Source organism: Python bivittatus, unplaced genomic scaffold (genome assembly GCF_059951505.1).
Source record: "Python bivittatus isolate LINGU-HERP-01145 unplaced genomic scaffold, Pbiv_v1 ctg000080_np1212, whole genome shotgun sequence".
NCBI lineage: Eukaryota > Metazoa > Chordata > Lepidosauria > Squamata > Pythonidae > Python > Python bivittatus.
In genome coordinates this window covers 81,850,771-82,667,541 of record NW_028277035.1, presented here as the reverse complement: position 1 = coordinate 82,667,541, position 816,771 = coordinate 81,850,771, and the positions used below count along the sequence as shown (strand labels likewise).

At 38.8% G+C, this 816,771-nt stretch overlaps 3 protein-coding genes and 1 long non-coding RNA gene across 19 annotated transcripts; 3 read left to right on the top strand and 1 right to left on the bottom strand.

Annotated features, from left to right (window-relative positions):
• Positions 1–49,383: 49,383 nt before the first annotated feature.
• LOC148216751 (uncharacterized) lies at positions 49,384–54,045 on the top strand. Of its 2 annotated transcripts, none has more exons than XR_015795087.1 (6): positions 49,384–49,603; positions 49,814–49,898; positions 50,147–50,285; positions 50,449–50,513; positions 51,194–51,297; positions 52,731–54,045. It is a non-coding gene; the product is annotated as an uncharacterized LOC148216751 (long non-coding RNA). The 2 variants fall into 2 exon arrangements; XR_015795086.1 differs by lacking the exon at positions 52,731–54,045 and adding an exon at positions 51,808–52,430.
• A 59,703-nt stretch (positions 54,046–113,748) lies between these two features.
• PTPRG (protein tyrosine phosphatase receptor type G) lies at positions 113,749–724,373 on the top strand. 8 transcript variants are annotated; one of them, XM_088134426.1, is made up of 31 exons: positions 113,749–114,211; positions 258,422–258,526; positions 433,105–433,284; positions 447,765–447,913; positions 523,339–523,434; positions 563,848–563,914; positions 590,084–590,241; positions 593,520–593,712; positions 621,859–622,043; positions 625,653–625,761; positions 628,571–628,620; positions 632,769–633,534; positions 643,703–643,835; positions 652,958–653,044; positions 677,603–677,694; positions 689,233–689,324; positions 700,268–700,364; positions 701,523–701,605; positions 701,817–701,951; positions 703,071–703,205; positions 704,241–704,404; positions 706,049–706,184; positions 706,952–707,098; positions 708,902–708,995; positions 709,861–709,937; positions 711,141–711,269; positions 712,599–712,745; positions 714,139–714,281; positions 716,865–717,000; positions 717,802–717,928; positions 723,443–724,367. In XM_088134426.1, exons 1-31 carry the CDS (start codon positions 114,127–114,129, stop codon positions 723,475–723,477), a joined length of 4,332 nt encoding a protein of 1,443 aa, XP_087990552.1. In that variant the 5' UTR covers positions 113,749–114,126; the 3' UTR covers positions 723,478–724,367. The 8 variants fall into 8 exon arrangements, with proteins under 8 accessions (XP_087990552.1, XP_087990549.1, XP_087990553.1 ...); XM_088134423.1 differs by having other exon boundaries at positions 632,631–633,534; XM_088134420.1 differs by having other exon boundaries at positions 113,996–114,211; positions 632,631–633,534; positions 643,706–643,835; positions 723,443–724,368.
• Positions 724,374–741,247: 16,874 nt separating this feature from the next.
• Positions 741,248–768,402, top strand: CEP15 (centrosomal protein 15). 8 transcript variants are annotated; one of them, XM_025174437.2, is made up of 7 exons: positions 741,248–741,375; positions 741,890–741,973; positions 742,370–742,443; positions 746,923–747,004; positions 750,016–750,139; positions 762,069–762,143; positions 764,266–768,402. In XM_025174437.2, exons 4-7 carry the CDS (start codon positions 746,952–746,954, stop codon positions 764,383–764,385), a joined length of 372 nt encoding a protein of 123 aa, XP_025030205.1. In that variant the 5' UTR covers positions 741,248–741,375; positions 741,890–741,973; positions 742,370–742,443; positions 746,923–746,951; the 3' UTR covers positions 764,386–768,402. The 8 variants fall into 8 exon arrangements, with proteins under 8 accessions (XP_025030205.1, XP_015745739.1, XP_087990543.1 ...); XM_015890253.3 differs by having other exon boundaries at positions 742,302–742,443; XM_088134417.1 differs by having other exon boundaries at positions 741,248–741,411; positions 742,302–742,443.
• A 20,689-nt stretch (positions 768,403–789,091) lies between these two features.
• FEZF2 (FEZ family zinc finger 2) lies at positions 789,092–792,688 on the bottom strand. The gene is made up of 4 exons (XM_088134797.1): positions 791,795–792,688; positions 791,121–791,255; positions 790,821–790,953; positions 789,092–789,357 (listed from the first exon to the last, which is right to left on the bottom strand). Exons 1-4 carry the CDS (start codon positions 792,686–792,688, stop codon positions 789,092–789,094), a joined length of 1,428 nt encoding a protein of 475 aa, XP_087990923.1.
• Between the last annotated feature and the right edge of the window lie 24,083 nt (positions 792,689–816,771).

The window sequence follows — 816,771 nt, the reverse complement described above, 5'->3', positions numbered from 1 at the left end:
TCTAACGAATCTTCATGGCTTCTATAGCATATATTATAACAAAAAAATGTAAAGAAACCATGGAGAGACCAAAATATATCATAAAACCTCAGAAATCATAACCAATGAGAAAACGAAAAAGAAATAAAAGATGGTGCAATGTTTAAACTAGGAGAGTGTCGTCAGCCCTTCTAGGTAGACCAGACCAGGAGATCAACTCCAAAGGAAGGCTAAAACTACTTTTATTGAGATTGGCTATCCTAACAGAATCTTGCAGACCTGACTGTGGTGCACCTCCTTCCTCTTCTTATACTCTTGTGAATCAGGGAGGGGTCGGCCTGAACTGCTTCAGGTTGCTATCTTGTCACTCTGAACTTAAAAAATGCTTCAGCCTCTTTTGCCTAGGTCATGGTTCTTGCATATCTCCATCAGGGTCAAGGTCATTCTCCCTACTCTCTACAAATGCCTGCTGAAATAACTCTGTTTTCAGCATCTTCCTGAAGGTCAACAAGGAGAGGGACAGACTGATCTCCATCAGGAGGTTATTCCACAGTGTTGGCACCTGCACAGAAAAGCTGAGACTTTCAGCTTTGGCCCTCCTCAGCTTTCAGAAGTGTGTGATCAGAAGTAGTTTCTCCCTAAAGGATCCAGTGGGTCAGGTTGATTCCAACTGAGCAGGCAGTCCTGCAGGTAGCCAGATGGCAACCCATGAAGGACTTTAGAGGTCAACACCAGCACATTGAATTGTATCCAGAGACCAACTGACAGCCAATGCAGGACCTTCAGAATCAGCGTTCCCAGTGCTCACAGCCAATGAGTACACAGGTTCTGGACTAGCTGCAGTTTCCAAGTAGTTTTAAAGGACAGACCCATGTAAAGTGTGTTGCAGTAGTCCAACCAAGACTACTCATAAGGATGTGAGTTACTGTTGCCAAATCCTCCTCCACAGGTAAGATTTGCACTGGGTGCTCCAGTTAAAGCTCAGCAAATGCTCCCTCTGCCCCCAGCCACAGCTTCTACTTTCTGTTCTAGCAGCAACCATAAGTCCTGACCATGAAATGCTCCATCATGAGTAATGCTTACTCATCCAGAGATAACACTGATGTTGACAGCAAATCCACCTTACTTGGGTTCAGCTTTAGTCTGTTCTGTCTTGTTCAGACCCTTATAGCCTCCAAGCACAAGGCAGGATGCTGACAGCATCTGTACTTCAGTCTGGGGTGACAGTATCAAATTGGGTATCATCATGATACTGCACCCAAACTGTTGGATGACCTCTCCCAGTAGTTTCATATAGATGTTAAAGAGTAGGGAAGAGAAGACCAACCTCTTCTCTACATTGAGAAGGCCACCAGGATGACCTTTCATCTTTCAAAACTTTAGGCTTGCAGGTTCCAACCTTTGTGGGGTGACCAACATAATGTTTATCACTGTGTTTCCCTTGAAAATTTAAAATTGTGTCCCTGTGAGTTCACTGCAGTGCTCCACAGCGGTGTGATACACATTGGGAACGTCGGGGCATCACAAAAAAATTACTGAGATACTAAGGGTGCCATAAACCGAGAAAGTTTGGAACCTCTACCATAAACTAAAACTGTCCATTGGGGAAGGAGTAGAACTACTGCAAAACAGTACCTCCAATCCCCAATCCCTGAAGGTGGCCCAGTAAAACACCATGACTGATGGTATCAAAAGCTGCCAAGAGGTCTAAAAGGCCCAGGAGGGATACACTACTGTCATCCTAGTCCCGGTCTAAGTCATCCAAGAGAGCCACCATGCAGTCTCTTTCCCATACCTGGGTCTGAACTCCGATTGAAAAAGGCTCAAATAATCTAATATTCCATTTCTTCTAGGGTGCTGCAAAGCTGTTCTGACTCCAACTGTCTCAACAACTTTCCCTTTAAAAACGAGGTTGGATGCTGACAATAGTTATCTAAACCCTTGGATCCAGGGATGGTCTTTGCAGAAGGGGACTACCTCAGCCTCCTTCAAGACATTTAGCAGCATTCCGTCCTGCAAAGAGAGGCTGACAACCAGCTGGATCCAAATGGTTACCTCTCCACCTGTACCTCACAATAGGCTAGATGGACAGGAAACAACCAAGATAGCACAGCATCCTATCCACTTCCTTGCAGTTCGCAGGCTGAAAGGAGTTGCACATTATACAGCAAGACAGTGCCCTAGTCACTGCCAAGGACTCAGCTCATGTAGCATGAAGGCTATGGCAAACCTGCACCACTTTGTCAGCAAAATGCTGTATTACAAGATGGTCACAGTGGCCAGGTGGGAAATCTATCTGTTGATCCTTCCCTGATAGGGAATTGGTCACCCTAAACAAGCCCGCTGGATGACAGCCTGCCAAAGCAGTTAGGGAGGAGAAGTAGGTGCGCTTTATCTCCCTTATCACCTCAGGGTAAGCCCAAAGATAGGCACGTGCCCCTGCTTGATCAGATTTGCTTTTCATCTTCTGCCAATCTCTAGGTCGTTTCTGGCACTTCATTTCCCAAGCGGTCTCCAGTAAACCAAGGTGCCATCTGGAATTAGTCCCTGAAAGGAGCCATTCAGGGGCAATCTCGTTAGCATGTAGCACTAGCGTTTGCCTCCTGTTGCTAGTTGATCCAGGCACTGCACAGAACTGTCTGCCAGAGAGCTGGAAAATTCCCCAAGGTGCCTCTGGAACCCAATAAGTCCTCCTCCCTGCAGGGAGTGCAGCACCAGAGGACTCCAAAGCCAACAGAGAGTGATCTGTTCATGGCAAAGGATTCATGGTAACATCCCCCAACTCACATTGCCACCGTCCCAAAATAAAAACCAGGTATAATGTGTGGCCTCTGCTATGAGTCAGGCCAGAGGTAATTTAGGTCAGGTTCATGGTTGCCATGGTAGCCATGAACTCCTGAGGTGCCTCTGAGTCCATGCCTAAGGATGACAGATTGAAGTCCCTCAGAGCCATAAGTCTGGGGTACTCCGCTACCAACCCAGCCGCAAACTCTAGCAGCTCAGGTAGAGAGGTTGCTATGCAGCAGGGAGGCTGGTACACCAGCAACCGTCCCTTCTAATCCCAACAGCACAACTTCACAAAGAAGGCATCACACCCAGCAATCCACAGAGCAGCACCCCTGTAGAGAGTAAGGAAGATGACCTTGATGGAGATATGCAGGCTCCATTGTCCGGGCAAAAGCGGCTGAAGCATTTTTTAAGTCCATGAAAAGATAACATTCAGAAGTGCCTCAGGCAGTCACCTCCCTAATTCACTGAACTATAAGAAGGAAGAGGAGGTACAGCACAATTAGGCTTGAAAAATTGATGCAGCCCCACTAGGTAGACCAGACCATGAAATCAACTCGACGGGAAGGCTAAAACTACTTTGACTGTGATTGGTTATAATAATAGAATCTTTCACATTGATGCAGTTTCCTGAGTCCACTTGTTTCCTTTTTCAAAGTTTTGGAGTAACGTTGACTCTTCTGGCACTTCCCCTGGGCTCTAGGATGTCTCAAAGATTTCAGTCAGTAGCTCTGAGATGACACCCACCAGTTCCTTTCATACCCTGGAATGTAATCCATCTGGTCCAAGCGATTCGAATCCATTCAAAGTAACTAGGTTTTCTCTCTCCAATTTCGTACCTATTTTGATCTTCATTTCTCTTCTGCTCCCCACAGTGTCGCTTCTGACAAGTTGGACTCCTTTTTTCCTGTTGTGAAAAGACAGATGCAAGGTAGGAATTAAGCAGTTCAGCTTTCTCCCTGTTGCTCATCACCATCTTGCCATCTTGAAAGCTGCTTTTTTATTTATTCGTAAAAAAATCCCTCTCCAAACATTTTGTTTATGTATTTATGCAGGCATATATATAATATATTTATCATATGACTCATATGACCCCTAATGACTTAGAATAATAAAAATGACCCATACTCATGCTACATCAATGATATACGCTACAAACGGAAAACTACTAGATTTAAACACCTGAAATGTATTAATTGAAAGAAACATACTATGCCTCACTGATTTCAGTGAGACATATTCATTTTATTCTACATAAAGTTAACAGGGAAGAAACATGCATTATTTGTGTGCATAGTTAAAATATTAAAAAAAAAAAAATCCCTCAAGATTTTTTCATTCTCATTATCCCATAAAAAGAAACTATACTTTTTAATCTGTCACGCACATACCTATTGATTGCATGTGCATAGCCAGACATCCTACCTTATTTTTTTTTAGAGCCTGCTATTAGTATTTTATATTACTGTATTACCATTACAATTCTGGTTTTAATACTTTTGTTCTGATGGGGTTTTTTTATTTGGGTATGCTGCCCTAATTTGCACATTGATTGGGTGGCTAAATAATTGATTTAATAAATAAATACATCAGAACTGACAATAGGGATGGGTTCTTTGCCCTTTAATTTTTCTGTGCTTTTATAGAATCAGATAATCTCACAGCGTCTACCTATACTCCATTATTTCCTGCTGAGATTGCAAACACATATTACCCTGCCTAAGTGCCTTTCTGAAGAGAAAGATGATGTCTGAGTTCAGGAGACCAGACCAAAATTACTTTCTGGAATAATCATTCACGGGAAAAATATCTTCAGCATCTTTTACATTCAGTATTTTTTCTAGTCTGTTGCCGTTGCTAAGTGTTGAAGTGGTGTTAAATTGGCATTATGTAAATCTGTGGTTATTTTTCAAACTTCTAACTTCTGTAAACAGTCTTTTTACCTTCTCTTGTGATGAGTAATTGCATATGTCAGTTCTGTGATGTTTCAGTTGGAACAACTAGCAAAACAATAAAGGAACAATTTAACTTTTATTGTTAGATTTAAGCATACTTAAATACCAGAAACAGGAAATAGCAGGAAATAACGCTGAAACTATTTAACGTGGGTTGCATCAAGACATCCTACTAAGTCAAGATTTTTCTTCATCCATGTTTTGTTGAACAAGCCATAAATAATTCATTATGGTAGCTTCACACATTACACTAAACCAAAACTGAAGCACATTCTGTCTGAGCACAACGTGTGAACCCAACCACATTTCGTTTTTAAAAATACAGTATGTAAAGGAGCCCAACTGTGTTTCTAGAAGGACAAGTTTACATCAAGAAGCAGAAGTTAACTAAGAGGAAAATAGGGATCTCTACAAAAGGGCATTACAGACCTTCAGATTAGCTTTTGAAAAGCATACAAGAAATTGCTAGGCTGGCATCGCATCCAGACCGCAAGCGAAGGGCTAAATTGTTTGCTGCAGAGCCGCAAAGCTAACAACCAGGATGAAGACAATCACATGTACAGGTAGATAATTGTAGAAGTTTTTCCTGTGAGGAGGGAGCTCTGCATTGGCCGGCAAGCATACCTGTTTTGCTTGTTTGAGACAACTAAGCAGTCTGTTTCTTTAAGGCTTGTTTCTTTCAAGAAAAGCTTATTCTTTGTTGGAACGATCATTTATTCCACTGATCAGTTTCATGCTTGCAACATGTCCAGATGAGGAAGAAGCAGGTGATTTGTTTATGTTTCATGCTCTTCCTCTCCCCCAGCATTCATTTTGTCTCCTACGCCCTGGTGGAGATAGATCCAACACCACAAGGCATGAACCGGTATTTGCCACAGTCTTCCCTTGTCCCCAGTCCAAGAAATACGTCCAAGTAAGAAATAAGAGCTAACTGCCTATTATTTCAAGGGTTATTTACTGCAAATGGACAGCTAGTTAGGGGTTCAGTGTGCTAAAAGGACATTGGGGCACCCACACCTGAGCTGCAAAAACATTGGATGACTATGAGATGGCAGCAAAGATTTTTGACAAGATGGGTGGTGCCAAATTTAACATATAAATAAGAAATAAATAAATAAAGTGATACAGAAATCTTTGCTGCTGTCTACCGATTACCTGGATGTTTGCAGCCCAGACTTGATGCCCCTGAAAGAATTTTCCTTAGTTGATTGCCGATTCTGCCTTTGTTCAGTGCTTGACAGTATCCATATGCTGAGTTACATCATGCATACCCTCATTGGATATGGAGTGGTCTCAAGCACATACAGGTAGTCCTCGCTTAGCGACTGCCTCAGACAGCAACTATTCACAGTTACAACAGTGATGTAAAAGTAACTTTGTGACCAATCCTCACATTTACGACCTCGCAGGTCTGTAAAGCAAAGGAAAGCTGAAGTAAGACTGTAAGCACAGATGTAGTTTCACTTAGCAACCACTTCACTTAACTACTGAGTGGCCGGTCCCAATTGTGGTCACTAAATGAGGACTACCTGTATTTCACAAAGCCTTGTGTTTCCATTTCCAGATGGCTTTGTAAATCCCCTACTGATTTCAGAATGTGAGAAAGTAAATCTTCATCAACAATATTTTTGCTTGAAGTTTTGCTTGGGTATATGGCCATAATACAGTTTTGATTGGAGAAGCAAGGACTTGAGCATTTTGACAGATTTTGAGAATCTGATTTTCTGAATCAGAAAAGTCCTGGAACTAATAAATTCTAGAATAAATTTGTAATTTGTAAATTTAAATTTGTAAATGGGTCTTTACAAAATGAAAAATTGGTTCTGTATCAGGAAAAAAAATGGTCTGGAACAATACGCAACTTCTGGACAGTTCACTTTCTAGAGAAAGGCTTGTTGTGCAGAGTACAGCAATGCTCCCGGAAAAACTTTGCCCAGGGAAAATACCCATCAGCATGAGAGGTTTGCAAACTGCAATGTCCATATCTTGTTCTCCAAAGAAACTCAGCCAGAAAATATATACTATCTGGTTGTTTACTGAGAAAAACGCAAAACTTCATAAAATACAAGTTGTATACAAAATATAGGAAAAAACACTTCTTCTCATAAATTCAGCATCCAAGACTTATCTACAAACATAAAGTCTCTAGCCAAATACTCTCAGAGAAGAGGTACACTACTTGGTTATTAGTTACAACTACATAACCCATAAAAACGACTACATGGTGGTTCTAATATACTGAAACTCTACTGAGAGGCTTGGCATATGATCCTCCCATTATATTGCCAATCCATACCCCCCCACTGGGTAACTAGCATACACACGCCAATAGGTGGCAGTAAATAGCAGTATACGTGCTAACACACAAGTCATACGATCTCTCTCTAGACACAACATTTCTGTGAAGATAACGAGCTGCATTCTTTCCCATGAGAAAATCCCAACAAGGCTCTTGAGTTCACTCCTCTACAACTGCACAAATACACACACACACACACACGGACAAAGACCAGTTGCAATTAACACTGCTTTGTGGCTTTCAGCAAATTGTGGCCAGAAACTCTAGAATATATTGTTCTGCTTTCTCTTATGTTCCACTCTTTCCCTTTGATCTTCCTACTTTCCTGCCTCTGATCCTTTCCTTAGCTAAAAGGATTGGACTGACTTGGGTATCTGCATCAATCTGGGGGGCTGGTGGATACCCTTGGAATTTTGAGAGCCTGCTGTGGGCAATCTCAGAAAAAGGCTGCCTCTGTGATGGCTTGCCCATTAACAAAATGGCTGCTACAAGCAGGCACAGCTTGCCATAAACAGCCATTGATCAGAAAGCCAAGGGGTGACGTTGCTTCCTGACATTCTTTCTAACTGTCCTTCCCCAGAGAATCCTTTTCTTCCCCAGGCAAATGGGCATACGTCCAAGAAAGCCCTATTGCACATACCTACCCAACCATTTTTATTCTCTAAGAATGCTTATGGGGCCAATGGGGGCTCTAGCAAAATTCTTGAAAAGAAAGGTGATACAAAAGGCTGGCATTTTCCTTTCCAACATGTCGGTTTCCCACTGATTCCATTATTTAAAAGAATCTAAAGGAAAAAATTAAAAGTCAGATGTGGTCAGCCTTTAAAAAATTAAAAGTCAGGGAGCTTGGTCAGCCCAAAGGGAAGTGTCTGTGGGCATATTAATGCTCATAGACTTCAGTCACCTCCTCCTGCAAGAGTGGGAGAGAGAGAGAGAAAGAGAAGGACAGTTGGGGACACGGTCAGAAAGACACAGAAGGTGAAGCAGAGCTAAAGAAGCTAGGGAGGTACTGCTGTTACCCGCCAGACCTGAGGTAGCAGATCAATTCCCTTATAAGTTTGTGCATTCTGCCTGATTCTGTTTGCTTGCCTATTTCTAAATAAATCAATTAGCCAAGCAATCTCCAGAAAGTACAAGAAAGGCTTTTATATAGCTTTCCCATGAAATTAATAAATTTTCAGATCTGCACTGAGCGTTACGCACAGAGTGGTTTTTCAAGAGCCACACAAAGGACATTTCAAAGCTGCCCACTGATTTTTATCATTATATCTTTTAAGGGGGAAAAAAACTGTCAAGAAATCCCAGTTCTGTCAGTACTGAAACACATTTGGATCAAAGCTTTTGGTGATTGCTAAGTGGAAGGAGCAGCGTAGAGGCAAAGGTATGCGCTTTTATAGATGGAGATGTGATCTACATATAGATTCAGCTTTCATCCATGCTTAATAAAGTGAGTATATACAGGTATAGTTTGAGAATGCCTTGATTTTTGCCAAAATTCAGATGCACACAATCTCATAATGAGCATAATAGTAAACAATAATACAGTATAAGATCAATTTAAAAATAGATTGCTATAGCAACATTATGTTGCAAAAAAAAAAAAGTTAAAAGGTTAATCTAAATGATTAGAGTGGCTTAAGTACTTCAAACTGCAAATGGCATCTGCCAGAAAATTGGTTGATTATATGCCATCAAGTTGGTGTCGACTCCTAGCAACCATATAGATTGATTTTCTCCATGACAATCTGTCCCTAACCTGGTCCTTCAGATCTTCCAACAGTGCACTCATGGCCACTGTAATTGATTCCATCCACCTTACTGCTGGTTGTCCTCTTTTTCTCTTTCCTTCCATTTTTCTCAGCATTAGAGCCTTTTCCAGAGAGCTGGGTCTTTGCATAATGTGTCTGAAGTAGAATAATTTGAGCCTGGGCATTTGTTATGAAATCTGATCTTGGATTCTGGGTTTTTTTATTGTTCTTCACAAATGTGATTTCATTGTTTGAGCCAGCATGAAGTAGTGGTTAAAATGTTGGATTATGACCAAGGAGGCCCAAGTTCAAGTCCATTCTTAGCCATGAAAGTTCACTGGGTGATTTTGGGCCAGTCACTCTCAATCCAGCCTACCTCACAAGGTTTTTGCTGTGGGGAATAACTGGAAGTGAGAGCACTACGTTTACTGCCTAGGACTACTGGAGTAAAAGTGGGATGTGAATCTAACAAAGAACAATTGCATGAAAACAAAAGAACAGCTATAAAAATGTATTTTAAAGAGGGACGTTACCAGCTCAGCAAGGTGAGAATAGCTTGGACAACTGGTTTTGAGTGTAATGCAAGGACAACAAATATTTATGCATACGTTGTTATCTGTGGTTATATATTCCCTGGGCCGTTGCAAACTTTTATTTCTATTAGTTTAGGTATTCTCATTCAATTTGACTAAAAAAAATTTTCTGCAAAAATTCAGGAAATTTTAGTTACATTCTCCTAGGAAAGGTGTAGCATTCTTTGATTTTCCTTAGTTATGTGGTGGCCAGGAAGAGTCCTACCTTCCATTGTCCAGTATTCTCACAATCACTCTGCAGCCTTTACCCGTGATAATTCAGTCCAAAGGAAAGGGTGGCTGCCTTATGGAACAGTATCCCCTGCCTGAGGTCCGTGTGCCCCTGACCCTCCTGGCCTTTAGGAAGGCATCTAAGATCCACTTCTTCCCACTGGCTCTGAGTTAGGTTGGCATGTGGACCAGCAGTGGTGTAGCCCATTTAACGTTGTTTCCTCCTAGTACAATTATTTTTAATATTTGTTTTTTACTGTTTTTAAGCTGTCCAGAGTCATCAGTGAATGGGAGGTCTTAGAAATTGGATGGATGGATGGATGGATGGATGGATGGATGGATGGATGGATGGATGGATGGGTGGGTGGGTGGGTGGATGGATGGATGGGTGCGCATATTGTTTTTGACAGGGAGGTGGCTTGGCCAGGAGTCGGCAGATTGATGGAGACCTATGTAGCCATTATATCAACAGCACCGCCCACTGCCACTTGCCATAAAGGAAGTTCATACAACCACAATCAAAAGAAACTACAAAACAACCTGAAATGAAAACAAAGAAACAGAAGACTCTTTCAGAGTAGGAAAATCTCCATTGCCAAGAAAGAGAGAAGTACTTTTGAGGTCTCCTACCTCAAATGCTGAAATAGCATGACTAGCTTTTAATACTTTGCATCGTGAAGGGCTGGTCCAACTCCATTTGACCTTAAGGAGCAAAATGTTTGGGCTGGCTGTGAGATCCATCTGCTGAGGATTTTTAAATAATGTATGAAATGGACTGAACCTAAAAATATTAGTCCACACAATCAGTCATTTTACTAAGCCTGTAAATTCTGCGATGCTTAATTTTAGCTAATTAATTACTTGGTGCATCCATTTTTATTCCACTTGTTAGAGTCCCTTTTGGCTAAACTGTGAGACTCCTTGACTTTTCAGAGCGTATCCACATATTCCCTTTATTAATATTGCCATGGTGTACAGTATAGATGTCCAACTATTTTGGAGAAAGCATTATTTTTATCGTTTTTGCAGCCGTTTGGCTCACTTTTCAATTCAGTATAGTAGGGCAGGTTGGAAACCTTGCATGGCTAGTTCATCTAGCCCCTAAAAGAGAAATCTTTGAAAGATAAACAAGTACAGATAAATCCGCCATTGGCTTAAGTCTAGGCTCCAGCTAGTAAGCGTAGATCGCTTGCCTTACATGAGACACCTGCCTTTGGCTCTCTCGTGAATTTCAGAGGGCAGCAAAGACTTTAATCTGTTTTAACCTCCTGCTGGGATGATGCATGTTAAGCTGACCCACTTGTTTTTATGTCTCTCTGCTGCTGCTGTTTTAATTATTTAACTCTTCTATCATGTTTGTTTTAATTGAGTTCTTGCATTTTTAACGTGGAAGGCTACTGGGTGGGGGTGGGGGGTATGCAAAATGCAGGCTAGCCATGTTCAGAAAGAGGAGGAAGGCAAGCAGGCAGGCCGACAGATGAGTGTTTGCTTGGGGCAAAGCTGTCCAAACAGAAGCCACTAGCCCCCCATGCTGGGCCACGCTGTCTGTATCTCGTGCCGCATATTATTTTCTCACTGCCTACTGTCAAACAGGTAGCACGTTTTTCTGCCAGGGCCAAATGTGTCTTAAGATAGAACGTGAATCTCCCAAGGCAATGGCATTGTACCGCACTTGGTGGCCCAGTGTTCCAGGTGAATATGCCCTTTGTTCAGAGGACTTACGTGCCATCACAACAGATTTCAAAATCAATAGTTTAAGGATAGAATTTTACACGTACTTACGGCATTTAAGGGCTAAACTAAAATGCAAATGTATTTATGTATTTGTTTGTTTGGTAAATTTCTATAGACGCCCATCTCCTAAAGTTAAAAAACAGCTGCCCATCTCTACAAAGTTAAAAAACACAAAACAGTTCAACAAAATAACAAAAAAAAAATTAAAAACAATAAAAACCATTAAAAACCTTTTAAAAAAATCTGTGGTTTCCCTAGCAATTCAGCCACTTTGGAGGCTCCATACTCATGTTACTGGATCCCCAGGCCAGATGGCAAAGCCATGTTTTCAGGCCCTTCTGGAAGGCCAGCAAGGTCGGGTCCAGTCTGACCTCAGGAGGGATGATGTTCCAAAGGATGGGTACCACGGCAGAAAAGGCTCTCCTCCTGGGTCCTCTCAGGTGGCATTCATTCATGGACAGGATTCTCAACATGCCCTTCCTGCCAGATCTGAATGGGATGGGTACATGTGGTTGGGAATAGGCAGTCCCTCAAAAAACTTGGCCCTATGCCATGTAGGACTTTATAGGTCATTATCAGCACCTTGAATTGAACCCAGAAGCAAACTGATATCCAATGTAGCTTGTGGAGCTGGTATGTAACATCCACTGATCTAGGTGCGCACATAACTGCCCGTGCCACCACATTTTGTACCAGCTGAAGCTTCCGGATGGTCTTCAAGGGCAGCCTCATGTAGAGCACATTACAGTAATTCATATAGGTGACCTGGGCAAGAGTGACTGAGCATAGGGCCTCCTGGAATGGTACAACTGGAGCTACGCAAAGGCTCTCTTGGCCATGAACACCACCTGCTCATCAAGCAGGAGTTGTAAGTCCAGAAGGACTCCCAGATTACATACCAGGTCCAGAACTAAAGATAGTAAATTCCCAGATCCAGGTGTACACCAAACCCAAAGCCACTCAGTCTTGCCAAGGTTGGCTGAAGCTTCTTGTTCCACATACAAACCCCCACAGCCTCCAGGCACCGAGGCAGGACATCAACAGCATCATGGGGTAGTACTGGGGACTTTTTAAAAAATTCCACTGACACTACTACTGAAGTGGAGCAACACATGTTCAGAGTTGGCTATCAGAAGCTGGAACAGAACAACATCCCATTTCTGTACCTTCTTGTTCAGCTCTAGAATTATTTCTGAGTGGGGAGAAGACAGATCCATGTTGGTGGATTTCTGATTCCCACTTGAATAATTGTAGCAACAAAGTGATTCCACAACCAATGGATCTTAAATTGGATTAAAGTTTGGCCTAACTGCAAATGGATTTTCTTGTGGATGTGGAAGGGCTATGAACACAATTCACTTTTAGTATCCTCCAAATAAATTCCTGGGCTCAAACTTCAGTGAATTTCAGTGAATGTCCTTTGCACCATGCTCTAGAGATTCTGATGAAAAGACAAGGTAGATGCTGCAAACATGAAGTCTATTAATTGCTGGTATGCACGATAAAATCATGGTGTTTTGTTTAGTTTGGTGCCTTCAAGTCAGTCTTGTCTTCTGGTGACTACCTGGACAAGTTCCTGCCAAATTTTTTAGCAACGTTTTCAGAAGAGTTTTGCCATTTCTTCTTCCTAGAGCTGAGAGAGAGGGACTGGCCCAAGGTCACCCAGCTGTCTTTGTGCCTCAGGTGGGACTAGTACATGGTCTCCTGGCTTCTAGCCTGGTACCTTAACCACTGCACTAAACTGGCTCTCAAACACATAGTTTACTTCTCTTTTATAAGTGTTGTGGAATTTGTTATCATAGAACTATTTCCAGCAATCCTTTGTTGCATCTGTGCCGGTCTGTATTTTTCATTTCAGATGATAAAAAGTTCTGAAGGACCAGATAAACCATCCTAAGCTTCAACAGCAACTGGGAGGCGGTTCAAATATTGGGATCCTAACTTACCTTTTGAAAAATAGATTAGCTTACAAAACATCAGTTAACCAGAAACTTTCAGTCCAAGCTGTTATTTCCAATACTGTTTTTAAACGTTCTGGTTATATTTCTTTATTTTCCTTTGAAGCATGGAGGAAAACTACGTGCAGCACTATTCTTTTGCAAAATTGTATCTCTCCAAAGTAACCTAATTATCAATAAGGTTTGCAAAGTAGTCCTTTGTGCTAACCAGTATACATGTAAATTTGTTATATAAGGAAAAGGGGATATTTTTCTCTGATGGGAATTGCAAGGCAATAATAAAACATAGAATGGAAAACAGGTTACATTACATACCATGGGAAAAGATGCAGACGGGATAAGTCACACCTAAAAAGCAATTTCCACAACTCCATAATTAAGATTGGAAAACAATTGAGACAATAGAAAACTGTTGCCAAGCTGGAGTAGTCTGCTCTCTTAATTCATCAGAGAAATTAAAAAAAAAACGATATTAAAACAATTACGTTTGCACCTGTAGTGATTGTTTCTATCCAATATGGATTGTTTCTTCATTTTGGTTTTTTTTTTAGCATTAAGTTTTCAAATAAGATACAAATCTCTTGGAGATGAATTATAACAATTATCTCCCATCAAGGACTTACCTTATTTGCATAGTAATTGCCATTCCCTTCCTGGTTCTTATGACAGAAAACAATCTAGGCAGAGATGTTCACACTGCCCACATCCCTTACTCTTGGCACATTTTTTTGCCATTGGTAATTGATTCTTTAGTGATAGGACTGAATGTTTGCATGTCAAGCCAAGGAATTCTGCAGGAGTGATCATTGCTTTTAAAATCAGGTGTATAATATCTCCTCTAATTGCAAAACTTAAAACATGTTCATCATTGTTGCTGTCTATTTATTGGATTTCATACTATCTAATAATTGACATTCATTACACATAATTAAATAGTTAGCAGCCAGGTGCATTCTTAGAGTTGCCACCAGTCTACAAAAATAACTTAAAAATACCAGCTTTTTTTTTTAAATTAAAAGTTATAGATAGATATGATACATTCTTGAGCTGTAGCTTTCAAACATGTAAATATCACAATCAGTTCCATGACTTTCTCTAGAATCAGCAAAACATTCTGGATCTACATTTATACATTGTTTTCTAATACAGGGAAGACCTATGGCTTTACCTTCTTATTCACACTTTTAAGATGTGCATTTGTTCTATTGCTGTGCTTTAATTTGAATGCTATTTTTATTTTCTTCAAACATTGCCCTAAATTAGCAAAACTCAGCATGCAATTGGTACTTTAAAGAAAGGTCACTATTGTCACTGTTGCATTCAAAATGATTTCTCAGAATATGAATATTTACTTTTAACTGCTCTCTTATATTGTCTACATCATCATAAATTAAATATTACACTTTAACAAAATAAACATGGTCTCAGAATCACTGCAGTCTAGCGGGTAGACTTAAGTACATAAGAACATAAGCAGTAGCCTGTTGATTGGACCCCTGGCCCATCTAGTCCTACAGTTTGTACAGTGGCCAACCAACTTCCCAAGGAAGCCTGCTAGTCGCCCAGCAGATGGCCTTCAGAGGCAGTCACATTCCCACCAAGGCTAATAGACTTCTGAATGGAAAAGCTAAGTAACTTTGGATTGCCATTAAATATCTATATACTGAATAGTGATAACCTTACTGAAGGTTTTCCTCCATACCTTAAAAGCTTGGATAAAGGCAACTTAACACTTACTGGGCAAGCTTTAGTTCTAAATTTCCTACCCTGAACAAAAGTAGATAGGGAACTTGACAAGTACACATATAATTCTTTGAGGTCTGCCCACCTCAATAAGCTAGTCAAACTGGTGCCTGGCTGCTGTCACTGAACTTCATAGAATCATAATGTTGGAAGGGACTGTAGAGAGTAAGGAAGATTAACTTGATGGAGATATGCAAGATATGATGCTAGGGTGAAAAATATTTTAAGTCCAGAACATCTAGAAGTTCAGAAGAATGTTCAGAAGTGTCTCAGGCAGATCCTTCCCTAATTCACTGGAGTATAAGAAAGGAAGGAGGTACAGTACAATCAGACTTGCAAGATTCTGTTATGATAGCCAATCACAGTGAAAGTAATTATCAACCCTGTGGAGTTGATTTTCTGGTTGAGTCTACCTAGCGATGCTGACATCGATCTTGCAAGTCTGATGGTGCTGTACGTGCAGATCACCAGAGTACTTGCCTCCTAGTCCATATTTGTGTGTCTCTCAAAGATTATGTAGATCCAAACAGCTTCTTCCTTTGTATGCTCCCTTGTCTAGACTCTCCTGGAAAGTCAAAACTTTAAAAAGTGTCCTGTATGCCAAAGGAGGGAAAACAGAAAACAAAAGAGAAAAAGAGATGGGGAAGGTAATCAATTTGAATTTTCACTGGCTGCTGTCTTCAGCAGGCAGCACCTATGCAAATTTTCCTGATGAGAATAGTCCATATGTAAGTTGAAATTACTTTTATTATATTGAAAAAGAAGATTAGTCCAGTGTCAAGGACTTGGATTATATTTTTTAGTGCTAAGGATACCTGGACAGGCTAAGCTGAATTCTGAATATCTATTAGTCCAATCTTGAATAAACACTACAAATTACATATTTTGTCAGCAATATAATGCCAGCAATCATTTATAATGGTTAAATTATCTCATTCTGTAAATTCATAAAGAATATTAATGCAAAAGAGTTCACCAGTCCTGTCAATCAGTTTTCCCCCTTAAAGGCTACTGCTAAACAAATAAATATCTCAATATTTTAGGAACAAAAATCAGGCCTGTGGCAAATCTTAATTTTAATTTCAATTCAATATGAAATTAATTTCACCTTTATGAAAAAAATGTTAAGTAACTCTCCTGAAATGAAAGCAGACCATTAGAGACATGCTCTAAATTACTCCTATGCAGAATTTCTATATGATAGCAGCTATTCTGGGACCTGAAAATCACTACTGTCAGAAATGAATGGATATTATTTTTATATCTTTATGCGAAAAATCAAACCAAGCATCCCAGCTTTCCTTTCTGAGGAAAGCATCAGATACGTTTTACAACTCGAGTTTTGTGTCTAATCACTCCTTAACAGTAATTACTGCAATCCGAAAGAACGATGATGAAGGAAAACATTTCATGGAATAGAAAGGGAGAGATGCAGTAAGGCAATATGACTATAGGAAGCAATAAAGAAGTGGAGATAAATGAAATATATCCTAAGAGAATAAAAAGAGATAAAGAAAGGTTGTATATATTTTTGAAATTACAGTGGAGGGGGGGAAAACCCTGAAAGAAGACCTACTAAATCAAGGAGAAGGTTTAAAATACTGGCTCTAAAGAAAGCATGGAATTGTGAATACTTTCTCTTCTTCTTGCTGTGCAATACGTAGAGAGCACAAAGTTGAGATAAATATTAATGAAGCTTTGGGAATATCAAGCAGCAGCATTAATAAGGAACAGGTAAAAGAATATTTAGATGATTTAAATATTTATGATGCTCAGAGTCTCCAAAACCTGCTGCTTGACTGTCTGCAACTTGACTACTCATCTTTCAAGCCTCTTGTGGCAAAATTAAGATCTTTGAGCTGTTTAAAAAGACTCGTTAGTTTAATTTATGTGTGAAAGAGGTTATTGTTGTATCTGGTGTTCTAGACCTCACACTCAATTTCCCAAAAGGGAAACAGCAAGATTCGGCTGCTAGCCATACTGTGGTTTGTAAACAATGGATTATGGCTTACTCAACAAACCCTGGTAAAAACAGGGTGTAATATGTGAAGACAGTAAGCCTCGCGCAGCCTACTGCCATTTTTTATGTTTATTCAAACATTAATTGAACTACTCTAAGTAAGTCCCATTGCATTCGTTGTAGCTTACTCTCAGCTAAGTTTTTATACAATTGAGATTGTTCAACTCCACAAGACTCCAATAATAATAATAATAACAACAACAACATAATTTCCTATCCGTGGAACTCAACTCCTGGAATCCTCTTGTTGGCAGAAGAGTGGTCATATTTGTCAATTTCCTTCTTCTTTGGAGCCTTCTGTGTCTTTGTAGAAACAAGGGGAAAATACCCTTCCCTTTGTAGCTGGCCTTTGTAAAACTGAATTCCATTTCTGATAATAAGAAAAACCCAAAAATTCAGGAAGGGAAGATCGGCATCTGCACCACAGAGAGTCGCAGCTCAAGGTACTTCCTTTTCCAATAAACATGGGTAAGGATGGTGATGCTGCTATTACTATTAATGGCTATGAATTCCAAAGAAATTTGGCAAATTATTGATTCTCTAGATCAGTAATGGTGAACCATTTGGGCTCAGCGTGTCAAAAATGCCTAACTTGACTCTGCTGATATGTCACCCCCCACTTCCAAACAAAAGAGAAACAATTCTTTACATATTCATTTATTTAAAAAAAATACAGTCCAATCATGTGTGGTGCTATGTATTATATAAAGAAACTTCAAATAATTACAAAAATGAAATATGAGTAAAACAAACTCAGTTTCTTTGGTAACTCAAACAGGGAGGATAGTTGTTGTCGGACATTGGTGAACACTGATGTGTCACCGCAAACATTGTGGCGTGTTACCTTTGACATGTGTGTCATAGGTTCACCATCACTACTCTAGACCTTGAAAGGGTGGATATGTGCCTTGGATTGTGGTTCTTGGCTTAGCCAGCATCATTCTTGGAACCAGCCATGCTGTTGGACTGCAGAAGTTTCAGATTCCAAACCCACCTGCCAAATTGTCAGGCTGTTTCAGTTCCAATAAGCCTCAACATCAGGCTTGCTATCAAACTATTCTAAGCATGCTTTGTCTCCTCCAGCATTAGAACAGACACATCAGCACTTTGCCAGCAAACAAAAGTCATGAGGCTCAGATCCAAACCAGTCTGTTTCTGGCTGTGCTCTTAACAGATTAATAATCTATAGTTCCAGATCTCCAATTCCATGTTGAGTTTCATGGCCAAGGTAAGGGAGAACTACCTTAAACCATGACCATGAAAATAGGAAAAATGCATTAATTCAATCAGAGGCGTAACCCAAGTCAGCTAAAAAATAAATAAGTGAGAGTTGTTGCTGAGATAGATTGAACCAAAGATTGCCCTGGCAATGGTTAGCTTAAGATATAAAACAGCACAGGGTGAGCAGAATTGATGACTGGACTTTATCTTGTTCTGGTTAGGTTGGGGGCTGAGCAGTGGAGTTTGCATCTCTTTGCCAGACTGACAGGCCAGTGAAAAACACTGAAAGCAGGGAAAGTAAGTCATCTTGGACTAGCTGTTCTCTTTCTCGAGGCCATACACTCTTTCTCAAGGCCATATCCTTTTCTTTTCTAGTGTCATTGTAGATCAGTTTTACAATATTTGGTCAACTGAGTACCTACAACAACTCTATTGTTTCAGCTGAGATTTGGGTAAATAGAGTGGAATTCTACTTTTTGTACTAGAAGTCAGTGGGTTTATAGAAATTTTGTACTTGTGGAGTCCCTGGTACAGTGGTACCTCGGTTTACGAACTTAATTCGTTCCGTGACTCTGGTCGCACCCCGAATTGATCGCAACCCGAAGCAAATTTCCCCATAAGGTTCAATGTAATTACCGTTAATCCGTTCTGGCGTGGAGGACAGGGAGGCGGCTATTGCTTGGAAGGAGAGTCCCCCTCCCTATGACCACATGTCAGGGGCGGAAAATGGCCGCGGACCACATGTCAGGCGCAGAAAAATGGCCACGGACCACGTGTCAGGGGCGGAAAAATGGCCACGGACCACGTGTCAGGGGCGGAAAATGGCCACGGACCACGTGTCAGGGGTGGGAAAATGGCCACGGACCGTGTCACGGGAGGGAAAATGGCCGCGTATCCTGTTCATACCCCGAGGCGGAGTTTGCAAACCGAAGCAAAATTTTGCGGCCGGAGCTGGTCGTAACCCGAAAAGTTCGTTAACAGAAGCGTTCGTAACCCGAGGTTCCACTGTACTCTCTGAGCTTGGTTGTTCGCTTGCAGATGTTTCATTACCCAACTAGGTAACATCATCAGTGTGAGTGATTGTGGGGTTTACTCTCTGTTTATACCCTGCCAGTTTGGGTGTGGGTGTGGTTTTCTTCTTGGTAGTTCCTTGATTAAGGTATTGCTTTCTGCTTGATTTTTTGCCTGGTGTTAATCCCTGCTTATCCAGGTGTTGGCTGCTGGAGAGGATGTGTTCTGGTCTTTTTGTTTCTTTCTTAGCTTTTTTATTGTCTCTTTTGAATAGTGTGTAAATGTGGTTCATTTCTATGTGTCTATTGATGGCTGATTTGTTTGAATGCCAAGCTTCCAGGAATTCCCTAGTGTTTTTGTATTTAGCTTGGTCTAGGATGCTCACAGTTTCCCAGCTGAAACTGGGGTTGAGTCTGTCCATGTGTTGTGAGATTAAGGAGTTTTCATCGTGTCTTCTGATGGCTAATTGGTGTTCATGGATGCGCTGTGCTAGTTTTCTGCTTGTCTGTCCTACTTAGTGGCTGTTACAGTCCTTATGTTGTAGATGACTCCTGTTTTTTCTTCTTGGGCTACTGGGTCTTTTGGTTTACTTAAGATGTTTTGAAGGGCTTTAGTTGGTTTGTGTGCTACGGTGATGCTGTGTGGTTGTAATAGTCTGTTGGTTGTTTCTAAGATGTTTCTGATGTATGGCAATGTTACCCTTTTTATAGCTTGTGTTGGTTGTGCTGTAGGGGGTTGAGTGGTGAGGCACTTTTTATTTATTTTATTTATTTATTAAATTTCTCCCCCGCCCATCTCTCCCCAATGGGGGAACTCTGGGCGACTCACACAAAACATTAAAACCATAAATACATATAAATACATAAAAGATCAATTAAAAGCATTACTAAAAAAAGAAAAGGAGAGTCCAAGAGATGAAGAATCTGGCGCTGAAGATAAAGTTGTGTGGGTATCAACAACATCTTCAAAGGAATATAATTCACAAGGGAAAAAGAAAACAACATACTATCCTGTGGAGTCCTTGGGGTTCTCTGAGCTTGGTTCTTTTCCTACAAACATTTCGTTACCCAGCTAGGTGACATCATCAGTGCTAGAATGAAGTGCTGAAGATGTCACCTAGCCGGGTAATGAAACGTTTGCAGGAAAAGAACCAAGTTCAGAGAACCCCAAGGACTCCACAGTTCAACCCTGAGCTACACATATTCGCCTCCATTGGTAACACACTATCCTTCCTGGATATCCTCATCAGCATAGGAAACATGTATGTATAGGGCTTGTTTTTGTAGTTTGACTTTTTAATTAATTAATTAATTTTAATTCATTAATGGGAGTATTTATTTTTTAACTGTTTGTGGGTTTTACTTTCATTGTGAGCTGCCCAGAGACACCCGCTGGGGGAGATCGGCGGCATACAAATTTAATAAATAAATAAATAAACAACAGCAAATTAGAAACACAAGTCTATCGAAAAACAACCCACACTAACCTAGTGCTCCATTACTCAATAAACAAGCTGTAAATTTAATGAACCAAGATGAATTTAGTTTTTGCCCTGGCCAAATTCAGGTGTGGGGTCATTCCACCCCCAGGGCACTTTTCATAGCCTAAGTACAGCCTCAGCCCCAAAGACATAGCCCTGGTCGTGCATGTTGATCTTCCTTTTGTTATCTTTTTGCTTTTGCCTTTGTGCTTTCAGAAGGAAGGGGAAGCACCTATTTTGTTTGTCCCGAAATGTAAAAGTATAACTTGGTACCTTCAACAGTGGCATTTAGTGTACAGCTTCATTTCAGAGCTTTTCTTCACTAGTAATTTACAGCGGCACCAGAACACCCTGGCAGCCCCCATTTTGCCTCCCACCCCATGATACTGACCTTGTATCATCCACAGGCCATGATTTATTCCACCTTCCCTGCTTCCACTGCAAAACATCCACCAGCTACAAGACACAGAGGATGGCAAAGAGAGACAGGGCAATGTATCATTGTGCCTGCCATTCTATCGGTTGTCACAGCAAGGGCTGAATTCCATTAAGGATCATACTATAGGAAGGCTCTCAGACTGACTTTCAACTGCAGCTCTCACAGATGTAAGACCTGGCCTTTTTCCTGATTTCTTCACCATCTTCAAAGTTCTGTAACACCTTGCCTGAGGAAGAGTTCTGGAGAACTTGAAAGCTTGCCTGATCTTTTTTGCCCTGTGTCCACTGGAAACCAGCCCCAGGAAATTATGCACAGAATCACAGGGCATGCTGATTCTAATAAATCTTTGCTGGGTCTTGCTGTTTTTTGATTAAGTACAAGGGTTTGAGGGAGAGTGACTTGGTTCAAACATCACACTAGGCCATGATTTACTAACCCAACCACATTTGCTTGGATTATATAAAACCCTAAGCCATAAACCTGGGTTTACCACTACAATATGTGAGTTCACATAATTTATTAAGCCAAAACTGAATTCATTATAGTTTTACATAATATATGAGCCCAGTTACTGGATTCCATCATAAGCATTTGTCCACTGCAGTGATAAATTCACCACTACATCACTGATTGCATATATTAAGTAAACACAATAGAATTATCCTGTTTTTATAATCTGCAGTTTTAGAAGTGGCTGGTGTTGACAAAACTGTAGATTAAATTGGCAAGATTCTTTCAAATGAACGTTTTACTACTGAGAGAGAGAGAGAGAGATTATAATCATTCAATTGTAAGAGACAAGTCTTCCATAACATGAGTTTCTTCAAAACACAACATAAAGACTGATTTTGAAAAAAACAAAACAAAAACCTATACTGTAAGCAACCAAAGTAGTCAAACAACAATAGTGTGAAATTAAAGAACAATTTTCACATCATGAATAATAATCTGTTCAATTTTTATACAAATAAAATAAGAAACAGGAAACCATGAATAATGAGATACTGGTTGATAGGTGTAAAAATTGGCTATTAAAACCTGTAGTATTGAATCCAACATTTGCACATTATATTTATATATGATATGTTCAGAAATTCATTTCACAGTGATAATGAATTTGTATGTAATTAACATCCTATCACTCAGTTGAAAATAGTGTTAGAAAAGCACTCTAAAGATACTCAGGCAAAGGAAGGGAAAAAAGAGAAGATAGACCTGGAATTATTTAACTATTTTTAGAGGTAAGTATTTATCTGTTTTTAGAGTATCAATCTTTGGGGCTCTCAACAAGTCTTCTCTTTGATAGTAATTGCTCTTTCTTACCTGAAAATTACCTGTTGTGATTTCTCTGCTGGAAGTACACATACTAACCCATCACGTGCTAAACCCATTATTTGCTTTCTCTTAACGTATTGTATGAATCCAATAATTGTGGTTTGTAAAAATCATGGTTTGTGGATTTGCATAATGTATGAATTCATCCAATTGTGGCTTATTTTATAATTCATTGTTTAAAAAACAGTGTAACACGGTCAGTCTCTGTAAACATAGCCAGAGAGATATAGCACTGTTGCTATATATTGTGTCACTAATGGGTATGTTAGAACTGAGTATGAACTATACTATATCCTATATACTATGTATATACTGTATGGATGAGCCAGTCACTGATGTCAGTTATTTTAAGAAATAATTTTCTTCTCACCTTAAAGACAACACTTAGAACATTCGTTGTGCCAGGTCTGGAGTTGCTATAAACTTGCTGCATCCATAGGTTTTGGGCCTATGGGCCGAAGGAAGATAAAATCAGTGGGTGCAGGCTATCTTTGGTTGATGGACACACTTCATATATTGTAAACCATCTTTAATAGATTCATTTAATAGTGGCAGCAACTCATTGGCTGGGTTCATACATGACACCTAAGCCAGAGATGCCACTATGGATGGATTGATGCATCTTGCTAAGTCCAAACAAAACAAATCATACAATTTTATGGGATAATATAATGGATGAACACTTGTCAGGTTTAGCCCAGGGAACTCCAGGAGACCATGCAGATTCAATCCAACAGGGTTTATTAGCTGCAACCTCTATCAAGATTCTTCCCAGACTGAAACCTCAGTTCCCAAAGTCAGCCAGTCAAAACAGAGTGAATTCCTCAGGGAGGTGCCAGCCTCCTCCTCTTATCTCTTCCCTGCGCTTCGGGAGATGAAAGAGCATTCTTTACCCCCCGATTCTGGCCCCCACAATTCCAGTCCATCACAACGCTGTAACCATGGTTAGCTGTAACCTGAATTTCTTTGGATGAGCTATCATCAGCTGAGTAATTTTGAATTGAGCTTCACTATGAGATGTCAAGCTCATGCAATCATTTATGTGATCATGAATGACTACTATCTCTCAAAGTAAAAGAAACTGCTGTGAGTGTGTAAGAAGTTTCTATGTTAGGAAACCATATTTCAGGCTAAGCTAGCCTACTCCAACCTGGGCATCTACCTAGATTTGGAGGCTTCAACTTCCAGAATTCTCAACAAAGGTCTTATTGGCTGGTAATTCTGGGAATTAAATTCTGTACATCAGGGGGTGGGGGAGAGGCAGATAGTGGGAGGCTGTACTAACTATACTGTGATTTGGTTGGTTTTGACTTAGTGTGTGATGTGAACAGGTCATAGAGCTTAGCATGATGGGTGAGTCCATACATTGTGGTTTATCCAATAATCCAAGATTAAGCAATACCTTAATTATTAACGTACTGTTTGAACCAGCTTCGTAAAAGATGGCCCATTGCACTAGGCTTAATAAGCAGAACATCATATCATGTTTAGAAAGATGCAGGATCAATTCACTTTTTCTCATTGTCTATTTCCCTATCAGCTTTCCTAGACCTCAGAGATATCTTTGGAAGGCGTCAGAGGTTTAAAGTATAGAATACTGAAAGAAACAAATGTTGTGACTGCTGGAAGCCTGCTAAGATGGGATGACTCCAAATCTCATAATTATTAAAAATGCTGTTTAAGTGGGAGTGTCACCAAATATCAAGTGAGCTTCAGGTTTTCACTGAAAAACATCCTTCAGTGCAATGTTGATATGGAATCACTCTTTGGCTTCCTGCAATCAATTTAGATGCTAGGAAAATTACTGCAGGCTAGAATTGCCTTAGCATCTTCCCTTCCCAGTTGACTTCCTATTTTTCCTTATGTGCTTTCCGGGAGATTTGGTAGAAACTTATGAAATATGAGAAGGACTTGTATGAACCTGGAGGGGGAAGAAAAGGAAATATCTTATAGATACCATCAACCTTAGATTTGAGAATGTCTCTAGATAATAATTTCTGTATTTATTGATTCTGAAGTATTTATAGGTTGCCTTCCCAATATTCAAGGCTGCATAACAATACTGTACTATGAAATCAGATCATTAAACAAAACAGCAAATGATCATTACCAGCACGCAGTTCCCAGAACAACTAAGCAAACCAAATGTCTGCTGAAATAATGAAGCCTTGAAGCAGTTGGGGGAAAAGAAAAAGAAAAACAAAAGCATGATGAGCTACTTCTCATGTCTAGGAGTAGAATTTTTCAAAAGTTTAGGACCACCACAAAATTTCACCATTGTAGCAGGAAGAAGGCAGATTATGGTGCAATGCCCAGCACCCAGTGACACCATCAGCTGATGCGTAGGAGGCCCAAAGATTAGAAAGAACATGTGGAGAGCAAGGTTGGATCATGTTGCAATTATTGCACAACTGAATCCATTAACAACACGTTTCAGTTTAACTTGTGGCTTTAAAGCCTACCTATGCACATTCAGCTGACAAAATGTCAGGAAAATATGGTTGTTAAGGATTACTTTCTTACCCTGGAAGTTATTTTTAGGGACTGTCACATTGCATTGCTCGTAATACGGTCTGTAAGGCACTCTTCTGCATCCAGTGAACTACAGAGTGCTTACTGATGTGCTATTCTAAGTCACTGGGCTAACTTTGCAAAACTATTGGCAAATCAGTTTTCAAACTCAATTGAATAGGGTGTTTTTTTAAAGTAATAAAAAAGTTTTTGTGTTTATATTCCTTGCATGAAAGGTGGCTGCACTTCAGAAGAATATGACTTCAAAAATAAGAGTTGTGTGACAGTGGAACCAATTATCCAGTGAGTTGGTGGGTGCCCCTTCCTTTGATGTGTTCAAGTGGAAACGAGAGAGTCATCTGTCAGGCATGCTTTCATTTCAATTCCTGCCTTGAGCAGTGAGTTGGACTCAGTGGCCAAATGGCCTCTTCCAATACTATCATTCTATGATTACATGGGCATGTGGCCCGTTGATCTTGCTTCAGAATGAAGGCATGAACAGAATGTGCTTCAGACCTATCTGGCATACACCAAGTGAGTCAGTGCATTACTATGATGCATCTCAAATTGCAGCAAATCTGATCTTTCCTTGGAGCACTGCAATTCTGCAGAGCTTTCAGATGCTTCATTCTCCTGTTGGTGGAAGCTCTTGTTTGACCCGCTTCTGGCATCTTTCGCTCCTTCCTGATAGTATTACCAGCTTTCCAAGCAATGACAACTGTGGCAAAGCTAAGCTCCTTTTCAGGGATTGGGGAATGGAAACCATGGCCCTAAGTCATACTGTATATACAGTTGGGTTGTCTTCATGCAGCATCACATACATCCTTTTTTTTTTAATAGGCATGTACTTGAATGTGTTTTTAAGGCCTGATCTGAGCTCCAGAGCTACCATTTTTCTATGAGAAATCATTGTACCAAATTTGCCAACCAATTGGGGGTAGGGGTGGATGGAAAATTCCTTATCCTGTAATAAAATGTATTATTATTTGGCTGAGAAGAACCAAAGTTAGTATATGCATGAAAATGAGAAATATCAAAATGGATAGTTTCATATGCACTTATGCCACACTCTGATCCCCAGCCTTTTTCTTCTCCTCATAGAGAAGCTCTAACATAGACATAGTCAACGGGTGTGTGTGTGTGTGTGTGTGTGTGTCAGGGGGAGGAATTGAGATGGTACCACATATGCACAATCGAAACCCCACAGTTTTTTCACATGTCATGCATATGACATACATTAAAAGGTAGGGCTTCAATCACACAGTTAGCCTGCCATCTTGACTTTTTTTGACCCCTCCAATGACACCCTTGCTCTGATGTCTGGGGGAAAAAACTACATGCTCTTGCAGAGAGGAGAAATCAGTTCAGCCCTTCAATGAGTTCAGAAAAGTTGGAAGGGAAAATTTGAGAAATCCAGAGCTGGAGGGGTACCTTTCTGGGGTAATAGGATTTCAACCTTAATTGAAAACATTAGTTTTACAGACAAGATGCACACTTGCTTTTTTTCCCAAAAATGCAAGCTGTTCACTCTGACAACCCCTACTTTCTCTGGTATTGCCTCCATGTTTACTTTAAATTATGCAGATTTTAATATTATGTGATTGGCCTTCTTGTCTTGAGGTATCACTAAAAAATAGGGCAATAAATCAAAGTGAGATGCAATATCAATCAAATCAAATCAATTTAAATGCAATATCAGTCAGGACATATTATGGATCCTCCAGAAGTGAGCCATCTCTCCGTATAACTCAGTTCATTTTCCCCAGGAAATTAATTTGTGAGGTACACAAAGCAGTCATGCACGTTTGGGCACTGTCCCAAGATAATTGCCAGAAAAGACACAATTGTAGTTTGCAAGGCATAGAAGGGAAGATGGCTGAATCAGAAGGATGTCGTTATTATACCTTCAAACAAATGCATTTTCTTAGCACCGTGTTTGTAATTACACTTGCAAAGAATAAAACAATCTTTTTATTTTCATCATCCCAATGAAACTCAGCTTTCCAAGGATTAAGACCAAAAAACAAAACAACACAAAACCCTGTTTGCTGTAGTAAGAACATACCGTACTAAAAACTGCATTTTGTAATTTTAGTATGCAGAAGCCATATACATGCCATCAAGCCACATTAACACAATGACTCTTCTGGCACCATTATACCTGATCATGTCAATGATCCACAGATTATATACTTTTTTCAGGTCTGCTGCACTTACCAATTGCAGAAGCTTTCTTTGTTTGCTGCTGTTGTTTTTTCATGGTTTTTTTGTGGCATGCACGGCTTTGCTTCTTTCCCCTTCCAAAATGTCCTATTTACACAACTAAAAGCGTGAATACCAGCCTAATTTATCATCTACCAACTATGTGGTGTTCATCATTAGCTAAGAATGATGGAATGATGGTCACACATTTCTGAAGTTATCCAGCTGGGAAAGGTTAAATCTTCCTAACTGGAACCAAAACACATCAGAGCAAAGATACTGTAATATGTTCTAAGGTAGGGCTGGGCTAGCTTCAAATTGGTTCAAAGGGCTCTCAACCTCATGCAAGCACAGGACCTCTCTGCTATTTACTAAAACAGCTGGTCTTTTTTCCCCCCTTGGGTTCCATGCAAGTCTAAAGAAAGATACAGCTGCTTTAAAAAGTCAACTCATTCCTATTAATGCAGTTCTTAGAGCAGCCACAATTGTTTTTCAAGTTTGTGCAAAAGCGTGAAAAAAGATGGCCTGCATTAAATGAAAGCAGATACATACTGCACTCTTGAAAAATCCAAAGCACATCTTCCAAATGGTTTTTGAAGTGTGCACAGCCTGATTATAAATGTACGTATTAAATGATTCAGTCTAAAAGTAATAAAAATGCAATATGTTTATTTTACTGTGCATTTTTAAAAATACATCTATCTATCTATCTATCTACCTATCTATCTATCTATCTCAATCCATCCATCCATCCATCCATCCATCCATCCATCCATCCTCTCACCCCTGTGGGTGTGTGTGTCTTCCTCAATCTCAGGTCCTCTACCAGAGGCCTGGGAGTTTGAGAGTTCTGAGCAGTATCTTAGCCAATAGAGGTGAATATGTGTAGCTCAGGGTTGAACTGTGGAATCCTTGGGATTCTCTGAGCTTGGTTCTTTTCTTTATTATTCATTACCTATTCATTAATAATAATTAATTATTAATTAATCAATCGTGATTAATTAATGATTAATGATTAATAATAGGTAATTATTTATTACCTAGCTGGGTAATGAAACATTTGCAAGAAAAGAACCAAGCTCAAAGAACCCCAAGGACTCCACAGTATCTTAGCTGTTCCTAGCACAGTACTCTTCTGGACAGAGAGCTCTGATGTAGTTCCTGGAATCTGTTGAAGAGTGCAGTGGTAGGAACAGCTAAGATACTGCCCAGATCCCTCAGAATCCCAGGCCTCTGGTGGAGGACCTGAGATTGAGGAAGACACATACCACCCATAAGGGTGAGAGCGGATTTTTTTAATATATATTGAATAGTGATTATAAAACAAATTCCAGTCTAATCTTCAATAGCTTACATGCAACACAAATGTCAGATTTACAGGTATTTTTCTCTGCAGGTTAATTTTCTGGGAATTTAATGACCCTTCTAGGACAGTGGAAGTAGGATCATGTTCTAAATCTTCAGAAGAAATCATTTTTCAGAATAGAGGGGGGTTTTTTTCCTTCTCTTTTTTCAGTCTAGCACCTATAGCAGTTTCCCTCAACCTGGCACTCTCATATCTTTTCTTGTCCAAGCTATTAGGAATTAGGAATGCTTGTCAGCCAACTAGAAGAAACTTTTTAAAAATATAAGGGAAGTTCATTATTTAAAAAAAAAATTAAAATGCTTCAGTCCTAGGCTTTTGACATACACAGGATGAACTGTTAATCGGCTATGGGATTCAAACTCTATTTATTTGAGGTTAGGGGGACATATTAAAACCCCTCATAATAGGCTCATAATTCGTATAATTCTAAATATTCTTCTGTATCTGGAATGTTCAGTGTGGCATTCATGAACACCAATATGCCCACAAAAACATTTCTTTATAACAGCTTATACTAGGAAGGGAACCCATTATTTTACTCACAGAAATAGAGCCATGGTGACCTCTGAAGAATGATGATGTTAGACACTTTGAGCTCGGGCCAACAGATAGGTTTGAGGATTAAGATATTTCTGCTGACCCAGTTTGATACTGAACTTTTAAAATGATAGGGCTGGGAGAGATGCCATGTTCAAAAGGTGTCCAAAAGAATGTTAACCGACCTTGATTTCTTCACTCACCTGGGGAAAAAATTCTCTTATTCTGACATGCCCAATCCTGCAAGTATTACAGAATTGGGCACTCACTTTCACAAGCGCTAAGGTTTTCTCAAAGCAAAAGGTGGCTGTGATAGCCATAAGAAAAAAAGAATCTAACCTCCATATTAGTACATTATTTTATTGGGTTGCAAAATAGTGTGTATGCTTTCATGTTCACTAAAATACTTCACCACGATGTAATGATCAAGCAGAGGCTAAGCAGCCATCTATCTCTTTGTGATGCTTTAATCTACATCTTTGCACTAAGTAGGGGGGATACACTAGATGGTTCTTCCTTCCAGCTCTGTTTCTGCATAGACAAAGCCAGTGGGAGAAAAGGGGAAAAGGGTTGGTTGGTGCTGATACGACTCAGCATTCAGTTACATCTTAGAATGAAAAATAGGAGGAGGTTTTAAATATCCAGATTGGGCTCTGCTGAGTGTGAAATAATTTCTGATTTCAGGTTAGACTGTCCATATGGTAGTTCAACAATTATTGATCCCATGTTTAAAAATAAAATATAATCCAGATGTTACTTATATACGGTCTCCATTCTTAGGCAAATACACAGGACGCTGCTGAGTTAAGATGAATGCTGAAGTGCAAAACTTCTAACTAGCTTTGAGGGGTATCTATTTTTTTTTCTGCATTAAAAAAAACCAGGTGTGATCCCTAATATTGATATTTAAGGGACCACAGGTAGCAGTTTCCTGTGCAAAGCCTCCACTTTCAAGATAACGTCTGGGTTCACACAGAGCATTAAGTATGAACCATAATTTGCTTTGGCTACATCATGTGACATACTAAGCCTATATTTTTGCTTAGGGCAATGTGTTGAACCCAACCATTCTGGGTTGAGTGTGTGAACCTAACAAATGGTGAAACCTTGCATAAGAACTTGCTGACCACAAGATTAATTCTGGTTTTAAATAATTTATTTTTGTTTCCAATAAGCCTTCATGCTAGGAAGTAGGCCTTAAAGGGAAGATCAGTCATGCAGAATACTGACCAGGAAAAAGAAAACACTATTGTCAAAAAGACCTTGAAAGTGTCAGCCTAGCATATCAGAAGGAAAAGGACAGCTGAAATGTTCCAGTGAAAAGATGAAAATGAAGAAATGGAGAATACTAATCAAAATATGTTCTACTGTATTGTTCATGTATAAAATCTGGACCCATCTATAGTATTGAAGTCAGCTTTGATTATATATTTTTTTCATAGAAAGGATGTTACTATCACTATGCCAGGAAGAGCAGCAAAGCAGGATGACTTCGAGTTACAACAGTCTTTCAGCCAAGGCAGCTATAAAAATGTTAAGCTTGCTTTCATTCAGAAGCTTCAAAAAGGCATAATAGGATTTTTCAAGGTGACCATAGAAGGGCTGTTCTATAATTATTCATGTTAAGAACCTGATAGTGATAAAGGGGAGACTTAATAGGCAGAGATCTTACTGATAGCCCGGGACAGCCTGCTAAGTCCAGAATATCTGCATGGAGTTCAGGGCCATGTTTTAAGAGGTTGCGATCCAAAGTAGCCACAGAAGTAGCTTTCTCTCTTAAACCTTTTTATATGATGGGGTGACTTCTCCATATGCATATCAATTTATGAGACCATGGCTAGATTCTCACTTGGTTCTAAGCTATATGCTGTAATCATACAACACATGGACCCCAAATTAATCGTATGTTCACTTTGTGTGGTTGTGTGTGAATCTTGCCTGTCTGATTAGTCCATGGGGTAATGTGTCAGGTGAACCCAGAAAGCAATGTAGTAAGTATGGGTAAATCTATCATATAAACCCAGCCCAATGTGAATTGTTTGTTTTTGACTTAATGTATTGTATGAACCCAGCCGCTGTGGTTTTATAATGTAGCATAATGGCATAGTGTAATGTGTAACCTTAGTTAATGTGGGTGATTCAACAAACTATGGTTCAAACAAACCATACCTTAGTATGATCTGTGAATCCAGGCAATGAATGAATCAATAGATCCATTCAGCTTAGTACTGACTCCACTGGCTGGGTTTTCATATCACTCTAAGCCATACTATGTTGGATTGGTTTGGGTGTAGTATGTGCCAAGAATCTTGCCGTTATGTATATAAACCCTTGCTTATACCTCAGGGCAGTATTCAAGCTCAGCCATTGACTCTGAACTTTATCCTTTTAATTTTAATTCATCTTTCATTCTTCTCTATGAACTTCTCTAAGATGAGATGCCCACAAAACCCATGTGGCCCCAACCCCTGTTGGTGCTCCATAAAGCCTTGAAGACCTGGTTGTTCTCCCAGGCCTTGGGCTGAGATGGATGGGGTTACATGTGTCTTTGTTTATTTTTGCTTATGGTTGTATAGAGTGATCAAACCCCATCTTGTTCTGTTTGTTTGTTTTTTATGGTGTGTTATGTTGTGAACCACCCAGAGTCAGCTGGAGTTGGGTGGCATCTAAATTGAATAAATAAATTAAATAAACTAGGTTCTAGACCTGCCATCTCCAGTCTGGTATTCTTCAGATGGGTTGTGATTTCAACTTCTGGATTTTCCTTCAAGCCAGAGGAAAAAAAATGTCTTCTAGGCAAAGAATTCTGGAAGTTGCTGTCCCTGTATCTCTGGGGGATGCCAAATTGGGAAAACTTCCCTGGAAAAGGATGTGCTGTTGCCATGGATCCACTGTCTTTCTTATAAATCATGCACAATTTCCATTGAGTACATCATGAAAAATGCCAGGCTGGAAGAATCACAAGCCGGAATTAAGATTGCAGGGAGAATCATCAACAACCTCAGATATGCAGACGATACCACCCTAATGGCAGAAAGTGAAGAAGAACTAAAGACCCTCTTGATGAGGGTGAAAGAGGAGAGTGCAAAAGCTGGCTTGAAACTCAACATTAAAAAACTAAGATCATGGCATCTGGACCCATCAATTCCTGGCAAATAGAAGGGTTAGAAATGGAAGCAGTAACAGACTTCATTTATTTGGGCTCCAAGATCACCGCAGACGGAGACTGCAGCCATGAAATTAAAAGACGCTTGCTCCTTGGGAGGAAAGCTATGGCAAGCCTAGATAGCATATTAAAAAGCAGAGATGTCACCTTGCCGACAAAGATCCGCATAGTCAAAGCTATGGTTTTTCCAGTAGTAATGTATGGCTGTGAGAGCTGGACCATAAAGAAGGCTGAGCACCGAAGAATTGATGCTTTTGAACTGTGGTGCTGGAGAAGACTCTTGAGAGTCCCCTGGACTGCTAGGAGGTCAAACCAGTCAATCTTAAAGGAAATCAACCCTGATTGCTCATTGGAAGGATCGATAATGAAGCTCAAGCTCAGATACTTAACGACTAAACAACAACAATTTCCATTATGAATATATCAGTCATAGTACACCCTGATGGACAATATGCATCATTGGTTGGCTGGTGTGGGTCTTCCGGGCTGTGTGGCCGTGGTCTTGAAGTTCAAGAAGCCATCGTATGCCGGCCATGAAAGCCTTTGACCCACACCAGCCATCGTATGCCGGCCGTGAAAGCCTTCGACAATACAATATGCATCATTGTTGAAATTCAATATAAGGAAGCTTTGTTAATTCCAGGACCAAGGCAGATAAGTATAATTTGGATAGGATCATAGCTCAGAGGAAGGGCAGAAGTAGGAACAGTGGGAAGTGGATGAAGAAGAATGGAGCACAACACTGAGAAAGAAAGTGGCTAGATTTATTAATACAACAATCACTGGGTTCCAGGTTACAGAAAAAGAGGAATGGAGAACAGTTGGCTTTTATAGACAATTTGAACCATGGTGCTGGCTGCTTACAAGGATTTCCTATTATTTTTTGAAACATAGGAGAAACAAATCCATTTGGCTTGGCTAAACATGACTGTAAAAGAAAGCCTCACTATTGAGAAAGAGCAGCTATATCAGAAAAACTTTCTGATATAGCTGGCTGGGGAATTCTGGGAGTTGAAGTCCACACATCTTAAAGTTGCTGAGGTTGAGAAACACTGGACTAGACAATTAGGTGAAGCTGAAGCGCCACTGTTTAAGCGCAATGTTTCTATTCTTTTACTTGCTGATGGAATTAAAGGGATTTAGAGAGAAGGAAGAAGCGAGTTTTAGGGTTGATTAGATTATGTAAATGTTAGAAATGACCCAGTCTCTGTTCACCTTTACAATAGCAGGGGGAAAATAGACCTGAAATAAATTCCTTATTATTTAACAAATAAACCAGAAATAAATTTCTTGTTAATTCAGCCAAAAATAACAAGTATATACTACTATAATTTATAATTGCAATTCAGTGTTTGGGTTATCATATATAAAGCTCTTCTGTGCATAGGACCTGGTTGCCTATCTCCAATAGTTTCTGTCCATCCCACACATTCTGAGTTATGGGTCAGGATGAGTCAGCATGTTCCAGGTCCCGTCACCTGGTGGGACCCAGGACATGGGCCTTTTCTGTCATGGTGCCTGCTCTCTGGAACACTTTCACTCCTGAGATTTGTACAGCTCCCACCGTATTTAACTGAGCCCTTAAAACCTGGCTGTTTCCCCAGGTATTGGGTTAGTATGGGTGACAGATCACTTGGGTGGTGTTTTGGTCTATTCAACAGTTGTTTTGTTCTGGATTTTTTCCTCTTTTTTTTTTTAGGCAAGGTATATCTTTGTTCATATTATGATATATTGTGTAAACCACCCAGAATCAGGATAGATTGGGCCTATAAATTTAATCAATAAATAAAGGAGGCTTCTCAATAGTTTTAATCAGTGGTGTCATCAAAGTAGACAATCAAATATTATCCAAATGATACTATATCCTCATCTGTGGTATGTATGAATGAGTGGATACGATACCAGCTTACCAATCTATAGTCTTAGTAGCATTCCATAGCACTGTAATTCCTAAATGGTCTTCTCTACACTTGACTGCTTTCCAGGTACTTGTCCACCAAAGTCCGTGTGTTCACTGAATAAGTGCTGCATTGGATAGAGAAGGCTGGGAATCCCTCATAACATTCTGGCATAAATTGTGCATTGCTGGGCACTGGTAATGCTGCAAAGATTTGATCATCCAAAGAAGAAGAAGAAGAAAAGAGAAAAGTGATATAGCAGAGTAACTGCAGGAATGCTTGAAAGGAACTTGAAAGGAACTTCCAGTATTTAATTCTGTGAAAACTGATTACCTTCATAGGCTTTCAGATACTGTGAGCCCAATATTTCATTCTGTTAAAGGAAAAAAGAAAAGGTTCACAAATGTTATTTTGCCTCTAACAAGATTACTTCTCCAAAAGTAGTCATAAAATGTACTTATGTTAGTTGCTTCCATTCTTAAAAAAAGGTTTTCTTAGTTACCGATTGATACACATGGCTGGATAAGGCAGAAAACCTCATATTGAAACAGTAACATAGGCCTTTTATACTTCATGTTGACATCACAAACTAATCACATAAGACCTAATTTTTTAACGTATTTGCAAAACCAATCAGACGCAGGAAAACTAATTTGGATAATACCTTGTTTCAATTTGATTAAATTATATCTGTTTGACATGGTTAACAGGATTAGCAAAAGAAATAAAACAGATTTTGTTTTACATGTAAATATATTTTATTATAAATTCAGTAAAGAATGTTAACATCTTTTGTAGTTGACAGTTCACAGTTTGACATACCTACCAGCCTTTTCAACAATCTGACCCCAATGTTTGACAAAGTAGATTAGTGTTCTCTTCAATGCAACATATGAAGCTTGCCATTTTAACAAAAATCTCCTGTGTGAAATCCTGGAGATTTTTTGGATACATCCATATAGTTTTCTTGGAAGATTATGGAAGCAAATTGTATATTCATTACCTTCTTTTATAACTTTTCTAGTCTACAGCTCTTGTTTCTTAATGATCTCCCATCCAAGTACCTAACCAGGTATGATACTGCTTAGTTTTTCAGGATCAACCAAAGTCTACTGCAGTGTTGTCCAAACTTGGCCACTTTAAGATGAGTGGACTTCAAGTCCCAGAATTCCCCAGCCAGCATGGCTGGCTGGGGAATTCTGGGACTTGAAGTCCACTCATCTTAAAGTGGCCAAGTTTGGACAACACTGGTCTACTGGATACCACCACCTAGCTAGACCTGACCTCTTTGAAAGATAATCAATGGAGAGTAGAGTAGCTTTTAAAAGAAAACCTCCAACCTCTTGAATTGTAAAATTCAAGCTCCAAATGTATTATATGCTACCTTTTTATCATTCACTAAATCACAGTATCTAACCACATGTTCCACAAAGCTAGCCTCTGCTTAATTTATAGTTCAATATATCATGCAAACCTAGAAAATTATATTAATTAATGTAAGATGCCATGCAAAGAGAGCTGGCATAGTCAAATTACCATTACACTAAACTATGGATCCAACTCATGGTACTTTTTCAAGAAGATACAATTAATAACATCATGACTTAGCCACACTATGAAAGGATTTGCAATAAGCAGTAATTTGGTTGTTAGGTTTCAGCTTAGCTTATTACATTTTATTTACTCCACCACGGTTAAATAAATCTTGGCTTAACATGATTTGTAACTCCAGCCATTATTGCAAGTACAGACTAAGATTTTGGTATGATTAGCCCAGTCTCAGTAGGCACAGTGGTTTCCAACTACGGCTTCTCATTCAAGATATACTGTATAATCCAATGAACAGATCACCATCAATATGCAGGACATGTACCTCCCATGCTGATCTATTCTCTAAGTGAGCTAGCTTTCTGGATTAGTTTTCCTTATCAGATCACCTTATCTGGTTCTCAAGTATCTACCCAGTGAAACGCGTTGCCCCAGGCTCCTTATTACAACATAATGATTATCAAGATTGATACAATTTGACAAGAATCCAAGAAATTTCTCTGTGAAATATGTCTGGCGGCTACTTGAGTTGGGAGAGGGAAAGCGGGAGAAGAATGAAAAATGGATTCTCTTTCTAACACTCATTTGGCTGGCAATAAATAAATAGAAATCAAAAGAGGTCGAAATGCCCTTTTGACCTCCCATGCAGCTATTCACGTTCAATATTCCACTGAGTAGCTTAAAACTAGGGCTCCCAGCCAGCCCTCCTGCATTTCTAATGCGTCTCAAGCCTTTTTTTGCCAGAGGATTACATTTTAATGTTCCTTTTTAGAGTGACTTATTAAAAAGGGGGGCTTGACACAAGTTTGATAATGCATGGATTTTAAAATGATTCTTGTTTCCGGTGGATGGCACCAGGGGAACGCTTGAGTTTGCTCTTCATTCTTGCTTATAGAATGATATTTGTCCCGGGCTAGATATTTGGAAGAATTTAAACACAAATCAGGCCATTGATTGGACTGGCAGGGTTCCTCCACAGCAGCTTTTCCCCAACTGTCTTGGGCGAGAGCATTTGTAATCCAACACATCTGGAGGCCAGCTGACCAGGCAAGGCTGTTCTACAGAAAGTCCAGAATAGATCAGCCCAAGTCTGTTCCACTTGCAGGTGGTCTGTGCTTGCATGTTACTCCTTTCCATCAAATTACAAAGCACACTTTTTAAAGTTGTGACCATATGGCCTTTAATACACTGCTTTTGTCAAGGTATGTATTTTTTGTATATCTTATGCAAGCCGGGATCTGAGCATGGGCAGGATTTTTAGCCTCATACACCTCCTTTGGTACCTGTCACACCCCCTGCCCCCCAGCCAGTTAATTTTGTTCAGTGATATTTAGCAAAGTATCAGCCTTCAGAATAATCTTTCTTGCCCAGATGCCCTTGAATAGGGCATTCTTAGAAAATGAAAAAGATGGATAGTTCCCGCCCCCAGTGCTTTGCCCCCCTCCCCCAACACCAGAACATGAAAACAGAAACATATCCTGGGTTATGGTATGAAATATCCAAGGAGACTAATGAGGGTGCCTTCTGGTGAATTATCTATGATTTGAGAGTAGCTATTGCCACAATGGCAAACACTTAGTAACATGCCTCCTTCGTCACAATAATTTTCAGTGTCCACAGCACCAGCCCCAAAACTTTCGGGACCCCCAAAGCATCTCCTGTAGGGCTTCGATATACAAGTACCCCTTATTTAAACTTTTTTTTTCTAGATCTTTTCATTTAAACAATAATCCTCTTGACACATCTCTCAGGGAATGTTGCTTTATTTCTCCACATAGCATGGATCTTTTAAGCAGCAATTTTCTCTCCATTAGGTAAATTGGTGTAAACCTTGCACAAACTTTCCAACAAAGAACGCAAATGTAAACATGCTGGACATACTTGCTCTAACAGAGTCCTCTGTGGCTCATTGCAGCATTTTGATTGAAAAGAATGTAGTGACAGATTTTGTTTAACAGACCTGGCTTCATGGATTCAATACAGGCAAACTTGTTTGTGAGAAAAACACCCTGCTGGATTCCTGAGGCCACGCTGCACTGCTAAGCCACTCAATGCCTGCAAATTTTGCCCACTGGGGCAGGATTTTACTCGCATCAGTTGAATGCACTGTGGTTAAGGCACTGGGCTAGAAACTGGGAGACCGGGAGTTCTAGTCCTACTTAAGGCACAAAGCCATTCTCTCTCAGCCCTAGGAAGGAGGCAATGGCAAACCACTTCTGAGAAACCTTGCCAAGAAAACTGCAGGGACGGGTCCAGACAGTCGCCAGTGACTGAAATGCAAAACAATGACTGAAAGGCAAAAAAAAAAAAAAAAGTTGAACCATCCATCTTTGGTTCTCTAGACTGTGTGCCCTGTTTCCACTGTAAGCAAGGTAAAGCCATTCCCTAGCTATGTCTTCATATTAATCTCATTCTGGGCTTGCAGTTCAAAGAAAGAAGCTATGCCATGTGCTGCTAAGCTTGAATGTGAATCTAGCAGTGCATGTCACATGGTAATTAGTATTTTGGTACCATTCTTACCTGGGAGGGGGCTGTAATCTTATTAACATAATCAGTGTCTTCTCTCCATGACGGAGGGCTGCACTGACTCCAAATGAAGATATGATTGCACTGCGATTCCCCAATATTCCTGCCTTATGAGGCTGCCAGAAGAACAATGATGCTTTTGAAGCTTCTGACTGACAGCCTTTACAGCAAAGTCAGCAAGACTTCCATCTCGATTAGCCTCCCACTGCAGAGCTCCTGCAAATCCCAGGGAGGCTATTCATACTGATCATTTCTCCCCAGTTCTGCCAGTGCTGCACAATCTGAACATAATAGTCCTGCAAAGTGGGGAAGAGGGGGGTCCTGAATCCTGAAAAATACATATTAAACCAAAACTAAATCAGTTTTACTTACAAAAACTAGTCTGCAACTCTGCATGTGTCAGGCTGTTGTCCTCTGGCAGTAAAATAGTTTTATAAATAAGGGGGTAGAAAAGGATGTGGTGGTCAATGTCGGCTCCTTGGCCTCAGTATACCTATCAACCGATGCTTACATTCATGCGCTCTTGTAGGGCTACATTGGTCCTTGGTCCCAAAGCTGTAGCTAGTGCAGAATGCGGTGGCCAGGTGGCCAAGCTAGTCACCCAGCTGTGTGCACATTATATCTTGCTTGAAGCAACTGCAATGGATGCCAATTAGCAACTGAGCACCTGGCTTCACCCCAGATCCAGCAAGAAATCTCCTCTCTTCAGAAACTCAACCTCACACTCCGTGGCTAAGCGCAGAAGCTTCAAGGCCACACATAGTGTGATAAGGCTTTATTGTAGATACAACAGAAGTCATATGTGCAGACAACCAGCCTGCTGTAAAGCAGAAGGATCAAGTCCAGTGTATAAGTGTTTGCTAGCTTCAAGGTTTGAATCTAAATCTTTTTCTTCTGCCTTTTTGAATTAATGGATTCTCATTTCTCAGCTCTGATGACTGATAACAGCTGAATGTTTGCACAACCATTTTATCTGGCCTTAATTCCTGCCTCACTGGCTTCAGCCATTATACCTGATATTCAAGTTCTTGTTTATGACTTATAAGGCCACAAACGGGATCAGAAACATCACCTTTGCTTTTACACATCTGGTTGATCACTGACATCATTGTGGGAGGTCCTGCTATGAGGTCCTTCTCTATGCTGGTGCCCACACTCTGGAATGCTCCATCTGGAAGATTAGGAGGCACCCACTCAAAACTCATATATTCAGAGAGGCTTCCAGATATGAACATTGAAAAGGTTTTTTTTCTCTCCATCTTTTTAACAACAATGTTTTATTAAATGGTGTTTTCTATTCTTTTATTACATTGTTTGTTATGTATTTTATGGCTATTTTATTACAAACCCCTTTAAGATGTTTTGGCATAGGAAATGACATAGTATAATAAGTAAACAAGCAGGATTATAGAAATGGGGAAGGATGCTCTAGTGAGCAGTGGCCTCAGCATGTGTATCCTACTAAAAATTGCCACGCAACTTGTTTCTTCCTGCCTCCACCAGCATCCAAGGGTCTGTGGGTATGTGAATCAAGAAAAGCAAGATGGCTATTGCATCAGGGTGAGTGAAGCCCCAGTGTCTGAACATGCATGCAACATCAACTCACCTAAAAGTGGGTGTGTCTTCAATTATGCTTCTGCAGCTGCCATCTTGTGTGCTCCTTCCAAATTGTCCCTTTCATCTATCACCCTCTTGGGGCTTTACTGGCCTGTGGAGCCTTGGACTTGGGCTCAACTTTCAGTCTGTGTTCCAGTGCTGTTGGACTGGAATTGGCAGGTGTTTTCCATGCCCAAAGTTGTGGATGGCAAATCAATACCCCTCTAAGACTTTGCATGGCGTGCATTGCATATCAGCTGAACACATGTTTTAGTAGGTGAAAGAACAGCAGCTTAGTTTGAACTTGATGTCCAGAATCTTGAATACTGCCTCACAGATAAATAACTGCAGAGGGAATACATAAGTTGTCAAGAAGGACAGTTCCATCATGAAAAAAGAATGGGTAGAGGAGGAGAGCAAATGTTTACTTCTTTCCTTCCTTCCTCCACCAGACCATTCCCCTGCTTCCACCATAATTCTAGTAGTTGATGAAGAGTAGTGGGGTACTTGATGAAGTATGTAGTGGGGTTCTTGATAAAGAGGATTTGGCATAAGATCTTCAAAGGCATTGGAGAAGTAGTGATATCATCCTGATTGTTTGCTAGAGTCCAAAGCATATATATAAACAATTAATAATATGTCAATTCTTTTATCCCGATGAAGAGCTCTCCAACCATTCAACTCTCCAAAAGAAAAGGAGATTAAAGGAGAACAAACTTCAGTAGGTTAAGGGGGACAGCAAGTTGCCGCCCCCGCTATAGCATGCTCTTTTCTGTCTCTGTCTGCAATGTGACAATATTTATGGAAAACTCATTTGGGAAAGAAATTATGTGTTTAGGGGGGGAAAAGGTCACTGTATAAGGATGGCTCACAGTTCAGCTGCATGTAATTGAAAAAGTGTCTTGTCAAGAAGAACAGACACTGAAAAACCCAAGGAGAGGTGCAATCAGCAACAAGTGCCACCTTCACAAAGAGGCTCTGTATGACAACAGTAATCTGTATTGCTTATTGCTCTGTAGCTCTTTCAAAGACATTCCAGGGATCTTCCTGATACCATGAATCCAACTTATCCATTGCCTTGTCTCCTCCTCAAGCTTGCCAAGGATAGTCATTTTTTCTAGCCCATCATCTACTTGTATCACATACCCAAAGTATATGAGTTTCTGACTGCTGATTACTGCCATTATTAGACAGCTGTCGATCCAGGATTGGTTGGCCCTTCTTGCTTTCTACAGTTTACCTGGTGACCATTCCCTCCATATTTGAAGGTGCCTACCTGCTTTCTCTATGTCTCACTTATGCATTATCACTGGGGGGGGAAAAGAACACCGCATTAACTGTTTTGATCTTTGTCACAGAAACGTTCTTATCTGTCTTTATTTTGCCTAAGTTTGTCATTATATAAAGAGATAGTTTTTAATAGCAAGTCTTCATCTCTTCTACTTTTTCAATGTATTTGTCTATCTTTATTTAACTTTGTCCATCTTTTAGCTCAAGAAACAATTTATCTACCACCTTTATTTCTCTGCTAATTGTGAGGTTTTGAAGATTACTTTGAGAGAGAGAGAGAGAGAGAGAGAGAGAGCAATTTTCAAAACCTCACAATACACACACACACACACACACACACACAGAGTACACCAGATTTTTCACTTTTCATTCTCACTTTCTTTTTTACACTTATTTAACTCTTCTAACTCTTCTTTTACCTTTCATCTAATCAAGTGGTGTAACCTTCATAAGTCGTTCCAGCTCTCAGATCTTCTAATTCTGCCTTTCATATAATATATTCACTGTATACAGTAAGTTGAATGCATATGGAGACAATATATATATCCTTGCCTTATTCCTTTCCCTATTTTGCTTCTCCACGCACAGATCTAGCAGTTCCTTAGATTCTTTTTAGCATAAGTCAAGTGTACTGGATCTTTCTTTGCATTAATTTTATAACCTGTCTGTATATCCTCCAAGTCACATCTTACGGGAACAACTAATTTCTAAGTTTAATCTATCTATTGATAGAAATAATCCATGGTCTAGTACACAATTTGCATCTGGAAATCTTCTGACTGGAGTATACCTTTTCATCTTCCATTGCCTATTATGTAGTCAATTTTATTTCAATGTTATGCAGCTAGTGATGTTCATGTAAGGTCTGCATTTCTGTACCTTGAAGCAGATATTGGAAATAAAGAACTAATTATTTTCACAAAACTCTTTTAACCTGTCTCCTGCATTTTCCTGGTTCCTCTGTTTCTATGAGTACAATACTGCATTCCAATCATTCCTTAGTATTACTGTGTCCTTTCTAGACATTGCATTTAGAACCTCTTGAAATTTGCTGTGGAATTTCCATATCTGTGGTAGGGGCGCATAGACAGACAGACAGACAGAATAGGTTTTCATTAGATAACCACTATTTCTTACAGATATGATCCTGTTACTGAGTGGCTTACAATCAAGCTTATATCTCTCAATGTCTTTTTAAAGTATCATTGTTACTCCAATCTGCATCTGAGTACAGGAATCAGCTGATTTAAAGTGACCTATTCCAGTCCATCTATATTCACTTATTCCTAAAACATTCAGTTTAGTATGCTTCATTACTGCTTTAATCATTTTGAATATTCTTGGGTTTGTGTTTTTCACGTTCCATTTTCTAATTATAGTTCTTTTTGAAAACAAGGACCTCTTCCTTCACCCTCAGGCACTAGTTTCCTTGTTTTGGTCTGGCTGTGTCATCACCCCCAAATCTGTTTGAGAAAGTTTGATACTCTTCTCCAGGAGCTATTAGCATGTTTCCAACTTAGTGAAGGGAGTCAGGATTTGGTACCCAAACTTGCCTAAATGTTTAACCATGTCTTGATGAAGATTCTCAGTCATCCAGGTGGAATTATCTGGAGGTTGAGTCATTGCACTTCTTTTCTTTTGGTTAGAGACATTTTGCTGCTTGTCCAGGCAGCTTCTTCAGTCTAGAAAGTTGGTTGGGGGGAGCCCATAAATGTCTTCCAGGGTGGCTGTGTTTCTCACTAACATGATGAGCTCGTTAAAGGGACAATAGGAGATGTGATTAGTAGAGTCTTTGGGATATGGATGTCTTGCTCCTAATCCCTCACTCATCCCCAAGAGGGTTGTTAAGTGCTGCCTCCCTGGTGAACTTGTGAAGTGGTCTTAATCTTCCTGGGGACTGATGAAAGAGCAGCATGAAAAATGGGAGACACGTTGTGTCTGAGGCCTCCACCTCTATTGAGGGAAGGATTTTCCACTTTGGCATAAATGGATTCCTTCACTCCTCTCTCAAATCACCTATCTTCTCTGTCCAAAATGTGAACATTATTGTCCTCAAATGAGTGTCCTTTTTCCTTTAGATGAAGGTAAACTGCTGATTCTGGTCCTGTGTTGCTGCTCCTCCTGTGCTGGACCATCCTCTTGTGTAAAGGCTGTTTGGTTTCTCCAGTGCAGAGCTCTGAACACTCCTCACTGCCATGTCTAAATAATCCTCTTGGCAACAATATTGGAATTTTTTGTTGTTGACTTCTTCCAGGTATATATGTATGTCCCCTTCATGGATCACTGCCTTGTCGTGGCGAAGGGGCTTGCGTAACTCAGTGAAGCCATGAGCTATACCGTGCAGGGCCACCCAAGACGGACAGGTCATGACAGAGAGTTCTGACAAAATGTGGTCCGCTGGAGAAGGAAATGGCAACCCACTCCAGTATCCTTGCCAAGAAAACCCCATGGACAATGTTAAAAGGCTAAAAGATATGACACCGGAAGATAAGCCCCTCAGGTCGGAAGGTGTCCAATATGCTACTGGGGAAGAGTGGAGGGCATTTCCAAGTAGCTCCAGAAAGAGTGAAGCGGCTGGGCCAAAGCCGAAAGGACGTTCAGCTGTGGATGTATCTGGAAGCGAAAAGAAGGTCCGATGCTGTAAAGAACAATATTGTATAGGTACCTGGAATGTAAGATCTATGAACCAAGGCAAGCTGGATGTGGTCAAACATGAGATGACAAGATTGAACGTCGACATCTTGGGAATCAGAGAATTGAAATGGACGGGAATGGGTGAATTTAATTCGGGTGACCATTATATCTACTACTGTGGGCAAGAAACCCTTAGAAGAAATGGAGTTGCACTCATAGTCAATAAGAGAGTGGGAAAGGCAGTAATGGGGTACAACCTCAAAAACGACAGAATGATCTCAGTGCGTATCCAAGGCAAACCATTCAATATCACAGTCATCCAAGTCTATGCCCCAACCACTGATGCTGAAGAAGCTGAAGTTGACCGGTTCTATGAAGACCTACAACACCTTCTAGAACTAGCACCAAAAAAAGATGTCCTTTTCATCATAGGGGATTGGAATGCTAAAGTAGGAAGTCAAGGAGTAATCGGAATAACAGGCAAGTTTGGCCTTGGAGCACAAAATGAAGCAGGGCAAAGGCTAATAGAATTCTGTCAAGAGAACAAGCTAGTCATAGCAAACACTCTTTTCCAACAACACAAGAGACGACTCTACACATGGACATCACCAGATGGTCAATACCGAAACCAGATTGATTACATACTTTGCAGTCAAAGATGGAGAAGCTCTATACAGACAGCAAAAACAAGACCAGGAGCTGACTGTGGCTCAGATCATGAGCTTCTTACTGCAAAATTTAGGCTTAAATTGAAGAATGTAGGGAAAACCACTAGACCACTCAGGTATGATTTAGATCATATTCCTTGTGAGTACACAGTGAAGGTGATGAATAGATTTAGAGGATTAGATTTGGTAGACAGAGTGCCTGAAGAACTATGGACGGAGGTCTGTAACATTGTACAGGAGGCAGCAACTAAAACCATCCCAAGGAAAAAGAAATGCAAGAAAGCAAAATGGCTGTCTGATGAGGCATTACAAATAGCTGTGGAAAGAAGGAATGCAAAAAGCAAGGGTGAAAGGGAAAGATATAAGCAACTGAATGCAGATTTCCAGAGAACAGCAAGGAGAGATAAGAAGGCCTTCTTAAATGAACAATGCAAAGAAATTGAGGAAAACAATAGAATGGGGAAGACTAGAGATCTCTTCAAGAAAATTGGAGATATCAAAGGAACGTTTACTGCAAAGATGGGCATGATAAAGGACAAAAAAGGCAGGGACCTAACAGAAGCAGAAGAGATTAAGAAGAGGTGGCAAGAATACACAGAAGAACTCTACAAGAAAGATCTTAATGTCCCTGATGTCCATGCTGGTGTGGTCACTGACCTTGAGCCAGACATCCTAGAGAGTGAAGTCAAGTGGGCCTTAGGAAGCATTGCTAACAACAAAGCTAGTGGAGATGACAGTATTCCAGCTGAGTTATTTAAAATACTAAAAGATGATGCTGTTAAAGTGCTGCACTCAATATGCCAGCAAGTTTGGAAAACGCAACAGTGGCCACGGGATTGGAAAAGGTCAGTTTACGTTCCAATTCCAAAGAAGGGCAATGCCAAAGAATGCTCAAACTATCGCACAATTGCACTCATTTCACATGCTAGCAAGGTTATGCTCAAAATCCTACAAGCTAGGCTTCAGCAGTACTTGAACCGAGAACTACCGGATGTACAAGCTGGGTTTCGAAGAGGCAGAGGAACTAGAGATCAAATCGCCAACATTCGCTGGATCATGAAGAAAGCACGAGAGTTCCAGAAAAACATCTACTTCTGCTTCATTGACTATGCAAAAGCCTTTGATTGTGTGGATCACAACAAACTCTGGCAAATTCTTAAAGAGATGGGGGTACCAGACCATCTTACCTGTCTCCTGAGAAATCTGTATGCGGGCCAAGAAGCAACAGTTAGAACCAGTCATGGAACAACCGATTGGTTCAAAATAGGGAAAGGAGTACGACAAGGCTGTATACTGTCACCCTGCTTATTTAACCTATATGCAGAGTACATCATGAGAAATGCCAGGCTGGAAGAATCACAAGCCGGAATTAAGATTGCAGGGAGAATCATCAACAACCTCAGATATGCGGACGATACCACCCTAATGGCAGAAAGTGAAGAAGAACTAAAGACCCTCTTGATGAGGGTGAAAGAGGAGAGTGCAAAAGCTGGCTTGAAACTCAACATTAAAAAACTAAGATCATGGCATCTGGACCCATCAATTCATGGCAAATAGAAGGGGTAGAAATGGAAGCAGTAACAGACTTCATTTATTTGGGCTCCAAGATCACCACAGACGGAGACTGCAGCCATGAAATTAAAAGACGCTTGCTCCTTGGGAGGAAAGCTATGGCAAACCTAGATAGCATATTAAAAAGCAGAGACGTCACCTTGCCGACAAAGATCCGCATAGTCAAGGCTATGGTTTTTCCAGTAGTAATGTATGGCTGTGAGAGCTGGACCATAAAGAAGGCTGAGCGCCGAAGAATTGATGCCTTTGAACTGTGGTGCTGGAGAAGACTCTTAAGAGTCCCCTGGACTGCTAGGAGGTCAAACCAGTCAGTCTTAAAGGAAATCAACCCTGATTGCTCATTGGAAGGATTGATAATGAAGCTCAAGCTCAGATACTTTGGCCACCTAATGCGAAGAGAGGACTCTTTGGAAAAGACCCTGATGCTGGGAAAGATTGAAGGCAAAAGGAGAAGAGGACGGCAGAGGATGAGATGGTTAGATAGCATCACTGAAGCAATGAGCATGAAACTGAGCAAACTCAGGGAGGCAGTGAAGGACGGGAAGGCCTGGCGCAATGTGGTTCATGGGGTCACGAAGAGTCGGACACAACTTAACGACTGAACAACAACAACAAAATGTATGTACAGTATGTATATGTATATGTATATACACACACATACTGTATTGACTTTATTTTATTCTGTGCATGATGATGAAGATGAAGATGATGATGATTTGTAATGAGAAGCAATATAAAAATATGCTTACTAAATAAATTATAGGCAATTGGGCCTATAAGTATTTTATATGTGCCATTCTTGTTCCTAATATATTTTAGATAAAGGTTTCAGAACTGAGCAGCAGCATAGCTGTGCTATATTTTCTTATCCTACAGGCAAAATTCTGCTTTGATGAAAATAATTTACATGACTTTACGTTATTTTTCTACAGTGTGCTGCAAAAGCATAATGAACTATGACAGCATATAACCTTCTCTCCTTCCCTCCAAATGAAAAGACTCCACTCTTCCTCATTCAAACGCTATGTCGCAAAGGTCTTGGGCTGTCAACTTAGCCTCTTCACTAATTTATAATTAGTAGGAACACTAATTGGTGCTGGCTGCCCAGGAATCCTTGAAGTTCTACAGAAAATAAATCCCAAAGCTCTGACTTCAAATTAATAAGTAACCAAAATATTGGATAGATATTTTGGGGGGAAGACAATTTATCTGATTTCTGTTTTCTCAAAAATAAATGCTGCAAGGGCCTTCTTCCCTTTTATCTGTGCTATATGAGCAATTCAGGATTTTGTGAAAATTTATAGACCTCTCTAGAGGAATATTCAGCCTGGAATTACAAAGCATCAACTTAGCAAAAAATCAGGACTCTGGTAGCACCTTTTCCGACTAACAAATTATATTAAAAGGCTTCCTCAGATGTATTGGGTGGCTAGACTGATGTAGAGTTTAAACTGGAATGAGGTAGGGGAGGGAGAAGGAGGGGAAGATAGGTTGGCTACACAGATGCAGGTTACTTGTGAGAAAGATAACAATTGTAATGTGTGAAAAGCCACTGTGTTAGTTGAGACCTCCAGAAATTGCCTGAAACCTTTTGCAGTTCCTTGCTCAAAGGTGCTGTTAAAGTCTCATTTTTCCAAAATGGTCACTTTGAGGCCTGCCTTAGAGTGTTGTGGTAGGTTGAAATATTCTATTACTTTTGTCTTTCTTTTGAGTTGTGATGTCAAACTTGTATCCATTAATTTTTTTGAGCAAAGTTTGTCCTGTTTGTCCCATGCAGAATTCAGAGGGGCAAATAATATAGCAGAGTCCTTGGGGTTCTCTGAGCTTGGTTGTTTTCTTGAAGATGTTTCGTTACCTGGCTAGGTAACATCTTCAGTGCTAGAAGGTAAATAATATAGCACATTAGAGGAAGAATATATGAAGCATGTTGAGGCTTGTGATGGTGTTGTTGGTGCAGATGTGGGGGCAAAGTAGACAACTAGGTTTGTATCAGGGGTTGGCCCCCATGTTAGTATCATTAACCCACTGTTTCTTATTGTTTGTGAGAATCTGCTTTAGATTAGGTGTTCTGTTGTTGTTTTTCTCTGTAGTCTATCTTTTGATAGATCCTCCCTGGGAATCAATCTGGCTAGACTGATTGTTGATCTCATTGGGTGCGTAGTTCAGTCACCTGAATGCCTGGTTTAATTCCATTAGTTGAGAATCTCTGTCAGGTGGGTCCAAACAAGTATGATTGTAGCATTAAAACTGATTATAAATGATAGATTCGGTGGTGTGTCTTCTGCAGGAAGCTGGAAGCATGTAGATATGCATGGCAACTTATAAGGTTCCTGTATAAGGTCGTTTTTATGTGTCTATTCTTCGATTTACAGTAATATCAAAGAAGTGGGCATGTGCTGTAGATAGGTCTAGGTTGAGGTTGATGGGGGGAGTTGCTGAAGTTATGGTATTTGATGAAATATTCATTTCCTTGGCTCCCATACAATGATATCTATATGGATCATACGCAAGATTCATAGGGAAGAGCAATTTCCTTGCTCCTTTCTATCTTTTTTTTCAATGTTCTGTATTCTTGCCAATGAATGGTTAAGATATGTGTCATGTTTGACATCAATATGTGGCTGTCTTCAGATACTCAGCATACACATATACTGTCCTTTGAAATGAAATGGATAAACAACTGAAAAACAGGTATGGCTATTATACTAATCCCAAAAGGGCTTATTTCTCACAAACAAGAATCAGAGTTTGCTGTTGTTACAATTATCTTGGGCTCCTTCTAAGATTTTTATTATGTGCTCATCAAGGTATCAATGCTATGGAACTCAGGTACCTCTCAAAAAGTTAAATTACTCTGTTGGATGCAGCCATCATTGCATACCTTGGTACAGGGACTACTATAGCATAGCTTCCTTCTTTCTCTCTCTCTGGAGAAAGATGATCATGAGGGAGGAAGGATTTTTCAAGGTTACTTTTTACTGAGTTGGCAGCTACCCTGGAATCTTTGGCATATTGCTGTGACCAGGAAAACATTGTACAGCATCTGACCCAGAATGCCAGGACTGCGTTGAAATGTTGGATAAGCTCTACATCTAAACTGGTCTTTCTAAAGAATGGAAAAACTCTACTCAGAAAGGATGACCACACAGATAACAAGGATCTGTGCTATAAAGGGCTTTATAGAAGATTACCAACAGTTTGAATTATACCTGGAAACTCATTGGCATCTCCTGCGATTTAGGGGTTATTCTGCTAAACTGGGCCACTGCATTTTGAACCGACTCTTTCAAAGTTTTCAAAGACAGGCCCAAGTAGGGGACATTACAGGAATCCAGATGTGAGGTGATGAGAGCATGAATGACTGCTGCCAAAGTATCTGTTCAGGAATAGCCACATGTGATGTCACAGCTTCCACCTATTATTCAAGCAGAAGCCAGGAGAACTTTCCAGGAAGTGCAACCTCATTGAGAGCTAAGTTAGGATTTAATAGGAATGGGCAGCTGGCCTGTTAGGGACTGAGGAGCAGCTGAATGCTGGACAGAAGCAGCTTGGAGAATACCTGCAGGCCAGCTGGCTGGTGAGGCTTGTGAGCAGTAACATCAGGTTGCTGAAAGGGGCTTGTACCTGGGGAAGTGTAGCAGGGAATGTGGGGAGTTGGTCTAATGGAGAGGTAAGGAAGGCAGGAAAATCTTGGTTATGGTGGGCAGAGACAAATATGATGGGAGATGGGGGCAAGCTGTTTGCAGGGAAGATGTATTCTGTGTTTGGTACTGATTCTGTCTTCTAGCTCTCTGGACTCAGCCCCAGTGCTTGATGACCAAACCCTCACTGGTCCCTGCCTGCTGCTTCTGCTTAATCCCTGGTCAGGGCAGGTGAGATCGGGAAACAGGAGTTGTTGGGAGTCTTGGAATATACTTTAATGTAGTTAGGGTATTGTAACAGAATCTTGAAAGCCTGTCAAGGCCTCTTTCCACTTCATCTTATACCTAGCACAGTCAAGACAGGGTTGTTTTGAATTTCTTTCTCATGTTTTCTACTTTCCTAGAACTCAAATATCTTTTCTGTAATGGCTTAGCATTACCCTCTCCCTTCTTTGAATCAAACTGACCTTCCTTCACAGTACTAAGGCTTTCCACATTCAAAATGTTAAAGGGATGAGAGGTCTGACCTGATAACTGAATGGGCACAGGAGGAAGAGGTGCAACCAAGACAATGGTCTGATAAAGGATATCTGAGTCCAGGCCAGAACTGTAATCCAAGTAAGTATCTCAGAAAAGACCCTCCCTAGTTCTCATGAAGATAAAAGGAGAGAGGGGGGAAGCACATTCATACTTGCAACATTCTGTTACTATAACCTTACAATAAAAGTAGTATTAGCATTCATCACTTTGTTTTTTTCATTTTCTCTGCCTGTCTGGGAAGATCTGACATAGTAGGCATGCTCCAGGTGTCATTTTTAAAGCAGTGTCATCGATGGGACCTAGAAGGTACGTTTTCTGTTGTAGCACCTGTCCTCTAGAATAGTGTTACCCTGGAGGTCCAAGTTGATCTAACCTTCCCGTCCTTTAAACAAGCCTCGAAGACCTGGCTTTTTCCCCAGACCCTGGGTTAGGTGGGGTGTCCTTGAGTGAAACTATATTAATGTGTTAGGTATGTGTACCTCCTTGGCTACCACCCATCTACAACTGGGTATCACCTGCAGACTGGTGATGCATCTCCCCAAACTGACAGTTGACCCCCAATGATTTCAAGTAGATATTAAACAAAATTGGACAGAAGGTTGAGCTCAACAGAAGTGGCCAAGGGCATGATCTCCCCTCCCATCCCCACTAACTGGACCTGGTCACTAAGGAAGAAGTATAACCACTCCCAACCCTTGGAGGTGGTTGAGAAGGATACCATGCCACCAAGAGCTCTTATAGGACCCTCCATCCAAGTCCCACCACAGGTCCTCCACAAGATCCTCCATAGGTCCGCCACAAGACCAATCAAAGCTCTTTCAGTTCCATGCCTATCTCTGAAATCCAACTAAAGCCTCAATAACTGCATTCTTGTGAGTGAAGTTTAATGCATCTGTTGAAATGAAATCTAGCCTACATTCCCTTATGCTACACTAAACATCCTGAGCTTATTTATTTATTTAAAGTATGTATTTCTCATACCTTAGTTGGAACAGCTCTTGGTGTAGTTTACAGATCAACAGAAAGAAGCAGCCCTGCTCTTTAGCTTTCAGAGTAAGAAGACACAACATCAAAGGAAAAAGGAACTGAGGTATAAAATGTTATAAAATTATCCTAGCTTTTCCCTATGCCACAGCCCAGTAGAATGTTTGCTGGAAAACCTTTGAGAGGGAAGAGAACACTTGATGGATTAATACATACCTTTAGTCTTTAAAGTGCCACAAGACTCTTTGATGTATTCACTGCGGTAGACTGATCAACTAGTCCTCTAGAAATTATCTTTCTAGATGTTGCTGTCCTTTGTTTTCAGAAATTCTAAGCATAGAATCTAAATCAAGAGGGTGATGTGTGGGAAGAAGGATCTAATCTTCACCCAATCATCTACCTCAGTGTTTCTTAAACGTTTGTCTCTCAGGACCCCTTCCCACGTTTAAAAATTATGGAGGACCCCAAAAGAGCTTTTGTTTGTATGGGTTATATTTATCAATATTTACCATATTAAAAGTGAAAATTGCTGCTAATGCTTCTCATAATTGTTTGATGGGATTTTAATATTGTATTATTTTTCAACATATGCTGGCAAATAATTTTGATTTTGCAGACATTTGAGAGAGTCTTGGAGGACCCCCAGGAGTTGTAGGATCACACTTCAAGAAACAGTGATCTAGCTGAAATTCCCTCTTTCCCATTATTTAACTTGGAAGGCATCATTTTATGAGATGGGTGGCTATATCAATCTGCTAAATAAATAAATTTGCTGCAATTATTCATGTAATTTTTAGTCATCTTCTGATTGAGAAAAGCTTACATATCAGTAATGGAACATATGCCTTGCACGCATAAGAGTTCTAGCACTTCCAAGTAATTTTTGAGTTCTAAATTATTATCATCATCATTCCCCTTTTTCTTCAGGAATTCCAAGCAATGCACACAGCATGACCAGTAAGCTCTCTTCCATTTTTTCCTCACAACAACCTTAATATAAGTTGGGCTGAGAAACAGCAATCTGTCCAAGTCATCAGTAAGCTTCTATGGATGGACTTGAATCTGGCTCTTTTTGATCTTAATCCAACACATAACCACTATGCCATACTGGTAGAACTAGGAAGTTTTCTTTCTTCAAGAACCTGTAGATCATCACTGCCATTCTGAGTTTACACTGCTAAACTGGATGATTAATAGCCTACCTTTGTGATATAAAGGAAGTGCATGTATTTTGTTCATTGTTTGAAAGCCTACATCTCTGTTCCCTATCTCCACAGTCTGGACCTGCTAGGGTTATGATTCCTGATAACGGCAATTCCGTGAATTCTTGAAATTCCCAGTGTCTTTTTGTGGACGACTATATAAAATGCACAACGCATAAAAATCAGCAATAAGTTTGGTTTTATTTTGTTGCCTAATGACAGCTCTTCCTAAATAGGATCAATATTTTTCAAATACTGTGCATCAAGGATTATCGACAGTAAAAACAAAAACCAGCTTCCATATAAACGGCGTTTAGTATCCTTCCTTTTATTACAGGGTGTGGAGCAAACAAAGTGAGGCCAAGCAATCCAACTGACCCTAGATGAACTCAGGAACGTGTCTTATGCGTCATCCCTCCGGTCTTGAAGTCAGCGCAAGCAGCTTCTGTTGCGGAAGCTTGGTTCCTTTCTCCTCCCAAGGTTCCTCTCTTTTGTAGCAGTTTACATTCATTGATCATAGAAAAGGAAGCTGGTTTACCAAGGCAGAAAGATGCTACATTGTTCACCAGGGGATTATAAAACATGAATTGTCCCTTTCTTTAATGCCAAGGTCTTATATATCAAAGGTTGTGTGGATACTAGGCTACTATGACAGACCTTTGCGCAGTGCACCCTGACATCAGATGTTTAAGCAGAAGCAAAAAACAATAAACACTAAAGAGCTGATATTAGATTAGTTGAACGCTGTTGTATACCTATTCAATCAAAATAGTGGATTTGCTTGCTGGTTTAATATAAATGTTGCTGTTTCAAGTAAATTGCATAAAATACATCCACTTAGCAGACATTTGCTATCAAAAATGACACCCTAATGCAAGGTTCCTCTATGAAATCAAGGGGAACATAATTGCCTAAGAATGTCTTCTAAAATACTAATTCTCAGCCACTTATTATGGGCATTTACTTTTGATAACCACATCAGGGTCTCTTTCATTATCTCAAAAACACCATTTAGCAGTGTTCCTTGAGAAGCGAACAAGTGTATTGCCTTCTAGAACGAAAGCAGCACAAAGAAAATTATTAGCCAGTAGACCTTAAAAAACAGTAGCAGTTCAGCAGGTTTGCAACGCAAATGCCATTCAGAGACAATGATGTGTAAATGGGGATCATCCTCTCCTGCAATAAGACTTTCTTCTTCTCTCCTCCCCTTGCAGCCCCCTTGTGCCCACATCTTCATATTGTTTTTTTTCATTCCCACTGAAAGAAAAGTTACTGGGTTATGCTCACCCTTATCATCGCTTCTAATATGAATCCAAAGATTCCTATGGAAACATGAATTAGTGAAAACTATTCTATTCCGTCACAAGAATCCATTCAGGCTTTCAAGGGTAGCGGGGAAATTATGGAAAGGATTCCAAAAGCAGATTCCTATGATCTTGGAATCTCAACCCACTAGCTGGGTAGGAAGGAGATCATAAGGAGTAATGTCTGCCACTGGGCCTGCCCTGTGGAACACCATGCCACTAGAGATCCAGGTTTGCCCAGCCCTGCTGGTCATTTGCAAGGCATTAAAGACCTGGATGTCCCCACGTGCATTTGAGACGGGAGGTTAAGTAAGCCACGTTATCTGATTGTTTTGCCTTAGTGCAGTGTTTCTCAACCTCAGCTACTTTAAGATGTATGGACTTCAACTCCCAGAATTCCCCAGCCAGCATGCTCCTGGGGAATTCTGGGAGTTGAAGTCCACACATCTTAAAGTTGCTGAGGTTGAGAAACACTGCCTTAGTGATTTGAAGAATGGCTTTTTGACCCTAGTCATGAATATTGATTTTAAGAACTATGTTATTGTTTTTTTGGTTTTAATCTCTGTAAAAAAAAAACCCTTTGTGAGACAGGCTGCCATATAAATTGTTTAAACAAATGAACATAAATAAATAAGTGCCAGAAAGAGAAGGAGGGAGGAAGAGATACTTAGAAATAAAAAAGAATCCTCTCGATGTCTGGATAGCTCATTTCCTGGCTCATAACAAAAAGTTATTTTCAAATGTCACCAGGAACAGAGGTTGGAACTGTCCACATACATTAACGAAGAAATCAAAGATAACATAGATGCAATTGGACACATATGTCTACATTAGCTAGCTCATAGAAACCTCAAGTGGAGGAGACAATCAAAACTGAGCAGATAGGGTAAAATTAATGAGAAAACAAAAATCTAAGCAGCTTAACAGTGGCTGAGCATATTGAATTCTTCCTGTCTGTAACATGCTGAAAAACATATCTACCATTATGATGCAATACTAAGACATACGGTGTGGGAGGATTGTTAAAGAAATTGATATCAACAAGGAAAGGGAAATGTGATTTATTAAAACAAAAGTAAAACCAATTAAAACTGGGGAGCATACTGCTGGACTAATTAAGAGAAGCTTGCAAAAGATTAATGGAAACTGTTGGGATTTTCTAGCCATCTTGTTGGTTCTGACTGAGCCTGGAAGTATAGTGAGCCAACCCAAGGTTGTAAGGAGAAAGCTAAAAAATCCATGCTCCAGTTTTCATAATCATATCTCAGTGAAAAGAAAAAAAATCTTATCTAGCGTTTGCACTGCACACCAATAAATTTTTATGCAATTGCTGATTAAATGCCGTCAAGTTGAAGTTGACTCTAAATGAACCAACCATGAATTCTTCTTTTGTCCATAGAAACAAAACGATACAGTTTCTAACCTCAGGAAAAGGTTTGATCCTAACCAATATTTTGAGTTAGTTTAAATGTTTTAAGCTTTTTCAAAGCCCAGTAACCAAAATGTACTGACCACTCAAAATTGGAAGCTGTAGTTAATTAGGAACTTCCTGGTTTAATTTCAGCTCTTAAGAAGGATCAGCAAAGAGACTGCATGTACAGGCAAAAGAGACTGCGCTTTTACTCCTTTCCTGGCTTAATAAGCCAAAATAAGTTCATGTGCCTTGACCTTCTAGAGTTAGCTTTCAAATTACTTATCATCAAATCACTTGCTTCTTCAAGTGTATTATTTTATCTGTCTAAAATATAGCTGTTCTCCATTTCGTGGGAATGTGGGGATGGATATGAAAAAAAGAAGCCACCTGCCAAAGGACAGAAATGTAAACTATAGGCTGCACAAAGTCTTAAGTGGTATATTTCAAATTCACACAGTATGTATAAATTGCAAAGTGGGAAAATTACATGAATATAAAATAGGAGTTGGTAAACCCTGAGAACCTCTTATTAGGTATGAAGAAGTTGCAAAAATCCAACATTTCATTATTTATATTCAATAGAACAATCAGTCCAAGTGTCACTGAAAACTAGACATCGGAGGGTATGTCCTATTTACATCTAAACATCAGAAACTGAACATTTAATAATACCGCAATTACTGATTATGCTCTTTGGGAATGCATTATTTTTACAATCCAGTTGACATGCCATGTACAGTGTATCCACTCCCAACGTCAGACTCCCTTATATGGTTTAAATCAGAGGAACACAACTCTTTTGGGAGTCAAAGGCCATACGTCAATTTTATTTGCATACCAGGCCAAGGTTGCACTCTTAAAAGGTAGGTGTCAAACATGCACAATTGTATAATTATTTCTAGTGTGGGTGCTAAGGACAAAAATCTGCTCAGACTGAGCTTTACAGGGTCTTCAGTAATTCCCTGAAAGCATACAGTGAATTTTAGCCTGCCCCTCATCCCACAGGAGGTCTCTGCCTCCTATGAGAATTGATTCTCCTAAACTGAATTGCACAACTGAGACAATTCCTACAGAAAGTTCTATCATTTCATATTGTCAGGACTTCAGTCTGCAAGTGTATTGCTGTTCAGTTAAAATACAGTGAAACCCCACTTGTATTTATCTTCCCTTTCCCTTTCCTCATTTTTCTTCTTCACTAAATTAGTCCTTCTAAATTCATGTCCTCTTACCCATTTTGTGTCTCTGAGTCCCAAGCTGTGAACAAAACAACAGCAATTTGAATTTTACTCCAATAAAGAACCACCCATGTAGTGATTGATTGATAATGTGCCATCAAGTCGTTTTCGACTCCTAACGACTAGATAGGTAGGTAGATAGATTTTCTCCATATATCCATATATACCAGTGGTTTAATCCAGAGGTTGTCTGCCATAGATCATTGTAATAATCTATGGTTGACTTGTTTCTTTCTTTTCTATTTTTCTCTTTTTTTCCCTTTCTTCTTTTTTTTTTTTTTTGCACTTTTAGCTTCTCTCTAATTTCTTTTTCTTTTCTTTTTCTTGCTTTGTATTAGTTTGTGTTAGTTTTTATCTCCCTTTTTAAAAATTTTATATATATATATATATATATATATACACACACACACACACAGTTTATATACACAAACACACACACACACATACATATACATATACATACATACATAAAAGACTTGTTGAACTAATAGCCTGTTTTGCAGGTAACATCTCCCATAACGAGTGGGATTACAATATGCATTCAGACAAAAACAAATCTCAATATGGCTTATGGGTAAATGTGAACTAGGCTATTTTCTGCCACACTAGTGAAAAGAGGGGCCCCAGCTTCTGGGTATAAGCTGAATTTTCCTACCTTGACAAAACTGGGAATCACTGAGCCACACAACCTATTTCTTTCTGTGCAGGCTACAACTGCAAATAGGACATAGTGGCATCTCTAACCCAGTTCTGGCAGTGAAAATTGTGGTCTGAACTATGCCAGAAGACATTTTTAGCCTTATCCTCTGCCCCCAATCTGGCATCTTCTGCTCTATATTAAACAGTGCCCAACTGCTTTACTGTCAATGCTTCGCTTTCTCCTGTCCTGTATATGGGGAGATGGACTGGAAATGAGCCGTTTCTATCTAAATCAGTTTTTTTGTTGGTTACAAAGCTGTTTCTTTTATTTTCATACCTTCATAAGTTCTCCTAAAATATTGTGATGGATAACATGAGCGGGGAAGATTCTGGAATGGAGCTTCAAGGTTGTCAGGAGCGGGGAGAGACATTCCAAGGGAAGCAGCTCCTCAGCCTGCAACAAGAGTGTGGGAAAACGAAGAGGATGAGGCTGGCTCCTCCCTAGGGCCTCACAGAGTAGATTCTCTAGTAGCTGTAGATAAGTTTAGTCTGGTGAGATTCCCTCTAATAGGTATTAGTCAATAAAGGAACTGTACTGCACTGGATGGCCTCGCTGTGGTTCTTGGGCTGAACCTGACAAATATGCAGATTTTGTACCCATTTTTCTTAACATGCATTTGGTGCCTTTCTTTCCAAGGACAGCATTAGAAACTCAGAGAAGTGCAAAAATGTAATGATCAGTGTGTGTGATGGAATTTGGGAATGACCTTGGGAGACAGGGGGAAGAGCCGCAGCCAAGGGAGGAGTTGGATAAGAGGCAGCTTCGCCTGCAACAGGAATGTGGATGTGGCAAATGTTTCAGAAGGGACCCTCCCTAGTTTCTTGAGCTGTAAAGGCGACAGGGGAGAAATGTACTTTCAGACTTGCAGTATTCTGTTAATGTAACTTTACAGTAAAGTAAAATTAGTTCATCTGGGCATGCTTTCTGTCTGGACTACCTTGCAACGCTGATATCAATCTTGCATTTCTGCTGCAGGCTAAGATGCCTCTTATCTGACCATTCTTCTGGCTGTGGCTCTTCCCCCGTCTCCCAAGGTCGTTCCCACATACCATTACACTATGTTTCAACTTGCCTTTTTAGTCTGGGGAATACTAACCAGATGAACAGAGCAGACTGTACAACATTCTCCCCCAAACCAATACAGCAGTGTTTCTCAGATTCATCCTATCTGTCCCACCTTACAGAATTGTTGCATAGTTTGCCACCAGATAATACATACAGGTGAAGTGCTTTAAATATGTACAGGAATGCAGAGAAAACTTTGAAGGAGGTGAGAAGCAGGACCAGTTAAGGCAAAATAAGAGACAACTCAGTCCTAGCAAAGGAGAAGGCTAGAGAAAGAAACTCTAAACCAATGTTTCTCATCCCTAGCAACTTTAAGAGGCAAAGACTGTAGAGTAGAGGTCCACACCTCTTAAAGTTGCTGAGGTTGAGAAACACTGCTCTAAACAAATAAATAAAAAAAATAACCTTTAGGTCTGTTTTGTATAAGAGGGGGCAGAGAGATTCTGGCAGACTTTCAAGGGTCTGCTATTATACTTTATCAGTAAAGTCACATTCCTGAAATTCTTGTCCTGTCTGGGTCCTGACCTGGCCTACCTCAAATGGCTGACCAAATATTTGAAAATGTCCTATAAATGATGACAGCTCATGGGTGTTACAGCTCTCTTATCTCTCTCATAAACCTCCTCTCAGACATTATTTCTCTCATGCCCAGACACTGCACCAGAGTTTTCTTTCATTCATGAGGCTCCGGTTATTTGCAATACGTGCATTTATCAGGATTGAGCATACATCTAGAAATCTACCCTCCCTGACACACACACACACACACACACACACACACACGTGCAGCAGCAGATCCTCGTTGTTGTGCTTCATCAGGACTTGCCATAATCATTAATGCTGAACACAATAGCAGCATCTTTCACCTAAGGACCTAAAACTGCTTATAACCATTAATGAACTAAGTCTAATAACACCCAAGAGATGAAGTCAGGCTTTTGACTATTATATTCAGCAATGACCTGAAGGTAGAACAGTGCAGGTTCATTAAGGATGAACTCAAGAAGAAGGGAGAGAGGTCAAACTCATGGATAGGAATGTGGGGGTCAGCGAAAACCCATTCTGTTTGGCTGGCCATTTTGGCAGGGCAGTTTTCTAGTTCAGGCTTTTTAAAAAATAAAAACAAATCTGCTAGACGAGAAGGAAGTTGGACAAGATGGCTTTGGGGTGGGGGGGGTTCTCTTCAAAATTTATTCATTTGCATTTCCTGTACTCTTAACAATGGTATAGGGCAGCTCTGAACCGACAGACTTTTCTTTGGTAGCACTTCTTGCCCTGCCATTGGGACCACAGGCTACACTGTGGTCCCACGGGCAGTCCAAGACGTGCCGCAAAGGAAAAGCCTTTGCGTGGACAGTTTTGAATCAGCATAAGCCCATGGATCATTTTAAAACTAAATAAATATATCTCAAAGGGCCTCCTGGATCATCCCCCAGACAGGAAGTAAATGCTACATCTCTCCCCCAGACTCTGTGGATTTATTCTGAATTACTTTATTTACATGTTTGTTAAATGGACACAGTCAAAACACAGTTCCAGCAGGAGCGGAATATCACAATTCACTCCCAAAGTAATTCATGGGGGAATTTGTTTATATTTTTAAAATGAGCCAAAAAAATACCCTGAAAGTCCTGGCACTGGGCCAAACAGAATTGGTTTCCTCTACCACACAATGTTTAGGGTTATAATCATTTGTTAATGCATTACAAGAGAACACAGGATCAACAACTGACTTAGATGGTGGATTATATTTACATGGTAGGAAAAATCACATTAATGGCTTCCACTTGAAATTTACAAGGCAGTAAACACTGGAGGAAAAAAAAAATCCTAAATAAACATATAAGTTCAGAACATGACAGGAAATGAGAAGTGCAGAAAATGTGATGTTTTGACACCGGCTCTTTCTCTTTGAGAGAGACTGGACTATCTAGAGTGTTTGATGCCCTTATGTGCTTCCAATAGAAGAGAATATCCGTAGCTCAGGATTGAACTGTGGTTTTCTTGGTGCTCTCTGAGTTGGTTGTTTGTGCAAGTCACACTGATCATTTCATTACTAGTTGGGTAAAGAAACATCTGGAAGCAAACAACCAATCTCAGAGAGCAGCAAGAACTCCACAGACTGGACTACATTAGGGGAAGATGACCATCCCTGCCCTACAAAAATGTGGATGATGGTGGTGGAGACTGTTGGAAAAAAGTCTGTAAGAAGGAACTCCTGATTTTATTTCCATCCCATTTATGACTTACAAGTTTTCTCTCCCTTCTCAAGATAAGATTCATTTTCTCTACTCAAGCAGGACATCAGAGGTCTTCAGTCTCCAAACCCTTTATTATGGGTTTGCAAAGCCCGGTCAAGCACACATGGATATGTTCAGCAGCACTCCGTGGGCAAGACCTGGAAACAAAACAGAGTATATTTATAATCAAACAGCAAGGAACTACAGCAGTATAACATGATTGGTTACAAAAAGTTTGAAATAGATTCTCTATGCTGTGTCACACCTGTTAAAAGTCAAACCACAACTTTCTGCAAGTTCTAAGTGTCTGACCGACTTTCTCTTGATATCTAACTGCTAATACAGAGGCAAAGCTATGCTAAAAGCTTGCTGATTAATCACTGCTAAACTTAAAACTCTTGTTATGCTCAGAAGCAGTATGCTAAAACATGTATTAATATTCAAATCACTTAAATTCTTCCACAAGGGGTTTCTGCACTTTTTTCTTTTTTTAATTAAACTTCTTTTTAAAAAAGAATATAAAGCATGATGCATGAAAAACATAAAAAGAAAAAAAAAGAAAACATGAAAAGAAAAAAGGAATAAAATACAGTTATAGACTACAATAAGTAAGCATGCAATCTATAATCTACAGTCATGTAGGTTACTTTGTCAATATATCCTGAAGTGCATATAAAATTATGACATATGCTATATCGGTTTTTAAAGGAGAGTCTAAAAAACACCATGAAGCTTTAAACTAAAAAAAACCTAGTTAACACAATATAAATCACTAACTAGAGTTATAAACTATATCCAACTAAGTCAACGCTAGGAATCTATTTTCTTATAAAATTGAAACATAACTGCTAAACATTAAAAAAAAAACAACTCAAATTTGGATGTGGTGCAAATTCGTAAAATAAATTACAGTCCAAAAATGGCTTCTAGTTAGAATTGAATTCTGCATCAGATTTACTTTACGAATATGCTGTTATTTTTCAATGTCATCTAGTAGTTGTCTGATAGCCTTATTTTAGGGGGAAAGAACTTCTGGCTTCCAACAGCATGCTCTCTAAATTTAACCACCTCTTGCAACATGGTTTAAACTTTGTATAATGTGTGAGCCAGGACAACGTGGCTTGTTCAACAATCCATCATTACAACAAATCACGGACAAGGGTGTTGCATACAGGCAGGTTAACTCTGTATGACTTAGTTTTAGTGTTTAGAAAGGATCTGAACCTGAGTCTCTCTGTTCTTTCGGTGTTAGGTCTGTGGGATCTGGGCTGCAAAAATCAGCATAAGCACTAGATGGCAGGAAAGAATTAGAGTTTTTGATATCTCTTTCTCGCCATCTTATGATCATTAATGTGTCTTTAATTAATTAATTAGTGATCATCTGGATTTTGCAGCCTGATGACGCTGATCATAGCCATAGAACTGATGTGAAGTTTTTTGAACTATCATGTTCTATTACTCATTACATTACTCATTTCCGAGTTCTAAACATGAATACTTCTCCCCTGTTCTATTCCATCTGTTAAATACTAAAAAACAACAGCTTTGATTAGTCAAAATTGCTAGTTTCTTGGGCTTTTTTTTTCTCCCTTAGGACTGTGACCACATTCTTGCATATGTCAGGATCAGAACAAATATTTTTCTGCTTGGAGAAAGGGACAAAACAAGAAAAAGGGACAATACTCAGAAAGCATTGAAAAGTTTATCTTTAAATCATGGCCACAATGACTCGTTCCCTCTAAATCAGATTTTAATTTTTTAAAAATCAAACAAAAACAGGACATGGAGAAAAGGATACTTGGATACTTGTTGTTCTTGACAAACAATGCTCAATAAGCTATTGTATATTAGAAGGAACTGTCTTGAGTAGAGAGGGCAGGCAAGAACTAAGTTTACTTTTACATTTAGTTAATATTAAATATACTTAATATAATTATAGTCATACGGTTAATAATTACTCCATCCTGTTACATTAAAAATTATAGTTGGGTAACTTGTGCAAGTCTTTGTGAACCATTCCTAAAGTTTGAGGTACAAGGTGAACAAGTTGTTTACCTTGGCCATAGATTATAATTTATAAACCAGGATGCTGGGTTTGAAGAGCCAGTTTGGTGTAGTGGTTAAGGCACCAGGCTAGAAACCAGGGGCTTGTGAGTTCTAGTCCCACCTTAGGCACAAAGATAGCTAGGTGACCTTGGGCCAGTCCCTCTCTCTCAGCCCTAGAAAGCAAACCATTTCTGAAAATCTTGGCAAGAAAACTGCAGGTATTAACCCAAGTAGTCACCAGGAGAAAAAACCCTGACTCGAAGGTACAATAAATAAAATAGAATAAAATAAAATGCTGGGTTTTTACAAGTAAAGTCAAAAGTGATATCAAATAGAGCCATGGAGAGGTGCATGAACTCAGTTAACATAAGGCAGCTTCTTATACAAGCCTTGGGATAATCTCCCAGCTCCAGTTTAAATTCCCTGCTGTAAACTCAAGATTAGTCTCTACAGGAATTGGGAATGTTAGCTGTAGGCTTTAGGAATCACTATGAGGATTATTAGGAATATCCACCATTATAGTGGATTTCACTATCATACTCTATGCTCATCAGGACTCCTTTTTAGACATGATGCATGAATGCACACGCAGGGAGAGCTTGCAATTACCTACAAATCTGTCACCAGCTGATAAAAGTAGGATCATGCCAGCAAGACTATCTGGGGACAAAGAGACTATCAGTTCCAGCCAGAGCATTTTGTTCTTCTAATTCTACTCCTTGGCTAGTCTTCCTCAGTCTAGCCCCCTCCAGATGCGTTGTGCTGTAATTCCTAGTCAACATCACCTTTCAGCTCCAGCACACAACTGAAGGCCAAACATCAGGAGGATACCAGGGCTTCTTTAATCAATCAGTGTCATGGGATGTTCTCCTGCATTTTCTAATTTAAACTATTGTCTATTTTATTACTTCCATCTTTTTCATTGTATTTTCCCCCAAACCCTGTTAATACTGCCGTTTTGTATTTAGACATGTTTAATAAAAGATGGATCACTGAAGCCACAAAAGATTCCTCAACAGTAATAAAATTAATTTGAACTCATTGACCTGTAAAGAGAGGAGTTTTCCCATGAAGGCTATGGACTGGCTGACGTAAAGTTCTTCCTTATGGGTTTACCAGCAGGGTAAAGGGGTGAAGTCAGCTGAGCAATAGCAGTGGTCACATAATATTTGAGCCCTTGATCAACTTAATCATTGTTGATTCAATTCTGGGTCCACACAACCCATCAAACCATAAACTAACCACTTTGGCAGAGCTCATCCAACACAATGAATCACAAACCCCATTTTAGAGTGAGCCAGTGTGAGATAGAAGTAGAATTCCCCAGAGAGATATCATTTCTAATCAATGGAAGAAACGTTGCCTGCTTAATTTAGTCAGGAATAGGATGGGAAGAAGAAAGGCACAAAAACAATAATAGCCATCCCTCTTTTTTGCCCAAAGATTCTCCAGAACACAACAGAAACGTGAGGTTTTCAAAACATATCCATTCCTCACTCTAGAATTTAATTTAGAGGGACCCTGGGAAAGAAGCCAAAACTTTCACAATGCTAACAGTAACTTACTTGACCACAATTTTAAGACAGCCATCTTCAAGTTGCCCACATTAAAGGTAGAAGAAACAATAGGGACCATGGTTTGCCAGGGACAAGAATCCAAACACAGGAAATAAATGCAGCTAGAGGACATATACTATCCTGAAGAAAATCTATGTGGTCACTAAGAATCGACCCAGACTTGATTGCACATAAACATAATCAAAGTACATGCCAGTGATACTTCACAATCTGTATTCAGAAACAGAAGGTTCACGTAGAATAATTTGTTTTCACACTAGAACAATGTTCTGCTAAGAAATGAAGGCTTCAAAGTATATAGAAAATTCAGCAATTTGGGGAAAAATAGAATGCCTCCTGTTCATCCCCTCAACCCCCAGCAATGTTCAAATATTACAAAAATAAAAATAGGGCAACTGTTAAGTTATATCCATGTTACAAGGTCTCTGCAGAGATTAGCTGTCAACACTCACCTGTTTGTATTATTCACTCTTGCAAAGTTTGAATGAATTCTGGGTAAGATATTGGGCATGTGTAAAGCTCCTAAGGAAAACTGAACAGAATACTTAGAAAAGTCCTTGATTTCTCTTTTACAGTTCAGTATCAAAATGGAAGGGTTCTGTTGCTGACCTTTGATTAGATTTATTATCTTTCTGTTCACTTATAGTAAAATGTTTTACTCTACCCCAAATGCCCATTATTTTAACTGCATAATTCTGCCCTTGAAGTGGAAGCAGGTGTGGGTGGGGAATCCACATACAGTGAGCACAGACAGCCCCATACATACTGAAACTTTACTCCAATAGAAAAGGACTTTTATCCTCACTGTGATCCCAACTAGAAATCAGGGGACGTGCACCTGCTATTTGCATTGACAAATGCCTTCACATTTGACTTTTTCTGACACTGCAAATTGCAGTCCTGCTGGTTTCAATCAGGATCAGAAATGAGGAAATGAACACCTATGGTCCATGAAGGGCTCAGCACAAATCTGAGATCCAGGTTGGGAAGTAGGGAGAGGAGAGGCAACTGCCCTCAAAGCCAGAACTGTTCTGTTGGAAACTTATGCCAGAAGGATAAACCTGAGAGGCAAACAAGGTTGTGGGAACTCTGGGGTCAGGGAAGCAAAGTTATCCCAGTTTGTCCATACAGGAATAAAACAAGAGAACAAGAGCTGAAATGTTCATCACCAAGGCAGTCAAACTACACAGGATTCTGAATTGCAGCACATAAGAGGTAAGGGAACCAAGGATCTACGTTGCTTGCAGTATTGAAGAACTGGAAGAGAAATAATATATATTGTGCATGCATTGCAAATTACTGTATTCAGGGGGAAAAAAATCTTCCGGCTAATGTGAGAGCAGCACCTCCTTCTTATTCATGAAAGCAGCCTGACATTTTTCAGGATTCATGAGCCTGAAAAAAGGTAGCACTGCTTTAAGAGTCACCTTAGCCTTAAAGAAGGTATTGCTTTAAAGCAGTGTTTTTCAAACTTGGCAACTTTAAGACCCCCAGCATGCTGGCTGGGGAATTCTGGGAGTTGAAGGCCACACATCTTAAATTGCCAAGTTTGAAAAACACTGCTTTAAAGCACTGGTTTGTTTTATTCAGGTCTCCATGGAAGCCTGAAAAAAGGCAAGTTGTTTTAATGAATTAGACCTCTTCTGCATGCACAGCCCTAGCTTCCACAATCCTATGGAATACCGAAGCTGTGCTCCTTGTAATTATGAAGCTGTGGGAGAATCTCTAGATCTCCAGACCCTGATTCAAGCAGGCACTACTACACAAGGCCTGCACTTTCATTCTGTTGCAGAATCAAGGAACGTAAAGGCTGGAAAAGATCTTAAAGATCATTTGATGCAGCAGGAATCCACTACTAAAGACACCCTGAGAGATGGCCATCCAGCCTCTGTTTAAACACCCCCAGTGAAATTGAGTGAGCCACCCACCTCCTATTGAACATCTCTCATTCTTAAGATTTTCAATCCAGATCTATTTTTGTAATTTAAAACCGCTGTTCATTGTTCTGCCTTCTGAAACAACTCTGAACATTCTTCAGATACTTAAAGACAGCTATTGTGTTTCCCTGCAATCTTCTCCTCTCCAAGTTATGCCTCCAAGTAGCCCTCAGAACATTGCCATTAGAAGCCCCTGATTGTCTTGGTTGCTCTCCTCTGGACATGTTCCTGCTTGCTATTGTCCTTTCTAAAATGTAATGCTCAGAATTGGACATTATTCTAAGTGCAGTCTGACCAATGCAGAATAGGGAAGAATGATGGCTTCTCTTGATCATGACCCAATGGAGCAGCCTAGGCTCTTGCTTCCTTGCTGTTACATCACGCTTTCTATACTATTTCTCTTTAGCAAATGGGGGAGGTTGTACAGGTTCATCTTCAGCTGCTGAAGTTTCCATAGTACTGTGGAGACCCAGGGAAATGGCCTTGAAGCAAATACAGGTAGTCTGAGGGTTAAGAACCCCTGGTTTATGGACAACCTACAGTTAAGAATGGAGCCTATTGTAGCAACATTTGAGTTAAATACACAATGATTTGAATTAAATACACAATGGTTCAAGTTAAATACACAATACTACTTATACAGTATTATATGATAATATTGTTCCAGCTTATGTACAAATTCGGCTTAAGGACAGACCTTGGGAACGGAACTTGTTATTCAGCTGGGCGCTACCTGTACTCAGAAACTGTTACATAAACAAAAAGAGGACCAAAGACACTCAGGCTGGCTGTTCCTTGACTCACTGGGGTATAAGAGGGAGGGGAAGAAAAGCACCATTAGCCTTGCAAGATTCTGTTATTATAGCTTATCCCAATACAATATAGCTCTAACCTTCCTGTGGGGTCAGTTTCCTGATCTGGTCTACCTCGTACGATGGACAAAGCTTGCTTGACTCACTTCTCAGTTACAGCTTGCATTTTCTAGCTAGGGTGGGTTCTGTCCTCTTCTTCTAGGGCTACTACATCTGGGCTGCAGAACTCCAGATGATCATTAGGTGGCTGCAACAGCATTATTTTATTTATTTATTTACCTGGATTTAGAAACACCCCATTCCGGGTGACTCTTGACACAGAAAAGCCTTTAGCTCATTTCTGCCACCTAGTGATTGTCTAGACCAGTGTTTCTCAACCTTGGCAACTTTAAGATGTGTGCACTTCAATTCCCAGAATTCCCCAACCAGCATGGTCTAGATTTTTGCTGCCCAGATATTGAAGTCCTCATTTTACTGCTGAGGTTCATAGGTAGATAATCCTCCATGAACGTTATAATCCTAGTTTACTGAATGACTATATTTTCTAATCCCCTCTCCCCATACACACACACACACACACATCATATCAATCTCTCTCCCCCTAATGTTCCTGGACTACTGACACACAGAGACCTTAGTAATGTAACAGATTTCTGCCTTTCTGACTCAGCTGAGGAGTGAAAACAAAGGTGTGTGAGCATGTAGTAGCAGGTCAATCCCATTCATGGGTTATATTTTCTTGTGGTTTTAATCCTTGTACTCCACCCAGAGTCGCTGTTGTGAGATGAGCAGCTGTATAAATAAATAATTCAATCTGATTTGTCACCAGGGTTATTTAGGATTGATATATAAGCCAGCACCAGTCCAAGTAGTGAGTTCCAGGCTAATAGGCCATGGTCTAATTATTTGGTACCTGGCATCTTCAGAGGTGCAAGTGGCCTGCTCTGTGACTGACAAGGAGGGCTGGCCATTGTTAATTAATGTTGGTTTAAAGTGATATGAGAACCAATGTGGTTAATCGACAATTGTTTAAAGCTCAGGGTTACATATTAACTCAGATCTTTTATCCTACAAGCATAGCTCAAGCATAGCTTAATATGAGATTAGACTTCAACTCAACCTTTCAATTTTTACTACATTTGGGAGGTGGTTATTTTCTAAACGATTTAGTTTTCCATGTGTATTTAATTAAAAATATTAATATCCTTATTCAGGGAAAGCATCTGCTAACTTCAGTATCTACAGTTATCATTCACGTTTTGGCAATAAATACTATGTCCTAAATTCTTACCTTTTCTTTGCCCTTTGTAGGATCCTTATGTTTTTGATCTGTTTTATTTTTACTCTTTACATTGATTTTCATCATGGATCTCTTTTATGAACAAACAGAGGACTGGTGGGGGAGGGGAGTATTCTATATCACAAAACATTACTAGTAGCCTAAACCTGAGATGTTTAATTTATCAAAGAAGCCAAACATTAGCTTTAAACCACAGAATAAGTTTCATTGATCCTGGCATGACAAGATATCCGTTCAATAAAAAGTGTTTAGCAAAGTTTTCCATTTGTAAAGACTTCCTGTAAATTAAGGCTCATCTCATGTGTGTTGTAAATATGTCATGTCAAATTGGGTGGCACTTGTGGGAAAGCTTCTTAATTCTACAGAGAACAGTGAAAGCTCTCCAATGAAATGTGTAAAGTGGAGATAAAGTAACACTGTTCGTGGAAGTGTCAGACCAAGAAGAAGGAGTTGCTGTAGAAATTTCAGGGGGCGTTGGATCACTTGATCTACATTACTTGCATATTCATGATTTGATAGAAATACTGCATTAGCCATAGCGTAGCCTCAGGTAAACTAGTCCCCTGTGGAGTCAGCCTTATAGAAATGATGCAAATACATGAAATAAATAGATATAACCTATGGCTATGTACACTGATAATACTAAACTCCAATTCATAAAGTCATGGTTTAGAAACTGCCATGGCTGGATCCATTCAATCCACTAAAACCAAAACTTTTTAAAAGTTTTTCAGAATCACCCCTACTCAAGCATGCAGAACTTAAAAAACAACAATGACAAACAACATTGGTGACTATAGAGGATTCTTCCCCCCCCCCCGCCTGCCTTTAAAACTCATGGGATTGCAACAGAGAGGAGGGGATTGGAAACGAATTGGCTATGGATGAAAAAGTTTAATCCATACCAACCAGAATCAGGCTTGTTTAATCTAAATAAAACAATAAGCAATCAGCTACATACTATGTAATTAATGTAATATGTATTTTGACTCTGTGGAGAAGTGAGTATTACTGTATTATATAATATCTCTATTTCTTCAGTTGGCCTGATATCCATGTATTAACATCACATCTGCCTTTACCTAAAATATCTGGAGCCCTCTCAATGGTTATTTATAAGCAGTTATAATCTGGAGAGAAATGGTGGATTTCCCATGAGATGGGGGCTACAACTCAGGTAGGATCTGAGTATGCGTGACCATGTTTAAAATAACAGTCTCAAACCAGACACGTTACAAAATTTCTGCCCAAAACTTTCCAAGTCTGGTCCGTTGGCCTCTTTGTTCCCGAGAAGCATAACTAGACAGCTACCCTCTATTTCACTGCCTGAATTGATCAGTTCACTCCTATCATTGATAGATTAGATTGGTTTAAAGTCTGCTTAACTCCAATATGACTTTGGGTGGTTTTAAAAGAGTAAACGCAATAAAAAAAACAGAAGATATATGTGTGTCTGGACAAAACACACCACATATATTACAAAAAAACAACCAATAGGGGCTCCACAACCACCCTGCCAAAGGTTTGGGAGAACAACCACGTTTTTAAAGACTTCTGTAACACCATCAGGATAAGAGCCAGGTGGATCTTGGGGGGATACTATTCCAGAGGGCGGGCATTGTGATAGAAAAGGCCCATTTCCTGGGTCCCAACTGACTGTATTGTTTAATCAATGACATCCAAAGTACACCAACTCTGCCCAGTCTTACTAGATGGGCAGAAACCATGGAAGACAAACAGTCTCTCAACTAACCTGGCTACATCATGAAAGGATGGCCCTGGCCTTAAGTCTGAACCCAGAATGATTTTTGTGTTGTTTTGCCTCCAAAATGGTGTCTTTGGGAAGCTGGAAAAAGAGGAGGATTTGTCTTCGTTGCCCAATAAACAGGTAACTCTTTACTTAATTGGAGAATAAATAAGTTGCTTTGTGGAAAATCATGCAAAATATATATAGATATATATTTGAAAGGCGAAAAACACAGACAGAATTTAGGATTTGAAATAGATTCTTAGACTCTCCCAACCCATATTTCTGCAAATATTTTGCAATGTTGAGTTGTAGCTCAGGGTTGGAGTATTAGATTGTAAGAGTTCTCTGAGCTTGGTTTTTCATTTACCTGCCTAAGCAATATCTTCAGTGCTACAATCTTGGGAAAGCACTATAGATGTTATCTAGGCAGCTATTATTGAAAAACCAAGTTCAGAGAACTCCTAAAACCCAACTCTCCAACTCTGAGCTACTTATATTGTCTATAATCACGAAATTATGCAAATTGTGCAGCTGATCTATAACCAGACATAATACTGTACTCCTGCCTGGATTGTGATCCATTCTGACATCTTTGGGGCTGAAGGATTTCTTCAAATGTTCCACTGCTAAAGTTTTTTATTAGTGAAGATAGTTCCAGTATTGCCACTGAACATTTTTTTAATACTGCAGGTGGCAGGTGGTAAATAATTGTTCCATTTCACAGCATCAGTGTTGGAGACAGTTCAAGAACTATCACATCCAAACATAAAACTTCTTGTGCTCTGGCAGATTTCTTGCACTCAAGAACCCTCCTTGGCAGAGGAGCAAAAGATGTACTTCTCACCATCACGAGATTCTGTGGAAAAGGACACAAATCTTGCAGAATAAAGTGGTGCTAAGACAGGAACGCTGGGCATTCCCCTGCTTGCTGCTGCCACTAGAAAGAATCATAACTCAGAAATACACAAAACTCCCAGATGCAGTTCGTGGCATCTTCATTTAAAATGAGCTCAGATAGCACTCAAAACCAGAACAGCTAGATAAACAGAAACTAGGCACACAGGAGCGTTATCCAATCTTTGGTCTAGGCTAATATACAAAATGACTTCATACAGCATTTTGGAATGCATAGAGTTTTATATGTACATATATCCTGTTACATTCCAGTCACATTAGCATCTGCAACATAATATTAAAAGAAAGGGCACTTCTAGAAAAGGAAGGACAGTATGGGGAAAGAGCCACCACCCAATCAGCAGGAGACATCATGGCTGGGTACTTTCCATCATGCTTTCTTCTGAGTTTTTCTGGGTGCAGTCATGAAGTTTGTTATAAACATGGACTGTCCACTTAGAGGCAGTGACCATGGCTACAGAATTGTGGGATTGTATTGCATGAAGAGGTCTGGAAAGTCATTAGAGAGGGTGCCTCCTAGTATCCTACCCTGGCAAGAAAGCACGAGTAGATAAAGAGATCACCATATAGGTAGTCCTTGGGTTACAATGGCAATTGGGACCGGGAACTCCATCGCTAAGCAATGCGGTTGTAAAGCACAGTGTCATGTGACTGCGTCACTTAGCAATGGCAATTCCAGCCATTCCAGTTGCTATCATTAAATGAGGAATGCATGGGTTGTTAAGTGAGGACCTCATGATCGCAACTTCCAGCTTCCTGCTGGCTTCCCCATTGACTTTGCTTGTGGGAAGCTGGCAGGAAACATCAGAAATCGTGATCACATAACTGTGGGGATGCTGCGACAGCCAGAATTCCAAGGACCCATCTTGAGTCCCCCTCATTCAGCGCCATCGTAACTTTGAATGGTGCTCAGAGTTTGGTGGCTTGCCATACTGATGAACACCTGAAATGTCTTTTATTTTTTTACACAGAGGAAAGCAATTTGGGTTTAGGTATGAAATCAAGGAGATGGGGTAAACTTGGCTGGAACTAAAGAAATAAATAATAACCCAAGCTGTGATTGGTTGTTGGTTCTCTGCAAACTCTGTAACTCACAAAGTTGCAACCATGCCAACTGCAGCTGTATCCTGAAACTTTAAATTATCAGAAATTTATCAACTAAACTTAAGCCCTGTTTTATCTTCATTGTTAAATTGAAGCCTGTGTGAGGGGAAGACTGGTCATCTGGATGCTAAAAGGTCTTAATGAATTAAAGCTGTTAAAAGATCTTAATGAATAAAACATGAATAAAGAATAAAATACCTATTCTCTAGCCATTTAGGGACTGATAGGGTACAACCAGATCTTTAAATTGGGTGTGGAAATGGAGTGAGAGCTAATGCAGCTGATGAAGCACAACAATAATGAAATTGTTAAATCCAATTGTTAAATCCATAAATCTACTCTCTTATGATCTCATTCAGTCCCACCAATGCTGCAGAACTACATAGTGATATTGTCCCCACCGAGAAGGTCTATTTCAACAATAGATTTGCCCCGAAAGCTCAGTAGTTGTGATCTCAGGATTTAACTGTGTGCTCAAACTGCATTGATCTCAATGAGATCTAAGGATACTTTTCTCCTTTGTTCATCTCTCTGACTTACAGTATCTGCTTTGTTTATACTTTAATTCAATTAAATGCCAAAAAGGAAAAGAAATGTCTACATTTATGTGCATGATTGTCAAGAATGTATTACTCATACACATTTCATTTCATAACTTACTTGGGAGATAGTCATTATTACCAAGAATATTATTAATTTGTAGAAAGTGCCTTATTACTATTCTGCACTTTCCAGAGTAGATGAATGTCTTCCTCCTCCTTTTTTTTTTAATAGAGCAACAATTATACATTAAATGGTAAGTGGCTAAAACAAGGCACGGGAAAGGAGTGAATCAAAACTGAGCTCTTCCAGGAATCACATTTAATGTTCTGAGATGCTGATAAATGAAAATAAAGATTAGGTTAGTCAAGTATTTTGGTCATATGGGAAAAGCTAATACAAAAATAGGTCAACTATCTTGATATATTTGTCTTTCAGGAGGGACATAATCTACTGTGCTTTGGTGCAGTTTGAGTCTGAAAAACAATGTAATTGTCATAAATAACTGAAGCTATAATCAACCATTTTGTAGCCAATCCATATTTCTCTTCCTTTTCTGATCTGCCTTCTGCTAATATAACCATTCATATTGTCTGGGGTAACAAAAATTCTCCTTTTTTCCTTCCAGTTAGCATAACCAGAAATATTATCTGGAATAAACACAATCAAACTGAACACACCCATAAAGACACATGGACACTTTAGGCAACCATCTTGCCATTCTGCTGGACGTTAATTCTGCCGTATGTTAAAGATGTGCTTGGAAGGAAGACAAGACAGTGTTGCCATCTCTTCTTTTTAAAGAACCAGAGAAATTCAAACATTTCAAAAACAGGCTAAATGGAAACATCTTTTGAAAAGGCCCTGTTTCCTCCCTTAATTGTCTTGCTGCCTCCTCTGTGTTCCCAAGGTTTCTATCATAAACATAGAGTATGCTGCCTTAACCTGTTTCTCCCTCCATCCACCTCAATTTTTTTTTTTACCCCAACAGACATTCGAGGTCTGAAGCAGAAAGAAGTCTTTCCCATTATCTGCTTTGTGGAAATGCCAAGAAGGTCTCAGGGAAAACGCCTACTTCGCATGACATGCTAAACTGTAACGTGGTAGTTAAGTCTGACTCTGTCAACCCAGCTGTTCGTAAGCCATTGTTTCTGACTTAGTGCAGGAATCCACAACCTTTTTGAACTGGTGGACACATCTGGAATTCTCAGAGGCATCCTTATGTGGCCAGTCACAAAAACCTGTTGATGAGAAGGCGAGCGTGGAAGGCTGTTTTGCCTCTAAGGTGTTCCTTATCATATCAGCCTTCCTTTACAAGCTGATCACATTTCCAGCCCTGGGCTGCAGCCATTCACCATTTCTTTCTTCTGAGAAGATACAGGAAACCTCTACAGGGCCCAGAAGCATTGCTGGAAATACATTCTAAGCTTCAGGCTGGTAATTTGCTTTCCAGACTGTTACCATCCTGTTTTTCATTTGTTTTAAAAAAGAGTCTAACAACAACAAAAAAAAATCAGGTGAAGCCAAGAGCCCTGCAAGCATCAAGGGAGATGTCTGTGGGTACTTTGTTTACCATGCTAGGGAGCAGGACTTAATGTGCTGTGTGAATCCCACCACTTGTAGTTCATTAAATTATTATTAAGGGAACCATGCTTAGCACATAATGTAAACCCTGTCTAAATTGGGTTTACACTTCACATTTGTTGGATAATTACATTAATAGGTGATTTCAAGTTTAGTTTGTACCCAGGACACTTCTAGTCAATCCCTATATCCAGATCAGAACAAGCACACAGGCCACTCAGTTCAGCTAGCAAAAATGTAGCTTGATGATGATTTATTGAGCATCAGCAAACATGAGAAAGAGTCAACTGGCAAAACAGGACCAAAAGCAGGGAGACAGAGAGTCATGAACAACAAACAAAAATTTACATTAATTATATCTACATTTATATTTACATCTACATCACTATCTCTATATCAAAAGGCCTAGAGGTTTCCAGAGCCACTGCAAACAATACCATGGTAATTAAGATGAATAGTTCCAAAGGTTTGCTTATTCCAGCCTTAATTCCTTTATGTACACAGCAGTAGAATAGAGATGGAAAGTCAGATGCCAGGGGATCCCTCCTCAATTCTGTCCTATGAAGGGAACAATTTGCTTGTTTTGCATATGCATCTTAATATGCTGTATTAATCCAGCCGCTGTGATTTTATAAACCACAGTTTATGATTTCATACATAAATCCACATAACTGTGGCTTATGCAATAATCCATGGTTTAACACAATCGATGATCCAGAGCAAAAATCTGTTCCTCTACTACTGTTTAGCCCCTCCCTGTACTATTGAAATAAAGCTGTAGATACTACTGGAAAACACTTCAATATAGTTTCTGAGATTTAATCATGCTTAGGCCCCTTATTTAATCACAACTCAACTTATAAAGCTAATGGATAGAACAGTTTCTGTCCAATATAATCCTCCTTGCTTTTACTTTTCAGCAATAATTGCTGGAAATGATAACACGGGTAGAAAATCTGTCTGCCAACTTGTCTCAGGACAAGTACAAATGGCAGCTAAACTTATCTGCCAAAGGTAAATGGGCACAAAGTCCATCTGGCAAGCTAGCCTCAAGGAAACCTATTCTTCTTGCTAGCAATAAGGAAATTAAGGGCTGAGGAACTTCCCTAATAAAGAAGAATATTGGCATATCAGTGCATCAGTGGATGTGAAGATTTCCTAGGTTGATCAATGGGGTCATTTAGAGTGTGTTTTATCTCAGTGGAGACAGGACAGATGCTCTTTCCCTAATTCAAAATACGTTATGGAGTTCCTCATCTAATATGTAGCATGGAAGTCAGTACATTGCGTAGCACTACAAACCTATGGAAATGGAAGTTTGACCCTTGTCTGAAAGAAATGCTTCAGTGGGGGGAAGAGGAGAAGAGAGTATTGGATTCAGTGATAAACGGATCCATCCTCAAATCAAGGTCAGTCTAATGACTGTCCAAGCTGTCATGCAAGATGGTCTCAAGATCTGGGGCTTCCACTTGCATTGCCTTACTAAGGCCCGGCTGTTAGTCCTGAGACCTCAGCCAACCAAGGACTCACCCAAAGAAGACCCTTTATTCTTGAAACAAGGATGAATAGTCCTTCATATGCCAGTTCTTTCATTCTGTACCAATACTCCTGGAAGCTTGGCAGAATCTCCTTCTCTGAGTGTTGAATGCCCAGCTGCATCCAGCAACATTTCACTTAATAATTCTGAGTTTCTGATTTCCTATATAATATCTTAATTTCATCCTCTGAGGACCAGTCCTCTGTGGGACTCCATCCCTCCCTTTGCATAATGAGAATTGCTAATAATGTGGAGAGCTTTTGCAAACATTCCACAAAGAGCAATGCAGGCTGGAGTTAATAAGCAAGGTTCCACCACCCCCTGCTGTTAATGGCTGCAGGCAGAGGGTCTTATCAGAGGGGTCACTGAATAAGACCTGATACTGCAAAGAGATCATATGGATTTCAGGCTATAGCTCAGTAGCAAAGCAATTATTTTTCCCATTTTTCACACAGATTCAATCCATGGCTTCTCCAGCCAAAAATATCCTGGGGAGAAAGGCTGGGAAGGATACCCCCAACTTGAACACAGCATCAGGCTAGCTGGATCTATGCTTTCAGTGTAAGGCAGCTTCATATATTCTTAATTCACTTTCATCCAAAGATAATTAAGCCCCTGGGTCTTTCATGGCTCAGACAAACACCCTAAAGTTATGCTTCCTTCTATATCTCTGGAAAAGAATATTGTGAATGTACACCTTTCTTCAGGAAAAGAGACCCATTGGGATAGCATTAATAACTGGCACTAATGAATACAGTTCACACAGTAAACGTGACTATTGTGGGTATGTTATAAACTGGGAACACCAGATCATTAAGACTCCAGGTGCGTACGTATGAGTATTTTGAAACTGAATATATCACATCAACTGCAGGTAAGACTGGTGTTAAAGATGTAAATTCCTTTTGTTATATTCCCTGAATTCATGCGACCATAAACTGTTTTATGTTTTTCTTTGCTTTCTGGAAATGAAAATAAATGCCTGTTTCAAAACCATCTGAACTTTAAGGCCTAGAATGTGTCAGTATGTGCTGCTTAATTTTCTGCCATTTAAACCTATGCTTATAGGTTCTCTCTCTTTCTGTAAGTATTTATATCGAGGGAGCCAGTTTGGTGTAGTGGTTAAAGGCACTGGGCTAGAAACTGGGATACTCGGAGTTGTAGTCCAGCTGGGTGACCTTGGGTCAGTCATTCTCTCTCAGCCCTAGGAAGGAGGCGGCAAGGGAAAATCACTTCCCAAAATCTTGCCAAGAAAACTGCAGAGACTAGTCCAGGTAAGCACCAGGACTCAAAACTGATTTGAAGGCACTGAGAGAGAGACAGAGAGGTGGAACGAATGAGTAAAACAAAAATATAAAGGAAGAATGAAAGGGTGAAGAGGAAGTGAAAGACCAAGACAGACATCCTTGGGTTGATGAGATCCTCAAAAAGAGAGAGGTGAGAAATTCAAAGAACAGAAGATGGTGTATAAATCAGTGTATAGAAGCGGGAGAAGTAAGGATAGTTTGGAAGGATAAAATGTTATGGAGAGGTGTGTATAATGAACAGCTTTGGTGTAACATAGATTTAGGTAGATTTGCCTTTCCTTTCTCTTATCTCCTGCCTCCAATTTCTTTTGCTTGCTACTTCTAGCCCCTTTTCTGCTCTTTGCCTGGCATTGCTTACCCAGAAAGGGTAAGTGTGATGGGTATCTATGTCTGTGCATTTTGATAAAGATACTAATTCAGTTACAGGTATGAGTATGAGCACTAGGTGTATAAAAAGACAAAGATATTTTTAGCTCCATTCTGGTGTTCAGTATGTGGTGTTCTCACATATACACTCAGCATTCAGATTGTCTGTCTTGTGACATGTACAGGGAGAAACCCTACATAGATGCAGCTGTATGTTATAGGCTCTCATAACAGCAAGTCATTTGTACAATATTGGCAAGAGATGGGACATGTAGGTCATTCCACTCCTGAATGGGACTTTTCCTTATATCTGTATATATTTATGTATAAATATTGACTGGGGTGTGGTTTTGTATACCACAAGCCATATAAAAAGCATGTATACACACACACTTGATTGCCCCCTTCTTCCTGAGGTCTTTTCTGCCATATATATAGCTTATCAAAATTAATTTGAATCAAATTTCAAGTTCTTTTTCCTGGTGTAAACTCTGTGCAGGCAGATGGCTGAACTCACTGACAGTTTATTATAGGATAAGGAGCCTAAATGAACTTGTGCTGTTCAATATGTCAGAAGAAGTCGCCCTTCCTAACATAAAATCCATTTATCTACAGATCATTTCCCGTAGTTCTGATCCACCAAAACGCTCAATGCATTTAAGTCAATAGGGTTGTTGAGCCAGGATCATGTTCTCAAAATGAATTACTGTCAGGAATCAGATTAGGCAGAAGAGAAGCATTATTTAGGGATGGTAAAGTGGAAAGTGCCATCTCTGGATTTCAGACCACATGTGGTTGCTCCTTGGAATCCCTTTATCTATGGTCAGCTCACTAGTCCTATACAGAAAGATACGATCAATCATTTAATGGGCCAATGTTCTCCACAGGCAGGCCAGATGATGTTGCCAACTCACTTAAATCACTTAAATCATCATTACAGGAATAAAATGGAGTTGGCTGCTGCTGCTGCTTGGAAACTAATTTTAAAAAGTGTACACAGTTCTGTTATTGAGAAGAAGTCTATTTTAAAAGGAAAAATAATAAAATGAATATCTGTAATGCATGCATGGCTACCCATTTCTGTCTCCTATAACGTATCTTGAAAAAGAAGAAGAAAGAATCCTCTATGGGTCAGTCCTTGGACCCATGTCAAATCAGGAGGGGATGCTGGACTGATTAGCCACAGATGTATTGGCCACCTCGCTTCCTGATATTTGAGTGAAGTCCAGGACTTTGGCTTCAATGTCCAGTCTTAACTGTATCACTAAGAATAGGGAGGGAGTTATTACCCCCCCCTCAAAAAAATAACAATTTGTAGCTATTATGACAAGCTTAGGAATCTCAGGTGAAGTAGAGGGAAGGGAAGATGAAATATAAAACAAAACAGCACCATGTCTATTGTAACTTCTTTTATGAAAGCTTCTGTGTTTCGGACAAGTGAAAAAAATGGGGTTGGCTGGAGCATTTTAAGCAACTGAGCAATTTTGGATCCTGTCTATCTTATGTGTGTGGCTTTTAATTGAGCAGAACGTTGCAACATCTTCTCTATTTTGCACAGCTCAATAAATATAGAATACATGAGCCCATAATTATTGGCTAGAGCTTTCCCTTTTTAAAAAAGGGGGGAGGGAAATCAAACAGGGCAGGGCAGATACCACAAAAGGAAACTGAAATGGAGATATGCTATATGTCCAAGAAAACTTGAATGAAGGCAAAGCCTTTCTGCAGGTGACACTGCAGCCTGGTCAACTCCTTGCTAAGATTGGGGAAGGCGGGATTATAGTCACCTTCGGGCTTTTGATTGCCCATTGACTGGACAACAGTCCAGAGGAAGTTCCTTCAAATGGTACAGGAGATAGGGAAGACTTCTTCCAGCAATTAATCCTGATTAGGCCAGCTAATGAGGCTGTTTCTTCATTATGGGAAGAAGGGCATTGAAAGAACAAGTACTGAACCTTATTTGGGGAGTAATTTATATATCTGGGTGGAAAAGTGAATTGTCGCAGTGGAAAAAAAAGTGTCATCATATATTACTCACATGAAGTGAAACCATGATCAGAAAAGAGCAGTTGTTCCAGACTGCCTGCCCATCACCAAGAATAAATATTGTAACTTCCTAAAGATCTGTCACTAATGTCTCTATGTAGACCTGCTTCATAGCATGCTAAGCTATAGATTATCTAACTATACTTAATCACTAATGGTTAAATTTGTAGAGTTTGGTAAAGCAGAAATTGGCAAAGCAACATCCTTAGATTTTATGGTGCCCCCAACATCCCTGGCTGATATAAGAGGCACCCAAATAATACATATTACAAATTGAAGCAATATAAATGTCTGAAATTGCATGAGTGCCAAATTTCACAAGATTTTGGTATTCTTGTCTGAAATCTCACAAGACTGGTAAGAAATTGATATACTGTATGTGTTTGCTGAAAACTTGCAGGCTTTTGTGATCTTGCAAGTTTCATAAACCCTTTTTAAATTTCTTGCTGCCTCTTCCTGAAAAGCTTGGCAGCTTCCACATTAAACAGCAAACCATGATTAACAAACCACAGTACTGGATTTATACAATACAATAAGCCAAAATCAAACAAATCACAAAATGGATGGATAGCATGTGACCTAAATCACAGCTAGAGACTTCTAAGTTAGGAAAGTCCTGATTTAGTCATTGGTGTATAACACATTGTGGACATAGCTGGACCAGTGAAAGCTGTGTGATGTTGGGAAAGGTGTGAGCCGGCGTGGGGACTGCCACACAGATGGCTTGTGCAGCAGGTTTGAATTCGGACAGAATCAAAATCAGGAGTGTACTACTTCTATCAGAAAAAGAGGCATGGCATATCAAGGCAGGGCTTAGGGTTTTTAAGGAATGAAATGAGTGTTTTAAATCTGTCTTAAACCTATGCAATGCTGAAGGTGCCCATTTTCCACTTCAGCCACCACCTGTCAGGTGCAGCCCAAAGAACTCCACGAGACAGTACAGATACAGTTCTATTGCATTTATTAGCTTCCACCTACAAGACAGAATCTCTCCAGACTGAATTTAAACTTCCCAAGCCAGCAAGCAAACACTGCAAATTCCTTAGGGTGGTGCCAGTGTCATCCTCTTTGCCTTCCCACACTCATTCTGGGGGCTAAGGAAATGCTTATCTCCCCGAGCGCAGCCTTCACCATACCATTCCATCACACCACCCCCTACAAAAAAAGTCGTTGAAATGCTGGGCCTCAGTCATTTTGGACCCACCCACCCAGCTGAGTTGGGGGCTGCACAGAGAGGCACATGTTGCCCCCAACCTATCTTTAGAGTAACTAGAGAGAGAGTCACCTTTAAATTTCAACCCAGTTGCCTAGAAGCACAATTACCAAGTTCATGGTGGAATAAATTAATGCATTCCAAAGGCATAGCAAAAATAATTTGTAAGAGGAGAGGAAGACTATGTGTTGTTAGAAACTAACTGTAGGGAAAGCTGGATCACATAAATAACATGAGAGTAATTTATTTTTTAGGAACTTCCAGCACGAGAATAGTATTCACAGACTTACTGTACATAGATAAATACAGCCTTGAAATTTCAGTTCAGTTCAATTTGTTATTATGGTCCACTGACCAATGCAGAAATCTAACAACTCAGCAATAGCATTTTCCAATATCCAAGCTGCTGTTTTCTTTATGTACCTGTATATTTATATCTTATCTTTGTATCATATAATCAATCCCAAATAAAAATATAAATCAAGCATGTAATGTCCTCTATATTTTTAAAGCACTGCATATTATTAGAACTCTGTTTATTTACTTAAGATTAGTCTGAACATCGTTCATGGGGAAAAAAGTATTATATAAACTTTATCTCATGCAACTTCACAACTATATGCAGCAGTTATAATTATATTCCCATTTTACAATGAATATACAAAGATGAGAACAAGTGGAAATATCCAAGGTAGTCCTATGCTATTAAGTTACTGTTTATGAGGTAACTACTACATATCCTGATCTATGTTGCTGACAAACCTTTTTTAAAAAGGAAATCAAAGAGAGTTGGGTGAAAAGCCATCAATTCATGGTGAAGAATATGCAAGAAGCAAGGGAAAATAATATTTGGCCTTGACCATTCCAGAACGGTCCAGATTCCAGACTGTGATATCCATGGTAAATTGTCCTACCACCCTCACCTTACAGGATTAAAATCTTAATTGCATTGTTCATTTTCTTCTGTTACTGCTTCCTTCTCTTCCATTTCCTCCAGAAAAACATTTTTTGTCATACTCATCTATATTCTTGCTTTCCAATAGTCCTCCCCAGTGAAATAATTTCCACAACATCCTTACCTACTATAACCCATCACTTGTATTTAATTACTTGCCTTCCTCTCTCACCATCTCCCCTTTCATTGTCATACCCAACCACTATTCCACAAATTTCATTCCCTCAATGCCACTACTATTTCTGTTATGCTGATATGATACTGTTTCTTATAGGATGACCTTATCTATATCTTACATAAACCACCATTCCAATAGAAGCGAATATGTGTAGCTTAGGGTTGAACTGTGGAGTCCTTGGGGTTCTCTGAGCTTGGTTGTACCATTCAAATGAAGTCCATAATGACTTTGTGGATACATAATGTCATTTACCATTGCCTTCTTCCAGTTTTTTCCCCAGTTTCTTGGTCTCCTTTTGTAATGGTATGTGGGAAAGACCTTGGGAGATGGGGGGAAGAGATGTTGCCTAGAGAATGGTCAGATAAGAGACAGCACAGCCCACAGCTGGAAAGTAGGCAGAACAAGAGACTCAGAAGGGACCCTCCCTAGTTTCTTGGGCTATAAAGGTGAAAGCAGGAGAATTGTACTTTCAGAGTTGCAAGATTCTGTTAATGTAGCTCTACAATAAAATATAATTAGTTTATCTGATCATGTTTCCTGTCTGGTATATCTGGTAAGGCTGACATCCTTAGAAATATTCTGGTATTAGGATACCATATCTGGGTTGCGAAAATCCAGAATACCATTAAATGGCAGCAAAAAAATGTAGAAAATTCTCTTTGCTGCTATGTAGCAGACATTTGGATTTTTGCAGTGCAGATATGGTAGCGTGGCTGTTGGTCTCCCCTCCAAGTACTAACCAGTCCAACCCTACTTAGCTTTTCACAAATCTGCTTACTTCTTTATATTTGACACAGAGGTTAGAATTTTCCATCCTATTAATAGATAAGTTTTGCAGGCAATATATGGTATGTGTTTTACCTACAGCATATTTCTGAGGGCTCAGCCAGTAATGAAGAATGTTCCAGTTTCATGGCAAATATTAGACAAGCTGAAAGTCATAGTGATCTTCCAGCTGTTTCTACCACAGAATGCTCATTACCATTTAGTTAAAGATAATATTTTCTTCTCTACCTTCAGGAAGAAATAAAACATTATTTCTGGATTGGAGAAAAATACTTTTTACTGAAACTACTGTAATACAGATGGAGTAGTGACACTCACCAAGCCCATAAAAAGTCTTATCAAGTATAAAGCCAGAGCAGGACCCACTCCCAGTTTGTCTGTGTTGGAGCTAATAGTAAACATGACATGGACCTCTAACAATTAGTCATTTTAGGAGCAAAGATGTACCAAATCAACTATTTACCCATCTACTTCAGCATAATCTACTCTAACTGGTGGTGACTCTTCAGGGCATGATATAAATGCCTTTCCCATCCCTTATTTGATTTCTTTTAAATAAAGAAATCAAAAACCAACTTGGGATCTTCTGAAAATCAAGCAGAAGATAAGAAGATGTTCTCACAGAAAAGAATAAGATGTTTTTCCTGTCCTATTAAGTAATGGCCTCCTTCTGGGGAGCTGCCCTGGAAATAGTATAGCAACAAGCAAGAGAGAAAAATATGTAATATGTATGAAGCATTACTTTCTGCCATGCCCTCTTCCTTCACTCTTACTGCCTCCACTTTCATTTTCCTCCCTCCTTCCAATCCCTAACTGTACTTGGATCCTAGGAGCCCCTTTTGAGAATCACCTGTAACCATTCTCTTCTTCGAGCAAGAGGAAAACTGTCAACCCCACTAAAACCAGGAAATCAGCTCCATAGGAAGATTAAAATTAAATTTTACTGAAATTGGCTATAATAACAGTATCTTGCAAATCTGATGGTGCTGTACGTCCTTTTCCTCTTATACTCCAGTGAATCAGCACAGCATTTGCCTGACACACTTCTCAATGTTCTCTCATTGTTCTGGAGTTAAAAACTGCTTCAGCCCCTTTTGCCTGGGTAACGGTTCTTGCATATTTCCATCAAGGTCATCTTCTATAAGGTCTACAAATGCCAGGAAACCAAAGCCAACACAGAGTGGCAAATCTTAGGGCCACTTTTGCATCTATTTTATTGCTTCTTCAGCTTGTGCATGACAGCTCTCTTCTTGGTTCTAATTAATTAACCAACTTCTGCAAGCTCCATTCATTCTTGAAAAGTTATTTATTTTGTTTTACAACATTTATTTGCACAGCACTAGTGTTGTGTACACAGACTACAATTTAATGAAGTTCTGAACACCCTCACACAGCAGGCATTTTCTGATCCAGCCAGAAAACAGTGTCTTGTGCATAAGCTTCTGACTAATTTTAATCTCACTCAGGTTTTTTTTACCCCACTTGATAACTTTTTATATGCACCCTCTGTCACTCTGTCTTTTTCTTAGGTACATTCTTTTTCAACATTAGTTTGAGAGTTTATAATGATTGATACTCATAACCTTTTCTTATCTTCTTCCCCACTGTGTACAGATAGCCTGGTCTAGCTAATTAAAAACTACTTTATTCTGTCAATAAATAAGGGTCATTACAATATTGAGGGCTGCATTTTCTCTCAGGGCTAGTCCACAAATAAGAGTTCTTCTGACTCTCTGGATCAAATGGTTGCTCTTTATGGGCCAAAATCATAAGCCAAGAATAAACCTTCCACTGGCAAAAGAAGCTGAGCAGGAAAGACTGAACCTCCAGAATTCTTGGGCATGCTGGCTTATTGGGACATTTAACTCATTTCCTCATCATGGCTTGGTTAGCTGAGTTTGTTGAATAAATCACAATTGACTGGTCTCAGAGTTCCCTTGATGAGAAGGTCGAGAACTGCTGACAGCTGAGTGCAGCACTGGCAATCAATCCCAATGCAGCTTTCTCTACTTAGCTTCCGCAAAAATGGGTACTCTCCAAAAACATAGCAGGGGACTGAGGGAGGGGCAGGTTTAGGAAAGGAAGGGAACCAGGTTATTTGAAGCAGACACATAGATCACAGAAGACTGGGGAGCAAGGAAGGAGAGAAAAGAGGATTAGTGACTCAATTGAAATGCTGGCTGGGGGATTCTGGGAGTTGAAGTCTACACATCTTAAAGCTGCCAAGTTTGAAAAACACTGGGTTCGACAAACTTAACCTCTCAGGGACATCACACAAGCACTCAACAAGGAAGAGGGGAGAATCTTGGTGATTTGGGCAGGGAAAGCACCCTGTAATAAGCTGTTCCAAAGAAGAGTGAATCAAGTATTCTTGGGTACCATCATGATCATCCAGGGAGACTGGCTAAATCTTTGTATGGATGAATATGGAATCTTTTTTGACAAATTCCTCTGTAGACTTGCTTGCAAAGTTTATCATTATTTAACTGTAAAGTTTGTCTATCCATTTATTTGTGTACAGATATTTGAATATCATTTTTCTTCAAGGGCAAATAAATAAAACAAAAATAGAACTAGATAACCCATGACCCATTGGGTCATCGTTTCAGAGATATCTCCTTACCTAAACAGAGAAACAGAATGACCAAGGGCAAAAAAGCCGGGGGAGTGTGAGAGACTTACGACTTGCTGCTGGCTTCCCCATTGACTTAGCTTGTAGGAATCGGGCAGGAAGTGTCAGAAATCTTCCTGCCTGCCTGCCTGCCTGCCATCCATCAAGATGAAGCATTTCTCTGTGTGAGAGAAATTTCTGTGTTAATGGAATTTAGTTTTTCCTTCCCATAACAGGAAATGGCTCAGAAACAGATGGGAATCATGTATCACACTAAGTCAGGATTTATGCATATATCTGTGGTTTATGTAGTCACAGTTTACTAATTAAAGCACAGTTGGCTGGGTTCATACAACCTGTTAAGCCAAAACCAAACCAACCACATTATGGCTTAGTGTGTTTTATGAACAGTGCCATAAACTAGACCACAAGGCTTTTTTCCTCTTTTCTTTATCAGCATGCATAATGCCTGCCCTTTTCATGAGTTTAGTATCAGAGATGTCCAAAGTACAGTGACCTAAGCCGTTGGCCTGATGACAAACAGCCATATTAATGCCACCAGCTCCTTGGTTTTAGTATGGGGGTAATGACAACACCAGCAAGTGGCAGACCTGTTAAACACAAAGCAAAAGGCCCAGAGTATTTATCTTATTCTGTTTACAGTAATAAGGTTTCTAGGGGCCAGCTTCTAAGTGCTATTCAGTAGAATCAATGAGGAAGGTTAAAATCAGAAATAAAAACCAACCAGCCCAGATAGGCTACCAACCAGGATCCAAATGTACCAGGCAGAAAAGTGATCTTAATAGCTCAGGGCTTCAACAATTACCTCTCTCATCTACTCCTGACATTCTGCCAGAACAAAACAGGACCACATCCTGAATTCTGTGCATGGAATATTTTCAATTAAATTAGTATTAATGTTGAAAAAGGGGCTTTTACATAAAAAAGCCTAAAACAAAGCAAAAAAAAAAAAAAAAAGGAAAAAAAATTAAACTCCAACATCCAAACATGGGCAATACTTTGAACGGGATGAATTAAAATGCCACCAAAGGAAATGGAAGCTTTTAAGCTCTCCAGAACAGGCTAAATACAGGAAATGGAAGAAGAAGAAGCAGAAAACTCCCCAAATGTGGCCAGAAGTTATAGCCATGAGGTCTATGGCTGTAAAGTTATATATTATGCTAAACCATTATGTGTTTGGCTTTGACTTGATATAATGTGTAAAACCAGCCATTATGGTTCATAAACTATGATTTATGGTTCAATGTGTTTTGAGGAACCAGTCTTTATAGTTTAGTCATGCTTTATTTAAAAAACAAAACAAAACATGGTTTTATGCTAGTCATGTTCAGGATGGCAGAGCTCCATACTAGAATTATTCTTTCTTAAATGAGAATATTGGTTAGGAATATTAGGACTGGGTTCAGGTGGTTTGATTTTGGCTTTGCACATTATCTGAACTAAAGCACATAGGCATGGCGTCTCTTGTATGTCTCCAGGAGACTAAACTGTTATATTTGTGAATATTTGCAATAAACCCATTGAGCTCAATGACTACTCAATGACTGAGTTCACACATCACATTAGACTACTGTAAGTAGGAGTATGTCTGATTTTGGATTTCTGTGATGTTTGATCTCAGCCATTTCAATTTATAAACCAGGATTTATTGTTCATAATTATGTCTGTATGGAGCCATTATAGATTAGTCAATAAAGCATTATTAAGTAAACCGTGGCTTAGTGTAATATATGTATCCAACCAGTGGGATTTCATTTATTTGTTTTATTTACATAATTACATCCTATCCAACTGCACAAATTCTGGGTAGAGTTAATTTGAAAATGTCTTAACAGTTTAGCATGGCATACAGTATATCTGGGGGCACCTTCAAGTCAGTGTTGACACCTGGCGACTGCCTGGACTACTCCCTGCAGTTTTTTTTGGCAAGGTTTTCAGAAGTGGTTTGCCCTTGCCTCCTTCCTAGGGCTGAGAGGGAGTGACTGGCCCCAAGTCACCCAGTTGACTTTGTGCCCAAGGTGGGACTGGAATTCACGGTCCTCTGGTTTCTAATCTGATGCCTTAACCACTACACCAAACTGGCTCTCTTTACAATCCATCTAACCAGAAATAAATTTGGGACTCATTTTTAGAAAAGTACAATATTTGTCGGACTGCAACCTGAGCCTGTACTCCAATACATAGCAGATCCTACAACCAACTTGTCAAGTATAAGCATGTTGAGTTGCAAAACTAACTCTATGGGCTCTTGCATAATGCATTTGCTGTCCTGTGATTTGCTTAAATGTTTATTCCATTATATAGAAATGTCTTTACCACTGTTCATTATCATTATTATTCCAGTTTTCATTTCAGATGATCCACTGTCATTTCTCTCCCCGCTCTGCATTTTCTATAAAACAGTGGTTGATGACTTTGGCTACAATGTATTGTCGAAAGCTTTCACGGCCGGCATACAATGGCTGGTGTGGGTCTTCCGGGCTGTGTGGCCGTGGTCTTGAAGTCTTGTTTCCTAACGTTTCGCCAGCACCTGTGACCGGCATCTTCAGAGTGCAGGAGCACAGACAGGAGCAGTTCTCTCTGTGACCAGGGTGATGTGACCCTGTTGTGGGTATTTATAGAGATCTGAGTGGGGGGGAAGGAAGGGGGAGATTGGGGGTGTGTGGGTGGGGTTGGGTTACTGAGTGGCTGCTTGTTTTGGAGTCAGCATCTGTGTGTATTTTCCTGGGGATTAGGCAGGGTTTTTTCTTCTACTGAATTGTTAACGAGGGGCTGCTGGGGGTGATTAGCAAGTTCATTGTGTGAACTGTTCACATGTCCTGGTGGTTGAGCTGAGTTCGTTGACCTTTTGCAGGCTGTATTTTTCAGGATTGGTAGCCAGGTTTTGTTGATTTTTAGACTCTCCTCTAAAAATCCCTCTCCCCCCCCACACCCCCCCCCCAGATCTCTATAAATACCCACAGAAGGGTCACTTCACCCTGGGCACAGAGAGAACTGCTCCTGTCTGTGCTCCTGCACTCTGAAGATGCCGGTCACAGGTGCTGGCGAAACGTTAGGAAACAAGACTTCAAGACCACGGCCACACAGCCCGGAAGACCCACACCAGCCATTGTATGCCGGCCGTGAAAGCCTTCGACAATACATTGAACGCCTCTACGGGGAGGAAACGTTCCGACAGACACGGAGACTAGGAACACTCCGGAACAAAAAAGCACACCTACTATGCTCCTTAACCTTCCTACTACGATGCAGAGACACTGGGACCATCCCAGCTTTTCTCAGAACGAAAAGGACTCTCAAATCTCCACAAGTAACCACATTTATGACCGACTTGAACAAGCCCTCCTACGTGAGAGAATACACACAACCCGCAGAAAGCTTGCCATCACAGACAAAGAATTATTTGACACACACATCAGCATCAGTCAGAAATGAGAAACCAGGACTGGGACAAGATTGACACCCTAACCTACAGGAAAATGGAAAAGGATATCATTGACCACACAGCCAGGCAAAAGCAAAAGTTTAACAAATGCCAAAACAGTCAACCAAAACCGGCGCTGGATCCCGCCCGCATTGTCATCAATTTGACGGAACGCCAACTCACGCCAGAAGAAACCGCCATCCTAGCCAAGGGAGGAAACTTCGCAATCACACCCCCCAGAATTCCTGTGGAAGATATCATCGCCAATGTGGAATCAGCCATCCGCCACTGCTCTGAAGAGGAAGCAGAGGAAATAAGGGGTGAGATAGCAAGGATCCTACGGAGAGCAAAACCCCCCACCAGCAACATAACGAGGAAAGAGAGAAATGCCATAGAAACCCTCAATTCGGACCCCGATATCATCATCCTGCCGGCTGACAAGGGCAACGCCACGTTAATTATGAAAACAGATGAATACAAAGACAAAGTTAGAGAACTACTAGACCCCACCACATACAGAAAACTAAAACGGGATCCAACCAGCAAAATCATGAAACAAACCAACACCCTGACAAGGAACTCCTCCCTTCACCCCAACGCACTTCAATGCATATGCAAGACAGAAGCCCTTACACCCAGACTATACGGACTCCCCAAAATCCACAAAGACTCGATCCCACTCAGACCCATCGTAAGCGCCATTGGCTCCCCGACATATGAATTATCCAAACATCTGGCCACCCTTCTACAGACCCACGTGGGACAGACTCCAGCCCATATCAGAGACTCAGGACATTTCATCGAGAAAATCAGCACCCTGAAACTCAACCCCACAGACAAACTGGTCAGCTTTGACGTGGTCTCCCTGTTCACTAAGGTACCAGTGAGGGACACCCTGGCACTCATCAAACAGATCTTTCCAGAAGACATCACAGCCTTATTTCAGCACTGCCTAACAACCAGTTACTTCCTATGGGACAATGAGTACTATGAACAGATGGACGGTGTCGCCATGGGAAGCCCCTGAGCCCAGTCGTAGCAAATTTCTACATGGAACATTTTGAAAAACGGGCTTTAGAAACCGCACCCGTTACCCCAACAGTCTGGTTCCGATTTGTGGATGACACCTTCGCAATTTGGAGTCAGGATGAAGAAGACCTAGAGAAGTTCCTGAACCACCTAAACAGCATCCACCCCAATATACAATTCACCATGGAAAAAGAAGTGGATGGCCAAATTCCATTTCTAGACACGTTGGTCATACGCAAACCAGACCTCAAATTAGGACACAAAGTCTACAGAAAACCCACCCACACAGACCGGTACCTACACAAAAACTCCAACCACCACCCACGTCAGAAAAGAGGCATTATCAAAACCCTCATGGATCGTGCCAATCGGATCTGCGAAACCCAATTCCTAAACTCTGAACTTAACCACCTTAATTGGGTCCTACAAGCGAATGGCTACTCCAAGAATGAAATAAAAAGAGCCATCAAACCAAGAAAGCAACATGCGACTGAAGAAGAAAAACAGCCACCCACCAATAAAGTATTTCTGCCCTATATCAAAGGGGTCACAGACCGCATGGGAAAACTGATGGAAAAACACAACTTCCAAACAATCTTCAGACCCACCAGAAAAGTACAAGTGCTAAAATCAGCAAAAGACAAAAGGGATCCCCTCACCGCTGCAGGAGTATACCGCATACCATGCAGTTGCGGACAAGTATACATTGGGACCACAAAACGCAGCATCCATACCAGGATAAAAGAACACGAAAGACACTGCAAACTACAGCAACCAGAAAAATCTGCAGTAGCTGAACATGCTCTCAAGCACACTGGACACAAAATCCTATTTGAAAACACAGAGATACTGGACAACACCAACAGCCACTATACCAGGCTATACCGGGAAGCCATTGAGATTCACAAACACCAGCACAGTTTCAATAAAAAAGAGGAGAGTCTAAAAATCAACAAAACCTGGCTACCAATCCTGAAAAATACAGCCTGCAAAAGGTCAATGAACTCAGCTCAACCACCAGGACATGTGAACAGTTCACACAATGAACTTGCTAATCACCCCCAGCAGCCCCTCGTTAACAATTCAGTAGAATAAAAAACCCTGCCTAATCCCCAGGAAAATACACACAGATGCTGACTCCAAAACAAGCAGCCACTCAGTAACCCAACCCCCCCCACCCCAGATCTCTATAAATACCCACAGAAGGGTCACTTCACCCTGGGCACAGAGAGAACTGCTCCTGTCTGTGCTCCTGCACTCTGAAGATGCCGGTCACAGGTGCTGGTGAAACGTTAGGAAACAAGACTTCAAGACCACGGCCACACAGCCCGGAAGACCCACACCAGCCACTTTGGCTACAATTCAGCTGGCTCTGGAGCAATAATTCTCAGGAATTTCAGACATTATACTTATGAACTCTTGTCCTCTGTTTCAGCTTGTCTAGCCATACGTGGAAAGAGGTGATAATTTTGTTGCAATAATCCTGAATTCAAGCCAAGACATTATCAAAAGCAGACCTGGGCCCACCATTAAGCAAAAAGAGACAGTTTACGCAGGCAGCAATTTTGAAAAGGGGGCAGAGGGAATACTCCCTTGCTACCTTATTCCCACCCAGCTGGTGATTCAGGTGCTACGTGGGCAGCCTCCCACACCTCTTATTCTGGCCACTTTCTCTGAAGGAAGATAGAGGGGGAGGAGCTCCAAGATGCAAGGAAGGAAAGCAGTTGGGGATATAGGGTTGGTGAGTTCTCAGATGGGTAATCTGGGGAGCAAATGGCTGGAGCACTTGTAGTAAAATGGGGATGAGAGATATGAAGAAGTGGAGGAATGTAGAGTAAGAGTGACATGATGGAGAGAGAAGGCTGATGGAGAGGGAGATCTGGACACGGCAACCAGAGCATCATTGAGGACATTTTGTTGACTGGAAGAAGAAAGGCTAGCAGAACAGTGATGTGTATGGAAGAACTGTAGTGGAGGAAGAGGTGGGTAAAGTCCAGTTTGAATAGAAAAGAAAGTTCCAAAAGAAAATTGGAATAGAACTGATGGAGGGGGGCTTGTGTTATTTATTTATTTATCAAATTTATATAGCTGCCCATTCTCACAAAAAGTGATTCTGGGTGGTGTACAACAATTAATTAAAACAATATATAAAAACAGTCATTATTAAAAAATGTTTAAAAACCCCACAAGGGACAAGAGAAAATGAATGTTAGTCACAGCAATGGGGTCATCTCAAGATCTCACTGGTCCTCTGGGACCTCCAGGCCTGATTACATATCCAGGTCTTGAGGGACTTCTGGAACATTAACAGGGATGGAGGTAACTTTTTGGGGGGGGGGGAGAATGTTCCATGAGGGAGTCGCCATGGCAGACCCACCAAATGCAGGTCCCTGGTGGATGGTACCCCCAATATGCCTTCTTGCAGATATAATGGGATGGGCTGATGTAATTGGGAAGAGGTGGTCCCTCAGATTACCAGGCCCCGTGCTATGAAGGGCTTTAAAAGTCAAAAACAGCACCTTGAATTGGACCCAGAAGCTCTGACAACCAATGCAGCGTGTAGAGCAGAGGTGTAACATGTCTAGAGGCACACATAACAGTCTGCAGCGCTGCATTCTGCACCATCTGAAGCTTCTGGATACTCTTCAAGGGCAGCCCCATGTACAGTGCATTACAGTAGTCCAATTGGGAGGAGACTAGGGCGTGAGTGACTGTGAGCAGAGCCGCCAATCTATGCAGAAACTTCCTGCATTACCAACATGGATGGAGGAAGAGGTAGAGGCAAAGGAGGAGGAGGAAGAAGTGGCTTGACTAACACTGTTAGAAGGACTTAATAATGTGTTGAGGAAGCTTACAAAAAGGGGCAAATGGGATTAACAGAATCTCTGGGTCTGTTTTGCTGGGAACAGCTCTGGCAGGTGACATAAAAGACCAGGAGGAGGGATTAATTAGCTGCCCAGAGTTGTTGTTAAGAGTCAGGCAGCATACAAGGTTAATAAAATGTTGTTGTTATTGTTATTCATCTTAGGTGAGAGGCAGGTAGAATTAGGTTTTTTATATTGTTGGCTTGGTAGCAATTTGGGGTTTATTTGAATTTTTATACAGCAAAAACAGGATAGGATTTAGGCTACTTTGGATTGGAAAGAGATCTTGGGCCATCGTTGTTGAAGCAGAGCAAACATTTAGTTCAGATCACCTCCACCCCAGTCACACCTCACAAAGTCCTCTACATGTTTGCTTTTAATTTGGATTCCTTTACCGAGCAGGGGCTTGAACTGGACGGCCTAAATTGCCCTTCCCAACTCTGAGTCTACGCTACAAATAATCCAGTGACCTGCCGCTAGATCTCAACCTACCCTGTGTCCATGTCTGGTTTAGTGCCGAGACTAAACAATCCAGTACCCTGGTTCTCACATCTTCAAGCTGCCACAGTTGAGAAACACTGCTTTAAACAATGATTGTTCATCAAGAGTTCAACCTTTCTTCCTTCAGGTTAACTGTGTAGTCAGTCAAGTTAGCAAATGCTTAGCAAGGTTGACTTTTAGTGGCTATATGAATCTTCCTATTAAAAAGTCTCACTCTCGTTCTCACCTCTTTTCTCCTTTTTTGTTGTCTTTTTAATTTAAATAATACGAGACACCGTTTAAGATTTTCCCTTCCTTCGTTTGACAGCTGCTGAAAGAGACGTCCTGTAAGGATCCAAAATAGCCCTTGCTTTTTTACAGGAATGTGAAGTGTCTTCAGTCGACCAGGAGCTCCCCCTGGTGGCAGGATCTGCCACCTCCCGGATCTCCTGCCAACCCTGAGTCAAGACAGATGAAAACTTCTGGGAACTAGAGTCACAGTTCCAGCACGGAGCAAAAGGCCCAGGAATGAAGAAACAGCCACTTCTCTGCGGTGCTCCTTGCTTAAACCGTCTGCCAGCTTAAAGATACATGCCACGTTTTGTTTGTTTAAAGAGTAACCTTTCACCACAACCTGCCTCCAGGAACAGTTATGGCATTTCAATATTTCATTTGTGTGAATTAACCTTTTACACCATCAGACCCACATTTTCTCTTCCCCAATCCTCTTTAATTTTGGAGTTGGCATCTTTGATGGATGAGGACACAATTTTTACATTGATTACCCTGCAGAGGTGTTTTTTTTCCCCCCTTTTAAAAACAACAACAACCTTATTTCTATATAAACATTTCACAATTACATTTGAAAACCACTCTTTATGTAAAGCATTTTCTGAAGAGAAGTGATTGAATCTCTTTTTGGGGATTTGGGGCTAAGATTTCCTTCTGGGCTTCAGGGCTAAATAGCCCAACGGATAGCCTCAAGACCCCTTATCTGCTCTGAGGGGAAATTAGAGCAGGAGTCCAAAAAGAACAAGGGATGTTCTGAGGACCATATCTTACTAGAGGTTGCAATACACAACTAGGATCAGCCATATTATATACTCATATTGTGGGAAGCCATAATGGTGTTTGTTTTGCTTTCTATTAGCATATTTTGTGAGCTCAGCTATAAGCCATAATATATGCTCAATCAATACATCATGATTTACTGAAACAAACCATGGCTTAGCTAGTGTTGTACCTTATCCTCTCTCCTATAACCTATGAAGGTTCTGGACACCCATTAATCAGAGCAATCTTCCCATTGGTCCCATTTTATTTTATTTTCATTCTTCACCTGTCCAAGTAGATAATTTCTTATTTTTGCAAATCATTGGATTTTGGGACAATTCAGGCCAGCTTCTCAGTGTCTGAGAATCCTGACACTACTTGCCACCTCAGATCAATGGCATGAATCTTGAGTCCCAAATAACGCGCTTACTAATTCTGCCAGGCTTTTTGCATCATCCGCACCTTTGGTTGGGATGGGGATTAGATGTGTTTTCAGAAGCACAGGATACAGACAAGGACATATTTTCATCTACCTCTTTGAAGATATGGCCCCCTACTTCCTAGAGGAGTCTTAGATGGATCATCCTGGAAAAATGTAATCATGCATGAAGAAAATATGAGGCAGAGCAAGAATGAAAGCAGATTTTTTACCTCTTCCACCCGATATTCTAATCTCCAGCATCCTCAAGAATGATTTATATTTATTGTCTTATCACCACTCGGGGAGTCAACATTCTCACGTATTGAGGGGTATCTCTTATTGTAATAGTCAAGCCTTATAATACAAGATGTTCTTGTCTTACTACATCACAAATCCATGGAAGACTGACTGGTCTTTATTTCAGAATACATTACTATACTACTGTTGTGGCTACATTCAATGTCACACAGAACTATGGTTTGTTCTAATCATAATTAAAACTCTGATTTTGTAGCTGGATTCACACATAGGCTAGGGCTTGATTTGTTTAAACTATGATTCATTGAATAGGCCACATTGACTAGATTCGTGTATCATATTAAGACATAAATCATTGTTACCTTTTCATTTTCTCCTACAACAAGTACTATCTTCAATGTCTTGGAGTTGAAGGGATGTAATGGTGTCTTGATGTCATCACTACAGGAACAGGGCTGAAACAAGCTTGTCTTTTGGGGAAAAGAATTGAAAAGTTCACTTTAAATAAGTACATTAAGCCTCCCAGACACTTAATTCACCTCTTTTGAATGTATTTGCACTAAAATAAAGTAAAATTTAAGAAATCATAATACTATACTAAAAATCAAATTACACAGTTACAATCTTGGGCAGACTTTGGAAGCCATAAATATAGAACTGTGAGAGTTGATTCAGCCCTGCCATAAACTACAGTTTGGGGAACTACAATGACTCGGTTATCCACAACACATTAAACCAAAACCATGGCTTAATGTGATATGCGAATTCAGACAGTGTTTTTCTACATCTAGGCCATATACCAGTGAAATGCTCCATTTTGAGAGATGTATTTCCTTTCACCTTTCTTCAGCTTCTGAAAAGGTTTCCAGTGGAGCTTCACAAAGGCCAGGAAGGCAGTTTAAGCAATAAATAGATCTGCAGAACATCCATCACAGTGAAGCAAACTGGAGAGGTGGTAAGAGTTAATGTAGCTTCTGCTCCTATCAACTGTTTTTCATGTGGCCAGGTCCTTCAATAGAAGCCTTTCTCTCCATCAGGTCCTTTATTTTATTTGTTTTACCTTGTAATGTAGTAATGGTTGAGAATGTCCCATTTTGTGTTTTTTTCTCTGAATGTTTCTTTGTAATATGTGCTCCAGGGATGGAATTATTTCATTTCATTTTAAGAAGTTTTAGCAAGCTAATGCAGCACATGCCAGCAACAACAAAAATGGCCTAATGTGCTAACTGGGAGAAATTCACTTTCATATTACAGCACCGAGATTAATGTCTAAAAATCTAGCTATGCAGTGCAGTTTAAAAATAGCCATCATGATAGGCAAGAGGACATCTAAGAGCCATTGCTGAGTGACAGACTAAAGCAGGGATCCCGTCTTTTGGGACCATAGGCCAAATTTAAAATGGGAGAGCAGGTTCTGGGCACTGTCACAAAATGGCAGACAGGATGAATGCGGCCAATCACAAAACATTGGGCTACAGTTTTATTTTCTTCAAATGCCTCTAGAGTCTTTGTGGGGATCAAGTCCTCACTGACAATACTGGTTATGTTTAAGAGTGAGCCTCTTCTTGAATGTGTTGGCAAGCACATTGTCATTACACACCATATGCTACATTGGAGACCCTGGGAATACATGCCTAGGATGTAAAAGGTCACAGGCCTTCTCATGCCTCATAACAGTCCCCCATAAAGCTAGTTCCTCACAGAATCTCATTAACCAGGTTTATCTCCCATCCCTGCGGTAGAAAATAGTCACCACAAGGGGTTCTGATCATGGCAAAAGAGTTGACAACTCACCTTCCATGCACAAGTTCCTGCTTGCCAGTTCAATCAAATCACTGTTGTCTTGCCCAGGTGAGAATGCTGTACCAAGGAAGGAAGGAAGAAAAGGCTGTGCATTTGGCATATTCAGAAAGCCATGGTTGGCAAATGGCCATGAATCTTTAGCCACTTCAGACAAACTGTTTCAGTACAAAAGTTGGATTAGCCAGAACCAGAAGCCTCGGGGCTAAATCTAAGCCTATATTCCTCAGATCTGCCAGAAAACGAATAGGATACAAAGAGTTTTGTATTCTAATCTGCCCATCATTGTGTACTATTCTATAATCCTGGAAAGACAGACTCTCCATAGGACATTGTAAAATCCTTCTCTGGCATTCAAGCTTAAATGAGATCAAACAGCCCTTTTGGATTAGGCCAAAGCCCTATTACTCCAACATCTTCTTTGCTACTTAGGAAAGTCTCTTAAGAAGTCCAAAAGCAAGACAAGAGGAAAATGATTCCTTTTTCATTGCTGTTCTTCAGCAACTTTTACTCTTAGGCAGAATGCCACTGATCCTAGCAGATGGCCGCCTTCGCCAATCTAATAGCCTCCATTATTCCCAGGCTAGGAATCAAATCCATCTGGAGGGACCAGGTTGAGAAAGGCTAGGGTGCTGTTTTGAAAAGCTTGGTGGATATTACTGGAGTCTCTCATTCCAATCTCCTTTGCTCGTCCAAATATTGGTGATGAAAGCCAACACTGACTTATTTTGTCCTAGTGCTTTTCCCTTCTCTTGGGTTTTGCAATGGTTCCCAAACAAGTTGCTCTTTTCTATAGAGGAAAGAGTGAAAGCTTCTATTAAACTAACACTCTCCCAAATTTCCCCCAAAGGTGTTTATTTATCCCCTTCCTCTGGTTCCCCTAGGAAACATATCTTGCTCAACATCATGGCAGATGAAATGGATTTTCACTGTCAGGTCTCTGTTGCTCTTCCATAATGTTCCCCAAATAGATGCTCTCCAAATATATTAGCCATCAACTCCAAGAATTCCAGGCCATTTTGGGAATGTTGCCTTAAAATCCTGAAAATATTCTCCTGCTAGATTTTTTTTCTTTTGAAGATGTACCCCAGATATAAGTAGCAATCGTTAACCCCCCCATCCCTCAAAATTCCTTAATTGTTACATTTCATTTTCTGGAATTCTTGTTCCAACATTTTGGTATCCAAATATGTTGTCCTGCCATTGTGTCGAGTTACACCTCCTCTTGTAGGACTTCTTTTCAGATAGGGAAGACTAATTGGAAATTAAGGGCAGAAATGGTAGGATAGTTGGGAGGGACCAAAGAGAAAAGGAGCCATGCACCAGAAAGGTGGCCAGAAATTGCTGATTTGCTTCCTGAAATTTAGGAATCAGAAATAAAGAACTTCAAACTAGAATGGGACAAATTAAACTAAAAACACTAACACATCTGTAAAATAGAGCATTTCTATGAAGCTTAAGAGCATTGCATGTTCACCAGCTTGTTGTGTAGCAGTAGCTCCTTCTTCTGTGCTGCTCCATCCTTCCTCCTGTGCCATCCCTCTGCTATGCCTCTTATTAGCATCAAAGGATGCAGAAAGCTCTCTTCACTGCCATCTTCCATGTCTGTATCTTTACGGATTTTACAGATATGGTAGACCTACCCTATGCAATCCAATTTATTGAAGGCGTTGGGTTTCTTGTGTCTGCAGGCATCCGCCTCTCCCTCCTCCTTATTGTATTTACACCACTGGATATTATCATAGATTTAGCTAGTAATACTCTGAGGGTTGGTTCTTAAGCGGATAAGGATTTGGAAGATGGTTTTGTAAATAAACCTCTGCAGAATCAACTATTATCAGCAGAAAATACCTCCTCACCAATTCACGCTAAAGCCATTCCAGAAAAATTATAAAAGGCTCCACTCAGATTGTCTGAGGTGATCAATCAGTTCTAACGGGAAGCAGTTTATTTGCTTAAATTTTTGTACCCCTCTTCCTTTCACATCAATAAATCTTGTTGAGAAGTCTCTGTGTGATTTACGCCTGGGAAAAGAACTGCTGCCCAAGAGCCTGACAAATCTCATCCTATGTTTGCATAAAAGAAAGTCTGAGTAAGCTTCCAGTGGGGTCATATAGCTAACTCTCCAGCATCTTCAATCAACAGCACAGTTAGAGCGGCAGGCAAGTAAGGTAACGTTTCCTGGGCCTTGATGCACATCTTCTCATCATTTGTCCAGACCTGTTTGAAGAGTTCACAGAATCAGCATTGGAAATGACTTCAGAGATCATTTAGCGCAATCCTCAGCTCAGGGCAGGATCTGTTAAAGCAGTACAGTTCCGTCCCGGTATTGAATCTAATCCAGCCCTCTGCCATAAGACAGGATATCTCTCCCACCCATGATGCCTTTTATCTTTTTCCTTGAAAACTGCTAAAAGAGGAGATTTGATGATATCCTTAAGCAACTTAGCCTGTTGCTGAAGTAATTTATCTTACTGTCAGAACATTTTCTCTAATGTTTAACCCCCATCTTCCTTCTGTATTTTAAACTTAAAAGGTCTTAGCCAACTGTTTGTAGTAACAAGCATACATTCCTGTTCAACTGACATTAACCATTCAGTTCTTAAGGCATTCTTTTCTTGGTATGCTTTGCCTTCTAGAATATTTACAATCCTTTGAAGTTCTTCACTAAATCCGCATTTTTTTGGATCAGATCTGCCAATAGGCAGAGCTGAAAGTGAACACGATGTTCCACCATTGCAAAACAAACACATTGCAGACATGGAGCAAATTCATTTGATCTAGTAGCATATTTTAGTATTGACTGAGCCAAGAGACCATAACATATGTCTTTCATTTTTTTCCATTTATTTTTTTCCCCTTCCTTCCCAAAGCTGATTGTGACCCATTGAAATTAAAAGCAGACTAGTTTAATATCATTTTTTTCTTTTAGATTTTTTTTATCCTGCCTTTATTATTTTTATAAATAACTCAAGGTGGTGAACATACCTAATACTCCTTTCTCCTCCTATTTTCCCCACAACAACAACCCTGAGAGGTGAGTTGAGCTGAGAAACAGGGACTGACCCAAAGTCACCAGTTTTCATGCCCAAGGCAGGACTAGAACTCACCATCTCCTGCTCTTTAGCCTGGTGCCTTAACAACTAATCCAAACTGGCTCTCCTTTTTTAATGTTCCTATTTTTAAAGCTAAAAACTTATTTTTTTAATATGCATTGTTGCTGTGTTCCTTCACTTTTTTTTTCATTCAAGAATCTGACCTATTTTTTTTTAATGTATATAATAAAAATATTTTTATGCTGTTTCTCACTGCAAAGATATTCGAAGCTAAGATATCTAGACAGATTTTTCTTCCAAGAAAGCTACCAAGTTGATATAATCCCTGGACTTCTGATTGTTTATTTATTATCTTTAAAACATTATTATTATGGTTGGTTGCACAGTCAGCCAGATGTTTAGACTGGATTTGACATTTTTATTCACCTATCAAGTGCTTTCCAAGGACCTGGGATAGGCTGATGTTGTTATTTGATGGTTTGATGGTGTTAAAGGTATCGTCACAGGATATAAGCTGTTCCAAGTAAAGCTGCCTTTTGCAATTGACTCATGGTGATTTTGTCAATGCCGATGGTCTTCAAGTGGTGCTCCAGATGTCTTGGGATTGCCCCCAAGGCACCTACTCCTGTTGGTACTATCTTTGCTTTCTTTTGCCACAGTCATTCTACTTCTATTTGCAGGTCTTTGTATTTTGAGATTCTCTCCAGTTCTTTCTCTTCTATTCTGCTGTCTCCAGGTGCTGCTGCTCCTGCTGCTGCTGCTGCTGCTGCTGCTATTATTATTATTATTATTATTATTATTATTATTTAGAGAGAGCTTTTTCCTATGACTGGCTATTGAAAATACTTTGGAACAATAAACACAGTGACCACCACAGTTCCTTTTACAATATAATTTTGTGAAAGTTTTTACTGCTACTAATGGAAAGAAATTGCTTAGTTCCATAGTTTTGGAGTTGAAGTTGTCCTAACTTTATGACTTCCTCAACTCTGCACTAAATGGAGTTTTTTGTCATTGAATTCTTGTCTAAAGCATTCTTTCCCCCTCATTTTTCAAGTCTTTCATCAACTATCTCTTCCAAGAGCTTTCCTACAGCCCTTCCATTCGCCTGTCATGCTGCTAAACTAGTTCATTTGCTCAAAATCCTGATGTGCATCCATTTTCTCTCCCTGTTGTCAGTTCTCTTTGACCAGCTTTAAAATAAGAGCTCTTCAGAAAAGAGGCTGTTTAGTTTCAATTTCACAAGTATCTTTGTGGGGAAGGAAAGGGAAAGTAAATTTATCCTCTACAAAGGCAGGGTTTCATTGGCTTAAAAAGCAAACAAACAAAAAAAATTACACATTATATAATAGGAAATGTAGGTCTACCTACCACTCCATTAGAAGCTGTTAACAATCCAGGCATTTTAATAAGGACAATATCTTCCCATCGGATAGACAGACAGAGTGGAAAGCCTGAAGGAATGGGTTCCAAAGATAGTATTTGCTGCTAATCTAGCTGCATATTTCTTGCTGTAAATTACTAGGTGTTCCATTGAATTTGAAAAGAGATGGCAATTTATAGGCTAAGAACATGCTTTGTTTGCATGAGGAACCAAAGTTCCTCTAGAAAATGTGCTAAAAAAGAACTTGGCTTCAGAATTAATTTTCACTAGGCTAGTCAAATGCAAAAGAAGAGTGGGCTTTTACTCCTTTAATAAGTAGGCACAATGCACTAAACCATGAACCATGGCTAACAAACTACAGCGGCTGGGTCAAAAACAATAGGTCTTATTAAGTTTCATGAACCAGGCCATTACATGAAGTTATATTTGGTTTCTGTTCAGCACATTTGTGTGAACACAACCCTTTTGGTGAGTTAATCATGATTTTCTGTTATGTGAAAGCAGTCATACTATAGAGCAGAGGTGGGCAACCTGTGTGCAACCTGATTTTATGTGGCCTATGGAGTTCCTTCTGACCATGACTGCTCAAAATGTCCTGACCTTCTGAGTTGGAAAACAGATGAGAACTATAGTGTAAACTTTGCAAGTACCTATTGCAGTTAAAAATGAATCTTTTCCAAATGCCCCTTGAAAATCAGTGCTGGCCATGCGGGTAATATGGCTACCTCCATTTTGTGGTCCTCATCTTCTCAAAATATTATGGAGAAGCATTGCTGCTTAGCTCCTACCTGTTTCACCTGGGTTGTAGGATTCCTTCCATTATAGAATGACAGGACGGCCAAAACGAATATACAGTCCCAAAGATACTCCGGACCCAAGCCATGTACTGTAGTAGTTAACACTACCACCTTGGATTGTTTGCAGAAACCTTTTGGAAGCCACTGCACCACCTACAATTTTACATTACCAAAACAGCTATCACCCATCAGCATGAGCATTGTGGCATTTTGGACCAGTTCAGTTTCCATGTAGCCTTCAAGGGTAGTCCCAGGTACAGCACAACACATTAATCCCAGAGTCACCTGTTGGGGGAGATGGGCGGCATACAAATTTAATAAATAAGCAAGCAAGCAATCCAATCTAGAGGTAATAGAGGCACTAAACTAGGGCCTTCTAGTCCAAAATGGGGCACAACTGGTAAAGCAATCCTGGCTGGACAAAGGCAATTCTGGTCCTAGCTTTAAACTGATGGTCTAGATAGAGCCATACGTCCAAGAGCACCTTCCCCCCAACTTGTGGACTTACTCCTTCTGGAAGAGCGGTATCCCCTTCAGAGCCAACAAGACAATGAACCAATTAGCACATGGTTGCTGGACAAAATTGTTTTGTCCTATTAAGTCCCTGACAGCCTCCAGATACTGGATAAAGACCTCCAGAATGTCTGTTGGATGATGTTACCACTCTGATACCTCACCCTGAACTGACAGATGACCAGCAGCTTCATACAGATGTTGAATAGCAGGAGGGAGAATGCTGAGCCCTATGACATTCCGAAGAGCAGAGGCTAAGATCCAGACCATTCATCCCCCCAACATATCAGCTGATATGTCCACTCAGAAAGGAGTGGAACCATCATAATACAGTGCTCCTAATTCCTAGCCTTAAGGAGTGTGCCATGCTTGATAGTATCAAAACTGTTGAGAAATCTAACCTCCCAATGCCCAGGCTCAGACGGTGGTTATCCACAGGAACAACCAGTGATGTTTCTATCCCATGCACAAGTCTCACCCCCAGCTGAAAGGAACTGAGATAATCCACTTCATCCAAAACCTTTTGCAACTGAAGTCTCACTACTTTCTCTAAAATGGGATGAATGGACACCAGGCAGAATTTGGCTGGTACTGTGCAGTCAAAGATGGGCCTCTTCAAGTGGGAGTGCATTAGTGCTCCTTTCACACTACCTCTCTCAAAAATGCAAATTAAGCATCTCCCATTTCATGGAGGATAAGTGATTTTCTTCTTCTTCAGGATCTGTAATAGTTGGGCGTAGGACAGTGTTTTTGCTCCTATTTCTCAGGAGTTAAAGATTAAAATGTCCAAAGACCACAGTGGACAATCTTCAAATTGCTTTTGGGGGATGGGAGAGTAGACTTGGCAACAGGGTGGAAGTGTCTCTAGTATTAAAACAGTGTGTCAGACTCAACATTTTAAATGGAGCTTTATTAAATTAAGCCTCCTTGAGTCTTTCTTTTTTTATTTCCCAGTTCCTCTTTCAGTTCTTCATGTGTATTAAGATACCTACCTCAGAAATGATTAATGTCGTTAACACCTGTCTATTTCAATAAAACTCCCCATCTTTGAATTCCTTGGTATATTTGCTGGTTTCTTCTCTACTGATTCCTACATATGACAAATATTGGTTTTAGATTTCTATTCTTTTGTCTGATTACAAGAATTAGCAGATAGAGGTGTTAGAGAGCTACGCATACACAAATATATACGTACATACACTCAAACACACACATCTGTTTTAAAAAGTTTTTAATCACATGTTCTTCACTCTTGCTTGAAAAGCAACACAGAAAAATGCTGAGTTGACTCTTTCCCCTTTGATGTTCTTCACTATACTTACTTCCTGAGCTATAATATAGTACAACGTTTGCAACCTGCTCATCAAGCTAGATGTCATTATGTCATCTTTTAATTTTCAACCCCTCATCCCGATATACGTGGAAAACTATTATTTTAATCACTGGAGAGTGAATTGGCACACCTCAGCAAGAGCAGATCTTCCCAGGTGCAAAGCTTCAAAGCCGTTAATGGAACATGGCCTTTATGCAGCTTCCTCTATTTGAAGACTTAAAGGAATGATTTGTACCTACTTCTTCTTGATGGGAAATGTGCCTTAGGCAACGAGATACTGGAAAGGAAACAGCAAGCAGTTTAATTGTGTTTACCTCCATTCATCAGACCTGTGCCGTAGATCTTTATAGCTCCTCAGCCCACCCAAATTGGAAATATAGCAAGAGAAATGTCTCCCTCTTTCCAGATCTCAATTTGGTCTAGACCAATTATATAATAAAGGTTCATCTGTGGATGCAAGGACCAACCAGCTTTTGCGTGTTGCATCCAAAAACATGTCTTTCCAAACTAGTACACCTTGGATAATATTTCACAGGTATGAAAGCCAGAAGGAAATATCTGCTTGGTGCAGACAAACGGCCAATTATCTGCTGATGCAGGATAGGTTTACATCCTTAGTAGAAGTAACTGGGTTGTGCATTTTTAAAGAAATCATTAGGAACTACCTCAATGCCATCATTTTTATAAAAGGAGGGTTACAATATGGAGAAAAGCCAGTGACTGACTTTATACATTGTACTAAGCCAAAGCCAAACAAACCACATTATGGCTTTGAGCAAGATGTGAATTCAGTCACTCCGTTCCAGTGAAGGGTCTCAGCCAGCAAAGAGACAGTTTGGTCTAGTGGTGAAGGCACCAGGCTAGAAAGCAGGAGACTGGGAGTTCTAGTCCTGCCTTGGGCATGAAAGCCAGTTGGGTGACCTTGGGCCAGTCCCCCTCTCTCAGCCCAACTCACCTCACCGGGTGGTTGTTGCGGGGAAAATAGGAGGAGGAAGGAGTACTAGGTACGTTCGCCGCCTTGAGTTATTTATAAAGATAATAAAGGCGGGATTAAAAAAAATCACTAATCATTCAGCAGCTTGTCATGCTTTAACAATTCCCTAATTAGCGCCAATTCATCTCACATGCATCTCATGACAATAATTACATGGAGATCCATAATTTAGATTTTCCTCCACCCTGTTACAATAATATGCTTGTGGCCTGGACCACGCCCCTTTAAACCCTAATGCATTTTTCTCTACCTCAGACTTGGGCTCTAATGAACTAAGAATTCTATATCCTCTTAGAAACAACAATCGTTATTTTCTAACTAATCTAGTCTAATTAGTTTTAGATGCGCCCCTCATAGTAAGTTTTTAAGATCATTTTGGACATGGAAAAGATTTGATAAAGAGCATCATGTTAAACTGTATCTCATTTATTCATGAAAGAAAAGGTAAACTGATAGACTAGGGAGAGGACTAATGGATTTTTATAGTAATGTTCAGCTCTTATGATGAATATACAAAAATAAGGGAATGGAATCATGCTGCTATATTTAAAATGCTTGGGGATCTTGGCTCCATAAGGTCTATAATTCTATGGTCCTTAGGAGGTGATTTAGACCAATGGGATACATCAGATTTCCTTATCTGATGCCAAAGAAATTATCTTTTCACTTTATCTTTTCACGGGGACATTGGAACAGTGGTTCCATCAGTCCTATGCCTCTCAAACTCAGACACCAACTTTTTTCAACACTGAGAATGTCTTACACTAGAGCAGTGTTTCTCAACCTTGGCAACTTTGAGATACGTGGACTTCAACTCCCAGAATTCCCCAGCCAGCATGCTGGGGAATTATGGGAGTTGAAGTCCACGCATCTCAAAGTTGCCAAGGTTGAGGAACACTGCACTAGAGGAAGATAAAAGGAGGCATACTGGATTGGATTGCCAGAATCAACAGCACACTGTACAATGTGTGGGAATTCCCTTTCTTTAATTCCTGGGAGGGACAGAAGAGAAACAAACGTCTTTTCTTTCCATTTTGCTTTATTAGTCTGTTGTCAATAAGGTTTTAGAAATACCAGAGACTTGGAGCTCAGTGTGCTCACTGTGAAAGTAAAATTGTCCTGCCCTTGCTAGAAATGGAATGATTATATGACTGTGAAAGCAGACCATAATTGGTCATACTCATATAGGAGGGGGCAACTTTCTCTCAATCACTTAAGAATAGTTTGCTTCTACATAGCAGGTAGCAACTATTGAAGGATTAATGGAAAATTTCCATCCCAGTTAAGTTACTATATGGGAGAAAATCACTGTACTGAATCAGTAGTTTAGAAGAAATATCTAAATAAATGGCTACAGATCTGAAAACGATTCCCCACTTTTCCAATTTTCCTTCCAACCTGGCTATTTCCATAGCATTGTGACCTACCACCTCTATCTTCAGCCCATCTTCTTGTGCATTCCTTCCATTGTTCTGGAAACAAAAAAATTCTGAAGATAGGCAATAGCAAGCCACTTCTATACCAATGCCAAGAAAATTACATGGATGTGATCATATAGTCATCATGAAATATTCAACTCAAAGGATACATTTCCTTTTTGCTTGAAATGTATGCATGTATGTATGTCTACATACAAAGCTGTAACGAATATGGGAAAATTCCATTTCAAGATAGTCAAGCACTGAAAGTATTAAAAGGAAATTAGCTTGGCCTGTCCATGAAGGTAAATGGATGGAAACAACCAAAGCCTTGGAAAGTAAAATGTGGAGGCACCAATCAGGAGGGTGGCTTTCCTCTCTCAAGCGGATTTTTTGTAACAGGAGAGGGCAGATTCCACTTTGTCTTTGGCTTTGTTTTCTCCTCCAAAGCTGGCTGAAAGAAAAGCAAGGGAAAAGCCCCCAGCTGGCAGCAAGAAAACTGGATCTAATGAGCTTGGACAGGAAGAACCAGTGAAGCTAGATTTTGTTTTATTTCATGGACTGAAATCTGGTATGTGTGCATGTGAGCAATCCTGGGGCAGAGAGAACTCTAGTCCTTAGTTTGATAGGATCTGAGATCAGCTTAGTAGGTGTTTGTCCACTCCTCCTTTTTCTTTTTTTAAATGTTTTTCAGCTTCTAGGTCTCTGATCTTGCTGTGTGGAACAGACTCAGATTCTTTCTGAATCAGAGCAGTTCGTTCTGGAAGGAATTTAGCCTTCCTTGCCAGCTTAGGCTACCAAAGAACACTTGTTGCCACTTGCCCCTTCTTGGATAAATCAGGGTCAGAGAAGGCTTCTCTGGAGTAATGTGGCTGGTGGCATCATAGCCAGTCAGCTCTCCCTCAGGAGTTGTAGGGAGGGCACAGAATGGATATGGGAGGAGGACTGGGAGAATCCACATTGGAAGTGGTAGTGAGGGGAGCCATCATATCCTGTATGCGCATATGAAAATCAGTACACATAGGAGAATTGGACAAAAAAATTGTGCAACAGTCTTAATTAATGGGAACCAGTGAGGAAAAATATTCAATTATGTGACATAAATAGATGGGTGGAAACATGACTAGGCCATTCAGAGATCCATTCAGAATGAAAACAGTGACTAGTGAAAGAAAGGCATGTTTGTATTGTTGAAGGCTTTCACAGCCAGAATACGATGGCTGGTGTGGGTCTTCTGGGCTGTGTGGCTGTGTTCTGGAAGTTTTGTTTCCTAACGTTTCGCCAGCATCTGTGACTGGCATCTTCAGAGGGCAGGAACACAAAGTTTTGAAACAAAACTTCCAGAACACGGCCACACAGCCTGGAAGACCCACACCAGCCAAAGGCATGTTTGTTTAGAAATGCAGTTTAAGCATATTTCCATTCATATATGCATGTAGAAGAGGAAATAATCAACAAGCTTGAATGATTTGATTGTTTGTGATGAAAGAGTGAGAGAATGAGGATACTAATAAAAGCTTCAAAGTGTGAGACACACCTAGTGTCAAGAGTGGAAGAAAAGGTAAGAAACAATGACACAAAGAAAAAAATGTGACATATGCATGGAAAAGTTTGAAAAGAAAGATTTATTTCTCAACGGAATTAATGGAAAATAGAGACGAGGATGTGGATGTTACAGATGCCAGAGAAACGCGTGGAGCTACACTAATGGGGAGCATGAAGAAGAATGCCTGGTGGAATGATGAAGTGAAAGAAGCTGTGGATGAAAAAATGCATGTGGGAAAATAATTATTGCCAAAAACGATGAGAAAAACATACTGTACAATGAGTACAGAGGGGGGAAAAAAATAGATGTAAAGGGTATAATTAAAAAGAGCAAGGAACTGTCAGTATTAAGAGGCAGAAAAGATACAGAGTGTCCTTGATGAAAATGAGTGAAAGGGGCTAAATGAGAAGCCTGCTGCAGACTGATTTGGCATGAGACCAAAGTGAGGAAATATAGGAAGGAGTATTTTACATGGGAATAGTAGTAATATGTCAGCATGGGAAATGGAAATGGGCAGCCAGTATCTGTAGTGATTAAAGTATTAGACTAGTACCAGGAAGATCCAAGTTTAAGTCCCGTTTCAGTCATGCAAGCTTACTGGTTGACTTTTGGCCAGTCACTCTCTCTTAGCCCTACTGATCTCATAGGACTGTTATGGGGAAAAATTGAAGGAGGGATTGCTATGTTTGCTGCCTTCAGGCAGGCCATAGAGATAAATAGAAATATATAACAAAATAAATCACTGAATGCAATAAACATTAGTGTCCAGGAAAAAAATGATACCATGAGAATGTGGGCATCTGCTGAGCAGAGCAAGAAGAGGCAAACAATAACGTGTATGTGATGTCTTGACCCAAGTACCTAGTTCATCATTTGCTGCATTACATCATCCTGTCTCATAATTTTGGCATCACTGCAATTTGATGCAGACACTCCTAGATGAGAATGTTGAAAAATGGTAATGCTGTAGATGTGGAATGCTGGAGCCCTGTTAAAATATGGGTGTGGTTTTCTTCTGGAGTGGCTGTAGAACTTGTTTAATGTGTGTGCGAATGTAGCATCTATGCCTGATGATTGAAATAAGGCAATTGTTATTTCATTATGTAAAGGGGATGCATATAAATGAGATTATATGAGATGAGGACAAAGATCCGCATAGTCAAAGCTATGGTTTTTCCAGTAGTAATGTATGGCTGTGAGAGCTGGACCATAAAGAATGCTGAGCGCTGAAGAATTGATGCCTTCGAACTGTGGTGCTGAAGAAGACTCTTAAGAGTCCCCTGGACCACTAGGAGGTCAAACCAGTCAATCTTAAAGGAAATCAACCCTCATTGGAAGAAGGATTGATAATGAAGCTCAAGCTCAGATACTTTGGTCACCTCATGCAAAGAGAGGACTCTTTGGAAAAGACCCTGATGCTGGGAAAGATTGAAGGCAAAAGGAGAAGAGGACGGCAGAGGATGAGATGGTTAGATAGCATCACTGAAGCAATGAGCATGAAACTGAGCAAACTCAGGGAGGCAGTGAAGGACAGGAAGGCCTGGCGCGATATGGTTCATGGGGTCACAAAGAGTTGGACATGACTTAACGACTAAACAACAACAATAAATGAGATTGAATGCAAAAATGAACGGGGGGTTACTTTGTTAAGTGTGCCTGGGAAGATGCTTTGTAGAGTTCTGATGGAAAGGGCATGAGAGGTGACTATAAGAAAGCTTTGGGAAGTGATACAGGGTTTTTCTTCGGCAGCAGGTACGCAGACTAACTTTATCTTTCCAGCAGGTCACTGAGAAATATATGAATATGAGAGAAGAAGCTGATCGTATATTTGCTGACTGAGCAGAGATTGTATGTGACGTGTGATGTTCCCTTTGATATCTAATGCCTTTATGAACAAACTCGTAAGGAACATTTGTGATACTAGAAGTATATTAATTAGGGGTGTGAGTGTATATATACTATTGTATGCAGACAATGCTATGTGGCTGACTGAGAAATGGATGATATCCAGTGAATATCAGATTATATGATGCAACAAGGAATATGGCTCTGAAAATAAATATATCAAAGATCAAAGGAGTTGTGTTTGACAGGTTAAATAAAGTGTATAATTCCAAATTATACAAAAAAGGCAAAAAAACTAGAGCAAATAGATTACCTATGTTTCTTGGTGGAACGTTTACTAAAGATGGGGAAATTGGATGAAGAAGTTTTAAGATGTGCAAATGTTAGTAGAAATGTAGTAGGTAATCTGTTGTGCAGAATGAATGTTTGCAAAATAAAGTGGAAATGGCTGTGTACAACAGTGAGCTTCCTATCTCTTTTTAACAAGGAAGTGAGAATTGGGGATGTTATGAGTAATGTAAAAGTAAGCTGAATGCAATATGGATCGGTTATTGAAGAAGCGTGTGTGGTCATAGGCATCTGTTCCTAATCACGAAGATGGCAAAATGACAAACTGTGCATTGTGATACCAGATTGCAAACTCCACCTTTTATGTTTACACCGCAGTGTCATATAATATGTAAGGGATAGAGTTTGCATTGCAGCGTTGTGATGAATACTCCATAAGGGGAGACATCATTAACAGTTTTAGTGTAGATTTGTCTATATTTCTTTTTCTTTTCTTTTATATCGTGCCTGTAATTTCTTTTGCTTACTACTTATTCCCTTCTTGCACTCTGTTACCACAGAATATAGCAATGCATAGATATACATACATGCATGTATGCAAAGTAGAGGGAAATCTAGGTCTCAATCTCCACCCAGCCATGATGCTTGCTAGATGTTGTTCTATCTGTCATTGGCTGAGATTATGCAACATAACCTGCCATGATTTACTGATAAACCATAGTTTGATGGATCTGTCCAACATGCAAGACCATAAACCAGGATTTACAAAATAAATGGCTGAATTCACACAGCACATTAAGGCAAAACCCAAAAAGGTCATATCACTGTATGTGCACAATTTTTATGATTGGTAAACCATGGTTTAGCATATTGTGCCATGCTTTCCCTCCATTTAAGACACCATGAGGATGAGTCATGAGGTTTATACATCAGCTGGAACTCCTTGGAAGAAGTGTGGACAGAAAAATTTACGTAATGATAAGAGTAGCTCTGTATGGTTCTTCACAAGGTATCTGCAGAGGGGGTCAAATGATAAAAGCAGGGTTGTGTCGTTGTGATGCAAGTTCTGCTCCCCTTGAATGCAGGTTATGATGTTGCAGGCATACCCAAAAGGGTTGAAGCGGGAGTTGTGATAGTACAATGTTTTCAACACTTTGATGAAAGCCTGCAAACACCTATGCATGAATTGCTGGTTATCTCGAGGGTATTAATAGCAACATCTTATAGTAACATATGCATTCCTAATTCATTTTTGAATGATGTACTTTTAAAGATTTAATAATTGTATTTAATCCTCAATAATTTAATCAGAAGTAAAGCCTTGCAGAGATTTATTTTCTCATCCATGGGTCTACAGCAGTAAATTTAACTTAGCATAAGGTATACTTCCAAATTATTGAGTGTAAGATCTTGGGCAAAGATGTTTGAAAACACCCAACTTCATGATTATTTATGGCATTGCATAATGGGGATTTTTGTAGGGATAGGGGGCTCCGGCCATCCAAATGCCAGGAAGGTATATTATACTTAGAATACATTTGGAATCTTCAGCCTTTTTTTTTTTTTTTGAGGAAGGTGTATTATCTCAATACAAGTAAGCAAAAAACAAAAGGCAAGTTTTCAAAACACTCCTAATTTTGCAGCTTGATGCACTCAATCACAGCCATTACATTATTTACCTACGTACAGCTATTTTATCCTATTCTCTCAAATTGGCTAACATATAATCCATTAAAGAAAAACAGTTACAGAGAATGGATTGGATTCAGATTTAGCCATCCAGTGCCCTCACTGAAATCAGCGAAGCTTCATTTAGTCATAGCACATTTAGATACATCAAGCATATTTTGGGTTATTAAGCCCAACCCTTTGCTTTCTGCAGAGATCAAGTCAAAGCATCTTTGAATGATGGTTTCCCAGACCCTGACTGAAGACATCCAGCAAAGGAGAAGTCATTTTCTCCCTGGGTAACTGGTTCCACTCTCAGACTATGGTTACTGTTTGGATTTTTTTCTCCGAACGCTCAACCAAAATTCCCCAAAATTTGTGTCCTGGACTTTGGCAGCACAGAGACCAGATTTTGATCTTCTACATGACATCCATTCGCATTCCTGAAAAAATCCTTCTCAGTGTTTCCCCCCACCCCCAACACTAAATTTATTCATCCTGTCCCCGTGATTTCACTAACTTTATCCTAAATTAGGTTCCAATCCAATGATTTGTTCTGATGTTTTTGAAAATGAAATAGAACATAGACAAGCATATACCAGAGGGGCTTGAATAGTACAAGTGCCTTCAAACAGATACAATTTAGATAAGGGTTATTTTTTTTAAAAAAAGTATTACCAGTGCCAAATTATCTCGACTCAATTACACTTTTCATCAGGAAAAAAAAAGCAGCTCTCAGAGAAGCAGTTAGGAGAGACGTAAAGGCAAAAATACGGTGCTACTTATAACTAAAAGTCGATAAAATCTCGCAGTCTAAAGGAAGGGACAAAACTCATTACAGATAAGGGATTTCCCCCAGAACGCTTCTCCTGGATTGCTTTTTATTTAAACGCCGGGCTAAAAAGGAAATCGCTCCCTCTTATCTCCCCCAGGATCAGCCTAGCCTCTGCGCTTTGCTTCGCTCTGATCACAGCTATAAGGTCCTTTTCGCCCCTCCGCCTCTGCTCAGATTGCAAGCGCTGAGATCGTCTGAAAAAAACGGCGCCTAACAAAGACCAGGGAGCAGCAGCCTCAGGAAGAAGAGCGCAGAGGACCGGCGGAGCAGACGCCTCCATTATTTTAGGGTGCGTGATCGGACTGTGGTAAAAAGCACGGCGCGGAGATGAAGCGACTGCCTCGCCCTGAATACAGGCGCCCCGACGCTAAATGGATCTCTACTGCTTTAAGCCCCCCTGCTGTCAGAAAATTGGGGGGGGGGAATAGGCGGCCAGCCTGCTTTTGCAAACCAAAAAAAAAAAAAAAGTGGGAATAGATTTGCAGGTTTTCCGGACAGAAAGTGAGGGCGCACGCGCAGTGCAAAGCGGTCCGGGCGCACTTGCTGCAGACCCGGCATCCTGTCCGTTAGTTCGCAAGCGTGCGCGGTGGATGGCGAGAGCGCGGATCCCCTTAGCCGGAGGCCGGGTGCGCATGCGCGGGAGAAGGGGGAACGCGTGTGCCTGGAAAGGAGGAAAGACTGTCAATAAGCGTGTGGGATAAATGCATGTAATATGTGGGGAGCTTTAAATAGAGCTGCGAGGAAAACAAAAATATATGCGCGCGCGAGGGAGAGGACGCGTTTGTGCCAAAGGTTATACGCGGCTTGTGTGATTTTTAAGACGGTTTTTTTTTTTTTTTTTGCTATTCGGTTGCACGAGAAGCAAAGCAGCGGTGCCTGTAACCAGAGAAAGTGTGTTTGCACGTTCGGGTCGAGATAACCGCGCCAGAGGTACTTTATAAATATCACAGGGAGTTGCACGTGTGAATCAACAGCTCCTTCTGTGCGAGGGTGAGCCGCTGATGCTGGACGTTGGTGTCTCCAGCCCGCGTGACACGGGGTGGCGGGCGCGGGTGTAGTGCGCCGCGAGTAGGAACGCGGGGCCCGTGACGCCTCTAAAGGCACGTGCTCCCTGCCCGCTGGAGCGGACGCCGTAGGCGCGCTCCGTCGGGGGAGCTCGCGTCCGTGGTCGTATGAAGCGCAGCGCGGAAGGGGTGCGGACGAGAGCCCGGGAAGCCCGGTGCAAACGAGCGGACTCCGGGAATAGGCGGCGCCCCCTTTGCCGGCACAACTGGATGCGAGAGCGGCGCGTCTGCGCTGCCCCTTTAAGAGCCTCGAGTGCGCGCAAAGCCCTCCTCCCCCCGCGCGCCCCCGCCTCCTCGCCTCTCTCTCTCTCTCTCTCTCTCTCCCTTCCGCTCCCGCTCCCTCTCCGCTTTAAAGTCTCAGCCAGGATCCAGGCTCACATGTTACTTCCTGTATGGAAGAATGGAAAGGTTCCAGCAGCTCCTGCCTGACTCTGCCGCGCCAGCTTTCGCCGGAGCCCCAACTTCCAGCAGCGGGATGGATTGAGAGCAGCCCCGGGCAGCCCGACTCGCCGCCGCCGCTCCCCCTCTTGCTCCGAGCTCCCCATCAATTGGGAAGGGGAGAGCATTCTCCCGCCGCCGCCGCGCTCTGACCGCCGTTTGCAGAAATGCCTTTTTCCATTCGGCCTTCCGAGAGGCTGCCCGCATGAGGAGTCCGAGCCTGGCCGAGGCGCTCTTCCTCCACCGATCCCCGTCGCCGCTGGGCTCTTCGCGGGCTGGAGCGAAGTTGTGAGCTCCGGGCGCCCGAGTCCCGCAGCGTTTCGCGTCCGCGGCCTTGACCGGCGCCTCCGCTCAACTCTGGGACTCGCGTCTTTGCGCCCGGGCAGAAATCCGGAGCGCGGCTCGGAGAGGGAGGCGAGACGCGGGCCGCTGCATTAGCGCGCTTCGTAGCCTGCGAAGGAAACGGCGCGGGGGGCGCAAGAGGAGCCCCAGCCGGTGCTCTCCTTTTGTTTCCCGCCGAGGGGTGGGGAAGTGTACAAGTTTTGTCGCCCTCCGCAAGTTCTGTGGGGGGCTTTTTTTGGAGGGGGAATGCGTGCGCGTATGTGGAATTCTCGCCTTTTTTGTTTTTAAATCCGTTTCAAGAGAGCCTCCTCTTGCTTTTTTTCGATGTGCGGTTTTGGACATGCGGAGGCTACTACAACCGTGTTGCTGGATCTTTTTCTTGAAAATCACCATCTCCGTGCTCCATTACGTGGTGTGTTTCCCCGGTGAGTGGAAGGCTAAGCGTGGGATGGAGGGGTGGAAGGAAGCGGGGCCAGGGCGGGCGGGCGAGGGCGCGAAGGAGCCCCGCGGATCTCGCCCCGAGTCTCGCCTCTCTCTCTCTCTCTCTCCCCTTCGGCAGATGAGACCTTTGCTTTGACGCGCCTGGGTCCTCGCCGTGGTTTGGGGTCGGGCTGCATACGTGGGTACAGGCAGTTTAGGACCCAAAGGCGGGGACGAGAGAATGCGTTGCAAGATTTTCCTCTTTTTGACCCGTCTGTCTCCCTCCGCCGCCCCGCAGCCAGCCACCCATCCTCTCCCCATCTTCCCGCGCCGGAGGGAAGCCGGCTTTTTGTTAGAGACTTCGGCTTAGGGATGAGGCGGCTTCGTTCCCGCGGAAGGACTTGCGGGCTCCGGTTTGAATTGGGAGAGCCAGCGCGAGGGAAAGACAGACCTTTGAGCCTGGCTCGCTGCCCATTCCCGTTGGATCTCCGCACAACTTCTACTCGTGAGATGCGCAGAGTCTTCCTCGCCTGGTAGCGCCCCTCTTTCTCTTCTGCCTTCGCCCTTCATTTGTAGCGATGGGGAGGAGGAGACCCTCAAGCAGTCTGCTTGCCGGACTTAATGCGGAGCAATGGGCTTCCCTGCCTCCCCGAGTGAATGTGTCTGATTGTGCCTTGTAGCTTCCACAGCTGTGTGTGTGTGTGAGATGTCTGCCAGGACTGCTACCACCCTACCTTCCTTGGGGTACTGCCTATTCCTTTCTATTCCCTTTCTCCTCGAAGTAGCCACATACAGTATGATATCTGTCTCTTCCCCCCCACCCCCTCCCCCAACCAACTACTGGTTGAGCTTGGTGAATGTCTAGGCTTGGCTGGACAGGCAGAGGAACTCCCTCCCTCATTTGGATGTTGGAGACTCAGCCTTTTTTCTGTCTGTTGCCATAACACGTATCTCCCTCTGAGGAATTCTTCTGCTCCTTTCCTTCTGCACAGACATACTTTGCCTGCTTTTAGTTTGGCCTTTGGCTCCTGCATTTGGTGCAGTGCTTGCTAGACAGACCCTGACCCAGGTAGAGTCTAAATGCCAGCTATGGATGTGTGCTCGGGGAAGAGAGAGACTGAAAAATCCCATTCTCAAAGATTGTGTGCAAACTAGCCATGTCACCCTGGGGGAAATAAGGTAGATGGTGTCTGTTCTGGAAATCGCTGGGTTCTTTTATTTCTTACCTTGACTTTTGCCTTCCCCCTGCAGTGGCTCTGTGCATCTTTATTCGAATAAACTTGGAAGGTGTCACATCATTGACCTTGGTATGGGTGTTAAGGGTGTTTATGGGAGGGGGGAGATATACAATTAGGGGAAGGTCAGATCCTGCTCCCAAGGGTGGAGAGAAGTAGGAATTCTGACATATTGTGTAGACGGCCTAAAATCTTGCTCCAGCCTTTCCTTTTTTGGCAATTCTAGATCTAGCCAGAGTCATTCTAGGATGCTGGGCATTTGCTTGACCCATTGGATTCCTGACATGTAGTATTAATTAGAGTGTGTGTGTGTGTGAGAGAGAGAAAGAGACATTGTGTTTGCTTGTTCCCTTGGTGGAAAGCAAGCATGATGGAAACATTGGAGGAAAAATTCTGTAGTGCAGAGTGGATTTATTCACCCTTCTCTTTTGCTGAGCTGAGCCGGAGCCCAGAAAAGTTAAAAATGTCAGGAAAGCTGATGCCTCTCTATGTGTATGGTTTTCTCACCCTACCTTCGTCATATGCAGTAACACAAATGGACCAGTAGGGGCACTGCTGAGCTGCTGTCTTTTCTGAACTGCATTCAACATATGTATATCCCAAAGTCCCCCAACATGTGTACACTGATCAGATAATGGTAGATTTAAGAACCGCTCTTAACCTATCTCTGTTTAAGAGAAGGCAGGGCTTCAGCTGCTCTTGCTATTTGTTCTAAATTTCAGTACAGTTCTGCACATCACAGCTGGACAGATGATGAATGCCTGGAGCTTGCCTACTTATTACTAACAGTATATAAAATGTCCACAAAGATGATTTTGTAGGAAGTATTCACTTCTGGTGTTAATCAACCTATCCTTTCCCTTTTTTCCCCTTTATGAAAGGGGAGAGATAATGACTAGCAACTTTGAATGAAAATATTTGTCACTTGTACAAGCAACTTATTTCTGCTTATGTCTTGCAAAAAAGCTTTTAAATTATATAGTATGTTTCTAAAAAATCTTTCAAGGATCCTTATGCTATGAGAACTGTAGGCAGCACAATCCTCTGCACATTCCTTTGTTCCAAGCCCCACAAAATTTAATGGGACTTCTGTTCCACACATACCATGTATTTTAGAATGGCACCCTTAAATAAAAATTCAGCTAAGTTCACCAAACTCAACGCTGCTTCATATTTGTAGCATCCACGCTTCTTTCCTCATTCCACTCTACCCAGTCCAATTTCTTAATAGGCCACTTAATATTTGATATGCAACTTCTTTTCTTTGTGATGGTTTGCTTTATTAGGCTTTACTTTTTATTTTTCATTACCACCTCTTTATAGCTATAATTAAAGGCAGGACATTTGGTGACACAGACCTTTTCGATGCCATTCTTTATATTCAATAAATGTGTACCATGAAATAAAAAATGAATAGGAAAAAGGCTTTAGAAGCTAAGGTTGCAATTCCTTGATGAGATGTTCTGGCCAGGGAGTAAACCATGTTGAATATATTGTCGAAGGCTTTCACGGCCGGCATACGATGGCTGGTGTGGGTCTTCCGGGCTGTGTGGCCGTGTTCTTGAAGTTTTGTTTCCTAACGTTTCATCAGCACCTGTGACTGGCATCTTCAGAGTGCAGGAGCACAGACAGGAGCAGTTCTCTCTGTGTCACATCACCCTGGGCACAGAGAGAACTGCTCCTGTCTGTGCTCCTGCACTCTTAAGATGCCAGTCACAGGTGCTGGCGAAACGTTAGGAAACAAAACTTCAAGAACACGGCCACACAGCCCGGAAGACCCACACCAGCCATGTTGAATATAGTCTTTATTTTTTTCCAAGAAAATGCACATAAGGTTGTACTATAAAGGTTTAAAAACTTGGCTATCAATATGAAAAGTTTAATCGTATTGGAATTATATCTTTTTATAGCTTTGTTCAGACGATCACAATAAGTCAAACAGAAAAGAGAAGGCGTGAAAAAACCTTCCCTCTGTTTGATATTCTGCTGCTTGTGAGAAGGAACATTTATCTTTTTTTGTATTGATTTCTTCTCGATTTCATCCTTCCAAGTGACGCCTTTCTTTCTGATTCTGTTATATATTGTACAGTAATTTCATCTGGAAGGCAGGCTGTGGGAACACTACAAGAAAACAAGCACTGATGTAAGTTTAATATGACACCGTTAGAAGAGTGGTGAATGTATATCAGTGGAATCTGAATTAAATAGCCTTTTCTGCACTCGAACATTCGGTGCTATTTTATTGACATTTTGTGCAAGGTCCAGCTTACATCTACATGGCCAAATGACAACTTAGAACAGCAATCCTGGATAAAGGAAGGATCAGTATGAAAATGAAGACTCTGTTAATTGAAATCAGTGCATCTTTGTTCAAAGACAAGCAGTATCTGATGGTGTGTTTTTATGGTTATAAAATGAGAGTGGGTGGGTTGCACAGGTAAAGCGTCTTGATCTTCAGAAGGTCTTGGGTTTGGCATCAAGAGTTAGAATGTTTAGCAGATAGAGGCCTGACACCAGCATCTGCTTCAGTCCTTGGCTTGGGAAACAATTGGAAATTGAAAGTATCTAACCCTGAATATTACACTGATATGGCAACCTCACATTTGTATGTGCTGTACCTATTTCTTCAGCTTTAGGTATCATACATGGTAGACGAAGTCAGTTTGGTAGGACAAAAGGATTATTTTCCCCATCCTATCTAGGTCCTTAAATTTACTCAGTATAGCATGTCTTGCAGTTCACTGCTAGATTGGAGACAGGATTTCTTCCTGTGTTGGCGGAAGGACTGCATCTTGTACACTATACTTTTTTGAATGGCTGAATTACTGAGGCTGACCAGAATATCAGAGTTTTATAAAGGGCATTCAGGCTAAGTATGGTGGGAGTTGAGATCCTGCACAACTGGAGGGCAGTTAGGTTGGGGAAAAGTTTATTAAGCCATTGCTGTTAAGACCTGGAGTGAGAAAAAATACCAGACAGGAGCATTCTGCTATAGGAAGTTAAGAACTACCAAGATACTTACATTTATGTGCATGTGTATTTATACTTTAAATTTCTAAAGCCATTCAGTCACCAGAAAGAAACACAGTGAGCTGTTTCTTTAATTGTGCTAAGCCATAGCTTCTTCAGTTATGGCTTATTGACTACATCACGGTTGGTTGGGTTTAATTGGCACTGAATCATAAACCATGACTAAAAACAGAATGGCTGGCTTCATACTATGTAACATCTCATAAGCAAGCATGGTGGTATAATGCCATGTGTGAACCCAGCTACTGTGGTACTGTGGGTACGAGAGCTTATGGTTTTCAAAACTGAAAGCAGGCAACTTGGTATTTAGTAGATCAATCCAAAATTATAACATGTGATATATGCTCACACTGTTTTCAACCACATCTAGCTGAGATCTAAAATGGTGGCATTGGAATACTGTAAATATTGTAGGCATGCTAAGATCCCCACGGTATCTTTATTCTGGTTTTTTAACAAGCTAGAAGGAAAGAGTGGTAGAAAGGGAAATAGGTGACCATGGAGGAATTTGCAGTGAGAAACTGTTCAAGATACCACTGAAGTTGACAGGTTTTACAAATTCGCAGTGAAATATGTGACAATAGATGCTGGAAAAACAGATTGCAATGTGAGCACATGTGGGTGGAAGGAAGTGTAAGATCCTGGAGGTACTTGTGAGAGGAGGAACGCAGGCTGGTAAATAAGAAATAGCCAGGCTGCTGCCTTTGCCTGAAAAGTTAAAATGAGTGTTCTTTATTAATTAACCTGCAAGCCCATAATTGTTAAGACAGAATCAGCTGATGTGTAACTTGTAAGGCTAAACGACAAGCAGGCAAAAGGCATGTTCATAATTTTAAGCATCCAAGGCTACATTGCTGTACGTACTTACTGGGGAGTATTCCTGCCTGAAATTTAGAGGGGTTTCCTTTGGCTATTTTTTTTAAAGATTGTGCTAGAAATGTATTCAATTTCTGTTTGTTCTTGGGGTGGTATAAATAGCTACCTGATGTAAACAGCTACTGAAAAAGAAAACAGCTGTATTTAATATATTGAATTTTTAAACCTGCTTTGTGATTTTTTAAAATATTACTGACAATAGCTACAAAAATTGTAACCATGTTACATGAAATTGAAGTCATTAATTTATTCTTTGTATCTCTCTGATTTTGTATATTTTTGGGCACAGCTCCATGCATACTTCCTTTTAAGGAAGTTTAACTGTGTTTTGCACTGCAGCTCAAAGATTACCCTTGTGCACTCACAAGAGGCATTTTTCTCATCCAGAAAGCAGATACCTGGAAGAATAGTATTTGCCAGTAAATGGCTAAATGGTCCAGAATTCAACTTACTTTTCAGTTTGCATTCTTCATTTGGAGAGCATAGACAAAGTTCTGTTGAAACATGAACTCCTGCAGACTTGAAAATGTTGAGCCACTGGGCACATCTGGGTATCTGAATCTCCCCGATATCAGGACACTTAGGTGCAGCCCACTATGACTTGAGCAAGACGCTCGATAGGGTGAAGATGTTGATAACTTCAGGTTCTATGCCACAGTTGTCTGGTTTCTCATATATTCAGCTGTAAATCATGGTTTATAAACCATAAGCTGTCCATTAACAGATCACAGTAAAGCAAAACTAAAGAAATCAAACAGCATGCATTAGTGCAATCACTCATGCTAAATAGTGTGATTTGCATGGTTTTGCAAATTTATTAGTTTATTCAACAAATGATGGTTAAACAGTGGTTTAGCACATCATGTAAATCCTCCCTGGGAGTGAGTGATCCAAATATTCTTAATTTAAATTCCTTTTGTATGGGAAAGTTTTCAGCAGATGGCAGCATCTAGCTAACCTTGGCTGATTTAAGAAAAATTGGAGTGTCAAACTTGGTTAGTATGAGGATGGGAGACCACTAGGGAACCCGAGAGGTGAGGCCCAGACTGGAAGTTGAATAAACATCCCAGAAGAAAGTAATGATAAACCATTTCCATGCGGTTGTCAGGAAAATTACGTGCAAATTTCTATTTAGTCAAACTCAATTCAAAAGAGTCTTGACTTTACGGAGAGGAAAAAGAGTTGTTCTTCTCAACGGAACGTTTGCGTCCCTTCCTATTCAACCAGATTAAATCTAGTGAAATCAGTTTAAATAATCTTGAAGTGGCTTACAGCCTATGTGGAAATTTTAAAAAGTATTGGCTTAGCAGTATGTATTAGGAACTTCATTTATTATTTCACTCTTTACCTTGGGGTCTGTTATTGAATTGTTTTGGAGCACAAATGCAGTTTTTGAGACAGATTTATTACAATTTGAGAGATTCTGCCTAGTTGAGATTTTTGTAGTTTTACCTTTCTTATTGTATCCTTAAGTGTTTAAAGGCCACTTTTTTGCATCTTATTCAAGTAAGCTATTTAAGTTCCTTTTTAAAAATGTGCTTGAAATGCAGGCTTGCTTAGATTTCTGAACAACAAAAGGATTTTGGTTGTCCTTTAGAAAGCATAGAATATAGAGCAGATGGTCCTCCAAGATTTGTCTTGGCCCTAAAGCTTTATGGAAATGACAGATCTTACATTTTAATGACTGCTTTTTCTTTTCCCCTCATGCACTTCATATTTCTGGAAGTGTCTAATGAAGTCCTTGCAGATTAAGAATGTCAGATATCTCTGCCTGTTTTCCCAGGCAGTAGACATGAACTTGTAAGCAGGCTTCAGAAGCAGCAGCAGCAGCTGAGGGAAGAGTCTTGATAATGCCTAGCAAGTTTATGGGAGCTGGTTTTGTAGTTAATGATGTAAGGATGTAGCTTTTGAAACCTTGCACAGGCTTAGAAGCTGTGTATCATAATAAAAGTAGCAATAAAAAATAAAAAAAATGTACCTTGGGAAGTGAGGAAAAAGGTTTTTAGCACACCCAAGGCAGTGTGAAAATGCTACTGCTGGTTTTGGTGTGCACGTGTACAGAGTGGAACAACTCATTACTAGTTGTATAGTTTATTTGTTAAGCATTTTATATCTATATCTATATATATTTATTGAAGTATTTGTAGGATCAGTTATTCAAAGAGGTTACTTTGTAGTGTTCAATTGTCTCTCACTTCTTCTGTTTGGGGTATTTTTTGAAAATTAACTTGCTAAAGAAAATGCATTGAGTTTCCATGTGGAATAGTTGTCGCCCTTAGCCAAGGATCTTGGTGGACTTGATGTAATATTTTGGCTTAGAACAAATAAAATGCTTAGGTCTCGGCAGGGAGAGACGAGGAGAAAGAGAAATTAGCATTAGAGAAATTATTTGCCAAACATCAAAAATGCTCATAACCCATGGTATGCTTAGAGTACCAAGGTTCTTCCATTTGGATTTGGTACGTTGTGTTGCCAAATGCACTTTTAATGGGAAGTTTGGCTTTTTAAAATCACACAACTTGTAGTCTGGTACTTCGTATTCAGTTATGAGGAAAAAGGGCTAAGATTCTACATGGTGTGATCAGAGCTCTACTTATCATACTGATGGCTTTCAGAAATCCTGCTAGTTCTGATTTTAAATGTTCCACTGCTGGTGTAAACTGTTTTGGTGAGTTTGGGAGCTGGTTCTCATATTGTTAAGTCTAGGAGTCATTTCCAAGTCTGTCTTGCCATTGCAAAAGAAAATGAGGAAAAGAGGCAGATCTTCCTACCCTAAGTTGCCTGTGTATGGATTTCTCATTTGAAGTTGAAGTGTTCATTGAAATTCTTGTATTACAATCTTAAAACCTTTTCTAATCTAATCAGAGCTCTGAGAGACTAATGGATTGGATTAACTGTTTCTAATCCAGGTGGCTATAGGAGAAATCTGACAATAAGATGCTTATGTTTAGATAACATAATTCTAGGTGATTGGCCACTGTGTCATTATCCATACAAATTTACTTTCTCAAGATATGGTGGCCACTCTCAGTAGATGGAGTACTTCTTATGCTGCTCTTCTTCCATTCTTTATCTTATTGACTAAGGTTAACCAAAGATTGGTAAGCTACTAGTTCTGACCATCTCTGTTGTAGCAGCGGCCCCCTAGATTTTTCCCCTTTTCATTTTTTAAACTGGGCAATAAGAACAAAGCCTTCTTGGTTTTACACATAAAATGATTGATTTGTTTTTAAAATGTATTTAAATTAAATTTAAATAAAGTCACATTCATGAGATGGGTGGCTATATAATTTTGAGAAAACAAATAAATAAGCAAGCTTACATTGATACCTGAATTTTGAAACTGGTGGTTGGTTTCACGTTGTGTGAGTTTTAATGTTGCATATAGTAAGTTTTCTTCCTAAAGAGCTGGAGGAGGAGGAGGAGGAGGATGATGATGATGATGATTTAATTGTTTAATAAAATTAAATATAATAGGTATTGCTGATCTACAACTCCCAGACTTCCAGTAGCACAGGCAATAGTGAGGGATGTTGGGAGCAGTATTTTATCAACCCCTGGATGGCCATAGGGTCACCATCCCTGCCAGAATAAAGCAGAACTGTAGCATGATGTCTCCCTTTGTAGTTGGGCAGTGCTCTGGGGTAGAAGAAGCAAGTTTCAACGCAAGGGCTTCTTTTTTCAGAGCTCAGTTTTCTAGCTTTTAAAATAGATGTCTTTGAAAGGTTAACATCTTGAGTTCTGTGTTCCTGATTGCAATTTTAGCCAAAGCTTAGGTACATGGGACTTTGAAATTGCAACCCTTGGCTTTTTTCATTTATCGCTGCTTTTAAAAATCTTGGAATGAATGAATGAGTGTGTGTGTGTGTGTGTCTATATTATACTCTGTATTTGTAAAAATAAAAATGTTGGAATCTTGTGCTTTTTCTTCATTTTTTTTTTTTTTTGCAATGGACATGAACAAGCAATCCATAGCATGTTTCTTGTAACATTGTGAAAGCATGCTTTTAAATATTACCATGGGAAAATTTTGCCTTCTGATAATGAACAATAAAAGGCCCCTCTTTCCAAAAAGGCAGTGGATAGGTTGTCCATCTATACTGAAATGCTTTTCATAATGATTATCAATTGAATCTCTGTTACTAATGGTCCTTTTTCTTCAGGGATGGGTGGGGCAGGAGGTGTGCCAAAGAAGCTCTGTGCCACCACTAGCTTTTTAACCTTTCCCGGTTTGACATGTCTCTTCATATCACTTAAAAATGGCATTCCTGGAGATAAATACTCTTTTTTTTTTTCCTTTTTCAAGACATAACCCACTATGCTACTAATTTCTCCCCAAAAGGACTAATGCTGTGGCATAACTACCATACATGATTAAAATCCACCACAATTGCCAACAAACCTAGGAAACTGAATTGGATGCTTTATTCTGTTTTAACAGGAGTGTAATATTATTGATGGATAGTTCTATAATATTCTCTAAAAGTCATGATTTATGAAATAGATGAATCTTCTTGACATGAAAGTCCACATGCTGTTAAAAATCTGGAAGCTTTTGTGTATTTTCTTAGAAAGCCTTTTCTCTATTTCTCTATGACTAAGGTGTTTTGGGGAGTGGCTTAATGTGGGGATATATAATTGGGTTCTGCTTGCTTGCCCTTTACATCTCCCGCCTAAATGAGTTTTGATTAGAGATACTTGATTCTGCTCAGAAAGCTTATATGACTGTCCTAAATAAATGGAAGTTCAAGCCATTGTACTAGATTGCCCTTCTGAAGCCAAAGTTTAGGGCCAAAAACCGGATCTGCTGTGGATAAACTAAACTGTAATCCCCATCTAGCCCAACTGGAAATGCGTTTCTTATTGAAATGAGGGATTCATGGGCAAAGCTGGTAAGATTGCTGGACTCAGGAAAGAAGTAGAGGTTTCTAGTAGGTCTAATGTAGTAGTAGTGGATGATCTAACACATACTGCACTCAGGTAATACTTTACACAAAAGATGATCCTATTGCCTACTTGTGAACACCCAGCACTGATTTGGTTAGAAAGACCAGTCTATCCACAGTAAGTGATCCTGCCCAAGGCTTCTCTCCATGCAAAAATGTCTTCTATTTCTCTAGCTTATGGCTCTCTTCACGGTGGTGGCTTTCCTGTGGACTATTGATGGGACTCCAGGTTGGGATGGAGTCTCCAGGAATAGAGGCAAGAGCTGTGGGGCATAATTCTCCAGGACTGTATTACATCCTTTATTTTCTCTGCTGATGTCCGCTGACCACTTTCTCCTTTTGTAAATCTGTAAGCCCCCAGTTAAGCCAATTCTGCTGAAATTTAAGAGAAATTCAGTGATGTATTTTTAGTTCTAGCTTAGTCTGGAAAGACTCAGATTAATAATTGTCTATAATTGGAGATTTGGCTCAGGTTCTTGCCAGCAATGGTAATAACGGGAGAAGTCCTTTTTGCCTCTAACATCCCCCATTTGTAATGGAAGAGGAATGTATGTTCTGAGTACTACTATACAGGTAAAAAGAATCTAGCAATCCCATATTTGCATTCTGGCCTGTTTGTCATATTCCAGACAGGTTGTCTTGTTATCTTTAAGGTGAGGGATGCATCATTTACCTAACTGGATTTGAAAGTCTTCATCTGACACCCTCTCTTCATCTGATGTTCCCAAATGAGTTGAAATGGATGGCAGCAAAAAAACAGTTCTTTTCACTGGTGGCCCATCATTTATGGATTGCCTCCCTTGTAGAAATTCATGTGGCACCTTCATTATGTCCCCTTTGGCACTAAGCATCTTTTCCAGGCATTTAAAAAGCCGTTGTTGCTTGTATACTTTTAGACTATTGGTTGCTAGCTTACAGGTAGTCCCTGGGTTAAGAACGCCTGCTTTACAGACGACCTATAGTTAAGAACTGAGCCTATTGTAGCCAAAATCAAGTAAAATACACAATGGTTCAAGTTAATTACACAATACTACTTATACAGTATTATACAATAATACTGTTCCGGCTTACATACAAATTCGACTTAAGGACAGACCTTGGGAATGGAACTTGTTCTTAAACTGGGGACTATCTGTATTGTAATTTTATATGCTGCTTCCCCCCCCCCCCCTTTTTTTTTTGGTGCTTTCAAGTCAGTGTTGATTCCTGGCAACTGCCTGGGCAAGTCCCTGCAGTTTTCTTGGCAAGATTTTGGAAGTGGTTTGCCGTTGGTTACTTCCTAGGGTTGAGAGGGAAGGACTGGCCCAAGGTCACCCAGCTGGCTTTGTACCTAAGGCAGGATTAGAACTCACAGTCTCCCTGTCTCTAGCTTGTTTCCTTAACCACTACACCAGACTGGCTCTCTGATATTGCTACTACTGCTAATTTTATCTTGATTATGCTGTTTTTTACATTATTTTATTTGGCATAATATGTTCCTAGCTGATGATCCATAGAAAAGTTGTTACTGAGCAATTTAGAAATATAATAGACTGACAGATTGGGTTACTCAGTTAAAAAAAGAAGTCAACAGAGTTAAATCCATTGGTAGTTTTGCTGACATACGTGTTTCAGTTAGGGTGCTCTAGAACTTACATGCAAGTTCTAGAGATACCTAGATTTTTAGCTCATGACAAGTTGCTACACAGGAGGAAAGGGGAAGACGTTGGTAAAAGTCCCAAGAAACTGGTGCTCCTAAATAACTGAGCAACAGACCATGATATAGTATTATGTTTGAGAAATGACTAAAAGTATGAACTTTTTATTAAACTTAGAAGCATCATCTTAAGAGGCATTCCACCTTCTGCCACACATGCTGAAGAAGAGTATCTCTTTTTAAGCTAGTCCTTATTACAAAAACAATAAAGATAGTATGTTTGTGTAATTGCCCTTGCCCTTTCTTTTTGTACAAAAATTTAAAGGCCACATAATGAATTAGCTAATATAACTTTAATTGGCTGGTGGTCCTACTTAAAATTAAGGTGGCGTGGTAAACTTGCAAACGTTTCCCACCATTCTGAGTTTGCTTTGATCTTCTGAAAAAGAAAGAAAAACCAATAAATCTGAGATAATCGGGCCATATTGTTTATAAACACTGGAGAACTGGACCACCCTGTTCTGGAGGACCTATTCTCATGATGGGCCACAGAGAAGGAGACAGTTGCTTGGCATCCGAGTAATGATAAAAACCATAGAATTATTCAGTATTACAATTGAACGGAGTAGCTGTGCAGCTGTTCATTTCATTTAAAAGCCAGCTAAGTCAGACTTGAGACAAGTCTGGGTGTCCTCTGATAGTTTGCTCATGTGTACTGCAATTAGAGAAGATGTAATGACTTGCTTGCTTAATAGTTGGATCTGAATTCTTAAGTATGAAGTAATTGAGATGATGGACTGTTTTAGAAAATTAGGAGAAATTGGCTGGAACATGCCTCTGCCATCAGCCCTGAATCAGGCGTTTCTGTTCTCTCTTCCTCTTCCTTTTGGGACAAAAGCCAGGGGGAGCAAAGGTAGGATCAGCATTTGCATATTCTTTTACAAGAGGGTGTTTCGTTCATGAACTTAAGCCAAGGAATTCTGTGGTGTCTGGAGAAGCTGTTATTTAGGTGAGAAAGGCTACTTTGAAGAAAATAATCTCCATGCTTGCAAGTAGTAAATGGTGGAAACCTTGAGCCAAGATAAGCTACCATGTGGTATAAGTGGGGTTTTAAAAATTGTTTTTCTATGGTTAGTTTCCTCACAAAAAATAAGCCTGCCTTCTTGACAAAATTTTTGTAATAGTCCTTGTTTTAACAGCTTCCCTCTTGCAGACCCAGAGTCAGAGGGCTACCTCACCTTCCCTTGCAGGCAAAATAGATATTTGTATAGATCTTCCCTTCCTGCTACTTCATCTTTTATTAAGGAAGAGCAGTTAATACAATTCCTTTTGCCTGTAATCAACTATTGTTTTATTGTTGTATTACTTTTTAATGCTTGTAAGCTACCTAGAGTCTTATGGAGTTGGGTGTCCTTTAAATCTAGTAGCTGTAACTCAAGATGGCCACAGTGTGGTCACACTTACTAACATGTCACTAACTTCTGAATTATTATCTCTGATCATTTCTGCAGGGAGAAGAATGACTCAATCTGATGATAATATTTTTGTTGTTGCTGGAAAGATTCTGACCCAAACAGCTGTTAAAGATTGGTTTGCTGATTGCCCACTGACTGCTGTGCCTTCATGTCCCTGAAAATTTCCTCTCTAGAGATATGATGATGTTATGTCTGAAGTCAGGGAGAAAATCATCCAATCTCACAAACGCAGGGTCCCTCCCTCCCAAATATTTGCACCAGCAGAAGTATTTTCACTTATGTAAGCAGATGCTTAGAGCCAAGCCAGAGAGATTGGGTTTCAAAAATCTTTGAACTGAGCAACACCACTCCATAATGTGTTAGTGTATCTTTTTCTGGAAAAACCCACTAATACAGTCTGTAATTACAGACTGATGAGGTTAAGGTGGAATTTATGTTCTTGAGATGTGGTTGTTGATTGATTTTTTTGTAGGTTAATTGATATACTGTTGATGTTTTTTGCTGTAAACCACTTAGATTTATATCATTTGAAGTGGTATAAAATCATCTTAAATAAAGAAAAATCCCTGAACTTAACATTTGCTTTGCAGATATTATTGCTTTTTTAAAAAAGGAAATGTGTATCAATAATTGCTGCCCACATTATTTGTTTGTATGGCCCTGGGGTTAACTATGATTCTCATGAATGTGAAAGTATCCTTAGCATCATTAGATGGTGCCTATGAATATCCCTGTAAAAATTATCATATTTTATTCAGTACCAATTTCTGAGAAATTTCAGTGTCTTCACATAATGTTGTCAAAGTCTCACAAGATGGTAGCTGTTTTGCTGTGCCACTGTGCAGAGGGGCTGAAAAAATGTCCAAGCCATGGGCTACTCCATTACTATGCCATTTAATAAATAAGAGCACAGCTATAGTTGATGCAGGAGTTCAGTGATTAGGGCCTACAGTGAGACAATCAGGCTTCAGAGTTTGTTTCAGCAAGGGGAAAAAAACAGGAACAATGCCAATGTGAAATTTGGTGCTCACAGAATATCTCCCTTTAATTTGGGGACACACTGGCCATTCTTTATTTCTGATTTTGGGAAACTGATATTTTAAAAGAAGTTAGAGGGATTAAAGAGAAGAATCCTGTTAGGTTTGACTGCCTTCTCCATCTTTAGAGAGCAATGTACAAGGTCTGCCTTGAGTTCTGCTATTGCATCATTTTCTTGGGTAATGGCTCACTCCTGCATTCCACATTGAACTGACCCAAACTGTATCTGAGTTGAGGCAGCTTCTCTAGCCTTATTCTCCTCAGCCCAGGCTAGGAATGTGAGCCCAATGTGTATATTGATTCTAAGGTTACATGAGGGACCATCTCAGCCCCATTACATCAACCCGTCCCACCCAGTCAGGCAGAGAGGGCATATAAAATGTTTTAAAGCTTTAATTGACCAAAGTTTTGGAGAGCAGAGATCAGTATATATGGGCCCAACTGGTGATGACTGTAGAATATGGAAGACTATGACTTGGAATTTAAAGGAGTAAGTGGTAAAGAACATAAATTAACAAATGAGATGAATGAAATAAAGAAAGTAGATTTGCTCTGTGTCTGGGAAAGTAAGAGAAAGGTAAAGGATGTAATTTGAAGGTTGCCTAATCCTGTGAAGTAGAGCTGAGAACACGCAGAGAAGCTGTAGTCTTAATTATAAATGAAAGTTCTAAAACATGTATGAGAATATATGAATTGGTGTCATTTAGATTGGTGCCTATGATCAGAGGAACCCATAGCTTATATATTCTCCATAGAATAATGAAAGAATCTGAGTGAATGTGATCTAGGTGGAAAATACTCTGTTAGGAGACATGAATGGATAGGTGGGAGTGAAATGAGGTACAGATTGGGCCACTGAAAATCCCAAGAATCAATGACAGTGGTTACTGGTGAGCGTTTTCTTAGAAGAAAGTCTATTTAGACTATGTAGTTTAAGTATATTCATACATACACATGACAAAGGGAAGAATATACATCTGAAAACATGGCTGAGTTTGTTCTTTATGATGAAAGATTGAGAGAATTAGCATAGCATACAAGGGTGGGACATAACATTATTTGGTAGTGTCAGGTATGGATCTTGGGGGAAAATGGTCATGAAAGAAATGAAGGAAGGAAAGAAACCAGACTGAAATACAGTCTGAAATATAGTCCTTGGGTTATGATGGAAATTGGGACCAGGATTGCCATCGCTAAGCAGTACAGTCTTAAAGTGTGATGTCATGTGACCTCATCACTTAATGATGGCAATCCCAGGCAGTCCCAGTTGCCATTGTAACCCCAAGGCATGCAAGTCATTAAGTGGGAAGAGGCGGGAGTCCCAGATAAGGAGCGCTGATGCTGCAGGGAGAGGCCGTGGGAGGGCCAGTGCAGGCCTCGCACAAGTCATGGAAGGCATGTTCGAGGGAATGATTACTGCAAAAAATGAGTATGGGAAAAAGTTACTGAATGATGTATATAGAGAAAACTGAAGAAATGTTAAAATATTAACACAGTGTAGAGTGGTTGTGCAATTAATTTAATGTGTGAAGACTGCCTAGTGATTGGAAGGATGCCATTATTCTGTTATATGAAAGGGAAGGTGGCAAGAATGAATACAAAGACTACAGAAGGATTAGTTAAGTGTATCTGAAGGTTTGGACATAATTCAGACTTGAAAGGGTACAGTTTTTATTATTTATTTATTTATATATCACATTTGTCACTGCCCATCTCGTTGAATGACTGTTTTGGGGATTGAGGAGAATCTGGGAAGTGCAGTGAAGCTTTATGCTGGGCAGGGTGTGTGCAAATCAGATTTTTGATCCTCAGCAGGTCATTGAGAAATGAATGTGAGAAAGAGAGCTTATCGTACATGCCCTGATTTAGAAAAAGCATATCATAAAGTGAATAGGCTTGAATTATGGAATATTTTGCATGAATATGAAAATGAGGATTGGTTGCAGAGTGCAAAAAGAAGGAAATATGGGATGCTTAGCAACTGGTTCGACACTGAGCATGGATTAAGACAAAGCTTAATGTCTCAGTGGCTGTTAACTGTATTTATATATAATATGTAAGGAATGCTTTTGTGATGTTAGAGTTGTTGGTTGAGGGTGTAGATGCGTGTCTGCTTTTGTATGCAGATGATGCTATGTTGGCTGAGAACCTGAGTGCTTTGCAGTGAATTTTAGGTAGATTGTGTGATGCAGTAAACCATATAGATCTGAAAATATATGCATTGGAGACTAAAGTTGTGTTTGACAGGGAAAATTGAGCCAATGGAATTGTGTAACGTGATAGAATGTTTATTAAAGGTGAGAAAATGGATGGAGAAATTTTAATACATGCTGGTAGCAAAGATAGGTAGTTTGTGGTCTGTTGCATGGAATGTATGCTTGATAAACAAAAATCGCAGTCTGTCAAGAGTGTGATTCTGCCTACTTTGTCATAGAGAAGCCAGAGTTGAATAAAAGTATGCTGAATGCAGTGGGGAATAGGGTTCTTTATGTGTAGTAAATCAAGAAGACATTGGGTCCAGAATGAATGGGTGCTGAATGTATGTGGATTGAATAGAAAAATGGGTGTCCAGTATGAAAGTAGTTGGTTGAGGTGCTTTGGGCACATGGAATGAATGAGGATTTAATCTTAAATATACAGAGGAAGAGGGAATGGGTTGAAAGGAAGGGGCAGATTGAGTCATGATTAGATGGAGTTGATGTCATTCCTCACAAAGAAAAAAGATGAGCATTTTAGGAAAGAAAAGGGACCATATGAAGTAGTCTGTGAAGCAAGAATGATTAGCAAGGACAGAAGGGTATGAAGAGATGTTGCAAATGTGGTAAATAAGATTTAGATGTATTCCCTTTTTCCATATTTCTTTCCTCTTCTTTTGGCTTACCATTTTTTACTCCTTTTCTGGAATCCAAATAATCTCTGTTGAAGCACCAGGGAATCATGTGATAGGTATGTATGTATATATTTGAAACGTTTAAAACATTTCCCAGTGTAGCTTGCAGTAAAAATATGGAATGCAACATAATGAGGAACCCAATACAATTGCAACATAACAAGATAATAAAGGAGCAGCATAAAATTCAGTCTCTGGAGAAAAAATGTGCAGAGAAAATATCAAATAATCAAAAGGTCTCTTCCTGGTCTCGGGAGATATCTTGTAATTGAGAACATTTTTTTGGAATCTTCCATGCTTATGGGAGTAGGGTTGGGTTGTCCAGAAAAGAATCCTCAGATGAAAACAATGTTAATATATGGATTTGTTCATTTACATAGGATGTGCAGGTACTATTTAGTGGTTACACTTAGTCTCTGAATTCCCTTTAAGCTTTGTCTCACCTGTTCTTTGCTATTATTTCTCTTTCATGTTTTACGGTTATTGCTGTGTTATTGCTTATATGGGCTTTGAACAATGAGCATGTGGAAGAGTCCCCTTCGGAATGAAGGAAACTTGGGATATAAATATTTGCTTGTTAAAATCTATGACAAGGATGTTGAGTTGAGGCACACTTCTCAAAAGTACCATGTTTAGAGTTTATTTTTTTCTACCAGTTGTATTCTTTCTAGAGTATATGAATCCATCTGCATTGTGAAAGGCCAACTTCATTCTGGGTATTTATTTCCAGTGGATGGAGGGGTGAAGAGAAAAATCCCTTTGTAGGGAAATGGAGTTCTCAGCTATTCCAAATGCAGCTTTCAAAACCACAACTTAAACTTGCCTGTTGATAGCTCTTGCATCATATTCTAATTGGTGAGAATAACTAATCGAGTTTCTAAAATTAGTTGTTTGTTTTTCCCTTCTTCTGCACCCAAGGGTCTTGCATCAGATTATATGGCGTGTATGTCTGTATTCCAGTTCAACACCTTTCCTGCTTCTTTAATTGTTTAAGTAAGTGTTAACATGTGTAAGTTTAGTGACAGCATTTTCAGAAGCTGTGATTTGCCTTCAGATTGTTTCCTACTACATTTAAATGCACAGTAGAAGTGTTTTATTGTTTACAGTGAATAAATTCACTGTTGTGTTTGTAAACCCATGCCTGCAAAATGTGACACCCTTTAATGTTTGTTCTCTGAGGTTGTTTTCTGTTAAACACAGGACGACCCCCTCCCTCCAAATAAATTGTTAAACAAAACTCTGCTTTTTGAGCATTTGATTTTTGAAATTCTGAGTAAATAAGGTAAATTTTCAACAATTTGGATAAAACTATGATTTTTCCAAGTAGGATTAGTATCCCTATTTTTACACAACAGTTTCTCACCTTCCTGAAAGAGGGGTGCTTTGAAAGTAATTTTTTCACCTGTGGATTCACTTCACAGCTTCTGAATTTAGCAGGATAAGTTGACTATTCTGTAGTATAACTGGGATGTTGATTTGCAAAAAAGATTTGACCCAAATATCATAACAGTGGGTAGCACTGGGAGTAGGCACAGAGCAAGTCATGACCTTTCCAGACTTACTGCCATTAGCCTTGGAAAATAATTCAGCCTGGCATTAGAAATCCCTTCTGTCTACCTTGCTTGAAGGTGAATTTCTTTGGATCCCCTTCTGGAGCATTTGTGTCCATATGGTGTGGGGGACATGGAAGGAATGGCTCACATGTTCAGTTATTCATATAATAAGGGTTATTAAGACTTTATTGCCTCCTAATAGACCCTGAAAACTGCTGTGTATGGAATCTCCAATCTGGCAACTTTCCAGAAAGAAGTGCTGCCTAAATTTGCTAAATAATGGCTATGCTGACATAAATTAGGATGTCCACTTTGTGTTTTTGGCCAAAATCCGTGTGTTTCTGCTATTTGTAGCCATACATTTCATTTTATTTGACTTAGGGGTTCAAGTTTGGGTCAGGGCTGCATAACTCTTGCACTGAAGGCTTGATTAGACTGTTTGACAGTTGTATTGGGGCCGACATGTAAACAGAGTAGGTGGAACCAAGATAAAAAGAGTGAGGAGAAGACAAAAATTAAAATTCTGTTCATAAATTTAATTAAAATTCATTATGTTTAGCATGATGCTTCACATATACTTAATAATTTCTCTTCTGTTGTTCTAAAAATGACAGCCCAGTGGCAACATTCTAGGTGGCCCTAGAAGGTTTCACCTAAAGCTTTCAAGAGGCTGCACGCAGCTTGTGGCTTCAGAAGCTGGTCAGTGACATCCTTTCACATTGAGTGTGCCTGGACATGGATATTAGGGCCTTTTCAGATGCAGGTGGTGGTGCCTGGCCAACCTTTTCTGGCCTTGAAAGCTAAGAGAGTTGGGCTTGTTTAGTACTTGGATGGGGAGACCATCAGGAAGACAATAGGGCTGTAGGCTAAAGTGGGGATTTAAAATCACCTCAGAAGAAAATATTGACAAACCAAATCTGTATTGTTTTCAAGAAAATTGCAGGTATGTTTCTATAGTGTCATCAGCAGTTGAGCTCTTGAAGGGGCCTTTGCCTTCTTTAAAATCTTCTAAGAATTTTGCAGCCTGTGACATAAGAGGAAATTAAGCAGTGGTATCAGAAGAAGCAGAACAAGCAGATACCACCAATCCAAGGAGGGGTGACAAGGATGTGGATCAAAGAAAAGACCAGTCCATCAAGGGAATGTTAGGGGGCTTGGCGGGGGAGGGGGGCTGATAGCGTGGAATGTGGGAATAGCTTTGAAATCACCAGCTACTGGTTGAGTTGCTGAATAGCTTGGCCAATGGCTTCTAATACACTCTGCAGTTTGCTTTGTATGATGCAACAGTAGATTCATTTTGGGTCGTTCCTTATTGTTTTGCAAGGTTTGTTCCAATGTGAAGGCATCCTGTATTTTTTGGACAACTCATGTTCTTTTTGGCAGCCTTTTTATACAGGTTGGACAGTTTTCTAGCTATTTTTCCTAAAGGTATGCCTATGTTAGAAAGCTACTTGGTGCATGTAGGTAATATCAGATGTATTTTTTTTAATATAGTTATGAAGGTGGCTTGTATGTAGTTTCATATAAGAAACATTTAGATTTGATAATTTCATGGACCAAGTCAGAACAGCACAGCCAAAGATTTTAGGACTGCACACAGCAGCCAAAGACTTTGGTTGTACCTCCCAGAGTTCTCCAAAATTATTACAGATTTTAAGTTTCAGTGTGATAGAGGGTGAAGTAATTAAATAGATGATTTACAGTATTCATAGCAACTGGTGGGATAATTGCATTTCTTTTTAATTCATTTTAAATGTGAACAATTTTAATTTTCTCTCCTAGCTTTATCTACTACTTTTTGGAATGTTGCCCCTGGCATTGACCCCCCCCCCAAGTTGTGACTTCCTGTTATAGTTACAAGACTTCCTATGCAGTGTTGGTTAGAAGAAGCCTTTGATGCTTTCTCTTATTACTTTCTGCAACACAGAGCTTAAGACTAATGGTAATGAAATGGAATTTCAATTTGTAACCCACTCGTCTGTGTCAAGATTGGACTCATTCAATTCCATCCTTTTCGTGTGTGCATGCAATGTTGGTGCCACTCAGGGAGAACATGCTGATAGCACTTAACATTTAATTGCTTCTCTTGATTCTGTTTGTAAATTAGAGCCTTAAAGAATCTGGAAGAAGGCTGCTACCGCATCTTAATGTCTGAATTGAAATACATGAATAGAACCCCAAATGCTGGAGTGGCAGATGAAAATGCCTTCACATCAGTTGAGTCATGTTAAATGTCATACCTTATCCTTTAAAAATCTTCTGGTTTTGATGGGTTCCTTAATTTCTAGCATTGCTGAGAGATAATAGTTTTTGTGAGCTAAATTTAAATCTTAGCTGAAATGCATTGGTGGAATCTACTGATAGAATGAATTCCATTTCCACCCTGTATTCCCCTATAGATTGAGTGTAGCAGGTGAGTGAGTAAGAGGAGGACTTGTCCTATCTGTATATGGAAGTTTATTTGCAACTGGTAAAATTTGATAAGAGAGTCAGTGTATTGATTAAGACTCAGAGATTGGTTCAATTTCTCACCTGTCTGCAAAGATCACTGTTCAACTTAGTCAACTACGTTTGCCCTAATTTCTAAGGCGCTTACAAGAATAACATGTGGAGGAAGTGTTTTGGAAGGAAGTGTAATATGAAGCAAAACATTTTAATTTCATTTTTTTTCTACTTCCACCCATAAAAACAACATATTTGAGATTCCTTTCAAATCCTGGAATAATATCTATAAAGCTTCATTAAGTTTTGATTCATTTTATAGTTTTAATTATTGTTATATATGTATTTATTGGTTCTTTTTAATTGGGTGTTGTGCACTGCTTAGAGTCACTCTCTTGTGAGTTGGGCGGCTGTACAAATGTGATCAATCAATAAATTAAAGCAGAATAGATTTCATTTAGTCCAAAATTTAGTCATTTGTCTTACATAGGACAATATTACACACGAGTCCTTTAAGTTGTGGCCCACCAGAAGTCTTGAATGTGGCCCACAAGACCCTTCAAAAGTTGTGGCCAAATCATGTTATACAATATTTCAGAAGGGGGACATAAAATAAAATGAAGAGGATAATTATATTTCATTAATGTAATTTAATTTTAGTTGTCTCTGACTTTTAATCAAGTAATAAGTTTTTTGTGCTGCCCTCATGCAATTATTGTAGTGTATACAGTATGTAGTTCCTCAAAGGCCAAGTATGGTTGTCAACCAGAAAAAGGAAGGTTTTCATGCACAACTTCAAGTGCATGAAAATGCTTAGTAGTCAAGGGGCAGAATATCTGTTCCCTGAGCATGCAGGAGAGGGTCTTCTCCTGTATTGTCCAAAACATGGAAGGTGTGACCATAGGACTTATGCTCAGTCTCTGCTCTTTCTGCCTATAGGAAAGGAATCAGGTCCTGCTTCTTTAGCCTTCCTGCTTAGCCTTTTCAGCTCAGTTGTGACTTTAACGGTCTTTTAAGATGGTGTATGCTTTTGTTTTTTAATTGTTAATCACTTTCAGTGCCCTCTGGGCAAAAGGTGGGATAGAAATCCTATGTCGAAGTAAATAAAACATTTGAAGAATTATTCTCTTTTTCATTCTGCCTACATGACTTGATGTGTTCAGGGATTTGCTGTTTTTCCGTCATCTGAAATTTGCCCAAGGCTATCTCCATAATCCTTGATACCTTTGCTGTATGGGACTTTGTCTGCTTACCTGTCTTTTTATCCCCACAAAGTCTGCAACTAAGACAAAAGAAGAGAAGAAAGCTTTTGATGTTGACTGTAAGATGGAGGGTGTTTTTTTGTTGTTGACAGATTTCACATCTGTTGGATATTTTGAATTATTATTTGTGTTTGTGTGTGTTATAACCATGCCTAACCCTTTCTATTTTTTTCTTTTCTGTTCGGTATTTTACTCTCTGAAAGCTGCAAGAAGACCCCTTTGGGTCAGTTAGCATGCATTAATTTTCATGTGTATTTATGCGGAGTATTTTTCCCCAGAACCCATAGCTAAGCTTCAAATTAGCCATTCTAAAAAATTAAAAATACAAGGAGTAATTAAGGTACAAGAACAGGGCGTTCTTCTAAAAAAATCTAAAATCTGAAAATTAAAAATAATAAATAAATATGAAATTTTGTATCCAGACTTCTGAAAAGATTGTTAGAAGATACTGATCAGAGGAGAAAGATAGTAAACACAGTTTAGAGGAAATTGCTTGTTATGGTCCCTATGGGAAAAGAACCTGGGGAATGAAAATTATTGATCTACAGCAGGTTGTTTTTCTACTGTCTATAGCAAGGATTTAAACAGGATGATGGGGAGTGTGTATTCTGGCTTCTGTCAGAAAGAAGCCCTCTTTTCTTCCAATCTACCCAAGCAATACAGGACAGTTTAAGGAAGCCATAATGGGAGGTTACTGGCACACAAGAGGGTTGTAATAACCCCTAATTTATTTCTCTTTGGAAGAGTATTGAGATGTCGAGCATTAATCTTCCTGTGTTCTATATCAGGGTTGGAGCTCGAGGGCACATTGCAATTTTATTACAAATAAGAAAACATAAAATATAAAAAACCCCACACACATTTCACTTTTAAATATTACGATGCAAACAGTCAGTGTGGAAGAAGATAAATTACAGAACTGCCCAGATTATGGTAATACAGCTGTTGGCAAATTAGCTAAACTAAAAGAATCCAAAAGAATATATATTGCTCTCGCAGACCACAAGGAGGCACTGATCTGCTACAATGAAATGTTCTTTGCCAGAATCTTCAAAAAGATACAAAAAGGATTCACGTTGAGACAAGAAATCTCGAAGAAGAAATAATGTTTTCAGGAATACATCCTGAAGTAGGAATAAGAGCCTAGGCTAAACATCCAGTTCTAGAGAAATAACATTAAATTTAGCATAATACAGCAAATAGAAATTTTTAAAAAATGACTGGCTAATACAGTACGCATTAACCTATGTCTATAGAAATAGAAGCTGTGTGAAACACACGTTGCTTTGTTTCAGCCACCTGGACTTTTTTACCTTTTTGCAATATTCCATCTTTATTATTCTTCAGTGGACCTCTGCAAAGATCTACCCTATGTTTTTAAAGGGCCATATCCAGTAGAAAAAGGAGCTGGTGCATATGTGACCAAGTGTCATCTCTCCCTGGTGGGGATATATGTTCTGTATTTGAATATGCAGTTTAGCATGCAGGCTACATTCAGAACAGGCTGTCCATCTTTTTCCTAGATACATAGTGAAGGTTGCAGTTCTCATAGTGAAGGTTGCAGTTTTATTCTCATAAATACCAAGGTTAAAATTTAAACAGGTACGTTTGCTGCTTGGTTTGATGCATCCCAGGGGTTTATTCAGCTTGCCTTCCTCCTGCCATCAACCATCCAGTGATATGGGACGGAAACTTTCCTAGAATTTTTTTGTGTGCAGAAGAAACACCTACCCCACATCACAGATGAGGGTGAAAAGTGGTGCAAGATGGACTGCTTCCAAAGCCAACAAAAAAATTCCATGCAGATCTTCTTGTACAGATTAAATACAGTTGTCACCTTCTAAAAACTTTCAACTAATTTTAGTTGCATAATGATACACAATGGCCTGGTTTGACCTTACGGTCAGCTACCATAGAGTTCATCTTATGGTGCATACCCTTTTATGCCTTTTTATGAGATATTTTTATGAGATCCACCTGTACCTTTAGTCTCCCTGGGATTCTAGTCTTTTTCACACAAAGGCCTGGTCAGTCTTATGTGATAATGTAGCTGCTTCTACTTTAATGTCACATTAAATGTCACAGAGATCTCCGTTTGTCATAGGTACCCCCATGGATTGAAGGGCTAAAATGGGCATGGGAAATGCACGGAAACCTTTCCAAGAGTCCTTGAGAAAACAATTCGCAGAGCTACTGGTGGAGCTGTGAGCCTATCTGTAAAAACTTGCCATCTGCTGATGTAGCATCACCTCTGCAGGTTACCGAAGCTCTGGCTCTCCCGGGGGTTGCAGAACCCAACACGTCTAAGTCTCTTGCCTCGCACTTGGAAGCATAGCTAGCTTTTATTGCTCTTTTAGGGCTGCCATGTTTTAGCCTATGTATCATACTTCATAGAATAATTGTTGCTTTGGTTAAAAAAGGGGAGAATATATATTTATTCTGTTTATATATATAAAATGGGAGAGTGCAAAGCCAAGTTGGAAAGTTGAATTCTTTTGTTTAATTATTAAACTGTTGGATTTGATTTACTTCTGACTTTTGTATCATTATGTGAGAGGGCAGGGAATATTTGTGTGTGTGATGTGCATGTCTGTATGTGTAGGGGAAAAAAACCCTGGTTCACTCTTAATATAAATAGAAAATTGAGTTCTGTCTTTGTTTAATCAAAGCCTTATTAATAATGAGGTGGTATTGATCAAGACCAGGTCTCTCCCCCCTTCATTCTTCAAATCAGAAGTATATAATCTGAGATGCCAGGTTGCATGTAACCCTCCTCTCTTGGATCCCTGATTTATTGTGGCCAGATTGCTTTTTTATTAAGATAAAAGGGAAAACTAACAAATGCATGGTATGATAAGTGTATTTAATTTAATTTTAACCTAAATTTATATTAAAGAAATCTAGGGTTTTTACCTCCAGGCCCCTTTTCAGAAAGCCAAATGCAACACTTGCCCTGGAAAAAAATGCCTATGTTGCCCTCTATTCTTGGCACACTTTCTTATCTGTTACGCTTCTGAAAGTGCTCTTCCGTCTCTTAAAAAAGCTTGGAGCTGTGAGCAGTTTGCTAGAGGACGTACAAGCCATTCCCATTGTCTTGGAGCACAGCTTTGCTTTCAGTTAAATGATTTTCCAAGGGGCTTTCCTCCCCAGATGTAAGAATTCTTCATCCTTGATTGCAAAGGTCCTACTTTTAGATTTGCACATTTTTATTACGCTGTTTACTAGTAAAGTTAAAAGATAACATTCCTTGCAAGAAGTATCGTAGATGCTGTGTCTTAAATAAATTATTCTGTATTTAGTCAAGATTGTTGCACTTGTGTTGTACTACTTTAACTGCAGAGTTCTCCAATCTGCACTCCCAGATGTATAGACACTACCATTCCCAGAATTCTCAGCTTGCGTGGGTTGGAATTGTGGGAGTTGTATTCTTAATTCATTTAGGGAGCATCAGTTACTAATTCGCTTGCAGCTACAATTTGAGCAGTAACACATAGCTTATTTGAAACACCCTCGCCTTTCATGATACCATCCCAGTTTGAAGAAATCTTAACTTTTTAAACTCAAGGTAAGGGATTTCTTAATACATTGTTGCTTGAGAGTTTTTTAAGGGGGGAGTTATTAATATCTTTATTTTCTAAAACAATTCAAGAGTGTTATCTTTAATTCTTTAATTTGTCTTCAATTGGGCATCTTCCATAAATTAATAATTACTTGGATGCACATAAACATATTAAAAAAAATCCTGGCTCTTTTCTTTACAAGATAGTGGGTAAAAATAGGCTGAACTAAGCTAAAGAGAAGTTAAGAGCTAGAGAGGAATAATATAGAAGTTTGAGCTGTAATTTAAATGTGCCATTTTCGGCTCTACATCCAGAAAATATATTCTTGCTTCTTACTGTAGAAAATTGTTTTGTCTTTCTGATAAGCTGGAAACAAATTACCTTGTTTTGCTAGAAACCTCAGTTCTTTTTCCAGTATGGGCCATTAGATCTAGCATAGCCTGTAATGCATAGCAAAGAATCAATAAAGCCATTAGCCAGCTCTGTCTAGCTAGAACCACTGATGAATCGGTTCATATTTCCCTCTGGGTTTATTTAGTGACGTATGTCAGAAGAAAGAAGTAGCATAAATAAGGTCTGATCCTTTCAAACAGTTGTCCTGCCTGAAGTTGAACGTGCTGTAATCTCAGGTTTTGCACCATATTTTCCTTATTTAAGACTTAAGGGTGAAATCTTCCCTGCCTCTTTTCTTTGTGGTTGTAGCACCATCTTTGCCATGCAGTGTGATTTTAAAATTCATCAATTAACAAATATAAAGTTATCAACATTCATTCATTCTGTTAATTCAGTTTGCAGAGCTGCTGGAATTGCAGTTGCGACTTACTGAGCAGATACTTTCCAGTTGGATTCTGGAGCTCTGAATGCCACTGTCTGCAGTGTTCTCCTTTCTCTTCTTGTGCTGTTTGGGCCTGAAAGGAAAACTGGCACCCTACCATACTTTTACCTTTAAACTGGGAGGGTAATTTTAGGTTTGCTTGGAATTTGCTAACAGAAGTAGATGAAGCAGATTTCTTTTGGGTGGAGGGCTGTCTTAATGTTGTCTTTCATTTAAATATATTTTGTAGCCTCTATTGGGATCATTTTTTGTGTGTGCTAGCACAGAAATAGGCATTTCTTGATTTTTTTTTTTTGGTCTGCAGGAAGAGGAGTATGCCCTATGACAGGATTTCAGAAGTTACAGTGCTCGAGATGTTAGACTACAGCTCTCATCATCCATAGGTTATCTTGGCTGGGTCACCTGCTCTTCCTCTCAGTACTCCATCCTACAGGTTATTGCTTTGGTGGTGACACAGGCTAATGATTAAAAGAAAGGGTAGCTTCTGGGTGTAAAAATGTAAAGCATTTTTACTGGCAACCAAGCTCTTTGCCTGTCTAAAATCAAGTATAAAGTTATATGGCATTTCTTATAAGATACAGAACATCTTTTATTGTTGTGCTTCTAACTTACTCTGTGCTGGAGACTGTTGATATTACCTGCCAGTATTTAGTCTCAGGATGGTGTTAGTAATGTAATCCAAGCAAAATTTGAATTGTGTTGGACAGAAAGCCAACTAAATTGCAAAGAATTTGTTTCTCCATTTTATACAATAAATACATGTGGTCAGTGACCATTCCAGTTAGTTGATCTAGTTTTTATTTGAATCTACTATGTAGTGAATTGATATAATTTTAAATAATGTCAGCTTTGTATAGATGACACAACTCTTTTGGTATTCAGTGGTAAGGTTAGCTGTAATGGTAAGAATTTTAATTTTGTCCCAACCATTGATTCAATACTTGGCAGTCTGAACAAATGGTGTAGGACAGATGTACAAGAAACAATAATTTCCAGCTATAAGTGAATTTATACAAGCCTCAGACTCTTGAGTTCTTTCCTTATTTTTCAAATACCAGAGGATGCCAAATGTATTGACTTTAAGTTTTAAATGAAATGAAGTTCCCCATGAAATTGAGATTCAAACCTGTGATTTAAGCTAGGCATCGTAATGGGAAGAAGGAATAACCTTGAGGAACAGGAGGAAGATCCGCAACCAAGGCAATGGTCAGATAAAAGAAATCTGAGTTTGGGCCAGAACTGTAATCTGAGAAGGCATCTCAGACAAGACCCTCCCTTGTTCTCATGAAGATAAAGGGAGGGAGGGGGGAAGTGCATTTAGACTTGCAAGATTCTGTTACTATAACCTTATAACAAAAAAAGTATCAGCATGTGTGACTTTGTTTTTTTAGTCCAGTCTGGCTTGAAGGGCTGATAATAGTTAGCGTTGAACTGCAGTGCAAATTTAGTTTATCGCCTTCCTTGAGTTTAACTCAACTCTTGATAAATAACGGGCACATACATGTAGTTTTCTTGGCAGCAGTATGGAAATGATTTGCATTTGCCTTTTTCTGGTATGTGTTTTCAAAGTCTAGTCTAATCTGGGAAGTAGTGCCCAAATCCCCCCCTTTTTTTTAAACCATAAAGTCTCATGAAATCCAGCAGGAAATCATTGAAAATCAGTGATGTTCTTTTCTGCTTATTTTCAGCACAGAACAAAACAAAAAAATACAAGGGATTTGTAAGATAGGCTTAACATTCCCCCAAACCCAGTGCAAAACACCAGCTTTTCCTAAGCCATTACCCTCCCCAGAAGTCTCACTATTGACCACTAGCAAGAGATTGTTCTATCCTTGTTCACTGTAGTCTTTACTCCTCCCCTCAGATGTGGGCTCTTTTGTGGTCAGAAAGTTTTCCATTCATGGCTTAAATAAATTATAGTTCCTTAGGCTGATCTTCGGGAGCTGTGCTTAGTTCAAAATTGAAAGCAGAAGTTTTTGATCTCTTCTGGCCTGTGGAGTAAGAGAATGCAAGAGACTTATGCCTGTTCATTCACATAGCAGGAAACCCTCGTTTCCTGTTATGGCTGAACTGGGCCAGAGTGTCTCAGTTTTTTTTCCAGTACCCAAAATAGAAAAAATAATGCTGGCCTTAGAAGTATTTATTGCAGTGTTCAAGGGCATGGTGAAGATGCCTTGGACATCACTGGCTGAGAAGTTGAATAATAGCATGGCAAACTGTGTCAATATGCAGGATATGCTAGGGTTTTTTAATACTTCAATGCTTCAATGCCTTCTGGATAGCTATTACGTTCTTTCCCCTCCCCGGACTTTGGACTGCATGCTTTGTTCTTATGGCTAAATCCAAAACAAGATAAAATAATTTGTGCCAAGGTGGGAAAATTCTTTGTGTGTGTGTGTCCTGTCCTCCTATAGCTTTCAAAATTTCTCCCTTGCGGGAATAATGTTAAGAGCACATCCTGGGAATGTCTGCTTAGAAGTAAGTTCCACTGAGTCAATGGGACTTAACACCCAGATACTAGAATTGCATGCACTGAGTTTACTGTATTGTCGATAAAGAAGCTGGGGGGGGGGACTTAGTTTAGGTACTTCTTGTGGAAATACTAGCAGGCATCGACTGCAGTCCTGAACAGACTTCTGTGTAAATAATGTAGAAAGTTGTGTGTTGTAAGATATTCCCTTTTTTTCCCCAGCTAGAAAAAGTAATAAGAATGTTGGGGCTTTTGCTTCTATTAGCAGTATATTTGCTGCACAATTATATTATTTCAAAACAAATAATTGGACTGTTAAATTAGCATTACAATGCTAATGAGCAGCACTAGTAGAAACACTGCTAATGGGGCTGAGTCGCTTACCGCAGGCCTGTTTGAAAGAAACCTAAATAAAAAGCAAACATGGGCTGTGTGAACCCCCCTTTGTCTAATTGTGCAACCGTAGTTGCACGGGGTATAGTCCTGTGAAAGGAGTATTATGCATGCACCAAGAGGGAATGGTGGAAGGAGAGGAGGCCAGTCAAATTTGAGAATATTGTTTTTTGTTTTTTTTTTAAAAACAGCTGCCTAGAAAGAAGTAGAGATTTGAAATCATTCCCAAGTAGACTTGGAAAAATCCTACAGAGTTGTAAGTAATTTTTATAAGATTTTAGTATTCCATATGAAGGAACGTTGATCCAAATGTTGATCCAAATACATTTGTAGCAATTTATATCAGCTAGCATATTCTGGCTCTGCAGAGACCGAGATAAAGGTGTTTGATTCTTCTCATGGTGTTCTTTTTACACTAGTTGGAAATTGCATAGAGGAAATAAAAGATAATCTGTGAATGTTTTCAGGCATAATGGCAAGAAATGAAATGGAAATCAAATGCCTGTGTGGTTGCAAATCCCTCTAATTTGTTATTTAGTGGTGTCAATAGAACCCCAACATTCTTCCAAGAGTGCTTTGCTTGTGGAAAGCAAAATATTCCTAGGCACAAGGAAGTATTAATTCCCTGCCAAGTTGGAAGAGCTAGTGTCTTGTATGCTAAGTTTTCATTTTTAAGTAGGTCTCATGATGTGTTAAATATTTAGGTATTAATATTCCCCATGGCTCGATCAGCAATTTGAAATGATTTATCTGCTGTCACAATTACAGCAAGGTGAAATGAATTGTCTGTATCATGGTTTGGGAGAGGAGGTATTTGGGGACAGAAAAGATGATCATAATCAAAAGCTGCTCGGAGTGCCACTGCAGAGAGATGGATTTAGAAGAGAAGAAAAGGGGAAATAATAACGTTCCAAATGTTTGAAGCTATACACATTAAGAAAAGCACACACATTAAAATGCCAATCTTGATCTGCGTTGCAATACGTGGGCAGCACGGCTTTTGTTTTCATCATAAGGTCTGCTCACCTTGGTGACTGTTGGCATTGTTCTTTTCTTCTGAATAACCCTGTGTGTGCCCATATTCTCCTTGGAACTCCTTGGCAGAGAGCATTAAATTTCTGCACAAGCACAATAATGAGCTACTCTAGAAAGGGAGAGATGGTGCGGTAGTCGTGTACGTGCCTAGGTCCAGTGCCCATTATTTTCTATGCTAACAGTGATTCAACATTTATCAGTTCAGATAATTCGGTGGCAAGACTGGGCACTACAGCAAAGATTGCTGGTTAATTGCATAGAGAACAGGCATTTCTAATTAAAACAGGAGCAAGGAACCTATTAGTGATTAAGGTATTGAATTAGGATCAGAAACCCAGATTTAGATCATCTCTCAGTGACTTTGGGCTAATCTTTCTCTCAGCCCGGCCACACGGTGGCAATTGGGGAAAATTTGAGAAGGGAGTACAGTGCTGTATACGCGTGCCACCTTTAACAGGATGGCAATCCAAGGAACAAATCACATCATTATTGGCTGTGGTAGCTAAAATGGCTAGGAGTTTTATTGTAAGGCCACTGATTCTTCATCATCAGTTAAAGCAACAAGGAAGCAACTGATCTAAAAATCTCTGCCAGAAGTCCTGCTGCAAATCAGAATAGATTTTGTGTTCATGTAGCAAGTTCTCATATTCTACAGCCTATGTGCCTTCCATCCCATCATCTATGAAAGAGAGTCATTTTCTTCTTAATGAGGAAAAACGATGTAGATTATATTTTGTGAAACGGACTTTTTAAGAATTTAGGTTGCAGGTTCAGTGTTGAGTGCAATTTTTTGCTGTTGGCGGACTAGAAAACTCAAGACTTGCTCTCCAATTTCAAGGGCTGTCTTTCTACTTGAATAGAGGCTACTACCTTTTAATCAACGGTGCTTATTCGTAGCAAGGGAAAATTCTGCTTAAATTAGATAAGAAAATACGGCTGTATAAAATGAGATTTTTCTGGGGAAAAAAAAGGTTCTTAAGTTACCCAGTAAAGTCAATACTTTTTCTCTAAAAGAAAAAAAAAAATTGAGTACTGTTAGGATGTTTAATCAGAAGAAAAGTGAGACATTTATCTCACTTATGAAGAAGCTTTTTTTTTGCCCTTAAAGACAAATAGTCCTTGTGTAGTTTGATTTCAAGGTAAGCTCTTGGTAGAAGGTGGAGATCTCTTGATTTATTGCCTACTTTTTCCAGGGCCTGATATTGACACAGTTTAATGTGCTTTTATGAGTATTGCATGCTTAGATTGTAGCCTCATCCAAGGCTCCAGATCTGGAGGAATTTACTTTTGTTCTGAAATAATGATCACTTTATAGATCTTGTTAAGCAGAATAGCCTCCATCCACCTTCTTGTAAAGGTGTACAGAGTTAATTGCCCATCAGAAGCTTTTCTTTCAGAGCCTTGCTTTGGATAAAGATTTCTCCTCTGCTGTCTTTGTTTTTTAATGCACCCACGGGCTTTGCATTAATGCAAACTCCTGAATTTACAGTAGCAGATTTAGCTTTGTTAGTCTGGAGTTCTCTGAATTCTGCATACATGGTATTTTAATGCTACATTATGCAATTAGCTCTGGAGAAATTATGCTAGAATTCCATAAATGCTGCAGGTTAGGATCATGGTATCTAGAGTTATTTTCGGGATGCAGTATTTTCAGGTTTTATAGAGCTAACGGGTACGCTGCTTTCAGTACCTTTCTGCTTACTTTCATAGCCCAGTTAACTGGTTTTCTCTATTTGCTACCGTGATAAACACCAGGCAGTGTTACATGTAGAGAGGGACTATGGCCAGAAGTTCAACTTTTCTTGTGTCAATTAAAACAACGTTGCTTGAAAACTTTAAAAATTGGGGGTAATATTTGCAGAAAGCTGCCTCTAAAAGTGTGCTGAGTGAAAGGATTAGGAGTATTACAACTGCAGTTTTTACGGACCCAGTACAAAATTTAGATGGAATGGGACAGGGGTTGAACCTGCGAAGATATTGTAGATTTTGCATTAAACGGGCGAACCTTGTTCTGCGTAGCGTGAAAATGTACCACTAGCCTTGCAATCTTATTCTAAGCAGTAGAAATCAGTTCAGCAGTTAATACAAGGTCTCTGCATCCTTCCAGGATTTGTCTGCAGTTATGGCCAGGGCCACTAGCCAGCTCATGACTGATAGAGTTTGTGCAAAGCTACTAGTTCTGTGAACTGTCTGAATCCTGTTTTATAGCAGAACGGAGAGTTAGTATGTAAGTCTGGTTGGAATGCTTAGCATTAGTAAATGATTCCTGCTGGGTCGGAAGTTCAGCCAGTTATATGATGTTAGCTGAGCATTAGAATTATGCACTCTTTAGTGTCTGACTTCTGAGATTTTGTCAGACGTGATGCACAAATTTTCACACTAATGATCTTGGTATGCAAAAGCATAAGTTTTGTGTCTCAAGCTCTTCCTTGGAGTGCTTAAGTATAGAATATCAATTATAATCTGTTAATTTTTTTTCCTCCCTCCCTCCCTCCCTCCCTGATGTGAGCCTGGGTGGCTCACAACATATTAAAAACAATAAAAAGAACAATACAGGTAGTCCTTGCTTAATGATCATTGGTTTAGCGACTGTTTGAAGTTAATGACAGCACTGAAAAAAGTTACTTTTCCAGTCCTCACATGACAGTCGCAGTGCCCCCCACGGTCACATGATTGCGATCTGGGCGCTTATCAACCAACTCAAACTTTTGACGGTTGCAGTGTCCTGGGGTCACATGATCACCATTTGTGACCTTTTCAGCCAGCTTCTGGCAAGCAAAATCAATGGGGAACCATGTGATTTGCTTAATGACCATGTGATTTGCTTAATGACCATGTGATACACTTAATGACCACCACAAAAGGTCATAAAATCAGGTGCAGTCATGTGATGCTTCACTTATTGACTGCCCTGCTTAAAAATGAATTTTCCAGTCCCTACTGTGGTTGTTAAGTGAGGAAAACAAATAAATAAATAGAACAATATCAATCAAATGTAAAGAACCTATAATGGATAGTGAGAATGAACCCCAAACAATCATCAGGACAAAAATGCATGGGCCACTTAACCCCATAACCTCCCATAAAGTATATGTTTTATGAATGTTTATTCTATACCCCAGTACCTATTTGCAGGGCAGTTTACAACCATACACACACACAATGCATTTACTTATTTATGGAACTTTTATACTACAGTAATGACAAACTCAGAATGATATACAAAATACAATATAATAAACTGATTTAATAATATAACAAAATGCAATGCATATAATAAAACCCACAATGAACACAACAGATGCAATAATACACTAGATGGCACATTCTGTTCCTCTATTCCTTAAAGGCCTTTTGGAACAACCAGATTTTCACATTCTTCTGGAAAATCGTGAGGGAAGGGACCTCTTGCCCACCGCGGGAACAAGCTGTTCCAGAGGCCTGGAGCTCCTAGTGAGAATGCCTGCTTCTGGGCCCGCTCCCATCAGGCATCTCGATAGAGACTCTTCAACAGATGCTCATTGCTTGTGCACAGTTGGCAGGCAGACTCTGTGGAACATATGGTCTTGGGAGGTCCCAAGCCTTAGAGGGCTTCATAGATGATAACCAGCATATTGATTATTACGATGAAACCAGAACTGTTTATATTGGGTTTTACGGATATTGAACTAGAAAAGAAATATGGGAAAGGATAACTGCAGCAAGATTACTGTATGCACAAATATGGAAAAATAATGAAATAGCCACAGAGGAAGAGTGGATTATAAAATTGATGGAACTTGTGGAAATGGCAAACCTGGCCAGGTTACTCAGATAAAAAGCAATCAATACCTTTTTGAAAGACTAGAAACCTTATATGGACTTTTTGTTGAAAGAAAAGACTATTGATGATTTACAGATTTGAGGACTAAAAAAGGTTAAAAGGAAGGGAATTATAAAGTAAGAAAAAAAACAGGGAGAGCAAAGAGTAAGATGGTAACTACTTGATAGAAAGAAGGGTGGAAGTCATAATTCTATATTTTCATTTCATTTTCTTTTCTTTGATTCTTTATACTTTTATTGTATTTAAAAATTCTAATAAAAATACATTTTAAAAAAGATAACCAGCCTCTTGATTTGCACAGCAAACGTACGGATAACCAATGCAGCTCCCACAATATTACTTTTACAGGTAGTCCTCATTTAGTGACCACAATGGGGACTGGCAACTCGTTCGTTTAACTGGTCACTAAGTGAAACCACGACTTTGCTTACAATCTTATTTCAGCTTTCCTTTGTTTTACAGACCTGCAAAGGTTGTAAATGCGAGGATTGGTCACAAAATTACTTTTTTATCACTGTTGTAACTATGAACGATTGCTAAACAAGGCCGTGGCTAAATGAGGACTAGCTATATGTGACAATAAGTGGTCTAGCCCATGATGCAGAAGACATTTTTTGCCATCTGAAGTTTTTGAATGTGTCTTTGAGAGCAGCCCAGGGAAAGACAAATGATAAGGTAGGGTGATAGTTATCCCAGTTCACATGGTCCAGGGCAGGCTTCTTGAGGAAGAGACAAACTAGTGCCTTTTTAAAAGGCAACTGGCATTTTCCTTCCCACAGTGAGATGTTGATTATTGCCTAGACCCAGTTCCTTGTCCCCTCTCTTCCAGGAGGAGGAGTTGCAGCTTTTTGATGGCAGAACTTCAAGAAACCTCTCGGATAACATTGTAAGAAAGTCCTTTCACCTTCTTCACCTCTGGCCATCTGGCTTCCAACCTGGGGCAAATACAAACAATTCTGTCCCAGCAGCTAGTTGGTAGATCTTCTGGACCATCTAGATTGGTCTGGGTTAAAGCAATAATCCAATAATCCAAACCCCATAAAACATTAAATTGTTTATTTTAAAAATACTCATTTCCCAATAGGTAAAGACTCTAAGAATATGTCCCCAGCGGGATCCCTGGGGTACCAAAGAAACACTCCTCTGTTCCTCCTGACTTTTTTTAAAGGAAGGTGTGCTGCAGATAAATCTCTGGTTTCCGTTATAATCTTCATATCCAAGAGTGTTTCCAGACCCTACCAGGTAGGGTTACTATATTAGCAATGTGAAAATCTATGTGGTCATTACACAGCAGCAAAAACTTAAGTGTTTTCTGTATCTCTTTGCTGCCAGTTACTATTCATTTGGAGTTTGGTAATCAAAATATGGTAGCACTACCAATGGACCCATAGTATTGCTTAGAAAATACAAATGAGCAGTTGCTTCACAATGATGTGCTTGGAAGTGTAACCACCCATGTGAAGAGAGGTTGAAGGCTGGGAGTAATAAGGTGTGCCTTGCAGGCATATCTTGTTGACAGATGGGATACACCATTTTATGAATGTGCCTTCTCTGGAGCAATCATTTCACAAAAATGCCCATGATATTTTCTCAAAATTACAAGAATGATGATTATCCCCAAAGGTTGGAAATCTTTGAGATGACCGTATAATTTAAAAATGTGGATGAAAATTTTGTGTGTGACAGACACACAAAATAGATACTAGGCACCAACCCTACATTAATATCTGTTCTCACATGGAGCTTGGCCTTCACTGAGCCCTTAAATATTCCATAGTTACAGTGGAATGATGTATTTAATAGTGATTGTCAAAAGGGTGAACTTAAATACCCATGACCGTGTTATTATAGGAGAATTGCATTGTTAAAATATTATGATACTTTTATCTCAGCATAACTGTGGTTAACAGCAGCGTTCAAAATATTTATTGCTGCTTGCTGGGATGAGTGCCCTGTATGGATTTTGATCTTGGAGGTGATTTAGACAGTGAATGAGGCATCACACCCTTAAAAATTCATCCTTAATTGCCATATAAGCAGGCCTTGTGACCTAGCTGCCAAATCCTTTTCATTCTCTTCCCATGCACATTGTCTCCCTCTCCAAAAGATGTTGCTATCTCTTGTGACTCCCGCTGCCAATCCTTTGTTGATTCCTTTACGAAACATGTCATTAAAATACAAAGTAGGTGTAGTTGCTCAACTCCTGAAGAAAAACATCACTGTTTAATTTGGACACGGTCTGTTAGTGACTTGGAAATCTGTGCAAGGAAAGACTTTTCTTGACTGACAGACGGTGTCTTGATTTTTCCACACATCTCTCCTTCTCTTGCATATGCGCCTTGCGATAGACAGCTCTGCAGTGTCACGGGGTAGTAGATAGTAGATAACAGTCTTCATCTGCATTTGTCAGCCTTACTGTGTGTTCCTCCCTTCTTTAGTGCGACCTGAAAGCGTGTGTGTGGAGAACAGAAATGCATTTTAGCTATTTTATGTTGGCAATAATCTTCTCACAGATGCGCACACCTCTTTTAAAAAATGAGGCATCAGACATAAGACCCAGTGATACGTGCGGCTATAGATGGGAATTGAATCTGCAAAGGGAAGATGGGATTTGATTGCAGCTTAAATTGATAACGATGGGGATGAAATTGATTTCCAGTGATCCTTCGTTTGCTTGTTCCCTTCTCCCTGATTGTGTGCTTTTGAAAAATAAAAATTATATAGACTTCAAATGTCTCAGAGTGATAGGCTGGATTGGCCAATAGCAGTATGTAGATAACAGGATCATGCCTCCTCCCCACACCTTGTTTTAGGTTCATAGTATGATTAGGAACATTCATGGTTCTGAACTTGTTCATGCAGGAGAAAAACAGCTGGGGTTACTTCAGTTTACTAAACCATATTCAGAGTTTAAAGCAGAGTAAAATGCATATTTTGGCAAGCATTTTCAGAAGCTGCAGAGTTTTGTACAAGGCATACTTGATTACTATTCATTATTTATACAATACTTGAATGATAAAAGGACACATTTCATTTTGCTTTGGAAAGACCTGACCTTGGGCAGTGTAATTCAGAGAAATAAGGGACACGAGGGAGCATATGCAGCAAGGGGTGTTAGAGATTAATTGATTATTATGGGATGGCAAAAGTGGCTTCCGATCTGATTCAGAAGCTAGGCTACTGGAAACAGAAGTATAGGATACTGCAGCCTTTAGCTGTGTTTGCTGGAGAGCCAACCCTGGAAGGACTTAACACAAAGGTTAACATCCATATATGATGCTGAGCCAGGATTTCTAAAATAGTGGCCTAGTTTGTATCTGATGCCTACTGTATGTAAGTACAACAAGCCCTTGAACAGAAATCCAGTTACCTGAAACTACGTCTTCCCTTGCATCACCCTCCCAGAAACCTGCAATCTGTTGGGGAGGTCCTACCACGTTTTGCATATTGGGCTTTCTCTGGAGTGGCATGTATCCTCCTCCTGCAGTATGCTTGGCTCCAACCCTTAGGTCCTGTTTTAAAATCCACCTTTTTATTTTGTCCTTCCCCGATCATTAAATTTGTTTAACATTAAAAAAAAAAAAAAAAAACAGTGGCTTTGTTTTTTACCTTGAGTTTTACTATATTTTTATTCTGAAATGTTTTTAGGATTTTATAAACTGCGTTGAGGTTCTTCATAATAAAGAATATTATAGCAATACTTTTATTAAGATTTATTTATTTATTTATTTGATGTGTAAGGGTAGTCCTTGCTTAACAAGTATTTAACGATGGCTCAAAGTTACGATGGCCTTAGAAAAAGTGCTTTAGAACTGTACTCGTATTTACGACCATTGCAAACTGTCAGACCACCACCCAGCAGTCAGGTGATCGTGATTTGTGACCTTTTTTACAACAATCGTTAAGCACGTCCATTGAGGAAGCTGGATTTGCTTAACGACCATGGTGATTCACTTAACTGTCATAAAATGTTTGTAAAATTGGGTCTGGTCACGTGGTGACTTGCTTAATGACTACACTGCTTAACTACCAATTTTCTGGTCCCCATTGTGGTCATTATGCGAGGACTACCTGTATAGGTGCCCATCTTATGTAGCATAACCCTGGATGGCTCACAAACAGTAATAAAACAATTAAGACAGTAAAAAGCATAAAACCCAACAAACCAGCATCTTCCATTATGGCTTAGCATAACTGATCCTTTATGCATGCAAAAACTGATTTCCTAGTTTCAGTTTGGGGGGTCAATAGGGACCATTGAACATGACTTTGGAGACCCAAGATCTTTATTTGTCCTTTCAGCCACATGCTAGGAGTATTTTTTGTCTTGGGTCATCTTCATGTTACCTGAGAAATGTGTGAGTTGCATTTTAAGGTTGCAAGTTGGGAGAGGCCACCTTAGAGTAGGATCCATGTCCTTGGTTTAAGTGTGAAGTTTGAACCCAGTTTAACTCTAGTGACTGCTGTACCTGGAAGTGCAAAGTTGTGTACCTTATAACAGTTGTCCCATATTTTAGCCATTCGTCCTTTGAGACTTTAGCCAAGTGCGTCTCAAGCCATTGATATCTACTATACAAGTGGTTCTCTCCCCTCATTCCTCACCCCCATGACATCAGGTTAGAAATACTGATTTCTTCTTGATTAGTTCCTGAATCAGCGGGCAGCTTCTACATTGCTGTGGGACAGCGTAATTAATATTTCTTCTCTATGGACCTACCCTCTCATTTTCTTGAGTCAGGGCTCATGATAGGAACCAGTTTTCTAGGCAATGGAAATGACAATTTCCCATTTTTTTGTTTGTTTAAATTCATTTTGATAAAGGTCTTAATTAAAAACTATCCAGTGTCCTGACTTGCTGGGAAGAACATATTTTTATTACTGCTGCCATTCTTCAGTTAATATAGGCAAGCCTTGATATAAGCTACACTGAAATTTATGAATGAATGAATGAATGAATGAATGAATGAATGAATGAATGAATGACTTGCAGCTCACATAGTTACAAATTTATGTGTTGCCTATCTATAAGTTATTCATGTACTGAAGCACAAACAGGTCAAACCTGGGCTGCAGATCTACTGTATGGGAGTGGCATTCTCTATCCCACCCTTCTTTTTATTCCTTTAAAAGGGATTATTTTAATATAAATGGAATTGAAAAGGATGTAGGCACATTGCAAAGCAGCTGCCAATTTATAGAGTCCCCCCTTTTCCCCCATGTTTACTATGAATATTACAGGCTGCATAGATTTTGTGGAATAAAAATGAGTGGCTATTGCTCAGTGCTTTGTTGAAAGAAATCTGATTCTTTTATAGCCATTTCGGTATTTTGACCCAGGCAGGAGACCTGATAGCAAAATGCATGTGCTAGTGTTGGAAGCAAGCACATCCTGACATCAGGTTCAGATTGTAAGATAAAGATCTCCTTTAAGAAATACAGAAACTCAAAATGATATTTAGCAGAACATTGCTATCGTGTTTCTTCACTGACGTTCTAGGAAAAAGTAATTTTATATAAATGTATGTACCTCTCTTTAAAATCTGTGTAGTTAATACATTTTAAACATACTGTAGTTGATGGCTTAATGTTGTTTGATTTCTCTCTGATGCAGTCTTTCCAGATATAAAGCAGTAAGTAGATGGATTATTTGAAGATTTTGATAAAAGTTACAAAAGGTGACATAGTTTCTGTGTTGATTACCTCTCAAAGAAGCGCAGACTGATAAAATGAGTTCTTCTAAATCTACATGTGTCAATTACACACGCTTGATAGAGCAACAGCATCAATCTGGCCAAGACCTTACGGTTCACAGAGGCCTGCTTCATTACTTTAATGTTTCAGGGAGTGTTGTGAATCTTGGCTGCATTGGGGAATCTAATTGCATATTTAATTGCTCTCTGCCTCAGGATAATATTTCTGCCAACATAGAGGGTGAAGGGATATGAGAGAAAAATACAGGAAGGTACCTGCTTAATCCAAGAGGACCAATTGTGGATATATCAAGCCTGAAGGCTTTTGATGCTTTAAGTCAAACTTCAGCACACTTGGTGAAACAGTCATATGCTCTGGGATACAGGTTGGATATTGGAATATTCAATGCTTGCTACATTTTTGTCCTAGTTGTGAAAAACTCAGTAAAAGTTGTGGAACTTTAGACAAACTCAGTTAGCCATGGAAGCTCAATGGGTGATTTTGACCCTCTGTCTATCTCTCTCAGCCCAACCTATTTTATAAGGTAGTGGTTGTGGGAAAAACAGGAGGAGGAAACATGGTGGATATCATGATGAGCTTCTGAACAAAAGGTGGGATATAACTCAAATAAATAAATAAACTTTACTCTGAATTTTGTTAGGCAGCATGATATGGGTATTAACCAGACATGGTTTCACATCTGTTTAAAGTGCTTATTTCTCACCACCTGCCATTTCCACAAAATCTTCCCATCACAGTAGGCTACCTAGCAAGACTGTTGATTAACCAAGGTTGGTGTTGTTGGGGGGCACTCAATTCATTTTTCTTATAAGGATCTGAAGCCATGAGTGATCATTCCTTAAGAATGTGTTCTCCTACACTGGCTTGTCTATAAATATTTGCGCCTGCAGAGTCCATTCTATACATATGTATTAATAGAAAAGAAAGATGCTTTATTTACCCGAATATTTTTGCTCTTCCAGTACGGTTCAAGCTGCTGGATTCTATTTTAGCTTAATTCTCTGCTATGTAACTGAAGAATGGATTGGCAGTGAACATTTCCAGACTTCCTAAGTGAGACAAAATGTTTTCACAATAATGTATCTAATTCGAATAAATGCATGTTTTCCAAATTTCATCTGTGTTACCTCTTAATTTTCATAGAACACAGTTTTACATCTACCTTGTTTGTTCCTTGACAGGTTCATGCTTAATTTGCAGTATTGGAAAATTACACATTTTCTCAGTTTATTTTCTAATAGTTTGTTGCAAAGTAAAATAGACCTTTCTACAGTTTCCAAGTGAACTGAACATTGAGAAAAGGCCTCTGCTGCCAGTTAAATAAATGTTTATCTGGAGATCCCCTTACTACTGTTCAGAAGCTAATGGTTTAGGAGCTAATTGAACATATGAATTTAATAAATAAATAACTTTGTTAAACCTATTACTGAGCTAGCTGCATGAAGATGTTCCCCTTTTATAGAAGAAGAAAATCCTTGTAAATTAAGTCCATTTTAAGAATTGGTTGTTTTTTTACCAAAAATTCTCTTTTTTTGGCTCAGAAATGCTGCTCTTATCATCACTGTTCTTTCAGTTAATAATTCTGTTGGGTGGCAACATGGTATTTGTTAATGCTTGAAAGAACCTCTTCCACCACATGATCCTGGAAAATCAGTTTTATTTAGCATGCATGTGGTGGCATTGTGGTGATGCATAGCTAGTCACCTTTGACTGTATGTGACACGTACACATTGGGATCAAACTGTCCATGCTGGATTTCTTGTGGTCAGAACTTAAGACAATTCATCTGGCTAGAGATCTCATTGATGTATCCTTCAACTTTCCAGCTAAGTTTGTGTGGATGAGGATAAACATCGTGCTTTCTCATTTGATCTGTTTCTGGAACGGTGTTTCTCCTCTGCTGAACATTTGGCCTCTTCTGAATGTCAGGTTTTGTACATGACTACTAACAAAAAGGTGAGAAACTCTTAAAAGAACAGGTTAGGAAGAATTCTGCAAGAATGTAAAAACGTGCCTCCTGTTTTGGTTCAAGTTTTTGTGGTAGCACCTACCTTGGCTGATCTCAGAAAAGGTAAGCAGGGTCAGACTTGGTTGGAAAGACAAGTAGGACAACCCACAGCTGTAGGGGATGTTAAAAAACACAAGGCAAAGTGAAAATCTTTATTGTAGAGAAACATTGGTGATATTTTTATGTAGCTACCAGATGTAAAACCTGACTCAAGTCTTTGTTGACCAAAATAAATGTGTACTTTAACTTTTACAAAGCAAGATCAAATATACAGCTACTTTAATATCTATAAGTGTAATAATTTTTGAAGGCTGTGTACATTATAGAAAACATATTTGCAATTCATTATTAAAAACATTCTCAATTTAAGAATGTACGCATATGTGTGGCTGAAAAGAAAACCAGTACAGTCTTTCCTGCTGCTAATGTTACTTTTGATTTGTCATCCAATTCCAATTGTTAGCTTGCCTCCAATGCTCTTTTTTAAATTAATTTAGTAACATAAAAAAAATTGTGATACAGCTGCAAATTAATTTTCATTTGTCATATTAGTAGAGGTTGAAACTTTACTGGCTATTTAAGAAGCTAGACTTAAAATATTCTGTCTGAAGTGGTTCTGACCTAGGGATTTTTCTGATCCAGCAGAGTTGCTAAAGGCAGCATTCAGACAGTAACATCTCGGTTTACTAAACAGAGACATACAGAATTGTTTGCTCAGAGAGCAATCCCATCACTTCTGCCTTGCTGCAAGCTTTCACTGAACTGCAAAGACGACTAATCACAACTTCATATTTTGCCTGAATTGGAAAACTGATCACTTCAGGACAAGCTATGCTATTAAGCCACAATTCAAAGTTTACTCTGGCTTATTCCAAAGCTGGTACCTGTGCCTTCCTAATTCAAGGAAAGAAGGATTGTGGTTAGAGGTTTCCTAGTTAATGACAGCCCAAAGGAAGATGGGCATTGTCATGAAAAAAAGATTCATATATATCTTGGCTTGATAAGCCCAGCTGTTTGTTGAAGCATGCTGCTTCTTCCTCCATGTCTCTATGACATTTCAAGTGTTAAATGCATGATGTGCAAAGAAAGAAACAATATTCTGCATGTAAGACCTTTGGTGAAGTCGATCCATTTGCGGAAGTCAAACTAGTTTACCCCCCATGAATTAGAGGGTTAGTTTTGTCCAACCGCAAGGGTTATACTATATAATTTGTAAAAAAAACCAAACAATTTCTTTATTGCTGCTAAGAAAACTACATGAAGTCACCAGGTGTTGAGCCTAGCCTGAAGGCAACTTTTCCTATATAGGGTCTATAATGTCTTTGTTTCTGTTGTCTGTCAACTTATGAGCCCTTGTAATTTGCTAATATGTCAGATACATTGGGGATTAATGGCTTTCGTTTTTCAGAAGGGAGTATTTCTCAAATGCTTGATGCAACCTGGTACCACTCAGAACTTCCACCAAACGTTTGCATTCAGTATACCAACAATTATGAACTGCAAATCTCATGGCTGTAAGGTTTGGCCTAACTGTTGGACTTCCTTTGCATTTTTATAATAGTTTACCTTAGAGTTCAGAAAACCTCACGAGTTTGCACATTCTTTTATATCATTCTTTTATTCATTCCCTCTGTTGCTTATTGTCTCCTTCCACTTATTACCCAGAGTTATGTGCAGTTATATACAGAGCAGCAGTTTTTAGAGACCCCTGTGAACTACTCCAGTAAGCAAGAGAAAGGATTATATGTGTGGGTTGGAGATACTTTAATAAGATGTGGATCTGTTACTTCATTAATTTCCAGCATGGAATACCCCATATGTTCCTGAACATACTGCAACAGGAATCATATTAACTCTCATCTAAACAACTTTTGCTTGCAAAGATCATGCCTGTTTTCTCTCGCAGTTTCTTTCCCAGCTGTTGGGCAGTCCCATTAACAAGGCCATACATACATATCTAGCTTTCTTTTTATTCTGCACTCTTATTTCGGATATTTTTACTTTTTCTTGCTCTGCACCTGCATAAGACGTGGTCTTAATTAAACATTTATAGGGACAATCCATTAGGAGGAATACAAAGTGTTGAGACAAAAGGGAGCCATCAAATGGTTTTGTTCAAATTAGCTCCATTCTCCAGCTGTTCGTTTGCTTTACTTTGTGGTTGGAAAGTTGAAAAGGTCCCTGCAATGTTATGCCTGATACCTTTTGCTTTGGCAGCAACCTTGAATCAACAGGGAAGGAATATTTTCTTAAAGCTTGTGAGTTGCATTTCTTCTGTGATCTCAGGTCTAAAGGAGTTATTAAAAAGGCAAGGAATTTAATGTAGATCGTCTTGAAGGCATGTCAAGTTTTTGAAATAGGAATAACTAGCAGGTTAAAATTGATCTTAGTGAGACTTCTGGTGTTAACTGATAATAGTAAAGTAAAAGATTTTAGCTTTTGGGTTGCTTTGTCATACATGTCAGGGTATATCATGTTGTCAAGAAGACCTGAAATTTTCCAGCAACCTTTAAAATTTGTTAAAGAAGATGGGCTCTTTTTGTATGGACTTCAGTAACTACAGGGGAACCCCACCCTCCAATTTCATTTTATGTGAAGCTTTGAGCTTTGTGTTAATTGGGTGAGATATAGACTCTAGTATTGTGGAATTTCTTGGAGGAAATGTATTAATTTTGAAATGAAGGTTCAACTTCTGCATCTCTATGTACAAGTCTCTTTTAAATGCTGATGGAAGAAGCAAATTCATGCAGTCATCTTCAGCCGGGCATTTGATTTTTCAGTAGCACTTTTTGGGGGATTGGATTCGTTCAGGATACCAGATGATAAATAGGAGTGCCATGTGATTGGATATGATGGACTCACATATGCATGATCATGAGTGTAATGTCATCTGAGGCTTTCCTGAAGGATCAGATGTTTTGAACACCTTTAATAAAAGGTTGATGCTTGACCACTCTATAGGCAACAGGCAATTCTTTTACAACTAATGTTGCCTAGTTTTTGAAGGATGTCCTGGATAATAGTTTCACTATCACATCCTATAGCTGTAGCTTTTAAGCTATCTTCAAGGATAAACCCATGTAAAGTGTTTCAATGTAAATGTAAAGTATTCCAAGTGGGAGGTTACCAGAACTTCTATGATTTTATGAACAACTGGCAAGGCCATTCCTAACCAGGAGGGGTTACGGCCCCAGATCAGACACAGCTGACTGATTGCGCTCCAGGTCACTGATGTCTCTTGGGGCTTAAACCATAGTGGTAAATCCAGTAGAGAAGGCTTATTGATGAGAGCATAACAGCAGTCAGAGTCGGAGACGTACCCAGTTCCTGGACCTGAAGCCTCCAATTCATCATGCCTCCGACATTTGGGATTCACATCAATACTTATTCAGCCTATTATAACATCCAGACATTATTCTAATACCTGTACCATCTCACCTGACTCTGATGACAAAAAAACAGAGCAAGATTTCATCACAATACTAGCACTACCTGACTCTGAAGCCTTGATGCCATCACTCAGGAGCTTCATATAGATGGTGAACAACAAGGTGACAGAATGAACTTTTTCAGGACCCCACGATGTATTAGCCAAAACTTCCTCTGGAGCTGATCCTGGAGATGCTAGTATATTTATTTATTTGTTTACTTTTTATCCCACCATTAGTTTTGGTTGAGCATAACTAGTGCAGATCAGTGTCTCAATCCATGCAGCCAAAGTCAGTGGTATCAAGAGCAGTTGAGAGGTTCAGGAAAATCAGTAGAATTGCATTCTTTGACTTGCAGAGTGACTGAGAGAGTTTGGGGGCTGAAGACCAGTCTAAAACCTGATTGGAATAGCTTAGCATGATGTTTGAACCTTGCCCCTCTCTTAAAGGTAACCGCATTTTTCATTTAAACAGTGATTTGGTATTTTATTTGTAACTCTGGGGTCAAATATTGGCTAAAATAGGAGCTCTTGTTTGTTTTGACAACGACAAGATCAGAACCAATGCAAGCTTAAATACAATTAAAAGTTTGGGCAATTTATGCAAGGAATTTACACCATGGATAGGAAAAGTATTGTAATATTAGATCTGGATCAGATAATTTTACAGAGAATTATTTAATGTTCAGATTACACATGATTTTTCATACATTCAGAACTAAGAAGGTTCATTTTAAGGAGTTCAGTTAATTGTAGAAAGCTACTATGGCTATCTCCATCTACATGTTCAAATCATTGCATGAAAGTTTTTACAAAACCAAACGTAAGCAACCTGATGGTAGATCAGGCTATTTCAAAAATAAGTAAGAGTTGGAAACTGTCTCCTACCCAAAATTGATTAGCTTCTAGCCCTTTATGAAGAGCAGTCAGGAGAAAGAGGTAGAAGAGATTTGAATACCTATTGTTATAAATAATGCTTGCCTCTGATTCACAGCAGTCAATTCAAACCATTCTTAATGGCTTTGTCATTTTATGATAATAAATCTACTTAGCTGAGCCTTCATATATCAGGAAATTCATTTTTTCAGTATTTTGCCTTGTTAGCCAAAAAGAACCAGGCAACTGTATAGATAGATAGATATAGATGTAGTTATAAATGTAAATATATATGTAAAGCACTTCTTTTTAAAAAATATTCCAGAAGTGTATGGATTATTGCACTACTATTGCATAGTAGTAAATCCTATTTACTACTTTTATAAGCAGCAGAAGACATTACTGCATAACAGAGTCACATTTCTCTCTTTGTTTTATTTACTTCAGTAACATCAAGCTGCTTCAGCTCCAGGCTTTGTCATATATTTAAGCGCTACAGAAATTCATTTATTTTGGCCTCAAAGATCCATTTTTTATTTTCAGGGAGAGTTTATTTATTTGCCTCTGCATATTAAGATGGCAGGTTAGCATATTTTAAAGCTTATTAATAGCAAGAGATAGAAATTCATTCCTGCTAATACGTGACTCTGTTCCTGTCACCATTAGATTGGGAAACTCTCAGGTGGAGGAATAGAGTAGCTGCTAAGTTTCCCTTCTCTCTGCTGTAATCATGCATTTGTGAACATAGATGCAGGTTGCTGTGACCCTACAAAACAAAGCAAGGGCAGAGGTTTTACAACGAAAAATTAAGGGATGTATATAAGGATCCAGGAGCTGATTATTGTAATAAGTAATTTCCAAAATGAATTCATTGTTGAAGTTGGGAGAGTAATTAAAAAGATGCTTGCTAAATTTCACAGGCTGTATAGAGCTGAGCCAAGATGGCTTGTTTTATATGAGTGGAGGAACTGCTTCCCACATTGATAAGAGGTCTGGTAGCTCTGTCCAAAGCAATTCAACAGGTGCCCTCTGCTCCACCTTCACTTAGGGCATGAAAAAAGGGCACAGAACCTTCCCGTTCTAAGCTCCCATTTTAGGTTTCTCATTTGAAGGTAGAGAACTCAGTTGAGTTCTTGTGCTGCTGCTTTCACTTAATGAATCTCACTGATCAGAACTCTTGTGAGACTTGATCTTGGGAATAACCACTTCCAGTTCAAGCTGCTACCAGAAGCCTGACAAAGCACTTACCTTAACGTGATTGTTTAGTAACCGTAGGTAGCTTTGGGGCTTTGTTCGCTAGAAATATATCCTAGACAACAGATACATTTTTTTCTTTTATTTCTTCTCTTCCTGGGGAAAAAAACCCTCAGCAAGTTCCCTTTGTTCCCTTCAAGGTGCAAAGGCCAGCTGTTGTTGTTGTTGTTGTTGTTGTTCAGTCGTTATGTCGTGTCCAACTCTTCGTGACCCCATGAACCATATTGCGCCAGGCCTTCCTGTCCTTCACTGCCTCCCTGAGTTTGCTCAGTTTCATGCTCATTGCTTCAGTGATGCTATCTAACCATCTCATCCTCTGCCGTCCTCTTCTCCTTTTGCCTTCAATCTTTCCCAGCATCAGGGTCTTTTCCAAAGAGTCCTCTCTTCGCATTAGGTGACCAAAGTATCTGAACTTGAGCTTCATTATCCTTCCAATGAGCAATCAGGGCTGATTTCCTTTAAGATTGACTGGTTTGACCTCCTAGCAGTCCAGGGGACTCTTAAGAGTCTTCTCCAGCACCACAGTTCAAAGGCATCAATTCTTCGGTGCTCAGCGTTCTTTATGGTCCAGCTCTCACAGCCATACATTACTACTGGAAAAACCATAGCTTTAACTATACGGATCTTTGTCGGCAAGGTGACATCTCTGCTTTTTAATATGCTATCTAGGCTTGCCATAGCTTTCCTCCCAAGGAGCAAGCGTCTTTTAATTTCATGGCTGCAGTCTCCGTCTGCGGTGATCTTGGAGCCCCAAGTTATTTCTAGAAGTGGCCTCCAGATTATTTTCCTACTTCCCAGTATGTTTAAAACTCAGACTTTGCTCCTGCTTTTAGGAGTGAGGAAAAGGAGAAGAAATCACAAGAATTTGATATATTTATTTTATTTCCATTTGTCAGAACAACATTTCTAGACCCAGCTGTCTGGAAAAGGCACTCATGTTGGGAAAGGTAGAAGGAAAGAGAAGAGGACAACCAGTAGCATGGTTGCCCAGACCCGGTCTCCTTCTAAACTTGCGACTCCTCTCAAAGAGCAGGTGGCATTCGTGGCTAGGAGGGCCTTTGCACAGCTTCATGTTGTGTGCCAGTTGCACCCGTTCCTGGATCAGGAGGCTCTGCTCATGATCACTCATAATCTGGTCACTTCCCAGATGGAGTACTGATGTTCTCTACACAGGGCTGCTCTTGAAGAGTATTCTGAAGAAGCTTCAGCTGGTGCAGAATGCAGCCACATGGGCAGTTATGTGCACCCCTAGAATGGCACACATTACACCTCTGCTCCGCAAGCTGCATTGGTTTCCTGTTTGCTTCTGGGTCCAGTTCAAGGTGCTGGTTTTGATCTTTAAAGTCCTTCATGGTATTGGGCCAGGTTATTTGAGGGACCGCCTCTTCCTGATTACATATGCCGGTTCCATCAGATCAGGCAGAAGAGCTATGTTGCGGGTCCCATCTGTTAAGGAGCTACATCTGGCAGGACCCAGGAGATGGGCCTTTTTGGCCATGGAACCTGCCCTGTGGAACATCTTCCCCCAGAAGGGAAGTTGACTCCATCCCTGTTGATTTTCTGTAAGTCCCTCAAAACTTGGTTATGTCATTGGGCCTGGGGGTCCCAAGGGAATGGTGAGTTGCTGAGGTGGCTCCATTGCTGCTAATACCTGTTGCCCTGTCCTTGCCTTTTAATCATAACTTTAATTTTTTTTACCTATTGTTTTTATATTGCTGTTTTATCTTTTTTTTTTTATTGTACGCCCCCCCCCCCCGAAGTCATGTTTTATGAGGTGGGCAGCCATATAAATAGGAAGGAAGGAAGGAAGGAAGGAAGGAAGGAAGGAAGGAAGGAAGGAAGGAAGGAAGGAAGGAAGGAAGGACAGACTTGGTTATGGTTGTGACAGGTGCACCATTGGAAGACCTGAAGGACCAGATTAGGGACAGATCATCATGGAGAAAATCTCTCTGTGTGGTCGCTAAGAGTCAAAAACAACTTGATGGTACATAACTAATCAAAACAACATTGGAATGTCCTACCCAATACTTACCTGATGGTCTGGATAGAGTGGTGGCAGAGGTTCTAGTGATGTGTAAAGCCATCTGGATAGCCATTCCACAGTGGTACTTAGACCAGGAAATAGTTGGTTTATCAGTGCTCAGCTGAGGATGGGCAGCGTTGGAAAACTCAGTCCCAGCTGGTTGTTGGGACACAATGCATTCCCTTGCAGATACGAATAATCTCTTGAGCATCAGAGATGACTTGGCATCGTTTTTTTTTTTTTTTTTGATTGCTGGCATCCAGGCTCCACGCAGCCTGTAGTCCCACTTCTGAGAAGGAAGTTTCTTCTAGCCATCATGTTTCCGTTGCCCATCCTCACTTTAGAGGGAGCCCAACTCTGCAGCTCAATACCTTTTTGAGCAGGGAGCTTTTCATTTCTGAAAGTAGCTTACTTCTTGAGAACAAGTAATAGAAGAGCAAAAACAAACAGCTAATTCCACTTGCAGGAGACTGCTGTTTGTTTTGCTTCCTTTGTTAACTCAGTAAATCGTCCAAGACTATATATATATACAAATGTTATCTAGTATGTACAATCAAAAGAGATTATTATTAGCAGGAAATGGAATTAAAAATCTTAATGGCAAGCATTCATCTGTGAGAGGTGCAGGAATTCCAGCTGCAGGAATTAAAAGTGGCAGGCATGTTTTTATTTTATGTACAGTACTGTTGGTCTTAAATAATATGTTCTAATATTTTAATGCAAACAAAGCTATTGAGTAGGGCTGTGGAATATCTTTTACTGCCTTTCAGAGCTTTTTTTTGTTGACTTATGCATATTTAAGGATACCTGACAAGGTCTGAATTGAGAAGCCATGGCTTTATAGTTCACTCACAGATTTATTTATTTATAAAAATGCATTTGTTAAACAAATGATTCTGAGTGGTCGGAATATGAAATGAGCTAGTATGAATCATTGTTTGCAAACCACTTAATTTGCTTTGCCCTCTAGGCTTAAATTTGTATCTATAAACATAATTTATATTTTATTAGAAGCAAAAGTTAAGATAAAGTTAACAACCAATAATGGGAATTGTATATTTGGATTGGTCAAAGTTGCTGGGAGTCGAGCGGCATACAGATTTAATAAATAAATAATATACTATGTCAGAATAAGTCAACAGTCTACATTCCTTAGTTAAACTCAGATTTTCCATTCTCTCCTATGAAAATACTAGGGTTGACGATTGAGTTCAGAGGTTCCTATATCAATGCAAAGCATTTCCTTCTTTCCAATGGGTGCAAATAAACCCATAGCTGATTTAGTGCCTTGGGAACAATTATTAACATTAATCATAGTTTAATATCTGCTTAGTATACTAACTGATCCCAAAGCTGTTAATTACCGTTCTCTTATTTGGATAAATCAAGAAATATAGTTAATACAGGAATTCCTGGCTTGTTCACTTGGGTGAAGAGATTTTATGCATAGCCAAAAAGCAAATTATATCTTAGTTTAACAAACAGTGGTTATCCAAAATAGATAAGAAAGAGGTCTTCCTTTACATTTTCATAAGACCCTCAGTTTTTATTTGTAATGCAATGGTATGCATGTAGTGGATCCTATCAGCATCATCTTTTAATTAATTGCCAAATAAATCTTATAGACCTTTCCAATGACAGCCAGCGTAGCTCCTCCTCAGAAACAAATCTAAACAATAAGCTCTTCCTTCTGGATGTTTTTCAAATCACAGTGCAAATAAATTGCACTATCTAATCTAGACAGCAAAAATTAAGATGACCCCTAGATGGCAGTTAAAAAGGGGGGGGGGAACCACTTACTACCATCTGGGGGGTCATCTAGATTTTGACCAGATCTGGTAACCCTACTTAAGCTTTCATTGCTTAACATTCATTAACTTCATTCTGTTCTTCAATTGCTTTGACTCCGGAATTGTTCTACCTTTATTTACTTTGTTTCAAAAATATGAATGCCATAGAGATTCATAGTCTCTAGCAGTTTCATGTATATAAAACAGGATCCCAATAACTATCAATGATCCATATGATAAAGAACAAAACACCTTAACCAAATGCTGTTCTAAATGTAAGCAAGATGAAGTCCAATCCTACTTCAGGAGACAGCTGTTCAACAGCTGCTTGTCTGGGTTGAAAAGGCTGTTGTCATTCTGAGATCTCACCACCTTCTATGCAAAGCCTCTTATTTCACATCTGCAGCATTTCCTAGCACTTGACAAGCTGCAGTGACGTATAGTTGGGCATCATGTAAAACCAAACCTAAGTCTTTTTGGCCTGTGAACAATCACAAAAACCTGTCTACTTTCCAAACCTGCTTGCCAGCACCTGGTTTGGAAAACAAAAAGATTCCTCCATGCCTTTAATATATGCAGCAATGTAATAGGTAGACGTTTTATCATGCATGGATTCTTCAATCAGTACAGAAATGAGCCTGCCTTTCTGTCTTCTCTTTTGCCAAACAGCTTTTAATGGTGCTGTAGATCAGGTAGCTGGCATCTTCAATTTGGGGAGAACAACTGACCAAGTTCTGGAAAGGACAGAAGAGCAGTAGTTTGGTTTAGTGTGCAATGATTCTTTAAAAACTTTTCAGAGCTGGGAGCTTAAATGGAGAAGCTTTAGTGTTTTAATACACATTTCATGGGGAGAAAAATAGAATCCCCTGTCCGTATTTTACAGGTCTCTGCTAAGCTGTGAAACTCATCTATTATAAATGCCGGCTTTTAGATATATTCCCACTTTGAGATAACTTGAGCAGTTGACCATTTGCAGGGCAAACAAATGCAATCAAATGCTAAAGCTTCAAGGAGATTAGAGAGCTGTCAAGGTCTGAACTATATCAACAGCTTGAAATTGGCTCATTCAACAAAGCTTTGACAGTATTACATTGGCAAAGTAAACACCACTGGTGCACCAGCATTTGGAGTTTGTGCATGTGTGCTGGGTGTGCCTGTATGTGTGGATGAATGTGTATAGGTTGTGGATGTGTGAATTATGCAGATTTATCCCTTCAGACATAAATCATTTGGGTCAGGACAAAGTATGCAGAAGAGTAAAAGAAGGATATGTTCTCTACTACTTTCAGCCACCTTACTAACAGAGTTAAAGGTGCATTCCTATGCATGTCTACTCATAAGGAAGACCCACTATATGGGCAGTTTATTCCTGCATAAGCATGAAGGAGGTTGCTGTCAGGCCCAGCCCAAGAACAATGGTGAAACAGTCCAGTTGAATATAGTTCCTTTATTTGCTTACATCTTATAGACAGAATCTTGCCAAACTAAATCTATACTACAGCAACTAGTGGATTAACCCTGGGAGTTGCTAGGGAGTAGCTATCCTGAACCTCTTTTGCTTCCCACACTCCCCTTGAGGACTGCATTGTCTCTTATCTCCTTTCCCCTTCTGGAATGCACCCCCTCCCTCCTGATCTCCCACATCAGTCTCCTCCTCGTAGATACATTCCATCATAGTTGCTCTCATGCTTACATAAGTGCATATCTATCACACTATTTCTTTTGGAGGTAAGCAAATTGTGCAGAGTATAGAAAAGGAGTGAGAAATTAGGTCAAAGAAATCAAAAGTCAAAGTTCATAAAACAAATGGAAATCATAGTTAAATCTAGTTAATATCATCCATTATCCCACTCTATATTTTTCTGTCCTTCCAAATCATCCCTGGTTCTACCACTTCCATTCACCATTTCATTCACTGTCTTTAGCTCTGTAAACTAACTTGTATCTCATCAATTCTATCCCACCAGAGCATTTCTGTCTTCCCCTTCCTCTTGACCCATTCACTCCTTCATGTATTTGTTTTGCAATTCGATCCCCATTCCTTCTCTCTGTATGATCATACCATCTCAACTTATTTCTTTCATAACGGTCATCCATTTTCACATATTCAGTCCACAGCCATTCAGTACAGATTTATTTTGCACGTTTTCTCTTTTTGTTTTACCATACACTCTTCTTAGTAACCAACTTCCACTGCATTCATGTTACTCTTAGCTTACTCAACATTCACTTCCATGTAGTAAAATGGGAAAAGCCTGTCTTTGTACACATTTTGCTTCTTTTGACAAATGTTCATTACTCACAAAAGATCATGTGCACTTTCCTACTTCTGTACTATCATTTGGCTGTCTTAAAAATACTTCATTCGTTCCCCCATCTTTAGTAAACATTTTAGCAAGATACACAAATTCATCTATCTGCTCTAACTTATTTATGACTTGCTTTCATTGACTCTATTTCTCCTGTCAAAAACTACTACCTTGGTCTTTGAGACATTACTTTTCGGACCATATTCCTTGTTGTATTGGACAGTCAGTTTTACATACAGTGGAAATCATTCAGGTTTTCACTGACAACATGGTATCATCTATATATTTTACCACAACCAATTCTTATACATTTATTCATAAATAAGTTAAAAACCGGAAGGACATCACACTTCCTGTGTTCCTCCTTGCTCAATGTTAAACCATTCACTAAGCATTCCATTTATTCTCACACATTCTTAATTTTGATTCTATATTGTTACCACAAATGTGCACAAAATTGTTTAGCCATCTTCACCCACTCAAAAATTAACTTTATTTCCATCAACATTGTTCTTTTTTTTTTCTGCCTCTTTTAATTTTAACTACTTCTGTCTTTGACTATATTTTTTGAAGTTCTCTTTCTCTGTATATCCATTATAAAATCTTTCTCCCGTTTTCATTTTTTGCAGCAATCACTGTCTTATATCTATTTTTTTCCGATCCACAGCCTCCTGTATTTTTGTTATCCACAAAGCATACTTCCAGTTAGCATAATTCCATGTACATTTGTGGCACTGTGTCCACATTAATTCAGACTGTTGGAATCTATCTTCTGATACTTTTTCATACTATTCCTGTAGTCACTCCAGTTTCACTTCTTAAAAAGATTTTTTTCCCCATTCCCCATTTTTTCTCAAGGTCTACCCTTGAGATTAAAGAAAAAAGATCTGTCTCACATTCAGAATCTCTCATCACCCTTGTATTTTTCATTAATTTTTTCAATATTTTACGATAAAGAATAAAATCACGTATGTCTTTAGATTTATATTCATGCCTTTGCCATGTGTACATATGAATAGATGCATGCCATTGCAGCGTAAGCTCTCTCTCTCTCTTGCACATGAGTTGTAATGTGCTTTAGCATTTTGACGAAAGCCATGGATTCTGCAACTGTCTTTGCATGTACTTAAACCGTATATTTGAAACAGACTTGGTAAGCAAATGCTCAGTCACCATGCTCATTCATTCTTAAGTCTCCAAATGCCCTAATCCCCCTTTTTTTGTTCTCATCTTGTTCCCATTCATCCTTCATGTTACCTAGCTAAATTTCTTTTTTTCATTTCAGAATGTTGCACAATTTTCACCAAACTCATCTCTCTGGGGAAAATGTGGAAACAAGCGTGGAACTTGATGTGAGACATATGAAGCAAGGTTCCACTTCACAGTTTTGAGCCCTGTGCCTTGCAGCCTCATAAGTCACATCCTATAGTTGTCCTTTAACTCTTTGGAAGGGATTTAGCAGGCTACAGAGAGAACACAGCATGAAAGGATTGAGGTGCAAGCTTTCCTTCTGCTTTCATGGGTTGAAATCATTTCCTTGTTCCTTTGTTGTATAATTTGGATGGTGCAGACCTATTCCTAACATCCACTAGGCCATTTCTTATCTAGAGGTTCACATCAATATTTCATTTGGTGGATATTCATTGTCCTCTAGCTGAAGAATGACTAGAACATTTGAAATCCTTTAGCTTAGTAAAAAAGTTGATTAAGGCAGAACACAATTGAGGTGCATGGCATGGAGAAAGAGATCAGGGACATATTTTTCTTCCTTTCATAAAACATACAGGCTAGGAGTCATCTTGGGAAGCTGTTTGGAAGGAGATTTAGAACAGACAAAACAAAACAGTTTTTCTACAGGATGAAATGACCTGATGTGTTTGTTATGCAGTGGTCTCAAGGTTAAAAAGCCCCCCCTTCTTGCCAACACCAGGCAAACTTTCGTGTAGACACCTAGAAGCTTCCTGCCTAATTAAGACCTTTGAGAGCAGGCATTTCTGCATTTTGATGAAAATACAGATAGTCCTTGCTTACCGACCACTTGTTCAGTGACTGTTCAAAGTTATGATGGTAGTGAAAAAGATTTACGACTGGTCCTCGAACTTGCGGCTGTTGCAATGTCCCTTTGGTCACGTGATTGCCATTGGCGACCTTCACAGCTGGCTTCCAACAAGCAAAGTCAATGTGGAAGCCAGCAGGAAGTTGCAAGTCACTGTCACATGACATTGTGTTTAATTGAGCACTGGTGATTATGACTGCAGCTGGAACTGATGTAAGTTGGTGCGGTTACGTGACATTTCATTTTACAACCGCATTGCTTAGTGACAGAATTGCCAGTCCCAGTGTGGTCTGTAAGCGAGGATTACCTCAATATAAAAGGACAGACATGTTAGCAATGGAGGAGGTTGTTGGCGGCTGTTGGACATTGCTGGTGTTGTATGTGTGTTGTGTTGCCTGGATGTGCTGTGTGAATCCTGGCATGGCTGGAGGAGGAAATTGTAGCTCAGACTCAGCAGAAGCAAGCAGGATCAGAAAGAGAGACCTGCAGGACAGACTGGCTGATGGAAAAGACTGCAGCATTCCATTTATTCATTCATTCATTCATTTGCATGGCCACCCATCTCAGCAAGTGACTCTGGGTGGCAAAAAATCTTAAAATAAATTAAAAACAAATTTCCATCATAAATACAAAAATTAAGATACACTTTTTGGAAAGGACAGACTATATGTCAATGAGTACAGCTTAACAGAGGTGCTAGAAGCTTGGCTTCTAGAGTTATTATTCCCTGTTTTCATTCTCCTCTCTAGGCTAAAAGCAATGCTGGGAACAGAAAGTAGTGAAACTGTCTAATAAAAAGAGAATATCAAAGTTGTAATAAGGAACACCTGTGTGAATCTGGGAGGGAGAGAGGGAGACAGGTAAGAAACTATAAAAAACTCCACATAGAAACATCTACAGGTAGTCCTCATTTAGTGACCATTCACAGTTACAGCAGTGTTGAAAAAGTAACTTTGCAATCAGTGCCTCCATTTATGACTTATGCAAGTCTGTAAAGCAAAGGAAAGCTGAAGTAAGATCGTAAGCACGGTCACGATTTCGCTTAGCAACTGCTTCGCTTAATGACCAAGTGGCCGGTCCCAATTGACATTAAACGAGGACTACCTTTATATCGTTTGCAAAGCCACTATATATATTAGAAATAAGTTCTGTAAAAACATCATTGTAATTTAAAGGAGAACAGTGTGTAGGTGCCTGGAAAATTCCTGTCTCTTTTCCCATCTCATTAACCTGTGGAGTTTAATACCACAAAACTAGTTGATGTCCACTTACTTGGGTGGCTTTCAAAAGAAGCTGGATAAATTCATAGAGGACAGGTCTGTTAAGGGCTATTTGTCTTGAGATTCAGTATTACTTCCCGTTTGGGGGCAGCATGCTTCTAAAGACCGGTTGCAGGAGTACAGTGGTAGGTGAGGGATATATCTCCATTTCCTGCTTGTGACTACCTGGTTGCCCACTGTGGGAAAGAATGCTGGCCAAAAATGGGCTTTGGTCTTATCCAGAGCTCTGTTTTATGTTCTCATGAGGAAGTGAGGTTAATAAGGAACAATGTTCTTGTTTTATCTGCAGTGCTGAGTTGGCTTTTGATAATGAATAGTTCAATAAAAGGTAAATGCTTGTGAGCATTAGAATTAAGTTCTATTTTATGACGGAGTTGATGTGCAAATGCTGAGGTATGAGATTTTGGTCTGTCTCATTTTGAACTGCAGATTTTTGTGACTGTGGATATGAGGGATGTTTGTAGATATAATAGGTGACATCTGAAGATTAAGGTTTCTTTGAAGGCAACAGTGGCTGTAAGAGTTGGTAGCTAGAGAATAGAGAGTACTGTCCTTCCAGTATAGTTCAGAAGTAATTCACCAGAGCTGGAGAAAAGTCCACCAAGTGTTGTTAAAGCCTGTCTAAATTCTGCAACTGTTGTGCTGTTTGTGTTGGTGGAGATTTCTGCTGTTAAGGAGGACTTTTTGATCTCTTAGCACTCCTAAAATTACTGCCAATTTTATTCACATACAATCTGTTCTCTCTTTTTTTCCAAGTGGCTCTGTGATATTTGATCCAGATTTGTTCATGCTTTCCAAGAATTATGCTTAGCTCCCTTAGCTGAAGACAGATCTTCTATACCTCCATACTCTAATAATTACAAATATTGAAGTCATTTCATCAAGTAATAGTTGCTAGGCTGCTTGATTTAAACTCAGCAGAATCTACTCAGACCCATGACATGGCATGGCTAGATGGGAATCTTCATGAAAATACTTTTAGCAGATCCTTCTTGTATCCAGTACAGTACAGTTTAAAACTGCCACTATTTGTTTTTTTAATCTTATCGTCACCTAGCTTTGCATTTCTCTACTGTGGTGCTAGATGGCAATTGAAGGTTGGTATGATTGGCATTCCAGCTCTGAGAAACTCAAGCCATCAATGTTAAGTCCCACAGTGGTGAAGATGGGGCAAGCTACTAATTCTTTCACAACAGCCTTTTGGAGATTATGGGAACATTTGCAATTTTGAAAGCATTTAGCTTCCATGTTGGATATAGCCAGTCAAATTTATATAGTTGATGCTTCCTGCCATCCTCTCTTAATTCCCCAAGAATGGTTTCTGGGCAGGTAGGAAGTTGCCTATAGATATAAATCATTTTTGTTTTTTTTCCTTAAGAACGCTTGTGTAAAACCCAAAGGCACTTGGTTAATAGAAATTCGCATCTGTAGAGAAAATAGAACTACCTTGGCTTCCCTAATAAATTGGATGGGGAAATCACACAAGCTCATCCCAGCCAATACTCTAGAAATCTTCCAGCCCTATTTTGCAAAATCAGACTATGGGTCTCTCAGAGTCAGTGTACAGTAGTGTAATGTTAATGTGCTGGAGAAGGAGTGGGGAGACCCAGGTTCTACTCCTCTGTTAAGCATGGAAACCAACTTGGACCACTCATTCCCTCTTAGCCCAAATCACTATCAAGTTCTGTGACAAGTTAGCCAGAAAACAAAACCCTTTGTCACATAATGCACTGACAACTTTTTCATAAGAATTAGGTAAGCACAGAGCAAACCAAGCAGATGCGAGGATGAAAACCAGCAGTGAGTGATTGTGACCGATCGACAAAAGGACTTGTCAGTTCTGAAGTCCTTGAAGAGGAAATGCTGAGAAATTTAAATTTCCTGAAAACAGAAGCTGTGTTGTATCTTAGAGCAGTGTTTGTCAACCTTGGCAACTTTAAGATGTGTGGACCTCAACTCTCAGAATTCCCCAGCCAGCATTCCCCAGAATTCTGGGAGAAGTCCACACATCTTAAAGCTGCCAAGGTTGACAAACATTGCCTTAAAGTACATGGAGCTTTTTATATAAATTTGCAGGTTTGCTCCATGAAGAAAATTTTAGGCAGCATCAACAGAAATATAATTTCCAAACAATGGAAAACAGTAGTTCCACTTTATTCTGTTTGTTTTATGCAAATTCCAAAATGAGTATTTTACCCAGCCCATCTTCAAATGCATGAAGCTGGTAACTGGCCAACTTTTTTTTCCTAATAATTTTCCCACTTTAGTGAAAATTCTCTCATTATTTCTTGACTTTGATATGTAGAAATCATAGGGTTCATGGTGCTTCCATTGCCTGAAACCTTATTTTAAATAGCCAGGGAATATATTCTTTCTTACTGAGTGCCAAGCTGCCACACTAAAAGGAATGGTCATCCTCCCATCTGTGAGAGAAAAAAGGCTTGTTTATATTCCTGTACATGGAGCCAGGAATAATACCAGTTGTCACTTTCAGCATGACAAAAACATTCCAAATTTAGGCTGGTCTTGCAGCTTGAAATGCATATTAATACTGGGGAGTATGTGTGTGTAATTGCATCCTTGTTTCTTCTGTATGGAGAGCTGACACTCCGAACCAGGATCCAAAGAAGGGACTTAGATACAGTTGTAGCTCTCATTGATCTTCTCTTTTTACCACTGCTAAAAAGATGTTTAACTCCCAATGAATGTTGACAGGAGCCTTTTCTTTAGGAATGCTGTAAAAAACAAAGCCATGCCTGTAGGCATTGCCTGAAGCCAAAGAAGAAATATATGGACATTAGGCCCCTCAGGCTCAACAGCTCAAGGTTCTGGGGGTCAGCTCAAAAACTTGGTGGAATCAGATGTAGAGAAAATGGAATTTGCAGCATCACAAACTATTGGCAGGCCGTTGGCTGGTGTGGGTCTTCCGGGCTGTGTGGCCGTGGTCTTGAAGTTTTGTTAGGAAACAAAACTTCAAGACCACGGCCACACAGCCCGGAAGACCCACACCAGCCATCGTATGCCGGCCGTGAAAGCCTTCGACAATATATTGGCAGGCCATTTTGGAGACCATAAGCTTGCATTCTCTTCCCTTTTTATCACAGTAGCAATTCTGGACAGAAGTTGGCTGGTATGGAAAACACGCTATTAAGCCATCATCTACATGTCCTTTCTGCAATACAAATCAAAAAGTAAGTTACAGTTTCTGTGCTTATGCACTTTTATTGCAGTGCAGTATTATAGAGTTAAGAGGAGAGTGACACCATTCACACCGATGAGGCAGTTGAGTTGGCCTTGACTTGAAAAATAACTTGGAAAGGAAAAGATGTTGCAGCAAGTTTAATACTAATTTGGCAGTTTTCTGTACTGGGTAACAAAAATTAAATGATATTATTTTTAAAAATCCTATTTCTATGCAAGATCATCCCAAATAATATAGTTATAAGTTTATATGGAACTACTAAATTAAACACCGTACAGTATCTTTTGTTTCTGCAAATCCATTTCATTTTAAAAAGGATTGAAGGAAGATGAAGAAGAAGGATATATTCTTCATTTGATAAAAGGACATCATCCTGAGGATGCAAGAGACGGGTTGGTCGTTTTGAGAAGAATTCAATTAAATTCAGTCCAGTCACTGATAGAATCTCTTCTGTTAGTGAAATTAGGGTAGGATGCAATTTCTCCCTTCCTGAAATATCCATGAGGCCTTAAATCTGTTCTGGAGAATAGTGGGACTCACTGGAACAGATCTGAGCAAGCTTGCAGGAAGCTGCAGGATCAGAACTTCCCTCTGTGTATACAGAAGTCTTGTAGGACATTTATGCTGATCTTTGACCATAATAAAGATTTGATTGATTGATTGATTGATTGATTGTAGGATGTTGAATTGTTTTGATCTTGCCTTTGTTTTCTAGAATTGCTTCAGAACTAGAATTGCAGAACTGCTGGATCAGTGATCCAGATACTGAACATGGCTTCAGGGTGGTTTCTGAATTTTCTGTCTACAAACTACAAACATTGAAACCTGATTCCTGGTGGCTGGATATGCTGTCCTCGTATGTCAGTTCCTCTATTTTTTTCCTGGCCTTTTTAATGTATAGTGTGTGTGTGGATTCTAATTATTAAAACACTGCCTTGGTAAAGGGATTGCACACTTAGGTAAAATTAATGCAACTATGTATTTGGATTATTAATCTATGAATCTTAAAATAGGCATCACTGTTGTTTCTTAGCTAAATCACTCTAAAGTGTTCACTTCATGCTAGCCGTCTGATTTTTAGAATATAAGTAACATCTCTCACCTAATTTTTAATGTGAAAATGTTTATCTTTGGTTTAGCCAGGCAAGACATCCATTCTGGTAAATTGTTTGGATGACATTTAATAGAGGAATTTGTTTCCAGCAGTGAACTATTGCATACAGATGACTTCCACAGAAGTTTTAGATCTGTTTATATCCAGAAGTAAAAAATAAAATACCATTGCTGCATTATAGGATTTTGTGTTGCTTTAACATTCTATTGAATGCAGCATTGACTTTTGTCCAGCATGCATGTTACTATAGCAGAAATATTTATAGCTGTAATTAAAAGGCTAAAGCCATCTTAAACTGCTAGGGTGAATGGAGCCTTAAAGACCAACTGTTCCTGTGAATTTAATGCAGCTTCCGTTTGTTCATAGGATTGTAGCCTAATCTAATTAGCATTAACAAAATGGTTAGGGATTTTTTTTTTTTTAATGATTGGTTAGGTTTAGGCAATGGAGTGGCTTCTGACTTTCTTTTTAAACTTTTAAAATGTATTTTATTATATTAAGCCTACAGAAAGACATATATGCATATGGGTGTTAATCATGTGATATAATATTAAAATCAAAGGAAAAGAAATAAAGCTGGAGAATTATATCATTGAAAAAAAACCCCTAAGCACTTCACTAAATTGCTCACAAGTTCTTTTTGTTGCCCCTTTGCAAAAAAAAAAAAAAAAGGAAAGAAAGAAAAAGAAAGAAAGAAAAGGACTAATTCATATCCTGTTAAACAAGTATCAACAATCAATTACTGCAAATCATGGATAGATTTATCCTTCCAGTGTTATATAATCATTCTTTTTTGACATGCCCCAGCATAAAAGCTTCATAATTCTTGGTGACATGGTAGATTCTAAATACTGGGGATATAGCCAAGAAGATCATATGCATCCTTAACATGGAACAATTGGTCTAAAGTCATATTAACTCTTCTTTGGATTTCAGCTCAAAATATCATTGTAATGGGATTAGCCCATTTACTCCTGAATTTCATTGTCAATAATAATGAGATTCCAACCAATCCTTATTCAACTTTCTCTAGGATATTCTACACAGACAAAGCAAATTTTTGAACCATTGAGCAATCTTTAGGCACAGTAAAAATATTGACTATCTTCTGTCTTAATTTGGAAGAAGTTATACTGAAGTCTACAGAACTTAATTCTGATCAAATATTTATTTATTTATAATAAATACTTAATAGGTGGCCCCTTAAGAAGAACTCAAGGTCATTTAGAATAATAAGTATACCAACAGCTATAGCTTCAAACAATAGCACTGCTGGGTGACTTATACCTAACTAGATACTACTTTCACAATTTCCAAGCCCTTTGGTAGAGCTCAACTTATGAAGAACATTGCCTGTGACACATGATAAGCAATAGTAATAGTAAGAAAGGCAACAAATGACAATCCACTCTAAACTAAGCCCGAGTATCATCAGTGACCAAAAGCTTGGCAGAACAAAAATGTTTTCAAGACCTTCTTGAAGGCCGAGAGGTTGGGGTATTCCTTTTCTCAGGAGGCAAGGTGTGTCTAAAGGACTTTTTCAGGTCTCATGGGTCTGGATCTACAACATTCCTCCTGTTAAAGATTACATGGGATGGGATGGGTAGATGGAAGAGACACTCCTGTAGAGATCTTGGTGCCAGGCTGTGCTGGCTGACAACTAGCACTTTGAATTGGACCAGAAAAGCAGGTAGCCAGTGAAGCACCCACAGCATACATATACAGCTAATCCTTCTGTCTCCAGTTTGCAGAACCATGGCATTTTGGATAACTTGAAGCTTCTGATCTTCTTCCAAGACAGCCTGACATAGAGCACATTATAGCAGTCAATATTTAAGGTGACAAGGACACAAGTCCAAATAGACCTGTCATTGGCATACTGGCAGGAGTTGGGCAAAGCCTGTAGCATCTATCCTGCTGCTCTAGCAGGAATTGCAAGTCCAGGAGGACCTCTAAATCCTGGACATGTTTCCTAAGTGGAGTGCAACACTGTCAAGAGCTAAAAATGAAGCTGAAGTAGAGCCAAGTTTATCACTGACAAACAACAATTCTGTTTTACAGGGATTTAATCTGTTGTTTTGACCTATCCTGGCTCTCACATCCTTCAGGCAGTATACCAGGACTTTGACAGCATTTTGGTCTAGACTAGAGTGGTGATGTACAACTGGGTAACATAGGTATATTGATGATGCCACAATCCCAAACTGATGGAGGGTCTCCCCCCAGCAGCTTAATATATATACTAAACAGCGTAAGGGAGAGGACCAGCCCTGTAGAATTCTATATAAGTGCAAACATGGATATGACTGCTCTTCCTCCACACACACCAACCAGAACTGCCCACTCAGAAAGGAGCAGAACCATTGTAAAACAGTGTTTCCAAGCCCCAGCCCTTGCCTGTGGTTCAGAAGGATATCATGGTTGATGGTATCAAAGGTCACCAAAAAGACCAGAAGGAATACACTCTCCCTCTCCAAGTCCTGGTGAAAGATCATTCCCCAGTTTCAGTTCTGTCCCATGCCTGGGACTGAAACTAGATTATAAGGGGCCTACAAGACCCATTTCTTCTAGGATCCTCCTTGACTGGGTCACCAACACATTCTTCAAAATCTTCCACGAAATGGAAAGATGGGACATTGTCCCATAAAACAGCTGGACTGAGATGGCGTCTTCAAAAAGGGGCACACTGCTGACTCTTTCAAGATGGTTGGTACCACCTCCTCCCTTGGTGACACATTAACCACCACCTAAATCCACCCACATGTGCCTCTACCAGCTGCACTGATAAGCCAGGTGGGTTATACATCAAGCTTACAAGTGGCTGAGCTTATGCCACAGAGGGCCTGATCTGCATCCTTGGTCTCAAAAAAATCAAAAAATCCCAGATAGTCTTGCAGGATATTGCCCTGATAATCTCAGCAGACCCTTCCAAGTGAAATCAAACTAGGAGCAGATATGAAGTAGTTTCTGCAAAAAACTGCAACATCACAGTAGCATCTTCACACCTGACTTTTTCTAAAAGGGTTACCTTGAACAGAACTGCTGAATAGGAGTCTGCAGATGTGATAAGGGGAGAGAAGTAAACTGATTGAATGTAAGGGTGAGGTCAAGTGGGGGAAATTATGAAAACAGCTTATGCCATTGCAAGGACATAAGGAAGGGGTGGGGCTTGTGTATGGCTTTTTGATGCTGCTTGATGTGATGCTGCTTTTTTTATTTTGACCCAGTGGATTTTGCAGATGCCTCTGGCTGTGTGTCTCATTGATTTTAGCTGAAATCAGTGGGGCTTAGTTTTGGCTCACTAATGGTCTTTTGTTTTATGTTGCAAATGTGAACAATAGTAAGGTACAGAAGTGTCTCTGGCTAAGAACAGAAGTCTATTGGGTTGCACAGTGGATTTTCAAGCAGCAAAATACTGTTTCTGAACAGCTTAAAAACAACAGTTTTTATTTTTTTTTCCTTTAAAAATTCATTTCAGGATGCACAATTGTACTGCCAGATGTTATGATCTTCAGATTTGCTGGCTGTGGTGTGGCAGTGTCAGCCCTTCTATTCTAATGGGAGAATCTGCCTGCACAAACAACTTAATAAGGACATGCATGAGGATAAACAAAATGCCTGCATGGTGAAGGAAATTATTCAACCTACTCTAAGAAAACAAAAATTGAAAATTTGTGGTGAAGCAAGCCATATGTACCCAAGAAATTGCAACCAGACTGCAGGAAAGATCAGTGGCTTTCCAGCTAAGATTGCCAGCTAGCTGGGCAATCTTCTCTGGGGCTGGTATTCCTTTGTTTATCCTTCCCAAACTGATGCCCTCCAGATGTGTTGGAACTCAGTTCCCACAGAACTCTTCTGGGAGTTTGTTGCTAACCACTCTGGCTGCAGATTATGAGAGGTGAAGCTGCCAGCTTGGAGAAGTTCAGTAAATCTGTTTCAAAGTCATTCAGTCCATTTGCATTCCTGTTTCCCACAAGTAGAAGCCCTGCTATCAGATCTGGGGCAGAATGTGGAAGCCCACTCATATGCAAAACATTATAGGGCTATGTTTGGGGGGAGTTGTTTGTTTTAATCTTGTAAGATGTTCAGAGTCACTTGTGTGAGATGGGCAGCTCTAAAAATAAATAAAAGATAGGAAACTGAGTCTACCTTCAAGATGAGCAAGAGAGAGGCTATAAGTTACATTCCTTTCACCTTCCCACCTTGATGTGTTCCTGGATTCTCCAAACAGATCATATGCCTTATGGCAGCCCTCGACGACGATGATATTATTATTATTATTATTATTATTATTATTATTATTATTATTAGGCATACACTATCATTTCCTGACCATGTGTGACAGTAATGTTGCCTCCCAATTACAGCATTAGTCATTCTGCATCCACACCACCCTCCAATTGTACAGCTGTCCATTGCCTTTATATAGCTGGATGATTGCAGTTTCTTCTGTTGTGTGATTCTCAGGCTCAGGGAAAGCTGGAGAAATTGGGGGTGACAGCTGTGGACAACCCCAGGACATCCATAATGCAGATGATGGATAACATTATTTCCTTTCTGCCTTCTTCTTTCTGTTAATTAGCAAATCAAGCATTCTGCAGAGTGCTTCCCTGGAGATGTGGCTCTTACGTTTTGAGTTGTACATCAGCGTGGAAACCAAAGATCCAATCAATAGTAAACGCAACTGTGGATCATAAGTATGCATGTTGACAAACAGTTAATAAGCTAAAAGCCCTTTCAGAAAGTTGCTTTTGTGCATAAGGGACATTTATGACTTGCTAAATTTGGAGGCCAAGAGGGAGGATAATATACATCACACATTCCTTTTTGTCATCTAAAGTTGCCGATGAAGGCCAAAGCAATGATATTGGAGGGTTTATTACTGGCAACAATCAGAGCCATTGTACTCCCTGACACGTTAAAAGAGGTCACCAATAATTATAATTCTGTTTTGATCTCCTGCCTGCATTTAGTTTTATACAGTAATATTCATTCAGGTCAACTCAACTGTTTGCAGTTCAAACTCACTGGGCTTGAGATGGTCTTTTCTGTTTTAGGCAACCCTATTTACTCATTTCAGTTCTTTTAATGGTTGCTTCAGTTGCCTCAAAGTCTGTATGTCATGACTTTATCTTATATTTGCACTTGTCAATAAACTGGTTGGCATTAGTGGACAGGCAGGTAGGCTTAGCTGTGTATTGCCACTCCTTTACCCCGCTACATAGTCAAAGCATTACTCATGTGCTATGTGGCTACATTGAGGTCATGTCCTGATACTACCTTGCAAAACAGATACGATGATGAGAAATGGAAGTAGCATTGATGGCATGGCAGATTCTAAAGGAGTGTGTCGGTGTGAGAGAGAGTGCATATGTATTTGTAAGATCTATGTATACAGGGTATACCAGAAGTCAGGCCCTACAGACAAAGTTGGGCCCTGCAGAGAGTTTATTATATAAATTACATTAAATGGTAAAATTGGTTGCCATTTTCTTCTAAACACTTCCCTGCTCGTTTGACACTTGACTTTTGAACATTCCTAAGTACAATAACATTTTCTCTGAAAAAAAATTAATAAAACATTTTGTTTTTGGCTACGGGGCCTGATGTTTGGTGTACCCATTCTGTGTGTGTATGTGTGTGTGTGTGTGTGTATTCATTCATACACATGCACATATGTGCATACGTATCTTCCTGCTTCTGCAGTTTTCTTCCCCTACCAAAAAAGTTGCTGTTCTTCTGTCTCATTCTTGGGGCGCTCTAGACTTTCTAATGAATTTTTTTGGGTGATGTTTTTGAACTTTATTGCTGGGATATGATGGATGGTGCAATTGTTGATGGTTTCTTTCTATTCTCTCTCTCTCTCTCTCTCTCTCTCTCTCTCTCTCTCTCTCTCTCTCTCTTTTTGCCTACTCACCTATACATAATCTGATTTGATCTGAAAAATCCCCATGGGAAGAGTTGCTCATGTTTTCCCTAGGGATTGAGATGAAGTAGAGGAAGCTAGGGAGATTGCAGATTGCTGGAAAGATGAAAAGGCTAGACCAGTGTTTTTCAAACTTGTCAACTTTAAGATGTGTGGACTTAAACTCCCAGAATTCTCCAGCCAGCAGGCTGCACTTTCTGTGATAATTTGCCTATGATACCAGTTAAAAGGCAGGGAAGGAATCCCTGTTTACATTGTGAATATTTGTGAGAGACTATTGTGTGTACGGTTGTAGGTATATGTGAGTCTGAAATCAGCACAGTATCTGAAGTGCTCCTGAAGGTTTAGAAGTGCAGAGGTTCACGTTTATTTATTTATTTTATTTATTCAATTTGTATAGCTGCCCATCTCAAACAAGTGACTCTGGGTGGCAAACAATTATAAAATTGATTAAACCAATTAAAAACACAGTACAAAAAGTAAAATTAAATACATATAGCAGCCAAGAAATAAAGGGCAAGATTGTCCACTACTGATCATAGGATGCATTTTATTATTTTTATTTCATAATTGTAAGTCTTTTGTAACTAAAGTAAGGTTCAGAATCCTACATTGCATGCAGGAGAATTTCACCAAATCTTTTCATTTCTTGAAGAAAAAATAAAAAGGTAAAGACACCCTTGAGTTGCTCTTGATTCCTGATGATGGCATCCGTGAAGTTTTCTTGGCAGCATTTTGAAGGTGATTTGCCATTGCCTTCTTCAAGAATTTTTTTAAAAAATTTCTTCCAAGCCAACAGCTCTAGAATTCCCAGGTAGAAAGATATGCCAGGAGTAATCCTGGTTAGTTTTGAAGATACCTGTACCTGCTGAGGCCTTGGAAAAATATTTGAAAGCAATTTATTTTCTATCAGGTAGAATGAGGATTTTGGAAATGAGTGCTGGATAAATGTTTAGCATAGCACTAACTTAAATAAAGTGAAGTTGTTTATTCTGGCCTTGTATACCTGAAATTGGGCCCACAAATAAATCTCTTAAATTGCAGTACAGTAATAGCTCCCACATAGCCACTTCATTGTCTGATACTTCTATTTTATATTATCAAACTATTTTGTTACACTAAGTGTATCCTTCCAGTATATTTTATTTTATTGGATTTTCCATTTCCTTTCCAGTTTATTGCTCCTGAGATCCACTGACTGTTTGAGAATGTTGTCTAGTTCCCTGTCTCTTTTTCATCTTAAGTCTACCCTACACCATTTTACTAAGCCTTTTTGGCGTGTTTTTCAGATATATTCACTGCTTGAGTTGCTTCATGCATTAATTACAATTTTGTTCATATAGTCATGCTTGCATCATGTTTTTAAAAGTGCATTTCTAGTTCCACCTTTTTTAAAGTGCAATCAGAGCATTAGGCCGTGAACTTCCATTTGGCCAACAGTTTATGGTTCATTTATTTAACCACTTTAGGTTAATTGATCTGAAGGAATAAAATCTAAATGAACATATGATTGTGAGACAGTTCCTACAAACGCATTCAGTGGAAGAAGGGTGGAATGTTTTTACTGTATTTCATTTCATTAAAATGAAAAGGCATGCTGAGTTGCTGTGAACTAGTTAAACTTTATATTGAGAAAACAGTGGGATGGTAGTAACTTGCACTTTAAATTTGGAGTTTGTGGTTTGTCCTTATCACAGAACCAAACTGAGATGCAACAGGCATACAAGGTCTGTGTTACAGAACAGTTGCTGATTTCAACTTATTCTGAGACTGCATAATATTTTATACAGGGAGATAGCCAGACCTCTACATGGCTTTCTTCCCCAGACTGGTATTCTTCAGAAGGGTTCTGACTGGAACTCCAAGAACTCTCAAGTCAGAATGGCTGGGAATGTTGATAGTTGTGGTCCCAGCACACATGTTGCTCATGAATTCAAAATTTGGGTGGCATTTCTCCATCCAAAACCCAATGGACGAAAAAAAGTAGAAAGAAGTCCAACACAGCTCACCAAAGGAGAGCAGGTGATGGAATGGAGGGAGAGAAAGATGTATGAAGCTGGAGTCCAAGACTGATGGTAATAGTTAAGTGATCAGTATCTTTCATAACATCAATAAGTCTAGTCATGCTGGTTGGAGAATTCTGGAGCTGAAGTCCACATATCTGATGAATATCCTGGTTGTAGACGTTTGCCACTAACCTTGGTTTACGAATTGCAATAGCTGTGCTAATGTAACATATTAAGAAATAAACAAGAAATAAACTGTACTATGGTTAGCACAGTATGTCAACCCCACAGCAGATTTCATCTTGTTTGACCATAGTGTCATCCCAGTTTTCTTACATTACCCCAATTTCTGGGCTTAGGGAAAAAACTTTTCTCATTCTCTTTCTTCACCTCATGTAGAGTTTTTAATCAATCTGCCCAATGGTTATCTTTTTTATAAATAGAGAAACTTTGATCACTAGTTTTTCTCTGCTGTTCCCACAGATGATAACTGCTTTTCACTGTGACAAAACATATAATAATGGATATCTAATGGAAATAAGAACTGCCTTTGAAGCCAACTGGAGGAAGTTCAGCTTTTGCTAACAGTTGTTTTTTGCTTTAAGCTTTAAGTTCTTCATACCAAGTTTGTTTTTCCTCTCAGTATTTGGACAGTATCCAAGTAGTGAATTTTGTCAAAAAGAGACTTTATACAATATATTTACTAAGAGACAGGCCTCCTAGTGAGTACATACACTTAGAACAATCATGTAAAACTAGAGTAGCACCAGTCAATTTGGAGCTAAGATCTGTCTCTTGTTCCAGTGAACTTTTCTTCTTCTTGAGACATCTGGGATGGGTGGCTGAATCATCATCTTCTAAACAAGGCAGCCCTGTGAACAGATGGTAAATCGAAGAAAATGTTAAAAATTAAAAAGATGAGCAGGCCTGTGGTTCAACTGTGTATCAAGAGACTGAGATGCAACAGTCAGTATTTTCCATGTGGAAGAAGGATTCAAATCCTTTTACAAACAATATTGTGAAAAGTTTTTGAATTCTTGGAGTTAGTATTGCTTTTTATAGAGTATGGGGTTTTGGTTTTATATTCCTCTAAACAATATAAGTTTTTAAATATATATATAATTTGTTCACTAATAAAGTATTATAGTTCTTTGCATGTAACCTTTGCCTGAACATATGAGGCTGTGAGATTTTGATGATTCTTCTACAATTCCACCTCATTCTCATGCTTTTTTTTTTTTTTTTTTTAAATATATTCAGTTCTTATATGCAACATTTTCCTTTGGGAGTATTTGGTAGTCATATGATTTTTATGAAGTTTAAACTCCTGTAATCTGTCATTCCATACAACAGCATCTTTGCTGCATGGCTAGCAGAGATGTGGGTTTGTAGAAAAGCCCCATATCAAGGTATCACAATTTTGAGGTGTTCAAAAATGACTTCTCCCCATGGCTTTGTTATTTACAAATAATATTGGGAGGAGATAGAGACTTGGCATGTTATTTATTTCTTTTATATTCTACCTTTCCTATGAGGAAGTCAAAGCATGGGTTAGGGCCATCCCTACATTTTATAGGCAAGTGGTACTGAAAATAACCAGTTGGCCCAAAGTCAGAAGTGAGCTCCATCATCAAGTGGGGAACTGAACCCAGCAGATGACAGCACTAAGTTGACCTTAGCTAATACTCAAAATAGCTAAGCAGGGTTGCACCTGATAAGTAGTTAGATGGGAAACCACTTAGAACTCCCAAGTCTCCAGAGTATATTGGGAACTCAAAAGACATTCCAGGAGAAGACAATGACAAGCCAAATCCGTATTGTTGAAGGAGCTGAGCTTGATTTTACTTAGTGCACAGGTTGAGTTTGACAAGGCTGAGACCAGTGATTCCGAAGCTACAGATGGCCGTTATGTAAACGTTCTCAGTTGTCTAAGGCCAGCAGGTTACCCGCCAAATATCCACTGGTTCCAGAGGGTGGGAAGAAGAAGCCTGCAGAATATATTTTTTCTTGAGGATATTCATATAAGGCTCTGACATCTTGCACGCAATGGACCATCTATCTGTTGTGAGAGTGCATTCTTGCCCACAATAAACATGTTAATATTTAATAATAAGTCTTCAGTAATAAGCTAATAAGTCATACCTGGGCCTCTTTTGAAAAGATGAACTAAGGGTTACATATCTGGAGACTGCTAATCTACTGCATACTCTGAATGTGAAACCAGGCATTTCCTTACTGCAGTGTTTCTCAACCTTGGCAACTTTAAGCCCTGTAGACTTCCACTCCCAGCATGCTGGCTGGGGAATTCTGGAAGTTGAAGTCCACACAGCTTAAAGTTGCCTAGGTTGAGAAACACTGGCTTACTGAACGATCTCTGTCTAAAATTATAACCACTGCACATGCTGGAACTTCTCACGAAAATCCTTCAGCGGATTTGCTTGATGAATTCCTCAGCTGCTGTTTAAAGAAGTTTCTGTCTGAAAAAAAGTGGGATTCCTACTTAGTTTCGAGGTTTGAAACTCTTTTAATTTCACATTTAGTGGGATGCATTTTGTTTACATTTGGAGAAACCAGGTTATAATTAGTTATGCTTTTCCCATTTATATATAAATCAGAAAAAAAAAACATATTTTCTGAAATGCTATTTCCAGATTACATAATTTACCACATCAGGGCCTTTCTAAAAATAGAAGATTAGGAAAAAGTAGTATAATGATCTTTAGCATGAACGGTATCACTATGCAAAAGGTTGATTTTATTTTTAGCAGTTCTTAAAGTGACTATGATAGCTCTGTGTTATAACACAGCATATTTCTTCCCTTAGTTTAATTTTTCAAAATGGAGATAGGTATTTTATCAAATCAAACTATGAAGAAAAAAAAATCTTTAATTGCTTTCATCACTATTCCCCAAAGGTTACCGTATGAATATTACTCAGTATTGCACATCAAAGTTTCTTGCTTGAGAGTTAATGAGATCTCAGAAGAAAATCACACACTACAAACTATACCCCTGAAATATTTTTCAAGTTGTTTGCTACTCCAATCTATTTTTCAACTTGTTTTGTTACTGCAATCATTTATTAGCTGGATTCACTCCATCACGCTAGCTCTTTATCTGAAATTGCTTTAAGCTTAATGTAAACCTTTTCACTTGCACATCTCTAATATTTATTTGGTACACCTTAAACCCAAGATATTTTTTATTTGTTTGAATCTTAATCTTTTCAAAAAGGAAGGATTTTTTTTCTTTTAATAAGTTGGTTTCCCGTGTTGAGCCTAATAAAAATAATACCTGCAGTTGTTTTTATTAAGAAAGATCTTCCGGGTTTGTTAAATCCACGTGGTAATGAAGTTTTATAAATCAGGAATGTTCACAAAACTAAACCATTGGTATAACTTAACTTGGGTACTGAATATGGAAATGGATATTTCATTAACTGTTTGTTATTGCAGTGGAGGTGACAGGAGATGCTAGATGAAAAACTCCACAAACTTTTATCTTTGATCTCAAGACGTATTATAAATGTTTACAGTATTTTTTTGAGTCAGAAAAAATATTTGAATGTCAGGTTGCTGCTGCATCTTAGCTTCTCAGAAGAAAAGCAAACCCCCAAACCTGGAAAATAACTTAAATAACTGATTATAAACAGTCCAGAATGATACTCCAAATAATGTGGGAGAATTCTTAACAAATAAGTATAGGAATGGGATAAATCAACCAGTGTTTTCTTTTGTTGTTTTGCCTAGAACAATGTTGTCCAAACTTGGCCACTTTAAGATGAGTGGATTTCAACTCCCAGAATTCCCCAGCCAGCCATGCTGGCTGGGGAATTCTGGGAGTTGAAGTCCACTCATCTTAAAGTGGCCAAGTTTGGACAACACTGGCCTAGAATATTTGCATATTATTTGGCATAAGTTTGTTGGTTCCTATTTTTTGGATCAGTTCATGCTTTTTTTTTTTTAAAGACCACATAAATATATGACAAGAGCTCCTATACATATTTGCATCAGGATATTGCTTTTTGTAGCTCTACTACATACCATGTATGGACTCTGCCACTCACCTCCAGATTTTCTCACTGGTTTGCATGACACAAGTGAAGCAGAGAGACAAGCTGAGAGCTTTTTCTGAAATGCGGTAGCTCAGCCAACTCTTAGATTCGTATTGTTTTGTTTAAAGTTAGTGTTGTAATACAAAAGATGTGAAGGCTTTTACAATAAATACAATGCTTCATAAATAGGTTAAAATGTGGAGGGATTTTAGACTGCAGGCCTATATGGTGTTACAGGTAAGAAAATATTATAACCTTTTCCACCAATTTACTTTGAAATTTGGTGAGACAAAGCCATTTTTTTCTTGAATTTGCAAGAGTTTTTTTCTTGACTGTGTTTCTTTGCTTGTTTATTTAGGAAGGAGGAACACACTTCAGTGGGGGTTTTCTGACTGGACTCTGAATTGGTTCAGCCCCGTAGGATTCCCCCACCTCTTTTCAACTCTTTTCAAAATGGGAAGAACTCTAACACAACTCAGACTTTTCAGACCTGTGATTAACCTTTAACCCTAACATGCATTTGGGAACCTACTTTATAATCCTTTCTAACATTCGTTTGTATGGATAGCAGTATTTCTTTTACAGTCCGCTTTGGGTCCTGACCCACAAGATGGAAGCCAATGAAACTAAAGGCTCAAAATGTGTTCAGAATGTAAATGTTCTTTTTCTGCAGTAATGTGACAGTAATGAAATGCCAAAGAAAGGTCTACTACCAGAGATTGTATTGGGGAAAAAAAATCCTCTCTCATCTCTGAATAGTCACTAACATCCATTTAGAGTGAGCCACAGCAATATTATTGCCAGGTGTAAGAGGAGTTGGGATGCAAGTGAAACCCTCTTTGCGTTCTGATCAGTAAATGAAGCAAGGACACATTCTTCTGTGCTCGCCGTGAAATACTTGAGTTTTAATCTAGGCTGCCAAAACAGGAGGTGAGGCTTGCCTATTTTTAGTTGACTTTGGGCGGCCACCGGACAGGAAGGAAATACAGGAAGAGGAGAGCCACTTTAAAAAACATTGAAATAACATCTGGTTACTGAGGCCGGATGCTTAGAAGGACTGGCCCTGAGCAGTGGAAATGACCTGCCTGTGGCATGGAGATTGGACTTGGATGATTGATACTTTCTCTGCATAGCTTTGTAGTAAATTGTGCCTAGCTATCCGTAAGGCAAACGCTTACTCAAGCCCCACCCAGTCACCTGCACAAAAAATCAGTGGCTGTAGTGTAGCTCTGATAGCATCTTTCTATATTGTCTGGCAAAGACCGCTCCCATTATATGCTTCCTGACCTTTTAACTAGAAATACTTGGAGTTGAATTTGGGACTTTCTGTATACAACGTGGTGCTGTGGGATTAGACATACTTGAAAAAAAACACAGCTTGCTATCTGTGGAGGTAAAGGTGAAATTAATGCAAGGGTTAAAGTTTCCTTTGAGTCAAGTTTTATTCCTGGTAACTACATGGCTACATCCATGTAGCTTCCCAGGACTGTTCTTTCCAACAGCCCAGTCTTGATTATAGCCCCAGGATTTCCTGGTGGTTTCCCACCCAAATATTAATCAGGACCAACCCTGCTTAGCTTTTTTGAGATCAGCCATGGTTGGATAAATGTAGGCACCTGAGTATAAGGATGAAATGGGGTGGTTGGGTTATAAAAAAAAGATGACTGATTAGATGACACAGACTAAGAATGGAAAAAATTAATTAATTTAATTAAGGTCTGGTTTATTTAATTAATTCCACATAATGCCAATAGCACTTTTGCCAAAATCTTTATCTTTCAAATTTATACTGGCCCCTGTATCCATTTAGTCAAAATCTTGAAGTCTTTTAAAAGTATTAGTTTCCTCTTTATTTTACTTTCTGTAATTCAAAAGGAAGGCTGACTCACTGGAAAGTTTGCTTTGTCCTGCTGTTTTCAAAGACCTCTTTTCAACTGTAAATTGATTATATCCCAAAGTGATTAAGAAAATGGAGATTGGTTGTACTTAGTGTCCTTTAAAACGCTGCGCAGCTAGTGTGAGCGAGTTGTTTCTCCTGTGGCCCCCCAGCCTCTCTACTCATGAGAAGACCACAAGACTTCCATCCCACAGTCTCCTCGGAGGAGCAGCTTCTGGGGCACAGGTGGGTGATCTCTCGTTCTCTCCTTTATCCAGAAAGATTTTGCCGGCCAGAAATCACCGCTGGCTGGCATTCGCTTTGCTGGACTGCCTCTGCTACTTTGGAGATGTCTAGTACGCCATACAGTCTCACCTGGAAGCTGGCAACTCTGCAAGTGCTGTGCAAGAAAGCCATGTGAAGCTTCCTATGGGAAGAGTTGCATTAGAAATAAGTAAAAAACAAATGCTCTATACTCAAGGGAAGAGTAACAAGTACCTGTAAGTACAGGCAATTATTAGATACAAGTATAACTGTTGAAGGAACTGTATTTAAGAAGAGAGTGTAGGATCTGGTGTTTTTGTACTAGTTTTGTACCAACTGTTTCTATGCTGCAGTTGATGCTGGAAACTTGACCGAGCCAGAGATGTCCTGTGTGAGTAGAGCAACAGGACACCATGCACTGTCACCACCCCATTTTCTTTTCTGGTGGGCCATTGCGCTGAGCCTTAAGGATCTGTAGTGTTTAGCAGTTCTTCTGTTTCTCCTATATTACATATTCCATGCACACTTACAATCATTTCATTTGCTGTGACATAATCTTGTTTATTTATATTTATTTGCTTTATGAGCTTTTATAGCATCTGTTCCTCCTGCCATCCAAGCGCAACCGTAAACAGGATGTTGCAAATGCAAGCTAGACAGACGCCACAGCTGAAATTCACAGAGAGTTGCTCCCACTTTTTTATTTTCATCATTTTTGGTGAGGCAGGGGTGGCCAAAATTGCAGAGATAAAATTAAGGCAATGGAGGAGAAGGCATTCCAGAAAACAATAGACTGAGCTCCAGCATAGCAAAGATCCTGCTTATATGCAAATATTTGTATAAGAGAGTCTGTATCATAAGACGGTAATGTTGGAAGAGGCCGTTTGGGCCATCAACTCCAACTTTTTGCTTTGTCCAGGAATCCAAATTAAAACATTGCCAGCAGATGGTGTCCATTCTCTGGTCAAATTCATTCTTTCAAGAATTTACTTGAAGAGAAGCCCAGCATTCCTCAGGATAATTGGGTCTACAGGTACTTCATGTTTAGTGACCACAATTGGGACCAGCAACTTGGTCATTAAGTGAAGTGGTCACTAAGTGAAACCATGGCTGTGCTTACGATCTTCAGCTTTCCTTTGCTCTACAGACCTGCGAAGTCATAAATGTGAGGATTGTTATAAAGTTACTTTTCCATCACGGTCATTACTGTGAACAGTCGCTAAACAAGGCAGTCACAAAATGAGGACTACCTGTATTGTCAGGATTTTTTTACTTTTCAAGTGGAATCTGCCTTCCTGGAACTTAAGACTGTTACTCTTCACCTTGCGTTTTGGGATAATCAAATTAAATTGTGGTGCTCTGTGTGAGAACCCTTCCACTAGCTGCAGAGGACCACTGCAGATAAAACAAACCCAGATTCCTCATTCATTATCTCAGTTCTCTCAAATCCTACTTCAGATGTGGTGTCCCAAACTTGAAATGTGGTCTGATTAAGATAGAATAAAATGGAACAACTGCCTTGATTTAGAAATTATATTTCTGTTGATTCAGCCTCAAACTGCATTTTCCTGGTTAGCCGTATTATACTACTGACCCATTCAGTTTATGCTTCACCACTGTTCCAAGGTCTTTTTCACAAATAGGTGTTGGCAAGGTAAACGTCTATACCGGTGCTGCTGTTGCTTCTAAGTGAAGGACATGGCATTCTTGGCACTCTTGTATTAATTCAAATGTTGTTTCTGTCTTCCACAAATTAGTTCTTTCACTACAAAACACACTTTCTTTTGTGGGAAAACCTTTTCTTTACTTTGTGCCCCCCCCCCCATTTGTAAGTTACTCTTGCGGTATCAGTGATATCACCATGCCACTTGAAACAAAGTTTTAACATAATTTCAGTGTCTCATTTTAAAAGGGGCTGGTTGGCAAGTAATATATAAAGTCAGCTGGCTTTTCTCCTTGCTATATTCTTCTTGTTGATCGAAATGACTGAAATATGTCACAAGTATATAGAAGCTAATTAGTCTATTCCCACAGCAACCTTTTCAGCAGAAATAGTGAACATGCACTGCAATATTTAACAATTGTTTGGATCTAGCATTTCCTGCAATAAAACTTAAGTTTGGCTTTATGTATAGTTGACAATGTGAAGCTAGTACCGACTCATATTTATGGGACTCAGAAGAAGATTATTTCAATACTTTCATTTAAAAATGTGGAGATCAAATATTTTTGGTGTGGATCAGATTGGAGAATCAGTTTCAAAGCTCTTTCTGTTTATTTTTTCCCCCCTTCCCTCTGCAAAATGGGGCTTTTCTTTCTTCAGTGAGCCATCTGATGCACCATAATGTGTTGAGACGTTAATTGTCAATCTGATTTAGCTGGATAAAATGACATCCAATTTTGTTTCTGATGGTGATATACGTTTGCAAGTAAACGTTGCTGTCTAACCATTCAAGTCTGTGCTCTGCCTGCTTGATGACAAAAACTCAATACAGTGTTCTGGTTAGAATGCAAAACTGGACAACACCGGTTGAGTCTCCACACACCCATGAAAGCACTGGGTGTTTTGAGATCCATTGCCATCATTTAAGCCTACTTCATAGGGTTGTTGTGACAGCATATTGCAGGAAATCATATATGCTTCTCTGAGCTCTTTACTGGAAGAGCTGAATAAATACATTTATATCACTGATTTATATTTTCATATTTGGGAACGGGGAAGGAAACTCAACCATACATGCTGTTAGATATGGACAGCTGATACAAAAATAGACACGTACATAAAAGTATTTTTCTTTTCCTACTACACTTCAGTCTCTTAGGAATGCATTATCTAATTTCCTGACATATTTCTGTAAGTGTAAGTAATGTTCTTTTTAAAAATGTAAACGAGAGAATGGCTTACAAAACCACTCTGATAAAAGATAATATATGTAGTTCCAATAGAAGAGAACGTCTGTAGCTCAGAGTTGAACTGTGGAGTTCTTGGTGCTCTCTGAGCTTGGCTGTTGGCTTGCAGACCTTTCATTATCCATCTAAGTATCATCAAATCCAAAAATGCTAGGGAATTCCTGGAAACAGCATTCAGACAAATCAGCCATCAATAGACACAAGGGGATAAACCTCATTTACACACCATTCAAAGGAGACAATAAAAAACTTAAGAAGGAAACAAAAAGACTAGAACACATCTCCTCTAGCAGTCAACACTCAGATAAGCAGAGATCAGCACCAGACAAACAGGCAGAAAACAATAAGGAACCACCAAGCAAGACCCCCCCCCCCAAATAAAGATAAGGCAGGCTACTATATATAAACAAGCAGCAAACCCCACACTCCCCTGCACTGGTTCTGTTACCTAGTTGGGTAATGAAACAACTGCAAGCAACAATGAAGCTCAGAGAGCACCAGGGACTCCACAAAAACACTTCAATTTATTCTTCAGAGTAATTGTTCTCAAACTGTAGTAAAATAATTTAGGATTATTTTTATTCTGCCCACCATAAATTTGTGTAGGGATGGGATGGTGGACAAACTGGGCCTCCCCAAACCTAGATACATGCTCAGTCAGGGCCTCATATGATTTTTGAGTTAAACAGTTGTAGAGTCAAAAGAGATTAAGGTGTGATATGTCCAACTGGTGGAATCAAAGGAGGATAATTGATGACAACAGGGCCATCACACGTATGTACAAAACAGGCAGAGCTTAAAACATGACAGCGCGATGCTTTATATGGTGCATTTTGAAACTGCTGGAGATTTCAGATGGAGATTACAGATTACAGCTTTGCTCAGTGATGTTGGGGTTCCCCAGGGCATCCACCCTGCCTTTTAATATCTACATGAAGCTACTGGGAGAGATGATTAAGGGCTGTAGATTGAGATGTCAGCCACGTGCAGGTGATACCTGGCTCTGCCTCTTCTTTTCCTCTAATATAGGTGAGGCAATTGATATCTGAACCAGTACCTGGGCTGCCAGGCTGTGCAGACTCTGACATGGGCAGGATAATAGACTGGATGAAGGCTATGATACTGTGATTTCAGTCCATTTTTTTCAAGTATTTTGATTAAAGATTATAATTACAATAATACAAACTAATGCAAACTAAAAGAAAAATAGAGTAAAAGGTGCAACGGGGAAAAAAATAGGAAAGATGTACAGTGGGGCAAAAAAGTATTTAGTCAGCCACCAATTGTGCAAGTTCTCCCACTTAAAAAGATGAGAGAGGCCTGTAATTTTCATCATAGGTATACCTCAACTGTGAGAGACAAAATGGGGGGAAAAATCCAGAAAATCACATTGTCTGATTTTTAAAGAATTTATTTGCAAATCATGGTGGAAAATAAGTATTTGGTCACCTACAAACAAGCAAGATGTCTGGCTCTCACAGACCTGTAACTACTTCTTTAAGAGGCTCCTCTGTCCTCCACTCGTTACCTGTAGTAATGACACCTGCTTGACGTTATCAGTATAAAAGACACCTGTCCACAACCTCAAACAGTCACACTCCAAACTCCACTATGGCCAAGAGCACAGAGCTGTTGAAGGACACCAGAAACAAAATTGTAGAGCTGCACCAGGCTGGGAAGACTGAATCTGCAATAGGCAAGCAGCTTGGTGTGAAGAAATCAACTGTGGGAGCAATAATTAGAAAATGGAAGACATACAAGACCACTGATAATCTCCCTTGATCTGGGGCTCCATGCAAGATCTCACCCCGTGGGGTCAAAATGATCACAAGAATGGTGAGCAAAAATCCCAGAACCACACGGGGGGACCTAGTGAATGACCTGCAGAGAGCTGGGACCAAAGTAACAAAGGCTACTATCAGTAACACCCTACGCCGCCAGGGACTCAAATCCTGTGTGCCAGACGTGTCCCCCTGCTTAAGCCGGTACATGTCTGGGCCCGTCTGAAGTTTCCTCGAGAGCATTTGGATGATCCAGAAGAGGATTGGGAGAATGTCATATGGTCAGATGAAACCAAAGTAGAACGTTTTGGTCTAAACTCAACTCGTCGTGTTTGGAGGAGAGAGAATGCTGAGTTGCATCCAAAGAACACCATACCTACTGTGAAGCATGGGGGTGGAAACATCATGCTTTGGGGCTGTTTTTCTGCAAAGGGACCAGGACGACTGATCTGTGTAAAGGAAAGAATGAATGGGGCCATGTATCATGAGATTTTGAGTGAACACCTCCTTCCATCAGCAAGGGCATTGAAGATGAAACGTGGCTGGGTCTTTCAGCATGACAATGATCCCAAACACACCGCCCGGGCAACGAAGGAGTGGCTTCGTAAGAAGCATTTCAAGGTCCTGGAGTGGCCTAGCCAGTCTCCAGATCTCAACCCCATGGAAAACCTTTGGAGGGAGTTGAAAGTCCGTGTTGCCCAGCGACAGCCCCAAAACATCACTGCTCTAGAGGAGATCTGCATGGAGGAATGGGCCAAAATACCAGCAACAGTGTGTGAAAACCTTGTGAAGACTTACAGAAAACGTTTGACCTCTGTCATTGCCAACAAAGGATATATAACAAAGTATTGAGATGAACTTTTGATATTGACCAAATACTTATTTTCCACCATGATTTGCAAATAAATTCTTTAAAAATCAGACAATGTGATTTTCTGGATTTTTTCCCCCATTTTGTCTCTCATAGTTGAGGTATACCTACGATGAAAATTACAGGCCTCTCTCATCTTTTTAAGTGGGAGAACTTGCACAATTGGTGGCTGACTAAATCTGTTTGTGGCTTTCTAAAATCAAAGTTTCAATCACCCTTTTGCTGTTAATTAAAAAAAAATTAAGTTCTTAAGCTTGTAGTTAAAACTTTCTTTCATTAAGGATTGAAGGAAACTCACCCAGTGCTTTCCAACTTGTTCCAAAGGTTCCTAATAGCTGAAAAGCAGTTAACAAGTAATTTCTGAAAGTGATTAGAAAGGAAGTATGTGAACTTAGTGTCCTTTCAAAGGTGCCAGCCACAGTTTGAGGAAGATGACTATTCCCTTGTTTCCGAGTGGTCAAAACCTGCTGGAGACCACTGTTTTCTGGTCTCCTCATGAGGAGCAACTGTCTGGAGCACTTGTGGGCAATCTCTCATCATCTCCTTTGTCCAGAGAGGTTTGAAGAGCCAGTTCTCCTCACTGGTTTTTCATTCTTTGCTGTGGTTGTTGGCTCCGCTTTTGTGGAGCCATCTTCAGTCTGCCATTCTTCCTTCAAAAGTCGATACTGGGACTTCAGAAGACAAGGGTAATGTTGTGAGTAGTTCATCTTCCCTGAAAAGGGTTGCACTCCCAAGTGCAGAGCTGGGGTCACTCTTGGATCCAGCAGGGTTCCTGGAAGCTGAAATGGTTTAAGTTTAGACTGACCCACAGCTATAGCACTATCTGGACTGAGATAGCTTTGCACCAATTATCTATGCTCTGTAATCTCCCATTAGAATTACTGTAATGCATTATGCATGGGGCTTAAACATTTAGTTAGTCCAAACCAGGGTGACTGGGACATGTTCTCCCATCTATTTCGTCATCTACACTGGCTGTCAGTCCATTTCCATTTCAGCTGAAAATACCTTGGGGTCAGATTATCTTCAGCCAAGGTCATTCTTCAAGTCCTCTGTCCAGTGATGCAAAGCCGGGGGCTCCCAGTGAACAGGTCTTTTTAGTGGTGGTGTCCCATCTGAGGAATGCCTTCCCCAGAGAGACCTGCTTGACACCAATCGGCAAGCTCTTTTTGATGCCCGGTGAAGAGTTTTTCCCAATTTTTTAAACTATTTATTTATTTATTTATTTATTTATTAAATTACTCCCCCCACCCACCTCCCCCTAATGGGCGGTTCACACAAAACATTAAAACCAAAAATACATATAAATACATAAAACATAAAAATTTAAAAAACATTACTAAAAAAGAAGAAGAGAGTCCAAGAAGATGAAGGATCTGGGGCTGAAGACAGCAGGCCTCTATGGGGTTAGCCATCCCCACACTTGAAGTATTCCCTCCCCAGCCCAGGCCAAGTGTTTATGATTCTCTGCTATTGTATTAAGCTATTCTGTGTACAGATTTGCTATGCCTTGGTACTGTGTTTTATTTTGTATATGTCAGATTCCACCCCCTCTCCAGCAATAATAATAATAGTAGCAGTAATAATATAATAAGTCTTCTTTGAAACAAAATCACCTGATGGGTCCCAGGAAGCATGCTTCTCTGTCGCAGTTTCTGCCTGCCCTATGCATTGCCATCTCCCCCAAGGTTGGGATGGCCGTAACCCTGCTGGTCTTCTGTGACACCCTGAAAACCTGATTTTTCTTCCAGACTCTGGGCCAGAGTGTGAAATGAACCCATCCAGAATGAAAGAGTCTATACCAGTGTTTCTCAATCTCAGCAACTTTAAGAAGTGTGGACTTCAACTCCCAGAATTCCTGAGCTAGCATGCTGGCTGCGGAATTCTGGGAGTTGAAGTCCACACATCTTAAAGTTGGTAAGTTGAAAAACATTGGACTATACAATGGTTGGCCTCGGCTATTCTGTTTCCTTTTGTTGTTCTATCTGTTCTTCTGGTTCTGAATGTTTGCAATCTTTTGTATTTAATTCTTTTGTTTTCATGGTTCTCTACAATCATAAGAATCACTTTGTGAGTTGGGTGGCCATACCAATCCAATCCAATCCAATCCATACATACATACATACATACTGTAAGTTCAAGAATTTTGGAAACTGGAGAGCTCCATCCAGTTTATGTTTATTGTAGGAAGAATGCATGGTCATTAGGTAGCTTGGGACCACCACATCCCTCTTCTTAGGATTTTCTGCTTTGGGGGTTGTAAGCTTATCTGAAGCCTATTCTGCTGTTTTCTTGTGTTTCCTGCTTCTCACACATGTCTGTCCCTTCCTTGTGGGTATTGTTGACCTTCTTTGTGGGTATTCTTGACCTGATACAATTATAAGAGTGATGGAGCAGAATGAAGTTGAAAAATCAATGCAAAATGTAGATCTTTTCATGGTACATTGTGGTTTCTGCATCTTGCTCATAAAACAAGTAAATGATTAAATACAAATTCAGGATAGTCATTGCTTTAAAGCAATTTGTTCCAAATTCGGTAAAGAACAAGATTACTGGGTGGGCTTGGTCAAGCCTTCCACTCCACCTTACCCTCCTTTACTGTGAGAATCAAAGGTTGCATCCATTTATTTATTTTTTTAAGAAAACAGCCTCCTTGTGCAGGTTTCTCGATAGTCCCTGTCTGCCACCGGGGAAAGTGGAAAGTTTCCCTCAATCAGGAACAGATTGGGAAAGCTGCAGTCATAAAATTGTGGTTGCCCTGGGTCTGTGAATAGCTGCATTGTGGGACATGGCCCAGGCTGTTTCCTCCTGAATGCACCCTGGCTGGGTTCAGACTTGACCATTTGCAACCTGTTATTTTTGGCATGTAGAGGTCTGGTGAAGCCACACTCATCTCCCTCCATGAAGAAGAGCTCTAAGTTTAGAGCCAAGAGAATGGGTGGCCGACCTGCGCCTTTGGAAATCTGCATGCAAAGAGAGAAGAGCAGCGGCAAGGAAGTCCCAGTGTAGAAGAAAGAAGGCAGAGCTGGAATTCCTGTATCAATGTTCTCCTTCCACCAGGAAACTAACCACCATATTTTGTATCATCTACAGCTTCTGGATTGTCTCCAGAGGGAGACCCGCCTAAAATATGTGGAGTTTCCTCTTTCTGCCTGCAAATGTTTTACCAGTGATGTGCAGAGATGAAAAGGGCTTTCAGGGTACCATGTGGGGTAGTTTACCAACCCATAGAATCCTTGTATCTTATGTCTTTGGTCATCATATTTCAAGAAGGAATAGGAATTGGGCAATGCCTGAGTGGAAAAGGAGAAACTTGAATTCTTGATCTTTGCAACCAACTTTTTGAAATTCATCCAGGGTTGTTGTCTCTGCTTTGGCTTTTATTTATTTATTTAAAAGATCTGTATGGCTGCCCATCTTAAAGCAACTCTGGGCAGCCAACAATACAATTATAAAAAAACCATAAAAACCATATAGCAAAAATTAAAAACCTGGCATCTCAGTCAACCTCCCAGGGTGCCCCAACAATCCTCCGTAGGCTCCACCTGGGTGAAGAGCCGGGTTTTATAGGCCTTTAGATGGCTGAGAGGGTGGGGGCCTGCTAGATCGCTGGGGCGAAGGTAAGTTAGGGGCAGCTGTGGAAAAGGCACGCTTCCTAGGTCCCACTAGATGGCAGTATTTCAGGGAAGGGACTGGAGCATGCCTGCCCTGTCCAATCTAGTGGGACAGGTAGATTCCTCTGGGAGAGGCAGTTCCATAAATAGCCTGGTCCCGTGCCATGTAGGGCTCTAAAGATAATGACCAGCACCTTGACTTGCACCTGGAAGGAAACTGGAAGCCAGTGCAGTTCATGCAAGAGGGGTGTAACATGGGCGAACCTAGGGGCTCCCAACACTCTGCGCGCTGCCGCATTCTGGACCAGTTGTAACTTCTGGGCGGTCTTCAAAGGCAGCCCCATGTAGAGTGCATTGCAGTAATCCAAATCAGAAGCGACCAAGACTTGAGTCACTGTGAGCAAGGCCTTCTGGTCCAGGAAAGGGTGCAATTGCTGCACAAGACGGATCTGTGCAAAGGCCCCCCTTGCCACGGCTGCCACCTGCCCATGAAGCATGAGTCCAGGAGGACCCCCGAATTTTCTTTTTTTTCTTTTTAATGAATTTTATTGAAAGTTTTACAAAGAACATCAAAATGAACATAAACTGATAGAGTTAAAGCAAAGAAAGAAAAAGAGAAGAAAGGGGAAAGAAAAAGTGCAGAAAGAGAACAAAATGGAAAAAAAAAGGAAGCTTCCGATTTCCTTTGCAGCAAATATAGGTACAATTATGAAATTAACTCTTACTCTATGATTACAAAAAAAGCTCACTTTTTTCTCTTGTCCAGTTTTTCTCTAATCATCAAAGCCACAAATCGTAAGTACATTTTTTTCTGTTTCATGCAAAAGGCCTATGGGGGTTTCCAGTCAGTCATAAAATGTAGATATTGTTTTTTCTCTAATGACATAAGTCAATTTAGCCATCTCTGCAAGTTCCATCATCTTCACCAGCCATTCCTCCATTGTGGGTAGTGTCGAATCTTTCCACTTTTGAGCATATAATAGTCTCACTGTAGTTGTCATATATATATATAAAAACAAAGTTCCATGACTTTTTTCTAATTGCCTGTCCATTAGTCCCAAAAGAAAAGTCTCTGTTTCCAATTGTACATTAACCTTTAATACCTTCTGAATTAATATATGTATTTGTATGCAAAATTTTTTGGCTTTTTTACTTATCCACCAAACATGGTAAAATGCCCTTTCATGCTGTTCACATTTCCAGCAAAGATTCGAAGTACCTTTATGCATTCTAGATATTTTCTCTGGTGACAAATACCAACGATACATCATTTTATAAAAATTCTCTTTAAGGTTAGAACATAGTGTAAATGGGAACAGCTTTTCTTTATAATAATGTTTATACAGTTCCATCAAATTAAAGCTGGATGCACTTATTCTCTATTACATGACAAAGAAGTGCATTAGGAAAACATTTTTGAGAGTTTTTTTAAAATTAATGTACAACCATATGTACTGTTATCTGGTGAGTCAATTTGTAAAATGTCTCTGCAAATAAGACAGCTTAACTTCCCCATCTCTGATTTAAAAACAAAACACCCCAAAACTCTCAGCTGAGATGTTAAGAGGATTGAAAATAGTAAGACATGGGGACTAATAAAACCAGTCATAAAACCAGTCCGCCTTGTGTTTTCTTGGATTGGCCCAATATTGCAAGGTCTCTGTGCCTTGTTCTTAGAGGCAGTGTGATATACTGTAGTGTTCAAGGTGCTGCGCTACAATTGAGGAAATGCAGATCCATGGAAACTGAATGGGTGACCTTCGGCTTTGACTAGCCTACCTTGTTTGTGATGGGGATAAAAGGAAGTGAGGGCCCCATGCAACCATCCTGAAACTCCTCAAAAAAGGATATGATATAAATCTAACCAACCGTAATTCTAATTTCTATTGCTGAACCAATATTTCTCAGGAGATCTTGTCTTTGATGACTTCCTTCCTTCCTTCCTTCCTTCCTTCCTTCCTTCCTTCCTTCCTTCCTTCCTTCCTTCCTTCCTTCCTTCCTTCCTTCCTTCCTTCCTTCCTTCCTTCCTTCCTTCCTTCCTTCCTTCCTTCCTTCCTTCCTTCCTTCCTTCCTTCCTTCCTTCCTTCCTTCCTTCCTTCCTTCCTTCCTTCCCCATCAATGATGGCTTTAGGGAAAAAGAGAATTTGCATGACTTCTTATCTATATAGATTTTGTCCACTGAAATGAGGTTTGGCATATAGAATGTCCTAGTTCAATATTCAGACTTTTTAAACAGGTTTAGGGTTAGGAAAAAGTCTAGTGGATGGACTTGGGTTGTGACTTGGTGTAAAGCAGCTTTTTAGATTTTTCATAAAGTTTTTCCTTGCAAAGGCCTGCTTAGTTTTACATCTGTATACATAAAATGGTGTTCCCTCATATTGCTCCCACCCTGATAGGTAAGCTGGGTTGAAAGAGAATGAATGGCTTAAAGTTACAATTGAAACATGGTCTGCAGCTACTGTTCAAGTGTTCTGGAAAATAAAGGTGGGTCTAGAGGCTGCCTCTTTGCATTGCACCATGCCAACTTCTTACCTTTTAAATTAGAAAGATGTTATTCAAAATGTAAATTCATGGAACAGGAAACCTGGCAAATGCCAAAGGAGCTGGGGGTGTGCACCACTTTGGGACGCTAGGATTATCCTATAACTTTTTTGAAGCTAAGCAGGGGGTGAGTGAGTGGGTAGGATGCTGTTTTGGAACTCCAGGTATGTCAGAATTGAATTTATCATTGGAAGATAAATGTAGAAAGGCACTAAATAATTATTTCCTTCAACCAGGGACATCCACAGGGGTGGTCAAAAATGTCAAGATGGCAGTGTGACCAAAGCACTGTGCTTCTTAATGTGCATCACACGTAAAAGAGACTTTAATTACACAGTCATGGCCACCATCTTGACATTTTTGACCGCCTGCTGCAGATGTCCCTGTCCCCGACTGGCATCCTTGAGGGGTGTTTGGACTGCAACTCCCAAAATTCCCAACTAAGCCCCACAATTAATTTAAGAACCTAAGGATTATGGTCGCTTCCCCTTAAAGTAGAATATTTAATCAAGAGGAAAGATTGTTCTTCCTTTTCTTTTTTTTCTTGGAAGCAGATTTTGCTTTTCCAGGATGATCCCTGCAGCAGTTTAAATTGCCTGCCAACCATCATAATAGAGTTTTACTACTGTAGGGAAATAAAAGCCCAAAGATAAGCCCAACTCATTGGAATTTAAACAACGTAAAGATAACATGAAAGAACAAAGGAGAAAATCCATCAGAATGGCCAAAAGCATCTGTGGTAGGCCAGCAAGACCAGACAGGAACTACCAAAGGACTTAACAGTTCTTAAAATAAGGCTGAAGCCAAAAATAATTTAAATTGGAAAGATAAAAACACAGCCATAGAAAACATCCTACCTTTCTTATTCTGAAACTGGCTTTGAATTTCTATAATAATAACCAGGGTCAGCCGTTGTGAACTTGGCAGAGCTGAATCTGAATGGCTTTACAAAGTGATTACTCAAAATACTAGCATGGTATTAAAAAATAAAATAAATTCCTGGCTTTGTGCAGGAGTTGAACAAGAGATGTGCTTAGCCTGTACAATTATGTTACAGATTGTCATGGATTTATTTAATCCAATAAAAATAAATTTTCCATTACCCGACTTTAATGAACACACATACGTACACAAGGCCCATCTGTCAAATTTGTGCCGTTTTTCTGCAGTTATTCAGTGTGTGTATTTTGTGTGTGTGTTTTCCTCATTCTTTTTCTTCCTCTGTCTCTGCCTTTTTCTTTATTTCTCTCTATTTCACTTCTTTTTGTTCATTTACACTGTCTCTTTTTCCACTAATGCCAGCGTTAAGGGGGAAAAAAAAGATGATTATCGAACATCGCTTCCTTGCCCCTAGTTCCAACTGTTATCTGCAGATGGGCAGCAGATCTTAGAATCGTGTTTCTTCCTTACAGGGATAGAAAGTAAGGAAGCTGGAAGCACATTTCCAAATGCAGATGATGAATTTCAAACTCAAAATGGCTTAGGACTTCTCGACGGAAGGCCGTAATAAAGGTTTTGATTTGATTTGGCTTAGGACCCCAATAGTAAAGCACCGTTCTTCTCCAGGGAATCTTTCCCCAGCTTGAACTATTTATTGAATCAGTTGGAGGTGAACAAAAGCATGATCTGTTGTGATACCAGTATGGGAACTCCTTGATCCTGCCTTTTTTTAATATTGCTCTAGTTTTTACTGTTTTCCTTCCTGGTTCATTGAGGTCAGAAGCCCTGCCAGCCTTTATTTCTCTTGGTTGCGTGGTTTTTAAGATGTTTTAGGTCAGTGTTTCTCAACCTCGTCGACTTTCAGACGGGTGGACTTCAACTCCCAGAATTCCCCCAGCCAGCATGCTGGCTGGGGGAATTCTGGGAGTTGAAGTCCACCCGTCTGAAAGTCGACGAGGTTGAGAAACACTGTTTTAGGTGCTGCCACTTTAGAGAGGGGGAAAAAAGGAAGATACAGTACTGCTTTGCTGGGTAAAAAATGGCCCAAAAGTTTCCATATAAATAAACAAAACCCTTCTTCGTCCGGATTCACTCAGTGTGTGGTGTGCAGACTTTGGAGTTAATTACACAGAACTCTTCCTTAGAGCCAAACTAGAGGTACCATTATTATGTGGTTTGCTCTGGCTGCAAGATTTAAAATAAATAGCTAGCACAGCTGTCCTTGAGCTGGATCAGGATTATGGGGTAATAGCTGCAGGGGTGTGTGTGTGTGCGCCCCGTTGGCACCTGGGAAACTTTTTAAAAAATCTTAGCCCCGGCAGGAAGAAAGAAGTTGATCGTTGTGCACGTCTTTTGTGATGTCATTTTTGTCACTACAGCTCTTGGCCCCAGAAAAAAAATGCTAACTGAAATATATGACTCCTAGCTACTAAAAGGTTACACATCCCTGCAACACAGTATTTCAGTACATTTTAGCTGAGTCCAAAATGAGATTAATTATAGCAGTTTCATGACTGTGTGCACGTCTCTGTGCATAAAATAAAGTGCTGGTAGCAGATTTCCACTCTTTCTCCATTTTACCCACCCTGTATTGTTTTGGAAGCTTTTGTGCAAAATAAAAAAGAAAAGATAATTAATGCAGTAAAAAACTGCTAAAAGGCTCAAGCAGAATCCTGTTAATGCAGCCATTCTTTTTCTATCAGTAATCTCCGTCGATGGTAAGGAGAATGGAGGTATATATTTTGTTCTTTCCCTTCTATGAAAGCAGATCAGCTGATTGGGTTTCCTGATTCTAATATATACAGATATAATCCTGGGTATGCAGGTGTTTTATTTTCATTTGTTGGATGTTATCTTTAACAATGCAGTTCATTAAGTCTGCAGATCAGGATATGTAGTCCTATTAAATCTGCGAGTGAGGGAGCTTATTGAATTTACAGATAAAAATTCAAAACACTTTCTTCTGCTTCACTAAACATCTTTGCAGTTCAAAATGTTTTTATTTATCAGCAAGTTAACTTTGGCTACAGTCCTGTATACGTTTACTGAGGAGTCTCACTGAACTCTGTGGGATTATTTCTGAGTAAACATATAAAATGTTGTACTGATACTCTGGTTACTGCGTAGCCTAGAAGCAGATGTTCTCCATTCTGGGTGAGTGGCTAAAGATTGGATTTAAAGGCTGGATTTAAATAATCTGTGGGAAAAATGCTTGTAAAAGCCACATTTTAGAAGTTTAGGAAATATGCAAGGAGCTGCAATTTGCAGCTGCTTTCAAAATGTTGGTTTTGATATGGTACATAGGCTTGCTCTCTAGATGAATTTTAGCCACTTAACATAGATGGCATTTTGTGTGGCAGGTCTTCTGAATGTAATGGCCAAATAAGGATATTTAAATATGAAGAACAGAAATCACTAACCTTGCAGTTGAGCATAAACTGAATTTTTACTGAATTTACTGAGCATTTACTGAAAATTTATGGAGGTACTTTGTAAGTCTTTTTCTTTGCAACAATGAGCTGTAGAAATCTGGTTTCTTAAAAATTAATAATGACGTTTTGGGGAATCTGCCTCTTGCTATTTAAACAATGGATTGCCTGCCTTTGCAATTAACCAAATAATTTATTTCCATACTAATTAATAAGGCCTCTTAATATAGGTCTAGCATTCCTTATGTACAGTTTCTGTGGAAATACAGATCTTTTTGCCAAAAGGTGGACAAATTATTAGTTATGATTAGTAATGCTAAATTCTTCTTAGTGTGTCTTGCATAAGTCTAGTATTGTAGCCAATAGCTTTTCATTTGTGGTGGACTTAATTTGAGTTGCTGGGCCCATCACCGTTTGGATTTGGATTAGTTTATACTGTAGTGTGGATCCAGATATTGTGGTTTGTAAGCTAGGAGTTATATCTCAGTTCTGATGATTTCATAAACCACAGTTAAGCCAATCATGGCTTAGTGTGGTACATGAACCAGATCTATACAAACCATGTTTTTCCTAAAGTTACCTGCAGTGTCTGGTCTGCTTTTCCTTTTCCCCTTCTACTTGGCATCATTTTTCCAGCATCCAGTCCAGTTGCTTCAAGATAGCATATTTTTTTTTTTGCTTTTAATTTGCTTTATGGAATGGATGACCTCTCAAATGTTGGTTATGTAATTTGTATTCTCTGGCCCATGCAGGCATGAAATTATGTGGTGTTTATATTCTAGAAGAAAGATATTTAAAGCCAACTTAAACTTTAATGGAGACAAGATTTCAATTATTCTTGTAATGATACAGATGACAGTTTTCTTGTGTAGCTCGAGAAAAGCTATCCTCTAATGAACTTCAGTAATTAGAAATGTACCAGTGTACACTCAGGCCTTTAATGAATAATCTATAGATACACATGTTCTACTATTTAGAACTGCTGTTTTCTTCCCCGCACCCTGCGTTCCATCACAGCCAGCTACCTGTTTTCCTCCTATCTACTTGTGAGCTCCATCTTCACTCCATATGGCTGCCTTCGTCCAGCGGTTAATAAGATTTTCAGGTGAAGCCCTTAGATCTAGTTTGGGGTGAGGTTTGATATTTATTTATTGGGAGACCCTCTGAGAACCTGCAGAATTCTTAAAGGAGATTCCACACTTGAATGCTTCAACCTGTTGCAGATAGTAACGGTAACGATTTGTCGCAAAATCTCGTTTTCCATTTCTCAGATATGCGCCTACGTGGGCTGACTTTACAGGGAAACAAAGTTTTCAAAGCTCTTGGTTAGGTATTTGTGTGTCTATTTATTTTGATGCTTGATTTCATGGCTGGGTGCTAGTTTCTCAGATGCAGATACTCAGCTTCGTACCAAGCACAGGCAAGTCTGTTCCATACAGGACATTTCACCATCTCGAGTTTTGCAGCACAGATCTGTAGCTCTAGCTTCCTGGACTTAGTGTTCTTCAAATGTATTGCTTGAGAGTAATGGGAATTGTAGTCCAATGCTTTAGGGAGTACCTGATTGAGAAGGCTGGCTGATCAAAAAAAGACCAAGTGTGAAAGAGAATGAATATTCATGCAGGAGGGGGATAGCGGGGAAAAGCTATGAACAGCAATACTGTTTGTGGGTATTAATGACTGAAATTCAGAACGATGAAGTTTCTTAGCACCATTTCAGTTTCCCCAAATTCCCACCAGAGAGAGTTTCCAGTGGAGGAAACAACATGAAGAAACCCATTGCAACTAATTCCACCGTTTCACTGAACATATTTCTGTTTCACGGGAGCTTCCCTACATCACTTTATATTCTGCACTGGGAATTTGTCCTGTTCAAAGGAAACTAAAATAGCCCAGGTTCACCTTTTACATATACAAGGATTTCAGGCACCGATGTTTGTGCTTGGCTCCCGGGCACAAAAAGCTCTGGTAAAATCCGACAAAAAAGAATAGGACTGCTTTTTATGAAAATGCACATTGGAAAGATCCCTACCCTGGCAGATTAAATTCAAATGTAAAGTGGCTGTGCCTGACTGTATGCAGACTGCTTTTACTTGTCCTAGTGCGCTGTTTCTCAACCTTGGCAACTTGAAGATGTGTGGACTTCAACTCCCAGAATTCCCCAGCCAGCATGGCTGGCTGGGGAATTCTGGGAGTTGAAGTCCACACATCTTCAAGTTGCCGAGGTTGAGAAACACTGACCTAGTGACTTGAGAGGGCAAAGTCATCTCCTGGGCAAGTGGGTGGCAATCTTCTTAGGAGGGTTCAGAGCGCTGGAGGAAGACAGTGGAGAAGATTGCTGGAGCACAACATTCTTGCTACCTTTCTAAATGAGAGTCTGCCTTTCTAGTAATGATGCTGAAGGTCAGGGCAGCTGGTCAGCAACACAGGACTGCAGATGACACTCCCCCACTTCACTTGCCAAGGCAGCAGCACTAAATTCTCAGTCATTGCCGAAAATCTGGGCCAGGGGTGGGGAAGCCAGCCTTAGGATCCTGGTTTGCTTACTGTGCTAAGCCACAGGATATTTAATGATGAGCTATTGAATCAACCAGAGTAAGCTGGGATGATACAGCACATTACAGAATTGACAAAGTATAACACCTAAACCACATTGTCTTTATTCATTTGCAAGGCTGTCACGTTTCTGGTTTTTTAACACAAAAGCATGGCTTAGTTAGATGTGGGAAACTGAGCCAAGGAAATAGTATTTAGGGGTCATTCTACCCAGTTGTTCAGTTAAGAAGAAATCCATAAGTGAGTGCAATAGACTACAATGATTGACAGGCATTTCACATTTTTATTTTTAAAATCAACTTCCTTCACTTCTAACAGCATAAATATGGCTTTAACTGAAGATCTGATTCCCCCGTTTCAGTTTTTACTGTAGCGTGTTGAATCAGAATTCTCCCCTTCTAAATTGCCTGTAGCAGCCTCTATCCCATCTCTGGTCTGGAGTGCAGTAGGATTGCCTGGGTTTGGGATAAGGCATTCTTCTGTAGTGGAAAAGCTGTGGAGCTGTATCACATAAAAATGTTTTTACTTGCCCAGTTGTTTCAGGCTGAAGCTTTTAGGGGAGATGACTGAGTAAGCAGAAATAGGAAACAATAATTGATGGTCTAAGCCAGGTTGATGAACAAGTGTTTTCTGCTACTTAGCAGTTAGAGGTCTGCTGCAAAGCGATCAGAAGCATTTATTTTAAACTTGCTCTTTGAACAATTATCACATTTTGCCACAGAGCAAAATTTCTGTTTTTAATTAAAAAGGAAATTTATCATGCATTGTTAGAGGAGCAGAACATTGCCATCCTCCTATTTCTTCTTAGACGGCTGTCTGCTTGTCTTCTGAGATTACCCTATAATGTCCATATATTTGAAATCTCCATAATTTCCATATACTTGAAATCTGCCTGCACTGACATAAGAGGTGGAAATGTAGTGTATTTCTTAAATGAACATCAGTGTGCTCACCAAGCTGAACTCTGTACCCAGTGCCACAGCTGGGACTTAGACAGAGAACGATGGAATTTGCATCTCTTTGCCTGTACTAGTGTATTAATGGCCGTGTGGAACTTGATTCTCCTTCCATTGAGTTTAACCACAAGTGACATTTTCTGTTGGTGACACATTCAGTTGATTGCTTCAGTGATGCTTTTACTTGGTGCCCTCTGGCAATATCACCCAGGTTTGCTTCTAAAAATGCAGCAGTCTCATGGGAATTTTCAGTGTTTAAAAGCTGTCCTTTTTGTTCTGCACTTGGGGGAGGGGTGTCTTTTCCTGCAGAATTCTGAGCAATATGTGTTAACAGCAGTTAAACGTAAAAATTAAAATAATGTCATCTAAAATAAAGAACCACTGGGGAGTGTTTATATGTCACAGAGGGTGTAGTACAACCGCATTGCTCTTAGCTGGTGAAATTCTTGTATTCTGATATCTGTGCAATGCATATGGCCCAGCTTCCTTAGCAGGGAACTTTTGCATATATACCACAACCTGTTCAATAAAACCTTTTCCGTGATCCTAGGATCATTGTCTTGGCTGCTTAAGAACAGGAGGATTCATTTCTTCCTTTTTTTTTCAACTTACGTGCTGCATATCATTCAGTGCAAAGGAAACGTACTTGAAACTCAGTGTGTATATAGAATCGCTGTGTATATATTTTAGTCATCTATGCCCTTTCTTAGAGGGAAATTTCTTATGTCCTGAGTATCTTTGCAGCATCTTTGCTTAAAAGTGCCTTTAAGCTTGATAAAGTTTTGGCAACCACCATCTGGTCATTATTAACTCGGTGAAATGTAGTCACTTTAAGCAGGTTTCAGTTTTTGCTGAGCTAATACTAGTGTCAGAATATTAATATCGGTTTCCCACCAGGTTGGCTTGTTTATTTAAAACATTTATAAGTCTGTCCATCTGAAACTAAACCTAAGGATGAAAACAATATATGCAAACAATGAAATAAAAGCAGTGGAACCAAAACCCAAAAGATCTGGTGCTACAGCTAAATTTTCTGATGCAGCCCACAACACATTTGTCCCATGTCAATCTCACCCTATTTCAGCGCTTTGGGGAAAAGCCAGATCTTTTTTTTTTTAAGTAATTTTATTAAAGATTACAATTACAACAATAAAAACTAATACAAAAAAATATAAAGAATACTAAAAATATAAAAGAATAAAAAGAAAAAGTAGAAGGTGCAGAAAAGAAAGAAAAAGTCTATAGAGACAGACACTATTAAAATTAACTTCTGGCTCCATTGTTCAAATATAACCTTCAATATGCCCAATGTTAAAATATTTTGCTTCATTCTGTAATTGTGATTTAAGTTGAATTTGGGTGTTCTTCTCCTTTAATTATAATCTTTAATGCTCTCTGGTTCCCTCTATTGTCCAATTTTTGAAGTCTTACCTTACTATTTTTTTTTTAATTCAAACAAAAGCATTTTCCCACAGGAAGGATTCTTATAATTAATTCCAAAATCTTATTTCAAATTTATCTGAACTCTTAGTCCACTTGTAACTTTCTAAGATCAAAGTTTTAATCACCCTTTTGCTGTTATTTTTTAAAAAAACATTTTTTTAAGTTCTTAGACTTGTAGTTAAAACTTCTTTCACTAAAGATTGAAGGAAACTCACCTGGTGCTTTCAAACTTGGGACCCAAAGGTTCCTAATAGCTGAAAAGTAGTTAGCAAGCAGTTTCCAAAAGTGATTAGAAAAGGAAGTATGTGAACTTAGTGTCATTTCAAAGGTGCTGACTGCTTGTTGAGCAAGATGGCTATTCCCTCGTGTTCCAGAGCTCTAAACTTGCCAGAGACCATGAGAAGCAACTGTCTGGAACACTTGTGGGCAATCTCAAGTCCTCTCCTTGTCTGGAGGAGAATTATCAAAGAGCCGGTCTACTTGCTGGCTCTTCATTCTGCTGTGGCTGTCAGCTCCATTTTTTGCAGAGTCCTCTTCAGTCTGCCATTCCTTCCCTGGAAGTCTGGGAAAATCCAGGTCTTAAAGTGGTTTCCGGAAGGTTAAAAATCCAGTAGGAGTGTCTAGAGTACCCAGTACTACCAGATCTCAGGGGGAAGGGTGTTCCATAGGGTAGGGTAGGGGTGGCCACAGAAAAGACATGTTTCCTAGGTTCCATAAGATTGTAGCATTTAAGAGAAGGGACCTGGAACATGCCTACCCTATCTGATCTGGTGGGATGGGGAGATGTCCTCAGGGAGAGGTGGTCCTGCAAATAACCTGGTCTCGTGCCATTTAGGGCTTTGAATTGCACCCAGAAGAAACTGGGAGCCAGTGCAGCTCTGGCAACAGGGGTATAATGTGGGGTACCCAATACTGTGCATGCTGCCACATTCTGGATCAGTTGAAGCTTTCAGGTGGTCTTCAAAGGCAGCCCCATGCTGAGTGAGTTGCAGTAATCCAAGTGGGAAATCAAAGGCATGTATGACTGCAAGCAAGGCCTCCCAGTTCAGAAAAGGGCGCAATTGGTGCACAAGACAAATCTGTACAAAGGCCCCCCTATCCATGGCTTCCACCTGCTCCTCAAGCAGGAGCCATGAGTCTAGATCAAATTGTGCATCAGCTCAGTGTGCAGGAGTGCCATCCCATCCAGAGTGAAAGAGGATGTATCACCCTGGCCTGGGGGACCAAAAATCCACCATGTCTTGCCAAGGTTGAGTCAAGCAAATTTACAGCTGCAAACCATATTTATTTGAAATAGGGAGTAAGATTAAATACTTCGTGGAGAGAGCCGGATGCTGCCTCCCTCCCACTCCTCATTTTCTTTGCGTTTTGCATTGTACATTGTGTGCAGTGAGGACAGCTGGTATTTTCTCATTGAACTTGTAAGTCTGAGCAGTTTGGAATCAATGCCAGATTTCCGTTTTAGTTTGAACTTATTTCTTCTAAGTGGAATAATCTGACCCCTGGGGGGAAAAGAACCTGCTGGCATTAGGAAATTACCTCCCTCTCCAAATTTTCTGTGATATTGATCCATTTAAATATGGTGGGTTTTTTTTTTTATTATTATTTTTCTCTTTGCCAAGTATAAGTTCTGTGCCATACTTAAGTTGATATAATTTGATGAAAATCTTTATACAGTTGTAGTACAAATAAAAAATAGTGATGAGTACTAGGAATGGATGGATGGATAGATAGCACATTGCTTGGAATTGTTGGATGAGCTCATTCGTATTTTTGCAGCAGGTCATGCAGATTTTTATTAAAACTCTCTGGGAACTAAAGCCTAAACTGTAATTGTGCAAGAAAAAAAAATGACCTAAAAGGCATGTTTAAAATGAAATATTCTTTAGTGCGTTAGGCTGCTTTCAGATGTTCTGCTATGATTTAGTGTCATGAGATGATGCTGAAGCAAATCTTGAATTACTCAAGCACTTTCCTCCTCTGCCCCCTTCCCCCAGTTTTCATACACAAGAGGAAGAGATTTAAAGGTTCGATTGTTTTGTAACAATGAGCCGCACAGTCTCCCAAGTATGAGAGATTGGTTTGTGGAAACCACAGTTTAGAAAGCTAACAAATTATACTTTAACTACAGTTTACACAAACCACAATGTCCTGTGTTTGGATAAAAGGGGAAACTACCTCAGTGCAAAGCATTTCCAGACAGAAGATCTGTCTTTAACGCCAATCATTTAAGTGACCCAGCAGCCTTTCTCCGAACTTCACAGACTTTGCTCGACAGGGAATTCTGGAAGTTGAACTTCTGACAAGGAATTCTGAGTTATAGGATAGAATGTATTTCTTCCTGTCACATGTCACTTAAATACTTAAGTTTGAGCCACCAGCCAGCTGGGGCTGATTTAGACAGAGTAAGATGATGATGGTGAAGATTTAAAGTTGTATGCTGCCTCTGGGCAATTCAAAAAAATTTTAGAATGAAACATAAAAGATAAAGAAAAAAGATGGCAAGGATGATGAAACAAGGGGTCTTAGTCTCCCTTACCTGTGTGAAGAGCCAGCTAACTAGCCTCTTTTGTACTTTCAGCCTGATATCCAAAAGCAAGAGAGGAAATTACATTTTGATGGGTATATAACTTGTGTCATGATCCCTCAGACCATCAGGGCCCACTTCCAATTTTTTTTTTTTTTAGTCTACAGGAAAAGGGGATCGATCATTTAATATGTCCTTCCTCTGAGCCCAGGTAATCTGTAAACTATGAGCATCTCCTGGTTGGAAGTTGGAACATTAATTCAGTTTGGGCATATCCCATTATTGGAACTTCATAGGATATCATCAGGCAGACTTTATCAATGATATCAAAGACATATATTCCTTATGCAGTATATCAATCGTATATGGTGTGTACCCCATATACAGAGGATACCATGGGGACCCTGCATGTGGACGTTGCCAAGAGAATAATTTTACAGCATTGGAAGGATAAATACTTACTTGGCTTGCAGTAATGGACTGCTGAAATGTGTTCTTTGTATATTTTAAACTAATCCTTTTTAAGAAAAAGGCAAGAGAGGGTTTTCATACAATTTGGCTTAACTTGTTTTGTTTATTGTTGTTTGCTATTGATGTTTCTATTTTAAAAAAGAGAATGGTGCAATCTGTCTGTTATTAACTTGCATATCTAGATTGCAGGATAGGATAGCATTTGAACTGCCCTAAAGGAGAGATATGTATTGGTGTCTTTCTTTTTTTAAAATTATTATTATTTAAGGGAAAAACGGGAAAGTTTCCAAGTTAATTTAACGCTATTGTCTGGGACAGGCTTCTGCAACCTGTTGCCAAGGCCATGCGAGCTGGGAATTAGGCAGGTTTTAGCAGCAGATCAAGAAAAGGCACATTGTTCACCTTGTATAAGTATACGTAATTAAATATATGAAACCAGAAGCTCAGGCCAGTAATAAACGTAGGAAAACATGCTGGGGGAGTTTTAAAAGATCCCATCTGTTGAGGTACCATTTTCTAGCTGCCAGATTGTCACTCTGGGCCATGCAACTCTCTGCAGAAGGGCTATTTTCATTGTCACAGATGGATTATTAGTATTTATTCCGTGCTGTCCCAGCAGAAGGACCTCACATGGATGGTTGTGAACTGGCCAGAGAGATTATCCACATTAGGTACTGTGTTTTCCGTCTCGGAAGTGATTCCAGCTTGTTCTCTAGTGTCCAATAAATTCCCAAACAATCTGGAAGCAGTAATGCAGTAGCCTGAAGCAAAAGATGCCATTTCAGAATATGCAGATTGCTAAAAATGTAGAGCTTTCTGTGGTTCAGATATTGAATGATAGTGCAGTCTTCTCCAAAGAATTCGGATAGCACCCGAAATAGTTCATACATTAGCTGCTGCTTCATGGAAGAATTTACTGCAATTACCAAATGATAGTAATGACAAAACATCAATCTCACATTCCTGGATAATGGTAGGGCAGAAAGTAACTAGAAATGTATTACATGATTTCTGGGGAATTCGCATTAGATGTTCAAGAGCTTCCGAATCCTGTTAATGTAGGAATTGTACATTTTAGTGTTTATCATTGGAAGCTCTGCTCTGTAATAGCCTCATATGCATTTTCATTTGGGGAAAAAGAAGATTGTCATAGGTAATTATTCTGATGTCCTGATCTCCCATTTTTCAGTTGACACACAAACACACAGAGCCCCTTTTTTTTGCATTTGCTGCTTGTTGAATCTCCGGATTCCCCCAAGCTTGAATTCACATAGTTCTGCAGTAGAAGAACCATGATGGGGCATCTTATAAAGACATTCACTCAGCACTCACATTTTAACTATTGCAACAGTGTTGAATTTTGTCTTTTGAAAAGTATAAGTAATGGAGACAGTCATTCTGCAAATCCATGTTCTGTCCAAAGGCCGAAACATTAAGTGGGATTTTCTTTGTTTTCTTAAACTACTTGAAATAATGGTGCTAACATTTCTTCCAACTTAACATTTTAAGATTTTTTTTTCTTACTAAAAATGAATTGTTTTAGGGATAAGAATCTAAAGAATGAAGTAACAATGGGGATATCCTATTCTATACTATAGAAAAAGAAGGGGAAAGCATTAGAAAGTACAGGAGAAAGTACAATTGGATACAGGAGAGATAAATGGAAGTTGCAACTATAGAGCAAACAAAGCCACCACCCAAAATCTAGAGAGAAATTGGTGCCATATAATTTAATGTTTCCATGGGGTCCCACCAGATATTGATCTATCATAAAACAATGTTCCAGCCACCACATGTCTGAGGGACATGAAGGGATAAATCTGGAGCTTTTGATGCTTCAAGAAGTTTCCTTTGACTTTCAGTAGAGTTTTAAGAATCTAAAGTTCACAGCATGCTTTATAAATCCAAGGAACTAATGTGGCACCTTTGAACATGTGTGCAAGCATGTATGTGTACTTGAGCGTAAGAAGATTCAGCTTTGTTTGTTTGTTTGTTTGTTTGTTTAATAAACCACCCTTGGTTTCAAGAGTATATGGGCATCTGCAGTGGGGACAAGGAGGCACAAGTGATGTTATAGGCATCATGACGTCAAATGATGCAGATTACATAATTTGAGTAATTTTCACAAGGATATCATGGTACTTCTTTTGCTACAGCAAGAAGTAGTGAACATGCAGAGCAAATTCACAGTCTGGCAGGATTTTAATCCTTTAGATGTTGATACCAGCAAATGAGTTTGCCCAGGTATCACTGGATATTTCAAACAAAATTTTAAATGACTTTTGATGAAGGCAGCTGTTTTGGAGACACAGTATCACCTAGCTATTGCCAAGATAATTTGATATCCTACCCTTCCCCACTGTTCAATTTTACGGGCCCTGCAAATTCCCATTTCACAGTGTAATTGTGCAGTTTAAACACAGCAAAACATATGGACTAATTTGTCTACATGTGATTTATTTTCCTACTCCCTATCCATTGGAAACTTGAAACCTGGTTTCAGTACACAACAGTTTGATCCATTTCACAAAGAAAGCAGTGTGGGAGGCTCCTTAAAATGTTGCAAAGACTTTCATAAAGCTGCCTTCAAAAGTAGTAATTTGCATTGCCTGACTTCTTTTTATAAAAATGAAATGTGGGGCTGAAAGCATAGAAATGGTGTTTGAGGGGAAGAAATGTGCCTTTCAATTGGGAAAGAAACACTCTATGGGAAAACTGACTCTAAAAACTCTGTGATTAAAGACTCTTGATTTGAAAGCTTTCTATTTTGGAAACTTTAGCTCCTGAAACATATTTGAGTTTGGTGACCTTCACTGAGAGGTACCAACTTTGAATTCTATCTGGAAATTATGTATTTTGGCCTTCTTCAAATCTTACATGTTAATGTGTTGTGTGTTGATTCAGAAACAAGGAGCACAATGTCTGCATTCTGAGAATTTTTTTTAGTAGGATCTTAGACTAAATTTTGCATTGATGAACCATATCTTTATCTTCCACTCTCCCAAGTTTTCCAGTTCCCTCCCAATCTTAGAACATTCCATGTCCATGTTCAAGCCTCATGGAACATTGGGGGGGGGGGGTCCCCTCCCTTTAGAATTAATAGGGATCATTTTTCCAAATGTTGGAGTTCCCACGAACTTCCTCCAACTTCCCTCTTGTGGATGGATTGTGCCAATTTTAGTACTCAAGGAAAGACACTTGGAGAATAAGTTTACTGTCAGTGTATAGGATACTGTAGAGGAGATTCTTGGCACTCAGTAACTAAGCAGAGCTGTTGTTATATGAACTCAGAATTTGATTGGTTGATTGATTATGTTGCATCAAGTCATTGTTAACTTTAGTGACCACTTAGATAGATTTTCTCAATGACCATCTGTCTCTAACTGGTCTTTCAAGTCTCCCAATGGTGCAGTGGTCCATCTGTTTGTTTCTTGGCTGTCCATGGTTTTCTTAGGAATTTTATCCAAAATCACAGTTCAGACTTGTCAATATTCTTTCTATCCTGCTTCTTCAAAGTCCAACTTTCACTTCCATAGAGTGTCACTGGGAATACCATTGTTACCATTATTATTATTGCTATTTTATTAATTTTTTACACCAGCTGATTCCCAGCAACTCTGGGGGTTCACAGATAAAACACACAGAACAATAAAATAATACTGTAATAAAAACAAAGAATAAAAGATGGCAAAAACCAGACAACCAGTCAAATCCACATTACCCAGAAGGGGGCTTCACTCACCCTTGCCAAAGCCCTGGACAAAGAGCCAGGCCTTCAAGGCTCTTTGAAATATGAGCAGGGTGGGGGGCATCCAGATCTCAGGGGGAGGCTCATTCCAGAGGGTAGACACTGCTACAGAGAAGGTCCACTTCCAGGGTCCTGATACATGGCATTGTTTAATCGAAGGAATCTGAAGTGCCCCAACCCTCCTTGGCAGAAACTATAGAGGATAGGCAGTCCCTCAAGTAACCAAGCTTGATGCCATAGGTAATGACCAGTACCTTCAATTGCACCTAGAAGCAAACTGGCAACTACTGCAGCCTGTGGAGCAAACTTCTGGACCAGTTGAAGCTTCTGGGTAGTCTTCAGGGGCAGCCCATGTAGACCATGATGCAGTATTTGAGCCATGTGATGGCTAGAGCATGAGCGACTGCCTGAAGAAGACCATTGCTTGCACTATTCTGATATTTGTGGGGATAGACACATCATGGAATCTGAATATATTCTCCAAGTTTTTAACTAGCTTCAGTTAGTTAAAAAGCATTGTTGTTTAGGATTAAAGCAGTATGCTCATGGTGAATGGATTCATGTCCTGCTTGTGAGATTACAGGGGTACATGATTGGCTGCTGTGGAAAACAAGATGCTGCACTCGATAGGCCTTTGGTCTAAGTGAGCAGGGCTTCTCTGTTATTTTTCTAATACAGGGTGTACAGATAGTCCCCTACTTACAAACGTGTTATGTTCCAAGAGGCTGTCTGTAAGTCTGTTTTGTTCGTAAGTCCAACAAGCAAAAAAAAAAAGAAAAAGAGATAGAGGCAGGAGGCAGGAGGCAGGAGGCAGGGCCAGTGGGGCGCAGTGTGCTCCATTGCCGGGCAAGGCAGGAGACCTCTGCTCCCTCCCTCCTGTCCTCTGTCACCGCCCCCTCTCCTGTCTCACCCGGCAATGGGGTGCACTGTATAAACTAACCTTTTCTGGGAACTCCAACTTCAGTGCAAACCTCAAATGCAAACGGAATGCGGGAGAAGGTGGGAAAGGGTTAGTTTGTGGGGCACTGCAAACCCCTTTCTCACCTTCTCCCGACTTCCGGTTCTGACTTCCAGCCCAACTTCTAGTTCTGACTTCTGGGTCCACCCTGTTCATATCGGTGAAAGTTCGCAGCAAGAAAGTTTGCAAGTAGGGGGACTGTCTGTACATAATACAGTGCTTATGTTTTGCATTAATGTATTACTGTACTACAGTACAGGTATACTAGAGTATAGGTGGTAATCATACCAGAATAGATTTGAGGGATGCCTAGAATACTTCAGCATGTGATACATCAATTGCCCCCACCCTTGGGGATATTCTCCCCCCAGAGGTGTGGCGGGCCCCTACCTCCTGGCTTTCCGAAAAGGATTAAAGACCTGGCTCTGCCAGTGGGCATGGGGTGACGTGAGTTCTCACCATCCCTGGGGGTGGTTAGCGCCCTGACAATGCTCCCTGAGTTATTTGCCAACTCTCCATCTTTCTTGGAAGCTATATATTATTAAGATTGTTCTTTTTTATTGTATCTTAATGAATTTTATCTGCTGAGTTGTTTCAACGAGATGGGTGGTGACAAATTTGATATATAAATAAATAAAATCACCTTTTTCTTAAACGAGTTGAAATTCAGACTTGAGATTGACCTTGTGAGAGGAATCATAGCTCCTTTTTTGGTATGTGTTGCTGTGCTGGCCTGTCTCATCATCCTGAATACACCCATCCTTTGCAAGCTGTTTGGACTATTTATCTATGTGTCTGTGTGTCTGTCTGTCTGTCTGTCTATCTATCAAATTTATATGGCCGCCCATCTCACAAAAAGTGACTCTGGGCAGCATACAACAATTAATAAAACAAGAAATATGTAAAAACAGTGATTAATAAAAATAGAAAACAATCATTATTAAAATATTAAAAAGTAACAGGAGAGAGTGAATATTAACTGCAATGATGGAGCCATCTTAGAATGTCACCGGTCCCCTGGGACCCCCAGGCCTGATGACACAGCCAGGTCCTGAGGGACTTCGGGAACATTCCCTTGATGAAGAGGCATATCCCCAAAATGCATTAAGTGTGAACAAGCAGAGGGATTACACCTAACAAGTAAATGGAAAATGAAGAAAAATGGTGCAAGGAAGACTTTATTATAACTGAATCCTTGCACATTTTGAGGAGATACAAAGATTTTCCCTATAGACATTTGTGGTTGCGCTTAAGAATGGCGGCAGCCGTGAAAAGACGTAGGAGAGGGAACATGAGAGCTGTTTTCAGGCAATGGTTATAGAACAATAGATATAATTACATCTGGAGCATTATGGTTTGTTGATAAAATGGTTCATTTTTACTCTTTAAAGTCTGGCCTGAAGGAAGGAAAGATAACTAAAAATTATGAGAGGTAAACTGACTAAACAAAAGTTTGAAAACCTGAGGCTTTCTGATAAAATAAACATACTTGTAAAAACACAGCTTTGTAGCATCGATAATAATATAATAATCTAATTTCTTAGAGTGCCAGTCTTTATGTAGCAAGCTTGGGGGCTGTTTGGGGGGATGAGGTGGCCAGGGAAATGAAACACTGAACATCAAAGTTCTGTTGCAGGTTCCACTTCTGAATATAAGATGTACTATTAAAAATGGAGAAAATGTGTCTGTAGGGAACAGGTTTTGGAATAAGAGAGGATTTATAGACTATAGCCAAAGGATTCATTTCTGAATATAGGCAGGAGTTGGATTAGTGCTAGTGGTTCATTTCAGCAGGCCTGGTATTACAATGCCTTTTTCTAGGCCTCAAATTGCCCTTATATATGGACTTGTATGTTCCACCACCTTATCTTCTCTGAGGTCATAGGTCCAACTCTCCCTGGGCTTAACATGAGCAAGGTTTTAGCTAAGTGCAAGTTGTGAGAAATAATAATATAAAAGGCTGAAAGGAGATACTAGATACTGGATTTGGACCTTCATTGACATATTGTGATTTCCAAAGGCCCAAGTCATTCCTGAGGCAAAATGTATAAGAGTGTTCTAGACTGATTCTCAAAAAGCTGCTCTATCTTTGGATGTTTTCAGAGTTCCACTTGACAGGAGAATTCTGTGAGAAACACTCACTGGGGCAGCTGCAATGAGGATACATTTCTGTACACCAGATAGTGAGGCAAATGTTACTATACTTTTACAACGTCAATATCAAAAGAAAATGGAAGGCAGGTTAATGACTGTTTAGCACCATAGCCTAAGCTCTGTAGCTTCATGTTTCTATGAGTTAGAAATGTACAGAACAAATCAGAGCTGCAGCGAGAACAAGAGGAACCGTTGACTGGGCAGTGTCTTCACTGTTTGTGATAACCCCAGAGGGTGAGACCCATGTCATTAATGGTATAGTATAGACAGCGTGTGTGGGTGTCAGTGTTTGAAACTGCTCCTAGAGGAGAATCAGGAATAGCTTTTGTCTGTGTGGCTGTGTGTGCAAGCATGCATGCAGCTGCATCCTCAGCCGGTAAAATAAGTTAACACAGCAGTCACAATCAGGTGATCAAAGTCCCACTCCTGTTGTATGCATGTTGACATTGCAAGATCATACAAAGGCAGGAAGGGTTTCTCCATTGTCATGGACAGATCATCATCTGGTTAAGGTGGCATTAGTGGCTATACCTTAACCTCTATAGGGACAGTGCATGTAACAGAATGATCTGCTCAAAACATTTATTGAAACCAGTTGGATTTCAAGAGGCCTTGGAATCATTTGGGTTTGTTTCCACTAGTGATTCAGTTGAAGCTCTGGCTGGTACCTGAAACAGGGATCTTCCAATGGCAGTTGACACAGTTGGTTCTATGTGTCATCTCGCCCTGCCTCAAAGGTGACGTTATGGTACTTGCATGGACTGTAGAGCTGAAGCAGCAAGGTAGACATCTGGAGAAAGACCCAAGTCGAATCTAATGCAGCACATCATAAAGCCCATTTGAAGCTTTATGTAGCAAAAAACTCCCCCCTCCCCCCCGATATGTATTACATCTCTAAACTCCTGCTGAGTTTTTCCAGGTTCTGTGAAGGATGATTCATATCCTGGCTTTCATCTCCCAGAGTTTTATTTTATTTTTTTTTAGATTTTTTTAAATCCTGCCTTCATTATTTTTATAAATAACTCAAGGCAGCAAACTTACCTAATACTCCTTCTTCCTCCTATTTTCCCCACAACAACAATCCTGTGAGGTGAGTTGGGCTGAGAGAGAGGGACTGGCCCAAAGTCACCCAGCCAACTTTCATGCCCAAGATGGGACTAGAACTCACAGTCTCCTGCTTTCTAGCCTGGTGCCTTAGCCCCTAGATCAAACTGAATTTTGTGATCAAACTGAATGATTACTGAATCAAAATAATCAAACTGAATGATTAATGAATCCTCCGAGGTTTCTTGTAATGCTTTCAGTGATTTTCTGTTGTGGCTAAAATTCATCATATTTGGGTTGACCTTGATACAGAGTCAAATATGTTGTTGTGTAGTTACTCATCTTGTATAGTTAAACTGGAACAGTTTCAATTCATGATATCTGAGGAAGTGGAGACTTCTTATTGTGGAACATTTCACTGTTGACCTCTGGATCATTCTCTTATTTGGCTTGTATCTTCTAGCTGGGAGGTTACGTTAACTTAGTTAACTTCATAAATGCCTCTCTGAAACATTTATTAGACCTCTTCTTAAGAAGCTTGCCCTGGATCCCTCAGAGATAAGCATTATAGGCAGTCTCTAACTTTCAATAGTTGGCTGAAAAATTTGTGGGAGTAATGGCTTCTCAACAACAGGCAGTCCTCAAGGAACCAAATTATCTTGACCCATTTTAAACTGGCTTCAGGGTGGGCTATGGGGTTGAGACTGCTTTGGTTGACCTGAGGAATAAGCTTTGGAGATCAGCAAAGGAAGTGTGACTGATGGTTCTTTTTGAATTCTCAATGGATTTCAAACAATAAACTGTGGAATCCTTCTGGATTGCCTGAAAGATTTGAGAATAGGAGGCATGACTTTGAAGTGACTCTGTTCCTGTCTCTCAGATAGATTTCAGATTCAGACACTTGCTCCTCAAAATGGGAACTATTGCATAGTGTCCCTCAGGTGCCACTCTGTCTCCAGTGCTTCTAAGTATCTACATCAAACTTCTGGTGGAGATCATCAAGAGATTTGGAGATGGGGGCTGTTGGACTGCTGATGACATCCAGGTCTACCTGTGAAATCTGCAGGAAATAGTGTGGTTACCCTAAATTTCTGCCTGCATTCAGAAATTGACGGGATAAGGGGTATCAAATTGAAATTTCAATTTGATTTGAAGAGATTTGAGAGAAATTAGCCTTAGTCCTGCCCAGTTAGGCCCAAACAGTTTGAGAGAGTGCCTCCTTCGATAAGAACCTCTGTGTGTATGGTGTATGAATTTAATCTGTTCCGTGACTCTGGTCGCAACCCGATTTGTTCGCAACCCGAAGCAAATTTTCCCATAAGGTTCAATGTAATTATCGTTAATCTGTTCCGGCGTCCGCGGACCACACATCAAGGGCGGAAAAACGGCTGCGGACCACGTGGCAGGGCGGAAAAATGGCCACGGACCATGTGGCATGGGCGGAAAATGGCCGCGGACCACGTGGCATGGGGGGGAAATGGCCGCGGGCCACGTGTCACGGCAGAAAATGGCTGTGGATCCGGTTTGTACCCCGAGGCGGAGTTCACAAACCGAGGTAAATTTTTGCGGCCAGAGCTGGTCGTAACCTGAAAAGTTTGTAAGCAGAGGCGTTTGTAACCCAAGGTACCACTGTAGTTGCTACAATCTCATCAGGCAGCAGTGCAGGAGTAAACCTTTTTTGTTGCTATCCCAGCTCTTTGGTACGCATCCCCTGTAGAACTGAACGGTGTGCCTTCTTTATTAGCTTTCTAAAAGCCCTTAAAACAATCTTTTTGTACATGCTTTTAACTGCTCATTTTAACTGCTAATTTTAGTTATTAATTATAGTTGTTTGTTTTAATTGCCACTGTAACCGTTTTTAATGTCTGGATTTTAAATTTGTTCTTTATTATAAAGCAAGGCAAATAAATGAGTGTGATACAGTCATTTTAAACCATTCTCTGGAGAGTAAAATGAGAGAGAAAAAAAATGTAGTAATGATAGCAGCTGCACTTTGTAGCCATACATAACAGCTGGATGGTCCTTCTATGAAGTTACTGCTGCTGTCTCTCCTGCTTTTTTTAAACTCTCAGCTCCCAAGAAACAAGCTATAGGTTATTGGATTTCATATCTGGCTGGTATACCAACAGCTATTTTAGAAACTTAGTGCACGAAGCAGTGTCTAGAAGGTAAGGCAAAGGGAAACTTGGACAGTATAAAGCATTGGGCTGCCTAAGTAAGAAAGGGTTGGCTTGGCTGGATTCAGTCTAGAATTAGATTGTGTTCTTAAGCACCTTGGACAGAGCACTGGGTCTACTGCTCATGTGCAGAAGAGAAGCTGCTGTTCTAGCAGGTGCAAATTCCTTCCACACGTTTGGCCATTCTGGTAGCGCTGGTGATGCTGGAAAGCCATGTAACACCATAAAGTCTTAACTGTGTTAAGTGTCATTGTGTTTTAGAATTGGGAAGTGGTACATGCTCTTTTTGGAAACCGTCCTGAATCTGATGTGTAAAAGCTGTATTTGATGTTTTGGAAGGTCTAATATGAGTGAGGGTTGACAGTTCCTCATCCAAGTCTTTCTCTGAGCTTGTGAGAACTTTGGGGCCATTCATTATGACTGACTCCAATTTCTTTCTCTCTGTGTTATCTTTTATTGTATTGTTACCTGGGAAACATTATTTGTAATCAGAAATTGCAATATAGCAGAAAGATCCTAGGCAGACTCAATAAAGCTGTAGAAAATTCCCCAAAACACAGAACACGATTGCTGGTATCCTAAGGCGTATCTACAGCTGAGCTTATGATCTTAATCACTGGTACCTGAAACGAGCCAACTTTGTCAGAATGGGGTCCCAGAATGGATGGACCCCCAAAAAGTCAGGCCCTAAGGCTTTGTAGATAATGGCCAACGCCTTAAATTTTACCCAGAAGCCCACAATGTAGCAGGGTATTACATGGTTATAGTGTGGCTTGGGCATCACTGCTCTTACCACCACATTTTGGACCAGCTGTAGTTGCCAGGTGTTTTCAAGGCAATCCCATGTAAAAGGACATTGTGATTACTTACTGTTAAGTTGTGAACTAATTTATATTGGATTGATTTTGTAATTACTGCATTTTTTAAATGGTGTTATGCCTTGGTAAAAAGGTATAATAAATGTGTTATTATTACTACTACTGCTATTATTACTAAAGCTCAAGGACACAGACTCAGTTGAATTATTTCCTTGAACTTCTTGCCAAAGATTCTGCTCATGTAAGTCAGCTGCCATTCTAGATTACAGAGCTTGGTTTGACTAATTTAGTTGTTTCTGGGATATGCAAAGCTCTGTTATTTGTTTCAGGAGTGTCCCATTTTTTTTCTCCAGGAAAACATCATTTCAGGAGTTGTTTTCATGTTCTATGAAAGCATAGCCACTTCCTGTTCCTGAAGATTTGCTTGCAGAAAATGGCAAAATTATTCCTGGAACGGTAAATTGGCATGCTCTGGGAGAATATCGGAATGTTCCATGGATGTTTGGAATATTGCTTACATGAAACACTGAGTTTTGTGTAAGTAGTTGCTCACTAGTGGCTGATTGTTGATCTGCACAGTTACCGTTGGCTGACACGCAGGGGCAAGTCATGTTTCTTATCAGAATCAATGAGAGAGCTGAACATTTAGGATACTGTCTTGCACCCAGCATTCTAGGAATAAAGACCACTGCACTCACTGAGTATTAATTTCTACAGGGATGTATTGGATGATGCTACGTGATTTATTTTAAAAGATACAAAAATCAAAATGTTTATACAATGAATGATTATTTCTAGCTTGTAGCAAAATGTTTATAGTATGATGGATATTCTCTACCCCTGGTTTAGCCAAAACCAGTAGAGAATTTGCCTATATCTTAAGGACTGGTATGTTTATAATAGTTCATGTTTTACTGGATTACCATTCACTTCATCAGACAAAAGTTTATATCATGATAAAGATATTAGATTTTAAGATGCCACAAGTAGCGTGCTATAGCCTGTTTGAAAAAAAGGTTTAAAATACCATTTCCCAAACTGGATGCCCTCTAAATGCATGAATCTCAACTCCCAACATTCTCAGGAGTGGCCATGCTGGATGGGAATTCTAGGAGATGAAACCCCTTGATGTAGAACAAGCTCAGGTTGGGCACAGCAGGTTAAAACCTATCCACACAGCTGCATCTTTTTTAGTATTGCATGGAGAGAGGCACTAAGTTATGTCTAAATTTTTATTTTTATTTATTAATTGTAGACCGATGGCTTATTTTTGCATTTTTCTTATTTTCTCTTTAGGATAATAGAATATTGTTGTTCCTGAATAATGGACTAATTATTTTGGCCCAGTAGTTAAACAAATATCGTAATTGAGCTCTGTTAATTAAACTGTAATTGTTAATGAAATAATGGCATATTATTATTTTACCATAGACATTTTATTGCAATTTGAATATTAAACTGAACTCTATTTGCTGTTGTAGTGTTCAACTATTGATGGACTAACCTACTGTTAAGTGATCAACATTTTGAGACTTAATTGGTTGGATGTAGGAGATAATTTCCCAGGAAAAGATCTGTGTATTGTAATTTATCAGAACCACCCTTTAAACATAGTGTTTTTGTTGTTTTGTTGTTTTGTTTTGTTTTTGGTATTTTGGTTTTTTTTTTTAGTAAGATTTCTTCATTCTTCTGACTTATCTATAGAGTTCACTGAAGAGGATCACTAAAAGGTGACTTTGGATTAATTAGATTTTATTTAAGTTACAGAATGTATATTTGCACCACCCCAGCCCACCCACCCCCCATCTGTTTTCACATTGTAAAAGGCCATTATTCTGTATCTTCAAATAAGTTGAAAACATTATATGTGATAGGGTTCCTCATTGTCATCAGCACACTATTTTTTGCACTGATTTCTTCTTCTCTAGGTATTTTTTCTCCATCTGCAGTCTTTTGGAATGTTGTTTAAAAACAAAACATCCTAAAATAACTTCAAATAAACCTGTGTTCCTCCAAAAGGTGGTATTCATGGTCATTTCCTGTCATTACTCAAAATGAGCTAACACACAGCAATAGGACATTGGAATTAATTGACACCAAGCCAACTCAGAGTGAAGGCTGTCTTCGCTCTATATAGATAACTTGGATCATGATCAATAGCTCAAAAATTTCTGTGTTCATGTTCCTTCTGAAAAAAGGAGAGAGGAAAAAAAAACAACCGAACTACCTGGAGTGATGGTGCTTTTTTTCTTCAGCTGGAGAAAGATTCATGTAAAATACCTACCCCTGCTTTAGCTCAGCCACAGTACAGTAGGTCAATTATATTGGCAGGAGAAATTGAGTTTTATGTTTTCCCAAGTTATTGAAATGAACTAGTGCTGAAGGATTCATACTGTAAATGATTGCTGTACGTACTCATCCCATACCCTCTTTAATTGCTCACACTATGCCAAGCATTCCTGCCAGCTTATCTTTTTCTTTTGTCAAGGCCTTTTGAGATCCTTCAAATGAAAGTCAGGGCTACAGCCGGTTGCTGTTTCTATTCACTAAGTAAATAAAAAGGTCTCCAAAAGACATTTTTGGAAAGATAATCGTGGAAATCAAAATGGAGGCTGGTGTATTGTCCTCAGGGATTTTTTTTTTTAATTTTTTTTACAAAATTAAAAACTCTTGACGCAGAAAGAATCTGGAGCCACTGTAGAAAAGGTTACCATGAGCATAATGGTACCCATATTCATCACAGGGGAGATTCTTATCAAAGCATGTATATGTTTGTGTGTTTCTAGCTTCTCCAAGTAAAAGTGTGAAAGACTTCTCTGTAAGATAGTCAGGATAGACCATCCTTACTGGTTTTAAATGTAGTGGAACAGTATAACTCCAGCTTAAAGAATAGATATAGGAGACAATTTTGACTTCAGTTGCTCTATTGGTAAACTTGGTATAAGGTTGCATCCTGAGGAGTCCTTAATTTTAATGTTAGCTTTCTGAGAGATGCAGCCAGTGGAGGTAGGTGTACTAGTCCAGGAAACTAATGTGACTTCCACCAATGGATTGCTTATATGTATGACCTATCAACATTTTTTTTTTTAAATGGAATGAGGACTTTCGAACAAATTTTTGGAGTTGTTTTATACATTTCCGGAATCCCGCTTCGCATTTTTTTCTTTGTTTTGGTACATTTCAGTGTTAGATTATTTTATTAACTTGGTTTCAGTTTTTCTTTTTCTGTTAATTAGTTTGATGCAATAAAAATGACCCACAGAAGATGAATGTAGCCAAGAGAATAATGGGGAGTGGGGAGGGAATGGTAGTCATAATATGAAATAGTATCTTTTCTACAATCATTCTTATCATTAGGAAACACAAGAGGACTTAAAGAAGTACTGGGGATTCCAAGATTTGAAGAATAAAACAAAAGAAAAAAATGGGGGGGGGGAATGCTTGACTTAAAAAAAAAAATTACAATGTCCTTTCTAGTTTCTATCCCTTCTGACAATGACAAACATAGCTTGACATTGGTAGTTGCCTCTACCAGTGACAAGCGATGTTTGGACTGATTTCAAACCTGGTCATTGAAGCCTTATAGCCTCTCATTGTGCTTTGTAAGATCAAGGCTTCCTCAAAGGAACAAACTATCTTTTGGAGGGTCTTGAAGACAGGTTGCTACACAGCATAAGTCAGCCATGTTGGAGCTAGTGTTCTTTCATCACCCCTCAGCCAGCACAGCTATCAGATCTGTTGGCTGCAGAATGATTGAAATTGCAATCTGGTGCATCTAAAAGGGGTCAGTTTGAGGAAGATTAATGTAAGAGAGTTAACATCACTTAGGTTAAAGTCCAACTTGATTCCTAACCATGTTTTTTTTTTCCTTTTTAAAATATTGTGTTAATAAAACTGCTCTTTGATCTAAGTCCAATGTGGCTAAAGCTAAAGAAACTGTCCAAGAGTTACAGATGTTAAGTTGGTACCTCGTTGGAGATTATTGTACAATAAAGGGCATTCGCTCTATCTCCTTATGTAAGCTTTCTTATACTGAGGATCAAGTGAGCAATTTAAGCTTGAAATACCCAAATACAACTGACTTTCTTCAGCTTATCTTTTATAGAAATATACATCAAGGTTAAAAACTGTGCAAGGGTGCTTGGAAAAGGGAAAGACCAAAAGCTTGAATAATGGCTACGGAGATAAAATAAAATCATGCAAAGCAGTATGTGAAATAGAAGAGATTGCTAGCAATATATATTACTATACTTAAGAATGCTATTGTAAATACACTTGCAGAATTGAAGAATAATAATGAAAACAATTCATAAAACAGTCCATTTCTAATGCACTCTGTTTCGCTTTACTCAAAGTTAGATCCTTTGCCTTTATACGGATTATTCCCAAATCAACGAGTGCAGGACCAGAGCCACATATGCTGTCTTTAATGATAAATACACTTCTGTTAGCATACAGTTAGAAACAATATTGCTTTTAAAAATATTTCTTTTCAGTATGGCTTTACAATGCACACCTGTCATATATTTAGAAAAAAATTGTGATGGTATTAAATCCTAAAAACTTTGTGTTTTGTTTGTGCGGAAATGTTTTCTATTCTTAAAAAAACAGCACTGTATGGAAAAGATAAACCTATTTTTAGTTCTTACACCAGATGTAGAAAGGAAAAGGAATAATGCTGTGTTGCAAACGGGGAGAAAAATGTCCAAAGTAGCAACTCTGATATCTGGCGGGGAGGGAATTCATAGTTTCCTAAACATGATCCTCTATTGAAATCTTAAATAGCTTGGTAGTTGTTATGTGTGTTGCAGTAAAAAGCCCCAGTGCCTGAAGACAGGCCAGAATCTGGAATTATTATAGGACATTTATTTATTTATTTACTTACTTACTCACTTATTTAGTATGCTGCCATCTCCCCCAGTGGGTGACTCTGGGGGGCTCACAATTAAAAGCAAAAACCCATGAACAATTAAAAAATATCACATAGATAATTAAAATTAATTAATCCATTAAAAGGCAAACTGTAAAACAAATCCTATACAAAATACTAAAAACATTCAAGATGATGGAGGGGGCAAGACAATCACCCCACAAGCCACCTCCACTGGTGCGAGCCCCCACCCAGGCCTTCTGGCACAGCCAGGATTTCACCCCTTTCCTGAAGGCCATGAGAGTGGGGGCACACCGCACCTCGGAAGGTAGGTTGTTCCATAGAGCGGGGGCCACAGCAGAAAAGGCCCTCTTCTCAGATCCCACCAGTCGAAATTCCTTGACTGGTGGGGTCTGCAACATGCCCCTTCTGCCAGCCCGAGTGGGGCGGGCTGATATAACAGGGGTGAGTTGGCTCCTCAGATAACCTGGTCCTGTGCCATGAAGGGCTTTAAAGGTGATAACCAGCACCTTGAATTGGTAGCAATGGAGGCGAATATGTGTAGCTCAGGGTTGAACTGTGGAGTCCTTGGGGTTCTCTGAGCTTGGTTCTTTTCTTGCAAACATTTCATTACCCGGCTAGGTAACAGCTTCAGTGCTAAAATGGGATGAGGTTTGCTCTCTATTTAACTGCTGTGGCCTGCTTTGCCAGTGCTGGTGGGGGTGGGGGTTCTGTTTTGCTCTTCTAGTTTATTGATTAGCATATGTTGACTGCTTGATCGTGTGCCTGGTGGTGACCTTTGCTTATCTGGGTGATGATTGCTGGAGGTGATTGCTGGTGATTGAATGCTGGTGAGGCAATCTTCTGGTCTTTTGTCTCTTTTGAACAGTATGTAGATATTTTGGATATTTAGGATATTTTGGAGTGATTTGAGTATTTTGGAGTGAAACCAACAAAATGACTCCAAAATTTCCTAAGTAAACCAAAAGACCCAGTTGCCCAAGAAGAAAAAACAGGAGTCATCTACAACATCCAGTGTAAGGACTGTAACAAACACTACGTAGGACAAACAGGCAGAAGACTAGCAGACCGCATCCACGAGCACCAACTAGCAGTCAGAAGACAAGATGAAAATTCCTTAATTGCACAACACATGGACAGACTCAACCACAGTTTTAACTGGGAAACTGCCAGCATTTTAGACCAAGCCAAATCCAAATATGCAAGAGAATTCTTGGAAGCCTGGTATTCAGACACGGCAGCAATTAACAGACACATAGAGATAAACAGCATCTACATACTGTTCAAAAGAGACAAAAGACCAGAAGATTGCCTCACCAGCATTCAATCACCAGCAATCACCTCCAGCAATCATCACCCAGATAAGCAAAGGTCACCACCAGGCACATGATCAAGCAGTCAACATATGCTAATCAATGAACTACCAGAAGAGCAAAACAGAACCCCCACCCCCACCATCACTGGCAAAGCAGGCCACAGCAGATAAATAGAGAGCAAACCTCATCCCATTTTAGCACTGAAGAAGTTGCCTAGCTGCGTAATGAAACGTTTGCAAGAAAAGAACCAAGTTTAGAGAATCCCAAGGACTCCACCTTGAATTGGACCTGGAAGCAAACTGGTAACCAATACAGCTCGCGTAACAGCAGTGTTATATGTGCCCCCCTAGGGGCATTCAGAACTGTCCGCACTGCCGCATTCTGCGCCAGCTGTACCTTCCAGATACTCTTCAAGGGTAGCCTCATATAGAGAGCACATTTGTCCAGGGCAACATCCCACCAAGGGCTGACTGCTAAATTTCTCCCCCTTCCTGTTGCTGCTGCTGCTTCTACGTTCTAAAGTTAGTAAAAATGAGTAAAGGAAGAAGAAGGAATGGCCACTATCACAGACTGGGCCTGAAGAGGATGAGAGGCAAAAGAGCAAGAGCAAACAGGTATGCTCCTGTAAGAGGAGCTTGCTCATTTTGAATAGCCTGGTATGTTTTATTAGCTCAGGACTGCCCATCATGGGAACAAATTATATAGTGGAAACTTTCCAAGGGTAACAGAATTCATCTTGGATGCCTTTCGCTTCCAGATAGGGGTGAGGGTGCTGTAATTAAAACTTCCACCCAGCTTCCTTTTTGAAAGGAGAAACCCCCCGAATGTTGACAGATTTGCTTGGCTGTGTTCCTGGCTGAGGGCTGTGGTTTGTGCAAAACCTAATTGTGTGCAATGATTGAAGTTAACAGCAGCCCTTGTGTTGTCTAAGAGTGAATGAAACCGAAGGAGAGCATCGCTGCTTCTTTAAGAAGGATGTGACTTGCACATCAAGCATTGTGGTTGTGGCACAGTTGGTAGCAAACAGGGAGGGTCAAAAGGGGGGAAGGCATCCAGTTCATTAGCACTATTTTGTAAAGTGAATTAAATGTTTGTAGTAACAACCAGATTAATAGCGCTGGGAATGGAAGTCCCCTCCATTCATTCCGGCTGACTAAAAGCTACAAAAGGCTGCAAAAATGCAGCACTCTGCCAACTACTCAAACTTTGTATGCCCGTCTCCCTATGCTCCCTACCTCCACAGAAAAAAGGAGTGAGAGTGTGATGCATGTATGTGTCACTAGAGAAAGGAAGAAGGAAATTAGGTCTGCCTACAGCTCCCCCAGGCTGCTTGAACAAATACATGAATGGGGCAAGGGGTGAATTATTTGGCTGAGTAAGGAGAGAATAGAGCCAGATCCCTCCAACTCTGGATCAAATGTGGGTAACTTTCCTGTGTCAGTTGGTACAAAAGAGCAGATACTTAACAACATTCTTGGAAAAATTGGGCGTAAACGTCTGCAAGGAAATAAAGAAATCAATCTAAGATGAATGTTAGGTTTATGTGAATGCATTTGCTTGAAAAATGCCTCACGTTCAGAAAGGGGGAAATAAGAACAAGGCTGCATGGCAGTCTCGGTGATAGGGAAGATTTGTTACTCCTAAGATCCCTGAGGAATCTTGAGTACTTTCCTTTCTCCATAAATAACATGCTCTGTGATTTTTAATATTCTGTAAGATTGTTGGATTCTCTGCAAGACACAGCATGTGGATACGAACTCTCTGGCATAGTGTGTCGGAATCTGCATTCATTCATCCTACCAAGAAACTGTCCTGCTTTCTTTCCAGTAGCACAAAGAAGTTCAAGGCCTCTCCCCCGTGGTTTTGAAACTGATTCTTTCTGCACTCCCACATCACATTGCCTGTAATTTCCTTTTTCTGGCATTAAAGCCTTCTTGAATAGTCGTCTTCTGTTTTAGTTCTATGCTGATTATTTTTTTACTACTTACCTAATCTTGCCTTTCTCTGCCTTACACTATTTCACGCATATTTCTGTTTCCTGAGGTTGCCAAACTGTACTGTGTTTCTGATAGCTGGCGTGCCTCTCTGGAGCCTCTTGGTCATTGGCATCTTCTGCCTTTTGTAAGCAAATGTGGTACGAATGCTGGCTTCTCTGCCATTGTGTGATTGCATAGAAAGAAATGGTCTGTGTCTTCCGACAGATGGCAGCGAATATCTACTTAATGGTTGTCTTCCCTTCCAGACATGCGGGGGTTGACAGTCACACAGTGCATATATCTAATGTCAAGGCAGTTACTGTAACTAATATTGTCTTTCCTTGCTGAGTTCTTCTGAGGCCATTCTCTGCCCTTTACATTTGTGCTGCTCGCAGCAACGTATCAGGCAGAATTAGCTCCAAGCCAGTTTCTACCGTCTGCAAGAGTAGAAACTGGCTTGGAGCTAGTTGGCAAAATATGGACACGCTACTTTTGGGCTCCCCACTGTTGGACTCCCCAGAGTTACCTAGTTCTGTGAAAAAAGTATTCTCACTCTTTCAGCTTTTCTGAAAGTTCCCGTGTCTTTGCCACTGAATGTTAGCACAGCTTCATGTGGACCATACTGATACATAAAGGGAATCTGAGTGAGCAAATAACCCTAAAGTTTGGTGCTTGTTTCATTTATTTCATAGACACAGGCATCCAGCCTGTAATATGCCAGTGTAAAAAAGTAATCAAACCCATAATTTAATTAATTAAGTTAGGGCCAGCTGTGTGAATACTTTAGTAAACAGTCAGAATTGCATTAGACCAGTCCTGCCCTGATTATTTCACAAACTTTGGCTGTTCTCATCATAGTGAAGTACATAGTGAAGTTCGTACCTTCTAGAGGTACATTACAACCCAGTCAAAAGAAATTTCTGAGGACTTCTATAAAAAATCACTGATGACTATCACTCTGGAGGAAGTTACAAAACCATTTCTAAAACTCTGAAATGGTTTTGAGACCAAGATTTGGGGCAATGGTGAATCTTCCCAAGTATGGCCATTCTGCACTCCAAGAATACAGCATAAAATTGTTCAGAAAAGCACAAGACGCCCAGAACAACATCTTTGTATTGCAGGCTTCTCTAACCTTGGTTGAAATCAGTGTTCATGACTCTACCATCAGAAAAGAATGGGATAAAAATGGAATTTGTGGGAGAATAGCAAGATGGAATTAATTGCTCACTAAGAACATTGATGCTTGCCAGAAAACACCTGGGTGACCTTCAAGAGTAGTTGTGGGATATTCTATGGACAAATGATCCGCAGTGGAAGTTTGTGGACCACATGGGTATTTTTCTGTCTGGTGGAAACCAAACACTGCCTTCCACAATGAAAGCCTCATGCCAAGTGTGGAGTTGGCACTATCATAGTTTGGGTACCTAGGCAGCTTGCCATTGTTGAAGGGAGCATGAATTCTGTTTTAGACAATTTTACAGACAATTTTCTGTAGATCAGACAATTTTACAGAAGAATATGAGGCCATCTGTCCATCAGCTGAAGTCTATTTGTAAGGTAGCAAGACAATGATTCCAAATATACATGCAAATCTATTAGAGAATGGATAAAGAATAAATTCAGTGTTTTGGAATGGCCCTGCCAAAGTCCAGTCTTAAATCCCATAGAATTACTGTGATGGGATAAGAAATGAGTAGTTCATACTAGAAAACCCTCAAATGTTACAGTTTTGCAGCATGGAATGGGCCAAAACTCCTACATAGCAATATGAGAGATTGATCACCAGCTACAGGATATATTTGGTTATAATCATTGCAAGTAAAAGTGGTACAACCAGTTCCTGAAACTAACGGATGACTACTATTTCATATTTGCACATCATATATTGGATGATTTTGTTTATGGAATGAATGAAACAAGCAGCACACTTTGTTTTGTCAGACTTCCTTTATATATTGGTAGGACCACATGAAGCTCTGATAATATTCAGTTGTAAAGAAATAAAAAAAATGTTCTTCAGAGTGATCCATAATTCTGTGCATGAAGAAAATCCTACTGAAAAAGATTAAGTCTGGATTTATATATCCCATTAGGCCATGATTTGACTATGGCTTATTGAATGAACCACAATTGACTGGATCACATAACACACAAAACTGAAACCACACTAACCTTATGGGTGAACAGGACATGTGAACCAAGCCAGAGTGTCCTGTACCTTGAAATGAGATTTTATTTCATTCTTGTAATTTAGAACCCAACAGGTACTAACTGGGCCATATCATGCATGACTGTTCACAACTGTAGCAGTTCTGAACTGTAGCAACTCCTTTTCTTTTATTCAAAATGTATAATGTAAATGCATTTAATTTTTGGTGTGAAAAGTCAGGGATTCAGGGATTTTTTTTTTAATTTTTAAGCTAACAGGTTCTGTGGCCTGAAAAAAATTGAAAACCCCTAGGCTAAAGCATCTGGAGGGCATCAGGTTGGCTGCCACTAGCTGATCATCAGCCACTAGCTGATGAAAAGGCAGGTGAAGTACGCTAAATGCTAATTAGCAGGGAGTAAATTTGAGAATAGCATACGGTTGTTGCCAAGAATGCAAAAAGCAGCAGGCATTAAATATTTGTAAATTTCCTAATCCTGTAGTGAAAGAATGGTCCAATCTCAAGACTGTAGTATTTATCTCTCCATTTCTGTCACTGGAATAGTTCCCAGTTCCAATCTAAACCTTAGATTGGCTTAGAATGTGAAGATGAATATTTAAGTTCTCTTTTGCTTGCTTGTTGAGAAGTTTGGCTCTGGTCTGAGTGCTGAAATACAAGGGCTTTTGGTTAAGCAAAATAATGGGATGTCAGGTTAATTTCATGAATACCCTATATATATCCCTATATAGTAATGTCCTTTTATAGTGGCCCATGCCATGATTTTTTACTGTAAGTACTAATTTCAGTGTTAGTTCAGTCTTAGCTTTTTGAGCAGGAAGAAGACTAACAGTATTAATGAAGTTCTTAAACAGCAGAACAAAGTTCTTTTGGCATATGGCTTGCTTGATTTGGCTTAGGTTATTATAAAATTTGGCCATTGTGGTTTCATGATCTGTGGCAGCAGTCTTCGCAATCTTGAGAACACTTTATGGGCACTCTAAAAAAAAGTCTGCTTTGGTGGGTATGTCCAGTCTCAAAACAGATCACTAAAATGCAGCCTCTTATCCCCATTTTCTAAGGATCCTTCTGGGCTAAATTCAGGATCCAGACACATTCTTAACATTGCATTCAGACTTGAGGCTGATGCTTTGCTTTTCAGTACGCTCCCTTCTCATATTTATTTTTCCCCAATTAAAAGAACTCCCAAGAGGTAAAATCAGATGAAGTATGATGTTTTAGTGTGTTGTGTGAACTCATCTAGTGTGTAGTTTATTCATTAAGCCATAGTTAAACACAGTATGGCTTAGGGTGGAGTGTAAACCCTGTTGCTATCTTTGGAGCAATCCGCCTCTAGTTCCTGTGAAATTCAGGATCGCTGTGTGTTTCCTAGTGGGAAAAGTCTGAACCATGTCAATGTGAGATGCTGCCAAGGAGTGAGGAGGATACTGTAGTGTATGTATGTGTACTCATTAGTTCATTATTTTGAAATATTGAGCAGGCTGCTTGATTCTTCCTAAAATACTTTGAAATCAGAGAACTTCTTACCCATGAAAAGCTGGTGCTTTTTCTGATTCCAGGTAGTCCCTCCTGAAAGATCACCTGAGGTTTTGGAGACTTGTCCTGAGATTTGCAAGATTCCGGATGATTTGACTATCTTGTGAGATTTCTATGATTTCTTAAATTAAAACATGATTTTAAATTTATGGGGGAGGGGGCACAGGTACTGTTTAGGGGTGTGAAAGATGGTAGCCTGGTACCTACTGTATGATTGCCAAGTTGCCAATCCCTGAGGTACCACACATATCAGTAAGAAGCTTTATCCAGAGATAATGTACGGAGATGATTTGTCTCTTCAGCAGGAGGCATTTTGAGGTGATAGTAGCCCAGGGTTGTTTTCAGGAATGTGTTTCACTTGCCTATAGAGGCAGTCTATATGTATGTATGTATGTATGCATTTATTTTAAATATTTATATGGCTGCCCAGCTTGTAAAACACAAGTCTGGGCAGCTCACAACAATAATAATAAAACCACAGACAGTAAAAAGAAGAAAACCAGGCACCTAACCCATAATTTCTACCCATCCATCCATCCATCTGTCCAGTTATATGTAATTTTGGGTTATCACATCTGGGTTGCAGAAATCCAGACAACCAGAAGAAGAGTGCAAAGAGATAAAGAAAACTCTGCATTGTCTGGATTTTGGGTTTTCTGTCTCTCTTTGCTATCATCTACCATCTTGGTTTTTGCTGCTCAGAAAAGATCACTCTACATCATTCCTTCTAACATCAAATGTAAGCAATCTCTGGAACCTCCATGTTCTTTCTGAAATGTTCTTTTAGTTGTCTAATTTAGTTGCTTGCTGAGGTACATTGTGCTTGCTGAAATATTTGAGTGTTTTGTACCTTTAGAGGTGGCATGAATTATTGCTATTTTTTAAATAAATCTCCATTTCTCCCTTCGGTTCATTAAGAATGTATCCGTATGTACGAACAAAGGTTAAAAGACGGCTTGTTGTGTCAAGGGGTTTGCCTCTGCCTGTGTGCATTATTAGCTTTGTAGATTAAGTGAAGTGAGAATAAGCACAATTTTGCAATGCACAGAAAGCTAAAAGTGAAGCCACAGAAGATCCCATTAAGGTCACATTATTTTCTTTTCAGAAGTTGACAAGCAAGACCATGTGCCACGGTGCTTAATTACAGCAGGGTGAACTCAGGACAGACGCCATGCTACCAAGGGGAACATCTTTGCCTGGGTGCCAGATTTGTTAAATGCTAAGGTTGTATGTGTGGGAAGGTGGAGGGCAGGGAGTCTGATCCTTTTAATAAATTCACTAATTTATTTCGCCTGTACTTTGTTTTTGGATGGGGGGACATTGTATATGTGTTTTCTTCTTCCCCCGTTTAAGTCCTTGTGTGCTGGAAGAAAGAGAGAGCTTCTTCAATCTTTACCTTCTGAGGAGAAACTCTGTAGTGACATTACAGTTGCCAAGGAAAATAATGGTGAGATCAGCATTTTTTTCCCCTTGAAAACCTAAATGCAGCACAAGGTAATGGAAAAGGCTATTATGAAGTGACATTGTTAAAAAAAAAATTAAAAAGCCATGTAAAGAATCTCTTTCTTAGATTGCATTTATCCCAAAGGAAGATGATCTTAAGTTTAAGACCCCCCCGCCCCCCAGGAAGAGGAGATGTAATAATATATAAACACACAAAAATCCTGTGTAATACTCATCTGCCTCATCTTGTCAAGGTTGCCAGCTGCAGCTGAGGCTGATCTTGGTGATTCCACAAATAATTCACCAATAAATGTGTATGAGAGAGACACATTTGTATGTTAAGACACATTTGTATATGTGTCTACATCAAACATATGCTTATATATACTTGCCAAAAACCACATTCTAATAAAAGGGAAATACACACACACGTGCATACATGGTTTAAAATTAATTCCCTATAAAATAAAGTATTTTATAACATTACTTCATCCCTGATCTGTGTATACTCATTATCCTCTTCCTGATGCATGAGTTAGTCTCTCTCACACAGTCACACAAATATTCCTCCTCCCCGTTTTACTAGCGAGAATTTAAAAAGGGAAAAACAGGTTGGAGATGCAGTAAGAGGAAGAGACAGGAAGAAAAAGTTGGAAACAACTCTGGACAGAAGTAACTGGGAGGAAAAACAAAGCAAGGAACTTTACAAAAGTTCAGGCTTTACAAAAAGGGTTAAATTCAGCAGGGAGGCTGCCTCTTCAAATAACAGCTTATGCCCACTTTCTGATATTCTTTTCAGGTGACGTCATTTGGGATACCCATGTCCACACTCCAATTCACGGGTTATGATTTGGAAAAACTAGTAAATACTATACTTTGAATGGTCCATTTTCTCTTTAGTTTGTTTCTAAAAGATGCTGAAGTGATTGTAAAAGATGCTGAAGTGATCAAACAGTGCGAAGCCCCTTTAAAAATATTAAGCTAAGGAGGCTAAATGGCTAATCTAAGTAGTCCTTTAAAATACTGGTTTCAGCAATAGCACAGATAGAATCAAGGTCTATTTTGTACTTGACTGGATGGTCTTTCAGTTTCCTTCTGTGTATATTACAGGAATATTTCAAAATGATTTCTTGCTTCTACAACCAACTAATCGGTTTCTGTTTAGTGACATTTAGTGATGAATTGTCACAAAACATAAGGAAGCCACTGGAAGATATGATGGCCATTGTGGATATGGTAGCTTCCATGATTTTCATGAATGTTAACTAGATGGTCCAGTTTTCATGTTAATTTTTCCTGTACAATTAGGCAGAGCTGGACTGGGGAGAACCTGCAAGAACTCCCTGCCACATTGTCCTGTCTAGGCACCCAAGGCCAGCTCCCTCAAAAACACAATGCAGACCACCACAGAAACCCCATTTCTGCCAGCACCAAATTCTCTCTGCTCTCCAGGTTTGTGAACCGTTCACTGCACTGAAGAACAGGGCTCAGTTGAGGAAAAAGAAATATGTTTATTGGCCAATATGAAAAACGGTCTCTGACTCTGTGAATATGGGTGGGTGAGAAAGAAGGTAAATTAGTGCAAAATGAGGCCAGGAAATTCCTTGGGGGGATTTTTTCCCCCTCTGTCTCCCTTCTGTCTGCTAGAAGGGCAGACTTAGCATGAAGTGTGAATCAAGCCATGCAAATGTAATCCATAACACAATAAACTTGGTTAGCTTTAATATGGGTTTACTGAATTGACCAAATGTCTTGGTTCACACAACAGATTGAACAATAATCAGAACCTCTCTCAGTCCTTTTGGACCTCTTGGCAGCATTGGATACCACTGACCATGGTCTTCTGGACCACCTGTGGGGGTTAGGAGCTAGTAGCGCTGTGCTTTTGTGGTTGAGAAACCCTGTTCTAGATGATTCAGCAGGTCAGGTTATTTCAAATTTGATTGATGGTCCTGCAGATACCAAGGTGTAAGCTCTTATCCACAAATCTAGTAACAGGTCAGGACACAACAAAAGTTTACTGCCTTTTTCAAATACAACAATTCACCTAGTTTAGTAAACACAGAATGCATATTTTAAGATCTGTAGGGACTAGAGTGTCCTGCAACACTAGTCATATTATAAGCAGTATCAGTTTACAAAATTTGAGTTTAAACCATAATGGCCTTACATAGTTGTATTCTTATTAACAATTTTAGACAGATAGCATGTTTTTCTCAGTTTAGAGGTTGTGAGGGTTTTCCTTAAGATTTTTTATACTTTGAGAGTTTCTAGATTTATTAAACCAACTGTTAAATGAGATATGGTTTCATGTATCTCCCGTTTCACACTGAAATATGACTGCCTTTAATAAAAGAACATTCAGCATTTTCTATTAGGCTGGGAATGGATTCGCACCCTAAGCAGTTTAATAATAACACAGCTGTGCTCATAGGAACAAAGTATTCCCTGTAACTACTTTAACAGATGTAATACCTATTTTCTAAGTATACATTTAAATTTCACCCAATGCACAAACGATTTTCTACAAGGAAGTTTAAGTGTGATCCTGAAAAATTAAACAAATTCAAATTCAATACAATCTTCTTCTGTTCTACGTACATTCATTCTTAAAGTTGCCCAATCTGTTGGAGTTATGATTTGCCAAAAAAAAGGTACCCCTCTATATGTGAGAATTACTTGTCCATCATGTCTGAAATCATGCTGGGAAGGGAACATTTGATACCTCAAGCCAAATCAGAAATTCCAAGCCAAATCAGTTTAAGACCAGAGAGGGAGCAACTCTAGGTCTGAAACAAGACACAAGGGACTTATTAATGAACCATCCAGACCTACTACAGTTATTGCAATGAGCCCGCTTAGGAGAACCATTTTTTAAACTGCTTATTAAAAAGAAAGTTTGGAAGACGTGAATGGAGAGACTGCCAAGTTCACTTGGAGATGCCTCTAGGCAATTAGCTGTTCTGCCATACCTAGTTCACTTGATATTGCCTGGGTAATGATATTTGGGATCTGTGAATATTTGGGACCTGGCATCACCAGAGGAATTGGCATTGAAGCTAGATAAAGTAGGCCAGCCAGCACATTGTGCCAGAGAGAAATTTCATTCTTGCCATTCAATCCACAGAATACAACATTTTATTGCTAACCAAAGGTGCCCTAATGGACAGATTTACCTCCAAGGACTATTTATTATCAAGAGGATTCAGGAAGTAGTTTCCATTCTGTACACAGTCTTTTCCAACCTGCTGACCACCACCAGATATGTTGATGGTTGATAATTTAGGAAACTAAAGTTTTGAAACATCTGGAGGGCTCCCCAGTTGGGGAAGGTATAGATAATATATCATCTGGGCTGATGAACTGCTTTTGGTATTGTGATGATGCTATTCACGAACCCAGAAATGCAGAATAATGGTGCAGTTATTTATCAGGAAATCAGTTAAAGGAAAGATGAAGTAGAGGAGCTGTAGAAATCAAAGAAAGTATCACTTCAACTAATGGCTTCTCCTTGCAATTTATTTTCTGATGTAATTCTTTCTTCAAAGTGTTGGTGAGCAGAGGACAGGCATAGAATACCATACAGTACAATAAAATCATTATGGAGATTTTACATTAATGTTATTTAAAACTAATGTCCTATTGTTCAGTTTTGGAAGCGCTTGTAAGGAAACTTAACCACAACACAATACAATCCTAACCCAATTTTAAATAAAAAACTACTGTTAATAAAAACAGAGTAAATCAGCAACCAATAAAAACTAATTCTTCAAAAAGTAATCAATGGCAAATTTTAAAAATACAGTTGTATGTGTCTACTCTGAAGCAAGCATCGTTAAATGCAATCAAGCAAATTCCCAGGTATGTTTTATAAAATTACAGACTAAAAGACTGAAAATAAACACTAAAAAGCCTAGAAAATAAAAATGTCACTTTGTTCCTAAAGGATGTTAAAATCAGAGTTAGGAAACATCTCTAGAAATAAAGCTGCCTTTCTCACTCTATCCATATTCATTATTGAGCTTAAAGCTCCCATAATGGGAGATCAGCCAAATATACCATTGACTCTGAAGAGTAAGACCATCACACTGAGGATTCCTGTACATTCCAATTCCAAAACTAGGTGAATTGTTGTATTTGAAAAAGGCAGTAAACTTTTGTTGTGTCCTGACCTGTTACTAGATTTGTGGATAAGAGCTTACACCTTGGTATCTGCAGGACCATCAATCAAATTTGAAATAACCTGACCTGCTGAATCATCTAGAACAGGGTTTCTCAACCTTGTCAACTCTAAGATGTGTGAACTTCAACTCCCAGAATTCCCCAGCTAGCCATGCTGGCTGGGGAATTCTGGGAATTGAAGTCCATATGTATTAAAGTTGACAAGGTTGAGAAACCCTGCTCTAGAGCCAAACTCCTTGTAGTGTGACTCTTCCAAGAGGTGAGGAGGGCCAAAGCTGAGAGGTGCTCTTTTCAGTAGTAGTTGCATTCTGTAGAACAGCTTCCCAACTGAAATCAGACAAGCCTCCTCCCCAATGTTGTTGTTGTTGTTGTTGTTGTTCAGTTGTTAAGTCGTGTCCAACTCTTTGTGGCCCCATGAACCATATTGTGCCAGGCCTTCCTGTCCTTCACTGCCTCCCTGAGTTTGCTCAGTTTCATGCTCATTGCTTCAGTGATGCTATCTAACCATCTCATCCTCTGCTGTCCTCTTCTCCTTTTGCCTTCAATCTTTCCCAGCATCAGGGTCTTTTCCAAAGAGTCCTCTCTTCGCATTAGGTGACCAAAGTATCTGAGCTTGAGCTTCATTATCAATCCTTCCAATGAGCAATCAGGGTTGATTTCCTTTAAGATTGACTGGTTTGACCTCCTAGCAGTCCAGGGAACTCTTAAGAGTCTTCTCCAGCACCACAGTTCAAAGGCATCAATTCTTTGGTGCTCAGCCTTCTTTATGGTCCAGCTCTCACAGCCATACATTACTACTGGAAAAACCATAGCTTTGACTATGCGGATCTTTGTCGGCAAGGTGACGTCTCTGCTTTTTAATATGCTATCTAGGTTTGCCATAGTTTTCCTCCCAAGGAGCAAGCGTCTTTTAATTTCATGGCTGCTGTCTCCGTCTGCGGTGATTTTGGAGCCCAAATAAATGAGGTCTGTTACTGCTTCCATTTCTACCCCTTCTATTTGCCAGGAATTGATGGGTCCAGATGCCATGATCTTAGTTTTTTTAATGTTGAGTTTCAAGCCAGCTTTCGCACTCTCCTCTTTCACCGTCATCAAGAGGTGCTTTAGTTCTTCTTCACTTTCTGCCATTAGGGTGGTATCATCTGCATATCTGAGGTTATTGATGTTTCTCCCTGCAATCTTAATTCCAGCTTGTGATTCTTCCAGCCTGGCATTTCTCATGATGTACTCTGCATATAGGTTAAATAAGCAGGATGACAGTATACAGCCTTGTTGTACTCCTTTCCCTATTTTGAACCAATCGGTTGTTCCGTGACCGGTTCTAACTGTTGCTTCTTGGCCCGCATACAGATTTCTCAGGAGACAGGTAAGATGGTCTGGTACCCCCATCTCTTTAAGAATTTGCCACAGTTTGTTGTGATCCACACAATCGAAGGCTTTTGCATAGTCAATGAAGCAGAAGTAGATGTTTTTCTGGAACTCTCGTGCTTTCTCCATGATCCAGCGAATGTTGGCGATTTGATCTCTAGTTCCTCTGCCTCTTCGAAACCCAGCTTGTACATCCGGTAGTTCTCGGTTCACGTACTGCTGAAGCCTAGCTTGTAGGATTTTGAGCATAACCTTGCTAGCATGTGAAATGAGTGCAATTGTGCGATAGTTTGAGCATTCTTTGGCGTTGCCCTTCTTTGGAATTGGAACGTAAACTGACCTTTTCCAATCCCGTGGCCACTGTTGCATTTTCCAAACTTGCTGGCATATTGAGTGCAGCACTTTAACAGCATCATCTTTTAGTATTTTAAATATCTCAGCTGGAATACTGTCATCTCCACTAGCTTTGTTGTTAGCAATGCTTCCTAAGGCCCACTTGACTTCACTCTTTAGGATGTCTGTGTCAAGGTCAGTGACCACACCAGCGTGGACATCAGGAACATTAAGATCTTTCTTGTATAGTTCTGTGTATTCTTGCCACCTCTTCTTAATCTCTTCTGCTTCTGTTAGGTCCCTGCCTTTTTTATCCTTTACCATGCCCATCATACCCCAGTGGTGTACGGGATGTTAATAACCAAGCTATTTTGGAGAGTGTTCTGTTAGCAATACAATAGGTTGCAAAAATAATAAAATACAAGAAAAATGAGAATAGACAATCAGTAACCCTAGTAGGTATTATTTATTTTTATTAAAAGTGGCTTGCTTTCCCTAATTTTAACCTTGAAAATTTGTACGGATGTGTGCCTCGCAACCTCTTTAATTTTTCTGTTGTCAGAAAGTCTGCCAAAGGCAGTGTTTTACTCACACTAAAGGGCACTTGCAAAACCTCTATTTTTAGGAAGAGCTATAATGTAACTTACCAAAATACCTTTTTCGTTGTTGTTCTGCCTCTTGTTAGTTTTACAGCACAATTTTGGGTGAATGGATAGAGGCCTCTCAACAGCTTCTATTTATTAGAGGCAAAACTAGGATATCAATTTTTACCTATTGGGATATATAGAGAAAGTAAAATAAGGGAATCTTTACCTTTAGGAAGAGGAGAAGCAGCTGTTCTACTGCATTGAAAGATTGTGTGCTTGTATGTATGTCTATGTGGGAAGCCATGATGAGTGGCTGCTACTTACATACTGTACAGAAGGTTCTAGAACAATGCTCAGATATTGCTTTCTTTGGTCATATTTTTTGCAGAAGGCAGAACAACTCAATTTTTTTCAGGCAAGGAGAGTCCCTAACTTTTTTTCTTTATTATGAAGTTATATACATTTTGAGGCTAATGGAAGCTATCTGTAAACTCGCACAATAAATGGAGTTCTTAGGTTGGGACAGAAATGCATCGTTCAGTTAAACTGCTACTTTTCAGCCCACCTTAAGGAGTGGGGCTGGGGCATTATGATTAAAACTGTAGGTAGTTTATAAATTATCATAATATGTGGGACTTTTGCCCATATTCCACATATTCATAACATGAGCTTTTTTTTTTCAGGGTGCCAGTGTATATATGTATGTGTATGTGTGTACATTAAGGTTGAAATATAGCACAGAAGCTTGGAGAATCCTTCGACTGACCTAATTTAAACCAGCCATTTCATAAAACCTTTAATGTCAGCTTCCGTATTCATGAGAGAAAACTGCTCATGTATAGGAATGTCAGTTTTACCAAAGCACTTCCAGAAATCTGTATGTGATTTTTCGACACTTTCTCCATTTCCTGTTTTTGAGCTCTTCCTTTCCTACTTCTTTGAAAAATAGAAAGTGGGCCCAATTCGTAATGGGTGATGCTTTTTGTATTCAAGGAGCCCTTTTTGATATTTGGTTTTAAAGCTTCTGCTGTTTGGATCACTTTGGCTTTTCATTAGATTGTATAGATCTGAAAGATTCTGAACGAATTTGCTCTCTTCTTTGACAGTAACTCCTAAACCAGTGTTTTTCAACCTCAAGAACTTTAAGTGTGGACTTCACCCCCCAGAATTCCCCAGACAGATGGCTGGCTGGGGAATTCTGGGAGTTGAAGCCCACACTTAAAGTTCCCAAGGTTGAAAAACACTGTCCTAAACCATCTGATATGTTGAAAGAATGCACCTTTCATATAGCAGCCTCTAGATGGAGAGAATGAACTAATTCCACCACGGTGTATGCTGATAGGTCTATTTCCAAGCTTCTTAGCTTCTTGCAAAGGTTACATTTCCTGAAAATAATGGTATTTTTGCTAGTGTTACTGAACTATGTAGCAGAATAAACCCTTCCTTGATGCCCTGTAAATTGAGTCTTGATAAGTAGTCTATTTTCACCAGTTTTAAGGTCTCGTATATCAGCTAGGCCATTGTCTTGCCTACTCCTGTCCTTATTTGAAAGTGGCTTCAGAGCAGACAAATTGCAAAGAAAGGTAGACACGATCTTGTTAGCTCTGTTTTGTTACAGCTCAATTATATGGTTAAAAAGGATGACATACAGGAACAAAACTTTGCTGGTCATATTTCCCCATCCTCAACAGAATTTTGACCAACGTCGTTCAGCATTCCAAGTTGGAAGATGAGTACAATTTTAGTTTTTGGTTACTGAATTAACATAGTTTCGCACTTAATACAGATATTGTTCTAGTATCTAGTATCTACTTAGTATTCTAAGTAGAAATTAAAACAAGATCCTCTTCCCATCAGTCATTCTGAATCATATCATTCACCAAGTCTGATTCTAATGGTTGTTTGTTCATATCAGTGGGAGTGAAACATTTCAGCACCTTATGGAATACATTCCCATAGAGCAGATAAACAAAGATGTATGTTTGTGTGTCTATGTGTTTTTGAAGAAAAGTTGATCATTTTACATTAGGGTATTTTTAATGGTTCAGCTGTAATAACTTTCTTTAAAAAGTAATTTGGTTCAAAGTTAAAAGTTTATTGGTTTATTTGAAATATGTTAAATTATTTCACCTTTTAAATTGAAATCTTGATCCTAACAAATTGCCTTTTAGATTGTTTTCTTTTAAAAGGATAGTTCTGTATCTCAACAGGAGTATTCACTGAAGCATTTTTAAATATGCATTGAAATGAAAATAAAATAAAAACAATGACAGAAAAGAGAGAAAGTTAAATTAGGCATGCGGTAAATTACATCATATTTAATTACTTGTAATTTACCACATTTTAATTTAATTCACCAAAATTACTACAGGAGTTGCTCATAATCTCCTCAAAAAGAAACTTACTTGAATGTATTTGATTTATTTATTATCAGCATTTATTTGAATATTAATTGATTACCATCAGCTATAGATCTGTTGTTGTTTTTTTTTAATGATTTGTTCAGATAAGGATATTTTTCCAGTTTGGCCAAGAATATATGGAAGAACCACCTTAAATGTATTAATAATACTTTCCATGAATTATACCCTAAATTATATTCCATACTTACATACAGGAGTCTGCTGGGTGGGGTCACAGGAGCCTGTTGTTATATTTGAGAGGATTATCAGAGCCTCATGTTTTTCTTTTTAAAAATAATATTGCAACCAGGGAGGGTGATTTTTTTCTTTCCATTTTTTAATGGTGGTAACTGGTTTTTAGGAGTTACAGAACAATTTGAATGTGTTTCTTAGCTCAGTATAGCAGGAAATGGCTTCACCAAAATTTTTCAGTAGTTGCCGTGCTGAAATCTGATGGCGTGGTTGGACTCCAGGGGTCCATCAAAAAAGCAGTGGGCATATCGATTGACAATTTCTCAGCAGAAATGTCCTAATGTTGCTAGTGCTTTAACCTCCAGAGTATTTGTTAATCAGTCCCCTTATCTCTTAACAGTGGAAAGAAAATAAATGGCAGTTTACATCTATCAACAATTTTTAGGATTATGTACTCAAAGATATTCTGAAAACCAGACTAATCTTAGTGTTTAAAAAATTGTCTGAGGGACCATCTCTTCCCGATTACATCAGCCCGTCCCATTAGATCTGGCAGGGAAGGTATGCTATGCGTTCCATTGGCCAGGGAGTTGCATTTGGTGGGTCCCAGGAGGCAGTCCTTCTCTGCCATGGCTCCCTCCTTGTGGAACATTCTCCCCCCTGAAGTGAGGCTCACCCTTTCCCCGCTATTGTTTAGGAAGTCCCTCAAGACCTGGTTATTGCATCAGGCCTGGGGGTCTTTGGGAACCGGAGACATTCTTAGATGGCTCCACTGTGACTGATATTCTGCTCCCTCCGTGGGGTTTGTATATGTTAAAATGTAAAAATTTTAACATTTTTGATAATGTTTTATTTATTTTATTTATTAAAATTTTTGATAATGTTAATATTAATCACTTTTTATCTTTTTATAATGATTGTTTTTATACATGTTATTTTATTTAATTGTTCTATGCCACCCAGAGTTGCTTTGTGAGAGAGGGACAGCTATTTAAATGTGACATATAAATAAATATCCATATGTGATAGATAACATGAGCGGGGAAGATTCTGGAATGGAGCTTCAAGGTTGTCAGGAGCGGGGAGAGACATTCCAAGGGAAGCAGCTCCTCAGCCCGCAACAAGACTGTGGGAAAACGAAGAGGATGAGGCTGGCTCCTCCCTAGGGCCTCACAGAGTAGATTCTCTAGTAGCTGTAGATAAGTTTAGTCTGGTGAGATTCTGTCTAATAGGTAATAGTCAATAAAGGAACTGTACTGCACTGGATGGCCTCGCTGTGGTTCTTGGGCTGAACCTGACACCATATCTACTAATATCCATACCCAGATCTATACCCAGCTTACAAATACTATCACACAAATCAGACTTCCAGATAGAAAAGTATTTAATAACTTATATGCCCCAACATCTCAGAGGAGCTTTTTCTAGAGCACATTTTGAACAGCTCAACTGCATGACAAGATATGGGAGGTTCCATGGTATTCCACTTGAAGGAAGACTGAGTATATATGGTGTACCAGCTGTTGAAGATTGCACTAACCTGTTTGCAAACTATATTTTGTGGAAAGGTCTGTTTGTTTAGCTCCTTACTGAAAAACTAAGTATGACACCCAGGATAAGCTGTCATACTTCTTGGAGGGAACAAACTTGCATATTACTAGGAAAACTGCAATTTTCATATCAAAGACGAATCTGAAGAGAGTAGGCTACCTCAAAACAATTTGGGATTGACTGCAAGGGTGACAATTTATCATGAATATGTCCTATTTTTTTCTATTGTTTTATAGCTTTTTGATACAGTCATGTGACTAATAAATAAAGAATTATTGTTACTGTTATCCATACATTTATATATGATGGGGATGTGGCTAACCTGACTTAGCAAAAACCTGCTAGGTTATAGATAAAAATTAGTACATGCATTTGATTTTGGCTTCTAATAATAAAGCACTTTCTTGCCAGGTCATACTAACAGGCTTTCTTAGAGGTGCTATGTGAACTTGCTCAGCAACTGGAGATCAAAAATAGCTTTTATATCTAACATTTGCTGAGAGTAACAGCCTGAAATTTTATAGAAAAAAGAAGCATCACGCAGTACTAAGCTTTATTCATTGGTACCTGGTGATTAATATTTGTGGAAGCCTGTCTTGAATAGATTAAATTATATCTCATACCTATATGCCATGATACAAATGATTATTTTGAAAGCACATTTTTGTAAATACATCTGTTTATTCTTTTAGCCAATTTATATGGCCACCTATCTTAACCAGGTAACTCTGGGCAGCTTATGAAACATGAGTCTCCTCATATAACTCTTGAACAGCATAAAAACAAAATACACATTCTGGGCTCCATGAACATCCTGGTTAGTATGTTGTATGTTTTGTGTGTTTGTAAATTTGTATGCTGTGTATATTCATTTAAAAAGTAGGAAAGTTGGTGAATCTGATATCATATACTACACCATAAGAATGATTGTGGATCTCAAATGAAATGCTATGGAAAAATATGCCACATATACCTATGTGTCAACCACAAATAGATGTTGTTTGTGCTTGTAAACTGAGTTAACCTTAGGCAAGTTTAACTCATAAGGGCATAATGGTTAAGATGTGTGTGAAAGTGTGTGTGTCTGTGTGCAATAAATTCCCATTATTTAACAAAGCTTTTTAAGTGGAGTAAATCCATATGTTATGGTTCTGAGCTGGTTTAAGAATCTGTTTAATAATATCAGTGACGTGATTTCAAAGTAGCAAGATTTCGGTTTGGTAGGAAACGTAGCAGGAGATAAATCTAAAATAAAAAATGAATGGTGAAATTATGTAATAGTACAGGCTGAATTGTTGGTTTGAATATTCTATTTTTCCTTTGCACCAGTATCTCAGATACAGTGTTTGAATACTAACATGGACAGTATCAGGTGTGCAAATAGAGTAACAGTTTATCCAGGAAATGGTGTGTAGAGAAAACCAATTTCTGCACCTGACTTTTGTTTTGCTTTATATCTCTAACTTAACCTCCAAAAGTTGTGAAAGATATTCAGGGAGGAATTGCTTTACTATACCTCTGAGGGCACTTATCAAGTGCATTTGATTGAAAATTTTAATATGAGACAGAGCAAATGGGAAGCAGATTAGAATGTTAAATAAACAGTGCAAGATTTCATTGCTTCAGCTAATGGTAGCTGTGTGACATAAGAGAGAGTTATTTTACTCAGTGTGTTGGATCTGACATTTCACGTTGATTAAAATAGAAGGAAATTGGGCATGATAAGAATACTTTACTCCATGAACTGTGAGGGAAACTATTGTTCCACACAAGCAACCGTTAATATCGCGGCGGCTTTGCCAGGAACAGGGTTGTACAGGTGTGCATTGAAAGCAGCTGACAGAGGAGATAATAGGACGTTCAGCTGTGGAGCAGGAATTGTTTACAGCTCTGGAAGTGTGTGTTGCAAGAAACCACTCTCCCTTGATGCTCGCTTGTTTGTCTCTCCACCTAGTGTGAGGGCTGGTCTGGTCTCTGAAGAATCTGTGAAACCTGGACTGGGTTCCAACACTGTGCTAAACCAGTGTTTTTCAAACTTGGCAACTTTAAGATGTGTGGACTTCAACTCCCAGAATTCCCCAGCCAGGATCTGGCTGGGGAATTCTAGGAGTTGAAATCCACACATCTTAAAGTTGCCAAGTTTGAAAAACACTGTGCTAAACCATGGCTTGCTATAATTTATTCACCCTTGGCAATCAAGGGTGATTTGCAAGCCTCGGTTGCTGTATTTATATAATGCTCCAAGCCAAATCAAAAAGATCACAGGGTTTATCATGATGTTTGAATCCAGCTATAGAGTCCTCTTTATGGATTATTTCCAAAACACAGTTAGGCTAAATTTAGATTCTGTCTTACCTTTAAAATAAAATCACCCTTGGTCACATCCATGTAGTTCTCCTAGCAACAATGTGGTCAGCCATTTCCTTCTTTTATTTTTATTTTTTTAACTTCCCAATCTAATCTAGAACCCTGGAATTCCCTGATAGTCTCCCATCTATCCGTCTCTCTTACCCTGTTTAGCTTCTGAGCCCAGAAGAGGCTGGCTTTGTGATGACATTTGCCAGGCCTTCTGTTTTCCTCACCAAGCTGCTAAACTTAGCAAACATAGAGGCACTTAAACATCATTTCTGTTTTTTGACTGCTGCTTCTGTGACATTCCAGTTATTCTTGAGGTTGCATTGTGGCTGAAATCCCAGTTACCATTCTTGTATCAATCAGGGGTCTGTGTTCCATGAACCTATTGTCCCTTAATGCAGGAGGAATGCTCTCAGCTTTTCTCCTGCAAATCTGAATGACCACAAAACCCAGAATCCTTCTCCCAGCCTCTTCCATGAATGACTTTAACATGATACATTACTAATGAAATTTCACTTCTCTTTGCTTAGGCAGAAAAGCACCAATCTACAATAACTGTTTGTGGATGCATGGCTAATTTACTTTTCCTGCTGTTTTTCACAAAAAAATCCTGGCAGCCGGTGCCAACTCTTTTAATCTCGCTTCAGGGTCCCCTGAACCACAGAACTGTTTTAAAAGAATGCTGTTTTATTCTGCTGTTCTCTTTTCTAATTTTTTTCCCTTTCATTCTCCCAGACCTGTAGGAAACCCACTATAGATTTTTTAATCTTACCATTTGTGATTGTTTACTAATTAGGGAGAGTCACCTGATATCCCTACAAAACTTTCCATCCTAGGCTCCAGAATCTCTCAGAATTAAAGATGCAGAATAAAAATATTGTAGGGCTTGATATTTGTCTGTTTAGAGTTGCTGATAGGTACACGTAAGAGAATTTGAGTATATATATGAAATGTTCATGTTCAGTTTCTGAACGAAAGAAACCACAGATACGTTTTGTTTGATGGTCAAACAAAATCAGTTTAATAATAACGGATAGAAAACATATGGTCAGCTAATGAACCTACAGCTAGAATTACTGTGGTGTGCAAATGACAAATGGCAATGTTTTCCATGGTGGGTATATAGTATAGAAGATATGCCTTGGAGATGCTATCTTTGATTTTCTGAACAGCCGTAGACTATTTAGTATCTCAGATTCTTTTTCTAAAAATCCCTAACCCACAAATAATTTCCCTGTAACTATGGATTACGGAGAGTTGCCTGTGTAGAGTTTAGGATAGTGAATCTATAACGATTTCTATGTTTGGAAAGGCAGTGAATATGTTTGATTGATTGATTGATTGATTGATCGATTGATTACAGCAGCAAACGACCGTTCCTGGCGTGTATCTAGCATGCTAAAACAAAATTCCTTTTCAGAATGTGGATTCTTAGAGTAGTCAGAAGATCACTACCTAAACACTAGAGGGAGATGACAGAAAGCTTGGGGAAAAGTATCCTTCCGCCCGAAGTAAAAGTGAGGAGAACCCAAATAGTTCCATGAAGAGGAAATGCTTATTGACTCTAGGCAGAAGAAGAAACAGAAGAGGAGAGAATGAAAGGAGTGAATATTGTTGGGGGGGGGGGGAAGTTGCTGATAGGCTAGAACTGGAATTGTCTTTAGAACAAAGTTTTGTTGCAGGTTCTACTAGTGTCTGCTTACAGTAGAAATTCTAATTATATCCATGTTCAGTATATGGGCTAGCCCTCTCTCAGTCCTAGGATGAAGGCAATGGCAAACCACTTCTGAAAATGTTGCCAAGAAAATAGCAGGGACTTCCAGGAATCAAGACTGACCAAAAGGCACACCTAAAGAAATAAAGAAATAAATTGCTTTAACTAGTTTTCTTATGAGCGAAGACAAAAATCAGGTGAAAATTACAATGTTCTGTGGTCATTTAAAATGGGCTTGTGGAAGGATTAAAAGATTCCTTTAATATGTGTGCGTGTGTGTGTATATTTAAAGAAAAATACTTTTACAATAAACTTGGTAAAAAAGGATCCCTTTAAGGAAGTGTGTGTGTTTGCACCTACACATGCAAACATATATACAGATAAAGATACAGAGAGATACTAAGGATGGTTATCCTATTAAAGGTCCAGTTTTTTAATCAATGAAAATGAGTTAATCATTTGGAGTCCTTTTAATATTTAATCCATATGTTGTACTTTAATAAAAACAGAGCAGGTGTTCATTGAAGATTACAGCCTGTCCTCACACTTCTTTTCTGTTCTCTAGCAGATGAACACCTTATGTGTTATAAGTGCTTTCAACTTCTTACCCACTACAAAGTTAGATTTATCATCATTTTGGGAACCTATGGAGGGAAGACTGAAACTTGGACATTTTCAGAGGAGCATCAGATGTTTAATTGCATAAATAAGATGCTGACTTAAGCAAGTGCTCAATTTCACACCACTAAAGCAAAGGATTCATAAAGGCCTGGATTTGCATAATTTAATTTTCTGCACAGAAGATACTTGAAATCAATAGCATGATTCATAGCCATACCATAGAACTGCCATGCTGCCATTCTTGGAACTCAGATTCCAAGTACAAAGGATTTTACAATTGATTAAATTTTGAGTGCTGACAGAGTGTTTTCTCCTCAGAATCTATAAACTCTTTAAATCCATTCTCTTTACCCTTGTGTCTTTAGAAAGTCTAGCAGAGGACCTGGAACTTTCCTTTTTACAGAAAAATGGTAGCAATCTTAGATACCATGTTGTACCTTTAGTTATTACTTCAGATTAATCTTTACTTTTCTCTTCTAGCCTAAATTTGAAATGGGCAAGGGGGAGAAATACAGAAGATGAAGTGTAGATGCAAATTTGCATCTATTTTTTTAAAATACCTCCGATTTATGGGGTAATTACCAATATTTTCAAACATGACCCGGTATGGAACAAAGCCAGCAGCTTGATATATTAAGTGTAGATGCTCTGGCCTCCTTTTTTAGAAAAAATTAAAATAGGATGGCTATTTGCAGACATAGATCGTTTATGTGAAAGAAGCCTATATGTTCTCCTCCCCTGAAAGTTCTCTCAAAGTTTGGGGAGTTCTGTTGTGTTCTGTTTCACTGAATGCACTAACACCCTTGTTATTAAAGCTGGTGTTCTATAGGCAAAAAGTGGAGAATGAAGATGTTAGCAATGGGTTGATGAGAGATGAAGTACCTCATCCACAGTAGTCTCCCAGAGTTCCCCCACTGGGGGGAGATGGGCGGGGGAGAAATTTAATAAATAAATAAATAAATAAATAAATAAATTTCAGAATTCTTCCCAGCCCTACCTGTAGTGCCACTGAATCTTGAAACTTCTAGATTTAAACTTGTGCTCCAGTTGGACAGTAGGTAATTCTGTACTTTAGCTAGGATTTCCTCAGTCTGACAAGCAGACCAGAATGAGAAACTTGATAGTAGCTTTCCTCAACCAGATTTTTTTAAGAAGCCTTGATTGACAATACCCATCATCCTTAGCCAGCATGTGGGAAGAAGTTCATGGGAGTAATTGTTCAACCTATCTGCAGGATGACAGATTGGCAAAGGCTTTGTTATAGGAGTGTTATGACATATTTATGTCCATATTTATACTGAGATGATAATTACAGTGCAAGACTTTCTCCAACTTTGCACAGAAGTGTAGCAGGGAACAAATGACCAACATATCTCTTCTGGCAGGATGCAAGTAAGGCATCTCTTGGCAGAATCTCCGCTTTTCAGATTCCTAGTGCCTTACATTTGTCTCTTCATGTACATGTCTTTCACACTAGAGCATGACTGCATGAGAACTTCCTACTCTTCATGGGTGGCTAATGGATTACAAAAATGGAACTTAAATGTAATCCAGCAGTACTTCTTTTATGTTTGTGCTCTGTTTCCAATATGCCAAACAAGGTTGATCATATTGGCACAAAACTTTGCGTAGCGTTTCTATTGGTGAACTGTTACATGATATCGGTAGTTTCTGCCAGTGCTCTCTGTGTACTAGTGAAAATTAATATTGTTTGGCTTTATGGGGATGATGTGCTCTGAATCAGTGTGTTTGAATCCAACAGATCTTCTAAGTGGTCCAGCTATATGCTTTCTGGGTTTACCCATTCCAGTATTAACTGCATTTCCTTTAGCAACCCACATGAAAATGATGGTTTAATTAGTGATACTGACTATACAGGACAATTCATTGAAGGGCCCTCTCTTCTCTGTAATGAAAGATAAATCCTTTAAATATCTACCTTCAGTTTGTTGTTTTTCTCTTTAACATTGGGTAGGAATTGATCTATAATTACTGCAATGAGCTAGTTTTTCCCACAGATACATTTTAATAGTATAATACCAGGGTTATTTTCATCAATAAGCCAAGTTAGTAGTTGATTGACACTTAACTCACCATAGAATATACATCACAGAAATGTCATAGATAATATTCTCATATTAGCATATATTGATATTGTGAATATCTTTTACACAACTTATTAAATTATTTAAAAAATGTTCTTTCCTTGTCCACTCCCAACTGATCACCACTTTATTATGTCTCAAGATAGAGTGAGAAGGTGGCTTTTTTTTTTTTTACAGAGTATAAGTTGCATAGCAAGTTGCTATACCCCGGAATGGTTGGCATCTGTATGATTTTTTGAAGATCTCTTTCCCTGCAGTTACCATGTGTAAAAACAATTTTGTTGTGGTAGGGACTCCAACTCTAGATCGGCTCCTATACGGCCTTTTGGTTTGACTAGTTTTGTCACTCAACATGTTTACACTCAAATATCCCATTTAACCAATTGAGCTCCTGATTGCTTTTGTGTCAGCCATGTTCTGGCTGGCACATTTGCTATTGATCCTTTTTCATGGTAAAAACGCATTTAGCTTTTGTATGCACTTAATGTAGGCAGAGTTGTCAAGGTTCCCACTTGGCAGAGCTGTAAATCACAGCTCTCCAAACACTTAACTCCTTATTTGGGAATTTGCTTACTTGACCAAAGGCTGGTGGACATCACTTAATAAGATCTAGTCACCTCCGAAATGGATTACTGCAATGCATTCTACATGGGGCTCTCCTTGAAGAGTGTCCTAGAGCTGCAACTGGTCCAGGGTGGGTACACCCATATTACATTGTTGTTTCGTGAGTTGCACTGGTTTCCAGTATACTTCCAGTATACTTCATGGGTGACAAAATTCAAGGTGACTTTTGTCACCCATAAAGGCCTACTTGGGATAGAAAATGGTTATTTGCAGGACAGCCTCTCTCCAATTGTTTCTACCCATCCTACAAGGTCCAACAGGAGAGGCATGCTACGGGTCCTGTTGATTAAAGATTGTCATCAAGTGGAACCCAGAAAGTGAGCCTTTTTGCTTGCAGTACCAACCCCTTGGAACACCATGTCCCTGCCAGCTTTCCAGAAAGTCTTAAAGACTTGGTTGTTCCTGGGTATAGGGGTGAGGAGATTGGTTTGAGGGTTTAAAATAGTGTGGTTTTTCTTGTCGTTGTGGGTATTGCCTGCAGAGGACACTTAGATACATCTGCTGTAGATTTAGGGCTAAACGTATTGTTGCTTATGTTTATTTTTATTTTTTTAATGTCCTGTTAGACAACCAGGGTTGCTGTGGGGAGACGGGAGCGGTCATACAAATTTAAAGGGAGGGAGGGAAGATGAGACTCTTTATTGCAGACAAGAATGAAGCCATAAATACACAGATTTGTCTCCTGCTATATGTAGGAATCAAAGCTCTTATTTATGTATTTCTTAGAAATCTGAGTATGCATCAAAATATCTAGTATATGTGAGAAGATGGTGACTGACAGCTTTGGATTCGTTTTTCACTGTCCAGCTGGACAAACAACTATTCAGATCGGTGTGCCAGCATTTAAATCATACACCTTTTTCTTCCCACATTTCTGAGTCAACAGATATTGGGGCTGTTCTATTGACAGCCCTAGAACAGCAGTTCTTAACCTTGGAGTAATTTGGGCATATCCTGGGGTAATGGAAGAATTTGTAATTGCTTGTTTGTGGGTCGAGGATCCAGTGTGGGACTGCTGTTACCAAGATGCTTGTGTAAAACAACAGCATCTGGTTTTTTGTGGCGGTAATGACATTATTTGAGACCAGGAAAAGGGGTAATTGGCTCAAACAGTTTAAGAACCACTGCCCTAGACTTTTGTTGACATGATGGGTCTCACTAACTTGGAAGTTACTGGTTTCTGCTTTACCAGCTTCATTCCTTGTGCCACCTCCTTCCCTGCTTCCTCCTTTCTCTCCCCTTCTGTGTCTGGAGGTATCAGGGTGCTTCTCCCCCTCCCTCCTTCTAACAGGGTGTGGTTGCAGGATATTGTGCCCCCTTTCTGGAACTGGAGAAATCTCCCCCCTTTCAGGTTTCTTTATCCTTCTTTTCTTCCAACACAAACAGCAAGAATGGGAAGAATTTCAGTTTCTTTTATTTGTTTATCAGGAACTCCTCCCATTCTAGAATTCTCATTCTTGTCTTTGGGTGGGGAGTTTGCCCCATTGGTTATACAGAAGTCTCTCTGCCCCTCCTTCTCTCCAAAAAAAAAAAAAAAAAGCCTCCATTTCTCTCAGAATCAGAATTGCAGGCAGGAACTGAAGCTTAATTGATCAGCTTGTATGGTCGTTGTATATGGAAGTGAAAGGAGATATGGTACATGAACATTGTTTGCTTTCTCCCAAGAATGGGCAGTGTCTGGATAGCTCTTCTAATGAATGCTCTATTCCTATATGACCCTCCTCAACTGAGAACCTAAAATACATTCTAACTTAAATTCTTCTATCTCTACCTTTGATGGGGCCTAATGGGGCAGAAGCGCACAAGGGGCATTCCAAGACCAAGAGAGAAAGGTAGAAAATGATTTTTCAATACAGCTGGAAACCACAGGTGAAAGGCCACAGGGTTGATCTGTGCAATTACAAGGAATTCTCCAGTGCTCTTGGCATTCTACCTCCTAGACAGGAGCGCAGAGGGGCGAAATCCGTAGAAGGCCTGATATGATCTCCAATAGTGAAGGGGGGCCCTTACTGAAGATGACGGTCAATAGAGTGCTTATAGGAGGCCTTGGTGTTGGTATTTAAGGAAATGCTGAGCAGAAAATAGGCCATTGGAATAAGGAAGGGCCAGTAGGTATTTGGGAGCGGAGATGAGTGATAGCTATACTGTACATGCCCTGAGACAGAGACACCTGAGTGAAAGCATGCCCTCAGTTATTATAAATAAACTCAGCCATAACTAAAAAAAAAAAAATCAGGGCAGTTCTCATGTTGGTAGTTTACATAGCAACAAAGGATTTTGCTCTAAAGTGTTGTTCCATCTGTTTCTCTCATTTAAGAGCCTTCTTTTCAGGCAGTGGTGTCTTGCTTCTTCCCCAAATCTTACAAGGTGCAGTCTCTTTCTCCATTCAGTATTATTTTGAATTCTTTAACAATCACATTAATCTTCTTGTTGCCCTTTCCAGGCAGAACCCCTATCTGGAGAGAAGAAATAAGAACTGTATAAATTAGGCTCTTAGAGAACAGATGCCCAAGAGGCATTAAGGACTGTGTTGTGCTGACCACAAGAAGCAAAGAGAAAACAATAAAACTACTAATATCCTTATTAAGACAGTGTCGTATACCAACTGAAAGTTTACAAAATAATGAGCACACTTGGAGTTTCCAAACAGGAGTGACTCATGTTCAAACTACGAGGGCAGGAGATTACATTTCTGGTGGGGTGTGAGAATAGTCTCCAGACATGCAAGTCCCATGATTCAACAGTTCACTCTTCCAGTTTTTGGAAACATGGTGGCATATGGGTGTTAGAAAAGTGTAGCATCTCTCTTCTAGGGTTCCAGGGGCCCTAGAATACCCTTAGCATCCTGAAAACTTGTGGCATAGAGAACTATTTGGTTCAGCAGTTATTGCATCCTCACCAGCAGCCCCTTTACTTGAGTGTTGCTTCCCTCTGCCCAGGTGGCATTTGCCAGGTGAATTCTCATTGCTTTTATTGGTAGTTGCTGATTCTTTCCTCTGTGTCAGACTAATTCGGAGAAGGTAAGCAGGGAAGAAGGAGGGACAGGGGTTGGGGAAAGCAGTTCTGTCACACAGGTGATTAATTCATCAGTAGAATAATTGTGCCTTAACTTGAGTATTTTTCAGCTGCACAGAGTCTACTGATCTAATAATTTCTAATAATGCCTAAACAATTTAATTTTCAGTCAGTGATGGTTTCTTGGCTAATTGCCTCTGCTTTTCCTCCTCCTTCCACACAGCTTTGACTGAAGGTTATGATGGCCCCCTGCATGAAAGTCGACACGGCAGTTCGGTGCAGATCCGGAGACGGAAGGCATCTGGAGATCTTTACTGGGCATATTCGGGTGAGTTGAGCTGGACAAGAAGAGCGCCGCAGGTGAAAAGAACGGGGGTGGGCAGCTTTGGAGGGAGCACATAGAACTGTGAAATGTTTGCTTGATGGAGAGCGACACATGCCGTCTTGAGGGCCAACTCTGTCATTAGGCAGAGCAAAACACTGCCTTAGGCAGCTGGTCTTGAACTCCTGAAAGGGGATCCGGTGATTAATTTAGTCCAGTGTTGTCCAAACTTGGCCACTTTAAGATGAGTGGACTTCAACTCCCAGAATTCCCCAGCCAACATGGCTGGCTGGGGAATTCTGGGAGTTGAAGTCCACTCATCTTAAAGTGGCCAAGTTTGGACAACACTGATTTAGTCTATGATTGTTATTATTGGATGGATGCTGCTAGGGAAACAAAGGCTGGTCAGATTTCCTACCTTAGGCACCAAGACAACATAGTTATTATGCACCTTGACTGACAGAGTGGGCGCCTAGGTACCCTTTGCTGTCACCGGGGTGCCCAGGAGGGGGGCAAAGAGACAAGATGGCAGCAATGACTACATGATCAAAGCCCTCCCCTTTATTATATGTGGTGTGCATGTGGCACACATAAAAAAGGGAGTGGGGCTTTGATTTTGCGGCCACCATCCGCAGATGCCCTTGCCCAGCAACAAAATGTCCTAGATTGTGCAGTTTTGGTTGCTGCCATTTCTGGGGCCACAGAGAAAGTGACACTTGAGTCGGAATTTGAAAGAGCAGGTGAAGTTCAGCTGCTTTGTGGGATTCTAGCTCGTGCCCTCCTCTCTTTCCTTTTGTGTTGGGCCATTGTATTTCAGTTCACGAGTGTTGCTGAAAGGCTTTTTTGTATTGCTTCTCAGATTATTTTCCCCCTTCTGCTGATTTTTATTACAGTTTAAAAATGTTAGTAAAGCATTTTGACATTTGCCATTCATTTTTTGTCAGCGTGGCATATCTGGATTGTGCTTTTGAAGATCCTTGCCCTTCCCTCTTTACTTTTCGTGGTTTGTACTTAAGACGATTATATTCTGTGAAAGAGAATGTTCTTTGTCCCTAATGGATTTCAAGTTTAGAGTGCCTTAGCTCGAGCTTTTTATCAGTCAGTCTTGGTTTTTCCATCATGCTTATTATATTACTGTCATTGTTATCCCCAACTATGGCCGTTTCATAATGGGGGCCCGTGGTTGCAATTATTTGTAATGAAAAATGGGCTGAGAGATTTAGAAATATATAAATAAATAAATAAATAAATAAGACCAATAAGCCTTTGGTTCCATTTTTTAGTCACATGTTGCTCCTGTGTTCTTTATCCTTTCAGGTCCCAGAGCATTAAATATGTTATTACAGTTTAAATATGTTAAGCATGTTGTTTTGGAATGGATCAGGTACTGTCAGAAACTGTATAAGGAGTAGGGAGCCTAAGACCATCCACATATTCTGGGCAATGCCACCCATCAGTCGTGCCCATCATGGCTTACAAGAACCGTAGACCAAAACATTGGCAGGCCAGCAGATTGTGTACTTCCGATCTATACGGTACTACTTTTTTTTAACTACACAGAATTGCTGTATTTGCTGCCGTGTAAAATTAAAAACTGACATTGTCATTACGGATGGAATAGACAAGGGGAGAGTGGTGAGAGGTTGCAAAGATTTGCTGAGGAATTGCATTTGTCTTCCTAGGTCCTATTATGCTGCACAGTTTGCTGAGAACATAATCTGTATTCAGTGAAACTGTTTGCTTTTTCATCAGGAGAACTAGGAAACGATCCAAGCCACTTATAGACCATCACAAATATACAATAGTTAGGATGCAGTATTCTGCTGGGTAGCAGGTGGCAGTCTTGTTTGGGTTCAGAAGCAGAATTTGAAAGCAGAACAAGGTTAGGCTTGGCTGCTACTTGGATGAGAGGTTACCAAGATATCCTAGAATTGGAAAGTTGAAAAACATCCTAGGAGAAAGCGGTGGCAAGACAACTGCATAGCTCAGACCCATCCTATACAGTCCTCGTTTAGTGACTGCAACTGCACGGCCGCTAAGCAAACCACGTGACTGGTTGCTGCCATCTCATTCAGATGATGTTCTCTCGTACAGTGTCCTGTGCCTGACCTGTTTTTTTTTGGTCCCTCTCACAGGGTGGAGAGATTGCCTAAACAAACAATTTCTTCCTGAGTTGCTTTTCTCCACAGCACTTTCCTAAAAAGTGCTGACTGCAAGCTCAGCTCTGTGACCTTAATTAGTTGATCAGACTCCTGCCCACTGGAAACTGACCAGATCTTAATCAGTTTCACACTGAAGGCTTTGTTGTCGTAAATCCCACATTGCTTGGAAAATATATTTTTTTATTATCGTTTATTATTGTCGTATTTGTGAACAGTCACTGTCCAAGGCAGTCACTAAACGAGGACTACCTAGTTACTAGGAGTTGAACTTCGCTCAAAGCATCTTTACCTTTAACTTTATGACAAGATCAGCAAGAGCCTTCTGCTTGACTTGCTCCTCCTTTTCAGTGTGCTAATTTTGAAAGCTTCTTAAGTTAATTAATAATAACTTCTCAGTATATCCAAAAAGGAAAGAGTGGTTATCAGGTTTAGTTCAACATTTATTGGTTCAAATGTAAGGTAAGAGTGTTATGAATTTACTGGAGAATCTTCTATTGTGACATGCTGAAGAAGGAAGAGAAGGGCATATTTGTACGCATCTTATTAAGCAGAGAGAGGTTACATCTGAACTGAGCAGCTGCATAATTAAGGAAATGATATAAATCTTTTATTCATTTGTGAGACTGTTGCTATATACTTAGCATATTTGAATGCTTGTTCTTAATACACCAGTAGGGTATATTTGGTATCTTGTAGTGACAGTGTTTAAAAAAGATTTCATTCCACCCTCAACAAAGAAAATGGATAAATAGGACAGTATTTTATATTCTCATCTCTGTGCCACAAAGCAACACCTTTGATAATAATGATATAGTTTATATAATCTTATTTTTCTGTCTTAAAAATTACGTCTGACTTTTGAAAATCAAAAACAGTTTACAAAAAGCAAAGAATGCTAAAATAAGAATCATAAGAACTCTCCCTTCTCTCTCTCTCTCAGCCTTAAATGTAGCATAAAACTGATCACCTTATAAAGCAATAGAATTAGCTGTCTGACCCATTTCAAAATAAAAGTTTTTAGCCCATCTAAAAAAAAGGCAGTGAAAAAGTTTATTAGGTATTCCAAGTGAGACTTGCAGTACTATGGTTCTGCTTCCCAAAAAAGTCTCACACTTGGTTTCTATCAATCAAATACTGTATCCCACTCATTATTCCTGTTATTATGTGTTCATATGGGTGAAAAATGCCTTTGCAAGAGCTTGAACTTCAGGGCTTTAAAAATTAATGTGAGCACGAGCAAATGAGCTTGGAAACAAATTGCTAACTAATGTAAGTTGATACAGGACTAGTGTAGCTTTCTTCCTACAAACATTCTGGCAGGGACTTTCTATTAATTTCCAATGGTGAAAGTTGTACAGGTAGTCGTCATTTAGCGACTACCTCTTATAGCAACCTTTCACAGTTACGACAGTGATGAAAAAGTAACTTTGCGATCAATCCTCACATTTACGACCTTCACAGGTCTGTAAAGAAAAGGAAAGCTGAAGTACGATTGTAAGCACAGTTGTGATTTCACTTAGTGGCCGCTTCGCTTAACAGCCAAGTTGCTGGTCCCAATTGCGGTCACTAAATAAGGACTAAATAAGGACTATATATGTTCTTTAAGGTATTCCTAAAATGTTATAAAGAACTCTTTTTAAGGACAGTTGAAAGCTGGAAGTTTGCAACACTGAACCCTAACCTCCTCTACTCAGGTGCTTACATGTGTGATTGCTGCTCACCCATATTAATTTGTTTTGTATGATATTTTATTCAACAAGGGCTCACAGTAATATTAAGCACCAAAAAGGTGTTACGTTGTTTGTAATTTCAAATATAGACAATCATTCAAATGTTAGTGCGGGTGTATGTTTATAGGAATGGAGAGACCATGTTGTTGCAGAGTTAGTTCGGATACATACTCATATGAACAGAGAGACCACACAAGTGCAGAGTTTTGGATGATGCCAGGGTAGAAATAAGTCCACTTCTGACCTTAGCCAGATCCTTCCCAGGATGTAGTCTGGTGCAGATTATCTCTGAAGGAATGCAAAGCTCATGGAAAAAATGGTTCCCCGTTGTTTGTGCGAGATCAGTTTGTGATAGATTTTCTAAGAGATGTTTAGAAACAAGTCTAATATCTCTGGGACCTCTAGCAACCTTGGCTAATGTCAAGAAAGGTAAGCACAGTCAGATGTGTCTGATTAACCCTGGTGGATCGTCAGAAAGTGCCAGGAGCATAGGCTAGAGTGGGAAAGTGAAAAAACTTCTCTGAAGAAGACGCTGGCAAATCACTTCTGTGTTGTTGCTAAGAAAACAATTTGGATGTGAAATTGGCTTGGCTTGAGGGAATCTTCACTTTTATTTAGAAAGAAGGAATCACAATATATCTATAAGGCATGGAAGGAGAGAATAGACAGAAGGAAAGGACCTGGCTTCTATAACATTCTAATTAAGAACTACCCATTATATAAAGCATTATCTCAAGAATGTTAGAGAACATTTTTACAGTAAAGTTAGTATAGAAAATTCTTGATTTGTGTTCCCCTTTTAGAATACCAATTTGATTTTATGTTTTTCTTTATTAACTGAAGTTAAAATTTTAGTTACAAGTTGTCTTCTAAACAGGGCATTTTTTTAAGCAAAAGAGAGAGATCAACTTCTGCTAAACCAACGTGAACTGCTCCACAAACTGAATGCTTTACTTAGCACCGAGCCATTTTAGGAGTTCCAAGCAGCATGGGGCACAGACAGATCTGATTAATGTCTGTTGATCCAGAATAACTGTTCCCTCTGTTCTTCCGTCTTGTACAATCCATGCCACACTTCAGCATTAGGCATACAATGAAAGCAAGCAGGGATCGTGATGACCATTGTTTAACTGTGCTGACTGAGTGCTCTGGGGTGAAACACCAAGTGCGTTCAAGGGGTAATGAATCCACTTTCAATTAAATTCTGTGTGTTGTATAACAAAATGAAGTCTGGTGTAGGCAATAGCTGGATTTTTGCTTCAGGAACCAAAATGTCTTCAGCAAACTATGCAAGCAAAAAAGCAAAAGCAGAATAGAATGAACTTGATTCCATTTGAGGGGAGGGATACAAACTCAACTCTTTTTTTTTACCTACTACATTGCTCAATCGCACCTTCATCTCCTTTTCAGTTTAAGTATGCTGCGCATCAGCTTTCCCCAGTGGTGTGTTGAGAAAGATATTCTTGCTAGAATTTTGACTGCTGGCTTTTGATTAAGGAACCTTTAGAAATTTAGTCAAGGTCTGCCCTACCTTTCAACCGTTTGGGTTTGCCTCACCAAGTATGTCCTGCCATCATCCTGCTCACTCTATCTTCTTTATTTATTCATGTTAAGTTTCCTAACTGAAGGAATCTATGTCTGTGTTGTGAATCTACTAAACAAATCTTGCTTCCATGTTGTATGTTAAGTAACATATGGCAGTTAATGGGGGTGGCCAGACAATGGGAAAAAATAGGAAAAATCTAGACTACACGTGCTTAAATTCTGTGGAAATGAATAAGATGTTAAATGCACTTCACTCTTCCTTGGAACTGTGCCCATTGTCAAAATAAATTTATATTACTTCTTAAATATATCTTGCTTTTCAAAAATTATACAGTGAAGTAAAAGCCACAATTTAAGTTAATAAACAGTTGATTCATTATCAGAATGAAAACGGAATCTTAAATAATGAATGTCATATTTATTTAGCTTTTATTACTGAAAACATCTTTGGAAGATTCATGTCGTCTTTTTTTAAAGGAAGCATGGCTATAACAAAGGATTTAATCATGTATTTCAAAATTGTTTTAAATAATTTGTAATTCTGGATGTTTTATTGCTGTTTGGGGCTGCATATTATTAACTTTTTATTTGGGTAGGATTCTTCTACTTCAGCATTTAAACTCTATTTTAAATTTTACATCATAACTGCATTCCTCCTCCCATCTCAAACAGAAAAAGGACTTGTTTGTTACTCCTTTAGAAATCTGCAAATGAGCTGGACAATTTTCCGTAGCTGTGCTGTTCTTTGCCTGTTGACTAGTCCAGGTTCTGTAGGGCATGGGAAAAAAAGGCAGTTCTCTTTGTTTCAGAAAGAATTGGTAGTGAACTCTCTGCTTTTTAATCAAATGTGGTTCCACTTGTTTAGTGTTGTCTAATTGGAAACCAATTCATTACTTACTGTTGCTGATTTTTTAAAAAACAGGAATAATGCTCGAAGCAGGAGGGAGATGTTTATCAATTCTTGCAAAGGAAACAAGACACACAATTGATTACGTTATGCAGGTGTCTAGAAAGAGCAGCAGCTTGAAATGGCCTTTATAAAAAGGAAGGTGATCACTTTGTAACAATGATAGCCTTCAAACAGCATAATCATTTTAACATTTTAACAGTTGCCAGGATTGTTGCATGCACGGGTAACCCCCAGTTTAAGAATGAGTTCCGTTCCCAAGATCTGTCCTTAAGTCGAATTTGTATATGAGCCAGAACAGTATTATTGTATAACACTGTATAAGTAGCATTGTGTAATGAACTCAAACCATTGTGTATTTAACTTGAATCACTGTGTATTTAACTCCAATTTTGCTACAATAGGCTCTTTTCTTAACTATGGGTCATCCTTAAGCCGGGCATTCTTAACCTGGAGACTACCTGTAGTTCCTATGTCACTCTGCACCACTGTCTTTCTCCATGGGAGATGTGAACGAGGTGCATAAATCCTAGACAGTGTTTTAATTCAACTATTAGCCATCCATTGGCTATTCTTAGGGAAAAAAAAGATGTTTTAATTTAACTTAAATTAAATTGATACTTTTAAAAGGATGCTTTCAGTGATAATCTGTATTTGAATGGAAAGTCCCTCATCCTAGCACTGCTGGTAACGTGTTCTCAACATTGCAACATAACCTGAAAAAGGTTGGGAGCTCCTAACTTAGATTGGTTTCCATGGCTTTTAAATGTTATATTTATGTTACTTTAAAAACAAGGAGAGAGTGGGTAAAGACTCCATCAAATCAAGTTTGGCTCCTCATGACTTCATGAATACAATGGCTGAGGGATTTTTGATGTGGAAGTGGTTTGCACAAGACTTCTTCTGGAATGATTTTCCATTTTCTGATCTAGCCTACACCTTTCTGTGGAATAGGGACCTTCCTATCCAACTACTAACTGGGCCAGCCCCAGATCATGTCAACCTGATGCTACCACCTTCTGTGACGTCAAGGCTGATAACCATCAAGGAAAAAAAGTAATGAAGAGTATGGTTGGAGGAAAGACTCTAATTACTATATATTGGTCTAAAAAATAGAAATACCTTCTCTTCTACCATCCCTCTTCATGTTCTTCATTTCCATGAGGAATTTTCAGCACAATGAGATGAGGGTAGTAGCTGTCCTTTTTCTATCTGTATTTTCAGCCTCTGGTGGGACCTTGCTTTTCTTTTGTTAGAATAGCCACTCATTAAATCTACCTTTGGAAAATGAGGAAGTTACATAGAACTGGCAAGCCAGCCTATAGAAGAAAGGTTACAGAACAATGGCCAATCCATCCATCCATTCTGTCTCCATCCATTCCTCCATCCCTCCATCCTTTGAAATAATAACTCTGAAAGTGCTAAGATTAAGATGAAGGAATAACTAAACAGACCTTTCATCCTTTCTCTTTTGTAATTTTTTAAAAGTGTTTTAAACAAACTTCAGCAGTTGGGAGAAAAATAGAGCCATCAAATATTTCTGCACATCAGTAGGAATAGTGAAGAGGAAGCACAACTGTACAATCAATAAAGGTATTTCCTTTCATTAGGAATGGTGATCTGTACAGTGATAAGTTGGACAAACTAAAGGTGGGGAAGCTGAATGCTTGGAAGAACTTCCCAGTTATCATTATCTATCTGGTGATCAAAGAAAGGAAATATTAACCAAATAATTTTTTATTTGATGTATCATTCAGAGAATAATGTGTGAAACAGCTTTCTTATCCACTATACCAATCTGACCCAAATATTGTTTGAACTGGTAACTATTTGAAGATTAGTTTTTTAAAGCAAAATCCAATAATAAAGTATTCCTCTCCACTAAACTAATTATGAGAGTTTGCTCTCTGAGAAGTCTGTATTGATTTAGAAAAAGGACCCTCCATTTGTAATACTTTTAGCTGCCTTTAACATTCCAAAATACTTTTCAGAAATAAATGGCAATACGTTAGATTTGTGGACACATGACATGCCACATAAGAATCAACCAACAGACCAATGTGATCTGGTGTTGTAACCTGTAGGTCCAATTTTTAACATTACACACATTTTTAACATTACACACACTGTCTACTTAGGCAAGAATAGACTTCAGAATGGAATACTGATGGTTCTTTGCGGGTTGCATTTAGAGTTCAAAAGCTCCCTTTGGGATGATATACAGTTATACTATGTCTGGTTATATTCACTGACCCACAAACGGAAGAGATTAACTCAAGGGAGCTGAGTGAAAACACATTATAGTAAGCTATGGTGTTTTAGCTTTGGACAAAGCTGGATGATATGATACTGTGGATCTTGATTGATAGTGGTTCAGAATATTGAAAACAATCACTTTGACCTTTAAAAAAATAATACTAAATTTGACACCAATTTGCATGTACCTATATGTATAAATAAGTTATAAGAGGAACAAAGCTTATTAAAAAACAGTTAAAATTGTTGTTAAAATTAATATCTGAATGCTTTATGAACAATCTATGATTTTTTCCCCATTTTTAATTCTCACGAAAAATGTCCTTTATAAGTGTCTAACCAACAAACAGTTTTCTGATGGCACCGCCTTATCCTAGGACTCCAAATAGGGATTGATTGATTATGTGCTTAATTAGTTGAGTGCCATTGGGTTAGGTCTGACTCTTGGTGACTATGAACAAGGGCCACCCATCTTGATCTGACCCTGGGAGTAATTTCTAGCTCCCAGGGAGCTAGAAGGATTCCAGTGATTTCCTTGATCCTGCCCATGCACCTTATCCAATGTTTATCCCTTCTTCTACTTCCCTCAACCTTGCCAAGGATAGTTGCTATTTTTCTAGTTCATCTCTCAGTCCTGTCATAATCCTGAAATATGTCAGTTTCTGCCTGCTGATTATCACCTCAAGGGAACAGTCAGTCTTTATTTGATCCAGGACCAATAATTTTGTTCTTCTTGGAGTCCATGAATCATTGGTAACCCTCCCCAAATCATTCATTGTGGGTGTTTATCTCCATCTTATCCCACTACAATTATACCTTAATCCTATTTAGTGAAATTGCAGAGATATTGACTTTTTGTCAGTAAGGCTTTTCAAGCTCCCTCTCCCCAAAGGTTAAGTTGTTCATATTCAGATACAAATTATAATAATACATATTATGTGACAGCATAACCTGGAATTGGAGTATTATCTGTATTTGTATTCCTCTTCCCCTTTTACATCTCCAATTGCAGGGCAAATAACAAGTGAGAGAGGCTTTACTTTCAATTGTAAATGTCAGATTTCTTCCTGTCTTAAAGATTTGTTCTAAGGGAAGCATTACAAATTGATAAAATCCTCAGTCTTCAAGATCAGTTATTTAGTATGAAAATGTATAGGTGGGACTAGGTAAAGAAAACCACCACTACCAACAAAAGGGATCGCATAACATTTACAGAGCGATAAGCAGAGATTTAGAGATCTATTTAGGGTAGGGACTTGCAGTTTTTTTCTCCAGAGGAGGAACCTGCAGAAACACAACCAAATTTCCAGGATAGAAAATTCTTTCCACAATACTAGTTTCATACATTTATTTGCAACCTTAGGTTTTAGCAAAATTTCCACAATACTAAATTGTTGTTGTTGTTGTTAATGTAGTAAATCTCTCTGATAGTAATTTCATTTTTTTTTTCTTTGAGAATTTTGCACTGTAGAATGAATGGTATTTAGAAAGTTATTCTTGCTTTTTGTCCTCTAATATGATTGCAGAAACTAATGAAATTCTCTTGCCTCAGTGGTGGACGTGCAAAGCTGAAGAGCCCAAGAGAGAATGTTAGTAAGATTAGCAACCATTTTATTACGGAATTGAACATATTGTGTTGTCTGCTATTCATCTGCACACAAAAGTTGATCATAATATATTTTCCCATTAGCTCTTCATATTAAATATCTACTTTCCTATAAAGGCATTGGATAAAGTTGACCATAGCTTCCTTCATAACATGATATGGGATGGATTGTCTCTCTACCAGATGGATTCCCAGTTGGTTGAAAAGCTGTACCCAATGTGTGGTCCTTAATGAATCTATGTCTAGATGGAGGAGAGATATGCAATGGGGTACCTCAGGGGTCTGTCCTGGGCCCAGTCCTCTTCAGCATTTTTATAAGTGCCTTATACAAGGGAATAGAAGGGATGCTTAGCAAATTTGCAGATGATACAAAGCTGGGTGGGGTGGGGAATCAGATGTACAGTACTAGTACACAATAGGTGGTATCTAACTCAGCAGTAGTACTTGTGACAAGGACCTGGGTGATCTAGTAATCATACACTAAAGAAGATCGTGGGAAGTGAACCTTCTGCTGTATGCTTCATTGGTCAGGCTACACCTGGAATACTGTGTCCAGTTTCGGTTGCCTGAATACAAGAAGGATGCTGAAGAATTGGAAAGAGTGCAGAGAAGGGCAACAAAGATGATGAGGCGCTTAGAGGTTAAATCTTATGAAGAATGAAGAACTGGATATGTTTAGCCTAAGGCTAAGGGAAACAGTGATAGCAGTCTTCCAATACTTGAAGGGCTGTCACAGGGAAGAAGGTGTAGCTTTATTCTCAGTTGTGCCTAGGGTAGAACAAGGACCAGCTTCACAGAGAGAGATCCAAACTTGAAATAAGGAGTAATTTCTTGACCATGAGAGCTATCACACACTGGAATAGCCTGCCTTCTGGAGTGGTGGATGCTCCATTACATTTCAAGCAGGCAATTACTTGTCTAGAATAGTCTGAGGATTCCTGTACTAGGAAGGGGATTGCACTAGCAGATCTCCACAATCCCTTCCAACCCTAGGATCCTATTATTCCTTTTCCTGTTCCTTGCTGGCAAATAAATTATTGCAGCAGCACAGCAATAACAAAGAGGATGGTACCTCTGAGGATGCAGAATAACCCAGACAAGGTGACTGGGTTAGGCAAGACATTTGCTTTCACACTGCTGGCAAGGAACTTTTAATTCTCCAGCACCAGTCCTATATTGAGTACTATTTATGTTTTTGTCTATTCTTACTCTTACTCTGAGACCAGAGTCTCAGTTAGTTGGGGTGGTCTACAAAAGTGATCAGCAAAATGTGAGCTATAGGACTCATTGATTGGAGCAGAGCCCTAGGAATGGATGGAATACCTCCCCAAGGAGGCATGGGATATAAAAACAGATGCAGATGTGTCAGGGAGTGAAGTTGCGGTTGCTGTCTGTGCTTGGGAAAAGTAGCTGCACCCAGGCTTCTCACTTCTCACCCCATTTCCCTAACTCAGACTTTACTCACAAGAATCTAAGCCGGCTATGATAATTGAGCCAGACCCTGGCGTTTTCAAGAACACGCTGATATCCAGAAGCAGCCTCACCCCACCCAGGCTCTTAGCATAGAAAAGCAAATGCTAAGACAGAGCAGGGCAGTATGTGTAGGAGGAAAAGTGATAAGCAAACAGCATACAGATGGGGAAGCGGAGGCGACATCTGCAGATTGGCAGCTATTACAAGCAGGCAAGAGGACTATAATTCAGCTGCCAGGACCACAAGCTCTGGTGAGCAACATATCCTGGTGGGAGTCCTGCTTGGAGCTTTGCCTGGAGCTCAGTAGCAACTAGAAGAACAACCCCACACTGAACTCATCTCAACTAGAGTAAGAATGTTTGGAAAAAGGCAAAGGTTGTATGCCACCTTACAGATCTATAGACTTTTGCTTGAACTAAGTATTAAAGGACTGAGTTTTAAAGACATGTTTACGTAGCAACAACACTTTGCAAGGGTGGAGAGCAATATGCTGTTGTTGTGAAAGGTGTGTGCTGCAATAAAGCACTTCGTACAGATATGCTATGCTGTGGTGTGTCCAGTCCTTGGAAAACAAAGAACCCTCACAAGATACAACATAAATATATGGTTTTAGTAAAGTTTTAAGAAATATATTACTAAATGGGCTATATAGAACTGCTTTATGATTCTGATTTGAAGGAATCAAGAAAGTAGATGACCTGGCCTGGATACAGGGCTAAATTGTCATCACTTGCAGAACTGATAGTTCATTGACTATTCTTCTAATTGGACAGTGGGTTAACTTTCTGAGTTTTGGGTCCCCCCCCCCCCATTTCAATAGTTACTTCGTGTTTTGGGATTTCATGATGATAACCTTTCTTATTTGTGAAGGTAACTGTTTTATTCTGTTGGTATATCTAATTCATCTCTTTAATTTGTCAGTGACACATATATAACTTTTATTAACTAAAGTGTCTAAATGTCTTAAATCTTTAATGCCTTATTCGGTATAAAACTGCCTTCTGCATTTTAAGTAACTGAATGGGTAAAGATCTCTTTATTTCTTAAAGGCCATGTATAAAGTACATGACTAATGCTTCTGACGAACAAAAGTTCATTGCTGCAAGAATTTACACAGGTTATCAGTTCTGTTCTCACAGCATCGTGGGCATTGCTGTGTTAAAGAGTGTGAGATACCTATGAAATGCTCCATCAGAATATCCTGAGACGGGTACATTTCAGGCAGAAATGAAATGTTTCAAGAGTTCTTGAGATAGGAAACAATGGGAACTTGGAACAAGCCCCATGCTCCTTCACTTTGCACCTATGAGCCACATGAATAGGAGATTAAATGTCTGTCTTTACTTCTATTGGTCACTCGGCTTGCATAACCATTGGTTGAAGTGAGATTTTTAAAACTCTCAAATATTCTTCATAGGAAACAATTTCCTTGCTATATTATTATTAGTACATATATGCTTAGTTCATGCATAACTACACATCTTTGCATTCATCTTCTTTTGTTTGCTCTTACCTACTCCCTTGGGTAACTAGACTACTTGCCTCCAGAAGAAAGCACCTCATACACTCACCCACATGAGTTTTAACTCCTTTTAATCTTTAAGAGGAGATTAAAAAAACCAACGAACACATTGTAACTTATCAGGTAGGCTGGCAGTCTTTTCTGTCTGGCTATGTACTTAACTGCTGCTTAATCACCCATGTGGTAAGAATAGCAAACATATTTGAGTATATTGGAAAATGTTTCGGAGGGGGGGGGACACCTAGTCACAAGACACAAAACATTATTGAGTTGGAAGAGTCAGAAAACAGAGAAGAAATCTGCTTAGTATGGAAAAGTTTTGTTCTGAACTCCAAACAAAACTCTCAGAATATGGAGGTTGCAACTCTCAAAACATTTGTGAATGAAATGTTTTGTGCACTCCTAAGCGCATTTAAAAAGTACATTTAAAAATGTCTGTTTTGTAAAAACCATAAAATAAAAATACTGTTCTTGCACAAAATCCCCAAACGTATTAAACTGCCACATGGCAAGCTTGATCAACCTCAAAGAATCAACTTTACGAGCAAATTTCATCCAATTCTGCTATAAAATAAAAGTTATCAATGTTGTAAAAACAATAGCCAAAAATTAAAGACACATAGAACAGAATCCTCTGCAACTATTGGTCTAAAATTTAGTAGGTGTAACCTAATAAAATGTTTTTTCTTCCTGCAAGTATCATCCAGTTATATCAAATGTCATCCAATTATGTCAAAAAGCTGTAGCTGTTACTTGGTCTGTTGGTGAAAATCCCAAACTGGATTTTCTCCGATGCTGTCCAGGTGTTCTGTACTATATACAAGAGGTTTTGGGTTTTTTAGGTTAGTAACTAAAGTTTAAAATGTATGTTTTAATGATTAAGAATAGATTCATATCTGCATGTATGTCTGGAATGGTGAAAAAAAGAGGGGTAAACACCATGGATTTAAATACCCGAGAGCAAGGGTATCTGCAGGTGTGAGTTGGACTTAAGATGTTTTACATCTCTGGTAGGTCTATACTACATTTCAAGAAACAAATCTTAAAAAGAAATAATATTTTACAACATTATGCTTAAAAGGTCATTCCTATGATGCTTGTTTATCAAGTCCCCCACAATATTGATCAGCAAAGTATATGGTTTAAAACTTCTACATGTGATTAAGAAGTGAACATACAAATTAATATTACAGCATATTCTGGGTGAGATGGAGAACAGAGTTAGGAATTTAGTAGGGAAGAACGGGGGGGCGGGGGGAGAGAAATCCAGTCTCTCTATTATAAATAAATGAATAAAAGAATGCAAAAGTTTCAAGTTCAAGACTGCTATTCTGATCTCATAATAAGTTTTCTGACACAACTCCAACTTAAAAGCAGTATTCTGCACTTGAAACAATCCTGTTGGGAGATTGAAATGGATGTTTTGTGCTTGGGGCACATATGACAAGGTTAGAACTGTGTCGATCTACTTCCAGCATGGTTGCAAAAAAGCTCAAAAATATTTTGGACGCACTTCTATCAGTGTGCCTCTTTTCTGCTGGTGGCAAGTTTTTGGAAGAGGGTTCTTGAAGACATTGAATGATTTCTGGGATGACCCACCCTTTCTCTGTTACAGAACTTTGCTAGTTTTGTGATGCTATTAATTTTGATTTTTGATAGCAATCTTTTACTTCTACACACCTGGAAAAGTGGATTTTTTAAAACAAAGAAGTGCCATTCCTTAAGAAAACAAAAAAAAGGGGGGGGGAGAGAAAGAAAATCGGTTATGTTGTATTACTTCTGAGAGTTTTGCAGAATAATTTCCAGGTCAAAAGATAGGGCTTTTAGATGTTTGATTTGCTTCTGAAATGGTGGGAAGAATTGCCACGTTTTAAAGTGAATGGTAGATGACTTTCAGATATACATAAATGGAATTAAGCAATGCTCCATGATACGTTGCTTGAATTAACGCTGGTTACCTTGGTTACCTACATTTTAGATGTTGAGAGCCATGTAACAGCTCCCTTTTGCCATAAGGGGTGGGATGAGAATCAGTGAGTCATCCTCACTGTATTAGTGTTTGGAGAGGAGAATAAATGTATTGTGTTTAGTTTGGCAAACAAGAATGAGTTTTATTTATTTATTTATTTATTTATTTATTTATTTATTTATTTATTTGACTTGTCCCCGCCCATCTCCCAATTGCCCTGCCTCTCTGAGGGTAGAATATGGACAGATGTGAAGGAATATCTAGAGAAGTCCCCTCTATTTTAATACACATGGAATATTAGGAATTGGTTAGGGGGTGTACTGCATCCTAGTTTTTCATTTGATTCCAGGGATTACAGTGGCTTGGGAAACATTCCTTCAGCTTTAACTGTCCTCATCATCTCTTACAGTCTTATGTATCTCTCTTTGTGCTACTGTCTTTAGACATTTTTAAAGACTTTTTGGAAGTCATGCTTGGCCTAAACTATGGCAGCTAGGGTTTTTACTCTAGATGTATTGACCCACAGTTTGTTTCTGCAGCAATTTATGAAACATAAAGGCCAAACTGGCTTGAAATCAAAGAACTGAAAAGATTAAATCTATCTGGTCTTTGTGAGACTTCCATCTCACTATATCCTCACACCTAACCCAAACTGGATCTGCAGGGATCTACTCCTTAGCACTGAAGGTAATCTGAGTGCACTTCTCTCAATTTTCAAATGTAAAGCCTAGTTGTTCCCATGGCCTTTGCTTTGGGCTTCTCTTTCTTCTCTATTGCTGCTTTAAATTTTGTATTTTTTCATCTTGGTTTTAAATGGATAAATAGAAATAACTGAAAAAAACAAGAAAGAACATTCCGTTCTTCATAACGCTGTGAATTTCAGATTGTTAGTCACTGAAAGCAGAATTTCAACTTTGATGTGAGCAAATGTCCTTTCCTTCAAAATCAGCATTTTAGAAGAAAAGCATAGTTCTGCATTCTCTGTGAAAAGTGTCTCAGTTTCAAATCCTATTAGACAAAAAGATCAGTATTATCAGAGGAAGGAAAGTGATGGGTCTTAAAGAGTTGTGAAAACTACTGGTAAATATCCTTTGGGGAAATTCATCACCAGTGTTTACTAGATTAGTTTCCAGTTAGTATAGTTACAATTCATATCCTAAGGGTGTGAAAAGACACAGCTATGATGTAAACATGGCAACGTAAGAGTAAATAAGATTCCATAAACCAAAGGATGGTTAGTTTCTTCTTCAGAGAAGCTTTAAAATATTTTTGTATCTGAGAATAATGTATATACAGTCAGTACATACCATGTCCTCTCAAAAATACTGACTTTTTTCACTTACGACAAATTTCTCTGGGAGTTTATAACATATTATATAGAAAATAATTCTGTGCATTTTTATTATTTGTTTTATACAATTGTATCTGCAAAAATCCAAGGAGATGATGCAAATAAACATTCAAGCAGCAGAGAATAAGATCATAATAATCACATTTTAAAATATTAAAAAATAAGAAAAGGCCTGAGAGAATAAAATAGGGCCAGAACGAGAACATCCCAGAAATGCAAGGTATTTATCATGTCAGATAACCTCAGATACTAGTGAAACCTACAGCAATACTTGGACAATACTTGTCCAAAACAAGTATTCTTTATTATACGGACAAGGTAAGATCTTGGCATTTGTCAGTGTTCAGGGTCTTGGTTCCATGCAATTATTTGACAAATCCTGTAAAATGCTGGTGCATCACTATAATTATTTGGATTAGAGGAGTTCTAATCTACTGAGTGTTGGTTCAGCAGCCTTCCCCAAATAGATATCCTTCAAATGTTTAACTTCCATAATGGGGAGGTCTGTCATACAGCACAGAAAGCTTGAACCAATTCAAAAATAATCAGTATTATTAATAATGTGTATCATGCTGCATGAAGCACAAAACAATAACAGGAAATTACATAGCTGCCTGCAGCTTGCAACACAGAAATTATTAAGGAATAGAAAGGGATATTTGCAGGGAGGAGTAAGCAAAAACAGAAACTTTCCTTATGGCTCCAGTTTTTCCTAGAATGACTTGCTCGGAAAAGCAGACATTAACAAAAAAAAGTGGGCAGTGGGGATATTCTGTTGTGGAGAAGGTACTCTCTCTCCCTTTTCTTAACCATGTGTTTCCTATTTCCTTCTTGTTTTGTACAGATATAATATGTACATACCAAATCAGGTAAATTGTATCAGCACTAGGATTGCCTTCACAGTATTTTTGGCAAACTGAGTTTGAATAATGAATCCAAAATTTCCTTTATAGACTATCCTAATAAGAGCTAACCATGGTTCTTCCAATTTCAGAGGTCACTGGACAGTCTGATTTATAACGCCAGGAAAGAAGGGAGAAATCTGTGGGTAAGAGAAGAGAATGAAGGCTGCATTGTGTCCCCTTTGGGTTTTTTAAACACTCATGGGTTGCTTTCTTCCACATCTTTCAGCTGTGTTTTCTTACAGGGGGAATTCAACCTGAAAAATCTAAGTTTTCATATACTCGTTATATCAAACGCTTTGAGTGTGGTGATGGTGATGGTTTTTAGGACATTTGAACAAGTTTTGCTTTTAAATAACTGAAATCTAATGCAGCTCTAAGTTATCCTTTTTTATTCGTCAAAGAATTAGTCAGCAGCTGTTGTTTTTTTTAAATGTAATTATGCATCACATTTTAAAATGAAAGATAAAGCTTTTTAATAGCATATGGATCTATGAACTGGGGCATGGAATGCTGTGATTAGAAATGTAGCAAATGATGGATGATAGCTTGTGTCTGCCATTGTGTGAAATATGGATGTGTAAATACTTCATGCTGATCATCCAGAAAAGTAATCAAGGTATGGACAGATAGTTAATGCATTGTCAGTCTGAACAGGGAACCCAACTTTCAAGGTTTAATTTTAAAAAATGACAAGCCATGGATATGTATATTCCTATGTTTGTATGTTCTGGCACTTGTTTATGCTATTGCTGTCAGCTGTAGAAAGAGGGAGAGAGAAAATATATAACCTGGCCTATTTTCTTGCCTCAGGGTTATGATTGTACCTCCTTTCATTACATCACAGTCTAAAAGAGAACACCAAGATTTTTGGGGTGAGGGAGAGCAGCAAAACGACTACAGATCCGTTTAATCCTCCCAGGACTCATGGTGAGCTTCCTTACATCTGCTAAAAGCAGCATTAGCAGAATGCTAAGCATGTCCTCTCAGGATGTAGCATTTTTGACTAAAACCATGGTGGTTGCATTGCCTCCAACTGAATTAATAGCAGTGTAACAATCTGTACATTGAGCTAACAGGAGCTTTGTTATAAAACCACCATGGTATTGCTCATCTTAGCAGACATTAGAATCTCAATCCAAAAGAAAAGTATAGGTAGTCCCCAGTTGAAAAACGAGTTCCGTTCCCAAGGTCTGTCCTTAAGTCAAATTTGTATGTAAGCCGGAACAGTATTAATGTATAATACTGTATAAGTAGTATTGTGGAATGAACTTGAATCATTATATATTTAGCTTGGATTTTGTTATAGCAGGCTCCATCCTTAACAATGGGTTGTCCTTAAACCAGGTGTTTTTAACCCAGGGACTACCTGTATTCAGTCAAGAAAATCAAGTGCTCTTTTTTTTTTTAAAGCAGTCTTGTCTGTATTAGCATTATCAAGCATTCCTCTTTTGGGAAGAGGAAAAGATGAGCCAATAAGGCTAATTGTAATAGGGATTTGATGAATTACTCATAGACAGCTCTTATTTACCCTATCAGTGAACACTGGTATAGAGGAAAATGCTTGCCTGTTCTAATTGTAAGAGGCAGTGTGAATATATGGCATTATTTATACTTTTTTCCAAATGAAGAAAGGCTTTGTCCAAATGAAATATTGCATCTGGACGCTTTGCTTTTCCCATGTTGGTAACTGCTTCATTGTCTGAGGTTTGCAGACTACCCATCTTGTTAGTCTTGCCTTATCAGAGCCTTCAGGTAGAACAGAAAAGGGATCTGGAATAAAGGACAAAATTGAGCTGGATTTGTGAAAAGCAGATGGGTGCTGCTTCTCTGCTATATTTTAAAGAGAAGATTGTGGTTGAAAGTTGATGTTCTTTCTCAAACCAGAACTGAAAGACTGTTCTTCCAAATTTTCTAATGTCCTCCTTAACCCTTCTGCCCTGCATCGAAAGAAGTAATGGAAATCCTTACTAGATAAAAACAGTGGTCTGGTGGTATTGATTTGGCAGTAAGACAACAGATAACTTGATTAGCATCTTGTCAATAAAGCTTGTCTCTAGTTAGATTATTTTTAAGTTAAAAAAAAAAGGTCATAGCACAAAAGGCTCACTTCAATACTACACTGAACCTTTTTTTCTGCAAATCTGCCGAAAGGATAGTTGAGAGGACTCGGAAATTGGAAAGAGGATACTCCATTTCTTCCAGCCAATCCTGTCCATTTTAGTCTTCTGCTTCTCTTTGCCTGTGCTCCTAATGACCTGGCCATTCTGGAACCTGCTGTACTGCATGACCCCTGGGATATCTGCCCCATTCCGTGCATCTGTTTTTAATGATCTCTTAGCCAGCATCAGATTTTTCCCTGCGATAGAGTGGCTGAATTCTTGCCAACGCTCGCCTTCCCAAGGTACATTCTGACACTGAATTGCCCTTCTCTTGCATATGTTCAACTATCGACCACTTGCTATCTGCCAAGGATATCCCAATTCAGTAGCATAAATCTTGGCAAAATGCCCTTAGTTTTGTGTCCTTGTTTATCTTTGACCACTCCCCTTCTGATTCGGGTTGATTAGAAGTGTGGGATGGCAACAAACTGCATGTAACTAGGGGAGGTCATTTGTCATTGAGTTACAGATTCTATGAACAGATGTTCTTATGAAATCAAGAGAAACTTGCTTGGGGCACTTGATGAAGGGATGTGAATTTCACTAGCAACAAGGAAATATGCAGTGGATTTCGGGGAGGGGGGAGAGTGGAAAAAAGGTATGTGAAGCAGTACCATATCCCAATGAGGCCACTTTCAATGGAAGAATACCCAGCTCTATTATTTTATTTGCTAAATGGGTCAGGAAAAAAACCTGTGGCATACTGTTCACTGCTAAACTGATGCTTGTGCCAGGGCCCTGAGACTAATTTGGTGGCAGAACATGAAGGAGGACAGGCAAAAGAATATTTAGGTTAGAGTTTGTTATTTCTGTTGGTAGCTTCACTGAATCTGATGAGAAAATTGTTCCTGAAGTAAAACGGTCTGCATTGTGAACTTCATGTTAATGTTCCAAGTAAAAATGCAATATTTTAAGGTCCTTATTCCACAATATCAGTAAAGACAGTTGAGAATTTGAATATTATTCCCCATGTCTTTCCTCCTTGTCCCCCCCATGCACACACTTTCAATTAAACATGAGTTTTACAGCAAAACCAATTTCATGAACTCTTTTTCCTTTAAAGAAAAGATTATATGGGTTCCATTCCTTGGATGACTTAAGTGTCTTTCGAATTGGGCAGACTTGAAGATTCTATTTAAGTGATGTCAGTATTTCTTCTGGAAAATGATAATGGGGAAAGGATGTATGAGACTAGCAGCAATGAATCTGAATGAATAAATGCAGGTGAAAGGAGGTTTTTTTAAAAAAAAATCTAAATAGAAATCTTCAATTAGATAAATGGCTTGGGTGCATGTTGCGAGACAGTGTCACATCCTTACTGTTGAATGTTGCATGAGTTTTTAAGAATATTGAATATAAAATATAGCAATTCAAAAAAACAACCATTTGTGAAAGCAGATAAAACTTGAGACTTCAGAAAGGTTCCAGGGTAATCAAATGTGATTACTGTTCTGGTAGGAACGAGGTTTCAAATTTATAAAGTGTGCTAGTCTATATTTATCATATTTTGTATTTTATTGGATAAATCTTGGAAGGAAGACTAGAATTTCTGCTTGAATAATTTTTCAGAGATACATACTGACATAAAATCAAAATTTAACAGAATATGTTCATAATACATTTATTTAACTACTGAAGAGTTTTTTTTACTGTACATTTTTAAATGATTAAATGTCTGTCCTACTTTGTGGTGGTAGTGGTGGCAAAGGCAACAGTCTGCCTCCCAAGCTATAAAGCAATTTTTTAAATATTATTTCTGCAGCTTTATCATACTTTAGTATCCTCTCCATCCTTTATGTTTTAGAAACTTAATGTTAGAACATAGTTCTGATAGCCTAAAAAAGAAAATAATTGGGGGGGGGGGATGTCCAGAGAGAAGAGAGCAGTTTGTCTGTATGAGAGGTAGGAAAGAGGTGTCTCTGTCCACCTGAATGTCTAAGTCCCATACTCTCTGCTTAAGTTCTATCAGGTTTTTTCCTAGGCTTAAAGCAAGTAGGACTGGTGCTGACAGTCCACACTGTCTCAGACCTTGGTCAATTTGTTTTTGCAGAGTAGATTGATGTATATCATATAGAATGAGATGTACCAATGAGGTTCTCCAAATGATTTGTTTTGCCCAGAATCTTAGATGATGTAATCTTGCCCGGACCTTGAATGAGGTACAACCTAGTTCTAATCTTGTAATGGCATTAGAAGTCGAGTACGGAATTGATGTAAAAGAAGTGAGAGATGAGCATGTGATACAGAGAATCTCTTATTTGAGGAGGGACTTTTTATCCCACTCATTTTTTAAGACAATATCTCTCATACATTGTTCTCCTTTTAGGATAGAACCCTGAAGGGTACACCGGGGGTATGCAGTCTGAACAACTTTGCTGTGAAAATGAATGGAGTGGAACAGAACAGAACAGATGCTTTTGTCCTAATCCCAAAATACGCTTGTCTTAATTTAATAGTTGCAACACATAGTCTTTGTAACATAAATAGTAACATATTTGACATTGCAAAGGTGGGAGGAGACGTACTAGTGGAAATAATTTGAAGAAAATAGCAAATCTTGCAGTTTTCTATAAGCATAGATGATTAGTTTTAGAGATTGCTTTAAAGTAAAACTACTTCATTCATTACTGTGCAGCAGGCTATACTTAATGTTATGCATTAAATTGCCTATTTCTGATTAAACTTTTTATTTTTGGTGACAGGCCAGATATAAGACCTTCTGCATTTTGAACCATGGACTTGTTCTCATTTGTTTAATGAAACATTTTGATCATCATTGAGCCATGCCTGCAAGGGTGTAGTATACAATAACTCTGCCTTATTCATAGAAGGGGGAAGGAGGGAAATGTTTCACATGGAATTTGCCCACCATAGAAATAATCCATTAAGGAGAGAAAGACAGAATAGCAGCTTAATGTATTTTTGATTATTAGTGATAGGAGAGAAAGACAGAATGGCTTAATGTGTTTTTGATTATTAGCGATAATCTGGAAGACCCTTATTAGTTCTCACCCTTGTTGTCTATGTTCTTTGTTAAGTGTTTGTGTTGGATTCAGGTGAATGCAAACCTAAACACATTGTTGTTCATTTTCTTCGGTCTTTTAATTAACCAACAGAAAAATAGTGATGAAGATTTAGACGTTGAAGCTGTCAGAAGTCCATCTTTCTGATATATGTGAGAGGGCTGTTTCCCTCAGAACTTGCATTTGCCCCTCAATTTCTCACAGTTTAGAAAGTCTGTAAAGATAATATTTTCTATAGGTTATTATTAGTTAATTTTAGTACTATAGTAAAATTATTTTAACTTATATTTTCAACTTTTTTGATTTTGATTTTTTTTTTAATTAGCTGCTTTGAGTACTCATTGGAGTGGAAAGTGAAAGATAAACTGAGTTACAAAGAGGAGTTACTTGCCATGAATAGTCTCTTCCCCCTTTTGGGTATTTCTCATGGATAGTGAATAAGGGTAATTGGTGGTTCTACTGGTTGGTGTAATCCATAAAAAGATATCCAGGAAACATGGCCCTTAGTGCAGTTCACTTAGGTTGCCCTAAGGGAGTTGTCCATAGCTAAATCTGATCCATTATGTCATCATGTGCACTGTGTGATTCATAACAGGCATGTGGTAAAAGAAACACCAATCCTCCCAAATAGTGGAAAATAGCACTGAAGTAGTACAGAATGAGGGAAAAATAACTTCAGATCAAGGTGGAAAAACTAAATATCAGAGATAGAGATACATGCCGGGAGAAATTTATAACCCTTGAAAACACTGCTTTTGATCAAAGCTCTAAACCACTGAATTTTCAGTACAGCACTACAGAAAATGGAGATAAACATATTCAGCAAGATGTAGAATGTGCTCAGTACATTATGTTGTTTGAGCTTCAAGGAAAGATTTATGCCTGGGGATCCCCAGTATGGAGCCTCAGGACATTAACATGCATATGTAAAATATATATGTAATATATATGTGTAAAAAGTTAGGCAGAGCAGAATATATATATAATAAAAAGTTAGGCAGAGCAGATGCGCTCGCTCTCTCCCTCTCTCCCTCTCTCTCTCCATGCATATACATGTGTGTGTGTATACACACATATTTATACATACATACATACATGTCTATGTCTGTGTGTGTGTATATATATATATATAGAGAGAGAGAGAGAGAGAGAGCACATATCTGCTCTGCCTAACTTTTTATATTTCAAAAAATTTTATTTGATTTTTTAAAAAAAGGATGCTAGTGTGCCTGTAGAGCAAAGTATTAATCTCTAGGCCCACTTTTATTTTTCAGAATGGTCAGAATCAGCTCAGAAAAAGGGCGGGGGGGGGGGAGATTTGAATGTTTTGGTAGTAGCCTAATAGACTTGATGTTGTGTGTCTGACTTGGGGGGATGGTGAGAGAACCGGTCAGGAGGCAAAACAATTCCCTTCCTTGCAAATACATATTTGCAGCAGAGAGAACTGTGTGCCTTACCCATTTGTTTCTTACAGTGTGTTCTACTTTAGCTTGTTCTAATTTTGGCCCTTTCCTTGCTGGATCTTTAATCTGGGTGCTGGACCTCCCTTGGTCACACTGTCCTGGGTTTATCCATAGCGGGATGGTGATGACTGTCTGTGACCTCCGGTATTGCCTACGCTTTGGGTGGGAGGTGATCAGCCCCCGGGACCCCCTTGCTAACACTTGCCTGTTGCTTTTTCACTGCTGCTGGAACAGCTGTGGGAGCAAACCCAACAGTGGCTAACATGATCAGGCCAGATGTTTTTACCATCTGAAACTTCACCAGCTCATAATTATGTCCGTATTATCAAGGTTAATATAAATATTTAAAGGAAGGCTTTTAAGGGGAAGAAGAACTGACTGAAGAGCTGAAATCAGAAATACACAGAAATTTCAGATTTTTAGAAATATTTATGAATAAATAAATAAATAAAATCGGTTGGAGTATAACAAAGGGGAAGTTAGAAATTAAATATTTATAATCTTTTGGCTTTCTTTCTTTCTTTCTTTCTTTCTTTCTTTCTTTCTTTCTTTCTTTCTTTCTTTCTTTCTTTCTTTTTATTTTTAAATAACAAAAGAGGAGATTTTGGTACTTAGCTCAGAGATTCAAACCCTTTCTCATATTATTAAAATAACTAAAATAACTTCTTTTAAGGTTAATTTCTCATCAATGATGCACTGAGCACTAGCTATACAATCTTGGTAATTCCTCTATATTTCTGCATCAATTAAAAAAAAAAAGTATGTCCATAGTATTAACTAGGAATTTCCAGTCCTTAATGACTTACACTGAATTTAAATGAGTATCTAGATGTAATTCTAATGCTATATTTAACTGTAATGCCCAAAGTAGTCTCGGACCAAAAGGACTTATATTTGAAGTCCATTTTCTACTCCCCAATATTTTTAGCAAGGGTACACTAAACAGAGTGGTGACATTTTGAACTTGGAACATCTGCTCAAAGGAGATGTTTTGATACCAACTCTATCTTTAGACCTCAAGATAAAGAAGGTCCTTCTGTTTGCCTAGGTTTCATTGGTCAACTTGCAGCTAATTCTTTTGTGTACACTTGACAATATTAAGGGCTATTTTCTAATACCTTGATGGTTATCTTTAACAGATTTCATTAAGAAAAAGATTAACTGGACAAATATTTTTTCCCTTTCTTCCATTGTATTGCCATGAGTCATTCTTGGATATACTATTAGATCACTCTTTGATATAAACCAAAAACAAAACAATATTCCAATTCTGTGTGATGGGCATTTCAATGTAACTCTTTGTTTTTCCAGACTGTTTACATAAAGTACATTAATAGACTTTCTCAGTTAAAAAAACAAATATGTTCAAACACTGTGAAATTATTCACAGTTATCTTTTTATTTAATACATTTTAGCAAGATTCCTCCCTTTTCTTTCTTCTTTGGTTCATCAGCTTAGTGAGTAAGCATGATCTCTGTAGTAAACATTATTTTACTGTTCCCCTCTTACAGGGCTAAAACTGATTAATGTTGTTCAATGTATTATTTAGTATTATTGATCTACCTAGCAACCTATCTATTACAAATGATTAGTTAATGGTTTCTAACAACCTTGTGTTTTGGGCCACTTCTAGAAGTCACAAAATGGGGCTTATTTATGAGAATTCAGATTGTACCTTTTTGCCATTAATTCTCTTATTTGGGTACATGTAAGTAATTTTACTATTTAAATTAGGGACACACTATTTCCAGACTAAAAGGTTGGGAATTATGGATACATGCTGCATATCAACAAAGATTGATACCACTGGTGCATATTTTTGTCAAAATAATTTTTCCTCCAGTTTATTTTTTTGTTTTTTAAAAAACTATAACTTTAGGGCATTGGGTAGCATACCGATAGACAAAAATGTTTTTCCTTGAATTGTGACAATTAGAGGAAAGTATTCAGGAAGGAAGAACCTCAGTTGCTGTTCTAAATAATATTTATTTTCTTTGGGGCCAAAGTATCCAGGTTTTACTGACTTCCTTTTTAGCTGTTGTATTTGCATATGTGAAAGAGAGAATGAGAAATTTACTTCTTTTAGAATTTACAAAAATAGTCTAATGATTTCCTTCAAAGTGCCAGAATAGTGGGAAAATATTGAGCATATTTGTTTAGGTAGAGTGGGAAATTACACCCCTTATAATGTAAGGGATGAAAAACAAAGGAATGGAGATGCGTTATCCAAGTTGAATTGAGCCCTGCTAATGGGGTTAGTTAAAATGATATTTGGTGCTCTTAGGAGAATTGCAGTTTGCTTTAGGAGAACTGATTTATATAGAATATTATAATAAACAAGAGAACTTGGGTAACCGAGTCCACCCTTTAATTGTGTAGTCCCCCCCCCATGGCAATTACAATAGTCACTGTATTCTACCTATGTCCTTGTCACAAGAGAGCATGCCACTGTAAATCACCACCTATGGCAGTACCGAATAGGGTATCTGGTCCTCTACAATTGGAACCGGGCCTCAGCAATTTAATGTGGTCCCTCTCAATAGTTCCATGGATGGATAAGCAACAGTACCGGATGTTACTGGATGTGAAGGGTGAGGCAGAGGGTGGAAAAGATGCTTTATTGCACATTCTCCTGTTACAAAAAATACTGCATGGTTCATCTCTGTTAAAATATGAAATGGGACATTGTGATCATACCTTTATAAGTGGGCTGTAATCATAAGGTTTCCTTCAAATGATCGGCTGCCTTTCCCCTTGCAATTTGCATATAGAACACAGAGGAAATGTCTTTTTTCATGCTCAAGGATGCTGTGTTTTATGAATTCCCTAATTCAGTAGTAGGATTGTTTGCAAGAAAACTGCATGGTTGTGCCCCTATGAATCCCCAGGAAATGGATTTGATTTGGAAGTGTTTTTAACTTTACTTAACGCCAATGGGCGATGTTGGATCAAAGGGATAAAACATCTCCTTACACAGTTTAGAAATGTTTAGCTGGAAAATGTAGTGTTCGCCTTTTATAGAAGAAAATAAGTCCAAGCTGTTAATATCTTTTGAAAGTCTGCACTATTTCTTGCACAAGTAGTCAGATTTGATGCAACAGCATAGAATTTGTAGATCCATTTCTTAAGGAAAGGACAGAATATTCCAGATACTTTTTAAAATACATATTGAGGTGTTGTTTCTCTGTCTTCAAATGTTAAAATAACATAATACATTTTTAAAGAACTCTTTTTTTGCTTACATACATGCATTCTTTTCCCCCATCTTGTAGTGCCCTGTAAGTTAACAGCAGGTCACTTTTCACCACCCAGCTCTTTGACAGGTATCTGGACGTATCATCAATGCTTGTCATTTCTAATTGTTCAAAAAGAGCAGAGGGAAAATCAGTTTTGTTCCTCTGTATAACTCTCCGATTAAGTTTATTCTGCTATGTTAGTCTGTGGTGTCGAATGAGACAATGCCACCTATTTAGAGCCTACGTTTCTAAATATCACTGGTTAATGATGCTAAGCTGAGCATTTGGAATAGCCTTTTTTTAAAAAAAAGAGCAATAAAGAGATTTGGGGGCCCCATAATGTTTTCCGATACTACTTTTATTACTTTTGTTTCAGTTCATTGTTCATCCTCCCATCACCTACAGCCTTGGAGTTGTTTTTTCTTTAAAACTGGCAGCATTACAGTGTTATTAGGCAGCCTGTCTGATCTGGCTCTGATACCACTGAGGACAAACCAATGGAGATATAAGCTCCATTGAACACAGCATGTAACAATTCTTTTTTTATGCTCTCCTTTCAAAAACAGTCAGAAAGGACTAATTCACACTAGGAGATATTTTGCAAAAATTAACCCACTGGAGCTATTGCATAAGCTGTGTACTATATGTATTATTACTGAATGTAGACAGTACTGAAAGCTTTTTATATTTCATCAGGAGCCTTGTTGGACATGGACAAAATGTTAATCTACTGGAAGAGTCTCTCCTTTCTCTTTTATGGCCCCACCTGTGGACAGGTTTACTCAATGACTTACAAAAGCTCAGTCAAGCATTCAGTCTCTGAGTAGAGCAACTGGATACACCAAGTAAATTAAAGTACCACTTGGAGTTGCTGCTTTAATCTCCAGCCTTGCTTCCAGTAGTATTGAACCTTCAGTGCTACATTAATGTCCTAGGGATATGTTACACATTTATATCTGCCTTGCTAAAATGAGTTTTTAAATCATACTCTTATGCTTTTGTGTGCTGCTTTGGAAGTCCTTTCATCAAGAAGCATTGAAAGAAAGTTATTTAGGCTGAAATGAACACTTACGTGGAAGTAAGTCCCATTGAACTCAGTACAGATTCTGAGAAAAATTATAGAATCGTGGAAATGGCTACTGGGTCCAATTTCTGTTCTGAGCAACAATGCATATTAAAACATCCCTTTCCAGGCTCTGCACAAACCTGTCCAGCATAGGGGACCTGAATACATCTTTGTGTAATTTGGTCCATTACCAGACTATTCTTACTGGTTGGTATTTTCTTCCTAATATTCAATCCTAACTTGACAATGATTGCATTTTTGCCTTCATGGTCTCCCTTCAGGTATTCTTATATGCCCCTCCATTTTTGGTTCCCAAGGCTCAACATACTAGTTTGCCTAATCTAACCTTGTAGAGCTTAGTTTCAAGTCTCTGTTCCATCAACCCATTTCAATTTGTTGAAATTCTTAAAACATGGTACCCAGAACTAGCACAGTCACTTACCTATGTAGTGAAACTTGGGAATCCATAAAGCAAACTGTGCTGAATCCTCAATCACGGAGATATTCTTTCTTTTTCTTTTTTTAAGGAAAAAATAGTAGTATAAATTGAAAATAAATTCACCACTCTCAGTTGAAATTTGAGGATGCCAACAGCTATAATAGGTCATTTTCTTTCATATAATTCCTTTCTTCCTCCAGAGTAAATAACACCTTATTGAGCTGTGTTGAAGTATCTCAACTTATACTTGCTAAGGTGGTTGTGAAGTTGTTAATTACTGTGAAGAAGCTTAGATATTAATGGAATTTTATGTGCTTATCATCTGTTGGCAGTGAGAGTTTTTAAAAGGGGAAAAGACAGTTTAATACATTATTATCCACTTTTTAAAATTTTGAATTTGTGGAGAACTTTTTTGGTTCTTCCTTTCACTTTCTGTTATAATTGTTAATTAAAAAATGTGTGCTATAATCTTGGTGGAGAAGAGTGGCCTTTTAAAATATCACCTGTATTAAAAATGAAGCTAGAAAATGTAATTATTAGCTTGTTATTTTTATTATTATAATTATTATCAACTTTTTCATTGGCCATTGTCTCCTATTACATAGTGCCATGACAACATTATATAGCAGCTATTAAAACTATGGGTCACATGACCAATATACTGTATGATACCAAATATCAAATACTTGTACAGACTGTGTTGTACAGTCACAAATTGTGAGAGAGGCAGTTTTACAAATCTAGTCAATGAATGAATGAATGAATGTTTTGATTTCTGGCTTGTGCTGATACAACTGGCTGACTGAGATAGTGCATTCCAGCATTTGACCTCTGAATTTTTGTTCAACTTGGCTTGTAACTTCTGGTTGGGAAAATATTAGATATTGGAGATACCTTCATGTAAAGAGCCTAAAGGAGATAATTACTTCTCTGTTTCTAAAGAAGTCTTCTTATAGGCCAGTCTCTAATCTTTGGTTAGAAGAAAATAGTGGTGGCTTCTCAACTGCATACAGACCTGGAGGAAGCAGGCTGGCTTTCCCAGGAGTGTATGAATACCATTTTCAAAAATCAAAAATTTTGACCCATTTCAGACTGGCTTCAAAGTAGGCGCTCGGGCTGTCTTAGCTGACCTAGGGTATTATCTTTTTAGGAGATTTACAAAAGAAGTACGAGTCTTTTAGTTCTTTTTCACCTCTTGGCAGTCTCTGATACCTTCAGCCATGGTATCCTTCTGGATTGTTTATGAGATCTGGGAATAGGAGACCTGCTTTGCAGTGTTTTTGCTTCTCTCATGTGAATTTCAAAAAGTTTTGCTTGGAAAAAGTTGTTCCTTGAAGCAAGAGTTATGATATGGTATCCCTTAAGATCCTACTCTGCTTCTATTGTTTTACAATATCAACAAGAACTTACTGGAACAAATTATCAGGAGTTTCAGAGCTAGCTGGTATTAGTTTGCAGGTAACATCCAAATATGAACTACGTATCGTCTGCAATATCCTTTCATAATAATGTGACTTCTCTCAGTGCCTGTCTGGAGTTAATAATGGGTTGGATGAAGATTAATAAATTGAGACTTAGCCAGACAAAACTGAAATGTCATTGTGAAGGTTTACAATTCCGGAAAGATGGCAAATACCCCCTTTTTTGGAAAGGAGTCACATTCTTCCAGGAAAAGTATGTTGGTATGAGGATTTGGGTCCAAATCTCTCTGTTTTCCCAGTCTGAGAAAAGAGACAGAAGTAGCTTATAACTTCTGTTAATATGTCAGTTGGAAGAATTGCCAGTATATCAGTCCAGGGAGAATAATATTAACATAGTTCATAGAGATGCTGCTAACTTCTACCTTGATTACTATAACTGTCTATGAGGGTTGTTTTGTGTCTAGTTCTGAAACTTCAGTTGATTTCAGTTTAGAAATCAGCAGGCACCTTGATCTCTGAAAGAACTCAGGTACTATATTACACTTGTGCTAAAAACAACGCATTGGTTACGAGTTTGTTTCCAGGTGAAATACACAGTGCTGAATATTACCATCGAAGCCATTATAATTCGAGCCCAGGCTATTTTCACAAACATCTCTTTCTGTATATGATTCTCCTTCCTGCTCACCGAGGTCATCTGAGGAGACTCACAAGTGCTGAAGTCTATCTCCTGTCAACTCAGAATCAAGTTTTGTATAATCACCCCAGTTCTTTGGAATGCAGTCCCTGTTGAGTTGAGAGGCTTAACCTCTTTATTAGCTTTATCAGCTGTTTAAGCTTTATTGGCTTCTTTTCAAAACAGGATTTCCACTGTTGATTTTCATAGTTTTTAATACCTCTAGTTTTAATTCTGATTTTTCTTGATTGAGGGAAGGTGCAGGGGGATTCTTATGAACCATCTCTTGGTATCAGTATTATAGTAATGAAATCAATTAAGAAAATGGACAATAGCTCATGAGTGGAGTATATGTTTACACTGGAAATACAATATCTTTGGAATCTTTATTTACATCACCTCAGGTACAAGTGCTGGGAAAACAGCCCCTATTAGAGAATCTAGATGGCCACTGTTAGCCCCACTTCTAGATAAGAAGGATTAGTGATCTAAATCCAGAGAAGACTGATTTATACATTGAACTCCCATCCATGTGGAAAGTAGAAAGTAAAGGCCAAAGTGGTCTCAGTGGTGGTAGGAGCACTAGGGCTATGACTCCTAAGCTGGGAGAGTGGCTCCAGCAGATCCCAGGGATAACATCAGAGCTTTCTATCCAGAAGAGTATAGTCTAGGAACAGCAAAGATACTGTGCAGATCCCTCAAACTCCCAGGCCTCTGGTAGAAGACTCGAGATTGAGGAAGACACATGACACACGTAGGGATGAGAGAGGGTTTTTTAAAAATAATTTAAATATTGTTTATCTTGCTTCTATTGAGTTTGTATGTTCAATTGTCTTGACTAGTGTTCTCAGAAATGAGTTCTGCATGATTTAAATAGAAACAAATCTCTTGTTTTTTAGAAGTCTCTTGGGGAAAATTATTACAAACACAACCCATATTCTCTTTTGGGATAAGCAATGTTATGTACAATGCAGGCAAGAAGTAAGCCAAACAAATGAAAGGAAGCAGCTAAATGCAATTTATACCAGCTCTATTCATGATATCTCACAATACTAGAGGTAGTCCCTAGTTTAAGAATGAGTTCCGTTCCCAAGGTCTGTCCTTAAGTCAAATTTGTATGTAAGCCAGAACAGTATTATTGTATAATACTGTATAAGTAGGATTGTGTAATGAACTCAAGTCATTATGTATTTAACTTGAACCATTGTGTATTTAACTTGAATTTTGCTACAACAGGCTCCATTCTTAACTATGGGTTGTCCATAAACCAGGCATTCTTAACCCAAGAACTACCTGTATCCGTGTAAGTAATCTTTGCTTTCTAGAATGTCAGTTTCATACATTGTCTTTTGTTCCATGGTGCAGAATGGGCACAAGCACTGCTCTTAAACATAGCCATTTTTGCTTCTTTCAACAAATATATATTCCTTGCAATAGATCATCCATTACCAGCATTTACATCTTAAAATTTCTCCAATTTCCTATCTTTAACAACCATCCTACTGAAATACAGAAATTCATGTACTTGCTCTAGTTTTTTTCTGATTTATGTATAACATTAAATCATTTGCTTTATCTTTCCTGTCATTCACAATGGCAGGCCTTTCATGCCTAACAAGTCAAAATACTATAGGAATATATTTCCCAGAACACGAAGGCTCAAATGAGTAGATTTTTTTGCAGTAAATCTATATAGCGATTATGTGGGGGGGGGGGGAATCAGCAATTGCTGTATTGCTGAACAACAATTGTGAGCCCTATGTATAACAATCTGTTTAAATTTCTTTGTAGCACTGTCTCTTGTTCGTCCTATAAAAAGGCCTAGAAGTGAAGTTCTTTTGGGTTCCTTCTGTTCCTTCTTTTGGTAACAGCCTAATGTACTGTCATATTGTTTACTTTTGACCATGGGAAAACTAACTTTCTTACCCAATGACCTTGGTCATTGATACACTAATTTTCAGATCCACCCTCTTGTAAAAACCAAGCCCATCATGTTAGCATTAAATCACACTGCACCCCGTATGCTTATGGTATCTCTGTACATCGAACCTTCCTTTATAGCAAGTCATCATGCAGACTGGTATTTCCCCAATATAATTGCCGGTTGCTGATGTGAGGGTTGAAGTTGCCAAGGAGAGAAGGAAAGAGGATGAGACCAGTCAGGACTGTTATCAAAACACAGTGGAGGTGCCCTCCACTTCCTAGTCTGAGAAATGAGTGCAAAAAGACTGTTTCTGTATAAGGGGAGGAGAAAGAGATATAATATTTAAACCCAGGGGCTATTATATATAGCATGCTGGATTGCTAGATTTTACAGTTCTGTATCTACAATAAAAGCAATTTATCTGAGTCTTATGCTTGACTCTTCCACTGCTAGTTCTTGAGTGGTGGTTGAGTTTTTAGAGAAATGTTTCTTGCCATGCCCTGGGTGAAACTCTGATAGCCAAGCCAGCAAAGTCAGTCTAACTGTAGCATATACTGCTTTTCCCCAGCCTGATGTTCTTCTGATATGTTGGACCTTTATTCACTACATTCCTTAGTCAGCAAGATCCTTGAAGCCCTGCACATCTGAAGATACAAAATTGACAGAAGCTTCTATATGTGCCAACATTTTATATAATATGAATTTGGATGAATTTGGGATGCAGGCTTTTATCTATAGAAAATATCCAGTGTATTGATTGAGTCCTTTGATAATGCACATGGCAACTATATTCTGATCACATCTGCAGTGTTGGCTGAGCAATAAAGCACTAGCATCTATCAGTCAGAATTGTCTTTCAAAATGTTTTTTATTGACTTAGAACCATGTAAATAGAAACCAATTCCCACCCCAGAGTCCTCTTGACAGTCAGAATAAAGAGCACCTAAGAACATCTCATAAGATTATCTTGTTCTTCTCTATCACCTTTATTTTATATTGATTGAATTATCTGGTCAGCATTTAAGGTTGAATAAATATTATTTATTGACTCAGGCAGAAAGGTGAGAGATTTGCTGGAACATATTTTCCCCTACTGACACAAATAAGTTCAAATCTGTTCTTCAGTTCAGTTTGATAATGTGTAGCTTCCTTAGGAATGTGAAAATCTTTTTGCGCACATAGGAATTTTAGATTTTTCCTCTTCAGTTCAAAATAACTGTGATAAGTTGCACTGAAGGTAAAAAATTTAAATTCACCAAACTCTTGTATGAGATCACTGAAGATGATTTTTACTGGGGAGCTCTAGAACAATGGATAACATTACTTCATATCTAAATATATATATATATATTTTTGCAATTCCACAGCGTACTTATATTCACTGAAATGATATCTTTGGCAATTATAGATTTACAGAGTATTGAAGATACCGCATTGATCTACTTTATGCAGCCAGTGGTAGATCTTGAAATGTTGCACGTTGTCATTTTGAGAAAGTACTGTTAATATATGGTGCTCATTTTAGAAGATTGAGTTGGTATTACACAAACACTTTATATAGCTGCAGTTGAAAAATATACTTGAGTATGTTATGACTCTACAGTACCAGCTTTGTAAATGTAGCAGGATGCATTTCTGATACTGTCATCTAGGCCTTCAATCTCTCTCCTGCATTTCTGCTCTCTCTTTTCTGTATCAGGAAGCTCTCATCTTAGAGGCTGTGGCAGGGATGATCCAAGTGTGGCTTGGGATGGGATGAATGGAGGTCAGCTGATTTCTAACCACTTTGACTTTCTGCCACATCCCCAAATGCTGAGTAAATTGTAGTCATCTAAAGAGTAGGTCAAAATTTAGTTCAGCCCATTGCTTAAAACAGAAGGATCCTTTTCAGGGCTTCCAATGTCCTGTTCAGAGAGTTGTTAGATACATCTCACCAAATGCTCTAAACTGCTTCATCTAAGTGCATATGTACAGGCACTCCTCACTTAACAACAGTAATTGGGACCGGAATTTCCATCACTAGGCAACAACGTTGCAAAGTGTGATGTCACATGACCACATTGCTTAGCAACAGCAATCTCAACAGTCCCCATTGCCATTGTTAAGTGAGGATGGCAAGGACTAAGCAAGGACTTCCTTGCGACTTCCTGCCAGCTTCCAACATGCAAAGTCAATGGGGAAGGAAGGAAGGAAGTTACAAGTCATGGGTGGCTGCTACAGCACAGGTGTGTGTGCGTGTGTTACAGAGTGCAGGTGTGTGTGTGTGAGCGCACGTGCATTACTGAGTACAAGATCCCTGGGATCCCATACTCTGTAGCCGGGCTTCTTGGGAGAAAAAGTGGCAGGAGCGAGAGCAACTCACAGGAATGATTTGCAACCTGCCCTGCCAGTTTCCCCATTGACTTTGCTTGTGGGAAGCCAGCAGGGAATGTCGCAAATGGTGAACATGTGACCACAGGATGCTGCAACTGCCATAAAATTACGAGCTGGTTGACAGCACCCAGATCACAATCCTGTGACCATAGAGGTGCTGGGATGGCTGGAACTTCAAGGACCAGTCATAAATACCACTTGTTCAGTGCCGTTGTAACATCGAATAGTCGCTGAACAAGTGGTCATTAACCAAGGACTACGTGTAGTTGAGTGGATGACTCAATCAGAAAATGAATGCATTATAATACTTGTTAATTTGTTCTGAGACCTGAACTTAACCCTGCTATGAATACTTTACTTCTCTTAAATTTATTAATTTAATAGAATTGCAAAACCTCCTTATTTGTCTCTGTTTCCATGAATTGGCTTACACGAAAGCCAATTTATATAGACTAATTTAAATAGTTTTTCCTGAAATGTTGTCAGAGATGACAAACACTAGGAAAGAAACAAAACAAAAAAAGCTTCCTGTGATTAACAACTTCGTTAAGATTTTAAGGGTTTTGTCTCCTTCCCCACAAGCACTGGAGGCAGGAAATCTTTCATTTCTTTCCCCCTGTCAAGATAGAAGATTTTTTTTTTTTTTGCAAGAAGAATCTGGTTGTCAGACATCCCGTTCAGCAAAGCATCTTGGTTTGCACTTGACAGCTTGACAACAATCAAGAAATATATCAAAATAACTATGTTCAAATTATGGCAAGACATTGAAAGGTGGAGGATCCTAAAGTTATCTTGGCTAGGATCTATTGCAATTTTTAAAATGAATGTACTACCCAAGGTAACTATTTATTTCAAATGGTACCAATCAGAATTTCAGAGAGAACTCTACAAGAATGGCAAGAAACTCTCAGTAAATTTATATGAAGTGGGAAAAGACCTAGGGTCAAACAAAAATTCTACAAGATTCCAAAGAGCGAGGTGGTCTCATCCTTCTAAATTTTAAACTATATCATAAAGCAAGCTGTCTCTCATGGATAACAGAGTGGATAAAGTCCCCAAGAGCAGAACGACAGTTTTGGAAGGAAGCAGCTTAGCCAATGAACTTCATAGATAATTACTGGACAGAAATACAGAGGAGGATAAAAACTTAAAAGGACATATTCTTAGACAAAGTTTGATAAAAGCATGGAATTTTATAAAAGGAATAATAAGCCCAACAAATTGACCTCTAGCTTCTCTTTCAAATGTTTTTCATGTTAGAGATAATTACAGCAAGAAAAATGTAATTACATATACATATGTGGTCCACTCAGGTTTTACAAATAGACTAAAAACATAGCAAGAACTACTTAGTGAAGGCTGGAATATACCATGGCTGATGTATTTACAAATAGCCAGAAGGATAAAATCAGATTTCAAGAAGGAAAGAGGGATATTAAAAAAAAACCCCCCAAAAAACAGAATTTGAAATGCTTTTATAAAGCCAATACCACCTATTAGAGCTCATATATAAACTTTTACTCAGATATACACAGAGACAGAACAAATAAAAAACTGTATGATAAAATGGATGCAAAAACTTTAAAGAAACAGTTGCAACACAACAATGGGAAGCATTATGGACTAAATCTATAAAAATTACACCAAATTATAACACAAAGGAAAATCATTAAGCACAAAATGTTTTACAGATGGTATACAACTCCATCAGTAATATCTAAGATAGACAATCATGCAGTAATAAATGTTGGGAACAGAAGGAACATTTTACCACATGTGGACATGTAAAAAAACTCAAAAAGTACTGGAAAGATATACATAGTATAATGCAGAAAATCTTGGCATTTAAATTTGAAGTGAAACCACAACTTTTCTTACTAGGTATAATCTTAGAAAAAATCAACGAAAATCATAATTTAATGAGATAATATGCTTACGGCACCAATAATAAATTTTGCCCAACGTTGGAAGAAAGACACAACTGCAACAATTTCTGATTGGGAACTTAAACTCAGAGAATACACAGCAATGGCAAAACTACCAGTATATATACACAATAGAAGTTTAACTAAATTTGATCAAGAATGGTTCCCATACATACAATACACAGTGCAGCATGGCAGATATAATCACAGTCTGGTTTCTAAGGGGCTTAAATGTTTACAAATATTGGAAATTAGCAGATGTATAAAAAGGGGGAAGTCAGAAATCCGAGTTCATTTTTATTTTTCCTTTTTTTCCCCCTCCATTTTTGGGTATTTCAATTCTTGTTAAATTTGCTCTGTTTATCTGTCTTTTCCTTTTATTAACTACACACACACACACCAAGCAATAACACAATGGAGACGTTAATATTAAATAATTAGCTTAAGTTCAAAGCCTTTTATCATATAACAAATGCTTTGATGCAAGTTGCAGCAGTTCTCTTCTCAATGTTATATTCAACTTTGGATGAAAATAATGCTATGCTTGTAATATTGATATCTTAAATTGTAGTTAATATTGATAGAACATTTGTTCTTCTCTATTTTCGATATTCTAAGCTCTCTCAATAATAGAATTTATTTATTTATTTATTTGTTTGTTTGTTTATTTATTATAACATCACTGGATTGAATTTTTTTAAAAAGGGGGGGGGAAGAAAGCATGTTGCCCGCCACTGCCTGCAAACACTGAGCCCTTAAATGTTCTCCTTGGGATGCTAATCAGAGCGTTATATGAACAATGCTGATGCCTAAGATTTCAACAGGAGATGCATCCTCCCCCTGGCTCTGCAAACAAGGCTGACACATGTCATCAAATGCCACCTAGTTAGTGGTTCAAGAGGAGGGGACGTCTTGTTTCCTGAGCCAGCTAATAACAGGCGGTTTCCCCTCATCCTCCTCTCCCTGTTCTTCACCACCATCCGGTACCTGAGGGATGGCCAAGCGGTTGCCAGAAGAGCTGCTTCATGCGATAAGCTCTTTGTGTGCCGTGGCTTGATGTGCAGAACAGCTGCAGCCGTGTTGCTTTCTCCACTTCACCTTCAGTCGCCTCCAGGGACTGTTTGGGGAGCCGCAGTCTTTGATAGCTGCCAGTTGACAGAAGAAAATGTCATCTCCCTCGCCGCTTAGATCGCCTTCTTAAGCAGCCTTTGTGTACTAGCTGTTTTTCTGAAAGCAAATACAAAGCGGGAAGAAGAGGGGATGTAGTTTGAGAGGTAAAACTTGAGTAGAACTCTCTCTACTTGGAATACGTGCTGTGGATACTTTTGCAGAAGTCTTTAGGGAGTGATGTGAAAAGATACAGATATGGGCTAAGTTCACACAGCATAATGTGAGCTGTTTGGTTTTGGCTTATCACGAAATGAAATGAATGAATTATGGGCTCATTTATTTAAAATGATTAAAACACAGCTTAATACTGTACCATGGGCAAACCTGTCTATGGAAGAAGATACGGCTTTATACCTAGAAATGAAACTGAGAATGCCTGTAATAATAGAAGCCAGAAATGAAAGAAGAAAAGAAACAGTGTCTGCACCGCTTTAGTAAATGAGCTCTTAGAATACTATCTAATGTTCAGAAGCTTGGTCCAAATTTGTGGGGGAGTCGGGGAAGCAGGATACTTAGCTATTTTGAGTCAACAATATGTAGTGCTTTCCATCCATATTAGATAGAAAGGTGGAGTACTGTAGTAGTTTACAGAAAAAACAGCCTGCACAAGCTAAATACTCCTGTTACATTTTGAGCAACATTTCACATCAGGTTTCTGTCTGAGAAATCACCCACTGAGTCAAATTGATAACAAATGCTAAAAAAAAAAAAAAAAAAAAGTTATTTCGGAATTCAGGTAGTTCTGTGAACTGGTGAGATCTTTTAATTCTGCATAAATAAATATGAGAATGATAGACAGCTTTTAATCACCTTGTTTTCCTCCCAAGGTACAATTAGGGAATCACATGATGTGACCTTCTGAACGTAAAAACAGCCCATTTTGAATAATGGTAGCTTTTTTTTTCCTTTCCTTAATTAATTTATTACCTAACAGACTTCAGAAACAGCTTAGATGTCCCTAAGATTGAAATACACAAGAAATCTGTGTTTTCAGATCACAAAGTAATATTTGGATTGCCTGAAGATATAATCAGAACTCCAGTTATGATGTTTGAATACTTATAGGAAAGATGCTAGTCAAATATATCCTTTTTTCTACCATTTGACTGTTGTTTCTCTTAAGCAGTGAACCATGTTTATGAGCATCAAAGTAATGGGAGATTCCATTCTGGAGTATATTCTGTAGAATTTGGGAAAGAAAGCTTAAGTCAACAAAACATTTGTTTGACCTTCGAGGTAGTCCAGACAAGAAGCACAACAATGAATACTAACTTTCTCATTATTGTATTAACAGAATCTTGCATGTCTGAAAGTATTACTCCCCTCTTTTCCATTTACTCTCTAGAAAACTAAGGAAAGTCCCTTCTGAAATGCTTCCCACATCCCCTCTGTTTCTGTGGGCTGAGATATCTTTTGCATGACAGTTGTTTGGTCTGTGGCTCTTCCTCCTGTCTCCCAAGATCATTCCCATATACCATTATAACATTTTACCTATTTTTATCCAGCAACATTGTGTAGAATACATAAAATTAGTTCGCATGATCTCTGCAATAGATTGGAGGCTGTGGTTTGGCTTCAGTTATTGCCCTAATATATTGCCCTAATTGCTTTATATATTGCTTCATATATTGCCCTAGCTTAAACTATGTTTATCTTAATAACAGTCCCTCAGACTGCCCAAATCTGGACTTCAGAATAACGCAGGGTATAAAAATAGTTGGAACCAAGAATCATCTCAGTTTTCACTTTCCTCCTGCTGATATATGTTGCAGACATGAGGTGAGGGAGACTCACCATTACCTTATCAAGTATTGTACTTCTGGCCCTGATCAAGCCACACACGTGTGTGCATTATAAATGGGTGGCCTTAGAAGGGGTGTTATGGACAGGCATTGCCCGGTGCTTCTTACTCCAGTGAGAATGCTCTAGGCCTTATCCACAGAGATCACAATTTTGATTATAGAGGTCATGGCTTTTACAGTGAATATTTTGGAGAAAGTGGGAATATGATTAGGACTGGGAAAGTGCATTTTCGTGCTCAGTGCTATTATCTTTTCCTCTTCCCCACCTCCTTTGATATAGGATAAAATCCTCAGAGTTAAGGCCGCAAGACCATTAGCACTCCACAGTCTAAAAAAGGCTGGGGGCAGGGGGTGAGGAAAAGATTTATTCCCTTCTTTTCTTCCTTATTGTAGAACTTGAACAGGGCCACAACTTCCATGTTCCAATCTAGAAGAACTACACTTAGGAACAGGAAGATACTGTGTGGAGCTATAAGGAAGCCGCCCTGACATTTCACCTTTGAAGACTCTTAATTGACGTTCACTGTTTGAATATGTGAAACCAGCAACATGTGCCCCATTCCTTGTTGGGTTGCCTTCTTTTATTTATTTATGGAAGGGTTTAACTCAGGGTTGACTCCCGGCAACTATCTGGACAAGTCCCTTCAATTTTCTTGAAAGTGGTTTGCCCTTGCCTCCTTCCTAGGGCTGAGAGAGAGTGACTGGCCCAGGGTCACCCAGCTGGATTCGTGCCTAAGGCAGGACTAGAACTCACAGTCTCCCGGTTTCTAGCCTGGTGCCTTAACCACTACACCAAACTGGCTCTCTTTTATTTATATGCTTATTTATTCAATAGGTTGCATACACCATGAAACGGATTAGTCTTCTCATAGCACAGTCCATAAACATGAGGCTATAATGACATGCAATGAAATAAAATAATAAAATGCACCACAACAATAACCTACTGTACCTAAGAACAAAGCCAGGGCTCTGCTGAATAAAAGTCCAACATCCTGTCTTCCACATGGTCAAATGATGTATCTGGGAAACTGAAAAGTAGGTCATAGCCATTCTCAGCCAGTGGCTCCTCTACTAACTGGTAGTTAATGGTTCTTAATTTTATCCTCAACTTGCTAGTTTTCAGCAGCCAGAGATTGACCCATGAGATCACACCAGATCTCATTTTGGAGTCTACATTTCAGTTCCAATTTTATCATTTCATTTGATACAATAGATTCAGGAAAAGAAAATAGAGTTACAATCTTATGGGCAAGAACATAACAAGAACACTGTCTAATAGGTAAGCAAACAATATTAACATATACATGGTGTTGTGTATGTGTGTGTGTTTTTAAATGCATAGATTTGTTTTGTCTCTTCAGACCTTCTAATACTTAATGAGATTTCAGCATGTTTTTAATGAATAGCAAAGTCAAGACCAAATAATTGTTGCCTTCTCTGCTTCCAGGCACTGTAAGAAGCTGCTTTAACTGCCTTGATTTGCATTTTTTCAACCATGAATTCTGCTTAATAAGACAACATTTTAGAATAAAAGTGTAAGAAAGACGATCCATTCTATTTATAATGGCCTAGATCAACCTTCCCCAAAATACTGCACTCCAGATGCAGTGGGATTTCTGTGCCCAGAATCCCCATGTGTGCCTCTAAAGTGTGCTAAGATGAGGGAAGCTAGCCTAGATTATAGTGTTCCACAAGGAGAACATGGACACCTAGGTATGGACTTTCATCAGGGTAGTCTTACCCTGACTAACAGTGACCAGAGACCACATTAACTTCATTTGCTTCCCTGTTAATTAAAAAAGAGTAGCTAATATTTCTTAGGCTCAAAGTAGTTAATAGTAAACACACAGTACTTTGAAACAAGTAGAATAATGTAACAAATAACACATTTAGCATCCCTAAGCCCACCGTCATCGGAATCCTGAAATAAAAGAGCTTTGCGGTGCCATTAGAGAGTTGTTAGGGAGACATTTGTCTTGACTACCATAAGGAGCTCATTCCAGAGAGCAGAATAATTGATTACTTTGCTTCAACAGCTAGTCCCTGTTACAACCTTAAGGGGACACAACAGTCTCTGTAAGGGATTGCTCCAAGATTGGAAATGGATTTAGAGATAAGTCAAGCATCTAGAACAAGGAGTACAATAAGTCAGTGCAGTTGCTGTAAACTAGTTTAAATATGTTCTTGTCTCCTCACGCTTCTAATTGATCATTCAAGGACAAGAGCTTAAAGTTACAGAAGCATGGGTTAATGCAGTGTTATGCTATTTTCTCCAAAAACAACAGAGCCACAACAGTTGCCCAGCCTGGAACTGGCTATTATGGCTAATCTATTTTCCAGTATCCAAGCAGAATTCTAGAGTCTAAGGCTTAAAATTTGTACTAGGTTGGTGAGGTAAATAAAGCAAAACCCACTGTAAAAAAATTTGTCAAGCTTGCTCTGTTACCCTCTACTATAATATCTGAATTGTCTGACTTCTAGCAGCCAGGTCTGCTTGTTTCACTCAAGAAATAAAGATGATTTTCTGAATTAGTTCAAAATATCCCTGGTGAAATTGTGAAGCTGGCAGTATGGAACATATCGTCACACTGCACATCAGCCAATTTTAAACTGAGTTTGTCCAGAGGCTTACATTTTAAATCCGTCTCTGGCAAGTAGAGACCCAAAGTTTCCTCTTAAAAGAGAAAAAGAAATGTGTGCCTTCAAGTTAGTCTTGACTCCTGGTGACTGCTGGGACAAGTCCCTGCAGTTTTGGGGTAACATTTTGAGAAATGGATTGCCATTTCCTGCTTCCTAGGGCTGAAAGAGAGTGACTGGTCCAAGGTCACCCAGGGATTTACTGTCTCCTAGTTTCTAGCTGGTGATAAGAAAAGGTTGGACCTCATTCGGTTTCACTAATGTTTTGCTAACACATTTCTCATATTTTAGTATTACATGAATTGAATCAGTGGTTTATTATATGGTGTTCCAAAAGGATTATTGTTATTAGTTGGTTGCTTAATTTCTCTCCTTGAAGCATACTCACCTTTCATAGATTAATATCAAAGACATTTGAATCCAGAATCATTCAGATGATCAGATAATTAGAATGCCTTTTGCATAGTTAGGATTACCTCATTTTTACTGTGCAATGTTTAGTTACCCAGTATTACTCATGCTTTAGAATATTTCAAAGGTTCTCATCACTGCTATGTGATAAATACATTTGTCCTAGTTTTCCTGAGTGTTGCGGTGTTGCAGTTAATGATTTTTGTTAACATCGTACAATGTCTACTAATTTCCATTAGTGAACAACTGATCTGTATGATCAAAGGTAAGCACTTAGTTTCTTTAGGTAAGGTTGAAGAAGGAAATTTTTGTGGGATATATATAGTGGGACTCCATGTATTATCCAAACCTATTAAGCTTAAGGAAGCATTGCAACTCACAGAGGTGTATCAGTAGGAGTTTATCAGACACGATTAACATAATTGCTGTTATGCATTGTTTTTATTACTATAGTATGTATATGAATCAGAATACAGCAGGATGGCCAGAAATCTGAGCTTTGAAACAAATTAATCCTAACTATACCAGTTCCCTAAGACGTTTTAGTACTAAAGATGCATTCATTTACCTTGTAACTAATTAGACTGTGCCAGTAAAGAATTTAATCACTATAGAATAAATATTGTACAAGCCATTATTGTGGGGCAAAGATATAAAGAATATTAAAAAATGCATGTTTCTGATTAACCTGAACTTCTTTTTCAAAAAAACTTGTTTTATAGATAAAGCTCATGTATGAAACCAAAGGGTTTTGGGGAGGGGTGGAGATGAGGTGGTCAGAAAATTTAAAGGCCATTTAGAAAGAGAACATTCCATGTTAGAATTAATGAAGGGCATTCATTTTTAATATTATATTGTTTTAAAATGTAAATTTCTCTTAATTCACAAGGGAACCCAAGGTAGTCTGCATGACAGTATAAAAAGACAAATACAATATTACAAAAGCAAATGAATATGAATTATTCAGCTAACAAACAAGCAGATCAGTTAAAAATGCACATTTAAATGGTCAGGACAGAAAAGGAAAATTTTGATAGTATTTATTAAACTTGTATGCTGCCCAACTCTCAACAACTCTATGATAATTATCGGTCTTGGAAAGACAATCCAAAATCAGGAGACTAACACTGATAAGACCTTCTCTTTTCAAATGATTTCATACACGCCCCAGTGAATTGATGGTTTTAAGCAATAAGAAACCTGTATAATTTGTTAATAACTGGTGTAATATGAATGAGAGTTGTTGCTGTTGAAAAATAGCTCCATATGTAATACATTACAGTAATACCGTGTGGAACATATTATAGGATGGGCCGTCTTTCAGTGCTCTGCCTATCCAAGAACAAACCAAAGGAAATAAAAAGTACTTCAAGTCACTAAGGCAACCTGTCTCTAGTCATAAAGTTGGATCAAATAACAGTTCCAATTTACATACCTGCTCCTTCAAGGGCAGTGCAACCCAATGAAGAAGAGATTCCCAGTTACCACCTATCTATATTAGTTCCATCTTGTCAAGATTTAGCCTTGGTGTACCCTAACCCCATTCTTCCTGTTATCAAGTGCAATACTGGTTCAAGATCTTAATAGTTTCTCCTGATTCAATAGATACTGAAAGGCAGAAAAATCACAGTGATTACTGATCAATCCAATAAAATTTGTTCTCAGCCCAGTAAAAAAATATTAATGCTAAAACAACCAACACAACAGCAATGGTACATTATTATCTTGCTCTAAATCCCTTGATGATCTATCTCATGCAGGAACTGTTTAGATACAATAAAAAGCAAGAGAGACAAGGTAGAATCTTGTGGAATCCCACAGCTCACATCACATGGAGATTCTACATTCTGATCTTTGAGTAGCTTGCCTTCAACTGGTGAATGTTTTGGCAACAGAGATGAATGTTGCTCTAGAACTTGAGTTATTGAGTTATTTACCACCTGATAACATAAGCCATAGTTACCTTTTAATGCAGTGGTTCCTAATCTGTGATTTGTAAGGATGCTGTGATGTAATTAGTTGCTTATATCCAATTTTTATTAGAGAGAGAGACAGAGAGAGACTGTGTGTTTTGACATGCTTTGGCATCTCACTTGGACTCTTGTGAGATTGTGTTCTCATCCAGATTCTATGAGCAATCAAATGAGAACATGGAAATCTTAAGAGGTTTCGTAAACCTGTGGAAAACTTTTACCATTAAAATGTTTAAAATCAACTTTTATTTAATAATGAGAGCTCATGGATAAGATCTATAAGCCAACCTCTAGTTTATATGGTAGATTACAATAGTGCTAATATTATTCCACTGAAAGAAGAAGGGTTGGGAATCACAATAGTAATGCTCCTTATGCTTCCAAATTGACAGAAAATGTTCTGAATGTGAGCTCAGTAACCTGCAATTACACGCAGTGTGAAAGAAAAATAAGCCAGTGTGTTTGCAGGTAGAATGCAGATGCATGAAGCCTATTCTTTCCTGCTCTGGCCCTTTTTTTCATGAGAATGAAAATAATAATAGTAATAGTAATTGTTGTTGTTGTTGTTTAGTCGTTAAGTCGTGTCTGACTCTTCGTGACCCCATGAACCATATTGCACCAGGCCTTCCTGTCCTTCACTGCCTCCCTGAGTTTGCTCAGTTTCATGCTCATTGCTTCAGTGATGCTAACTAACCATCTCATCCTCTGCCGTCCTCTTCTCCTTTTGCCTTCAATCTTTCTCAGCATCAGGGTCTTCTCCAAAGAGATCTCTCTTCACATTAGGTGACCAAAGTATCTGAGCTTGAGCTTCATTATCGATCCTTCCAATGAGCAATCAGGGTTGATTTCCTTTAAGATTGACTGGCTTGACCTCCTAGCAGTCCAGGGGACTCTCAAGAGTCTTCTCCAGCACCACAGTTCAAAGGCATCAATTCTTCGGCGCTCAGCCTTCTTTATGGTCCAGCTCTCACAGCCATACATTACTACTGGAAAAACCATAGCTTTGACTATGCGGATCTTTGTCGGCAAGGTGACGTCTCTGCTTTTTAATATGCTATCTAGGCTTGCCATAGCTTTCCTCCCAAGGAGCAAGCGTCTTTTAATTTCATGGCTGCAGTCTCCGTCTGCGGTGATCTTGGAGCCCAAATAAATGAAGTCTGTTACTGCTTCCATTTCTACCCCTTCTGTTTACCAGGAATTGATGGGTCCAGATGCCATGATCTTAGTTTTTTTAATGTTGAGTTTCAAGCCAGCTTTTGCACTCTCCTCTTTCACCCTCATCAAGAGGCTCTTTAGTTCTTCTTCACTTTCTGCCATTAGGGTGGTATCGTCTGCATATCTGAGGTTGTTGATGTTTCTCCCTGCAATCTTAATTCCGGCTTGTGATTCTTCCAACCTGGCATTTCTCATGATGTACTCTGCATATAGGTTAAATAAGCAGGGTGACAGTATACAGCCTTGTCGTACACCTTTCCCTATTTTGAACCAATCGGTTGTTCCATGACCGGTTCTAACTGTTGCTTCTTGGCCCGCGTACAGATTTCTCAGGAGACAGGTAAGGTGGTCTGGTACTCCCATCTCTTTAAGAATTTGCCACAGTTTGTTGTGATCCACACAATCAAAGGCTTTTGCATAGTCAATGAAGCAGAAGTAGATATTTTTCTGGAACTCTTGTGCTTTCTCCATGATCCAGCGAATGTTGGCAATTTGATCTCTAGTTCCTCTGCCTCTTCGAAACCCAGCTTGTACATCCAGTAGTTCTCGGTTCATGTATTGTTGAAGCCTAGCTTGTAGGATTTTGAGCATAACCTTGCTAGCATGTGAAATGAGTGCAATTGTGCGATAGTTTGAGCATTCTTTGGCATTGCCCTTCTTTGGAATTGAAACATAAACTGACCTTTTCCAATCCCGTGGCCACTGTTGCATTTTCCACACTTGCTGGCATATTGAGTGCAGCACTTTAACACCATAATCTTTTAGTATTTTAAATAACTCAGCTGGAATACTGTCATCTCCACTAGCTTTGTTGTTAGCAATGCTTCCTAAGGCCCACTTGACTTCACTCTCTAGGATGTCTGGCTCAAGGTCAGTGATCACACCAGCGTGGACATCAGGGACATTAAGATCTTTCTTGTATAGTTCTTCTGTGTATTCTTGCCACCTCTTCTTAATCTCTTCTGCTTCTGTTAGGTCCCTGCCTTTTTTGTCCTTTATCATGCCCATCTTTGCACTAAACGTTCCTTTCATATCTCCAATTTTCTTGTAGAGATCTCTAGTCTTCCCCATTCTATTGTTTTCCTCGATTTCTTTGCATTGTTCATTTAAGAAGGCCTTCTTATCTCTCCTTGCTATTCTCTGGAAATCTGCATTCAGTTGCTTATATCTTTCCCTTTCACCCTTGCTTTTCGCATTCCTTCTTTCCACAGCTATTTGTAAAGCCTCATCAGACAGCCATTTTGCTTTCTTGCATTTCTTTTTCTTTGGGATGGTTTTAGTTGCTGCCTCCTGTACAATGTTACGGACCTCCGTCCATAGTTCTTCAGGCACTCTGTCTACCAAATCTAATCCTCTAAATCTATTCATCACCTTCACTGTGTACTCAGAAGGAATATGATCTAAGTCATACCTGAGTGGTCTAGTGGTTTTCCCTACATTCTTCAATTTAAGCCTAAACTTTGCAGTAAGAAGCTCATGATCTGAGCCACAGTCAGCTCCTGGTCTTGTTTTTGCTGTCTGTATAGAGCTTCTCCATCTTTGGCTGCAAAGTATATAATCAATCTGGTTTCGGTATTGACCATCTGGTGATGTCCATGTGTAGAGTCGTCTCTTGTGTTGTTGGAAAAGAGTGTTTGCTATGACTAGCTTGTTCTCTTGATAGAACTCTATTAGCCTTTGCCCTGCTTCATTTTGTACTCCAAGGCCAAACTTGCCTGTTATTCCGATTACTCCTTGACTTCCTACTTTAGCATTCCAATCCCCTATGATGAAAAGGACATCTTTTTTGGTGCTAGTTCTAGAAGGTGTTGTAGGTCTTCATAGAAGCGGTCAACTTCAGCTTCTTCAGCATCAATGGTTGGGGCATAGACTTGGATGACTGTGATATTGAATGGTTTGCCTTGGATATGCACTGAGATCATTCTGTCGTTTTTGAGGTTGTACCCCATTACTGCCTTTCCCACTCTCTTATTGACTATGAGTGCAACTCCATTTCTTCTAAGGGTTTCTTGCCCACAGTAGTAGATATAATGGTCACCCGAATTAAATTCACCCATTCCCGTCCATTTCAGTTCGCTGATTCCCAAGATGTCGATGTTCAATCTTGTCATCTCATGTTTGACCACATCCAGCTTGCCTTGGTTCATAGATCTTACATTCCAGGTACCTATACAATATTGTTCTTTACAGCATCGGACCTTCTTTTCGCTTCCAGATACATCCACAGCTGAACGTCCTTTCGGCTTTGGCCCAGCCGCTTCACTCTTTCTGGAGCTACTTGGAATTGCCCTCCGCTCTTCCCCAGTAGCATATTGGACACCTTCCGACCTGAGGGGCTCATCTTCCGGTGTCATATCTTTTAGCCTTTTGACATTGTCCATGGGGTTTTCTTGGCAAGGATACTGGAGTGGGTTGCCATTTCCTTCTCCAGTGGACCACATTTTGTCAGAACTCTCTGTCATGACCTGTCCGTCTTGGGTGGCCCTGCACGGTATAGCTCATGGCTTCACTGAGTTACGCAAGCCCCTTCGCCACGACAAGGCAGTGATCCATGAAGGGGTAATAGTAATAGTAATAATAATAAAAAATGGGTTGTAGCAATTCATTATGGGTTTCTGTTACGTGTAAACTATATTTATTTGCTTTTAAACAAACCAGAATCGGAAGCTAGTGTTAAAATATGGCTTGATGTACCTTTTGTATCTGACTTAGTTGGAAACTTTGAAATTAGTTTTCTGTTTCAAATTCTAAATCTGGCTTCTTCTTCTTTTGCCCAGATGAAGTGGCAGGAAAAGAGTTATGTGGGTGTGATATTGCCCATGTATAATATTGCTTTAGGGTTTCAAACTTACTATGATTTGTGAAGGGTTAATCTAAATCATATGATTTATGATAGGACTGCTAAGACGTGACTGATAATGCTCTGTAAATGTGAATATATGTTAAATAATAGCTTTTCCTTTTTAAAAATGAATATATGTTAGTTAATAGCCGCAGTACTATCTTTCCTCTAATTCTCCTCTTCTGACTGCATAATTTTTTTAGTATAATGTTGTTGTTGTTGTTATTATTATTTATTTATTTTTAGTATTCTTCTTATTCTTGATGCTATGCAAACACACTGAGAGCTCTTTGCACCAAAGTCAAATTCCTTGTATGTTTACATACTTGGCCAATAAAGTATTCTATATACAATTTCCATTCAGTTTCTTTCTAACTTGGAAAAGGGTGGGGTGGGGGAACATAATACATTTAAGAGAAGAAACACTTGAGTTTTACTTAACAAGTATTCTTGTAAAGAAAACATCATGGATATGTCCCAGAATTCACCAAAATCAAGCCTGACTTGAAAGACACTTTATCTTACCTTTTTAGAGTTCAGCAGATGGCAGCACTTCTCTGACCTCATTTAATTCAGAAAACTGGATAGAATCAGCTCTGGCTAGTACTTGCATGAGGTCTCCTGGGATTTTGGAGGCTACATTGAGAAGTCAAAAAAATGTCTTGAAAGAAGACAACTGTAAATCATTTCCATTTCATACCAAGAAAATTTCATGCATATGGGCCTATAAGTCATCAAAGGTTCAGCTTGGTGAAGACATCTTCTCTTACAGGGGAGAAACTGAAGTGGAGAAATCATACTTTATGATGAAAAACAGTGGCTTTGATAAAAGAGGAAAGATTCTTTGTATTCTCCAAGGAAATCTTCCCACTTTTTCAAAGACCCACCACACAAGAAGATTAAATCACATACTTAAGAGAAAAGATACAGTTTAAGAGTGATGTCTTTCAGATTATTTTGTCTACCACTTATGCTTGATCTTATTTTTAGCCACATAATACAGTCATAAACATGGTAACTCTCCTTCTTCCTGTTCCCATTTTCTCCACTTGCAATTAACGTGTACGAACTTTTTTCCAACTATAATATAAAATTAGCAGTACTGATGCTATTTTTTCTTTAAAAAAGTTTTCCTAATAAAGATTAACTTTATACTTTGTGGATAAATGTGCCGTTTTAGTTATGTATTTCTAATAAAAGTTATGTTACTGTTTGAAAGAGATGATTGCCTTCTAATATAAATACTCTGGGATATGGATAAAGACTCCTGGCAATCTTCTGTTACATGACATTACATCTGGGTGAGGTCCCCCCCCCCCCCCATGTAGCAATGATTGAATCAAACTTCCCAACAATACTAGCTTCCTCTTTTAATATTACAATTAATCACTGTTTGGGTTAGAGTAAATTTTGTTTAGTTAATATTTAGATTAACCTGGAATTGTAGATTTTAACCTGGAATGTAGCTACCTTTAAGTATTCACACTTTTTCTATGCCAGACAAAAATGACCTAGAAAAAAAGCACAAAATAAGGGAATGCTTCTTTTAGAAGGGATATAGTTTGCATATTTAAAGAGAAATACTCAGCCTATGCTCAGATGCTGCTTACAGATGTATTACAGCACATGTGGTTAGGTTTTGCGCAGAAGCACAAAGGATCCTCTGGACCTTGACAGGCCAAGTTCCTGCTACACAGAAGTATTTTATGTGATTTTTAGATATTATCACATCTTGCTCAACTTCAGATATTATCACACTCTATGTAAATTTTAGATAACATCACATTTTGGTAATTTTAGATACTACCTCATTTATAGCCTAGACACAGATTGCTCCATTTGGATTTTACTCATGGTTCTAGTCAGGTTGTATTGTAACTTTGCCTACATTTTATTTACTGGTTTCTTAAGATAGATTTATAAGTGCTTGCAGATCACACTTCTTAAACTGGTCTAAGACTGCAATAAACTGTCTGACTGATTGGCATATTTAAAGAGAAACTTGCTAAAAAATGTATTATATTTATTCAGAAATGTAAATGGCAGCCCATCTTAAATAGATAACTCTGGGTGGCTAACAACCAAGTCACAAGGAAAGAAAATATAAAACCACTATAAACAGGGCAAAAATACAGTACAATTAAAAATAGTCATAATACTAATTTGGTTTAAAAAAATAGAATAAAATGATTAATTGATGTGGAAATCAGATGGAATAGATTAGGCACTAGAAAAAAAATTATAATGAAGAGAAGTCCAGTTTGATATGTTTCATCCATCCTTAAGCTTTGCATCTATGTATTCGATTAAAATATTTCTGTGTGTCTGTGTGTAGACAATCATGCCCTCTTCCAATTTATGCCTCACCTTTGCCTCTCTGGAATGCTCAAGGCAACTCACAGGAAAAATAAAAGGTACAAAATAATGCAAAATGGTTGAGAAAACAGTTTAAAACAGCAAGATAGTGGGTTCTGCCCCCATTCCTAAGTGCAACTACGGAGTAAGTTCCAGCTTCTCTGGATGATAGAGAATTATGGGACTATTCACATTCCATTTGGAAGTCACTGGAACTATTTCAGCAAATTCTGGCTTTGCAGATCTCCAAGCTATTTCTACCAGCCTCTCGCAGGCCAGAGGCTGTTTTCTTTTTTAAAAGAAGTCTGCTGTGCGTGGTCTGCTCCAGGTCCAAAAAGACTAATTTCTTCTCCTGTTTGGATGTGACAAAATTCAGGGCTTGAATAGATACTGTATTTAACCCAAAATAAAGACTGCATCTTTCGTAAGTAATGTAAGATAGGGAATGAGGGCAGATTCATTGAGAACACGGTAATGGATTCTGCCAAACCTTTTCTGCTTAATATTCCCTTTGGTAGATGAGGGTTAAATTCAGCATCATCGCCTTTTGGGTAAATATAATAGCAGCCCACAAATACTTATTAATCAGAAGCCTACTGAGAACCAATCTCTACAGAGGCCTGGAAAGAATGTTTTCTATTTATGCATTGAAACATGAATATAAGAAACAGAATGTAAAATCAGTTTTCTAGGTAGTACGGGGGGAAAAAAAATTCCAGACTTTAATGGATAAGGCTGTAATCCGATACTTAAGGGTATGCCCTGCTGAAGTCCATAGAATTTATATTACAAATTCTAATTTATATTAAAATGATATTTTTTTATCTTAAAATGATATTGAAATCATTTCCAAGGAAGAAAATCTGCTTAGATCCTCTTATATATGATATCCATGGATATGTATATTTTTTCTTCTTTCAGCAAAATATTTCCTTTAATTTCTCTGATGTTGACATCCAGACAAATGGAAATAATCTCAGAGTATGAATTCTTAGCCTGGAGTCACATGGCTAACTTCTTTCACCATAGAATTCCCTTTCTACCACTATCCTTGCAGTAAAAATTATGAGTTCCAGCAATGGCAGGAATTAAGAATTTGGTCTGTTCATAATATAAGGTGTTGGTAAGATTTATTGAGCTTAAACCCTTTCACAAGACTGAGTTTTATCCAGTTTTTATTTTGTCAATGCTCTTGTGGCATGTCAGGGAGTCTGCTAATGTTTATTTAAAACTAATACAGAGATGCTTTGTAATATGATTACGATGAATTTATGTAGATAGTCGTTATGGAATGCCTAACCTCTAGAATGAGGTTTCCCCCGAGGTATGAACGGTCCTCACCCTGCTGGGGTTTTGAAGAGGCCTGAAGACCTGGCTCTTCACCCAGGCCTTTGGTGGGGCTGACTGAAGCCTCCTTTTAACTTAGATTGTTTTCTTTTGTTTCCATCCAGTTTGTTATTCTGCCATCTCTATCCTTTTCTTGTTTCTTGTTGGTTCTGTTGTCTTGTTTTTCAAGTTTTAAATCATTTGTAAGCCACCCGGAGTTTCTGGGAGTCAGGTGGCATATAAATTTATCATCATCATGTGATGTATCTGATAACTTTTAATAACCCCAATGTACTATATGCATCATGGATATCTATCTATGTGATCGCTAACAGTTGACACCAACTTGATGGCACATAATCAATCACTGTATGTATTGTATGTTTTTCTGTAAACTATTTAGAGTCATGTGATTGAAGTGACATAGAAGCATTTGAAATAAAGAAATAAACATGCAGAGGCTTTTGCTTTTTTAAAAAAATTTTGCAGAATGATGCAGAAGTTGAACAGTACAGACAAACATGTGATATTGATATGGGCTAGATATAAATCAGTTCATACTTCCGTACAGTGCTGTGGATTTACATTGGATTCTAAGGAAGAAATACTTTGGAGAACTCAACCCAACAAAAATAAGTAGTGGTTAGTATTGGACTTAGGATAGTCTTGTTAGGCAATCTGGTCAGGTTTCAAATTAAAAATAAGGTCACCTGATATAGGGCTAGCATCAGATTTTCTAAGTATCAAACTTTAGTTATGCAGTGGCAGAGGACTGTGAAAGAGCACACTGTACAATCATCTCTGAAGTGGTCTCAATCCCCTGGTTTAGTTCTATTAATTTTCAAAAAGATGTCGTAAGATAACTGTCGCATAGGACACTGGTGGCATGGAGTATGATAGCATCTTCAAGGATAGCCAGCCAGCTCACAGAAATTGATGTCCTAATAAGTTTGATTAGTTTGGAAGGTCCTTTCAGACTGTGTATCAACTTTGGTACATAGTGGTCCTTTCCCCATCTTATGGGGCTTTCTCAAATCCGTAAGTACAGACAGCTGGGGAGGCTGTAAAGAGATGAAAAGACGTGCAACAGGAAAAATATAATCCAACATCCTTATAACTCACAATACAGTATACTGGAAATATCTACCAAAAGAAACCTGAAAGAAAGTAACAGAAGCCTATTTCACAGGGGAAGAAAGCTTTACCAAAATCACAGGACAGATCTTGGTACAATATCAACTGCATGTGTGCTATATTCTTCCAAGCTCTTTTAAAGGAGAAATATGGCTAATGTCACGCTTTGTACATGCTTGGAGCAAGAAAGCCCAGGGTGCATTGTAATGCTGTAATGACTGTTATTTATCACAAATCTGCCGTGTGTTTCTTCCCTCTGACTAATGAATGACCTTTCCATTCCTCCAACAGACCTGCACAGGTCTTGTTTGCTGAAGATATAGAGTGATAGCTATTTGTCATGCTTCACTTATATTAATCACGGACTCAAACAGCCCCACTGGGGGAAATATCTTGACCTTGTGTTATGATGCTTGCTCACTTGCACACACATAGAATCAATGCTCTCGTGGGTTACCATTAAAGAAGCCCTGCCTTTGGTCCCCCACTGCCATAAAGCTGACTTTGCCAGCCTTTGAATCAAAGCAAATTTATCTCTCAAGGACTTGTTTGCCATACCTTAGGGGTGTCCGGCCTGATTGGTTGAATCTTTCAGTGATTTTTTGGGAGGCATTTTTATACTGATAAATGTGGCGGAATACACAAATGAAATAACCATACTATTTAAAATAAAGGTGTACCAGCTAGTTTTCAAACAAGATAAATGCAGAAAATGATTACGAGTCTTTATTCACTTAAAGTTTAGGATGAAATAAAGGAGCTTAAAGCTGCAAATGAGGAACGGAGTCTCACTAAATGCGCTGGTTAAGTGAGCATGAATAAAACTGAACTGCACATTAAATTCCATGTTGTAGCTATGGTTTATAAACCCTATGAAGTTACTGATTTCTTATTCAGAGGTAGTTGCAGGTGCGATCCTCCAAACCACTTGACAAATTAGCAGTGTGTCTCCCAGCAGTTCTTTTGAAATGAAATTAGAAAAATCCCTAAATTCTCCTTCATGTAGGCTTGCTAGCAACTTGCATTTTTGTTTTTTGAGAAAAGAAACACAACCTTAATCAGCAAGGACTCCAGAACGGTGCCCATCATTACTGAAGAAACTGCTGACCTCTCTCCATCTCTCCCCTTTCTCCTTCACCTGCTGTAAAATAAGTGGAGAATGCAAAGTGCAGTCTTCATGCACGACGGGATGTGTAAGTATGGCGAAGAATACTAAGTGTCATCAATTTCTGTAAGAATGGAACTGTTGTGCTGTTATACAAGCCCATAACTTAGTCCTTGTTCATCCTAATAGTTTCTCTCCATGAGAGAAGGACATTATTGCCTTATAAAATAGTACAATAGCATTAGCATTGCTCTACTGCTGGCAATATGAACAGCCCCAAATCTGTTTATGGACTTTTGAGTGCTTAGTTTGACTGGCTGGGGAGATCAAGCTTCTCTGAAACTTATGCCTGCAGAGCTGAGTTCTTACCCCAAACCTAGGAGCAGCTGTGAGGGTTCAGTAAAGTAGGCAACGTTGCTGTTGTCCACCAAGGGGCAACCCCCTTTTAAATATTTTTATACCTTCATTCAGCTAATGGGCTCTCAAAGCAAAGTACATTAAAAACAAACAAATGAGCTTAGAAGCATGAACTGAACCATACAAAATATAAAGCATTCATGCAGTACTTTTAAGACCAGGAGGAAGATCTCAACCAATCAAAACATCTTCACAGTTCACTGAAGAGTAAGCAGAGGAAGACCCAGTCTAATGCCTTTGAACCCCTAGCAGAGAAAGGCTGCTCTAAAGCCTTGAGTTCATACCTCTCACAGTCCTCCTTTGTGGGACGATTAAAATGCTGAAAAATGAACTTGCAATCAACCAACAAGTCACATCCTCAACCACTGAGTACTCTTTTTTTCCTTGATCATTACCCAGACTGAGTGCCAGCAATGAAAAGTAATTCAGGTTTGAGTCCTGATAAGTCTTGTTTCAAATTAATCATGGGTCCTTCGAACCTGTTAGGCCATTCGTTCATGAAATAGGGCACAACTAGCATGGTCCCAACTTTTGGAACTTAGATTTCAGGCACTGGGATTTCAGAGTGTGTTTGCCCTTGTTGGGCATTCCTGTGCTGTGTTGAACATTATGATCCTTTTATCAGAGCAAAAATAACAAAAGGTAGATTTTGTTCCATCCAAAACCATTCCCTGTATCTGTTTTAATCAGCCCAATCCTTGCATTTAGGATTTTGGTAGCTTTAAAATGCAGCTGTATCAGTGGAATAGCCTTTCCAAACCTGTTGTCCTCCATGAATGTCAAGACTTCAACTCCCCAGATTCCCAGACAGCTCATTAGCCAACTGTGGACCTCAAAAAATTTTCCCTTCTCTTTCTTTTGTTTCTTTTCTTCTTTCTTTCCACCTACTCATTTGAATTAGGCACCACCCAACTCTGAAAAAACTCCATTTCTTACCTTCCTAGGTTAATGTTACAGGGAGCTAATTTTGTAAATTTTTACTTTAAAATTCTGCAATCTTGGAAGTCTCATTTGTATCATAAGCTGTATGACATTATGAAATGGAAATATTATATGGCAACCTGAACTGCTCCTTAAGGTTCTGTTTTTCATTTCTTTCAGAAATGCATATAATAGAAGAGAATATCTTAGCTCAGGGTTGAACTGTGGAGTCCTTGATACTCTCTGAGCTTGGTTGCTTTTTTGCAGACATTTAATTACCTGACTAGGTAACATCATCAGTGCCATTGATGATGCACTGAAGATGTTACCTAGTTGGGTAATGAAACCTAGCTGGGTAATGAAACGGCACTGATTATGTTATCTAGTTGGGTAATGAAATGTCCACAAGCAAACAACCAAGGTCAGACAGCACCAAGGATTCCACATGTATACAATAGTTAGGTCATAGCTGCCACCCTCCACATTTAGATGTAGGTAACTCAAGTGTGCATATGTATTTCAGTAAAAGTAGTGAAAAACAACCAAGGCTTGCAGTTACATGCTCCATTTGATTTATCATGTGTTCATGTCGAACATTATAGTGCATACCACATCCTAGAGTAACTTTGGATTTTCTTACATGAAATTCATGTGTAACATGCCCCTGACTGATGGCAGAATCTATATGTCAGAAATGATAGTTATTAGTTGTAAGCCTTAACCATAGTTCTTTTGTAAAACACATTTGGTGTGTAATCTTCAGCATCTGAAACAAAGCCCAGCTGTTTTATCCTAATATAATGACTTTTAGTCATGATGTTGAAGTTTAACATTATCTTCTTGATTGTGGCTTGATTTTTGAACTAGCAATGATAATTGATATTCTTATTTTTAATTGTTTTCTATACCTATGATGTGTCTATTAATTATAGATATAGTGTCTGGGGAGGAGAAAAGTAATAGGAAATTGGTGTAGTTTCCTTAGTTTCATAACTTTCAAACCATACCATGAAAATTCACTAAGCATATAGTAGTTAAGAAAGAGATGGAAGCAAATTGAAGATTTTGTTGATTTTTCTCTCCATTGTTCTCTTTTCAGGGATACTCTTATTAGTTTCTGTAATCATGCTACCAGTGAGAACTTTTCATGCTGTGTCCCTTAGGAAAACCCCATTGTCCAACTTGATTGTTAAAGCTGCCTCTGTAAGTCAGGTATTTGATTAGAGAAAACCAATTAGGGAAGTCTAATTTAACTGTAGCTGTTTTGGTGAATCAATACTGAGATCAAATCCATAAAATGCAAGCATTATTTAACATAAATCTGCATTCCTAGATGGTATACTTTAGCATATTATATACAGATTCCAAATTTAAAATCTTAATATTGCTTCAGTTTACACATACTGCTATGGCAGTACTTTTAAAACTGTATTTGTTGACAAAATAACATTGGCCCGGTTTAACACCAGCTATAATAAATGAATTACAGAAACAAATAAAATGAACTGATGTCAGATGCAGATCATCTCAGCAAAAGTTGCAGACTTCCAAGTAAAACAAGATAGAAGGTAGCAATTTTTGTTTAAAGACATTTAAATGCTATTTTTTCATGTTTTGAGATCAAACATCTCTGCATGAAACAGAAATTTATTTATCTGTAATAAATAAACATTCTCCACTGTATTCTATCAGAAAAGTTGCTTTCTCCCTTCTGAATTATTTATATATCTCTTTTATCTGAAACAAGATCATATTCCTTGATACTGGATGCTTGCATTTAGCTTGATTGTCTACAGTTCCAATTATTTTAATTAATTTAATGTTATGTGATCTTTTCACAATCAAGGTCATTTCCTGAAATTCTGAGATCCATCTTGAAAATTAAAAGAGCACAGCCTGAACTTCATTTGGTCCACAAATGGACCATATTTTGGTCCATTTCTTGAAATCTACAAATTTAACTTTTTCTTCTCTCTTCTCTTTTTAATCAATATCATACTATTGTGTAAATCAATGTCACCTAAGTACATGTTCTGCAACATAAGACATAAAAGATCTAAATCAAGTCATTGCTACAAAGGTCTAAGGAATAAGTGGAAATACGCTCATGGTTTTGCAGATAGGAAAATATCATGTATAGTTTACTGCCTTTAACGAGCATTTTTCACTAGTAGCGACTTGCAACCTCCCCTGCTGGCTTTGCCATAGACTTTGCTTGTGGGAAGCTGGCAGGGACGGTTGCAAATCACATGATTGTGGGGTGCTTGGAACCAGTCGTAAGTGCAAACAGGTTGCCAAGCACCCAGATCGTGATCACATGACCATGGGGGTGCTGCGACATACATAACTTCAGGGACCAGTCATAAGTCCATTTTTTCAGCACTGTTGTAACTTTGAACAGTCGGTGAATGAATGGTTGTAACTCAAGGACTACCTGTAGTGGCTATGCAGTTTTGCATATAGAGTTTGTAATATGCTCTAGGTATAACAATTAATAATGATGGTGGGGAGCTAAAGTTGGGGTGAAAGAGAAAAATAAGTGAGCCAATCATACATATGGTTTGGGGGATGAGGGTTTAAAAACTATTGTAATCCTATTTTAAACTTATGCTACAACTTTTTGTATTTTAGCATTTCAAAAAGATAAATAAAAGTTCATTAGTGCAGTTAGAAGGGGCTCCAGAGAGTTCCTCTTTTTATGTACGTTTGTGGACTTCGGAAAATATCCAGGTACATTATCAAACAGTATAGTTTTTCAGAGGTTTCCCAAATCTGATTTCAGTGCAATCTGATTTCATTTCTTTGAATTGTACTTAAACTGTAACACGATTATGTACTAAGCACTCTGACTTGCCTGCATGAAATGCTGCAGATCTGTTCATTGTCCTATTAAGAGAAAGGCTGTAACATTGAAGGAAATCAATTGTGATCCTATGTTCATCCATCTTGATGTTGCCCACTTATTCTCCAGTCTGGGATTGAACTGATAAAATATTTTGTGTGAGGGTTCAACATTTTTCAAGCAGGTTCAATACATCATCATCATCATCATCATCATCATCAATTCAGCTACCGAGGCTTCAGGAAGTATACTGTGATGTCATCTGGGGCTAGAGGTTTGGCTTAATTTTTTTTTTCTTTTGGGTTTTGGGATATTTTGGAGATTAAAAATAAATGTTTTAACATGCCATAAATGGCTGATTGTGCCCAGAATTTCAATGGTCTAGTCTGCTGAAGTGAGTACTGGGCTCCTGCCTGTGGCTTGGAATCTCTGGAGCAAGGAATGAAATCCAATATATTAAGTAGAACTAGCTTTGCTGTAGTAATGAAAAAAGAAAAAAAAAACCTTTAAGAGTTTATAATTGGGGTATGTTCACATGGATATGCATGTAGATTCATTCACAGTACGATCAAGTGGTAAGAGAAAGTTTGTGAACCTTTCTGACCTACAATAAGATCAGAGCTTCATCTCAATCGTATTCATAGGTAAAGAAATTCTAATTAAACATATATGAATCAGTGTACTATACTCTGATTTAATGAACTCATTGAGTCAACAGTTACTGCCTTTGTCAGAGTAAGTATGTGAAACTTTCAGGTTAGTAACTAACTGTAGTCATAATGATTTGCACTAAACATGTCCTGCACCTGTTGATTGGCTTGGAGGCATTTGGGCCCATATTCCTCCTTATAGAACTGCGTCAATTCATTGATGTTTTGTTGCTCTTTGATATGAACTGCTTGCTTCAGGTCATGCTGCAACGTTCTGAGGGGTGGAGGCTGTCCAAAGCACACATCTTCTTGGAAGTCAGCCATTCCAAAGCACAACATTTCTTCTGCTTTAGCCATTCCACTATAAATTTCCGTCTGGGTTTAGGATTGGTGCCATGCTGTATGATACGTTCATTTATGCTTTAGCTTACAAGCACATACCCTGACATTCTCCTTTGCCAGTACAATCCAGAATTAATTGGATTCCTTTCTGGTTCATTTTAATACAAGAGAATATCTGTAGTTCCGGGTTGAACTGTGGAGTCCTTGGTGCTCTCTGAGCTTGGTTGTTGGCTTGCAGACATTTCATTATCTGACTAGAGTAACAAGCGAACAACCAAGCTCAGAGAACACCAAGGACTCCACGTTTCCAGCTCATTTCCAGAAACCTGTGTTGTGAAGAACAGGCTCTGATGGTGAGAACCAGTGCCTTTATTTTTATATAGCCCCTCAAATTCACCTCTGTCATCTCGTCAATTGGCACCTCTGACTCAGCATTCCTGATAAAAATACTACTGAATAATATATATTTTTAAATCATTGTTTTAAATCTATCATAAAGGCAATAACAAATAACAAAGTACTAAAGTAGTAATTTAAGATTTTTTTTTCACTTATCAAACACAATTATTTGTTTCCTCAGAAATGAACGCAATGTTTTTCTTTAATCAAAGCCCTTTTATTCATTCTCCGATTGCTCCTAAATGGGCATGGAACATTGAGTCTCTAATTATCCAAAATAGTATATGTTTTCTAACTATTGGTATTGGCTTACAGGCAGAAACAAATTATGGTAGATAATAAATCAGTAGATGTTATAGCAATCTAATTGGCAGTTTATTTAGGTGGGTCTGGCTTTGAACAACCAATTTTACAATGAGTTTTAATTTAGAACATAATATGTTCTTTGGAAGGAGTGGATTTCCTTTTAGTACAAAAGATACAGTGCAAACCATAAATAAATATGTATAATTGCACCATGGCACTTTTTCAGTTGACAATTAGAAGTCTTAATTTCCTTATCACTTTGATTGAATGTGTACCATCTGTCAGAACACACATACTGTTGGGTAGAACCAGGAACTATAAGAGGATTTCCTACTGACACATCTTTTTGTTCTGCTCTGCTCTGCTCTGCTCTGTTTGTGTTTTCCACTACACTTTTTTGTGTGAGTTTGTCTAATAGAAAATATGAAAAAGATTGAAACAAAATGCTGACTCATAAAAGTGCTACTTGAATGGAATTGGGTAATTAATTGACTTGTATCGACTTCACACTGAAAATCTCTACGGACAAAATATTGGGATGACATAAATAACTTTTCTTCCACTCTTGTTCTTTCTTCTAAAGAGGAGTTAGTATCACCTGCACTATGTGAGGAAAACTAGATAGAAAATATTTAGCCAATGCTAATCTAAGTTTTCTTAAGTTCAAAGTATCTTCCAGCCCTTGTTAATTGGAGGCAAACTGCATGGTAATAATAATGGTAATAATAATGGTAATAATAATTTTTGAAGTAAATATCTTTTCTTTTTTCTACTTAGCAAGTTCTTGCTTCATGCATACAAAATCTAGAAAGTTCAGAAAAACTAGATTAAAAACTGCATGAAATCTAAAGTGAAGTTATGCATCTTGTAAAAAAATGCAAACTATATATTTATGTGTGTGAGTTAAAATTTATTATACTTGCTCCTTACTACTATCAATGCAGATAGTGTCTTTTGCACAAAGATGGGATAAAACAGAAGGGTACTAATAACATCTCCATTTCCATCCATTTTACCCCCTGATTTTTGCTCACACAGAAAAGCTTGCTGACAAGAAGCTATTAAATGGCCTAATGGGGCATTGAACTAACCCTAGGCATTTTATGTGTGGAACTGTTTCCTCCTTAACTTCTTATTAGAACTTTCTCAAGTATAGCATCAGGATGAAGGAATTCAAACTCAGCGTGCAGAGAAGTACTAAGCTTGATTGTCACACTGAATAGAAGGTGCAAAAGAGAAACTTAACATAACTCAGAAGGGGAAAAAATACAAGCTGTACTACTGGGTGTACTGTTTTAAGAAGTTGTTTAAAAAGTGATTGTTTCAGCACTGATTCAAACTTATACAACTTTGTATGGCCCTGCAGACAATGATCTGCAGTAATGCATCCAAGTGGAAAAAAAGCATGTATGATTGATGCCAGGCTATTCACAAGAAATGGTGTGTTTCCATTATTTAGAGACTATGTTTTTGCCTACAGCTCAAAAAGCAGCAAATTAATTAGCTTCTTTACCACTTGTTTGTGTTTTAGCTGTTGTTTGAGCTGTTAGACATGTTAGAAATAGTCCATTTAGAGTTGAGCAGTTTCAAGTTCTATTAAATACACTGAGAGAAATTTAAGCAGTTGCTTAACTGTGCTGTTTAAATCAATGAGGTGGATTCAGAGTTAGTCTTGCTTAGCATAAGACCAGATAAATCAGTGTGATTTAACTTAATCACAAGTAACTTACATTCCATTGATTTAAGCAACAGGAGTCAATGTTTTCTATATCTGTTGCTGCCATCTCGTGGCTGTTTGGAGTTTTACATCCCAGATCTGATCACTCTACAAACAGAGCTCCCAGTTTAATAGCCAGCACCACACTAGCTTAGACAATTGCATTTCTGGGGCAGAGCATAGGTCCTTCTAGTGAGAAAGATGAACTGCAGCATCTGAATTAAGTGGCATGACTAAGTCTAGATCCAAACCCAAAGATCTGAAATGGTGTAACTTGGGTGGATCTTGTTAAATGGAAATTTTGTTAAGCTGTGTTTCTGAAAAGGTTAGCCAGGACATTCTGAAATGAGAGATCTTCCTCCCACTTGTTTTGGAGACAGGGCTGAAAGGTTCTGATTTGCTTTCTCTGGGAGCCCCATTCCAAGTTCTAGCCTTGCCTGGCTCCAGAGAAGAAACATCCCTAACATCTCCACCAACCACCCATGCAACCAAAATTCCTTCATTAACCAGAGTCACCTTTTTTTTCCTTTTCTTTCTTGTGATTTAATTATTTGTGCTTCTTTGTGCTCAAGGTAGACCAGTCTACAAAACCAATGCCATATATGTCAATAGTACTTTTATTGTACTACTGTACAATAGTACAATGCAGTAGTATTTTTATGGTAAAGCTATAGTAACAGAATCTTGCAAGTCTGAATGTGCTTCCCCCCTTTATTTTCATGTGAACTAGGGAGGGGCTTCTCTGAGATGTTTACTTATATTACATTCTTGGCCTGGGTTCCCTTTTATCTGACTGTTGCCTTGACAGCAGCTCTTCCTCCTATACTTCAAGGATATTCCGTCTGCCCACTACAGTCTGCTACTTCATGGTGAATATTAGCCTCGATAGTAACCAGTTCTTCAGCTAGAGGCATGGTGACTAATGTGACCACTAGGAGACATCCATGGCTGGAGAACATGAACTCTAAATAAAACCAGTCTTCTGGGACCATTCTGGGACCATTCAAATATGCCAGTTCTTCAGGGAGGCCTTGTCACTGGGGAGCAATATGACTCAGTTGGCCTAACCACACTTCAAGAAAATTCCTGAAGGCTTCCTTATACCACATTATCATTTCTCATATTATTTCAGAAAATCTGGTTCTTGTCATTACACCCGACTTCTTAAAACTTTTGCCGAGTTTTAATTAGTGGACTTTCAAGTATATTAAAGATCCTCTGATTAGAAAAGTGTTTCTATCTTTCCATCATTCAGTATCTGAAAAGGTCAAAATTAGTTACTCTTAGCTGTTGTTGCTGTCAAATCAGTCCAGGAGCAGAGATTCATTTTATTTATATATATATATATATATATATATATATATATATATATATATATATATTGTGATGCAAAAGATGAATTCTGCCTATCATAGTTTGTAGCTGCATGAGTTTAAAGGAAAGCACGCAACAAACTCATTTAATAAGAGAGATATAAAACTGAACAGGTATTTCAAATAATTTGTGGGGAATAAATAAACTGACTTGAACATCAGTGTTATTCAGGTCTCTTTCACAATGATTTTTAAAATAGTTTAATCTTAATCTAATAATTTTGAGTAAAATAGTATTTTATCATCTACTAATTATTTTTATGGCTATATGGCAGTTGACCTGAAGTGATACAGTATGTATTTAGCATGGGTGATTATTGTTCTTCTGTTCATCTTTCATCAAGAAGTTTTGACCTTGAGATCTGCTTCTTCTGTGGCAGTGTGCTATGTGAAGAGAGAAGAGCACATCAGAAATGAGACAGCAAAAATGGGATCAGAAAGAATGAAAAACAGATGGCCACAGCATCTCATAAAGCGATGGCAACACTTACTCATTGCAAACCCATTCATTAATTGGCATTCAGCCTGCAACCTATTACTGTAATCTGGTATCCAGAGAAATGCAGCAGAAAAAAAGGTGAACCATCCCCTTCCAAATTCTCAGAAAGATGTCTGTTTAAGACAGTGTTGTGAGGAGGCCCTTAACATAAAGGATCTTCTTGCTTAATGCAACCTGTGAGCATAGCCACATTAGAGGATTACGATTAATGTCTTTGCATTGTCATCTTACTTTGAGCATTCTGAAAATAGATTTGAAAACCTCTGTGAGAGAGAGGCTGATTTTGAGAATTCCAGTATTGCCTTCCTATTCTTCTATATCAATCTTCCCCAATCCAAAATCTTCCATATGTACAATGCCTGCACTTCTCAGAACTATGGGCTACATGACCCTACAGGGGTTGAATACCCTGAATCTGAAGGTCATCAGTTTGGGGAAGGTTGTTCTACATGTAAGCCTTAATTGATCTAACACAGAATCACAATTGTGTAGGTGTGGTTGAACAGGAAGTACAGGGAACTTGTGCTACCTATCCTGCTTTTTTGCTACTACAACTTCAGCAGTGTCTTCAGTAATTTAGTGTGCCGTGCTTTGGTGCTGCAAGTGGAACATTGTGATTGATGGCCCCTTCAGTTGTGTCCACTTTACCATCTTGTGGATGTGTGGCAAAGACAGTGAGAGGGTGATCATTCATAGTCAAGGATTAGGTGAAGAAAATGCAACATTTGTAAGTTGCTACCTCATCTTACTCCTATGCCCACTGCAACTTTTCAGTCTTGTCTCTTCAAAGAGCAGTGCATCTTCTGCACTGGAATAAAGAAAAGAAGAAGAGAGCCTCTGCAATTCTTTGTATACATAATACAGTTAGCATATAATTGTAGAGTTAACTAATTTTCCTGACATCTTAAACTGCTAGAAAATTTATCCTTGAGAACTATTTAGCCATGGATAAATAAGACTAAGATGGATAAATAGGTTTCTTCTGTCTCTTAAGTTTCACAGTTCCTTGTTATGACTGCACTACTTATGAATTCACCCAGAATTTATGAGACCTTATTCATCAGGTTTTGATTACAAGTACTGTACTGCTATTTGTATCTCAAACAACTGATGGATTTAAGTATTTTCACCATTTTTGTTCTCTTCCTTAGCAAGAAGGATTTTGTTTTTGAACACCAACAACAAAAGTTTGATGCTTTCTTTGCACAATAGTACTTGATGAATTGAGTGAAGTTAGTGACTCCTACATGATTGTATACATTGAAGATTCCAGTAGAGAGGAACAATCAGTTGATTAAAAAATTGCACCAACTTCGTTACCTTTCTTTCTTTGTATGTGAAACTGACATACAAAGCACATTAATGCACAGCATCCTTACAGATTAAGATGTTATTGTCTATGTGCTTATTTTGCATTTTAGTATCTGGAATCTGCATGTACGCTCCAGCAGCTATTGGCTTTGGTCCCACTAGATTAATAGCTTTCCATTTATTTGTTCTCCTATTTATATATTTTCAACCTGTGGAAGATGCAAAGGAAGTACATTATTTACTTCATAAAACACTTCATAAAAAAGGAAAACTATTGTACCGTGTCAGTGGGAAATATGAGTTCTCCTTTTTCGGATATTGGTTTACTTTTGCCAAATGAATGTTTGCAGAGCAAAGCCAAGTTCAATGTAAAAAGCTTTTTTCAAAAAGGAAAAAGGTAGGGATGGAACAGCATAGCAAAGGAGAATTCCAGGTGGAAAAATAATTTTAGGTGAGAAATGAAAGGCAAATCAAAAGGGAATGAAAAAGCCAACAGGTGAGTACCCTGAGTCTGCGCTATTCAGATGAGGTGAAGTCACTGATTGTTCAAAAAACTGCAGGCTGTCTTAGATGAGTGATGACACTTAGGGGAACGGGGCCTTTGGGAAGTTCAAAGAGCAACTTAGTTGTTGTGCTGATAGATTCTCCTAGACCCTCATGGCTTTATTCTGAGGATTCTAAATGGAGTTCCACTTCCATATGAATGTATGTATTTATTACCCTTGCATAATTGTTTAATCAAGAAAATTCATGATGGTTAACAATCAGAAATCAGATATTAGCCCTATGCTTATTTTTAAGAATATATCTCTGCTCTAGGAGGAGAGCAGAAGGGTGACGGGTATGGCAAGAAGCAATCTCACCAATTTGCTTTCTGATAAATGGATGCTTCGTGATTTGCCCTGACCACCACGGCAGCCATTTTGTGAATTCAGAAGCTTTCCTTCTTAAGGCAGCCAATCTTGGAGAGACCCCACTTTCTTTTTATTGCAAACGTGTTCCCTAGCCCCAAATGGTTAAGAAACTGATGTTCCTCTTTTCCTCATTCCATGCATTTTATGTGAATAGATTCTATGCCTATTTTATCTAACCTTTTTTGTTTTGCAAAAACCTTGCACACGTAGCATACTAGAAGTAGGAACATAAATGTTATTTTATTTAATTGTTGTATGCCGCCCAGTGTGAGATGGGTGGCTATATAAGTGTGACAAACAAACAAACAAACAAACAAACAAATATAAAAGATGGATTGTTTGCATTTCCAGCTCTGATCCTCATGTGGTCCTACCAATCATTCCTCCCCTCTTTCCAAATCTTTTTTCTGTTTGTTTTTTTCACATCCCATCATCTCTGCCTTTCTGCTTGTCCTCAGTAGTTCCTGTCTTTGTCTTATCTGTTAATTATTTTTTGCCAGATGTCCCAATTCCCCTTTTTTAATGAGGAGGGACCTAATCCCACCTGGAATATTTGGGTACTATATTGTCAAGGAGCCTTTCCCAATCTGGGCACTTTCCTGATTGTGTGTGGACTTCGACTTCCAAAATTCCCTAGCCAGCATGGCCACTGTTGAACTTCACACGTCTGGGGTGTGCCCAGATTGATGAATGCTGTCATGTAGAATCACTGTTGAGGGCACATCCTGAATACGCTCAAGCCCACATGATGAAGCACACCACTCAAACAACAAGCACTTTTGATGGCACCTGTAGTTCATGTACTGTGTACCCGGTCCTTCTGCAGTTCACTTTTGTAATGTGTTTGTCAAACAAAGCAGAGAAAATGTTAGAAAGATCTCTGGTAATATATCACAGCAAGCGAGAGAGATTAAGCTACTGCAAACATTCAACATTTTTTTTCTAGCAGGCCTTTTTAGTCATGGAAAGAAAGCATTTGTATTCTGTTCATAGGAAACAAAAGAGTATGATTTTATCTCTTAAGGGTTTGTTGTTATTCCAGAAATATTCTCTGTGTTGTTTTATTTAAAATGAGACTTCCCTTCCTTTACGACTATATATTAGACTAATTACTTTGGTTGAGGTCTAATTTAAACAAGTTTTATTTAAAACAGACAGTATTCTTAAAGCTAATTTATAGTGTCTAGGTAAAAAAAATATGTCATTTAGTTTTATGGTATTTCCTATAAAAGAAAACATGTTTCAAGCTCTTTAGGTTGTTTATATTCTTTAAGGAGTATAAATGGCTGTGGTTCAGACAAGTCTATTTCCTTCTCAAATGGGAAATACTCCAAACATTTTTCTTCCAACAAAACTCAAAAGGTTATTTTTACTGACTTTTCTTTTGGAGATTTTGGACAACACCCTAGAACAGGAAACCACTGTTCTCCCAGAATCATGCAGGATTAAATAGATACGATGGCAACCACAACTGATGCTTTTAGATTTTGTAAGGTAGTGCTGACTGATCCTCTCTGTACCTGAATGTTTAAATATAGTGTACCGTGCAACGTAATATGGTTATTATAAGGCCTTTAAATTATTTTAAAATGATGCTGTATAAAGCACTCTGCAGTGACACAAGCACACAATTAGAGGAATTGAACTAATAACTTGAAAAAAATAAATGTTAACTTTCATGACCTACACCATGGGTCTCCAGCATAGTGCCTGTGAGTGCCAATGGACTCAGTATTCAACCTGATTTTATTTTTTAATTGTTACTTGAATTTAAAGTAAAAAAGAAGCTAGCATGCTGCAGAACAAAATGTTTCCAGAATCATTGTAAATACTGAAATTGTGTCAGGGTCCCCGGAGACATCTTAGAAACTAAAAATGGTAGGTATCTGCAGCCCTGTGTTTTGTGCACCCTTCCTCCAAAAAAAAAAAAAAAAAAGACACTGGTAGGCTGAGGGCATCTTGAGATGAGGAGAGGTAGAAGTGATGCCATGGAATAATCCCACCAGCTTGCCTTTGATAAACGGGCTTCCATTCCCTCCATGGCAGCAATTTTATGAGATTGCCAACAACATGCTCACAGAATTCCAGATGTGCCATTAGCCAAAGGGTAGACACTCCCAGCATACAGTGTTCTTTAATGAACGTTGATAATCTTATAATGTCTTTATTGCTTCAGATAATGCTTGAGATCTATATGGAATTCTGCATGTACAAGTATGGAGTTTTCTCTCTCTCTCTCTCTCTCTCTCTCTCTCTCTCTCTCTCTCCCTCTCTCCCCCCTCCATCTCCCCCCCCCCTCTCTCTGTGTTTTGTTGTTGAGTCTTGACAACTGCCTGGACCAGTCCCTGCAGTTTTCTTGGCAAGGTTTCTCAGAAGTGGTTTGCCATTGCCTCCTTCCTAGGGCTGAGAGAGAGGGACTGGCCCAAGGTTACCCAGCTGTCTTTGTGCCTAAGGTGGGATTAGAACTCACAGTCTCCCAGTTTCTAGCCTGATGCCTTAACCACTATACCCAACGCTCTTGTTTACTCATTTTGCTGGTATAATGGTGAGAGATGTACACAACCTACCTTCCCTCCGCTTTGAGAGCTTAAGGAAAGGTAGACTATGTTTACCATTCTGATTGCTTCCAAATATCCTTTGAGGGCCATAACCTGGGTAGCTGCCAAAGCTAACGTACAGCCTATAGTCATCAAAAATGCAAAGGTGAGTTCAGTTCCCAGTAGAGGGTTTGAACCCTATAGAATAAAACCTGGTTACCCATATCTGACGAGTCCCAATACGATGAAATCAGTCATGTGGCACCTCCTGATAGTCAGTGTTATTGATGTTTCTGATCATAGTTTCTAGTAATCTAATAGTAATCTAGTAGTTCCTGGCTAGGTGGTTCATCCAGTGAACTAAGCATAAAGTATGCAGTTTTTGGTCTTTGCTTTGCTTTGCTTTGCTTCAGCATATTTTTTAACCCATCCATATGGTACAGTGTTACATTCAGCAGGCCGTGTAGAAAAAGTGTTAAAAAAAAAACACTTTGCTTCACTTTGTATGTGAACTCCGCTAATGCCTCCTTAGTTTCCCAAAGCAGAAGGGGAAGAGTCTACATAAAATATACTGCCTTTTTATTTTCATAGTACAAGAAATAGGTAACCCAGTGCATTTAAAAAAAAAAAAACTGGGAACAATCCCTACTTTTTTCCTACTGTTCATTAGAAAATTACTGTAGTTCTTTTGCCTCTATATTTACTCAATGGAAATGTCTTAGAACATTATTAGTCATGATACCTTAGTTCATGTGTGGTTCTGAAATTTGAATTCAGCATCCATTTCATCTGGTTGCTGTAGGAAAGGAAAGAGAAAGATTAGATACAAGCAGAATAGAGGAATTTGGGTTAACTACGATAAGACATAGATAAATTTCAAGGACATTTGACTTATTACATCTTCCATGAATTTAATTGATTTGATTTGATTTGATTTGTTTGGGTACCAAAAGGGAAATATCTCCATTAAGTGAATATGAATGCTGTTTCATTCTGGAAGGAAAGATAGAATCAAATTATAATGCCTTATACTACAATGTGTGAATAGTCAAAGACTAATAAGTATTTTGGCTTTTAAATCATTGTAGGATGGATTGTTGTAGCATAAGATAACCCAGTAGCACAGACCATTCAACTGTCTAAAATCATGAATGTGATGAGGAAATGCAAAATAATCTACATTACAAGAGAAGGAGTGTTAAAGCAGATCCCTGTTTTAAAATTGTTAAAATCTAAATTGGTAAATATGGCACTCAGAAAAAATAACTATGGTTGTTATGGGATGCAAGATAGAAATCAGGAATAACAGAAACATAGACAGGAAGCTTGATACCTTAAAAAATCAAGGGATAAATTATGCAGGCTATTTTTGATCTATGCAAATAAATGGAAAATTAATGTGTTAGTGTCCAACTTTCTGGATAATAAGTTGGCCTTCAAGATTTCAAGTACGTGCGATAGAGAATCATCCCAAGGCTGAACTTTGTTGCAAAGCAATATTGATTTGGGTTCAGGGAAGAAATTCTGAGAAGAAAAGTAACAGGATTACAGTGGAGATTACTATCACTTCCTTAATCTACCACTTGGTTGCATAAAATATGAACTAGCATAATACAGTACTTAATTTAGACTGCCTGATTTGGGAAATTGATCTTTCAGTATATGTGGGGTTGACTTTCTTGGACTCAAAAAAAGAGCGAGATAAAATTTAAGCCAGATAATCTGCTTCTTCATTTTCCCCCCTTTACTTGTATGTGATTATGGAATTAACTGGACCATCATATTATAATTTGCAGATTTATGGCTAAGAACTGAAGGGAAAGAAGGAAATAAAATCCCCTGAAATTAATGGAACTTAACCTTTTAACACCTGACATTTTTTTCAACTGTCTTTTCAAATTGCATTGTAGGAAAGTAAGTGATCTTGTTTAATATCTGAAGGCTTCAGTGAAAGAGAAACAGACCAAAACATCCTTATTGTTATAATAAATATCTGGTTTACGCTGATAAGAAGTGAGAGGGTTCATGTAGCGTCAAGCAAGAAAACTCGAAAGAATCGGTTTAATTTAATCTCCTTACTTAGAATGTCACAGTTCTACAGAAGAAAGGTCTGGGGAATTGTGGCAAAATGCTGTCTTGGCACCTTCTTACTGGCTGACTGCATTGTTTGTATTACTGGTTCTGGTCCCTCTGAAACCAATTGCATGTACAATGATGATGATGATCTTAATAGCAAACAAAATGTGCCTTCTGTGCTAACCTTAGCTATATCTGGCTGAGGTGATACATTGCTGAATTTATTAGGTCAGTTGGGCAGGGGGGGAGGAAGGAATGTTTGCAGTAGCCAGAAACATATTTCTTAATGCCAGTGGTATTATTTTATTACATCCTGTTTGAATGTCACCCTTGTTTTTATATCTTAAATTTATAAGATGCTAATGAGCAGAATTTAAAACCAAACTGGACATACTCTGCGTGTGTGTTTTTGTGGCTATGTGGATATTTATACCCATACAGCAACACTTGTTAATCATCCCATGTACTTCTTCCATTAGAATTCCCATCTGCTTGGTGTGTGTTTATCAGGTTTGCATTACCGTATTAATCTCGTACTAATGTTGTCCAAGAAAGAAAATCTAATGTTGCAAGAAATTTCTTGCAGTGTCTAAGCTTTACTCTTCTTACTTCTATTTATTCAGTGTTTATGCTGATTCTCTAAGAGTTGTACAGTAGAACAATGATGCAAGGGAAAAAATCTTATCAAAACTTTTAAATACAGAAGTGCTAAAGTCAACACAATAGAATGCAATACAGATTAAAGTGTTAAAAGCAACCAATAAAACTAAACCACTCAAAAGCTCCAGGCTTAAAAACTGAGTTCTTTAAATTCCTTGGAGAACAGGCAGATCTTAATAATCCAGCACTAAAAGGAAAACAGTTAGAAATGGAACATTGCTCTCCATGCATTCTGTGTTAACGTAAGTTCTCACTACTAAGCGTATCAGCTCAAATTTAAAATTTCCTAAAACTTCATATGTGTACACATTCCACCATGCTTGATATATATTCCATAGTTGGGGGTATAGTGTGTATATATTTAAACATTGTATAGAATTAATGTTTCATCCATTCCACATTACTACAAATCTGTTTCCTGCAGTACAGTTTTAACGGGCTTCTGCCATCAAATCATGCTCCTGTTTACGTAAAATGTGTGTGATCTGTGTACTAACTACTCACAGGAAATACTGTTATATTTTATGTTTGGGTTGCATGTAAAGTATATTATATTGGGACATTGATAGATAAATGGGCATGCCTTTCGCATTGCTTAGGAGAAGGCGGTCTCTTTAACCTTTAGTTCTGTGATTACTTCTACTTATTCTATGACTGATTCAGATATATTTATCATCTACAATGTGGTGTAGCCACTGAGAAGACACCTGCTAAACCACTTGCTGTCTAGTGTTACATAGATAATTTGATATATACTTTGTGGGGATTTTTAGCCATCTCTTTGTCCTAAAGAACTGTTGATTTTGAAATCAAAAAAATACTAATGGTTATGTTCATTTGAGCTTTATTTCAGTGCAGCCCATTTCTATCATCTGCTCTAAAAGAAGCCCTATTTTCAACTCAGATGTTAATAAGTTTAATATTGTGATCATTAAAAAAAAAAGAGAATATAGATTATCTGCTTAATCCTGATCTTTTTTATGGCCTTTTTCTCCTTCAGTATTTGAATATTAGGAATATTAAACATCTCTTATTTAATGGAATATCCTTCAATGAATCTTCTCATGCCACAGATTATTTCACTGCCTAGGAGAATAACAGCACTTTACTAGTTTAGACCAACCTATACACTTCCCCAAGCCCATCTGCAGATTGGGGTCAAAAAAGGCAAGATAACGATCATGACTGTACAGTTGAAACTCTGCCCTTTCTACATGCCTCGTGCAATGCACATAAAAAAGAGGTGGGTTTTTGGTCATCTGGTCAGTGCCTTTTTTTTTATCTCCTCCCCCCCCCACCCATTTTCCTTCATGGGTTTATATTTCCTGTTCCTGGGACTGGAAACTTATTCCTGTTATATTTCCTTCACCATATCATAGAAATTACATCACTCTTTTATTTCTCTCTCATTAAAGCCTTAATCCTGAATACGTACCTTTTATTAAACAGACCCTTCCCCACCCAATAATAATTTTTGCAATAAAGAACTATTTTCCTAGTTTGCCATGAAACATTCATCTCAAGAGCTAACTTAAACTAGTATAAAAAACCTGTGTATTAATGCCAAGAATAGGAATACAGCTTGGGAAATCTGGAGTGATTACATGATTGGGAATAGAAATCCTGCAATAAAATAGGAATGGCAGCGTGCTACATGCCAAATATCGTAGTGTGATTCTGCCTAAAGCTATGCTTGGAGTCAAAACCTACATGAAAAAGGCAGAGTAAACTTAATAAGGAAACTTGCCTTAAAAAATCATCATCATCCTTTGGATAGGTGCTGAAATCATAATCCCTTTCAAGTTGCTTTACATTTTTTAGTCTACCATTTGATTTGTCTCTCTAAAAACAATTTTATTACTTTTACAAACTGTTTTACAGCCATGCTGTCACCGAAGAAGCTGTGTTACAGAGAAATGTTTTACACCTTAAATCTTTAAAAAAAAAATTCAAAAATAAGGCAATCGGGCAGGTACTAACTTCAGCTGATGCTCTGGTTGTCATCCTACCTGAAGCTGTATGGATACCATGATGTCACTTTCTCACCATTACCATGGTTGATAGGGCTGATGTTATTTTATTAGGTATGTTTTTAGTGGGATTTTGTTTCTGATTTTAAAATTTCTGATTTTTATTTATTTATTTATTTATTTATTTATTTATTTATTTATTTATTTGCAGCTGAGGGATGATTATTCTTATTGTTATGAAGCAGAGTACTGGCTGCACTGGTGGCTTAAGGTTGAAAGATTCCACCACATTGGCCCAATTTGGGTTGTCCTTTTATATTTTGAAGTGGACTAAACCTGTTGGAAGTTGAGCACAATTAAATGAATGGTTTATGCCTACACTTTTTAAGTCTTTACAAGAAACCTCATGATTCAATCTTTTACTTTGTATAAAATGATTACTCTCAAGTCTAACGTGTTGAAAAACAAAAGTTGTCTGTGTTTGAAGTCTTTGAAATAAACTAATTTTAATTGCTTTCATTTTACCCATAATTGCAGTTTGCTTTAGCACAGCTGTTGGAATAAACCTGCAAAATGAATTAGAAATGGATTGATGAAGCTGTAAGACAAAATTCAGGGATATGGTTAAGTGGTTTCTGAGTAAGAGCTCACTTCTTGCAGTTGTCAGCGTTTAATGGCTTTATTTTGAAAGCATAACTAAAGAAAACAACAGGGCTAATCTCTATATTAACAACAAAGACGTAAGTTTCCTAGAAGTTTTTAAAGTTTGCGAAGCTGTTATAGTGATGTTTCAGACAGCACAAATTTTGTGTACGCAGTGAGTAAATCTGCCTTTTCAATCATGAGTCCTACAGTATAAGGTTAAAGAAAGTGTACAAACACTGGTCCAGCAAGATCAATTCCATTTTGCCTGGGTTTCACACATGGAAAGGGCTCTTTCAAAGGAAGGTTCTGCATCTGAAATGCTGTAACGAGTCAGGATTTGTCATAAGTTATTTGGGGTTTGGGGTTTTCTCATATGTTCTCATTTATTAAGCCTCGATTGATCTCAGTGTATTAAACTTTGTTTTGAGATAGGATGGAATAAGAAGTAGTGGGGGGGTAGGGGGTGTGTTCAGATAAATACAGTGGTACCTCGGGATACGAACTTAATCCATTCCTTGTCTCTGGGCGTATCCCGAGTTGGTCGTAACCCGACGCAAATTTCCCCATAGGGTTCAATGTAAATCTGGTTAATCCGTTCCACCCTCCGAGTTTGGTCGCACCCCAAAGCAAATTTTCCCATAAGGTTCAATGTAATTACCGTTAATCCGTTCTGGCGTCCGCGGACCATGCGTCAGGGGTGGGAAAACATCCGGGTGCCGTGTGGCGCAGCGGGAAAACGTCCGGGCGCCGTGTGGCGGGGTGGGAAAACGTCTGGGTGCCGCAGGGCAGGAAAACGTCCAGGCGCTGCGCGGCGGGGCGAGAAAATGTCCGGGCGCCGCGTGGCGGAGCAGGAAAATGGCCGCGGACCATGTGTCAGGGGTGGAAAAATGGCTGCGGACCACGTGTCAGGGCGGAAAAATGACCGTACCCCGAGGCGGAGTTCGCACATCGAGGTAAATTTTTGTGGCCGGAGCTGGTCGTAACCCGAAAAGTTCGTTAGTAGAGGCGTTCGTATCCTGAGGTACCACTGTATTCTGGTGCCAGATGTGAGTCTTAAAAAAACTTTAATTCTCTTAGATACAGTGGTGGAAAATTTATGATTGCACAATGAGCTGTAAAATGTTGCTGTTGGAAACCATGTTTTCATCTTCCTCTTTATGCAGTGGCTTTGCAAATAGATAGATCCAACATATTTTTTTAGCTGCAAGACTAAGGAAGCAGAAGGAAGAAACCAGTGCGGTAGCTGCGATATGGTTTATACACTTTTTGTTGCCTAAAACAATCTAGGTAATTAGAATTTGAAAATATTTATTTTTAATTGTCTGCCAACATTGTTATGCTATCCGTCTACTTGGATCAATCATCCATCATCATCATCATCATCATCATCATCATTATAATCATGTGGCTCCCTTACATTTATATTAGAGTTTAGAAATAGCTTTCTGACCTTCAAATCACAAAGAGACATATGTGAATTTTACATGGTTTTTTTTTTTTTCTGTTTTAGCGATCCCATAAAATCTGAGTTGAATTCAGATTTCATCAAATTTAGTATGGAACCATAACAATTAGAATTAAGGTGGCCAGAAATGCTTAAATGCAACAGATTTCAGTAGCCCAGTTGATTTCATTGGGTCTCCTTTTAATATCTCTTAATTCTGAACCTAAACCACTGTGCAGTTTCATTCTGGACACTGATCAAGTTCAGGTTTGCTTAGTTTTCAGCACATTAGCCGCATCAGTTGTTTCCATTTCATGATCTGAAAGTACACCGTCAGTTGAATGGATACCTCACTGAACTCTTCGGGATTCATACAGGCTTAAATATGAACTACTTGTGGTCAGAATGTTGACAATTGAGTGCATGCTTTTATCTCGGCTTATCTTCTACATACTCTCTTTCCAAAAGACCATTTTCTCTTACCTGAGGTTCTCTTGTTTGTAGGTCTTCACCCTTGCTTTCTAATCAGAGTATTTTAATTTGTAGTCTACATCTGAGTTCAACATACGACATATTTCCTTTCTTAAAACCATTCGGGTTCCCAATTAAGTAATATTCTACCTAGTTGGTTAACATTTAATGAGTCTTTACTTAGATTCCCCCCTCCTTTTTTGTTAGAGAGATCTGAATCATTAGCTCAGTGAGAAGGGAAACAAATCACACCATTAAAGGTAGATAACTAAAAAATTAACTCTTTTAATTACTTAACCTTAAGTACTTTAATGGCTTTATAGGAGAAAGAGAGAGGGATTGTTAATATTCTCCAATAAAGAACAATTTATTTCACAGGAACCAACTCTTTTTGCAAGAAACCCATTATCTTTACAAATCAGGATTCCGCAATGGCATAACTATGATTGAACAGATGATTTATGATAACAGATAGGTATGATTGAAACCTATTGGATGAGTACGGATTTGTATCATTTATCTTTACTGTACTAGATATCTTGACACTACCAAATTCTTGATATCCTTTACACACAATTTAATTAATGCTCAGGTTACAAAAAATCAATTCAGAACTTCTAAATAGGTTTGTACAGTTATGATTATAGTATATGATGTAATTATGAGTCTGTAATACAATAATGAAGGTGAAGGTTTTAGGGTTAATCTATGCAAACAATTGTCTAACCATAGTAATTGGTTACTATCAACAGTCACTCTTCTTCCCAATCTATAATCCATTCCATTAAAAATTCACTGTGATGTCCAACATGGCGCTTATAGGCATCATGTTGCTATCTGCCAAGCCTCTTCTCCATTCTATTGTTATTTTTTTAAAGATTATTTTAATTTTTAATATAACAAGGAACTTGATGTGATACAAAGCAAAGTACCAGCCTCTAGAATTATCTTTACTTTCAAAAATGCCCTTTTTTGAAAGGCCCCATTCCAAAGGCCCCATCGGCAATCTTAGAAAATAAAAAAAAGAGATGGCTGCAGCCCAGGTTCAGAAAAAAATAATTGAAGTCTCTGGAGCAGAGAAAAAGACCAAGGTAAATTAAGGTGGTAGAGAACACGGGGACGGGGGCAAGGGGGATTGAGGAGATGGTGAGGAGCAGCCAGTTTACCCTCTGATAAATGGAGATTTTGGTGAGTAGCCATATCAGTCATAAGCAAGTGCATGACTCCTATTTTGTGAGAGTGTACATGAGATGCTCTCAAAAACCTGAGGGACCATCTTTTCCCAGTTGTTTCTACCCATCCAATCTGTCCAGGAGGATGGGCATCCTCCAGGTTCTGTCAGCCAAGGAATGTCAGCTGGCAGGGACCAGGAAACGTACCTTTCTGCTGTAGCCCCTGCCCTCTGGAACATCCTCCCTCCTGAGATTAGGATGGCCCCAACCCTGCTGGCCTTTTAGAAGGCCTTGAAGACCTGGGGTCCCGAGTGTGTGAAGGGCCCTGTTTCCTGGTTATGTTGACACTGCTGGATTATGATATGTCTTGGCTGCTATTTGTATTTAATTTCTTTTTTGTATTATGTTTTAACTGTTTAATGGTTTTCATGATTGTTGGCTGCCCAGAGTCACTGGTCTGAGAAGGGCCTGTACAAATTGAATAAATACAAAAATAAAAATAAATAAAATGTTAAATATGCTCTCTGGTCTCAAAAAGTTGGGGTCCTCTGAATCTGTGGATTGTTATACAGTAATTTACTCTGAAAAATGTGGTTCAAGGGACTGCTGTGACTAGGAATTCAGCTTCTTTCAACTTTTAGACAAAATGAGCCTAAGTCAAAACAAGTTTATTTGGAAAAATGATTAGAGTAAGAAAATACTACTACTTTTTATTTTATCTTTTAAAATGTTGGATCCTGATAGTGTATATGTGTTTTCTTCCTTTACACATAGTGTTGCATGAATATCCTATTAACTATTTATGATCTATTAGACTGGTTTGAAATAAAAAAAAAGTCGTCAGGCAATAGTAACATGATAGGAAATAAACAATTCTTAAAACCTGAACAAATAAACAACATGCAAGGAAAAAAATATGAAAGTTAAATAGGGTATTTTTTGCAAAACAAGGAAATTATAATGCTTTTTTGCCTTTGTTTACACTGCCAATTCATTCGCTATAGCTCCTTTCTCCTTTTAAAATATATGTATGTATGCATGAAGGTACATATTTGGAAGTAAGATTTCCATTTCCTGCCTTTTGATGGTATTATCTCAATAATGAATACATTATAAGACAAAACAAACAACTTCTGTCTTCTTTCACATGCATGCACGTGTGCACACAATCTGTATATACACGCACAGGGATATACAGTACATAGTCTACCTACTCTTACCCCTCTGGCTAAGAGATGAAGCCAGTATATGATTTCCTATCCAACTCTTTACCTTGACTTTCTTTGTAAGATAGAGGGAGCGTAATCTTTCTGTATCTAATAAGCAGATATAAAACTCTGAAATCCAGGACCACCAGAACTATCTATACGGTAATAAGAAATCTTCAGTGATAAAATTTCACATGAAAATTATATGCTTTTACTTAATGAAGTCAGTATTAAAGCAACTGATCAGTTTGCACATTAATGTATCAGCAACTTCTCTCTGAGATCAAAGAAGCAGTTTAGTTGAGTTCAAAGAACTGACATTTAATTATGTGCCCTCAAGAACTCTGCATGGAAGACTGAGATTGCAGGGCAGAACTATTTATGCTTCTGAGTTCCCCCTAGCTCTACTCCATAACTAACCTGCTGTCCTAAGGTCTTGTGATGGAGGTGGTTGTTTGGCTAGTGCTGATGTCAAATTCAGATGCTGGTCTGACCAGCTTCTCCACATGGCATGAAGGGAAAAAACTTTTGTCCTTCATCTCAGACAGCAAAATATTTAACTTCACTCCTATTCAGATCAAATATCCATCCATCCATCCACCTGTGTGACTTATACGTTCTAAGTGTAACCAGTTCTGAGTGGCTTTCATATCCTATTGACATAAATAAGGTTAAAAGGTATCCAACTAACAGTATATAAAACACAGTACCAGAAGTTAATAAAATGTATATTCATTAATCTCCCCAAAATTCCCATCCACAAGGCCAGTTGAAAAAGCTAGGTCCTGATAGCCTTTCTGAAATCCTATCTAGATCTCAATGCAGTTCCAAAGAACAGGGTCAGGGGTTGAGAAGGGTTGCCTTTGAGGCCCCTAAAGATGGTAATCTCTAACTGAAGGAACCTTGTAGAAGTGAACCCCTTCTGCAACATCTTATTGGATGGGCATAACCCACCATTTGGGGGGTGCTAGAAGGCTCAGTGCTTCCTTCTCAGTCATTCTTACCCTTTAGGACTCTAGGAAAAATTGACCTCGACAGAACAGTCCTCATCAAAATCATACTTTATGGTTTCAGAAATTTTGGGGAGTAATAGGGAAGGAGAAATTGCATCAAATTCCTAATTATTTTAGTAAGGAAACTGCTTATATGTGAATTATTTCTGTTCCAATTTCCAACTTTTCTTGATCTGATATCTTCAAATATCTATCGAATTTTTCAGAGCTACAGAGTTCATATTATTTACTAACATTAATTTTCTTCCTTGAAATAATTTATGTTGTAGTGATGTAATCTAAATTCATAACATTGTGCATTTATTTTTAGCTTCCAGGTTAATGTTAGTTAGAGTTATAAAAGGGATTTTGGATCAATAGATTCAAATATACTAATACAAATACGTTAATATAAGAGATAATATTAACTCATTTATATAATGAGAAAAGATTTGGAGGGAAAATTAGGGAAGAGAGATGCTAATATAGTGGGCTGGGGAACTACTAAAATTAGGCTTATGGGTTCACAGATTGAAATGATAGTATGTGAAATACAAAAGAAAGAAATTGTGTTATTTAATATACAGGGAGGAAAAATAATGAAATACCCATCATATGTGAGATCTCCTTTAAATAATGCTTAACAAGGAGGTTGAAATCTATTCTGGGAAATGTCAAGAATAAAGAATCGGATTTTGCTGAAGTGTAAGCATAATGAATAGAGGTAGAGATAAAACATGAAAGATTCTTTTGTCAGATGAAGGAACAGAAGGCTTAAAATGCACTCAGTGAACTTTTCATGAGATTGCTACTAATACCATTCCCCTAAATTTAATAAAATATAAAACATGCTTTACCGTATCTGAATTTTCTAACTGTCCAACCTGAGGGCACTTATTATTTACTAATAGTCTATTCTGACAGAGGAAAACAGAAAGGTAAAAAGAAAGTAATTTTCTTCAAACATTTCTTGGAACATGCTTTAAATTACAGCAGGCAAAATCTTGCTCAGTCATTCACTCTTTCATTCATTCATAGTGGCTATACCTGCCATTATCCACAGACTCTTTATGGTTGACAAGAGCCGCGTGACAACCAACAGCGCAAAAATAAATAAATAAAACTTTTTTTAAAAAGCTAACAAACATCCAGGATATAAAATTAAAAATTGTAAAATTAAGTAAAGCAACCCAGGGCATCTGCTGGGATGTCTCAAAAAAAGGCAAGATGCTTTCAGGGGCAATGGTGTGTGTGTGCGCACACGCTCAAAGGTCAAGATATTGGTTATCACCTATAAAGCCCTACATAGTGTAGGACCAGGTTATTTGCAGGACCACCAATCTGTAGGGTTTCTGACAGTCCCAAAAGCTCCAACAGAGTAGGCGAGCTGCAGGTCCCTTCCATAAAACAATGCCATTGGATGAATCCAGGAAGCATGTGTTCTCTGTAATGGCACCTACCCTGTGGAACATTCTTCCCTCTGGGATTCGACTTGCCCCAATCCTGTTAGCCTTCAGGAAGGCCTTAAAAACTGGGCTGTTACCTCGGGCATTGGGGCTGAGATATCATCCTAAGGTAGAGTCTACGTTGGTGTGCCCCAGCTGTTGGGGATTGGTTGTTGTTTTCCATGGAGTATTGTTTATTGTAATTTTGCTTTTACTGTTGTATGCCACCTGGAGTCGCATTTTTGCAAGTTGGGTGGCCATATAAATCCAATAAATAAATTATAGTTGTGACTGCACTATCAGTGTCTTGCAACAGACATAAAAAGGGGGTATATAAACTAATAATAACCTAAAATTTGTAAAAACTCAGTCACATTCATCTTCTCAGTCTGCTTTTTGTACATTTTTATTGGTCCAGAAAGTGGTAGAATCTTCCATATTTTGTACACTTCATGAGTTACAATGAATACAGGTAGCCCTGCTTACTGACTTCCTCATTTAATGACTGTTCAAAGTTATACCAGTGTTAAAAAACTGCCATAAGTCTGTTGAAGTCATGTGATTTTCCACTTAGCAGCCGCAGTGCTTAGCGACAGAGTTGCCAGTCCCAGTTGTGATTGCTAAGCAAGGACTACCTGTAATGTGGTTAGGAACCAGCCCAGTAATTTCCATTTTTTGTAAGGAATTTCTCCTTGATTTTGTAAGGAGTCTCTCCCATAACTTCAGTCAAGATGATACTTCAGTTGGATGAATATTATCATTCACTAGCACCCCTTACGATATTTTTATTTTCATAACCATTTAATTTACTACTTTAATTGCTGGCATGAGAACTAGAAGGAGGTTATTACTTTGCATTTTGAGTACCAGAGAGGGCTTGTTAGTTTCCTGGATGGTACCCACAAAAGTTCCAAAATCATAATCCCCCACTAAGGCAGCAGTTTTGGTAGCTAAGGAAGTTGTGATGGCTATCGTCCTCACGATGAGAGAGAATATAAAAGCTGTTAACATTATAAATACAAGACTACATATGGCTGAGAATAGAATACCACAGTTGTGAGATTATGGGAAATTAGTTGATACATTTATACTTGATATGCTGAATTATTTAGGATAAAACAATGTCCCTGGGATGTTATTCTCACCAGGCCAATTTACTTGTGATTGGAATTTCAGAAGAAGTCAGCCGGCTCTCTTATAGAAAGTATTGACTTTGCCTGAAGATTACGAGCTAGATAACTGAGTTATCAAATAAATGCAGCAATACCAATTAATGGACTTTTATCTTGTGATAAATAAGGTTTTGTGTGTGAGACCAAGGATCAGTTAATAGACTTCTATCACAAAGTTACATAGTATTTGTAGGGAAAGATTGCACATATCGACAAAATCGCATCCCAGTTTAGACATCATTGTTTTCTTAGAAGTAGAAGTTGGTTGCCTTTAAAATAGCACAGGTTGTACCAGTAGTCCAACTCAGCTGAGACTCCATTTGAAAAAAAAAATCAAACATGAACCCTATTACTGTCTCATACGTAATACTCCATTCGTCAGAAAAACCCTGAGAAGGATGGAGGAATTCAAGTGTGAACAGTCCTGGGTGCATTGAATTGCTTTATTTTTTATATCATCAGGTCTTTATGATTAACTAAGCCATTGATTCTGCTATGGTGTCACATAGTAAAAGCAAATTGCACAGAGCTGGATTTTCCCATTTGCTGCCATAGATTTTGGTCTGTAATGCCTATCCTAGTTTGGACACATTATGCAAAGACCCAGCTCTCTGGAGAAGGCTCTAATGCGGGGAAAGGTGGAAGGAAAGTGAGGAAGAGGATGACCAGCAGCAAGGTGAATGGACTCAGTTACAGTGGCAATGGGTACAATGTTGGAAGACCTGAAAGCCCAGGTTAGGGACATATCATTGTGGAGAAAATCTATTTATGTGGTTGCTAGGAGTCGAAAACGACTTGATGGCACATGATTAATCAATCAATCTATCAGTCAATCAATCAATGCCTAATCTAATATTCATTGATTTTAGTGGTTGCTTGGGCCTAAAAGGGCTCAGACTAACCAAAAGCAGTTTAGAAGTAGGAAATTAAATTAGAAGATAGTAGGGTTCACACAATGCTGTCTGTCTGTCTGTCTGTCTGTCTGTTCAGTGTACAACACTAAAAAGAATGAACAAAAGTTCTATAGCCATGAGTTCAGGGAAGTAAGAATGGCACGAGGAAGAGAAAGTTACTGTGTCATTGTTTCCGAGGAGAAAGAAAACAGGTCCATGAATCATGTACATATTAAGTTCAATACTTTAACATTTTGACATAGGGGAATTGTGCCAAAGCAGCCATATTTAATACTAATAATGAGATATTGTGAGTAAAAACTGAACAAAAAAATTGCATAGTGCTCTAGAAAGAAAGCACATGCATGAACTCTGCATATACAAGGTTTTTTTTTTTTATTAAATTAGCTGTGGTATCTTTTAATATTATGAGATACAAGTTGTATTCTTCAGTATTGAAAGCTTTTCTAATTGCTAAAAATATAGTAAATGTCCCCATCACTCTCTGGGTTTAATCTCAGCATAATTAGCTTCTTGCACAATAGAGTACTTAATTTTAATGGCTGACAGGGCTCATTAACTTACAGAAGTAATTCCTAAGATTTCTGTTGTTAAAATTAGGATTTCAGTCTGGGGAAGTGGGAGATGGGGGTGGGTGGGGGGTGGGAAGAATTGCAGTAGCTGTCACAGGATTCTTCCAATTATTTCACTATAGGTTTTGGCCATCAGATGTAAGTATGATAGATAGATAGATAGATAGATAGATAGATAGATAGATAGATAGATAGATAGATAGATAGATAGACAGACAGACAGACAGACAGACAGACAGACAAAGATGCTGTCCTTTCTACAGTAATATAGTAGTGAGTTCTTCAGTTTAATCTTAAGTGTGTACATGATATCTGTAAACCCATATGGAATTCAAATGCTAAGTAATTATCTATTTTTGCAGCCAAATAAAAATCTATCTCTCAGGAATAGTGGATGAACGTATTTGTGTATTGTTTATCTCTTTCTCACAGTACATACAAGGATAGCAGCAAATTGCTCACATCCACATGATTAATTGCATAGAACAGGTCTATCTGTAAGGATGACATTTCCCTGCTCTTAATTTTTCACTCCTCATGCTTCTAATTTCCTAGACTCTGATTAGCTCTGTTACAGCATTTCTGGGTGGATGTTTTTCTTTTTACATGGTCTTCCAGACGATGAAGCTTACCACCAACACCCAGAATGGGTTACAGCTACTCAGCGATACAGCGCCTTAATTTAGGAATAAAGCTACTGTACTATACTAAACCATTAAGAGTTTTTAATTCCCTGTTTGTAGCTATTTAGACCACTTCATCTGAGAATCTGAACTTCCGGTTGTGTTAGAATTCAAACTCAATAGAATAAATTCTAAAACCTTCTTGCCCACAATTTGTGGTCTTATCAAACTGCTCCTTCCAGTGAAATCCCACCGGAGGTGACAAGTGAGAACCTCTTGTCATTTGGGACCCCTTCTCCCTGGTTGAAACTAGAACAGTATAATATTGAGCAATTTCAGGTAACAAGTCTAGCCACCTTGTTTGGGCTTTGTGGATTTTCCAGATTGTTTTCAGAGGCAGCCCTCGCATAACAATGCATTCAGGAATCTAACTAGGAGAATATAAAGTTCATTTTAAGGATTTGTGCATTTGATTTCTTTTTATAGCTCAACTGCTGTTTTAGTACCTGCATGCTTTGGCAATGTATTAATTCCTACACCTGTTGATATAGGAAGTTTGTAATCCATGTTTTTCTGTGCTGTATTTGTTTGCACTTTATACAGATTTATACTCTGTTGTTTTTTAAGTGATTTATTTTTAGTTAGTTAGTTATGCTTTAAATTTGAATTATGCAACATCTAGACAATCAACTTCTAAATAAATAAAAATACTTGCAAACTACAGTTGTTGTATGGGTGATTGAAAAAGAATCCTCACTTTTCTTCTGTTTGATTTTTCGCTTAAGAAGACAGGGCTTTCTATTTGTATTGTACGGGCTGCGCGTAAAAGGTTTAGAGAAATAGTGTGCCCATTTGTTCATTGCTAGACTGACATTTCGAAGTAGCACACAAAATGACTGCACATATATACCTTGTCATTTATTCGTGCTGAATTTCCCATCTTCTGAGATTTCACACTGCCAGGCCGAGACGAATGATAACACTTTCCATTTAAATAGCCTGACACATCTTGGAGCAACTTCCCTGTTTATTTCCATTTTACATTATATATAGGGAGGTGGGAGATAGATGTCTTAGGTAGTTTAAATGAAATTAGTCTCCTTCAGAAAAAGAGAAATTATGTTTCACTGCTTGTGCATTTTAGATTGGAGTGTCGAGTTTGTTCAGTTGGACAAACAAACACAGGTATTGAATGGGATTTGGGACAATGTGCCAAATAGCAGGAGAGGGCTACTATGAAAATAAGTGACATTTTCCATATTTTTGCTAAAGGTGGCTCCAGGTTTGAAAAGGTGGAGATCTGAATTTATTTATTTCATGAGACTTCTAGTTAACTAATACTGTATTGTATCTGCCTAGCTGTTTTTCTGTTTGGCTATTATCTGCTTATTTTAAATAACGTCTTAAATACAGGAGTAAACTTCTATTGCTGTTTTTTCCTGGTTTATTGTTAAGTGGCTTGGGGAACGTAGATTAAGTTAAGGTAAACGAAATTAAATAAAGAATAGTAATTGAGTTTTCTTTGTCAATAGCTCCGTAGTTCAGTAATTCATAATCTTAGTTCCTTTGTTTATATGCCGACTTTCTGTTTACATTCATTCTTAGTGAAGATGACAATAAAGCATAGAAAAATGTATTAGCAACAGTGATTCGGTATGAAATTATTCAGCTAAAATAGAAGGAAAATAAAAAGAATATCACAAAATATAAAACAGAAGTAACAACAGCATTATGTGAAACTCTGATTAATACTGACAGAAGGATGCAGACTCAGTAGAATAGAATAATGGTAATGTCCTAAGTGACAGAATAAAGTATACCATTCAGAGTGCAGTTACAGGGTCAAAATGCTGCACTAGAATTTTTTTTTAAAGCTGCTGCAAATTTCCATAACAGACTACAATGATAGACCAGGCAGCACTGAATAACAGACAACACTAGAAATAATGTGCATTTTTTACAGAAGTGTTGGCTATTTTAGATGGAAAATACTGAGGAGGCCTGGGGAATGTAATATCCCCACCAGGTTCCCCCAGACCTCATTTTTAAAATGATATTCTCCATTTGCATTGTGAAATGCCCAGTCATTGACTTCATTCTGTTATATGATTAGTCTAGGCTACACTTCAAACTAAATGGGTAAAACATCAAACATTGAAATTCTGAAAGTAAGATAAAACTTTGTATGAATGAATCTGTCTTCCCTAGAGATATGCTTCAAATTTTAGATATAAGTCCACATAGTTGGTAGCTCTGTTTAAATGTCTTCCTTTCAAACCATGATTTGTGGTAATCATAGAACCCAAATCTTACTTTGAAGTTCTAACCTGAATAGTTTAATTGGCCATATGAAGTTGTGGGCTGGAAGGAATGAGATTGGTTTGGAGCTCTAAAGAAGTGTGATTACAAAAGAGGAATACGTGCATATGGACGTCTTTGACAGGGAGAAGGGACATCACCTGTGTCATGAGATCATTGTGGAAATGAGATGAATCATGTGATTTGCATTATCATGATGTATACTGAATGCTTGTGTAAGAGCAGTTTATGTGCTTCTTTTTTGCAGCAATTTCACACTCATGCACACACACAGAGTATTGTATAATGGAATTCTCTCAGCCTAGGAAAGAAATGGTTTCCAAAACATTGCAGGACAAGAACAGATGGACTTTTTTTTTTTTTTTTTTTGCATCCCCTAAATAGGTAATGACCTCCCTTGACTCACCAGACAGATAGAAAGAAGATCAAAGGCATTATTGAGGCCCTGCTTAACATGCTCATCAGCTCATAAATGACAGCTGGTATTCCATTTCCAAAATTCTACAGCCAAACCCACTTCTATCCTTGCAATAAAACTAATTAATGGGAAGCAATGTAAATCTAGCTTTTGGTTGCGAGCTGCTGTTAGAGGTTTGAGACAATAAGTGCCTAAGTTATAGCAATGGTCATAGTTTAGTTTACCCTACTGAGAATTACCTGACTTAGTGACATCCAGATCAGGGGTCCTCTCAGGTGGTTGGAATTGCTGGGAATTGTAGTTGAGTACAACTGGAGACCCCTAACCTAGAAAATGTTCGAAATCCTGACTGTACTATAGTTCAGCTTCATGAGTCATGCTCTCCTGTACAGGAGAGGAGTCTTACCTTTTGATCTTTGTTAACTCATTTCATGCATCTGTCTATTAGCAGAACTGAAATTACTAATGGCACAAATTCTCATTCTACCTGCAATTTCCCGCAGGCTCCTTATATTTGCATCTGGAGTTGAAGGAGGAAAGTAAAGACTGTTTTGTATTTTGAATGTCTGGCATTTCCTCTACTTTAGAAGACCTTGTTGGAGAGCTATACCTATGGGTGTCTATTTACCTGTTTCATTATAAACAGAGAAAGCTGACTTATTATTAGATGATTAATTTATCAAGCAAACTGTTGTCTATTCTGAATGGCAGCAGTTTTTCCCTTTTTAGATGGAGGTCTTTTCTATCCCAGAGATACTAAGTGATACCTGATACACTGAGGATTATACTGAGCTAATATTTTTTAAATTATTTTTTAAAAATAAATCTTAGTGGCCTGGTTTGCATATATCATTAAATCATGTGGTTTAGGTTTGCATACACACTAAGCTGAAACTAAACAAACCAGATTATTGCTCAGCACTGTGTGCAAACAGACCATTGTGATGAAGTAGTTAATCCTTCATTTAGCAAATTGCATTTCCTAGTTTATTCCACTGAATTAATTCCAGTCCAGTTGGAGGGATAATAGGTAAGTGGCAGAGTAGATATTTTACATGTGGAAGATGTCATATTCAATACCCAGTTTAGAGGATTACAAGCATTAGGCTAGGAAAGAATTTTTTTTTTCTTGTATCAAAAATAGGGATATTTAGATCTTTATTCTCTGTGTTAATAGAGCAATATTCTATCTTTAAAAAGTTTTAAAAAGTCTCAGTTGTCTTTCAAATTATCCTCAACACAGTTTATGTAATTTTGGTAGGTAGGTAGGTAGTTTCTAACCTGAATTCCACCCCCCCAAAAAAACCTTTTTAAATGTAAATTTCTCCAGATTGTTCTTTGTTATATAAATTTCCCCAGGTTCTTAAAGCATATATTTATCAAGCAAACTATTGTCTATACATGTGTATGTAATCCTTTTTGTCTCTAACACTTGTATATTTCTAAGTGTTTTGGGCACGTATCTCACAGTGTTTTGGGGGGTGTGTGCATGTGAAAATGGAAGTTAGTGGATTCTATTCAGTGTCACTTTTGAGTCTGTTATAGAGGGTAATACAGATTTCTTCACTTTGAAATAGAGGGTAGGTTTCTTTTCCATTCATTTCTTAAGAAGGAGGGTTTGTTTTTTTTAACTCTATTTAGTCACACATAGTGTCATGCAAGTTCTAAATCAGCAGATTCCAAATCAGTGTGAGTTTTCCACCTGTTCCATGCCTTTAGCATTTGCTCTCAAGTCACATCCTTGTTGAACTGCCTGACCCAGAGAAACCTCTAATGTGCTCCCTTACAAATCAGTTTATAGTAAATTCTTTTAGGCTCCTGTTTTGTCATGTTACTGTTTTAGACACCCAAAGCAAATCTTCTGGAATGAGGTCCTGCATGTAGCGGTCATCTGTGTCCGTACTGTAGTATAAATACGTTACTGTGTTATTGACTGCCATTTAAACCTGGTTCGTTCATGTGAATTATTCTTAATGTACAATTATTTATAAGTAGCAGATACAGCCTTAAGATTCTGTAACTTAGCTTTATGGAAAGATCTTCATTATTCAAATTTAGTTTTTAGATGTCTATTATTACATAATCTAGGCTTAGGAAATTTTTATCATTTTTATGTAGCTTGCATGTCAACATTTTTGCATTAAAAATGTTATTTCATATTAGTGCAGCCAACCTATGATTGGCATATATTTATTTTGTTTAAAATACCTAAATAACCTTCTGCGTCATATTTGGTTTCTCAGGTGTTTTACAACTTAATGATCATGGAAAGATAATAACTTTCAGCTTACCTTTAGCATAGAAAATACTCTCATATTTGATAAACCATCCAGTAATTGTATATTACTAACCCCCAAATATAGTTATATGCACATCTAATAATAGACCTTTATTCAGAATGTTCCTAATTTCAGACATGCTATTTTTAAAACAAGGCAGCTGCTTCTTGTGAACATATGCATTTTGAGATTAATATGAATTCTTCTATTTCAAGCAGTTCGTGCTAATCTGCAATATGCTAAGTAGTACAGTCATGCATGCCTTCAGCAGATGCATATGAAAGAAAAAAAAATCTTCCTTTAGCAAATGATAGAGATGAAGAAATGAGAACTCCCTATTAGCTCACTAAAGTACATGCCATGAAATGATGTTGGGAGCATCAGTGTTTTCAGTTGAGCCATTGCCTCAATCACTGCAAGTTCCTGAAGGGGAATAAAAATAAGTTAAGAGGTAGAAAAGGGTTTTGTATGAGAAGGTGGCATAGTGCAACCTTGCTTTACCTCCTGCCCCTCTTTCCCTGAGTTGAAATGAGGAATATTTCTATAATATAGAAATATTCCTCATTTCAACTCAGTTTGGCTCAGAAAGCAATAGCAGATCTGTTTTCCAAATTATATTTAAGCCTGTTCCTGTGGCATATTCCGTTTGGAGAAGAAAACAAGTATTCATGTGAGACCTGACATAATGACAATTTCAGGAGTCCTTCTCTGTTGATTAATATTTTAGAACAGTGTTTCCCAACCTCAGCAACTTGAACATGTATAGACTTCAAGTCCTAGAATTCTTAACAATGGTTATGCTGACTGGGGAATTCTGGGAATAGAAGTCCACACACCTTCACGTTGCTGAGGTAGGGAAGCACTGTTTTAGAATGTTTGACATCATCCATTCTGGAGTAAAATGCTAGTCTGAAGCAAAGCAGTACATTAGAGAAAAATAGATTCAAAACTCAATTCTTATTTCTTCAGAAGCCAGAAGAAAACTTCACATTACTTCTTGTTTCCATGTTGTTACCAGCTTGGATTCCCCAAAGTGATGGCAGATAATTAGTCATATGAAAGAGATCTTATGGTCTCATAAAATCATAAGCTGTTCTTTCAGGAGAACTATAGTTCCCATAGAATCCATTTGGCCCCCTTGTCAGTGCTTGTTTATTCTCAGCTGGCTCAAAAGTCAAATAGTACTCATAAACAAATCCTCATCAAAACAGAGTGAATATGAACTAAATGCCATCGGACATGGCCTTAGGACCAATACTTTTCAACTTTTTTTGTGAATTAATTGGATAACAGGGTAGAGGAAGTACTTATTAGATTTGCAAAAAATATAAAACCAGGTGGGGTAGCTAAAACTTTAGAAGAAGAAACAAAATTCAAAATAATTTGGATATGTTAGAGAGGAAGCTTAACAGAATGAAATTTAATAGAAATAAATACAAAGTTTTTAACATAGGAAACAGAAACAAACATACAGGAAGAAATGTGGAATGTGTGGTTCAGTAAAAGTGTGACAGTGCCTTGGAATTGTAGTTGATCAGAAGCTGAATGTAAGTTATCAGCATTGCACTGTTTCCAAAAAAAGGGAAATGCAGTTTTTGGCTGCATCAATAGAAGCATTGTTTCAAAATTATGGAAGTAATTGTTCAGTTAGATTCTTCATTAATCTAGCTTTTTCTTGAGTATTCTGTGTAGCTCTAGACACCAGACATTAAGAATGATTTAGGAAACTGAATGGCTTCAGTGAAGAGAAATGAAGATGAGCAAGGGATTGAAAACTAAGTCCTCTGAGAAGCAGTCTTAGCTTTGAGAAAAGGTAAGCAGGGGAATGAGATCATGCTTTTCAGGTACCTTGAAGATGCAAATCAAATCTTTATTACAGCCATAAGTCAGCATAATGTAGGGCAATAATGATCTTAGTTAAAGAAAGGCAGATTCCTGCTGAAGACCTCCTAACAGCTTGGCAATGGAACTGATTACTTGGTGGGACAGGGTTGAGTGGAGGCAAAACAGCCATCTGTCATGAATTCTAAAAATTGGATTCCTGACCAGCAAGAAGTTGGACCTGATGCCTGGTTGATCACCTCCATTTTTCATTGTTTATTTATTTGTTGGTTAGATTTATATCCCACCTTTCCTTCAGGAGCTCAAGGTATAGTACAAAGTGTTCCCGCCTTCTATTTTTCCCCACAGTAGCAACCCTTTGAATTAGGTTGGCTAAGACTCCCAGTCAGCTTCCCTGGTTGAAGGTAAACTTGAACTTGGATTTCCCTGGACCCAACCCTACACTTCAACCAGCACTCCACACCAGCTCTCGAATTCAGGTTGTACCAGCTTATTCAAGGACTGGTTTTAGTCTTTTACAACCCCTTTCTGTTTATAAACAAGAATAGCTGTGGCTCAGCAGTGCAAAACTGCTTCTGGTTAAAACTTATGTCATGTTTTCAGAACCTTACTAATAGCAAAAAATTGGAAACCAAGTCAATAAATCTATGGCTGTTAAAATTAAATCACTTGGGACTGTTTAAAACAAGATTGAACATCAAATATAGCAGAGGGAACGGTCCCCTGATAGAAGTGCAGAAAAGGAGGTGACCTGCCAGAGCTATTGTATCTCAGATTAATGTGCAAAAAAATCCTCCTATAGGATGACTAAAGCTATCCATCTCCAGTTTCCATTTCTAGGCTCATCTCCATTTAAATAAGACATTATGTTTCCCTGTCACAATAAGGAGGGTTAGGGAAATGAGAAAAAAAAATGCTTCATTGGTGTCAGTTGTTTCAAATTAAGACACACTTGAGAGTCACAAATAGGAAGACTAGTGGTTCTGGTTCAGAATATTGTAGGACGGTATAGCAAATGGAATTATATAAGAGCATTTCCCCAATGTTAATCTCTAGAATTTGGCTACAAGCTTTGGAAATCCATGGCAAAATGATTGTGTTGGGTTAAAAGAACATTCTCTCAAAATGCAACTCATCCTATTTATTTAACAACTTCACTGCATCGATATTAGATCTGCAAATCTGCAACATGGTCTTAGTCCAGTTGTTTTCTAGCTCTTTGTCCCCAAGATTATGCAGTTGGTTTTACAGACTTTAGTAGGAGAATTCATTAGAACTGGGCATCAAAATTACAGAAAATATGTTATTAATTTTCTAGGGAGAAAAGATTTTGCATGAAAATCCCTTTTTTCAGTCTTGTTCCGATGGCAATACTAACCTTCAGAGAGCAATTTCTGCATCATCATGTTTGGCAATGACCTTCTGGGTTAATGCTGGCTTATCGAACAACAGAAGGTAGAACTGGGTAATTAAAAGTAAAATGTGATGTTTTCAAAAACTATGTTCCCCACCCGTTTCCTAACACAGGAATGTAACAGATGTTGTTACAGCATCCAGACTGTTATCTTGATAGGTGACAGGTCATTATCAACAACTGTTGATGAAGTTGCTTACTAATGCCCTGGAGACATGATGTTGTAGAGGTGAAGAAGCTCTAATTGGAACACACTTGCATCTCTGTGTGTTAAAATTGGTAAAAACCCGTTATCTGGGTATTGGAACTAGTATATTTTAGGAAACTGAATTCATCTCCTCTCACAAAAATCTTCAGTGTTAGAAAGTATTCTGTAGTGATAGTTGGTCTACTCAGGATAGGCAAATGAACTGAAATCCACCCCTGCTTTTTCCCAGCATGATGTCTTGTTTGTTCACAAGGTAGCCTGAACTTGAGAGATACTCACATATAGTTCGCTTCCTACTGTGTGTGTTCTTCTTTCAGTGACTAAATTTACACCCCAGTCCTAAATGTTTGTAGCACGGTATTATCTGCCTAAAATATCAAAACTCTGTCTTAGATTGGCTGGTGTGTAACATTGTGTCTTGCAAGGCTGGTAGAAAAGGTGGAATTGTTCTGGTTTAAGCAAAACATTTCTGTTAAAAGTAACAGAATTGGGGGTTTAGTACATTTGTTAGAAGCCTTTCAGAAGAAATATCCAGAGCAGCATAAAGTGGACAGAATAAACAATATATGCGTGTTTGTCAAAGTAATAAACATGTAGAAAAAAAATCATATGCGCCATCAAACAATTAAAACTTAGTATATGGAATACTGGAATGCGTGGGCAAAGGGAAAAAGTCCCTTACAAACATTAAGTTTTGATCTAGAGAAAGATTTCTCTGAGGACATTCCAGATATGGGATGGTCACTTATAAAGATCCTGTAATATCACTTATTGATCCTCTGCATGTATGGGACTTTCACAAAGCTTAGAAGGTAATTAATTTTGACAGATCCGTATGGTAGAAGGCAGTCTCATATGTCATGGAATCCAGCAAAGATTAGTCAGAATCAATTCCGTTTGATATTGATTACTGTAACATTACTTGCATTGGAAAATTACTGTGACAAACATTTGGAAAGTGTTTAACATTTACTTGATCACAAGTATTTCTTCTTGGAAATAAAGGCTATAAGATAAAGGCAGAGCGCTAGTGGGTAAAAGATTGGACTAAAACTGTTGAGACACTGATTCAATCTACCCTCAATCACAGAAACTCACTGGGTGATTTGGGGCCAGTCACTCTTTCTCAGCCCACTCAAGTCACTGAAATTGAGGGTGAGAGATATGTGCACTACCTTGAGCTCCTTTAAGAAAGGTAAAATATCTAATCAATAAATAATAAATAATTATAGCATTCTGCTTTATATATCACCAAGGAAGCCAGTTTGGTACAGGTAGTTCTCGCTTCACGACCGTAATTGGGACCAGCAACTCCATCACTAAGCGAAGCGGTTGTTAAGCGAACCATCACATGATCGCCCCGCTTAACAATGGCAGTTGCAGTAGTCCTGGTTGCAGGCATTAAGCAAATCACCCACGACCGTGAAATGAGATATCACATGACTGTGACTTGCGACTTCTGCTGGTTTCCCCATTGACATTGCTTGTCAGAAGCTGGCCGGAAAGGTCACAAATGGCGATCACGTGACCATGGGAGCTGTGACCATCATAATGTGCAACAGTTGCCAAATGCCCAAATCACGATCATGTGACCGCAGGGACGCTGCAATGGTCGTAAGTGTGAGGATCAGTCGTAAGTCACTTTTTTCAGCACCATTGTAACTTTGAACAGTTGCTAAACAATGGCTGTTAAGCAAGGACTACCTGTATAGTGATTCTGAATATGCACCAGGGTTATCGTTGTGGAAATAAAATTAAGGGAGACCTCCATGAATCTGCCTTGAGCAGATTTTATTATTCTATTTTATTTCTCAAATTACACCCCACCACAATCAATAGGACTCTCAGCAGTTTACAGTAGTAAAAGTAACATAACAATATAAAAAGACAAACTAAAATGTCCATGCTGAAAGAAGTTTGAAATTAAATAAGAAGGCAATGTAGCAACCTCTCAGTAATTCAGTGGATACTTTAGAGGCTTTCTGAAACAATTTGATTTTTCAAAGCAACTAAAAAGTTGATTTCCAAGTGCAGCACCTATGAGCTATGCGCCACTCACCTAATGGAAGTGGAAGATCCATAATACTTTTTCTTCGGATGTGAGAATTGGATAAGTTGATTCCAGATGGATAAGACACTCCTTTAAATACCTTTGTACCACAATATATAAAACTGTAGAGGTTAAACTCACACTTCTAATGGTACCTGGAAGCCCCTAAGAAATCAAACTAGGGCCTGGATAACTCAAGTAACCTATTCATATTGGCAATCATCATCTGCTGCATTCTGACCAATAATAGCTTCCAGAAAGTCAATGGGGAAGCCAGCAGGGAAGGTCACAAGTTGCTGGGATAAGTGTCACTCACCCTGTCACTCGCGCACCCCTACGCACCCTCCCCGAGCCTCACCATGCTTCCCTTGCACCCTCATGCACCCCCGCACACCCTCCCTGAGCCTCGCACCCTTGCTCACCCCCTCGTGCCACCCGCCCCCGGCAGCAGCCACTTGCTTTACGACCGCATCACTTAGCAATGGAAATTCTGGTCCCAATTGTCGTAATTCGAGGACTACCTGTAATTCATCCCGAATATAAAATAATCCAAGTCAGTGTTACTCTTTGGAGGTACAATGAATGTGTTTTATTTAAACAGCTAAATTTGCTTTGTTGGGAACTGACTACTTTTAGCTTTGGCAGAAAAATAATAGGTAGTAATTTTTCTTTGCATTCTGGATGTTACATTTCTTGTCAAGTTCAATATCTGCTTAGTGAGAAGTCCACAGTGGAGTACCTGAGACTGTTGGATTCACAGGGCTATCCAGTAAAGTCCTTGGGACCTTAGATATATTGATACCATTGATGTAATAGATCCTTTTCATTCTTTCCTAGACACATAAAATACTGAATACCTCCTTGATGGTTCACATTTTGTAAAGGGTGGAAGGCATTATCGTTGTGTTTAATTTTTTTTTTTTATGGGAATTGTGGATTTTTGCTTGCTTAGGATATTTAGGAGAGTAATATACAGCATGAATGTTCACTATAAATTCAAATAAACTCTCTTTGTAGCAATTTAGGGTGAGAGAGAAAACACATTTTGAGAAGTAATGTTACACACTTATGAATTGGGCCCAGATGTCTTCGAACTAATGTTCTGTTTAAAGTGACAAAATGCCAGGAAATCTGAGAGTTAAAGCTGCTATTAAGAGAAAAGAACCATAAATCTGAGTCCTCATGGAAGAAGAAGAATCCAGCTCTGGGGTCCTGTGTTAACAGATTAAAAAAAACCTGATCCCGGTTTGTGAATTCAAAACTGTTGGTGAACGTTTTCTTTCTAAGTGCTTCTTTTTCAGCTGAGACAAATGTAGAACATCCTCCACAGATTTTACAGAAGAACTTGTTTTTGATAATGCCTTTTGCATTTGGGGGTTGAACGTTACTGCTAGCTAGTCAGATCCCAGCATATTTTAATGATTACCAGGCCTATGATTGTTATGGCTTGAGATTTCTTGGAGAGTTTTGTCAAAAGCAGGACCCATTGTCATCATCATAAGATCAATAATCCTAGGTTTCATACCTCCTTTACCCAGCATTTGCAATACCCGGCTATAACTTGATCTTTTTATAGTCAAAGGGAAGGATACTGTTAGAACATAAGCTAACCAGATAGAAACTGGCCTGCTACTGATACTGAAAACCAAAAAAGTATGGGGAATAGAACTTAGATTTTCATATGGAAGAATCAGACCAGCAGTGACTATTTAGTGCTGATCTGAAGGGTTAACAAGAATGCCTTTTCTTTGTGAAATGTGAACTCTTTTCATCCTCACTCATCTCTATACCACCTGGAAAGGCCTGGGCAGATGCTCTGTCCAATAAATGGTTTTGGTTTTCTAGTTTAGAAAAACTAACTGGAAATAATGAAAGCCCAATGTCTTCCTTAGAGTTTTCCATACCTCACAATCTGAGCAACAGGGAATTGCTGACATAGTCTCTTAAACGTGTTGGGTAATTAATCTTACTCATGTTTTTTGGCAAAAGAGGCTGGCTTCTAGAAATAGCTTTCCTGACATCTGGTTGTGATTCTTTTAGCCTTTACTTCAAGTGTATGTGACAAGCATAGGAGCTGTCACAACTGGGGAAGATTTCATTTGCTTTGTCACTATGTTCATGCCTGTCTTTGTCCTTCAGACCCCTGAAATTTTTGCATTTCCAAGGTGCGTGCAAATTGCCAAAACTTTTCACTTTATCTAAGCTCAGATTTATCCTTACAGTTTCCTGTGAATGGATTTAAGGGACCATTGTGGTCTCATTATCATTAATATTATATAGTAATCTTTGTTTTTTGTTTTTTAATTTTTGCTTTGTATCTGGCTTTGCATGTCCAAGAGATTGGATAGTGGGCATGGATAAGACAGATGGTCTGTATCCTATTCTTTAGAGACAGTATTGACCTATGACCAGCAATTTTTGGAAAAATGAACCTCATTAGGATTCTTATTTTTGACTCCAACCTAAAATGAAGAATAAATCAAAAGCAGGCCCTGAAGTAGAAGTACAGTCTAGTTCCCCTGTAGATGCTGGAGAACAAAGTTCAGAGCAGTTTACAAATTTTTCAACTATTTCAGCCATCTTTCACACACACACACACACACACACACACACAAATTTGTTGTAAACCCCCAAGAGTTGCAGTGCTTGAATTGGGGGGCCGTATAAATTCTTCAGGTAAATAAATCAATACCAGTATCTACTCACAGATAAGTTCATCCGCACATAAGCTGAACCCAATTTTGGGGGTGCATTTTGTAACCTAAAATACTCAGCTTATCTGCAAATATATATGGTAAATTTATATATGAAGAAAAAGAAAGAGACCACTGTACATTTAATTCTGGATTAATGCTAGGCCAGCTTAAAGAAACCAGTTCCTTACAATAGATTTACAGGCTGACAAAAGAGTTTAAAGTTATTTTTAAACTACAGTATTTACCAGTAAGGAAAATGACCTGGATTTAAGACAGTCCTCCATGAAGGGAAAAGTACAGGAAACAATAAACACAGGATAATACCCTATGTCTGACCATCCCAGTTTGTCAAGTTCTGCCTGAAATCACTCTTGAAGGCTTTCCTCTCTATAAATGTGTGCCTGGGACACAATTGTATGTGTGTGTGTGTGTGTGTGTGTGTGTATTTGTGTGTGTATGTTTGTTTGTGTGTATGTGTGTATGTAGGTGTATGCCAAAAATCATATTCCAAAAAAAGGCCAGGCTAGGAGAAAAAAAAAGATTTAAATAAATTTACTGTTTGAAATGAATTCCCTGTAAAATAAGGTGCCCCATTTATAAAATTAATTAGACCCTTATCTATATATATTTAGACTTGCTTAGGGACATACAAAGCCAGATAAGTAAAGAAAAACATCCTAATTACATATAGTCAAAACATTAGCTTTTTAAAGAAAAATACAGAAGGAGACGGAAGACATTGCTTCATTTGACCTCTGCAAAAACAGCCGGCATGTAGCTACTTTTTAAAAAAATAGCTACCTTGAACCTTAACATTCTGCTATCCAAACAGAGTCGTTGATTGCACATCAGCATTAACATAACTTTTCCCCATAATGTTCTCTTTCTAAGCATATAAGGCTTAACTTCAAAAATGTACATTTGCATTATTCCCACTTTATCTAGAGACAAAAATGGCTTGGTTGCCGTTTTATATTTTGGATTTTATATTTATTTATTGTACATGTTTTTATCATTATATAGTTTGGATTTGGGTTTTTTGTTTAGTGTTTGCTTTCATGGTGTACACTGCCAGAGTCATATTGTTTGGGTTGGGTAGCCTTATAAATCATGAATAAATAAATAAATAAAATGCATATATTTATCCCTGGGGTTCAAGAGGAAACTGGGGGTTATTCCTGATGGTCTGCTTCATGGTCCAGCTGAGGCCTTGGTCATCGCTTGAAATAAGAGGGTGGCTTTGGATCAGATGACGCCCATGTGACATCTCCTCACCCATGGATTCCATTGCTCTCAGTGGTTTATGGAACAGCTAAGGAAGATGAACGGGAAAAGCAGCATCTATGGTGCTGCTGAAGGTCAATGAGGGATGAACTCAGTCGAACATGGGTGAGAGCCACTATTAAGGCCTATCTAGTGGCAGTAAGGGCGGCGAAGTAACAATACTTCTCCACACTTATTGCATCCATGGATAGCCACCTAGTTGTTTAGGGTACCTCGAGCCCTCCTGGGGAAGGAGGACTCAGAAGGTCACCTACAAGACCAACCGGAAGAATTTGCAGAGCATCTGTCAGACAAAATCGCTCAAATTTGTTCCCAATTAGATGCCAGCTTTGGTACAGGTCCAGTGGAGATGCCTGGGGCATGGTCTTGCCTGGTTATCTGGGAACTAGGAACTAGTAGTTCAAACTGGGAACTGTTTGAACCTGTTGGACCTGAGGAAGTGGTCAGGGCCCTTATGATTGTGAGCTTAGCCACCTGCTCCTTAGAACCATGCCCCTCCTTGCTAGTTAAGACTGCCCGGGGGGTGTTGTGTAGTTGGATTCTAGTGGTGGTTAATTCATCCTTGAGAGAGGGGGTCATTCCAGCCCCCCTTAAGGAGGCTTTGGTCTGCCCTTCCTCAAGAAGCCGTTGCTCTATCCCACCATACTAGGCAATTTTTGTCCAGTATCTAACCTCCCTGCCTTAGGGAAGGTTGTGGGGAAGGTGGTTACGCAGCAGCTTCAGCAGGCCCTGGATGAAGCAGATTATTTGGACCACTTTCAGTCAGGATTCAGGCCTGGGTATAGGATGGAAATGACATTGGTCGTACTTTTGGATGAGCCCTGGCAGAATGGGATGGGGTGGTGCATGTGTCCTTGCTCTCCTTGACCTCTTGGCAGCCTTTGATACCATCAGCCATGGTATCTTTCTGGATCTGCTCCATGGGTTGGCAGTAGGTGGCACAATATTGGGCTGATTCCTTCCTACAGGGCTGGCACCAGTCGGTGTTGTTTGAGAGTGAGAGGTCCTGCCCACGGCCTCTAATATGATAGCCACTGGGTTTGGTACTCTCTCCACTTCTATTTAACATCTACCTGAAGCCACTGGGTGAGATATGATACCCAATTATACACCTCCACCCTGCGAACTAAACAAAGCTGTTGATGCCTTGTCCCAGTGCCTGGAGGCTGTGGGGGTCTGGATGGGGAACAATAGGCTTCAACTGAGCCCTGGCAAGACTGAGTGGCTTTGGGTTTTGGGGCCTTCTTGACCTGGGACTTTACCGTCTTTGGTTCTGGATGGGGTTGCACTACCCCAGAAAGACCCGGTGTGCAATCTGGGGGACCTTCTCGACTCAGGACTCCTGCTTGAGGAGCAAGTGGCAGTCATGGCTAGGAGGGCTTTTGCACAGCTTTGTGTTGTGCGCCAGTTGCTCCCTTTCCTGGACCATGAGGCTCTACTTACAGTCACTCATGCCCTGGACACCTCCAGAGTGAATTACTGGAGTGCACTCTACATGGGGCTGCCCTTGAAGAGTATCTGGAATCTTCAACTGGTGCAGAACGCAGTTGCATGGACAGTTATGTGTGCCTCTAGGATGGCACATGTTACACCTCTGTTCCGTGTGCTGCACTGGCTGCCAGTTTGCTTCAGGGTTCAGTTCAAGGTGTTGGTTTTGACCTTTAAAGCCCTACATGGCATGGGTCCAAGTTATCTGATGGACCTCCTCTTCCCAATCACATCTACCCGTGCCATCAGGTTCAGCAGGAGGGGTATGTTGTGAGTCCTGTCTGCTAAAGAGCTTCATTTGATGGGACCCTGTGCCTTTTCTGCTGTGGCTCCCACCTCTGGAACATTAACCCCCCGAGGTGAGGTTAGCCCCATCCCTGTAACCTTGGGGATCCCACAGGGAGCCTGCACCATGGTTGTATTGTGTTTAGATGGGTGTTCTCTCGCAATCTTGTTTTTATTCTCTTGTTAATCTTGTTTTGATTTATTTTGTAAAGCATTTTAATAGTTGTGATATTATTTTAACTGTTGGTTGTACACTGCCCAGAGTTATGGTTAGTGAGATGGGCAACTATATAAATGTGTTAAATAAATAAATATATATATTGACCATTATTTCTTTCATACAGAAACAACTCTCTTATACTCTGACATATCAGTTTACATCTCCTTCCAGCAGAAACAGCAAAATGAATGAATAAATTAATAAAAATAAAACCAGATGGATTTAGGATAAGAAGAAAGGGTAATTACTCCAAAGGAAGCAGTGAGGAAGCAGTGGGGGTGGGAGTGGGGCAAAACTGGATGGAGAAGAACTGAGATGTACAGAGAAGGAAAGACAGTTGAGAGAAGGCCTATTCAGACATCCCAAAAAGGCTAAAATTCAGCAGTTGACCACAGGGAACAGCCCTGCTTTTCCCAAGTTCTGGGGGTAACTGATGTTCGGAGGCATCCATCTTTTTAGCAAAGATGTCCTGTCATCATTTGCACCTCCCTTCCTCTTTCACTTGTTTCTAGCTGTGTCTTCTGTTTTTAGGGAACCTAAGACAGCTCCCATTCATACGTCTAGATTCATCTGCCATCCCTAATTACCCCTCAGTATGGTGTGAGAGCTGAAGGCTCCTTTAGTTCATATGCTTGTTTTGGTCTGTGACTGAACAACAAATAAACAGACAAACAAATTCCCTTCTTTTCTTCTCTCAGGGTCCAGCATATGAAAGCTTCTATTTCTACTTTTTGAAATAACCAGTTTGTGTGTGTGTGTGTCTGTGTGTGTAAACACAGACACAGACACACATATACATACCTACACATGGAATAGTGGTTTGCTTTAACTGTACTTGGGATAAAAGAAACAAGAACAAGCAGATTAGGATCCAAACAGTCTGCATTTGTGGACTGACTGAGAGAAGCAGTAGACTTTAAAATTAAGCTTCTCCATCCCACAGAGAAATAATGTTGCTGTTTTAGTTAGTTATCCTTTTCATGGCACAGTTCAGAAATTAGCCCTGAGCACAAATCAGATATAGAGCAAATAGAAATCAATTACATTTTATGAGGTTAAATGGACCATAATGGAAAGTCTGTTGATAATAGCACGTATTTATTATCATTAATCTACATAAAAGTGAATGATACTGATGTAAAAATAATGTTAGCTGTATTGATGTGACTTGAATTGTCAAATCCTGGTTGTGGACCAGGCCATGCAAATCTACTTGTCCTAGTTGGTGGGAAAGAGGACAGAGCAGAAGAATCAAAATATGTAAAAATATATTTTATTTTTTGGAAAAAATTTCCAAACGTCAATAGGAATTTCTTCTAAACAAGCTAAGCATGGTTTAGAGCTAAAAGGAAATATAAGAACATCAAGTGCAAAACCAAGTTTTTTGTTCCACGTGTCACCTGCCCTGTACATTGTTGTAAGCTGTTCTGAAAGTCCTTCTGGCTGCAGATAATAATACCAAATAAAAAAGTGAAAATGAATATATTTTTGGTGGGTCGGATCAGATAGATAAGGGGAAATACATAGCTAAAGAAACTCACAATTTACATAGATGTGTTCTTTCTAGTTATGTTTCCATTGCTCACCATCCTTCTCTTCTGAAATGCCCATCCTGTTCAAGTTCATACAGGGGGGAATTCTTAGGGTTCTGACTCTGTGTGAGGTCAAGGAAATATGGCTGCTAAGACCTCCACTCTGTGGATCATTTTTCCCCTGGGGTTCCACCTACCACTCTCCTAATTGTTCTTCTGCATAGTCATTAAGACCATTGTGTTTCAACAGGTGTTTCAATTTTAAGGTTATAATGAGGATGTTATTGTCTTGGGCTGCCTTTTTTATGTGGAATTTGTTCTGTTTGTTGGCCAGAGTTTTGATTTTCTTTATTGTAACTGATTGCTCTGAGTTGTGTGGTGACTGCGTTAGTTGTAAATTGCCCAGAATCTTGGGAACTGGATAGTTTAGAAATATATGTAATAAATAAAATAAATCAGCAAGCCCCATGTTTAAGCTTTCTGCTCATACATTCTGATGGATCTCATATCCAAGGAATGAGTTAAGAAATTAGATTGATTGACTGATTGGTCAGTCAATCACTGAGTGTAAATTTTGAACAAGCAAACATTGAAAAGCATAAAATAAAGTTGGAATTGCTAACAGTCACTTTTTAGATAATGATCAATGTATGACATAGAATCTCATAAACGTAGTTGGTGTTGTATGAACACCATTTACCATTATATGCTATCGAATCTTTTTACTAGACATTCCTGAAATTGAACCTAGGTCCTTTTTCATTAAAATCATGTTTCTCTTCTCTAATTGGTAAGCTGTTGTCACCCTGTGCCTGTTCATGCTGATATTTTCAAGGATATTATTTTTGTCAAATAGTGAGACTGGGAAATTTCCATTCATTTAGTGCACTAACTGGGTAATGATTTTATTTAAGCATTGTTGAGGCTATGGTAAAATATGTCTAGATGTTTGTCTAGATCTATAAATACTATATATATATTAGAAATATAGACATGTCAATTTTTCTTTGTTAAAATGATCTGAAAACCAAACAGATGTCTTACATACCCTTTTTGTTACTTTTTTTAATATTAAATTTCATTAAGAATTCATGTAAGCTATAGCTGAATTATTCTAAAATTAGGTTTTGCTTACTGATTTGACATGATGCAGCTCACTTAATCTCACAAATGGCTTATTTACTGAATATTAAACTGCCAGTACAATGGGCCATTTGAGTAATCAAATCTCTTTACATGGTACTACATTCTCCTGTACAAAGATCTGAAACTATTAAGCCTTTGATCCTAATACTCTCTCAAAGTACACTGCTCAGCTTCTGATATTTTTCTGTCTTCTTTGTCTTTCATGATGTAATTTCCAACTTCATGTCCAAAGATTTGGCTTCAGGATTGCTAGCTCCTGGCAAAAAGCTCTTTGTCTCCTTTCATCTTGTCACTGGATTGCCCTCCTATCTAGGCATCTGCCCTGGGCTACTTTTGCAACATTCAAAACAATCCAGTACTTCCAACAGCACTGGCATTATCACATAAAGTAGGGCTGGCATGAAATTCAAAATACAGGTGGTCCCCGTGTTAAGCATGCCTGGTTTAAGGATCACCCATAGTTAAGAACGGAGCCTACTGTAGCAAAGTTTGAGTTAAATACACAATGATTTGAGTTAAATACACAGTAGTTTAAGTTCATTACACAATACTACTTATACAGTATTATACACTAATGCTGTTCTGGCTTACATTCAAATTTGACTTAAGGACAGACCTTGGGAATGGAACTCATTCTTAAACTGGGGACTACCTGTATCCTATACGAGTCTCTCTCCATTTTAGGAAGGAATATTCAGTTTTTTTCTTGGGAATTAACTTTAGTTTTGGATGCTCATTAAATTATTTCTTCTTTTGAGAGAATAAAAGTCTGTGGATCTGAGTGATTTCTAGCCATCACCTTGAATTGGCCCCCAATCCTTATGCATTCATTCCAAGTTCTTGTTAGGGATTGGAGGAAAGAGTGCTGTGTTTGCCACTTTAAGCTCCTGAATGAAAGGCAGGATATCAGTCTAACAAAAGATAATAAAAGGTGCTTTTTGTTTGTATATCTCCATGCATTCAGTAAATGGTAGAAAGGTCAGCTGGATGTGGCCAGTTGGTAGCTTCTCCCACCATGTTCAGTAAACCCACAAGGAGAACAAATGAAAAAGACTTTTTTCTATTGCTGTTCTTCAGTTCTGTTTCTGAGTTTCTGTCTGTTTATTACAGAGTAACAAAACCTAACTTTTGGAGGCATTTTAGTTATCTACAGTGACACACATTCATGTGTCCTTTTTGTGCAAAAGCAGAGTTAATTAGGAATTTAAAGTAGGAAACTATTTCTCCATTACATAAGTGAACAGAGTCCAAAAAGGGGTCAAGAAGCAGAGCTGAACTCTGAACCTTGATGGGACATAGCTAGCTCTACTTCTGATAACAGGTCACTAAGAAAGAGGACTCTTTCTTACGTATGCAATGCCTGAGTTTATGTGTGTGTGTCCTTTCGAGTCAGTGTTGACTCCTGGTGATTGCCTGTACAAGTCCCTGCAGCTTTCTTGGCAAGGTTTTTCAATAGTGGTTTTGCCCTTACCTCCTTCCTAGGGCTGAGAGAAAGTGACTGGCCCAAGGTCACCCAGCTGGTTTCGTACCTAAGGCAGGACTAGAACTCATTGTCTCCCGGTTTGTAGTCTGATGCCTTAACCACTATACCAAACTGGCTCTTGCCTGAGTTTATACCTTTTATTAACCCATTGTTTATTTTAACCATGGTTTGTTAAACGAACCACAGTTGCTTTCTTCACACAGAGTGCTAAACCATAAACAATTGGTTTATATGTCAAGCTCAGCCAGAACCAAACAGATATTACTTATGGATCTGGACCTGCCTTCCCTGATACTATGTGATCAAATGCATACTTTCATACTGAAGGTGTTTGTTTCTGAACTTAGGATTATTAAAAATATATTTGTAAGCAGTATATCTCTGCTGTTGTTACAGCCAGTCTGGGAAGTTGTGTTTGGTTGGATATATGCTTGTATGAGAGACAGGAAAACTGAGAAAGAGGGAACACTGAGGTGTCCAAAATAATTCTTGAAAAATAAATAAATAAATGACTAAAGCTGCATCGTACATAGAGTTTCTTAGGAAAACGATTCATCTAATACAACAGACGTTCACTTCTATATAAGCATGTCAATCCTGCCTATGAATCCTAATTATTCTGGGCATGAAATAAATCTGGTGGAATACAGTGAGAGTTTTATTTAAGGTTGGTATAAAACATTAATGAAGTATTAACAATAGCAGAATCTGTGGAGTATAGGACTGTGTACGTCTTTGAAAAAGTACTTTGTGATACACGTTGGCCCAAGTACAGTTCTCCTCTTCAAAGCATGAGGCAGCCTTGTCCCTGGAGATTGGCTACTTTAGAGGCTTTTCCAGGTTGTCTGTGTGTATGGGCACAGACACAGACAGCCCTTCTGCTGAGGAACCAGGGTGGATGTGCATAAAACTTAGTGGAAATAACTTAGGAAAGCTTTGAAGTAGACATGCCAAACCTGGCAGGGGACACAGCCACCTTAACTCATGCCAACCCACACTGTGAAGCCCTCGTATTTTAGAATGTGGGCTAGCCATCAAACAACTATAAAGCTTCTGGCCTCTGAATCTAGTTAAGAAGAAAAGGGAGTTGCTAGGAAAAAAATCCCCTTTAACTTGACACTTCGTGGTTTGAAATGGTTCCCACCTATCTGTTCTGAAGAACGTGGTTTGATTTTATAAGAGTTTGGGTGCAAAATTGGCAAATTTGGGGGAAGTGGAATATTACCACACTGCATTTCTGCAAACAGGCGTCACTTAGCCTTGTCCAACTTGTGCCTTCCCTAATCTTAGCTATGTGACTTGTTTCTGTGTGTGATGCTGATTTCTACAGAGAAAGTTATGCACACGCTTCTTCCAGCAATACAAAATAGTTCCTAGGCCAAGGAAGGGAAATTTGGGGAGTCAGTGGGTACATTTGAGAGCATGTCACAAGCACTCTTAGAAATGACTTTGGAGGGGATTACCTGTTCATAAAATGATGGTCCCACTTGGCATGACCAGGACCAGTCACAAAATACTCATTTATTAGAAAGCAAAATGCTATGGTTGGTCCCTGGAACTTTTGGGAGCCTCCTTGGAAGTTGTCAACCAACCCAGCTTGCTTCTGTGTTTGTTTGGGAATTGTTCTGGTCGGGTAGTCATTTTCCAAAAGAGAAGCCCTGAGCTGTGGCCATCCACCAATTTAAGTTTCTAAATATTCCTATGGGGATCTTTGTGGGGCCCAGAGGCACCTTTTGAGATAAAGATAATACTACAGGCTGGCACTTTGCTTTACTGCATGCCAACTTCCTGATCTTTGAAAGAACTAAGGAACACCATTCATATATTAAGTGGGGAGGAAGCAAGATGGGCAGCAATCTGTTTTTCAGGGTTGGGAATTATTCACTTCCAGAGAACAGTTATTTATCTGCAGCCTCTTTATTTGTTTTGATGCCAGTGCTGTTCTTGCAGTAAAGTTGGACAGCTGAAGGTACAGGAAACAGAGGAAGGATGTAGGGTGCCTGATTTCGAGCTCCAAATCCTACAACTCCATCAGGGAACATCACTCCTGACACATGCCTGGCTTTTTTTCAGAAATGTAGCCAATAATTGCTCAGGCTGGATTTAAGACTTCAGTTGAGTCAAAGAGGCTATGACCAGAACACAATATATATATGTTTTCTCTATTCCAAGTTTGAGATTCTTTCACTTCGTAGAATCCATGTCCTGTTTGCTCCACGATTCTAATCTCTTTCACATGTTTAACTTTCTAGAATCTTAGTCCCTTGGATCTCCCTGGCCAACTAAAGGAGGCATTACAGTGTCACTGTTCTGGCAAAGGGCAGAATGTTGTCTGTCTTTTGGAAGTTTTATTTGTTCTAATCACTAAAGGGCCTTTTCATGTTTGAACTGAAACAAATACATTGAAAGCAAGTTGTACAAGCATGGTTGCATTAAGAGTCCCTTGGTGTAATAGGAAAAGGAGAAAGCGAAGTATCACAACAAGTAAAGGGTAAGGAGAGAGATGTAGGAATAATGCAATGTCAAGTATTTTATTCATTAAAATATAGATACTAGTGAAGAGGAGGCTCTTATTTTTGTTAACTCACTGAGGTAGGTAGTTATAACTTGGAATTCTTAATCAATCTTATTTTGGAAAGAAAGATCAGGTGCTGCCAGCTGCCATCCAGTATCACTTTCTGATGTATATGGATTGGGAAACTAGACCTATTTAACATAGGGAGAATAAGTAACACTTTTGTAGAAGACCGTTCTCACAAGATCAGGAAAAAAAAGCCTGAAACCAGATCAGTCTGTCACCAAAACGAGGTACAAGTAGAAATGGGTTAGGATTAGGCTTCAAGCCCATTACACTGCTCGAGCAAGGGGAAAATACAGAAGGATTTAAACTTTTATTTTACTATAAAATAGGGCTTGTGTTTGATACAGAGCAGCTACTAGAATTCTTTCATAATGTCTTTTCGTTAGCCTTTCTATGATAAATCTACTTCTCAGAATCTGTGGTGTCCTTGAATGCCCGTTATGCCTGTTTGCAACCTGGCTTGTTGAGAGAAGCCTGACAACTCTGTTCTTTGGAGTATTGAGTTTTGCCCATGTACTGTCACTATTTGATATCTCATGTTGTTAGCGTTGTCAGTTCATCTTTTAAAAATACACAATTGCCTATTTGGCAAAGCTCAACTTACAGAAAGCCTCTTCTTGCCTCTCTAAATATTTCGGGTCATCCTCGTGCACACCTAATGTGATCAGCAGTGAATAACAAAATCCTTTAATGCATAATTTTTAATTACTTTGACTCACTTTCCAGTGATATTGGTAAAAATGGAGAAGGCCCATCCTATCTAATTGGGAGGCAGGACTGCTGTCTCGTCAAGAGTCTTTCTCCACCACCTTTATTTTCCATGATCACCTAGCTATAAAGGAAGAATATGCATACCATTTTCTGTGACGACAAGATGAAGGTGGATGGAGCTTCATTCAGGCAGGCTGCCAAATAATTAATTATTATAATCCCTATACGTCTTGCTCTGATTTTTCTTCTGAAAAAAAAAAAAGGATAAGGTAACTGCCAAATTAGGTAGCCATGCAGCTCTTTTGCTGACCTTTTTTTACATGGTGGTTGCTTGAGACAAAAATGGATGATTTACCTGGTGGCTGCATTTATTCTGAGTACCATTCACAGGTAATACTTTGGCTGTGACCTATCTTTCTCCTGGGAAGATAAGCCTTTGTCTGACAAACAGCTTTAATATTGATTCTGCAAATAATCCATTTAAAGGGAGAACCACATCTGCACTTCTGACTTAGGAGTAAATACAGACCCATCACTCTGATACCCAACAGGGTTGGCCTTGTCTTCATTTTGGATCTCCTGCATTGAGGGACAGTAAGCATTTCTGAATTACATGTGAATTTACTGATAGCTAACTTGATACTTACTTGATTCTCAGTCTAGATCTCAAGGCTGTGGTTTAGAACAGAAGAGAAGTGGGATATGGTAAATATAAGGATTTTTTTTAATTAACCGTTTTTTTGCAGCTCTTACAGCAGAGCTGACTGTTTTAAGTTTGGAAATTAGTAAAAATGAATTAATTTTCCAGCTAGAATAAAAAGGCTGGCTTCATACATCACACTTTGGTTAATTAAATTAAATTAAATTATATACCTTGACTCCTTAAATTATAATTGTCTGGGTTCTCACATTACACGCTGGCATAACAGATGGTTTACAAACCAGAATTGTGCAGGGTAGGCTTAGCCAAAACCAAGCAAACGATGTTGGGATTTAGCATGATTTGTGAACTGAGTCAGGCTTCCCTAGAATTCTTCAGCCTTCACATATTAGCACATTATTCTGTTCAACATAATCATTCTGCCTGAAACGGAAGATTTCTAATAAAGTTTCCCCAAGGGGCAAACAGTTATAAAGGTCAGAGCTCTTTTTTCAGATTAGCAATCAAGTTGAAGTGAAGAATGAGATAAGCCCAAACCAAATTATAGATCAGATGTGAAGTCAACTTGTCGAGAATTTTAGAGGAGCTGTAATCGAAATCCTGCGTGAGAGGCAGTAACATGAAGGAGGAGGCATGAGGCATGAGGACTGACACAGTATAAGAGAGCGTCTGCAGCCAAGATAGATGTAAGACATGCTGCATAGAACAACATAAGACGTGCTGTTCCCTCTCACTCATTTTTGTCAGTTCGTGATACACTTAGTTCCTTTTCCTAGAATTCTTAAGGTCTTCATTTTGTTTTCAAGTTGCTTTTATCTCACTATGGAACACTTGGAAATGGAGTTCTGAGTTAAGGCAGAGGCTGGCTCAAAAGTAGCCCATCTGTGTTTTGATTAGGGAAAGACTTATCTGCAGTCTGGGTGGAGCTGCAATTTTCCTGTGTATGACTATCAAACACTTCAGACAGCAGTGTTTCCAGAACAGCTTGCTCCTCTGAAGCTGATTGCTCTGATTCACTCCCTGAAAACTGATTCATGGTAAATATCCATGAATATGGACAGGCTGTTGAAGCCCAATTATGACTCCCTACCACTTGATCTCAAAGTATTTTGGGTGCCTATTCTCACCCAGTTTTTTGTTATCCTGCTTCTGGAGGGGGTATATGGTGCGTGCTTTCCCGTAGCAGTATACCAGTGTACATTGGTAGCTATAGGGGGTGCTTCAATAGAAACACTTGCCAAGTTGTATGTAAGGATCATGAGGGTGTAGTCCAGTGTTGTCCGAACTTGGCCACTTTAAGATGGCTGGGGAATTCCGGGAGTTGAAGTCCACTCATCTTAAAGTGGCCAAGTTTGGACAACACTGGTGTAGTCAGTGCCCCCACTGCCTTTTGAAGAGGCAATGCACACTGTATGAAATTATTTTCTAAGCAAAAGAGATGTTGTATAAGTTTGGAAAAATTAGGAAGAGACTAGTGGCAATACTGTTAACATGTTCTTAGAAACTTTTTGGTTAACCAATGGAGCATACTGTTGATAATTAAGTAATTAATTTTCTAGCTTTCTTGCTATGATTCTTCTCATCTTAATAGTGAGAGTTTTCTGGGCTTTTCCGAGATAAGATAAAACACTGAATTACAAGGACAGTAAAATACCACAAATAAAATTGACACAGCCATAGAATAAAACCAAAGTGATCCTAACAGAAGACGACCAGACAGAATATTAAAAAACTGGGGATTATTTGTTGTTGCAGAAAGATCAGTGTATGCACTTTTCTTACCGAGGGCATACTCCAGCTTGAATGCCAACATTGAAAAGGGGCCTTCTAATAAGAAAGATTTGAGAAAAACATTCTTTGCCTTGCCTTATATTAAAATACACAGTTGTATTTATACTATGGCAAGCCAGAAACCTGTTTCCATCTCTGGATATATTTTCTGAATTGATTTTATGGACATTTTTAAAGCCAATGGTTTAATAACTTTGGATCATGTTCTTCTGTCTTCCTTTGGGGTACAGTCCAATGGTCTGGGGCCCATGTAAGGGGAATCCCATTAAGCTAAATAAGTACAGTAAAAAAAGAGTGTTTACTACCACAAAATAAAAACATTTACATGATAGTATAGTATTTGTACTGCATGAGCCCCATATGCATGGAATACATAATATAATTATATTCTTGTTCCTTTAAGCCAATAATGTACAGCTAAAAAGTGGTGTATTTTGCTTTTTAAGAAGGTGCATTTACTGCTCACAGTTGCATTCTAGAATATTACCCAAAGCTTTCCTGGGCATATTGCGGCTGTTACTTGAAAATGAATTTGGATTCGTGGACTCATGCCAGAGGAAGATGTGCATTCCCTTGTTCTGTTTCAAGCTTTAAGAGAGCTTTCTACCCCACAGTGGTTGAGATCACTGCATTGTTATATCATGCTGAACACTTTGCAGCATTTAGCCACCTAAATAGGCTCATTGCAGACAATCCAATTAGAATAAACACTACTATTATTTTGGTACCTTGGAATAAAATTAAGGGATTAAGTGACATGCATGCCATGTAAGATCCGGTTTGGAGGACAGGTGCATCTAAGAATTGCAAATTTCATACATTGGGTATCAATGTCATTTCACCCAGGAAGAAAAAAAGGCCAGTAGCAGTGGAGGAGGAAGGAAGATAATGGCAATATAGTGAGAAGTCTGTGGCTGTCTTTGCATCCTCAGATACTTGGAAAAGTGCCCAGAGATAAGAATTTGATTTTTGTTTTCTCCCCTCAGTATGGCATCAGTATTGACCTGTGCAGTTTTGCTAAAGCATTAATCAAGGTCAGGAGTATGTCAACACATTAGAGCCTGTATCAAGGTGATCTTTGTGGCTGAAAAAGAGGACTGGCAGGCTTGAAACAGACTGTGTGCTCTTTCTTGGACACAGGACTCTTAACAATTGAACCCTGACGTTCAAAGAAAGGAGGTTGAGTCCCCAGATGGGGAAAGGATTGTTCCTCTAGAAAGGTCTTTCCAAGGAAGAGATAGTAACACACCTTTTGAGATGGAGCCAGTGTTTAACCTTTAGTTGGCCTCAACCTCTGGAGCATTTTTATAGACTCTCGTTCTTGCTCACATTCTTTGGTCAAATCCCATATGTTCTGTAAATCATTTGCAGTTTGTTGTTGCACTGACTCTGGAATTACTAACATGGTCAACTGTTCTAATTTTCTGGAATAGTTGTTTTTAATTTCACTGCCGTTCAACTGAATTGAGCAAGTTTTAGCTTGTTACCCATAGCAGGGGGAAATACTGGATCCAGTTGATTTCTCCAGCTTTCTCACTTTGATTAGTGAGGCTAAAATCCAAAGGAAAGGAAATGCCTCATTGAAAGTGATTGTTTTACATCGCTATCGTGTTTGCAATACTTGGAATAGAAATACAAAGCTTTATCTTTGGGCAGAACCCAGTGAACTGTAATTCTCTTTGACACCATGGAGACATTTTCTTTGAGCGCCAGCTAAACAGTTGCTTAGACATAAAAACTCCATTCTTTTTACTTTATTTTACCCCAAATGATAATTTTGTAAAAATGCAACAGCTTGCCAAAAGATTAGTCAAACCAGGCTTTTTATGCCTCGTTGTGACATTTTACATGGATTGAGGTATTCTGGAAAGAAAGTGTACAATTATGACTAGATTGAGTTGCAACACTCTTTTCTTTAAAAACAACAATAACACACCCAGACATGGGAGAATGCAAATCCCTTCCCCAGGAACATTAGAAATTCTAATAACAGAAACTGAACAGAAATTCTAATAACAGAAACTGAACACTATGGATGAATTTCATTTAAATCAGAAGAAATTATTTTTTGTAATATCTGTTTGCAGTTATTATTACTTTAAAAATAACTGTGACTTGAATTGTGATGTATTTGTGGCAGATTTCAGTGATATATTTGAATGGAAACATTTTGGGGTCGTGGAAGGGTAAGGGTGTGGTTGCCCATCCTTTTTTAAAATATATTTTTATTAAAGTTTATATATATAAAAACTAATACAAAACTAAAAAATCTACAGACAAGAAGGAAGGAAGGAAGGAAGGAAGGAAGGAAGGAAGGAAGGAAGGAAGGAAGGAAGGAAGGAAGGAAGGAAGGAAGGAAGGAAGGAAGGAAGGAGATTACTTCCCCCTCCCTCCAAACAAGTATATGTATTAACAGTAATTTAACACCTTCTCTAATATTACTAAAAAAAAAAAAAGCCCTCTTCATACCCTTTCTCATTCCTAAACAATAACTGAATTATAAAAAATATTCAACAATCAATCTAGTCAGCAAAAGCATTAAGAGTGCCAGTAATAATAAACTATACATTTTAAGCTTAAGCAAATAGATCTATTTGGCATTTTAGCTTCTAAGGTTTTTTTTTTTTTTTTGAGAAATTAAACCTAAAAAATCTCTCCCTTAAGCATACAAAAGACCAATAATAATCACATATGTGTTTTAAGCCAAACCAAATAAATAACTTTTACAGGTATAAATCATCGTCTTACAATCCTGGTCAGAAAAAGAAAATTCAATATTAACAATCCACAATCAAAACATGGACAATTTAACCTTGATCTGATAAGTCCACTTTGAATTCCTTTCTTTTCTTTTTGAAAGCTGTCTTTTCTCCAAGTAAAACCCCAAATAACAATCTCTTATCATTCTCTATTTTCAGAAAAGGTTTCAGAGATTTGGTATTTCCTTTCTGTATATCCAAAATAGGGTAATTCTCAAAGTCACTCTTCTGGTCCATTACAGCTTCTTTCTCCATTTCATTCTCATAGTCAAGAAACGTTGAGTCCATCTTTTTCCATATCTTCCATGTCTCTCTCATAATCTGGCATTTCTTTAAAGTCCATTTTAGAATAATAAAGAATCCAAGTCGTCCTCCACTGCTATTTTATCCAATAAAATCTCTTCTTCTACAACCTCTGTTACTCCCAGTTTTAAAAATAATTCCTGGACACATGGATTCCAAACAGCTAAAAATTCTTCTTTGAAAGAAGGATACTCCTCCATTATGTTGAAAGAGATATATTCTTCTAGCCTCTGTGTCCTCTGACCTTGAAAGCTCAGTCTTATCTTGTGTTTATTTTCAGAAGCAAAACTTTCCTGGGCAGATTTCCTTGCAATTAAATCCAAATTCACCCACTGTATTTTCTTAAACATTTAAAACAATCTTTAAAAAAAAAGCTGTTTCAAATCCATCTAGCCTCTTAACTGTCCCCAATCAACATTCTTAATTCCCTTTCACTGTTTCCAAACATTAAATTTTTTTTTTTTAATTTTTAAACTTACTTTTGTCTTCTTTCTCCCAGGATAGTAGGAAATTCTCCTGGTGTACAGCAACTTGTCTTTCAGGAAGTGTTTAATTACCAGATAAATCACAAATAGGCAGTTTATGATGTTAGTTAAAAGAAGAAGAAAAGGAAATCTAGTGTCCTTCTGAAGGCTCAGCACCATGGCTTAGGCTCGGTGTTTCCCTCAACTAATTTCTGTGGGTGTCGGCTCTACAAAGAACAGAGCCGTGTTCAGTTGGCCATTTCTTCCCTGGAAACCGTGGTTGCCCATCCTTCTTGCAAGCCCTCCACTCTAAAATCTGCTCTAGAGTAGCTTCCCAACCGTCTGGTGCAGATTTGAGGGAAAGTGAGCTGAAGGAAAATGAGAGTGCCTAGCAGTCTCATGAAGAGAACAGACATCATTCCACAACTGTGTTGAGCTAGAAATGTATATAGGTAGTCCTCACTTATTGACTGCAATTGGGATCAGCAGCTCCATTGCTAAGCAGAGCAGTGGTTAAGTGAAATGTCACATGATCATGCCAACTTACGTCACTTCTGGCTGCGGTCATTAAGCGAATCACCACAGGTCATTAAACACAACGTCATGTGACCATGACTTGCAACTTCCTGCCAGCTTCCCCATTGACTTTGCAATGTCGAAAGCCAGCTGTGAAGGTTGCAAATGATGATCACATGACTGCTGGATGCTGTGACCATTGTAAATGTGCGCTGGTTGTCAAGCACCTGAATCATGATCATGTGACCTTGGGGATGCTGTGACAGCTGCAACTTTGAGGACTGGTCATAAATCTCCTTTTTCAGCACCATTGTAAACAGTTGCTGAACGAACAGTCAATATGTGAGCACTACCTGTATAACATAGCAAGAAAATAGAAGGGCTATAGAAAGCAGAGGAGATGACCTTGGCAGAAATGTGCAAGAACCATTTCATAATCAAAGAGGGCTGAAACTTTCCTTCATTCCTGGGAATAAAGGTAGCATTTGGAAGAGACTCAGGCAGGTTCGTCCCTGATTCACTGTGATACAAGAGGGAGGCAAGGTAAAGCACAATCCAGCATGTACCCTTCTGTTATTGTAGCCTGCCTCTGTCAATAAATATAGTTCTAGTCTTCTTGTGAAGTTGGGTTCCTGATCTGGTCTACCTAGTGGGGCTGACAAGGTCTAACTTTGTGATGGAATGTATCTACGAAGAAGAAGGTGATGTGGTGGGTAGCAATTGAGAGCAAGGCTTTCAGGAAGGAGGGGGTGCATTCCAGGAAGGGCAGGGAGACAAAAGACAACACAGTCCAGAGGGGGAACACGGGAAGTGTAAGAGGTTCAGGATAGCCACTCCCTAGAATCTCCCAGGGTTAAGCCACTGGTTGCAGTAGTATAGATTTAGTGTGGCAAGATTCTGTCTATAAGGTGTAAGCCAGTGTTGTCCAAACTTGGCCACTTTAAGATGAGTGGACTTCAACTCCCAGAATTCCCCAGCCAGCCTGGCTGGGGAATTCTGGGAGTTGAACTCCACTCATCTTAAAGTGGCCAAGTTTGGACAACACTGGTGTAACCAAATAAAGGAACTTAGCTCAACTGGACTGTTTCACTATTGCTCTTGTACTGAGGCTGACAAACAATTAAAACCATTCAGTTATTATCCTTGGTGCTAAGAATTTCATCTTATGACAACTTGCAGCTGGTTCTGTTTGCCTACAGCAACAGCCCTTGCGCTTGTGAAGATTTAGAAGGCCAAGTACCTATACAAACTAGGATTCCCTCTTTCTCTCAATAAATTATTGTCATCTGCATGCAGAACAACATGGTGTTCAAGCAAAATGAAGTGAGATCTTATTTTCTTCCACCATCCTTCAGTCTTCTCAGACCAATTAAAGCTGCGTACATAGAGAACAGTTTGATTCAAACCCAAATCTAAAAATAATGGCTTAACTTGCAAGTGCTGTCTCAACTCTTTGCTCTGCACTGCTACTGCAAAGCTATAATGATGTCAGAGCTGCCTATGCAGTAGATAATGAATCTCCGGTAGGGCCTGGGTTTATTATTAAGCATGGGGTTTTCACTTTGAGTCTGCTTCTGGTTGTCACAAGAGTAGCATTTGCATAATTAAATAAATGATCTTAAAACTGTCTTCTGCAGTCGGGCTGTGAAATACAACACTTTTTTCTGTCAGTACTCAAGCTTAGAGGCATGGATTATTGCAAAAGACATTACCGAAAATTAGTATCAACCCCTAGCGTTCAGAAGTGCACACGGGAAGCAGATGAGTGGGGTGAGCAACCGGGTTCTGAGTTCTATTTCTCTTGTCTCATGTAAATTGATCTTTTGCCCCATCTTTCTTTGGAAAAGACGAGAGAGCCACAAAGGGTATTTTGTTCATTTCCTTACTGGCTAAAGGAAATGCTTGGCTGTAAATAAGGCTATTGATAGCTTGCAGCCTGTGAAAATTAGGTGAGGTACTCTTTAATTTCAGTCACGTCCATTCTTCTATGCAGCAGACTACTCTAATGCTGGTTACCAAGTGTCAACAGGAAAAGACTTTTGAGGCAAAGGACCATTTCCAGGCCACTGCTGTATTTCCTTTGTCAAACAAAGTAACAAGGAGAAGGACTTTGCACCAGAACGAATGCTGGCGGTGAGAATTTGCATAGGTGCAAATGGAAAGGGAGTCGTAAAATAATGCATTCCTCTCTCCCTGCTTCCCAACCATTAAGAGTTATTGTTGCTGATATGCTAGATGCTGTAGATATTGGTAACCAAGTCATTATGAGGCACAGCCAATAGTGTGTGAATGCCATTTGAGTGACAATGCTCCAGCATCCGCTGGATTAGGATGGCGGGGGGCATAAGCTTGCATTAGATATGATGCAGGACGAGTGTGCATTTCCCTCCAAAGATGCCTGCCATTCATGCAGACACTTTGTTTGTTTATTTATTTATTTATTTGGCATATTTAGATAGCTGCCCACAAAAACGTGACTCTGGGCGGCACACAACATAGCCACCGTTAAAAACTCCATAGCAGTCTAAAACCAATGAAGTATAAATAAAATAAACATCAAAAATAAACATATAAACATGACGAATATCCAAAGATTTTCAACGATTTTCTGTACTTTCTGGTAGAACCGTCAATACGGATGAGAAAAGCCCCTTTCTGAGAGAAAGCTACACATCTGCTCGCTGGAAATGCTCCTCTCTCTGCTGAAATCAAAGTTACCAAAGTGGATTTTGATGGAGGAAAACGCTGCCCAGTTGTTAGACCTAACTTACCATTCTTTACCACAGCAGTTCTTCCGGACAGGCCCCTCTGTAATACAAATATATAGGCAGCCTACAATCAGCTCCCAGAAAGTAAAAGGAACAACCAGGAAGAATTAGCAGAGCATCAGTAGGCAATGATAAAACATTTAATTTTGCTGTTGTTCAATCACATGTCGTAGGCATAATCAGAGGAATTGGGGGGGAATCCCCTGGATACTCTTAACCCTTGCTCTGAATTACTGGGAGGAAAGGGGTTGTACAGGAAGAAACATTTGTATTTCCTAAATATTTCCTAATACAAGAAATGTTGTATAGGAAGATATCCATTTGCATGACATTGGGTTCCCCATAGCTGTCCGTCCATCCATCTGGTTTCTGCAGTGCCCGTCCATTACAATCAAAGTTTGGCAGATGAGTTTAACAGCAGTAATTTTAATGAACCCAACAAGAGATTTTCCTAAACACAACACACAATAATCTGACCTCCTTTCTTATGGGTGATGGTTTAACTAACTCCATACCTGCCTGCCTTTCAGGATCTTAAGATGAGCACATATTGGTCCAATTCATAGACATCTTAAAGCCACCCTAGCCCATTCATATGTTAACTGCTAAATTCCCACAAAAGGATGGATTGCAGTTGTTGTATGATGAGTTCAAGTGGATTAGCATCATTAAAATATATGGCATCTGGCTAAGAAAAGGGTCCTTAAAATATATTTCGATTAATGCTGAAAATCGTTAACATACAACAGTGTACACTGGGGGGAGTTTAAACTGAGCGTGATGACATGTATCTTTCTCACAGGTGATAAAACCTTTATTGGGACTAATTAAAATGACACCCAAGTAATAAATATCAAGCTAATACTAAAGCATGAAAAGAATGGTATTTATTTCTTGTTGGCACAAGTTGACAAGAAGAGAAGGTTTGCTTAAAATTTTTATACACGCGCACACACGCACACACATACAAAGTATTCAGAACAATAGGAAAAAGAAAATTTCAATAAATACATCTGTTCCCAGCTGGAAGTGGCTTGTGTTGTACCTGCTTTTGTCCCGTAGCTGTCAAATAAGAAGCCGTATTTAAAGAAAAAAAGTGTCAACTTATTTCAATAGTTGGAGGAATTTATTTTTCTATTCTGACATTTGAAAAATGCTAATCTCAAATTCTTTCCTTTGTGTTTATGAAGAGATTTATGAGTTCCTATAAAAAAGACAATAGAATTCTCACCTATCACTAATAACGGGTATGTACCAGTGAACATGGACATACTGGCATTTGTAAATACTGGCATTCATTGGTCTCCTGGGACATTAAAAATGAATAGAATCAGCAAAGCTTAAATATTTGTTATTTGATTAGCATATCGAAAAGTAAAAACTAGTATGAAGCAAGAGTAAATTGAATTTTTAATATTATATTTTTCTCCCCTCCCCTCATCTTTGTATTAGTGTCCCACTTCTCATTCTCTCCACCAACGCTGTCTTAATGCAGACATTGCTGAAAGGCATTAATGATAGCTCTTTGAGATTCATATCCAGGCTACACCATGGAAATAGATATCTTAAGACCTCTTGGCTACTTGCAGATCCTCCAAAACTTTGAATATATTCCCCAGAGCTGCTCTGAAAGTTAATGCTGAGTTGTAAATGTTACCATCACAGTGGGAGAAATTATGAAATCCATAGAGAATAAATGTATTTAACGAATTTAATTTAATCTTTAATTTTAACTTAAGTTAGGGTTAGGTTTTCTCCTAGATTTTCTCCTGGTTCTTAGAGTTCTTGTTTTTGGGGGGGTTTGGAATTTTTGGTTCTTGGAGTGTAGTCCCTTTTTGCTACCTCAAAAGCAAATACGGCCGTCTGCAAAATAATACGGCAAATTCATGCTATATAGATATCACATCAATCATTCTGATGCTTGCAGAACCATAATTTTCTTTGAAAGCAGAGAGTGAGGGAGAGGGTAATAAGAAGGTATTCTCATTGGTCAGAAGAGAGGGTGAACTTTTAGAGAAAATTAATTCTCATTCATGCCATTTGCTGCATGCAACTCATTTTCAATAGCCTCTAGGAATTTAGCCCCTGAAACCAGTTTGGCTTACAAGTGCTTAGACTGGGCACTTTTTTTTTTTTTTTATTAGAAAGAAATATGTGTTTGAAGTGAAGATTTCCAAAGTTCTTTAGTTTGGCATGTTGATTCACTATGATTGTATACAACAGAGTTTCTCAGCCGAGGTTCTGTGGAATTGGTCCCTAGAGGTTCCCTAGGAGATCATGATTTATTCAAGAAAAGCAGAGACCAAAGAAAAACCCTCCAATGCTGGGTTGGCATGAAGCATGCATGGACCCCGGGCAGGGGTGGGGATTGCGCATGCAGGTCCAAGCGGGGAGGTGAGTGAGGGGTGAGACCAGGAGGGAGGAAGAGAGAAGGGAGAAGCAGCAGGTGGTGAGAGAGTGCGTAAGAGACAGAGATGCTGCCAGGGCCTCCATGCTGGGGCTCTCCTTGCCAACGTGTGCCTGCCTTTCTGCAGATCCAGGGCTGGGCTGGCCTGGGCACCAGCGGCAGCAGGCACATACCTGTTTTTCTGCAGGCGCAGCAGCCTGGCTGGCTCTGACTTAGGGCAGGCGCAGGAGATCTGGGGCTGGGCTGGCTCCAGCAGCAGCAGGAGCCACCCAACAAGGGCGGTGGGGAAGGAGGCAGGGGAAAGGAAAAAGTGGTGGTGGTGGTGGTGGTAGTGGTGAAGCCTTTGGCATCAGGGTCCCAAGGTTTCAGGAGAGGTTGAAGAGTCCCAATATTAAGGGGAGGGGTGTTGGAGGTTGCAAGGCATCAGCCCCCCTCTAGTTTTGCAAAGGGGTCCTTGGGAGAGGAGGTGAAAAGCTTGGGTAAGAAAGGAGAAGCTGGATTTGGGGAACGAGGTGCTGGTGGTGCAGGGAGAGGGGAGGAGGCCAGCCGACCTGATTCAGCATACCGGCATCACCTGCGTTCCATGCAATGCATTTTGCAGTTATCATTCATGACAGTTTGATATACAGTATTGCTCAAAACCTGTACATATCCTTAAAAGTAGCCCAAAAAAACGCAACCCGTAAAGGCCAAAAATTTCCCACAACTGGTCTCCAAAACTCAAATTTGGCCCAGAATTGATTATTTGTGCAGCAAAAAACAAGTACAGATTTCATGTTAAAGAGGTAAGTTTCATTCTTTATTTTTAGTTTAAGAATACTGTTAATCCATATACAGGTCTACGTGTGAAACGAATATAATAATTTTGTAACTTCTGGCCTATATTTGAGCCTGAAAGTGCAGGGGTTCCCCAAGGCCTGAAAAATATTTCAAGGGATTCTCCAGGGTCAAAAGGTTGAAAAAGGCTGGTATACAGTGTTATTCTTAGTATTATTTCCCAGCTTTAGCTCATTCCAAGTACACTCATATCATGTCTGGACTGCAAGAATCTGGATGAGCACCACGTGTCAGTGGGATATCAGGACATTCTAACTCTTTTCTGCCATCTAGTAGTTATCCAAATCTTTGCAGCCTAAATATGGTAACCCAAAAGCATTGTTGACTTGGTCAGAAAAACAATTACCCCCTCCGAATTCCACAGACAGATTCTTACTTGTTCTCCCTTGTCTGCTTGCTCACTGAATTATTCCCTGGAAACTGGCTGCCTTATATTCCTCTTACAGTGTCTGATTCTCAGCAGGAAGTAGTCACTCAATCAACACAAGGTATAATCAACAGCTTTCAAGACACACCTCTGCAAGATAATACATTACTGTTCCATGAACCAGGCTGTAATGGCCTAATCCCTTTTTGTTTGACAGCACAAACAGACCTGTTAAATAGAAGATAAAGAGAATTTATGTAGCTCAAGGTTGATGCTGTGTTTTGGTTTATGTGCTTTGGTGATGTCATATTGGTTTGTGTGCTGTGGTGATGGCGTGTATGTTTGGGTGCTACGGTGATGCCATATTTTGGTTTGTGTGCTACAGTGATGCTGCCATGGCATCACCATAGCACACAAACAAACTAACTACCAAGGAGAAAACCACACCCCCACCAACACTGGCAGGGCAAGCTACTGTATATAAACAGGGAGCAAACCCCCCACTCACTAGCACTGATGCTGTTACCTAGTGGGGTAATGAGACATCTGCAAGCAAATAACCAAGCTCAGAGAGCACCAAGGACTCCACAGACTTTTAAAATCCTGTATCTTGATTTCGCGAATTTTCTGAACTCCAAGCGTTGCTTGTTTTTATATGTGAAGACAGAGATGCACAATGTTCAGCTCCAGGACCAGATGTATTCCTCAGTATCCTTCCAAATAGTAATTTTTCAGATGATAAAGGAACAAAAGTATTGAACTCATTTGGAATGTTCTTATTAACTGTATTTATTAATTTTAATTAAATCAGTGTTAATATTTAACCTTAAGCTCTTCTCTTTCTTAGCTTGTCTGTGCTCTTTTTAACAAACTCTTAGCACTCTACTCAGTGTCCAAGAGTTGCCCTTCTATTCCTCCCCCCAATAAATAAATAGTCCTTATTCTTAAATGTTGAGGCAGAAATAGAAATTTGGTATAAAATGTTATTAGATTAAAACAAGAACGCAAAAGAGATCAGTAAACGTTGACCACTTTTCATCTGCCTCCTCGACTGACTTTGATCTCGCTTTGCCTGTTATGTCCCTTTTGTTATTTGTGGTCCAGTTATTCAGTTATCTTTATTTATTTGTATATTATAATTGTTTTATACTGCTAATTTCACATGGATTCCTGGTGGTTTTCATGTATCTCTAAAACTATAAAACAGTACCCTTCCTAGCAACATTATAGGTTGTATTTTCTCTGGAATAGTTCTTTTAAATACTTTCCTGTTTTAATTGAATCTCTGGGGTTGTGCTGTTCCAGAAGGATTGAGTGAAATTGAAAAAAACAAACAAACCATCATTTGCTGTTTCCCCAAATATAAGTGGGGGATCCGTTGCATCCCTCATTGGTACATATATAGGATTGGATCTACTTGAAGCTTGGCGTGCTGGAGGTACCTAGGTGCCAAAACATGTAGGGCTTTATAGGAAATGGCCAGCTCTTTGAAAGGTGCTTAAAAACATATTGGCAATCAAGGCAGCGCTCTCAACACCAGTGTTAGATTATCCTAACACTATTCTGTCTAATGTTAGACAACATTTTGTACTTTTAAGAAATAGTGGGCTTGGTTTGTCATGGAATGCTCCTGGCCCTTGATCAGGTCTTACAGTTTCATTTCAGCTATTATAATGTTGAAATCCTGAGCAGCCTAAATGAAATGTAAGCCCCTTCTTCTGAAACTGAGTGTGATGTTTTGTTGAGTGGGCCATCTTGTGGGAGCAGATTGGGTTAGTAGATTTGGAGTCTTTCTCCTGCCCCCACCGTCAAAGTAACGTTGAGTGCTTTCCACAGAATTTAGCCTATTGTTAAACTGAAGCAATGGAAAGAGATGGCCATGGTTGGAGTCTTTAGCCCAAGAGCTCAAAGTAATTCTGGACTCTGAAGGAGATCACTGGAGAAGTGCTTCTGTTCCTAGATCTTAGGGTTTTCTTATAGGGCTATTGCCACATTTCCCAATAAAGGAATGAATATCAAAATGCCATATATGTTCTCAAGTTTTATAAGTTTCTGTAAAGATATCAACTCTACCATGACATTTTCCAGATATAATAAAATTTCACAGTTCTGCCCAAAACCCTCTGAATGATTGCCAGTATAATCAAAGTCAGTGGACGTTTCTATACAACCTTCATTCTTAAGCAATTTTTGCTTTTACGATTTCACTTGTTTAACCTGACATTTCCTATTACCATATCTAGACACCTAAATATGTCAAATGTTTATGAAGTGTAAACAGAGCTATTCTGTGGAAATAACACAAATCAAATGTGAGTCCTGTATAAAAGTAATGTCTTTCAGGTTATCTATGACTGTCGGGCATAATCCCTGATTTGAAAAAACGATTTATGGGAAATTTATTGCATCTGAAAGGGAAAAAGAAGTGATTTATAACAGCAATTGAATGCCATTTTAATCCTGCTTTTTATATTCAACACCCATTTGATCCTAAAGTTATTTCCCAGGATAGAGGGACAAACATTTACAGGTAGTCCCCAGGTTAAGAACACCCGGTTTAAGGATGACCCATAGTTAAGAACAGAGCCTATTGTAGCAAAATTCAAGTTAAATCCAGTGATTCAAGTTAAATATGCAATGGTTTGAGTTAATTACACAATACTACAATAATACCGTTCTGGCTTACATACAAATTTGACTTAAGGACAGATCTTGGGAACGGAACTCATTCTTAAACTGGGGATTTGCAGAGTGAGGACCTCACTCGTTTTTTCTGTATGTTTTTAATTGTTGTAATTCCAATAGAAGAGAATATCTGTAGCTCAGGGTTGAACTGTGGAGTCCTTGGTGCTCTCTGAGCTTGGCTGTTTGCTTGCAGATACAGTGGAACCTCGGTTTACAAACTTAATTCGTTCCGTGACTCTGGTCGCACCCCGAATTGGTCGCAACCCGAAGGAAATTTCCCCATAAGGTTCAATGTAATTACCGTTAATCTGTTCTGGTGTGGAGGACAGGGAGGCGGCTATTGCTTGGAGGGAGAGTCCCCCTCCCTACGACCACATGTCAGGGGCAGAAAAATGGCCACGGACCACGTGTCAGGGGTGGAAAAATGGTCGCGGACCACGTGTCATGGGCGGAAAAATGGCCGCGGACCACGTGTCAGGGGCAGAAAAATGGCTGCGGACCACGTGTCAGGGGCAGAAAATGGCCGCGGACCACGTGTCAGTGGCGGAAAAATGGCCACGGACCACGTGTCAGGGGCGGAAAATGGCCGTGGAGCACGTGTCAGGGGCGGAAAAATGGCCGCGGACCGTCTCACAGGAGGGAAAATGGACGCGTATCCTGTTCATACTCTGAGGCGGAGTTCGCAAACCGAGGTAAATTTTTGCGGCCAGAGCTGGTCGTAACCTGAAAAGTTCGTTAACAGAGGCATTCGTAACCCGAGGTACCAATGTATTTCATTACCTGACTAGGTAACATCATCAGTGTATTAATTCCTTTGAGAGAAAATCTTAAATTAAGAGAAATTAACCTTTAGATTGCAACACTTTTTAAGTTGTCGTTTGTGTGAATTAGCTGCCGGATTTCAGTGTTAAAATTCTATTTTGACAAATGGCACAAAAGGTAGCTTGAATGCAGTCAGTGTGTCAATCCAGTATTTCCATCAATATCTGACTTAGTTGAAATGATAGATAAGATGCAGCTTTCAAGAATGTTCTCCCCTGGACCCAAACTATTGGGTACCAACTATTTGTTAGCTTTAAAGTCATTAATGCATTGAAAAGTATTTAAAGTGTTTAAATGTGCATTTTAATGCATTAAAAAGTTTTTAAAGTGTTTAAAAAGTGCTGATTATGTTTTTTATCACTAGATTGAGGGTGCCACGAACAAATAGGGGTGTCTACTGGATAGGTTCTTGTTTGGGGGGGTTCAAGTCAGTTTTTTTACTCTTGGCAACTGCCAAGAAATCTTTTCTTGGCAAGGTTTTTTGGAAGTGGTTTGCCATTGCCCGCTTCCTAGGGCTGAGAAAGGGGACTGGCTCAAGGTCACCCAGCTGGTTTTTTTGCCGAAGGTGGGACTAGAATTCACCGTCTCCTGGCTTCTGGCCTGATGCCTTAACCACTACACCAAACTAGCTCTCACTGGATAGTTTGGCTGTCAGTAAGTCTCTGGCCAGCCTGCCTGCCTGCCTTCCTGCCTTCCTGCCTTCCTTCCTCAGCTGACATCTTATTAAAAGCATGGGGGGGGGGGAACCTAAAGGCCCTTAATGTATGAGGCCACTCATATATCTGCAGAATTAAACCCCTTGAAAATGGACTCACCTAAAGTCCTGGACAATGGTCATGAGGAAAACTGTCTTCAAGACTTCACAGTAAGTCTGGCAGGGTCTGGCAATCCAGAAGTTGGGGCATATGCTGTTCCATAGGGCAGGCCCAGCAATAGAGAAGGCAAGCTTCCTGGTCCCATCAGATGACATTATTTAATGGAGAGGACCTGGATCATCCTCACCCTGGCAGTTCTTGTGAAATGGGCAGAAATAACTGGATCCTCTAAATAACACAGCTCTGTGCCATAAAGGGCTTTGATGGAGACAACTAACTTCTTGAATTACACCCAGAAGCTTAGTGGGAAGCAGTGCAGCTCATTGTCTTACATGAGTGTATTGAGATATGCCTATGATTACCTGTGCTGCTGCATTTTGGAACAGTGGCTTCCAAATTGTCTTCAAGGGCAGCCCCATATAGAGTGTGTTGCAATAATTCAAATAGGAAGTGATCAAGGTGGAAGTGATCACGAGCAAGGCCTCCTCATCTAAGAATTAATACAATTAGCACACAAGATGGATTTGTGGCCCTCCTGGTTTCCCGGCCACAGTTGTCATCTGATCCTTGAGCAGGAGCTGAAAATCCAGGAGAAATAGCGCACCAATTCTGTTTGAAGGAGTGGTACTTAATCCACAACTAATGATGTAAATTCTCCAGATCCAGGAAGCATTAAATCCCACAGCTATTCAGTCTTGCTAGGGTTATGCCTGTTCTTCCTTATCGAGCCCCCCATAGCCTCCAGACACCGAGAAGGAACCCTAACAGTATCACTTGGTTGTAACCAACCTGGAGGAGGAAACTGTGCCCCCTCCCCTGCAGTGCCCTCTGTCCCCGTCTTCCTGAAGCAGTCCAGAAGGATACCATGATTGATGGTATCAAAAGTCCATGAAAGATCAAGGAGGGCCAGGATGGGTGCTCTATTATGATGATGATGATGATTGGTCGTACAGTCAACCAGATGTTTAGATTGGATTTGGCATTTTTATCCACCTATCGTGTCCTTCCCAAGGACCTGGTGTAGGCAGATGTTGATTAAAGGTATCATCGCAGGATATAAGCTGTTCCAAGTAAAGCTGCCTTTTGCAATTGGCTGATGGTGATTTTGTCAGTGCTGATAGTCTTCAAGTGGTGCTCCAGATGTTTTGGGATTGCACCTAAGGCACCTATAACTGTTGGTACTATCTTTACTTTCTTTTGCCATAGTTATTCTCTTTCTATTTGCAGGTCTTTGTCTTTTGTGGTTTTCTTCAGTTCTTTCTCTTCTGTTCTGCTGTCTCCAGGTATTGCCATGTCCACTGTCCAGACTTTTTTGTCTTTCTTATCAACACTTGTTAAGTCTGGGGTGTTGTGTGGCAGGTGCTTGTCTGTCTGAATTCTAACATCCCAGAGCACTTTAGCTTCTTCATTTTCTATCACTTTGTCTGTTTTGTGGTTCCCCCCAGTTCTTGCTTGCAGGCAAATGGTATTTCTTGCAAATATTCCAATGCACCATTGTGGCTACTTTGTCATGCCGTTGTTTGTAGTCAGTCTGTGCGGTCTTCTTGCAGCAGCAGCAGCAGCAGCAGCAGCAGCAGCAGCAGCAGCAGCTGATGATGATGCCTTCCAGATTTCTTTGAAGAGAGTCTTTGGGCAGCTCACAACAATCAAACAAATAAATTACAATAAAATAAATAAAACATAGAAAATAAATATAAAAGACAGCAAGTGCAATGAAATGAGGAGTCTGAGTCTCCCTCACTGAAGAAAAGGCTCTTCTAAACAACAGCAGAGTGGGGACCCTCCAAATCTCAGGGGAAACCTCATTCCAGAGGGCAGGAACTGCTGTAGAGGAGGTGCACTTTTACCATCATCTAGATCCCACCAGAAATCATCCAGAAGTCCAGTAATGCCATCTCAGTACTGTACTCAGGTCTGAAACCAGAATTTTGCCCCCTCCCTAGGAGGGATGGATCACCTTAAACAGGGCCACTGTCTGGCTATCTGTGGATGCCATAAGAATGGAAAATAGTTACGTTTTCTTCTCTTAATACTACAAGGTAATCCTTATCTGTTATCCATGTTTGGTCAGCTTCTCTTTGTGCTCCAAGCTGTGGAGAAACTATGCTCCAGGCATTGTTTCTACCATTTAATCTCCTGAGGTTCCTCTGAAAACCAGCGAAATCCCCGGCATCTGTGAGCAAGGAGAGGTGCACAGGCACAATCCAATCCAAAACTGTTTTCACCCTCTCATTCCTAGTGGTGACTTGGTGAAACTTTGCCTCTCAGCCTTAGAAACTACACCTAGAAACCCACCTTGGTCCATCAGCCACCTGGAACAAACCAGTTGGACAGGTTCTATCTCTGCAGTAGAGAGCAGCTATGGACAACTCAAGGGTGATAAAAGAGTGATCTGACCATGATGGGGGACTGATATTAACATCTCTCACATCTAGGTCACACTGCCATTGCCCTAAGACAAAACCAGATCTAACATGTGACTTTGGCTGAGTGCCAGGGCCCCAATGATTTGGGTCAGGTCCATGGATGCCATGGTGGCCATTAACTTCTTAGCCACCCCAGGCTCTCTGCCCAGGAAGGCAGGTTGAAAGCTCCTAGTATAATGCCTTATATTGTCAGGGGCATTAAAATGGAAGTTAGACTCCATTCTTTACTTTTAATGGTAGGCCATAACAGCTTATGCTGACTTGAGATTCTGAGAGCTGTAGTCTCATCATATCTGGAGACTCAGAGGTTGGAGAACTTTTATCCCAGTATTGTTGACTAAAGTAAAGTGGCATAGAATATACCATGTCCTTTTTCCAAAAACAAAAAGGAGAGGCTGGTATAGAATTAGAAACACAATTCCTTGAAGCTAGGCTAGGTACGTGGAACATCTGGAATGATTTGTTTTGGGGGTATGGATAGAGGAAGGTTCTGCCATGGACAGCAGTGCTTTTCCTAGCCACTCTTTGCAAATGAAATGGTTCATGGTACTATTGTGAGAAAATGAGAAAAGAGTGCAATAGGAGCCCCTGAGATTGTGTTTCTTTCCTCCTATCTGAGATTTCTGTATAAACAAATAAAAACTAAATTTGCAGGCTCCAGAATGTGGATATCCACTTGATAATCTGATCGTGTTATAAACTGGAACATACCAGTTATTTGGATAGGGTGCTAACGAGTAGGTGGGTAAGACAAGTTGTAAGGAAGGAAGAATTTGGGAAACCTATGGAGGATTCTCCTTTAGAGAACTTTTAGGAGGGAAAATGAATGGATGGATACTGGAGCTAACTGAATCAGAATTTAGTGACCCTTTTGGTGCTCTGAATTTCTGGAAGATGCTTAATTTGGGCACTCAGGGAGGTCTCCTCTGTAGGGCAGCTTTGAGGCCAGTGATTTGGTTAGTGCATGTCAATATTTAGCTTATGTCAACACAGAAAAAGATTTGCTAGGTTACAAATTGAAACAAACCTGTAAGTGAGAAACCCTCCTAAATGACACAGTGGTAATATGCTGGAGAGAACAGGAGAGAGCGATGACTTGTAGAGGAAGAAGGAACCTCTGGTCTACAAGTCACATGAAGCTCTCGCCTTTCTCTTTATGTTACTTTGGAACACCACTACTCACTGTTTTGCTTTTTGGTATGATGCACGGCATCTCCACCTTTGGTCCAAAAAAGAGCTGATGTGAAATCTATCTTAGGGTTTCTTGTGGATCTTTTAAAATGGAAATAACAGATGCAAGGGGTTTGATGATCTAATAATTATTGGGGTTGCAGCAGCTGGGGAGAGGGAGTTTCCAGTGGTGATGTTCCTCTTGTGATACACTGATAGAAATGTTTAGGAATAAACATTTGGAATAAATCCCTCATGGTGTCAGTGAATGCTGTTCGCACTCAAAATAGAAGCAACAACAATAACACCCACTGTGCATGTTACAAAGATGCTTTTAATGTCATGTCTGGTTTGTCCCTTTTATTAGACAATCAACCAGAATGGAATTTCAGCAAGATGTAATTTTCCAGGCTAGGGGATGGCCCCAGAATATTCTCCTCTATTGTCATGCGCAAATGTGCAAATGTATATACAAGGGAAATAGAAACAGTTTGCATTTTGCATAGCCAAATGTTCAAAATGTTCTCATGAAGCTGGTGGAAACCAAATATTTACTTGGCATGGTGCACCAGGTTTATAGTATTGTTCTATAGAATAAAACCATAATTTTCAAATGTAAGAAAAAAGTAGCCTGAAAAACTTGGCAGACTACCCCAATTTGCTGAATTCCAGCTCTTTTGGGCCACAACTTCTATGTCACCTGGAGACTGTAGGAATTGTGATCCAACACATCTGAAGGGGAAAGGTCAGGGAAGGCAAATTAGAGTTAACTCTTCTTATTTTTAAACTTGTGGCAATATTTGTATTGACCTTTTCAGGTAGTTTTGCCACTATATAAGTGTCTTTTTATGTATTTAGGTGTATGTGGAGGATATAAGAAATGTCTTGAGGGCTTCATAATGTTTGTTGGCCATTTGTGGCCTGCAACTGCTGATTTTAATCACTACTATTCAACTTTTACTTGTCCTAGGTTTATTATTTACCTTGTTACTCCCCTGCTTCAGAAGAGCAGATCCTATAGTTCATATTGTAAGAAACTGATCTATCTTTGATGTAAGGACTTTATGTCTACCTTTGATCTGCTCCATCTTAATAACACTTCAGAAAAGATTTTCACAGCAAGAATAACAAGACCAGAGATCAGTTTGATTTTTCAAATTTTTTAAAAAATACAGGTAGTTCAGTCTTATTAAAAGGTAAACCTCTTTATTTTCTTTGCTTGTAGAATACCATCAAAAACATGCACATTTCAGATAGCTAAAATTGATTCAATAGGAGATATTGTTTTAGGCTATATAAGCTGAATATTGCAAAGATATATAATATTCTCATCCACCCTCTCTGTTAGTCATTGATTAAAATAAGGGGTATAAGGTCCAACAAAAGAATCTCTTAAATCAGTTCTAAGCATTTGGATTAAGAATGTGTAAGGTGGCTGAACATCAATATGGATTACTAGGACACTGCTCTAAAGCTGGGATATCTCTGCACTAATGCTAGTAAAATAATATTCTCTTTTCTTAGAAAGAAATACTCTTCTCATATTAGTGATGGGACAAACAGCAGGCTTGCAAGGCCTACTTTTTACTCAAAAGATTAAGATTTACTAGGTGCAAAATAGTGTCTCAAGTGAGATGGAAAAGAACAAGTTGTTTCCGAACACATTCTTATCCCAATAATTTATCATCAGTACCAGAACCAAGTTCACAGTTCTTCTGCAGAAAAATCCAGTCCAGGTTTCCCTCCCAAGCATCATTTTCAGCAGTTTAATTGGGTCTGTGGGGAGACAGGAGTTGGTAGAAAGCTTGTTGGTTTTTCTCTTTTATAAAATTGAAAGTCTACCTCCTGCAAAGCACTCCAAGATTTAACAATAGTTCTCATGTCTATTTTGCTCATCCTTTTCTTGTGCTATCTACTGTTCATGCTCTGCTCATTGTTTCACTCTAATTATATTGTGGCTACTGCTTACACAGTATGATCTAATTCCTTCCTTCCTTCCTTCCTTCCTTCCTTCCTTCCTTCCTTCCTTCCTTCCTTCCTTCCTTCCTTCCTTCCTTCCTTCCTTCCTTCCTTCCTTCCTTCCTTCCCTGTTTAAACATTTAGCCCAGTTTTCAAAGTTCAAAGCAAGACTAGACTTTGTCCAAAGAGGCTTTCCTTCAATTCCCCATGCAGCAATGAAGGTTGTTGAGTGATCTTAACAAACAAAACTCTAATTTTTAGCCTAATTTACCCAGGAGTTTTGTATAAGGGTAACACAAATGAACATGTATGCCATTTCCATCTTCTTGGGAAAAGTGATGTGGAAGTAAAAATATAACAAGCAAGAAAGCCATGTGACTAAAAATCAAGGGAGTACTCCCTTCTGTCTCTCTTCCCTTCCAAATTCCAACCAGATAACAGAGATTCTGCCTTATAATTAAGTCATCTTCTTGTTATTATATACCCTTTTTTTCAGTTGCTAAGATATATTCCCAATTCATTGACAGAACTGTGATAGCAACTTATTTTAAATTTAGGGCAACTTTTTCCAAGGGAAAGGGGTTTTATTGGCCCTAATGGTTGGGAACCAGAGAGTCAAACACATCTGCAGAGTATCGGTTTGGAGAAGGGTAGACTAGACTTTAATACTTGAACTCTTAAATGTAATGAGCTTTACCTTTGTTTAATGAATTCGTCTTCTCCTATTGGTTTACATTCTACTGCTGGCTTTTGATCTTGCTCCAGCAAGATGTGCGTTGGATAATCATTTGCAAAAGTTTGCTTTTTTAGAATGTTAGAGGCAGCATATAAGGTTCTTTCCATTTATTTATGTTTGGCTTTGGCTTTGGCTTTGGCTTTGGCTTTGGCTTTGGCTTTGGCTTTGGCTTTGGCTTTGGCTTTGGCTTTGGCTTTGGCTTTGGCTTTGGCTTTGGCTTTGGCTTTGGCTTTCCTTTCCTTTCCTTTCCTTTCCTTTCCTTTCCTTTCCTTTCCTTTCCTTTCCTTTCCTTTCCTTTCCTTTCCTTTCCTTTCCTTTCCTTTCCTTTCCTTTCCTCTCCTCTCCTCTCCTCTCCTCTCCTCTCCTCTCCTCTCCTCTCCTCTCCTCTCCTCTCCTCTCCTCTCCTCTCCTCTCCTCTCCTCTCCTCTCCTCTCCTCTCCTCTCCTCTTCTATAGTAGGCAGCCCTACTTCTCAGTTATACCTCCATGAAGATAATAACATGCTTTGTTTGTCAGCCCTGGTAAGTGAACCAGACCAGCCTTATTCAGAGTGGACCAATTGGTCAAGGATATGACTTCCATTTCGCAGAGGAGCTGTCCAGCATAGAGTGCAGTAAAAAAGATTGCTAGGTTCTAGCTGAGCAATTGTGTAGGCAGGATTTCTGCTCTACTTCTTCTAGCTTCTCATTAGGGCTGTGATCCAGAGCATGTTTCCTCCTTACAGGAAAGACTCAGGGATGTGCTGCTGGCTGAGCACTGCATCTTGGACTCCAGATCTCTTCCAAGCACAATGTTAGCTTTATTCCTTAAGTTCAGGAAGTGATTCTGGTAGATTTGAGGTGGGAATGTAAGCAGTTGGGGAATTTTGGTTCTTCCAGTGTTCTGACTTTTTGGAGGGGGGGAGGAAGCGGACATCCTTGACTCCTCCTCTTTCCAAGGACTCACCTAGTTTTAAGATAGTGCTACTAAGAAGGCAGGACTGGTACACGACATATGAACATCTCAAGTCCATGCTATGTAGACTTTATAGGAGAATTCAAAGAGGATATGGTTAACAGCTATAAGCTTCAGCCCTTTAATTATAAAGTAATTTATTTGCTTAGTTAATTACAGGTAAAGGACAAGTCTTGTTCTAAAATTTGCCCAAATTTTCACAAAGACTCTCTGACCATGAATCTGTTTTATCAGTTCCACATTTTTATTTCACATATGTTTTGTGCTTTGTGCCATTTCTGACCTCCACAAAGCTCACTGTTGTGCCATTTCCATGCATTTCTATTGTTCTGGTGAAGAGATTCCCTCCCCCTCCCCACTTTTCTGGACATCCAGAAGTTCTTCAAAATGTAGTGTTGTTTCTCAGTGACTTGCCTTCTTTATTTTTAAGGGGCCCAGGCAAAGCTTTTGGGTACAAATGAGGAATACAGGTAGCCACATCTGGACATACTTCACTACATTGTGAAGCCAACTGTGCTGCTAGCAAGAAGAAAGAATAAGAAATAATGGAAAAACTTGCTTGGAGATGTGAAGTAGAAATAATGCCTTTTTGATGAATACATGTAGAGCTGTAGGCAACCATTCAAAGTTCTCCTATTGATCTACATTGTCTTTGGGGCTGGGTAAGTGAGTGTCAGGGGAACTGATAGATGGCCATGTGTCTATGGTTCAGTGCTTTTTTTTGCTAGTGCTGGTTTTGTTGGTTTTATTTCAAGGGGGAGTGTCCACACACTGAAGGCCCCTTGGCTCATAATTAACTTTTCTTGTTGGTTTGTCCATAGCTGAGTCTGTTGACATTCACAGCAAAGTGTCAACATTATATATCACTCTGGCTGGTACTTTCTGGGCTGACTGAAGATATTGTGATTAATAGTAATCGAAGTTAAGAAGTTTGTGCTGTCCTTTATCAAGAAGCCATTGATTTTTGTAATGCATAGACCTGTATGTTTAAGTCTCTCACATAAATTTCCAAATAAATAGAATGTGATTATTATTATTATTATTATTATTACTATTACTTGTTAATACACCTTAACTGTAACCACAGCCTAAGTACAAGTACATCTCTATGTTTGTAGTTGTCTGAAAAAATAATTTGAATAATCCACTCATTCCAGGATGTCTTTTTTTTTTAAGTTTTCTTATCCCACCATTCTTATTTTTATAAATAACTCAAGGCAGCGAACATACCTAATGCTCCTTCCTCCTCCTATTTTTCCCACAACAACAACCGTGTGAGGTGAATTGGGCTGAGAGAGAGGGACTGGCCCAAAGTCACCCAGCCAGCTTTCATCCCTAAGGCAGGACTAGAACTCACCGTCTCCTGCTTTCTGGCCTGATGCCTTTACCACTAGACCAAACTGGCTCTCTTTACTATTCATTTAGGACAGCTTTTCCTACCTTGGGGCCCACCAGACAACATAGCCATCAGAACACAATGTGTTTTTGTCCCAATACATTTGGAGTGCGAAAGCATCAGTCAGCCACAGGATGCTGCTAATGTAGCAACTCATTTTTGGTCCCTTCGTTACATAGACTTTTGCCTGCTGTCGACAGTTGGCAGATTCAGGAGGTGAAACTTGGAGCTATCTCTTCCAGGCAATAAGAGAAGCTGGGGGTCCCATTTAACTGTAGATAGGACCCACTAGGTGGGTAGATAGTGAGGCCGAACCCACCCCATCACTTATTTTGGTAGTCTTGGTTTTCAATTTCTTTTCTCCCCAGTGTGGTTGCTTCCAGTTTTAGAATTTGGTTAAAGAAGATACCTAGCTGAGCAAATGTAAGGAATAGAGAAACCTGAGATAAGAACTTGAGAACTGACCAAATGAATGAATAAGTACATCAGAATACTAGGATAGGAATTAAGATAGTTGCCAGGGTTCCCAGTAGGATTGAATCAAAATGCTTTTTTTTCTTTTCTTTTAAGCAGTGACTTCTTAAGTTCTAGTATCAGATAGCTTGACTCCTTATGTTAGCTGACTGATACTTGGAAGTGTAGAATATGCAACTCCATGAGGTTATCTCTCTAAATTAATCAAATGTGAATTACCAAGTCACTGGTTCAAATGTTGTATTAGGATTAACATTTATGACTTTGATCCTGTTTCTTCTTCCATGCAGTTGTAAGGAGGAAATTAGAGCCATTGAGAATGTCTCCAAATTTGGAACTGTCTTTAGTTTTCATTATGGTTTATCCATATAAGCAAGGTTTATAAACTACAGGGTGAGGCTTGTTTGTATGGTCAGATCATTTATAAAGCAGCTACATTTTTTCTTTATTTGGCCATTGCAACAGACTACAGTTAATTGAAACCCAAGCAAATGCTTCATAGCTTCTTATAGCCCTGATAAGGTAGGGAGAGTGCATGAGCTTAAGGCTTGTTCATGTCACTTCACCTGGAATCAATTGAAAGTCTCTTCCATCCAAATCCAAATTAGCTTGGAATTCAGAAAAAAATAAAAAGTCATTTATTTTTATATGCAGTTTTCCCCCAAATAATATTTTCATATACAACTTCCTTCAAAATATACATATATATATACAGTTTTATCAGTGTACATTTTTATACAGATGTTGAACCAAGAATTGCATCATTTAACTGGGAGACACGCACAATCTATATTACTTCAAAAAGTGCAAACTAGGCCAAGTTCACTTAAAAATGAAGATCACAGACATCTAATTATTATTTTCTTCCAATATTGCAGTTTCAAAAGTTCATAGTGACCACCTAGCCGCAACACTAAAATATGGTCATGACTCTTGTTTGGTCTTTATATATAAAGAAAATTTATTATTATTATTATTATTTACAAAAAGAAGCTACAAGGAGAGATGTAACTATGGTCACTGTAAACAGTGATAGCAATGTAAGTAATTATAACATATCAAAACACAGCAAAATTGCATTTCTGAAAAATGTTTTTCCCCACCCTGTTTTCAGCTCATTCTTGAGAAAATATAGTTTATTTGGATTTGTCGGTATTGCTGAGCATTTTAATTTATTTGTAGCATTAATGCAGAGTTGACAAGCAGTGGAATGTTTGAGAAAGGATATTATTTTGTAGGCAAGATGCACTAACTGCTGTCAAGTTTCTAATGACATTATCTATCATGCAGAAGAGGTAACGTGCCTTTTCTCTCTGGTTCAGTAAGCCCTTGGTTTTGTTATATCCAATGTGTCCTTCCAAGAATGGGTTAATAAGAGATACCACAATGCTATTTTCTATATAGATTATTTAGCTCTTTGTGGTGTTCACCATTGCTTTACATAAATAATAACATCAGTGAATATATTTTGTCCAGCATTCAGAGTGCCATCTGTTGCATTTGTAATTCTAAATAATGGCAAAATAGATTAAAAAGGAAAAAAAAAAAGCTGTAGGGAGTAGTTCGTATTTATAATGATACTTAAACTTCATTAGTATCTTAAAATTAGCCACATAATTTGAAATTTGAGAAAGATTTTTTGGTTTATTTCTTCTGCCTCAAGTTTTGATGGTTTAAATTGGCTGAAATTAAAATGTTGAAAGTCACAGGTTTAAGGTTTATGTGATTCCTCAAGTGAAATCAGCTCTGATGGCATTAGGGATATCTTCCAGTTTTCATGAAAGGTTTTAAAATCTCCTAGTTTTGTGGATAGGAATGGTCATTGTTTTTTAAGGCTTTTATATTCTTCTCAAAAACAAAAAAAGGAAGTCCTTATATAGGAAGTGCTCTATATAAGAAAAAATGGAATAAGGTCATAAAATACAAATAACGTAAAAACTAATATACAACTTAGATGAGAAGGCGTAAATCTAACAAGCTTTTAGAATTTGGGGAAATTAATTAATGATTTCTCCCTACCAATTAAAATGAATAGGCAGGATTCTTCAGAGCAGGAATTTCACAAATGGAGTGCTAAGACCCAACATGCCTCCTTTCTGAGCATCATTTTTGATGGAATGATGGGGTATAAATATAATAAATAATTTCCTGATTGGTTTATGTTTTGCCTTGACAGTAGGAGATACCTACAGAAGAGAATCAAGAAATACTTTGGTTTATCACAAAATAACTTTTGTAGTGGGATGGGAATTTGAACCCAGACATCCCTTCCTAAGACCAATACACTAGCACTCTCCCATAGTGCCACTTTAATAGGGACTAAAGGCCAAAACTATTTAAAGGCTAAGGTAGCTCTTTGAAGGAATGTGACTAATTCCTTGTCCTTTATTTGTGAATGGATTTAGTCTCCTTCAGAAGTCTATCAATGGATGTAAGTCTTCAAGGGGATTTCCCTCATTGCATTTCTTAGTTGGTTCTCTGCTGGAAGCTGGGTGATTCCAGCCTCAAGCCAGAAGCTCCTAATACTGCAAGCAGAACTAATTTGGGAAGTGGAGTCCATATTTATCTTCAAATTCGTGGAAGGTTTTTGTATCTCCCCTGGAACAAGTTGTGGTCAAGGACAAAGATAAAAGGTCTTTCTATTGGAAGAAAAAAAAATGTACTGGGAATATTCTTTTAGCTCTTCTGTTTTCTAGTTTGAACTGAATCTATATTCAAATTGGTGGAAGGTTTTTATACCTCCCCTGGAACAAATTGTGATCAAGCAGGGTTAAAGTGCATTCAGATGTCAATTAACATGTTGAATCAGGTATCAACAGATATTCCTGTAGCATTTCTCCACATTCTAAAATAACAGTCTTGGGAAGATATCAGGGTTCAATAAATTAAATTACCCAGTTTGATTCTACTCTCAGGGACAGCATGCCTTTTTAGGAGGCGTTTCTGATTTACTCTATCTTCTTCTTTCAGATTTAATTGTCATATTTTCATTACATTTCTGAGAGCCTCCAAAAATGTCATCTTTAAACGCCCCATTTTTGTGTGTGTTGTAAAATCAAAAATAATGTGAACTTCCCAAGTTACAAACTTTGTTACAAATGAAAAATGTGGCTTGATTAGGCTTGGCATCCCTTAGGATGTGCTCTTGTCTATTTTTTTCCTTAGTCCGAACACAGAGAAGAATTGAGAAGGTGGAATCAAGCTTTTGTTAAATAGCCCTGTAAGTCATCAACAACACTGAAAATAGAACATGCTTGGATTGTTACACAAGGAACTAGGCTCTGGACGCCGCAGACACTTTACTAAGCAACAATCTTTTTGGTGCTTTCAATGGATCTGTCTGGGCAAGTAATCTGCAAGATGGTTTTAGAAAACACTTAGGGGATTACAGTTCTGAAAATGTGGGCCGGCAGTATTTTGATTGTACTGAAGCAGGGTGGAAATAAATCAGCTTGGTTACAATAGAAGACTAACACAATGGGATCACAGAAGCATGGCGCTGTACCTGAAACAAGGCACATGCTGCATGTGGAAAGCCCTCTGACTTCTTGGCAGTGCTCTGTAATCATTATTTTCACCCATAGCAATACCCCGAAGTCATCTCTCTGCTGTCACCCCACCCCTCCAATACTAATTGGAAAGCAGAAATCAGTGCGTTGCAAGGAGAGTGAATATGTCTGAGCTTTTCCATAATATCACCCTGTTTCCTACCGTTATGCCTCTAATGAAGCCGTAGGGCAAATTCACGTAAACACTTGCAAAATAAGACAAACGGCCCCCCCAGTGACATGTAAGGTGTTGCTCTTCAAGTTTCTTTTCATCTACCCAGCTGTGTTTCCTTTCAGGAAATTTCATCCGGTTCTAACCCCTTCCACCAGGCCAGTTTTCTATTCTCTTCCCTGATCTGTAAGCTACTCAGTATCCTCTGTCTCCGTTGGATTCAGACTCTGGGGTCCTCCCAAATTGCTAGTAGCTGCCTCTTATGGCTGGATGCTGTGTGAGATCAACATGCAAAATGAGTTTGCGGGGATAAAGAATGCTAGGCTGAATTGGCAGAATGAGAGAAAATCCATTTCTTGGCAGACTGGATGGGTCAGACATCTTTGTGCATATATTCAGCTTAAAGGAATCTTGCAGGCGGGATTTATTTTATTTCTATGTAATTTTAAATTTCTGACAGTTGCAGCTGTCAGAGACCAACTGGGGTATGGATTTTTCAGTGCTTTCCAGATCATTATGTCTCGGCACGTGCAGTGCTAACCTCCCACTGTAAAAGCAAGACTCCAGTGGAGTAATTAAAAGCATTTCATTCAGTACTCTTTAAAACTACTAAAATAAGCTCTAGCAATTGTCCAGTGAATAACCTGCAGTGAAATCTAATAGTCCTGAAGGGGGAAGTGTTGAAAGACTAAAAACAGGTTGGCATGCCTGTCAGCAAGATGTGGACATTCAGGTACTTAACAAATCAAGGTAGAAAAGGGGAAACTTTGAAAAGAAACCACTCGAAGTGAAAAGAATTCATTTATCAGTGGTTTGATAAACAATACAAACATATCATGGGAGGCATTGGAAACTTTTCTAATAGCTGGGCGAATCAGCCTGCCATGAACTACAGTCATTACATCCAGCTTAGTCCTTATTGGATTAAGGAAACAGATGGGCTGGTTCCTCTCCTTTCCTCCTTGCACTCACTTATGCATACATAAGAAGCACTTGAACTCTTCTAAGATGGGAATGCTCAGATTTAGGTAAATGATGCTTAAAAATTTGGAACAGATGGTTGGGAAAACTCAGGGCTGGTTTGCGTTTTGCACACTAGGGTGGTTCCATAGCTCAGTAACTGAACCCATGTTTTGGGAGTTCTGTGGTTTTAAATTCCATCCCTGGTATTTCCAGTTAAAGGAGAGTCAAACAGTGTGTGATATGCAAATAAGTTTAGAAGCTGCGACCGGTTATAGTAGAAAGCACTGAGCTTGAAAGATAAAAAGTCTGACCTAATATAAATCAGCTTCTTATGTGCCTGAATGTAAAAAAAGGTAAGATGAGAATTGCATGAAAATATCACTTCCTCAAGCATTGTTTGAAACAATTGATTTAATTCAATGTACATCTCTATAAATATATACCATTAATCTTTGAGAGAATATACTACATTGGATTTCCATTTGTTTTGTAACTTTAGATATGCATTATGTTGCTTTTTTTTTCATTTTTATGGGAAGCAAATGCTAAATAAATTGAATGTTACTGTTTAAGATTGCCTCTTAGAAAGATCGGGCCATTAGCTAATGACTACCATGATGAACATATTTAGAACAGTAAACACCTTTTAAGACAAATAGAAAAGTAGTAGGGTGTCTTATGAATACATGATGAGGCTGTAGGGAAACTTCAGGCAGTCTTTTCTGCTTAGATGAGAATTTACATTAGTTAAGATTCTGAGCATGACAGAGACCTAGTTAGAAATAAGAGGATCCCAGTTAACATATTAAGGAATGACATTTGTTTTAGGATACCAATCTAAGAATCCCTTTTTTTAGCAATAGAATGGAATGTATAGTTCAAAACGGTATTTTAGGAAACAATTTTCAAGAAGCAGTAGATACTGTAGATGAAAAATACATTCTTGCTGTTGATGTGAACCATAAACAGCCATTTATTCAACAACAAAGTTTCCTGTTTCCCTTTATAGAAACAAATTCTGTGTGTGCTCTTGTAGATGTGCAGTACCACCTTTGATTAGGTTTAGAATAACATAAAACATTTCAGCAACAGTACAACATCTGCTGTCAAGGCAACCTTTGGAAGATTATATAATTCGATTAAAGCACCCTTGCTAATTAAGTCATAAGTGAGGCAATCCAGAGATTTTTCAGGCATAAAGCCCTACTATTTGGATTTTGGGGTGTGAAATGAGAAGGGTTAGTTGTTGGTCACTGAATGTGAGATCTGATCCCTTGTAGAGTAGTCACAGCAGTTTTCCCTATCTCTGTATACAGTAGTTACATCTTTCATAGGTGACATAATCAGAACATAAGTTCAGCAAATGCCCTACAGCAGTTGATACTCAGTATGTTGCAAAGAGACAGTGATAACTATATAGGCCATAGTCAAAGCCACGATAAGCTAGTTGAGAAATAACAAGAAGTCCACTTTGACTGAATAAGAATCAGAGCTCTATTTTTCTGCAAATGAAATTGGTTGAATTATGTTTTCATATGGAAAAAATGCCCAGTACTTTCTTTTTCATTTGTTAAAATTTGCCTTACAAAGATATTTCTGGGTCTTTATTAGTAGAGAAATTTGGTCATTCGTTACTTTGAAAGTCTCAACGTGAATCATTTGGGTCCTGATCCAAATGTAATTCATAGTCAGGCACAGATGCTAAGGTTAACATATCTTAGGGAGGCTGGAAATATTTCTCTATCTTACTGTATTCAAAAGGGTCACAAGGATGACAATTCACATCTTAGTTGTTATCGCAGTTCACCTTGGATTAGGGAAAGCACCCGTATTTCAAGTGGACAGAGTTAGATGATTTAGAAATTGTTCCTGAAATGGATAATAATGGTTCCAAAAAGTTCCAGAATGAAGTGAGATTGTCTATCCCTGATGGGTTCTGCCTGTCCCACTAGATCCTGGGCATAATCTGGATTGCGTTTTGCTGAAGCACTGGTGGGGCCTGGAAAGCATGTTTTCTCTGTTATGGCACCTGCCTTATGTAACCCGCGCCCCAAGATCTGAATGACCCTGGTCCTGTTGGCCTTCTGGAAGGCCATGAAGACCTGGTTTTGCCCCCAGGCACTGCGGCCTGCATGTTAATGGACCCCAGCATGTGTATGAGATATGTTGATAAGTTTTTTATTTTTAAATAGCCTCAACTTGGTATTTTGATTGATTCCTGTATTGTTTTGTTGTTGTTCCTCACCCAGAGTTATATTAGCAGATGGGCAGTTATATAAATTTGTTAATAAAATAAAGCAAGGTCTCAGGCATGCATGAGCATAACCCAAAGAGCATTCAGACAAGGGATTGTGTTTTCTCAGCAGCAGCTGCCGGGGCCATAGTGGACACTATGAATGGCTGCCATGACAACATAGCAAGAGTCCAGCTAGATCAGTCCCCAAGTCTATTTTCTGGCCTTCTGCGTCTTTTGTGTATCCAAGAACTTCCAAGCAGGACGTGCATCTGCTTCCATTCTTGTTCCCTAGCAGCTGTTATAAAAGGACTTTGGGGTTGCTGAGGTAATATTTATAACTATCAGAATCAGTAACCATTGGAAGTTTCCATGAATTCCATTTTTCCATTAATTTATTTAGCCCCCTTTGAAAACCACCTAAACACTCCATTAGATTATAGTGAATTTCATAATTTATCCCAGTTTTGTTAATAATAGTCCCAATTATCTGAGCATCTCCCCCCCTTAGAAGCTTTGATAAATATGTTTTGTTGCAATGCAAGTGGATCTCACAGGCTGATGCTGCATTTGCTTACATTTGCAACAGCTACTGTTTTCATAGTGCTTTAGCTCTTAGTGCTTTAAATGGTGCCTAGGTAACCATTTTTGTTCATGTTGTCCTCATAGGCAAGTAACAGAGGGCCTGAAGCCCTATGGCCCAACAAACCCTTGGTTTCTTCTGGAAAATAAATACATTGTCTCTGTGTTACTTGTTGAGGCTCAGAGGAGCACAAAACCCAAGATATGAGGACTACAAAATTATGTCCACTCTTAGGAGATTATTTTGTGGTGTCTCAGTTGCAGGAGCCTGACATTCTCTCCCTCTGCATTAGAACTAAATACTGTACAGTGATGCTCAGAAAATTAGAATGCAAACTATGATTGGTAAAAATTGACTGTGCAGCAAAAGAAAAAAATAAAACCCATGCCTTTCACATTCTTCCAAGGTTGTTCCTTCTCTTCTACTGGCTTATCTTTGCAGAGGTGCATCTGGGGTCTTTGGTCAGCACGTACGTATACAGTATATAGTTTTAATAGAGAATGACATTTTGCAAAGCTTTCTGGCCAAAATGGAAGCGAAGGCAACTGAAAGTAATTGAGGCTGGGAAATGCAAGTTATTCCCCACAAAGGCAATCATGAAATATCCCTCAAAGTGGCAAATGTTTCAGGAAGGTGATAACAGTCAATTTCTTTGAGCATTTAAAGAGATTTTCTGGCACCAAGATTTCAGTGGCAGGCTCTTTACATTGTAATGCTTCTGTGCTGAATTTATTCATAAAGTGAATCATCCTAGTCCCTCCTAGATTAAAAATCCGTGCATTATTGATTTCTACATTGTCAGAGTTTGCGTTCAGATGTGTCTGCAACCATTAACATGTGCTTCAATATCTTTAAAATATGCAGAAGCATTAGCTGTCATCCAGATATTGATGAACTGCCATTTAAAGTGGATCACATCATTTCTTAAACTGCAAAAAAGCAGGAGGCTCCGGGGGAAAAAAGCAAACGTTTCCTTAAAACCTCTAGCAAGCTCTGTGGCTCACTGACAGTAAGCAGTTAAAGTTCATTCTCAATTAAAATGTTGTTACAGATTAGAACAGAAGAAGTATAGCCCTGCCAGTTTCCAGTATCTTCCCTATGAAAGTTGAATCATTATTATTTTATGAAGATACAGTAGTGCCTTGATGTGTAGTGAGGAGTAAGGAGAACGAAAGCCACTTGGGTTGGTTATGGCTGTTTGTTCCAGTACTAGTTTTCAGAATCCCTGTGCTGAATATTTTCCTTTCCTGTAATTGATATTTCTATTATTGAATATAGGTTAAATGTTTCCTTTTTTGGTGGGAAGCTTTTAGTGCAAAGGGACAGGAATTGACTACCTGCATGAAGTCACATTTTCATGACGCAAACAAAATAAACAATGCAATATTTTAATATAGAGTTGTTGTTTTTTGGTCGAAATAAGTGCTGCATCACTGTCAGCTGCACGAGCAATTAGGTATCAAGTAATGAATAGTTTTCTACATAAGATTTTATTCTGTGCTATTTTAATACTGCTTTTCTCATTAAATGGCTTTGTTGAAGCAGAAATGCGTAAATTCATTAAATACTTTCAGACTAACGGCAGGGGATTTGTAACTCTTTTATTTTGAAATAAAATCCTTTTTCATTGCATATGATTGCAAAAATGAATTTTTTCCCCTTTTTTATTAACTTGTTTTTATGAGACAAGTTTCCTTGGCAATATAAATTGAAGACTTAAAGCTAAGCAATGAAGGCAGTAATTACATACAATGAAACATGATAAAGATTAAAATGAGACAACCCAAAACTAAGCCATCAAAAGCCGAGGATCAAAAAGAAAACACATACAAAAAAGTATGCTTCTTTGGAGAGCATTTTCAAGCTTGTAACCACCATGAAAAATGTTCTCCAAACTTCAGAATAAAGAAGGTCTCTGGAAATGCAATTAAGGGCACAAATGAGAATATTTATTCCAAAATGCTCTGTGACTTCTGTAATAATCAGCTTCAAAAGCATGAAGTCACTGCATGCAAAGTCCTGTGATATCCTTCAAAATTGTGATATTACTTAGCCAAAGTTAGCCTTCAAGGGTATGTTCAAATGCAATTCTCGTTTCTCATGTCATCTCAGAGATATAGAAATCAATAACTTATTGGATAGTACTCTTTTTCTTGTAATGCTCGTTTTGGGATTTTTCTGTAAGACAGTGTTTCTCATACTTGGCAACTTTAAGATGTGTGGACTTCAACTCCCAGAATTCCCTAGCCAGTTTGAGAAATGCTGCTTTAAGAATTCCAAGCTCTTTGAATAGGAACTGAGAAATTTGCTAATACTGTACTGCAAAAGTCAGGCTGAGTGTGGAAACAAATCTTAAATTGATGGTAGCAGAGGTATTTTTAAAAATTCTTTGGAATCATTACCTTTCTTGACTTGGATCCCTTATTTCCTAATATCTGCCTTTTTTGCTTCTGTTGTCCTTTATTACCCAATTGTCTACCACTATCTAATATTACTCTGCCTTTTTCTTTTTAGCTGCAGCTCTTCCTATCCGAGCATTTACCTTTACTCTCTTCCTCAACTCTTAAACTTCTAGCCTATTACCATCCACCAAGACCCAACATTATTTTCAAAAGCTCCATGAGTAACAAGGTATTGCAGTCCAGCAAGGCAACCTGATATTAATTTATAGGAATATTTATAATATATACACCTTGATTTACCTACAATTCAGGCATAAATATATGACATCCTTGTGCCTGATGGCCATTAGCCAACTTCCAGTAGGCTCACCTGAATCTGACTGGCATTTTCTAAACTGCTTCTCTTGTCTTAGTTGCCAATATATTTCACCTCTCTTATTTTCCTTCTGAAATCACATCACATATAATTAGTTTCACCCGATATGATTTTTGTTGATTCTTTCCCTAAAGCAGAAAAAGAACTCTTGTTCCCTTGTGATTTTTAACAAAGGTTTTCTTGAACTTGGAGGGCATTGGAAAGAAACCTGGAGCTTTAAAGTTTTCTTGATCAAGAAGAACCATCTTAAATTGCAAAGTTAATTATCCCAAGTTTATTTTATCTATGAGAATTCGTACATTCCCATGAGCTCTTTCTGGCTTAGAGAAATGCAAGGGAATGGGAATATGATTGAAACTTATTTTTTATATATAGTAATTTTATTAAAGATTATAATTACAAAAGTAAAAACTAATATAAACTAATAAAAGATAGAAGAATAAAAAGAAATAGAAAGTGCAGAAAAGACAGAAAGGAAAAAGGAAAAAAACAGAAAGAAAAATAGAAAAGAAAGAAAAGTAAGAATGTAGTAAAGAAAAAGAAAAATAATATATAAAGAAGTGACTTCCTGCCTTTATCACAAGTAAAAACAATTTTAGTAACATCACCTCTTCTTAAAGTGCAACAAATGATCTCTTCTTCCCATATCCCATATTTTATCTATAAACAAATCCATAAAGCATTGTCATTTCAATCCTGGTGTCAGCAGAAGCCCATTAAGGGATATCAGAAAGAACAACATATCTATTTTAACCTTGATCAAATAAACCAACTTTATATTCCTTCCTTTTGCTTCTAACAATCTTAGTCTTTAGTCCATTCAAATAATGTGGTAGAACTTTATTTCTTTTCATTTTTTTCTTTGTCCCTTCTCATGAGATTCTTCAAAACTTTAACAAGCCTCTTTTGTAAATCCAATATAGGAAAATTATCCAGGTCACTCTTTTGGTTTATTGTTTGTGTATCCCTTTTAATTATTAAAACATCAGTCAGTTTCTTTTGTATGTCCAGTGTAACATCTTTTTCCATGTCATTCTGTAATTTGTAGATCTACTTTCAACTCAGTCTTGATCTTCTCAGTTGAATTTGTTCCTATTCCATAACATCTTTTAGACACAGTCTCTCTATAGAGGCAGATGTGTCTGTTGTCACTATTACAATTAACTTCTGAGTCCATTGTTCAAAAATATCCTTCAATATGTCTCATGTTAGAATATTTTGCTTCATTCTGTAATTGTAAGTCAAGTTTGTGTTCTTCTCCTTTAATTGTAAACTTTAGACCCTCTAGTTCCCTCTGTTGTCTGATTTTTAAAGCCTTATCTTACTATGTTTCTTTAAAAAATCCAAAATAAAAACACTTTTCCATGGGAAGGCTTCTTTATAATGAATTCCAAAGTCTTATTTCAAATTTACTTGGACCTTTAGTCCATTTGTATCTTTCTAAAATCAAAGTTTTAATCACCCTTTTGTTGTTTATTCCAAAATATTTTAAGTTCTTAAACTTGTAGTTAAAACATTCTTTTGCTAAGGATGTTAGCAAAAAAATGTTTTAACTACAAGTTTAAGAACTTTCTTTTTTTTGAATAAACAATAAAAGGGTGATTAAGCTTTGATTTTAGAAAGTCACAAATGGACTAAGGAAGGAAACTCACCCAGTGCTGTCAGATTTGTTGATCCAAAGGTTTCTAATAGCTGAAAAGTAGTTAACAAGCAATTTCTGAAAGTGAACGGAAAGGAAGTATGTGAACTTAGTGTCCCTTCAAAGGCACTGACCACAGTTTGAGCAAGATGGTTATTCCTTTGTCTCCCAGAGCTCTAAACCCACTGGAGACTGCTATCTTAGAGGAGCAGCTGTTTGGAGTACTTGTGGGCAATCTGAAGTCCTCTCCTTGCCTGGAGAGGAATTATTGAAGAGCCAATCTACTACTGCTCTTCATTCTGCCACATTCTCCATTTTTTGCGGAACTGTCTTCAGTCCCCCATTTCTTCTTCTGGAAGTCCCAGGAATATGATTGAGATTTATGAAGCAATTTATCCCCTTGTCAATATAACCAAACTTGGGGTAATCTAACAAAGCTGACTTTAGGACATAGTTCAAAAGCAATCCTTTAGCCAGTGCAATGTCAGCCAGTAGAGTTGTGCTACTGACTGTGTAATAATGATCACCTATTTGGAAGTGTTTAAATAATGATGAATAATGTATACTAACATAATAACTTTGATAGTGTATGGACGATTGCAGTGAATTATGGTCATTCTTTACTGAAACTGTTGTGTAAAATTTCATCTACATATATACATGTATGATATATATATATATATATATATATATATATATATATATATAAAAATAATTTTTGTTGTGTTGTTTTTTCTTCTTTTTCTTAGCTATGCTATGTTCATTCATATAGCAATGAGATATTTTTATAAGATTGCAATAGTTACCATTATGGGACAGTCTGGTTTTATAAATCATACTAAGTCATGGTTGGTTTATTGGCTAAGCTAGCATTGGCTGTATTCATACAGTATGTCACACCATAAACCATAGTTTGCACAATACAATAGTGAGTTTATGAAAGACATGAAATAAAAATCAAGCAACCTTCCTTATGGATTAGCATGTTGTGTTAATGTAATCTGTTTACCAAACCAAGCATTGTATTTTTTGCACTGACTGACAGGCTGTAGTTATTCATCTTTAGTTGGGTTTATACAATAAGTTAAAGCCTAAACCCAGGTCAATAAAACACATAGTGACTGAATTTGATTGTCTGAGTCATACAGCATGCTAAGACAATGGCTGTTTCCTACAAAATGCTGAACCCCATATGACACAACCCCATTTTAGACTTGTTTAATTTGTGAATCCAGTCTTCCTGTCTCAGGTTCCATTTTAAATTCCATCTTGCAACATATAAGCATCAGGTTGAGGAATGCCTCAGTTAAAAAATATTAAGTTTAATAAATATTTTACTCTGGGCAAAGACCTCTTAGTTCAAAGAGTGGCCTACCCAAGAAGACATCTATTCAGGGAACATCTGTCCTTTGAGAGCCAAACTCCTGCCCCAAACCTGACCAGACTATCATTAGTTCAGGATGGAACTTTAAATAAGACTTTGTGCTGTCAAGTCTATTTGAATTATTATACCAAGCCTCCATTGTGCAAACTGTATATAAGTTGGGCTTTAACCCTTAGAGATTTGAATTTCTATTCTGACATCAGCCTGGTTCTTTCTTTCAGTCTGCTATAAGTCCTTTAAATAAAATAAGCAATGAATGCTTACATTATTTCACTTTAACATCTTTCATTTGCTTCCAAAAGTTACAGTTTAAAAGAAATTATGTAGAACCATTGTGTTGTTTCCAAACCAATCAGTCAATGACATACAGTCTGAAAAAATGGTCATATTATTCCAATGCCACAGTCAAGAGTTAAAGGAACATTTGCTACTCTGTCCATTTTGGATGGAGAAACTGAACATAAACTTTATTTCCCTATGTGCTGATGGAGTCTTCCTGAAAATGTGAAGAATGGGAGACAATACAGATGAAAGGACATGATTTTTTTAAATGTGTTGGTTGTTCAGACTGTTCAGATTGCTCAAATTCATGCTGGCAGTCCAGCAGTAGAGAAACTGTGGGCATATACCCAGAATGACCAAGCAGTTTTGACTCCTTTTTTGCCTCAATATGTGGCCAGACCCAACCTGAGAATAACCGTAGATCCATCAGCAGCCCCTTGAATATTTGATTCTGATGTTTTCTCATTGTATCAGACACACATGCCTCTGCATAGGATTTTAAGATTTAGTTGTTGGACAGCTTACATTTCCACTATCGAAATGTGGTCACCTTCAGTTGCCACCTGACTGGTAAGGGGAGAGAAAGCCCAATGCCTGCAGACTATTTCAGATGTTCTACAAAGAAACCTCTGAGGTTTTTCTGCCAAGAAGAATATTTATTCAAGCTCTAACCAAAACATCATTTTGTAAAATGCTCCTTTACTATTTTATTGATTTAATATATTCTAGGTGCCACTTGGAATAATAGCAGAGGGCATGCTAATGTTTAATGAAGCAAAGTGCTTCAGTTATGGAAACTTTTTGAGCAGACACTGATCCAGAAGAAAATATGAAAAGTGATTTGAACAGCAAATAGCAGCAGACATTCAAGAACATGGTATAAATCCCTTATATTTGTTCTGGCTTTGTTCTGAAGTCTGTGGTCCGTGTACTTAGCGGTAGCTTCTCCTCCTTCCTGATTCTCCTGTTCTTAATGTACAGACTTCTTCCCAGCATTTGTCAGTAAAGTTACATACATCTGTGTTTAATTTCTGTCCTATCCCCCTTCCCCCATTCTGCTATATATTTTAGTTGATTGCACACTTTGTAAAGATTTTGGAAAGAAAAGAGTGAACAATCAATAGCTTTATTTTTGCCTCTTATGGAATTGCTAAACAGGTAATATCTAGCTGGTAAGATGCTGAAGTTTGAAGTTTCAACTTTAGGCACTCACATTTTTTGGTCTGAATGAGAGGTACAAATATAAACTGCAAAAAAATTACAAGGCAACAAATATTTAATTGAACAAAGTCATGTATATGCATATGAAAAGAAAACACACACACATATACTCACATGAAGGAAATGTTGAAACCTCGAAAACCAAGATATATTAAAGTTGAATGTCACCAAGTAGAAAATTTTAATGGATCAAGGAAAGTAATAGGACATTTCTTAAACATCATCAGATGATCCCATCTTGAGATGACCTACTTCATACTTACAGGAAAGTAATGTCTGAGGTTCATAAAAGTTTAAGACAAGATTTGATAGGAATGTATTATTTTAGCTCATTTCTGACATGCCTTTCAAAATCTTGTTTTCAGTAATATTTTTACCATTATAAAGGTGAAATTGTGCTCAATCACAGTAAATTGTTTTAGCTAATTCCTTATCCTAATAGCTAAGGGTGAAATATTAAATTGTGGTGTTTTGATCAGTCAGTGGCATTTTAATTTGGAAAAATGGTCAGATTAGTCCAACGGTACAACCAGGGGTAGAAGAATGCTTGCTGCTCCATCTATCCACGCAGAGTGGAAATACCTACATGTGAGCATTCCTGTACGATGAGCTGAGACTAATGATGGACATCTTAAAATTCCTTTTTGGAGCCCCACTTGACTTCAGTGCTATGCCTTTTGAGGTAGGAAGAGATAGTGCAAGACCTCTAGTTTTGTATGCCACACAGAGTCCATTGGAGTTGGGTGGCTAATTAATTCAGATAAATAAAAATGCATAAATAAAAACAGCCTTAACTTGGACTTTTTAGAAACCCACAAATTAAAACTTCTTCCCACCCAAAAATACTCCCAGGGAAAATTTTAAAAAATCCCAAGTCCACCTTTGTATGTGATGTGTCATCCATCAATCTGCCCGCTGTGGTTATTTTCATCCAAATGTTCAGTGTAGCTCTAAACTACAGAAAGATTGTTCACTTCTGTCATAATCATCTATGGACTGGAAGACCTGGGACAAAAGTTTTTTTTTTTAAAGGAATAAATGAACTGTTGATCAACACCAACCAGGGAAAATGTCACTCAAGAAATAGAGAGTTTGCATAGATTGAAATTTGGGACAGGAATAGGAAGAACATTGGCAATCTTTAGCATTAGGTACTGTGGTGAGAACCAGAAGGTCAAAGAGGGCAGTTACAATCAACCACTTGGATACACTGTCATCATCCAGTTTGTGCAAAGGGAGGAGAAAGAAGCTATGAGTTTAAACCACAGCAAGCATGAGTGATTTGCACACTCTCACTGGCAGTGGAGAGTTAACTTTTACATGGCTTCATTCTTGGCTGCAGTAAAGATTCTTCTCTGGCTAAGCTGTGTTTGTGAGACTTTTGCCAAATCAAGCTGTGGAGTGTCAGCTCTGAGATTTACCGCCAGGTCTTGGTTGGGAAGCTTGGCAGGATCTTTCTATATGAAAGAGATTGACACCTCTTTCTTCATTTTTGATCCCCTCCAGGTTGGTTTTCTTTGCCATCCTTGCTCTTTTGTCTTCTGCTGCTTTTGTTTTTGTCTTTTTGTTTGTATTGTTCTTTGTTTTAAAATGTTTTAACAACTGTAAACTGCCGAGAGTTGCTGGGTGGCATATAAATTTAATAGATAATGATGATGATGATGATGATGATGATGATGATGATGATGATGATGATATGAACATGCATAAAGTAGCACATGCATTCCACATTGCAGCACAAGGAAGAAGTTTTAGTAAGGCTTTAGTAAGCCTAAAAGGCTATGTTATACTTGCTTTCAAATACAAATGGATATGTTCCATTCTGAAGAACCCGATTAAAATCAATAATATTCAACTATATGTCTTGTAGGCTTCATCTCTTGGCTCCACTTTCTCCTTGTTATAATACAGTTCTATGTTTGCAAGTTCCTTTTGCATTGTAGTTTATATTTATCCTTTCAATGACAGCTCTTGCACTATTTTCTCACATCCCACTTAAAAAAAAAAGATTCTTGTGTTTTGAGTAAATTTGTAAGGTGTTGATTAAAATAAAATATTTGGTAGTTTCTCTGGAGCTGAGTGCTGCTAACAAGTGTTATAGTACTGTTTCACTTGTGATTATAAGTGTTTCTTAAAGTTGCAGTTGCTAGGATAATTTTAATAATTTAATGGGAGCGTTATTTTCACTGTTCCTAGCCCTCATGTTGGCAAAGGGTTTATGAACCATGCCTTTAGTTTAACTGGAAAAGACCTCATATTGTCCTATTTTTTTTAGATCTAGATCAGCTTTCCTCAGTCATGATGCCTTTGAAATGTGTGGACTTCAACTCCACAATTCTCAGCAAGGACCTCAGTGGTCAGAAATTCAGAGACCAGGTCAGGATGGCAACCAAGTTGGAGAAAGTGGATTGATAGGTTGGAATCATGTGCATATGAAACACCACTGAGGCATTTCTAAAGGGCTACCCTTCTGTAGGGAACTGTGACCTTCCAGGTGTTGCTGAAAAGTAATTTCCCACAGCTGCTACCAGCAGCATTAGGATTGTAGCTCATCTTGGGCAACCTCTGTGTAAAATATCTGGCACTAAATATCCTAGCCCAGTAGTGATAGATATTTCTTAAGCATCTAGATGGGATTCCTTAAACTACATTGTTATTGTCTGGACTATTTGCTCCAAAACTCTCCTGCCTATCAATTCACTCCACAGTTTAAACTTACCACGAAGTAATATTGTCCACAGGAATGCAGAAAAGAAAGCAGAGTTGATGATGATGATGGTGATGATGATGATGATGATGGTAATGATGATGATGAGAAGAAAAAGTAGTAGTAATTATAGTGAGTCTCCTTGAAAGTTTCCTCTCTTGATATTAACCTCTCCCAGTGTATTACCATTGACCAGCAACTGTTGTTGACGATACCTTTAACACTATCAAACATTGTGCCATTGACCTCTGCACAAAGACCTGCAAATAGAAATAAAACAACTGTGGAAAAAGAAAGCAAAGATAGTACCAGTAGTAATACATGCCTTGGGTGCAATCCCAAAACATCTGGAGTACCACTTGAAGATCACCATCAGTCAATTGCAAAAGGCAGCTTTACCTGGAACAGCTTACATCCTGTGACGATACCTTTAACACTATCAAACAACATCTGCCTATCCCAGGTCCTTGGGAAGGACTCGATAGGTGGATAAAAATGCCAAATCCAGTCTGAACATCTGGCTGACTGTGTGACCAACAACAGCAGCAACAACAACAATAATAATTTATGAAATGTATATGCTTCCTGACTCCTGGGTGTTTTACAGTTGTTAAAAACATTTAAAAACAATACAAAAACACAGAAACAGCACAAGGCAAAAAAACAACAATGGCAAAGAAAACAAACTTGGAGGGAAACAAGGAAAAGGCAGAAAGGGGCATCAGTTGTCCTCACCAAAGGCCTGGAATTTTGTTTTCAAACCCAGGAGAGATACCACAGTGTCCCACAAGGAATTTCAAAGAACAACCTCATGGCCTAGGTGTCTACAGGTAACCACCATGACAAAGAAATTATGACATGATAGAAATTCTGCTCTTTTGTACAGGCAACTGATGTCGGTCAAAAGTAAGTCCTGAGGTTTCTGCCATGATGTTTCTGCCATGATGTGCATTTCATCCTTTGTTCCCATCTGTGGATACCTAACTTTCATGACAACCTGAACCGTCAGAAAAATCATCTCTTTATAAACACTCTCTATCCTTCCATTATTTGTGCATACCTGTTAAGAGCAGAAGTGATTACACAACCACCAGAGTAAAATGTTGTTTGGCATAATGCTGGAAAGAAATAGAGACGCAGACATTTATGGCTGAACTATAGGACTATACTATTTATGAATGGCTTGGTTTAATTTATAACCTGCCTTTCCACCAACAAGTAGAAATTAAGGAAATCAATCATCCGATCTTCCCTGCAGGATGGGGAAGGACAGTCACAGGACAGTTATTCTGAAGCAGTGAAGCAGCTGAGCTGTGAACCAGTAACATTAATTAAAGATGGCCTTAGGCAAGCCATTGTGTTTTTAACTGCAGTGAAAGATCCATTATCTTCTGCTCTCTTGAAAGCTGATTGTTAAGACCATTGAAACAATACTTGCACAAAATATTCCAAAGGGCCATATAAAAGCTAAAGCAGGATTCTTACCACTCCCAGTTGCCCTGCTTTGTGGCACGTCCTCCCTGCCCTCTCAGGTTGAATCAAGAGGAGGTAGCCATTTCCCCTGAAAAGCGGATGCTCTTTGGCAAAGTTTGTGCAGTTGGAAATAGGGTTGCATACTTAACTACCTGTCGGTGAATTTTTCGATGCCAAGTAATGTGTCAGGAGCTAGTGGAGCATGGTAAGTTAATTACTTGTGTGCACAGCAAGAGGCAACAACAAACAGCAAGGCACCAATGATAGGAAGAACGAGACTTCATTTCAGTCACCAGAGATTGTTTTGTTAATGAATCTACCCAGTCAGCTGGGAATCAGTAATGCTGATAAGGCCAGCTATGGCTTTTAGTGTGTACCAATAGGAAGATTAGCCTCTCAACCAAAACAGAGCTGTTGCTGTCTTTTTCTTCACATTTTTTTAAAATAAAGATTTCCTAAATTACAAGGAAATCTTGGGTTCTACAGAGCTGTCCACAGTGGTGGTTGTTGATAATGATTTTTCAAGGAAGTATACCAACAGTGATGTGATGTATCTTTCAAACTCTGGATAAATGTAATTAATTTAACCGGTTGGTGTAAGCCACCTGGAGGTCATGCTGTTATCCTCACTCAGCAGAGGCAACTGTTTGCATGGGCAGTAGATGAAGGCAGTTGTCATCCGATACTGTCAGCCGTTTGAGGTAGGCAAGGTCCAGTAACAGACACAGCAGGGATTCCAGGAATGCTGCTTGCTCATTATAGGGTAGAATAACAGAATCTTGAAAGCCTGTCAGGGTTTCTGTCTGCCCCTTTTTATGCCAAACAAATCAAGATAGGGTTTCTTTCTCCTGTTTTCCTCTTTCTCAGGACCATGTGGTCTTTCCTGGAAGTACAAGTAGTCTTCAGGTTACGACCATGCATTCAATGACCATTCAAAGTTATGATGGGTCCTCGGAGTTCCGACCATCGCAGCACTCCCATGGTCACATGATTGTGATTGCTGACATTCCCTGCTGACTTTCACAAGAAAAGTCAATGGGGAAGCTACCAGGAAGTTGGAAGTCAGAAGTCACAATCACGTGAGGTCCTCACTTAACTACCTGCACAGTTCTCGTTTAACAACAGCAACCGGGATTGCCAGAATTGCCATTGCTAAGCGACATCGCATTTTACAATGATGTCGCTTAGCTATACACATAGAGTTTGTGCCATTCTTGGAAATATATTCACATATTTTCTGTATGCTTGCATAACTTTGCCACTGAACATTATCAGTGGTTCATGTGAGATTGGCTGGTACATAAAGGGAGTCTGGGTACAAACAACAGCAAAGTTTGGTGCTTGTTTCATTTATTTCATAAAGTCATCCAACATGTGATATGCCATTGTGGAAAAAGTAATCATCCCCATAGTTCACTTAATTTGGTTAAAGAAATAACCAGAGCCAACTGAGTGAAATATCTCATTAAACAATCATTGTTGAGTTGGGGCAAGCCTGCCCTAATAATCTTACAAATGTTCTCTCCCTTCATCATGATGATATTTTCACCACAGAGATTCTAAAGGTACAGCCATCCCACTCAAAAGAAATTTCTTTTTTTATATATAGTAATTTTATTAAAGATTATAATTATAATAGTAAAAACTAATACAAACTAATAAAAGATAGAAGAATAAAAAGAAAGAGTAGAAGGTGCAGAAAGGAAAGGAAAAAAGGAGAAAATAAAAAGAGAAAGTAAAAAAGAAAAGTAAGAATATAGTAATGAAAAGAAATATAAAGAAAATATAAAGAAACTACTTCCCCCTTTATCACAAATATAAACAATTTTAGGAACTTATCACCTCCTGTTAAAATACAATATAAACAAATCCATAAAACATGGTCATTTCAATCCTGGTGTCACCAAAGTCCAACATATAATAGATGCAATATATCTATTTTAACCTTGATCAAATAAATCAATTTTATATTCCTTCCTTTTACTTCTAACAATCTTAATCCTTAGTTCATTCAAATAACGTGTTAGAACTTGATTTCTTTTCACTTTTTCTTTGTCCCTTCTCATGAGATTCTTCAAAAAGTTAAGAAGCCTCTTTTGTAAATCCAATATAGGAATATTATCCAGGTCACTCTCTTGGTTTATTGTTTGTATATGCCTTTTAGTTATTTAAGATGTCAGCCTGTTGTTGTTTTTTTTGGTATGTCCAATCTAACATCTTTTTCCATGTCATTCTTGTAGCCTGTCATTTGTAAACCCACTTTTAACTCAGTCTCGATCTTGTCAATAGAACTTGTTCCTCTTCCATAACATCTTTTAGACACAGTCTCTCTATAGAAGCAGATGTCTGTGTTAACACTATTAAAATTAACTTCTGAGTCCACTGTTCAAAAATATCCTTCAATATGTCCAATGTTAAAATATTTTGCTTCATTCGGTAATTGTAAGTCAAGTTTATGTGTTCTTCTCCTTTAATTATAATGTTTAGTTCCCTCTAGTGTCTAATTTTTAAAATCTTACTAAGTTTTTTAGAAAAAATTAAAATAAAAGCATTTTCCCACAGGAAGGATTCTTCACAATTAATTCCAAAAACTTATTTCAAATTTATTTGGACCCTTTTCCATGTGTAACTTTCTAAGATCAAAGTTTTAATCACTCTTTTGCTGTTTATTCCAAAACTTTTTTTTTTTAAGTTCTTAAACTTGTGGTTAAAACTCTCTTTCACTAAGGACTGAAGGAGACTCACCCAGTGCTGTCAAACCTGTCAGTCCAAAGCAGTTAACAAGCAATTTCCAAAAGTGATACTTAGTGTCCTTTCAAAGGTGCTGACCGCAGTTTGAGCAATATGGTTATTCCCTTGTCTCCCAGAGCTCAAAACCTGCTGGAGACTACTATCTTGGAGAAGCAGCTGTCTGGAGCACTTGTGGGCAATCTGAAGTCCCCTCCTTGTCTGGAGAGAAATTATCGAAGAGCTGGTCTACTTGCTGGCTCTTCGTTCTGCTGCGGTCATCAGCCCTGCTTCTCACGGAGCTGTCTTCAGTCCAACATTTCTTCCTCCAGAAGCCCAAAATTTCTGAAAACCTCTGTTAAAAAAAAAAAAATTGATGCCTGTCACTCTGGGAAAAGTTACAAAAAACATTTTTAAAGCTCTGGGGCTCCAGCAATCCAGAGAAACAGAGACAGTTTAGGGAAATAGTCTTCCAAAGAGTGGTCAACCTGCCAAATCATTCAAATAACTCAGCATAAAATTATCCAGAAAGTCATGGATATTAAAATATTCTTATTAATAAAATATTAATATAAAAATATTAAAGAATCTCTCTCACATTGATGTTCATCTCATTTTTGCAAATAAGCTTCTGGATGATCCTCCAAATTTCTGGAGAAATGTTCTATTGATAGATAAGCCAAGAGTGGAAATTTTGGGGCTCCATGGCTGTTGTTATGCTGAGTAGGAAGCAAACACTGCATTCCAGTGTGAATCTCAGACCACCTGTCAAGCAGGGAATTGATAATGTCATGATCAGGGGATACTTTCCTATCTCAGGATCTGGACAACTTGCCAACAGTGAAGGAAGCATGAATTTTGCTTTATATGAGAGAATTGTATAGGAGAATATCAGGCCATCTGTCTGTCAGCTGGGTTAAGCTGCAAGACAAACGTACACTTACAACAGAGTGGATGATGAAGAAAGAATGCAATGTTTTGGAATGGATAAGTCCAAACCTAAACCCCATAGAAATGCTGTAGTAGGATCTGAAATTTATTTATTTGTTTGCTTATATTTCAAATTTGGATACCACCCATTTCACAAGGAAGTGACTCTGGGCGGTGATCAGTTCATAGGAGAAAACCTTCAAATGTTATGTTAAAAAGTTAAAGCAGTTTGCCATGGACGAAGGGGCCAACACTTCAACATAGTGAGATGAGATAACTACAGGATCAATAAATACCGGAAGCATTCAGTTGTAGTTATTCCAATTAAATATGGAACAACCCAGTGTTCACACTTCACATGTTAGATACCTTTTTTATGAAATAAATGAAACAAGTACTAAATATGATTCAGAAAATCAGAAAGGGGCCAAACAGTATGATGGTTTTATAGAGTTGAGATTTGTCGTTGCTGCAGTGTGCAGCCTTGACAAGGAGATGGGGGATTAGGTGAGCAATCCTCCCCGGCCTTCCAGGGGTAGATCTGTGACTCTCTGCAGTTTCACATGGAGTGAGAGAGTCTTTGAGGTGTTCTTGGAATCATTGGAAGACACTCATTGCTGTCTATTAAACTAACATAGAAAAATCTTGGGGCTACTACATGTTCTCTAAACACTTTAGAAATTAGCATTTCCACCTTTTAATTCTGATGTCTCCTATCCTGAGTTCTTGGGCGGGGGGGGAGAGAGACAATTTTGCTGCTAGTCTGAGGGAAGGTGCAGGCAGCTGTATCAACATTACTTTTTGCTGTAGGTAGATTTAGTGCTTGCACAGATGTTACATATAGACTGTTCATGGATATAAATCTAGACTGCAGGAATTCTTTACTTAAGGAGGGCGAACAAGTTTCTTGCACTGAAGGAACTGAATTAAATCTTAGTTACAGTAGGATTAGAGGTCTCCAGAGCAGATGTCGACTTTTGAGAATGTGGTTTGGGTAGGATTTCTGGGGGAGTAATGGGGGATTGAAGACAGCTCTGTTTTTCTGGAGCTGATGGCTGTGGTGGACAAGGGGAGCTAGCTCTTCAGAACCATCTCCAAACAAAGGAAATGACTGGATCAGCCACCAGTACTCCTTACAGAGGCTCTCTGTGAAGAGATTGCAAATTAGTGCTCTCCAGTGGGTTGAGCACTCTGGGAGTTGCAGGAAACGTTGAGCCTAAGCCATGGTTCAGAGCCTTAAAAAGGGCATTAGATTCACTTATGCTTCCTCTTTTAATTGACAGCAGAAACTACTTATTATCAATTTATTTGGAAATTAAAAACCTTCTGAAGGGCAAGTTGCTGCACACTGGGAGAATATCCCTCTATTCTTGAAGAAAGAAGATTCAAGTAAGTTTAAAGATTAGAAAGAAAAATTTTAATTTTTGAAATAGCAAAAGGCAGTTTAGAATGTGGATAGTTAAGGGGCCAGACGGATCTGAAAGTATAGCTTTTATGGACTGCTTTAAATTTTATAAAAATACAGCTGATGATTTTGGAATTAACTGTAACCTTACTGTGGGAAAGTTTGGATTCTGAAAATAACCAAAAGATAAGACTGAGCTTTGAAGGTTAACTAGAGGAAACCAGCAATTAAACCAGAGAGCAATTAAAGGAGAAGACACTTACTAGCACAATGGAGGAATATTATTTTACTATAGAAGAATTTAAGTTGGCTTGGGAACAACGTATTCAAAACCTATTTTTAAAATTTTCTGATGCTTTCAAAGTGGAGCCAACAGAGGTTATAGAAGAAGAAAAGATTCTATTGGATAAAGTAGAAGCTGAGGATGATTTGAATAGAGATCTTAAAATGAACTTTAAAAAATTGTCAGACTATAAAAGAGATATGGAAGACATGGAAAAAGATGTTGTGGATTTGAAAAGGGACTTTAAAATGTTCAACTATAAGAGTGACATAGAGAAAGAAGCTGCATTGGACCTACAAATTATGCTGGTTGATGTTTTAACAATTAAAGGGGACATCTAGAATATAAATCAGAAGAGTGACTCTGAGAGTATCTTATTTTGGATCCACAGAAGGGAAGTATTAAATTTCTGAAGTTGTTCCTGAAAACAGACAGGGATAAAATGTTAAGAGATCATCATGTGGGACTATTTGAAGAAATGACTGAAGATCAAGCCTCTTCAAAAGAAGAAAAAGGAGTTCAAAGTGGACTTATTTGATTAGGGTTAAATTCTATAAGTTGTGATTTTGAGTTGTTATTATTGGAATCTTTTTTTTTTTTTTTTTTTGACCAGGGCTGGGGGTCCTCCTGGACTTGTGACTCCTTCTCGCAGAGTAGGTGGCAGTTGTGGTTAGGGGGGCCTTTGCACAGCTTCCTGTTGTGCTACAGTTGCACCCAAAGCTCTGCTCATGGTCATTCATGCCCTGGTTATCCTCCCAGTGGACTATTGTAATGCACCCTACATGGGATTGGCCTTGAAGAGTATTCAGAAGCTTTAGCTGACACAAAAAGTTGCAGCACAGGCAGTTACATGTGCTCCTAGAACAGCACACGTTACACCTCTGCTCTGCGAGTTGCATCGGCTGCCAGTTTGCTTCTGAGTTCAATTCAAAGTGCTGCTTTGGACCTTTAAAGCCTTTGACGGCATGGGACCACGTTATCTGAGGGACTGCTTATGTCTGCCCATCCCATCAGGTCTGGCAGGAAAGGTATGCTGCAGATCCCGCCTGTTAAGGAGTTGCAGCTAGCACGACCCAGGAAACGGCCCTTTTCTGTCGTGACACCAGCCCCCAACTGGCTCCATCCTTGGTAGCCTTCTGGAAATCCCTCAAAACATGGCTCTGTCAACAGGTTTGGGGATCTCAGGGAAATGGTAATTTGTTGAGATGGCTACCTTATCTGTAACACTGAAGATGCTCTTTTCTAATCTTTCTTAATAATATTGATTTTTTTAAATTATGGAGTGTTTTGTTTGTTTTATGGTTTATTTTTATTGTACACCCTCCAGAGTCATTTTCTGTGAGATTGGCGGCTATATAAATGTGAGGGAGAAATAATAAAATAAAATACTGAGGAAGGTTCTTCCTTCCAATACCTCTCCTTCCCTTTTCCAACCTAGAATGCACCTTTCCGCTTGGTCAGTTTTGTGCACGCACACATGTGTGTGTGTGCGTGTCTCTATTCTTGCAAGCAAAGCACTGTTTTTATTTTTTAAGAATGTCCCTGGTGCACTTTGGTTTGAAGCATACCAACTTGTTTAATTTAAAAAAAATAATTTAAAGAAGTCAGGTATGACAGGGAACCTGAAAGGAAGGTACCTCTGAACACATGGAGCTTTCTTCATACTGCATTCTGGACTCCAGGGTTCTGCAGATCCAAGGAGAATTGGGTCATCTGAAGGGGGCTAAAACAACTTGATATTTATTCAAATGTCAGCATGTGCAAAAGTCTCTTGTTCTTAATCTGGCCTTGAAGGTCAGAGTCAAGTTTACATGTGGAAGAAACCTAAGATATTGACCTACATTTCCAGCATTTGTTGCTTCATTCCCCTTGGTGCCTTCCTACTTACTGTGCTATATTTAGTATCCACTTTACCCACCTCTGAAGAGGAGTCTCTCAGACAAGCTAATTAAGAGGAGGAAGCAGGACACCAACACACTTGCAATGTCAGCAGCAGGGCCTGGATTGCTTAACAGGAAAGAATCAGCTTGATGCACTTAACAGTTCGACTTACTTTCCTGACCGACCTTAAAGCTTACTTCGGCTTTTGATTTTGATTTGCCCTCCTGAGCCAACTTGATTTTGGAACATTTGAATTTGAGTTATGAACTCTTTGGACACCATGAACACTAAGTGATACTGTTTGATTTTTTAAAAAAATTTTTTAAAAATAATTTAATTGTTGAAATATTTGGGGAAAAATATGGAATTAAAATACTGTCCCTGGGAAGAAGTGAACTTTTATTATTGGGAAATGGCAAAGGAAAAAAAGAAAGAAAGAAAGAGTTGAAGCTATGTACAACTTTTTTTCAGCTTCTAAAGATGATACGGTAGAAGCCCAGAGGGAAAGTTAAAGTAAACCTATATGGAGAAGTCCATATACTTGCTAATAATATCAACATTGGAATATACTTATATAGCACCTTTGGTTGGATGGACAGTATTAGGATCTAAATACAACAGAACTCTAATATCTCTGGAAATGGTTATATCACTTAGAAAGCTATGGAATGGAATGTCTAATAAAAAAAAATTGATATTTTGTCCCATGCTAAATTGTCTTTATGGGGAAACCCAACATTAAAAATTGGGAAGAAGATGGTGATATGGAAAAATTGGATGAAGGTGGGGATATTGACTTCGGACCAATTGATAGATGATGAAGATGAATTTTTAACATATGCTGGGTTAAGAGATAAATATCATCTACCAGATGTAACCCAATGGCAATATTTACAGTTACAACATTCGTTAACAACATTGATTGGACCAGTGGCATTTTCAGCTTCCAAAACACCTGTGATACGAGAACAACTTGTTAAATCGTTTAAAACTAAAAAAGTACTATTAGCTTTTATAGATATTTGTTATCAATAAATCAATTTGACATGCAGATGTTATGAGATGAGTGGAATAAAGAATTAGAGGTTTCTATATTGTCTAGACAATGGGAGACTGTCTTAACTTCTAAAGCGAGAGTGTTAATGGGCCTTAAACTATGACTTATACAACAAAAAATAATATTTAGAATTTATTGGGCTCCATTACATTTGTATAGAAAAGGACTAAGACAATATTTTGTTGGAGATGTAATAAGGACAATGCTTCAGTAAAACATGTTTTTACAATGCCCTATACTTACTAAGTTTTGGGAGAAAGTAGTAGACCATATAAATGTGACTGCACGACAAAAGCTAAAATTTTCAGAGGATAATATTCTCTTGAATTACATACCTAGTACGTGGAATTTGACAGCTGGATAATGTAAATGGATTCTCCATGCCCTTACTATGGCTAAAAGACTGATACTGCAACATTGGAAAGATAAATTTATGACCTCATTCATTTAATGGATTGAAGACCTGATTGCACTTGCCACCTAGGAGCGGGTTGCCTATACTTTGAATGGACTTTGAATGGACAAGTATAATAAAATATGGGGCTCATTTATACAAAACACAGTAGGTTAGGGAAAAGCACAATAGTTATATAATTGTATTAGAAATAAATATACATATAGTCCCATAATGTTTACATTAGATAAATATATATAGAATGGTAACTGTTTACTGTTGTGATGACATATTATACTTTATATTTTTCTATTTTTTATTATTTTCTCTGTTATATTTTTCACTTATTTTTTAAGCACTTGTTAAGTTTTTTAATAATGTATGTATCTTTGTGTTTTGTTCCTTTTCTTCTTCTTTTTCTGTTATTATTTTAAAACCAATATTTTTTTTTTAAGTTGCCAATAATATGGAGGCAATTTGCCCTTGCCTTCTCCCAAGTTGCTTTTTTCAACTTCCCAATCTAGCCTACAGCCCTGGGATCCTCTCAGGATGCCCCATCCAAGCACTAATCCTGGCCAAGGGATCAGGATTTCGGATCCACCAAGTTTGGCTCATGCTTCCAAGCTGCAGTAGAAAATACTGTAGATCAGGATTTAAGAGAAAATTCCATAACTGTTTCATACCAAGCTCACTTTCTCATGGACCAGCAGGAAGATGGCCATCTACAGCACCCTTCCCAAACATAGCTGCCTTTAGACTTCAATCCAAAAGGAAAGAAACAAGGGAAGGCTCACCAAGAGTTCAAACCAGTGTTTCCTGGGCAACTTTAAGATGTCTGGACTTCAACTCCCAGAATTCCCCAGCCAGCCAGTTGAAGTCCAGACATCTTAAAGTTGCTAGGGTTGAGAAACACTGGTTTAAACTAAGACCTGAGCCTGCACAGAGATCTCACATTTCAGTTGAATGTTTTGATAGCTTGGTCCCATTCATCTGCTTGATCCAAATACTGATCTTTGGCCAGGCCTCTATACTGTTTTTTTCAATTAAAGTTTTATTATTATTGCTGATAAAACCAGAAAGGAGGCTCAGCCTATCAACACAAGAAGGGTGAGCAAATCCCACCATTTCCCTTTTCCAGATTACGTACCAAGGAGGGAATGGTGTAGCTCTTTTATCTGTACCTTATGTAGACAGAGAAGAGGAAGTACACCTCCTCCTCTTCTCTTTCAGCACTTCACTGTATTAAGTGGTGCCTGCTGGGCGAGACTTGAAGTTTTAAGTAGTTGTTTGAGCTGTTTGTGAACTCCAGTGAACCTTAACCTTTTATCCATGTTATTTCTTTTTTTCCTCCTCCTCCTCCTCCTCCTCCTCCTCCTCCTCCTCCTCTTCCTCCTCCTCCTCCTCCTCCTCCTCCTCCTCCTCCTCCTCCTCCTCCTCCTCCTCCTCCTTCTTCTTCTTCTTCTTCTTCTTCTTCTTCTTCTTCTTCTTCTTCTTCTTCTTCTTCTTCTTCTTCTTCTTCTTCTTCTTCTTCTTCTTCCTGTCTGTCTGTCTGTCTGTCTAGTTCTAATGCCTTCCTGAGGACACAGAGTTTACTTTCCTGACAGAAAGATTTTATGAAACTTTTTTTTCCAGATGCTTAATAATGAATGTGTGAAAGACCCTGGATTAGGTTTTCTTGATTCAGAATGTACTTTTTGGTGTGGGATGAAGGGCTGAATCTGGCCTTTGAATGGTATGCCAGAACCCCTCACTCCCCCCCACAAAAAAGTCAGTGGATGCAAGTTAAAGAACGGAGCAGGGCTAGGAGGAAATCTAAATTTAATTTAAATGTGAATTAAATCAGCTAAATACAGTTCATATGTATTTAATTATCATTTTGCCTTTCTAGCATATGGTTTGCATTAGATTGCAACTTTTAGGAAGGTTCTGGAACTGGGTCACATATATCGCACCCCTCTCTAAATGCTAACAGGCATACTGGTTGTTCATCCTGACTAACAGATCATTGGCATCAATTCAGGTATGCACACAAGTTCCTGTTAAGATTGATGTTGGCTGGGTCCTGCTTCAGTTCTAGAAGGCTTTGTTTCTCTGAGCTTCTTCCTATTACCTGGCTCTCTCTGCTTTGCAAAAAATAAAATAAAATAAAGGTTAAGATTGTTCAGAGAGCTTAACAATTTCATCTTAATCCGAAACAGATTCTTCTCCCCTACCTTGAAAGTTCGAGGAAGGAATGCTCATTGCTGAAAATTATGCTAATGATTATTTGATTACATATTACTACAGCCACATCTGCTGCAGACCATTACAGGATCTAAAAGAAAGACCTGAGCTGATCACTGCTATTTAGCATCTTACTCTTTGCGCCAGTTCATGCTGCTTTTGCATCAATGGTCATGCTGTGGAAGGAATGTTAATGGAAGGTGGGCTCTGGAGAGTGTTCAGTGTCATTAAATAGGAGTTGGCAATTGCTTATAAGACATCTTGGGAACAACTGCATTTTGGAATATTAGAGTGAGGGACAGTTGGACTGTATCATCTGTTGTCACATCAACCCTAGTTAAAAGTCCCAAGAAGACGTGAAATATCTGCCCTCTGTATAACTGTTTGCTTGTAGTCAGGTCAATATTTGGGTAATGGTAATTGCTCAGGTGTTGCTTGTAGACTGCAATAACAGTCTTGTCTCTTTTTGGACTGAATAAAGAGCAGCCAGGAATGTGACTAAGGAAAAACAAATTGTTAAGAGCCAGTGGATTATTAATTCTCAAATTTAAAATGAAAATCTAAGAAGACTATTCTCTAATAAAGATATTTTCCTTCTTCCTTTATGTTAAAAAGCTGTTCCTAAGTTTTAAAAATACATTTTGAATTTCATTGCTGTATGTTATTAGTGATTAATATCATTGTTATTAATGGTTATTATTACTTATTAAATAGTTATTATTTATTAAATGGTATCTAATAAGTGATAATAATTATTATTACTTATTAAAAGTGTATGCCAGCAGATCGTTCAGACTCCCAGCAGCTTACAGTAAGCTAAAGTTTAATAAAACATTCACAGTAAAGAAAAAGAAAAAAAGTACAAGAAAACATCCATGGCAAGAAAAAAAAAAATAAACACCAAAACACAACACAATAGAAACATAATAATGGTGGTGAATATTCATGACCCAAAAGTTCTCTGGAAGAGTTCAGCCTTGACTAGTTTCTGCACAACATTTCCACATATAATGTCAGAACGTAGTTGTACAAGCTGAATAATAACAAAAACTATTTGTGACATGATCTGGAATTTGTATCTTCACCATTGGTTTTATCTATCATAACATTTTGGGTAGGTTAACAATGAATAAAAGTAACATTGGGTCATGATGACTGTTTGATTTCTTTCTGGGCTTAATATAACATGGGGTCTTCAGAAAAGTAACATGTGAGACTGAAGCCAAAGACTGGGCTATTGGAAAAAATAAATATTATACTAGATCAGATTTCTTTGATGTGGTTCCTTTCAGGGGTAGGAAATGTATATAACCGTTTTCCTACTAACCACCCATCCACTGGTGTGATGGTTTTGCCCAGAAATGATGACTTCATTCAGGGCTTTATATATTTGCTGAATGATAATGCCATTGATGAGACACTCAAGTCATAACAGTTCAAGCAACCTTTTCTTATCCTGTGATTAATTGATAGAGGTTACTCTACTGAAATTTACTGCCAATTAGTCTATTTATCCTTTCTTGTCTAAAACAGCTGTGCCCTGCTGGAAAAACAGAGCTGGATTAGATAGTGTAGTTCCAAGGGTGGAATATTTGTTAGGGCTGTGCATCGGTCTGGGTTGGTAGTGGTAAAGGTAATTCAGAGCTCACATGGGAATGCACCTCATGCGTGTTGGCACCTCTTTGAATAAAATTCACCTTTCCAGATATGGGAGCGCAGGGAAGGGCACAGCTTCTTTAGGAAGGGAGTTACAAATGTGTGTATATGTTCCTGTGAGCTTTGACTCACCTTTTCTTCTTCAAAGCCGGATAGTTGCACAACCTAATATTTATGCCTTGCTCACTTTCTGCACTGCAAATCTAAGATACTCTATTGGGTGAGAAGTTCTCTTAGGGCATGCCTCTGTTTCTGTGCTTTGTTTTAAATTCCCACACCTTTTTATTGAGAAAACAGTGGGACGAGAAATTACTATGCAGATGTTACTGCAACTGGCAGCTGGGAATGAACTTCTATGAAATATCAGGTCCATGTGGGTTTTTGTTTTCTGGATATTTTTAATGTAGGAAACTATGAAAAATAAAGGATGTAAATTGCTCTAGTCACAGTGAGTTGCTAATGATATTCAGCAATAACCTATTCTTCTATTTGGAAAGTTCTGCTTATTTTGTTTCTATTGTTGTGCAAGGGTTATTCAGATACATGCATAAAACTCTGTTAAAATACTGGCACAGACAAGAGATCTCTTGCAGAAATACATTGTTAGAGATACTCCAGTACTTGTCCTTTTGCTAGCAGTAAAATCTATGAACTATGACTAAATGGGGGGTTTAACACTAAAGCTGGTTCAGTGTATTTATAGACCTTTTCAATTCTATCAAATTATATCTATGCTCCTCATAACTTTCCTATCCCTTTAGTTGTGTCCATTGTAAACTAATAGGTTAAACAAAAAAAAATTGATTTTTTTTCAAGCCAATGCTAAGTATACTGTATATCAGCATTTTATACTGTCCTGGGAACAATAGGATGCAGAAGTATTGTTAACTTATAGAGCACATGTGGCTTTTTATCTGAATTAACTGGAGAAGCAGGAGGACATAATTAAACTCGAAAGTAATACATCAAGATTATAAAGTATAATTCATTATTATCTGATTAAAAATATATATCAGGGATGCTATAATATTCCTTCATGATAGACAATTCTTACAGTTCTTTCTACCCTCTAGAACTGTGTCCTTAACTTCTAGTTATCAGATGTTTTGTGTCATGGAAGATTTAAAGGACATCCCGCACAAGCACCTGATTGACTCTCTGCAGGCTTTCTCTTGAATGTATGGACCCAGAATGGGACCAGTCCACAGCTCCACCCATGTAGCCATGTGTTCAGACAGGGAGGCACTATAATTGCATTGGGCTTGAAGACCAATCTAGTTTTTCTCATTTTCTGAGAGCCTAACAAGTCATATATGTATATCCTGGATCATACAGAGAGTTCTACCCATATTTAAGCAAATGGGAGTACAGTTCTTCTGCAAACTTTCTGTTGAACTCATGTAAGTCAGGGAGAGAAAGGATACATAGGGAGTATGGACACCTCATTTTTTACCCAGTTTGAAGCCTTGTAGATGTTCACTTGAATGTATGGACAGGACTACTGTACATGAATGTACAGGACTACTATCCCTCTCAAATTCAGGGCTGTAAAATATTGGAGGTAAGGATCCAAGGGATCTCTAGATGGCAGCAAAGAGTTAACATTTTCAGTAGCTCTTTCCTGCCATCTCATGGTTATCCAGAGTACTCTAGCCCTTTTCAAGCTGATTCTCAAACAAGAATCCTAATATTAAGAAACAAGTTCTATTTAGTGACCTAATTTATAGTGTCATTATGTAATGGCTGGATTTGCACATTATATTTAAAAAAATAGTTTTTAAAAAAATACGGTGAAACAATATAAAACACAAATTAAAAGAAAAACAGTAATATCCAACACATTTATTGGTTATGAAATTGTAATACCAAAGCAAACAAAAAGAAAAATAAAAAACTAAAATAGAAAAAAGCCTTAAAAATTAACACACTAAATTGATATAAATTGTCTAAATATATTATATGTTAACTTAATGATTTCATAACAGTGTATCAACTTGTTTTAAAAATTTGTCTATTCATGTAAAATACTATGAAATCTATGTCAAAAGGAAATGTTTTGTGTCATTTTTTTTTAAATTAGAAAAACAAAGCCTTTTCAAAAATTGGTAAATTTCACATCAGTCTTTGATATCCAGGTTAATAGTACTTTTCCAATTTCTCAGTATAATTCTCTTGACTATTCCTCATGCTTGATATAACCAATATTACTCAAAAACAGTCAGATTCTACAATTTTGGAATATAATTCAAAATAGCACTGACATCTTTAACTTGAAAACATTTGCCCATACATCTACTTCTAGGTGTTACAATATTCTTCCAAAAGCCAAAAGCAGACATGACCAAATCGTATGAGTTACTGTATCCTCATATTTGTTACATTGCCAACAGAGAAAATCTACAGGCTATTCTTTCTGATACATTCTTTGAGGAGTCCAATAACTTGAATTTTCACATCAGAGTGGATTTGCACATCAAGGGTTATTACTAAGCCTCAAGTAGATGGATTCACAGTTTATGCTAAGCCATAACATGTGAATTACAAGACATCCTTATGTCAGGAACGGGAACTTTTGCCCTACAGGATAAAATGGCCAACTGGATCTCCTTAATCCATAGACTCTTCTATGAAGTCCTTCATAAAAAGGGCAGGAGAGCAAGTTCTGTCTGAACTATCTTGAAGCTGCAGTTCCCACATCTCTTTGTTATTTCCCATTGAGAAAGTGAAGGTTCAGTTCATTAACTGGGTTCTGAGTGAACCACCACTTAAAAGAACTTCTGACACCTTGAGGTGGCAGCTGGGTCAGTATTATTCATCTTTCATTATTTCTGTTGAGGAATGATATCCAGAAGAAGCTGTTTCATTTTGGAGCTGCTGTTTCTGGGTGTTGAGAGTTGGGAGTTCCCCAAGTCTTTTGCTCATTGCAGTGATCTTTGTAATGTGGTAGAACTCCCCACACATGCTCTGAGCAAATGGGCAGAGTATTGGAATGAAGTGGGGAAGTGAAGAAGGACATTGAGGTAGATCTCCCTCCCCATTATTTGCAGCCTAATGTCTTTCACAGAGTTGAACATTCCATGCCTTTGTAAATAGCATAAATCTTGTTTATTTAAATTTCCAAGTGTTGAGTTGCTGGCTTAATTAAACTATTTCTAAAACTGTGATGGATCATTTTTTTCAAATACCTTGCATACCTTGTCTTTTAACGCACTCAAAATAATGTTGAGTTATTTAATTTAAATAATTTAATTTATTAAATATTAAATATTGAAATTTAATAACAGTAATATGAATTAGAATAAAATGAATTATGGACAACTCAGACTAAATAATCATAAACACTGTGGGAATTCATTTTTCATATCTTTGTTTAGATACTTGGAGCGCTGTACTTTGAGAACAAAAGGCATGGTTTGTTTTCCACTTTAGGGAATTTCTCTATAACCCCAATCACAAAAGCAAAAAAAGAAAAGAATTGTTTTTGAATGTGGGTTGTGAAAAAGATTGCCAAAGAGACATGTCTTTATTGGCGAAAAGGAAATGAGATGGACAGAAGGATGTTATCAGTCAAAAGACTATACCCAATTATTGTTCTCTTTTACTGATTCACGGCAATTAATGGTATTATTTATGAATTATTCATTAGTGCAATTGATATTAAAAACAAAAGCCCTTTGTATGTTAAGAAGTTACAGTCCTTGGTTCTTGAGTTTTGTCACAAATGAATAAAAGACAACAAGCACCGGACTGGGTGAAGTCTGAAATGATAACATCTTTCTCTCTCATGGTAAATTCCTGTACAAGGCACACTCCATCCCATTCTTCTTTTGCCAATAGGGATACATTTATTTAGCCGGTTTTTTTAAAGACACATATTTAAAACCCTAGTTTAAATTGTAATAGATTACAAATCTGCAGATTGTAATTTGTGGCTAATTTAACGATAGGCTTAAAAGCTCCTTAAATTGAGGTATCAAAAATAATGATGTTGTCCCTAAACATTTAATTTTGTTCTATTCAGCGATGTATTGAACAGTTATGAACATTTGTACATAGGTGTGAACATGCAGCAATTTAAATGGATTAAAAATGGCATTGTTGTTCTAGCAGGTTTTCTGTAATTTATGTTTCATTATACTGAGGCTTCTTATGGTGTGACAGATCTGGCAGGTAAGAGGGAAATTATTTCTGTGGCCCAGATGAAGTGTCTGCCATGTTATCAAGCAAAATGGTTGGACAGACCACGTTAGTAGAATTATATGAAGGCAACCAGCCATTTTACTCTCTCCTCTGCCAAACTGGTAAATCTAAATGAACCAACTCCCAGCTCTTAGACAGAGCCTTAAGTTCTGGAAGTCTACAGAGAGATATTTGTGGGCCAGATCAGAACGTCAAAATGCAGGTGACTGTGATTTTGAGCTTATGTGTGGAATTAGAAATGACCTACATTTGTACTGTGTCATCTTCTGGCAGTCTATAGTTAGTAATTAATCCAAGTAATGGCACATTAAAGCTGCTGTCTAGTAAGAGAAAACCTAACCAGGATGCCCAGTAAATGCAGAATGTCCTGAATTAAGTATGCTACAATGCTAGTTCAACTAGTAACTTTATTATCTCATTTTATAATACACTGATCTGTATTATATACCCTTAGGGCAGATTCTTCCTGGTTTGGCTGCTCATAATGTGTGTTTGCCGTAATTGTTCTTTAACGACATTGGTTGGCATGAAATGATAGGGTTATTCTGCCAATGCTTCTGTCATAAACAGCTGAAAATTCAAGCTCTTTGAGTTGTCCTGTTTCACTTAGATCAGCATAAAAGTAAGAAAAAGCATTGTCATCAGAGAACTGTGCTGTTCATAAGGATTACTTTTAATGAAAAGCAGGCTGAAAACATTGCATGGATACTAGGAAGGATGCAAAGAATAGGTATATTTTCAGGGACACCTTCTTCTGGCAATTGTGTAATGTGCCTTAAAAAACACACGACAAACAAAGGATACATAGGTACTTGGGAATTAAGAGTTGCTATTGTGTAAAAAAGTATATATGTAGGATGTCGTTTTTTAGAAACACAACAAAAGCGGTAATTGGAAAGTTAATGGAGATAAAGAAAAGTCAAATGTCTGGGTGTTAATATTTCTTTTAAAAAATTATTCTTACAATCTATAGGCTTTGTGAAAAAAATTTGACTGTGTTATACCAAAAAATCGTGAAAGTTTATATTAACTTTAATTAGATTTAGATAGAATTCATTATTTTTAATGACTTTCCATTAGTGAGGTGAAGTCATTATTTGGAATGTACAATTGCAAGTAGCAAAACAAGCTAATTTTTGGCTTCTATTTAAAGGCAGCTTATATAATAAAGGAGCTATTATTAAAAGTGCAGTTAGAAAGATTTTTTGTTAAAGGAAGGAAAAAACCCTAATGTTTGAATTGTAGGTCTAAATAAGGATTCCCACCTTTTTATATGAAGAAAAGCATTTATTTTCTACCAAGGAGGAGGAGGGGAAAGAAGAAAAATTGGAAAGCTGTACAGTTGCAGTTTGGATGAGGACAACTGTCTTGGTGGTTGTTTTAGTCTCACCTTCTTTCTTCTAGTACTAATGAAGATGATGATATGGTGGTGTGGGGTCTGCTCTGAGCCTATTCATTGTTCCCAACACTGGCCAGCTTGCTACTCCTAGAAAGTGACCTATGAGCAGGTCATTTAGTTCCTCATCTTTTGCTTTTTGGCTCCAGCATGAAGTATTCTGCATTAAGCCATGCATCTCATTTGATGGCTTTGCACCAAATTAAAGAAAGGTTGTTCTTATGCTTGAATAGGACAGGGGTTCTCTTATCAGGTTACAAAGCAAATGTCAAGGTACAGATCTTAAAATCTAATAGAACTACATGGACAAAAAGTGAATTTCAGGAGCTCTAAAATTGCACATATGCAATGGTTCAATAGAACAGAAATGTACCCCTTCTTACTGAACTGGACAAGTTCATTATACATATTTCCACTGCCATCATTACTTTAACAAAAACTCTCACTAGATATTATGAAGAGCAGGAACTATCTATCCATGTAGAAGGGGAAAAGTATGTTAACCTTTCCCTGGTGCACTGCCTTTCACCTGTAGAAAGCAACCCTCGGTGTGGAATTTTTGCCAAAGACAGCAGCACAATGCTGAGGAGAAGAACCATGTTTATTGTAATGATCCTTGGGTGCCTGCCTTCAAGAAAGAGGGAGTCTGAACAATAGAAAGGCAGAGATTCTTATACACTTTGGGGATGAGAGGCAGGAAATCCTTGGGATCTGACTGGTGGGCAAGTTTTGGATAGGTGTTAAACAGGGGACAAGTGTTTTTCTATAGTGAAACAAAAACCATGCTTTCGTAACAAGGCAGCCTGAGTCAAGGAATCCATTGTCAAGGAGAATGGAAGGTTAGGAAAAGCAGGCGCTCGAGCTTAGTAAGAATGGAGTTTCTGCTGTTTCTCACCTGGTCAAAAGGCTTCCTCACTGAGGCTGCCCCCTGGACAAATCCTTATGCAGGACAGGTGATGGCCCTCTCATGGTTTTAGTGGGATAGCATTACATGTGCAAGTGGAGGGGGGAGAAACGGCAGAGGGAAATGGGGGAGTTTGCTGCAGGAGAGGCAAGGGGGGGCAGAAAGAGAGGCAAGGGGAAGGGGTGGAAGTAAAGAATTTGCAGCAGGAGAGGCAAGGGGGAGGAGGGGTAGAGTTTCCAACTTTATTTTATTATTTTTCCATCACACTCGGTAATAGAGATTGTCTTCTACTTGAGAAATTTCTCATGCAGTTACGGATCCTGATTTTCTAAGGCCTCAAAAATACAGAGAACTCTACAGATAGAAAAGGATTTCCACTGCGGATAGTCACCCCCACCTATATAGGGTGATGTAATGGAGCAGGGTTACTGAATACCGCTCCTCCTGAACTCAGGTGGATTGTTCTCCATGTTTCATAAGGTCAGACAAAGGTTCTGTAGATAGTTACCTTCATTTTTCTATTAGGTCTGTATAGGTTTTCCCCCAAGGCTCATGGAGTAGGTTGCTGAATAGGATGATTGTAGTAGGGGAAAAATGAGAATTATTCCTATGGTATTTGTCAACAGTTCTGAGTAGACATAATCTACGTTCCACTTGACTGTGACAGGAGTACTAACAGCAGCTGAAATAAATACAGATATTTTTCTTTGTACAATATTGGGATCCTTCAGTCCCTTACACTTTTTATATTATACTAGTTCTTGAAAAGTAGCAAGTTTTAAAAACATGATTAGAAAAATATAAATAAAATATTGAATATTTCTATTAATTTAAAAAAAAATTGCTCAGCCAGATGCAAGTGAAAAATGACTGGAAATAGAACTCAGGGTATTATATAAAATGTCTGATATGGAAGGATTTTTTTTAAAGTAGAATGGCAATTGAGCTTGGATACAGAGAATGGATAATCAATATCTGCAAGCTAGAAAAAGTGTTCTGTTTCCTCCACTAATGACATAGGATTTTTTTTTCCTTTCTAGGCAAAGGTGTTTGGAGCATGAGACACTTAGAAAAAAGAATTAATTTGAAATCTGTAGTGGAAGATCAGTTTCAATTAAAACTGCATTTGAGCTTTCATGGACAAGGAGGTAGTTAGCTCTAAACGCCATGGTGGTATGCAGTGAATAAAAAGATTCCTTCACAAATTGCTACTTCGTTTACAGATTTCATAGAATATTAAATTATCCTAGCTGATAAATATTTGCTCCTTCACCTATGTGTTAGATATACTTCCCTCATAATTTGAAATTGTAAGCTGATTTTGCTGTTAGTCTTTATCACTTGGAAGATATGGACATTATATTCTGAATATTATGCACAATAGTTGTATATTGTAGAAAGTGGTGGGAGAATTTTACTAGCAGTAAAAAACACAGCCTAAAAGAAGAGTTACATTCTTTATGAATGCTGTGATAAACGATGCCAAGAATGAGATTCAGATCAAAGTGGCCATTTCATAATTCAGGATTGTCTGCTCATTGGTTGAATCATCACTACAAATTATTTTTTCCTCTCTGGAACAGGGGCATATGGTCCTGAGCATTGGGTTACTTCAAATGCGGATTGTGGGAGAACTCACCAGTCTCCAATCGATATCATAGATCATCAGGCACGTGTTGGAGAAGAATATCAGGAAATACTCCTGGTTGGTTTTGATAATGAATCTTCTAACAAGACTTGGATGAAAAATACCGGGAAAACTGGTAAGGATTGCTTTGTTTAACTCTTCATTTGCTGGGCTTGCTTGCTTTTCTTTCATCATTAATTCTAGCCTTCTTCTGGCAACCACTAACACAAGGAAAAAACTACAGTGGAAGTTTGGAAGGTGGTAGCAGCCCTGGGCACCACCCCACTGCTATCCACTATACTCATGCATTGGATGAAACGTCTGTAGATGGTACTTTCTGTTAATATTCAAATTCCTTCCATAGATGAGTGACAGTAGGGCAACAAGTACAGCCCACTTTCCCTATGTATCAGTTCTTCAGTGAATGCTTGAATGAGCCTTTTGTAGATCATGTTTTAGAACCTTTTTAAAGTCTTCCTACCATCTGCACCAGGAAAGACAGATTCATCATTGAACAGGGAGGTGTGTCTTTTACACCTGTATTTCTTCTACAGACAGTCTCCTACTTATGAACAGGTTACGTTCTAAGAGGCTGTTCGTAAGTCCAACCAAGTACTGTACATTAAGGTGCACTTAATAAAGTGGCTTATCCTTCAACAAACTGGCTGGGTGGTTGCTCTTTATTACCATCTAGGGACTAAAACAAAAACAAAAAACATTTTGCTAGAACAGTTTCTTAAACATTTTGCTCTCAGGACCCCTTTCCACTTTTAAAAATTATGAACGATCCCAAAAGAGCTTTTGTTTGTATGGGTTATATTCATTGATACTTACCATATTAGAAATGAAAATGGACGCAGTCATAGATTATTTATTTATTGAATCATGTAAAAATAAAAATATTAAAACCATTAGAGATTAACATGAATAAAATACTTTTCATGAAAAAAATCTATATATTTTTTAACAAATTAAAATAATTATGAGAAGAGTGACATTGTTTCAAATTTTTGGAAATATTTTCAATGTCTGGCAAATAATTTTGATTTTGCGAATCCCTGAGAGGGTCTTGAGGGACTCCCAAGGGTCCTCGGACCACACTTTAAGAAACACTGTGCTAGCACAATAGGAGAAGGAATCCAAGGAAGAATACCCTCAATTTGCAGTAGAAAAAGGATCTTCATAGTAAGTCCAATATTCTATTCATAGTACAGGTAGTCCTCGCTTAATATCCATTCACTCAGCACTACAATGGTGCTAAACGAAGGGACTTACAACTGGTCCTCAAAGTTCCAGCCATTGCAGGGTCCTCGCAGACAAGTGAACCAAATTCAGGCCCATTTGGGCCCACTCGCATTTATGATAGTCTTTTGGCCACCCAACCACCTGCTAGCTGGACCTGCTGCCCAGTCTTGCCCCCGTGCCTGCTGCACTGTGTGCCACTACTGTACCAGCCAGGGCTTTCTTTTGCACCAGAGCAGCCAGGGCTTCTCTCTTGCCCCACCCAGGGCCTCTGTTTGTGTGCCAGCCAGGGCTTCCGTTCACCTTCTAGCAGGGTCCTTTCACATGCCAGGCTTCTTTCATGAAATAAGGCCCTGGGCAGGGCACAAACTGAGTCCCTGGCTGGCACACGAATTAAGGCCCTAGGTGGGGTGTGACCAGAGGCCCTGGGCAGGTCACAAGAGAAGCCCTGGCTACATCGGCACAAAAGAAGGCAGCATGAAAGAAGGCCCTGGTTGGTATAGTACTGGCATGCGGTGTGGCAGGCAGGGCTGGGTGATGAGGGCAGCTGCTGGCAGCAGGCAGGTGGGTGGCCAAAAGGGCAGAGATGGGGCATAGATAGGTGGGAGAGTTCAAGAGAAGGTAGAGGAGGAACGTTAACAAGTCTTGGGACTGGGAGGGACCAAGGCATGAATGGCTTGAATCGGGGTGGATCCTCACCTAACAACTGGCAGGATTCAGTTAACAACTGCAATGGGGACTGCCAGGATTGCCATTGCATTTTACAACCATATCGCTTAGCGATGGAAAATCCAGTCCCGATTAACTGTTAACCAAGTACTATCTATATAAAGCCCAATCTTTACGTTATTTTATTTGTTATCTATGATTTATGTAGCTGCCCATCTCCCATAAGTGACTGTGTGGCTTACAACAATCAAAATACAAAAAAAAAAAAAAAACCCACCATATTGTAATGATGCTTTTATAAGTTTTTTAATATTGGTGTATTATCCTGGGGCAAATTATGGAAATCTATATCCAAATATGTGAGGCAGGAAAAGGATCCAAGTAAGCTAACAAGCTAATGCTATAAAATAAATTATAGTTCATTTATTATCCTGGGCCTGGAATTCTGGAAGGGAGCTGTTTATGAGAAGAATCATTTAAAGATGTGAAAATTCAAGAGGAACATAAGCAACAAAAGAAAGCACTTTTCCTGTTAATAAAATAGCATTGTTACTATTTGTTCATCTTCTTGCTTACAAGAAAATCTTGCTGTAGATTTTGTCCATAACATTTCCGTAAAGACTAGGTTTATGTAGTAACATATTTCTAGATGCTGCTATTAATGACCCATAGACAACATACTTTTTACAGCAAAATATACTTGGCATCACAAAAGTATTGTCTAGAAAAGAGAAATATAAAAATTAGGTAGTCCTCAGTACCAGCTTTGTTTACTTTTAACAAATCTTAAGGCTATCTTTGTAGTGCTGAATCTAAAACAACAATGGAAGATGGACATTTTCATTGATAATACAGAGGCTATACTGGTATCTACCAAAAACTTGTTTGTGGTTTATTGTATGATCCCATAGTTGTTTACTCAGAAGTAAGCTCCATTGAATTTTATGAATTTTAACATTGATTTTAATCAATCAAATAAGTTGAGTTGAAGATAGGTTTCACGGAATTGGGGTGGGGGATTCTTTTGAGGAAGCAGGTTTTTATGATTGCAATACAAACTTTTAGTACTCAAGCACATCTTTCAGAAGTTATATAAGTTGTAAGTCATGGGTTTAAAAGAGAAAGATATGCAGTGTGGGTCATTAACTTTACCTTTTATTTCATTCCACTGCAGTGAGTAGTGCTAAATGCACTAAAGGAGTAAGCTTAAAGGAAGAGATGCATTGGGAGTTTCTATAAAGGCTAGGAACTCTAGGATTTATATATTCACAACTTTTTTGGAGACTAGATTGGAATATATTGTATTAAAGAAAAAAAATAGCAATTAATGTTATGAGTTCAGATAATGCTTCATGGAAATTGATAGCTTGGATGCTTATCTTTCTAATGCAGGCTTTCCAAATCTTTAGTAATTATTCATGTATATTTTTTCTGTACCTTGCATAAATAAATTTATGACTGAAAGTGACATACCTGTTTTCTCCAAAAAAAAAAAAACACCTTGTAGCCATCCAGTAATATACCATGATAGCACCACATATATCTCGATAAATAAATAAATGTCCTTGTGCAAATGACACACGATGTGAATGTTGCATCTGTTGTGTCACAAATTGTATATTTTGCATCATTTCTGCAATGGCATTATGATACATGGGACATCACTTGCTACTTCTTGCCCCCTACATGGGTTCCTGTATTGCAAAGTCATGTGCAAGGGAAATGGAATTGTAAAGACGTTTAATGCCCTCCAGGGGACAATTTTAGTGAGAAATTTCCAAGAAAGAGGAACTGAACGTTAGTGTGATCATCACAAGTTTTATTAAAGGGAAATACTTGCAGGTGTAAACATGCAGTGCTCCCTGTGATGGACAACAGGTATATATGTTGTGTTCTGCCACGGCACATCCATGCCAAGGGGCTGATTTGTAAAGCTTTTATAACCATGTGCAAAACAAGAAGTGTGAGAAACTAGCTTATCAGTGAAATGCCCTTCCTGTGAACTCCTCAGTATCTCGGCACTTGGCATTATCTCAGTGTGCATTCCCAGACACAGTCTGTGCCATGCTGTGCATCTTACTATTTTTTATAGTAAAAATTCATGCCATGGTTAAGCATATTGTTAGCTTGGTCCAGGGTGTACAGAGGGCAAACCTTGTCGCCTATTACATGTTCAGATTAGATATCTATAGAGACTATGCAGCCTATGTGCTGGATTCCCTCTTTCTCTCTCTCTCTTTCTGATCTTGAATCCTGGAAATGAAACTTGTAAATGCTTATGATCCCCTTGTTGTCTGCTTCCCCCATGTGGAATTTAAATTGGCACTGGGGAACTGGAGGAAGGGAAGTTCCTTTGTGCCATCAGAAGACCTTTTGCAAAACTTTGCTTATTTAATGGAACAGATGGGATCCACTTCAAAAGATTGCCGTGTTGAGGTGTCTGGTCTGAGATGCCATCCAGTCATGTCATGCCCTTTTATCCACTCCGTTTCCCTCCATCTCCCATTTAATACCTTTGTGGCAGTCATGTGTCTTCATTCCATTTAAATCATTTGGCTCATGGAGAGAGCTCCTTTTTTATTTTTACAAAGCCAATCTCCTGATACCTTCCTCCACATATGCAGTCATATTGGCAATGGTTGTTCCATAAAGATAATTCGTTTATTAGTCGTATTTATGGTTGCATAAGCCTCTCCCCATTCATTCTTCATAGAAACCTTGTATGAATTGCACTTTTAAGAACAACCCTATAAATGTTTATTTAACAGGAAGTCCTGCTGTGCTGAATGGATTTACTCCTAGGGAAAGAAACATTACAGCCCTTGCCGCTAACTTAATTTCTGAGTTCCATAATTTTGGAAGTTTATTCTTTCATTTTTTCCCCTCTCCTATGTGAATATGGGCAAATTTATCGAACCTGTCTTGAAGGAAACAATATCCTACATACATAGGCTCAAAACATTGGACTGACTCTCCTTTATTTTCAACAAGTGAATTACACAAGCCACATATGGGATGGTGGTACATACTTCTAAACTTTGTAGAAACTGTTGCATTATTTTTTAAAAATCAGACAGAATGGTTTTCTGCTGTAATCAGAAATGTCCATAGCTGCCTAGGCAGTGGGTCACTTTTCTACAAAACCTTGTGCAGTAGAATTTTAATAGGGGAATTATGAGGCAATAATAGAATCATAGAGTTGAAAGGCACCATTTAAACCATTGCATCCAGCCCCCTGGGCGGTGAAGGAATGCAGAATTAGCAAACTTGACAGAGAGGTGTTTAACCTCCACTTAGGTACATCCAGTGAAGCGGAGCCCACCACCTCTCTGGGTAATTGGTTCCCCTGTTGAACTGCTCTTACTGTTAAGGAGTTCTTACATTTAATCAAAACTTGCCTCCCTGTAACTTAAATCTATTATACCATGTCCTGCACCCTGCAGTGATAGAGAACATGTCTTGACCTTCTTCTGCATGACATCTCTTTCAGGTATTTGAACAGCGCTATTGTGTTCTCCAACAGTCTTGTTTTCTCAAGGCTAAACATTCCAAGTTCCTTCAACCTTTTTTCATAAAACTTTCTAGTACTCTGCTCTATTTGAAAAATTGTGTGTGTGTGTGTAAATTTGTAAGCCACCCCAGTCAAGGCTTTGGGTGGCGAACAACAAGATAAGAATAATACAACATAACATAATAAACAAAATACAGTAAATAAATACAGTAAACAAATGAAACTGAACATAATGACCAAGGTGATCTGACCAATGAACAATAAAATGGAACAATTATTTCCCATAATTTGAAAATTATCACTTTTGTTGATGTAATCTAAAATTTCAATTGTCTTATTTGCTACAACATCATACTTTAGTTTGCAATCATATGAAGATAAGGTCAAGTAAGTCACGTCTAATGAAGCTTTTGGACATTGTCCTTATTGAGTGCTTCAGGTTATGCAGATTTGAGGTCTGAAAAATACCACTTGGATTAGAGAGGTTTTTTTAAAAAACTTCTAAACGATCCAACATAGAGCAGAAGCCTTCTCTCAACTGCACTCTGTGGTTTGGGACTGCCTAGAGCAGAGTTACCCAACCTTGGCGATTTCCAGGTGTGTTGACTACAACTCCCAGAATTCCACAGCCAGCATGGCCATTGCTAAATTGCCAAGATTGAGAAACACTGGCCTAGAGGCTTAATTATACACATGCACACCAAATCAAAATCTGGTTTGGATTTTTTATTGAGTGTAGTTATTTGCTCTCTGTAGCAAATAATGTCTTTTTTCTGGCTCTCTTCATTGTACCCCAATCCCAACAAGTTTGCTTGGAAATAAGGTGTCTTGATCTCAACATGACTTAAAATGTTAGGTCTGGTGTAGTTGTTGCTCAACCATAAGTTAGAGGTGCCTGCCAGTGTTGTGATAGCCAAAAGCCACACTTCACATTTTAGACTGAGGGTCACAGGCCTCAGTAAGTAAGAAATTACACAGCAGGCTGAGCTTTTCCAGAGGGTTTGTGGGGGGGGGGGGTTGGAGTTGATTGCCTCAAGTGGCAACAACTGAGGACTGATTATTTTTACAACAGGCCACTACAATTTAGTGTGTTCTGTCTTCCATATTATAAGTCAAGGTAATGTACTCATCCTAACATCTCAGTAATGTTGCATTACATGAGATAGCAGACAGAACACATTTTTGGATCGTTGTAATGTTATGCAGTAATGGACTATGAGCTATACAATAAAAGAGCATGTTTTTGCCCCAGAGTGAGCAGCCCTATATTTACCGTATTTTTCCGTCAATAAGACGCCCCCATGTACAAGACGACCCCCACTTTTCCAACCCAAAATTAAGAAATCAATATTTTAAAGATAGTGCAGAACACATTTTTATTTAGTAATTAGTTAATATTTACCTGATACACACGGTGGGAGGAGGTCCAAACCGTCTCTCTGCAGCTCTATTTCCATGCTCTTTTGCATCACTGATTACATTCAATCACGAGTGAAACTGCCGATAGCTTGTCTCTGCAAACAGACTTCCTCCAATTGGTTTGTTCAGCATCAGCTGACGTCAGTTACATAAGGCTCGTGATTGGAGGAAGTCTGTTTGCAGACTCAAGCTATTTCACTCGTGATTGGAGGCTAGCAATAGGAGGAAGCCTCTTTGCAGAGACAAAGTATGGGCAACGTATTGTCGAAGGCTTTCACGGCCGGAATACGATGGCTGGTGTGGGTCTTCCGGGCTGTGTGGCCGTGTTCTGGAAGTTTTGTTTCCCCCCCTTTCAGATCTCTATAAATACCCACAAAAGGGTCACATCATCCTGGGCACAGAGAGAACTGCTCCTGTCTGTGCTCCCGCTCTCTGAAGATGCCGGCGAAACGTTAGGAAACAAAACTTCCAGAACATGGCCACACAGCCCGAAAGACCCACACCAGCCAAAGTATGGGCAGTTTTGCAACCGCGCGGTTCTCTCCTCGGCTGACTTCCTTGAATAAGACACCCTTCAATTTTTAGCGTAAGGATTTTAGAAAAAAGTATCGTCTTATAGTCGGAAAAATACGGTAATTACTCTTTTTGGGTGGGAGAGGGCTAAAAGGCAATCTGATGCCTTAAACTAAAGAAAATATGGGAGAGTAATACATTTCTTCCCTTAACTGAACCAGTTCCTGCTCCCCCAAAATGGCCAAACTCCAAATGTATTTTAAACGCAGCAAAATAGCTGTTCGGGTCTATATGTAGCCCATGGACTGTAGATAGTTCACCCTTGCCTTTTCAGAATTCACTTTGTAATTCCAGTTAATGATTTTAGTTCACCAAATTCTACTGTTTTTCAGTATTGTACTTACATTGTGGAGGTTGGAAGATAACTTTCTCACAGATTCTGATTCCATTTAGAACTAAAAAAGGTGCTTGAGATTAGGTGATCCAATTCTTTCATCCTGATGGGCTTCAGTAAAGCTTTTTCGGTTAGATGCTAAAGCCTATTAAAATGTAATGGCCAACACTTGTTCAAGCAGACAGTATTTTGCTAGCCTTTTGTAATAAGCAGTTCAAAAGAACAGATTATCCATAAAGAACCATTTCCCAGGCCAAGCAATCAATTGGACAAATCTAAAGGAAAATGGTTTTAAAATTACAAAATTTGATAAAAGTGGGAAGTTACCTTTTTATTTTCCCTAACTTTTTAAAGGAGAAATCATTTTTTAAAAAATGCAATAACCACCTTAACAGAGAAAATCCATTTAAAATGCACCCAGAAAGTGTATTTCCAATGTTCTGTGAAAACTGTTCAAATCCAAATTAGGTAGAAATTGGGAAATAAATAAATAGAGATTGCTTTACACTCCCATACGATGTTAGTTATATGGGATTGTTTTATTTTTATTTACAAATTCCTAAGATAGATGATTACAATAAATATATGAACAATTAATAAATCCAAGTTCTGATAAGGTTTCTAGATTTAAAGCTAGGAGCCCTTAAAAGAATTCATTGCAAGTGAAACTTGCCATTATAACCAATCCAAACATACTTGGACTGGTTATAGTTTCACGCTGCGTATCACAAACAAGCAAAAGCAAAAACCACGTAGGCCACCATTCATTCATTTGGATGCTTTAAGCTGTATAGCTAACCCTCAGTATATAAAAACATGCTTATAAAAACTATTAAACCATTCCAATGTTTCTCTTCATTGATAAGCTCATGTAAACATATTGTTCCCATATTTTCAGTGTTAAGCCAAGTTTTGAAAAATGGCGGAATTAAGATCTTGCCAAACAAAGTAATATTTGGACTTGACAAACAAAATTCAAAGTGATTTTTGGGTAGATAGTTTTTTTTAAGTTATATGGGTATATGGGTTGGGTATTTTTTCTGTTTGGTTTGCCCTTCACCATCATCTACCAGCAGCCAGTCTATCAAGCTTCAGAAAAAAGACTGAAAATTAAAACTGGACACTCGTGTTACCTCTTCTGAGAGATCAGCTACCTTTGTCCAATTTCCTTTTGTTCCTTCCCACAGACATTCAGCGATCAAAAGGCAAAGGAGAGTCAGCCAAAACTGAGAGCCAATAAATTATTCCTTCAGAGACACTATAGAGCCAAAGAATTATTCAAGTTAATCCAGAGATGCAGTCTGAAGTGGGTTCTGATCCAGGCAATGGCTGATCTATACAAAAAAAACACCTGATGATCCCAAGTGATGGGAGCATATGATGGGCTACAGTGAATGTTATTGTCCGCCAGACTCCTTGTTTTCACTTCTAATATCCTTCTCCCCTAAGGAAGAACTCAGGGGAGACCCTACAAATGTCACATATCAAGAGTCAACTCACTTGTCAAAAAAAAAACTGTAATTTTAAGATTAGTGCCTGAACTTGCTTTTGCTTCTTCTGCATCTTCATTTTTTCCTTGTGTCCCATGTCTTCTTTAAACTGGAAGATAGGAACTGTCGTGCTGCTGATCTTTCTAAGAAAATCTGGGTGCCTCTTTTTGAGGTACATGGCACAATAAAACAATTCTCCAGATAATCCGTGTTACTTTTAATACACAAAATGATGCCTGACTGGCGCATCTGCAAATAGCTAGATTAGTGCACAGCTACATATAGACACTCCAGGAATATGTCATGCCCATAAAATATTGGAGATGGTGTTACTAGAGAAAGGAGACATCCAGGGTGTAGGCACATGTGCGTAGACATACCTGTGTTTCTATGTGTGAAAGAGAGAGAGAGAGAGAGAGAAAGATTTTGCATACCCTAGTAAGAGACACTGTAAAATGAACAATTAGATGAACATTTCAGATTGTACATTCTCCTAATTATCCTTTTAATTATTAATCTAAAACAAGTAAAATGACCCCTGACAGAGCCATAAATGATTTAGCGATCATCAAATATTTATATAATGCAGCTGAATCCCGCCGTGCATTGTAACAGATTCAGAGGAGCCTGTTTTCTTGGGGGACTGTCCATCAGTATGTCACATTTAAAAAGAAGGGGAAAAACCCTCTTTAAATGTCTTCTTGCCTCCTAGTCCATGTTTGTACAGATTTATCCCCATCCCAAGACATTTTTTTTCATTCAGACATAGAAACTCTGCAAACACACTACATAAATCATGACCCGCCCCATTTCTACCCCATATTTTTAATACACTTAATTTACAATTCTTGTTTGTTACATTGCATAGGAGTTTTTTCATTAGTGAAACATTGAAATTGTTTTTAACATTGCTCTAAGAACCCAAACTGAATTCAGATAAACCAAATGGTATTTCAGCACATGCAATAATTGCATATGAGCCTTTGTTATTTCTGGGCTTGTATCAATACGTTTCTTCTACTAAGTGTTCAGAAGCCTCTTGGGTCAAAGAGCCATTCAGAGTGTTTATTGATCACTAAAAGTTTTTAGATAAGTTGTTATAGAACAGTTCAGAACCAGCTCATGGTGGGTCTTGGTTGTGCCTTGTATTTTTCCAGTGACACTATCTTGACATCTTAGTTCTAGAATCCATTTTGTCTTAGACAAAGCAGTCGCTTGGATCTAGAAAGATTACTAGGAAGGAAATGATCCTGGAAAGTCAATAAGGGGCCAAAGCCACACTAGGTATGTGTTTTCTTTATTAATTCATTAATTGTAGGTGCTATTGGTACATGCAAATGCGCACCTAATTGCCAGGAGAGAGCCAGTTTGGTGTGGTAGTTAAGACATCAGGCTGGAAACCAGGAGACTGTGAGTTCTAGTCCTGCTGTAGACATGACGCCAGCTGCGTGACCTTGGGCCAGTGACACCCTCTCAGCCTTAGGAAGCAGGCAATGGCAAGCCACTTCTGAAATCTGATCAAGAAAACTGCAGGGACTTGTCCAGGCAGTTGTCAGGAGTCCACACTGACTTGACTGATGATGATGATGATGATGATGATATGTTACCATACAGATTACTTAGATTGTATAATTAATAGTAAGTTGGTCAGCCCAAGCTATAACTCCCCGTATCTTTTGGTACCTTTTGTCCTAATAGTATTGGTATCTAAGCTTCTCAGTGCCATGTAAGAGCTACATCCTATGTATGTCCTTTTTGAGAAGAATACTTCCAGAGATGAAATAAAGAATTTGGAACATTTAGGAAAAAAAAATTTTACTATGAAAAGTCTTGGCCCACATTTCATTTAGCCACATTTTGGATCTATTTTTATACCAAAATTGTTGTTCCTTTCATCCAGTCTTATTAACACCACTGTGACCTGTCTTATTAACAATCTAATTACTCATGTATATATCATTCAGAAACTTGATTTTTAGCCACATGCACATATACCCTTGTAATAATTGTGTTCCACTTTACCGAAGCACAGTGCAGAAATCCACCATGTATATGCCATACTCTAGAATTCTTTGTTGCATCATTCATTGGGATGTATGTGCACACAAATTAATGCATGTGTGTGATGTAAGGATTTATTGCAACAAGATCTCTCCCACCCTCTCCTTAGGCAGAATTACATTCTGGCTTAATTATTTCTCCAGTCAAGATAGCAAACTGTGCCTAGTTGTGTAATTTCAGTGGGAGTGCCCCATATATAACAAGGTGCTGGAGTGCAATCTTATTTTCTTCACCTTGTAATTCTGTAGAAAGGCCTGAAAATTATCTGATGGAGTGAGTGTGTAAAAGATCCTCTGAGAGCCCTATTTACTGTGTGTTAGTTATGTCAGATTATTTTCTTTCTAGAGCACTCTGCCAAAGCATATTCTCAGTCATGTAGATTTGCTGAATACATACCTGAAAAATATAAAGGTATGAGAAGATCTGGTTGATTTAAGGGGAGGGGGTTCACATAAAGTGCTCTTTGATACTGTCCCATGGGTCTGGCTTTCAATCTATGCAGGTAGGTGGTTATTAATGAATGAAAATTGAGTCGCTTCCTGGAGAGTTAAAATCATGTGAAAATTGTATTTCCAGACAGAGGAAATACATTCATTTTGCATAATATGGCTGTGTGGTTCAAACTTCTAAGAAATCCTGTTCTTACCAAGGGACCTACTTGTCTTTGCAGTGCTGGTGTGACCAGGTATGGAGATATATGGGAAACCAAAGCTCCACGTGACCATGGATCTCACTTTGGGTTACTTGCTTTCTTTCAGCCTCACCTGTCTCACAAGGTTGTTGTTGTAGGGATAGAGTGAATGGAGATTATGGATGTCAGTAACAGAGGCAAAGGGGCAAATGATGGCACCTTATTATGACATCATGAAGAAAACAAGACAACCTATGTACTTGTATCAGGCATTATTGTGATGGAATGTATCTGTGAAGAGGAGGGTGATGTGGTGGGTAGCAATTGAGAGCAAGGCTATCAGGAAGGAGGGGATGCATTCCAGGAAGGGCAGGGAGACAAAAGACAACACAGTCCAGAGGGGGAACACGGGAAGTGTAAAAGGTTCAGGATAGCCACTCCCTAGAATCTCCCAGGATATATCCACTAGTTGCAGTAGTATAGATTGAGTCTAGCAGGTTTCTGTCCATATTGTGTAAGCAAATAAAGGAACTTAGCTCAACTGGACTGTTTCACCATTGTTCTTGGGCTGGGCCTGACAATTATGACTCAAATGACATGTTATTGGCAAGATTATGTCATGGCATCTGTGTTGTTATTTTGACATCATCATGGTTTGTTATGGAAGCTGCTGCTGAGGGATACTCCCATGTATGTCAATGGAGTTCCTAGGGGAAAGGCAGAGCACAAATATAGTGCATAAGTAAATAATGTCAAATGTCTAGTTTAGGATTCCTCTGTTATGTGAACCAATGGATGGAGTCCCCTTATATAGGATTTTACGAATGCATTTCAGTGTGTAATTGCTGGCTTATGCTCTGTCGATTTTGCTTTTCATGTCTGAGCTACACAGCTCAGTACTGCTGAATCTGGCCCTGTAACCCAATACATTACCAGATTTATCAGGGAAAGGGCAGGTGGAAAACTGGATGGGTGCCTTCCAGCACTGCATACAGTGAAATCCTTTATTGTTTGAGGACATAGGGTGGAAGACCTACATGTGGAAATCTGCTGATCCTAAGACTGTAAACGCTATTATTGAAATGTGCTTGTATGCCCCTTTGTTAACTGCTTTAGGTGCTTTTTGTTGAAAAGCTGCTTATAACTGTTCTTAGTAAATAATAATATAATAAAGAATAAATTGCTCTGAATCAACGCAATAGGAGAATTTTAGTGGCAATTGACAGAACCCTCTAATTTATTCATGAAAAGATGCATAGGTGCCTGATGACATAAAATAATTACACTTAATAATGATTTTAAATCAATAGGAAAAGAAAATATAGACAGCAAAGTGGCCTTTCAATCATGTTCATATAAGGTAAAGGTAAAGTTGACTTCAAGTTGAGTTTGACTCCTGGTGACCCCATAAACACTTTGGAGTAGTTGTCTTGCCAGCAGCGTGGAAGTGGTTCCAGCCTATTTAGCTTCCTAAGATCAGTGCAAGTTGTCGAGATGCTGCATCAGGACAATAACCTGAACCTTCATTATGCCAGAAATATATTTCATTTTTTAAAATAGCTTTAAGTATGTATATCTTCTAGTGGTTTGGGTGCTTTCTAAATAATAAGAGCAATAACAAGTGGTAAATCCACTAAAATGATATGAGTGCAGCCTAACCTTAATAACGGATAACTAGTATCTTTTCAGATTCCAATTTGATGCCCAAACTAGATATGGGCAACTTGTTTCATAGTATTCAATATTGTCTCATTGGGGATTTGGGGTTAGGTCAACATGTGTTAACTCTTAGTGCAAATAGTTAATAGGATAGAAAGAGCCCACCTCCACTTATTCTAATAGCAGAATTTTCAAGCAATAAGTACTAGAGAAATACTGTGTGTTAAGATTGCAATCATCCAAAGTAATGTTGGGTATTAGAATGACGTCTGACTTTCCATATGTTTTATTTTTATATGGCCACAGTAAAGGAAAATAAGTCAATAAGTAAATTATATAATTTATATCTGAAAGCAAAACTGAGTTTCTGGTATTAGAAATATTAGATCCATGCTACTTAGTAAACCTGTTCTTTCTTCTGATTAGCATATTGTATGCTTAAAAATGTTTTAGTGGTAATTCCAGCTCTGTGTAAATCTGGTTGCCATTTAGAAGACCAGGGAGAGAAGTTGTGTGGCAGTTTAGCAATAGCATGTATTGACCAGCAATCACTTCTGCTGATACCAGTTCAAAAAGTGACTCAAAGAAAGCTTGATACTCTTACATTTGGGCTGAAGAGTAAAACTAGAACTGGCACTAGGGGACAAATGATACAATTGGTCAAGGTGCTGGGTTGGTGGGTTGCTTTGGATATAAACACATGAATGCATGAATTACTTTTTGCCTGCTGACCCCACTCCAATTTGCAAGCATTCGAGACTCCCATTTCTGTAGAAATTGTGTATATGCTTATCTTCATGAGAGACTACGTGTGCAGACTCAGACCTTGTCTTTTGCAGGCTAATTCAGTGTATGAATTTAGGAATGTATGTGGCTGATAGACCCACAAGGGCTTACATCGTCCTCTATCTGTGTCTCCATTCATCTACACCCAGTCTTAAGAAATTATAACAAATGTGAGGCTGATACCTATGGCAAAAATGTTTTTACAGTCTTGTTCTTTCTTTTTTATTTCTTCTCTTTCCAGTTGCCATCCTTCTAAAGGATGATTATTTCATCAGCGGTGCTGGACTACCAGGAAGATTCAAAGCAGAAAAAGTTGAATTTCACTGGGGCCAGAGTAATGGATCTGCCGGCTCAGAGCATAGTATCAATGGGCGGAGATTCCCAGTTGAGGTTGGTCAAGACAAGTGAATTTTCTTTAATGAAAAACAAGATTGCTTTGATCCCAGTTTCTCTGAAAATGTGTGGTATGATTTGTGTTTTGTGCCCTTGTTTTTCCACAAAAAAGCCTTGCTCGCAGTTACCTGTTCTTGATGAATATTTGAGGCTCATTTGTGTTACTTCTGACAACGAAAGTTAAATGTTTCTTTCCAAAGTAAGGGAAAAGAGAACATCCTTAATAGCTTGCTTGGCTGCAGCCTACCCTTAGCTCCTTCCAAAATTCAGCCCCAGATATATTCTGGATAAAAGTCTTCTGTGCGCAACTCCAAACTTTGTAGCATTAATTGCAGTTCAACATGCAGGGTCTTGTTGTAGTATTAATTATCTCAACATGCAAACCTCCCCGCCAAACAGGGTCTTGCCACATGCCGGAGGCCATACTTCTAGGAAACCCATCAAAAAGAAGAAACAGCAGCAGCGCCAGTGGTCCACAGACACAGATCAAATATTCACAGACTGCCCACAGGAACTCTGCCCTCCAGGTTTGGCAGTGATTCTGCCGCTGGAGCACTGGAAAGCCAAATGTGCTCCAAATCTAATTGAGAAACCAGATGTGGACGGTATGCAGGGTACGCCAGTTCCAGAGAGGGATCCACTGGGGGATGCCAATAAATCTGCTTCAGCTGCAGAGTTTGTTCTGTAAACACAGAGCTAATATGCACATTCACTGCAAAACAGAATGCTTGTTGTTCTGCCTCGTTGCAGGAGGGGGCGGGTGAGCTCACCGAATCTGAAAACTAATTGGAAATGTCAGATATAAGACAGAACCTTATTGTTTGACCATGTTGTTTGTATTTTTATTATCACAAGTAATGTGTCAGATGGTAAGGCAGTGTGAGTTAATTGGTTTCCTTCATTCGAGCCCATCTGGATCATATTTTTGGAAGTGATTTATATGTTAAATTAGGGGATAGGATATATGAGAACATCCTTTTCATTATGTTCTCTACAGAGAGATTGGATCAAAGGCACAGCATTTATCCGATAGTCGTTATCCTTTAAGCAGAAAAAAGAAAAGAAAAAGAAAATGTCAGTCTCATGCACTCACGTTCGATTTATGTTTTGTTTCGAGGAAGGAAAGGGATTTAAGTGAAAAAGTTAACACCCTTCCTTCCAGTCCCAGTTCTCTGCAGAATCAATAGAAACATCTTTTTACACACAGATCAAAAGCCAAATTTGGCAACAAGGAAGCATGTGGAATGCTATAAGTATTTTTCCTTCCAACATCCCTCTTGAAGAAATTAGCCAGAGTCTCTTGCTCTAAAATCTTGTACCTCCCCTCATTTAAGTATAATTAAAGTCAGTAAGCATATCCTAGATTATAACGGCTGTTTTAAATGTAAATATTTCAGGCTCAGCCCAGGTTTATCATTCCATAATGGGCTAATACAATATCACGTGCTGTGGTCTATTCATAGGATTCTCCCCACAACATATTGTTTAGGGCCTCTTGGCCATCCAGTACAAGCTGTCCATTCCAGCATCCCACATTTTGCTGTTAGGTTCGCTAGAGCTTTTATGCACACTTGGTTTATGCACTTGATAATGAGTGTTTAAATGGTGCCTCCACTTTGCTGTAGCCTTGTGCTTATACAACCCCATGATATCTCAGGACATGTCTTACTAGCTTCATGTTACTTTAGATCAGTGTTTCTCAACCTTGGCAGCTTTCAGGTGGGCGAACTTCAACTCCCAGAATTCCCCAGCTAGCCATGCTGGCTAGGGAATTCTGGGAGTTGAAGTCCACCCATCTGAGAAACCCGGCTTTAGATTACTGAATGTGAACTGTATTTACATTGGCTGGGTTCATCTACTGTGCTGCCATTAACCATGGTTTGTGGAACAAGCAGATTTGGCTTCACAGAACATACTAGATCACAAAACATGATTTATAAACTGGTTGGGTGCTAAATGTAAAGAGTAGGTTCATAATTGGTGTACCTGATCATTGTTAATGCAGGTTAGCCAACAGGTATCCAGTCTGAGTAGGTTCTAGTTGATTTCAACAGAATTATAACTGTCATGACAAATTTATTTCATACTTTTCAGTGGGAACTAAGTTCAGGTCAGTCTGGATCCAGTCCCAGGAAACTAGCTGAAGAAAAAAACAGCTGCTCGAGAATGCTTCTAGTACTATGGCACTGAAATGTAGCAAAAATAATGGGTTGCCCATTACTATGTATAACAGCTCAGTTATGCATTAGCGTCTTCAAGCGCCTCCAGATTTAAATGATGGGATGGGTTATCAAACATTTTAATTCAAAATTATAACTTAAGAGTCTGTAACCAACATTTGTTTAGTAACTTTGAGTTGGTACATTCAAACACTTTTCTCCCTTTGAGGTAGGATATGAATAAAAAGGATTTGCTCTGGTATTAAATTAGCTTTTGCTAAGCTTGAGCAGAATCCCCAATTCCCTTATTAGGAACTTGTTGATTTCTGCAAAACTCTGAAGACACTTCCCTAAACTGGTATCTCCCAGTGGTGGGATAGCCCCATTGCCTGAGAACTGTGGGAATTGTAGTCCAGCATACTGGAAAAATACCTGGTTAACAATAACAGATTTCTTGTCTGATGTTACATCAAAATAATATTTGTAGAGAAGGACACATGATGTTCAGTTGTCATTATTTAGGTAAGACCACAAACTTTTGTATTAGTAGAGCTTGCACCTCTGCCCAGAGCATAGTTATGTTGTTGCTGATTGCAAGTTCATTTCCATGCAAGATGCCGATTATGTCTGTGAAGAGCAAAAATCAGAGGCGGGATTTCAATCATGGCTGTGTTAATTTGATGTGAGCTTTCAGCCATTTATGAGCTTTCATGTTAATGGTTTTAATTGTCAGTTATAATGTGAACACTATTATACAATAATGTACAGTAATTTACTTAAGTAAATGAGAATCTTGTTCCAAGGATCATACTGCAGCCCACAGTGGAGGCCTAATCTCTTTCATCCTTTGATTTAGCATGTCTTGAATTGTTAGATTATCTAACAAGGACCTCCATTAAAATGGCTTCTGTATTCCGTCTAGGCAGGTTAATGTCTAGACGTCTTTGGCTTGCTTAATTAAGAACTAGCCAAGGAATAATTCAGTTTTTCTTAGGAAAAAAATAGATGCACAGAGAACCCTACTGGGCCAGTTCTTATGTAATACCAAGCCAGGATCTGGTGCTGCACAAATAACCCTAGGACCAATATTCTTCCTCACTTCTCTAATTCAGACAGTTAAATATGGATTAGAGTTATACCTTAAAAAGGAACAGAAACACACACACACACACACACATACCTTTTCTGGGACTATCAGGGTTTATGTAAAACTCTGATGTGTAGTTCCTTCTGCTGTAGACTCATTTTCTGTAATAAAAGCTGTAGCCCCTGCCTGACAAACTATTCTTGGAATGCAGAGAACTTTCAGTTGCTATACATGAGGTGGAGATTCTGCTGTTGGAAGACCCAAATATCCTAAATTCTCACCAGGGGAATGTAAGTTCCATGTTCAATGATGGAGAAGCTGTGTGGGATTTGAAGGAGGAACATTTTGGTTCAGACTTTCTGATGGTAATATAATGCAATAGCTTGTAGCAGATTTTATTTTATTTATTTATTAAATTTATCCCTGCCCATGTCCTGCTAATGGGAGACTCTGGGCGGCTTGCAACTATTAAAACAATAAATAAAAATACAATTATATAAAACTTAAAAGCTATATAAAACAATTACTAAAAAAGAAAAGAAATTTTCACTGCCATTTCCAGGTAAAACTGAATAGGTCAATTCTATACATCCTGCAGTATCCAAGCAATTAAAGTTATGGTAGCTAGTCTATTGGGGCTTATAAAGCAGAAGGTAGGGCAACTATTCAGGGCTTACCATTGGTGTTAAATTATTTTTAAAAAATCAAGCTAAGGCTTATAGTACATAGAATAAAAGAGAGGGTTTAATCTCTTAAATGTCTTTAAAATATTCTTTTGAATCATTTCTTTTCTGCTGCAGAAGGAAGCAACTGAAAAGGCACATGGAGGCAGATAACTTCATGATCATGGGCAGAAGCTTCTGACCCATTTAGCAGCTTCTACACATCAGTGACTTTCTTAGTATATAATGGGAGAAAGCATTTGAACTCTAGCCAGCCAGCTGTGCTAGTGGTCAGCTCTTGGAGTGTTGTAGTTACTTCCACAAATCTGGACAATTCACTGCATTAAGTGAACAACATTTAGGGGAATTTCATTGGTCAACTGCTAAATTATCCATATTCTCTTTTTAGTTTTGATTAATTGGAAACTAAATTTGGATGTAAAAGCAGCAGAAAATACTGCTAGAGAAAGTGGAAAGACTTGGGTGATTAGGTGAGAAAGAAAATTCTTGGAGCACTGGTAAAGGCAACTCAGGTTCAAGCCCACACTGAGATGGTAAGAGCAGTGAATCAAACGTATTCCTTTGCTTTTATTGCATCCTTAGACTGCCACCCAGCAAGGAGAAGGATGGACAGGAAGAACATCTAGTTGGTTGCTAGGAAGAGTTTGCAGTGCATCTTGAGGATAAAGTCACTTGGATTTGCTCACAGTTAAATGTTGGCTGGATAGGTCCAATAGAGGTGACAAAGGTTATTGGAATGAATTCAAATTTATTAATTCTTGGGAAGTGGACAGGGTCCTTAATGACATTAGTTCTGCCATGCATGGATTAGATATAGATGCTAATATCCCCCACTTTCAGTTCAGGTCGCACATGCCCCTCAACCAAAACCAGATTGAGCACATGACCATTGATGTGTGATGGGCCCTTGATAATCTGGAACAGGTCCATGGCTATCATGGTGGCTAGGAACCCCCAAACTACTTATGTCCCTCAGCAAGAGAAGGCAGATTGAAATACTCCAGAACCATCAATCTTGAGACTCAGTCACCAACCCCAGTGGCATCAAGCAACTTAGGCAGGGAAGCTGCTATGCACTAGGGAGGGGATTACAACAACAGTAGTCTCAACTGCTCCCTAGTGCCCAATTTCACAAGGAGAGTCATATATCTGGTTATCTACAATGCAGTGACCACCATAAGAACCTCCCAAACAACAGTACTTTCTCCATTTTCCTTGTCCTGGAGTTGTGGCTGATGCCAAACCTGAAATCTTGGAGGGCTCATTTCCAACAGATGAATACTTCCCTTTGCAAGCAACAGTTTTGGTAAAGCACACCAGGCCAGCCCTCTCATCCATGACAAGCTCTTGGAAGATGAAGGACCTACTGCAGACTGACCTGGCACTGAGCAGTAATTACTGCTCCCTGCCTGCAGGCCCTCATCAGCCCCATTCTCCCCAACCCTGGAAGGCTCCTCCACAGACCATGGGAACAACCATCCACCATGATGATCCCAGAGACAAATCGCACAAACAGCTGGCACAAATGCCCTAGAGGCTGCCTAGGAACTCAATAGCCTCTCAGAACCCCCTAAACACTAAAACATCCTCCCCTCCAACCACCCATCCACCTTGATCTCCCCCATGAGCCCTTCAAGGTAAGTGAGGTCAGGAAACAGACGCCACAAGAATTGCTAAAACTCTACTTTATTGCTGTATGGTATAATAACAGATTCTTAAAAGTCTGGCAGAGTTTCCCCCTGCCCCTTGGGGTTATTTTGAGTTTCTTTTTCTTCCTCTGTCTCAGGGCTGAGCTGATGTTTGCTTAAGCATTCTTGCACTCCTTCTTCAAGGTTAGCTTCATGCTCTGCTACACATCCAGACCAACAAGTGGCAAGACCCTATTTCTACAGGAGGGAGATACTTTGTTCCCTCTACCTTCTCATGTCAAGAAGGTGGAAGTCTGGAAGTTTAAACTGAGTTTGCCTATTATCCCTTACAATTAGTTGTGAGTTGGTTTTTATTTATTTGATCTTTAAGTATATTTTAACCTTATTTATGGAACAGGTTATGTAAGCCATGGTTAAGATTGAGGCAGCATATCATAAATGAAATAATCATAAATACAATTGTTTGTACAACAAGCAGTCTGAATTATATTATATTTTGTGACCCAAACATTGCTAAACCCTACATTTGCTAATAAGACCTTCAATGAAACAAGGAAATACCTTTGTCTTCTCCACTTCCCCTCTACCCATTTCCCTTTAATTCTGCTGCTGCCTTGGGGAAAACACCCTTGAGGTTCTCTTCATAAACTATTCACGGCAGTCTAATTTTAAGGAAAAGAGATAGCAGTATTTTTTTATGAAATTGTGTCTAGCTGGTTTTCCATTCTGTCCAAGGTCACTATCCCTTTAGACTGGTATTTTTGAAATTGCTTCCTTTTGTCTTTGTCTTTGTCTTTTTTGTTTGTTCTTTTTTGGGGGGAGGGGGGGTCAATAGCAGTGCACTTTCCCTCTTTGTGTTTTTACCTCTTGCACCTACAGAAGTGGTTGAGCCTTTAATTAGTGATTCCATCACTGTAAAGGTTCCATTATAGAGCAAAATATTTCATGCTCCATTAGTGAAATATTTAATCATCTGGTCCTTCCTTCCTTCCTTCCTTCCTTCCTTCCTTCCTTCCTTCCTTCCTTCCTTCCTTCCTTCCTTCCTTCCTTCCTTCCTTCCTTCCTTCCATAGTTCTGTGATAATTGAAAGGAAATCAGAGTGGGGGGTCTGAAATTAAATTGTGTTGTGGAAATGTGCCAACAGTCAGCAAGACTAGTTCCATGTAGACTCACTAAGAACAGCTTAGTCTATTTTATGGTGTTGTCATTTTGCTGCCTGCCAGAGGCAACTACATTTCAGTCACTCAGATGTCAGAGTACTTGCAGAATTTTATTTTTAAAAGATCTATCTATTGAGCAGAGCACCATTTTGACATTGATGGGGGTGTTTACTTTTTTCCCTAAGGTTCATGTAGACTTTAAAGCTGTATGTCAGTGCTATGATGCTACAGTTATGCAGTAAAGATACACTAAACGTTAGGTATTTTATTTTCACCTAATTCCAATTTTTTTACCAGTTTTATCCAAGTCATGTTGGGTTCAGGAAGTTTAATAAAGAAGAGAGATTTGTTGGAGCAGAGGACATGACAGCAAGTCCCTTTTAGAAAGAGTTACGCTGAACAGGGGGGGAAAAAAATAGAGAGGATGAAGAATTTGAAAGAACATAAGAACTATTTAATGGAATGTAACAGGTAAGAGAAATGCTATTGCTTTAAAAATAGATTGTTCTAAAAAAACTAGCATGAAATAAAATATTAACTATCAAAAGTAGGTACAAATCAGGCACTATTGAGAAATGTATTTATTTTTTGAGTTAAATATCATTAATATCCTAATATTAAATCTACAGCCTTACAATTAAAAAGTCTTAAGGTTCGTAGAACATATAGAACCCTTTTGAATGGTTAATCCCAAAAGATCATTTTTATCTCTCTATCTGATCTGATATGATCTGCAGCCACATAAATGTACCCTGGGGTTATTATTTGTGTAATTAGTAGGGCTGTCAACCGATTAAAGGATTTTTAGTTGATTAATCACCTGGTGCTTTTGAATCTGATTAATCAATTACATTTAAATAAATTTCAGTAATGACGAATCTCAATGGATATGCCTTTTGAAGATATTGAAGAAAATGTAAGATTTAACTTGGAAAGTTTCCCTTCACTGTTAGAAAGAAAGCAGTGGAAGCTTGCACTCCTTAATATTAGAAAAATATCGCCAAATATTGACAATATTTGAATGACAAAATATGGAGTACTTGGATTCCACTTTCCTATCCTAAAGTGGCCCAGCATGAAAATAGCCACCAAGCAGCTCCTTGGAATCTTACAGTATCTGTAACTCCAGATGTGACTAAGCAAGGAAGAGTCTTCTAAATGTTTGTTTAGGTGGATCCTTTCTCTTCGGTGGCACTGGAAGTACATGTAGAGACCAACTGAGAACAAACCATAGAAAGTTGTTTTCTAGCTATACTGAGAACGAGGAGGAGCAGAGGCATTCATTGGTCATCACTTACTGTGTCAATATACCTATTGTGCTCTTCACTGTCAATTGAAAAAACTGTCTCTGCCCATGTTGACTCATCAGCAACCGTCTAGAATAGACCACGGACACCTTTTGACTTGTTAATTGTTCACGTTCTCTGAAATATAGGTAACTACCACCCTAGGAAAACCTAGTTTTGAAAGGTAGCATATCAACTTTAAAATAGTAAACCTATGATGTTGGGATGTCATCCCTGAAGTAAGTTTGAAGCCCTGAGTTAAGAACAGGGACAGTTTACAGTGAAAAATTCAAGAAGCCCTTTAAACTGTGCACATAAGGGTATTACATTACCGGGACATCAAGTGTGATAGTTTCTTCTGGGTTGTTTTCTTTCTTTGAATCCTAAAACATGGGCTTACTATTTGAATCATATTGTCTTTGCAGCCAAAATCATTCCAAATTTGTAGTAGCTATTTGCATGAAACCTTTGGCACAATCTGTAAATTAGCTTGTAATTGGGTTTAAGTACAAATAACTGGAACAACCACCAATTATGATTTCTCTGTATGCCTTTCCTCTGCTTCCCCCTGCTTTTCCTTGCATTGAATCTTATACTGAAAGCCCCTAAGGGCAGAACATTGTGCTCTGTCTAAGATAATGTTTGCTTTTTAACTAAGTCCAAAGATTATAGTCCTTGGGTCACCAGTATAGTCCCTGTGGGTACCATGGACCTGCCAACACCTCCCATGATATTCACCAACCTCTTTGTCCCACTTAATTTAATTTTTGAAAAAGTCTTCTAATTAAATCAGTTAAATAGAAACTAGTATGCTACGAAGCAAAGTATCAACCTCTGGCATAATTTTTATTTCCAAGAAGATCTCAGGACTCAGTGAGTTGGAAATGGTATTACTTGCTCATTTGAAAAAAGAGAAAAAATGGCAAAGTTGAACTAGGATGGTAGCTCTTTCGGTGTGAGATGGAGAACAAATGTCTGATTTTTTCTGCCTACAAGTTGCCGGCCAGAAATGGTCGACACTTCAGCGGTTCGAGCTCAGCTCCGTGCAGCAGAGCGAGCTCCTGCTTCCTCCCCAGCTCTTGCCAACCCAGCAGCTCGAAAACTTACATGAGTAGAGAAATGGGGACTCTCACCCCGGTGTGAGGAAAAATGCTGGTGGCACTTGCATGGGAGACGGGAGCAGTTGCCAGTAACGCGGAAGCCACGCACGCCCAAAAAAGGTGCGAAGCAACGGAAACCCCGCCTCCTGTGCTCGCCAGCTGGGCTCTGCTCTAGGAAGGAGGCAATGGCAAACCACTTCTGAAACACCTTGCCTTGAAAACTGCAGGGACTTGTCCAGGCAGCCGCCGCAGAATTGGTCACGATTGAGTGCGGATTAAAAACAAAACCAAAACCATTGTAGACATTTGATGAAAGTGTTCATACTATGCTCTCAAAAGGCTAACTGTGCCTTACTGGCCCAAAATATTAAGGGACCCTGTCATGGAGCAAGAACCCCTTGAAAAATATATGCTTCCTACTAAATAGACCTGAATATCCACTGCTTTGAATCACCACCGCTGCCCCCATCATACCTCTCCTTCTTTCCCTGTAGGCATGAAAGAAAAAAATATGTCAACACACAACAAATCTCCTCAGGACAAAAAAAAAAAACAACCCTAAGGGTGATCTTGGAGTTGATGTCAATTGATAGGTGTCATGCCAAAATAGGTCCTGAAAATTATTTAAGTGTCATTAAAGATACTTTGAGAAATCACTTCAATGTCTGCCAATATGCTTATATTCTCACCAGGAAATATCCTTTTATATGCCAAGGAATGAATGCTGTGTTTGTCTAGCATAGCATGGATATATTTTAACCTTCTGAAAGCTTGGAGGATGAGTTACATCTTTTTTTAAGAATTTTCCTACAAGTGTTTTTTGCAACTCCTTATCCACAATAATCAAGTTGCCTCTTAACCTTCTTTTGTCAACCTCTTGATTTCAAATAATTAAATCTATTAGATGCATTCATTTTTCTGGAAACTTTTGCATAGGGTGCTTTAAAAATGCTTTCCTACTAAATTTAATCCTGATTAGTATTAAAGAAAATTGCATGCACTTGTAGCAAATAGTAATTAAAGTCTTTGCAGTAAGCTGTCCTACCTTTTTAGAGGTTGGAATAATGATGAATGCTGAGATTGATTTGAGGAGTGAGAAACAAGACAGGGGGGCCTATCACTCTGCATCTCCACTTTATATTTTCAAAGGAATATCTGCAACAATTCTTGATGTGATTGAGACAGTGGCACAAGGAAGCATATGTTGATGTGAAGTTGAAGGGTTGGCTCTAATTCAAAATCAGATAAACTGGCTTTTTTGGATAATTAGTAAGGATAATTTTTCAGAACTCATTGACCTTATCATAGGTTTATCACACTACAGAAAGCTTTACCTGACAAAGATTTTCATTAGATAAGCATGCTTTAAAAATCAATTCACCTGCTTTATCTCTGAAATTGTATTCCCTTCTCTAGCTAATTTTTACTTGTTTCAGCTGAATAATACAGCTCCTAAGGTCCAAGAGACTGCTTATACCAAACACCAGTTTTCATGCCAAGCTAAGCCATAATATGAGTTAGATCCAGTCCACTGGTTCCTCTTGATGTTCAGCATGGCCAACAACTATGGATGGCTCCATCATGGTTTGTTTAATGTGAATTAGGGTTTCTGTGGCTTATTCCAAGAGGGGGGAAAAACAGAAAAAACAAGCTTCTTTCTCTGGCTTGTTTTGGGAGGAACAGTGCAAAGACCCCATTTTGTAGAAAATGCTAACAAATAATGCTTTATCCATCCTACTTGTTCACGGAGCCAAGCAGCATAATCTGTGTAGTTTGTATTAGCATGCAGAACTGCTATATATCTTTAGTGAACCAAATACTCTTCTGAATTCCTGTGAAAGGATGTAATCTGGCCTTGGGAAAGAAAAAAAAGAGATCAATGAACCATTAAAGGAAGAGAAAAAGCAACAGAGTCCAAAGAAGGTGAAAATGAAACTCAAAATAACTTCCCCGTGATTTTGTTTGATATGGGGCAGAATGAAATTCTGACAGGCTTTCAAGATTCTGCTATTCTACCCTACAACAATAAATAGCATTCCTGGAATCACCCAATTCTTGACTTGGCCTATCCTGAAAAGTGATTATTCCATCCCTTTGCTTTTACTTAATGTATCCAACTTGCAATTTAATCTTTTGCTGAGTGAGAGTTATATGTTCTGTTTATAATGGGATAATGATCAAAAGATTACAATGCATGCCAGGTATGGTGTAAGATGTACTAGATCAATGATGCTTGCAAGAGCATGAAGTTACAATAAACAGGATATACAAGATAGCTAGTTTGTTACTTGGCAAAACCTATAGCAGGAAGAAGCAAATAACTGGAATATAAAGGTGAATGTCAATGTGAGTTAACATTTTGCCTAGGATAATATATCCTATATTTCCATGCAGCAAAAACCTTAACTGAGGTTAACAAGACTTGCTGTCTTGTTTGCTGCAGCCTATTCCTCTCAGTTTTCTTTGCCTCATCTCAGACCTTTTTTCCTATCTAAACTTTTGCTCTTCAGTGGTTTTGTATCATCTTTTTTATATGGAATGAGTTCCTTTTTTTCCTCTTTTAAAGCTTTCCATCTTTTTCATGCCTAGGTTTACTACCCTCAACTTCATCCAAGAGGGTGTTCTCTCAAACAGGTCTGTCTGTTCTTTTTTGCTGGTTAGAATTTTAATCCCAGATATCTACATGGTGCAAAATTTCAGATCAACCCCTGTTTCTTCTATGAAAGCTTTGGTTTAATCCACTGAATTAAACTTGTCTTCAGCTGGAGACAAGGACTACATTCATTTCTTGCTTATCTTGTTTCTCCTTCCTTTGATTTCTCATCAAGCATCCTGATGGAAACTCTGGTTACAGGCTCCTGGGCCAGAGACTTGTCTTTGTTAATCAGACACAAGGAGGAAAATGGATCCCTCCAAATGTTTGGATTACAGTCCAGCTGCTCATTAGCCATGCTAGCTAGGATAGTTGGAAGTTGAAAACATCTGGAGAACAAAATTGCCTATTGCTGGTGTAGACAACGTGTATTACAGGTCGTCTTCGCTTAGCAATCACAATTAGGATTGGCAGCTCCATCACTAAGTGATGTGGTTGCTAAGTGGAAAATCACACGACAGTGACAGGCTTACAACATCACTTCCCATTTGGTCGTTAATCGAATCACCACTGTCGTTAAGCAAGACATCACATGCCTGTGACTTGCAATTTTATTTCTGCGTTCTCCATTCACTCTGCTTGTTGGAAGCCGGTTGTAAAGCGGCCAATTGGTGATCACGTGACCGTGGGATGTTGCGATGATCATAAATGTGAGGATTGGTCCCAAACCTGTTTTTTTTACACTGTTGTAACTTTGAATGGTGGTTAAATGAGGGAGTTGGTAAGTGAGGACTACCTGTATTCAGATATAGCATTTTAATCTCCATCTCTATCCAGAATGTCCAATGGTGAGGCTTGCTGAGATTTACATTCTAACAATATCTGGTTATAATAATATCTGTGCCCATACCTATTAAACACTAATATTGCTGTCATTGGTAATGTATTCCCTATGATTCAAACAATCATGAAACTAGTTATCTGAGCTCAAAAAGCACTTTCTGATTGGTTATCTCTAAAACAGCACACACAAATGCCCCATGGAAAATCAGTTCCAGAAGAATTTTGTGATGTGGCATGAAGGTCTTCTGTCAAACCTGCCAGTGGATTAGCCTAGGAAATTCTTTGTTTCCCTGACAACTGTAATCGTACCTATCTGGCATCCATACAGGACTCACAGTTAGACAGCTCCCTGTTAAATTATGCCCCTTTTATCAAGCTTTCCTTACGATATACTGTAGATATGTATCCTCACCATTACAAAAAAAGGTAGACATTCACTTGAGTTCAACTGCAGGGGTTTCATAAGATATTCATCCTACATTGCCATGTAGAATAGGTGCTGTGAAAGACATAGATGGTTAATGGCTTGATAAGGATAAAACAGATGTAGGAACTGTGAGGAAGAAAGGAAAATAATACATTGATTACCCGCTGAGAAATGAGGAATCAGTGTGGCTGCTGAATTCTGCATAGCGATCATGCATTCAAAATATCTTGCTAATTGTGTATTGCCTTAATTGTGCTTAGTGGAATTTCTTCATATTTGCAGTAATTTGTTTCATGTTTCATCATAAAGGTTCCTTGCCTCTTTGAAATAAATCTGTGTGTAAACCTTGTGATAGTGTTTACATATAATATTACATATTAATATGAAATGATTTTAAAAGAAATTTTAATCATAATGCTTCAAAAACTTGATTATATTAAATTAAAAAGTAAATATGCATCACAATTCAGTCGGGTGACTTCTATAAAGAAGGAAATTTCTAAGTATTCCGATGTACCAAAAGTTCAGTTTTGTAATTAAGATTCCTATGAATTGGATTAAATTTGAAGAAATCATTCAGCATTTGCTTATGTGAACTTGCATTAATGAAAGTTGATCTGAATCTAGTAGAGTGTGTGCTCTGCACAAAATATGCTTCATTTACCAGAAGAGGAGTTGGTCAGGATCCAGCCATACATACAGGAATGGATATCCAGTATGGTGATTGTCTTCAGAATACATGAGCAGCCTTTTCCCAACATACACAATCTCAAATCTCCATTATTGATGGCCTGTTTGCTGAGACATGGAAACTGACAAATACGATCTCCGTGCAGGTTTACTGGAAAGCGGAAGGTTCAGCATTTCTTCTGTAGCAGTTTTTCTTCCATTTAAACAGATTATGGTGTGAAAGATGGAATGTAAGATCAGAGTTGGCAGGAAGCTGTGATTTGAATAGGACCTTCAATTTACTTGACAAGAGTAATGTTCTTATGAAAGGAGATGGGCCTCTGGTCTGTGATGATAGGGAGAAGGAAAGCCTTTAGGAGTGATAGGCATTTTAGACAAGGAATAAATCAACGTGCAAAAGCAGGTGTGATGTACCTTCTTTGTAATTAGAGGTACCTCTTACTTGACATGCTGGCAAGGCACTGTGTTTTCTTTTAGTTCATTCCTATTCAAGAAAAAGCCGATATGGTTAGAAGGAGGATAAAAAAGATTTCACTTGATTTGGGGGGTCATATTTCAAATGCAAGTAGGACTGCTTTATATTTTATCTGTATAATATTCTCATTTACAAGCAAGGCCCAGAGAATTTAAATAAAATTATAAAATGAAAGGTGCTTCAATTTTTCAGATAGTTGCCTTCAAAATACAAATTGCAGAAGCTTTACACAATCAAGTACTTAACTTTTTATCTTTATGTACAATCACAGAATTGTTTAGTAGGTTTTTTTACAATTTTTTTTATAAAGACAGTCGCCATAGGCAGATTACTGCAATTATGCATAAATCCTGAATAGCTTAGGACGCTAAATTATGTGATTTGTTTGGTTTGTTCAAAAAACCATGGTTGAAATTAGGTGTGATAAGATGACATTAAATTGGAAATAAATTGAACAAGCAAGAGTCAGGTTTGCAGATGAACCAGATAATCTGTTGGTTATTCATCCGATTTCTAGGGGTTTTTTCCATCTATTTCTTTGGCCATTACCTAGATTGAATTCTTAACATCTTAACAAGAATAAAGAGCTATTTTGCCTGTATATGTTGGGGAGGGGGTGTCTTTTCATTGTAGGACAGGTTTTCATGGGCTTAATGGAGTATATTTAGAGGCTGGGTGTTTTCAGAGACCTTGTGGAATGGATCCTTTTATGTGTGTTTAGATTTTAATGTGTACATGGGTTGGGGAGTATTTTATTTTTATATTTGTGCAGAAATTATTAGGAAACTGAGTCAAGGACAAGAAATTGTAGCTTCATCAAAGGAGTGTTGTGCTTTGAGAAAGGGCTCCTTTTACTTGCACCTCTAGAGTTGGCAAAATATTTGTATGCATTGCAAAACAAAGTAAGAGTATTCCAGGATCCTGGATTTAGCTAGAACGTCACATCCGTGGTTTGGTAACCAGTCTCCAATCAAGGTTTCAAATTTGGATTTGCTGCCATAAATAATCCATGCCATGGCAATCCTCCTGATCGGGTGGGTTCAGATATTCAAAGAAATCACAGTTGGGCAGAATCATTCTCAGTGTTATAGGTGAATCAGGTCATATTACTGTTATAGATTAGAAGGCTGGGGTAATGTCAGCCATCTCCCCATATACAAAAATGAACATCTAGCTTCTCAACTAACAATCATTTTTTTAACCATTCTTTACTGTATACATTTGAGCTGGCTGAGTTTGCACTGGCCTCACATAGTATGGTAGCATCAAGTAAATCCAGCCAATTATCAAATGGCATCTCCCAGTTTATGGCCATCGTGGGTGTGTGTTTTTCTTAGAAAATGATGTTCGGCTCCATGGAATTGAGCTGAGAAAGAGTTGAGCATAGTGGAGTATCAAGAGGTGCCCACTTGATCCCCTGCTTGTTTTGTTCCATTTTGATTTTTCCTGGGGCAACCATTGGAAAGTCTCTCAGTTCTCTGCAACTGTATTATCTTGGAAAAAATCAGATACTGCTCTAGAAATGGAAAATATTCCTCAATTCCAATCTGTATATATTCATTCTCTCTCTTTCACAAATACTTTGCAGCCCAGGAAAATAAATTGTCAAGGTTACATCCATTATGTCTTTTAAAAGCTGTTTTGAAATTAAATGAACTTGTTGAGAAATATTTCTGAGAGGAAACTTTTCCTTCTGTATAAAATAGTTTGTTTACAGTATATATTTCACTTTTTTGTTGAGTAATTCTCTGCCCTATGATAGAACCTCAGGTCTGCGGATAGAAGCTGTTGTTTAATTAGATGGGGAGGGGGAGGTAAAATCCCTTTGGGTCAGGATATGAATTTAGTAGGAGAAGAATATAAACCTCCATTTCAAAAGACATTTCAAAAGACTTCAAAAGGATAGGCAGGAACCATACTGGCTGGTTCACACTTAATTAACCTGAGTTATATGTCAATATATAATCATTTTATATCTAAGTATGAGGGGAAATGTTTATTGCATTGACTGTCAAATCTATTCCATTCCAAAACATATTATTAAGATCAATTCCGCTCTGAGTATTTATTCAGTGGCTGATTTATAATACAAAGATCTATAAAAGATGTAATGTATACTTACATTTCCAATCATAGTATTGTACTCTACACTAAACAGGGAATTCTTTAACCATTGACCTAGTATGAAATAATAAATCCTCAATGAATAAAAAGAAAACTGAACAATGAAGATAAAGGATCACCTATGATTATGTAAATATTATTACATCACAAATGTATGGGTCTCAAAGCACTACAGTGGTACCTCGGTTCACGAACTTAATTCGTTCCGCGACTCTGGTCGCGAACTGAATTGGTCGTGAACCAAATCAAATTTTCCCATAAGGTTCAGTGTAAATATGGTTAATCCATTCTGACTCCTCCGAATTTGGTCGCGACCCGATTTTTGATCGCATCCCGAATCAAATTTCCCCATAAGGTTCAGTGTAATTACGGTTAATACATTCTGAACCATATGTTGTTGTTTTTTTTAAACCGCAAAAATATGACACAAAGTACAGTATGAAAAGAGAGAACGCTAACCTTGCTCGACGTGACTTCTGGCGTGGAGGACAGGAAGGCGGGTGGGGAGGCGGATATTGCTTGGAGGGAGAGTCCCCCTCCCTACAGGAAGCCACGACCACGTGTCACGGGAGGGAAAATGGCCGCGGATCCTGTTCATCACCCGATGCAGAGTTCGCGAACGGAGGCAAAATTTTGCAACCGGAGCTGTTCGTGAACCGAATTGTTTGTGAACAGAAGCGTTCGTGAACCGAGGTACCACTGTATATCAAATGTAAAAAAAGGATAAGGAAATGCTCTTTTTCTTTTTTCTTTTTTTCCCCTTTTTGCTTATTTGTTCACTCTGTGTTTTTCTTTTAAAAATGACAAATAAAGGAAAAATTTAACAAAAGGAAATGTTTGGAGACAAACATAACTGTTATGACCATAACATGGGAAAAGAACAAAAAATAATTACCAGCTCTTCTCCCTTTGCCATTATGTAGCAAGCGTTTTCTAGTTCTGTTTAAAATCCTTCCAGTAACTAACTCAAAAAGAACAATTGCCTTTTAAAAGGCACCGAGCAATACCAGAAGGAATAGAAGTAACTCTTTTACTTTAGGACCAAATCAAATATTCCATAAAGTTCTGCATTAAAATAGTCTGCCACGCTCTGGGGAAGGAATAGATGGGGAGAGCCCCTGCTCAATCATTTTCTCTCTAACTTTAAATCTCTAAGTCTTCCCTTCACCCCCGCTGCCCCCTCCCTTCCTATTTACTGGAAGATAACAACCTGTATAATAACAATATTTTCCACATTGAGAAAGAGCTGGGAGATTGTGGGACAGTTTTGATTTGTGAAATAACAAGAGGAGAAAAGTGACAGCAGTTTTACCGTCCTTTCTCTTCCGGTGTTCAAAACTTACTTGGGATACGAAGGAAGGGACATGAAAAGTAAAATCTCGTTTGCCTCTTTTTTCAGCTCTATTTTCTAGAACCAAATTTAGATATTCATAAAACCCTAGCAACTGAGAAATCTATTCCCTTTAATCGATTCCTATATCTATATATCTCCCAGCTCCCCAGACCCCCAGGTGATCTGCCATTAAAAACATTAAAAATATGCATCAGCAGGAAAAAAGACAAAAGAAGGCCAAAAGAGAAAAACCAGCAACCGTAGTAACGAAGAAGTTTCTCTTGGGTGAAAACAACAGCAACAGCAAAACTCAGATAAAAAAGGGCAACTCAAAACTCAAATAAAAGTAACTTTAAGATGGCCAGGTCTCCTTGACTGTTCAAAGACCTGAAACGTCCCTAAATCATATTGAGCTTTCGCTTGGACATTCCCTTTGAAAAATTTAAAGTACCTTTGAAATGAGAGGGCATCTTATGTGGCAGAGAGAGATCTGCCCCAGAACCTGCAGTTACACCTGTGGATAGAGATCTACAGCTGGTGATCTACTGCAAACTTCCTAACGCCTTTTTGCTCAATGGGGATACATTCTTTTTCCCTTCACCCCAACATTGTAGACCTTGAAAAAGCAAAACAAAACCACTTAACACACACTCTCTGTTTGTCTCTCTCTCTAGCATACACACATCTCAAAACCACACCTGTATTGAACAGTAAAAAAGGAACAAAATATATTGTCACTTTCTGAAGATTGACTATCATCCACCATAGTTACGTAGGGTTGCTGTTAGTTTATCCATGCAATGCCATAAATATACACAATTGCATGGGCAAGAAAGATAGATCCCTTTCCCAACAGGATAATAATCTAAATTTGCACAGTGGGGAAGACTACAGAAGGACAGGAGGAGGAAGCAGCAGCAAAAGTGTCCAGAAAGAATTTAATATGAGCTAAAGCATATGTAACACTGTTGTACTGTACTGTGCTGGCCTGGGTTCTCCTGAAGGGTACATCTGAAGTTTTGATGACACTTAAATTTAAACATGTGAGTGTGTGTATTTCTTTTATCTCATCCCTAGGCTGCAAAGGACCTTCTCTTCAATTCACCAGGTTTGTTAAGATAGGCAACTTTATTAGCAGTTCCTCCTACATTGTGCAGATGCAATAACTTACCATCACAAGCGTTTTCTCCCTCACTTGGCTGCTGTGCCACAGTTACTAAAGCTCCCTGGGCTCCATTGTACATATTGCAGGTGGATTTCCAGCCTCCAGTCACATAATAGAAGCACAGCTGGCAAATGTTTATCTGTGGGCATACTGTATATTGTGCTATGTCATCCCCCCCCCCCCATTTTTACTCATATGCCTTCATATTGAAAAATTATTTGAACTGTTGGATTATAGTCTCAAATAGAGCTCGGCTACCTGGCCCCATACCTGATAAATGAACCCCTTTGAATCTCTTCTGGGGAAAAAAGGCTCCTTCAATATATATTAATGAAATAACTCTGAAAGATGCTTCTCTGCATCTCCACACAGCAGGCTTGGGGTTAAGAAAAAAAGTCTTCAACTATAAAGGGGTTTGCAAAGGATGTTGTCTGGGATTATAGCTTAGTAGGATTGGGAGTTTACTATTAGAGAATCATAGAATTAGTTCTGGTCCGTGTTTGAATCCAACCTCAAACGCTGTCCAGCCTCTGTCTGAATGCATCCATTGAAGGGAGCTCCCTACCATTTTGGGTAATAGGTTCCATCGTCAAACTGTATTTACTGCTTGGAAGTTTTTCTAACATTCAACTGGGATCTTTGTTCCTGTTTCTTTTATTCTCTGTCCTGAATTCTGTGATGGTGAGAATAGATCTGGGCATGCCATCAGGAACTTGAATATTGTTTGGCAACAGATTGGTATAATTTTAGCAACTTGAATATTACTCCTTCTTCTTTGTTATCTGTTAGCATCTTGCCATCTTCAGTGAGCAGTTAGTACTGATTCTATTCTCTTCCTATATCTGCCCCAGAGACACATCTTCTGGGTCAAATAGCGCCTCAGCAAGATGTTCTCTGATGGTCCCCTTCTTGATCTGTCTGGTTCAAAGGGAGTGGTGACTGCGCCTGTATTTCCTCCTGCATTTCTCTTATGAAAGAATGAGACAGGCATCTACTGCTTCTCCTTACCACCAAAGGTGCACAAACTGAGGTTTCTGGGCTTCATCATGCCCTAATGTCACTTCAGCCCTTTGAGGTAGGCCAGGTCAAGAAACAGACACCACAGGGATTCCAGGAATGCTATTTTATCGCAGTAGGGTATAATGAGAGAATCTTGAAAGCCTGTCCGTGGGTCGGTCTGTCCCATCTTAAACAAAATCAAGGCAGGGTTGTGTTTCTTTCTCATACTTGCTTCAGTGTCTGGACTGTAATCTTTTCTGCTATTCCTTCCTTAACAGTTCTTTCATATCTTCACCAAGGTCATCTCTAACTTCATTTACCCCCAACTAAAAGTTCTTTCCAAATTATGCTATGTATGTTGCAAGATGGCTGGAGAGTATTTGATTTTAATTAAATAAAAATGACTTGACGTTAAGCTTTTGATCTGGCCTACCCAATAGTTTTGATATAGCCTTCAAAAGTCAAGCGGATGTCTCACTTTCCATATTGCTTAAAAAAGAGGAAGAAGTGCCTGTTTCCTATGGGTTGCTAGTGATACCTGGAGAAAGACGTAGCTAGGCAGAAATTTCAGTTACATCAAGAAGCAACACTTCCCACCTTCAAGGATGAGAAGTTGGTTCAACCTTGGGAAGGTAGGAACGCCCGAATTAAACTAAAGAGGGGATTGCACCTTCTTGTTGACACAGGGTAGTCAACTGCTTTAATAGCTTCTTCCTAGTCTACAGTGAGATTTTTTTTTCTAGCCATGGCCTCCCATGTGTGGGTCTCAAAGGTTGCTGCTGTTTCTGAACACCCCTGGAATGCTCGTGCTAGGCTAGATTCAAGAGTTAATGTCTCCCATGGGGGAAATACATAGGAGTATATACAAGAACAATCCACCTAGGGGGTGTGAGAGCAAAATTAGCAGTAGAAACAGTGGCAAGTAAGCAAGGGGTAAGTGTTAGACCTAAGTATTATTCAGCTGATAACAATTATCTCTGTACCAGGTGGGATTCACATTCTTTTGTGCAAGTGGCACTTAGGTCAGGGGAAAAAATGGTGTTTAAATATTTTCACAGTTGCCTACTGTTTTATCTTGAACAAGTTAATTACTGCCTGACACCATACAAAAGGTGCTGTATAATAGCAGCTTTGCCTAATTGTGATAGAATATTTTGCATTGCTAGTAGAGCTCTGAAGGCCATGTCACAAACATTATTCATGCACCCCCTCTGAGCCATGGAGGCATTTTCTCATTCATTTTGCTTCCACAGCCATTCCCTCTGGCCCCAGATCTTTGGAAGTTACCTATATTTTAACACATTATTGTTGTCTTTGCTTCCTCTGTTCCAAGTTTAGCTTTAGCACTGAACTTAGGGGCTGCAACTAACAATGGTCACGCTTTCCATAAATTAATTACTCTCTGTTCCAAATCTTCCATATTTCTAGAAAAAAAAACCCCCAGCTGTAATTGTGAAAGGAGGTCTGGGAAGGGTGTGGGTTCTTCCTTGCCTCCCAATATGTAGAATATGCTGAAAAGAGACTGAAAATATACACGAGAATGTATAGTATGGCCTCACTAAGGGGAGAATATTACTGATATTTACTGCTGTGGATTCTACCCTTTTATTCTGTGTCCAAAGTGGGAGGCATTTTGGGTGCTTTGAAATGAATGAACCATTTTTATGCTGAAATTTGAATTTTTAAATAATGCAGGAGCTGAATTGTTAGAGCTTGGTAAAAAAATAAAAGAAGAAATGTTCAAAATAGCATATGCATTCCTATTTGAGTGCTGTGCTGTCAAACTGAAACTTTCTAACATCTCACTCCCATGTGCACCCAGAGAGATTAAGATGCTTTTGATTTTCCCTTAATGATGCAAATTCATATAGCTAAGTGGCGCAGTGATGTCTCCTGTTCTCTTATCTGTAGCAGGAGACTTTGTTACTGACAATTTGGAATATCTATGAAGATTCATGACAGGACAAGGAATGAGAACAGTTAACAGTATAAGATAAATAGCAATTAGTATTAATATGCATGTATTGTTATATTTGTAGGCTGCATTTCCACCCTAAAAGCCATAAAATGTCTGCTTAATAAAGAATAAAATCCATCTTTCAAAAGTTTTCATAAAGCCAGGTAGACTCGTAGCCAAAATCTCCTGTAAGCCAATAAATCTGTTCCACACCATGAAAGATCAATAAACCTGATTTCTGAAAGCATCCATCCAGCAACAGAATTTGGCCATAAACTAGTAATGTAAGTTGATGATTAAAAGACTGGAAATCTGGAACTGTCTGTGTAAAATTGCTAAAAAGTCCTTTTAAAGCAGAACTGAAAAAAAAATACTGTATATGAGAAGTTTTTCATGTAGAGGTTCACTTTTTCCTGCTTTTTCAAGGTATCAGAAAGAAACATTATGGACAGGATTTTTGTTTGGGTAAATAATGCCAAATTAAAAAAGGTGATTCCAAAAATTAAGTGAGCCTTTCTCTCCGTCTCTCTTTGAAAGGAGCTGAAAGAAGTATGTTTTGAGTCTTGACATTTTATTTCAAGACTGTCTTTCTTGGGCTACACGTATACAACCCTATGTGTTCTTGGAAGATGGATGTATAATGGCCATGTGTTGTGAAAATACTTGGGAAGACTGGAAGTACAGCGTTCTGAGCATGGCTTTTTATACAAAGCCAGGGCATGCTTCAGAATGTGCAAGCATCACAGTATCGTTCAAGTCGAAATAATGTGGCAAGTGGAGGCCACATGCTGTGGAGCGCATTGCACTGCAACCGGAAGGCAGATGGATTTGACGGAAATCTGAAGCCCTCAGAAGTTGACACTGTAAAAAAGAACCTCCAGTGCTTACAGTTTGGAGGATTCAAACGAACTGGATTTCTTCCTCTTCTCGATAGCAAGCCCATTGATCTTTCCAAAGGATCCCTTGCTAGCATCTCGTGTATTTTCTTAGGAGATTTACCCCCGCCAGTTCTGGCATTGATAAACTAATTACATGTCATGCATTTTTAACGATTTAATCTCCCATCATTTTCTTAGAGAGGCGTAATCTTCTTTTCAAACAAATCTGCCGTGTATGGCCTGGCACACGTTGTGAAATGTATGGTTTTCATTAAATCCCCTTGTTAATAATGGACTTTGCACTGAGAAAAGTGGAAGGGAAGAATGGGGAAGGCAGACAAAGTGTGCTGAGCGATTGCAGTAATAATGCCACGCTATCCACACAGCATCACGTGGAGCTTTTTGCCAAGTTGGGTTGTGTGACTTCTTCTGAGATGGGGAGCTGGAAGACAAATAAATATAAAATCAGTATGTTAAAAGTATCTGAGATAGACAACTAGCTGGTTTTAATTTTAAATGGAAGAGCAAGTCATTTTTGTGGGATTGTAGAGTTAAGCAGAGACTCTGTCAGAAACGTAGCAATCTATTTGTTAAGCTGAAATAAGCAGCTGGAATATTCTGTACCAACAGCTCTGATTAGCTCACAGATACAATTTAAAGCCCTTGGTTAAATTTATGAGGTGAATTTATTTGGTATCTGGAGGAACATAGTGGAAGGAATGGCGATGTGACATGCTCAGTGTCATATCGCACATGTGAGCAGGGCTGGAATTTTCTATTTTTGTTTGAATTGGAGGTAGTTTGGGACTTTTTTAAAAAAAACTATATTATGCGTTTTCAGGGCTTACACAACAGTGTCTCTGTGCTTCGTGCTTTGAAACAATGGGAAACTATTTCAAGAATTTTCAGCAATTATAGGCAGAGGGTCTGCTGGGGACCACAAACGTCTTCTCTTGCATAAGCTGCCTGGATTATTTATTGGCTGCATTTTCATCCCACTTTTCAGAGCATTATTGCTTCCAAAGCAGCTACATCAATTAAAAGAGAGAAGGAGGCTTCCACAAAAGCAAGGGGGAATTGGAGGCAGAAGGGGAAAATGTTCTTTAAGACCAGAAAGGAAGGAAAGAAGGGGGTGGGCATTTCTGGGCAGTCCAAGCTGACCTATCCAGGCCTTCACATTTTTTTTCCCTTGGTCCCCTAGTTGATGAATGAAGCTAACTGTCAGGTTTCCAAGCCCAGGAGCTACAATAAGTAGAGCTGGATGTGTTATCTAATGGAAAGGAAGAGCAAGCTCTTCATAGCCATTCCTTCTTTCTAATGCAGGCTTTTTCAACCTTGGCAACTTTAAGACCTGTGGACTTCAACTCCCAGAATTTCCCAGCCAGCCTTGAACTCTACAGGTCTTAAAGTTGCCAAGGTTGAGAAACCCTGCTCTAATGAAATGAGCAGGCTGGTTTTCCCTCTCATCTGGATGTCCTTCCTGGAAATCTAGCTGTATAGTGCTTTTGGACTGTTGCATATCCATTCAGTTATATTATATGTTTGGTTTGCATCCTGTCTTCCTACCAGGCTTCATTAACTGAGAATTGACCCAGATGGTGATTACACGGTTGAACCAAAGTAGTCTATAGCCACCAAGGAAGGCCAGCGGATAACAGTATCACTTCTACAAAGAATTGAAAGGAAATAATTGTTTGTGGGGTTGCCTTGATTACTTGGTTTTTTCAATTTTGTGTGTATGTGTGCATGTGCACATGGCTTCAAGTCATTGTTGACTCCTGGCAACTGCCTGGACTAGTCCCTGCAGTTTTCTTGGCAAGGTATTTCAGGAGTGGCTTGCCATTGCCTCCTTCCTAGGGCTGAGAGCGTGACTGGCCAAGGTCACCCAGCTGGCTTTGTGTCTAAGGTGGGACTAGAATTCATGGTCTCTCATTTCTAGCCTGGCCCCTTAACCACTACACCAAACTGGCTCTCTTTCAATAATTACACATTTCTTATCTGTCTTTTCCAGACAGCATTTTTAATTTTCCTTTTATTTTAGATTGAACTTTTCCAGATCTATTTGGTGTTTGTTTGGAATTTCCAAGATTGCTACTGATTGTATAATTTCATTTCATGGAATCTGTTTATGAAATGATATTGTACTGAGGTAAATGTGTGTTGCAAGCTATAGTGTGACCTCTTCAGTGCTATGTTTGTAAATATATTTCTAACATCAATGGCAATCAGTTCAAAACTAGGAGTGTACACAAATTGGAAGGTACTCCTTTCAAAATGTCTAGACTTGGTTCTTTTCTGACAGAACAAACTCAAAAAGGTTTGAATGGTCCATGTTCTGAAGGAGCAAAATTAAAAATATTTTGAGTGTTCTGGCCATGGAAACAATGTGAACTTAGAACAAGCCGCTTGCTCCCCTGTTGAAAAACATCTTTATTGCTTCTAAAAGTGTTCTAAATGCATTAAAAAGAATCCCCTCAGCCCATTTTTCTCCAGTTACTTCTTTCAGTAGGCCAAAGGACAGAAATTAAATAATTAGTTTGTGGTCAGCATGGACTGCCATTCCACCTACTTAAAAAGTTCAAGCAAGAGTTTTGGGACGCTTCTCTTTTCCCCAGGCTGCCTGAGTAGACTTTTTTGGCTGGACTTGTTTGCAGAAAACACCCTTCTGCTGTTGCTGTTCTTAACATTAACCAGCAGAAGAAAACAGGACTACTATATTTGCTAGTCTGAACAAGCCCTGTATACATAGGGAAGACATTCCTACAAACTGAATCCAGAAATGGAAGTTAGAAGCGCCAAGTTCCTTGCTTGCTTGCTAATTTATTTGTTTGCACCATTTCTGTACTGCCACCTCCACAAGGACTCCTGGTCATTTACAAAAGCTAAACATAAACGCATAAAAACATAGCCATACCCCAAATCCAAGGTCCAGGAAGCAAGTTCCTTAGCTCCTCATCCGTTACAAGCTTTGCAGAAGAGTCGTAACCACCCTCCAAAAGACTGCTTGGGGGTTTCTCTTTTGGATCTCTGGAGGCAAGCTGTTACAGAGTAAAGGGGTGTATCTGGAAAAAAAAAATTACCTCTGGCTTTCCTCCCTTGGTCTCCCTTGGGGGCATTCTCAGCATCTGGACAGACAGTTCTACCTGCAGTAGGCCGCTCTGCAGATATCTAGGAGCCAAGCTATAAAGGATTTTAGAGGCTGAAAGCAACACTTGGAATTGTACTCAGAAAGTGATTGGTAGGCAAGGCAGTCCCTGAGGAACTTAGGGCATGAACAGTAGTTCACACCTGCCAAGAGGCAGGCTTGCTCTACTCCATCTGTAACTTCTGGGTCAGCTTCAGAGGCATTCTCAAGTACAGTATGGTTGTCAGTCCAAGAGGTGATGGGGAGATGGATCACCATTGTCAAGGCATCACAATCCACAAATAATGGCAACTGGTACATCTGTCCTCCCCTTCTACCTGCCTACTTATTAGTAACTATGAGTGTAGGAGGTCCCCCAAATCCCAGACCTTCCCCATCCAGAATTACCACTGGGGCAGGCAAAGGGCCAGGTGGGCTCTGGACAAACAGTAACACTATCTTGCAAGAATTCAGTGTATTTGCTGTGTAGCTTTTTAAATAGAAAACAACCTAATAAAAATAATGTCAGTGCTAAAGCTTTGTAAGTCTGTGTAACCTCATTTACAACAGTTCTTTCAACTACTTTTTTGACAGGAGGCCTTCCAGGATTGGTAGCAAATTTCCTTCTTTGTTTGGCATTGCTTGATTCTTCTATTTTTTTTTGGGGGGGGGGGGAGAACAAACTTTTATATCATAAAAAAAAAATCCTGAATACAGTGTAATGTAAAGCTATCAGTGTTTAACAATTTTTAAATTTTTTTTTAACAAAATACTTATTTAATATAACACTTAGAAATGTAATTGTCTATAATTCAACGTGTTCAATTATCATAGACTTTTTGTAGGAAGAAAGACCTGTTCGTCTATTGCAGAGTTTCTCAACCTCAGCAACTTAAGAACTATGGCAATACCGGCTGGGGAATTCTGGGAGTTGAAGTCCGCCCATCTTAAAGTTGCCAAGGTTAAGAAACATTGGTCTATTGTAATAAAAAATCAGGAATCTAGTAGAACTCTTTTCAACTAACAAATTTTATTTAATTATTATTTATTTAATTAATTGACCAATTTAATTAAAAGTCATGAAAGCTTATCTTCTTGTAATTTCACTTCAATGTTATCCCATTGTTAAATAATATAATTATAAAATAATATAATATAATATAATATAATATAATATAATATAATATAATATAATATAATATAATATAATATAATATACTAACTTTGTATTGACTGATGGAATTCTTTTTGGACATTTTTGATAATGATGAGGCAAATAGAATCCTATCAGCAGGACTGACAATTATAACACGAATGTACATTTTCAATAGGGAAAAAAAAAAAAAAACTTTCTCTTAAATAATGTTTCTTGGATTAAATGCTTATCTACTAGGTAAAACTGCTTATAGCGAAGCCTTTATCTCTGAGATTACTTTATTTATTTATATGATAGGTTTCTATTCCATCTTTTTGGAGCTAATAATACTTTCCTTAGTATTCCCTCCTCCTGGCTTTCCTCACAACACTAAGTGGATAGGGTAAATTTATTTCCTTGCTGATTTAATCTGATGTTTATCTATTTAATTTCAGATGATTCTGAATCTTAGCCTTAGTTAAGTGTATATTCCTTTAATATAGTTAATATAGTTAATTTTTTTATCTTGTTTAAGAATTTTGCTGTTATGCAGTTACAATAAATGATCACAGAAAAGTAAAATGAGTATTTTTTATTCAGTCCTTTAGAATGTACTGGACCAAGTAAAAACTCCAGCAAGCTTCTCTACATAACTGTATTGTTTGAATCTGAACCACCAGTCTTGGCGATTATCTTTTCTGTGATGGTGTTATTTGCTCAGAAATAACCTTTAAAATGTTGCAGTTAAGGTGGCACTATATATTTGATTCTTAACTGGTTTTGTGCTCCAGCCACAAAATTCTTCTATGCAGTTTGCCCCATATTTAAAAATCATCATTGGCCTACTAAAATAGAAGTTGCAAATGTATTTATACTGCCTTTTAGAAATTGGATTTTTAAAATATTTTATTTTTAACATTTAAGAGCATATGCTGCAATGTCCAGTTGTAATGTAACTAGCACTGGTCTTGTTTTCATATATACATGCTTGGTTAATAGTATTTTGGTAGCCTAGAATAGAAGGTTAATTCACAGTAGATGAGATAAATGTGTGACAATGCTTGTTTACTAAAATGTTAACTGAAAATGATAAAGGAATGTATTTTACAGGTAGCCCTCACTTAATGACCATTCGTTCAGCAACCGTTCAAAGTTATGACAGCGCTGAGTGAGTGGTACTTATGACCAATCCTTGAAGTTCCAGCTGTCCCAGCACCCTCACAGTCATGTGATCACGATCTGGGCATTTGGCAACTGGCTCACAGGACGACTTCAGTGTCCCATGGTCACTTGACTGCCGTTTGCGACCTTCCCTGCCAGCTTCCCCACCTGGCAGCAGCACCCTTCCCCACCTGGCAGCAGGGAAAAGAGATTAAAGCTCTACAAGAGCAAAGACAGATGTCCATAGAGGAGGAAAACTGAACATCTAAAGCAGTGTTTCTCAACTTTGGCCATTTTAAGATGTGTGGACTTCAACTCCCAGAATTCCCCAGCCAGCAAGGCTGGCTGGGGAATTCTGGGAGTTGAAGTCCACACATCTTAAAATGGCCAAGGTTGAGAAACACTGATCTAAAGCAAAAATTACTGCATACTAAAGTTAGGTTTGGTGGAGAAGGTTACTATTGCCAAACTTCTCTGTATCTGCTAGTTCTAAAGTCATAAGGCTGTGTTATAGACAGAAGTGGAAAAGGGTTGTTGAACTCTTGGCTACATTTCTAATCAGGAAGGATGAAATCTTGTGCTTGCTTTTTTGCTCAAGACCCATTATTATTAATGCATTTTAAAGCATGGTAGGAACTGCCAGATTTCATTTAGTACAAATATTTTGTTCCAGCCGTGTGATTTAAATGAGTGTCATAAGTCTGACCATGTAAGGACTAGAAGTACACAAATTTAATGCGTTTGCTGGTTTTCTTTCTCAGAGCTTAACACAATTTTAGTAAAAATCCAAGAAGTGGCATATCTCACTGGATGGAAACAAACTTGCACTGGCCATCCTTATTTAGCACAAGAATTATTGGATTTGTTTCTGCTTCAAAAGTTACCTAGTAGTTTCTTTGCATTGTATGAAGCCTGTAATGGGTTTGGGACATCTTTCAAACTTTCTCCAGGATACTTTCTACGTAATTTGGACTGTCATGGATGTATTTTCCAAAGTGTAAGACTGTCCTCTGTGAAAATGTTTTTTTGAATACCTGGATAGGGCGTAAGTAATCTTTGATCCCTTTTAAAACTATACACAGAAAAATAAATAAAATAAAGCTCCAGTTCTTCCCAAATCAAATTGGGGTAGTTAAGGAGGCTGTTTCCTTGCCTCCCAAATAAATGTAAATCAATTGTGATATGCTATATTAAGGATTCAGTCTGTATCTCTGTCAGCTGGGATTAAAAAAAAAAAATCTCCCCCTTCAAAATCTATTGATTAAATCTTTTGGTTTAACTCACGTATTTGGAGAAAATAGGACATGTACAGGTAGTCCTCCCTTAAAATCTGCCTCATTTAATGACCATTGGAAATTACAATGGTGTTAAAAACAACTTAGCGACCAGTCCTCGCATTTACAACCTGCTCTTATTTTCACTTGCTTATTTACCCCATACCAAGATCTTCTCAGAGAGAAAGAGAAAGAATCTCAGTTCAGCTGAAGGAAGGAGCAAGAAGGAAAGGAAAACTGAAGTAAAGTCACAAGCACAGTCACAGTCACTTCACATGATTTTCACATAGCAACTGCTTCACTTAACAACTGAGTTGCTGGTCCCAATTGTGGTTGCTAAAGGAGGACTACCTGTAATAGGTTTTAATTAGCAAGAACATGAAAATGAGGGCTGTTTTACAACTCAAACACTACACAGAAGTTTCTACTGTAATTTATAAAGTAATTCCCAAGGAAACTTGGCCTTCATAAATGAAATTTTCCAATCCAAGTTTTCTGGCCATAACAGAAAGAAAGCAGTTGTGTAAGTAATGTGTGCTTTTATTTTTGTGACTTTTGTAAAATATATGAACCATTTCTAAGACATTTAAGTGTAATATAAGTGCTTTAAATTGCTGTTATCAGGTGGTGTTGGCAAGATTGCAAGAGATTAGCCACCTCTTAAGGCACTTTAACCACCTACTCATTTGCACAATTTGAGTAGATATTAGTGAAGGATAAAATCAAAATTTTTCACTTTTCTCAAAGTAACTGGAGGATAGTATTCTCCAGTAGTTTATCGAAGGAAACAATATAATTCATCAATTCCAAACTGAAAGAACGATGTGGATCATGACATTGAGAAAGGTGCTATGTGTTACACATTCAAATGGGGAAATCTTCCCTTTAGCACATTTTAATAGACATCAATTAACTGTGGTACTCAATAACCAATCTGATTCATGGTTTGAGTTTAGAGCCCTTGAAACCGTGATTGAAGGGCTCTAAACTATGCACCTCTTAGTTTTTGCTATAAATGTCCTATAACAATGAAAGCCAATTTAAATGCTACAAGGCATTGTAAAAATAAGATTCTTGAGTGAGTTTGTACAAGCATAAGAGGATGGCTCTGGTCCTATTTATTCAGTCATTTTAAGTTGTTGCCCATCGGGGGAGATCCAAGAAGTTGGCTCCATTTACTACCAAGCTTTGTTAGAGAACTAGGGCTGATATACAAATACTTCCTGAAGTTAGATAGGAACTGTGGTTATTCCAGTTCTACCTCAGTGTACAGAACTATTTTTTTATTATAAGTGAATTGAACAATCTTTCAGAGTTTCCAAAACATCTATCTAAATTTGACCTGCTGGCTTCTGAACACTTTTTTTTTTTCCCCTAACACTGTGTTTGTATAACCTTGAACTGAGAAGTCTACAATTTCTAAACTTACCAACTTGTTCACTTATGTGACTTTCTGTGGCCACCCTTAAACAGATTACATTCACTTTGGCTTCTCTCTTGTGTTCAAAAGTGTCTGTGCTGAATTCCCAGAGCAGTTCATTGCAGTTAACCACTGAATGTGGATCATATTAAACCCTGTGATGAATCTATTTTTCAGATATCGTATGTGCATAGTTGGGGGTATGTCAGTGGGTGGGAAAAGGGGCAGGAATTTCTCAGATGTACAGATAGTATTCTTCTCTAAATTATGGTTATCTTTATTGTTACACAGTAGTGCTTTTAAAGTAAATAAGTTGTGCTTATTTCTTATATATACAGTGATTTTAGCTTAACAATTTATGTAGATGTTTCTGTATAGAGCTTTTTACAGTTTATTAACTCTCACTCCCTTCCTCCAGATTCACACAGGTGTTCCTTATCACAATTTTTGATATGCTCACTCCATTACACAGCTTCACTGCTTTCATTTCTTGGGTTTGCTTCTAACCTAAAGAAGAGAACAGAAAGAGGGAAAAATAACTCTTTCCTGAGCTTCTTGATCTTCTAGCACCTTTCTCAAGCTGTCCTTGTTGACATCTGGTCTGTATTTTCCAAATACAGCGGTCTCATCTGGACCCTGTGCACTCTGCAGATCTCTCTTTCTGATCCTACTTGCCTGCTTTCCCAGGACTGAGTTGCCTCTTATTTTGACTTAACTGGTCCTTTATATCAGCTTCAAAGTTATCTAGCCTTCCTTTACAGTTCATGTATGGTGAACCTGTCTGCGCCTAGCCATACCTGCCTTTAGCATGAAAGTGAACATACTCAGTAGTAAAATGGACTATCCTTCCCTCCCCAGCCACCTTCAGCCCTCTGGAGGTGTTGAATACATTCTTCCTAATGGGAAGTCACCAGTATACTGGCCGGGAATTCCCAGTATTGTCAGTGTGCCGGCTGGGAATTAGGGAGATGATAGTGCAACACATCTGGGGGGCAGCATGTTGAAGAAGTCTGACATAGAAAACCCAACTCCTGCAGGTGGTGTACTCTCCAAACTATTTTCATTAGAAGGTATGGTAGCTTTGGGAAGCAAAAGCTAGTCAAAAAGGTTGCTTGTTCAGCTGGCTGAAAAATGGTATCTAGAGTTCAAGTTAGGAATGAGAATCCTTTGAGGGCATTTTGGAATAATTATACCAATAATGCATTAAAATGACAAAAGGGGAACTGATTCATTGGCATTGCCTTCATTTTTCTTTCCCACTTACTTGCATTCCTGCCTATGTCCTGATAAATAATAAAAATAGCAATGTTTGGCTCTAGCACTCTGTACTGTGCAATGACATATGTGAAGCCTTGCATCTGACATTCATAAACTTAAGTGCCTACTACTTGCATTGCTTTATTGCTGTTGGATCTTTCGGCATGAAAGTAAAAGCACCGAAACCCTTGTAACATTCTGATTATGATTGCAGCATTTATCATTTTATAAGAGAAACCTAACTAGCTTCAGGACTGAAAGTTCACTGCACTGACAACAGTAGAAGCCCCAACTTTCATCTGTTAGCATAATGTGAATTCTAAGCCTATTTTGTTACCCCCCCCCAAAAAAATCCTAATACTTGCATCATATAAACCATGGCTCAGTGTATGGCATTTAACCAGCTTCATATGTTCATTTATAGCTTGCTGGTGGCTGGAGTCACTGTTGTGGGTTCTTTTCTATAAGATATGATTGGCAGCCAGATAGAGACCAGGTTTATTACAAATATTTACAAAATATACTGGATGTTCACTTGCCAGTGACTGAGACTTATTTGTGTCATTGTTAAGGCTTATCCCTTTATGTTTCTCTAAGGGGTTGTTCTTTTGTATCTTATTTCAACTTAATTCCTTCTGATTAGTCTTCAGATTTTAACCCTGAAACGTTTTCTCTGTATTTAACAACTTTTTTGGCCAAAACACTAAGTTACTTACTTTGACTCCTCCTGCTCTCAGTCCTCCCTGATATTTTTGTCTCTGTTAACACTTGGACTCCTTTGCTTTACAACTTAGTTCTTTGACTTCCATTACTTTTACTGTCTCTCTCCTCTCTTGCCCACTGCTCCTTCCTCCAAAGTCAGTTGTTCTGCTTCTTCCAGCAAGCATTTGAGTCTGAAGTCATAATAGAAGTCAGGAGGCGTTGCCCATTTCCTGTTATCCCTCAGGCTTCACCCTTCTCAGGGGACTCTCCTTCTGGGTGAACAATGAATCTCTCTTCTCCTTGTCCAAGTCCTTCCCGAATTCCATACAGCCCAAACATTTGGAGAGACTTCCAGGCTGTCCCCACTCTTCTGCTTGCACAGATCAGTTTTTGCATGCAATTTCTTTCCAATTCTCCAAATTCTCCAAATTGCTTATTACTTCTTCTTCACATCTGTCACCTATAACCCCCCCCCTCCCACACACACACACACATACACCTCTTCCTCAGTTCATGATTTCATCCTTTTTCTCCTGGGAAATCTTCCAAGCAATGGGTTTTGTGGCTTCTGGTTGCCTTCTTTCCCTTTTGCCTTCCCTTTTCTCTCTCCAGCCGTCTCCAAGTTGTTACTCTAATGCTTTAATGCAGTGTTTCTCAACCTCAGCAACTTTAAAATGTGTGAACTTCAACTCCCAGAATTCCTCAGCCATTCTGGGAGTTGGAGTCCACACATCTCAAAGTTGCTTGACAGCAGACCCTTCTGTAACAACAGCCCTCCTCCACTGTGAGGTCTCAGCTGTTCCTTTTTAATACTTTTCAGCTCCCCTCCCCTGTTCCAGACAGGTACTTGCCTGTATGCTACAGGACATACACTCCTGGTGGGAGAGGAGCCTTCTCACAATCGCACATCATCCTAAATCCAAATGTGATTTGTTTTTGCCTTTGCGTGTGTGAACCAGACATTGTAGTTTAGAAATCTGAGATTATGATGTGGTACATGGGTAAGCAACACAAAATCCTTGGACTCCAGGCCATCTGAAACACCCCCAGATATATCCATGGATTTCCAAATTTGAATAAATGTTTGAAATAAGGTTTAAAAAGGATTCCCTCTTAGGATTTCAGTGATTTCACAAGATCTCAGGTGAGCTGGCCAAAAATTCATGAAATTCGAGAAGCACATCAGTTTTTATTCAGTGTTCTAAAAATTGTTTTATTTGTTGATGCAAAGTGCTTAAAAACCTGTCCATCACTGGTGTGGCATGATGTGGAAAACCAGTTGGTTGGGGTTTGTTTAGGAAACCATGATGTACAGACCCCAGCCATTGTTTCTTATCAAGGGCAGTGACTCTGAGCAGGATTCTCCTCCTCCTCTGCTGTTTGTGCTTTGTAAAGGAGCAAGACGAACGCATCTTCCAATGTGCACAATCAGTAGCAACTCATAAACGGGTGAAAAGCAAGCCGTAGCAAGGAGGTAATTGGGTTAAAAAAGACAGGTCAGCCAGCAGATAAGCCTCAGATGGGCAGTGTGAGTAGCTTTTAGGTGAAGAAGCTTCTTGTGATCCCTGAAGTAATGCCACAGCAGCAACGCCAACACTCCGGCCATCTGCAGTACTGGAAAACCATGCCAAAAAAATGAAAAAGCAATTATGCCTGCCCTGCCTCTTCCCCCTTCACCCACCTAGCCATTACCTTAATAGGTTTGCTGTACTGCTAAAATTAGCCAGCTCTCTGAGCTCTGAAAAATGGTAGTGAGACAGTTCAGGATTTATTTTTGCCATATGAATCTGCTAACATTGCAATATAAGGATTTTTTTTTTTTTTGTGCTAGTAGCCACGCATCCTTTTCCTTTTTTAGGATGTATATGCAAAAAAGGATGAAATAGCTTCACAGAATTGCCAATGCCCGTCCTGTGGTCTACCTCTCCCCGCCTCAGACATGGTTTTCGGGTCACGCAGTCTCTGTTCCAGATTTTTCAGTAGGCGTATGAGGTGGCAACAGGGAGAAGATCTTTTCTGATGATTGCCCTCCTGGCTGTGATTCACTACAACCGGACACTTAATACATTTAGGTGTTGGCTTTAAAAAGTGATGGAGAACTTTATGGCTGCTTCCCTTTCTCTCGATCTTCTCTCCATTTTGGAGGTTTCAGCAAGTTTTGCAGTTCTGCTGGTTGTTGCATTGTGTAGGTATACGTGTGTGAACATGATGTTGCAAGCTACTTTGCATTTCTGAAAAAGGAAATCTGGTTTTTCAATAAATAAATAAATAAAATGCGTGTGACCTATTTTCAGGGCAGCCTTCCTCACTTGATGCCTTCCAGGTGTTTTTTAGAATTGCTTAGAACTGCAAATCCCATAATCTCCAGGCAGTGCATTTGATGGCAATTCTTGGAGCTGTGGTCCCAGTACGGGGGGGGGGGGGGTATTGCATCAGGTTGGGGGAGGCTGCTTTACAGTTGCAGAAATAAAATCTCCGTCATATTCGGAGCTTTAGGAATTATGAAAATACCATCAACGTTCATAAATTAAAAAGTAATCTGATAATCTAGGTTTAAAAAAAAAACTGGTGTTATTTTTTCATTCGTTTTGATTCAGTGAACTGATTCCATGTTAATGGCTTGCTTAGGTATCCAGTTACCTGCAAAAAATAAAGATAAAGATCGCCCACAAGCATTTTGTTGAATCCTCAGTCCAGGCAAAGTATCGTAAATAAGCAGAAGCCAAAATGCTATGGGATGGTTCAAGGAAAAAAGGAAGAAAATATAGTCCACCGGATAAGCAAAGAACACTAACCAAATGGAAGTTCAAAAATAGCACCTGCAATCAAAGATTCAATTCAGTATGATATGCCAAAAAGTTCCAAAAAGATGGTGTTTCTGCTGGTTCTTGTTATTATTATTATTATTGTTCAGTCTGTTGGGGTTTTTTCCATCCCCTCAAGAAACCATTTTGTGAATGAACAGTTTCAGAAGTGTAAGTACTTTCATCTACCTTTTGCCAAATGCAGAGGCAATGTTAGCCATAGGGAAAATTACATCGCCTGAGAATATTGCACAATAAATATGTTGTGTCACATAGACACCATCTGTAAATTATTCTGATAGACAGAACAGCTTGCCTGCCAAATTCTGAAAAGATGGTTTTGCATAGCACAGAAGTACGGAGCGCTAGCTCAGGGGTGAAATAGCTCAGGGGAATTCTAGCTCAGGTTGCATGAATTAAAGGTTGACCTCGAACTTGCATACTCATCACCTGCAAGAATGAACAAATGCGCTTTGCCTGTCTGGTGGAAATTGGTGGAACCTTAACTTTTCATTTTGAAAAGGAAAGCTTTTTTCCCTACCAAGATGCAGCTCGCACATTTCAGATGGGATGCCGGGCTAAGGATGAGTAAAACCTAAGTAGCACAGACAAATAAGGGGCTCTTGGCTTCTCTTGGTGTCGCTCTCTGCTGTAACAAATGATCGACAGAAAAAAAGCTATGCGAATGCACCTATCTTGGGCTTATCTTTTAGGCACTTTTAAATTAATAATGTATCTAATTTATTTAAACTCATTGCTTTAACTGTAAAATAATTAGTGCATTTGCATGAGCACATGCTATTCAATTGCTTCTACTTAAGTCTCCCTGCTAATGGGACTATTTAAATTCACCAGAAACCGATAGGGCAGGAAGACTTTGCTTTACATTCATCTGGACTCCAGCTTACTGATTCTTTCATGCTCATGACTTAAAATCCTGGTTTCAAGGTCTGGCTTGCTGAACACATAGGTGTCTTCAGCTAGCCACGTTGATGCCAAAAGCACATCACGAAGCAGATCATCACATCTATGTACATAAGAGGTAACGTTTGTGTTGTGCTGTCATGACAGACATTTTATCACTTGCACCTTCTTGCTCCAGCTGTGGATGGGCATGCTAGCTTGCTACCAGAGTGACAAGCCTTGAATCTCAGTTTAAGCACATTTTAAGCCTTTCCATTTTGGTAAATTCCTTGTTAGTAGAACTGCTCCTGTTTGCAGCATGAGCCAAGGGTAGGTCTGTTTGTGAATAATAAACTAGTAGTCTGAAGAATTCTGGCTTAGCATTTTTTACCAATGAGGCCTTTGGCTTCTAATAACTTGCAAGTACAGGTAGTCCTTGTTTAGCAACTGCCTCCTTTAGCAACCGTTCACAGTTATGACAGTGATGAAAAAATAACTTTAAGACCAATCCTCACATTTACAACCTTTGCAGGCCTGTAAAGCAAAGGAAAGATGAAGTAAGATCATAAGCACAGTCACAGTTTCACTCAGTGACCACTTCACTTAATGACTGAGTTGCCAGTCCCAATTGTGATCACTACAAGAGGACTACCTGTATGCATTTTTTACCTGATCAGGTCTCTAAATGAAGTTTTGGTATTCTGTTTCAGAAGCATAGAAAGATTCATAGTTGCAGAAGCACCTGAATGATGGTGTGTAGTTTTTTGTGTATTGTGGAGTCTTTCCTAGCTCACAGTTGGCTGAAATGAGATATAGCATACCACATGACTTGGTGAAAAGCATGATTGGCCTTTCCTGTGGCATGAGTTGCACACACCATCTTGGGAAATGACCAAACTGTAGAGATATGTGATCAAGAGAAGTTCAATTTCATAGTATTGAACATAAGATAGTAGCTCCAAGCACCAACCCAGTACTATGACTTGCCAAAATCACCTCTCAGTTGTTGTTTGTTTTTTAATTTGGTCTCCAGAAATGCACAAGATTAAGTAGTGGGTTGTGAAGGAGCACAGGGAAACTATGTGAGAAGATGAAATCACAGGTGTCCATCCCAAATTGAGATTATGTCAAAATTCTGAGATAGGCTTAGGGATGTCATGAGGCAAATTCTGCCCTTCCATACTTGCATCCCAATGTCTGACAGAAGTCCATCCTCAGCCATAGAAGCTCACTGGGTGACTTTAGACGGTTACTTTCTCTGTGCCCAACTACATTACTGAGAGGATAGAATGCTATACTATGTACTTCTCCTTGAGGACCTGGAGAAAAGGTGGAAGATATGTCTAAATAAATACATACATACATTTGCTGAATGTCAGTTGCATCATGTATTTGCATCATGGTGTCGTACTTGCTCCCCTAATGCCCATGGATGAAATGATTGAGATGAAACATTATAGAACAGGTTGGCTAACTTATTTGATCGTGGTTCTATCAAACCTTGATAAACCAGGAGTTTGCAGTGTTACAGACTTCTAGAAGCCTTTATGGAATGAAGTAAGTGCAACTTGCTTTTTTCTCCTTGGCATATCATCCAAGCTTTGTGATAGTTTACTGGGGGAGGAAAAGAAATTGGCAAACAATTAATTAACAGACTGAAAGTTTAGGGCAGGACTTTTCGGAGAAGAGGAGAGGAAAGGAGAAAGGAAAGGAAAGGAAAGGAAAGGAAAGGAAAGGAAAGGAAAGGAAAGGAAAGGAAAGGAAAGGAAAGGAAAGGAAAGGAAAGGAAAGGAAAGGAAAAAGCTTGGTTTATGTAGTAATCTGGTTCATGAAAAATTTCTTCCCGCATATGACTTTGTAAACAGTCCCTAGTACAGCTTGAGCCTTGAAATACAATATTCTTTTATAAATGATGCCGGGCAGCCTTTACCAGGTCATTTTCTTTAAGAGGTGAAGGACATTGCAGAAGAAATAGATCTGTTTTTTCTCCAGTCTCCAAGAACCAAGCACAATATAAATCAGCATCATCCTATAACCTCATGATCCTGGCTGCTATTTAAGAACAATAAACTAATTCAACCAAAACTTTAACTTCCTTATAAAATAATATGCAAGAAGATATTTTTATTACAACACTCACATACACAGAACAAAGGAACTGATGCCCTTAGCATCACATATTTTCCATACCACTATAATCACCACAGACTTTCTATTTTCTAACATCAAGAAACCTTCAAAACATACCCCAAATACTGATAATTCCTGATGGTACCAACTTCACCATCCAAATATTGGATTACTGCAATGAATTTGACATGGGACAGTCTTTGAAGATTTTGAAGAAGGAAGATTTTGAAGAATGAAAACGTCTTTGAAGAAGGAAATTGCAACTGATGTGGAATGCAGTGAATGAGTACCACTATAATCTTATAGTAGCAGTGTTATGGGTCCTGCATTGGTAGCTAGTAAGTTCCTATATGCAATTCCAAGTGCTAAACTTAACTTCTAGATCCTTCTGTGGTTGGGCTTTTAAATATGTACATGATCACTTTCACCAAGTGAACCAACTCATCCAGTACATTCTTTTAGATCAAATTTGTGAGAGGTCTCCCATTTTTGAGAGGTTGGGAGGTGAGGCCACAAAACTGTCTTTTTAGAGAAGAGCTTCCCCCAATGATTTTCCAGAAGTTGGGAAAACTGAGCTTTTGCAGGCAATATTTGGATGGCGAAGTTGGTACCATCAGGAATTATCAGTGATGCTGTATTTGAGGTATGTTTTGAAGGTTTCTTGATCTTAGAAAATAGAAAGTCTGTGGTGATTTTAGTGGTATGGAAAATGAATAAATAATAAAGATATGCAGCTGTGTGGCTACATTCACAAGTCACTCATAGCCACAGTTTATTCCAAATATGGTCTATGAAACAAGTCATAGTAGTCAGGTTCATATATAAAACTAAACCATAAAACTTAGTTTATAATTCACACTTTACATGAAGCCAAAACCAAGCAACCACGTTATTACTGAGTGTGGTCAATGAACCCAGCATATGACTTGACACACATATTGCAGTCATAATAATCTTTGTTTGCTCTGAGAATAAGCTAGGGATGCCATGTACAAACTCTGTCACTGTGTTTTGTAAAATATCACTTATGACTTAATAATACACAAACTCAGATAATTGTAGCTTCATCAGCAGATTAGCACATTTTAGCCTACCATGTAAATATAAATCTAGTATGTACATATGATTGGCTTTGAAACCAAGAAAATCCACTACATTCTACTCTTTGAAATTCTACCAACCCCAGTTCTCTACTCAAAAGTAAGTGTTACTGAGTTTAATCACACTTATTCCATAGAGAGGATTGTACTATTAGCCTCCATTTGTTATTCAAGTGATTTATCAGTTGCATAAAACTAATACAAAATACATTCTCCTTGATGCCCAGTTAATGTTTTTAAGAGTCATGGCACCTCTTTGTAGAATCATGTGGATTACGCCTGACTCTTAAAAACATTAACTGGGCATCAAGGAGAATGTATTCCATTCTTAGCTAATTCATATCCTTATTTCTATTATTAACAAGCTCTGAAAATCATGTTTGTACTAGTGAAAAGAAAAGCTGTTGGTAATTGCTACTGGATTATTAAAAATCTGGGAGACATTCTCTGGGGATATTAGTAAGTATCCATGGTAATCCAGTTAGGACTATCTGAAAGGAATCTCTCAAGCCTTAGGTTACAAGTCTATTACATTTTTGCCAAAGTTATGAAATCACGAACTTCAGTTACCCGCTATTGTATTTTCCACCAGAGATAATCTATTCTGCTATACCATTCTAGGATATCCCTTCTGAGACCAAGCTAAATATCCAAAATTGCTTTTATGTTGCTATGTTCTCATTGGTCACAGACAATTAAAAATAGCATACAAATGCCTTATGTGCATTCTAAATAGTGAAAATTGTTTAAATCCCAAGGTTTTTTTTTTCTCCCCAAGATACTATACCGAAGCAGGATCCTGGCTTTTTCCTGTATTATTCCTCTATGTACTTGCTACTGAACACCATAGGATTTATTTCTGAATAAACATGTATGTATTAGCCTGTACTGCATAGGGTCATACTTGCGGCAATCAAATATTGCAAGGTAGGACCTTCAAGACATTTTCAAAATGTTTGAACATGCAAGATTGCTTCTTACTGTGTGGAAGGCAGTAAAAAAGAAGACCAAGGCACACCAAGTACAGTCCCCTACTTATGAACAGGTTACATTCCAAGAGGCTGTTCATAAGTCTGTTTTGTTTGTAAGTCCAGTCAGGTAAAAAGTACTGTCAAAAGTAAAAAAAAAAAAAAAGGCAGGAGGCAGGGCAGTGGAATGGGCAGAGGAGCCCTGCCTTCTGCTGCCAATGGGAGAAGCGATAGCCTGCGTTGCCAGGCAAGCCAGGAGAGGCAGTGGTGGCTCCCTGGGCAAAGGGGGCAGCTATGCGGGAGGCAAAACTGGTGGCCCTTCACGAGGCCTTGCAGGAGGAAGGCTAAAGATTGCAACCTCCTAAAGTGCGCTGTAAACTCCAGTCCAAACCTCCAACCTCCCAGAAGGCGGGAGAAGGCAGGAAAGGGATTACAGGGCTCTGGAAACTAACTCTTTTCCTCCTCCTTCCAACTTCTGGATCCATCTTGTTCGTATTGGTGAAAGTTCACAACTTGAAAGTTTGTAAGTAGGGGACTGTATGTATGTAAGAAAACTAGGAAAAATTATCAGTTTGCACCAATGTTTGTGTAGGTCAGAACTCTCTTTAGATACTTGTATAGCAGCAGTGTAGATGCAATAAAGAAAATATGAGTGTTTACTACAATGATTATTACTGCCATCATCACCACTTCCAGATTCTTCAGAACAAAGAGCTTTATAGTAATTAAGAGGCACTCCCTCCCTGCAGGGCTGCAGGTTAATAGACAAAGATAAATAGGGAAAGGGGCAATTAGACCGAAAATACATACCATCAGAGCTTTGTATGCACAGTATCGTCTAGGAATATAAGTCTCCATAGGTGCTGATTAATGTCTGTGCCCAATACAGCAATCATTCAGGGGAAAGAGCTGTCTGCTTAGTAACAGATGTTCTGCCTGAAAGCATTTCCTGCAAAAACGGGGGTGGGCGGGGTGGGAATAGGCTGGAACATGAACTCTGTTCTTCAGTTGAGTTTGCAAGTATATGGTGACAATTGCCTTGTTTTCATCAAGGTGGGAAACTGTTAAGATGGGTCTCCCCATTCCAGCCTACATCCACAAGTTACTTTTGGTTTTGAAAAGAGGCTGTATTTTTGGTAGGTGTAGCCCACAGAAAAGCTTTGAGGGGAAGAGCAGGGACACAGCCTTACTATTTCACTGGGAATCCAGCCATTTGGGACACTGGTGTGGCGTTTTTAGTCCTGTCTTCACCCAAAAGATGAGGCAGATTAATGGCACCAATTCTGCCACTGCAATGCCATAATTTCCACAAAATCAATATATTGGGAGAACCACAGCCTGAGGAAAGCTGTTAAAAGTGCTTATAAATTCCACTTATTTTATGGGACTTATTGCAAGAGAAGTCTGTGTATAATTATAGGCTAAGACAGTCATAAGAGCCCGTTTGGTATAGTGGTTAAGTCATCAGGCTAGAAACCAGGAGTCCCTGAGTTCTAGTCCCGCCTTGGGTACGAAGCCAGCTGAGTGACCTTGGGCTAGTCTCTCTCTCTCAGCCCTAGGAAGAAGAAGGCAAGGGCAAGCCACTTCCAAAAGTCTTGCCAAGAAAACTTCAGGGACCTGAAGGAGTCAAGATGGATTTGAAGACACACACACAACTAATAATAAAGGCAGTCATGCACAACCTGAGGTCCTAAGGCTGCTGGCTGTAGTCCTTGAAACTTATGGCTGAAGTCTTCAAAACTTTTCCAAAAGTCACTACCCAATTACAATTTTAAATGTGACAGATTTTTTTCATCGACATGCATTTACAAGTTAATGAAATGAAAATTTCATTTATTCAAAAGGTTTTTCAGTTGCCCCATCAACTTGTTTATCCTAACCCAGTTGGTTGTCAGAATGCAGCCTTCTCCCCAAGGCCAAATGTGGCCTTTACTTGGAGTAAAGTTGTACTGTCCTACTCTTTGGGGAGAGTGGATTTATTCCATGGACTACCTTGGATGGGGTGGACAATGGCTTTAGGAAAGAAAGAGACACATGAGGGAGAACTATAGAATCCTTTCCCTATCCACATCTCATTCAGAAACCTTCATTCATGGGCATATTTTGCTGTCAAAAATTAATCTTTCCAAATGATAGTTTGGACCTGTGTAAGTTTATGATAGTGCTGAAATTCATTGTCCCTTTCTATTTCCTATTTTTTATACATAACTCTCTGTAAACGCTGGGGCTGGCTAGTGTAGCAATAAATGATTTTCCTGGTTTCCATATATTTTTCTGTGCTTCTTGTTACATTGTGTTCTAAAACGCTCTCTGAAAAATTAATAGAAAGGTTTTTAAGTTCATATGTTAAAAAATAAATGAATGAGTACGTTGTAAGCGTTAAGCAGACACCTTCTTGCAACGTCAGAAACTAGATGTGATTGAATCTGCAGCTTTGGTTGAATGGCTGAAGTTGAATGATTTTATCCTGAGGTTATTATTTTGGTATTGACACTCAGCCTCTGCATATTGACATTGGCAGCTCATTTTACTGGGAGGTAAATAGGGCAGAGCTTCTCCTTCTCCTCATTCTCCTTCTCCTTCTCCTTCTCCTTCTCCTTCTCCTTCTCCTTCTCCTTCTCCTTCTCCTTCTCCTTCTCCTTCTCCTTCTCCTTCTCCTTCTCCTTCTCCTTCTCCTTCTCCTTCTCCTTCTCCTCCTTCTCCTTCTCCTCCCTGGAATTGTTTCTTTGGAAGTCTGCATACAAAAAGTGGAAAAAACAGTGCTCAGCTCCAAACTTATCACTTGATATCTAGGAAGCACAGTGAAATGGCATACTCATTTCCATTGTCTGTATGATTTTTTTTTTTTTAAGAAAACACTGAATATAAGCAAGAATAATATTAGCCTGGAATTGGCTCTGTTGAGAATGAGTCTTGGCTGCTGCCAAAACCAGCAGCCTACTCTCTCCTCAACTTTCCCCTGTATAATCTAAAAATATAAAATGCATAGCCTATGCGATGTCATCTCATTCAAAGCCTCTCTTCTGCTACACTTCTTTGGGGAAAAGAAGAATTCTGATTGCAGTGATATGACCGAGAAGAAAGGGAAAGTAAGATAGAGATCCTAAAGCCATGTGGTCCCAGGAGTGTCTCCTTCCACCCTTTGTGAATCTAAAGATAAAAGATTAGAAGTAAAATATGTTTCTTACATACTGGGCTAGTTTTAGAGACAGTCCTCCCACATTTTTATAATGATGTCCTGAGATCAAGAAGAACAGAATGAATGTTTGGATATGTCACCTTTACTGCTAGTAAGTAATCTTATTGTAAAGTATCTATAATTCAGTCACAACACCATCTGCCTGAGTGCATATGCTCTAATCATCAGTATTTAAAGAATTTGTCCCTGTTACCTAATCTTGGTCTTTGATAAAAATTATGCTATGATTTTGCTTTTTAAGAATGAGACAGGGTTACTTTAAAAAAAAATTGTATACACACACATGTGCCAGAGTTCTTCAGGTATCATATTTCCTCTGGTATCATATACCAATGTAGCGTGAAGGATAGAGTATTGGATTTGGAGTGGGGGACAACCAGTTTCAAATCCCCATTAAGACATTTTGAGTCCGTTGCTCCCTCCCAACCTAGCTGATGTCAGAAAGGAACAATCTTATATTTAGTCAGATAATTTGTCCAGCTATTTGATATTTTTGACCCCAATTTAAAACAATACTCTGGAATTAGAAGGATGAGATTTCTAGATCTATCTGGAGGTAAGTGATTGTACCTGGGTACTTCTCTATACAGATCATGAGCTCTGCTGCTGAACTACAGTATTTGGGAAAAGAGGAGGTACGGATGCATGTTGACTTAAGTTTACCCTCAAGGAAATGAATGTAACCCAGATACAATGCCACTATATCCCTAATAGCCTATCCACATAATAAATAATATTTTACAATGATTATTGAATGGTTTGAACTGCAACAGTTCAGCTATAATTAGGAGTCAGCTAAAATGCTCCCTTTCTAAGGAGCAAAGCATTAAAATAATAACCAGATATGGAGCAAGTTTTTAAAAATCCTTTGAAACTAAATCCTTGAATTAGTTAGGAAAGGTGCCATTTACAGCTGAAATATTCCCACTTTTAATTTGTGAAATAAAAAGTATCCTTACTGGTGAAATGAAGATTGTGAGATTGTTGACTGCCCTCTAAGTTTCAAGATTCTTTGACAGATTTAAGAAGCTACTCTGGGCGGAATTACTGTAGGAATTAGGAATTAAATTCTGGGCCAGAAGGATTTAGTCCAAATTTGATTGCCTTTTTAATTGATCTATTTGATGGTGCTTCAGAAATTGTAATACAAGTTCTAGTAGTAGCAAAATGGAACAATGCCATATTGATATTCCATTCCATTTGCTTGACATTGCAGATAGGGTACATGTGTTTGTTTAAGGAGATTTAAGAATATTGTCCATAATTCCATTTTGATGCGATAGAAACCAGAAAGGGCAATTTCCTACATTTTCTCTCAACATTTGAGAGCATTGTTAAACTGCCCGGATCTATGTTCCTTTTTAGATGGTTGTTCCTTTTTATATCAGGTACATTTCAGCAGCTCAATTTTGGGATATCTTTGAGGGCTACAAAAAATCAGAGCTCGAGAAATAGCCTATATGAACACTATTTCTTGATTACTGTGTTGATATTCATGATAATATGGTAAGTGACAAAATACTTAGTGAGTTTCAGGAAGACATATTCTTTGCAAACAGAAATTAGATTGGGTAAACTCCTACCAGTGAAATCCCTAAGAGCCACTACCTATGGATGTCAGCACAGCTTGGCTGGATCAATGGCCTGTGTTTTTATATAGGCAGGACAAGAGAATGTGTGGGATTTGTGTAGAATTTGTGCTTGTTACTTTTATTTGAGATAAAATACATGAAAAAAAAACAGGACACATGACATCAATTGAGGACAACTTATATATGCAAATGCACTCAATAAATGGGTATACTTTTCTCAAATTATTCAGTTTCTTATATTAATAGTCACACAATGTCTATTGCATTTTAGTTTAGATGGTTTCTTCCCCCTGCAATTCTAGAGGAAGCTTCCCAGATGGAAAGATGTGAATTACTTATGCAGTGTTTAATGCAGAGTTTGCTTCCCATCACAACCAATTAATGTTATTTGATTTCATTAAAGATAGCATTTTCTCAACTGGGAAATCACTCGTGTAAGGAAAATTTAAATGAACCCACAACTTGTGGGCTCAGAAGCTACCGTCAAGACTGATTGTTACACATTCAGCCTTAGAAGGCAGAAGAGGGATCAGTTTCCTCCATGGTTAGGGCTTAGCAAACTCAGCTGGAATAGCTTTAATTGCTTCTGAATTTACAGATCTTTTCCCCTTTAATTTTCATGAGTTCCAGGGTTTAAAACACAGGAAAATCACCCAAGACAAAATACTCTTTACCAACCCAAGCAATTGCCTAGGTTTATAGAGATATGCATCTATGATAAAAGTGGCAAAAACCAAAAATAATGGCACCAGGATTTACTGCAGAGGTAGGCAACCTGTTTGGACAAGTGGGTCATAGTGGAACTTGGTGAATATGTTTGAATTGCACTCACATATGACTACATGTTTCATTGCAGTTGCCATGGAGATCATGACCTGTCCCAACACACCTATAGATCAGAAGGCAATTGGGTCAGAATGCTCCTTCCTTCCTCCCCCATCCCCTCCCCCCAATTACCCTTACTGCTCTTCTGGGCACTATGAGCACCTTTATGAACAAAGCTACTGCCACAATTTCCTTTTCTAAGAATATCTGTGAGTACTATGTGGTGGTTCATGTAGTCTGTTAGAAAGCAAGGGAAGTGTCCATGTTCAATGCTTCATATGAAATGACCTCCACAAGGAGACTCTCTGGTACCATCACAGTTATCTTGCCATTTCTAGCAAAAGCATTCTTCTTCTCCAAAATACTTCAGAATTTAGAGCCTGGATTTTATAGAGAAGGTCAGAGCATCATGCTGGATTGGCAGTCAGTATACATTTCTTATTTTTTTCATTTCCTGTATTTGTCGCTTTTGAGTTTTAATTGGGTTGTTATGAAATTCAGCCCCAGGACATTCATGGTGATGTAAATTTAAAATAATAATAAAAATAAACAATAAGTATACTGAAGGCAAGATTGGGAATGGAGGAGTTGAAGGTCATGCAGCTGCAGAACCTCCCAGTGTTTAGGATGTTGCACTGTTTCTAAGTAAAGGAAAAGAGGAAAAGAGAAAAAGACTTATCAAAACCATTATCCCACTATATAGTACTGAAATGTTTGGATACAAAGCTAATAGGCAACTCCAAACATGACTCATGACCCTATAGTGATAACAGTTCAGCAGGAAAAGTTGTTTGGTGGGAGGAAGAAAGAAAATCATGTCTTTTTTTCTTTCTTTTTCTTGAAATAGCTGTTCCCTCTTCCTCTCCTCACCCCTAATGAAAATCTGGAACAGCCTACAAGGTTTAATACTTAAACTAGAAATTTGATGTGGGGTGGAATGCACTACACCATCCTTTTTTTTTTTAAGATCAAGTATTGTTTTGCAATATTAGAATTTGTTACATGGCTGTATTGAAATCACACTACAGGAGTCCCATTTTACAGGAGAAGAACTGAAAGCAAGATAGCAATAGATCTAGTCCTCGGCTGGGTTTCATATGAATTTAATGCAGTTCGGCTTTCCCGTCTGCAAGTTTATTCTGGCACTTAGATGAGGCCAATTCCCTCTTGATTTGATTTGGTTTACTTCGCTTCTGCCAGAAAAGAAAGATTGATACAGGATTGTCTTGTAAAAGAGGTGAGCTGGGTGGGGTGGGGGTGAATTTTGCATTGACTGAAACAATGATACAAAGGCAGCTTGAGTTATATATGTGAATGGGTTTGGGATTTGGAGGGATTCAGGTTTGGGGGTTCTTTTTAAAAATTACATCAAGACAGCTTATACTGCAGCTTTTTTTTTTTTTTTTTTTAACATGTCTTGCCTCAAAATGGTGGGAAACCATGTTCTTAATTTATTGGGCAGTATGACTGGAGAACCTCTGAAGACCCTCCACCGCCCCCTCCCAATAAAAGGGGTGAGGATTGCATGCAGCTGTAGGACTAGAGATTGCCCATGCCTCTTGTAAAGTGTTTGGAAGCACTACTCTGTTTCTGTAAATCTCTGCCATCAAAAACGATGCACCGTTGAACCTGTAGGAAAAGGCTACCTAGAGTTTTATGAATTACTGCAAAGCATTGCTTTTACATGAGTTTTCCTCTTATTTGATCTTATAGGCTTTTTGTATTCAAGAATTATGGAGCCAATATATAGGGAATTCTATTGTGCAATTCCAAGGTCCAAGGATACTGTAGTAGGGCTGCCAGATCTGGTCTACAAAATCTGGACAGAAGATAGCAAAGAGAACCAGAAAATGTTAATTCTTTCCTTCCATCTACTAATAGTATAGATTTTTGCAATTCAGATCTGATAGCCCTACAATGCAGTCCTGTCATATACCAACCAAAACAAAGGAAAGAATAAAATAGCAACTGAACAGCCATTCAAAACATTGGCAATATTGTGGGCTATTGTGATGGAATGGACTTATGAAGGCCAGGCTCAGGGAGATAAGCATGTTCTTAGTCCCCAACAGGAGCATGGGAAGTTCAAGAAGATGAGGCTGGCACCTCCCTAAGGAATTTACAGTGTTGTGGCTGGCTGGCTTGGGAACTAGGGTTCAGTCTGGGGAGATTTCTATCTGGAGGTTGTAGCTAATAAATGCAACAGAACTGTATTTGCATTGTCTCTTGGATTTCTTTGGGCTGAATCTGACAGCTATCCACTATTTTATGTTTCAGTTAAGGCCAACATTTTTGTAAAATTCAACCACCTTACCTCCTAGCAATGATCTTCCTTTTTCAGAGGGTGCGTAGTCCTGAAAAAGTGAGGGAAGAACTATCCAGCACACCTGAGACCATTTTCCAAGCACTGAACTTCTGAACAGTTGTACTCGCAGTAGAATAAATTCTTTAATTGCCCTCCAGCAGTGTTGATCTGAGACTTGAGAAGAAAAATACCACGTGTGAAGCAGTGTTCAAAAAACTAATTGTTTAAAGCAGTACTGTTCCTGATTTGACAGTCTGTTATTGTATAGATCACAAAACATTAATTGTATCAAAAGAAAATTACTACTTTATTTGATTTCTATGTATTTCATGTAGCTGCTGTTTTGAGGTTATGACAGCTTTCTGAGCCCATGAAAAGAATTACTAAGGGAAGACTCTTTCTAGTGTTTCTGTAGGGTTGAATAATTTCCTGTTGTTTACATCTTGCTTACATCAACATGAGAATGAGCGAAACAATAGCAGAGAATACATTACCGTCAACATGGAATAAAATTAATACGATGGTGACTGCAAAATCAGTTGCTAATGCATTGGGAAACACTTTAGGGACGCTTATATTGTATGTGCCTCCTGACACTATATTAAAGTGCATGACCGGATTTCTTTTCTGGGACATTGTCACTGAATATCTGCAATCCTCCTTTCCCATCTATCCATTCATTGTTTTAAACAGTTTAGAAAATAAATAGTATTCCTTAATGCAAGAAACTTCTAGAAAGAGAAAAGCAGCTTTAGTTAGTAGATTCTTGGACATCTTATTGAAAATGTATTGCACATCAAAGGTAAAGCAGCATGTATATATGTTAAAGCACAATGTTTTATTGCAGCTAACCATATTTGAGATGCGTTGCTATTTGTATTTCTTAAGCTCTGCCTTTAATGTCTAGCACTTCTAGATCTATCTAGTTATATATTTAATTGGTTGTGTTGTACCCCCTAAAAAAATCAGGTGTACTGAAAAGTGTCATATGTTAAGCTATTGAATCACTTATCTCACACTTATATGTGAAAAGCAGAGTTAGAAAATAATGGAACAATGAGAATTTAGTTGGCTTATACAGCTATACAAAAATAAGGAATCCTCACCATTTGGAATGGCTCCAGCTCTTCCACATAGGAATGTCACTCAGATGACATCAGCCTCCATGCAACACAGAACATGCATGAGGTGTGGATGTCTTGTCTATTTACGTGGATTGTACAGTGGACAGGATACACTGATGGAGGACAAGACTATCAGTTATTACCTCCAGGTCTCCAAATACCAGTTGTAATGATAGGAGGAGGGGTATCTCAAGGCATCCGGTTGGCTAATATGAGATACAATATGGTGATCTAAGATGAACCTTCAGGGCTAATAGCAGGGCTATTTTTCTGTCTGCAACAATGTAGTCTCTGCGTGTACAGTTGTACATGTATTAGCTTTGTATACATGTACAATCTGATTAGTATTTATTTATTTATTATTAAATTTATTTGCCGCCCATCTCCCCCAGAGCGTGATTCTGGGTGGCTCACAAGTAAAATATAGTATATAGTATAAGAAGATTTCCCCCCCACGTACTCAAGCTATAGGCACAAATGGCCTGTGGCAGTTAATGTTATTTGAGTGGCACTGATGGGAGTGGGGCTTATCAGGAAGATTAATTTGCTAAGTACTCCTTATACGTGAATGCTGGAACAGGTCTCTGATCAAAGAATAATTTAAGATGAACGTTCATGGATCATATTAAAGGACCATCATGTCTAATATTCTGTATCTTAGAATGACCAATTGAATTATTTTTGTGTTTTTGCTTCTAGTTTGTAGATTTAATGATTGACCTTTGGTTTTATGCCTGTTTATATTTTGTAAATTAATTTGGATAGCTTTTGGAGGCAGAGAGAGTAGAAAATTGAAATAGGTTATTTCTTCAATAAATAATCACTGCATTTGTAAAATGCAGTTGGCAATTGCTAGTTAAAGCTGAGGACCTTAAGATGTACTGTACATGTAGCTAATAATTACAGATCACATTCTGCAAATACAGATATGATTCTGAGTGCCAGTAAAAGGATTTTCTCTCCTGGTTTGAGGTTGTATCAGGAGGGTTTGGCCTTCTAGACATAGTACTGCTAGTCATAGACTTGGAAGGGTTTTTAGTTTGTGGGATCAAGCTTTCTTTTTCTCAGCATACTATCCTTGATCAATATTTTTGCAATCATAGGCAACACATCTGTTTCACACTATATGTGGTATATAAAATACACTACATAAATAAGGTATAAAGTTTCTTTATGAGAGAAATTAATGCCGCTCCCATCCTGACAGCCCAGTGGGAGGAACTTCCTTATTATTCTTTCATTATTCTTTCTGAATTACATTTTATAAGATGTCTGATGACTAGTGAGACAAAATAATTCCATTTCTTATCCACTGAAGTACTAAAGCCTAGGCTGCAATATTTATCATAATCTTTGTTACATTTGTGAATGATTTAATAGGCCTCAATTCTTTTTCATTTCTTAAGAGCTGTGTGCTATTAAACTGAGGCAATATTTAGCAATTGGTGTTGTCTCAAGAGGGTTATTACTCATAGACATGTATTTGAAAATTCATTCCTTGTTTTATAAATGTCTTCAGTGCATGAAATATTTAAGCACTAAGAGACCTTTGTGAGGAAAACTACTATACTAGGATATTTAAAATTATAGTACATTTCCATTAATAGCATTCACATCTAAGTCCCTACCTCCACATTGTCCAGGTAACTCAAGAGAATGTGCCAGTCAGTACTTATTAGTGCCAACTCTACTGACTGTGGAGAAATTAATATGTCATGTGCCCCAGTAATTCACTGAGCATGAAACCACCTTGAATAGTTCAGCACAAGATTCAAGTTTAAGAAATTTCAAGCTGTGGCCTTCTAGATATATTCATCTTAATGAACAGCTCAAGAATGGTAGATTCAGCAGGAAGCAAAAGATCAGAATCAAGAGCAATAGGTGTCCCAGTTCTGTCTTCTTTCTACAGAAAGTGGATGTGATTTGATCCAATTCAATGTAGAATGGTTATAAGAAGTCCATCTGCTTTCCAGTGTTCTCATCAACCAGAGAGGAAGGTAGAAGTGGTTACAGTCTTCCTTTTTCAAGACTAATTCTTGGTCAAGCCCCAAGAGGCTGACAAACTCAGGAAACAAGAACTACTTGGATTCCTGGAAAAATCTTTATTGCTGGTAGAGCAATGTAACAGAATCTAAAAAGCCCCTCAACTCAGTTCTCCAAATCAACTTAAACCAGTCTCTTTTCTCTAATGGTCCTCTTCCCAGGGTCATGCTTTCCCCCCCAAATAGTTTCTTGTTTAGAATTACAGGCAGGTCAAAGTGACCTCATTTTGGAACTGGTTCATAATCACAAAGGGAAACCTGTTCAGATTCAACTCCACTGAACTTCCAACTGATGTGACATTGATAGAAAGGAAGAGCACTGACCTCTTGGCATCTTTCATTTTCCCCTAACTTTTATTTGTGGCCTGTGAGAACAGGAATATACTGTGAAAGCAGGGAACTGTAAATCAGGGTGGTATCATGGTGAGAGTGTTCGACTAGAAATGAAACACTTGAGTTTAGATCCGAAGTGAGCGGTGAGGCCCATGGGCTGACTGTGGACCTGTAACTATCCATAACTTACCCAACTTTATCAGGTTGTTGTTGTAAGGATAAAACGCAGAAGGGAGAGCTGTTATACATCACTTTGGAGATGGAAGGTGAGGTGTATATTTTTTATAAATGTCACAGGTCACCTGGAGACAAGCTTTCAAGGACAAAATGCGCACTTCATCACATGCAGCTAGAATGGGAAAGATATGAGAAAGGTAATTGTGAAAACATATGAAAAAGGGTATGTTTATACTTCAAAAACTAATTCTGCCCTTTTTTCCCATTTTATGCATGCCCTGTTCTTACAATAACCTTGTAATTTTATTTGTACAGTTTTACAGTTAATTCATTTGGGGAAAAATAAAAGTTGTTTTCATTTTGGAGGAACTTTCTTGACCAGTTACTTTTGATTTTGGTGCTGGGTATGATGATGCAGTGCAGAGTTTAAGAAGAGAAGCATTTATCCTAAGTGTTAAATGTATTTGCCAGAGGCCCAAGAGAATCTCTTCTGTTTTTCTTTCAGGCTGAGCTCATGGGTCATTCTGACCCTGTACTGCAACTAGAAGGTAGTTTCTTTTTGAGCGTAAATAAGACAGCCACTCTTTGGACTGAGTTTCCCAGTAAGAAGCAATTAGGTAAATTTTAGTAACCAGAGAAGGCAGTCTTAAGCCAGCAGAGTAGGGTGCCATATCTGGGGGTGGGGAGCAGGAAAGGAAAGGGGTCTGTCTTTAAAAGGATGTCATATAGTTGGGAAAACATCCTCTGAGCTGGGAATAGAGTCTTGGATTCAATAGACTGTAGACTAGAATAAAGTCCAGGGACAGGAGAAAACTTCATGTAGAATTAATTAGGACCATGTTTTTTAAAATAGGATTTGATCACTGTACATTTCCTGGATCATCTTTTATGAAAAATAAATATAGAATGAACTGAGCAGCTGTAACCTCCCTGCTAATAAATACCCTGAGACTTGGAGAAAGAATTATAAAACTAGTTTTGCAACAACAAAAGGAAGGAGATAGAAGAACTATGAAAATATAGTCAGTCCTCTTTTCTGTTTTATCATATTGGCAGAGTAGCCTCCTTTGGAGAGAGCGAGTTTGAGCCTTTTCCTGCTGTAACATACATATTTTCGGCTTTCATGCTTCAAAAAGAGGCATAGCCTGGGTACCTAATCTGCACCCCAGTTCAGGAGAGCAGACCTTTAAAGCAGCAGAAGGAAAGAAGAAGTGATCAAGACAAGTTAAAGGCAAGAGCCAAGTGGCTAAGACCCAGAGATACACAAAAAATAAGCTTGTGTCGTTCATGGCAGCTCGTGTTGCTTATGATGTCTGAGCTAAATTATGGATGCCCCATCAGAATGCAGTTGCTACTAGAACACCAAATGTCAAACTGGCTCATTAGTGTCCCCCTTTTTTTATTTATTTAATGGGGAAAAGGTGGTGTAAAGTAGGAGAAGCAATAGCTTGTCGAAAAGTCCCAGCTACGGCCCAGTCTTCAATCCCTGTTTGCCTTACTGTCGTGGCATATGCAGGCACTCTAGACGGACTTCTCAAAAGAAGTTTTTTTAACAACAAAGGGAATCAGCCTTCTAACACTGATACGGAATACACTTCCAAATACTTTCCAAAGAACTTGGCAATCTGTTAGTTATTGCCTGTGTTTTGAACTTCAGTGTCAGGCTTTTAATATATTTCAGGCTTCCTGAGCCACAGTGTAATTTGTATGCAGCCGGCATGCATTTTGTTTGCTGTAATCTTGAGAGGAGATAAGCATGACATCTGGTTCACACCTGTGGTTTTAGGGATAAGAGTGTAGCTGCTTTATGTATTATTCAGGACACTCTATTGACGCCTGGTGGAGTTTGACTCCTCAGGCCCTTGATCCTTTCTTTTTGTACTCGCCTAAAGTAAACAAGAAGAACAGCAGGCTCTTCTTGGTAGACATTAGAGGCTGAGCTAATGAAAGCTCTGAAAGCTGCTTTCCTGATTATTCTGATAAGGCTCTGATTGTATAAGGCCCGTGGGTAGAAAGTTGAAGGTAGGCGTGTGCGGCTTTGCAGTCATTAGCGTTGAGCCAAAGCAAACATCTTAGCTACAAGAAGCTTCTGTTTACTAAAGTAACCAAGTTGGTTATAAATGAAATCTCCTGGAGAAAAACCAGCCCTTTTCTCTGCATTGTGGCATCTGTATTGGCCAAACTAAAGAGAGTAAGGAAGAAGCAACTGGCCAGAGTTTTGGATCTGGATATCATCATCTGAACTCACACACTAACTCTTCCCCACAAAGTCTTTGAAATCTGATGAAACTGCAGCAATATCATGGACATCTTGAGAGATTTTGTGCTGGTCCACCAAAATCGTAGGATGAGATTGCATGAGTTTACAGTGGTTTGGTTTTGGTTTGGTTTCTTTTAAAGGTAGAAGAAGGTCAGCCTTCTGACACTGACATGGAATACACTTCAAAATAATTTCCAAAGAACTTGGCAATGTGTTAGGTATTACCTGTGTTTTGAATTTCAGTGTCAGGCTTTGAATATATTTCAGGGTTCCTGAGCCACAGCGTAGTTTGTATGCACTGTGAGATAGGCAGCCATATAAATCAATTTAAATAAATAAATTTCAGAGCTCTCGAACAATCAGGCATTTCATGTAAGGTCTTAGGGGATTTGGGTATGATTGGGATTGGAAAGATACTTGGTGATAAGATTGGACGTATTATTCTTTCACAGTGGTACTTTTATTACCTTAAATTACTGTTTTTATCATTCTGTTTGTAAATTGCTTTGAAAACTGATGTTGAAAAGGAGTATAAAAACTCATTAAAAAGTAAATAACGACAGTTTGTTTTGAATGGTATTCTAACAGTGTTTGAAATGCAGCACTGTAGAAGGGAAATACCTTTGCACATATTTAGAAATGAAACTGGGGACTACCCTTGAGAATCTGTGACCCAGAGGACCTGAGTGTACATTTGGTAAGAAACAATTATGTTGCAAACATTCCTAGGAATGAGATTTTTCTTGTGGGCTATGCAGACCAGACCTTTTTGAAGCTTCAGCAAGTTGACAGAAGTATTTTCCTGCCCCTCTCTAGTTCATCAGTTCATGAAATGAGATGACTCTGCCTGGGAAGTTCATTACCAACGTATGCTGTATAAATTAGGGTCGTGCCTCACTATCTGCAGACTATTAAGTCTTTGCCATAATCCATAGGACTCACACCTGTGATGAAATGTCCATACAAAGCCTTGTCATTTCATGACCTGATGAACTAGAATGTTACACAGAAGCTTCCTCACGACCCATGGAGAAGTCGGCTTCGTAAATGCAAGGAGAATACCCTGGATCTGCACTTAGAAAAGTTAGCAAGTTTTTTAGTGGACTAATTCTCAAAAATTGAGCATTGCAAAGTATTGAAATATTGGCACAAATATTGATTGATTTATTATGTGCCATTGAATTGGTGTCAACTCTTAGCAACCACATAGATAAATTTTCTCCAGAACAAACTGTCCCCAACATAATCTCTCAGGTCTTCTAATGGGGCACCCATCACTGCTGTAATTGCTTTGATGCTGCTTTGATGCTGCTCATCCTCTTCTTCTCTTCCTTCTAACTACAAACATACTGCAATCTTTTTTCAGATGTGAAAAACAGCAAAATATTGATAGTAAGTCATTAGAATCAGGGATGAAAGAAAAATAATTTAGTTCACATTTAGATGGCAGTTTACCTGATTTGTAATTTGATATATTTGAATTGAAACAGTTACCTGTTTTTTTTTTTAACACCGCCCCCCCAAAAAAACATAGAAACCCGAAAGCATTTTGAAATAAGAAAGGGGAATAGTGAAAATAAAATCAATTACAAAATATATTGAGAAGACGAATGTAGAGGGAATAGGGAATGGCCTTGAAGAACAGGAGGAAGAACCACTACCAAGGCAATGGTCAGATAAGAGTGGCTTGAGCCTGGTCCAAGAAAGTAATTGGAGTAAACATCTCAGACAAGCCCATCCCTAGTTCACATGAAGACAAAATGAGGGAAGGAGGGAGGCACATTTAGACCTGCAAGATTCTGTTACTATAGCTTTACAGTATCCTGACCTATATGGCTTTGGTTTCTTAGTCTGGTTTAGCTTATAGGGCCGACAGCAAGAGAATATGTATGCATTCTATTAAGTATTTGTACACAGAACATCATTTGTATAGAGAAAGGTAATCAGTTAAGGAAAGCTTTATGAATATAACAAAGCTCCTTTCAGAAGTCATACTTTGATATGGCAATATTTATTTATTATTTACCCCCATTTATATGCTGCCTCCTCCTATTACTGTAGGAATGGCACTGAAAAAAGCATAAAAATGCATAATTAGTGGGAAATAATATTAAAACATGTATAATATTCAAAGAAAGTTGCTTGCAACAATACGGGATTTCAGATTTACTCAGAGTGATGTGAAAAGGAAGAACTGAAAACTTGAAACCTGAGAATCTGAGAAAAACTGAGGATTGTAGAGAAAGTGAACACAATTTGTCCATCTTTGCTTACCTAGTTTCTAGGAAGACCTTGCTTCATTAGTTACAATCTACATTAAATCTCAGATTATGGGCTCAACCTTGCAGAGTTTTTTCTACAATGCAGTTGTACAAAACACTCTAGCTGATTTGTTGAAGAGAGAAGTATCTTCAACAAGGAAAGGAGAATTTTACAAGTGTTTCAGTAGCCTGTTTTGATCTCAAAACCTAAGCAGGGTCAGATCTAATCAGTACTTGGGTGGGAGACCACCAGGAGATCACATGGCAATAAACTAGGCTATGGTGTTAAAAAGAAAAAACAGAAGAAGGTACTAACAAACCACTTCTGTATTATTCCCCCCCCCAAAAAAAACACACCCCTAATCCCCAGGAGTTCAACTCAGAGGAGGCATAATCTTGTGATTCATACAAGAAGTTAGCTGTAGAACATGGCACTGTTTGCTTTGTCTCATTATGGCTCTCTAGCATTTTCTACCACCTGCCACTTGATGGAGATTTATTGCATACAAGTGTATAGGCCAACAGTAGAATGAAGGATCTTTGCCAGAAATCTGACATTCATACAGCAAATTTATGCATGATATTTCCACAAATGAAGAAAAGCTCTTTTAAAGTAGAGAATAATTAGCAACTCAGACAAGTGAGTTCAACAGTTGCAAAGTTTTGCTCCTTCCTCCCATCCCAAACACAGACAAACACAAGACTGGATTTGTATATCTGCTCTGGCCTTGGTAAAATGATAAGTGGGTGGAATACAAATCACAGAAACAAACAAGCAACAAATAAATATTCAGAAGAAGAAGAAGAAGAAGAAGAAGAAGAAGAAGAAGAAGAAGAAGAAGAAGAAGAAGAAGAAGAAGAAGAAGAAGAAGAAGAAGAAGAAGAAGAAGAAGAAGAAGAAGAAGAAGAAGAAGAAGAAGAAGAAGAAATAATAATAATAATAATAATAATAATAACAACAACAACAACAACAACAACAGCAGCAGCAGCAGCAGCAGCAGCAGCAGCAGCAGCAGCAGCCTTGGAAGATAAGGCATCAGAGCAGGACACAGTCCTAGAAGAGGGAGAATAAGGGATAATGCTGGCAACCAACTGGACTGAGTTAATCTGAATGCTGAGCTAAAACCCACAAACATGTTGCTATCTTCCCTGAACCTGACTTGAACAGTGAGGGTGAGAGAGATGATAACTGAGGAGCCCAAGTTCCCTCTGGAGGCCTACTAGACTTTCTTAACTGTCCCTTTTTCAGAAGTAAAAGATAGGATGCTATAAACTTTCTCTGCAACCAGCCAACATCATCCTTGCTAATATTTGAAACAAAAGACATGGCTGCATTTCTATTGGCTGTATTTAAGTCTGATACGGATCATTCCTGCAGCAAAACTGTTATATGCTCTTTGATGTTTCTGTTCTTATTTCTTGTCCTTCAAGATCCTTTTTTAAAATAATATTTTATTAAAGTTTTACATAGATAAAAGCAATACAGAACTAAAAAAGATATACAAAAAAAAAAGAGAAAAAAGAGAAAGAGAGAAAAGGAAAGACATATAAAAAGTGACTCCCCCCTCCCTCCAAACGAATATAAACATTTGCAGTAACTTAACACCTTCTCTAGTATTACAGGAAAAAAAGGTCTTCTTCCCATTTCTCAAATTATTAAAAATTCATCAATCAATCTTACTCACCAAAAGCGTTAAAAGTACCAGTAATACTAACCTATGTATTTTAACCTTAGACAAATAAATCTGTTATACATTTTGACTTATAATTTTAATTATAATTAAATATATATTTATATATTTATATTTATAATTCTAATTTTAATTTTATAGTTTTAAGGTTTCCCATAGGCATAAAAATACCAATAATAGTAACATATATATCTTAAACTAAACCAAATAGGTCCCTCTTACATTCTAACCTATAACTTTCTCTAACATTTAGGACATAGAAAGTTTATCTCCATATGAAAAAAAATCTTTAAATCCTTGTCTTACAGTCCTGGTTTTTTTTTTTTTTAAAAAAAGATTCCAATAACAACTCAAAATCACAACTTATAGAATTTAACTCTAATCAAATAAGTCCACTGTGAACTCCTTTTTCTTCTTTTGAAGAGGCTTGATCTTCAGTCATTTCTTCAAATAGTCCCACATGATGATCTCTTAACATTTTATCCCTGTCTGTTTTCAGGAACAACTTCAGAAATGTAATACTTCCCTTCTGTGGATCCAAAATAAGATAACTCTCAGAGTCACTCTTCTGATTTATAATCTAGGTGTCCATTTTAATTGTTAAGACATCAACCAGCGTAATTTGTAGGTCCAATGCAGCTTATTTGTCCATGTCACTCTTTTAGTCGAACATTTTTAAGTCCCTTTTCAAATCCACAACATCTTTTTCCATGTCTTCCATATCTCTTTTATAGTCTGACAATTTTTTAAAGTCCATTTTAAGATCTCTATTCAAATCATCCTCCGCTTCTATTTTATCCAATAGAATCTTTTCTTCTTCTATAACCTCTGTTGGCTCCACTTTGAAAGTATCAGAAAATTTTAAAAATAGGTTTTGAATACGTTGTTCCCAAGCCGACTTAAATTCTTCTATAGTAAAATAATATTCCTCCATTGTGCTAGTAAGTGTCTTCTCCTTTAATTGCTCTCTGGTTTCCTCTAGTTAATCTTCAAAGCTCAGCCTTATCTTTTGGTTATTTTCAGAATCCAAACTTTCCCACAGTAAGGTTTCTTACAGTTAATTCCAAAATCATCAGCTGTATTTTTATAAAATTTAAAGCAGTCCATAAAAGCTACACTTTCAGATCCATCTGGCCCCTTAACTATCCACAGTCAACATTCTAAACTCCCTTTTGCTGTTTCCAAAATTATTATTTTTTGTTTTTAATCTTTAAAGTTACTTGAATCTTCTTTCTTCAAGGATAGAGGGAAATTCTCCCAGTGTGAGCAACTTGCCCTTCAGAAGGTTTTTAATTTCCAAATAAATTGATAATAAGTAGTTTCTGCTGTCAATTAAAAGAGGAAGTGTGTGCAAATCTAGTGTCCTTTTGAAGGCTCCGAACCACAGCTTGGACTCGGTATTTCCCATAATTCCCAAAGCGTTCAACCCACTGGAGATCACTAATTTGTAATCTCTTCACTGGGAGCCTCTGTAAGGAGTACTTGTGGGTGATCCAGTCATCTCTTTTGTCCAGAGGTGGTTCCAAAGAGACGGATCTTTCACCAGCTTCTCTTGTACACCACAGCCATCAGCTCTGCAAAAATGGAGCCATCTTCAATCCACCATTATCCCCCCTGAAGTCCCCTTGTTCTGCAAGATCCTGATCCTCAGTTTTGCAAACTATATTTCTGACTTTGCCTGCATTCCTGGTTGCTAAAGAACATGACTTCATCTTGCGCAGTGGAATGAATCTAGTCTGATCTTCAGCTCTACAAACCACAGGCTATTCTTTGCATCTTCAGTGTGATAGTTGGTGCCTGGACTCAAAAGCAATGATAGGGTTCAAGCCAAAGAGGGCAAGGAAACCAGTGGCTCTGCTGTTGTGCTCAGGATGGGGTGAGAAAAAGGGATTTATACGGCTAGTTTTAGCTAGCTCTGGTTTGAAAGTGATTGACAGAAGCCCTGTGTGCAGACTTGGATCATGAAGGGTTATCAGATTGGGCGTTGACATGGCATTCAGCTAGATAGTTCTCTAGGAGTGACTCCCCTTAATCCAGTGTTGTCCAAACTTGGCCACTTTAAGATAAGTGGACTTCAACTCCCAGAATTCCCCAGCCAGGACAACACTGCCTTAATCTAATGAAGAGAGAAAGCACATGCATAAATCAAAGAAAGAGTCACATGAACAACAAGTATTCAGGCCTTCGTGGCAGTATTTGTATTCCCAGCCCTCATCCACGTTTCTGGACTCGCTGCAAAATGGATTGTAAAATCAAGGTATCAGGCTAGGGGCAAGTAACAGGCACAGCTACTCACAGACAAAGGCCTACCATGTCTGAACTCTCTTTTAATAGCTAGCCTTTTGTTGTTGATGTTCCATTTTATTAGAAATCTGAAATAGTCACCAAAAGGAGCTCGCACAAAATTCAATTACCTTTTGCCCCTTAATGTTCTTTGTTACAGATATTTTTCTTGCCATTTAGAATTTTGTTCTATCATTACTGAAATGATGATTCTGTCAGTATAGAGATGGGTATACTGTGACCAGTATCAATCAAATGCTGAAGATAAATAACTCTTCCCACAAACTTCTTTCACTATAATTGCTCATACAATTTGCAGTTCAACAGGCAATAATAACCCTTTCTCAAAGCCCAGAAGAGTTTGAAAGAGATACAAATAACATTTCTACCAGGCACACTGTGAGTGAAAACATTTCTGTATATTGTACGTGACCTAGATCTAAACCACAATACGTGAAAAACATAAAAATTTGACTATAGCATTTTAAATTCACCACTTTTTTTTTTTTTTTTGCACCATTTCAACCCAGCTTGTAGAAGGTTGCTGCTGAATGTGGAGCTCCAGCAGGTGGCTATGGAGTGCCTGGCTGCACAGCTGTCACTCTTTTTGTCTCGTATGTCCACTTCTGAACTTCCAAGGTCATCAGAATGTAGAATACCTGACCAGGTAGTTGAGAGGGAGAGGCCCAATGCTAATAGCTGGTGGCAGACAATGTGCTTGCTCTAGGACAGGGGTCCTCAAAGTACGGCCCGTGGGCCGGATAGGGCCCACCAGGGTCATTTATCCGGCCCGCCCGCCTGATTGGCCGCCGCCACTGCTGTCTGTCAGAAGCAGAAGTGTCGGGGCTGTGTCGGGAGCTGCAGGCGATGCATGAGGAGGGAGATCACAGAGCCGGACTATTCTACATGACAGGTATGCCGGGTCCGGTGGCTCTCCTCCTCTCCTCATACTCCGCGGGAGGGATCCTCTGTGCAAACTATAGTCTGGCCCCCCAACATTCTGAGGGACCGTGAACTGGTCCCCTGTTTAAAAACTTTGAGGACCCCTGTTCTAGGAAGTCAGCTGTTCAAACAGTGGCTTCTGACAGTCTTCAGCTAAGTCAAAGGTCTTATTCATTCCACCAGGACTTCCAATTTGCTGTCTGAGTGGGGAGGCTCAATATATCTCATAACTGGAGTGGTCCTAGATCAGAAATAACAGCTTTATGTTATCTTATATCAGTGCATGGTAGAAATACCACCATTCTGTTATGTAACAGCGTAAGTATGTTAATACTTGCACCTAGATCATTCAGACTGCCTGCCATTCAAGACCAGGCTAAGAATAGAGTTAAAGAGGCTTGATATGATTCCCTGAAGGTCAAGGAAGGAGGCTGAAGTTTCACAGTGGATAGCAGAAAGTTATCTTAAAAAAAAAACAGCATAGGAAAAATATTGTCATATTCTTTATATATTTTTAAAAGATGTTTTCACAGGATTTGAAAAAAATATCTTTTTAAAGAAAAGGCTGTATCTCTTAGGAATATTTTAGGATTTTTAAAAAAAAAAAAATTTTTGCTGGCAGTGATTTGGCAAGTCTTTGGATTCTTTCTGTGTCTTTGTTCCAGGAAACATTCTTTGTCTCCTTCTGACATTTTAGGAAGAGGTGTGTCCCTCAGAGACAAGCCTCGTAATTCTGAGAAAGGCTTGGCATGTAAGGAACTGAACGCATTTTCAAAGGAGCCTGATTATTTTGAGTCATATTCTGTTGACACTGAAGACAAATTCCATCAACTGCAAGTTTTCACCTCACCCAACCTCCTTCCTTCTTGCCAAAGCATTGAGTTTTATCAAAACATTCATATTGCCGTGATATGCTTCATGAACCTACCTTTCCTCAGGAAGGTAATATTCTTTGTGGGTTTGGCTGGCTTGAAGGCTATTTTGTTTCCTGGCAGGAAAGCCTTCATGTGGCAGCAGAGTTCAGAAATGAGTCTGTGGGAGATTTGTGGAGAATATCTTCAACAATTGCTTGCTAAAAAAGATGAAGCTCTGGGATGTTAATCTTAACAATTCCTTTATTTTGACTTCTACACCACATCCTGGGCTTAGGCAGGATGAAGAAAGAAAATATGTTTAAACATCCTTTTAAAAACCAGGCTAAATGGCACATGAGTTCACATTTTCGCTTCTTAATCTTGGCATCCGGGAACGCACATTCCATTACTTTCTGAAACTAAGAACGCTATCCACTGTAATCCTGGTGTCTTGGTTAGAGTAAAGGCAATACATCTGGGCAGATGTTCCCACACAGCTTTCTGGGACTCTTTGTAGATTCCTTGTGTTGAGGAGCCATTCCTAATGGTTACTTGAGATTTGATCTCTGGATGTTTGCTCTGGGAAAGAGCTTTAAAAGTGGGTGCGAGGCAACTCTTTGAATGTCTTCCAATATCTTACCGTATGAAGTGTGGTGATTTAAACAAGATTAATGACAAGAATGATTCCCAAAACCCCTTCTGACCATTGCCACTGAAAATTGGTGGAATGGTTTCCATTTTAAGGTAGTGAACATATATAGGCTGTAAACCCTCCATTAGGTTTAATATATTTAAACTCAACCTACTAAACAGTATTTGTGTAGGGAATAATGGAAGATAGGAGTACTATGTTTACCACCTGGAGCTCATGGAGGAAAGGAAAGCTGTAAATCCAACAAATAAATAATGACCAACTCCATAATTCCTTCAAAAATCTTTAATTCCTTCAGAAATTCTGCCACACTTACTTTGAATCATCCCTCCCACCTACTACAGGGCTCCCCACCAGAAATTGTTAATTGCAGCTCCTGCCTGACCCTACTATTAACCAAATATGCCTTAGATTCAATGTACAAGTACTTCTGTTCCTATAGTGGTGATCTACAAACGTCTATGACTTAGCATGTTTGTTAGTCTTGCAAGGTAACAAGGCAGTTTTATTTCCAATCAATGCGGCCTGAATTTGGAAAAATAATTTTAAGACAAACACAAGGCCTTTAGAGGAGAAAAAGAGATGAAAGTTAAATTTCTAGTGAGGTAATAGCCACAATGCTATAATTCATGTCCCTTGTATGTTTTGAAATAGAAAACTTATTGCAGATTTCTTGTTGGTTTTGAATGATTTATAAGGATTTACTGGTGGCACAGTGTTACAATCTATGTTGTCATGGAAATAGTATTGAATTTATAGTTCCATTTATCCAAAATGATTTTCCAGACTTCATTTCATGGTGAATCATATGGCTGTTACTCTGAGTACAAAGCAATTTTGGGGTGGAAAAAAAGTTTCATGTCATGAAAAACAAAAACACTAAGGCAGTTTCATTACAGAAATACAAATGAATGTAATATATAGTGTTGAATCCAACTTTACTGTCTAAAACTCATGACTAGGGTTTGGGGGTGCATATTATTTCTGAAAATTGTCTACATATGGATCAATGCCAATTTCATACATAACTGTGCCATGATATGGGCATGTGTAGGTGGCTGAATTGATTGTAATTTTCTTGATGTGCCGCTGTTGATCCCCATAAGCTGTCTTGACCTCAGGTTATTGTTTCTTCATAAAGCACAGCTGATTGAATTGTCTTGATGTTGGCTCAGTCAACATCAAAATAAGCATATCTTACCATCTATTTAACTACCACCAGTTTTAATGTACCAGGGAGGTGTTTCAGAAAATGCATTTCATATGCATAGATGAAGTGCAATGCAGACAACTGCTTTCTGATCTACCTCTTCCCAGATGAGAGAAGAGCTAGATAGGAAGTTTCTTACAGATAGGAAGTTGTTTGGCATTCAGAAAGGTAAAAGAAGATAGGAGTTGTGAGTAGGCTGGCATAAATGTTGTTTCCAAGAACTGGACTAGCCTGCTGTGTGGGCATCAAGACCTGAGCTCCTCTCAGACTTGGTTAACACTAATTAATACTTCTCTCAGGGGACATTCTTGTGGAGGCTGTTACATCCAAGGAGCTTGGCCTCATAATTAAACACTCCTGCAGGATTCAGCCTTCTCTTCCTTCACGTGATAGTGGTACTGATGCTCCTCAGGATTCAGAATTAGGGATTGCAATGAGAATCCACTGAGTTTGAAGAGGTGGGATATGATTGATTCTGAATTACCAAGTAAGGGAAATCCTACATGCTCAGTTTCTTTGATCTGTACTGTAATTTCATCTATCTCTTCACAGTCTAAGGTAGTCATGACACATAGAAGAATATAGATGGATGTGTGTTTATTTGTTGAGTGTGAGCAAACCCCATCCTGTGACAAAATATAGTGCATTTCAGTATTGTCTCTTCTCCCTATCATTAGAGTTGGGCAAGGTTATGCTGGTTGCTGGATTGCTATTACAATGTTGTAATAGGTTACATGTGGACTAACCAAGGGAGGCTGAATCCCAACAAGGTGAATGTTCTACTGATCAGTGATTCCCAAATCTGGGAATCAAATAAAAGTGGCTCAGCCTTTGCATATGATTTGGAAGGTGCAATTAGTACAGAAAGCATTTACTTTTAGTTTTACAGCTACTGTACAGGCTTTCGATATACTGTACATCTAACTTAAAGCTTTTGGTAATAATGTTTAAAATTTAAATTGGGATTGACAATTTGAGGGGGAGGGATCCATGATACTGCATAATAGCCCAGGGGCACACCCCAAATTGTTTGAAATTTTGCACAATCACAAAACCTCACAAGTTTTCAGCACTGTTTAAAGTATGTTTGTGAAAGATTTCTTGAGATTTAGGTGTGAGGAAAATACATCTTTGGGTGAAGGAAAGAAGTTTTTAGAGGCCTCAGATGTCACCTTAATAGAACTGAAATAGAAAGAAATGTGCAGCACTCTTGAAGCTGGCTGGTTGTAAAGAATTTATTCAACTGGTGTGAACTGGGCTGGTTGTGAAAAGCCTTATCTCAAAGCCTCATCACAGGCATCCCAATACACAAAGCATCTGTCTTGCAGTTCTTCCTGGCATTTGGCACCTTGAACTAACTTGTTTCTTCCTCTGAGTAAGGCTATTGCTTTCCTTGAAGATAGTAGACAAGAAGAAGGGCAAATACACGAGGCATCTCTCTTGAAGGAGGATGAGATAAAGGGGCCGAAAGTAACTTGAGATCTATTGCTTACTGATGTATGCCTGCATCATCACATGAATATGTATATATGCATCTTTTCCCCTTCCCCTTCTTGTATAAATGTATAAATATCAGGCTATCCATTTTGCCCGGAGAGGAGTGTTCCCACTAACTTTTGGTGGGTCCCCTCCAGTGTACACTTCTAATAAACACTGCAGTGAAGCCTTGATTATTTTGCATCTGAGTCCTGCATTTTGATCCCATATAGGTGATTATTTTTATTTGTATTTAATCATGTGAGTAACCATTGGATATACTAGTGAATGTCCTGATGTTCATAGGTGCTGTGTGGTCAAACTCTACCCTAAATAGTTTGAGGCTCAGTGTTTGTGCAAGCAGCTCATCTACCCAAGAGTAAGATCTCCCTGAGTATTGAAATCTGCTGAGGCGTAACTATACAGTACTATAAAATACTTAAGAGAGGGTCTTTTTGATTGTGGCACCCTAGTCATGGCACGCTCTCCCCACATTGACCTACTTGGCACTGAGAGTCTTTTATTTTTCTGCCAAGTTAAGATCTGGCTAGTCTCCCAAGCTTCTGGCTTTTATTGATTGTATAATAGTTGTGCTTTGTTTGTTGGTTTATTTTGTGATTTATTGTTTTAGGAGTTTAAGTTGGTTTGTTTTATTGATTGCGTTTCATCCTGAGATTTATGGATGAAGGGCTGGTTGGAAAGGGAAAGGAAAGAAAAGATTAATTCCACCTGGGTGGATCAAAGGGAAAATGAAATAGTAGATCTCATTCTACAAATCCAGTTGGAAACCATGTCACTTGGCTCTTTCAGTCATAAAAATGCTCACAATCAATTCTACCTGATTGCCATAATAATATGCAAAAACTGGTTCTTTCCTCTTTAGTCTGCATCCATTTTTCTTTTGTATTTGTCTATTGGTTTATCTGTCATCATCTCCAGCTGTGAATTGCCTTAGCCCAAGGGTAATTCAGAAGAAGCATGATAAATACATAAATAGTATGTGACAAGCTACAGAAATTAGCAACTCAAATTCTGAAAGGGTTACAGCTAATGCTAAAGCATTTGGGGCTTTTCGTTTGACATAAAAAGATGAGTAAGTGGGAAAGTAATAGATTGTTGTTGTCTTTAAATTATTAATGGTTTGGAGACAGAGGAGTGAGATATTTTGTCTCCCACTCTTATAACACTGCAACTTAGCCAAGTAATAGCCATGAGCTTAAACGGGTTTTTAAAAATGGACAAGAAGATAATGAAGAATTAATTTTCAATTCACAGAGTGCCAAGAGAGTATATATCTAAGGTTAAGAAAATAAAGATCTGTTCCCATGAATGCTAGTTCCTTGGAAATATTTTTCTGGCCACTATGGAAGAAGGAAACTAAGAGTAGTTCACTCATAATCAGACTTACATGGGTTTCACATTCTTTAAAAATTTTATCAAAAGATACTGTTTGGGATGTTGCATCATCTAGTTCAGGGTTCCTCAACCTTGGTGACTTGAAGATGTGTGGACTTCAACTCCCAGAATTCCCCAGCCAGCCAATTTTGGGAGTTGAAGTCCACACATCTTCAGGTCGCCAAGGTTGAGGAACCCTCATCTAGTTAATCACCTTGCCCTTAAAACAGAAGAAAAAAAAAAGATTAGGAAAAGCATTTGCTTCTTGTTTTTCTTTTCTTTTCTTTTCTTTTCTTTTCTTTTCTTTTCTTTTCTTTTCTAATTCTCTGAAATGTACATTTCTAGCCCTCTGGCTTTAATGTTTGATCAGTTAGAGCAATAAAAAAGATAAATCACAGCCCAACATAATGTTAAGTATGCTTAAGCCAGCTGAAAGCAGTAGGTTTAAGCATGTTTCTCTGTTTGCAGGATTGTGGCCATAAAGTCATTATGTCATGAGTTCCTTACATTTGGTTTGAAAATGGTATTTAGACTGCAAAGTCTGTTGAATTCCAGCAACAAGAAACCAAATGCACCATGATAAAACTCTCAGTTCCCTAAATATTTTTGTCATGTGAAAAACTTCACGAAGATATTTGTTACATGCATATAGAGACTTTGCATACAATTTGATTCTGAGTAAGGATTTCATATTCTGCGGCAAGTGGTGGTTGAGAATAATTCCTTTCCACACTGCAGCTGAGAGAGGTAATAATAATTAAAGATTAGACTGTTTAATAGTTAGCTCCACTGAATCAAAGCAAATCACTCCAAATACTTCCTCCAGTATTCTGCACTCGGAATCCTTTTTCCCCTGAATTCCTCCCCAAATAATTTGGCTCTCTATCAGCTCACTTAATTATTGCCTCTGCGGATAGCTGGCTGGTCCATTATAAGGCTGACTGTTTTCAAAAAGCTTTTGGGGAAGGCTGAAGCAGCCTTCTCAAACCATATTGTTGGACTACAGTTCCCATCACCTGGAGCCAGCATCATATCACCAGGGAGCATAGGAATGCTGAACAAAATTAAATGCTGCACCTTAGTGGAACTACTTATGGGCTGGCTATTTTTACATTATTTTAAAATGCACCCATCACACTAAAAAAAAAGTATTATTGCATTGCATTTTTAAAATATTATTCTGGTTTTAATGTACATTTCAGTTTTGTACATTGCTAGGGAATGCATGGCAGGACAGGTAGCATGTAAATATTTTAAATAAATGTTAAATATAGTCAATTATGAAAAAATAGTGCAGCAAACTGTAGCAACAATTCCTGGAAATCCTGATTCCTATTTATATTTTTGTATTCTCTCATTGAAGGAGTAACTTTCAGTGGGAGATCAAATTAAAACATATTTTAGTGATTTGCTTTTTTTTCCCCTAAACCTTGAATTATAGATGGTTTCCAGGCAACTTTATAGAGGGTTTCCAGCTGAGTAAGAAGAATGGAACTGTTAGGATTCCCTTGGACACAGATTATTGTTTACAAAGAAAACAAGGGAGTTAAGACAGACCATAAGTAAGTTGGTCCTCAGGTTCTCATTTTCCAGCTTAGTTGCAGTCCAGCCACAGCTCTTCTCTCTCTGTCTGGAAGAGCAGCTTTTGAATACAAAATTGGCGATCAGAAGACCTGCCACTTGTCATTTACCTTATGAAGGTCTCTGAAAGTTGATTTGATCCTAGCTTCTTTTAATGATCCATAGTCTAAACAAACTAAAGTTCTTTGGCACCATGCATTATGGGAACTGGAATTAGTTTCAAACCAGGAGGACACAATGTTATGCCCTTTTTAGTACATGTGAACAAGGATAAATTAATGAGAGGAATTTAACTCACTCCATCTTATAGCAAGAAACCATTGTTTTTCATATTTACTAGTAACTTGGATGGCTTAAAAACTTAATTTGCAGTGAGCTGATTGAATGTGTCAATACTATTAATGGCCCATGATTTCAAAAGGAAGAAGTTGTTACTAGCTATTTGCAAATTTGTGGTTCACATTGGCTATGTGAATAAGAGTCAGAATTATAGTTCCATCCCAACAACGTCCAAATATGATTCGCAGTGCACACAATAATTCTTAAAGATTGATTCAGTTGTTCTGAAAACACCTGCAAGTACTTTATTTACAGTTTAACATGGCAGCCAAACACAGGATATGGAGCTATTATTGTATGGAACTAACCATACAGGTAGTCTCCAGTTTAAGAATGAGTTCCATTCCCAAGGTCTGTCCTTAAGTTGAATTTGTATGTAAGCCGGTTTGTTTAACTCAAACCATTGTGTATTTAACTCAAATCATTTGTATTTAGCTCACATTTTGCTATAGTAGGCTCCATGCTTAACTATGGGTCATCTGTAAACTGGGTGTCCTTAAGATGGGGACTACCTGTACTTGCAACCCCCACCTCAGGACGCACAGTTTTATAGCTGCCTTCCTTGGAGGGAGGTATCAGTGGGTTTGGGTGCTCTAACCAAGTTTTGTGACTTATTATGATGTTTGAACAGGGTATATATCTGAGCCAAACACTGGAGAAGAATTGTTCTTTTCATGCCATTATTAAAATGTTTCCAAAGACATTTGGCTTGCCAATACTGGAAACAGGATTTTTATTTTGTTCAATTTATAAGGCTGCCCACTTGCCAGGTGATTCTGGAGACTGGATTTGATAAATGTTGGTCTTTATGGTTTGAGAAGCATAATGGATATCCTTAAATCTAGGTCTGTGTGGCCACTGTCTCAACTGTTTACAATATAATATTACTTTTTAGTTTTAAAAATACAGATTATGTTAAAAAGAAAGACAGAGATATAAACTCATTCTGTTTTACATACAGAAGATACTTCATCAGACAAAGTAGTATTCATCAGTTTTTTCATTGGGTTGAGGGAGTACCAGTTCAGAAGCTGAAATTGAGTACATATCTATAATCAAAGATTGTAAATCTGGTGTAACTCTGTCTTTCCAATAGTGAATAATTAACTTCTTTGTGATGTGATAAATCCATACTTCTTCATATAGTGATAAAGGCCAAAGCACATTAATATGCTTATATTAATTATAATTTATGATTAAATAATTTATGTTTAAAATTAAATCTTTAATCCATAATCGAGGAAAGTTTCTTTGGAAAATTATTCTGAAATATAGGAATTCGAACAACAATCATCATCAGTTGCAGACCTATCTGGGACATGAGAATCTTGCTCTAGTGACTCATGCCCTTGCCACCAATCGGTTAGACTACTGCTATACACTGTACACAAGGCTGCCTTTAAATGCCACTCAGAAGCTTCAGTTGATCCAAACTGGCACCATAAGTCTATTATCTAATATTCACCAGTCAGAGTACATTACATGTGTACTATGGCCTTCCTTTTGGCTTCTGGGTGCAAGTGGCTTCCTTTTGGCTTCTGGGTGCAATTTAAAGTGCTGGTGTTAACCTATAACACCCTTTATGGCTTAGCACCAAGCTATCTTCAGGACCGCATTCACCCTCTTGAATCAGCCCAACCTATTAGGTCTTGTTAGGAAAAGCAACTGGTGGTTCTCCACTTCCAAGGGATGTGGAATGCCAAGACATAGACACACTGCTTTTCTGTAGCAGTGCTGGCCCTTGGAATGGCCTCTCACTAAAGTTAGATTATCTTCAACTTTAGTCACCTTCCAGAAACAGTTGAAGATGGAGCTTTTTCAGAGAATACAGTGGTACCTCGGGTCACGAACTCAATTCGTTCTGCGACTCTTGTCGCGACCCGAATTGGTCGTGACCCGAATCAAATTTTCCCATAAGGTTCAATATAAATACGGTTAATCCATTCTGACCCCCACGAATGTGGCCGCCAACCAATTTTGGTTGCAACCGGAATCAAATTTTCCCATAAGGTTCAATATAAATACAGTTAATCCGTTCTGAATCATATGTATTTTTTTTTAAACCACAAAAATATGAAACAAAGTACAGTACAGTACGAAGAGAGAGAACACTAACCTTGCTCGAGGCGACTTCTGGCGTGGAGGACAGGAAGGTGGGTGGGGAGGCGGATATTGTTTGGAGGGAGAGTCCCCCTCCCTACAGGAAGCCACGACCACGTGTCACAGGAGGGAAAATGGCTGCGGATCCTGTTCATCACCCGATGCGGAGTTCGCGCATGGAAGCAAAATTTTGCGAACGGTGCTGTTCGTGAACCGAATTGTTCGTGAACAGAAGCGTTCGTGACCCGAGGTACCACTGTATTTGGCAGCTGAGGCCTGTTTTTTGGATTGTTCTGCTGGATTGCTTTTTGGATTTTGGGCCTGTATGTTTTCTGTCCTTTGACTTTCTTAGATTATGGTTGTTTAATATTTGCATTATTGTGAAACTGTTGAGAGTCCCATGAGAAATGCAATGAATAAATGAATAAACAGTTAATCCCTCATTTATTACACATTTCCATAGAAATAGATATGAGCACCCATGGGGAGTGGCTCAGATTTACTTCAACTAATATATGATAAATTTCTGAATTGCTTAACAGTATCAGTAAATTTTTGTATAGGGGATACATAACTACCAATAAAACATATGTCATCAGTAACGGTTTATGCTGAGTCACAGTTATACCTGAAATATAATTGGTTTGTATAATACAGCAGGACAACAGTTCCAACACCAATTGAAAGGTAGGGGAGATAAAGGACATTCCTCATAAGTTCCAGCGAACATCTTCATAAAAGAAGAAAGAATCCATTTTTAATCACCTAATGCAAGGAGTTAATCCAGTTGACAAAAAACAGAAGTAATCTGTATTTAAACAACATTCATTTCAGATACTTCCAATATACCATGTCAAAAGTTTTATCCACATCCAGGGAGACCAGTGATGATGATGACATCAAATATTATATTTGTAAAACTTTGAATCAAATCAGTGCCCTTCTTTATACTTATGGACGCATACAAAAAACATGAATTTCCTTAAAATATTATCAAGATGGTCTGAAATTGTTTGGCATTTACTGAATATTGTTATTCTACCATAATATGCTATAAATATGTTTATGAATTTTATTTGAGAAAGGTTGGAATTTAGTTTATTGTGAATGAGCAATAAAATATAATGTATACTCATTAACTTGGCGGTTTTATTGATTTCAGGTAAATGGAACTCAGGCAGTCCAACTGAAGGCCAAATTGTGTTTAATTTGAACATCAGTGCACGAATATATCATGTTGAATTTTTTTGTATAAATTGAGTTTTTCCCAAACCTGGAGGCTGTTAATTTGTATGGGATTGTGAATGATCTATGAGGCTGGAAATAAGAAGTCAACACAATTAACACTTATCTTCTAGCTCTGCCAAGCCAATGTATTCTCTGCTGAATTCCCATGGTCTTCATCAGGAAATAAAAAGATAAGGGTGGCAAAAGCATTTGGTGCACTTGTGTAATTTTCCACTCTGATTTATATCGACATACACACATAAAATGGCATCTTGTAATATTTCACTCACTTCAAATTTGATGATGACCCTTAGAGGTAGTCCAGACAAGAAGTACCAACCATGAGTACTAACACTACCTTTATTGCAAAGTTACAGTAACAGAATCTTGCAAGTCTGAAAGTGCATCTCTCCCCCCTCAGAGGAGGAGTGTCCCCTCTGAGACATTTGCCATAGTCCATTGCTTCTGTGGGCTCAGCTGCCTCTTATCTGACCATTACCTAGTCTGCTTCTGCTCCTCCTATCTCTCAAGGACATGCTCACAGACCATTACATCTGGGAAGGAAATTCTGCTTTGTTTGGAGGGCCTCATTCTGCTGAGAGTTCTGCCTCTTGGCATCACTGGGTTCAAGAGTACAACATAAATAGTTGGCCATTGAACAATTTTCTGTTAGTGCCATTTTCAGAATTCAGAATGTTTTTGTTTCCATAGTTAAAACAAAGTACACTTTTGCTCTTCGGGGTTATAGATTAGATATGAAAATGTGCTAATTTGGGTTATAGAAATCAAACCAAATTAAAATGCATTAACTAGATTATTCTGAAATATTAGGTGGTAAAGAAGAATATCCTGACATTTTTAAAATAGTTGCAGGTAACTATTACGGGGAATGTTGTAATGGAGTATTAAACTAGAATATCCCAAGCACAGTCTGTAATTCCTCTGCTCTACATTGCTTTCATGCCAGTTAAGAGCCTTGGGAGAAAAGAATCATGATGGTTTTGAGCTTCCAAAGACAAGCTGTCTCATATTTGGAAATCAAAGCTGTAGAACCTAGTGCCTTTCAGATGAGAAAGTTCTGCACCCCAAACAATTCCACCATAGGTCATACTAGCTAAGAACTCTGGGAATATCAGATGGGGAAAGCAGTATTAGAATATCTAAAGCTCAAAGTTTCAGAATATATATTTTATTGGCAAGAAGGGAGATTTAATTGGAAGTTCAGCAGCATATATGCTCTTCTTACAAAATAATCCACAGTTTCTGGCAAACAGTTTCAATTCCGGGCATCTGCAAGAAAGGCTAAAAAAGCCATTCTGGACCATTGCTGCCAGATACTGTATTACAGACAGTACTGAATTAGATACAGGTAATCCTCATTTAGCAACTGCCTCATTTAGCAACCGTTCACTGTTACGATGGTGATGAAGAAGTAACTTTATGACCAGTCCTTGCATTTATGACCTTTGCAGGTCTGTAAAACAAAGGAAAGCTGAAGTAAGATTGTAAGCACAGTTGCAGTTTCATTTAGTGACCACTTCACTTAACAACTGAGTTGCCAGTCCCAAATGTGGTTGCTAAACAAGGACTAACTGTAAATCAATTATCTAATTTACTATAATGCTAAAAACTGCAATAGCTTCATAGACAGCAAAAACAGTTTTTTTGCATCTGCTGAATCTTAATCCAGCTTGAGCATCAATTATTGTGATCTCACTTCTGCAGACTAACACACTTACTTGGAAATTGCCAAATATAGGTGATGCTACTGCTGAAGGCACCCATGTGGGTGAAGGAAATATTGAAGTGCAGATGTTGCTAACAAACTAAGGGTTTATTATCATAGAACAGCAATCAATGCACAGGTGTTGGTTATTCAACACAGACGGCCACCCACATGTTGCTGTGTGGATGCCTGCCCCTAATTTGTAGTGCCTTTCAGTTAATAAATTAGGACGGTTCCCGCAGAAGAGCAGATGGAGTAAAGCTGTTGTTTGATTGCCTTCATATTTGTGTAAGCTGTACATCACTGCAACTCGCTAATGTGCTTCCATGCCAACCAATCTCTCTTATCGGAAGGCAGAACTGTTCTTCAGTATATGTATTTTTTTTTCCGTAAGAAAGAAATCCTTTGAGAAAAAAGGTGCAGTGTTTAACCTGAGAACTAAATAATTTTTTTTGTCACAATTGTTATAAGAACCATTGTAGTTGTAAATATAACTTGATAATTCACGTAAAAGCATATGTTTTCCTAACTCTTTGTTCAGCCAGAGAAAGAAGAACCTGTGCAGAACAATCTGATAGGAAATGGATTTCAAGTTCAGGGGAGTCCCTGTCACTATCAATGGTTGATGACACACACGCCTCTTCATTACATATAAACTCATCTTTAAAACCAGGGAACTACTGGTCTATTGTTCAACCAACAACTAGGACCATGTAAGTCAGGGCTCCTCAATCTTGGTGACTTGAAGATTTGCAGATTTCCCCATGCTGGCTGGGGAATTCTGGGAGTTGAAGTCCACATATCTTCAAGTTGCCAAGGTTGAAGAGCCCTGATGTAAGTGACTAAATGAGGGCAGGAAATCTATCAGAAAGGGGCTTGAGGGTTCAAAGTTGTCATAGGACTCCATTATCTGTCATCTGACCTCTTGGATGCCTATTGTAATTAGATGCAATAGCTTAGAATTAAAAGTTCTGCGTCTATTATTAAGAGTAGTGGGTTTTAAATTGAAACTGCTTTTTTGTACATCTTCTTGTATATCATCTAATCTTCCTAACCCTGTAGGTGATAGTAATAATAAAATAACATAGGTGAGGCAGCAGGAGAGGGAAACCGAATGAGATTTATTCAGTGAACTTCATGACTAAGCCAGAGATTTAATCTTTTGTCTCCTGGGTTGACAAAAGCAACACATTATCTTGCCTTCAGGTTCTCAAAAATGGCTTTTTCTCCCATTTTTCACAGATGCAGATTTATTTCTACAACCCCGATGACTTTGACAGCTTTGGGACAGCAATCCAAGAAAAAAGGATCATAGGAACCATGGCTGTGTTTTTCCAAGTAAGTTATTTAGTGCCCCCAAAGTCTTTAATCCAAGAGATGGTAAAGTTCTTCCCCCCTTCCATTATTATTGTTGTTGTTATTGTTCATTGAATTGTTTCTCGCTTAATGAATGCATCTGTTTTCTCACTTACACCTGTCTAAATGAAGGATATTTCATATTGTCTGCTCTGCGATTTAAAATGTAAATAAGTGTTTTTAGAAACATAATGGAAATCTTTGCATGAATTATTCTGATTTTTATAGCTGCCTGACTGGTGCACAGATTGGAGAGCACATTTATCATAGAAGTTACCTTGCTATCAGAGCCCATTGCTCAGGTTTGTGGAATATTAACGGGCCGGTTAAGCTGGAGGAAAACTTTAAATTCAGTTGCAACTTGCCAGCTTATTAATCAACACTGTCAGTCCCCTTCTCCTCAACACACTTTTTTTTTCCCACTTGTAACAGCATCTTATTATAAATTGTCATGGTAACTAAATTTCTCAGGGAAACTGGTTTTTCCAATTCAGTGAATTTATGGAGCCCCCTTTTATGATGTGCTTTTTGCACGAATGTGAATGTTCAGTTGGCTCATTTACAGGTTCAGCACACCTGAGGACTTGCTGTATTTTCCAGGGGCACTGCCTGTGATGGTTGACAGGCCGAGCCAAATTGAAGCGGTCTTTGTCTCGTTAGATTGGAGAAATGGTTTTCCTTTCCCGAGCAAAGGATAAATTGAGGTGAAAGTGACGGTCTGACTTTATTCCGGAAGGCTGCCACAAGTTTACACATATAAACGATATGCCTCTCAGTGTGAAAGAGGAACCTCAAACTATTTTGTGTGAAATGTGTCTGTCTGTTTATATCTGTATCTCTCTCTCTCTCTATCCATCTGCATTAATCTTTAGCACTAGCCTAAGGGCTATGATTGGACAGTACGTTTTAGAAAAGGAGAAAGTACAGCAATAAAAATGTGCTAAGATACAGTGAAGAAAACCTACAAACATGACAGAAACAATTTTTCTGAAAGGTCTTAGGAATTATTAATGGTTTGGGAGAAACTACTATTCATACAACTATTTTGGGGTTTTCAAACCCAAAACCTATGGCATTTTATATTTATTTGTTTATTTACATTATCTACATCCTGCCTATCTTCCACAGAGATCTAGACATCACACGGCAACCAGGAAAAGACAGAAATATAAAGCAACAAATGGTAGCAGAGAAATAAAACACAGTGGCTGTATTCATACAACTCATGTAAACTGATTAAATATCTAGCAGCTGCATTTGCACAATACACTAAGCTTTATTATTATTTATGTTGATTAGATTTTTTGTGTGTGGTTTAGTGCATTGTGTAAAACCCTTCAGTTAATTTGTAGTTCAACGTACTGCACAAATCCAGGAAAGTGTGTTAATTCAGGACCCTGGCTAGAGGCATTGCGTGGATGCAGCCATTGACAAGGTTGAAACAGCAATTCGATAAAAATATCAAGAGTGTTGTATGTGAAAAAAGACTCTCCCCAAAAGGAAGGCCTTCACAACTTCTGGAAGACTTAGCAAGGAAGTGAGGTGGGCCTTCCTCCAATGAGAGTTCAAAAGCCTAAGCGTAGCTCCCCCAAAGACTCACTCCCTGGTCCTTAGCAACTTGGGGGGCAAAAATGACCTTATTCATATAAGGGAAGATAGAGTTCTCACCCTGACCACTGGGTTATTTTTTTCTCTGTCTGCATAATCAAAATCTTCAAGTATTAGGTAGAGATGTTTTATCCTGTGCCCACACTACAGTTCCATCCAGATTAGACACTGACACTCCTGGCAGTCTGCAAAAAAAAAAAAATTCTTCAGTAACAGCAGAAGAGTTGAGTAAACATCCACTTTTGCCTACAGTGATTTTTCTTACTTTTCTGCTTGCATTGCCATAGTGATAGAATGATCCCAAAGTATTTAGCTGTATTTGTCTGAATAAAAAAACAATGGAATTTTACATTATTTTACAGCTTATTATCTGTACAGCTTATTATCTTAGGGCTTGTATATGCTGTATAATTGTCTAGAAAGGTGGACCTGACCTTTGCTCAGATTTTGATTTTAATGTTTTTTGTTTATTTGGATCCATGTATTAAAAATAAACCACTTGACGTTAAAACAAAGTGTTTTAACAGGAAAGAAGATCGCTGGCTGAATTAATTCAGACATGGATATAAAAAGAAATAATTTTCATCCACAGTATATGTGTATAACATTCAAATATAGCCGAAGATTATGTTCGAAATATATATAGCAGCAAACTTTATATGAAAGGAACTAACAAAGTTTGAAGATGAACTGCCCAGATAACCTGAAGACAGTATATAATCAACAGCTAGATTATTGTCTGATGTAAATAAGAATATATTTTATTTCCAGAAGTTTTCCTTTATTTAAAGTTCCGAATGCTTGTTTGATGGACAGCATGGAACTCTGTTTTTATGTTCATTTATGTTTCTCCTTTCATTCCTTAGCTAGCATGAGTCCTGTTCAACAGATGTTAGGAGAGATCATAAACATCTTCCCAATTGTTCAGTGCTCTAATCTGTATTCAGAGGAGAATTTTCTGAACTTTGGTCTCAATTGCTATATAATTTTGCTTATCGTTCTTCTTACTATTTTTTTATATTTCATCATTTCACCCTTCTAGCAAAGGCCAGCCAATGGCCAATATGAAGGGATTATGGGAGTGACAATCCAAACCTCTGAAGGACAAGAGATTCTGCACCTGTATTGTACCTCGCTACCCATGCTGGAATGCATGTGTTGGTTAAAACATCAACATACATCAACAAACAAACAAACCTTGTGATAGTTGAATGCAAGAGATAAACACTTGTGCATCTTTTGAGTTACAATAAGGTGGGGTTGAAACTCTATAAATTTATTAAAATTCTGGTGTACGTAAGAATTTGTACTTTTTCCGAAACAATCTAAACCAAGTTAAGTTTTCTGTCTGGTAGTCTGTATGCTGGGAGATGCTAGCCAGGAGGGGTTTTACAAAAACAAATCAAAATGCAAACTAATGTCATGATCTTTCTTCCTTTGTCTTGAGGTGTAGATTGTGTTTCCTGCTTCTGCATAGTTTAGCTATTTTACTTTTGTTATTCCCCACCTTTATACAGGAGAGAAATCATTAAAGCATCAAGGTAGAGTAACAAGATGGAAACATTATCCCTCGTCTTCCTGACTACTATATGCACAAATTCAATTTAGCTGCATCTTGTATTTTGGAGTTATCACAAACCTCTTGGGAGTCAGTCTTGGATAAAATATAGAGTATCATCATAACTAGCAAACTGACCTCACTAATTATTGGATGATGGGGCGAGAGTGGGCTTTGAATGACTGTATCAAGACAACTGTGGTATAATTGGGCATCATATCTGAGACTTTCAACTTACAACAGGAGGTGGATAGTAATTTGAAAGAGATGAGAAATTACAATCATCTTTGCTCTTAGGAATCTTGGAATACCTGGGGTATGTATTTTTAGCTATACTTATACTATAGGCCAGTAAAAATATCATGTCCCTGTGCTTTGTTGCCTGTTGAATTGCATATATTCATCCTCTGGCTTAACAGTTTTCCTGGCCAATTATTTGACTAGATTAAGCATGGCAAGGCTGTGACCTCAAGGGCATGTTTGGTCTGGAAGCTCCTTTTTTTAACTACACTTGGAGCCCACTGCCCATGTTATCAACATGCTCTATTGTTGTTTGCAGATAGAATAAAGACACACACACACACACACCCAAAAAAAAAAAACTGTAGTGAAAGCTTAAACAAGGCTCAGTACTGATAAATCAAATAAAAGTCCGTAAATCCAGAAAAAAATGGAGAAGCTCATAGCAACCCATGTGTATGATGTGGTCCCACTCACTTTGTAGTATCACCCATACATTTTCCCCACCCAACTCCACATTTAAATGTGGCTCTCAGCTACCAGAAGGGAGTTCACATTTGATCTACCTGACAGCTAAGATATATATTAGTCAGAGCAACAATTCACTACCTCCCACTCAGTGCGAAATTGCAGTATTCTGAATACCTGCTCCAAAAGGAATCTTCTTGGAGGCTGAGAAGTACCCTTCCATATACCACTTCTTTGTTTTTCTGTCTTATTTTATCTTTAAAAGAAATAAAGTAAAAAGTAAAGTCCTGGTATAATTAAATTGACCAATTTTGAGAGTTTCAGATATCACAAGGCTTTTGAAAGTCATGCTGAATCCCACAATACATTTCTAGGAGTTTGTGTAGGCTATTTCTATGCTCCATTTAATGTCCCTTGTAGATATTTTCTCTTCTGTGAATTGTATGCTGCACCATCTCCACAAGTGGGTGGTGTGAACTTGGTCTTAGGAAGACCTTATGTAATAAAAGATTTCGCCCTAAGCTATTATAGGTTGAATGCTTCCTTCTTAACCTTGTTTTCTATGGCATTACAGAAATTGTCTTAATATTGCTGAGACTCCTCTGTAATCTCTGCCTGAAAAGTTGTAAACTAAAAAAGTTAGTGCTTTCCTAAGATCTCTTTCTGACTTCTTTTAACCAAGCAGATTAAAAAAAAATCTATTTCATAAAATGTCTATCCTTTCCACAGATAAAACTATTCCCAGTGCTCACTTCTGTATGTACATATGTGTGTGCATACATGGTGGCAGGCAGGTCATAAATTAAAGCATCATTAATTCATAACTGTCAGGGAGAAATTACATTCTGCATTTCTTGCCACATAAACTTTATAATGTACGTTGTATGTACTTCATATATTCACTAGCACTGAGAGTCAGTGTGGTGAGATGGATGGGATATTGGCCTAGAACCATAGAGATACACTTTCAAGACTAGTTTCAGCAAGGAACGTTCAGTGAATGATATTGGGCCATGCATTCTCTTTCAGCCCAACCTACCTCCTGTTGGTAGCTGGAGGAATAACACTGTAGCAACAGTACAATATACAGTATGTCCTAACCCTAACCCTAAATTCCTGGAGGAAAGGCAGGATATAAATTTGCTGCACCAATCCATAGACAAAATTTCCTTAACCATGGACCATGACCACATCTGGAGAGCACCAGATACCCTACCTCTGACCTCCTGCTCCTCTACTGAAGAAGCTATCAAAGGAAGGAACGGTAATGCTGTAATAGTACTCCTTTTTCCAAGAAATTGAATGTTTGAGAAGACAGGGAGATCCCTGTTCCATTTAATGCATTCCTGCATTTTTTTTCCTACCAGTTCTTCTTCAGTTTGATTTCAATGAAAATCTCATGTGTTGGGTTGTGTTTATTTGGTTAGGAGGTATGAATACCCTAGCCTTTCTTTGTCAGCTCTCCATCAGGCTACAGCTTCCCTTGCTTCCCAAACTTTAGTTCAATACAAAGTGAAGTCATTGTGAAGGAATTCCTCCCATAGATCTTTCTAGCAGCAATGCTGTTGTTTTTGCTAAGGCTGTAAAGGAATGTAGAGCTGATCTTGGGGAAGGTATAAAAGAGCCATTAAGGGCTTTCTCAACCTTTCAAGACTGAGGTCAGCCCTTTGAGGTAAGCCAGGTCAAGAAACTGGCAAGGGATGGGACGCTCCTTATTGTATGAAGTAAAATAAAGGAATCTTGAAGGCCTGCCCAAGTTCCTCTGAGAGATCATATTAGGAATGACGCTGGTAAGGAAGGAATCAGTGGTGACTTTGCTAGGGAGAACTGTTACGTCGACATTGATCAGGTGCATTCCAAGGGTGCCAAGAGGGTGGCCAACTATGCACTGAGTTGGAAAGGCAGGAGTAAAAAGCCTTTAAGCCTAAGCACATGGATCTATGTAAGGGTTTTGATTCTGGGAATTGTGGTGGACAGATCTTCTGTGTATCTGGCTGGCTTCATTCTTGCTTGCAACAAAGGAATTAATCTTGCCCAGTTATATCTGTGAGCCATTTGCCAAGTAAGCCTATTCGTGAATAAGGAGTTGAATGTCTGGAGAGACAAGAATTACATCTGTGCCAATGTGAAACCTGACAGATATATTCCCAAAACATAAGAGGGCAACAGGCACGAGAAAGCTGTTATAATCACTTAGCTGAGAATAAGATGCATTGAATGCAGTGTGAACTCAGTGTGATTCACTTCTGAATAGAGTAACAAAATTATTTGCATTCATTATCATAATAATCCTAATAGATGATTATTATAGTGTTGTAGAGTAGATTAGTGTTACTCTATCCATATAGCAAGATGGGAGATGGAAACTGTGGGAAGAGTGACTTGCCCAAATCTACCTACTGTATTTTTACCTGAAATGAGATTTAAATTCAGTCCTTCCTAGCTGATGAGCTTTATTACTTGTAGTCTATCCCAACTCTTTAATAACATCCATACATTCTCTTTTTACATTTAGATTCTAAATTAAGTGAGTTACACTATACTGTGTAATTATTAGTGTCACTTTTAATAATGAAAAACTCTCATTTTTATTACCCTTATTTAATAATTCAGCTGCAGTCATATAAAAGTTTTCTTGCTGAGTTCATTAGATTTCAAGGACAATTGCCAAGAGCCAATACACTGGGCCACATTGAGTAAATTAAAAGTCACTCTAATTTTCTTTATTTTTATATACTGTGGTAGTGAAGGTCATGATGTACATGGATTTTCTGGGGTTGGTGCTTTTAATAAAGTTGGTAGCGCCTATAGAACATAAATGTTATTAGACTCTATTGACAAAAAAGGAGTAAAGAACAGAGAGCGGTATAATGGATGTTAGGATGCTTAGATATCCATCAGTCTGTTCCCTCTCAAGGTAAGCAAAGTTATGCAAAATACAGAAAATGAGTAGGAAATAGTTGTCACAGATGAGCCCATAGATACTGATCTCTGCCACCTATCATGGTTTTAATCAATTGAGGCTTCCATATAATGCCTTTAGCGAGACAAAGAATAAGTAAACTAGATTACAAGCTGTTTGTTATCCTGTCATTTAGCTCTTAAAATAGTTCAACAACTTTTAAAACGTATTTTGAGAAGTGAATAATGAGTTAACAAAAGATGGACGAACGGATGGATGGATGGATGGATGGACAGAAAGACAGACAATAGTATCATGGATAACCTGTCCTCAGATCAAGAAGCAGAGCCTTTTCTAGAACATTTATTTTGGAGTTCTTGGTGCTCTCTGAGCTTGGTTGTTTGCTTGCAGACGTTTCATTACCCAACTAGGTATCATCATCAGTGCCTTACTTGGGTAATGAAACATCTGCAAGCAAACAGCCAAGCTCAGAGAGCACCAAGAACACCACAGTTCAAACCTGAGCTACAGATATTCTCTTCTATTAGAAAGTCTACTGCCTATATAAAGACATGTGGAGACTGTTTGATTTGACTCAGAAAGCAGCAGAACAACTGGAAGTAATTTTTTATGTAACAAATCATGATTTGAAAGAGCTTGCCACACTGCCCAGCCCAAGAGAAGTTTGTCAGGGGCTCACAAAAAATAGGAAAGAGGTAGTATTTCCTGAAGCTAGTAAATTGAGACAGGACCCTTCCATGTTCCTAATATGGCTCCTTAAAACTCTGGTATGGGCTGACCTATAGCATCTGCTTTACAATTCAGCTCAGATTTATCTCACTTGATTACTGACCTCAACACTGCCCTTCACTTTTGCCTTTTAATGAAACTTCATTAGAGATCTGCAATTTAGGCAGGATGGATGGATAAAGAAAGAGGGAAAGTCAGCCTGAGATACTGTTTTCTGGCATCTGTGGTTAAGAGAATAAGGCAGCAAGTAAGGGAAGTCTTTCACCTTACCACACATCATGGTAAGTCACAATTTTCATAATTTCTGCTTATTATGAATGTGGCAGTGTGCTGGTACACATTCCATAATTTGTGCTTGGCTCTTTCTGCCAACAATGGAGATTTTTTCTGTGATTCATTTATTATATTGTCCCTGTTGGCATCCCTGGCATTTTTGTCCCAAACAAGCTAATAAAAATGGTGGTTTTCAACCTCAGTTTATTAGGAGGGGGACAAAATTTAGGTGTCATACTAAATAAACCACAGAGGGCGTCTTCATGATTTTTTAATCTGCTTCCATTGTTAGGATGATGAACAATTAAGCAGAGTGCCCTATGGGCAGAAAGGTGGGAGTATAAAATATAAATACAGATATACATACATACTAGCATTCATGTTAAACCAGAAATTTCCCCAAATTTTGATTTATCATACCATGTAAACAAAGCCATAAACTAGCTAAATTATTCCTGGTGTCCAAATGAAATCTGCTTCCTTGTAACTGAAATCCATTATTTGTAGTAATTTGCAACAACTTTGAACAATTTTACTCTCTCTTCTACATGACAGCCCTTCAGACAATCGAAGGCAGTTATATTTTGGTTTAAGCTACTCAAAATCCCATATAGACTTCTCTGAACCTTAATGGATGATCACCACTAAGTCTAGGACTTTGATTCTTCTATATCACCTGGCCCCAGGAATAGATATAGGCCCTTGGAAATAATATCAGATCCTTATACATGTAGTTTTCATAGAAAAAAATGCTTGAAGGGAATGAGTCCAACCTCCCCCCCCCCCCCCTGCAGATATTTTTGCTTAAAACAGAGCCAGAATTGAAGTTTTATGTATACTGTCTGGATAAACATCTCTCAATCTTCTGTATTCTAACTCTAGCCTGTTTGTCTGTTGTGCTCTCTGGAGTCTGATAACTCTTGAATGCAAATTCACGATTGCATCTTGTTTTATCCTGTGGATTCAGTGTGATCACACATCTCCCCAAAATCTTACCTTAGCCCAACAAGTTTGGACAATTTTTTAATAACCTTGGATTGAACATTTTTCCCCTGTTTTTTTCCAGAGACTGAACACTGCAGTGGTCAAGGCAGTATTTGGGAGCTACTGTATATGAGCCCTGCAAGTTCCAGATTGCCCTTCCCTGCCTTAGATCATGCCAGTGTTTCAGGACATTCAGGACATTAAACTCGTAAGAAATGACTGATGATGGGATGGTGTTCACCCAAGTATCACATTTGAGGACAATAGTGCTTATGAAACTTTAGAAGAATAATAAAATACTGGGAGGTGTCTGTTGTCCACCAGACTGGTTCATTTGAAAAGAAAAGAAAAAATGGAGAAGGGGACAGACATTTTATTGTTATCTATTTTCTGCTGACATTTGCAGTTCTTGGATTATGATGGCTGTAATTAGCTTTACTAAATTTTTTCTATCTGCTGGTTGATGGAACAGATAAAGTTATTTTTCCTGTTGCCCCCATATCATAAGTAAATTGTTAAGTTTGAGGAATATGGAAATGAAGTTCTTGACTCTAGAATCTCCAAAATAGAACATCTTAATTTAAAATCATGTTATGGGATGAGTCTCCTATTGCCTTTACAGAGCAGACAAATATTCAGAAGTAATTTTTATTATGATCTTATAACAGTAAGATTCTTTCAGTACTCTTTTGACATCTCTTGATTAGAGATCCATTTAAATACGTCTAAGGAGTGATCTTCAACATTTTGATGAAATGGAAAGGGTATCCAATGCTGGGAGAGCCCTTGGTGGCCCCCCAGGAGTAATTCATACTTTTCTCTTATTAGTTTTTTGTTGATGCATCATGTCTAGGCAAATGAAATTCTGTACCTGCACAACTTAAAACTGGAAAATATTCATGGCCATCCATTTTTCAGTGCTCCTTTGGAGAATATCTGTATAGAAATACAATGTATGACATTTGGTACCTCTGATATCACCTGTTTTACACTTCTTCTTTTCAAACCCAGGAACCAGGAGCATCAAAGCTTGTAAGTGTCTCAAAATGTTTTTTTTTTTTTTTCAGAATAGGATTAGAAAATAAAACGGATATAGATTATTCCACAGAAGGTAAAATCATGAGTGTAATGCTATGTTGGAAATGGTTCTTTGGATTTTCCCAAAGCCAATGGTTCTTGGCTTTGTTTTTAGAGTTTTAAATTACCAATCAAATGTATTGAAATAGGATGATTTTTTGCCATTTTCCCTGAAGGTGTTGACATTCAAAACAAACTCCCTTGCACTACATTTGCAAGCCTATATTCTCTTTTGGGGAATACCTGATGTGGCATGTGCTTTAAAATTCATCTCCTCCCCTTTGTAATATTAAAGCTTTTATTTCCACTTGCTCAGTGAATGAATAGCTAGTCAAGCAATCAAAATAACTTTTTCTGGTTCTCAAACCATTAGAAAATTTGGGACAATGAGAGAAAAAGGCTTCCTTAGTGGGAGATCTGCGATGTTCATGGTTTCAGCCATTGACACCTCCTGAACATTTTTCTAGGTGTACCATTGTGATTTAACATGAAATAAATGTATTCCCAATGATGTAGTTTTAAATGAAAGTGATAGGACTTGTCTCACACACACACAGATACACACACAATTGACAGTCTTTAATGAAAACTATACATTTCCCTAATGTAGAACTAGACAACTTTTAGCAGCCTCATAGAGCTAAAAACTGAGCCATTGGAGTTGGCGGCTATACTAGAAATTTGAATAAATAAATAAAATAAATATGATTTTGATTGTGGGGGTTCTTGTGCTAACAATGTTAAATATTTTATACTGCCAAGAGTCTTTTGACTGTGGTGATTTAAAAATGTGACAATAAACTACTAAAGAGATAACTAAACAAGTCTTTTTGCTGGCTTTAGAAAGCCACAAATCGTTTTGTTCTATGTATTTTCTCTTTGTGTGTGATCCTGTGGGCTTGGATTTATGGATTTGTTTTGGATTTGCTAGATTAAAATAACATTTTTCACAGCTAGGTTAAAAGCAAGCTTCATACGTTTATTTCTTTTGCTACTCATTGCAAGAAGAATAAAAATTGACATTATGAGTGGGAGCCAGTGTGATAGAGGGATTAAGGTGTGGACTAGGGGCTTTTCTGCACACAAGCCTTCAGCTCAACATCAACCTGTTCTTCGCTGATCACAGTGATGGCCTGATGTTCTCTCTGGACCACATCTATTAAGGCCTCTGATGGATAGATTCCCAGGCTTCTTTACCCCTCCCGCCATGCCAGATCACTGACGGCATGCTCCTTCACCTGGCTAAAAAAGGTCACCATTTTACTGTTCCATCAGTAAACCTGTAAGGAAAACAAAACGAAAACGAAAAAAGGAAAATTTTACCATCAATTCTGTCACTTGGGCTATAAGGAGAAACTGGCAGGACTCTTGTCAATTTCATCTAGTTACTCCTCCCCACAATCCAACTTTCCCTGGCCTGCAGTAAAGGGCCTGGAAGATAGCAGATTGTGTGGGCCTTCAAAGTAGACCCGTTCAGGACACAGGCAGAGCAAAGATTTCAAGAATGCTACTTTACTGATGTAAGGTATAATAACACAATCTTGAAAGCCTGCCAGAGATTTCCCCTGCCCCTCTTAACCCAAACCAAGGCAGGGCTAGCTTGAGTTTCTTTCTCACACTTTCTCCTTTCCCAGGACTCAGTTGTCATTTACTTTCTCCTAAGGTTCTTGCAGTTCTTCATCAGGATTATCCTCTACAAACAGTGACCCGAGGGGAGGTGACATTCCTACTCCAGGATCCCATAACCAGTTGGGCCAGAAGCCTATGTCTGCAATAAAATGAAGCACAGCAAACAAACCAGACAACATCACGTGAACCAAATCAGAAAACACTATTTTTGATGCATAGCAAGGAAAGATGGGGAGAGGTTGCTTTCCCAGCAGGCTGGGGCAAGTGGAAATAACGTTATGGGTCCCTGCCCTCAAGAAACAGTTAGTGGCCTGTACCTGTGCTGGGGCAACCTGATGCGTGGACCTGAGCAGACTCAGACTCAACTCTTAATTTCCTCATCCTCAGAAATTAAGCGGGTGACTTTGGGACAGTCATAGTCGCTCCCCCATGCTATCTCACAGGGATGCTGTTATAGGAATAAAAATAAAGGGAGATCCTCATATAAAGCACCAGTTGTGGAAATTTCAGTTGTATATGATTTGAGTCAGATAAAGTGTTATTTTTTTTCCCAAGTGCTTCTTAATTATGATACCGTTTGTTGCTAATTAATACGCTAACAGTATAAATTATTAAGTTTTTAAATAGCTTTGTGATCTACGTTAGCACTATCCTCTGCTTCCTTGGTCGCTTTCTTTTTCTTAGCAGCCTTGTTTTTTTTGTTGTTGTTTTTTTCATTTTATTTTGAAATGTTTTTCATTGTTCATTGCAAAGTTATACTTTTTTTCTTTCCCAGTGCTGGGAAGTGAAGCTGGCGTCGGAATATTTATAGAAGCTATTGATGTTCGTATTTGGAATGCAGTGATTTATTACCCTCTGAATTAAATCTGCTTTGCTTTTAATAGAAATGACTTTTCTCTTCATACAGCAAAAGATATTCAATTGGGTAGCCAACAGTTTATGAGTACGTTTTATTACAAGTCTTTCACAAATAATACTTGGATATCTGATAGGTACAAATTGCAGTAGTCAGTCACAGCACTCATATTACCTTCATCCCAGTGAGATTTGGGAGACGATTGATAACTGGGTTGCTTGCTGATCATAATGATTAGAATGAAAGAAATTAGTTAGGCATTCCCTAACGATAGCAGATCGTGATGTTTTTGTATTTTATACCTTGCCAGAAATTGTACTTCCTGTCAGTTTAAGAATTTGGGGGCTTGATAAAAGAAATTTGTTTTACTGCATGATTTAAAAAAAAAAATGCTTTTAACTCTCTCACAAATTGGGAAAGTCCAAAAAAAGACAGAGGTATCAAAATAAGCTCCAAGTAGAGAAAAATCAAAAGCTTAAGTGAATAGTAGAGATTATCCTTGCTCATGACTTCTCTGAAAAGCAAATATGTTGTGAGTCGATCCAAGCTGGATTATGACATTTCCTAAAAGCTGCAGAGACCTTGCTAACATCCACTTTTTATTCTTAGTCTTCTTTTGATCTAGGGTTCTGAATTTTTTTTTTAACTTTCTCATAGCCTGAAAAAGTTAGAAAACCTCTGCTCTAAATTATATTCATTTGTTCTGCCCCCTTACAAACATTTTTTGCTTAGTTAACCAAATGGAAAAGGCAAGGCTTTCCAAAATAACTTGGTTATTAATAGGGTACTTTGTATTCTTGCACCAAATTTATGCCATTCCCTGCCAATTTATGCCAATTCCTGGAAACCTGGTATGGGGAAGAAATACTATAAGTTACACTCTATGACATTTACATACATGATTCTGATATAATTTATTTTCAGAAGATTTCAATACTTTCTATTTGGCAGGAATGAAGGAGTCATGACTAGAAGGCAATCAATCAAAATAACCAAAGAGTAAAAGGAAACAATGCAGAGTCAAGGGAGATACAGTACATAAGAATGAGATGGGAATTACAGCATCCTCTGGCCTTCCAAGCACCAGTGAGGTCTTTCATTGCCCCCCTTCACGCACACAAACACACACGGTACTTAGTTGGCATCCATGGATACTGAAATGCACACGCATTGACACTGAGCTTTGTTGATCCATGTGGCTATGCTTATTTTCCCCCTTAAACTTTTTCTTCTGCGTTTCTTCACCCTTTGAGTTTTGCTGACCTAATGGAGGCCTTTTGCATTTTGGTTGCATAAAGCATGTAATCCTTGGAGAATGAGTTCATTCTTAGCATAGGGTAGTGTCTGATACTCTGAACTCATTCTGATTCTTTGTTTGTAGGCATTAACAAGACTCTCTTCTTGTTTTATCTACAAGCATGAAAATGAAAACTAATTCTGTTTTCCACGTATGTAATTCAGATATTTCAAGTTAATTACCATGGCAGTTATAAAATGCATCCAGTTTATGTTAATCAAGGTTTGGTTTGCTAGTCAGTAATTGCAGATTGTCTTTTACAGCCAGTGCAATGCTTATGGGTGGAAGTATAGTTAGAGGTTTCAGTAGTATTGCTGTAGTTAAAATAGCAGCAAGCAGAGATACTAATATTGGTGCTGCTGGACTGCAAACAGCACCAATATTGCTATGCAGCAAGAAAGATAGAGCTATGCAAAATACTGTACTTGCAGTTCAAACCCCAAAAAGCCTTATATTCACATAGAAGGCTTACTTCATTCTTAGTGCTGCTAATGTGTTTCCAATAATACATCATGTTATTTTTTTTCTTTCCAGTTATTTTTATTTTTCTTAATATACAAATTGAAAAAACAAAAGAAAAAAGATTACAACGATAAGAAGAATTACGAAAGGAGAAAAATAGTAGAAATGTAGATTAAAAAATAGAAGAAAAGAAGAAATAATACAAACATATACGAACGTTTAACAAAGCGACTTCCAACTTCCTTTGCAAAGAATATATACAAAAAACTTTTCATACAACTTTGTTCAACTTTATAGTATGACTTCTACTTTTCCCAATAGTCTATTGTTATAACGAATCATCAAACCCCTATGTTGCTATTTGACTATCAGTAAATGGCTTTCAGTCTTTCTTAATTTTTTTCAATGTTCTTTCTTTTATAATCACCATCAATTTCGCCATCTCCACTAGTTCCAACAACCTGACTATCCACTCCTCTACTGAAGGTAGTGCCTGGTCTTTCCAGTGTTGAGCCAGAAGCAATCTTGTGGCGGTTGTCATATAAAAAAGTTGAATACCATGTTCTTTTTTAAAATGTGTATCCATCATCCCCATAAAAAGATTTCTGGTCTCAACTGAATGTCCATTTTCAGAATTTTTCGTATAACTATATGTATGTCCATTCCATATTTTTTTACTTTTTTACAAGACCACCAAAGGTGGTAAAAGGTTCCTTCCTGTCTTTTACATTTCCAGCAGGCATCCAATCTTTCTTTATACATTTTGGAGAGTTTATCTGGTGTCAAATACCATCTATACATCTTGTAGAAAATTTCTTTAAGGTTATAGCATACCGTAAATTTGAGACCCTTTAACCACATATTTTCCCATTGTTCAATCTGGATATTATATTGGAAATTTTTTGCCCATTTTATCTTACAATCTTTTACTAATTCTTCTTCTGTTTCCAAAGTTAACAGTAATTTATACATTTTGGTTATGAGATGATCATCATTTAAACATAATTCAGTCTCAAATAAAGGTTTATCCCTTTAGAATTCATATAATTTATCAACTTTAAATCTTTCTGATAGTTGCATGTATAGAAAACAGTGGCACTCGAAGCCTAGTGAGGTCAAATCTTCTCTAGTTTTCAATCTAATACCCCCTTGATGAGATTCCAACAAATCCTTATATCTTATCGAATTATAGTTCTCTGTCATCTCTTTTCTATGATATGCTTCTTGTGGAGATAATCATAAAGGTAGCTTGGGACATATTCTAGATTTATATTTATTCCATATTCTTAGGATGGCCCATCTAATATAATGATTTCTGAAGTCTGCATTGGCCTTAATCATATTATAAAACAGATGGGCATGTCACCCAAATTTCAAGTCATGACCTTCTAAGTTTAATAATCTTGTGTCTCTCAATGTTAACCCTTCTTTTGCCCAAACTATGCAAGATGCTGCAAAATATAATTTCAAATTTGGTAGGGCTAAACCTCCCCTCTCTTTTGTATCACACAGAATTTTACATTTCACTCTAGGTTTTTTCCCTTGCCAAATAAATTTTGATATCTCCTGCTGCCATTTTTTAAATGGTAATTCCATGGTTAGTACTGGTATTGTTTGGAATAACATTCTTGGTAAGATGTTCATTTTTACCACAGCAATTCTCCCCAATAAAGATAGATGTAATTTTTCCCATCTAACAAGATCTTTTTTCACTTCATTCCATATTTTTACATAATTGTTCTGATACAACATACAGTTCATGTTTGTTAAAAGTAATACCTAAATATTTCACTTATTTATCGATCTTAAAACCAGTTTTAGTCATCACTTCCACTTGGTCTTGCAATCCCATATTTTTTATTAACATTTTTGTTTCATGATTATTAACTCTGAAGCCCGCCAATGAGCCAAATTCCTTTAATTTATTCATTAATATCTCTACCCCTTTCAGTGGGTCTTGTATCATCAATACCACATCATCAGTGAATGCTCTTAATTTATATATCTCACTTTTTACCTTTATTCCTTTTATCCCATCTTCTTTTCTTATATCTCTGTTCAGAACTTCCAGAACCAATATAAATAGGAGAGGAGACAAAGGGCATCCCTGTCTCATTCCTTTTTGAATGTCGCATGGTGGTATTAGATCACCATTCACTATAATTCTTGCTTTTTGTGGTCTATATGTTGACCCCACCCATTCTGTAAAATTATCCCCAAATTCCATAATTTCTAGAACTTTAAATAGGAGGGACCAATTAAGATTATCAAATGCTTTTTCCGCATCTAAAATATTAATGCAGCCTGTTTTTCATTATGTTGTAGATATTCAATGATATTCAAAACTGTTCTCACATTATCTTTCAACTTTCATGTTATTTTTTTTAATGCTGTAGGTATGAATCATTATCCTTCTGTGTGTGCCCTGAGTTGCATCTACCTCACAACTGTCCATTTAATATTTAGAAAACAATCTTCTCTTCACATTTAATAACACTTCTTGAGGGAGAAAACCAGCCATGTGCCAAGTGAAAACCTAACTGTACATCCAAGCTTTCACTCAGTATTGATTCAACTGGTGCTGACATTGTATTGCTGTTTGCTGTTTCTTATTGTTTGTTAAAATTGTTTGAGTGCTATTTGTTGCTTTATTTTTATTCTATTTAATATCCTTTTTTGATAATCACTGGCGTAGGGTAGGATAGGATGAAGAAGACGCTTCTCTTCTACCTCTTTCTATGAGGGAGAGAGAGATTTAAAGGCATTTCTTTGTTACAACTCTGTCAGATTATGTGATCTTTCCAAAACTTGGATCTTGGTCAGGGTTAACCAGTAGCAACCAGTCACAGTAACTGTAGCCAGTGCAGGAACTTGATGTGGAGGAAGGATCATAATGCTGGGATAAGAGAACTAGAAATGCATTGTAGTTTTTTCCACTGGATGCTCTTGAGACGAGCTATGTGTTCTTATTCATAAAATCAGGCTACTGACCAAAACTTGCTACAAATCTAAGATCTAAAGCAATTGTTTCTGCTCATTTTGATAAATGGTATAAAATACATTTATATGAAATGAAATTGTATGAACATTTTCACAGATTGTATCCTGGACAATTCCGCTTTCATTGTTAATAGCAAAACCAAACCAAAAACCTGTTCTTATATGTATGCTTTTTCCAAACCAGATTCTTAAGGAGTAGTTGCTCTATTAAAAAATATATATTATTTATACATTTTCTGCAACCCTTCAACCAAAGTTATCCCTTAGGTAAAAAGTACTTTTACCAGCTGTATGTTAGCAACATATAAAAATGTGCTATGAATACACAGACCCAAATATTTATTTACTAACATCCTCCTATAAAGTCAACATGAATTTCATTTCTTAATTGTTTTTTTTTCCAAAAAAGAAATACAATTAAACATGTAAATCTATAATTGCATGTTTGAATTCAAGCAAATAGTGGTTAATCTTTTAAGATGCAAATATTTCTGTTTATTTATGGTCTGTCTTGCATTCAGCTGTAATTAGGTAGCTGCTATTGCATGTTATTGGGCTAGGATGAGAAATTTTCTGTTACTGTTGTGAAATGTAACAGCAACAAGTGTTCAATTTATATAGGATCACTGCAGATATGTGAGGTCACTCTCTGAAGAACTCAGAGTAATTGCAAAGTTTTTTCACACATCTGAAAGGGTTGAAGGGGGACAGCAAGTTACAGGAAGGAGATAAATGGCATTCTGACAGCACATTAAGATTCTCATATCTGAACACTTCAGTATATTCTAATAAAAAGAATTCAGCTGAAATGCAAGACAGAATTTCTTTAAAAAATAAAGGCAGGGGTATCCTGTGAAGACAGAATCAAACAAGCTCTGTTTACAACCTTGCAAGATAGGAAGGTTACTCTTTGAAGGAAAAGGAAAAAGATGTTCTAGAACAGAATTAATCTCTCCTGCAGTCCTGCTCCTGATTTACTCATCAGTATGCCCTGCAGGTTTACATTCTTAGATCTACATTCTTAGATCTCAGCTTCAGGCAAACCTTCTTGGAGGCCATAAAGAAGAAAATGGCAAAAGTAAATATTTCTTGGGGAATGCTTTTGCACACCAGCTAATTAGGGTTTATATTAGTTACCTGCTCATTCAACAATATAGGGAGGGCTGCAGAAGTTTGAACTGACCAGCTGAGTAAGCAAGGAGTTCACATTTAGGTGCCATACAAACTGTATTCTCTCTGAAGTTTAGGAATAATCAATGAAATACCAGAGGACACCCCACTATTTATCATGTAATACCAGGTTCCTTCTTCAAATCATCTGGAATTGAACATTTCACCTATACTCTTAGGCATTACTACTCAGGAATAGTCCTCCATTGGGGACTGATGTCATGGAGAGAGATTTTTGAAAAAGTATTTGCATATTAGTAACTATATTAGTAAATGATGTGCACTGAAGTCTGAATAAATGAAAGATTTAGTCATGAATCCTCAACTCCATGCTTTTGCTCCATCAACAATGAACAGAAGAAGTTGTGTGCTGAATAAAACATCCAATGATCCATATCCATGTATTATAAGAATGGAAAAAGTCTCTATACACCATGCATACTTTCATGCATTTGTCATGTAACTCCTTGTTTTGTTTTTTGTTTTGTTTTCAGCTTAAATGGTGAAGCACCAAGCTTCAGTTTCCAATGGCCTGTTATCTTGCTTGCCCCTCTCTCCTTGGCACACACAGATAGCATTTAGCTTAGCAGGGAACACATATTCTTCTCTCTCTAATGAAAGATCAGGGGACGCCTGTCATGAATTTTATGGGGGCAGTGATCTGGCAGAGGCCAAGACCCCTCCTTATCCCCTTATGTGTCTCTCCTGTAGAATTGTATGTAACTTAATTATGGATCCTGTAGTGATGACATAAGTGAAAAGGGAACAAAATCGGACAGTTACACAACACTGAAGCTAAAGCTTAGATCTGAAAGAGCATCATGAGAAAACTGCATTAGACAGATTGCAAATAATATGGGAAAATATTGATTATAATAATGAACTCAGTAGTTTTTAGCAGTTAATTTCTTCTAATGTATGCTTTATATCTTGCCTGCATGATTTCAATTCCATTCTTAACTATGTTTATCCACATATTAAGTTTTCCTTCACTGCTTGATACAATCTATTATAATACTTCAAAAAGGTATTCAGCATAATTTGAAAGTAGACTTATAAGGAAACATGATTAAGGCTATACTGTAAGTGCAGTTCCTGTAAAAATGTTATTTTTTGTTCTAGACACCTAAAGCAACTAGTTTTGATCTTTATTTCTATGATAACGTGGTCACAGTAGCATATTTAAGTTAATCCTGTTAGGTATACATTCCCTGCATCTCTAGAGCAGTTCAAATTTCCCTTCCCTTCCCTTCCCTTCCCTTCCCTTCCCTTCCCTTCCCTTCCCTTCCCTTCCCTTCCCTTCCCTTCCCTTCCCTTCCCTTCCCTTCCCTTCCCTTCCCTTCCCTTCCCTTCCCTTCCACTTCAGCTTATTCCTTACCAGTGATGTCACTAAGCAAATGGTTGCCTTCTGGTATTCCACATTTCCATAATCATGTAATGTAGCAGAAATAATGTTTGTTTTTGAAATCATATATTTTTCTCTTCCCTGTACAAATGTTTTAAATGAACAAATGTTGTTCATATGTGATCCATTAAGGAAAAATAATAATGCTAGTTATAGTACTATGTGTCAAGGTATACAAGCAGAGCAGAGCAAAGACCATCCCATACATTAGCTGCCTATACACAAGATATATTCCACATCACTTTTTCTCAGGACAACTCCCTATTAGGAGAAAATAACTGGAACATAAACAAAGAGGAGCTAGAAAGTTCCTGATCAACAGGTTTGTTAGAGGTGCAGAATACAACACATTTCAGAAAAAAGATCCAGTGGAAAAGGAGAATGTCTCAAAAGGCTGGCCACTGGAATGGAATCTACTGATGTGTTTCTCTAACAGCCCATGCTTGGCATGCTCCTGGCATTGTCATATGGCTGTGTTGATTTGGAGGCCCATGTGGGTGTACCAGGATGAAGGGCTGCATTACCAAGCCTCTTCCTGAATTTAAGGTCAGGGTTTACTGTCTGGCCTGAGGTCAGACATTTTCAGATTTTGATCTCCAGTGGCTCAGTTCTGGAGATCGTAGCATCTTGGACTTAGAGATCTCTGGGTACTGATTATGCTTGAGCCCCGTTCTTGTCCATTAGTTTCAGTGTATGACTAAGTGCTGCACTCTGGGTTCAAGATGTACAATTCTTTTTTTCCCCTGGGTCACAGGGAGGGACTAGTCACAGGTATTTAGCCATTCTAGCCAACATAATCCATAGTTTGTCTTTGTGGCTTTTCTTTCAAGAGAAGCCACAAATTGCAGGGCTAGAAAAATAAAAGTCTTCAATGCCAGTCTACTGAAGCCCATGAAAAAACAAGAGAAGCCTAAGATATGTTGAGGTCTCCAGTGACTATAAATAGCCCATATTTGATCTTGAGCATGGTGTCAAAAGCAATGTTTATCCCACCTTTGTTATAGCTTAGCATAACAAAAATAAGTGGAAGTAAATGTTAGAATTACACATTCCTCCCTCCTTTTCCAGTACAGCCATGAAGAATCTTTTCACAATTTGCATTTTTGGTTTAGATGAGCCTGTTTGCTGTATGCTGTGAACCCCAACAAGGTTACCTGTCAACAAGCCAACTTGAATGAGGAGTTAGAAAGCTGACAACTTTTAGAGAAACTATTATCAACCCAAATCAAAGGGTAGAATTCAGAAGCAATCCTTAGCTGTTGCTAAACTGTCTACAGTAGTCACACTGTAGAAAGGAAGGAAGAGCATTCAAACCTGAGGCTGATTCCAGTTTGTAATGCTATAGATATCAAAATGATAGAGCTCAGTGAACAATGAGTAAATATCATAGCTAAATATAGTAATAACCTGATAGTCACTTGACTGGAGACATTCTCAAGGTATACAAGTATGCAAGTCACAGCTGCCTTTTTTGGGGGAGGGGGTTGCATTTTGAGAAGAGCAAATAAACCTGTTTCATACACTCATGGTCTTTTAATGTCCTTTGTTAAGTAGGATAAAACAATCAGTGGAAATGTCAATGACAGAGGGAACATATTGTTAGGCCCTGAAAGGGGGGGGAAAAAAAGCCTAAACAGCTTGACACTTTTCCATTTTATGTAGTATTTCAATAGCAAAGGACAAGAATTTTAAACCACATGCTTGAGTGGAATAAGAGTTGAAGATTTTGTAAAACAGCTGGGATAAAGATGTCATTTAGAAGATGTCATTTGTATAACTACAAAATTTGTTTGCTATTAAAATCATGCCTGCTAGTTGCTTTTCTGTAGTGTTGTTACAAAGGAACACTGTCCTGGACTGTTCATAAGTAGTTTTGCCTTGCATTTTTTCTATTGACATTACACTTTAGATGAAGAATCCCTTTTGTTTCAGACAGAAGGATAAACCTAAAGTTTGGGTGATTGCTAGGAATGACAGATAAAATCCAGTATAAATCAGGGCAGTTACAGTTCTATTGTTTATGCAGCGATTCCATTATTTAAAGAGTTTATAATTAAACTGAAGGAACTTTCTTCTGGAGAACAGCCAACATGTGTACATTTCCATCTAATTGCCAAGTCTTCTTCCAGTGAGCCAAGGTATCAAGTGTCTACAAATTAGCCACTCCAAAGCTGTGGTTGGTGAAAAAGTGGCCCATTTCAGAAGTATTTCTACCTAAACATCCTTCTTGCTACTTTCTTCTGTGTAAAGTAATAAGTATCTATCCCAGAGTTTCCCAAACTGTGAGGTGTTCCTCACTTGGGGAGGTGCAGATGGAGTCCAGGGGAAGTGTGAAGAACCTTTACAATAAATCCACCTTTTCCAGAGTTTCACTGTATTATTTTCATTGTTCATTTGTGTTCATTTTGGTGTTTGGAGTTTTAGGAGAGGTGTATACCTTAAAATTACACTAAAGGGAGGTATGATGGCAAAAAGTTTAGGAACCCCTGATCTATCCCATGCAGAGGGGTGTAAAATGTTTACTTGTGAACTTCTTCAAGCATGAAACTTCATAAAACATCCCATTTGAGTGTGAAACAGCAGTGAAATATTTCACAAAAGTTTCATACTCAAAAACAGTTCAGAGCATTTGTATTTATGCACTGTGGCTTTTCTCATTCATATCAAAATCAGTTAAAGAACTAAAGCTGAAATTATAGCCCATCATTTTCTTGACTATAGTAAATATAATAAATTATTAAATGTTATCCAGTACTTTATGCTATTATTGACCTGCCCCATCAGAGTCTGTAATGTTTGCCTAAGACTCTCAGCAAGTTTGTAGACTTTTCTCTAAAGATTGATTCCAGCTTTGCTGAGCATCCAAGTTTGTTCCTCATGATATCCTGTGTCTTAAACTGTTTAATGGGTTTAACATGCAGTATTTATGAGAGTTTTAATTTTGTTTAATGTATTAAAAATGGCTTTAAGGGGTGTTATCCCTACTTTTGGATAGATTTTAACCATGAAAAACTGGCAGAGTTTCATACAAAAAAAAAATATGAATAAGTAAATAATTTGCATAATTGCATAATTTCTACTCGATTCTAGAAGAAAACCAAACTTCCTGTGCCTGAGTCCATTGGAATCATCTTGAAATATCCACTTATCATTAGCCCTACAGCCTAGACCTTAATAATTTCTGCCAAAACATTAAGTTAAAAAATAGGGATATGGTTTGTTCAGTGTGTTATGCACAATGGAGTGGTTTGTGTGCTTGCTTCCTTCACTCTCTACCCTTGCCCCAGCACACATACTGTCTCTGAATGCCTAAAGAGCTATATCCAAAGAAGACATTAGTAACTGGGGCTAAATTCAATTTAATTAAATTAAACTAAAGCAATATCTGCCACTGTGAGACAAGTTTTTTCTTAAACTCAACTCCCAAAATAAGCCCATATAATGTGTGAAACCAAATGACTCCTCTGGGCATATTCCTGAATCAGAGAGACATTTTTCAATGGTCTTCGTAATGTTTTCTGCATCTGCATTATTTGCTGTGTGCATATCCAAAAAGTGAGTGATCCTTGAGGATTTTGAGAGGTTCAAATCAGGAGAATTTTTTATTCTTGTCAAAACTACCTTCTGTACTTGGTAAATTGTTAAAAAAAAAAAAAAAAATTGGAACATTGTGATGGCTGCTTTTGAATGGCCCCCATGCTCTTTTTTCCAATGCAGTTGATAAGGTTGTTTATTTATTTATTTATTTGTTTGTTTGTTTGTTTGTTTATCATATTTATATAGCCACCCGCCTCACACAAGGTGACTCTGGGCAGCGTACAACAATTAAAAAATAAATACATAAAAACAATTACACATACAAAACTAAAAACACACAAAACAGGAAGGGATAAAATTAATAAGGGAGCCATTGTAAAATCTCCCCGGTCCCCTGGGACCCCCAGGCCTGACCACGTAGCCAGTTCTTGAGGGACTTGCAGAATGTTAAGAGGGATGCAGCTAACCTCACCTCTTGGGGGAGAAGATTCCACAAGGCGGGCATCACGGCAGAGAAGGCCCACTTCCTGGGAACCGCCAAGTATAATTCTCTGGCAGATGGGATCTGCAGCATGCCTTCTCTGCCAGATCTGATGGGATGGGCAGATGTAATCGGGGAGATTGCCTTTTGTGTGTCCACATGAATATTTCTTAGATGTTTGATTTTCTTGAAACATTCTGTCTATTAGTTTACTGATAAATCTGTTATTCACAGCAAACAGCAAAAACCTGAAAATCTAGTTTTACATTCATTGCTCTCTCTGTAATTGGATTGTATAGAATGGACAAAGAGCTCATAATCACTAAGATATGTTTTAAACTTTCTGACTTTTTGCACTTATCCAATGGTTGACAGTACCTATATTTAAATGTAAATCATAAAACTCACCGAAGGGTATTGAGAAGTCATGGGCATATTTCACAAAAGGTACACTTCTTTCTTTCTCTGGGTGGCTTTATAAATCTCTTATTCCCTGCAGAATGTGAGGAATTGAATGTAGTTTCACAGTCTTTTTGTTTGTAATGTGCAGCAAAGAAGATTTGATAACAAAATGCAGTTTGGGATAAAAAAGGCCTTTGAGTAGAACTCTTAAGCAGCTTTTGAAAATAAAATCTTGTTCTGAATAAGCAGGAGCCTTGTCCTGGGCATATATGCAATTTTTGAAAATAAAATATTGTTCTGAATAATAAAGGCCCTTGATTGGAGGCAGCATTTAAGCCAGAGCACACCATGTTCCTGCACCTCATGGCTAGGGGGAAACCTTGTTTTACCAGACCTTAATGTAACAAACTTAGCTAGCTAGGGACCAGTTTGCATGGTGACTTACATCATTTGCACAAATTATCCAAATGAATGTAAAATATGATGCTGTACTGTCCAATTCAGTGGACTTTCTTCAGCAACAGATACCCTCTTTCCCCAGTTAGTTTATTAAAAGAAATGTTCACCATGTATCCTAGCTACTCCCATCTCATCCTTCTTCCACTACTGTCACATACAATTACCATCCTTCTTGCTATTTGAAGTGGGAGTCCCTCTTTTGCATGCATTGAAAGCACACATCGAGCCTGCCTGTCAGGTGCTTCCACAGACTCATCAAGCAGTGGTGACCTTTCTAATGAAAACTGAGATTTCCTGTCTGAGGCAGGATTGTATATGTGTATATCTGTTGTACATTTGGACAGAATACTGGCTACACATTTTGCCCCATATCTTGGCTTCTGGAAGAGGTAGAGATTTTTTTCCCCTTTCCTTTCCTTCTTTCTTTTGAAATGAGGGCCAAACATCTGAGGATCACAGCTCATCTGGAGGCAAATTCCCCTCTTGTCCCCTTTGCAGATACCCATAGGTCAAGACCTTTCTAGGCATAACATGACTGCATCGCTACTTGTTTTACTCACAAGCTGCAATTGCTGTGGCTTAGTACTAAACCAACAGTGCACGAGCTGTGGGGTTTCTGCTCTTGTTCTCTACGCTCACAACTCTCAGCTGCTCATACAAATTTCCTGGCTTCCAGTCTCTTACCTACTCACCCTGACTTCATCATACTCAATTCACTAACTGATGCTGGACCTTCAGATTTATAGATCTGAATCCTTATGGGCTCTCCTGTTGCTATACAATATTTACCTTCTGAAGCCAGAGAAAAACTTAACTTAATTTCTTCCATCTGAATCACTTGTTTGTGGTCCAGGCAGGAAATTATAACTCTCAAACTAGAGTAACCATTTAGCCCTCTCTTAAATGTATTTGTGAATGAAAAGGTTGTAATTCAGGTTCTTTTGTGCTTATGTGTCTGTTCACAACAAAAGTGTTTTTGGACCACTGTATTTGGAGAGCTGAATGGCTAAGGAGCTGCGCTGCTATTATTATTAGTCTTATTATCTGATTACCTTAGAAGGGCAGAGAAGAATAAACAGCATTTATATTTATACATTTGGAAAATGCTTCCAATATATTATTTCAGCAATCAGGCCAATAAGGGAAAGTAGGTTTCTTTTGTTTATTCTTAGCTTTATGATCTGTCATATTCTAAAAGGTAATGAAAGCAATGAGAACAGTACCAATTAAAAATAGGAGAAAAAACAAAATCAAGTGCCAGCAGTGACTACGAGACAAACACACCTTCCCTCAGGCTCCCTTGCCAGAAATAACAAACCCAGTAAGGTGAAGATCGAGAAAGGAGTGGGGCCCCAGCGTCATGCATTTTTGTGTACCCCCATTGGCAGTCTAGAGCAGTGTTTCTCAACCTTGGCAGCTTGAAGATGTGTGGACTTCAACTCCCAGAATTCCCCAGCCAGCATGGCTGGCTGGGGAATTCTGGGAGTTGAAGTCCACACATCTTCAAGTTGCCAAGGTTGAGAAACACTGCTCTAGAGGGAGCTCTGCCTGTCTCAGTGGGGCATGCCTGCGTAACAGTGCAAAAATGGTAACTTGAATATGAGGGAGCAAAACAACTATTCCACGTTTCTGGATTCTGTGATATTTACTTGATACCTTGAACCTTTTTTTGCTGTTCTCTTTACTCCTCAGGATAATCTCTGAATGTAGGGGTGATTTACAGCAGATGTCATAGGATCTCCTCTGTTAGGCTCAGGAATTTCTGTGAACAAGCAGCTTCAGATGCCCTTCAGATGCGTTGAATTGCAACGCCCCAGATTCCCACCCAGGAACTCTCAGGAAGCATTGCATCAATTCTGAATAAAATTATTTAGAATGCTGACCTCAACAAAAGTACATTAAAACAAACCCCCCATTTAATTCTGCATTCTAACTCACTCTTTGGGCCAATGATAATTACTATAAAAATGCAGTTGAAAGGTACTGTCAATGTATAGCTATCAACAGGCACAGTTTGTTTTGTTATCTGGAGGTTAGACGGCTTTTCTCACCTGAATCCTTCTTGCAGACTGTAGACCTGCAGAAATGTACTTGCAGTGCTCCATAAATTGTTGTGGTTATTGCGTAGCCTTTGGAGTTGCAAAAGTAATTCTTTCCTGAGGTGTAGATACAATACAAAGGATAATTTTCATCTCTTTGGGGAGATCATCTTTGGGGACAAAGAAGCTACAGGTATGGCTTGTTTCCTATCAGAAAATATTCTCCTGTTTTCCCTCCCAGGTTAAGTGAAATACCTGTTTTTGTATTTGGACTTTCTCTCTCTCTCTCTTTTTTTTAAATTGGGCACATTGTAGTGACATTAACACAGGCCTGTGTGAGTTTCTCTTCCCCCATCTTTTCTCAGCAAGTATTGAAAACTCTGTGTATTGCTAGTGGCTGTTTTTATAATACAGGAGAGTTCATCCTGATAAAATGTTACCCCCTGGTGTAGAGTTTTTCCAATACAGCTGCTGGTTGTATTGAGAAATGGTGCACACTGCTGCTTAAATAAGTAGACCGTATGCGGCAAGGAAAAGAAAGTCATATTATTTTCTCAGAGGAAAGCAAGCAATCCCAGGAGAGTGGAATTGCTTTGAATAAATGTTCCGTTTTCTCTCCCTGCTTTACTGCAAGGAGAGCATTCTTTCAATCATATATTCCTGGGACATGTTTCAGTGGCATTGTCGTCTCTTATTCAAGGTTTCAAGTTTATGAAGCTGTGAATGAAGCCAAGCTAAGTGTTCTCCTCCTCCCATCACTATCCTGTGCCAATATTTAAGCAAAGATTCCAGCTCATATTAAGCTAGACTCCATCTTATATCTGAACCATTTAAGATGGGGTGAGCATAAGAAAGAAATAGGTCAGACTGTGATCTTGAATTATTAGGTGACATTAATGTAGAATTCCCTGGCTGGATGCAATATTACCACCACCTGCAAACCTTTCCATACAAGTCAGAATCTTCACACAAAGTCAGTGCAAAATTGGGAGAGAGAAAAAGGATGCTATCTTGCCTTCTTGGCAGTGGTATGGATGAGAGATATCTAAGTCAACATCTCACAAGATTGGAGAAGTCAACAAGGTTTCAGGTGATCTGATGAACTGACAAGTTTCAGAGTTTTTAATGTGTGTTTTATTTAATCTAGGATCCCAAACATGCTGTCCGGGGAGTATATATGTGACATTGTGCCTGCAGATGCTTCTTTGTTGACCCCTGGCTTTTATGGTAGTTTTCAGAACCATTTGATAACAGAATAGTGGCCTATGCAAAGGAAAAGATTGGAAACTGCTGCTCTAGGCAATTGCTCAGATGGGGGTGTACAAGAAGAGGTATAATTGGGCAGAGCAGAGAGTGAAGTTCCAAATGCTACTCTAAGTAATTAACCCTCAGTTAGGAGGCAGAGGACTTACTTTAGGACAAACCTGAAGGAACCAAGAAGGTTTTATAGCCAGGCCAGAATACACTTGCAACCTCTATCTTCTCAACTGCAATAGCTGGCTTTAGAAGAGAACTAGTTTTCCTTGCTTTGAAACAGAGGCTTGTTCATTAGTGGAATCTCAGATGAACTTCTCAGGGGTCAGAGGACAGTAGCATGTCTTAGGCGCTGTGTGATCAATATATGGGATCCAAGATAGAAGGCTTAGAGTACAAGAACCAGAAACTGGCTCTGATGCCTTTTCATTAGCCAAGTTATTCAGTACACAGTAAGCCATAATATTTATTGGTTTTTGACTAGGGAATTGTAGGAATTTGTGTATTGTGATTAGTAAAAACTAGACCACTATGACATATTTAACAAACCATAGTTAAACCAAACCACAGTTTTCTATGGTGCAAGAATTTGATCACTATCATTGGAGCTTTCAGTTTCCAGGCCTCCAACATTTGTTATGTTGAACATGCTAATTTCATAAGTAGAAGGCAGGTACTTAAGAAAGAAATAAGATGTGTGAAACATATGAATACTTGCTTATACTTTGAAGTGATATAATTAATTAAAAAGCAATAAAATATAAATTAAAAAATTGAAGTGGTATAAAACAATCAAAGCTTCACCATCCAGCTATGCATTTCAGCTCTGGATCTAAAGAGAAGACAGAAGGCCAACTTTTGTATCAGAGTGTCCTTCTTGTGGTGTGATGTGAAGTTGTGAAATACTGTGGTTCATTCCATGCTTCCTTGAGGGCTGTCAAAGTATTCAATAGGAGTTAGGGCCTCTCTAAATTACACTAGTAAACACAGTACCTTTTAAAGCCATTTTACCAGAACCCGGAAAATATGTGTAACCTTCTTTTTGGTGCTGCCATCTTAAATACTCATCTTAAATATTCTTCCTAATGCCACAACAGTGAATTAAGTTAATACGTCACTTGCAAACATCCTCACTTAGGTCGTTGTATTGTTTGAAGTGGAATTAGCTAGGAAGATCAATGTATACCCATTATTCTATTTAACACAATCTATTCAGGTTATTTTTCCTTCCTACCTTTCCAAATTCAGAGCAGTTCACAAAGTAATGAACACGCTTTATGAAATGAAAAGCGAAGGTAACTATAGAAACCTAGGGCCTCTGCACCCTTCTCTAACGTAAAGTATTCCTTGTTAGGGCACAACACCTGAAAGTTGAAGAAGCTCAGGTATTCTGCTTTTGATGCTTCGATGTTTCCCTTTGGGGCCCTTAAACTTGAAATGTTGCTATAGCGATAGTTTCAGTTACCACCAATGTGAAAGGTTTGTTTTGTTTGTCTGATTGAACCAAAGGGCACAGCAATATTTTCAGATGAGATTGTAGCTCTTCAGAGGGGTCCCTCCTTTATAATTCCCTCTACTATTTCTTGGCTCTTAAATAACACCCAGGCGCTCTGTATGCCTTACGTGATTACTTGTCATTTCAACTGAGTTTCATACGCAGGTTTGCTCAAATTAGATTAAGAGGAGATTAGGTGATAAAAATGTCAGCCAGTAAATGTCTTTTAAAAAATATTGTCAGGGACCCTGTAAAAGAAACAATATTCTGTCAAGTTTTTTTTCTTTTTTTAATTAGCACTGACTTGTAAAAATAGAGAAAAATCTCCAAGCAAGGAGAGGGCACTTTTAACTGTCAATTTAGTCACAGCCTCTGGATGATTAGGAAAGGACCACAGAATTAGTCATGTTCCAAAACAGGTCATTGTCTATTTGGATGAGGAGGAAAATGGTGCAGTTATATAACTGTAGTTAATGGTTTTCTCGGAAAGCCAGCTTTCTTGAGATGGTGTGAGAGCCAGTGCAGTGTAGTTATTCAGGCGTTGGAGTAAGATCTGGAGATCCAGGCTCAAATCTCACTGACTGACTTTGGGCCAGGCATCGTCAGCCAACCCACATGAAAGGAGAGCCACTTGTGTGCCACTCAGAGAAAAAGTGGGCTATAAATATAATGCAGTAGACTAAAGAAATAACTCGAAGATATGACTTCACGTGTTCATAAAGTGATAAACTAATTCTAATTCTGTGAAGTAGAGCCCTAGATTTCTACTTTCTAGTCCTGTCCTGAAGGCCTCATTTAGGAATAGTAGCCTGCTGGTTAATCTTTCAGCAGCAGCATTTTGAGGCTAAATATACTTTTGATCAAGAACTTAACAGCAAGGCAGGCACATCCAGTATTTATATTGGATACATTTATTCCATATGCCCAAAATACTGAATTTAAAGGATCTGGGCTTTTTATTGCAGTTTAATAGAAATTGCATTCCACTTCTCTTTGCATTAGTGAAATGGTTGCTTCTCAGTGTAAAGTCTGACAGCATCCTAGGCCAATTTCCATTGTCTTACTGATTCTTGTGAATTCCCATAGGAATATGATTAAACGTTAAAAAATTATAAAGAAAGAAACAGTGAGGGGGATGGTTCTGGACACACCGAGAGGGTAGAATAAAAAAGCATTGCTGCCCTAAAAGGATGGCTGAGAATGCTGTTCTGCTTGTTTTGAAATAAGCATTTATCAAAATTTGCAAATTTCTTCATAAATTGTATGGAAAGAACCTGAGATTAAGCTAAATAATAATTCAAGAGAAAGCAAATTTCAGATTTACCCGTCCAGGCAAAGGCCTTTGAATGTTCCAAAAAGTCTGGACTCAGTCCCTGTAATTCAGCCATATTTATAGTGCAGAATTGCGATTGCTGTATTTTGATTTTGGAACAACTTCACATCTTTTAACAGGCATGTATCACATTGCTTACCTCTGTGTTGGGAATAGCTGTACCCATCCAATTTGTCCAGTACAGATGGAGAAGTTCATTTGATTTCTTTTTTATTATTATTATTATTATTATTATTATTATTATTATTAATAATAATAATAATAATAATAATAATAATAATTAGCAAATCAAATATTCCTGGAATATTTGGGATTAAAACTAAATAAATAAGCCTGAACCTGGGAAGATTTGGAACGGTAGTTCCAAGAAAACTATCTAAAGGACTATAGAAAAATCCATCTTCTACCCCAAGAGAATCTCACTGAGCAACTCATTGCTGGAGGACATAGTATGATGATTTCAGCTGCACTCTTGAACACTTCTCTAGGCTTCTTTTGGCCATAGTTTTTTCTTTCTAAGTATTTCTGTATTTTGAATCTATCTGTGGAGAGGTAGCTCATGAAGGGATGTGGGCATTCAAGAACATTGCCAAGGGGGAGTTTACAGGGCAGGTGCTCAAAGAGGGAGCAGGTGTAGCAAGAGGGCTCTTCTAGGAGAGGTGAGCCCTATGCTATCTTGTGAGATAAGGGAAAGAGCAAAACAAATAGTAAACAGAAATTTGCAAAGCATGGAAAACCTTCTAAATCCTAAAATAAACATTGAGTTTAAAGTAGCATAAAGGATTCATCAAGTGCTTTTTATAATGCACCCAATGAATTCAGTGCTTCATTCCATGATTTTACCTCATCATATCCACTTTTGTGCCTGGGAGAAGCCACATCATGTCAGCTGCTAGCTTTGAACCCAAAAGGTTGTGACAATCAAGGAGAACATCTGTAGGAAATGTTGCAGCCAGATATAACTACCTGCTTTAATTCTGTTTTTAAAACAAATTGTTTAACTCTAGGGTTCTTAATAATAACTTAGCTTCTCTTTGCTTCCACTCATCATAATTTGTTCCAGGTACCTGGCAGTCCATTCTCTCAGCCTTTTCTGGACTGCAAAGATCTGGATTATGCCTAACAAAGGCATTAGATACTTTGAGATATCTTAAAATTAGATGGAAACTTAACTGTTTCCTTTTTCTCTAATGGAAATTATGGACCAAGCATTTTTTTTCATCTCCTCTTTTAGTGCCAATTTCACTCCACAGTCCACCTTTTCCATTAGCTGCAGAGCTTCACTTGATCCACATCACAGTACAACTCTTCTGTGTTCATCAGGCCTGCTTCCACTCTTTCATTCAGAAAATGCTTCAGAAAGACTTTTCCTGATCTTTCCTCTCTTTAGTTTTATTAGCAGCTATACACTGATGCTGTGAATTGATGGGCAGACTAAAATGCTTTTCTCCTCTGTATCCTGAAAGGTTGCTTTAGTTTACTTGCCTCGTGTTTGAAAGAAAAAAGCATGTATGTGTTGTCAGTCAGTCTGTCTACCTATCTATCCTCTATCTATAACTTCTGAACTTGTTCCCTGGTGTTAATGCTTGTGAATAAGAGCGAGAATTAAAGCTAGAGCCTTAATTAGAGTTAGAACTTAGAAATAATGATTCCCTGAATAACTATTCTGTTTGAGCACGTGTGAGTTCATGTATGTGTATAAATGGATGAAACCTGGCAACCTAGTTTAACTTTGAAATTAATAAGAATTAGAAAATATCAAATACCAATTTATTTTTTAAAAAATTGTTGTTTATTTTACTAATGGAGATGCAATTCAGCAGGATTCCTGGCAATAAGTCTTCCCATCTCCTGGTGATCCTGCACCTAATGATCCTGCCATTAGCAGTGGAGAAGCACTGATCTTAGACATTGGTCATTGGAACAGGAGTAACTGTTGCTTCTCCCTTTTCCTGCTCCAGATTACAGTTTTCCTTGCTCATGGCAGCAAGAATCCTGTGGTCTCTAGCAGGGTCACAAAATGCAGCAGAAAAGGAATGAGGATTCTTTGCCTCTCTTCAACCCTGTTTATGCCACTATCTTCTTGTAAGAAGCAATGGGGGAGCAGAGATCCAAATCAATTCATAGCAGACATCAGTAAGAGAGGGCGGGATTTGCCTTTTTGTATGTGTGCATGCAGCTCCTGCCATGCAGCCTGATGAAGTCCTTAGGGCTGAAAAGGTTTCCCACCTATGTCTTAAGAAAAGAATGGGTAGAGTTTTCAAAAGAGAGTCTTGGAATATTTGTGCATTGATTCTCAGCAAGCAGCTGGCTTTTCCCCATTCTTGGCATGGCAATTGTCTTGGCTCTTATCCTTAGCAGATGGGTAAGATTTGAAAGATGAAAGATTATTGGTTTCCAAGTCAAGGGCCAAATGTTGCACAGTGAAAGAAAAGTAAATTATAATTCACTTCTGGGAGGAAAGCATCACAAAATTACAGCTGTCTATTTTATAGTAGAAAATGCATGCCCTTTCAGATTTTGATAGACTAGGTGATAGCATTCTTCTTGCCTCTTCTGAAATGTTTTATAATCCCATATTGGAGCCCTTTTAATGGGCTTGAAAGCAATTGCTTCACAATTTATGACTCACTGAAAACAGAATCTTTACCGTGATATTGGAGGAGAAGCACGTATTTCATAACCAGTTGGCAAAAAAATGGGTTCGTCACCCACTGTGGCTGCTCATTGAACTGAGCGATAATACATTCTCACAACTGTTGAAAACTGGGGACATAGTTAGTGAAGCAGAGTGAGTTTATTTCCCAGATCCCACTCCCAAGCGTCTTTTTCAATCTTACAATCAAGGGAACAACTCTGCCTTCTAATAGATGTGGTAGCCACTCTGTTATGTCCCTTTCAGCATTCTCACTGACCAAAATGCTACCTCTGAAAAAGGTTCTACTAAAGCTCTGGACTCCCCCTTTTTTTTTTAAACTAAATCTGGGATGACTGTAGAATTCATATCAACAGACATGTTTGCATTTTGGGAGAAGCTAGGGAGTCATGTCTATTCCGTTCTTCTGTTTTTTTCCCCATCTAGATGTGCTTGTGTGTTCCTTTCCTTGGATTGTTGCTGGCTTTAATTCAGAATAAAAAATCTGGGTGTATTTTTTAGTCCCTTGTCTTTTCAGTAACTTACAGCTGATTCCTTCCCTTCCAGCTGGCAGTGAAACTAACGAAAGATCTGTTTTGCAGCTCTTAAGCTTGTTTCCTTTTTTATCTAGTGGAATTATTGGAGGAATAAACTTTAAAGAAACTCTCTCTTCCTATTTTCTCCCTCTCCACTGCATGTACCTCAAACAATAGCTTAGATTGTTTTTGAATATTTCATGACTTAGTAGAATGCCATGTTTCAGTAGACTTGAATCAATAGCATTTTATGCCCGTTGTACCTCCCTATGCCTTAGCTCTCCAGAGGACTGTAGCTTTACCTCCCATTCTTCTCAGATGTTAAGGCTGGAAAATTACAGAGCCAGGCTTTCTCCATACTGGCATCCATATTAGGAAACTTTCTTCTTTGTGTGTTGATCAGCTCACAGAGTAATGGCTTTTCATCACCTAGTCAAACATCTCACTCTTCCAGAAAGCTTTTTACATGCCCATTTTATGGTGATGATGATGATGATGATGATGATGATGATGATGATGATGATTGGTCAGCCAGATGTTTAAACTGGATTTGGCATTTTTATCCACCTATCAAGTACTTCCCAAGGACGAGGGATAGGCAGATGTGGTTGTTTGATGGTGTTAAAGGCATCGTTGCAGGATATAAGCTGTTCCAAGTAAAGCTGCCTTTTGCAGTTGACTGATGGTGATTTTGTCAATGTCAATGATGTTCAAGTGGTGCTCCAGTTGTTTTGGGATTGCACCTAAGGTACCTATAACTATTGGTACCATCTTTGCATTCTTTTGCCATAGTTGTTCTAGTATTATTATTATTATTACAGTATTATTATTATTGGTATTTTAGCATGTAGATGAGGAAGGGCCACAGTTTTTCTCTCAGCCAGGTAAAAGCTGAATCAGGAGTATCCCAATCAAGAATCATGGTGCCACTTTTTGAGATCCCCAAACAACCTCCATAATATAATCAGTCCATTTATTATTTTGACTGCATGTAATAACAAAACTTGAACATAATTGTGAATTGTACATTGCTTGTTGTTTGTGTGCAGCACACCAAATGCCAGCTCTTTACTCTGCCTAGGATAGTGGTATGTTTGCTGGGGAACCAAAATAGCACAGCAGGAGTGATAAGAAAAGAAATGTTACTGGTTTGTTTTACCTTTATGCCATTTATCATAAGGTGAGAAGGTCTTATTAGCAATAGAAATAGCATAATGATGCTCTTCAATTGAAGGCTTTTATTTTTACACTGTACCAAGTCTGGTAGTTATTTATTTGTCTCCATCTGCGGGGATTATATGCCCATATAAATGATACGTGCAAATGTTCATCCTTCCCTCTTGAGGATCTCCACCCCCCCCTTTCCCCCCCCCCCTCTTTAACTACTGAAGCCAAGCTCTAATGGATTGCTAGATTCTTGCAATTCCACTGTTGATCAAATCTGCTGAGCAAGGGATAGCATTCAAGGTGTGAGTAATCTTTTTGTGTGCGAGAATCAATTTTATGCAGAGGGTCATAAAGGAGGTATTTATAACACCTCCATCTCTACTTGTCATTTATCCAGAGATTCAAGACACACAGAAATAAATGCAGCTTTACAACTTTGATTGTTCATTACTTAAAGCTGTATACACACCCACACACAAACACAAATATTTTCAGAAAGATCAAGAGGGGAAGCACACTCTCAGAGTCATCTACAGGGTATATCAAAACATTGTTATTCCATTGGAATACAAGCCCTGCCCCTTTTGAGCATGGGTCATGACATCACATGCTCATACAAAAGGGATGTGGCTAGTGTTGCCATGAGTCAACTCTGCTTTTGTCATTTGTATGAAAGCATCAGATCCTCTGGATGCCTCTACCCACCCTGCATGATAATTCATTCAATGTGGTATCTCAATTCCTATTCCTGTGATGGAATGGGCTTATGTAGGCCAGGCTCAGGGAGATAAACATGTTCTTAGCCCCCAACAGGAGTGTGGGAAGTTCAAGAAGATGAGGCTGGCACCTCCTTAAAGAATTCACGGTGTTGTGGCTGGCTGGCTGGCTTGGGAACTAGGGTTCAGTCAAGCCAGCCAGCCACAACACCGTGAATTCCTTAGGGAGGTGCCAGTCCCATCTTCTTGAACTTCCCACGCTCCTGTTGGGGGCTAAGAACACATTTATTTCCCTGAGCCTGGCCTTCATAAGTCCATTCCATCACAATTCCGTACTGATTCTTCTTAGAGATATTTTCAGAGGCTGAAATCTTCCAGGACAAATCCTTCTGTCTCTGTGACTGCTTTGAATGGGTCTTATCTATTCTGTCTTTCATTCACATCCATTCATATCTTCATACAAATAGATGGGGTAGGACAGTTGTCAATGTAGACCCAGTTGTGTTAATGAATTAATGAATGAGCTACAAATGAATATACTATATGTAATACCTGTCTAGAAACACTGAAGCAGTATGGTCACACGTATGGTCATATATATGTCTAATTATTTCCTTATACTAACAAATACATCTGAACTAAAAAGAGAAAAATCGAGCTGCTTACACTCCCCCGCTGTCCCAGAACTATACTGGCGTATAGGCAATAAATACATTTTGCTAGTAGCAAAAGAATGAAAGGACATCTTAAGTGTGTGTCAATACAGTGCATATATTTTCTAGTTAGTGGGACATGGACAACAGTATGTTTTCTTCAAGGTAGAGGTAATTTCTTGATTAGAAACCCTCGCTTTGCATGCTTGGGTTAAGAGCAGGCTTTAGTTGTGCTTCTGGCATACAGGCCAAAATGTGCCAGAAACAATCCAAATTGTCCCTCCCATTAGCAGAAAGTGTTGTATGTAGCATAGGTAATGATTAAGACTTAAAACCTGGTCCATACCTTCTCTATTCTCTAGTTTGCTAAAAAGTGTCATTGCTAGGACCTCCCCCCACATTGGACATGGAGAGCATATCTTGCATTCCACCAGGTTTCTCCCCTCTCCACAGCCATCTAAGAAACTGGACACCAAGTTTATTGGGCCATTTCTAGTACTCATACATATCGTTCCCATCATCTTTCACCTGCAGCTTCCATCTGATTGAAAATATATACAATCTTCCTCCATTTCCTCCTGGTCCTGGACTGCTCCTTGTGTCCAGTATATAATTTTTCCCCTCCCATCTTCATGCTGGTGGGAAGATGAGTTTGAGGAGGAATCTGTTTTGAACTCCCAGTGCAGGAGGGGCAGAGAGGAATATCTGATTTTGGGGGAGGAATAACCAGATGCACAGAGATCATGGGAAGCACTTCCTGCCTTCTGCAACATTGCACTGGCAATACTCTCACAAAGTCAAGGCTCCAGACTGGCCCCACATTCCAGCTAACAGTTTTGGCTCTGCAGGAGGCAGCTAGCTTGGGGAGGGAGAGAGAGGATGGGAAAGACAGAGGAAGTTATGGTTGAATGCAATTGATGAGTTCCTCAAAAAAGAGAGAAGTGAGGAATTTAAAGAAAGAAAGGCAATGTATGGGTACATGGACCTGGTTGAAGCAGAGGTGGTTGTAAGGATCTTACTCCTTTTATGTGCTCTGCATAACGTTGTTTAGCCAGAAAGGGAAGAGCATGATGAGTATGTATAGATGCATGTGTGAAAAGACAATTGATACAAACAGTATCCACATTCTTTGTGGATACAAGGATCATAAAAATAAAGACTCCTGCAACTTTTTCAACTTCTGATGCCTTCCAGGATACTTCCCAAGAGAGACATGGCTTGGCATCAGCTTCTTCTAGGATGTATTTCAAATTCCCAATCTATTCTACAACCATCACATTTCTTGGTGCTATTCCATCCCACTACTAACCAGGTCCGATCTTGCTTAGCTTTTTCAAGCTCTGCTGAAATCAGCTAAGAGCAGCAACCTGAACTGTTCATAAGGATCTAGGGACAGTCTCTTGTATGCACCAGCATTCCGCAGAAATATTCTCACTGTAAGGAAGCATGAGTGCAACCATGGGAATGGCATGACAGATCTTAACACATCCTACATTGGTGTTAAACTTGTTCCATTCTCTTGTAGCTGAAAGACAATCCTACCTCACTTTCTTCCAAGATTTTTATTTGCCTCTTAGCCAATTGTGGTTATTCATTTCTCTTCAGCTGTAGTCTGCAATTTATCAGCTGAAGCAAGAATTAAAAACAAAAAACAAAACAAGAAAATGAGTGTGAAAGCAACAGAAGTGGCTAGGTTTGTTGTAAGCATTTCAATTTCTCTTTTCTGTCATGTGTCATTCTGGAATACTGAGTGAACAGTGGAATTAATGACAACTATAAACAATAGATTGGCTGAACTACATATTATATATTTGTAGAGGAACACAGATATGACCTTGAAGAAGGTATGTGTGACCATTAGTAAAACATGAGCTTAGCCTAGGAAAACAGGAAATCAGGAGAAAGAAATTCAAGATGCCCTGCCTTGACTCTTCGTTGTATAAAACAGAAAAAAGGGGGAAATGCTATCAGGCTTATATCAACGCAGTAGAGTTCTAGTATTTCTTGTGACGTCTCTTTTCTGACCTGGCCTGCCTTGAAGGGCTGACAATATCAGAGGCATCACCAGGAAGTCAAGATGTGGAAATGATGAAAGCACTGCTGTGCCATTGTGACACTGCTTTCACTTTTTGATAAGCTTCTGTTCCTGAGGATGCTCCTGTTACATATATCATGTGTAATTGTTCTAATGGTGTTTGTTTATTGACCGTATTTCTAAGCTATCTGTTCCTGGTAAACCAGCCTGTGGCAGTGCTTTAAGAATGCTGCTCTGAGAGTTAATGACTGGCACTGGAGAAATGGAGACTGAGGCAGGAGGTGGCATTGATTCTTGACCCAGGCCACAATTTGATAATTGCAGCTCTCTCTTGACAAACCACTTCATTTTTACAGGATTCCATCAAGCTTGACCCTTGAATATATGCCTGGATTTCCTCCCAAAGGGACAAGGCCTTGACAGAGAGAGCTGTAGTGGGACAGAAAGTGTTGGCCAAGGATTCAAAATTCTTAAAACTTGATTTCTCTTCCTGTCAGAGATAGTTGCTTACATGTGTGCTTGGCCCAGGTGTCTTAGTCCTTGTTTATACACAAATGCTTACAGACTTGCTTTGACTGGTTCATTATTGCTATAATTGTTTATTGTGGTTGGTTGCACAGTCAGCCAGATGTTTAGAGTGGAGTTGGCATTTTTATCCACCTATCGAGTCCTTCCCAAGGTCCTGGGATAGGCACATGTTGTTGTTTGATTGTGATGAAGGTATCATCGCAGGATCTAGTAAAGCTGCCTTTTGCAATTGACTCATGGTGATTTTGTCAATGCAGATGGTCTTCGAGTGGTGCTCCAGATGTTTTGGGACTGCACCTAAGGCGCCTACTACTATTGGTACTATCTTTGCTTTCTTTTGCCACAGTCATCCTACTTCTATTTACACATCTTTATATTTTGTGATTTTCCCCAGATGATGATGATGATTACAAATTGTATAGTGTTCTTCCTCCCAAAGTATGCAAAAGGAACAATAGAAAGGCTTCAATAAAATAATCAATGATAAAAACTGTCTACTATAAAAGAAGACAATGAAACCAATAGAAATATAGCAAACAAAGTTAATTTTCTGTTAAATTAACTTTAGTCTAAAATGCCATCTGGTCCTGAGTAGTTGTTGTTGGACAATTGCTTGGGTGAAGAAGCATGTCATCAGACAGAATGGGGCCATCCATCCTTCTCTCTAACAGGGTTTCATAATTGGAATGCTGCAGTTTATATTACAGTTCCCCAGCTCTTTCTTTAAGGGACCATGGCCTGAATTCAGAGGCCCATTGATCAGAAGACAGTCTTCACCTGCTTTGCTCCCAGGCAAAGGAATGTTTTCCCTCAGGAACAAATTCCCTGTTTACAAATTCTTGAGAACTTAATTTGCCCTGAACTTGCTGCATTGTGGACATATCTCACATCACTGTATTGCTATTTTTGTTTTAATCTGTTCAATTTATCTAGAAAGGCAGAAGATGACATCCATAAAAATAAAACAAATTTAAAAAATCAAATAATGGTGCTAAGAGGTTACTCCTAGCCATAGAATTTGACAAAGTTCTGCTGATTTTAGTTGAATGCCCACTTTTATGCCTTTTAAATATCTTGTTTCAACAAGTACTTGTTACTCTGAAATTTTAAAACTTCTGTATTTACCTAAGACATTTTTATGTGTAGCTATGCAAGAAGTGACTGGAGAACAATTGACTATTGCGCCATGGTATATGATGATATGCTTAATATTTTAATGCCTTCTGAGGACTTTCTTTTGATTTAGCCCCCTTTGTCTGCTATATTGCATTATCCACCTTAAGCATTCATTGTGTGATGAGAAAAACTTACCTTAAATGTATGAACTAAGTAACTTCCTCAGTAGCATCTTCCCTGTTCTTCCTCCTTTCATTTGGAAGATTATATTGAGACTGTTTTGTCTGATGCTGGAATAAATTTCACCAAGCATGTATCCTTTATATCTAGGTCAGCCAGAGAGACAATCCAGCACTGGAGCCTATTATCCATGGGCTGAAGGGGGTTGTACATCATGGTAAGTAGCTTCTTAAAGTTCATTTGGCTAAGAAGAGAAGAAGACCCACAATGGGTCACCTTTTCAAAAGTCATCTTGTTGTATATGTTTCAAGCACTGATATTTAAGGGCATTGAAGCTGTTACTCAGTTACTATAAATCTCAGTCACATTTATTAGCTGAAATAGCTTTGGTCTAATATTAAAAGGGGTCCTTTCTTAGCTTTCATTTGGAATACGTCTATTTCTTTTTGTAAAAAAAAGGTAGGTATGTTATGGTTTCTTATATTTTGTGCTTTCAATTAATATTCTGTTTGCTGAACACTGAACTTGTGAAAATAATTGAAGAATATATGCTTATTTTTTTTTATTTCTTTATGAAGTATTTGTCTTTACAATTTACCAGAGCTGATAATGAAACTTTAATTTTCATAGATAGTTGAAATTCACTGCAAAAGAACATTTTTCCATTACTGGCATAAATGTAACCACTTCTCTTACCCTCATTCACTTGGAATGAGCAGTGAAATAAATACAGCATATCTCAAATTTCTGTTTTGTTTTTTTTAATTAAGAAATATTAAAGTCTTATTACCAGTAATTCACAATTAGTAATTACAGCAAACTGTGTCAAAATCAGCTTTGTCAGATTTTTGATGTAATGATTTGCAGAGTATTAATCATTTCATTACAATTCACAAGGCATTCGCAAGAACAGACTGAGCGATTCTGATGAATCTTCAATTCCATCTAAACACTATTTTCAAGGAGATTGTTTTAGACATTTAGCCAGTGCTGTAGAGCTTAAACATTTTTTTCTTCTTGACCAGAAACCTAAAACCAGTTTTCAGTGTTAGATTAAAACAAATAGGATTCCAAATTAATTGCTTTCCTTTCAGAGCCCTTTAATGTTACATCTGTGAATGCCAGTAAATCTACTGGAAATGAAAAAGAGGGGCTAAATGATAACATAACACCAACTCCTACATTTATGGAATTTCCTGTAGTCTTGTTGCTATGTATAAATTGCAGTCTTCAGCTTCAGATTAAACCTAGATACTGAGCTGAGCACTATGTTGTTTTCTGCAGAAATAGATATTATTATCTAGCACCTACTGGGCAGCAGAAGAATCTGTTAGAAAAAGTGAATTGAGCAACTTTGGTGATTATCTAATTTGATGCAGAAGTAAGACCTACCATTTATGTGACCTGGAATATTTCTTAGTTGTGTCATCCTACCTGTTTTGTACCTGAGGGCTCAACCCACTCCTGGATTACTGGAGTGATTCCATTCCATTTCCATCTGCTGCTGGAATATCTCTTGGTGCCTGTGATGGAATATGAATGTGAAGATGGGGGGAAGAGATGTCGCCTGGGGAAAGATCAGATAAAAGAGAAAGCAATCCACAACAGAGTAACAGGTCTACCTCATCATCTTAAGAAAAAATACCTAGAACATACAGAAATGTGGTTTCTTGCATGTCTTTCTCTCCTTGTATAATGGTAGGGATTTATAATTTCTAAATCCCAGAACTGTCTGCATACATATCAGCCTGGGTGGGAAAGGGATACAGGTAGTCCTCATTTAGTGGCTGCCTTGTTTAGCGACCATTTGCAATTACAATAGTGATGAAAAAGTAATTTTGCAACCAGTCCTTGGATTTATGACCTTTGCAGGTCTTTAAAGCAAAGGAAAGGTCAAGTAAGGTCATAGAAATGTGATGTTTCACTTAGCGACCACTTCATTTAACCAAGTTGCCAGTCCTGATTGTGGATGCTAAATGAGGACTACCTGTATATATTTTGCTTCTTTCTCAGTGGATTTTCATCTCCACAGCAGAGAAAATGACTGCATGAGTTTAAAAACAATTTTTTTCAAATAAAAATCTGAAAATAGGACTGAAAAGACCTCAGTTTAATGTGAAGGTAGTAAAGAGGGAGGATCTAATAAAAGGACAAGCTCTCTTCTTGTTTAATTAAGAAAAAGAAATATGTTCTTTAATTTGGCTGGTTGTAGAGTCCAATAGTCATTGTGGCTGGAAATTATGAGAATTGAAGTCCATTATATTTGGAAGATGCCACACTAGGGCAGACTAATTCTAAGCATGTGGCCAAAGAATTGGCTGGTTGGTTCCCTTTTTGCCCTTTTAGATTCAGATAGTTCAGATGAATAGATAATGTATTTTTTAGAATAAATCAGATTATTTGTTTCTACCACCTGCATTATTCTTTTGAGTCTGCTCTTGTGCATAGGAGGCACCACTCTGGCTACATAATCATTGGCATTCATGCTTAATCACCAGATATACATGGGACAATATTGTGAGCTTCCTGATTTCTGCCAGGTGCTTAAACTCATAATAGACATTTGTTGTATGTTTCTGATGAGAAAGAAGGGCAAAGTAATATATTAAAAAGACTTCAAAACTTGGTAAAAGCCAAAAGTACTAACGTTGTACTTTTTTAGCTTTCTCTGATTTCTTTCTCTTTCTTATTTTATATTAGTTTGCATTAGTTTTTATCTTCCTTTTTTAAAAAATCTTTTATAAAAATTATATAAAAAACTTGGTAAAAAGCCAAATCTTGGAGGATCAGATCTATTTCTTAATTTCTATATGTTGTTAGAGAATCTCATATGCTAGAAATCCCACCAAATTCTGGCTTCTGTTTGTAAGTTTGTGTTCTCATGGAATTGATAGGTTTTGTTATCACGTTACAAGGAATTATAGACATGGCCTCATATAGTTGCAAATAACAGGACTGTGACTAGAAACCCTTTCATATACAAAGTAGGAGAAATTTTATTTATTAATTTGATATTTATTCATATTTTTGACTTTTGTGCTAACCACTCCCATGTGACACTAGATAGTTACAAGGGTTAAAAACACTACAATATAAGCTTATTAAGAAAAGAATAAAAATGATCTTGCCAAAGGGGGAAAAACACAACAATTAAAAACAAGCAATTCAAACTCAGTAATGGGCTCACATAACCTGCTGGACCACTGGCTTTCTGGAAAGAGTCAGGTCTTCAACACTTCTCAAAAGACAGGAGGGTTGAAGCTGTAAAGATCTTGGAGAAAATGTTGTTCCAGAGGAGAAGTGAAATGGCCTGAGAAAGCATGCCTCCTGGGCCCCACAAGATGACACTGCTTAATAGATGCATGTGAAGAACCATGGGTAGGTAGTAGAGGAGAGTGAGTTCAGGTGAGAAGAAACCATGGATCACACATAAAAGAAGCATTTCAAAGAGACTCCACCTTAATTAACTTTATAAGTCCAGCTGGGAATTTATTCTTACAGTTTTCAAGTTAATGTAATTGCTCCAGACCAATATTAAGGATTCTTTCTGAAATGTATGTAGCTCTTGCTTCCTTGATTTGCCACCTATAGGAGGCTTGACCAGATGAGACCCAAAGCATGCCAACCTTCCCTAAGCAAAGGACCAGAATGAGACATGGGTTCAAGTTAACCTCATAATCACGCTCAATTAAGGGGAAGCATTAGGATATTTATTGAGAAGAATTACTTGAATCAAAACTCTTTGAGTAGTTAACAGTCAAATTCAAAGGTTAAAAAAGGATAATAAAAAACAAATTAATCTTAGGTTCTATAAGTAGTTCTCCAAACATAGTACCTTCCAAATCTGTTGAACGTCTATTGCTGTCATCTATAGCTAGTTTGCTGGATTTGACAATGGATGATGGGATTAAAAATCCAGTATATCTGGAGAGTATATCTGAAAGGCTCTTTCATAGTTTCCCTAGTGATTGGGATTTGTTTCCTTCTCTTTACTGCCAGAACAATCTCAGCCAAATAACTGCACTAAATGTGCTGTTTATAAAGAGAGCGTATAACTAGGATATCTCTGAATTTTTTGTCTGTATCAATAGAAGATGGCAGTCTTGTGCCCATATCTTTCTGTCAAAGTTCTCTCACTTTGCTGTGCCCTTTTAGATAATGGGAAAGAATGGTAATGTCAGAATCACATTCTGCAGGAGTGGGAGCTATTTTGGCTAGAGATTTCGTCAGGGATTTGAATTACTGACTAATTTGATGGAACATAAATAATTGCGTCCTTCACACTGTCACCAGCTTAATGATGATAGAGATATGTCAACATAAAAAGATCAGTGCAGAATTAACTGCCACTGAAAAGTTTCTTTTTCTGTTCTCTAGAGATCCATTTCTTAGAATTAAAATGTTGCATAAAGTTTAATTTTCCAAGAAATAGACTATGATCTGACGTTAACAAAAACAGACAATATGGGAAACAATGGAACCAAGATAGGGAAGAATGCTTACAAGGTTTCTTCTCTGTTTTCCTACTTTAGGCAGGTGTTTCTAATTGTAAGCCATTTATCCCCGTGAAATCACTATGGCAGCAACAGTCATTGATTTTAGAGTTCCTTGTATTGTATGGCCTTCCTTCAAAATTATCATGCTCGCTTCTCATGTGTTGTAGATTGTACTCTCTGTGTCTGCTGCACATATATTGATGAGTGCCACTGTGAATGTCCCAAAGTGTTAAAAGCAAATTAGAAACATATGATGAAGCACAAAATGGGCAAGTATGGATTTCCAGTGTGAGACATCTATGTGTTTTCATATCTTCCCATGCCATTATTGTGTTGAACAGAAAACAACATTCCCAGTCTGATAAGGATGAACCAGCTCTGAGTATTTCCCAGTGTACAAAAATGTGGCTTTCAGAGCCCTCACAGTCCTCCAACTTTGTGAGTCCCAGTATGGATGAAATTTTGGAGTGGTAAGGTGTTTTTAAGAGGGAGAATGGTTGCCTTAAATCTTAAAGCACCCAATTGTTACTCTTAAAAACTTTACATACACCCCCCAAAGAGTCAAATCCTGGCCTTGCACATTTTTGGAATGGGATTCTCCATATGACTCACAGAGCCTCTATAGCCCTCAAGCTAACAGAAGTTGTGAATTCCTGCAGGACCTTAATACTGGCTCTGATCAGCCACAGAACAGAATAACCAGCTTTCATAATGCTTTGTCTAAATGAGATACATTTAAAATACAACAGAATTATCCTAAAGTATAACATCCCATGTGATGAGAGATGGAGTGTCCTTTAGAATATTTGGCTACAATACTTTGTAAATGATATCAGGGTGTTTGTCTGCTAAAAGGAGAAAAACATAACAAGCGTCTGAGCTCCAAGATTTAGTAGTAGAGGTAAAATAAGCTCCATGTGAAGATCCCTATAAAAGGAGAAATGTAAATGGACACGCCTAATTGTTTCCCCTGATCCACAAGGGTTAGCGTATTCATTTTATATCATATTTTTGAATTGTCCTCTAACAGAGCTGATGGAAGGACATTTAGTATGAGCCTTAAAGAATGCTGTGTGATATTTTGGCAAAGCCAAGGTTTTAAAATAACTGGCTGGTTGAATGAGTAAGAGATTTGGTCTCTACATTTGTTAGTCTAGTATCCCTCACTAGATAGCTTTGCTTTTCCATCTCTGTGATGGGTTGTACAGCTCTTTCTTAGGGCACAGATAACAGAAGCTCTGGTAAGACACCACATGATACTATTTTTGTAGGAAGTTCCAAGCTCATTCAAAATCATCAACAAATGTAGAAAGGGCAAAACCTGGTAGACCACATTTTGATTTTAGTCAGTATGCGTGCAAAGCCATACTCTTCCCTTTACTTTCAACATCCCTGTTTCCAGCCACACTGCATAAGGCATATACCATGATTCTTGTGACAGTGATCTCAGAAGTTTGGATTGCACACAGTTTAATGAGGAAAAGTTGACTTTTAGTCTGCATCTAATTGAACTCCATAAAGGAGCTGGGCCAACACTTTGGCTAGAGGTAGCTTCAGAACCATCATGACAAGTTTGCTTCCTTTTCCATAAAAGAATATTGAGATAGAGGTCCTGGTCTTTTGCAAATGCATTAGGTCTGTCAGTGCTTAAAAAAAAAAAAAAGGTATGAAAGACAGTGAGAGCCAGTTTGGTGTAATAGTTATACAATAATAGGCACCAGTCTAGAAACCAGGAGATTGTGAGTTTTAGCCCCTCCTTAGACACAAAGCCAGCTGGTGACCTTGGGCCAGTTCTTCTCTCTCAGCCTTGGGAAGAAGGCAAGGGCAAACCACTTCTGAAAATCTTGCCAAGAGGACTTCCGGGGAAGAAATAGTGGACTGAAGACTGCTTCTCAAAAAGCTGAACCAACACACATGGCAGAATGAAGAGCCGGCAAGTGGACTGGCTCTTCGAAATTCCTCTCCAGTCAAGGAGAGGACTTGAGATCTCCCACAAGTGCTCTAGACAGCTGCTCCTCACGAGGAGCCCACAAGACAGCAGTCTCCGAGGTTTAGAGCTGTGGGGGTTGAGGGAGTAGCCATCTTTCTCAAACCAGGTTGGTGCCTTTGAAAAGACACTACGTTTGCATATTTCCTTTCTAATCACTTTTGGAAATTCCTCGTTAAGTGCTTTTCAGCTATTAGGAGCCTTTGGAACAATAAATTTTACAGCTCCAGGTGAGTTTCCTTCAATCCTTAGTGAAAGAAGTTTTAACTACAAGTTTAAGAACTTAATATTTGGTGAGGGAGGGAGTAAACAGCAAAAGGGTGATTAAAACTTTGATTTTAGAGAGTTACAAATGGACTAATTGTCCAGATAAATTTGAAATAAGTTTTTGGAATTATTTATAAAGAATCCTTCCTATGGGAAAATGCTTTTGTTTTGAAACATAGTAGGATAAAGCTTTAAAAATGGGACACTTGAGGGAACGAAAGATTACAATTAAAGGAGAATAATACTTAAACTCAATTTACAATTACAGAATGAAGCAAAATATTTTAACATTGGACATATTGAAGGGTATTTTTGAACAATAGACCAAGAAGTTAATTTTAAAAGTGTCTGCTTCTATAGATAGACTGTGTCTAAAAGTTGTTATGGAAGAGGAGCAAGTTCTACCTGACAAGAGCAAGACTGAGCTGAAAGTGGATTTCTAGAAGAATGACATGGAAAAAGATGTTACACTGGACATACAAAAGAAACTGGCTGATGCCTTAATATACAAGCAACAAACCAAGAGAGTGACCTGGATAATTTTCCTGTATTGGATTTACAAAAGAAGCTTGTTAAAGTTCTGAAGAATTTGGTGAGAAGGGACAAAGAATTTTTTTTTTTTTTTTTTTAAAAAGCAAATTCAACAACATTATTTGAAGGAACTAAATATTAAGATTGTTAGAAGTAAAAGGAAGGAATATAAAGTTGGTTTATTTGATCAAGGTTAAAATCAATGTTGTTATCTCTGGTAACCCTTAACGGACTTTTGCTGACACCAGGACTGAAAGGACAATGCTTTACGGATTTGTTTATAGATAAAAGATGGCATATAGGAAGAAGAGATCATTTGTTGTATTTTAAGAGGAGGTTATAAGTTACTAAAATTGTTTATACTTGTTATGATGAAGGTGGGAAGTCATTTTTATACATTTCTTTTTCTTATTTTATTTTTATTTTATATTCTTATTTTTTCTTTCCTTTCTATTTCTCTTTTTACTTTTTCCCTTTTTTCTTTCTTTTCTGCACCTTCTACTCTTTTTATTCTATTTTTTTCAGTTTGCATTAGTTTTTACTGTTGTAATTATAATCTTTAATAAAATTGCTATTACAAAAATGAAAATCTTCCAAGAAAACTGCAGAGGTAGCTAGCAAAAACTAGCCCAGGTAGTTGTCAGGGTCAACACTGACTTGAAGGCAATAAATAAATCAAGCAAGCAAGCATCTAGGTACTTAAAACACTTGACCTGCTCCCTAGCATTATTATCAGCCATATCTGTAATAACATTTTGGGCTTCTCTGGGTCATGCTTTTGCAGCTGGAGAAAACTACTACTGTATATTATCTGTTCTGTACTTTTCTAGGACAGCAACAATATCTTTCTCAAACCAAGAGATTGAGACTTGTGAAAGACTCAAATGTAGCCCAGCTAAATCCCACTGTCTTGGTAACAATAAAGTTGAGAATGTATATTTTACAAATTATATTTTTAGACAGATTTCTGCAATGCCCAGCTCCCAATATTTCCATCTGCTCATTTTATAGCATATCCTAATAATCCCCTTCAGTGCAAACTTTGTCTTGTTTTCAGATGATTATTGGAAGCAATGTCCATATAAATGAGTAAGCCCTGGGCATGTTTTTAAGCTACAGTTCATTTCCACAATGGTACTTGATATAGATCTGAGGCAGTTATGCTGTCTCTCTGGAGAAAAATCTCACAAGACAAGAGCAGACAATCTGCAACCTGTAATCAGTCATTTCTGTTCCTTTCTTGGCATCCTTCTAGATAAGGGAGAGGAGGAGGAGGAGAACCAAGTGGATGAAGACACTGGGTGGCTCCTTACACTTTGGCTTTGGCACAACCCATGGCCTGTTCAACTCCATAGCCCATAGTACAGTCCTGCCAAAGATATGTGATTCTCAGCAGAAAAATATTTGTCCACCTGTAATGGTATGTGGGAAAGACCTTGGGAGATTGGGCCAAGAAATGCTACCTAGGGAATGGTTAGATAAGAGGCAGCAAAGCCTCTAGCTGGATAGCAGGCAGGGCAAGAGGCTCAGAAGAGACCTTCCATAGTTTCCTGGGCGGTAAAAGAGATTGGGGGAGGAGAAATGTACTTTCAGATTTGTAAGGTTCTGTTACTGTAGCTTTATACTGAAGCAGAATTAGCTCATCTGGTGGTGTCTCCTGTCTGGTCTTCCCAGTGAGGCTGACATCAGTCTGAAAGTCTTAGCAGCACTAACCACTATTTGCCTGTGAGAATGACGTCCAATCCAGCTGAAAGAACTTTGATCCATCTACAGTCTATGTCTTATTCTCCTACATATTTATGGAATCTGTAATTATTTGATCCCTCCTCAAATAACTAACTATAGACTTTACATTCCAATTGTTACCAAATGGTTTTCTCATATTATTCTCTTTTAAATAGCTTGCCTCCGTTTCTATTTTTCTAACATAAAAGTAACAAAAGTAGTATAAGCGGGCTATATATTAATAGGGGGGTATAATTGTATGTGACCTTAAGGAGGAGTGCAAGCATTTTAGTCCAAGGTAGCATTTGAAGAGGAAATGCAGTTGCAGAATATGAAATATACGTTTTCAGACTTCATAGAATCATTGAATCTTTGTGTTGGAGAGAACTTTGGAAGTTACATGTACACTGCAAAAATCCTGCAGTTGCAGCATCTTTGATTGATAGTTCTTTAGCCCTGCTTAAATCCCTCCAGCAAGGAGAGCCCACCACCTCCCACTCTTGGATCAATGACAGAATGAGAAAGAGGTAGTCAAAAATTACTTGCCGGCCTTTTCAGCCCTCAAGTTCCAGAATTATCCCATGGAGCTAGAGACAAAGAGCTTACAGAGAAGTAAATACACAGTTGGGTAGATAAATATGCACAATTACATGATAAAAAGAAGAGGAGGAGGGGGGTCTAGTATTCACTTGAAGGTCCCATTTGAAGGCAAGGGAAAGGACAACAGTATTGAAAGAAGGAAATTCATTGTCGATGGGAAGACTATTTCATGAGTAATTTCTTCTCTTTTAGCTTTCAAAGTGCTTGGTCTTCTAAGTGGATAAGATTTAGTGATACTGCTGCAGTGCTGATACATAGATGACTATTGTAAAATTATAAGTTTACTATTTAGAATCTAATTATGTTGGGTCCAGGAAGAATTTAGCTTGATGTAGCTTTGAGGGATAGGTAGAAAAACATGGTAGTTGGTGTATTCATATTAATAATAAGAGCAGTAATAAATGCTACCAGCCTTATATTTGTGGAAAACTGAATTGCTTGCTCAGCACAGCAAGGTGGCAGCAGTCTATTGCATTTCAGTCCTGTCCAATATATGCCTACTTTGAATGCCAGCTGAGTTCAGTAAGCCATATTCCCAAATAATTTTTCTGACACTGGCATTATTTCAGTGTCTTTTAGCTGTATGCTAATTTTTCAAAAAAACAAATACCCAGTGTGGTAGGAAGAGAACTTGCAACCTGGAATAACCAATATCCCTGGGACCTTTTCCCTCCATGTCTACATGCTTGTTTTGTACTATGACCATTAAGCCAGACATCACTTTAAATGAGCAAGTGCAGTTAATGTGTCTGGTTTCTGTTATTTCAGTGGCAGATATCAGGATTGAGGCAGTTAACTCTCCCATACACCATAACTCCCCCCTTTAAAAAAAAAAAAAGCATACATAGGAACTTCCTTCCTGGGTTAAATAGGAGCTTAAGAAGTGTGTATATTCAACTGTATATGCCAGGTGGCACTGGGGGTCTGGTATATGCTGACTATAAACATTTTTTATTTTGTTTCTTTTGCTAGAAGGGTCTACAGTATTTGTGCAAATGTATTCATTTATTTTATGTTTTATATGCCACCTTTTTTGCTATAGGGCAGCTAACAATAAAAGTCCAACCCAAACACTGAAAATCTCATTAAAAGAGCTAAAACCACTATTGAATTACAGTCGTTCAGACTGTAAAGACCTTAGTGATGAGAAAAACCTAATCTTTTTCTAAAGCCCCGAAGATTTAGGACCAAGAGTTTTTCTCACAGCAGTGCCTCATGTAGTTTGGGAGCTGCAAAGGAGTTCTTCTGTGACCCTTTTGAAAAGGATCTCCAAGGACCTCTTCTGTCAGCTGTAATGTCAGGACAAGTTCATATCAAGACAGGGGGTCCCTCAGATAGTCAGGGCCATTTCAAAAAGCTTATACTTGAATATTAACTAGAGCTAGACAAAGTGTTTGGCTTCATGAAGTGTGTTGGAGCAAGTGAAGCCAGATATCTCAAATGACTGTGGCAGCTATGTTCCCTGGAAGCTGCTTCAAAGGCTTTCCCACTTCTCTCCATATGCACATGAATGTTCAGATGTTTTGCTTTGTCAGCAGTGTGTGCATGTCCAGGCAACCTGAGAAACTCATAGAAGCAGCTGTGCGTGGCTCTCTCTGTGTTCAGAGGAGAGGCGCTTGGTCCACACCAATACTCTTCGTGAAGTATTGTTTGCACAGCTCAAATATTAACAAAGGAACAAGGGAGGAACAAGATGAATGGCAAATATAATGTGAATACTGCATTTGATATTAATTTTGTTTAAATTAGGAACGTGTAACTTCTGTCCATTCCACAATAGCACTATGGTTTGTATAGCATGCAAGTGCCACACTCCAAAGAGCATTTTTCTCTTAAATCTTGTATTATAATATTCATATAATTTATAAAATAAAATTATAATATTAATACAATTTATAAAATACATTTTTAATTTATTTTGTGGGTTTTTTAAATAATTGCAAAAATCCCCTTCTCTCTCAGAAACAGAGTTTGCAGTCTCTTCCTTCATTAGCAGAGGTTGACACTGAGATTCCTTGTTTAAATGTCATCTCCCCTGATAAAGAAAATATTCTCCAGTCATTTCTTGTCTTTCCAAAAACTAGAAGAGTGGGGGAGAAAGCAGAGGAACAAGGGCCAGATTTTTGGGGTGGGTGGGCTTTGGGGGTGAGGGCACAAAAAATCCTTGCAAGATTTAAAGTATCCATTTTACCCCTTTAAATATACCTCCTGCAAAAGCCCAGGAAAAATTAGCCCCATTTGGAGGCACTTAATAGATTTTGGGGAGTGAGAGCTGCAGACAGATACAGCAATGACACAGGTAGAAGAGACCACATTGTGCATTTTCTTAAGAACAGGAATCCCTTTTTTCTCTTATTTTTATAGTGGGGTGGGATGTGAGGTTTATTAACAAACTTTTAAACACTTTAGGGCTTATCTTTTCTTACATTTCCTTCTTAAAATGACAAGTAGCTATGTCATTCAGTAGCTCTGAAAGCCATCAGAAAGAACTTCTAACTATTGTATGGGAGATAGCTTGATGGTGGAGCAGATGGGCTGAATGCAGAAGGTCCAAGAAGCAAATCCCTGACATTCCCAGTTACGGCTGGAGAAATTTCAACCTCTCAATGCCAAGAATTTTGGGTTAAAGTAGCAAATAAACTGAAATAGTATGCAATAGTTTGCACTAAACAAGTCCATGGTCTAGGGTAAATTGGTAGCCACTAAAAATACTTTTGTCAACCCTTGGTGTAGATGTTACTTTCCTTAAAATGGGCAAAATCTTGGGAGATTGACAAATGTCCCAAAATTTTAGCATTCTTATCTGAAATTTCGTCAGATTTGAGGTTGGTAAACCAAAATCTCATGACATATGGTGATTCCCAAAATTTTGACAATTTTTATCTATAGTACCATTTGGGGTAGTAACACTTGTCATGATGCTTTAGGGTGTTGTTTTGCCAACCCCTGATTTATGGTCTCAAAAGTTTTCAGTGGCAATGTATTGGTCTGTATTAAGAACAGATTTGAAAATGTTCTAAAAACTCCAGTGAAAATTAAAAAATTATCTTTTTAATGTAGAAATTTGATTTAAGCAGAAGAGGAAGAAGGAATTAAAAGTTCTGTGCTGTTTGGACAGCCGCAGGTATTGGGAGCTTATTGCAAACTTACTGCATCAGTACAATTATTTAATTTGATTTATAGCTCACCTCATCCAATTTATGAGCTGCCTAGAATAAGTAAAAAAATGTTCATTTTAAAATAGCCAGTTAACCTTGATCAAATCCCACTTTACAAGGTCTATCTCCACTACATTCCAGTTTTTATATAACTTCTAGAGGTCACCCAGCCTTGAGCTGTCCCCAGGTTAGAAGGACACCATTCCAGAATTGATTGAAGTGATGCTGAGATCATGTAGCCTTGGAAGTGGGAAGTCTTAGGAAGGCTGTCTCCAGATCACTTAGTACTTGATAACTCATTACGATCACCTTGATGGAGTTCAGGAAAGAAGTAGTCCAGATTCTGGACTATCAAGGTAATATTTTTAACTAATCAACCTGCTTGAGTGTGAGTGTAGCTTGGAGTAAAAGTGAGAGAATTAATTTCCTTTAATGCACAGCTTTTTCCCCCTTTACTATTCAACTTAAAAAAAAAGTCTGGTTTTCATCAGTCTTCACACATTCCTGCGTTCATACTAATTAAACTTCATGAGAACTTGAAAAAAAAAGTGGATAATATCATTTTTTCATTCTTTCGACTGCCCACTTAGAAGTCAAGTAGACTTACTTTCAGAACAAGATTTAACATAATAACTTGGTCCATTTAGACTGAAGTTATTGCTTTAATTTTATTGTCATTTTTAAAAAATGGTTAATGGAACTTCAGTAATACTTATTAATTTTCCTTTAGAAACCTTAATGGAGGCACTTCAAAATAATGCAAGCTTCAGTGATTTTTGCAAATGCCCAGAGTTCTGGTAATTAGGAAAAATAAATGGAGTGCACAAATTCTTGGTAGTCATACATTAATTTTGTATGGGATCTTGACCTGTAAGCATACTGTACTTGGGGAGGGGGGATATCTGCAGCTGTAATCAACCAATTCACATAATCTTAATTTTTCGTTATTATGCTACCACAGCTGGATAAACCTGTGCTGCAAATTGCAGCTGCAATCCTGAACACAGTTCCTAGGAAATGAATTATATTGGTCACAATGTACTGTGTTGTACTACTAGAACCCCGAAGCTTTATTAAGAACAATCTCCATCAAATTCAATAAAATTTCCTTCTATCAATTTTATTTCAGGGATTGCGTTCTATCCAAAGGAAACAACCTGAGATGATATGGGTTGACAGAGCAGAGCAAAAGTTGTCAAGACATGACATGAGAGAAGTAACCTTAAAAATGGTGTAGTAGGAAAGAGGAAGGCTAGTAAACAAATGGTTGCGTTACCCAGTGCAAAAGGATGATGAGCCAGAATTTAAAATAATATCCCCACTAAAAAGAAAAATGAGTATACCGGAAGAAAATTACAAACACCAACAAAAATCTGGTTGAATGCTCAGTTTCCCCATCCAGGGTTGCCAGCTCTGGGTAAGGCTCCCCACTATAAATGTGTACATGGCACACATCTCTCTCTCTCTCTGTAAGTATGTCTCTCTGTGTGTGTACACACATACACCCACACCTATACATACATGCATCTCTCTCTATATATACTTGCCAGAAACCACTCCACAAACAGGAAAAATATGTTGAATTGATACCTAATAATTAAAATGAATTTGTATATTTATCATATCAATTTATATGGCTGCCTAACTCATACCTGCGTCGTTCTGTCTCTCGTTCACAAACAAGTCTTGCACGCGGAAACATACAAGTACATACTCACACACATTTTCCTTCTTGATGAGTCAGCAGGAAACAAAAAAGGAAACTGAAGGATGATGATGGATGAAGAGGAAAGAAAGGAAAAAGAGAGACAGAGAAGCCCTGATTAGATTGAAAAAAAAGAGTTAAATTCACCAGGCAAATAACCCCTTTGGAGCTGCAGCTAATCTTCAAGTTTTTCTTCAAAAGCATCTGCGCTTTGTTTTATTAAATAGAGTCTGTAGCTCCTTTACATCTTTTCCCATTCTTAGCTGTGAATGTAAGAACCCACCCCCATCTCCCAATTCACAGATAATTATTTCAAGGAAAAATACTCTTCATATAATTAAGTGTAGTATTTAGCATCACTGTGTAGCGTTAGTTAATTATTTATTTAACATATTCATAAGGCTGCCTGACTCCAGGTGACTCTGGAGGGCAACATGCAAGAATAAAAACAGGAAAGAAAATGAGACCATCAGCAAAAGAGGATGATTAACCCAGAGGGGGAAGGAGTCAAAGGCCAGGTATAAATGATGCATACCAGGGCAGCCACAGAGCTCAGAGACACAACAAGGGATTCTTTTGTCCCACCTCAGCTTCTCACTCCCTAGACTCCCCACTGCTGCATCCCGAGACACAACTCTTGAACGGACGGTTGCACAGCTCAAAATCTGGGGTTCCTGCAACCATCACTACTGTGTGGCTGGGACTGCCACACTCCCAACGATGTAAGCACATACACACATGCTTACATGCTTAAGTCCCCATTATTCAAGTTCTCCATGTATATATTATCTCTCCTAACCAAAAAACAACACAAAACCCCCCCAGCTTTTAAAGGAAAATTTTAATTGTGTGCACTGGTGAACAGATCTTGTGCCAAACTACCTGTTCTACTTTTTACACCTGAAGGAGATAAATAGCAGCTTGGGTGTTGTGGAAGAATTGCTGCTGAGATGGAATCTTTCTGGCCAATTCAAGATGTGCAAGGGAATGGATCCATGTTTTGCTAGATCACAATGAGCACCGCAGCTGCCAACTGTATTTTGGAGAATGGAGAAATATGGATAATCTGATATTTCTCTGGAATACTAGGGACATGGTAAATATGTGTGTATATGAGACTGCCTTAGAGGCAGAACCTTAATGCATCTTGTCCAATTTGAGGTAACTTGACCGGTAGCAGCTTCCCCAAAGTCTTATATGAAAACTTGTCTTAGCTTCTTCTCTGAGATGATACAGATTAAATAGTGGACTTTCTGCGTGGAAAGGGTTGGATTTGGGTACTGTGGATATATACTTTTTAATAAAATTCCTTATCAGAAATCTCCTAATTCTCATGTTGTAATTGGAATCAAGAAGAGGGGCATAAACAGCCTTCAAATATCAACATTTCTCCAGTTATTTTCTTGTTCTTCTTTAGAATCATATTCTAGAATTTCTGTCTTCAACCTGGTATCCTCCAGATATATTGAGCCATGCTGTCTGGGCATTATGAGACTTAAAGACCACACAGCTGGAGGGTCCAGATTGCAGAAACCTGAATATCAGTTGTGTTCAAAGTGAGGTGAGGGGTTCTGACTTCTGGACATACATAGTCATGTGCCTGTCTTCCGGGAGTATGCCCACCTAATAGTCCAAATGTGGCCCATGTAAATAGTTGGACCAAAACCACAGTCCAGTTAAATAGCTTTTCTTTTGGGTTGTGGTTGTTGTTGCTGTTGTTGTTCTTGTTGTAAAATTTCTGCAGTGTCAGCCCTGATGCTAAAAGCTAGAGTCCTGAAGTGCTAAGGGAGCTCAGCTCCTGTCTTGATGGTTGTGATTCCCTTATTTCCCCTGCTCTATGCATATCCTTGGAGTAGGTCCATAAGTATTGTAAGGAAAATTGGCTGGAACTAAAGTATCAGAAAAGTAAAACTATGGCCTTTGCCAAAAGACCTAAGAACCATTCCTGAAGAATAGATGGTCACAAGATTGAGGAGCCTTCCTATTTCAAATACATGGGGTAGTCCTTCATTCTACCAGCAGTAGGAAAGCCTATGGGGACCACATTGCTGGAAATACAGAGAGGAGTTCATCTGCCATCTTTAAATACCTTAAGGGATAGCAACTCTCAAATTATTCTAAGCCAAGCCATTAGAACACCTTCTCTATGGTACACAGCTGGGTCCCTTTTCCAATTTCACATCACTAGAGTTTATACAATCCAGATTTGTGAGAGCTACCTTTCAGGTCCCTAATTGTTTTTCTAATGCTACCTTGCAACTGGAGACAGGTTTCATGAAAGTGGAGGCTAGAATCTGGTTGGCCATACTCGACTATTAACTTAGACTGTTGTTCTTTCTCTTTGGTCTTGCCCCATTAACTATGGCTCATGACTTCCAATCTATGGGGAAACAGGCAGTGGCAAGTAAAATCTTATCATTGGGCCTCTCTCCAGGTCTTCTACTCAGCACAGGTTATGATCAGACCAAAGGGCTTATTTTAAAAATGTGTAACAGATAGAGTGCCAGTCTGAGCTAGCCAGGATCCCAAACTTTCTTGCCACTGAATCCCTCAGGTATACCACAGGAATCCCCTCTGGTATACCTAACTAAGCTGGAAGTCACTAAGCCCAGAAGGGCCTTCACTCTGATATGATGTCATGCCCTCCCTCATCCTTCCTTGAAGGTCGTTACAAGAAGATTCCCTACTTGGAATAGCAATGCCCTTGGGTAATGGTATGTGGGAATGACCTTGGGAGACAGGAGGAAGAAACTAGACAACAGTCAGCAAAAGGTATCTCAGCCCATAGAAGGAAAAGGGAAGTGGGAAGTGTTTCAGGAGGGGCCTTCTCTAGTTTTCCAAGGGTAAAACAAGAGTTGGGGAGAAATACTTTCACTCTTGCAAGATTCTGTTAATGTAACCTTACAGTAAAGATAGAGTTAGTACTCATAGTTGTACTTCATGTCTGGACTACCTCAAAGGGCTAACACCTTGTGAGACTCTGGACACATAGAAACAACAGAGTCTGTGCTTCCAGAGCTTGTATTACAGAGACATTCACACTAGTCTCATCCTACCATTACTACATAAATAACCAGGGGATCATGGGACAAGTTTACACTTCCCTGTTGCTTTCGGAGGTTAAGATACAGCACTGTTGTCCAAACATGGCCACTTTAAGATGAGTGGACTTCAACTCCCAGAATTCCCCAGCCAGCCATGCTGTCCACTCATCTTAAAGTGGCCAAGTTTGGACAACACTGACATACAGCATTGCCAGATTCTGTGCAGCAGCACTCAACATTCATTGGATGATGACTTCTGGCTCGTTCTTGAGACTCAGCTCTACAGACTAGACTCAATGTGCACCACGTTTGTTATATTAGATTCAGCTACAGTCTCTCACATGCCATAGAAACAGATGATCCCTGATACTTTTCTAATACTCCCATGTCTCCTTTTTTAAATTCTCATGTTTTATATCTTTTATACCTTTTTATACTCACATCTCTACATTTTTAGTTTTTTACTTTACTTTTATATTTCTTCTTAGTGGCTGTACTCCATTCCCTCAGGCGAGTCTATGACCGTAATAAAGATTGGTTTGATTTGATATGATTTAACATATTAACAAGAAAATCATATAAGTTATCCACCATATATAGTAGATATAACAACCTTTTGGGGTCTTTCCCATTTTTTCAGTCTCCAAGGACTATAGGGAGGGAGGGAGGGAGGGATGGCAATGTCATTAGTGTGGGTAAGGCCAATATTTTTAGTTCACTGTTTCCAAGAGGAGAGTGGATGGATGTTAAAGGGTAAAATTAGTACATTAACCCTTGCCGAATTTAACATAGTTTCCTATTCTATTTTCCTATCAATTTTGCTCCTTGTTTTACACAAATTCTCAAAAATCTTATCACTCAAACACAGCTCATTTGACACTGAATTTTAGCAGAATATTCAGGGGAAGATGTAAACTGCTCACCCTCATATAGAGCATGTATACTTAAATATGAAGGTACCGCAGTCTATGAATGATAGTATATGATGTTTAATGAAATTTGTTAATCAGACACGGTTAATTGCCAGACTCCTGATTTTTTGCCACCATAAACTAACATGGCTTTCCTCCTATAAACATAGTAACACTACCTATTCTGCTGAAAGCTTTCATTTACATTACTTAGCCAATGCAGTCTGTTCAGGACAGTCTATCAAGAATTTGAGCATACATGCAGGAATTAGATTTAATTCTATAAAAGAAACTAGGCTTTCTTTTCTGTCCCATTTTCTACAGCTGACTGTGGCTTCCCAGACGCTTGAAATAAATTCCACCTAATTGATAACCAAAATTTAATCATCAGAGGAATCTTTGAGTTTGCATTTCAATAAAGCTATCCTTTGTCTAAATAAGTTTTCCTTGGTTGGTAATTCATATTTTAGTTCACAGTGTTTAAAAATGGAAGGCAGGCAGAGCTGGATGAGATGTAGACTATGTATTTCAGTGTGTATTTAATATAAAAATCATGCATTATTCATTTTTGCAATCTGAATAACTTTGAATTTAGCATTCCTGCTCATCTTTCCTTTGATGAACAATTAATTATTAAAATATAATATTGTCAGCATATGGTACAGAAAAAAATACTTGGAAGCTGAAGATGAGATTCGCTCTCAGAGAACAGGAATACATATTTGAATTGTACTTTACATAATATATTGGCCCAGCATTTAAAAATACTACTGCATGATTCTAATTTTTCTTTTAGAACATAAGGAACCCATGCAAACAAAATGTTACAAGGAGTTAATGAGGACAACATATTTGAATACAGCCTTAGGGAGTCTGCCTTAGGGAATCTCCTTTTTGTTGGCTTGTGTATTTTTGAGGACATACAGATTTATTTTTCATTGCAGAACCATCAACCAGCAACCCTCAGGAAAGAGCTCCTGCAACAGAGATCAGATATTATATTACCCATCGTTTGAACGGAAATAATTTATTTCTAGAGATAATGCTGTTAATCTGTAGATAGAACATTCATAGCTACTAAGTTTGCTCAGTTAATACAATATTGTTGCATCTGTTGGCTACTGCAGATGGTGTAAATCAGTAATGGATCTTCTGCAGGCTGCAGGCAGCCTACGACAACTTCCATGCAGTCTGCAATCTCCTCCCCATTCCCCAGCTGACTCTGCCTTCCCTGCTGTCCAGATGGTTAGTCCTGGAAACAGATGAGGAGCCTATTTGCTGGGAGAGTATTCAGCTATCCTAACATGCCCAAAATTGCGTGTGTCACAACAAAAGCACACATCAAGAAATCTCTCCAAAAGTATGGCATATGCATGCATGTGCGCACACACACACACATACACCTTATATAATCCCAAAAAATTTACACAAGGGAAGAATGCTTGGTTAGGTATCCCACCCCCTACCATCTTGTTCCTGAGACCTATAATAAAGGAAGAGAAAGATACAGGTGAAACAAGGAGTGGAAAGGGTGCTTCTGAATGGCAAAGCAGTATTTAGGCAGCTCTAGGTAGGGAATTCAAATGTAAACTAAGCAGGGTGAATTGTATAAGGGACAGAATAGGTAGAGCCAAATAAGTCCCAAGAACTTCAGGTTGAAACAAGCGACTTTGTTTCTGAGGAAGAGGAACACAAAGGAGCACTTTTTCTGATTGGTCACTGATATCTGAGAATTCACAGTGGGGACCGGCACCAGGCTTCCCATGGGAGCAACTCTTTTTAATACGAACAGTAGAAATTCTAAGTAAGTAATTAAGTGATAGCCTCTCTGCTATTATCTTGGGCTTCCTTGTTTTGGGCAGACCTTTAAGCCCCCCTCCCCCACTCGCTCTAGTTCTTTTCATGATGCAGAGTAGGTCCTTTAGCCAGGGTGATGCCAACAAAAACATTGACATGCTAATTACTTGTGGGGAAGTAATTGTGATTGTGGGGAAGCTTCTCCATAACAGATTATTGAATGGCTCTGAGCTACTGCCCCAGAAAGTAGCAGAAGAGCTGCCTGCAGTGGGCTAAAAGACAATGCCATGGAGTACAGTAAGTGGAAAAGACACCAGGAGGAACATTTCAATTATTTAGGCAGCATTGACAAATGTTCGGAAAGCCCAAGCCATTGCAACACAGTATTCCATGCATGGAGCTGTCACGCCTTCTCTGAAAGATGCTTCATCTGTGGTCCAGTAAGATCCCAGGGGAGATATGACAGCTGCCCTCGATTTTGTGCCAATAGGTAACAAGTCCATTTCTCATGTTGGCCATTTCGCATTGTTTACTTTGTCCCTCTTAGCCGGGATTATATTCAGACATATGCCAACTGCACGTTTCTGGTTTTATCCTCTCCTTTTATGATCTCAGTTTGGCAAGATTTGTATGTCTCCCAATTAGCAGCCTATTTGGAAAATGAAATGAAGGATGAAAAGCACTTGTGCTGCATTTCACACATTGGCTAAACAGAGAGATTGCCTCTCTACAGAAAAACGTTCAAGGTGTGAAGTGCTGTGAGCCACTGGAGGAGACACAGCATTTTCAGATGAACTACCTGCATTACTTATACCTGGGGAGGTCTGAAGGTTTTTCTTTTTTTCTTTCTTTCTTTTTAATCTAGGCCATAGTGTGAAAACCTGATGAAAAAATATATCACATTTACTTAACATGCACTTTCCAACTGAATCACCAGACACATAGCAATCAGAGCTCTTCTCCTTCTTAATACGACAGTTCTGGTTTTAGTTATCATTGTACTTAATAGCATCGATAGACCTGTTCTCCAGGAAGTTGCCTTAATTCTTTTTAAAACCAGTCTAATCGAGGTTACTGTCAAGTCTTTGGCCAAGAAATTCCTAAAAGCACTGGATGATCATATGCTTTGAATTACCTTTACTGAATGTGGGCATGTTTCCTGTATTCCCAAAGCCTATTGAATGTATTTGTTTTTTCTCCCTTCCGGTTAGGAATATATCCGTCTGAAGATTATGTTGCATAGAAGGTCAAGACGGATTATGTTATTGCTCTTTATCCAAACAAATTAATCAAACGCCTCAATAAAAAAATTTAGATAAGGCAGCAGCACGAGGGAAATCAGCTTGCACAGCATGGAGCAAATTCCATTGTTGGGACTGACTCTAGGTATAAAGCACTTAATAAGAACCTTGCTGTTCCCTTTTTTATGGCAATAGTGTGGAATTTGGCCAGTTAATCATCAGAACTGCAGGGGATAACTGCAAAGCAACAGAAGATGTCTGTCTTTGCCAGTAACTTTTTTCTTTCTAATTTTTGTTTTATTTCTCTAAAATGTAAATTTTAGAAAAGGAAATAGAGTTCCGTCAATCTGAGTTTCCTGAGAAATCTGTTGATGTGAAAATGAAATTATATATCTTTTATTCCATGTCTGTAGACAAGAGAAGGAGGAGGAATAAAATGGAAAAGCAATTAATTTCCAAATTGATTGCAATACATTACAAGTGAGATGTATTTTATAGTTTTATAAATTTAAAGCCATTAATTTCTTTCTGTTGACCCATTAAATTGTTTCTAACCTACTTTATATCAATAATTATGAGGGTGGAATACAACTAATAAAATAAATTACATAAAACAGTAATAGTCCACAACCGGACATAATTTTCATCAATACAGAAGAAATTTTAACAAAGCAATGAATAAAAACAACTCAGTTGTCTTCAATATCCATCCCACCCTAAAAAATAAATAAATAAAGACAAAAACATCCTCAGGTCAAGCTTGGTTTCTTTGACTTGTTCATATTGGTACTTTATTTTTTGGCAGCAATACAGAAGTAGTTTGCAGTTCCCTTCTACTATGTTGTTTTCCAGCTTCCTATTGCCTGGAGATTTTCTAATGGTTTCCCATGGAAGTATTAACCAGGTCCCACCCTGCTTCACTGTTTGAAGATCAGTCAAGCTTGACTAGGTGCTGCCACCATAGAGAGCACGATCAATCATGAAAATCAAGACAAGAGTACCGACTCCGTTCTTTGTACTGACTCTGTCTTCCTGTAGAGTAGAAAGTATTCTCCAGACTGAAATGGTCTGGAGAATTTTTATTTTCAAAAGTTGATAAGGAATTACTCTCCCAAGTATTTCTCCAAAATGGAGCTATCTAAAGAGGCTACAGCGTCACTCCTCAAATCAGCAAGGATTGTCCCCTTGTAGTGAAGAAAATAAATCTAACAAATAAACTGGAGGTTCCCAGAGAGAAAAGGCTCAGGACTGGAATCTTGGGGCATAGCATATAAATACTATTAGGTTCTTAGCTTATTAGAAACAACTCTCCTCTTCTTTCAGGAGGTTCTGATTCTGAAGTATCTTATGTAAATCTAGTCTGGATTTCCTGTGAGAGTGCCAAGTTCCAGGATGAGGGCACCTATCTGACTACTATTCAGACATTATATGGACAAATGAGTTCTGACAGAATAACCAACACATTTAAAACCAGTTAAAACACATCTAATATTATATGCACCCTTCACTAAGCCCCTATTCCTGCTTGCATTCCTGTGCTTTATGCAAGACTTACATTGACACAAGCAGCTTTGCTTTTCAGCCAAACCAAGTGGAACCCTGTCCAGTCTAACAACTTGGGCCTTATATGTGCAGTTATTCCAACAGCACAAACTGAGGATGCTCCAGTTGTACCATTCTTCCAGCTGCACAGCAGCATCTCTTCCCAAGCTGCTTGACCTCACCTCAGTTTCAGTAACTGAAACACATAGAATGATAGTACTGGGCAATTTTAACTTAGAGTCTTTACAGGTGGGTTATCAGTTGGCTTGGATTTCATGGCTGCCATGACAACCATGGGCTTGTCCCAAATTATCACAGGCCTGATGCATAGAGGTTTGGTTTATATCTCAGAGCACTTACAGTGAGATTTGATAGTGGGCATATCTATTATTACTAAAACTCTCGTGTCTGTAACCTTCAACTGGGCAAAACAGTGCATAATAGGGCAACAATTTTTGAACTAAGGTACCTCAAATGGGCTAACTTACAGAATGTGTCCAAAATCCAGGACCCATTATTCCTGCGGGATTGAAATTTGGGAAATTTGTGGCTGCTTCAGCACTGCTGCGCTGCTGCACTGCCACAGTCAGCCTAAGCCACATGATCATTATGGGCCTATCCCCAACCTCTTTTCTGCCTCCCTTTGTCCCCTGCACCCAGTCAGCTAGCAGCAAGGTCTGACGGGTGAGTGGTGATTGGCTGCTTTGGAAACAAGGCAGAAATTTGAAATCTCTTAACAGCGATGGGTGTTGAGAGGAGAACGAGGGAGCGACTTGGATGCCTGCTGGTGAGGGAGGACTGTCTAGGGGCACTGGTGGTCAAAGGGTGAGCCCTCTTCCTCCTTTGAGGGAGGGACCCTTGGGGTCACACCAGAATGGTGAGTGGGGGTACAGTTTTCCTCACATTCTACAGCTCCCTATGTTCCATCTCCCCCCAGCAAAGTAACAGGCAGTTCCACAGGTCAGCCAAGGAGGAGGAAACTTCACCAGGCTCTCCTGAGGACTGTGAGAGGAGGGCAAATGGTGCAAACCTATATTGTATGTGGAGAGGGAGGGAGGGAGGGAGGGATTCTTACATTCGGTGCCAGCTTCCCACAAGCAAAGTCAATGGAGAAGCCAGCAGCAAGTTATAAGTCATTGACACTCCTACTGCCTTTTTGCCCTTGATCATTCTGTTTCTTTGTTTAGATAAGGAAATACCTCTGAAACTATCACCTAACAGGTCATGGGTTGTCTAGTAAGAACCATGCCTTTGTCATGGATAGATCACTTCTAGTGATTGCGGGGTTGACTGGTGCCACATTTCTCTGTGGGATAATGGGATCAATTAGATTAGCCTGCCCCAGATGTTCGATGGATCTAACAGCAACTTGGAGGGTACTTCCTCAGGGACCCTAATTGACCACTGGAATAGATAGGTGACAGGGTTTGTCTATAGGATTACTCCCAAGACATCTATCCCCTCATGCCAGTCCTGGATTGCTGTTTGGTTTTCAGACATGGCTTTTTCATTACAGGTAGTCCTTGGGTTATGACGGCAATTGAGACCAGAATTTCTGTTGCTAAGTAATGTGGTCATAAAGCACAATGTCATATGACCACATCACTTAGCGACAGCAATTCCGGCAGTCCCAGTTGCCATTGTAACCGAAGGTCCACATAGCTCATTAAATGAGTACCTCATGTGATCTCAACTTCTGAGTTCTTGCTGGCTTCTCCATTGACTTTGCTTGTGGAAAGCCAGCAGGGTATGTCAGAAATCCTGATCATGTGACCTCCAGGACTTTGCAACGGCTGGAACTCTGAGGACCAGTCATAAATATCATTCATTCAGCGTTGTCATAACTTTGAATGGTTGCTGAACAAATGGTCATAACCTGAGGATGAATTGGGTGCTTTGGTGTTACAAGGCATTATGGTGTGTGGGTGGGTGTGTGCATGTGTGTGCGTGTAGTGAACATCTGTTGATGGTATTGTTCGATAATGTTGATAAATGTTAATTATTGCAGTGTTATATATTGTTCCTTTTGCTGTAAGATGGCTGGAAATGGCATAAAAGCATTCTAAATAATACATAATAAATGAATAGCTTCCAAATTCCAGATAAAACCATTCAGATATTTCCACTCACTTTTAGTCCAAGTATCCATAAGCACATCCCATGCACCTTTGTTGACTTGTTTGGGTACATTGGATGGTTAGGACAAAGGAAAAATGTATTGGGTTTTAAGGACCTTCAGAATGCTTTGCAATTCAGATAGGGGTGATATGTTCTTTACCACAATTAGTGAAAGAAAAGTAAACATAATACCCTTGTTTTCAAAATGAACATTGGATAACCCAATGTCTCATGGGCTATACATGATGTTGAGGCAGTTTTATGGGCTACATACTATTCAAACGTTATAGCAGTTCCTAATTTTTTCAACTGTAAGAAATGTTTGAAAGCGCACTGACAGAATTGCTGAAAGATTTATGTGTGGGTATCAACAGTTTTAAAGGGCTTGTTGATACTTGTCACATTTGAAATGCTTTGCCTGAAACTGCAAGCTTGCATCAGAACAGTAAGACTGTTAAATAAGTGTAATGTATCAGAATTTGTTAAGACAGAATATATTACACTAATTGCATGCTCTTGAAATACGCCATTGGCTTGGACCTCTGATAGGAGGTATGGAAGTACTGTTCCACAGCTGAACAAACAGCTCTTCCCAGCTCTGCATAATATAAATCATATTTGTCACAAGTTTTAACTGTTAGTCTGGTTGATAAAAGATTTGACCTCTGAAAGACCTGATTCGAATACCAGCATAGTATGGATTTGTGGCTATGGTCTCTGAGTCTTACTTCTGACGCTGAATCAATTCATCATTGTAACCTGCTTTGCATGTTCAGTGTATTACAAATACATTAATATTAGCTCTGGATTCTGTGAGTGGGAATGCCAGTGGGATCATGAGGGTGCGGATCTGAAATCAAATCTGTGCTCATTCTAAAAACCACTGAGTTTTATTAACAAATTACAATGCTACCCGCTCCTTATATATAACACGGGATTGCTCATTACCCACCTTATTGGATGAAGAGGCTATAAGCTTAATGAGATATTGATATCAATGCAGAATACTGCAGATTGTTAGGGAAGGTTCACTCACGATCTTCTGAGGAAACATTTTGATATGCTCACTTCATAAGAACCTCAGAAAAAGGTAGGGATTGCAAATAACCATGGGTGCTTGCTTTTCCTATATAAAATTAAAGATCCACCTTTAACTAGCAGGAAACAGATGTATTGGATCTCATAAAAAAGATATTGACCACTCTTGCAATGTCCATCCCTTTCTCTTTTATTTTTATGGGTTTTAAAATATTTTATTTTACAGAGAAAGAGACCTTCTTGGATCCCTTTGTGTTAAGGGATCTCCTGCCAGCATCTTTGGGAAGTTACTATCGGTATGCAGGGTCATTGACTACCCCTCCATGTAGCGAAATTGTGGAATGGATTGTTTTTCGAATGCCTGTCCCCATCTCTTATCGGCAGGTAGGTTTGTATCATAAACAATTTGCCTGACTCATTATTTTCTTAGTTTTGTTTTTTCTTCTTAACCCGGTTTTTCCCCAGATGCATTGGACTTCAACTCCTGCTATCCAGTGTGGCCACCAGGATTTTAGGAGTTGAAGCCCCACACATCTGGAGTGTGCTGGATTGTAAAAGCTGGCATATGTTATAACCAGATTTCATCTCTTTTTCTTGTGAGAATAGAAAAGACCTTCCTCTGCCCCACAAAAAGCCAAAATAATTCTTGATAGAAAAGGAAGCAATCTGATTTTGTTTTATTGTTCTCTGAAGCTGAACATCAGCCACTCCACACAAGAAGATAATAGAACGTGACATCTTATTTCCTTTTAAATGATTTTAGCTATTACTGTTCTGTTCAGATACATTTAAACCATGGTGTAAATATTTACACAGAATTCTTCATTCTTTTCCTTTCTTCGTGTTTCTGCTTGAAAATTCTGCTAAATCATCTTAGATGTATACAGACACAGATTTGATAGTTTGAGATAATTGCACAAAGGAATGCTTTTGCTGATATACTAACTTTGCCTGATTTTAGAACATCATGGAGCTTGTACTGGGTGTGCCTGAGAAGGGCATACGGATCCTTATGAGGATTTCGTAGGAGGTCTTACTAGAGAATATACAAAATAATGCAAGGCAACAAGAGACAATTTCAGTGAGAGAAGTCCCAGTGTAATAATCTGAGAATATTTAACTGTTTTAACAATTAAATAGGCAATCGCATTTAAAATCTTTGTTTTCAAAATGTCTCTTCATTGACATCTGCCCCGTCTTTTCTTTGCTAGTGTTAATATATTTCATTGCAACAAAGGCATCTTGGAGGGTATTAACCGTTCATGGAAAAAGTCACCAATTTACATGAATGAAGGAGTATAAATATTCAATAACCCACATGATGGAAGCAAGTGAAAACATCAAGCCATCACTCGTGCCGCTGCTTCTCAATTAAGAGGGCACACCAAGTTCATATGTCTTTTCCTTGACAGTTGTACTTCCCTGTTTTCTCCATCCAGTGTTGTCAAGCAGTGGATTAAATCAAATCCACAAATTTCAGTTTGCCCCTGGAGTTCAGAATTAGGATATTTGAAAGGTTCTTTTGGTGAATAAAGCTTGCACTGGGTGTGCCTGAGAAGGGCATACGGATCCTTATGAGGATTTCGTAGGAGGTCTTACTAGAGAATATACAAAATAATGCAAGGCAACATTAGTGAATAACTGTGGGATGTCTTTATGTTACTCTAGTTGATTTCAAACTAAGTGCCAGAAAATTATTATTATTATTACTGTCAGGTTGAATCAATCACTGCAGGATGGCCTTAACTGAAGGATATGGCCCATAATGTACCATGCTGGTCCAGTGTGGGTTGTTAAATAGGTGTTTTTAACTTCCCAATTTAGGGCCAAGAGAGAATGACTGGCCCCAATTCACTCACCTGACCCCATGCATAAGAGAGGACTAGAATCTGGGTCTTTCCAATCATAATCCAACACCTTAACCCCTATACCCCACTGGCTCTTTAAATGCCCCAAAATGCCAGTTTCAGCAATGCAGTGATAAGTGCACAAATCACAAGAGGTCTAGCAGATCTCTCCACCAACACTTGCTAAATCAGCTCAAGTAAACTTTAGAAGGACAGAGATGGTAGAACATCGGTAGCAAAGGATTAAACTTGCCAAATCCTCTGTGTGCATGTAGTAGTGTGCTCAAAACTAAATTTAGTTTAGCTTAAATTAATTAAATATCCCTAATATGACTATTTTTATGTCCTTAATAACTTTTCCCTTGTGCAGCATTAAAAATTAAAATTTGCTCACAGTCCTGGATCTAAATGCTGGCTTTTGTAGGCTACCCGTGCCTAAGATTATGCATCCCTGCAATAAAAACATGTCAGCAATGCCTTTTTGCCTTATTACTGTTGAACAAAAGGTTCTCTGCTCCTTGAGTACTATGTTGAAGGTCTCTTTAAATGATATTTTGACTCCTCAAATTCTTCCAGGAATGGGGTTGGGTTATCTCCTAGGCTCTGTTATAGCTACTTAAGGTAAGGTGATTCATCCACTTGGCATGAAGAAGCAGAGTCATTTGGGATCCTGCTTTACAAGAGCATTATCCGAAAGAGAAATGTTGTTTAAGGAAACAAGAAAAAGCAGTGGAGGAAAGGGAGATGTGGTTCATCCCTGGTGAGACAGGAAGGCAGTGGTCTTCAGTATGTTGGACGCCTTTGATTCTGCTCCTTCTCATTTTAGAAAGAATATTTTTACAAAATGGTAAAATTTAGTATTTTACAAAACTACTTCTATTTCTGTGGCTAAAGCCAAATTGTTGGCATTTTTATAGAAAGTATTTTATGAAGTGGAGTGTGCCAATATGAACATGCCTTTAATGTGCCAATTTTTCTAAAATACAATCTACTTACTAGTTTTTGGACTGTGGCCTTCACTCCAGAAACATTAAATAATCCTGGCTGAAAATAAGAGGAAACTTGATGGGCAAAAGTTCCATTTCTACTCCAGCTTTGGCTTCTGCTTGCAGACAAAACTTAGGCAGGTAGATTTCTTTCCCAGCCCTTCTTTCTTTGCACATTTCCATCATTTAGAGCAGTGTTTCTCAACCTTGGCAACTTTAAGACGTGTGGACTTCAGCTCCACGCTGGCTGGAAATTCTGGGAGTCGAACATCAAAGTTGCCAAGGTTGAGAAACGCTGATTTAGACCTGAGCTATGCAGGTTCTAATAGTGTGGATAGCCTGCAACACCACGGGTCTGGGAACTGCTGGGGTTTCTAACAACTGCCGTAAAGATGAAATGGAAATACGGAATGGCCGTGCCCTGAGCTGTGATTGATGTTACTGTGGAATGACCATGTATTCCTCTTTGGCAGAGTAATAGTAAAACAAAAATGCAACACAACATAAAATAAAACAGAGACAGAGAGCAATATATATCTTTAAGCCTCTATACTAAGGAGAGGCTAGAAAATAATCTTTTCCTTGACTCTCTTTGACATTAACTTTCTAGAGTGTTTTCTCGGCTGCCTGGCAGAATAGAAATGAGGCTAGATAAGGCTGCTGGCAGTGATTTCAGCAGGCAGACGTTTTCCTGTTTGATTTATCAGTCTTGGCATCAGCACTTCCTGCCATTTTGTGTTATTATCAGCTGCCCACATTTCACCACATTGTTTTTCTAATTAATGTCTTTTTTCCCCTCCTTTCCCCTTATCCTGATTGTGGCTTTCAGCTGGAAGCCTTCTATTCCATATTTACCACAGAACAGCAAGATCATGTCAAATCCGTGGAATATCTACGGAATAACTTCCGGCCACAACAGAGCCTGAACAACAGGATCGTTTCCAAGTCTGCTCTGAAGGATGCTTGGAACCAACTTTCAACCAGCATGTTTGAAAATCCACTGGGCACTGAAGCCTCCAAAGGTAGAGTGGCTTTGTCCATTGAGAACCAGGGAAAACATCATCCTTTTAGGGTTGGGTTTTTTTTAGATAGGGTGATCAGGGAAGAATGGCCAGGTAATCATTAGTCTTTTGATCGACATGCTTTGTTTTCAACACATTTGACATCACTCAAATAGCAATACTAAGATACCTTCTTACTAAATGAGGTAGTCCTCGTTTAACCACTGCCTCATTTAGCAAATGTTTGCAGTTACAGCAGTGCTGAAAATGTAACTTTGCAACCGGTCCTCGCGTTTATAACCTTCTCAGGTCTGCAAAGCAAAGAAAAGCTGAAGTACGACTGTAAGCACCATCAGGGTTTCACTTAGTGACCCCTTTACCTAATGACCAGGTTGCCAATCCCAATTGTGGGCACTAAATGAAGACTACCTGTATACAGGTGAGCTATTAATAAATTAAACAGGGGGTTCACACACATGTCATTCTTGCCCCAACAAACCACTCCTCTTCCCATGCTTGTGTAGACATACATGCTGCATGAAATGTTTTTCTTTGATGCCATATAAATTTGATGGCTTGATGGCTCAGATGGAAAAACCACCATAACAAGCAAAAAATAAGGCAAAGTTGCTGTTCTTGAGACAGTTTTATCTCTACCAATCATTTTGTTTTCATTGCAGACTTTTTCAGGGGAGGGGAAGGAAGGCTCGGCACTTTTGTAAAAATACTGAAAAGCAGAATTTTTAGACAAAGGCGCTTTCTCTCTCTCTCTCTCAAGACACCTTTTAACTTTACCGTGCCCCAGTGATGCTGTTGCACTAATCTGTCCGCTCCCTCTAGGATGCCTTTTGTCTGCAACAAAACTGCTAGAGAGATGTAATGCATGAATCCCCCATTTAATCAATTAATGAATTCTTGATATACCATGCTTTTCAGCCAAGATTGGTTCCCAAAGTAGCTGACTATTAAACATCTGAAAATACTCCAATTTGTGGTGCTGGGGTGGGTTGGCTCAGTACAGTTTTAAAGGCATTACTGTTAGCCCTGCGAGGAAGTCCAGACAAGAAGCCCATCCAGGAGTACTAGCTCTTTTTTTATTGTAAGGTTACATTAACAAAATCTTAGAAGACTGAAAGTATTTCTCCCCTCCTTGCCTTTTACTCTCCAGAAAATTATGGAGGGTCCCTTCTGAAATGTTTCCCGCACCATTCCCCTTTCTTCAGGCTGAGGCATCTTTTACATGCCAGTTGTCCAGTCTGTGGCTCTCCTTTCTTTTCCCAAGGTCATTCCCAGGTACCATTACAATTAATAAATAGGAGTAAGCAGACTGGCCTCACACCTGGTATAGCCCCCCTACCCAAGACACTTATAAGATTGCCTTATAGAGATCAGACATACGTAAATAAATCAAACAGACCGTGGAAGCCATATTTCCCCCAAAGAACCAAGAAAGAGAGGAGGTCTTAGAGATTTTGTATTACTATTATTTATCCCACCTTTATTATTTTTATAAATAACTCAAGGCAGCGAACATACCTAAGACTCCTTCTTCCTCCTATTTTCCCCACAACAACAACCCGGTGAGGTGAGTTGGGCTGAGAGAGAGGGACTGGCCCAAGGTCACCCAGCCGGCTTTCATGCCCAAGGCGGGACTAAAACTCACAGTCTCCTGCTTTCTAGCCTGGTGCCTTAACCCCTAGACCAAACTGGCTCTCATTTTTTCCCTTCCCCATGAGCACCAACACATATGCAAATGCACGTAAGCAGTTGCTTTGGGAGGAGCTGTTGAGATCAAAAGTGACTAAAGATTACTGTTAATCAAAAATATGGTGCTTCTCAGGCCCCTTAATGACAGCCTGGTGGTGACAGTTTGAAATGGGCTTTGTAGCATCATCAGGAAGCATGAATATTTATTGCTGGTGGGTTGGCCATCTCTGGGCACCTGTGAAAGGTAATAGCTTACATTAGAAGAAAGTAGCAAATTGGGCTTGCTTTTTTATTTTGCTTTATTTTCAGAGCAACTCCTGGAAATACGTTGCATATTATTACAAAGGTTTTCCTGCTTTGAATGAGTGCCTGCAATATTTCCCATGTTAATAGCTGCTGCAGAAATGTTACAGCACCCTTATGTGGAGTGTTTTGTTTATTTTTTGGCATCTGGGCTCAATAAGAATGGTTCTGAATTCTTTTCCCAACATGAAAAGAGCTCCATAGTACTATATCATATTGAGAGCAAAGATTATAAGCCAACTTTTAGCATTTTAGAAATAAATGGATAAATATTATGGGAAAATACATAGAGAAATAAAAAATCTTGGTTTACAGATTAGCATTAGATTAGCCATGACAATGGCTAATTCAGCAAATGACGTTTAGATCAAATTATGGCTTATATGTAAATCTAGGTTGTGCTTTTTTGGTTAGTGACATTGGCTCATGAGCTTGCAAGGCATAAATGGAGAACCTATAGCTCTCCAGATATTGAATTACAATTCCCAGGATCCTCATCACTGACTATGTTGGAATTGGTAAGAGTTGTAGTTCAGAGCATCAGGAAGGCCAGTGGTTCTCCAACTCTTGCTGTAAAGATATATTCCATTGCTTGCTTGCTTGCTTGGATTTCCCTTAAGTTCCTGATCTAGTACTTCCTGCTTCCCATTCTGCCATTCTCTAAAACTCTGCTAAGATCCATCATTACAAAAAAGTGTTGTGCTGCTTCTAAGGTTGCCTATTGTAATGATATGTGGGAATGACCTTGGGAGAAAGGAGGAATATCTGCAGTCTAGACAATGATCTGATAAATGAAATTTGAATCTGAAGGAGAAGCGGTGGTAAAAATGTCTCAGAAGGAACCCTCCCTAGTTTTCAGGAGAATAAAAGTGAGGGATGGGAGAGGTACTTTCAGACATGCAAGAATCTGTTACTGTAACCTTACAATAAAGACAGAGCTAGTACTCCTGGTTGTGCTTCTTATCTGGACTACCTTGTAAGGATAATTATCTTTTCTGGCTTTACAAGGCCAATAAAAATAGCCGTAACAGTGTCATAACTCTTTCTAACCTTAGTATTTGCTGTGGTGGACAAGAAGCAATGAATACTGTACAGGTAGTCTTCAACTTACAACCATTTGTTTAACAACCATTCAAAGTTACAACAGCGGTGAAGAAAGTGACTAGCAACCAGTCCTCACACTTATAACTGTCGCAGCATCCCTGCAGTCATTGGATCAAAATTCTGGCACTTGGCAACTGGCATGTATTTATGACAGTTGCACCATCCTGGGGTCACATGATCACCATTTGTGACCTTGCCAGGGGGCTTCCAACAAAGTCAATGGGGGAAGCCAGATTCGCTTAACAACCACATGATGCAGGTACTGCGGCAAAAAAGGTCATACAGTCAGGCGCAACTCACTTAACCACATCACTTAGCGATGGAAGTTCCGGTCCCAACTGTAGTCGTAAATCAAGAACTACCTGTATCTCTGCAATGGTGGTGATTTAATGATAAAGGTAATTTATTATAAAGCATTTAGATACATTAAGCGAAGACCTAGTTTTATAGAGAAGGCTGTAAGGAAAGAGAAGAAGAGGTTGACCAGTAGCAAGGTGGTTGGACTCTGTTACAGTGGTGATGGGTATACCATATCACTAACCTGAAGGACCAGATTAGAGACAGATAGTTATGGATAAAATCTATTTATGTGGTTGCTAAGAGTTGACCCTGACTTGATGGCACATAATCAATTATGAATTTTTTATCTTCCATGTTTGCATATGATGCTTTCTCCAAAGGTATGGGGAGTTTATATACATACATACACACACACACACACACACACACACACACAAAATTCCCCTCTCACCCCTATGGGTGGTATGTGTCTTCCTCAATCTTGGGTGTTCTACCAGACACCTGGGAGTTTGAGGGTTCTGCGCAGTATCTTAGCTGTTCCTAGCACTGCACTCTTCTGGACAGAGAGCTCTGATGTTCCTGGGATCTGTTGGAGCCATTCTCCCAGCTTAGGAGTCATGGCCCCAAGTGCTTCTACCACCATTGGGACCACTTTGGCCTTTACTTTCCACATCCTCTCTATTTCCTCCTTCAGGCCCTGGTACTTCTCCAGCTTCTCATGCTCCTTCTTCCTGATGTTGCTGTCACTTGGCATTGCTACATCTATCACTACCGCTGTCTTCTGGTCTTTGTCTACTACCACGATGTTTGGTTGATTGGCCAGTACCTGCCTGTCCGTCTGGATCTGGAAGTCCCACAGGATCTTAGCCCTGTTATTCTCCATGACCTTCTGTAGAATCTCCCATCTGGACTTGGGGGGGTCTAGCCCATACATTGTGCAGATGTTCCTGTACACAATCCCAGCTACTTGGTTGTGCCATTCAGTATATGCTGTTCCTGCCTGCATCTTACACCCTGCCACTATATGCTGGACTGTCTCTGAGGCCTCTCTGCACAGTCTGCACCTTGGGTCCTGTCTAGTGTGGTAGACCCCTGCTTCTATAGATCTGGTGCTTGGTGCCTGTTTGTGTGCTGCTATGACCAGTGCCTCAGGTCTGTCTTTTAGTCCAGCCCTTTCCAGCCACTGATAAGATTTCCCAATGTCAGCCACCTCAGCTATCTGTCGATGGTACATCCCATGCAGGGGTTTATCTTGCCATGGTACTTCCTCCACTTGAACTTCCTCCCATGTCTGCTGCTACCTCAGGCATTCTCTCAACAGCTCATCTTTGGGTGCCATCTTACTGATGTACTCCTGGATGCTCTGGGTTTCATCCAGGACAGTGGCTTTGACACTCATCAGACCCCACCTGCTCTCTTTGCAGCTGGTGTATAATCTCTGGACATTGGACTTGGGGTGGAAACCTCCATACATTGTGAGGAGCTTCCGGGTCTTCACATCGGCAGCCTCCATGTCTTCCTTTGGCCAGCTCACTATACCTGCAGGGTATCTGATGACTGGCAGGGCGTACATGTTGATGGCATGGATCTTGTTCTTCCCATTGAGCTGGCTCTTCAGCACCTGTCTTATCCTTTAGTGGTACTTGGATGTTGCTGTCTTCCTTGCCTCCTCATCATGGTTCCCATGTGACTGTGGGACACCAAGGTATTTACAGCTGGTGTCTATGTCTGCTATGTGGCCCACTGGTAGTTCCACTCCATCAGTCTTAACTACCTTCCCTCTCTTTACTATCATCCTGCCGCACTTCTCCAGTCCAAATGACACCCCAGTGTCCTTGCTGTAGATCCGTGTCAGGTGGATCAGTGAGTCGATGTCTCGTTCACTCTTAGCATACAGCTTGATGTCATCCATGTAGAGAAGGTGGCTGATGGTGATTCCACTCTTGAACTTGCACCCATATCCAGTCTGGCTGAGGGGGTTTAAGCCTATGCAGAACAGCAGTGGGGACAGTGCATCACCTTGGTATATGCCGCACTTGATGGCCACTTGTGCAAGCTGTCTTGAGTTGACTTCCAGTGTTGTCTTCCACAGTCCTTGAGGAAGGTCCTTAGTGTCCTGTTGACTTTGTAAAGCACCAGGCATTCACAGATCCATGTGTGTGGCACTGAGTCATAGGCTTTCCTGTAATCAATCCAGGCTGTGCTCAGGTTGGTCTGCCTAGACCTTGAGTCTCAGGCAACTGCTCTATCTATGAGTAACTGATGTTTTGAGCCTTTGGTGTTGTTCCCAATGCCCTTCTGAGCTGTGCTCATGTACTGGCCTATATGGTCTCGTAGCTTGGCAGCTAGGATGCCTGATAGGACTTTCCATGTTGTGGGGAGGCAGGTTATTGGCCGGTAGTTGGACAGTGCTGTTCCCTTGTGAGGGTCTTTCATGATCAACATTCTCCTTCCTTGTGTTAGCCAGTCTGGGTGGGAGGCTGCTGCTAGCAGTTGGTTCATCTGTGCTGCTAGGCGTTCATGCACTGCTGTTAGTTTCTTTAGCCAGTAGGTGTGGATCTTGTCTGGGCCAGGTGCTGTCCAGCTTTTCATGTTCTTGACCCACTGTTGGATGTCTGTTACTGTGATGGTGACTGGTTCCTGTTCTGGGAGGTTGCTGTGGTCTGCTTTCAGGTCCTGCAGCCACTTTGCACTGGTGTTATGTGTCTTCTCTTTCTCCCTTTTGTTCTTCCAGTACTGTTCAGTTTCCACTGCTGGTGGCTCTGCTGTTACTGTGTTGTTGCACTGCAGTTGGGAGTACACTTTGGATGGTACTTTGATAACAGGGCATTTATCTCCTTAGCCTCTGCTTCTCTAGTGTATCTCCTTAGCCTGGCAGCCAGTGCTGTGAGCCTTTGTTTAGCAGTCTCTAGGGCTTCAGATGGAGTCAGGCCCATGTATTTTTTCAGTAGCCAAATCTTATCCTTAATCTCCACACCCTTCTGTAGTTCCACCAGCTGACTGACTTCTCTCCGAGTTGCCTTGATCTTAGCCTCCAATCTCATTTTCCAGGGTGGGTATATACTGCTGTTCTTCTTGATTGTGTAGCCAAGCATTTCCAGGATTACAGCAGCTGTAGTGAATACCAATTCATTGGTTTCAGTTATGGTGGTAGTAGGGATTGTCTGGAGGGCTCTGTCCATCATCTCTTCTAGCTTACTATCTGATGGTACTTCTCCACTGAGCCTTGGTAATCGGACTCAAGGGTTGACTGTAGCTAGTTTATCCATGATCTTATGCCTCATATCAGCTGCTGTGCTCTGTAATGGAAGGGGTGGCAGTGACGTTCCAGCTTCAGGTGTTGGCTGCACATCCAGTTGTTCTTCCAGGTCTGCTTGAGTCCGGGTTGTTATGTGGAGTTGGTCTATCTCAAGTTGTGAGAGCAGCTTCCTCTTCACTATGTTGAAGCGCTGGGTAACTAGTTGTTTCTCAATTAGTGTGGATGTAGGCCTTCTGTCTATCCATAGTTCCCTCATACGTTTCATATATCCCCTCTCATTAGGTCTGCTGTTGAGGTGGCATTCCATCAATTCCAAGTTCTCTTGTCTCGTCCATGTATGGTTTGTTCCAGTAGGCCACTTAACATCAGATTGTCCTGGTTCTCCAACATCTGATGCAGACCTTGTTAATCTGGGCGACATCCGAGCCGGCATGACTCTCTTAGTTCGTGTCACTCTCATATTTGAGGTAGGCAGGTAAAGCATTAGGGGGTCTTTGCCCAAGGACCCCTGCTGGTAAGGTAGGTACCAGCCAGGATTTGAACCTCAGTCTCCTGCATCAAAGGCAGTGTTCTAACCACTACGCTATCCAGCCGCTATATATATATAATAGGTGTATTTAAACTATTTTTATTTTTCCTCAATAAAAGCTTCAGCTGACAGATACCAATGGCACCAGTGTAGAAAATAGCATAAAGCAGACATCACCAAGAGGTTAATGTGGGGAAGATTTATCATTTGATTAGACCACACATATTAAGATATGTGGCAGGAAAAATGTGCCACACTTTAATTAAAACAAATAATAAAATCAAGATTATGGTAGGCAATTTTACTCTTTGATAATGGCTGAGCAAGGATGGGGACCCAGGTCTCCTCAGTTCAAGACTCACTCTGTTTCCTGTATTGTCTTTCTAAACTAAAACCACTGACTTGAAATGACAAGTGCCTTGGCAAAGTCTCTGATTCATATTCTCTGTGCATGGAGCATTAAGCAGCCGACTAATTCTATTCAATACCAAGCCATTTCTTAAGGTCTGATCCATGCAAAACATTTGTGTGCGGTTAAAATGATTGACTCCTCTGGATGACTGCTGTGATGCCGTGAGGTTAGCAATCACAAGCATATTGCCCACTGTTTCCAGTGTAATTCTGCAACTCAGCCTGAATGAGGTACCTGTTCAGGATACCATGTTTCATTTCATCTAAGAATTTCTAGATGAGGGTTTTGCAAAAAGAGACTCACAGTAGGTTTCATTAAAAGGCTTTTTTTCCCCTTTAAAATTGTACTGACCCCATTATTATAGCAAAATTATTAGCCAGGATGTGTTCTTGTGCGTATATTGATGAAACATGGTTTTTTCCCCCACATTCATAGAAATCATACATCATAGGGCGGTGGAATTGCATGTAGCAGAAAAAGCATTTTTTCCTCACTGTATTAAATGCTTGTGACCCTGGTCCGTGTGTCACATTTTGCCATGATATGCAGAAAATTACTCTGTATTGGTTTATTATATAAAAGATGCAAACTATAGTATCTTTTACTGTTGTGTGTGCTTTTGGAATTCTTTTCAACGCTTGTATCTATTAAATCACGACACCCCCCCCTTAAAGTTGCTTTAAGAAACTTAACTTGCTGTGGGGTGACTAACTTCATAAACATTTGGCCATGTTAAAACAGCAAGTTGATCGATCTCATGTTTGTTATTCGAGTGGCAGTAAACTGTGGATCATAAGACAGTTGTGTCTGTATACAAAGTCCCATGTTCAGCTAGTGATATTACCAATCTGAAGGGTTGTTGATGACAAGAAAAACCCATCTTGGTAAGCTACTGTCAGTCAGAGTAGATAGTCTTTAGCTGGACAGACCAATAATGATAAAACAGAGTAGGTGCAATTAGATTAACTATCTGATTTTCAGAGAGATTTTCAATCCAGGTAAGTTTTGGAATGATATTTTAAAATTAAAATCCATAGGAGAATTTGCTAGATTGAACTGGGGTTGCACTTATGTTTAAAATTTATACTTGAGATATAGGGGGCTCATCTCTCTCTTTGAGGAGCAGAGGGTTCCTCTGCAATGTTTTCTATGAAGTCCACCTGAGCACTTAGTAATCATTAGGTTGTTGGTTCAGCTCCCTCTCCATGATCAATTCATCAGCAGCTGTCAATATTGATGGTATTTACTATCGTCTGAATCGTAGGCAGCAGTAACCAGGGTAGTGAAAATCTGGACTTGTGAGTTTTCCAGATGTGTCAGGTTGGCCACACTATTAGAGAATGCTGGACTAGATGGGTCTATAGTTTGATTCTGCGGGCTGTTCGTTGTTCAAGCTACTATTTATGTCACCATGGATTGGATGGCAGTGAGAACTCCTTTCAAAATCTGTACTCAACATATGTCAAAGTGATATCAATGTGGCTTAAGTAATATTTATAGGAGAGTATGATAAAAATTTATGATGTCAAAACGATCTGTAATGAAGTCAGAATTGGAAGGCTGCTGGTTTTTAATCTCTAGTTTTGACTGCAACCCTCTTTAAATTTCTTACCTTTACACCTCATGATTCATTACGTGAATTTGACCAGCATTTGCTATTATCCTTTCCCCCTGGCCAATGACAGCTGTTGTAAAATAGCAGTATTTCTTCTAACAGCTTGCAGATTGTAGGCCACCTATTCTGGCTTTCAGTAGGCTGTGTCAAACAGTGATTGTTTATTTTAAGCTTGCCTTTAGGGACTGTTTGAAGCTAAAACTGTGTGTAGTGACAAATACCAGGCACGTCTCTCCAGTTTGCCTATGTGCTAAGTGGAGAACAATGCTTGGTACATTTTTACAAACTGGGAAAAAAAAAACACCTTTCATCCAGTGTTACCAATCTAAAATGAATGGTCATACAACAATTTGAAGGTGACAGAGCTGACTTAAATTTGTTGCTGAGAGACAGCAAGGTGATGCTTTCCAGCCCTTGCTTCAAGCAAAGGTGATGAGGAATGAAATAGCTGGTCAGTTGCATGGTGTGAATTACTGTCGTGAAAAATAAAATAACTGGAAGTCAGGATCCGTGAGTGGTGATTCAGCTTGGATGTTCTGTGGCTAAATCTCTTGCAGTGCCAACCATTGAAATAGCTGTTACAGTAGATTATTTCACAAACAGTCCTCCATGAGTGATGGTCATACCTTGACACAGCATGGTTGATGGCCCTTTTTTGTTTGCACCTGCTGTTCCTGGGATTAATTAGTGCCATTTACACAGCTCTGTGCCAAATTGTTGGTGGTGGTGTTATTTTCCTCTCAGTAGCCCCATCTCCTTTTTTTATTGCTTGTTTTTTCAGCCTGTGATATTATATTTTGACAGTTTTATACAGGGTATGTTATGGTGCTACACAGTTCTTCTCCATAAGGCTATATATTGTAATGTTTGGACAGAGATTTAAAGAGTGATTTGTCTTCCAGTTAGCTCCATTTTAATCATCTCCTTTCTTCTCCTTTCTGTTGTTCCAGGAAATCAGGATATCCAGTGTTTCCTGCCTTCTTGGTTTTAGTATACCCAAGAAGTAGCCTCTTAATTAGGAGCAGAATGCATTTGTGTGTGAGAGAGAGGGATTAGATGCCTTTCAATAACCTATTAACCCATGTTTTATTTAACTAACTTTATCCAGTTGGTTGGGTCTGTTCAACCCATTGAACTATACATTCATTACACTGGTTGTATTCACAAAATACACTGAGTCACAAATTAGCTAATCACATTTTATTGTAGCGGCAGGTCAAAAAGTTCTGAAACAGGGACTCATAAATCATACATGAAATTAATTATCAAAGTTGTCCTCTTGGTTTTCAGCATTCTCATGTGCCATTTTGGCCTTCAGGCAAAATTTTGACTGTTTGTTTATTAAATTTAAGTGTATGTATGGGGATATCTGACTTGTTTGTGCATTTGAGAATTAACTATTATGCAGAGGAATATTATATCCAGGCTGCAAAACTCCCAATGATCATTGGATGGCATCAGATAGATACAGAAACTCCTTGCTGACACCTAGTATTTGTCAAGACTTTTGAAGCCCAAGTATGATACTCCTAATCATTATAGCCTACAGAGATCTGACTTAGAGGACAAAATGTTATTTGGCGTGTACATAAGTGTGCATATAGCACCTGTCAAGAACACCTTAAAAGATCTATCTCTTTTCTTGGGCACATGCAACTGCCCTTCACAGCTGACACATGATTCCAAGAAAAAACAAGGTTTGAAGTGTTCCTGACAGGAGCTATGTGCATGCTCGCCTGTGTTCTATTTCCTGTTTTGCCCTTCATCACTGCATCTCTGCAAAGTCCTACTAATTAGGAAAGTTCACACAATGGCACTTGGAGGATAGTCTAGTTCCTACTTAGGATTTAGCTCTTCTTTGGTTGTTTTATGTTATTTGCATCATGTTATATGGGAGTTTGAGAGTTACAGTTTATGTAGATGGAACCCATTGGAGAAGGCCAATCTAGATCACTAAACTGTTGTATGTTATGAGGGATGAGATGGGAACTGAAAGTATTTGCATGTTGTTAGTTCTTATATATTTATCTTCAGGGAAAGGAATGCTCTGTGGTAAATCCCATGCTTGAATGTAGAAACCTAGTATCTCCCATTAAAGGCAATAGGTCTGCTTTGTGTCTGAGAGCCTGATGGTCCTGTATGTGTCAGAATAAGACCATACTGATCAAGGTGGCTTGATCTGGAAGGAGGCACTTTGTTCCAATGCTCACTCTTTGAAAATGTTCTTATTTAATATTCATGTGTCTTGTGGAAGTGTTTCAGCTGGGTTTACACATCACTCTGGTTCATTATATACCTTGGTTTTGGCTTTGATACACTTTATAAATCATGACATGTGATCTAGCAAATTGTGGGAATTCAGCTATTATGGTGTTGACTGTTGTAACAGATCCAGATATTTTGTCTACTGCCCTGAACCTTTTAAGTAAGAGTACTTAAAGTACAGAGTATTTAAAAGGTTCAAGGCAGTAAAAAAGCTCACTGAATGACTATGACTATGAGCCAATCATAATTTTTTAGTCAAACCTAATTCTCAAGATTTTTTGTTTGGGGGAAATTAAGGATGAAGTTTGTTGCAATGAGCTTCCAGAGGAAACTTGGGATAGAAATTTTATTAAATAAAATCTCTTTTGTCACAATTGAATCACCACCTACTAATCCTTTAAGTCTGGTTGATGATACAATTATTTTAGACTATGGATAGTATTTTGCTTTTAGATAGTAACAAGTAAACCACCTGCTTGAATGTTTATTGATAAGAAGAATTCTTGATATACCAAAATGTAATTTTAATACTTAAAAAGCCTGATCTAAAATAAATGTGAGAGCTATGAAGGGACCTCAGCAAATTTCAATGATTTTTAGAAACTAGAAAAAAATTATGTTGTTTTATTTTCTTTCTCTTGTGAGAAAAAATGATTCTTAAAATTGTTAAGAAGGTGAGAACCCGACTCCTTACAGTGTTTTAGATCTCAAAAGAATGTACAGATCTGATCTGGCAGGCAGAATAACCCCAACTGGTATAAGATTTATTGATTCTGGACTGCCATATAGTAGTAAAACCACAGGTTGCAGATTAAGTAATAGGGAAAGGCCACAATTCCTTTAGTGCCATAAAGTTTAATTTCCTTATGTCTCTACTCCAGAGTAAACAGGCTGGGAAGTACAAACAAGCATTTTGTTGTGGAGTCCTTGGGGTTCTCTGAGCTTGGTTCTTTTCTTGCAAACATTTCATTACCTGGCTAGGTATTGGTACTGCATATGGGCGTCAAACACTTCAGAAAGCATTTTGCTATTTGCTATTTATTAGTGTCACTGTTAATGGTATTGGTGATACTACCACCACAGCATCTTATCTGAGAATATTTCACTGACTGAAGTGTGTGGTCCACTCTAGGAGCAAGGCCTACATTAGGCCTCCATATGTTTAGGCCTCCAGCTGTCAAAAAAGTTCCAGCAGCGTGGTCTGTGATCAGAGATTATACCAGGTATAGTCTAATATGGAGGCCATCAGGCTGCACACTCCTCTGCTAAGCAATTATCCAATATGAAATTATCTTCATATTATCTTCATATTATAAGTTAAATGAAGAATGTGGAAACTCTGGGACAGATGCTTAGCTGTGTCCCATACTTCTACCTCTCTTCTTTACCTATCCCAGAAAAGAACATTACTTTTTGGTGAAGTAAACCAATAATTGCTACATCATCTTTTTCCCCAGGGAAAATATACTCTAAATTGATATGGGACTATGAATGGTGTAGGCAGAGCATTACTGTTTCCCATTGGCCTACTGGTGTCAACAATTATTTATGCAGTTTTCTTCTCAATTGTCTTCCCTCTGGATTTAATACTTTTTCTCCAGGCTCCTAAAAAAATTGAACTAGAGTCTGCTTCTGGCCAATCTCTTCATTCTTTCTTTTCTGGAACACTTTGGCTCTGGAGGAACTGATTTTAGTTTTTCACCTTATGAATTTGCATTTAGGGACTTGTGCAAAACACCTCTGCTAGTATGTTCTGCCCATAGCACACAATATCACTCTGATCCACACTTGAACTGAGCACCACCTCATAACTACAGGTTTGTACGAAGAGTACAAATCATTTTTTTCCCTGACAAACAGCCAATAACCCTATAAATGCCAAGTACAACTGAATTATTCATAAGGAGTAAAATTAAATATTTGCATACCCCTTTCTGTTGTCTGATGGTGTTCAGAATGTATAAATTTTGTGACTTAAAATGTGCATGCTGTTTGCATTTTTCTTCTGTTACAGTGACCATTATTGATCAGCATATTAAATAGCATAGCTCCCTACCAAATTGGAATAAACCAATAGTAATATAAAGAGTTTTACAGGTCCAAAATAGGTTTATTTTCCTGTTAGTACAATATGCAAATAACTTTTATGTACAAATATACTGCAAGACTAAGAAACAAAACTATACCCTTTTTTCTTAGAAAGCCTTGGCTTGAGGAATATAAGAAGAGCATATTTGATCTATAACACAGTACCTCATCTTAGAGTTCTTTAGCTGTGGGACAATATGGGGAAAATAAGGCCAATCTAAATCTATTAGGTATTCTCCATGGATTGTCCTGAATAAAAAATAATGGATATTTAAATCTATTTTATAGTAAAGCAGATTTTAGCAATCAGGGTCAGAGTGATTATCTTTGAAGGTTCATCTATCTGGATGCTGTTTGCAGGTCCCTCCTCATCTCACATTTAGAGATTGTAGTAAGATTGTTTGGCAAGCAACTAGAGTTAGATAAACTATGCTCTATCATGTGGCTGTGGGACCAAATGGACATTATAGTTTGAGTTATTAGACTCACATGAATCATTAACATTTTAAAATACCACCATTAAAATGCTGGTAATTCATATCTAGCCTATAGAGCTCAGTGAAGCTTATTTCAAAGCACGTAGGTGAAGAATCAGGCTTTCTAATGAAATCATGTATATAAATCGTAGAATGTAAGTGTTGGGAGGGATCTTGGAGATCACCTAGTTCAAAGTTCTGCTCATTGCAGGAATCCATTATTGTAGTATCCCTGATTATTTTATTATTATCTGATTATTTCACTGTGTTCCTTGACTTTCATTTCTAGAGCTTACAGATCATTTACATTTTCAGCTATCAGAGTAGTGTTAACAGCATAGATGTATCTTCCTCCAGTTGTAAAACCATGCTCATCTTCTTCCAATCCAGCTTCCTTTAATACATATTTTGCATATAGGTTGAATAAATAATAGGAGAGTGTGCAACCTTGTCTCACTACTTTGCCAACCTGGAGCCAGTCTGTTTACCATGTTCTGTCTCTACTGTGGCTTCCCTGACTTGTATATAAGTTTCACATGAGGACAATGAGATATTTTGGGTTTCTCATTTTTTTAAAACACATTCCCTAGCTTGACATGATCAAGATAATCAAAGACCTTTCTAAAATCAATGAACCATATACTGATTTCTTTTTGGTTTGAACAGTAGGAACTCTCAAACCATATGAGCATGTCTGGGGAATATAAAATGATTGCAAGCCCTGTGTTGTCCTTCTCCTCTGTTATTAATTCTGAGTTTCAGTATCTTTGATTTAAGGTGATAACTGTTGCTTATAGATACATATTTATTTTCATAAAAGCTTTGGGAGTAGCTGTGCTGTTGCAAGCTTTACGACACTTTCCCGAAAAGTCCCCCGGAGGTTCTCTTGACATCAGATTTTTTTAGCACAGATGCCTGATTGCCTCCCCAAAGGTGCCTGATTGCCTTCACATGGCTTGTCATCAATAGGGATTTGCCTTTATGTGCTACCTTTAATTGTAATCCTAGTCTTCTTTAATGAATGATTGTAATTTACTACATTAGCACCTACCAGGTGGTGTTGGCTGTAATCTGCATCTGGAATATTTCTCAAGTATACCATTGAATCCTCTCTATCTGCACCCCCGAGTGTTTCAATCTCTGTTTTAGAATGCATTTTGTCTCTGACTGGAGCATTGCCAAATTGCTAATTACATTGTGTTGTTCATTGTGGTTGTTTGTTTTGGCTTAGTTTGGTGTTGTGATACTTCTTGTGTGAATTTGGATGCTCTGGAATATATTTTTCCTTCATGTGTTTTCCTTTGTAGAGTTTCTTTGATTGTCAGGCTGAGAACTATTTCTTGTCTATATCTTCTTTCTCCAAACTGTTGCCCTCCAGACCTGTTGGACTTCAACTTTTGCTTTCCTCAGCCAGTTGAAGTCCAAGACCTGGAGGGCATCCAGATGGGGGAAAAAGTCTTCATGGTGCTTGTTGCAATAATTAAAAAATTGCATAATAGTATGTGCATTAGAAAGTAAAGCTGAAACAATAAGGACTTGCAGCTTCTCCAAGTTTGTCCATTTTCATCTTTTGAAGTGCATTGGCCATATCAATATGAATCATGAGATGCAACTGAAATGTGTAGATTCTGTGCCTGAATTCCATATCCTACTGTAAGTGATTCCTCCTCCAGAATACTTCAGAGGACAAAAGAACTGCTTTTCCACTTCCTCCCCTTTTAGGTAGTCATCAGTGCAATCAATAATCATTATTCTTATTTTTCTCTCAGATCTATTTCCATTACCATCTGTTTCCATCTTTCTCAGTCTAGAAACTGATATATCCTCCACAAAGGAAGAAGGCAAAACTTGTTATGCTTAACAGACCTGGAAACAAACAAGAAATATAGCCTTATAGGCTACATAGAACCTATAAATAAAATAAAATGCATACATACATACATGCAACCCACAACAATAAGCAGATCTCTAGTATCTAGAAACAGTATTCATAGACAGTATAAGATTGGCAATGCTAGGATGATGCTGAGGTCCTAAAGGGATGGAGAGTTGAAAGAACCGAAGGGCAAGGAGAGAAAAGTGAGGTGATGCCAGTTAAGAGATATTGCGGCTGACAATTATTCCCTAAGCTATATTTTAACCTTATAGTCATCATTTCACATACACATGTGGCAGGTATCCAGCTAATTATATCATAATGAATACTATTTCTTTAATGGATATTTATTTATTTATCTATCTATCTATCTATCTATCTATCTATCTATCTATCTATCTATCTATCAGATTTGTCATTGCCCATCCTGTTAAAAAAACTACTCTGGACAGTTTACAAAGAAGTTAAAATTCATTAAAAATACAATGTAAAATGGTCCTGAGTAAATAGAAAATAAATATAATCCAAGAATAGATGGTAATTGGCAAGTAGCTTTGGGAGCATCATCAAGGCGCCAGCCACCCCCAGGATTGGGTAAGATTCTTGTTGCTCCATGGTCTTTAATCCTTTTCAGAAAGCCGGGAGGGTAGGGGCCCGCCGCACCTCTGGGAGGACACTATTCCAAAGGCCTGGGGCAACGGCAGAGAAGGCTCTCCTCCTGGACCCCACCAGCTGACATTATCTCACTGACAGGGTCCGCAACATGCCCTCTCTGCCTGACTGGGTGGGACTGGTTGATGTGATGGGGGTGAGATGGTCCCTCAGGTAACCTGGACCCATGCCATGTAAGGCTTTAAAGGTGATAACCAACACCTTGAATTGGATCCGGAAGCAAACTGGGACCCAATGCAGTCCTGCATTTCCCCCCACTGGAAGTTTCTATTTCTACCGTCAAACAGATGCTTATTACACATCAGAACCTCTACACTTGATCTAAAAATTCTTCAATCTTTAAGGTTACATTCCATTGGTTCCATTAATAACAAAAATATATTGTGGGGGGAAACAGGAAACCCAAATATATTTTCTATCTGCTTTCTTTTTCTTTTTTTAATTTTAGTGTCTAGCATTATGAATTAAATATAGCATATCTTATATAATATGTGTGATTGCAACCTGAATTAAATATAGTATACCCTATACAGTGAGTGATAATGAGATGAGACTATCTGGATGCATCCCATATAAGATACAAACCATAGAGAGAGAATACCACCTAAGGTTCTTGCAAGCAGAAGATGGCCAGTTGTGGAAGTTTAGATTATAAATGTATCTAAATTTAATATGACATCTTCTCACCTGTTTCATCCTTGTTGCTGTTATTTCCTAAACCACAAATGTAAATCAGTTGTTTTCTGCATTCACATACAAGTAATAAGGTCCATTCACGTAAAATCTTTAGCTATGAAATGAATACTACCCCCCACCCAAAACCACTTCCACGTTCTGTGTTTTCCCACAGCCAGTCAATTAAGGATGAAGGTGTCACTGAATCAAGATCAGAATGCATTTGTTCTGGAACCTAATATACAAAGTCTCTGCTCAAGTAGAAGACACAGAACATGAAGTTCTCCCCAGGCCCAAACAAGAGTTGCTAGTGAATTATAAATTTTAATCTTTCAGTATCTGGGGAATAATGATATGAACTGTATGTAATAAGATTATTTTTCATTGCATCACAAATGAAATTTAGTTTTCACCTTGGGGATACCTGATGATTTATCCTGGCCCTGCCTAGAACTGTGACCCCATATACGGTATCTCTAAGAGCAGCTGTAGCTTTTGGATCAAGAAAAGTTGTTCACGCTGGTTTAAGGTATCCCTGTGGTATATAACCATAGAGAAGTAAATCCTTTGGAATGGAGATAGAATGTAGACACTCTTCCAATCGCAATCTGGTTTCCTTTTCATGTCAGAAAAAGAGGGAACAGCTTTAAAATTGATTTCAGCCAGGTCCCATCACATTATAGGAATTGATTCTGTGAATGGTGGCTGGTGCATTATTATCTTCGCAGCTCTTACCTTCTATCAGCATGAGAAATTTTGGTCAACTTGGCTTCATGACAGGGAAGGAATTTTCTCCTTTTGGTCATTCGGAAGGGAGGGAAGGGCTGAATCTGTATACTGCCAAATTTCTATGCAGTTCTGTGCTCCCCCCCCCCTTTGGTTTTCACCAACTACATTATTAGTTGGGTTTTCCTGCAATCAAATCCTTGGGTAGAATTACTAGAAGTAGTATTTTTGGTTCTATTGCATCCTGAGCTGGTTGAGCTCAGTTCATAAACATATCTTTGTTTTATAAACAAGGAGAAAGAAATTCTTTTGTCACTCAGTAATCCAAATGTTGTGGTTAGCATTTATTATAGTTCTCTCTTTTCCTAGGCCTTGGAATAAATAGAGTCTGGAAAAGCCGGGGGTGGGAAAGAGACACAGGAACTGTTGCCCAGATTCCTTGCTGTAAGTCAGCATCATTCTGAAAGCACAATCTTTTTTTTTTTTTTGCCTACAGGAGGCTAAAACAAAGGGTTGCTGATTGATTCCTTTTCTTTGACTGGGCCAGAACAATGCACTAAACCCTAGAATTGTTTTAACAATTCACATTATATGCTGTGTCTGCCTCCCCTCCAATTCACCCATATTTTGGCTTAATATAATACGAAGACAATATCTAGGCTCCCAGAGCTTACTGGTCCCAAACTATTCAACCACATTTTAGCTTAGTTTGGCTGATTTTATCTGGGCTAGGAAAAAAAGCACGATTAGTCTTTGGATGGGAGACTCTACTGTGGGAGCTATATTTGGAACCAGAGTTGGTTGGTTATGTCAACAACCAACGGTCACTTTACTTCATGTGGTCAGAGGGCAATCAGCTGCTTAAAATGGCTTCATCCTATTATACAGCAAAGATTCTTATCTAGCTAGGCCATGTCAGATGTCTGGGAAGCTTTTGCTGAGTGCAAGCCTGGGGGGTTGACAGCTTGATCAACCTCATCTCACATTTCTCCAACAGTGAGAGGAGAGCCATCACATGCTGTTCAAGAATCCAAACAATGGCTACTGACCCACGAGGTGGCTCTATTGACCATTAATCAGTTATCCAATGCCTTTATCCTTACTCCAATACCCAGAGGGACCAACTAATCCAGAGTATGAAGCAGTCAGCCTAGCAGTTAGGCAGAGCCAGCTACCACCCCACCACAGATGAGCAGGAGCCCAACCATACCCAGAAGGAGCAACAGGTGTTGCTGCTTCTGCAGCCATTTGAAAGCAAATGCCTACTTCCTTGCCAGATAAATATGATGAGTATCCAAACCTTCCATGCTCTGAGTGAACTATATATGTTCCTGAGATCCAAGAACTTCTCCTTGTAGATTCTTGATAAGTGTAATGACTGAGGGAGTTGTAGAGTGTGCATCCTCGCTTCTCATTCAGGCTAGTCCTGATTTAGACAACTGCAGTAATTGAGAGCTAATTTTGAGGATTCTGTTGGGTAGATAACAGCCAACTTTGAGATTTGCCATCTTCAATAGGTTAAGTGTTCAATGTAAGAGTACGCAACATTGTTTCAGCTATTGGTTCAAGATGTGAGCTGAAACAATGTGGCTTAATTGATCAGTTCAGAAAAACTGATCTGCTTGGGCATGGATGTTGGGTTGGGAAGTTTGTGTGGGAAGTGAAGATGCTACTATTTCCTTTCACTCCCTTCTCCCTCCCACTCCATCTACACATCAGAGATTTCTGAAGTTAAACCTATGCAGCTGGGATTCAACAGAACCCTGCTTACTATCCAAGACTTCTGTCTACACTGTGGAGAAGTTAGCCATTGCACACGAGAGTGCCACTACATCAGTAGAATGCTGTAATTATGGGAAGAAGGGCATGTGGTTCCAGAGGTTCCAAAGCTGGAGCAACCACATGTTCAGCAGAATCCAGATCTGCAGAGCTGTACATGGGCATTTAGCCATTCCTGTTACTTTGCAAATCTTATTTTGTACTGGAAGACAGGCTCTAATAGATTTTGGCATTACTGGCAACTTCATTAAATCATCTGTGTACACAAATGTACTCTTCTTACTCAGCCTGTCATCTCTGCTGATAGGGTTGAGATGATTTGTAGCCAACTGTCATGTTCAGGTCCTATCGCAGAGTGTACTAAATCACTACAACTCACCACCAGGAATCATCATGAGCTCCTTAAGCTCTTTTTCACATTCTCCATACATCTTTTAGTAGTCCTAGGAATGGACTAGCTTCAAGCATACAATCCACATATTCACTGGGCACACAATGACATCACCTTCAGTGCTTCCTGGATGCAAGACTCATAGCCTGAAGAAGGGTAAGGCTCTAATCAGTTCACAGAACAGGAACTTCCTTCCTTGCCTTCCAAAAATTCTGGATTACTTAGCCGAAGGAGAAACTCAAATCTTGCTTTCCATTGATCCTGTGATTATATAACCTTATTCCAGGAACTTAAATTCCCACATGGCACCCATACCCCATTTCAGAAGCAGCGCTGGTCTGCCTAAAATAATTTATTGATAAAAATCATATACATATATATACAGTATTTCTCTTCCTTCCATCTGTGTACATGTGTTTTTATAAATTTTAGTTATGTATTTATTTGTTTTAACTTGATGTAAACCGCCCACAGTCCCCCATTGCAGGGAGATGGGTGGGGGTAAGTCTACTAAATAAATAAATAAATGTGTGTGTGCATGCGTATACACACACACACACACACACACACACTTACTTCTTCATCCATTGCCAATGCTCCCACCTTTTTTCTCAAGAAGAATTGTTCCCTGAGTACACTCCATGATTACCAGATCTTGAACTCTCTGAAGAACATGATATTGGAAATATTAGAATGTTGTATCTTCACCAAGTTGGACTTAGGAGAGCTTACAATGTCATTCATATGAAAGAGAGGCATGGATACCCAACAGAAATTGCCTGTCACTATAGGAAGTTTGAATATATAGCATTGGCCTTCAGATTTGCAAACAGTCCATCAATCTTTGAGAGATTTATGACTAATATTTTCCATTATTTCCTGGGCAAGTTCTTGATAGTCTGTTTGGAGGATTTGTGTATGCATTCTGAGGATCTTGCCTTCCATAATGATCACGTTGTTCACAACTCCTCATTAAAAGCTTCTGTATTATGCTGGAGAAATGTGACTTTAATCTATCTGTCTAGGATATTATTTGGGATATTATATTTCTTCTGAAGGAGTTCAGGTAGATTTGGTGAAAGTACAGTCTATTTTGTCTTGGGAACTCCTGCACTATCAGAGATGTATAGCTTCCCTGGGATTTGCCCGTGTTTACTATAAATTCATTTCTGATTTGTTTATGTCACTGACTCTCTCCATGTCACTGACTCAGCTTGTCAAGAAGGGTGTCTCTTTCAGTGGGATTCCAAAGCCCAGTGAGTCCTGCATTAACACAAACAGATATTCACTTCTCAGCCCATCATCCATCTCCTCAATCTGGTTCACCTCTGTGATATTCAGGCTGATTTCGCCTTGGGAGCTGTACTTCAACAATCTGCTCTGAGTTTCCAGGCAACTTCCTCCCCTGTGTATTTTTTTTTTTTCAATAGCTATTACCAGCTGTATTTTTTTTTTTCAATAGCTATTACCAGCTGAACAAAGTTATGATAGTTTTAACAAGGAACTTTTAGCCATTGAAAAGACTTGTCAGACCTGGAGCCGTTTTCTAGAAATACCTCACTACACTGTGGTGTAGAAGTTAGAACAAATCACAGGAACCTAGAGCAATTACAGTCTTCTCACAAGCTTACTCGACATCAGTCGGGTAGGTTCACAACACATTTCTGGAAGACCTTATTTTGTCTATTGGAAGTTACCCGTCCTGTGCCCATCATCCACAGTTGGATGGGAAAACCGGGAAGACAAATGCCACCTTGCAATAACACTTTTGCTGTATGTTAACTTTCAGCATGGTACTTGGCCAGATCTTTTATCCATACCAGAATAAGAGGGACTAGTTGCTATGGAAATAGAGGTGGGAGGAAGCATCTCTCATTCCTCCCATTCTGAATCTGGTTTCTGGTTCCAAGTTGGTTCCTGGTCCTTCCAGATATGCACAAGGGGAGAATTTAGAGGATGAAGAGGAAGATGTTGTAGGTGTTATAGTGGGATCTACAGTAGAGTTTCTCAGGGAAATCATGTTGGTTGTTTTAACAACCAAAAGTTGGCTAGCTCAAGGCTGAGGAGCACAAGGTTAAATATCCTTTAAGGTATAGGAAAGGCAAGAAAAAGCAGCTCTGTAATTAAATTGCTGCAGGTATGAAAAGTGTCTCCACTTCATATTGATTAAAGTAGATTCATCCTAGTATGTAACAAGGATTCTAGCTGTGCTCTGTCAAGTGTCTGGGAGGTCTCTGCCAAGTTTGTCCAGAGGCTTGGCATCAAGGGAATATCAGGGCGTAGGCTAGGTTAGAGTCAAAAAATATCCCAGAAGAAGACAATTGCAAATCATTTATGTACTGCTGCCAAAAAAACTACACGGATGGGTAATGAAGTCACCAGAGGTCAAGCTTGATATGAAGATGTTACCTTTTGTTATTGTTTGGAACCATACTTCTGTTGATGCCATCTAAAATTGCACGTGCCTGTTTACCAGCCATATCACACTGCTGACTCACAAACTTCTGCCGTCAAAGAGTATTTCAGTATCTCTTTCTTAAGCCAGGTATTTCTGGATATAATATAGATGCATTTGATTTTTGTTTCCTGAATGAAGAACTTTGTATTTTTCTCTCTTCATTTTCATTCTGTCACCAATAGTCCATTCTGCTAACCTGTTAGAATTGTATTTCTGTCTTCTAGGTTATTAGGTACCTTTGTCAAATTTTGTGTTATCAACAAATCTGATGATAGGGCTATGCAACCCTTTGCATTTGGAAGAGAAAAGGTACATCTGCTGTATCTCTTCCAGGGATCATGTGGCTGCCCTGTGCAGCTGATATGAGGTCCTAGAAAATGACACCTGTGGCTGAAGGAATGGCTGATTGGCATCAGTTACATTTCATTTCACTGTTTGAAAAGCAGTTCCTTCATCTCTTCATCCAAGTCATAATAGAAGTACTAAAGGAGAGTAGGGTCCAGGACCAAACTCTGCAGCACCTCACCTCTCCCAGTTTGATGAGGAACCATTGATGAACACACTTTGAATGAGATTTTTGAGCCAGATTTGTATTCATGTCATTGTTATATTGTCCAGCCCACATATTAGATAAGATTGTACGGTTTTTTATTCTAAAAGTTGATGGTTCTCATACTGTAGCTCTTAAAAAAAAAAAAAACAGAATGGAGGTTATAAACGTAACCACTACTGCTACAGATGACCCCAGAGTGCCTGTCTCTAACTTCATGCCTTCTGAGCATTGAGCAAAAATATAAATTACTAATGGTTTTTATTCTGAAAATTAAATTAGAAAAAGAATGATGTAGTTATAACAGTTGGTGGTGAAACTTTCATTGTGAATGATTATTGTAATTATTTAGTATGAAAATATTTGTTATCCATAAATATTTTTAAATGCTTGTGTTACTTGCAGGCCTGTCACTAAAATTGATAGCGTTCACAACAACTTAACTGTAACATCGGGAGCAGGTAGAGACATAATTTTAGCCAATCACTGAGTGGGGAATAAGGGATCCAATACAGATAATAAGGTTGAATCTGCAAGTTATTTTCTAGTTTGCATTTAGAATCCCAGTTTAATCAAGAATTGTTAAATTGAAGTCTCAAAAAATGTCTGGATTTTGGTTAAATTGAAGTCTCAAAAAATTTCCAGAGTTAGTTAACTTTAACACTGAACCAGAATAAAAAGAGTGCAGAGAAAAAAAAGAAAATAAGAATAGCCCTGTTTGATCAGGCCAACCCCAGCCTAGTTGAACATTTTGTTTCTTCCAGTGGCCAACTAAATGCTTGTGGATGTTTCCAAGCAGAAATTAGAGATATTCCTCTCCTATCATTGTTGCCATGCAGTTGATATTTGGAGATAGTCTTCCCTCAAACCAGAGCTAACATCAAGCCTTCAAGTCAAATAGTTGTCAATAGACCCTTCTTCCATGAATTTATCCAATCTGCTTTTACACCTGTCCAAGTTAATAGCCATCATCCTACCATATGGTAATGAATTCCAATAGTTAATTATGTGCTGTAGGAAGAAGTCCTTTCTTTTGTCTGTTCTAAATCTCCTTCCAATAAGCTTCATTGGATGGCTATTAGTCCAGTTGTTGTTTTTGAGGGGAGGAAACGCTTGTCACTGACCACTTGCTCCATACCATGCATGATTCATTCACCTTGATCATAATTTCCTTCAGTTGTCTTATGTCTATGAGAAAGGGTCCCAGATGTTCAGATAGCTTCTTCTGCAGATGTTTAAGCCCCCTGTTCCTTTTGGTTCCTTCATTGTCACTTTTTCTATTTTTTCCTTTTTCAAATGTGTTCACCGTATCCCAGATACAGATGTACCATAGTTTTATATAAAGGCATTACAGTGTTGGCAGTTCTCTTTTCAATCCCTTTGCTTGTCTTCACAGTCATCACACACAGATCCTACAACTTCAATAAGTTATCTACTATTACACCAAGCTTTTTCCTGAATGATTATACATACAGTAGCTCAGTCCGCATGTATATATGTGAAATTAAGATATTTTCCCGCAATGAACATCACTTTACACTTACTTAAATTGAACTGTGTATGCCATTTACATGAATATTCATCCAATTCAAGAGGTCCTTCTGGAACTCTTCACATTCACATTTGATTTTTCACCACCCTGAATATTATGTTATCATCTGCATACTTAGCCAGCTCACTGTTTGTCTCTAAATCATGATCATTTATGAACACAGATCCTTGAGAAACTCCAATTCTTGCTTCCGTCCTTTCTCTGAGAAAATTGCCCATCTATTCTTATTTTTTGTTTTTGTTTTTTTAACTGATTACTAGACTGTAAAAAGAAAGTTTCTGTTATCTCATTATTTCCTGTGATCCTGTTATATATTGAATTTTTGTCAAGTGCATTTTAAAAGCCCAAGTATACAATGTCAGAAGGAGACCTCTACCCACATGCCCAATGATACTTTAAAAAAAAACTCCAAAAAGTCAATAAAGTGGAGTTAACCTTGCAGAATGCATCCACGGTTTCCTTCACAAGGCTTCTTCCTGTATATGTGTAGCTACTTTTTTTCTTTGATTAATATTTCTACCAATTTGTTCCAAGCACAAATAATGTTGACTGCTCTATAATTTACCAGATCTTCCCAGTTCCTTTTTAAAAATCATTGTCATTTTGGTTCCCTTCCAGTCCTCTGGCACTATATCTGATTTGAAGCATGAGTTATCTATATTTGCTAGCTAGCATGCAATTTCATTTCTGAGTTCTTGAAGAACTCTTAGATGGGTGCCATCAGGAGCTGCTGGGTTTTTTATTGTGTAATGTTTCAACATGGCCTAGAACATCTTCTCCTTGTACTTCAATCAGCTTTAGAAGTTATGATTCCAAGACAGGGTTGGGTATCTGTTCTTATCTCCTGCAATAAAGGCAGATGCAAAACAAATATCATTCTCTGTAGCCTCCATGTCTTCTTTTCACATCCCTTTCATTCTTTGTTGTCTAATGGCCCAACCACCTCTATGGCTATTTTATTTTTTGGGTGGGTTTTTTTTGTTTTGCTTTGAATATATGTTTAAAAACTCTGTTTTCCTTAATGTTTTTTGCCTTAGGTTTTTTTTCCCTACATATCTTATTATCATCTGCACGATGTTTCTGCCAGGGCTTCTGCTTTATTCTGTTATATTCTCCTCATTAAGACAGGCTTCCCATTTCCTGAAGGAAGCCTTCGTAACTTCTACAGCTTCCTGGCTACTACTAAAAAGGCATGCTGGCCTCTTCCTGGATTTGGTTGACCCATTCTGGCATTGTATAATACATTCCAGATGAGTTTCAAAAATTGGGGTTTTAAATAAGGTACAGATACTATGAAGAGATTTAGCCCTCCTGACTTTATCTTTCAGACTCTTTCACCAGCCCCCTCATTTTTTAGAAGTTTCTGTTGTTTGCAAGGGAGGAAAGGATAATGAAACTTCCTAATTCTAATATGTACATTAACAGCTATCAAATGTGATATGAAGATACAATGGGCAGTGATGGTTTAACAAGCTGGCGGATGCTGTAAGGTCACAATCTCCTCACCATTATCTTGGGTTCGCAGTCTCTCCCCTGTTCTATAGATTGTCAGCACATAACCTCTGTGTGATTAAAATGCTTCGTTCAGTTCTTTCATAAAGCTTTCCATGCTCTTCTTCCTAAATTCATGTAAGGAACTTGTGGCTCTCAGCCCGATTTCATGGACATCCATCTCTTCAGATGTACGTATACAAATAATATAGAAGGTGTAGCGAAGAACATACAGAGAAGGGGGAGACAGGGAAGTGCAGGGCAATGCTACACTTACTTTGAGACCACTCCACCCAAATCAACCCAAATCCCCAACTGATTTTCCCAAGGGTCTTGAGCTTTTCAAAGAAAAATGTTTCACGAGCCTCGAAGGTGAACTATAGCCACTACTATGGCCACTTCTCCCTCTGCGCTAGCCCATGATGTAGCTGCAATATGAGTGATATGAATCCTGGTGGCCAACCTAAGGATCACTGCAGCAGTGCTGGAGAAGGGCACTGAATGGTAGAAATGTCAGTGTACGCTATTGACCATGGTCAAGGGGAGCATTGAATACACTCCATTATCTGATATTCCGAGGGACCTTGACCTTAGAATTTTTCAAGAGTATCTGAAAACCTGTCCTGCTATTATGTCCATGAATCATGGATTCCTATCTTAAAATAACTGTATTTCAAGGGGGGGGGGGAATCATATGATTTTTATCAATAGCCTCTTAGTGCCATCTAGCGTTCATATTAAGATACTTTTACTCCTGTCACTTAAGAGTGGGGGAAAAGATTCAGCCTCTATGATTCAGAGATTCAGCAGTTAGTTTCACAAACATGGCATTCATTGTACCTGCCTTCCCATTAGAACTGGCATATGTTTACACTTGGGTTTTCCTCATAAATTTATCATTGTTCAGTTATGATCTCTATTCTGGCCATTCCTTACCATTAGAAATAATTTGCTGTGGCTGCTGTGATTTCTTCTTCAGCTGAAAATCCTGTATGATGATTTAAATACTCTCACATTTATAATCATGTATAAGATAATCTTCTACAATTTGATGTTGCTCCAGATGTGTTGAACTGCAACTACCAGAATACCCTACCAACAGCACCAAAGGAATTCTGGGAAATTACAGTCCCAGTTTGGAAAAAGCTGTCACGGTATTTCTTCTGTAGTAATTCAAGTGGTAGATTAGCTTCAAAACTGCACACAGGGACCCATATGTGTGGGATGCTGCAGGTTAGATGCATGTACAATCATTTTTCAGTTACAATTTTTAGGATCCAGAGCAAATGAGCAATGTGTACATTTCAGATTCAGTTGTTAGGCAGTTTGCTGTTAAACCTGAGAAAAGGAAACATGCATCTGAATTTCTTGCCCAACCCACTGATATCCAAATTTAAGAGGTTAAAATGAGTGTTTTATCCTGAAAACATACTCAAGAAGTATTATTCATAGTACTTTTGTTAACAAACATTGCAGGATTGATAATGAATGCATTTTGTTAAAAGAATATAAGGCTATGATGCCATCTCAGTGATCCTGGTTATTTTATTTACACCTGGCTCACTAGATCTGTATTAATGATACTTTCCCTTGCTGCTACATAAAATGAAAACTTCAAAAATAAAAATGTAGTGAGAGAAACTTGCTTTAAGCAGGTCTCTTCAAATTCCTCTGTAGTAGTTCCTGGGGCAAATGAGATTACAGGCACCACAGAAACTATATGACTGAACTTCTGGTTTCTTCTTAGATACTTTGCAAACATGTTTACAGGCTTATATAGTCATTATGTCACAATAAGGGCATGTATGTACATACTTGGCTGGGTTCAACTCAAGATCAAGTCTGACTGCAAAATTATTTTTTATACAATTCTCCGGTGACTTTGGTCTCATACCATATCCTACCAGCACATCATGTTTCTTTTTCTCCTTTTGTCTAGTTTGCAGTACCCCTCCTGTCAATATGAAAGTGAAACTCGTTAACAGAACAGCCTTGTTGGTGACCTGGAATCAACCAGAGATTATCTATCATCCACCCATTATGAACTATATGATTTCCTACAGCTGGACTAAAAATGAAGACGAAAAGGAGAAGACGTTCACTAAGGACAGTGACAAGGACTTGGTAAAGCTACAGCATCAGACGTTGCCATTAGTGTTAAGATAACCTCACTTTCTCTGTCTTCAGTTGAAATCCTGGATATGAAATGTCTAGGGGCTTAAACTAATTTTCAGATTTGCACTGAATTCCATGAACAACATGGATGGCACTGAGATCTGAACACCATTTCATAACAGGAAGCCACCTAAATCTCACTCTTTCTGTGAATGGTATAGAGTGCAGAGTATAGAGTATAGAAGGAATGTTCAAGGAAGTTCTTCCTCTTGTATTACAACAAGAACTTGCCCATTAGGAATCCAGTTTAGATGGTTGTAGTAGGGTTTATGTTTGCTTCCTACACTTTATCTTGAATGCCTATGAGAAGATTTCCGTAAAGGGAAGCTAATAGTTCTTACAAAATATTGGCAATTCCCTGGGCCTGTTCATGTTCACATCCTTATTTACAGGGTTTAGTCTTCAGAGTCATCTGTGTCTAGGACCTGAAGGAATGGCTTTACAGGAAGCATATTCTTAGCCTTCAGAGCATACCTGACTATGTAATGAAGAACCAGCTAAGATTTAACAAGAAACATAAGTGCAATTCATGGAAGTCTGCATGTAATTTGGAATATCAATCCAGAGACAAGCAACAACTATACAAGCCTTTAAAATTCCATGTGTAGAGAAGGAAAGTGACACATTCCATTTTGTAAGGGCTCAGTTTATTGTTAATCAAAGCAAGTCTCTGGAATAATGTAATCAGTAATTGTATATGCACATAAAAATGCAGCCACAGCGAGTTAAATTCCTAATGACAGTTATCTTTTCTCCTTTGCAAATACACCTCCTTGGGTGCCATTTAATGAGTTATAGAATAATATGTCTTATTCCTTAGATTGAAGCTCTTTTATACTTAATATCCACTTATGCTTTCAATTTCCCCCCACTAGAAGTTGTTATCTGGGTCATATTGGGGAGCCTAGTGCTTCATGAAATCAGAAAGCAATCTTCCAGAAGGAGTCCAAGGTTAGGGCTTCATTATAATCTTAAACTTGTCATCCTTTCTCCCTCCTAAGAGAGATGCTTCTTTTTCCTTTTAATTAGTAATAAGAACAGAGAACATTAATCATGAGAAATATTTAGTCACAAATGCAGGAACATTCTCCAAGGAGTATCAGTGGCCCATTATCAATTCATTGGGTTCCTTCAGGATTGATTGCTTAACTGTTATGAATGCTATGCTAACTGGCATTCAGAAGCCAGGTTTTCCATCCAGCTTCAATCTGTGGCCGACCCAAATGGAAGTTTTTATTTTAACTGGGTGTTTCAGCTGTTATGCCATGCATATTTCCTTTCCTGCATCTCCTGTACATTCTTCCCTAAGGATTAGTCTCACAGTGTCATGGAAAGAAAATGGGAAGTAGGATGCAGGTATTCACACCCTTTGTGGCCAGTCAGGCCAAAAGAGAGTGGGAAGACCAGTCTCCCAAGCTGAGTGGACAGATCAGGCTCATTTCTGATCTAGCGTGCGTTCATTCTAGCATATGTCATCCCATTTCTTCATTGATTTCAGTATCTTTTAACCCTCACAAACCTTGCATTTAAACATGCATTTTCTCACAAAGCTTGTGCTTCTCATGGTAATGTACATTTAAGCACATTATCTAAAATACACATCTTAAATCCATGCTGAGGCATTTTTGCTGAATGATACCATTCAGAGAACTTAAGATCCAAAGGACAGCTCTTTTGTGATCTATATATTAGAGCTTTTTTTCCCACAGATACTAAATAATTGTTTCTTGTGGCCAGCAATTTTTTTTTTGGCATATGAATTTGAGGATCTTGTAAAAGCACCCTCAGTTCTTTTGCAAATAGTCCAGTTCTGCCTTCTGACAGTGTAAGGTCCAAAGAAAGCCTATAAAACGCTGAGCTTTAGCAAAGAGGAAGGGGATGATGGTGTGTCATGTCATCATTGTGACATCATTACACAAATGACACAGCTGAACATGTGTGTGACAGATGTCAAAACCCAAGTACATAACTACATCATTTGTGAGATGATATCATGATGTATGTGTAAACATTTTGGTGTCTTTGTGACTTGTTAATTTGTTACAACCTATGGTCAAAACAATAAATGAATTGAATTGTGACTTGTTATGGATGGCTAAGGGACCAGCTAGAATAATCTCTTGGCTGTTTCCAGCTGACAACCCAGAGAAGGGTTACAAATACTTGACATCAGTTTGAAATTCTGCACCTATTGAGACTTTTCTTGTACTAGCTTTTGAATCACAGAGGCAAACTATGTTAGAAAGGTATACTGATGCTTTATATCAAATGTTAAATAGAGCCAGTGTGGTATAGTGGTTAAAATGTTAGACTAGAAGCAAGGAGACCCAGGCTCCAGTCCATCAACCATGGAAACCTACTGGTGGCTTTGGTCCAGTTACTCTCAGCATAACCTACCTCACAGTGTTAATGTCGTTACGAGAACAAAATAGGAGGGAGCATCATGTATGCCATCTTGAGCTTCTCAGTGAAATCTAAATTAGAATATAAATCTAATCAGTTTTCATGGCAGAGAATCCAGATCAATCCTCCATACAGCCATTTTTCAAAGAGCAGTATCAGTTGCGTTTCTTCAAACATTCGTAAATGCACTTTGGTCCCTGTAGCATTCTGCAAGGAAATAGACTGGTGGCCTTCCAGCTGCTACTGAATTAGAACTCCATCACTCACCTTAGATAATGCTGGCTAAGACTGCTAAGAATTGTAGTTCAGCAACTTCTGGTGGGGAAGAGAAATTTGGAATTTGATGCCACTATACCTGTCTCCTACAGATGTGCAGTATTCACATCTAAAGTAAGCAAGGTGTTTTGGATCTGAAGTAGGCATCCTCCCTGTACCAATCAGCTGCTCTTTAAAGGAGCCATATCTTTTCTTAGGTTTGCATGGTATCAACAGGAAAAGACCAGCTTGAGTTCAGCAGGCATGAAGAAAGGAGCGACAGGGAGGTTGCACCCTGTCACCATCTCTGTAATGCCTCCTGATTTCAAATGCATATGTTCCTGAGCATGTGAAGTTACTGTGCATATCCAAGAGGAAGTATGAATCCTTCAAGAAAGTGCCTATAAGCACACTGAGGCTGCCCATCCCAGATCCATGGTACTTTTGCCACCTTCAGATACTGCTAGCAACTAAATACTGCATATCTCTAATATATTCCAGTAATGATCTGGTTGGTATTAAAATTCCTGATGTAGGAATTTAGATGGGAATGGCCATTTGCTACTGCTTCATCCTTCATCAGCAGATGCCCTTGTAATATAATGAAATCTGGCTATCTTGGCTTGAATCACTATTCAAATCATTTTATCTCCAATTTCATTCAGGGTTTATTGCTTATTTTGCAGAAAGGGTAACATGTCTTCCTGCCCAAAGTGTTGCATTGCATAGATCTTTTATATCCTTTGGCGCTATTCCTTTACTGCCTAGTTTTTCCTCTGTTCAGATAAACTTGCCATTCCCATAAAATGTATTCTAAGTATTCTTTATGTTTTACAGACTGATCATTCAGCATCCTGTTGGGAGGGATAAAACTGAATAACATCTATTTTTTTTAAACAGAAAGCCATCATTAGCCATGTCTCACCTGACATCCTTTATCTGTTCAGAGTTCAAGCAGTTTGCCGAAATGACATGCGCAGTGATTTTAGCCAGACAATGCTCTTTCAAGGTAACACCATCTGAATTTCCTGTACCTCTGTAACCTTCTCTCAACCAACAAAAGTTTATAGGGAAAAAATAAGTTCGCCAGCAACTGTAGGGTTTAGGAACTGTGCTTACCTCCAACTGTGCTTGTATTCACCTAAGGGAAGTAGAAACGTAGCTTAAAGGAGGAAACTTTGCTTATTTAATTCATAGTATGATGAGTTCCCAAGACACTGAATTTCCTTCTAAGCTTGGGGCCCCATTGCTAGTGAAACAGAAGGGAGCGGTGATCATCGTTGTTGGCTGCCTGTGTATACCGAGAGCTTGGAGACAATGTGCATTGGCAGCCACTGCTTCCCATGGTTCGGTGGCCTGGGGAAAGATGTATTTTTACATGAAATTATCTGTATGCTTGAGGATCTTCTCAATAGGGAGGAATTCCTTCCTACGCTTTCCCTAAGCTGTATTTGCATCCAGTGTATCCTCTTGCTTAACTGCAGCACTTCCATTAAGTGAAATACCTTTAGTTACATTAGCCTTTTTATAGCTGTCATTGAGGACTCAAGAGATAGTAGATGCTACGTAAATTCTAACAAGCATAGTGTCAGATCCAGGAAGCAGCAAGCTTCTGATTTCCCAGTAGAGGTATAGAGGTGTGTGTAACCATCTTGAAAAGGTGCTCCGGGAAGCCAGGATTTTCTTAAATGTGTGAAGTTGAAAAGCAGAAATCAGAGAATATGGCATTGTATATATTGAAATACCTTGGTGTACATGGAGATTTTTGGATCCTGGCCAGCAGTTTCTATCTATCTATTTATTTATTTATTTATTTATTTATTTATCTATCTATCTATCAAATTTGTCACCGCCCAACTCATTAACAAGCGACTCTGGGCGGTTTACAGAGAAGCTAAAATCAATTAAAAATACAATATAAAATAGTCCTGAATAAATAATAAATAAATATAGTCGGAGAATTGATATTAATTGGCAAGTTGCTCAGAGAGTGTCATTAGGGCGCCAGCCACCCCCAGGATTTATTAATATTCTTGTTGCCCCACACAAGCTGGCATAGCCAGGTCTTTAGTCCTTTCCGGAAAGCCGGTAGGGTAGGGGCCCGCCGCACCTCTGGGGGGAGAATATTCCAAAGGGCGGGGGCAACAGCAGAGAAGGCTCTCCTCCTGGGCCCAAAAGGAACAAGGTTCAAATTCCCACAAGTAGAAAGCACGCTGGGTGACTTTGGGGCCAGTCCTTATCTCTCAGGCCAACTCACCTTGCAAAGTTATCATACAAATGTAATGGCAAGGAAACTCATAGAGGAAAGGTGGGTGTAGCAAATAAATACATTCTGATTTCCTGATTTCTTCATGTATTACTGAGCAAAGGAGACTGCAGAATCGATGCTCCAACTATTCTGTTACAGAGGACATGAATTGCTTGATGGATTTTTGTCACATACCAAGTCTATCTAAGTAGTGTAATAGGTTTGAAATAAATGGGCCTGTCATGCTGAAAAACGGGAACTGCTAGCTTGCAAGGGAACAAAAGATTCCTTTGGTACAAAATTTAATCAATTAATTCTTCTTCTTTTCATTAGACTTCCTGCCATGTTTAAAATGCACTGCAAGGGATTCTTCAGCCCCATTTTTAATGGGACTGGTAGTAATCTATGTATGGCATAACTCGTTTTATTGAGAAATAAAGTATTTAAATCAGGAAGGATAACTTGTTGACTTCATGGTGTGTATGATACTGCAGCCATGGGCAACAAGTCTGCTTGCAGTGAAGATCCGAAGTAAAGCCTTTTTTTGGTCAAGATCAATTGCTTAATTTTAATTCCAGAAACACCTGGAAGGCCAATCTGGGTCTCCAGCAGTATATTGTAGTTACCTAATACCTGTAATTTCTGTTGCCGCCCAATAGCCAGTTTCTTTATTTACTTAATCTTGTTTAAAAAAAAAAAAAAAAGCATGTTATACTTGGGGAGTAACTTTGTTTTTGTTTATAGTTGTATATCAGTGTTGTCCAAACTTGGCCACTTTAAGATGAGTGGACTTCAACTCCCAGAATTCCCCAGCCAGCATGGCTGGCTGGGGAATTCTGGGAGTTGAAGTCCACTCATCTTAAAGTGGCCAGGTTTGGACAACACTGTTGTATGGAAACAGTGGAAACCTTTTGATGTAATGAACCACTCATTTATATTGTGAGCATCAAAGGGTAGGATCTCCTATCCTGACATATGGCCTGCTTTGTTTAATAAGTAGCATTGTAACAAATCATTACAATTGTTTTCATGGCGCTTATCAAAAATGGTCTCACTGCGTGTTTTGTATACTTAATTGGCACTCAGATTTGACTAGCGAGGCATCCATGTATTTTAAAGCTGATTTCCCCAACCTACAAGCCTCTAGATCTGTTGGGACTGCAGCTTCCAAAATTCCTAACAGATCTAGAGGTTGGGAAAGTCTACTCTGGAAATAACATGGATATAGAGAAGACTTTTGTCGGAAATATAGGAGGTTAGAATTAAGAGGAAAAATTTTTTGGTTGAGGATGAAAATCCAGTTGTGTGAATTTATGAGTTTTAGAAATATAAGTATGGAAAAAGCAAACTTTTGGGGAAAAAACACTTCACAGATCAGTTAAGAATCATGTATTTGTACTACTGTTGTTCTTCAGTATGAGTAATTCTAGTATTTAACAGAGGCTCAATGGGATTTTTAAAGTATTTCTTTATCTTAGATTCTAAATAAATGTTTGGCAAATCTTTTATGGTTTTATAATCAAATCTTTTTCTTCTTCTTCTTCTTCTCTCTTCCTCTCCCTCCCTCCAGATAACACAACTCGAATTTTTGAGGGGACCAGAATAGTAAAAACAGGAGTGGTAAGTGGGATGATTCACTAAAAAGATTATAAAGCATTTTTAACATCTTCTCCAGCAGGTGGCAGCATAGCATAATAAATCTGTAATAAAATGTGGCCTCCTGATTGGAATTCAGAGGTTCCAAATTTTTTGATTCAGTGTTCTGAGCAATCTTTCAACACTGGTTGACTAGGATTATGTCACCAAGATCACACATATTGGAATCACTGCATTATGAGTATGAATTCATTAATGTTTTACAAAATATTTTTTGTAAGCCAAAGATTGCACTGAAGAACATTATAATATGTTAAGGTAACTCTGTGGACTGAATTAGCAGGCAGAGAACACATTATGGGTATTTTATGGCTAATTTTGTTCAGTTCTGTGTGAACCCAAAAAGGATGCTGAGCTTTTTCTGTCTTGTCCAATCTCATGCCCTCCAGATGTATTGAGGATACAGTTCCCCGTTACCACTGCCTATCCTGGTTGGGAATTGCACCTCATCTAGAGGTCATTGAGAGGTTTCTTGACCTTCACTGAAGGAAGCATACATTCAATGTCCCTCCTTATATTTACCGAGAGAAAAGGATTAAGCATGAAGAGAAGATAACACAATAACAGGAACCTCTGAAGAATGTGTGTGGGGTGTATACATATGTATTTATAGTACTGTGCAAAAGCTTTAGGCAGGTGTTAAAAAATGCTATAAAGTAAGAATGCTTTCAAAAATATATATTGTAATTGTATATCAATTTACAAAATGCAAAGTGAGGGAACAGAAGAAAAATCTAAATCAAATCAATATTTGGTGTGACTACCCTTTGGCTTCAAACCAGCATCAGTTCTTACACTTGCACACTTTGTACACTTGCACAAAGTCAGGGATCTTGTAGGATTAGAGTCACGTGTATGATTAACCAGTTATACCAATCAGGTGCTAATGAACATCAATTTCATATGTACGTTGAAACAGTCATTAACTGAAACAGAAACAGCTGTGTAGGAGGCTTAAAACTGGGCGAGGAACAGCCAAACTCTGTTACTAAGGTGAGGTTATGGAAGATGGTTTCATGTCACAAGTCATACACCATGGCAAGACTGAGCACAGCAACAAGACACGAGGTAGTTATACTGCATCAGCAAGGTCTCTCCCAGGCAAAAATTTCAAAGCAGACTGGGGTTTCAAGATGTGCTGTTGCAGCTCTTTTGAAGAAGCACAAAGAAACGGGCAACGCTGAGGACTGTAGATGCAGTGGTCGCCAAGGAAAATTAATGCAGCAGATGGAAGACACATCATGCTTGCTTCCCTTTGACATCAGAAGGTGTCCAGCAGTGCCATCAGCACAGAACTGGCAGAAACCAGTGGGACCCAGGTACACCCCTCTACTGTCTGGAGAAGTCTGCCCAGAAGTGGTCTTCATGGAAGAACTGTGGCCAAAAAGCCATACCTCCAACATGGAAACAAGGCTAAGCAACTCAACTATGCACGAAAACATAGGAACTGGGGTGCAGAAAAAAGTGCTCTGAACTGATGAGTCAAAATTTGAAATCTTTGGCTGTAGCAAGAGGCAGTTTGTTCACCGAAGGACTGGAGACTGGTACAATAATGAGTGTCTGCAGGCAAGAGTGAAGCATGGTGGAGGTTCCTTACAAGTTTGGGGCTGCATTTCTGTAAATGGAGTTGGAGATTTGGTCAGAATCAGTGGTGTCCTCAATGCTGATAAATACAGGCAGATACTTATCCATCATGCCATACCATCAGGGAGGCGTGTGATTGGACCCAAATTTATTCTGCAGCAGGACAATGACCCCAAACATACAGCCAATGTCATTAAGAACTATCTTCAGCGTAAAGAAGAACAAGGAGTCCTGGAAGTGATGGTTTGGCCCCCACAGAGCCCTGATCTCAACATCATTGAGTCTGTCTGGGATTACATGAAGAGACAGAAGGATTTGAGGCAGCCTACATCCACAGGAGATCTGTGGTTAGTTCTCCAAGATGTTTGGAACAACCTATCTGCTGAGTTCCTTCAAAAACTGTGTGCAAGTGTACCTAGAAGAATTGATGCTGTTTTGAAGGCAAAAGGTGGTCACACCAAATATTGATTTGATTTGGATTTCTCTTCTGTTCGCTCACTTTGCATTTTGTAAATTGATAAACATAAACAATTACAATATATATTTTTGAAAGCATTCTTACTTTACAGCATTTTTTCACACCTGCCTAAGACTTTTGCACAGTACTGTATGTCTTAGAGTTTACCACATTTAAGTGTAAAACATGCTCACAGCATTCTGGACTAAGTTCCTTCTTCATCTGATTGATTCTTCCAGTTGCTGTGTGGCTTTTACCAAGTTATTTATTTATGGCTATCCATTCTGTACTAGTAGATTGAGCAAATCTAGCCATTAAAATACATATTAATTTGTGTAAAGATTAACTTCAGCATCTCTTTAGCAGTGGTTTGGATTTTTGATATTCCTACAAGGTCATCATTTAGCTGTCCACTCTGAAATATAATTGTGATGGCATGATTTCAAGGTACTTAACATGGATTATATAGCCTCATTTAACCCCTCTTTTATAAATTCAATTAAGATGGGCAAAGCATTGTAAAAAGATGGATCTTTTCTCATTAAGCTAATGTTGATGCCATGATTAGGGACACTGGAGTCCTTGTAAAATTAATTTGAAGTAAATAACTTTAAGGTTTATTCTGATTTAAATTCATCCCAACTGCTGGTATTGATGTTATAAATGTATGCAACTCACAGCCAAGTACATATTTCATGCTAGCATAGTGAATGGATAACCCTCTGCAAGGCAATGGTGTAAGACAGTCTTCCCCTGTCTAGTACCACCCAAATGTAATGGGGCTACAATAGTCGGGGTTTCCAGCCAGTCTAGACACCATCTACAACAATAGAGAATTCTCAATTTGGAGTTCCACTGCTGCAACATATATAGAATAATTTCTTTCAGAGTTATAGTAGAGCAGTTCTATGGGTGAAATACATTTGGAGATCTGTTACAGTTCATGTTAATGATATTGGCAGTAACGAAGTTAATTAATTAACATTTTAACATTTTCCCTCCCCGTTTTCTTTTATTTTTTTTTAATCCTGTCTACATGCCATTCTTTTAAAGTGTCAAGGTTTTTTAGTGAAGTGCAGTATACTAAATTAAAAAAAAAATAGAGAGAACATGCTGCCACAATCTTAGTTTGGTAGTGTAATTATACCAGTACCATTTCCTGTTTTGGAGCTGTATCAACTTCCTATAGATAACTTAACTCTCCTTTAATTGGAAGCTATGAGCACGATACACCAAAATATTTCAGTGAAGTAAATGAAGATTCAAGGCAACTTGAATGTTACTGAAGAAAACTCTAAAGCTATTAATATTATAAACTGCATACCTTTTAAGAAGCCATTTATTCAATTGCTGTATACTGAAAATATTTGCTCAGGAAAAAGAGAAAAATAGAATCCATCCATCCATTCTGTGCATACTTTATAAACATATTTTACAAAATGGAACACAAATGGAAACCACCCTATCATACAGGAGATAATGCAGCATTCTGTAATTTAAAAGTTGCTCAGATCTGGCAAAAGATATTTGCCATTCCCAGTCAATCTAAAATTGTTTTCCTAGGTCCCGTTTATTTCTATAGGGAAGATGTAAGCATGTTTTTCATAACTGGCTGTTGGGATAGAAGAAGAGCTAATGGTAGACTCCCTTAAATGCAATCTTTTGACTGATTTAGACTGTGATTCTGGCTTCATTTCCCTAGAGGTCAGCCCCAGTGAATGTAATGGGTCTTCATTTTAAGTAAATATGCTTTGGATTGTTCTCTTAATCTTTTAGATTAAAGTAATTGTATCTGTAATTTGACAGCAGAAGGGCCTCTTTCAAACATAATAAGCTGTTTTATGTCTTCTGTGTTGTTTGTCTTGTCAATTTTGTATGGCTGCCAGCTAGCTTTAACTACAATTGTTTAAATATACTTGTCTTATTTAAACAGAATAATGGGCAGAATGGAGTGGTTGGAAAGAAAAAGAAAACAAAAGGAAAAAAGAGCCGAGGTAGCATGTCAGGTACCTCTACTGATGCTCTTTCTGCTGTGTTTTCTTCTCTTGTTCCCCCTGGTGATTTCTTCAAGCCGACGGCTTCTCCAGCACCTTCAGCTGACATGGCTCCCATCAGTTCTGGGTCTTCTACTTGGACTTCCTCAGGCCTCCCCTTTTCTTTTGTGTCCATGGCAACTGGGATGGGGCCTTCCTCTAGTGGGAGCCAGGCCACGGTGGCTTCAGTAGTCACCAGCACCTTACTGGCTGGCCTTGGATTTAGTAGTAGCGGCATTTCTTCTTTTCCTAGTACTGTGTGGCCAACACGGCTCCCAACCTCTGCCTCTACTAATAAACAGTCGGCCAGGCCAGTGGTGGCCACCACTGAGGCATTGTCTTCTCCAGGACCAGACAATGATTCTACTCTCACAAAAGACAATGAAGGAGCAGAGGATGGAGAGAAAGATGAAAAAAGTGAAAGTGAGGATGGTGAAAGAGAGCATGAAGAAGAGAGAGAAAAGGATTCAGAAAAAAAAGAAAAAAGTGATGTGACCGAAGCTGCTGAAATACAAGATAATAGTGAAGCTACAAACACCACTCTTGCTCCCAACAGAACTATGGAGGAGGGAGGGAATGAAACTATATCTGATCATGAGCAAAGCCAAAATATTATTCCAACAGGTAGGACTCCTGGAGGAGGAGAAGGAGTTACAGGAATAGACACTCAGTTCAAAACAGTCAGTTCCACCCAAGTGCCGACACTATTCATAAATGAACAATATACTGGTGAAATTCCAAGAAGACCAGAAACAGCATCAACACCTTTACCAAAAGATAACAGATTTATTACCATTCATCCAGGTGAGTTGTTTTTGTGGAAGTAGTTTGATTTTTTTTTTATCACAACAAAAAAATCAATGCTTTTCAACTATTATCAGTTTGGGGGTTCATACTTTTATGTTATCTTATCTTAGAAAATATAAGTACCCGTTTCATATTTTATAACAGAAACAAATTTCCATACTGTGTTCCTAACAATACATTTTTATTGCATATATTAATTGACCAAGACAAAGACTAATTAGAAAAAAATAATAAAGGTTACATATATTTATTTGCTGAACAGAAAGTTCTGAAGCTTGGTATGTTTCTTCAGTTTCTTCTAATACGTTATTTGTATAGCTTATTGAACTTTTCCTCATTTCAGGTTTGCTCTTGCATTTATTGTGTTATTAATATAGGGTTATTCCTGTAAGATACAAAAATTATTTTCACAAAGCAGTCTTCATTTTAGTAATTTCAGTTACTACTAAATACAAGTCTTAAGCTTTTAGAATAATGATGGATAACATATTGCCATTAAGAAAATAGGAATAATAGTTCAGACTGAACAGTGGTGGACAGAAGAGCCCTAACAGTTGCCAAAAAATCAGAAGACTTCTTTGAAGAATCCAAATTAGAAGGAAAAATAGACCAATGACCAATGAGTGTGTAACAAACGGGGATGTTGAAGTATAGCTGGATTAGTATAAATGAAAAACTTATGAATAAGAGAGGGAAGACTTCCAAACAAACAGTAAGACTATTGGACGACCACAGTGGAAGAGGCAGGCACACTCATGGATGACAGGATAAATGTGTTCTTTACATTCATCTAAACAAGGAACTGTATAGGAGAGAGCTATTCTTGGGAGATGAATTGGAAGAAATGTTGTTCATCAAAGTAGCCACAAAAGAGATTTTGAAGGATGCTCACAGATTTAAAAAAGGGCAAGTCAAGGGGACTAGATGGCATTCTAAAAGAATTGGTCTATGAAAATGGCATATGGGCTCTGGCATCCAAGCTCCTCCTTCTGAGTCTTACTCATAGACATGCACATCCCTTTAACTGCCTATAAGTTTCATGTAGTCTGATCAGTCTATGGGGCTGATTATTAAAAGCCAAAGGTGAATATGGTTTAGGTAAATGCATGATTCCAGGAAAGAGTTTGATTCTGTAGAGCAGGGCAAAGAGTAGTTATTGAATTCCTAGTAATAATTAACTAAAGCCATGCCTGAGGATCTATGGATGAAATGACATCAGCCCAGAATATCTGAAAGAAGTATATGTGTCTTCAAAATACAACCCAGTCTTTGTCACTCTGTACGGAAGTTGTAATGAATGTAAGCAAAATTTGCATCACTGCTAATAAACCTCCAGAGGGCAGAGTAGGTTGTCTTGTAATGAACTATACAAATATTGCTGTTTCTCCCCCCCCCCTCCCCACCCTTTTGTTTTTAGACTGTCTGCTTATAGCTAGAAAAGTATAAGCCATTTGGTGACATTTTAGATCGGGATTCTCCAAAGTGGTCAATATCAACCCCCAAGGGTCAACAGGACTATCCAAGGAGTCAATAATGTTGTTGTGATTACTATTAATGTAGCATTATTTTCATATAATGAATGTTTGGGGGTCAGTGAACAATCTGAAAGTCATGAAGGGGTCAGTGAGCTGAAGAGTTTGGGGGGCCCTGTTCTAGACTGACGAAGGTGTGCTTTCCATAAATTTTGAGTAGTGTCCAGTGCTAAATAATTATTACATGAAAAGCACATTATAGCCACAGCCTCCAAAGACATAAGCATATTACTATTCTGAGTTTAAGATGATCTCCTCCAAAAAGAAAGAAGCTGAGGGCAGGGGTGGAGGGGGGGAAGCACTCACAAAAATCCTATCCAGTGTCCAATTTACCACTCAGTAGAACGATGGCGAAAACCTCATCTTTCTATTGAGTTATTATAATACATTTTAAACAATGGCTGACATGTTGCAGTCTTGTTCTCCTTATGAAAAGGTGCCACAATCTTATCAACCTTGTTTTTTTGAAGGCTGATAAATCTTTAAATCTTAGGATCCACTGGGGGAAATGTTGTTGTTCCCACCACCTAGGAAGCAACGGATTTCAGCACATCCATCAGGCAACAATGAGCTTTCGGGCTGAATGGCCAGGGCCTAGCTGTTCAGGGTCTACTTGGATTTCAGTATAGTGTTTAAAACACTGCAGTACGGTTTTTAAAATAAGCTGGAGTTTGTGCAAAAAACTTTGGAGATAACCTCATTAGGATAATTAAGCATCTGTGCATGGAGGAGGTCCCCCTCTTTCTCCATATGTGGCAAGAATTATTAAGTTATCATTTCTTGTCATTCTTGAATATTTTTGCAGTGCAGCTTGTAGAAGCCTGCAGCCACTCTGGCAGTTTGCATGTAGGTAAACAAAAGAATCAGACCAGATTTTGCTGGCAGACTGTGTACACATAATATGACACTAAAGGGGGGGGAAAGGGGTTGCCAGTCTAAACAGGAAAAACATACTAAGGTGTACAGGGAAATGAGAGCCATACCTGTGACTAAATGGACAAGGGCTTATTTTATTGCTTCCTCTCATATTACAGTGAGTATTCAGCATTTACAGGCTTGTAAGACTCTGAAATGTCTAGGATTGTACTGAATGGTTTCTGCGGTGCTGGAAGCCACCTATCTTGATCTACTTCTATTTCACTGTTTATTAATTAGGACACAGAATTTCATCTATTGAAGAGGGATCTCTGGAAAAATGGATCTACTTGGCTGTATTTTGGATCCTAGTAATCTCTCATTCCATGCCTTCTATCTTAATTCTATTCCCTTAGAATTAAGCTTGTTTACTACCCTTATGTTTTTGGGGTAACCAGGTATGACTGAGGGAGGTTTTTATTCAAGGAAATATAATGGTGGTTTTCTGCATTGATCAAGTGCTCTGCTAAGTGCTATTATGTATGTAGAATAAATTCATGTTTGGCCCTGTGAGAGGTTAGATTCGTAGTGTTATCTAATACCTTTTTGATCTTTGTCCATAATGCTAGAGCATCTTGAATGGTCTTTCACAATTCTCTTCACTGGGATCCACAGAGGGTGAAAATTATTGAATGAAGTTTTCTTAGGGCCCTAAGTGGAAAAGTTACTAATTTCACTTTGTTGACAAATAGTTGTCAAAGTGTTGGTGATCATCCAAGGTAGAATTCTCTGAGGCCGAAACACTGTGTGCATGTGTGTGTGTGTGCGTGTCTACGCATACATACATACATTCATACATACATACATATATTCATTCTCCTCCATTCTCTTCCTGGGATGAATTCCAAGCCAGCAAAAGGCAAACTGAATTAATGTACCAGTGACATATGCCATCAAAAAGTGTTTGCATTCCTTAGCAAAACTGGAGTTTCCTCACCCTTAAAAAATGGGCAAAGTTACAAAAAACGTACAGGATATTTATTTATTGCCTCTGAATTGTCTTTATTTAAAATTGAAAACTAAAAAGGCTAGGCTTTTATTAATGTTTGGCTGTTGGAATGCAGAGATCTAGAAAAAAGCATGCTTTGCTGTTTATTTCACACATTCTTTTGAATATCCTACAACAGGCTGCTTTTTTTATAGGTTTGTCAGTGATGGACCCATGTTGGGAGCCCGAGGGGACCTCCAGCAACTTCTCCAGGAATTGTTTTATATTCTTTGTTGTATTATCTCTATATGCATGCTAAAATACTATCAGATTTGTTTTAGAAAAGCAATTGTCACCTATGTCCACCAATGTAAATGTCATGTTATGTTTCTCTCTAACTTTCTTTCAAGATATATGTTTGTGGTGTGTGTGTGTGTGTGTGTGTGTGTGTAAACAGGTATAGAGATAGAGATGTATTGTATAACCAGAAAGGGTTAGGCCTATGTCTCTCATAGCAGTGGCCGTGTGGCATGCTTGGGGGCACTCCATCTGGAATGCCAGCAAATAGAGTTTTTGCTGGCTTGGGCTGTTCCCCACTTTCCTCAAAGATGCAGTTCTCATAGCTGAGTCCACACAGGCCAGAGACTTCACATCCAGGTGTAACAGGAAGCTCCCCTCCACACACACATGCTCCACCATGTTTGCAAAAAAATGTCACACATAAATTTTAATTTTGAAAAATTCAAGGAGGCCAAAAGTAGCAATGCTTCTGCTTTTGCTGCTGATGCTGAAAATTGGTGACATGTTTTCCTGATGTTTTGAAGCAGAAGACACATGAAAATGGCAGTATAAGGCCCCAAATGGGTTTACTATCATTTTAAAGAACATTGAAAACATCTGTAGCAGCCTTTAAAACAGGGAAGCAGTTGGGTTTCTCTCATCAAAGAAGCCATCCCCTGATTTGATAGTATTAAACTATTTCCATCCAGTCTTCCAACTTTTTTTTTTTTTTTAGGAAGGATTGTGGAAAAAGGGGCTGGACTACCTGGGATGAAGGAGTTTATTTTGTTCCTTTTTATTCAGCATTGAATAGAGGAAATGCAGCTCTTCTGGTCCTGTTTAGAGTTCTCACTGGCATTTGATACAGTTGACCCTAATATCTCCCTGAATTGTCTGTGAAGTATGGGAGTTGGGGCACTGCAGTGGTTCTACTCCTTCTTGACTGGGTAGTTCCAGTTTATAAGCCTGCGGGATGAGTGATCAAACTCCTGATCACTATTATATAGGGTGCCATAGGGTTTGGCTCTCTCCCCCATTTTTAAACATCTATATGAAACCACTGGGGCAAGTCATGCAGGGTTTCAAGTGAGGTGTCATCAATACATTGATGATAATCAATCATATATCTCCAATCTAGGCCAGGCAGCATATGCAACAGAGGTCCTTACTTGATATCTGGAGGCAGTGAGGGACCAGATGAGACAAAGCTAGTTGAAATTGAATCCCAGCAAGATGGAGTTGCTATTGTCAAGAAACCATTTGAGGTCCCTTATACAGACTCTTGGTAGAGTCTCACTCCCCCTGAAAGAACAGATCTATGATTTGAGGATCTCATGGTTTACAGACTCTACTAGATTGGCAGATGGAGTCTGAGGCTAGGAGGACTTTTGCCTAGCTTCGGCTGATCTACCAGCTGTAGTCTGTTTTATAGTTGGACTGGGAGGCCCTAGTGACAATTACTCATGCTATTACAGGTTTGGACTACTGCATTGTAGTCTACTCAGGGCTTCCTTTGAGTATGGCCCAGAAACTATGGTTGGCACCAAATGCAATAGACATGGTGTTGGTGGAGAGGACTGCATCAGTGTGGCAGCCATATTATGGCTGTTACATTGGTTGCTAGAGACTTTCTGAGGAAACTTCAAGATGGTTATATTAACTATAAAGCCATATATGGTTTTGGGCCCAGGTTACCTACAGGATCATCCCCAAATGGAATCTGCTGTTGTTGTTCACTAGGCTCAGAAGAGATGTTGTGATCCCTTTGCCCAACGATGTGAAAGAGAGCCACAACCAGACTTTTTCAGGACTAGCCTCATCCCTCTAGAACAGTGTTTCTTAAAGTGTGGTCCCTGTCCCTCAGAGTTCTAAAAGTCCACCAGAGTTTTTGTTTTCTGAATGCAACAAAAAACTGGCTTTTTCAGCAAGCATTTGGGGATTGATTTTTCTTTTCTTTTTTTGCATGAAGCCATTTTAATTGTTTTACACTATGTTTAATGAAGGGTTTTTCATTTATTGTTTTAAGATATTTACTGATGTTGACCACCTGGAATTTATGGAAGAGATCAGGATACAATATTTTGCATAAATAAATCAGTAGCTTTTAGCTACAAACTATTAATGTAGGCCTTCATTGCCACCTAAAGTTACTCCAGGGATTTAGGTGGTATGCAAATAAATAAATAAATGTCTTAAAATTGAGGATGGTGTTTTGTTTCCATCATATGGAATATTTTAAGCTATTTTTTTAAATATATAGGCTTTAATCATTCTTAATAATTTAAACTCAGCTATTTAGCAGAAGGTAGAAAAATATTGAATGGCTCATGAATTCCCAACACTGTTCTACACGTGCATATTGGAAACATACATTTCATTCTACTGAAAGAGACTTTCAAATGAATGTATTTATGATCACAGTTGCAGGCACACAAGACATTTGAGAAACTTCTGATTTCAAGCCTGAATGGCAATACTGCTATACTTTTATAATTCAAAACCCATAAATGTTTTATCCTAAAATCCTATTTCTTTCTTTTTTTTAATTACTCATAACTTTTCATAGCCTTAATCAAAATAGCTCTTTTTAATGATTGGATTAATTATTTCTGTGACTAAGGAGTATAAACCTGCCCCAGACTGGTGTCCTCTAGGTGTTTTAGAATCAATTCTCACTGATCTCAGACATTGTAGCCAATGATAAGAGAATGTACTCCAAAACATTTGGAATGTATCGTAATATCCATTTGTGGTCTACTGTTGCTGTAAATGATAATTGGTGTCTTCATATTTTTATCTGCTGGGACATTTAAGAAAGCAATCCGTAATTAAGATTTCAAGTTGTATTGCTTTGAACCAGATGTTGACTTTAGTCTGTGCAAATAAACAGAGCATATTACAAACACCATTCTGTGCTACAGATGATAAACAGACCTTTAGGGATGACTAATGGGATTATAAAGTGAACAAATTGTGGGCTATCTTGCATTATAAGAACAAAGGTAAAGATCATGTTAATGAAATTTGGAAGACCCATCACAATGGCTTCCCTACCATTATCCAAATCATGCCTCCACCCCCATAAAACATTAGCTAATCCTGGCAGGTTCCCTTTAATCCACAGAGTTTTTTAAGATATCATATTCTCTGTTTAGGTATTGTCTGCTAATGGTTAATCTCACCTTCATTTGTCTCTTCCAAATTCTAGTCATCCTCTAATCAAATCCTATTCTCTTCCTGAATTTTTCTATTGCTTTATTGCTTTTTTAAATTTTATTTTATTTAGGGCATGTTTGTAGCAGGAAGTGTGTCAATTTTGTTTGAAACTATATTGCTGTCAGTGTAATCAGTGCAAAAACCAGGTTTCTGGGCTGGTGTCATAAAGCGCAGGAAACTATTTAACAGCACAGCTGTTTAATCTGAACTATTTAAGGAAATCATCCCAAATCATTGCTTATATGACTATATTCGATATTTACTTTAATTTTAACCTTACCAGAGTAATAGTTCATGTTTTTTCAAGGAACCTTCTAAGTCCCTAATAAGAAATATTCAAACTTAACATTGCACTTAATTTCAGGCCAGGATGATGACGATGGTGATAAAGTTTCTCAAATCCTATTCTCTTTTTGTCCTGCCTACAATTTATACTCTCCTCGCACCATTTTTCTTCCCTCCTAATCTGTGATCTTTGGATCGCAGGCCCTGATAGGTGTACTTCCTTCCATGGGTCAGTAGATACTAAAACTATAGTCTTCTGTGTTTTGTTCAAATGGCCCACTTTGTTTAGCAAAGTTACTCTCTAGTCATTGTACTTAAGGTTGTGGCTGTGAAGACTCTGCTATGTATTTGCAGCAGGAATTGTCTAATCTCATTCTTTCTCCACCTAAACCTGTTTTGGAAGGCCAGACTAACATTCTCCCTGGTGTTTCTTACTAAATCAGCCACTCAAGATCTTCTGAGTTCAGAAGGGATTTATAATTTTTAATTGAATGTGATACCACTTTTGTTTTTTTATAGTATTTGCTTATTCTGACTACATTTTCTTTTTCTTTTAATTTTAATGTTGTATTAGTTTTAATCATTGTCTGCTCTGAGTAGTGATTATATCATTTTTATTATTATAAAATTTCCAGCAGATGAACAATATCGTATAATTAACTGTTTTCTGCTCTGTCTGTATTTCCTTCTTTTCATAAATAGACAGCTCTGTTTCTCTGCTAAGCTTTGCTGCTGTTTGAGAACAAAATCAGAAAACACAAGTAGTAAAAGGATAGGATTGCACAACAGAATTAACTAGAGTTTCTGAAAAACCTTAAACATAAAGCAGTGTAACTTTAAGAGAGTGAGATGGGCAACTTGGTTTAAGGTAATGTCCAACAGAACTCATGCCTTGTGATTTTAAGTTTAATGGATTCAAATGGGTACGAAGAGGCTTAGTATATGTGTTGCATTATATTAGTTACTTCTAAATTAGTTACTTCTAACATAAAATGTGCTCTTGTGCCTTATTGATTCTCCAGGTAAACTGAAACTTCATTTTGGGGTTTCTGCATTTCAGACTACAAAATTAGTCTTCAAGTTTACTTCACTGCCATACTAAAGAAGAAATTTAGAGGATTGCAAAAGTGATTGCTGTGAATATAGCTGTTCTTCTGATTAATCCTCAAACTTTCCTCTCTTACTGTTTCTTTATTATGTCCTCCTTTTGAACCATCTAGTGGAGTGAAAAGAGGGTTTGTCCTGGAACTGAGGTTTGTTGGTTTAAATGCCAGATAGCTTATCAGCTTATTGGCAACTGTGGGCAGGGGGCTGTATTTTTGCATCAGTTGCCCAAGCTGAAATAATTATACCCTGTCTGGTAATACATTTAGGACCTCCCCATGTTCCCAGAATCATCAATTTCATAAGATAAAAATTGTAAACCACTGAATATTAGCATTTAATGTGATTTTTATCAAGATCAGTATATATAACATATAAAGCACCTTATCCTTAAAGTGATGCCTTATTGGCTGAGAACACCAAGATATTAAGCAGTACACTTTTGACTGCATAACCAATTCATTCAATGAGGCTGGAGGAGGGAGCCCATTGATAATCACTTTTCTCTTAGTCCCTGTAGTTTTCCTGGCAAGATTTTCAGATGTGGCTTGCCCTTGCCTTCTTCTTCTTCCAAGGGCTGAGAGAGAGGGACTGGCCCAAGGCTACCCAGCTGGTTTCATGCCTAAGGCGTGACTAGAACTCCAGGTCTCCCCGTTTCTAGCCTGGTGCCTTAACTATTACACCAAACTGGCTCATAGAAAAAATGCTTGTCCATAAAATTTCCATACTCATTAACAAAGGCCCAGCTCAGGAATCCAGTCCGTTGGAAGATAGATCCGCTTAGCTATCATAGAATAATATCTGTATGTTTACATAGCTGAAGTGTAATAGATTGAAAAACTGTAGAAATAATTTCAGAAATATTGCAGAAATATAAAAAAGAAATGATAGACAATATCACTAAAAATGGAACATGAAACCAGCAAGAATGAGAACGTTTATACAAAGATGAATACAAAATATGAAAAAGGTACAAACTATTTTAAGATCTGAAGGAATTTGAAATAAAATCACATTATTGGGTTAAATTGATCATTATCCTGGTAGTTCAACCTATTGAAATATATGCAACTCTGATATTGGCCACTGTTTAGCTTTGCTTTAACCAGTGATGAATTTAATTTGTGTAGACCTGTCCTTTCCACAATATTTTTAAAGCAGATTTTGAAAACATTTTGGCATAAGGAAGACATGAAGGTATATTTGTTCATTTTTTTTTAAGCACAAAATGTTCACTTCAGTACTTCTGCTAACCATCTAAGACATCCCATCGAAAACCTATTGCACAGAAGGGCAGTTTATGCAAGACAGTGTTACATTTTTATCCATATCAAGAGCTGTAGGAATTAATGCTATGACTCATACGCAGCAGTGAAACGTCACCACTGGTGAATCAAATCCTTCCTGCCTGCAAAACTTTGAAGAGCCCCTTTGGAGCAGGCCTTCAAAAAACCCCAGACCAGGGACAATTTTCCCATTGTGGAGGAGTTTCAAAAAGTAAAGCAGGTGCTTAAACCTCATAATATCTCTGTTTCTTTTTCAGTTCCTTCAAACTTTGTGTTCATCATAAATTCCACATTTTACAGAACATTCATCTTTATTTTGCAATGCGCCTTTTATCCTGTAGGACAAAGTGGGTTTTTTAAAAGTCATATATCCTCTTTTGCCTAAGATGGTTTAAGCATGTAGACATTTCCAGAGGGAAATGTAGAAACCATAAATCTGGGAACTCCTCACTGAGTGGATCCCAAACTTCCTGGACTGCACTGCATAGCCAACCTAGCTTTTCTTCTGTGCTAGGGGTAGAATGACAATAGGTTAGTGTTGTTTACCTGTAAAAGTTACGTATCACAATTCGTTTTCTGTAATGACCTATTTTATTGTTGCCGTTTGCTTTATTGTACAGCAGACAAGAATATTTCAAGCATGACCACCAGACCCACTCGTGGCAAAATGGAATGGATCATTCCTCTCATTGTGGTCTCAGCCTTGACATTTGTGTGCCTCATCCTTCTTATTGCTGTGCTAGTTTACTGGAGGTGAGCCTTTCTAAATAACCTAAACTGTATGATGGTAAATTGTTTTGTGTCTTTATTACACTTTTGTCATGAGAAAAAAACATTGTCAATCAGCTAGGAATTTCCAGCTCAACAATTTTATGTCATGAAAATGATGCATGAGAAGAGTGTCCTTTGTTTGTAGAGGAATCCAATATCAAGTAATTGAAGAAATTCTGAGGAAGTTCTCCACTACCTGAGACCATGGAGCAATGATTCCAAATCTTGGCACCCTGGATCTGTTAGGCTTCAGGTTCCACCATTCCTGGATAATAGTTGGGGAATTACTTGGGTGCAACAGCATGTGAGAACATAAAGATGGAGAAAAATCCATTTTTAAGGCTGCCTCTAATTGAGATTAGAGCTGGTCCAAGGTATCTTACTCTGTAATAGCACTTCTGATGAATTGTGTTTGCTTTCATTTCATAAAATGACATTATCTACAGCAACAATCCTATGTGGTTTATTCCAGAATAAATCCAAGGCAAGATAGCTTTTTAGTTATTTGTAATTGATCCACATACATATCACCAAACAGTGCAAGAAGTTTTGACTGTATGATTACTTTGGTAATCATTGGTAAAAAATAGAGCATGGACGTTTAAAAATATATAGAGTAGAATCTAATGCACCACCACCTCCTTAGAGAGATTATTTCCATGAGCAGAAATAGCAGGGTGATCCCCCATGGCCCTAAAATACAAATGCATCATCTGCAGGCTTGATACAGCCCTCTATGCCTTTTATGCAGCTCCCCATTTCCTCCTCAGCTACCATGGATTTTCATTAAGTTGGCTAAAACTAAATGTGATGATTTTAAGACTGGAGAAAGTGGGAGAAGTTATTTAGGACAGGGGGAGAAATAAACTTAATGAAAAACAATGTAGCTGAATGTTAAGGAAAATGTTGATTAGGGTTTGGGGTTTCTGCTTTGTTTCTGCTTCGATCGCATCATTTCTCTCTCTGCTCCTCACACATACCTGACACAGTCCATAAGATAAAGATATGAATCCAAACATTCCAAAAAAAATTGCATCCATGTGCTGAGTCACGGTCAGAAATACAAGAACAAGCCTCTGTGGGCCTTATTTTGTATCTTCTCCTCTCCTCTGGTGCAGCCATTTCATTTAACGGCAGTTTGCCACGATAGTCGGACATCCAACCAATGTTATGTATCTTGACTAATATCTATTGAAAGTATTCTTAGTCTAAAAATAGAAGCAAAAGCTTCTGATCTCATGATCTCTCCAGAAGAGATGGGAAGAAGAGTGTATGAGCTCAAAGCTTGCAGCACTTCCTTCCTGTAACTCTCACCCGTGCTTAAATATCGTGCCTGAACAGTCATTGATATTTGGTTGATGCACAGAAGCACAGAGGACAGTTGGCAGCCACCCCCAGGCACTCAGAGGTAAATGGTAAGTGTACAAGAATCCATTCTAACAAAGATCGGTGGTGCTTGACATTGACATTCATATTTTTGATTACATCGGGCTGTGCTTTATATAATGTGCCTGATTTTTCTTTGGTTTCCTTTTCATCCTTGGGAAAAATCAGTAGTAAGTATCTACTTTAAATGGCAGGTTAGGGTTCTGTAGTTTTATCGTTGATGTGAGCTGCTCAGAGTTGCACTTTAAGATGGGCGGCCATGCAAATCTTTTAAATGAATAAATATTTATTTATTTTAGTTATTTTAGTCCTTGAGTTAGGACAACAGAGACAGAAATGTAACATGCTTATAAAAGGCAACATGTGAAATGATGGTGAGTTAGGTGAGCATTTTGCCTCAAGGAAGGAAACATGTCATCAAGAGGAACAGCATCCAAAAACTGTACATCTTATTTGTTTCAGCCAGTGAGACAAATATATTTTTCTAGAACAGGAATAGAAAACCTGTATTTCTGCTGCTCTGCACTTCAGTTCCCAGCATCTTGTGAGTCATGGTGACTGGGATTGCTGGAACATCGGCCACTTTGGGGGACAGAAGAGTTAAGCCACCTGTTATTTTTCTCGTCTTCTCCTGCCCCCCAACATACTTACATGTTGTGATAAGGAAGGAAATAGGATGACCACAATGGGAGTTTTAAAAATCCTAGGAGACATAGATTCCCATTCAGCAGCATATTCTAAAGAAAAGCTAACTTGTTATTTTTCATTTAATATATTTTAGAGCATTTAAGATACTAGATGACTAGATTACAGTAATCATGGAATGAAACATGAGTAGGTGATATCTGTTTTCAGATAAAGTAAAATTTTGATTTAACACACCATTCAGATGGAGAAGATGTTGGCAAATCTGAATTTGCATTATTTGCATCGCTTTATGTCAATGTATGATTACATAATTGAAGTAGATGATGTCATTTGCCATAAAGCCTCAAATTTTATAGACAAATGCTTGATTAAGGGACTTAAAGGGAGGTGACATACAAATGATAAAAACTGTATTGTATAAACTGATGTCTGCTAAACCAAGGTTATGCTGTATTTGAGAACTGGTTTCATCAGTTCATCTGCCATTCCTCACTCAGAGACTAGACTTTGAAGCAGTTTATATTTGGTTCCAAAGGATCTGTTGAGACATGAAGAGACAGGATCTGTGCACTCCTTTTGCCACCACAACTGCTAGTAACTTTACCACGTGTGACAGGAACCTGTGGAAGATTGTGCATGAAAGACATTCTCCTCCCCATCATAACTGTAAACAAGAACAGTCCTTGGGGTGGATATAACTGGGAGATAAATGTAGATGCATTATTATTCTCATCATTGTCACTATCATCATTGACATCTGTCCAATAGCCAGTTATCTGGGTGGATTCTAAATTCACTTAAACCACTCCATTTTTTTAAAGGGAAATAAAAGCTGTGTAATCATCAAATCAGTAGCACGTGATTAATAAATAAATGTCCGTATGGCCCCCAATCCGAGCCCCAGTAGAATCTGTTGTTCTTAGGGATTATAATGTTGTGTCCCAAGTATCTCCAGTATTGCTGATGATTCCCAACTTATCTGAAAACATTCTGTAGCCAAAACTAACATATTGTTTGATGGCCAGTGAAATGAAAAACAGCAATCAATCTATCTAGTTTTCATAAAAATTACAAAGAGAGCCAGGTGGCCTGAAATGCCTCTCCCATAACAGGGCATCTCCTGCTTTTTCTTTTCTTTTTTCTTTTCTTTTCTTTTCTTTTCTTTTCTTTTTTCTTTTTCTTTTTTCTTTTTCTTTTTTGCTATTTGTGCTTTATGCTATCTTCAGTCTCACTAGTGTTTATGAGCTGTACACAGAATTGTTGCAACCCAAGTGTTCGAAATTAATTCCTAATGCTTAGTGTGAAATAACCCAGCAGAGCAAACAGAAGTTAAGGAGGAGCTGGGGACCTTTTACGAAGACGTGTCATTGTTTGTCGTGACTTCCAGATGTGGCGCCATAAAGCACTACCTCAAAATGTTCCTTTATTCGAAGAGTGACTTTCTCCAGCCCTTGGTGAACAATACTGAAAGAACCGGTCTTTCCTCAGAGTATTTTATAAGCCTTGTGCATTCTTGGAGCGACACCAGCATCTGATTATTAATGATGAGAAAGAGAAGGAGCTAGAATTCTCAGGTCTGCCTTTTGCTTGGAAGCCTTGGCTGGAAGCAAAGGGAATAGACAGTGGCAAGCTTCTTCTCCCTACCACCCCTGCCCTTGCTGCCTGACTCAGTTACTAGGTGGTATCAGCCTGGCTTCCTCACAGTTCCTTGAGCTATATGGTGGGTTAACATGATATGTGTTAGAGAGCCTGAAAATGTAATTGCCCACCTTTGTTATTCTAAACATGGTGCTTTTAATTTCTAAGGATTCTATCCACCTGGATATGATCTTACACTTTCTTGCAGAAGTTCTTGTTGCTGTTTTACCCTCGTTCATCATACACACAATAATAACAGTTATTTCAAGTTGTATATATTTACATCTGTACCTACATATTTACTTCTCTGTAGAACAAAGAAACAATGTTCTCCTTTTCCTTTTTAATAGTCTGAGCTGGAAGCTTCTGAATTGTGACTAGTGGAAGGTTCCAGCTGAACTTAATCTAGCTCATTTCCACATAAAACAATGACAAGAATTGGGCTGTAATTACACACCATTGCAGTGATTAATATTAAAGGGAATTTCTTTGTTGTTTTCTTTTTTAATTGAGTATGCTGCAGGTCCAACCCAGTTCACATTGTTGTGCCAACTGCTATCTATTTTCCTCTTGAAATGCATCATCATTTCAGGGGCAAGAGATCTGAATCTTTTATTTCATTTCAGTTCTTCATGCTTATTAACCAGTTAAAAAATTGCAGTTATGAACTCTGGGACAGTAGAAGTCTTGACCTTTGTGTGACATCCTTTCAGGTATTTGAACAATGTTATCATATTACCCATCAGTCTTCTGTTCTCAAGGCTGAACATGTCCAACTCCTTCCATTTTGCTTTATAGAACTTTGTTGCTATTCTAATGTTCACTACACTGGTTTCCTCTGAATCTGTTCCAATTTGTCTGAATGTAGTACCCCAAATTGGATACAATATTGGAGATGCAGCATGTCAGTGCACCACTAAATTGCTTCTAAGATTTGTCAACTATACTTCTGTTGATGCAGCCTATCACAATAACTGTTTTTTCAATCAGTGACTGTGAGGGCTGGAACTGGCTAGGTGGTAACTGACAGGAAGATTGTAGCAGCATTCCTACTTTATAGTGCACAACTCTTTATATGTGGTCCTTATTTGAGGATTTTTGTTTCCAATCCCTCATTGTGAGATGCAAACCAACTTATGCCGACAGTCCATAATAATCTAGATATCTCAAACCATGATCCCAGAAACCAAATGTTGCCCATTAATAGCATTTGCATGCTATCACATCACATTTTGATCATTGTGTTCTAGACAGGTATAACTGAGAAGATGTCTCTTGATTGTCACTTGAAACAAGATACAAAGATCTCAGTTCGGTATTTATCTTTAAATTAAAACATCAGTGAAACTTTTTCTTTACTGGATTTGCACATTTTGTGAAGCTGTTGAATGACGTTAACTGACAGCATGGACTCGGGTATCATCGGTATACAGAACATTGTGTACCTTGACCCCAAGCCAACCTACTGATTCTTTCAAGGTTCTGTTGCGGTGTGTGAAGGTTGTTGGGGTCTGGATAGAGAGGACTAGGCTTAGACTCATCTCCAAGTGGCCATGGAGAGCCAAGGATTTATAGAGCATCTGCTTCCAGAGATTTTCCAACTTTAGTTCTGAATGGAGTTACACTTCTCCAGACAGAACAGGTATGCAGCTTGGGGATCCTCCTGGAGTCACAACTCTTACTCAAAGAACAGGTGGCTGTTATAGCCAGCAGCACCTTTGTACAGATTTGTCTTATATATCTGATGTGCCATTCTTACACGCTTTAATCCCCTTGCATTTGGATAATTGCAGCGGGCAACAGGGATGCCCTTGGAGACTATTCAAAATATTCCAGCTATTCCAGAATGCAATGATACAAGTAGTTATGGGCACATCTCATTATAAACAGTTCACAAGCAACACTGGTTACTGTGTATTGTTGAAGGCTTTCACAGCCGGCATACGGTGGCTGGTGTGGGTCTTCTGGGCTGTGTGGCCGTGTTCTGGAAGTTTTGTTTCCTAACGTTTCGCCAGCACCTAACATTTTGCCTTCATTCTGAAGATGCCAGTCACAGGTGCTGGCGAAACGTTAGGAAACAAAACTTCCAGAACACGGCCACACAGCCCGGAAGACCCACACCAGCCAACACTGGTTACGTTTCGGCTTCTGAGTGCAATTCAGGGTGCTGGTGCTCATCTATAGAGCCCTTCCTAACACAGGACCTAGATATTTGCAGGACTGATTTTCTACAGTTATTTCTGCCCATCCTAGAAGAACAGACAAGGTTGGCTTGCTCCAGGTCCCGTCAATAAAACAATGTCACCTTATGGGTTCCAGGAGATATGCCTTCTCTGCCATCACCTTGCCCCTTTGGATCAGCATCCCCCATCCCCATCCATGTTGCCCCAGACCATGTGGTCCTTTAGGAAGACCTTAGAGACCTGCCTCGCCTCACAGGCTCTGGGGCTGGGATGATGTGTGAACCTGATAGAAAGTTGTGCACTTTCTATCACTTTCTATCACATTCCCTTGGCATGTTAGTTTTACTGTTGTGATTTTTTAGTTTTTTTATCTTAACATTTTAACTCTCTTGTAAGCTGCCCAGAGTCACTTGGTGAATAGATGGCCTTAGAAACTGCAGGAAGAAATAAATTATATAATAAATAAATATAAGTGCTAAACATTATGCTCAATAATAAACTGTGGGTAGCAAACCATAATAGCTAAGTTCACACAACATGCTAAGCCTAATTCAAATAAACTACACTATATTTCAGGATGATGTCTTTATGTATACCTGCAAGACTGTCATTACAAACTTATTTTTAGAGACAAAGTCAATGTTGTTTCCTTGCTATACTTACATTTTTAAGCAGCGTTCTTTCTAAAGAGAGTTTGACTCGATGCGGGGGAGGGGGGCAGAAGTATAAGAATGGGAAGAAGCAATTAACATTTTAGTTTACAGACAACAGCAACTCTTAAATGGAAGATAAATTACAGGCACTCCTGACTTCCAGCTAGGAGGGAAATTAATTCACATTTCCAGCTACAAAGGTTTCTGATTTGCACCCCTGGCTGGTGACTGTAAATCATCTTTTAATTATTCTAGCCCATCTAGCCTGAGATCTGAAACTGTACCATTGCATTATATATCATACACATTGCTATGTTTAGGTTCACAGGGGAGTGTTCTTAGGTTCAGTATAGCCATTACCTTAAAGAAAGAAGCAAGCCAGCCAGCAGGAGTTATTAGATGTTACAGTGGCTTTTGAGAGGTATGTAATGCTTCCCTCTGTGGTGTTACAACTACACTTCGCAAAGCACAAGGCAGGCTGCTTTAGAGGGACTCAAGCAATTCAGCCTATGTGGTAACATCGTGTAGCTGGCTTGTTTTCAACCTCCTTTCAGCTTGTACTATCAGCTTACTTGGCATTCAGTGTTACTCAGGAAATTAATGATTTTTCACCAGTAGCATACTGCACAAGGCTGTTTTCAGACTTAAAGGAACAGTCTCTTGCAAAAGCCTTTTAGATGTATCATAATAACTGAAGCAGTTTTTGTTAGCGAAGAGATTCAAGAGTAGGAATGTCACCCATACCATTTTTTTAAAATGATTGGACTGTCAAATTGTCTTTGGCCATAAATTCAACTACCTTTCCTGGTTTTTGGTGTTTTGTTTGGGTGGTCATTTTGCAGCTTGGAAAATCTGTGATCAGTGGCCTCCAATTTACCACCAACAGAAGAAACCCCAAAGAATCCTAAAGATGACCTGGTGTGTTTTCATTCTAAAACTTGGGTCGTGATCCACCTGGCCAGCCTTCCCTAATCTGAAGTCTCCCAGATGTATTTCCTTGCCAGGTTGAGGAAAGTTTCACATGGCACTTCCATGTTCTGAAGAAGATGGCACTTTTCTGGTTGCACAGCTGTTCTAGGAGGCTGATGACCTGCTTTCCCCTTTTATGATAGCCAAGCTTCAGCTAGCCGCTATGGCTGCCTCATCATATGGCACTGAATACAGCAAGCCCTTTTCAGTCTATGCTCACTCACAGCCTACTCTGTTTTGCCTCCAGAATTTCGTGGTGTTGTTTAGTTGTTATAGTAACTGGCTCATACAGCTTAATTAGCCCTGACATGCTACTTCACATTTTTTTACTCAGAGCAACTCAGTGTCATTTAGATTTTATCCCCCCCCCCTCACTAAAAGGTTGCTTCAAAAGATGATAGTAAGCTATTTTATAGCTTTAAGCTATCAAACTTTAAGCTATTTTATATAATATCAAATCACACACACACAATAAGATGCAAGCACTGTAACATCTGTGAAAAATTGATGAAACAGTCTGAATATAAACAACCTGTGTAAGAGGCATATCTGAAAAATTGTAGAAGAACATGGAAACAGAATCTTTCATTTCTTAAAGCTTATCCAATTTTGTAGAGTATCATTTTTAAAATATGCTAGACCCTGTTCTTACCAAATTTTCTAGATAAAACCACAGACAAACCATCCAACCTGCATTGCAAAACTCATCTAAAGTTTCTCAAACATATTGCCATATTCATTGTAGAGATGTATTCTATAGATTACCAGAATGTATATGACGGTGAGCAGATCCTTGTGCTGTAGAAAAAATAATCTGAAATGAAGCCATCAAAAAGCACATTGACTGATATTCTGAAAACACCATCAGCCCTACAGTCATAGCTTATGAACAAGTGGAGAGACAGCTACTTTTCAGAGGTTGTGTCACAGAGTAATTTTAAGCTCTGGACTTGTTGTGGAGTGAGCTTTAGATGCTCCCCTTTCTTCAGAGGAGAGAAGTACACCCTCAAGTAGAGAACTGTCCTGTTTATTCTGCGATTTCAACTCTGGACCTCAGCCTTAAAAATTCTGATCCAGCTGCACCACTGCTTTTTCAAGGTGGTACCCTCAAGGCATGTTGTAATTTAAAGTCAGTATGGATGTAGTTTTTATTTTCTTAAAAATTAATCTTTGCTGAAACTGAAAGAAGCCTTTTCTATATTCTGATGAACTGCCCTATGTATCCTACCTATTACAAGTTCAGGAGCTCCAATCCCTTCTACCGTATCCATCTCTGTTCTGTTTTTTGGAGATCTCACATTCTAACAAACATTAGATCCTCTCCACTTTTTTCATTCATGAGAAGAACCTCTTATTTTGGTCTTACTATGCACAGAAACTATGAACAGCCAAGCAAAAGCTGTATAATTTTTGTCATTATTATTATTATTATTAAAATGGCTATCAATCATAGCTTGTGAAATACGATTAGCCATGGAAAAAAACTAGCAGGGAATGGTATGTGGAGAAAAACAGCATAGCAATTTGGGTCAATTCAGTTAGATAATGTTTCTACATTACTCTGTAGGGTATATCATAGGAATTCTGTTTATAAGCTTTATATACTTTTTTGTCTCTCTTTGTTTAGAAGGTGTAACAAAATAAAGTCCAAGGGCTCACCCCGATATTTCCATGAAGTGTCTTCTTCTCAAGACAGAGGAAAGAAGGGGAACAGGTGAGGGGGGTTAAGATCAAATGGGTGGATATTTTACTAAACTTCAATTTGTTTTTCTCTGTAAAATTGACATGTTTGTAGAAAATGCCTTATTCTAAAGTTATAACAAAAGAATGTTGATTTCAACCAATAAGCAATTTCAGACTCTGCAGTAGCTATGTTGGATATAAAACAATTATGTCAGGAACAAAATTGCTTCACGTACGTAGTAGGGTAGTATGGAGGATTTGAATGAGATGCTTTGCAAAGCGTGTTAGCGGGAACAAAGCGCTTCTCTTTAAAGTGTTAAGGCAGTTGTGACTCTCCTGAGACTTGTGCAGTTTCAGAGGCATCCCAGAATGTCTGTGTGTACACACAAACAATGCTGCTGCTGGGAATGGCAGCAACGCAGTGCTGTGATGCACACACATGCTTGTGGAGAGAAGCAGAGATGACTTTTGAAGCAGGCACTTGAGCCAAGGTAGGGTTTTAGCAATTTGAAGAGAGCTCCTTGGTGCTAATGTGCTTTGTAAAGTGCCTCTTTCAAATGCTTCTCACAGTACAGTTCTCCTATGAATTTTCAATTAGGTGATATTTCTTTAAATGTAGCATTACAAGATTTATCATTAGTACTAAGATAATTTTGATAAGTATTTGCAGCTAAGAGTAGAATATTTATATTTTGCTTCCACTGCAGTTGTATTGTTATTAATTCTCTTCACAATTTATACATACTTTATGGTTACATATTTTTATGTGCATTTCATGGCAATTATGCATTTTATATGCATATTCATGTTTTTTTTTTAAGCCAGAGACTGCATTGCATTGAATTTATTCATTTTTTAATCTCCCTATAAGTAGTGAATTCAACTTTTTATTATAGGACGGTAGGGGCCTAAAATTATTGCTTGAAAGTTACTGTTATTTTTTTTTTTTAATGACATTCTTGTTAGCAAGCTAGTTACGTAAGGCTGGATGGAATATCTACAAGTAGTCCTTGCTTAATGTCCATTCGTTTAACAATGGTTTGGAGTTATGACAGCCTTGGAAAAAGTGTTTTACAACCTGTACTTGCGCTTACGACCATCACCAACTGTCGCACCCTCCCATGGTCACAATTTGTGACCCTTTTTACAATGGTCATTAAGTGAATCGTGTGGTCATTAAGCAAATTCTGGCAAAAACGTCCATTAGGGAAGCTGGATTTGCTTAACAACCATGTGATTCGCTTAACGACCATCATAAAAAAAGTAAAATCAGCTTGAGTCACATGACAATTTGCTTAACAACCAAATTGCTTAACGACCTAAATTCCGGTATCTATTGCTGTCGGATAGCGAGGACTACCTGTATTCAGTGAATCCTCTGGATCCATGTTTGCCTTGAACCATGAATCCCATCAATGCTTCTTCGTCAAAGTGGATTAAAGTATCATCATAAGGGGTGCACAGGGTCAGTAATCTTCCATTAAATGAGACTTTCATTAAGAGTTGGATGTCCAACTCTTCCAAAGATTGGAAAGTATAGCCAATACTTTAAAAGACTAGAAAGGACATGCAAAATGACCTAGAGAAATGGGCTGAAAATAACATAATTATTTAACAGAATAGGGAACAAAATTCTTCATTTATAAAACAAAAATCAAATGCACAAGTTTAGGATGGAAAATACTTGGCTTGACAATACTTTTGAAAAAGAACTTGTATTAATAGTTGACTGCAAACTGAATATAAGCCAGCAGTGCTATGTAGATACTGAAAAGAACCAAATGCACACTTAGATTACATGAACAGAAGTGGTTTCCAAATCCCAGAAAATAATACTTCTGACTTATTCTGCATTCTTCTGAATCCACCTTGAGAACTCTGTCATTTTGAACACTACACTTCCTGAAGGATTAAGGCAAAGTAGAACAGATTCATGAAGCCCTGTAAAGAGAGATTAAAGGATCCAGTCTGAGAAGAAAAAACAGATAGGGGACTTTTCAAGTGCCCAGAAGGATGCGATAAAAAATAATACTACAACTTGTTCTCTTTTTTCGCAAAGTGCTGGGCATGCAGTGATAGATAACTTACAAAAACACAGGTTGTAGTAGAATAGTAGGCAAAATCCAAATTTGTCAGTGCAGAAAAGTAGACTCTTCAGATGTCTTATTGATTGATAGATTATATGCCATCAAATTGTTTTCAACTCCTAGTGACTACATAGATCAATTTTTCCATGACAATCTGTCCCTGTTCTTTCAAGTCAGATGTCTTAACCCTTTTCCAGATCTGAATATATGAAAATCATAAGTAACCACAGTGAGTTTTAATAGAAAGAATTCATATTTTTAAGGTATATCTTGTTATTTTTTCTATTAGTATAGCTAGCACAGTGTGCATCTGCAAATCATACCTAATTTAACTTTGGAAATAATTTAATATCAAAACCTTTTGTATCAGGAAAATCAAGTGTAGCTTCATTAATAGGTATTAATTCATTTGGTATAGAAAAAAGTATTAAGGGATGGGTATTAAGATGAATGAATAATGATTAAATTACTCATTTTTCTTTAAAACTATGAGATACAATGTTCAGTTTCTGAAAGAAACCGTAATTAGGGGAATTTGCAAATTGAAATTAGCCTAGTTCTTCATTTTGTCATCAAATGGAGAACTTAATTAGCATTTATGCTATTCAGACTCTGAATTTAAATATAAACTAGAAAAAGGATTTAATTCACATTATTGTTTACATACAAAAAATCTGAACTGAATACTTTGAGAGTATGAATTTTTTTTTTTTCTTACAAACATCATATTGTAGAAAATAATGGGTGAAAAATCATTTTTTAACTTATTTCTAATTTATGTACATACTCGTCGCTGTTTAGAAGATACATTAATTCTCTTCATTACACTCTAACGAATGTGTTTTGAACACAGAATAGATAAATATGAAAATTATGGGCATATCTTAATTGCAACATTTAGCAGCCCTGAATTATCTTATGCATAATGCTTGTCAACACTTTGTGTCAGGAACATAAATTGCTTCTTCCTTTACAAAAAATTATACTGACTGCAAGCTCTTGCGATGAAGAAGCTGCTGCTGATCTTTTCAAGTCCTCTCAGAAGCAGGTGGATGCTTTCAAAAGTCCATAATCCAGTGTGTTATATATGCTCATTATAGTCTACTGGAAAAGTTCATCATGAACACTAATTTGGTGGAGATCTTCTCCCTGATATTCCAGAATTGCACAGTGAAATCTGGTGCATAATTAGGGGTACCAGATCATCTGGAGTTGACTTAGAGTTTTTGCTGTCATCTTGGGGTAACCTGGATTTTTGCAATCCACATCTGATAGTTCTACAGTAGGATAAAGAGTCAAACCAGCCTTTGGGATTATTTGTTTGTTTTTTTTAAATTTCCTTCACTAATGGGAAAATTTGTCAACTCAGGAGGCTTATTCCAGGATAAACGAGTGCTATAAACTTAGAAGCTTGAGTTTTTCTTGAACTCATGTGTTATCACTCATCTCACATCTATCTTGCTATAAGCAGATCCCCTATCCAAACTGAGGACTAGACAATCAGTAGAAGTGATATTATTTTTTGCAGTTGTTCATCTGCCATTCATTTTTTATATTGCCTCCCTTAATTTTTACATTGTCATATGAAAAGAAACTCCCAAGTTGCTGATTTGTGCAAGCTATTACCCTGTGATAAACATGATCGTGTGAATATGACCAAGAAAACAGTACAACCATACTTTACTGAACAGCTGCTTTGTAGTACTTGTTTCACTCTGCATGATGAAGTACACCATTTCCCCCCACTATGATTCTGAAATTGCTGTGACAGATTCTCTAGATTCAGTGTGGACATATTGTGGTCAATAAAAGCTACCATAAATGTGCTAAAATGGTCTGCAGGTTTTAATTGATCCCATAATTGTGCAAACATAAAATACACACATACAGTCCTCAGATAATGAGTTGAGAACTACCCATCACAACTGGTGGTATCCACAGGAGGGGGTCAAAACAGCAAGGTGGCAGTCGCGGCCATACAGTTGAAGCTCAACCCATTTTTACATGTATGTGACACTGACACATGTACAAAAGGGGTGGGCCTTTAATCATGTTGCCACAACACCATTTTGCCTGTCTTTTTTTTTTTTTTGGTTTTTTTTAGATTTCTTATCCCACCTGTCTTATTTTTATAAATAACTCAAGGCGGCGAATATACCAAATGTTCCTTCCTCCTCCTATTTTCCCCACAACAACAACAACCCCGTGAGGTGAGTTGGGCTGTGAGAGAGGGACTGGCCCAAAGTCACCCAGCCAGCTTTCATGCCTAAGGTGGGACTAAAACTCACCATCTCCTGCTCTCTAGCCTGGTGCCTTCACTGCTGGATGAAACTGGCTCTCTGTTTTTTGCCTTTTGATGCACACACCTCACAGTTACCACTGCAGTCATCTTAAGGGAACATGCAACTATAGAATATGTTATTAAAGTAGCCACACTTGAAAACCGCAGGAGTCGTACAGTGGCAACTGATACAAGAAGTACACGGTTCCTGTTCCTGCCTTCAGCAGGAGATGACCGCTGCTCCTTTCTGTGTTATCAGCATGAGCGGGTCTCTTTCAGCATCTCAACTGAACCGTCTATGACTGGGGTCACAGTTGGCATTCACAGATTATTTTAAACCATGGTTTGTTGACTAAGCCACAGTTGTATGTGTTTGCATAATATTCTAACAAAACCAGACCAATTGCATTAGGGCTTAGTATGATTTCTGAACCCAGTCTTCATCTAGATTCAGCATGGAGTTTGAGCCACCGTAGACCTATGCCTGGCTAGGCAGATGGCATGTCTTTGGAAATGTTCGTTCCCCCATGGGTTCTTCAGCTGCCAAACAGTATAGCTATTTAAGCAAACACTGCCCATTGGACAGGGGGAAAATACAACTTGATCCCATGTTCAGAAGTGTATGGAGAGACTATCAGACAGAGATATCTACAGCATTAATTTTCTAATATTGAAGAGTAGGCAGTATTTATTGTATGAACTTGCTCCACCTTAGCGTCTTTTTTTTTTTTTTATGTGTTCGGATGAGCTGCTTGCAGGCCTGAGTTCCTTAATTAGCAAATCAAGCCCAGGTTTGAAATTCCTTTGTCTACTCTTCAGTATCCTGTGTTACCAGCCTGTATTTGCTTTTTTGGGGGGGGAGGGGGTCTTCCAAAGATCTTTTTATGAGCAAACATGAGGGCTCAGTGCTCACTGGTTCCGTTGTGAAAATAAGCATTAACGAGAAGGCTGTTAATGATGCCACGTGCATGAAAAATCAGCAAAAGAGAGCTTTGTTTTCTATTTTAAAATAACAATTCAATATCCAGTTCAGCAGGGAGCTGCATGTAAACCGACAAGGCTTGCATCATCAGGCTATCCATTCTGGGATTCCAATTACTGTAGGTCTTTGAGCAGCAGATTGTCAGCAAACTGGTTATCCGCTTTGTGTGATTATAGCACAGTAGGGCCTAATTTGAAGTCAGGGACCTGTCCCCCCTCCCTATTCTCTCTCATTTGCATACAGAAACATTTCGTTTCTGCACAGCTGAACGGGGGGGGGGATTGGTCTCCCCACCCCCCGGCCTCTGCAAATTCTGAATTTCAGACAATGCCCTGCAAACAGGGTTACAAGTGGGGAGCCTTGCCGAGGGAAGGAGGGAAAGGAAGTGTTTCCAAACAAGAAAGGGGATGTTAATTAAACACTGTATATTCTTCCACACATCTCTCTGAAAGAAAAATGAGTCATTTGTTAGTCAACTGAAATTATCATGCCCTGAACATCTTGTGCTGCTACCGTAAGATTTGTCTGTGCGTGGAAAAATAATTGTACTGGCCATTTTCTGAAAATTCTTTTCTACACATTGCATTGGTCTTAAAATAAACTTCACCATCTGCTGGGTAGCAGTGGGAGGGAGAGGAAGTAATTAGATATCCCAGTCTCCAAATCCATCTAGCCAGGTATTTGAATGATATCTCTGGCATCATTCAAATTCAAGCTACGTTCTTTAAAGTTAACTGTTTTATGAGTTTGATTTGTTAGATTTTTTTTATTAAGGTTTTTAGTCTATTCAGTTGAACCTTGGCCAAATTTGAGTAAATGGATCCAGTAATTAGAGAAAATGTTAGCCATATATCCCCATTGAGCTGATAGAGTAGCAGAATTGTATTTTGCACTGTTTTGTTCTTTATCTTACTAGAATGCTGGTGCATTTCACAGATTAGATATAGTATGTTTAACCCTCCAGCTCATTATATCTCTAGTGTGTGCATTCTAGAAATGCCATTTCCAAATGATAGATCAGCTATATGAGCCAGATTTTTCTTGGTAAAACAAAGCAAATTGTGATTCACTTGACATCTGTCTGCTCATTGGCGATACTGAGTGGCACCAACCATCTCATGCAAGTGTACGCAAGTGTTCCATTTTGTCATTTTGTTCTGGCTAAATAAGCAAGATAAGGAAACACAGTGCAACCAAAGAGCCAACTTCACATTCAACGACTAGATTTAAGCTGCTTGCAAGCCGAATCTGCGCCTACCTCTATACTTTTAAAGATAATTTATATATTTTCCTAAAATAAGGTTTGGCATACAAATCAGTCATCTTATAAGTACCTTCCAATGTAGCGAAGGGCAGATACTGAATGTACTGTTATTGTTTTGCACCTCATTCTGTTCTTTTCTAAATCAAAAGGACATCAAAGAGATTTTGTTTTTCAAAGAGGAAATTGCTAATAATGTATCAATAGAAGAGAATATATGTAGTTCAGGTTGAGCTGTGGAGGCCTTGGGGTTCTCTGAGCTTGTTTTCTTGCAGACATTTAGTTACCCGTCTAGGTAACATCTTCAGGACACTGAAGATGTTACCTAGATAGGTAATGAAATGTCTGATAATGTTGCATTAAATAGTTTCTTCTGCATTTACTAGGGCTTTAAAACCCAAGCTGGATTTAAAAATCCAACATATAGTTATGGCTTGCAGGAAACTGGACCAATAGACATGTTAGAATAGGCATTGGGTGAGAATTATTGTGTAAAGCAGAAGAAGACAGCTTTTGATTTCCAGGAGTCACACTTAATAGTTTTGGTGAAATAAGATCCCCAGAGATAATGCTGCAAAGTGGAGTTTGCTTTTCTGCTTTGGGGTTAGTTAGTTAGTGTCTTCAAGTCAGTCTTGACTCCTGGCAACTGCCTGGACAAGTCCCTGTAGTTTTCCTAGCAAGGTTTTTTGGAAGTGGTTTGCCATTACCTCCTACATAGGGCTGAGGGAGAGTGACTGGCCTAAGGTCACCCAGCTGGCTTTATGCTTAAGGTGGGGCTAGAACTCACCGACTCCTGGTTTCTTGCCTAATGCCTTAACCACTACGGCTCTCTGGGGAATATTAGGGGATCTTTTCTCTTTTCTTTTAAGCCTATTTTAGCCTTATATTCTATTTCATTCCTATCAAAAAAAAAAAAAGATTGAGGGATTGTTTGTGGCTTCAACTAGTTACATTGGTGGCATCCTGAAGCATCAGGGAACAAATGTAAGGCAAAAAGTGCACAACAGTATAGACCGAGTGACTGGTACCCTGGAGACTTTATGTACACATGGTTGCACTGAAAAATGTAGGCATCCCTCCTCAGATGATAGATTACAATGAATCCTTCAGGTGACACCACTTCCATATGGTACAAAATTAAACACGGCATCTTCTGCAAATTTGAATGTGTACCTATGTTTGATGTGCAGTTCTAGTGCCTTCTAGAGCATTCCAGATGCACTGGGCTTCAATTCCTATGTAGATGAAAAATTATTAGAGTTGAAATCCAACAAATCTGGAGTATATAAGGATAATAACATTATCCTGGACTGCTTCCTGTCTTTAGAAAAGTGCACTTGGCTGTGTGTGGTAATAATAAAATATTAGTTGTTTCCAGCTCACTATGCGTTGCGAAGAACAAGAATCCAGTGATTGGGGATATAGAATGTATCCAGAGATGCATCTTCACATACAAATCTATGAGTTTGTAGTTAGCTGGACTTGACTGCATGGAAAAATGCTCACCATCTCAGTCTGTGTCTAACAATATCCTGTTCCTTTTCCAATGGCATCCTATAATCTTCTTTAGACTGTCAGTCTGTCTTGTACATTCTCTTCCCCTTTTTCAACTTTACTTAATCTTGCCAAGCATTGTTGTTGGGTTTTGTAGTCCATCCCTGCACATCAGATCCCCAAAGCAAGTGAGTTCCTGTCTCCTGATTATCAGGCTCAAGGAAGCAGTCAATCTTATAGCAAAGCTGTTTGATAGGTTCTTCTTCTCATCCATTCTTCTCTAACCAGCTCCACATCCATAATTCAGAAGCATTTTGTCTTCTTTCTCTGCTCTTTCTCAATGTCCAGCTTTCACGGCTTTCCTTGCCACCTGGAAAACCATTGCTTTAACTATTTTCATCTCACTCACAGAAAGATTTTTATTCTTCATGATCTTGTTTAACATAGCCTTCCTCCATAGGATTGATCTCCTTTTATATACTCTTGAGCCCAAGAAAACCAAACATCTACTTTTACTTCTTTACTGCAAGTCCATTAAATGTGCTGGTTAACTTTACCATTGTCTATCTGATATTTAACATTTACTCAAATTTTCACTTTCCATTTTTACTTTGTTGTCACACTGACTAAGTTGCCTTGATTTTTCCAATCTCTAGGCCATAAGGTTTCAGGGATTTTTTGCTATCACAGAGCTGTGAGCGCTTGTCTCTTCTTTTCTGCAACTTTCAACAGTTCAGCAGCTGCTCCATTGCTATCTTTTTTATTTCCTGTTGTATTCCACTTAGGATCATAGAGTTGGAAAGGACTATTTAGGCCACTGAGTCCAACCCCCTGCAAGAATCCGACTTAAAACATCCCAGATAGATGACTGTATAGTTTTTGCTTGAATACATCCAGTGAAGGGGACCCCATCGCCTCTCTGGGGAATTGGTTCCACTGTCAAATTGTTCTTGCACTAACTTGAAATCCGCCTTCCTTATACCTTGACTTCATTATTCTACATCCTACCATCTGAAATGAGAGATAACAGGACTAGACATTCTATGTGACATCTTTTCTGGCATTTGAAGAGTGCTATCATAACGTGCACACACACACCAGTTCTCAAGACTAAACCTATCAAGCTCCTTCCATCTCTCTTCATAAGTTTCTGGTCAACTCTGTTGCCCTTCTGAGAACCTGTTCCATTTTCTCAGAATCCTCCTTAAAATGTAGTGCTCCAAATTAGACGCAGTACTTGATATGAGCTCTGATCAAAGTAGAATTAAGTGGAACAATTACCTCTCTGGATTTGGAAATTACATTTCTGTTCATGCCACCAAAAATTACATTTACCTTCTTTGCAGCTACATCCACATTGCTGATTCATATTCAGCTTGCAATCAACCTTTATTCCAAAATAATTTTTATCAGGATTATTACCAAACCTACTATCCTATACCCTATATTTCTGCATTTAATTTTTGTTTCCTAAATTTTGCATTTGTCTCTGTTAAATTTCATACTATTACTTTCAGGCCATTTCTCCAAGCTATCATTTTGAATTTTATTTCTCTCTTCCAAGGATTACCTATCCCACCCATTTTTGTATCATCTGCAGATTTGATGACTGTCTCTTCCCATCTTTATTCATTTGGACTTATAAGCAGAAATTGGATGTTTTAAATACAGTGCAACTCTTCCTTCTTTTCTACTACTTTTGTTCTGTTTTGAACAAATGGTATCCTTCAGTTACTATAATTCAGTTATGGGAGTCATTCCACCATGTCTCTGTTATAACTATTAAATCATATTTTCCATTCTGTACTAAAAACTCAAGGTCATCTTTATTTCCCATATTCTGAGCAGTAGTGTATAGACAATGAAGACCATGAACTTTATGAGCCAATGTTCTTTCTGGTTCTTAATTGAATGATTTAAGAATTCCCATTTCAGCAACTTTCTAAAGTGCATAAATCTTAATCTGAGATCCTTACTTTAAGGTTCTTGTTATTTTAATCCCCACAAGATTTAATTTAGTGTTATCCTAATGAAACTTTCCATGTTCTGGCCAAACACATTTTTACCAGTCCTTTTGAGATACAACCAATGCCATATCTGCAGTCCATCATCTAGATACCTCTGACTATGGTTCCAGAAAAAACTCTCTAGTGAAGTCAATTTCTGAATATGTGCTCTCTGCAAATGTGCCTGTCATTCTATAATTCTGTTTGTAAAATTTTTCAGTATAATCTTTCCATCTTCCTTTGGTTTCCTTTGCCTCTAATAGATCTCTTCCATAACTACTCTTGAGTTAGTCATGGAAGTTAGTTATTAGGAGAAATTTTCTTCTCATTTCCCTAATCCAAAAGTCATCTCTTATTTTCCTTTTCTTCAGTATTTTTAGCATCATTAATTGATATATCTTTGTTGAGTTCTTGGAGCTTGGTGTTCTTCTTGCAGATATTTCATTACCTAACCTGGTAACAAAATGTCTGCAAGAAGAAAACCAAACTCAGAAAACACCAACAACCCACAATTCAGCCCTGAGCTTCATACATTCTCCACTATTGCAATATCTTTCCTTGTCCTTTCATGCTTGACTTTGCTTTCAATTATCATATATCATGATAGCTTGTCAGAAAGCCACTTAGGTGTTCTCCTTGAAATTTGGAGAGTATTTTTTCAGCTTTGATTTTCACAATGGCTTTAATCTCATAGTTCTTCATGTTCTTTTTAACATAAGTTAAGTGTGGTAAATCTGTATTTATGTTAATCTTATATCCTGACTGTATGTCATCCAAGTCAAGTTTTTACTGGAATGGCTACTTTTTTAAAAAAAAAAATTCATAAGTTTAACCCATATATTTGACACCAAGTAGTCATGGTCTCTTCCACAATCTGCACTTGGAAGTATACAACTGAGTGGATCATACTTTTCCATCTTCCATTCCCTATAATATGGCCAATTTGATTTTGATGTAATGCATCTATATTATGTATATTTTATTTGTTTATTAAATGTATACCATGCCTTCCTCATTATATCCACTCAAGACAATATACAACAATTAAAACGTGACAATAAATAAAGTCAAAATTAAAATTGCTATCACTAAAATCAACTAATGTTAAAACCTTGGTGAAAAAGATGCATTTTTGCCATTTTCCTAAAAAATTAGAAAGTGGTAGCCAAATGTACCAAAAAGCATCTTATTTATTGGATTGATTGATTGATTGATTGATTTCAATTTCTACGTCTACCCATCTTACACAAAAGACTCTGGTTAGTGAATAAAATTAAAAACATCCATGTAATAATACAAAATGGAAATAAAACATAAGGATATGTAACAAGAATAAAATGAAAAAAGTGGCAACCAAGGATATCCATCAACAATAATTAACAGTATCTCACAGGCTCATCTAACCTCCTCATCGCCATATCTGGGAGACCAGCCAGGTCTTAAGGGCCTTCCGAAAGGCCAGCAGGGTAGGGGCCAATCTAATTTCCGGAGGAATGGTATTCCAGAGGGCAGGTGCAGTGACAGAAGAGGCATGCTTCCTGGGTCCCATGAAATGACACTCTTTTAATAGATGAGACCCAGGACATGCCTTTCCTGCCAGACCTGGTGGGACAGGTAGAGAGAGTCAAAGAAAACCATATAGGGCTTTATAGGTGACAACCAGCACCCTTCGTTGCAGCTGGAATTCTACTGGGGGCCAGTGCAGCTCACAAAGCAAAGGTGTAATATGGGCATATCTAGGCACACCCATAATTGCTCATGCCATCACATTCTGGACCAACCGCAGCTTCCAGATGTTCTTCAAGGGCAGCCCCATGTAGAGTACATTGCAGTAATCCCAAAAGGAGGTGACCAATGCCTGAGTGTGGTGTGGTGTGCGTGGTGCTGCCTGATCCTTCTGAACTACATAACTGGACAGGGTCATAGTGGGAAGGGAGCCTTTCAAATAGCCAGGCTGTAATCTGTTTATGACTCAAGATCAACAGAACACCTTAAATTGTGCCCAACAGACAATTGGTGGTGCAGTCAATGCAGTTCCTTTGGTACAAGTACTATGTAATCACTGTTCTTTGCCCTATTTTGCAGCCTGGCTGAATTTTGCACTAGTTGTGCCCATTACAGTGTTCACAGTGGCTTGTAACCAAGGCATTGGAGACTGCCTTAGGATGGATAACATTTGATGCAGCGGCTATAATAGTGCAAATGTGCTCCTCACCACAGCTGCCACCTGCAAATCCAGCAGCCACTGGGAACGAAGGAACACTTCCAACACACTTGCTCTTTCTTGGGGAGTGCCACCCAGCCCAAACAGGCTCTATATTTGTCTCTTAAGTTCCGTTTTCTCCATATCCAAGCCCCTTTGCCTTGTCTAGATTTAATTTTAGTGGCTCTCCCTCAGCCAGCCCAATATCAAAATTGGACAACAATTCAAGGTTGCTGATGACTTCCTTGGAGTTTGATGATCCTGAAGACATCCCACTCCAAAGCTCTGAATGATTTCCGCTGGCAGTTTCATTAGATGTTAAATAAAGCAGAGGACAAAAGAGAATCCTGTGAGTCATCACAGTTCAACAACATAGGCACTGAACAGTAATCCATGTGCAGAATCTGTGTTCATGTTGTTCAAAACAGGGCAATAAATAAAGATTTCTCTTCAGAGGACTCTGTTACCTATCCCCTGTAAACAGAATTTATCTAGTGGAAAACCTTCCTGTAAATCCAAGTTCTTCCATTTCTGCCGCTTATTAGTAGTATTTTGTCCTGTCTTGATGTTGCATTTAGCACCTTTTTCATTCTGAGAGATATTTTTCTGTTATTTCCTGTCATTTATTGAGATGGATAAATAAATAAACGTGGTAAAGAGAGCCAGAGTAATAATCAAATTTAGGAAGTGGTGGGCAATATTTGTTCTGAATTCCTTCATGAGTTATCCATTGGAGGCCACGCAATGGGTCAGGGCTTAAGCAAGCTGTGGGTGGAGCCAGAGTCAAAGTGGGCGGGGATAGCATCTCCTTTTTCTCTCTCACTTCCAAACAGCAGGCTGCAAGAAAGAACAGGCAGCTATTCCCAGAGGCTTGAACCAATCTCTCGTGTAGACATTTTGAAATTACTCTGAAGGTCACATGATGCCCTGACTTAAAGGTTCTGTTACAATTCTAAAGCCATTCATGGAATCATTTAGGTTTATTGGTCAATAAGGTCAAGTCACTGCAGATGTGCATTTAGTAACTTGGTCTTCTTTTTAAAAGCAGTTTTAAAATAATTTTTTTTAAAAAACCCTATGTTTTAAAAAGAAATCCTTCACCAGTTTGATAGTTCATAGGATGGGGAACATGCCCTAATTTCTTTTGAAAACTCTTGCACTCACTCCCAAGTGTGACAAGAGATGCTCGAAGCATTGATTAAAATATAGAGGGGGAGTCTAATTCTTCTAGATCTGTCAAAGGTCACAAAAACAGCAATTACTTGCTATTCAAGGATGTTATGTCATCCCAAATAAGCTTTCACAATTGTCTTTGCCATCCTCAAGGGATATTGTTAGAAAGAAAGAGGAAAGGTCTTAACCCACCACCACCATGTTAATATGCAGTCCATGTAAACATATGGGGCACTCCTTCTGTTTTTGTAATAGAGGATTTCTCTCCTGCTTGGCCTCTGAAAATTCCAGTTTAGCCCAAACAGTGCAGTTTTTCAGGACATTTGAATTATGAAAAAAAAACCTTTTATCTACATTAGTCCTAATTTTAAAAAGTGTTGTTTTTTTTTAATGTCAGTTTAATACATTGCATAGGAATAGGTATGCAGGATATTCTCATCTGCAATTAATATGAATTATTAACTCCCTGGCCAAATTTTTGCAGTTGCTCATCACATTCACCCCCTTTTAGCCATATTAATTGTGCCCTGAGTGCTCTTGAATAGGAACCTGCCCCCCCCCCACACACACACAGAGTTTAAAGAATTGAAGGTGGTAGCTGACTTGGATAGACCAGTGTGGATTTTGTGATATTACACTGATCGCTGTCTTTTCCAACTTAATTCTTTTCAAATGTGTTGGAATTACCATTACAGGAATTCCTGCTGGAAAGCTTGGGGAATTATAGAAAACACTGAATAATAACCCATCTTGGTTACAATTGTCAAATCTGGGAATCAAAGTTGTACAGTACTGTCTGTGAACACGGAGCTTCTCTGAGCTGTTAAACAGACCCTGATATTAACATTCTTCTCTGAATGTACAGTGGTACCTCGGGATATGAACTTAATCCGTTCTGTGACTCTGGGCGTATCCCGAGTTGGTCGTAACCCGGCGCAAATTTCCCCATAGGGTTCAATGTAAATCCAGTTAATCCGTTCCGCCCTCTAAATTTGGTCACACCCCGAAGCAAATTTTCCCATAAGGTTCAATGTAATTACCGTTAATCCATTCTGGCATCTGCGGACCACGCATCAGGGGCGGGAAAACGGCCGGGCGCCGCATGGCGTGGCGGGAAAACGGCCGGGCGCCGCACAGCGGGAAAACGGTCAGGTGCGGCGGGAAAACGTACAGGCGCAGCAGGAAACCGTCCGGGTTCAGCGCGGCGCGGCGGGAAAACGGCCCGGCGCGGCGGGAAAACGGCCGGGTGCCACGCAGCATGGCACGGCGGGAAAACGGCCGCGGACCACGTGTCAGGGCAGAAAAATGGCCGTACCCCGAGGCGGAGTTCGCACATCGAGGTAAATTTTTGCGGCCGGAGGTGGTCATAACCCGAAAAGTTCGTTAGTAGAGGCGGTCATATCCCGAGGTACCACTGTATCTATTATTTTTAAGGCACTTAAGCTGATTGTGCTACATTCCAGAAGCTAATCAGTATTATATATCCTGTTCTGAAACTCCTGCCAATTTCATAACTTCTAGTATTATGAGGATAAAGGAGGATAAGATGGCAATAATAGAACAACAACAATACGTTTGGGAAAAGACTGTATGTTACTTTCGGTGTTGAAACACATTTATTCTGCTGATGAGCATTTCCTATGCAATTAGGTTCACAATGTTCCCCCCATCCCCAACCCCAAAGGTAGCTTTCTTTTCTATGAGGAACTTTCCTGTTAATTTCAAGAATGGCTGTTTTTATTCTGTGAAAAAAAAAAAAGTAGATTCAATGTGTTTCCTCACATCATAGAAATGTTGGGTGAGAGAATTCATGATCTGATCTGAATAATGGCATGAAATATCCTTTTCCTAACTCTTCAGTTGGCTGAAATAATAATGCAATTTTGCATGGTGAGAATGTTTATTAAAAGATCAGATGCATAAATAAAATGACTGCACAATTAGCTTTAGAAAGATTCTGTACTTTTGGTAGGACTGCGCTATTTTTTTCTGTTCCACCTGGCAAATATTTTAACATGTAAGCAGATCTCAGATCTTTTGCTCATTCAGTTACAATTCATTCTTGTGCAGTGAGCAAATCCTGCATGTGGAGATATTCTAGCTCATGTTCCAAATTTGAGAGAGCTGTAGCACATCAGATTGCACACAAAAGGTCTCAGGTTCAGTTCCTGGCGTAACGAAGAAGAAAGGCCCTTGGCTGAAATCATGAAGAGCTTCCATCAGTTGGTATCCACAACTGTGGGGCAGAGGTCTGACTACAGAGGAGACCATTTGCTAGGTACCATCTTAACCAAGGCAGCTTTTATAGATCCTTCTTTTTCCCATCCCTATAATCTCTGCCCCTCTTCCCAATTGAAGCACATCTATATGAAAAAGGAATAAAAATAAGAGGGCAGTCAGTTAGTTACCTTGTTCAGAGCAAAAATACACAATATAAGGACTTGATTCAGAGAGGTTTATGTGTACTTTATAGTTCTTAGTTCTAGGAACTAGTTCATACCTAAAGCTGCTATGTTGTGCCTGCTCTAATTCCTTCTACTGTTCGCTGGATTGTTCGCCACCTTGGAAAGCTTGATATGGAATCTTTGAAGCAGAAGTCTTCTTGCAAGTTACTTCTTATGTCCTTTCTCAATGAGAAGACAGATGCTCTCCCATATGAGCCTAGGGTCACACAGGCAAGCTAGGCATTCAGTCCTTTTCAGCAGATCACTCATTCATGGGAGCTTTCTCTCTGCAGGCTTCATAATTACGAGAGCCCACATGATTTGCTCATAAAATTCATTGACCAATGACCCCATCAGATGCTTTGTAGTTGCAAGCGAGTGTCATCCTAGGCACTGTCCAGCAGTCATTACTTGCCTAACCAGTCATTACTTGCCTAACATTAAACTTTTTGCTTAATGATGGATTGTACTTGATATGCATCATTCGTGCTTTCAGGTGGAGGAAGTTTCCTGAAGATCTGTCGCCAGTTTTGATGCTGTGATAGGACTGAGAAAGAGCAAATGTTTTAACTGCAAGGTCATTTACTACACATGGAGGCAAATATGTATTATGTCATCAGTTGCATGTACTGATAATGAAGTGGATAGTTGCAGGCAATTAATTTCAGGATTTAAATAGATAAACCAGGAAAGAGATTCTTCTTTGTCTTCCTCTAACTGAGTTCTGGGGACCACTAACTCCCTCCCTTATTCTTTTTGTTGTAACTCCATCTTGATCCCTGCATGATTTTAACTGCATGATCTTAACGAACATTACTGGCTTAGTTTTCTCTATCGTGTCTCTCTTTGTTTCTCAGTTTGAGCTCTACACAATATTGCACAAATGCTTTGTGCACTGAGGCATCTGGGTTCTCTGCCTGGAAATACCTTGAGTGCTACATCGGTTGCCACTTATTTATTATCCATCCCTCTAACTTCTTGTATATATTTTCCTCCTTTGATAGTTGCCCTTACCTTACTCAAAGTGAATGCAGCATTTCTAAATACAATTTTTTGATGCCCGCAATAAAAGCAGACACAAAAATCTACAAACTACCATTGAAACTTTTAAGACTACCACTTTCTCTTACAATCACAGTATCTCAAGGACAAGAATGCAGGTTCTATAAATCCCAAAACTGTCTTCTTTCTTTACAAAGAAGAATTCCAGCCTCTTCTGTATGAATCTCAAGATTTCTTATTCTCAAGACTATTCTGGTGCTAAATTTTCCAGCAAGATTTCCATACAGAAATCTCTAATCTCCAGCTATTTCAGAGAGAAGGAGCACCTCTTCACAGTTCTCAAAGCTATTAAGTTAACCCTTTTGATCTGCATTATACAGTGCCCAGGCCACATCATTTCAAATGATAGGGAGTCAGAAAAACCCAGCGTACCCTGTGGGTCTATTTGAATCTTTCTCTGTTTCAGGCATTGGAAGGTTAAATGCAAGTACAAATTCCATCTCTTTTCCTTCAAAGCAGGCCAGTATGTTTGGCACTGAAGCCAAAAGCTACCAGTTTGAGCAGGGCAGTAATCTAAATGCAACATTACCTCCAATCTTTGGCTGCTTTTTCCAGGGGAAAAGAAAAATGATTTTTGACTGCATAATGTCAAAAGAAAAGTGCAAATCACAATTATTGAGCTCCGTAACAATAATAACAAGATACACACACACACAAAAATAGCTTTTCACAACAAAGTATGTAATTAAAAAACAGATGTGCAGATGAATCACCATTCTGATTTTCTACATGTGTGAAGGAGATCCTATGTGATACTTAGGAATTATTCCTTAGTGTGGCTTACTTAAAAACATTTGAATGCTGAAGCTAAACTTCAGTGATGTGCAAAACAAACAAAAGCTTCCCATCTTTCTAATAAGAATTCTTAATTATATTGACTAAAGAAACATGCCTCTTTTTTTAAAAAAAAAAAAAGTGTAGATCCATCAATTCACAACAGTTCCTGAGCAATTCATTTTACTTATATACAAAGATAGCTTAGGAAAAGCATGTAAAATAAGACATGATTGTCATAATGCCTTTGTGCAAATGCATGACACAACTGCACTTGGAACACTAGATACGGTTTTGGTCACCCTATCTCTTTTTTTATATATATAATTTTTATTAAGAATTTTTATTACAATAATAAGATCTAATACAAAATAAATTTAAAGAAAGAATAGAGAATAGAAAGAAGGAATAAAAAGTGTGACAAAAAAGAAAGAAGGGAAAAAAAGAAAAGTAAGAAGATAATAAAGAGAAAAGAAATATATAAAGAAGTGACTTCCAACCTTCATCACAAGTATAAACAAATTTAGTGACTCTTCAAGCCCTCTGAGGCATTGAGATATTGTGGCTACTATTTTCTGATTCCATTCTTCAAAAGTCTCCTTCAGTATTTTCATTGTTATAATGCTTTGCAACATTTTACAGGCTTGTACATCTGTCCTTTACCTAAAAACTTTAATCCATTCTAGTGTCCAGTTTTTGAAATCATGACATTCCTTATCTTTGTTTTGTCTTGTAAAAACCAAAACAAGAGCTATTTCCAATGAGAAGCTGTTAGTTCTTCATAATTAATTCCAAAATCTTATTGTAAAAGTTTCAATATTCCAATTTTACCTGGACCCTTAGTCCATTTATAACTTTCTAACATCAAAATCTTATTTAGCTTTTTGCTGTTTATTTCAGATTCTTAAGCTTATGATTAAAATTTTCTTTCATTCAGGATTGAAGGCAGACTTACCCAGGTTTTCAAAATTGTTGGTTCGAAGGTCTCCAATAGCTTAAAAGTAGTTAATGAGCAATTTTGGAAAGTGATTAGAAAGTGAGGTTTGTGAACTTAGTGTCCTTTAAAAGTCTCTGCTGCGGTTGTGAGCAAGATGGCTAATCCTGTCGACAACTGGCACTCAAACCTGCTCAAAACTGTTTACCTGTGGTCTCCTTGTGAGGAACAGCTATCCAGAGCACAGGAGGGCACTCTCCTGTCCTCTCCTTATCTGGAGAAATTCCAAGGAACCAGTCTACTCACCAGTTCCTTGTTCTTTGCTGCAGTTGTTGGCTCCGCTTTCTCAGAGCCGTCTTCAGTTCACCCTACCTCCCCCGGAAGTCCTTGGTCATCCCATCTCAAGGAAGATGTCACAGAGATGGAAAAGCTGTGGAAAAGGACAACCCTCCTTCTATTGTATGGCTGTTTCTTAAAGCTGACTTCTAGAAAAACATCTCTTAGGTTTTGCGACAGTAATAAAAAATGTAAAAATGCACTCAGTTATCTTCCCTTTCCACTTCATTGGCATGATTTCCTTTTAATTTTTAGCTGAGAATTAGCTGAGGATTTTTAGATCAATTTTCTTATAGGCAACTGCTCAGTTTTGTGTGTATCTTTCTCATCCCTGTTCATTAGGGTTTAATTTCAAAGAGTTGTCCTTCTGGCATTTTTTAAATAATGTGTGTATGCGCATACATGCACATGTGTATCAATGGATCTGCACATGTATATTGTGAGTGTATGCATGTACATATATGAGTATATTCTTTTGCTTCTATGCACAACGGGCTGCCTAACATCTGAGATCTCGCAGAGTTACTATTCCCTGAGGAAAAGTCAGCCAGAAATAAAGCATATGGAGATTGGGATGGTGGTGGAAAGAGAATGATGGCTCTGCTTCAGGGAACACACTGTTTTCTTTCAAAGACAACAGACTTCTCAATGATTCATAGAAAACATGTGGGCTTTATGAATTATTCTGAAAATGTATGTTTCTTCAATTCTATAAGTATTTCACTAACTTTGTAACAAGGCTTCCCCAATCTGGTGCCCATGGCTATAAAAATCTGTTGCTGCTTTTCCAAATTACTCTCAAAACAGCTTTTAAGAAGATTAAACTCAATATATAATACAAGAACACAGAATCTGAAATATACAGAACACTCCATAATACAACCACATTTGAAACCAACAAGGTCATTGCAAATTAGTTTCTCTGAATATATATAAAAATAAATTTATTTTACAAATATCTGATCACTGCAGTCTTATGTAACAAATCCAAATCACTAAGATTTGTAACTTGTATTCAGCAGCTGAATACAAGTTACAATATGAGTCAATACATCAAGAAAAAAAAGGCAATTTATAAATTGATGTATGGTCTTATAAGGATAGAAAAGTATGAATAGGTATAGTGAATGGTGTTGGTGTATACTAGATTGAAGTATATTTCCTCTTCTCCTTCTGATTTTATGTCTTTAATTTATTTGATCAATTATTTCTTTCTTCTTTTCTGCACTTTTCATAATGTTGCTTACACTGAAACCAACAGTATAATGGGGGTAACTATATGTATGCATGTTTTCTTCCTGCTTCTCTTTCTTGGACCTACATCAATGAATATCAATGAAGTTTCACCTGGCACTTTGGTACTTGACATAAATAGTAAGTGATAAGTTAGGTATATTGAAACTCCTGGGTAGAATGTTCTTCCTTATACTTTTTAGCAATAGTAACTCACAAACTACATGTTTGATGCCAAAATCAATTTTTTCAGTCTTTGTTACCCAGAAATCAGATCTATTTGACAAGCTGATTATTCTTGGATTTTATGATAAAACTCCATTCTCCAAGATCTTAGGAAGTTATTTATTGTTGTACAATACTATAACCAGATACATAGGTGTGTGCCGCATAATGATCTGCCAACAGACAGGAAGCTGCCTTTGTTTAAAGCAACAGAAATGATAACTTGGAATGTATATACACACACAGACGCACACACGCATTATAACCCTAAGCTTGTTTTTTTCCCTAGAAATAAGTTATATCAGTTATAACACGGCTAAGCCCTAGATGTGTCAGCAGAGAATTCAAATGTTATCATAATAATTTATCATAGTAATATTTTTAAGCAATTATTGCAGAAACATCTTCCACATTGTGTCAATATAATAGTGCCTGATTGCCATATCATGGCTAGAAATCCATAGTTCAGGCTCCTCATCCATATTTCTCAGGGCCCAGGATCAATTCTTGACATCTTCAAGCAGGACTGGGAAAGAGATCTGCCCAGCACTCTGCTGACAGTCAGGGTTGACAGTTCTCAGCCAAAAATTTGATTCAGTGCCCAGCAGCTTCTTATGTTACTATAGTCTTCCCTCTAGTCAAGGTTTCTCAACCTTGGCCACTTTAAGACTTCAACTCCCAGAATTCCCCAACCAGCATATGACATCCACATGTCCTAAAGTGCCCAAGGTTGAGTAGCCCTGCTCTAAGTCATCCCTATCGTTTATCTTTACCTATTATTTTAATAACCGTAGTTAACTGTGTACAGTAGTTTGCAAGCTTAGGCGAAGTAAGTTTACAAAATGTTATTTGGACTTACACAGCAAACTGTTTATGTACATGGAACATGAATCACTGTTAGCTCCAAATCCGAATTGGGCGTCGCTGTGTCGGTATAGAGTCGATGGACTGACGCAATTAGAGCAATTCAGGTTTTCAATGAAGTCAGTAAATTTACTATGTGAGCACCTTGGTTAAAGTTATAAACCTAAGCTAAAATCCGAATCATATAGTCATTGCGGGATCTCTTTAGGAACAATCCATTGGTCCTAGAGATCATCTGGATATCAATTCCAATGAAAAACCGTCTAATAATATGAATGTTTAATATTTTATATCAACATAAAATCAATGTTACTTGCTCAAACATGCATGTATTCTCTCACTCCCTTTGTTCTGTGAGACATCCGCTGTTAACAGCCATTTGCTAGAGATGTGGTAGATAATATTTGCCTTTCTTCTTGTTATTCTAATAAAAAATATCAGAATCCCATCTTCATATAAATCCACAATCAAAATTAGAAGTAGGACATTTTGGTGGATTGGAATGAAGGATGCTGATTCTCTCAGAGCAGAGAACTAACCCAGGCTGTTCTAGTATACTTTCTGCTTATTAAATTATACTTGCCCCCCTTCCCCCTTTGTTCAACGTAAATACACACAGAGTTGTCTTCCGTTCAGTAAATATAATTATTTTTACATAGAATACTTTGGGGATGGGAACTATGTGCGGGGTTCTCTTTTTCCCTTTTTCTCTCTCCATTAAAAGAAAAAAACATAATACTAAAAGCTATCCTCTATGGATTTTCTTCACTCAGAAGAGAAAAATCCAGAATGCATGAAACACAGGCGCCTTCTGCCTGATCCATATTCATAACCTTTCCCTCACTGTGACTGATTTATGCCCCTTTGCACCCCCAGGGTGTTCACAGCCCAAAATAAAGGCAGACCAAATAGAAGCCAAGTACCTCTTTCAGGAGGGAGGGGGTAGAAGAGCAGTCAAGCTGTTCAAGAAAGAAAAACTAATTTTTGTAAGAAGGTCTGGTTCCATAGGTCACACAACCAGAAAATACATTTGCCAGAATGTGGAAGCCATGGTTCGCTTTGAATGAAACCATGCCGCCGGTTGGGATCTCTGGTGGCTACATATTGATTCAGCGGTTCTATAGATGTAGCTGCTGTTGCTTTCATTATTTATATAGTGCCAGAAGTGCACCACAATTGGGATTGCCAGATGTCCCTATTATGATAGTCCTGGAAGTCTGTGTGGTACAATGAATGGGGTGTCAGTCATTAACCTGGGAAACCTGAATTCCAATTCATACACAGGCATCTTACAAAGTGGGTGGCCAACCCAACCTACATCACAAGAGTGGTGTTAGGACAAATATACCGTGTAATTCACAACTGGGCCCTCCAAAACTCATTCAAAGCTGGCTAGGAGAGAGAGAGAGATCTTGCTATCTAGCTATCTACCTGACGATCAGTTGACTTTTTAAATCAAGCTTCAGCTGACCATTATAAGTAGCCTTTAATTTAGAATGCAATAATTTGATGCTCCCAAATTGTGGATGCATCATAAGATATACTCTGGATTTGTTTAGTAATTGCACTTTCATTCCTACATCATCCCAAAATTAATTGGGGATGAAAGTAGCTTTGGAAAACTTTCTGCTTGCTTAATTCATAGTGCATGGCTGTAGAAGCAGGAATGAGAAAGATGGCATTCTGTTGCTTTTCCAAAATTACTTTGGATATTAAGGCTCCATTCCCACAGCTCTTCACATGTACTTCTTCACATGGGCAAAGCTGCACATGAGATGTTTGCATTTGGCATGGGAGTTGAAGTGGGAGCAGACAGTCAAGTAAATTCACTGAGTGAGAGAGGGACTCAAGTTAACCATAAAATGTAAGAGTTCCACCATGCACACATTTTGATGTGACAGCCTGAGTTTCAGTGTCAGTGCAATTCAAACTAGCATAAACTCTTCTGCTGAGTGTTTTCCTTGAAAGTTGTGAGTTGTGTTGTGGGTTTTTCCCCCTTTTCTTTCCTTTTGAAAATGCTCTACTATGTAACTCTGGGCTGCAAACAATGGCCATAGAAATTGCTTTGACAGTGTCAGCAGATTGGAGGGGATAGTGGGCTGTTCTGCTTGGCCCTCATTCCAGAAGCCGAACTGGTCACTAGAGAATGCTTTGCAAACGTTTACAAGCAAAAGGCAGCCCTGTGCTTGTCAGGGAAACTTATCAGGGTGATGTTGCAAGCTTTCTACCCAGAAGTGAAGAAGACATTTTTTCCAGCTGGCCGGGAAGAGGGATCTCTGCTCTGTCTAGGATTTGGCAAAGAGCTCCCGACAGCTGAGAGTAACCCTCTTTCTCCCGTCACAAGAGCAGCTCCTGCTGAGCAAGGCTCATTAAATATTCACTTCCAGCTGCAAGCAGCTCATTAAGGCAGCACCAAGCAGTGACGCTGCTGCTGGAAAACTGTGTCTTGCTGAGCATCACCATGCAGAGGCTCAGTGCAACGCTGGATGCTCTCCTCCTCAGTGCCTTCTCTATGATGACCAGCTTATGCTCACTGCTATGCATTAAGTACAGGTAAAAACAGCACCGAAAAGCCTTAGGCAGATGGACTCAATTCATTTGGGTTTGGGCTCTTTGGTGCATTTCGGTGCAGCATCGGAGTTGCCTTCAGAATCATTTTCTGGGTTGGGGACCTTGCTGACAAACAAACTGGGTTTTGCTGGGCATGATCTTGTTTCACAGGAAGTATACAGGAAGAGGACTGCACCCTGAGAAATGAGGCAAAGTTCATTAGGTTTTAGAAAGTTTGCAACTTTCTGAAGGAAGGAAGGTGCCAGATATCTGTTTAAGAAGCTATCTACTCTTTCTCTGACATTGAGTTGGAATGTTTCCAACAGGATTGTGGTGGCCCCCCTGCATTCCATTTTGAGAAGGTAGTGCAGAGCCTAGAAATTTATTTTGTAAGTACAACCTGGAGAAACCCCAACTTCACAGCTGCTAAACTTCCTGGACAATGCATTTTAATAATAGATAAGATAGCTTGCTCCTAAATTAATTAACAGCTCTTTCCCATTGGAGATTCCTGAGATCATATTTTTTTTCTTAAAAAACAAACAAACAAACAACAACCAGCATTATGGGAGAAGGCAGAGTTTGAAGTGGACTTATTCCTTGCTTGTTGAAATGTTTGATATGTGCAAAAGTATCCCCAAACCCTGAAAATAGTGATGCTATTTCTCTTGCATTTGCAGAAAATGTTTCCAGACAGCTCATTTCTATGTGGAAGACAGCAGTTCCCCTCGGGTGGTACCAAACGAAACTGTTCCCATTATTCCCATCCCAGGTAAGAAAGGCCTTGCCTCATTCATTCATGCTTTGGTTTGATCATAGATGTGACAGCTTGAATTTGTCTAGCAATTAATACTGGTTTCGGTATAATTAAAATCATCTGCTCTTCACAGTCACTGGTTTCTTTCTATGGTTTAAACATCCTGTGGTTTGTGGTCATATTTCTGTAGTTGTTTAAAATGGGGTAAAAGGCTTTGTATGGAGTTTAACTTTTTCTCCTCTGGATGAAACCCTCTTGATGGTTTCACAAAGGAAACCTCCAGGTGTCATATACTGTCTTCCCTGGCACCAGCATCTTGTCCTGAATGAGTCTTTACTTCATCTGTCTTCTTTTTTACTGAAGTTCAAAATTTCACCTTAATGGTCAGTAATGTCTAGTAAATGTAGATGGGCAGCATATTCCTGTGAATGTATACTCAAAAGAAAGCCTTATTAAATTCAGTGCCAGTACTTCCAGTTCAATGTGTAAGGATTTTGACACAAGCAGCTCTTGGATATGTATTTCTACTTGCAATGATACTTACCTGGAATATAGGTGGGTTATCAGATATAAGCATTTTAGTTTAGTTCAGTCTTGTTTCCAGCTGAAAAAGAAATGAATCAGTAAACATCTTCATATAAGCGAATGAAGTAGCTTTACTTGGGGTGGGCAAAGTTACATCTGTTCAGTACTCTAAATCTTTTTGGACTTGGTCAGTTTTAGCTCTGAAAAGAACATGCCTAGGATTATTCTACTTGAGTAGATACAGATTTGGTTCTCATTGTTATTTAGAAATTAAATGCATGTTTTATCCTTTCACAGTTTGTTCATTCTTTTATTGGCACTGGCTTGAAATAATTCTACATACAATTATTGTTTTGTGAATGTGAGCTGAATTCTACTGATGGGAAGATATGATTATTGTGATATATTATTTTAACTCCTTCAAAAATGAAGCCTAAAGCATAATTCAAAGGGATTATGGCGTGTCATGGTATTTCTCTGACAGGCTGTAAAGGGTATCATAATGAGATTATGTTACTATTATTTTTCTTTTTGCATATAATTTACTATATTGGGTAAACAAGTCAATGATTTGAGTTTTACAAATACTAGATTAATGGATCAGTAGTGTTCAAAGATAATAGAAAAATAGAAAGTTGCTATTGGTTCACCCAGCTCACCTCCAACTTGGTGGCTAGGGAATTATGGGAGCTGAAGTCCAACACATCTGAAGACCACCAAGTTGGGAAAGGATGATCTCCTCTAAGTTACAAATGAACAACAGTTTCTCTGTGGAAAAAGTTTGACCCTTTTGAAAATCCTTAGAAATTAATGACAATCCAACTGTGTTGTATAAAGATGAACAAATTCAAAGTTTGTATGAATTGTAGGCTTCTGTTAGAACTGTGAGTGCTTCAGCTGACAAAAGTTTTATAATACTCATGGATTGGAATGTCTTCTCTTAAAATGATCACCTGAGCATATATGCGTGGAGGAGTCACTTGGGATGTTGTTGATCCTGTTAGCTAGATTCCAAAGTATTCTTGGAACTGCTTTATAGGATTATCTCCAGAAAAGGTCTCTGGATAAACTGATCTGATTCAGCTTTTCTTCATGCATGCTGTGCGGTTAGCCATAAAATATATCAGAATTGTCTGGAACTATACAAGTCATAGTACTGTATAATGTCCTTCATTTCTCTATAACGTTCTTCTCACCTTTTTGTTGTGTAGCACAACATTATATTATGTAACCTTTGCCCCTAGTATGTCAGAAATTGCATAAGTAATCTTTTGCATTTTGCCAGTCACTATGTATTGGACTATATTTTACCGTAAGTTACTTATAATGTTTCCCATATTTCTGTGGAGTACATAAGTTACAAGGAAGGGAGGGAGGGAACAAGATGAACTACATATTCAAGAAGTTTAGGTTGAAGGAGCTTTTCAACTGTTGGGACTAAAGACTAACAGCTTTAATGTTTTCCCAGCTAAAAATCTACCAGCATATAGAAAACCAGAATACCAGGGAACACATTTCTAATCCAGCTCTTTATTTCATATGCTAACACATTCTATAAAAAGTAAACCAACTGAAAGATTTTGAAACATACAGTCCTCCCTCCTACTGTTTAAAAATGCAGAAACCCAGGCCATTGTACAACAGCCTTCTGCAGTGTGCTTCTTTCTTACATTGGACTATATCTTTAATCATCTCCAGCCAACAAGGCCATTGAGGTTGATGGGAAAGATAATCCAACACAGCTGGAGGATAGGTTAGAGAGAGCTGGTATAGAACAGGCTTTTCACTTTTTGAAAGGAAGCACCTGCTCTTGGATGACACTTCACTCATAAGAGGATTGTTGTCGTTTTGGCTACTTGCAGTTCGTGCATTTGTTTTTGTGTTTTCTGAGCCCCCCTGACCAATTCTCTTTTTCAAGGGGAAAAGTGAAATATATCCATCTAAGGAGTCCTTGGTGCTCTCTGAATTTGGTTGTTTGCTTGCAGACATTTCATTACCCAACTAGGTAATATCATCAGTGCTAGTGAGTGTGGACTTTGTTCCCTGTATATTGATCTAAATAGATGATTAAACAACATTTTGAAAATAAGTGATAGGCAATTCATTAATAAGTAATATTTTGCTCTAGAATTGAAGCTATTTATCTACTTCTGTGGCCTAAAAGTTCATAATCTGACACCCCCTCCAAAAAAAGATTATTAGGAATATATAATAGAGATGAAATTAAATGATATGACATTGTACACATAAGAATAAATCCAGATGTAGTCATATTTAGAGCAGCCACAATGAAATCAGAGACTTGAAGTCATTGTTCTCTGTTCTGCACTGGTCAGACCATACTGAGAATATTTCATCCAGTTTGGAGCACCACATGTTAGGAAGGTCATTGATCAACAGGACTGTGTCCAGAGGAGACCAACCAAAATGAATGGGAAGATGCCTGTTTCTGACTTATTCCCACCTTGCATAGAAGCTATAGAGGAAATTATGGCCTCTTAGTAGATCTATCTGCCCTGAAAGTTTCCAGCTCTAATGAAATTGCAATTTGTAAGGAGATTATTCAAGTAGAATACCCAGAATGAAATATCTAAAAACTTTTGGATAGTACAGAAGGGAAAGTTCTGTTGGAAGGGCCTATCTTACCAATAGAAGAGAATATATGTAGCTCAGAGTTGAACTGTGGAGTCCTTGGGGTTCTCTGAGCTTGGTTGTTTTCTTACAAATGTTTTGTTACTCAGCTAAGTAACATCTTCAGTGCTATTTAGCTTCAGGCCTAATCTTATCTTGATACTTTGTCTGGACTTCAAAATCAAGCCAGGATAATCTACCAAGTCCATCTTCCTAAGCAGTCTGCTGATTGCTGCTTCCCACTGTCTCCCATCAATTGTTACTCCTATTATGGTGGGGACTTTTTTCCCCAAAGCATTCTAAAAAAATCTTCTTTTTGATTCTCTTCTACTGTTAATAAAACACTATCACTACTGATTTTTTCCCCTTTAGAAACAGCCAGAGAGCATGAGAAAAATCTTTCATGCTTTATTGATTCTGGAAGTAAAGTATAAATGACATTTTAACAAATGCCAGTCCCTTATAGTAATCTTATTTGCTAGTGATAACCCTGCAGTAGTTTTAAATTGATAGTTAAATATCTCTCTGTGGAACTGTACTGCTGTTTCACTGAGCTGAGTGAACCTAATTTGATTTAGTTATACAGACATGGTGGAGGCACTTTGACAGTGTATCTAAAACTGTGAAATATCCTGCACTTCTCTTTTTTAAAAAATCAGTCCTACGAGAATTTTCAACATGTCCAGAATACATTACACTAATGTAAGTCCACAAAGGCAAAAATTGTCTAATAATTTAACTGCCCTACTTTTGTCTGAAGAAATTTACTTCATTGCAAAACATAAAATTAAATAACTTATAAGTATGCTTTCATCTATGTGAATTTATCCTGAAATTCTGAGTCTTCATAATTCATAATCATCTTGGCTGTGCAGCCTAGCGAAACACCAAACACAGAGAGGATCATATATTCACTTGCCCCTAAGCTATTAAACACATATGTGAATCAAAACGCAGTGCCTCATATGGGATCATGCCCTTAGGGGAAAGATGCTGGGCCCGCATAGCAGCCTTGCTGAACATTATTAACTACCACCATCATCAGTGTAGCCCCTTTTTAATTTTTCTTCATTTGTTAAATTGCTCCATTTTAGACAGTTCTCTGTAACCCTTTTCAATGAGTTAGTCATAGAAGTAAAAAAGAAAAGCCGTATTTCTATTCCTCTCCTCCAACAGGCAATTACATTTTTAAAAATCTGCATTAAACACTGAGAACGTTTCCTGCTACTTTTCCCCCCCTGCCCTGCCCGCCCCCACCCCCATAATTGAACAAATGCAAGCAAGAAGTTCCTTGAGGGGCTTTTGTGCAATCTAGATCTTGCTAATTATTTTGAACTACAATTTCCATCATCCCTGAGCAATGGCCGTAGCACCAGGAGATGATGGGACTTACATATAATGAGGCCACATTAGGGGAAGTTGGCTTGAACTTGAAGGAACAGAAATGCTTTTTTCCTTTTCGAGAAGAAGCATTTACAAGAAATTCTGAATCAGTCAACTGTGATCTCCTTGTATTTGTTTGTATAGCAAATAGTGAATGTTCAGATACCTAGTCTGATCGCCCTGAACTGAACTCTATTCTGAGAGCTTTTCCTCAGCACAGGAGGAAGATATTTTAAAAATAATGTTTTCAATAAACACGTGGTAGTATGAATTATGCTCTTTGCTATTATTCAAGAAAGAATCCCATTTCTTGTTTACAGACTGAATGTACACTTTCCTTGTAATTTAAAGGTAAGCCTGTGCATAACATCTATAATTAATGTATGCCTCCATGGTTGTTGTTGGCATGGCAGTACAGTATATTAGATTATCTCCTGATTGGAAAAAATTGTGATTAATTATTTTGCACATTTCCTTTTTTTCTGCCTCTTCTTGTAGGAAGAGACTGCAGAACTCTAAAGCAGTGTTGTTCAACCTCAACAACATTGAGATGCGTGGACTTTCAGCTCCCAGAATTCTCCAGCCAGCAATTCTGGGAGTTGAAGCCCACACATATTAAAGTTGTTGAGGTTGAGAAACACTGTTCTATAGCACATGCTAGCCAGTGATACCAATGACACACTGGCCCAGTTCCCAGAACACACCAAAGAGATCAAATTTAACTTCACATAGACCCGGTTAAACCAACTCAACCCAGTCAGTCATATCATGGGAACACCTCAAGACAGTCAATTAACACTTACTGTCTATCTAGTGTTCTCCAAGAAAAAGATCTTGAAAACCCTAAGCCTCGCCATTACCTGGTTCACACCGCCAAAGCCTGCCATCACATAAAACACCTACCAAACATTAGCTGCAACAGCAAAACCACTGTTGTGTGTGGGGAGGCGAGTGTTATCTCGTAGCCTTGCCAGTTCTTTAAAGTGGATGGGGCTCTAACTCTACAACGGGCGACCTTTGGCCCAGTTAGGGTGATTATGTCTTATCTAAATTAGCCAACAGCCAATTTCACCAGCTAGTTCCAGCTGCTCTTCCCTCTCCCTCACTTGGTTTGCAAATGAATGGCAAGACTTTGCCAAAGCATGGACAGACATGCCTCATTAAACAACAGTCCCCTCTCTTTCTTCTCATCCGCCCACCCCAAGCACAGAAGACTGGCTTCAGCTGTTATTCTGTCCCACACTTAACTATAATGGACTGGAAGCTCTTTGGCGACCGAATAAAAATGTTTCACTCCAAGTTGCACAGCCTTCTGCAAGAAGGGGAAGGGGTGCAGGCAGCACAATGCTTGAGCCCCTGGAATAGGTACATCGGCTCAACATCTGGGCATTGTGCAACACCCCTCAGGAAGAAGCCCAGGAAGAGCAGGGGAAAGAAAATTAACAACCAACCTGACCAGATAATTAGCAGAATGTGTCCATTACTCATTGGTTTATTGTGTGCTGTTGTCTTATATGGTTGAGCTTTACCATTTTTGCACATACAAAGGTACTTAGTTTTCTGTATGAGCTTTAAAACAAGGACTGGTCATTTCCCCATCCTGGCTTATCCTGACATAAACACAAATTTGTTATCAGGGCTCCTTCGTACATGACCTGTCCACTCAGAGATAATGGAGAAGGGCCTTTATTTATTCCTATACTGTATCTATATCCCCAAATTTGTCAGACTGTTTGATTATTAAATGGTAGAACAGCAGTCCCTGTGCATGGATGAAGAGTTGCAGGCTAATAACTTTTAGTAAGGGATTCAGATTTAACGTTTAAACTAATTTTACAGTAGGGTTACATGACATTCATAATGACATGGCATAAGGATTTATTAGCACTATGTTACATTTTTGAGATAGGCTGAAACAAATACCAAAATAAATCTGAGTGTTACAAATTGATAAAAACTTTTCAATTGTTTCAATGTTTGGGTTTTTAGGGTGGGATTTGATTATGATACTAATGAATGCTTGCCTGACTTTAGGCAGGGAAGAAGCAGATTGCCCAAATAGAATATGTACTGATCAACTATTCGTTTTACTTATTAGATGTTATAGGATGTTGTTCATCTCTCCAGAAGACTAAAAGAGTTATAGTCTCTGAACAGCATGCTTCCTGATGCGGGAAGAGGTTTTTAACAGCAGCCATTAGATAAATTACCTACATGCAGCATTTCCCTGTAAGTTAGCTTAGATTTTATTTGAGGAGCTCTGTAGAGTGCATAAGCAAAAAAGATCAAATTCTGTCAAAGAGATGGCTTTTTCAAACAAGGTCTGCCTACTGGAATGTGGAACTCTCAAACTTTACGTATGCGTGACTGTCTATTTTTCCACAATAGGTGGCTTACTGATATATCTAAAATGAACAAGTCACAAACTCACAGATTCTTTAACTCTATCTTTTTGTGGTAAGGAAAAAGGACAGCATGAAAATGAGTTGGCAGGAAGTTTCCCTTGGGCATATAATGGCCAAAAAATCACCCATGATGTTAAACCAGGATAGGAGGCCCACATATGGCTCCCAGCCTCAGGGCTCCTAAATAACTGCTACTAACATTTGGTGGCAAAATGGTTGATTTTGGGTGGATGATACTTAAAAACCCTAACACCATCCCGCCCAAAATCAGCCAACTATGGTCTCGTTTCCCTGCCAGACTTATTTCATCCACTTTAACCCTTAAAAATGCTGCCTCGAGAAACATATACACCTCAGAAGTTATCTTCTTAAAAAAAAAAAAGTGTGGTCAAGCAAAACCCTGTGCTAAGCCACAATGTACAGTAGTTAGTTTTTACTTCAGCTTAGTGTCTTGTGTAAATGCAGACTTTGTGTTTTTATGAAATATGGCTTAATATGAGCTGTAGTCTACTAAATATGGTTTATTGTACAAACTGTGTTTAAGTTAACAATAGTTTGATGTGTTATGTTAAAGCATGTGTGTTAAATTCTGTAAGTCTCTTTGGTAAATCAAAATCTTTAATCTGTGTATTCTGGAGCTAAGATTAATTATCTGAATTATTAAACTTACTGTTCTGAAACTCTTGAGGACACATTGTGATGTTAAATAGCGTTCTGTATCAGCATTAGCCATTCAGTGCTGGACAATTTAGCCAAGCAAGATGGGAAACTTGACTGGGGTGAAATCTCTAAATGGGACTTCTCTTTGCTGTGTATTAAGTACTGAAGAGAGAAATGAGAAAGATACTGTCCAAGAGACATACCTAGGTGAGAATGGGGGTGGGGGGTTGATGGTTTTAGAATAAAGACATCACTGATTGAAAAAATTGGGTCCAGAAAAGTCAGTTGTGCCTAGATGTCAAAAAAGCCTGACTTTTTAGTTTTATTAGTTATGGAGTTAGCCCACTCTTTACCTATGTTGGACTAAGACTAGAGAGACTTAGTTCAAGCCTTCCTTTAGCCATGCAAATGAAGGGTTATAGTTTTGGAGAAAAATCAAAGGGGGGAGTGCTATGTACTGATGTCTAAAAGGAAAACTGGAATATACATATAACAAATAGGAAGTATTTATGTTAGATGTCTTCAAAACAGATTTTTTAATTTTATAAGCTCAGAGCAATGATGCATAGGAACTGACGGTAGTAGAAACTAACAGGAAAAATAGCTCAAGATGGATGGGTGGATGGGTGGTCCTAAAGAAGGAGGTACAAAGGACAGTTTCAAAGAGGATAAAATTTAGAGGACAGCAAAAGAAGCCATTGTGGCTACAAAAACATTTAGTGAAGATCTGAAATTAAGAGACACATACAGGGAATGGGCAAGGTCACAAAGGAAAAGTATAGATGGATAATCCCAGACTTCAAAGAAGTGAAAGCTCAGAATGAACCAAGTTTAGCCAATGATGCTTCGAACAGCAGCAAAGTAAGGAGAGTAAACAGGACTTTTCCCAGCCTCTTTACTAGCAGCACCCGTGTGTACGTGCATACATGGGCACGCAGGCACTAAGAACCTCAGGGTGGGCTGTATATTATGCTGCTGTGGGTCATGTGACCAGGTGAAAAAAAGGAGGGGGCTTAGAATGGACCAATCACCAACGTTCCAAGCGACTGCCCGACTACATCTCAAACTGGGATTTTTTTTTAAGGATTATTTTTCTCTGCAGCCTTTGGCCTGATCTCGCCCATTTTCCAGCTCAATTTTCTTTTGCTCTCAACTCTCCCCAAATCCAATTTGGTTCCATTCTGATCAGTTTTCAGCGAGTTATCAGACTGGCAAGCAGACACACAGAGAGTTCTGACCCCATTCTGTAATTTATTTCCAGCATTCTATCGGGTTGTAAATAGGGGTATCCTTGGGGCAGGGGGGTAAAAAAAATCAAGATGGTAAGTGGAACTACGTGATCATTTTAAAAAGGGGCATGGCTTCTATTGCATAGTCGTGCCCACCATCTTGACTCTTTTGACTCCCCCTGCAGATGTTCCTGGCTGGAAAGAATAAAAAAGACTTCTTTAATAAATTTAGGCTAAAAGACAAAGAAAAGCATTAGTTAACAGCTGTTCAGTGAAAAATGCAAAATACTAACAGACAGCAAAGTCCATCAAAATTCATAACATATAATTTTAAGCAAGACTAACATATCTCGTTGAACTGACTGGGTCTACTCAAAACATAACTAGGCATCTACTTCATGAAGTGATACTTATTCCTATATGTTTCAAAATGTCATCGTTGATTTTATGTTTTTTGCACGTTCAGGAAACATTGCAGTGCACCCACTCCACAAAGGAGACAGCTCCATAATATGGACAGACAGAACAGAAAAAAACAGCATTTTGAGAAAGCCAAAATGTTATAAATTCCATAATGTACAAAACGAGATATTTTATAAAGCTGCAAATTAAATTGAGAAAGTTCTTTTAATCTTTCACTCACTGTGTCAAACATTAGCTCTCATAAAGATAACACAGCACTTGGCTCACTTTTACTATTTCGTTATATGGAAATACAAATTATTAAAACCTATTTCTTGCATAAGAGCCTTGCTATTATTAGGAAGGCATGCTCTCTCATGTTATTGCTCTCAGAATAAATGCATATTAGAGGGAGACATTGTGGAAGTTACTTATTCAGTCATTTTGTGAAGTTAGTTAAAAATGAAATGAAATGAAATGAAAAGGAAGGAAGGGATGTATATGCTTCTGAAATTAAGAGAAGGGGCAAGGATGATCCTGTAAATATTGATCAAGAAGCAGGGCTGAATTTTGAGAAACATTGTGCAACATTTGGCATACAAGTGGCCTGGAGGAAAATATGTTCTGTTATTCGACATGAATGAGTGGGTGGGATTAAGAGGAGAGAGTACAGCAGAAATTATTGGGCCTTTTGGAAAACCAAAAATTAAAGAGAATGGTGAATTTTTGATATCCACTTAAAAAAATAAAATTGTTTCAAATTCATAGTTTAACAATAGCAAACTAAAAGCATGATTGATTTGACTATCCATGATTTGGTTTTATTTCACTGTTTATGATGGAAAATTGAATTAATGCTGCATCTAAGGATGTAGAGAGATTCTGAATATGGAACAGATCACTTTTTGATAGAGTCAAGAGTGGATTTGGGAGAAAAAATGGACATAGAATAAAAGGAAATAAGTTAAAGAAACTATGGGAAAACAAGCCCTGTATAACAATAAATTGAAAGATAGATTCATTGTGCCATCAGAATGAATGGGAAATGGATGTAAGGAAAATGGATATGGAAGCTGCTTGGAAGAGAGTGAGTAAATTATGCTTCAAAATGCCCCAGGAGTGTGAAAATTTATGCTAATAGAAAATATGAAAAAAGATGCTTTGTGGAATGATGAAGTGAAAGAGATCACGGAGGAGAAAAATGCATATAAGAGAATGATTGCTGGAAAAAATAAGAATGAAAGCAAAATATTATATAGTGTGTAGAGAGAAAAAATATGGGGGCAAAGAACATAATCAAGGAAAGCAAGGATCAGTTAGGATTACGAGAGACAGAGAGATTTTGATGGAAATAAAAAGTTGCTTTGAAAGTGGCTGAAAAAGACTAAACAAGAAGCCTCCAGTAACATGAATTTAATTGAATATATCTCTATTCATACATCACACTAAACCATGGTTGCAACAAAAGTCAGCAACAAATCATGCTATCAAGCTGGTTTATTCCACTAAACCAAAACAAACCTTGCCTTGTTCACTGATCACATTCACACACACACTACACCAAAAAATAAACACACTTGCATAATGATGTCATTTTGGAGATGACATAATACTTGGGATTTCCAAATGATGCAAAGTACATCATCATATGATGTAAATCCCAAAAATGCCTTACTCTACTCTTCACCAGACATTCCTAAGTAAAGGAACACACACACCCTGCCTTTAGTTCAAATGTTTCATTTATCAAAAACAAGGCAATCTGTCCTATTGTTATTAATATTGAGTGTGATTAGGCAAATAATAAAATATATTCAAATGAAAACACATTCCAAGGCAAATAGCAAAATATATTCAAATGAAAACACACTCCAATTAATCAAAATATTTATACAACAAAATGAGCTCTGAATAACTCTCTCTACAATCAGTCTGTCTTGGCGCAACAAAGCAATGGCATTTGGCCGTAAATTTATTAATGTTGTCAAAATTTAAAGTTGGAATGGGGTTCTACTAGATGTTGCTCAGCTGTAACTTCCAGCAGCTCACACAAGTATGGCCAAAGATGAAGGATGTTGATAGCTGTAGGTTACAACCCAATGATGTTGGAAGGGCTGCTGCTTCCTGACTCCTGAGCTAAAAGAAAAGCTAAGTCAATCTGAATAATATCTTGGACTGATTTCATTTGAGAATGCACATTGAAACGTATTTCTACACAGATTATTGGCAAGTAGTAAAGAGATAAAGATGTAGAGGAAACATCAACCTTGTTGGAAAAAATAAATAGTGGAACTGAATCTATCTTTTTCATTTTGCAGATGACATGGAAGCCATTCCTGTCAAACAGTTTGTTAAACATATCAGTGAATTGTATGCCAACAACCAGCATGGATTTTCAGAAGATTTTGAGGTATGCATTAGAAACTTTTAGAACAGAAATCTCCTTTTTAGCATTGAAATGATTGGTTATGATCCTGTGATTAGAATAGTCCAAAATGTCTATTCCGAAATAAGTCCTGTTGACTGCAGTGACCCTACTTCCAGGTAAGTGGATTTAAGATTGTAATTCTCTTATGCCAGTGCACTTGCTGATTGGGAAGTGGAAACATTAAAGCCTGGAAGGAGCAGCTGACTATGAATGGGGACATAGAGACAGCACCAAGTGGGCAAGGGTGCTGGAACCTTGCAATGTTTGCCTCCTGAAAGACAGCCAAAGAAGAAAGAACTTTGGCTGTGATGTAAGCAGAGTCATCTTGGTGTGGTCACGTTCTTTTGAAAGAGTTTTCAGGAGATTGTGAGTTTCAGAGAAATAAATGTTAATGTGGCATCTGTACTGGCATGACAGTATTACAACTGGTGATGGATCTGCCATAATACCTGTATAAATTGAATGAATGAATGAATGAATGAATGAATGAATGAATGAATGAATGAATGAATGAATGAATGATCAATCAGTCCTGCCTGATAACATGTATTAAACTACAACATTTGAAAGTTGAGAAAGTTGAAAAACCTGCATCTCACTTAAGAAGAAAAAAGAAAGAAAGAACAGGAATAATTTGATACCTAGAGTGTGAAAACTGGGATATGGTGTTGACCATCAGCAATTGAAACCAAGACTATGCATGCTGAAGACTTTTACAGCTTTGAAACACAAGTACTTACTGCAGCTGTGTGTGTAACTGACTCAATGTGCTCCATGGCTTTATAAATTCATGTGGCTTAGATAAACACTGCTTCATGCTTAATGACAGTGACAGACTCAGGCTCTAATCAGCAAAAACAGTTTTTCCAAAAGCCAGTATTAACAGTTCTGAATACCCTATGTTCCTTTCAGCACAATTGGGCTTTGAAATTGCTGTCAAGGAGGAGGCATCTTTGAGCTTTCTCAGCCAAAAATAGCGTGCAGCTGTTGTGTCATCTCTCTCAGGACCAGAGGGAGAAATATGGTTTCAGGGCCTGACATATTTTAATAATCAGGTGTTAAAAGGGCCATGATTAAATCATAAAAGGCAGCTATATTTACAAATAAACTACTGTTACCAAATTGTTGGTTTGATAGGGAGTATCTCTGTGCTCAGCATAGTACAAATAAGGCAGCAAGCTTTTTCTTCAACATGGTCCTTTCAGGCTTCTTCCTGACAGTTTTTGCTTATATGCTTAGTGATTAACTGCATTGTCTCATAATTTAGACACCAACCCCAAAATAATAGAGAAAAATCCTATTGTGCCACTCATGAGCATTTTGTATTCATGAGGACAGCGGCTGTGCAAGGTGTTAAAAGTGATTTAGTTAAATTGACTCTTGGCTGGATGACTGAACAGGGACATTGAGGTATTTAACAATGTTGATGGTATTCAGGACAAACATTTATCCTCAGGAGAGCAAGATTTGATGGGAATGATCAAATGCAGCGCCGCCTCCTCAATTATTTATGAATTGAGACCCCAGTCCAATTCATCACAGCTGGTTGTGACACCATTTAATTATTCAAAATAATCAGCTACACATCTGTAAACTTTGCTTCAGCTGTCTCTGAAATCGCTGCCATTAACAAAAAGGAGGGTAGCCATTGTCTGCTTTGGCAGTGGACATATGTGATGCTCAAATGGTTCAGAATGGTTGTTGCCCGATGCTGCCTTTAGTTCACAGTACATATTGTTTGCCTGTTTTGATTGTTGAAGTTGCATTTTCCACTGAAGGGAAAGATAGTACGTTTTATAACTGAAATTTCAACCCCACAGCCTCTCTTTTCCACCATGATAAACTTAGAATGAACTCACAGAAGAATTATGGAGCATGGTTTTAAGGCTCCCCTGTGACACAAGAGCCAACTCCGTGCTCCATGTTGCTATATTTTACATTACATTTACATTTACTTTTCCACTGTGTAGTCACACTGAAAATAGTCATGCCTTGAAAAGAAGCAGTGAAATTAGATGTGATTTTTTTTTCTGCAGATTTCTGAGATATATTTAGAAGCGTCCCATTTCTACTACCCTTTCTGTGTGATTGAAATTGCTGTTATGTGAGACATTGACTAGGTATCAGAGTATTTTAGATAATAACTTGTCCATCAAGGAATCCTGAGGAATGTGGGAAGATTGTGTGGTGACTTCTAATTCTAAGAGAAATTCCACAGTGGAACCAGCAGTGGAACCAAGGGAGTAGTGGAGTCTTTTTCATTGGATCTATTCAAGTAGAGGCTGGGCAGCCATCTGTCAAAAATGGTTTAATTTGGAATTCTGCATTGAGCAGAAAATTATGTTCACTGGCCTAATGGGATCCCAGGCCTTCTTTACAGCCCCTTCGAGTTGGGGGGAAGCTGCAAATCTCTTCCAAGAAATTAATTTCAGGAGATTAGAGGCATCTGTTGATTCTTCTCGAACTTTGTAACCAGTGGAATCAATAAAAGGATCCTTTTCTCAACAGATATTAATTGGCCACCAATGTGATGATCTACTCACTTTCTTTTGCATTTTCCTGTTTCGCTGACTCTCTAACTGTTCTCAACAGAGAAACCTCTACTGGGTGGACTATCAAGGCCACAGACTTTGGATGTAACAGATGAAAATCCTGTAGCGTTTGCAGCATAATATTATTACACAAATCTGTAATGACTACTGTATATGATATATTCTCCAATTTAACAGACAATCGGGAAGAGCAGACATGCCCACTCCTCAACCAGTCCATTAAACTGAAACTTTATTGTAATTTGAATGTCCATTAAAAGAGGTTTGAATAAATTCAGATTAATAATGGCTGTTATTCAAGACAAGGGGACTCAGTGACAGTGATGTCATCCTGAATCTGAAATCTCATGTGTTGATGAGGAAGTGCTTTCTAGCTTCAGCACTTTCATCTATCAGTTTTGATGTTATTTCTCTCTGGATTCAGTTACATTGGCTGCTTCTTTTCTGTTTAAAATATTTATGTTATCAAAAAGTGAATTTTTGAGGAAGATGCCCTTTTCTTCCTCAAAAAACTAACATTTAATAATATACCCTCCCTATATTTTCATACCTCTCAAATTGTTATGGTCAATTATCCAGCTACTCCTTGGTGATTCAAGATGTAGACTGATGGATCTATGTTTCTTCTAGAATGGGAGGCATCTCTGAAAATTGGCTACTGGGGAATAATCTGCTCATTTCTCACACACATCTGATTAAACGCTGTAGGAAAAAGAAATTTGGATTTAATAGAGCTTTGGCCTGATATAGCAGAGATCTTACCCAGTTCATTTGTTATACTGATATACTTAGGCTTGGTAAGATATATAATAAATACCTGGTTATTTATATTCTGGGCCATGGCTGCCAACTAAGCATGAGCTGAATTTCCTCCTCGTGGAAGCACAAATATTGACTGCAGACAGGCATTCCAAGAAGAAAATTCAGAGTTCCAGTGTGAATTGTTTGAGTAAGTCATACATTTTCATGGAGGTGTGTAAACTAAACCACAACTTAAAATTTAGTAAAAGCATTATTTCCTGAAAATAATCATTTTTCCTATTGTTACCATTATATAATTTTATCCCAGAAATATCCCAATTTATTACCTAATTTTTTACCCATTTAAATAAGCTAATCAAGAATAAATGAACAATCTCACATCAGGGAATACTAAGAGGCTGCCTCTTTGCTATAGCACCAATATAAATCAAATAAGATTATAACAACCTCAAGCATCTAAAATGGACTAGCTCTTTCGCCACTATCCTTCTGCAATTAGGCAAAGACATTTTTTATTCTAGCTAGCCTTTGAAGATTGAATTAATTAGTTAGCTGGGTGTTATTTTTCGTTTTTCATCTATCTCTGTTTAGATTTTAATTATAATTTTGTGTTTAGCTGTATTTCACTATTAGTTGCACTGAATCTGTTTGGGGTTGGATAGTGGAATACAATAAATAAGCTTCTGGTTTGGATGGATGTCAAAACAAAAGGTCACAGACCATCAATACAAATATGTGACATGTTTTTATCCCTCCATTCTTTCTACAAGGAATACATTAATGATCCGTATTTCCTCTTTATCCATTTTATCCTCTTAACAAATATGAGTTAAGTTAACCCAAAATTACTCCATGAATTTCATAATTGAATGAAAATATGACCCTAGCTTCTCATTAGTTGGGCCCAGCTAAACGCATTGTGACCAAAACACACTGATTATCTGTTTTCTTGTAATGCAGCATAATTATAGCCCTAAATTTTGTATTTTGCATCTGTCTAATCTTCAGCATTTCTCCTAGAATATTTTACTGAAAAAATGCTACATTTTAGATTTTAAAAGTCCTTTAGATTTTTTCAGGTCACAATGTCTTCTAAATATTTTTTGTAAAATCAGTCATCACTTGTGAAAATCAGTCCTAACCAAGTTCTTTTGTCATTCCAGCATCCAATATCTATTCCCAGGCCTCCTACTCTGTTAGCTCAATGTGGGCCAGCTGAGACTTCAGCTGAATTAAGACAACCATTAACTCTAAGCATTAGAAAGGTTAATTAAAGTTCCTGACCTTGGAAAGGCCTTTCAGAAAAAAAATAGAAACTGGTAATTTTTCTGAGTGTCATACAACATTATAGTAGTTCCTTGACAGATACTGAATGTTGTTCCTAATATGAATGGGTTGTTGTTATTTTCTAAAGCAAGTTTAAAACCTCAATGGTTTGGATCAAACTGCTTCTAATAGGGTATTTTATTATAAAGCTGGATTCCTATTTTTGCTATAAATTAGATCAACCGAAAGTAAATTGGGAATTGTGAAGGGGGTTGTTTATTTTACTGTGTAAAATGTTGTACACACTGACATTGTTCTACATAAATAATAATTACAATTACAAATTACAAGCTGCTTTTGTAGTTTATTCCTTTTTAATATAAACTGTGACATAGGAAATTCATGGTGAATAGTAAAAATTGAATTGTGCAAACAGTTCTTTCATTTAAGTCGAAGTAATTGCTTCTGTATTTTCTGAATTTTCTATCACTGAGCTTTATTGGATTATTGAAGATTCCACTGTTGAGAAAAAATATACTATTCCCTCTTCTCTTTTCCCCATCATACCAAAAAAAAAGACTAGAACCAACTAATCTGTATTTTTACAGCCATAGTAGAGAGACGCAGAGAGACAGAGACAGAGACAGAGAGAGGGAAACCAGTCATATCTAGGTGTCTATTTTGCTCACCCTAGAAATACAGTGGGAATCTTTGAATGCATCATAAATGTAACTTCTATATATAAGTAAGTATCTTGCTGTTATTCAGCTATTCAGAATGTGGTCCATGGTCAAAGATGTACACTGTAAAATGACTTGCATGTAACATATAGGACATAATATCTTTATTCCTGTCTCTCTACCCCAGTGAAAATTCTCTGCCCCATATTCTCAGCTGTTCTGACACCTGATCAACAGACTAAAGGGATCCAAATTAAAACATTTTCCATTTCCCCACTACACTGTTTCCAATCTGATGGAAAGGAGTGCGTAACAGATTTTGTCTGGCCTCCTGTTCTCTGGATATGTGTGGAATGAGGAGAGAAGGAAAGACCAGATAGATGGATAGAGAGATAGAGAGATCTCCTCTGGGTCATATGACAAGAGGGAGGGGGCTTAGATTGGAGGGGCTGGCGATGTTCCAAGCCACTGCATAACTGCATCTCCCGTAGAAATGCACTGGGGGGATTTTTCTAAATCATTGTCTCTGCAGTCCCTGATTTGATCTAGTCCATTTTTTAACTTAATCTGGGTTTTGCCAACAATCTCATCCCACACCAAATATAATCCCATTTTGTTCAATTTTAGGAGAGCTATGTTGGTGGAGGTTCAAAGTTCTAAGCTCCTTTCATAATTTCTTTCCAACTTTCTGTTGGTTTAGAAAGAACAACAAGGGAGGGAAATCATCCAGATCATAGTGTCTGGAATTCTTTTTAACTCCTTTACCAGAAGTAGTCATTGAGGCATCTGTATTTTCTTAAGGGTAACAAAATAACATCTATGTCTGCATGTGTCTTTCTGCTTTTGCCTTGTGTTGCGTCCGTGTGCTTTTGTGTGCACTGAGAAGAACGGCTCCATAAACTCCAGGAGGGAGGACAGGGAGCTTCAAACACAGAACTTGACAGTATTCCAAGTTACTGCCCAACTACCTCCCCTATAGAAATGCATTGGGAAAATGTTTCTGGATTTGTTTTCCTCCACAGCCCCTGGCCCAATCTGGCCAATTTTTAAACTCAGGGTTTCTTTAGCTGTCTTCTCACCCCACAACCAAACTGAGTGTCATCCTGCTGATGGGCAAACAGATAGATGGACAGAGTCCCAACCCTGTTTACATAATTCCTTTCCAATGTTCCATTGGGTTGGAAAGAATGAAGATATGTAAATGCTTTGCTCCAGAGGGGCAGCGGTGAGCTATGAATTGCTGTTCAGCTCTTCATGACATTTCTGTATAATCCTGAACTCCATTTAAAGGTGGATATTATTAACATTTCTCTTGGTAAATCCTCCTGGCAATTAGCTCTGATTTTTCTTTGCAGCAGCTGTGCTGTACTAATGACTTCCCTTATTTTGAAGTTTCAGTACTTATGAAGCTTAAGGTATCTGTTTGACATCTTTGTAACCTGGGGAGGAAAGGGGGTGCCAGATGGCCCTGATACTCTACAGAAGTTAACACAGGAATATCACTCAGCACAACATATTGAATCAATAGCTGTCATACACTAAGACATTCACGTGTGCTGTCCTACTTATTAACAATCACACTTCTCTTGCTACCTGTAGGAACACGCATCCCACACTCTTCCCCTTGATATCCAAATCAATATAATAATGGGATTACTCCTAGCCTGTGCCTGGGAGCAGCTGGAAGAGGAGTGACACACAATCCTGGTCTACTGTGGGAATTGATAAGGGAATACATACTCACACACTCGATGGGAGCAGGTTCTTTCAGGATATGCGGAAACAAAAACTTCCCTAAGCAGCAAGATGTATTAGTTAACAAAACTAAATAATGCTCCACACATTCACACAATACTGACACACACACATGCTCCATACCAGATTGATCAGGGCAGTGGGAACTATTGCATCCAGACATAAAAATAAACACTTGGATACAGGATGGAGTATGATAGACACAAGATGGGCAAGGAGACCCTTCCTCTCTTTTCGGATGGAACCAATGGGACCTTGGCCCTTTCAGAGTCCCAGATTTTATAGTCTGTACTTCTAGGAAGACTTCTGCTGTTGCCTCACAGCCAGGGATCCTAAAATCAGTTTTGGCTCTCCGCCCAGAAATTCTGAGATGTAACATAAGACTTCTCTGAATATGTCATCCTGGCAATGTCATTAATGAAACCCATTCTTGTCATCTTTGTATCTGTACCACAGTGGTTTTCAAACTAAATTTTTATCACATAGCAAGAGTTACTCTGGTAATTAATTATAATAAAAATGGCAGACAGGTGCCACAGTTTTAAATTTTCTAACAAAGAGGAGTGCTGGAAGTTGCATTTTATTTTATTCCACTTAAGATGTCAGATATTATTTATTGAACACATTAAAGGCTGGCAATGCCTGAAGTAATAGAGAATCAGTTATATTAGCTATAACTGTGGTGACTGCAGTGTTTTCTCTGCCTTTACACTCATAAATTTATGCCTGCAGAGATCAACACTCTAAAATAGTATCTAGAGCTGAAATGGTTTCAGTCATGCCTTAACTTCCTATTTTAGTGTCATTTTACCAAAATCTCAGTTCTCCACCAATTGACTGATAAATTTTGCCAAACTAAGCTTCACTTATTTTAATTAACTTAATACAGTATATTATAGGAATACTATAAATACAATATAGCTTGACTTCAGCAAAATACTTGACAAGCTACCCCATGACATGCTAATTTAAAAGCTAATTAAGTCTGGGCTGGATGGTAGAACAATCAAATTGATACATAACTGGTTTCAAAATCATACCAAAATAATGCTTATCAATAGTTTCTTATCAAATTGGAGGATGCACTGTCAAAATAATTAACCCTGAGTCCTTTATTCTTTAACATTTTTATTAGTGACTTGGATGGAAGAAATGTTTATTAGATTTGCAGTTGACATAAATTTTTGGGGGATAGAAGAGAGAAATAAAATTCAAAATTAATTTGACAGATTACAGAACTTGGCTAAAATAATGGAATGAAATCTAAGAGAAGTATAGAGTTTTTAGGAAATCAAAACGAAACATACCTATATAGAATGGGGGATACTGTGCTGGGAATACTTGTGAAAAAGAGCTTGAAATAGTAGTTCACTGCAAACTGAATATAAACCAGCAATATAATATGGCTGCAGGAAAAGATTTTTTTTTTTTTTTGCTGCATCAACAGAAGTGTAATTTTCAAATCAAAGGAATTAATGCCTTATTCTGCTTCGGTTAGATCTCATCTGGTGTGCAGATCTGGGCACCATGCCTTAAGAAAAATTCAGAGAAATTGAAACAAATTTGGAGGAGGACAATGACAATTGGGACTAGAAGCAAAATCTTGTGAAGAGAGATTGAAGAATTTATGTATTTTAAGCCTTGAGAAAAGATGACTGAGTAGAGATATGTTAGTGCTCTTCACATTCTTCAAAGGGTGTCACACAGAAAGAGGTCAGGAGCTGCATTCCAGACTGCAGGATACAGAATTCTGGATTTAAGTTACAGGAAAGCAAATTACAAGATAGAAAACAACTTCCTAACAGTGGCAGCATTATAATAGTGGAACTAATTAGTCAGAGAGGATATGGGCTCCCCTTTGGATGTGTTCAAGCAAAGGTTAGATATGTTTGAAATGCTTTAATTCAGAACTCTACCCTGAGTAAGTCATTGGATTCAGAGGCCAAAATGGCTCCTTCCAACTATACAACATGATTCTATCATATTACTGCCTCTTGTGGGAAGGTTGTAGAGCTGTGTGAATGCACAAATGACTACTGAAATTAGTGTATTTACAGATAAGCAACAAGCTGTATTTCTTCATGGTCTATGTACACCATAACACTGGGCAGGTAGTCTTATAACAGGATGGAGGAGAGTAGTGTTTTGTCAAAGGAAATGTCCTCTTTAAATGTCACCTAGTCTGTTGTGTTTCATGAATATTGAACAGTTTGACCACACTGTCTTGGCAAGGTGTGGATAAGTTGTGATGGAGACCCAGGTTATTATCAAGAAAGTAATCCCAAAAGAGGAATTTCCAAAGTTGCCCTCCACTAAGTGAAGGAAGACTCTTAATCACGGCTGCTAAACTTCCAGGGGATCCCTAGGTTGCAATAAGTTTTGTTAGCATGGATCTTAACCACAAAAGAAAGGATAAAGGGAATGCTTAGTGAAAGGATCAACACTGAGCAGGGAATAAAACAAGGAAATGTGATGTAATCTATTTATGAGCAAGTGTGTAAAGAACACTTGTGATGACATTAGAGATGTGTCGTGGATACAAATATATGTGTACTTTTATATGCAATGCAGATGAAGCCTGAATGATTTGCAGCAAATATTAGATTGCATGATCCAAGGAGCATGAATATCAATCATAATATAATAAAGACAAAGGTAGCTGGGTTTGGCAGAGAGAATGGAGTGAATGATTATGAATTACACAGAAATAATAAAAAATAGAATATGCGGGTGACTCTGCATATCTTGATAGAGTGTTTCCTAAGGACATAAAAATGGCTGCAGAAAGTTCAAGGTGAGTAAATGCTAGTAGAAAGATAGTGGGTAATACTGTTGCTAGTAATGAACGTCAGTCAAAAGAAGCAAAAATAGGCATGTAGAAGAGTATACTTTTGTTATATGGAAATGGGTTACCTAAGAACTGTGTGTGATAAGGAAATGGGTTATATAAATCGGTATGCAAGAACTGTGTGTAATCAGCAAAAAGTGCAGGGGTCAAGAATGAATGGGTACAGAATAAATGTGGATTTAACAAAAAAAAGGGGGGGGACCAGTACAAAACATGAACATTGAGGTGGTTTGGCCATAGAGAGAGAATAAATGAGAATTTAATCATAAGAGTGGAGAGAAAGAGGAAAGACAAGAAAGTGTAGTAGGAGATTCTCAGAAAGAGAAAGGTGAGGTTTAAAGAACCAAAGGTGATGCACGAAACAGTATATGGATGTAGTGAAAACAAGAATGGGTTGTAAAGATCAAAAGATATGGATGGGTCTAGTGAATTGTATTGGTATAAAGTAGTTCTACTGAGATTTCCTTATCTTTTCCTTTATTTTCTATTTTAATTTTTCAGTGCTACTTACTCTTTTCCTGTGCTTTCATAACATTAATACAAAAGGGAATAGCATGATGAGTATGTATGTATGAATTTTCTATGCAGTCATTTGATCTTTTTCTAGCCCTATGGAATACCCATTATATTTTATCCCCAGAAATACATTTTTCTGAGATACGAAGCTAGTTCAGTCCATCTTTTTATTTAATAATGTTTTTACTGTTTCGCATTGGCCCCGGACAATTGACTAGCCAAAAAAAAAAAAAAAAACAGGCCCATAGGCACAATGAACCTCTTTCTGGGTCTTGTTATGGGAGAAACAGCTAGATGTAAAACTTTGTGAGGGGTTTTGCACCAGATTGAATTTTAATCACTGCAGATTTCATCAGGTACTTGGAATTAGAAAATATTCTTAATAGAACTTGCTGGACTATGTTTACATTGTATTTTGCTGAAAGGATACTCATGGGGAAAAAATCAATTATCTTCCAGCATTTCAATGTGTTCTGAATGAGCTGTTTGCAAAATGAGACAAAGCGTTTGGCGCTTATCTGCCCTTTCAATTTGCTTTCTTCACAGGAAGTGCAGCGTTGTACATCCGACATGAACATCACCGCTGAACATTCCAATCATCCCGACAACAAGCACAAAAATAGATACATCAACATTTTAGCATGTGAGTAATAATGGCCTTAAGAGAAGCCATTAACAACAACAGTAACTGTGCACCTTGTAATGGTGTCCCAGTTTATCAGTATATTTATTTTTTTTGTACTGTCAAGTCAGGGTTGACTGCTGGTGATTGCCTGAAGTAGTTCTTGCAGTTTTCTTGGCAACATTTTTGGAAGTGGTTTGCCATTGCCTCCTTCCTAGGGCTGAGAGAGAATAACCGGCCCAAGATCACCCAGATGGCTTTGTGTCATATTCGAGACTACAAGTTATGGTCTCCCAGGTTCTAGCCTGGTGCCTTAACCATTGCACCCAACTGGCTTTCTATCAGTACATTTACCATAACATAAAATATAAAATAAAAATTCCTTTTCATCAAAGGGACAATATGCTTCTTTCAGGCCTGCTTTCTGAAATAGATGATTGACGTTAAAAACATACAGATGTTGTTTAGAAGAGCAACTCTAAGAAATTCACAGCTCAATGTTCTAGACTAATTATTCTGTTATTGAGATATACTAATTTCTGGAAAGTCACTTAATAGAATGGAGATGAATTAAAAGGATAGGATTCAATACTAATAAGTAGCTTTATACTCATGTGCTCCGTTCCCCTGCACACATTTTGTTAAGTTTTTAAAAATTGCATTAAACCAATCTCCAGGATGTGCTAGTTTTTCCTGCCATGATGGGAAATGAATAGCAATTTTGAACAATAGCATTGCCAAAATTCTGATGCAGCCTCATAAAAGTAGTTCTTCCTCATGCCTGTCTCTGAGAATTTCCAACTTTCCAGAACAAAAGTGCCCCCTTTCTGTGACCCAAAACTTCTGTTAGTGGAAAGACACTAATTGGATCTCACCAAAGTGTTTAACTGATTGTCTTTGGCATTCAATCGCACCCCAAATTGATTAATAGCTTAGATTAATGATATTATCAGGTGTTCCAAGAAAACAGTCAAAACAGCTTGATCACCTACTGAGAAAACACTGTTTGCTGAACAACCTATTTTTAGATCAATCCAGTTTCTCTGTAACATTTTCTGATAGGAGAGAGAAAGAAAGGGCTAGCTTTTCAATTCTCTCTGTAGTCAATCAAATACTAAGAAAGAAAAATGCATCAGAGTTACTTTCTTAAATATGTACTTTCCTTTTTCATTTCTGCAGATGATCATAGTCGAGTGAAACTAAGACCTTTACCAGGAAAAGATTCAAAGCACAGCGACTACATTAATGCCAATTATGTTGATGTAAGTTGTTTTGTTACTTCCTCAGATCTCTTGAGAAATATTGTCCCTCAGAAGAAATAGAAACTCTTAATGCATGTAGAACTTTTCCAACTTCAGTTCCAAACTCCTCAAACGTTCAGTAAGAAAGATCTGTTGCTGAGATGTATACATTATTAATATGATTGTTGTGCAGATATTTTTATCTTACGTACCATTGTGATTTCCTTTGAAGGGTTACAACAAAGCGAAAGCCTACATTGCCACCCAGGGCCCTTTAAAGTCAACATTTGAAGATTTTTGGAGAATGATTTGGGAGCAAAACACTGGAATTATCATCATGATTACAAATCTTGTGGAAAAAGGAAGAGTAAGAGGAATAGCATGCATTTATTGTAATAGCATTTTTCTCAGTTCTCGCCAGAAATGTGTGAGCTTTCTTCAGATTTGTTAAGGAGTTGAATTGGTTTCATTGTAAGGTAAACTGTAATAGTAAATCACTATATGTAGCAGATTTCATTCCTGTTCTCGGGTAACCTGTAACAGACATGACATGAAAATAGTTTATTTCTATACTAATATAATATTCTCAACTGTTTGCTAGGGGCTCCTTTAACTTGTTCAGGCCACTTTGGCACCTTTCTATCACTATCCAAGAATCCTAGATTTGGAACAATCCTTAAATATACTCTAAGGCAGTGTTTCTCAACCTTGGCGCCTTTCAGATATGTGGAGTTCAACTCCCAGAATTCCCCAGCCAGCCTTGCTGGCTAGGGAATTCTGGGAGTTGAAGTCCACACATCTGAAAGGTGCCAGCATTGAGAAACATTGCTCTAGGGTGATTAAAGCTTGGAGAAGCAATTGGCTGAGCTGTCTTAAAACAACAACGGGATAAGGAGAAGGTTCACTAGCTAACATTGGCTGAACTGTTTTGCTGCTAGAAAAAGGAATCAAAAAAGGCTTCCAAAAGTTTTGTAGGCAGTGAATAATAAGGCCTAGAGATCTCATGTTGAAACTGAAATGTTCCAGTTCAATTCCAGACATTGTTTTCATTTTTATATGTACACTATCATTCCATAAAAAGTATAGTCAAAATCATTCATAGTAGCAGTTGCAAAACAACATGTAGCTAAGACTAGCACAAATAAAAACCTGATGAAAATGATAAAATATATACAAATATAAGACATTAACAAAAATGAAATTATACCAGCAATGATGAATTTGTGTAAAAGTATATCAGATAAACTGTATTACAAACATAATATTTCATAAATAATGTCCTAAACCATTTGTTATATAATAACCTATGAATAAAAACACAAGTCTTAACAAAGGGTAAAATAATAATAGTAAGCAGTTTTTCCAGAACTAAGAAAGAGAAGCACGGCTGTATTATTCAGCCAGACCTCTGATTGAATAGTCCTCAATTCTGTGTTCTCTAGTGTGTTTCAGACTTGAACAACCTATGTCCTTCTTCTTTTCTCAGAGAAAATGTGACCAATATTGGCCAACTGAAAACAGTGAGGAATATGGCCATATCATTGTCACACTGAAGAGCACAAAAGTACATGCTTGTTACACTGTCCGCCGCTTCACAGTCAGGAATGCAAAAATGAAAAAAGTGAGCAATATCATTATACTATGTTTTTCAAAAAAGTATCCATTTGGGAAGTTGCCACTGAACGTGATTGATTGACTCATACATACATACATACAATATTTGTAGATTGTTGCAATCACGAGACTCTCTGCAGTATACAACAAAGCAGAAAAGCCAGAAAACAATAGAAACAATGAAACCAAAAACAATGTAATGCATATAGCAAAAAATCAAATTGTATGTTTTTACAATTTGACAAGGTTTGGGAAGTTAAGAATTTTTAATGGCTGGGACAAAGGAGTACAATTATTGAACATTACGAGTAAATGAAGAAGAAAATCGTTCATCAACATCTTTTTTCTTATTTGACTTTGTAAAACAAGGAACTCGTATTAGCCATCATAAATTACTGTAATCGTTTTCTAGATAGGCTCAACATCAAAGATAAGCAAATTAAAAAAAAACAAACAAGATTAAGTCTGTGAGTTTTGTTGGATTCCAAAAATGTATAAAGGTTGCCACATAAATAGTTTAATGTTCCTTTCCTACTCCTATCAGTCCAATCAGTATAGTCAAGGATTACAGGGATTGTAGTCCAATAACTTTTGGAGGGCCAGTTTTTGCCACTCTTACTTAAAATTCAAATGAAATACAGCAATGAACCTGAAACAGAGAAATCAGAGTTTTATCTGACTCAATTGCATTTCTGGAGGATATCGTTTTCAGTTCAGGTGGGGCAGTGAGAACCTACTAAAAACTGCCTCTTATAAATAAATTGAGGTGGCAATAGTGCCAGATTACAAAGTAGGCTTCCTTGTAATACAAAGTGTATGTAAGTTCTCAGATAGTGTTATTGTATTAGAACTTAGAGACCTTTTTCAGGTAAAATCCTTAAATTACAGCACCACTGAGTTTGTTCTGCTCTAAGGTGTCTAGAGAGAGTTGAATAGCAGTATAGAGAAGGAAGAATGTGAGTACAAGGAAACCCTGATGTTAATTAATATTAATAATTAATATTTTCTACCTGTATATGTTTCATGAATTCTGGATCAAAAGGGGAACCCCAAAGGACGTCAGAATGAAAGGACAGTCATTCAGTACCATTACACACAATGGCCTGACATGGGAGTACCTGAATATGCACTTCCAGTGCTGACGTTTGTGAGAAGATCCTCTGCAGCCAGAACTGTTGATATGGGCCCAGTAATTGTACATTGCAGGTAAGTTTGGACATTATCATTCCATTCTTGTGGACAACATAGTGTTGATTAAGGCACTGTTGCAATTGTGGTTTGGTTATTATTTACCACATCTATATGTCCATCCCCTGTTCTTGTGGAGATTTTACTTGTCTATATTGTTTACTATGCACATTATACTGCTTTTTGTTCTTTGCCTTGGATGTTATACCATAACATATGCCTGTTTGTTTTTTTGTTTTTTTAGCTGCTGACTTTCTTATAAGTCACCATGAGTCTAAATGCATTTGGCAACGTACACATTCAATACGTAAATAAAAATAACTACATTCACCGCGGTAACAGAAAATATATACAACATAGAGAGTTGAGTCTGAGTCACAACATTATTTTTCCAAGCCCATTCATGGAATCCTTGGGCAAACCAAAGTTTCATTCTAAGTCACTATCATAAGTATGATGTCATCTGGTTCTGGATTTTTTTTTTTAATGTAAAGTATTCTGGAAACACTACTGAAAGGCACTGTGTCATATGTAGGCACAAAGCTAAACAGCATAAAAAAATAAATGATCAAGGAAATAGGTATTCTTGCATTCATAGGACCCCTTAATGTATCCTGATTGCCAGAAAGAGCTTGTGCTTCCTGGGTTTGTCGATATGAGCATTCGTAGGGTATTCTTTCCTATAAATCTGAACAAAATCACCTGAAAAGATTCATCGTCAGTACCTTAACTCATAATTTTCTCCGCATGCTTTCTTTGGAGAAGTTCATTCTCCTGAATTGGAAACTTTGTTATGATACACAATGAAAATGTTTGATATAACAAAAAAAATATACAGAGCAAGGTTCTGAATATCATCCATTTTGAAGTTGGTGCACAACTATAATTTGTTTCTGATTTGAAAACTAAACTTCCCCATGTAATCATCTCTGAAATAAAAAAAAAATATGAGTAAGCATTCCAAAACTTGATCTAAAATTGTAACTCAGTAATCATAGAACAACTGGCTAGCAGACTTTGAGTCCTATCTAGCATTGCACTAGTAGGGAAATAGCTTCCATATGCTCTCCATGCAGGGTTGAAAGTGCTATCTAGAGAATCACATTAAGATAATGTGCTGTAACATAGGAAGACCCCTAAATATTAGGTGAAGGCTGTGTTTTGTTAGCATGCAAATAAAGAACTTAGGATTCTTTATACAGAAGGATACAAAAAGGGAAAGGGAAAGAAAACATATAAGACATTCATCTTCAAAGAAAAAATTCTTCAAGCCCATGTGGCAAAGCAAACATTTAATCAACCACAGACAAGTTTTATTGGTTGAAGTACTACAGCTTACATAAGAACTCGTTAAATGTATCATTTTGGGGTGGTGACCGTGAGATCTTAAAGGATATAAACTTAAGAGAACTTATGCCACTTCTGTCAAAAATCCCCAAAGAACTGGTTTCATCACAAAACCATCTTGCAGGATGCCAATTTTGGGACTGCCCCCAGCATCATGAGCCATATCCTACTCCATTTGAAAGGTTCTGGTTGAGCATTGCTTGCAGCACTTCCACCATGGTTGTTATGAAAATTAGTATTAACCTTTAAGCATTTTTCTTAATATTTAATTATGTTTTCTGTTGGTTGTCCTTTTTTCTTTCGGTGGGGGCTTAGTGCTGGTGTTGGCAGGACTGGTACCTACATTGTAATAGACAGTATGCTGCAACAGATAAAAGACAAAAGCACAGTTAATGTCCTGGGTTTCCTGAAACACATCAGGACACAGCGCAACTACCTCGTCCAGACGGAGGTAAGAATCGGAAATGTATTCATTGTCGTTACTGCAATCAGTTGTCACCAGTTAAATTTTGTTTCATGAAGTTTGACTATTGCAGTTACTATTAAAATAACGCCATAATTTGCAGATTAAATTTCTTGTGTTTGTCTGTTAATTCTGCAAGTATATATAAAGAATCATTATGTGCCATCAAGTTGGTGTTGACGCTTAGTGACCACATAGATATACTCATCCATGCTTGTGGATGAGTATAGACAGAGAGATTATTTTTTATTTATGTAAAACGTAGAATAAACTAAGTGCTTCACTGATCATTTGGGATGGAGTGGGGGGGAACAGTAGAGACCCAAAATTTCAAAACTTTAAATATTGTCAAGACACAAGGTGAATGTTTTATCGGCATTATTTAAAATGCACGTTCCTTTTAGAAAGATTAGAAACATAAGTTGATGGAAGTTAACCCATAACACCACTTTATTTTGATAAAAGTAAACCAGGGAAGTATTCTTAGAAAAAGAGAGAGGCAATTTACGTTAGACAGAATGGAAGAAAAATTATAGGCATTGGAAAAAAATAATAATAAACAAGCAGAGGGGGAAAAAACAGCTTCAAAAGGAAAGAGCTCGGGAAACAGAACCATCAGTGAAACTGAAAAGCTGTGTAGGTAATATTTGATCCAAAGTTGTTGCAAATACACTGCATGCATGACTCAAAAGCCCTTGCGTTCCGTTCACAACAGAGTTACACTTGGTCATCTCTCTTTGCTTCTGCACTTTTAGGAGCAGTATGTTTTCATTCATGATGCCTTGTTGGAAGCCATTCTTGGGAAAGAGACCGAAGTTTCTGCCAGTCAGCTACATAGCTACGTTAACAGCATTCTCATACCTGGAATCGGAGGGAAGACTCGGCTAGAGAAACAGTTCAAGGTAAACTTTGGCCTTAGCTGCATGGATCTGATAAAAGTATTACAGGTTATAGCTACGTGATTTGTCAATTTGCTGCCCTTCCTGACCAGGGTTGATTCTTAGATCATTCAAATAATTCAAGAAAATTGAATTGGTATGATTGATAATATACTTAAGTCATGGTAACGCCCTCTGTGTAATCCTTGATGAGGTTTTTCCTTAGGGAACTGAGTCCAAACTTAAAACTAGATATATTAACCAAAAGATTAGGGGCATATCATTAGCAAATTCTAGCACAGGGGCGAGGAAGGGTTGTATGTATCGAGGAAGGGAGTCTTTAAAATACATTTGCAGGAATCTGAAGCTAATGGCAAGAGGGCAAAGGGAAGAATTTCCAGGGCTTTTTTTAAAAAAGTGCTTTGTATGTGCAATGTTATTGTTTTAACTAAAATAGGTAACATTAAGCTCATCACATACTTAACATGTCTATTAATTTCTTATTTTATCCAAAAATAGCACATCATCACAAACATCACGCTTTTGCATATCTGCTGTCACCTTGGGGGCTCCATATGCATTCTTCCTACCAATGGAATGATACAGGTAGTCCTCGCTTAGTGACCACAAGTGGGACCGGCGACTCTGTTGCTAAGCAAAACATGACATGCAATCGCTAAGCAAAACATGACATGACCATGATGTACTTATGACATCATTTCCCATTTGGTCATTAAGCGAGACATCATGTGATCATGACTTGCGATTTTATTGCCAGCTCCTCCATTGACTCTGCTTGTCGGAAGCTGGTTGTGAAGCATGCAAATGGTGATCTTATGCCCACGGGACGCTGCAACGGTTGTAAACACCCACCAGTTGCAAAGCGCTCACATGTCAATCACATGACCATGGGGACTGTGTGACTGGTCATAAAGTTACTTTTTCAGTGCCACCATAACCTCAAATGGTTGCTAAACAGGGCAGTCATTAAGCGAGGTCTACCTGTACAGTATTCCAAGTATAAAGATACATTTTTAAAAAACAAGAGTTTCACAGTCACTTCCTTGAAGCTTGGTAGAAGTCAGACAGACATCTATTACTCAATACCCACACATACTGGCTGCCTAAAATTGCCTAGAAAGGTAAAATGTATACGTATAATTTCACCCATCCAAGGATCTTGTTCATACCTTAACCGAATTTGAAAATAGAGCATGCATCTATCAGGACAAGTCAAAAGGTGTTTAATTAATTGTGGAATCAAAACTGGAATATCTGCAAGGCATTTTATCTGCAAAGTGTCCCACAAATTGGTCATAACTGTTCATTTTGCACAATGGATAATTTACAAAAATTTACTTGGCAAACAAAATAGATTAGCCTAAATAACTTGATGTTAGTTGCAATGTTAGAGGTTCCCAGTAACTGTAAGTAGGAGGAAAAATTCTTCAAGCATAACTTTGTTTTGATGTTTTACAAAATAAAATGTTTTACCTTCTAGAGACATGTTTTTGTTGTACCTTTTTTCCCTTTATATCGTTGGAATATATCTTCAGGAAAAGTTAAATTAAACTTGTCAAACCAAGATGGAATAGAATTTCATTTACTTAAAAGCGAGAATTATACAGATGATACCCAACAAATGTGTGTGTGTGTGTGTGTGTGTATTTTTTTTTTAATGCACGGAGTTTGATTCTTTTTAGCATTCTGAATTCTTTTAACAATGGCAATACACTTACATTGTCAACAATGACCATAAAAAAGTATGTGCGTATTTCTGTTTTAAAAGACTGATAACCTTGCTTCTTTTCTGTTTAAATTTTGTAGCTGGTTATGCAATGCAATGCAAAATACATAGAATGCTTTAGTGCTCAGAAGGACTGCAACAAAGAGAAGAACAGAAACTCATCAGTAGTGCCATGTAAGATCTCATCTTTGAATCTGATTGCTGCTCTGCATAAATTCATTCTGCTAATTGTTGAATTATATTTGCATGAAGCAGCTGGTGGATTCAATTGCTTTATAGTCCTGAGTCAAGGTTGAGTATAACTCTTCTGCATACCTACATACACACCCAAACACCAATACTCAAGTCTGAGATGCCTGATTATATGTTGGCTTGTCTCAAGTACTTTTGTTTTTAATCAACATATAATTGTTCTGGAAAACTTATACTGTAGATTAATCCAGTCAAACTGGTCCTTGCATAAACTAAAGAACTGCTAATGGTTTTCATAGATTCTAAAAGCATTCTAGCAAAGAGGTGCAGTCTTCCAGGGTGGATCCTTGTATGGTTTTTCAAATCCTACGGTTTCATGAGAACTTGATAGGTTTCCAGGGCAAAAAATAAGTTCAGTTGAACACAACCAGGGCACCCATAGCAGTTTTTCTAAGGTATCAGTGGAAAGGATGGGGGTGTTTGCACCCATAATAACACATTACTCTGTGTGTGTCTGAGAGGCAGGCAACAGATTCTGGGAACTTTTTATCCTAACAGATCCCGCAGCCTGAAAACGTTTGAAAATCCCTGTTCTGGTATCTCAGTGAGGTTCATGGAGGAATATGTTGTTAGTTTTCATCTGGCGATTTTGGCAACAGAAACAGTAGAAGTAACATTTTATTCAGGAAATCATGTTTTCATGTGAACAGTTTATCAGTTTAATCTCCTGTGTTATTTTACCATCCAAATAAGATCCTGGGAGAAAACTAGATTTTGTTAAAATAATCCTGCTGTGATTATTAAGATCTATTTGACATATTATTTATTTGTTTGTTTGATACTGCAGCTGAGCGAGCAAGGGTAGGACTAGCACCATTACCTGGCATGAAGGGAACTGATTACATTAATGCCTCTTATATCATGGTAAGATAATAATTACTTCTGCTTAAGTAAATTCACAGAAAACATCAAATATTAAATTCTGTCTCTAGAGATGTTTATAGATTGTTCTGTCCTATATTCCAATGAAGAAATTCTTTTTCCTTCTCCAAATAAGAGAACTATATTGAGCATTATAGATTTGTGCATACAATTTTAAAAATTGCACTTTGCATAAATTAAAAATTAAGACACAATCTGTCCCATGCCCCCTTAGAAAGAATAGGCTGAACAATCGTTAAAAAGGTATATTCAGCCCTACAGGAATCAGTTGTATGTTTAAGAGGAATAAACAATGCCATCTATCTATGTTAATATTTTGACTGATAACATATTTTGCATTATTGCTCAATGTGTGTCTTATGCGATCTCATTTTAAGCTGTTTAGAGTCGTTATACTGAAGCAGCACTGAAGTCCAAGTAATACATAAACAATAAATAAATTCTACTGGAGGAATCTGTATAAAACATGCTAAGTGACATTCAGTCATGAAGTGATTTGCTTACATTATTTGAAAATAATAGTTTACTTATTTATTTCTATAAACTACAGTTGATCGTGCTTGTTTCTAGTATGTATTCAGGAAATTATAATTTCTGGTACAATCCATTCAGTTAAGTATACCACATGTATCTTTTTTTTTTAAGTGTATTTATTTATAAAGTTTATATGGCCACCCACCTGACTGATCAGTGTTTCTCAACCTTGGCAGCTTTCAGAGGTGTGGACTTCAACTCCCAGAATTCCCCAGCCAGCAAGGTTGAAGTCCACACCTCTGAAAGCGGCCAAGGTTGAGAAACACTGTGACTGAATGATTGATTGATTGAGAGAGGATAGATAGGTAGGTAGGTAGGTAGGTAGGTAGGTAGGTAGATAGATAGATAGATAGATAGATAGATAGATAGATAGATAGATAGATAGATAGATAGATAGATAGCTCACTCGCTCCAGGTGGCTAAGACCAATCCATATGAAAACAATATAACAAAACCTTTACAAAATGAAACAAAAAACACAACTATGATAATAATATATAATGTTCTTCAGTATTGTTATTCGGTAAATTAACCAAGAAGATGTCTTTAAAATTTAGCAACCTAATTAGCTTTGTCTTCACCCATGAAGTTTAATCTTTCCAAACTATTCTGTTCATGAAAAGCTGCTTCATTTGTTTGTTTCTTTAAAAGGGCTACTATCGGAGCAATGAGTTCATTATAACACAGCATCCCTTGCCACATACAACTAAAGACTTCTGGAGAATGATCTGGGATCACAACGCACAGATCATTGTCATGCTTCCAGATAACCAGAGTTTAGTAAGTTATTTCATTTCATATACTACATATTCATGTTGTAGCACAGTAGGAAACAACTGGATGATTTACCTGCTTCTGCCTCTATTTCCATGAAAGGTCTAGCCAGACAACACAATTTTGTAATCCAGATTATGCAAAGAAGCTTGGAAGTACACAAGGAAAAGATAGCCAAGGGCAGGAAAACTTGTGCATCTTCCAGCAACAGTACTGTGAAAAAGGTCCTATCTATCAAGCGGTAAAAAGGACAATCCACTAATCTTTTAGGTGAAATCATATTTTTGCATCAGTCATCTCTGATAATGCACTCCAATTCTCTCTCAAATGTCACTGCAAGACTGAATCTCTCTGCTGTTATTTCCCTGAGTAACAGAATACATGCACACACACACATAATTGATATTATTGAAATCATTATTTAAAATGCCTTACTTATTTTATTATTTGAGTTGTTTTATAGGATGAAGACAATGTATTCTTTGACATTTACCAGTTTCTTACCTTCTAGCTCAGCAGCTAGCCAGTGAGTGGTCAAATAGCAAAGCTGAAGGGCTCTGATATGCATATGGAATTCTTCCCAATGCTCTGATGATTCCCCTAAAGCTACAGGTCCTCTTTTATGGTCTCCAGCATACCTTGGGCGACCAAGAGAGAAACCTAAATATTCCCTTCTGCTCCACAATTTTTATCAATAGGGGGTTTTGATACAGCATTTAATTTTTTTTCCGAGAAGTTCAAAACTTCACCGATGGCCAGAGGCAACCTGGATACTAGCATTAGTGTACTCTGAATCATGATGTTCTTAGCAAGTTTTGTTACACTCGTTTTCCAAATGAAAATCAGATCTTCTCAGTCATAGAGAGTAAGATAATTATCTTTTTAAAATTTTGATTATATGTTTGGAAATGAAATAATGGAAGTCATTTTCACAAGAAGTAATCTTAAATATTTGTATCAAGTCCTCAATGGTTTTAAAGGTAGAAAATAAATAAGATAACCTTTATGTTTTATAGCAGTGCCTGCTTATGGCATTAAGGAATAATACATAATTATATAACTATTTCTGGGAAATCTTTACCCATGTAAAATGTGGATCATATAAATGTTGTAAAATAAGCATCTCCCCATGAAACCAATTAAAGGTAAGATTTTGTGATGAAGAACAGAGTATTCCAGCAGTAGGTATACTGTTTTTTTCTAAGAGAAGCATTTTGCAGAAAATTAGTTTGTGATCTTGCCTATTAAATGAAGTTTTGATCTGGTGAATTCTGCCTCTTTAAAGATTAAAGACATATATTAAAAATGTCTCCTGTTTGATTCAATTGTCTCCAGGCAGAAGATGAGTTTGTGTACTGGCCAAGTCGGGAAGAATCCATGAACTGTGAGGCATTTACCGTCACCCTTATCAGCAAGGACCGTCTGTGCCTCTCTAATGAGGAGCAGATCATCATCCATGACTTTATCCTTGAGGCTACTCAGGTATATAAAACATCTTCCAGAGGTGAATCTGAAATCTGCTTGACATTCAAATTCCTGCTGATGTTAGTTAATACTTGAGATGAATGATTTGCAATGGGATAAGTGCAATTGCTGTGTTTAGTCATGATGGACTTCTTATCTTTTACATTCCTCCTTCTCAGAGATTGTTTCTATAGTATCCCAATTTTGTTTTCAGCATACTGTTTCCATAGAAAGCTATAATGCTTCAGTTTTTACCAGAGCTGAACATGAAATGACTTCTCAAACAAAAACACACAATAGGTTTGAGATCCCACTTTAAAAAAAGAAAAAAAGCTTTCTATATTTCAAAGCTCAATATTTTCCTTTAGAAACTTTGCAATATATACTCACTAGCTGTTCTTCCAGATCCTACTGACAGCAACTTATTCAGAGTGCAACTTGTTCCAGAGCAGTAGACAGGTTTTGTTCAAAAATTAATATTCCTCCTAAGATTTACTAAATTTTCTTCCATGTTCCATGCAATTTCAGGATCAATGGAGAAATTCTAATGCTTCCTATAGAAGAAACTGTGCTCATATTGAAACTAATTTTTTAAAAAACAGACATGGTAGCAAAAAGCTATTTGCCTTTGTCACAGGAGTGGCCCAGACAAGCTAAGCTGTTGTTCAGAAAATATTTAACATGTTTTGTTATGTTCTGCAGCGAAACAGTATTGGAAATGCCAGGATGTTCTATATATATGGATCTTTGAATGACTGATTATCTCACATTTGGGACAGACATAACAAGTGCCATTTCTATTGTCATTATTTTATTTTAATTTTTTAATAATTAAAACGTAACACCGTTCCTTCATTATTGTCACATGCACTATGAGCAGTATCTAAACATCCTACTTGGCTAGCTATTATATTTGGACTCAGCATACAGTGGATTTAATGACACTGAACATCTGTAAGATAAATTTATTGATGGAGAAGTGTCCCCTAAATTTTAGAAAATAGGATATGGAGCAACATTAGAGATATGACTATTGCATCTGGAGTGTACACCTTAAAGCAAGGGGAGGTCACAGCACAGAACCATTAGGTACTACCAAGAATCACCTTTTTCTTTCTAGTAATATTGGGGAAGATTAAAAAAAAAACTTATGCCAGTAGCATTAACTCTTTATATACAACTAAGAGGGTTGGGACATTTGTTACCATCATAAATGAATTCGTTTCTGATTGCTTGGAGAGGTTAAATACTTGTAAAAAAAAGCTACTAATTTGGTTGCCATCTTGGCTCCTCCTTCCAGAGGATTATTGAAATACTTACACATTGCAGAGGCTGAAGATGTAAAAAAATAATTTTTTCAGTATAGAATTGGAATTAAAATGGTGAATAGTTGGGTTGATTTTCATTTCAGGATGATTACGTTTTGGAAGTTCGCCACTTTCAGTGCCCCAAATGGCCAAATCCAGATGCCCCAATCAGCAGTACCTTTGAGCTTATCAATATAATCAAGGAAGAGGCCTTAACAAGAGATGGCCCGACCATCATTCATGATGAGTATGTATATTCACTAAATCAATTTTTATACAGATTAGAGTAAATATAATGTACAAGTTTGTGAACTTTCATCTAGGAGGGAGGTAAAAGGCATTATTGACTTCTCTAGAAATATTAGAATTATGTTTTCATTTTCACAAACATTTTTCTTCCACTGTATCCTATTTTATACTGAAATGCAGTTCATATGAATGGAGGAGGATGGTTAGAAGCAATTAATCAGCACAGAAGCAATCTGTGTACTACAGATATAACAAAATTACAACTCCCATAATTTAAAGTTTGAGACTTGCAATGATAACATACATGAAGGACACCAAGTTAAGAAATGTTAATATAACATCTTAATTTAATATTAGATTAGCATGGTTTTCATTGTCCCCTACATTCATCTCAGATGTAATTCCTAAGTACATGATTAAGGCAAATCATGGGATTCTATAACCATGTTATCCACCCAAAAAATAGCTAGAAGTTTCTTTCATTATGAGATGTTACAACAATGACAGTGCTTCAGGGAATATAATAAAGGTCTGTTTTTGTTGGACTAAGTAAGTCCAAGTTCACTAATTCCCAATGATGATCTGAACAAGCCCTGAGTTGTATACTGAACTCTCAATCTCCATTTAAGAAGTAAAGCTCTTTGAAGATTTGTTTTAATTTTGTTTTAGCAAAATAATTGCCCCATTAGTAATCAAAAGAATAAATTCTTGGATGTGTTTGTAATGTCCAGGAAGTGTGATGTACCAAGGAAGCTTAGCTTCTTCACTGTTTTTTTACCTTTTAAGTCAGAATCCTAAATGTGAACATTTAAAGTTCTCCAGTACATTTAAACTGACTGCAACTTTCCCAGATCACAGGCAGAAATCTGTGTGATGCCAACTAGCTGAGATCATTTAAATGGGTATGCAAAGAATAGGACTTTTGCATATAAAGTATATGAACTGTTATTAAGGCATATAGTTTTTAGGGATGTTACCTTCTGTGTTTCCCACGCTCATATTTCAAGGAGCAAGCAGACTACCTTTGTTGGAAATAGACCATTACAACCAGTAAGAGTGCTTTTAAATTTTCAGATGGTGATTATGGTGATGATGATGATGATGATGATGATAGCAATAATATATTTTTATATTGCCCTTCATCTCAAAGGAGTGAAAAAAGGAAACTTTTAAAAACTTTTCAATAAAACTTCTAGATAAAATAGTTAACAATGATATCATTCATCGTAAAATAATAATAAAAATAATACTTGAACTTTTGTCTTACAAGAATTACAATTACACATCTGCAAAAGCAGAGACCATTGGTTGTGAGACTAAAAGATCATCACCACCACCACCCAAAAAATCCACACAATCTAGGAAGGAGCTTCTTTAAGAAATGGCTCTAGACAAATCAGTATCACCACTTTGTGATTAAATGGTCAAAAATGCAAATATTGTACTGGGACTGAAAGTGAAATAGAAAAAAGGAGCATTGTCTTGGACAGCTTTATCAGCCAAGCTGAGTGAGCGTTTCCGACTTAAAGTAAATTTTGTCTTTCAATATGTCAGGGCGTGCAAGTATTTTAAATGCCAACATCTCCAATATGTTCGTTACCGATTCTCGAATGTTGTCCTAGATTTTAAAAACTGAAATTAGTTTTACATACCTAAGAGAGTTTTAGACTTCAGTTTCTTGACCACCAGCCTACTTATCCCCATCCATGCAATATGGCAACTGAGAGAATTTTCAAGAGCAAATTCTGACATGATATGAAGTTCTGCCGATTTGAATGAACAAAAGCAAAAAAAAAAGCTCAGTGGGAATACAAAAAAACCTTTATTCCAATAATGTTTTTAATAAAGTTTCTATATATCCCTTGAATTCCTTCCCCAGTCCAAAAAACGATGTTCACTGAAAGTTAGTTTCAACATTCTTAGTCAGTTACCCAGCCTGTCAGACCAACAGTGTATTAAAGAAGATGTGTACATAGTTCCCAGCTTTTGGAAATGTTGGCTGGACGCATCATATACTACAATTATAACCTCAGGAGTTTTCCTTCTAACTTCCTAAAAATAGAATTTTAAATATTATATTTTGACTTGTTAAGGTATAATATTAAACAGAGATATTTTTGCCAACTTATATTCAGTCAGGGCTAGTTTTAATGTTCACCTAGTTTGTAGTCATTTTGCTGATCTTGCAATGTTCAAAACTGTTTAAAATTAGCCCAGTTATTAATTTGAGCATTTTGTCAGAGGCAAAAAAATCAAACCTGTTTCTAACACTGCCCGGTCATCTCTTCTGTAAGTCCCTTCTAGTATTTGTTATATTCAGTGAATTTTATTTTCATGTTTTAAGGTTTTATATAGTTCAGCTTTTAATTGCATTCTGAGGAAATGTAGCAGAAAACATATTTTTTCCATCTGTGCACTCCCCCCCCCCCCATTTTATTCCTTCAAGAACAAATGCTTGACAAAAACTGTAGGGTGAATTCAAGGAAAATTAAAGCTAACATAAAGACATAAAGGTTTCAGTTCAGCCTGATAAAACCTCCCCAGGGTTTATAGGAAATAAAATTATTCTTTGGGTTTGCAGGTATGGAGCAGTGGCGGCTGGAACATTATGTGCCCTTACCACCCTGTCCCAGCAGCTGGAGAATGAAAATGCTGTTGATGTTTTCCAGGTGGCAAAGATGATCAATCTGATGAGGCCTGGAGTATTTACAGACATTGTAAGTTTAGAACTGGGAGATACAGTTGTTGACGAAGAAGTCATTAAACAAAAAAATAATAATTGAAATCTATGCACAGGTTTTGTGTACAGTCCTAAGTTCTTGTCATGTGGGTTCAGATATAAGACATTTTTCTTCTGCTTTTCTTGTGGGATTTCTACATGTACTGTTGTCAAGCCGAACGCACAACCTTTTTGTGAAATCAGTGCTCTTCTTCCATTGATGGAAAAGCAGTACTCTCTCCCCTCACCCTCCCAAAATTTCTTCTAGAGATGCCTCTTTTTTTCTACTGATAGAAAAATCAGAATAAGATCATTGGATTCTACCCCAAGAGCCATTCTTCAGCAATATGCATAACTTTAGAGAACACTGTAGGGTGAAAATACCTTCTCTTTCATAGGACCATGCAGACGCTTTTTATTGGAGACTGCATGCATGCAAGTGAGCAATTTTGTTCCACAGCAAGACAAGATCACTTGTACAAGCACTAGTTAAAGATCAAAAGTGAATGGGAAACACTTAAATTGAAGAATACTGGTGATGCTTTTTTCGGGGGGGGGTACAATGTAGTTTTTCAGAAAATATTTGGAAGATGAGAAAGGAACTCTTGCATCATTTTGGAAAGTGAGGGTTACCCCATAATGTAAAGCTTATTGAGTTGTGTGAAGAGGCAAAAAAACACCTTTGGGCTCCAACTGGAATCTTAATACGTGAAACTGAACCACTCTGGAAAATGCAGTCTGAACATTCGGCTTGCTTAAGTATTAGGTAACTTAAAACATGTTGATCTTTCTGTTCCAGGAGCAGTACCAATTTCTTTACAAAGCAATGCTAAGCCTGATCAGCACTAAGGAAAATGGAAATGGCCCCCTGGCAATGGACAAAAATGGTGTTGTTATGGCCAATGAAGAATCAGATCCTGCAGAAAGTATGGAATCTCTTGTCTAAAAGGAATACTTAAAGGCACTTAATTTGTGGAATTTCTGAAGACTGAACTTTTTGAGGCCTTTTTTGCCAGACTCTAGGTTATACAATAACCCAATTACTTTTTTACACTGATAAAAGTTTTGATATTTATTTTTGCCATTTTACGTCTTAATGGTATCCTACTGAGCATTTGCACCTCTGTTTATTTCACACAGTGAAACACAATTTTATCTAGTTTGCACTATATGATCAGTGTTAACTGCCTACAGAGATATAATACAAAAGCAAACAAACCCTGATGACATTCCATGACAACAGACACGCTACTTATTAGTTGAAATACCATGATGTTTAGTTAATTGCTATAAGCCTTGGCTTTACCATTTTGGATGCTAGGCCAGAGAATTATTTTTGATTTACATGAAAAATGCTGTACCCTTGACATATTCCAATATTTATTGTTTAATTTTCATACTGTTATGGTTCTTTTGTATTCCAGTAACATGGATGAGTGGTGTTCTTCATTGTCTTTCACAAACTGTTGATCGCTAGATAAACTTTGGGAAGCTACTGAAATTCAGTTTAACAGCTGCTCTGCATTGTCTGGAATTCCTCTTTTGACTTCGTAAAGTTCAGTGAATTGCTTTCTATGGAACACATAAAATTCTATTCCCAAAATGCAGAGCAATTCAGATTTGTGATTTAATTTCAGACTTTGGAGTTATACTTTCATTAATTCCCCCAGGTGTTCTTAACAACATTTTCATTTCAAGAAAATATTTTGATCATATTTCCACTATGGACAATTTAATTACAGTGCAACAATATACAATCAGGTCATTTTATTCCAAAAGTATTTAGCAATATTTCCAATTCATACACTATTCACATTTACATGTATAGTTCCTTAAGTTTTCTGGAACAGAACCTCTGTCTTGACAGTATGTTATATGATGGAGAAAGGAATTTCTTAATTTCATAGCTGTTAGATGCCGTTTTTACAGGTGTGTAATTTTCATACTTTAGTGCTAAAACGTACTGATCCATATTACTGGTGAAGCGATCTAATAAAAAAAAACTACCTATAAGATTACATTCTTCCTCTTTTTTTAACAAAATTAATTAGTATGTATTTCCCAATTGCATTATTTCATTCTTAGATACTGTACATTGTATTACATTATTCTACAGAACAATCCTATATGTCTACTCAAAAGTAAATTACACTGAATCAAAGTATTTAGGATTACAACCTTAACCTGGTTCACTCCCTTGAAAAAACAAAATCTACTCATTAGTTTTAACATTTAATATTTTTGTTTCAAATTACTTTAAAAAGTTGTGCTTTCCAAAACATTTGTGAAGCTCAGTTAAATATATGGTCTCCTTACATTGCTTTTTTGAGACAAATTCATGGAGAATAGTTAGCAATGGCTCCTCAGCATGAAGGCTACATTTTATCTCCAGTATCAGAGGCAATAAGCTTCTTAGTTTCAATTACTGGGGGAAATGACCAGGACAATACTATTTTTGCTCATATTCTGCTTCTGGATGTGACACCAGTACTGGTGGAATAGATAGCCCTTTGGTCTTTATCAGTACTGCTTTCCTATGTTTTTACATTGTACAAATGAGAAATGAATTAGCTTCTAGTGAAATGCTTGAGTACACTAAAAATGATTGCATTTGGCTTTAATAAATAAGCAGAAGATGTAGAGAAACTCAGTAGAAATTACAGCATTAGTTAGAATAGTTAAAGAAAGCCTCCTATGCACTTTTGACAGCTATTCAAGAGAGCTCCTCAAACATCAGAGGAGGATAGGCAAGGTAGTCCCATTGTACTAGTAGAAGTCTGCAGGAAAGACATTAGTTTCCACCCAATGGCTATCTGGATTAGTTCAGTAAAAGCAGCTTGCGCACTCTCTGAATAAGGTGGTTTTAAACTTTTCCTTTTTTTCTGAATTTATTTTTCTATGTTTGCAATTCAAATTAGTAAAAATAATGTGCCAGCTTATGAAAGTAACAAGGTATGAAGACAGTAACAAGCCAAAGTGATGTTGCCTCATCTAAATGTTCCCTCTGGAGCTGTCAGTGTAGAAGTGGCTGAGCTTATATAAAAGGAATCCAGGAACAGTCAAAACAAATCTACTTGTAATTGTTAGAAGTAGATTAAAACTGGACTGTAAGCCAGAAATAGGCAGTCAAATATTCCTCCATTTAAGGCAAACATTCCTAGCCTATAGAAGGGATCATGGGATCAGTTACAACTTAGCATTTTCCTAGATATTTGGTTGGCATGCAGTCGTCATTTTCCCCATCGTATGAATTCCAACTCTGAAATGGTTTATTAACTCAGTAAGAACAAGATCCTTGTATATCCTACACCTTCATTTCTTCCTAAATAAAAATTACTTTGAACAGCTCCTCTAAAACATACTGAAAATTCTATAATTTTCACGTTCTGAAACATATTCATTCCAATATTAATTGCATTAAACAGCTCCAACCACTGCTACAACAATTATAATATAGGAACTACTATGCAATAATTGGTCTTCTAGTTATTGCAATATACAGTGGCATATCAACAGATACTTGCAGAATAAAACCACTATTTTCTTTAAAAATTATTTCAATTATTTTCACTAGAAATAATATAATAAATTAGAACATTATTTATTCAAAATAAAATGCACACACCTTTAGCGGATATAAATGGCCATCACTCATTGAGAAAAATAGTGTTTTGCCAACTTATATCCATCGAAGGCAGACTTTTTTTAGGGATTCCTAATGATAAACTAATCAGTTTTACAGACAACCACCAACATTTTTGAAATACTTCACAACTAAATCTCAAGGAATCAGATGACCTTAATTCTTCAATAGAAGAATTCAAAGTTGTTGCTATTGTCATACACACACACACATATTCCTATTCTCTCCACAAATCAAATCTAAATACTATATTTTTAGAAACAAAACTATTTCTTAAAATACATTTTCCTTAAATGTATTTTAAAGAATGGGAAGACTTAATAAAGCAAGAAAAATATCCAGTAAAGTGGCAGCTACTCTAACATTATGGCATGTAACTGCAATCTCAAAAATAAATGACTTGTACTACTGCTTATTTTAAATTTGCTAGTCAAATTATTAATGTGGCATTAAAGAAAATGCCCCAAATTTGCTAAATTCCATTACGAAGCATTCTTTGATACTGAGGTAAATGAGCTCCATAACATTATAAGAACCATGAACATATCACACTAAAAGCCAGTTGATGGCTCCAATCTTCTCAGTAAAGGAACTCCATACAGTGACGTTTAGTCAGTCCACTGCATTTCCATAAATTGCACTTCAGTGTAATAACATATTTAGTTATGCCATTTGTACTGCATCTGTTAGGACTAAGAGGCACATGGCTTGCACCCACATCAGGGATTGCAGTGCAACTGCTGCCAATGGGCATTGCTTCAGGAAATTACAACCATTGAGCACAATCACAATTTTGATTGCTTCACACCCAAATTATGTCAAGAAATGATTGGTTCAAGAGGTAAAAGAGGTGTTTTTGCTTTCTTTTTCCATTTTCAGTTGAACTTTTAATTTTGATCTGATTTTCATGAAAGGGAATAAAAATGCTTGTGACAAGACAGCTTGACTGCACTTCAGCTGCTATTTCCTAAGAGTAAATTTGAATGTGGATCTTAAAATTAAATTAGACCTATATCTAGCTGAAGCAAGACTGTTTTCAGGAAAAAGTCAATGCCATTTGAACTGGGTTTTCAGTGCTGATGTAGAATCTAGTCCGCAGGTGTGTAACTCCATTTAACATGTAATTACCTTCCATTTAATATTTATTAATTCTCTTGATCATTAAGCTTAACGTTGCAGGCAAAGAGACAAAGATAGAGGGGAAAGAATTGCTGTTCAAGATTAAATGTAAGAATGAACTCCACAAAATAATTTCACTGTGATATGAAAAACTGCACTACTGGGGTTACATTTCGGATTCTGTTTTGAAAAGAGGGTAACATAACATAAGCTCCAAAACAGAGAACTAGAGCAGTAATAGAAGAAAAGCAGTGAGTGCCTAATTCAATTAGCATATGAGTTTTTGTTATGCAAACAGCAGCAGGCTCAGAGCCATGAAAGGATAGAAAAGCTCTTCTACAAATATCAGAACAAACATTCAGATGGGAGTTTGGGGAAAGCATTTTCTTTTTCAGAAACATGGCAGAGTGTGTAGTAGAAACTACCTCTACCATCTCATCCCTCTTCAGTTCCAGACTTATGCATGCTTCTTCTTAGCTATTTATGTGACAAAAATGTGCACATTAATTGCAGTCACATAATTCATAATTGGAATCAATGGAGCAGGTTGATCAAGATTTGGCTCCCATTAAGTTCAATTTACTTTAAGCACAACCAACATCTCCTGGATTGGGGTTTTATGGCTGCTCCCAGATAAATGCTTAACAGTGTTTATTCCTTCACTGTTTATTTTACAGTTCTACTCTGCCTTGCTCTTCAAGATAGATCTTGTACCTGTTTATGAAAGGATCATTGTAGAACTGCTAATTGATATAAGCTATTTATATGAACAGATTAATAGCCTCATGATTCTTATGAGATACTGTTATTCATCCTTCCTGCTAGACTCAAGTTCTATCCATCTATGGAGAAAAATGGGATCTTTATGATATCTAAATGTTAATTTGTAAACATGAGTGCTTTATTCAAAAGAATTGGAACACTGAGCTTTACAAAAGTCATCTGGAATTAAGAAAACATAGTTATAACATGGATATTCTCAAACACGTGACCTTGTGTATTTGGATGCTCACCCCAAGGCCATGAGTCTATGCCTTGAGTTCCTTACTAATTCCAGTCTATTGAAATATCTTAAGCTCATTCCCAGTGTACAGTCTTCATCTGAAATATGTGTTTTATTTTGTATTGTTTGATCCAGCAGGTAATATTAGAAGCACTTTATATTAATTCATCAGTCATGCATAATGCTTTTTTTGAATTTTTAAAATCAATTCAGAATATAAATGAAAACATCCTAAGGTATATATTTATGTGTATATACAAGGAAGACAGAGTATTCAAACCTGTTCTAATTGGAGTTATAATGAGAAGAGAAAAAAGTGCTTCCTAGCTCCTCTAAATTATTTCTTTAAACTGAAGGAGACTGACTGGAAAGTACCGAACTATCCTCTCTTTCCTTTTTCATGACACAGCACAATGATTTGTTACAAATGCCTGTTTTCTTATAAAGTGCTATTCTCTTTTAAAGTTGAGCTATCCGTTTTACCAAAGAAGCATAATACTAATTCCTAGCAAAAATAATGGTACAATTAAAGGGGGGGGGGGACAGGAAAATGGCATGATCTGACATGCTTTCAAAATTCATTTTCTTCTGCTACCCATTCCCATTATTGATGCTTATGACAGTGAATTCTATATGAACTGGAAATGTCTCTAATGCATTTCTTTTTTGTTACAGATGTAATTCTCTACTCTGGCTTGTGTATCGTTTGAGCTATCTCTTTTGGTTGCCATTATAAACAATACCAGCTACGCCCATCTGTGTAGGGCAGGCATACCAACAGGGGGAGAAAGACAGACAGACCACAGGGAAAGTACTTGGCCTCAGACATTATAGTTTTAGCTATTTGACTGTTTTTAGTATTTTTGTTAGAGATTTGAAATGGAACCCTTTTCTACAGAGGATAATTAATTTCAAGAAAAAATGTCTTGAGTTTTAAGAATAAACATGTCTCCAGAAGAGGAGATAATCAATCAATTTTATAAAACGTCACAACTCTCCAACATTTGGGGTAGTGACTTTCTTTTTTTTTTTTTTTTGGTTCAACCTTTGAAACTAGCAAGCAGCCATTGTTTCTAAAGAACTAAGTGTTCATCTCTAGCCATTCTTTTCATTTCATCCATTTTTAAATAACAAAAATCATTACAACTGTAAATATTTTGTTGCTTGAATAAGCATCTTCTGGGAACTTTGTATCTATGGTATATAATCATAGAATTTTATATTTTCATATAAAGCTAATTTTTTTCTAGTTTCAACTTCATTTTTTTTTCCCTTTTGTGGTGGATATGTGACAACATATTTTATGTGTACTGAAGTAGTGAAATGCCATCACATTCCAAAAATGATTCAACACATGTTATTTCTTTGGAACAGTGATTGTTGATGCTGGATTTTCTTTAATTTCCATTGTCAGTGTGTGCAATAGGAATTAGACTTAACCAGTCACTGGATAAGTTTATCTCTTTGACCCATTGGGAAAATGTGGTATTTGGTTTTAGGGGAGTTCTTACTTTTTTTTTCTTTTTTGTAACTTGAAGAATTTCCATTTTGTTATGTTTAAAAGTATATCAAATCATTCTATTATAGTGTTATTTAATATGTAAATTGTATTGCTATACATAAAATAAAGTATGGTTTTTGATGTATTTATAATAGTTGATTGATAATTTCAACATATTTGCACATACACTGTGTAAATTAAAACTTGTGCTTTATAAGAATAAACAAAAAGATGAACAATGTAGCAAAAAGATCCACGTGCAGAACTAGTCACTTCTGCTTAGATGCAAGTGAAGTCACCATGAATCAACTGCTGGGTAGTTTGGTTTGGTCTGTTTTTTAAAACATTTGAAAATAAATTATTTATAGATTGTACATACATACAAATTAAAAGCTATCCCTCATAACTTGGAATGATCTTCCAATCCTCCTAGTGAGACAGATTCCATCTTTTATTTTAGTCATTCCTTGCAAAGGACGCTTCATTGAATGAAACTAGGTTTCCGTTTTATTGGAAGATAAATATGTTTAAATGGTTCGGTTCTTCAGTGCAAGTTCAAACTAGACTAGAATGTGGATGAAAAATATATTCTATGATGTTAATTGATGAGAGACAGTTCTCTGTTCCCAGATAGAGAAAAACAGCTTGGCCTTCCCATTCCTCCTCTTACTTCCAAGCTAGCCTCCATTTTTTACTTTTTCAAAAGTTGGAAAAGCCTGCCTTTGTAAAGCTTCCAAAAACACTGGGCTGGAGGTTGAGCCAGGGACAAACTGGGAGGGGTTTAGGAGCTAAAAGGGGAACAAAGTAAGTGTAAACAGTGTAGGTAAAGTCTCCTTTGAATCAAGTTAAATTCTGGTCATTTCATGGAACCACCCATTTACCTTCATTCAGGACCTTTTTCAACTGCCAAGTCTAGCCTGCATTTGTGGGATTCCCTGGTAGTCCTCTCTTCAAGCATTTGCCTGGCTGTTGAGCTTCCAAGCCCAGACAAGTTCAGCCATGTGCTGCCACCTGCTGAGACAAACAATGGGATGAAACAGAAAAGAACGAAAGGGATGCAAACATCTGTTCCGATAGGAGGATTCTTTGCCAACCTTTATTAAATCATCTTTTTGTAGCCTATCCTAATTTTCAAGAACCTGACCAAAAAAAAAAAAAATCATTAATTTGCCCTATTGCTGTCAACTTCTTTATGGTGACTACCACAATCACCATTCTTTTCTCAAACATATATGTATAGCAAAACATAAGGTAAGTGCTAAAGAAAAATTTCAAAACAGAACTTGGGAAAGCAGGCCTATATTGTCCAAGATCTGGAGTAAACCAATGAAGAAAAAATTCTATACATATACTGCTAGTACTAAATAAGTAGTGCTTTGCATAAAAGCAATATTGTAATTTGCTATAAGAGACAACTTAAAAACTTTGACTCCACTCCTTTGAGTGACTTCATAGCATCACCCCTATAGTCCTTTCACCCTTCTTAGAACAATAAAAAACAAATATTAAACATCCAAAGAAACATATAATAGCAACACATCTAGTGCTAGTGATGAAGATTTCTTGCAAAGGTGACTATAAATTGTGTTAATGAACAATAACTATTTACAATTAAAAAGTGAAGTAACTGACCTGCCACTACTATTTATAGACAATTATAATTTTTTTAAAATATACTAATTAGGTAAGCATCTGCTTTGAATTGAGCTCATTTCCCGGTGACTTCACAGGCACATCTATGCAAATTTTTTGGCAACAATATAGAAGTACTGTATTCTACCAGTACTTTCTGGGATATTTTTCAACTTTCTAGAGTACAGATCTGGTATTTGTGGTAGTCCCCCATGTACATGCTAACCAGACCAAATGCTGCTTAGCTTCCATACCCAGGCATCTTTAACCACCTCTGTCACCTCTGAAGTTATTATTAACTAGTATCAGAGAACAAGATTTTGCAACAGTTTCCACCAATAGTGGCTATGATAACCATTAAAGCACCATAAGCTTAACCTTTAAAGATTGCAGACTCTATTAATAGTCTTAATTATCAAATTACCAGAAACAAGGTGACATTTTTGTGCAATGGATTTTAATGTTATAAACCATTTCTTACAAAAATAATGTATATCAATACATTATACAGTGGAACCTTGGGTTACGAATTTAATTCGTTCCGTGACTCTGGTCGCACCCCGAATTGGTCGCAACCCGAAGGAAATTTTCCCATAAGGTTCAATGTAATTACCGTTAATCCGTTCTGGCGTGGAGGACAGGGAGGCGGCTATTGCTTGGAGGGAGAATCCCCCTCCCTACGACCACGTGTCAGGGATGGAAAATGGCTGCGGACCACATGTCGGGCGGAAAAATGGCCACGGACCACGTGTCAGGGGTGGAAAATGGCCGCGGACCACGTGTTAGGGGCAGAAAAATGGCCGGGGACCACGTGTCAGGGGAGGAAAATGGCCGCGGACCACGTGTCGGGGCGGAAAAATGGCCGCGGACCATGTGTCAGGGGCGGAAAATGGCCGCGGACCACGTGTCAGGGGCGGAAAATGGCTGCGGACCATGTCACAGGAGGGGAAATGGCCGCGTATCCTGCTCGTACCCCGAGGCAGAGTTCGCAAATCGAGGTAAATTTTTGCGGCCGGAGCTGGTCGTAACCCGAAAAGTTCGTTAACAGAGGTGTTCGTAACCCGAGGTTCCACTGTACATGATATCTAGCTGTCATGCTAGAATCAGTAGAAACTAACCGGGTCCCTACAATTTTTCCTGTCTCATAGTTTTCAATCTTTATTCTCATCCAGAGTTTGTTTTATCTTTTTTTTCCCCCCAATCAATGGCCCTTGAAGTTTCCATGATTTAAAAAGGTTAATATCAAATCCAGTTCTTCCTATGTTTAATTCAAGAATTCATTTTTAACTTGTATTTTATATCAAATTAATTAAAAGAAAAAGTGTAATAAAAATATTAAACATATAAACACAACTTCAGAATTAATAGTGATGATAAAAAAGGCCTGGGAAATTATACTAAAAAAAAAAAAACACACCAAAAATGTGACATTTCTTCCTTGCACCTTTGTAAAAAAAAAAAAATAATAATAATTCAAATGTTGACAAATACATATCAACAAACTGTTATAGTAAATCAGATATAAACTTCTCCTTCCAGTGATGTATCATAATTCTTTTAACCAGACCCTATACTCAGAAAATCCACATTTCATGGCATCTTGATAGATTCCAAATATTAGGGACATAGTCAAGAAGAGCATCTGAATCTTCAGCACATATGGACTGATACAGGATTATATTAACAATCCTACTGATTTTAGCCCAAATATGGCAGTAATAGCAGAAGACCAAACTATATGAGTTATATTCCAACTACTTTGTTGCATTTCCAACAGCAAGACAATTATCACCAATCATTATTAAGCATTCTTGCACAAAAAAGAAAAAATATGTGTTGCATTAACCAAATTTCATGTTATGTAAAGTACAACTCAATTGGTGTCTCAGGACAGGCAAATCAAACTCATTTTTAAGAGGTTAATATCTCTTTCTTCAACTTTCTGTAAAATTTTACTGGTATAGGAATTACTGTTAATTACTGTTCTGGAAGGTCAGAAGCAGAAATAACACCTGGACCAAATAGACCTAATAAATACTTGATTTAAATAAACTGCCAAGAAGCACTATTAGCTAAATCATACTCACTTTTTTTTAATTCTACAGAAGTTTTAAAATAGATTCCACACATCTCCTGTAGGTTCATTCAAAATAATAATACTGTGAGAGCACCAGTTTACCCCACAAAACAAATGTAAATGCTATTTTGAAACTGAAATTATCAAACAGTATAAATGTTCATTAGCAAAAGGGTCAAACTTATATTTCCAACCCAATATTTTCATTTATAACTTGTGGCATTAATACTGATCTCAGATAGGGAACTGGTGTTTTTCAGGATTTTAGTAGAGTCCAATAATTATCATTTTGAACTTCAAAAGGAGCTGGATTCCAAAGTTTTTGATCCAACTAGTGACTGAAACTAGGATAAATGCTCAGTGTTAACTTGTGGAAAATTAGATGCAGTTTTTCCAACAGATAATTGTAATATGCACCATGAAAATCTCACAGAATGCTATTGCCAAAAAAAAGTATTCAGTATCCTATAAAATTGTTTAAAATAATGCAGTGGAATAAAAGTTTAAACTAGCCTTTCATCTAAATAATGTTTAATTTAAATATCTAAAGGAAACCAATTCTACACCATTTATTTAGAGTCACCTTGTATGAGATGGGTGGCTAGATAGATAGATAGATAGATAGATAGATAGATAGATAGATAGATAGATAGATAGATAGATAGATAGATAGATAAAGCTTCTCTTTCATTTGCTTCAAAACTGGGGATAAGTTCAAATTTACCAGTTGAGACAGTTTTCTGAGAATTCTTACAAATAAGGAGTTAGAACACAACCTAAATCTACAATCCTCCCCCCCCCCAAATTACCATTATGATCCAGTAGCATTAAATCCGACTTACACTCTATAGAATAATTACATAGGACACCAAACTCATGTTAATGAAAGGAGATTAGGAATAGAAAAGATCTACTTCTAATGGTTTAAAATGGATTTTCTTCATCTTGTGGGTTGATAATTCTAAGGCACTGCTTCCCAAGCCTGGGTAAATTACCCAAAATTGAGTAAAAATGGTTTTTCTTTGGGTAATCTCCCAAAATATTCCTATAAAGACAAAAATCAATGAAATTACCAATGGTAATTAGTTGAAATGACATAAAGACCATTCAATGATATTGTTTTGATAATCCAGTTACGACCATTTGTTCAGTGACTGTTTAAAGTTATGATGGGGCTGAAGGAAGGGACTTACGACCATTCCTCAAAGTTCCGGCTGTTGCAGCGCCCTCACAGTCACATGAACAAAATTCGGGCACTTGGCAACCAGCTCACACTTAGGACTGGTTGCGGCGTGCCATGGTCACGTGATCACCATTTGAAACCTTCCCTGCAGCTTCCCACAAGCAAAGTCAATGAGGAAGCCGGCAGGAAAGGTCACTTGGACAAATCTCCCCTACCCACCCAGGCTTTCTTTGCTTGCACTGCACGATCCTTCCCCCCTTTATTCGCACACACACACACACATACACCAGCACCCTGAGATTTGGGTAATGAAGGAAAAAGTTTGGGAAGCACTGTTCTAAGGCATTCAAAGGTAGATACTCTGCCTTAAATGCCATCATTTAAGCATCAATACAGACATCACAAATATTAAAAATTACTCTCTACCTAGTTTCTTGACTTTTAATTTCAAATAAAGTAGTTGAAATCCTAATCTTTACTGTTAACTGTAATTATTGCTCCTCAACATTGCAGGAAAGGCTTTTTAATGTTTGCTTCTTGAACTCTGCTCCAATAAAGTTAATCTGGTACCATAATACTGAGGCAGTGAATTATATTGCTACGGCTTTTCCAGTCTGGAAGCAAATAGTGATCTTTGATCTTTCAGCTTAGGGAGGAAAAGTGGAACTGAAAAGATAATTATATATACATTTTGCACCAACTTTCTACTGAGTCAAAAGTTTTTTTTTAAAAAAAATCGATATGCTGCTTTACTACATATATGATCCATTACACAATCATGACAGCAATGTACCATGTACAAAGTAGCATGTTCGGTGAAAAATTCTCTATTAAATTTTCATCTACTGCAAAGGAAACTTTTTGTAGAAAAAGGCTGCACATTCATAGTGATTTTTCAGCCTCCAAAAATCCGAGTGGTAAATGGTGACACAGCAGTGACACTGGAGAGGGCAGGGGTGAATTTTTCAGCCTCTTTGCTAAGGCAAAATCTATGCTTTAAACTTACCAGAGATTTAACACATCTGTTTTATTCAATAATTTTATTGTTAAAGACTATACCACCATTTTGCTGCAAAATGGATCAGGGGGCTGCATGGAAATTACTGCCTATCCCTAATCAACTGGATTGATAGTCTCTCTCATTCTGCCTACAGTGCAGAATAATCATAAAACCACATAAGTTCAGTTATGAACCAAGTATTAAAAGCAAAAAGAACATTACAAAACATTACAAAAAAGCACATTTTTAAAAAATCCCCTAATAACAGAAAGAAATGTTGCAAAGAATATTAAGGTACAGCCATAACATTGTATATTTTAAAAATGACTATCAGCAATGGGCAAGCTATGTTCCAGGAGAGATAATTCATTCTTATCTTCTCACTGATAAATCTTCAATTATATTCTGAGGTATCAAAGTGTGCTGAACACAGTTTTAAAATCACTCCATTGATACTCTGTTACGCTAATTACAAACTTAAACCTTCTATAATTTAGTTCACAAAATATATGAAATGTACGCAGTAATATCCTTCAAGTCCTATCAAGACTATCATAGCATAAATGAAATAACATCCAGCAACAATAAGACATCAAACAGAGATAGTTCAAGTATTTCTATCTCCTTCATGAAATCCAAGGCTCAGTTCTGTCCTCATATCTAGCTGAGCAATACTATTAAAGAACTAAACAACTATCTCCAATATCATGAACTGCTCATTTATTGTCATGATTTCTAATCTTATAACGTTATTACCTCCCATTGATCAAACATTGATTCTACAGGCAAATATCTTAAAGGAATACAAATTAGGCATTATATATTACATCATTTATGAATCAGAGGAGAAGCATTTTAGTTTATCAGATCATGTACGGATTCATAAAATCACTACCCTTCTTCAAAACGTTTGCAGAGAAACCTTCCAGAATGAAGCCATTCAGCTGGAATTAATTAGTACAGTTGACATTTAAGTGTCAGTTTTCCTGAGAGTATCTAAGGAACAAAATTTACCAGTCCTTCGCAGTAAGTGGAAGTAAATTACTATTCTACCCTTGTCTTTCATTGCTTTGATTGTGCTCTCTGGAACAAAGCAACAAAATTAATGCTCCTTCTTTTTTGTTTGCTTTCTATATTTTTCTTAGAAAAATAACTATATACATTCTGTCTCTTTTCACTCACTCCAGGTACAAACGCTCACTAGAATCTATTTCATCATCCTGAATCAATCATGTCATCCACTTCACTGAAGGTTACGGACCGTAATCTACCACATTGGGCTAGTGTGAGTTGATAGATATTAGATTTTTTTTTTTTTACATCCCAGTCTAGGGCCTGACAGAGTATGTCTGGCTCAAAGTTCCCCATCTGGCTTCTGCCCCTAAGGCAGGTCTAGAACCCAGGTCTTCTTGCTCCTAGTTCAACACCTTAACCACTATACCACACACTCTCTCCTTATACAGCTAGGTCTCAATTAGTGCAGATAATGAATCCCATGAAATGGTTGCATTATTTGAATTCGCACTATTTGAAATGATATTTCTATGGAAAATATGGGAATTGGTTCCAACGCAGGGTAAATAGGCAATGAAAAATTTTAAACATAAATTTTATATGTATATTAATAAAATATTAATATTGATTGCAAGTACTCAATCTGTACAGCAAACTATACTCTAACACTTCTATTCTTTGCGGTCTGCAAACCACAAAAAGCTGACGGAACTTTACCATTTTCTTTTATTTTGTCTGCATGTTTTATAATATTGCAGACCATAGATTCAAGCATTCCAGCAACTTGTCCTATTTTAGCATTGCTAGGACCACGTTCATGTCATTCAATTACATCAAATTTTTGCTCTAACGTAATAATGAGTCTCTTCTTTTTTGAGCTTGTGCTGTTTTCCTCCAACATAATCTTTCTTTTCTCTATTTTTCACACAAAAATCAGCAGCATTTAAAACCCCAACCGCAACTGCACAACCGCTAGCCTCAACTGTGCATGCGCTACCCTACTGTATTATTCAAACTCGCATTAATCACAACCGAGCTGTATATCTATCATATTGGATGGCCACTTCTTCATACAATGAGATAAGTTTTTAGCCTCATTTCATCAGTTATATCTGATATTGTTTCACTATTAGATGTATACAGTATTTCTAGAAATGAAACTAAGCTCAACTGAAAATGCAAATGCTTATGTTTGTTGAGGAAGGACACTGAAAATAAAATAAAGCAGAAGCTTAAAACACGTATTTAACAGATGTGTGCCAATTCCTTGGAAAATAATTTAATAGCTGCATAATTTTACAACCGGCCTTGTATATTTTGCAGACTTTATTCGCAGAGCCTATAAAACGTTAATTTCTGATATTAACAAGCATATCCATTCCACAGAAATCGGTAACAGAAAGAGGCAAATTACTATCATGCCATGTACCTTCAGGTCAAATCACAGCGCTCTACAGCAGAATGTACATTACAGTATTTTATTACACAGGAGACTGTATGTTGGCCAAATGAAGACAGACTGTACCCAAGGAAAAGGATGGATCAGAAGGGGGGAAAAACACTAATAAGAGCACAATAAAGAATGGTCAACATCAATGGTTGAGAAAGAATTGCTTCTCTATCAAACAAGAGCAGCAGAAGGCAGATAAATTCAGATTAACAGGTTCAGCACAATGTGGCTCAGGGTCAATTTATTAATGCAACATTTTGTTACTCCAATCTGCTTTTCAAAATGTTTTCAGAGCAACTTACAAATCAATGAATAAGTCAGCCCCTGCCCTTGGGTTTACAGTAAAAAAGACAGGTCATAATCACGATAAAAGTCAGAAAGGAGAAAAACACACATACTCCAGTTGCAGAGCTTTTGTGACAGGTTAATTTCGAAACAGTGGAGGAAAAACAGGGGTTAAAAGATTGGTCACTCATCAGAATGGCCATTACTTGGATGTGGCAACTGAAAGAAAGGAAATCTCTGTAATGCTGGTTTATTAGAGCTGCATAAATTGGATTATAATAAGTAGAGAACGAAGCTGAAAATGAGAGCAAAGGCAAGACCATACAGTGGTGTTGGCCTGATCCCAGCACTGTGTGAAATACTATCTGAAACAAGAATTATTTTATACTATTTCATAATTACATTATTATCCCCACCACAAAATGAAACAAATCAAGTTTTATATGAATGAACTGTTATTGTACCTGAAAAATCATACAGCATATATCTACAGGCCAACCATCCTTATCTATCATACAATGAAGGCATTAAGCATACAGAAAATATTTACTTGCTTTACAGATTAGAAACACTGAGACTGAACTAATTTGTAAAGAAATCAGTGGACCCACAGCAAAGACTCAAAATACATTCAGAATAATTCATGTAAGATGCTAAAACAAACCCAACAGCCTTCTAGCCTATGTTTATAACTTAACATAAACTTCACGGCAGCCATTTCATGAATGGACAAGACCTCCAGCACCAATATTTAAAGAGCACTCACAAAATGCCCTCAGAATGTCATATATGTTCACAAGCTGCAAAAGGTTAGGCTCCCTTTATCTAGGCCAAACTTTCCATTTATCCAGATTAGCCATGCAACCTGAGACGAAGCCAGTAGATTTAAAACCCTCTGGGCCAGTAGCAGACACATCAGTAAGATGTCCCTTCAATGTTGAATGCTGCCATATTTTGTGCTGTTTTTACTGCCTTTAATTATGCTTTTCTGTATTTTTTTTTTATCTCTGTAGGTTTATCTTGCTATTTATAAACCTGCTAGTTGGTAATAAAATAACATTTAATGTGTATATACATTCCACTGAAAGCAAGAGGCATAAACACAGAAAGATATGCTCAAGTCCAATTCATTTAAGTGGCACTTAGGAATCATTTGTCAGGAACTCAATCTGCACTCATACCTGTTCAACTTCCACAGATTTAAATGTGCTGAAATACCCATAACTTTATTGGGTTATGACTGCTATATTCACATAATATATCTGATTGCAATAATGCATTTAAATTAATATAAAACAAAGATATTGGGGGGTAGATGATCTTTAATATTAAATATTTAGTTGCAGATCAGCCTTCATTGATGGTAAGCCTTTCTAAAACCATTGAAATAGATTTTAACAATGGAGCAGTATCCTACCTTACTTTACAGTCTCCTTCATATCCTATAATCAGGTTTAGATAGCATTAACAAGGATTAACAAATACAAGTCTCAGAGTCACACATTTTCTTTCCTCCTTGCATAAGTTAAAATCTTTTATTACAGTTCTGCACAAACTATCTTTGCATTATACACAACTGCAGGAAATGCAAGTGTGATTTGTCTTGCCTACAAATAGTTCAAACCAAGATTATGTTGTAGTTCAGATATTTCATAACTGTGGTTTGAATAAACCATAATTCTTGTAGTTTAGCATAATCGGAAGCTGCAGTTTGGTCAAAATTACTGGATGCTTTAAACCCTCCCCCTTCACATATGAAAGATGACAGGAAGTCATATCATATATGTATATATGTATGTATGTATAAAATCAGTTTTGCTTTACTTATTTACTGTATGTTTATCCTATCTCTCAAAGCTGTGAAGACATACACACCTTGCCTCAGGTTCAAAATCTTAAAAATGCAAGACATTCAAGGGATGGCTGAGTAAAAGGGAGCCTAGTGCCTTCAACCCAGAAGGAGGTCTGGAGAAATACAGAGGAATTCATTCTCAGCCCAGGATTCCTTTCCTGGAGCTTCTTGCCCAAGTAAGAGTTTGTGACTCTTAGCCCTTTACCTGATAGATTGAAACAATCTTACCAGAGACAATGAAAACAGCAGGCTCTTAGTTTTGGATCTCAAGACAATTGTCAGTAGAAGCTGAGTGTTCAATCAGAGAGTACAAATCATGCTGCCTACAGCTGCTTCTTCTCAGAATGATTGCCATGAAGTTCATCCTGCAAAGCAACTTTGCAGTAGCCTCTGGTCCCTACAGCTTTCCATTAGCGAGCAACCTTGAAAAATGAATGCCTTTTCTCTTTATTTCTAGGAGACCAACTCATAACTAGCTATACAGGACTTCAGAACCCTTATTTTTAAAGATGCACCAAATGGCACTGATTGATGACACAAAATAGCTAAAACCATAAAATGTGCCTTGTTAAATACTAGCAAAAGTAACAAGCTAAATTATGATCCCTATAAAAAGTGGTAGGTACCATATTAGATACCAAAATAATATGTGATGCATTATATACGTAAATATTTCATTTAATTTGCCTATACTTATTCGTATAATCTGAAAATATCAGCCATGACATCTTTCAGAGAATACAATAAATATCAAGTTAAACGATAGCATTTTACTGTTCTGTTGCAGCAATGTTTTTTTAAAAAACTGACTCGTGTTCAACTAGTTGGATTCAACTAGTTGTCTTCAACTGCCATCTAGTGTTAAAATTAACCAATTTCTCTTAAAAAACTATTTGGATAAAAATGTAGACAAACATTTGTAAGACTGACCATTTCCGATTTAAAATCTTTTGAGGGCATTCATTGCTCATTAAGTGATTTAGCCCATTTTTGAATCTTAATTCTTCTTTAATATTAATTCAGTATTTTATTTAATTTAATAATTTAAATTAAATTAATTTAATATTGTATGTGTAATGCAAAGGTATGTTTGCTATCTTTATTATATTTATCTTCTGGAGCCCTTTCCTCCAAGAGCTCAAGGCACTCTACAGAGTACTTTCTCTTCCATTCCCCCTGCCCCCCAGCAGTGATAGGCAAGAGATTTAGAATAGACAACAAAAAGCACATGTTCACACAGCACATAATTAAATTGTAGAGTTCACTGAAATACTGATGCAGCCAGAAGTATTGGTACCCCTCCACTTGTTCCCAAAGAATCCCAATTTGTCATGAAATAAGTTGAAACTGACACAAGTAAATGTAATCCATCATTCTTTATTCCATAGTCCAGACATTTTGATTTTGATATATGACTTAACATATTCTTATAGTTAATAAAACAAATGAAAAGGTATGATAGGAGACCACTTGAAATACCATGATTATAGGCTAGATTGAAAGCCATAACTATCTATCCATTTAGGTACCTCACAGAAGAAGGCAAGGGCAAATCACTTAGATACTGCTGACAAGAAAACTACATGAATATGATCCTGAAGTTTGAACTGAGCTCAGGTCAAAGGAGACTTTACCATTTTTTGCAAACTAAAGGGGCCTAGTCCCCTTAAGCTATTGTCAATATTATTGTCATGACAGTATGTTGAAAATGTCACTCATCTTCATCTGAGTGCAAGACAAAAGTGACATCTGTATCCCAGATACCATATGACTTATTTGCCCTCACTAACACACCACAGTACTTTTTTAATTGAAAACCTGCAAATCCTGAGCAAAGTACATTTACATAGAGGAAAACACTCACCTATCCTGAGTTCTGGAGCGGGAGGGAAGGGGGCAGAAAGATGGAGTATTCAGCAGCATTCAAAGTCACTGCCCAACAGCTTCTCCCATCAGGATGCACTGGGGGATATTTCTTTTTTCTCCACAAAGCCTGGCCAGATTCATTTATTTATTTATTACAAGTATTCCTATACTGCACAGCCCAAACTACCACCTGTTGCTTACACATACTATAAAATTCAAAACAAAATTCAGACAATAGACAGTTGACTGTAGGAACAGAAAGACTCCTACACAATTACCTGCCAACATCTAAATCCCAAATGCTGGTTAGCAACATTTACCAGCTCATGGAAGGCTAAGAAGGTGCCAGACATACCTCTGGGGCTACAACAGAGAAGGATTGCCCCCTGGCTCATGGAGCCTTGTACCTTTAGCATTCCTCCCTGATTCTACCTGGAACTAAGATACTATTCAACCCTACTATTCAGTTCCAGGTAGAATCAGGGAGGGATGGGCCAGGGGGCAATCCTTCTCTACACATGACTGACATAAAGCATATCAGTCATGCTATGCAAATAAAAAACTTTTTCCACTACAACTATAGAAAGCGCAACTGGGACTTTGGGATAATGGATTAGGATCAAAATTTAAAATGAACTGTGAGTGAGATGTGAAAACAACTCATATAGTATATGTTATAAGAAAAGTTACTGTTTGCTTAAGAATATCTCTTGGTGTCATTCTTGCTATATCTCACTGTAATATAGAATTCTACTGATGTCATATAAACTCTAAGATAAAATTTCATACGATTGTGAATCACTTCCTTTATTAATAAACTCTGGCTCAGAGGGAAAATCTCTTCTATCAGAACCTGTTTTCCTTATGAGTTACAGAGGCACCAGGGATGCAAAAATGTTTTAAATTAGCTTTCTATAAATACTGTATTTCTTTATCTTTTCCTTCTTTTTCATGAATTCACTTGATCTTCCCTTCCTTCATGGATCAAATTACAGTACAGGTAACATAACTTGGGTTACAACCATTCATTCAGCAACAGTTCAAAGTTACGAAGGCACTGATTAAGAGGGACTTACGACAGGTCCTTGGAGTTCAGCTCGCGATTACAATGTCACAGCAAGCCACAGTCACCTGATTGTGATTTCTGACATTCCCTGGTGGCTTCCAAAAGCAAAGTCAAAGGGGAAGCCAGCAGGAAGTCAGAAGTCGCAATCACATGAGTTCTTCGCTTAATAACCTGCAGAGTCCTCATTTAACGACAGCAACTAGGACTGCTGGAATTGTCGTCACTAAGCGATGTGGTCATGTAACATCATGTTTTACAACTGCGTTGCTTAGCAATGGAGTTCCTGGTCCCAATGCCATCATAACCTGACAACTACCTGTAAGCCTCTTGGGTAGGATGTAGAAATAGTGAAAATCTTCTATTTGTCTACCTTAGAAACATCCCTCTAGACCTCACCTGCCCATCTCATCCCTCTTAACTCACTCACTCAACCTTCTAAAATGACCCCAACCTATTAGGTTATTTAACTCTTTCAGCACCACACCCAACTGACAAAAATTCTACAACATATTAATACATTTACTAAAGCTGAATATGCATGACATCCAAAAGACTATTTCAGAATTGTTTCTGAGACATGCACAAGTGTTTACAAATCATTTTTCACATATACGGTACACCATATTTTACCTTTTCTTACTACTGCTTTCAATAACTATCAGATCTTGCAAAAGAATAATTTTACAATTCTCTGCCCACTGTTTTTTTTTTAAACTTCAATCCTAAAATCGGGTTAAGCCAAAATTTTAAGCAACGGGAATACTGTATATTTTTTTATTTATTTATTTATTTATTTATTTAATCTCCACCCATCTCCCCTCCTAATGAGGCTGGGTGGCTCACAACTCATTAAAACAATAAATACTGTAGATGTACAATTACATAAACCCTAAAATCTGTAAAGCAATTACTAAAAAGGAAAGAGTCCAAGAGGCCGATGGTTCAGAGCAACAGACACCAGGCCTCTAAGGGGCTAGCCATCCCCACACTTGATGTCTATCCTCCCCACCCCAGGCCAGATGGCAGAGCCAGGTCTTCAAATCCCTCCGGAAGGCCAGGAGTGAGGGGGGCAATCTCACCTGCAAGGGGCAAGATATTCCAAAATGTGGGGGCTACAGCAGAATAGAGAATTTATATTTATAATTTATAGTATTATATTAATTTTATAATAATATAATATAATATAATAATATTATTATATTATTATATTAATTTATATTAATATTGACAAGTCTGTGATCCAGCAATGGTGAGAAAAGCTTTAAATAACTCATAATTGTTGTGCATAATTTTAAAATGATTTGGAGTAATTGCTTTGAATCTCATCTGTACACAGCACCTTCCTTTGCATGAGCTTGAAGAGTGTGGCTGTTTTAAGAAGCTGAAGTTAATATAACTCTCAGCTTTAGTTCAATCAAGAATCAGAATAATAAAATGTAAGGATTGGAATGGGCTCTGGAGAACCTTTAGCCCAATCTCTTTTCCAGTGCAGGAATCTATTACTACAGTATCCCCAATAGAGGCCATGCAGCCTCTGTCTAAACACTTCCTATGAAAAACAATCTATTACCACTGAAGGAAATCTGTTCCATTGTTGAAAAGCTCTCGTTAGAAATTTTTTCCTGATGTCCAGCTGAAATCACATCCTTGTAATTTAATCCCATTGTTCCTTATCCTGTCTTCTGGAATAATTTTGAACAGGTCTACCCCCATCTTCTGCATGACAACCTGTCAGATACTTGAAGAGAGATATCATGTCTCCCCACAGTCTCATCTTCCCTAAATGTATTTAGTGCCTCTACCTGTTCTTCATAAATTTCTTCTTCCAAACCATCTTGGTTGTTCTCACCTAGACTTACTCCTTTTTCTCAGTATATTTCCTAAAATGTGAGACTCATAACCACCCAAATGCAGACTAATTGATGCAGAATAGAGTCAAAGAATTACTTCTCCCAATCCTGACACTGTACTTACATTGATGTAGATTAGGATTACATCTGCTTTTATAACTGCATCATAGTGTTGGTATATATTCAGTCCATGATCCACTAAGGTGCCAGATATTTTTTCACATATTCTCCTGCGCAGTAGGATCCTCCCCCCGCTCCTATCCTATATGCCTGCATTTCATTTTTCTTACCCATTTGAAAGACTTTGCATTTGTCTCTGCTGAAATTCATCTTGCTGGTTTCTGCTCATTGTCCCAGACTGTCAACTGTCAAAATTGTCTTGAATCTTCACAATGCTCTCTAAGGCGTTTCTATCACCCATATCTTTGAATTGTAGCAAATTTGATAACTGTGTTTTCTAAACCCTCATCCAAGTCATTTATAAATATATAGAGAACACTAGAATGGTGTCCTGCAGTATGCCATTCATCACTTCCTTCCAGCTTGATATGGAACCCTTGATATATATATTTGTGGGATATAATTGTTTAATCGGGTCTGTATCCCTCTAGTGGTAATTTACTCCACATTTTGCCATGCTCTCCAGCTGAATCTCATGGGAGACTAAAGATAAGATACATTATGTCTACTACAAATTTCTGATCAACTGCTTGGGTTCATTTGACATTACTTGTTATTGATAAACCAATGTTGACTCTTGCCAAGCACTATATTCTTTTCTAAATACTTACAGACTGCTAATTACCTGTTCTAGTTCTTGCCTGGTAGTAATGTAAGTCTAACTTGGTGATGGTTACTTGGGTCTTTTCCCCCCCTTTCTTGAAGATAGGATTTAGTTTAACTAAACTAAACTTGAAAATAGGAATAACATGTGTCCTTCTCCAGTCCTCTGGTTACACCTGTCCTTCGCAAGTTCTCAAATATCATGGAAAGGGGCTTCAAGAAGCCAGCCACATTCTTCTTCAAGATCTAAATATATTCATGGTACCCAGGCATTCCTATCATACCATTTGCCAGGCCCCACCCTGCTTAGTTTTAACGTCAGCCAAGCTCAGTTTAGGTGATTCAGCCCACAATACTGATTGGTAAAATAAATAAGGGAATAAACAGGGAACAGAGAGGGAAAACAGAATGGAGCAAAAAGAGGCGGCTAGCTAGGAGACTCAAGTTTTGCACAGGACTATCCTACACTATAAGTTCAGGGTTTTGGTTTTGGTTTTTTTCTGGAAAGCGTTTCGCTTCGCCTGAAGTACTTGTGGTTTGTATTGTGGGGGCGAAAAAGCCACTTTGCAAAGGTATTAGGTATTTCTCTCTCAAATTCAGGGACTGGGTTTTTTCCAGCTCCAGCCAACTCGGGTGCCTGAGTTTTATGGGCAACAATAGTACTTCTCTCTCCCACACAGAAACTTCCCTTTTCGACTTGCTCGCAGTCCGGAGGGATTCCCATCCATTCCTTCCCTCCCAACGGTTTCGCTTCCAAATGTCAAACGAGAAGCCCCGCCTCCTCCCGTCGTTCCGTTACGACACCAGGCTAGCACGGAAAGGCAGATTCCTGCGCTATTGTGTCCCCGCCCCTCCAGACCGTAGACCAATCAGAAAGCGGCAATTGTTCGTTTCTGCCACTCGTCTTTCCTCGCCCCCCGCCCCGGGTAACGCGATAACAACTTGCCGGGAGCGGAAAGTGTTGGGTTATTTGAATGGCGGTAATGAGGTAAAGAAGAGGAAGTTGAGATTGAAAACGCGTTCCTAGCTGTGGAAGGGTCATAATAGAGGTAGTTTCACCACCTAAATTCGCAGCTCGCAGAAATGTGCGTCTGGCTCCTGATTTTTTTTTCTGCTGCCCCCCCATCCGCCCCGGAGTGGTATGATCCTATTTCCCGCGTTGGTGGATACGAAGCACTATTCCCTGAATGGGGTCTCCCGCGCGTTTTCTCTGAACGCTCCCCCCTTCCCCTTTATTAACTTGGAAGCTCCCGAACTGTCGGGAGATCCGACCATTCTACTCGCGGTGCTTCAGTGCGCGGTGGGGGGGCGGGAAGAGTTGATAAAAAGCGGGGTGAAACCCGGCGGAGCAGGCGTGGTTGTTCTTCAGCAGCTCACCTGCAAACGGGAAATTGTATTCTGCGCTCCTGGTTTCGTACAAAGGACGCTGTACTAACCTCCCTCAGACATAACTAAAACCTTGGCTCAACTTGCCGTCTGCGAGCTTTCCTTCATTCGCGGCAGATTGTCTTGAACTGATTTAAGAGCCAAGGTTTTGCTTTTGTTTTTTTCTTTTCCGTGTAGAAATACGTGTGAAGGGAAAACACGGTCCTAGCATCCATAAACCGCACTTCCGAATGGCCTTTCCAACGAGATGCATCGAGCAAGGTGATTTGGGCTGGATTCACGCATCCTGCTAAGTTGCAGTTTGTTAAACAATCTTACTAGCTGCGGTTAGCTGTAAACTATAGTGTCTAAATCACATTTTATGATCCACAATGACTGGCTTCACGCAACTTGCCAGGTCTAGCAGAAATCCAATCAACTATTACATGGCAGCAAGACGTTTTTGTAGAGCTTTGCTGTAGTGATTGCCCAGATTGGATTTTGGGCTGAACCAAACCAAATGCACTCATGGTTTTGTAGGCGTCTGGTTACTGGCTACTTGTGTTCCTGTACCTCCCCTTGAATGTATGTATGTATGTATATCTTGCAGATGGTGCCCTTGCTGGTAAATGATCTGCCCAGTAACCCTAGGCTTTTATTCTTTCACATGGTGTTCAGGATCCAACCAAAAGCTGTTGCAGAACCTCATTGTGGAACAGTTTAAAGGCAACTACCTGTAGTGTTTGCTGATGGTAGGTTTTTTGTTTTTTTGCTACTGTAGCTACCATGAGAAGAAGCTTCTATGCCTTCCTAACTATTAGTTGGTGCCTTCTAGTTGGGCTTAACTCCTGGTCACTACAGTTGTGTGGTTAGTATTGTTGGCCACTAGAAATATGAGACTCAGCAGCAGCAGCAGCATACAAGTCAAACACATGGACAAGAATGTATCATAACAACCTGTTTCAGGCAGTAACTTGTAGCCTTTCCATAGACAGTCCTTATTTATCATGGCATCTAACTTCATGCTAAGCCATTGTTTAAGCATTTTGATAAATCAGCTACAATTAGTTGTGTTCATACAAAACTCTAAATCAGTGTTTCTCAGCTTTGGCAACTTTAAGGCTAGGGAATTCTGGGAGTTGAATTCCACACATCTTAAAGTTGCCAAAGTTGGGAAACACTGCTCTAAATCATAAATCATAGTTTGCAAGCAACAGTGGCTGAGTTCATATAACATGCTAAGCTGAATTAAACTAGGGTAGCATGATCTGTGAACTCAAACAGTACAATAAGAGAAAAGAGACTTGAGAAACTGAATAAAGCTCATATTGGACATATTATTGTTGAAATGCCTACTCAAACACTAAAAATCACTGACCATCAAGGAAGGTTCCATTCCTATGTTAGGATGCAGGGGCACAGGATTAAAAAAAAGATTCTGTTTGACCCATGCATGCTCTGCAGCTTCCTGCGCTGCTTCAGAGTTGAGTGACTTCCACACCATCATATCTTATCGGCAGTGAGGCATGTGTATGGTATTTGCATGGGCGCACTCATGTATATACCAAATTAAATCAACTTGTCCAGGTATGCAGCCAAGTGATGTTGACAAGTCTCCTTTAATGTGCCAAAATAAAGTCCAAAGGTGGTAAAATACTATTATTATAAAACTGAATTTAACAGACTTTTCTGGGGAAAGGATTCCATTACATGGTATAAATCAATGCAAATAACATAAAAATGCCTGTTACAGATTTATGCAAATGATGTAGATTGACACAGATGTGGTACATTTTTGCAGTTTTTAGAAACAACAGACTTTTCCATTATTTCAGGGGTGACATCCATACTCTAATTTGGTCCCATTGCACCCAAAGTCAGTAGAGTTTGTTGAATCTAGGGTCACTGTATGAGTTTTTTTTTTTTAAGTTCTGAAAATCATCTGCACGGAGTTTGCTCTCCAGAATACACGAATACCAAGATTACCTATATTTTAAAAAAGACTTCTGCATCAGGAAAGAGTCATTTAATTTGAAAAAAAAAAGAATCCAAATCTTTAGGCATCCATACAGTGCTTGTTGATATTGGGAAAGATGAGGGAGGGTAATAGAGCAGACAAAACGGGAACTGGTATAACTAGGTCCAGTATGACAGCTCAGGCTCTGAGGACGGCCAGATCTCCATTTGATTTGGTCTATTCACACACAACAGTTGCAATTCTAGCTGAAGCTGGAGTCTACAGGAAATTATTAATGCCGCCTCTTTTGGCTAGAAACACAGCTTAAGACTTCATGTTCTACAGAAGAAGCCCTTCCCTTTCAGTCTTTAGCTGTGCCTTCTAGGAGAAAGAGTGGCCTTCCTTTCAGCTTCATTTTGAGGGCCAAAGCAATAAAAGAAATGGAAATTGGCCACAGGCTGAGAGCAGAAGGAAGTTAAGCTGTAAAATTCCATGCAGCAGAGGACACCAGCAACTATAAATACCTGCCAAAGACATATAGCACAGAAGCCCTATGGAAGTTGAAGAACACAAAATGAGAACAAATACCTGGCTTCACAGACTCAGATGATCGAGGAACAGCTGCACTAGCATCAGCCAGAGGAACTGCCAAGCAACAAAGAAGAGTGGCAGAGGTAAACATTGAACTAGGCATCAAGTGCCAGCAATTGAAGTGACCCTTCAGCAAGTAAGCAAACAATGAGCAACACCAATCCTCCAGCAGCTGGACCAGCACTGGGTGGCACCAGCAACTGTGACTGAAGTCTGCATGCAACTGAAAAGGAGCAATTTCCTCCATGGGAGAGGAGAGGAAGAATCTTAAGCCCTGCCTTCTGCCTAAAGAGTTAATCCTTTCCTGTCAGAGCCATCTTACAGTGATTAGAAAGAGTACTCCATGGTAATCCAACTACCAATCAGTTTGGATATTTGCTTAGCGTAGGGTAGGTTATTTATGTAAATCTGTGTTTAACTTAAAATTAGAAAATTGTTATACTTTTTAAGTTGTGAAACTTAACATACACTGAAAAGAACTATGAGATTATTTGTAATAATTATAGCCTTTGTGCTTTAAAATATGCAAATTTGTTTTGTTTGTGAAAATATTAGCAACATGCATTATGCTTTGTTGATTTGTGGGACTTCTGAAGGAAGAATGGGCAGACTGAAACTAGAGCTGACAACCATGATGGTATGAAGAGCCGGTGAGTAGACTGGCTCTTCGAAATCTCTCCAGACAAGGAGAGGACTTGAGATCACCCACAGGTGCTCCAGACATCTGCTCCTCACAAGGAGAACACAAGACAGTGATCTCCAGCCGGTTTAGAGCTCCGGGACATGAGCCCCTGCTCACACCACGGTTGGCACCTTTGAAAGGGCACTAAGTTCACATGCCTCCTTTTCTAATCACTTTTGGAAATTGCTTGTTAACTGCTTCTAATCGTTTTCAGCTATTAGAAATCTTTGGATCAACAAGTTTGATAGCACCGGATGAGTCTCCTTCAATCCTTAGCAAAAGAAAGTTTTAATTACAAGTTTAAGAACTTGAAAATTTGGGGCAGGGGGGATAAGCAGCAAAAAGGTGATTAAAAAAGGAAAGAGATCAAATCCTGGCTCTGCCAGAAGGCCTGGGGGCCAGAGGGGGGGCCCGCATCTGTGGAGATGGCTGGTGGGGTGAGGGTTGTCCCCCCCCCAGCATCTCACAGGTTTTTTGGGGCCAAATTATAGGAGGTTTTTAGCCCATTTTTAATATATGTTTTTAAACTATTTATAGATTATGTCCATGTCTGGAGAGTCCTGTGTTTTTTCTTCTTTTTTATTATTGTGAGCCGCCCAGAGTCACCCATTGGGGGAGATGGGCGGCATACAAATTTGAAAATAAATAAATAAAATAAAATAAATAAAACTTTGATTTTAGAAAGTTACAAACAGACTAAGGGTCCAGATAAATTTGAAATAAGATTTTGGAATTAATTATAAAGAATCCTTCTTGTGGGAAAATGCTTTTGTTTTTAATTTTTTTTAAAAAAACGTAATATTTTAAAAATTGGACACTAGAGGGAACTAAAGATTACAATAAGAGAAGAACACACAAACTCAACTTACAATTTACAGAATGAAGCAAAATATTCTAAATTGGATATATTGAAGCATATTTCTGAAAAATGGACTCAGAAATTAATTTTGATAGTGTCAACAGAGACATCTGCCTATATGGAGACACTGTGTCTAAAAGATATTATGGAAGAGGAACAGTTTTACCTGACAAGATCAAGACTGAGTTGAAAGTGGATTTGAAAATGACAGGCTACAAGAATGACATGGAAAAAGATGTTACACAAGATATGCAAAAGAAACCGGCTGATGTTTTAATAATCAAAAGGGACAAGCAAACAATAAACCAAGAGAGTGACATGGATAATTTTCTTATATTGGATTTACAAAAGAGGCTTGTTAAAATTTTGAAGAATCTTGTGAGAAGGGACAAAGAAAAAATGAAATCAAGTTCTATGACATTATTTGAAGGGAGTAAGGATTAAGATTGTTAGAAGTAAAAGGAAGGAATATAAAGTTGGTTTATTGATCGAGGTTAAAATAGATATGTCGTTATTTCTGATAACCCTTAATGGACTTTTGCCGATACCAGGATTGAAGTGGCAATGCTTTATGGATTTGTTTATAGACAAGAGATGGGATATGGGAAGAAGAGATCATTTGTTGTATTTTAAGAGAAGGTGATAAGTTACTAAAATCATTTATGCTTGTGATGAAGTTTGGAAGTCACTTCTTTATATATTTCTATTCTTTTTCTTTACTATATTCTTACTTTCTTTTCTATTTCTATTTCTATTTTTTTCCCTAATCTTTAATAACATTACTATTACAAAAAAAATTGCAGACCCTTTTTCTTTTATTGGACAACAAAACTGACAGACCAAAACTAAAAAAATGCAGAGTTAAAAAGGAAAATAAACCAAGTACAAAAGCAAAAGTAAACAAGAATGGAAAAGAAACTTCTCTAGGCAGGCATAGCACTGAACTTTTGTCTTGAACATCATTAAGCCATACTCTAATGCTGCTAATATTGTTAAAAATTTTCATTTTTTAAAAAACAAAAGTTTCTAGTTACTAATTCAACATTTATATTTAGGATTATTTCTTAATAAATGTCATAAAAAGTATATGTGTATGTTTTTGAAAGAACCCTATTTTGCTCTTCTTTTTTTTCCTTTCATAGAGTTATTGAAATTATTAATATGACCAAAGATGGCATCCTATCTGGCACAAGAAATTCAGCTTGCCAAGAGGCATGAAGAAATGTAAGCAGTTTCAGAAGATGTTCTGTTTTTAGGTGTTAGAAAAATACAGTGAAACCTCTTAGGCGAATGCTTAAGTTTTTGCAGTAGTATTCCCCAATCTGTAATCTTGATTTATTAAACTGAAAATAACGGTGTGGTTGTTCTAAATAATTGATATTCATACAAGATAACCCACTTTTAGAGACATAGCAAATTTTAATAAGAGAAAGATATTGCCTTCTGTTAAAAACTATGCCATATGTTGCCTCTAGGGGGAGCTGTTCCACCAGTGCTGCTTTTGGAATAAAATATAATAAGTCCTCTTCATCAACGTTGAATTTCTGATTGAATTCCAGCTACCACGGAATGATTATATATTCCTTTCCTGAATTCAGTATAATGTCCCATTTCGTTGCATTTCTCTGTATGTTGCAGATTCAGATTACTAAAACACCTTTTTAAAAGTGAACATTTAGAGTTATTGCAACATCCTAGCTATGTTTTAAATATCTAGATTTTCTTGTTCAAAAGCAGATTGTAGAATTTTGATCTGTAGTCTGCCTATTCTGGCATCTTGCTTCCATAGTTAGCAATCTATAGGAAATATGCAGACTGAATTTGAAGAAAATAGTTTTCATCCCATGGTTGTTTCCCAGCTGATAGCATAAGGTACTCAACTATATTTTATTTATTTGTTTGTTTGTTTGTTTGTCCAATTTAGCCACCATCTCACAAAACAAGTGACCCTGGGCAGTATACAACAAAGCTAAAGCAATGAATAAATACCTAAAACAATTATCATTACTATTATTAAAAAACATTAAAAACTGTAGAAAACAAAGCTAAGACAAAAAAGTAGTAGGTGAAGGGATGTTAATGATAATGGAGCCACCTCACTGGTTCGCCAGTCCCCTGGGTCCCCAGGCCTGATGGCATAACCAGGTCTTGTATATCTGTACAAACAAGTATGATATTAGCAACTTTACTTTCACACTCTACGAACCCTAGCATGACATTTACTTTTTAACAATAGTTGCACAGCAGGAAATTTTTCACTGAACGATCACCATGAAACCAAAATCTCAGTCGATCAGTCCTTGTGAATGCACATCCTAACCAGTATATATGTGGGTTAAATTTCTTGGACTGACGCACACATTTTCATGCTATCCTAGGATGAGCCTCACTTGCCATCATGTTCTATTCCCTCACTTTGAGGAGATCTTTTTGGTGCATCACTGTATTTAATAATTTGGTCTCATCCACCGACTTGGTCACCTCACTACTCAGAGCTGATGCCAGAACATTTATGGAGAGATTAAATAGGCTGTCCCCATTTATATCCTAATGTACAGTTTGTGGCACTAGACCCTCCTTTGGCTCCTCAAATGACCTTATGTGCCCTCCTAATCTTTTATTCTGGCAGAAGAAAAAAATATTAAATATATGGCAGTAATTAGAATAGATTGACAGGACAAATATTCTATCTCCGTTTGCTTCTGTGGTTGAAAAGACAAGTTATTCATTCTTGGGAAAGAGTTTTTTAAAAGTACAGAAATTGTAGTAAGCTTAATGCCAAAATCTATGAAGAATCTATGCGTACTTCTGGATATTTCTTCTCAAAAAGGAGATAATAGAGCTAGTACAACACAGCAATATAAATTGTTGAAGGTTTAAAAATAAAATAACAATGTAATATAATTTGACTGAATTAATAAGAAATTATTATTAGATAATTAGAAAATAATCAGGGTGACAGTGTTATTTGACATAATAATCTCTGAATAGTTTTCACAAATCTGAATGTAGCTGGTATTTCTTTTACTTCAGTTGAACGGGTGTCTTTCATGGAGGGAATATAGCTCAAGAGTAGAGCATCTACTTTGCACGCGTTACATTCTAGGTGCAATCTCAGATTTCACCATTTTTTTAAGGAGATAATATAGCGGATAGTAGCAAAGATATCTCCCTAAGATTAGAGACATTCGCCACGTAGCAAAAAAGCAAAGAAGAAGGATCAAATGGAAAAACAGCCTGTGTACAAATCTATGCACATACAGGATCCAGGTTCATAACACTTCTGTGCCCAAATCAGCAAGAAACAGTGCCCCCTAATATTCACTGCACAGAGAGCTGACCCAGCAAACCAAAGAAATTGCTGAAAGTCTCGTTTTCCTTATCTTTGGAGCTAATCAGTCAAGAGTAATAAGGGACTTGATTTTCTTGTATATTTGACGTTTATTTAGTTTTCTTTACCTCTCTGAGACTATTGTGTTGTTTGCTTTGTAAAGTCAACGTGGGGAATTTCCCCTGATATAAGATTAAAAGTCTGCCCAATCCCCATTTTACAGCCTCTGTATACAACTTTCATTGGTATATAGCATATATACAGAATCCTATTTCTCTGCAAACTACAACATATTGCTTCCTCCCAGGAGAGTTTTCTTGAAATTACTTTACTAAATACTTTTTTGAAAAGACTTTTTAAAATCTATGCAGAGAATAGATGGAGCCTCATTTCTGTAGGAAAGGTTTGGAAAGATTGTTTCTTAGAAGAAGAAACACCTGATTATTTTCAGTGAATCCAGATTGTGAGGAAAACATGACTGTTCTTTAAATTGTGCAGGACAGCCAAAGAGGTAGGTATGGCTGGGATTACCAACGTGATGGTTTTTCTTCTGAATGTAGCATCGCTTACATTTGCAGAACAGTAGCAACGCAGCTAACCCGTATCATAACTAGTGCTATTAGATGGCTAACTCTGCTTTGCAAGCAGATCTCGTCTTAGGTGTTCTGTGCTGATTGTCTCACTTATGCACAGAGACTGCTTGTTGTACAACATGATGGTTACTTTCTCCATGGGAGCACAGCAAGAAAGGGACTTTATGTGCTTTCCCCCTCTTTTTTGTTCTCCCACGCTGCATTCAACATAATTAGAGAAAAGTTGGGTGAGGGTAAAAGGTGGTTGTTTTTCTGGCTGTGGTGCAGGAAAAAAAAAATGCCTGCCCACTTATAATGTTTCCCTTTTGTAGACTCTCTCAGAGATTGGTGTTGCTTCAGCAGATGGAGAGTCATCTAAGAGACAAAGAAGCTGAGAAGGCATGGCAAATACAAGAAGCTGACGCAGCTCATAAAAGAAATGTATTACTTTTAAATGTAAGTTTTCACGGCTTTTAAGTGGTAACTTTATAGTAAAATTGCTGTGCGACATTAAGCACATCTTTCTGATGAATTCTCAAATAGTGACTAGTACGTAATTGCATCCAGCCAAAAGTAGAGAAGTTTAATCCTGCATCATATACATTTCTAAGCAAAACAAAAAGACTAGGGCCATGAGAATCAGCTTTGTGAATTGGAACTCTGGTTCATCACTTGCAGTGGCTTTTACTTTCCTTAATGACCAGCTGACTGTTCCTAGAAAGATTTCTCCCATCCTTTGATGATTGTCCTCAATTTTCTTGTTATCTAGTACCTAGGAATATGCTGAACTATCATCTTAGCTGTTCTTTGTAATCGTAACTGATAGCCCTTCCCTCAGTGTGGTCATTGAGTCATAGATAAATCTCACAAAACACTCACCAAGGAGCCTATTTCACAAATGTTCTCTTAAATTGCCCAGCAAAGTGATTGAGTGAGGCAATAAAGTACTGGTTATTTCCCTCTGCTTTCAGCTATATGTTTGAATTGACCAGAACTTGACATATTGCTAAAACAGTTGTTCTTGAAACAGTGTGCTGACTGTTCTTAGAATGACTGAATTGTCATCAATTTTTTTACAAGATGTCAGCTAAGGCTTTGTTGCATTATTATTGATTATTATCAGTTAAGTTTAATATCTGCATTACTGGCACCTTAATTAAAGCAACTTTTTCTCTATTCTTTCATATCTCGCCTTAGCATTCTGCTTAGAATAGTGGTCCTTGTTGTTCCAACATGCCCTCCATTCTTACACATTTTTTCCAGTTTGATTTCAGGTCCTGCACACATTCATCTTTGCCTTCAATACTGCCTCTGACTTTGACCCCTCCTCTTCTCTCCACTCTTATAAGCTTCCTTGTGATTTTTAAATGCAGTTCCAATTTTCAACTATCCAACAACCTCTTGCATTTCTGAGACTATCCTCCTTGTGCCTATCTCCATCTGGATCCCTTATTTTTAATGTATGTTATTGTGCTAAACCAATCAACAGAAGAAAAATATATACAATAGTATTAAAAGATTCACATAACCTAAAGTAGATAAACATAGCAATTAACAAGGGGGGGGAGATCTTGTCCGTTAGTAAAAAAAAAAAAAAAAGACTAATTCAAATATATCTGTTGCTGCAAATCAGATGCAGATTTATCCTTCCAGTATTGCATAATAGTTCTATTAACCAATTCCCATACCCCCAAAATCCACAACAGTTTAATATTTGTTGCCTAATTTTTTTTGTTTTATTGATTTTATTGTAATTTCTTTGATTGTTGTGAGCTGCCCAGAGTTATTGAGAATTGGGTAGCATACAAGTTGATGATGACGAAGAAGAAGAAGAAGATGATGATTTCTCTAAGCCAAGTATGGTGGTTGATTTTACAATCATCATTTTGTACAGTACCAAAATTAAATGCTTTACATTTTCTTTATAGGAGTTATGAAGTACTTTCTTCTTGCCAATTAGTAGTAGTTCATTCATTTATACATGAGAAAGCAAATAGGCATACTTGGGGTATTAATGGGATAAGGACTAAACCTGTTTGATACATACATTGCAAATAGCACTAAATCTGTCTGTTCCCTACCACTGAGAATGCAGCCTGCTATTCCATTGACATAGGTTCATTCTAGATGATTTTTGTTAATTTGATATAATGAGAGGACAATAATATGGATGATGGTTATTGTATTGATCATAGATGAACAGTTTGTACCCCATAGACCTCGAGATTTCCAAATATCCTTTTTGCAGTTTATGGAACGTTGTCTGATCATGCTGAAAGTTGACAGCACATTCTCTCCCCATTTTGCATTGGGAAACAGGAGAACTGTAATATAAGGCCTAAAATGGATGTATCACAGATTTTTTTTTAAAGTCCCAAATTCCCCTCATAACAACCCTATAAACAAGATGGGGCCTCACCATTTTGTGATTTGCAGTCCCACAAAACTATTGTGACCTCTAGCCATTAAAGATTGCGTACCCCAATGTTGGAAGCTTTAAAGCCTTTTGCTTTACCCAAGCTATTTTTGTGAAACTACTCAAAAAGTCTAAGGTAAGTATGTGCAAAACTTACTGTTCCTGCCCTGAAACATATTTCTTTTGTTTGGTATAGCACAATGAGTTTCCATTTGGAAAATTACTTTCTGAAAAAATTACCAGACCATCCTCAGAATGGCTGGATCATCTTGGTCTGGAGAAGAAACAGAATTCACTAGAAACAGAACTACAAAATGTTCAAGTTCTGGAACAGTACATTTTATTCCTAGTAATCTAGAATAAAACTGCTAAGGAGAAGTATGCTACTATTCTTACTTCCTTTTTGTCCATTGGAAATTACTTCAACATGCAGCACTTAGCAGAACTACTGCCATTATATTTTAGCCTACAGTACTGAGACAAATCACCCCACATTTCTACACTCCACTCCTCAAATATAAAGCAATCCTTAAGTCCTTCTACATGCCTTCCAAAGAAGATGTGATGGGCTCATTATATTGCTTTCACACTTGCTCTCCCATGCCAGTAAAGGCTATCTCCGTAAATTTTATGACAAAACATTTCTCTAGGAGTGAGCCAAGTCATAAGAAATCTTACCATCCCTTCTTTTTCTTCTGGCTCAAAGTCAGCAGGTTCTACTGTCTCTAAGGAAACCATTTCCAACTGGCTGATTACCGACTCTTTCCTTTAGGCGAGCATAAACACACGGATCCTCTTGGATAGGAAGGGTTTTTCTTATGTTACGGCATGGTTAATCTTTTTACTCTTCAAGCAAGAGACTTAGTTGTCAACTGCCTTATAGTCTGTCATGCATTCATGAATCACTCTGCCTCTTGCCTAACTTTTTAGAGCAGCATCTTTGATTTTGCAAGAGATTCTTCCCCCATTTGTATTTAAAAGATATGCTTTACCTCGCTCAACAACATTTTTTTAAAATTATGCCTTAATTTTCATATTGTTTTTCCATTGGCGGTCCCATGGTGCTGCTTGTATTTATGGCAGTTGTTATTGTTTAATTTTTCTAGAGATATCCCTGGGGCAGTATGGCCTTGAAGACTGGAGAGATTACTGCTTCCTTTGAAAAATGGGAAATTGCTTTCCTTTAACTGATTTGTTCCAAACATGTTATGACAGATCACCCACTCACCCACTCTGCTCTTTTTGGAGCTGAGGGTTCTGTAACCTTCTTGTGCATATTTCAGTGGAGTCTTTTGAGATTATTTCTGGCTGGATCAGAAAGGAAAATTTGCACATAGTGGGACTCTTAGTTCTTCACAGGAACTGGAATTTGGCTACATTTGGCAGAATGAGCAGTTTAAAGCTTGGAGAAATTTCAATGTGATCTTTAAAAAGAAATGATTGCAAAGAAGGAAGATGGTGATCATCCTTTTCTTCATCATTTGTCAGTTTATTTTATAGCCAACCTAGAAAGAAATCTAACTTGTTGTTAGCTAATTAATGGAGACTGGTAGTTCATTGATACATAAGTAATTTAACTGATATTCTTATATTCCAGTTAAGTACGACATTGCTTCTATGCTACTGGGGAGAATGAGGGAACCTATAAGAGAAATGTTCATGTTATACAGACAATTTCTGCCATTGCATTGCACTGTTCTGGATCATTTCTCTGCGTACCAGAACTCCCAGAAAATTTGTGAAAGAAACAGAAGACCATTAAAACAAATTGCCTGGCAGGGAAGAACAGCATTACTGATTTTAGATGTATTCATTCTATTCTGGTTTTAACAGGCAGGCAGCACTGCAGATGCTTTCTGATAACAAAATAAAACAGGAATGAGATCTACGCAGAACACTACATTAGAACCTTGAAAATAAGGTTCAGATTTATGTGCCAACTTTAGAAAATTGTTCCCAATAACAGGCATTGTACATTTCACAGTTACCATGTGGAGAGTTGTTGATTTGGCTTTCTCGGAAAAACACCGGTGCCATGATGAGGTGTCATTGTATTTGCCTATATTTAAATTAAATGGAGTAAAATCATTTCAGTTTTGCTTCAGAGCTATAAAAAGAGTTGTTATTGCTCTCTCAGTTGTAACTGAAATGTTGTACTTCCAAAACAGAGAAAGAGCTGAAATGCCAATCCAAGGAATCTTGTTATTTGGTTTTATTAAGCAGAGGGTAATGTTAAATTTAGAATGAGTTGATTCTTTGAAATTTGAAGTTATTTTGGCAGCAGTGCTACATATCCTTCCTTTGGAGCAAGCAGCATTGACTTCATTGAGTAATGATGAAGCAATTAATCCAACTTTCTCCATGTTCCAACAGCCATTGTTCTTTATAAGATTTCTGAAAAGCGATACTATTAGAATATGAAAAAAATTACTGTCACATGCTTACTAAAACTTTTAGCTCCCCCTCCGCTCTTTTTACTAAAACTAATCATCTCCCATTCCACCCACCATTCATTGTTAATGAATAAATAATGAATAATGGTAAAAAATAATGCAACTTAGTTATTTTGGTGCCATATGTATTCTAAACTCAGGTACACATGGCACCAAAACAGTTAAGTAAGTTTCATAATGCTAGATTGTAATAGAAATTGAAACCCTCAATCACTCTTAAAAAGAAGATAAAGACAGGCAATATGATTGAAGAAACTGGTTCTACATATGAAAAGACACGCATATGAACTGCAGACTTAGATTTTCAAGTTCCTATTATATCTTTTTAAGATAAATTTTATTTAAATACCATAACCTCTGATACTTTTGTGCATAACTACCTATAATTTGCATATTTTCCTGTAAATAATTATCAGCTAGACAGTGCTTTATATTAGAATATTTACTACGATGCCACCCAGTTCCATAAAAATACTGGAATGGGTTCTTTTCATTTATTAAGTTCAAATATTGATGGCAGAAAACTTCATGTTTTTTGCTACATTCTTATTCCGCTGCAGACTTAAATACCGTTTCCAACAAAAATGAGGCAAAATCTTGTCCAATGTATGCTGTCCAATGCGTGAATAACATTTGTTCCAAAAAGGAGAGCCAGTTTGGTATTGAGATGAAGGTGTTGGGTGAACTGGGAAGACTCAGGTCTTCCCGCTCCCAGGCAACTGTAGGCCGGTCACTTTCTCTCAGCCCAACTTATCTTACAGGATGGCTGTTGTGGGGACAAATGGGAAGAGGGGGCACTAGTTATGCCACCTTGAACTCCTGTATAAAAGGCAGCATATACATCTGATAAACAGATCAATTCTGCAGCTATAAAGATTTGTATTCTTCTCAGTTCTCATCACAATGAGGGAACTATTCAGTTGTTCAGATCATTCAGCACTAGATGAAGTGAAACCAGGCTGCTCATTGGAAGCACTAAGAATGAAGCTAAAGCTTAGATATTTTGGGCACATAATATGAAAGTATAAGCCAATGGAGAAGGCCTCGATGCCTGGAGAAATGGAAAGCAATGGAAAAAGAGGCTGTCAGAAGTGAAAATGGCTCGATGGTATGGTGATTACATAAGCATAAGCTTTGAAGAACTCAGAAAAGCACTTACTGGCAGACAGTTATGGCAAAATAAATTGAATATATGAAAAAGGAAGTCGGTCAGTCAGTCCGTCCTGTGGGTCCCAGCGAGTAGGAAGCGACTGAACGAATAAACAACTTTCAGCAAGCAAACTGATTTGGTGCCTTCCTTTGTTGCTCTCTTTTGCCTTACTCCTAGCTGTCTTTGATATTTTTATAAAGCCCCAAAGTTTTTGACTAAAATATAAACAACAACCACCGCCCATCCGAATCTGCAGTTAATATGCTAAAGGTGTTTGTCCAATTGACCATTGTATGTTAAAAAGCGTTGCCCAAAGCAAACTTTGTCACTGAACCTTAAGGGAAAACTAAGACGGGCATGGCCGGCTCTAGCTATTAGCAGCATGCAAAAATGCCATCAAATCTCAGTGACATCATTTTCCTCTCTTAAGGCGTCTTTCAGCTTCCAGCAACATTTTTTGTCAGTTGGCTGTCATTAAATCAGTATTCTGGATGACAATAGACTTCAGAATATGCTCTAACTGGAGAGGAGCAACAAAAAGACACATCTGGTACGTAGGCCTCGCCAAAGTGCCCTTCTCAACTAAAATCAATGCAAGGCAGTGCTGTTTTTTTTCCCTCTTGCCCTAAAGTATTTTCCTTTCCTGCTATTACAAACAACATTTTCAGGGGGGGGAAATTCAGGCAATCACTGAACTGATCTGGGCTGGAAGGTACCTAATGGGATACTACAGACTTAAAATACTAGGATAACAATAAGTTCATGAACCGTATAGCGCTGTAGTAAACTAGGAATGAATTGCGCCAGAGAAATTTACTATAGCAACTTTTTCTGTTCAGGCTACAGCCGAACCTTTATTTCATACTCCAGCTGCCCTGTCATTTTGTTTCTGGCCTTAACCATGCCTATTATTGCAAACCATCTCCTTTAAGAGATACCAGGAAGCAGTTGGCATTCCTCCCACTCCTGCCCCCCTCCACCTCTGCACATTGAAAATCTCTCATTCCCACCTGCAGTAAATTTGCTCCACATCCCTCAATATTTATTTATAGTACAGTAGCTTTTCCTTCTAACCATATTCCAAGTAGTTACCCTATTTGTTGTAAGCATCCCAGTTTTGTATTATTTTTTTTTAAAAAAATCTGTATCGGGATCTGTATTCTTTGGCACTGGTTTGGAAATTATAGGAAGTCCCTTTGGGAATTTCCTTCTTTCTGTTTTTTTTTTCCCCTTCTTTAAATGCCTTACTCTTCACACTCACTCTCTGCTCTTGATGATGCCATCTGCTATATTCCCCTCTTCCATTTCTGTTCAGTTTTGGCTTCTTCACACCCCACTCCCACATCCCTTTCCTATCTCTCTCAATTTGCCCAAAAGGCCTGCGCTTGAAGTCTGATGTTTGTGTATGAAAGCCCACAGAAAAAGGCGGGTAGTCACAGCTTCAAGGAGTTGCTTCCCCCTTTTCTTAAAACAAGTCTAGTTCTCTTTGAACAGAGCACATGGAAGTGGAAGCCCATGTGCAGATTTCCTAAGAAAAGCTAATAGAGGTGAGTTTTCATTGGAGTTTGAATGTCTGGTGAACAGCTTGCTGCGTTTCTTCATCTTTGTGAACATGTTATGAATGCATATTAGCAAGTCATCTTTGTCTTGAGCAGTGAAGAGCTTCGGGACTGCTGCCTCTCTTGGAGCTTTGTTACTTTCGTAGCTTTCTTTGAGAGAGAATATTGGCTTTATCAATATGCACAGCAAATGCTTTCACTCCAAATTGTGAATCGGCTTCGCTGCAACTTACCCCAAATTCAAATCGTGCCGTTCAGATTTCCGGAAGAAAGTCTCTCAGTAAGAATAAGGAACAGTTCTTGTACCCTGAAGAGGGTTTATCAGAGTACAATTAACTCATTTAAATTCCTCGATCAGGTTGATCTTATTCCTAAACATGTCCTTTGTGAGGATTTTGCCTTATACAGTCAGTAAGGCTACTCACACTGGGCAGGTTGAGGTGTTTCCTGGAAAGTAAAGACAACCTATTTATCAGGTATTGTAGAATAATTGAGTTGATGGGGCTTTTGTTGGCTGCATAATACAGCCCCCTTGCTTGTGCCAAGATACTTGAAGCTGTATCATTCCCAGTAGAAGGTTGACCAGTTTCTCCAGCAAAGGAGAGTCCTCCATTTTTTAAAGATAATTGGTTCCATTGCTGGATAGGGCCTCCTATCAAGGTCTTTCTCCTAATATTCAGCTGAAATCTAGACTCCTGTATTTTAGCTATTAGATCTAGCCTTGTCCTATGCGGCAGAAGAGAAATCTTCTGTAGAATAACCTTGAGGTTTTAGAAGAGTTCTGCCAGGAGATATTTCTCCCATATTAATTCCTTTAAGATTTCTTTGGTAATTGAACTTGTTTTCCATAATGATGGCTATTCTTATTCCCCTCTGTATTTCAGTATATAATCATCTTACATATGAATTTTGCATTGATGCAAATAAGGGCCATTTTCTATATTTCATGGCATAAACACAACCTTTTCCTGGTGCGTATTTGTTGAAGTGTTATAAATGTTCCCTAGAAAATGTATTTTCTTAATGCAGATGAGAGATCATATTAAGCACACCCCAAGCAGAGCTGCCTTCTAGTCAGCATATAGGTGCGGACAGATTGCAGCTTTGTGACTTGGGACTTTGAAATTAGCTTCTAGAGTTTGACCCCTAACTACATCACTTGACATAGTAATGTAGTAACTTAACAATGCCTATCATTGCAAACCATCTCCTTTAAGAGATACCAGGAGGCTGACATTGCTCTAATTGGACTATGTGGGAAGGAGGAACATTAGTTTGTATTCTTCCCACTCCTGCCCCCACCTCCCGCACCTCTTCACATTGAAAATTTCTTTGATGGTCATGCTCTTTCATTCCCACCTGCAGTAAATTTGCTCATATCTCTCTATTTTTTTATAGTAGAGTAGCTTTTCCTTCTAACCAGATTCCAAGTAGTTAACCTATTTGTTGTAAGCATCCCAGTTTTCTATTTTTTTTTTTTTAACTTGTATCAGGATCTGTATTCTTTGGCACTACCATGGTTTGGAAATTTATAAGAAGTCCCTTTGGGAATTTCCTTTTTTGAATCAATGTGACTTTCTCCTGGTGACATCCCATGGTTAAGCACCTATTCACTAGATCAGCATAGCCATCAAACCCAATAAACTTACCATTTATTAATTAAATATTTTAATTTTTTTTCCTTCTGATTATGTGCTATTTTCCAAGTGTTCTAGTTCTCCTGTTGGCAGAATAGGTCTGAACTCTAAAACATGTAATTATTACATTTGAGGGTTGGATACAGCTACATGAAATCTCCAAAGTCCTTTTTTGCTACCTCCAGAACACTGTTTGACTACGCTGCTAAATTTTGATTTCCCACCAGTAACAGACTCATGAAAACTGTGGTACAAGTTTAAAATAGTTCTTAACCTATTTTTAAAAGTTTTTTTTTTAATCTTTGTTGTGTGAGCAAATCCACTGTTGATTAGAGCAAAAAAATTGCCACTTGTACACATAACGATGTGCCTCTGAAGCTGCATTAAACTGTAGTGAGTCCAAATGTACATAATGATAGCTGAATTTGCTCTCATTTATTTTCTGTAGATACTTTATTTCTTAGCATTTATACTTCCATCTTTCTGAGGCGGTTTATTTGCTTATATGCTCCCTCAGTTGCAAAGGCATCATTACTTAATCTTCCTATAGAACACTTCAAAACAAAAGAAATTGAAAACAAAAGCTTAAGTACAGGATACCAGATGAAAAGAAGTGGACAACAAATATCGCCACTTCTTCATCTAGCATAGATGAGTTAGTTTAGACATTGCAAAGGTGGCTGCAAACTTAGTTTGAAACAGGGATTAGATAGTCATAACAAGTTTTGATTTTTTTTTTTGAAAAAAATGGGTCCTTTTTTTTTAGTGGGAGGCTAGTAAATTATTTATATATTTATGTTACTCCATGGATGTTTTTATTTTATTGTAAGCTGTTGTGCATCTTTATGGAGTTAGTGGCATGTAACTTCCAGAAATAAGTAAAAAGCCCAGTCTCAATCTAATAGTTATTTCCAAGAATGCTTCAAGTACTGCATATATCTCAGCAGCGTTCTTAGAAAGTAAAAATGAAAGGGGACTGCAGCCCTTTGCTTTGTTTTTTGTGTGCTTCCTTGGAAATCCAAGTGGTTTGTGGGGAATAATGGCCAAGATAGATGTTTTGTGAGAACATCCGTAACGTGCTCTCAGTATTTCATATGGGTCTACTGTTTCCAAAAGATTGGGGACCCTGGCATAGCTTATTTTATTTATTTTATTTATTAATTTATTTAAGGAACAATTGGGATTGCTGCTGGTATACCCCCATCCCTGTTGTACAGCTTCATCCCTGCCTGAGCTGCATTTCATTGCCAGCCTGGCTATAGAGACCCTGAGACTGTTAGTCTTGGACGACTTTAATTTGCCACCTTCATGCTGTTGAGATCAGGAGTTCATGGCCTCCATGGCAACCATTAACCTGTCCCAAATCATTGAAGGCCTGACACATGCCAGATGTTGCGCTTTAGATCTAGGTTTTGTCTTGGTGCAGTTGTGATGTGATCTGGTTTTAGAGGACATTGCCATCAGTCTATTGCTGCGAACAGATCTCTCTGATTGCCTTTCAGCTCACTAGTGCAACCCTCCCTGTGAGGAGATAGGGTCTATTGGATTGCTCACTGCAGGTGACTTCTGACCGCTGTTGGTTTCCAGAGGGAGCTTAGGGTTTTCCCTGAGGACCTTGCAGATAGTTTAGCTGAGGCCTTAGTCACAGCCCAGAATGGGCTTGTGTTAGAGGCTTTGGACCGCATTGCTCCCATACAGCCTCTCCCTGTGTGTTCATCCTTGGATACACCTTGATTCTCCGAAGAACTCTGGGAGATGAAGTGACAGAAGACACTGTTAGAGCACCATTGGAGGAATTCTGATTGAATATGATTGGAATTACATTGTGGCAGTAAGGGCAGCTAAATGTTATTTCTCTGCCCTTATTACATCTTTTGACAGCCATCCAGGAGCCCTATTTAGGGTGACCTGTTTCTTGCTGGAACTTCAGGAACATATAAAGGGCTACTGTGAAGAATATTTGACTAGCTGACAGATAAAGTTGACTGGGCAGGTCTAACTAAGGTTTCCGGAACATAATCTTTGGGGTTGCCTGGACTGAGTTTGACTTCCAAATGCAATTCAAGCTGCTGGTTATCACCTACAAATCCCTTCATGGCGTAGGGCTGGTTTATTTGAGACACCAATTTCCTCCATTAGTTTCTGCCCTACTATAAAATTGGGCAGCGCAGAGGTGCTTCTGGTCCCTTCAATTACAGTGCCTTCTATCAGGAACTAGGAGACTCACCTTCTCTGTCCTCTGCAACAGCATCCTCTCAGAGTATGGGAAGCTGTATGGCTCCCACCCTGACGGTGTTCCATCAGTCTTTGAAAACTTGGCTTTGCTTCCAGGCCCGAAGGAAGGGTGGTTGCTATGCCGCTCTCAGTTTTGGGGGTGTTATGTCATTCCATTTTGGGGGCATTGTGTTATTCCAGACTTTATTTGTTTTGTTTGTGACTTTTAATATGTAAGCCACCCTGATTTATTTGCAATCGAGGGGCCTCTAGATCTAATAAAATAAATAAATAGTAAATAATTAATAAATTAATAAATATTAATAAATAAATTATTATGCAATAAATAAATTATTGTAAATATTTTATGCTGTAAACATATACTGAAAATTGAAAAATATTGTATAGTTATAATTTAAATCATTTACAAAATTCACATCCCACATTGTCATTATGCAGTGCCAAAGTCCAACAGAGCTGGGGTGCAGCTCTTAACAAATGCTTTTTGATTACTCCTGCCATTTTCAGCAGAGGCTCATTTGGAAGGAAGCAAACTTGTTTTCTGTGTTAACTGCTGAGAGTTGTATTGATTGCAGGGGCATAGAAGTATGCTTCATAAATTAATAAATTTAATAAATATGCTGGTCCTAAATCACATAGGAGTTTAAAGGCTTAGAAATTTACTGGAAGCCTTTGGAACTGATGTAATAAGTTCCATGCTGCTGAACGAAAGATTTTTTTTTCCTTTTCTTTCTCTCTTTAGATTATAAGCAACTTGGAACAGAGATCTGTCTCTTTTTGCCTATATTTGCTGGTGTCACTTTTATATTACAGTAGTTGCAACTTGTATAGCTAGAATATTACTTCTATTTCCATACTTGCTAAAAATGAAAATGAATTACAAATGTGATTTCTGGAAGCATCCTTCTTTTCAAAAGTTTCTCTGTATATTGCAGGATATAGAGGCAGCAGCAAAAAGGCTACAATCCAGAGAGCACTTGCTTCTACACCCTGAAACTGTTAACCTTGAAGTAAGCCTAAAGCAGTTTCTCAGGTTTTTATTGTCTTTAACACTGACATTTCAGCTCTTTTCTTCATCTTGCTGTTAAATGAAAGTAGTCTTTGAAAATGTAATGATTGTTGTGTCTTCAGTACACTTTAAGGCCCCTTTTACCAGAATAAAGGCTGTCACTCAGTTTCAGTTTAACATCAGATTCTATCATTTCAGGTTTCAGTGTAATGTTCATTTCACTGTGAGAACCGAATGTTTCCAAGCTGTTTTTCCATTTTCTTGTTTTATATATTGGGACCTTTTCATCAAGATTAAGAAAACTTGTACTATAGAAAAATGGCTACACTATAGGTAGTCCTTGCTTAACAACCACAATAGGGACTGGAAAATTAGTTGTTACAGGTTAAGCAAAGCATCACATGACCGGATCTGATTTTGTTACCTTTTTTGCGGCAATCATTAAGCGAATTACTGCACTCATCAAGTGAATTACATGGTCGTTAAGCGAATCACACAATTCCCTATTGATTTTGCTTGCCGGAAGCTGGCTGCAAAGGTGGCAAATGGTGATCAAGTGACCCTGGGACACTGCAACCATTTAAGTGCAAGCTGGTTGCCAAGCTCCCAGACTGCGATCACTTGACCATAGGTGTGCTGTGACGATCATAAGTGTGAGGACCAGTTGTAGGTAATTTTTCAGTACTGTCGTAACTTCAAATGGTTGCTAAACGAATGGTCATTAAGCGAGGACTACCTGTATTTGTTTCAGCATTGGCGTCTCAATTGCACTGTTGCACTTTGAAACTGCTCAAAATTCACCCAAAGCATAATATGCAAGTGGTACAATTCTCTGCCGTCTCCCATATTTCCAAGTTTAGAAAGAGGGCTAGGGCTTATCTGTATCATATTGTGCTTCAGAAGAATCTTAAACAGCTGCAAAAGAAGCATAAAAAGAGATGGATCAACTCTATGTTTCCTCTGAAATTCAGAGCTATGGAAAGAAGAGGGGCATCACCTCCCCAGCTTTAAATACTTCAAAAAGTCAAGGCAATATCTGAGGATGAGTCAGGACTCCCACAACTGCAAACATTGGATGGCTTTTGCATAAGAAATATGAGAGCAGCAACGACTGACAGCAAGAAAATGGAATAAGAATGATTGACAAGTGGAGACAGTTTAGAAGTGGGAATGCAGGAGCACAAATTTAAAAAAGGAGTTAGAGAGAGAGAAAGGATGAGACTGATGGTTTGGATAGGGCTTCAAGGACGGAATTAATTAGGTTAAGATATTAGACCATTGTTTGCTGGGCATCGAATGAATATTTGTTTGGGCTACTTCCACTAATAATTTTAAACAGAAATCTGACTTGAGCAAGATCTCTTCCACCAGCCCCAGCACTCTGGTTTTGAATTTTAAAGTATATAACTGAGATTCTTCTATTGCTCTCTGAGAATAAAAAAAGAAAGAAATTAGGCAAGAAAGTAATAATAAATTAATTGGGGGATATTAGGGCAAGTCTGAACTTGGGGGATAGGGGGACTAATCCTTTAGTATCAAGATCTGTATTTTAACAGTGGATCCCAGAACATCACAGTTTTTAAAGCCAGCTAAACTCCATGGAACCTTGAACAGATTTCCGAGTTTGTATCATTCCCTTGACATTGTGGATTTAAAGAACATAAACATTCTTTAAATCAGTAGAATTCGTGACTGTGCTTATGTAAATGTCAAACCATTTTTAGCCTCTGAATAAATCAATGTTTTGGACAAGATTTTTAATACTGTAAATGTAAAGGAATAATGTTGTGGTTCAGAAAAAAATAACTATCTGTCTCAAAGAAACAATTATGAAGTTGAAGGATTACCTTTCTAATACATTATTCACCACAAGAGGGCTCATCCAATTATTGCATATTTACTCTAGGTACTGAAATCCTTCCAACCTCCATTATACTGTATAATTGAGGGATTTAAGATTTAGCAACAAAGTAGTTTGGCCTTTTCTAAATTACTTCACACATAAAGCAAGCTTTAATAATGCATCGTATGTTCAGATTCTTTTGCTGTTGGGCTGGTAAATAATTGTGGTAAAATATTGTGAAGCAGTTAAATTGCATGTTGTGTTATATCTTTTTTTCTAGACTCTTTACTGGGCCAAAGTAGAAGAATCCTTCCCTAAGTGGGAGCCATTTTTTTTAGGCAGAACACAAGCTCCTATTGGTGTTAAAAAAAAATCACATCAACAACAAAGCCGCACATAAGATCAGCACCAAGATAAACTGGAAACAAAAATGAAATCATGTCCATGGGGGGAATTTATTCAAGCTTCAGAATGATGGATCATTAAATAGTTCTTTTAAATATTTGTTGGATAAGATTATCAATTCTAAATCTGCATTGAAGAGTTCTTCCCCAAAGGCCTGTTACCTACATGGAAGTGACTTTGATGTCAAATATGAACAACACAGTGCAGGATGAAAAACTCAGCTGTTCAATTACTTAGTCAAGATGAGAAATAATGTAATCTGTTACTTGTCCTTCACTTTTGCTATGGAGAGATCCCTTTTCCCAATAAAAGTGGTAGAGAAGTGGTAGAAAGTATCAGTCTGGCTTACTGTCCCATAAAAGGATTTGCTTAATGGGAGAGCATGACACTTATAGAATATTGATATCTGGCATATGCTTAAGGACTCAGTAGAAAATCAGGTGATGAAGACTCAAGCAGGACCCACTGAATTTGCACATTCTGCAGGTTATTCTCCGTCAGATTTGGTTTGTAAATACAAGTTCTATAGTTAAAGATTACAGTGCTCTCTTAGAATACTTCAGGTTGAATCTAGCTTATAATTTGATTTAACCATAGGATTTTAGAATTATCCAGCACTGACCTCAACTTTGTGCTTGGAATCAATTATTAATCATGCAGAGCAGAGTCTCATATCAGATCACATTGTTTTGTGGAGATATTTTGACAAAACAAATTATTTATGGCAAATGTATCTTGAAATTATTCACACAAGCCCTTCATTTTATACACATTTCTGTAGCTGTTAGCAAGGGAATATACTTAACAAGTTAATTTCTGTATATTCATTTTGCACTGTGAACCGCATTAAGAACATGCATTTCTTGTCAGGTGAACATCTTGAAAATGATAACTGGTAGGTGGGAAGTGTGGAGGTCCTTAGAGCTAAAATTTAAGGGAAGGATAGGGTTCATTTTTGTTTAGGGCTAGAGGCTTAATCTGTACAAGAGTAAATACTACCAATAACAGAACTGTGTAATTAAGCAGCACATTGATGCTTTCAAACTTTGGTGTTGGAGAAGACTCCGGAGAATACTGCGGACAGCCAAGAAAATAAACCAATGGATCATCAAACAAATCAACCCAGAGTTCTCACTCGAGGCACAAATGACCAGGTTCAAATTATCCTACTTTGGACGCATTATACAAAGATCTAGCTCTCTGGAGAAGGCTCTAATGCTGGGAAAGGAGGAAGTAAAGAGAAGATGACCAGCAGCCAAGTGGATGGACTCGGTTACAGTGGTCATGAGTACACTGTTGGAAGACCTGAAAGACCAGGTTAGGGACATTGTCATAGAGAAAATCTGGTTGCTAAGAGTCAACAATGACCTGATGGCGCATAATCAGTACATTCCTATGCTTTTACCATTAGTATGTAAGCTTCTTACATGTGGTGATAATCACTGATCACATTTGGAGCCAGATACCTGGAGTTTGAGAAATGGAGTAAAACCATTTCCAAGAAAATAAATACTACCGATTATTTTGTCTTAAGATTTCAGACCTTTTGGATGGAGCAATAGGATACCAATATTAATGTATGAATGTGTATGAATTTGGATGATAAACTTTTGATAATCCAGTTATTCAAACTTGTCAGATGATATTTCAGTCCAAGCTATGAGAAAATTCATTGCTGCATCCAGACATATATATTTCTGCTCCCACAGAGTATGGGAACATTGAAAGACTTAATCAGATTTTTTATCCTGCCTTTATTATTTTGTATAAATAAGGCAGCAGACATACCTAATACTCCTTCCTCCTCCTCATTTTCCCCACAACAAGTGAGTTGGGCTGAGAAATTGTGACTGGCCCAAAGTTGCCCAGCTGACTCTTTACTAAATTCTAAATTCCTAGATATTTGACCAGTTTTTTAATAAAATCTGAAGGGCGCGTGTGAAAATACGTAATTAACAGTAAAAATACATGAAAAAGCTACATGTTCCTTCCAAGAATAGAATAATTTTAATTTGATTATTATATTTGGTTTTTATTCCATTTGTTCTTTTATTATCCCGATGGCTGTGGGAAACTGATGAAGCTGAGAAAAAGTAATTAGCTCAAAGTAACTGAATTATCTCTATGGCTAAATTGAGATTTAAAATCTGGGTTTTAATAGCCAAACTGCAACACTGTTTTAAATTGAAAGCATTTGGCTCCTGATTGAGTTGGCATTATAATCCAAGATGCTAACAGGATTCAGTGAACAAGGCTGTCCTTTGGAATTATCCTCTTGGACATGTTCCATTATTGTTATTCCCTAGTGTCAGCTGTGGTCACACAGCCTATTTTTGGACATTGGTACATGTCTGTTCAGATATCTTTGAACATCTATGACATTGTACAAGGATGTATTAAGTTCCGAGATGAAGTAAGTGTTTACTAGGGGCTTGTCTAGTAATACTTTACCAAAGCGTGGTTGACTTTGTTTCTGACCAATATGCTTGGTTTGGCTCTTGTACTTTGGTCAGGTGGGCTCCAGCTCCTTTTCTGAGAAAGACAAAGGGAAGCACGTGAGCAGGTAAGCAAGAGATCTTAACAAATAGATTGATACAGTTCCCCGGAAGAGCAACGGGGGCAAGATATAAGAGTAAATTATCTGGACATGTTATATGACCAGCAGAGGGAGCAAGTAGATTATTGCCACTTTTCTCCTGAAGATTCAAGGGGGACAAACTTACCTTCAGAATTTTCAAGGGCTCAACATTTATGGCGGTTACTGTTCTGAATATGTGAATTTCAATTCTAAAATGTGTTAACCCAAAATTCCCATTAAATTGCTATTGCACAAAATATTTTCATTTTGAAAGATAATTGCTGGAAGTTGCTATCAACTTCTTTTTCTTCACTGCTAAAGTGTCCATTAAACAAATCAGGTTTTCTCTCTCTTTTTTTTTTTTTAACAGAAACTGCCATCTTAGAACTATCCTGTTGAGTGGGTGTTGGTGTTTGTAACAATAACGTTGTTTTCATAATATGTGATGGCAGATTAGCACGCTTCTCTGCAGTGTTGTTAACAGTTCTAATTAAGTAATAAACAGTAAAGGGTGTCAGTCCGATGACAATTTCATCTATGGTGTCACAATACAAAATGTCACAAAATATTACTGTTATATAACTACAAAAATATCAAATTAAGCTTTTATCTTAGAAGCAGGGAAGATTCAAAAAAACAACAAAACAAAACCTGGCATAGAGACCATTGCAATTTTATACCTACTCAATGTTCTGTCATGAAGACAAGTTGGTAATGTTTTCTTCTGTAAGATTTGGTCCTTTGCCATGCAGTTGAATTAAAAGAAAGGGGGAAGAGCGGATCTATGTCTTGAGAGTTACATACATCGCTGCCTGCAAGAGCTTGGAGACAGCGCACTAGTGTTGGCTTGCTCCAGGACATAGGAACACAACAAGCTATCTTTACTGAATCTAGATTATGGGTCCATCTTGCCCGCATTTTCAATACTGAGTAGTAACAGTGCTGCAAGCTTTCAGGCAAGAAGAAGCCTGGGCTTGCATACCCCGTCTTCTCTCTTCCATCATGGCCACAAAGATTGGAAGCTTTTGTTTCCACTTTTTGCTTATATTATGTTTCTTAATCTTAAGAAAAATCAGTTATCTGGAGTATCATCATTGGAATCCAGTACATCCCCTAGGAGATCCAAGGCAATGGTTGGTTCATTTGTTATGTCAGGCCATGCTTTAGCAAACTACAAGTCAAAACCAAGCAATCCACATTTGGATTTTTGTGCCTATGTGAATCAAGCTACTTGCTGCAGCTCAAGAACCAAGATAAACTTGATTTGCTTATTCTCCTCTAGTTATTTAGTCCTCAAAGTCTAGGAAGAGTATTCCCCCAGCCAGTAGTGAATTTGCTTCCTTCTCACTTTAGTCAGATTTTTCTGCAGTTCGTGTTGACTAAACAACTATTTAGCAGTATGAAAACAACCTGGAGTGTATTGCATGAATAATAATAAAAGGTGTATATCGCTTCTATTCAAGAGTGTTCTCCACACTGAGCGTTCTTTCACAGCCATTGGTTATGAATGAAAAACAGAACAAAGAAACTGCATATAGCCCACTCTTCCCAAGGAGTTAAAGAATAGACTTAGTTTCCCCACTAACATCATCACCTTCATTATAGAATCCTCTCAACCAAACGGTAGAGGAATTCAATTCATTGTTTATTCAAAATGTAGGCGTTTAGCTAGTGAATATACATACCTGTTTTGAACCTGAGCATGACATAACCTTGTGTAATGTTACATAACCCCATGTTTTGCAACATTTTTGTTCTATGCCCAGGTGCTGCTGAAACAAAGATGCGTGTGTATCCAGCTCATCGTAACGATATACACTTTTTAGGTCAAAACTGAAGTGCATTTGCAAACTGCTTTCCACATCATAATTTAAAGAGGACATAATACTAAGTCAGAAACCCTAAACACATGAGGGATTAATTTTCATTGAACATGGTTGAATTTGGAATAAATGCTTGATTGAATGACAGTAAAGAAGGGCATGCATAGCACGCTGTGTGAATACCTGGCAACTCTGTGTGTTGAATATTTTGCTGCCTGAAGTGACAAGATGATGTTCATATGCCAGCTAGATTTGTTCAACACTACCCAACAGCACTTTTTCCAACCCTAACCATTGGTACAATGTTCATCATACCTAAAAGTAGCCTTCTGGTCCAGTGCTGGCTGGGGAATTCTGGGAGTTGAAGTCCACGTGTCTTAAAGTTGTCAAGGTTGAGAAACACTGGTCTCGTCTAAGAGACAGAGCAAGCTACATTCTAACATGTTGCTCATTCCCTGCCTCAGTTTGCCTGAGGATACTGTCTCACTCTACCTCATGATAGGGCCGGCCCTCTTAAGTTACAGCATTGTGATGGGCAGTGTATGTTTTAAATTAATTCACCCCAGACTGCATAAACCATTTATAAATTGGCAACATATAACAAAGACACTGTTTTTCCCCACTGATGAGTTGTAGCACCTTCCACCCTTCCTCAAGTCAACAGAAAATTATATATGGGGGAAACGTGTTCCTTCTGTTGTCAATCCCTATTCTTTCTCTTTTGGTTCTGGTTCAAATCACTCTAGTTACCTGATTTTCCTTCAGTCACAAGGGAAAACTACTGGATTTGAAATATATTGAGGCTGCTCTATGACTCTAAGCCAGTGTCATGGGAAAATGCTACTCTTACACCAAAATAGCAAATGATGGCTTAAGCCTGTCTCACAGGTTGCCCAGAATTGAGGTGGAAGCAGTACCATGAAGTCATGGAGGGGGGAAAATGCAATAATATCTTTATGCCATGGTTAGGTGGAAGTGGGGAGAGGTTCATACACTTAGTTACCAGTCAGAATGTTTTAATTTTCAGTTTCCCTGTGTGCGGGGCGCTGATAATGTCTTCCCCTCTAAAAGTAGCCGGGTTTTTTGTTTTTCCCCCCAAACCCTTCTCTACTTAGCTGCACAGTTCAATCTTTTCACTCAGGGTTTTAGCAGACATTAACTTGAAACACGATGCCAGTTAATAAGAAAGAAAGAGAAGCATTTCAAGAGGCATTGTATATTCTTAATCACTTAATAATCCAAAGGAAACAAGAGCTCAGCTAGGCTTTATGCTTCCTTAGATAACAAAAACTAGAATAGGAAAAATGGTGAGACCTAATCTCTCAAAACTGGTTTGGTGCCTGACTGAAATGAAGTCTGTCACGGTTCTTCTGTGTTGTCTATGAACTACATTTAGAACGTGTCTGAAGAGTCAGCATTGCCCTACTCTGTTCTGGTTTCCAGATGCTTCCTCTTCCCCCACCCCCAAGTTTCTGGCTGCCAAGTCATTCCTTGGGTGCAATTCGGCTTTTTTGCCTGAGTCAGCCTCCACTTTCCCTGTTGTCTGGATGTGTTCTGCAAGGGAACTATCCAAGGTAATGACATCCTTGGTTTGTTAGCAGAATGAATCAGAAGGAAGAGGCTGCTTCATACACAAAAAGCTTCCATTTCTGCAGAACTGTTTGGCAAATGCCAGAAGCAAACAGGGAAGGAAGCAAGGAAGAATCATCTTGGCAATTCAAGAGATGTTTGAGGAACAGAATATCAAAGGATCTTGGGTATTCTTCCTTCTGTACGGTTGGCCCTAAAAGACCTCTGGTTCTCCATCTCTTATTCTACTACAAATTTCTACTCAAATCACTTGTTCTACTTTTAAAAAAAAGTTCATCCACTTGTCATAATGGATATACATGCTTTTTTTCTAATTCTTTAAATTGCCAAAACAGAAAAAGGGAAACTGACATGCTGCAAAGCATCATACCAGCTTGTAGCTTCATTTTTATTCCCCAGAGGCCCACATCAGCCCCACAGAGGTTCTTAGACTATAAAAAGGGTGGTGGCTCAGCTGCTCGCCTTGTTTGAAAATGTGTCCACCAGCCCAGGAAAGAAAGCCAAGGTAGACTGGACAGAGACCCCACCTTTGAAAGGGATGGGAGGGGGCAAGGAGTAGGGGTGCTTACGAGAGCCATTTGGTGAGCTTGTTCACCACCTGCTCTTAAAACTCCCAAACCATCCATCAGCCTAAAAAAGTTACTTTGCCTTTGTTTATGTGTTTAAATGTGTATCTCTGTTGTAGGAGGAACCCAATGCATCCTCTTCCTATCTGAGGCTGAGGGCCTAAGGAAAGCACGTTTTATCCTCAAAAGACCTATCTGTGAACCAACTGTTTATCCTTCTGATAAGACTGGGTAACAGCCAGTCCCTAATCTAAGGTAACTATAGGAATATGCTTGGAGTCAGGAACTTGACTGGCTGGCTAAAATCATCTGCAGCACTGTGAACACCAAAATACGGATACTGTACTGTATTAGGCCATTTAAAAGGCATTAAAGTTTAACAGGATAAGTAAGCTACCCCACTAAAATGCTCAGGCAGGTACAAGTTTTAATTTAGTCCTGAGAAGGAATTAAAGTTAGTACCAGTCCCACATCTATAGGCAGAGGTTCTCACAGACTCATATATATAAAGTAAATATACCATCCCCAGTGGTTCTTAAAACACAAGCAGGTGGATATATGGAAATCCTAGTGCTCTACAATTTAAAAAAAAGTAGCACTTTGAGGCGGATCTGGAAATAAATAGGAAATCAGTACAATACTGATACAGTATGATCCCATTTGGCCCTATCAGCTAGGGATCCAACATCAATATTGTGCATGTCATCCTCAAGGGCAGCTCTGCATACAAGATACTGCAGTAATCAATTCACAACCTTGCGAGGTAGTCCACATCCAGGAGTACTAGCACTATCTTTATTGTCAGGTTACATTAACAAAATCTTGCAAGCCTGAAAGTACCTCTCTCCCCCTTCACCTTTACAGACCAAGAAACTAGAGAGGGTCCCTTCTGAGATGTTTGCCACACCCCCGTTCCTTCTGTGGACCCAGCTGCTCTTATCTGACCATTGCCTAGCCTGCAGCTCTTCCTCCTGTCTCCCGAGGTCATTCCCATGTACCATTACATCAACTGGGAATTTTCTAGAGCCTTTCCAAGGAACCAAGCTGATAGAAGGCGCTTCTTATGGAAAGCTATTTGGGACTCAGATTACTGCCAGATGGGATTAATTCCCTGTGAAAGCTGCTTATCACAATTTAGCTTTTGGCTCTCATGTTTCCCATGAACAAGTACAGAGAAAAATGCACTGCTTCCATGAAGTTAAATGACACTGAAATAGTGGTATCACCATCACAGTAATGATGCCCCGTTCCAACCTCTACTCCATGATCTCATCCAGTAACTTCATGGAAATATTAAAAGGTATAATGAAAGTGATGGAGCTTTGAAGGACCTAAACTGCAGGTGCCATGAGATCATGCAGAAGCCCTAATTCTGCTTTCTGAATCCAACCCTGCTGATAGAAGCAAAAGTGTGGTATCCTTGTGCCTTCCTCACCCAGAGTTCAATTTTGGCTAAGAATGGCAGCAGAGGCCCCCAAGAAGTCAAAGAAAAATCAATAAGATCTACTTCTCCATCTTTTTCCTCATAAGGTTCATCAATCAGGCTGATCACGAGGAAGTTGTGCCTAAACCTACCGTAGATTGGATTGGGTTATATAATCCACCCAAAACCACATGGAGTTGAACTACCACAACCTTCTCTAAGAACTTGTCCCCACATGGGCATTAGTGACTGGGAGATAGTTATTAGGGTCTCCTTGGTCTAAGAAGGGTTCCTGTAAAGTAGGGAAATGAAGAGGGGCTACTTCTCATTTGACACATTCCTGCCATCTCAGTAAAATGCCTGATATTTCCAATGGATCTTGAGTGGCAAAGCTGATAAGGGAGTTTACCTGAGACTCTGAAAATTGCTGCCAGTTAAAGTAGGAACTACTGGGCCTGAGAGACAGTACTGTCCATTTGGTTCGGTTTCAAGCAATTCCTATCTACATATTAATGATCTAAGCAGCTGAGTGTCTATTTATAGTATATGTATTTCTATGTAGATCTTTGTGTTTTTTCTTCCTCCTCTCCACTGCCTTTATTTTCATTCCATGCTACCCAGTCTGTATGTCTGAGAAAAGAACATTATTTTATTTTATTCATTTTATTTTGCTTTTGAATTTTGAGAGGTGGGTGCATATACTTCCTGAATGGTTAGTATAGCCATCTTCCATTGGTAGAAAAATATGTGTACCAATTTTAGCATTAAAAAGGACACATATGTATTGCTGCAGCATAGATTTTGTAATCACCAGGTGAAAGGATTGACTCGTGAACGAACTGGGACTCAGCCTCTTCTCACAATGCATTAAGCCAAGGACCAATTTCCGCAATAGAAATACATACTGCAAAACTGACAGATATATTACTTTCAGGGATAAATGTACCAACAATCTAATCCACAATGACTTGATTAAGGAAATTGTAAGAAGCCAATAACAGGAAATAGAATGGATGATTGAATGATCAAGTATGTCCAGAGAATTATTCTATTTTTCAGTACCAATATAAATATATGTCAATTTGGGAGCATTCTCCAGAGAACTAGTAAGCATTCTTCAATTACCAAGTCTTCAGTTGCAAAAAAGCACTCCTGACCTCTTAATAGTACATATTATGTTATGGTCACGATAGGAGATGAAATAGTGGGTACTGGGCTGTGGTTCGGTTGTTAAATGTAAGTCTTCTACTATGAGAATGTGAAGATGAAATCTTGCTTGTTTATTTGAACGATAGGAAGACATTACTGTTTTTCCTACCAGGTTGATTAGATTAACTGATGCCTTAAGATATTTCACATTCCTTTATGGTATTAATATGGCTTCTTACTTCAGTGCATGGTCATCATCATCATCATGGAAAACAACAATAAATCCCATGAAAATAATGTCATGGCTGATCTGAAATCTTATTTGGTACCTTGATGAGAAAAACACCATTCTTCTCTCATCTTCTTCATTTTGCCTTACATCTTCCTTCTCCTCAAAGTTCCAGTACAATTAGTTATTATTCTCTGTTGATTGACAAGCAGAGAAGAACTTCTGTTCAGAACTGCCATTCAATTTTTTTATGGCTATCTTATCTTACCTGTACAAACAAGCCAGTGTCGACTCTTAGTGACCACAGATAGATTTTCCCCAATGCAATCTGTCTCTAACCTGGCCTTTCAGGTCTTCCAATGGCACACTCATTGCCACTGTAATTGAGTCCATCCACCTTGCTACTGGTTGTCCTCTTCCTCTCTTTCCTTCCTCCTTTCCCAGCATTAGAGCCTTCTCCAGAGAGCTAGCCCTTTTCATAATGTGTCCAGAGTAGGATAATTTGAACCTGATAATTTGTGCTTCGAGTGAGAATTCTGGGTTGATTTGTTTGTTGATCCGTTTGTTTGTTATCTTGGCAGTCCATGATATTCTCAGGAGTCTTCTCCAGCACCAAAGTTCAAAAGCATCAATACTCTTCCTATCCTGCTTCTTTAAAGTCCAACTTTTGCTTCCATAGAGTGTCACAGGGAATACCATTGCTTGCACAAAGATTAATTATAGGTAAGGGGTATCCATAATTGAGGAAAGTTAATTAAATTGAAGAATAGGGCATCACAGGGATTTACATAATTTGCATGATGGCTTGGTCTTAAAATTACACAATTTACATCATTTGTGTTGATTTACATTATTTGCATGTTGTCATTACACAAAAAATTGTAAATTGACTAAAATTATGGCATGTTTATTTATTATTTATATTTATTTATATTTACTATATTTAATATTTAATTTAATTTAATTAAATTAAATAAATTAAATTAAATATATTTAATATGTTTATTATTTGTGTGATGAACTTAGTATGCAGATTACTTACATCACAGAGGAAATTTGGTCAGCTGTACGTGAAGTCTGTTGCATTGACCTCCGTTAAGAAAATAGTTTGCTGAAAATTTGAATATATGAGTGTGTGTACCTACTCGCCTCACAATAGTCTCCCAGATTCCATCAACTCTCTCGATTTTTTCTAGATTCCTTCTAAGTATATCCTGGACAAATGTATGTTTACAGCAGGTCCTATGCACCTATACATTGTGGGAATGTACAGAGATGGCTATCGGGCTTGGCAGATACCATCCATCTCTGTTCCACCATCAAGTATAGCAGATGCAAGGTCAGCCACTGGATGAAGACCTCTTCAAAATGTCATGCGCATGCATCTTTGGGGGATTAGCTTCTCAAGCAATAGCTATAAGGAGGCAGTACAGAGGGATGCTATCTGAAGAGCTGGAAGAAATTCCCATTGGTCCGGGATGATATCATCAGGCCATAACTGTATTATGTTAGTTTCATCACATATGATTGCAGATGGCGTTTACCCCAGCAGTAGAGTACAGTCTCCCTGATGAGATCAATACCAGCTTTTTTAACATGGGGAAGAAGTTACCATCACCACTGATTGAAGATTCCCACTAGAAAGTATAGAAGAGCTCTCTAAACCCAGGTGGTCAGCATAGGTTTTGTCTGCTCCATAGGGACTAAGAGCCTGCAGACCCATAGGAGCTTGTTTGGAGGACAACTCAAGCAAAGCTGTTATCAGAAGCGTGGGAAAAGCTCAGTTCATTCCTTCAGGGTTGATAAGAGCTTCCAACCCTTTCCTCTGCGGAAATTCTACCCAGCAATGGTAGTAAATAAGCATAAACCAGAGATGCACAACCTTTTTCACACTGAAGGTTGAAGTGGCATGCATAAGCACAGTCCATTAAGTGACAACGCCCAGACAAAGTAAGTGATTTAGGTCAGAAATTGGAACTGATTTTATTTTGTTTGGATGTGAAGGTGATATCCATAACATGAATTCAATGTTGTTGACAGAAGGACTTATTATTATTTAATAACTCCCCCTTCCCCTACCGTTCATTGGCCACTTTTTGTTTATTTATTTATTTATTTTTCAAATTTGTCACTGCCCATCTCACTACAGAGTGACTCTGGGTGGTTTACAGTAAGAACAGAATAAACATTAATTAAAATATATATTAATTAATTAATTAATTAATTAATTAAAATATGCTAAAAAACAAACTTCCTATATGATACCTCCAAGAGGCTGATGTTAATTAGGTGTTAATAAACTCAGGGAGCGTCGTCACTTTGGCAGGTGGTGCGCCTCATGCAAGCTTGGTTTCTCCTGTTGTGCAGCCCCACTTTGCCAGCTCAAAACTGCTACACCAGGTTGATCAGATAGGTTTTCTACAATTTTCAGTTATGTGTCTGGCGTTCACGGGAGAGATTTTATACATGGCCCAACACAGTCTATGAGCAGGGAACACAGTTGGCACTTATATGCTCATTCTCCAGCTACTCATATTGATTGAGCGATGAGCAAATCCCACGTACACATTATCTAGTTCTGTGTGTTCTCTGTCGTGCCTTGATGGGAATGGATACAATTATTCATGTATAGCCAGTGATTCACCAAACATATATAATGAATTCACATTCATCTACTCCTGTATACATACGTGAGCATGAATGTTTATGTACATGTAAAATATGTATTTCACTGAGGAATAAACAAACACTCCACACAAACATTCCATGTTTTCCTGGGAAAACCTTCCACTGCACAAATTTGGTGGAAGCTCTTCCCTGAACTGCAGCCAATGCTGTCTGAAGCCAGAGATGGATCCTGTTACCTTTTGGGCTGCTTCCAGATTGAGGCTTTCCTGCTGCTACCATTGCCCTCCTTCTCGTAGCAAATACTTCATGGAAAGGAAAAAGATAGAAGAAGTGATGGGAAAACAAGGCAGGGTTCAAAATGGGACCCAGTGATGTCTGGACCCCTCCTTCTTTAAAATTCCTTGAATGGGGCAGGACTACGTCTTGATCAAAGCTGCACCTGAGAGCTGAAAAGTGTTTTAGCCCATGTTCAAAAAGCATTATACGACTGTTGAGTGGTTCTATTATTATTTGGGAGATTTAACTCCACCGCCCCCATCCCAAAAACGGGATGTTTGAATATCTGCGTGTCTGTTCTCTAGGAAATGATAGAAGAAGCATCAGGCCTAGTCAGTGGAAGATGGCCGCTTTGGCTGATCTGTCCTGGAGCTCTTGAAATAATGACCCACCCCTTAATCCAGCTTACTCGGCCTGAGATTAACCTAGATTAAGCCGACCTCCCAGTCAGTCCTGCCCCTTGACCCTGCCATGCTTAAGAGAACCCAGCAGCCATAAACGATGGGAGGGGGAACGCCTGCCCCTCCTGGAGGCCTCCTTCTAATCTCCAACACTTAAGAACAGTTTGAAACACCCATGTATGAATTTTATTATCTCTCCCCCCCAAATGTAGTGGGTCTGTAAATCCCCATTCATCGCCTAATTGGGAAGCTTTGCAGTGTAGCTCGCCCAGAGGAGCGGAGGAGCGTAAGGGTTGGCCATTCTGCAGTACTGGGGCGGGGGGGGGGCGCGGGGGTGTTGAATGAGATGCCAAGGCATTTCCCATTCTGATCGGGGCAGTTGAGGGCTCTACTCCATCCCCACAGCGGGGGCCTTTCTTTTCTTTTTCCCCACCAGCTTTGAGCAGGCCTGTTTCAGATTGGCCTTTTTATGTTTGATCTAAAGAATAGTTGTTGGCCAATTCCGTCTTTTCATCACTATTCTGCCAAGCCTAGATCCAAGCGGCTTGTCAGATGCTCATTAACTCCCCTTTTGGCTCTTTGCAGTGTGTCTCCTAAGCTCATTGTGCCAAGAACTCGCGCTTCTTTCTCTCCCTTTCTCTGCTCCATCAGGGAGACAAATTACTTTCCAAAAAGGGGATCGCCAGGGATGGTTTAATGAGAATTTCTCCAGGGCTGGCTGTGGAAAGCGATGTAGTTAACATTCGGTGGACTTAATTGGACTTTTCTCTTCTGCCTCCTTCAAAAAAACTCTGAAGCTATCCTGTTAATCTCTCATTTGTAATCAATTGTGTTGACTCAACAAAAGTCTAGGTCGTCCTTTCTTCCTGTCCCAGACAATCCTTTGTTGCCTCTAAATGCCTCATTCTTGAGTGCTCCTGGTCTTGTAGATGGGCTCAGTTGTTGACAGTTCATTATTGCGCTTTTGTCCATTTAATCTCCCTTGCTGTGTTTTGCATGTGCATGCCTTAATGAGCTCTGTGGGCAATTAACATGTTTCTAGCAGCAAACCGGTTGCTCAGACATTTGGAGAGTGACGTGCAGGAAAAGGGCAACGCGCTGCCTTGAAGGTTCCCCGCTTCCCAGCCCAGCATCTCAAGATGCGACTGCCTTAGGATGCACCTGGGATAAGCCTTCCCCCACCCAGCCACGCACCCCCACACACACACGCACCCCAACACACGGGTCCCTTGCTCCCTCTGCAAAGGAAAGGGAGAGGGGAACATTTGGTAAATTGGGAGGGGAGACTTGGAACGCTCAGCCAGGCAAAGGGATTTTACACCCAAAGGGATTTTATTTATTATTTTAGGATTCCAACCCTCCCCCCCTTTTTTTTAAAAAAAAAAAAATCCACACGCCTGCAAATGCTGGCAAGTTTTAGGTGTCATTCTTTACATAGAGGAACCTCTAACCCCCCCTTAGGCACTAGGCCTGTTCAAGCTGTTCATGTTCATGACTACGGCTTTGGAAGAGAATTCCCCCCCTTCTCCTTTTTTTTTTTTTTTTTGGAAAAAAAATTACATTATTTGAAGCTTGCTGGCAAGATTGCTGAAGTGTGAGCAGTCATGGACAGAAGAAACATCTTGAGAGGGAAAAGATAATTGGAGACTTTTGTGTGTGTGTCTGTGTGCCTGTGTATATGTGTAACAGAATTACTATCCCCCTTGATTTTAGCATTTTAATATTACAAGATGCATAGGGCGGAATAATGAATCAATGTAAGAACCCAGATTGTTATTGGGAAATGCTGGGAACCAGGAAAGTTATCACAAAATGTAAGCCATGCATTCATGGAGAAGAACAGTGGTTGTGCCCCCCCCCGCTCCTGCCCCCCCCCCCCAGTCCTTATATAATCCGTGCATACAGGGTGTCTCCAGGGAGGGGATCCAAAAGTCAAGATGGCAGCTACAGTCATGCAATCCAAGTCCTGCCTTTTTTACTGCAGATAGAACAGGATGGGTTGTGGCCTCCATCCGGACCTTTTGGACCCCCTCCCCATGCAGACACACCTGAATGTATATACCCAACTGGTAAAAAAGTAAAAAGAACATAATTTCCTCCTTGTTTCTCCCTCTCACTGGAGTTGTGCATTTCCACAGAAGAAACTTTGCAGCACCTCAGTTTTGTTGTTTTGTCATTCTATCTTTTGCGTGCAGAGGGAGGGGGCTAGAAAGTTCTGCTTAAACAGCTCGCCATAAAACACACCATTGTATCACATTAGAACAGTGTTGTCCAAACTTGGCCACTTTAAGATGAGTGGACTTCAACTCCCAGAATTCCCCAGCCAGCATGGGGAATTCTGGGAGTTGAAGTCCACTCATCTTAAAGTGGCCAAGTTTGGACAACACTGCATTAGAAGAAGGAGCATAAGATCTGCCACAAAATACAGTCTCGGCTGGGATTCCAACCCCCTTGGGCTGTGATGTGCAGCCTCATCTCATTAGGGGACTGTGAACTTGGAATAATAAGTCTATGTATGCCATGTTGAAATTCAGAGAGGGATACACAGGTGATAGAGTTAGCCATTACAAAAAGTGTGCACCCAGCTCTACTGAGGTTCTTCCGGTTCACATCAGGATGTCCAAATGTATAAAAAGAGGTATATTTTTTCAGTATTTGTATTGGGGCTGCAATTCACAAAATCCTCAGCCAGCCTGACCAGAAACAATCCCAGCTCTCTGAAGAATCCCAAGATGGGGAATGCTGGTCCAAAGCAGTGCAAGTGGTGGGACTCTGGGGTACATATATACTGCAATAAATTACAGTAGCAATAAGTGTAGATATTCCTTTGCTGGTTTCCCAGCATATCTCAACTGGCTTGAAGGTAATTTACTTGCAGGACCACCTATCTGTGAGGGTTTCTGCCTGTCCCACCAGATCCAAAGGGCCGATGCACTCCAGGTCCCACTGTTAACCAACATCATCTTGTGGGATGGAGGAGTTGTGCCTTCTCTGTTGCAGTGCCTGCCCTATGGAACAGCCTTCCCCCTGCGATCTGTAGGCCCCAACCTCTTGGCCATTCAGAAGGCTATGAAGACCTGGCTTTTCTGTGAGGCGCTGGGCCAGGGAGTTAGGGGAGACTAATATAGGTGTTGTTGAGTTGGTTATACAGTGCCCTGGTTGTTGTACTATGATTCTTTTAATTCTGGTGGGTGGGTTTTCTTGGTTTCTGTTTTTGTTGATTTTGATTTAGAGAAGGTTTGTTATGTTGTCCTTGTTCACTGTCATTAGCTGTCCAGAATTCATATGAAAGACGGGCAGCCATAGAACATTTCTAAACAAATAAATAAATCTTGGCAGGCACTGGGGCAAAACCTTCTCTAGAGTGGCCCTTACATTGGGGAAACACGTCCCAAAGAATGTGCAGTTATACTCCTTTCTGCACACCTGTTTGAATAGCACTCAATGGTAGTATTTTATTTGCTGTATTGTTTAACTGATGCAGCTCTAGAAAATTTAACATATACACACATGCTAAATTATATTTTATATTATTACAGGGGGTTAGTCAGTAATATATTTCATTATAGAATAATGTTTAATAATAGTAGTAGTAGTATTAATAATAATAATAATAATAATAATAATAATAATAATAATATAATACATTGTAGTTTGTTCACTGTTTTGAGTAGACTTGGTTTAAAAGAGTCACTTATAAATTCAAATACAGTCCAAAACCACACTGGTGTAGTGCACAGAAAGTCGTACTCTGATCAAGGCACCAGCATTTAAATATTCCTTTGTCTGTAGTGTTCAGGGTGATCTCTGGCTAGTCATTCTCTGTCTGGGTTAGCACAACACATTTAAATTGGTTACTGAATTAACCAGTTTTCTGGTTTTCACAATGCATGAAACCATAAGCTAAGCAAATGGGCTGCATAGGTACATAATGCTAAGCCACAATAAACAGGCAAACAAACAACCAAACAAAAGATATGTGAGAGTAGCTGCTGGATCTCTAACTAGTTGAGTGTGTTGTGAATTCAGCCTTTGTATGCCTTTTTTCTCCCTCATCTATGTTAAAGGGTTGTTGTCTGTATAAATGAGACAATCTGCATACATGTGGGGGGAATATGTAAAACAGCACACTCAGTAAAAAGAGAAAAGAACTGTAAATACAGCGACATGTAACTAATGTTATTCTCTGAGTAAGAGAGTGTCCACAGCCAGTTCCTCTACTTACAACTTGAATAGCTGCTTCTGAAGGTCCTGGACAGTGATGATCAGTGCACTTCAGTTACAATTTTCTTTGCCCGATGCCTGTAACATTACACTGCCACAGTGTACGTCTATGGATACTTTTTTCAGGACTGAATCTCCAGTGTGTTCAGTGGGACATTTTGCTGGTGTTCAGTCATTCAATTGCTTCCAATTCTTGGTGATCCAATGAACAACAGTTCCCCAGGATTATCTATCAGTAACTGTTTCTTGAGGTCCTTGTTAGGTTCCCCCCTGTGTCATCAGTGATCACATCTAGCCACCTTGTCTTTGGTTGACCTCTTTTCAATTGGTATTGATTTGACAGGGTCCCCTTCATGACTTTTACCATTACATTATGTGTCCACCACACCTAAGCTTTAGCTCCATTTGTAGTACTTCCAGTGAGGAACCTGGTTTTATTCATTTAGTTTTGAATGACTTGTTCTGCTAGTGGTCCAGGTAAAGCCTCTGGAACCTGGAGTTTCCTTATGGACCAGGGGCTTATGTCCCCTTCCTCAATAGGGTTGCCCTCCAGATGTGCACCTTGAGAATGAACAGGACTTATATCAGAATAGACACATACGGGTTTCAGCAGTATTTTCCCAAATAATAGTATCTTTCAAGTTTTCTACAGATTCTGAGCTAAAAAAAGGAAGACAGACGATCTGAGACCTCTTCTGAAATCCTGCTTCAAAGTCAATGTAAATTTCAGAATCCTGCTCCCCTTCCAGACACACATATATACAAACACACACCATTCAAGCAGTCAAAAGTCTAGTCTTGCTTTCACATCTGGGAAGGCACTTAGGTCTAAATCTCTTAATTGTCCATCCATCAGCCTGGGAGAATGTACAAATGGACGTATATTTCCACTGGAGAAAATTGGAAATAGTTGCCTCTGCATCACACTATTATTAGCTATTAGCTAAGCTTGGCCTTATAGAATGATACAGAAAACACAAGGGATGGATTATCCATGTTTACTTCTGCTTCCCTCGGTGCACTGTGGCCCATGTTGTGGTATTAACATATACAGCACTCCCAGACATCTGGATTTCTTAAGGTTCAGTTCTTTAGGATAAGAAGTAATCAAGCCAGAAGGAGCTGGAGGACCTCTGAAAGCAGCAGGAATGCCATAATGAACATGACCATCTGATCCATTAATGTTACCTTCCAGACTCCATTAAGACCTCACATCCAGAATGCAAAACTTATCCAATCACACATGGACTGAGGATAAGGAACTTCCATCCGTGCTAATACAGTTCAACATAAGATGGCATAACATGTTTCCTCCAAGGTCCAGGAGATTGCTTATGCACCTGACAGTGGAGAGCTGGACAACTGGACCAGTGGTCAGATTTGGTAAAAGACAATTTTGTATGTTCATTGTAAAGTGCTTGGGCATTTCAGTGGAAAAGTCTGCAGCAAGAATGTAAAAGGAATAGCCTGAGAATCAGATGAAGACCTCACTTTGGCTACAAGTAGGTAGCCTTTTGGAGCTGGGAGCCCAGTTGAAGTTTTGAGAAGATGTAGTGGATGCACTCCCAGAGTGGTGGCTAGGGGAGACTTGCTTGCTCGTAAAATGACTGGCTCGTAAAATGACTGGCCAAGTGAGTATGGACAGTCACAAAATGCCACAGGGATGATCTCAACCATTCCAGTGGGATTTGGGAACAGAGGCAAAGGCACTGCTGGAAAGCTGGTGTTTTCCTTTTCAATATGCCAGTTTTCTATTTAATTTTTAAGTTAGTATTCAAAGGACCTTTTAAAGAGGTCAGCTGGGACACTAACCTGGGGGCAAAATGAAGGATAGGTTAATAGCTGTTAATAATGTCTAGTTTTACATGGCCCTCAGTTCCCTTCGCCAAGTTTGCACTCTTTCGGTTCTGGCTCTGTCCAGCCTTTCAGCTCAGGCTCTTTTATCTCCAGTCCAGATTCCAACCAGTCTCAACCATGGTATTGCAAATCACAAGAGAAGAAACCTTTCCATTCCCTAGCCTAGAAGAGTATCTAAGACTGTGTATGAGCCATGAACACATTCTGGAGATATCTCCTATATATGGAACTATAATGTGCTCAAACTAGAATATGCATGATTAAAATATCCCACTTTCTCCAGTTGTTGCTCAGTGTGATGAGGTAGGCAGGCACTGTGGCCTGATCTCTCCTATTGTGACTGAAGTGTCTGCAATTCAGTCTGAGCTTCTGCAATTACAGCCCCATGTGAAATATCACCTTACCAGGTGTAACAGAGACAAGGACTTGGTGTTAAAAAACACAGAATGAGTTATCCTTCTTCAGACCGTCATGAAGCAGAATTTGCTGGAGTAGCACCTCTTGGAACTCTAAAAGGTTTCCAAATGCAAGCTTCCAAATTGTCAGCCAACTTTCCAGACGCAATACTCTGGCTTTATTGCAGTTAATGGGAATTTTGCCACTGAGCTAGGCTTGTTGTTCTGATAAAAATCCATATTTTTATACTGAGGACTGCATAGAAACTGGCACTTTGTCCCTTAAAATAATCCACGGGATCATGAGAGTTCCTTTTGCAGAGTAAAAAATACCCACAGGAAGATGTTTTCTAAAATCCTGTATAAATAAAATGCATATATATTGTATTTTACACACACACACACACACACACACACACACACACAGATACACAAAACACATCTCACAATATATACACCCATGTAGATATATAATGCACTGACTAACAAATTTGTTGGAGAGGGGTTTACTGTAAAAACGTCAAAATTGAAATCCTTTCAAGATTTTCAAGACTTTCAAGGTAAAGGTAAATGTAGAGTTGTTGTCAAACTTGGGGTATATAGCTGGGCTGCAAAGACCTAAACAACCACTAGAGGGCATCAGCGAAACAGAGAAAAGTCTAACTCCTTACTGCAGTCTACTGGTCATCTGGGGTTTTGCAGCCTAGATATGGTAATTAAGCATATGGTAACTAAACAGTCCTAGCTAGTTACCTGGATTAAGATAGGCGACTTTAGTAATTGCATAAATGAACAAATAAATAAAGTACAATTCCTAGCAGCCTCAGCCCGCTTGTTTAAGGATGAAGAATACTGGAAACTATCATTCACTAATGTTTAGAGGGTCACAGGTCCTTCATTCCCAGTATAAAGAACTGAGCATCCTTGAGGAATCAAAACAGAAAATTCATAGAAGCTGTACTCTAAGGTGAACAAGCTGAAAGCGTTCAATAAGTATTTTGCATGATAGTGTAAATTGTAATCTATCTGGATGAGTGCATATGATTTTGAGGGGCTGTTTCTCTATTTAAAATTAGTATCTTTAGAAAAAGATAATAAACTGTATTCTGATTATCACTAATAAGAAGTTACTGACTGTGTCTGCTACAAGGAACAGATGGGGAACAGCTCCCCGTACACTGACAAGGAACAAGTCCCATTAAATTAAATGCAACTTACTTTAGAGTAGATATATTCAGAATAGCATGTTGGATAACAAAAATAAAGATTTGGGTCCATATATCCTTAAACACAATTCCAAGAGCACAATCTATCAAATTAAACTTCAGATTTTTTCTTTTCTTTTGGGAAACAAAGTACTTTCTTTTCCTCATTTACTTAAAGTGCAGGTATGGTAACAGTTGATAGCAGAGATTTGAATTGGTACAAGGAATGAGTTGCAAGGCTCTAAACCATTCTTATGAAGAGATCAAAGGCTACTTTGAACAGGAAACGGTTCTCTTTCTGGAAGTTAATGTCATTAAGAAATATCTGGTGTATTGTGCCTAATCTCTCCTTTTTCTGCCCTGCTTCTTGTGGCTGCCTGTTTTATTTTATTGCATCTCATGACATCACAGATTCTTAAACTGCCACTCAAATTTATCCCTGTTGACCATTTGAACAAGAAGCAGATATAGAATAGTTGACGAGGTAGGAATACAGTTCTTATTGATGCATTCTGCCCAAAACAATCTTGAACTGACTTTTAGAAAACCGATAATTAAAGAGCAGGGCAAACATCTTGAGGAAAGGAGGATAGACTGCAGCTTTCTGAGAGATGGACTTCATGTTTTTAACTAGAATTCTGAAGCCCATCAAGCAGAGCCAGAGGCAAAGATAGCATTCCAGAGGCAGAGTTATTACTGATGGGACCCCATGAATCAGACTGGGGTGCCCTATAAGCCCCCTATACGTGTTTTCCTTTGGGTTATATCTGGGGAGGGATTCTAACCATGCCGTTTAGATCTAAACCTGCCGTTCTTAAACGTTTTCAGGATGGAGAGTCCTGCTGATCTTACTGTTCTTGTTGTCTACCCTGATCTGGAGTTGTTGCCATTATTTTCTCTGCTCAACCAGATCTCTATTGTCCATTGCCACATTAACAGCAGTTTCCAGCAAGGTCACATAATATATGCAATAATGGAAGCAACGTTAGAACAGCCTGAGTACAAGTGATGCCTTTAAAACAGCGGATCCAGTTTAAAGTTTTGCCCTCTCCTAAGAAGAGCCTGGAAAAGCAGCTCTTTGGGGGAGGGAATTCGGTCATTATGCTCCCTCACAAGGCTGAATAGTGATCAGTTATCTATTATATGACCAATCAGATGAGCAAATTAAGAAAAAAAAATCATCCATCCATCCATCCATCCATCCATCCATCCATCCATCCATCCATCCCTCCTTCCCTCCCTAAACCGGGGATTTTTACATCCACTTGATATTTGATTCAAGACAGGATCAATGCACGTCCCTGTAGAAACATGCAAAAGATCATCGCCATCGTAAATAAAGGTCATGAAAGTTTCCTTCCGGCGCAAAGCAGTTTACATAGCTGGATTACATAGCGAGAAAACAAGCAGTAGAGGTATCACCGCCCCCCTCCCCAGAAACAACTGAAAGAACTCAGAAGAAACAGTTATTTTCTTCATCTGTGGTGCCCTGTGAGGCTGGCATTGAAGAGTTTGAGGAAAAGTTTTGAAAGCTCTGATTGCCTGTAAATGATGATTGCCAATGAACGAGAAATGGATGAGAAATTAAGGCGAATGAGATTAGTTATGAAGGAGGTGATACTGGGGATATTTAATTTTGGAAATGAGATATTAATGGGAACAAAAAGCTGTAGTAAAAGAGAAATAGTAAGTAAGAACAGGAGGTGAAAATAATGTTGCTGGACCTGAAGCCTTGGGGTTCAGGCTTTTTAGCTTGAAAATGATAACATAAATTGAAGGCCTGGAAATGAGCGAAGAGGCAGAGAGAAAGATAGACAGAGTTGCTTGCAGGTTATTTCCCTGGTGGGCATTTTCATTCACAACTCATAGGGTTTCCTTTCTCTTAACCAAACTTTATAACTAGGCGTTGGATTTTTTTCCCCCTCTTTAAACTTGGGGTGGGGGTGTCGTTATTTGCGTTCGGTTTCAGTTGTGCTCCCTTGGACTTGTCTGACTGGCGTAGTTTTGCATCGGATTCCTGGCAGTTGAACAGACCTTCACAACCCCCCTTCAAACTTACTTTCCCTCCGTGGCCAACGCGGCCGCCTGCAGCCGCCGAAGGAGCCGGAGAGAAGCGGCCTTGCCCGCTCCTAGCTCGGAACGGTCCTCCGTTAAACGTGGTCGCTTCTCAGCATTTAACCACTCAATTAAGCAGAGGAAAGCTGAACAGTCCCGACGACGTTGTCCCCAGACACCAGGGTGTCCGGCTTAATTCCCGCTTTTCCTTGGCCGCCAGGCAGGAGCGGCAGGGACTGCGTGGGCGCCGGGCGCTGATCTTGTGGGCAGAATAGACATCAACGCATTAGGAGGCTTGGCGAGAAGCAGGAGGCAGCCAAGCAACCTTCTTTCCTTAACCCAAGCTCTTGATTTTTTTTTTTTTAATGAAAATTTCTGGAGCCTGCTGCGGATGATTACATGATTAATATAATAGGTTTGGAGGGTCTGTGTTTCCTCTCTTAATTTGGGTCATTACTCGGAAAGCAAGCATGAGATCGCTTCCTTGGCGTTCGGGGATTAAAACGACCTGGACGACGATGATGATGGCGATGATGGCAACAACGACATTCAGAGAAATCGCTTTTTAGAAAAAAGGACTTAATTGAGGGAGACCAGAAGGGGGCATATTATAGCTTCCGATTTCGAGATGAAGATCTACTTTAAAGAATAACCGTCTCCCGTCCTCCCCCCAACCCTGTTACCGCTCCCCAACCATGGATGGAAAGAAGCCATCGAGCTGAGAAGCTGTTTCTTTTCTAACCCGGCAATGAGAAAATAAAAATAAAAACACAGTCCCCCCGCAACCCACCCACCCACCCAGGAAGGAACTAGTGGTGGGTGTTAGTGGCAGACGCCGGGGGGGGGGGGGGGAGAGGGACGGCCCCGATTTCGCATTCGCAGGTTGCCGTCGGTGATCTGCTTGAAGCCGGAATGTCAGACTTCCTCTGTACTTTAACAAATGAGTAAGTAAATAAATCGGGCTATTCCTATTTCCCCTAATTAAGAGGGGACTAAGGCAAGCATGGAGAGGCTGCAAAGTCTCTCTCTCTTTCGCCAACGTCCCCCCCCCCGCAAAAACAGACTGCTAAGGCAGCATGTGCGGTTGGTTTATCCGGAATCCCTAGCCGGGGAGACGTCCTGGCCGCCGCTGGGATGGGCCTCCGCCTGCCCTTGCCCCGACGCGCTGGTACTGCCCGAGACAGGGAGAGAGGCCGGGCCCAACCAGGCGCTTTGGAGCGGCGGGAGAAGTGGTTCTTTCGCTCCTCGTTTCTCGCCTGCCGTCTCGGTTCACCAATCCCCCCTTACTTCGGCTTCTTTAAGATGAGGTCCGAAAGCGCCCCATTCAATAGACCAGCCTGGGAAGGGGGGGGGCATCACTGCAGAAAGGGCTGAAGAAGCCCCCTCCTCCTCAAAAGTCCCCGATGGTGGTGGGGAGGGAGGAGGCTTCTCCTAGTCCCACCCTCTGCTGGGAACCCTCTGGCCCGGCCTCGCACAGTCACTCCTCTTCATCCTTCCGCTCCGAATCGGTCTGGTTTACACACGAACTCCAGGTCACTCGACTGCTTCGGAAACTCAACTCCTCTTTTGTGGACATCCTTCTTGGGACAAAACCTTCTACTGAAAGGGGAGCCGGGGGTGGCGGGAAGAGAGTCCTGGACACGCAGAGATGATTTTTTCCAGGCCTTAGGGGCAGGGGAGTAGCCTTCAGATTCTTCCCCTACTTATACTACTACTACTAATAATGTAATACTAAATTGGAACCAGAACTGTATTATTTCTTTAGCAAATGTAGCTCAAGGGTGGACCCGGAAATACGACTCACATTAAGCGATTTTTATTGCCTCGTAGATGATATATTCCTTAATTAATCGAGTGGACATTAAAATTTAATTTTACAGTCCTCTATATACATATTTTGTTAACCAGTCGGCCGGTGTGTTTTGTCTTTACAGTCCTGGAAACACTCCTGGAATCCTTAGCAGCAACGGAGTATTAAATTGTTTTTTTCCCCTTCCTTCCTTCTCGCAAGGATATGTATATATATATATATATATATATATATATATATATATATATATATATGTATATATGTATATATGTATATATGTGCGCGCGCGCGTGTGTACATATGCATACACACACACACATACACACATATATATATATATCATTTTTTTTAAACACGCATACCAAAAACCCGGTCCTTCCCTCGGCTTTGTTTGTGGCCTTCCCCGGCCTTTCGATCGCTCCAAGTCTTGGCGAGCCGAGCAAGACCACCGCCCGCCCGCCGGCCGAGCGCGCGTGCTGCGCTCCGGCATTTTTAGCTTGGTCCGGTCCTAGAGAGCTCTTTGGCAGAAGGCACCACGGCGGCGGCGGCGGCCGGGTCGTGCAGCTTCCGCACGTGCTTCTTTAAATCAAAGTTCCGGCAGAAGCCTTTGCCGCAGGTGAGGCACGTGAATGGCTTCTTGTCGTTGTGCGTGTGCATGTGGAAGGTTAAGTTGTAAATCTGGTGGAAGGCTTTGCTGCAGACGCTGCACTTGTACTGCTTCTCGCCGCTGTGGGTCAGCTTGTGGTTTTTGTAGTTCCCTGTCGGAGGGAGGGAGGGAGGGAGGGAGGGAGGGAGAGAGAGAGAGAAAGGTTGGAAAGCGGCAGAATCGTTTCAAGAAGGAGGGGCGGCCTTTCCTTTCACGAGCCTCCGGAGACCTTTCGCTTGGCTCCTGAGCTGACCGCTTCTCCGGGTTCGCGCGAGACCCTGAACCAAGCTGCTGGGGCCGCACCAGAAAGCAAGCAAGGAAGGAAGCAATCAAAAACCCAGGTTCAAACGAGCCAAGTCAGCCCCTGGGTCTTTAATTCGCCGGCTGTCCTCTTTCCCTCCGGAGGTAAGGGAGGACATATCAGAGACGTCCGCGGCTCTGAAGATGCAAATGGCCTGCGAGCTCGGCGCCTGTGCCGGCGGCGGCTCCCCCCGCCCCGCTTTCTTGGGCGCGGTTTCCCGGCGTTGCAGCAAGCGCTTCTCTTGCACGACTTCATTAGAAAGTGTCCTGCAAGGGACAGCCAAGGAGTTGTCACACTCAATCTGTGTCACGGCCACGCCGCGATGCCACTAACGAATTAAAAAATTAGAGGCCGGGTCAGCGTCCTGACCCAGAGCAAATGGGAGAACCTGGATGAGAACCGGCGAGGGGGGGACCGGGACGCGACACCTCGAGGGAGTAATCGTGCTCGGCTCTTTCGGAAGTTTATTTTCCCAAACTCCTCCCGTTTAGGAGACTATATGGAGTTTGGGAATGGCGAAGGAAAACAAAAACAGCAAAGCCGCCGGCGAGCTTCTTCCAGCGGCGCCCTTCGAAAAAGTCAGGGTCTGCCGGTTCAATTTCAGGCGAAGGACACGATCCAGCCCAAGTTCAGCACTTTGACATCTGCTTGATTTAACCGGGATGCGCGGAAACATGGGTTTTACTTTCCCACTGACATCAAAGGAGCTGCTGTCGTTGTCATGATCTTTCGAAGTGCTTTCATTCTGGCTGGATTGTGCCCTAAGAGGACTGAATTCACTTTAACAGGTTTTAATGACAAGTGACAGGACTGAACTAGTCTTTCGTTGCAGCCCAGGGGAAGCCCCCCTCCCCCCAGGACGTTTGAGGGGTCACCTCCTGGTAGCCTCAAAGTCCGCTCAATTCCGCCGCCACTTTTTGGAATGCAGGAGACCCGCAAGATTCTATGTATGCCGAAGGATCGCGACGTTCTGCTAAGAGCCTTCGTCCCGACTGGCAGCAGAAACTTGATCAGACGCTTAGAACCGGGGGGAAATTCTTTCCCCAACATTCTTCTATTCTCCCCCCATACACACCGCTCTCCCGTTTTTAACTTGATGTTCTCCAAGAACGAATTTGCTTCTTCCAGTTAAGAAAATGCAAGGTGCGAAGGCAATCTGGTTTTCCTTTCGAAAAAGAATGGTAATTTCCACCCCACCCCCCAGATTATCTCATCCGTGATTTAAATGAACAGATGCACACGCAGAGGTCAAAAACACCGCCTGGTCCAAATACCTTTTTGATGAAATCCTTTGCCACAAAATTCACACACGAATGGCTTGTACCCGGCATGGATCCTAATGTGAGTGTTTAACGTGGAACTCCTATTGAAGGCTTTCCCACATTGATTACACTTGTGGGGTTTTTCCTGTTGATGGAAAGGACAATTAGCGGCTGCTCTAAAATTACTCATCACGTTTTTGCCTTCGAGGCCATCGCCGAGAAAGCGTGGCACTTACCCAATTTCCCTTCCTTTTTTAAGGAAACGGAAATACACACCCATCGGACGGGTATCTCTTCGAAGACCCAGCGTACCTGCGTATGGATGATTTTATGCCTACAGAGCGTGCTGGCCTGGCGGAAGCCTTTCCCACAAACTTTGCACACGAAGGGCCTGGCTCCGGTGTGAACAGGCATGTGCCGGGTTAGGTTATAATGGGCGTTGAACACCTACAGAGAAAGACAAGGCAGGGAACTTTTTAGGCCCAACAGCGGGGCTCTCGCCACGTTTAGACGCCCTAAACCGGCCAGCCCGAAGGCGGCTGAAAGGTTTCGTTTTAATGCCCTCTGGACCACGATCTCTTCGCCTTAACCTCGGGGCCGCCTCCCACCCCCTGTAAAACGGGACCAGGAACGTTACTGCGAGGCCGGGGGTGCCAGCCTTAGGCGACCCAGCTGGGAGCGCAGAGATTTGTTTGTTTATCCTATTTGGCGATTTATAAACCGCCAGTCCGCCGAAGACTGCAAGGTGGCCCGGACGAGGAGTGTGCGCGCGCGCGGGGCGTTGCGGGGTGGGGGGAGTTTGAAACGAGGTTTTGCACAGGATGGCCTGGCGGATCAATGTAAGAGCCCTGCGCGAACAGCCCCAATTCAGTTCTCAGCACAACCGCGTAATAATTAAGAATGGCTAGTGTGGGTCACAACAGGAGTGATGGAGAAGCCTAGGGATGGCCCTCTCTTCCCATTAAGCCGAGGAAAACGCCCCGTACCTTGCCGCACACTTCGCAGGTGAAGTTTTTGGGCTTTCCGTCGGCCGAGGTGCCGCCTCCGCCGCCTCCCGCTCCTGACCCGCCGCCCAGCTTGGCGTGGTGGGCTTTCCCGCTGGGCCTGTCGCCGGCCAGGCTGGAGTTCTCCTTCATCACCTGGTCCAGCTGCCCCGGGAGGCGCTCCTTGTGGGGGTACTGGGGGTTGGGAAACTTCTCCGGCGGGGCCAAGGCGGCCAGCTTGGCATTTTCCAACAGGAAGAGTTTCTGGTGCGCGGACAGGGCGGCGGCGGCGGCGGCGGCGGCAGCGACCGGGCTCGGGGAATGCAGGAGGCCGGAGGCGAAGAGCTGGCCCTGGAGGATCTCCGACGGGTGGTAGGAAGAAGAATCCAGGCAGTTGAAGTAGTAGAGGCTAGATCCATTGGCCGGCAGGGCCAGAGTCTGGTGGATGACCTGGGGCTTGATCACCCGGCCGGCGGGCGGCAAGGCGGCTTGGCCCAGGGGCGGTGGAGGCGGGAGCTCCCCTTTGCAGCACGCGCCGCAGCTGCTCTTGCAGAAGGCTCCCGTCGAGCCGCCCAGCGCCGCCGCGCCGCAGTGCCGCAAGCTCCCTTTCCAGAGCTCCGAGTAGTTGAGGAGCGCCTTGGAGGGCACCTCGTAGGCGGGCAGCGGCTGGACCGGGATCACGCCGGGCAGGGGCGAGCAGAGGCTTAGCAGCTTCTTGGCGGGAGACTCGCTCGGCCTCGCCTCGAAGGCGGCGGCAGCGGCTGGTTTGTGGTGGGGTTCCGAGCCCTTGGCCATGATCCGCTCGATGGAGAAGGCCAGGCTCTTGGCGGGGTTGGCGGCTCCGGTCCGGATGCAGGCGGAAGGCATGACCGTCTCCAGCGAAGCCGACGAGGCCATCTCTACGCGGAGAACGGGAAAGAAGGGGAAGGACAGCAAAGGTGGGGATCAGCAGCCGCAGGTCGCCCATAAAATTCACAGGCACCGAGAGCAACAAGACGAATAACCGGGAAGATGAAAAAGCGGAGAAGTCAAGCCCGATTCGGCTTGGCCCGCAGCTCAGTATTGCGGACAAATCAATTTAATAAGCGCCTGTTTTCTTTCTTTCTTTCTTTCTTTCTCTCGCTCATTCCCCCATCCCGGCATCTCCTCCTCCCATTTACATTCAAATGAACCGACTGCGCGCAGGGGGAACAGACCGCTGCTCATTCAGCAGAGCGCGCGCCAGAAAAAGTCTCCGGCAAACTCCGCAGCCTTTCCGTGTGGAGCGGAGATGACCTGGCCTGGGTTTTTGCGGGGGCGGGGGGTGGGGGAGGAATAGAAAGGGAGGCGGGCTCCCCACCCCAGCCTACCCCCCGACCTCTTTCGCTTAAGAGTGATGGCGTGACCCCGAGAGACGGTGAGGCGGAAGGAGAAAGGAGGGGGAGCCTGGCCTGGGGCGAGTTACCTTTGCCCGACGCATCCAAGCCCCGCAGTGTGGCCGCACGGTCAGACCTGGAGAGCAAGCATCTTCCCGAACGTCTCTGGCATTTCAAGCTGACATCACATGAAGTCACTTCAAGCCGAGTGACACGAGATTTTGGCCACCGTGCAGGCAGGCGGGAAGCGAGAGGGAGGAAGAAAGCGGGCGAGGGTTTCTTTTCCCAGCCAAACGTTCAGCCCAGGTCTGGACGGATGGGAGGGGTGAGGAGAATAAAGGAACTCCCCCCCCCCTTTCCAATTTAAGGCACACCCTGGATTTCTTGTGCAAGAGTCTTTCCAAAGGGAAGGGAAGAAGGGATGGGGGGAGGGGGTGTCGAGGAGGGGGGAGCGACTTGCAAACGCTGAAGAGTCGTTTGCATGTGGCAAATTAAGACGGAAAGTGCGATTCGCAAGTTGGGCGCCAAGCAAATCGTGCGGCGAGAAAAGCCGCCCAGAAGCGGCGAGCGGAGCTGTATTTATTTTAACCAAAAGTGGGAAAGGAGGAGAGAAGAGGAACGAGGGTTCAGGAGTCGAATTCTTGCCCCTTGTTCAATTGGGGCAGCGCGTCTTTCCATCAGATCTTCGCAAGAAGTCGATCGGGAAAACCCAGTCGCAATTTAGGACCGGGCAGCCCGCCTCCCCGCTTTGGAGCGCGCCTCGACCAAGAGCCGCTCCTTTAATTAGGTCCTGGAGGGGTAAATACGAATTAAACGCCGTTGAAGGCGGGCGCCCAAAGTCTTGCGTTTCTATAGACCGGCCACCTGCTTTTGCCAAAAGAGGAACGGATCCAGTCAAACCAGCAAACAAACAAACAGTAAACAAACAAACACACGCCCAAGATATTTCGATGGCGAGATGGGGTTTTCACTGGGGTGGAGGGTCCCCTTTCCTCAAGGTGCAAGATAGAGACTGAGCGGCGGGACACTGGCACCCCCCCTTTTTTTTCTTGTGTTCTTTCTTTGTGTGTGTGTGTTTGATATTTGTTTCCCTTTAAAAAATCCTAATAACGCTCGTGAGGTTTTTCCCCCCCTTTTTCTCTCTCAACGTCAAATAGGGAAGTTTGCAATTATCAACGGACATGAAAAACTCTGATGGGGGAAGAAACAGAGAGAGCTAGAAACTTGAGTATGTTTGTATGTGCGGGAAGGGGAGAGATTGTCCACGTTCCACCTAGTGGGTGGGGGCTCCCTGTTTCTCGGTAATTCAGCCCCCTCCCCGCGATTTAGAGCTGCCTCAAGCCTCCCTCAATAGGAGAGACTCTAAAGCACTGCGTGGCACCTGATTTTCTGTTTCAACAATAAAGAGAAGGATTATTGTGAGGGGAGGGGGAGAGAAAGGAAGGGGGGGGGGAAAAGAGGCTTCCGCAGTAGGTAAAGTAAGGCCTGAATACCGTCTGCCCTCCTTTTTTCTCTCTTTTAATTTTTCGGGTGCTTTTTTAAAGGAAGGATACTTCGGAGGAATTCCGCTTTTTGTAGCGGTAACAAAAGGTGGCCAAAGCCCGGCCGCCATCCGGATCGAGCGGCTGTTTGCAGTCTCCCGCTTTCACCTGCGGAGCGTAACAAGCCCCTGGAGAGGAGGCACCGATCACAACACCAACTTCTGGGGGGAGAGAAGAGAAAGGAGCAAGGGGGAGCCCTGCTGTTCCCCCCTCCCCCTCCCCCTCCCCCTCCCCCGTTTTGTCCCCGAATCCTGAACACCTTTCAAAAGAGCGACTGACGCTCCGAGCGGATAGGATCTGCCCGAAGTTTTAAAAAGCAGAGGACTTTAGTAGTTCGAGCTGGAATCACTTCAGCGGTTTGCTCCCTTCGGCTCCCTCCCCGAGTGCTAGATGGGAGGAACAGCTGTCTGGTTCTCTCAAGCTTCCTCGGGATACAACATCAGCCCTATCCTACCCCCCAACCCCCACCCCCATTTGTACTGCCACTGCAGTGAGCGTTCGATTGCTCTCTTTTTAAAGCCACGTTTCTAGCCCTTATGGTTGACGCTGAAAGAAGCGATCGAGCTTTCCCCAAGCAGCTGAGCTAACTGCCGCCGTCTCAGGTTAGCGCTTGCACGCCTCCAGTCCTGCGTCTTGGGCAGGCTAGCCTGGTGATGTGCGAGAAGCCCGACTTACTCACGAGAAGACCTTCCAGATGGATGTCTTGCGGCTGGGTGGAGAATAAGCCGCTGGAGGTTCTCTGGGGCCTGATATCTAAAAGTGTGGTCGGTGGGACCCATTTCCAAGTGAAGCACCTCAGGGTGCTGGCACTAAGGCGACTTTTAGAAATCACATCTCAGCAGCCACCCTCCTGAGACAAAAGATTTGGGGTGGGCAAAGAAAGATCGGGAACTTCCTGCAAGGCTCTCAGCTGTTTTGCAATAGATTTCCGTTGCTTTCTGAGCCCCCATTTCTAAAGCGACAGCCCGAATCGCAGCTCTGAGCGGCGATCAGGGTTGAGATGGCCTTTCCCAATCGCTAGGTATGCAGACTACAACTCCCAGAATGCCCAGCCATTGCTCAAGCTGGCTGGAATTGTACTATATTTCCTCAGAGGCATGGAGGGTTATCTTCCGGAGATCCGGCATGCATGCGGGATTATCTCTGCTAGATACTCACTCTCCGCACTGTGGAGCGTGCTACATATTGCAAATGCTTCCTGCTCGTGGGGATTAGCAGCCAAGCGCCGATCTGAGTGTTTGAAGCCCTGTGAGTTTAGTTTAATTCAGGGACTGAAAAGACGTTCCGGGGCGAAGGATCCTTTCAAGATTAGTCTTCGGGCAGTGCGCTTTGGAGTTCTGGTCCGCAAAAAGGAGACTGTCCGTAGCGTGGCAGAGACCGGCAGGCCTCTCTTCGGGATACTAACCTCGGAGTGCCGGGAGAATAAGATTTCCGGGCCCCGAGCAGCCGATGGGGAAGGATCCTTCCCATTGAATGCAGCCAGGCAATGCCTCTTAAAGTTGGGGGCAGCGTAAGCTCATGGGGCGGCCGCGAAAAGGCGAGAACGGCACCAACTGAGTGATTCTCGGAAGGCAGAATTGGGGGCTGGGATTAAGAGATGGAAGGGGGAATTCCGGGCACGGGGGCGCCAATCGCTACGCCTTCTCGGCCGATGCCCACGGCTGGCATTTGGAGGAAGCCTGTTCAGTGGGTGAGTCTCAATCTAGGGCCTGCCGGCAGGAGGACCCGAAACCCCAACCGGGGATGGGCGTCGAAAAGGCAGGCCGAGCAGGCCGATCCCCTCGGGCCCGGGACCCGAAGAGAAGCCGCCAGCGACCCCGGGCCCTGGCCCCGGGAAACCCAGGCTAGCTAGGGCGGACCTCCGCCGGCCCGGCTCCTTCCAGCAGCTTCTTTTCCCAAGTCCTCCCGCTGCCCCGCTCGCGCCTGCTCCCGGCGCGGCCCGTCTGCGAGCGCCGCCGCCTCCGCTCCGCTCCTTCGGGGCCTGCAGGGCGAGGAACGGGCGGCGGCTTTGGACTTCGGCAGGAGAGGGGAGGAGAGGAGCGCGTTCGGCGAAGCGTTTAATTAGCCGCCGCAAATCTCTCCCCCCCACCCCCGCCTTCGCCCGCCGCTTATCCCGAGTGGAGGGTTGGGACCCCTTTTACACCTCGCCGCTCGCACGTTAATTAATCTCGATCTAACCCTAATTGCAGCTTCGTCGAACGCCGCTCGACAGCTCACCCACACAATAAACATGGCGCGGACTTTTCTCCCGATTACTCCACGCTAACACGTTGAGTCATTAACTTCAGTCCCAGCGAAGGGTGCAAACAAATATTTGCTGTAAACGAGGGGAAGCGAAGCAAGAGGAGCGCCGAGTGCGGCTGGCGGGCCCGGTCATCGGCGCCGCATCCCCGCAGGGTCCTGAAACCTCCCTGGGGCTCTTGGGGAAGGCGCTCCCCTCCCTCCGCCTCCCCCGCGCCAGGCCAGGCCAGGCCAGGCCAGGCCGCCCCGCCCCATCTCAGCCTGGCTGGCTTCGCTTTCCTTCCACCACGGGCACTCTAAACCTCCTTCCCCATCCGGATTACTTAGATCCGCTTTACAGAGGGTTCAGCCTTTCCCTCTGCCGGTTTCACGGGACAGACGGAAAAATGGGCTTGAGTTCCGCCCTGGCCTAGGCCGGACTCTCCCTTCCTGTAGTGTCAGTTAAAGTTTGGCTGGGGCACCAATAACTCAGCTTGGGGGTGGGCTTCCTTTCCCTAGACATCAAGGGTGCTTTAATCCGGATTCCGGTCGGGGCTGGAGGGCCTCCTTGATCTTGATTTCATGGCTGCTAGTCTCTCTCCCGGAGCACCTGCAGCTCAGCTCTGATAGCGAACAACGCTTTGCAGTCCCTCCCTTGATGCGTCGCCGGCTGATCCTGCTTGCCTGCCTGGAGAATCGTATCTTCTTCTCCAGCGCTGAGGACCCCCCCCCCCACGAATGCCCCCTCCTCCAGAGCGCCTGTATTAAACTTAACTTTGTCTGAGCTGACATTCCGCTTCTGCTTTGTCTGGACCCGACTGCTAGTGATCGCCCGCTCCCTCGCAAGGATCCCCCTACTCAGAGATCTGATGGGCTGCCGAGACTCAGTTCGGGCCCTTTTACTCAATCACGTCGGAACCCGCTTGAACAGTTTGGGAAGCGTTAATGAATTATTACTCCCGAGTAATGGTATCGGGGATCCTGACAACGAAGGGCGAAGTTTGGGTGGGAAGGAGGGACAGATGCACCGTTGCGTTTGAACCAATGCTCCAATCTGGGGTGCTCCAGCTGCCCGCATCCTGTAGCTTACGAGCAGGAACCGCACGGGGCGGGATGCCTGGGGAAGCATCGCTTTCGGGATCTAACACGTGCGCAACCTTTAAGTATCCGAAAGGACTTGATGTGGGGGTTAAAACAAATCACCCTCGAAAGATTCATAATTAATTTTATGTCAATTTAGTTCGACTGGAAGTTAATCTCTTTCGCCTCCTCGCGAGGTACATTTTCGTTCTTTTACTGTCTCATCGTGGTGAGTTCTTCGATTCTTCGCTCTTCAAAAATAGCTGCCAGTCCCCCACCCGTAAAGCACAACGTTTTGGCAAAAAGAGCGGCATCTTCTGATGAAAGCTTTCTACGCGCAAAGAATACTTACAAACGGTTCTGCGGGTTTGTGGGGGGGGGGCAGGAGCGACTTTCGGAGGTTGCCATTTCTCACTGGCAGGGCGAAAGACAAGCAGGCGGGAGGGCGGCGGCGGCGGCACGGAAAGAAAGTAGGCAGGCAGGAAAAAGGGAAGTCCGATGCCTACACGCGTGAGACCAAACGCCACTGAACGCAGCAGGAGTTATTCGGGCTATAAAGAAAACGAATGCCAAGAAAAGGGGAAACACAAAAAGAACAGGAGATACTAAAAAAGGGGAGGAGGGGAAACCCCCCCGAAGAGGATCGAAAAAGCGGGGTAGAGGGAGACCCGCAACTTATCTGGACAGCGTTAAGCAGAATCGGGCCCTTCATTTTTGGCTTGAAAGGAAAGTGAAGTTCGGGACTTTTTAGAGGTGACTCGGGGAAGCAAGCAAAAGAGTTTTCATTGCCTGTGGACTCCCAAAAGGTGTGGGTTTAATCCCGCGTAGGGCATTCAGCGTCTACCCTAGTCCTCGGACCAGTCCGCAATTCTCTCCGTCGCTGTTCTTGGTGGATCAAATCCAGCTGGAGCTGCGGGGGGGGGGGGCGCTTTGTCGTGTTCTCTTTCCTTCTCCTCCTTGCTCATCCACTGGTGGAGAAGACGGGGAGGGAGGACCTCTTCGCTGCCACCAGCATGGCCCGGGCAGGGCAGTGAGGGAAGAGGCTTCCTCCTTACCTCTTCCCATTGTTTGCATTTGGCCTCCTCTCCCCCGTCCCGCCCGCATCGGTTTCTTAAACCCCATTCTGAGATAGTTGAACCTGCTTGCCTAAGTGTCCAGAGAGGCCCAGTCCCTGAACCTGTCACGTGCTTTACTTTCTCACAGGATTGCTCATGGAAGGGGTGGCATCCGAGATTGGAGGGATTCCAGCGACACGACAGCTGGGCGGGAACAGCACTGGTTTAGCGAGGAAGGTCCAAATTTGAGGTTTACAAGACTTCTTTATCAATCAAGAGGAACAGAAAGGAAGAGAAAGAGGGAAAAGGCTGATATGTAGAAATTAGTAATCTCTAGCAGCTGCTTGCATAGCGGAGCAAAAGTTTCTCAGTTGGAATCTGCAGAATAAGGTAGGTAGGCTTACCCCTGTGACTGCTAATAAATGTATAAGCCATGGAGAAGTTAGTTTAGTGACATTCCCCTACCATCAATACTGTGCTCTGGATTTTTTAAAAAATACATTGCTTTATCCCAGAAGACAACAATGGCAAAACACCTCTGTATTGTGCCAAGAAAACTACAAGCAATTGTCCCTGAAGATAAGACAGGAGACAACTCTTGCTATAAATCAAATAAGTGCCAGAAAAAAGGCAGTTCCATGCATGCATCTTTGGAAGCAGAGAGAGCCAGTAGGAAAATTATGCCATCACTTATTATAAGTTTAGTTGTGTTGGCTTTCTACCTGCATCTATTTTTTCCCAATCCAGAAAAAAGGAACTAAGTCTGGATTGATGTTACTGTACCTGCATCTCCTCTCATGATTAATTTAGGCCATATTAATTAAGCTAAAAGGGCTAAGACTCGAGGAGATCTGGGGCCTTTCAGCACCCCCAGATTGCCCCCATCGGTCCCACCCAGCTGGGGGCTCTTTCCGTCCACTGCTGGCTGGGGTGGGAGCTACGGGGTGATCTAAGCTACCGACCCCTGGCTTGCAATGCTCTTGGGGTATATCTGTCACATTCTGGAGCGGTCCTTCTCCAGCTGCTTTAGTCACATCAAGAAAGACCCTTGGTTTACCCGGGAGAAGGAGCACTTCAGTCCTCTGAGGGAGAAAGAGTTTGCTCTCCCATGCAATGCAGGAAAGGGCTTGTGAAACAAGTGCAGAAAGTAACACAGCCTTTCCTGGCTGTTGTCGCCAAGATGTGCTGGGTTATCTTTTCCATCACCCCCAAACTAGTATTGCCATTCTAGCTGGGTGATGATGAGATGCAGCCCAACCAATCTGCAGGGAATTCAGCTGGCAAATGTCATCTTAGCCTTTCCTGCCTATCATCTCTCTCTTCAGCCCTTCCTCTGCTCACTCTCGTGCCACCAGTACGATCTTGACAGATTTTTTAATGCAGCATTTTGAGAAATGAGCACAAACAGCTGGTCCAGTCATTCCCAATCCTTTCTTAGAGGATCCATAACTCCCCCTCTTTAGGATCCTGCTTTCTATGGGAGTATGCTTACTCCCGTAGTGTGTGTGGGAGTGTGTGTGCCTCCAAGTCAGTGTTGACTCCTGGCAACTGCCTGGACAAGACTCTGCAGTTTTCTTGGCAAGATTTGTGGAAGTGGCTTGCCATTGCCTCCTTCCTAGGGCTGAGAGAGAGTGACTGGCCCAAGGTAACCCAGCTGGCTTCATGCCCAAGGCAGGACTAGAACTCATGGCCTCCTGGTTTCTAGCCTGATGCCTTCATCACTACACCAAACTGGCTCTCTTATGCTTACCATTTTGTTGTTGTTCAGTCGTTAAGTCGTGTCCGACTCTTCGTGATCCCATGAACCCTATTGCGCCAGGCCTTCCTGTCCTTCACTGCCTCCCTGAGTTTGCTCAGTTTCATGCTCAATGCTTACCATTAAGCATAATCATTTCAGGTCAGAATCAATAACATTTCCTATAGCCAAAACTGGATTTGTAGCTTCTCCACAAGGATCCTGTTCCAAAAGGGACATTTTTTTTCATATTGCAGCAATCAGCAAAAATAGCTTATCTTTGGCAAGAGGCTCCCATTCTGAGAACAGGGCAAATGATTGAAACTTTATGTGTAGATTGGTGTTCAATCTCTAAACGTTACCTACAATTGTTTAAGAAACAGAGAATTTCTGACACGTGCAAGGTCCGGAAGTGAAGTGTATCTTGACTCTGCAAAAGAACTTGCTATCCACTCAGTGAATGGGTCCATAATTATCTTAAACCATGGTTTCTTCAGTAAAGTACAATTGATTGAGTTCATACACCATGCTAAGCTATAAATCCTGATTTACATGTCACATTGCCTGGCTTCCCAAAGCATACTACATTGTAACCAGACAGATTATGTTAAGGCTCACATGGTGAGTGAAATCTGTCCATGATTTAGATTCTTTTATCCCACCTTTATTATTCTTATAAATAACTCAAGATGGTGAACATACCTAATACTCCTTCTTCCTCCTATTTTCCCCACAACAACAACCCTGTGAGGTGAGTTGGGCTGAGAGAGAGTGACCGGCCCAAAGTCACCCAGCTGGCTTTCATGCCTAAAGTGGGACTAGAACTCACAGCTTCCTGCTTTCTAGCCTGGTGCCTTAACCACTTTTGTCTTTTCTACAAAAAACATTCAAAGCTGCTTATAAACAGAAGATCAACTATATTGCAAAAGAAAACCAAAGCTATAATAATAAAAAAAATGTTAGCTCAGGCACTGCCATTAACATCCATTTTCAAGACAAAAACTTCAAAGCTAAGAATGGAAACTAAATTCCTACACCAAGTGTGCAGGACCTGAAGTCCTAGGACTGTCCATGACTTCTAGAAGCCCTAAGTAAGTTCACAGAGACCTCCAAAAGTTATTCCAAAGTTATTTTTAACCTGGCAGAAGGAGAAAATAATAAAACAGAATAATAAAGTTGGAAACTGCAATTTAGGCCATCAGACCCAATCCCTTATTTCCTGTAGGAATCCAGATTAAAGTATCCCAAACAGATGTCTGTCTAGGCTCCACTTGGACACATCTGGGGAAGAAGAGCCTACCACCTTTCTGGGGAATTAATTTCTTTGTCCAACTGCATTTCCTGTTAGGACATTTTCCGATTCAATTAGGATTTGCCTTCTTGTAACTTAAATATTTTATTCCTGTCCTGCTCCCTGTCAAGAAGAAGAATCCATCTTGACCTTTTTTCTATGTGACATCTTTTCAAGTATTTGAAGAGTGCTATCATATCCCTTTTCAATATTCCGCCCCTCCTCAAATATAAACATACTCCTTCAGTCTCTCTTTGTGTAACTTAGTTTCTAGATCTCTAATCCTCCTTTTTGTCCTTATTCCACCTTCTCCCAACAGAACATAGGTGGGGACAGACCAAATAAAGTTGTTATCCCAAATTGTTCCAGTGAAGTGGAACAATGACTTCTTGTAATTTGGAAATTACCTCTGATGACGCAGCCTTGAAATTATACTTGTCTTCTTTGCAGGCCCTTCATACTGATTCAATCAACTATGTTTCAAGATCTTTTTCACAAGTTTTATTACTAGGATACAATTACTAAGCCATCATGCATCTGTGCTTAGGTCGCTTTTTAGCATCTGTCTTGGATAAATTTCCTTGTTGTTTTCAGCCATTGCTTTAAACTATCAAGACAGTTTGAACTGTATTTCTGTCTTCTAGGATATACAGTACCTATGCTAGTATCAATTTTGTGTCCTGTTCAAAATAAGCATTACCTCCATCAAGTCATGAATTAAAATTCTGATGAGTAGAGAGTCCAGGACTAAACTTTGTGGTACTGCTATTGCTCTCCCCAGTAGAATGAGGAATCATTTGTGAATTTTCTTTTTGAATCAGTAATGTGTTCATTTGCCATGGCACCTAGTCTACATTTAAGTAACTTGCTAATTAGACTGGGTCTGTGGGGTACTTCGTTAAATCTTTTGTTGAAATTAAGGTATGTTGCATGTCCAACAGAAAATTAATAATCAAGGAGGAGGAGAATTTATTTCTTTATTAGATTTATAGGGCCACCCAACTCAATGTGACTCTGGTGGCATACAACAGGAAAACACAATAAACCAAGAGAACCACATAACATTGAAACATACACAATATATAACTATAAAATGCAAAATATAAACTGGGGACCAAACACAATAATAAAAACAACCAAAAGGTGACTCCACACAACTGAGTCAAATGCCTGGGGAAATATTATTGTTTGGCAATATTAGTTTGAAGACTGACAATCCACGCTAACGTCTGGTAATTACTGCATTTTTAAAAGGTATTTACACATGAATCTCTTTATGATCTGTTCTATAATCTTTCTGAGATATTGATGTCAGGCTGACTGAATTGTAGCTTCCTTGGACCTCTTTCCTGTCAGAAGTGGGGCAATATTTGTTCTCCTGTCATCACCTGACATTTCACCTGTTCTCAAAGGTAATACAGGGAGTCCCCGGGTTAAGAACAGCCTGGTTACAGATGACCTATAGTTAAGAACAGAGCCTATTGTAGTAAAATTTGAGTTAATTACACAATGATTCAAGTTAAATACACAATGGTTCGACTTAAATACACAACACTACTTGCCCAATATTATACAATAATACTGTTCTGGCTTACATACAAATTCAACTTAAGGACAGACCTTGGGAATGGAACTCATTCTTCAACTGGGGACTACCTGTACATAAATACTCCAGCAAGTTCCTTCCATTTCATAGTATGTAGTTCATCTTGTCTTGGAGATTTAATCTCATTGAAAGGAAATGGTTATTCCTTGATCGTGTTTCTATCATTTTCAAGCTTCAGTCCTGTTGTTTCAGCCATGTTTTCATGGTTGCTGGTGAAACACACATTTATTGTTGGTGTTGGAAAAGTCTGAATTCAGTAGCTCTTTTTTGTTTTTGTTGCTGCCCATTAGCATTTTGTTATCTTCACTGAGCATCTGAGATTCTGTTCTTTTTATTTAGAAATTAGCTAATTTTTTTAATTTGATGTAATACCTTTAAATTTAATTAAATTATATTAAAATGATTAAATGCATCTAGTGTGAATACTCCCTTATATTAAACATTCTACTCTACTCTATACCACTCTACTCTACTCTACTCTATGCTACGCTACCCTACCCTACCCCAGTATCTCATTGAAAAGTTCAATTTACTGGCATGTTTTGTAGGGCTTTTGTGGCCAAGTTAAAAGTCTTCATGGTGTTTAAGTGGTATCTGAAGCCCCTTGGGATTGGAATCATGTTATACTTCTTTTTTGGTAGGCCACGTCTGGACATTCTGTGTTTCTTTCGATTATGCTCCTTCTTTTCTCCATCAGATGTTCTTGCTCTTTTTGGGGCTGCTTCCATTATCAGTTGCCTTGATGTTACCTCATGTAGCACACTTGTTCATGTACTTTACAACTTGTTCATGTTATTTTACAATTTTTTTTAAAAAATATCATCCACTCAGAAGACTGGGCAGTGGATATTATAAAACATAAAGTCATCTCAACATAACTAACTTATCAACCCACTAAAAATCAGCTTGAACATAGTTAAAAATGTCTGCCAAATCACCATAAATGTATCTATAAAAACCTTACAGAAAAAAACAAGTGTTCAGTGTTTTTCAGAACGCCAAGACCAAAAGGGCCAAGTGTGCTACTGGGGTGCTCCATAGGGTTGGGGAACCACAGAGAGGCTCTACTCACTGGCCCACACTCTCTTGACCTCTCATGATGTGGGGCCTTAAGCAAACCCTCCCTACCTGACCTCACAAGGCAGGCAGAATCATTTTGGGTAAGGATTAGTATATCCTGATACCATGCCAAATAAGGGTTTATAAATTACAGCCATCACTTTGAACTGGGCCCAGAAGCCAACCAGTAGTCAGTGCAGTGACTGCAGTATACAGGGTTGTCTCTGGGGAGTGCTCAAAAAGTCAAGATGGGGACTATCATTGCACAACTGAAGTTCCACCCAAGATGGTTACCACTGCCATCTGACCTTTTTTTGACAACCCCTCCCCCACAAAGCCCCTGGCAGCATAACTGTTATTCTGCAAGGATGGGTTTCCCGTGCTAGTAATCTGGTTGTTGTATTCTGTACCAGCTGTAGCTTCTGAATTATCTTCAAAGGAAGCCCCGTGTAGCGCCTGTTGCAGCAATCAGCCATGTCACGATAATCCAACCAAGTGCAGTAATCTGACCATGACTTCCTGCTCCTGGTGTGGCCTGCAGTGTCACTGTGTCTGGATATACACAAGTGCAGCCTGGAATGGTGACAACCATCATTAGTAGCGTGCAATGGTCTACAAAAGGATCACAGAGGGAGTAATCCGTCTGAACACTCTATCCTACTATGAATGTACCGCAAATTCAGCAATAAACTTTATGTGTTACAAAAAGCAACCTTCTTGTCAATCTGATTCAATCCTACCACCTGGCTTGTCTTCCAGTCAGAAAAAAATAAGTCATAACATGTTTGTTTATTTCAGTGACTGTCTTTCTTGCATCGCAAATGAGCCAATGTGTCTATGATGGGCACAGCAAAATAATCTTGCCTTTTGCAATTCTTGCCCATCTCTCAGCTTTCAGTGTCTTCCCATATAACCACAATCTTATTTTTGTACTTGGCACCTGTTGTTGACTTAATCTTCTGACATGTTCAGATTAGAGCTTTCCCATCCCACTGTTGTGTGTATTTAATCAGTTTGATCTACATATTAGCCTGCTGCCTGTGTCTAATTTGTTGCTCAGTGTTTTTCTTTGTTTTGACCCACAAGCCACTTTCATCCTGGCAGAGGGCTTCTGCAAGATTGCATGTAATCTCTGCATTTCACTTCCCACAAAGTTTGTGTTAATACAGTAAATGCAGATTTAGAGTCTCATCCAAAGAGCTCATTACATAAAAATCATAAAAAGAGTAAGGATGGAGGAGGAGACTGGTTATTCCTTATTTGGATGATGAATTAAAAAAGCAAGGCTTAGATTATGAAATTATGACTAGGTACACATATTTATACAGGTAAGTATTATATTTATGTCTAATTATGAGAGTTTAAATATGACACAAAGAACTGAAACCTCTTCAGTTCATAAATTGTAGATTTGTCTTAAATCCTATTGACATTGTAGATTTGTCTTAAATCATTTCCTCATTTCATTCTCACAGAAATCAGAATCTTTTACTATTAATTATGGTCATGCTAGGGATCATGGGAACTGAAGTCCAGTCCATCAGGAAAAAAACACATTTTGGGGCATGCAGTTGTGTCTCTTTTTTTAATACATCCCTTCAAATACTACATTGAAATCTACTTTTCCTCAGATATGCAACCAAACTGCATATCAATTTGTTGCTAAAGTAGTAACAATTATCTTAAGAACTTAAATAGAGAAGGGTAATAAATTCATCCCAACCAGTGAGAAGGTATCTGAAAGAGGTTCTAGATAATTTGATTGCATTAATACACATTAAACAAAAGCCAGGTTCTTATGGAACTTAACATTACTCACATTTTTTAACCTATTAGGAGGGTGATAATAGTTCAGGGATAGTCTATCCTTTTGATCAGAGCTTTGGGTTAGCCAGTTCAAAGATTCTTCTCAGCTTTATTGGCAGGGCCAAGACTTGAAATCAGATAGATATTGTCAGGTAGTGGAATCTTCAGAAAAATATCTTTTAGCTTAATTAATATGGCCTAAATTAATCATGAGAGGAGATGCAGGTACAGTAACATCAACCCAGACTTAGTTCCTTTTTTCTGGATTGGGAAAAAATAGATGCAGGTAGAAAGCCAACACAACTAAACTTATAATAAGTGATGGCATAATTTTCCTACTGGCTCTCTCTGCTTCCAAAGATGCATGCATGGAACTGCCTTTTTTCTGGCACTTATTTGATTTATAGCAAGAGTTGTCTCCTGTCTTATCTTCAGGGACAATTGCTTGTAGTTTTCTTGGCACAATACAGAGGTGTTTTGCCATTGTTGTCTTCTGGGATAAAGCAATGTATTTTTTAAAAAATCCAGAGCACAGTATTGACGGTAGGGGAATGTCACTAAACTAACTTCTCCATGGCTTATACATTTATTAGTCTACCTACCTTATTCTGCAGATTCCAACTGAGTAACTTTTGCTCCACTATGCAAGCAGCTGCTAGAGATTACTAATTTCTACATATTAGCCTTTTCCCTCTTTCTCCTCCTTTCTATTCCTCTTGATTGATAAAGAAGTCTTGTAAACCTCAAATTTTGCATATTCTTTTGTGATGCTGAAGTGGCCTAATAATGGGATGGTTCTAATATAGATGGTGGAAGCGCCACACACATGTTCTCAGCATCATGTGCTACACTGGACTTCTTCCCATGGAGAGGCTGTTGGGCACATTACTCCTTTGCAAAGTTGCATTTTTGCTGGACTATCTGCTTCTTGGAAGTAGGTACATATTTTCCAAATGAAGTTGATTGATCTAAACATTCTAGGTGGTAGTGCTTAACCAATAAATGCTGTTTCAGATGAGCAAATCATTCCTTGACGCCATTGCTCTCGAGTCTGTGAACCTGTCTTGATTCTCAAACCATGTGGCAGCAATGACCCTACGTTCTTGCAGGAAAAACAATGGACAGACTGAGTACAGCTTTGAACTCTAAAGGAAATAAGAGTAAAATTCTGCTTTTAAACAGGAGGAATTAAGTGTGTGTGTGTGTGTGTGTGTGTGTGTTTGAGAGAGAGAGAGAGAGAGAGACAAGAAAGTAATCTCCTACACTACATAGATCCTTCAGGCCAAGTAGCACACTTTGTGCAGCACAGAGGAGGGTAGGTGCTGGAATTTTGAGACAAATTGGATTAATAAATGGTGACATGTGTCAATTTGCTTGTATTTCCAGTCTCCATGCCCCATGAATTAATACTGCTGAAGAAAGAAAGCTTAATGCAACTTCCAGAAGATGAAAGAGATTTTGACAGAGCTAGGCATGGTGCGACTATCGTTTGTGTGAGGCTGGATTCTTTTCCAAATGATGCTGATGCTCAGCAGGATTTCAGAGTGGAAGTCCTCCAGTACCAGCAGTGGAAGAGAGAACCAGATTTTTTTTTTTTTTAATAATCCAATTTTTCTACCCTCCAGGCTCTGACAACCTGAAAAAAGTAAACATTTTGCACCAAAAGGGACCATATCTGCATTCCAAGTGTACTGAGCTAACAAGTCTGATTTCCTTAATTTATCTCAGATAGTCAAAACTTCTGTGTTTGCTGGAATATTTTTAGTAAGGTTCTGGGGGAGGAAGAGAATCAATAAGGCAGTTTGGAAGCAGGACTGACATATATCAAGTTAGGCACCATATACTGTATATACCTACTGCACCTCTCTACTGGAGGAACGTCAGTCCGCATAGTCCTCACTGAGAACCATAGCTGGTCTTTGAGTAATGGGCCAGGAGCCATATTCTCCCTCGAAAGGAATATGCTAGGGCAAAAGTTTTTTTTTTTTTTTAAATTTTAGCCATACAGTGAATGAAGTTTCAGTTCAACCCAGTCCAATTAATTAAATGTGATTCTCGCTGTTTGCCAGTTTACAACTGTAATTCATTGACAGCTTTTGAAGGAATTCTAGGAGAGATATGGTATGGTTGGCTTTTGAGAAAGGAACTGAAACCAAGTAATAGTGCTTCTGGGGAATGCATGAGGGCTCATGCTCTGTCCTGAGCCCTGGTGGCCTTTCGGGGCTTCCAACTCACCTTGAGGAATGAGCCATTGGGAGAGGACAGAGGGGTCACCTGCAGGGCCTACTCCTAATGATGGGGCTGGCTCTTGTCTGGCATCTTCAGATGAAAAGAGCAGATAGAAACTGATGGAGAAGATTGAGAACCTTCAAGCCCTACATAGCTGGCAAAGAAGCAAGCACCACACAGATTTCAGAAATGTGTGTTTAATACTAGTTTGGGGGTACAAACATAATCTTGAAAACTCTAAGAGTAAATTCTCAGCCACATTTATAGTGAGTTAATTAAGGGCTCTTTGATATTGTTCTTATATCTATGCTGTGTTGCTTCTTTACACCTCCTCTGCTTTCTTCCCACAGTCTCTCACAAGAGCCACAGCCAATCAGAACAATGCTAGATGGGCACGTGGACAAATAATTGTACTGGCTTCAAGTAGCTCTTCACACTTCCACGTGTGATGCATATAAAAAGTGGGTGGAGCTTTGACCACACTATTGTGGCTCCCATCTTGACTTTTTTGAACCATACTCTATGGACACTCCTGTCCTGTTCCCTGAATTGTGGGAACTGCACCCAAGACTTCTTTTGGTTTTCTGAGTTTCATTATATTCTACTGTCTCACTGAAAATATTTCATTACCATTTTGAAGCCAGCAATGTTTTAAAGCTTTGAAAAATAATCAGAAATTAAATTTCTTATAACCGCTACATTTGATGACTGATTTCCAATTCAGCACTGGGCATGGAATCTGGCCATGCTTACAGAAAAAACACTACTGGTATATAATGTCTATTACTGTTTAGTTGACTCCTAGTCTGTTAGCATCCAATCAGCCCATTAACCCATGCCAGTTAATGCAAACTAATTAATGCTGCCCTTTCCTTAATAGGTTTAAGGAAATTGTTAAAAGTGGAACTATTTAAGAGGGCCCTTGATTCTTAGTGTCATAATCTCTGTTTTATTGCTTATTTATTGGGTTTTTTAGAAAGGATTTTTTAAAATGGTTTGACATCTTCTTGTGATGGTTTACTTGGATGTATGACTGTACCATAGAAGTTTTATGAGCATTGTGATTGTATCCTACTTAGAGGCAGTTGATTGTAGTAGATTAAAAAAAGGGAATCAATCAATCAATCAATCAATCAATCAATCAATCAATCAATCAATCAGCCAAAGCCCTGACCAGTGAAAGGCACTGAGGGCATCTGGCATATTTGCAGGTACTTTTGCCCATGCAGTTTCAAGAATCTTGTTGGAAATATATATCCAGATGAGATCAGAGAGGTTGCAAATGGCCACAGATGTGTTACCTAGGTCCAGTGGCCAACAACTGTAGACACTGGTCACAGTTCAGCTACGGTTCCTTTAATGTAAAAAGAAGATAGCCAAATGATTTTTCCTCCTGACAGTTGTTGCACATTGCTGTGTGTAGTGGATTTTACTGAAGTGATGAGCTGCTGTATGTTTAGCATATAGTCTCCCTCCCACAGATACAGTTATGTCATCCACTGTCAGATATTAATGATTTATTAACATTCAGGTTGCTTCCAGACAAAGCTTAGGTTCTGGAATTGCCCAATTTGAATAATAAAATGTCACAACCCAGATATTGTGTTTTCTGTGCTCTCCCACTGCTTCGTTCATCTTCTTTTGGAGGAAGGAAAGAGAATACAGTCCTTTTGACTGGTCACACTATTAACTTTCCCACTACCCAAATGGAAAGCACTGAAACTTTCACGTGGTTTAGGGTTGGTTTAAAGAATTTCTGTCCTCTAAACAAGTGTGTATGGGGCTTGGGGAAGAGGGCACATGAAAACACTTTCCCTTTCTGCTTGCTGAGATTACATAAACAGGGTTTCTGATTTTTTGGAGGCTGTGACATTATAGTTCTCCAAAACTACAAGGATGATGGTCTCTTAAAGTTATAGTTCCATCATATATGGGAAGGAGTTCCAAGAGCAGTGAGCTTCTCTGATTTTAGAAAAACAAAACAAAATAACACTCCCAAAGTCCTTATACTAGGACTACCAGATCTGGGATGCCACAGGATGGAAGATGATCAGTAGACAGTAGTCTTCATGGCGACTACTGTTCTTTTTTACATTATATAGGAATTAAGAGATCAGTGCCCATTCCAGGCCTGACACAAATCAAGCAGTAGTTTGGGGGCATCTCTGGGAGCGAGAAAGGCTATGAACACATTGCCTTCCCTGGAATGTCTAGGGCAGTGTTTCTCAACCTTGGGAACTTTAACCTTGGGGATTTCATGGCTGGCTTGGGAATTCTGGGAGTTGAAATCCACCCATCTTAAAATTCCCAAGTTTGAGAAACACTGATCTAGGGTCCACCACTCCCTCTCCACACACTTGTTTTTTCTATTTCTGGGGTCAGTGTGCTCTGGCATTGGAAAGTATTATAGCAGATGTTTCATAGTTGCTCAAAACAGTAACGGAGGTCAAATATTCCTCTCTGCCAATGGGCTTCTCTCTCCCATTGCAGAGGAGGAGATCTAAAACCTCTAATGGCCTTTGGAAGAGGAGGGACCGTAAGATTGCTGCCTTGTCTTAGTTATCAAACTCTTAACCCTAATTATGTTTTAATATTTATAAAAATAACCAAGCATACATATCAACTTGAAAATAAATATTTATGGTGAATTGTAGGCATGAGTTTCTGTTGCTATGCAGGGGAACAGCAGGGGAAAAGAAAACCAGACTAGGCCTTTAATTAGATCACCTGGGTTCTTCTGATATTCTGATCCTCTTCCAGCTCAGATTTTGGAAGTTTTGGATAGGAGTGGGGAGGGGTAGAACTGGATTTTATTGTGGCATGGATGCAGAGCCATGCTTGCCTTGGAAGGGGTTGAGGTGGTAGAGAGTGAAATTTAATAGACCGGTGTCACTCTGTTAAATCCTGCCTATTAACATTCGCTTGTTCATAGATGAGAATAAAGGCAGCCCTCTGTGTCCCTCTGCTTCACCTTCCTTAGAGCCGTTTATCCAGTAGAGACATCCCAACAGGGAAGCCACAAGCTGGATGAACTGGCTGAAGCAGAGTCCCCTTGAGGTTTTCCTGATGGGGAACATATAGGACAATTCCTGGAGCCTTTTGCCCATGATGAGCCTTCCCCCAGCAAGAACTATACACGCTGGAGGCACTAATCCAGTGAGAATTCTAGTTCCAATGAGGAACAAAAATACAGGACAGCAATCAATATAGAGGGCCAGATCACAAAGTAATCATACAGACAAATAGCTCAGAACAATAGAGAGGATGTTAAGAAAACTAAGGCAAGAACAAGCTCTGATTGGTGAAGGACACTAAGAAGAACAAAAAGGGCTTTTTAAAATCTTTTAAAATAAGGGAAAAAACCCCCACAACGACAGTGTGTGACCTGTTCAGTTATGGTAGCAAAACGCTAACAGGCAACATTGAAACATCAGCTACTTTATTTCTGCTTTGGTTTAGCCTTCTCCATCAACATTTGTTTTCCACCAAGCAGTTGTGTAGAACAAGATAAAGGGACAACATTAAAACGTGGGATTGACTTTGAGGTTAAATCTCCAGGGCCAGAGGAATGGCATCTCAAGATATTGAAATTTGGCGGAATCCCTAAGTATTATCTTTGAGAAATCCTGGAGATGAAGTGCCATATGATTGGAAGAAAGCAAATGTCTGTCTAGGAAAGGGGAAGTCAGAAGATCCAGCAAACTGAAGACTGTTAATCTGACACGGATACTTGGAAAGATTCAAGAGCAGATCATAAAAAGATCGATCAGCATGATCTTGAATCCAATGCAGTAATTACAGGTAATCCCCAGTTTAAGAATGAGTTCCATTCCTAAGGTCTGTCCTTCAGTCAAATTTGTACGTAAGCTGGAACAATATTATTGTATAATACTGTATAAGTAGTATTGTGTATTTAACTTGCATTTTGCTACAATAGGCTCTGTTTTTAACTATGGGTTGTCCTTAAACCGGGCATTCTTAACCCGGGGGCTTTTTTGATTGGATAATTTCCTTAATAGATTGTGGGATTACTGTACCTGGAGATGTAATGAATCTATAATGAAAAAGAAAAACTACATGATATTTTTATTAGCAAGTTAGTTAAGTCTGACCTGGATGGCATGACAATTACAGGTAGTCTCAGCTTACGTCCATTCATTCAGCAACTGTTCAGAGTTGTGGCAGCACTGAAAAAATGGACTTACAATCAGTCCTCAAAATTCTGGCTGTTGCAGCATCATTGGAGTCACATGATCACAGTCCAGATGCTCAGGTGCCCAGCACGAAATTGCAATGTTGCAGCAAGCTGCGTCACATGATCACCATTTGCGACCTTTCCTGCTGGTTTCCCACAACAAAGGCCATGGGGAAACCAGCAGGGAAGGTCGCAAGTTGCCCCAGTAAGTCACTCCTGCCGCTTTTTATCCTAAGGAGCCCGCTACCCCAGCCCCTGGCCTGCCTACAGCACCCCTGCCTTCCCGCAGTCCCTGCTGGCCTGCCTGCGCTCTCTAGCACCCACCCATGGCACCACCCCATACCACTTTCGTGGCACCAGTGCACTCCCCCATGCTCCTTGCCTGGGACTTGTGCCTCTTCCCCCTTAATGTCCTGGGGTTACAATGGCAATTGAGATTGTCGTTGCTAAGCAATGTGGTCACGTGACATAGCACTTTATGACTGCATCGCTTAGCAACAGAAATCCCGGTCCCAATTGCCATCATAACCTTAGGACTACCTGTAAGTGGATACACAGTTACCTCAAAAATAATACTCAAATGTTTCTTTATATCAGAAAGGGGCATCAATGAGGTGCTGCAAAATTCAGTCTTGGTTCTACTACTCTTCAGTATTTTTGTTAACATCTTGGATGAAGTGGTGGAGGGAATGTTGATTAAATCTGAAGATGGCATAAAACTGGGCGAGGTAGCTAATACCTTAGAGGACAGAAATAAAATTCAAAGCTGTCTTGATAGGTTAGTTAGAGAGGTTGAAAATACCAAATGAACTGTTAACAGAAACAAGTGTAAAGTTCTTCAGTTAGGAAACAAAAATCAAATCCTGACTTAGTAATGGCACCCGAAAAGATCTCTTAGGGTAGTAAATGATTTCAAACTGCATAAGCAATGTGACACAACTGAAAGGAGAACAAATGCAATTTTAGTCTGCAATAACAGAGGTATAAATTCCAAATCACAGGAACCAGTTATTCAGTTTTTCCTGCTTTGGTCAGACCCTTACCTCAAGTACTATGTCCAGTTCTGCTTGACTTGGCCTGTATTCCCCCTTCTTCTCAAAGGAAGGATGAGATTCAGATGAAGCCCAATGAGACTGGAAGAGGGAGGCACTATATTAAGTCTGTATTAGTCTCCCCTCCTTCTATAGTATAATAGCAATTTAGTGTGGAACGAAGAGAGAGAGGAGCTCAGGAACAATCATGATTACTTTCAGTTGACCAAAGAGTAAAATTTGCATTGTTCTGAAGGCAAGTAGAGTTTTACTTTGGATAGACTTACATATGCTGTCCTTGGTAGATAGTTCAAGGTTTCAGATGACTTGCCAAGATATATGAGTTCTAGATCAGAATCTCTCATTATGCATATGCAAGCCGTAAGGCAGACAGCATCATGGAATGTTTAGTTGAAATGTCTTAGATAACCACAGAATTGGAAAGGTTCCAGATACCTATAGACAGACATACTTGGCATTGTTTGTTCAGAGGAGTTCATGGTTTGATTAACAACTGTCTTTGATTAATAGGATATATTGGATATTCATGATGATCACTCCAGTTCACCCTAAACTTTTTTTTTTTATAGAGATGGTGTTGACCTTTAAAACCCTCTATAGCTTGGGGCAAGACTACTTTGGAGGCTATCTACTATCATAGCCTGGCTGAAGGTCAACATTTCTTAGTTAGCTCCTTTCCCCAGTCTCTTGCCTTTGGTCTTAATGGTAAACTGGAGTAGTCTATTTTTCATCAGTAGAACCTGCAGGTGGGATTCCTTTTCTTCCATAACCCTTGCGTACCCTTCACATTTGCTCCAGAAGACTGGGAGACCTTGCAAAGTAGATTTTAAAAGCACACTGAGGAAGGGCTGCAGAGGGAAAGAATAGAATGTGTCACATGACAATAGATTCCACACAAGATTTATGGCAACTAATGAAAAGGCTTTTTCATCTATTGGATCATTCATCCACCCACAAAGAAGTATCCAGTATCCCCACGATTGTGTTTTTAGAACCAACTTAAAATTATTTTCTCGTATATTTGAGGCTCAGCAAGCGATAGCACCTGGTTGACCTTGTTAGGCCTCTAAAAGCCAAGCAAGGTTGGGTCTGGCTACTGTTTGCATGGGAGAACAGTGTGGAAGTCTAGGGCTATAGGCAAGACCAAAAATATGATAGTGATAATGATAATCCCTTCCAGAATGAGACAATGGCAAACCATTTATATACCACATGAGGTGGCCATGGTGCCATCAGGAGCTGAGCTCAGTTTGAGAACATCCTTATGTTTGCCCAGCTGGATGGCATCACCAAACCTCTCTTGGCTAATGGCAAAAAGCTAAGCAGGGACAAATGTCATCAGTGCTTGGATGGGAGACTATCAGCTACCATCAGGCTATGAGCTGGACTGGGAAGTAAAAAAGGAAAACATTATGCAGCAAGGCACTGGAAATCGACTACCATTTTGTTGCCAAGAAAGTCACTTGAACGTGTCCATTAAGTCAATAGGAACTGAGCTTCACTTGAAAGTGCATGAACTTTGGTATAGACTGATGAATTGGAGATAATGGGTTAGATACCTGGTTTTCTTGGTTTTTCTGTTTTTCTTCTTTGTAATGTTTTTGGTTTTATTATTGTTGTGAGCTGCCCAGAGTTGTCTTCTACAAGATTTATTTATTTATTTATTTATTTATTTATTTATTTATTTATTTATTTATCAAATTTGTCACTGCCCATCTCGTTAAAGGACTCTGGGTGGTTTACAAAACAATTAAAATCAATTAAAATTACAAAATTACACTAATAAATAAAAAATAGAAAGATCCAAAATAATCGGCGATCACTCAGGGAGTGTCTTTGAGGCACTAGCTATCCCCAGGATTGGGCAGAGTTGTCATCCCCTGACACAAGCTGGCAGAGCCAGGTCTTCAATTTTTTCTGGAAGGCCGGTAGGGTAGGGGCCTGCACACCTCTGGGGGGTGGGAGAATATTCCAAAGGGCAGGAGCAGTGACAGAGAAGGCTCTCCTCCTGGGCCCCATCAGTCGACATTCTCTTGCTGACAGGACCCGCAACATGCCCTCTCTGCCTGACCGGGTGAGACCAGTTAATGTGATGGGGGTGAGACAGTCCCTCAGGTAACCTGGACCCATGCCATGTAGGGCTTTAAAGGTGATAACCAACACTTTGAATTGGACCCAGAAGCAGACTGGGACCCAATGCAGCTTGTGTAGTAAAGGTGTTATATGCATTGTTCTTGAAGGTCTCAAAATTATCTGCACAGTCGCATTTCGGACCAGCTGTAGCTTCTGGATACTCTTCAAAGGTAGCCCCATGTAGAGCACATTGCAGTAATCTAGCTGAGAGATGACCAGGGCATGAGTGACTGACCGGAGAGCCTTCTGATCCAGGAAGGGGCATAACTAGCATACCACACAAAGGTGGGCAAAGGCTTTCCTGGCCATGACTGCCACCTGCTCCTTGAGCAGGAGTCGTGAGTCCAGGAGGACCCCCAGATTATGCACCGGGTGTGTCCGGGGCAGCGCAACCCCGTCCAAAACCAAAGATGGTAAATCCTTGGATAAAGAGGGGCCTCCAATCCATAGCCACTCTGTCTTACCACGGTTCAGATGAAGCCTGTTGTACCCCATCCAGATCCCCACAGCCTCCAGGCACCGCAAAAGGGTGGTCACGGCATCACTCAAGTCACCCGGGATGGAGATGTATAACTGGGTATCATCAGCATACTGATGATACTCATATAGGCAGCCATATAAAT

Coding starts and splice junctions, on each gene's coding strand:
- FEZF2 (XM_088134797.1), bottom strand. CDS start 792,688: ATGGCCTCGTCGGCTTCGCTGGAGACGGTCATGCCTTCCGCCTGCATC. Junction 791,256..791,794: donor CCTGCGAAGTGTGCGGCAAG/GTACGGGGCGTT, acceptor CTTTCTCTGTAG/GTGTTCAACGCCCATTATAA. Junction 790,954..791,120: donor ATAAAATCATCCATACGCAG/GTACGCTGGGTC, acceptor TTCCATCAACAG/GAAAAACCCCACAAGTGTAA.
- CEP15 (XM_015890255.3), top strand. CDS start 746,952: ATGGCATCCTATCTGGCACAAGAAATTCAGCTTGCCAAGAGGCATGAA. Junction 747,005..750,015: donor GCCAAGAGGCATGAAGAAAT/GTAAGCAGTTTC, acceptor TCCCTTTTGTAG/ACTCTCTCAGAGATTGGTGT. Junction 762,144..764,265: donor CTGAAACTGTTAACCTTGAA/GTAAGCCTAAAG, acceptor CTTTTTTTCTAG/ACTCTTTACTGGGCCAAAGT.
- PTPRG (XM_088134423.1), top strand. CDS start 114,127: ATGCGGAGGCTACTACAACCGTGTTGCTGGATCTTTTTCTTGAAAATC. Junction 433,285..447,764: donor GAAAAATACCGGGAAAACTG/GTAAGGATTGCT, acceptor TTCTCTTTCCAG/TTGCCATCCTTCTAAAGGAT. Junction 712,746..714,138: donor TTATCCTTGAGGCTACTCAG/GTATATAAAACA, acceptor TTTTCATTTCAG/GATGATTACGTTTTGGAAGT.